Source organism: Bombus pyrosoma, linkage group LG7 (genome assembly GCF_014825855.1).
Source record: "Bombus pyrosoma isolate SC7728 linkage group LG7, ASM1482585v1, whole genome shotgun sequence".
Lineage (NCBI taxonomy): Eukaryota > Metazoa > Arthropoda > Insecta > Hymenoptera > Apidae > Bombus > Bombus pyrosoma.
The window spans coordinates 7,138,607-7,950,194 of record NC_057776.1 but is presented as its reverse complement, the minus strand read 5'-3'; the positions used below and the strand labels follow the sequence as shown (position 1 = coordinate 7,950,194).

At 41.2% G+C, this 811,588-nt stretch overlaps 22 protein-coding genes and 1 long non-coding RNA gene across 61 annotated transcripts; 13 read left to right on the top strand and 10 right to left on the bottom strand.

Moving 5' to 3' along the window:
• Nucleotides 1-62,238: 62,238 nt before the first annotated feature.
• Nucleotides 62,239-143,730, bottom strand: LOC122569293 (WD repeat-containing protein 47). 5 transcript variants are annotated; one of them, XM_043730124.1, is made up of 11 exons: nucleotides 143,618-143,730; nucleotides 118,050-118,749; nucleotides 117,258-117,861; nucleotides 116,817-117,165; nucleotides 108,844-108,954; nucleotides 108,399-108,477; nucleotides 75,344-75,540; nucleotides 67,285-67,454; nucleotides 66,263-66,570; nucleotides 65,205-65,445; nucleotides 62,239-64,825 (listed from the first exon to the last, which is right to left on the bottom strand). In XM_043730124.1, the coding sequence occupies exons 2-11, from the start codon at nucleotides 118,728-118,730 to the stop codon at nucleotides 64,680-64,682; spliced, it is 2,886 nt and encodes a 961-aa protein (XP_043586059.1). In that variant the 5' UTR covers nucleotides 118,731-118,749; nucleotides 143,618-143,730; the 3' UTR covers nucleotides 62,239-64,679. The 5 variants fall into 5 exon arrangements, with proteins under 5 accessions (XP_043586059.1, XP_043586057.1, XP_043586055.1 ...); XM_043730122.1 differs by lacking the exon at nucleotides 143,618-143,730 and adding an exon at nucleotides 138,175-138,254; XM_043730120.1 differs by lacking the exon at nucleotides 143,618-143,730 and adding an exon at nucleotides 133,047-133,120.
• LOC122569297 lies at nucleotides 119,397-122,680 on the top strand. The gene is made up of 5 exons (XM_043730130.1): nucleotides 119,397-120,123; nucleotides 120,217-120,639; nucleotides 120,714-120,849; nucleotides 121,334-121,632; nucleotides 122,196-122,680. The coding sequence occupies exons 1-5, from the start codon at nucleotides 120,106-120,108 to the stop codon at nucleotides 122,610-122,612; spliced, it is 1,293 nt and encodes a 430-aa protein (XP_043586065.1). The 5' UTR covers nucleotides 119,397-120,105; the 3' UTR covers nucleotides 122,613-122,680.
• LOC122569295 lies at nucleotides 143,686-183,241 on the top strand. Of its 2 annotated transcripts, XM_043730126.1 has the most exons (5): nucleotides 143,686-143,827; nucleotides 146,589-146,740; nucleotides 179,271-179,690; nucleotides 180,328-180,620; nucleotides 181,117-183,241. In XM_043730126.1, exons 3-5 carry the CDS (start codon nucleotides 179,310-179,312, stop codon nucleotides 182,879-182,881), a joined length of 2,439 nt encoding a protein of 812 aa, XP_043586061.1. In that variant the 5' UTR covers nucleotides 143,686-143,827; nucleotides 146,589-146,740; nucleotides 179,271-179,309; the 3' UTR covers nucleotides 182,882-183,241. The 2 variants fall into 2 exon arrangements, with proteins under 2 accessions (XP_043586061.1, XP_043586060.1); XM_043730125.1 differs by lacking the exons at nucleotides 143,686-143,827; nucleotides 146,589-146,740 and adding an exon at nucleotides 158,228-159,081.
• On the bottom strand, nucleotides 143,919-407,864 carry LOC122569292 (E3 ubiquitin-protein ligase MYCBP2). 4 transcript variants are annotated; one of them, XM_043730116.1, is made up of 53 exons: nucleotides 407,266-407,864; nucleotides 406,696-406,759; nucleotides 406,381-406,617; nucleotides 405,870-406,316; nucleotides 405,476-405,793; nucleotides 405,229-405,396; nucleotides 404,926-405,144; nucleotides 404,646-404,847; nucleotides 404,176-404,568; nucleotides 403,863-404,028; nucleotides 403,726-403,808; nucleotides 403,520-403,651; nucleotides 403,235-403,432; nucleotides 402,958-403,154; nucleotides 402,630-402,882; nucleotides 402,110-402,553; nucleotides 401,909-402,036; nucleotides 401,614-401,840; nucleotides 401,352-401,532; nucleotides 401,104-401,290; nucleotides 400,905-401,039; nucleotides 400,689-400,831; nucleotides 399,986-400,621; nucleotides 399,634-399,901; nucleotides 399,278-399,564; nucleotides 398,874-399,199; nucleotides 398,679-398,779; nucleotides 398,396-398,605; nucleotides 398,101-398,245; nucleotides 155,161-155,383; nucleotides 154,668-155,012; nucleotides 154,374-154,580; nucleotides 154,061-154,266; nucleotides 153,837-153,987; nucleotides 153,402-153,759; nucleotides 153,149-153,329; nucleotides 152,885-153,090; nucleotides 152,402-152,467; nucleotides 151,935-152,024; nucleotides 151,366-151,595; nucleotides 149,759-151,285; nucleotides 149,504-149,675; nucleotides 149,032-149,417; nucleotides 148,747-148,876; nucleotides 148,266-148,672; nucleotides 148,087-148,201; nucleotides 147,822-148,012; nucleotides 147,330-147,758; nucleotides 146,879-147,247; nucleotides 146,584-146,808; nucleotides 145,714-146,486; nucleotides 145,236-145,606; nucleotides 143,919-145,068 (listed from the first exon to the last, which is right to left on the bottom strand). In XM_043730116.1, exons 1-53 carry the CDS (start codon nucleotides 407,358-407,360, stop codon nucleotides 144,953-144,955), a joined length of 14,064 nt encoding a protein of 4,687 aa, XP_043586051.1. In that variant the 5' UTR covers nucleotides 407,361-407,864; the 3' UTR covers nucleotides 143,919-144,952. The 4 variants fall into 4 exon arrangements, with proteins under 4 accessions (XP_043586051.1, XP_043586052.1, XP_043586053.1 ...); XM_043730117.1 differs by having other exon boundaries at nucleotides 152,885-153,075; XM_043730118.1 differs by having other exon boundaries at nucleotides 153,477-153,759.
• LOC122569296 lies at nucleotides 378,835-397,535 on the top strand. 2 transcript variants are annotated; one of them, XM_043730127.1, is made up of 3 exons: nucleotides 378,835-378,965; nucleotides 385,804-386,587; nucleotides 393,530-397,535. In XM_043730127.1, exons 2-3 carry the CDS (start codon nucleotides 386,426-386,428, stop codon nucleotides 394,895-394,897), a joined length of 1,530 nt encoding a protein of 509 aa, XP_043586062.1. In that variant the 5' UTR covers nucleotides 378,835-378,965; nucleotides 385,804-386,425; the 3' UTR covers nucleotides 394,898-397,535. The 2 variants fall into 2 exon arrangements, with proteins under 2 accessions (XP_043586062.1, XP_043586063.1); XM_043730128.1 differs by lacking the exon at nucleotides 378,835-378,965 and adding an exon at nucleotides 379,055-379,235.
• A 368-nt stretch (nucleotides 407,865-408,232) lies between the features above and the next one.
• On the top strand, nucleotides 408,233-412,280 carry LOC122569569 (RING finger and SPRY domain-containing protein 1-like). 4 transcript variants are annotated; one of them, XR_006317511.1, is made up of 13 exons: nucleotides 408,234-408,605; nucleotides 408,677-408,857; nucleotides 408,964-409,289; nucleotides 409,422-409,587; nucleotides 409,677-409,859; nucleotides 409,946-410,012; nucleotides 410,099-410,239; nucleotides 410,343-410,458; nucleotides 410,539-410,682; nucleotides 410,777-410,994; nucleotides 411,066-411,326; nucleotides 411,408-411,576; nucleotides 411,657-412,280. XR_006317511.1 is itself a non-coding variant. In XM_043730800.1 (12 exons), exons 3-12 carry the CDS (start codon nucleotides 409,075-409,077, stop codon nucleotides 411,493-411,495), a joined length of 1,599 nt encoding a protein of 532 aa, XP_043586735.1. In that variant the 5' UTR covers nucleotides 408,233-408,605; nucleotides 408,677-408,857; nucleotides 408,945-409,074; the 3' UTR covers nucleotides 411,496-412,280. The 4 variants fall into 4 exon arrangements, 3 of the variants coding, with proteins under 3 accessions (XP_043586735.1, XP_043586736.1, XP_043586734.1); XM_043730800.1 differs by having other exon boundaries at nucleotides 408,233-408,605; nucleotides 408,945-409,289; nucleotides 411,408-412,280; XM_043730801.1 differs by having other exon boundaries at nucleotides 408,714-408,857; nucleotides 411,408-412,280.
• A 543-nt stretch (nucleotides 412,281-412,823) lies between these two features.
• Nucleotides 412,824-564,611, top strand: LOC122569565 (serine/threonine-protein phosphatase 4 regulatory subunit 1-like). 7 transcript variants are annotated; one of them, XM_043730784.1, is made up of 11 exons: nucleotides 412,824-412,967; nucleotides 436,204-436,360; nucleotides 544,589-544,701; nucleotides 553,193-553,335; nucleotides 553,550-553,687; nucleotides 557,688-557,858; nucleotides 558,101-558,384; nucleotides 558,605-558,794; nucleotides 559,753-560,586; nucleotides 560,684-560,954; nucleotides 561,042-564,611. In XM_043730784.1, the coding sequence occupies exons 2-11, from the start codon at nucleotides 436,206-436,208 to the stop codon at nucleotides 561,206-561,208; spliced, it is 2,466 nt and encodes an 821-aa protein (XP_043586719.1). In that variant the 5' UTR covers nucleotides 412,824-412,967; nucleotides 436,204-436,205; the 3' UTR covers nucleotides 561,209-564,611. The 7 variants fall into 7 exon arrangements, with proteins under 7 accessions (XP_043586719.1, XP_043586720.1, XP_043586721.1 ...); XM_043730785.1 differs by lacking the exon at nucleotides 412,824-412,967 and adding an exon at nucleotides 428,178-428,317; XM_043730786.1 differs by lacking the exons at nucleotides 412,824-412,967; nucleotides 436,204-436,360 and adding an exon at nucleotides 461,278-461,579.
• On the bottom strand, nucleotides 424,418-428,311 carry LOC122569570. Its single transcript, XM_043730802.1, has 2 exons — nucleotides 426,729-428,311; nucleotides 424,418-425,703 (listed from the first exon to the last, which is right to left on the bottom strand). Exon 1 carries the CDS (start codon nucleotides 428,279-428,281, stop codon nucleotides 427,142-427,144), a length of 1,140 nt encoding a protein of 379 aa, XP_043586737.1. The 5' UTR covers nucleotides 428,282-428,311; the 3' UTR covers nucleotides 424,418-425,703; nucleotides 426,729-427,141.
• A 135-nt stretch (nucleotides 564,612-564,746) lies between the features above and the next one.
• Nucleotides 564,747-567,760, bottom strand: LOC122569573. Its single transcript, XM_043730805.1, has 3 exons — nucleotides 567,389-567,760; nucleotides 565,452-567,112; nucleotides 564,747-565,374 (listed from the first exon to the last, which is right to left on the bottom strand). Exons 1-3 carry the CDS (start codon nucleotides 567,531-567,533, stop codon nucleotides 564,841-564,843), a joined length of 2,340 nt encoding a protein of 779 aa, XP_043586740.1. The 5' UTR covers nucleotides 567,534-567,760; the 3' UTR covers nucleotides 564,747-564,840.
• Nucleotides 567,758-568,883, top strand: LOC122569571 (selenoprotein F). 2 transcript variants are annotated; one of them, XM_043730804.1, is made up of 4 exons: nucleotides 567,758-567,796; nucleotides 568,090-568,208; nucleotides 568,285-568,406; nucleotides 568,479-568,883. In XM_043730804.1, exons 1-4 carry the CDS (start codon nucleotides 567,773-567,775, stop codon nucleotides 568,658-568,660), a joined length of 447 nt encoding a protein of 148 aa, XP_043586739.1. In that variant the 5' UTR covers nucleotides 567,758-567,772; the 3' UTR covers nucleotides 568,661-568,883. The 2 variants fall into 2 exon arrangements, with proteins under 2 accessions (XP_043586739.1, XP_043586738.1); XM_043730803.1 differs by having other exon boundaries at nucleotides 567,760-567,942.
• Nucleotides 568,867-575,571, bottom strand: LOC122569566 (zinc finger protein on ecdysone puffs). Of its 8 annotated transcripts, none has more exons than XR_006317509.1 (12): nucleotides 575,465-575,571; nucleotides 574,055-574,410; nucleotides 573,827-573,973; nucleotides 572,687-572,916; nucleotides 571,647-571,953; nucleotides 571,408-571,566; nucleotides 571,095-571,335; nucleotides 570,824-571,021; nucleotides 570,531-570,715; nucleotides 570,135-570,459; nucleotides 569,949-570,075; nucleotides 568,867-569,666 (listed from the first exon to the last, which is right to left on the bottom strand). XR_006317509.1 is itself a non-coding variant. In XM_043730793.1 (11 exons), exons 2-10 carry the CDS (start codon nucleotides 574,403-574,405, stop codon nucleotides 569,977-569,979), a joined length of 2,301 nt encoding a protein of 766 aa, XP_043586728.1. In that variant the 5' UTR covers nucleotides 574,406-574,410; nucleotides 575,465-575,571; the 3' UTR covers nucleotides 568,867-569,666; nucleotides 569,949-569,976. The 8 variants fall into 8 exon arrangements, 6 of the variants coding, with proteins under 6 accessions (XP_043586728.1, XP_043586729.1, XP_043586731.1 ...); XR_006317510.1 differs by having other exon boundaries at nucleotides 569,954-570,075; XM_043730793.1 differs by having other exon boundaries at nucleotides 569,949-570,459.
• A 107-nt stretch (nucleotides 575,572-575,678) lies between these two features.
• Nucleotides 575,679-579,115, top strand: LOC122569568 (protein arginine N-methyltransferase 5). 2 transcript variants are annotated; one of them, XM_043730797.1, is made up of 13 exons: nucleotides 575,693-575,809; nucleotides 575,998-576,110; nucleotides 576,257-576,377; nucleotides 576,450-576,568; nucleotides 576,638-576,861; nucleotides 576,929-577,111; nucleotides 577,193-577,402; nucleotides 577,491-577,699; nucleotides 577,844-577,966; nucleotides 578,040-578,215; nucleotides 578,309-578,512; nucleotides 578,583-578,764; nucleotides 578,830-579,115. In XM_043730797.1, exons 3-13 carry the CDS (start codon nucleotides 576,289-576,291, stop codon nucleotides 578,980-578,982), a joined length of 1,872 nt encoding a protein of 623 aa, XP_043586732.1. In that variant the 5' UTR covers nucleotides 575,693-575,809; nucleotides 575,998-576,110; nucleotides 576,257-576,288; the 3' UTR covers nucleotides 578,983-579,115. The 2 variants fall into 2 exon arrangements, with proteins under 2 accessions (XP_043586733.1, XP_043586732.1); XM_043730798.1 differs by lacking the exon at nucleotides 575,998-576,110 and having other exon boundaries at nucleotides 575,679-575,809.
• Nucleotides 579,116-579,983: 868 nt separating this feature from the next.
• On the top strand, nucleotides 579,984-581,789 carry LOC122569339 (glycine cleavage system H protein, mitochondrial). Its single transcript, XM_043730232.1, has 3 exons — nucleotides 579,984-580,370; nucleotides 580,764-580,907; nucleotides 580,998-581,789. The coding sequence occupies exons 1-3, from the start codon at nucleotides 580,226-580,228 to the stop codon at nucleotides 581,225-581,227; spliced, it is 519 nt and encodes a 172-aa protein (XP_043586167.1). The 5' UTR covers nucleotides 579,984-580,225; the 3' UTR covers nucleotides 581,228-581,789.
• Nucleotides 581,790-582,070: 281 nt separating this feature from the next.
• On the bottom strand, nucleotides 582,071-602,275 carry LOC122569333 (nuclear hormone receptor FTZ-F1). Its single transcript, XM_043730217.1, has 5 exons — nucleotides 599,465-602,275; nucleotides 586,769-587,451; nucleotides 585,125-585,383; nucleotides 584,914-585,014; nucleotides 582,071-584,820 (listed from the first exon to the last, which is right to left on the bottom strand). The coding sequence occupies exons 1-5, from the start codon at nucleotides 600,780-600,782 to the stop codon at nucleotides 584,674-584,676; spliced, it is 2,508 nt and encodes an 835-aa protein (XP_043586152.1). The 5' UTR covers nucleotides 600,783-602,275; the 3' UTR covers nucleotides 582,071-584,673.
• A 44,037-nt stretch (nucleotides 602,276-646,312) lies between these two features.
• LOC122569342 lies at nucleotides 646,313-654,225 on the top strand. 2 transcript variants are annotated; one of them, XR_006317414.1, is made up of 4 exons: nucleotides 646,313-649,338; nucleotides 649,433-649,506; nucleotides 649,699-649,836; nucleotides 650,036-654,225. It is a non-coding gene; the product is annotated as an uncharacterized LOC122569342 (long non-coding RNA). The 2 variants fall into 2 exon arrangements; XR_006317415.1 differs by lacking the exon at nucleotides 649,433-649,506.
• A 5,007-nt stretch (nucleotides 654,226-659,232) lies between these two features.
• Nucleotides 659,233-663,240, bottom strand: LOC122569335 (probable medium-chain specific acyl-CoA dehydrogenase, mitochondrial). Its single transcript, XM_043730222.1, has 11 exons — nucleotides 663,081-663,240; nucleotides 662,852-662,930; nucleotides 662,591-662,758; nucleotides 662,411-662,511; nucleotides 662,268-662,348; nucleotides 662,077-662,207; nucleotides 661,891-661,999; nucleotides 661,676-661,816; nucleotides 661,320-661,595; nucleotides 660,630-661,242; nucleotides 659,233-660,549 (listed from the first exon to the last, which is right to left on the bottom strand). The coding sequence occupies exons 1-10, from the start codon at nucleotides 663,093-663,095 to the stop codon at nucleotides 661,090-661,092; spliced, it is 1,254 nt and encodes a 417-aa protein (XP_043586157.1). The 5' UTR covers nucleotides 663,096-663,240; the 3' UTR covers nucleotides 659,233-660,549; nucleotides 660,630-661,089.
• A 238-nt stretch (nucleotides 663,241-663,478) lies between these two features.
• On the top strand, nucleotides 663,479-667,209 carry LOC122569337 (metallophosphoesterase domain-containing protein 1). 2 transcript variants are annotated; one of them, XM_043730228.1, is made up of 6 exons: nucleotides 663,479-663,913; nucleotides 664,022-664,145; nucleotides 664,290-664,434; nucleotides 664,505-664,781; nucleotides 664,856-665,082; nucleotides 665,138-667,209. In XM_043730228.1, the coding sequence occupies exons 2-6, from the start codon at nucleotides 664,023-664,025 to the stop codon at nucleotides 665,263-665,265; spliced, it is 900 nt and encodes a 299-aa protein (XP_043586163.1). In that variant the 5' UTR covers nucleotides 663,479-663,913; nucleotide 664,022; the 3' UTR covers nucleotides 665,266-667,209. The 2 variants fall into 2 exon arrangements, with proteins under 2 accessions (XP_043586163.1, XP_043586162.1); XM_043730227.1 differs by having other exon boundaries at nucleotides 663,513-663,890.
• On the bottom strand, nucleotides 667,124-673,975 carry LOC122569336 (ribose-phosphate pyrophosphokinase 1). 4 transcript variants are annotated; one of them, XM_043730223.1, is made up of 7 exons: nucleotides 673,819-673,975; nucleotides 672,181-672,388; nucleotides 671,281-671,464; nucleotides 670,312-670,383; nucleotides 667,724-667,947; nucleotides 667,329-667,662; nucleotides 667,124-667,252 (listed from the first exon to the last, which is right to left on the bottom strand). In XM_043730223.1, the coding sequence occupies exons 1-7, from the start codon at nucleotides 673,919-673,921 to the stop codon at nucleotides 667,160-667,162; spliced, it is 1,218 nt and encodes a 405-aa protein (XP_043586158.1). In that variant the 5' UTR covers nucleotides 673,922-673,975; the 3' UTR covers nucleotides 667,124-667,159. The 4 variants fall into 4 exon arrangements, with proteins under 4 accessions (XP_043586158.1, XP_043586159.1, XP_043586161.1 ...); XM_043730224.1 differs by lacking the exon at nucleotides 670,312-670,383 and adding an exon at nucleotides 669,079-669,102; XM_043730226.1 differs by lacking the exon at nucleotides 673,819-673,975 and adding an exon at nucleotides 673,194-673,321.
• On the top strand, nucleotides 672,969-675,723 carry LOC122569338 (ubiquitin-conjugating enzyme E2-22 kDa). 2 transcript variants are annotated; one of them, XM_043730231.1, is made up of 6 exons: nucleotides 672,969-673,353; nucleotides 674,278-674,334; nucleotides 674,430-674,582; nucleotides 674,838-674,920; nucleotides 675,007-675,170; nucleotides 675,245-675,723. In XM_043730231.1, exons 2-6 carry the CDS (start codon nucleotides 674,308-674,310, stop codon nucleotides 675,379-675,381), a joined length of 564 nt encoding a protein of 187 aa, XP_043586166.1. In that variant the 5' UTR covers nucleotides 672,969-673,353; nucleotides 674,278-674,307; the 3' UTR covers nucleotides 675,382-675,723. The 2 variants fall into 2 exon arrangements, with proteins under 2 accessions (XP_043586166.1, XP_043586164.1); XM_043730229.1 differs by lacking the exon at nucleotides 674,278-674,334 and having other exon boundaries at nucleotides 672,989-673,353.
• LOC122569334 (E3 ubiquitin-protein ligase RFWD3-like) lies at nucleotides 675,353-679,960 on the bottom strand. Of its 4 annotated transcripts, none has more exons than XM_043730221.1 (3): nucleotides 679,848-679,960; nucleotides 679,046-679,153; nucleotides 675,353-678,958 (listed from the first exon to the last, which is right to left on the bottom strand). In XM_043730221.1, the coding sequence occupies exons 2-3, from the start codon at nucleotides 679,131-679,133 to the stop codon at nucleotides 677,466-677,468; spliced, it is 1,581 nt and encodes a 526-aa protein (XP_043586156.1). In that variant the 5' UTR covers nucleotides 679,134-679,153; nucleotides 679,848-679,960; the 3' UTR covers nucleotides 675,353-677,465. The 4 variants fall into 4 exon arrangements, with proteins under 4 accessions (XP_043586156.1, XP_043586154.1, XP_043586153.1 ...); XM_043730219.1 differs by lacking the exon at nucleotides 679,848-679,960 and adding an exon at nucleotides 679,677-679,833; XM_043730218.1 differs by lacking the exon at nucleotides 679,848-679,960 and adding an exon at nucleotides 679,421-679,640.
• Nucleotides 679,961-680,101: 141 nt separating this feature from the next.
• LOC122569341 lies at nucleotides 680,102-686,029 on the top strand. The gene is made up of 21 exons (XM_043730234.1): nucleotides 680,102-680,220; nucleotides 680,314-680,520; nucleotides 680,688-681,074; nucleotides 681,203-681,324; nucleotides 681,401-681,609; nucleotides 681,702-681,862; nucleotides 681,951-682,133; nucleotides 682,201-682,331; nucleotides 682,396-682,572; nucleotides 682,799-683,133; nucleotides 683,226-683,258; nucleotides 683,329-683,528; nucleotides 683,596-683,835; nucleotides 684,039-684,092; nucleotides 684,151-684,382; nucleotides 684,451-684,599; nucleotides 684,666-684,767; nucleotides 684,827-685,036; nucleotides 685,113-685,295; nucleotides 685,365-685,514; nucleotides 685,604-686,029. Exons 2-21 carry the CDS (start codon nucleotides 680,515-680,517, stop codon nucleotides 685,805-685,807), a joined length of 3,468 nt encoding a protein of 1,155 aa, XP_043586169.1. The 5' UTR covers nucleotides 680,102-680,220; nucleotides 680,314-680,514; the 3' UTR covers nucleotides 685,808-686,029.
• A 44-nt stretch (nucleotides 686,030-686,073) lies between these two features.
• LOC122569332 (MATH and LRR domain-containing protein PFE0570w-like) lies at nucleotides 686,074-692,257 on the bottom strand. Of its 2 annotated transcripts, XM_043730215.1 has the most exons (6): nucleotides 691,934-692,257; nucleotides 690,494-690,892; nucleotides 689,931-690,434; nucleotides 686,758-689,276; nucleotides 686,459-686,673; nucleotides 686,074-686,389 (listed from the first exon to the last, which is right to left on the bottom strand). In XM_043730215.1, exons 2-6 carry the CDS (start codon nucleotides 690,876-690,878, stop codon nucleotides 686,257-686,259), a joined length of 3,756 nt encoding a protein of 1,251 aa, XP_043586150.1. In that variant the 5' UTR covers nucleotides 690,879-690,892; nucleotides 691,934-692,257; the 3' UTR covers nucleotides 686,074-686,256. The 2 variants fall into 2 exon arrangements, with proteins under 2 accessions (XP_043586150.1, XP_043586151.1); XM_043730216.1 differs by lacking the exon at nucleotides 691,934-692,257 and having other exon boundaries at nucleotides 689,931-690,386; nucleotides 690,494-691,214.
• LOC122569340 (ubiquitin-related modifier 1) lies at nucleotides 691,511-693,568 on the top strand. Of its 2 annotated transcripts, XR_006317412.1 has the most exons (6): nucleotides 691,511-691,797; nucleotides 691,881-691,945; nucleotides 692,006-692,087; nucleotides 692,266-692,367; nucleotides 692,445-692,493; nucleotides 693,300-693,568. XR_006317412.1 is itself a non-coding variant. In XM_043730233.1 (5 exons), exons 1-5 carry the CDS (start codon nucleotides 691,661-691,663, stop codon nucleotides 693,366-693,368), a joined length of 402 nt encoding a protein of 133 aa, XP_043586168.1. In that variant the 5' UTR covers nucleotides 691,511-691,660; the 3' UTR covers nucleotides 693,369-693,568. The 2 variants fall into 2 exon arrangements, 1 of the variants encoding a protein (XP_043586168.1); XM_043730233.1 differs by lacking the exon at nucleotides 692,266-692,367.
• The last annotated feature ends 118,020 nt before the right edge of the window (nucleotides 693,569-811,588 follow it).

Here is an 811,588-nt window from a genome sequence, read left to right as displayed (position 1 = left end):
TAGCATGAGGTAAGCATCCTTTGTAGGCATTCAAAGTAGCAACCCGTAACCGATAGTTGCAATTCGTTTAAAAATTCTCTCCTTACGATGCTAGCTATTTTTCATTTATTTATAATCGTCGTGCAAGGGTTTTAGATCAGACGCAAATAGTATATAAATAGCGTTTATCAAATAGTATTTATCGATATACGTCAATACAAAGTATTAGGTTGTCCGAAAAGTATCTTTCTTTTACAGACACATCTTTATGCAAACATGAAACCTAATCTGTCGAACGTTGTAATTTTTATCTCGATAGAACAAAATGGATGATACGTAATTCGACAAAATAATGTAAAACGAAAAACGTTGTGCATCCTTATTTCCTTACAAAACGAAAGAAATTTTTCGGACGACCTAATAGTAAATACCTCGGTAACTCATTCACCACGAAGGTTAATATGTATATTACGCTACCGAATATCGCGGGAGTTTTATCGAATATTGATAACTGAGTAATCATTTACTAAATTCACACGTATTTACCTACACACAAGACATTATGCATTTAATTATACAAAGTACATTCACACATACGTGTTCGTATCTCCTGCATAATAACAGGATATTCCAATCTCTGTACAATAACATCTTTCTAACCAACTCTTTAATAAAGCAAGAAAGATGAGTGTTTTAAAAATAAACGACACATACTCCGAGCTTGTCTATTGAACATTCCACCCCCTTCCATGCTGTCTATTTCTTTTACACCAATAAGAAAGTCCCACTTACTCTTAATTCACCGTCGCTTCGCCGTTTATTCATCTTTTCTGCCCCCAAACCCCTGTATCCATTTTCTTCCTTTTTTCGGGCGTATCCAAAAGTCGTTGGAACTGTCTTTGACGAACGGTCCGTACGGTTTGCCGCGCATTCCCCGATAGTTTCGCAGCCGCGTTAAAAATACCGTGGCCGTCGTGCGGAAGGTCAAAGGCACGCGGGGGTCATAAAGTGTACGCGGTGCCGCCACCCGCGTGCAGCGTATAATAATAATTAAAGCCGCTTAATTACCGGCACGTTGGCGGCAAGGATTCAGACGGGCGATAATTCAGCGGCGGCCGAAGAATCTCGGAGGGTTGGCGCGTCGCCGTAGCGCGTGCACCGCGAATTCGACGCGGGGTGGACGGTTGTCGGTGTCGCACGGGGCAAGGATAGCCTGCAGAAGCACGAAGCAGTTAATATTGTCCTCCGAGGGCATATTTTACCGAAGATACGATCTTCGGGATGCCTTGCTAAAAGCTACACGTGTTTATCAGCGTAAGTTCCTCCTTTCTATCCTCTTTCGCTCGGTCCGTTTCTTCCTCTCGCCCGACCATCGCAACTCTGACTTGGTCCAGTCGCCTGTTTTCGGGTAACGTCGCGTCGAACGTTCCATTCACCTTCCTTCGTCTCCTTTTTTATCGAATCTGCATCTTCCGAAGTGTTCCTTGTACCCACGACATCGAGGTCGCGTCGATACGCAACGGTATAAGTACACTTCCATTCATAAGTATTGGTGTACACCTGTTGGTATGCGAAACGTGATAATTGATTTAGGTTGTTAGAATTTTTAGCTGCTGCAAGATAAGGAGCCAAAGTATACGATGAAATTTGCCTGTAACTATTTGCTTCATTAAGCTTTCCGATCTACTATATGTAGTCTTTATCTTCTTTATTTATTGTTGAAGTAGTCACCACTTCTAAGAAAACTCTACATCTGGTCTTTTTAGTTTTCTCAAGCATTGAAGCCATCGACAGCGTATAGACAAAAGGCTGGGACGAAGGCAGACCATAAACAGTAGACAGGCTACGAGGGTTTGGGGGTTTTCAGTTATAGATCCACACTGCTAGCGTGCGGATCTGGACCAGCTCAAATTATATTCCTACTTGTACTTATTCTTAAAATATATCTTCTACCTTACAATTTATCCACGCGTTTCTCTGTTTATACATCTAATAACCTCAACATTTATTGTAGATAGATCGAAGCACATTGTAGAGGTAGCAGCGATACTCACAAAGCGATGGGTCACCCATTCTGTTCTTCGAGCTATGTATTGCCAAAATAGATAGTTGCGGTTAAGGAAACAAACTAAGAAAATAACGAGAAATAAATTCTTTCCCGCCTGCAAATCTTTTATATCTCTTCACTTTTAAAATCGAATACTTAGGAGCATTCTAGAATTACATTGTCATCGATCATAACCGCCAATCCACGATTATACAATAGATTCGAGCCTCCCGCAATTTGACATTGCGCTGCTTTTAACGGTTATCGAAAAATCCATACGTGTATTCTCCATATGTGTCCTTGATTTATGAATAATCTCGCTTATATCGATACTCATAGTGTGCGGCACCAGGAGCAGGCAGCAAAAATAATAACCTATCATCAACCGCGGTGGGGACACCTCAGAAGTGGCTCGTTTCTGATCGATGCAACTCGTTTACGGTCGCAATGGTTGCCGATGATAAAGCTCCTCGCGGGGGTTCTAGATGTCGTAGGAACCGGGCGATAACGAGCCGTTTCGATTACCAGCGGTGCCCTCCGGTACCACGGCACTGTGCACGCGAGATAAATGCGCCAGATAGGAAAGTACAAATGATCGAGGGCCGCGATTGAACGGCGCAATAGCCGGTACTGAGCGTGCCGCGAAATGGCTCGCGTCGTTTGACCGTATGACGGATTTCTGTGGAAGCGGCAATCAGCCAGTTAGAAGCGGTGTACGGTACACAAGGTGTTGCCACTCGAGATCGATCTTTGCCGGAATTCCTCTCCTTTTATCCCTCGTGATTAACTTGTTTGATGATAGAACGTTTTCGCCAGAATTATTATCCATAGAAGCTTCAGCCGGATAATCAGCGAGAATTCCAAGTTGAAACCCAATAATCAGTGCAACATTGACGAATCTTTTTCAACTTTCTTCCGCTGGATTGCTCGCCAGTCGTAAATATGAAATTACATTAAACGACAAGCTATTAGGCAACTATACTATAGCATTTACTTACAGCCGATTCTTTCACGACGTTACGACGTATATCGAGACGGATTAATACAAAGTTTCATAGTTTCGAGTTAAAGACACGGCTAGGGAAACCGTTGCGCCGATACTTCGATCGGATCTCTGGAACGAATCTCGTCAGTCTTCTAGATAGATGCGGCGCGTATTAAATCCCTTTCCAATATTACAAGCCACGCGGAATTTTTTGCACCAGCCTGAAAACGCGAGCAGGATAACGTGTCATTGGATGGATTATACTGTTTAACTTTATTAACGAATTTTTTTTACCACGGCCGGCTGTTTGGTCTCGTAGCGCGCGTGCGCCCCATTCGTTCTGACGCCGGACTAAGAGAACGCAGTGAAAAAAAGAAACAGATCGTTCCATTAAGGAATGAAACAGCCGAAAAACGGCGAATTATAACTGAGAAAACTGACAACCTGCTTGCCCGAGTGAACGAACATAAAATTACACGAGAATCACTGTGATTAAGCAATATAATTCATTATTTCGATCCTCCGTTACGCTGGAATAATTTTGTTCAAATAATGCTGGAATTTGTAAAGTACATATGAGATGATCGTAAGTACACATATATCGTCGTGGTAATGATACCTTTGGAAAAACGATACGCATCTATCATTGCTATCAGCGGCCACTGCTGATAGCCACCGGTTCGATAAAAAACGGGCCGTTGCGTCGGTAGCCAAATTCTTACATATATTATCGTGGTTCGACGCGACGGCTACGCCCATATCACGATGTTCCGTCGTGTTCCGCCAAACTAATTGTTTATAATCTGCTTACCTAATTTCACCGATGAGATTGCACGTTAGCCGCGTTGCGCACGGTGGCCGAACGTTATCGTATATTTTTTAACGCGCTCGAAAATTATCCGACGAACCTAAAATTTCGAGCCGTGGATCGGGAGCTCGCTCGTTCCGTAGCCTGACGGTACTTTTGTTCGGCTTGTGCGATCCTCCGCGTGTTGTTTTGTCTGGGAATACGGGCCTGCGACTCTGATGATACGGTATGATGTGACTACTATCCTGCGCGTTGTGAATATTCAGATATGCGGCAATGCGCGTCTCTTTCGAAGAAACGGGCCGTATTTCGTCCACCTTTCCTCATTTTGTAGAGTTTGCTTTGGCACGGTGCCCGCAAATTTGAAAGATAGCTATTTAGGAAATTTTATTGCAGAAGTCGTGTGATATCAGAGTAAAAGTTTGTGATATGGCTGGTGGTGAACTGTATTAAAAAATGTATATTTCCAATTTATTTTATTTCTATTCTCGCGTTATTTGTTTATATTCTTCGCCTATTTATTTACACTTTGAATCTACTTACCTATATCCTCGATCCGTTTAATTACGTTTTTATTATCGTTTGTTTCCATCATTGGTTCGTTTACCTATTATCTACAATTTATTTACGTATTTTCTGCTCTTACTATGTCGTACAGAAAAGTTTGTTTTATTTCTGTCGCCTTTCTAAAACTATAATAAAATCCGCTTGTATAGTTGATGTAATCCTATTCAGCATATTTTAAGTCTCGTAATGCTTCAAACCTACATCTTCAGTGTAGCATTTAGCAAGAATTTCTAGAAAATTATTCAACTCATAGTCGCATGTCATAATCGTGTGTCAAAAATATACCGATAAAATATAACGCCTGGCTCAATCGATTTCGTAGTGAAATCTCTTAATGACATTCTCAATCGAGCGTTCTTCGTGTTGTCTCGATCGTTAAGCAACCGCCTTGACCGTACCATGAATGAATTATCGTCATAAACGACAGCCGTTAACGCGCGAAACTTCAGAAAAAAGGCAACAATCAGTCGCGCGTGAAAGAGAAACGCGTTTAATGGTCTCCTCATTAAGCACTTCTAGCAGGCTATAAAATATGAACGATAAAACGGAGAAATGATAATCGTTAAGGTCAAGAACGACGATTGCATAAATGATAGGCAGGAAGAAATCGCTAGACCGTGCAATTAATCGTGCGCGCAGAACGAAGCACGTAGAGCAAGGAAATCGCCAGGAGGTGCCAAAACGAAATCGAAGGTCGCGGCTGGTCAACAGGTAACACCAAAAGGGATCGTTCGTCCGCGCACATGGTTCTCCGTTTCATTTGCATATTCAGCTCTCGCCGCGTTACAACGATAAAATGCCGGTAAACACGTGTTTCACGGTACATTACAGTCTGATTTTCGATAGTCGAGTCGCATTTTCAGCCTGTTCTTCGCCGTTTGTGTCTTTTCACGGACGGCCAACACGAACGCTACCGCGACCGTAATCGCAAATTATCCTCGTATCCGGTGATCTCCTTTCGTATCTTCCTCCTTCTTTACGTTATTTTATTTTTTAAATTATTGCCACGTAATGCTTTTTATTGGATCCAATAATACGTAAGATCCAAATAGAGAGCATGCAAAATTTAAGATGACGCTGTGATACTTTCGAAGGAGTATCGTTGTGCCTTTCAATTGTATGTACCTTCGATGTACTTAAAACGACAGTCTCAAAAGCAATAAGATAACATTTAACAACGACACGGTGAAACTTTTGTCATACAAACTCTACAATTCCTATTCGCAATCATAATTTATGGCAATCATAATCATATAGATGACATTTGTTCTGTAATATTTCCGACATCGACATTTACGCCGTAATATTTTCTCCGTGCGTAGGATACGCGTCTTATACAAATCAATAGCTACTCTAAATAACTAAACATACTGAACGACATTACGCGAAACTTGACAGAACTAAAGCTAAAACCAAACCATACCCTCGACACATCTCGAGCCGCTATAAACCAATTTACAAAGGGCAACTATCTAAACAGTGCAGTAGCCTGGTCACGATATTCGTACCTGCTTCCTAGAAACTGCCCGCTAAATCAATATTACACCCTCGTAAGTTCCGCGCAACGACGTGATCCCGGATAAACGTCCAATTATCAAAATCCTAGCTAGCGTGCCACCGACAGGATAAATATGTCGGTGACACGAAGGATCGCGGGCCCGACAAGGATCCTGCGTGGCAGCTCTGCGCATAGGTGTTCGAGTTGCGTGGGCGAGCAGACAATCGCCTGGCCTGCGTTCCTTTTTGCACCTAGATAGCTCGCGGCAAAAATCAGAATAGCTCGAGCTCTCGCCGCGAGCTAAGCCGAGCCGAGCCGAGTTCTCTTTCGACCCGGGAGCCTACACGAAAGGGTAGGCAGCGGCGCGTTCGCGCGTTGGAGACGCGTGTACCCCGCGTCCAACGTGAACGCGTCGCCTTAATCCACCAGGTTGATTTACGCACTGATTTACACTCTCCACCGCGTGGCAAGCGAATACCAGCGCGAGCGGGTTAATACCGCGACCCTTTTGTCGCTCTCAGTGTGTACAAGGTGTAAACCCGCTTGTCGTCTCCTGCAAGCTTGTTCTACGGTGCCGAGGAGAGGCGAAAAGCCGCGAGTTATGCGACCTCGAAGAATAACCGCCTCGAGCAACGTCGCGTTACAGAGGGAGGTGTTTATCGGGTCTTGTTGCAGAAGTAAGGGTCCCTTTCCATGGAATGGAAATAAGGGGTGAGCATGAGTTGATAATGGAGATTTTTCTGTTCTTTGTTTGCGATCATTGAAACAGTTTGTGAAAGATGAATAGCAAGTAGTTAGTTAAGCCATTCGCTGTTGCCGATGTGTATGGCGCAGTCGTTTTTGGTTTTGTACATTTCAATAGGAAGATTTAGCAATGTAGACACAGATCGTCACTCAGGTTTTACAGCGTTTTAGTAATTGGAACTCTTTTATCTGTTGTTCATTAAATCGTATAAATATAATGATAAATTTTATACAGTTGAGATTGCATTTATTAAGAGAGTATTTGGTATATGTTCGTAGTTAAGTAAAACAGTAAATTCAGCAGAATCATCCAATAGAATGCTTCGTCAAATTTCTTCCTTCAAAATGTCTCAGTATCTAACAACCAAATTAATCATTTAAATATTCGCACCTTAACAAAGAAAGTAACCACTTTCTCTTTCATTTTCAAATATAGCAAATTAAGATACAATCGCATCTCATACCATGCACAAAACACGATCCATAAAACACGGCCCGCAAAACAAGCAGAACGGTAGCCGCCACTCACGCGAACTCGCGAAGGCGCGGCAGCTTTCGTCATAAACTCCTTTGCACGCGTCACGTGCATAATTCGCGCATATTGTCGCTTGTACGCGACGACATTTCGCATTGGGCGTCTTTATGCGTGCAACGTAACACGGCCACACGTTGATACAACGCGTCACGACGCTCACCGATACCGTAGAAACGCGGACCGATCGTCGACATTTTCGAAACCGGTCTTCGAGGTCCCGGAACGACTCCTACGCTCTGCTCTCGCGGATCGGCTGCGATTCGCGCGCGACCGGATCGATCGACGTGCGTCGAATTTTGCCGACGCGGCGATTTCCATACAGGCGGCACGTGTAACGAAGATAAGGATCGATATTCGTTGCGAATGCGTTTCCTTTCCACGTCCCGAAAAGATACCGCGGCGATAACGAGAGGCCTCGCGCTCCACAAAACGAGAGGGCGAGTTTCATGCGGAGTCGTCCCGGCAATTTCTTCTGGTTTTTGCTCTTTAGGGAAGCCGAACGGTTCGGGGGCTGCTTTTAAAGTACACACACGGAGCGCATCGTGTTATTACGGTGGCGCGGTGATGATAATAATTATGGAGCATAAAGTACGTAAGTTGCCGTGATCTTTCGCGATTCCAGATAATACCAACACGTTCGGCAGCCAATGGGAAGTTTCGTTCGGAGACGATCGTTTCTCGGTCGCTGTCGAACCCGAATGACCGCAAAATTTCTCAATGCGAGTCCAAGTTTCGCGAATCGAATCGATAGACCGACACGGGTTTGTTTGGCTTGCGAGGCGTGAATTCTCACTGGGCCACGATCTTCGAACAGAAAGATATCTCCTTTTCCATTCTCCTTCACCTTTCCTGTTTTTCTTTTCTCTTCTTGTTCTTCGTTCCTGTTGCTCTTGCACGCGCGTACGCGAGACCGAATCAGTTCGATGCATTACCATCTTGACATGGGCGCCGTCGTCTTAATTCCCATCAAGCTTTCCGTTTCTGATACTAATCTGGCAGTCGGCCGATTGCCATACGATCACGATGACTCGCGTGTCTTGCTCTCCGCCTTCTTCTTCTCTCGTTTTTTCTTCCCTCTACTTTTACCGATGCCTTGTTCCATTCGGTTGTTCCGAACGAAATTCAAACGTCTTAATCTGACGTATAAATGAATGCCAGGGTGGTTTCTTTCGTCCCAACACGCAACCACGGATTTCACGAGCGTCCTTTCTTCTACAGAGTTCTATCCTCCCGGCTCGATGTCCACAAATCCTCGAGTCGATCTCGTCGCGCGAATCGGACCACCCCTTACGTCTACTCTGTGATCGATCCACTCGCCATGCGTGACTTATCCTCCGACGAAATCTTGTTTCTTCGTTAAACGAGGATCGGAACGATCGCCGTGTCCATTGGCTTAGGTGTACACGTTCGATTTTGCGATTTTCGGGGACTCTACATGTGGGGCGACAACGTGTCCAGGTACCGTACGTGCAGTCGTCACTCCGCAGTTGAGCGTAGTTCAAATGTTTTGTAATCGCAAGATGATCTGCTATTTTTGCACTCGGGATGCGATTATATTTCGTGAATGTGATAATAAGGGGTTTTTTTCTAACTACTAAAGATAGTAGAAGAAAGAAGATGAAGGTCAAAGAGAAGGGAAAGATGAGAAACATAGCGAATACATTGCTTGTAATAATCGAAGAATATTTCTTACGCGTCATACAAATTTTTAGACACGTTCTTTGCACTTGTACATTTTTAAAATGAAGGTTTTAAAGTCAAAATGCTCGTTACAGCATCCTACGAATAACATTTCGATCTATCAAACGCATACTTCGGTTGATCGGTGCAATAACTAATATCGTTTATAGTAGCAACTTTCCAATTGTTTGTTGTCACGTAAGTAATTGCAATGATAAATAAGCCTGTCAGGGGCCAAGCGACAATTCCACTTTTTACGAATATTTAAATCTCGTTACATAATCACACGATTAACAATCGATTCTCGATAAACAAGTGGTAAATTCTATGGTAAGTTTGAAAACAGCGTTTGTTGCGTCATAACGTTTCTGTACCTTCTAATTTATAGAGTCGATCGATATAATTTCTAAATTGCTCGAACAATGAACATAACAATAATTAAGAATACTTGACCCTGTAATTATACAAAGTCGATAACCAAGCGATGAACGATTAGTATTGGAGGAAAAGCTCCCAATGTAGAAGCACTGTGTGTCACTGAATTTTTCGACTTCTCACATCTCGTGTATCTTTGAACGTTATCGCGGATGATACGCGTGGGAAGGTAAAGATTGAAGATAAACCGGAACTTCGCGCGACTCAATCGAACCCCAGTAAGTGCTGCTATACAGAGGCTATTGTGCCCGATTCGATAATCGACGGTTGAATGAAAGAGTCGATAGACGCGTAATCCACGTGCAAGCAGAAAGGTGCAAATAAGGGAGATTTTTTTCGGCGGCAACAAGTCGCCTGGTTTTTTCAGTTCTCGCTGGCTTCTCTTTTCTCCCTCTTTTCTCCCTGCTTTCTTCCGTGATTACTTTTGACTGAACGTGCGAATATACTCGATATCAGCTCGCTATTGTGTTCTCACTATCGCATAAATGTGTGTATTTATTTAGCGATGCCGATGTCGATAAATTAGTGAAAATGTAACAGTACTACAAGATTATTAGGCGAACTTGTGAAACTTGAATGAAATTTGATCAACAAATATTGTGAAATACAAGAATACAACGATATTTAACAAATTTGTGAAAGAATATTTCCGAATATTTTTGATAAAATATGTACGGACATTTGTACTAGTCATCGTCTCTGATGGAACAGTGAGCCGAATTCCTGTGTTTGGAATTATTACAAATTTCTTCAATTCTACCAATTCAGAATAATTTAGTATTTTCAAATAGATTAGGTTCGTGAAATATTCTACTTTATTTCTGTGGAGGTTATTAGATGTATAACGAGAGAGACGCATGGATAAGTTATAAGGTAGAAAAATATATTTGAAATACGGAAGTGAAAAGTACAAAAACTTGAAATAATAATATGAGCTGGTGCAGATCCGCACGCTAGCAGTGTTACTCTATAACTGAAAAACCCCGAAGCCAACGTCGCCTGTCGACTGTTTATGGTCTGCCTTCGTCGCAGTCTTTTGTCTATGCGCTGTCGATGGCTTCAATGCTTTAGAAAGCTAAAAAGACCAGATGTAGAGTTTTCTCAAAAGCGGTGACCTTCAACAATTTCAAAGTATTTTAATTCAATTTCCGCTTGAAATATTCGACGATAGAATAACAGTCTACAGTTCGCGTATGCTACACAAGTCTCGTTTGACCCACAATGAATCACATAATTTTTTGGAAATTCTCGTCAACCTAATATAGCTCCAAATGTACCGTTCGATAGTTCAAATGGCACGTCTCTGCCGCTATTTTCACCGCAACGTACTCGTAGATTGATCGACAGATACCAAGTCTTCCTCGAAGAATTTCTCTCGTTCGTCTTCGTCTTCGTCTTCGGGGATGTTCTCTCGATTAACGTCTTATGCGAGCGCAACGTCCATCGAGGATGAATTCAAGACGCGTGATAACGAGCGGATAATGGACGCGGAATCTGTTTAAGGACAGGAAGACGCAGCTCGAGAAAGCGAGAAATTCCCAAATCAAGAAATGCCAGCGAAGACCGTCTTCACGAGCGTATCTCGATGACCTTTCGAGAGAAAAGTTCAGGCAGAGAAGAATACACCGATTGTACTTCGTCCAGCGATAACTACCGCGTATAGCGCGGGCAAAAATTGTCGGTCGTGAGCTTCAAAGAGAAGTATCGTTTGAAGTATAGTGAGAGAAGGCGCTTTAGGTACGTAGGAAATTTTATAAGATGATAATATTCTTATTTCAGAACTCACTAGTGTGAAATGTTTTTCCTCTGATTGATTTTCCTTCGTCCTTTAACGTCTTCTCTTTTCTTCTTCACGCTGCCATGTTTCTTCCCCCTCCGCATATTCTTTTCAAATTACTTTTTATTGTCGTTCTACCGATTATCTTAGTTGATTTAATATTTCGTGAAATCCCTTGAACGCAGTTTCCAAAGTATTCTTTTATTATTAGTATTACCTTTACCTTTCTCTGAACTAGTTCTTTCGGTCACCACTTCCTCGAACATGATGTTTCAAGAGAGTAAAGAAAGAAAACACTTTTGTTATTAAATTTTTCAGCATATAGTCTCAAATTGTCTAACCTGTACAATTAACAAATTATATAATAAAATTAACAAATCATCTAACCTGTACAATCAATAAACATACCATTGAAATAGAAAATTTCTAACAAATAGAAATACACAATGACGTGTTCGACCACTCATTTCGATCTGTCCATGAAATTAGCTTCCTGTCTTTGAATCCTTTAACAACCTTATTTATTACACCGAAGATGGCCAACTACGGTAGAAAAATAATTATTCGTTAATCTCACGAAAGACCAACTGATCTAGTCGCGAAAATACTCGTGACACTGTCAACCGCATGTGGCCACCGCGAGAAAGAGAAGGAAAGGAGAACAGCGGAAGAAAAGTGGACACGGGGTGTCAATCACTTGACCGCCTCGGGATCGGTCGTTTCCTCCGAGAAATGAAACGAAACGGCGTTCGAATCCGCTTTACGAGCGCAATTTCGCGAGGGGAATTACGGCCCTGGTGAAACGAGGCACTTCCGTTATATTTTTCTCGGTATTACACGGGCGGCGCGTGAGCCGTGCCGCGCCGAGAGGTGACTAAAACTTTTCACCTCCGCCTTAAACGGGATAATTAACCGTCTCCGGCTCGGGTTAACGGTAAAAACGCAATATTTCAGTCGGCTTCGGCCCTCGGCGTCGTCGGTACGCCACGGCCACGGTACCGTACGCGTCGTTTCTCCGCTTCGAAACGCTCTTTCCACACGCCCCTGCAAGCACCTTACGCACCTTGTAATTTCGTCCAATTAAAAACGCCCGATAGACGCGGCGTGAACGCGCCCCTGAAACCATCCTAGAGCAAGCGTTAACTATTAGCGCCAATAATTACCAGCGGAGCCGAGCGAGAAAAATTGATCGTGCCGCGAGTACAGGGGGAAGAGTTTCATGCCGCGATATACCTGTAATCTGCACCGTTTAACCTTAATGCCGCGTGCTCGCGTTTGAAGCTCGGCCGCGCTGTGAATTAAGCGTACGAGGTCACGAATGCGCGCCTTCCGGCGTACAGCGTGCTGGTTTTTATGGGTTTCGAGACGGTGTCATGGAATGGATGTCATCGTCGTTTGTTGAACGTTAGGATGATCGTTACAGAAGATAATTACAGTGAAATTCCACCTATGGGAACGAAATATTCATTGGCAGGAAATTTTACTTCGTGTCTGACTTTTGATGAATGAATCCACTTACACGAGCGTAAACGTTTATTATCTCGTGGATTGTGTCATAGAACGGATGCTATTATACGGGTAATTATAGTGAAATTTCATCTATTCGAGTTCTATTTTTTTGGGACTAAATGTTACTTAGCGTCTGACTCTTGACGGATGAATCTACTTGTATGGATGATATACGCTTATTTGCCGAAATTCACGGAATTACAGCGATTCTTATCGATTCGACATAGTTCGAACTATTATTGCAGAGAAGAATTTCTGATCTGTCTGATATAGCAATATATACAGAACACTGCAACAAGGTTCTGTACCGTTAGCGTAAATCAAGTAGCCCACAAGTCGATATTACTATACCATTAATATTCTTCAAAAATACATACTCGATCAGCTTCTACTATCAAGATGATCTTCTTTCAAGATGCGGTTCAAGATGCATCTTCGGCGGTTAAAGCGAACCAAGCTAAAAATAGGTATAAATTACCACAATGATAATCATCTAGCCAAGATTCTAAGATCGAACGAAGAATGGTCAAACAGCAAATCGAAAAGGAATGGAAATTATTGCCACTATATAGTGTCGTATAGCTTATAACCAACTAACAACTATGTAGGCATTTCAGAATGATTTACCGACTATCGCAACCCATTGGGGTATAGCACTTGAATCGATTCACAAGGAATTGCCAATTCTTTAGAGGTAGACCAGGATAGTTGGTTGTACCGGCGTATTTTACATTATGTATATATACCGTTAATAAAATTCAGTAGTCAAAGCAGCTGGTCAATTACGTCAGCCGCGGGACATAATTCTGACAGTACGATCAATTCCGGTGAGCGATTGGTGCTCCCGATGACTACAGAGTTACGGCGAAAATTATCATGCTCTCGTCTATACTGGCGGCGGTGCACCTGCGTTCATTATGTGGCGCGGCTACCTCGAAACGCGAGCACGATAAGAATATCCAATTTATACGATCGTTTCATAATTCTGATATCGTTGGATCGGTAACCGGAGAATTAAATTTCCACTTAACCTGTCCAGTTAACCGAGGTAAACAAGGAAACGCGTTGCATCGACGACCGTTTCTATTCCATATCCTATAGAATCAACGTGGCTAGCAGCTCGAAACTTTCGTAGATTTTGCAGAATGAACGCGATCCAATGTCCGGCCATAACACTTCGATGATTACCAGTCATAATTCCGATACCAGTTGCAGAAATAGCAACTTTCTTGCGGATAGTTGCAGAGCTCAAGCGGAGTGAATGTTACTGGTTATAATGGGTAACTGGTGAGGCGTAGGCCAATCGAGTAAGAACCGATAGCCTTGGGTCAAACGAAAACCGATTGGGTCTAGGATAACGCGTTTTTGATCAATAACGAAACAGTAGGTTTAGAGTTTGGAATTTTGATTAACGTTTGCAGCAAAATTTGATCAGTTACCGCTTATCTTATTTTAGTAGATTAGATTAGCGTAGATTATTTTAATGCTGAGAAATATTATTACAGTCGCGATGGAGAACATTAAGGCGTACTCGTAGAATTAAGCTACTTAATAAAGTAAAACTAATAGAATAGAGTAACTTAAATTCAGGCGATTTTATATAGCGAGTGATTCGACTAATGAATATGAGAATGGAAACTCGAAGAGACGTATGTCACGTAAAGTAAATAATAGACTTACGCTTGAATGCGATGACTCGAGTTCAAGTAACCCGACTAATTTGAACGAGGCTTTACTTTATTATAGTTCTAACGTTAAATCATAGTTTGTTATTCCAAACGAGTCACAGAGCATTTTTCGAAGTACGAGGGGAGGAGCTGAGAGAGTCACACGTAGTGCTCATTAATAACGCGATTATTAGGCGCCGCGCCAGCCTCGTTACGCTATTCGGATCCTAACCTAATTGGCATGGACAATCGGCCACGCCGTGAGCCGTTTCGTGCACCGATGAATTTATCTTCTTCCCCGCGGGCCGCGATGCGAACCATAATTCTCCGCTGCTCGGTCGCTCCTTCGACGAATAAATTTTTCCCCGTCTGGATAGGCGCCGCTATGTTACGCCCACGCCCGACGAAGCTATGAATGACCCCGGCTATTTACTAAATGATCCCGATCGAAACACCTCCGAGGAAATTCTTTCAAACCGAGGACTCCGAGTTTCGAGAATTTCCTGGAAACTTTCTTTTTTTGCGGAACAAATTTCACTCGCGACTGCGATTACTTTTATTTCGGTGAAAATTCAAAATACATCCAATAACAATGGTGCGTTATTCAAACATGGAATAAATCGGCGACAAAGCTACAAAGATTCGTACACGATAGAGTCGCAATGATGCTTCTCTTCGCTCGAATCTTTCGCGAAAATCAACGACACCTGTACGAGTAGCTTCCATGAACCACGCTGATTTAGACGAAAATTTATATCCATCCGAACAACGGTCGACTCGTTGATCATCGTGGCGTTCCTTTTGCGGCTCGTTTCTCATTGTATCGGGCCAAAAGTTAGCCGGCAAAAAGTCGTCACCTGGTCAAAATGAAAGGGCTTTCTCTCTCTGTCGTTGGCGTACGATCTCGCATCCAGGGCGGTGTGCCCGGAATGCCGGAAAAGGGATCCATGGATCATTGTTTTTGCGGCGGGACGAGAGACGGGACAGAAACGGAGGGCATAAATCCCTCGAGAGACTTTCATTGAACGTAATTGGATCGTGGCCAATCGGCGTGGTCGGTCGGTATACTCGACGAAAGTTTTCCCCTCTTGTCAAAAATTGAATGGCGGCCAGGAAACGCGGCTATCGTCCAACAAGCCGTACTTACTTATGTATACTCGTATAAACTAGCGATATCGATTATCGGCGAAAGAAATCGCGCGTATGTCCCAGTGGCTTCCGGAAACGCGGATGGAAAGGCTAAGAAGTTTGCGGAGCGAATTCTATTCTCGCGATTGGATCTCGCGTGGTAACGAGCTTCCGGTCGATCGCGGCTCGTTCCACGGCCTTATAATTACAAACTGGTACGGTTTCTCGTGGAACGGCCACGGTGAGCATCGAGAGCCGGTTATCACGGCGCTGTCTTGTTAGGACCGTATACATTTCCGATGATAACGATTGCGATTAAACCGCTGGAATTAATGCTCGCGACGGGCCACTGCTGCGGGCAGATAATCGCACGGAAAAACGCGTCGCGTTCTCTGTTACTCACGCGTCTGGAAAGTTTCTAGTCGCCGCGGCTAATTCCGTTTCCGGCGCCTCGCGACCGGCGACTTAATTCACCGTTCTTGTCCTACGTGCGCTTTAGGTTATCGGTAATTTACTTGGGAAATGAAATTATTTATCATCGTTGAATGGAACCAAGTTTCTGTCTCCTGGGGTATGAAGAAAGATGGTATTAATATTGCTTGATAGAGAAGATCTACTTATATCATGGTGATAAAGAAATGGCAATAAAGTTTGGTAACTCTGTTTAATATCTTACGACTCTTCTACATTTTGTATACACTTTTCTGTACTGAATTAATATCTATATATTACGATAGTATATATTGCTTGAATTATTATAATATCTACTTCGTAATAATTCATGCGAGGTATCAAATACTCCCGTTTCATAAAAAGAAATTAGAAAACAGAATCGCGTTTTTCTTCTCAGATTCTACATTTTCATAGTATCAAATTTCTCTAGTCATAGGTACAAAATTTAATATACCTGCACCTAACTAATTAGTACATAAACGTTACGATAAATACAGTGGTGTGAAGATACACTTTGTAGCCACTGTACGTAACATCTTTACGTAATGAAAACCCAGTCAATAACAGTCAACACGTTAAAGCACTTAAACCGTATAATCACCGTAACAACAAACTCTAACACGACCATTAACGTCCCGTTTCTCAATTTGCGTGCAACGTGAGCCGCAATCGCGGTTCTATTTTCCGCGTTACAGATGTTAGAAATATATTGGGGCCGCCGTTATTCAGAGGCCATTTCCAGTCACGTATTCCTCGTCTAATAATCGGTTGATCGCGGCGCGTCCGCGCGCAACACGCCCCGCACTACCGCGAACGTTGACGCGATTTGCATACAATCGCACGTCGCATGGCTTCGACGTATCGTTTCGCGCGTTTTCAAGACTTCTTCTCTCTACACGCGCGTACGTACCCCCATCGCGTTTAACCGGCCACCTTGCGTCCCACGAACCAGATACAACGCGCGCAAGCGGCTGCCAGTCATTTATTTTTATCGACCTGCTGAAAAGTGCCGATGATTGTACGCGACGCCTGTTTCATGCTCGCGTTACGATACAGCTATTATTATTTATTGCCGCGTTACGATATACCGCCCCATTCGACGCCAATTTGATCGAGTGTTAAATCAATCATGTATAATATGGCTTGCTTTTTGCTTCCTTCTTTTCGCACTCAATGGGATTGTTATGTGCGGCTTTATGTAGTGGTAATTGGTAATACGATATAGCGCTACATTCTGTACTTTGCAGAAGCGGGAGATTGGCGTCTGTTATTAGCAACCAGAATATCGGATCCTATCATTTTGTATTCAGAGTCGAATTATCGGCGATAGGAAGAAATTCCCAGAGAAAGTGTCGTTTTTTAAATGAAACTTTACTATTGAAGCACAAAATTCAAGCGGAAATAGAACATCTTTTATTCGCTAAAATATAGGAAATATTTTCTAAAGACACGTTATGTAGATATAACGCTTTGGACAAATTTGAGGACGAGTAGATAAGGCAAGGGACCACGCGGAGCGAAGAATTACTTATTCATACAAGACTTTCGACGCGAAATTGATTACGATCGATAAATCAATCAGCCCGCGCTCCAGAAGGAGCTAAGGAAGATCAGAATGAGAGGAGCATCACGATCTTTACGTCAAAATTAATATATCGATATAATTGATTTAATAAGTTCATCGATTTATGGAAGCAATCAGTGTCGATGGGCAGATTTATTGCGGTAAAATCGTTCGCCAGCGTAACGGTCCGCGAAAATGAAGCATCACGAACCTTTTCTATCCTTCTTCCAAAAGGGCTGTATATCGAAGTATTCCCGAAAAATATTTCGCACTGAACGAGCTCGTAGTAATTGCGTAAACGATAGATTCATTAATGAAGCAAATCTATATCGTGGGTGTTGCGCTTGCACCGTACTGCTACTCGCGAGCAGCATAATATTTATACAGGAGGATTCAGAAGTAGAGGTACAAATTTGTACGTACCTGAACGTAAAAAATAGAAGACTTTCGATTATACATTTATCGAAAATATTTTTTCTTTCAAGATATAAAATACCTACAATATAAAAGATTTTATGATTTATGATTTTTGAATTATTGCGCACTTGGGGAATTTGTATCGACGGAAATTCGATCAAGCACTTAAACCTTGCTAAGTACGTGAAATATGTATCGCACTGTAAACGTTCATATCCACCAGTCACATCAATTAGACGTGTTCGCGTTTCCGCGGTGTAATTCACGAGCGATCGTTCGAGCTATGGACGCAACGGCGGGCCGCATCGATCATTCGGACTATCGCACGTCGATCGTGCGTTTCTCGAAAGCATCAAAATCTTATGACTTCTAGATTGACGTTCTAAAAGGAAAAAGAGGAGAGAGAAAGAAAGAAAGCTCCGCCATTCGTTGGATATTTCGGCGATCTTATCGATTCCCTCGCCCCGGGCTGTTTGTATATAATACATGCGCATCGATCTTGATCTCACGTATCGATCGTTTATCGATGCAAAGATAACAAGGACGTTTAGCGCGATGCTGTAGCCATGGTTTCCGTTGTCATCCTCGCTGCTGGAAGCGCGGATTCCTGTCGATGTCTATCTGAATGGCACCCGACTGTCTTCGAGTGCTCCAATTTGTTTTCTGGCACACACGAGTGCCACCTCATTCGACCTCCCGCCGTCATTCGCTACTTAAGTCGCATTCAAAACTCTTAACTCGCGACCCCGTATCGATGCCAACGTATTCTTCTCAATACTCCACCGGAGCATGTTTCGGCGACTTGATTTTTAAATGGCACCCTGTTGAGTCCAGACGCACGATAATGATATAATGGAGGAATGTAGGGCGTTTGATCGTCGAAGATTTTGTTTCTTTTAGAGAAGGATCGATTAAAAAATATAATTTATTGCCAATATTTAACAAGAATCGTTGTTTAAATGTCGCATGAACGCCAAGCAAATTTCCATAGTTTTTATGTGTTTAATAAGAAGTATGTAAATCAGAAATAGATAAAACATGAACATTGCAGTTAACTTCCACATTGTATATAAAGCGATGTATGATATAGCTATATAATTTTCAGTCTTTGCTTCTTTTAATATCGCCAATATTTATAGTAACAAGTACCTACGCCTTACTGAATTATCGTTTTTATAATGTTCCATTATTTTTCAAAACTCATGAAACGTGATTATCAATAACAAGCTGATTTTCCAGCTTTTAATCTCCTTGACGATAAACTTAGTAATTGGAAATAAATCATAGACGAATGTTAGTTTTCCACGTTGCCAACTCGTCAGAAACGTGGTAAAAAGGAAACAAGGTTGAATACAGTAGAATCACAACGATTCTCCGATTCACCTGATACGATGAAAACGGACGGGTTCGAAAATAGCGGTCACTGTGAACGCACCTTGAAACGTCGGTCCCTGCCAACTCCGTGGGATGCCATGCTTCGAGTCAAGCATTCCTGACACCCTGAAGTGGCTGTCGGAACCAGAAATGGAAAGAGGGAGAAGCAGCAACAGAAGAAGTCCGATAGTCGATTCGCAAAACCGAGAAAATATCTAGAGTTCCGAGATAACGAGAGAAACACTTTTCAGTTTTTCTCATAGTCAAAACTCGCAGGAAAATCGTAAAAAATGCTAACGTTATCTTCTTTGGCATCCTTTGTTAAGTCTGTTGCTTTCGGTTGGTTACGAGCGACCCAAAGGAGAGTAATAACGGAAGATAACGTAATTGAAAGATATGAACTGGCGCGTGTGGTTACTCTGTACCACTTTATGAATCGTTACTTCACCCTGACGCAGATTGAACGAGACCAAAAGGGAGAACGACGGTGGAGGGGCGCGCGAGGAGGACGAATCTCATGGGAATGCAATGCGGAAATTTCAGGCTGGAACTCCTCCCCCTCTTCTTTTTCTCCATCCTTTTTGGCCATCTTCGCCTGTTCCTTCTCGTAGGTTGGAACCTCGCGATGCTCCGAAGTAACCAACTGGTGTCAAGATCTAATACGACACTCGAGGGAATGTCTCTTGTAGTACGATGCAAGATCATTTCTCTCACAATGCTTCCAATACTCTTCGTCCTTTTTGATGAATTGGTTGAGAAATTTGACGAAGAGTATTTAATTTTACAAAACTTGTACGCGATTCCGTTGATCGATATCGAGACTAAGCTAGAGCAGAGTATTTAATTGGTTGAAAATTCTAATTCTATTGATCATTTTAGGCAAGTTCAGCAGACATAAATAACAAAGAGCTGCCATCCCTCGGAAATACTTGAATCAGAAATGAGTTCGCCATGCTACGAATGTATTTGTAGTAGCTAGTAGGAAACCATTTTCATGATTTCTCTGCTTCTTATCAAATCATTCCGTTTTATGATTTCTCGAGCAATTTTGAACACGAACATACAATGCTTTATTCAATATGTGATTCCACGCGCCAATCCAGTAGGTAATGAAATAACATTTCGAAGCCCGAGAACACCTCCCTATTAATAGCGTAAAAAAGAACGTGAACCACGTTGCGCACAGGAGGCAAAAATAATAGTCAGACGACAGACGGAGTCTTGTTGCGCGATATTTTAAGTGATATCGAGTTATTAATATCGAGCGTTAGGTGTCCCGCGCCTAAATATACATTTTTGGCGCGGACCCAAGTGATCGCTGGCTGGTTTTATCGCGGGGGGATAATGTTTTACCCGATAATTAGAAACCGTAGATCTCGGTAGGCGGAGTTTGTGGACCGTTCGATAACTTTTAATTGGGACCAAACCGGTGTACATAATACGTCTCCTTGCCGTGGCCGCGTACTTTCAGCATTCCTCACGGAACAGCCGCGAGACCAGCCTCAGATATCTTAACAAATCGGTCCGAGCTCCCCCCGTTCGACTCTTTTTTTCCATTCCACGCTCTCTGCTCTCTGTGTGCCCCTCTTTCATTCTCGTCGTCGGAGAACTTCGTTCTCGATCCAACCTGGACCCGGAGTGATCTCTTCGGTTTCCACGGGAACTCATTAGTGCTGCCAGGCTGCCCTCTTCGAGACGGAAGATCCGAGATCCTCGATCATTAAGACAATGTTTATTAGCGAGCTTTGCATAAAGATATTTATTGCCTGGCGTCTACGGTTCTCGGCGTTCGTTTCTAGATAGAAACGACGACGTCTTGCTCCTTGAAAACCGTGTGAATTCGTTGATTCTATGCTTCTCTGAGGCATCGTGCGATTTTGTAGCGATCACGCTGTGTCATTCGGCAGATTTACATTTAAATGGTAAAAGATAGCTATTAACAAGTACGGTGAAAAATTTAGTCATTAGGCTTATCGTTCTATCGTGATAATTTTGAATTCCGAATAGACAGCGGTTGGAAATATATTATAGAAAGAAATTAATTTAATCAATCTCAAAGTATTCGTTGTCGTTTATTTTCCTTCCATATCTATGAAGCTATGTCTATAAACGTTGAAGCTGAAGATTCCACACTGTCATTATTGGAAGCTAGTAGAGAGCATACCACCTAATCTAACAAATTGGTAATATTTATGGGAAATTTAACAGTACAGAAATGTACAGAATGCAATAATGCGCAGAAGCACATGCAAGATATCTAAAATTGACTGCTCGTTATGATATTTAGCGAGTGAAACAAGTCTCTAGTTGAGTTCCATTTCTTTATTTACAGTCGTGAAAATCTAAATTTGCATAACTATCTACAATCTAATAAAATATTGATATCAACAGGTGTATATACATGCACTACACTAACTATGATTTACGGCCTACATTCGCTGTTCTACGACCAATTAACAGAACCTACTATGTTCGCGAAATGACTCCATTTTACTACTTGTAATTATATAGGTGTTCAAAATACTTCCGTCAGCCTATCTATACACGCATATCGCTACATATACACATAGTTGGGAAAATTCGTGCGGGCAGAGCATGATCTTGGAACAAATGCGAAAGGGCCATCAAGTCCCACGAAGAGAGGTGATCAACGTCGAAAAAAGGATTCCGTGGTTCGTGTGCGAATCGCGCACAGTTCCCGTTCTTTTCGTCGTGCGTCGTTTCTTCTCCTTTCTTCTTTATCTCGGGCCCCTTCAAACTCGACTTACCGGACCCACGATCTCGACGACTCATTAGTGCTGTCAAGCTGTTGAGCCCGCAACAGAAATCAAAGCTAACTAGGGTGCTCGATCACTCAGACTTGTATTAAGGGTATTTGCATAAAGAACGCTTTTATCGGTATTAGAAATTCCATTCGAAGAGACAAGGGGTGGCTCGCCGCTTCCTCCTTCTTCTCTTTCTGCGTATCTCCGCGAACCACCAAGTCTTTTGTCTTTGCGTATCTACTTACGCTTGGCGCGCGTCTAATTTTCAAGGGACATGTTACCGATTAATGGGACTCAATTAACTCGGTTTCTTCATCAACGTCTAAACCACGATTACACCGAGGTAAAGAAGAGGGGAAAAAAGAAGGAAACGAGGAGACGCTACCAGCAGACCCTTTCAAGTAGACGAAGGTTAATGGTCTAGCGAAAGATGCTCGAAGAAGAGGTTTCTGTGACAGGTCCGATAGAGAGCGGTAAGAGAGACGAGCAACAGACAGAGATGGTTGTTGGTAACCGAAGAAGCGTCTGTTAACGCCTGGTATTCACATGTAAATCGACGCACCAACGAGAACGAGAAATATATTAAAGCGAATGAAAAAAAAGAGAAGGAAGAACAATCTGACGGCAGTTACAATACGAGAACCCGTGGCCACGCTGCGTAAGAGAGAGAAAGAGATGCGAAAGAAAACGATGTTAAGTGTCGGTTATGATGAACGCATAGGTGCTTCCTGACTGAAACGATCGGTTCGAACCGAGAGTTGTCTTTCGGCCGATCGACCAATCCTCTTCGTAATAGTATTCCCATTCGGTAGCGTCGATCGTCGATACGCGGATCGATTTTTCTCAGGCCTGCACGTCTTGGGAACAGTGACAGCCATCGAGTGCACGTTTCACTCCAAGTAAAATGATGGATCTTATGTTCAAAGCGCTCGAGATCGCGGGATACCACTGCACAGGGTTGGAATTGGCGGCTTGATCTCGATCGGCAACGATTCAAAACGCATTTTTCAGGCCAGACGGTGAGCGAAGTTTGAGGAACGCTGCTTCTTGGTCAGCAGAAACGAAAGTAGGCGCGATCGAACAGTTGGCGAATGATTCGCGACGGAAAGTGTTAAATTTAAATCTTGGTTGGGGAGGTTAATCTGTTCCGTAAGATATAGAATAAAGATTTAGAATAGAATAAAAGGATATTGAGTATTGCGTACAGATTAACCGAATCCTCCCTTAATTTTTGGAAGGATGGAACATTTCATTCTAAATGAAGCCACGCCTAATTAAAATCCTCGAATACATAGATTCAAAATACACAGGTTCACGTTTTTGACATCTACAGGAAATCCCACTTCCATCGATGAATCCAATAACAGATACCTTCACCTTCCGCTGCCTCATCCTTCCATTTTCCTTTTTACCTTCTACTTTCATCGCACGACCACATCCTCCAAACCAGAAACTCTCTTCACCTCTTCCAATACATCAGCCCACAAAGTACCTGAAAAGCTCCCATGACCCCGCTACAATGTATCAATATCGTGCTCTGAAGTACCATCGACATTCAATTACGCAATATTCCCAAACATCGATCTCGACCCCGAGGCACGCGTTATTGACCCCTGTGGTCCGGGTCTCTCTCACGAGGTTTGCCTTGGCGAAACGCGATAACGCGCAATCATGATCGCGGCGTGACGAAACCAACCAACAAAACAAGGGGGAAGAAAAAGATCGAGACAGGAAGGTGGGGAGACGATCGTTGACGATAATTGCCAGGGCGAGGTTACGTGGGCGTAGAGGAAAATGCGGACGAGTAAGGGTGCATCCGTAAACGAAGGTGTAGGAAAGCGCGCGCGCACGCGAGCGTACCCTTGCCTGTTACTTGCATTACAGGAACGTGCACCGCTTTCGTGCCGCGTTCAGATAAGTGGTGTATGATTTGGCGATGATTGATGGGGTCGTAGGTCAAAGTGATCAGCGGCGCTCTGGGCGCCTCGGCTCACCTGACTGCGCCGGACCCGAGCCTCGAATACCGGGGGCCCCCTGGCCGTGTAATACGCCCTCGACCCGACCCTCCTCCCACTCGTACGCTCCTTACAGTCTGTTGGTATTGCCCACGCGCGGTTCACTCCAGGAACTCGCTGTTTCGTTTCTTAAAGGGAATTTGGAGGCAGATCTAATGGCTCTTAAAGAGGGTGGTTGGTTCGTTGATTATTGGTATTGTGGCATTTGCGAGGCAGCGATCGAGGGGTTTTAAAAGAGAAGAAGAAAGTGGGAATTTTCGGGAGATCGTTTAAGAAAGTTCTTGCAATGTTTTCATAGCACTACTTAAAGACTGGAGAAGTACAAACGTTGACACATAATATGGCTATCCATCCTTGAAGGTGCATTCTGTTTCTTATCGGATATGTATTATAGAGCGATAATGTTTATGTCATTACATATGTTTCTCACTGCTTTGTTTCTCTTTACCATTCTGTCGTCAAAAGTAAAATATAGTAGGTGTAACATTCGCATTACTTAAAGTCACAATCCGATGGCATAGAGCATGGTTTCAATTCAACAAAGTACGTTTCCTTACTTATGTAATTCCTAACTTAATTTCGTAACACCTTAATTTCAACTTCAATTGCTTAGTAACAATTGGTATACACAACTAATTTAGAATGTTTCAATATCTTGTATCAGAATAAAGTTCAATTACGACTTTTTAGTAACTACTTAAGATGAGGAGTTAATGCAATTGACCCACTTCCAATCCAGACCCGAAATTTCCACACTATGGCGATCACAAACAATTAGTGGCAGAATTACGAGAGCTACGTACGGTGGATTAGGTTTGCCCACTAATTCAACGAAAATCATCGTCGAGGTCTTTCGGATCTTCCGTCGCGTCCGCGTAGCCGATACAACTTCCGAGAAGCTTCTCCTCTGTCTACGACAAATTGATATATCCACCCGCCCCTCTAGAGATCCTTTTCTCTCTCTCTCTCTCTCTCTCCACCCTCTCTGTCCATACTCTGACGTAGCACGGTGAATATAAAGCAGCGCCATTAGTCAAGCTTCTAACTAATTCGGGCAATTAAGATTGGGACGGAGACCAGGCATGAACCAAAGTCGCCGGGATCCAGAAGTGAAAACGAGCCTCACTGCTCCCCGAGGATCCAGATGAAAGCTAGAGGGGAAGGATGCTGTGAATTTTCACTGACCACGGCGATAATTACGTATAATTCGAGGGAGATGATCAGGAAGTTGTTGCTATTAATCTTGCTGACTGGTTGTTCGATTTGTCTTTAGAAACGTGTTACGTAGAGCGGGGTGAAGATTGATGGCAACTGTTACGAACCCGTGGAAATGAAATAAATAATTTTAGGCGCTTCGAATATAAGCAACGTGTTCTAAATCGGCAGTTCTTTGTGATATCTTTGAATTTTCTATCGTCGAGTTTGCAAGACTCTGGCGAATTTTTAAATTTGTTGGTTAAATTAGTTAATTTAGTTCATTTAGAATTTACAACTTTGACAAGTTTTGAATACGAATTTCCCTAATTCTTTTGCCGTCAAAATATTCTAATTCCTTCGCGAGAAGAAACCTACGATTTTAAGAAGATACTTTTCCTCTTGAACCTTGACTACGTACTTACGTAGCAGGAGCTTATCTCTAAGCATATACGGTAGGATGGTAGCTGTTTGAATCAGTAATAAATCTTAAGCTACTCACATCAAAGTCCAATATTACAAACTGGATTCCACGAGTCTAGAGTTCAAGAATCTGCGTAATCCATCACGTGGAAAGATTTTCCTTTACGTGGGCGAGTGGGTGCACGCGGATTCCGGTAGATCGACAGTGAGTGATCTACAGACAGTGTAGCGCGAGACACCGTTTTGTAGATGAGACGCACTCAACCATAACTAATTAACCCATTCGCGTGCAGCTATTACATCTTGTCTTTTCGAACGTCGAAATCACGATAACGCGTGAATTTACGTCGTTGGTAATTGCTGACATCCGTTCAAGCACCGAGTCGAGCTACCTGGTTCGTAATTTTCGTTACGGTGGAAGCAATGGTCGCAATCTAGAAACATCGACTGAGATCGTCGAATTATTCTGATTATCGCGAACGTCTTTTCGTTCTCGAAGGCTTTCTATTTTACGGAGCAATAAAATATAAGCCCACGTTTGACTATCTTTTGCACTTCGTCGTTTATCGACTCGGAGCTTGTCTCGATATGCCTTGATCCTCGTTTAATGGTAGATCGTTGTAAGCTGTCGCTTTTGAAGTATGCTTTCTGGCATTCGATCCACGCATTTATCGATATTGTCAAACATACCGTATTGATTGGTTTAGATAGCATCCTATGTTTTTGCGAACGTTGATGATCAGTCATTGCAATAATTTTTGGAACGTGTCTACGGATAAATCAGTCTTTGACATCGGAGAATGCTCTTTTTTTTCTCTATTTCTTTATTTGGATAACGCGATAATGACGAATTTACGGACACGATGAATCAACATTGAAACAAGATTAGCTATCTGCTATCTTTATTCGCTATAAAAATCCTTGTTCACTTTCAGTCTTGATCCTCAACCCTTATCGTCATTAACTTTACCCTAATCCTTCCTTACAGTATAAATCAAGTTCTATACAATTTTTATCAAATCTTATTCCTTTTTAATCTTCACGCTCAATCTTTATCAAAATTAACGATCTTAATCTTCCTCCCTGTCACAGATAATATATTGTATCTAAATCTTCATACTTAATCCTTATTATTACCAATTTTATTAAATCATAAATAATATGCAAACATAATTTCACGCATCCGCTATAATCCCACGCTGTAAATCCTTGCTCTTTTCCAATTTCCATACTCAATCCTTACCACGATTAATCTTATCCTAATTCGTCTCTAGAACGCAATCAATATTTAAATATACTGTCACAAAAATTTACACTCAATCCCTGCCATAAATTCTAGCCCCTTTTGAATCTCCATGTTCTGCAAATCTTATCACTACCATATTATCTTTAACTCTCTGGCATAGTCCTTTTTTACATCTTCAAAGCATTCGACGCGGTTCCCAAAGCTTCGCAACGAATCCCTTCAACGCTCGAGCTATCGATTTCACATGGCGTAAAAAATGCTTGGAAAGAAAGAATGAACGCGGAAAAAGAGGATATTCACCGGTAAACGTTTTTCGTTCAGTATTATCGTCGGGCTGGGCCAGCAACGAAGACGCTGGTAATCCGGGCTAATCAATTTGGGCCTAATTGGGGATTACGGCGGATCCTCGATTCCGTTTCCCGCAATTCCCCTCGTCGAGTTTCTTTCTCTCTTTTATCCTCGGTTCGGCGTGCTCGAAGCGGCGCGGAACGGGCGCGGCGCTAATAGATTAATTTATTACGCCAAAGCCTTCAAAGACACCGCCCGACATTGCAGCCCGACGACATATTAGTATCGTGTCACGACGATCGTTAAATAGACTCGAGGGAGGGGTGCAATCGTCCGGCGGCGGAATGTTAATTCCATCAAGATTCGCACGAGCGATCGCGATGTCAGCCGGAATGCAACGCGACCGCGTGGGTGAAACTTACTACCCTTTTTTCACAGCTTTCTTCTCTCTTCTCTGAACGGTAAACATTCCGATGGACCCGGCCCAGAATGGACCTTTTTTCTTTTTGCCTGGAGAAAGGAATTTTTGCGTATGTAGGTAGTTGTATGTGTTTGTTGCGTTTTCGGGTTTTGGAAGGGCGGAATTTTATTTAGGAGGTCGTAGTGAAATATCGTAGTACGGCATTGGGAAAGTAGCGAAGGACAGTGATCATAAATGTGTTATATTTAATAACGAAATGTAAGTATGAATCTTCTTTTTGCTTCCCTGGTGTCGCTACTGAAATAAAAATTATTATTTGGGTCTGCCTTCGTCGATAAGGGAAAGTAGAACGATTATAACTTTGAAACAAAGTTTTTGGTTTTTTAAAACAAAGATCGTATCGAAATATTTCGCAATTAATTTCACAATTTGCTTATCGCTTAAAAATCTCCATTCTACGATCCCTCAATCTCTCTCGCATTTTTCTGAATTAACGCTGTTATACATTTCTTAAAGCCCATCTTTCTTACAGCTACTAACACGTCTCAGTGATAAATAAAACTGTTATAAAATTACCCGCGGACATCTTTGAACATCGCGACAGTTTTATGCTATGGATTCCAATAATTTACGATACCATGACAGTCTTCCATTAGAATTTTAAGTGGATATGGAATTTTTATTAATTTGTTTTCCGTAAGATTTTATGCGCACAATATTCTGATGAAATTAAAGTCATGAGAATATGAAATAGGATTCTCGGATATTTCCTCGAATGAATCTTTTAGTAGCCATTACACGGAACGACAAGACGAGTTCATTCGAGATCATTTATATACGTGATTTCGAATCTTCCGTCATATATTCCATATTAATTATGAATGGTCTCCAATAAACTTTTTAACTCGCAATCAAGCAGCTTACATTCAATTCCCCACTCGTTAGAAATCCATTTTATAAATCCGTATATCGTGTACGAATTTCATTAGCTGAATCGAAATCTCAATTAATCAATAGAAATTTGTTTCCCACCGTTCAGAATCGCAGAGCTCGGTTATTCTGTTGCGATTAAATCGCCCAAGAACATGCTACTGCTTGCGATAATTCCAGGATCGATTCAATTAGCTCTTTCGCGATCTCCAGCGCCGGTTATGTTTCGATAAATAATCGGCGCTGAAACTGGCGTAGTCTGTGTATCGAGGGCCCGACGTTTATTAATCGCTAGTTACTCGGCCAATGATGGCGTCATTATTGAACTATTCGCTTCTATGCTTCCTTGATCGTTCGCTATTTAGGTCTGTCGCATTTTCCACGATTTTGCGTAACTCGACTATTAATCATTTATAGACTGATGCATAGAACATCCCAGGAATGTTCAGGAATTCATAGATAATTCAACGAAATAAATATATACTCGTACTCATAAATATATTATCAGACTATGAAAACAAAATGTACAGTCTAATAAAAATGTGCTTCGTTAGAAAAGAAACAGATCTCGATCTACATTTCGTTCCTTTAATTCTACTGATAAAAAATACGAATTTATACAAACGTTCATAATGTGAGCATAATTGACAATATGGATATAATGCGATAGAAGCTTCGTACAAAAATCAGAAGCCATTTAAACAATGATTAATCAACGCTTTCTCAAGCACGGTTCGCAACCATCGCTCGGCTCGCTGCAACAAAACGGTATCTTCTTTCTCCGGTAGCAATGTATCCTCGAGGAAGAAGTGGGACCTCGAGGAAACAACAAAGAACGAGTCCCTCATCAGTCTGGAAGTCTAGGAATCAATCAATGACCGTCTTTCCATGGAATTCAACTCACTCGTAGGCGTACGCTTTATGCTTCCTTTCTCGCTCTTCATCCTCTCGCTTCAATGTTCGCCTCCAGCTCTGTTTTCCATCCTCGTTTCTCTACGCAATTCCAATTATTCGAGGTGCCCTTGGTTTCCATGGAATCTACCCTATTCTAAGAGGTTTTTGCGCGTCGAGGTTCAGCCAGAATCTGGCAATCGCTTCATTTCGCGCGACATTGAGGATAATGGGTGCTCATGATGGTAACGAGAACGAGGGTCCTTTCTTGGTATTCCTTGGTTTTTGGAAGATTGGAATTTCGCTCGTTGTGTTGACCACCTGTTTGATTGGTCGTCAGAAGAACCGAGGTGACGAAATGTCTATACTTGTATCGATTTATTTTAGCCACGTAATACTTTTTCCTCGTGTACGTTATTACCGTAATCATCTTCTTGTAAGTCTGAGGAGGATTTACCGTGGCAAGTATGTAAATAGCTACAAATTTTTCTGACGATTTAACTGAAATTATATGTAGTTTATACACAGTTATACTTCTGACTAAAGCGCTATGTATTTGTCGAATAACCATCATAGCTGTACAAATATTAATTTTACGGTATAATGATACTAATTTAGAAATAAATATTTTACGCTATTATTTTTTAGAATTACCGAAAACAACGTTCTTATTTATACAGCTTCAAAAATCGAATAAAGATGCAAAGATCCTCATTTACTTATTACACCAGCTATATAGTTTGTTACGAAACGTGTATTTTTAATAAAAAAGAAGAGGAGAATTTCAAAGCACTGACCGATTTTCCAAGCAAATGTAATACGACTGGCCTGGAAAGTTGGAAGGAAAAGATCGTCGCTCGACCGTGAAGAGCTGACAGCCGCGAAAGGGAGAAAATACGCGCGGAAGATGCAAAGAGGACCGCCTCTTTATTTCTTCCAACGGTGTCTTTCACTTTTCCCGCAGCCTTAGATGCACTCGACCTTCCGCACCTTTCATCGTCCGGTTATAAAGCGCTACAGAGCTCCAGTTCCTGCAAAGATAAGAGAGATGTTTACAGCAAGTAACAAGCGCGCCAACGAGCATCGCCGATAGCGAGCTGAAATCCACTGCCTCGTTTTTTCTCCGACTTCGTCGACGAAATACACGCCTGTGAATTTATTCTCCAAAGGCACGCTCTTCAGAACTGTGACAGAAAAAGCACGTATCTCGTGCACTGGATTCATCGTCAATATGTTAATTTAATGTTACTCATCGTGAAATTCTTACCCATTTTTCACATTGACTGTTACGGAGGCCAGCAATGGCTAGAAAATTCCCGAATTAAATAAATATAAATTTGCATTACAAAATCTTCACCATTTTTCACATTGACTGTTACGGAGGCCAGCAATGGCTAGAAAATGCCCGAATTAAATAAATATAAATTTGCATTACAAAATCTTCACCATTTGTAATGTTACTGTATAATGTTATAATGTTATTGTAATGATATAAAGCAGACTGTAGTCGCATCAGAAAATGTCTAATAACAGATCTGTTTTTCAATAAGATGTAACGTGATACAACGTGAGAAGAGATGAATTTATACAGAAAAATAAATTCAGGATGTCGAGCGACATCTTGTAATATCACAGGGTCTCATTTTTCCGAATACAGTACTGTCACGTTAACCCGACAAAAATTTTGTTTTGTCAACTGGCTATTTGTATTCCCATCGAGTTCAGAAATAGGTTCCTCATGAAGTAAACTTCTGTTGTCAGACACGTCAGCCACTTGTACTTAGCAAATATACTTGAGATTTTTTACAGATTTACCACGCTCGATAACGAGACAAATAAGGCCTCAAACTGTAGCTAGTTAGTGAACTAGTACGATAGAACATACTGCTATATGATAAACTGTAAAGAGAACCAATAAGATTGTAACTCATTTCATATGCATATTACAACGTATGCTACTGAAGTAAACAACAAACTTCGATGTAGCAAGTAAAACATATAGAATTCACGTGACAGTCAACATATGAGATACCAAAACCATCAAAATCCGTTTTCAGTACTCGTAATATTGTATCAGTACGCAACGCGCAGTAAACATGTGAAAATGGGGCGACACATTTTTCTCAAATCGCAGTATGAGATCTCTACCTCGAAATCTCGATTTACGCGAGTACCTCGCCCACGCGAATCGCGCGTGAAATTCGTGCGACCCTTAAGTCTCAACACTATAAATTCAGCGCTCGTGGCATCATTAACACCGAATAACGAGGCCGATGTTATGGTTGCTCCAGCCGGGGACCCCGACGTTGGATCCACCATCCGAAATAACGACACCCGTCGCCGGTGGAACCATGGGGTGCGTCACATTCCCGGAGATCCGAAAATAAGTAGTTTTGCCCTTCTTATACGCGGCCCATTTGCATGGAGATTCCGGGACCCGGTCTGCGCGGAATCCTCCATTCTTCAAACCGGCTATTCCTCTGGCCGTTTCACGATGTCTGTTGACTCTTAGCTCGTGAAAGGCTTGCGAAGTTGCGAGCAGCATTTAGAAAAGTCGGAGAGAGGGTACGCTGTGTTTACGAATTTTTGACCCGTTTAAAACGTTTCGTTGCATCCGCCATTTGTTCTCTTGAAAATTTAGGATGCAGAATAAGAGGGAATGAAAAAGAGGTAAATAAGTAAATGAGAGGTGGAAAATAAATACGTAAGATTATAAAATGTTTCGTTGTTTCGTTTGTTTCCCTGAAAGTTTAAGGTGTAAGCTGAGAAAAAGAAAAGAAAGTACAAGTATCGTAAGAGATAAACCTTTCCTATTGATCTCAAAGACGTAAAATATCACATATTTTTTACATGAACTTCGTTCGTATAACGAGTCAGATTCGATTTCAATATTCGACTTCGATTTCCAATAAACTACAATTCGTCTTAATTTTTTAATAAAGCACGGAAATACGTTCGTCGATTTACAACGAACAATATTCGCCGCTCTGAGCGATGGTAATATGTATTTATAAAACTGCGCTTCCTACTTACGATACGAACATATCGCGGATAATCGTAAACGAGACGCGGAAAGCGTACCGAGACTCACTGTTTGTTAGGCTTTAGTCGTAACCGCGTATCTATAAATTCTCGCCGTGTTATCCTTCGTCGTGATCGTTCCCCAGGGAAGAGGGAAAGGGAGTGGAAAGAAGAAGAAGCGGGTGCACGTGCTGCGGGCTTAAATCATAAATGAGAAGGAAGGGGTGCAGCTGCAAGACAAACGCCCTGAAAACGAACGTTGCAAAACCGACTTTCTCCTGATGTACGTCACATTGTTGCATAATTTTATTGGGACTCTACCAAGTGTTTGGAATGTTTTACACGTGGGTTTTGCAAAACACACAGTGACACTGTAGCTACCTTTTTTTTTTTTATTAATGCATGACACTTTTCCTGGCTGCTCTACTCTTTTAGCAAACTGCGATAGAAAATCAAATAAGAAACTTGCCTGTCTTAGTTAAAGTACTTACCTGTACTTACTAAAATATCTTACCTGTCATTTTAAAATTGAAATAAACCGAAGCTTTATCATTTTCTTTGCCTCGTGTTAGTTTTTCTTCGCTCGATGTAAAACGTCAGTCATTGTTTTGTAACAGCCTGTATAATCTTTCCCGTCAGAACATTTCATTTTACCAGTACAATCTTAATTACTGTCTCTTATCCAGTTTACGATCGGCGCTGTATTTACAATGATCATAAAGAATAAAATTATTTGCAAACCTCCTTACGTACAACGTTATTATATCGTAATAAATTAGAATATTGAATTTGATTAAATTATAGTGTGTCAAAAGTGAGTAAACCTTCGAACGGTAGTGGTTGGAATCAAACTGGCGAACGTACGAGCGGTAACACGCGTACCGCACGTCTTAATCATTCTTTAATTATGCCTAACACGACAGTTGCCGTGTAACTGCCGAAGGCAGTGGTCGATACCGTGGCTATTCACTGTCGAGGTTCGCGCGTCGCGTTTTCATCACGGTATCCAAGAAAACGAATCGAGTTATGAAATACGACTGGGAATGTTTACGTTAGCGTAATTAGAAGAAGAGCGGATTACGCCGCTAATTTATCTCCCTGTCACATACGAAATAAATCACTTCGCAATGCTTCGACCACTGTCGCGCATAATCATCGATAGCCACAGTGAAAGTGTATTCTCACCGTCAGATTGAATTCTGAAGCCAGTCGTCGCATTTACTCAACGGCGTCAGATTTAATAGCTTCGTTTAAAATCGAATAAAAATTTAGGAAGAAAGAATAATAATAATGAAATATAAAAATCGTACAGGTTTAATGATTCTTTAATGAGGGTTTTGATATTCAAATAAGTCATGGAAAATTTCAAACGGCCCAAAATCGTAGTCACATTGAAAATCCAAGGGACAAACTCCTGTTTTTTCGTCGCGGTACTTGAGGAAAGAGAAAGGACTTTATCTTTTTATTAGAATATTTATAACTTTTCTCAACTGAAATATTTTTTTTTAATTTTCCTTGGAATTTACTGTTATTCCCACGCGATGAACGAACTTGAGAGTAGTCACCTATTTTTTGAGAATTGAAGGTTAATTGGTTTTCCGGATAATAAAATTGAAGGAGCTGTAAGAAGCGGAGTTATTTAATACTACCTATATAAATAAATTTTATTTCTGTTAGTTATCCTCAGGGTTTATTCGCCATTATCCATTCTAAACACGTTTCGTTCGTAGCATTATGTTCGCCGCGTGATCTCGCCAGAATTAATGGTACAATTTCCAATGGAGGCCACCCCCAGAGGCGTTTGGTTCCGCGTCAGGAGACATCTTCCTCGGCAAGGTTCAATTCCGCGTATCCGGCGCGGCAATCATCGTGGAATTTTAGGCGGTCATGAAAATTGCGCGGTCGCGGTCGTAGCGACTCGGCTCGGAACGGCACCTAATCTTTTTGCGGCGTTATTACGGTAATCAAGGTAGTCCGTGCGGCCATTATCGATGCTCCACATTTCGAACCCTCCCCCGCCTCGCGGGCCCAACTAGAGCTTCGGTGTATACACTGGCACCGAAATCGTCGTGCAATTACTCGCTCATAAACGAGGGACGCTAAAGGAAGTTATGCGCCTGGCCAATAAAAGCAGCGTCAATGACACACGCACGGCCGCCAGCAAAAAGCGTTAATGGCTGACGTACCATGCCGGGGCCACGAGCACAATGTGTTCGGTTGTACAGGCCGCGTCATTTTCACCGGACCACTGGAAACACAGCTGGATGACTAGACCCATGACTGGATGTATCAATGATTTACATTTATCCTTTGTGTATATGGATTAATACTGCAATAATAATATTATTTAATTTGATTGAAAATAATGGTACAATTATTAAAAATATACAGACTCGTTCTATAAAATTAATGGTGATTTTTATGGGAATAGGAATACATGTAATTCTGTACAAGTATTTATTTTCATTATATCACTATGAATAACTTGTTCGGGTATACAATACAAGTTCGTATCTAGACCAACCGAAGTCTAGTACTTTCATACTAGCTGTTACATGTATATATATATGTGCATGATAATATCGTTGCAAGATATTAACTAACTAAATGATAATTGCATTTGATTTAGATAAAAAAGTGGTCCTAATTCTGATAGTTTGTCTTCTTCATAGAAACATCCAAAAATGTTTGACTCCGTTGTAAACAATAATTGATAAAAAAGAAATTTTTTCCATCGTACCTATACGTTTCGAGGAATGATGCGAAAATTGTTCAAGGAATATAAATATAATTATACTGACTTATCCACGTAGCTTCATATTTTGAAGTCTTTTTCACAGAATTTGAGTTAGCGTTGGGAGAGGCACGATTACAATAGCGATGAAATATTTTTAATAATCGTGGAGATGAAAAAGCTACTGTCATCGAATCATTGAATTCCAAGTGGCGTTCCAAGGATCGCCCTATGCAGACACACATACACGGGCAGTTAAACCTTATCCAAAGTCGATGCCGAAGAGTACAATAACGACGAAGACGATAGCCGTGTCTTGTGTGCTGCCCATAAAAGCTTTCCAGTCGGACTACGCGGATAATACCCGCATTAATAATTTATAACTCGGCCGTTAACAGTTTTTTTTATCTGTTGTTCGTACGTTTTGTTCCTCTCGAGCCGGTAGGAAGAACGTCGTCGCTGGATCTTTGTGCTTTCGTGCGACAAAAGGCTCCCGTCATCGAGCATCTTCGTATCTTCGCTTTGCGTTCAAATACTTGCTGCTAATCGAGCATAACAACCAATCAATTCCATTAGAATTCACGCATTCCCATTGAGATTCTGCTTTTTTCTCTTTCACGTTATATGTAATTTACGGGATTCGCTTGATTCCGTATCGTCGATTTGCCAGAAGAGCGAAGACATTTAAAAAACGACCAGTTTTTAAATAGCTGAAATTAATAACAGCTGAATAGAAATTAATTCTAAAAGCGAACTATGTTCTTCTCGTTTGATAAAATTATATCATTAAACAACAATAATATTACGATTCAAATTATTGGCAACTAAACAGTGAAACAATTGCTTTAATTGCTAAACGATTGAATTTAGTAATTTTGCTGATTAATTGTAATTTAATGTTACCATCGCGAACAAATCTCAATAGCCTGACGCATTTCTTTTCCTCAATCCCTTCTAACCAATCGACGATGTGACGTATTAATATCTTTTTAAATTAGCATCGATCGCTTATATAACTGTAATTACGGATGTAAACGAAACTACATTTGCACGCGCAAGTGTAACTTTGACTACGTCACCAGTTGTAAATGCAAATGCAGCTACACGGTGGTAGAAAAATATCGAATATCCACGGGTAGATATTCGTCTGTAGATATAATTCGCATTTTAATCAAAAATTTTGGCCGGACTACTCCAACGACAACGCTGCTTCCATAATCATTATGCATCGAACGGTTCTTTTTCTGTATTCGTTCTTTCGTAACTGGCCCGAGAAATATCGGTTGGTACGATTTTTGGAACACTACAGAATGTCTGTAGGGTGCAGATTCGCGTGATTACGTATCGGTGATCAGTCATTCGAAGGGGCCTACGGTTCGTTTCGAGTCGCGGAATCACGACGATATCGTATACAGGAGAAACGAAAACGAGCGTACATCGCCTACCTTCTCGTGGTTTATTTTGTCAGATAAATCAGAACGGGCTACGCGATACTGAAGGTAATAAATTTATTTTACGTTCGGCTCCGGTGATCCATCGTCTTCTTTTTTCTGATATACACACTTAAATGTTTTTCGAGAAGACGATTGATATAATGATGAAGATTTCTCCCGGACGATTTCGTAGTAACATCTTGTTTTTATCGAGCCCGATGCGGGAACATTTACATTTGTGATTAAGGTGACTGATATTGAGAAAAGATTTAATGCTCCCTTCGATCGGTCAAGGTATATAAAACACGTGGGAAATAACTCCCGAATTTCCAAAGACGTACGATCATGTGTATTATCGACGCGCTTGTTAATTTAATTTCATTATTTCCACGGTCTTAATACAGAGGAAACGATTAATCGTCTTTAAGCTTTTACTTTACGATAATTTTCATATTACATACGATCCGGGGAGTCAAATTGATCGAATCCATTTCATGAAAATTTGTTTATTTTAATGTCAATGTATGCGATTAATTAATTCAGAAATCAGATAATTAATTTTTGGCGAAGTTAATCAACTTGCTTCCTGTAAGGCTGGTATGTAGTGTGATTTACATTCTGTCTAAAGTAAAGTATTAAAATATTACATACAATTCATATTCAATAATATGAAATATGCGTAATAAAGCAGTGTTATAGCGTAGAATTCAAGTTGGAGTTAAGATTAAACACGCGTAATCTATCTTCATTTCATTTGCCCCCTTAATTCACGCCACAAGTGTAATTCAATATTAAAAGACAAGGAGTTGTAAATATCTCGGACAATCGTTAAAAAAACATCATCGTAAATTATTAAGAGGATCGTGACAACGAAACAGTGTTCTCGGTGTGAACAGCGCCTCAAGAGAACAAGCAACGCGCTGGCAGGTCAACAAAGGCATATTTCGTATTCGCTGGGCATAAGGAGTATTAACTCCAAGAATAGTGCGCGTGGGCAGCTCTCCCACGTACGCGTCATACGCGCGTCATACGCGGCAAAGCGGCTCTTCGAGATCCAAGCTCGACAGGTAAGAGTGGCCTGTCTGTGTCTTCGACCACGAATCCCGCGGTAGCCTGTAAAATTAACAGTTCCGTGTATTTTGAAACACAGCCTCAACTTCAAACATTTTTATTCAAATTCCTCTTAATTGCATTCTCACGAAAATCGACGAATGATCGTTACACGTAACAAATGATTATTATCTGAAGAGTTTTCTTCAACAAACGTTTGTGAGCCTCGGTCGAAAATTAATACGAATGCACGTTTTCTAAATAAGATAGCTACCTAACTTTCGTATTTATCTAGAAGATTTTGTAACGAAATTTCACCGTTTCTTTTCATATTTTATGTAACGTTTGGAAGCATATGGAATTTTTCTCACTTTTTGTCATTTCATACATTGAACCTATGTTTGAAGTCTTCCTCAATCTCTTTATATTGAATATTTTTATTTTCTAAACGCTATAATGGTAGAAAAAAGTGATAAATAAATAATCGCAAGGTAAAGATGAGAATCTGCTACAGTTTTTTCCCTAGCGGCCGAGCAAGCAAATTCAATGTAGGTCAGCAACAATCCAGCTCCACGTCCGACCACCCGTCACTCAACTATTAAAGTGAAGTCACCCACAGTTTTCTCAAATCAAAGTCTTTGTCTCGTACCACTTCTCCACCGAGCTTTTCAACTGTGATAATAGACGACCTATTCGTTTCTATTAACTCCTCTATTTCTTGTTACAAATACAGTAGCTACTTGCTGATCGATTCATCTACGCCCTAATGCATCTAATTTACGCAATTCGCCATAAATTTCACTCGGATATATCAATTTTCCATTATCCTGTCGTGTTAAAATGACGAAAGAAATCGTCGGTTGCTATCGATTGCGTAACGGGTCAAACCGGTGGCTGGCAGCGTTGGCGGATCGATGCTTGATTTACAACCGGTCGGATGTCTCGCGTGATCCGCGAGAGAAAATTGACCACGCAACGCGTAATTGGTTGGTCGTTGCTTATCGTGGAAGGCAACTGACTTTGTCTGTTTGATGTGGGTGTCGAGCATTTTTTATAAGAGTCCTCTTAGATTGGTTTTGCAGCACGAAGTCACGGCGCGAGATCGTTGGAATACTACGGCCATATTACAATAATAAAATTTCAAGCTGATCGCTAAACATAACGTACACGTAACAATTGGTTGTAAAACTTGCTTCTTTATTTGTCGCGTTAAACGACAACGGCGACTTCGCAAGAATGTAACACTGTTTGTACCGCGCTTCGTCTTGTTGCCCAACGAGATAAAATTAGTATGTGTTTGTTTGTACAGATTTTATTTTTAGTAGACAGAAATATCGTACGAATGTTCTATTAGAATGTGTGTAATAATATAGTCTCCCGCTAGTCGACCATTTTCAATTTCTTGGACAAAATAAAATGATTAATTGGAAAGATTATAAATGATATTCATTTTGCAGAATCTATGAAGGAGTTTCTTTGGTTGTACATCTACAGCGGAAATAACATCAGATATAATTGAGAAAGTGTAATTAAACTTTATTGCGTATATAACTAGGTGCATTATTCCAATCACTCTATTTTATATTTAGATCTACCAAGGACAGATTTTTATTCATTTCGATGATACTTCTACGAGGTACGCAAAATTTAATGTGACGGCGAATCAGAGCACTCGATAGAGATGTAAACACGTCTTAGAAAAATTGAAGTATAGCTGTAGAAAACAATGAATAGCGTATTATTTATAAACGCCTATATCTTGCGCCTTAACATTTTGAAGTTCACACGTATTCATAATCTGAGATTCAAACTTGGACGATCCTGAAACTCAAGTTCCGCGCACAAAACCTGTCTTCTGCTACAAGTTACATGAAACTTAGGTAGTTTAAATAATCTTCCTCGTATCCACCATGAGGGAATTCTCGTATTTGGGCGAGAAAGGTGACAGAGGAGAAGGCGAAGGAGGTTTCCTGCGAATCTCTGGCAGTTCATCGCGGCAAACAGCGGTCGGCCTCGATTAGAGTCACAGAATAAATTTCTGCAGAGTGTGGGAGCGAGGCGGTCGAGGTCCGCGTCTCCAATTGACCCCACTTTGCTGCGAAACTCAGGCAACTCCGCGGGCAGATTTGTCAGCCGGGACGCGACCATGCCTAGATTTTCGCAGATTACGCGTGTTTCCGTACTCGAGACACCGACCAGGTGAACCACCTGGTGTGCTTACAGCTTCCAGTAAGACGACGTCTCCTGTGTAACTTGTCTCAGTTACTCTCGGTGCGTGTACATGCTTCGAATTTTCTCTTTGGCCCGTTTCCCACTTTCTTGGTTATACCGTGTCATAAAATATCGTCTAATGAGAATTATAAATTCTACTCCGGAGATGTATGCTAAAATTACCAAATTTTACCTTTCGAGTCGAATTCTGTGTATCAACAACGCTTAACGATAAATTATTTTATAAATATGTATGAGACTGCGATGGGAACGGATGTTCTCCGTATTGAGAATACTTAAAAAATGATACAAAAAATGATATTCACCTTTTGCAAATTTCGAATCTTGAAGTTACGCTGGAATCATAAATACCAATAGGATGAAATTAAATTGGAAAGAAACGCTTATCGATGGTCGATGTCATAGTGATATATACGACATAATGCAGAATATTCTCTGAAAGGTATATGGTTATCTGATATTATGTAATTATGTCTGTGATAAGTGAATGGAGATGTAAATGAACTTCTTCGCGCGTTTCCATAGTTAAAGGCTTTTTTTCCTTTTCTATTCAATGTAAACGTGAAGCTTCAACACGCCGGAATCTTTCGACTTCCAAGGATTTTCATTTGTAATTAAATTTTAACAAAATTAACCTGTACGATCCAGTTATAATTTTATTACGTAAATTCCGCAAAATATCTCACAGTGTCATTGTGAAATTAAAGACAAATTTCAATAATTACAACAGTGAAACATTCGTTTTAGCCTATTTGGGAGAACAGGAAAGGATAAAGCGGCGTGGCAGTGTGATTTACGGGCCACCATCCTCGATCTCGACTCGCGGTTACGAACGAGCATTATTCCGCAGCGCCGTATGAATCAAGATCGGTATCGTCACTCAAGCTCTTATAAGATAACAAGCGCGACTCTTGTTACGAACAAACACAGCGTGTCGAGAGGCGTAGTGGGTGGTGGTTTCGTGTGGACGAGTCTTTAAGCGTTAATTGAGACGAGAGCCGCGCGTTGGTGGTCTAAATTCTTCGCTATTCCGGGAAGGCTATTTTCAGTTGTATCTACGACAATTCGCCAAGTCTAAGGAAATGGGGGGTGGACGATGACGTCCGCGGATGTATAAATTCTCTTCTTTTACCAAGCGACACACTTCTCCAGTGAATATCGTGGACCTGTTTGTTGCCATAGCTGTGGATTTAGTTCAGCTGCAATGAGAAATAAGGACATCGAGGTTCCATGGAAGCTCTATAGACTTATAATAAGTTTTTGATCAAAGAGAAATATAGCTTTCCATTGTATAAGAGCTATTTATAGTTGAGAGATAAAAGTACACAGGATGGAACTTTTCTTGTAAGACCTTTTTACTCTTTTAAATTTACCTAAAGCTATAAAAAGGCCGTACGCTTTATAAAAAGACCATTTTTTATTTAGATAAAAAATATAGCTACATCGTCGTGACATTTATTTTTTAACTTACCAAGCAATAATTAAACTTTCTCCAGCCATTTTACCATAGAATGATGTATACAACTATGCACTGTAATTTTCTTGCATCTTATTTTAATAAAAATGACCTTCCAAGACCTTACGAGTGATCGTACCGTTTTTAATTTGAAGTCCGTTTTTGATTATTGCCCTCTCCGCTATCTGTCAACATCCTCGTCTTACCTTCAGCTACTATAGTTTCTATAGAGAATGAATCAAAGATCCAGCCACAGAAACAGCTGAAATCATGGAAATGACTAAAATCCAAGACCCACCACCGGAATAGCTAAAATCTTCATCGAAATAACTGGAACTTGAAATCTAACTTCACCAAAGTAGCTATATAAAAATTAGCTCCTCCGCTAATTATTTCACTATCCACCATGAACTCGAAGGCAAAACCGCAACGTTGTTGGAAGCTGTTGTAATGTGTAACTCATTGCACATAAGGATCAGTGAAATTAAGATTCCCGTTTACGCAGATGGTCGTGCGTATTTTCTCACAACTTCGGTTGTAATGGCTGTATAAGCAACCTTATGGGACAAGTAATGTCTATGAATTTTTTCCTCAGTTCATTTTCCAGCTCGTTTCGAGGTAGCTGCGTGGGAGGGTGGGGTTGTAATGACCGTCAGATAATAACGAACGGATACGCATTCGATCGGCCGGTGAATCAAGTACGGCTGCTTAGTATTTCACGGTTTACGGGTTACGAGCACAAGGATTATCGTTACTATTATCGTCGGACCACCTGCGTGGTCGGAGAGGCCGCTTTCACGCGAGCGCTGCCTGCAATGAGGAAGGGATTTTATTTTCGTTCGTTGAAAAGCCGCGTTTCATCACCTGTCGAGAAGATTCCCCGATGGGGGTGAACATATAATACTTCGTAAAGAAAGGGAAGAGTACGGATGAACAGGGATTTAAGGAAGAAATTAAAATTGCTATACAATTTTTTACTTAATCATTAGTAGATTGCAGATGTTTGTGTATTTATTGGAATCTTAAATGTACAAAAATGTCAGCAAAAGTACAGTGATTCTTTGTATTTTTGGACGTGGATATCTAAGGGATGATAGAAATTTTTGTAAAAGTTCTACTTGTTTAGTCGTATACAGAAAAATGGATTTGCAAAAACAATCGTTTGAATTCTCAGATACTAAATACTAATCGCGTACTTTGATAATAAAATCAGATAAAATTAATTATGCGGCTGATTTAGAAACGCAACGATAGAAATATCTAACTTTCGAATCTGTCTAACAAAATCTGAAGCAGACTATACGAAGGCTATTTAGAAAATTAATAGGAAACTTTCAAATGTCAAAAAACATCAAACACCTTCTTCCGTTGCAAAAAATGTTTCTCCCAAGCCGTAATCTCTCCTCATTAAGGTTACCAGTTAAGATAAAAGCGTTCTCTGCTCGTACGATAGCTTGGTACATAAACATTTAAGTACTCGGTTAAATTAATCGTCACGCGCGATTTAAGCAGCCGCCATGACGATAATATACGACCAAATTTCCATGGTGGATCATTCTTGATGTCGTCCCGGTCCAATATCGTTTAGATTAGCTCGAAATTGTCGGGGCGAGGCGAGCTCAGTCGATTTACGTACGCCCACACGTGAAACGCCGTCGCATCTTAAGTGGTCCCAATGAAAAAACGCCAGCCAGTCGTGGTCCAAGCCGGTTGCATTATAATTACTACAAATTGAATCGTTTAGCCGCTTTTAAGGTCGTGAGATAGTGTCCGGGAATGCGACGCTCGAATAAATCAATTCACGGGTTCCTCGACTGCTGCTCGCTTCTCATTTTGCGAGTTGAATGTAAGAACGGCGAGTACGCTTGTTACTTTGCAAGGACAAAATCGGTATCGTTTACAATAAAGAAATCTATCGGATGGTATGAATTGCAGAAAGAGAACTTTATTATTGGTATGAAAACTTTATTTTGGTATAATTAGTTTGTCGCGATGATTCAGTTTTGAAAGCTTTTTGTATCAAAGATATATTAATTCAATAAATGTACCATTCACAGGTATGCACGCATTAATTGATACGTAGACGTATTCCCAAACAGTGAAGTCTAAAGTCTTATTAGTCGGGACATGGATTTTCAATTTTCATTTCGCATACGCTATCCATTAACCGCATACATTGATCAAGGATAGTGGATATTTTTACTTTTTTCGCATTTAGCGAATGTATTTACAGTCTGCATTTAGTAGAAACCCACAAACGATATTTACTAAATTATAGATATATTTCTACTTTTACATGCATGTAATATGTTACGAAAGACAAGGAATTGAAGTCGTAGGCTAGCAGAAACATGTTGGAAGATTCCTCTAATCACCCTGACCACCAACAACCTCGTCTCAAGATACCAAGCGCATACGCACAAACGCATAACAATTAATCGAAAGAAGAGCCCGCAGCTACGTCGTATACAATCGACAACTCTCTCATACCTTCCGCGCATCTAAACTATAGAATCCAAGATCTTTAAAACTAATCGCCGCTAAACAAAAAGCACTTCCCTAACTAATATTCTAAAACCAATCGTTCTGTAACGACTCGGGAACAAACGAGGGCTCCCGCGCTCGTCGCACTCGTTGCGATCGAAATTCGATTATTTTTATACAGGAAAAATAACTGCTTGCACCGCACGATCTTCCTTTGATCCTTTTTCCTTCGTTTATTATGCCGCTTTTTTCTTTCGCTATAACACGTCCGCGGCCAGCTTTCTAGTTTACGGTCGATGAAAGCAGCGTCGTTGGACGCGCGTTTAATCGAAGCCGCGTTCTCTCCTATGCCCTCTCTCTCCTCCGTTGAGAGACGAGCGTTTCATTTGGATATTTCGCGGCCAGGGTCATCGCCTATAAACGTCGCGGACCAGGAGATCGGTAATTTACGGCCGGTGCCCTGGAAAACGAGCGGACCAGCGATTATCGGTCTAATTGTAATTAACGTCTGCCGGCACCGAGGCCAGCGCGCCCGATCGTTTATCGTCCGCGCATATTTATGAGTGTTCGCGAATCACTTGTCGCTCGCCCTGATACGCTTCGACCAGATACATCTGTTTACGCTCTTGCGAGCCTTTACTTGCTGTCCGAGATCTCTCTGGTCCAGAGAGAAACAGGAAGAGAGAAAGAGAGAGAAAGTAGAGTGGAGATCCAGTCTTCAGCGCGGTTTATTATCGACGAACGAAGAGGCTGCCGAGCGTAGTCCCGAGTGTGGGCGGTTTAGGGAGGATGGGATCGGGATTGGCGACCGAAAGTGATTGAAAGCGATCGCCTTCGGAGATATTCCGCCGAGGGTGAACCAGGAGGAGTGTAATTATGGTCGTATTAAGGCTTCTTCGAGCTCTTTCGAAACGCTCCGACAATGTACAGGGTGTTCCAAATAATAACAGTTTCAAAGATTTTTGTTACGTATCTCGATATGTGCTGAAAAATTGCACTCGATCGTTAAACAAAAGCATTTAGAATACTAGAATACTATTATCTTATTGTATGAACGGAGTCGGGTTAAAATGTTGTAAAATTTAATTGTTGATGAAATACTTTGAACTTTAGGAGCGAGGATTGTTAAAATTATGGAACTTGATAGATATTTGTGCCGCGAGTACATCGCGCTGTAATGTTAAATTTAGTTGTTGATTTAATATTTAAGGCCCTGGGATGAGGATTTTTAAAGAATATTTATCTTTGATTGTAATCAAGGTTATTCAATATCAAAGAAAGTGATTGTCGTTATTAATGATTACGTTCTATTTGAAGAGATCACGTGAGAAACATTCTGCCAAGTTTCTATTCGATACAAGTAGATTAAGAACGCATACGTGAAAATAGACGACGGTGGACTCCTGACAGTGATCAAACGAAAAACAATTTGCCGATGCAAATTCGCGAATGTCTGAATCTTAAATAGCGATGCATATCTGTTCTAAATACCGCGTATTATGAACTGCCCCGCGAAATCGTTTAATTATACACGACATTCCCGTTGCATGCGTATCACGAGCTGTTGCTTCAATTAACATTCCAATCAATTCGTAGATATCATTGATGCGCACTCAAACTTCGTAATTGCTTAAAGGTGTGCATTCTACCGTGAAAAAGATGTTATTTAATACTATTCAAATTGATTTTCCAGATTCGTACTTCGATAAATTATCAACGTGTGCGTGAATGGCACAGAAGAAGTAAAAATAATATTTATCCATCATTACATTGGACGTTTATAGCAATAGATTTGAAATCAAATTTCAACCGCATTTGAATTTAAAATAGGTGAAAAATGTAGAGTACGTACGTATGTTACGTGTTGGTAAAGTGATTCAACCGAGTTGGTATACATCGTATTCTTTTCTTTTTTTTTTATTTTAGCCCAGTGTATATTGAACTTGATCCCATCGCTAGTAATTACTTTCCCTGCGGCCTTTTTCGCCGCGTCCTGATGAATATTCATGTCGGTAATGACGCGAATAATTGCGCGCCCTTTAAGGAATCTTAAGAGATCTACGAGACTCGGGCCCTTCGGCACATTCACGTAACACGGTGGTTCGTTTGGTTTCAAGCCCCGAAAGCACGCCGGTTTACAAATTATGTCGAGCTTCGACGCAGAATACGATACAACAAGCCAATGATTAATAGGCGAACGCAAATTGTACGGGAAATATTGCTGCTTCTGTTTCTCTACTTTTCTGTCATTATTTCACTATGTATATAAAAATATATTTATATGGAAGTATGATTATATAAAAGATTTAATAGAACGATCGAAATAAAATTATTGAACTGCTGAATTGTTGAATATCGCATATAAGAAATCTCCGAAAAATTCAAATTCAAATTTAGATTGCAATAATATTCTTCAAAAGCCATATTTCAAATTGTAAATCTCAATGAAGATCAGTTAAGAACGAAATGAAAGATATTCTAAATAATGTGCTCACATTGTTTAGGAAATATTTCGTCGAGTCAACTGCAAATCTTCGCGGCTTCTGCGAAACATTTCTCACCCCCTGAGAGAGCAGAGAATCCAACTTAAGACGTCACGTGAATCGCGGATAATCGTATGGTGTGTCTAGGAAGGGAAACATTTGCTAAAACGTAGAGCAGAAAGACGAAGAGATCGACCAAAGTGAAACGTTTGCGGCACCCACGCGACCACCAGTCTAGATGAACTGTTTGTTGTTGCGTTTCAGTGAGTTATGACCGGACCGCTGCCCCGTGCTACGAAACCGCCGTATATTAGCGGCTGAAAGCCAGCAAATGAGATCCGGGAAACATTACAATTACCATCGCAAACAATATTCCGTCGTACGCAGCGAACCTAAGAAAACGGTAATTTACTACCCATTATATTCACGAAACAGCTTATGGTGGCGCGTGTTCATTCGACAATTTTTAGGGGAGGATCCTTGAGGCTAGACCCAGTGCCAGACCAACGTTACAACCGGAATTAAAATAAGCAATTAAAAATTCTTTACAGAAATTTTGTGCATTTTTAGAGATACGAATAGAAATTAAATAAAGCTTTTGCAAGTTTAATGCAGTATATGAAACGAGGATTTATTCTTTCTCTTCCATTATGTATTACATATTTTCACATAGCTTCTGATTTTTTGGAGTACTTTAACCATAGGTAATCTTCATAGTAACTCCTCGAATTAATTTAGATCGAAACATTAAAATATCTCACGAAACGTAGAAAACGTTTCTGTTCTAAAAACGAGAAAGAACATTTTCCCAGTGACTACTTTACGGGTAGGTGACTACATTATTTATCTCGCCTACCGTTTTGAATAATCTGAGAGCCCACAGAAACCCGATGGATTTAATCGACCCAGATCGCTGACAATGCCGCGTCAATACTCGTAAATAACTGGCTAACAAATAAATAACAGCGAACGTTTCAATAGACAATCAATAGCTTTCACAATACTAACCAGATTGCATTCAGAAATTCGTTCCACCGTTTGCCTTTTTCTATACGCTGTATTTGAAGTCATCCTGATTTTTGCTACCGTGTTCAGCAACGGATCGGTTTGTCGCACCGATCTTCAGATACAACCTCAACCGGAAATACCAGGCGTGTCGATCGGAATCTCCGCGTGTTGGAGTTTCCTAAGCAACAGGAAAAAGAGGGGTGAGCTTTGTTGGCGTCTAGGCTGGACCTGGCGCGAGGAAAAGTCAATGTCCGGCATTAGGCGCATTCAAAGCATTCCCTAATGTTTCACCGGAGGATTTATAACATATTTAGCGAGCGGTGCCGCGATACATCGTCAGATAACGCCGACGTCCGTAAGCGTACGCGGCACACATACGCCCGTTGTTCGGAGATTTATGCGCAGCGCATGGAACGCGCCGTTGTCGCCATTGTGCCAGCATTAGGTAACCCGGCTGGCACTCCATCATCGCCGATATAATAAGCCGGTAGGGAGAAAAAAAGTAGCATGCGTTGGAAGCTACTCATGCAGAGACGTTTCTTCGTAAATCTTGTTTGTAGGTACTTGAAGTTTTGTGAGACGTACAATGTCGAAGTGGAGATGACGAATTTCGAATTTAAGGTTCTGTAAAAGGTAGAAGTTAGGTTTCCAGATGAGGGTGGATGTTAGGCAACGGCTGTAGATTAATATTGGTAAATTAATGTCGGTGAAGTTTAGCTTTGACAAGAATTCTTCGCAAGGTTTACGATGTTATTTCTATTCTACTTGCACTAAGAACGTATCGCAGTGTCATAAGTGAACTGTGGATGTCTATGCAAATTCAAATTTTTGCGAATACAGCTAATGAAACGGAACCTAAATTATTGAGAGTTATCTGAAACTATGATGGGAGACTGCGGCATGATATCTGTCTACGTATAATTGTGTAAATCAAAAGAGAAGAAACCAGGGTGTAAGTATGTAAATTTGTAGTAATAGGAATTTCAAAGGAAAAGAAGTCCAAATGAAGAGGCATTGAATGGCAGAATAAAAGACTAAAGAACAGGGAATATTAAACTCTATGCTACCGTTACCTGTCAATTATAACGAGAAGCTTTATATCCCTTTATCTTACCCTGATTAGGTAAACGAATTAATAAATGAATTGATATATCGTTGTCCCAAAGATTAATGGAAAAATCTATACAGGTAGCCTAAAAAGGACATCGTTCTATAAATTCAATTTCAACATCCACTTGCGACAAATCACTCGATCAAGATCTAAACTAAATCAAAAGTACGAATCCTTGCTGCACACACCGTAGGTAGGCGCGTGCCAAACAGGAACGTTGTGGTCGATCGAACAATGGAAAACTGTATTGTATTCGAGTCCAGTAGTTGATCAACGGAAGTACCTGGACTATGAGATCGAACAGTGGCAACCGATCACGGTTACGATCGAGCTGCGTCACGAAAAAAGCTCGCTGTCGCCACAACGAAAAGAGTAGCGCGGGCGCGGTCCAACAACGACAGAGACGACCATGGGGAACACGAGAATGCGGCAGGAATCTAAATAAGACACAATCGTGGCGAACAATCGCATACCGGTGGCGCATTGGGACTTTCTAATAAGCGCTTCTCGGCGCCGCTCCGCGCCGCGTCGTGCTGCGCTGGTCGGCCTTGCTATGACTACTGCTAGTCGAATCGAAACGGGACTGTTCACGTTCAACAACCTGTTGCTCGTAAGCTATCTGTCTCACCATCTGTGCGTAGTCGCTGGCGGAAATATTAAAGAGGAAAATCGAAGCTGATTGATAGGATGAACGTTGAGAATGTGTAGCGTGTTCCTCGAGTGTCAATGAAAACTGAAGCGAAGTACAAAGTAGCTACGGGAAGGGTATTAGAAAAAGAAACGGAGGAAATCTGATTGGAGCGATGGAAGTGTTCAAAGTCTTGGCTTCTCCGACTACCTTTATGTTAAATGCTCTCTTATGGAAACGATTTAAGATGTAACTGATAAAGAATTAGGAGCTTCGAAATTTGAAAGATTCATTTTTCCATTTCATATTTTTCATTAACTTTATTAATTATCCTTTATTTAGATTTAAGCGTTTTGTATTCTTGAGATTAGTTGATTTTTGTAGAGCATGATGAATGAAGATACACGTGGATGTTTTATGTCTAAAGTAGAAAAGGTTTAAGTAGCAATCTACGCCTACTTGATAAATCTACGAAGTTTGTGGATCTACCGACGATAGTTTTCCTGTAAGACACTAGAGTCCTCTTTTGCGTACATCGTTTGAAAGTTAAAGCGAATCTTCCCATTGAAATTGTTAACTTATAGATTCCAATTTATAGATTTATCATGGCTACAGGTCTTTCTCATGCTGGCGAAACGTTTCACGATGAAATTTATGAAATTGATATTTATAGAAATACAGCTAAAGGTGTGTACGATACGTACGACGAGAAATAAAATTGAAATTAAGATACGTATGCTGGATGTTTCGCTTAATTAAGCTAAAAGGAATCGGGTATCAAAAATGATTCTTAATTTCCAGCCGAGTCATGTAAAAAATGTTAAATGGATTTTGATAGATCGTAATTCTCACACTTAATCTTTGATTAATAATTCAGAATCTCGGTGTATTCAACGTTGTACGAAATTTTCGGCTCCGTTCCGGGATAGCCTCATTCGCACTTCATAACCGCGTGGCGAATGCAAATGCGAAACAGCTGGAAGATGACTGGTGATCCGAGATCGGGTTCCACTGGTTTCGAGGGTCTCTTAATTGAATTTAAGAGGTCTGCCCATGACTGTGCGCAAACAGTGGAGCTCCTGGAAGTCCCCGGACAAAATTCCACTTGCTCGATTAGACATTATCTCCGGTTAATTTATTTTAAAAACAAATTTTGCAATTTCGACGTGACCTTCGCTTTTCTGTACCGACGCACCTTGCATCACTTTTGTTTTCTCACCCCTCGTTCGTAACTTATCTTGATCTAAGACACGATAAATATGAAACAGCAGTATGGCTTGTGCTTCGTTGCATGATCGTTGAACGATGCCGATAATCTCATGCCCGAGCGCAAAAGAATCTCATTTTTCTAACAATAGTTTTAATGAAAGAAGGAAATCCAAATTTATGTACAACTTTGTGTACAAAATTATGTCTTCTCGCCATATTGATGCTTCTACTATTAGGTTTATAAGTTTGATTTTAAGAGACAAATTACTTTAAGAATTCTTCAACGGAATCTCGTTGAAGCCACTTTGAAATAAACTTTAAAATAAAATAAATCGTTACAATTGTTGTTCCTTCCATCTTTCCTAAGAGTGTAAGTGGTATGCCATCGTCGTCAAATCCAATCCGCCCACAGTGTGACATTAACGCGTTTTAAAGAATAGAATAAAATATTTATTTAATTTAATAAATATAATTTTAAACAATTACTTAATAATAATCGCGTGTTTCACCACAAAAATTAATAAATTCTCAGAAAGCAGAATAATATGAAGCGATATTGCTAGTAGCCAATATGAGAAACTCTGTTAGACCCATGGACGCAATAGGAGTGGCGTTTTCCACCCAAGTGTCAGGCGAAATGAACCAGGTTTCCGTGATAATTCGATATTTCAGCCGAGAAATATAAACGCGAATGGCTGGCACGAGTTGGCTTTTTCTCTTCCACGCGACACGTCGGCTTTTTCACGCGAGCAGCTCGAATATTAGCCGAACACACGTAAACCTCGCTTGCTTTTCTCTTTTGCCACGCAACCAGTTCTCCGATGTTCGATAACACGAGTCATCGTTTTCATAAGTCAACCACCTTCCTTTTTTCCCCTTCTACCTTCAAGATCAGTACGGTCGATAGACTTAACGCGGTTAAATTGTTTTCCGAACTGCGAACAAAGGGAAAAAAAGTAGAGAAATTTAAAGAGCGCTAGTTCGAAGCTTTTTAAACACCTCGTACGAGCTCTGTTTTGATTTTAATTATCGACAACAAGCCAAGGGGATAAAGGGGTAGAGCGTTGAGACTCTTAACGTTGTTTATGGGGAACCGATTAATTGCCCGCCTGACCACACAGGTCGTCCAGCGAAAATAATCCCGCAATTATGCTAAACCATTGTATGGCAACAACCTGAAACTACCCATCATCGTATTTTGCTGTTCTCGTATCTCACCGTCTTGGCAACTCTGAATTTTCTGCGATCTCACGTTGCGAACTTCATTCTGTCATGTCTATAATGTGCTTTTTTCCCCACCCTTTCTTTTTTCGACGTCAGCAAATTTTTTACTCGTCCTTCGGTGTCTCTGGAAAATAATTCTGTCGAGTAAGAAACATCTTGCTATACGATACGACAGTTGTATATTCTCGGGAATTAATGAAAATTGTATGAGATAATTGGTAAGGATTACTTTCTTTATTCTCTCTTAGGTCCCTCTTCGACCTTAATGCACCTGTTGCGTCCAGTTTCAAGTCGTCGCCGCTACGCGGTACCACCGATCAACGATTTCATAAACGATGTTTCGAATAGACGAAATAAAATAAATGGAGATTCTTCTGGTAGATAAAAATTATCATAAATAGTTTTCAGAAAGAGGAATTTAATCTGATAATGGATAGATACTCCCAAACATTTAGGGAACAAATTACCCGCTATCAGTTCCTTAATCTCCTACTTTAAGAGGAAACGAACAGCAACTAAACTTGTTACTAGCGTTACATGTTTGAGCGGAGATCGATAATTTTGAAATCATACAAGATATCCTTGGAGATAGAATAAATCGTAAATAAAACAGAAAATCTCCCTTACCAATTAAATAAAGAATTATGTATAGGAATAAAATCTAATCCAATAGGAATCTCTAGAGTTCCCACATTATCAAATCACATTCCAAGAAAGAAAAAAAAGAAAAAAAGAAAAAAAGGAAAGGAGAAAAGGATTAAAATTATATTCCATACGTAACTTGAGAAATAATTCGTTTACTATCATTCTACCTGTTACATAAATTTCCCTTCAAAATCTCTGCTCCAAAAATTGAAACTCGCGGAAGAACTCGACGAACGTTAAGCGACGCTCTTAAGCGAAGAAACACAAACGTTCTTAAACGAATTCCAACGATCGGAATCCTCGTAGCTCTTTTTGTCGGAAATAAAACACTTTCATCTGGCTTCTTCACCCAATTACGCGGCGCGGCGGTCCGATTTTACGTTTATATCCGTGGCTGGTACCTGGCATGGCAAAGGAACGCGCACGTCATAAAATGGATCGCCGTTTGCTCGGAACTCGTCTGCGTTCAACCGCGGAATTTATTAGTTTATTAGACGAGGCGATAATACACGTTCGAAGACAAGACCGCGCCTTGTGCGTTTAGCCACGGCTAGAATTTTTATTGCGAACAAAATGGCTCGTTTCTGCTCGTGCACAGGTTACGACACGTTCTTGAAGAGTCTGGTATCGACATAGCAGGCGTTATCCAGTAGAGAAAAGGGAAATAAAGTGAAAGAGGCGAGGCGTTTTCGGTCTCTTCGCTTGTTAAAGCGCGCCAGACACCTGTCATTAATTACAAGCCTACGTGCAGCGATGCTACCTTGCGCTTTCCCGGCGTTCAGAATTTATCGCGTTCAAGCGAATCTGATCGATTCGCTGGGCAATCCTTAATTGATAATCTTCAGCTGTGATGAATAATTTGAGCGGAACGAGCCTCCTCTTACTGTTAGTCTTACGCGCTTCAGATTTACAGGACACTGGTAACGCTTAACATTAAAACGTCGTGGGCTTTCTGTTGTCGAGCTTAACGAAGATAACTCGTTACTTGTAAACTTGCTTTGCTTGTCATCTTATATGTGGTATCAGCTACCGTTTTAAATCACACTGTCACTTCGATCGGCAACTATCGCGGCTCAGCAACGAGTTTTTAAAACCAGATACGTTAGATTAGTATAAAATGTAAAAGAAAGTATAATGTGAAGAGAAACTTGGTGAACACGAGGGTAAACCTAGATGAGGGGAAACTAGGTAAAAAGTAGGTAATTATATTTCGTGACGTCTTTTTGTCTGAAATGTAAATAGTGCTCCAAAGTAATTGGTTGTTTAGACAGGATGCTGCTTAATAGGAAAATTTTAGAAAAAGGAACACTTGGAATACAAAGATCGTAAAGTGTAGGTCTCGACACGTGCAATTATGCAACAAGGTGCATATAACTAGTTTCCCTATTTTACCACATCTAGTTCTACATTATTTTACAACTCTCTACTTTGCTCTTACTCTGTAACGCTATTTCGAGAACGCAATATCCGCTTTTTACTTCTCTCCACTTCTCCCACATTCACGGTATAACAAAATGCATACAACTGTCTCTGCTTCCTATCAAATCTGTGTCATTCAACCATTCACGTTGAACTACTCCCTCCAAACTGATCCCCGCTCGGAAAACAAAAACGAAACGTAGCCGAGTAGGACATGGTCATGGCTTAATTGACAGTAGCCGCGTTCGAGAGGATTATGGTGGTCGGCTACCTAGCGTCCTTATTATCGTTAATTTTAATTAGAGGTTACTGCCGGGTCCGCGGCGAGAGATACGCAGCGGTCACGGAAGCAGCGGGATGCCGGGAAAGGAAGGAGATTCCTAAGCCGCGGGAGGAGACGCGAAAAAGGACACGCCGGCCGGTCCTGATTATAAACGACTGGCCCCGCGTGGACGCGGTGTCCCGCCGCGAAAGAACGTCCTCGGCGGCCGCGACGACCGGACGAGATTCCGGACAAGACGATCCTCCCGCAGGCCAGAACGACCCCCTGCGTGAATCTTCGACCGCGAGATATCTGATTCCGGGACCGAGGGACAGCTCCTGGATTCGTACGAGCCAGCGTGATAAGAATCCTGCGGCGAATCTAATTTCTCTAATTTCGACCTCGTGGAATCGAAGTTTCCCGCGTGGAAACAGGCAGACGGAACTTTGACTCGTTGCTGGATTAAATTGGAGTTAGGAGAAATGTAAGTTTATTGGCGATGCTTGTTCTTGAGTTTGCGAGTTTCATTGGGAGCGAAGGAAGTAAACAGTTGCATAAATATTTAGTTATAGTGTAAATTTGTCTTGTTTATATATTGTATAATGCGTGCGTATTGTGATAGATATAAAAATGGGACGAATTTAAGTTACAACTCGATATATACCATTTGGCAGAAGAAAAATGAAGTTTCGCAGATGGCGACAAAGTGATACGGCGGTTTCGCAACTTGATGACTTCATATTGAATGTTTTCGTCTACGCTATTCTTCTCTACTTTCCCTCATTGATCTACTCAGTTGCGACTGTGGAACTCTCCGGCTATGGTTAAAGGGAGAAGAGGAATAATTCGTGTTTTAGAGGCTGCACAGGTCAAACATTGTATTTTGGTAAAAAAAATGATTAGTAAGAATTTTCATGAATTCTGTCGAGTATATATCACTCCAAATGATTCCTTTGTGTTAGTCCAAGCCCCTTTAGGACTATATTCTAAATCTTACATAATTTTATAGTAACTGCAAGGCAAATATTACAACTTGATTTGCTTCTATTGAAATTAGCTTTGCATTTGTTACAATTGGAAAATAAGAATAACCCCGATTTTTCGAAAGATTCTTCTGAATGGAAATAAGAATACGACTGAGAAATGAACTTCTCAAATGTACAAAAAGTACGAATCTTCCTTAACTTTCTTCGCGCAGTCCACTTAGCTTTCGAAATCCTTTTCCTCCCTCGCAGACAGGGGGCGTCATTCGCTGCAGGGGATTCGTCGCGTCGAACAATTAAATCTTTATAATCGTCCCGCGTAATTGGACCGAATTAGTGATGCCGTCCATCCAAGAGCCAACTCGAACACCCTGATTATCGTTGGTCGCTCGGCCAAATAACAGAGAGATAAAGCAGAGGTTCGGGGACGGTCAAATGGAAAGGAACGAGAGAAATAGGAGCGTGGCGGCTCCATGAAAAAAAAAAGGACTTTAGAACAGAGGGGGGCACTTAACGGAATACGTCCCGGTGATTATTGGCTGTGATAATGATCGAGTCGCTGCGAGTTGTCTATGGCGTGATTGTAGGTCGCAGCTCTGATCCTTAGGCCATCTGCGAGGGTGGTTATTAAGAACGACCGGTTCGAACGGAGAACACCAATGACCGTGGATTAGAGATGAGACCATAGTACCCATGGTGCGTATAACTAGTGTATTCGTCACGTTTTAATATAATCGGAAGAAACCTTTCAATTCTATTATTCGTATCTTTCTGAATTTTTCTGCATGGACAGTTACCGTGTACCAATTGTATTCAATTTGTCATCCAGGTTACACTTTACCAGCCTATGTACCGCTGTGGCAAGTGGTATCCTTGCGTGCTGATACACCAACTAATAATATCGTGAATTATAGATTTCTCTTTTATACGATACAGCGTATAATATAATATGGGAATGACCCAGTGATGATTAGCGAGTGACAGAACGTATTAATGGAATATGACGTTTTATTCTTCTTCTTCTTCTGCAAAATACACAACAGTGACAAATTATTCCGTGCGTGTATAGATGTCTTTGTTTCCTCTCGCAGCAGGCACAAGAGCAGTCACGTAACTGCATGGCAAACGCATAAATTTCATTAATAACATCGCATCGCGCGGACAAGGGCAGCTAACAACTCGCCGATCCCCGATGGGAAGACGCTCGCAGTCAGTGTTTACACGCTGATGATTTCCGAGGGCTTGAATTCTTTCCGCTGACGGGGGTATTTAGTCCGACGTATTTACCCTCGAGAGACAACGTAATGGGTCGGCAATTAGACGGCGAACGATTAAAACCGACCCTTAATTGGCCACGATAGAACGTACGAGAGGATTCACACTCCTGCTTCTTCATCCCTCTCGTTCGCGATGGGCCCTACCCTTCCTTCCTACTCTCTGCTTCTTCCACTATGTTAGTCGATCCTTTTTTGTTGAACGTTTAGTCGAGACGAATCCTTTTCTCGCCGCCTCCGCATGCCAAGCCCGCGGCGATAAATCACGCGAGCTCATGCAAGTAGTAACTAGTAACCGATTCGCGTTTGTACGACTCCTGTGAGATATTAGCTATTACGGAGAGTTATGGCGCGGTGCCACCCTCGCCCTGTGGCTATGGCCGCGGGAATCACCGTGATCGACCTTGATTAATTGCGACGCGAAGATTGCCCCTCGTAACCGCGCTGTGATCGCGCCTGGCACTCAATGACGAGTGTTTTTAATTCCAAGCAACGATAATCGTAATAGCGTCTTTTTTTGTAAGTACATAGTTCTGAACGATTAGGAAAACGTAGTATTTTTTTTTTTTTTTCTAAATTACTTTTATACGTGATAGACGTTGGAATATAAAAAGTTTGTAATTGCAAAATGGACAGTTCTTATGGGTAATTACTGTTTGTGAATACATACGTTGTATTGCGTCAAGTATTTTCTTCAGTCGACGTGCATATTAATCTATATTATCCGCCTATTAGGTACACATGTACGTTCAGGATGAACTACATACTCAATTGTTTCGAGTTACAGTGCGTTCTTCCAATGTAATTGAAATTGGAATGTTGCAGGAAGATAATAAATACTGTAGAAATTATTACGCGTGTAGAGTCATATATTTTTTTTCAAATATAAAGATGAATGTTTATTTAACAATTGTATTATTATTTTAAATGGATATGTATAGTCTTTTCCCGGATTTTCTCGTTATTATTATTATTATTATTATTATTGGTAAATAAGTGTTGGAGCGAGAATTATTAGTTATAATTTTTATTGAACCTAGGTCGCATTCTATGAATCATTCGCTCTACTAAAGTCTATCGAGAGATAATCTTCTTCCGCTTTTTCCATGATCAAGAAATAATTAATTTTTATGCGTTGATAATTATCGTTCATTGCTGTTATTTTCTAACCAGTTTCAGCACCCTTTTTTGCCGATCCTCGCTTCATTTCGGGACGACGCTGCACGAGCAGAGGTAAATTAACACCGTGATGGTCATTCGACCTATTAAAGTCTATCGAAAGATAATCTTCTTCCGTTTTTCCATAATCAAGAAATAATTAATTTTTATGCGTTGATAATTATCGTTCATTGCTGTTATTTTCTAACCAGTTTCAGCACCCTTTTTTGCCGATCGTCGTTTCATTTCGTGACGACGCTGCACGAGCAGAGGTAAATTAACACCGTGATGGTCATTCGTCGTAAATTCATGCAAATACTTTTACAAAAATACCTATAATAATTTCGACCCGTAATCAGCTGTTTCTTTTTTTCTTTTTTTCTTGCCCATTAAATTCCGTGCTGTTTCGTCTTTTGGTCTGCACGACCATCTGTTTATCGTTGCTCGTCACGCGACGCTCTTGCTTCGCGTTCTTAATCACCGTGTTTAAAGACAAAGAAATTCGTTTTTCGCGGAAATCCTGGCGCGTGGTGATTTGAATAGGTGCGACGAACGAGCCATCACGCGAAATTATACGTGTTTCGCCGTATTATATTACAGGTAATTACATTCTTTCGACGGTGATTTCCGTTTTTTGTCAGTTTTCAGTTAATAGCGAGTTTAAAGGCGAATCTAGAATTTCTAATGGGCCAAATGAGCTTCTATAAACAGGCACCTACCTTTTGAAAAAATTTACTCTTTTACGAACTAAATTTAATTATAGTATCTACCTCTCATTATAGTATTCGATGCTCTAATCGCTTTGTAATAGATCTTAATTTAAGATTAATTCCTAGAAAAAAAAAAAAACAAAGAAACAAATAGACGTGAGAGAAGCTTTGGAATGTTCAATGTTAACTGTCGCGAATTACGAGCACACGCAAAAATATTTATACACTATAATAGAGTAAGGGAAAACGTAATTTATTTAATCCCTTATTAAAATCACCCAAATGACATTTTGATTTATTTTACATAATACTTGAAATGCATCGTGACAAACTAAAGAATGTATCTGACGATGAAAGCTATCAGAAATAATAGAGAGTTTTTCAAAGTGCGCTACGAAACAGATGAGACAAAGCTCCTACTCCGTTAAAAACTCAGTACGATATGTCTCAAGGAAGGAAGATAATCGTCGCAAGGAACGGAAGAAGCGTAATAAGAGCGAACGACGAAAAAGCGTATGGCTGTTGCGGTCGTTGAAATCCCCCGCGGTCGATGAACGTTCGTCTACGTCGAGCGCACAATCGGCAGTGGCGTTTTCCCTCGCATTTCATTCTCGGGCAGATGATCGTGTCTCTGGTGTGGCGCCCCCGGCTTCGACCCCTGGTGATTATGAATTTCTGGTTTCGTCGTTTAACTGCGGTGCCGGGACAGAGAAGCAAAGGAGGACGCGGACGAACGTCGACGAAATCATCTTAAGCGGCAAATTACACGTATGCTAAGTGGCCACGATTCAAATTATTATTATCGTCATCATCCCCCGGCCCCAGCGGACTCGCCCTTCCGAGAATGATTACACGCGCTCATCTTTCTCTCTGTTTTTTCGAACTCTTCTTCTCGTTTTGCCTCGTCCCTTTCCTCATTTGAATGCGATCTCCACTATCAGCGGTGCGCATGCATGTCTTCCCAACGTCTGTTCTGACGAATGTTTAAAGAGACGAACGAAGATCTAAATAATATGAAGTATCGAACACTTAAGCCAGACGTTTTTGTTATCCCTGCAGAGGGACGATCGGAAGATCTCATACTCATTTTTAGTAGTATTGCTCACATTTAACATTATCCTTCTATTTAAACGATCGGAATAATAAACATGCGTGTAATACATCAATTATTGATTATACGAAACGAAGAATGCAGTTTATCTGAAAAAAGAATTTAAGAATATCTTAAGAGTGGTAAGAAAGTTATATGGCAATGGTAAGAAAGAATGTTTAAGAAAGTTAAGAATGGTAATGTTCGTGAAAATAGTATGACTTCGTGTTCGGTGCAGCTTTTAAAAAGTTGTTCGATTTTTTAAAACGCTGGCGTAATTTTCTCGTTGAATAGAAGTATATGTCTACTAGAATGTGTGAGAATTTACATAACCAAAAATAAGGATTTATGTATCTATATCGAATAAAAAACCTCGCAAGAATTCACCTCTACAAATTACTAGCGATAATAATAAATAACGATTATACGGTCTGATGTTCCCTAAACATCAACGATGAGCGTCATTACGATTAAAAAAAAGAAAACTGCAACAATGTATTAAAAGGAACACCCAAGTTAAATGGAGAACCACTGCGGAAATGATAGAGTATACAAAGCAATGCCCGCATTCGAGCCGAATTGGAGGCGATTTCTGTAATACGTTATTAATTCGGATGCCTCGCGCCCGATGAATTATTTAACGGCGCGATTAGCCTAATGCATCGCGCGTCCTCTTCTATTAAAACACGCTGGAACGATGTTTGCGTCATGATCGACAGGCAAGGAGGATCGTCTGCCGTTCCGTGATTTTGTTTACGCTTTCCGATCCTTCAAATCGCTCTCCTCCCTCTTCTTTTAATTTTTTTAATCGCGAGACTCTATTAGCCAAACAGAACGCAACGACTCTTCCCGGAACCGTGACCGGTTGATTATTGTTATTACATATCGGAAATTGAACGTGTCTCGTCTCGGAAATTTTACCACCGATGGAACATTTCGCGGCACGTGCCAATTACTCCCTCCATTATTCTCTTCTAAAGTCTGCCAGTCTTCGCTCCATTATTCTCTTAAATTCTTTAGTCGAATAATTTACGCATGGCGAGTTTTAAATTTCTGCCTTCGAAGAGAACTAGGTGACGTTGGTCAGAAATCGTAGACTCTCGCAAGTACGTCGGAAGCTTGCTTATGCGAAAGTAGCGCGTTAACACCGCGTGTTAGAACTCTCATAGCGCTCAAATTGATATTTCAAACTCCTTCAAATTACCTTCGTCTATTATAATTATCGTCTGATGTACTTTGTTTAAACTTCGCTCAATCCAATCGTAGCAAAGTCGCGTCAACAATACGACTGCCTACGTTGAACAGTTTCCAAGACCTGCAGGGTTCTGCAGAAATCATCACGGCGGTCGACATTCAGCGTCAATCCACGAATTACACGGCCGGAGGATGCTCGAGATGCACAGACCTCGTCTGTGTCGCTCTCGTCTGTCTAAAACGTAACATTACAGGATCGTCGCAGCTCCGGGGGCATTCCTGAAGCCTGTGCAACGTTGTGGACGCGGTATGGCCCAGCCAGAGGATGGAATTCCGATCGTAGGTGGTGCTCGAACAAGAAAGGAAACGGTCTCTGTCCTCGGGGACCAACAGACCGCGTATCCATTGGCGCCCCGGCAATTAGGGTGCCTGGCCCGCGGTGAGGATTTCGAGGATATTTGTGAACCGCGAACCGACAGAGGCGAGTTCGTCGAATCGACGGATGCCGCCGCCTAAGAATTTCGTGGGTGGGTCTGCACCCCGAGTGCGTTTGTCCTGCGGCACTATCGAAGACCTGGCCTGATTCATGAGTATTAAGACACCAGCTGGTCTCGAACGAACTGTCGTAATTGACATAGATTATTGGGTGAACGATCGACTGGTTTGAATTTTGTGATCGTGCTGCAGGTAGATCTGAAATCTATTGGAAAAGTCTGTAGGAGTTATTTGCAAGCGTATATTGTGAGAAAGTAACGAATTCATAATTATATTGCTTTAACAGTTTTGTGGTCTGAACTTTAGCGAAGAAAGTTTCGACTAAATAAGAAACATTGCCTCTGCGATTATGTGGCTTGAACTTTAGCGAAGAAAGTTTCGACCAATCAACTAAGAAATGATGGTTCTATGATTATGTGGTCTGAACTTTAGCGAACAAAGTTTCGAATTAAATAGGAAAATTTTGTGAATCGAAACTCGAACAGTCGTTTACGCTATGCATGGAACCAAATAACAGTAGTGTAAATTAATAATAACAGTACAAATATCAACATTTGTGAATGCGATCGTCAAGAACTGGAGCAAATATAAACGAGAGAAGAAAGAGTACAGTCTTACTACACGCACATAGTGGATACAATTTTTATAACGATATTCACGCATGGAGTCTTCACACTTTCTTTGGTTCTTAAGATCTAAACAAGCATTGCATATTAGAAACTATATCTTGAAGAGTTTAATAACTTTCAAGTTTAAAGAAATTTAATGTAATATTCCCATCTTTTTTTACTGAATTTCTAATAATGTAAACTTGTTCACTGAAGCGTTCACCTATAAAGGTGGCTCGTTTAAACATTTCGCTGGGTTATGAATTTCATTTCTGCGAAATTGCCGGTTCCACAGCTCGAGGGTGTAATGAGGGTAAATCGAGATCCCCTGCCGCGTGGATCCGTTTGAAGTTTCGTAAACTAGAGCGTCGGTTCAGAGAATCCTGTGGTGTAGCAATGGCTATTTTGGCATGGATTTGACCGCGTAGAACGCGCGCGGGTGAAAGATTACATGATTGCCCGGTGATTATGGGAAATTTTCAAAAAGACGACGATCCAGGTACCTGGCACCCTCTCAACGCTCGTTGTGATCGGTTTTACCGGGCTAATTGCGTCTATTACTGGAAATCCCGGAAGGCTGATGGTCGATTAACTTTCTTCATGGTTCTTTGATCGCACCGACCAAGGAAATTATTCGGCAAAGTTCTTCTTTTACGCTCAAACGATCGATAATGTGTTTTCAACCTTGTAGATTTCGGTTCCAACCCTTTTTGCATTAATCTGAGTTGCTTAAGACTTATACTACGTTTCGTTCTCCATCGAAAAGATATCGTAGGTATTTTTATGTTCGAAATCTGAAATTATTTTCCTGTCGTCGACACATTTATAAGTTTCTAATTCTGTATCTTTTAATATTTTGTCTACAGATAAGATCCTACGCCATAGTACACCCTTAACGGTTAAATGTTTCAAATTCTTCTTACGCGAGATACCGCGTTACAGTCGTAATCAAGCGAAAAGGGAGGAACTGCATGGCGAGAAACCACATTGTTTAATAACGTAAATTTTATTGTTTAAATTAGACGTGACAGTATTATGTCGTATCTACAGGAAAAGTACAAAGTTATAAGTTATGCTATTTGTATACCATATGTATATATATATATTTATATTAGAATACGGTAATTATCGTACGAGATAGCGAAGAGATTTTTCATTTTACTTCAGCATTTTTATGACAGTTCGATGGGATGAAGATATTCTCAAGGATCGTCGAACGATCGTGATTTATAATATTTCGAAGCTGGTGAGGAGTAAGGTTGGGGGGGGGGGATTGATGGAAACGGGGGAAGTCGAGGGGCGAGGACGAAAAATATAAAAATAAATGTGAATCGTCGAAAGCAGTCACGACAGAAGGCACGACAAATTGCTACATGGAAGCAGATGCTCGCACGCGTTCTCGCGGACGCTTCGTTTCTTTCCCTTTTTTCTCCTCTGACCAATTAATCTCTTGATCGATCAATCACGAAGAACGCATCTTATACGTCACGAACGAAACGAAGTAATCGATTATAAGGCAGCATCGGGAACAAAATATCACTTCTGCCACGAAGCACGATAATTTTCTCCTCTCGACTGTTCACTTTTCAGATCGCTCAAACGTTTACGTCTCTAATTCCTGTGATCCATCTTTTCATTTATTTTCGGTATCAGGCATGTGCATATAAAAGGTTCCTAGGTGCGATTTAATTGCTAGATGCGCGGATGACGAATAAGGAGAGACAGACGATGCTTGTTACCTCATCAATGTTCATTTTCGAATGGGAACAAAAGGAGAGACGCGATCACGCTTGCGCCGATCAGGTGAATAGTAGCTCGAAGAAACGTGCGTTATGTACAAGGAAAAATTGCGATTCGTTCGCTGGTATCTCGAGCAGCGCGAGACTTTCTCCCTCTTTTCCCCAATTTTCCAGGGCTAATCCGACAGCTTTGGCGATTGTGACAAGCGACAACGTAAACCGAACCTTCCTCGTCCGTGACGCTTATCATGCTACATTTATTGCGTCGTACCGGAACATCGAGTTCCTTTCTTCCGAGTGTTTCCGACACGCTCAGAGAGAATCCCGTTTCTCGTCTTATCATCATGGTAAAAAATAGCGATTAATAATGAGCGTACGTATATGTTGTTCTTCTTAATATAAGATAGGTATCTATATATTATAATATGCGTAATATGCGAATATTTGGCGTGACTTCGGGGGATCGATAAGACAGGGACGATGATTTGGTGGGAAGAAACGCTTTAAAACGATTTAAATAAGAAATAAACAAAAAAGGAGAATGAAAGAACGAAAAAGAGAAATAGGCAGTTGATAGTTGATCGGCTAAAACAGACGAGGAAAAGAAAAACAAAAGACACAAGCAAATGGTAATCAACCAATGTCGTAGGTAGATTTTACAAATATTATCCGCAGGTAAATCTAGAAATATTTGCAACGAGAAATAATAGGGTATCGAGTAAAGAGAGAGCATTCAAAATCTAAGAGTTACAGAGAGCGATTGAATATGTATCGGGAGCATACAGATTTTCGTCTCCCGCGAATCATCGCCCTTAAGCCTATACTAAACTTATGTACACCGGGGCAAAACACACGACCGCGAAGAAACTCTATATAAAAAAGAAAAAGATAAAGAGCCAGACGTTATGCAATGAGTCTACAACGAAATACGCTCGATCTGAACGCTCACGATAGTGCTGCACTGTCGTTTGTTCTAATCGAAAATGTTGCTTTTGAACAAAAGAATCTTCATCGAAACGATGTACGTTTCGCTATCGTGACTCGACGTATGAAGCATATATCTCGAATGACGAAGTTTTCTTGCCGGTTCTTCCGCAGTCTTATGATTCCTAACAAACGACTCACCGTCGTCGACAAATGATTAACGCCTAGAACGCTCGTTACATCGTCTCTACGCGAAAATGCACTTTCACTCTTTCTCACACGAGGCTCTCGAAGCGTGTAACGTTTACTTAGTAACGCGTTAACAATGTTGCTCGGCGTGGCTGTAATTGTTTCTCGCACGCGTCGTCGCGCGTTGAGTCTCCATTACGCTCGACTGCTGCCGCAGCCTGCACTTCAGGAAGCTTTAATTGGTCATGGTTGAATTATGCTCGTACACGCGATGAACTTTTCTTCCTGTTCTAATACGCTTCGCATCGATAACGTTCACGATCGTTCGTTCTCCCGTTTCCGGCAACGACCTTCTCCTTCACGGATTAAAAAAATTACGTTTCAACACTAAAAATAATATCTACTCTCGCTTGATCGTGCCATCGATCTCTTATTGTTATAAAAAAAAGACAGACTCTCTGATGTTGATTCAAATAGAAGAGAAAGAACGAACGATCGTGACCGGGTTAACGCGACAGTTCCTGAAAATGAATATTACGAATGAACGACAAACGCGTGCCATCGACGTTCGCCTGCCTAAACAGGTGGCAGAGCCCACAGAGTCGCTGTCTTGTCAGCTGAAGTACTGAGGAACGAGAATTCCGTCGGATGCCATCGGCCGGAAATCACCTTGTCTTGGTGTTGCGCCACAACTACGCTGGGCAAAGGCATCGTCAAATCACCTAAAAAAGAATTTAAAAATTACTAACACATCATACGCACAAGCATCATTTTGTTATTAAATCGTATTAGATTATGCGTAGTGTCTTAGCCTAAATCGAACATCCAAATGTCTCCCTTGTTTTTAATGAGACGGAAAAATGTTTGTAAATTGCGGTAGGGAAAGATATGATCTTCCATGATATTCCTCTTTTGACATTGTTCAGACTACACTACGGTACATTAAAAAAAGAATATGCATTTTGTTATTTAAGAGTTGGGTTTATAATAGTAACACTACTGGAGGGGGAAAATTTAATCTCTTAATAACTTCAGAGAAGAAATTTCATTTCTAACGATTTGGTCACGCATGATCTATATACTAAAGTAGCATAAATTTACCTTGCAGGTCAGTCAGAACGAGCTTGTTATCGTAGCCACCGGTAAGCAAGTAGTATGCAGAAGGGGAGAAGCGTATGCTTCTGATATCAGCAGCGTGAGGTTTGAAGCATTGAACGGTCCGACCGCCCCGGATGTCGAAGAGGACGCAGCTGCTGTCCTCGTGACCGGATACCAGAAGACGTCCGGATGGATCGACGCAGAGAGCTGCTACCGGACTGCCAACCTGCAACGGGATCAAATGCTAATCAGATACGCGGTACCGATTCCGTTCCAAATTATTTTCGAGTGCGTCCGATAAAAATTCGATCCTGAGTTGAAGAGAAAGAGTAAGAGTGAACTAGAGGAAGAAAGAAATGCGATTCGTGAAGGGGGATGTATGATCGGTGCGATTCAAAAACGTGGGTCGAAATTTTATCGGACGTCGAACGAAAAAACGAAACTTAAAAAACTGAAAAGTCGATGTCGTCGATGCATGCTGGGTCCGTTATGAATCATAGAAATCCTTTCCACATTATGTTCGAATTATTTATCGCTGATCGATGATGCCTGGATTTCTTATGAAGTGATAGAATTAACCGTGTGTATTACTAATACCTTTTCTAATAACCTTTCTAATAAAGACCGATGACAGGAGGAAAGCGCTAATTGAGAAATAAATTGACGAATCTGAGAGTCAACTGTGATACGAAAATATGAACTTACGGATCAACGATATAAAAATCTCTGTTTTGGTTCAATGAACAGCAAAATTGAATTTAAAGACTTACTTACTTCAACTGTAAGATTAGAGTCTGTTTAAAATTAAGTAGGCAGTAAAGATCAGTAAATATACATGTATAAGTTCACATATATGTATGAGAATATAATATTACATAGCGATATTACACAACAGAGATACAGCAGTCAGTTACTACTAACGATAGCGATAATAGATTTCAAACAGACTGTCTTACAGAATCAACAACTTCAGCAAGATCTACTAATACCGTTTGACAATCAGATTCCTCGCTAGGTATTCTAAATACACAAGATCTTCGTTGCTGAGGAACTAAACTAACCCTGCTGCCAGGAACCGTAGCTGGTGTGACCATGTTCACGCAACCTCTCGTTCGAAGATCCCAAAATCTGACCGTCTTATCCTGCGACCCGCTGACGAACATTGCTCCACCCCAGTTGTAGAGGGTGAGCACGTGGCCACTGTGACCGCTCAGAGCCTGGAAGGGTGTACCAGTCGCGCAATCGGTGACGTAGATCTTGCAGTCGCCGGCACCGCCGCTAATCAGCAGACTCGACTTGTTCGAGGTGTCCTCGAGGAAGCACAAGTCGCGAACGGTACCGTCGTGCATCGTCAGCTCCACTTCTTGTCCTGGAAGAGACACAGGGTTGTAAGGAGAACAATGTTTTAATACGTTAACTTGGATCGTTTTTGAATCGAGCACTTTTATAATGAAATATCCGAGTTAAATTGTTAAACTTCAGTTTTTGTTAATTTCCTAACTTCATTGCACGAGTACACTATTAATATTCAATTGTCAAGAAGCAAACGGTTCACTTTCTTCAAAGAAGCATCTAAGAAGATGCGATAAATAATCTAAATGAATTCCAATTAAAAAAATTTTCTAACTTTTCCGATTTGTAAAGTGGGTCAATGTAAGTTTTACACGACTCGATTATAAAATTAATAGAGACAGATTAATTTCAGTTGAATCGAGTTTAGTTTCTGTGAATACAACTACGATATAGTTTATCTTTAACATAAATTATACGATGCATTTGAAGATAGGAAATCTATAAATAAAGAAATTTTGATATCCTAGAGATTAGAAATCAAAGTAGTTTAATTCTCCCCGGTTAATAGGTTAAAGGGAGAAAGTTTTTTCAGGCCATGTTGTTACACAACAGTTATCATACACCGCGACAGAGTGACAAGTAGGAAGTTTCAAATAAATGACTGCCACTTTGAGAGCAGTTTCTGTGAGGAATCGATGTAACGACTATCGTAGTTAGCGTGAAAGTTGTGATAAATGTTTGCAAAATGAGAAAAATGTTAACAAATTTTCGAGAACGCTTCTAGATTTACCTTCGAGGTTTGATGTATCGGCATTGAAGCGCATCAATTTGACTGTCTTGTCGTTGCTTCCGGTCGCCATAAGCTGTCCATCCGGCGTCCATGCGAGACAATATATCGAGCCCTTGTGGTGTTTCGTTCTCTTGAAGAGAACCGTGGGCTGATACGTCTGATGATCCTCTCTGAAGAAAATTCATTCCAGCATTAATAACAGTTTCTTACGTTTGTTATCCTTTTTACCGGACGATTGGAATACGTTTGTTCCATTTCACCGCGCAAGTATTACTAAAACAACTAAACCACTAAAAAGAGTCACGCAGCTTACGAGTCGTTTCACTTTTGTTTGAACTGTTTGCTCTTTCACTCTTCTTTTTCAACAAACTTTCCATCTCGACGCTATAAACTTCAGCGTAAACCACAAGCGTCTCGTCGACTATTAAGTGGTTGATTTACACTTTGAATTAAATGCTTCACGCAATATTTTATTGCAAACTATACAAATATAGTACATATACTGTAAACTACTTGCTGTTTGACTTGTTCAAACGTTGCCAAGTGAATTGCTATTTTAATTTATCCAATCAGATTATAGAAATAAGATCATCGTCGAAAGACATTTCAATAAATCGCAGCGTATTCAAAATACACTAAAAACACAGATTTTGAACTCTTCTCATACAAACTATCTGCTGTGTGAACATTATCGTATGTAAGCCCCTCAGAAGCCAAATTCGGATAAATTCAATCTTCTTAAAATGTATCGATTTGCCACGAAAGAATTGATCAGTTTGGCTTCTATGTGACACACATACATACACTTGTACTTACATTACGTGAGCCTAGTCGATGTACATATGTATACTACGCACACAGCTACTGCCATAAAATGAAATTAAACCAACGTCACCAAATCATCAACATCGACCTACCTCGCAAGGGAATAGAGTTCTCATCAACAGAGTCACTTTCCTTGCAACCTCGTTTCCTTCCTCGTTCCCAGCCCCGACGCGATTGCGCATCGTCCTTAATTAAACGAGTAATACTTAACACGGTGATCGTCGTTTCGGTCGTGGAAACGAGGGAGAGGAGGATCGTCGATACGATTTTAAACAGGAGCGACGCCGCTTTCACGTCGGTTGCCTTTTTACGTCGATTTTAATTAGCCCCGAGTTTTCCCAGCCACAGCGCACGTATGCTATTCGTCGATCGAACCTCGGTCCTCAAAACTCGCCTCTTTCTCGAGATTCAGAGCTTCTCCTTCTCGCGCTTCTCTCCGTTCTTTCACTTTCTTCCGTGTAAACATGAGAATCGCGTGCTGGAAATTATCGACGGCCCGGTAATCTCGCCTCCCGAAGGAATCGCGCCGGGGATTTTCAATCGCTCCATTAGAATCGTACACGCGTTACTTTCTCTGCGAGGATTCAGAGCAACGTCGAAACGATGGCTCGATCGAGGCGTTCGCGGTGAATTCGAAGAACACGCGAAATTGCTGGCTTCCTTCGATGAAATTAGAACGTTGTTACGATACAGTGGATATAGAGCAGGATAGCTATGTGTTTTCCTCGATATTTCATTCTGCACCATAGCAGAGCATCTTTTATTCTTTGTTTCGAAGAAGAAAACTCGACGAACGTTTTAGTTGGCGAAAAGAAGTAAGAAACGAAGAGTGGGATTTCTGGTTTCTCGTAGGAAAGCTAACTGACGTCTATATTGGTCCCAACGCAAAAGGATTATGAGTCTATGTTGCGAAGTAGAATAAGTAGTAGCGTAATTGTTTCCATTTGTCCGAGCCGTGTGTATAACTGCAATACGAAACAGTACCATTTCCAACCATAATAACCATTATTATCGTGAAATTGAAGAAGCCATTAACGAACTTCGTGATTGGAAATTAATTGATCTCTCAAATAACTTTTTTACGCTAATACGAAAAAATGCCACGAACAGGAGATTTTTCTCGTTTTCCAAATTCCTACTCTTCTGTAACGATTCGGTACATCAACGAATGAAACTTAAAAACACTGTACTTAGCGCGACAATCATAACAACCGAAGAAACGAAAGAACAGTTAACATATTTCAACTCGTAAAAACTAGAAAATTCTTCCTCGATTATTTCTGGTAAATTGTGACGTGCGAAGACGCTGCGAACACGAGCGAACATTAGCAAGCGACTCTACCTATTTGCCACATTCCTATATCCCAACGTTAGTTCGAATGAAACCCAAGCCAAACACTAAGAAGTCGAATGGTCCGTAAACGTGTCAGTTTCGTTTACACACATTCTTCTCTAATCCTTCCTCCAGACCCAAGATTTTGGTCGACTGTCATTTCGAAAGTGGACAGAACGTTCATTGGAAACACCGACTAAAGATAATGGCAAGGAGAGTTGGCTGTGATACTGTTTTTCGAAACGCTACGCGACAGATGAAGAAGCGCGCTCTCGCTTATCAATCACCCGCTGTCACGGGGCCGAGCGTTTATCACGTTCCACATAGTCCATTTACAAGGAGAGGACAGAGTGAAACGCTTGTCGTTGCAGGCTTGTCGAAGCAAACACACGGAAACACGGATACCGTGACGGATGAATCGAAAATGATAGATCGCTGTTCGGGGGTCTCAACATATTGGACCTTTGACGTATTAGACACCTCGTCTTCTTCCCTCTGTGTTCGAGTATCAATCACATTAGCAAAAAGTTCCCTGTTGATTCTGTGTGCATTCAAAGGTGAAAGAAAGCGGCTGAGAATCGAGGAATTCGTGTTTCCGGAGAAGTTCCGGGGTAAGTCGAAAGGCTTCGAGAGACGGTTTCGAGGAACAGAACTTTGGAGAAAGGTTCAAGTATTTTCTGGTGTATTTAAGGAAATTGTATGTTTATGTACGATATGCCTTTTGATACGGTTCTTGGATTAATGATAATAAGGAGGAAGTTTATGATCAGCAAGTTAACGAGTTCACTATCTCATTTGTTATGTGTTGAAGGAGAAATATAGCTACATAGTATTTTCTAGTGCGCTGTGAGAGAGTCATTTTTAAACTGGATATGAATAGAATTAAGATTATAGAAAATTATATGTATCACGGGAGAAGAGCGCAATTTTACATTTTTCTACGAGAAAATCAGTCTTTAGGTTGCATATAAATATAGCTAGAATTATGCAAATTTCTATAGAAAATACAAGGATTAATTTTGTGTTGCTCAAATTGTATCATTATTTAGGTCCATAAAGTTAAGTATAGTTTTTTAACATGTTTGCGAACATTTACAAAATATTCGTAAGCTAACTTCATAAATGATCTTTTAAAAAACTATCGTCTATTTTTAATATCCCAATTATGTCATACTAAAATATTCTGTCTTTATTAAAAAATTAGAAAGTCGGGAAAAAATAGGTTCGTCCCGTTTTTCCCATATGATTTTCGTCTACAACTATCAATCTAAGAAGAAATTATCACTGTCAATCGTTACCATCGATTCGAAAACGAGAAACAAAGTGGTGCAGATCGATTTCACAGCACCTGCGCGCGAATTACCTTTAAATTCGATCTCGAGTACCTGTCAGTGTAAATGGTTGCTGGGTAGATGATAATTGAGCGATCAGCCTGCAATCTAATGACCGACTTCGTATAAACCTTGCCTTTGACGAAGTCGTAACCTGGCATTACATTGCAAAAATGATTTCCTGCAGTTCTGAGACTGCGGAACACCTGAAATTCGACTATCGTGTGCAACTATCGCTCTCGATTACCTCACAAACATAAAGTTACACGTCAAACAATTTTTAAACGAAAGTCACGCGCTAATACCAGTTTACGATCTTTTTCGTTCATTTTTTACTCGTAGTGAGTTCCTTAGTATGTACTAGTAGAATGTTGATGAGAAGTAACATACTGGAGAAACATTTTCGTAATCTACGTTCGTTGAACTAACTTCGTCACACCGTAATACTATATATATATATATATATTTCTTTTTTGTACTTTCACTCTATTTTAAATATTAATTTTACAGACAACGTAATACGTGGTGTGTTGGAAAGTGCGTCATTTTTGAAAGGATTACGTAAACAGAGCTATTGTCTCGCGACTTAAATTTAACTCTCCAACTACTAAAGGAGTGCGAGTGATCGGTTTCACATTTCTTGTGTATTCGAAATCATCAAAAATACATAGGCATTTCTGACAAAATTAATATCGTGTCTTATTAACCCTTAGAGTGCTATGGACGCATATATGCGTCTGGCGAAAGTCATCGGTGTGGACTAAGGACGCATATATGCGTTCGTCAATTTTTCCGAGCACCTACGCAGAAGTAATACTATTACGTTTGTGTGAGATAAATATAAATGCATTTCAATGTTAATGCCGCGTTCGAAGAAACTGTCTTTTTCTTTTTTTTAATACTTTGCATTCACAATTTGTCCAATTTGGACCTTTGATAGAATTGAAACTGTCTTTGAGAGAATATTGGTCTACGGACGAACTGTTGAAAAGCAATATTTTCCGCAAAATAATAGCACGAGGTCGATACATGGTATTATTACAAATGTTTCACTTTAACGATAATAATACAGTAAATGACGATCCTTTAGCAAAAATACGACCAGTAATCGCACAGCTGAATTATTAACTCGTGTTATATTTACTAAATTTAGTTTTCTAGTTTACTACCCAAATTCTAGTTTATTGTAAATTTCAATGTTTATAATAAATAATTAATAATACAAAATAACGCCCTTGGACCATTTACTCTCGTGCAAAAGAATTACTATAACTTATTACGATTTGCGCTTTGAATAGTCAATCAACAGAGTTCAGTATAGCGAAAAAGTATTCAGTAGGCGCTGGCCGCGTGCCGTCCGTACGAATGGCATAGGCTCCGAGTATTCAGCACTCTAAGGATTAAGACAGAAATATGACCACTATATATTTATTTATTTTTATAATTTTTATATATACGTCGGGTTGGCGTTAGACTTGTAACGGGCGTGTAACGTTTCTTCATTAGGATAAGCCATCGTTGTTGTTCGATGGAGATTATATTTACAATTATATGTACAAATGTTGATTTATCAGAGTTTGACAATTATACGTCGTGATTAGACACTCTAGATGTTAAAGACAATGTTCTTAGGTTCAATAACGAATCCATGGTGAATCCATCTTTGTTCAATAGAATATATTTTGAAACACAAAGTGACGTTAGCTGTGTCGCTCGGTTTCTTTCTGACTGACTGACAAGACGATGTGTGTAAACTCTCCAAGGTGATCACAAGAATGAACGACTGATACGATCACATTTGTCAATTGCATATTGACCGGGGATATCAACAAAATTCCAAGCGCCGTTACTAGACAGACCCGCGTAGAGCCGACATTGCTCCTGGCCGGGGCTTGTTTGTTAATACAGCGTGTGTCCCTCAATATTGGTACTTTTTCTGTCAGGTAAAAACGTTCATCCCGTGACCGTGGCTACGTTCGGTGACCAATTGTGTCACCTCGAGCCCAAGCTCACTGTCACAAATCTCGGGCAAACACAATCAGATCGTATCACAACAACTACCTCTATGTTTTGCTATTTAAGTACAGCTATAATAAATAGTTTGGACCAAAGTATTGGGAATCTTCCCAAATTCCAAAAGAGAGGCCCGATGTCCCTACATCTCCGACATATATACAACACGTTTAATCACAGATCGGAAGCTCGTATGTAGTTCTAGCGCTAAACGCTCTTGATTCTTTATGATGTCATTTAAGAACTGACTCCACGTCGCTTCACATGTACTTCTTACTACAATTAGTGCGAGTATAACAGTAGGAACGTATGGGAGTTATTACAGCGCGAAATGTAATAGAATTCGGTGTTGATAAAGTTCTGAGTTCAATGCCAGATACTCGATCGGAGCGAATATAGATTAATCGTTTTACGAGGCAGAAATAACGTATTATACCGAAAGTTGCTAGCCTTGATGAAGTTTCCGTAGATTATTAGAAGAATAAAAAGAAACTGAAACAAGGTGAAGATTTAAGAAATGGAATTAATCCCGAGCCGTTAGACTTTCACTTCAACTCGGATAGAAAATTCTATGAAATAATTAGAAATATTATCCATCAGCTTCTATCTGTAATCTCATCTACTAAACGGTAAAGTCGGTTAAACCAATAAAGTAAATTGCAAGGCTATTTTCAACGATATTAATTAATTTATTTCATTGTTTTTACTAGCCAGTCGTTACGATTATCAAATTACTTTCTAACCGAGAAACCTTTCCGACGTCAACCAATAAATTGTTTTTAAACAGAATTTCTCCATTATCGATTAAAATAACTGTACTTTTGCCTTCCATCGGAGTAAATTTATTAACCTGTATTCTATCACGAAGACATTATATTTTGAAAAATATCATTATCATTCTTGAAAATGTTATCGTCAATGAAAAATTCGTTAACTGTACAAAATATTGTACTGCTGCAAAGAGAATGTTTCAATACTATTTGATATAAAATGCACACGAAATAAAAAGTACATAAATCGATATTCAATTTTACAAAAATTCTGCTCCAAGAAAGCGATACGTATTTAATTAATTAATAATTTAATTTGATTTAATTTTGATACGATTTAAAATAGTTTCAGAATTTAAACGGACATTTTATGTGTTACGAACGGATATATCACTAAGTAAATGAAATGATGATTAGCAAAGTGTATCGCCGAGAATTGAATGAATTCACGGTTCTGCTCTGAAATTCTGATTGAAATTCATTCAAATATAACCAAAGGAAACAAAAAAGCTAGACAGAAAGAGAGGAGACAGGGAGGACAGAGAAAGAGAGAGAGAGAGAGAGAGAGACAGAGACAGAGAATCGCGAAATCGCGATAGCAGACAATAAAAGAATCGCACGAAGGATCGAGAGATGCTCCGTTTGGTATGAAGGCCTCCGTCGTTCGTTAAGTCAGCAGGCTTGCGTTAAATTAGTCCGCTCGACGACTATTCGTGTACAATCGTAAATAGCGCGCGGATTGTGATAATGACGTGTCAATTTTTTCTTTTCTTCGCGTAGAAAATTTGTGGATTTAGCGCACCGTCCAAGAATATTACGGACAACCTCTAAGGAGAAAGAACGAACAGTAGTCAGAAGAGAAGTTTGATAAAGAATAAGAATATAGGAAAGATTTTTCGCAGTTTATTTGAATCTGGAATTAAAATAAATAAATCTTTGATTTTAAACTAAGAGATAAAAATAGCGGAATAGAAAAGTAAATAAATGTTATCCTTTTTTAAAGGTGAAAGAGAATATAAATTAAGTGATAAAACATAGAGGTCTTAAGCAATAAATAATTGCCACCTAGTTGAGATTCATAGCTGTTCAATGTAAATTCGCGTGAACATGAATCGATCGAGTATCGAGAATCGTTTTACGTAATTACCAGCGGTGTTGGATCATCCCAGTGTGCTCGACAGCTTTATCAATAATATGTAATTTACGATTACTACTGCTGCTATTTTAGCAAAATATATCGCTCGTACCCTTCACTCCTATTTCTTCATTTCTTCACGCTAGCCAATGTAAATTTCGAAAGATTTCTCTTTGCGACATCCTATTTCGAAATACGAAATGCACGGTCCAGCTTGATTAATCGTTCAGATAAAAACATAAAAGTCTACTATCTACTATGCATTTATATTTCTGAAAACTGCTTTCTCGATTTTACGTTATGTATCCATTAGAGAGAAACATTTTATATAAAATATGAGATTAGGTGCAAGAAAGTGTGATGTCCACTGATGGAAGATACGAAATTACAAATAAATGGCGATGGGAAAGGCAACCGTTCTTAATGAATAATGTAGCAGAGAAGAAGACGTATATTTAAAAAAAGATTAAGTTATACGCGTTGTAAACCACGAATCAATCGCTCGAGACACCGACGAATTCGTTTTACACGAAGAATAAAAAGAAATTCATGAAAAAATCACGGATTAAAAAGATAGACGAAGAAGAAATCAAGAGGAAAAGGAACGTAAAACATGAAAGAAGAGACTAAAAGATCCAAAAAATTATATTACCTGACATCGTGAAGCTTTGGATAAGAACATATTCTCAGCGTCTTCGAGTTCGATCCCACGGCGTACAATTTTCCATGGGGGTGGAATTCCGCGCATCGAACCGCTTGCACGTCCTCGAGCGCTGTCACAGGAACGAATCTCGGTCTTCCGCCATTGCTATTTCCGTTGCTGGCATCGAGTTCCTGCCTCGGCTCTTGCTGAAAACAAAATCGAAATCCGGTTACGAATTACATTCCAAATTGGCGCTTTGACGTCTGTTCGCGATTAACGACTAATGAATAATTATGATTCTGACCGTTGATTAACGAGTAAACTTATAATGCAATAATGAAAAGTATCGATAAGATCGATACGTTCGAGCCGTCATAAACGTCAATAAGTGGAAAATCGTGTTAGAGTGGGGAATTTTTAAAGAGTTCCCGTACTGTAATTACCCATTGAAGTATCGTTGCGATACGATAAGAAAATTTATCATCGTGTTCATGATACATCGATAGGCAAACTGAGTAGAACTTGTGCAATGATAGGCAAACGTTTCTAAAATTAATCCCACGTGTGCTAATTAGAAATTAATAACCGTAGAATCATTCGTGTCCCATCTAGATCTTAGATTTTCAATATTAAATTATCATTTTCATGGGGAAATTTCAACCGGTTACGTTATGATATCCAGAAATTTTCGATACTACAATTATGTCTTAAATAACACTCGGTACATTTTCCTTCTAAATTATATATCTGAATGGTTTCCATGCGTAACGAACCTAATCTGATACTTGAATAACTACTTTTATTTCACGCATCCATTAAAAAACTCTAACAGGTTGAATTTCACTTATTCGAGCATACTTTTTTATTCGTGACACTGTTACGCAGACCCGTAAGTCGAATCATATTTGAATGGCAATTTTACTGAAAAAAAGCGTCTTTCGTAGAGGTATACACGGTGTCAAAGAAAAATGAAGAATTTAATTGCGACATTCGTCAAGGCACACGCTCGTTAAGATTAATATTCCTAGCGTTTCCACGTCAAAAAACAAGCTGGAACCTTATAATAAGCGTTAAATCTTAAAACGAGACCCGCTTTGACCCTTTCGTGTACTTCGCGCAACAGAAGTCACCGTTTAGGAGCATTTTTCTGCGCGAGCTAGTTCGTTCGCGACAGAACGAGCACCTTACCAGCAGGGAACGTAACGAGCGACGAAAACTTCAGGGGAATTAGAAAGTCAGACCTTGAAAGGATTTCAAACGCCTCTCTTTTCTACACAATCACCGTGTTTACTTGTATGCTAATCTCTGGTGAAGTTTCCTGCTCCAGGCTCTTTATCTAAACACCCATTCATGTTGCAGTCTTGTCCATGCAATCTTCCTCTCTCATTGCCGCGGATTATTTTATTATTATTGCTACTAGTATCATTATATCATCTGTGACGAATTTTTGCTCGTTCACAATACGTATTCATTTAATTAAAGAATGTGCTTAAACATATCTTTTAACCCACTTGAACAAATCGTTAGCAACAGGTAATTACTACGGGCAATAAACGAAATGAAACACTCATGGTATTAGTTAATAGGTGAAACAAATTGCTGTTCAGGCTTCATTCCTTTGGCCATTAAGTTAAATACACTCGTTACTGTATTTAGCATATGAAACAAATTTCTATTTAAGTTCCACTTCTTTACTCGCGCTCGTAAAATATATAAAATAGATAAAGCGGGATGTTCAAGATATTTAATAGACAGAACAAATTTCTATTAAGGTCTCTCTTTTTTCTTTTTTTTTTTAACTGCACTCGTAAAAATATGTATTTACGCAAACAGCGACCGTACAGTAATCACCGATTTCCTTAATCGAACAATGACGTTATGCGGATTCTATGCAGGCTTGGTATCTAACGATGGAGAGAAAAAAGAAAAGAAATGGACAAAAAGAAACATTCAGGGTCTCTGAGCGGAACAACGATCTTTCAAGTATCGCGTAACACCTTCTGCATACTTCTTTCCATATAGCACGTAAAATTCTTCTGTTCTTAATCGATCTTTGCTTTGATTTGTTTCTATGCCGTCGTGGAATGATAGCTTGTTCTGACGTAGCAGGATTGCGAAAAACTTCGCTGTGCAAACATTCGAGAGGGGATAAGGAGCTTGAGAATGTTTTTCAAGCTCCCTCCAGAGGAAACCGAGCTGATTTAGAATCGTCTTGCGACTCTTCTTGCACAATAATTTGCACGCCTCGCCACGCTTTTACTTTCGACTGCTGCGAGTTTTTCGTAATTATCGAGATAAGGGCAATTAGTAAAACAAACGAGCAGCACTATTTTTCGTTATGATCGTCTAATTTTTCGTTAACTGTCTATAAATCAGACTTTGCTGTGAGGAAACAAACTGTAATTTCAAGAGTTTCTTACTTTGATCTAGTAAATACAGGCCGATAATGTTACGAGCAGACTGTTTGGTATTAGAGTAACCATAATACAACGATAAGCGAATAAAATATAGATAAAAAGCTACGTAGGTTTCCAGTTCGTGTCGTTACAGTGGTTTAATTACCAAACTGTGTAAAATGGAAGAAAATACAGAACTTAAAAATGATGGTATTTTAATGACGTATTTACTAACTTGTTTTTTGCTCTCTCGTTTTATCTTTGTGGAAATATTATAAGATAAATCGAGTCGATTAATGAATTTCATTTTTAGCGTTGGAAATTACAAACCGAGCACGAATAAGTTGAAACAAATGAACTGTTTGCCGAAGCTTCGCATTGCTACCGCGAAAGCAAATATAATTACGAAGAAGAAGGAAACTTCAAATCGACAAAGATTAGGAGTCAATAATCGGGAAGACGCTATGATTGACGCAACGACGATTATTTTCTCGAGCGTTGCGCCTATAGATCTTACACACAGTTAATAATTTCGTTGCACAACGAGGCAGAAGTTTGATTTGCCGCGACACCGGTAATATAAACGTCCAGTTCGGTCGACATCGTGAGCCTTTCGAAAGATTTCTATTTATATGAGAATTCTAGAAATCGACTATTCCATTAGTTAAAAGGAAGAAGCCGATCGAAAGAATTTCAACATCTTAAAAATATTTCACAGAACGCTTTACTTTTAATACTTCGCTACATGGTATTTCGTTGCGAGAAATACTTTTATCTTTCGGAAAATCGAGGAGGGATTATCCTCGCAGTAATTTCGATGATTGCAAAATAGAGGGCCGAGGCGAAAAAAATTCGAAAGATCTAGGACGAGACAGGTGTAGAATGATCCTGAGGAATCGTGAATCAGAAACGCTCGCTGCTTAGTCACGAACACCGTTTCTCCATCGGTGTTCACCACGGTGTGTCATTCGCGAGGGGAACGCTAATAGAAATCGACTAGATCATAAGCAAAGATACACAATTAATTTCTCCTTTCTTATAAGATAAATTATACGTTTTAAAATACAGTAGAATTCCATTTATTCGTACGAAATTTCAGTTAACGGCATATTGGTCCACTCATATGAACCTTAACTCTTACCACGTGAACGAAAAATTATAATTACGAGTAGGTAGTATGGAAATCACTGCACTCTTATTTATGAACTGCAATTATATAAACTTTTCCTCCACAGATCCATGTAAATAGAGTTGTATGTACCGTAGCTATGCAATCTTCTGTAAGTGAAGAAGATTAATGGAACGCGAAGATAATGGAGTTACAATCACAATACGCTTGTGTGCTGCGTCCTTTGCAACTTTTATGAGCCATCATCGGACATAACTGTCGATAAACTTTCGTGTTAAGCAATTTCTGTCTTCTTTGCTAAATTTATTTCATTTATTCTTTCCTTCGCATATCTTGAAAGAATATTGCACGATGTTCTTTTTTCTTCAAATATTGTAAAGAATTAGGAGAAACGACGTTAAGAGGAAAAATAAATGGGTTTGCGATGAAAAACGAGGCCGTCGAAAGGACCGATCGTTGATCCATTTCGAGGTAACTTTGTGAAAATTTCATCGATGATACGGCTTTCTTCCGGAGGACGTTTAACGAACCGGAAACGGCACGCCAGTAAACCATCCGGGAACGACCGATAAATTTCAATGGACCTGGCAGAAGCCTAGTTTCACCGGCGCGACGGGTCACTAAACCGATGAGTTATTGGCCGTTTTTTATTTTCTAATTGCTTAAGCCCAGGGTTCGATGATTTTTCGAGATAGGAGCTGGCCATGCAATTGTACCGTGAAAATGACATGGTTTCTGACTTTTACAGTTAATTTGACTGCTGACAATGGCATCCATTAGGTACGTTTAAAATTATGAACCAGAAAAGTTAATTGTTGTAACAATGTTCAGGATGATGAAGGATGAAATACTGGGTTTTCATATTGGAACTGTCAAATTTGTTTAAGTGATGGGTTTTAGATCTTTCGTTTTAGAAATTATAAAAGGTTTCAAAGAAATAGTGAAGTGATAAATGTATCGGAAGCATATCGAATCGAATCGATTCCATCAACAAAGAGATAATGTCTCTGTTAAATATTGGCAAGGATAGTGAAGATTGCTGAAACCAACCGAAGACCCATCAACGTTAAGAAGGTAAACGTCTCGCGAATTAATCAAACAGTATCATTCTTCGAGGATTGATGCGTCGTATTTATTCGATACGTTCTCCTCGTGGGACATTTACTGCTGCCTCTATGAGAAGTAATAATCGTCGATAAGATCGTTTTCTCGCTGTACTCATAGTTCTCAAAAGAAGATTGATAGCACCGTGGGCTACCAACTATGACTCATTGCTTACAACTTTGAGCGTCAACGGGATTTCCTGCGTGCAGCCTAAAAGCATCCGATTCATTTTCAGAATGACCAGGGTACGTCTTGAAGACAATTAAACATCCATTTTCTCAAATTTAGAATCATTTATCTTCAAAATACAAAGGTCCGTGTAATTTTTACGCCTGAGGAAGCTAGGTGTGGTTATTACATGGCTGTTAACTAAATAAGATGTTAGACTATTGATCGTAGATAAAACGTGTGATATTTATCCAAAAAAGATCTGAAGAAACTAGTAAATGTTGCAAACATCTACGTTGAACGAATGTTGAGTAGCGTTTTGTATTTCAGGATGAAAATTTCACGTAGAACGCAATCTTCTGCTTTACAATGTAAATCCCACGAGTAATTCAAACGTCAAATTACCATTCTAATCACCGATATTCCATTGAATTGTCGAATAGAATCAAGACTCGAGCAGCAATCAGCCGTCTGTTAATTTTCGACCGATGATTAGATGCGAATTACACAGAAGATTTAAATTAAAGCTACGTCGTCCCATGAATAATTTATCTCGGTCCGATTATCAAGTAACAAACAAAACGATTGAACGTTGCTCCCGCTTTCTATTGCAATTATTCCGTCGCAACTATTAGCGTTTTTTGCCACTTTCGATATTAAAGCGATCACGATCTTTAATCACTTTCTACGCACGTATTACCATTGATTTCGTTTACACGCTGTTACTTGCATCGATATATAATATTAGCATCTAAAGTTGGCGATCGATTTAAACGTTAAAAGATGGAGGAAGATAGAAGAGCCCTAATCGATAGCATTCAAACGTATTACGAAATATTTGTTGCAAAGGATGCTGCGCGAGGAGAAACACGCTAGTATAGAGGAAATCGCGAAGGTCTTCGATCGAGCGTCCACAAGGACTATCTAACGACCCGTGTCTCGATGAAAAGCAATTACCGATTACGAGAACCTTCGCGCAATCTTAGAAATTGCAATACGCCGAAGAGGCAGAAATCTCGATGGAAATATTCGAAACATTCGGCTCGTTCTATATCGATAAATCCGCATTATCTCGCCGCGTTTATCGCCACATAAATTTCCTCCGCTGTTCCCAAGTGAAATCGCTTGATAGAGATGTTCGAATTAGTTGGAAACGGTATTTATTAAGGCAGCTTTCTTATCGCATTTTTCTTCACGAAAAATAGAGAAGCATCATAACGTTTTCAGTTTGAGACAGTTTTGTTTGTGGAGCAAAGACTTTTCACTTTTGACGAGGAACCGGTCGAGCCGGAAACTACGTCCTTTCTCTGTCTGCAGCCCAACAGATCGATCCACTCGATGATAATAGTACGATCTATGTTTAACCAAGTCTCGAAATACGGAGAATACGTAGCGAATTCCGGTGAAACCAGTCGCAGCATCGCGGATCTGGGTTGCGACATACTTTTTCAGCGTGACGCTGTTTCAGGAAATCGAAGATGTGTGTGGACGGGGCTTAATGGCAGCGCGCGCCGTCGCAGGGTTCCTTTCGGAGGAAGGAACTTTCGAAACTTGTGCACCGGAATTTCACCGTTCGAAATTGTTCAACAGATCTCTGTTCGAGAAAGAACGAGAGAAAAATTGCTCGTTTATGATGGAAACAGGCGTGGAAAATTTATGTTAATTTGAAGATTAGTAGATAATAATTGAAGTTTCTTAAAAATTATTCTTCGTAGAAATTGTTTCTGTGCTGCAGAAGTGTTTGTTCTCCAAGAAAAGTACCATTCATTGAAAAAAGAGGAAAGATATACCTATCTTCGTTGAAATTCTGTCTTTTAACAAAACTATTTACGAAGAAGAGATGATATTCATCTTCTACGACAAGAGTTTACCATTTGGAGTAAAAATGCTCGTCTTTTTGAAAGAAGAAAAGGAGTAACTTTGCTATTGTTTTAGAACCCTCCAAAAAAGTTATACATTCTCTCAGTATAAAAAGAATATTCCATCAAATAGACGTTTCGTTCCAAATAGCAATAATTTCAAGATCAAACAATTTGACGTTACAGAAATATAGCGACGACGATAAATAGCAGATCAAGCTCTCGACTCGACTACGACTATCGTTAAAATATTAGCGGAGATTAAAAACTAGTTTGCACGACGAATGGAAAAGAAATGAAACGCGTTCGAGCCGATCCAAAATTCAGAACTGGAATACAGAAGGAACGATATTACTGTGGAGAGATTTTACAAGAGGTCACTTGCATTCAACGAGTTCTTATCGAACGCCTTGCAACCGGTGTCGGCGTAAGAGAGCGTGTAAGTACCTTGCTCGGCGAAGCTTAACATACTCGAAGATAGTCTTTTTCAAAACCAGAGGCCTTTAGACCGATCGATCACGTAATAGTTCAAAGGATGGTTCCCCTCGGGCGTAAGATGTTCGATGTAACTCGCGCACGTGCCAGATTAGCCACGGCTCAACATTCTCTTCTTTCTATTTACGAACAAACTCGAAAGTCCGGCGCAGTTCAGTGGACTGGATTGCGATAGAACGCAGATCGTCTGACATATCCTCTTAAATTTATGTAAAAAACTACCATTAAATCGCGCGTGGAAATCATTTTCTTGCCTCCTAAGAAAATTTTTAATTAAAAGAAATTTCAAATGGAATATTGCATAGGTAAGAAAAACATATATTGATGAAAGTTCAAATGATGAAAAAGTTAATGAAATAGGAAAAGCTAAGAAATTATCATTCTTACGCGAACACGTTTGTTAAACCGTAGAATATTGCTAATTAACCATTAAGATTAGAGACCTGGATAAATGATTTAACGATTTCACGTAGGCCAACTGAAAAGCGAATACCGGCTGGTCTTCTCATGTTTCTACGTAAGATAAAACCACCGTTTATTATGAATTAACAAGCAGGTTTGAATTGTTTCTAATTAACCATCCACCTGTTGCTCGATTGAAGTTAATAACTCGATACGGATAATATTTCTTTCATGTTTCTCTATCTAATAACGTCAGACACTTCCTTTATTTCATGCCGACAACAAGAATAGAATAGAAAAAATAGCAAGGGTAATAATAAGACCAGCGATTGCAGACTGTTGCAATCGAGCCGCGAACGCAACGTTAATTAAGCAGCTCATCGATCGAAACGACCACTTTTCCGTACGCTACTTCCACTTTCGTTAATCCGGTGGATCGCAGGATGAACAAAAACACCGAAAAATTGCGGTTTAGCGATTCACAGAAACCACCAGGCGACGCGATCGCTCGTCCTTGTTCGCACCTCCATATTGCGCAACCAGCGGATTCACTTTCACCAGAAAAATGCTTTTTCGAAAGTGTCCGCGTTTTAATTGTTCCCAGCAGCTACAATTCTCCTTTCCGAGGAATCTCTTCGAAGCACTAAAATTTCAGCGAACGTCTCGTTTGCTCGAGCATTGAAATCGCCGATACTAAAGCGTCCGACTATGAAGGAACCAATATACTGCATACTATACATGAATTGTATACAGGTATAGAAGAAATATGGAACAAAAGATATGAATTTTATTTCCTTCGGGTAACTACGAGAACTTCTGATATTGAAATTACAGTTTTCTTTTTGGTAGTTAATTAGATAATTGTTGAAAATTTTAGATAAAAATATATATCGAAAATTCTTGAATGAGTAAAATTCTTTCATTTTAATAAGTAGAATAGATAAAATTCTTAAAGGAATATTTATAGGGAAATTTACATCAATGCTTTGATGGCATATTAAAACGATAAAGAATTCAGAATGAACAATGTAGCGAATAATTAGATTATTCCATTATCTTCAACCATAGAATCACAATGTATCAGACAAAAAGTATCTACTTTTAATTTTTCCTACGAAATAGATACTTATCTATAATTAAGACTTGAAATGTATAGTGTCATATTTAATGGCTACACTGTGCAAGAATTAGATAATCGATCCAGTTCGACAAATTCTAGCATGGCACGTATTACTCGTTAGAAAGAACGTGTTTCTATTTTTTGTCTTCTGTCGATCATTGATCTAAGTCGTCGTACAAATTAGTCAAACTGAAACTACTCGAATTCTGTAGAAGATTTCTCCTTAATATGCTACATCGTAATACATAGATTCAAATATATAACTTTCTAAATAAACATCGATGATTTATACCTAACTACGGAACAATCTAAATATCCAATTATTGATTCATGACAATTCTATTATCCAAGTGACTCAAGTTTCTAAATGCTAATGAAGATCGATCAGTGATGCCTGTAACGAGAATTCTTGATAGACAAATTTCACCGTGGTCCATCGAACATGAAACGAAGGATTAGGTTTGAGAGAAGCTACCGAGGTGTATTGTTCCCGATGGATTCGATTTCTTTTTTCTTTTTTTTTTTCTCGTTTTAACGAAGAAGTAACGGTGAATTAACTCGAGGTCACCAATCGGGAACACTTTCTATCTGTGGCTAGTAAAATTACGGTTCATTAATACCGGCTCGTTATTTTTTAAAAAGTATCGACCGATATGAAGGTAAAACATGTAATCGAACGTTTACGAGAAAAAAGGACAAGATCGCGTGAAGACGCTTTTTCTCGACAAATTACGGCGATTTCTGCGATAGATCCTCCAGCCAACCGTGTCATCGATGGTATTTTTATTAATGAGTCGGAAAATCGAGGCTATTTAAAAAACAGAAGGTTAATACTTCAAGACATGTCTCATTTAAATCTCATGTATCTCATTGCAAGTTTCCATCGAAAACTATAGCGACGGACGAAAGAAGGTTTAGAAAGGAAGCAGTACGAAGAAACGATTACAGAAAATGGAACCATAATTCATAAGAGCAATGAGCAAATACAATACACATAGCGCAATAACTTACTATTACCAGAATAATACTAAAAAATGTGTAATAAAAAAGTTGCAAATTTTCATATACAAAAGTATCAATTTTAAATGTACTTTTGCCTGCCACTGCATTTCAATCTTTTTACACCGATCTAATGTATCATATTTCAAGCAATTTAACTATACCGAAGTGATAAAGATAATAGAGATTATGTTGCAAAATGAAATAATACTAAAGTATAGTAATCGTATATGAAATAGTAAAATAATGATAGAAGATAAGATTTTTCACGAAAGAAGTTTGATCGGATACAATTTGATGTTTATCAAAGCGAGAGAAAAGCCGATTATCTACTTTCTGATACGATCGTGTCCGGACCAAAGCAGGTGGTTAGATGCGATTCAGCGATCGATCGTCGCGAAGGCGACCGTTTTGAAACAATTTCTATCCGGGCAATATATACGCGTCAAATCGCGTAATTGATGCGAACGTTCGTGGACTTCCGGGATCAGGCGTTGGCACCGATTAGAAATGGCGAAACTGGAGCAATAAACTGGTGGAACACTTTCCATTAAACGCTGTTCCCGTTAATCTACATACAAGACGTGATAGGTGCAACAAATTTGCGGAATAAATCGAAACGAAATTTCCAGTAAAAGTGGTTTTACTTTTTATCAGCTAACAAGTTCAAAAAAACAAGCGAGAAAACGGGATATAGAGTGGGCGGAATTTCGTGTATAAAGTTCCATTTATACGAAATTCCTTTCCTGGATTTCATCTACTTAAATCCGACTGAACAGGTAAAACGAGATTTTGAACACGAAAGTAATAACCAATAAATTCAACTGTTTTAGTAATATCTATAGATACGGAGGTTTTTACATATTTAATTAGCAAGAAAATTATTGCAAAAAGGAGTCTAATTTCCAATGAAATTGTTACCAATCTCGAATCATTGGTTAAGCCAATATCTACAAACATCACGGTAATTAAGCTTTCTACGAGTTGAACTTCGAAAAAAATAGTTATCAATTTTACATTGGAATCTAGACGAAACATTTACTTCAACGAATCTCTATCCTACGACATTAATTTCTGTCACAGCCTGATCCTAAGATTATTTTCTCTCATTTATCTCCACGAAATCCCTAAAAATCAACAAACCATATAACTGCCGCGCCTTCTTCCCGGCCTCTCGTTTCTTCTCTCATCCGGTTTTCTGCAAGTTCTGCCAATTCTCTCAAACGTGTTCAGCTCATGCTGCTCAGCCGTTTCAACATCCAAAAGGTTCTCCATGGACCGTCTAACTTGTCTGCATACACCACCGTTCTTAGGGCTCTTCCTCTGCAGATGATTTCCATTTTCATCGTGATAATCCTCCCATTCGCTCACTTCGCTTCTAACGTCCTCCAAGGACCTGGTCCTGCCTACTGAACAGGTGCATGGAGGTACGCTGCTTCTACATAGTCCTCCAGAGTTTTTAGTTCTACTTCTCGGTTCCATCATCATCATTCTTGGTGAAACAGCCACAGGTGGAACTTGAAGAGGTGACATGGCTTGTGGCGGTGGAATTGCATTTCGATATAAAGGCGCCAAATAATAGTAATCGCGACCTTTGTTAGAATTGGATGCGCTTATTCTAGTTGGAACGTAATTGTAGTCAGCTATATGAGGTGTTACCCATTGAGTCATAGCGTCCATCGGCATAGGACGATAACAGAAGGACGGCCCTCTGGTGGCTGGATGACTACGGTACATGGGGGGCCAAGGACGAGACTGCTTGAGATCGAAGCGAGGATCCATCCGCGGATCCAGCACTCGGATGTCGCCCATGTCGTACGCCGCGATCTCTTGACCGGGTTTTGAATGACAGCTGCGTATCGATGTTGAAAGTGGCGTCAATGAACGACGTGGACGTTCATCTTGAACTACCAGTTCTGATACTCTTGAACGATCTTCATAGCGGTCGAGTTACCGTTCTCGAACGAGTTTTTTCGATTTGATACAATGTGTCTGGAATATTTATGAAGCAGAAGTAGGCCGAGTTTATACTCCTGTATGATCGAATACCAGGGAGTAGCCAAGGAAACGTCGGAAGAAAGCGAGGAAAATCAGCAACCGATGGCCTTCTTCGTACGAAGAATCGAGGAACAAAGGATGATCCAGTCGTGTTCGCACGAGTACGGGATTTTCACCACTTTCCACGCACGCTGGGAAGTCTCTCGCGAGCTCAGGCCCTGTCACTTTCCTCGTGTTTCCCTTCCGACACTTTGCACTTCACCTGTGGAATATTCGATATTTTCTGGTTTCCTAATCAACTCGTACGTGTTACCCTTGCAACAAGCGCGTTACACTTATGACGTTATTACGTGCGCGCGAATGGCAAACCCGGTACCGTTACGTCTCTCACCTTTCACCCGTTTTTCGCTGAAATCGCGGTCGGAAGCGGTGCTGCTCGCCCCCGAACAAACGTACTTCCGCCGTGTTATCACGGCGAATGATCAACAGAGAGGCCCGTGGATCGTGGATCGTGGATCGCGGATCGGAGACGACTGTGCTCAGCTGAGTGCAGCGAAGGAGTGCGTAGCCGACGCGTTCTCGTCGAGTGACTTCGCCTCTCGTTGAGAAACGACCCACTTCTCCTCACAGGATTGAAACTTCATCTCCCTACCACGATCGTGGCGCGGCTCTACTACTCATCTCTGGCTACCTCTTCAGCGTCTGTGAGTTTCCAACGAGAATACATGCCGCGCCGGTTCCGTTCGCGGACGATGCGCGTTTAGGTGATATCGCAACAGGTGGTCCACCGAATCAAACGTGACTGATTATTATTGATACTCGAGGTATTGAAGCTGACACATGAGATACGGTTTCTTTGAGGATGACGAGTGAATTTTAAGTTTAAATTAAGATAACTTTGGAACGGAACGATGTTTGAGCAAAATTAAGCATTTAAGATTCTAACAGGTTAACGCCGATTCTCTTCGAGTCTGCATCCCACCCGAAGCGAATATTATATTGCGGTAGATTTTAGATCTCCATATTGCTCTCATTTTAATGAAAGAAAAAACTAAGATGACGTAGCGGGAATAAGTTGAAATTTGAAAAATGAAATAAAAGAAGAAATAATTTAATTTAGAGTATGAAACAACAAGAGACTTGAACTCTGTGTTACTAGTAATTTAGTATGTATTCTTTAAATACCAAATAAACACTAATAATATTAAGATATTAATAATCGTGTACCTTTGTCAATCATAAAATCAGTTATTATACAATGGAACCTAGAAGCTTCTCAATCTACATCGCACACACAGGAATCTCAGCTCGCCGAATAATTTCGATAAAATCGATTGATGGAAAATCTAAATGCTCCCGAGGATATTCGCGAGAGAGCTTTTGATAATCAAACACGAGGATTAAAAGGATATCACGTTCCTTTTCTGCGAGCGCTTTCACTGAGCCGCCTTGATCTAAGTCCGCGACAACCGTGCCCATCCTTTCGGGTTTATTTTACTTGGTACGGAAATCGCGCCATTATAGGCAGGAAGTTGGAAACAGGTGGGTGTAAAGAACCGATTCAGTCGCTAATACGAGCCGCGTTAGCAGATTTGCATCATTAAGAAATTTAATTACGGATATAAAATAGATTTCCACGAGAACTCGAAGCATGGAAAGGCTGTTTTTAAGCTATCTTTTTCCTGGAAATCAATCTTTGCTCATCGTTTCGGTCGATTTTACACACGTACTCCGTTTCCTATAAACAATTCGCGTTTTCGCAATCGAAGATCTCTTTCGGTCGAAAAATATTATTAAAATAATTTAAATATTTTACTCGAAATAATTTTCATGGCCTACCATAAATTATTCATACCTAAAGCTTTTAGATGTAATTTCATATAATTGTAGCGTGGCTCGATCCTGGAACGATATCAGACGATTTATGAGATTCTTCAAGACAGAATGCTTAAATTTCCTCTTTGTAGCATATAATTTTATTTTTTCAAGCGATGACTTGTTTTTTAAAAATTGGATGCCTCAAGGATCGCCATGCTGGCGCACGATCACGCCGTCTCAATTTTCCATCTCAGCTTTCTCCGATACGCTCCGTTAATAATTCGTGGCGATGCGGCAATTCCTCTCTATTTTTTTTCCTTCCCGTATTTCTCTTTTCGCCCTCTCTTTCTTTTATTCGCGGGAAACTATCGCGTGTCGAAACCCACGCAAGATTTCCTTTCGCTAGAAACGGACCTAGCGCGATAACGACATGGAACCACCTATCGACAAGATCGTGGACAACTCTGAATCCAAAGATCGGTAGAATAAGCAACGACAGGTAGTTATTGTAACTGGAAGGAAATCGCGTGGAAAACTAGCCGTAAACCGGTCAAGTCGATCAGCGGAATAATTCATCTCGTTGCAATAGTTCGTCGGATGGTTCCATTATTTCCATCATTTCTATCATTTTATGATAATAGAAAGAAATCGAGTCACTTTCACGAGCTAAACAGCATCGATAGTTTTCTGCTCTGACGCGTAATAGATCGATCGTCCCGGCCAGAGGAATCCGAATCGATTTAATCGAGTAAAAGTGACGCGGAGACAATCGATTTCGTACGTTCTGATAGTCAACGAACTTTTCCTTCATCGAAGCCAAATACAATCAGAAAATGGGTCGTAACGTATGAATGGAGAACGCAGACGTCAAATCAGACGCAAGATCGGTATCGTGCACATTTTAGAGAAAGTTCGCCGCGCGACACGAAAAGTAAATTGCTGTGATCCGGTCGTCCGCTTTTATGCCGATCGTATCTGATCAACGTCGCGCCAAAACGACAAATGTTCTCGGTCCTCGTCTTATCCGTTCGAATAAGAAGCCGCTATTCGTTTTATTGAAAATGAACGTTGCATCGGACAACTTTGATGAACGTCTTCCCATTGAACCTGTTTATCGCTTCAAAAAACAGTAGCTTTATCCAACCGAACATATTTTTGGACGACGAATATATTCGCTCGAGAAAGTCACGAAATTTAGAAAGACAGATACGATAAATATATATTATAGAAATATTTGCAATAATAAAAAGAAATATGTATATTCGATCGAAATATATAGGTATACGAATCATTTAGAAATCATCGTTTTGATCAATTCTATAAATTGAAAGGTAAAGAAAATGAATGATATCGTAAACATTTCTTTTCGTACTATTTTAAAATGTACTATTAAATATACATAATAATGGATGCACATTTTCCGTTTTATATTATTTCATCGAATTACGTATGATCCATTTCGTTCTATCAAAGTAAAGATCACAATTTCGATTAGGTTTCATGTTTGTATAAAGACGCGTGTTGTAAAAGACGCGTCTGTAGGAGAAAGACACTTCTCGGACAACCTAATACAGTTGAGAAAAATTGACAGATGATGGATATCGTAATCGATTTGATATTTGGGAAATCTTCCATATCGTTTTCATTTCTTTTCGTTCATTCTTTAAGATTCATTCTTCAAAATCCATTTATTACTTTTCGATTGTTTCTACGTTATCCTAAGTCAATTAACTTTCCATTGCGACTGTATGTGTTGCTTTTTACATTTCTGACATCGCCGTCTTATTTTGTAGAATCGAACATTGGAAACTGTGTCAGTGTACTAAAAATTTCGAGTATTTAGAGTGAAAGTAGATGAAAGATTTAAATGTCGAATATCTATTGATCAACGATAAAATCGTAGCAAGCGTCTAACGCAAAAGACTTACTTTACTTATTTTACGTACTTTAACCGCGATATCGATGAATTATGAAAGTATCGTGTTACCGAGAACACATACAATGTACGAATACAAATTTTGCTTCGACGCTTAGCTAATTTTCAAGGTACAGTTCGTAAAGCATACGATAAAAGCAAGTATACTTCCCAAGTGGTAGGAATAAAGCAATCGACCGTCTCTGAACAATTCGCGTTAGCTTTCTAACGTTAATAATTACGGCATTGTTCCAAGTTTCACTGTTGAAATAAAATCAACGACCTTTCAATCTAATACTCCGTATTCTTTTTCACTTTCGTACGGTACTTGGCTCCTTTATTCCTCTTCCTTATCGCTGCAATTTTACCTTATTTTTACGTTTTGCATAATGCAAAAAGAATATCCGTAAATACAAAGATCGGGAAACTCTATACAGAAGATCGAACAGGAATTGTACCTACCTATTCTACAAGTATCGTTATATTTTCTAAGAAATTATGTCTGTATTTCCTTGCAGATATCAAATTAATCCACTGTATATTTTATAGATTTCCTACATTCGTAAAAGTTGGTCAAACGAAATTTTATCGTGTGTTTTCAGTTCAATGAAATTATCATAATAGTATACGATAATGTAGGAATACATATGTATTATAGGAAACGGTAGTTTAAACGTGTTCAATAACCTTTCTCTTTATCCGTCAGAACTTTCATCTCAGGATGTGATTTATTACCGCTTTGTATCGTAATCCACCTTCTCGCGTCACTTTCCATAAATGCAAAATTTACCTGTTCGATAATTACCTCCGAAAACTGAAAAATCTCCAGTCTACAACAATTTAAAGCCAAGCATGAAAGTGTCTACGTAACATCGTAGCATGTAATGTCGGTAGAACCGAGTGGCGATCGCGTAATACGTATCGATCCTGTGTCACGAGTTTATGCTATCTATTCGCTCGTTTCAGGTATTGTAATTAGGTCGCGTGACACAATGAAAATCAAACAAGGATATTAAACGATCCCACGCGTTACCTTGCAGAATCGTCGAAGGTCGAATGCACGCTCGATCGATCAATCTGAAAATCAGCAGGATTTTTCTCTATTTCAATGTAATGCGCGTTAAACGTGTCTCATGAGATATCGATCTTTTCGCTCCAAGAATGGACAGGTAACAGTTTCGATTAAGCGGTTCGGCTATTCGATTCAATATTAGCATTAGGTGCGATTCGTGACGCAATTTAGCTGCTCGCGAGGGCAGAACAAAATGCAACCTGCTCGTATGAGACGAAAGGCACGGTTTGACGAGAATTACGCAACAAGCTCGTACCGTTTCTTTTCGATTTTTCTTTTCCTGTCGTTCGCTGCTTGGCAAAAATCAGGTATTACCGGATCACCGTGTGGCCGCGCGAAAAATCTTAATAACAAACCCGATACGCGCGTGTACGCGATAACAGCCAAGTGCCACGAGATCTCGCTGTGTTTTAGTTCGCGTACGGCGCTACCATAATTGCTTTTCCGTCCGGTCGTGGTACGTGGACCATGACTCGCCACCGCCGAAAAACTGCGCGCGAAAGCGATGCTGAAACTCGTGTGGAAACGAGACGAATCGAGTCTTCGCACGGTCTCGCGTCGTAATTATCTGGTTTTGGAAATTTTCGGTCGGAGCCCGAGGCGATCGTTCGTCGATGAATGAAATACGCCGGTTGCGTAATTCTTTGGTCGTACGAACCTATGCAGTAAATTTCATATCTGTTGATTAATGAGTCACTGTTTTATTAAGGGTTTTGAACCTCGTTTCAGGCGTTTCCGGTGAACTTGCGTGTTTTCAATCTCGTGTTTTCACCGCTGTTGTGCTACGTGCAACGGGGCTCGTTTTGTGTGTAACAAGTTTGAGATATTGCGTATCGAACGCACGAAAGTTCGTGACGTTTCTGGGAATATTATTCAGAAGATCGCGTGCGTGTTAAAGTGGTTCGTTTTTTCCTATCCGACCAATAGAAAGTGGATCGATCGATCGGAATGCTGGTATTGTAAACGAATGTTCTGGATCATTCGGTGCATTTTAACACGGGTTTAATAAAGATCAGCAGTGAAATATCGCGTTGTTGTCGTTCCACGAAGTGATATAGGATACGAGGCAGAATATTTGGGACGATGCAACTCGATTATACACGAGCCTCGAGAATCGCAACATGAATGCGCGCTGATCTGTGACATATTTACAAGCTGACGGTTGTTAAGAAATACGAAACGCTAGCAGGATGATTGGGAGAAAAGAGTATGATCGTGAAAATCACAAAGAATTTACAAGAAAGTTGATGACCATTAGATCCGCCTGGTCGGACTTGTATCCGTTGGTGCAACGATTCTGCCCTAGATTTCTTTCACAATCCAAGTCTTAAATAATATTTTTTTCTACTTCTCACGCGTATTCGAACGTTTACTTTCGTTGTATAATAATTAGAACGACCGGTGTTCGAACGGGAATTCGTCAGTCACAAAAGGCACGAAACGATCCCTGGTGAAATCGAAAGTCGCGGGACTGCTGCTTAACAGGTAATACAGAGTGAGCATTTTAAGCGATCTTACTTGTAGTCGGTAAAACAGTATTCATTGATGCATGATTAAATAAGAAGATATGTAAATCATGCAGGACTCTGTGATCGAAAAACTGAAATACCGACATTACAAAGCATCAAAAGTTTGATTTTATATTTTTAGACATTAATCTAATTTTATTTTATTAAAAGTAATATTATTAATTTATTAAGAGCAATAGAGCTATGCACTTAAAAAGCAAACTAGTAAGAAATAATTAGAATAAATTCTGTTCATCACTTGTGAGACAGGATTTATTTTTAGGTCTCTGATCTTTTAATTTTCTACGTATATAATTATTTGATTACCTTCGCGAATATTTTTCACGTTCGAGAGAGAGACGATACTAATTACCAATTGCACTTTCTGTCGACTAATGGGTATCGATTATAGAATTATACAATCCTACTCGACTGCCATTCAATAATTACTGCAGCTAGTCCATCAAATAAATCAACTTAACACGTTGATTGCCACGACGCTCGTATTCGGATGTCAGCAAAGTTTCTGGTCAGGCCACGAAACTCATATTCGGGTGTCGCTTATTTGACTACTTGCGAAGGATCGTCGTTGGTATTTGAAAAGATATTCCATAATAATAAAACTGTTGAATTGTTATAAAAGTAATACGAAAATGGTTTATTAACAAAATTATTTAGCATGTAAAGCTTTAAAGCATTCTATACATAGCTGAGGTTGGTCGGGTCAATTTGGACAATAAGTTGTTGTTTTCTTCAAATTCTTTCGTGCCTTGTTCGGTCCATTCGACGTCTTTTATTTGCATAACATAGTTTGCATACGCGTCTAATGCTTCTTCCGGAATCATAAGCCTCGTAAAAGCGTTCTTTTTCACTACTATCTGACTGACTAAGAAATAAGTTTTCAATTTTTCTTTTCGACATTGTAACGAATTAGGGCAGAGATTTTAAGTTATACCGTTCGTTGCTCGGCCAAGATTCAAACTGATTTTGTAGAAAATGTAGAAATGAGAAACAAATGCGAAGGAATGGAAACAAAAGAAACGAGTGGTAAGACCACCAGATGAGCGACTCGCATTATGAAAATATCGATGGGAGCACCGAGCAGAGAACGCTTGGTACTGCTGCGCGCGTGGCCTGACGGAGATTTTTTTGTGTTAAATTGTCAAATATGATGGAATTTTATAACAAGGAACTAGAAACTTCCTGTCTTATCCATATTATACAGATTTACACTCGAGCGAAATCGATCAAAGATGTGGATTTATGTACATTAAAGTTATTTATGAACTGATGATTGCAATATGATGAAGTAACGAATAGAGATTTATATTCTATTCGCCTAGATGAAGAAAGTCTTTTGAACGAACAGAAGATAGAGAAGTGTCATAATAAACATTGATATATCGTGAACATATTACATTTACAATTAGAGAAAATCCTGTAATTTATGCTGTGAGAATATAAAGAAATTTATCTGTTCAATAAACATAAATTATTTATCAACATAAGAATATCTCGTTACAAACCAAATTACGAGTTGGCAGATGGAACGGTAAACACTGAAAAACCGCAAAGAAATCAATGGCTGTTGCCAACTATCTTCATAAACACGTTGCGGAGCAATGCCCACGCGATTTATTATAAATGGAAATTCGCTGACTGGTATGTGACGAAATGAAATACGTAATGAGATGACAAATGTTTGCAAACATGATCACAACTAAAATGTACTTCTTATTCGATACGTAATTACGTGACCCTTCAAATAGATGCGTTTTCATTAGCATGAAGAAACATGGTTTAATATTATGATATGTTGGTGGGTTAAGATTTTCAGTGCAATTTATTCTGTACAAATTTCACGTGGTGACTTTATACAACAAGCGCATAAATAATTGTTAATAACTTTAGAAAACGTTTATAATCTTCATATGTATTTCTAATTACACGCTTCGCACGATTTTAAACAAAGTGCTACACTATTTCATTAAATCAATTCCTATACGAATGTATTTTACACCATAAAAAGATTCGCCACAATTATCAGTGCAAGTCTTACGAACTCGTTTCTCAGTTTCCCTGAAACGTGAGAAATAATCATAACTTTTACGCGTCTAATTAAAGAACATCCTTTCGACTTAATGTTCCATATCTTTTCTTTTTGAATAACGTGTTTTACGACGCATTGTAACCACTATGCGAATGTTTATATATTTGTGGAAAATTTATGGATGAATAATGTACTGGATACAAAATAATATTTCAATATATACAAAATATTTATGGCTAGACCGTGGGTACCCGAAAGATCGGAAATGGAAAACTTAAAAGTCCAATTACGGAAGATACCAATTAACCGATTATGGCGTAATATTTCTTATCATTCTCTACCATCGTTAAGAACATTGCAACGGTGAACTTTATTTTTGCGTTGGTCCATTAAATACACAAATTCCACGACCGTCCATCTTTCCAGTTAACTAGAGATTCTGTTTGATTTAATCGACAATTGCCACGGAGGAAATTATCATCAATAATAAGAATTTAAATAAGAAAAATTACCTCAAACAATAAATCAAACTGTAGCAGATGAAAATGGGAGAAGCGATCAAAGAACCACAGTGGAGGAAGGTGCGATTTCACCGAAGTATAAACACGTAGAACTTCGAACACGAGACTTTCACCTAATTGACAAAGCATGACGGTGTCACTAGTCGAATTCATTTCTCTTAATTTGTACAATGAAAAAATCCGTATCTTAAATATATCGATATACATACTTGGTAATTGATAGACATGTTCCTCTTGGCGTAATGACTCTATCGCGTCTGTATGACGCTTCGATTATACTAACTGACATCGTTCCATCGATATTTTCTTCTATAGCACGCTTATTTATTTTCCGCTAACGAGCTTCTCGTATAATTTATGACACGATATTTAGAATTCTAAACAGCTGCATCTGGTATCGTACATTTTGCATGATACTTTTAGCGAACTTATAAAAATTCAACACACTGACCGTGATAATTATGTAGTATATTTCACGGGCACGTGTTGCATATAGATGTATAGCGTTAGAAAGGATATAATCGAAGACCAGTATGCAAAATTATACTTGAAAATTACAGCTGGAATCTCAGTTGACCTAAAAAATTTCTTCCAATGTTTAAGGATTCCGTAATCCGCAATAAGTCGGCAAGCTTAATTAGCTTGCTAATGATAAAAGTAGAGAAAAATTCTTGCCGGAGAAATGTCAAGGCTCGCTAGCCCTGGTTTCTAGATGTGCCGCGTGAATCACCGATTTCTTTGCACGGTGCCACTTCGAACTTGACCCTATTCCGTGTATTTACGCTCGGTACATTTCAATTTAATCATTTCGTTGAAAATCTCGCGATTTTTTGTCTCCTAGCATGCAGCCATCTCATTGTCAAAATGTAATAACCGTGGGAGAAAAGGTAATAGTCTTGCTTAAAAGTTTTATGCAATGCGACCAAGAATATTCTTGTCACGATACAAAGAGACACGATATAAAGAACTTTGGGTGTATTTACGTTAGTAAAGAATCATAATGTATTCTCAAAGACGATGAATATATCTCAAGGGAAATAATATTTGATTTGTTTAAAGGTAATGCGGATGATCTCGAATCGTATGAGTACGATATTGACAATTATAGACACACTGTATCATTGACACATGGATGATTTCAAGTACTTCGTAAACAGAAACTAGTCCAAAGCAATTGCAATTCGATACTAGTAATTCGATACTAGCAGACTATCAAAGCACATCTTCAAGGTATTAATGATTCCTTTGTTCTCGTCAAATACAAAGCCTCCTCGGGACCTCTAAGGTCTCAGCAGGGTGCACAAGCTTCAGCGGTATCAGTTCTGCGAGTATCGAGGACCTTAATAGGTTTCAGGTGTTTCAAGATTTTCCAGACTTTCAATGGACTTTTAAACTGATCTAAGACCTTAGTTGCCCTAAGCTTTCAAAAGGTCCAAGAAATCTTAATATCCACTGTCATTCAGTTTTCTAATTCTATCAAATTTGTTAGATTTAGGTCTCCAATAAGAGAGCAGAAATTATATGCATCCAAATTCGGAATTATATGCAAATGAATCTAATGTTATCTGCAATGGTAGCAAACCCCATAATCGATATTTTAGCTTAAGTTTTGCGGAACAGGTACTACATACACATCACAGTCAAAGTACATTTAATGCTTTGTTACGTTATAAATCTAAATCAAATTTCACTAGCATTCAATGGAACGAAGCAATAAAGCAACTTGATAGAATAAAATTTATATTCTTCGATAATAAAACCAATTCTACTAAAAATGCAGAAAATATTCCTATCTTTGGTCAATCCATCAACGTACACCAACTAGTGCACCGCGAGACAAATCGTTTCACGAGCGGACGCAGTTGTGTGCGTTCGTACGTCGATAGGACGTCAATTTTTGTTAACGGTACCGGTCTGTTTCGGCCAATCATCTCGGACGTCGTACCGTGAGACAAAGCGACTCCGTGCAACAAGGCACGAACGCGAAATGCGTGTATTCGCGGCGCAAGAACGCGACACGCGTGCAGTTGAAAGCGCATCGCGGCCGATACACGTGCATCGTATCGAGGAAGTAAGCCGTGGCGACCGGGCAACGTCACGTGCCATTCCAGACGGAAATTGCCAGCGCCGCGATTTCAGGAATTAGACCTATTACGCGGACCGTCAGGTATAATGCCGGAAAATGACGCGTGCAACTTGTCGATTCATCCCCATTACGCGTATTTTCGAGAGCCTTTGGAAATCGGCGCTGCCGATGTTCCCGGTATCGGGTCGACGACCGAGATTGAAAGGAACCAGCGGCACGTTAATTTCTCTTTTTCTTCGGTTTGGCTCGGTTTGAACGGTGTGCGGAGTTTAAGTAAAATTCACCTGCGTGGAATATTTAACGAGATTTTAATTATGGAGAAGAAGATTATGGGAGTTAACAGGAAGGATGTTATTTTTTGGTTTTCACGTAATTAACAGCCACTGATCTTAATGAAACATGATAGAAATTGAGGGATAATAACGGTATTATTTACGAAGAAAATTGTTAGGGTGTTATTACACGATTATTCCAACGCAATTAAATATCGTATATAAGTTAAAATAATTGTCTAAAGGCTTTAATATAAATTTAATATTTTCTCTTTCGCAGGATGCTGTTCACACGCATAACGCGGAAAGGACGTTTCGCGTTGTCCGCGTTCGCACACATTTTTATCCCGTAAACGAGCAAAAACCATCTTCTTGCTAACAGACTTCGTGTCATTAAGGTGTTAGGAAGCATCTTGGAGTCGAGTAATTTGTTCCGTTATCACGGTTCGATGGTACTTCTAATTGGATACGAACAACCGAATTCGATGCTAATTAAAGCAGAATTTACATTCGATCGGTCGCTACTTTCTCGATACTAACATCTTCCAGTTCCCCTTTCCGACTCTCCAAGTATCCTTTCAATTTTTGATGCACACGCTACGAGTTACGTAAAAAAAACTTTCTTTTCGATCGCGAATCACGCTCGGATTACATAAAAGAAGTTCCTTCAAATAGAAAACAAATATTACGTTAAAAACTGCGTGTGCTATTAATTCAACATGTCTGCTTCGATTTTTGTTTCAAACATGCAATGAGTTATAAAACTACGTTTCAATCTATATGGATATTTATCTGACATCTCACGGTATGAAATCTTATGTTATAATAGGCGGTACGATATTTGCATTTCCTTATTAGCATCAATATACAAATGGGAATTCTAACGTGAAACACGACCAGCAAATTTATTCTACCAGACCAGTAATTGTAAACATTGGAGAACAAACAATGGGCATAAAATTCCACTCAAACGACTATGCACCAATAAACGCTCCAACGAATCAACGACGAACTTAAAACTTCAGTATCCAGCATCTATTAATAAATCCATCTTGCCAGACCATGGAGCATAAAAAACCCAGGAAAGGGGAACATAAAATTACATCCATTAATGTCAGACTACTAAAAATAAGTAAAACGAAATAATTAGTGAAGGTAAAAGTCTATCCGAATGGCTATTAATAATCATTCAAAAAAAGAAGCGGACCTATCAACAAATCCATTCTACCAGATTAAACATCTGGTAAATTCTCATTATTAATCCATTTCAACACCACTAACACCCAACATCTATCAACAAATCTGACCTGTCACCGAACATTAAAAAACAAACATCTCAATAATATAGCGCTTAACGCAAATGGCCATGAATAAGTAATTAATCAAATCATTAGGTTTTGTATCCATATAGTGATGCGATTTTTCTAGATTTTGCGAAACAGTCGAGTGCCACGGCGACACAACGCGCCAAATAAGACGAACGATGGCGAACATTAAATACGAAACGATCGGTGGATGGATGGGATCGGGTCGACATTAATGACGCGAACGCTACTTTTAAATCGTCCTGGCGGTGTGGCCATATCGAGGAACCGTGGCGTGGGTCGCCACGCGTGATCGCTGTTTACATACAAGACGAACGCGAGGTGGAAACGAGACAAAAAGCTAAGAACGCGAGGAAAAAACGCGAGGTACAAGCGCCGTGCAGGTGAGTGTGGGCAGCTCATGGCCAGAGGACGCGTAGGCCTTACCTGCGGCAATCTTGTTTCAGGAAATGCGCCACAGCATCGCGTTTCACCATCAAGAGCAATGCCAATTCAGGAAGATTGAATGAAAATCACGAAAATTATTGTTTCGCCCGAGCCACTTAAAGCTTTAAAATTGAGAAGCAAAGTGATACTGTTACAAGCATTGTATTTTTTAATTTATCTGCAAATCTGTTACTATCGTCTATGTTATCCTTTCCCAACAAATGGACTTTGGCTTCAGAAAATTGAACAATAAGGTCGTGAAACTCGTAAAGAGTGGGGTTGGCCATTTTGTCCTCTCAGAGGCGCATTTCATGATCCACAAATTGAGAGATGAATGATTTTTGTAAATGATCTAACGGCTGAGCTATCGCGTCCTGTGTCGACGATTCTACTTGTTAGGTACAGAAATTGAATGATTTGTTTCTTTTAATGGACGATGTAGTAGAATGGTAATTACGCTTGATGTATTATGTATTACGTATGCAAGGAATGCTTGTGTATCAGATAGAGGTGCGGTGAATAACAATGATTTGAACTAGCTTCTTAAATAAGCGAGTTACATATTCTCAGCGTTTGTGCTCGAGAATTACGGAAAACGAAAGCAATGGCGTATGCTGGAACGACGATTCCACCGCACCGATGCGAAGGAGGAATAGGAATTACGTAGCTGCGAATCTAGGCGATGTGTGTGCGCGTGTATGTGTATTCAACAGGTGAAATGCATCCAAGAGTTGTTCATACGAAAGAGGAATACAAATATTTGCTAATAGTCATAGGCTGTAAATAACCGTGACGTCTTTCCTTGGAAATACAAGCAGCAAAATTTATAACTTCGAAAGTATTATAATACAAGCAACTCCAAGATCCCTGAAGTTTGAATAACTGAGTGTCAAAATTGAATCGAAGCATCGTCATGCCCTTTCATCTATTGTTAATCAACCTACGTGTCACGAATTATGCATTGGAAGGCATACACATTGTCGATAATATTCACGCTTTCATAAACAGTCGATGTTGTTTGATCTCTAGGAAATGTAAAAGATCAAGATCGAATCAAAAGAATTATCACAATTTTTAGCCTATCTTTGATCAGCCTAAGTGCTACGGATTTTATCAAGAACGAGACGCATAGATATTCTCGATGCGGTGGACGCTTTCATAATCAGTCGATGACTAACAGCGTGTCCATACCGTGGAAGGCATGTCGATGACGTAAGTACGCGGTGAACACTTTGCATGTGACGGCGCCACATGGAAAGCACCTTAATGTCGTGAAACATTAAAGCCGTCGCACGATTGACACACGGTCGTAAATCAACGCTTTCGCGAAATTCAGCAGACGTTTTCTAACGACAGATGAAAGTTTTGTAAAGTATTACGCGGTCTCTATCGACGTTTCTTAGCGAAGTTTGAAATTTCATCGGGAAACCTGTCCACAACGTTAGCGTATCCTTCGGCAGAAATTTTCGTTGCGATAAACTTGCAATCGGATTGCGAATGCTTGGACTCGAGAATGGCATTCCCACGGCCGGCCGAGTGCACCTTCTAACACGGGACGATAAATTCTGTCCGCGCGTGCAACGACAATCAAGCCCCGCACGTTTCACCACGCTTCGAGATGGTTTCTCTTGTCCCTCGCGGGAAAACGCCAGAGACAATGAGGCGACGTCATTCGGCTTTCTGATCCGTTGTTAATATCTGACGGAATTTTGACAGCCACAATGGCTTGAGAAGACAATTCCAGAACAAACTTTCTATGCTTCCTTCTTTCAGTTAGTTATTTCTAAGCCAGGTTTTTCTTCGTAATCGTTCGTAAAAGACAATTCATTTTGGATTTCCGTATTAACAAGTTGGAATATTTTACCTGATCGACGCAATCGAAGGTTCCTTCCTCCCAAATCGGATCGTCCCATCCTCCGGATGATCCGGAAGAGCCCCTGCGACCCGGATCCCACGAGTTTCTCTTCGTATTATCCAAAGAATCTGTGGAGAGTCTTCTCCTGTCGTAAGAGCCCCTTCGACTAGAAAGCGGCGCTATGAATTTGCCGTCTTTTTTCAAGTTTCCGTTGGAACCCATCGAAAGATCAGTACTGAGCGTCACGTTCAAGTTGCTTCTTAAATTTCCACTAGATCCGGCCAAGCAGCTCTTCAGGTTCGACGTGCTTCTCGCCTTTAGATCGCTGTTCGACGAACTCAAGTTAGATTTCAGAGAATTCTGCGATATCGGGGAAGTGGCGAAAAGGCTGGCCAAATTGCTGGTGTCTCGTCGCGAGACTGGTCTCTGAAGACTCGTCATCGATTTTGCCACGTAATCCCGTCTCAGTGGAGAATTGTAGCTTGACATGGTGTCTTTCTTCAAGCAGCCCATTGATCGACCTATAGGATCGCGTCTCAGCGCCGAAATAGCCAAGGTGGACATGTGAGGATCTTTCTTCGTGTGATTAATGGCGCTCATCGACGAGCCCAGGTGATTTTTCCTCAATGTATTGGGAAAGCTCGAAGGATGAAGCTCCTTCTTCGGTGGTAAAGAACCTCTTCTACTCGGAGATGTTCCTGGATAACCGTCACGACGACCGAGCGAATCTCTCCTGAACTGATACGCAGCCCCAATGGATCCTCTACGATTCCAGCAATTCTCCTTCGCATGCTTGCCGTGGATGTCACAACAACTCGTGTCGACTTCCACCTTCACTATCTCGGGATTATACTGCTGTTGTTCCAGCTTCACGTTTCTGAAGAGAGCCTCCAAACGTCGTATCGCTGCTTGCTGATGCGCCGCGGTAGACATGTTGACAACGGACCAATCGGTTCAATAACACGTCTGATATCTGTTTTACCGAAATCGTTTCCTCGACTTGTCGAAGCAACAGCTAGTTCCTCCGGACGCAGCAAGTATACTGAACTTCGCCAATGCACCGCATAGCTACCGCTTTCTATCGAATACAACCTTCCTGTCACTTGTTTCCCGGTTCGTGCCAGACTTTGACGCGTGTGTTCTACGCGAAAGATCGAGTCTGAAGACTAAACGATAAATAAACAATCTAACAACAACGATCGAGTGCGTTCCAAGATATCTTATCTTCTATCTTGTATCTCTCGTTGATAGAAAAATCTGATCGAAAAATCGACTTCGAGCGGTATAGATTCCAATTTAGATTATTTTCTCTTTCTCGAGTCATGAAAAATGGCACACAACTCACTGACAACCTTGCGAAGAACGGTAATGTTTCCCGTTGAACGTTCCACGGACAATTTACGGGACGGAAACGTAATAGTAGTTACATGGAAACGCGTGTGCGGCGTAACACACGTCCGGTGAGGTACTGGGGAACTCCGTGAGGAGAGAGACCCGAAGGCCTCACAGGAGCTCTCCATACGGATCCCCACCCGACCGGTGGCATTCGTAAAGTCCAAGTCTCCATATTAGGTCAAACCTTATGGGTTTGTCGCGCAAAACTGCGAGAGTATTACACGTCCCTGACGGTCGTTGTAATCGGACCGAGGGCCAACTCTTAACTTTGCCATTGCGAGCTTTGCTTTCTTCTCTTCATGGCCTGTCTACCGCGTTCAAAGCTTTACGCTGTCATCGACACGTTCCCACTGGTACTCGACGTTTCAGCCGATTGGAGACGCGTGTTTCCTTTTTCGTTTATTCATTGTGCTCCTTATTGACATGAACAGATATTTCGAATCGTTGAACGTTTAACTCTAACGAATCTATTATTTATTGAAAAGGATGCTTGGAAGATAATCTTCTGATATTTTGTAAGTTTTATTACATTGTTTGTATTGTTTAGTATCCTGTATGATGGATGGCCAATACTATGCAATTCAGTTTAAGTAAAAGAGAAGTAACATTATTTTAAAAAATATCATAGAAATATTTGGACACATCTGAATTAATTATTTTATTGGTTAGATTGTACCATTTATAAATATTGTTATCTTCGAGCTTCCTATAAAATACAGTTTTGTATATTGTTATTGTAAAATGTTGCGTATTTGCCTTTATTTCTTCAAAGAAAACAAAATGAGCATGAACTACTTTATAAATAGTGTCTTACTGTTTCATTATTCGCAACATCTTCGCAATATCATGAATCACCTGACGATCATATTATCTCCGCATAGGAACTATTATTTTTTATTTTGTTATTAAGAACAGTACCTTTGTATCAAATTCGTCCAATTCTAAGTTCATTGAACAGATTATCAATCTTGTTGCGTTTAACAGCTTCTTGGTTTTTATCCAAAACATACTCGATCGTAATATAAACTGAACGTTCAAGAAAGTTTTCCGATTCCAACAGAATATTCCATCGAATTCTCGAGATGTCTAATACAAAACTCGAATTTACGAGTGTTTAAAATCGACCAGTATTCTTGGTACACCGGTGAACTCATTCAGATGTTTCTTTTTTTCTTCTGCCTCGTGGTTGGTATTCGAGCTAAAGAAGGCTTTGCCTTCGGCAGACAAACCAAAGGGAAAAAAGATGTTTATTGGTCATTACTAGGAACGTCTGTGAGTCACAATCGACTGTGTCGAATATAACGCTACACTTTAATGTTTCAAGAAAATGCTTGAAATCTAAAGCAAAGTAACAATGACATACAAAACTGACAATGGCTCTTTGAAACTTTGAAACTTTTCACATATAATATACGGACGTTGAATTGAAATTATCAAGGTAGTGTTAGAGATATAACAAGAGATATATGTCATCGTTATTCTGCTAACGTTAGAAGATAATCCGATCGTTCATACAGTACATAGTTACACAACATTTCTTTTGAATATGTTCCATAGCCAGGTTACGAAAGTATTCCAATGCTTAAAGGTGAACGATGTTTACAATGTTGAAGGGATATAATGAATGACAAATTCAGTCGATGCTATCACATCGTGTTATTATCATTTAATTATAATTGTTATTACGTATATTTTGGTGTATTTATTAAATTAGACTTGACATTAATACTCTATAAATAATTAATCCGTTTCCCAATTATGCAAATTGCCAACCAGGGATCTACTACGTCGGTAAACTCATTCATGATCTGACGCGTTGATATTCTTAATTAATCCCTGCATCACCAACGAAAAGCGTTAATAGAGTAGTGATATTTGCAGAAACAAGCTCTCATGCATGTAACGAGATGGAGCTGCGATTCTATTTCACATTCTGTATGCACTCTGTATGCACTGTATGCTCGACATCCAGAGCAAATGATATAAGACACCGATCAATATAAGCGAACATCCTATGAATTATACAACGGTCTGTTACGTTCTACGTACAAAAAATTGCAATTCAGCTACGAGATAAATATTTATGGAAATCTTCAAATTTCCATAAAAATAATTACATAAATTGTTAAAATAAGGAGGAAGTTTCATGGTAACAATTTTCAATTCTATAATACCATGACTTGGGTATCGTTTCGAAATATTTAAAAATTGGAACATCAAATCTTCGTCAATTATAACCAAATGACTGTCAACACTGCCGTTATACATTAATCATGAATACTAACGAGCACGTGCCATTATTAAGTTACTAGGCGTCTCTTCCACACCCACATGGCTGTCGATTCCAGTTCACCTTGACGGTCGAAGGTGTATCACGGTTTTAATTCAAGTAGGAAAAGGTGTACCGTTTCGGAAAAGTGATACGTTGGCAGGTGTCCAGTTCCCAGCGGAACATGTGACAATTGTTGCGATTTATTAACAAACATAATACTCTGTTTTTCTCGAAAATGGCCACACGTCTATTCTCTTTCTGCGCTTGAATAACGACGAATCTTATGATTACCTTGTTAAATTCTGTAAACGTTACATTGAACAAACGTTAAATCACAGACAGCTGCGATATGTCTGATTGATATGACTTCCTTTCGTACACATATTTTCCCTTTACTATTTACTGCGACATATGATAGTCATAAATATTGAAATTAGAGTTTGTCACAGAGCGATCGCCAAGTTTGCAGCTCGGCAAAAATCTCGGAAAACAGTGATCACCTACGCGGAATAGCCATTTTTATCCGTGTTACGGCGCGTCTTCTAATTGTGCGAGGAAAAGACGCATCAGTGCGCGACTGCACGTCGATTTGCATCCTGTAACTGCGTCATCGCGTAACATAATCCAGCGACGCTCAGGAATGAGCATTAGAATTTCGAGTGTGGGCGCTTGGACCTTGTCTTGCAATTAATTAAAAATCAAAGTACGTTTCACAGAAAATTTACATTTCTAAAGAATTTGATCTATTTTTTCTCACTATACTTTGAATTTTTTCATTTAAAAGAGCACTTTTTGTTCTTTTATATAACTGTGTTTTTCAAATGAATAATTAAGAAATAGAATAGTTTAACAGTTGCATACGTTTTGATAAACGCGCATGACTTCTCTCCCACGCGACGTAATTTATTTTCCGCAAAGTATGCGCGACACGCACGTTTATCGATGTCGTAAGACTTCTGTACTGAAAAGTAAATCTAATATGGATCGATGAACCGGTTCGTCCGCGATACTGGAAACAGACAAAACAGGCCGTGACCCATTACGACCATCAAAGGTAGACAACGTCGCCAGCAGCTGTTGTTGGCGATCGAGGTGATCACGTACGGGGACACGACGTCGAATCGGAATCTATGCATAGTTCTGAATGGACACCTGGCGAATCACTTGGATCGAACGTTTTCTCAGTTCTAAGAGATATTCCGTGTTGTATAATCGAATATTATCGATATCGTGAGTTTAATTCCAAATAGGAGATGATTAATCGGTCGATCGATGTATATAATAGTAATCGACGTAGAAAATTTGAGAATGGAACAGCAAAGAAATTGTGCTTCCAATTATTTAACTAGAATTACGTAAAGGTTAATTCGAATATCAAAACATTCGAATAATAATGGTATAAATTTTTGCGATTAATTCGCCACGGAAGCGAGTTCTTGCTGACTAAACGATGATGTAACGTGGCGTATGAAAAGATTCAAACACCGAATAATTATTACGATGATTACATGCCATTTTATTTCGACGAATACTCTTCGACACATGGTTCGTGGACATGATAATTGCCCTACGATTTTGCCAATTCTTCTCTATTCGTGGCTTTTGCGTCGATGGTGATGCGAAGGAACATTCAAATGTAAACTGACAAAATGACGTCAACGACGTATTATCTCTACGGATCTTCAACAACGGAAACGTGTTACAAATAATCGTGGAAGATATTCGAAATGCGCAGCGACTTGCCTCGGTTACGTCACTGGCGAACTTTGCGGAAAAGAATTTCGACATAGTTGACGGAGGACAAGGGAAGGGGGAAGTTATGCGATCGAACGGCTAATTGCGCCGATTAAAACGTCTAATTGACAATTCCTCGATTAACCAATCGATGATTAGGGGAATTAGAGCCGATCTGGACCTGGAACAACGAGAACGAAGTTTCTTCGAATGCTCGGCACCGTAATTTTCCAAACTCCGACACTTTCACCGGTGTAATTTGATCGCTGTTGAATTATATTAAATTGATCTTAAATCAATAGAAATCGTTAACAGGCTGATAAAATGGTAAGTTAAAACGGAGCATTTTTATGAGATTTAATTATTAACGGTTGGAATATTTTGAAATTGCCTGTTCTTAATTTGAAAAGAAGTAGATATAGATAATTTAGACGTAACGTTTGCAACTATTCGTGGAAATTGCTGTTAAGCCAGTTTCTCTGGTGCGTTACGAGTCGAACCATAAACGAGTCACGGGTTTATGCGGGCGCTTACGGCAACAAGGAGAGACAGATAGAAAGTTGGACGTTAAATCGATCCTTTTTCCCGATTATCAGATTGTAATTTTTTGATGCAATAAACGTACACAAGAACATCCATTACAAGGCTACAAATATATTTTCTATTTTATGAAATCGTTTCTTAAGAAACATATCGCTAATTACGAGTGACTGGTAGAAATTTCAAATTGGCGTGAAAAGGCCGTTGAACGGTTCGAATCGTCACGATACGCTCGTTTGCAATTTTTCGTATTAATAACAAATTTCATCGAGCTCCTACAAGCGTTATTATCAGCAATGCGTTTGCAATTCAATTCTGATAAGCGAGTATATAAAATATAAAGAACGATTAACAACTCGATGCGATAAACGTCTAAGTTACTTGATTCAAAATAAATCAACTGTTAAACGTTGTTCTCGTCAGCTTGTTATTAAATTACATCGAGCGTCGTAACGAGGATTTCGCGCCGCTGCTTGCGCGCCAATCGTAAATTAATTGTATCGGTGGTCCATGAAAGCATCGACGTGGTTTAAAATAGCGACGAGTTATTCCTCGTGAATCTTGTATATTCGGTGCAATAATCGTAAATGAGTTTATCGACTTACCTTCATCGGCTTGACGACATCGTAATGACTCTCCTGTGCTCTAACATCGTAAGTGTTGCCCAGCGCCGAGTTCTGTCTCCTGCGAGGACCATTTTCAATGAAATATCATGACAAATCGTTTCCTTTCGAATCTGGTACTTGAAAATTGCTGAACTTCCTACGTTACGCCATTGCGTGTGCATAGAATACACGCGAAAATATAGAAAATATCTAAAGTCTAGTTTTAGTGTAACACTCGTTACGCTAAAATAACTTTCTTACATGATTTCCATTTTTTAAATTATCTTCACAATAATAGGAATTTATATAAATACTTATAGTTTAGACGTTATGTTAAAATGTGACTGTCTTTTTCAGAAATTTCAATTCTACTACAATTAAATGCAAATTTAAATAATTTCTTTCGTATGGGTAATTAAGTAATGGAAAGTAGCACGACACTTACACTACAGGCTCAGATCCATTAATCGTAGGCTTTGGTGACTGGATACCAGATCGAGCAGGCGTGCTAGTGTGAACAGGTGAAGGTCCTTTACTCCCCAAAGGTTGCTTTATACTGTAATCGCAAAAGAAAGTATACGATCAGGCTCTGTCGTGACCGTGATTTTCTATAAAATCGTCGCATATTATACGCGATTGCTCTTCAATTTCGTAAAAACCATCCGTGACCAGTGAATTGATAAATTATACCGTCCGACAAAAGCGAAATTTCCACTTCGTTTAAAGTGACTATCTGGCATTGAAGGATACCGTTGTTCTCGTGTTGGTAAACGTTTAGAGGCTCATCGGCAATCAAGATTTCCTTTGGAATATCATCAACGGGGTTAGGTTGGGGTTAAAAAGGTTATCCGAGGCACTGGTCATTATTCAGGCAAGACGTGATTCATGGAAACAAAGCGTCCCGCATCCTTTACAAGTCGAATATGAATACAAACTCTGTCCCCGATGGACAAAGAACGCGATTTAAAGTAATTGATAAGATACATGAAATATTACAGAATCGAAATTATTATTATACCAATCTTTTTCCTAATCTTTTAAATACCTTGCACAACCGAAACAATTCCAAACGTATGTTTACAGAACGATAGACGTTTCGTTCATGTGGTACAAGTTCGTTTCTTGCGAGATTTACAAACACTTTTCCACGTCAGCGTTAAAGAAACGCGAGTGAGTTTCTCAATACTTCTAAGCCTACGACTTTATTACGTTGTATTTCGTCGTTTCGTTTTCATACACAGTGACAGGTCCGAGAATCAACACGCGTGCTATGCGGGCTGGCTGATGGGAACTGGAAGCGGAAGCTGTTCATAATTCAGCGTCGCATTCTAAATGAACGACACTCAACCAGTGAGACGATCTAAAGAGAGGCTACTCATTCAGATGCTAAAATCTTTCAGAAACTACAGCCACGAGTTGGTCAAAGATACATTTATAAAAATATTCTTTTTCTTTGACGATATAAAATATAAACCGCGAAATAAGAATCTACACCAGAGGTTGCAAAAAAATATCTTATCGTGTACCGATTGACACACGGCGGCGTAGAACCGGCGCTCCTCAAGCTGCACGTGCTACTGTGGTTGTTCTGTTTCGTGTAAATCGGTCGATTGCTCGGAGCCAAGCTGATACGTTCGGCAATCCGAAATCGTGGTATCGTCGGTTTGTGATAAATCATCGTTTCTTCACCAATCCAGCAAACTTCGTCGATCAAAAACTCACACTTTCATATCTCAGTTCGACTCTTCCTCGTGTCGCGAGGAACGAAATCAAACTTCGTCACGACCAATCCCTTTATCCTCGTAGTCTAATTGCAAGTCGATCACCACTACACACCTGAACAAACTCGAACGATCGGATGTCTCATAGATCACGTAGACAGAAACGATCGGTTCGTAACGATTCGACCGCGCCACGGAATTCGAAGTGTTCGTACCTTATTTAGGGAGCGTGATCAAGGACCGAATGGAATGTCGAGTTCGCGACGATCCAACGTACCGTCTGTCTGTCCGTTTGTCCGTACGTATCTATGTGTATAACCGCGTCGCAGCCACAGAACCGGGGGAACGATGCTGCTGCGGAGGAAGCCCGACGTGAAGTATCGAGGGAGCCAAGCGTTGGCTACGATTTCGCCCGCCAGCGGCATTAGACTCGACTGCCCGTCGACCGACTCCGCTCGTAATAACAAAGCGTATCGCGACCTATCAGAGGCTGCTTTGATTCCCGCGGCCCTGCGCCACGTTCACGTTTGCACACGCGGTCTGCGATCAGCTGTGCCCGCAACAAACATACCGATCGAAAGATGCAGCCGCGAGCATTCGGGGAATCGTCTGGCGGTTTTTCTTTGCGCATGGATATTCAGAGCGTGATTCAAACGAAGCGTGTTTCAACAATTGTTAGGCCTTTGTGATCGGTTTGATTGCTTTCTGATCGAGCGAATTTCGCGGTTACCTCGCTATGGAATCTTCGATAATTGGATATCTGTATGGATGTTTCGATTATAGCATTCTAACTGCGGAGCTCTTGACAGAACTTGAGAAATATTGGCAGAATATTGCAGCTTCTAGTAGATATAGAGGGGAATCCTAGAGTACGTGATACGATACACGCAGAAATGTGATTTTTTATTTCTGGATATCCTTATCAGTTAAAATCTTATAGAAGTGCTAGACGGCGTGTGCAGTAGATTTTCTCAAGAGCGATAAGATTCATCGATGGCCGACAAAATGCACATCACAGTCTTATACAAGATGTATTTTAAATAGCTAATTAACGCTTTTCGGGTGCTACAAGGACTTTTAGAAGTAGTAGCGTTTGGAGAGTACTGTTTCTGCTTCAATAATGTAGACTGGTTCTTCGACGAATTCGAAAGTTGACGAATATCTCTCGCTGGAATTCACTGCAACGAGAGAGTAGTGTGGTAAAGGGTGGATGACCCTTTTTGGAGGAATCGAGAGAAGAAACATCTGGCAGATGTGGTGGCCCAAGAACAGAAGGGACAACAGACGTAGCACAGTTATTTCTCGCGTAAAACTACACACGTTTTTACTCTAAGCGTGCGGCGAGATATCCTGCACGCTACACGCGCTGTATTTCACAACAGGTTGAACGCAGAACTATACTTTCCGCCATACACCAACGTGCGAATTCCTATAAATTTTCAAACGTCGCCGTATTCGCGTATAAATTATTCATTCTACTTTCTTGAGTTATTGTTCCCATAACATTTATATTGCCTATCTTTCTTTGAGCCTCTCATTACACAGATACAAAATTTTTTGATATTCAATTCTCAAGAAACAAATTACTTCAGAAATTTGTTCATCGCAAATAAGTAAATTTCAGAGCAACACTAGAAAACAGGATTACGTTATTATTTAATTTATGAAGTTGATCAATGCGACTTCTGATTCGCTCGTTTGAACAATGATATTATTACTGCAAAGAAAAAACAAATATTCTCATGAATATGCAATAATTTTCAAGCAAGTCCTACATTACCAAACTCCAACCGTGCAACAAAATGCAAATTTCGTAATGAAGCATCAGTGAAAACAAACTATTGCGAGAGTATGGGACACCATCATCCCGTCACAGCACCTGCAATCGGTTCACCTTGAACCAATGCGAACTAACCTACTCCCAATGTACTTTTCCACGTAAGAACGTTTACAACACCTGCTATTCTTCGATGCTAACGAGGCGATTCGATTCGAGATGGACGCTCATTTCGCGATTCCCTCTCGTTTTAATCGAGCAAGTCTCGAACAAAGCAACGTCTGTGGCCAATCTCGGCCGGTCACGCGTGCTAATTGCGCGCTGCGTCTCGCGGTCGACACGCGCAAGTAGGTGGACTACCGTACTTACGCTGGTTGAAAGCTTCGTTGGCTGAGGAATTGAGAAAACGCGGTGTCGCGAGCCAAGAAAATCCACGAATGACTGGCACTGTCGACGATCTTCACGGAGAAAGCAACGTCCGTGACAATCGCGCGCTGACCGCTCGACAGCTCGAACGAATCGAGAACGTGCGTGCGAGACATTCGCGAATTTCTATCTTTCCACGCTAAATCTGTCTTCCGACGTGCTTAAACTCGATGCCTCGCGATTCATTCGACGACTCTGGTCACCAGAGTTATTCGAAGTAGCTGTCTCAACTTGTCTCGCGTAATTTGTATCTTTGAGAGTAGTTAATAAACTGTATTATGGATACGATTTGTGTCTGTCACGCGTGAAAGATAATACGCGGTTGGTAAGTGTGTTACCACGCAGAAGAATGCTTTATCCTGAAGTAGTAGCATGGACAATAATAAAGTAATTTCTACGAAGAACGCGACTTAACTGGGGATTGCTTCTAACTCGAAAATGTGACAGCGCGTGGCCATTTAAAGGGATTCACTGGAAAGAATCGAGCGCAGTGAATCATAAAGAACGGCCTCGTTTGTTGAGCCGGTTGAAGGATCAAGGACTACCGTACGCTCCTTATTTCAACGACCGCAAAACGTAAATTTTACTACCTCAAATACGTTCGTATTTTGTAGTTAACGAACTGTCAGACATTTGAAATTCCTTTGGCTCGTTAATTCCACGACTTACGTCTCAGACGTGTCAACGTGATTGCTAACAAGTCTCGTTAGTATCTGCACACATCGAAACAGTATACCATTAAAATATACCAACTCGCTGTAATTCGATGTAAATGCATTTCACCTGTCCTTTTATTTTCATTCTAATTTGATTTATTTGTTAAAATTCCATGATTATCGAGTCCAAAACAACTGAAGTGGAAAAGAGATCATTCATTTACTTATTTATTCGCGCAACAAAATTCTGTTATGTAAGATGTATCGTCGAAAAACATTTATCGTTCCCTTTTTTTAATACGATGAAAAGATAAAAGAATATCTGGTAAATTCAATAAAAAATCAAAGAAGATACCAGGAATAATCATTTCTGATGAGAAAGTAACTTTAGCTTAAACTGCTTGACGCGTGCAGTTTTACGCTTGTTTGCAAAGGAAATACAATATTGTCACTAACTCTAATTTATGCCATTAACATACAATATTACTGTAATGAAAATATGAATTACATACTTCCACACAAACGAAGAAACTGACTACACGAAATATTGTTGCGATCCTTGTATGAATCGATGCTTGCAAGTTACTTTTAAGTGCATTCAATTCTTTACTCTCCTTTCCTTCAACTTCTAAGCTTTTAATTCTTTCATTGAAAATTCTACGAAAAATTCGTGTTTTGACAGTAATGTGAGATCGGGAAGCTCTCCATGCACAAATATGTACTAGGATCGTGAAACCTGAACAGTAGCAGGCGACAGCGACAGCGTAGTGGGTAACGTAGTCGGCTATAAACGCTAAGGGACTCGGATTCGATTCCTAGAACACCATAGTCACTATTTTTCACGACTCTACAGTAATGAACGACCTGCAAATGCTGTTCTCAAATAGTTAGTAGAAAATGCTCTGCTCAAAAACAGATGCATCTGCTCCTGAGAAGCGTATTCTTCTCTTACATTCTATTACTTTTCTTAAGAACATTTTTCTTTAAACTTTACTAACATATTCGAAATATTTTCGCATCATTCCCTTGATCCTTTCAAACGTTTCGTTAAATTCTTTTGTTCTTCCTGAGTTATTCGATCGAAATTAATCCACTTGTACTGAAATACGTCTATCGATTCTGTTAATGACTGAGTCACTCGGACGTTTTCTAAGCAGATATCACGATCTTACGGCCCCTTTCAACCGAATCATTGCACGATATCATAGATTATAGATAAGAGAAGGTATGAATCAGCTTTATGATACTGAATCTAAAACTTGTCATTGTCAATAGCAAGAGCAAACAACAGGAAAGAAGAACTAGGTAAACGTAATCTCTTTAAAAATCCTGCAATATCTAAAAAAAAAATTGTTATGTTGTTCGAACAATTGATGATAATACCGAATAAATGTTCAAATGGATATTTGAATAAATATTCGATGTATGTAATATCCATTCTTCATTGTTTAAGAACCGAATGCAGTCATAATACGACACCATTTGCATACGTATACAAGAAATTGAAACCGACTACCGCAAGCTCGTCACGTTGCAACCACGATATTGTCGCCTCTGAAATCAGTTAAACTTTGTTCGCCAGCAATCCACGGTAATTAGCATTTTGCAGACTGAGGATGCCCTTCAAGCACAGTTGGTATCTATTATTTCGCTTCATTTGCAGTTACGATTAATTTTGCTGAAACGAATTCCACGTTGATGCACATCGAATTACTCCTCGCTACGTATTAGGTTGTCCCAAACGTTTCTTTCCTTTTATAAGCAAATAACAGATGCACAACATTTTTGTTTTATATTATTTTATTGAATTATGTATGATCCATTTTATTCCATTGGAATCAGAACAGAGTGGATCATACATAATTCAATTTTGTTTCAATAAAATAAAATGGATCAATAATAAAATTAATGGAGTGCAATTCAAAGTAATGGGTACGTAATTCAACGAAACAATATAAAACAAAAAATGTTGCGCATCTATTATTTCCTTATAAAACGAAAGAAGCTTTTGAGACAACTTTATACACTTTGATCTCGTTTCAATAAATTGCAGCTAAAAATAAAAGAAGTTAAATATGTTAATTATTAATTTCACCTGTATATTCGAGGCAGTGAAATTATTCGTAAAATTTACGAAATACTGAATGTTTGCACGAAATAATTTACCCTTAGCTTTATTCAGAGACCGCATTTACATCGTTAAAGAAAAAGAAACGTCTAGACGATACACCGCATACCAGAAATTTGCACATTCATCTGCGTTTTATGAGGAACCGGTATACATGAATGAGACAATGAGACCATAAATATGCAGAACGAAACCATGAAGCGAGAACCTTCGATGGGGCCCAAACCAATGACGAAGCTGTATGGTCACGATTTCCCTGTGACATCGTGCGCGTACTTATTCACATACATCCGGTATCCGGACTCGGAACAATGTCAACGATCGGTGCCAATGAACCGTGTTTGAATTCCACTTTCATTTCTTTGACGCATCGATACCGCGAACTAGCTTTTTCACGACAACGTCATTGAGAATTATTTAGGTCATTTTACGTTATCGAACTGCGTACAGACGATGCCAGAAGATACGATAAAAGATCAGAAATTATATATTCTGACCCGTTACAAAATAGGCAAGATGAGTCCATATCTAAAAATCTATGAATTTAAAAAATGGTAAAAAAAGAAAATGGTTCATGATTCTGAATGGTAAAGTATAATGTAATGTTGCTTCTATGTAAATATCTTGACAAAATGATGAACTGAAGCTGATAGGGTAGAATAGATAGTTCACGAGATCGGCGTTTAAACGCCGTTTTCAGTTATTATCACCGGATGCGACCGATATGCCTTTGCAGAAAAGATACATTGCACTTGACATCTCGTGGCGATGGTAATTTTAGCTCGTTACAAGACATTTACGAGGATACAGCCGGGACCGTTTATTCGTTCGCGAAAAGGAATGTGCATGACACTTACGAGGGATGACTTCCCGCCGCTACTGATTTGTCTACGGTGAAGTTTTCGGTGTGTAAGCTCGTGGGAAAACAGAATTGCTACGATCGGCAACGTTCAAAAGAAACACGTTTTCAATGAACTATAAATAATGCACGAAGGTAAAAAGAGTAAAAGAAACTTTTTTTACAAATAAATATTTTTATAATCCCTGCAGAACTTTTCAAGCTCATATAGGGTATTGAGTATCTCTGTAAACTCTCATCTTTTAGAAGTCGATATTTAAACAGAGAAATGGAACTGCGATAAGAGAGCAAAGGTCAAAGGGCATCGTCAAATCAACAAAATAATCCCGGTTTCTTTTGAACGTTTCCTGTGGAGAATTGCTATTTCGATCCGCGCCACACGTTGCCGTCTAGACCGAACAAGTTATTCTCGGCCCACGCTTTAGTACCATAATAAGCGCGACAAAGACATTCCTTTGCTGCCATCTGTTAGAGAATGTAGCCAACTACTCGGTTTGATTGACTGTGCTCTGCAGAACCTGCGAGACACCACACGGAAAACAACAGTATTTGTCTGCATTTTGTAGCATGAGCAACTCGACGGGAAGCGAGCCAATGTTAATTCGAAGCATCGTACGACTTTTCCGTGATTGCCTCGAGGTGATAATCGTCAGCCCTCCGGCCACTGAATAGCGGCGCATCGAAACGCGACAAACAATACGCTTTTGTTTCTCTGTTCTCCTATCGTTTTCGGATCGGATTCTTTACATTAAAAAAACTATCAAATCAAACAGTGAATATTTATCACTGTCGAAATTATACTGGCGATATGAAAGTTAGTTATACCGGCTAACAATAAAACATTCACTTACCCATCTCCCTGAAGTCTATTATCGACGACTTGAGAGGGTAACGGAGCCGACAACTGTCTGACCAAATCATCCCATTCCCTTTCTCTCTGTTGGAACTTTTCCTGCAGCCTTTGCTTCTGCTTTTGGTACTCTTTAAACAGGTCGCCGTTATAACTCTGCTCGAGATGCTCTCCACCTAGGGAAGCCCGAACAGGCATCGCAGTAGGTTCCGTGATCTTTGCCGCGACTCCGGTTGGTTTTTCTGCCAAGGAATCTCTTCTCGAACTTCTGGCCGTCGATGGGGCGGGAGATTCTCTGCCTGCAACTCTACGCTCTGGCGTGGAGGCTGCAGAAGGGTCAGCTTTGATACCTAAAATGAGACGCATGTAAAAGCGTTAAAAACAACAATTTATATGGAATATTACTGTATTAATAAATAAAAACAAGAATAGATAGGCTTACCCTCGGGACTCTTCGATTGTCCCCTCGTCCTCGGTGGAGCTTTCGGCTGGCTGTTGGTCGTTGTTTCTTGTATAGAAGGCAGTTGCTGAAATTCAGCGTAGCTCGAGCTAAGAAAGACGTCACCCTCGTTCTCAAAGAGTCTGTCCACGCTGGTGTTCATTAATTTGTTATTCTTAAAACCGGTTAGATGAAAGCTCGCGAAAGATGATCTTGACATAGGGTTTATATCACCGGTAGACAGAGCCATTAGCGCCGCAGATGGTATCGGCGTATTTTTAGGCCCGGGACTCCTTGGTCCAAGCCCAGCTTCTAAAGCGGGCACTAAACTTCGTGACATCATGTCAGCGGCGGATCTTGGCCTGGTGAACGGCATCGCGCTATGCGGGAAGGTCTTCGGCTTTATGGGGGTGATCAACATGTGTTCCGTCCAGGAGGTCTCCAAAGATGGTCTCTCGAGCCGTTCCACATCCACGTTTAACGTTCGTTGAGCGAAAGGTACGGCGAACGTTTCCGGCGGTATACTTTGTAACCAAGAAAGCAGACTTAAGTCAGAATCACTGAAACCAACTGAGCCGTCTAACAGTCTGGAGAAGTTCATTTCCACCTGTAATACAAATTTATACCTTAATTATCGTTAATTATCTTTAAACTATAAAGGGAACTAAAGTTAATACATATCTGATAGTATCTACGTACTTCAAGTACAAATATAAATATTACTCGAAGTATCTGTTCTAGTATTTCAGATAAAAAAAATAGTCGACTTAAAGATAAAATGAAAACAAATGTTACCTGTTCGCTCTCCTTCGAGCCTGTAGCTTTGGCCTGACAATAGTTAACGCAAGACTCGTACAAAATGCCCTTGATGATCAACTGTATGAGCCGATCGTTTTTCGCGGAGGTGACGGGATGAGCAGGGTCGCTGCTCTTTCTGTCGCCAGGCAGAAATTTCTCAACCAACGGATGCACCTCGCGAAAGCACTGAACTCTGGCATTGCTAGGATTCCAGTCCTTATATTGCAAGTGGTCCGTGAGTCGCGGTAGCGTTAGCAATAGGCACAAGCTGCTGTACTCTTCTTTCGATGGCGCGACCTTCTCGAGGTCGCTCAAAACCTTGACAACCTCCTCGACCGCATTGTCGACACTCCCGTTCGTCCCAGCGGCGATCAAGTTCGCCTCGGACTTGATACATAGCAACTCCACGTACTTGTGCCTGAGGATCGAGTAGGTGAACCTTCTCATATCGAAATCCGGCAGCGCCTCCAACGGCTGAATGAACTCGAGCACGTCGTCCCATTGTCCATCGAGGATCAGCTGACGAAGGAACAGGACGTCGTCGCTGTATTGACCATTTATCACGCCAGTCTCTCGTTCCAACGAAAGCTGCGAGATGTGAAGGTCACGGCTGTGGAGGAACTCCAAGGTTAGTCGTACCACATCCTCCTCGCGCAGCGTCAGGTGCGCCGCCGGCATCACGTACCGAATACGCAACCTGGACAGTTTCCAGAGCAGAGAATTACAGCCTCGACCTTTTGTATCGAGCGTGACGAGTTACAAGAAATTTCATTGATAAACGGTCGAATGAAATACGGCTCGACAATTTCGATGATATTGTAACATCTAGCAATTTTATGCAGCTTGCATATATAGGTTATATCTGTACATTATATAGAATCAAGGGAAAAAAACGATTTTCTGTTAATACAAAAACAAAGACCTACATATAGATTATGCGAGTCGAGAATGTGGGTAGGTTGATATCGAAATTGTTTTGCTCAATGTTAATTTAGCGATCGATAATACTAAGGTTCAACGCATCACGATCTGATTCACCGGGATTGCTGTTCAGACGATACGTGTTATTGCAAAACTGAGTAATGCTACGCTCGTAAGGAATGTGCGAAATCCTTGGTTTTATAAGTTCGTTGCACTTCGAGGCCACCGGCCCTGCTGACACGCCCTGATTGTCGCACGAACTGGGTGGATAGATTCGGACGTTGATTTGCTATTCCCCTACTAAACTACTCTTTCCTGTGCGAGGATATTTCAAACATAAAATCGCTCGCGTTTGCTTCCGTTTGTATATCGTTTCGATGTTTCTAACTCATAGATTCACCGGTCGGACGATGAAATCGCACGAGTTGCTTCTTGAATGAAATATGCACAGCGGGAAGGCTCGGAAACGTTTAGTAGATTGGAACGATGACATGGATTTACACGAGGGCCGTTATTATGCGGCCACCATATGACGATGATATTCCATTTCGTTGCAAAATCCTACAGACTCTATGCAGCAGGGAGAAACTTGATATTTCGAGCAACCCCGTAAAATCTTCTACTTTATATTCCTCTGGAAGTCTCTTTCTATCCAACTTGCTGGGAATCGAAGCGCGAACGACGTTGGCGGAGAATATGGGTATGAGGAAAATTGTTATCGACTGCCTCCATATGGTGCCGAAAGTTTCTTTCGAAACGGCACTTGATCAAAGGGTGTGAATTACGAGATTTGTATTGCTTCACCGACCAGATGAAATACGACGAAACGAAAGGTCATTTCTGTGGCTGAAAGATTTCTCCGAAAATACATTTTTATTAAAAATATAGGATATGAAATCGCGATGAAAGCAATACAGGTGTCAAGCGATAAGTGAATTTCGTAAAACAGTGACCCATAAAAGTCTTCTGCGAATTTGCTAAATTTCCCAAGTTTGTAACATGCTGGCTTGACAAAAGTGCGTGCCAGATGAAATACGTGACATCAGCACCTTTGTCCATTAATTTATGTGTCTTTAAAGGCCGTTGCGCAGATTCGATCGAACTGTTGAACGATCAACGGTAAAGTACAACAATGGGGCAATTAACGATGGTAAGATCGCAATAATTGCCGTTTGATTAATATCTTAATATCTATACTAAATTATAAAATATCATGTTCATACTTGATAATATTTGATTTCAGTTTTTAATGGCTATTTTCCTAGTCCAATATGCGCTGGCTGACATTATGATACAACCTGGATACGAAAATCCACAGTCTATACAGAAATCAAATTTGGAGGAAGAATATCAGCCCATAACTCAACATCCTGAAACTCTTCCAAATTCAGAAGACAAAGGCCATGAATCACATCCTCAATCACACAATCCACACCAATTAGTATCACAACAGGGATACACGGATCCAGGGTATCATTTGGAACTTTATCCAGTGTATTCGGATTCATACCATCTTCCTGCTCAAGCATTGTCGCCGATGTTTCAACATGTAATATTGCCACCTATGTCAAGGGCTGCTTACAGACGACTGTTGTCCGATATGAATATCTACGGATCAGCAGGAATTCCCGGGGCAGTTCTACCCTATTATCAATATCCTCCTACAGTGAGCACGCAAAGTTCATTGCTACCTTCAGCACTGTCTCCTGTAATTATCGATTAACCGATCACTTTTTTTAGGCAGCACACAATCGATACAGAAGATCTAATCCAAGCGAAGAACCCGATGGAATACAAAGGGGCGAACACGATGATGTGGCCACGAAGTCGCCCTTAGATGATTCGTTATCGGTCGTTGATTTGCAAGATCAAGAGAGTAAGATAATTATTTTCAAGTACAATATTAGTGTTACATGCGGAATGTTGGCTAGTTGAATGATACAGATACTCTGATTCTTGGACGTATATATGTACAGTAGAATTTCAAACGAAATATTAGTTATGACCTTGTTCAATGAATTCTTATCAATTCCATCTACATATCTGGTCGTGAGCTGCTATTATACGAGTGAAAAATCATAAAAATAGAAAAAATCGGTGAACTTTTATGATATGCATTACAGCTATGTGAATTCTACTATGAAAATGATCCATTTGCAAACGTGATCATTTTGACCAATGACAAAAATATATTCGCCCCATTTTTCGAATTATGTTATAAAAGATAGCCCTATTATCTACTATATTACCTATTATAAATCAATTACACTTACATATCTTTCACTACCCAACTTTTCACCTATGAACGATTTTCATAAAAAATCGCGAATAAATTCTATCAAATGATGATGTTTCCACAGAGAAGCGCGTGAATACTCGTCAAAGTGTTTCGCTGTTGGGCTTGAAGCCATCGAACATGTATCCTGTGCAGCAACAATACCGTTCTCTGGGATTGAATCCCCATCAACAAATACCTGCCGAAGTAAAGCAAGAAATGCCACAAGATCCAACTGCTGTTCCTATAAAAACCACGACTTCTTTATTAGCCAACAAAGATCTTCATCACGCATTTTTATTGCAACAAACTTCCCCCCAAAAACAGCAACAATCGTCGCCAGTTGATAACGTGGGAAGTCAGCACGAATCTAGAACTTCCACGGTAGGAATTTTTGTTTTATATACACAATAAACCATAGAAAAATTGTTTCATACAAAGAACTGTTAAATTCTAATGACTTTTTATACGTTCATTGCGGATTCGATCTTATTATTACTAAACCAACTAAACTAGAACTAGGAATATTTTTTTCTGTAAATTTCTACTTTTATAAACGCAACAGAAATCCGTTCCACTTACTGAACGTCATAACGGATACTATACTTTGAGTAGTTTGTATTTTTATTGTATTTATTTATTTTTGTTTATTTTTAGGTATTATGTCTTTAGATCTAGCATAAATCATTCATAGTCCATTCATTACAAATAATTTTCATACACAATACCTGTTACTATCATTGTGTAACTTTAAATTGTAAAATATTTTTTCACATTTTCGTGATTTTTCTTCGCGTCTTACATAACGTATGTGATATGCATAATCTAAAAATATGTACTTATTGACTCGGATCATGATAAGACATATCGTAATTGATAAACGATAAATTGATAAATTAATTGACAAAGAATAATGGATATGGATTTATTTGTAAATACTTAAACAGGGAACAGCTGTTCATCATAAGGAAATAGTGAGCACGAAGCTGGGAGATACCTACAAAATAAAGCTGCACCAGCACGTGCATCACCACGGGAAATTCAAGGATAATGCGCCAAAAGAAAGTTATAGCATCACGATTCCTACTAACGTGCACCACGACGTTGAACCATCGAATAATTTAACACCGATACAGCCCGCTGCAGAACAAGTCGTGCAAGTTTATAGTAATCCAACTGACCTGGGGACAAATTATTTGCCAAGCACTCAGTACACCGTTGCACCTCAATCTTATCCTGTTAACGATTTCGGTAATTATATAAGTAATTATGTTTGGTCATGCCCATATTCGTCCCTCTATTCGCCATACAGAATTTGTTTCGATACCAATGATATACAACCTGTCGTATATCAGTTAGCTTAAATGAATCTCGATTTTGCAAATCAAACGACCACGCAATTTAACTACATAGTTGTACTTTTTAGATTTTGTATAAAATGTTTATATCACGATATTTTATATTTTTCCACGGATATTACACGTCAATTAAGCATCTATCGAATATATATGTAAATTTCATCGTTCTTAATCGATGATTAGATGAACATTCTTCAATAAACGTGTAACCATAAACGCCGTCAAGTTTATTAAAAGCTTCCCTACCTATAAAGTGTTACACCTCGTGCCGTTAACAAGAAGGCTGCACATAATCGGACCTTAATGCTCGTCTGCCAACCGGATCTCACTATCATCTCATCAATCGCTTAATCATGGAACTAATTCGAAAATACGTCTATCACTTGACACCCCTCTCGTCAATATTTATTAACTCGTGGGTTTTACGCAAACATTTCCAGAGAAATAAGAAACAATTTTTCTCAATGATCCACGTGTTTTCGTAGAAAGCCAAAGATTACCTTTCATTCCGGTTCGTTTACGGTTTCTTGACTCAGCTCGTTTCCAGATCGCGTAAGATTTCCCTGCCATTAACTCGACTATTCCTTAATTAGTATATTAACGCTGAAGACGGCGAACTCTCGTCGAGGACACATTTCACAGCCCGGACCCGGCAGCAGCGGTTGCGGCTGCGAGACAACCGAGCGACTGAACGAAAATTCAATTTCGGACAATTTGCCGGCAGCGTTAATTGACCCGAACAGAGAGGCGAGAAGTATGGCCGGTGCACGACGAGGGCATCGAGTGTCTGCAACCGGAAAAGGAGGGCAAACACTGATCGAGCAATTTCTGATTTCTCGCTCGGGACCCGAACTTTCGAACCTTGTGTCCAATCCCTCCGCCCTTCGTTCATCGTGAAATGTAATTTCTTCGAAGCTGCGAAATTTCAACAGTGTTTGCCATTCGTTACGCTCGTCGAAAGTGCAAGCGACGAGATAAGGAAATTACTCTGTGTAACGAAGTTCGGAGACGTGCCTCGGAGAATACACGGGCTATGCAGATGCACTCCAACGATTACGGGCAAGCGGATAGGCGAGGCGAAAACGTGAACCGGGGATAAATTCAGCATTTACGAGCGAGCTTCCCGTCCGCGCGTTCTGAAGCAGGACGGTGAAGAACGAGCGGGAACGAGCAAGTTTTTGGAAAGAGAACGTTTCACGGGCGCCCAGGAGATTAATTTTCACAAGGAGAGTTGCGGCTACTTCTTGCCGTGCAGCCACATTTAATTTCCCTTTAAATTGTGAAACTTGGGGAGAATTGGGAAAAATCTCATGCCACGTCTTCGCAGTGGTATAATTCGCGTTCTCGATGCGGTAGTTTGAAAGGTAAAAGTTACAATCGAGATTGGAATGGAATGAATCATACTTTTATTCGTCGATCGAATCCGTGAGATTTAATGGTCGGTTTTAACGGTTGAATCTAGCAATCGTACAATATTGCGCGAATAGAGGGTACCTGTCTGTTTCGCGGACAACAGTATCGATGTCTGTGCCATCAATAGCTGTTGCAGTTGACAACGAACAACGGTTAGGTATTTCTACGAAGCCATATCGTCGATCCTTTTATTTGCAATTTTTCAGCTTCGAGACTCGAAAGAAATTATAAAGAATTGCCAGTGAAAGGGAGCCAAAACGATAATTATTCAAAATCGAAGACAGCGCAGCCGATTTCTTTTTTACTTTGGTGAAATACAATCAACTTTATTGAGATAAAAAATATGGAAAGCCCAAAAAGTACAAGGTCGATGTAACTTAATTTAGTTTCGTAAAAAGTGAAGAATACTGTCAAACGATGAAATTAATTAAGAAAAACGATCGAATAATCGTTGACGATTCGTGTTATACTTTAAAACGGTCGTAAACCGACGTTGGAAACGCGATGGCAATAAAAAGATGACGAGACGTTTAAAGTGCACTGTAAAATTACAAAACACAGGACGTAAAACGCGGTATAATTTTAGCCACGCGATTATCGATGCTACGTGGTATATAATCGAAACTAAATTTCTCAGCACTGTTCCGCTTACGTTTCACCCGGCACCGTCACGGATTTACTCGGCTTTCGTTACCAGGCAAACAATTCGACTCCAATTTCGTTTTAATTACGCCGTGATCCTCGTATTTCGATCTCAAACGAGCAATTTTACTATCGACGATTGGACAGGTTATACGAATCCACGTGCTTTTCAAACGAAGCGGATTTTGTAGAAGTTTGAAAAAGCTGAAGCTCACAGCTGTCGGTTCTTTTTTTGCGACAAATCTTTTGAAAATTCCATTTATGCTTTAACGAGTTTGTTCACAGAGGAAAAACTCTCTTTCTATCATGTAGAACTCCACAGAAACTTTCGTGGAACTGTGTGATAAGTCATCTTTATTAATCCCTCTCTTTCTCTCCATTTTATGATCTGAATAAAGAGATATATGTAATTAAATTTAATTTTCAAAGAAAAGGTAGTGGACGAGAAACCTTAGACAAAGAATTCAGTAGCGAACTAAACGGTGATTACGCCGGAATATAACGTTGTGTGAGAGTCAATAACCAGACACGATTGTCAATAATGGGTAAATGGAACGAAAGTTTTACCGATGAAAGTTTTTGTTTTTTTATAGCCATCGGTTCTTAGTGTACGTAATTCGCTGCGCAAACCAAGCAGCGCGCTGCCAGTTATTCATAAACGTTGACCGTTTACTTATTAAAATGGTTAATTGATACGAAATCGATGGGGAAGTGCGTTTATTGAGCGGAAATTGCGAATCGTCCACAAATTGTTCCACCACGTTTACCGTCCTATAACGACCTATGCAAACTCATCGTTATTCTCGTAACAAGTGACTCTAAACGACTATAATTAGATACTAGTTAAGGGGAGTCGGCATTTACCAAACAAAACTATCGATCGATATTTCGTTCGCAAAAGAACAACGAGCAACAACGCCACGTATTTCGATACACATATACGGCCTCCCATTGTAAATGCGTCCAATTGTAATTTGTTTTCAAAACAGTAGATGCTCAACATCGGTATATTATAATCTTTATGAAGCAAGATTTGTGGATAGACACGCGGAAAAACACGAAAAGCTTCATCTATGATATATTGTACGTAGAAGATGTACAATTTCCAATTCCAAAAAATATAATATTTGTAAAATTCCAATGGAAGGGGTACTGCCATAAAGAAATAGCTCTATTTTCCAGTAATTTGAATAAACCAACAACAACTAACTGAAGATCAACCACAATCAAACCACCTTTTCAAGCGTGTTATTAATTCATAGTCAACTAATATCCATAATAATAAACTTTTCCACGTTTGAATATTCCCTACAAATAAAATTTTAATATCGAAGCTGCCTCTTTATTACTGCAAACTCTTTAATTTCCAAAAGGTAAAATTTCCAGACGCAAATATAGCAGAGTTTTCAAATGCGAAAAAGTACAGAAAAATCGATACTATCGAACATTACAAGCTTGGTGTAAAAAAGGTTTTCCTACCAAGGCCAACATATAGAGCGGTTGTTAGACTGATAACGAAAGTAAAGAAGAAATGAACACGCAGTTGAAAGGAAGAAAAAATAGAGAAGCGCTCTTTAATTTGTATTCTTGAACGAAGGTAAAAACAGCTCGGTTCTATGGAACGGTTCTATGGCTCGCGAAGCGCATTGCCCCTAGCCAAGGAGCAAAGACACAAAGAGCGAAGTTTGAAAATCTTTCGGTGGCTTTGAAAGCCCGGTCATTCCTCCATCTTTTCGATGCCGGCTGGCGGCGTTTAATGCCAGAGTCAGTCCACGATCCTTTACTATCGGTGTTTCTCGGCTCCTCGCTGCGTTCGTAATTCCGGCTTTCAGACGTCCAGACGGCCACCGTGACACTATTACGTATGCGCGATTCAAATGTCCGATTAACTTATTCGATAACATTCACGGAGAATCGATATGCATGTGCCTCCTCTCTGATTAATAAATCCATTAATAAAACGCATAGACGATCCAATGAAACGTCAGAAATTTCATTTTTTCTCAATAGTTAGATTAGAGATTCTTCGTGTAAATATAGAAATTTTGTTCTTGGATTTCGTCTTATAAAATCAAATGTTATGTCGTTTCACGTAATTACAGATATACGATCGAAACGTAACCTGATCGTGCAGTAATCTTTAATTAAAACCGATTCAGCAAAACTTTCACAACTTCACAAACCTCGTGTCTTCAGGTCAAAACTTGTTCCTAAGTATTCCACTCATTCTCCAGAATATTTCGTCAGAAAGTTCGGCTAACAAAGATACTATGCTAGTGGCTGCGTCTTATCTACCGGCACGATTTATACCTGGAAGCTTCGAGCAGTCCGAGTTCTTCTAAAACACCACACGTACCTATCTAGCACCGAAACCACATACTCGTAAAATTCTCTGTTAAAACAATTAGCCTGTTTCTCGGGCCACCTTGAAATAAGTTGGATAGCTTGGTTCTCCTAGTCACGGAATATTACAACGATGTGGACCAACGGCCTCGGACACGGCGTCGGACACGCTTCGATTCGGTACGTTTACCTGCATGGAGCGCCATAGCGATTTATAGAAGGGTAGTATCCGGTCTCTTCGTGGTTCAAAGCCGTGTGGCGTGCTTTCTTCATACTGGTGCACGAGTAAAGGAACCATTACCCGGCCTGTAATGGAGGTATTCAAGCAGCTCACCTTTGACCCGAAAGCTCGTGGTACCGGTGCGCGTTTACTCAAGAAGATAGCCAGCCAGTGACAACTTTTTCCTCCTTTTTCACGCGACACGAATTCCTCGAGAAGGCTGCCGCCTCCGGGAAATCTCGAAAGCCTCGTTTAACCGGATGAAGACCGTGTGTGTCGTCACGAGACATTCGTTTCCTTGTAAATCTCACTGCGCGTTTACATTAACGGTTGCTAAATAAATGCGTGTCGATTGCGAGACGAACAAGACGTGAAACTCGTTGTTGCATGCGTGTCACTCGCGTGATTAACACGTTTGAGAGTTTCCTATTTTCACGATGTCTTCGATGAGAATAGAATTTCCCCGCGATGAGTTCGACTTTTTAAGAAAATCGATGTGCTATCGAGGATCGCCTCGAACGTTCTCGAGCCACGTTGGATACAAATAGGTTAATCACTTTCGAAAGACTGAAAGCGAGCCAAATCGGCCGATCTCTTGTTACGCTTAAAAAATTGCTTCTCTAGAAAGTCAGTTGTAACGCGACGACGTATTATATTAGACGAGATTTTTCTTAACGATATCATCGAGAAAACTTCAATTTGGCAAGTTTTCAGTGTAATAACGCTTGTATAATGAGTTTTAGCGTTTTGGTAAAAGAATTGCTCGAAAGTGGGTGAAAAATGTGGCGATGAAATTACTAGATAGGCTGCTAAAATGTATGAAGTTGTTCGTCAAGTTCGAACGAGGTAAGCAGCGATTGCAGAAGCAGGGTCGAGCGTGTGGGAAGCGTGAGATCGTGGGAAGCAGAAAAGTAGCAAGCATATTGTCGGACTGTTTCCCAATCGTTCAGACGATAAAGTGGGAAAAGAAGGGAGGAACTTTGCCAGGACAATGTCGGAATACTCGTCGTCTTCCTGAGTAATTTTACAAAGTGGTTGTATACGAGTTCTGGCTTGCTTCTATTTCCATTGTCCGATGAACAACAAGACCAGGAAAATGATTACACAAGCTCATCCATCGAACTACATTTCGATTCTTCTTTTATTATTATAATTGCTTCAGCGTATTATCCTCGTCGTCTTTATCGTTCAGAAATAATCCATATTAAAAATTAATTGGCTTACTTCGGATTAAGTCTGCCATAGCGAACATTATTAACTCTCAATCCCTGTTTCAACAGTACCTATCGATTTATCCGTTCATCTACCACGAGTATCCTCAACGCTGCTACATTATTCGACATTCATGGGACTACTTGTATGAAGTAAGAAGATCAACGACCTGTCAATCCAAAATTAACCATCATCGTTCCTCTGTACGCACAGAAGGAAGAATGACAACGTAATTCGTCAGCATCGTGGCATGCTATTCACTCTGGCGCAATCGACGGTGCCCTTTTGTTTACCGAGTCCCCTGCCCACAAACTGCACGGATCATGGATTTTTTAATTGCCAGCAAGCTCTGAGCGTGGATGAGCACAGAAGGGTCTGTTCACGGGTTAATTCTTCTCATTCAACCTCACATTCTACACATGTGAAACAATTTCTTAACTAGATCTTTTACATACATTTGTTACATACATTTTCGGTCATATCTTTCAATATAAATTGGCTCTCGAAAGTATTCAAATTCCTGTAGATACCCTTCGTGTATTATATGAAATATTTTGAAATTTCGTTAACACATATCAGTCGATTGTTCATTACATTAATAAATATAAATATAATAAATAGGAGGCCCAGATTTAACACTTACATGTTTAAGATGGCTACTTATGCTGTATAATGAAATTTTAAACATATAACTTTGTGCATATTTGCAATAAATATTTGTTTAATAATAAATAATTTGTTATTAATAAATGAATATAAACGCTTAAAGTAATAAAATATAAAAGTTTTCTATGGCAAGTGCTCATATATTTTCGTAAATCGCTACACATATTTTTCGATATTACGAATACCTTACTGAAGTCATAGTCGATGTCAATATTCATCAAAACAGCAAAGCTCTTTCTCTTTAAAGAGCCGTTTTAAGCGTGGCCTTGCTCTTGGGGTAGATCGAGGCTTACTCAAACGCGTCCATACGGCACCCTTACTTTCTAACGAGTCCTCGCCGCCCTCGTGCATTGTCTCGCGGACGAATCAGCCCCGACGTGGTCGATAAAGCGCGAAAGTAGCTCGCCGTGATTTATCAAACCGTCGCTCTCTATAGTCGTGTGGAAAATTGAACAGAGAGGATGAAGCTCAGCTTAGGAGGTCCTCCGATAAACCTCCAGACTCGTAAATTACCGCCATCGCGAAAAAGCACGATGTCTCGTCGACCGTTCATCTGTACTAGCCTTTTTAGAAAGCGTTTTAGGGCACCCCCAACGAACACGTAATATTTTACACCGAATAAAGAAGTTTTGTTCGTTAAAATAGTTGACGATAACTTTTTGTTCTCGTTTTAGCTTACAAAATATTTTATATTTTGCACGTTTCAAGCCACAACCATCGTAACCACCGGTCGATGCGTGTTAATTTAATTTTTCAGGCGGGCCGTGACGTTGACAAATTTCCGGAGTGACGCAACAATTCGGGAAAATTTTATACAAAATGGGTACAAGCGAATTTACACGGCACATCGTTGGAACGTTATCGTACGCTGGGGAGCGACGCGTTAGTAACAGCAACGCATGTATCAACGAAGGCATACAAACCGCGACGCTCGTGCCCCTGGAAATCCAATCTGTCGGTTCGCATCCCCTGTACGATCTTTCCACCGTTTCACGGCCGGATCGTTCCCTAATACGGTCGATAATACGTGCCGGAAACAGCTTTTCGCGACCAGTTTGAATGATTTGTGCAAAGCACGTGATTATGTAAGCGGATCGCAAGGGTGGAAAGCAGATTTCGCGGTTCGCCGTGTAAATTATGCGTATCCCACATTAGGGCGAAAAAAAGCCCTGCGCTCCACCCACATAGGAAGCCCATATCTCGATCTAGAAAATGGTAGAACGACTGCATAAAAATCGCTGGAACCTGCGAGGATAGAGTTAACACATAACACTTGCTATGTAGAGTAGAACAATTCACGCGGTGTTTCGCAGAAACTAGCCTTCATTAAAACAAATTAACCTTACATCGTCTCGTCTAGGCAGAGAATAGATCTCGTGATACTTTGTCGTTTCGCGTACGGAAATCATAATATTAGTCGAGATACGACTACCGTTGTTGTTATCTGTGATCTTTCGTTATCAGAGATACCCAAGTGATTTATTAATTCATTCGATTGATATTAAACCTACAATCTTGCAACAATGCAAATCATAAGATAAAACCTGTTAATCTTGGACGAAACAAATTTGTATAATATATCAATTTATAACTCAAATATCCAATGTTTGATTATGAAATGACGTGATTCAATGTGAAATTAAATTTCATCGGAAGATAAATGTTGGAAACAAACTACTGGGATTGGCTTGTACAAAGAAACTACGTATTTACTTCCTCTTGATCGTCTGCTTGCACGTTGTGGACATTCACGTAACACGTAAGGAGGTCGGACGACTCAGTGGAACACGCATCACAATCGCACGCGAAATCTTACGGCGAACGGAAGCACAGAACCGGAAGCACGTGGCTGAACTGCACGAACGACGTCGCAAGAAACACTGACTCGACGCCTGGCGTCGAATCGCTTCTGCGACGGCGCCTATATCTACGAAACGCGCGTCTATACGCAGACCGTCGCACGCGTCGAAATGCCTCGCGGAAGATGAATGCTATCTCGAAATTCGAAACTGCTGAATCGCAATGCTGTGATCGACCGCTTTGTGGACTATTCGAGCTCCTCGAACAAATGTTTCGAACGAACCGGAGTTTCATAACGATAAATCTATTTGAAGTAAGGAAATACACGTAACAAATTTTTATGAATTTTTGGAATTTTTATTACATTAGTATTTGAAAAAGTGTTGAAATTTATTTACTTTTATTTAATTTCCAATTTTGAAATGAGTTGAGATTTCATCAAGATTCCAATATTTAGATAATGACCTTTTTATTCCAGCCTGTAAAATCACAATTTTCTGTTTCAATTAAAAAACAAAATAGCAGACGTGTAAGAGCTGATACTTTCGTATTAAAGTTTAAACAGAAGCAGCCCACGCAACGTGGAACAAGTATACTATATGGAAGGATGGTACAGAACAGAATCGATCTCTAGAGAGTCTGGCATGGTCTAGGTGAAGGATAAAAAATGTCTCGATTACGTCACTGGAGAATTCTTGGAGTACCCTGGTCCATATTGAACGAGAAAAGGAAATGTAATTAATGGTAGAGAGTAATTTGATGAGAGACAAATTTATATTGAAATGAAAGTTATACGTGAAAAATACGTAAACTTTACTTATACTCGATATAAGGAAACGAAATAAAAGAGATATAACTTAACTCCTATTAAAAAGATAATAAATAATTCATAAGCGAGTAATAACAATTAACTTCGTCCTGTTCATTAAAAACTTCATAAATAAATAATCCCAGCGCTTTTTATCTATAATTTCGAGATTAATTTTCCTTCGTGACTACTAATTTACCGCGTAAACGAAACCGTACAGATCTTACCACTTTTGAATATAAAAAGAACATAGGAACTACACGCAGGATTTTGATCAAGATCAAAAGTTTCCAGGCGAATCGAATAATTTAACACGTAAATCTTGTTATCCCGCAACTCTACCGCAACTGAAATTAATTTAAAGAATAAAAGTCTATTATATCATAGCCTTTTTTCTTTTCCAAGCATATTACACGTTCCTGCTCCAATTATATACTGTAACATATAATGCAAACGGTATAGTTGCGCTAAACTTATCGGAGCCTTGAAATATGTTTGAACGAAACCTTTTCCTCGGAATATTGTTTCGCAATAGGGAGAGTTCGTGTCTTAATCCTATTGTTCAAGTAACAAAAGGGTCAACGAAGAAGCGTGTACTCTCGAAGAAAGGAGATTCAATTAAACGACTACCCCTCGCTCGCTATTTCATCTACTCGACCACGCCAACTACTTATCTGGCGGAAGTACTCGGCACGCACTGTTCCTTGACACTTCGATTAGCATATAACGTAGTAAGCAGAATCCATCCGTTCTCTCCACGATAATTACGATAATCGTAATCACCTAATCGCGAACCAGCCAATTTTTTACGCCACGACTTTCATGGTTCAATTATGATACATATAAAGTCAAAAAGCGTACAAGGCGTAGATGATAGATTTAACATCTTGTAAAAACGAGCATTTACAAATTGTTAATTATATTAATCAGTTAATTGGAACGTTCACGATTATCAGACACTAATGTTACGCAAAGTACAGATAAGGTAAGTGTGCACATAATCACGAAAGTACGCGAACATTTATAGACACCTTCTATGAACGTGAGTATTACGTGTCTCGTTACAGTGCTAATGCAATTTCAAAATATTCTATATAGCATTATTTGCACATAAAGATTTTCTATGGTATGTGTGCAAATATTTTTGCGAGTTTGCTACTAACAGTGTAGATACAAATTGCAAAATGATAACAAGTTTACCAACATCAGTTGCGATGCGTTAATAAATATGAATGACGATGCGAGCCAATTTCTCCTGTGGTATTACGTTTACGATGAACAATAGAATTACACGGTTTGACGTATGAAATAACGTCGTATGCTAATTCGTACATACGCCACGTAGCCCCGCAAGTTTTCGCTCTGAAAGAGGATTAAATGGTGGTAGGCGATCATTTTGCATTCTATGTAACCGCACATTCCTGCGGTACACAAACGGCGACCATCATCAAGGAATTGCAGCCTCATTCGATATAAATAACGTCTCTGAAAAGAAACGTCGAAATTCCATTACTTCGAAATTTTACTCTCAGGGAATCTTGTGACAGTAAATAAAGAGCAACGATAAAACATGACCTGACTCGACTCACGATCGATACTATTCGCAATTTCATTCACAGCGTGATGTATAGCGTATCAATCACCATCAAACGAGGAATCACCAAGTACATTCGAATTATCATGCAATTGCTGTTTGTTACTATAATCTCCGGTAATAAAGAAGAAAATATGATACTGCGATAATATTTTCGAGGTTAAAGAAGAAAATATGATACTGCGATAATATTTTCAAGGTTAAAGGAGAAAAGGAGAAAGAAGCCGGGTATCTTGCATAAATGAAGACACGCGAGATCTACGGAAGAGGGTTGGCTCCGTATACTCCACGAAGTTTCATGTCTGATCGTAGAAAATCAGATTATTTGGTGTATAAAATACGTGTCCTGAAAACGTATCGACTTCCTCTCCAACCATCCCCCACCCCTTTGTCTCCAAATGACAAGTATGTTTTATTCATGCTCGCCATTCATGGCGACCGAACACCAAAAAAATATTTACTATCGTCGACTTTCGTTTCACGGATTTTAATCTCTTCGTGTGTCGTTCATCCGAGAGAAGAGTGATTAAACAACGAGCACCAGATACAAGAAAACGTAATAACAGCTGAGAACTAACTAACAAAAGTTCCACCAAGCAAAGACGAACAAAATCTGAAGCCGTCCGAAAACCACAGTGCAGCCATTTCCTACTCGATGTAACGGTAGAGACTTAAATAACTCACGAGCAGAGGTCACAGCAGCGGAACCATCGACTTTTTGGTGAATCTAGAATGAAAATAAAGCTTACGTAGCTCACCATCGGTGATACTTACGAGAGCGCTCAACGTTTAAAACATGATAAATTGAAGAGATAATTTCGAACTCCGTTCTACGTTTCCTAGAAACTTAATCTGTGTATTGTATTTCGTCCGTGTGTATTATCTAGTCGCAGAGACTCTGGGACTGCGGACGTATTTAGTCTCTGTGACTAATAATTCATGTTAAACGCTTGTTTAGTCTCTGTGATTAAATAATATCTACGTATCGTTATAAGAGGTTATTGCATTATGCACTCGGCTAATTCAGTATACATGCTCTTCTTGTATACGCTTCTCGCTCAAGATGACAGAGACACTGGCTATCGATTTACAGGATTTTTAGTATTACTTATTCACTGCAAGCTCTGCATTCGGAAAACCAAGTTTACCAATGTCGACGAATTTACTGCTGAAATGTTCTCTCGACCGTCTCTCGAAGCGTTTCGCCCTTCATCCCGTGAAAAGACGGGATATTCTAACAGCCTCCCATGAACATATTAGCTACCGACGTAGCTCGGGTGTGACTTGCGTCGCGTTATCAACATCGCGATAAATATAATCTCATATTTCCTTAAACAACGTTCCATGATATTATAAATCTTATATTGCGTTCCTGAAAACTCTAAGAAGCAGTATCGCGAAGCATAACACGTTTCTCATATAGTATACCCAATCTCTCTGACCCTTCTTTGACCTTCACCTACGCATTGAACTTTATTGCTCACGGTCAACTTCTATGTAAGCAACTTAGAGGTATATACGTTTGCGTTTCACGTCTTGTATTCTTTCCTCGAAATTCCACCTTCAATACAACTTTTACGGAATGTTTCACATCGAAGAAGGAGCAAAGGTAGAAAGTAATAACGTTCTCGTACACGATTCGCTCGACTACACTCGTGGCCTCTTTATAGCCGGCGTTTGTACGCTTTTAAACGACATCCGCGCGATTATGGATGCACGAGGGCACGGAAATTATTTGCGACCAGCTGTCGGCGGCAGTTTTACGGTGAAAGTGAAACGTACGAGGCAGTCGATTAATAAACAGAGGGGGCTTCCCTCGAACCAATTTCTCGAACGCATCTGGAACTTCCTCGATGGTTGTCTGAACGATTTAAGAATAAGGCAGATTCGATGAAATACGCACGTGATAAACAGCAATTAGCCGAACAAGTTGCAGAGAGAAATTTCTGGATAAAAAGTCTCGACGGTTTCGAAATATTCAATGGAGAAATTCTATTGGAAATATTAATCAACGAGGCGAGAAGAGACTATATTCCTCGTCCTTTATGCACTCTATTCTGAATGGGAGATATTGAATCAGTCGGAGAAATCGAATCGAACGTGTTAACAATGAAAACAAAGGAGGGAGATGAAAGATGTTTCTACGTTCATTTACCACTCGAACAAAACCCAGGAACGAGAAGTTCAAGCTAATTACTGAAATCGAAACGATATCTGTTTAAAAGTCTTATTACGCGATTATGTCAGACATTTCTGCGCAAACATTTATTATCCATTGTTCGATCCAATTTACTTTTCGAGTTCCTATAAGGAGATTAAAGCGAAAGAAGACACTGTAAATTCGGCTTCGCGCGGATGTAACCAAGAACTGCGACGATTCGCAGAGCAACGTTCGTTCCGGGCTGTGTACTTCCTTTAATTGACTGTGTGTTTCTCCAACACGTTCACACGTTCCTTCCCATCTTCGACATTTCCTCCCTTCAATATCAAAGCGTACATGCAGCAAATCATGTTTCCATCAATGGAAAATCGTGGAAACGGATGGGAGAAGACAAGCGGACAGGAAACCGTTTCTGTGCCGGATATGGCACAGAATATTAATAGGTTGCAGGGTAATCGTTATACCTGTATCACTTCCGATTCCTTTTTCTTTTACTTTGCATTGTAAGCCGATATAACTCAGATGAAAAGGAACCAGGTATATCATAAAACTTTTTACGATTTAGAAATTTCCGGCTATATAGAAACTTCCTCGAAACTACGACTGAAAGTTGCTTACGCAACTCTCAGTCTTCAAAACTTAGAAATTCGCTTAATGTCAAACTTCTTCAATTAATCTAACAAAGACTCATAACAATGAAGTATCTGAAAGTTTCATTTTCGCATCAAGATATACGGCATTCGTAAGCTTCGACAAGTTATCGCGTATCAACAGCTAAGATTTATTCACGTTTCACGACACATAAAATAAAGTCAATAAGCAAGTACGCATACCAAAATCAACAAATACCTTTTCATACGATTGAATGATTCCTTAATTTCTTCATTTAGCAAATGATATTTAAATAGTTCAAACCAAAAGTGTACAAACTAGTTTTAGCAGACCCAGTTAAATTATGATAAACGCCAAGAATCGAGAAATTGTCGAGCACATCCAACATTGCTATTAACCTGCTCGTAATCGTTAAGTCTGCGTTGTATCAATGATTCTTCGTCGCTGGGCTTCGCGTACATCGATTTTGCGTAAACATGCGTATCAGCGCGATTCGTATTGAACAAATAATTCTCCCCTTCTGGCTCTTAGCAACCAGTGGTCTCGACGAAAATCGTGGAGGATAAGATTATGGTTACGCTGGATGCTTTTTCCGACGAAGTGGCATGAACTGAAATATATGAAGATGATAAGTACATTTTCCTCGATTTTCTGACTTTAACGTGACTTTATGACTAACAGACATTTTCATTCGTCAAAACGACAGTTCGCTAAAAAAACACATCCACTATAACCATAGTTCAAGAGCAGTTCGTCGTCTATTTACCACCTGACTGCATACAGTTCGCAAACATGTTTGCGAAACACAGTGATATCGCGTAGTGTGGATACAAAAATATTTGCAAACATCTTGCAAACGCTGTGCGCAAACAATGTTTTTGAACTGTTCACTAGCGACTAGGCGCCTTAACGAGTGCTCAAACGTTCTCGCGTACCAAATGGATTTTCAGTGACAAATGACGCGTTTGATGCAATATGTAAACTCCCGTGGAGTAATCGAGCTCGAAAGAAAAATCGACAGATTACTGTTTCGTATACACCGTTACTCATCGATTTCGAAAGAGGCAGACAATTAAAGAAACAGGCAACAGCACTTGGAAGGTCGAATCAACTGGCGCGTCGGCGCCGCGATCGATGTTTCGGAGTCGCTATCGGCTCCGTGCTTCTTGGTTGAGCGACAGACCGATAAATGAGGAACACGAGCGTGCATACGCGCGAGAACGAAAGAACGAACAAACGAACGAAAGAACGGACAAACGAACGAAAGAACGGACAAACGAACGAACGAACGATTTGAACGTGGAAGGCCAAGTTCGTGGCGACCTTCGTCTGCACGATTTCAGGTGAGATCGTGACTAAAGAGCGCGATCGAGTATACTTTCGATCGTTGTACCAGGGAATAGCATGCTGGTTTATCCACGATGGAGAAACGAAAGATCGTTGAATTTCACCGACCTAAAAAACATTCGTCCACGTTGCTTCCTGTCGTTTGAATTTCGACGATAAAACGCGCAATAAAAACAATTTCGCGTGAAATGGAATGCTCTGGAGTCGAGGCACGCGTACGATTCAACTTCGTTTTTCTATCGACGATAAGTTTAGATCGGTTAGAATGGTTAGACGGTCACCTCGAAGTCATTCGAAAGAAATTGTTCGCGCGACGCGGCAACAATACCGTGAAATAACGTTGTTTCTTGCAGTGCAGCTCCGACCGCAGAACCTCGCGTAACGTTAAGTGCGGCTTTTTTAGTCTGATCGTCGTGTCCGTTAGATTTCGTGCACCTATCGGGGTAAAGGGGGACATTAGTGTAATTCCGCGTAACTCGAGCAGGACTTTAACCCTTAACTGAAAACATCCGTGCGTTACGGTTCTATGGTAATACGAACGATTATGTCGGCTACGCTGATGTTTCTAACAGTATCGAACATTTCCGTGTATTTTTTGAAAGCTTCACTAAAAGACATAAAGACTGCTGTGTTAATATTAATTGTAAAACGAATTATAGAGTGCATAAAGAGTAAAAGAAAATTAAATACTGTTTACGTTTGCAGAGTTTAGTTAAGACATTTCATATGAAATATATGACCATATTGTACCTTCCCAAGGTGTCTTTGGAAAAATCCTCAACCACAGTAATCGCCGACGAAGCCACGACGACCATGGTAGAGCTTCTCTCCCATATCTCGTCGTTGACCAAGTGTTTCTATTTCGAAAATCTTGTTCTCAAACCGGAACACTAATAAACAGCATCCACCATCACTTCTAATGAAAAAATTGCTGCTTCATAGACCAATGAAACACCATACGAGGAAAAAGGCATTCAAACAGTTCCTGTCCACTCTTCGATACTCGTTTTCAATTTGCAATGCAAAAACACTAGCAGACTTCACCGTTCGAAAGCTTTATCAATCATCATTTTCGAGACACGTTTACAGGGAAGTTCGTGTAGTCAGTTGGTGGCAAAGGGCTAACGACGCTTTTAATTAACAGCGAGCGAAAGGATACGCTAATAGCGAGTCAAGAGCCGACATTCGTCAGCGCCTCAACGAATCAACTCGTCACTCGATATTCATCAAGCTAGGTCAGTTACGAACTACACATACTTCTCTGGCCGTCACGAAACTTCTAACAACCCGAGATACTCGTCTCACAGGAATACACGACGTTTCGCGAACATTTTCATCGACACTGCCGTCTAAAGCTCACTCGTATCGAACTCGATCAAATACTTCGTATCGTACGATCTCGATAAAGTCATACGGTCGACGATTCGCACATTGAACCTTTATCGTTTCTGTGTCCGTTTGCCTCGCGTTTGCTGAGAATCTTCGAGTCACGCGAACATTCCGCGTATTACAAAAACGTCGATCCCTCTAAATATAAAACGAAGAACGATCGAAGCTGAATCACGGTTTCGTGGAGCAGTTCGCCATACGTCTCTTTTCCTCTCCGATCCCACTTTTGGTTGCTCGACAGATTTGGTAAACAGGAGCGTTCTCGGTGGCTGGCCTGATCAAAGGGTGATTCGTGAAACGAGCAACGACGTCTCGGAAACACGGCACGCGAGCGCGCAAAGCCGGCGATACACCGTCTGCAGTGTTGATGTGAAGAGGAAGAAGATACGACTGAAGGTGCTCAGCGGCGTTCAAGGCGCATTCACCTTGGCTCCACGCACCTGTGTGCACGCGTGAGCGAATCTGCGCGCTTTCTCTCTCTGTCTGTCTAGCGGATACACGGCGTGCACACGCTCGTGACCGCTCCGGCCCGTGTCCACGCGAATTTTACGCTCGCCCCACGAATCGCCGGAGAGTTTCATCGCGACCGGCATCTACGGCCTTGATCTTGGCTCGCGATGTCTTGGCCACCGATGCTCGGGGACACAGCTCGCGGGTCACGATCGCGGCTCGTACGACGTCGTTGTGTCGGTCGCAACCGGTTCGAGATGGTAACAAATATAAAAATCCGAGAGTTGCGCAGATCCGTGCTGGCATTCGAGTGTCGCGAATTTTTTACGTTCGAGAGAACACATATGGTTATCGGATCTCTTATCAAATTCTACGCTTGTAGGATATTTTTTATTCCCCTTCGAAGCTAAGCTAATTATCCGCATGCTCGTTGTAAATTATCGATCATCACGCTCGTTTGCTTTTTCAACGATTTTCCACGTACATACGTCGCCTAGTTTCTCTGAAAGTTAGAATCTTGCATACACGCGAAGATCGACAGAATAGAAGATGAGAGAGTGTGAGGCAGAAAAGGGCAATTAAGCTCATCGGAAAGAGACCAGACTGGCGGACGCAATCTTAAATACCTCCCAGCGCAATTAAAACATCGTTAATCTCAGTAATGAGAGCGCACGCGTTGACGCAGCTTTAACGCAATTACAATATACCGTGCGCTGTCACAGTCTGAATACGATGAAACTCAAGATTTAAATACACGTCTGCGATCCTGACGAGTGATACGACTTCAATCGAATCCTCGTATAGTCTACCGATATAACCTGCCTACCAAATCCGTTAACCATGAGGTTAACTCTCTCTTCAGCGGACCGAGAACGGAATTAATTCGCGATCGAAAGTCATTTTGCCGAACTCGTTCCTCGTTGAAATTCGGCTTCTGTAACTGCTTACTTTTTCTATTCTCACTTTGTTTCTAAAATAAAAATATTCTGAAATGTTGTGTTTCTTCTCGAGGAATTCGTGGTCGAAATATTATTAATAATAATTCTAACTTCGAACTGGATTTCTTTAAATTTCAATTGTTTTTATTTGGCTATTGTAATTTTTCAAATGCTTCTCCAAAAATATACTCATTAATATATAATAATATATATACAATAAGAAATACTGCAATATAACCAGAGATTCCACACATATCATACCATACAGATACCAGATTTTGTTTTAATTCACGTATCAACTTATTTTAGCTAAAATCCACCATTAGATCTAGACATGTATTTCATTTATTTCTCAGCGATAAAACATTACTTAATTTTTTTAACGAGAATTAATTATATTTCTGCAATAATTTTGTCGATTCTTCATCAGTATATACCAACGAATCATTTGAAAAATAATAGAAAGTTTTTAGTACCAATTTCCACAAGCTTTCATGACTAAATACTAAAATAATAACGTGCCTTAATATTGATCCATTTTATCTATATTTTCCTCAAACCATATACTTCGTCACTTGTACCACTTTTTCTTGTAATCACTCGTTTATCTCGAGCCATTCATCGCTGTGAGCGACATGCGTCCAATTAATGCACTGGAAGTGTCTACCGACCCATTAGTAGCGTTTTCAACTTTCTAACGCGACAAGCAGAAGATAAAGGGAAGAAAGCACGTTCACGGTGAAAATTCCGAAAGAAACCAACCATGCTTTTGAAGCTACAAATATGTGCCGTCCCATGGAGAAATAAAACTTGCAGGAAAAAGCATCGTTAATTGGCATCACTGATCGAAATATACGATTAAATCAATGATAAAGACGAAGCTTCCAGATTGTCAGTCTAACAGAGAATTTCACGGTGGATCCAATCGCGATAATTCGAGTCACGGAAGTTTCTAATTAGAAATGAAAATTATACGATGGGGAAAATGTTTGTCTATCAGATCGAATGGAGCTGAATATATGCATAGTGCGGTTAGACAAACACGCAAGCTCATAGATCTAAGCCGTTACAGGAGGAGTATAGGAAGTGTTTAATTAAGATGGACTTTAATCTTGAAGGTAAGGACGATATATGTGATGTGCATGTGAAACGTGATGTGCAAAGAGAATATTCTTGTGTAGAATTGCGGTAGACTAATTTTAGAGTGCTAGAATTTGATCTAAGAAATGGCGACGAAAGCAACGTGGTTTATGACATGTATGAAGTAATTTAATTAATTACGGAATAACTAAACACGCTTGCTTCTGCCTTCATTTATTACGTAAGCATTTAAAATAGAATAATAATGAGCAATTTATAATGTAGCCGGAAGATGTGCAAAACTTTAAAGACAATAAGAGAAAAAATAGAGACATCATTTGTAGCATGTCTAATAAATATGCACATATTTTCTAGTTTATTCATGCAAGTATTTCGTAAAGAAATTAAGGAAAGAAAGTGTTCGATAAATACTAGTAATAGTTGATAAAAAAAAACTAGTAATACTCAATCTGAATGCATACATCAGAAAAGTTGAAAGACATAACAGCCGTGTTTAGTAATGCCCGAATTTAAAGCCCATTTCGGTGAAAATCGTAGAAAGTATACGTAAACCTTTGGGCACATAGTGCAGATATCGGCTGCGACATATGGCACTGACGCAATGCATACGATTCAGTAAAAATAACGGGACATGGTGATCTCTCGCTGAAACTGGTTTTCCGGGGTACCGGTGATGTTACTTCAATCACGATGGAGCCCCAAACAGCGTGGTAATCATAGAAATTACTGTTGCGCTAGGCATTGACCAGTAGTATTATTCGGATTTCACTAAACATGGGTCGGGATTAATTGAACGCGAATGTAAACGCGATACTTTTCGCAACAGCACTTTCATTCGATCATAAAGGACGTAATAACCAATGTGAAACTGAATGAACTATACATACATGAGTTATATGGAAGAAACAAATATTGAAACATATTAAATATGATGTAATAAATATATATGTATACATATATCACGTGAAAGAAAAGCAATGAAATGCTATAAAATAACCTGCCACGGAGGTTGATCTCCAACTAGCTCACCGGCGCGAGTAATGCCATTTCCAGAGAAAACGGAAACAGACGAGAACGAGTCATTCATTGTCGCCGACAAAGTGTACTTTCTCAAATGATTGTGTGCGTAGAACGATTCACCGTGAGCGACAGGCGCGTGCTCGAATGCGTGAGATGCGTGAAATGCATTAGACCGCGTGGTACGCACGTGTTTAAAACCAGTTTCACGTGAATCTAAACGATTCCCGCAAAGCGTATTTCCCATTGGAATGCCATGGTCGCAATCTTACTCAGCCGGTAGTTCTGACAACCGGCTGATTCGTTACGAACGCGTCAGATCGTGTCATAACGTATTAAAGCATGAGCACGTTCAAACTGCAGAGACCAGAACCCTCGCCATTCGACCCATTATTCTTTTATCGATAGTCGAGTCGCATGCGAAATAAAGCGTGCTTTTCAGTATGCTCTTCCAGTACCCTCCACACAAAACAATAATTTATCGCAGGCATTATGGTTGCGACATTGATTTTAATCATTCATAGCACGCGGTGGTTCATATTAAAGTTTAGCACACACCGTCTGACTCTATGGCTTTCATGATATCGATAAAGAGCAAATACGAATATTTTTGGTAGAATTTAGAAAATGCCCGTTAAGTATGAATTTCGAAGTAAAGTTCTATTGTATCCAACGCTAGACGATGAAACTGAAAGGCATCGTATCTATACATTATCGACTATCCGAATTCAAGGACCACTTAGCCTCGAAAGCGTCTATAACTTGACAGCACATCGTATTAAGTGAGCAAAGTGAGGTTAAGTATCGACACAGCAGACGACAACTTGGCAGGAATTCTATGTCCTCACAATCTAATTTCGAAGAAATATTCCGGGAACGTGAGTCAATAGAGCAATCTACGCGCATAAGAACATTGTCTGCACGCATTTGATCTGTCTGTTGCTTTTTATAAAGACTTTCATAAAGAATCGATCGGTGTGTTTAAATTCATGTAAATCTTGACTGGAAGATTCCCTTTTAAACGAGGAACTTGTGTAATTTCGTTCAATTAGACTATCGCTCGGCTTGTAATTGGCTTCAATTCGTGGTAAAAATAAACAGAGCGAATTGACAGTAATGCTAGCAGGGTGGCACGAACGTGCGTAGGAGATCATCTCCAACCAAGCAGTTGCCCGATCGTTTCCCACCAAGAAAGCAATTTCCCGCCAAAGGCCGTTCAATGGGTGAGTATACATAACTGACGAGGTTCAGGAATTATATAACTATTGTTGCACGACTCGCAAATAAAGGCTACTTACCGCTGATCAAGGCGAAAAACGTCAGGATCGCGCGCACACACACACGTTACACCTCGCACTGCTTAAGGCAAACTGCCGTACCGTGGCGCTGTTGCTCATCGCCATCTTGGATCGATCAGTCGGCAGTCGAAAAGTGCGCAGATTTTGATTCTCGAACTGTTCTGACGCCATATTCGAATAACGGTCGTTATGTTCGTCATGAAATTAGAGGTGAGTAATAAACTGATACTTTTCTTCACGATCATTACTTTCGTCTAATCTGCACTAAATCAAAGCACAAGTAACAATAATCGACGCTTTATATGTTAATTGCCGTCCACACGTTTTATTTGTATATGAATATACACAATGATACTATCATCTCGCAAATAGCGCATATAATACAAAGTGTTATACCGATAAATAAATAACAGCAAAAGTTTTATAGTACACGATCTATTGTAGTACACGTTTGAAAAAATATAAAAACAAACAAGAAAATGGAAACCATGATAAATACATATTTCATGACTATATTGCATAATAGTGCAAATGTAGTACAATTAGTTCATTCCGTATACCACGGATAATAATTATTCATTCAAATTTCGATTTTTTTTTTATTTCATTTACGTATTCTTCACAATTGAATTCTCATTTTTAAATAACACACTTCTTTCACATACATAATTTACCTACATACATAATTCATTAGGATCATTGCAGATAATAATTAAATATTTCTTATGTGGCGTAGAGAATTATATTAGGTATTTATATATATATATATTATTTTAAACACTTATAGCTAGAATACTTTACCAAAAAATCACTACACTTTGTATGACTTATGCACGTGTGCAAGTTTTCCGTTTTTTTTTTTTTTTTTTTGTTAGCTTTGCATGGAAGTTTAATATACGCACAAAATTTCTTCCGCGCCTATGCGTTTCAGTAATTTCTATCTCAATAATTACCAATAAAAACGACTTACGTAATACTTAACAAATATAGTTTCACGCATCACCAGATTATCACTTATAATTGTAGCTAGATTCAGTTTTGTCTGTTTGATTCCTCTTGCATCATTATATTGCATCAATTCCACTTTTGCGATCGTTATAAGAATTCTTAAAAATCAATGTACACATAGCACTTCGATACACATATTCATAATTATGAGAATGGTTATATCGAACTATATATCCGTTTAGTCATATTAATATATACTGCATCGATAAGACTCAACAAAGTTTTAAGAGTCACTCCTATCGTGCCGAATGTAGCTCGTATAAGAGCTATGTCCCATATCAAATATGTTAATAGATAGATTTTGTAGATCATAGATTTTAAAGATTTTTAGAAAGTATGCGCGTTGCGGCAAATGCCACAGCCGAGAGCAAATTCTTCTCCAGTCGGTGGATGTTTCACGTGTAATGGACATTCGTCCCCCTCGAGTTGTTTTGCTTTAGGTCCTAATAATAAAAATTGGAAAATATCTATATATGACATAAATTATATAATAACATTATGTATAATAAATTTATATTTTATATCCTTTTCTATTAATAATTTGTATAGTATAATTTCAAAAACATATCGTAAATAAAATTAAGGGGTAAAATTAGAAGGAGAAATCTACCTGCAGGGCACGAAGGCAAATCGCTCTTTGGAATGGTGGTGACTCGTTGAAAGTCGTCGTGGCAGGGGTTACAGAAGTGTGTAGTTCCAAAGCAAAAGAAGACTGCCACCGAGCAACAATAACGACACTTATACTCTAGGAAGTCTGCTCCGTGCTTCGGACACATCTGAGCCCTTGCCACGTCGCTGCAACCTCCACACACTAATTCTGTGGGATCGAACGTTTCTCCGCCTACTTGTGCATCGCATCGTGCTTCACCACCGTAATAGGCCTTCTGACATTTATAACAGACATAATATGCATAGCGCTCCATTGCGTATGCAGCAGGATCTTGGTGATATCTTCCACCTGCTCCAAATGCTGCTTCGGTCCTGTAACAATTAATAATCGTGTAGACATGTAATCCCCTATACGTTTTAATATCCAAATATAATATTCTTCTAATATTATCTAATATTCAGTATAAATTTGTACATACTTATGCAACCCTTCGTATTCTAATCTCATTAAGGCCTTTCTTCTGACATCTTCATAGAGTTCTTTTATACTAGCCAATTGATCCGCCAAAGTAGGATGTTCCATCGGAACTTTACAAATTGGACAAAGAGAGAATCCGAAAGTTATCCTAGGTCCCACCCATCTCTTCATTAAAACATGCCTACAGCAATGCAAATGGAATACGTGCCCACATTGTAACTGAATCGCAGGCGCAGCAGATAAAGCTTCGGTAAAGCAAATCATACACATGTCGTCAGCATCTTGTTTCAGATCAGTGCCTGGTAGGCATCTGTGTAGACAAGGTAGACAAATATTCTCGTTTCGAACACCTCCACAAATATGTCCACACACGTGTACTTTGCTGCACGCATTTTTACCGTGCTCTTGACAGTCATGATCTGCACAAATATTTCCTACCGCTAACAGCCCTGTATTACCAGTAGTACCACAAAATCTGCACATTCCAGATGTAGCGCCAATAGGTTTCCTTGATGAACCATCACGGAACTCTACCAATGCTTTTAACGTTCTACTGTCGGCTAGAGCTAAAATCCAAAATAATTTTGTTCGACCACAGCCCTCGTGAAGGTCTACGCGTATCGCTTCTTCTTCTTCTTTGCAAACTTGTCTTATATGCATTCGTGTTCTCCTATGTAAATGCAAAATTCTATCACACTCTGCACATAAGTTTCCGCAAACGTTGCATTGGATGATTGCTGTTGTTTCACCATCGTCGTGATTACTACATTTTGGCTAAATAAAAAACATATAAAAAATTTTTTTAATTGGATATATCAAAATATATGCATATGTATAATAAACCTCTTAAAAATTAGTTTAATATTCTCACTCTAGGTGGTGGTGGTTGTCCTTCGGCACCTCTCCATTGACCAGAAGATAATCTTTCAACGTGATCAGAATCCAATACACACAAAGAAGAAAGGGCGAGCCACAAAGTTGGAGTTTTGAGACATTCTGCCGGGTCACGACTTTTTTCATCCAATCTGGTGAGATTTAGAATATTTTCTGCTATCGCTGCTTTAGTTACAGATGCCCAAGCTTCTGATAATTTTCCCTGCAAAAATATATATAATATAATTAATAAAGTATAAATATCTCACAATTTTTAATCAATTAATACGTACCGACGCCATATCTTTCAAAAGTTGAATAATCACTTCTGCTAATTTTCGAGTCATACACCCTCTTAACCACCATCTTGCTCCAACTTGACTTTTGGGATGAATACTAGTAGCTAATGAAGCAGTTTGCAAAGCTTTTCCATTTTCTTTCCCTTTTACTTTAACTTGAACAGTCAATGCTTTAGCAATGCAACTTAAGAAAACATCGAGAATCCCTGGGGAATGTTCATCAAATTCAGTAGTTTGCGGTAAACCATTATTTGCCGCCGATACAATACTAAAATCTGTGGGTGGCAATTGTTTGACACTAACAACATTAGCTAATATTTCTGGCTTAATTTCTGGTAAAATTCTCTTCAACAAAGATGTTACCTAAATGATTAAAAATATAATATTAAAAATCAGAATTTAAATATAAATATAGGTAGGAACTTAAAAAAAGTAAAATACATACTTGGCGTTGTACTCTTGCTGACCCAGTATGTAACAAACTCAACAAATCTTTCAACAATCCATACTGGTGTGACAGATAATACTGTCCTACGGAACTACCACTTAAAGCTAGCACCATAGATAACATTTCAAAGCAATAGGTATCCGCTGCTTTAGGCAAATCACTGTTATCACTCAACAAACTATTAGCAGGAGTTGGAGAACATAATAACACCTCCCATTCTTCTCTCAGACGAATAGTCTCTTTTTGAATAGCTTGAACAATATGTGTACAGACTTGTTTTTGTAAATGCGTCAAATTATTTCTGCTGAACAAAATTCCAACCATGTGCTCGCGAAGATCGTTGCTATCATCCAAGTCTTCGTTACTACCTTCCGTATTATCCATTTGCTGTTGTGCTTGTTCACCTTGTATAAGCTTGCCGAATACCTGACAAATGAAACATATTAAAAATACGTAAGTTAGACCAAGAATAGTGTATAATTAACGTACTTGAGAAGTAATTAAGCGGAACACTTTTAATGTTTCTGCTTCACAATTTCTTTGTTGAATCGTTTGTGTATTCAACTGTTTTCCAATTTTCAAAGATTCCCCTTCAATTTCGCCTAGGATTCGTATTTGCCGTACTCGCAAGGAATTATCAGGACCCTTCAGTTTAAGACCAACGATAACGTGACGTGGATCTGCAAGAAATACGACAATAATATTTACAATAAAAGACTCATATTGTAATTAAAAATATATAATATGATGTTACCAATAACTGGACAACTAATCCAACCGGCAGATCGACTTTCAATTTCTTCAGTTCTCAATTTGACCATTTCATCTACATTATTACCTGACTGAAATGTAATACTAGACACTTTGTGCTGTAACATAAGTATAATGAGTATGAAGACATAGTGGAAAAGTTAAAGTTCATCATTAACTTACCGTTAAGTCACGACAATTATCGATATGTATGTACACCATTCGAGGGAGAGAATGAGCACCACAAATGATGGTAATCGTCTTAGTTTTGTTCCGATCTTCATCACCAGATTCCCAGAAAGTTTCCGTCGAATTATCCGTCAAGCTACCGATCATAGCTTGTCTACTCGAGGCTTTTATTTCCACACCACTCGTTAAATCTTTCAAAACTTCCACGCAGCTATTAACTTGTTGAGAATGAATCGATTGATGGCTTTCATGCATGCTCACTGTAAGATCTTCTTCTTCCTCGGATCTCGAAAGTATTTTACTAATGTTACTAAAAACGTGACTTCTATGAAGAAACATGTGATCCGCGGGTGTGAATTTAATGCCCCAACATCGAATAGCAGCTTGTTGTAAAGGAGAACCTAAAAATTAATCCATTAAAATTGTCTATCTTCTATAGAGAACAGCAATTCTATAGATAATATGAAAGACATACCAGGTGGTGGTAAAAGCATCAAGTCTGCTATAGTTTGCAACAAAGTATGAAATACGGTTGGTAATGGATTAACAGATTCACCTGCTATGACAAGATCGCTTAGAGGGTGTTCACATACTCCGATCATTTCCTAAAAAATTGCTAGAAGTTTATTTATGTTTATGAAAGAAGTTAGCGAATTAAGCTCACAATGAGTTTGGTAGTTTCTCAAAAGTTCCAGTATACGGCATAGAAACTACGAAAATGTTATAATATAGAATTTAATTATTGCGTTGGTACGCTTACATGGTCATCCTTTTTATCGGTTTTGTTATCTTCATCGTTCGCATCTGGAATGTCAGACGATACTGTGGGTGTCAGAGACGCAACAAACCACCATAATAAATCATGGAGGCAAATAGGTTGTGTTACACTCCTTAGTAGCCAGTTTAATGCTTGCATCGCATAAACTCTGCAAGCAGCATGTCTTAGCGCTTGCTTCATTGCATGTTGTAAATGTTGTAAATTGTGTTGTTGTAGGACAAACAACATCACCGGTCTCATGAGGATTTCTATTTTATCATTACTCGTGACTTCTTCTTGACTCGTTGAGACAATTGCCGATTGATTCACCGATGGTACTAACTTCTGTAGCGCGGCAGAAGGATAGCATAGAAGAGATGACCCGGCGTCTACAACAAAAAAAAGGAAATATTTTTACTATTGCTAACTTAAAATTAAAACTCTAACCGTAATTAACATTCGATTGTTCACATACCAGTATTCATTTCACTACTACTATTGTTTCGTTTTCGCATCACGACGACTCTACCATCATTCGAATTTCTGGTCCAAGGGGCACCGGTGGACATCGACACAGACCGGTGGAATATTCCACGACCTTTACCACCTTCACTGTCGCTGTCACTCAAAGGGCATTCCGACAATGGCTATACAATAATATATAGATACAGTCAAGAGTTAACAAGTCCTCAAACAAAGTTGGATAAAAAAAAAATAGAAAATTTCTTACTCTTCCGTTTGTAGTATTAGCCATGACATTGTTCCCATCGTACGCTGTTTGTTGTCCATTTTGGCGTCTTAAAGTCTCCTCGTAATATCTTTCATCGTGACTCTGTGAATGATGAACCCCTAAAGCTTGCAAACACTGAAACGGTCCAGTCGGTGGAAATGGCCCAGCTGCTTCCGGAGGGCTGTAATTTTCTGCCACAGACGACAATGTCTGGGAAGGGCGTCTCTGCTGTTTTGGAATATTTAATCCGGACGCGCTAGCCAAGTCTAAGAGAAACATAGCATTGTTCTTCATGATTATATGTGTCTCAGTTCCACTAGGACTAATAATTGGCGATACGATCTTGATAGAACCACTTTTTTTCTTCGTCATTCCAGTCAAGAACTTTTTTGCCAGCTTAAGTTTTCGGGCTCGTAGATATTTATCGCGACACGTATCACAGATGAGATACCACGAACTTCCACCAATTCCACCGTCACCACAATTCCCCGCCCAACCGATGCAATAGTTCCCTCCGCTGTTGTAGCCTTTTCCTCCTGCGTGCCATCCGCAACCGGGATGCATCATCTTCATGTGATACGTCACTGGATGAGGAAACATCAGACCACATAATTCGCAGATTGTTTCTCGTTCTATTCCTCCTAATACTTCAGGTCCATTTCCTCTGCTAACTGGTTTCCATTCTTTCTTCTTTCTACTGTTTTTCTTTTCGCGTTCCTTGAATTTATCTTCCCGTGGTCGCTTTTCTGGTCGTTTCCCCAGTTTCATTGTCTGTATCTGTGATATCGGACTTGGCAATACCGAGCGTTGTTCTATTGTCTGAAGACAATTGGTACTAAGTTCCTCCCACAAGAACACAAGGCTCTTCAGTGCCGGTGGTAATACCGTGACCGTTTGAAATTCTGGCAAAGAATCCAACTTCGCATTTTCTTGTACTTCTTCTTTAATGACTGTCTTCTGCTTCTTTCTATTTCTATTTGCATTAGCATTCGCGGCAGATCGTGTTAAAGCTTCTACAGTGCTCGGTTGTATATACAAGTAGTTTCCAGCGTTGATCACTTCGACCGAATGTCTTTGTCTGGCTTTCTGTTCCTGCTTCTGTTTATCCGTCGATTGTATCACTGTTTGCCTGGTCACAACAAGTGCGCCCTGCTTCGGTAAACTAGGATGAAACTTAAGAAAACTGGCGCAAGCCATTGCATCGTGCACGATTCCTTCGTGCCAGAGGAAAGCTGCAAATACCGCTCTCAAACATTCGGCCACGGATGGACTGATGGCATCTTTCACCTTATCTTTACTTAAATTCAATGTTCTACTCGTGTTTGTACTTTGTTGAGTATTAGTTGGGGACATGGTACGTTTCGTTTTGGTTTTCACTACTTTAGTGTGATCTCTTCTGACTAACTTCACTCCTTCTTTTGGTCCAGTAGAACCTATACTAAAGTGACCTTTCATAGCTGTAGTCGCGCTCTCAGGACTCGTTTGCGTCTGCGCTTGGGAAACTTTCTTTGGACTTTCTTGGGAATCCTTGAACAAAAACAAACATTCATAATCTTTATTGTACCGTGGTCTTTATATGGATAGTAAACATATGTTTGTTTACTTACTCCGCATTCTTGTTTTGGAGTATCAGGTGGACTGGCTATACTACCCTCGGATCTCATGTGTAAAGAACTACAACTCGGGCTTGGGGAGAGGTCGCGAGTATTGGCAGTTGTGCTAACAGCACTTGGAGATTGCGAAGGATCCCTCGTTAAACTACTGACCAAGGCACTTGTGTCGCTTTGTGTTGATCCCCGTCGCTGTGACGTCATACTGTCTATCAGCCCACCAGAAACTTTAAAAGAAAAGACGAAGTTTTCGTAGACGAGAATTTTAGCTTCTTCCAAAATTTAAAACTAATAAGTCTTTCCTCTAGCAAGGATATCGTTATCTCACCTTGCTTTTCAGAAACTATGGATATGACAAAAAAATGTAACAGATTTGATATAACATTCGCATAAAAATTCGTGCAATGTAACTTCGTGCGACTTTGTCGTGAAATGAATGAAAGAGCAATGAATTTATCTGAATAATGTATTATATGCGATCATGATTCGAAAAGTAATCGTTTCAATGCGACTAGACTTATGTTAGTGTAAAGTTATAGAGTATTAACGTGTGTTGTTATCCTTACCTAACGGGGAGAGACCGACACTTCGGGGGGAGCCACACAGCACAGGGCTGCTGCTGATACTATCTCCCCCTCCTATCAAACTTCTCCCACCTGACAAGTTTTTTATTAGTTGTAGAATTCATATGTAGCGTGTTATGATTTAGTGCTAAACTAGGGTCTGTGTATTTTATTAATGTGCACTATTCGATTCTCTATCTTGAAAAGGGGTAAAAGTGTACTTGTACGTGCAACAATTGGTCAATTTCATCTTATATATTAATCAACATACTGTAATTTGCATGCATTTAAATCGTATAATGTTCGTACATCAATAAAAAGAGAAGTCTACGGTGCTATTACGTATTTCTTTCAATAAGAATATGTAATTGGTGTTCGAAATAATACATGTACCGAACAACATTAAACACTATACGCTATCGTCAACTGTACAGATCGAGGGTTATGTCGAATAGGAAAGGAGCGAGTACCTGGTGCATGAGTAGCAGGAGGGAAGAGGCAATTACCAGAACCAACTGGCTGCCGACTGGACCCAGCTAAGAGCAACATTACTATTTTGTTATAACTAATCCGAGATAAAGATCTGTATATATTTATATCCTAAGATCGTTTGTTCATTTACTAGAATAGTATTAATCAGAGAAAGGTGTGACTTATTCAAACTTAATGGTTTCATCTAATCATCATCCATTTCACGGAATAAAATAAAAAATATCTGTGAGACGATATACATAATCTTACAGGTAGCAGTATCGGGTCTCTCAGCTTCTGAAATGATTCCCTCCTCAGACCAGTTACGATGCCAAAAGTATGAAGTAAGACACACGCATGAATGTATGAGATTAACAATGATATTATCAGTTTAAAAAAAGAAAGGAATAGTAGATGTAAACTGATAATATATTTGTCGTATAGCAGCGATTTGTTTTGTCTCGTAAATAGTGTATACGTACCAGGTATTGGAACCGGGCTAGAAGACGGGCTGCGAAATCTTGGTGACCCACCTTGGGGATTCTTTGGCGACGAACTTCTTGATAATCTTCTCGGTGTCTCCGGTGGCGTAGGTCCATTACCGTTGGCTCTACTTTCTCCAATAGCTTTCACCAGTTCCTTCACGGATACTCCGACGAATTCAGAGAAGTCTCTACAAATGCCAAAACTATATAACGAAACTAATCTAACTGCGCGTGTCTTGTCTCTCGTTTGGTTTTATTCACCTGCCAGGCGAGCTTCTTTTCTCCCCGTGACATTTGTCATCGCCTCTCAACCACTTTTGTAAGACGCTCAACTTCCCACCGCCCCCTTCTCTCTCCCTCTCCTTCACCACCCTCTCCTTAGAATGTGGCCTGGAGAACTTTGGTGAAACATCCGTTTTCTCCGGGGTAAATCTATCACTTCCTAAGGTTTACAATGAAAAATAGATAATATAATGCATTACGTACGATGAAGCGCATTGCCTTTACGCAATACCTGATGAATCGTGTTGATTGTATGAACCAAACACGAATGGATTTGTATTACTACCCTCTCCAGATTCTGCTGTACCTGGTGTTAAATTTTGCCCGGTGAAATTGAAGCCCTCATGACTCACAGAAGGCACGCAGAACTCGAAACCTTTCTGATTGGGCATCTCTGACGGATCTGTTACCACGGGTTTTTTTTCCACTGGGTCGGTTTCGAAGTCTTGCTCGATCTTCATGTAAGTAACGCCATGTTTGCTGACAGCGAGAGACCATGCTTCACCCTCGGCTACTCGACCTTTCCGAAAGCAGTACTTCCCCATCGATTCGTCGTCCATGCGTACCCAAGTACCTTCGCTATTGACAAACTGCAGGAAACATCGTTTAGTCAAATATTTAAGAAATTTTTATTATATTAGCATAACAGAATAATAATAAGACATACGTATTCTTGAACGGTCACCGTGTTACCAAGAGCTAGCTTTCCTACCGGTGAAGCATTTAATCCTGGCCTACTTCTGATGTTATGGCCGGAAGCACCGCACTTTACGACGACCATATTCCTACTACCGTCGAACGTTACCGTCTTCCTTTTGCTAAAACGAACAATTACGTTACGAAATCAAGTAGGACAACGATGAACAAATAGATACTCGTTGATTCCCATACTCGTCAACTACTTCCGGTCTTTTCCGTAAAATAGTTTCCTTGATTACTTGATCCAAAATCGATTTAGGCTCTTCGACGGGAAGAAGCAAGGTTTTTCCCAAGTGCTGATTGTATTGCAGACACCAAGCTTCCAGATGACTGCTGCTACAATATTCCTTTATCGTCTCCGCGTTCAGTCGTAGCCAAACACCATCGTCGTTATGAATCTACGGAAATAGTATAACAAGCCACGGAGAGATAGAACGTTTTAATAAAGGTCTAAGTATAACCTTCGAGGAAATTGAAACTCCGCGAAGGAAGCAGAATTGCATACTTCGTCTATGAAGGCTATGGTATCATTAACCAAAACGATGCCAATTTGCTCGCTTTGAAGAGACGGATGCGCTCTGATCCTTAAGCCAGCGCTATTCTTTGCCACGAATTTTCTTAATCTACTCGGCTGATGCTGCGGCTTCTTCACGATGTTCTGAGTCGGTGGTTGCATACCCTGCGGAGATTCCTTTACCTCTACTTTGTATTTCTGCAAAAGAAAACAAAATATTACAAAATGATTCACGAGCAATTTCATGGAATTCAATACGACAAAATTTAAAGGAATAGTATTTACATCTTCCATGCTGTATCCATCAACTGTGATTAGAATAGAATACCATCCGATTGACGATGGTGTCCACGTTGCGCTGTAACTCCCATCGCTATTAGGTCTAACTAGCATGTTTTCGCTTGTTCTTTTTATAGCCGGTGACATAAACCTTAACTCCTCGAAGGAATAGTTTTGATAAGCTTTCATGATTGTAATCGCGTAGAAGCAAGTCTTGTTGTTTATCGTGACTTCGTACGGTATATCCAATGGTGGCTGTGGGTGACCACCGAAGGTCATTGGGTCAGGTTGGGAAACTCGCTCGGAATCTCCTAAATCCTTCTTGTCTATAGGTACTGCCTTCACTTCGACCTAGAAAGTTACAAATGGAAGCAATTTCGGTTAGTACTAAATAATACCACGCAATTATACAGTACTAAATAATATCTACGCAGTTATCGAATGCCCCTAAAATTAGAGAAGTAATTTATGGTAGAACGGAGAATAGTTATCGTAATACCTTCAAATTGGATGCATGAACAACATCTCCGTACTGGTCTCTGGTGAATATGGTAACTATGGCAGGACATCCGCACTTCATTTCGTCCTTGGAGTAAAGTGCCTCGCATTTCGAGGGATCTACGAAACTGTCTGGCTGTAACCATCTTGCCAAACGACCTCCGCTGGTGCCAGCCGAGCAAAATACAAAGTCTCGTAGAAAGAGTCGTTCGTTCGAGTGACCACTGCGGGCAAAGAAGATTCTCCAGTTACGTTACTTTATCAAACAAAACTGTACAAAACCGGCTTAACACAGATGAAGTAAGGTAATAAACTAAGAAATTTTTACGGGGAATAATTTTAGTACGTGTCATCAGTGGAATTTTTTCTCCGAAAAATTTTTATCTTACATTTAAAAAAACCTAAAAGTAACTCTATTTTCTCGACTTTTATACATATATATACTTAAATTCCACGTTGTTCGGTTACGCAATCGACACGTCACGAAGTTGAAATCGTGAAAGTCGAAGTCTCACGAGCATTTTCGTAGGTTAAAAAGCAATCTCGAACGAGGTCACAGTCATCACAGGTAGCCGTCTCGTTAGAACGAGTTTCCAAGTTGCGATGCCCCTAATTGGTGCTCCGTTTCGCGAATCTCGTCTGGGTAGATCACGAGCAGAGGACGATGCTCCTCTGGCAGCCAGACAATCGCTGTTTTCCCCTAGCGAGACATCGGTCGGACTCATCCCTAATAAGCCGCAATCACGTCGCAATTCTGTCCACTGTGGATCGCCCGCTGCGTCGTGTCCGCTACCTATACGCTATCACTGCTTCCACCGATTTTGTTCTCAACGAGCTACGAGAACTACTTCTTCGAAAGCCTCGTACTCGGTTACTTTCAAACAAGCATGCGGCCAAACCGGTATCCGCCGAGAGTCGCCGCGGATTTAATCGGAACATGGCTCGGCAAAGAAATTACATTCGCACCGAGTAGTATTGTATATCTCCAACTTATTCCCGTGAATCTGTAAATTTTGAACAGAGTTTCTAAAGTATTTGATATTATACGTTCTTGAAAGACAAGAATTCGGATTGAAGATTGAACGATCTAATTACGATCTAAAGGCGATCGATTTAAATAGAAATATTTTTCATATGATTTTAGAAATATTGTAGGGAACATGAGATGAAATGTGACAAATTTTTACAATTTCCGTTTATTAGGTATATTTTTATATATGACGTAAATAACTCGATGGCATTCTTAAAAGTTTTACACATACAACACATATTCTTGCCACGCAACCAAATTTTGTGAAGAGCCATATCGAAGCCGTGAATTCCATTCTATGTATACATGGTTTCAACCAGTCTTTGCTTGCTACCTTAACATAAGCATCTACTCAATTCACATTTCACATTTCCACGCTCATTTAAAATTTCGTTTCTACAGCATTAAACTACGATTTTTATGGAATTAGAAGAAATGATTACAATTGAAAAAGTGATCTGGTCGAGACTCAAAGGCAGAAGACTTCCACGTATTTTTAGAAATATTAAACCCCCATTTCCCAATAGGAATTGTTCAATTGGAATTAGAAAAACGATGCCGTGTATTAAATAATCCCACCTCTGCCACGATGGAATTCGGTAGAGATAATATTAGAGAAAATTCATCCGTCATAAATGTCGATATGTATTCGCTGACACTTGGATCGTGGAATATCCTTGACGTAGATCTCGTTTTACCGATCCACGACGAGTAATGTGAGACGGAAGAAGATCGATGGAAGGAACGTGAAACGAAATCGAACAGCGAGGAGCCACTGGCATCCAAGAGGATCGTCGGTTGAAATTGGGAGGGCGGCTTTAAGGTCGCCCCGATGTGACGTATGGTCAGCACGTGGTCATTTGGGAAATGGCCACTTCGACTGGCGTCAGGTGCTTCCTGGTTTGAGAAGAGCGTTATGAATGAATGGACGTTTCGCATGTGTGATGCGGACACGACGGGACGCCAACGAGCCCGAAGTTGCACGGACACGCGCAATTTCTCATGGGAAATTAAATGGCCAGGCCTTTTGCTCATAAAGCGAAGAGCTACGATGGCATGGCGCTTTAGGGAAACGCCATCTACCATGAAAAGAGACGTGGCTATGAAGAGACGCTTCCGACCTCGTCTCGTTTTCACGCTGCGCGTTTCGCGCTAGGTTTCGAGTTTTCAGACAGGCCAGAGAGAACGCGTAATTCGACTTTCAGTGATTCCATGGCTCATCTATTTTTCCTCTTTGGTCATTTCTGCACGAATATCACGAGCCTTATGAAAGTAGCTTGGATTAGAGGCTCAGTTAAGACTAGAAAATCTCGGAACAAAATGATGTATAAATCTCAAATTGTTTAAAAGTTCTCTAACATTTCTTGATAACCATCATAAACAACGGCCAAATTGTCCTACCTCAAACCGAATGGATGTAACTGACCTTACAAGCGAAGTTTAGACTAGGTTATTGGAACTTGAAGATTTTGAAGCTGACGAAGTAGAGCATAATGCGATTGTTTTTAAAATCCTCATTCTACATTTTTATATAACACGAAGTTCATATTTCCTGGTATCGTTAATCTTGTCTTTCTACTTCAAACCGATCAAAATAACACATACAGAAACCACAGGAAGCGTATTCTAACACAGGAGAAAAGGAACAAACGAGGAAAGAGCAGTAAAAAAAAAAATACGACCTGATATCAATCGCTCGTCAACAGGTACAATTGCTCTCCCACGAACATAACCTGCTTGGGCAAACCGCACACAAACACGTGTTACGTAAAACACGGTCACGAGGATCCGTGATTCGCGATAGACAAAGCTGTTTGGCTTGGTAACTTGGTCAAGGTCAACCCTTGGAAGGCAGAAAGTCCGGTGACCCTGCGACCTGCACGAAAACCAGTGTCCCGATCCTACGAGCGAGCCAAGCCCTTCTCTCTTCGTCACGTCCCGAGCAGGAGGAACCTCGTCGAACCGGCGTCGAACAGTGCGCCCCTCCGGCCACTCGAACACGCTTCGTAGCCTGGCTTTTATCTTTTCAAAGGCCGAAGAGGGAGAGTAACGCAAGAGAGCGAACCAAGGCAAGGAATACGGTTCTTGGTGGGGAGGAGACACTGATCGTGCATGCCACCGACCACAGTTTGAAAGCAACCTCCGTCATGATCGCGTCAGCTGGCTTCTAGTTGCCCCACCTCATCGGAAACAAGCCGTCCGCGCGCGTGTTTGGATTAGCTCGCGGCGGGTATCCGCTCGAGCAGTTTTCCGTCCACTTCTGATCTCCCTGTCCTCGAGCGCGTTCCGCATCACTCGACAGAAATCCTGTTCCGAAAGGATACAGGGATAGGAGCGATCGATACCTTTCTAGAGTCTAAAATCCAACGACCCGTGGTATTTGCCCTGACCTTTGTTCGTATCGGAGCATTAAAGCATCAAGCAGGGTGTGTCTATAAGAAGTTTTCTTTAGAAGGAAAGTTCTCAAGTGTTCGATCGATCGAGACAGATGTAACCGACTTCGAAAAAGAGAAAGAGGGGTCGAGGAAGATCCAGATCGATGAAAGTGTGCCTTGCGTACGAGTAACGGTGTGCTGTAAACGATGTGAGGAAGATCTTCGCGCAAGAGAATCGAAGGCGATCGATCGTGGTCGTTGAACAACGCGGCCTTTTGTTCCCTCGGAGGATCGTCTTGGATCAACGAAGATGAGCGGCAGAAGAAGAGTGTTCAGTGCCCTGAATGGGCTAAAGTGTGATCGTGCTATCGTATGGTCGGTGTTTTTGTGGTGTCTAGTATTTCTGCCTGGTAACGTGGAGAGTGCACCGCCCGGAATATGCGCGATGGACGAGTGCAACTGTACCGTCAAGGCACACCGTTGGGTTAACGTCAAGTGTGTCTTCTCCAACGATCAGGTGAATGAAACAAACAAGTACCCTCTTCGTGACTAACCTGCGATGCACGCGATGCAGATATCCTCAACGAAGATACCATCGTCACGATGTTATATGTCCCGATTCACGTTGCGTGTACATATCTCTGTCGCTGAAATTCATGTTACACGTAGATATCTTTGTCGCTAAAATTCACAACCGCCATGATAACGATGCTGGAAACGTGCGACGCAAATGCGCGCTCGATGACTAACTCTCGGCTTCCAACTTCGCGCTCTGCGCGCTATAACTTATTGTTAGCATCTCCCGTATATACGATCTTTCTTGCGCGATCTAAAAATGGAATCTTTTCGCGGTTCCACGGTCTAGCTAAATAGTACGTTTGCTCTTGCTACAGTGTCAAAACTCAAGCAGCGCCTTGTTCTTAGGAACAAAGGTTTCTTTCAAAATATTAGAAACACGTGTACCTCGTACACTTGAACTTTAACCTTAATCACGCGCTACTTCTTTGACCAACTTCTTATCTTTTGACAATATTCGATAGATGGGTTCCGAAGATATAGATGTCTTGAGCTTAGAACATTTTCCAAATCTAATTTAAACTCGAATTTAACCGTAGTCTAACTCAAATTTGCCCTAACCTAAACCAAATTCAATATATAACATAACCGCAAACTCAGACCCAACCTCACCTGCACACTCGATGCTGTGATTTACTGTTTTGTAAATGTATGCTGCGCCACGTGCAGTAACTCTTGTAACGAACGTAACTTTCCAACCGGATGTTTTCTAAACTTAAACTCGGTATATCTGGATTTTATTCTTTAAAATTAAATCACATACTATTAGGAAATATGCAAATCGAAAAAAACGTTCTCCAAATGTTCTATAAACGAAGCTTCAAATCATCCTTCGAATTACCAAATCTCTACATTTTCTTTCCAAAATAAGTCGACATCGTACTCATGGTACAATTTCTGCCAAACGATTACCATTTCTAATTTAACTGTAAATTATTGAAAATCGTTACTACCCAGCATTTACGACAGTCGATGGTGAAAGTTTCTAGAAAGACAGCGTGGATCGTGCTCCAATGCAGAAATCATTGTTCCGTGAGTATGGCGGGAATCACATAGTAAGGTGCACATGGGAAACTCAAAGGCATAACGGTCTGTACAGGCGTCTCCTATGAGCACATTTTGGCGCATTATACATATCCGGAGTCCCACTTGCCGTTCCCGTTGTCAGTCTCGCTTGGCTGGATGCAGTCCAAGCGATCCACCGACCAGCAGTGGCACGGTACTCGTTGCGAGCCAACCAGGCTCATTCTCTCACCTTCAGCTTCAAGCTGGAACTTCCGCAAGAAACTTGGAATCGAGTTAGAACGGATGCACCGGCTGCTAACCGGATAACAGATTGCTATTGTTGTTGGCCCGCGTTCTGATACGATGAAAACGCGATGCTTTTTATCGGCGATCAAAACCGTCAACTCAAAGAATGGAATTACCAGCAAGAAGCAAATGGCTCGCGAAAAGTTTCGAACCGATGCTTCTAGAAAATGGAATTGGATTATATCGCTGAACAACGTAGAATTCGATCTTATTGATTAGGTGTTATACGGTGGCTCGCGAAAGTATTTGAACGTTTAACCATAGAAAACTTTTATACGTTTTTCACAAGATCTTTTGAAACTTCATTAGTATCGTAACGAGGCATGTTTGTCAAGACCATATCTGTTAAATTTGAAACAAATTGAGAAATTTATATATAGAAATTATAAGATGAATTATATAGGAATTACAAAATGTATGTAGAAATTATAACTCGTTGAAGATACATATCTACAAGCATTCGAATGCTTTCGAAAGCCACTGCGTATATGTAGCATAACTGTTTCATTTCACAGATGATTTTATTCTGAAGTTGCCAATGGTACGTATCGAAAGAAGATCGTACATAGATGGTAATAACGCATCGCGTAATTGATGGTCTTGATTTCCATGGTTGATAGGCGGGTTAAGTATCGATGCACGCTACGCTTCTCGACTGTGAACTGGGTTCCTTATTATTGCCTATCGTTATTTCGATCTGAGTACCGCACGGAAATGCAAGGATAACCAGTTCTACATAACGTTTGCAATGCATAAATCTATTCATGGTCCGTTAGCAATTTCTTAGATGTAGTTGAATTCATAAACGACGCTAAAACTTCTTACAGTTTTACGTATCGAAGTTGTTCGTTAAAAACTCTCGATACGATTGAAATATCGGTATGTTGCTATTTTGTACTTCTGTTATCATCGAAGTATAGTTTCTCTGTGAAGTGGCTGCCGAGTCGACTATGTATAGTATGATTGAAAGTAATTTCTGTCGATCCGACGAACGCCTGACGCGACACTCGTAGGCGTGACACGCATTGCAATGTATACCGGGTGTCTCGAATCAAAGAATAGAGGAACGATCGACGATTAATTTTTTCTTTGTCGTATGTATCGTAAACTTGATTCTAGTTCAATGACATCATTCGTCCGCGATGGCCGCCGATGAAATTTACTTGTTAATCGAATCAGATCCAGCCACGACGTCACTTATCGTTCCAACGTCGTTAATTCTATTTACAGACCCAGTACGGTTATTTGCGTTAAATGCCCGTCAGGCTTTCTTTAATCGTGGGCTTTCGATTATGATAGTCGGTTGAATGAGATACCAATGGCGTTGCAAGCAACGGTTACGTTACAATTGCGTTAAGTCGACAATTACAATTGCGATTTAGTCCCAGTGGACTCGAATTATATTTTTCCACGATCAATCGAAATTACTTACTTTATCGTGAAAGAGTCAAAGATAAGATAAATCTATCTTAGGTAACACGTATGGTGCCAAACTATTCGTATACATATCTTGTTCATCAAATCGTTACGTCAATGCGATCGATAATCGTATTCCTGTTGAATATTAAGCGTCGATCGTCTCGTCAGGATTCTCGATTCTCGTGCGATAGCGAGAAACCGATTGGAACACTTCCTCGACAACGCACGCGGAGTCGAGCACGTCCGTCATTCCCATCTGAACAGTTAAACGCCAAGCCGGTTCGAGGAACCTCGTGGCACGAACCTCGTGTTTATACATTCAGAGAGGCACCGGAGCCGAAGGGCAAACCCGTGTAGATCGACGCGATAGGTCCCACGAAATCGTTTGCTGGTGCGTTCGCCTAAACCTAGCGTGGCTTCCGGCGCGCGCAACTTCCGGTCGAAGGGTTAACCAAGCTCTGTAAGTCTGCGGTCGTACGAGGAACGAAGAGAGACCGCCCTGTATAACATGTTGTCGTCGATTCCATCACATTTCTTCGCGTCTGAGCGGCGTCATTGTTCTCCCATCAGCCCCGTAAACAGTTTCATCTTCCTACTGGTTCGTAGTTGGATTCGAAAAATCGGTGATTAACCTTATCGCCGACCGTCGGGGAGAGGACGTTGACCGCAAATTGCTGTAGCGCAACGATTCCAGTTATAGAGCATAGGCGTGTGCCATACCGCGTCGTGTTATGCTGTTCTCCTTGATAAACGGGCAGCGTGTCGCAAATTCAATTGCTGGCCGATATCAATGGCCTGATCAGGACCGGCGTACTCGTCAATTAATAACGAGGTCAACGCGTGCCGCCGATTAATTCCGTCCAACTTTCCTGGCTTTCGAACGATACGATACGATAACGATTGTGCACAATTATGATCGTACAAGCAAGGCAAATAAAGCTGGCGATCGGATAGAACGAACGTGCAGTCGTGCGAACGATAAAAGCAGCCAGTTACAACGGAAGCGAACGTTCCCCGGTTATAAGCGCGAGGCTGCGTATATGTACATGTATATGTATATGTACAATGTATACAGGAGAACAATACATTCGACCAGTTAGTTCGAAGTCTAATTATCTGATCCAATTATCGTTCGGACGATTTCTGAAAATGGGACGATCGTGACCTATAGACCGGACCACGGATTTCAACTAAACGACAACAAAAACGACAGTTCGTGCGTTCACGAGAGCTGGTCGCACCTCTGCGAGGTCTTTCATACCCGCGCCGTCGGTCGTCCAACGCGGTCGTTGGATTAATAAATTGACGGTTCACGGGGTGTCAGGGGGAGAGAGGCAGGTCGCGGTGGGAATTTCATGCGCACAAAACGGACCACGCGATGGCGAGAGAACACCGCGTCGAACCTCGCCTCTGACTGCTGCCCAATCCTTGCTCCGGCTCAATTTATTCACAATAGGCTCTTTCAACGAATTACACTTCGGTCCACGACGAATCTCTGGGTGTTACCGAGCGGCTGACGCGTAATCATGCGGGTGCGTTGTGTGGTGCGATGACGGGGCGCGGAGGGGAAAAATTATGGCTGTCGTTTATCGTCCGGACGGCGCTCACCCCGTACGCGGCCACGTTTTCCCATTTGAACTGGCTACAACCCGTTTCTTTCTCTTTTTTGTGCCTCTTCTCTTTCACAGTGCTCCATTTATCGCTCGGTGAAGACTCGATAAGGGTCAGCCTCCTTCTGGAATTCGTTATCGAACACCGCGGATAAACCAGCGTCAATATTTTTGACTTTCGAGAAGAAACTAGGAGAATATTGAACTTATTACCATAGATAAAGCTTCTTGCAATAAATATCACCCATTATCTATGAAGCGCTGCTGTAACGAGAGACGATAAATCAACGTTCAGACTCTATCGAACGTTAATCAATCTCTTCGTTTCGAAACAATTTCTTGAACAAACTTTCACCCCTTATTTCCTATTCCACGATCGAATACCGCATAGTATTCAAGCGATGTAACGATCTTCCGTGTCTCGACGTGACTCTGGCCTCATCTTGTGTGCGTCATCGCAATTGAAGCCCACGGAAATCCTTGGCGGAGCTTGACGCTGGATGTAAGCTGGTTAACGCACCAGATAACTTCGATAACCCAATAAACCGCATGGATCGAGATTGCAGCGTACGCAGCGCATTATCAGCTAGGGCGACGATGCGCTCGTGTATTCCCAGCGGCAGATAAATTATTTTAGGACAGACCTCGGTACACAATACGTGCACGCGCATCTGGCCCGATTGCGGTTTGCCTGCTTTGTCTGGAGAATTCGCTCGGGGGCGTAGATATAGCCGACATCCTGCTTCGTTCATTCCCGACGATAATTCTCTGTAACACCCCGCGAGCACACTCGAGTTATCGCGATTGGCCACACGTGCGAAGTGGCCCGCTTACTCCATCTCTTTCTCTCTCTCTCACTGCTGCTCCTGTTCTTGTCTCTTCGTATGCAATTCGTCGCGTACACGTTTGCAAAATCGCGCAAGAATTATTCATGAGGTATGTCGACGTCTAAAACGGTAATGAGACGATTTGGAAGATTTTTAATTGATCATAGTTCGAAGTATCCCTTGATCTTCGACTTCAGATTTAATACAAATAGTACTATAATCCATATGATTTTTTTATGTGTTTTATTCCTCACAAGAAAACATGATTTATAGAATAGTATGTTTTATATAACGAGATATAGATTACTGCTTTACAATTCCGAGGAGAGATTCAGTAATTGCTGAGATCATTTGTCGATCGTTGAAACACGCGATCTTGTCGAGATCTGAACGTGGCGTCGTGAAAGGAAATGTCGCAATCGAAACTTCACACTAGACATATGCGTGTTGACCGAGTCTGTCGTACCACGGCTAAAGTTCCCCACGTTTAACCAGTCGATTCGTAACAGTTTGTGTAAACAGAAGTTTCTGTAAATTACTCGGTGATACACACCGAAACATTTTCGAATGAACGATGTATCGATAATTTTCAGTTTCTCCAACACAGCCATAAGTTGGAATACCTTCCCAGCTTCTCTATTGTCTCATAAAGCAGATATATCACCATCTTTATATTCTAAACTTTCTTCATAATTTAAGTACGAAGTGCCGACATCATAGCAGGTGTCGCGCAAAATAATGTCACAGTAACTATAACGTATAACCTTCTCCCTTACGTTATTACGTTCACGGCGAGTGCTCATCTACAGCAGGTAACCAGTTTATATTTTAAACATATCTCGTGTCTTAAATACGAGACGTTGGCACGTTCTCAGGTGCTATGGATGGCACTGGCACGTGGCTAACTCCAGAAGAGACGTTTAAGAAAAGTTGAGGAACACTGATGAGCGCGTTATTACGCTCATCTTTCTTTTTTCTGAATATTATCTGAGTTACGTATCCTCGGAGGAAACTGGACTAATAACGGGCTTATTGTTTCGAGTTCTCAGCTGCAACCACGATGACCTTGTCAGACCCATGGCGACGTAGGTCGGCCGTGTCCGGACCCAAGTTTTTTCTGCGTCTATTCCCGCATTTCCGTCTTAAACGCTGCGTTTCTCAAGTTTTCCACGGAAATAAAAATTCGTTTCGGGCTCGGTTTACCAAGGAAATGCGTGAGAATCGCATTTGTATCACTCTGTCTGTCGTTATTTTATCGCGCACGATCTCGTCTTACAGCTTCCTTCCGAACGTAACTATTGTTGAAATGCTCGCATAAATCTTATTGCAAAAAATAGCTTAATGGTCTTCGATGTTATCGCGTTAGACGTCTAATTTGAGAGATTATCGGGATTGAAAATTAGTCGCAGTTAGACTGAAACGTCGTTGATTCGAAGGCAAAGCTGCTGACAGACGTATTATCCAAGTAGATTTAACTTTGGAACGGTACTCGACGTTTTCGAGTGTCTCAAGTAGTTCACAATCTACGACGCTATTCATGATTTTAGGTGTCGCTTACGAACTACTGCGAGCGATACGCTTGTCAGAAGCATCATATAGTTATGTTACACATTTGCAATTAATACAATTAACAGCAAGCAATATGCACGAACAATATTCTATTAGAGAGTCGTAAAATTCAAATGATACTTGCTAAATTGCAGGAGAAAAAAGAGATTGTCATTATAAAGTACTTCTACGTAATTAATAATATTCTACTTCAAACTCTCTACATATTCGAAATCGATTTTCTTACTTGTGTCGCTCGTCTAGCAAATCAACGATATTAACCCATCAAGGATCAGCGATTGCATCAAGCATTTCATTTATAATTTTGTTTCAATTAATTCATCAAAAATAATTCTACTTTAAAGTATTATCTATATTTCTCCAAAAGTTAACATTAGAAAATCAGGATGCATTCGAGAACATATGGCAACTAAGAGACGCTGTTGTGTCAATCCATCGAAGAGGAGCAGTTAGGCCCGCAGTGAAGGCTGGATGCTCGAACAATTAATCGAATTATGCGTGGACGAGAGGACGCGCCATATAATGGCGGGCGATCCGCGTATCTCTCAGTTTCGTGTGCCGGGCGACCCCACACGAATAGGGCAAAAGTAATTTCGTGCGCGGGTAGAAGGAGCGGCGGCGCATGCACCATCATTCCACGAATTAACTTCCGGCATTCCTATGACGAGCACAGCGCTGCAAGCTCCACGAAATTCATGGGACGCGATATCGCGGGGGTGCACACTTTGGCGCCCCTAGCTGCACCACACGCGTGTACAAGCGTAATGCAGTGGTTTTGCGGCCCCGCTCTTGCGGTCTTCCCGCTAACGATGTTATGAAATAATACCGCTGTGGATAGAATTTAAAATCTTCCCACTTCTGGTTTGCCAAATCTGACTAATTGCATTTCGAGTACTTTGGATTATTTTCTTTCTTTTTTATTTTAGCACTTGGGAAACAAGCGTCATGCATAGGCTCACAAAGTGAAACAGAAAAGATTACGAAGCACCTGAAAACTTGTAAATACTATTTGTGAATATATTTCTTGTTTTACGTCTGATATTTTGAAATTGCATTAGCACTGCAATGAAGTCTAACTATCGTAATTATATCGGTAAAATTTGAAATGAATTTGGAAATGTACGTAGAAATTACGAGGATTAGCAACGAAGAATCGTCGAAAGATTTAAAACTTTTTCTTGCGAACAAGAAATAGCTGAGGCTCGTTTAAGTTGCTAGGATTTTTTAAAGAATTTCATAAACGCAAAAACGTCACATAATTTCTACGACGAAAGCACGCGGCATCGAGCACACGAAGAGAGTTGCTTGCAAGTTGATCCATCGATCGGACATTGAACCTCGACTACCTGGCGTCTCGTGTTCACGAGTCTCTCGTTTCGTACGTACATCGTCTCGCAACATGATTCGAAGTGAACAGGAGGCAAGAGCGTGCTAGCCGATCCGATCTACAGGCATCATTATCGGTTAACACCTTCGAATCATCTTCGAAAACCTATCTCGTATTCCGTGTAATTCCAAAGGCTTGCGCAACGTTAGCGTGGTTTCGTTAAACGAGTAGGCTGACTCGAGTACGTCAGGTTTGAAACGGAAGTTGCTCGACACACTTTGCGGTAGTTCTTTCTTCCAAGTAAAAGTCACGTTGTTTGTGTCGCCTTGTAGACTTTTTATCTTCTACATTTCGATGGAATTCGTTGCTCCATTTTGATTACATAGATTTATTACGAATCTTTTTCTTCCTCTCTTTTCTTTTTATCTTTAACCTAGAAGACATTGTGCTTGATTTGAGAAAAGGAAATGAGAGACAGAGAGAGAGAGAGAGAGAGAGATTTTCTGTTAAAAGGGTACATCGACTTAATCTTCCTTAATTGCTCATTTTTTATATTCATTTTTGTATTTCACGATGAATATGTCTGTCTTTCATAAAATTAGTTTTCACATATTCATATTGCTTTCATGCAAAAATTGCTTCTGTGGTATAGATGAAAGTCACTATATCCCTCAAATAAACCATACCAATTGGAATTTGTAAATCATAGGGATAACAGTTTTGGGAGTATATATTAAAAATGTATATTGATCATTGGCGAAATAAAGATCAGATCTCGACTTTTACAAAATGCATTTCATGCTTGTGAAATATTCCGCACCAATAGGTATTATTTGTAAACGAGCGAAGCTTAATGAATTGGAAAAACATTGGCTGTAACAATTTCACGGATGATGCTACCGATTCGATGCATGGAACGTGAAAATCGCGTGATTCTCGCTCGAACAATTTTTATCATTTTTTCCCCTTGCTGTTCTCCTACATTTCCATTTGATAAATATTAAATCATGGAGCGTACATCTACATATAATACAGTTACGAGGGTTAAATTTCCAAAGACATTCAGAGAGCGATTAACAAATAATGCAAGGTACGCGTCATGTTCTCAGCAGCAACGCGTTAAACGTCGGAAACTGAAAGACCTCATTAGTGTCGCGCCATTTTACGAATTCAGCAGAGATTAATAACCTCGGGAAGTACGCGGTGGGAATTTTAAAATTGTTTTCGAAGTTTAAACCGCGTAACTGGTTTCCAAGAGTTAACCAGCCTCGAGAGTTTCATGCGATGGTGAACTTTCCTTACCGTACGATACCGTGTTACATTCTTTAAATATGCTTCAATGATTGTGATGACTCTCCCTTCCTGCGTCTACTGGAATTTTAAATTCGCCGTAGCTTCCGGGAACAGTAACCAGACCCCTTTTGCGGTTTCGTCGAGCGTTCGCTCGGTTGCAACTGTGTCAAGTAACGATCCTCCAACGCGACTTCGAGCACTTCACAAAGAGAAACTTTCGACATCTCGACGAAGGATTTACCAAGAAGTCGTACACTCGAACCCTGACTTCTTCGTTGTTGCTTCCACGACCGTGCAATTGCCAGAAGATCCTTTTCTGTTTCCTAGTTATTTCCACTCTCCTGTTCTGCCTTCCTTATCAACCTCGCTGATACTTTGCTTTTCTCTTTTCCACTCTTTCCTGTTCTACGTCACCTGAATCCTTCTCTTGCAATGTTTTTTGTTAGCTTCTTTCCCTCTCTTTACTTCTCTTTATGTTTTGTACTGCAATTCTAGTTTTTCCCATTCTTCGTCAACCTTCTCTATTTGCCTTCCTTCTTCTACCTCCTCCGTAGAATACAAACCTAATTTTCTTCTATACGCTGCTTCGAAAAGACGTCTATCGACTTCGATATACTGCTCGACGTTTTAAAATTTTCTTTCCTAAATAACATTTTCTAAATTGAGAAAGGCGTGGCCTGTCGTAAAGATAATAAAACACGTGCATCAGGAAAAACTTCGATAGTGTGATTATTCGCCTTACGTTTTAAATCATTCAGATAACGTTGTTATCTTTGTTATTAAGAAACGTGTATTTCAGTGTAAATGTTAAGACACGTGAAATGCGTGGCTTCGTCAGACGAAAAAACAGGTAGGAGAACAAAGTTCTCTCAAAGTATCGTTATGGTGCGTGATAAGACGAGAAGAATGCGTTTCACCGGAAGTAGGCTTCTAAGGTATATAGTTGCGGATTTTTATGCAAATTTATATTATCCTGAATATAACTAAAGAGAAGGAACGTATGGAACGTCCTTAAAGGGAAAGTAAATATTAAAATAAGCACTACACTTTAGATATTTTATATATCGTTTACATATTATGTGTATTCTGTGAATTTTTCTACTTCATACATTTTTTTATAAATGCATAAACATCTACTATCTATTTATAACAATTTTGTTCTCCGAATTTTATATTCCGATATGATCTTTTTTCATTGAAAAACCATTCCACCGATGAATCATTAAAGAAGAATTGCTTAGAGTTCACACTTAAGCGACACTGTCCTCTGTCTCGTGATATATCTACTGAATATTATCAAGATGAAAACAGTCGACCAAATTATGGATATTACTTGGTAAATAGTATCATCGATTGCTATTGTTAACTTCCTCAACGAAGACACCTGCAACACGTCGGGTAAAGTTAGCCGAATTCCGAATAACTCGATTACGATTGTCTCAGGCTGAATTACAACTACAAAACACTGACTATCCTCGACGAGAAGAGAGGGTCTGTTACTAGGTCTGCTCCTAGGTTTCTTCAATTAGCCTCTGTACTCGCCGCCAAGTTCGCCACCGAGCGGAAACTTTCGAAAGTTTCAGTGTTCTTAAAGCGACTCGACTTCTCTGTTCCCGACCCTATTGTCACCGCAGATCAACTCGAATTTCCATCATAAGAGAAACAACGTACGGCTAACAAGTTTCTTTTTTAACGATGGAAACCCTTAAAAAAGTACGGTCCGCAAGTAATAAACTTGCGGCGTAAAACACGAGAAGCATATTACCGCTTATCGTCGTTTCACGTTGGAACAGTTTTTGATAAAAGCCAAACCTGATTTAGGTCTCAATTATCCCCTCGGTGAAAACTTGCATTTTCACATTCAGTTCCATGCGATACATCGTCTTTGTGATCTCATCATTTGGCGGAGTATTTTTAAAAAATGCAGTCTGAATTTCAACAGTAGTCGAAAACCACGTAACTCAAGCTCTACATCTGTCGAATTTAACACCATTTCCACGCACGTAAATTGAGAAAGGAAGCAAGAAAAAAGGAAGCAAGAGAAAAGACACAAGTACTGTTCACGTAACTCAGGCGGATTTAGCATTCAAGAACGAACGTACAATACCTTCTGTTCCTGTGAACGAGAAAAAATTGATTCGTACTGTCAGTTGCTGTCCGTGGCTCGTACATAAAATCAAGCTACGAAGCGTTAGTTCTCGCTGGGCTGGAAGCGCACGTTATAATCCACGGGAACGCCATTGTCGGTCGTTCTTCAATTTCGATTCAGCCGGCGGATCGCCGATAGTTCGTGACTAGACGCCTTAAAATGCCAGCCGGTTGCGGCGGCGCTTTGCTCTCCGGCATTCGCGACACGCTCCTCGATACTGCTTAATTATTTATCTTCTCGATCGAGTATTTCTTCAACCGTATAATTTGGGGGTCGACGGTACTTCGAAACGCGGCTCGAAGTGCTTCGAACGCCTTCTGCTGGCTGCTCGATTCAAACTGGGCGTATTCTCGTAGTACAGATGCCTCGATGACGTTGCCAACAAACGTTCGCGTTTCCGACATAATTTCTCTCTCGTAATTTATACCGTCGCGCTCACCTTTCTTGCTTGTATCCGTAAATTTCTACGGAGATTGTAAATTTCCGCCCTTGCTTTTTCGCACGATGAAATCTTTTACGGCAAAGAATCGCGGCATATCCGCGTGCTTCCATTTTTCCACGATCTAGAATGGTTTTAGCGATCAAAAGCTTCGTTTCGACGAAGTCGCGGTTGTCTTTCAACAACGCGGCTTTAATTCACTTCTGCTTTAATTTATCTCCGCAATTTATGAGACTTTGTTTAACGCCGTATACACGTTCCTATCTATCCGCGGTGGCCTATTTTTCCATGGCAAATAACGCCGGTTACGAGCTCCGAGCAAAGTCTGCTTAATCGCAAATTTAATTGATGGTTCGTTTGTTTCCCCGTTTACGTTCGCTGTGGATTTCGTCGTGATCTCGCGAGCACACCGTGCATTCGCCACCGTCTTAAATCGTTTATTTACCCTCAGGCAGCGAGCCACCCTTGTATAGTTTCAACTCGCACAGATTCCTTCCTCGCCTCCTCAGCAGCCAAGATCTTGCGAGACTCTGACTTCTCCTTCGTTTGTTTACTTTCTTCTCAGTCATCGCTTCTGGCGGCTAGTTCTCGTACGCAGCTCCTCCTTAACCTCCCCTTAAACGACGACATCGCGTTGTCGCGTCTATAGCTATCGCTTCACGACAGAAACCTTCGAAACGCGAAAACCCTACGGGTTAAGGGTAACATCATCCCTTTTGTCGCTTATGACCCGACTAAATTCGATTATTTCGCTAAGATTTCCTCACCACTGCTCTTCATCCCCCTATTGAAACTGTACACCGTATGCTAGGCATCCTTTTAAGAATTTTTTTTTCAAACACAGCGTTGCATGCTTCTTTGGTCTATTGACAACGAGCTGACAAATTTTCGACTTGTTTTTAGTTATGTTGCACGGTATGTGGTTATGTAAGGATATGTTAATGGGAAGTAAGTTTTGGAGTAATTAAGACAATTCGGTAGTCTATTTAACATTAACGTTTCATAGACAAATTGTATCATCGATGATCCTCCGCGTTTTTCTTTCTCAAAATTTTCACCTAGGTTGCGTGAAAAATATGTTTGTCCATGAAGATAAACGAGTCTGTCCCGTAGCTTGTTAAAGATTTTTAATATTCTCTTGAACTTCGTGAAAAATAATTCTCATCTAATGATACAGTAAGAATCCGCCATTGTTTTCAAAATTTGATATTATCCTGTTCTTGCACGAAGCAATTCAACGTTCTAGAATCCATATCGAAGACGCCACAATTAATTGAACGACGTAGAGACGATTACGACGGCGGAGTTTAAGAGCCGTTCATAATTCGACCGCTCCTCTTTGTGTTGGCAACTAGGTGCAGAAATAGCCGACGTTATCCCTGTTCCATCTTTTGAGTCAGCGTGCGAAATGGCACGAATTTTAAGAGCGGTCTTAGTCATTCATCGAGCGTAGAGAAATGCACGGGTGTCCTCGTGTATCTCTCGACTTACGCAGGGAACTGCTAGGAAGAGTTTTCCCTCCTTTTGGTGGCCCCGTTCTTCTCTTTATTTCGGAGAACGTCCCAGCTGTTCCCGTGCGATGCACCGAGCCTGACGTCACCGATGCACCCGTGAAGACGCTCCGAGTCAACCATCATACGTTACGGGGAATCGTGTTTATAAACTTCCAACTTTCTTTGGTTTCTTTCCTCGAGTAGAAGTGATGAAATTTTAATGACACCGACGGAATAATGGCTTGTACATTAGAATTCAGCAACAGAATAGATTTTAGTATTCTTGGCGAAACGTAATTGAGAAGATCTCTAAAAAAAAAAGGAAGGACCTATAGGTGTTATTGGCAGTCTTGTTGATATTACTATAGGTCTCTATCGTCGATTGTGATTTTAAGTATTTGCATTTAATCGTAAATTTTAACTCTTTGGTTCCATAATTAATTAAGTTGTAAATTTATTGAATGTTTTATAGCGATAAACGACAAACGTTCATTTATGAAAAATAACAATGGACTAATTATGATTCTCAGCAGAGTGTATTTTTTAGTCAAATAGTTGAGTTATTGTGGAATTTTTAATTATTTGGCAAATAGGAAAAGAACAAAGTTCTCTAACAGCTATTATAATTGCAAGATGCAAACATGGTTAACATTTTCCAATGCTGTACCCTTTTATTAACAAACTGAAGAACTTCCTTTTTAATAAACTCGTGATATTTCGTTTATTTTGTTTAGGTAATTTTTGTCAAGATTCTACCAACATTGAAAATTCGAACTTGAAACTTTAGTATCTTCGGAGAGTTTCATAATCAATTTAGGATTTTATTTCATTACTTTTGAGAGTAGATGATAGCATGAAATCATCCTAATGCGGTAACATCGAGGATTCCAGGGCATCCAAGGGAGACGAAATGGATAAAACGAATCACGATAAAACGGTTTACACGAGTAGTGGCTTGCGCTGCACACGGTGCTTATAATGCGAAGATTGCAGTAATAAGCGAAACAGAAGGTAATTCGACGGTTCCGTTTCGAGTTCATTTCTTAATGGAGTGACGGGTCAGGAGTGGTCAGCAGGAAGTAATTGCAGTCGCATCGCCGCACCCTGTCCTCGATCATTTCTCGTCACGCGATCGGCTTCATCTTTCACGTAAAGTGTAATGTCAGTATGATTCCATGCAGGTTCGTTCACTTGATCTGAATTTCTTCCGCTTTGCGTTTCGCTTTCCGTGAAAGAAAATCAAACACAACCGCGATACTTCCCTGGAGCCTAAAGTCTTGCAATCAGATTCTTGATACTCTAAACAAGATTTTTGCGTGACATATTTTCTTAGATTTGATTTCTCTCGGAACATCGTCCATCCTTTGAATGGTATTCGCGTTCTTCATAATGCACGTAATTAAGAGACATTTATATGCTGTTACGTTTAAGTATACGCGAAATATTTATCAAGAATAATACTCAGCACCTATTGAAGACAACTTCTTAAATGAGTAAAATTACAACGCTTCTATATCATAGGAAAAATTACAAGTAGAATAAAAGAAGCGACGACAGTCCATTTCAAACGCATCTATAAAGTTTCTTAATATAAAGGCACGAGATAAAAATCGAAATCGCAGGAGAAGCGACAGTAAAACAATTCAACTTCTTGGAAACTATCTTTTTACCAACATCAGAACTGCTGCATTATATAAAGACCCAACTACTTAATTCTGATACACATTTGTCTTAATCCATCCACAAACTTCCTCTATTTATTTAAATATGTATTTCTCACTCAAACAGCATGTCCGCGAGTTTCCACGAAGTAGAAGTAGCGTCCCACTACTTCATAGTAGCACGCGTACTCCTCTAATCAGGCTTCACAATCGAGAAACAAGTTTCGAGTAGTAATTTCAAGCGACTTCCAGACACACTAGCCGCATTGTTCTCGCGGCAGATTCTCTGACACCGTTCCCATTCCTTCGCTTGTTTCGCGTCCCGGTTCGCCCGGTCTAATTAACATTCGCGTGGGCGTTAATCCGCGCAACGAGCGTGTCGACGCGCGACAACTCGTTTCTACAAGACGTCCGATCGACGCAGCCTTTTCCACCCGACCTCCGCCGATGCACGAGTTCAAGGTGAGCCTCGCGCGATGGAAAATTGTGACGGAGAATTGCGTTAGAAATCGACGACGCGACGAGAAAAACAGATGGCGGATTTGTGTTACAACGATTTAATCGTGTCGCAAGAGATGAGATCGCGAGCGTGTGGATTAAAAGCAGAGACAGAGCAGCGACTATGTGAATCATCGGTTCACTGGTGAACGCATGGAACATGGTAGCTGCGATCCTTCCAGTTGCTGTCTCAGAATCGAGGAAAACTCGGGACATTTGTTGCGACATTTTGTGGTTTCGATGTTATGGGTCAGGATAATTGTGGAATTTAAATGGGAAACGATGTAGGGGCTAGAATAATTTATTTTAACCTTTAAGATTCTTTTTAATTTCTAGGATAATTTATTTTCATTTCCAGGCATTTTTATAAGTTTGAGAAAGTAAAAGACGATCTTTTTAGAGGAAAAGAATGTGAATTTTATGCTGAAGGCAGACGTAAATCTTAAATGTAAAATGCTACGATAATTTACGTATAGCTTTTAAAGCTAGGTACTGAAAAGTAGAGTTTAAAGTCGTAGATATCTTATTTATACTATACTTTTACTTCTTTATTCTAAATATTAACAATCATTTCTTAAGTCGAATCAGGATAAGAGGGAAGTAATATTTTTAATGAGCGAGCAGGAAGTGAAACATCGAAGTTTAAGTTTTCGTTAAAATGTTTTAAAGCAGCATTTGACGTGGTTTTCCACAAAGAAAGGCTGATGCCTAGGGCTCGATGAGAATTTTTAGTGCAACCAGATGGCCGCGTGATTTACCAGAGCCGTGACAGAACAACAATTATTTAATTATCTCCTGCGCGGGCTTTCCATGGAAGAATATCGTATTTCTTTCCGGTAGGCCACGAAACGCATTACAATGAATCAAGACGTCGCTAGGAGAAATCACTTGGGCTGCTTACTCTCCAATGGATGTTGTGATATCTCGCGAACCAAAATATCCTCAGATAACGAATTTAGCTGCGCCACGAAGGTAAAAGGGGCAGGCCTTCCTCCGAAACTCGCAGAGAAACGAAATGCGAGTATACGTACCGAGAATAGCGCGACGAGAAAGATAAACAAATTGTCGGAAATTCCGATCCGAAAAAGAGGAAGTTCCATCGTGAAAGTAGCAGAAATCGCATAATCTTCGAATGAAACCTCGATCAGTCGAATGTGCAATTTTGTTCCACAGACTTTCATGATCTTTCAGTAAATTCACAATTAACTCATGTATACGCAATCAGAATTATCTATCAAACGTACATAAGTAAGTTTGAAGTTTTAATATTTCAAATTTCTGCATAAATCTCGAAATAGACGTGTCCAATGGATAAAAACATGTTATCACTGGAAAATAAAAAATTGCTAAAAGAAATACTGAAATGTGTTACAGCTGTCTGCCGAAGTCGGAATTTTTCTTAGCGTTAGACCTGACCACAGGTTCACGATCGTTAGAATCTTTCCTCCAGTTTTTTACTATAGGCAGAACGCAAGATACGAGGGTATTAAGGGATTACAGGAATCGTCTGCCGGAGGCTTAGCCGGTGAACTGACGCGACACCTCGATTTTCTCGTTCGAGGCTTACTAAATACCGACGCGAAGACTCCTCGAAAACAGCTTTGCTTTCCAACAGGTGCAACGAATCCTCCTAAGGTTCACAGTAGTAGGTTTTGGTCTTTTGTGAGGCAAACTGAACCATCCCTTTCTTTAGAAATTCCGGTAGTTTGCCTCTCTCTGTCAGTGGAAAAAAATGGGGTTCTACGTGTCTGTCTGATTCAACGTCACCCCTTACTCCAGACCCGACTTCAGCGTTATCGTTCCGTCGATAGACACTATACTGTTTCGTCGACGCGTTGCATTGGGGCTGCCACCGTGTTTTCTCATGTAAATTTCAAGTTCTGCCGTGGCTTATATCGGGTTCAAACGTCGGTCCAGAAGGGATTTCCTAGAGTCGACGTTTGCGCGGTCCAAGCGACGTGAGAAAGCGTCCCGAAACCTTTTCCAAACTGTTACCAGATAGCTTTCTACCCCTTTTATAGTCTCTCCGTCTATTTCCCTTTTTTTCTTTTTTTTTTTTTTTTTTTTTTTTGCAAAGATAAACTCTACAACGATTGGAATATAAATCACGGACGTTGCACGCGTACGGGAAATCCGAGGAAAAATGAGATACAACCAAGCCGACCGACAGACGTACTCCATTTTTCCGGCCATTTGGAAACATTAGGAAAAACATCCTTTCGCTTGTGCCCTATTTTGAGTTTGTGCACCATGAATTTTTCTTGCACGACTTGTTACGAGTAGAAGGATTGACGACGGATATTTGTTTTTTTCTATTGCCTTTTTCCGCGTTGATGCTTCCGAGGAAATCGATGTTCCCTGGTGGTAATTGCTCGTACACGCGACTCGTTCGGTACACAATTCAAAGAGAAGTGGGGAAACAGCGGAATTATTGCTTAGCATGGCGTTCGAACATTTCATTAAACTGGCGCGCTGACAAACGTGCAGATAGCGGGGAACAGCCAGGAAGCCGACGTCAGCGGAAGTACTTTTAAAGGTAACTCGTCGTGGGCCAACAATTTCGCTCCCCACCGTCTCTCTCTTTCTCTTTCGCTGAGAACGTGATTAGTATGTCACCGAAAACGCAAGCTTCGCGTGCATGTCTGCGTGCTTAATGATGACGAACAAGCTAATTCAATCAACGTTCACCGGTCTCGTCGCTATCATCCAGTCGATTCATTTTCGTTTATGCTCGCAATTCGAAGAAACAAATTTACATGCGTCTCGATGAACGCACGAAGCTACTATGAAATACACGTTTTGACGATAAAGTCACTTGAAACGTGCCTCGTGGACGAGCAATTAGAGAACGAGGAGGAAACAATTGGTTCGTTCCGTTGTTTAACAAGGAACCAGGGGCAATTCGATTTCTTGCGCTGTACGAGCACATTCGAATTTCCAGACCGGTTCTTGCGTTTCATTTCATCATCGTTGGTTCAAAGGGAGCAGAATGTCGTTAGCAAACCTTTTCGACACGTAAATGGCAATCCACAGAACGCCACATCGATCGTCGTCATTTCGTTATATAATACAAATCTGACTATGAAAAAAAGATGGGTACAAAGAGATACGCAACCTTGCACGCATAACCAATGATGTAGATATTCCTAGTAATTGTACGTGTTACAGTCGCGTGATTCATTTTTCACGCGGACTCGACCCGCACAACCATTTCCGTCTCATTATCGATTCACCTCTCGTTCGACGAACCAAGAACTCGTTCACGCTACGTCTAACATCGATATAATATTTCCGAGGACTTCAAACATGTTGTATCGGATACAATTGCATAGCATTTTCTGTTCTGAAAAGTTTGATACGACATATGATTTTTACCTTTGATAAAATGACATTTTGAAAATGACGCGATATCCATTTGGCTGACAGAACGAAAAATATACCTTAATTATAGGTAATTGAATTTCATACACAGAAAACGAGTAGTATTGAAAATTTCAAAAGAGAATGATAAGAGTGTTTAATTAATTATCACGACATTAATTCGTCAGTGATTCCAGGTCGTCGAGTTTCTCCTGTTCTCTCTCGTATTTTTTCTTCCTTTTTCCTTTCGTAGTTGGTACGACCAGTTAACCTGGTAACTCAGTCTGATAGAAATTCACTTGTTGATTTTAAAACGCGACAGGGCTAAAGGACTTCCGTTTCATTATGGAGATTTTTAACTATCTGATTATTATTCATCGCCGCCCGAGTCGTAACACGTAAATTATTCCGAGAAATTATTCCCTGGGGTCTATTAAAATCCCTCCGCCCAACTCCCTCAGCCATTCGTCGCCTCTCTTTTTATCGTTACGAAATTACGAAGGCAGAATCCCATCGAGAAGATGATATTTGCAATTACATAAATTTTATGACGGTTGAAATTGAACTCTTCTGTTCCCATTACGTGTAAACCTTGGCCATCTGTAGTGCCAATAAAAATGGAAATATTCTCAACCTCGCTTTCACATAGCTAATTACAGGTCATCTGAATTTCACTGCTAGTTTTTCGCAAATACCGATCATCCATCGCTCGATAAATTCTCAATTTTCCTCGCGCGTATGAAACGAGAACGAAGAGAATGAATTTTGAAAGACGTATGGAAATGAGACGTTTCGAAGTGCAACTACCCTTACTCACAGAGCTCTCTATACGTACAGTCCACTCGCAGGTTGTGTGTATATTTATCAGATATGCATCATCAGTCAGCTCTCGACTACGATTCATAGCGGAGCGTGATTTATATCCAGGATACACCTACCTTACGATAACTCACGTCATTCACCCGTATTGTAACCCAAGTCCCACCTATCTCGACTCAGGTATAAATTTTCCAAACAACCCTTATAATATTGAGAATTTACAAAGCCCCTAACATCCTTTACAGCCTTTCGAAACTGGCACAAAGATTAAAATACCTCTCTCCACCGTTGACGCGTCAACCAACAGGATCGACACGCTATAATAACCAATTTTATTTCCCTTTTCTGTTGTTAGGACGTGGAGTTACTGGAGGGAACCATTCCATCGGATGCGATGGAGGTGGAGGTCTCTCACTGCAGGGAGTTGAGAATCCAATCGGGTGCTTTCGCGGATGGCGCGCCTTTGAAACGAGTCCACGTATCGGGGATCTATAGTCTGGTGGCTAAGAGGCAAGCCTTTCAGAATCTGAGCGCCCCGAACACGCATCTCGAAGTGTCCGAATGCAACAGCGTGATCCTAGAGAGCCACGCGTTCAGGAATTCGCGAGGGACGCTCAGCGTTTCGATATCGAGATGTAGGAACGTTGGAATCAGACCGAATGCCTTCTCCAGGCTGCTCTGGATCACGATTAGGGAGGTGCCCACTCTGGAGCTGTCCAGCAACGCGTTCAAACTCGAAGCTTCTCAACACGGCAGACATGGACCAGCGACCAAGGTCAAGTCTACACTGATCAAATTCTTACATTAAAAAGTAGAAAGGTGACGACATTCTTTAGAATTCACTTTGGGATTTATGATCATTTATACGTGTTTCTGCCGAGATAAATTCGTGGAAGTGATTACACGTTTTTTGAAAGATCGAATATTATTTATGTTTCTGGGCAATGAAAAATTGAAAATTTATAAAAGTGGAGCCAATCAGTTTAGCTTCTGTGAAGCTCGTATATATTTAGGATTCCGCCATTCTTTATCCGACAAAATTTTCACGGTGAATTTTGTGTCGTTTAATTTTAATTTTGATTTTAATTTAACGTTATACTAACAAAATGTGATATTACTCTTTTACCTATGTTGAATATCTGAACTGAAAATCTTAATAGAAGTTTTGGTACACGTCAACAAATAACAAGAATTATGCATTATAAAATAATAGAATTCAAACTTCTCCGACACTGTTCATTTTAATGGCTCTTATATTTCTCATTCGTTTCGTCGTAACATAAATCCATCGCGATAAACGGAATACATACGCGAAATACGTTTGGCTAGAAATTGGCGATATTCCAACAGGCTAACCGCAACACTATTCGACGAATTCGCTATAATCTCGATTTCTAATTCGGCTAGTGCAGATTATGTTCCAAACCGTGAGAATCATGGAGTTGCCGACAGCGGTATTCCCATCGGCGGTTGCAGAGGTTCGGATGGATGATATCTGGACAAAGGTGATCCGCAAGAACGCCTTCTGCGCGATGACGATTTTCAGTGTGACCATCAGCAACGCGACGATCTTAGAGATCGAGAGCGGAGCGTTCAGCGACAGAGCGTTAATCCAAAGCCTAGAGTTCGTCGACGTCAGATTGAAGAGCATAGAGAGGGGAGCCTTCCGGGCTGGCCACGACAACCTCACGATACAATATTCAAGGTAGATCCGCTCGTTTCCCTTTGTCTCGCTTACTGTTTGATCAGGCGTGTTTGTATTCTTCCTCGAGATTGTTAAGCCGTTACTCTGTTACTCTGTTGTGCGTTACAGTTAACGAACGCTCAGAGTTTTTCCAACGTTAGAAACTATTATATTGTACTATCGCAATGTCGTTAAATTTTTTTTTTTTTTTTTGGTAGTGAAAACGTAACGTAATTATGTGTTACACCATTATATAATTATAATATAATTTTCTCCACCTTGAATATTTATTCCATTCGGTAATGTTTCGTGTTTGCTTTGTTTCAAAGTTGACAAGCAAAATTAATTACGCCATAATTTAGTGAAGAGATTAATATCTGTAACTCGAAGCGAGATAATTCCATTTTCCATTCGTGAAAACACGCGAACGTAGTTAAAAACTTTACGTTGAAACTTCTGGAGATAAAGTTTCTGTAATGTGCAAAGTTCAAGACAGAGTTTCCTCTCGCGTTTGCAGGTTGTCCGAAGTAGAGACCGGCGCCATCGACATATCCGCTGCCACGGTCAGCTTCAACAATAACGAGTTCTTAAACCTGCACCAAGGCGCGATCGTCCTAAACCAGTGGAATCACATAGCCATCGATTACAATCTCTTCATCGATCTGGAAACCGACGCGATCATGGCAGAGGTGGACGCGACATCGGCGCCCAACTTCGAGTTCTCCTTTACGGGGAATCATATAGAGAAGGCGAGACCTGGTTCCTTGAAATTCGCGGCGATCTCGCAACGAGTGAATTCTGCCAGAGTCGGTAATAATTACTTCAAGGAGAAGTGTAGATGTGGCCTGGACAGTTGGACGCGCGAAGTGACGGGGAAGAACAGCTCTGTATCCTGGATGATGGATTCGAGCTTCTGTGTAGTTGACCAGCTTCTCGACAAGTGCTTTAATCTCCCACAGGGCTACATGTCCATGAGCAATTTTACAAAAATTATCTGTGGTCCTGGCAGTCATATCGTCTGCGAGAAACCATCTGCTAAGCCAGAGCCAAGCGTCAGTCCACCAAGCGTTGGTCCACACGTGTATCCGAGGCACAAGGGTTACTTCGACGTGGAGATGAGCGACTCTGAGCAATTGCAACGCGAGAAGAGGATTATCGTAGTGATCTGTGTGGTAGCTGTATTCATCGTGTTGGTGGTCATCTTAGCTTCCGGAATTCTGTATATGCGCCGTAGCGGCGTGTGCCCAAAGTTAACGTCCGGTCATCTGATAAACTTTGCCAGCTGGTTGTCACCCAGCAGTGGAATGACCGCTGCCACTTCTGCCAGGTCGATATCCAGGTTAAGCGTGCACGAATACGCGGGACTTCAGCCGGAGACACGAATTCTGGAGGTTGAGACTCAAGCAGAGCCGGCGGAGGAAGACGAAGAAGATGCCGAAGGATTGTATCCTTATACCGAGAACAAAGCGACGCAAACGTTACCCGAGGAGTTAACGGAGGAGTACCTGAGGGATCTCAGAGAACGACTGAACGATCCTGACAACTACAATCAGGCAAGGGACATGATAGAACATCTGTACGATCTGATTAAAGTGGAAGAGAGCTGCAACAATAACAACGACAGACAACCATCGGGCAGGGAGGAGAACGCGTACGATGTGATTCAGCCGAGACAAAGGAGACTCAGAGGTGCAGCAAAACCTTCCGTTAGTGTCGGTACTAAAGCACCGTCTTTGGAGAAATTATTGCCCAGTGGAATACAACCTAGACCACCTCTGACGGAATACACGGAGCCACGAGATCAGAGGCCTAACGAACAGAATCACTTGTACGCCGAACTACCTGGTGACGAGACGGTTCCCAGTACCAGTAGACTATCTCAACCTATCCTGGCGACTTTGGCTGGAAGAGCGCCGCAACCATTGCCGCCAGACGTCGTAAACGACCATCTAATCAATGATCACTCGAACCAGGCATTCGGTAGCTCGAAGACTGAAAACCACAGGCCTCCAGACAGTCCTAAGTTTGAAGCTTCTAGAAATCAGGGCAGACCCATGAGTTTTTTAAAGGCTCTCGGCGAAAGTATTCTCGGCGGATCGAAAACCAGCAACAACAAAAGGCCCAATTCTCTGCTCTGTGAATACGCCGAACCGTCCGATGCGACTGCCCATCTATACTCGGAACTACCCGAACCTCAAACATCGACTCCAGCGAGCAAGATGGCCAACAGACCGCTACCCACCAAACCCGACCAAGATTCCGTGAACATGGCGAGGGCATAACGAACGCCCGTCGTCGATTGTCTGTGATAAGTGCGCGAGAGTGGCAAGACTACTACGAAGTGAATCGTGCTCTCTCGTTCTTTTTTTTTTTTCCTAATAATCGTTCGTCGAACAACGATGATTTTCGTGCCTGGTGACCGAACGTGTTAGTAGAGTTTCGTCGAAGAGGAACAGTGCCAGATATGTAAGAATCGAACACTTTTTATGATTTTTATGATAATAGTTTAAGAAGCTTTTGTATAAAAAAAAAGAAAGAAAGGAAAATAGGGAAATTAATAGAAAGGATGAACATTGTTCGGTTTCGTTGTAACTTTTCTTTTGTTTGTATGGAAGAAATAGTTAATTGAACGAGCGATGAAAGACGAGTTTTATTTAACGACTGGCCCCGAGACGCGAATGTATCATAGATTTATATATATATGTATATACATATATATATATATATATATATATATATATATTTGCTTCGTCAGGTATTATTAAAAAAGTATTCCACATTCCTCCTCTGTCTTTCATTCGACCTGGTACGGCCAATTACGCTCTCCTCTTCGATCCGCCTTCCACGAGTTCGTGGAATTATGTAGCTGGATGCGATATCCAGTTCCGATAATTTCCAAGTTTCAGTTCTCTCGAGACTTCCGCCATACTCTTAATCGTTCCATCAGAAATTAATTTTAGACATAACGTGACGGCATTAGATAATCTGTGAGAACTATAATCGTTATGGACAACTTCCTCGAAGTATTCTTCCTCGACTTGTCAAGATCATAAAAAGAACTATACGTGTAAAGTAGCTAGAAACGTCTAAGAAATTTCATTTTGCGTGTGACGAAACCATGACCATGAACCTGGTCGCTGTTGCACGTTCGCAACTTTGTCTTTCCCACGAGGAAATCTTGTAGCTACGAACCGTACAGTTGTCTTGCATCCACCGAGTTTATAAGTCGTTTTTCCCATAGGAAACCTTTGCAATTACGAATCTCGCAAATGTCTTACGCCCGTAAAGTGCATTGCTACATTATCCCTTTGGACCAATCTCGCAGTTGCGGGTTGCAACACTGTTTTCCCTTCACCGATTTTATCACGGAATATTCCGCAACTTCCATAACCAGATTCTTCGAAAACTCTCGTAACAGCGACACATTCACATGACCTAGAAATCCACTTTTCCACTTCTTCCATACCTCACAAAAATATAAGAGCCCTATAGGTATATATCTATAGCATATGCTCTTACTTCTCACCTCGGAGATATAAGAATTATCTCTTTCACTGATCTAAGCCTAAAGAAAAACTTGTTTAATTCCCAAAATTTGGTACGACGTTACGTTATCTCGAGACGCTTTATAATTCCAGCATCGTTCAAGACTCTCGCGTCCCAGCGTTTCTCTTGCTCGAGAACGCGGGTTTTGGGTTCAGGGGTCGACACGGATATTTTTTCTCATTCTACACGGCACAGTGGTGCTCGAGTCGTACGAAACATCGTCTGGTCGTTTGGTTCACAGTAGCGAGACGACCGAAGAAAACAGTCGTTTCGACGGCCACCGAAGACCCCGAAAAAGATATTCTTAATCTCTTTCGTTCTCTCTGGGCGTAGTCGGTGTGTATATCCGCGGCGAGACCAAACTATTCCACAAAGAATGTAAGAGGAGCAAATAGAGAAGGCGGCTAGCTGGGGAGGGCTGCGATGCAGCTGTTGATGTTCAAACGGCTGTTGCCTCTCTCTCCTTGGCTCTTTCACCCTGTTCCTCCCTTTTTCCCTGTCTACTTCTTTCTTTCTTTCTTTCTTTCTTTCCTTCTTCCTCTGGTCCTTACTGTAAACCAGAAAAGTTTCAGCGAAAGAGAAAAAGAGCGCGGTGACAAGGGGAGAAGTCTGCGAGTCTAGCCGAGAAAAATATCGACCACCGCTGAAATGTTAAGGTAAGTAGCAGGAAAATTAATTTATACGATTTAGTAGTTTCAGAAAAATTATAGCGTAATATAGCGCAATTTCTATCAGATAGAACTACGTGTGTGTGTTTGAAAAGTATCCATGAAAGTGAATGGAAAGGAGAAAGAACCCTTCGTCGCTCTTATTAGCAAGAGGACAGATGTTTGTTTAATTGACCAAATTGGAGTACCATTAAAATTTAGTATCTCTTTAAATATCTCCAAAAACATGATCCTCGCCATCTTATATTCGCACTTTTATCAGGGTAGGTAATTTCAGAATTACCAACCTGTAATGTGTACCTAGACAAATATATTAGAAACGAATTATACTACTTCATATACTTAGAATCAAACTAAATAGGTATATTATATTTTTATCCTAGTAAAAAGAGAACGTTTCAACTTTGCCAAAATCCGCACATGTCGAGTAATTGTAGAAGAAAAAAAAATCTAAAATCTATCGTTTTTATATATTTGGTAGTTTCAATGTCAATTATCAGTGATTACAATATCATATTGCCAATCACATTCATATTCATCCCAAGTATCAAAGAGCTACAAAAGCACACGCAAGGGGAACTAGATGAACGAAATTCACGTGAAAATCACGGAAAGCAGGTCAGCCTCGAAATTGAACGGACCGCCATTTAAGGACAATGTAGCGTGAAAACGTTTTATCGAACGGTCGCTGGAAATGCAGGATAGCCGGGAGAAAACAAACGCGATATTTCTTCCATGAGCGATTCGTCGTACTTTCGTTCCGAGGGTGTGATCCTTCGCGTGTTTTATCACTCGCCACTTTGTCGACAGGCCGCCGTGTAGCGTCGTCGCGATACCGAGTCAACGTACGTGGAGCAATCACCCTATCTCGCACCGATTCCTCGGATACTTTATGGGTGCCTATTTTTCAGATAAGGATGTGATTTTTCTCGACGACCGGTTGCTCTTGGCGGTAGAATTATGGGAAGCATGTGACCGGCCGATTTTTGGACGACGCGCCGTTTGTTCAGTTTCGATGCTTCTGGTATTGGGAAAAGCGTATTATGATTTAATGGGTCACGTTTCGGCTACGAACTTGTCTAGTCTTGTTTAGATTAGTCAAGTTGCTCGAGTTTAAACAACCTGAAGCGAGTGATCAAGATGAACGTGGAAATTTGAACGTGGAATATCAAGTCAGATGTACCATATTGGTCAATACTCTGTTTCAGCTGGAAAAATTGTTGAATCGAACTTAATTCAAGATTAATTAAACGATTGAAACTGTTCTTCTGATCGTATTTTGCTTCTTGAAGATCTAGATCCATATTCCAATTAGTTGCAAACCTTCGTAAAGTAACAAGCGTCTACTACGAACTACTATTTTCTGTCAAAATTTCTGCATCTGCTGTGCGTTACCCTGAAATCGGGTAACACAAATTAATTCAGCACATACATCGATAACATCACCATCTAACATCGTATTAGAAAGATAGAGTTCTACGATAGAATCCTATAGGGAATCTCCTCAACAAAAGAAGAAATTCAATCCTTCAACTGTATCTTTCTGTTCCAACAAACGTCCTCGAAGCCCGACTATGTCCACCATTCAGTGCATTATCTCGCTTATCATAAATCTACCATCTCTCTTCTCACTAAAAAGGGAAATCTATAGCCTACAGGACCTGTAAATCTTCCATCTGAATGGGGACGATGACGAAGAGGCAGCAAGTGGTAGGGATCACGACGAAAGGTGCATGCTAGCCGGAAGTGTATACGGGATCACCGGCACGATCCATCGCGTTACACGACAGAATAATCTGCAACGAGGCAGTCGAGGCGAGCTTCTCTATCAGGTTTCATTAGCGAGCCAATCATCTCATCACTTCGATATGGTCGTGCTACCGTCGCCTGTACGTAGGTTAACCCGTTTCTCTGGTCCCTGACCTAATCTCCGCGAGTCGGAGATCGTCCAGGAAAATCGATCGAGGATCACTTCGGTCGGCTCTCCCTTGGCGTAGCATGAACACACACACACACACTCTCTCTCTCTCTCTCTCTCTCTCTCTCGGGTTATCGTAACATCGAAATCACTACTGGAGCCGGTCAACGGCTTATATTAAGCCCCAGCTTAGAACGTAAACGCGTTTTCCATTTCGTGGTCCGTGGAGAGCGAGAGAGAGTTCCGTAGTCGACGAAAACAGCTTACGTGGGATAGAATGTATCGGGACATTGTAATTGGACCGGATCTAATATATTCCACGACGCGTCAGCTAGTAATATCGTGCGATATTGTTTCTGGACCACCTGGATCCCTACCGCCTTCCGATGGCAACCGGCTCTGAGATTAGTTTCCTAGCCGATCTAGTGGTCGCGGGGGGAGCGTCAATTACGTAGCTGGGAGTTTGTTTCGCGGAGGCTTGTTCGTTAAGCAGCTTGTTACTCGTGCGGGTAATGTGCTCCAGAATGATGACGAGAAAGAACTGGATAACTGTGTAATGAGCGAAAATGAGTATACAACTTCCGCGTGTTGGAAATTTTGTCCGCAGCGAGAGATGTAATTGGAGAGTTTGGAACGAAAACTATGGACATTTGTCAATTCTTTTCTCTTTTTGAGAGACCGAGACAAGGATACCGCGGCATTTTTAATTCTCGTCCGATGTATTTCAGAATAATGATGGGGGCACTGTGATAAAATAACAATTTTGCTAATAGAAACACAGGTATGAATTCTATTCTCTCAATGAGATCCATTCTTGCGAAAAGTAGATTTTTGAAAAGCATAAGGGTTATTTTCGTGAAACCGGTCCATTTTCGTTTGACATTAGGATGCATTTGAAAAATCCAAAAATCCGATTTTATTGAAAGCATCTATTACTTTTGGGTATCTGGAGAAAGTAACTTAATATAATATTATGAAACGACGGTAATACGCGAAAATTTATGCGAGTCTTAATTATCATAGTTCAATTATGATAATTTATTAAACAATGTCAAGCTAATATTAATTTTGAGAGAAACAAGTTTTCCATATCGCAACTTTTATTTTTTGTTCGCGTTAATTAAATAGAAATCCATTTTGAGGGAAACACGTCTGTTGTTTGGCAACTTCTACCATTTTTCGCTCAACGAAGAGATTGTTCAGCCGCGCTCGGCACGAGTTTTACGAGGCCCGTGACGTAACTCGTGTAGTCGTTTTAAATTTTATGGGAAAATGTATAAAATCGAAACGTGTTGGAAGCATACGACCAGGTGACATACTGGCCTGATCGACGAACTGACGGCCGAACTTTCTGTTCGTGCTTTTATTTCGTCGTGCTCGTATATCGAATGGCGCGTTCTTAATATCCACCAAGTGTTCCATACGAGCCAATGTGTCACCTGCCGCCAGGATATTAGACCGTCGTCCTAATGGACCTTTAAGCCAAAGATCTTTATAGAAGCTCACGTATCACCGCGATTCTTTTCTCAAGGTAATCAACTCGAATGACAGAGCTGTCACTGAAAAATGGCGAATCCTTGTTTCGCATTTTTGCGATTTTGTATTCTTCGCAGTTATTTATCCTAAAATGGCATTCTAAGACATCTGTATTTCAAATTGAAGTTAAGAGACAGTATAAATAAATTTTGAAAATGCCTTTCAATTTTATGTTACTTTACTCATCAACTTGTTGTTACTTTAGTAACAAATAATCTATAGTTTCCAATTTTGATTTGTTTTAAGCCATTACAGGCCTGCCAGTGAAACGATATGTAAAAATTGCACAAATGTATAAATAACGTTATTACAAATGTAAATAAAATAAGCTGTTGCCTTGTCAAGACACAGAAAGCGTATGGGAATAACATATACATCATAGAAGTACACCAGAAGTCGATGATACAAAAGGAAGCTCTATAAATTGAAGGAAAAATAATTTATTAAGTTCTTCGTGAAATTCTAGATTTTAAATGCCAGAGAAAATAGCAAGTTAAGAAGATACTCAGCAAATTCTTGATATTTACGATATTACAATATGAATTGAATAAAATTCAGTAATAAGAATTGATTAAAAAAGTTATAAATAAAACGTTGCGTTAATGTTAGTTCTTAATGGCTTAACGGGAGGATTTGACTCGAAATAATTGATCAGACACTTTCGACGGAAGAATTGCTGGTGAAGTTGATTCGCCAGCCACGGAAGCTTCGTTTGCGTTTCGTCGATGGTACGTACATCCGCGAAATGACGAAACGTTTGCCAGTCACGTGTTGACGGTCACGGGAGTCATCCAACGCGCGAGCCAAATGAAAAAACAACGAGTTGGAGAAACAGGATGTCGCAGATGAACGGGAAAACTTGAGTCTGTGTTAATTATAAATATGAACCAGAAAACGATGTCCGTTCGGTGCGCTCTAGAAATCCAAAAATAAGATATTCCCGACTCGTTCCATTGCCCTAAGTTCATCGACGGAAGCAACAATTACGATCCTGTGTTGTAGGCTATCTGGCGCCGTGTTATAGCGAAATCGTAGTAAATATATTTGATAATAACGCTTTTGCCACTTTTATCGATATTCATCGAGTACAATATACGACTCGATACGATTGCGCAATATATAGTTCCTCAATTTTTGGTTCAAGTAACTTTTTGTTTCTCTTTTTATTACAACAATTTCTTACTCTTATTGTTTTGTAATATTTTCTACTTGAAAATGCAATAAATATTTCTCGGCTAATATTCACGATGAATAATTGCAATTAAACTAAAACAAATTGACAAGCCAAACAAATCGATAAATGATATATAGTCGTACATAAATAGAAAGATATCTGCAATTAGCGAGAATAAGGGAAGTTTAAAATTTTGCGTTAATAATGATTCAAAGTTCCATTGTTCGATTATTTTCCTTCTCTTTAATTAAAAAGAGATACGAGAATCTCAGCGGAGTATCGTATCGACAAAGAAGCGAATTCCTTTATTGCGATTCATTGCTGGGGTCTCGTGTACTTTACAGACGGCGTATCGGCCGAGCAACTCGTTGCCCCGCTCTCTCTTCCCCATTGAAATCTAAATATACCCCATGATATTAATAGCGTATGGTGTGGCGGTGGCAGAAGGGTCGTTTCATACGCCCGCGTTGCACGTAGTCTTTCAGACGAATGCAGAAAACCGCATTCTCTCCACAACTACATGCACCCTCTGTCCTAACAGACGTTTCGCGATTCACGAACTGCGATCCTTTTTCTTAGCGTAAAACACTGCACTTCAATTTGTCAACATTAAATCTGTTTGAAACTTAACAGACGCGATTTATAATTATTCGATTCAGATCTTTTAATTAACGTGATTGAAGTTAGCGAAGGAAATTACACGTTGTGTCGTATATTGAAATTCCTTGAATATCGATTTATTTTGTCGCTAAATTAATAAGCTGACCGAATTGAACGGAATTCAGGCTCGTTTGAAAGAAAGCTCGTTACCTCGTTTATGTCGAATAAAACGAAAACCTTGAAGAAAATCTTATTGTTGGCCAGCGCAGGTAATTAATTTACTTCGCTAAATGAAAATGAGTTTCCACCGACCGTTTCAGGGCAACACCATGCAATCCAATCTGTTCATCATTACCTACTTCCATTTTACTTCCATCCTCTTCGATAATTAGTTCTCTTAAAACTCTCTCAACACAGCGTGGCACACCGGCAACAATTATCAATGTCGAATATTTCTTTCAATTCCTGGTTAACCTTCTCTGTTTGTTCCCCGCGCTTCCGCTTAAACCGCCTGAACCCTTTCGACGCACATATTTCTTTCTTCACAGAAATTATATGGTGCAGGCTGAGCAATATATTCATATTGACGCAGTACGTACAAAATATAAAAATAATGGGGTATCTAATTCGCCGCTATTCAAATAAAGCTATTCCACCCTTGGAAATGCACATTTATACTCCGGAAGTAGTATAATGACTATCCTAACGCACGTATCGTGAATTCTACCTAATGAATTTTATGAAAACGTACGAAAAACAAAAATACAATAATTGTGTCAGTTAGAAAAATTACAACTTCCAAACAGTTTGTGTAAAAATTTCCCTTGCAACGCATTGCTCATTAATGTTAAAAAGGGTGAATTGTAACAAGTTCACTGTGCGCATTAATCTTCGTTGTCCATATCTAACGAGATGTTGTGAAGATTATCGGAACCGGAAGACATCGGAGAGGGAGCATAGAGAAGAGCACGGCGGGAATACTTCCGGAAAATCTAAACCATTCAGCACGGTGCTCAGAGATCAAAGAAACGCGCCACTGCCGTGTTAAAAAACCATCATCGTCGTGTCGAATGTTTCTCATCGTCACAGTCGTGTGAAAGAAACGTTCCGCGTGAACTATTCGAAAGATCCGACGGATCTCATGCGGGTTCCGGTACGCAGACCCTCTTGGATCCCTTTCTTTCATCGTCGCCAGTCAAACGACACCGGCTACGCATTTCCACCCTCGATTTCCTCTTCCGGATCGATTTTCCGAAAGATCGTCTCACGTTGCTTCATGACGAATGAAGACACAAGAAACTGTAGTACGAAAACCACACGTAGCGTAGTTAGTAACATTTTATGGCCCATAAAAGTTTAAAAATATGTACTTTCTGTATTTGACCCTGGAAACTCTAGAAACGATCTATTTTATAACACTATGAAAATATTAAAGCTGGAAATTTATATAACACGTGTAACGCGAGAAGTATACTAAGTATCCAAAGTAAAGCACTTAATGTATTAAGCAGGCGAAACAAATCGTTAGTTAGGCTCTATTACTTCGGTTCAACTTACTTCTAAATAAAACTATGAATTTACATAACATTCTAATATCATAATTGTACTATCGATGATAGTCATAGCATAAAAGGAGGAAACCATATACGTCACATTAAATTTATAGAACTGCTAGAAAGATTTGGTCTAGATTCAAGTTACGCCCACCACACTTTAAGGTAACTTTTATTCAGTCCATTTTTCTCCGAGATAATATCGATGTAAATCAAGGCGGTAATTTCACGTATACTTTATCCCCTACATATATCCGAAAACTGTGTTCTTGCGGTTTCACGTCGTTATAGTTATTAAATCTTTCGCGTTACGTATACTCGAGATTAAATTAGCCTCTTTAAAATGCATGTTAAAGAAATGTGTCGTTAAACGCCATGTTATAGAAAAAATTATCACATTCTGCTATCTCTTTGTTAGATAACAGCATTTTGTTGCATTCTAGATTCTCTGATTGTGGCAACAATATCTCATCGATGATCATTTAGGCAAGAATTAGGAAAAATTAAGTAATTTTATTTCATTGACGTATTACTGTTGCAATTAACGCGGGTCTGTATTCGGCCGGGAAATTCTTCGTTGTCGAGGGAACCAAGGGAACCGCATACTCGCGTGAAAACGCAATTTCCAGGCTCGTGTGGCATCGTTCTTTCAACGCGATTGTATTACTTCGTTAAAATGAAACCAACTGAATATCGCGCTCACAGGGGAAAGAAGAGGACATGGTACAACCATTGTACTGGAAGTATCAACGAACTGAGAAACCGAGATTTCGTCACTGTAAATAAGCACGTGAAAATGTGAAATTTTTGTTTTTCTAACGAACAGTCTTCGTGAAGACCACCATAAAGAACTTTTCTATTACAAAAGCGAGACGTATTACGCCATGGAGCTTTCACGAGAGAAAAAATTCCTATGACTGAGATTAGTATTTTTCACATAATTCAAGCTGAAAAGAGGTGAAGGAAATATCGGAAAAACCTATTCTCTAAGCACCTGTCTAGCGTACAAATCTCGAATACGTGATCAGCTTGTTGAAATCTGGAATTAAAAATTAAGTAACTTCGGCTTAAAGAAAGGAACCATTTAAATCTTTCCTCGAGCTCGTTCCTATAGACTTCGTGGTGGTGAAAAGAGTTATGTTGGAGGATTAGAAAGAAAAAGAAAAAAAGAAAAAGTAAAGAAGAGAGAACGAAAGGTCGCAATAGGTTCCCAATTCTCGTTAACAGATGAAAGATCTAAAGACGTTTGAGCGAAAGTTTGTTTGGGGATCGATGAAATGGATAGAACGACTAGCTATGAACAGACATGAATAGAAATTGGTAAAAATTCCTGGAAGTAGCATAAATTCCATAGAAAGTTTTTACCTTTTTGTACTTTTATTTAATATTTAAAATTTTGCCAAGAGTTACGATCTTTTAAAACCCTTTTATTTACGAGATCATATTTGATATTAAACGGAGACCAATTTATCGTTACTCGCTTAACATTTTTAAGCAAAACTATGATAATCTAAACGAGATTATTTCAATCATAAATCCTTGTAGAAAATTTCACGTTTTCGTAGAAATAAAACAGCGACTAAGTTAAATGATTTAAAGTCGAGTGGAATAATTCCGTGGTCGTGATACAACGTTCAATGAAACATTTTAACGATTCATTTTACAATAAAATTAAAGAAAGCCAGTGAAAAAAATGTTGAAAATAATAGAAACGAAGTTTCTTGAGGAGAAGTTGTGATTCCAGGGAATAAATCGTTCTAGGGATGAAATATGAAGGGAGATTTTTGAGAAGATGAAACGCACACGAGCACACACATCCACCAGGAAGCCATCCTTTCCTTCGGCATGATTTCGATAACGGGTCGAGAGGTATGGACGACTTGTATTCCGCGCTGATTGATCGCCCGGTTGTCGCGAAGACTTATCGGCCACTCCGTCGGGCTCGAACGAGTTATCGGGCCACTCGATTTTCACCAGAAACGCTCTTAATAGCTTTCCAGCCGTACCGACCCATTCCTTACGTAATGTCGCCGATTACGCCGATAAAATCGACTTTAATGAAACGACCCGGAGCTCGGATCACCGCGAGAAAAGGAACAGTGTAATCGCAACCGGTTTAACTTCGCGTTCGAGTCGTTCCACTTTGCTCGACACTTCGGTAATTCGGGATGGTTCAGAGCCACGAATTCTTTCAGAGGACGAAATTCAGAAGACGGCGGCATTTCACATTTGGAATTGCAACTGGCGATTTGTACTATTTAACCTGTACTACGCCGGTAATATAAGATTCATAAAGGTACTTGAACATTTATCGTAGAAAAATGTTGACGTTTATGGCGTGTGAAACATTTTGAAATCTCATTGGTGCTATAATGAGACACGATGGTCGTGATTATATCGGTCAAAATTGAAAGCAGTATGAAAATGTCCGTAAATATTGCAATCCAAAGGATTACAGTGAAACAGTCTGGAAGAGTATGAAATATGATATTAATTAAGGCAAGACGCCTTATTAAGTGATTTAGAAGCTACAGTATTGTAAAGTACGAGCTATTAGCGCGGCAATTAGAACAGACATCCAGAAGCTTCTTGGAACGTTACAGGAGGTAATCTTGGTATTTTAGAGAGTTTCATAATGTGCATATGTTGCTGAAAATATTAGAATGTTCATTAATAAGGGGAACCATTAAACCGAATACGACTGACGTTGATCATCCTTTAAGAGCTTTATTATTTATTTCGCAACATATTGAACAATATATATTCATGTTCGTATTTAAGATATTAAAATGTTTATTCAAAGTAGGAATAATTAACTGCAATAAAAGACAATTACGCTATTTTAACAACTTCGTAATCAAACAAATAATATTTGCACGTTTGTATTCTTAAAATATTAAAATGCTTATTAGCGACAGAGAATTGAACCTAAGACACAAAAGATAGAAGAAGTGGACCTGATATTTAAAAATCGTCACGCATGCTTTTAATGCTCGATAATACAATAAAATGGAACGTAATGCATTAGCCCTTGATGTGTTACTTCTATAATCTTTGTGATTTCAAAGGCAATCCAAAGTGGCGGTAACACGATCAGAAGAGCGTGAATATGGCGAAGGGCAAAGCCGATAAAATCGGCAGAGAGAGGACACCCTGTGAACGACGAAGACCACGGCACGGCGACTATTGTGTCTTTAATAGACTTTCCAGCGCGGAAAGAGGAGTAATTCCCCCTAATGGCAGCATGCGCACCGATCAAATTGTAGGAGGAGGGATGAGATCATCGTAGCGGAAGCGATCTTTGAATCGAGTTGAGCTGAGAACTTAATTCGTCCCGTTCCCGTGGCTGTTCGCTTTCTGTCGTTCTTCTTATCCCCCGCCGCCTTCAAACGACCGATTTCTATGCGCTTTAACGCGATCTGGAATACGCAATTTTTTAAAAGGTCCATCTCGTCTAAAGATAGCAAAAGTATCGTTGTCAAAGGAGCATCGATAGCTTTTAAGATTGAAATCCTATCAAGATAAATGAAATTTGGTATTATTCATAATTCATGAAATATTTTCTCGTGCAAACGTACTATGACAGAATTGAAACGATTCTTCATCTTTTACTGAGCGAGATAAGCTTGTATTTCGACGATATTCTTTTACGTACAACGATAGAAATAAAATCGGATAAAATATGTATAGTGGAAAACAAAGGATTAATGGGTCATCTGGGAATCTAACTTCAATGATGAAACAAAGTGGCAGCTCCAGAAATACACGGCGTCGGTTGAATATGTTAAAAGGCGAGGTCGATCACCGAAATTGTCGCCCTCGAAACAGAACGAGCCGCAAAAGCGAGTCAAGGTCTCTCTCGATTGCATCAATAAGGCGTTCGATAGAGGTTCGTAGATTCGTCCTGAACAGTTGTTAACCCAACCGCAATCGCGGGACCGTATTTTGACGAATAAAGAGCGGCCAGCTGGAGAATCGGCCGTTTATATCGCCGCTGTGGAATGTAATTCGTCGGAGGTTCGAAATAAATTGCAATTGTCGTGGTATCAAAGTTATTGCTGCGATCGCCTCACATCGATGCAATCTTCAACACGCCACTGAAAACTCGGATACGACGATATTAACCGACGATTGAAAACTGTTTGAGACGCTTTAAAATAATATTTTTTAAAATATCGGAAACACGTTAAAAACGATGAAAAATTATACGAAGGTTCCAACGATGAATATTCAATGTATTATACATATAATCATCATACAATTAAATATCGCAGGTGAAAAAGACGATGAATCATACTTTTTGTGTTTTATAGAAGAACAATTCTTTAATTCAATATGTCAAAATTGCCTTTCTATTTCTTGATTTTCCGTCATCTTCATGAACAATAATATTCTCTCCTTCGATTGTTTCATGTTAAAATAGTTCTTTGTAGCCATCAAATATCAATGAAAATAAAATCCGATCCTTAGCTGTAATAAGTAGAACGCGTTAAATTGCTTCAAAATTCTAATTATTCGAATTAATTTCAAAAATTACATAATCAAATTCTTGTCTCGAGAGATTCCATGGCCATATTTTCCTCTTCTGTTTCCTCCTGAGATTATCAACGTCGTGCATCAAAGCTGCTCGACAAGAACATGAAAGCGAAACGTTTCCCAAAGCGTGTCAGGAATTCAGCTAACCAAAGGCGACAAAATCTCGAAATCCCTTATCAACTCGCCGGCCAAGTGTATGCACTTTATACAGACAGTTCCAGAGGCTATTCGGCATGTTATACGAGGTATCGATAGAGCGGTTGAATAAAGAAAAGTTCGTGTCGGAGAGTTTAATGCCGTCTGCCTAGATGGCAACACGATGCAGCCGGTGGTACCGAACGATTCTTAGAATCAGCTGCCGGAAATCGCAGGGTCAGAGGGCCATTGGGTCACCGGTAATAAAAGCTCGAAACAGTTGTCATCAAACAATGCAATTGATAAGTCGACAAATAAACTAACGGTTAAATAAATCATGCTACTTTTTAAATGGATGTACGAGAAGGTACAGTTAGCAGATAAAAAAAGAAAAAAAAAGAAACGGATAGATAAGAGGAAGTTACATGAACGACTTCTGGTAACGCGACATGCGATTAATATGAACCAAATTAGTATTTTGATTATTAGGTATCATTGATTATTAATATATGATAGGTTAGCGATTGTTAAATGAATTTGATAAGAAAATGAAAGAAGCACGACGGCAATATCATACAATCACGATGAAAAGCTAGTTTGAATCTTCTGCAATTTTGTGATAACCGAATTTTTCAGGTAGAATGGCTGAAAAATATCTTTTGATGGCGTATCAGAAAGAAATAACCATACGCAATTTGAAATAACAATGTCAACGTTGCATGTTGCGTTATAAATCGAGATTGCACCAATCATCCGCTAACTAAGCTAGTAACAAGGTTTCCTCAAAATTGTTTGCCACGTTCAGTTAATTTCGCGCTAATAAAAAGATTTCAAATACGTTCGCCATCGCAAAAAAAATAGATAAATCGAAATACCGATAAATAAAATGAATAAACCACTGAATTGTTCCATTTATCTTTTAAAAATTTTGTTAAAAAATAAATCTTTATTTTTGTTATATATTTTATTTAACGGTATAAAATATTGCTAGAAAAAAAAAGATCAGTACAAATGGAATTTTCGAAATTCATGCAAAATGGAACGATGCCGAAATGGGCGGAACAAAAAACGTCAATTTGCTATGTTAATACTTTTTGTCGCAGACGTATAATCGAGGCAGCAGCGCGCGAGAAATTGCGACCTGCTGCCAAATTTTTTTTTCACAGAAATATTTCAGCCGATTTACATTGCGATTCGCTGCGAATCCCTGCTCGCGCATATTGATGTGGCCCCCGTGTCTTCGCTCGTTTTCGCCGCTTGCAAAATAGGCCGCACCGTGCTCGACGATTATATTCGTTTACCGCGTACACGTTCGCCTGCCAAAATTCTGTTTTCATGGACTTTCGGACAGTCGGCAAACGGACCGAAGATAAATACGCGAATGTTTGCTAAACTCTTGTATGGCAATTCTTTAACAAAATACGGGCGCATAATGGTAAACACGTAAAATATTCCGTCATGTCATGGTTTGTTGAATCGCCTCGCTGGATGGGTTTTAATTGGTCGCTTTGGTCGCTGAAGAATTTTTCTCTTCATTTCTGTCCTTTTATTCTTTTCAAGTACTTCTTTTTAGATCATAAAAAGAAGTTTGTTGTATCCGTTAATAAAGATAGAAACACGTTCCCTGATGTTTCTGTAAAGAAGACACACTATACTAATATTTAACAGCAGTTATACTTTAATTAGCTGTACGATAATTTTGACAAGTCAGGCACTAAAAAGATTAGGTGGCGTAATATCATTTAGGATCGTTGTCATAGGAAATCAATCGAAATTTTCTTATGTCGCATAATGTGCTTCAAGATGATTATAGTTCACTTTTCATCAGATCATCCCTTTTCAACATCGCCTATGATTTTTTAAGTAAAAGTATCGTACATCGTCTTAAAAACAGCGAACTCGAATAGTCGTCGTTTTTCTGCACGTCGTTTGTCTAACTCTACAAGTGACGATGATCCAAACTGAAACGTGATCGTATTATAAATATAAATATTGTTTACTGAATTCGTCATAAACTGATTAACCGTATTTTCATTGCAAGTTGCGGATTACTCGCTGAATGCGAGATGCAGCTTGAAACAGAGAATACTCAGGGTACGCGGACATCGATCGGTCAGCGCAATACGTGTGAAGAATGAAAATCTAATATATACGTTACCACGAACTTGTTCGTTCCGGAAATGCTCCCATTGATACCGAGTGGAGACGCGTTTCTATAGATTCTCGATTATTTGAATTTTAATTAAAAAGAAAACGGCAATAGACGATTCAAACGTTCCGGAAGGGCCCTGCCCTTCTGCTTCACCTGGTTTTATCGAACTGCAAGATTCGTATAAAATACGGTATACAAAGAATGCATTATATTCGGTATTCTCTTTCGTGAAATATCGAGGACGATTCGCATGCTGATTTATTGACGTTAAAGCAACCCCTGTCATTGGATGATGGATTACTGATGACGTCAGCTACAAAGATTTTCATTCATTCAATTACTTTCTATGTTCTACAATTGCTAGTTAATGATTACCCTTTATATCTGAACTTTTTTTAAACCATTTTTGAAATATCTTACTTTCATTTTTGCAAACGGAGAATTATCCGCGACATGAAAGTTTTCCTTGAGAAGTTCTAGATACTGAGATGAATAATTATCGCTTTGTTCGAGGAAGAGAAAAGAAAAGATTGAGTAATGTGATAAAAAGATGATGCTGTCTTATTTTCAAGCGATAACTAAATAAAATGCAATGTGTCTATAACTCCACTGTTCGTTAAATCTAATTGTTAATCTTCTATGCAATAATTGGCCTATTACATCGTTACATTGAATATTCCGCGAGTAATTCAATTTATAAAAATCGCAACTCCATATTGTAATTAAATTACCTGTCACGAATCTACGTTGAACCGTTTAACCTTCTTCCTACCAATTATATTCATTTTCATCCTCCGAATTAAACCAGAATTTTCGTACGTAAAAATGTCTACGTAGTTTGCATATTCTAACTCGAAATTATCAAACAGGCACAAGAGAGAATTATCAAAGAGATACGATCTGCACGGTTCGAAACTGACGGCGGCGATTTGTTATTTATTTAGCTCGACCGGCGTTCGTTTGCACGAGATTTTCTACTGCAAGGCAAATAGAATCAATTCTGTGTGGTTTATAAGAGGGAATAATGCATCGAACATCGTTCGATTCATTATTTAACACCGACGATTATGACGAGCTATGAAGGACACTGAATAATGCAAAGCCACGCCAGCTAGCTGTATTCCGTACAATGGAAAATGAATGCATAATGCGCGTGTCGATTCTGAAAATTACGTTTGCTAATCGTAGAACGCAGTTGCACGATTATATCGACTGGTTAGAAAATCGACGAATCGTCACCAACCAGACGGAAACAGGCTTCGCTGTTATTTAAAAATTTCGACTAACCTGAACCAGCTTGTTCGTGACAAATTCAAACATTTATGGAAACATATTTTACGATGAAATACGCGATCATTCATTAATTGCAGTGACAAGCAGTTGAAAGAGAGTTGAAACTTTTTAAATTCAAATATCTTTCGTCTCATCGTGTCTCTCTGTGTACGAAATTATTTCTAGACGTCGCTCTTGAAATCACACAACTTCGAAAGAAACCGCTTGTCCTTGTTATTAAAAACAACAGGAATGTTTCAGGAGAATAGAGCCAGCGCGGGGAGGTTCCGCACGCGAGATCCGCATGCACGGTGTATTTTCAAAGTATTAAAGCGGAAAAAAATTCCAAGTTTTTAATCCGGAATAACTAAAACGGAATTTTAACCAGAAATAAGATAGAACCACGTTAATTGGTTAATGACTTATAAATTGCTCGACGATTCTCCAGTACCACGTCTTACTTCGCGTTACGATAATTAGCACAGAGAACGGTAAAACAGATAGCGCAAATACTTCTACTGGTCGTTGTACTTAACAAGAGTTAAAGAGACACACAAAGTCCGTTTAAAAAGTATTTAAAGAATGCCTGGAACATCACCGTACGATATTCGTTAAAAAGATAGTAAGAAAAGTTTTACGGCGTGCACGGTCTAACCGTGTAACCACAGAAAGTAATAAGAGATTGCGTTCTTATTAGAATCTTGCGAGAATCTCGCGGCTATGTGGAAATCAAATCTTCGAAAGCGGCGGTATCCATTCGAAAACGGGCTTCGTCGTTCCATTAACGTAATCGCGCGCCGTACAGGCTACAAGAAAGATCAATTCAATTCTGCGGACCTCTTAGTCCGCCACGATTGCCTCGTTTCTCCCCCAGGGAGACTCTCATCCTACTCATGACTACAAACCTCCTGCAATTTCACGAAAAAGTCACCCTCGAAGAAAAGGGGGCGCGCCAGCAACTTCTTCCACTCGCGGGTTGGTCTCGTAAGGCGCGCAAAAGAATCGCGGGATTCATTATTCACAGCTTTTTCCCGGTTCCGTCGATGTTCCTAATGAAAGATAAACATAATCAATCCCACCGTGGCCGAAAGAGGGAATATTATATCGGATGGCCATGTAATTTCGTGGCCTTCTCTCTCCGCCGTCACTCGCCCCTCGTGTTTTCGTTTCATTATACCGCGCCCGGCGATGCACGCCACCGGTCATCATCTCGCTAATTATCCGTTCAAAGGGTCGAATCATACAGCCCTCGATTCTTCGTCAAGCGACCCTCACGAATTTACGCGCGAATTTTTCGGAGGCCGAAACAATCGTACTCGTGTGGGTTTGATAGGGTACCGCGGGGATATAATGGGCGAACCGCCTCTGGCTATTGGATAAATTACAACAACGGAGAATTGCGTCACTGTTTGCGTAGAATCCGCAATAGGTAGAATTGTAACAGGGTTAGCCAGCGATTCTGGTTAATTTCCTTTTTTATTGCTTATTATTCGAACTTGCTAATTAGTTAGTTAGTTGGTTTAGCGAATGGCATATTCCTTTGGGATTCTGGATAATACGAGTTCCTAATATCATAAAACAATAAAAAAAATTCCTTAAAAAAATAATCGCGCAATGTCTTACATTTCTATTCGTTTGGAGGGAATGTAGCGCGATGTAATTACAGGTTGTTAATAAGAAAAACTAATTAGCTTTAAGTACAAAGGGATACGTGCTTTCCAAGAACACAGAGGCTATTTCATCGAACGAGGGGGAAATTTCATTGGCGCGATACGCAGGTGAATTTTACAAAATCGGTCAGCTGTGAATGTTAATAATTTTGGTGCACGCAGGCCTGAAACGTTTTCCGGGGCTGATATACGTTCGCCACGATGTGAAATGAATGACGTTAATATTGCATTACCAGCCCTTTGTCTATCGGGTGGCTGTCCGTGTTTGTTGGATTTCCGAGCGGCGTGGCCGATCGAAAAATCATCCGACACCGGGCTACGGTATTACCGAATCCATGTCATATCCAGTCATAAGCATCGAACTCGCGGCTCCACAATAAATGGACGCTCGAACGCCGCTACATTTGTTCAATGTCCTCTAATTAACAGTGCTGCCCGGTCGAATAGAAAATTACACGATCGAGGAGCCACCTGCGAGTGACGTTGCTAACGGGGCTAATGATGTCCGGCGTGGACACGATGAAATTAACGACTGAAGGGCGTCCAAGTGACAGACCGCGTCCAAAAACGTGCTAGACAATTTTTAAGAAGTGAAATTTATGTTTTTGCAAAGCTTAATCGAGTGATATATTACGAACAGCTTTAGCTGAAATTTTACGCCTTAACCAACGGGATGTAACATAACACGCGCATGACCCTTTTACGCTTTGTATTTATTTTCCTTCCTGACACTTTTGTGTCACATTTTCTGTCGTTTTGAATAATATCTCTAACGTATTTAAATGCGATATAACGTATTTATTGCAGCTAATCGAACGTAATCACGATGGTACTATTATATATCGTAATTAATCCATCGCAATCCGAATATTCTTCGCAAGATGGTTTTATCGATCGGAATACGTAATACGATACCGGGATTCATTAAAAATCGGTAAACTGTTTCTGGGAGTTTCGTCGGTACTAAACTCATCTGATGGTAAAATAATTCTCCTTTGATTTTTCTTTAACGACGTAATTAATGTCGAGAGCAAATACGAAGTAGAAATTGTATACCAACACACTTTGGTGAAAACGCCAAACAGCGAGGAAAGGGAAGATAGCAGAGAGAGGGAGGAAGAGAGAGAGAGAGATGAAAGTAACAATTAACAAACCCGAGAGAAAGAGCGGTTCGAATCTCACCTAATTCACATTTCCGCAGCGGACGGGAGCGCCTGGAAAACGCGAATCCCTTAATTTACCCTTCCGCCGTTGGTCTCATGCCACGGATTCGCGGCAATTTATTTATCGGAACGAGAACAGTCGCCGCTGGCTGTAGCACGAACGTAACATAAATCACCGGCGAGTATAAAGCGTACCGTGCAGTTCGGGTAACGTGGAAACAGAAGAGCAAGAAAGTAACAGCGACAACAACAAGAAAATAAGAAATCGATAGATATGGCGTAAAAACGAGGTCATGAAGACTTGTTACGCTTCCCTCTAGTTCAGCCAGTCCCCCAATGAAACCAACATTTGGACCGTCTGTTCTTTCAACTTTCGATCAGCAGCCATTTTCTCCAGGCTCCTTTTTAGCCCGATGATGTAAAATGAACAGGAAAATGAGAGAGTCGTGAGAGTTTTAAATGTACAAAAGGGTGAAACGGACAGCCACGGACCATTAACAACGACGACACGTCCATTGGCACTGCGCGACAATCGTAGAATCGTTTTGACAAACGCAAAAATTCGCTCGAATGAGCCGGTGGCGACCTGCGAGTGTATTTATCCTCGCATCGTTCGTCACCGCAGGGCACACGAAAAATGACAAAACTATCAAAATAGCAATGGCTCGGGGAAAATCAGGAATAAAGTGGCTCGGATTGACGGTGTTCAAGCCCCTTTTAACGACGAATTTTTGCCCCGCGGATCGTTAATGTCGATAACGTTGGCCACGTCGCGCTACAACGAAGCCTGGTGAACATTTCCTCTACGGCTATCTGTGTTCCCCATCGATGAGCACGCGGCGAAACTTCAGCCGCGCGAAAACAACAGGTGACAGGGGGGTGGAATCGGCTTTTTGCGGGCAAGATCGCTGCCAGCGCTTTTCATAGCGCTGATCCATTTAGCGTGGTTTTTTTCCTTTGTATCGAACGAATGGAAAGGGGATGAAAGTGCGATGGATTAGATCCTTCCTATTCGCAGCTGGTTATTTCAGTATCTTTCGAAGCTTTTGTTTATTCGATGGATCTCGCGCGACTTTGCTCGGACGTCTATCCGTTCCTTCGTGCATTTCGTCCTTTCAAGAGAATAATCGTGGTTTTTTCAGTTTCATATTTTATCTCGGTGAATTGGATAATGGGCTTAAAAGGGAAGGAATGGAGACGAGGCAATATCTGGAAAAGTGCTGAATATCTGGAAACTGGAGAACTAGAATGACGAGGAGTGCGCTTGAACTACGGAGCGAAAGCATTTGCTTTGGAGAAAAACATTCAACTAGACAGTCGAGGTTGATACATTAGAATATTCAAAAGAAAGATTCATAACGCGGCTGCAGGTTAAGAACTGGGTCAAGCAGGCTACACGTCCGTATAAACTTTTTTTATTATGCGTTCAACCCGTAATTTGAAGGCTTCATCTTGCACACAGATATAACCTGGCGGAAATTCTTTTCAACCCTCGTATTCTTATCGTATGACGCGTACAGAATGATAAAACAATTGGTAATCCAGCCGAATTATACCAACTTTCATGGCTTTTCGTTCCTAACAAAACTCATCCTTAAAAAAGACGTTTGTTCTACTATCTGCGAAATTCTTTTAGATCCGCCGACTGGGATACGCCTATTATATTCCACGGTTCTAATTAAGGACACACCCATGAAAACACGTCGGGTCTGCAGAGACAAAGACGTCCATTCAATTCGAGACTAAGTACTGGCATAATTTTTTAAAAAATACGCCTGAAACTTTCATCCAAAACCCTCGACGTCCCAACAGCTCTATCGCGCTTTTGCAACTCTAGTGGCCAAATATTAATAAGTATAATTATGTCGGGAGTAGAGATGCATTTCCCCTTCGTTTACTCCTCGCTCAAACCCCATTCTTGAAAAACCCCAACCCTCACGGCCATTGTCCAGTTTCCCCTTAGGTTTTTATCAAGCCGTCCGTGCTTCCCTTCACAGTTTCGCGGTTTTCTCCGCGTCCACACATCCACTTGTTTCTCCTTCCACGTTCTTCGGCGTGTTCGAAGCGGCTAAAAACCGTATTAACTACCGCTTTAATTACCAGAGGCGAAGCACGATGTTTTACGACGTTTTCGAGGCGAGCGTTTAATTCGAAAAGCGAGCAGACCGGCAACGATAATTTTCGATATTACCGGGCGGAATCGCGCGCTCGTCCCCGTTTTTCACCCCGGCCTGATAAATCGCCGCTTGTCAATTAATTTTCTAATTAGAGCGTGGCACGTTGCCCGAGATCGGCCGCCACCGCTTCCACGGAATGCGGCTTCTTAGCCGGGAATTCACGCCGGTCCCTCACACCCCTTCCTGCCTTTTATCTTCTTTCACTTCTTCCGTCGAAGCCCGTTTCTCTGCTCTCCCTTTTTCCATGCCGGATTCCTGTCGGATTGCTTCCTCTTTTGGGTCACGAACCACCCGTAATTAGAATACGTTGCAGCTCCGCAGTTGGAAGGTTAATTGCATCGTTTAGTCACAACCGGGGATGGAACGTTTCAGAAATTTTGTTTGATTTCTCATGAATTTTCGATCGGAACCTCGCTTCTACGAATTCAGCCAATGCAATTCTCCTAAGCAGTAAGGAAACGCGAAAGACTTTGCATACCGCGTTGAATATCGTTGCAGCATGCGCTCTATAAATACTCGAAACTTGGATCGTTTACTCTCAAGTTTCGTCTCATCCTTATAATTCCATAACGAGCACCGATGATTTAGTAATATATACTCGCAGGAAATTAAGAGCATTTCTTCTTGTCATGCGTGTTTTCTCAATTGCATTTTCCGCGGGAGAAAGGCGTTGAAAAATTCATAGCGCCGCTACGGAACAGTGAAATTGAATGAGAAAAGAAGAAAGGAAGAAGGAGAATAGTGACACAGAAATGCTGCGATTACAGAGGAGCGTGCTCGTCAACGATCGTCCGGTTGAAACGTATTCTGCAACATGCAAATTCTTTGTTGTTGTACATGATACATATTTATGACTCCGCGGGAAAGTACGTAGAATTGTTGTTTAGTACGCGTCGCTGAACCTTTTTCAATGTATTCCACAATATATCACCGGTTTACGTGCTATCTTACACACGTACGAGTAAGATTTTAAACGTGCGTTTCGTGATTCTAATAGCGCCACGCATTTATGTTTGTGAATTTGAAGCATTATGTTCGTAGCTTTGTTCATACTTTAAGAATCGGAAATTTATTAAATTGCGGGCATTGGATCTTATTTTCGAATTTCTGTGCCCAAATTTTCTGAAATACATAGACAGAGATCGGAATGTCCGAAGTGATTCCTGTGATCTAAAACGTAGTTTCAATGGAAAAATGGAGACTCTTCGTGTATTATCGTTCAATTGATCATTCCCGGTTATAGACAATTTATCGTTGCGGAATCGATATGCGGAACAAGCTGCGAAATAATGGATCAATTAAAAAAGCGAGGCGGCAAAATGACAAATGGAATGGGAACGAATACAGCTGCTAGATTGAAAACCAATGTAATTTGTAATACGAATATCAAAAAGTAATTACTTATTTATATCAAATTCACGTATATTGTTTCGTGCTTTGCAAATGGCTTGCAACTATCAGTTGCAACTATCGACACAGATATGCCTCGAAACCATTGCATATCTACAACTTCATTTCATCAGTTACAAATTACATCAATTTCCATCCTTATATCATTCTAAATGATAGCTATTATTATCAGGTATCTCGATCAGTTGGAAGTATCGACATAAATACGTCTCTGGAAACTACTGAATATCTAAAACTTCGTTTTACAAGTTACAAATTAAATCGATTTTCATCCTCGTATCATCATAATACCTAATAGCCACTATTTGTTCCTCTCGATTAGTTGGATCAAATCAATCAAACAGACACGTAGTTCTCAAAATTATTACGTACTTAAAAGTTCATTTTGTCAGGCAAATCGATTTTCATCTTTGTTCAGGTTATTAGATGTATAATGAGAGAGACGCGTGGATAAATGAATGGAAAAATATATTTGAAAAGTGAAAATTACAAGAATCTAATAATATGAGCTGGTCCAGATCTATAACTGAAAAACCCCGAAGCCAACGTCTCCTGTCGACTGTTTATGGTCTGTCTTCGTCGCAGTCTTTTGTCTATACGCTGTCTATGGCTTCAGTGCTTTAGAAAGCTAAAAAGACCAGATGTAGAGTTTTCTTAAAAGCAGTGACCTTCAACAATCTTAACATCTGGCTACATGTAACATTCTTACAAGATTGATTGCAAATCAATAACGAGAAGAGACTCGACTGATGTTTGACTCTGATATAAGAAATTCACAAAATTTTAATTCCTCGTCGATTCGCTACTCAACTCGATCGCAAATAATTCGAGAAAATTCGAAGTCGTTGCAACGCCAGTTGATACGTTAATCTGAGTCCATTAAATCGATAAATCGGATGGAACTGCTCGACGATCATCGTCCATTATGGATCTCCATTGAAATTAACGAACGTTTCTTCGCGGAGACGACATATTTCGAATATCCCTCGTCTCCGTTTCCATTCATCGGGGGCATCTTTTTTTTTTCACAAATTTACCAAATGGAACGACAAAAAAAGAAATGAAACGCGGATGCTCTGACGACGCTTGAGCTTTAATCGTCGATGAAATTCCGCTGGTCTAACGGGCTAATTTCGTTTGGCTTAACAAAGTCGAGTTCATCGCGGCTTGTCTTCCCTCCCGCCTATCCGCTGGTTTCGTTCAATGGAATTTCAGCATTGTTCGACACGGAACATCGTCCGCTTGATTTCCGTGTTCGATTGATTGCGACGCGGCAAAATACGACTCGACGCAAAAACGGGGATCCGCCGCGGTGCAAATTAGATACACGACCACCGACTCTCCAATCGTTTCGTCTTCCTTTGAATTGCCGTTGTTTCGTGATAATCGGGAAAATATCGTTAAGTAGGATTTGCGGGTAATTGCGTTTTTCATAGCGCAGGAGAAAAGTAGGTGCAATTTCGCTCAGAAGTTGAGAAATAGAGACTAAAAGAATTCCAAACATTTCTTTCCATAGAAAAATATATTTTCGATTTGTGTTTTGCTAGAGAAGATGATCGATTTATAATATATCGATACGCGTTCGTGTTTGATTTATGGGTTTAATAAATAACGGTTAAACAGCGAAGCTTGATGGTCGGAAGAAGCGAAAGTGGATATATTGGCAGTAAATATCATATCGGATAGACGAGATAGTTTAAAAGAAAATTTAAAAATCTACAAATTATTATGCATTTTTCAACGTTATTTTAATTTTCCACGATTCACAATTTTTATACACACAGCTTCAATATTCAATTGATAATTGTTGACTAACCTCGATTTCGGTTTCTTATCATTTCAGAATGATAATACAAAGATATTATAGCATATCTTAAGTATTCCTACTCTGACGTAATATCTAAAACACTAAAATCATCCCCCACGGTAACCTTGTCAAATTCGAATTATCGAAATAAATTATACGAAACGTAAAACAGCGAACAGTTTGTTGGTCGACACGGTCGATCATCTGTACAATCGTCAGACAAGAAAGAGAAGAAAAATTTACCTTGAAGAAGAATAAAATAGGATGAATAATAAGATCATCGACGAGCCTCGAACGATGAAGTCATCGAACGAGGCGCATTAAATTACAGACCACTCGGAAATCGTGGTAATTTCACGTGGTCGTGATCGCCCGAGGGAGCGATTCCCCTGACAATAAATTCATTATAAAGCCGCTTCTAATTGTCGGCTGTATCGCGGGGCCGGAATGAATTCGCCCGGATCCGCCTACGAGTGAACCGCGCCCAGTTAGCAAATTGCAATCTTCCTTCGCGGAGCAAACACGCCGGGAGGTACGCTTCTTAACCGAGTCCCTCCTTAATCGTGCGATTTATTTATGCGAGGTAATTAACGGGAGAGACGCGTAATTTCGCGATCGTTTCCGCTACCTATCTTATCCCGCTTATCCTATCTTCCGCTTCTTCCGCGCATCAAACGAGTTCCCTTCATTTTCATCTTCTTATTTCACAGCCTTTTTGGCAGCGATCATGAGGTTAAGCACAAAAATGAAGGTCTTTCGTGTAGAAGATAGAGATTAGATAAAAATATCGACATGTTTGAGCGGTTATTAGCTGTTGTAAAGCAGCCGGGAATTAATCGCGTTTCGTATTACAAGTTATACGAAGTTACACATTTTATGATAATTATAAGATAAGACCTGACAAGTGTGAATCATAGTCGCAACAAAGATTGCAAGTGTATTTTTATATAATGTAATCATCGGTCAGGGACGTGTAATTATTAAAATGATTAGAAGGCGAGGGATTAATCGCGACGTTTCAAAGGTTTATGGCACCGCCGTAGGTAGTTTCACAGAGTGACTCATAAAAGTATTTGAACATTTGTTATGGAAATCTTTTATGGATATAAATGACTATCATGATCGCGTTAGTTTTAATTTTTAGACAAATTGCAAGATATTTGCTGCAAATATATATACGTATCGATATAGACCACAAATGCATATTTGCAAGTATCTTGTAACTTCTACGCACACTTTTGGATTTGTTTCAAACTTTATCAACGTAATTCCGATAGTTACAAACTCATTAAAGCGTTAAAATTTCTTAAAATTTTAAAATGCTTTTACACATGATATAGTTCACATGATATTTCATAAATCACTTTTATATTAAGCGTTGAAATACTTTTCGCGGGATACGGTAAGCATCGATACTACTTTCCGTATGTTTTTTGCGAAACGTGCCAGTCACAAAAGTATAATATTCGAAGGAAATTACAGAAATTCGCGACACGAATTGTAGTCGACTGACAGATAGTAATCACTCCGGCTACGCTGATATCGCGTTACGGGCCACGTATCGGTTTGAATAATTCACGTTTGATTGCGTTTCGTTTTCCAACGACGGCGCGGCGGTCCGGTTGGCTCGCGCTCACGCTCGAAAAGTTCATTTTCCCGTTCATCGATTTCCATACCATGCTCGTAGGGTGGTGGTCCTCGTGATATCAATTTATACCTATCTTCGTGAAAATAGAAACTGCCCGGCCTGCCACTCTTTCGTGTATCTTGTCCAGTTTTTCCACAATCAGATTTCCATTACTCTCTTTTTTTCTTTCTTTTCATCGTCGATAGAGTTTCGATTCGCTTAGAGTCCACAAATGTGGAAAAATGGCGGTTTAAGCCAGAAACAAGAGCGAAATCGAGTTCAATGTCGCGTAGGTTCGAGGAGAGATCGATCGTTTCGCGAATGTTTTAATTTTGACGCGACCATGAATCGGTAATAACAAGCTTCTTTTAATTTATTCGACCTCTTGGCTGTGTTTAATCGATCGAAGGCCGTTCTCGAAGTAACAGGCCTTAAAGAGCTTAATTAGCCCCGTCTTCCGTTATTACGACGCCATCGCCGAGACATTAGAGTTATCGTAAACATGCTAAGCATTTTAATATTCATAGCGAGAATAATTCTGCCAACCGTGTTAACGCATGATCATTTATTGCTATAATTAGACTGCAGATATTTATGTAAATTCATATTTTACCCCGATATAAATAAATATTAGGACGATCGTCAATACTTCGTATATTTCACATAAATCGACTTATACACATGTATCAGAAAAAGAGTTAATAAAAAATCCTTGGGGTAGCTTGAAAACTTGTTTAAACAAATTGCACAGAATATTCCACTGTGTATTGTTATTGCATAACCTACATGTTAATTATCGGAATCCATTCAATAGGAATCAATTAAATCGCCACCTCGTTGACCTGGTTTTAATGAACGTGTCGGATAATGAATATCGCGAGGTTGTATGAAAAAAGTGACAAATTTCCACTGAAAAGCGGGACCGTTGAGAGCGTCGATACCGTAAGAAATGCGTAAAATTAATTTTCACTCTCGACGCCACGAGGACAGCGCACAGGATTCGTGCAAAGAGACGTGCAACGCACATGACGCGATTCCTGGTCAAGGAGCTTCCGTGTTACGAAACAACTCCTTAATGGATTCAAGATGCCGCCGCTCTGATAAGCTACATTCTCTCGAATGCGCTTTTACATATTCCTTTTGTTCGTCTTTTCCTCCTTAGACGTCAGCAAGAGCTTCGCTTTTCAGAAGAAATTGAGATTATTCTGCGAGAAAGAACCGAATTGGATCATCCCTTCACGAATGGAATGCGCGTTTGAAATATTTGTGCAGATGGTAAATAAGTGTGCAGGAGGTAAGACAACATAAAAGTGAAAGGCTCGATTTAATAGAATGGAGAATGTTGTACGTTAATTTCAAGTTTTATCAAACATTAATTTGTCACTCGTGTTCTTGACGTAGACTTCTTGGAAAATAGGCAAGGTTCTTTTAATATAGCAGAAGTATAGGAAGGAGGAACATCGAATTGGAATTAAATCGATTTTATTAATTAATTTATTTATTTAAATTAATTCACTGTTTCTTTCAAATATTGGCATTGTATCTTTATGAATAGAACGATAGGCTTGTTCTTCGGTAGCTTTGACAAGTCCAATTTCGAACGAATTATAGTTCGAAGTTATGTGAGTTAACTCATTAAGGGGACTGACACAACATGTCACTCGCAATTTATCTCGATCAAGTTACATTATTTTACTACTTTCTTTCCGCTTAGATTCTACATTTTTGTGAAATCTAGAAACATTGCTAGACCCATAATGGATTAATTAATAATCAAATCATAAATTAATATCTAATATGCTTGGAACAAAAGAATATTGCTGTATAGAATGAAAAGTAACGACTATGGTGTGAATAACGGAGCTTAATTCAGAGCCATATCGAGGCAAAGCTCTTGTTGGGAAAGTACGGAAACGGCAGCGTCACGTGCACGCTCATAAATCGTGTCGAGTCGCGAGGCATTGATTTGCACGCGAATACTGAATAATTTATCCGGTCAGTTAACCGAATAATTGCACGTTATTCGACTGCTCCGAAACACTCTCCCGATGAGCCGGGTAATCGTTGTGTTTATGTTTCACTATTTAGAGAATAATTATAGGATCAACCGGTGCGGTTCAGCGATAGTGAATTATTAATCGAACACGCGCGCGCAAACATTTGTCTGGTCGGATGTATTAATTATTATCTCGACATAACAATAAAAACGAGTAACGTTATTCAGATCCTTTCATTTAGCTTGAAAAAATTTATTTATTACTTATAAGAAACGAATATCCGTGTCTATAACGTTCCGAGGAATTTAAATTAAAATTGCAATTAGAATCTTTAAAAGTTTCACGCAACAATAGGAATATTTATATAATTTCGATGTTACAATAGTTTCTGTACGTTAAAAAATAACTCTGCCTTTCCATTCCCCAACAATTCACGTGATGAAGTTTAGATCAACTTTTTGATATCCCAAAATTCCTTGTCTCGCAGAAAATTTGTCTCTCAGTTGGTTCTTATCTCGAAATGAAAACGATTTCCCGCGAAAGCGTAGGGGAGAATAAAGTCATACAGAGATTCGTTCAGCCGGGTCAAGTTTCCAATCGATTTTTATCGACGCTCGCCGAGACTATTCGATTCTAATTCCGTTTACACGAACAGCCCTAAGTAGATCGGTCCGTGAAAGTTTGATACGCCTATCGCGGCGTAACTTCCAGGCAAAGTGCTATTCCGCCGCCACCCATGGGGCCTTATCTCCTCCGCTAACTCGAAAAGTTAACAGCTGACGATGTCCCACCGCAGGATACGTACAAATGCTACTTTGCATCCTGAACTGAACACCCCGTAACACAGAGAAACCTGGAACGATAATGACGACGCGGCGAATATCAACGCCAAACCAGATAGCGCCATCGTTCTTCGTGATGTTACTCCACTGGATTTTAATCAAAACTTCGCCACTATTCTGTAAATAGCATGAAACTTCCATTCAAAAAAAAAAAAAAAAAGAAAAAAAACAAATTTACTGGAACATGATAGAGAGGATTAATTCGAATGATTTTCGTTGGTCGTTGATTTTTAACTCGATGTTTACAGTGGCTACAATTTCACTCTTTTATTTATTTTTTGACCAAAAACCGTTCGAACTGTTTGTTACAACGATGGATAGAGAACATTGATATTGAAATTTTCGTTTCGACAGTGTTTTGCTTGCGTCAATTTTTGCCGTGCATAAACATGGCCACGGAATAGTTAAATAAGGTGTGTGGAAAATCGAGCCATTTATTTGTTGCGCTCGAGTGCACCGTATTTTTTACTTGGAAAATTTTCAACTGCAAATAAAATTCTAATGTTCTAAAATTCTAAAGACGATGTTAGTAATTATTTAATTAAATCGCTCTGTTTAATAATGCAAGTTTAGGATTGTCATTGCTGTATCAATCAAAGAGTACCTTAACCCAAAAGAAGATTTTGTTAAATTTTCCTCTGAGTATCGTCAACATCTTCTTCGACTCTACGATTCAATTAAAAGACGCGGCCAGTAAGCTGCTGTAGCAGGTTGTGGGGGTGAGCGATTTGCGAAATAAAACTTTCATTTCAACGGGGCAAATGATCTCGAGCATCCGATGAACCTAACCCAAACCAAGGAAATCGTGCTCTCAAAAACGAGAGAGTGGACGAGAATTAGGAAGAAAAGAATCGTCTCAATTATAAGCGTGACGAGGTGGCTCGAATTAATTTACAGGCTAACGCCGAGACCGGCTCGTGGAAATTCCATTAATACGGACCCAAGTGTCCGGGATTCGAGAGAGACGCGCCCCTTTAAAGCAGACAGGCTTGTCCATTAAGACCGATGATGAAATATTTACGTCGCCGTCACGGACAGAGACTAAAGTACACGAAAAGAAATTGCGAATTCTTCGACCGACTGATTATCGAAAAATCGGGTTCAACGACTAGGTGTAAACCAGGAAAATAAAAACGTTTACATTCTTTCATTGAGAAATTGGAAATGTCTCGACTGAGTATTTCGACCGCTCCTTTGTTACAAAAGAAATAAGATTTTATTTAGAAATGAATTCTTTTGTTATTATTCATTTGGAAAAGTAAGCAATTCGATCAATTTCCGTTACACAATATGTTCGTTAATCGAATTTTTATTATTTTCGTTACATATATTCTCGCGCGAAATTTATTCGTACACATCGTACAATTTTAGAAATCCAATTAATCATACTAATCATGGTAATGTATGATTATTTATTTTACGGTAGAAGAAGTGTTAATAAATTGGGTTCTTCGATTTGCTTGAAATTATTTGAAATCAATGAATGTGAATGTGATTGATATTGTATGTGTATCTTAATTATCGAATGTCAGTTCGATGAAAATTAATTAAGTTACCAAAATAAATGAACTGAATGTACGTCTCACATTTAAATTGATATCATCAGGTACATTGTGAAAGTATCTATCAATTGCATTTTAAATTTTGTATATTTTTTGCAAACTGTTTACTTCCTTTCGATTAATGTTGCCATTTATTTGAAGAAATTGCGCATTGGGTAATTTACCTTGCAACATATTCCAGTCACATTGCTTTGAATAGGACGTGTTACACATTCGTGTACAATTCATAGGTATAACCGTTCGACTCGCAAGTTCGGAGAAGCACGAACTAAGAAATTCTAAAGTTGCTTCGCTAAATTATGATCTCGCACAATGTTTCCTTATTACCTAGCTACTTCGTGTTGCAGATTCGCACAGCTTTTGGAAATTGTTCTGAAATTGTCCTCGTCAAACTTCTACGAATTTCGTCTATGTGTTCCAGTTGAATATTTCTTAATCGTTGAAATTTGTATATCTCTGTCTTTAATTCATGAAATACAAAAAGATCTTAATTCAAATCAAATTAAATAGAACAGGGATATTTATATCGCATTAAAATTAAATCGATTAATTCTTACCCTGGCAATTAGCTTCTGTTTCGTATTTGATCAAAATGGAAGAAGATTATTTTTTAAGGAGCAGCAACAGATTGTCCATAAATTATTATAGAAGAAATACTAAATAAAATACCAATTCTACGAAGACGCGTTGCCTCTGAATTTTTCTTACATCTCGCTAAATACTTTCGAAACAACCTAATATTTTTCCTTATATTTTTTTATTGAATCTATATATTGGACATATTATTTTATTGAACTAAAATCTAGTAAATTTAAATCCTCTACCTTTTTTACGGCTCTATGTACAGCAGAACGCTACAGAATTAAATTCCACCACCTATGGGGAAGTTAATCGATATTCCTATTTGCAAATGATTTAGTCAAAATGTTAATCATGCAAATTTCTCAAAGTTAGCGCGCCATAAACACGTTCAAATTGAATAGGTAGAGGGATAAGAGCGAACGAGGTGATTTTTATTAAAAATAAACCGACATTCTCAGGCTTGCACCATTGCCAGCTTTGACACAGACCGGAGTCTGGGAGTTTCAGAAGTTTCATTCTTCGTTGTCTCGGAAGTTTCGATGGAACTTCCACATCCGGGCGAGGCGTCGAACTTGTCGCCGTGTAGGCAGCTACAAAAACCCTGGTGAAATCGACAGCAAGGTAGAAGGAACTCGTACGTAGTTAACTGCCAATCAGGATTAGCGACGGAGTCGCCGATTCCGGCGGTCGCTTCTTAACTACGTCGCGTAATTCCGTGTAAAGTTTGCGCGCGGTTAATTTCGCCGCGAATAATCGACTTCCACGTTGTTGGCTGTGCCCACGGGGGAGAAACGTGGAAACGAGTAGGAAAGTAAATCCGTAATAGTTTTAAGTGTGTTAATTAATGCTCCCGTGACGAGTTTAAACGGTTGCAACCGACTAATTCGTAGTTCTTGTCGAGTTAATTAATTTGAATATAGTCGGTGTATACGTCGCGATTACGATTAGGGAAACACACCGTGTTCAAAACTACCGTCGCAGTGGAACTCTGTCTACAGCAACAAAGTTTTCTCTGAACGAGAATTTTTATTTCGTCTTTGTACGAATAAAGATTCATAGGTAAAATATTTTGCATATGAAAATATTAATACGTTTGTTATATCCTCGATCAAAAATAGAGAGAAATTTCCAGAGAAACTTAATGTACTATAATCACAGTGCGTCAAAGTCACGGAACAAAATCTAGAATTCCCTTGAACACGAAGCAACCCTCACGTCATCCCATTACCCTGGAAGCCACTGGGAAGCTTATAATTCTGCCAGTCATGTCACGACAGATGGAAAGTCCCAGCACCAACCGCGACAAACAGCCATCTGACGAGAGCAAGATCAAGAGATACTCGCCTGCATTAACCATATAACACCCCTAAACTCACCTACGCGTACACACGCGTATGTTTACTACCCCAAACGCGTCAACCCGTGAAAATTGATCTGGCACGCAACAGTCGGGATCAATTGGAAAATAACACGACGAATGATTCCATTCCAGGCACGATGAATTCCACTCTTGTCCCTTGTCTGACGATTTCACGAGTCGACGAATCGTCCAGCAACTCGTGGCGCCGCAAATCGGATTGCAAGACATTAGGGTGTCCTAGGATGTTGAAGGGAGTTGGGTGGACGAGTGCCAGGCGATGGCCGGTCTTTCCGGCTTCCAGGAACTTCATTGGGGAAAGTTAGGCAATTGGACGCGAGGATGAAGTTGCCGGCTAGTTTTCAACCTTGGTGCAGTCCTTCGCGATTATGCGTTCGTGTAACGAGCAGACGAGCATTCGAGATACAGGCTTTTCATCGCGAAGAGGAAAAAGAGAGCCGGCGCGCTTATTTCTCGCTGCAAATGAAAATCTCGACAGAGAATGTTTTTATTGGCCAGAGCTTTACCGCGTTTCCATCCGCCTTGGTAATATATCGGTCGAAAACGATCGGCCGCTAGCATTTTTTCTTTGTCGTTTGACGCACACCCGCTTTTTAACGCCGTGCTCGTTTTAAATTATTTATGGGATCCGTTCGCGAGATTTTATTTTTCACTGACGGATTTTTATTAATTTTCCCCGGTTTCTTGCCTTCCGCCCAGTGTAACGTTCTGTCCAACGCCCGCTTTTTATGAAAGCTTCTTTCTTTTCGTGTTATTCGGGCTAATGAAAGCACAGCGCGCTACGAGGGAATAGTTCCTTTGGTCTTCGCGTTATGCAACCTCGTAATGCACGAAGATGTTGATGATATTCCTGTGTGTGCCGCATCGTAAATGAGAAGCTTCCTTTTATCAGATTCTTCCGAAAACATTAACTAACTGTACTTGTTATTCCGACGTGAGTAAGTTCAAATCGTTCTGTGTCGGATTCGATTAAATTCTTGCCATGACATCGGGTAAATTTCTCCTCTGTACTGCATTTCTGGAATTTCTGCTATTATGGAATTTTTGTACTGGCATGTTTGGAATATTCGTACAAAATAGCGTTTTTGACAGTCGATACGTTCTATCGCGTATTTTGTAAAATTTGAGGAGCAATGTTCATTACGAACTACTAAATAACGGAATATCAAATTCGAGATTTCTAGCTGAAAATTTAATGCAGTCGTTAGAGAGAGAGAGAGAGAGAGAGAGAGAGAGAGAGAGAGAGATAAATTCATTGTTAATATAAAAGCAGATTTTAAAGAAAATAAAATTAATTCTGTAAATCTACGTATGAAATATAGATATCTTGACATACTTAGATAATTTTTCAGGTATGGTATATTGCACTACCGTTTATTTTATTCTCTGCCAATTTTATTTCGACCACAAAACACTGAATATTCAAAAAATCTAGTAGCAAAAAATATTTCAAAATAATAATTTTTGACAAATGTGTAACTTTCCAGAAGTGAATCACGAATCTACTTAATAAATATCAAAAGATCGCTAGAAGAAACGTATAATATTCAAGAAAATTCCAGTCATAATTCCATTATCTTCAATTTCTCCTAAAATTCTGTTACAAATTTTTCAAATAATTCACCATTGATCTTTCATCAATGTTTCTTTCATTACAATAGGTCAAATCACTTTACTTATCGAATTCGCCACGATCAATATACAACGACCTCTTTCATATTTAACTGTCTACACACGAACCCTTTTATCCGAAAATTCCTTCCAGAGAATATCAAATCGAATTTTGGCTTCGTCTGTCTAACTGGCATCTTATCGAATCTCGTCGATGGTAGCCGAGATTCGCCAGCAGCCCCGAGGAACTTTCTTTTCAATTTTAAGCCGTTTCGGAAGATCGCGTCGTTTCCTCTGGAAAACCTGGCCCCTCCGATCTCGTGGATCGCGCAGCAGCGTTTCGGGAAAAGGAAACCTGGCTGCCCGTTGGATCGCGTTCGATTACGGAGCTCTCGTGCTTCGAGAACCAGTCAGGAACAAAGAGGCGTACTCGAAAGTTCCTTTACCCACACCTCTATCGCATTGCTATCGCTTTAAATTCTCGCGGTCGCGGCCCAGAATCGTTTCCTCTACTTCCGGTGGCCGCGAGAATCGCTGCTATAAAAGCCTGGAATTGTCCCTGACAGTTCGATTCTTCGAGTCCCTCGTACTTACTGACTACCGTGCAGTTCCCGATGAAACGGTCACAGTTCAAACTAAACTCAAAGGACTTAAGAACTTGTCCTTGGATCGTGAAGTTTCAAACTTATGCAGGTCAAATCTGCCATATATATCGGCGAACGGGTGGAGATTCATAAAGAGGAAGAAGAGAATTGTGAAGTTGAAATGGTAATTAACGTAAGTGGCAAAAGAAAGGATAACGATTTTCTTGCAATCAGGAAACAGTTAATTTTTATTCGATTCTCTTTTCTTTTCTAATCTTTCAACACTCGATACTTTTAAATTCAATTTCTTCCCTATTTATGAAGAATTTAAAACTGCTAAAACGCATAGAATAGACATAATTATATTTGAAATTTCATGTATTCGTAGTTGAAAATTGTATGCATTTGAAATGAGAGTTCTGACGATTGTTGGTTGATGAGTTGCCATTACTGCAAGCACGATTACTAATACCACCATTTGGATGAAACGAGCTAGTTAGCGCATGTAGATCGATCCCAAAAGGACTACGTCTAGTTAATTAGCTGATCAAGCGTGGTAATTACTCTATGAATTCGTTTGGAAAGAGGGGAAATGCAAGCTTTGTTAGCTGTTAAACGAACATGCCAAAAGCGCAGTTATATCTCGGAAATAATAATAGCGTTAAGAATTTTTATATTTCTCTACGCATGTTACGCTATAAAACAAACTAACAAAGAGGAAATTTTATAACTACAAGAATATTAATTACGAAATTAACAAAGTTAGGTGAATTCCAAGTTAATTGATTAAAACTACAAATCCAACCGAATGTATTTTAAGTCGATACGACTGCTATATCATTTCACGTGCTATTTTAACTCGTAGAAATAATGCATTTCATTAACGTTGGTTTTGCCATCTTTAAATTTTGTTCACTGTTCGCCGATAGATTCGAAATTAACGCAACGTAAAGTTCCTACTGAACGAAATCGCATTGATCAGAGACGTTTTCAATGAATAGCCGCTGGTAATTAATTATAATTCATTTTATGGATAGCAGAGACCATAAACCGACTGACTTATTGCTTATAACGATTAATCCAGAATTTCGCTTCGTTAAAGTTTACGCTTTCATGTTATTCTTTAGATCCAATTCGTTTCATCCGTTTTACTCTTCCATGAGATGCACACAAATGTAGCAGTTTATAAGCGTCCCACAATCTTTCACAAACACTTCAAACAAGAAGAATCTCTAACTTCCCCGGATGAATTCACCGAATTCTTTAAATGTCTTGTGAGCAATAGCGAGCAATGATGTAGTCATAAATGTGAGAAGAGCGAGTTGTCTTTACGAAGTAAACCATAATAATATCGGTCACATAGAAGAGAGAAGAAGTAATTCTTCTTATTCGTTGCCATAGACCAACTTCACACAATGAGACCAAGTCGTTTTTCTTCATTTCGTTAAAGTGTGCCTCGAACGTGATCCTGTCGATTCGGCAAACCGAATATGTTGAATGAATTCGGGCTGGAACATCGATCCCCTTTGCACACCTGGGTTTTACCGAGTAGAAGAAGGTTGCGCGACGAACAAACGAACAGGAGTTCTCGAGGGCGAGATTCAAGCAAGGAAAGAAACGATCGAGCCGGAGGAGACGCATCAACGAATCTTCTGTATTCTGATCTCGATGCGCAGTCGCGTTTACGCTTCATTCTGCTATGCATTGTGGTTACGGAATACAGACGCGCCGTTTTAAACAATAAGACGAGACTAGTGATTTATCGAGCGAAAGGAAAAATAAGGGAGGGTAGAAAATAAATTGATTTTGGATTTTACGTCGATCCAACAATATTTTATTCCTCTCAGTATAAGCTGTTGAAACGTGGCACTACAGATCCTTATCTTTTAATACCATGTATATATAATATTATATTCATATATTTTTGCACCTATGGTCGCGTTAAATTCTGATTGCAATATGGCACGCATTTGCAACCAGCATTTTCTCTATTCTCCAATCCACTAAAAATCAATGGCAACAATTAATTTTATTAAAAGTCACTTTTGCACCAGTTTCTATTTAATTCAACTCGCGTTCATTTAATCTCCTTTATCACGGCGTGCGTTCGCTGTGAAATAAAAAAAATAAAAACGTGCTCGTCGATAATTCATACGCTCGAATTTTAATAGCACGCGAGTCGATGGAAACGAGATGGACGATAAAAGTTACATTGAAATTAATTTTATACTACTGACAACAAGTTGTCCTATTTCATTATATGATAGGCATTTCTAACGAATATGATAAAGTATACATTTACGTAATTGTTTGCACTTGATGGACAGATATGATGGAGATTGCAAATATAAAACCTACAATATAGTCAGAGATCAATCGATATAAATCGCTTCATACAAAACGGATACACTGTTCAAACTTTCATCTCTTCTCATAACCTGTAATAAATCGCCAATGTTCCCAACTACTCGATCTTCAAAAAAGTAGCGTTCTTTGCACGACGATGTGGAACAACTCGTCATTAAAACGTCGAGCTCTCCGCGCAAAATGGCTGGTTGATTGCAAAGACTCGACCCTCGTCGAAGATCCGTTCTCCGCGTTACGAACGAGGGCTATTCTTCTCATGGATCGATCCGGTCTCATCCACGTAAGGAAACAGTCTAGTTGCCACCATTTTCCACCGTTTCATCCTCATCTAAAGCTGAATATCTTCACGAACTTTATCGCTAACATATCGGCAAAATTCGCCTAGAAACTTTATTTCGCGAATTTTCATCCCAATCATTAGGTAGAATTGATTTCGAGAGTTCTAATTTATATTAGCCGAGTTTTAATTTCTACTAGCCGAGTTTTTCGAATCATTATCGATGATTACACCGGTGAATGTGTTTCGAGATTGTAAATCATACGAAGGAATTGCATTGGATAGAACAAAGATAGATGGAAGATGATGGGGTTCGCTTGATTTCAAGCTTGGTAGTGAACTCATTGTTTACTTCCACCTGGCTTACCTTGCGTTCAGCGAGGAAGAATCTGATTAGATGTAGAATTTGTGGAAAACAACGACTTTACGATGATAGCGTGGTAATAGCCTGCGATATCTTCTCTGTAGAATGTGAGAAGATTTGTAACCGTTGGATTTCCTGATTGAGGACTTTCTTTTCCTCCTTTTTTGTTGATCATTTCGACTCGTATTTTGAGAAATATCGCTACGGATCTTTAAAATCACCTTAATCAACCTTTCAATTTTAATGATCCAATCTTGTTTCCATTTCAAGAAGGAAATTCGTCAATATTCTGATCTATTATCTGACAATTCTATGAAATGTTGATAAAGATGAATCAACTGGAATTAGGTCAGTCAAAAAAAGAAAAATTCTTAAATAAAGACACCATTGTATTCGAAAGATTGATAATTCGAACGACAAATTAATTCGTTAAAAAATTGCCAGAAACTTTCTGATAAAATTGGAGCGAGAAATCACGCGCAACAATGCTTCTCGCACATTTTCTTTAAACTTAAGAAATTTTATAATGGAAGAAAAGCCCGGTCAGAATGGAAACGACTTGATGTACTAAATTGGGCAATTTTGTCGCAAGGATAAGCCTCTGAAGGTGCTAAATGAGAGTGCGTTTTTCAAAGGATTTGGTATCAAGATCCCTTGTACGACCAGTTCATCCAAATGATCGAGCACGACGGAAGAAACGAATTTCGAACACAGCGTAGAAAGCACCATCGAGTTGAATTCCACGCGACCTATCGATTAATTCGCGCAGTCGATTCGCCAAGGACTACAGCTAAAACGATTACTCCGATTCGAACGGTGCTCATCATCAATTTCCTATAAAAAGCGGGACACGAGTTGGGAAGAGGTCGAAGCGGCCGTGCACCAGCACGGAACGAGTTTGTAATCGAAATTCCGCCAGGTAATCCTTGAACCAAAAAATATCGATTAAAACGACCTGAACGGCGACCGGGCGGAAAACAATATTTTTCATACGTGACTTCAAATTTAATCGTCGAAAAACGAGCGGGTGCAGCGTCGCGAAACGAGATGCCTTGATAAAATCGTCCCGTTTATTGGATCGTTTCGCGAGATCTATAAACCTGGAGCGTGCAACGGGTACTTTATTGAGCTGTATAGAAGATTGTTATAAAGAAATAGGGTGATCATCGGTCCCAGGAAATTTGATCGTAGAACGTGTTTCCAGTTCGTAAGATTTTAAAAGAAGACAAATTTTACAATTCGAAATTCTGTCAATTATTTTCATTGTAATTTGTTCGTAGATGATCGTGCTACGTAATTCAAGCTCATTTTTTAGACCATTAACTGAAAACGGAAATTCATACTGTTGTGGTTTAAAATTTTGATTGCCAGGAGGAAAATAAAAAATGTTTAAAAAAATGTCCGATGATTCAATAAAATAAACTGTTATATTCATAACATTTTCAATGCTTTTACCGTTGCAGAGTAAAGTATTAAATAGACTAAAAAGCGTTGCCACAATTTTATCTTTTAATAAAATATGTATGCGTGTTATTCATAGTTTAGCAATCAGCGTAACGTATCAATCGACAACTCGAAAAATGATCGCATCGTGCAATGCCAGAGATGCCAGACTTTTGTACTAAAATAAGAGATGCAAATCTGGCAATAAACTTTCGTGTTTTACATCAACAAACTTAATTTCGTGTCTTATGTAGATTAAGAACGTCTTACTTCTTTAGATGAGTATGTACTACTATGTAAGCTTCCAAAGTCTTCTAAAGTCTGATTCTGCATTTACACTGAAAGTTCGTCATTGCGACACTCGACAAAGAAATTTCCAATTTGGCACTCAATTTCTTAATCTTCCTTTGTTCGAACGTTTACCAAAAATAACGACGATCTACTAGATTGTATTCATTTTCTAAATTTCTTTCTCCGTAAATATTTTTAACTTCGCAGATCTACCATTGTGGCATCATGCGAAAACCGAGAATTTTCTCTTGCGCATACAACTTTAGTTTCTCGACATTCACATATATAAACACATCCTTCTTGGAATTCAATGAGACGTGTATCGCTGCAAATCTAAAATTTCGTACATTACAACCTAACATCACTCTTGAAACTCATGATCACCCTCATATTCCAGTCGCGAACGATTCGAGAACCTCGCGAAACATCGCAACATGTATATCTTGCATCACTATCGACGATGCTCGTTACAAAATTCATCGATAGGATTGCCGCACAGCGAAGTTCACCTTATCGCTCGTCCAAGCGTGGCTCGTTATCCTTTGATTCCATTACGGGGTTCGATGGGAACCGGTCCCGCGCATTGTGCCGCATTCTTGTCTCTCTAGTACCGTGGCAACGCGTCCTCCAAGATCGATCGATCGTCCAACGGCCATGAATCTTGCGCCTGTGGAATTGCTGTCCCGTTTCGCCTTTTCCGTCGCTTCTCTCCTTTTCCGTCCGGTCAGCGGACTCGTTTCACGATCAAACCAACACGAGACACACTCGTGGATCGATCGTCGACCGACATCGAAGCTTCCGCGCGAATCCGAGCAATCGTTCGACCGATTAGCGGAGGCTACAAGGAACCGCCGGATTCTCCAACTGTCGGTGTTCATCTTCCCTCTGTGGCGTTGACCATTAAAAACACCTTTTTCGTCGTTGATTCGTGTTCAGCTGATCAAGCCGAGGCTCCGTTATAAGATGCAACGGAGACGAGCAAGATCAAAGGAATCCGATGGGCCACGATTTATTATGGGAAACGTCTTCATTTCTTGGCATTTTGACTGGATTAACATCTCGTTGTCTACTCGTGTTTTAATAAGAAGCGTGTTCGTGGCTGGAAAGGAGGTCTAACTGGTTTAAGAGACTTCGGAAATGAGAGTTAACTCTTTACACTCTTTAGGATTTTCTAATGGAAAGTTTCTATAGAATATTAGCCTGAGAAATAAAGTGTCATATCCGATATAGGAGTAAGAACTTGAGCAGAAAATGTTGATACCGATGCAGACTTGATAGATAAAAGGATATAGGATCAAGGAAATGCTGTTCCTAGAATAATTGATCACGAAGTCGACAAGATAAAATGCGTTTTTTTAAATAATAGAATTGTGAACAACATCGCGATCCCTCTTCCAACATTTCGAAGTAGAACGCGTATCTGACAATCAATGATTTATTTAACCACACTATAGTCTGAGTAATACCGAGACAAACGTTACACCATAAAAAATGTCCAACACGGTGGTATCACGGATAAGAGCGATTTAAGTAGATCCAGACAAACATGATCAGCCTATCACGTTCCCAGCTCGGTTAAAGTCACATGTGCTGATAAATCAATCAAGGAAAGAAAGGTGTTTTCATTTCGAAGCTTTGCCTTTAACGCAATTAAACGCAACTGGAATCGAAACGGTTGCGATTGCACGGGCATTACACGATGGAACGAAAGTAACTTGCAGGAGATTACTTTGTCGAGTCGACCATGCTGCGGGAAAGATTTTCCGCTGTACCAGAGTAGAACGTGACCCAATCCCTCTGTCTCCGTTTCTCTTATCCTCTCCTTCCTTCCCCATCGCTGTTTCTTTCCCCCTTTCTTCTTCCCAGAATTTTTTCCTCGACGATGGGAGAAGAGTCTTCGCGCACGAAGGAAAGTCCCCTAGTTACGCGAGAATACTCCCGAGACTTTAATGAATTCCGATGGGAGGAATAAAGAGGAGGGTAAGAGAGGAAGGATAAAAATGGTAATTACGATATAAAGGAGCCTGCCGGATAAGAATACCAGCGTAAGAACGGCGTAAAAAGCAAGACAGAGGGGTAACAGCGGGGCTGAAAGGGGTGAGAGAAAATAAGAGAAGAGAGGAGAAGAGACTCGAGTCTCGAGAATCGCCAACTTATGAACCATTCGCAGACATTCGTGAAAAAAAAAGAAGCGCAGCTGGAGAATGCAAGGAAGAACGACAAGCAGAACGATGATGGAAGGGGATAAAAATGGACAAGGGAGTTTCTTCAGTTCGAAACTGGCTCAACGCGGATGATAGCCCGACAGTTTATTAAAAGTTGCTCATTATTCCGATCGTTTCACTCGACAAGATGGCACGAAACCACTTTCGAACAGTCGGTCACGCCTTTCAGATCTTTCCGCGGAACGACCCTTCTTAATAACGACACGGTTCCGCTGAATATATTCTATATAATGCTAATTTAATTTTGTACACTGCTAGTCCAAAGTTTGGAATGTACAATGTATTTTGTAAAATTGAAGAATATGAAAGAACTTCTGCTTAAAATACTGTGTTATTTTAATGAAATAAAATAACATAGTTTCGTAAGGAGTCTGCCGAATTAAAAAATTTTATTTATTTAGATTTCAAACTTTCAGAATGATGAGATGTCGCGAGGTTGATTTTGCCGGGAACAATCGTGTGGCTGTTGTGCACTTGCGTTTTGCGCCAACGTCTCGTAGACACTGCGGTCTACTACTTCACGGCAGACCTGAAACAGTTTCAGTTTTTATAAAATGCAAAGTGCAACTGCAACAGCTACACGATTGCTTCCGAGAAAATAATATCATGACAAAAGAATATTATCATTGGTATCTATAATATTAATTTTCAATTAACACGTTGACTGCCACGCCTGTTTTCAAAAAAATCTCCGTCAGGCCACGCGTGCAGCAGTACCAAGCGTTCTCTGCTCGGTACTCCCATCGATATTTTCATAATGCGAGTCGCTCATCTGGTGGTCTTACCTCTCGTTTCTTTTGTTTCCATTCCTTCGCATTTGTTTCTCATTTCTCCACTTTCTACAAAATCAGTTTGAATCTTGGCCGAGCAACGAACGGTATAACTTAAAATCTCTGCCCTAATTCGTTACAATGTCGAAAAGAAAAATTGAAAACTTATTTCTTAGTAAGTCAGATAGCAGTGAAAAATAACGCTTTTACGAGGCTTATGATTCCGGAAGAAGCATTAGACGCGTATGCAAACTGTGTTATGCAAATAAAAGACGTCGAATGGACCGAACAAAGGCACAAAAGAATTTGAATAAAACAACAACTTATTGTCCAAATTGACCCGACCAACCTCAGCTATATATAGAATGATTTAAAGTTGATTTAAAGTATGCTAAATAATTTTTTTAATAAACCATTTTCGTATTACTTTTATAACAAACCATTTTCGTATTACTTTTATAACAATTCAACAGTTTTATTATTATGGAATATCTTTTCAAACACCTACGACGATCCTTCGCAAGTAGTCAAATAAGCGACACCCGAATATGAGTTTCGTGACCTGACCAGAAACTTTGCTGACACCCAGGTGTCATGGCAGTCAACGTGTTAATAATAATATTAGCAAAAGATTCAGTGTAAGTATAATTGAGAAATATTCTGACGATAGTGTACATTGACAATTTATGTAAAATACACAGAGAACAGTTACGAGAAGATTTACGACAACCGTGATGATGATTTAATATTCATAAACGATAAAGGATACGACTAAATTGCTGGCATAATTTAATAATAATAAGAGTAGGTTTCGCTAGAAAAAGACGTTCATTGCTACCGTTTCGATTCGTTCTAATCGATTTCCAAGTGCTAAGAAGGTTTTCAGGAATTAGCTAATTCAAGAAATGAGAAGTGTATGAGACGAAAATTACCTGAGGCCAGAGTTCCGGTAATCTAATTTTTCAAGGATCCTCTTAAGGGTACTGGATATAAATCTGGATATAAATCCTAATGCGCTTTGGTTGCCATTAAACGACCAACCCTTAAAAATTGAGTTTCGAGTGGCAGCTCTTCGCTTAATCGACCATTATTTGGAATCGACGTTGTAAATAAATAACAGGAGATGTGAAAACATGGAAAGATATATCAGCAAATTTGTAATTAAAATTCACAAATTTTTCATCTAGGCTTATTTGTTAAATTACATCTATAAGAATATGAATTCGTATAAATATTCGCGATATATTTGTGTAATAATAATAAGAGATAATAATAATAAAAAATCTGCTTTGTAGTCCGCTGTAATTTGTTCGCACTCGAAGATAATTCTCTGAAATCAGTCTCGTTAATTCGAAAGTATGCACTGTCGAATATATGCAATAGCAGCTAGCCAAGTGTATCGTGGTAAACGAGTTCGAAGCTTACTCAAAGGTGCACTCAATTTGGCGCGGCAGGGCGCGGTGAGAAACCATGGGGATGGTAGAAATTATTTACGGTAATCGCGTTGAAGGCAAGAAACCATCGACGCGGGATAAGCCGCAACCGTGAGCCCGACTTCCTAAAACCGAAAAGCTGTTCTCTGCCGCATCCTCCGCGCTCACCGAGTTTCTAACGGTCTAACGAATTTACTATTTTCACACGGCGAGCATCGGGCCACACAGCTCGGCAAAATCGATTTTCGCTATGTCATATCGCACCAGCGGGCTTTCACTGATACGCGGAAACGAAAACCGACTGAAATCATGCCACCTAAATTTCGCTAGCCGCAATACCGACGGACACGAGCGAAATGCATGGTTTAGAATTCCGAGTGCGTCTCTCTTATATCTAACAAGTCAATTCACGATGTTCGTTCGATTCCTCAGACGATCTATTTTCGCAAGCCTACGAAACTAGTCGAATTTCTAGATATCTTTGATCCACGTATTTATTATGCATGTTATATGGAACATTAGCAAATTTTTAACGATATTACGAGGCTTGACTATCATAATTATAGCGACAGAATCTGAAATAAAACTAAAAGTATATATATAAATTGCAAGATATTTAATGCAAACATGACATTTAGTAAAAAATTAGTAGAAAGAAATATAATTTTGTTTAAAGAATACCACTGAAAAGACAAACCAAGGGTGTCTTCTGAATAATTGCAATCGTCACAGTCAAGGGAAATTTAAAGCTATAGAGATACAGAGAATACACGTACTGTTAAAAAATATGAAAAGATATCTAAAAAATAATACCGACTATAGTACTTAGTAGATACAACATTCTATGTCATCTACGTAGGTTTCATTTCTCGCGGTATTTCTATCAAAATATGAATTTGCGTCAATACTCGCACTCTATTCATAATATCCACGCGAACATAAATAATTTGCCACACGTAAATCAAAAACGAATTGAGCGAAAATCACAACCCACCTAACGTCATTAACCCCACGCTAATTCTTCGTTTAACAAGCATTGACATTCACTGTAAACGTCTCCCCGTACGCCCTACCTGAAACATCAAGCAATCCAAGCAGCCTTAGCCGGCTACACAATTAATTATCGTGGTAGAAGGGTTGAAAGCCCGAGTGAAAAATCCATTCCGAGGAGCAACGAAGGATTTCGACTTCAAAGTGGGCGACGAAATCGAATCTGACTGCGCGATACGGGCTGCTGCGCTCGCTCACAGACGAAGGGTAGGATGACAGCGCGCACCCTTTAAGGCAATTACCAGAGGGAGATCATCCCTCGGTGTGTCGGGGCCGGCGGGATAAACAAGACGCTGCTCGAAAGTTAATCTAATCCGTCGTAATAAGGAGGCAAGCGAGACGAAGAGAGACTGCAAGGGTAAAAGGGAAGCGAGAAGGTCGCTGAAGAAAGAAGAGAAGGAAGAAGAGCAGGAAGATGTAAGGAGGGGACTGAGTTCAGGCCGGAGGAACGATTAAGATGCATCGGGTTGTAATGATATAGGCAGCCACAGTGGGGTCTGTTCGCGGCGGTTTTCAGACCACGCTACTTAATTACCGTTTAATGAAAACGCTGCGCGAAATGAAATCCTTATCGGATCGAGCGACTCCCCTACGGGCGTGGTACGAGTGGCGCAAGCGGATACGATGGGTCGTCGAGAGCCCCGGGTCTCCTGAAACTTGCATGGCCAAACGGAGAGAGAATTGTCGTCCGTTGGAGCGTTTTCGAAATTTCTACCTGCGAGTGGAAGTGTTTTTAAGGATCCTGAAAGGTTTGAGGTTCGGATTAAGTTTCGGGTTAAAGTTCGAGTTAAAACAGGGCTTTGTTATACGATACTGTGAGAGTGGTAATATTAGTGCGTTTTATACAAGCATTAATAGCTAACTTGCTATAATTTAGCGTTACATATTTGTTTCTTTCCTTATACTTAATTCTTTTTTATTTATTTCGATGATCAATGAATTTCTTTTACCAATAGTAGACTATTTTATCCGATCGTGTTACAAGAATAATTATTTCCGAATATCAATCCTTCACTTTCTAACGTCTTTTTAATATCTATAAGTATTCTGATCGTGCTTTAAGATTTTTTGATATTTAGAATCTGGTGCGATGTTCTTACTCTGTCTTCGTTATGGTAATACAGGAGGCAGATTGATGCGATATTATATCAAGGGTTGAAAGAGTAGATTTCACCCCGTTCAGTGACCGTGTTTCGTTTTTGTTTTATATCGCGTATCAAGTTCGATGAGACTTCAGTAGTCAATTTTCGAATCGAGAAATATTATACGTTGAGAATGTGTTCAACGGTTCGTGAATACGGTTCACGAAGCATCCGGCGATAAAAATCGCGTTTCGCGGGTAAAAAGATTCAAGCCATCGAGCTTGTACACACGGCCGAACAGGGGTCAAATATTTTTCCATTTCCGTTCACTGGCATACTTTCGTTCGTGAATGGAAGATTACGACTGGATCGAGTGCTCTTTCAAATCGGACCAAATGCAAAATTTCGAGCACCATAGTTTTCAAAAAACCGTATAATACAAACCTCCAATAACATGCCGTTAATAGAAATAAAGTTACATCAAACATTAACTCCTTTTTCGTTCTCGTCATTTACGATTCTACGCCGAAAGGCAATGCTTTCAAAGCATACGATTCAGCTGGAAAATGTATGAAATTCGAGAAGCATTCCGTGATACTGCACGATAAAGCCAGAATATTTTACATGCTCCTAATTACTTTACACTCAGTTATGCATTTAACTAAAATACGAAACTGTATCATTATTTTTCAAACCGAATTCCAGCACAATAACTTTCAACGAATATCATATTATCAGCTAAGGCAAACTACCGAGAGTTCTCATGAATTCCCAATGAATCTTTTATATTTCGAACAATTTGCATACAACCTCTCTCTATTCCGAGCGTCGCATATTTTCGGCCGAATAATACGATCGATTTATCAAACGGAAATACGCGAAGAATTTAAATGGAGAAGGAGTTGGTGTAAAAAACCGGCCGATCCATTGGCGAACCGTAGGCTTAGTATCGGACGTGTTTATCGTGGGATTAGCAATTTTATTGCGGTCATCTTTATGCATACGGCATTCACAAGCGGGCACGTTCTTATTTCAATTCGCGTGCAACGTTCGAAGGTAGACCCTCTTTCCTGAAGAGGAAACCCTTTTCCTCGTCCTTCTGATAGCTCTTCTTCTTCCTTTTCTCTCTGTTTCTCTCTCTCCTCTATCCTTCTCTCTTCGCTAGGTTCTGAGAGCGCACTCTCGAAACCTATCCCTGCATCTCGACACGGCCGCTTTTATTCTTATTTCCATTAGAAACGTTGGATGCCAAGAAAGGACGATGATGCTACAGCTTTCCCTGAGAGAGGAAAATTCCTTCGTGTTTCTGTGCTTCTTCGCTATTCCTCGTTTTTTCGGCAGCGAGAAGATCGACACGACGTGTCTCTCCTCGAGCAGATCCTCGAATGAAAAATGCTCGACTAAACTGTTGGCGGATACTCTCGCACGTTGATGAGAGCACGCATGGAGTTATTTAGGGTGAAGAAGGTAAGAAAAGCTGTCGTGTGTCGAGACCACGATGTATGGTTGTTGAAAAACCGGCGAGATTGCCCTAGATTCCACAGTCCGGGCGATGCGATGGACGATCGCTAGACGATGCAATCTTCCCAGAGAGCACGAATTGCGATGGTAAATTTTTAAACATCGAGATACACCGGTTCGATTTTGGTTGCAAATTTTCAAGGAAAAATCGATTTTTCGGCAACCAGGTGATTCACATTTATTTTCCGAAATAAATGTGTAAAACTAGTTTCCGCTTTGTAAAAACTTATCAATGTCGTGACTAGGATGTTTTATTCACTTGTACAGAACGTAACCATTTCTATTCTGCACGGTTGCTTTAGTGTTTGAGTAAATATTACAGACAATATTTTGACTCTAGCATTATGCCTCAGACACAGTGTATTGTGCTTGAAATTTTTAGAGATTCCTCAAATTTAAACATCGTTTTATTTTAAACAATATGAATTGTTTTTTATTTCATAATGCTTCATATTGATTTTTAATTCGTTGATTCAATTATATCATCAGTAACTGGATCGATATAATAGTCAGCGACATAACGTACCTTCACGAACTCCCTTCTCATCAAAATGTATCTAACGATCTTAGTAACAACAGTTGTCCAAGAGACATTAACTGATTGAACGTAAATCAGACGTATATTCAAAGGGAGTAAATGTAGAAAGAGAGTTTTAGGGAAAAAGTGGACGAAATGGGATGGAGATGTCCGGGAAATTCGAGTTACTGAAGTAGAGCGAGTGTACTAATTGCGTAACAATGTGGGCTAGAGGGTAAAACGCGAGAGGATGAAAGCTTTCTCGTAATGGGGCGTATTTGACAAAGGTCACGGTCGTTTGGGACCTGCGATAAAGAACTTTTCACAGGATTACAGATGATCATGAACCAAGAGAAAACCCATGGGAATTATATGGAAACAGAAATATACACGTTATTCCTAAAGAATGAATTCTACAGAATATAATTTGAAATTTAGTTATAAAACAGTAGGTTTTTCTTCTTCAAAGAATCAAATAGCATTAAACGTTAAATTAAATTGAAAAATTTGCAAACTCTTGTTTCCGTATATAAATGACAGTTATTGAAACACGTAATAGTAATAAACCCATATACAATATCAATAAATATAACGACAATTTAAAAAAGGCAACAAGATTCAGAGAACCACTGATTTTATCGCCTACAATGCCAGTGAATCTTTGGTTTTACTTTAAGCTCGCTCATTCATTTGTTCGTTTTCCAATAAACATAGATTTTGATAGTTCTACCGATCATACACTGGCACGTACGTATTATGAACAGCGTAACAATTAGGACAGAATCAGAAAATTCTCCACTTAAATCTTAATTAAACTTTTTATATATTTATTTTTGCCGAATAATATATTCATCGTTAATATCGATCCATTTATTTGAGAAATTATGCCACGTTCTGACAACGTGAGAACTACAAACTCGTTAAATGTAAAGTCACAAATTGTGATTAACGAATGAATTACCTTCATTCATTGGCGAAAATAATTAACGAAATTCTCTCTAGTAGTACGAGAGAAATTTTCGGAAGAAATTCGACGAATCACAACTACGCGTTATACAATCCGAATATTAATTAACAATATTAAAATAAACGACAAATTACTTCAATCGAACTGCTCTATTATTTCAAAAACATTCTCGTCCAACTAACGAGGCGCAATTAATTGAATCCATTTACGACTTTTCACGGGGCGACCAGTTGATCGTCGACACCGAAACGTAATTGCAAAATGGGACAGGTGACAAGGAAGCCTCTGCAATCCGTGTCACTGGATGGACAGCCGAAAGATTCGCTGCACGCTGATTAAACGCGCCATTTAAGGCAATTAACTCGTTCGATACAATACGATCTTTCATATTTTTCGTTTCGAAATTCAAAAAACTGTGAGGCTGTAGTCGGAAAATTGTTTTTTATTGAGAAAATCATTACTGAGCTCTTATTTTCGTTCTCTATGTTTTTCCATTGATTATAATTACTTTATAATTACATTATTGTCACATTATAAGAAAACACGAAGAAACATTAGCATCAGAGTTGTTCAACCATGTTATAATCATGATTATTATGTTAATCAGAACTTTTGCTATCCTATTAGAAAACTGTAATGAAAAAGAATCTGTTTGCACAACATTCAGAAAAGTGAATTTTTCCCATTGCTGTAGGATGCAACTTCGAAATTGAAGCTTTCACGGCGGCGCCATCCACGTCAACTCGAGCAGACTCGGAAGCGGTTGACAGTGTCCGTGGAAGTACATTAGCCTTAATTAAGTACACACTTGTTGATTTGTATGCTAGCGAAATTCAATCGTCACGCTGCTGTGAAAGATTACACATAGCTTTCTGTTCATATTGAAACAGAGAGATCAGAAATGTCTTTATTTTAAATAATAATGTTTGCTTCAACATACCCTTCATTACCGTTTATTTTGTCACTTTAAATCATTGTAGTAAATTACACAAAAACGAAAATGCGACAGTTTCCACGTAGCATTACCTACAATTAGATAATTAAAGCGATGCAACGTTTGCGTTAGGAACAATGAAAATATGTATTAAAGAATCGACGTTGTGACATTGAAGAACGAGACTGGAAATTTTTAATAAATTTTCGAGATACTTTGTAAGCTGGATATTTCTAGGAAGATAAATCGGTATTGCTTGATGATCCCGGGAAAAATATTCTTTGCGGTGAATCGGGGGAAAATACCCGCATATTCGTGGCTGCGTACAGCGGGAGCTTAGGAAGAAAATGTTTGGAGGAATCGCGAGGTAATTTCCGATGAAAAATATCGTGTCAAGGTGTGAGTCTTACTGATCAGAAAATCACCAGTGACACTGATAGTCGAATAGAAAAATTCGCAAATTATTTCTCCGTTACTATTTATATATATCGGATTCGCATTATGATTAGGGTTGGGGTTAAAGGGCGTGAAACGAATCTTCGTTATGGTTAGACTTTGTCGTTATGCAATAGAGAAGATATTGACTAATGCAAACACGATTGTTACAGATATCGACAAGTAACCGTGGTAATTAGATACTCGAGACGCTAATGACAATGATTCTAGGTTCGATAACGAATCCACGGTCAACAGGATAACTCTTTATTAAACGTAAAATACTTTAACACACAAACACGTTTACTGGGACGCTCTGTATATACTTCTCGATGTGTAACTCTTCAAGGCGATCGCACGAATAATAGACTGATGGAAATTTTTCCTTCCTTTACGATTGCGTTCGTTTGTCATATACTGGTCCGAAGCTTCGAGAAAGTTCCAATCGCCGTTGCTAGGCAATTTCTGCTTGGAGTTTGATTATTAATACAACGTGTGTCCCATTATATTGACACCTCCGAGGCAAAATGTCCATCCCGTGACCGCGGCTACGTTCGGCGACCAGTTGTGTCACCTCGAACCCAAACCCACTATCACAAATCTCGAACAAATACAATCGGATTGAATGACAATTGTTTAATTACGGCTATAGTAGAATCTAGATTACAATATTACGGGATTTTCCCACAGTTGCAAAGGGGAGTCTCCAGTGTCCTTCCATCCCCGACGTATATAATAATGATTATTTAATACTTTATCATAGAACACATTGGACATCCTATCATACTTAAAGGAATAAAATTGAGATTCAGATTTCTTCTATATTTTTATTCTCCGCGTTTCCTTTCCTTACAATTGTGCAACTTCTGCAACGATTACGTTTATTACTTTGAACAGTGAGAATATTTGATGTACACAGATTTGATAAGACATCCTGTATATCTAGTAGAAACTACGTACATAAAGTAAGAGGGATTACATGAGTCTATACACGGCAAGAATTGATCTACTTGACTGTTAAATATTAGACAACGACCTGATGATTCAAGCGCGTCTGACGAGGAATTGACTTAATCTACTTCACACAACCGCTATTTAAGTAGAATCTTCACGCTGAAGTAGATAATGATTGATGGTCAGACAAAGACGATGCAAATACTAATATTGCTGTAACGTGACTATGATTTACAATATATTTAATGTTTAAAAAATTACGCATTATTATGTAAGCCTCTCAGAAACAAAAACGATTAACTCGAATTTTCGTAAATTTCTCAATTTCATTACAACTGTGCAATCTGTGGAAAAAACGCAAGTTTCTTGTTAATTCCATCCATAAATTTACTTATCGTCACAAACAGATGGTATAAATAACTTTACGTTTCGCAGTAGACCAATTCATTTGTACTTTCTAATTTATAATTAATAATTCGTACAATACGTGACTGAATTATCAAACTTGAAATTCCACTTTAATCGACCAATTAATTTGCTATTTTTCTCCGTACTAAAAATTATTTACAAGCTCTTGGACTACGTTCGAATGTATCGGGAAATCTCAGAATTAAACGGCGAGCATCGTAGCTACACGAGGCAGTTGCATAAACAGCAGAAAGATCACGTCGAGAGAGAAGATCGTTAATCGCGATCGATCAGGCACTGGTGGAATACCAGGCGTCAGAAGATAAAGGCCTCACGTGAACGATGGATGAATAACGCTACTGATGGTTCTACTTGTGGAACTTTAGGCATTCCAATCGAGAAATTCCCGATGCACTTTGGCAAGTGCACGAGAGGAATGCACTGATATATCGATCGTAGTGCTCTGCTATCAGAGCCAATATGCATGAATATGCACGTGATTCACGTTTAGTCGACGATGAAAAGAAATGTTCCCTCTGCAAGCCGGAAGTGCATTCAACCACTGCTTCGATGTTCCAAGAAGTCTCCTTTAAAACGCATGAAGAAACATTTCGATCGGCGTGAAATTGATGCGGCTTTAAAATGTTACGGATTCTAAAGGACTTGCGGCTGGAAGTCGGGAATTTCGAATTGTTTAAGATGGCTTTATACTTATACGCTAGAAATGTAGGTTACTGAAAAGATATTTCCTGAGATATTATGTAAAGAAAACGAGTTGTTGAAATGTTAAAAATGAGTAGAGATGTATCTCTGGTTAAACAGCTGAAGTAATTTATTTTGCTGCAGGAGCTCAGAATCTGATACGATAAATGATGTTTTCCTAGCAGACATTGTCTACGAACAATTTGCATACATTACTCACGGTGTTATGTATGCAGAGCATGATATTGCGCGTCGTGTATTATAGTATATCGTGTATTTATATTTTACACAACTTTGACGACTGTCGACGTGCTGTCTGCAAACATTCAGAAAACTTGCATAAAGATGCTTTATCTGCAAATATTGTCTCTAAATCTATGGCCTTATCGTGCAATTTGCAATGAATTCAACGACTAATAGAATTTAATAGTATAAAATTGCAATGAATAGGCAAGGAAGAAGGAACATGTCAAATGATCAGGTCTGAACGATCAGATCTTTCTTCCAAAACTTATTCAATTTATGATTCTAAAAATACATTAATAGATCCATTCGCTTTACAAAAAATCTTCCACGCTCCTTAAACAAGAGAAACTTACTATTCAAACATCTTCGACCAAACTTAGTTATACGCAAACCAACTATCCAAAATAAATTATGTAAAAGATATTTCTCTAAATTTCACCTAAAAATCGTGTAGCAACCCGCGGACAATAGAATCATCCCGAAAATGCATCAACGCCAAACAAGCTTGCAAAAAGTATATACAAGCATCTAGCTCTCTGTCAACGAGGATCGTCGCTTGCCAAACGACGTAACAAAACGACGCAACGGTACGAAGAATATTCACGGGCGGGCAACAGTCTGCCGGCAACGAACGACAAACATCAAAATCCAAAGCGGCTGGCAAACACAGTTCCGCGCGGATCCGCGAATCGGACAGGTAAACACCGGGCGGAAGAAAATCCCGTTCAATTTGCAGCTTCGTTAGCGCGCGAAGGTGTCGCGTTTGACGAGCCACGACGTTTCTCGGGCAAATTAGCAGCCGACATCCTAACGAGGGGATCTACGGATCCCTGGAGGATGGATGCAGCAATCCTGGTCACTTGGCTAGCTGTTTATCGACATGCATTATGGAGAACATGGCGCGCGTGGCCTGTCCCCGAATATTAATTAGGCCGATTAACCGGCCAATTAAATAGCGTGCGAGTACGAGCGTTGCGATATTTAAACCGACGCCAACGATTTATCGCGCGGATTTATCATTAGCCGATCGCAAATCCGAGCCCCGCCGGATACGGAAATCGTGCCCGCTGAGCCTGGAAAAAAGACACAGCAGTCGCGGTTACAAATGGCTATGCTAAAACGAGTTTCCGGAATATTTCTTTTCTTTTTCATTTATTTAGTCGCGACGTTGGTGTCTGTGAGTTTCTTGTTTATGACAGAATATAATAGAATCTCGTTGAACGGAGTTCCTTCAGATTTGTCTCATAATTGTGGCAAAAAAAAAAAGAGTAGAGGACATTTTTGAGCAAAATGACACGAGCGATTTACGCAAAAAATTGTAGAGTTCTGTTTTAAAAAAAAAAGTACAATTGCAATCTGTGGCTATAGGGGTGCATCCGCGAAAAAAGTTGCACAGTAGTATGATAGAAATTGCGATTCTTCTCTAATTTCACTTGGAACAGTTGGTATTGGTTTGGCAACTAAGTGACTGCGGATTTTGTCATTACCACCTAATGACAAAATCCGCAATCACATAGTTGCCAACCCGACAGAAACATCCTGTAGAGTTGGTAATTAAGGGTACGGAACTTTGAAACTCGAAGTTGTGCAGGATTGTATTAATCAATAGAAAGGAAATTTAGGGTAGAACCTCGTAACGAGAATTTGGTGTAAATGATTATTGCCAGTGACTGAGGGTATTAGGGATGGCTGAAATGTCCGAGAACTTGAGGCAAGGGTGAAGGAAGAATAAGATGGCTGGACTAAGCAAAAGGAATCGTAAAATACGTATAGAAAGAATAGAATATAACCTCCTTCAAAATCTCATCCATCTTTACGAAAATAATCGAATAGAAATTACTACACTAATTAAAAATAAATAGCATTTGCTGAACAAAAAATCGATTTAGTTAGTCTTTTCACGATGCTGCCACGATATTGCAACGCGTTCTAAGAATTCCACATTCATATACTTTTCTATACATTTTTAAATGCAGACCATAGAAAAGGCCATTAAATAGAAGAATATAAATTTCCACGACTGATATCAAATAAAATAAAATTAGCAGCTCCGTTTTTAATTATAATTTTCGGTTGTAACTCCATAGCAATCGCAATTAAATTACAAACAACGTCGTTGACTATATTTCTACGAAGACTCGCACAAATGCGAAACACGAATTGCAAAAAAGGCGACGTCCCGCGCGTTTTTTTCAAGATGGAGTATAACGTTTCGTAATTAATACTGAACGCGGTTTGCGCCGAGTATCCGTGATACGAACATCGATTCTACGCTTTTTCCCGAACGGATGTCCCGGAGTATAATTAAATTCCGGCGAGGTGGGCGTGTGTTTAAGTTGGAAGAGAACGGAGAGGAACTTCAATACGGAAACTATCGGCGATACTCGTGGAAACGAGTCACTGGGGACACAATAAAAAGAGGGAAGAGGAATGGGAAATGGGGTAAAAAATGAGAACGGTTTCAGTCTTGGATTGATACGGAGTTTCGATGTAGGAAAAATGGATGAGATTGAAAATATAGAATCTGCTCAAGCAAGAGATACACGTACAATCGCAAATCTATTAAAACGTTCTTTTAATGCTGCCTTAGAAAAATGGTAAAAATACCAAGAATAAATCACAAGTACCTTTAATAAATCAAGAACGCTTTGCATGGAATAATAAAAAATCTCGAAAAATACGTAAAACTAGTTTGAAGCAATTTGAAAGATTTAGAATTTTAGAACCACAATACATACGAGTTCTCGAAAACAACATTTTATATATCTCGTACCTGTACAATGTATAACACGTATAAGAATACTTTACACGAGGAATAATCTCACACAAAGAAACAGAAAAAGAAAAGAACAAAAGGAACGGAAGATCTTCGACTCTTTCGCATTCTTTCGATCATTTTCGATTCACTTGTATTAATCTATCGTTAAAATGTATCTTTCTAATTCTTTTAATTCGTCGTTTCGATTACACGTTCAACACCTTTTAAAAATACCAGAAACTTTTTTTATTTACTAAAACGAAATATAAAGATTCAAGGATTAGGCTAAGAGATCTTAAAATTATGGAAGAAGTAGGAGGAATCAAGAGGAACAAGGGAAAGAAGCGTGAAAGATGGAGCGATGGAAATCAGGTTGAAGGTGGGTAGGTTCGCAAGTGGTGCCCGGAAATGCCTGCCGGATCGTGTTTTCTGGCCCTATCGGGTGCTCGGAAGCCGTTTTAAACCCCGTCATTTCCATCGGGTAAACTATGATAACGATATGTAATCACGGCTGTCGAGTAGCGACGCTCGATTATAAACCGGCCAATGCTCGTGGGACATATAAATAACGTAAATAACATCTCGCGACACGCCCCTTTGGCCCTTTCTATGCGAAAGTTTCCTTCTTGGTTGGCGCAGCTCTCTTCTCACCCCTTTGCCGTTCCATCGAGATACACTGTCCGATAACCCGACCGCGTGGTGCTTGCCAAAGGATAAGCGAGCGAGCACCAGGATCCAACGACGAAGGTGGTCCAATATTTGTAGCTTGAGAAGTAGCAACCGTGTCAATGAGCCCGTGATATCATGGAAGCATCGTGGAATTTATCTTTGGAGTAATATACCCCATAGTAATACGATAGTGTTAGGACAAAGGAACACCTATCACGTAATTTGTTGGTTGAAATTGGCGTGAACGTTTTAATTGAAAGGAGTGAAAAAATGGTACAGGAGCAATTGAAGAAAAAAGACGCGATAAATATAGGAGGCGTTATGAAAGGTGTCTTGTAACAGATGGTACGGCCGGGAAGAGGATGATCCTTTTTGGCAAACTAAATTGAAAATATAGGATGCAATTTTTTCAGGAGGGTTTGCTCCAAGGAAAATTCACTTGAAATATTTGTCAGATTTTGTAACCAATTTCCAAATCTTTATGAGTACGTGCAGCTGCGTTTAGAAATATGCAGATTTCTCTTCAACATTTTTATTATCAGTTACATATTTTGCGAATTGTTGTAGGAATTTTTGGTCGCAGACAGATTTTTATTACAACCAGAAGTATAGCTTTGTGACGATAAAACGGTAACAATGACTAAAAACAGCTCTTGATTCTCTTCAATATTCGTACAAGACTTTATTGAATCTCCATTTGAAACCGATATGACAGCACAGTCATTCACTCAACCCTTAATCACTCGTCATCCCCAAAATCCTCAATTCCACGGTACAATCTTTTATCGATACTCAAAGGTAAAAGTGCACGAGAACGCTCCATATTTCATCGTAACCTTTACCAAATACGAGAGAAAATAACGAATAGGAAAGAAAAGAAAAAAAAAAGGAACACAAAAATGCTGGTAGCGTTAAAAAGAGTGAATCGTTTGAAGGAATACAAACTGATAGATTCTGCCTTTGGTAGGAGGAGAAGCCGGATTAAACGAAAAGAAACGGACATCAAAATGTTTGATTTGATAAACGTGTAGTTTTCCAACGTGAAAAAAGAAGGAGATAGTGGGACATACAGATGGTAATGGAGCATTATTCAAATCTCTTTATACGTTGCATCCTTCGATGTTTCAAAGTCACTTTTCCAGCTTTTCAAATGGAAATCGTCTCTCCGTGACAAAGAATACAGACGATATTGAAATACGTTCATCCGTGTTTAAATAACGCGAGTTCCTACGCGAATACACGTGCGGCACGATCAAAGGGGTATACAGAGTGTTAATTTCATGTAAACACGGTCCTTTGAACCCGGCTACGAAGTCGTTGGAATTTCGTTGGAAATTAAATTTAAATCGATCACGACGAGATCTTTCGAAATTTCATTCGCAAGACAACCACATCGCGAAGCTTCTTAATTAAGAATGTCCATCCAGCGAATCGTGCGCCCCCTACCCTGAACACTTTCATAGTCTGCAAATACGCCGAATACTTCGCATATATAGAAAATAGTTGCATACCTCTGCTCTGTTTTGTCACACCTTTGTATTTCGTTCGCCGTTTCACTCTAGTTTCCCCTCGAATTTTCTCTTCAATTTCAATTTCATATTCTCTTATCCTCTTGTTTGAATCCTCTATTATTCCATAAAATGCAAATTATTCGAGTTTATTCCTCGTGTCTTCAATCTTTTCCTTTTCCGCCTTCTTCGCTCTCTGTTCTCCGTTCGAATTTGTTTCTCTCTTTACTATGATATAAAATGATAAGGCAACGTTGTTCGGGTAATAACGATGCCTTATCATATAATGACAGTCGCTTTATTTCTCCGTGAACAAGAGTTAAACACGAGGCAATTTGCGAGAAATGACGAGAGCGTGTGTTAAGGAAACCACGTTCGCAGAAGCTTTATGGATCACCGAATAGGTTTATAGGTTAGACCTTAAACAATTTATGGGGTAGCAGCAGTTATTAAGCAGAAACACGAACGACCAATAGAGGCCACGGTTGATGGAACCGCGGATCCCTGAAAATCCAACGCGAGACCCACTTTGCACGCGAATTTCAAATGTCTTCGGGTTAATCTCGCAGAGGTAGAAACATATTCGCCAGCGAAACGTGGAAACTATTTTAAGCGGTAATTAAATTCTGAATTGTTGGATAAAAGAAAAACATAAGATCACGGTGTTTTAAATCCACATCGACGTTTGAAAATTTTCAGAGTTAATCGACATGTTGAATAATTTCTCATTTTCTGATTTTATTCGTAGAATTTTACACATTCAGTTAGACGTTATTGTGTTATTTTAATCAGTTCACAGAAGTTGCAATTTTGTACGTAATCTTCTCGTATTTGATGTTAAGCAGATGTTACGTTGTCCTAATTAAACGACATATATTTTCACTAAAACTGTTCTCGAATCTTAGTGGACGATCCCTTCTATTGTAAAACTATACAAAAATATGTCACTTATTATTAATATATTATTAATATAAATTAGTCGTTACTAATTAATACGAAATGATCTTTCTCGCAGAATTGAATTCGCTAGACACCAAATTCCCCCTCCTCTAACCAATCATTCCAAAATTTCTTCGTTTAACGAATAAAATTCACAATGACAAGAAAATCCATAGATTTCGTATTCATCGTATGAATGTTGACACTGAAAACCACAAATCGTTCGACAAGCAAATTATCAGTCAAATGGTTATCTGCATTTCCCCATGTTCATCCCATCGCGAATAACGATCTTTTTACGGCGGTACGACAAGCCGGCAGCGAGTTCATAGGAATTTTACGAGCGTGATCGCACAAATTGCAAACGACATCCTTATCGATAATGTTCAAACAAAGCGAATAATTAGGGTTATATGTTAACGAGATTTGCGCTCACCGCAACACGATTAAAACGGCCCGTTTAGGAACGGAGTTACGATTGTTACGAGAACAACGCGAAAAACGATAGAAATTGTCACAGCCAGCCAATTTATTTATTGCGTTAATACGATTCGTGGATACATATGTACGCGTTCTCGCTTTGAAAATTTGTTGCTTGATCTGCGTTAGCGCGCTAGCCTGCGCATTTCATGTGATTTTATCGAGTTGATAACGAGCTGATAAACTTCGCAGGATTTTCTTCATTGTTCTTGTTATATAAAGAATCCCAGAATTTTGTTCTTTTTACTAAATTTCGTCAGAGTATTTGACAACCATAGACTATAGGCACAAATATAAAAAATGTAAGATGAAAGTGTGAAAGATAGTTTGTGTATATATGGAGTAAAATGTACGTTTAAAGTTTTATTAAAGAAACAAAAACAGATAATACACAGGGAACGATCCGATCACCAAGATGTGGGGAATTTGGAGAGAAAAAGTATACCAAACGTTGAATTCGCGTAGCGAATTTCTGCAAAGAATTGGTTATCGATTGGCTGAAACGAGACGAAGCTACAGGCTTGCTTACAAAAAATTAGTATTCTTGGGAATTGAACGTAATATTTGTAGAAAGATAAATTAAAGCTTTTACCTCTGCCAGTCGTGTATTTAGTAACAGGAACAAAATGTATATTTGCATTTATTAACTATCAACTTTCTATCAAAGGAATTGAAAATATCAATATTTACGGTATAATTGTATCGACGAACCAGAGTTCCAAACAATATGTTACACTCGTCGTGTTTATTCACGTCATATAAAATAGTCTCGAGAAGATATAGGACATGGGGAATCAATTTCCAGAATCCACCGAGCAAAATAGAAACAGTATGTATGCTTCACGATGTTAGAATATTCCTTTCACGAAGTACATATTGTTTCTGTTCCACAGCTTCCTCCTTTAGCAAACAACCCACGGTATCTTCGAATTTTTGGTAAAACGTATCGAAGCAACGTATCAAAATCATCGGTTGAGGGTAACGAACTGCGGTATCAAAAACGTCTATCAGTAGATTACTCGCGAGGAATGGCAATCGACGGAGCTATTGGCGTATTTCCACAACGAGAACGCCACGCAGCATTAGCTTGTCGATGATGAAACGAAGAGTAAGAACAAGAATAATATGAAGAGAGAAAAAAGAAAGAAACAAGGAAAAAATAGCGAAGACGGCGGAGACGAGGCTCCAAAAGCGACGAACATCAATGTCGGTGGAAGAAAGGAAGCGTTTGTGCGGAAGCGGAAGTAATTGCGGAAATTGCTCGACTACTTTTCCTTTTGTGCGCGCGTATATATAGCTTCGCTCACCGACGCCGATCTACATACACAAATACATAGATGTACATACAGGATGTCCCAGTAATCGCGGTACAATCAATAGGAGAGTGATTTTACGTGAAGAAATCAAATTTTTTCTTTTCCAATGACGTCTAGTTTTCGAGGAAGTCGAATTTGAAAATTTGTCAACTGCGAATTTGAATTTGGCGCTAATTCCGGACTCCACGGAATGATCGACATCGAAGTTATTATACGTGTGAAAATAAGCGAGGCTGTGAACTCTTTTTTCTTGAAGACATGGCTTATACGCTTCTTAAACGGATAAATTTTAATCCGCGTTTTCGACTGTACGTACAATCACTTCCTCGTCGATTGTACAACGATTATTTATTTACTTGTTATTTCCACGACACCCTGTATACACAGATATACATACAGATATAAAAGCTTCTTTACAGGAGTATTATCAGGAGGATAGGGATGGATTTTCGGAGGTACTTCACGGTAATGACGAGGCGAAATAAACAGAAAGACCACGCGGAATAAAAGAGCGCGATAGATAGAAGAAAGAAATGCCCCCGCTACACCAGGAAACGGTCCTTGGAAATATTCGCGACGCGACGAAATTAGGATGGAGGAGGAAGAACCAACTATAGGGAACGCCCAGCGTCGGGAAAAATATGCACCGACCATTTCTCCCAGTTCACGGTCTACGAATTTCTGATTAACGTCGTGTACGCCTGTTTTGTCGCTCCTAGCACCACCATATTCCGCTGATATCGCCACGTTCATATGATAAAATGCTGGAAAAACTTCTGTCGGAGAAAAACAAGAGTAATTAAAAGCATGTGATTTTTCTGGTTTATCTGCCTGCCTGTTTGGGTATTCCGATTTTACAGGACTTTTTGATTAACGTAGGTTCTTTTTCCTGTATCTATTGAGACGTTTCATGCATTTTGTTCTACTTCTTTTTATTAACGATTTTGCACAAAGTGTTGTGCCTTGCGCGTAGAAATTGCACATAACGTTTTTTAATTGTTTGTTCCGTTAGGGCGAATTTTCAGAAGAAGAAAGAGCTCAAATTGAAAGCGTTTGTAGCATAGTGCATTGTATGACTTTTATAAGAAAAAATAATGCAACAGTGTTAACTTAAATTATTAATTCAGTTTATTCGCAAGATTGACGAAAGGACTTGTGAAAGTCCTCGATAGTCTTCGAGGTTCGGGAAAATTTTTATTAAAAGATTTAATTAAATCCTAAATCGCAGAGATTCTATAATCTCAGAAAGAGAAAGAACGCTGGAAAATAAAGAAGAATATGCTAACGATTTAATAACGCAATTCATGATTTTCTGTGGCTTCATGTCAGACCTTGTCGTTTCAAAGAATGACGTAACTTATAAAATGAATGAATATTTCCATTTCTGTGATATGGAAATAATACGACGGTTGTTATTGATTTAGATTAATCATTGGTTCAAAGACATCTACAAAGTAGCTTTGGTAGCAATAAGAATTAAAGAGCCGAAGAGGAGACACTCGAAGACTTCAATTAGTTTCCCAAGGCTTAATTAATGACGGTTCACGTGTCCAGCTCACGTAGCCTCTTTTTTTTTACCATCATTTTTCTTCCTCCCTCTGGTTTACAGTTTTTGCTCGGTTCACCCTGCCGTTAATGTCGCGAACGATAATCGACTTTTCCGGACGAAACAGAGAAACCTAGCGAAATTCTCAATTTAACTTACCTCGGGAAGAGCTGTAAATATCAATTTCTTGCAAGTTCCAGGTCACAGTAATTTTGTCCAGTAATAACAAGATCATCGAAACGACGGAAGTTTCCGTATGAGAATAAAATCATCTCGGGGAAACACGGAGCACCGTAAAAAAGCGCGGAAAAACGATAAATAAGGGAGGAAAGAATTTATCGTTTCTTGCGATATACACCGTCCACCATAAGTATTAGCACACGTACTCGCAATATTTATTGAAAACTTCTAATATATTTTAACCTTATTTAGTATTTTACGTCATAACTAGACTGCGAATTTTTATGCCATTTCATATTTGTATAAACAGAACCAAAGAAATAGAATCTATGTAACTTTCGCTTACTAAAAGTTGTAACGATATTAAATATTCCACTCTGCGTGTTTTATACATATTTTTTTTTTTATATATTATATACGTTCTGTGCATTTTTGCAGCTTTAAATTTATCACAAATCTATAAACATCCACAGCCTATGAATAAGGTACATATGACGCGACTGAAATTACAGACTTATGATAAGATAATTATAAGATAAAAGCGGTAAAAGATATTCGATTTCTACTAAACATCAATAGTTGTCCTAATACTTATGATCGGCAATGTAAATTTCCACTCACCGTAGTACCGTGTCGCGAAAGGTTGCAATACGTCTCTTACCTGAAACAGAGAAACAGAAGAAGGGTCGTTTAAAAACAGAGAAGACTGCTTGCTTTTCGTGGCTGATACTCAACCACCGATCCAACCCCTCCGACTCCCGTTTCGACGAGGTTTGAGGATGAGTCGCGCCCGAAAAGTTGCCCGGCTAGAGTTTAATCGTTTCGTTAAATTATTCTTTTCTTTTTTTACCCTCTTCCCTCCCCCCGACTGTGGAATTGCCCTCCGGCCGGAAACTTTGCTCTTAATCGTCGCGAAAACTCATTCCGACGGCTGCGAAAGGGTTTAAACCGTTCCAAATAGCATCGTTGCAATTTCTTTTTTCCAGAGCGATAACCGTTGCAGCGTCTTTAAGAAAAAGGCGGCACTGCGCTTCTTCTGAACTTATCGTCACGATCGTGCACCGGTTAATGTGAATATGCTTCGAGAAAATATTCCGATCGTAAACAGGTGTTTGGGGATTTTCAACACTTCAACTGCCACGGGAATTTTATATATTTCACTTTGGAAACCGTAACGGATTGAGATATATCACAGCATATCGTTGATTGTAATACCGATAATGTCGTGTAAGTCATTCGCATCGCTGGGAATTTGTTTTTAGTGCTAGAAATTTATCTTATTTTGACCGCTTCAAAAAACTTAGTAAAACGCGGATCATCGATGACCACGCGTTAAACATTGTTATAAATCAATGGATAGTAGAAATCCATTTATCTACACCCGTCGGGGAATAAATAGAATTCGCGTTTACTTTTGTTTTTGATATAGAATATTGTTCAAGAAATTAATTCTTATCTGTGTGATTAATGGAGGAAGAAATGCTGTTAAATGTATCATTGTGCTGATCCTCCTACGCTTGCTATAGATCACTGCCAGGGAGATGCACATGGAAAATCATATAATGTCGATAGTAGCTAATTTTTCAATCTCTACATTTTCTAAGCTAGCCTTCACTAGCGTTCAAAGCTATTACTTTTAGGATGTAAATCCACTAGTATGGTGTACCGATGCTAAGATAGTCACTAGCAGACTATACTACGATAGTCACGACCAAATGCATAGTCCTCGTCCTTTCGATCTTTCTCGCTGCGGTCAACCGTTAGATGAGCTCGAATTCGTTCAAGAAGATGAGTGACAGGAACGTGCAGTTGCAAAGTGTTCCCAGATGGTATCAGGGTGATTGCATGGTGAGGAAAAGAAAAAGCGAAGAAAGGTTAAGGAGCGTAGACGAAGTGAAAGCACCGGGAAGTAGAGGTTTATAGGATGAAAGTTTAACAGAGTCGAGGAGAAAATCGAAGGATCTTGCGGCGCATGGACGAGATAAAAATTAAAATTGGTATACTGTACACGAATTCTTCAAATTTAAATATGCAATTAATCGAAAGGTTAACCGATCAAGCCTATTTCCTTTTACCGCATCGTTTCCACTATAAAATATCGAGCAAACAATCAACCAGGTCAACGTCGATGTTTCGTAATTTCCGGCTGAATGTCGGATCATATAGATGGAGTATTAGCTTTTTTCAATTCCATGGGGAATTGCTCGACCAGCTTCCCCACGGATCGATTCGACTGCACGAGATTAATATGCGTATACGATTTTTTCCTGTTTGCGTGAACACGATGACCTAACAATACCACGACGTCCCTGCGCCACGCACAATACACACATTGTCTATGTGATGTACGAGCGGACAATTCATGAAACGTCAATCGACGGACGCACGGGGCACAATCCTCGTCGTCTCGAACAATGCTCAGCGTCTAGAGATATTGGATCGAGCCGGTAACCATAAACGGGGAATTAAAAGCCTATTGTAACGCTGTTAACGAGCAAAACTTTCCTTTATACGTTGTTACATATACTTGACTCTCACTGGATTTTGATGAATTTTTGATTACATATCTGCTAGAATATTTACCTTTACAGTTATATTTATAGTTGCAACATTTATATTATTGCAGAATGGTGTAGTCTTCTTAAAAAAAGAAAACTGGTTCTCGTCTCAGGTTTTGCATAGACGCGAGTGATATTCAACAAACACAAATTCTAGAAATGTAATCTACTTCATGGCTATTCACATGTAGCATTCGAAATGGTGTCATGCCATTCATATCACGGGATATCGGGAAGTGCATACATTTCCATGATGAAAACGTAGGTAGCATTTTGCTAACTTTCAATGAGATCTAATCTGCGGAGCTTCCACATCAAAATATCTAAACATGACGCCGTGTCATTTTTCTGATCACGCAAATACTTCTAACTTGTCACTGAAAGTAGAAAATATAACAGAAAGTTATCACAGAGTCGCAGCTACGTACTACATGTAAAATGCAACGAATGCTTTAGCATGTCAACCTGTCACGTAAAAGTTACATACAACGTGTTAGTTTCGGCGCGAATTGTTACACATTGTTATCTCATAACCGAATTCACGCGAGTTAATAGTCTGAAAAGCAAACAGACAGTTTTAGTAGTAAATTGTGAAAATATGAAAATACGATTTATCATGCGCATCCCTATAGTTTTCATGTCGATTTCATCATATTCTAAGTTTAGATTCTGTCTATGAGAATGCATACGACGTTATGTACAAGCTTAACAAATTTGACAACGTTCGTTTTTGTTACGTACGAGCGTGCTGTCAACGAAAGCACTGCAGAAAGATCGAAGCAAAATGAACGAGCAAAGAAAGCGTTATCACATAGAAGCGTGTTCCTTCTCGTGTCTGTTTTTGCTTCCCTTTTTTTCTCTTCTTCTTTTCATTTCTCCGTCTCTGTGTCGTTAATGAAAGCATTAAACACGTCGTCTAAGGTCTAAGCAGACCTCGTTTCTCGGACGATCTCATTTTCATCTCGAGCCCCGGAGAACTTGTTCCCTGGACTCGGCCACGCTTTTTCGCGGGACTAAAAAGCTATCACGCCAGTGAAACGGTTTATCGTTGAAACGGCGCGGCCGGCGATTTAAGTCGTGTCCCAGGGAAAATTGTATTATCCGAGTCAGCTGCGCGAAAATTGCACTGTAAATTCGGACGGATAAAGAAAAACAATTAAGAATAGAATGGGGCCACGGGGAAAGAAGTATCTCCACTGTCTGTTTGCTATTAAATCTAGTCGGAGCGGTGTTCGCCCCGTTGGAAAAATACCTTTCGCTCGTAGTTTCGTTCGTAAACGTTCGACTACAATGGAGGATCGCGTTAGAGAGTGTATCTAACGCGAATCGCTAACCTTTTCCTATTGTTCTCTTCAATTTTATGTTCCTGGAGAATTATGGAATTTAATATCACATCGTGTGCAGATGATGTAATTGAATAATTGAAGGGTGAATCGATCGAAGCTGTAGAAAGTAGATGACATTTGCAGGATGAAGTTTCACGATAAAGGCATTTATTCGTTACAATGTTTAAAAGATGAAAGAAAATTTTATTCGGATTTCATTGTTTAGCACGTCGACTGCCACGCCTGTTTTCAAAAAGATCTCCGTCAGGCCACGCGTGCAGTAGTACCAAGCGTTCACTGCTCGGTGCTCCCATCGATATTTTCATAATGCGAGTCGCTCATCTGGTGGTCTTATCTCTCGTTTCTTTTGTTTCCATTCCTTCGCATTTGTTTCTCATTTCTCCACTTTCTACAAAATCAGTTTGAATCTTGGCCGAGCACCGAACGGTATAACTTAAAATCTCTGACCTAATTCGTTACAATGTCGAAAAGAAAAATTGAAAACTTATTTCTTAGTGAGTCAGATAGCAGCGAAAAAGAAAGCTTCTACGAGGCTTATGATTCCGGAAGAAGCATTCGACGCGTATGCAAACTATGTTATGCAAATAAAAGACGTCGAATGGACCGAACAAAGGCACAAAAGAATTTGAAGAAAACAACAACTTATTGTCCAAATTGACCCGACCAACCTCAGCTATGTATAGAATGATTTAAAGTTTTACATGCTAAATAATTTTTTTAATAAACCATTTTCGTATTACTTTTATAACAATTCAACAGTTTTATTATTATGGAATATCTTTTCAAATATCTACGATGATACTTCGCAAGTAGTCAAATAAGCGACACCCGAATATGGATTTCGTGGCCTGACCAGAAACATTGCTGACACCCGAATACACGTGTCGTGGCAGTCAACGTGTTAGTTAGATTCATTTTTAAATATGCATACATGTATATTACATGTTCTAGGCACATTGGTGTACTCGTATATACGTCAACATGCTATAATTACATATACATGTAATATCATCACGTCTATAATGCACAAATATCACTAGATAATCAATCCCTTCGTCGAGCATTTCTTCGGCGATCTTTCTTCAAGAATCAACCGTCTTTTCGTCATTCGCAAATCTTCCTTCTTAATACACAAATCGAATTTCCCTAATATCGCTACCCAGTGACACGGAAAAGGCAACGAGCTATCAATCTTGGCGAGAAGTAGCGTGAAAAGGGGAAGTCCTTCGATCGATTTGAACGGTACACGAGGATGGAATTAAAACTCGCGAGAGCGCAGCGCGACGCTATTACAGACGAGCGAAAACCGAGCAAAAGGAGCAAAAGGATCGGGGAATTCGAGCAAATTAATAGATCGTGCCAGGTGAGAGGCGGCTAAGAGCGTCGCGTGTGAACGCGGCATAAGCCCTTTCTCGTGTCGGCGCGCACAAGGTGAAAAAGGAACGAGAGGTGAAGTGCTGCTACGGGGCTCCGGCTGCATGTGCGCACCCATATGGCGACAGGGAAATACGTTGGCGAGGACCCGTTCACGAGGAAAATATTTTCAGCGTCGATTTCAGACCCGTGGATACGGTACGCAGCGCGATAACGCGAGACGATGGCCTCGCATTCGGAGCGTGCATTCGAACGTACGAGCTGAACGATATACGCGATAGTTAGACGACTTCCTCGAACGTCCCGCGAATAGATCCAGCTCTGTGGGCGTATCCTGTCTCATATGTGTAAATTTGAACAGCATTTTTTCTCGTCCAACTAGAAAAAACAGCGTGGAATTTAGTAGAAAATTTGGTAAGAAGAGGAAAGTTGAAAATTGTAAAAACAAACACGTGTGACCATCTAAAAACATTCTTTTCAATAATCGAACCATGATGAACAAACGTTGTTGTATTTATGAGAAGAAAAAATAATAAATTCATCGCGCATGTAATACGTTAATCACCTTAACGGACATTCCTCTCGTTCTTGGCAACGATTCCACGCAACTCACGTGTCGCTTAGGTCTTTGCATCAGCCGCGAATTCATTCATCGACAACCACCATTGTTAACTGACGGTAGTAGTTACACGTACCAATTATAACTGGCAAACGGCCGAGTTCATTGCGCTTGGCTAGCTCTGCACTGGTCCGGCCTTTCAAACCATTCTAGATGCTCGTCACGTCTGCGTGCGAATCATCGAATTGTACGCAAACCGCCACGACGCATCGGAATTTCTTCCGAGGATCTAACGATTACATCGAGACTGATTATAACGGGCGAAGTTCGCCGAACAAACGTCGTAACCATGTGCGATACCCAGAAACGTTACGCGTAAGTGGCACTAATCCAAGTTAGATACGGCACTTGAACTGCGACTAGCGTAGATTCTCAGATGTCTTGTTGTTAGTTCGAGAACTTTCTGCGACAAACGTCTCGAAGATTGCGAAAGTTGTTAAAATATCAGGACTAAAAGATATAAATCATTGCACTCTCAAATTATTGTAACATACCGTGAAATCGTGTTCAATCTACTTCATTCTATTAGACGTAAAGTTTGAATTTGACTAACCGAATGTTCACCTTATGATCCGTGAAATTCTTTCTTGTTATATTAACAAAAATCAACTTCTAAGTCAAATATTATACGACATATGATATGCTCTTGCTTCATCGCCACAAGCTATCAGACATCCTGCGTAACTTCCATTCAGAGATCTTCAATCTAAGTACAAAGAATCGAAACTGAAAATTTATCGAAGATTTCAAACTAGCCCATGCCATGAATACAATTCGGCTTTCTTCTTCACAATTATAATCCATGATCCATATCATAAGTGTGACATGACATCGTAAGGCAAGAGCATCGTACAAAAAGAGAATTCGATCAGAGAGAAGTGTCATCGATACTCGAGCGAAAGTCGAAGCGCGTAAGTAGCGCTCGGGACGCGGGCGTCAAGTGGCGCGAACTCAAACAGAAGATCCTCGTGTTCGAAATTAAACATGTGTAGTAGACGTGGACGGGACAGGGGCGAGCAATCGATAAACTTGACGCCATTTTGATGAAGCGTTAAGCCAACACGCAGCTACAAGCACAGCCACGACACAGATAGTGGGATCCCTGGATATATCTGGCCGGCTGCTAATCAACGCTTTATTGGCTATAGCCAATTAACGGCTGCAATTGGCACGCGAACAAAGCGAGCACGTTCCAATAGGTCGACCGAGGCTTTCCGTTACGCATGGGTCCTCGCGAACCGTACCATTCCGATTGTCCGCCGCCGAGTATTACCGAATGCCGTGCTAAACAATTCGATTATCTGAACAGCCGTGTTCGCAGATCGACGGATTATTCCTCGGCGTCGCGACCGATCGGCTCTCAAAGCCGTCATTAGCTCTTTTATAGACGAAAGCGGAGCTATCGCGATCAATCCCTCTTCTATTGAAGGGGAAGCGGCACGTGGCAGCTGACTCTTGATGGCCTCTTACACAATTAAATTAATATTATTAGCGAAATTTTAGCACTTGAAATTAATCAATTTCCCTTGTTATTGATCTCCTAATTTCAAGAAATTAAGAAATTAATTAAGTACACTTTTATTGTTTTTTTTTATTTCATTATACAAATACATGATTAACATTCAATTTCTAAGAAACAAATGACTTACTTCCATAAATTCATTCATCGTGAGAAGATGGAATAAAAATTGATGACTTTTAAAACGTATTACTTTTTTCTATTTTTCAATTTACCGAGTCGACCAATATGACCCGATTTCTATTGGATTTTCGATCGCCACGTGCGAATTTTTACTCCTTCCATACGTCGATGTTAATGCACAGATCGAGGTACTTGTTATTGATTGCTTCCTTAGCAATCATACCGCGAAACATTATTGAAAAATACTTTCAGAGGCGAAATTTCTCACAGCTGTACCAAGTCTCGATCGTTTTCTACCAACAGATAACGGAATTCGCGTAGGGCCATTAAAAACTAACTTGTTCCTGCGACCTGTCGATCGATGCGAATGTGTATCGGTAAACAGCGAGTCAAACGTATGAGGATGGAAATATAATATTTATTTTCGGCGAGTATTTCGGCAAGCAGCGTGTTTGAACGCGCAAAAATACCAACAATTCTCCACGGTAAAGGATACAAGGATTGTAGAAGGAAATATGCGATTGCGAATCGCTAACAATATAAATAATTATATTTCTGTCATTAAAATCAACCATTCAGACAAAAAGGAAAATTTCATACAATCTTGAACAAAGCTGAAAACGTTGAATTATCCGGTTGGTGGACGACTTTTCACAATTTTCGCCAACGAGGAACACGAAACTGCGAAGATAAGTAGTAAGACGAGCAAGGGTCCGTGGAATATTTTTCTTGTGTCCGGAGAAAGGTGGTATTGAGACGAAATAACGAGATTCTCGCACGATATAAAGTAGACGTATGAAATTTTGCAGAGCTGACGCTTGCGGCCATCGTTGTCGTCGTGGAGAAGGGCACAGAATCCGATATTTTCTTTTTAAGCCTGACGGAATTACGAGACCTGTTGGTGCTGGCACGTGCATAGAAAAGCATTAAATAAGGTCCGCCTCCATAAAACTGTTGAATATTTGAAGAATAAGTAGATTCAGCCCGTTGCTTCGACCTCGGTCAAATATTCACGAGCGATGGTCTGCTAAAGAACAAGAATTTTCGTCGGTTTACTACACGAAAAATGATAAAATAGTACCCATACATGTATTTTAAAACACCGATGTGCTAAGTATTACAGGGAATGTTTGAAAAATTTTGCAGTAAAATATAAGTTCAAAAATATTTTGATTGCTCGTGAGAACAAGGTGTTGCAATTCATTATAATCTTTTACCATAAATGGAATTCTGAGAACTAATAATTTCTATTAATAAAATCGTTTGATTTTATTCTAGAGATAAGCAAATAAAATAAAATTTAAATGGGAAACCAGAAGTTTCTACAATCAAGACGAACTATTACTAATTCAAACAAACATAAGACATTGTCCTTTTGTCCATAAGACATCGATAATTAATCTACCTAATAAAACAACATCCGTGAAAAACGAGACATTAGCTTCCATTAATGCGTTAACCTGTACCAATTTATAACTTCGAGTACCATCACTTTCTCAAAAGACTTCGTCAAGAAGGTACGAAGAACAAAATTCATTCGGATGATTAAGCGGCAGGGAAGTCGAGTCATTTATATCACTCGGTTCCAAAGATCTTCCCTCTTGCGAGTTACCCTTTCTTGGTGGACAATTGAAAAGAGACAGCGAGTAGGTTTCCAGTCGGTTGATACGGTCAGGTTGGTTGAAGGACGAGGTGAAAAGTACGGGAAACGGGGTCGAGCTTCGACCGTGCAGAGAAATGGAAGCGGTCAGACTAACCTCTTCCTGGGAAAACTGCAACCCCCGGACCAGCCCTCATTGCCTGCCGTAAACAATGAAAGCTCAAGTGTCCGGCTAGCCTAGAGGGGCTTCTCGAGTAGCCGCGCCGGGACTTCCGGTTGCCCACTGGAAAATAAATTTACAGCTAAGCTCTGTGCACGTCCGCAAGCGTTGCACACGGCTCTCTCGATGCCCTGGCCCTGAAACCGACGCCAAAACATCGTCGGAATAAGAGGAAGAGAAAGATACGATCGTCGTTTGTCACCCTGCGGAACGGTCGGCGGAAAGATTAAGAAAGAAATTTCGCCCGAGTGAATTACTTCAGGGGACGTTGAGACGAATTATTTACACTGCGAAGGAGAATCAACGAAAAATAGAAAGCCGTAAAAATTGGTTCGACGACAGCTAAAAGATCCTTGGATGACTAATTTGCCAACGTCGAAGGGTACGGAAGGGGTTGTTTTCTCATTTTCGTTCGAGAGACTTTTAATATCGAAACTCTCGAGGTTAACGGAGACCCTTTGACGAGTGTAATTATCTGACCGCTACTAGCGAAGGTAGAGAAGAAGCGAATAATATTGCCAGGGACGAGTAAGTAACTTCCGTCAGAAAGCGCGGAAAACCAACCAACGGATTCCCTTTGTGATCTCTCTAATGACGACCCTTATCACCCTCATAAACAGGGATTTACCTTCACATATTTCTAACGCTTTCTCCCTGTGGCCGGTCCCATTCTCACCCTTCCGGCATATATTCGCTCTTAAAGGCTGACGAGGGTGAAGAGGACGTTTTCGTCGCAGAACCTTTTCTTTTCTTCCCCTCTCGTGCGTTTCTCCGTGCTTTTACTTCTGCATGCTTTTCCTACTACTTCTCTCGCTCTGTCTTTTTCCACTTACACTCATCCCGCTTTTCTTCCCATCGCTTTGAAACGCCGCCATTAGCTGAGAGCAACCGTGAATCAAGAGAACGCGCGACCACGAGTAGCTAAATCATCTGTACGCTTGTTACATAGTGAGAAAAGGAAAGAAATCGTGGCTCGAGAAACGTTTCTACGATCGAAAGCCATCGTTGTCTGTCATCGATCTTCAAATGGATTTCGTCGTCCTCGCGGACGAAAGGAAAATACGCTTTAGCCGCTAATGGGGTACCGATTAATTAAACACGGTCTGGCAAGTTTCCAAGCGTTCACAACGTTGTTTATTGTACGTACAAGTCGCTAAATGCCCGTTTTGCGTGCGCTATTATAGCATACATATCGCGGACGTGAACACGATACAGAATGCGTACGCTTGCACGGTCGCCGATAAATCCGGGACACGTTTGATAGGCTCCATATGCGGTGAAATGAAAAAACTTTTCGTCATACGCTCATGTCCGTTAGGACTTAGTTTTTGCGACATAATCGCTTTTTCCTCTCCGTGAATTGAACGTGGTACGTGCTTGCCAGGTCATGTCGGTGCATCTGGTTTAGTACTCAACTCTACGAACTCTCTTTTACGATAATTAATATTATTTATATGTATTTATATCTAGACTAATAACGTTATCAAATGTTGACAAATTACAATCCTGTACATTTGTTACGATTGCATAAACGTGCATAAACCGTCTAATTACGAGCATTCTACAATACACAGGATAGTTCATATATTTTTGATTATTATGCGCGTTCCGTGTATTTTTGCATCTTCAAATTTCCCATAGATACATAGAAATTCATAATTTACTCACCCCCAAGTTTCCCATGATTTACTCACCCCCAAGTTTCCTTTATTTACAAAACAATCGCACACGCACGTGCATTACTAATCCATGGAAGCGTGTAGGTATTTTCGGACAACGGCCGCAGCCCCTCCCAGTTGTAGACGTCCATATTTCACCCCAGTTAAATGTCTCCCAGGAGTAGATCTTTGTGGGTACCGAACGCCTCTTCGAAGTTAGCCGGAGTTCACCAATCACCTCAAAGAGAACGGTCAACGTACGCGTGTTGACCCCGCAGACTAGTTTCGTACACGATGCAACACGCACCAATACACGCCTCGGGTCAACCCTAAATCAGATGGATCCGCGACAGCCTCAGGGTGAGACGGTCACACGGAATAATTATTCGACGAATTTGCATGCTGATTTTGAGGTCACGTTTACTCGAACGACGGCCTACGGCTCCATCCTGTTCCTGCATTTCGATGGACAAACGAACCATTCACCAGCCTATTATATATTGATGAGGATATTTCGTATGCACGTAAACCTGGATTACAGTCAGGGACTAGGGAAGAAGTTTCGGTCAGTAGAATTTCCTCGTTGCACGAATCGTACGGTTTACGTTTGGGAGAGAAGTTTTCGAGGGGAGAGGGATGAAGGTGAACTGGTTAATTTAACACTGGAACTAGGATTGATCAAAATGAACATTCCTTGTGGAAATTTTCACGAAGTTTCTCGTAGCAACTTTGTAGATTTATAAGGTCGTGCTTGAACAAAATGCTCGATCATAAATTAGATATAGATACCTGTGCGTACGAATTTGAATGCATTACGATTCTACGAATTTACAATCGTAATATCACCAAATGTATCCTTAATTCTTGCAATTATTGAGATCAACTATAAATGTGGAAATTTCCATGTGAATTCATATTTAGGACCACCGTTGCATCACGATTATCAAGAATATAAAAATCTTCCTTCATCGCTAAATGTGAAATTTTTCTAGAAACATTCGCCAAATTTAAAACCGAATTTTCTCGCCCGATAAAAAAGAAACAAATACAGAAAGGCACGATTGTTCCTGATACGCGACGCGCGATAAACCTTCGAATTTCCATATTCAACCTCTTGTATCCTCTTTTACCCCTATTCAAAGCGCGGAAATGAGAGAATGCGAAGCACATCGTACGCGTCAACCCCAAACCATAGCGCTACTATTTAAAGCGAGCCGCAACGCGACGCTAAAACACGATCGAATCGAGGTCTATCGGTGTCGCGTGGCGCGAATCCGGGAACCGGTGGCCGAGTTCGCGCGATTCCTGGCCACGGCGTCATTTTCACCCGGCAATTAGATCAGGCGATAACGAATGGGAAGCGACGTTCGAGAGGTCGAGGACCGTGACACGAGAATCGTCGATCGGCGTTGGTCGCTTTTGAAAATCGAATTCGGGGCCCCCGTGTTGACGCGTGTGTACAGGGCACGTCGATAATTGGTCGGAAATGGAGGAAGAAAATGAATCGAAACGCGTTCTAACCACACCACGTAAACGCCTCGTCTCGCGCCCTTCTACATTATTTTCGATTTTAGGTGACTCGAATTCCGGCCGACCGGTTTCGAAATCGGTGCCGCGTTCGCTTGCCGCAACGATCGCTGCGGTGATTTCGTCGCGTATCGCGGAATATACGATTACAGGAGAGAATCAATGGCCGCGGTGGCAAGTTTGCATCCAGGCCGGCTTATTTGGCCGATTACCAATTCTCGTTCGACGATATATTCGAATTGCAACGGATTTAGACTGCTACGTCGAAAATTAGACAGACATTGTTTTGCTTTTCGTCACAATGTTCGTCTTTTATGGGTGGTTAAGAAATGGTGCTATAAGAAATTCGAAGAATCGGTCGTACTTGATATATTCGCTGTTCGCTTCTTTAATCTTCGTTTACGATAAGCATTATGAAACGAGAATGAGTCGGAGAATGTACCACCAATTGCTTTTTTATCGATCGATTGTCTTCTTTTGAATGAAACTGTCTGGTTGAAGAGGAGACCAATCGGAACGCGTGCACAAAGGAGCACGAAAGTTAAACAATAATATCGTGTTATCTAACTCTCGTTCTTTTTGAAACTTTCATAACTATACTTTTTCACCTTGCATAAACACAAAGAACAGAATAAAACAAATTTATATAACGTTATAATGAAGAGATAGCACGGAGACAATATTTGATGTTGCTTCTATGCATAGTAAATGTATAAATAAATAAATAATTGTATATATAAATAAATGTATAAATAAATAAGTATAGTGAACGTGTGAGCTTATCTGAATGGTGTAATTATGACTGGCAAAACGAGAATGAATTTGCATTATTGGTTCCAAAACCTCGTTGATAGCCGAGTCACGAATTGATTGTGACCAGTGTGAAATTAAAAAACTTCCGGCTCGTCGAGGTCGGAGAGAAAGATTCACGGAGTTTACACGTTATATGGCCGTATATCATAACTGTAAACATAGGCGGAGATTATTATTTATTGCAACGATGCAGCCACGCCATACAGACTGCAGAATCCGTGCTCCACCTACGAGACTTCCAGAGAAGATCACTTGTCAAACTTACTAACCATCTTCCATCTGCACTTACATGTGAAGTTTCGACATGCAAAACTGAGAAAAGACGCGCCCTCCACGCTGCAACCACGAAAGTCGTGATTTTTACTGTTCTTGCTCTTTTCTACCGCATTATTTTAGTATCTCTGGTCCTAGAACTTTGATCTTCTATATTTCGAGAATATATTATACGCATAAAGTTTCTTAAAAAATTTATGAATAAAATGTACGAAAAAAAGGAATATTTCATTCATATTATTTAGATAATTAAGAAAATTTTCTTTTCTCCTTTAGAATAGAATAGGATTGTTTCGATCGTCCGCGGAGAGACGCGATCGCGAGATAGCAACGTCAACGAGAGTTGTAAGTTCCCGTTACGATTAAATAATCAACGCCACGAACTGATCAGCCTCCTTATTTCTATTATGATAATAGGGGTGGTTCAAAGGAAGGTGGTTGCACTAGTTTAACACAAATAAATTAATGTTTATTCCAACAACTTATTAACTAGACAGATATAAATTGATAACGTATAATTAAGTTTTGATTGATAGCCAAAGTTACAATGTGTAGTACGCGACGTGTGCTTAGATGTTGACAGTTTGAATTCTCAAATGCCTCTGGTCACCCTTCGATCTTTTTTGTCTTTTCTGGGAGACGACTCCCACTACGTTCGGATCACGCTACATTCTTTCAGCGAGGTAAAAGAACGGTCACGAATCGACGTTTCTGGAACTCGCTCTTCTTAATGAACCATGCGCTTGCCGCTACATTGTATATTTGTCGGACCAACGAGACGGCCCGTCCGCGACACTGCAGTACCACGAGCGACGGCCAAGAATACGGCCTATGGCAAGCCTCATGACGTAACAAGGATGATACCAAGAGAAAAAGAAAAGCATCATTTTATTTAATTAGAAAAAATAAATATCAAGGAATAAACTAAGGGAAATCGAAATGGTCGGTAAGAAAATTGTAGGTGCAGTGAAAGTTTCTGCGATTCAAGTACACTAAGCCACGATCATCTTTTTATAAAAATAAACCGATACGAGTACAGAACAGGAAACACTTATCTGGCAACTTTGAGGCAGTTACAAAGTCTCGATGCCGTCAGTTGGCCAACTTCTCCTCTTTTTATATTTGGTTGCCTTTTCTACTTTTTTTATTGTTCTCCCAAGTGGATCGTCGTGACGTAAAGTTCGTCTTGTGATGTTCCGGCTCCAGAAAAGGAGTTTGCGAGACATTAAATATACTCGTCCGCGAAAGTGCACGCTCGAGAAGGGCGACGATTTATGATCCGTCGTCGCGGATGCGGCACACCGGAAGGAAAAACGTATTCTCTCTCTATTCGCTGGTTCCGAGCGTGTTTTCTTTTGCTCGTATCGCGCCACGAGAAAGGGGCCACAAGGATCGATCCATCCTTCGCGCGGGACGAATTACCTGCCAACGCGCCACCGAAACAGATATTCGCCTCTGAAAAAGAAACATTTCAGCCGTCTCGCGTCGACGTTCTTAAACGTTTCTACCGAACGTGCCCACCTGCTGCTCGATGCTCGAGATGCTGAATCGCGGGCCGCGAACTTGCGACGACCCTCACACCGAATCAAATCACGATATTGGATTAAATTACAGGATTTCGTTACTCGTTTTCTTATTTTTACTTTTACAAGTGAACGCAATTTATAATTTCCAATTTAATCTTCTTCAGTTTATTGTTTCATAGAGCTTTTATAATTTATGATTTTTAATTTCTAACATTTTCCAGCATGACGAAACAATAAAAACGAACAATGACAATAATGACAAAATGTCTTCAATTTAACGAAAAAAGATGGAGATGGTACAAGAACGATGTTACGAGATAGCAGCCACTTTCAGTTTGAAAATGGTAAATAAGGAGGATAAAATATTCATAGAATTCGACAAATAATATCTGGACTACAGAAAGAAATTTTCGACAGAAAAATCGCTAGATACGGTCGTGGAAAGCTTCGCAAGGCTCATTTCTGCTGGATTACCAAATTTATGCGAACACGTGAAACAAGAGCCAAACGAGACGATAGAAACGCAAGCAGTCTTGCTGTTCGTCTGGTAGACTTTACGGCATCTCGCGAAGGAGGCTTAATTTATCACCGTCGAATCATTTATCATCGAAAACGCCAAAGTTCTCTCTCTCTCTCTCTCTCTCTCTCTCTCTCTTTCTCTCCCTCCTCGTTTCCCTTGCAACCTCCATACCTCCGTGGAAACTTTCGGTTGGCTGCTTACCCTGGCTGTATGTTTCTCTTGCGGGGACTCAATTCAGGAACGCTGGCACGTGACGAGAAACAATGAGGCGAACAATGAGTCGGGTCGACAATGCTGTCCTCAAAATCTCTCGGCGCCGCTTGCCAAAATCCTTCGGGGCTTTCTTGCAGCAGAACAGAACCGCGTCGTCTATTCGTCCTCGTAATACCGCCATGTGTCTGACGACTATATCCGACGTAACTTGACGCAGGCTGATGCATTCCTGACGTAAACCACGAATTCGTCGGTGACTGTTCCTTTTTTTATTTTTCACAGAGAAAGAAAGCTTCTTTGAATTTTCCAAATTGCCATCGACTGTGCGTGTGTGACGCAAGCTGTAAGTATTTTTATGCGAACAGAGTTTCTTTGAATTTTCGTCCATTCTCTGTGCGCGACGCATCCTTCTGTATCTTTTCATACAGAGAAAGCTCCTCTGAATTTTTATCTTTTTTTTTTGCGAATTTATCGCCGATTGCGCGTGCGCGATGCATTCTTTAAATCTTTTCATACAAAGAAAGTTCTTTTGAATTTTGTTTCTTTCTTTCACTGATTGCAGAAATTGGATATTCTATCTGAATATATATTTCCTGCTTCTTTATGTTATTTATAATAATCACTGTTTCCATTGCAGGTAGGATAGGTATTTTTTTTTTTTTTTTGAAAAAGTTTCTCTGATTATTTCGTAATCGTGCTTTTCTTAATGAGAAATAAAAGATAATGGTATTCTGCGATTCGTTATAACGCGAGGTTTCTATGTTACGTAAAATTGCATACGTTTCTATTCATACGCGGTCTCGTAATGAAATTTCTTCTGGATAAAGATGAAAAAGTTTAGATAGAGAGTCAGAAACGTAGGTACGTCTCCATGGAACCACGAAGAATGTCCCCGAGGCGTATTACGAGATAGCAGAATATTACCATGATACTCTTCGACATTTTCTGTAAATATGACTCTGCGATAACGTCGACATTCGCCCCTAATGTACACGAAACCACTCGTCTCCCTTCAAATCTGAATTTTTAATATAAATGTCTTTCCCATTACCTTCCCACTTGCCCCAACTTGCTCCATTAATCTTCCAATCTTATTACCACTAATCAAATCCTGTACAAAATTAAAAAAATAATCTCTGCGGAATTTTCCAACACTCTTACTCAATAACTACAATCCCATCATTACTGTTCGACTGTTATTGTTGCAAATGATAGAATTAAGTAACATAATCTTAAAGTTAAATTATTCAAATTCTGTAATACCTCATTTTAACTCATATTCTGTATTTTATTTGACAAATATCATACGCTCTTACCATACTTCTCGACGAGTAATTCAACATTGTAATTTGCTGATTCCACAAAAAGGTAGTAAGTGTCGCTTCTAATGATTAATTTGTCATTGGCTTGTACAAATTGACAAAAATCACATACCACTCAAATTACTACGAATCGACCAAAGCATCTAGATAGTTGCGACTGACAGTACAGCTCGAAATGAAAAAGATTCAGTCGAGGAGAATTCGCAATTCGTAAGACTCGGATCTTTTCCTATACGTAGACATCATCTGTTCGATATTTAATGGAGACACGAGATGGTAATTTGCAACACACACCTGTGTGTACACACGTAGCTTGCTTAACAAGTAACTATCTCGAGATCGCGTAGCGCGAAATTAGACGACATCGCACCGCGACACGTCTCTAATGTCGGCCACGTTTCTTGCGCCGGAAGGACGACGTCGTCGTCTCCGTTGTTTCGTGCTTGACGCGTGACGACACGCACCAGACACATGCGACTAGCGAACGCACAACCCTCGTGTTATGTAAAGGAAAATGAAGTCACAACAGGGCGGAATCCTCGAGGGAACAGACAACAGCTGATCGAGGATAAAGAAGCTGCTGTCCAGACCGGAAATGGATGAAATTTGAAATGTTTTTCGATTTGATGGAAACTGGAGCCTGCAGGCTTGCGATATACATAATTCTGTCATTTGTGAAATTCTCTCTAGAGAAAGAATTTCTGTTATATTAGGTTGTCCGAGAAGTTTCTTTCGTTTTGTAAGGAAATAATAGAGACACAATGTTTTTTGTTTTATATTAGTTTATCGAATTATGCACGAACATAATAATAGAAATAGAACGAGATCATACCTAATTCAATAAAATAATATAAAACAGAAATTGTTGTTCATCTATTATCATCTTATGAAACGAAAGAAACTTTCCGGACAATCTAATAGATATAGTTGAAAATCTTATTTCAATTGAAAGTTGGAAAACTTGAGATTAATGGAATTAAAAGGACTGTTTAATGTAATTAGTTGAAATCTGGAATTTTGGTGATTATCAAATTCTTAATGGACTTTAAATACAAAATTAGATATTTGGCTTCTCACTCGATTTTCAAAGATAAAACTTCGCTTCGACGTTCAACGACCTATTTTGCCTTCCGAGAATTAAATCATATCAAACATCATTCCAAACAATATATATTTAAATATTCTAGAATCACGATCGGGCAGGAATAGGGAATTAATCTGCGAAAATTTATTTATTCCATGAGAACTCTCAAACCAGAAGAAATCTAATAAAACATAGTGGCATTAAAAATCCTTGAATCGGTTTTCTAGATAGATTTACAATTCATAAATTCGTAAGAAGTCGGATATCATGCGGTCCGTAAACTCTATCGATTTGGTTGTAATTGAAAGTTGCAGCCCTAAAAAGGGACGGTAAGTGAAACGACGCGCAAAATGAATTTTCCAACTTTTAGACGGCCAGGAGAGGAAAAGCAGGGTTATATCGGTTGCATTAATTAGCAGGGGTTCTCTTTCTCTGTTAGAAAATGCACGGCCATTGATTATTCATCGTTTCCCTCGATCGACAGCGTTGCTTCCGTGGAAAAATTTTGCGAATTATATTTAATTTAACGTTGTCGATGTTAATTATTAGAACTCGAGGAGAAATTCTGGGAATCTTGGGTTGTACAGCAGGCAGAAAGCCATGGCTGCGTTTAAATTAGACATAAACAAGAGCAGAAAAGCCATTTCGAGAGGCAACTCACAGGAGACTTCATATTGTGTGAGCAAACAATTTGTGTTCCCTGTGTTTGACTGACAGTCTAAATTGGAACTAAAATGTTGGCTGCTCAAGGCTATTAAACCTCCTCATTTGGCTTTGTGTACAATCTCCTTTCCCCATAGTGTCAAAATATAAATGTAGAATTGTAACTACTCCTTGCGGTTACGGACAAAAGAAAAATTTATATACACAAAATCAAAGAAGAAGAAGGTAAAATTCCAGGATACAAAATACGCACAAAGAGAACAAATATTTAAAAAATATTTCATGAAACGTACTCGGGAAAGTCAGGTTTCATCGTACATAAATTATGACTCGTAGATCTTTACGAATAAAATTTTAAAAATGATCTCTCAATTTTTTCGGTGCTAATTATACATCCACGTATGTCACATTCGCGCAGGCTAATGCGTTGGTGGCTAGATCAATGCATGAAAAGTGAAAAAGCGGCTTTTAAAAATTTCACGCACGAAAATTGTAGCAGAGGGGCTTACATAAAGGCAAAGTGGCGCCTCGGCGAACGTAAGACGGCGAAGGAGGAAGCCCTTGCTCAAACGTAGACAAACAGTCAAGAGAAACACGACTATGGCCGTTAATGGAGGTGCAGTGTTTACTGGACTCACCGACAATAAGTCCTCTTGCGAATCCCGTTGTCATAATCACCGCTATTTGCTTGATTAGCAACGGTAATTGCGTTTTATGTGTACACAAGCTAACGTGCTAAACAGTTACGTAAATTTATATCGTCAACAGCACTCGAAATTTCACTGCCTCCTAAAACACTAATCTCCTAAAAACATATTAGCTAATCGGCTATAAACCAATTAAAATAAGACTATGGCGCACAATTTATTAGATATTTGGCAGAAGAGAACGAATTTACGTCGCAAACTAACAAAGTTAAATCGCCTTTAATTGCCGATTGCTCGCGTTACGAAGATATTACATACGTTATCCTCGCAAGAGAATGTTCAGAAATCCATTTTATTCAACCCATTATTCATTTACATATCGAAACAATTTAATACCGTTCTTTAATACCGAAATCTTCTCCTATTTTAATAAAATTAAACTGTAAATAAGTATTATTTCGCCACTTGACTTCTGCTCGCCAAATTGTTCGCTCTCGTTCACCCTGAAGAAGCTCCTTTGGCGTCAATATAACTGACGAACAAATTGTTGGATGATGTCATCAGATGAGCGAGTGGCGCTCTCCTTCTTCATCTATGTTCTTGTTCATTCGACCTAAACGCACGCTCAGAATTCCGTGAGTCTCTCGACAAGGATTTGAACACATGTATAGGCACACGATTTAAGAAACGAACAAGACAGCGTTGATACTGTCGCACGCTGAGAGGCAGTAATAGGGTAGACAAAACATCCTGCATGCCACAGCCATCGAAACAATAACCCCAGATAGTAACAGAATAGCCGCGTCTGATATACATCCGATGATAACCCCTTCAGAGAGACCAGACCTTAGTATAAGAACCCTGCCAAATCAGCACTTAACACCTTTTTTGTTATAACACTCTGAACCGTCACTCTGTTTTGGATTCGTACAATAAATTTGACTACCGCATCTAAAGTTCAATTTTTTACCTTATTTTTGAAACGTTCGAACTGCGACGCGAGATCACCGGTGATCTGTCAATTTCGTGATTTCTTGTGTCTCGTAGGTGACAAAACCGACGAATCATCAGACTCACCAAGGGATCATGACTACCCGAAGCGAAGAAATCGGAGAATAAAATCACGCGATAGGGTAATAGGGATAGGGTAATCAAAATTCGATCGTTTCTGGAACGAACCGGGCGCAGCAGCTTCCGGGAACGTGTGGGCGTTCACTCTGGATTCGCTGGTCTACTGGAATTGATCCACCTCAGGATTATAGGGAACCTGGCTGGGTCGTTAACACGAGCCCTTTACCAACATCTCCTCCCACGATCCTAACATACAATGCAGGCTACCTTGGCGGTAGTGGCGCGGCCGCGATCGTTTTATTAGAAACGCCACGTCAGCTTCCGTGGTAACGGAGACACCTCGGCAATAACGCCGACAGCTCGTTACAACGTTGATAAAGCGCCGCGTGGCGGCTAAGCCTCTACGACGCTACGACGACGACGACGACGACGACGACGACGACGACGACGAAGACGGCGACAAAGACGACAACACACGACGATCTAGCTGTGAAAACTTTGTCCCTGTTACACTGCCGATCCCTCAAGCTGAGCCACATCCAGCTACAACTTTCACAGCTCTCGTAACGTTGTAGGTATACCGCCGCTAATCGATGTTATGGACACCGATCAAATTTAGTGCGATTAAATTTAACACGAAAGCATCGCGATCGCTCGCCTTCCACTGTGTACCATCGATTAGAGAAGGTGAAATGATCCGATTTCATGGGGTACGGGATTAGGATTTGATCACTCTCCATGGCTATTTTTCAAAGGTACTTCGCCGAGAGAGAAAGCGGGACAGGTTCGAGATAAAGTATAAAAAATACATGAATGAAATATAAGGTTTTTACTTTTCCCTACATCGTTAGAATTAGCTAGTGGGATAGAAATGTATAACGGATCTTTTCAGACTTTTCATTCTCTTAATTATTGAAAATATACGGACGTGTTTGGTAAAGTTGTTATGTACATATTTCGTTTCGTTACATGATTTTAATTATAATTATTAATGCGTAGCATATTTATCAGTAGCTCTGGCGATGCATATCTGTAATATGTACACACTGCTTGACCTTCCTCTTTTTTGCTCATTTGCGTTTCATGCAATAAAAGGAAGTAAGAGTCGCAATTGCATATCGAAAGTAGGGCACGTAATTACACGGATTTGACGGAAATACGAATATTGAACTGGCGAATCAGCACGATCTCACTTTTAGAGCGTACCGATGCAAGTTTCGCGAGCACATTTCTGCCAAACATTTGCACCGGCACTGCCTCTGCGAGGACATCAAATATTTGACATTCGGATCTACATATATACAATCTGCCACCCAGCTGTACGGTCGTTATGTACGTCGTTCTATAGTCATTAATAAACAGGGGATAGAAACTTTTATCCGACCCATCTAACGTTAACGATTAATCTTTCCCTAAGGCTTTCACCTACCAAGACACACACTTTACGAAACCGTTCCCTTTAAACATTTACAACCCTCTCATCGTTCAAAACGTTGCTCTCCAGTCTCCTCCGGTGGTTGCATTAAAAAATTATCGCAAAAAAAAAAATGCCATGACATCGTAACTCTGCCTCTCGAGCCATTTAAAGCGGATATTCTGGCGAAAAAAAGAGGAAGAGAGGAAAGAGCAGAGGAGAAAAGAGGAAAAAAATTATACGGGAAAGTCGCGTGCGCCCAGGCCACGAGTATTACGTTAAAGTCGCTTCTTATGTCTAAAGCCTTTTTCATGGCCAATGCATGACCCTTGGAAGAGAAGTCTCTATAAGGGTACGTGGCACGCGATCCATCTTTCATGAAACGCATACCGCGGCGTGCAAACCGTCGCGCCGCAGCAATAACGACGGCTTAGAAGCATAAAGTCCGCCATCTCTCTCTCTCTCTCTCTCTCTCTCTCTCTCTCTCTTTTGCTCGCTTTAGGCTGAGAAACGGCCAGCAAACGGGGCTGAAGGGGATCCTTACTGCCGCCGAGGTTCCCGAATTCCCGCGAGATTGAACCCAAGGTCGACTGCTTTCGAGCTGTACTACCGGGAACACGAACGTGCCGCTAATATTGCATGGGAACCGCACCTATACACCCATCCAAATAACTTCCTCGTGCTTCCACTTTCATATTTTCTACTCGAATTACGTGTTCCTGAAAGATACATGGGCGATTGTACGAGACAAAGAGTAAGACAATCCTTTTACCGGACGTATTCTGTCGAAGGATAGTTTCGTGTTGTTTGTCGTAGGATTAACGCGTTAGTTTTACAATTAGCTAGTTTCGAAGGTAACTTGCGTGGTAAGAATTAAGAGAATTGCGAGAAAATTTAATGACTACGAAGAGTTAGAAAGTAAAAAGGTAGAATAAGTATGGAGAAGTTGAGTGTAGTTGGTAGTAGTCGACACTAGTCGCCACCGTCATAGCGGCAACCTCGTTCAGATTAATCGATCTAGTTGAATTTCGCAAATCCGAGTTCGAGTCTTTGATTATACACGACAAGTTACATGGCTAGCAATTGCTTCAAAATAAATACCTAAAATACACGAAACTAGAATGATATGCATCAGTTACTTAGATATCAGTTGCTTAAATTAACTCGACCTTTTCCCAACTTTATGTTTAGTTACGCTTCGTATGCAGAATATTTTTAGTACGTTTAATTAAGTACTATTACTTATTCCATTTGCTGAGAGATACTCTCTTCGAATCAAGTTATTTGAACATAAATAACTTCAATTTAGGTGAACGACAGATACTGGCTGATATACTTGACTGAGATATTTCGAATTACGTAGATTCAAATAATTTAAAGTCGTCTAATCTGACTTTAGACGAGCGTACAAATTTAAAGGAATATCTCAAGTCAAGTCAAATAAATTAATAAATCTAAACGAGACTCCTACATAGTATTAGTCTGCGATTGTGGAGTTAGGTAATTATTAAGTGCACAGGGCACATTCATAATGGCAATTTTGAATTTGCAAATTAGCTAGGATATGATCGGAGCAATTGGACGATATTGCAACCAAAGTTGATATATCTCGAACACGTTCTGTTAATTTTGAATACCAACTAAATTTTACATTAAATCTGTTCGTGTTGAAAACAAATCAAACATACATAGAGAGTATCGTGACGATTCGACGCGTTATTTGTACCATTTTTCCCGATAATGTCTGGACGAAAGGAATCAATTGTGTTAATGTAAACCGGATGTTCCTAACGCCATTCAATTTACGCGACCCAACCGATTAAACGTAAATGAAGCCACTTTAATACTGTTACGCGGTCTGCGTATCCAGAATTCATTACAATTCAATTCGGGACCGGTGGCCACGTCGATGGAATTTCGAAATTTCATTGAAAAGTCAACCGCATTACGAGCCTTCTAAACGAATAGCGTTATACGAGTGTATGCCGAGAACGATAATCGACAACGTTTGTCCGACCGCGATCAGTTAATACTAACCTGAACAGCCGTTTAGTAAAACATCGAAACCTCGATAGTAAAAGCGTTATCGATTTTAAAATAACGAACGAACGTGAATCAAAATACAACGGTACCGATTCTCGTGGCGAATACATGGAATAGCTGGTCGGCTATTCTTTAAGCGTAAATAAAACCGGCCGAGCGAACCGATATATTTCTGGATTTCACGAATCCGTTTCGTCGTATCTTTCGACGTTACCGATCGGCAAATCTGCGTGCGACGATTTGTCTCGCGACGTCAGTCGTCGATCTAACGCTGATCCAACGCGGTCTAGAGAAAAAGCTTTTCCACGCGGGGGAAAAAGCACCGGGAATGTGATTAATCGAACCGATGGAGCCCAGCGTTATTTTGGCGGAAAAATCGAAATTAGGTTTTTCCAGTCGCCTGGTTAAAATCTAATTAACGAGCCGCATGAAACGATAATCGTCGATGGACCGCGTTCGACGAAAATTTCGCTCCATCGATGTTACAGTAACTTGGTGTATGTGTGTATGTGTGTGTGTGAGAGAGAGAGAGAGAGAGAAATAGACAGAAAAAGGAGAGGAAAAATGATCATATAGGTGAAGGGAAAAGTATGGGACGCAATTTGAATGCATATATCGAACTGGTAACGTTGAATTCATCAACCACGCGAAAAACGCGACAGCTCGACGAAAAATAATTGCGTGCGTTTCAGTCAAATGAGAATCCCCAGGCGGAAGTTGCGTTATCGATGAACCAGTTTCCAGCCAGAAACGAGGACAATCGGTGCTCGGGAATTAAGATTTGTCGCTCCCTCGGGAACAACCGAGCTCGCGCTCCGTTGCTGCGTCGTTATTCTCGATCAGCTCGTGCCGCAGCGTTTTCGTGTCACGAATCCGCCTGTATTTTACAATCATTCGGCAATGACAGGCTGTGCTACGCGTTAACCTCAATCTACGAAGATTGCATTACCGCCGAGATTGAATCACCGCTTCCGAAATATTAAGCTTTATAAGTAGAAATATTGTATGAAAGCGGATTCCTTCATAACGAAATAAAAAATAACAAGTATGTTTAAAAAATGTTTGACCACTAAACGTTTCAAAGTTGCTAGGAAGTGGAAAGCAAAATAAGCGATATAATATTATAAGACGATTTTCTAATACTTTTTATACTGCATAGATTGGAAGCATATTAAGAAACAGACAATGGAGAGATACAGTAGAAGTATCCTACGTTAAGCAGACATTAGGTTGTTCTTGTGGTGGTAGTAGACCTACAGGAAGCGTCTTTTCCGTTTCTTTATTTCCTTTTCCTTCCTTAGCTGTCGTTCTGTACTATTTTCGTTTCTTTCATTCTCTTACTATCTTTTCTTTCTGCAGCTCTTTCCTTTAGGCGAACGACCCTCTACATGTATAATATATATACAATGGCGGAAAGAAGAAAGTTAAACTAAGAAGCATAAAAAGTCATCGTAATTCTACAAAGTTGATTTACATTTAATAAACGTAATATACACCATAAAATAGACGACCATCACTAACACGCTAATTTTTTTTTCTTTTTAGAAAAGTTACTAAAATTCATAGTGCCCCAATTTTAAACTTTCCTTTCTTCCCGTCACAGTATCATATTCTAAAAAAAACCCTTCTAAAATCTTCTTGCAAACCCATTGAAACTTTCATTCGCATGCTGCATCCTTCATCACCCTATGATCGAATTTCGAGGACGGTTGAAACACACGAGCGAGCAAAGGGAGAGAAGACCATCCGATAGCCATTGCAAGCGACGCGAAACGGAATGGCAGAGTGACTCTGGTACGGTGAGGATGGGGTTGGTCGATCGCGACCGGTCACCAGGGAATCTCCTCCGGACGAAAACAAAAATCGGGTTTAGCCCGGGCACAGGCCGATCGTGCAGAAGGTACAAACTCGATTTAAAGCGCGACACGCGACACGCACCGGCGATAACCACCACGGTTAACGACATTTCCCCGTTGGCGCGTCGAGCAGCGAGTAATTTGATTGCATTGGGACAGGATGTGGGCATGGTCAGAGGCGAAAACGGAAGGGAGCTCGGACCGGGAACAACGAAACAGAGAGAGAGAGAGAGAGAGAGAAAGAGAGAGAGAATGGAAGAGGGAACATCTAGCCACGGGAAATGGGAACACCATATTCACGGGGCTGATAATACGACGAGCGTGCGACAGAATTTTCCGTTTCGCCACGTCAATTCGTAGCATACGTGTTTTCGTATCAGTGATAACGATAGAACAGCTTGTTAGACCAAAGAAACACGACTGTTCTTCGTTTCGGATCAACCAAGTGGTTTTCGGTATTTAGAGATGTTTTTGAGAGAGTTCCGTTTGTAGGTGAATCGCAAACATTTATAGCTTTCCTTTAGAGAGTTGTCATCCTTCTCGCCTCTTTCAATTTCGTACTGGAACATAATTCTATAGCCATAGTTTCGTATGTCGATTTATCGATACGGTGATTCTGCCTGGAGAGAAGAGGAGGGTTGTGATAAAGGAAGGTCGCGACGTTTAATAAGCTGAATAGAAATACTTCGTTTAAAAGAATTTAATCTAAAATTTAATCTTGTACCCTTCATAACAAAAATGTACCATAACAATCCACCTGCAATTCAACAATCATATGATTAAAAATACTTCCTATTCAACCAGTCCAAATATATTTGAAGCGAGAACAAATTCAATGTTTAACTCTTTTATTAAATTCCTCTTGTAGCTCGGATAAAAAAGAAAGAAGACTTCCATAATAATCCACTCCTAATTCGACAACCATGATATTCAACATTCACAGCACTTACATTCAACCCTGAACTTTGGCTGTTAATCCGACTTCAAACAAAACCTACCACCGAACAGAAAAATCGAAGCACAAGAGGCTCGTATCTCTCAGCGACTCAGAGGCGCCATTCGACTCGATAATCACGCACTTCGGTGGGCAAAAACAAGGAGCCATCGTCAAGAGTAGCAGAGGTGGGGCTCGAAAACGAGGCTCGTATCTGATTAATCGACGCTGAGGCGGTAACGTGCTCGAAATCGCACGCCTTGGCTCGACCGTATCACTTTGTCCGCTCGCCACGCGTCTTCCACACCGAAGGCGTCACGTCGACGCGTCTCCTCAATTAGGAGAATTAAAGTAATTGCACCGCGAGGCCATGCCTTTCGAACCGGCATCGTCGTCGCGTGCGTTCGCGCCAAGCTAACAGATAATACCACCGTGTACACAAAGCATAAGTATTTCGATTAATAACTCAAATGCACCTTGCAACTGTCGTCGCTGTCGCTACCCGCTAATTTCTGTTTTAATAAAATCATTCAATGTTGATCTGCGTGTAGTTTTAGACATTTCGATTACGCTTTTATAATTAGACAGCTAAATTTTAGGAAAATGAATGGAAAACTTCTTCCGGTTCTTTCGATCTTTGCGCAAAGTTGGGTCTCTAAGAATTGAACTGTTGCTGTGCACAATATGGGGTAAGATATTGTATACACTTGCGCATAATTTATTACAGAATAAATTAGACGGTCATAATTAGTGTAATAAATGAGATAATTGAAAGCAATGGATTTAGCATGGTTTTTGTGATTTTTGTATAATGGCGTATAATGGCATTTTTGTTACAACTGTAGTTTTTATCGTGCCAATAATTTATCGTCTCAAAAAATAAATTAGTATTTAATACTAAATTTTGTATTGCCCTCAGTACATTTATCAACTATGTATGTATCTTAAATTTGGGAACTGACTACATATACATGTTTGGAACTGACCTATTCACAGTTTCGTTACGGCCTTTTGTTAGGATCCATAAACTACCCTCTATACAAAACACAAAACTAATAATTACGACGTTACGCGATCTATGAAATTCATGAGGTCATAAATCCTACTATATTGTATCCAATATTGTAATTACTCATGAACTTCAATATTATAATTAATAATAACAATTTATAATAATTAAATAACAATTATTATTATTTCTCCTTCCTATCGACCTAGCAGATTTCAATCGCTCGTTTATCACCAATTTTTTGCTGCAATATCTTTGTCGGCAATTAATTTAACGATTATTGCCTGGCATTGCGCGAGACGCAAAACTGTCTGGATAAATGTGGATAATTGTCGATAATAATAACCACGTGGTCGATGAACGTCCTTGTTATTCCACGAGCGTCTTGCCTCCTGAAGCAAAGTTGAACGTGAAATGCTGCATTGTTCGAAATGCGAGCGGTTGCAGTGTATTATTCTTTCTCATTACGAGTTTTTCTTTTCAGATGAATTCCGTAGTCTCGTGAATGAACTCGCGTTTACCTCGCTCGGCTTCGTTTCATCGCGATTATCAGAATTACCGACATTATTTGTTTCAGCTACGAGATTTCCATCGCTTTTGTTCAGAAACATTTAATCCGAGGAAAACCTCGCGGATTTAACTGTCAATAATAAGTACAATTTACAAAACGCGCCATGATCATAAAGTTCATTTTATAACATACAATTGACGTACAAATACGATCCTATTGAATTATATTTATTGAATAACGCGGAAGGATGGCAAGATCCGAGTTCAGTAAATTAGGTGATTTACATAGTTACGCATATATAGGTACCCAATGAGTCAAGAATATGGAATTACATCACGCGTTCAATAGAGTTCCAGAATTTAAAACAACATCAGTCTGAAATTTCATGTCATGATTTTTATAATTCTGTTAATTCTGTTTTAATTTAGAGACGTAATACGGGTTGTTTGTTGAATTCTATTGTCCTGGTTACTACGACCTTTGGTCTTCTAAAGGTGTCCCGGAAACAGATTTGACCACAATCCTTGTGAAACTCTAGCTCTACTAGCGAGCCACCGTTTATTATCAACTATTAACCCTTTTGCTACTATGGAGAGTATGGTTACTCGCCGCGAAACCCTATTCATATATTAGGTGTGACTATAACCGCTCGCCATGAAACGGTCTTCGTATGCTTCTAAACGATGTACGAGGTACGCAGAGGCTAAAGGGATCAACCTCAATTTCTGCGAATTTCTCAATTTTAGCGCCTGATTGGTATTTAACTTTGCAAAAACAAAAGAATCAGCTGACCAATTTAGCTTACTCGTAAGCTTTTCAGAAACCAAACTTCAGAAATTTGTCGATTACTTTAAACATTATCGAATAACAAAGAAGTTATTTCTATAAATTTATCTATAGCGGGGGAATCGCAACAAATTTGAAAATATAACGCAGAAAAATAAAATGAAATTTTTCATATTCTTCTTTTTAATTCTAACATATCTTTTACATTTTATTCCATCTAAAATCCTTGGAGATAATATAAAAAGAAAGTAAAGGAAAATATCATGGCAAAACCAGCAAACACTATCTACGCGAAAAATACACGTTCATAATAGAGAGTACCGTCCAGCTAGCGGCCAGTTCCATACCAAAGGGGTTAAAGAAAACACCAGAGAATATCCTGCAGTTCCTATAATGGAAACCATTTAAAGTAACTCGCCAACTACGAACTCAGGAAAACTTTTTGACTTGATCCTTAATTGTTTATCAACTAATTGTTTAGTCGTTTCAAGAAATCGTAACTCCTGATCGTTTCTCTCCTCACCAGTTCCTCTCATTTTCCATCTAATTGTGTTTTTCTAACGTTAAAAAATATTTCGCGTCGGAACAAAGCATAAGAAAATTATTCCTGAAATTATATGACACGTCATTTTCATTTTACACCAAACATCTTAAAATCAAAGATCGAAATATACAAATTCAAGAACGGCAGCAGGATTACATTTCCAACGATTTATCAATCGTCGGATCGTCTTATTCAGATGTTAATATCCCGATACTTGTGGACGAACATATACGTTCGAATTACCGGCAATTAAACCAGATCCTCCATCATCCCACGACTCTTCCATTAGAACCACAAACCCAGACGTTTCAGTGTGAATAAAATTCTCCAACTTCGTCGATATTTCATCGTTTCGAGCGTTGAAGCAGAAGGTAACCGAGCATTCGTCCACTACGGACTCTCTATCCTCGCAATTTCTCTTCCAGCGGATGTTCTAGGCCCGCGATATCGTCGCTTTTTCTCTTTCTCTAGTGGGCATATCCACTCGCCAACAGGCCGACAGCGGCTCGACTGGAACAACCGACCCGAGGACGAGATTAAGGAGAGTTCTCAATAGCGGCCGGACCAGTCGTCGCAGTCGGTTATCCGGATTCATCGAAATTCAGTCCGGATCGTCCGCCCTCTAGACTCTACGCTAATCCTCGATAAGGACCACTCGTCTCGTATTGGCCGTCGAGCTATCGCATCGGGACGCGCGTCCCTCGTTGATTTGCATCCGCGATTGCTCCTGTTCTCCCATTCTTTTCCGGTACCTTCCCGACGATCAAACTTTCTTTGCATTGTGAAGCAATGTTTCTAACAATTTGTTCAGGATTGGCAAGGATTGTTTTCAGTATATGTTGACATGTTGGAGTGATTAGAAGAGACGATGACAATTTTTGATAGGATTTTGCGATGATACTTATGAGAAGAAAAATGATTAAGTTATTGCTGTTTGATTCATAAATGATGAATATTAATTTAATGCAAGATTTCATTATTCCTATTTTTTTTCAATCAGTTAACATTATCGAAGTTTGTTTGTGAAAGGGAGTTTCAAGAATTTGTCTAATACTTTTTTCCATTGTTCTTGATTCGATCTAAATTCATGTAGACGGTGTCTCGTAGAAATTGAAATATTCATAGAGCTGTAATAAATGATTTCCTTTATATTTTGAAATTCTTTTAAACATTAACATATATAAAAGTTAAATTTTGTTACACGTGTGTTTTTATGTCTTTCGATGACGTTACGTTTACAGAGTAAGATGAAAGAGAATTTTTTATAATTAATTTCGAGAGCAGGTGGTAACAAGAGTAGGGATAATCGATTGCAACACTGATAGCGACATTGAATCGTTTTACAAGTTGTTATCGAATCCTTTGAATTTGAAAGAAATAAAAGTAATAGAATTTTTGAATGATTTATGCAGCAAGAGTTTAAATATGACAGTTTAGGTGAATAAAGAATGCTGATTAACTACCGTGTTAGAATTTTAATAATATAACGAGATCTGTCACGAGCTGTCGTTATATGTCTTCGATCAATTTGATAAATTACAGAGGATTTCAAGGGAACAGGAAGAGGATTATCGGCGATTCGGTAGACAAATGCGGCTACATTCTTTGAGCTGTCGCATTCTTGTCCGTTTTTTCGTTCCTGACCGATGAACTATGAAAACCAGGTCACGATTAAAATTCTAACGCCCACTGACAGAGACAAGTACAAGTTGGTCTAATTGCCGCGGACAAATGTGACAGGTGACACGGTATTATACAACCCGTCGGGTTTACGAGCAATGCTGATGTAACGTTGACATTTTGACAATAAGAAGTAATATTTTATCTTCCGAAGGAAATAAATATTTGACAATATCTGTCTTCCTTAGAAGGAGCTTTTATTCTTTTGTTTTAATGTTGATTATTTGCTTCCTTTTTATTCTAAAGCTTTGAAAATATACAGTACCTGACGCGAAGAATATAAAGGATCGAATCAACTGAAGATTCTAAAAGGTCAATACTTTTAGTTCCGAAAATAATTTTCCATTTTCATTTTTGGGGATATTTGAGAGAGACAAGGTGAGTATAATTTGCTCGTTCATGAGAAATAATGTAGTTCAATTATAACGAGTGGAAAATTAAAATGCACGTATTATATCAAGCGACGAAAAAATAGATCAAAGACGTATTAATATAAATATACGCTCCACATAATTTACAGGTATGAATATTGTATTTGGGTAGGAGAAAGACAGATGAAACATGCCATGTGAAAGAGGACACAAAAAAGCAAGCTTGTTCGGAGGAAATTAATTTTAAATTTCATGTTTATTAAGCGTTCCTACTTCTCCCAGCCTTTAAATCTTCAAACATTCGTCTTTTAATAACCTGCAACATCGTTCAAAACAATTATCACGTTCAAAAAGCAGAGTATAAAAATTGCAAATAAAACGAATAAAAATTAGATCACGGAATATATATTCTTTAAACAAAACATTATTCACACAGTAGCCGTATAATTAACGTATTATTAATTTACTTAGTTTTCAGAATATTCTTTCTCCTTTCTCCTTTTGTACTTCTACTTATCTCTCTGTCAGATGAGATATAGGTATAAAATTTGTTCACATCCACCATGCAATTTGCACGATACAAACGGCGCACAATAAATTGGTCATGGTTTCAGTATAAAACTCTCCACGAATGCTACACCACGCGCGAAGATTACCCCGTTTCCTCGCGTTTCCGGCGCGGATGAATTTCATCCTCGCGAGGCCTGAAATCCGGTAACGCGTCGGGCTCCGTGTCTCAGAAGCTTAAGAAAGCGCCCGGAGAGTCAGCTTTCTCTGTAATACACGGTGTCAATTTCATACACTGACCAGGCGTTCGTCCTCTTGCACGGCCACGTCTGAAACTCTTTGTATCGTCTCACGTGTCTCTGTCTTGCGGGTCGACGCCCGGGTGGACCGAGGTCGTCCACCTAAATGCTCGCTTCTCATCCCGCGATGTCACCTCGCGTGACTCCAATTCGAGATCTCCATTATTATTTTTCCCCTCAGCTTTTTTCACTAACTCTGCTTATAATTCATTAACTTGACAGAGATGGCAGAAAAAACTAAACTTGTATAACTCTCGTTGTCTCGCGGAATTTTAAAAGACGCCTTCATTATCCTGTATTAGTAAACTCGAAGTGGTATACTTTGAAGTTTGAAAATTGTTTGATCGCTCCGATAAAGGAGAGACGATGCTCGTAGGTCGGGAATTTAGATATTAACGCATGATTTATTACATTATTAATGTGATATTGGAATTTGTAACTGTTACGATATTGGGTGATGGCAAAGTTGATGTTATACATCATATAGTCTAATACGTGTTCACTTAATATTTATACTCTACACTGTATTTTATATTTGACTAAGAACAACAGATTAATTACTAACGGATTAAGCTTTAATCGAGTTACGTACTCCCTTTAATTTAATTATACATGATCTAATAAATTATGAGTTCAGTTACTTTTCGAAGTTTCTTCATGCAACTGCTCTTGTTTCGCGTACAACGATGTTGTGTAATTTGGCTGGTTTACATTTTTAACGATGCACTGCTCAGGTACTGCATAAAAATAGAAAATTACGAATCATACAACATCGTCTCTTTGAAATTACAATGACGTTGCATAATTTATTTGTATTAAAACTTGCATTAAAAAAGCATATATATACCAAAAGTGCTATATGTACGAAAGATTTCCCAACAACGAATTTTTCGAATTTTTCGCACGATAGCTTCGTGCCATTAATCGTTGCTAACCCAGAATTTTTACTATTTTCCTCCAATCCCATATCAATCACCCATATCACGAAATCGAATCTCAAGTGCTCAATAAGAAGTTGTAAATCGTTCTTGGATCTTTCCAGCCGATCGACGAGATGCAAGCTTACATAGAACGTCGTATCGTGTCGTTTAACTTCTCCTTGATCGTCGAAGAGGAATGTTCATCGAATTTGAACAGAACGAAGGTTGGTAAACCACTCGAGATGTATACGCTGTCCACATTGAGGGCTGCAGTTTCCCTTTGCAACCAGCTGGGGAAAGTAGCCAATGGAAAATTGATATGTATCTCGCGCGTCGCATTATGCAGTTTCGTTATCGCGTCGCACCATTGGGCAATTCGTAGCGTTGCTCGTAACTCACTCGAGCGAGTCGACGTCTCTCATCTTCGTAAATCTCGTGGAAACCGGACCGTAGCCGATGCTATCAAACGTAATTTAATTTGTCCCAGAAAACGAGCTGGCCTTCGCTCGATACATACAACACACGGAATTCAAACCCGTCGGTAAAACAACCGAGGAATATTCGCTCTTTGTCCGCGAGATCTTTCGGTAACACGGTATAAGAAAGATATGGTTACTCCATTCGAATAGCCGGGTGAAGAACGGGACTCGCGGGTTGCATGTAAATTAATGTGTCCCCTGGGAAAATATTCTTCCTCCTTCGCGTACTCCAGCAAGAAAAAAAAAAGAACGAGGGATGTCAAAATGAAAAATTCCAGGGACGTTCGACGAAGCACGGCGTGTGACGCCTACTTGATTCGCGCTCGAATTTTCGATTTGAGAATCCGTTCTTGAAAATGAAGCGTGGAGAATCGTCGTCGATCGTTAGCAACTGTCCGTACATGTGTTTCATACTAGGAGAAGCGGATATATTCGCGATTGTCGCGATTGTGAGCAAGCCTTAAGGCCCGTTTCTCGCAGCAAAATCGTGGCGGGGATGCAACCGTGGCCCGCGTCCGGTTCTCCAACCTAAGAGACCCGCTTCGTGCCAGTGTCGACGATGCGTTTGCAGCGTCTGCTTCTGCGCAACTTTTGTATCGGTTCGGCTTCGATTCTCAAAGACCGCGAAACTTTAAAACACCGATGTACGATCCCATCGAATAGAATCGAATAACCAGTGCGTTTTCTCTGTCATTAAAAAAAAAGTAAAAAATAAATTTTGAGATGTATCACTTGCTAATTATGAAGTAATAAATTCACTGAAACTTTGCCACGGTAAACGATCGATATTAAAAACGTGACAATGTACGAATTTGCTCGATTCTTCAAACCGACAAAAGTGTGAAACTTCGTTGCGAAAACGATCAAATCTACAATTGCATCGAACTTGCGCGAGTCCATGGACGAAGTTGATTTTCGATTCGACCAAACAAACCTGAGCAAAGTGTGTACGTCTCGTGGAGGCGTACACAAAACAACGCGTTCTCGGAGAGGATTTCACGGCTGAGTCGGAGCATCCATTGCGGTGAGTGGTTCGCTCGTCTCTTTCTCATCCACCGGTCGCACAGCATCCGCGAAATGAACGCAATCAACCAGATCGAAATTCGATTTTCTTCCATTCGACGAGCTTTAGGGAATTCCTTCTCGCGTCACCGCTATAACGCTACTTTGGAAACCGACCGTGTCCTAAGGAATTCAGAAAGATAGAGACACATACGAGGATAGTAGTCGCGATATGGAAATCGTTATATGAAAACGGCGATTCATATAAGTTTATTTTGCGGAACGTGTAATGCGTTGGCTGAACGCTATTTCGGTGTCGTGCGGTTTGAGAACGGCGACGCTTCGTCGCGTCGTTACAAAGCCAGATTAGGATTTTCCTAAGAATTGTTTCTCTTCACGGTGTTGTAGGAATTACAAAAGTTTTCAGGAACTGAGCTTAAAGGTTCTTAGTATTTCGATACTTAATGGATCTCATTCTTTTCTCTTGTTGTTTGTTGAAGACATTCTTTTACATAGATCGTTAGAGAACACTTTTAAAACTTTTACGACATTATAGAATTGTTTATAATTTTTATTCAGTTGAACGATCTTGACCAATGTACACTGTTTTGCAAACCTTTAAATATTAAATATTATTTGATCGCGTTTCAAATTACAATTACAAGCTACGACCGGAGATTTCAATAGAAGTCACGTCTTGATCTCTTGCCAACATGCCAGATAGCTTCTTTTATTTGAAACCTCGAATTCTAAGAACTATATATGTGTGCAATTTAGGACGCGAAGGCCTAAAATTCTCAGTATTTCAAGCATTATACAGAGGTAGAAAGTTGGTACGCGGAATGAATGCAGGTCTGATTGCTCATAGCGTATAATAGGTCCAGGTCCTGTAATACGATTATAAAGATAGAATATGTCGATCTATTTTGACCTTAATTTTTCTGCGGACCAGTCGAGCCGCGATTATTAGTTTAAAGATGTGCGATTTCTTTTTTACGTTAAATTTCATTTTGTAACTGTCCTAGTAATATTAGAGTTCAATCGTGCAAGACGAATCAAACGATAAAATGATCAAAAATGAAAACGACCGATCCAATCACGACCGCCACTCAAACGCTACAAGTTTGAACAGACCGAAAAATCAACACACCATGCAAACTGTCAAAAAATTGGTCAAAAAATCTATCTAAAAAATTGAAAGATAAATCTTTTGTTGCCTATTGGCAAGCATTTCCTGGCGATTTATGTAGATCGACAGGAGATTTTGCCGGTCGTATCTGCGTGTGCGTGGGCCTCGCGGGTTCTCCGACCAGTCTTTTATCGTGTCGCTGATTTATCGGGGTGCGCCCCGTCATGCGTGCACACGTGCATCTATTAATAGAAACCGGCGAGGACCACCGTGATCTCAACTTTTCGAGGCACTTGAAACACGCGTCCTGCTATCCCTTAACGAACCCGCCGCCGATTAATGAAACTAGAACAATATCGCTGGAGAACGATTCGTTCCAACGTTTCACGCCGCCTCTGGCTATACACTATTCACGTACGAACGCATAGACGTATCACGCGTTGTTTGATTGGATTTTCATATGTTTCGCCAATCCGTTAAGCGTTGCAATTTGATGAGGATTTCGTTACGGATACATAGCAGGAATTGTATGTAACGAACCACGGACGTAAATGGTTGGATTCGTGTTGAAAATATTTATCGATACTTAGTAGTATCGAGTAACCAAGAGAGAGAGCTTCCCTCGTCATTCACTGCTTTTTTTACCTTTGTTTGAACAAAAAGCGAATTTTATAGCGATGCAACGATGAAATCCCTCTAGTTCTTATTTGGAATTTTTCGAACAAACTATATTTCATTTTTCAAAAATGTGTACTTCCAATATTACATTGAATATATGTAAGATATATTTATAAATATAGAACTTTCGAGTAAATAGAATATTCTGGTTTATCTTTTATTATAAATGTCTGAACTGATCGCTAAGGTCACAATGGACCACGTATTTTTGCATCCGCTCAGTATACAGAATACCTGTTATGCTGTTGCTATCGTAGACTACGTCTAGGATTAATTTTTTTTATTTTTAATTCTGGTTTAATTTCTATTGTAAATATCTAAACTGATGGCTAAGGTCGCAATGGAGGACGTCTTTCTGGATCCGCTCAGTATACAGCATACTTGTTATATTGTTGACTACGTCTAGGATTAATTTTTTTTATTTTTAGTTCTGGTTTAATTTCTATTGTAAATATCTAAACTGATGGCTAAGGTCGCAATGGAGGACGTCTTTCTGGATCCGCTCAGTATACAGCATACCTGTTATGTTGTTGCTATCGTAGACTACGTCTAGGATCTACGGATTTAATTCCCACGATACACGAATCTATCTTGCGCAAGGAGCTTCTCCATTGGATTTAAAACATTCCTATATTTCGCAAGTTGTACGATATCGTAGTAATCTTCTTCCTTGTCGAATCGCTCTTTTATTGAATACAATTGGTCTAATTGTTTCAATGTTACACTGTTCCAATTCCTCAGCTAATCTTCTCCCATGCTCGCTCTAAATCTTAATTTAACGATACCAACGTAAAACGTAACCATCGTTACTCGTACATCCTAACCTAATAATATCGAAGCCTGACAGTACGATGGATCTTCCCATCTTTCCGTGTTTCAAATTAACCGTACCAAGCTCGTATCCATGGTTTTTCCTTCCTTCTCCACATTTTCTCCCATTCACTTTTATTTTCACGACGCTATCTGTTTTAATTGAGATTGGAACGATTTTAATCCGCGAGAATATTGCCCGAGATAGTCGCGCAGAAAAAATAAACGAGGTCACGAACGAACCGAACGATTACGAACAGCGATATAAAACGCGATCCGATTTTAGGAGAATTTGCACGGGATCGTATACGGGGTGTTTCAGAAATTTGGCGGCAAACTTCAGGAACACGTAGAGCTGATCGAAATAAGCAACTCTTAACAAATGTGGATCTAAATGAAATCGTTACTTTTTGAATTAAAAGATGTTCTCGACTGTGAACTTATAACAGCATAAATGATTTTATTACGTTTGTATCTATATATTGTTTTATTAGCTAAATATAATAACGTGTCACATTTTGGATATTTCATACATCCTTCTGTATTATAAGCATTATGTTCACTTTTTCTATTTTAAATTTGCTATAAACGCGTAAGTATGCACGACCTGGTAACATTTGCATTCGTATATATTAACCTTCTGTTTGAGTGTTTATTCATATTTATTCGCTTTTTTATTTGTTTCAACTAGTACCAAATACTTGTCAAATTGAATACCAACTTTCTGAAACACGGTGTATGTGGGGATGGATTCTGTCAAGGATGGGAATACGATGAAGCGGTTGTAAACTTGTATCGCGTATGAAATATGGACTCGCGTGGACGTACATACGCTATCCTCTCTCTAGCGCACTTTCGATTTCACGATGTGGCTGCAACGTGTTTCGGTCCCGGCGTTTCCCGCCACTTTAGCGAGAGTTTCGACCACGCGTTATACACGCAAACAAGCACTTCCATTCACTCGCTAATCGCGAACCGGGCTAAATTGAATCCCTGGACAACCGCGCATAATCTGTTTGGTCGGCCGTTCGGTCGATCGTTGGGAACCACGTTGAAAATTGGAAGAAAATTCAGCGACCAGAATTTTGGTCTAAACGCAGTGTACGTTTGCTTAATATTGAAAATTCCAAGCTCCAAAATACAAGAAAAGATACCGGTTCCTTTTTCCTCGTACTCTTTTCTTTTTTTCAAGTACGCTCTTTCATATCTGAAAAGCAATTTCTTTCTTTCTCTCTTTGCAGTTAGAAGCTCGTGAACAATTACATTTGTTAGTGAAAATAACAAATTTTATCGATGTGTCGAGGGGTCGAGATAATCTGACTAATTTTTCTGACATTAACATCCAAATGATTAAACTCGTCGATGAGTTCTACACAATATTAATGTAAAAAGGACTTTTTGTACGAAGCTATCTCGCATCTCTTAAATAGCATTATGTACTTTTCTTTTCATGTTCTTTCTGAATTGGTTTCCTCCTTGAGAATAATATGAAAGAATATTTCTAAGAATATGGAAGGAAAGAAACAATTGATGTTATTTAAAAACGTAAGATTATTTCATTCTTTTATAAATTGTACTTTTAATCTTTCTGTGTGCTTATTCGCTTTAATCATATCACTATCACGTATACTTTCAGACAGACTAATTAAGCTAAGCTAGGCTAATCAATTTTAATCATAAATATAACGTTTATATACATAATATAACGGGATTATGAAATATAACGACAATAAGGTGATGTTTCCTTCGAAAAAGAATTCTCAATTGTTCTTGTAGCTATGAAAATGGAGAATGAAAAGAAACTGTATCCTGAACAGCTAAAGTGAAAAGTACGAGGTCCTTTGATAACGAATGAGCAAGTAAACTTGTGAGAATTCTCGGCAGAGTGAAATTCGTGGCAATGTTAAGATGAAACTTTTCTTTTAAAAACTCGCAGTAAGCCACATGTATGTCAAAAACAGAAATCTAAATTATTTCCTATACAACGAGATACAACAACTTCGTAGCGGCACCTGAAAGAATTGAAAGAACTGAATTGTTGAAAGCTATCGAAAAGTTCTGTATTTATAGCTTTTATTCACTATCAATATACTGCTCGCCATTATAAAGTATACATTTTCATCTACATTGATTTGTTTCTTCGTACTTTTCAATTGTCTCTTGCCCATTGTCTTCAGTTTTCAAACATTTTCCATTTACAAAGTATCGTAACGATGAAAGTAAGTGATCAGAAAGGGCCAAGTCGGGCGATTGTCTTAAAACCAGAAGTTGCTCGTAACGACAGCAGCGTTACTTCTTTGATATTCATAAAGTAAACACCTGTTTTATCTATTGATTGCCCACCATTAAACTTTGAATAATAAACTAGAAGCTGCTACCAATATTCGCATTCCTGTCATACTTCAAATTAGAATAATAAATAGTTCCCTACAAAATAATAAAATCCTAATTAATTTGGAGTACTGATATTAAAAGTCCACAATAGACACGATAACCACGAAGAAAATACATCGTCACGTACGAATCCAACATAATAAAAGAATGTAGCGCTCCAAGACTAACGTCAAATCCGAAAAAAATAGAGAAAAAGGCTTCTCTGATCACGAAGCATCTCACGACACTACCTTAATAGCCGCTCTATTTCAATTAATCTCCATTATCTGAAGATCGTTGAAAAGCCGGGAAAATTTCGACGTCAATCGGGATCGATGCATCGTTCATCAAAACCATCGAACAAGTCGATCAAGCTAGTGACACAACGACGACAGAGAACAGGCGAATGTGGCGCGTATTTAAAGTGGAATCGACGCGGCTGCCAGTCGCAATGTCGGCTCCAGGCCGAGCGGAATAAACGTCGCGTCGCGTCGCGGCGACGTAACCGCCGATATTTCCCGTCCGAGCCTATCGGCTCGCCAGGAGATGACTTAATAGAACGATGCCGGGGCACCCTCTTAATGGAATATCGCATAAAACCACGGGTGGCATTAACCCCCTTGTGGCCACGCTGCGAGAGCAAAAAGCTGATCGCGTAGCTTTCTGCCAGCCTCCCTCGTTGGATAGACAGTGGAAGATAAAAGTAAGTTTAAGATCGATATGTATTTTAGTAAAAATTTTACACCAAAAATTTGTTACCCTATTGGTAACGGTCGTCTATTCGGTAGAACTACTTCTACGGTGTAGATCGTATTATTAGGTTGTCCGAAAAGTTTCTTTCGTCTTATAAAGAAATAATAGACGCACAATGTTTTTTGTTTTGTATTAGTTTATTGAATTATGCACGAACGTAATGATAGAAATATAAGGGAATGGATCACACCTAATTCAATAAAATAATATAAAACAGAAATTGTTGTTCGTCTATTATGAAACGAAAGAAACTTTCCGGACAACTTAATATATTTCTCGAATGAGCGGGAAAAAGTGTATACAAGTCGGAATTATTAGTATTTAGTAGCAGAGAAACGTTTATAATATTTAATAGGTGCAGTGCAAGATCGAGCGTTAGATTTTGAACTTAAAAAATATATCCATTTAGAAGCATTCCCCTTTTTTTAAATCATACTATTTTTATCAAAATTATTATTATCATTGACATAGAGTATTAGAATTTGAAAAGATCGGGAAAGAAGCGAAATTGACTCGTACTATTAGATGAGCAAGGGACAGCATGTATTCATCCTGGTTGAACCAAAATTTCCACTACACCTTCTTTGTCGACCCACCAGAGATTTATTGCTTGGTCTAATTAAATTTGTAAAATTATGGTGTTACTTTATACTTCTTATTTCATAAACTTTCTTTTGTCCGCCACGGTAGTTATCGACGAAGACGCGCGCCGAAAGCTCGGAATAATTGGGGCGTTGCCCTGAAAAACACGAATTCACCGTGAAATTGGCGAATCCACAAGACTGCAGGGTAGAATCCTCTAGCGTTCGCTGGTAACCATCCCGTTGAAAGGGGATGAGTTGGTTGAAAGAAGCAGTCGCTATTCGAATCGAGAAACCATGAAGTATACTCGAGGAAACTCGAAGGAAAATGAATCGCCCGGCCAAGAAAGAATCCGGTTTATCGTCCATCTTGAAATCGTAGTTCATATTCGCCGTTAACGCCGCTTGGTCCACGAGTCGGCCGTTAATGAATCGATGAAATAACAACCGTGGTATACACGAAATAATTAGTCGTATCCTCGGCAAGCGACGGGACGCTCCATTTCGTCCGCTTAATGATCCGCGAAGAGATCCCCCACGCCTCTAATGTCGCTCCTCCCTTCGTGAAATATTCTCGGTTCAATTGAACGATAATTAATTGCACTTGGAGGGTCGAAGGGAATACCGCGATCACGAACTTCTCCGGCCGATGCACTCGATTGCATTCGATCGCGCATCAGATCCAAAGAGACTCTCTCTCTCTCTATGATCGTCTTAATAGCCTCGATCCTGAATACGCTAGTATTGTGTTAATTTACGATCAACATCACGAAACGTGACTTTATGTGATCAGTTACAGGGGAAGGTTTGTTTCTAGCATAGTACTTTACCCCTACTTCATGTACCTTCATTTGCAATAAGACTTTTTACGAGCTTCTCTAGTGCTTCAAAATTTTGTATGGAAGGACTTGACCAAGAAGAAGATTTTATACGAACGATTGTACGGATTTCAGAGATCTTTTGCCGGATTTTTTACAAAGATTTTGTATGATATTATTTCCTAAGAGTTATACCGTTGGCTTTTTACAAAACTTCGTCAACTTGTCAGCTGATTTGTATGGTTTACACCTTTGTTTCTTCTGGCATATATCACATGAGCAAGTAAAATGTATTTTCTTTCTAAACGATCAAACCTGCGAATTTTGCGATTCAGTTTCAGAACTGGTAAGTGTATCAACAGCCAGCTACCGAAGGAAAATCTGAATCATCTAATTATCCTAAAACCATCCGTCTCGTGCATAGGACTAAAAAAAGGGGATGGTTGGTGATCCTAAGTTCGTCAGACAACCTCGCCCTTGAAATTCCTTCGTGTCGGCGTGGCAAAAGCGTCTTTCGGCTCGAGTTTCGAAGCGAGCAGCTCGAACGAACACGAGAAGCCTGTCGGGAGGATAGCGCGCGTGCCGATGGATCTAATTAGCAATCAGGCTGGCGGCTTAAGAGGGTTGAAAGGGGGCCAAAGGGGCCGGAAACGTCGCGCAAAACCGTCTGCACGCCCCCATTGTCCCTGGTCCCGTTCCAATTACACGGTGAAATTGCGGTTCGATCTGAATGCGATGCGGTCCTCGACCGAGCTCCGATCGGAGATCGTTCGACGACACCTTTGTTTCACGCTCGAACAAAGTTCGATCGGTCGTTCGACCGATTGCCAACCTTCCTCCGACGCGTTTAAGACCGCGGAAACTCTCTCCCCTTGCTTGAACATAGGCAATCTTTGTATACTCGCTCGTGCGAGTAGTTGATCGTCGTTAATTAATCCGGTAATCTCGGACGAGAATCGTCGCGGATGCTTGTTCCAGGCTTATTAATGATCAACGACCGATTCAATGGACGTGGAAAAACACGAGTAAGAAGCGTTTTAGGGGCGCGTTCATTTGCATTTTCATCAAGCTGATGAAAATCTATGTGTACTAGACGGGGGTTAACTCTCTGATGAGGTGAGAAATTCCAATAAGATTCAGCGGTGTATGGTATGGCGTGTAACGTATAAATTTGTTTAATTGAAAATATCGGAAGTTCAAGCATTTGGAAAAGAATTGATTACATTCTATAAATCATGGCGAACAAGTCAGAATTTAGATATCACAGAGTCACGGAGCAAGGATAACGCCAGTTAAGGGATAGAACGAGATTAGTGATTTTTTTTTTATTCTTTAGTGATTCAATTTTAGGAAGCAATAATATTTACAAAATAGATTCATTCAAAAGAAAGTAGAATTACACATAGAAAAAGCTGATAGTTTTATCGTATAATCGTACGATAAATATTGGATTAGATTAGACCGATTAACTCGGCAACGTTTGGTAATTCGTTTCTCTAATTGGACTTGCGGTTATGGTGTTGGCTAAATTGGATCGGCGGACTAAGAGGTTCGGCAAACAAGACTAATCTATTGCGATAGCTATTGGTCGAGTTACGTATCGTACAACGAGGTGTAATGGAGTGAGTTCGCTTAGTAGTAAGCTATTCCATTTGCTGTTTCGTTTACAAAAGTGTGAACATAAATTGCCTGTAATTTAAGATGCTCTACATGGCAAATCGATAAATTCGAATGTAATAATCTACGCTGCAAACCTTCGAGGGCAATGTGATCAATCGATCGGTTTCAATTTACAAAACCAAACCCGCGATGCATATATCGACAAAATCAACAATCGATGCATGTGCCAGTGCATAAATACCAAGAATCAAGTGTCACCTATAAACCAACGTGACCGGAATTATTCAATGGCTCTTGATACGAGACCCAAGACGGCAACACGGTAGGGACGTGCTTCAATCGCTTCGTTTGTATCAACATTTCTTCGTTTAGCATTCGTCGTTATCGCTGCATTTGCAGGTTATTTAATGCCCGATACAGCAACTTTAAACAAACTTGTTATATAATATAAATTACAAGGATTCAGAGATTGGAACATGGAACTGTTAGAAATCTGGATTCGATAAAAGATAAGAAAGTTGTAAGGAAATACGTCTCAGAATCAACGTCTGACTGTGTTCGTGTATTTACGTTCTTCGAGAGATATCTGATAGGAACACGCTACGTATTTCGTATAAGAAAGCAAAGGATAATAGGCAAAGGACGACGAGAGACTCCATCGCGTCAACATCAACTGCAACGAAACGACGAGGTCCTTGCATTTTGTAGCGAGGCCGTTCTTTCACAAGACGACAATGCACCGAACGAAGATTAACTGGATGTTTGCAAATAGTGTCAACGTAATGTATTGTATTTACGAAATAAAAGCTTTCTAGAGCGTATTTCTTACAGACTGATTTCTAAATGTTTCACGTCGTATCTTTCTCCGTTAACAAAAATTCCTACGGAACAAAAATTATGAAACATTTACCGCATTTGGGTGAAAAAAATTTCCCACATTCATAGGTCAGCAAAGTTAGAAATACCCTGGTATCGACTCGAACGCACGACTTCCTGGCTGGATGTTGAATAGCCGTGGAGATAGGAACGCGAGAGTTCGGTTAAATGATCGATCGGTTCGCGGAAACTCTCGTTAATCGTCCGTTTCCGTTCGCAGACGTCTCCACCCTTTTCGCGGAGGTGGCTTTCAACGTTTTCGACGGTTTCCGGCCTTTTCCTTGTCTCGTCCGCGCCTTCCATCGTTTTTCACATTCGACGAAACCAGCGAAGACGGATTAAGGGATCTCGCACGGACGAATTCGTTTATTTCCGATAACCGGCCGCCAGCAAAGAATTTATGACCGCTAAGGACGAGTCGTTTCGAAGTTTATCCGCGTCGTCCGGCGAACCACCCTCCACCCTGGTGGCTGGGAACGTGCCTGAAATTCCTCGGCAGCGCGCGAACATCTTCTTCTTCATCTGAGCATTTCATTCGCGGAAGAGAAGACGTGAAAGTGGAGAATATAGACGCCAATCGGGGTTCTTTCCTATTGTTTTTCTTGTATAAAATATTCTTCGCTAAATGCAGATGTGTTTTCCAAGAAAATCTTCATAGTAGTATCGGATGAGTAAACGCTGCTATTTTTGAACACTGGAGAAAATCGATAGACGAAACGTATAATGGGCGTTTTTGCATTTATGGGAAATTTGAAGCTGCAAAAATGCACAACATGCAAAAAAAAAAACGAGATAAAATATCACGGTATTGTTGTACTCGTTATATTCCATCGACGAAACAAATCATTGGTTAGAGTTTGTTTCTTCGGTGGTAGCCATAAATACATGAAATCTCAACAATTTTCTCAGTCGCTTATATACGAAGACTTATTCGAAACTTATTTAAAGCCAATTCCAAGTTTGCAGTCGGAAGTAAAATATAGTAAACTCAGATTTCAAACCACAGTAAATTTCCAGTCGAAGAACACGCAGCATAACTTCCATTTATACGTTGGAATGCTGGACATTTGTACACTTTAACTGCTTAACATCGGCAAAAATGAAATTTCGCGTTATAAATTACATCGCAGACGCTACGTTTCCGAAATACCCAAAATCTTCGTCTTTCATATTTCAAAATTATTTCATCTGAAAACTGGAAGAAATTAATACCATTGTAATTATAGACAGTCTCGTTGGCATCCTGTTTCAACGATTGCCTGAAACACATGGAAAATCGTAGCAGAACGAGTGGGAAAGCAGCTGGAACGAATACGATCAGTAGCCGCGTAAAAGTCGCGGTTTACGATATTGTTACGTACGTTTAATTCATGCGGTGGCGCAAGACGTGGTCGTAAAGCACGGAGCACGCGAGTAGAACGCAAAGAAATCGGCGACGTAAACGGCGACGAGGACGAATAGCGGACACAAGAAAAGAGACACACTTCTTACTTTTCATGAGCGATTTTTATCGCCGTTCTACGACCAGACCACGCGACGTGGTCGTCGTAAAACCGCGATGGCCGATCCATGCTCACGATCGTTCGATCACCAAGAAGCCAATATGAACGTGAGATATCTCAACGAAGAAAAGATTTTAGAACGCGCGGAGGATGAAAGCGAAGAGTTGGTTCACGTTGGTGAAATACTCTGGAACTTTTCTCGGCGAAGCTTGATTTACTCGCGAAAGAAATTAATTTTATCCATTTGCAAAGACGATAGTACAATTTGGAATAAAGCATTGGTTAGCGAGAAAATACAAAGAGTTTAATATCGATATATTACGATACGACGAAACCAATATTTAAAAGCTAAATCTTAGACAGATGTTTTGTTAGTTAAAAGTCCAGCGCCTTGTTTTTTTATTCTTTAAGTTCTTAATTATAATTCAGATCAATACTTTCGTAGTTAATGCAAGCAATAATATTATAATATTTCTGATAGGTAATTTTAGTTTATATTCGATTGATATCATACAAAGTTAGGAAGTACTGTTTCTCATGGTTCATTAATTTACAGATTTCGGTAAAATTCGCCTATTATTATTACAAGTTAATCGAAGTGTCTTATGAACGAATTCCTGTGAATTATAATAAAACCTAATCCCGACCGATAAAAACAAGAGAATAGTACGACATGTGCTAAAAGATGTTACGAAATGATATGTGAAAATCTGACGTATCGATACATCCATCCATGAAAATGGCGAGGAAACCTTTGACATACGAATATGTCATCCGTTTTGAATGGAATAATTCTATCTCCTTCGACCCGGAACGAGTTCTTGGACGAAACGATCGTTTGTAAAACGTCGTTCCCGCGAGATCGAAGAGATCGTTGAATTTTATTCTAGGAAAACTAATCGTCGAAACGGTTGCTCGATCTTGGCCAATGCTTCCTGCCTGTGCTCCGAGCTTTTATTGGCGTTGTTGGGGTTTCGAAGTCTTGCGCTGGACTCGTTCATTCGATTACTCGAAGGAAATAAAAACGGGAAGGAAGCTCTTAAAAATTGTTTAAAAAAGAGATGGGAATTGGAAGAAGATGTAAAGAAACGCTCGTATGTGATGTCTCGCTAGCTTGGTAAATAAGTTGGGAATAATAGATGTATCCGACTGAACAGACATTCATAGTAGCTTTTATTGACTGTACACTCCGATTACCTTGTAGTGCTTGATTAATATCGTTCATCATGATCACTCGACGCATGGCTTGCAGTATTAAATATTTCATTCCGTATTTCCCATTCTACCGCAAATTAAAACATACATTATAATATATTACAAATAGCAAATTACAGATAATTATAATTATACGGAACCTCCGATCAGTGAACAGCTTTGTTTAATACATTTTGTGTCGCGTAGATCACTGGTTATCGATGATAGATATCAAAACCAAATGCACGTTCGTTAAGCAGAAGGAAATAAATCTCGAATTAATTTTCCAATAAAATGCATACATATATACGAGACATTAATAACCAGAGTATTAGGAATTTCAGTCGAAGAAAAGATTATTTTTTAATAAGATAACACAGCAAGATAATTCAATGTTAAGAAGAGATAGTTAGTAGTGGTTTAGAAGAAAAAAATGTGCGTCTTACGAAATAAGAGGCATCTTCTTATTAGAACTTAAATCGCACAGAATATTTGATTATAAACTAAAACGATATATCTAATTGAAAATAAAAATATAAGTATTTCTTTAGTTCCTAACATCAACTTTTTATTTTTTATTTCACAATTACCCTTTGTTATCCACTTTGTTGTTGATTTCTTTTATTAAAAGCGCCACTCTTCTAATAGAAATTTGGTCCACTGACATTTCTATCTTTCCACAATTAAATACTCTATCATAAATTCTCAATTTTCCACCAAACTCTTCCCACTAACCGTAATTTGCTCGTGACACAGAATGTGCAAACATAACTTCCATATTATACGTTACAACAAACCCGCGTCGAGCGGTGAAATTACAAATAAAATGTACATTGAAAACGCAGTGTGAATCAAACAGCAACAGCGGAAAATTCAAGCTGGTGCGTAATAGCGTTTCGCGTGGAACATTATTGCACCGTCTGGTACTACCGATGTGTATGCAACGGGGGATATTAAAAGAAAAATCGCGAATATCGTTGGAAATTTATCGTCAAACAGGGCTACATTATCGTAGGGTGTACGTAGCACAGCCCCTAGGGACCTAAGTTTAATATTCCCGCGTATGTTTGACGATAAAATATTGAAAGTTGCAGGGTTATCGACAGTATACATATACGCGTTCAACGTTTTCCAACGACGTGTCTTCGAGTGCAACAGTCCGTTTTCAACGTTTTCGCGTGAGCTTTCGCCGGAATAACGAGAGAGCTTTCGATTTCGGATACGTTCGACGTCTCGTCGAGAAATACGCTCGTTAATCCTCGACTTTCTGGCATCCGACATGAGACCTTCGATCGAAACAGGACAAGCAGCTCTTCGTTTGATTCTTGTTGAACGCGATTGTCTTTCAACTCGGCAAAGATATCTTTTTTAGAAATTAACGTGGGACGACCGATGTCGCATTCCTTTTGTTAGTGTCAATTAAAATTAATTGAAATCAGGTGACACTCGTTTTGGTACACGTTATACCAACTTGTAGATTTCAACATAGCAAATTTTTGTTTCATATTTCGGTAATATAAGTAGATCGAGCCTTGCCTAGACGAAACATCACATTTTTCCTAAATTGTCTAAGACAATCGTATTTTATTCGAAAGCAAATGAAATTATTAAAATTATTAAAATGATCAGATTCTAAGATTCAAAATTTACCTGCTATAAAATAAAGAAATACCACGGTAAATTTCTTCCTTATAAAATTTATAACATTAACAAGCCTTCACTTTCAGAATCATCGTCATGTACGCGTTCGAAGAAGTCAAAGAACTCTAACAGTAAACACGATCGGTCCAAAGAACGAGACTAATGGCTCCAATACCGTCCGATAAAGTCATTGTACCGCCGACCGGATAGTCGTTTTTTTGCACATCCTTCAGAAACGAAGTAAATCGAAGATCCTGCGACGGATTCGTCGAAGCTTTACGTCACGTAGAAAAGGTGTACGTGAGTTCCGACGGCTATGTAACGTACGAGAGGGGATGGCGACGCAGAAAAGAGGGATAATTAAAGTGGCAAGGCAAGCACGAAACTGGACATTGGCCATGTTTCTCGAGGGCTTCTACGAGATCCGAAAATTTCTGTGCTGCTGCTGTCGAGGCGAATGCGTGCAGATTCCCGGCCGGAATACCAAAAACCGGCCGAACGAGACGCGCGGCATGCGATTGTACGTGCACACGCTCGTCCATCGGCCTCGGAGGTTGCCAAAGAAATTTACATTTCTTGAAATAGTCGAGGAAAATCGAAACGATAGAGAGAATAGCCGGCAGGGGACGTACGAGAAAAATCGAAACGCGATGAAACGGGAATTCTGTTAGGGTAGCGGAAGAAAAGAAGAAGAAGAAGAAGAAGAAAAGTGGTCGGTGGAAAGAGAGGTTGGAACCGTTGAAAACCATTCCGACACTGTACTGTATCCCGGTGCGCAAATAAGAACAATATAAGATCAAGCCGTGCTCCTCCGGACGAACAGTCTACGAAGATAGAACCTTGAGACGATCTTTTTTCACTACGGTCGAAAAAGTCTGGCAAGATATTTGAGAAGAGAACCGTGGTAATTATGGAGAATTGGATACACCTCGTTGATTGGTAGTTTGATGTGAACTACACAGAAGCTGAAATTATCGAGTTCGTTGAAGTAATTCATCCGATTAAAGTTGATCGATCAATTGTGTATAATAGCGCAGTGAGAAACATGTGAAAAAGTATACATCTAATCAACCTGATATGCACACCGATTTTGACTATATTTCAAAATCATTGAACGGTCTATATAATTGGCAAAATGTTCCAGCTGCAATTGCATGCAAAATGTAAAGAATTCGGGTATTTTTGTCGGCACCGTGATACTATCGTCAACGAGACAATAAAACCGGGAAAGAAGTTTCTAAAAGCGACAGATTCGTCGAGATATGCAATGCATGCAAATATCCAGACAGGCACGCAGCATTTAGCATTATTTGCAACCGGCTGCGTGAAAAATGATAATAGGCAAAGCAAAAACGGTAAACCAAGCTCTCCTTTCTTCGTTTTCCTCTTCAGCTTCTTCTGTGGAGCCACGCGATAAGCTGACGTATCTGAGGAAGTTGGTGCAGTTACCAGCTCGGAAAGTTGGTTAGGAAAGAAGAAGAGAGAAAAAGGGAAGATGTATATAAGAAAGAAGAAAAGGAGAAGAATGAAAAAGGGTATATAAAACATTCGGGTAACCGTGGAACCGGTGAATAATGCATAGCCGAGGAAATGGACCGCTTAGGCGATTTAAATCTCATAAATGCATCGGCCGTTTGTTCTCGAGGACACGTACCGTTTTGTCAGGACATTGGACCGATTCTACTGTGGCTACGTGTCGCGGAACGCGACCGGGCTAAGTCAAGAGAAATCGCGACTATTTTTCCACACAGAAGTGTGTACGTATCTCGAGAGAAGACTTCACCGGAGAAACTTCAAAGAGAAGACGAGATAAAGGCGTTGGAACGTGAAACCGGTCGAAGAATCAACCAGAAAGAAATCGAACAAGTCAAACGTTACTCGAATTTAATACGTTGTCAAATACGGCCTAATTACTCGCTAATTATTCCACGTGTTTTGTAATAGTAAGATTCTAGAATTTAAGTAGTCGTAAAGCATGCAAGCGATTTCGAGTAACAAATTGTAACTTGCAAAAGACACGTGAAAATAAAAATATGTTATACGATTTAATAATTGTCTGAATGGCGATGACTGAATTTGTCGATAAACTTTTCTTTGAGGCTGTGTCTTTCTGTCGCCGAGGGAAATGAAATAAGCCTTTAGTTCAAGGATGATTGAAAACTAATTAACAAGAAGTACATTATGCACGACGTGTTTCATGTAAGATGTATATACGATTCAAAGATATATTAATATGCGATAATATATCACAAGACCAATAGCGTACAGTTAATAGTAATAACTTAATGCATAATTAAAATGCAATAATCAAACAAAACGACTATCTTGAATCGCATATTATTCCCATAAATATCGCGATCATATTTAAAACCATATTGTATCCATTTATACCAAAACAGGGTAATATATGTAGTATCTTCAATGGAATATAATGTTATTATATCCTAATATTTGTGATTTATTTAGAATGAATGAATTGTACAAATATAGACAGAAAATCGATGGTAGTTTAATATGAACTAATCGCAATAACACGCTACGATCTAGACAACTCTCGACACAACGGATCCAACGTTCTCTCTCACGCGGACCACACTCTCTCGACAACGCTAACAGCACTATATCGACAACGCAACTCGCACTCTCTGACTTCTCAATCCACAGTCTTCGACTTCTCAACTAAAACTGCCCTGCTCTCGCATGTCTTTTGTCTTCCCGTAGACCCACCACACACGTGTTTTGCGACCGCTCGTGGCCAAAGCCACGTAGACTTTTTCTATGAAACTATTCATTTGAAGAACCGATGACACGTTTACGGGCCCATCAGCACCTCGGCTCTCGGGACATTGTTTATGGTTTAAAAACGCCTCGGCTCTCGCGACATTGTATGTGGTTCACCCGTTAACTCCTAGGCCTTATGTCCGCGATACTACATATATCTTAAACGAAATGTGAAGATTACAGAAATCAATAATCGATGCATTAACTCAAATTCGACTCGAGTAAACGTATTAATTTGCGTGTAAACCTCGAGGCGACGAACGAAGAAGAACACGCGAGCTGACGTGAGCGGAATGTTCGCCAAATTTTTTCGCAAACTTTCGCGGGCTTGATCACAGAGCGACGTGAATTTTAATTCGCCCCACTGCTGCACGCTCAGATACCGGAGGAAAGCTTGAACACACCGGCAACGGAGAATAATAGAAAACATTCCGTAAAAGAACCGATGCCGGGTCGCGTGAAAAAGTTCAGCAGAGAGACCGAGTGGCTGATCTCGTGAGAGATAAACAGCGCAATTTAATACAATTCCGTTTCATTACGCGCCGCCGCGAGACGCTGTTAAGCCCGGTTACATCTAACTTTCATGTTCACGAAGGAAATGTTTCGTGTTCACCTTTTTCCTTCTGATTCGCCGTTCTCCTTTTTTCTTGGCCTTTTCTTTCCCCCTCTTGTTTCGCGATATTTTATCATCGTCAATTTCGAGCTGCGCTACACGAATCAGATACCAGAGAAATTCGAATTAGCATGACTTCGATAACATATTTGTAGATCATTTAACGAGGAAACAGTACATTGAATTTTAGTATAACGTTCATGCAAATTCAACTTTTATGAATGCGACTGAATAAACAGAAGCTAGAGATTTGTTCCTTCCTTCAATCCCCTTGTTTTCTTTTCATCATGTTTGACCGAAACGTATTTTTCTATCGTTAAAAAATGTCCTAAGTAAGGAAAATATGAAAGAGTCAATATTGATACGTTTGATATCTCCTTTCAATTTTATGCTAAAAATTCTCCTAGAACGCTGAAAATCCTTCTTCCGCGTGGAATGAAAACGAGATTGAGATACAAAAAATTTAAGTATCAAAGCGGGATTCAATTTTATACCGTAATATAAAACATTCACTTTGCTTGGGATATTTTATATATTCTTGTATGTATATGTCACGCGCATTCAATGCAATTTTGCGCATTTAAATTTTCCATAAATGCGCGAGCATCCGTAGTCTATATGGTAATGTAATAAGATCGATTGGCGCTTCTTTCATAAGGCTAAGAACCGTAATCCACAGTCGTTCTCGAGAAAAAGCTTCTTCTTATCAAAGAAGTGCTCGCGAATATCATGTAAAAAGGATCGTAAAGAACGTGGATGAGTATGATGAATTTTTCAGGCGTTTTAGCCCTAATAGTAACGATGTATGTACTCGAGCGTGCAGCTCGAGCACTCTTTCCAATCAGAGAATTCATCGCTGCAACGCGAGATCAAACAGAGCATGTTACCGGCGAACGTGTTCGTAATAACTTGGCGAGACGAACACGCCTGTTCCTTTCGATTTCAATACAAACTCGGACATTTCTTCTTCTCACGTTCCGTTGTTTTAGTCTTCATTTTGTCGCCCAGCTTTTCCAAACATTCGAAAAAACAGAGCTGAAAGTCGGACGAGACTCTTCTTCGCGGTCTAACTTTGGTTACCAGAGGTTCGAAACACGATTCACCGTGGATATCGAGATGAGAATGTCTTTGATCCAGATTAGAATGTTCCAGAAGCGAGAAAATTGTGGTTGCTTTGAAAGGAGGGGGCGTTGATCAAAGTTCCGATGAGAGAGGGAGGGGAGAGAGAGCAAGAGAGAGGGAAGAGATAAGCAAAAGAGCGTTGTAATTTTGTTCTGATTAAATGCTGAAGAACTTTGAATAATTAAGCTTCCAACGACGACGATGAGCAAGGAAGGTACGCTCCGTGGTTACGTTAAAGTTCCATGGTAATTGTTGCGAAATTGCGTTGGCTGAATTGCCGTTAACGTTAAAATTTAATCGGAAACAATCAACGGTGTTTTCTCACGTGTGAAGGAGTATCATGATCTTTTCGTTTGACCATCTAGAAATGGGAAACATAATCGATTTTCTCGGAATGTCTTTAATTTAAATAACACTGAGATTTCCGAAAATTCTTCTTTCTAAATTCAAGTTCCAGTTTATGCGAAAGTTCAACTTCAAATTCAAATTTAGATCCAAAACTGTTAAATATAAATCTAAGCCTTCTTAGATATACAAACTTGAAATATTTCTCCTCGCCCTCATATACATATAAATTTAAGCATTAGAGTGAAAATTCATATTCGCCCAAACCACAGCAAGCAGAAACGATCAAACAAACGGCTCTTTTATTATCTTTTTTTTTTTTTCGCTATCGCGGTTCTCCATCGCTGTCAAAACCACATAAAGCTGGCGCGAAACGCCCGACAATAACAACAGCTCGAAGCCAAAGTGAATCCGCGGAAACAAAGAACACGCCAGAGGAGACCGAAAAGGGGAGAAACGGAGCCGTTTAACCGAACTGCCTCGACAGGACTCAATGGCACGACGCGACGATGTCTCGTTTTCGGTAACTCACTTTCATCGCAAAACTATTCGTCTGAAACTATTCGTGGACGCGGACAAGCCGGTCTCGGGCTTGTGTGCAACGAGGTCGACGTAGCTCACGTGGAAACGAGTTTGCCTCGCGGAGTGCTAGCTCGCCGAGAGAGGATCGTTTGACCCGAAAGAGAAGCGGGTCGACGATGCGCCCGAGCCACCGCCAAAGAATGGAAATGAACCATTCATTCGGTAGTCGTTTGGAATGGAAAAAAACAGACGGAAGAGAAAGAAAAAAAAAAAGAAACGGAAGGAATTTGAGACACGAAATAGGGGACGAAGTTGTCAGGTTTGTCAATTTCACGTGACGAAATCCCATCCTCTTACCTTCTCGTCTTCTATTTTTTCGTTGCTACACGGGGCACACGTTATTGCCACTGATGGAATGCGACACGACGAAAGCGGAACCTGCGTCGCATAGTACGGGAGAATAGAATTCCAAGATCTTGCATGAGAATGAATTCTCGCAACGAAGATCGGCGAGAGTTTTAGGAAAACGGTGGAAAAATTGGTCTGGAGGAAAAGGCTGATTAAACTAAATTAGCTACCGTCGAGATACTTTCTTATTAACCAAGATGGAATCGAATTTCCTGAATTCACAAGCTTAATCCTGCGTAGTAAAAGTGGTCGTCCGCGATCCAGATGAAATTTCACTTCCCGAAAAGAATTTTTATTTCTATTGGAAGAAGTTCAGACATAATTTCACGAAAAAGTTGTATGAGACAATAAAAACATCGATACGTATCTCACAACTTCTTCGCATTTCTTAAAAATCTAAAATGGTATCGACATTGAGCTTGAAACGAAATAATTCAGTTTTCCTGCACACAGTGTCAAAGAGCATGTTTGCCTATGAATAACTAACACGCTTCATCGATGAAAGCGACGATAATCATCGTATAACTCGGTCGGAGTACGTTTCATAATTTGCCAGGACGATAAAAGAAAAGGAGATCCTAAGATAATCTGTTTCGGCTTCTCCAACCGAGGTTCGTAAAAGCGTTCCGCAAGAATTACCTGACAGCGGCACGATGTAAAGCGTGCGATATAAATCGGTGCTTTCCACGAGTTCACGCTCGGTTAAACCGATATCCCCCGCGGGGCAAGCGATGGAGTTGCGTGCAAACAAACATCGCTGTTTCCTCGCATTGATTAAAACGGGCACAGCCTCTCTGAAAATCAACGAACCGCGTCGATGTTACGGGCCACGTAAACACGTTCATCTTGCCTGATAAAACTCGAGAGAAACGAAAGAGCTACTCCAGATCCAGAACGAGCGTCGTCCCGAACAGAAGAAAAACAAGTTTTCCTCTGTGAATGACTCTTTCGATGATGTACTTTCACAACGAAGAAATTTCTACCGTTGCTGAAAGAATAAGACGGTAAACTAAGAAGAGGATGAATCTTGCTCACGGATATTCCAGCGTAGACCTTCCCCCATATTTCGTGGCCCGTGACAGGGCGAGCAGCCTCGTATAAATGGTTTAATTTCCTTATTCAGACGGCAAACCACTCGGTACGCCGCGACGAGCATACTGATGAAACAACGACGGGGAACAATCAAGAGGGTCGAGACGCTTACTACAAACAGCCCTCGTCGAGAGTGCGCTCGAAACTTCCGCCGATGACCCTTTTCTCCTGACCGGTTGCGTCACGTCGTTAGTCGTCGACGACGAAACTTCGAGGAAAGAAAATGTTGCCAACCATGGATCATCGTTATGACACCGGCAAGACAAACTCGATGATGTCTTCGAAACTATCGAATTAATATCATACACAGTTTTACGTGCACGGATTCTCGCGTTTGCTAGTGATCGATCGATGGTACAATTAATCTTTTTTGAATTTTAATTGAGGATAGGTGCGGAATGTAGAAATTATTGCCGTTCATATCCATCTGCATGCATAGATATGCTTGATCAATGATGCTTTGATCAATTTGTCAAGAGCAGTATACTAGCACTGGCTCATGAAAATATTTGAACAGAAAACTTGTATGGATACGAGTGTTACATCAAACGTTTTGAAACCTCAACGACATGTGGACAATTTTATGTTACAGGTGTATTTACTAGACGATACTGTGAACACATACGTCGATGCTATTCTACTATTTCACTTGTTGTATCATGAAATGAGTAACAACTTTTACGTTCGTGAATTTGGGATAGCGAAGTTCTATCGCCCTCAATTCAACCTGGAAAACGATAATTTGAGTGTCCCGATATTTTTGCCAAGAGCACCAGGCAGCTTTCAATCGGCCAGAAAGCCCGACGCGAAATCACCGTTTCAAAGTCAAAGAAAATCCGGCGCGTTTTTCGCGTTAAAGCCAGATCTACACACGAGCACAAAATTAAATGCGCATGTAGTGAAAGCAGGTATCAATGAAATATAATTGAACTGTTACCAGTTATATACCTAACTCTATATAATATTATTTGATAAACAGTGAAAATTAATATGCACATTTTTACCTGAACACACCGTATTTAACGACACTTCATTGGTACCTGTTTCCACTATTGATTTCTGTCTATTTATTTTTCTTCTCGACTGTATACGTCCGCTCGTGTAACTCGCGGGCCAATTCCATCCTCTTTCGTCCAGCATGTTTCCAAAGAGTTTAATACGTCATTAGACGCGCACGGGCGCGGAACATGAGGCGAACGTATTTAACGCGACGTACGCAATACACGTTTTGTTTATCCGTTAATCAACGATAAGCCATCGACGGCGACGTGGTCGGCGGTCACGATCGATATAGGGGAGTACATAACGACTTCCCTTTATCGACGTCTACCCTTAATTAACGTTAACGAACCGAGATAGCGGACACCCCTCTGTGAAGTGGCTGCCGCGTTCTGCTTAGTTTGTATTCGTAGATGCTGCAGAATTTCGCATCGAAGGCTGCGCAAGCCTCCCGTTTGTCCACCTTGTTAGCGTTATGCGCTTTGCACTGAATTTTCACCGGTTGCCAGCTAATTGCATACGGTATCGATTCGCGTTTATCTTGATCGCCGTCCGCTTTGAATAAAGACAACGGGAGAAAGCGGGTTAGACGATTTGTTTCAACTAACGAATGTCGGCTATCGAGATAATTCATCTGTTATAAAATTAGAATTTTTTGCCGATTAACGAAATTATTCATTTTACGGTTGTTACTTAATAAGGGTAACAGGGTTGTTAATAGACTACGGATGTTTATGCATTTATGGAGAGATTTTTAAATGCAAATATTTTCACAAAATGTATATAATATGGAAAAATATGTAAAATAATGGAATTAATGCGTTTATTATAACATATAGCGAGTGAAACAAGTTTCCATTTAAATTCTATTTCTTTAATTAAATTGATAAAAATATGAAATTACATAAACATACGTAGCGTAGTTATTATCGACTAACTGCGACGTAATATACAACATTTCGCAATTATATTATTATAATATTATTATAATCGTGTATTAACAAATATCAGAAAGTAATTCACAATTTTCCTGCTTTTTATGGTCATGATGTCACAATTGATCAAAGGTTGCAAGAACGTTTCAAATCGAATATTCGATAATATATTGTTGAACGACACAGAAATTATTATTTAACGTTTTAATCAATATTCTTCTATTTGTTTCGAAGCATATTTACTGTACAAAGACCAGAATTATTCAATTTAAGATCCATTGAAATCGCTCTCTTTGGCAACGCGCACGAAATACGGTGCACCGTGAACGGCTGGCAATAATCAGTTGACAAAACAGGAAACAAGAAGAGAAGATGGTAAAAGTCATGCGTTCCTAGCAAACAGCATTAAGTATCATTAGTTTCTATTTGAAAGATAGCGGCTTATACGGTCGATCAAAGATTCCATTCAACAGCTCACGAGATACAACAAATCAACTATTCTCTTTTAATCGATGTTCACCGGGGTCCAGTGTTTACACGGAACACTAATCGTATGAACGATCAAATATTTGCCAGGCTGGTTGCTGACTGTCCGTGAAACTCGCTAAGCAAGAAATAGTCGAAGGAAATTAAAAGTAAATTGAAATCGGTTGCTGGTTCGATATCGATTAAGCGGCTGAAAGGCAAAAAAGGAGGAAAAAGAGGGGTGGTGGAAAGTGGCGCAAAATAGAAAGAGAGAGAGAGAGAGAAGAATTCGAAAACGAAACGACGAGCAACGCGATTAAATTTCGGCGAGCCGCGAGCTATTCGCCGATTCCACGTTAAAATTTCATAAATCGCGCGATTGTGTTAGAGTTCAAAGGCTGTCGTCCAGAGGCAACCTACCATCGTTTAACATCGCTCCGGTCCAATCTGATCGTCATATATCGGATGTATTATCAATTTTTATCGATCGATCGAACAATACCGCTTTATTATTTCTCGAGTAAGAGATATTTTCATTTAGTTAATATATACTTTATTTTAAATTCGAAAATAATGATAAATCGAAAGAAGTACAGTGGCTACAAAACTAAAGTGTTTTCTTCTTTATCAAGTTCTATTACATTTTATTTTCGTAGTATGAAACATTTGTAGCCATGTGAGAGTACTGCTAAATGATACAAAATTTAACATGCTCGGGCTTAATTAGTACGTAAATGCTACAACAAATACAACAGTGTGTCAAGTATAATTGAAAGAAATAATGTTAAAAAGATCATAGAGAAGATGCATATATTGTGGATGAGATCCATTTTCTTTTATAACAGAAGAATTTCTAAATTCGTTCTGTCAATCTGGCTTACATTATTAAAATTTCTTCGCATTTGGGTTTGTAATTAAATAAGTATTTTGGTCACTATTTTAAATATTTGCAAAGTATCGACTGTGTGGTATAATGATAAGTTGACGTTAATATTTGGTGGACTTCTAAGATTATTTTTACAAGATTAATATCTATATTTCAAAAGTATGTGTCATATCAAGATATTCTTTCCATCAACGACGTCTAAATCCATTAAGCACATTTGTCATTCAACGGTGGAACTATATTAAAACGAAGCAAAATTTGTTCGAAAATTCGTTCAAAAAGATACGTCCATGCAAATTCATACTTTTACAGGCACTGTAATTCTTATACTTTTACAGTTAAGTACTTTACTTTAAAAATACTTTACTGTAAAAGTATAATTAAGTATTATGTTCTAAACGTTATCTTCTAAATTTATTCTGCTTTCTCTATTCCGTATGTATTTATATTTGTACCCGCCCTTATCCACTTTCGCATATTTGCATTAGCTAAGAATACACGAAGATACATTTACCTAGTAATTTACCATATAATAATTGGAATGAATATCGAAAAATATTTTGTAATTCCTCTACACGTTGTCAGAGTGGTTTTAACGAATGTAATCACGACAGTCGTGTCTCGTTACAGTGCCAAAACGTTTACACATGTAACACATAAAATACGAACGTGAAAATTCTCTATGACAAATGTTCAAATACTTTGATCATAAAATGACATTAAAATCAGAAAATCAAGAAAAATGTATTTATCGCACTTTCCTCTTGTCATCTTCACGTTCGTTCATAATTTTGCGTAAATGTAAAAATTTAATCCTTCGATCCTTTCCTTGATACTTCACATTAATTATCACCTTGCGTATGAAACCAGTAGGCGTTGTAATACTTACGAGCGTCAATGTACGTACAGGCCATAAGTATACATATCAGAACACCTACTTGTTGCAATTATTGGAATACTCTAATAAATTTCATTTTCATTCGGTATTTTACATTATATGGTACAATAAATTGACAGATTTATACAGCAATAGAACATTTAAAAGAAAGACAGTGCAATGCATTAATTTGAGTTAACATCACGAAATATCCAAATATTCACGGCCGGCAATGTATATGTTTTTGTCACGCGGCAGGAAATTTACGAACATTTGGGAAATCTTTGCGATCCCAGCGGAATCGTTGTAATCAAATTCCACGTGGCGAAGACACGATCTATTTTATGCCGTATGAATCGATCGATCGATTCACGAATCAAATTAGTTTAATCACGTTCCAGTCGAGACTAGACCGTACGCACGGCCCCATACCCTTTTCCGTAGCCGCTAAAAACACGATTACATTTCCTATAATGCACCGGAACGCGTCACACGCGTTAGGTTTAACGTTGAACGCTTATACACGGAAATTGCGCGAGTGCGCTCATGCCGCTATGCTTTCCCGTTTCCATTCCGCGGAAGAACATCATGGGCGAAACGTAATTGCATCCCAATAGTCCATTCGAGGGTTAGGTTGCCGGCGAGAATAAATACGCGTGGAAAATGTGAGAATTCATTTCGCTTGGCCGACTAAACGCACCCCGATTGCACCGTTTTCTCGCTTCTTCCACGCGTAATTCAACCGCTCGATCACGATCACTCTTTTTTCATTTTTCCTCCAGGTATCGCTTTCAGAGATTGATCGATTGCTGTGTTATATTCACTGTGAAAGTTTCTTCGTTCTTTCGTGTTGGGGGTTGCAGATAGATTTTTGATGTGTCACATCTCAAATGAGAATCTGATAACTGTCTCTAATAATGGTGTGGCAGGATGCTGACAATTATTGTGCAAATATTATAGATAGTTCGTATAAATTTGTCATCCCTTGGTTTTTCGAAGCACCGACGACACTTGCTTTAAATTCGAAGGTATAATTAAACTATGTATAAGCAGTTGCCCAAAGCATTTATCCTTGCACACGTGCTTACATTCACTCTTTCGTCAGTTTACTATTTCTATCATAAGATGCACTCGTTCCTAGAATACATTCAGCCCATTATTCTGAATATCTTGGAAGATGATGCATTCGTTCACAGAATAATCACAACTACTTCGTCCAAACACTCTTTGCTTGTTCTTCTAATACTTTCAAGCAACATTAATTTTAACATGAAATATTTCGTAAAATATTAGGTAACTACCTAGCCCTAATACCACTATCATTAGTTTTCGCTTTTCCAGCTCTATCATTGTACAAACCTTCATCAAAGTGCTAGTAGTACACATAAAGATCTCTAGGCTATGAAATCTAGCAATCTCTAGATTTTTTAGACATAAAAGACCTGTATGTTATGAGATTTAGCAATCCCAATATTATTAAATCCATATGATTCATCCATTGGATTCAAATCCATTTGAATCCAAATCCATATCTGTAGTTTGTAACTTCGATGTAACAAATTTTATCTATAGTTTCCATAATACTGGTATGTTTTTTCGAGATTCTAACGAGGCGCGTTTCTCTAAAAGAGAGAACCAAATACATTTTCGTACAAATCTATACGCACGCGTTCATAGCTGAGTATCGAATCAATGGAAAAAATGAAAGAAATCATATCGACAAAGCTGGATCCCTCCGGATGCATCTCAAATAACCGTCTCCTGTAAAGGACCCGGTAGATCCGAGCATCGAAAATAGAGGATAAAAAATAGCCGTGTGAGGAATGTTGAACAAACCCCGTGTCGTTTCCCATTTTCGCGTACGTATCGAAAAGCGGCAGGAAAATACATCTCCATATATTTCTGTGGTACAACGCGCATGGATAGATCGACAGATTGATAGACATTTCATCCAGCTTTTACCAGCCGATTGTCATCTGGTTGCATTTTTTCACCTTTTTCACTTTTTTTTCCTCTTTCCCTCGTTTCTCGTTTCGCGAACTCGATCTGATCGAAATTTTATAGCGATTTTTCCCCCCCCCCCCTTAACGCTCCTGAACGCGATTATCTCACGCGATACAAATACAGGAAATTTAATCCAATCGAAACGGACGATTATCGTAATACGAATTCGTATTGTGCGTTAATATCGCGTTATTAACCTCTTAGGTACGATGCGCCACTATAGTGGCTTACGCGGATGTCATCTTATATTACGACGCGCCACTATAGTGGCTCACTCTATTGACTCTGCTGTTTCAACTAAACGATCTTTCTCATTTGTCTTGCTTCGCACTTTTCTTGTACTCGCAACGTTTTACAACACTGTTAACAATATACAGGCAGAATATATAGTCTTTGTTCTTGATACACCAATTGTTGCTTTTCGCCAAAATAAATATACAATTATTAGATGCCCTTTTTAACATGCTGGCCCGTATCCTTGTAATTTTTTAGAATCTTCAAGCTCAAAATATCGCTTCAAAATAGAAAACGAAGAGCAATTTGAAAGCATTATTGCGCTATGGGTGTGAAAATTATTGACGTGGGTCTATGTGTCGTACCGTGCTGTAGTTATTAAATTAATTATTAAAGTAAATTATTAAAGTTCAAGTATGTGCATCATATCTTCAAGAAAAATCATAATTTAATTATCAAAAACTTCATTCCAATGTACTTGCGTAAAGAACAGCATTATCCGTCACACGTTGCAGTGTCGTATCGTTTACGCGAAATTCCCGTCAAACTCTGCCGTGCAGAGGAACAGCTTCGCACAAAATTCAACCTAAGAAGTTGAACTATCATAAATCAATAATTATAATTATCGTGTCTAAAGGTAAAGCTGTTCCCTAGCCTTTTCAACGAGCAAAGTAAGATACAATACAAACGTACAAGACCATCTATGATGTTTTTGTCTATTATTATCATTTCTCCAAGACTCTAAGTAGACCATTTTTCTGCCTATCCATCTCAGGAAGGAAATGGCATTCGATAGAAATGCTTGTGAAACGTATCCGGATGAATGTATCGAGTAATCGATTGTACAGAATGCGACGATGCTTCGTGCGTTGATTCATGCTTTGAAATTTCTAAACATAGAAAGATTGAGTTTGCGCTGAAAAATTTGCCGGTTTCAACGTTCATACCCAAGTAATCGTTATACTAAAATATTAATACAGCGTTAAAAGATTCTCATTCGACTCCCTAAACGAGTAGATTTCGAAAAACTGCTTGTCACCGTGAAAGCATCCTAAATTTCCTTCTAGTTAATTATCATAAAAAAAAAAAAAAATAGCGGAGAAATAAATTAGATTATATTAATGATAAAATTCATTCGAAAATTAAATCATTAGAAAATCTGACAGTTTTAAACTACGTACATTACGACAAGTAGAGACAGTAAATCTCGGCACGTTCATTCGTTACGCGAAATTTATATCGCGCAATTACTCGAAACTCGAGAGACTCACTAGTGACACTCGTTTATCTTTCCACGCGGCATAAACGTATCGCTGGATGAGAGGATCAAGTGAAACGGATGATTCACTCGGTGGTGCAGAAAAACAATGCCAACGTCGACTACTAAATACCTTTAACCTGACACCGACGACAGGGAATTCGATTCAAGAATTCACGTGTACACATACGCGCGTGATTCATGAAACCTTCTATTCATAGAGTATGAATATCACTGTCGACATCTAAATTCGCCAAGTAATAGAGTCGGTAATAGTTACTTTCGAATATTAGATTCAAGGATAAAGAAAAGATAAGGAATCTGTTGACCCGAATAGCTCAATCGTAAGCCACTTGATCAACTAACAATACCAGGCTCGAGTTACACTCTATCGATCTAGCTAATGCATACTGTGTACTATGATAGCCGACAAAAGCCTATTTTTATTCAAATTATCATCACAAATATTTTCCCGTACTTTGAAGCATCGAATATTCATTATCCCTTTAAATGTTACTCGCCACTATTTTTTTATATACGAACTCGTAATAAACGAAGAAGAATACTTTATAAAAATCAAGTGTATCTCTGGCAAATTTCTTTCTGACAACACTATACAGGCTATATATTCCTTTGCATGATTGCGTGCACCTCGAATCGCAAATACATGTCAACCGTCACAATAAGCTCGGTGTATTTCCTGGCGTCGGCCTGGTCGTAAAACTATGGTTAGCAATAAAGCAAAATTAATAATCAGAAAGTTCTACTGCCAACAGTAGTATCGAGTAACACAGCGTACGATATCGTTCGAAATTCCATCACCAACTTCGTTTCGACGAACAAACGCGTTCAAGTACCGCGAACGAAACATCAACTTGCAGCCACGCCATTCTACTCGAACGAAACGATCTGTAGAAAATCGATTCACGCCCGTAAACACGCGGCGAACTTGATCCTGCGACGCGAATATCTTGTTCTGTTTGTCGCTTATTCATAGCCCGGTCTTTTCTTCCCCTCGGAAACACAATCTCCTGGTCAGTCCAGCGGTGCACTCGTCGCGATCGCGTTTTTCCTCTTGCATTCCCTGCCGCAGCGAGTGTATTAACGAGACTGGTACAGTTCGGGGAACAGAAATTGTAACAAAGTGGGAAAATCGGTTAGCAGTTCAAGTTGATACGTTTATAGGGTTGAAAATAATTTCAAGACGTCTTTCGTGATATAAGAACTAGACATCAGGGCTTTCTTTCAAAAATTGATTTCGTCGTTATTCGATGATTACAACCTAATCTCTATTATCGGGATTCTTATCGAACGATGGCGATGGAGACTTAACCTTTTGCGCTTCGAAAAATTCCTACGATATGAACCTAACTCCAATTTTCCATAATTTTACCGAGGCTTTGTGAAATCAAGTTTTCTTTCGAAAGAAAACGTGTGCTTATAAATTCAATTATAGTATGGCTTCTCTATAACTTATATTAGAAAACTAATAGGAAAAACAGTAGAATATTTTCATATCGTCAACGTCACTATAGCAGCACCAATGGAATATAAAACATTAATACCGTACAGTGCAACCTCGATAAACGATTTGCAGAGTGAAATTCATAGGATTTCTATGAATCACATACGATCTTATCTGAAATCAACGAATATCGTCACTCAATCATTGTATTTACCATCTCGCTACATCGATTCCGTCAACTATACCATCCACGCGGAGGAACACGTCTTTGGCGCCAGCGACGCGTTTCCATCAGTACGACTGCGACCTTTGTCGCAGAAAAGGAGAGCCAGAGTGCAACCATGCCAATGGAAAAAGAAGACCAGGAGCCGAAAGCAGAGAAACTGGTACAGTAAGAAGGAAGAAAGATGTGCACTGTGCATCAGTCCAGGTTCGTAGAAGCGAGAAGACGAGCGAATGTCATCTTGAGCAGTGATTCCAGGGTAGTCCAGGAGTTTTGGATCCCCGTGAATGCTCACGAAAACGTCCCGCAGAGAGGACCAAGCTGAAAGGACGAAACGTCACGCGAGAATTTTCTGTTTGCACCGGGCAAATATTTCAGCCGGTATTCCCCGTCGTATTCCGGAATTTCCCTTTAATCCCTCTTTGCTCCTTCGACTCGGCCCTGGGCGTACCTCCTCCTGTTCTTTCGCCAAACGTAACGCAGGGAACATTCTTCCCTTAGAATCGTGCAGACTCGATCAAATATTAGCCATCCACTGCCCCCGGCTACGATTGTTCGCTCGAATGGCGACAGACATGTTTTCCGAGTGGGCAACAGTAACCACCCGACTCGTCTCGAGAATCCCGCGAGGGAATAAAGCGGAAAGAAAGCGGAGAAACAGCTGCCGCGAAAGTTGCCAACTTCGAAACGCGGTATCGACATTGATGCCGTATCGTATAGTATCGCGCGCCTTCTACAGGGTGTCGTGAAATATACGAAGGTCATGTAGATGTACGATCGATTCCAAGCATTGAAATGACGAAAGAAGTTCGTATACAAGGTCGCCGTTCGAGGCTTACTTTTTGAGCTTCCATTTGCATTCTTGTAGCTTTAATTTGTATTCGTATTTTTCAAGCGATTTTATTTTATGCTAAGAACGTGAACAGTTCAGAAGAAACCACACTGATGAGCTTTAGAAATTGAAGAGTACAAAAGGTAGTGTTTCAAGCAGAGTTTTCCGTTTTTTAATTTACCTTAGAATTTACCATTATTCGTGTCGTCGTTTTGCGATGAATGAACTCACGAAAGTAAATCGCTTGTTTCTTAAGTACAGAATATCAGTCGGATACTTTTGTAACGAAATTAAGTTTCGTGTCTAGAATCGACCTTATAAATATCCACATATTTAGCGAGATACTCTGTGACATATGTATATTCCAAGGAGTAAAGGATATTCTCCGGATGAAGATTGTTCATGGTAAATTTGTTGATTTTTCAGGGTTATAGTTAGCGAAGAAGCAGAGTGCTGGATGTAATCGTTTATCTTTCTGTGGGAAGTTTTAGTGGGAAAGATAATTTGGTTTCTGCTATCTTTAGAGTTTAGTACTTTGAGAGCACGTTTGGGGCAAAGAGTTTACCTCTTTACAGGATTTGTAGATGCTTCGGTCCGTAAATAGTATCCAGATAATATCTATTTACAAACGTAAAAGATCGAGCTAACATCTGAAAATCAAAAGGAATTATCGACACAATTACTAAAGGATAAACGTAACTGCAAATTTGATGAATTAGAGAAGCTAAAAAATTTGTCACGCTACAAACTACTTTCTAAAGGAAATTAGAGAAAAATCTAAATTGGCATCTATTAAGAATAAATAGAATGTTAAACAAAATCCGATAAATTAATCTCCGTCTGGAATTGGAATTTTATCCGTGACCAATAACACGAAGCGATCGATCAGCTGGCATTTCGATTTCATCGAGGCGCCCGTTTGCAGAACGTTCGTCTTGATTCACGAGCTTTCCACGACTCGTGTCGATCGCAATTAAAGCGATTACGATAAATTAAACGCGGCATACGGCGCAGCCGAGGAATTTACGACGAACGAACGGAGGTGGTAAAAAGCGGAAGAGAATCAGCAACGACAAATTAAGCCGGCATCGATTTTCCCCTTGCGTTCTCCGCCGGGGTTTCCATTTAAATGAACAACATAATACGTGCACACGGCGTCGCGTCTATTCGTCTCGCCCGTTATAAATTATAATTGCGCGAAACCAGGCCGGGTATCGTTACGGCTGTCGCAGGAAGTTCATGAAATTGAATAATACCTCCGATCGAGATATGGTATACCAATCACGTGCTCCGGTTCGTTCTTACCCGAAAAGATCGATTGCACGATTTACGAGCTCCGTTTATTTATGTTTTTGTATGACGAGAAAAATTCGCCGCTTGTCCCGTATCCGTTTAATTAAAATGTTTCCAGAAATCGAATCGTATCGAATTTATCTTTGACGGTATGTTTACTTGGCTGGATGTAATTGACACGAAAGATTTCATCTCTCATTATACGCATTAAGTAATTTTTCTTATTCTTTTTGTTGGACACGAGACTCGTACTGTATCGGAAAAGTGGCGTGAAAGGCTGAAAAGTGTAAAAACACCGCGTTATTAGGAAAATCATCTTCCTGAATAAGACAACGTCGCGTCAATCCATACACCTGGTAGACCGTGCAGATGCATGAACGTCGGTACGAACAGTGGAATTGCTCGGCTGCTTGCGGAAATTGCGTGGATAGGAAACGCCGACGCGGTAAACGTTACGCTCAGGAATACATTACTGTTTCAACAATTTGCTTCGCCGACGCGTTTGAAGAAGCTGCTATAGGCAGACCAATTACTACTATCGGGCAAACGAAAACGAAAGAACGAACAATTCGTGCGATTAATTGAAACGTGACTTGGTCCATCTCATATATCATCTAGGTTTCGTTATATCGTATAAAAACTTGCATCCTTGTTTCTACCAAATAAAAAAAGGAAGGCAAAATGAAAAGTATTAAAAGGAAAGGAGGAAAAAAATGTAATGAAATGGAATTCTTGTGTTTCCCATGGTTGGATTGGATGGGTTTTTAGGGTTCGTGAACTTCCAACGGAACCGATAAAACGGCGTCAAACGTGTTGGCATAAAAACACATCAGGCCGGAGGAAAATTGGTGGAAGCCGTTTCCTGTTCTTTGTTTATGGGGAGGGAAGATGTCGCACCGTGGAAACCGTTTCCTTCGGTTTCCTGCGAGTCGCGCTCCTTTCTTCCGGCGCAGTTCCTTTTTACCCGGGTGACAAAACAGTTCCTGCGGGCTCGTAGAACTCGCTCTTTGACTTGGCAATAAAAACAAGAAACAGAGCGTGCCTGGTGAACGAGAGAGAGAGAGAGAGAGAGAGAGACGCGAGGTAGAACAGTAAGCTAGGGGGTTCGAGGTAGCCGAGTAAATACGTCTTCGCCAGCTGCGCCTCGGTTTTCGGAACTAAGAGCAGCAAGACACAACAAGCGTTCTGCAATTAAATTATCATCATCCCCTTTCAGCGTGTACCTCCCACGCTATCAGCCGCCGGCTATGCTTCTTTTTATTCCGTACAACGTGGCAATTAAACGTATTTATTAGGTAATTAAACGGATCGCTTTGGATCCTCGCGTAAAACCAACCGTACGAACCGGAATGAATCCGTTTGAACGAGAATAACGAGCTTCCGCTAGACTTAACCCATGGAAATAAGTCCCAGCTACAAGATTCAAGCCCTTTCTCGGACACGGCAAGGGTGAAACGGTTCGCTGATCGATGGGACAAAAGTCGGTAGATCGCTCGCAACACGAAATACCCGCAGCAAGTTGCAACGAAGGGTACAATTAGAAAGAGTAGCAAGACGCTGCCAACGAGTCCTCCCGAGGATGATACAGGCGAAAGAATATGGATCGAAGCGTTCTATAAATCTTCCGCTTCGTTCCACCGAAGGAACCTGGCCGTTCGGTATCGAACGAAATTACCGACCTCCTTGCTCGGCCGTATTATTAACCCGCGGCTAACAACGAGACCACAAACACGTCCAAAACGTTGTACGACCAATCGAGGCTCGACCACTCGATTCGAATTTCCTCGTTGTTCTTCCTGCCTGCGTCGTGTCGCGGCGAAACGATAAAAGCCAAAGCACCATTTTCCTCTCTTTCCTTTCTTCTTTCTTCGAGGACGCGCGACAACCATTATATTGGCTGGTCCACGGCTACCGTTCACTTATCCCCCTGTACCACTCGTTTCCCCATAGTTTATCGACACCAATAAGAGCCAAGGCAGGTCGTAGTTCTAACCTTGCTATCGAGAGCAATCCCGTCTAACCTCAACGTTCGCGAGAAGCTGCGCTAGAAAGTCGGAAGGGAAGATGGATATAGAGTAAGATAGGGTGAAAGGAGAGAAAGGAGAGACAAAGAGAAGTTCGAACTTGAACACTCTCGCCGGGATACTCCTGGGAACGTCGCCCGGGGACTTGCGAGCAGAAGACCTGCCAGTCGGAGGTTGCCAAGCTGTAGAGAGTATCATCTATGTGACAAGTTGATACACGAGTATACGTGTGTCTATAAGACACAGGACAGGATACCTAGGATCCTGGCTCATGTAGAATGGTTACCAAGGCTGTTTATTAGAATAAACACTGGGGGATATATCGTGGTGTAGTTATAATTGACATTTTGAAGAGAATATGGTATAGGAGAATAGACGAGATATGCTTGAAACAAATTGCAAGAACTTCTGCTTCAAGGTGAAAAGAATATTATGGTATGTTTCTGTGTATCCTACAAATTTTTCCTCCGTTCTTTTCTTATTATCCTGAACGAATCGTTATTTAGTACTGAATTAAATCTATTCCCTGAATTGAAAAACTATTGGCTGAATAAAGATAGATACTGAGGTGGATACTACTCTGACAAGCATTTATAAACTTCTATTTATAAAGATATATTTTAACCTTATACATTGACAATAATAGAATAAAATAGATTTAAAATAAAATACAAGTGACATGCCACTTAGAAGATACATTTATATACTGAAATCAAATACTTTTCCGATAGATATTTCTCTGTATACGAGTGCAATACAACATAATGATGATATGGGACGAATAGTTAATAATAACGAAGCTTGTCTCATAGTAAACAATCGCAACCACCAAGTATAATAGCAAAAGGATTAATCATTTCCCTATCGTTAAATACAAGATGGATGTTTGTAAATCCTGCAACATATTTACCGTACATTTCCAAAGCAAACAAGCAGAGACCACGAAATTGGCTCCGAAAAGTCTATACAACGCTTTGGTGCATCGCCGCTTTGTGTACACGTACAGAAGAAGTCCATCAAGCGAAGAGGCGTTGCGGTTGGTCGCTGGAGAGCGGCTGCACTCGAGGAGGCCGCGAAATCGCGGGGGAGATCTCTGAAGGAGCGGATGAGAAAACTCGAAACCACGAACGTCGAGGAGCAAACAGGTCGAAAGGGGAACGAACAGCCGGAGACAAAAGCGGTCTTGATATTTCACGGATAGAAGGAGCCATCGAATGAAAGAAAATGGATCACGATCGTCCCTACAATAACATTTTCACGTAGAATAGAAATTAAGATAAAAATCGATCATTTTCTTAGGCTTCTAACCGAAAATAAAGATCGTCCACGTCCCTGATATTAAAACCGCTTTTACCTTTCAACGAAACGGATGTAATGGACGGAAGAAGTTTGACCTACTGGTTTTATTTCCAGTATTAGTAAGCTACAATGTTTGTTTAATATCTAATAACAGGCAGTCAAAGTGGTACACGTTTGTGAACTAAAAAAATATCTTCACTTTGGAAGAGACGAGTACGTTACAGAAAAAATCAATAAAATATCAGATGAACCAACTTTTGTAAACTTCTAAAACAGAATAACATAGAAGAAAATGGTTCTTCAAGATGAACTATAAATTTCATCGATCGAAGATCTCGGAAGGTGACGAGAGAGAGAATCTATGTATCGGGGGAAAAGAGAAACAATTGTGAGAAGGAAAGGTCAGGTATTATAGTTTGACAAGTTGATACCTTCCGTATCGGATTTCTCTAAAACACTATACAGGAACCTTGGAAGGATCTCACGAAGTTGTTCGTCGAAGAAGGCAACGATGCAGCAGATCGACGTGCTCCCTTTTGAAATTCTACTCCCGAGACGATTTTACAGTAGACGCGCGTACGCCAGAGGAGAAGCAAGCAAGGAGAAGAGAAACAAGGGATCTCGATTGGTCAAGTATACGATGCGCGGATTCTTCCATGGGATCCTGTCGAGAATAGACGGGAAGCAGCGGAGTGGCCTGGCAGCAGTCGCGATTGCCTCGGTCCTCGACATTCTCCAACGATGGAAATTGCATGCCAGTCATTCTGGGAGACGATTAAAATCCTCTCCATAGCCCGAAGGGAAAACTGGTCGTGTTACTCCGCGTCGGTTTATATTCGTTTCCTCTTCCAACCTTTTGACGATTAAATCACCCTTAATCGCGAATGCATCGTTCGATCGCGTCAATTTGCAATTTCTTGTTCAATTTCGCAAAAAACGAGACAAGCTTCGAAGATTGGAAAAATAAAACGATTGTAAAAGAACGTATACGTACATGTAAAGTACAGTTCGAGCGGTTGGAAAACAGCCGTTTGGTTTTCTGTTAAGATCGATGGAAACGACATAGCAAGATCGTAAAATAGCGCATTAATCTTGCGACACCGCCTTCGGTGTTTTATACGCGTCCAAGTATCAACATTGGTTCAACAAAGGTATTTTAACGCGTATATTATATAAAACATTTTGAAACTTTATTGACACTGCAATGAGACACCACTGTCATGATTATATCGGAACCAATGGAAATGTATATAGTAGTTACGAAATATTTATTGCAAATACATATTTGATTATATAATTAGTATACAGAACTGAATATTGAGGTTTATTAATATAGCGCATACTTGACTATTTCAACTCTCTCGCGAAATCACAATTTTGCTCGCCAAAAGCAGTAGAGTTTAGTATTATAGAACTTATACTTTTATAGTTTTACCTTTACACGATCAATCGAAAAATCATGCTGAAAATACGAATGGGAACATAAGCTACTTAACTATATCCTTTCGTCGATCTGTACGAAGAACTCGCGGTATTTAGGTGATTCTTCTCTTGACTCTATCTGTAGTCCGTTTTCATCGTACTACGCCAACAACAACTGGAAAAAGACACGAGAACAGGCGAGGCGAAAAGAAGCAAAAAGGAAAACGAGGGAAGAAACGTTTCTTATTGCGAATTCGACTCGGTCACGGGAACAAAGTCGGTCAATCCGTAAAATCACGAGCATTACTCTCTCAAGAAGCAACTCGAGATTTACTGGAGTGTGCCGTAGAAAGAAAACTGGCATCGACCGTGAGGTAACCGAGAGGCGAATTCTGGTGAACGGCGAGAAAACGAATGGGAAACGAAAGAGGAGGAGGAAAATCGATGAATCTCAATTCGCCTACGTTCGCTTTATTATGCTCCAAGAAAGTTGTTCCAAGATTCCGTTTATAATTCCGTTAAGTTACATACAATCGATATGATCTCCTGATGGGTAGAACGGTTCGTAGTTGGAGGATTGTTAGTGTCGAGGGCGAGAATATATGAGATCGTTATTTCAATGCGGCGCAATGAAACTTTGAAAGGTTAAAGTGGTAAGGAAGTTTCATAGTTGCAAGAATTTTAAAAGAATTACGTACAATTTCTTGCTGTTTAAAAAATCTGAAAAAATTCAGAGATTATCGACACCTTTGCTTCGATATATCGTACAGTCGTTCGTATCAAAGATCACACGTTTCAGACCTTTTTAAATACAAGCAAAAGTCCTTTTCGAGGAAATTTAAGAATGAAAAACTTCTCTTTGATTCATAACAGAGAATTCATAACAGAGCGAGGCTAGCGTTTATACAATAACATCGTATAGTATAACAGGAATCCATTGATTCTCCTTATCTACGATTTTTTATATAAACAAAATTCTATTGTACATACCTTTATACATAAAACCATATATATATATTACACGACATTTAAATAATTACGTTTGAATAGCCAAAGAAATAATAAAAAGCAACTGCGACTACCAAGGTGATAGAAAGTCTTCGAGTCATGGAAACTTAACTCGGGGAGTATCGAGAGATTTATTCGAGCGATGAAAGAGAGAACTGGGGGATGGAGAACGGGGTTGGCGAAAGAGGACGAAGCGTGAGACCAGAGAAAAGAAAGCAGGAAGGAAGGAAGGAAACGCGAAAGAAAAGGTTAAAGATTCCCGTAGGGCGACTGCAGAGAGGGTTGGAAGGCCACCGAGAACTCGAGCAGTTTTATCGGGTGAATTGTATCGGTGTCTGACGTGCCAAGTCCCGTCGGACTGGATTCCTCGGCCCAACGGAAATTACATTCTCCGATAGAACGTGGCGGTGCAAAAGAAACGCGGACCAGAGCCAACGAAAACGCGAGGAGAAAGGTGAAGGACAGAGGCTCTCTCACGTATTCCAGATCCTCGTAGCCGTCGGCTCTACGTTCCTCCAATGAAATTCTTCGAAACAATGCGACACTGACGGTCTAGCAATCGCCCTCCATCCATCTGTGTAACGTGGTTTGGGATGAAAAAAAAAAAGCAGCTCGATCCTGCAGGTTTTACAGGAATTACTGAACTCCGCGATGATTTCTACGATTGTGTGGAACAGAGAAAAAAGTTTCTCGAAAAAAAAAAACTATTTTCGTTGAATTGAATCGTTTTGGATCGGGGAACTGAACTGGTTATTAAACGATGTTGACACTCTGAGGGGAATAAATGCGGAAAGTGGACTATTTAGCGGCAGTTATACGCGTCGTGTCGCGTTTTATTCTCGATGCTTTTCAACGAGGTTCAATTAGCGAGCAAATGGAAACGAACAGAGACGGTTTTCCGCCATCGGCAACAAAGTTTCTCTCCCTCCTGCTCGGCGCGTGCTCCACTCAAGGAATTTTTAAACGGGCAAACAACTCGACAGAGGGTATCGAGCGACACATTCGGATTCGAGCGAACGCGCGCCAATTGAAAACCAACACAGCGGACTTGGTCCTGTCTGGAAATTTTTATTCTGCCGTTGCGCCTGGCAACTTCGTGGCCGGACATCTGCGTCAGAAGTGCACTTTAATTCCGCGTAAACCGTTTACTTGGATGCCAGCAGCGCGAAGTACAGCGAGCGAATATGTATATGATGAAATAAAAAAAAGCAGAGAGGAAGGAAGTTGAAAAAAAAGATTGGAAAGGTGAGTGAAAAACAAGAACCACGTGGAAATAAAAATCACCGTCCGAAAAGTAACGTACTCGCCGCCTTTTTTCAAACAACCTCTGTCACATCAACCCCTTTCCACTTTTTCCCTACGTCCAGTACGCTGCCCGTATATATTAAAAAACGAATCGCGAGCGCCAAGCGGAAACAAAATGAACGCATTGCTCGTTCTTGCATGTACCTGTGAATGCGCAACCGGCCGCCCGAATATTTCATCGTTAAAATCGTAAGCAACGCGCGGACCATGCAACGTTTCCGAGTTACTTCTGCGGCCCAGCTGTCCCGCGAGAAAGTTGCGATAAACGGGAATGCTCGTAATAGTTCCCGAAGACACACATTTTTTAACGCATACGACGCAAGAACATCACTCTGACTCGTAAATATTAAGATGGAATGCGAGCCTTTTCTGTCTCAGAACATGTATGGAATAGTCAACGCCGAGAACCGTTTTGAGTACACAAGTGTCTTCGCTATTTAAATAAAATTCACATTTGTATGTAGCTATGAAAGCGTTTTACGTTAAAAGATTGATCAATATACCAATGCATTTGCTCTTTTCTTCTTCTTTTTTTTTACTCCAGTTCCAAGCAACTTATGTGTCGTTCAAAAACATGATCGTCGAGATAATATCATGCCTGTCTGCATCACTCGAACATCAAAGGTGATTATGATGGTTAGTTTGCTTTAATTTGCTTTAAGAAATAAACATTCGAAAATCATTGAGAGCCATTGCGGTATTGTAGGGTCATAGAAGATCATTGGGATCGTGTCATTTTTATTGTTTAAAATATACAAAAACTATTTTCACTATATTAACACATTTATATATTTGTCTAAGATCTATTTCTCTAATTTATACGTACGCCTATTTCGTCGAAAATTGCGTAAGTCTGTAAATAGCCTTTGCAGACGCCACAAGTGCTGGGAAAATGCGGTCTAAAGAACCATTTAAAACTGCTGCCCACCCACGCGTAAAAATTTGAAATTCGTTCATGAATAGAATATAAAAGTTAATGGGTGGGGAAGGGGAGAAAACGAGAACAGCAGGCAAAGAGTGGAATCGTTCTTTTTGTTTCTCGCGTATCTTCACGGCCGCGATTCATCGGGTTGGCCGGTTTTGTAGTACCTACTGCGGTTCTGCTCTGTCAACGTTCTATAATTCCGAAAATCCGCGGGACGGTGCGTCGGCACACGGATAATGAGGATCCTTCGTCGGCGGGGCGGCAGCCAGCTAAAATTTTTACATCCACCCGCCGTCATTTAAAGCATGGGGATGTGTAGTCGGCTGGGAAAGGCGTCCAGCCTTTGTTACGAAATTATTCCCTGGAATTATTTTCGAGATACAAGCCTTACTGGGCCGGAAGTCGTCGAGAGGCTTCCCCATTGCACCATTTCGAATCGAGTTACTACGCGTTTCAAATTTTTATACCCACCACGGAGATGAATGGAAATTTTTCTTTTATTAATTCTATCCGGTATCTTACGTGTTATTTGAATTTTAGGCGATGTTCTGAATATAAAAAATATACGACTAAAAAATTGACGCGCTCTATGCTTTATGCGTGAAACGGAACGTTTTGTACATTTTGTTTCTCGTTTGAAAGGCAAGAATATCACAATTATAACTTTCATTCGTATAATTATAATGTACAATTTCGATACCACGAATGAAACATTTATTTACTCAAGGGAATCTTTTGAAATTCTAATATGCTGCAAACCTTGACAAAAGTGTAAATATAGTAAAGATAAAAGAGATAATAGAAACGTTGGTCTTTTGAGATACTATTACAATATTACAGTATTTTTGAATATTTGATATTCGGATATCGGATTAATAATTAGAGCAGAAAGTAATATGTGTATTTTATATATCAGATATCGCGAAAGCTGATCGTTAAAACAGATCTCGTTTAACGGGCGATAGCTGTCGCTAATAATAATTTCGTTGACGAATGTAATTCTCAAATTAATAATCGAAAATATTACGTGTACGCAAATACTATTAAAAAATTACGACACGTTTCCACAAACTGTATAATTATCGTTATATAATTGTATAATTTCATTATTATTTTCTTTTACTTACGAAGAACACGCAGCGGCGGTATTTACTCGACGAACAGCAAGACAGCACTGAACTTTCCCATACAAAGGAAAATATCGTCTTGATTCAAGTGTCGACGAGGTCAACGCGAAATACAGGGCACGCGATGTCGAAATTGTAAGCAATACGAAAGTTCTTCGCAGAGCTTAAAATTCCGTGTGACATTCAGTTAGACGGACGACCTACTCCTGGAACATGACACTAGGAACCGGCAACACTTTATTGGACTCCATTTATTTCGTTTCCACGATTTGCATATCTCTTTTCTGCCACGGTATTAATAGCGATACTGAAAGTGACGAATACGAAAATTCCGAACGACCAAAGTCTCGTATTTCAGGAGCTGCGAACGGTAAAATAATTCAGTCTCGATTGTCATGCAAATTATACGATCGTGATCGATAACCAAACTCAACTAAATTAACGGAAACTGAAAACTACGTGGAACAGAGAGAAAAAGAATTTGATATCAGCGGATCTGCGAATTGTGAGAATCTTTCCTTCTCGTTTGAATAAACCATTTAAACGGTGCATAAACGTTATTTACCTGAAAAAAATATTGAAGAATCCACGTACCGAATAATGGTACTATTCCATATGAAGATCTCAGAACAAAACTGATATTTGCTCTCGTTTGTCTTTCGCGAAGGAAACAAACTATTACAGCAAATCTTCGATTTTCATCCTATACATTTCAATCTAACACAAGTTAATAATTCAGTTGTGCGTGAAAAATTTCAAAACAATCATCGATACATAATCCGACATCGCATTTTCTGTCGTTCCTTCTTTTATTTTTCACACAAATAACACATTTTCTTCTTGATAATTGTGTTGTGCCGGCACGATTATTCTACCAAATGTCCAAATTGGACAAATTGTGAATGCAAAGTACTAAATAAAAAAAAAAGAAAAGCCAGTTTCTTCGAACGCGGCATTAACATTGAAATGCATTTATATTTATCTCACACAAACGTAATAGTATTACTTCTGCGTAGCTGCTCGGAAAAATTGACAAACGCATATATGAGTCCTTAGTCCACACCGATGACTTTCGCCAGACGCATATATGCATCCATAGCACTCTAAGGGTTAAACAAGTACATCTAATTGAATCACGAAATTATGATGCTCGTGACAAAGAGTTTCGTAGAACCGGTTAATTTTCATTCGACGATAAGATTAGTCAAGATATTAATCATTTTTCATGGTACATTACCATCCCGTTTATTCAAACAGGATATCGTTATAATGTTCCTAAGGATACCTAAAGTTGATCGTTATAATGTTCTACTCTACTGTATTCGCCATGTCTTGGCTATTAGATAAGGATATTATACAAAAAGTGAAGAAAATCGATACGGGTCGCTCCTGTTATGAGCCCCTCGAATGGAACCGGAGCAAACAATCACTCTTGTCCGGAGGACGATCCTAGAGCAGTTTAGGAGGATGCTTATCGAGCGGGATGCAAATTCGCGTCGAGAGCAAGAAGAAACCATGGTAAGATGTTGCATCGTTGGGAAGACGCTTAAATCCTTGCAGTTAATTTGGAAGCATACCGCAACCGACAGTAGCAGAAATCAGCATGGCAGAAGCTCTTGGTACCGCCCTATTGTAGCTGCACGTAAGTGACGTTGTGAGTTCGTCGAATCGAGCTCTTTCAGTCGACTGACCTACACCAATCCTCCGTACCTCGAACATCGCTTGGCTGGTTGGTTTCTTCCATTTTTTCCATCGATTTTCCTTCCTCTAACGAGAAATTACGAGGATGAGGGAACTGAACTGGTGCATTTGCATTCGAGTATCTTCTCATTAATCCAGTAAGTTTTCACCGCCCTGATTCGAGAATCCGAAAACGATCGTCCTGCATCCTGTCACGTTACGACGCGAATTCATACAGGCTGGCGAAAAATATCGATTTTTCAATTGATTTTGAGAATATACGAAACATTTTCAGATTTTATTGACGCTGTTATGAAACTCGGCTATCGTGATTATATAAGTGAAGCTTAAAACAAATGTTAAAATACATTTAGAAAGTACAAGTATATATTTTGCAGAGATTACAAAAGTATTTAGATAGACAATTGTTCGTTACAGTAGATTTATGATTTACATTTCCAGACTGACTTCAAATTTTACTAATATAATCATGACAGCCGTGTCTCGTTACGGCGCTAATGAAATCCAAAATGTTGCATACGACACATGCGATATAAACATAAAAGGTATCTACGGTAAGCATTCGAATAATTTGCACACCGGCATTCCACCTGATTTCACCATTCCGTGTTTCGCGACGCAAAATTTCGCAATTTCTCCGAGAAAATGTAACGCAGTCGCCACTATTCGCTTGGCGAAGATCGTTCTTCCTGTCTCACAATAGAAAGCTTATTTATTATGGATGCTACTGTTTCGTTCAACGGAGAGGCGATGGAATTAACCATCATAAAAATATGGTTGATGGTAACGAATTATGGAAAGATAACTCGAACGTTGTTTCTGCGAAAAGTTCAAGGAAAAAGAGATATCATATATATGTTATGTATTTTCCCCTCCCATATTTCTAACAAAGACGAGGAGACAGAGGAGCGCGAAAAGAATGAGGTGGAAAAATCTATTAGAAGCCAAGAGAGAAAAAACTAGCCAATTATAACGGCGTTGCACTATGAGTCCCTAACGAACCGAGAATCGCTGTCGGTGCTTGCGCAAACGCTGGTTATGATAATACAGAGACGCGCGTTCAAAGGAAAAGCGAGCTAAACATTTCTTGACTTGACTTGCCTAGGGGCGGAACATGTTAGACTTTAAAAATAAAAAAAGATGAATAGTCGAAAATTTTTCAAATTAAAATTCCCAAAGGATGTTCCTTTCGACTTGGATGTCAACTATGTCCATAAATTTCTACGGTTAATTAAAAGTCGAAACAAATAGTAGAGCCCGAAGGAGAAGAAACAATTATTACCGAAAACAACTTATTATTGAAAATTAAAAAAACCTTATCTGCCAATATTAAAACGTATTGTTACACATATACGTAGGTACCTAAAGATTTGAGAATTCGTAATAAAATTTTCGAAATGAATACGGATTTCGTGCGTCAGCCGTTGTGTGTATTTATTTCGATTTTTGACAAAAATGCATTTGTACCGTTTTTTCAGTGAAACCATCGTATATTATAGTTTTACATGGATGCATTTTTTTCTTCGATTTTTTCTGGCAGATGACAGTGCCGTTATGACGATCATAACTTACAGTTTATGGATATCACGTGTCCTCTTCTTGTTGCTCAACAAACTCACTCAACCACACACAGAATCACTGCGATATACCATAACTTTCGAAACTTTAGTACAGTATGATAGCAGACTTCAAAATTGTTCATGCAAAAGATCCACGTTATTCACGAGTCAACTCAAATTATAAACGAAGGAAAGCAAAGCGATTTGGAAACTGATAAACGTTGCATCAATGCTGTAACGTTAGTCCCTGATTTTGCAAAGCGCCGTGTCAATTTGCCAATTATTGTCAAAAATCCACGGAAGGGAAAGCATCACCGGCGCTGCACGAATATCCCGTAGGATATAAATTCAGCGAGTGGCCAATTCATTGTGCTGGATTTTCAATGAATTTCCGTATCGTGGCCCGGTGACAAAACGAATAATTTATCGCGCGCTGCCAACGGCACACGCCTCTCCTCTTCCCGTACAACTTCCTCGAGGAATAATTCAATCTTCGCGAGGCGAGGAACGATCAGAAGTTTGGAAAAGCACGTACTTAGAGATTTCCGCGGCGGCTATTGGCGGACGAGGCCACCAGGAGCCTGTCTCTCCTGGTGCCCGCCACCGATTCTCCCTCACACTTCTATATCATAGCAATTTTACGCCCGAGCAGACGCGCCGTTTCGAACCGCGCCGAACTCGCTCGAGAACTTGGAATGATTTGTACCGCGAGATCCTGGCCCTGTACCCCCCTAACCCCTTTCTCGTCTAGCCGTGACTTTATCGCGGAACATCGTCTTAACTTAAGTTCGCTAACTCGCTCCCAGCTATGCATGGTATTTAACTTCTTGCGATCACTAGGTTGTTATGCTTCTTAGTTGGGAATTAGATGGAACAGATATGAATCCCCATGGACAACTGGTTTGTTTATAAACTTCGACGCAAGACTGTTCACTTCAACCTGTTTTTCAATTTGTCGGAATGTAACGTATACGTTGAAGATGTTCGCGCGTTCCTAGGAGATTTAAAGGCGCAGAATATGTAATGTATAAAATATTCATACACGGTGGAGTGGAATATTTGTTATAATATTCAGAGAGTAAAACAAATCTCTATTTTTTACATTGTGCAATCTAGTAATAAAAAAAATGATCAGTCAAAATTTGTACGATAGGCGTATCGATGGGAGAAAAATTACATGGTTTCATTTAAAATACTCGAAAAGCGTGAACTGCATTTTAAATAAAAGAGGATCGCCGTATATTGTCCAACCAAAAGGCGAATAGATTTTCGTTAACAACTTTCTTCTGTTACACTCGCGCAAACACTTGCAAAATCGTACAAAATTGATACGTTACATTGAACCTTGCATTTAGAATGCATCAGAAATGAATGTCCTAACGAAAGAGCCAACTTTCTCTACGGATATCTCTACAAAATACAATTTTAGTGAAAGTGACTTTAGCTACGGCTTTCCTTCAACGTGTTCTTAAAGGAAAGCTCTGTCTACTTTCTTTCGAGCTCTTGAAGGGTGTTTGATTAAAGAAGTCTGGACGTCGGAACAGCCGCAAGACGTTGGCGTCCAGTGTTCTGTCAGGTTGAGGCCGCGACAACGGTTAATGCGGCGTAACGTAACGCGACGTAAATATTAAAGCGCGACACAGCGTGAGACGGCTGGTTCCGTATTCCGTCGTAGTCAAAGCAAAAGATCGCCTTGCGAAAGCCGTTGCTGCCACAGGGGTTGAATGTAACCGCGCGAACTTTTACGGGGCTTCTCGCGACCTGACGAACGCTCTTGCTAAAAGGCAAAAAAGAGGGAACGCGAGTCGTATTGCGAGACGGGCGCAAAAAAGAAAAAATGCGTCAAAGGTAGAGAAGGAGACTCGAAATGCCGGAGAACAACCGGAGCTCGTTGTTCCCGGCCGCGCGCTTTTCGAAAATAAGCGCACGGATTTAATGGCGGCTCGAAGAAAAGCATTTCCTTGTGCAGAATTTCTCTCTCATCAACGAATTGTGGTTCGTTGCCCGGTTCGAGCTTCGAAGGATTAGGTTTTTTGTACAACTTTTGAATCTGTAGAATCTTTGAAGCTCGCCTGTCCGTTTGATATTAGGTTTCTAGCGTTTCACCTAGTGTTCAAGATCTGCAGTAAAACGTATCACGGCGGTCATCAACGTGCTTCAAGAGACGAAAATGTCGAGGTAGTTTCCGATCTACGTATCGCATTAATCTACTTGATGTTCTTTAAACGCGTCACCCAGATTTTAAAACGTATCCTAGTTATCCTTGTAGATTAGAAATATTCCTGTAGATTCAAAGACCCCGTTGAACTCTTTCTTCCCTCGAGTACACAGTTAGCCTTTTGCTCGCATTTGCATCCGCCCGCCAGAGTCAAACGTATTCTGGAATTTTTAATCACCGTTCCCCGTCAAGAACGGAGGGGGATGGAACGAAGGCGGCGGACAAGATAAAGTAGTTAGTTCTTCGTAACTTTCGGTGGAGACCACCGCACTGAAATGCAATGAAAAACGCTCGCAACTTCGTGAGACCTGTAACCACAGAAACGTAATTTTATCGACTGTCTAAATATTTAAACGCTATTTAAAGGGACGATGTTACACTGGCATAAAGGTGTAACAAACCACTGACGAAAACAAGCGCGGCGTAAAACAGGATGAAATCCCGGCAGTCGAGACTCGCGGCAGACGGTCAAATTCCATTTCCTTTACAAAATTCCGCTTTCGTTTCGACGCCCTCGGCTTCATATTCCTTCGGTGTGCTCTAAATACGACGAAGTCAAAGCGCGTTACAACGATACCCGCCGTCGAAAATTCAATTTCGGTTCAAGTCGGACGAACTCTCACTTTCAGCCTCTTGCTCGCGTTCTTCCCTTATCCGTTTCTTTCCTTCTTTATTCTTTCTTTCCTTTTTTTTTTCTTCTCTTTATTTCTTTGTTTACCCTTCCCTTCGTAGTTAACCGAGCGTTATTAAAGATATTACGAGCAGCCAGCCGGCACCAGGTTTCTACCGTTTCTCAGCGAATACTCGGAGGATTAAAACAGGTGTAAGCTTAATACCGGATGCGCCGCCACTGGCCACGCCGATGGATCTGCTCGTACACGCCGTGCTCGCGAATAACTAGCCTCAAAGAGTATACACAGCGAACGCTTGAAAATATTCGACCTGGAGGCTACCTGCGATGTAATCCTGTTAATCTGTGAAAAAAACCTATATCGTTTGAATAGCTGCAGGGGTGAGAATTTTCTGTTTCCGTTTCGTCGCCAATCAAATCTACCAAAGTCTTGCTGATGGAATGATATAGTATAGGATGTGAGAAACCACATCTGTGAAAACATACCTTATATCATGGAATATATGGAACGTGAATGGTATGTTTGTAACGACGAATACGCTGAGAATTTAGGAGACGATAATAGAGCTCGTAGACAGATATTTTTTTATGCAAACATGTCAATATTTTGAAACATTATTTTTGGTTATCAGTGTTGCAAGTTTCACATATCGACAATTGCATTTTACAGCAGTCAAACTAATCAGCTTCAGTTTTTCTCTGATTTCTCAACTTCGTTTCTTAGATTAGATTAGATTCTCGCGAAATTATTTATAGTTACTTATATTTACAATAATTTCCCTGAAAATATTTAAATCGGGAATACACTGGTACGTAAAAGTAGATATATGAATAACTTAAATTCTAGATTTCTAAGATAAATATTTATAACACAAATATTTATAACGCAGTTAAAGTTTTACTATTTATTTAGGTTTAAACTGCTAACAAATCTAAAAATACACGGAGAAAAATATCAAACGTCAGGGAACATGGTGCACGAAGTGTAATCCACGTCCTTTGAGCCCGCCAACCGTAATTAGACATGACTCGTTTATTTACAGACGTAATTTCATTAGTCGCGTAACTTTCGTGACAATCCTGTTCGCGCGTACGAGGGGGAAACGGAGGATTTCTCAGTGTTTAATTTTCACAGAGCAGACACCGATGAGATCACGAATATTCCCAAAACGACAGGACCGTCCCATCCGGTTGCTTCTTCTCTGGATTAAATCCGGAAGCGTACGACGCGTTTACACGCGCGATCCACGCTCCTCCTAAAAGTAAAGCCGCCGGAACTTCGATTTCTCGTGTTCGTAAACTTCGCAAACAGGGTTACTTTATCGAGCGCGAACCTCGTATAGTGCGAGTCTTCGCTTATTTTCCACGGTGATTCCATTGGTCGCTGAATCATCGAAAAATCAGGCTCGTAAAAGCTTTAGGTTTCCTTTTTTCAAAAGATTTCCTCCGAATAGAAGGATCGCATTATACGTGGGAATTTCTAGAGGAATTTAAACAACTTCCTTTCATGGTAAATAGAAAACATAAGCGTTTCTAAGTTAATCCTGAATTATTATCGAAATTCAATTTTCTTGACACATATAACTCTTCACATCAAACCTTCGATTAAAATAAAGATAGAGTTTCAGTGGTCGAGAAACATGACTTTGTTAACACAATATTCGCGTTAAGCGATTTCAAACCTCCTATTCAATAATCTTGGTCTTTTCATATCGGGTTAACAAAAAAGTAACAAATAAATGAAAAAAGGAGCTACCGTGTCTTAGAGGTGAAACAAAATTGTGTGGTTGAAGAATTCAGGATTGCAACTGTGGCGTTCCATAATTAAAAGGTATAAAAACGACTTTCGACGAAAATGAAATTATCTACGAGTGAAAAACTACCGTTCTCAATTATAAATCAACAAAATACATGAACAATCCCCTTTTGTTCCCCTTTCGTTCGTTGTCATACGAACTGCGAATCGACTTTTCGCTCATAAACCGTGACACAAAGCTTGTAATATTAAACAAAGTGCCAAACACGTATCCAATGTGTCGAAGAGAAGTTGCCAGAGACAAGAAGTTCGAGTAGTTGTAACCAGAGAAGTTTGTGCAGTGAAATAATGTCTGCTCGAGTATGTAATCTCGGGGCAAGACAGTTTCAAAATTAGTGCAACTACTCGATACGTTTAACTACGCCATATCCTCAATTAGCTACATAAATTAATAGTTACGAGAATTTGACCTAATAATGATAACAACGTATAGATATATATGTATAAGTGATAATTCTACTAAACCAGGATAAAAATCATATGGAACGTAGAACGACCTAATTTCGCCGCGAAATGATCAAAGACGAATATAGCGCAGGGGCGACAATGGCGAATTTCCACTATTCGCGTCATTTTTCTTCCCATCATGCGGCGGAGAATCATAAAAGTCCAACGGAATTGCTAAATCTTCTGGAGTGCACGGATTCCTCGGTCCGTGCGGCAGTTTTAAAACTATTTGAAAAGTAAAACGCCTGGATACCATCAGCCAACCATAGAAGAGGGAGAAAAAGAGAAAGAACGTCGGGATCCATTTAACTTTTATGACGCCGTGGCGCGGCCTTTTTACCGTTTTTCGATGGACCGTGCCTTTTCTTTCTGTTCCTCCAGAAAGTAGATAGGGTAACCGTGCCGAAAACTCCACCCTCTGTCTGTTCGCGGGCAGCGACGTGCTGCGATTTCCACCGATACCGGACGCCTCTTCGACCATTTCTTTCGAGAACGAATCCAAAATAAAAAAAAAAGGAAAAGATAAAAGTGAAAGAAAAAGAGAGTTGGAAAAGGTAAAAGAAGAAAAAATATGAGGGGAGAGAGGAAGAGGCAAAGTGGAAAGGAAAAAGGATAGGAGAGAAGAGTAATTCCGGAGATCTGGAATCGGTATAAAGGATATCGCATACATCGACAGCCGCTGATCGGAAATTCAATCAGTGCTTTTGGGAAGCGTTTTAACTTTCGAAACCCTTGAATTTTTCCTCTCTTGTCGAACAGCGCGTTCTTGAAGTGGCGCGAGCCCGTGTCGCCGCGAGGGGAAACGGGATTTTCCTCGATGCGGAAAAAGCGCTCCGACGATTCTGCTGATCCACGTAAAAACCGAAACAGGAAGAGCCCGGCTACGGAACGACGTAAGGCGCGAAGATTGATGAATGAATCGGTGCCTGGCTACCGGCAAATGGTTCTTCGGTGTCTGTCGTAAGAAACGTCTCCAGAAATTAAATCTAAAATACAATTACGGCGGAAAGATGATCGAGTAAAAGATGCAAAAACAAGAAACCTGCGCGCAAGAACTGCGATACGTTAAACAGAGAGCGGCGTACAAAAAGAAAGGTAAATGAGAGAAATGGATAGAAGATGGATGGAGAACAGAAGGTTTTTTGAAAATTGATTTGGTGGTTCGAATAGAGACAAAGAAGGAAGCTTTATAATATTCGACAGTTTGAGAGAAGAATGCAAATGTCAATACAATTTTACGCTATACCTTTGTACTTTCATATTGTACTAAATATACTTTTTCCCTTGAATGTTTCATATATTTCTGCATAGTTATGTGTGCACCTAAAGTTCAAAAACTGCCTGCATTCTATTGTCAAGATACATCTCTTCAAATCTTCAGATATCGCCTATTCTTCAACCAGCACAATCGGATCGAACACGATGAAAAAGCTCGCAGCGCTACGTAGCGAAGATCTTTTATTTATCAGATTAGAACGTGTAATCGCGGAGAATCGGGGGAAATTTAGATTTCGCGATAAAGCGGACGCGTCGGAACAGCCGGAGGACACGAAAACCATACGCAAGAGCTTAGGTCTAAAGACGCGGAGGACGGTATGGAAGCAGGTGGCCCTAAATGGGCTCCGCTCGATTCCGGAATCAGTTCTAACGGTCTCACGTTTCAGTATTTATGCCCAGGCAACCCTCTTTCACACGGACCAACCACGGTCAAGCCATCGATCCGGGCAGGTAGGTGCCATTTCGAGAGGCAAAGTTCCCGTTCGAAAACAGTTACGCCTTCGCTTTGTCCAACTTACAGACATGGACGTTCGAACGAAACGTTGCTGGACCGAAGTTTAATATTACGAAGAGGTCGCGCGCGTGTTGAAATACGATACCGAAGTCCGCGGGATTTTTATGCGCGATTATGTAGAAACGATCCGAGCGAACGAGTAGTAGGTACCAAAAATTCGGTTCCAGAGTGAATAAAATATTTTTCGAACGACACCTGCAGAAGCGACGCAAATCTCCGGAATCGAAAGACGAACGCTCGTGATCGTAAACGGAGTTCACGGAGGATACGATTTCTCGAATGCCGGAGAGGAAACTAGTAGAATTGAAATTTTAAGAATGTTTTAGATCTTGTGAAATTAATTTTTTCTGCTCGAATCGGAAGACGATTTCGGTGATGGTTGCGGCGGTAAACAGAATTCGAGAAGGATACGATTTCTCGAATAGGCAAAGGAAAACTAATGGTAATGAAATTCTAAAAAATACGGACGCTTGAAAAGATGAATTCTTCGTATTTCAATAGTACCGCTACAGAAAGTTCGATAATGTGAAAATTGTTTCTCGTATTGTTCATACCGATAGGAAATGAAAAAGGGAAGATGACCGTTTACAACGTTTTTCATCGAAATAAATTCCTCGGTTCCAACAAGTTTCGCTAGATGTAAAAACATGCAAAGGTTTTACCTTCTGACGTTTGATGTTACAATTGTTAACTGACGTTAAACGATAAACGTATTTGGTTTGGCAAAAAATTGCTTTGAAATTTCAATGCATCCCCTTACGTGTATGTTTCTTCATTTCATTAGAAATAATTGGTAAAGAAGAACTTTTCTCAAAATTTGACAGAAATTCAATGCGCTAAACGAGTTAAAACGTTGAAATTTCTGATTATTTCAAACACTAATTTCAGACACCATGTCTAATTCGCTATACAGTGGCTTTGAAATTGCTACAAGTCTGACACACGGCTTCGTTTGAAACGACGCGAATCTGGCTGGTTCGATATGAAAGCCAAGTGGAAGAGAAAGGAGACGGAGGCGTTATCGCGGGAGGACAAATTCGTGCAGGAACAGTAGTCGCGAAAACGTGATCTTCGAAGCGGGAAAACTAGCGCGGCGGATATCCCCAAACGGCTGTTCGTAATGCGAAAGTAAAACACGGAATATTAATTGGAGGATTTAAACTAATTATCGCGGTGCTCTGATCCAATTAGCGAGGTTGCGTCGAAGCCGGTGTTCTCGAGAGACTTGCCCGTAGTTAACCGAATTACAAATTCTTTGCGTCCAGAGCGCATACCGTTCGTATCGAAAATCTCCCTGGGTTTCGAGCATCGTCTTTTTCAACTTCTGATTATCCATCGTCGTGTCGCGAACGACGTATTTTTTGTCGAATGAAAGCAAGAAAAATAGAGAGAGAAAAATGAGAAAGAGAGAATCGAAAAGAGGAAGGTGTCATTGCGATAAGAAACACAATTTGACGAGCTATTCGCGCGAATACAGAGATTTGCTCGTCGTTGATGTTCGAGATCGAACGAGTGCACAAAGCTATGTGTCGTCGGAATCAACACGGATCGTTTTTAATCAAAATTCTAAACGATTCCGTGTGACATTCTTGTAAATCGGATGTCTAGAACATTCAAAGCGTTCTAATTACTCGAGGCTGCCTAGTCATTAGTATGAATAAGTAAGCGCCCCCTTGCGACCGTGAGGAATTAAAGTCTTTTAATTAAAGAGCCTTTTTACGGCGAATTTAAATTGCCTGATTTCCCGGAGTTACCTACTAGGGTTCCCTTCTTTTCCATACAGACCCCTCTTGCTCGCTCCGTTCTCTTTCACTCCGCCACCGCCACAATTATGTATACAGAGGGAAACTTGTCTGCTCGAAAAACTCGGACAGTTAGTTTAAATAATCCCAATGGTAATCCGCACGCGCGACCAGTCGATTCCACCTTCGATCGTACCTTTTCGTTTTCATCGTACGCGCCAGGATAATCACCAGGACAGCACGGTTAGACGATTAAAACATTTGGTTCATGATCACGCTCTCTCGAATATCCTCCGTGTCTATTTCTCTCTCCTTTACGCTGTATCGTACGGATCTTAGGAACGAAACGTTCCACTTTACGGGATTCCCCATGTAAAATCGATTTGTAACCTGACTTGTACCTCTTTCACGGCTATATCCTTGCACCGATATATAAAGTGATCCGCTTTGAACGTGAAATCGGTTTAACTTGGATCGAACCTCGGCCGACGAACGAGTTTTTCTCCGATGAAATGATCAACAAATATACACAGACTGAAAGTCGTTTGCGAGCTGTAGCCGAAGCAATTATTTCATTAACCATTTCGAACGATCGAAATTGACCGACCAGCAAACGCTGTATCGCGAATTTCGTTTCGGGCGAACATTCCTACGTTCCGTAAAGCGTAATCGAAGATCGACCCAATTTCCAGCAGCGTTTGGCACAGCTTCCGCTCCCAGGTCACGGATAGTATGCGCGATTCTTCTTGTCCCTGTTATTGTGTACGAACAATCGCAGAATTAAACGCGTACTTCTATCAGCTCTTAACTTAGTACGATAGAAACTATGTCGCGATTATCCATTCGTAGTTTGGTCAACTCTGACAATAACGCGATGGTACAGTTGTGGTAGTAACACGATCATGGTTCGTCCATGTGTCTTAAACAGACAGAATAAACGTCCATCCTGTATATCGTATACGAGCTGAACAGATTAAACAAAATGGCGAAACGGATCAAATTTGAGCAAGGCGAAATTTCAAGGTATCGTGTGATCGTGTACGATGAACGGAACAGTGTATCATTGGAAAGCATGCATCAGACGTGGCCATGTCGCGTATGTATGTGCGTGTATACATTCGCTATTTGATCCTTCATACAGGATCAAATGTTCCGCTTCAAAGAGCCTGGCTACGTACACACGAACCGATATCTATCCTATGTTTAAGCTACTCGATGGATCTTGTTAGTTATAGACCATCCTTGCTGGAACGTTTAGATGCCATCATGCTGTGTATTGGCAAATAAAAAGAAGTTTCGGTGCTTTTAGCTTTAGAATTTCAGGCAGTTGCGTGGATTGAAATGTTTTAATGTCTTTTAACGTGTCTCTGATGTCGGCATTTAATTGTCGAAATATCGCCTGGTATATTATTTCTTGTTTGTAATTTAACTGGGAAAAGAATGATGAATGTAACAGCCAGTTCGTAAAATTTGGGTTACGTACACGTGTTAATAAAAATTAATATTATCTGCAAAAGATATCTTGAAATAAGAATTCAATACTGGATTCAATCAATTGTACGAGAGATATAGAGAAATTATTGATAGAAGCGAAGTATACTCGAATGATCGAAGTCGTTTCATTTTTTTCGAAAATGAAAATATAACGCGTTTACAAAGACACACTTGGTTGTGGCATAATACGATTCGAAATATTAATCTGTACGACGGTGGACGTTTATGTTAATCGACGACTAGTTAAGTTAAACGATGACAGCGTTAAAATTATCGGAGAATTTGCGAGGCACTAGAGAAATATACGAGATAAATTCAAATTTCCATAATTTAGGAAGAAATATACGTGCTCGTGATGAATATAGATGCGTTGGCATTTGTCAGTTCCGGCTGAAATATTTAATGTAATCCCACTCGAGTTCGGAATATCCGTGGCAGTCAAACACTTTTTCCATCGAACGGGGGTTGAAATTCTTTCGAGCTGCAAACGACGCGCTGAACTTGGACGTGGAAACCGGGGGAGGGTACACAATCGAAGGAAAGGTCGGATGCAGACGCGGGGTAACCAACGTAAATACTGTTTCGAGGTGTTTGCCGGCAGTCTCAAAGGTAGTGCACTCGATGGCAGAGAAAATATTAAACAGCCATCGATGTTGCAACACGAACGAATCGACGAGCAGTCGCTGCTCTAACAATGGTCTTAGAAAATCTAATATCAACCCTCTTACCACCTATGAAACTTTGTTATTTTTTGACAAATACAAATACGACTTTGCAAACTTGATAAATACTCGACATTCAAAACTCCATCGTCTAAAAACAATACAGAAAAGTCACTCCAACGATCGTTTCCAATTCCATTCTCCGTAAAACGATACTTTGCACTGGCAACCGTTTTTCTTTTTTTTTTCTTTTTTTTTTTTTTTTCAAAAAAGAGTAAAGAAGGTAAAGAGTAATCTCTGTAAAATATTCTACAAATCCCTCTGAAATGTACCTTTTATCCAAGAAACCTATCAAATCCTTTCCTAAGCTACGAAAAGGAAATTTCATTTCCCACGAAACAAGACTTTACATTCACAACTCTCTTCCTAGAAAAAAAGAGAGAGAAGAAACGAAACTTATACATTCCTTTATCCAAGGAAATCATTGAAACTATCTCTTCCTCCAGTTGAGGAACAAAAAATTTAATTTCCTGCGAAACAAGACTTTATATTCACGATCTTCCCTTTAAAAAAAAAAAAAAAAGGAAAAGGAAGGAATAATCGGTATAAAATATTTTTCTTATCCAAGAAGATCATCAAATTAATCCGCTGCTTCCAAGCGCCTGAACAGAGAATTCCGTTTCTCGCAAAACAAAACTTCACATTGGCAAGCCCTTTGTTATCAAAGAAGGAAAATTCTCTCCATAAAATCTCTCTGCTATCCAACAAAATCATCGAACCGATCCAATTGTCTCAAATACGGAACGGAAAACTTCATTTCCCGCGAAATACGACGTCGATGAAGTCGCGGAAAACGAATACCCAGCGAGTGGTTTTTACGTGAGCCGCTTGAAGATCGAACGAAGCTACCTTGCTGAATACGAGCTTGTTCCGGAATAGTGGTTGTTCCAATCACCGTTACGGGGTGTTTACGTATGCTTAAGACGCTCGTCGGCACTCGTTAATTTTAAGCGAACCGGAGAGACGCCGTACCGCGGCGCAGAACACCGGCTGGAAGCTGCCTCGCCTCGACAGGGAATATTCAGACTTCGACCGACTTCGAATGCCTTAATATTGCATTTCTGGTGTCCTCGTTCCGTAAGCGGCACCGCGTATATAACAGAAACCGGCAACGCCACGCGAGATTCTAAGCAGCGGGTTGTCTGCACCCCAAGAGAATCTCGGATGTTACGCTGGCTGGCTGGATGAAACGGATCATCCTGCGTGGGCCAATTTCGCGGATCTCAGCTGGCCTGAGCAAGATGGTGACAGTCGTTATCGGGGACGAGAGACACGAATCGTCCGAGGAAAACAGCTGCTGAAGAATCTACGTTGAATACGAGGGAAAAGTACGCGAGCAGAATGTGAAATAGAATAGAAATTTCTTTATGTTCAGGGTATGAAATCACTCTTGAGATAATCAAACAAGTAGAAGACATAAAATTTGAAATTTTAATAGACAGCTTATAACTAACTAAAAATATGGGTTTTATAACAAATGACTTTTTTTTATCTAGTACACTCTTTACAATCAATTCTCATTGAGAATTATAAATAAATTATTTTGGCGTGATACTGTAACTTGGATTATAAGAGTTTATCGTATGTTTGATTCTAGAACTAATGACTTGTCTGCGAATGTTTATGCGCTTATGGGAAATTCAATGATGCAATGATGTACGCATACGCAAAGATATATGTACAAGTAAGATATATAATAACTGAAACGAATTTTCGTCCGCATCCTAATCTCTTTACTCGTTATTCTTATAATTATACGAATTTGCGTAAATATCCGTAACTTATCGATAATATTATTATTAGGATATTAATATCGGTGAAAAACGGAGTACTCCTATGTGGAGCGTTTTTCCTAGATTCGATAACAGGTTTGAATTAAACTTGGACCGATATGAGGGTAGCTGGAGCGAAGATCGTGACTTCGATCGGCCCAATCGTTCTCGGCGTAATTAATGCCAACGGGCTTACTTGGCAAGGTATCTGGGAAACGTTTTCCCTTTCTATCTTCCTTTCTCTGTCTCTCCGTCTCTCGATCGGCTGAACGGGAGACCGATGAAATATCTCGTAATTCAGGGAAAGTTTCTCGCCCACGTAAATGTAAAGAGAATGAGAACGGCTGAACCGGAGGATGATTTATGAGGGAATAAAATAAGAGAAGAGAGAACCGAAAAGGAGCGTGCGGCTGAAATGAATCAACTTATGAATTTTAAACACGCGTATACCTTCGTAATAAAAAGAACACCGTTATCCGTTCGCTGTCTATTTACCATCGAATTTATATCGACGTTAACGCAGCCGCAACGATGAATCAGTTTTCGTTACGAGCCTCACCCGATCGGATATTACCTCGATATTGCTCCGATATTAGACCAATATTACACCGATAAACGCATCGAGCCAGGCGTGAACGTAATTAAAAATATTTCAGCGACTCGTAAACGAGCCTTTGAAACAGGCAGCCATGGAATTTTGATCAAACGTCACGCGTCGCCTCACCGACGGCGCGCCAGGTTAGCCTCGTTGCGGTATGAAGCTGGAATTTACGAGGGATCGAAACAGGAGACTGCTCATGCAGTTGCAAGCTGTCTGCAGATATCGTCTATGAAGCTCATCTATCACGATGGACGACAGTCGTATCGCGGGATACGTTCGTGTCCCCGTACACACGTCATTAACATCGTTTACGATTAAGTGATGATCGCCGTATCATCGTGTGCCGTTCGATGCGCCGTTTCGTCGGTTGCCATCGAACACGACTGACGTGTCCAACGATTCTCGACATCGTAACCCTGACGAAAGATGAAACACATCGCTCGCCATTCGAAATTCAATAACTTACTTCTTAAATGAACGATTAATTGAATAACTCGTTAAGTGCCATTTATTTTCAGAAGATTTTTTCTACATTAAGGCTACATCACACGTACCGTTATATGATATATAGAGTACATTACGTCGTCGTAAAACACGGTTAGCGTCTCTTACAGTGTGTACACGCAAAGATCAACGCGCCAAAAATCCCGGGAAACCAGAAAATGGTGAAACGCGTGACAAAAAAAGCAGCGCAAGATTTACAATGATGGAGAGAACGCGAGCCGCAAATTGGATTTGCAAATCCCTTTACGGAGTAACCGAGCTGGAGCGTCGTTTACTGTCGCGACGCACGGATCAAAAGTTCACCCTCTCTCGTTCATTTTGGTCTCGCGCGTCTTCGCGCACGCGCACCAAACTCGCATAAATGTAACTTCCACGAGAGAATAAAAAGAAGAAAATATTAAAAAGCAAAGGGAAAAGAGGGAAAGAAAAGGGGAGGCAACGGAACCGGAGGCGAAAAAGAGGAGAAACGGAGCACTGACGAGGATTATCCCCGAACGATGCGAAAGATACCGAGAGACAGGTTAACGTCGTCGTCGCGCGACCGAGAACTCACCCTCCTAGGCAGAGAATTTTTATATCCGATCCCATAGGAGACAGTCGTCGCGATCCCACGAAATTACAAGGGACCCGTTGGCCCGCAACATCCTCCAGGCAAGAGCCGAGTAACTTCGTACCACTGATACACGTCCCCGATAAGCCTGGCCTTCGAATTTTTCGAAAGCTCGCGCGAACTATGGCGACAATGATCTCGAGAAATTTCCCCGAGGAGCATAGATTAAGAGAACGCCGGGGAGTCTTTCCCCGGTTCGTATAGAACGCCAACTTTTCGAATCTTCGATCGATGTAGTGGAAAATGAAAGGTGGGCTATCTCGTTTTACTTCTCTCTTCTATTTTTTCAGTTTCTATGAAAGTGTGGGTTCTTATGAAGGGAGGTTGCGTACGTTTAAGAAGATGGTCGCGGTAAGACGCACTTAACGACGTATTTAACGATGTTTTTAACGACGTAGCGAATAGCAATTGCCACGACAAAGGATTTCGCTAGGAGGTATCGTCTCGTTTTAACAGAAGGGATATCAAGTTGAAGAAGCGTCTCGTAAAAGAAGAACTCGTTTATGAAGAGGCGGTAAAAATGACGAGGGAAACGATCTACTTCTATTTAGGTGGATTAGAAGTTCTTGCGAGGGAATGTGCTTCGTAAATCAGTCATGTTTACATTGTCCCTTAACATGAGAAATTTCAAGAACGGAAGTATAAAATTATCCAAAAAATGGAAGAGAAAGATACAAGATATTGAGACATAGATATGTAAAATAAGAAACAGTCTTCATTCGTGTACTTTACGAAATATCATTCATATCTACAGAAATGCACCGTTACAAGTCTACAAGAATTTCTATGAAGCGTTATAAATTTATCGTTATCGCTACTCTATTAATTCAAGTATTAAATGAGCCTCCGAGAAACTCATCAACTTCACTTTTTGTCAGTTACCCAGTTACATTACATAAGTTATATGATTAATGGCCGATCCCGATGAAACAAATAACTTACATGCACAAGTTCATTTATCGCGAGAAGCGCGGTATAAATAATAGTAACTTCTCTAAGATATTTGTAACATCGTCGTTTGTCTCTCTCTCTAAATTTCCCTAGCTGGTCGATGTAACCTTTAAACGATTCAGATATCCGCCTTTACAATCCCGTGATACGTATTTCTCCGTTTATCGGTGTTAACCAGAATGTTGCTTCACAACCAAAAAAAAAAAAAAAAAAAAAAAAAAAAAAAAAAAAAAAAAAAAAAAAAAAAAAAAAAAAACTAAAAGAAGAAAGAAGAGGATGAAAAACGACCGTTATATGTACCAGAGAGGCTTCATCGCGTAGCATAACGCGTATTCGAACATTCTTGTGTAAATTTCACCGTATTTTGTCTCCAGTTTTTCAACAATTAATAACCTTCATGAATTTCCCGCTGCGTCGGCCAACGGTGCACCGTCGGGAGCGAAAGAAGAAACGAAATAAAGTGGAATGCTAGACTATATACGACATAATAGGGTAACAGGTAGCAACACTGGCACAGGGCTCAGACGAAAGAGCTCAGGGCCGTAGTATATATCATGCGGTAATGGTCCCGTTGCGGCGTGGGTGACAGCCCTCTCACGCTAAAATATCTGCGAGGTCCCCGTTTTGCAGACGCGCAGCGCATCCTGCTGCCAAAATAATAACTCCCACGAATTAAAGCTCATCATTCTGCAATTTGGCTGCCTTCCGAAATCATCGCTTTGCGCTTCTGACATCGACGTCGTGACTGGTAAAGGCATTGGGTGATGGTACAATGATTAAAGGGGTTACTCGTGTTACGTGAATAGGGCAAAATTACTTTATAGCTCTAGAGGGAGCTGAAGCCGATGTACGTATCGTGTTGTACATACGGGATCGCATTACGTGTAGTTGTTGCTGCAGTTGTGTCGCATTAGCGAGAAAATGGCCAGGGACGAGTGGCTTTAATCAGCTTTGGAAAACTTAAGAGAGTCGTATATTGGTTTGTGGAAGATTGTACGGTACCTTATTTCGATTACCGGCCTCTTGAATATTTATGGTCGGTGATAAAACCTGGTGAGATTTAATCGGTCTTTTATACGCAGCGGTACTTTCGAAGGGAGCCGAGAGTCTGACAAAAAGCAGACCTCCTCGGAAGTGGGACACGAAACACATTGTCGGTAACCTAGTGGAATATTGGTCTATCGGCTGGTGCAAGAGTAACGTGAAATAGTAAAAAAATACACGTGTACACGATAGTCGCACAACATTTCGTCAACCGCTAACGGTCCATCGAACGATCAAATATGTACGAACTCGATATTACTTGAATCCTCGGTCTGCCTACGAAATGTTTCAACGGAATTGATAGTTCTCCAAACGATACCGTGAACGAACAAATCTGGCGCACGACGAAAAGCATGAGAAATAAAAAAACGCAATTCCGGGGCATAAATCAAAGATAAACTAAGCGACCGTTTTCCACGAGTACGCCACGGACGATACGATCTAACGGAGCAAGCACGATGCAAAAATCGAAGGAAATAGCGAAGCACGAGAAGATTTGGTTCGGGTGTGCGATGCGAGGTATCCAGCGCACTGGGTCATAAACTGTTAACCAACCGTACGATTTTCCAAGCGCGTACGCGGCCATATACGAGTTTCGAGGCGATAAGTGTAAAGTGTAAGAGTGACGATGAGAGTCGCTCGGAAGCCGATTCGAAGCTTCGAGTTTCGAGTCATCGCACGAAGGCGAGACGTGGAACCGCGCTGTTACAAACTCGAACCAGCTTCCACGAAGCGAGCCCACATACGGCGCGTATGTACTCCTCTCTATTTCTCTACCATCCTGACTCTCTTCCTTCCTCCCTCTCTCTCTCTCTCTCTCTTTCTCTCTCATATCCTCTCTGCTTCTCTTCTTTCGCTGCTATTTTATCGACGATTCTTGCGGTAACCACGCCAAACCAAGCATTCTGCACCGCCACGTGTGCACCGCACAAGAGCAAAACGCGAGTTATACGCGAGCAAGGAGCAGCATTTTGCTACGGCCAGAGACCACCTGCGCGCAGAAAGAAACGAGAACAAAACGACGCGAGTCGCGTGAATTGAGATCGCCGCGGAAACACGACTCGAGGAATAAAGCGATATCGAGTAGAAGAAGGTGAACACGTTTTATTAAATCGAGAGAGAACCGAGTGTTGAGACTGCGTGAAACGCATGACTGCAGCTCGACTGGAAACTGAATGGTAGACATTGTGCAGGCGGCACGTTGAAAACGCGCGAAATCTAGGCTATGAACTTCTTTCGCCGTTTCGAGCTCAGCTTCCTCGAAGGCGGCGTGGCTCGACGCGAAACTTCCGCGACGAGTATCGCGACGAACAGGCGCAAACAAAAGTCGGTAATTACTCTTCGCGAGGGGAAGTTTTCGGCGCTGGCCGGCGCCAAGGTAAATAACAGGCTCCGAGAAGCGCGAATGAACTTCGGGGGAGTGCCTTCTGCTTCGATACCTCGCGAAACGCGATCGATGCTACCCATTTCCACGAGTCTCTCCGTCCAACTAATAGTTGGTATACATGAAATGGCTTCTTTTTTCAAGTAAAAGTTTAACCACACGGAGTTCATTTGGAGCATCGTGTATTTTAATCAGAGTAATTCAATGCACTTCGTCGACGACTAATTAGTTCTATTATGGCAGATTGCAGAATTCAATTTTCAATTTCGCTCGTAAAATAATTTATGTATTAAATAAATTTCAGTCTCAATCAAGCTTTTTCCACATTTATATTCACATAAGAAAATCATACGAATATATGATTATCTACAATGTTTGATAACAAGGTTTTGATATCTTCGTTATAAATCTTCGTGACTGATACGAAATTTATTTCGCACAGTGTTTGCTGTATAGTCGTGGTTTTCTATTTTTCGATTTACGAAGATCAATTTACAAAAATCGATAACTCGATCGAGTACAGAGGAAAATTTAACGAATGACATTAACCAATCATCCTTAAACTACATAGAGCGAAACATTTCATACACACCATCCCAATGAAAATATTCTCCCGCCCTCCTTCATCTTCGAAGCTCGAAGTAATCCGCGAGGAGGGTGATCGAGCGAAAAGCGATGAAAACTCATTTTTTTTTTTTTTTTTTATTCCCGTAGCAGATAGATCCACGTACAAGATTAAGCAAGTGTACAACAAGTTTCGCGACGATGGCCAATTACGAGAGTCTTGCAAGCGAGATAAAGTTCCAACGCCGATAACCACCGACGATAAACACGCGTTTGCGGCTACATAGTAACGTAACATTGCGAATCGTCAGAAATTCAGCAAGGGGCGCGACGTGTTCGCGTTTCCTCGCTCGTTCTCCCTTCAAAGGGAAGTCGTCGGCTTGGCATCGACCGGGATACCGCGATGCTTGATGCGTGCAATAATTATATGCACAGACTGAATTCCCTCCAGAGGCGGAACCATCATCGAGGAATCTCGTTGACCCGTGACGACGTCGTCTCTCCTCTCTCCCTCGCCAATGCGAATAGAAGGGAAAACTGGTCTCGAACAACATTCTGACGGGCGCGCGTGATTCCATATGCAAACACAGAGACACGAGACCCAGCCTCTCCGCACAATGGGCTTATGTCATATTATTCTCCCCTCTGTCTAACTTTCCTACGCCGCCTCTTGACTCTGTCGCCCTTCTACGCGTTCCACCATACTCCACAGTGTTCTCCGCATCGGCGATCCTCGATTTCCACTCTCCTTTCTCCGACTACGGTCCACGGTCTGACTCTGTTTTCTCAATGAACAGCGGCCGACCAGCTGCATCGACGTTCCACGGTCTATTTTCGGAGAGCGTCGTCATTCGTGTCTCTGAGCCGCTCGTAAAGTAGTAGTTCAACGGCATGACTGGTGCCGCTGATTGAATCTGGACCACCACTCGAGGTGGACTTGCTCCGTGATTTTGCTTCGTAGTGGTGATGGGCGTGATCAAAGCACAACCGAGATTCGCTAAAGTCGTATACTAGTATATACTACAAACAGCTCTGTATGTGTGGCTCGAATAACATTGCGATAATGGAGAACTATCGGTGGTATTAGTCGTGTTGTTCGTTTATTGAAAGATTTTCTTAGGTCCGGACTGTGACAACTGTACTGTGCTTCTTAGAATGTTAGAGATAGAGACTCTTTTATTTTTAACGTAATCATTGCGTCAGCGTTGAATCGGTCCCAATTCCTATCTCAAACAGATTCGTTAGCGTCGTTCTCAAGGTCTGTCGAGGAAAGCGAACCGCACTCGAAACCCGCTAAAGGTTCCTTAATGGCTTGAAGACTTTAGCTAGCAGCGACAATAAATATTCGAGTATGTCATCATCGTAACGAGCGTCGTAATATTTACTCATGAGCAGTTATACAAATAAAACAGATTCAACGTCCAGTAAAACTTCTTTCTTATTTTCTAGTCGTATATATATCTATCTGTATAGCACTTGTATGCCGATCAAACAAACGATGGAAAAAACAATAAACTGTTTGCTTAACGGTAGACGCCACCTACGACGACTCGTGGTCTCTTCAGAAATTTCTTTTTCGTCGAACTGTTCGTCATCTCTTGAGACGATCGCAGGCAACCAGACTTTTATCGGCTGGAATAAATCTCGTCGGTCGGTTCGACTTGCATCGGCCGAACTCTGCCGGAGAGATATGGAAAAGAACGATGCTGTAAAACTAATAAACGACGCGGCTATCGATCGACGACGTTTATCGAGTCGGCGTGCCGCGAAGAATTCCAACCGTTCCAACGATTTTCCACTGGCCAGGCCGCGGGATGTCTGCGGCCAGAAATTCGCACGAAACCATCGTCACCTCGTAAAAAGCTGTATAACGTCGTTAACACCGTGAACGGGGAAAGCTGTGTTTTATAAACAACAAAACTACGATTCTCCGATGCGAATTTGTTCGATTCTTCTTGTATGGTCGTTCGTTCGATACTTTCGATACGAAGGATAATTATAGTAATCTACTGTACTATCGATATCGAGTAATCGCTAACAATAAACATGTTAACGATGAGCTTTGCTAGAAGACAAGCCGATCTACTTCAATTTGTATTAATTTCCTGTTCGATTACCTTCTTCGAATTTTTATACGATACTACTACACTACTTACACGTGTTAAGTCATTCGATAAGCAGTGCAGTTTTTTTCAATGTAAGAAGATGAATTGTAATTAGCAAGTAGCGTGTTTATCCTCATTTTCTAGAACCATTCGTTATCTCGCTATCAACAATCAATTATCCACTTCTGTTTCGCAAAACTTCTATTATATACCGTAAGTTTTATCATTTTAAATGCCACGTTTGAAAACGCTCTGTTACTTATGTAATCCAATATTCATCAAAGAAACGGCAGATCGCAGGTCGTTAATCTTGAGCCCCGCATTAACGCGATATTAATATCGTTGAACGTACAAACGATTTTCGCTTAGAGCCCGATTCCCCCGCTCACTACCAAAGGGGATAACGATGCTCCGTCATACATACAAGCACGTCACCCTCTACCGCGTACGATCAGCATCTTCTCACCCCCGTTTGTGGCGCGTATGTCGCCGCATTCCCAGGAACAAGGGTTTCGCATCGCGCCGTAAATTATAATCGCGAAAATATGGCTTTTCGGGACATTAAGCGGGGATCTCGCTTTGAATAAAGTGGCGAGAGAGTGTAGTAGCAGGCGGTCGAACCCGGGGAACCGGCCACAGGGTGAGCACGAAAGAGGGGGTTAATGCAGCGCGAAGAGGTTGCGGAGCGAAGCAACCAACCGCGGAGCCAGCCTATAATTTCTGATCAGCATAAATCTCCTTTCACCTTGTGGCATCCCTCCGTGTGGCCGCTTCCTTCCGCCGGCTCACGGTCAAAGTTAAACCATCACCCTCTCGCTCGGCAACACCCCTTTCGCGCGCAGTGAATATCATCCCCCGTAGGGATTCTCGAGAACCGCTCCCTCGCGGGATACCACCCCGCTGCCACTTTGAGGCGGCGGCCAATGGGAAGCGACAGAGGATCAAAAGTGCCTTCGAGATAGCACGAATTGCAAATTAGACCGCCTAATATCGCGTCGAAGGGTCGATTGAACCCACGGTGCATAATATCCGGTTGGAACGCGTAATGGACGGGGACCAACCCCACGAAATTCTGCATGGATGTCGGATAGGCAACGAGATCAGAGGGACGCGTCGTCGCGATTTCTGCCGGATGCGATTTACACGAGAAAAAATATGGCAGCCTGCCCCGCTGCCGGCGAGACGACACTTGTCGTGTCATGTGTGGAATTTCGTTTCCCTTTCTTGTTGTTTGGTTCGCTCGTTATGGTCTGGAACGAGGGCAGCGTGTTCTAACGCTTTGCCACTGCGGAATATTACGAACAGTCTTGGAATTTAATGAATGATCTTTCGACAATTGAGAGGTTTACAGCGATAAAGGAGCAGCTGCAATGTCTAAGTTCTATTTATCGGAACAGAAAGAAAGGTACAGGTTTCGTATTCGGGGCTTTCGTATTCAAAAGCGCAAAAGTTTGTTACCACGAATATCGAAAAAGTGATTTGAGTTTGACTGATTTTGACTTGGTTTCCCTTAAATTGCTCCAGCTTCCCTTACTTCTCCTGTAACTGAAGAGCGAAGGTGCCAGGATATTGCAACAGTCGCTTCAGATTTTTTAATTTTCTCTCGTTTCGCGACTTAAGAAATAGATATGTATAAGAGAAACGTCCTTTTCGCGCGAAAGACAAAATTTAGATTCGGGAATGTTATCGACAAGAGACTTAATATACGGCGCGCTTATAAATGTAAAATATATGCTGATAAACGGAATAATGATAGTAATTCATCGCATAAAACACGTGATAAAATCTGGGAGAAAAGAAGGTGTAAATGGAATCTAATAAACGACACTTTAGACCTATCGAATTAATAGGTACGCGAAGCCGGACCGCAGCGTGGGCAAAATCAAAACACGGTAATAACGATAATCCAGTCGGGCGAAAAGTCAGGTAGCAAGAATATCAGCTTCTCGAGCCATAAACACGTACCGAGATAAGTAGATAAAACCGGTTCGCGTCTGTGCAACGAAAACCAGGTAATCAAGCTCCAAAGCGACCGTAAAGATTTAATAAATACTAAAGCTCGATGAGACAAGATAAATCGAAAGCCGAAAGAAAATAAAAGTCTATGGAAAACTTAACCCAAATCGCTAAACCACAACATAATCGACGATACAATTCTAAAAAATGAAAAGAACGAAATACACAGAAATAAGATGTCCCTCCTCTTAAATTAGACTCGGCAGAGACAAAAAGAAACTAGTCTCGAACGACGCGGCAGATCCAACAAATGTTGAAGAAAGTCAAAGAACGGGAGTGGCAGAGTGAGTTCTTTTTCAGGTTACAGTGAAAGAAACGGTTGCATCTGTTGGAATCTCGGTGGAGGGGTGTGACGGATCGCACGGCGGATGTGGGCACCATTATTTAGTCGGGATGCCGGTCGCAGAGGACTCAGCGCCTGCGGGTGTGCCGCGCGATTCCGGCAACGGCTAGAGGTCTCCGCGCGTATCAAACGGGGCGCATCGAACGAAATACGGTGATCCGTTCAAAGAGATTCCCAGACGGCTGAGGGTACGAGTCGAAAACAAGTATAGCGACGTACGGTCATCTCTGTGTCCCCCTGGCCGATTCCATCCGCGTTTCCATCGGCGTCCATCGTGGTAAATCCCTTGTTTGCCCGAGCTCCTTTGCCTCGAGAGATTGGAAAGCTTTTTCGCTTTGAAAACCGCGACTCCCCTCTCTTTCCTTTCCCGAGGCTGTTCCACAAAGGAGGAAATAAATTAGATTCCTCTCCGGCCGGTGTATGCCCCTCGTGTGTGTCGTTAAATCACCGAACCTTCTCATCAAAGTCCCTCGCGAACCTACTCTCTGTCCAACCGTGCACTTGTAACGCGGCACGTGAGCGTGTGCAGCGTTTGTCTGCGTCGTATCTACCGCGAAATGAGCATTCATCGCGATGCCTATATCCGCTATGGATCGACACAGTGATCCAAAAGAATGATTACGAACGATGCACCTGATTTTTCTTAGGTAAAGCCTGTCTATTTTGTTGTTTTAATTGTAATAAATATTTTCTTCTTTCCTGAACATATGTCACGTGAGACGAGTAAGGCTGTCCTTACGTAAAAACAGCATATCACTTCTACTTTCTAAATCCATAGAATGTTAGCATTCTTCAGGTCAAAAAAAGAAAAGGTTACATTCAAATCATTCTACATTCAGTCAATGTACGTATCTTCAGTATGACATAACTCGATTGTATAGAGCCACGCAGAAGAATGGAACATTCTCTGTCGCGTGTAAGAAATTTACGATCCAAGTGACGGATTAACCGGTCTTCTTGGTTAACAAAATAAAACTACGTCGAGAGAAACCATTCAGTACCTGAAGCTCTCGGTGTGCATTACGAAGCCGGGAAAGTATCTCGATTTGGTTTCCTTTTTCTTCGAACGAGACGGAATGAAACGAGCGTACCCGATTTCTGTGCCGCCTTCGAGCGAACGCTAATTATTCGACGAATTACGCCATTAACCGAAGTTCGACTTGCCAGGTCGGAATAAGTACGAGGAAAGCGCGGGGAGGGACTGTGGTCCCGAACAGTTCGCAGACTCGTTATGTACGTTTCACGTCGAGTGTCAAATCGAATTTCTGCGGTGGCATACGAATTCAAATTACTTCGGCGAACTTGCCGAACCGGCCCGATTCGCTGATTCTTTTCGCCTCTCTCGCCCTTTCTCTGCTCGATAATTACGCGAAAGTACAGTCAGCGTGTAGGAAGTTTGAGAAACCATGACATCTAGCCCCCTGCCATTAGCTTCCTGTCGACGCTCGAATTTGATAATGCCGATCAACGTACGCGACCGGCGAACGCATCCGGCTACAGTCGAGAAATTAATCGATAACCATTTCCAACAGACAGCGTGTCATCCAGCGACAGCATAATAGATGATAATTAGAATGAAAGGTGTGTAAACGTGGAATGATTGTATGATAACGAGGGAACCCGTGTGGTTTCGGCTATCTGCACGTAATAACTGATTATTTATAGGGGACGAGGCATTGGAGAAGCGAACACGTAACGTTTACAGGTGTTAGTGGAGCGAAATTTTGGTCGAAGAAGAATTCCGCTTGTTATAACCATATTTTAATTAATCGTAATTGGTCATTATCTGCTTATCTGAACGTGAACGAAAACACATTAGCAGTAAGGGGAATCAACGAACTTGAGAGTTAACAAAGATGTTAACAAAGAAAAACGACTGCTACGATAGTATAATAATAGTGAAACAATGTACAAGATGCCGTACGAAACTAGGACAAACTATAGACACACATGCAGCAGGTGATACACGATTTCATTCTCCTTAATGAAATTTTCTCTTACCTCCTACCAATTCCAATCTAAGTTGGATCGCTCACACGTGATACTTTTTTATATTATTAACTGGCGATTATTTTATCCCTATAATTAACCAACACAATGTACTAATCCTTTAACATTTTTTGCTATCATATATTTAACTACCTATTTATCTCACCACCATCTTAAACTTATTTTCACAAATGCCTACGAAAACCCTACTAAACACGGAGCGTATATCTTTCACTTGCCAGTCCAGGTACAAAGCTGTCTCTCTAGCAAGCAAGATCGGTGACTCGATAATTATCGCCGCGCAGAAAATCGGTGTTTCCCTTGTACCCGGGCGTGTAGTTAACCAGCAGCCGGGTATTAGAGGTGCGTTATCACCGGGCGAGTAGCTGCATTAATGAAATCCGATGAAAAGGCAAGATTAATGCGCATAAATATCTCAGTCTGACGGTATAAACGCAAGCTGTTGGTACAACCGGAGAGGGGGAAGGGTTTCGAGGAGTGTACTTTACGCGGGTAATTATGTAAGAAATATGCACATAGATAGCGTAGTCATTAGATTTCCACGGCGAGAGCACGGCCAAGCCATTTTCCCCGGTTTCACGTCGCGCGTTGCGCCTGACGAGCCGAGAAAGAGGGCTGAAAAGAGAGGAGAATTCCACGCAATTAAGCAAAAACGAGACAGCCAAGCTACCACGGGTTTAAAGGGAGAAGAGTAAAAGTAAACTGCGCTGACGGCCGGTCGCCCCGGAACCAGTCGGCGATAATGCACGCTCAGGATAACAAAATTCACCGGCGATATTAATCGACTAATGGGCCGCTCGCGTGATACTTGAATTCCTTCAGTCTTCGGAGATAGGATTATCGCCAGTCAAAGCGCAATTAACCGGACGAAAAGGATTATGACGTTAACTCTGATCGATCTCGTTCCTCGCTCTCTATGCATCATTTTAACCTGCCTTTCTCTTCCCTCGATATACGACGGATAACGAGAATAACTCTTGGAAGCCGATAGCAAACTAGTCTCAGAGATATCTAAAATATTTCGAAACACCGGTAGATACGCGGGTATCGCGTTGCTCGTTTATGCCGAGAGCGAAAACAGAATGCTAACCGAATTCCGAAACTTCGGAGAACGTTGCCCATCTCGACGATGAATTTTCCGAAGGAACGTGTATTTGCCGGCAGAAATATCGCGATAAATTAAATCATTGATCACATCCAGAACTATGGACATCTTATAGAAACACGTGTTGAAGCTCAAACTGCAAAAATCCCTTATAAGTTGACAAATTATTTTTATAATACGTATAAACTGCGTGAAAAATAATACCCCGCACTCGATGTTGCAACATTATACTCCAATAAGTTATTAATCGATTAAACTGCAAATATATTTATTTTCCACAAAACTGGTCTCAAATTCTAGTTCATCGTGTCTTCTTTACAAAACCATCCAAAAGAAAGTCTGCTTTTACTATGAATAAATAAAAGACAATTTTTCTCGCACGGCTTAAAAAGTTCGATCCTAAAAATGATAAATATAGATACTGCGAAAAAGCAACGGATTTTGAATCGATATGGTATCATCCCGAACAAGCTCTCCCACTTCTTATACTTCCGATATATGTCTTGAATTTCCATTTGGTCGAAACGTATGAAGTTCTACGTCTGACCAGTTTTATGATCTCCTTCGCAATATCTGTCCATCAAAGACCTGTCCGCAAACAACGACTAGGAAACGCGTGGAAATTGCTGCTGCCAAGCATTTATTTACTGTGCGCCGCGCTGAAAACGTAGTATCCAGACGAGACGACCGACAGGCGATAATTAACTTACGATTTCCGAACGGCTTTAGTTGCGCAAGTCAAACATCGGGGCTGACCAGCCCTGAAATCGGGAGTCCGTGTTCGCATCGGCAAACAATTAGGCAAACGTTCCTGACGAGTCGTCGACTCCGTGTCAACAACAAGTTCGTGCGGCGCATAGTATCGATAGTTTGCGGCATCGGAATTATATCGAGAAAGAAAAAGAGGCTTAGGTCGATCCTCCGACGTCTTTCGTTAGGAACGCTTTTCCTTTGAAAAGGATACTTCGACAGGGATCTTCAAGTTTTCGACCACACCTCGATAACAAATCGATCGGAGATTTAGGGCAGAATGCCGGAGCCGAAGTTCTCGCGGAAGTTGGACATTTATAATTAATAGCCCGGCTGCGGCGCACCTTCGTTTCTCGTCGCTAATTAACCAGAGGAGATGATTATATCCGTAGCCCTGGTTTAGTGCATCCGAAAACGGCTACCGCGACTATCGATCAGGCTTATTACACCCTGAAATCTTTTACCCAGTTTCTCGAATACTTTCTTGCAAAGGGTGAGGTACGAATTGGGATACTATCGTTGGGGACACTGTGTCTCGACGATCGATCGCATAAGTTGAATGAGTAAGGAAGCAATTGTAAAATAACTTTCTTCGCCGCTCACTGTTACTAAGCTGTACATCTGATCCAGATGTTGCTGAATTCTTTGCAAATAATTTTATCTCCCTTTCATTTGGAATTTAAATTGATCCATTTATTATTCCAACTGTTTAACTGAGAGGATCAATTTGGTAAAATCTTTCAGAGTACCTATATGTGTCAACGATAGACATACATTATACGCAGATATCGTATCTCAGCCAGAATCAAACAGTGTACTCTTAACCTTCACGCTGTAATTAAAAACACGTTGTGATTAACTACCATTAAAAACCGTCGATCTTGAAAGAAAAACGAAATTTCTAGCTCTTCAATCTTCCCAGAATTTATTTACGTAACTGACATATATATATATATCTTTATCGATTCTCAGAGCGGAGAAAAAAATAAATTAAATGCCACTTGGGTTAAAATAATATTCCCCAGTGAATGCATTAGCAGTCGGCCATATATAGCACGTGGCGGTATAAAAAGTTAAAAACGCAACATACACCGACGCAACGATATCGAGTTAATCGCTACTCACGTATACCTGGCTCCTCCAAAAATAGCAGAAACTCTGACTCACCTGAAACAAACAGAGAAGCAAAATGGTTATCACAAAGCGCCGCTGTTAATTCACCTTAATTACGGTCTATCGCGACAATATAATATCCCGCTCCTTCTCGAGAGAAAGCCTTTTGTACACAGATGAAACTCTCGATTTCAGCTGTCGCTTGCTTGAGCGAGTGCTTAAACTTCCGGAAATACAGCGGACGTATCCGTTAATACACTGATAGTGTATGCGGAGCGCCTTGGAGTCCCGTGCCTTGTCCCATAATTGGGAACGTTGACGCCGTCTCTCGCTACAAGATAATTCGGAAAGTTCTGTGGACGAGCGAGAGGAAGAACGCTGCCGTGATGTTAGGACGAGGTTAAGTGCGACGGGGATAACAGGCGCGGGGGTCAGGTGAACAAGGCGGGGTAAAAGTCGCGAGGGTGGGACCTAGGGTACGGGGATGAAATTTGCATCTACACGACGCAACCTGTATAATGGAATTAAAACGAGGTGGTGCTGCAATTAGCTTTCTAACTAATACTACAGGCGTGTCATACGTGGCGCGCACGAGTACTGCCACGCGTGTCTGTCGCGAGGAGAGAAGGAAAAAAGTAGAGACAGACTTTACGAGACATAGTTTACATGTCCGGATTTTCTCAACTACGCGAGCGACGCGCACGAGCTTGGAAATCTGTAGCGTTTCGACGGTACCGTGTCGTGTGCCTCGATGCATCCAGAATTTATCTTCGTTTAGATAGAGACGAGGGATAAAATGGCTTGTCTGCCACGGAGTTCTCTGTCCTTCTTTCTTTTTGCTCGTTCTTTCCGATGGTTCGTGAATATTGTAAAATTAGAAAAGTCTGCCACTTTGTGTATTCTATGAGAATTTAGACAGTATGGGGGATTATTAAAAATAATAAACAGACAGCTATCAGGAAGAATGCTATTATACTAAGGGAACAGATGCGAGCAAGTTCTGATTGGCATATTATTCGTACGATACAGTGATAAAGAGGGACATTAAGACAATCGTTGAAACAAAATATAAAGACACTATAGGTGCGAAGAACAATCGTAGAGGTACAGAAAATGACCCACTAATAGTCTCTTAAAATACATCTCCTCAGAAATTTTTATCAAATTTAAATCTGTAAAGATATTTGCATATAATCCCGGAAGAAGCTCGAATCTAAAAAGAGTAACCATCGCGTTAACGTAGCGTAACGCTTCTAACAATAATTTTCTCGTTAACGTTAATATCCGTGCGTCCGTTCCTTGTACGGGCGACGATAAGTGAAACGCAAATTGAACGCGGCTGGTAATAGCGTTCCCGGAGTATTACTTTTAATTCGAGCAGCGCGTCGCCATGCGACTGCATCTCGTCGTGTTTCGCCTCGTTAATATAGCTCGGTATCGCGGCAAAAGAAACGCAAACGGTTTCGAACACTTTGAAGCACGCGCGCGCCTTCGCTTGCGCCGAGCATCGACGATAGAGAATTTTATTAGCTCGCTGTAATGAACAAAGTTTACGAACGAGTTTACGAAAGAGTAACCGCGTGAAGAGCAAGTTTTTCGCATTGACTCTGAAGCTGCGCGCGCAACCGGATGCTCGACAAATACTTTCCGACGTCGGCTAAATAAACCGATATGTACGCAACAGTAAGAGCAACGTAATGGTAGTCGCCCTCTGCGTCTACGTCGTGGAATTAACCTCGCGTCAGATAATGAACTAGTTAGGTTCGCAAACGACAAGGGGAACGAATGAATCGGCGTGGGCGGCGCCGCGGTTTCAAGAAGGTTACGAAACGGAAGTAACGTTAAAGGGGAAGGAACGACCGCGTGGAAACTCATGGACAAGTTGCGCTTCTCTACTCTGCAAACTTGCCGATCCAGACAAGTTGGCCGATAATTTATGGAAACGCGTCTCTAAATCCTCCGACTGAAATTCGATTCGTTTCGAATTCATTTCGACCAGCGAGTCTTCTCCGTGAAGTTCTATGCTCCACTTTGAGGACGGAAATTCGTTGATGGAATTCTATCCTACGATAAATTGTACGATTAACTTCTTAGGATTTCCGTTTACTACAACGTTTAACAGATTCGGCGCAGGTTTTTCTAGGTTACTTTATATTATTAGGTTCTGATCTAATAATTAGGACCTAATTTAATCATTTAGGTATTAACAAGAATATAACTAAATTGTGAAAAATAATGATTTTTCATTTGAAGAATAAAGATGCATTTAGCTTCAAAAGTAAATGTAAAGACAAATTTTGATAATACAAGATCGATCCTATTTCAATCTTTCTTCTGCAATCTTCAAACGTAGAGCATTGTAAAATCGTACAAGAATTAGAAAGAACGCAATCACTCGATTCGTTGATATTTTTCAATAAGTAATTAACTCGATGACCAATCTTTTCATCTTCCCTTGCTGTTAGCGATATTTAGTCGCGTAAAGGATGTTCTCGTCGGCTACTCCATATCGTCGCATACGCTTTGCAACGCGGCCAGATTACCGGTTGTCCGATGATTTTGCACCGTTTGTGTTTCCTGGCCTCTGCAAACAGTCGGCCGGTACGTCGATGACTACAGACGGTTGAAAGGATTCGCCGAAGGGTGAGAGGGGAAGAGATATACCACAAGAGGGAAAGGCAGGAACAAGGATAGAGAGGGGCAAAGACAAAGGATGCAGGCGCGAGAGGCTGTTTCCGTATAATTACAATACACATCTCGTGCAGGCCATTGTATGTTCTCGGAGACTGCGACAAGCTAACTAGCTAGTGGTCACCGTAACTAGCAATCCTGTATCTTCGTGTTCTGCCCCTAAGTCAGAAAGCTCGTGAACCGGTAATGATACGTTAATATCCCTGAGGCGATCTATCAACATGCCAGACGCGATCGTGAGTACACGATGATTAGGCGTAAGATGTTCCGTGACGATCGGAAACGCTACGAAAAGCGATAATAACGACTTTATACGATGTAAGAAGATAAAGGAAAGATTAATCCAAGTTTGACATATGAAATACGAAATGACTACTACAGAGTAAATCTAGAGGGAATTTTTATCTTGATGATATACATACCACGTTCCGGACCTGCATCTTAGATCGACAAAGATATGACTTATTAAGCGAGAGAAGAAGTTTAGCGACTCAGGAGATACGCTATAGTCTTGAATATTTCAAAATCAACCAGCCATTGGATACTTAACTTGTTAACCTGTCGTCTCTTAAGCACGAACATCTCAAAAGTTAATACAGGCGAGTCAATTTCAGTTGGGCCAGCCCTAGCCCTCATCAATGTAGCTGTGACGTATAATTTATTTTTAACAAAGAAAGAACGACGCGTAAAAAGAACAAAGGATAAATACAAAAGATAAATGAAAAAATTAGTATGTCTAAAATACTCTAGGATCTTACTACAATTAGTTTATTTAATTTAGATTAAACAGGTGTTGCTTAAACAGGAAACGATGGTTGTTTAACGTGAACTAAATACAATAACGTACTATAATTAAGACAACTAAATAGTTAATTTGCAACTCTTGTCACCACTCTTTCAACGCTCTCTCTCTCTCTCTCACGCGGACTACACTCTCTCGACAACGCAATTCGCACTCTTTCACTTCTCAACTAACACTCTCTGACTTCTCAACTAACACTGACTGTTAATTCGTCTTTCTCCCTTAGCATCCCTTTGTCTTTTGTCTTAGCCCCACCACGCACGTGTTCCGCAACCGCTCGTGGCCAAGGTCACGCAGGCCTTTTCCGCATAACTATTCGATCGAAGGACCGACGATACATTATGCCTGTCGGCACTTAGGCTTTTTCGCGACATTGTTTATGGTTCGATCCGGTATCTCTTGGGATTTTCGACCACGATATTACAATACCGACAATCCCAACAAGCTGTCTCTTCCTTTGCTAAAATAGGTTAAAGAAAATGGTAACGAGGCGAAACTGGAAACTTCTAAATAGCAGAACGATAAATAACACGAACTCGTCGAACAACCTATGTTGTAACCAATTGGTCCTGTACGACTATGAGTTAATTAATAACGGAACAATTGCTTGTGCATGAGCAGAGAGAAACGATTGTTGCGGGTTTCATCGCTAGCCTTTCGGAAGAAATCATGCAACAGTGGATGAGATTAATTCGATCCGATATTAGAGACGAGAAGGAGGATTATAGAGGTGGAAACAAGAAAATCGAGAGTTAGTAGCCTAGGGAGAACGTCACGGAACCGGATCAGGGAAAATGCCAGCAGCCGGCAACGGCTCTCTGTCAGTAGTGTAGCATCGAGGATATTACCTAGTGGTAGCGTGAACGGGGCAGCAGGTGATCTATTATCAAGGCTCGCGTGTAATCAAGCGAGCTTCAGACGAGCGGACGAAAACACAGACACGCGCCAACGTGGATAGGAGATGATCAGCGATTAATCTCGTACGTAAGGAACTTCGAGGGTGGTTCTCCTGTAATTTCCAGCCAGGAGAACATTTCCGTCCGCATTTAGAACGAAAACGACCGACTTGTGTTGCGTTTAGAAATTCTTTCGCAGCGATTTATTGCCCTGCCAACCACCATGTATCCGCGATCTTGCGCGAAACACCACCATTATCCTCCTTTCAAAGTGTGTTCATACCTCGATACGAAAGAAAAAACAGAATTCTTAACGTCCGCAGATTAGATTAAAATGACTCAAGATATAAATTTTCGCTCGAAAGTCTTAGGCTACGTTAGTGTTTGACTCAAAATTGAAGAAAAAGTTAAATAATGACGGTAAAAGGTACAAATGGGTATTTACCTCGATATTTTATACGGCAAAATATGTAACATATAAAATGATGCGTGCAATTTAAAGTTTATGATCTATATGGAATACCGAAGTTTCATTAGAAGCTACAGGTAATGTGCATACGTATGTTTCGTTATATTCGCGTAATTTCCAGCGCTCTACACACTCTACATATAACTATTTATATTAGAATAATAAGAATCAAATTCAAGACACGCAGTTCTTTATTCTTCGAGGATTAAACAACAACTGAGAATTTTATTTTTCTTACGACCAGAAACACCATCAACAAGAGAACCTGTAAATTCCTTTGATTCTATCTAACGACCGCAAGATTCCTTAATTCGTTCCTGCTTTCACGACCGTTAAACCATCCGATTCTCGGTTGGTGACAGAGAAAGACAGACTTTGTCAGCGTCGTGTTAATACCCAAAAGACAAGACAGACCGTGGTATGTTCGACGTCGCTAAGCTTTCCTGGAGCCACCGAAGTACCAAGAAGTTTCGTTTATGCAAAAGGCTGAAAGAGACAGAACCGTGCGCGTTCTTTCGTCGTACTCTGCGACGAGTTACTTGAATAATAGAGACAAAACCTGAGACGATGAAAGAGATGGTAAAGGGAGAAAGTGAAGTGCAGAGAATGGAGACTGAGACGCGATATGAAAAGGAACAGAGAATATAGCGGGTTACAGCGACTTCTCATGGGACGTTAACTTGTCGTATACCGGCACTTTGTGTACCGACTGTTTTCCAACGATGCGTGCCGGCTCGTATATACACGCGGACGAGCCGTCAGGATGAAGGAGAATGCGATTCCGTGCATTCGGGGGCATCGAGGCGCGAGCCTCGTTCCCCATGCACTTTGCATCCGCGGTGCATAATTTGTGCCCCGTTCGCTCAGCCTGTTTTCCATGCGACTCGATCGATGCCCATCATCGGAGCTCACGGTTCGTCCACCACGTTCCCTTTTCAAACACACGGTCCGGCCTGATACGCGTTCCACGTACCAATTACACTGGCTACGCAGTAGACTCTATGCGATGCGGAGACTACGGCGGTGTGTTTGTTTCGCGGAGGGAAGATTCGACGCCGATATGAAAATGTTTGATCGAACCGTGCAGCTCGCCGAATCGCGGGGCCCCAACGAATTTTTATAACCGGGGAAACGGCCTGTCAGTAGCTTTCCAGGGGGAACATGCCAAAGGGAGGAGGTTATGGCAGACAGCTTATTGGAGTGCTTTTACCGAGGCTGCTAGATCTTCCATTAGTGACCGTAATAAAACGTTCCGGTACATATTACGTATACTTTTACATCGATAAACGGGATGCTGTTTGTTAGTGTTGCTTGGGATTTGAATTTCGGATTCAACGAAATGTCAAGTTTGTTAGCTTGTTCGCTTTCTAATGATTCGTGTTCCATTGAATTTTAGATAGACGCGTAAGATTAGAAAATTAATTGACAGTAGAACTAACAAACCAGTCAAAATGACCGGTTTCAAATTGTTTGTCCTCGCAGTTACTAAATACGATGTAAGAATTTTTGACGAAATTCATAGCGAATCAGATATAGATATTATCTGACTATAATGTATTTAAATCTAGGTTAGAGGTTAATGAACCAGCGTTAAAATCATACCAGACAGAGAAAAACTTGTTCACACAAAGACAGTAAATAAAATGTTTCCTAACGCTTTGAATTTCCGTTCCATATATATATAGCTGTGATAAAAAAGGGGGAGGGAAGCGAGATGAAACATCGTTACCGAGAACTTCCACTTCTCATTTGATCGAGTTATCACACGTTTCGTTGAGAAGGTAATATTTTTCCAGGACGATCGACCCGGCTGGCCAGGATCCAGCCGACGCAGCAGAATCGGAAGAAAACGAGGAAAAACATCTCTGTTGTCGACTGAGACGACTTTGATTGGCAGAATAGCGGTTATTGGCATCGGCCGTGCAACACGGAACGAGTTCGCGGTTTGGGATTCGCCAGCACTAGCCGGATCGATGAAACCGCTCAAAATATGATCGAGTGGACTCCCGGCTGCTCTTTTTAATTCGGCCGCATTCACCGGGGAAAATGGTACGTTAGTGCGTCGACTTTCTGCCGGGCAGAACGTGATTCCGTGGCCGAGCAATTCGCGATCGCAAAAATTGCCTGGCATGACGAGTGGCCATAGCGAGGTTGATAGTGGAATGAAATTAAAAAAAAAAGAAAATGAAAACGAGCGGGAAAAAAGAATGAAATAAAGAGAAAGGGCGAAGAGAGGGACCAATTTCATTCATAATACATTCAAAATCATTTGGATTCAGTCGCGAATCGTTTTCGCCTGGCACATACCCTTCGATTTTCCGCGCTACTTTCCACTTAAAATGCATCGTATCAAAGGCTAAGAGTTAGATTTCAATATTTTACTATAGGAGAATGCACAGAGAGCGTCGTGTAAAAATCAAAGACGTCGTGATAGAACGCGCCTGACTGTTTCCATAGCGTGATACTATATTCTCTATATCGGCTCGCGAAAGTATTTCAACACCTACGTGGAAAATTTGTATCGCTGTACCGTGCGTCTTGTACGAAACATTTTGTAATTTCATTAACGCTCTAACGAGACTGTTTACATTGGTCAACTTGGAAGTAAGTCCGAAAATGTATATAAAAGTTACAAGATATTTATCGCGAACATTTTTTACTGTTAAATAAATGGCACCACTGAATAACGTTAATGGATAATTGGCTGTTTAAATATTTTTCCGATTTCTCCGTGATACATATACATACGCATACCTTGTACACATACTACAAATATTAGGTTGACCGAAAAGTGTCTTTTACAACGATGCATCTTTATACAAACATGAAACCTAATCTATCGAACATTGTGATCTTCATTTTGATAGAACAAAATGGATCATACGTAATTCGATAAAATAATATAAAAATGTTGTGCATCCATTATTTCCTTATAAAACGAAAGAAACTTTCCGGGCGACCTAATGCATATCTTATAACTTCTACATGCACGAATGTACATATTTTCTACATAATGAAAACTATCTACGAATACTTTCGCGGGCCTGTATATGTACACGAGTACACATCGAGAAATCAGAGCTTGAGTACTTGGTACTTGAGTATCGACATGGAAACATACGAAGACGCACGCCACGATCCTACAGAGAAGGTAACATATCTCAGCGTAATAAAAGATGGCGAATATCTCTGAGGCCGGTCCGATGCTATCGATAAAGCCTGTCTTTCTAGCATGCGAATAATGGACGTACGAGCGACGCATTGTTGTCGACTGGTAATATTTATCGTCACGAACATGGAGATCGTGCATCTCCAGATGGAAATGGTTACAAGGATTTTCCGTACACCGCCATATTTTCAGTAATAAAGAGACCGACTGAGAAGTGTACGCGTCAGCGTTCAGCCTCGCTGGCATTAAAAAGAAAAGAAAACACGAGATAAAAAACAAGGAAGAGAAAAATACTAGCGGTGCATTTGCAGTTGCAAATGAAGCCGAGTTCGTTTGACGAGAGGCGTATTTAATATTTCCATACGCAAATGTCGAAGGAAGAGTTATAAAGAGAATACCGAGGCAAAAGAATTTTACCGCTAATATCTGTGAAATTTCTGTGCGTTCTTTCTTTTTTTTTTTCTTTTTTATATCAGTACGATGGAACGTGCAGGTTTTTTCACTCATAAATCGTATCCATTTAATTTGCCATCGTTTGTCGGTGAAGTAACGTAAAATAAGCTACGACAAGTTACGATACTGCAATAAGTTGGAACACTTTTCATGCACAAGTTTCAGAAAAGGACATTAATCTCCAATGCTGAATGTCTTGTCAATCTTCGATTCATTCTCGTGCAACGTGGTCGAAGTATCACGAACGGCCATAAAATACGCAAACGCGATGTTACGCAAACTTTACGTGAGCCCCGCTCGAATTATTACCTCTAAACCCTCAATCGTGGTTAGAGGGAGGAACGGAAACCGCTTTAACTCTCTTCACGATCGCGAAATGATAGTCCCTGTCAAAATTATTGCTATCCATCGTACGATATATCCAGCCGACCGGATACCACACTTCGATAAAGTATAGTGCGCGAAAGTGGCCGAGCTTAATTGTAAAACGGAAGTCGCGTTATCGATCGATGCCGCGGGCATAGCGAACCTTCAAACGTTTTGCGTATTTTATCACCGACCATTGCATTCCCGAAACGATTTCGATTGTAAAAGAACAGCACATCTTCAAAGCATAGTGGTAAAATTCCAGTCATGAAATTAAGGTTCTCTGTTATTCCAAGAAACGTTGATATTATTTAAGGAAAGTATTACGGGTAGAATGGTAGATCGTAGGTTCTTGGACAACTATTGCAAGGTTGTAACTATATAAAGTTTTCATTATTTCGTTTTATCAGAAAAATCGTGGTGGCTACAGATTTATAAGTTTGTCCAAGTCGGAGAGTAACATCAACTGTAATTTCTAGAACAGCGTTTTTAGAAGGACGAGGATAAAAAGTTGCGCTATTAGTAACTCAATCATACCTACGGCGGCAGTCGTAAAATCCAATAGAGCTCGTTCGTGCAACGAAAACAGAAGTCGTACAGAAAGTACAGAGTAAGCACGAACCGCGTGTCGCAAGAAGCGAAATGAACGCCACTCGTGTCCCGATGTTTGATCCTCTGTATGTAATATCTGCGACGCCCAGAGGATGAAATATTTAAATTTCAAAATTGTCAAATTTTCTCTTCCAAAGTACATATTTAAATTTTCAAGTTGCCAGATTATTAATCTTCTAATTTGTACATTTATGCGTTAAATTAATGCTCGCCAAATGACAATTATGCAAAAAACGAAAGGATAAAAAATACTCTCATAATCGCGCGAATTACGACAACACCTCCGCCATCTAAAAAAAGGTAACATTAACGCGATGATAATGGTATGTCACATTACCGCGCGCCACGCGCGATGGTTCAGCCGTTACGTGAATAAATTCCATTTACCGGGATGCACGGTGGCCGCGTATAATTCTTCATTTCGTGTGTCTTACCAGGAAACAAACGACACCCGTCTCGCTTCTCGATAAACCAACAACGGCCATAAAATAATTACGCATTTGCCACGCGGCAAAAACGAGAGGGAAGAAGGAACAAGCATAGGGAGGCGTCCGAAAGGAGTAAAAAACGCGTCGTAGAGTCTTGCCAACGTTGAAATACGATCACAGGCTGCACGGAATAACCGGACCGTGTCTGGATTTATTAGCCCGGGCTAGATCGATACTCGTTGCCCGTGCATGATTAAGTTTTTATCGAAATCCAAAGTCCCACGTCACTCATAAATTCGGCAAAGCGCGAGAACTGAAATTCGCGTGCACACATTGTGTCTGTGTATATAGGTACATATGTACGACAGAAGCTGAACAAGAGAGGGATGAAACGCGTCCATCCGTTTCAATGAGGGAAAAAAAAGGGGCAGGGGTGTTAGAGCAACAACGGGGGCGAAGGTAGGTGCGTTTCGCGAGATTCATCGACAAGTTCAAAGCCGATTAAAACGCTGTCTCGTAACACGCGAATGGGCGCCGATATTTAATTATCGAGAGTCGCGGGCGCGTTCTGTTTGTCCGAAACGCTCGCATTATTTAACGTATTTACGGACAAATCCCTGAATACCTATGTTTCCCGATGAAAGAACGGGCCGGTATAATCCGTTGCAGGAAAAACGCGAAACAATGTTTCCTCCTGGCCGAAAATACGACAGGACACGCGCGCCGATAACAAAATACGACTGAAAAACGAAATATGTTCTCGCGGATCGAAACGGGCGAAAGGAGGGGAAAAGTAAATCGAAAAACAAAGGAAAGGATACGCAAAAACTTCTACCTGCCTTCGTATATTTCCACGCGCGTGTCGTAAAAACGCTCTTTCCCGAGCAACGGATGATCAACTCGCGAAATGCATTTTCGCGAGGTCTTGCCGCGGGCACGAAATAACGTTTCGACGAAGGGCGACGAAGCACGGTGAAATGAAAAAAAAAAAAGGAAAAAGAAAAAAAATGGAAGAGAAAAGCAGAAAAAAATATACGAGTCGTCGCGATGGAGGCAGTTGTCGCTCGGCCGATATTCATTAGAGAACTTTCATATTCTTACAGCTCCGGCGATACCGATGTCGTTATTATAGCAACGCCGACCCTTATTATAATTTCTCCCCGACGTGCTTTCGACTCGGATTGATGGGAAACGAACCGCGCGCGTTCCAAGGATAAAAAAGAAAAGAGCACAGGAGAACGGAGGGAAGGGGGTGAACGTAGAAAAAAATCTCGGGACTGAACGATGCTGAGGGGGTAGCGGAAGGATGACGGGAACGGAAGAGACCATTAACGCCGATCCAAAAGATGCCTGAGCGACGTGATATTGGAAATCCTCCTTTTTACGCGAGTTCTCGTCCCTCGAGAGTGCCGAGCCACTCGATTTTTACACCGCCAACCCCTCTACATCGCCCTGTGCCACCCACGCGATTCTCTGAACGTCTATCCTGCACGATTTCGTAGTAACTATTGTCGAACGCGCGTTTCCGCCAGATATATTTCGCGGTGCTCGAATGCGATTTACGTGCGACCCTTTACTCTCCCGCGCACATGTAAATGATCCAAAAAGATCTTCGAGAAAAAGTTCATCGAACGGAGAATGTGTTATATTATATCGTGTGACGCCGCGTGTTTCACAGTTTCGAATCTTGAACAGTAAGAGAGGAAAATATCTAGGAGAAAATACTGCGGTATACTGAAGCGCGTCTTAACCTTTTGTACCAACGCTGAAAGAATAGTATTAATTATCGAAAGGCGAGGGAAACCAGGTCGAGCATTGTACCGCTTGAAGGAACGTTCTCTCTACTTTCCATTTCTCGAGAACTACGATTCGATAAAAGGAAACACGTGTAAATGGCGGTAACGAGAGCGAAATAAAAACCAAGTTGCGAATAGAAACCTTTGAACTTTTTGGATTCTTCGTACGCATTGCAAATCGTTCTGGTGGCGGAAAGCGCGGTTTCCAAGTTGACGTAGTCAACGAGTTTCAATTAAAACTAACTTTAAGTTCATTGCTAGTCAAATTTCCGGTAGCCGTGCTATGCTTTAGTAAATAAATTTTCATAAATTTGAGAAACTTCATAATTTTTCATTTACGTTGACATCGCACGCATAGAATAAAATCTCGTGTCGACGGAATTATTCGAACCTTCTCGATCGGATCTCCTTCTATAGGTTCAAAGCCTTCGTATACCACCCTCAGAACGCTTCCGCTGCACTCGCCCCTTCGATAAATCCATTTTATCCACTTTTCTGCCCTTTTCTCAATGTGAGCTTCGAAATTCGACGAACGTTCGACGCGCCACACAGCCCTCGAATCGCGACTTCGCGCCGCGAGTTGCAACTTCATCGTCGGTTCGACGTTCCGCCAGTTTGTCGGATAGTTTTCGAGCACACGAGAGGTGGAGGGAGAAGGGATAGCGGTGGTGAGAGGGAAATGTTGCTGGTGTGAGCGCAGATATCGAGCTTCAAAGAGTCGTATCCATCCTTTCAACGCTCGGCACTGCCGGTGTGTTCGGTTTTTTAAAAGCTCTGGCCCGGTACTCGCTCGTCGCCATCCCATCGGACCGACTTCCTCCGACACAGACATCTCTCTCATTCTCACTCGTGCCACCGATTCTTTTTTCCTTTCGTTCTCTTCCATCTCCTTTATTTTTTACTCCCACCTTGGCAGGACTGGCATAAATCGAGCGAAATGCACGCTCACGCGCGGCCTATCGATCGCTTCCGGGCACCAAAAACACGTGGAAACATCAAACGATAGCTCGGTCCACGGGACAAAGATCGGACTTCGAAGCGAAGACGCAGAGTACCGGCACGAACTTGGTTAGACTGCAAGATGCATAAACATCGGTAACAGGGGAAAATGGGAGAATCTCGAGAGAAAACTCGCGAGAACGATGAAGAGAATAAATTGGCCGATAAACAGAAGAAGACACGAGTGTTCGTAGAGTGGAAGGCGAAAAGAGAAAAAAGGGAAAGAAAGAAGGGGGTAGGAATGCTAGCCGTAAGTCTCGACGTTATCCTGTTCTCTGCCGCTCTGACTACTCGCCGATCTTCCATCTTCGTTCGTTTTCTAACCCCGCAGCATGCGCGCGCGCCCAGGGCGAAGGAGCGCGTTTGCAAATTACGCGCAGTCTGAGGCGACTTAGGGACTTTCAGAGTTTTAATTACTCCGTGCGAGAGCCGCCTTCTCTTTCTCCCTTTACGCGCTCCACTCCTTCATCCCCTTGACCCCATCTCCTCCTGCTTGGGGTAGCTCTTGCATCCACTTTCGTGGCTCTTCCTCTACGCCACGCGCCGGTATTCCCGACGTACTATTTCAATTCCCCGAAAGAGTTCCGCTCTTTAACGTAAAAGGGAAGCTCGATTCCCGGCTTCTTTCCATCCGATGAGGTCGCAACACCCTGTACGTGCCGCGCCGCTTTCCAAACCAGCGCAGTTAGCAGGGCCCAGATTCCGTTTCGACGATCGCGGCCAACGGTGGATTCGTGAAAAGATGCCGCGAATTTCGGAAGAAAGATTTCCGTCTGTGTACGATACTTTCTCACAGAACGTGAGCTTTCGATAGAGAGTTAAGCAAATACGATCGATGTGAAGCGTTGAACGTGGTTCGACGAAACGATGGAAGTCGAGCGAACAAGGTCGCGATTCGCATTCCTTCGATGTACAACAGGCTCCGGGCTTTTTTCCAGGGTTTTTAACTTTTTCTTCTTATTTTTTTCCTCCTCTTTGTTCCGTATTTCAGACGGAATGAGTTCTTTCTTTTGTTTACTAGGCGAGCAGGCGCGTTTTATCCGTTTCACTCGTCATTCTCTGAACGCGTGCGACTTAACATGCGCGCGGCTCGTTAAACAACTAATACCCGACACACATATCTTACAGGTCACGTTCTACCTTCGTGTAACCCGCGTAACTTCCCCTTGTAACGCGGCCCATTAGAAAATACAAGAAAATATATGAAAATCGTTGAACAACTTACAAGCACGCCAGTTTCCTATCGCAAACGTGCCACGCGTTTTTCGTAACACGCCATACGCCTCGCGCGGAATCACCGTAGCGATAAACCCGGAAAAAAAGAACAACAAGAAAATGGAAAGTAAAAAGCTGTCGTGACGCGAGTTACAAAATCTAGATAGCAATATTGTAACGCGCAATGAACGCAGTTATGAATCCCATATTTCTGTATCGATGAAAACATTCGTTCATGTGCGAATTGTACAACGAATTGCCCTACGACTTTATCTCTCCCGTTTTCTTCTTTTTACTCTTTTTTAATTTCGAACGGGCGTCTATTTTTAACACTCGACTAATAGGAGGAAGCTAGCTGAATTGATCTATACACTTTCGAAAGCGTTGCATTGGATCCGCGATAGCGGACAACATTCAACTGAAAATTCGTTTATTTCGTGCTGTCGTCGAACGTCGAAATTGAAAATAATAAATTCATAGAGAACATGGCTAGTAACCTTTGTTCAAATACAAATTGTAATTACGACCAGAGATTGCGGTGTAATTAATAAATTGAAGAACGCTAGGGAAACGTCGAAAAGAGAAAGATTTAGAAAACCGGTCAAACATCGCTGCGATATTTTCGTTCGAATTGTTAATGCACGGTACGTTAGCGGATGTTGGATAATTACAGGTAGTTGGGGAAAAAATCGTTGAAAGTACAGTACCGAGCAATGCAACGTTCTAGCTATCGTTCAAGGTAATTTCCACGATCCTGGGTTTCTTGTCGAGTACGTAAGCCACGATCGAAACGATCGGTCGACAGTGATGAATGTCGCGTTACCGGTGGTCCGCTGTCGTAAAAACTCAATACCGCTAGGTGGGAAAACTTGGAGTTAGGAATTTCACGCGAGTGATCGAACACGGTCAAAACCAAAGCAAGATCCACTACAACTGTGTCGGTCATTGTCAGAACGAGTTTGAGCATAATTCCTACAAATTGAATCTAGATTTGTCCTCGTAGAATTCGAATGGTCTTATAAACGATTTATAGATTTGTATAGTGTCTTTTAAAAAAGGACAGGGAGAATTGTAGCAAAATTTCTATCTAATTTTGTTCCAGTAAAAATATATACTTGAAATGAAATTTTAATATATAGACGGAAAATGTTTCTGAAGATATTTTTACGAAGAGATGCAACTTAAATATTCAGTATTTGTTTACGTACGTTTGTATATCTTCTGCCATAAATGCAAGAACATCCGCAGTTTGCTAATAACGAGGATATAGATTAAAAACGAGAAAATTATTGAGCATATCAAGGACATGGAAAATAGTAGCAAATAAACGAACGAAATCCCTGGTATTACGAAACAAAATTTATCAAACGCGAATGCTGCGGCAAACAGTTAAACAGATCGATAAGGACTGCACCTAAAATTGCCAAATCCATAACGAAAACAGAGGTACCGAAGTTGCTCGATAAAGAGCATTCGTAAACTATAACAACACGCTAACAGAATCCTAGAGTCGCACATAAGTCTCCAAGTCATACAACCTCGCTAGTTTCGGAACATAGTTTAAAGCAGTAATACTCGTGAAACTAGAACCAGACCACTTTGACCTCATAAGACCTTGTACCGAGTGATCACAGAGACGTAGGAGCCTGTGTACTTCGGGTTTATGAGACCTCGTATCGAGAAAGCTAAAAGTGGCGTCGGACAGAAGACACGAAACTTCGTGCTAGTATCAGTATTCCGAGGTCTCGAGGCTCGAATCGGACAAGAATCACGAGGCATTGCTGAGGCTAACCACAAAGTCATGAAATCTAACAAGTTAAATTATCCACAGTTCGTGGAATCTTGTGCTAGGATCGTAGCAAGTCGTGAGAATCTTATTGGACAAATTAAGAGTCGTAAAATTCCGTAACAGAATCCGGAATTTATTGAATGTAAAGTAGAATGCTTTGGAGTTAAGTCTGTCAAATTGAGTTATGAATAGAATCTTGAGTTAAGACGTCTTAAAGTCAACGAATTTTTATTCACGACAAATTGAGGTTCACGAAGATCTTTTAGACGCCACCAAGGATCTTGAGCTTCTTAGGAGACGTACATTTTTCTGTAGAGAAGCAGGTAAATTCTGCATGTTCCGTATCATTTCTTTCCTAACCACTGAATTTTGCGGCAGAGTTTGACGCGAATTTCGCGTAAACGATACGGCGCTGCAATGTGTGACGGATGATGCTGTTCTCTACGCAAGCACATTAGAACGAAGTTTTCGATAATAAAATTATAATTTTTCTTAAAGATATAATGCATATACTTGCACTTTAATCATTTACTTTAATAATTAACAATACAATTGATTGTGATATATTTTACAGCACGGTACGACGCATAGACCAACGTCACAATAATTTTCACACTCATAGCGCGATAGTGTTTCTTAAATTGCTCTTCGTTTTCTACTTTAAAGCGACACTTTGAAGGTTGAAGATTCTAAAAAATTACAAGGATACGGATCGTCATGTTAAAAAGAGCATCTAATAATGGTATATTTATTTTAACGAGAAGCAACAATTGATATCCGACACTGGCGTATGAAAAACAAAGGCTGTATATTCTGTCTGTATATTGTTAACACTGTTGTAAAACGTTGCGAGGACAAGAAAAGTGCGAAAGAAGACAAATGAAAAAGATCATTTAGTTGAAACGATGAGCGAATGAGTCAGTAGAGTGAGCCACTATAGTGGCGCATCGTACCTGAGAGGTCAATCCTATACAGATGTAAGTAACGTTCGTAACATCTATCTAAATTATGCTTTTCGTGGTCTGAATTATCCAATCTACCAATAAACGCTTGCTTTCAGACTCTAATAACGACGAGAACCATCTGGAATAATTAACGAGTACGTGTGTATCCAATTGATTTAGAGATCTCCCAGCAGGCATAGCGCACAAACGTATCGTCAAAGGCCGGAACACACGCACTGGTAGCGCAAATAAATATTGGAACACAAACTCACGACCGCGCGTCACGCACAACTTCTCCAAAGCGCTTCGAAATGGAAAAATTGCCTTGATGGAGGAAAAATTCAATTCGCACTTCACGACGCTATCGTTTATCCGCGTAGACGATGAGTATCTGAAATGAACTTGCGCGTTCATAAAACACCGCGAGGATTTCTGATCGTACCGAGAGTACCGGAAATGAAGGAAAAAAAGAATGGACCACGCGGAAAAGGTTAAAGAGGCGATCTCTTTACGTTTCATTTATAGCATAAGTACGCATCACGGCAGTCGTTGAATCTAATATCATTTAACGGCTATCATAGATAGCAGGATGGGAAGAACGGCGAGATAATTCGAAGATATTTCACGAATTATCGGCAGTGGTTGGTTTACGATGACTTTTATTCGTGCAATTTACAACGCGGCCGCCGCGATCCCGCGATCGGGAAGCCAGCGCGTCTGAAATATGACGAAAAATATTAGGTTTTACGAGCGCCCAACCTCGACGACAACGAGAGGAAGCCAGGAGAAATCGCGGAGAAGCAAAGTAGGAAGCGGCAAATTTATCGTTAGTATTTTTCTTGCGTGAAAGTGCCCGGAATCTTCGAGTTCCTCTCGGACGTGCCAATATTTTTCCCTTTCTCGAACCACACACCGGAAAACGCGTCTTGCCATCCTCTCGCTCCTCTCTTCCGGATCACGAGATTTTCCGATGGTTCGCAACGAAAAAATAATCCGTGGGGGATTTTAATTCAAGCTGTCGCGAACGATCGCGGCCGGGACGCCGGGTTTGAGTGACAGACACAGCCAGCGGAATTCGTTTTCGACCGTGTGAAACGTTCCCGGAAACGAAATTCGTTTCGCGTTCCGGGCCCGCGCTCGGCCAAAAGTAATTAGTATGCAGATATCTGCGTTTGATGAGTCGAATCCCTCGTCGTGCACCTTTTATCCGCTAGCAGCGAACGTTTCGAGGACGCTTTAAAGTGGAATCGGGGCGACAAAGAGCGCGAACGGCTGAGCTGTCGACGTGTAGAACTGACAAAAACTGTATCAGCAACAAAGTCTATGATGGAAACAAGGTGTTCACTGAAAATACCAGCAGAGAGATAGAGAAAGGAGAAATAGTCAGACGCAACGTTGCACCTCCCGAGGGGATCGCGCGCGCCAGAGAAACTCGGCAAACAATTATAACTTCCGGTGAGAAACACCATAATATAGTCGAGCTGCTGGCGCATGTCGTTTCGAAACGTTACATTTATGGCCCCGTTGGTATTGCCGAGCCCTGAATTTCTGGTTTCGGAATTTCGGGTTTCACCGTTGCGGTCGCACGCCGACGATCCCTTTCGTCCCTCGTTTCACCCTCATTCTCCGCGTTTTGCACGCCAAACCCCTCTCTCTATCCCTCACCGAGTCTCTATCTTGCTAACTTCGCCTAATTTATCTTTGTCTGGTTGCAGCTACTACATCCAACTCTTCCACCCATTTATTTATTTACCCCGAGGCACCCGCAAGCTAACGCCCGATTTTATCGTTAAACGTCGCGTCGTCCTCTCTCATGCTAACGATTAAATAACGGGTTACCGATGTTGGCGTATGATTTTCAACTAAACATTTGTTACGAGAATTTGCTACAATTACCAATTCAAATTGGCAATAGTTTCTTTTAAAAGAGGTAAGATAGGATGGAGATTGAAGATTAGATCGACTTGAAACGAATTTGTTATAGAGATGAAGCGATACTGACACAAAGCTCCAACTGTACTTTGGAAGATATATATATGTATATATATGTTAGGGTACTTGTTAGTTTGCTCATGACCTTAGCCCTTAGTTGCTGAAGTCAATTGACTGTTCAAGGCCACTCTCCGAACTACAAACGTCGCTAACTTGCTCTCTAGGTGAAACTATCCAGATTCTGGATAATGCTGCATAGAATACGTCTTTGTTTCTTGCGTTTTCTCTAGGGCAACTGCCGTTACACGATCTTTTCAGCAAGTGCCTAAATGCGTATAACATATAGAAGATACAATACATTTATCGTTAATCATCTAATTTAGTTTACCGTGATTATTTGTTACTTTAAGACACAACGTTGAATGTCTCTGTAGGAAACCATTCGAATCGTATAAGTAAACGTGATAAGCAATTCCAATGCCAATGCTAGGGAAATATATCTTACGTAAAACGAACGATATTTACAAATACGATCACGTTCGAATTAACATTTGAATTAACATACTGACAGTATCGTTATTTTAACAATATTCTAATCTCTATAGCTACTTTAAAGGGATTCTCCAGCGTCGATTGTTCCGTGCACATTATTGAAATTTCGATGAAAACACGAAAATGATTACACGCGATCGGGGAGTTTTTAACGGTGTTTTCTGGGTCACGATCGACGTATTCAGCGTTTGCCGTGTCGCGACACGTTCTCGGCGATTTTTAATGATTTGCGGCTTGAAAGCGACGCGCGCGTCCCGGCGAGAATTTTTACCGCCTCCCTCTTTTTGATCGCGGGGAAAAAACAGAGGGAAAGGTAGCTGAAAATATGATGCCTTCTAGTAAACGGGAGCCGCTCGTCGTGGGTTTCAAAAGATATACTCGCCGCGCGCGCTTTCGTCCCTCGTAAAAGGGAATGGCCTGGGTAGACGAATCCTTCCTCTATTAAACGCCGTTCGTGAACAGAACACCCGACCCACTGCCCGAGGACGTATTTCACGGCTTGTTTCCTCGTCGCCTGAGAAAAATTTCCCGCGAAATAGGAAAACTTTGCGGCGTAACCGGCCATCGTAACCGATGCACCGTGGCCATTATTGTTGACAGATGGCCGAGTCTTTGAAAAGAAAAAGAACTCAAAGATGATAGAGGACACGATGCACGCTTTGTAAACGCTTAATGCACCAATTTTTCTACGGCTTACTTATGAGAATGATTAAATCCTTTTAGTAATAGAACGATAATATCGGAGGACCACGCGTAAAAGACACGACAGATTCATTTTTGTTCATTTCGATGCTACTTCACAGCAAAAAGATAGTTTTTCAATGTACTTATTTATACGGATGGAAAGAAAGTTCGTTAGGTTCGATGATGCAAGTCTTTTAAAAATACCTGATAACTTTATCAAATTTCCTAATAAATCAATGCCGGAATCTAAGAACAATCGATACTTTTGTATTGTTGTATATATTTTTACTATGCAAATCAAATAGGAAGCAAAGAATTGGAAATATAAGATTGATCGGCAGTTTACCGAACAATGAAATTGTTCGCCTGCAAAACACGAGAGACGCGACTTATACTTTTCTCCTGTGATCTTCGCTGGAAAAGACATCACAGGAGTAAGAACCGCAATTTGCTAATTGCGTCATACACACACATATATATCCTCTACAGAATCCCAAAGTTTCGTAGTTTTTTGAATTTCCAGATTTGCAAACTTTCCCTTGCGAGTGTACGAAAGAAAAACATAATGGAAAAGAAAATAAGAAAGGAATCTGTCGCGTCGAAAAGTGATAAGAATTCACCTCCGAACAATAGACTGAACAAACGGAAACGGAAATAACGATTCCTGATCTCGTCGTGGACAACGATCCGGATCGGTAGCCCCTAGAGGACATACGACGATATCTTGGCGAAGGTCTGGGGTTATTGGACTCGTTGAGCTTGCGTCGATGGATAGAATGGCGTCGACCAGTGGTGGGAAGCAGCCGAGACGCCGCCGGTCGCCTGGCGCCCTTTCAGATCAACGCGGACCACCGCGACGATCACTCGCTGCACAAACTCCAATTCCCGTCTCGGTCGAATCGCCGGAAGCTCCGTCAGCGTTCAAATTTCAGGAAATCTGATTTATATCTCATTTTTCCTTTTTCTTTGCCTTCCTCGTCTTTTGTCGATCGCAGCTATGATCGGGGGTTTTAAAATGTATCGAGACATTCTGCTGTTTCATTGAATCCAAAAATCAATGGTGGCATTGTCGAGGCGAGAGATTCATTTCGTGATTTTCTATATGGATTTCTTTATATCTCTCTGTAGACTTTATTGCGCTCTGTTTACTATATTGTGTCTTTCTCAGGCGTGATTTTATGCGCAGATCTCTTTATATCTCTGTTTGTATTTCCTGCAGAGAGAAGGTATCTCTGCAATCGTGATATAACCACGAGGAGAGGATGATTCATCGTGAAAAAATAAGTTCGAGTCGAATTATCATACATTTTTTGTAGCGTGCTATTTATTTTGAATTTATTAAACGATAAATCAGTGTGCTATTTTCATCTACGACGGCATTTCAATTAAACGCGGAATGATAGGAACTGACGATACGTTTCAACAGTAAATAAGATAATATCGCTGATAGGAACCTGATCATCGCGCTGCCCACATTTACAAATACCAACATGGCCTACATAATCTAAATCACATCCAATACGTACCCATGAAATCGAAACCTACAGTTAGAACGCGCGTATCTAATAAATTTTCAAACTCGTTCTTCTAGAAAACAGTTTATCTTACATTTTCGATTTATCCTGTCATGAAAAATCATTCGCTTCCCTGTTACTCCGCAATTGGAAAAACATCGTGTATAAGGTCTACGACGAAGAAGAAAGGATAAACAAGCCGAAATAGGTCAAACACAGTTTAATTCTCGATGTACCATCGAAGTTGCATTACGATCGATAGATATCCCGTTCTGCGGGACAACACACAAGCTGCGCCGCACGAGTGTCCGCGGCACCGACTCGCGTTCCTTCGACGCGCGGAACTCGCGGTATTCGTTGAAAGTCTGCCAAACGTGGATAACAGAACGCCGCTTTTTTCCATTCCCTGATCCGCGTGCCGCGTCCGAGAAGTAACACTTGTTGATCGGGCCCGCGGTCTATGATTTAACGAGCGAACGTGACGCGGAATTAATCACTCGGCTGAGCTAGCGCCGCGGAAAACACGAATGCTCGGCGAGCTCGTTTTCAAAGATGCGGGAGAAGCGCGCTCCGACCGTGTCACGGACAGAACGAGGACGTCGTGGTTCGATCGTTCGCTGGAGGAACAGTTACATAACGTGTGTATACCTGTATGCGGTGAAAAGTAGGCGAATTACACGTCCGATCAATGACGCTCTGGCCAAAGCCGGCCAAGATTTTGACAAACTTCGTCCGCGCGATTTTTGATCGCAAAAAGAATTAAATATATGGGAAATAATATTGCGTATACAGGGATTTTTCTTCACAATTGGAGAGTATGTCGCGCGTATGTTTCAAGCGTGTAGCAGCTGAAAATAATTCTCCCTGTTTGAAAGGAGCGTCAAAGTCGTCGCATGAGAATCTCACGTGGGAATTAACCAAAATATCGGTCAAATAAATGGAGTTGGCCTAAACGAAATTTCGCTACCTACATAATTACGTCTGAAGTTCCAATATATCTAACTCTTGCATACATTTCAACGGCGAAATATCGAAAGAAAGATTACTGGATGATTTTATGGCATACTTACTGGAAAATAAAACGTTGTTGAGACAAATATAGAATTTTCTACGCACTTTGCCACGTTAGCCTTTAAATGTTCTTACATCTGAATGTAATTCACGTAGAAAAATAACACATCACCAAACTTTCCAATGCAAATACTTGACGATCGGTTAAAATCGTGTGAAACGTGACGTTCCATGGAAATCGAGCGACCGATCAATTCATTGGCTGCGGTACTTTTATCCGGCCAACATCTAATTAATCACCGTAATTAACAATTTCGTGTCGACGGTAGCCGAACCAGCTGGGATTCAGCCCGAGGGAATGATGGAAATAATTACCGATGAAATCAGTCCAATTTCTCACGGCCGTGGCCACGACCGATTGGCGGACAGAAAATCGGAAATACCCGTGGACGCGATTAATTTTCGGCTAACGGGCAACACAACCCTTTCGATATTTTATCCGAGGAGACGGGGATCGGAGATGTATCAGGCAGGAAACTGACGTCACGGACGAACGAGCGGAATGACGTCTTGACGAATCGATCATCGAATGGCGCCGCTTATCAGCGGAAGTCGACCGTCGCCGAGGTCTCCGCGAGCTTCAAGGTGAAAAATCGAGTCGCGATCATTCGCGTGAGATTTCGACCACGATCTCGCGATCGTGCGACATAATGTTATGCACGACACGCTCTGCAAACTAAAGAGGGAATGTGATATAGAAAAGGGGGGAACGCGATAGAAAGTAGAAAGAAACGAGGCAAGTGCGGCGCGAAGATTTGCAGTAATGAGAAAAAGAACGGTCGAATATCAAGTAGAAATAAACATTTACATATATGCATTTGTATGGAAACTTGGCAAAAAGATTGCGAGTCAACGTGTAATCTTGTATTGCTTAACATGACTAACCTCATAAAGGATACTGCAAGAATATACGTAACTTTTATTGAACTTCTGGAATATTTTGATTTCAAGAGATTCAACAAACAATCGTATAAAGTAACAGAGATATTAATTAATTTTAAACAAAGAGTTGATAAATTGGTTGCTGAAAATGTTAGAAGCACGATATTCTTACTAGGATGCCATAAATCATCGAGCAAATAATATAAATAGCATAAACTCAAGAGACGAGCATTTCTTCAACAAAAATTACAATTGCATCTGGCAGATTCCGTGGGAGTTGGGAAAGGGCCGCGTATCATTCCTGACGTCCGGACAGAATGATAAAAGCCGTAACTTTATAGCTGTTAGAGGGCGAAGGAAGAACGGTCGTAAGACACGATATCGCATCCTTTTCCTTCAAAGCGAGGTACAGCTTATTTTGCCGGCGCGGCGGATCAAACAGACGGGGAGACGATGCTCGCGGCGGATTTCATACCGCGGGAAATACCGTGGAAATTGTTCACGCAGTCGGCGAGATTTTTCAACCAAGTGACGCACGACGTGTACGCGCCGAATTCGCCGTAAAATTCTCCGAAGGCTAGAGAGACGGTACTGAGTCCCATTTGAATTAGAATCGAGAAGGTTGTTTCGCCACGTCAGTTTGTCCCGAAACGCTGCTTAATTAGAATCGAATTCTCGGATGATTCTCCGCGCGGTAAAAACAGCTCTCCCACCCTCTGTGTTTTAGGGGAGATTAATCATTGTTCTCAAACTCCTCTATGAAAATAAAGACACGTACATTTCGCTATATGGGACGATAAATCACGGCGAAGAGAGAAACAGCGGCGTGCAAGCCGGGGAAAAAATCATCGATCGAATTGAGAAGGTTCAAAAACAGACGGAAAGGCTGCGATAAACGATCGTCTTGGCTGACCGGTATATCACGATTTTACACGGTGGGGGAACTTTTTTATCTTGGCAAACCTCCGTAATTAATCAACGGCTAATTAACGAGAGAAAATCCGAAGGAAAATACGAGGGAACGATGTACATGGTAAATCAAACGTACACGCTCTCTTTTCCCTGTATCAAATCCGTCGTGGTTGGAACGAATGGGTGCTAATTTTGGGGAAAAAACCCATAGCAATGGTTTCTCTGCCTTTCTGTTCGGTCTTCTTTTAGGTCCAGTTTCACGAGTTTTTCGCATCTCGTTACGGAATACTACTAAATACGACTAAATACGACTAAATACGAAGGATTTGGCGATTTCGCAGCGGTAAAAATGGCCATCGTCATTGTGGAAAAGCGAGTTATTCGGATGCTCGTTGGTTCTCTTACTAAAGAAAATGTTTGAAAAACAGTGTTGCTTCCAAAATTACAAAGAGACTGTAATATTTTTGGAGCGGCAGATTTAAATATCCTTCGATTCTACTCGCATTAAGGGGGCCGTGAACGATTCTAGACAGCATGTCAATTCGATTAGTTCGGATTTCTAAATCCGACGTTTATATTCAGATCCTCTCGATGATGATTTTAATTTAACCGCTTCCACTCCTCCTCGTTAAACGAAGCATCGTGACTTTTTCATTCAACGAAAGTCACTTTATCTGCTAACATTTAAGCAATTTGTCTATAGAATGATAGCAAGGCTCCATGCGAAGCAGTAATCGCTCTAAAAAGAAAAAAAAAAGAACAGCGTATTGATGAAATAATCGCTGAAAATAGCACTGGTGACTGATGGCTATGAATGTTCGGCAATGTTATCAGTCGCGCCTTATCGTTCGCGATAAGAAATTCGCCTGTGCGACACGGAGAAAGAATGAAACAGGGAAAAGAAAGAAAGGGAGAGCAGAGCGAATAAACAGCGAAGATTCGATCGATATACCGATAAGATAACGCGTCAACTACGCGAAACGAACCTTTGAATAAAACACCGATCCGTTTCCTCGCCGTTCCCATTCGCACGGGAATTCGACTATTAAACGCTTCAATTCATAAATTCGTTCGACTCGAACAGCGTGGATTTTCCAGCAAACGAATCGTATCGGTGGCAAGCTGACTCGGTTTCGCGTGTACCGTTTTCAACTACGGTCCTCTGCGTTCACGCGTGCTCGTAGAGGTTGTGCGCGAAACATTGTTGGTATGGCTCGATACGTGACCTACGTTTACGTGCAAATATTTCATGCGAGCACCCGCAGTAGGAGAGAGAGACAGAGAGGAGAGAGAGAGAGAAAGGAAGTGCAACCGACTGCCGCGTGCTGTGCAATATCTTAAAGGTGCAAGGGCGAATCGATTTGATACACGCGAAAATAGAGTCCGGCAGGGTTGGGGGCGAGGAGGAACGAAGAAATGGTACGATAACGGTGCGCCGTACAAATATAAGTTTGTTGCTGTACGAGACTTTATCCTCTCTTCTCTGCTCTTTTTCTCATTCTCCATACTCTCGAAGGACAGATACACCGAAAGGAGACGAAAACGGATAACAACGCACACCTCAAGACGGCAAAAGACCGACTGGAAAGCACGCGAGGGAGGGAAGTCCACTTGTTTCGGTGGGGGTACGGTTTTCCGTGCGGCACGAGAGCAAGTGGAGAGGAGAGTCGTAGAGTGGGAGGTTCGAGCAGGAGGGTGGTGGGGGATCCAAGAGAAGAGGGGATACTCGTGTCGCGCGATAACCGTCGTCGAGGTGCAAACCAGCCGCGAATTCGAAAGGCGGCCAGTTGCTGTTCGCGCGTCGTCTGCGTCGCGTCGCGGGTATATCGTGTCGAGATATCGAGGTAAAGATCATCTTGTCTACGCATCATCTTTATTTTGTACTCTCGCGACGTTCAAGTCGTTCCCCACCTCTCGAACGATTCTACGCGGTTAACGTAGTTTACTACGCAACGACAGTGTGTTTCACCTTCGATCGTTTATCATACTTTAAGAATAAAGAGGAAAAAGAAAAAAAAAAAAAGAGCACAAGTCCCTTCCGGATTCGAGAAAGTGTCTAACAACAGGAGAACCTGTGAAAAGTTCACTCGAGCGAGGATCACACGACGCAAAAGGTTACAGAGGCGTCGATCGCGCGCGGCTCCTTTTCTCTCGATCCTCGAGACGAACGCTTGACCTTCTATCGGTGACAATTCGTGCGAGCCGCGGGGAACATCCACAAAAGATCGTTGCATAATTCTGACACAGCGGCCAGCATAAACGATGACGTTAGAACGAACGCGTCGCGAAATCCCGATGGATTTTTCCGTTAGCTGAAGCAAACAGTGGGTGTGCCTGTCCGCCTAGAGCCACGTAGATGAGAACTCGGTCAATGAGTCGCGTTATCTCGTCCACAACCACCAACGATGTCGCGGAAGTAGGGCTGACAGTCGATCTCGAGGACAAACCGAAGCCTCGGATACCCGATGGATCGGTGTCTGATTATCGAATCGTTCCCGTAACGCATCGTTTCCCACGTGGCACATACGTGCGTGCGGTCGCGCGCGTGTCAGCCGTGTATCGCCTTCGATAGAACTCCGCTCCGATAGAGGAATTCAATTTAATCGTCAATCAACTCGATCGTTCGTCTCCCTTCCATCGCTGCGAACGTTTTCTCCTCCAACTTAGTCCCACTTTTTCACATTCTTCCTAGGAATGAAATCCTCTTGTAAAACTTCTTCGACTACTAATTCCTTGGTTTCTTCGACCAGCGCCGAACAATAACTTGACACTGGCAAACCCATAAATGGAACAACGTATGGTAATTGTTCACACCAGACGCGTCGACCGGCACGCAGCTGTCGATCCACCGAGACGTTCTGCCAACATATTTTTCCCCGCAGCTGCATAGTGTACAACACTTCACGGCGTATATACGTATAGGTTTCGCGTATCGAAGGGCAACTATATCGGTTTCCGATGCGATCGTTTAGTCGCAACTGCACGTTTAACGTCGTTCCAAGCTACGACATCGATGCTTCCGTGTTTACCCTATGCTTGCGCCAAATACCGAAAGAAATTTCACCGGTGCACAACTCGGATTTCCCACGATTTTTTTCCCCCAAAAACTCGACGTATGCACCGCACTCGACCTCTCGGTTGGAGCGCACTCGCGCGGTAAATTGGCTTTGCCCGATGCACGCGTTTTATCGCGCGTAACGATTTGTGTAACAGCATAATTTCTCGACAGGTTCGTTCGTGGCGGATAAAAATAACGATCGCCAGAGCTCGCTCTTCCCCGCTTCCACTCTCTCTCTCTCTCTCTCTCTCTCTCTCTCTCTCTCTCTCTCGACTGCCCACCCTTACCTCTTTTTGTAAAATTCATGAATCTAACGGAAAATCTATTTCCACGAGAGAAATGTCATCCGAATAATCGAAGTAAATGATTAAAATAGGTCAATGTACAAACGATAACAGTTGCGCGCTACTTATCGAGGATTAACGTATCGGGTATACGGCATCGTTTCGAATCACAGATGATATTGGCTTGATATCGGGAAAACGATCGCGAATCAATCGCCACAGAATCTCTTTTCATGCCTCGTAAATCGACTTTCGTCGTCGATTCTTCTGCCGCCAGGCGAACTGTCGATAGAAACAACGGAACAACTTTGTACACATATACCTTGTCCTGATAATAACGGATCGGATCGTTGGCGAAGTTCTTCGAATAAAATAACGTCCGTGGAATTCGATTGGACTGGAAAAACGGTTCCCTTCTACGAGAGAATACCAACAGCTATCCCTTGATCCGCACCACTTCCAAGAGGCCGATTAATCGAAACCCTTCAATATATATATATCGGAACGATAGCTATAGCACGGGGGCCATGATTGCGGGATTATCCGTTGTCTCACTCAACTAACGGGTAGAGTTTGACCTTCGAAATATCCCATCTTAATCCCTTAAGGGCGGACGTAAGGAAGTTTCACCCCCCGAGCGAGTTTCGACGATCGAAAGTGTGCCCTTTCCTCTTCTTCTCGTTCCCCTCTGTTATCGGTGGTTGAGAATTGCCAGCGATTTACCGGTTCGTAGAAGTCACGGCGACGATAACCGTGAAACGGACGATAAGAAATCGAAATAAAAAACAAAAACGATTGTGGTTGAAAGTGGCTGAAGAAAGAAAAGGGGAGGGTGGGAGAAACGCTGTTGAAAATCTTTCGCGTTTAGAATCTCGAATAAGATGCACCTTGCGGCACACCTCGAGCGTATTTTCCGTGCAGACTCGGCGAGCAGACGGGTAGACGGTCGCGTGGGCCGCGTGTTCCCGCAAGCGTGTAACACGAAGGAACGCGACAAACCGTTCGAGTACGGGGTCGAGCGGAGGAAGAGTCACGTAACAGGAAGCGATTTACTCGTGCGTCTCGTGGTTGTCGCGTGTCGTGGAAATCGAGTGTGAGTAGAGCAACGTTACGAAAGAGGCGAGTCCTAGGATACTACAGCACAGAATCTAAGCAAATAGCCTAGAACGGGAATATATGAATATCCATTAAGGAGAAGTAAATCAGCCGCAGCGAAATGTTTAACCAGTCGACCACAAAAATCGTTCCGTGTGGACGAGGTCGAATAATTTCCCCGAGAGAACATCCTTCGCTGGCAAACAAAATTTATACACATACGCGCAGCTTCTCTATCGCTCCTTCGGCGAGCTAATTTTCTATCTACGTCGGCCCAGCCTTACCACTACCATCGATTCATCCATCGACTCTCTTTCTCTCCTCTCTCTTTGCTCGTTTCGTTTCACTCGGTTCGTTTTTCTCGTTACGTATGCACGTTCGATCCTGACTAGTCTCTCTTGCTACTGCCGGTGTTTTCCAGCTGTGTCACTCGCTGGTATACGCGTTCGTTCCTCCGAGTCTCGTCGCGGTTCGTTTGTTCGTTAGTTGTGTTGTAGCCGTGTCGCCCAGAAAGCGACGTCAGTGTGCGCCGGTGGCCAATTAATCGCTCACGCTCGATCGCACTCGCGCTCCGCGTTGTGTTGATCGGTGTCGGAGAAAAATGCGAATTCCGAGCGGAAATACGATGTACAAAGAAGCGTATCGATTCGAAGGGAAAACCGGTTGGCGCGCGCGCTCGTTACCAACTTGCGGGCGGTTCGCTTCGATCGTTTCGCGATCCTTCGACATTTTTGCCGCGTGGTACCTTTAAACGAGCGAGGGAACAGCCGATCTGGTACACAAGAAGATCCAGTTGCTCGATGTTGCGCCACGTCGCCTTTAATTCTTCGCCAACGACTCTTTGAATTTTCAGCTCGAGATGCGCGAGAGAGTGCAGTAATTAGAGGGGAAAGAAATGAAAGCGTTTGTTCTCTGATGGCGTGCTCAAAGGTTCGAGAAAGACTGAATCGAACAGCAGAGGGAAATTGAATGTTCGCTAAAGAATCCAGCGTCGTACCGTCGCGGCAGTCTATCTGACAACTTTCAGTCGCGCCCCCTTGACGCGTAAACATAATTACGTTTATTACCATTCGCAGTGACAGACGGGATTAACGGAGACCTCGTCCGAGATGACGCGTAATGACGCGTTAAAGTCTTTTAATTCGCCGAAGCGACGAACAAAAAAATCGACCCGTGTGCTCGTTAGATTAATCAACAAGTCAACTCGAGTTTTTGATATCGCCGTAAAGCTCGGCCTGTAGAAAACAGACAGAGACAGAGACAGAGAGAGGGCTAGAAAGAACCGGAAGAAATTAAGAGCACAGCCAGTCGAGAGGAGTCAAGCTCGCGGAAAAATTCTTCTCCGACCTTTTCGAATCGGACCCGCCTTTCATTCGCGCCACCCTTTTCACGGCCATTGATGCGCTGTTTCTCTTCATCCAACCCCTCTACGTCGCCTTGTGTTCTCGCTCGACGAATGGAAAGTTAATTCATTAAAATCGCCTGCTACGTTTCTACAAACGAACTTTCTTTGCCGTTTTCGCGCCGAATTAGCGCGAGCTTTGCCTTTTCTCTCTGAAGAATCTTTCTGTTCGTACAACCGGCTCGGCTATACTAAGCCTGTGATCTCTCTTCCCGAGGGTAGTTTTGATTCCGAGCAGAATTACCAGACAAGTGAATGTTGAGGAATACGAGTCGATGGTTCAACTTATTCTCGAAGAAGAAAAAAAGATCATTCTGCCAGGATTTAACGGTGTTTTCGAGTAAGGAACGCTGCTTCTTCGTTCGTTAAACACTGGAATATTTAAAAGCGACCGCGTCGTCGAACACGGGACTGTGACACGTGCGTTCGCGCAACACTGGCCGACCCGGTCCCGAGAATGCCGCGAAATTGCGGCTTAATGAACAGTCGTTTCACCAAGGAGCCGAACCAAGGGAACGGTTATTGGTCGCTACCTCGATAACCCGTGCATCTTTTCTTATTTCGCGCCACTCTTGAAAATACGTTCATTCACCGGAAGATCGTTCAGATACGCCCACGCTCGTATTGTTTCGATGGAATTTTTACTCGGTAGCGAAGGATCGTAGCGACTATTCGAGAAACACAAAGAACAGTGATCGTTTCTATGGAACTAGCTAAATGAAAAGGAAGTCGGACAAATATCGTTAACCTTTTCGTAGTATAACAGAAGAGAGTTGAACAAACAGTCAAACATAGCATTATAAATTTCACGTTTCAGGCGTCATTACACGTAAGGCGATTATTGAAATTTATTGGCCGTGATAAGTGGATTGTATTAAAATGTAATTCATTTTCTGACACGATCGTAGTGAACTTTTTGTTACTCTATTACATTGTCAAAGGATTAATTTCGTAATATCGATGATACGGTGTATATCTATAGGTAAAGAATTTTATTCCATTCACTCACCTATAACTTATTATATTCTATCAGGATATCACTGTACCGTAACCGAACAATCGTCGCACGCTAATTATCAGTTGCTCGATTCCAAACTAACGTAAAAACCTATAACGAATCGTAATCCTTCCTCTGTCACAACCAAACAGAATTTAGCTTACAGAGAGTTGAAAAAGTTTCACCGCGATAACGAGTAGACGTATTTGAACGACCTCCTCGAAACTAGATCAAAAATTCCGCGCAATATACATACATACGTTTGTAAGCAAGCTGATATTAGCAGATAGGAGAGACTCGGTGTCACGACAGTGTGATCCACGCAATTACGCAACGCTCGAACGATAGCAATTACAAGCAAACGTCTCGGCGCGCTTTTACACGATCCGGCAACGCATCGTTGTATACGTCGACGGAATACAGTAAAACTGTCCATTCCGCGTTATAACGAAAATATTCGAGTAAATTCTTTTCTGAAGTAACGCGAGTAACTCCGCGTAAAAGTAATTATCACGCAATACGTAAAGTCCTGTTTATCGTGCAAAAGTTGTTACATATCTCTAATTTTCGAGTCAATTAGATATGCATATCGCGAGTTAAATTTGCGGCAAAGCACAATGATCAAACGCAGCGAATCGATTACAAATACCGTCCTTGTTTAAACAAGATACTCCTCCACCTCCAAAATTTATTGTCACATACACACGTATGTATACATATATGGAATTTCTTTAAGGAATTTTGCGATCGCGTTATACGAAAGCGCGCTACCGATTCCCTGATCGCGTTATACGAGATTCTACCGTATTTGCCCTGGAATCGAAGTGGAATGGAGGGACTGTTGTATGTCGTATTCTATGTTAGAGAACGTAGCAACGGTGAATTTAGTCTGCATCAGGCTGCGCTCGAGCAATCGAGAAGTACAGCGTAACTGTGTAATCGCGTTCGCGTTCCCCGAAGGGCAAAATGTTTAACTTGGAACGGCATGTGTATCGAGCGTGTGCCAGCTCGGTGCACGCGTGTCACGTGCTTTTCGAGCACCGAATCCCGTCAGGAGAGAAGTTGCGCGCCATTTGCGCGCTCCAAGCATATGTAAAAGAATAATGGGCCCGCGTATGCGTTTTCGAACGCAAAATCGGTTCGGCTGGACTTGCCAACAACTGTTTCGTATGGCGCAAATCTACGTTCTCGAAACGTTGCTAGATTCTCCGAAGTCTGTTCCTTCTTCCTTCTTTTCTATCTCTTTCTTCATTTCCTTTTTTTTTTTTTTCGAGACGAAAACAGACGACGTTGAAAGAACGATAGACCAGCAACGATTGACACGAGGAAGAAGGATCTCGCGTGGGTCGAGATTCTTTAAGTTTTTAAACACGACGACACGCGCAGTCAGGCGACGCGTCAAAGTCCCCGATAGCGACGGAATGTAGGGAGACGTTTATAATTAGTCATGCGAGAGTACACAGAGAGAAAGGAAAGCTGAAGAGATTATAGCGTAGTCGTGAGTAACGAGATCACGACGATCTTTCATCGCGACGCACGCCTCTGTGATTCACTGTCGTAACGATAGCACGCGTTATTCTCTTTTCGTTCGGTGAATAGAAATCGGCCACAAGGTAAACAAAATACGTAATAGAGGGAATTCTCGTTCACGTAGACGCAGTACCGTGAACGAGATAACGATCTTGTGGGTTAGAGTGGCTCGATTTATCAAATCGGATCACGTCGACGAGAAAGTAGAGAAAAATTCGTAGAATCTTCTCGAGAGAGAGAAAGAGAGAGAGAGAGAGAGAGGAGGCGAGGAACGTTAGAACCACCCAAGAATTTCACCATTTTTCTATCGTTCCAGCTGGGATTTCGGACAACGTCGAATGGGAGTATAGAAATCCGTGGAAACTGGTCGTGATGCTGAACGATGTTGCACGGTATCGTGGGTGTAATTGGATGTTTCCGGTTGAACGAAGGAAAATAACGACGGGGATGACGTCGTAGTCGAACTGGAACCGTCTCGCGACAGCTCGAATGACGACCTTTCGGAGCGAAGCATCTACGAAAGTTGTCCAGCTGGAGAGATTATGATCCTGACTGCAATATGACCGACAGAATTACATAGTGGCGCGTGGCGTGTCAGACCCGACACGGGACTAGTGCGTTCTCCGCCCTTTTCGCCGAATATTATCGTGTGATTTGTGTTTCGACGTCGACGCTATATATCGTTCAAGGGGGGGCTTTCTGCAGAGTGGTGTGATTGGATTCGTGGAAAATCCAAGACGCAAACATGTCGAGACGGCATCCAAGTCGACTCGACGTAGAATCGGCTGCTACGGACTGAGTGTAAACGCGTGGAAAAAAGAGGCTACTGGCTAAAATAAAGGGAGCAAAGACGGTATAAAGGAAGACGAGAAGAGAGGAGAAGAGGGTAAGAGAAAAGGAAGAAGAGGGTGGATCGAGAACGTGAGCCGAGGCGCAAAATGGGAGCAACGAAATTCGTGTTGGGAAGCGCTATCCTCGGACTATTTTGGTGTGGCTTGTTCAAGGGTGCCCTAACCAATTCGATGAACAGGTGCGACTATCCTCCCTGCTTCTGCGATCCTCACGGCAGGCTGACCTGCGACTGTAAAGAGGAAGGAGAGGTATGTTCCCCGTAGACGTAGCCTAAGAAACTCTGCTTATCTCTCTAACGTTACAACGCGACTCGATCTTATCGTACGAGAAATATACACCTAACACGGTCGAGATCGTGGAAGGGAATAAAAGGAGAGAGACGTCCTGGGAGAGGAATTCGTAGGGACTAGCGAAGTTTACGCGGGTCGTTCTAAATCTCGGCGAGCACCGTTCACAACCCTCCGAGAAGAAAGAAACTTCTCTCTGCCTGTTCGGTCTGGCGCGAAATAGCTCATCGCGTTTAACTTGGCCCCTTTCGTTTCGTCGATTTCATTTCGTGCCTCTGGCCCAGGAGAGCCGTCCTCTCCGGGCCAATCGTCGTCTCGAATCTTTTCTTACTGCATCCCTCCGTCCTCCGTCTTAGATCTCTCTCTCTCTCTTTTTTTGCTTCCCTATTTTACTCCCCTTCTTTCCCACGAATTCGACGATAGACCGCAGCCAGCCGTTTCTATCTCACGAAAAATCGCAGACAATGCAACATCAGGGTCCGGCAACATCTTCTTTCTTCGCCGTGCTATGTTATTCCGCGATGGCTTAAACTATCGAACGAGAAAAAGATAAAGACCTAAATCGAGTCTGCACGCAACAGAGTGCGGCCTTGTGTATAACGCTCTCGATTTTTCGAGGCACGGGACTTTTTAGCGGATAAATTACACGAACGGTCGTTATCGCGGCCGGAACCCGAGTTACGTGCGATCCGATCGTCGTTCCATCATCGCGTCGATTCCACCGGAGCCACCCCTCGACTAAAAGCGTGCCGAGCCCCAAGAAGAAATATAAAGCACGCCGCAACGAGGGGTTGTCAAAATAAAAACGGAAGACAAGGGAGAGAGGCTAATCTCAGAGGCGCGTAGGGGTTCCCGCGTAAATTGCGAGGGCGGTGCGGCCAGCTCACGCAGAGCAAAACCTCCATAAATTAAAGCGTGTTTACGCAAATCGCAGGCCAGACGTTGCTGGCAGGTATGTAAGGTGCGCGGCCTCTTCCCACCCGTCCTCCACCCCGCTCTTCATCCTCGCCCTTCTTCTCCGATATTTATTACACCGGACTGATTCAGGTAACAGCCCCCGCCTTGGGAAAAATGCTACATGCTGGGAAAAATGACAGCCGCTCTTGACGGATCGCGGTCACGTGAAGACCTTTCTTCAGGGAAACCATCACCACCCGCTTCTTCCTTCAAACCTGCTGTTCTCCTCGTTTCCTCTTCATTTCGCGGAATATAGTAAAAATTCATTCATGAAAAGCGTGAAATAGAGAAAAGTCGGTAACATTGTATCGAATACCGAAGACAAATATTCAAAAACTATTTACGTTTTAGTAATATCTTTTGCCAGATGTATATACCATCCATTCAGGATTCTACGAATCCCAAGAGAACAACATGGTTAAATCTGTCGCTGCTTTCTTTTACATTTTCCCCCTGATCATAATCATACTTCGAATCTTCGATATCGTCGTTCTTGATCGTCGATGAAATAAATGAAAAACCACGCAAGAAAATAGGACGGTTTCGAAGAATGGAAAGAAGCTCGCGAGATTCGATATATCTGGATCGAAATAGCTTGTATGTACGTCGTATGTTATCGAGAGGAGGAGTTGTCTCAAGGTCCCGCCTCGAATCACCTATTATTACACCTACGAATTCCACTACACAATGAAGTTTCGTTTATCGCGCGCCCTTGGAAGCATCCCGGCGTCGTTATGGGCCGAGATAAAGCGTTCTTTATCCCCGGGGATACAGGTCGGTACGTTTCCAAGCGACGCGACGGGAGAATTACGCCGCGCGCCGTGCCACAGTCCAAGGCACAATGCCGTAAACTCGATCCGTAAAGCTCTCGTCCGTGACGAAATGTCCGCGGGAAGCAAACACCGGTTACACGTCGTGAAAACCAATCGGCTCGAACGTGCCGCCATTTGTTCCGCGAATGTTAAAAAGAAGTCGTAGAAGAATAAGATCTACCAGCGAAACGATAAATTTCCACGAGCTCCGAAGAGCTCGGTGAATTTTAAATCCGAGTGAAATCGGCCACGATACATAAACTGGATTGATTCGAGCGGCACGATTAAACGTTACGTAATAGACAGTTGAATCAATATGATGAATCCCCGATCCGCCGATATTTACCAGCAGAGTAAATCCTCGAAACTGACACCGTACGAACGTTTCGCGTAGATCGGAGCTCGCAGCGCGAAATTTTTACTTCCCGTTGATACAGCGTGAAAATGCTTGCTGCGAGAATTCGCGATATAGTCGCGATCGCGACTCGCGTAGGCGCCTCGTGTCGCGTGCGCGAATAAAGGAAGTGGTCGATCGTGGGTCGGATAAATTACGGATCGAATATCATCGGCGTCGAAGATCGCCTGGTCTGTCTGTCGCGGACAATCCAGAGAACTGCTGCCGGATTGTGCACGCTCTAAGCGAACTCTACGCGAATTTCAAGCAAAAAATGGATTTGGAATTGTCGATAATCAGGGGCATCGATTTACGATCGACAGAATGCGGCGGTATTCGAAGATACCTTTGATGGAGACGTCGGCGTAACAGGAGACCAATTAGCAACGAGTTTCAAGAGGAGAATTCAAATCGACTGGGCCGTTGAATAAATGAGCGGAGGCAGCCGGCACCTTTTCGCGCGCTGTCTGCCAACTTGCCGGTAAAAGGGGTGAAACGTTGCTCGCAAAAGGACACAATGTATTCCGCGAAGGGAACTCGTTTCACGAAAACCTTAGCTAACAACGAAGAAGAAGAAGAAGAAGAAGAAGAGGAAGAAGTAAAGGAAGAAAATGGTGGTGAAAGAGGACGGAAAAAAGCAGAAAGCAAGAAAAAGAGGCGGCAACTTCTATAACGTATAGCGGGACCGCGAGTTCTCCCGTGGATTTCGCATAATACAGCCAGCATTTCACGAACACGCTCAGCCAATTTGTCGCGCCGTCAACTCGTGACTACGAATATATCGAGAGAGACTGGACGTCTCTCTTCCTCTCTCCCTTGCTCTCTCTTTTTCTGTCGTTCTCCCTTACCCCGTCCGAGTCCGACCTTACCGGTCTCTGTCTCGTTTTCTTCTTCCTCTTTCCCCATTTCCGCCGAGCTCATTGGAGTTTCTTATTCAGACCCATTATCTGCTTCTTGGCAGCCTTAGCAACGAGACGCTCGCCGGTACGAGTAATACGTAAAATCATTAGGTTCGCGTAATACGTTCAAGCTCGTATTTACACGAGCGAACCAAGAGGATACCAACGATCCGGATAAAAAAGCTTGGCCCACTGTGTCGTCGAAGAAAAGAAATTCGACCGTTCCATGATCGTCTAGGAAACTATAGGAACGTCTTATCTTCTCTCTTTCTTTCGCTTTTTCTTTCCACGTAGCTTCGTTTTGAAACAGGCGTGACGATATTCTACTTTCGAGAGGAGAACACTCCTCCAGCCGTGCGTTCCGATGGCACGCAGAGTCAACGGGGATAAAGTTGTCAAGCCCGCCGGTGGGCATTGAATAATTGACGATACGGTAAATAATCGAGGGAACCTTTTAGCGGGTACAGTCTTAAACTCGGCCGCATTCCCCATAACGAGAGACGTCGAAATAAGGTACAAAAGGACGAAATAAAGAACGCGGGCTCTGTGAGGCGCGTAAAAGTAATAGCCGTAAGCACTGAGCGGGTGCAGGGAGGAGAACGTAAGGGTGCCATTTACGAGAAGGCGCTCGAATATGAAAATACTTGGAAAATGGAACCTCGATAGCGGAAACTGTCTCGAGGCACCAAACCGTAGAAAAAGGAACAACCATCTGGAACCTACCGGTGGAATTCGCCGTCGATTCGCGAAAACGATGATTACCAAGCCATTGACCTGTTATTTAATCGCCCACCGCGGTTGAAAGGAAATTATTTCAACGCCAAAGCGCTTTCCCGATAGAGAAAATGCATACCGCCACGGTGGATGGTTAAAATGGGAGGTGTTCGTTATTCGACTAATAGAACATCTCGTATTTCTACCGTTTCTACGAACGTTATATTAAAAACGCGTTTCATTTACATTAAACAAAAAGAGCAGCGAGTAAGAAATAAAATACAAGGGTAGGAAGTAATAACGTCGTCACAGGGGAAACTATTTCGCATAAATCCTCTACAGATTGTAAAAGGACGTCTTTGCATTCAATGGTCTCTCGCTGTTTCCCCTTTTGTTTCTCCTGCTTAGCGAGCAAGCTCGATTTACGATACGACTGTTAGCGATCCCATAATCGAAAAACCGGGACGCGTTCGAATTTAATCCTCCATGAGGCCAATTTCGTTTTCAGTCTGGTTTCATCGAATAATCTTAGTAATTGTTCCCCGATACGCGCGGCTCGTCGAAAATCGTCGAAACAGTCCCTTGCCAGGTATAATTTCATTAACGTCCCTAACGCGTCTCTAATCGATGTTCGCACTCGATGTGTTTTCTAATTAAAATTACGCTCAATGTTGTTTCATTGGATTGGTAAACACCCGGGGGACAACGCGTACCATTAAACTCGATGATCGTTTTTTCTCTAAAAATCGACTCGTCGAACGTGGCAAGCGAATACGCTACGGATTAATAGGCGAAAATTTACGTTTCAACCTGTCGTCAGGTATCAACGGTGTAATCGAGAAACAGTCTCTCGACGTTAAGCAGTCGCGTGCTTTATGCTTATTTTTGATACTCGAAAACGTCTGCAGGCTATGAGAGGTTACGCTCGATAGAATTACGTGCCGCGAAAGATACGCATGGGGGTTTAAGCCGAGAGAATAAAGGGCAAACGTTAAACAGGAATACCGCGTTCTCGTTGTTTCCTCTTGGTACTCCCGTCTCAACCCCATTCCACGCTATACAGTAACTTTTCGCTTCTCACGGGAGAACAAGGCCGTAAGAAAACAAAATTTAAATTCTCGTGGAATCCATTGAAACGCTCGAATCGTTTGCTAATTATTAATTTGCATTTTGGAAAGCGGAGAATATTCCATGTTACACGTGTCCAGAGGCTTGTGCAAGCTCGTGGTACGCCATTGTAACCACGTTTGTAGGTTCAACAGCGACGAAATCGTGGAAAAAAGAGAGGTCTGTCCCTCTGTGGACTGTGATGGACGGCGAGCAAACTCCGAGAGACGGAAGCGAAAACGTTGGCTGGACGAGCGTGTAATTGTTCGAACGTGAAAAACGAGCTGTAGACGCGAAGACAAGTATTTCGGCTGTGGTAATCTTTTCTATGGCCGGAGATTGTGTGTCGGGAATTGACCAAGAACAATGAGACGGGAACAAAGATCGGACAGACGGAAAGGGACGAGAGGAGAGATTGCATCGGAGGCGAGACGGAGAAACGCGCGTGCCCGCGTTGTACCTGAGCAAAAGGGGCACAGAGGTTTCTCTTTTATCGACGACGCACTACGTGGGCCAGGCCCTTCTTTATTTTCATCCGCTTCGCGCCCTCCTTTTTCCCCATTCACCACGTACGGCCTTCTTTCCATCCTTCATTCACCGCTTGTGTCGTGGCCAACCTCGAAACTCCTTCGTTCGCCGCGAACCCGCTGAATAATGTACAGCCTCCGCTCGTCCGTGGCTTAATAACCGCCTTCAACCATTTTTTACCAAAACACGTCGCTCTGCCGGAACTTGGACGCGCTATTTTACAATCGTTTTACATCGAACTTGTCAACTCTGTTTTCCTTCTCTTTGTTCCAAGAAATTCCAACGAATTATTTCAAGTAAAAGAAACTCGCGAGCGGTTGAACGTACCGTAGCCAAGATAATTCGTTTATCTGTGCGTAGATTTCCGTCGAATCTATGATTACGCGAGGAACAACCTCGTTGAATCATCGGGCAATCGATGGAACGAACGCGCAACGCTTTCCACGAGCGACTCGTTATCAGGTGTTCGTTAGCGAGGAAAAACGCGATAATCCGATGAATCGAGTCGGTGTACGCGAACGATATCTGGATCAGTTGCGGCGCTGGTCGAGACAAGCAGGTATGCGCGTGGCATTTCGCCATCGATTGTTTAACAAACAAGGAACCGCAAAGTGGCAGGTGGCATCGAGCACGCCTCGTTTGCAGTAACACTGACGTGCTCTGCAAGCCGCGTGCAAATGAATTAATAAAAACGCAAAATGAATGAGCAAATAACCGGTAGAGAAACGACGCGCCTGTATCTGAGTTAACGAGGTCGTTTATCCATCGACGAATTACCCGTCTCTTTCCTCTTTCAAGACCGCTTCTCCTAGCGCGCTTCCGGCTAGTCGAACGTGCCCTCGCAAAAGTATCTTTTTAAAGGAAGACAAACTCGAGAAACGATTCGCTGGACGTTGATGCTTTGTTATTCATCGACGAGGATCGACGAATACGAAACACAAAGCGAGAACGTGCATCGATAAACAGTACTGATGAAACAGTGTCAACAAAGAACGCCCACTTGTAATGTATAACGAAGCATTTCAATGGCAGAGTAAACTACAGAGAAAGTATAAAAAAAACACGATAGACGCGAGAAAAAGTACAAAACATCGGGATCCGTGACCGAGTACCATTAGGTTTGAAAATTTTCGCAGCGACGTTTACCGGTGAAAATAGGAAAACCCTGGTGGCCAAGTACGGAAAAGTTAAGCCGGTGATTACGATAACGATATTGGCCTGGTTAATAGCTAAGGGCGCGCGACACTGCAGTGTCGCGCGCGTGTTCCCAACGATTAGGGTGGTTAAACGTAAAATTGCAGCTATTCAGCCTTTTATTAAGAGGCCGCGTCTGGTGCAACGGATTGCACGAGCTTGCGCGAGAAGTTTCATTTCTTCGCTATTTCCTACGTTCATCTCCGAATGTTCCTAATTGTACAAAATGTCCTAATCGTAGAAATTTTGAACGATCGAAAGCCGAACGTGCTGATTAACCTCGTTTGTCTGATTTCAGGAATTGGTGTTAACCACCGATGGTGACAAAAGATTGAGCCCGCACATCAGCAGGATAGCGGTGAGCAATTGTTCGTCCGTGATCCTGATGAACTCGAGCCTGGCCTCGATGGTCGGACTCCGTGCGATAGACCTGATCAACGTGGCGAACTTAAGCCTAGTCAGACAGAGCTTCGAGCTGTCCCCGCAGAATACACGCACACGAATATCCGTGAGGAACTGCAGCATCGACACGATACCGAGTTTCGTCTTTCGAGGTGACGTTGAAGCGATCATCTTCGAAAATGTAAGGATCGGCCAGCTGAGCGCGTTCTCGTTCGCGAATCTGGTACACACGGAGAAGCTGAAGCTGGAGAACTGTCGTATCGAGAGCATCGAGGCACAAGCGTTCAAGAAGTTCGACGTGGGCCACCTGCACGTGATCGGAAGTAGCTTCGGGGATCAGGTGCCCAGTAGGACGATGAACGATATCGAGGTTTACCACACTTTCATGCTAGACGGTGTGAAAATGGGTACAGTGAGAAGCGAAGCTTTCATCGTGAGGAGTCCACGGACTGTGGCGATACAAAATTGTATCGTAGAGAGCTTGGAAAGCGAGGCTTTCGACGTGACCGCGAGGGGGCCGGTGATAATCAAGAACAACAGCTTCGACAGCCTCTCGATAGGTGCTTTTCTCGGTATACGAGCGGATCCCGAAGCGAGAACACCACCTGCCTCCCTACCGACCAACCTACACGACCTTATCTTTAAGAATAACAGCGTGGTCAACTTCGAGGAGGGCTCGATGATGTTCGATCGGAGTAGCTTTCGTCTCGAGCTAGACAACCTCTTGGTCGACCAACCGTGCGACTGTCAGATGTTGCCCGTATGGAAGAACAACATTCTCAATTACACGAACGTCTACTCGAGGTTCTACACCAAACAGAACACCGGGCTACCCCGTACGTTATCGACTCAGGACGCCATCAACGAAACGCCCGAAACGTTCCTCTGCTCCGATGGCGAAGTGAACGGGGTGCCAACGAGTTTCATCGAATACGAGACACGACATTGTTCACTAGGTGGATCCATACTAGTCTTCGTCCTGATCATCGTGGGCTTACTCGTGCTACTGATACTGCTCACCTGCCTGATCATCTGGTGCTGCAGGAGGCGTCGTCGAAACAGCAGGAAGAAATGGACCAGCGTGCCGATGAACGCACCTGACGTCGTGTCGAAGAAGAACGGGGTGATCGGCAGAGAAGCGGCCTCGTCGGCCGCACCGGTCGACAGCCGGATAACGATGGTCGTGCCCGATGGCAGGCTCTACAGGGAGACCGAGTTTCACGTGATCGTTGAGAAGGCCGAACCATTGACTACCGAATTGTAACGAGAACCTTCACACGGCTCGACGACGAGGGCCGTGGTAGCTCAAGTCGAAGAAGAATTCGAGTGGTCCGACACTTCGAGCCGTTTTCGCGTGTACAAGCTGTGAACCGGACCAGGACAAGACGATGTACTTTAAACCGGTGCTGGTCAACGATGTGTGACGAACACGTGCACCGGTTTCTCAGTGCGAGTTAAGAGTCGAGGAGAGCTTGTGTAACACGCGTATAGTGATCGATGTATGGTGATCGTTAACGTTCAGGACTAGAGCGGAACTCTTCTAACGAAGAACGCGATCCAACGCACTTCCTCTATGAAGGAGGTTCCTCGAAGAAATTTTTCACGTACTATTATCGATTAAGTCGTGTTGCGTCTAAACGAAAATAGAACGAGAGATATCGATCTCGAATCTCTCTTGTTTTCAATTTAATCGGCTATCCTCCTAGTACAAGGCAGTTCGTAAGCTTCCATAATTTACATATCACCAACGAACGCCAATTATCCAACGCGTCTCACCCTGTTCCCATTTTTTTTCTCTCTTCTTCGTTCTCGTCTTCTTTGAACGCAGTCACGTTCCTCTTCACAATTAAGAGTTTTTCCTCTCTTCCACGATCGAGGTCACGTGCATGGATAATCGGCGCGTCGTTGTTAGTTAAGTTTATCGTGTTAAGTAGCTTCCAAAAGAGGGCCAGTGTCGTTTCGCGAAGATTGGAACGGATCTTCGACGAACCGATACACGCAAGGAAAGAGAAAAGGCAAAGAGATAACGAAAGAGAGAGAGAGAGAGAGATAGAGAGAGGCGAGAAAGAAGAACAGGAGACGAGACGAGAAAAGTGTACAAAGGAGAGCGATCGAAGGCAAATCCTAAACTCGTTGACTTGTGTAAGATACGCGATTGGATCGACCTTTCGTACTTCGTCGTATTTAAGTTTATCGATCGATAGCACGCTTGTCGACGCATCGCGTCGCGCGTTCATCAACGTTTCAAGCGAATGCATGCTGTGTGAACCAACAACCGACAAATTATCCAACGATGATCGCGCGTTCGCTCGGAAACCAGTGCCATCCCTATACAGATGTGAGTTCGTGTATAATTCATTTAAAGACACGTTCGATCCTCGAAGCAAAAGAGAAAAATACGAAATAGAAGGTAGCTGAATATTCGTGAGTTCGAAACGAACCGAGAACCAAAATTATTCACCCTCTTAACGCCCCTCCTTCCAACCAAATCACTGTACTACCTACTTCGATTCTAATTGCGTTTCTAATCGCAATTATGCTTGTAACACAATAAAAGATATTACCTGACACCCCTTGACAATACGAAATAATGAATCGATATGCGAATATATCTGATATTACTATTAAGCGCAGAGAGAACGAAGATAGCGTACTATGAGGCGAGATAATCGAATCTTGTAATCTACGTTACGTACACGTCATAGATTAACGAAACTTACATTACGAGAGCTCGTTACATTAACGAGAAAATTTTCGTTCCGTTTCGATGTAACAAACAACGAGCGTGGCTCGATTCTTCTCAAGTGTTCAAAAACCCTTTCTCCCCGCCCGATCCTTGCGTATTCGTTAATTTATTGTATTATTTCACTGCGACATGTTTTATTTATGAGCTTTGGACTTAACCAATAAATTGTTGTTATTGTTATCATTCCGATCGGTATCTAATTTTGATAAACGAGCGGCCAGGGACACCCTCGGCGAACCCAATCGATTCATCACGAGGCAAACGATTCGCGTTTACGAATTCCCTCGCTAATCTCGAAAGCGTGCTGCAAGTCCCTGACTAATACGCGCATACGTTCAACGTAAAACCACAACCGACTGCCGCGCTTAAGTATCGTTCCACGCTCCTCGAGCTACCGCTTCCAGTGTGATTAATAGAGCCGATATAATTCGTCGTCCTCTCTATTTCATCAAGGTAAGCACCGGTGGTATTTTACTCGTCGAAGATGAGAGCACGTTAAGCACCTACGAGGTGAAAGGTAGCCTTTGGAATTCGAAAAACGAAGAAACGCCGCGGCATACCTATTACGTTGAACGAGAACGACTCGCGAAAGACGATTCGTTCGATGTTGGAATGGACCGTTTTGCGTTTTAAAGTACAATGCCGAAGCAGTACCGTAAGCGGAGTTCTATGGCATCGCGTGTGCAGCTATCTCGCGCACGTGTTAGCCATGCATTATTGATATCGCCACCACTTGCTCCACACGTAACGACTCTTGCAGCGTTGTTTCTTTTTATCCTCGAGCGTCGAGCAAAAATTGGTTCTCTCTGAGTTTCTCGAGATTATTCAGCGACCTTCCCCCTCGTTACCTTGAGCTTCGTCCAAGCACGCCCAATTAGAGACCGCGCGCGAAGAAGTAGCGCGAGTCCAATGGAAGCTGGACTCATCTACCAGCTCTGTATGTATTCACGCGTACAAATCGACGAGCGCACGCGCGAATATACAAGTACAATTATCGTACTTTGATGAAAGATTAAGTTTTTCTAAGGACATTTTAGTTGTAATTATCGTGAGACTGTGATATAACGACAGCCGATTGTATAATTTGTTTTACATTGAAAGGGACGTCGTACCATCGATAACGAGGAGATAATAAAGATGAAGTTGATGCATAGTACACGACAATCAATTAGATACCTGATATTCCTAAAATATATCTCTCATACCATCCTTCAGTATATCGCTTCCTTTTTCTTTTTACGAGTAATTATAGATACGAATTCACGTAACGTGTTTATGAAAAAATTTACGATACATCGTCATCGAATCGATCATCGGTTATTTTCAGTTGCTCGCGTGCAAACGTGAATGCTACCATGTCGATTAATTTTTCCGTAATATAATAGCACCGATTCATAGGCTACGTTTCAATAAAGCAATTATAACCGGAACTCAACGAGGAGGTGATTCATTTTTTATGAATCCGTCAGTCGATTCGCTGTTTGATACGCAGTTCTAGTTGAACGTTTCGATAGAACTGACGCGGAAAAGGAAGTAACACGATAAACAAACATTTTCTATTATATTAACAACGAAGGATTTTATTCGTATCTCCTTTACTCGTTTTACTTGATAGTATTATGTGAACGACATTATGTTACCAATAAAGGCATTACTCCTTTTTAACGTCAGTTCTTTAGCGACTGGTTGCATAAAATGAAGCGTTATGATTCAGCACTTACCTGAATGGAAGCACACCGTCGAGCGCCTGCAAGACCGTAGGAGGTGAAGCTAGAGCGAATCCTCGTCCAAGTAACGTCGAGTGTACGGAGAAAATCCTCTTTGCAGTTTCTTGCATGAGTTCCAAATCCTCTTCCACTTCTTCGTCTGAAAAGGTACAGTCAAATTCATTAAGTAACGAAACAATTGTCAAATACGATTGTATATTTCAAACTATGTGTGTACGACGGAAAGAAACGTGAATTCTCTGAATTATATGAAAGAAATATTATTACGATTAAGACAAGTAATACATACTAGACACGGACGGTAACGGAAGATTTCTCTTCATGAGACTCGCGGCACAGGCACCACCAAGAAATGATAATTCGATTTCCAGGTTTTTCAAACCATTTCCTGATGTTATCCAGTCGTATCCAATAACCAGACATTTGAATCCGTATGTAACTGCTCTGTCGTTCCTCATGTAATCGGAAGCGGTTTCCAACGAAAACATAACTTCATTTCCTGAAATAATAAATAAATCGATTGATATCGATTAAGCATGCAATTGAAATTATTCTGCAAAACGATCGCTTACCTGGTAATACGATCGCGTTTTGAGGCCATTGACTTGGTACATTACTCAATTTATGCAATACAGGCCAATGTAGGGGCACATCTTCTGTTGATGTGCTTATCCTAAAAATATATATATACATCCTCAAAATAGATGATATTACGTAATTGTTTTTCGCTGTGAAACTTGTGGACGATATGAATTAATTATGCTTACCCCGTAAGAGAAGGAGGGATTATGTTTGGAATATACAATTGTAAATAATCTTCTGGTTGAGCTGTGCCACATTCTGGTGTGAATTCGATGGTTAACCACTTGACCGTTTCTGGGAAGGTGACCCTATAGTGGGACACGGTAGCAGGTTTATAAGGATGATCGCTTTCCAGCCAAGTATAATGATGACTAGAAGTAATGGGTGTGGAAACGTGAGATTGAGCTTCACTTTCTTGGGATATTTCAGACGATCCCATTGCAGACAGCAAGTTAAGTGCCGCAACATGGGGTAACATTTCTTGAATTAAAGTAAGAATTTGTACACCACTCTATAAGAAAAAATAATCTGTTAAAACTGGAAGGGAAAATAATAATAATTAGAAAAAATACAAGATTGTTAGTCTTACCCTAGGGTCTGATGCAGTGAGAGGACTTATATGTGCCATAACCAATGGTAGAAGAGTTGTCACAAATGTCGCATTTCCAAGAACTTCAGTAGTTACGATTTCTTCCGCCCTTTCCCTTGCTAACGTAAAAATTTCGTTTGATCTTTGAATAATCGTAGCTGTCATAGCAAGAGCACATTTTCTTGCTTGCACCTCAACCATTGCTTTACTTGTATGTTGACCGTCAGAGTCTTGGGGATTTGAATGATAAAGTATGTGCGGTATTTGACCTCTGGTCTGTGTTGTACCTACAAAGACAATATATGTTATTATTCCTATTTAAAGAAACGCAATATGTTTTACGTATAACAATGCACCATTGAAGCTTAAGGAGCAGGCCGTGAAAGTAAACGTAGTTCCGTCAGGTCCTTTAACGACGCTTAAACCAGCATCGCCATTACTTGTACGGCCTCCACGATTCCTCAGTCTAATAGCGTACTTTACATTTTCCTTAATGGGTACAGGTTTATCAAATTTTAACTCTACTATATCATTAACACAATCATCTGGTCCGAAAGAGCCTCGTGTAAAATCCAAACTACTCCAACGTTGAGTATGAGATGGATCGTTGCCTGTGTTATTTTGCTACAACATGTACGGTACGATAATAAAATAAAATTATTACAATAAAACAATTAGTTTTATACGAAAGTTTAAGATAATACTCACATCGTCAAGTAGTTCTAATTCATAGTCATACATTCCAACACCTCCATAAATACCCACCCCAGCGATAACGATGCCAGGTCTGTCGACTGAAAAACAAATTGCATCTGGAGAGCCATTACCGGTATTCCACGATCTTGTTTGATTTACTCGGGTAAATCTCGAAGGTGTAGTATACATAAGTCTGCCGCAGGCTGCTTGAAGTTCATCGTCATTCCCACTAGATTGTGCCGCTAATTCAGCAATCACTCGCGCTAACAAATAGCAACAATGAAGTACCAGTTCTGGCAGTGATTGTGTCTTTTTTCTACAAAGACTTTTCTTCACAGGAACTAGAGTCAAATCTAACAGTCTATCAAGAACATCACGAAATGACCAGTTTAAAGTTTCTTTGCCAGAATTTTCCACTTGAGATTTATAACTAATTTGTTCGACTAAAATTGGGTATTGATGACATTCGGTTGAATTTATCATTACTAAGCCCGTATTGTCGGATGGACTAAGTTGCCGTTTTATACTATCACTGCTATCCATGATGTTATTTAGAATTGGGAATGTACATCGAAGACGAATAGTAGGATTGCACAGTGCTGCTAAAACAGCCGATAATAATCGATCTTTTGTGGATTGCCCTTGCTCCTGTAAAACACCATAAATTATATAATAAATACATTTTAATTCATAAAATTGCAAAATGTATACATACTCTGTCAATTTCTGATAGTAGGTCGCATAGAGATGTCCACTTTAAAGACGCTGTCGGATAAAATGCATGATAACAGGCTACAAATGTTCTGTGACATTCGTCTAATATACTATTTGTCATCTTACTATTTATGGCACTAGGACCTATACAAATTATTTCATTATAAAAATGAAAAACAATATTTAAAATAAAAAATTGTATTGCACGTAAACTTACTTTTGCTTAGTCGCGTCTTTCCTTTGCTTTTCGTATTTAATGGTACTGTATCGGATAAAATTTGATGTAACAATGCACGTATTTCGCCAATACATTCTGCTAGTCGTACTGATTCGGCTGGAGTTTTCTTTCCCACTACAAGCCATTAACATTATTTAAAAATAATACTTAAAAATTTGATATAAAATTCACTACATACCTTGATGAGGATAAATCTCATTGGTGTAGGTTCTAAGTAACCGTAAACTAGCTTTACTAATGTAAACTAAACGTTCCACTTCAAGGAGCGCGTGAAATGAAGTGGCATGAGCCATGGTATCATTTAATGTTGCTTTTAATGTATTCCAGCTCCACTGAAGGAGAGATATTAATGATTGGAAACATTCCTAAAAAAGGAACACCTTTATTTACATTACTCTGCATTTAATATCAGAACTAAATACGTACTTTAGTGACTGTTCTGCTGAAATCTCTTTTTAAGACATAAACGGGTTCAATTCGATCTCCTTGCCTATTAGACGCTGGAATATCGGGTGTAACAATTCGATACAATAATTGTGGAATTTGACCGGCATTTACATCGGATCCATTATTGGATCTCTTCGAAGATTTAAAATAAAATATAACTCTAGTGGAAGAAACAATTAAAAAAACGTAATATTCGTCATAAATTTACATTCTTTGGAGTAAAAAGGTTGTTTTTACTAACTGGTCTTCTGTTGTGACCATTCCTTGACCACCAGAACCGCAGTCGCTAGAAGGTCCGCTAATTTTAGCCCACGCAACGTACCATCTATTTGCTATTACAGGAACTGGTTCATAAAATAAAATAGAATATTTCTGTCTCGGTCCACATTCGTATGGTATTTCCTCAGATTCTGCTATAAGCTCGCCATCATTTTCTTGATCTCCTCCATCCAATCCGATATCAAAGACCTAAGATGATATTTAATATAACTCTTGGTATAATATCTCATAATGTATTAAGACTATAATATTAGTACTTTTATTTTTGCCATATATTCTCCTCGACCTCCAAACAATCCGTATCCTCCTAACATGATATCAGTGTCAGACATAAATCTAATAGCCTCGATGGAATGTGCAGAATATCCCCAACCGCCACCATGGCCTAAAGATTCCCAGGATATATACTAAACAGATATTAAAAAATATTTATCTTTTTCCATCTTCTTTATACTCACTTTCAAATCTATTAACTGTAACAAAATCTTCACGACTATACGCATTTCCGTGTATTAATTGGTTATATTCATCTTCTTCTATCATAGACAAATTTTCATCTTGTGCTTGTGTAAGAGTATCCAAACAACCCAATAAATGCATTGCAGCCTGAGAACGTGTTACAAAACAGTTTGAAACTACCGGTAATGCTAAACCTGGACTCAAAATGGATTCTTCCAATCCAGGAATTGTTCTAGCTTCTGTTGATATAATATTATATAAACTTATTTCACTATTTATAGGATTAAAAGTCCAAATCACGTTATACAAAGGATCTAAACACGTCGCACAATTACTGAAATCAACTTGATCTGGCCCACTGTAACTGTTACAAGTACCATCTCTTTTGCTTATAACTAAACATTTGAAAGAATTTGCATGATCGGTTTGATGTGGAATTAAAACTGAAACAAGATTTATAATTAGATGCATTTGGCAATGTAATAATGATGGAAATATAATTTACGAAAGAGGACATACTTATGCAATTTTTATTTGCCATAACAGTACTCCTTGTTAAACTAATAGAATTTATTTCATCAATTTTGACATAAGTTTGATCTCCACTTGCACCAACCCATGTTGCTCTTCTACCCCATTGTGGACCAATATTTGGAACTGCATTAGGATAACAATGTCGGGGCTGTGTTCTATCAGAACGACAACTAACTTGCGGAGAACTATTTGAGAGTTCATTTTGTCCATTCCACCAATTTATGCCCAATTGCCCTTTCTATGTAAAAAAAATATATATATATATTGTACTGCTTTTTTTGTTATCATGGATAACATGGTTCTTAATACGAACTTGATAAGCTCCAAATGTAAACACTTCCCCCTTTGATGTAAGTACAACGGTGTGATTGCTTCCAGCAACAACTTGTGTTGCAATCCCTGGTAGTTTAACATGTACTGGACCAGCATGTGCTACCAAATCTCCTACACCTAACTGACCATATATGTTACTACCAAATGTATAAACTTCTCCATTTTGTAAGAGTATCACTGTATGTAACACGATATAATGGTTAAACTTCATTCTATAAATTTACTGAAAGAACTTAATATACATTTTGAAGCATTACCTGTATGATGTAAACCACATGATACTTGAACCACGGGACTTTCACTAGGTATAGGAACTCTAGCTGGTGATATACTAGCAATTCTTGTAGCATCACCTCGTTCAATGTCACTTCCGCCAATACCTTCCTCATTTATTAAATTAGTACCTAATCCTAATGCCACTTTTCCAGCAATTTTTTGAATCACACTTGGCCCAGCTACTTTGCATAAAATTTATTGTTATATTAACCATCATAATTCAACTTAATTTTAAAATATATCCACTACATCTATTTAATACAGACATGTTTGATTATTCGGACCTTTTATCTTCAATCCATACTTCGCAGTACTCGGGCCTGCTTTCGTTCTCTGTTTTTGCTTTATTTCTCCTAAGCATCTTTGTAAATATTCTCGAAAATTTGAACTTGATCTACCTACAATGTGATATAAATAATTTTTAAAAATGTTTGATTAATATTAGTTTATTAATTTCAAATCAAATTTTTACCATTAGTACAACTTTTCCTTGCGCAAGTGCGACAGCATCCACATTCCGCGCATCCACTATCCCCTTCACCACATCCACATTCCCTGAAAATACAAACTTTAATTTCTTATACTATATGTATGATTTACCATACGTACTGGCCTGGATTTCGATCTGGACGTATACTGCTTAAACATGATATACTGTAGCCAGTGCATTCTCGGCATACTGTGCAAACCATGCAAACACGATGCCTCCATTGATGTAATCCTGGCGGACACATTCCTTTTGTTTCTTCCCAGTCTTCAGTAGATTCCGTACCATCTAAACAGATATGAGAGTATTAATTTCCATTTATATGTTATTAAGGAATATTAGAAGTATATAATTTATACATTGTAAATTTTTTATATTATATATATATATATAATATAAGTTCTTAATAATTCTATAACAGTTATATATAATTACCCTCTTCAGTTACTAAAATTTCATCCTCTGCTGTACCTATTTCTACAGCAACTGAGGAGACATCTTTATTTATAGAACTATGAACTGTATTAAAATCTCTACCACATTGTCCTTTATTGTTAATTCCAAATGTGTATAAATGTCCTTTGTTAGTTAATGCTGCAGCATGAGCTTTGCCTAATGAAACATGAACAACACAAACATCTCTGAGATCAGTAACTATTCCTGAAGCCGGGTCACTATGCAATGTATCTTTGCCAAACATCAGCAAGGAACCCTCCCTTGTAACTAATGCAGTTGATCCATTATTACAGGCAGCATCCACAATAAACTGCCCATCTACTTTTGATATCTTTTTTGGTCTAACTGGCTTAGGTTGTCGTCTAACTTTGTCTAAAAATAAAAGATATATGAAAATATATGCCAAAGCATATTATCAATTTCACGTCATAAACTAATAATATATTTACTATTATCACCGTCTTCTCCGCGCTTAGCAGTCCCAGCAAATAAAACTGAACCATTTTCCATAACCATCACCACATGTTGACCATCATGACCAGCTGCAAAATTTACAAGCCTCTGTCCTCTCATAAGTGTTAGTTCTATCCATCTGTTAGGCCTTGTATTACTTTTCATACCAAGGGAAGTTCCTTTTCCACTATATAGAACCTTTAATATGCAATATAATATGTATATTTCACGTCTCTATATAATTTTTGACGTATTAAAAAACATTATGTTGCTTACTTTTCCAGATACAGTTTTTAGTAATGCAAATTCTTTTCCTGCAGTAACTGTAGCTATTTCATCGTCACAGCCTGTATTTAATGTATGAGTGGTTTGTTCTTCATCAAAAGCAGCGTATCCAAAAACATCTACACATTTTCTTGCCAATTTTAACGGCAATTCTGATGCGACTGTTACTGGATTACTTAATGTATTTATTGTTCTGACTACAAAACCATCCTGTTAAAACGTAAAACATAAAATTTATATTCAGTTTTAGTTAATGTACATTTTAGAAACACTAATTCAAAAGCAGAAACTAACATCTTTTCCAGCAGTTATCATTCCTAAACATTCGCCATCAGAAAACATAACAGAGGATGACCAATCACGACCTTCTAAAACAGCAATCTCCGTAACTGAAAGAGTTTCTGCATCAATAATTAATAACTCGCTCTGTTTTCTCGGTGTATATTTAAAATACAGTGTGTTCTAAAAAAAATTAATTGTTAGAAGAATATTTTTTATAGATATAATTATGCATAAAAAATGAATACTTAATTAAACTAACATTGGCATAACCTAGCCAACCCGTTTCTGTTGGATAAAAGTCCGCTTTATGAACATACATATGACCCCAAATAGTTCCTCCATGACCACTGCCAATCTTCAATAATCCTCTACATGTATGCAGATACAGGTACTTTCCATCGCTCACAAAACTTCGTCCATTTAGTATTATATTATTTATCTCATTTGGTAACTTAAGCGTAGAAGTATAAATCTTAGCACACTTAGGAACTCCATATGTAATCCAGTCTGGTCGTGCAAGTTTTCCAAGTAAAACAGCTTGTACACTTCTTTGCAAGGATGTTAATACACATGGCATCTACAACATATAAATTAAAATCTCTAAAAACTTAGAAAAATATTCTATAGTATTACGAATTTGGAAAAGGATTTACTTGAATATTTTGAACTGCTAATGCTCTTGGACACATGAGTAAAGCTGCTATTGCTGCCAATAAACGACCAGTATCTCCTCTAACAACCACAAGACTCAATAAACATGCACAAGCAACTGCAGTCAAATGACTACCATCATTGGCAGCTGCTGATTCTGGGCCGTGTGAAGTTGCAAGATCCAATAATAGATCAAAAAGTGGATCTATGAAAAAAAATTTAATATGAATCTTAATATGAAGTTCACTATGAAGTAATAAATTTGTATATGCAAATGTTGATATTTGTATATTACCAATAACATCATCTGGTTCAGATTTAAGGCCTTCAGGAAGTTGTCCTTGTAATACATCCAACAATGCTGACAGTGCTTTTGTACACAAAGCAGGTTCAATTGTTCTACTTTCTCTCATCAATGTAAAAACGCTTCGTAAACCAATACCTACAATCTAAACATATTTGAATTCGTATATAATTCTTCCAATGTACATAATCTATAACTCTAATGGTTACCTTTGGTAAGCTCTGCAGAGATATTCTTTCGTCATCATCACTCTCAGTATCAGTAGTTTCACAATATTCTGGCGAGGGTGGATGATTATAATTTGATACGCTACAAACTTCATTTATTTTAGTATGCCTCTCCAAAATAGCATTCCTGACGCTAGCAAATACAGCAAATGCAGAAGCATTGCAGGATAATTCTATTTCTGGTAGATTATTGTAATTTAAATCACCACTTAAGTCAATCTGTAAACATTGAAGGTACAAGTAACTCGTGTTACAAAAAAAAAAGAAGATACAAACATAAAAGAAAGTTAATAATACCTTCTTTTTATCCCTTTTTCGTAAAGATTTATTTTTTTTACATTTTCTCCATTCTTCCTTATTTCTAAAAAATAAAATATATAATGTAACACATAAAACGCTTTATAAATAATATATTATTAACAATTTTTTACAAGGATGCATTTGCATTTATAAAGTATTGTAAAAACAAATAAGAAAATATATTACATGTTTAATGAATGACTATAAGTATATGTTTTTGCATATTATCATGTTAGATCAGATAGATAATTAACAATGGATAAATAATTCAAAATATCAATCACAAATTAATTTATAAATTAAGTCATTTACTTCATCTGAGAACTGTCAAACTGATAACCTAACGTACAGCTTTAATAAACAAACAATTTTAGGTTATTTTAAATATCTACGAAAATCATGATATAATTTCGTAGTACGATAACATTGTATGACATATTTAGAGAAAACAGGAATAGGATTATCAGAAATTTTGTTGGAATTATTGAGTTTGATAAATGACAGATGAAGTCACCGCCAAAAGCGTCAAGTAAACAAAGGTGAAAGGAGGTTATACACATTTCGCACCTCTGTGCTTCAGCAATACTTTTAAACAGATCATAAAAACATTTCACATAATTCTCCGGTTCAGGCAGCAATCTTTCGTGATCCCCGGACACCATGTTGTACACAAAATTTTCAACGTCCGAATCACCAATTCATTTTCGTAATACTATTGATCGTTGACATTCTCTCGCCTTCCCCATGTGATCGCATCGCACGATTTATAAAAAAGGCCATTCGACGATTTCTAACAAAGTATTTATTTATTCGACCTACGATTTTAAATTCACATATATTAAATAATTTAACGGCATATTATTTTTGTAATATTCTAAAACGGCGAAAGATTCGCTTCTGATGTATGTTAAGAAATTCGTCTTAAAAGTACCAGACGGACCGCGACTGCCTTGCGACTTCGACTCTTCGATATATGTTATCACTTTAAAACAGATTATCATTCGATATGGCGGCTACTTTTCAAATAACCTTCCTTTCATAACTGTAATTTTATAGAGTGGTTTATTGGCTGAATCCTACATTTGTTAAGATATTTACGAATATAACCAACTTCGTACAACTTTATTATATGCAAATATAAAACGATACGTGTGATAAATTTTATATATTTATTCCAAAATAAAATATCTTTACAATATTTATATTTGTTGTTTATATGACTTAGTGAAATAAGAAGTATCTTTAAAGGATAACGACTTTCTATTTAAAAATTTTATTTTATGAAATAATATGACTTTAGGTTATATGAATAAGAGTATAATTATTAAATTTGATTTCGTTATTAGACCATAAAAAGCATGTCCTTATATATGAAAAATCTATATATAAGTTGTTCTTAACATTAATTCTTGAATATTATGTATTTATAAAATGTTTACGTTATTCAGTTAATATTGTATACGTTACATCCAAAATTTGAGTTGTATAAAATTGTATTATATAAGAATTTCCATGTTCATATATTTTTTTAGTATAAGAAAATAATTAACATATAGATAAATGTTTTATCGTACAGAAATTTAATTAAGTAAGCGTTAAAAAGATATACTGACGTAGAAGTCTTATCTCATATATGATTTAGAATTGATCACCTCACGTAAAGTATAGTGTAGTATGCGTATCCTGTTATGCTGAGAATACTGTTTTGAAGATTATTGAGGACATAACCTAAGCGACACAATTCAGAGTGCAATTACGTATAAATCTATATTTTATTGGAAAAGAAGCAAGATGAATATGATTTTATAAATTATTTTATAAACGAGTAATCAAGGAAAATTGCTGAAGAATTGTATAGCTTCTTTCTATTCCGATAACAACATAACCAAATGACAGCCCTCAAGCACGTATGTAATATTTACACATATAATTCGATAAATTATTTAAAAAATTATCATTAATATTTTTTTATTTATAGGCAGATTATTTTAACAAATATATAACTATAATTGTAGACTGATTTTTGCTTGTTACATATCTTGGTTGGAACTGCATTTATCTATATATTTAAAAAAAATGACAAGAAAAAACTACAAGAAAGTAAACAAAAATTTTAGTTAATTGTAATGAAGGAACGTGATTCATGTGATATATTTTTAGTATGTATCATGACAAAGCTTTGTATTTGTAAAAAAATTTAATGTTTACATATCTGTAAACATATGTTATAAATATTGTTATTTTAGAAAAGAATATTACTTTTAGTTACATTGGATACAACAGTTAATAGTACACAGGTCACTTGATTGTGTAAATATTACTTAGAAAATACATGTGATAGAATATCTTTAAAAGTATCATTATAAACGTGTGGGAATGGGTAATTGCCTGTGTAAAGATACACCAGAAGAACTTGAAACGTATAATAGACAAAATCATGCAGAGACTGAAAATACCATATTACCAGAATCAAGTGTTGGCACAGTTGCATCTGGTGATATGAACACTACAACTTTTAAATTTCCAACTTCAGCTAACATTGATAAATTGGTACTCGAAACTCTTGGAGTAATTGGTTTCCTTGTTGATAAGTGAGTGTTACATACTATAAAGTATGTTACCTTATGTAATTATGCTCTAATGAGTATTATAGCTTATATGTAAGTATAAGGCTGTTATTAGATTTATTAATTAATAATTAATTAATTTTTATGCATATTCAGTGAACAAGAGCCACCACCTGCAATGTCAAAATTACATGCTATTGCTGATAAAGAAGATGGGTGGATACAAGTTGTAAGTTCAATGGTTAACGTTATTCCTATGCATAATCCATTAGGTCCTTCAGTTATCACACTTCTATTGGATGATTGTCCATTACCATCAAAGGTATAATTTTACTTCCATATGTTACTTGTTGGTGTATAATGTGCTATATGTGATGTATAACCTGTGCTATAGGTCTTCTAACTTTTTAGGAATTGGTTCTACGGTTGTCGCACATGTTTCAATTATCTCAAAAACTTGGAAATGTACAGACCAGTGCAACTCAACAACGTAACATCTGCGTGGTATTGGGTTGTATAGCAGAAAAGTTGGCTGGCCCAAGTAGCATTGCTATATTATCTGATGAAACTTTGGATTATCTTATTTCAAACATTGTAATTAAGTATCACTACTTGTATAATTAAGTATATGCATATAATTTGTTTAAAATATTTCATTCATGATTTGTATGTTATTTTAGAAAGAAGATATTGATCCTTATGTGGTGTTATATGCATTAATAGCCTTGGAAAAATTTGCCCAAACTAGTGAGTATTAATTCCAGTAATTTGTACAAATAGCGATATTTTTATTAACTTACATTTAATAAATCATAATGTTTTTACTTCACTAGGTGAGAATAAAATAACTATAAAGAAACGTTTAATGGCAGAAAAGCCAAATCCATTGCTAGAATTGGAAAAATGGGCAACCGAAACTCATTATATACGTCGTCAAGTAGGTTTTTGTGCGCGATGGTGTTTAGACAATTTACGTAAGTATTAAAGTGTGTATATATATAAAATATTAAAGCATACGTGATACACATGAATAGCAATGGAAATTACATAAATATATACATATTTTCATTATTCTAGTTGTTATGGAAGGTAGAAAGTATTCTCACGATTCAGTGGATACAACTGGTATCAACGTAATGTTAAACACAAAGGATGTAAGCGAGTACCTGAAAATATCGCCTAACGGTTTGGAAGTAAGTTTTGGAAATATAATATATTGGGTAATATTTACATATCGTAAGGCTTTCTGTTATTCTTTTTATTGTATTTTTAGGCTCGGTGTGATGCATATTCATTCGAAAGTGTGAGATGTACATTTCAAGTAGACTCAGGAATCTGGTACTATGAAACACTTGTTATAACTACAGGTGTAATGCAAATTGGATGGGCTACAAAAGATAGCACGTTTTTAAATCACGCAAGTTTTGCATCCTTAGCGTAACATGGACGATTACGATATATGGATTATTTTTGCATATTTTATTTTATTTTATTTTATGTTATTATTGTAGGAAGGCTATGGTATAGGTGATGACGAATATTCTGTGTCTTACGATGGTTGTCGCCGATTAATTTGGTATAACGCAGACTGTGAAAGATATCCTGACAGACCTTGTTGGAAAGCTGGTGATATTTTAGGTTGTTTACTGGACTTGAACAAATTAGAAATAATATTTTCTATAAATGGTGTGCGACTAAGACCATGTGTTCAAGTTTTCAAAACAGTACGGTACGTATTCTCTTTCTCTCTCTCTCATCTGAATAAGACATTCTTATTAATGGTCATCCTAAATATTTTAGGTCAGGATTTTTTGCAGCAGCCAGTTTTATGTCGTTCCAACAATGTCTTTTTAATTTTGGGAATGTACCCTTTAAATATCCTCCTACTGATCGCGAATATCAGAAATTTAATGACCACGCTACTTTGAAGCCTGAAGATAAGGTTGTGCTTCCTAGACACATATATCTAGATCAATTGAGGAAACTTAGTGTTAGAGAGGATTCTTGTACATTATGTTTTGACCAAAGAGCTTCAGTAAGATTGCTACCGTGCAATCACAGGTATCCTATATAATTCTTTCACGTATCTTAATCCTCTTTTCATGATATTAACATGAAACGTAAAAACGAATACTATTTCAGAGGATTCTGCCAAACGTGTTCGAATCAACTGATAGAGTGTCCAATGTGCAGAGCTACAATCGAAGAAGTAGTCACCGATAACACATGACACCACACGAGCGTACCGGCATTTTTTAATACTCTTCCACTATCTTTCTCATATTGTATGATTCTCAGGAACTGCCGCGAGGTAACCACAACTGCATGTCATGTGTATCATATATTAAACCTGGTTATAATGTTTTATACATTTCTTTTCTTACAATACAGTATTTTAAATCAAGAGAAGGACTACAAATCAATCACAGAAAGAAAAATTGTATTTAAATATATCGCTCCTCTAAGATATGTCATTCTGAATGTTACATTCATATATGTAGATATAACATACAAATTGTCATATTACAAATTCAAGTTACAGAAGAATATCATCTTATATCTACCGGCTGTGCAAATTACTTTCCCTAGGTTTTACCTAAGAACATCTTACATCTAATTAGATGTTTACAGTAAAATAGCGAGATAAAAATTTAAATATTTTTTTTACTCTATACACATTAGAAAAAGAGGTAAAATTTGCAATTTACATCTGAATTGCTACCAATGTTGTACATTTCCAATTTAATGTTTGTGACTGGTTCACAAATATGTAGACACTATTTTGTCTATGAACTTAAAGTTCTCTTGTGTTATATTATGAAAGTCTGCATCATTTATTACTTGTCAAGACTGACAAGCAAGTAACTGAATTTGCGCTGTAATGTAAGATTGATTTTAGAAAACTGTAAAATATTATCTTGTAGCATATATGGAAAGAACATATATATATTGTATAAGCTTATATTATATTCTTGTGAAGATATAAAATGTTATCATATGTATAACTTTGCAAAAGTTTTCTATAAGTTCTGCCGATTTTTATTCATCATCTCCCCTATTGTTTAAGATAATTCATTGTCATTTGTATATTAAATATATATAAGTGACGCGTCTATTTTATATATTTTTTATTTATTAATTGCAAGATAATCATTGCTTTGCAATAATTACATAATAATCAATATAATTGTGCAATTTTCGGTTAATATAATAAAAGAAATTAAAAATTTTGGAAATAAAGGTATACATATCACACTGTATATACACATGTCTTTACATATATGAATATCCTACTTAAAATTTGTAGATTGTAATAAATATCAAATTAATTACTTGGCAATGTCGCCGAACGCCGAAGATCTGCCATCGATTTGATTCTTCATTCAACATTTCTAAGTAGCTACTTTTAAATAAAATGTTATAGCAATTTTTCAAATTGAAAGAATCGTTGAAATCAGAATTAAAATTGGCAATATCGATATGTCCACGAAGAATGTCAAGAAACGATCTCTCGATTTGGAATAGTTAAGCGCGTGGCCACGGGGACGCGTTGCAGTTTGTTACAAGATGGCGGGTGAGTGAGTGCCTGTGGATCGAACGAAGCTGCCCAAAAACACGAGGGATTTTCAGCTAACCCGTGGTGTTTGTGGGTTTCAGATATATCCTACATCCAGAAAGAGAACCTGGACGATTCTGACGAAGGTGAGTACTGACACGGAAATACATTTTTGATGATCGTAAATGTTCGCGGAAGGGGTCGAGTATTCGGCACGGTGGCCCCACCATCGAAGCATGCCAGTGTCTGGCGTGCATGGCGGTGGCGTGGTCGTAAATCCATGCCCGTCTAAGTACATTTTATCTTGCATAATTTTCGGGTTGGCCGGGCTTGAAAACTTCATTACCACGCATAACAACACGATTCAGACACCTTTGAACGGGTGTCACGTTTCAGTTACGACTGTAACCCGTATGTCACGCCGTGATTCTCACATGCGCGACCAAGTCATGAGAGTGCCTCGATGGCGTTTTATCGGTTAGGGGGCGCCACGAAACGTGCCGCGCTGTGTTTACCTCGACCGCAGGCTGAAAAAAGAAGAAAACAGAAAAAGGGCACGCGGTCGCTTTGCGTCCTCATGTATTGTTCCTATCCATTTTCGCTCCTTTCGCGATCCGCTCGAAACATCATACATTTTTCACCGTTTCTCCAATTTTTATATATTGCGATCGTTACTCTCGACTGACGACATGTTACGACAGTTAATGAGTCCTACACATTGTCCTACCAATTCCTAATAGGGTTTATTTTGATTGTACTTTATGAATAGATATAAGAATGCTCGAAATGATGTGATTCTTTATATCGTTAATGTCTGTAATAAAAAAAAATGTTTATTTAGGTACATCGATATGAGTTAAAAATAAATTAAAATTTTTTACAACGTCACAGTTTTGTAGTTTTATGCCTATGATATCGATACGTGTAATTTCTTTCGTATTCATCTAATGGTTTTTTTGAAAACCGATTGTATTGAATGGAATAAAAGTATCCTGGAGGGTTCAAGTAAACAGAGTTAATGCGCGGTTATTCGCCTATCGGGGTTACTGATCTTTCGACTTCCACGTATTTACTAGTGCCATCTGTCGCATACAAAACCGAACCACATTATTAACTTTCAATAGAACTTTTCGCGTAGGATTTTCAAACTTCTAATTGTAAGCACACGATCGAAATATATAATGGAAATTTATAGCGTTTTGCAGGCTCGATCAATAACCGATTTATCGACGATACACGTCGTGCGTGGATTTTAGATACGTTACGAAGCGTACGATGCGTAAATCCTTATCGGAGTCTGCTGGACCCTCTGGGCCGATAATGTCGGCGCTCTACGTATACATATAGGGCATCCACCTTTCTTTCTTTTTCCTCCTCGTTCCCATGCATACAACCATTCTCACCAACTGTTGCTGCTGACTAACTCGTAGTTGGTTCTAATCGACTTTATCAAACATTCCAGAGGTCGTTTATCAGCTTGGCTCGCTTATATTTCCAAGCGCGACTAGATAGAAAAATATTTAAGCCTGTGCCCTTCGATCCTCGAGGCAACGACCCGATCCGAGATCGCATCGATCATGAGACTGTCACACGAATTCCTATTAATGAACTATTCTATCAATTTGAACGATTCATGAAATTTGTTCGGGTTTTTTCTCCTCGATCTCGCGGTGTTAGTCACGAACCTAATTAAATAATTCGTCTTATTTCATTCATACAATGATTCATATTCGGCGATCATTTAACGATTCATCTAGGATCCTGAGAAATCGTCACAGTAAGTGTTTATCGATTTAACCTCGCACAAGTTTTTTTACGTGAGTAATCCTTTGCGATTCATGACTCGTGTATCCTATTTGGTGACGTGCAACAGTAGCACGTGACACACCGCTTCCTGATTCATACTTCCGACTTGAGCGTTCGTTCGATCATCGACTTAGCGCACGTAGAATTTTTGTATGACTTTCGCGCGTCGCCCGCCTCGTTTTAGGCAATTTTGTCCGATTCACGTTTCCTCGAAAACCGTTTTCCCCGAATGACGTCGGATTAACTTTGGCCATCGACGAAGGAAAGAATAGACATGACATCTCATGCTCTGAAATACCGACCTCGAAAAATATCAGTATTTCTTACGCCCTCTACAATTTACTACGGTTAACATAGTAATTATGTTCAACTCAAACATCGAAGACGATAAAATCAATAGTTAGGGAAAGATTTTCATTTGTTACACACTTAAAGAAAAATCTGTCCCGCAATTGATAACAGCTGGCTGTGGTAGGTTGCCTGTATCAGACAAATTTCTACCTTATTTCTATACAGTATCTTCTGTTTTAAATGTACTAATATTGAACATACGCTCTGATCTCACAGAGATTGTAACTCAGAGTAACGTTTAGAACTTTATCTTATATACTGATCATATCAATATTTTCCTCTTTCTATGGATGACTTTTTTCTTAACTAAACATATTTAACAGTAGCACGAAACGCAGTAAAATGTAACAGTCATCTCAAGTTTTTATTATTCGATTCATTTATTTTCATCATTTTCATTTTATTATTCATCTGCGGTTCAATATAAAAAAAGGGTGCTCGAGTAGACTGTTAATTATAATGGAATTCGTCGAAATCATATTTACATCCAACGATCGATATCATAGAATTATACACGTATCTATAATTCCATAGAAAAATTTAGTTTTAATTGTTACCACAGCGTGGTTCTTTTATTCTATATTGAATCGATAATGTCGCATGTTGCACGAAAGGGGTAAGGGGGGTCACCTAACCCCCCAAATCGTGGGACACGAAAAAGCATAGCATGTCAGGTCTATCTTGTCTTTCGTCGGTGCCTTGACTTATTTCCGAGCGTCGATAACAATGGTTCCCGGTGTTCGACGTGCATCGTTCCGACACGATCGAACGAAACACGTTCGCCGAATTTTTCAAAGTCTGACATATGGCGATGACTACGCACGGGAGCCACGACGAGCGATAGTAATCAGTCGCGATTATGCAAATGATTCGGTGACTGGCTGTGACAGCTAGCGAGTCGGACGTTTCTCGGGTATCAATGAATCCCTCTTTTCATTCCTGCTATGATACATCATCGCGTTTACGAGTTGCTTCGAGATTCTTTACTAACTACGAAACACCTTTGAATTTTAGTACGTAAGTAATGTGTAACTGTCGAATTGATGGAAAATGTACTTTACGATCTCGTTGAAATTACTTTTCTTTTTTTACTTTTAACTGTTATCTTTAGGTCATAAGTGACTGCATAATAATTTATGCCTGAATCGAGTTAGGTTAATTAATTTCCGAGTGTTCGATTTTCATTTTGTTCTATTTTATATTACGGTACGTTACATACAGTACCTATATGTAGACACTATTGGCTTCTATCACGTAAAACATAAAACAGGAATTAAATAAAGTAGACTGAAATTAATTGACTTAATCTAAACTCGTATAGGTAACTTACCATCCGATACTAATGGAGGATTAAACTCGTAGAAATGAATGCAACGTTTCCAAACGATTTACAGTTTGTCTAAAGCTTCTCGTAGAAGGTATATACAGGATGACCGATCATAACCATAGACGCAACGAGATCGATCGAACTCCAACAGGTACGAGAGTTCAGCGAATCCTTGCGAAACATTTGCCGCGAAGAAAGAGAGCAGTCTATTTAACTGGCGCGTACGTTGCTCCCCATTCTGTGTTTGCGTTTATCGGTAAAGTGATCTCTTTCTCTCTTTTCTTTTTCCTTTCTTTTTTCTTTTCTCCCTGCACCGGTACGACGTAGACATCGGACGAAGAGGATAGGAAACGGATAAAAAAAAAAAAAAGAAGGGGAGAGCCATAGGACGAATATAGGTGGATATACAGAGAAACTTTAATTTCTTGGCATTGTGAAGAGTTCCTTGCCCTTTCAGCCTTTTCAGTTCGGTGGTCTGTTTTTGATAGGAGGCCACGTCGTCTAGACACACCGGGGATTGCCCAGCTTTTATAATCGCAACGAAATGCACCCCTTCGTGCTCGACGCAAAAATACCGGTTTTTTTTCTCCCTGATTTCGTCTCTTTCTCTCTTTCACTCTATCTTTTCCCCGCTCTAACGTTGAATTTCTCTACCCCCTTAGCCTCGTCACCCCATCGTTCCGTAGCGTCGTGCCGCTGCGTTACATTAAAATGATTTATTCTCTTTATTAAATTCACATTCGAGGCTACGAGAGCACATTCTCGACTCGCGTGAATCGAATCTCGAGACCGGATGCAACCAACGATATGTGTCTCCTCCGGTGGCGGCGACCTGCCCGTGTGTCTCGACCGTGCACAGGATAGGCTTCCCTTTTTCTCGGTCGAGAGGGGTAGTCAAAGGTCACGGAGGGGCATAAATTTTTGTCCTTTTTATCCGAGAAGATACTGTATCTCGTTAACGATCGTAACCGTATTTACTCTTGCACCATATCGGTTGCCTCGTTTAATCGTCGACGTTTACCCTCCGTTTATCTGCAGTTATGGATTGTTGGCAGATAATTCGTTGAAACGGATCGTGTTTGACTTGCACGTTGTTTAAGGATACCTTGAGACACTTTACCGAACGATAAGCTTGCTTGATTAGGATAAATATACGTTTAGGATAAATACGGTAATATACACGTTTTTAAGGCCTCTTACCACTACGCGTAAACCGTTTGCTTAAAACTACACGTGCATCTTCTCCTCTCTATTATTATAATGTCTATGATAAAACGTTGGAACATCCCTCAAAGCGTATTGGTAGTTTGGTTAACTAGGAAATATCGAGCGTATCCAAACTACGTGATTCTAATTATTATCAATGAATTTTTTTCACACGACGATCTGACGATCGAAAAGTTCATTCGTTATTCAGCGACTGTCCAACGAATATCGAAACACCCCGTACAATACATTGATCGAAATTACTAATATCGTAAATCAGGAAGAAGTAGTCGAGTACATCCAAGTACCTAGCTGTTATTTACTATTACCGAAGAATTTTTTGACAGGACGATCTAATCTTAAAATGTTCGTAATCCGCCTATTCTAAGGCTGTGCAAATTCACCCCCTGTTCCGGCGGATGCGACGAGCAAGACGAGTGAAACCGAGCCGAGCGGTGGCGCCTCCTGTCGTCAGAACGGACGCTCGAATGGCGGGCCGATTATTACATGACATTCCTCGAATACCATCCAGACCTCCCTCGTCTCCGCCGGCAAGCAGAGGAGGCTCCTTCTTCTCCGTTCCCCGTTCCCCGCCACCTCCCCTTCTGAATTTCTTTCTCTCTGTCTTTCACATCCCCATACGTGGCTACACTAAGCCTTCCTGTCTCTTTCTAGCGTCTATCACGTTCTAGAGAACCGAGAGTAGACCTCCTAAGAGGCAAAAGGCTTCGGGCTCCAAAATAGGCCCGCGATACGAATGATAAAAGCACCCCCTTCTGCCTTCCTCCACAGGCCACTGCCTCCACCCACGCCATCTCTTCCCCTCGACAGCCCCTCAGCCCCCCTCACCGAGGCGTCTTCGTTTCCTTTACATCCTGCCGTCGCGGAGGAAGCACGATCGAGAATCAGCCGCGCCCTGTCGAGAGGGAAACACGCCCGGACCGCGATATTCCGGCTCGACGATTCCGTGAAAAAATGGCCGTAGGATCGTACAAGAGGCTAGGAATCTTTGCGCCGCGACGATTCCTCGATTCATGCCTTTCCACTTTCACGATATTTTTGAAAAAATCATGGACTCTTTGTTACGTCGCGATCGATTCTGAGGGTAATATATCTCCGGACAAACGTTTAATCGTCAGTTTGATCGAGTTTAATTATTGCGAGTAGACTGTTGTTCAAGATTAGCTTCGTTCGACGAGCAAGATTTTTCTTAACCGTAATGACGTTTTCTTTTCGTAACGATTAAGGTGATGGTAAAAGACCAAACGCGTTAGTGCAAATAGACGGCAGCAGTGACGACGACGACGACGACGACGACGCCGGACGCGGTGGCGGTTGCGAGCTATACGATCGATTCGTGGCCGCCTTCTATTGTCGCTGGCTCTGTATGTAAGGGTTTGCAGTAACCCCCGGAGAAGGACGTTGGCTGACACCCCGTTTAGAGAAAGGGAAAAGACAGCGAGAGAGAGAAAGATAGAGAGAAAGTGGTGGTAGTAGAGATAGTACGATTCCTCGTAAGCCACGAGCGAACCCATTCATAAAGACGGGGCCGTGACTAACGAGTAAGGAGAAACGAGCGCGAGCCTGCGTCTCTCTGTCTTCCCTTTCCCCCTCTTTCTTTCTTTACTTTCATCTTCGGCCTTTCTCTCTCTTTTTCCGTATCGATTTCCTTTGCTCCATCGGCTTCTTTTCTGTCGGGTGTTATTGCACCCGGTAACGAGTCGAATTTTTCCCTTCTTTCCTCTCCTCTTTTCCGTTTCCTGGTTACTCTCGCGCGCTACTCTTCCACCCTCTCCTCTCGTCTCTCGCCGCTTACCCCCGCGATTTCACGCTGGTGGTTAATTAAAAACGCTTTGCCGCGACGAGATCCGCCGACGAATTTGATAAACGAGCCCACGCTTCCACGAATCGATCGCGAGACCGTGTACGGGGAAAAAAAGAGTAGAACACGCGCAGAAAAAGTCACCCCTTGCTTGGATTTATCGATCGGAATGGATTACACGAGGTTGGGCACGCGCGCGCTCGAATTCGATTTCCCCCGGAAGCGATCGGTCGCGGCCCTTCGTTCCGTCGCGGTTTTTGCGGCACGTCACGGGAAACCGTTGTTGCGTTACGTTCGTCCGCAAGAAACCGTGTAAATTGTAGGCACGCAACGGGCGGTAGAAAAGAGGACTCTCGCGAAGCGATGACAACGAGGAACGTCGTCAGCCTTTCTGGTCTTTGTGCGGATGCTTCCGCGTTCCATCACGTGGACCGACCTCCGGGAAGGACGCGACATCATCGATAACGACCGCGGTGGTGCTAGGTTCTTTTTCATCCGTCTCGTTCTCAGAGAAGAAGCTTCCCAACGTCGTTGTGATGGCATTGTTCCGAGCTATCGGTAACGACCGGAAGATTCTGCCTTAAAAGCGGAGTAAGTCTTCTCACCGGTGGCTGACTCGCGGTACATAGATGGCAAACGAGCGTGTTTTTCCTCGCGTCGCGATAGCCCTGATCGCTGGATCGCCTCCTTCTCCTACCTTGTATCGCCGTGTTTTCTTGTATTTTGATGGCGAGAATGTCGCACGCTGTCGAGCCACTTAAGAGACTGTTTAAGGTTTTTTTTTCGGTAATCCACGGTTCGAGAAAGAAGTTTTCAGAGGGCGGTTCCGTGGGATAGCCAGGAAGATAGTAGGAACGCGAAACGTCTTACCTGATCGGGCAATATCGAGATAACCCTTCGAGAGGGACTTTATTACGACGCTAGGGAAAGTTTTGATTGGGTTACAAAACTCGTTCGCTGAGGGATCGATGGATACCTCGGAAACGGAAAAGCTCGATGTAAACGCAACCCTCCTCTGGCCGCTACGTCCTCTTCCGTCTCTCCTCGTCCTCCGGCAACCCCGGCCTTGGCCCAACGTTCGATGGAAACCAACAGCCCTTCGCTCGCTTTCGGCCATTGCACGGGGGAACAGAAGAGAAAAGAAAAAAAAAACAGAGGGCGAAAGAGGAAAAAACAATCTAGCTAATTTTTCTACCGCATACAAGGGCACTGGGACAACCACTGCGAGACTAAAGCGTCACCCCACCTTTCGTCCATTCAGTCGTCCTTCAAAGGGATCAAAGGTACACGTCCAACCTTTATCTCGCTGAAATCGTCGAGCCACGCGTATCTACGAAAGTACTTACTTTCGTAGCATCAGAATTTCCTTTCCGTATTGTTTCTAATTCCCTCGCTCTCTTTCGCCGTTACTTCTTCGTTTCTACCTGCAAACTAGCCAATTCGTTTCTTTAAAATCGTTTAAACTTTGCACGATAATTTCCAATTTTCCATCATTGAATTTTATTCTTTCCTTTTCCTCCTCTGTAGTCCGTCTTGCTGCGCCCTTAGTATTCTACTTACTTGCAGCCACACCTTGGTTGCGTTTTACAGTTTCGTCTTCTTCGATGGAATATCTAGTTACCGATACGTGATCGCGTAATTATTACCGTATACGTGACTTTCGAGGATTGTCGGTGAACCTTATGCTCACGTAGGCGACTCGTACATCCGATTTCGCTATCGAACGAGCGTGCTGAAGAAACAAAATCGGTTAGCCAGGTTAGCCGGTTAAGGGACAAACCGGAGAGCTCGGGTGGTAGCTGGAATCGCGACGATAACGCGTGTCGATAACACCGAGTCTATTCAAAGAACGACTAGACGAGGTGTCCCATTAATCAAATCTAAATGGTGGAGAATGGTAACGTAAATGCAACGTGAATGTAACGTGAATGTAACGTAAAAGTACGGTCACAAGCTTAAAGTATAGGAGCGTGTACAGCTGGTGCGTTATCAGGTACCTTTACATGGGCAGGCAGGGAAGAAGGGAATAGATAACGAGGAAGGATGTCGTAACACCTTCCTCCTTGTCACCCTCGGTTCCCTCACTGTTCTCTTCTCGTTCCTTCTCGAATACGAAAATAGGGACGCGACGACGCACACGAGCCGGCTTTTGTCTTCGTTTCCTTTTTCTCCCTTCGGAGCCGGTCGGCCGATTAGGCAGCGCGTGTAAATGTGGAAACTAGCTTCTCAATGGACGAGCCTGGCATTCTTCGCTTCTTTTTTAGGCACGTGTCGTTTGTGTGTCGCACATATATGCATTCCACACGTGGGCGCGTAAAGTGTAAATAAAATTCCAGACGCTGGCGTACCTAACGGCGACCAACGACGTAGTCGAGGAAAATTCGTGTCTCGCGTTACTCTGTGGTGACGTGCGCGGCAGCACATATACGCTACGACAACGGAATTATCGTCGCGTTAAAGTTTTAATGGCACGGGTCTCTATACTGGTATTGGTAGATCGCGCGAGAGAACGTTCCGGTATTTTGAAACGATGACGAACGTGGAAAACACGATGGGTCAAAGAGTCGCGAATAAAATACACCGGCGGCGGGCGTATTTCGTCACCGGGAAGTAATTACGTCACTGTCGGGCGCGTCGGGCTCTCGTGTGCCGCACAGGCAGAGAGAGAGAAAATCGATCGACGCCGTACGGAGTCGAACGTCATTTCATGTATTTTTAAAGCTTTTCCCCCCTGACGATTTAAGCGGCGGGTGGCAAGTGACGAAAGAGAGCCCGAACGATGGGATCGAGGTCAAAGCTCGAAGCGGCACGAGAAATTTCGTCCCTGGAATGTGCCGGTTCCCGCGCAATTGTTGCGACAATTTAACGCCGTTGTCTCCATCTCCTCCTTCGTTATCTCGCCAACAAGTTAATCTTTATAAATAGCTCGAGCCACGGTTATATTTAATCCTGACCCTCGTGGTCCGTGTTTCTGCGTTGATACCTCTCTTTCTCTATCTCCGCTTGTCTCCCGCGTCTTTAACGTTTTCTGGAAAATCGGAACGGCGTTCGATAACTACGAGATTTTCCACGCTCGAGTGGGAATTTCTAAGACGAATGGAATCTCCGGTAAATCATCCAGCGGAAGGATAAGGTCGTGAATGACGCGAGATTGAACATTCATTAAGAAAGAGTAATTACGTGCAACGTCTTCGTTATACGGGGCAATAATTTATTAAAATTTCTCTGTGACCTTTCCACGATATCTGACCCGGTTCACCGAAATATCATCTACTCGCGGAACTAGCGCGCCTTTCTGAATAATAGAAGAGCTTCGCGCGAATATCCATCCATCCAACGTCCCAGCCGAAAGCCGTTTTTATCATCGTTACCGTTTCTCGCTTGCTCTCCTTACCGACATCGTTTCTCGTGGTCCTTCGGTTAACCTAAATTCAAACACGACTGCTAATCGATCGGCCTTACACGCTTCTCTCCCTCTTCTTTCGTTTTTTCTTTTATCATCCCTTTCTCGCGTTCCAGCAATACCGGCTTCTCTGTCGCTCTCTGTCGGCCAGAAAATTTCACGTGGATCGATCGATCCACCGTTCTAATTTCGATTCGGGGCTGTAGGCCTCGAGCGCAACCCCGCAGGCCTTCCAAATCAACGTTACCTGTGTGAATTTTATTTCACGAGGACGATCGTGTTTCCACGGTGTCGGTATCGGTCGAACCAAAGTCGATTCTCGGTTCACGAAACGTTTTCTGACGACCGGACTAGAAAAGTCCACGCGAATTAATCTTGGAGCTCGACCGACAATAAAACCGGACTGTCCTTACATTCCTGGGCAGTGTGTCGCCCGCTATTTTAAGCCCGGAGTTTAATAAACTTACGTCTCTTAATTAGACCTACTTCTCTCCTCCTCTATCGTCTCCTCTCTCGTTTCTCCTGTCTACATCTGATTGGTAAACGGGTGGAACCAACCGCCTCGATCCAATCGTTATCCCTTATTGTTAGCGCGTACTGTTAAATGTTCTAAACAAAACTCCGGTCTTTCTCAACTTTCGTGATATACCGTTTAAAACAATTAGATTTCTATCGTATCAAAATATGAATTTTTTATACCCATTACTCGTGTTCCTACATTTCTTTTTCTTTTTTTCATGATAAAATTCAATTTTTATGAGAATATATAAGTAACTCCCTTTGCTTGTGTTTGCTTGATCGGTGCAATGAAACTAGTTCATGGCAGTAATCTACTAATTGTTTCGACTAATATGCGTGCGTTTTCCCACAGTGACTCGACACGAATTTATCTTTATCCCTGTGCGTAGAGGAAGAACGTAGTTCAGATTTTTATATTTCAAGAGCGGTTAGATATACCGTTGAGACGCGCGAGATTAGATTACGGGCTTACTTTTCAACGAGAAAAATTGTTCGTTGAGTTTTAATCGGACGATACGAAACGCGCGTCCTTCGGATTATTCTATTCCTTACTTCATTTTCTTCTATTCGTAAGGACGTAGAATTTCTTTCTCTCATAGATTTTTTTTTTTTTTTTTGTAATATCTGTTACCGCATCGTCTCCCGTATTCGATATATGGAACGGAGAAAATAATTAAAGACACAGCGACCCAGTGGGAACGAGCTCGTAATGATAACTATCTCGTTGCAGTTTCAAAGAAAATATTACTGCTCCTCGCTGATTAATCATCGGTACGTGGGATCGAGTGCTCCGAGAAATCATTCGCGATATTTGCTTGGCAGAGTACTCGCGAGGTATTCCGTCCTCTCGGTTTTTCTCTTTTTTTTTTTTCTTCCTTCCTCTTTTCTCTGTTCCGCTCGCAACGCCACGCGAGTTTACGTGTACGTCGTATTACGGCACTGCGCAGCGTACGCTCACTATTCTATGATACAATCAATGAATGACTGACTGCGTGCCGTGACGTGGCTGCGCTGGTGACCGTGATGACTTATCTCGAGCTCTTTCCCTTTTACTTCTCCGCTCGTACATTCATTTTTTCGTCCTCTGTTTTTTTTTTTTTTTTTTTTTACACGAAAAACGTCGGCCGTGTATCTAGGCGTAATTAAAATTCAAATGGGAATTGAAATTGATATTTATTGCATACGCTGTACAGTTGTACAAATTTCTCGATAACATTTCGATATTCCGATAGCGAGGCAAAGTAATTAAAAATTGTAATATACAAAACAGGAAAGGTAGAAACGTACGATGGAAAAATTTATATGGATCGGTGAACGAGTATCGTATCCTTCTTTGGCTAATCTCGAATTTGGTTGCAAAAGGATGCAATTTCTGTGGAGTAGCCGCTGTTGGTTTTCGTGGCACGATGAATTCTTCGCGCGAACCGTTTAACCGAGTCTGGTTTCACCGCTAGCGAACGGTGGAGAAAATGAGCGAGATAAAGAGAGAAGAACCTGCCGGGCACATGGAGAAAGAGAAAGAGAAAGCCGAATATACGTTGCCGGCAAAGTGTGCCTTCCTACTCCCGGTAGTTTTCTCTGCTTCCCCTCGCTTCTATATTCGTCCGTTTCTTCTCCCTTTCTCCTTTCATCCGGTGCACATTAGCGACGTGAAACGTACGTTCTCCACGGCAGACCGCACGCCACGATGCAATCAATGAATGACGGTGTGGCGCGGCGCGCGCACTGACCGTGATGACTTTTCTTATCTATCAGTAGTCTCTCCCTCCGTTTTTCCTCTTTCTCTCTCTCTTTTCGAACCCTATTCCCTTGTCCGTTCTTTCACGTAATTCGTCTCTTTCCCTTCGTTACGATCCCGCTGCTCTACATCTGTTTCTTCTTTCTCTGTCTGCCTCTTTGCCTCTCTTTTTAAAACTCTTTCTCGGTCGCTCCCCTTTTACGTCTATACTCGCCTCCTTCTCACCCAAGCTCCCTTTTTTCCCTCCTAGTCTCTCGCACGCTCTACCTCCTCCGTGTTCTTTTCCCTTTTTTTCTTTTTTCTTTTCTCGTTCCTTTTTTTCACTCTCGTTCACTCTCTTCCTGGCCTCCCACCCCTTCATCCGGTTCACATTACGCACGATGCGTACGCTGACGGGAGTACGAGAAGGAAGCGCCTCCACCCTTATCGCGGCAACAGTGCTCGCCCGAGGCGCACTTAAAAGGTGTTCCTAATGACGGTCCTGCGACCGTATTTTAAGGCGCCGCTCGCTCGCTCGTTTCGCGAATGGACAAGCCCTGCAACGTCTAGAGACGTTTTACGCAGACTTTCGTGAAATCGTGAGCAAAACACGGCAAATTGATAACGATGAGTATCGAAGGCGTGGTCGTAAACGTGTAAATATAGATCGAAAGCTGTGCGACTTGTTTATATTTATAGAATACGTGCCGTCACCACCAAGTCTTCGTTTCCTATAACAGATGTAATGTTTGAAAGCCGGATCGATAGGGTATCGATAGTTCGAATAAATATGAACGTCTCTCGGAAACTCTTTCCTCGTTACTTTGCTACGTAACGAGAATTGTAGTACAAAGTGTTGTTATTTTCTTAAGGAAGTAAGCAAATAAATAAAATACACTCGAAGTTCAGTTTTACGTATTGCAGTATTTAGCTATGTATCATTGTTGCAATTAACTGTAGATAACTCAGTTAACAATCCTCTATGAGATAATCCGATGACTATTTTTCCATCGAAGAAAAAACTCATGCCATATAAACTTATCATAATCATAGAATATCATGTTGCTCGTACCACGAAATGACAGCTATCCTAATTATGAACTACGAACGATCCGTGTCCACGGATATTTCATTCGTCAGAACGTTCAAATATGTAACTTCTTATCAGCGTATACATTTCGACCTGCGGATGTTCCATTCATTAGAACGGCTACTCGTCAGAACTCGTATACAGTGTGAGATGAGACTACGAATAGGCTATGAGTTAGACTACACAGGGTATAACTGAGAAGTGCAATGAGCCTCAAGCAAGAATTCGTTTGAAAAATTCGGAGTAGGACCGAAACTAAGTATACGCGGTGAAGACTCGAAACAAGCAGCGGATCCAAAGCGTTGACTTCCATGTGAATTTTACGTGTTTTGCTTTGGGTGCCGCAATAGACCGAAATACATTACACCAAAACATTTAGCTTCTGCAAAATATTATATCGTATTTGCACACTGTTCTTTGACAATGTTACCTAAATCGTTCACATCCTTGAATATCCCTCGGTTTATGAAATTTATATACATTTTATCTCGATCGTCCTAGAAAATTGAATAACAAGACAGTCGATATGTTAACGCTCACGCCGTATAATCGTAACTAACGAACGACTAATATGTAGTGAGATTTGATCAAGACCCGATGAAAAAATCGGGAGCGGTACCGAAAGTACACGCATATTACCGCAAACAAGTAGCGGGGCCGACTAACCGGAGTGCAATAGTAGTATAGCGGTTCCGTGGCGTAGTGGTGGTGGTCGGCGGCGTCGTCGTCCTCGTCGTCGTCGTTCTCATCGTCGTCGTTCTCATCGTCGTCGTCCTCCTCCTCGTAGTCCTCCTCATCGTCGTCGTCGTCGTCGTCTTCGTCGTCGTCGTCGTCGTTGTCGTCGTCGTCGTCGTCGACGGTCGGTGACTATCGATCGGTGGCGGGCGTCGGCGTCGGTGCCGCGCGGTGGCGCCCCCGTCGTTGTCGGAGGACGGCGACGGCGCTCTGCCTCGGTTGTCCGCCCCTGGGGGGCGGAGGAGGGGGCGGCGGGGGCACCGACACGCAGACCAATCATGCCTTTGGTGGAGCCGGCAAGAGCCCGGCGTGTAAGTGAGGCCGCTACACTAAATGCGGATTTATCAGTCGACGAGCCGCGTTCTTGCTGTAAAACTTTTCATTCCCGATCCACCTTGGCTTTTTTCCACGATCGCGATCGACACGGTGAGAATCGCGCCGACCGTGAGACAGTGTCGACGTTCACGTCGAAACGATCGAGCGATTCGCCAAGGCGTTCCCGCTGCGGCGCCCCTTTTTTTATTCCGTGGGGGGCGTTGGAGAACGCGAGAACAAGGATGCTGCTTCCTTCGTGCGGTTATCTCGTCGGATCGTCGATGATCCACGTTGTTCGCGAGTTCTTCGCTGCGACGAAGTTGGACGATCGAGAGGCTAACACTGGTACACGGACGAGGAACGGATAAGTGAAAAAGTGGCATGCTGGTCGGACATCGAGGAACCCCGCACGATGTGAACGACGAAATTCCGATAATTTCGGTTGATTTTGAAAGCAATCTTTGGCATACGATTTGTACGAGGAAGAGATTCGTCGAACGACGACTCGCGTCACAAAACGATCGTAATACGACGAACGTACAGACGAACGAATTTATGTGCAATAACGCACGCTTTAAGAGCTTTGATGCTGTAGAATGTGAAGAAATCTCCAAGTACGTGACGCATCGTGACGTGGAAATTCCGATGCGTAACGGTAAGGAAAAAATGAGACGCGTAGAAAAGAGGCGGAAAAGTATGGTTGGTTTTATTTTCGGAGCTAGCGGAAAATGGCATTGTAACGCAGCCTTAAACGCGGAAAAGGTGGCGAGGATCTCGCCGGCCACGCATGGCCGTTTCGCTCGAAGGATGTCGTAAAATGCCGGCGTAAGGATCCATCTCGACGGCCAGTAACCATTTTCTATCGTCCGTAATGCGATCGTAGCTGTTTTCGACGAGACGCAGAGACTAGAAAAACGGAACGAAGCAACGACGGTGAAAATGCTGCGAAACCAGGATAATAAAAGAGATTTCGCATAGAGAAATCGCAGGCTGCCGCGACTACGCCAATAGCGTCTCTCTTGCCTGTAGCTTCGTACCTTGTGATAATCGGATTGTGTTGGTTTACGAGGGACAGACGTGTGATTGACGCGAGTGCGCGGTCTTTTCTCTCGAAAAACTGACGCAACGATGTTTATAGTGAGGATGCCTGGAATGACACGTGGATACATGAAGAAATCGTCAGGATGTTTCGCAGGATCGGAAAGGTGAGCGAATATTATTCGAGTAAAGAAATTAAATTCGTAGTTTTCCACTTTGAAATAAGAAACGTAAAACGCCACGATGTGCTACGCCGAATCGCCTATAGCGAGATTATATAACACCGTGGAGAATCGAAAAGTACGCGTCAAACGTGCATCATTGTACACACGAATCGGTGAATCGTTCTTGCCACTGTAGCTCGCGTCACTATTTGCCACATATTCCATATATGTACATATGTGTAAAAATCCAATTGCTATAAGAAATTGGTGATCGACCCACGGTTGCGCAATAACCGCGATATTTCTGCACGCGTAACAGAAATTACAGAGGAGATTAAAGCAAAAACAAAGTTTACCTGCGCTTTCATAACAGCCGGTCGATTAATCGAGTAAGTGGTCGAAATACGACTCGTTACCGTTTTTTTTCCTCCCGGTGGGGATAGGTACGCGTGAAAAGAGGAACGAAAATCGGTGAGAGAGAGAGAATGTGCATGGTGTGGCGGATAGAGAGAGGAACGAGAAAGACAGAAAGGAAGTGGAGGAAGAAAAATAAAAAGCGACAAGCTACCGCGAAACATCGACAAAAACAAATGTTCTCGTCGCGGCTAATGAAACGCCTCCGGGAGCGAGAGAAGAGAAGCGAACGAGGAAAAAAGGTCGGGAGGGCGAAACCGAGGAAAATCGATGTAAAACGTACCGGAAAAGGGGTTAAACAATCAGTCGCCGGCCGAACGAAATGGGTTATTTCGCGGTGGACGATGTTTTAGGTGTGGCGAAAGGGAAAAACCTGTCGATTCCTTTTGTTTCCCGTCTCGAGCCGGATAGTCCGCCAAGAAGATGCTCTCTCCCTCCCTCCCCCCTTGATTTATCGATCTGTCCGCTTTGTCGTGCCACTTTCCTTTCGTTTTTCTTTCTTTTTTCTTCCACGCGAGACAACGATAATTAGCAAGAGGATTGATTCAAGGGTTGAAGCGACCGAGCAACTTCTCTCTGCACTTGGTCGCTTTGAAGCCTCGACGAGAAAGCAGTCGCAAGAGGGAGAGAAAGATAGCTCGTAATGGTTTGTTATTGATCTATCTCGAAGACTTACGGTTTTCCTTCTTTCTTTCGTTGTTCGTTTCCCAACGTTTTACGATTGCATGACGGGGATTGGTTCGTAAGGAAGAGAAATATCTTCGATAGCAGGGAGAGAACGTATCGAGGGGGAAACCGCGTAAGAATTTTCTCCGCCCTTTTCTTCTAATTGCGTGTCTCGAAAGGACGAAACGAAAAACTTAACCTCTGTTTGCTCCTATTGCTGATATTCACACGGGGAACTCGGCGATAAAACAGAGTTTCAAGAAGAGAGAAAAAGAAAGTGGAGGAGCCGCTGTGAAATCTTTCGTGGTCACAAGGCTCGATTACGGGGAAAGCTACTTTGCCAAAAAATTGAAGCTAATTGGAACCTCGTTAAACGCGAGAAAACGAGAGAATTCGTTACCGCTAAATTCAAACTTTTTATCCATTTTTTCTCTCCTTCACTTTGCTTTCTTGTTTCTCGTTTTCTTTGCTTTGTTTTTGTTTCTTTTCTTCTTCTTTTCTTTTTCTTCTTTTGTTAGCGTCGTAAATACCAAGCGTGGTAGGCAGACTTACACATCCTTTGACCTTTTCGTTGTTTATCCTATTTCTCCGGCTGCGGGGGCTCTGATTCCAATGTTACAGGCTCATCGTTATATCTACAAAGCAGTAATTATACCGCGACGTAAACGGAAACCTGACGGTTACTGTGGTAGCGCGTATATATTATCGTTAGACGGTCCAAATATACGCCAAACGCATGCTTAATCGCTTTCTTCCGCTTTCGCCTTGAATACCGTTGTCGTTCGTTAACGTAATTAAGAAATTTCGCGAACTATGCATAGAATACCGTGTAACGATCGTACGATTGTCACGGACACGTACGTTCGTTCCAATAAATCTTTTCGCTGTTCTAGGACACCGAGCGTTAATCCTGCTCATTGTTTCGCCGCGTTCCACGTGACCATTAATGGTCACGTTATTTTAACGAGCGTCGGAAAATGAGCGTTATATAATTGCATGTATCGATACGAGAGGCTGCGCGTATCGTTATCGCATCTGTGACCGACTTATTTTAAATCCATCCACAGTCAATCTCTAAAAGTAATCGTATAAATATTCGTCGAAAGGTGTGCCTTGCGAATAGACGCTGTCTCTATCTTTCCACGGCTATTCCGGTCGTGCGTAGACGTCACCGAGAAATTCGATTATCCGATCGGGAACATCCATCGGGGAATCGTGGGAAACTGACGCGCTTGACGTCATCCATTACCGATATCGTGCGCAGACCTACTCAGATATCAACCGTAGAAACGATTCAATTCGATTCGCCTTAATTAATTGGAATTTAACGAGATTCTGTCTTACCTGCTTTTCAACGAAGTGTCACCAGCGTTTCGCGGTTGTCAATTTTATAATTTCAAGAAATAACAATTCCTATTTCCTTCGCTCGATCCTTTCTCTTCCTACGATCTTACCATTTTCCGATAAGCAGTATGTTGAATGGAAACGCGTCCACCATCGAATAGTATCTGACGAGTGTGCATAACTCTTATATCGGTAACCTACTTAGGGAAGTTTCCCTTCTTCACGAGCGGCAGTGGCACACGCTTCTCATTAACGTCTTTAACCGAGGGTCGTTGAATCGCGTCGAAGCTCACCTTACACGGTGCATGAATTATAAATCATAAGCGGTACAAGTTGGTGGTTCGCTCGGTGCGCTCACCTGCATTACCGAGTCGTTTCTCTAGATATCCCCAGCGTAAAGATTTACATTTCCTGTGCGGGAATCGATCTGGTAAATGGTATAGTAGTCTTCCCTCTCCTTTTTCGTCTCGTACGTCACCGTGATTCGTCAATGGTGTGTAAATGTTAGACATACCGGCGTTGGAAGCAAGCACATGGAGTGTAAAACATCTCGGAAAATTTCAAAAGAAAACTTTCGCTTTCCGATCGGTGTGCTCTAGTCGTTAAACCTATCATTACGTCAGTTGTCGTACCACCTGTTATTACGATATATTGTGGTGGTTCTCCCATCGCATTTCATGCGCTGCTTATAACGGAAGGTGAACACACTCGCCACACTGCCTTCCTGATTACACTGCTGCTCGAGGCGTTGCGCACAGAAATTGCTACTAATTACGTAAAACGTTGCTCGGTGTTCCCGGGGTGCCGTCCTTCGCAGCGTGTACCTTGCGTGTACAGGTAGGTAGCGCGTTAATTTCCGATGCTCGACGATTAACCAGGTTCACAGAACCGATATAAATATTAAATGAAAATAACAGGAAAGAATTATTTTTCTCAGGTAGGCGATCGTACGACAGCGTGTCACGGTTGGAGTAATTAGAAGTTCGTACAAAGTATTACAAAAGTCTCGGTTGGTCGGACGGTAACGACCGTGAAAAGAACATTTTAATCCTGGAAGCTTTTAAAAAAGAAAAACTAGCGTCGACCAGCATGCAGAATGTTATTTCAGACGGTCGTTCCGTCATATTAAGCTCGCAGAACAAGAGAGCCGGTAATTACTTTTCGCGGGACTGTCACGTCGGTCGAGACTCGCTTCCAGTGCACCGACCGTGCTTCGGTTATTAATATTGTCGGCTGGCGCCCGGTTAATCGACCGTGCACGCCGATTCCACGATTCCACGATATTTTCTATTCCAACGGACGAGTCGGCTTGCCGCGAACGAAAGATAACTCGAAACGACGTTCGTTTCACGATCGTGGCCCCGAACTCAGAGAATTCAAAGAATCCGTGACGAACAATCGACGATTCATCGCTGTTCCGCGACGATCTGTCGGTCGATAAGAGAAAATCCTTCCATTTATTCCACCGCACGAAATCATGAGACGCACGTCCTGCACAGGGTGCAAATTGTCCCGCCGATCGTGACGGCCATCGGGTACTCCGGCGCGTCGTTAATTCAGACACGTAGCCAAGGTGAAATTAATGTAACGAACGCGGCGTATATGGAATACGTTTTAAAGGTTGGCGCATTTCCACGAACCGCGTCGCCACAATCGAACGTTCTCAGACGCGCGCGTAATGTTCTGCAAATACTAGATTAGCGGCACTGGTAACGAGGCTCTCGGTTTCTCCGACCTCGGTGTGCGCTGCTACGCGCGATAAACGGATACAGGTTTCCAGCGCGACCGTGTGCTCGTCGCCGATTCGAACGCCCGATGTCTGCCGCTCTAGTTGTATCGAGATCGTTCCAACATCGAATGTGCGTCCCGTCGTCGTCGTCGTCGTCGTCGTCGTTGTCATCGTATCTTCCTCGTCGGATGGTTTTCAGGAGGGCGAAGGGTAAAGGGTGCGCGAAGCTTACAAGGAGAAGGTTCATTATACCGACGTCCAAGAGATCAGGATTTATCCTTTCTGGCAGGGGCCACGGCGGCGTGGCAACGCGACACGCACACCAGGGGTACGTTGGGCGCCGAAAATGTCGTTGATCTCTCTCACAGTGGTAGAACTGGTCGGCGACCGTTTGCCTTGTATCGGGGTGAGAGAAAGGAACAGAGGGAGAGAGCAAACGATCTCTCCTCTCTGGGTTCTTCGACTTCGATCCAGGCCGGAGCAGGCTCTCTCCCTTTGCAAAAGGAAGGAAGGAAGGAAGGAAGGAGACGACACACTGGCGAAAGGGGTGCACGCATGACCCTGAACCTAACCGGCGCGCCACCCGGTATAGGGGTGCGAAACTCCGACAGCGAGCGAAAGAGAAGTAAAGAGAGATAGAACGACCACGGAGGAACACGGTGGAGAAGAGAACGGGAAAGGGGAGGACGCGCGTATATATGCCGAAGTGAGAGAGGGATGTGGAGAGAAAGAGAGAAACAGTCAGAGCACAGTCCCCGGGATCAATACTCCCGCGTCTTGCGATCATTCATCTTGCCACGCCCCTCTGCTCTCTCCACACTCTCTCTTTCTCTTTCTCCTCCCATTCCTTCTATTTCTCACCCCCTCCCACTATCTGTCTCCATCTCTCGTCCTTTGCTCCACCATCTTCATCCCCGTAGCGTCGGCACCCCTCGTAATCGCGCTCGTCGTCGTTTGCCGCCCAATCCTGATATCCATTACGAACGAACGGCCGAATAAAGAGAAATTTCGAAGGCCAGACAACCAACGAAATACGGTGGAAACGGTATCAAATGCGAACGACAGAAGAAGAATGAAAAGAAACGAGAACGCGTGAATAATAGGTTTCGGAAGCAAGGGATCCGATACTCTGTCCGATATTGCTCTAAGACGGGGTGAAAAAGTAAGGGAAAGTGGGGAAAATAAGGGACGAGAGAAGAAAGGACTCGTAGGTTGAGACGAACATCGAACACGCGGCACGACGACACGGTTACGGATATCGAGATCAATAAATAGCCGGAATCGCGAGGCTAAGGACGAACGAATGCGAAACTTGGCAGAGAGAGAGAGAGAGAGAGGAAGAGAAAGGGAGAAAAAGGAGATCGTTAGTAACTACATAGTAGCGCGCGTATATACGTCGGCGTAAACGCGTAGTACGGCTGCACTTGACTCGTCGTTGCACGTGATTCAAATGAGTTTCTGGAGCCCAGCCCCTACCTCCCACACGGTGATGCCAGAAGGCCGATAGAGGGGGCTGTACTAGGCCGGACGACGAGAAAGGGTGGTCTCGAGAAGAGAGAGAGCAGGAGAAAAGAGGGTGGGCGCTTGTTTCAGATAGAAGGGCTCGTCGGCGGAACGGTCGATCCGATCGAGCGTTACGATAAAAGAGAGCCTAGAATCGGACAGACGGAAGTCTCGTGAGATCGATATGTTGCTCTCGTTCCACGCTTCTCTCCTTCCATTCCCATCTATCTGCCTTCTTTATGTACCTATTACCTTCCTCTTTCGCTCCTTTTGCTTCCATCTTCTTGCATCCAACGTGGCTCGTGCGCCGCAGGAGTGGCCGAACCATCGAGTGCAATCTCTTCCTTCCACTATCTCCTCTTCCTTTCCTCTCTCATTTCCTATCCTCTGCTCCGTTCCCCTCCAATGCCGACTAAGAATGCTGAGAAAAATATCTCGAGGGAGACCACGAGATCCGCGAATCTCCTATAAATTATCGTTTTGCTGCTGAGACGGAGGTAATTTTCATGCTGTCCCGAGGAGCGTAAAAACCGGGACAAAATTAATTTTGCTTCGTCGAAACGGAATGGAATTAGACCTGGCGGAGAATTAAAATAATTCTTTATGGCCTTAAGAAGCCCGCTGGTGAGAAAGACGCGGAAAGAAATCCTCTCACCTCATCGCGTACGGAAACGTGCATACTCGGAGTCTCATTCGTTTCCTTCGTTCAGCATGCTACCTACCGGCTGTCGTTTGTAAGAAACGACACCGTGTCTTTTTCTTCTCCTCTGCTTTTCCCTCCTTCTTTCTTCCTTTGTATGCTCTTCCTAGCCTCTAAAATTCAGCGGAGTTTTCCGCACGATGACGAAATAACATGGCTGAACTAACCCCCTCCCCCTACCCCTTCCCCCCGCCCGGTGGGAAAAAAGAGAGAAATCGGAGGAAATTCGCGTTAGTAGAAAATACGAGACACGCGGAGGGAAATGGAAGAAATGTAGGGAGGCGGAGGTAGGTGAACACAAGGGGACGGTGGAAAGCAGACTTGGAAGCAGGAACTGCTCCGTTTAAAGCGTCCGGTTATCCCTGCTGCCTTCTCCTTTGAATCTCTATCTCGTTCTTTGTCACGAGTCGTTACGGACACGCTAGTTACACACGGGCAACCTTCTATCGTGTGCACGATACCCGTGGATACAGGGAAATTGTCTCAGCAGAAATACAGGGAAACGAATGTTCACGATCGGTGCAACGAACCGGCTGAATTCGAGCGAACCGGTTCGAATAACATTATTTGTCGTCATATTACTTCGAACCACTTATCTTAATATCGTTTAGCAGTTTACGTAACTGTACAACTGTTGACATATTTTCGTTCTCTTTTCCTTTATTTTTTAATATGTTTATCAATAAGGGGCGAAAGTTGTGCAAATGTAACGTCATTGAAACACGTAGGTAAACAGAATAAGTTATGTTAAAACTATGCAAAATAAAAAACACATTATTGTAAGAGATACGTTACATAAATGTAGAGGACTGGTATATAGGATGTTTGACCGTGAGATTTATTAGATGTTATTGCTTGTTGTCGTAACCGTCGAATATATTTAAAAATAATAAATAGATAAACGGACTATATTCGCTGAGTCGCTCGTGCAGAGTATAAATCGCAAAGTAAAATTGCTAATTAATATTCAATAAATTGCTCGCTAGATACTCGTAGATATTACTCTTTTCGGTTGTGTCGGTTTATTTATATTGGTCGGGCGGAATCGGAAAATTCAAATTCGTCTTTGTTCGGCGGTTGCGCGTAACGGCGACATTGTTCTGCCCGAGGTCTATTTATTCTTACATTACATGTGTCCTAACGATCTTGATACTCCGAGGCAAATCAACAACATGATTTGACTTGTCCTCTACTCATGTGCCGCTACGTAAGGATCATATAAATCAGAAACACGTGAAAAGGCATAGATTGATTGAAAAAAATATATAATTTATCACGAAGCTGATAAATATTTGAATTGCTTGGAAATTCTTAAAATTCTAAAGTCTAGACAAAAGATAAAAATTCAAATTCAATAAGGTAAGTTCGCTGGAAAAATGATAAATGGTCTTTAATATGTTAAGATACGTAACGAGACAGGCAGGAATATTTTCTTTTATTTTTCTAAGTTACTATAACGTGCCGCGAGTCGAAATAAGTTTTACCTTTTTCCTTCCTCTCTGATTAAATATTATTACATTTCGGTCTGTACAGCAATGGGGATCGACGAAGACTGCGATGATGTTAATTATACTCTAAGTCCTACTGGGACCGGTATTTGCAATGTTGGAGGAAGTGGCGACGAAGGTGGAAGGGACGAACTTCTTCTCAAATTGCAACAGTACGTAGCGTCGGACGCAAGCTTCACACGGTGAGTTTCCTCTCTTTCTCCCACCTCTAACTGTCACAACAAGTACATTCCAGTCGTTAATTTGCTTGTGAATCTATCTCGATGTTGATATATCTGGATAAATTTACGCTTATAAACCAATAGCCTGCACATATACGGAAAAATTGAAGAGTGTGACCGTATGACAAGAACGAAGTGAACTCGTTATAAAACACAGAGCTTGCTCGTCGGTGTCGTTTGCATGAAAGAGCGAAAACGAATGAAAATTCGTTTGCATACACATCGAACAAGCGTGCTGTCTCTTAATATTTTTAGCGTACCGTCTGAATCGCGCGGCAAGTTGAAATCTCTCTCAAATGTTCTGCCTTACATTTGTGTCGCTCACTCGAAATTATTTACGAACATTTTCGAATTTCCCTGACTCCGTGCCGGCGTGAAATATCATCAGAACGCGAGACAAAACGAATTTCCGCGCGTTACGCGAAACATGGCAAGAAAATGTAACTATCCGTCCTTTGAAGAACCTCTCGACGTCTCCGCGGAATGAAAGAAACGATGGAACGGGATGGAGGAACGATGTTTAAGGGATGGAGACGGCGAAATTGTTGAAACATTGGAGTATGTAGAACATCGGCAAAGGGTAAGAGGAAAATATGATGTACGCGCAAGCAGACATTGAATAAGGCCGCGATGAAAGAAATGCCTGCTCATTTCCATACGGAGAAAAAGGAAATCTCTTTCGGAGGATCGGCGACTGCCGCTACACAATGTAACGCCGAAGTCCTCTCGTGCAGGTTTCGCTTTTTCTGAGCACCGCACCGGCCGGATACGCGGTACCCGACGAGAGAGAGAAAGAGAGAGAGAGAGAGAGAGAGGGAGAGAAAGAAGGGCTCGTCCATAAATTCTCGAAGCGCCGGTAGTCGACGGTTGCTGTTTCTTCTGCGTACAACGAATCCTCGCGTTGCTTACCAACCCCCTCGACTTTTCTCTACTCTTTACAGTCACCCCGAACTTTTGGCTCCGAGACGCTTGCCCCGACGTTTTCCCGCCCCTCTCGTTTTGCATCCACTTCAGTTTGCTCGCGCTTGAAAACGCTACCTGAAGATAAAATCGGCTATTTTGGTAAAAGGAAAAAACTCGATTGCATTCGTTACAAATCATCTTTATCATCAGCGAGAAGATCGCAATTGTTTTCTCGAAACTATTGCTAATTTTGTTTTTAATTTAGAATTAACGTTATTTATCAACGTCCTTTATCTGGATAAATTTACTAGCGAAAGGTGTTGCAGGATCAGAGATTTTTCAACCAAGTTTGAAATTCTTAGATTCTATGAAACACCTGAGCCATACTTTTGACCTAATAAGTCTGTACCGTGACTCGTTTATAGTCTTCGTGACGCAAACTCAAGCTGACGAACGACCAGAATGACTAATTCCATACGAACCTAAACGATGAAAGAAAAAGCATTTGTAAATAAAAAAATCCCTTCGAATTTTCACTACTTGAAAGTTAACCGTCCATTGGTATTTAAAGAAAATCAGAGCGACGCCAAAATTGGAAGTTTCACAATAGCGAAGCGATAAACACCAGGCGAGTTAATAATAGTGGACAGAGATGATACGTTCGAAAATACTAGAAAATTAGAGGTGTTATCGGTGACTGACGAGACGGTTAGGTGAAAAAATAGAGGCCGTGAAATGGAGGTTTAAAATCGGAACAATATGACCTAGAGGATATCGAGGATAGCAGTCACTCGAGATTATCTACCGCGGAAAGAACTACTACGATCGGACGTGGCGGACCCTAGCCAAATATACACGGTGCGTCAGCGTCGCGGCGCGCGGCGTCGCGTCCTCCCTTCCTGCGCCGTCCAACTGCCGGGCGCCTCGTTTGAGGTCAACGTCATTCGCCTCTCTCTCTCTCCTTTCTCGTTCCTTTGCTTCTTCCCTTTCCTTTCTTCTCCTATGCTCTTCTACGATCTCGCTGGCTCTCTTGCCTCATCTATTTCTCTCTTTCCCTGCCAACGTTTCGGATGAGCGAACTTTGGAACGCACGTCGAGTCGGTTTACCTATGAGTGAAATAGACCGTACATAAAAATCTGACGTCGATTCGACCTCGCGGGAACATACGAAAAATCGTCACTGTCTTTGCAATTCCGATCTTCTAACGCGACAACATGATCGATGTTCTTAATTCGTTTGCTACGAAACAACTACACTGTCAGGCGTATGTATCAGGCCAGCTACTTGTTACGTTTATTGGAAAATTGGAACAGATTTTTTCACCCTTTGTGGTAAAACTCCGCTAACGCGAACGAAATTTTTCTCAGTACGCGATTTGCATGTTGAATCCATTTATCTGCACTTCGATTCTGAACTAAAAGATACGATGCCGATGATATAACAGATTTATAATAAAATAAGCAGGAAGTAAAGAGCACTCAATTTATAGCAACAACAAGTACGTATGTCCTACTGACACACGTACTTAGTCTGAATTATCGAATATTCTTAAATGCACACGTTCTCTGTGACATGGAACTATTTTCATTTTCGACTACACATATTTGTCATAACTATAAACGATTAGTACTAGCATTTAAATGTTCACACACGTATCTTCTCTCTATTAATAAAAGTTACTTCGACATGCGTACCAAAGAAGGTTTCGGTCCCGAGCGTTAGCATAGAACAAAGGTTAATTCCCAACCTCTAATCGTCCATTTCCTTCAGCGAGCATAAGTAACGACTCTGGAAGGCTCATGGTCGTCGGTCGTTCGAACGATATATTCATAGGGCGTCACGATTTTGCAATGATTTCGAACTTCTTAATTGACACAACTGATTTATGCAGGCGGCATGGCGCGTGTGAGCGCGATACGAGCCGCAACGGAAGAAAGGAACGTAGTATCGGTATTGCGCGTCGTATTTCTTGCCGTGCTCCGATTCAACTTGATCTTGATCTGACCGCGCAGAACATAATTCCCAGCTCTTTCCGAATCGACCCGTGCGATCTGTTCCTTGTGAAAGGAACGAGTGCAACGCGTCTTATCGTACATCCGTACGATTATTCGACATTTAGTCTGATAAAGTGTATTTCCACGCGTAATATGTATGTCGCGTTGTCCAATTGATACGAGAATGTAAATAAGTTAGATGAATTGCCATCGACGAGTATCGCAAGCGTTCCGGTCATCGTCGAAAGTCTCGTAAGGCGTACATAGGTTTCCCTGGTGAACCGTTTCACCGTTTCACAGGTGCCAAGATCACCCAGACCATGTAATTAAAAGCGTGTTTCGTAACCGCGCGCGCTCTTGCATGGTTTCCGATTACCAGCTACCGGCGACAACGTGCTCACGGGATTTCAGGTGCAATTAGAAAGTTCGTTCTTTGCGGAACGATCGTATCTTTCGATAGAGAAACGCTTTGTTTATCTGGCATGCGTCGATCGATCAGCAAATTAACGTAATTCTGTGCGTTACAAAATAAGCTGCTCGAAACAATTAGGGGATCTATGAACGATTCTATTGCATCAACAAGCTGTGCCGATGCAAAGGGGACTCTGTATCGTCCAATTGCGAAGAAAGACAGTATCCGAGAAAGAAGCATTCCGTGGCAAAACGTTTTACAATTTCACGCGATAAAATTTAAAAACGTATCACTGACAATTTTGACAAAGTAAGATACTTCATTGTAATTTCGCGCTAAATCGAGTCGCAACACGTTCACAACTGTTCGGAGGTACAAATTTCGTCATTGTTCTGATGCTATGACAAAGATTCTCTGTGACCAAGAAGTCTACTACACTGGTTAAGTAAAACTTCTTCTTACAACTGCGGTATTGCTCTCTTACCAATTTATGTGTATTGTAATTTATGCACTGGCTAGTTTCGCGATATTAATCATTAGGCTTATGAATACGCAGCAGTTCGCTGGAAATCATAATTTAACACGTCGTTAACTCGATTCGATCACAAGTTTATTCTATAATAAGATCAGTGGAAAGATATCTCGCCCGCGAGAAGCGCGAACGTTCTACCACCGTTATTATGCTCGTGCATAGTTTAGATATCGCTCGTATAGTTACGCCGTGAAAGTTTAAACAAAGTTGGAAAACCTCTTTTTGACCCGACTGCTGTTTCTCCTCGTTGGCGTGGCACGTGGGAATTTTAACGAACGAGGAAAACGGTCGGGCGGAAACCACGGCCTCGCGGTCGATGCTTCTGGCGCCATGATGCGTTTCCGCGAAGCAGAGCCTGGCTTGCGCGGTGCACGTGCGAAATATTCTGGAATACCGACGTGTTCCGGACGAGCCAATGGGTTCTTCGGCTCTCTCGTCGCGTACAACGCGAGACGCGGTCGAAACAAAATACTGCTAAAATTAATCCGGACCTTAGGTCACGTCTGCAACAAGTCTAGACGACGAACTCGTTGACGACATGGCCCGTCGAGACCAGCCGATTAACCGGTTATGTTATTTCCACAAATTTTCGCGTTGCTTTCTTATTCCCGGTTTGCATGGATTCAGTGGCTACAAGTAAAAGTATTTGCACACCGTTCATTTATTGGAAGAAATTTAAAACCGCGAAAGTACGCAGAATGCGCGTAATACGAATAAATACATGGAATATGCAAAGTATAGTAGCGCTTTCTGCAGTACTTGCTCTATTTCTTGAATTATATTCTCGAAAAAAAAAGAATTTTCCTGAAAGTCCGCGCTTTAATTATAGCATCTATATGGTAATTAATTAGCTACAAGTATATTAAATTTTGTATCATTTAGTGGTAGTTTTATACGACTACGAAAGCTTGACGTTATGAAAATGAAACGTAGAACTTGATAAAAAATATGATATGTGCAGATACTTTTAGTGGCCACTGTAAATATAAAATACTTTTATAAATAGCTTTAAACAATTTTTTGTGTAAAGCTTGCCAAAGAATAGTAGCTGTTACGTAACAGATTTAGTCTTTATGAGAAGGGGCGGTGAAAAAGGGAAAAGAAGATGATGTTGCGTTGGATGGAGAAAATGGAAGGTTAAGAAGGAAGTAAGAAAGGAATAAAATAAAAGAAATGGGTAAGAGTAGAAAGGACAAAAAAGCAAAGGAAGAGGTGGAAGAAGATAAGAAGGGAACGTAAATGAAGAAACTATTGCAGCAGAGGCAGAGAGAAGAAATACGATTGCAAAAAATGAAATCATTTCGCGAATAGTCATTCGTAGCATCCAATGTCTAAATACATCGATATTATTCTTCCTACAAGATACGAAACAATTCTTCTTTTATAAGCTCAACAAATTCATCTCTGAAGAGATTAAATACATAGGAACAATTATATCTTAAAATAAAAGTTTCAACATAGTCCTTAGCCCTGCATGACATCAACTTCGACATAGTCTTTTACAAAGATTACAGGAATTTCGTTCACTCACGATATTAGGATAATATCGTTTTTGTAAAACCCGCAGCGGTTGCGACCACACGTGCCGAAGAGCGAATAACGGCAGCGATTTCGTGCGGACAGTAAAAATCGCATTTCCCCGGAATTTTTCCTGTTCGGTGGAACTAGGTTCGCCATTGGAAGCGCAGTCATTCAATGACTAGTCGATTTGTCTGGTGTGCCAAGCATTTGCCACGTCATGCCTCTTCCACCGTTGCGGAGAACAGATAATGCGGACATTGTTCGGTGTGAACGCAGCCTTCGACCAGATGGCACAATTTTCCGATTGTCGTTCTCCGCTTTTTCATCGTTCGACGCTGTTCGCTCTGGCTTTCAATACGTGAAACCTGCATATACACGCGAACACACGTACACATAGAGTCAGACAGACAGACGGACGGACAAACAGACGCACACGGCATAGGTAGAACGAAGGGGGAGGCCAATATACCGGGATTAGGGTATTACCACGGGTATTTGCGATTTCGATTTACGTCCAGGTAATTTCGTGATTCGGTTTCGACCGCTTGAAAAATAGCCGTATCAGCTATCACGGTCAGTGGGACACCGCGCCTATCATCCAAAAAGCATTCCTCGCCGTGGAATGCACTGCAAAATCTAAGGAATTTATCGAACGAATAAATTGCTAGAAAATCATAGATTTCGAAAGATACTACGCGGTCATGCTTGTAATAACGAAGCGATTGCATCATATTGCGCGACGTTACACCGATCTACGTGTGCACTTTGATCAGTTTAAGGATCGCGTCACGTAGCTGTTCACTCTGTCGTGCTTTCTTGCCTCGTATATGCGAACTCGTTGATCGATAGTTATCGCTATACCCTTGCTAAATGATTCAAAATCTTACGTAGAAGTTAGAAAATCTATCGTGAGAATTCTTCTACTCTTGGAAAGGTGAAAAGTAAGTTAATTCGCGATATTCGCGGGAGCGACGTAACTTGTTTTCATGAAAAGTATGATTCGAGAACAATGCACGGTAAACGAATCGATCGTCTTAGGTCACGATTGGAAGTCGTGCTGGAGCGGCGCACGCCTAGGGAATAATCATCGTATTGTTGCTCTGTGATAAACTCCTTTGTTGCATCCATGCGAATCGTTTTCGTTCCTGATAGTCTTTTTCCGAAACCTGAGATGTGTATTTAAACCGCGATTAAGCGCACACGTTCTCCAAGTGATGTAAGACGTAAACCCGATTTACATACATCGAAGGAACTTCTACTCGCTCGGTTATGGATATTGAAATTCAAGTTCACTTTATACGGAACAAAATCCATGAACATGTATGTACATATGCAACGCGAAAGGCAAATATTGACGAATTTAAAAAATATTCGAACGCAAACAGTGAAATACAATGAAATGTGAGAATCGATGCCGACAATGGTGACGTCAATATAATATAAATATTGAATATTAAAATGAACGGATTGACGTTTCTCATAGTTTCAATATAAAAACTCGATATACAATGTGTTCCAGGACGCGCGATAAGGATAATGAATTATTCTTCGCTGAAAGAATTTAACAAATACCGAAAAGAAAACTAAAGTTTTTTCATTCGAGATTGTTTCGAGGAAATAGCGTTACTATGTCACTGCACGTACTTGATTAACACCAGCAGATTATTCACGGAAAATTATTCTACAAACAAATGTAAGTCGAAAATGTAAATACAATTTTTCCGTATCACGTATCGTTTTCGAAAAAAAATCGAGTTTGAGATAGGTTTCGTTAGTTGGCAGCCATGTCGAACACAGTCCACGAAGAGTTCGTTAAATGGACGTGTACTCACCGAATTTTCAACACTATTTTCTCGAAAACGAGGCCTCGGTCGAAAAAGTTTGATTTTTCTTTTCCGACTTGTCGTTACGTATAAAATATTTTTCGTTACTTAACATATAGGGTAATCTTCGCTAACTACCGGAATTATCTTATATTTAATTTATTATTAATTATTAATATATATAAAATATATTGATATACGGAATGGAATGTATTTGTCAGTTTCGACATCACTGTCAAGGAACCAAGTCTAAAGAATTGATATACTTGTATGCTACTGTAGCTGGCTACCTGTAAGTTTAGTTTTAGTTTTGCTTTACATTCGTAAACTATCTAAAACCAAGACCGATTTTTCGAGCATCAGACTGAAATAGATAAATACAATACAATACGGACACGTAAAAGATCATCGATTCTACGGACAAAGAAAAAAGGCGCAGAGCGATCATTCCCCAAGCAAGACGAACGTCCAACGAGATAAATTTAAAGACATCAGTTTATCACGGGCGATCGTTAAACGCTTAACGATTCCGTTTTTCGTTTCGAGCGGCGTCGAATTTAAACGTCAGCGGGACCACGAGAACGGAAGTGACCAAGAACTCGGCATAAATAGAGCAAGATAAGTAATTCCTGGTAAAGAAGGGAGTTCGAATTGCGTCGATATAACGTTGTTCCTGTGGAAGGGTCAGATCGATACCGAGTATCGTAATAACCGTTGGTCAGAAAAGGAAGAAAGATAAAGGGGAGGAGAAAGGAGAGAAAAGGAAAAGAGAAAGAGGAGGCGTATGCGTGTGTGGGACACCTTATCGGCTACGAGGATCTCTAATTATCTACGTCGTCGTTCAGAAGAAAAAAGAAATAATGAAATCGTAAAGCCGGTGTCTAGGGCACGTGCCCTTCGCCCTATGACCATCTGCCCGTCTTGTTTCGTCTCTTTCTGCGCGCGTCGTTCTACGTTTCCTTGGTTTTCCGTTTCTTCTTCCCTTTCCTAATCGTCGTCACGAAATGTCGTCATCGTATTCGACGGTTTGCCTATATAGTTACGCGATCGATTTACGTCACGACATTGCAGCATCTGCCGCGGAAAATGGTCATTAAGGGGTCCCTCGCTTCATTAGGAGCTGCTCTAGCGAGAATGCCGTTCCAAAGTCGAAAACTCGAGAGCTGTCACACGACGCAGCAAGCAGAGTGCTAGAGGAGAGAGAACACGAACGAGAGCGAGAGAAAGAGAGCGATCAGGTCCACGCCCAGCATGGAAACTTTTAATAATGCGGTCCTCCGCCAATTTCCCCCGCAGCCTGCTGTTCCGTGGCACGAGGGACGCGTTTCGTTGCATCGCTATCGGAGCTTTGCGCTTCACGAAGAAAAGTCCGTCCATGTTACAGCCGAACAAACGAACCACCACCATCACCACCATCAACGTCATCAGGGGGCGGCATTACACGTGTAACTTCCCTCTTGCGCGGTCACGTTCCTACAAAGCTCGTTTACCTTTGTAACTCCCCGGTTATTGGCGGCTCTCGCTATTTGCGCGTTTCTCTGAAATTAATTGGACGATTCGAACCCGTTAATCTCGCCTTTTTTGCCCGTTTTCTTCTCGCCGTCCTTCTCCACGACCTCGCGCCCATCTGGATAGATTCGTCGCGTGCCTCTCGCGACTTTCTGGTCTTGCGTGTAATTTCGAAAATGTTCCCGTCGAGTCGACGATATCGTCGGCGTCTCGTTACGGAGCGGCCAAGTTTCCAGGCGGCAAGTTTCAAAGGGGCGTAAACGTCAACTTCTTCGGTGACGCGCCAACGGAAAAGGGATTAAGGGCGCATCGTTGGAATGGCAAAGTTGGCGAAGCAAAGGGCTGCAAACACAGAGAGGCTATGCATCGGAGAAACAACCACGAGAAACGTATCGTTGCTGGCAGCAGCCGGCTCTTAGGCTTCTCTAGGTCCCTTCATCCTCTCGCTTCGCCGCCTCTCTACTGTCGTCACGACGATCTCGCGGCTGAAAGTTACTTGCAATCACGTTGTTGTGTCCTACGTAGACGAAGAATCAAAGAGACTCGCTCTTTCACCATGTGTATACTTCGTTTCTTAGACGTTACGACGTCTGAAAACAGCAATTGTTTCTATAGTTTGCCACAGATGTTTGATAAAAGTTTCGAAAGACTTGCCGAAGTGGTAATCGTAAACTAGCTGCAGGATTCTGTATACGAGCAACTTTCACCCCTTTTATAAACTAGGACATTTCGACAAAAACTTTTGACATTGTCACGAAGAAGTTTGCCATCGACAAGATTTCGTGTGAAATTGAATTCGGACGTTAAACAAATATCGTGAAACATCATAGATACCGATAGTACTTAGCAATGACGATGAATCGTAAGGTTTTATCTAACGTTTCTTTCCAAAAAGCTTAACACACGCTTCGAATCTACCGATATCTGCAACTGGAACAGACCACCAAAAATTCTCCATTAACTTCTGCAAAAATACCGCGCTCCGGATACGAAAATCGATTATCAAGATTTACGGTTATTTCGTCATCCCGCGGCAAGTTGAACCGGTACGGTGGTTGGTCGGCATTAATGCGTCGTATACATAAGTAAGCTCGTCGAGCACCCTTTTCTTCGCGCAAAGTTTATTCACCGGTCAAAGGACCTCGACTCGAGTCAGACAGCCTCCTCTGTCTACCATCCTAGGAAATAACATGTCGGAATCGCAGCGGGCTAACTATGTTCTAGTTGCGTCGTAGCCTCTCCTTTTTCCCCTTTCTCACTCTGCCTCGTCCACTTTCTCTTTCTATCCTCCATACCACTGGCATCGCCGGGAGTAATCCGTGTGCATTTACGACCCTCGCTGCGCGCACAGTCATAGCGACGTGCATGCGTGTCGGTGAGGGGCAGGTGTGTACATTCGGGGGGGAGGGGAGAAACGAGACCTATCTGCACGGAGAGAACGAGAGAGAGAGAGAGAGCAGCGCGTGCCGCCGTCGACCATCCGGAGGCCAGGTGTAGCCTTTATCCATTTTACTCGCGTTTGTTACCCTCGGACCTCTACGATTCCGATGCACCCTCTGGGTCCCGCTTCAGGGGCGCCCATCGACCGACTGGATGAAAAAATATATGCTGTAGCGATCGACGACCGATGCCCACAGACATCAGCTTTCTGCTACATATGTACTCTAGTCGCTCGGCAAACCTGTGATTATCGAACGTTTTTGTTGTTCCATTTTCGGACCAGGCGTCGCGCGTTCTTTATTTGTTTCGTCGTTCGCCGTGCCCCGAACGAGCAGTTTACAGCAGCGAAGAATAGGCGAAGGAAATTTCGGTGATTAATGTTTCAGGGGAAAGTCTCAGGATACTTGGTGAAGGCAATGGTAGAGTATTTGCCAGAGTTTGATATATTTAAATGCGATGAGTAGACAATGAGTTACCTTAGATCATCGTTTCTGTCGACTCATTTTGTATATGAAATTTTCAGAACTATTAATTCTTGGTATTATGTATCGCTACAATGACGCATATTACCTGACGCATGATACCTGACGCATAATACCCACGATTCGTAAGATAAATTGTATAAGTGGCGATAAGAAAGGAACGAGTAAGATACGTTATATCGGGATCTCGTAAACGAAATCGATTGCCTGGTTGATTAGATAATTTAATGAATCAAAACCACGATCGACGCAAGTACGCGCGACACTCGTAGAAAGTTACGCTTTTCCATAGAAACGGCGCCATGACCAAAACGTTTGACGATAAATAGTACTCGTAGAGTGGAATACCTAGCGCGAACCCTGTCGTTTATCACATTTGACATTAAATATTTCCGCTATCGATCGGCTTCCGCGTAAACGGTCCGATAAAAGCTGGATCGAAATCGACCCAACCCTCTTGCCTCGCCATGTATCGAGTGGAAACATTGTCTCGCGTGCGAATTAAAGTTCGTTTCACCCTGTCTGGCCGAGCTGGCGTCTCGGCCAACAATGTGGAGAAACAGATCGATGAAATTCCACCGGAAGACCGTAGGAAATAGGCAGCAGCTGGAATTTCAAAAATCTACCCCAGCTGTCGAGTCTGGCAATGGACGAGTCTAATCCTGAAATAGCAGAAAGGGGGTGTGCGCGGGGACCCGCGTGCTCCCTTCGACCGCCGAAGGCATACGCCCACGCGGAAATGACGTCCGCCCTTAGATAATCAGCAGGGCCCCGGTAACGACCATTTCGAAGGGCGTTCTCGCGGCAACGCTTCCGATTTTCTCCGTTCACCTCCGGCACGGTAGCGTTCACGGGGATGGATACTGTGGCGAAAGAGAGAAATTCGCGCAGCCACCGTGTCTCTTTCCCCCGAACAATTCCTTCTCGAGTGGATATTTCGTTGCGCCGTCTCGTCGAGGCGAATAAAAGAGCAGATTCTGGCAACAGATTCCCGTCCAGAGGCGCCAGCGAGTAAATCCTCGCGTTAATTCCTCGAAACCGTCTCCGAGGAAATTGACAGATGGTATTTTATCCCAGGAAACCGTCCATCCAGCAAAGTGGATCGTTCTTTTGAAACGGAGCACGCTTGATTGCTTTAAATGCCGGGCATTAATACGCAGGTTAATAAGTCGCTAATGACGAGCATGAGAATAGAAAGAGGAGATGAAGAGAGAGAGAAGGAAGAAAGAACGCGTTAGCATTCCTAATAAAGCCCTTCTTTGTTAGCGGTTTAATACAAGAGGCGAGCTCGTTGCGCTGCATCCATTCGCTTCCGCGGACATGCAAAGCGCGAATCATGACATAAATATAACCGAGCAATGCGCATAAAGTTGCATGAAACTACGTGTTCACGGAACCGGAGCAATCCAGGGTAAAATAGTCAGGGCGGAAATATCTTGTACGGAAGGAGCCGGCTCGCGAGACGCTCGGATACGCGTATCCCGGCAATGCATTTGAAAAGATTCAAAGATACGCGACCTTATTTTTTGACGAACATATCTCCTTCGGAGTGCAGAGTTACGCAATTCTACTTTATCTGACAGTATATGTTACGTAAGCTACAGTAAGGACACGTATCCTTTTCTTCTTGCGACTTGAAAACCAATCCTCGCTCGACGGATACACTCGTGAATATGTGTGGTATAGGCGCGTATATAGTTGAGAGGAAAGAGCAGCCGTCAGAACGTGTTCGGACAGGAGGGTGCGCGTATACACGTTCCGCCAACGGAACATAGACGCACGCCGGGTCGATGGCTCGTTTAAATACGTCGAGGGTGGTCAAAGGACCATCGCGACAGCGTCCATTGCCGATCCTTTTAATCCTGATGCGCCGCCCGTGTCCTTTTACCCTACTGTCTCTGTACGACGAAGAAAAGGGGTTGCGGAGGGGGAGGGGATCGGGGGTCGATGACGTTCCGTCGAGAGACGTCTCCTCCTCGTTGCTCTTCGTCGCCGAGTCTCCTCGGCTGTTAAGGCCGGCGTTTTTCATCGGTTATCTCGTTCAGGGCATCTTGAACGGCAGGGACAACGTTAAATAGCGACGAAGTACTAGAAGCCCCGATGACGACAACGACAGCCCTTTGACGTACATTAAACGCGTCACCGACTAAGTGTTTCTCCGCAGTCACTTCTAGCCTTCCTTCGCCTCTTCCTGCCACCCGCTTTTCTCCCTCAAGCCTTTCGCCAACGAGAGAAAATGACATCGGCCCGGCAATAACCCGCGGCTACTTCTACCACCGTTCAGACACCAAAGCGAAAGAAAGAAAGGAAAAAGGCGACAGAAAGAAAGGTTAGGGTGGTACAGTACGCCTCCTGCTCGCTCACGACGACCGACGATCCTGTAAGAAGGGCGAACAGCAGGCGTAAAGTACTCTTCGAGAGCCATTCCCGTAGATAGAGAGAAGAGTTCCGAGGAATAAAGGCGATCGAGTAAACTTTGGGGCTTAAGTTCGGTTTCTAGGACACCTCGAGGCTCGAGTGTGCATTGTTCGACGTTATCGCGATCATCCTTCCATTGAATTTCGTTAAAATATTCCGAGTTCGATTAACAGGTGAACCGCCTAGGCCAATAAAGCGGCTCCAATCTCGGAACGGTGTGCCTGTGTGATTTGTTCGTGGCACCGTGGCTGACACAGGGAAAGAGAGGACACAAAATTCGTCGACTCGATCCGTACAAAAGGAACCATCCTGGGTCCCCTCTTTCCGTTGGTCGATGAATATTCGATAGTCGAAAATTTGATCATACGAAAGAGTCGTCGTTAGCGCTCCTCGCCTCTGTGGCCTCTTAGGGGAACACGAAAGAGCGACCAGTTATCGTGTTACGACGCGCGTCTCGTGTTAAACCTGGTAACTGAATATATCTCTCTGCCCAATAGCCGTCAAACGGCCGACAACGATCGAATTTGTCCAGCCAGCCGTGGCCCGTTGGGGCCTCTCTTGCTCTCGCGCGTTTTCTTTCTCCTTCCCACCCATCGAATTTGTTGCCCTGTTGCCAAAATATATCAACGCCACGGGGTCCTCGTTGCGCACCATACGTGTGGTACCCTTAATTGATTTTCTAGCCAAACAGACTGATTTCATGAATATTTCGTTTCGTCGCTGGTCTGGCTTCTTGTGCTATCTCCTCATTCGTTACCTCTCGCTTCGCCATTAGGAATTCGTTAATAATTTCTTCCTTCTTTTAATACATATTGTCATATTTAAGAAAGACATCAGAGTCTGTCAGGATGAGCGTTATCACGCCGGTAATCTCCTAATCACCATCTTGCACTCGTAACTTTGGAACTTTCACGCTTGCCGGAGCCGCGTGTCCTTCCACATCGACAGGATCGAACACGAGCCAACGTCGCTGCGTACTTTGCGAGGCTCCAGGTGCGAAGCACGCCGCGCCAGGACCCAATGGGCCCCTCTCTCGTACCCTTCCTCGAAGCGGCCTCGTCCCCACTTTCGCGAGACGACGCGACGGTGGCACCCGAGCGCTTCGTCTCGCTATATCTCGACGCGCATCCGGGGCCCCACAGTGGCACGGAAAGTTTCGAGTCACAGAACCCAGAGTTAGATGGAAAGCGAAAGAAGAAGAAGGAGAAGGAGAAGAAGAAAAAGAATAAGTTTTGGCCCTGTGTGTTCGTAAATATGAACGTACAATTCGTTGGTTCGCCGGCTCGCTTTAAAGAAGCCAGACCCCTCTATTCCAAGTTCTTCGACTTCGTGCCCCGACTATCGTGCAGAGCCAACAAGGGTGCTGGTGAAAGAGGGAGGGGTCGGGAAAGGGGCTTAAGGGGGGAGGGAGAGGCAATTTGCGGCGGTGGTGCAGGGCAGCTGCAACCTCACGAGATACGGCTTAGATCGTCGTGGCACGAGCCTTCCTGGCATGTGTTTCCTTTAGGCCCTCGACCTCCTCCTCTCCCTCCCCTCTTGTTGCCCTTCCACCGTAGATTTTTACTCGAATCTGCCTGGCTTCGGCCCTCCGTCGCCGTTCCTTCTTCTTCCTCGATACGCACATGTATATAATTCAAGCGAAACAGACGTCGCGGTCCCAAACCTTTTCTCCACAGTCAGGGGGATCCGGACATTATTTCGTGCAAACGACGACGCGCTACAGCCAGGGGTCGGCTTCGTCCAACCTGCAGGTCAGCTTTCATCGTAAAAGTACAGCGATTCCGATCGTTTGTACAGCTGGGCTATGAGATCTGTAAATATGGATTTTATAGAAAAGCATTCTATTTGGGGAAAATCGATCGTCCTTTCGCTTAATGCAGAAAGTGGACAAAAGAATTTTGGGCGGAGTTTCCAAGTTCAACGATTGGCAGTTGCTTCTGGAAAATAGAACCCTTGTTCTCTCAGAGATTGCTTTTGGTCGATGAAGATCATCCGAAGATTACTCTATTTCGTGCAGTCGCTCCAAAAACGAGGCGCTTGTCCTTTCATTCTTCCTTTCAAATCGTTCGATCGGAGCTTGTCATTGTGAAAACATGACACTTGTACGTTCGCAACTCGTTCTATCAGTAGAGCATCGTAAAATGCATCTTGCACCGTGTCGCACAAAGATTACCGCGTATGGTGCAGTTGTCGAACGAAAAATCAAGCGTTTGTTTATTCAGAAATCTTTCGATCGAAGATAATTTTAACAAACGTCTAGGGCACAGGTTGTAGTATTACGATTCATAAGTGGGTTTTCATTTACCCTCGCCGTAATTTATTCTCTTTGGGGAACATATGTCACGCTTATCGAAGCTCGAAGCATAAACACTCTGATCGCATTTAACGATGCCCATTGACCATTACAAAAGTACGCGCGCCTAGATTCGCTTGCATTTTCCTTAACAGTTATTTCATTGCGAAACTCGTGGATATCGTGCGATCGATCGATCGATCGATCGCGTCGCGCGAGCGAAGCTGACAGCTGTTCGCCCGAGATCGTAGTGAAACGAGAATAAAATGATAATTGCACGCGTAGTAAACCGACAGTTGCTTCCTGCGTGAAATGGCACTTTACGCTTAAACGAGATCGATCGAACGCGAATCACGTATCATCGACGACGATTTCGGGCATGGCTGTCCTTATCGCGTTAAGTAACCGGCCACGTACTTTGTGTCATAGGAACTGCATTCCTATTTTAATGAGACCATTGTGCGTCGTGGTAATCCGCCAACCCTGGCGAGCAGTTTTCAAACCAGTCTTGGTCCCAGAAGCAGGGCTCGATTAAACGAAGATTAACATTCTCCAGGCGTATCCTGAGGTCTGCTGCGTCGTACCATCGGACATTTCGTGTTACGTAAGATCACGATATACCCACTTACGTATACTTACCTGGAGCTTACGAAGCGTATATCTTGGTCGGAGCGGAAAGTATGGAAAGAAAGTGGCACGTGCGCCACAGAAGGTGAATCGTGTCCCTCTCCCGGTGGACATCTGTTTGGGTCTATCAGCGCAGGGAAATTAATGCATTTTTTCCCCGGTTTCCAGCCGCAAGCGTGTGCCACGGAAAGAGAGGGGAAGGATGAAAGAGAGAAAAAAAAGAGGCAGGAGATGCACGGCGCTCGCTCCCTTTCTCCGAGCCTGCACAACACAACGTGCACACCTCGTGGTAGCATCTGCCGAGGCTTTCGATGAAGTGATTTCGTAGCATTGTACACCTTTTTCTTGCTGGATCGCCTCCATCCCCGCGCGTGTTCCGCTGCGGGGTGCTGCTACCCGCCACTTGGTGGTGGGATCGAAAAATTTAGATTACACCGCGCAGGTAGCCAGGACTGTGCCGTGCGTATATCTGCTTTCCTATACGCGCGGTTTCCTGAACCCTCTTCCGCCCTTTCTTCTCTTCGACCTACGCTACGTAGTCGTGGATCGCGGTGTCGGCCTTTTCCCTTCCTTTCTTTTCTTCTCCGTTTCCTTTCTCCTTCTCGGCCGCAGCTCGTTGGTCGCGGGTTGCGCGCCGGTGTCTCGGCCCGTCGATAAAATCGCCAAAGGAGGGCCGACCATAGACAGCTTCCTTTACGCGTGCACACGCGGGATCGAGAAGAACCCAAACTTCTCGTCGTATTGCAGCTGACACGCACGTGGCACGTGGCCATGCACCGGGCACACAGATGCACACGGCCACGTACGAGCCGAGTATATTTACCGAGAAGCCAGGAGAAGGTGAGTTGGCTTCTTTCGAAATACTTTCGACCTATCGACCCCCTTGGAAAAAATAACGCTGCTGCGTCCCAGCGAAACAGATGCACCGCGAAAACCCCCGCTGGGGCGTTCAGTTGGATTCGCCTTTTCTTTTCAGAATCTTCGATTATACCGAGATACGTTTCTACGTTCTATCGGAAGGTGGACGGGTCGAAGAAACTAAGCGCGTCGTTAAAACATACGCTCGGGTGACTTCCAAGGATCTACATGACGTAACGATCGTAAGGACAACGACGCGCATCAGTCGTCGTCGTTCTATCTCGAAAGACTCTATCTCGAAACAGTATTATCTTTCGCCGGCTAGACACGAGCTAAGCACAAAAAGATTCAAGCATCCGATACAGACGCGCGTTGTATCATTGTGGTCGGCGTGTAGCGCACGTTCGTCCAGCAGTTGCAGCTCTAAGCATTCCACGAATTTTCGGTGGCTCACGCGTGGTTCCGTGGACCAAGATAAAACCATCGGCCGCAGATCCTGTTTCTACTAGTTTATCTTTTAAAGGATTGCATAATCTTAACTCTGGCATCCACGGGTCTGCCCTCGTTCCTTCTGCCTGGTTTGTTTTACTTTTTCGCCGTGTTTGTTTTCAAAGAAAGGAAAATTCATGGTAGGGTTGGTCCTTCCGGTATCACCTACATTCGGCGTCATTGGTGGCCGCCGTCGTGGCGTATTTTTACCGTTGCACCCGACAAATATTTTTTCACCGGTGAAGACGAATCGGTAAGTGGCGAGAATCCCCGAAGAGCAAGGGATCTCTGAAACAGAGCACTCGGTTCTTGAAGGCGGCAGGCGGCTAGGGTCGATGGTTATCTGACTTCCTGTCCGTTCGTTCGCCCTTCGTGCCTTCGCGGCCGAACCCAAAGAAAGAACGGGGCAAAAGAGACGGACGGATAAGAACAAGCAATAAAAGTTTGGTGAAATAAATACAAAAGATAATGGACGGAGGATTGTTAGGAGTAGCGGTGCTACACTGTCGCTACACCTTTCTCTGCTTTCTGTCTCTGTTTCTCTGACATCTGTCGGCTTCGCCAACTCTCGGAAGGAAGAGAAACAAAAGACGTTTCAAAGCACGGCGCGTAGTAAAGCGTAGTAAAGATTGGCGTCTTTAGGTTGTCCACTATTAACCCTGCTAATAATTTCGTTCTTTCGCCAACACGTTTACCCCCCCCCCCCCCCCGATTTATTTTGAAAAAGAAGTATTCTCTTCTTTCGAAAAACGCCGCTTTTCGCATTGTTCCTTTGGCGAACGACAGCTACGGGAACAAAGAGTATGGTTACGATAAAGTTTGTCGATTAATGACCGAAAGAATCGACGTATCAAGGTGTCTAAAGTGCCGATTTATAAGTTCCCTGTAGAGTGGAGACGAAAGAAAGAGAAACGAAAGAGAATTCTACGAAGAGAAGGTTGGGTGGGGGCGAGGGGTTGAGGCTCAGGCACGTGACCGGAAGGCGGGGGGCAAAACGGCGCACGCGCCGTCGTCCTCCACCTGGTGCATCACCTGCTGCCCCCTGCTTAAGCCTCCCTGCCTTCGCCTTTCCTTTTTTCGCCTCTCTTTTTCTCTTTTATCCTGTCTTATCCTATCCTCCTTTTTCTTTACCTTTTTCGCCGTCTCTTTCTCCTCCTCATCCCCCGTTCTCTTCTCCGTGCACTCGTCCTCGCCCATCCCTCGCTCATTTCACCACCTTCAACCACCTAGAAGCACTCGACGTTAAGCTGCTCGTTCGTTTACGATCCTCCTGATTCTTTCTCTTCTTTTCCACCGGTTTTAAATTAATCCGTGGTTTTCCGCCAAACCACCTACGCGATTACACCTCTCTTGCACCAGATATTTTAAAACGATGTCAAGAGCTGGGATTTACGCGATACCCGTACAATATGTCGCGTTACGTGCGGTGGTGTCTTTCGCTCGAGTTATTTCTCTGTGTTTCGCGACACGAACTTGGCGTCCATGTCTTCGCCGATACAGACAACGATATTCCTTATCCGACAAATATCTGTTCATTTTCCATGCTAGTAGAGAGATAAATTACAAGCTGTTACGCACACCGAACGTGCCGCCCGTAAACGTTTCTCCAGTCTCGAGGATTCCTGAACATCCTGGCCCACCACCTGCCACCCTCCCCCCCGCTGGAACACACCATCGAGAACGTCCATCGAGAACGTATTTCGCTACGCACACCGTAGCTCTCGTGCGCTTTCTACCTGTCGGTGTTCGCACGACCACGATGTTTTCACTTTTTTAGTTATTTTTTTTTTTTTTTGACAGACATTTAATTAACCGGCGGTTCACGTGACTGAAATCAACGACTTTTCAAAAGACTGACGAGGATAAATCGCAATGAGGATCGCGACGATGGGCGAGCAATTATCGCCCCGGTCAAGATACCGGCGAAACACGCGGCGGCACAAGGTGGCAGATGCGGGTCCCTTTAGGCGGAGCACCCTGAGCCAAACGCTTGTTTGTGTATGCGCGTGCATGTGTCACGAACGACAGAGAGAAGAAAAAAAACAGCATGGGGATGAAGAGAGAGAGAGAGAGAGAGAGAGCCGAGCGGGCTAAGATGAATTCAAGGTCCAGGTGGTGCGGAACCGTACGCGTTTCGTGACGCTTTTGTAGGATCGACAGAAAGATCTTCGGGTGTTAGGTTGGGGTAGCAGCCAGCGAGCCCAGAGATCATTGTCCTGATCGCGACAATCTGGCGCGGCCCGTTCCAACGAGGGCCATGCCAACGGTGCCCTCTGCCAAATCGACACTTTTCGCGAATGCGGACGTCTATGCACGAAAGAAAACCGTACAAATAACCGGCTCGCTTATAATGCGATGGAAAAGTCTGCTCCTCGATGGCGTCAGGACTAGCCTCACCCGTCGCAATAAATCGTGTCGCATTACCAATGCTCTTCTTCCTCTCTCCGAGGATACGATGAAGCGTTAACGTTCAACGAGTACGTATTTATATCCCTGACCCGGTCGCGATCAAGATCGGGTAAATCGAGCGATTTAAGAACGCGATGTAGGTCGCCGATGGTGCACGCGTTCCTGTTACCTGAGGTCACGACACTAACGAGCTAATTGCAAGGCTGAAACGCGAGAATTTCACCGATTCGCTAAAAATATAACGCGTGTGCTCGCACACCATTAATCGTCCTCCCTGCTCGACCGCTAATGAATGACTTTTTCGTTCTGTTGCAGGTAAGTTTATCTAAGCAACGAGATCGTGTATACACCGAAGCGGCGCGTATGGCGTGAGTAACCATTCACACGTGTTATTACTATAGCAATATATCCTTCATTCTTGGAATATTTTATTACCGTTTGAATGACGCGTGTACGAACGCATACACGTAAACACCTGCACGATATCGTACGAGAGCGGTTTGAACGCGTTTCGTGCGACTCTCATTATTCGCTGATAATCCATTCGATATTTGCACCTATCTTAGCGAATACCTCTGTTAACCGCAACGCCTTGTATCACGAGAGCAATTCATTTAACCGCGTTACACGTCGTGTAGAATCTGTTTTACGGTGAAAGCTGAAACGCGGACGAGTAATTTGAAAGTATTCGCGTGTGAACTATCCGCGTGTTGCGTCATTTTCGGATGCATCGCTGCCAATCTCTCATTTTTCCCCACCTTGATATTCCTTATTCCTATCTATCTTCAGCTTTTTTCTCGTCCCTGTGATATTCATTCCCTCTTTTACGTGCCTGTTATCTTTTGCATACCCGTTACACGTATAGTATACATTGGCGGGGTAAAGGGATACGAATGAAAACCAGACACAGAGAATAACAGCACGAATCACGGATATTTTTCCGTGCAGAAACGCACGATACGTTTGGACCATGTGAAGCTGCAGATCTTTATCGTTCTGTTTCTTTCGCGTCTCGAGTAACTTCCGATTGACGGTCGACTAAAATTCAACAACTTTGAACTCTACTGGAAAGAGAAACAAATCAGAGACACGTCAGAGTTTGCCGATGATACGCGGATAATACGCATTGTGCTCGAGAATAGAATAAAGATTGGGCGAGAGGGGAATTTTTGCCCCATGTCGCGACTTCGACGCTCGACAAAGGAAATTCTCTCGCGCCCAAGTTTCCCGATCGGAAAAAGAAAAGTGAAAAAGGGAGAGACGCGTGCGCGCGTTGATTCGCGAGGAAAGAATTCGCGCAGAAAATACCGCGCGTTTGCCCGATGATTCGGAAAAATTCCAATAACGCGTTAGGGATCCTGACTCATGCGTCCCGAGCTCGTCAATCGAAGCGTTACGAGTGGAAACCAAAGAGCAAACGCGAAACGAGAGCCTGTGACAACACGAACGCTTTCCTTGTCCTTTCACGAACAGAATTTAAAACCGGAGCGTTTGCCATGGATTCCCTCGTCGCGTTGGCTGGTTATCGCGTAGCTTTCGGTTGAATTTCAGAGCGCATGCCGGATTCGTTAACCAGTACGGGCTGGCTTGAATCGTGGCCGCCGCTTGTGAATGAATTCGTTATCTGAGGAAACGGTCGTGGCGAGCCAAGCTGCGTGAATCGTATCGTGTAAGGTCAGTCTGGTTAGGAGCTCGGAAAACGCAATAGAGAATCGAGCCAAAATTACACGATACGTCGATATCGATTCGATAACAAACGTACATTGCGTTTCTAATGGATTTTAGATTCGTGCAGCTGCCACGAAATGGACAGCGAAAAGAGTACGTCTGTCGTGTCGTCATAGCGAAAGAACAATGACGCGACTGTGATAAAGCTATTTTTCAAGAGACGAGGAAAATGAATTCTATTTTTGTAATATTTGTTATAAAGTAATAAGAGAAACGTTTGACGAGTCTTAACTCGATGGTTGAGAATAAAGCAATTCTTCCCGCGTTTTACATATTTCTAAGTTGCATCAATGTGTCTAACCTTTTTTGTATCGAACAAGAAAACAAATCTCTTTCAAAACGATCCATACGACGAATTGTTATTATAATATGATAACAAAATGAAATATAGATATGTAAATGAGAACTGAAGTAGTTCTAAACGTGAAATTTGAAGAAAAACGTCTAGACAAAGTATGAAACGCTTGTAATTTTGCGTGCGATAGTGGTACACGGGTCCAGTAGATATTTTGCGACCCCACGAAAGATGTTTTCGCGAGGAGCACGCGTGTGCGTGCGGAGCGTGCGCGCAGGCCACCGCTGCGTTACTTTACAGGCTGCTCTCTCTCTCGCGAGCCCGCGGTTCAATGTCGCCAGAAGCAGTCAACAACAATGTGTAACCGCTAAAAATACTCTCTCCCTTTCCTCTCTCGCTCTTTCTTTGCCGGGTGTCCCCGGCGTCCTCCGTTGCTTCTCCGCCCGTTCATGACTTTTCTTCGTCCGCTTGTGTTTCTTTCTTCGTGTCACTGAGAACCGAGAGTCCATCGCCACCATCGTGCCACCCCACTTTGAATAACCGCCGCGCGCAGTAATAGTTTCCTCTTGGGACTTCGCAGCAAGTTCAAGACCTCTTTCTCCTTGTTGTTCGCGTGTTCTCGCTCTTTCTCCAAGTCTTCCTCTCTTCTCGCCGGAAACGTTTTATTCATTCCGCTCCACGTTTTCCTTTTCCCCCCCTCCTTTTTTCGTCTTTTTCTTTTTCTCTTTTTTTATCGTTTTCATCGGAAACTACCGCGTTCTTACTGCTTACTAAGTTCTAGGATCTGTTTGTTAATAATCAAGAAACACATAAGTATGTGGTTCCTCGAATCACAGAATGTTTGCGCGACAATAGGAAAGAGGTATATATCTGGCAGATAAGAAACGAACGTCAGCGCGACACTATCAATCCGTTTATACACTGCCGCTATAGTATGATTCACGAGAGTTCGCGAATGAAAATTCCACCTACGCGAGACTCGTTCTATCGCCGCGCTCTAGACGCCTGCTATTATCGTCGATTGATAATAGCTGGCGCGAAAATTTGTGAATCATGTTGCTCTTTGGAAATTGCCCTCATCTTCGTCACCATTCATTAGAATGACGAGACTCTGAAGTGACGATTACGTCATCATACATAATCATCATCGTCCGTTATAGCGTACGACCTTATTGTACGCAAATCAGGGATATTGGTTTCCGTTTTCTCAGTCAACAGGCAACAAGGACGTAGTACCGCGAATTGCTTGTTCATCGAGTCTATGAAATCGTTCTTACGAACATGACCGCGGTGGTGGAATCTCGAGAAAATTCGTGAGTCACTCGTACTGCCTACGTAGGAACCGGTTCTTTGCACTATGAGAGATTATGACCCGAATGCTTGTGCGACGAATACCGGACGATCTCGCGCGAACTTTACCTTGATCCATTCAATGAGAATTTGATCGATCGTGAATTGCTCTATTTTAGCTTTTGTCAAACGACGATTCGTAGATCTGCAGCCAGCTTCGAGACAAAGAAACTTCTAATGCCATCGTATCGAATATCGCGTTATTAATTCCGTGTCAAAGGTCATGCTAGATTACATTCTCCTCTTTTTCCTCTCTTTCTGACTGACTTTCTGAGCGCGGATCGCTCTGTTTCCGTTATAATTTTTCAAATGTGCCGCACTATCGATCGGTCGCGCTGGTATTCACGGTTCGTTAAAGGGAGAACCGGGAGTATCGTCAGACAATTTCTCAGCGATTATTGTAAGGAGTGCTTAAGCGAATCTCGAGGCAAAATCCAGTTGAATGAGAGCGCTGCCGGGTTGATCCGTGCCAACGACTCCTCTAAAGTCCCTCTCTCCCTTTCTCTCCTTCTCTCTCTTTGCAGCGTCGTCGAGGCAAGTAGCACGAGGTAACTCGTGGCAAGTTGGTCCGCCGGCTGGCTTAATTGCTAATTAATTCTAATTGATAATTCCCTCGATAGTGTTAGGGAAGTAATCTCAAAGCATGTTTACGCGAAAGTTCCGACGAGCAATCGTCGGATCCTCGTCCGACGTCTCAGACCTCGTTGATCCGCGCGTTACTATCTCTCGTTCCACTGCTCGTCTTCTTCTTTGAGCGTCACTTTTTCGACGATCCCGGGAAATTAACGGTTTAATTTTCCATATGATAACGTGCATACGTTCCGTGTGTCGTCTGACAAAGATTTCATCGTCCTGTCGATCGATAAGAGATGTCGCAAACGAAAGTTAAAAGTATATCATATTCAGAGCTGGACGCAGTAAACGAGCAGGGACACGTTTACGCGATTTATTCGTCGCATTGATAACGCGTCATACGTATCTGGTTTTATTGCTTCCTACTCGATGCCAATTTAACGTTCAATCGCGTAATGGACACAAAATTGCTATCTGTCACGCGAGTTTTAATGCCACGATCAGACTCGTACGGTTCATAGAAAATTTCCACCGAGACGATCTCAAAGAACTCTACTCGAAGAAGCCGATTCCTCTCGTCTATCGTTGGTGAAAAGGAACAACGCAATATTTTATGCAATGAAGATATAATAGCGCAGTTGCGTGTAGCTCGAAGTAAATATTTGTGCACCAGAGTACGTTCGAATCGCGGAAAACACGGAAGTGTCTCTAACGTAACTCCCGAGCCGATTGCTCGTAAATCGCGGACGTTCCACGGTTGAAAGTCGACAGCGATACGAACCTGATAGCGTCGTGGAATTAATTAACATGAAACGGTGCTTGTCACTCAAACGTTCATCATTATTTTCCATCGTCGTGTGTACCGTGTTATGTAGCGTTTGCGTGCACGATGCATCATCAATGAATCTCATTTTCTACTTGTTTGCGCTACCTTCGCAATCTTCTTTCTCCTTGTCTCTCTCTTCCTCTCCCTCTCTCTCTCGTCACTGCGCGTCTGTTCAGGTTCGAAAGATAGTCGGTCGACAATCGGTAGCAACAACGCGTGACGTTCGGCAACACGTGAAGAAACTGCAACATAGACGTCACACGTGTCACGTGACCTATCTACGTAGAAACAAGATCCGAGGGACGTTCATCGACGACGACGACTGCGACGACGACGACGACGGCGAAAATAAACACGAAGAAACGCAACAGGAAAATGATAGCCATGATACGCGCGCAGCTTTTCGTCTCCGAACGAAACGTCAGTGGCTCGTTATCGACGCACGTCATCGGTAGCCGATGATCGCTTGAAACGAGCACAACCAGATAAATCAATATGTCGGTGGGAAATTATTTCGTGATACGCGAACGTCGTCGGTCGATTCAAAGGTTTCGTCGAGGCGGAACGTCGACGTTTCGCTAATGAAATCGATCGTCGTGAATGAAATGCTGCATCGTCGCGACGTCAACCGCCACGTGACTCTTAAACATGTGGCCGTGTACGTTTCTCTGTGGACGGCTGTTGTGCGTGCATGCAGGTAAAGTACATATATATGGATATATGTCGGGCCGTTCGAGGTCGTTCCTCGACAGTGTCGAACGATAACAACAAAACGTTCGTCGGGTTTTCGTCTTTACGTCAGTCAGCCGGTGATACTGGATTCGCGTGGTCGGCGTTCCGCGAAAGTTTGCGTAGTTACAGTTAAGAGCGCGGAGGCGCCTCTTGTTGTTTGGCGAGCAGTGATTACGATCAAAATAGGAAAATAGATGTGTATAGTAAGCGTCGGGCAACGCTGGCGTGGAAACGGGAGATCGAGATAAAAGGTGATACGGCAGAAATTAGAGCTCGAGTTGAAACGTAATCGGTTTCACGTAAGTGTATGGATTTGAGCGTGATCGCGATACATTATCGCGTGTTTCGCGATATATTGACAGTTCGGTGTCAGCGATGAAACAAAGGGACCGAAAGCGGTATCGTCGACGACGTTACGCGAGTCGCGAGCGCCAGGCTCTTTGTCGTTCGCACGACGAGGAAGAAAGCTTTCAACGAGTCGCGTGTTCTCACAACTGCCAGTTCAGAGGCCACGAACAAATCTAATTGGCTGATACGAGCGTGTTGGTGCGGCAGTTTCTAGAAAACCGAATGTACCAAGCGGTACATATACGGCTGACGATGTTACACAGGCGGCGGATTTCCGTGCGACGATGTACTTACACACAGCGGAAAGTATAGTGACGCGCGAAGACGTACACGCGGAACGAATCGTCGTCGTTGGCGCGCATCGTGTCCTACACAATCTCTCTGTGTGTCCCTGCGTTCAGACGCTTGGATTATAAGGAATGTCGACGAACGGTGCTATTTCTGCCGCGTCTCTATTCCGTAACAATCAGGGACGTACTGAGCGAAGGCGTTTCTCTACAATGTTCCTCTACGCTAAACCATATCTACGTATCTCGCGTGATTTATCCCGGTTTAATCGGGAGCATATCGTTTGACGCTCGATGTTCGCGCTACTTTTAGAACGACCGTGCGCTATTCTTCGCCAGTTATTGTCTCTAATTGAGCCAATATCGCGCTGCTCCGTTTTAAGACGTATAATGTCAGGCATATTTTCGGAAGATCGGTTATTGCTTCTTCCAGGCGTGAATTACAAATGACTGGGTTAATGAAACAGGTAGCGGTTTGGTAACATCGCGCGCGTTTCATAGTTGAATCGTTAATGACAGCGTGGTACACGGCGTTCAGTATGCCGAGTATTCGAGCAACGGAAACGAGAGGTCCACGCGTAACAACGTAACAGTACCGGCGGCATAGAAAATATGATTTTCCGCATAGCGTGGAATTCGTTGCACTCGTATCCGTTCCGTGGCACGCGTGCGCGCGCGCGCTCGTTTACCGACCGGGCCTGATTCACGGACGCTTGGCAATCGGAATCGCGTCGTTCGTTGTATACCGATGACCATCCAAGTGCATTAAAGTTGGCCGCGCGATAGCGTAACAGAAGCAGCAGGGGCAATGAATTTTTCAAGAGGCCAAACGAGGCATATGCTCGTCTCACGTGACAGCCCATATCGGTAGAATCCCAGCGACCTGTGCTACATAATTTTCCGTGTACACGATGCACGGACCGATGTTGTGTCACGTTACGCTGTTCTCGCTCCACCCCGTGCGTTCTCGTACGCACGCACGCACGCACGCACGTACACACATACACAAATGTAGCGTGCGTGTAGCGTGCGTATACATTGGGCTTTTATCGCGCACGCATACACAGAAGCGGACCAGTACAGCGCCACCCCGAATACCGGATGTGACGACACTCGCGCACTTGGCCCGACGCACTCTTGAGATGTCTCCCTTCCTCCCTCCGCCTCTCTGCTCTATTTCTCTCTTTCTCTCCGTCTCTATCCCTCGATTTCTTCTTCCCTTGCCCGTCACCGCTGTTCCCCTCCCCCCTCCCCCTCCCGCTCCCTTCGTCGTGACCGTACACTGCTCGGTACGCGAGACTCCCTGCTCCCCCAGTACCCCCACCCCACCCGTTGCCTCCCCTCCTTAACAGGGCGCTATTTACCCTCGCAGTTCCGGCGACGGCCGAGCGTGGCGCTGTTCGTTCTTGCGTCGCATCTTGTTCGGTGTGTTGTGTCGACGAGCACGGCGTCGGACTCACGCTAGCGCGCACAGTCCCACGCGGATCTTCGCGCGTGCCTGCTGCTGCGAGTGTCATCGCGAATCGCCGTGTTCATCCGATTTCGCGATGTCTTTCTTCCGCCGCCAACCACGACGTCGACAACGGCAACAAGATACCGATGTCGCAGCTACGTTCCCGATTTCACGCGTACGATCAACGTACGACGCGCGGTCACGCAACGCCGTAATCCTCGCAGATGATGCCACCACTGTCGCAGCGCGTGTGTCAACGAATCTCGCCGTCAAGAGGAAAAGGAAAAAAGACGAGACCGGAGAGCACGACGAACGAAGAGAGAGAAAACAACATACTCGCGGCCATTTTAACTGCGCCGTACGCTAACCCGGGCCACCCAGTGTGTAGTATACGAGAGCCAGAGAACCGCCGCCACCGCCGCCGCTCTCTCTCCTTAGGCTTAAACTGCGTCTCTCGCGTGTGCGCTTTGCTTCTGCGCACGCGAGTCGGTACATGTTTTCTCACACATACATACACGGACGACAGCTTCGCGACGCTCGTGCGTTACGCGCACTTTCTCGTACACGATCGAGTTGTTTGTCGCGTTCGGGACGTCTTTCGTCACGATCCAGAGCCGAGTCGCAGAAAATTGACAATGACGGGGGACACGCACAGCCGGACGATCGTCGATACAGTGACACACCAGCGAGAGGCGACACGCGAACGGAACGTGTCCGCTCGACCGGTATGTTTGCTCGTTTCACGACCACGAGAGAAGCGCGCCAATCGACGAATCGGTGAGAATCGACGGTATTTTGTATGGTCGTATTGTATCTCGCACGGACGTATTGCGCGCAATGAACATGGAACGAGCGCGATATCGCGGAATCCCCCGTGGGAATAAACGCGAGGACGATAACAAAGGAATGATCAATCGCAGTATACGAGGAAATTTGTTCAGCCGGTAACAACGGATTTGACAGCGACCGGGGTTACCCTATGATAACCCGTGCGGAAGAATCGGGACGCGATGGAATAATTGGAAGTGCGCGAAGCCATCGAGGAAAGGAATACGTGTCGAGGTGAAGGATCGTCGTAAACAGACCGATCGAGAGATGACGAGAGACCGAGCGAAAGTACGGCCAGCATTCGTTACGGCGTGGCGGCCTCGTGAATTCCTGCCGCGGGACGACAACAATACAAAGGAGGAAAAGAACCAAAAACGTAAGTCATACGTATGGAAAGAGGTTAAAGACGCGCTAAAAGTGGGGATGAGGAAAGTTCGACGTCCGAGGGCAGTAGCGGGACACACAGAAAGAAAGAAAGAAAGAAAAGTTATCGTGTGCGCGACGTAGGTACGAATGAAGAACCGCGTGACTCGGAATCTGCGCAGTAAATCGCGTTCACGTGAACGCGGACCCGAAGGCGCCGCGAAATTCCCTGGCGCCCAACAACGCAACCATTCGTCACGAGGAGGTGGAAACCTTTGAAACTCGATCGTGTATCACGAATATAACCGAATGTTTCGTTCCTCTCGTTTTCATACGTTTCTTCCTTTTGTTTACTCCGTTTTGTTCCTATACCCTTTGACTTTCGTCTACCGATATATACCTTGCTCACGGTCTCGCTGGCTTATTCCTATTCGTCTTTTAGCTTTCGTTCGTCGACCAAGCACCGAAGCCCCTTCTGCGAAAGACGTGGGCGACATGGTGGCTTACGTAATGCCCCGAGCGATAAGACGGATAACGCCGCGGCGGCTTCGAGCGCGCCACCGAAGCGGCGCCTCTATTTTCGAACGCGCGAGTCACACTGGTTACCGCCTAACCGCGTACGCGTCGTGACACACCCGAAAAAGTCTTTCCAAGCCGATGAAAACGTCATTCTCGTCGCATCGTCCATGATGAACGTGTTTCACGCTCTATTCGCGCTATTTAAACACACGCTTTCTCCATGCTTCCGTTTAATCAAAAAACGCCGACTTGTTATTTTTTGATCTATCCAACCCATAGCGGAGTCGTCGCGGACGTTCCTAAGAAAATTCGACGGTCCGACTCTATAAACGCAGATTGGTGCTTATAAAAGGGCAAAGGGAACACGTACGACGTTCGAAATTTTCTCCACGCGTCTGTAGTGCGCGTGGCACCGCCTACGGAGACCGTCTACTCGAGTCGTCGCCTTCCGATCGATCGTCAACGGTTCACCAAGGTGAAACGATCCGAGTGACGAGCGGTGAGACTTTCTTTGATCGGTGACCCCTGATTCTTCAAGGATACGTCGTTACCGTGATATCAAGGTCATTTACTAAGACGGACAAAATCGTGTTCTTTCTTCCTACGTATATTCCCTTTCGTCTTTTGCTTTCGAGTTGTTCGAACGATCGAATTGGCGATAGAGAGAACTATATCGCCAAGGTTGTGCCATCGAGGGCCACGTGGTACCGGACGTCCAAAATCTCCATAGCGCGAACCGCGTGATAACGTACCGAGAGGAACAGCGTGACTCATCGACCTACGTATGCGAAACTAAACCATCCTGCACGATATTAAAATGATGCAACGTTTTGCAATTCACGCGTTAGCTCGAACGGGACGTTCCGCTTCTCGCGCGTTATAGAAAGCTATCACAGACCGAGGCTTGGCTCTCGCGATGATTCCTGGCGTATATCTCGAAACCACCGTCCTCGTCCCCGACTGTATCGTTTTTATCTGAATTGGAGATTCGCGCGACTCTACACTCCGTGTCTTTCTCTCTCTCTCTCTCTCTCTGTGTGTATATTTTACCACGTACGTGTGTATGTGTGTATCGCGCGTCAAAGGACGATCGAGGGGAAAATATTGGAGAATAGCTTACTGCCAAATTGATACAGCGTATTCCGAAGCTTAAACAGATGGAAAACGTTCGTATAAAGTTCATATCGTATGTAAGTAATTTATTATAGAATTCATTACGCGAACTCTTTTGTCCCGCCGCTCTGTTCATAATAGAATTATTGCTTTAATATATTTCTCGTGGAAATAACAATTGCTTTCTTATTATTATTATCATTCAATGGTTAAGAATTCTCTTGATCGGTTACTATTATCCGGTACCTATTTAGACGATGTACGAAACTAAAAACCATCGTACGACATTACTCCATAGACGATTCTAGAGAAATTTCTAGCACAGCTTCGTACAAAACTTTTCCATCTGCTTAACCTCCGCACGATGTATTGTAACAATTTCGTGCCAACCTATCATGGCGCGTCGTGTATATTAGCCGTTTGGAAATCGTATTGATCGAGCGCACGTAATTGGAAGGTACGGGAAAATCGTAAAAGCTGCGCGCTTTAAATTTATCTTAGAATTTAGTGTTAAAGCTCGTGTCGACTCTCTTGCGACGAATAAACTTACGAAAGCGAGTCGGTTATTTCTCGTGAATCGAACATTAATCGTGCGTTCGTATGAATGGAATTGCGAAACGGAAAGTGAAATTAATCGATTTGTCTACCGAGAGACTCGCGTATGCGCTCTTCGATCTGTGCAATCTATCGACAATAATCGATCGCAACGACGTAAAAAAAGGCTTGTTTTTCACCGAGACACGGGCAAACGACGGCAATTGGCGTATCAAAAAGTTTGCTTCGCCAACGTTGGAAGAGGGGCGACGACCGGTGGTGGGGAGATCTCACTTCGCATGGTGGACGAGCAAGATGGCGGCCCGGGTTAGAGACACGTGAGAATCGCGTTGCCGCGTCACGGATCCCCCAAAAAATACTCGCGTACGTATCGATATCGATACGAACGATTTCCCTTCGACCAACGTGAACCCATCGACCTCGTCTCACGATCGATCGCCGACTACGAACTCGACTCGAGCTCTTTCAACCGAGGATTATGCACCGTCCGCGTTTTCTTCGGTCGTTTCAACCTTCTCGTCCGACGACGTCGTGCGTGATTCAGGATTTGATACGAATCCATGAGACCAGAGACCTACGAGGTAAGCTAATTGACGATAGAATTTCTTTCTCGTCGCCGTGGAACCGCCGTCGATCATTTCGTGCAGATCTTTACCACTTGGACCTTTTGATTAACCGGCTTAATGGGGTCTGAGGCAGTTCGGTTATACGATGACTTGGGAAGAAATTGCCTAAACTGTATCTGTAGTTCCGTTCGATGAACTTGCAATTGCGCCATCTAATCTCTTCTTTTTCCTTTGAACGGTTATAGGTTGGAGTGGTTTTGCTTTTAAATCGCGTCGATCTCGTATACAGTGAAATTGTCTGGTTGGATATAATATTCGTTTTATAATTTTAACGCCAGAGACGTCGACAATATTCACGCGTGCATCGAGAGAAACGTTGCGCAAGTAATTACTACGTAGGAAAAAAGGTAAATCTACGTGACCCGTTTCTCGAGCGTTAATTTATGAATGAATTTTTATCCGCCAGCTTTTTGTTTAAAGATATTTTAATTGGACGACGATTGATCGATTTGTTGATATTCACGCTCTGAGATTCCACCTTTTCGTTAATTTAATTAATAGATACGGAGGCGAAAGGATAGCAAACGACCCGGACGTCTATACGTATGAAACGAGACCTAACTTGGTGTCATTAAATTCTTCCAATGAGAAATACTCCATTTAAAGGTCATTGTTCACACGAAAAAGTGTTTAGTTATGCTACGAGCTCCCGTCGACGACCATTTCTCGGAGGAAGGAAGAAACTAGGTAATATCGGTCGGCGAAGCAATAACGCGTTGCCTAGTTCCATATGCAATGTCTAAGAAACAGCTTCTAGTACTCGTAATTACCAGTTTAACACTTGGCCGTTCCGTTGCAAGTATTTGCATTTTCCTGTAATTAGAACTCTCATCCCGGTAGTATGTTGCTTGCCATCAGCTAAAGTGGTGAACGAATGTCAGTGTCCGCTGCATCCGTTTCCTTCCGCAAGGGATTCTTCCTGTCTATAAATCGCATTTTATCTGCGTTCGCTCTTCCTCTTTCCTAAAACGGTTCGCTCGATCATCATTTACTTTTTCGCTGTCCTCTTTAACGTATTAATTTCTTTTCTTCCCTTCTACCGTCGCGAACGCTCGCGCAAATAAAGTTACGGGCATTCGTTATGGGGCAGCGTGTCTGGTATTCACGGTTCGACCTGTCGCGACCAGTCGAGGGTTTCAAGGAAACTGGTACAACTACTTTATCGGCCGAGGAAGATCGACGCAACTGCCTGCACTGATTTTCATTTCAATGCGTGGCAAGATTGTTTGTTCGGGACGTTGAAGAACGCGTCGACGGAAAGTTAAAGATACCTGGGCCGGTCGTGCTCGAACCAACCTGTCTGCGAACTTTCTAACAAGGGAAGGGGGTCATCGCACCTCTTCTTCTCCTCTTCTCCTTCTTTATCCGTTTCTCAAATTTTGTTCGCTTTCTTTCTCAAACGTTTCACGCGAAAAAGCATCGACAGAGATGATGCACGACGGTTGGTGAAAGCGTGTCGACGGTGGATGCAAAAATGGGTAACGATATTACGTGCTTAAGGGCGAATGCAGAAGGGGTGTGCCCGAGAGCGATGGCTGTCGGAAGCTGTAATGGAGATTGATGGCTGCCGCCGCGGAAAAGTCGATGTTGCGAAAGTAAATTAGTACGCGAAAAGCTAGATCGAGCCTAAAATATTGAAATCTGTGATAGAATAGTTATCGTGTCTCCTTCTTTGTCCTGGTCTCTCTCTCTCTCTCTTTCTCTCTCTCTCGTTCGTTCGTTCGTTCGTTCGTTCGCTCTCGCTCTCGCTCTCGCGTCCCCATTCTAATTCGTCTGGCGACGTCCGCTCCGTTATCGAACCCTCGGGTTTGTACGAAACAATTCCAGCTTCTACGTCGATAACGCGTTTCGAATTGCGGACCGAAACAATCGTGGCACTCGTCGTGAATCGGGGGAAAAACGAACAGGAGCGTTTAACTAATTGACGAGAGAATTCGGTAGGTACTTACCGCCATGGATACGCGCAGAGATTTCTTTTTACACGTCGGTAGGGATGTGCGGTCACGATTTTCATAAAACATTTTGATAAAAGTGAAATTACATGGATGCTTGGGAAGATACATTCTTACATCCGTCGCGCGTTATATCGCTTGACAAAGAAATTACAATAATTCGTGTCCGAGGAAACGCTAAGTATCGATAATGGCGCGCGTTAATAGCTATCGGTGGCGATAAACAACAAAGGCTGAAAGCGACAAACAGGCTGAAAGCGTGCAAGGTGTGGAACGCAGTCAGGTGGGCGAATCGCATTTGGCTGCTACCATAATTGTACTTTCACGTTGCGCCATTGTTTTGTGCGGCCGCGTGGGCAGCTTCTCCGTACGCGAGCATGCGTTAAGGGTTGATTTTTCCACGAGTTATTGTCAAGTGATACGCCGTAGAGGCACTTTGTTTCGTGACAAACGTCATCTAGTTCGACGCTGAGAAAGAGAGAAATAAAACACAAAGGAGAGATACAGAAAGGAAAAAGAGGAGAATGAAGATGGCACGTACGAGGAATTTTTCGCGCGAGAACTCGACCAGTTGAGACAATTATTATCGTCTTGCGAATAAAATCGGGAATGAAACGAAGAAAAAAGATCGTATTTCGAAGCGGCGTCCCAACAAAACGCCTACATGACGTAGGTAAAACGGAGCGTACTCGTTTATGGCTCACGTGTCTCGATCTTAATGAGGCTGCTTTGCGTTTCTTCGCGGTTGAAACACGCGTGTACGCGTCCCACTCCTTCCGCGTGTAGGCGCCGCAGATCTTTCATCGGCTCGTTACGATTTATAATTTGTCAGAAAAGGCGATACGATCGCTCGGTCATCGAACCGTTTAAGGGATCCGCACGAACGCTAATAAATAAATCGTGGCACCTCAATGGCGACCGGAGTTTCCATCGTATATCAAGATCGCGTCACTACGAGGATTTTTCGATGATTCATCGGTTCCTCGAGAACCAATCATCTACGATCTACAAATTACCGTCATTTTCTCGTATCTTCTTATTTGTTTCTTTAAATTACCGCGTGGATGGCGCGTTATCGGTGTCTGGAGGCAGCTTGTTCCTCGTTTCACCGGCACGATTAGCAGCAAAGTAAATATCGTCGGCGGCAGCTACGTTTCCTCGCGTCTTTGTCGTCGATGTCGGCGCAGAGACACAGTAAGTTCGAAGGAAACCCAACGAGGGTGCAGGTGGCTCGTATGTCAAGAAGATGAAGTCTCTCGTCTTGGAACAATGGGCTATGACGTGCGCGCCAGGAAGCATACATGTCTTGCTTCCGGTGACTCGCCGTCTAATTGATTCTCAACCCTCTTGTTCGGTTAACGTCGTCTATCGGGTCTCAAGCTTTGCCGCCGCGTTCTCTTGGCCCCGTCGTCTTTGTGCGTCGTCGTCGTGTTACGTCGGCGTCTAGGTGAGGACACGACGGCGAACTACGGCGCCGCCTCGCACACGCGTTCACCCGCCACCCGTGTGTGTCGTTTTCGTTCGACGTCGACCAAACGATCCACGAAAAGTCGTAAAACACAGGTACTCTCTTCGCAGGCAAATTCTAATGCAGATATAGAGAACCGAGAGGGGGAGCAGAAACCCCGAACCTTCCTCCTTTCACGACCGATTTAAGATACGCCGACGTTTCGTAGCGCCGGTGACGACGTTTTCTTTGAACTTGGACCGCCCGTGAAATATTCACCTTCGGTGTAATATTCAACGGCGTGTCGTAAATTTCGCGTGCGCCGCCGCAAAAATTGGCCGACACAACCAGCGTCCTTGCACGAAGTCCTTGTGCTCGCTCGTTCTAAAAGCGACCCCGTGCGTCGTTCGTGCCTCCTAAAAGGAAAGAGCACGAAAAAAAGGAGGAATACCGATCGGAAAGGTCACATCGTCTCGTTATTGCGGCGAATTAATCTTCGACCGAAATAGCGTACCATTCCACGATTACGCCATTCCAGTTTCGCTTCTAAATATACGTTTTACATCGTTCTCCGGTTACAGTCGCCGATAATTCTTAGAAAACTACATTCTCGCAGAAAACTGAATTATTATTCGAATTATCGAGCCTCTTTGGTCGTTACAAACGTCTACCTATAACGCAGGGTCGTGTTGCAATGTCTTGAAAGACGAGTAAAAGTCTGGTCCAATCGTCCACATTCGATTCATTCGGTGTATCCACCACCGAAAGAGTTGCTCCAGCGAAACTTCAAATTACGTCGCCATTGTACATTTCAAATTTTTCAACATCCCAAATGGATGGACAAGGATGAAGAACGCAGGGATATGAGAAATTTGACCGATAAGCACGAGTCGGAGACAAACTAACGGGGTAGGCGTGTACAGGCGATCGCAGAGTCTGTCGGCAGACTCACGAGGGTTTGTTTTGGTGTGCGACTATCGAAAAGAGTGCGTGGTCCGCTCCCGCAGTCCGTGCCAGGCACGCAACTGCACGCACATACAGTATCATGTCCGCGCGACCGGCTACACACGCGTGGATGCAAAATGCGATGCGTGCACGCAGCCCGCCTCCATGGCCTGTACGAAAGATAGAGTACCGATAGCGGCGATTCGCCATGGCCAGCCGTGATTTAGGGGTCGCTATGGCGCCGCAATTCAGAAACAAGGGTTCGTTGAACCCGTTCGCAACCCTCGCCCGCGATCGTTACTCTAAAAGCTCTGTCAGCGTGATTACGAAAATGTAGGATGGTGTACAGGGTGGGGCGTGCGAGATCGAGTTTTTCTTTCTCATGTCGACGACTTTTCACTCGAAGATTCACGACGATCGCTTCGCGAGAATGCAGTCGCGATCTATGCAGAGACGAGAGAATTTTGTACGAGCGTTTCAGTAACGTTAGATTACGCCAAGATGTAGACAAAAAAGTGGTCGTGCTTGCGATAGGTAAAAATTGTCGAAAAATTACGTATACCTGTATAGTGGGAAGCTGAAAAGATTCGTAAATTTTCTGTTCAATAATTCGCTACGATCGAAATTACGGTGCGAGATCGAGATGGATCGAACGAAATCCGGCCGTCGTGTAGACGAATGGATCAAGCAGAGTCTCTTCTCTGTCCTCCAATCGCTAGTCTTCTCTCGATTTCTTTACATCTCTGCACGGATCTCTCTACGCACGTGTGAAATTAAAATAAATTTGCTACGAATTCGAAAAAGTTGGAAAAACGCGTAAGAAAGAGTGGCGCGTCTACATCGAACCTTTACCGAACGAAATCTTGAACAGACGCGTTGCTCATGGCGGAGGAACGATGGTTCCGATTGAAATCACCAGCTCGAAAAATTTATACGATAAACGCGCGGCGATGTGCGTAACGGACAGCGCGGCGGGTCGCCGTCAAGTGGCAGATTGTAAACATCCGGTAGCCGATGCAAATCCGCCTGCAGTGTGACGACTGTAGGCGAAACAGCTCTACAGAGACAGAGAAAACAGCATACCGTATACGTCATTGTCCGATTGCGTGCGACTATGTATTCAAGTTCTGTTGCGATTCTCCGATTCATACGGAATACGCTGGCAGCGCATTTTCCTCGGCAAAGACTGAGATACGTCTACGTCCTCTGTGACGGCTTCTTTTGTACCAAGTTATTTTAAGAGCGCAGAATTTTGCACGCTCGCTCGAGTATGGCAACCGCGTCCGCGGATAAAGACAAATAAGGGAAACAACTCGTGCCGCGCTTAGAGATTCGTTAGAGCTACGACTTTGTTCGACCAGTCTTCTTCGAGATCGTTTCATCGAATGATCTTTCTGTTATTACAAGTACCTACTCTTTGTTAGAGATATACGCAGTTGCACGATCGACTAGCCAGCCAGTAGTCGCGCCCGAGTAACCATGGAATGAACGATGGCGCCGTAAACTCGTTGAGAAACTGGACGATTCTACGAAGTCTGGTCGAAAATATCTGCTCGGCTGACTAGACGATATTATAAAGGCTGACGTTTCCTCGTTGCTGTCTTTGGTTTTTCATCTTGTCGTATAGTTGCTTTACTTTATCGGGTTTACTCGGTTTGCTCTTTGACTATTCCAACGTTTCAGCTGGTACATCGATTTCATAGAAAAATTCGCCTATCGATAGTATAACATATTCTGTTCTAATACAAGTGAGGATTGTTGAAAGGAAAATTAGATAAATATTTTTCTATTAACCCCGACAAAAATGATCCCGATCGTATCTTTGGCCAACTGTGTTTCGTAATTTACAAACGTTAGACGTTGTTAGCCGGTTTTAGAATGTAGATTAAATATGAAACCGAACGGCAAGATGGCGTGGAGAAACAACACGTACCTACTTCTCGTCATACTCCACAAATAATCGACACAAATCACTCTGTCCTTGGCACGGTTATCTACGATATTTCGTACTGGTTTTCCGTTTCTCCATTAGAAACAACGTGGTATTTACGAAAGGAAGTCGGCAAGAAGGCCGTAAACTCGGTTTCCAGGCTGCAGCGCGTGTTCGTGCGTTCATAACGTCTGCGTATCAATGGCGGCTCTGACTTTACCGTTTACCTTACCGACCGTTCCTCCTCCTCGCACTTTAACGACTCTCTACGGTTCTCGAAATTATTTTCTTCTGCCGTGTCGGTGCCAAAACGAAACCAAACGAAACGAAACACGACGTTGAACGATTACACGCGAGATATCGAGAAATTGGGATACACGTATACCGTCGATCGGACAGCTCTCGAAGGAGGAACACGAACCGTCCCGTGAAATGTCGCGTGTTCCTGCCTCGACAGTCGGATGCCACCTTAATCGATCGCGTTCGCAGAGACGCTTTCAGCGCATAATGAGAAAGCTGCCGGCGTGGATGCGCCATTGATTTTCAACCGGAAACTAACTTCCACGGGTAGAAGCAACAAGTAATTACTTTAAAGAAATTGAATTACACGGACTATATAGTGCGAAGCGCGCGCGTCTCCTCGCGTAAGTACACTCACTGTAATCGAATTACCGAACATTTTCGTGTAATCAAGATTGTTTGCGCCGCGGCTGTTTCCCGTGGAAATTCTTTTTTCTCTTCTCTCTCTCTCTCTCTCTCCCCTTGTCCTACTCCGTTCTTAGTATTTCACGGAGTTTTTCCAGTTCGCGACCGCGAGAAAGGGAACGTTGATTGTCGACTCTCTCTCTCTCTCCCTCTCTCTCTTTCTCCCTCCCTCTCCTCTCTCCTCTTCTCCCTCTCCCTGTCCGTACTACGACATCGTACAGAGAAAATGAGGACCTCTCGCGGTGCCACGGCATTCATCCCCTATCGGGGACGTGAGAGGGTAAAAGACGGTTTTCACAGGCCCGAAAGACGATCGTTCGTAATGTTGTTCCCCGAATGCACACGGAACCCCTTACCCACCTTCTACCCTTTGAACTTTTGAGAGACCACTCGACACTTGGAAAGATGCCTCTAAGCGTTCAATGAGGCCAATACCACGAGGGTGCGGCTCTTAACAAGGTTATGGGACTCTTCTCTTCTCTCTCTTCCTTACTCTTAGTCTCTTTCCTCCCATTTCTCCTTCTAACATTCCCTTTAGTTGGCTGCATTTACACCATGCTTCTCTCTCTCTCCCGCTCTCGCTCTCTGCTCGTACCTCGCGCAACGGTATAGCAGCATTCGGGCGTGAGACACTCTTTCCTCTGTCTCAGTAAGGGGTGGTTGATTTGGGCGCGAAATTGCCCGACAAAATCAAATTTCATTTCGCCGAGGGCGTGTCTGGACAATCGAGCAACCAAGTGGCCAGCGGCCAATCTGACTATCTCGTCAACCAATTTTGTCGGTGATTACTTTACTCCTCGTTGCTCATGTCCGATGACGAGCGAAGCGCGGCTTTCGACGCCGCGCGCGTTTTCCGACCGGTCTTCGCGCTCCCGCTCGACCTTGCTTCATGATTTAAAGTCGTTTTACGAAAATTCGTTTCGTCCAACTATATTTCTCGTTCTCCTTTCTGGCCCCCCCTCTCTCTCTCTCTCTCTTTCTCTCTCACACCCACAGAGTAGTCGGTCGTCTTACCCGTTTCGTCGTTTATAATACAATAATCGCAGGTTGCCAGGTCGAGACAAGAAACGTTTCTCTCTTTCTTTCCGCAGCCAGCCGTTTCTGTTTCTCTCGCGGAATACCTGTCATCGCCACGCTTGTAATTTAAATTCTCTTTCGCGAAATTCATTTTTTCCCTTTGCCCCACCGGATTCTAATTACGCGACGATGCCCTGAGAAGCGTATCCGCGGAAAGACATCTGTTACCCTCGAGTTTCTTTAATATCCGATTATATCGTTGCCGGATGGTGGAAAGCTCCGAGAGGAACAAACAATTACACGTACACGCACGCGTATCTTTTCTTCGCCGCAATGAGGCTGGTTACAAAGGGAGGGAACTCGATAAACTGGATGCTCGTCAACGAATACGATATTCGTAATTAAAATAACTCGTTCGCTCGTTCTCGCTCGTTATAGTCTTGCCGAGCTTCGCGAGCTTCTTATTCCCCTTCGTGGAACCACGTAGTCGCGACTCTGCCGCGTTTCACCGGAACGTGTAATCACGCGCTGGCGCGCACGCGTGAAACGATCGGGCAAATTTTCTTCGCTCCGACCCCAAGGTAAAGCGCAAAAATTTTCTCGTCTCGCTCGCCGTTTGCCACACATGTGTGAATGTGCCCCGGGATAGCTTCCCACGCGGCACCTGCGGAGACGAAAGCTTCGCTTATCGTGGAAAAAATCTAAGAATCTACGAAAAACGCAGTGGGAGACGCGCGTGTTCGTATTCGTGTTCGTATTCGTGTTCGTCCGTCCTTTTTTCAACTGGTGTGCCTTTTATGTGTATACATCCGTGTTTGTATATTATGCTCGTTTCTGAGTGTATACAAGAATTATTCTAGCGGATAGTACGGGTGTGCGTGCAACGAAGATCAGGTCCAAGTTTATAAGGGTTCCTGGAAGGGCGGCGACCTCCCTTGGGCCTCTTTCATCTGGACCGCGTCCTTCTCGCTGTATCCCCCTTTGCCCCTTCTAGCTCCTATTTTCTCTCTCTCTTTCCGTCCTTCGTAAACGTACCCTCTCCTTTTCTCCTCCCCGTTTTTTCTCTACTCCTCCTCCCTCGTTCGTCGAGTTTCTTTTCTCACCTTTCCAGCTGAAATCCCATATCTAGCTGGCAGGCAGAGAGATACGCTCTTGTAAGTGGTCCGAATCGGACCGATTCACTTGGTCCCGCGGTCCGAGCCTCCCCCGTACGTTATCGTTTTCGCGCGCGAACTATACGCGCGTTGGGTTCGTTGGTATCGATCGTTTCGATTCTTTCTGTTTCCTTTTTTTTTCTTTGAGCATATATATATGTAAACTTGAAATATACGGAATTAGAACACTGACAAAATACGATATCGAAGAATACTTGATGTTCGTTGGGGCAGCCGGCAAGGTGTGAAGTCGACCTCGGTATGAGCAATTATTTCTATATTTCTTCGAATAATTGTCTTATTTTCTAGCGAGAATATCACAAAACTCGTCATTCTCTCGATCTTTCGTTAAGGTTTATGCAAAAATTTGAGATATCACAGCTCCGAACATAGTCGTGGTATTTTGATTGCACGGGAATATAAGTGAAAATGCGAAATGAATGAAACAAATCACGAGTCCTTCGGTTTAGAGCGTAAAAGTTGATCGGTTAGGAGCTACTGTCGAACATGGCTCGTCTCTTGGTTGGACGCGACTGTCAGTTGGAGCCTTAACGAGATTAATTAACACGCCGAACCGTAGCGGCGCGACCTGCGAAGCGTCCGACTCGAAACCGGTACAGAAGCGCGAATCCCGCCTTCGCTTCGTACAAAATAATCGAGTTTCACGAGACACCAGGCAGAGAGAGAGAGAGAGAGAGAAAGAGTAGAAAAAGAGAAGAAAGAGGAACGTGTGCTCTCTATGGCTTTCCGGCCTCGGGCCCCCGCGTTTCATTTGCTCGTGTCAGTCTCAAATTTCCACGTTCGACGCGTACCTACCTGGTACTTGTGCCCATCTCCTCGTTTACGTCGTTGCGTACCTGTGCCCGCTTCTCCGATTCTTTTCGGCTTCTACCTGTGCACGGGACGCCCGTGAAGGGATGCAAAATCGTTAATGTACGGCTCGAATGAAGGATAATCTCCTGGAATAACTTCATTGCGCTCTCGAGTAGTCGAGTATTTTATAAAAATGTAATAGAATCAACCGGCTTTTTCAATATTCGGATCTTTTCGTGGATCTAATATTTTTTCACACGAGAAGAGCTCCATGATCTTTGTTCGAAATTAATACTTCCATACTGTCCTAAGCTTGTAAAAAATTTAAAAGAATTTTCAATAGAAATACAAATTCTACCAAATGACATTCCGATCTCGTCCATGGAGGTTTAATGTTTCAGTACCTTGGGAACATTTTATAAGACGAACGCCGCTGATCCTTTGCCATAGAGGATTTAGAAATAAACAATATTGGCAGTAATTTATGACTTATTAATCGTATCGACCTATTTTTAATCGCAGCCTGTTCAACGCAATTACGCGGTTCATCGACCAAATAAATTATAGTATACGCTGGAATATATATGTGTACGGTTCGTTTATCGTTAGGACAACGATTGACCTTTTGCGGTTGAATCGCGCTGCCCAGCCAGATATTGGTGATATCAAACGCTGGGATCCAACTGTGCCCGCAAGGCATATCGAAATTTAGGCTAGCGTTCTCTATAAATTTCACTGCGTCCTGTAACTGAAACGCGTATCGACAGGTAGCATACTATAGGTATTTATGTCATCACACTTTGCCTTTTTTTTTAATATTTTGTCCTGCGCGATTAAAAAGATTGCTTTACCAACTGTTGGTCGCACAACTATCGACATATTGTATAATTTATAGTACACTATATATTGTACACTGCAACTGAGTAACCCGTTACCTTGCGCTTCGACATATTACGCTTCGTACTTAGGTACGTGACTACGATAAAATTGAAATTTAGGGAAAAATATTGCAAATGGTAAATAAAAATCGCGTTTAAATTATCACCGCGAAATCGAAACATCAAGCTTCGAGTTACAAATTTAAATTCAAATTACGAAGCTAATACTCTTACGGTAGCTGTATCTCGTAATAGCTTATAATTGCACTCAATAATAATCGTTCTCTCTGATTTCAGGTAAGTCCAGTTAAGCTCTATCCACGCTGCACGCGATTTCACCATTTCCGGTAAGTGTCCTTACCGGCCGCTTCATTTGCTAACGCTTTTACCACCTAACTAGCAAAGAAAAACTAGAGAAAAAACGAAAAGAGCAGAGTGAAAAAAAAGAAAAGAAGGTGAAAAAAGGAACCAACACTGGTTGGTAGAAAAGCGGTATGCGCGGTGCGCCTGTGACGCAAAGCGTGACACATTCTTTCCCTCTCTTTTCCTCCTGGCAGCGTATACACGCCGGTGTCGTGGTTTCACGATTTCTTCGACATTCTTTGGCAGAGTAGTCGCGTATGTAGATCAGCGTCTCGGGTCAGTCGGGCCGTTGCGGTCTCTCTCTCTCGGTGTCGCGGCGTTCGCCGGACAAGGAAGCGATGCGAATACACGGATCTCTTTCTCGGGAGAAGCCTACGACGCAGTTGCTCCCGCGGTAGGTACGCGCAACTGCGTCGTCGTTCGAATAAGGATCGTAGGAAGAAGAAGGGGGAGGGAGAGAGTGCGAGCGTCGCGAGAGCGCGTTTTCAAGAGCGACAGAGATAGAGGAAGGGAAAGATACTAGTGTGCGCGGGTATGTGTATGTGTGCGTGTTGCTTGGAGAGAAAGAAAGAGGTCGAGAGAAAGATAGGGCGAACTGTGTGCGGAGAAGGCGATGTGGATTGAACGGGGAGAAGGAGAGAGAGAGAGAGAGAGAGAACGAGAGAAAAAGAGAGGAGTGTACGCTGTGAAGTTACGGGCCGGTCACGTGGTCCCACGTTCGTCTCGCGTACCTTCTTGGTGTGGTACCCGCTTCGGACACGCGCGCGTACCTACGTGTGTACGTACGTAGATGATGCGTGGATGTGTTGGCGTTTGGAGGGGGCGGGAGAGCCCGAAGGGAGGGGTGGTATGCGGGAAACGTTTTCCTCGGTTCCCACGGCGCGACGCCTCTCCCTTCGCTCCTCGCTTCTCGCCCTTCTGTTGCCCTCCGTCGGGCATACAGGCGCGCGCGTGCGGCCTCGTACACCTAATACCCCGGCGTACTCACACATATACCCGTTCCAGCTAGGATCACGAGTGTACATACACTGTACACGCGCAATCCCACCACCGAAAAACTGTAGCTGTCGCGGGGGGGTGGGGAGGGCAGCGACGCCACTGGACCGCCTGAGATGCTGCGAGGCTCGACAGCGCGCGATCTCTGGCCGCCCGTACCCATCCGAAGACGAAGAGGGCGGCGTGCTTCTTTCTAAGCGTGTGTGCGTGCGTTGCGTAGCGAACGTTAGGACCTACGAGTGGGTGTACGTCGCGACGTGCGCGCGTGTACGTTGCGTCGTCGAACCGCTGATTGCCAATGGAAAGGGAGAAAAACGACGCTTCCTCTGTTCTCTTTTTGTAGAGACGCGCGACACCGGGATTTTGGAATCTGTCAAAGGGGCGGTGTGTGTTCGATCGAACAGAAGGAAAAAGGTAGTCTCGATACTGCGATGGATTTTTTTTTTTTTGTGAATTTCAGCGTCGTTCGATGCACCGTGGTTGTTCGTGGTGTCGCGAGTCGATTTAGCGTTCGATGCAGCCTTCGTGGTTTTCGCTTAAATCGCATCCAACGTCCGTTAATTGACTTCTCCCGAAACGGAACGCACGAAACTCTGTCGAGATGGGAAGAAACGTTGATCCGAGAATTCGCCGGCAGATCGTATTTTTTTTCCCTCGTAACGGGCTCCAATTTCAGAGGAATGCGCTCGCTCGCGAGACCTTTCGAGATAAGACAGAAGGAAGAAACTCTGGCCGAGAGACTTGACTTTCGCACACCGGTCGCGGCATACCAATGGACCGGCCGATTTGCATCCTACCGATGCAACAATTGCCAAATTACAAGCGTTTCGGTATGGGAAGAAAGTCGCGATTCTCGGTGATACGTTGACCCTTCGGACGTTCTGTCAACGCGATCGCGAGCGTGCGAGTCAGGTCGTAGTTGGTGGATGGCCACGTGGTTCGAATACCGGGGCTGCGGTCCCTGCGATTGCTTCGCCGGTCGGTATTCGAGATTCGTACTCGAGCGCGTCCAGTGTGCCCACGATGATTCCAAGTCAGGCATTTCCCTCCCTGTTTCGTTCGTTCCTCCTCCTCTCGCGGCCCTTGGCCTCCGCGCTGCCTCTTGAAACCGCTGCCACATCGCATTGACGACATTCTCTCACGTGCCGGCCACTCGTGTCGCGTCCGTCGTTCCTGGTAACAAGAGAGGAAAGATCAGGGAAGAAGGCGGGAAAAATTCCACCGCGTGCTCCTTCTGTGTTTCCAGCTAGTTGAACGAAAATAATTCGCCACGTAAACCGAGAGTAAACCGGGTGAAACTAGAAGAACGTGTTTCGAAATTTTCAAACGTTAGCTAGCTACGCAGAGACACATGCAGGCCTTTGTTACGATTTACCCATCGAAAAGTCCTAGCACGATAACGAACAACGTAACCGATCTATCGGTCGATCGAAGAGCGTGTGCCAAGGGACGGTGATCCCTCAAGTTCCACGAACGGAGCACCTTTCCGGACGTTCCACGAGGGACGTGGAACTCCGCGATGGAATTTCGAGGAACCTCGGAACGAGAAAAGGAGGAGAGAGAAGGATAGAAGTGCGGTAGGTGGTGGGACGGTGGTTGTCGTTTGGTTCCTGGTGTTCTTACTGCATAGCCGGGTGCTCGGGTACCTACCTACTCACTCCCTCGTACCAAAAGGGCAGCACACCTTGGCTGGCCATTGGCTCTCCTCCGTCCTCTTCTCTCGTCCGAGAGAGAACGTCACGACCTCTCTGTCTTTCCCATCGTCGAGGTTCTCCTGTGTTCCACATAAATACACAAATACCCTGGCATAGTCGACTGGCGCGTATATACCGGGACCACGGCCGCATTCCACGACCCCCGCCCTTTCCCTCTCACCTCTGCCTCCGCCTTCCCTCTTTTTCCCTCTCCCACCTTCGTCTCTCTACCCTTGTGTGCAGTCACCACTACTACCACCGGCAGCAACAGCAGCATCACTAACATCACTAGCACCACCATTGCCGCCACCACCACCATAACCACCACCACCGTTACCACCACCACCATCACCACCACCTCCTCCACCACCACCACCACCACTACCACCGTAACCACCACCAGCGTTGATCGTCACTATCGCGCCACCAGGGCCCATCTTCGGGGCCCTTTACCTCTCCCGGCACCGAGAAAGAGTCTCTCCCACCTTTCAACCGCGTGCACTGCCTCCTCTCCTCGTGCTCCTCACCCTCTGCGCGCTACCTTCTCGCCCTTTTCACTCGCTCGGCCGTTCGCTTGGTCGCTCGGTTGGTCGCGAGCGCGGCGCCACCGAATGCTTTCGTAGTTGCTTCTCTTCTCGCCCGACTCCTCGCCCTTACCGAGGGCTCCCCCTTCTCTATACACCTTCGTTCTTCTTCGTCCTCTTCGTCTTCTTCTTACGATTAGTCGCCTCACCCTGTTATTCGTCTTCTTTCCTCTCTCGTATGTATGTGACGAGACACACACGTAAGAAGTCGCTACAGGTTTCTGTGTGGCATACACCGACCTGTAGGAATATTTTGTTTACCTCGCTCACCTAGTCCTTTGAATTCTGCGCCGGCAACGTTCTTCTTCTTCCTCCTTCGTTTCTTCCAGCCTCTTCCTCTTAATTCCGTGACGTTCTTCTATGGACGGACCAAGGACTCTCCTCTATGCATAGAGCTATTCCCTGAATCGAAGCTGATTCGACCGTGAGCCGTTTTCATCGCTTCACCCGCTTTCGTACACTCCTCGAATTCTATTCTTTTTCACTCTACGCCTGTCTCAGGATTTTACGTACCTGTGTATATTCTTGGACAGTGTACCGATTAGAGGAACGTTTCCGGTCTACTCTGTTTGCTACGGGATCACGGGCCCCGAAAGGTGCTTGATTAAACACCGATACTCGGAGAAATTGAAACGGAATTAGTCAGACCAGTTGCCTAACGCTCTCCGCTGCGAGTAGAAATTCCGCTGATGGCGAACGTGAAGTCTGTGTTTATTCAAACCAGCGGTTCCCATGCTGAACGATGCCGCCGAGGCGTAAGAAGGAACAAAACATTCCTGCGATGAGTTGGTTATAATTTTAATTGGTCTACCGACCGAATTTTCGCACTCTAATCGCCTAATCGCGTCAATGAGAAGAAGTAAAGAAAAACGTCTTGGCGAAAAATACCTCGTTGAAAACGATCGAATGTCCGTTTTCCGTGTCATTCTTTGATTTTCATACTCGTCTGCTTGTGTCTGCATTTTTCAATAATTATACTAAAATCAACGTTCTTTGTAGCAACATACGAGTAACATGTCATTTTGGCAAGTTCGTTTGATGCATTAAATATCGGTATTCTAACTGTTTTAATGGCAAAGACCCAAGTACTTTATCGGTCTTATCCTTCATCGTTTTAAACATTTTCTTCGGAAACTTCAGGTTCGCTCGATCAAGCAGTGTCACGGAATTTTCGGCGTCGTTCACAAAAAGAAGGTCGAAAAATCACCGCAAGTTTGTCGTCTTTTGAAATGGTGACCCTAGCAGCAGGGAAGCAATCAACGGTGCACCTTTCGTACGATTAACGGCAAAGGCATCCGCTGCTTTATCGCGGTTCCTTCGACACTTTTATCTGCGTTCTCACGCTCAGATTTTTCGAGGGTAAAGAAAAGAAGAAAAAAAAAAAAGAGAGAGAGAGAAAGGAAAGGAAAGGAAAAAAACACGCGTTCGACCCTCTCGCGCGTCGTTGACCGTGGCCTGTATCGGTACGAAACGAAAAGGAACGAAGGGGGCGATCGGTGTTGGAACACCGACTCCACGCATACATCGACAGTGGGCCGCTGGCAAACGGAGTCCGTTTTCGTAAAAGCATGCACTTATTCCCAGCATCTCGAGAGGTTCTCTCTGTCCCGGGCTGGGCAACAACAGAGAAAGGGAAAAGAGAAAGAGAAGGATATACGAGCAGAGGCTCCCGAATGAGATATATAGCACTGAGCAACAAATGAGGTCCTTCCGAGAATCGGGCCACCGACACAGTGCCCGAAACGCACGAGGGGGTGAGAACCACCCCGGTCGGTTCTTTTCTACGCGATGGCTACGAACGATCTCGCCGTTTGTTTCTTGTCGTCCCTGGCTTCTTTTTTCTTTGCTTCCTTTATCTCTGTTCCAGGTTTCGGTAACCTGCCTCGGAATTATCTCATTTTCGTTTTCCCTCCTTGCCTGTAAATAGGCTTGTCTTCGAGATCTTTGGCACGTTCCTATCTCTATTTTATTTTTTTTCTTTTTTGTTTCTAAAATTTTCCACATACGACATAGAGAGATAGAGAGAGAGAGACTGTTATCGAATATTGAAATTTCAAAATTATCCAGTATTTCTCTTTCTTTGTACGGTAAGGAGCAAAGAATGGCTCGCTGTCTCGTGTCGATCAAGTAGAGTTAAAAATGGCACCTGTTGCCTGGACCAAAAATTCCCAACAGGAACAACGAGACGTGTAGGCTGTTTCGTTCGACGAAGGTTCGTCGACATCGCTGGGGAAACCTGCGTCGATGCTTCAACTTGCATCCCCCTCTGGCCTGGCGTAAGGGGGGGCGAAAGGGGAATGGTAAAGGCGGTGAACCGCCTGGCGCCATAGCGAGCGCACCACCCCCTCGGCCCTCTTCCTCTCTCTTCTTCGGGGTCCCCTGGACCACCACGAGTCACGTGACCGTCTGCATTCTGTGTTTTCTGTGAATGACTGGGCCCACGGACCAATCGCAGCCTTGCCGATAGAGGCAAGCCTTAGGCGCGGAGGCGCGACAAGAAGAAGCGGAAAGCGGAGCGCGAGAAGGAGGGAAAGAGGGCAGAGCGCCGCTCCGAAACGTGGGGGCGCGCGAGCGCGCGGTTTCTTGGCTTTTGCAGGCCCAAACTGGGCTTGGAATTTCTTCCGAGGATACCTCGAAACGTTCCACTTCTACCTCGTGCTCGCTGTCTGCTTCCTTTCGCGCCATCGCGTCCTCTCGCGAGACTCGCTTACCTACGCGCAATCCAATCTGCGATCGCGTGACCCACGAACCGCAAGAACTCTCTGCATTCGCCGGTACACACCTTCAGAGTGGACTAATTGTTCAATTTATGTTTCGCTGGATACGTTACGATATTGACGAAATGAAATTGGCCAGAGCGACGAATAAAATTTACCAACAACCTTCTCTTTCCCGCCGTTTGTTAGAGCTGCGGCTTTTTGTATTCATGAAAAACGTATACCTAGTTTAATGGACGCGAGAGTTGTAAATCCGTTTTGGAGCGTAACGCGGGCCTTGAAAGAAAGGCTGAAAGAAACGACGCAGGAGGAGAAACGTCGGAGGATTTTTTCGGAAAGCAGATCCATCGACAGCGTGGAATAGGAGCGCCGCGTGACCTGTGCCGGTTCTCGGAAAGGCGGATGCTCCTTTCGAAAATGTAAATGCAGGCGCCGAGTCGACCACGCTCGTCCGTGTGTCTTTTGTACGAGTATTCTCTCCGCCACCAAAAACCAGAAGAAAGAAGCAAAAAAAAAAAGAAAAAGAAAAAGATAGACATACACAGAAAATCAGAGAGCCGCGATCTTTCCTCGTTTCTCCTCGTTTCCTTTATTTCTCTCGAGACCAGAAGTTTAACGAGTGGCGACTCGAATCGACCGGTGGAAAAGGAGCGAAGCGAGGGATAAAAAAGGGGGGAAAATGGACAGCTTCTAAATCGGCGAGTTTAGTAGCCGTGCGTCAAATTTACGCCGCAATTTGCGCCTCGAACAATTTAGCCAGCACGATGAAGCGCGTCCCGACGAAATTTTTCTCGGGCCACGCCGCTGCGCTCGCGCGCGATGCCATTAATTCCCGACCATAAATTCCCCTGTTTCTCTCCCGTGGAACGTGCGAGAGACACGTTCGAGAGAGCAGAGAGAGAGAGAGAGAGAGAGAGAGGAGCAGCCGTTGAGAAACACGGAGACGGCTTTACCTTCCTGCCTAGGATTATCTTAAATATTATGACTACCCTCTTACCCTGGCGCGGCACACAAGCAGCACGAACGGAACGACGCGTGGGAATTTTACCGGTACTACGGACCGGCGAGTTTTACCCTTGAAAGTGGATCTCCATCTTCCCTTCGCCAACGATGTCAAAGGAATCGAACGATCCATTGCTCAGAATTTTCGGCCGATGGACGAATATCGGTATTTCTACGATGGAAAATCTACGACAGCTGATCGATGTTGCAAATATTCCAAGTATTGGTAGTGACCTACCTATTGATAAAGTATGGATATCGCTTTATGTTGAAGTAATTACTTGTAGGGGAACTCTACATCTTTTTGTTTTGTATACCCGCGACCTGGACATCGTCGTTACGAAGAAAATAATAGGATTTAGTGAAGTAAAAAAAAAAGAAAAAATGGAGAGGTTCATATTATCGTAGCCTTGAATATGACTGTTGTTTTGGGTTACAAGGTTTAGAAACAAAAGAGCTATAAATAGATTTTTATTGCTGTTTGTTGTAACTTTCAGCTAGAGTTAGACACCAAGGTTAATTTTTTCGTTATATCCTTTGTTATAAACGTACCAACCTGGCGATGCCTATGACCATTCATCGTAATGTAACAGTGTTAGAATGAGAATCTGAATTAGCACACACTACGCCTGTAATTTATAATAATACTTACTTCAATGTATATTTCTATTACAAATTGATTCACGGGGTTCCTCTATCGAATAACCTGAACACTTTATCAGTGTGAAGTTATTTAACTTGAAATACCGAATTCTCTTTATTTCGATGTCGGTTTATGACCAAAACGGAATATTTTGATATAAAACAGCCAGTAGTAAAGAGAAGGTCCGATGTAAATAATATTTTCATACCGTGGCAAGCGATATTTTTGAAGTTACGAAGTTTCGAGGCTGGAAAAGTCAAATAAAGAGACAAGTTTGTCGCGTTCCTCGCATTTTTCTTCGTCGTCGTATCTTTTCAAGATTCAAATTACTTGACGAGTTGTATCGTTCGAATTCAGATAATTGGAGCAATCTGTATGAATCTTCAGCTTCCATGGTTTGTCATATCCAGCGATGTAATTCGCCTTATCGCATAGCGTTCGTACAACTGTAAGAAACTGTTCGAAGGAAATGAAGAGGAAAGGACACGAATCTATGGCTTTCGAATTCTTCGAACTGTGGAACACGATCCATCCTCTGTTTCCTAAGAAAGTAAAACCACTCTGCCTGGCCAAGTACATATTTCTTTCTCAATTTTTTTGTATCCTTGACTTTTCCACGATACATGAAGAAAGATTTAAACAGTGGGTAAAAATTTCTTCTGAAAACGTGTCTGGCGTTTCTACCTCGAATGCAACGAGAGATAGGCAAGGAGGAAACGGCCAGGAACGCTGAAGAAACGAGAAAAGGGACGGGCGTACTCGAGGGGCCCATCGATTCCAGGAACCTTGGGGTAGGTCTTTTCGGGAAAAAATGTGTTGTGCTATAAAGCATGGGCCGGGTCCTGGGAAAAAGGAAAAAGACGTCGTGGGACATTTTTCCAGCACGTAACTTTCTATATGTGCGAGAGTGTTCTATTGGCTAGCCGAAAGACAGGAAAAGAAAGAAAAGAGAGAGCCGATAATACGATGTTGGACGAATGAATGGCCAAAGGAGGCAGGGATAAGAAGGGTACGGAGAAAGTCGTCGAAATGGAACGAAGCCTCTCGGAAATTTATGTTGAAGTCCGCGTTTCTCGGAAACTCATTGTCGATTCCTCATATGTATGCGGACGATTCGTCTCGTTCTCGTCGTGGCGGCCGGTTTTCGACGATCGCGTACGCCGGTATGCCTCCGCTACGTGAGAAAAACTCGAATACGAAACAATTTATTCATCCGCGTGAGAGTTACCGTCTGCCGGTGGAGAACGCCAAGATTTCTCACGAAACCGAGCCGCGAGCTCGTGTTCTCGCGTTATCAGCTTCTATCTATCGAGATCCGCGATACGTATCTCGCGCACTCTGTCGATGGACGCGGATATCCAGGAAACGGCGGAACGAAACGACAGAATTCCATCGATTAAATAGTCTTTGATCCTTGTTCTGACCGTCTCGGAGGTGTAGGTCGGTCGAAAGTTTAGACACCGCGAAATTAGGCGCCTGTGGGCTCTAGACATCTCTAATACACGAACGAGTTGCTTAGGATTTTAACGAAATGATAATGACGCGATACATATTTATTTCAAGATATCGATGAGCGAGAATAGATACGAGGAATGCCGATGTAGGCTAACGATGTACGAAGTTGACTGCGCGTGAAAGAGATGCGGTTGAAATACGCGGGAATTCGGAGTTGGTCTTATTGTTAGACGAGAGCATTTACCATCGTTCGTCGTAGTATTGTTTAAAAAACTATTCTTTACTTAGTACAATTAATAATTTCCCACATTAATCGCAATTATCCTTGGAAGAACGGAGCTGGCGTCCGCTACTCGTCAAACGCCGGTGCATGGCGGGTTGCCCGGAGTCAGGCGCTTAAACCAAGCGCTTACAGACATTCTCTCCGCTTCGAAATAAAACGAGATGGAACATACGTTCGTTAAATAAAAACGATTTCTGTCTTCGTTATCTATTATTCCACTCGATCGATCGATCGATGAATTTTAGAGCAACGTTTTATTCGTCAAGCAACGAGCAACGTTCGAAAAATCATGGAACAGAGATTTGTCCTAAGACTGTGAGCGTAAACTCGAGGTGGCAGAAGCTCGACCACCTACTCGTACAGTTGTCACAAGACCACCTCGTTAGCGATATACGCGAAGGTCGGTCATAAAAAAGTGAGAAACCCGAGAGGCAACGGTGTTCGTGCTCGTTGTTCGATCGAAGGAGGACTAGCGCGATGGACTCGGTCTCGTCGATTCTCGGAAGGTCCGCCAACGAAATTCGAAGGTGCCGCGCTACGACCTCGGGCAAATGGAGATTTCGTGTGTCTTGACCTTCGTCAAGGGAGGAGCCAGCAGCTACGGCAGCTAGAGAGCGAGAAAAATAACGAAGAGGAGGATAGCGCAGTATGCGAAGAGAGACGCAGAACACAGGGTCGAAAGCTCGTTGCGAAAAGGAAAAAGGTATCGGTCGTCGCGTCGCGGCGCTCCTACGCCGGCCGGCGTCTAACCTTCGGCGAACGCGCAATCTCCTTCGAAGAAAACAGTATCGATTAAGAGGTCCTTCTCTCTCTATCTCTCTCTCTCTCTTTCTCTTTCTCGCGAGTCGTTCCAACATCGAAGGAGGAAGGATAGAGGACAGACACGAGCAAAGAGAGAAGAGCCTGGCAAACAGGGAGAAAGAACTTTCTTGCTTTCACTGCGCACAGACCAAACGAATTCCTGGGGATCCGCGAGACCTTTGAGATTCCAGGCACGAGAGGGCTACGGAATCAAATATTTCTCCGTTTGGATTTCATCCGATAGAGAGATAAATCTTCGTCGTTGGTTATATTAGGAATGTAAAAGGAAACGAACGAGAGGACGAACGCACGATGAACTCTCTCGAACGAGCAACCTCTTGCTCTTTTATCTTTTTGGGTTAAAAACGCGGTTACCTACGCTTTCATAAGTCCCTGTTTCGACCTGTACGAGATGTGTCGTAGTCATGGTAGCGATCAGCTAACGTCCAGAACGCAACATCCGCAGCCACGTTCCGCGTGTAAGCTTCTTCCGTTTCTTCTTCTTCTTCTTCTTCTTCTTCTCTCATTTTGCTTTAAAAACATGATTACCTTTTCTTCTACAAGTCTCTGTTTCGACCTGTACACCAATTTATCGTTTCGTAACGGTGATGACGGTACGTCCACGGGAATGCAACGGACATGGCCATCTCTCGCGGCGGTAATCATCGTCGTTAGTGATCCGCGACGCGTGGCCGCCGCGCCCGTGCGAATGCCAAAGAAAATTTGGCCGCGAGCCTGTGCACGGCCCGCGGAGTGTTAACGCAGCGCGCGCCAAGGGTACCTCTCTCTCTCAGGGTGGTGGTGGTGTGTGGTGAGAGAGCAGTTGCCCGGGGTTGAAACGAAAAGACAGAGGAGAGAGTGAAATAAAAAAAAGGGGGGGAGGGAAGAAGGAGTTGGGGGCCGCAGAGGGCGAGAGGGAGAGAAACGACGAGGCCGATTGGAAGGTGAAGATAAAGGGCTACGAAGCGGCGGCACGACCAAAGAGTAGAAGCCGTAAGAGGTTCTGTGCTGCTTCTTCGACGAGGAGAGAGAAAAAGGAGAGCCACACCGTGCATGGAAAAATAAAATGAAAAGAAACGGGAGACAAAGAGAGAAGAAGGGAATATGAAGTGAAGAGACGGTGGAACGAGGAGGAGACGCTGGCTGAAACGCGATGGAGGGAGAGAAAACGAAACACGAAGAGAGATCGAACGAAGTCTGGCCCTGTTGGTATCTTGGCCAGGATCGCCGAGCTTCGGGGCCTTATTGTGTTGTATCGCCTCGGGGGCCCCGAAGGTGAAACACGGGGCTTCGTTCCGTCGAATCTACCCCTAGTTATACACCATGTTATGATACGCTTCTAACGACCGTGAGATGCCGATGATGAGAGGCGGTTTTACGCTCTCTGGCCCTCTCTCCTTTTATCTCTAAAATACGACGGGGCCTTGTGGCCCCGATGATCCTGTCACGACAACGGCGTCGTCGACTTCACGATTTTCATCGGGTAACACACAAAGAGGGGAGGCTATCCGCCTCCGTTCCTTTCTTCCTCTCTTCCTCTCTCTCTCTTCATCTATTCGTTCGTTTCGTAAATTTCGATCTTAAAAATTGTTCACATCATCGTTTTATTACGGCCAATTATAACTCGAGTTCCGAAAACGATCGTGTGCTTTCCTTAGTTCAGGCACACTGTGGTCTTTTCGCTAAATTGCGTCGTAGATTTCATCCACACCGGTCCACGTCGAATATCCCGTACATTGACAAGGTAAACGGGTTCCTTTGCCCTCGACTAATACCTCGTCCGTGATAATTGACGATCGGACGGTTCTGCGTCGTGGAGAGCGGCATATGTAGCGGTACGCTTGTTTATCCTCGACGGAAAAAGAAGGGAACGAAAAAAATGACGAGGAGGGGAAAATAAGAGGAAGAAGAAAGGCGGCTTGGAAGAGTAAAAGCACCTGAGTGTCCAGGCAGGCGACGCCTAGTCTGCCTCGGGTAACCTCGACACGTATATTAACATATTAGACCAGCAATGACCAGCCGGCTAACGATCTCTCCGACGAGTTCGTACGAGTCACGCGGAATCTACTCGACCGTGAATCCCAATCTCTTCGTTTTAACTCGCAAGACTAATAACCTCGGAACTCGTGTTGACCCTTGCCGGATGAAACCTGGCTCATTTTCGTCGCCAGCATCGAGCGTTTTTATTTTACGGTAGTACGGCGCTTGATTTGAATGAAATTTTGGTTTGCTACTCGATTAAGCGAACTCGTAGAAACGTAGAAGGCCGAAAGGAAAGGAATCTTTCGCTTATCTGGACGTCGACTTCCATTACGATACACGGCTGAGGTGTCGTTAAACCTTTAATTTGTACGAACTCCAATTACGTACGAAGGTTACAGGCGAGGAACACGGTAAATTACATTGTCCACGTTTTACGAAATTCTACATTGAAAATATTTGGTCCTTTGATGTTGAAATTGAACGCGTATCTCCGTTGGCTTCTGCAACATTTAGCGATAAACGATATTATTCCTTTTTTGCTGTTGTATGTAAAGGCGAAATGCTTGCGCGAATGAAAACCGAGTGGAACCTCGGTATTCCAAGAATTCAACGATAAAACGAAGAAATATCTAAATTCAGGCGGCATGTTCCAGACATATCTAATCGTATTTGAATCGACGACTGAGACAATTTTCCGCGAAACAGCGATAGCGTTTGTAGAAGCGAACTGTGCCATCGAACGATCATCCGAGGAACAGGGATAAGCGGTACCGTAGGTCCGGCTCTGCACAGGCCGCGGGGTTGGTGGACATTCCAGAGACCCCAGGTAGCATTAAAGGAATGCAGATAGGATGAATGAGGTGGTCCATGCCACTGCCGACGGATGCATAGGAGTGAATCCTCTCTGCCCCCCCCCCCCTCTCCCTTCTTTCTTCTTCCTCCGTTGCCCCTTCTTGTCGAGCAGTTCGAGAGAAGGACGGAAGAGACGAGCGAGAGATGAGAATAAAAGGGAGACACAGTATCGAACGGATCGGTGAGCGCGCAACAGAGAAACAACGAACGAAGGGAGAGGCGAAGGGAGCGAAGAAGGAATGGGAAACCGAGGCGCATTCCACGTTACCGCGATAATTAACGGCTATATTCCAACCCTATCCCACGGGACGATGCTCGCGAAGCAGGAACGAGAGTGGCGAATGCAAAGAGAGGGGAGGAACAGAGAGAAAGAGCGAGCATTTGAATAAAAGGCGCTAGTACACGAGTTTCCTTTAATCAAGGGGATTCTTCCGCGGTAGCCTGGAGAAACTCCGCGTCGAGAGGATTCCTTTCCCGAGCTCTTGCCCGGCACAAGAATGCACCGGGATGAGTTCTTTCGCCCTCTTTTCCACGAGCACGCTCGAAACGCGCGTGGCGCGCTACGTTGTCCAAATTCCACGGATCCTAGTTAGCTCGCGTTCTTCCTCCTCTTTCCCTTCCTTTTCCTACCTGTTTTCTCTTTCGCTTTCTTTCTCCTCTTCCTGTCTGGATTGTTCGTCAAGAGTTGCTCGTTGCCAATGTTGTACGTTAAACAGAGCAAGCAAGATGCTCGGTCGTCGATGTTGGAAAAATAAGGAGGTCCGTGTACAATGTAGAAAAAGCGCTCCGAGGTTACTCGTGACGACGAAAAATCGTAGATATGAATGGCGAGGGCTATCGTCCAGCCGATACTGGGTCACCGACTGATAATCACGGTCGTTAACTTAACAGAAGGAAAGAGAGGGACGATACATGCAGAGAGAAGTGGAAAATAAAGCAAGCAACGATGTTGTATATGTTGTAATATCGGTAACAGGCGGGATCGTCTAACGAGTTTCCGTTTAACTCACCGTATACCGTAACTCTTTCTCTAGGCTGATGGAAAAAAATTAACGCGATCTCGATAACGAAACGTCGCGATCGGGAGAAGGGATCGTAAAACGATTATGTAACGATCGATCGGTACGTGACGTAATACTCAGCAGGAAGGCAGAGTTCGAGCTCGGTATCGCCAGGGTGAATAATCTGTGACACGTGTGTCGACCGTGGTTTCATGGAAATACGCTTCTCTCCTCTTGGAGGAACGCGCTACTTTCGTTGCCACGTTTTTCCGTGGCCGCGCCTATGCGTATAATATCGACACACCGAGACTTTCCGATAACCGATCGCGTCTGCTACACGGTATATACAGAAACATTCCTCGGTTCGTTGCCGGTGCTCTTCTTTCTTCCCTATTTTTTTCTTTTCTTTTTTTTTTTTCTTCTTTTCCTTTCACGTCATACTGGTGCCACAGAGTAGAGAGAAGCGCGGTGTGTCGTTTCTTTACCAATCTCTCGCTTTTTTCCACGTTTTCACTCTTGCGTTTCGATTTCGTTCTTTTTCTACGTTTCGTGGCACGTCTCTCGTATCTACGCGCTTCTTTTCCTCCGGCGATAAGCGCGAGGGAGGAGAGGAGCAGGGTACACATGGAAGAAGGAGCGGCGAAGAGAGGAAGCGCGGCGGCGTAGAGAGGGAACGGGTGACGCGCATTCTGCTTCCTCGGTCGATGTTTCGAAATACTCGGGCTTTCATTCATGAGCACGCCACGACGGAAACGAGTCACTCTCCGTCTCTCTCCCCCGGCCGTGTAACCGAGACACGAGTCGTCGGTCTCTCTCCTGCTCGATTCAACGGAGTGATCAATGGTCGTTATCGCGGCGGATAATTTTCTAGGGCCGATAAAGAGGCGCCAGCATTTTTCACGATCGACAGCAAAGCAAACGTAGCCGCACGCGTGCTGCTCGTGTTACAAAGTGTCGTCGTCTCTTGCAGCGATGGTTCTCGCGTTTCCTCGGCATTGTGCGTATCGAGAAGAGCGAGCGATTGCGGTCGCGTGTAAATTAGGGAAACGATAGCGCGGTCGCTCGTCTCGTATCGCGGTTAGAAACGATTCCCCGATACGAGAACAGAGAGAGACTGTTATCTCTGGTGGAAATTTATGTATGCGTACGTCGCGCGTATTCCGGAATTCGGTAATCGGTTTTTCGGGGTTAAACTGGACGGTGCGCGGGGTCAGGAATATTCGCGACCTCTATGACGCTTCGAAATGACCAATCGAACGATTGTTTGGGGAAGATAAACGGTCCAGCCGAAATTCCGATCGATATTGGCGCGTTACGCGTACTTTATGAACGAAACCTAAATATTTCTCGGAGACCGTCGTCGTCGTCGTCGTCGTGCCTAGCGATCGTTCCGTTTCAAATGGTCGCTGGAGGTCGATAGGTCGCGCTGCCTCGTCACGGAATACAATCGCTGGGACGGATCGCATCGATCCACTCCCTTTCTCAGACCGTACCGCCGCTCTTTTCTTCTATTTTTTTCTCTTTTCCCCACAGTCGACTTTTCTTTTCCCAAACCTCGTCCACGATCGTTGTTTAGATCGATCGCTCGAACATCGAATTCCAGGCCCGCGCCGCCTGTGGGGCGACCTAGAAAACACGACGCCGCCAGGCCTACCGCAGGGGCCCCTCGTGGAAAATTTTTCATTAAGCCTTTCTCTCCTATACCTGGCGCCTGCGCCTAATCCGAATGCCTCTACCCTACCCTTCTTGCCTCGTTTTACCCACCATTCGTCTCTCGCCCTCTCCCTCTCCTCTCCTCTCTCTCTCTCTTTCCTTCTCCCTCTCCCTCTTTTTCACCGTTCCACGCCGTCATCCTTTTCTCTTTCTCGTTCTTCTCGTTCCTACGTCTATGAATGGGATTCTTTCGAGCCGCGTTTTACCAACACGCACACAATCTCGCGTGACACGCGCGCGCTGCCTCCCTCTCTCTCTCTCTCTCTATCTATCTATCTATCTATCTATCTATCTCTATCTCTCTGGTGCGTACACTTACAATCAGAAATACTCGTACAGAATCACGCACACAGGCTTCTACCGAGTGTAAGTACGTGTACACCGCGACACAAAACGTAGTCACTCCCTGCTTCTGGCTGCTCGACTACTCTCCTCTCCTCCTGTCCCTGCTCGCGGCATCACGACCGAGTAACGCGTTTTCTGTTGATCGTACGTATGCCGACGACGAGCACCTTCACGCATTCCAACCTACCACCATGACGAAATTCAAGACGAGTCGTCGGCCCGATAGCTCCGTTTCTCGGTCTCTGTGTGTCGACCACAGAGCAAACTTAGCACCCAGAGGTCGGTTAGCAAGAGGGGGACCCGTTTTTCCGAGTTCCAGCGACCGACGTTGATTCAAGAAACTCTTAAGTGGTCCCATTTGAGACCACCACGACGAGGACCTACATAAATATAATACCGCTGGTAGCTGGCATTTCGAAAAATGGGGAGGATTAGAAAGACCGTTTCATAGACGGGATTTTTCCTTGGTGCAACATCTGTGCACCAATATTAGGTTGTCGGAAAAATGCGTTTCTTTTACACACGCGTCTTTTACAACGACACGCATCTTTATACAAACGTGAAACCTAATCTGTCGAACGTTGTAAAATAATATAAAACGGAAAATGTTGCGCATCCATAATTTGCTTATAAAACGAAAGAATCTTTTCGGACGACCTCGGCATCTCGCAAAGATTTTCTATCGGTGTTAAATATTTCGCTATTAACCAAATATGCTCGTAAGAGTAATCTATACGGATGTAGTCACTACATGTGTGAACTATTTGCTATACGAAAGAATCTGCGAAACAGAAGTTGTACGATATCAACGGAGGCTTCAGTGCGCTAACGGGTTTTCGCGAAAACGCCAATTATTACCGTTATTGCTGTAATTTAGTATAATTTATGTGACAAAGCTAGAAGACTCACCCTGTGTATTTCGATCGTCGCGACAGTTCTTCGAAACATCCACTGTAACCGCGTGCTCACGACGTACATCGTACGCGCCTCACGATTATGCAAACTCCTCTCAGATTCTGAATTTTCTTCGTCTTTTATCCCTGTTGCCCGCTGTAACGGCGTAACGAAATAGTTTCGCCGGAAGATTTTATTCGGTTCGCGGAAGCAAAACGAAAACGTTCGAGGTCTGTCTATTATGTGATAGGTTTATCACCGCTGGACCACTTCCGCATCCGGTGACATGGTTTGAACTGGCGCAAATTTCCCAGCGATACGCGGCCAACTCTGGAATGTCCCCTTATCGATCATACGCGTGTCGTTCGCGGATCCTACATAATCACGTGGCCTGAACCGCTGCACGTATTCTCGGATTCCCCGCTGGCAAATTAATCGTAGGCGCATAGCTTGTTTTTCTGTGGAATTGACCGATCGATCGGTGGTCGGAAATGGTATTTCCTCGTCGCCGCTACGACCATCGAGAAACTTTTCTCTCTCTCTCTTACTCGATAGGGAACGACGACATATTCCGTTGTCCCTTCTTAAATAGCGACATGGCTAACGGTGCTTCGAGCGTGGTGCGCCAAGCGTGAGAATGAAACGTCGCAGCGCTAGCGATAAGCCTGTCCTACGTATTGATAAAGGAACTCGAGGCAACGAAGAAAACGTCGCAAGTTTTCAACGATCTTCGAAAACTCAACAGGCGTCGATTCGTCGTTCGTACAAAAGTATTGGCGCGACTATGGGATTAGGAAAAATCTGCGAATACTTGTAGACACATTTTACGAGTATGATATTCGTACTGTACGAAACGTTTTAGAATCTCATTAGGATTATCGTGAGATTCGACAATCGCGGTTATATTTGTCGAGTTTGAAACGAATTTGAAATTGCACGATATTCAGTACAAGTTATTCGTTGTATTAATAAACTTGAAATATATGTTCGCAATAAATATCTCGTAGCTTCTGTACGGACTTTCAGATTGCTTCCAATTCTGATCGGTATGATCGCGACTGTTGCGTCTCGTTATAGAGCTAATGATATTTCCAGATATTTTACGAACGCACTCAACACGAACATAAATGATTTCTATTGCGTAAGCGTTCAAATATCTTCGTAAACGTATTTCCAAGTAATACGAAATTTAATACGATGGCACTTAATTAATGAACGTGCAAATACCATAATAAACGCAATAGCGTTGCCGCGTACGCGATAATTTTTGTAGCCGCCGTATATCTCGATCGGTTAACACGTTGCGCATAGATTCGTCAGATATCTTTTCTAGCTTAGTCATTTGTTTTTCTCGTCGCACGTCGATGCGTGATTTCGATAATCGAGTATATCCGGAATTGAAATAACGAGACTGCCGAGCAACGATAAACGAACAGTTGTTATTTTCAAATATCATCGCTTCCAGCGAAATTTCATTTCGCAACTACAGCCAAGGTACATGCTCCTAAAGTATTTCTTGGATTACAATTTCTTATCGATCGAAAGATTCAACAGCGTTCCGCCATTGGTACGCTCGCCTGCTTTCAGCGTCGCTCATGGTTGTTTAACGCTTACTTTTGCGCCAAGTGACATCGCGTAGAATAGATTTTCTATGTTATTCCTTCCTTTTTTCACCACGCCCGCTGATAAAAAACACCGCTAATCGCTGGAATTACACATTTTTTCATTAGGAACGTCTTTATCTCGAGTAATCATGTTTGCTCCAACACATTTATCTAACCAAGTGATTTTGACGAAACACGCGCGAACAAAAATGCAATGGTTGTTTGTACAGTTGAAGAGGCGCAATGCATGTGGCGAGCGACAGCGAAAATCAAAGCGCAGGGTTTACGGAAAAATACGTAACGCAAGCTGTTATCCATATGTTTTATCAGAAATCAACGAAACCTACACAAACTAGTACGAAACTAGAAGATTTCGGCAGAGAGCTACGAACGTTCTCGGCCGTTCTAACATTTTTGCTCGAACATTTTGCGCAAATGATTTCACGGTGAATCGGTTTCGATCGTCTGACAACGCGTCCAAGAGGTTGATTATTTTATCGCAAGCCGGTTGTGGCGAAGAAAACGCGTTCGAAGGGGCACGTTGCGAGCATAGAAAAATGGAAGACGGTGGCGGGCGCACTGAAGGTGCGTAGGGACGCGGCAATTACGGAACAAAAATAAAAGGAACGAGGGTAGAAAGGTGGGACGAGCCGTGCCTTCACTAGGGCGTACTGTGTCCTCCCCGGTGTCGCTCCATTCACGGGTAATCGTACGTCACGGAAATAGCAGCCTGTCGAAATTGTTCTTTCCGCATAACGACGCGTCGAAGGTACAAGAAAATCATACGTTTCGGATGAACGACCGTGTCGCGTGGGTGGAACAGCGTAATTTCGCGGCGTTTACGTAGCCTATAAACCCCGGCCGACCCCTAACGTTTCAACGATCCTCTTGTTCTTGCGAATTTCCGCCTTTTTTCCCTCACACCACGTCGGTTAATGCTCTCGTCGCACGCGGTTAATTATCGCGAATTCGCCGCAGCTCTGGTTCGCGATTTTGCGCGTTACGCATTTTCAGCTTTTCCTCCGAGCACTCGAAGTTTCGAATATGATCGTTGATAACTTAATTAAAAATTTATATCTCGAAGCGTAGACGATCCCGTGTCCGATTTTCCAAGCATCGCTCGATAATATTCCGAAACGAAGAGCGAAGAGTAGCGACAGAAGGTAATAGTTGGGAACTTAAGACCTTAAGGTTAGAGAACGAATGCAAACATTTCCCATACAAATTCCACACCTCGATCGTATAGCTAGTTGTATATAGCGTCTATGTGTAGTACAAATACATAGAACGTATTAACGTAGCGAGAAGACGCTGGAACGATAGCGCTATTAGCGTCGTTGTCGCTCGCCATTATCCAAGCGTATAATAAAGGAATATAGCCCTGTGTGTAAAGATCATGGTCCGAACAGCAAGTTCGAACGACGTATACTATGTACGCTTTACGTTCACATTTTATCGAATCCATCATCATTCGTAACACGTTGCTCCATCGCGAACGGTTAATGCCGGCATTGTATCGCGAACATCCTCGTCTTTCCCTGCGGTGGTACGGTCCCACGGTGTTGGTTTTTCTGGTGAAAAAGAATTAGGCGGGAAATTCGGGAGGTCTCGATTCCTGGAAGTTGTGGAAGCCGCTAGAACCAGAATGAAGAAGGGACGAGAAAAGAGCAACAGAGAGGTAGGTGGGGAAAGGGAGGATAGGGGAAAGACAGAGAAAGATCGATGGGTGTGAGAGAGTGGCGGGTGTGATATCCCTCCCGGGCGCTACAGCGGGTGTTACCACAGGGTGAAGGGGTGCGCGAGGGATAAAAGAGCAGAACGAGAGAAAGAGAGACGAATGAAGAGGAGGGGGCAAAGGCAGGCAGGGGGTGAGGGTTCTATAGGAATTATATGATGGGAAGGGAAGCAATTATTGGGATGATGGATGGCCCCGGGGCGCCGCTGTAGTGCTTCTCTCTAACCAAAGATCTTTCTATCCCTCCTCTCCGCCGCCTTCTCCTCGTCCTTCGTTTCGTCTCTCTTCAACAGCCGCATCTTCCGTTCGTGTCCCTTCGTCTCTTTTTCTCTCTCCCTTATCGCCTACCATCGGCACTTACCGTCTTCCTTTCTCATTACCCTCCTACCACGAGCCCTCTCGAGCAGCCGATTCGCCCAAATCGACTCAATTTTCGCGAACATCGGATCGCGCCACGCATGCAACACCCTTTACGCGCACCAGCCTTTAGCCGCCGAGGAACTCGCGGATTCGGCAAACTAACTTTGTACTCGGGAGGAATCGATCGGTTTAACGCTGTTCAAATTATCGAAGGGCAGCGTGTTTCTCTAAATATTCCTATCTGCTTCGACGAAGATATCTGTATTTCGGTAACAGCGGCAACAAAGCTTCATGACCGTTCGTTTTCGTGCATTTTCGATACTTGTCGAACTGTTACACGATCGTTTGACTGGTCGTCGTTGCGAATAACGTTCGCCACAACTCGAAGAAGCTTGCCAGAAATTCAGAATGGAAGCTCTTCGTTTCTAAAAATCATCTTTTACTTAAATAACATCGGCTTTCCGGCCGAAATTCCATTGGAGTTATCGTACGCGAGACGCCGATATCACAGGGACCTCTCCATCGAGAAGCTCGCTCCTCCCAAGACCGCCCTGCTAAATGTTGATTTCGTTGCCGCCAATGCCCCGAGTCTGCCGCTTAATTCGATTTACCTAGCGAGGGGGCAGCCAAACGAAATTGCGTGGTAAAGGGCGTCTTCGTCTCGACGTAAGAGCCGAGGGGTTGCTAGCCGCGACATTCGAACGCAGCCACGCACGCACGCACGCCCTTCCGAATCCCACAGCCACGCATGCGTACGCGTTCGCGTGTACAGCGACGCGCGGGGTTGTGGGTGCGTCACTTAGGACGGCCCTTAAATGGTCGCTACGACGAAGGGAAGCCGGATGATGGACGAAAGCATCGCAGACTCGCCTCCTATTGAATTAATTTCTAATCATCTTCTCTGCTACGTCCTGCGATCGAGTGTCTTCACCGAACTTCTCTATGCTTCCATTTCTCCCAGCCACCCCCTCTTCCGATCTACCATCTTTTAAAAGCATTTCCACGCTATATACAACTCTGAGAATATTTAGTAACACAGGTCTAACGTATTTTTCGTAAGAAAACAGTACCCAAAAGGATAGAAGATTTCGATCGATAGCCAAATGAAAACTAAGATACAAGACAGGTGTGTTCGCAGAATTTTTCTCAGGATTCCTCGTGCTTTCGTTTTTCCCAACCACCTGTCGATCCATCAGAATTTCAAAACTATTTGCAATCAGAGAAAACACGATACTTGGAACAAGTAGCCTGAAAGCTCGCGACGATTCGACGAAAGAAACGAAATTTTCTGAAGTGTCGTAAGAAATTGCGACCAGCGAATTATACTCGCAAGGTAGCAAAAGTTCAATGCTCGTCGAATAAACGACGTCACCGACGATTCTCCGTTCTCAACGATTCTCCCAAACGTTCTATTGTCCTTCATTGTCTGTGATCGCTGGTCGGTGTCCCGGAGAGAAATACGTTCCCGTTTCAGCGGGACGTAATATGCGGCCGGTTTGGCGGTGCTCGCGCGCCACTGTCGAAGGTGAGAAAGTGAAAGAATCCGAAAAGGAAAAAAGAAGAGCGCGAGCCCGAAGGTGGAGAAAGAGGCGTAGACTGGCAAATGCCGCGAACGTATGAAAACAAATTACGAGGCGGCGTCTGTTTGTTGTGCTCCGAGAACACGTCCAGGTGAAAGAGAGACAAAGAGAGAGAAAGCGACGGTGGTTGGACGAGGACAGGTGGAGGACCATGGTGCATTTCTCCTTCTCTCGCTCCGGGTCTCCGATCCTCGTCCGCAACGGTGCATACGTAAGAGTAGGTAGAGAGACCGTAGACGGATTCTCGAAGGTGCATTCCATTCTCCCACTTTGACTTCCTTCGTGTTCTCTTCTTCGTCGTCGTAGTGGTCCTCTTCTTCTTCTTCTTCTACTTCTTCTTGCGCATCTCCTAACCTCGCGGGATGCGTAAACTCGATCGTACTCTGGTTGTGGCCCGAAGTCGTTCCATCTTCTTCGAACCTTCTCTCCTTTCCCTTAGATCGCAAATGATTCCTCTTTTTCGTGCCGTTTCCGTGAGACCATATCGTAAAAAAGTTGCCGCTTCTTTGCGCGCGGCAATCTCTTTGACACGGTAATGGCAATTAAGGCTGCCATTAGGTATTACGATCGCCAGGAATGCGTTAAGATATCGCGAAATAGCGAAATAGGCTTTTTAAAGAAATTCTTGCGGCTTCTGGTGCTCGATCAGACTCGCGCGAATCGTGGTCCTTCGTCGAATCGAAGCTTTCGCGGCGACCAGACAGCTTTAACGTTCAAATTACGTATCTGCCTGAAGAGAAAGAATGGTATCATATTGAAGATTGCAAGAGTTTATTATCATCGCGGATCTACGTTTCTAGCAAGCTTGGGAGAATGATTTTCTTTCCGTCGATACTGACTTGCTTGTGTCGATTTATTCAAATTATTGCTCCTCGATCGTAGAAACTGTCGTCTCGTAAGATATTGAAAGTGGAAACGATTCGTGCGAGTGGAAGACCTCTACGAACGTGATAAATGCGACAGAGGAGGGAAAAGAGGGTGGAATGTTAGAGAAGAGCGCAGGTAGAGAGACGTCCGATGGTGTTGAGACGATATGATAAAGTGGTGGCGCTAACCTCTCGAGCAAACACACCGCTATCGGCACTCTGTCCCGCGTATCGTTCTACCTAGGGTTCATGTCGTCTGTCGTTACCTTCCACGCTTGTTATTATTGCCGTCCCGGCCGATTGACCGATAAACGAATTACACGATATTAACGAGGAAAGACATTTCCATCCGCGCCAGCGTAGATAGCGAACCACTTGTTAGCCCGCCGATAAGAACAATTATTTTCGGGGAAATTCACGACGGTGACCAGGAAAACATTTTCACGTCGGGTAAAACTATACACTTGCTGCCGATGTCCAGCAAACTATACATATCATCCATAATTTATATGAAACATCGTACCATGTTTTCGTTATTAATTCTCTTAATTGAAATATATTATACGATTTCTGCGAATAATTAGGATGTGTACAGGTATAGAAAACTGGTTTGTCCTTTATGCTCTTACACGACCACGTAATATTACGTACGACGTGTGAAATATCCATTATACCTTGTGTCAAGAGATTAATTTTAATTGGTCGTTGGACACTGTCGAATTACGTTTCTAACATATCGGAATATATCGTCCGAACAATTACATGATATGTATTGTACACGCGTATTGTATATCGATATTCATACTCGCTATTTACTGTCTCCTCCTCTCACGCGCTTTATCCAGATTAAAACTCGATTAAAATTCCCAAAATATCGCAAAGGGATCCTACAACATCCTATATTTTATATTATTAGAATTCCTTGCATCTTCCTCTGCCGTGCAATTTCATGTTCGTAATTGAAACCTTGAGAGATCAACTATTACGGCAAAACGTTCGAGTCTTGCGTATGGAAACTTTACCAAAGATAGTAAGATATCGATTCTCCTCAAGAAATCAGCGAGGCAACGCCTGAAACCAACGTTTCTGTCGACCCTATGTGTCTTATATATTGGCTTGGCAACTAAGTGATTGCGGATTTTGTCGATACCATCTAATGAGAAAATCCGCAATCACTTAGTTGCCAAGCCAATATATCAACGTTACACGCATTGAGCTGCGTTAACCGGACAACACAAATACCAATTTCCGAGTTGTACTAAGAAGCTGCGTATCTCGCGAGTCTTCATATCCGTATCGTCGTAAGAGCACAGAGAGTTGGTTAGGAAGATTGGCGGGTAGTTTCGCGTTCGAGCCGCTAATAACTCGAAACAAAGTAACTCGTTCCATCTGGGAAGCTTCGTTCGCTGGCGTGCGCTGCTCGAGTCGTGAAGCGGTCGAGCGCCTCGCGTCGTTGACGTAACGCGCTGAACTGACAGTGGTAACTACATTAACCTTTGAAGGGAGGCACCGTGTCGAATGGGATTCGGCACACGCCGGTGCACCGCAGATTCGAAATTCTCTGTCCGCGCCGCGGCACTCCGCCACGGACGATGCACCAGTCGCTGATACAAAGGGAACCGGCCGCGATTAAGCGCCGATGAGTATTTCCAGCGTATTCCGTCTTCACCGAGTTGAGAGGCGAAACGGTGCGGAGCCACGGTTAGTCGTGACGCGATTAACCCACCGACCACGGAGGCTGGGTCACTTCTGACACATGCAGATATTTCATATTTATTATTGGACCGTGCAATAAGTCGGTACCGTGATCTTTTTATGGTGGCCGTGGCGTGTTTTATACATACAGAGCGATAAGTGTAATCGAATTACCGATTAATCTTTTGGGGCTTTTAGTCGAGTTTAGTCTAGAGAAAGCATTCGAGAGGAGGAGATCGGTAAATACGTAGCGAGTAGGAATATCGTAAAGGAGAGAGAGCAACGTTTGCTACGAACGATACTTTTGTAAAAGCCGTATTTGCACACATAGTAGCAGTTTATTCGAAATGGGAATGAAATTTTCATCTCGAAAGTTAAACTGGATGAAACGAGAAATCCCTTCGTGCAGGAGACGTCTAACCCCCTGAATATTACGAAATCAATTGATCCATCGGTATTTGATAAAGATGGGAATAATGTCAAAGGAATTTCTTAATACCCGTACGATTTAATATCTTCTTAGCTGTAAGATACAACAACAGTGTGTTGTATGCTCGTCAGGAAGGAAATTTAATCGGCCGCCGTCATCGTCCAAGCTATCATACACCCTAACCTTTTTTCTGCTTCTGAATATTACAAAAGTCCGTTAAATATACCTGGCAGTTTCACGAGTAACGGTGCATTCTGTGTTAAATAACCAATGAAAGGTAAGAGCTTTTACTCTTTTAAAGTCTTGCTTGAATATCGTTTATTCGGACGTTTAATAATAAACGTAGACCGTTAAAGATGTGTATGGAATGGTAAAGGAAAATGGAAAATTGCGGAGGATCGCTTATTAACTCTTCCTGGGTAGCTTGTCCGAGCAACAAGATATCGGAGGTATCGTTAGAGTGGCCAAGAATAGACAAAGGAGGACGTAACAGGTAGAAATAGGAATGCCAGCGCGATTATTGCCGTTCGTATAGCTGCGGTGGCGAGTAAAACAACTCGCGATTACCCAACGCGGCATTGAGCAATCGTAGGATGCAAGACCGCCGTCCTCGTCGCCGTGGTTCTCGGGCTTTGCACAACGATTCGACGAACTGTGCGCTTGTACGTCGTCTATCGTCGTGAAAATTTCGGGACGAGTACGACACACGTAAATTGTCCGTTAGACGAACTTAGGTTTGTTACGAAGTAGCAGACTTTGCTCGCGCGACCATTTTTAACGATACAGACGGTACGAGCCCCCTGAGAAGGGCAACCGATCGATTCCGCTCTTCGTTAATTTCCTCATTTCTATGTAAGAGAACTATTCGACCGACTCATCCGTTTAAAATTAACATCTTTCGTATCCGAGTATACAGGATATTTTGTAAGAAACGAGTAACATCGGTTTAGTGGCTGGTCGTTGGTTTATCTTAATCAATTAGCCAGCATGCATAATTAATCTTATTAATATTTTTAAATATTCAAGAAAGTGACAAGATCACATTCGAATGAGAAAATAATTGGATGTAGCATCGATCGGCAACATATTGAATTTTAAAATCGACCATTTAAAGTGGATGATGGTAGAGACGAAATCGTAACGATATCATACGCGCGCGAACGATTGTCGCACGTCTGCTTATCCATCGCTTTCTCTTCGCGTCGCTGCATACCTGGTGCGAAAACTCGCGAGAAAAATCGCTCGTCCGCAACGAGCCTTGGAATAGAACGTGGTATACCTTCTCATTGCCACGTATGTTTCGTCTACCGCGAATCACAGTGTCATTGGATAGTCGATAGCGCGCGATGGTAGACCGGTTCGTGCGACGATCCATCCTGTCGTCGACGAAGGCCAGTTTCTCATCGAGAGAAGAATGGCATTAGCCGCGCTGCAGGAAATCGTGTACTCCGCGCGGCGTGGACGAATACGGAACGGAAGTGCGGTTCGATCGAGTGGAATCGACCGAGCGAGACGTTCTCGCGCGATTTAAATCGACCAAGGATCTACGCGATGGTAGCTTGATCGCATGGCGATCTACGTCGCGTCCGAAAGTTTCACGCGTTTCATAGTGAGATTCGGAAGGTTTCGAGTTTGTGCGGAAACGTCGTATTGCTATGGCGAGAATCGAGAAACCTGCGAATTGGGCAGCAGCGGAACACTGCGGGGAAAGAAATGGACTTGGAAAACGCTTATCTATTATACGTACTTACTTACATATACTTACACGGTACGAGCGTACACCAGCGTACAGTCAGAGACAAATATATTCGTACTGTTCATTATCGTATTATCGAATAGATCCCAATATGCATACATATAAGGCTATATATATGTCGGAGATGAAAGAACACCGGAGCTTGGGGAAAATCCCGTAATATCGTAATCCAGATTTTACCACAGCCAGAATTAAACAATTGTCATTCAATCCGTTTGTGTTTATTCGAGATTTGTAACAGTGAGCTTGGGCTCGAGGCGACAGTCAGTCGCCAACGTAGCCGCGGTCAAGGGATAAACGTTTACCTAAACAAAGGCATAGAGTAATCGTATAGTTCTCCTTGAAAAAAATACAGCAGCGGCACGCGGCAGTAAACACTCCAAGGGATTCTGTCCCGTGGCTTGCTACACAAAGACCGCATCCTTTGAACAAGATGATTACCAGATGTCGATGCATCTCCACAGTACATATTCAGCTAGCCTAAGGACCCGCTATAAATCTTAGAATTTATTTCGCTGAGGTTCGTCAAACTGACAAACAGTCTTAGTCTTCGCAGCCCCTAAATTTGTCACCTACTGCGGAGAGATATGAGAAATCTTCTTTTCTCACGTACGACGCTTTCGCTAGCAACTCTCTCCCTCAAGGGTGGCTAGCATCCTTTTCTAACCACCAATATGGAAATTGACCAATTAACAGCAACGTCAATTTCCCTCACCTTCTGGACGAAGGCATCGCTCCACGAATCCGATGATCTCGTGCCCTTAGACACACCCCGTCATAGTCTTCCTCTGTGGCATCATCACGACGGAAAGTCATTCTTTCGTGTGATCTCATTGACGAGAAAGAATAACGTCTTTACGATCAGTGAACATTTCACGTTTGTTAACCAAGAGTCGGACTTAGAGTTTGTGAGAACATACATCTGTTATCCCGTTGACCGCGGATTCGTTATCGAACCTAGGATCATTGTCATTAGCGTCTCGAGTATCTAATTACCACGGTTACTTGTCGATATCTGTAACAATCATATTTGCTCTAGTCAATATCTTCTCTATTGCGTAACGACAATGTCTAATCACAACGAAGATTCGTTTCACGCCCTTAACCCCAACTCTAATCCTAACGCTAACCCGACATATATATATATATATGGAGCCTGTGAGAAATCGAATCGACGAACTGCAATTCTTTTTTCCAGGAAATTAAGGAAAAAAGGGATGAAGAGATACAGAGACAGATATCTTATCGCGAAAGCTTAGTACCATTCGTACGTAATCGAATATTTAATAACGTAGAATATATTTGTCTCTTTACTTTTACGGTACGAATACTTTCGTCTTCCGCTGTACGTACGAGCAGACGACTGTCGCATAGTTGAAACATAATGAAACAAGAGCAAACGAGGAACGGAGGAAGGACGGGTTGGCTGGAGAAGAGCGCGACGAGAAGAGAACAGAGGGACAGAAGGGTAAAAGGCAGGGCCTTTGATGTTTTCACGTACAAAGTCGATGCGGTCTCGAGGTGGTCCCGACAGTGGGAGGCTACAATGGCCACATGAAGTCCTACAAGGTGCTATGTTCACATCGTTCTCCATACTCAATTATCATATTGGGTCTGGGACCAGTTCCGTCTGCCCTCGAACCCTCCCGCCCCTCTTCGTCTAGCCAGGCTTTCTCTTTCTCTACCTCCTTTTCTCCGTTGAATTTTCTACAGCGCGTTCCTCCGGCACAGCGTCTACAACAACATCGCTTCTTCCTGTGCCCCCTCTTTCACGGCTTCGCCTCCTTTTCACCCGTTCCTTCCACGTCTCTCTCTTTATCTATCCCGTTCGAAAACCTCGTACGCGCCGCGTATTTGTCCCCTCGCTCCACTCGCCCCGCTGTCTTCCATAGGCTATTGTCGGCCGCCTTCCAGCATAATGCATCTTAAACGGCGGCGCCTCAAAGATCGACGCCTCTGCCTGGCCTCATCGGAATTCTTCAATATAAATTAGATCGTTGAATGGGGATTCTAGATCGCTGTCACGACCTGGCTACGGTTCGCGTGGTTCAACGAAGGATGCGCTACGCGAGTTGGGTTGCTCGAGTCAAATATGTATTTATTTATCTATGCGATCGAATATTGGAACGCATTCTTCTTCCTCGTGTTCGATAACCTCGTGTAAGTAATACGCGACCTCTTTCTCCGCTTTTCGTGGAATTTCGTCCAGACACGTTTCCCACGTCCACCCGATCGTTCGCCCGTTAATCGAACGACGTCGTCACCGACCGCGTGTTTCTCGTCCCTTCGTCCCATTGGTCACGCGTCGTCGACCAAACGAATACCTTTTCTCTCTCTGCGTGTACTAAGTTACACGTAAAAGAAAGACAGAACCCGTTGCGTTAATTAGAGCAACGTTCTAGCCAGCCGATCGAGCGGCCTGATTAGCCGCGTTACGCCCCGCTGAATTCGTGTATATTTCCACGACGATCGCCGGCTTCCTGGAAGAAAGCGCCACCGCCTACGCACGCGGCCTGCCGTCGATCGATTCATCCTGTGAACGCGGCGTTATGTATACAGGCCGACGGCGTACTGTGTCTCGTTTCCTCACGTTCGCACCGACCCCGATATCCCGCTTCGACCACCGTCATTGACGGCCTCTCGCGTACAGGGAAGTGTAGGAACGGCGCTCGCACGCGAACAAACCGAGTAACGTTTTCCTGTCACGAGATCGCCAGAGGGAGGAAAGGAGAGTAGCGTCGCCCGTAGAGAAGCCCACACGAGTCTGGCCGGATACTCATACTTCCGGTTCTACACATGGCCGCGCGCGCGCCTTCTCTCGCTTTGTCCCTCCGTCGTTCTTTATCCTCCTCCATTTTCTCTGTCCGCGACGCTAGCCTGCATTCGCACGTCTAGAACGCGTGTACTCGCGACGCTGCTCTTCCCTTTCCTCCCTTCCCTTCGTCTATATGCGTCTGTACGCGTGAGCACAGAGATACCAGCGAACGTTACACGCGACTTGCGTCGTTCTATACTCGTACACGTACGGTATACGTATACGTGGGATAACGTGCGTGTACCTCTTCTGCTGTGACGTCACCGATCGGCCACCCTACGCACTCAAATATGCGCGCACCGCACCGAGTCATTCACCAGCCTAGCCGAGTCCGCTTCTTCGACTTTGGCCAAGCTTTCGTACTTCCTTCTTTGTACAGACGCGGAAAGAGTATCGTTGCGATAGCTGCGCTACGCAGCCTTTCAGGAGCCACCTTGATCGACTCTACAAATTGAAAAGCATTTTTCAAATTTACCTCGGGATATCGATCGATGCACCGCAGCGAACGAACCGACTTTTACGGAAGCGCGACGTTTGTTTCAATGTTTGTCAATCGTACAGGACGTTGTACGTTTCTGAAATGTTCCCCAGCACTTGCGATCCACGCTCATCTCGTATGATTTCGTCGGTTTCCTCTGCTTCTCTACGACGCGCGACGAAGTTAACAAATTAACAAGAAAAAGTAGGATCGACGAGCTCGATGGTTTCTGCTGGCAAGTTTATACAGCTACGAACGCGAGGAACACCATGTCGCGATAACCGCGGACGCTGGAAGCTCCGTGTCCACCGAAACTTGTGTATCTCGGGGTCGCTGAAAAATTCCGTAGTTCCGTGGAGAAGCTGCACGATGGTAGGGGAAGAAGGAACCAGGTCTGGCCACGGAGACAAATTAACGGCGGGGGTTTCCGTTCGTCGTCGGACGCATTTCGATGAGACAGATTTAGACGGGAGGAAAAAGTGGGTGTAGGGGATTACGTGGCCTGTTTACAGAGAGCCCGCGCCGAGTGGCAACGGCTCGCGTCACGCAGAAAAGAGGGGCTGCTGGAGGAGAAGGAGAACGAAACGAATAAGCCAAGTCGAAAGGAGGATGGATATAGAGAAGAGAAGGGGAACGCGAGGGGCAAGAGAGCAAGCGGCCACCAATTTGAGAATCGGCGACGACCCTGGGCACGGACGACTTCCGGTGGTTCCGTTGACCCCGTAGAAGTTCGTCGCTACGAACTCTCGCCGACTCGCACGACGCTCAAACAAACGGACGACTATTCGCGCCGGGCACGCTGCCCTGCTTCGGATTCCGTACCCACCACGTTTCTTCTTTCTTCTGCCAGTCTTTTTCCGCTTGGCATACGAATGTCGGAGTTTCGAACGTAAATCGTTCGTCGCGATGATTAAACGTTGCGATCGAAAACGTGTAACGACGCTCTATCGCGCTATCGTTTAAACGGTACCGTTTAAATGGCACTTGTAACTTTGTCGTCGATCACGGGGACTGAGACAGTTGTCATCTGGATGGTTAAAGAGAGCCGAAGTATCTCTGTTTTGCAACGACTGCCAGTAAATTGCGGCGGATACCTGACACGTTTGTGTTACGCGCGTACAGAATGAAAGAGGAACAGCGTGAAACAGAGAATCAGAGTTAATTAACGTGACGTAGCCGCGTGAGACGCGCGGAGACTCATGGAGTATAAGCTGACCGATTCTAAGATTGGTACGACGATATACCAAAATTGAGAAGCTCTCAGAATACGGAAGGAACTCTTAGAATCGGAACTTCGTTTTACCCAGGTACATAATTAACAACGAAATACCGTAACGATAAAAGATTCGCTGGCGCAACGACGTTCATCGCCACGAAACGTAAATTGCCAAATGCGAAATGCAAATGATAAATACCAAAAACTAACGTCCGCGAGGTAATCGGTTTTTCCTCGAAAAATTCGTAGCTTGCGATGTAAATTCCAAGAACCAGTGCTTTTAACACAATCACTCTCCCCTGCTAATTTACAAACATGTTTACTGTATCCCCACTGTTCTCGCTACTACTTTCGCTGCACTTTAACGACGATCGCACGGTTAATAAAGGAGGAGTAAGTGCAAGGCGCGTAAAAATACTACGCCGCGCGAAGCGATGCGACCGGGCAAAGTGAAAATCGGCGAGGAGGAGAGGAGAAACGATTGAATGAATCGTCGATGGTGAAGCGGCGCGGCGGCGCTAGTTAGCGGATGTGAAAAGTGTGTACAGGATACGGGTGGCCGCGAGGGGGGTGGTGAGGCCGTATTAGTCGCAGGAAGGGTGGCGACGAGGAAGAAAAGAGGAAGGAGTGGCAACGAAGAAGGCGACGAACTGCGCACGCGCACGCTACGTGTCCGCCACTTTATGAATGCACGCCGCAAACGTGCGCGTCGCCGCGCCGTCGTACGTACGCGCGGCGAACGTACATTCATACGGACCGTAAACGTAGCCGTAGCCGCGTAGTGCGTAGTAAGCACTCGCCACACCACACTCGCGGCCAATGTCTGCGAGCTGGCTGCGTGCGCTCTCTCTCTCTCTCTCTCTCTCTTTTTTTTCTCTCTCCTTCTCTCTCTCTCTCTCTCTTGTCGGCCCCGAGGGATTTACTTAGAGCGTCGTTGTGTCGCGCGAATCGTTAAAACGACGCCGGCCACTCGCGAGCGATGGCGCTTGGGTTTATTGACGTTGCACGGTTAGAACGTGTTACGTGTTTTCGCGATAAAAGAATTTTCCTTTGTGCTGCTTGCTTCGTGGAACGATTTACTCTACAGTAGGGCCGATTAAAGTCGAGTATGTAAGAAGCGCGGATTGTAATTCCCGAGGGACGAGCGATTTTCTCTCACAAGTATTTCCGGGAATGTTGACGAGGGCGGGAAGATCGGATCTAGCGAGATCAAACGAGAAGCGGCAATTTCTCGCTTAGTCTTGTTGTATCTAACGAATAGATAGACAGCGGTCTTTGTCGTTTAGAAGAACGTTGCAGGCAACGTTTACGGCACGTAGAAGTGTATAAAATATCCAAAGTCCCTACGATATTCGTTACAGTACGTACTGACTGAAGGAAATTTCTATCCAAGTTTCGCTTTGTTAGTTACGTTCGTAGGAACGTGAATTTGCATAAACATTCGCGGGGTCTAGTTATTGAGCTTAGGTGGAGCTGAACTGGAGATAGCGAGCAGTAGGGGAGTGCTGGGGCTGTGAGTCATTCGGATTTAGGTGAAACAAAGCGATCGTTGCTACACTATGTTTGGACGGCCCTTTCTATCGTTCAATTACATTCGCCAGGGAGTCGCAATAGTTTGGATAGCAGTGTAGTTGAAACGTAGTTGTTTCTAATTCAGAGGAAATGGTTAGCGAGAAAAATAGCGGACAAATTACGGTTGTTTGCAGTCCGCGCGAACACGGATGGCTTCACAAATCACCGAGCGTATCCACGCCCGCGAGTATTGACGTAACAATAACCGCACGCGTTTACAGATATACAGCATTAGTTTGCAGCCTGTAATACACCGGCCGTCCCACTTGTCTTCCCTTCGCGTTCTTTTTTCTCTTGCTCTCTTCCACGTACGCGTGTAGGCTTTTATAAGCACGAAGAAGAGGAAGCACGACGCATGCGCCTTTTCTCTGCACAGTTACACAATGATACTTCCACTCATTGGTATTTTCCACCGACTCATTCACCAAAGTCGGTGTGTCGGTCGCGTATCTTTCGCTGCACCTCGTCGATCCTCGCGCAACGCAAATTACTATGTCACTGTCACAACGTGTCGCTCGATTAACCAGAAAAATCTCACTGTAGGAGATTCCAATAATTTTTTCCCCGTCGATCGTCAACGTAATTTCAAAAACCTTCCCAATCCGATCATCTTCGATCGACCGCATAAATTAGATTTCTTCGTAAGTGAAACTTCTCTTTGAATTCGCTACGTTTGTATCGCCTTCTTACGATAAAGTAACTTACAGGAGTGAGTTAGTTTCTCTTCTCGATATTTGTGTATGCAGGTAAGTCGAGATAGAAAAAGGAATGGAAGCTATCAGGATGTGGCATGTGAAACGCAGGCGAATTTTCTTCGAACGGTTATTCCCCGATCGTTGTACGAAAATTTACTCAACCTCGGAAACTGCGAGAATCCTGTCATCGCGATATTGTCTCGCATGCCAACAGAATCGGATGAAAAAGAAACCGTCGTGCACGCGAATGATGGGAGCTCGTGCTCGCACGAGATAAACACCCCTATACGTTCACGTATAACTCGAAATCTTCTCTCCGATCTTGTACACCTCGCCTCTCTTTTTCCACCACGCCCGCGTCCCTGCGAGAGAGAAAAGGAGAGGAGAAAGCTGCGATCGCTCGTGCTACGAACGATAATTGCGCTCACGCAACTCTCGGTTCATTGACGCCCTTCTTTTCCAACCCTACCCTCGTCCGGCGCTCGGTCCATTCATCGAATCCCCCGGTTCGCGTCGAGCCGAGCAGCCAGCGATCGCGTCGTCGCACGAGGATATCTATTTGTGCGTGCCAACGCACGTTGCGACGAGAAGGATACATGGGCAACGGATGGGGAAAACGAGAAAGGGAGGGAAACAGAAGGGCGGAGGAGGAGAGATACATAGGGTTCCAGAAGTCAGATGGAAAGGAAGGACGGCTCGCATAAATATGCGTAGAAGCTGGAATGTGAGAAGAGGAGCGGCGAGGGAGGAGGAATTTCCTGTTGTGAACGTCTTGGGATGCATCTGCTTCTCGCTCCGACTCTTAAGCCTGAGCCACGCGTGCGAGTACCAATTAAGGCGCCACGAGTCGTCGTGATTGGCCCCGCGGGTGCAACCCATCGCTGTTTGCTGCCGCTCCCCTTTCTCTTTCTCTTTGTGTTTTCTTCTCTACTATCCGTGTTCGTCTGCCTGCAACAGCAACACGGCTTCTCTTAACTGATAAAGCCGCGGCCCGTTTCGAATCACAAGCCGAGAGGCTGATGACGCCACGTACGATGTGTTTCTGTTGCGTTCAAAACATTCGATGGCACACCATGTATGCCTTATAAAGAAATCGATATCGACGCTATGAAAAATGTGTCGATGAAATCGCATTGTATAGAATCGGAGCGATAGGTAGTGAATAAATAAAGCGGGCAGACATCAACATCGGTTTACGTGTTGTATTTTTTATCGAATACGAGCGGCTGAGCTTTGAGTTTAGTCTACGCGCATTCAAATTTCGTTCTCTTACACTTTGACAATCCACGATATACACCCACCCAAGACTCTTAGTCTTCGAGTCTTCGCACTTTACGTGTGTCGTTATTTTTCTTCGTTCGAATCGATAAATAATATAATATCGACATAATATTCGACAACTTTGTTAGAACGATGTTCATAACGCGAAATATCCAAGTTTTATTAAATCCTGAGGCTTTTGGGCGAAAGTATATATTGGGCGAGACAACAAAATTAAAAAGTTCTCGCTATTTTAAAATCGAAACTTTTCAAGAATAATTAAAGAACTTAATTACACAATGTAGGTCAAATTAAACAAAGAGTAACTCCGCCCAACCTCCAACCGTTCCAACTTTCCGAGATCGTCTTATAATAATAGCCGAGGCTCGAACGAGTTAAATAACATTTCGTAACAGCCGCTGGAACGCGAACGCCTTCGACTTCCGTTCTAGCGCCAGCTTTCGCCCCTTTATCTGGGCTCGCGCTTGAAACTCGACTCGCTTCTTGACGATACGGTGTGGTCGTCGAAAGTTTATAGATTTCGTGGTGACTCCCGGTGGTTTTAGCGCACTTCCTCCGGTGCCCTTTTTCGTAAATACAGAGCTCCGTGCACGCCAGAAACGGCCGCGTCCCGTTTACGAGAGCAAAGAGGTGGTCACCTGCGCGACACGCGAGCGAGCAAAGCCGAGAGGCGCGAAGCGACAACGGGTCGTCGAGAAATATTGTGGCGACTGTCCGTTACGAAATCCAAGATAGCGGGCATTCGTCTTGCCTTTTGGCCGCGGATGGGTGTCGTTGTTGCCTTAAGTGCCCCGGCGTGTCAGGTGGAAGAACTGCGGAACGAAAAGGGGGAACAAACCACCAGAGAAGGAGAATGACGGCTCGCGGTGCAGTGATTCATCGGGCGAATCTCTCTCCATTCGTCGTCACGCATCCCACGGATAAATCTTTTCTCCGTGTTCTCTCTTCTGCTTCCTATTCTCTCATTTTGTTCGTTCTCCTGCTGTACCACGTTTTGACGAAGAGCAACTCTGCGATCGAAGTTCTTGCTCGGTTTTGGGCTCGTTCGACTCTCTTCTGCACGGGATACCTCGCGATGCAATTTCGTCTGCGCGTAGAAAAATATTTGCCGATACCTCGAAGCGAATGTTGTTTTATGGAAAAGACGAAGCAAATTTGTTTTGCATGGAATTCGAAGTTCAAATACTTCGTTATATATATTTAACGTGGTTGACACTTTGCGGTTGTTCTCTAAGATAGTGGCGATCTTTCTTTATTTGGATTATAAATCGAACGAATCTTTAAATCTGTTCCAGAAGGTAGCCCTTTCGAAATTAAGTGCAGCCGACGTGTTCGAGTTGATGCAAATTTTTCGTAGGAAACGAAGGAAATGAAAAATGTAAAATTCGTCCTCCGATAATTTGAAAAATGTATAACGGGACGGAAAAGAGGTATCCAATGAAACAGGTTGAAAGAGATCTTAATGATTTGACATTGATCGGAGAAGAGGAAATAATTGTAGAGTGGGATGGAAAAGAGGTATCTAATGAAACAGGTTAGAAAAGGATTATAGTCTAATGATCTGAAATTGATCAGAGAAGGAGAAATAACGTATAGTGGGATGGAAAAGAGGTATCGAATGATGAAACGGTGATACGGAGTGACGCAGGCGTTCGGTTCGCGCGCATTCCATCACGTTTCCGTGTCTCTTTATAGGTTAGGTGCGCCTCCGCGATCTCCTCGCATAGGCGTCGCAACGTAGCGCGCATAACGAGGATACGCGCGTATATCGTTTTGAAACGCGAAATGGAATGGACAGCGATGCGTGGTCACGTTTACCATGCCATATTGTTGTCCGAGATGCAAATTGCACGGTTAAAACGAGCCGAATAGTTATTAAAGTCTGGATGGCGAAGCGGGATCCGATCCGTTCGCAGCGATCGCAAATTACATGCAATTCCCGGTTCGATCGTCGGCAACATCGTTTGGACACGCTGTTCGATCAGCCGTAACGACAAAGTTGCAACTTTTAGCTTCGCCTTCGGGCTTAGCTTATCCCAGTTATATCTCGCGGATGAGATTTCAACCGTCTCGCGGTCCACTTTCTGCTCCCATCTCGAAGTATACGACAAGATAAACCTATAATAATAACCGACAAAATGTCTGCGAGACTTAAAAAACGTAAAATCGACAAAATTGATAAATCGATTTTTATACGCGCGGTTTCCAATTATCGAAGAAAAAACGCACGATGGAGACGTCGACGTGGACGTCGAACAACGAACCGACAGATTAATCGACTACGATTAATAACCGAAATGAGTCTCCTCGGCCGTTATTTTGCATTAGACCGTGCCGTTTCTATCGGCTCGATGGCGAAACAATCGGAACGTTGCACGAGCAAAAGGTCTACGTTATTTATAACCGTTATTATTGCCGTAAATCGATCAGTTTGAACCGGATTACGTGCGGTGCAGTGCGTCCAATTACCGTTGCATCGATTATAGTTCGAAACTATACGGTGGGACCCGATTATGCGAAGCTGGAATAATCTGAATAATATACGTAGATATATAAACGTATATACGAAATCGGTAACCGGTGTATCTCCGGGATACGTCGCGATCGTCGCTACACCACTGACCTTAATAACTCTCGTACGTTCCTTGCGTACCTCGATGATGACGATAGAAAAGGTCTGCCGTCTAGCAGGCGAACCGTGCGCATCAAATATGTACACGCTAGTTCCTTCTCCCTCTTTTTCTCCCGTTCCTTCTGTATAACTTCTTTTCTCTATCTCTCCTGTTTCTTTCCTTTTTACACACTCGACATCTATCTCCGGGATCTCTGTTCCCTCCCCGGGTGTCTCTGTGTACAAGTACACCTTACGGTCGTTCACACGAGCGCGACCGATGGAATGCACGCCGGTGTACACACACGCGTGCCCACCTCCGTGCCAAGGAACCGTTAATGAATCTTGCAGTTCTTAGACCGCCCGTGTGTGTCTCGGGAATCGTCGTGAGAGAAAAGGAACGGAATGAAACGCGCGCACGAAACCAGAGTCTCGATCCCTCTGCAACGGAATTTGGTTGAAAGAATTTTACGCTTTCCAGCAGTCGTCGTCGTCGTCGTCGTCGGGACGCTCCATTTCGTCGCGACGATGTTCCGTGATGCTATTATTTTACGAGAAGATCGTTCTATCGACGAAATTCGTTATCGATAGGAGGAAAAATCGTGGTAGCAGAGTTTGGGAATATTCTTTCGTACGGAGAGCCGCCGAAACATCGTTAATTGTAGATCGCACGAGAGGCAACTTTCTCATTTCGCTGGTGCGCACGCTATACGTGGTGTGTACCACCCACGACGCTGCCCCCGTTCCGTGAAAGAAAGGAAATGTCGATCCCCGATGGGTATACGACCGGCCACCACTTGCCACTTTTACTCGGTAAGAAAAACTAGACGAAAGTCGAGGTCGCGTTTCGGCGAAACGCCCCCTTCCCGCCTGCATCCGATGCTTTCCCACACACGCTGCTTGTGTGTAACCTTTCTTTCGTTTCTTCTTTCTTTTTTCACCCGTAGAGAGGCGATAACCGGTTTTTCTCCCAATTTCATCGACGCCGGTATATTTACGGGCCTCGCTGCTCCGACGTTCCATCCGCTTTCTGTGAAAAACACATGACATCGGTATGCGTTCGTCACTCGAGTAAACACTTGTATCTAATCAATGGCCGGTCGGTCGGTCAGCTTGCGACAGAACTCGCGCGCCTGTCCGTTTATCGCGCTACGCGTGAATATATCTAACGCGTGGCTATAAAATAATATATATACGTAGAGGAATAAGAAAGAAGAAAGAGACATAACGCGATGGAAATAAAGACGGAGAAGATAAAAGCGGAAACATTCGAGCCGGTAATTTCGAAAATTCCAAATCGTGCAAGTACCAAATTCCGTCCGTGTTTCTCGCGTGTCACGAGACACGTAAGAGTAGCGAAGAGAGTAGTAGGTCCGAAAGCAAGCACGCCGGTGGTGGCAAGCGAGAGAGAACCACCACGGTCGGTACGTGGTTACAGGTCTGTTTGGCGGCGAGCGGTGGCGGTCCACTTCTGAGAACTAACGGGTCTGTTTCGTCCCCTCTCTGCGTCTTTCTTCGCTCCTTTCCCCTCCTCGTCCCTGCTCTTTCACGGACCTCTACCACCCGCGGCAACGCATCGCGTATACGTAGAGGAAGGGAAGGAGAGAGGAGAGTAGTTGTATGTGGAGAGCCAGGCTCGTGTGGGTGCGTGCATCGCGCATGCGTGAGTGCGTGTTAGCGAATGCGAACGCGCATCGCGGCTGGTTGCCGCCGCGTCGTGCGCAGCAGCGTGTGCGCAGCCCGCGTCTGCGCATCGCCCTGAGCGTGACGCGCCAGCGATCACTCTCAGTGTGGTACGAGCCATGCCGCGGTATGGTCGTGTCGTGTTCATCGTGACCGTGCTCCGTCGCGTCGATCCACTTTCCCGTCTCTCTTTCTTTCGCACCACACGCGGCCATGGTGGAACGATGTATACGCGTGTACGCGAGTGTCGGCCTACGCGCACTGGATAAACATCCCGTGTGCCGTTGGTGTCAAGGGCGAATACGCCGAGGAAATTCGGGCCACATGTCGTATGTAGTAATACGCGGTCCGTGTTGTTTGTATACAAAGAGGGTAGCGTCCGAGCAACTTTGCTACGATCAGACGGATATGTAGGGAATATTATGAGTGCGTCGGCGATGGTGCTTCGAGTAATGGACGGATCGGAAAGAACTGACGCGTTACCAAGCACCACGTGGCTCGAACAAAATAGAGTTCCTCCGGTAGAACGAAGCGAGGTCGAGAAAGATATCGGAACATCGAAAACGTGAAGTAGGCGCAATGGCGGAACCTTAGGCCGGAAATCGCTCTACCGGTTTCTCTTTTCGTGTCTTACGCGCACTCGAGAACGCCTTTATTTATGGCACGAAGCGAGTAGAACGTGGACGCGTCCCTTGATATACGTTCACGGTACACCATCGCGAAATTCGTCGAAACGAGAAACGGGAACGTGTGCAAGCCATTCCTACGCGGCGAACGTGAAACAACGTAGAGGAACAGCGCACGAGCCGCAACGAGTAAAATTTGAACGCGCGAAGAATACACCGAAGAAATAATAGACGCGCGAGGTTCGAGAGAAAAAAGGGAAAATAAGAAACGAGAGGAGGAAAGTGGAGAGGTGTACACGCCCCCGAAAAACGCATTAAAGGAGTAACGACGAGCAACGTGGCTTAACCGGTAATTGGACCATTCTTTTTGCCATTGAGGTAGTAATGGCCCTTGTAGCGTGGTCACGCTACACTACGGTGCGCCATAGTACTATAGAGACTTCCGGCCCGCCGCAGGAAGTGAGACACACGTGTTCAGACGTGTGTGTTCCCATAATACGGGCCCCGGCTCCTCCTCTACAGTGCGTTCCAAGTTCGATGGCCCATACGGGAAGCGGGGCACGCCACGGATATATTACCGTAAGTTCGAGTAAAGGTGAAGCGAGGAGAAAAAAAGTGCGCAAACGTCACGTCCATCGAGCAAGTTCGAAGCGTGCTATCCCTCGATACGAAGAACATTACGACATAATAGAGTTCCTCCGGTACGTATTCGCACTCACGCATACATATTTAGACGTATAAATAAATATTTACTTTGTCCTTATCGACAATCTAACACGCAACAAATTGATCGTAGCGTTTCCCACAGATTATCTGCGATAAATAGAATATAGAGAAGAAAAAAGCCTTGTACCCGTGGTATCTGTTTCTCTTCGATTTCTATTTCGTATTTTTCATAGTTACTCGCGTTTTATATTTGATCTTCGCAGCTGTTTCGGTAGAATCTCTCTATAGAAATTCTCGATAGAATCCCACACGTTGAACGCACACCGCGGCCCACTCGAACTGCGCGCGCGTAAGCCTCTCCTAACCGGCCCATTATTCTCACGATTTAGGAAAACGACCGTGTTATTTATCGGCGGATCTCGTTAACCTCTTCCCCCAGCTTCCCCCACCGATTCTCCCCTCTCCGCGTCCAGCTAACGACCGGACCCCTAATCCGAAATTCAAATAGCACGCCCCCGGTATATTCGAGTAGCCAGATCTTATTATGAATGAATTTTCGGCGTTACATTCATATTTCCTGTGGCAGCGTACGCCCGCGCAGCCACAGCGGCCGCGCATCAGCGGTTCTCATTTCCGACAAGGCAGCGCCCTACACCATTTTTCTCGTCGTCGTTTTTGTCAAATATCAGAGAGAGATAGAGACCAATTTCGGGGTCGATCACGTTAGGCTACGATCGAACGGAACGCGAAGCCGTCATTTCAACGCTGCAAATATAACTTCTTGCGTAACATATGAATAATCACGTCTCGGACGGTTGCTTTCAATGGCAGCTGCGCGCGAGCGAGCGCACATCCGAGTGCAGCCTCTGCATCATCGTATTTATCGCATTCCTGAATACCCGATGCCTGCCATTTTCGTTTTACCGCTTGACCGTATTTGTTCGATTCGCCGTGCAGGTATTTCCCAACGAATTACGCACATCGCCGATTATTTTATCGCTGGCGTCGGATGAAAGTTATTTCCGTAAAATGCGATGAAAGAGAGCAGCGAAATAAAATTGTACGAGGAAAGCGGTATGTACGTTTCCTGTTGCGCGGCATGCGCGTTCTCACCGATCTCGATCTTCACGTTGGCAGGAATCGAGCACGATATACAAGCGTGTGCACACGTGCTATTATGGTTAGGTGGGTCGATCGCAGCGAATGCGAACTGTAGGAGGCTGAGTTAAGGACAGGTACCGGTGGAATGTCGTCTTGGAAGTTGACCGCTCCAGCCCCGACCACCGTGTTTCGTGCTTCCTCCGGACAAGAACGGCGACACTTTCGTGGCTTTGTTCGCGTGGCTGTTGATACTCGAGCCCCGCGTTCCATCGAACTCTGAGAAAATTATTTCTACGATATGCTTCAAAGGTTCATCTTGTTCATTTATATATCTGTGTCTGTTTCATGGAAAATGTGAGAAAGTGGCAGGACGTGGAAAACAAGCTGGGACCAAGTGTCCTGGAAGGCTGGATGAGGCGAAGCGAAGGCAAGACCTTCTTCTCAAGTTCATCGCTCCCGCGCATGTGCAAACACGAGGCATTCATGTGCCCTTTCTCCGCATTATTGTCGGCGGTCGCGCGTTAGTGGGACCCTTCTCGCCCTTCTGCCGTCTCCCCTTACGAGACGACGTTCCCGCCCTCCTGTGGGAAGATATACGATAGTACCCACGTTACTGAGCGAGGATATCCACTCGGCTTCCCTGCTCGTTCTCTTTCCTTTCGATTTCTTCTCGCTCTACGTACCTCCGTCGTTTATTCTTCCGCGTCTTTTCTATCGTTTCAGCATCCGGTTCTTCCTCATTTTCAGTCCCCTTTTTCAAAAATGCCTTCACCTAAAAACGAGAATGAACGCTATTCGCCGCAATAAGCAGGCACAGCCATATTAAGATCTCGCATCTTCTGGTTTACAGAAATGTACAGGTTTCGTCTTCAAAAGTGCGAAATATCGTTGCTACGAATATTCGTCGTACGTATCGTGAACTTATTATAACGCGAATCGATTCGGGTTGATTTCAAATCGCTTTACGTTGCGTGTCGCACGCTGAAGGCGGTAGAAACGTTACATCGAATATCCAAAGCGAATGTCTAAAAACTGTCCTGCATTTTAACATCCATTGGGATATAACATCAATTTCCGGTCATATAGAGTAAAGGAGAATCGTAAGACTGTGGTAGAAACTAGATCCGACGCAAAAGTTCTATATATTTGTTTCGAAAGAATGGTAAGGAGATGGCCGCGATTTACGATCGATTTCGACGCAGCGGCGCGGCGTTTCTCGGAAACGCGTCGTTCAAAAATGGCCCCGGACTCGCGGGTATTTCGGTCCAACAAAGCCCCGGTTGATTAAATACGCGATCGTGGTTAGCATGTCGGCAATAAAAGCGTCGCGCCACGTCGTGTTTACGGCTGCTGGTCGTCCCGGACAAGTCCGACTCTCGCTTCTCGCGTAATGGTCCCGCGGCTGCGTTTGATCGCTAAATTATTTCGCGCTTCTCGCTCGAACCTCTCCTCTCTGTTCATCCCCTTTTGTCCCTTTCTTCGGTCTCTATCGACTGTCTCCGTGATCTTCGGTGCTCTTCGAACGAGCATCGTAAACCGTACGCTGCAACTCGCATTTCGTACGCTTTGTAACGTCGGACTACGGTTTAAAAGTTGAAATCGTCGCTACGAATCAATGTGCCGTTTCGGTGGATCGTGTTCAGGTACTCGGCCGCGGTACTCCATCGAACAATCGCGTTCCACGCGTACTGTCGTCATTCGGACAGGGTACCGCGATCTTTGCTATGGCGATCCTGTTTCGTTTGCATCCTTTTTGCGCCGATTTGCGCCAATTGTTCGTTACATTACGTTTTACATTTCAGTAGAGTATTTAAATTGCGACTTATAAACCTGGCCAACGATGTCTCGTTTACGGCCAAAGCGAACTATCGATCGTTAGATCGAGAAAAATTGTATTCGATCGTCGCAACTTTCGACAGTATGAAAATCGACGACGATCGAAAAATGTCGATCGAATTTTCTCATAGATATCGCGAGAAATTCGAGTCGTACGCGACACGGCGAACGTTGACGCGTTGCTTGGTATCGGGCGATGAGAGCGGCAGAGAGAGGGAGAGGGAGAGAGAGCGCGGCGTGGCCCTGGCTTGTTTACGTCGCGACGCAGAAGGGCCTCGGCGAGGAAAAGGGGGCCCGAAGTACGGCGAGAGAACGCGCGCGCCTTCGCCGTGGAGCATTTAACGCAGTGGGCGCTCCCCTCCGTCTTTCCCTACCCCACCCCCATTCCTACCGTCTTTTGCCATCTCCCCACAGGCCTCTTCTTCCTCTGGCACCCCTTCCTTTCGGTTCTCTTTCCTCTTTAGCCGTGTGCAACGAGGACGAACTGCACGTTGCCCCCGGAGTGCATGCACAACGAGGACAGACGAAGCGTGTCTGAGTCGCTGGCCGCCATGACAGAGCGGAATGCATGAGAACGCAGAGCTACTGACCCTCTTGTCTTCCCCTTACCCCGTTCTCACTCTCTTTCTCTCTCTCGATCTATCTATCTGTCTCTCTCTTTCTCTCGTTATATATATATATATGTGTGTGTGTGTGTATATATATATATTTGGTTCTTTCCTTCTCTCCCCTCTCTCACGACGTCTCCGTTCCTCTTTCGAAACGCTTCTCTCGCTCGCACACATCTCATTCTATCTCGCTCACTCGGTCGCCGACCGATCTCTCGCTCGCAGACCCCACCCCTCCCTTTAATCTCCATATCAATCCCACTCGCCGAAACTGGCGTGTCTTTAAGCGCGCCGATTTGGAATTTTTTCGCCGGCGTGACGCCCTACGTCGTCGTCGATCAACAGCGACTCGCTGGCTCGCTAGCGAAATAATCGTTGGCGTCTCTCGCACGTCAGCAACATTTTTTCGCTTGTATATGGAAATCTTTGCATCGAAAGCGCGAACCACGATCGACTAGACGAACTAGTCTATATTTTATTCGCCGATGTAAATAGGATGAAATTTCTGATCGGCATGTTGGGAAGAAATAGCGGGGAAGGGATTAGCAGTAAATTAAAAACTGCGTGGCGAAACAGTGGCTACCAGGAACGGTGAGGCTAGAAGCGTCTAGAATGTTAATTTCGAGTGGTATTGGCGCAACGATCGGGCGAGACACGGGACACCTCTAGCGAATCCGGACAGCATGGGAAAGCAGGAGAGTCGCGTAGACAGGTGCTAGCAGTCGGCGCGGCTGTCGTGTGCCAATCGGTCACATAACGGTCGCACGGTCGTAACACGACCGTCGCCGCCGCCGCTGCTGCTGCTGCTGCTGCCGTGACGTCAAGAGATTGACGACCACACCGCGACAACGACAATCATTCATAGGATTCGAAGGAAGAGGCGGCGGCGGTTTCTCGGCCGCGCGTGCGCGTTTCGTATTCGACTGGAATCGTCGTCGAGGAACGTTTTCCACGTATCCGGTCGAGTATAGAGTTCTAGGTATCGTCAAAGAGAATCAAATAGAAAATTTCTCGGTGAACGTATACCCAGCCTGGTGTGTTGGTTACGCGGAACTTTCTGGAGTAGAAAATAGACGTAGATCGTCGTTGACTTCGTTTACACGGGTCAGCAGCGCTCGGTGGCGGCGTTAAACCTGCGCACAGCCGTGGTATTTTCCTTTCTAGCGGCGACAATGACGTAATCCAACGGCCTTGTTAGATCGGTGCAGATCTATCGTGATTTATCGTTGTTCCAACGCGCGTTCATTTTCATTCCATCACCGTCTCCTCCGCTCTGTCATTCGATAACAACGTACACGTCTCGCTTCGAAATAACAAGGTCCTTCAACTTTTATTTACTCTTCCTTGGAATCGATTCCAAAGAACAAAATTAGAAGAACCATGAAGAGGATACTTCTTGGTCGTTCGCGTTTATCAGGTTCTACCACCTGTACGAGGCGCACAGGCAATGGAATTCCGCAAGGCAAACGGCCTTGATCCCGTATCAATCCGCAATAGCGGAGGTCTTTGCGCGGATTCAAGATGGAGAGAAAGAAGGACAGACAGAGAGAGAGAGAGAGCAGAGAGGTAGAGAGTTTCGAGCGCGCCTTAACGCGGAGAGACGGCACTTCTCGTTGGGTCGTTGACTCCCCGTTTCTTCTTTCTTCGAATCCTGGGCCCGGTCCCCGTCCTCGTACCAGGTTCCCCTCCGCTCTTCGTCCTTCTTCGTCTCTCCCGTTCACATTCTCTTATACCACTCGACTCTGTGTTCTCTCTTTCTCTTTCTCTCTCTCTCTCTCCTTCTTCTTCTCCTTCCCCTTCTTCCTCGTTTTCTTCGTCTTCGTCTTCTTCGCCACCCCGTGTTCGTCTCTTCGTTTTTCGTCGGTGCACGCGGATGCTTCTTCTTCTACTCCGTTCCTGCCAGACAGTAAACAACACCACGCCGTACCCACTCCTCTCATTCATATCTCACACGAGCGTATCCCGAATTATTTGGATGCCGGCGTATTTCGCTCAGCAGGAGCGGGCCGGCCGTGCAACGAGGGGTCCCCGTCCGGTGGATTGCTCCGCGTTGCTTACGAGAGCCCGTCCGCTTCTTTTCTTTTATTTCTTTTCTTCTTTCTTTTGTTTTTCTGTCCCAAGCCAACTATAAAAATACTTTGCGCCCCGGCGGAAGCGGCGAAACTAGCCGTTGCTGGATCCAGCCGGCGTGAATTGACGCGTCAATTGCCGGAAAACGCCGCGCGCATTCCTCCTTTTCCTTCACGTTCGTTTCTAAAGGCGAAACTGTCGTACAGCAATGGAAAAAATGTGGCATTGTTGGAACGTCCCTCGTGTTCGAAAATATACGATTACGTAACCCCAGTGTAAATCGAATCTTTTGAAGAAATCGTTACTTGGAAAATCGTAGCCTCCTCCCTGCTCGTAGACGTAACCAATAGATCGAATCTTTCGAAATTCAATTAACAAGCACCGACTGTGATTGCAAATCGCATAAGCGTGATTGGGACTGCATTATTCCGTGGTACAATCAGACCCGTGGTAATGGAATTTTTGAGACTCCCTTAAGGTTAACTCTCGACGACTGGCGAAGTTGTGGTAGCAGCGGCGTATAAAACCGCTTGTGTAAAGTAGAACGAAGGAAATGCATGCGAAGTGTATAGCACAGTGTTGAAACTATCAACCGATACGGTATAAGACTCCATGAATTTGTCATCGACATTGATGCGACCGTTTCTTCAGAAACGTTTATCTACTCGAAACCATCAATTACCTACGACTACGAGATATCATTCGCCATGACAGAAACATCACTTATTCCTATGTCCTGTAGCGGCTAGAGAACGATTAGAATCCGTATCGGAACACCTGGCAGAGGCTATCGACGGTGTCTCGGAGACGACAGGGAGGGAGAGAAAGAGTTCTCCGGGTCCGTTCAACAGGTGCTCGTCGTCGGTCGTGTGTGAGTCGGCTGAAAAGGAAGCCGCGGAGTCAGGCGCGAGGAGAAGGCGAAAGAAGTCGAAGGAGAAAAAGAAGATGCTAATTGGAGCGGCTTGTAGCGTCCAGCAGCGCGTGTTAACACGACTTCCAGGTACTCGGTTTCTCGCCTTCTTCTTCCCTCTCGGACGAATACTTTCCAGTAGGTGCTTCCGGCTAGACACTGGGCGGCCTCCTTCAAAGAATCTTTTGGAACTCGAAATGCAAGGTCGATGGATAGAACGCCGGTTCTAGAAAGAACGCAGGGAAAGAGAGGGAGAGAGAAAGGTACGACAGGTATATAGAGAAGGTGCGACAGAGGAGAGGAGAAAATATTCGTTGACGAGTAGAGAACGGTGTGAAGGGAACGCTTTTCGAGAAACTATGAATGATGCTCTCTCCTCCCGCCTGTGTCTCTACTCCTACCCCGTTTTCTCTCTCGTTTCGATCCTACGTGCCTTTCGTCTGTACCCCTCCTTGCCCCCCTTCCCCCGCCCCCGCCCCTCTTTTTCATTTCTCTTATATACACCCGTTAGTCGGACGCGCTGGACAAATATTTGCTCGAATTCAGGGCGACCGCTCGTAAATTAGAGAAAGAGCGGCCGAGAGAGGACTCTGAAATTCTTCAGGGCCGTGCCCTTGCTTGCTTCCACTCCCACTCTCCCCTTTATACCGCGTGTTTCCTCTTCTTTGGCTTCTTCTTCCCGTATTTCGCTCCTCTTCTCTTCTCTTCGCTTCCCTTCTATGCTCGCGGCACGGTGGAATCTCCCTCGTGGGGCGCTCGGTTAGACGGCGAGCGTGTTCGGTGTCCCGGAGTCTTTGGCTTCTCGCCGCGGCAGGAAATTAAAACGGCCCCTGTGAAGTGGCCTCCGACGTTCTTCCGTCCTGGCTTTCCTGAAGATCCGTGACACGCCGCCACTCGGTTCCGCTAGATCTTGCAATCTCGTTCGCGGTTTGTAAGCAAGAACGCGTTTAAAGTCTTGAGAGACCGAGATCGTTTTGTTAGACCGTGGGCAGATCGGAGAAATCGTCTTGATGACAGTTTCTCACGGCATTCTGCTAGTATATAGCTACTGCTTTACAGATCGATAGTTTACAATTTGACAATTACATCGAACGTATCGTACACGTTCGTTTCTTATTGTTGGAGATGGTTCGAGGGATCTTGGTACGGAAGCGGTCCGGTTCTTGGGTGGAAATTTCAAATCGTCGTTCGGAGCCCTTAGCCGCTGATCGCCGCGTTTCCACACGGTTCGGTTCGACTTTCGCCTCCGATTTTCCCCAACCCTATTTATAGCCCCGTGAATCATATGATTCGCGCGGTTCTCGTCACCAACGGATTTAGAGTTCCACCAAAGTGAGTGGAATACTTGGACGGAGTAGGAGGGCGCCGCCCGACCAAGACAACAAGTCGTGTAGGAAAAAAGTCCGGCACCTCGAGGGTCGCCGCGGAAGGCCAGCTACTAGACACGGTAGGCACTCGCGGAGGGAAACTCGCGACCAAATGGAGAGTTCGTCGACTATCGGACTGCACAGGGTGGGAAACGGCCGATAGAGAGAAAGAGGCGACGTTGTTCATGGGATGCTGCGCGGTTCCACGTTCTTCTCGCTGTGATCTCGCGATTAGTACGAGCGAGAGGCTTCCTATAAAACGAGACGAAGATACAGGGAGAGGGAGGCAGAGCGCGCAGAAGGGAGAGAAAGAAGGAGGGAAAGAAAGAAAGAAAGACGATTACCATCCACGGGAGGGGCGGTGAGGATCAGAAACGCGACGGTCGGGGGGCAGGGGGTGCAACGTGGAAGGGGTAGAGAGTGGTGTGTGCCGAGTGGGGGTGGGGGCAGTGGCGATGTCCTAGCGAAGGTCACGGCCGGGAATGCGGTTTGCGTCCGTCGGTCCAAAGTGGCGTGCCGCGTTGCAGAGCTTCGTCGCTCTTTCTCCTTTCCCCTTGACGCTCGAGTCTCTCTCGTACGTTCTCTTCTCTCGCCTTCTTCCTTCTCTCCCGTCTCTGTTCAACGTTCTCCGGCTTGCTGGCTCTCCTGCTCTCTCCATCGCGAGCCGCAGCGGCGCAGACTGCAGGAATGCACCAAATGCAGCGCACTGACCGGTGCTCGTCCCGTTCCATTGCTTCCACTTGTTTACTTCGGTCGTGCTCGCGCGCGCGCACGCGTGTTTCTCCCGTCCCCTGGCGCGTTCTTCTTCTACACCCCTTCTCTCCACCTTTTTCTTCGTCGCTTCTTCTTCCTCTCCTTCCTGGGACGGTGGATTCGTCTCTCTGCGCGGGACAGAGAAAAAAAACGCGCGCGGGTTCGCTACTCTACTCCTGCGCTTGGTCGTGTATCCTTTATCCCCTCGACGGTTCAGCGGCACCGTTCGTCGTTCCCATCGTCGCCCGTCGTCGACCTTCCATCCCCACGCCCCGCCCCACCCGTTTCTTTCATTACTCCACCCCCGTGCGAACGTTCACCCCTTCGCTCCGTGTGTTTGGACCGTGTCCTTGCGCTCGCCACGGACCCGTACGTTCTCTCTTGACTCTATATGGAGAAGCTCGTGGTATGCGCTACCTTGCCACCAAGGTGACCAGAATTCTGCGTTCTCTTTACTTAATGTTCCTTTCTTCTTTATACTCAGTTCCCTTTTCCTCTCGTATCTCGTGCAACAACATCTCGAACCGCGCTTCTCCTATGATTTCATTTCATTTTCTTTTCTTTTCCCCTTCTTTTTTTTTTTTTTTTTTGCTCTTTTCCCATAATTAACTACCAAGTATCGATCCGTAAGGCAATCGAAATACAACCCCAAATTAAGATTCCATCGATCCAGGCACTCATAACGAGCAACGACATTCTCGATGGGGTTGTAACCGCAGTCGCGTTTCACGTCGAGAATTCCACGATCGCCGGCATTCCTCGAAACGCAGGAATTTCCTGGATCCACGGTACCCTGGAAGGGCGTGCGTGTAAACGCAGCCAATATTCACGCACACACACGCGCGCGCGTACTCGCCGAATCTCTCCGGAGGTTTGACGAACTCTTCATCCGCTCGTCCCTTCGACCTAGCCGAATCCGGCCGCGATTCTCCGTCTCTCTGGCCCTGACCCACCCAAAGGATGCAGTCAACCCCCCTTGCAGCAGTGGTAGATGGGGTGCGCTCCGGTGGGAAGCGGTCTCTGAACCAAGCGGAGGGTGGGACACTGTGTACTGTATATACGCGCTCGCGCGGTCATCGGGGGCTCTCTGAAAGGGGGGTGTACCTAAGCCGTAATTGTGTATGCGACCGTCTGTGCGGCGTGTGTGCGGAATTCGTGCGTGTATCTGGTCTCTATAGGGAAGCGGAGAGAGCGTGTACGCGCGCGGACCAGCCTGTTTAGCGGCGAGCCGACGCGTCGTGGCAGAGCCATCGTGTAACAGAGAGGGGTTGAAAGCGACGAGAGGGGAGGGGGTGCGGTGCGTTCACTCCACAAATCAATACCCATTGGCTGCCGCGTGTGTACCAGCCGTGCACAACGAGCGAAACGTGTCACCCACCGACCCAAACCCAAAGGACGATATAGCAGCTGCACGCACGGCAGCCGGCATATGTCGGCCGATGGCCAAACCCGACGCTCCACGAGCGTGTTCGTGCACGTCTCTTCTTCCATGCATCCTTACGTGGCGCATAATGTGAGTGCGGTGTGCGTTGTTTTCATACCACGAGCCAATTTTTCTCGATCATTTTGATGGAGGCAGAATCTCGTTCTCGTTGAAACGAAACGAGATATGACGTCGAGATTTAAACGTTTCAGGCGAACTTTGCTTTTTATCCTAAATTTCCCAATTTCCTTGGTAATTTCGTTACGTAAACGTGAACGTTCAATCGTCGAGAAACGCGTAACTTACTTCCGTAGAGTCCATTCGTTGGAGAAAGTCGTATCGCGTACAATGGCGAATTACAAAATGCTTTGGAATTTCGAGATTGACCGTTCAACGAAACGTTAGTCACCAGACAACGCGTTGCCAGAGTTCAGGAAACGAGGTTTTCTAGCGTATCGGACCTTCGGCTCGATATATAGCGATCGTCGGATTTGTGGAAGTTGCCTGGCCGCCCACGTGCATTCGTTTCGTTAATTAGTTACACCCGGTTGTTTTTAGCGCGCCGAGAACAATAGGATATCGCCTTGGGGCAGATATTTCCGGCGCGGCGGCCAATACCGTTTCTTTTTTCGACGAGCTGCGTGCCTCGAGTCCTCCTTCTCGCTTCTACGCTATTGTTCCGAGTCTGGGGGCTTGCTGCGCAATTACTCGGCAGAGCCCGCAGTAACGAATCAAATAACAATCCTACAACCATCTCCGCCGAGCAAATTTCTAATTTCCTCTCGTAGCGCCTCGTCTCGACACACCGCCGCTCCGCGGCAAAGGAGGAAGGCGACGCGGCGCGGTGGTAGTAATACAGACACCGAGCGTCGTCGACGGTTCTCTGGCCGAGCGGGACGTTCGCCTGTGCGCCGCATCGCGGATGCGGGCCAATGAAATTCGATCTTCGGCCCGTGCGAAATCCAGCCAGCTAGAAATCGTTACGAGAGACAACGTTACTCTTGCACGATAGAAACGAAATTGTTCTCGCGGTCTGATGATATTTACAAACTGTTACTCCGTAAAAATACGCCGCACGAATCTCGCCGATCGGAAAACGAAGCTCGTGCTTTCGGAAAGTAAAAGTAAGATGGCTATGTTCCTCTGTTGATTCGTCTAATTAGAAGGCAATTCGAGCAACGGATTCAACGGCCGACAAAATCCACAAAAGCGACGTTCTTATCGAGCGAGAAGGCCGTAGGTAGGCGCCAGTCGAATTTGACAAAGTTGGAAGCCACGGCCGAGCAAACACCACGACGGGGCTTTATCCTGCTAGGCAGCCGCATCGTGTAACAGCGGCGGCGACGCGCACGGCCGCGTATATAGCGTGTGTGCGTGGCCGTCGGGTGGCGATGGTGGGGGCCTTCATTCAGTGCGCCTCTCGGGGTGCGCGACGCGCATGCGCAGCCCGTCGCGCGTACACACGCTACTCACGCTGTGCCTCCCTTCCTACTCTAGCGTTCCCTCACACGTACGTGTCACGCACGCGCACACTACTTCACCTACGTATATGGACTTTGTACTCGAGCCGATCTCTTTCGCGCGGCTGTCCAAGAACGAACGGCACACGGACACGCCGTTCTACGGCACACCGGCGCGGCGTGTGCGATCACGTACACCGATATTCGCGATCGCGAACCAACGCGCGCCGTTCGGAAGAGAAAGAAAACGTACGCGCGACGGGAAGGGTAGGGGTCCGACGGTCGTGGAGAGAAAGGGAACGCGTATGTGGGACCTAGAAGGAGACGGGGGAGGGTACGGTGCGAACGGCCAAGAGTGACTGAACTGCACGAACGACGACCACACGCCGCCAGTTCTTCGTCGTGCCGCGTGCTCGAATACGCGCGCGTTTTTTAGATTGCCCGCGTTGACTTTTCTTTACCCCGTTCCTTTCGCTGGATTTCTTCGGTAATCGTGGAACAGTCGATAAGGAAAAAAGAAGCGGGCACAGACGGACGGGAGAGAACCGCGTCGTGGACGGAGAGGGATTAGAACGGAACGCGGTGTCTCTCCGCCTTTTTCTCTTTTTCCGCTGTTGTGTAATTTCGCGGGTCGCGCGGGCGTGCGTACGTGGGACGCGGTAAGCCGCGTGCTTTCGAGGTCGTTGCTATCTATCGTTCGCGTAGATGTCTCTTTTCCCCTCGAACGATTCATACTTGAATTGCCTCTTTCTCTGGTCGAATTGATATTTCGACGGGCACCGTTGGAATTCCTCGGAAGGCGGCGAAGGCTGTTGGATTTGTCCGCGCAAAACCGCGAATGTACCGTTCGAAAGCTACTTCTGCTTGCATTCCCAGTTCTTACGCGGTCGTTTCCGCCGCGTGACTCGCGTGTCATTTCCTGCAAGGGGAAAACGTCGGATCTCCTCGGAGAGGGGACTAAAACGACTCGGGGAAATAAAGAAACGGAGTAGTCGACGAGCACGTAACCCGACAGCGGTGTACAGAAATCGTTCGGTTTCCGGAGCATAGAAACGTGTGTGTCACGTCAGATCGATACGGTCGCCGGTTGTTTACAGACCGACAAAAGTCGGGGAACGTCGTGGCCCGAGTTTTCTTTATCGCTTTACACGCCACGCAACCAGGGCCCGCATTTAAGCGTTTCTGCGTTCCTCGTTCTCTCAGCCCGTTCCTTTTTCCACCTCCGCCACGACCTTCTCTCTTCCTACCTCCGCCTCCGGCTTTTTACCCTGTCCTGTTTAGCGAGAGAACTCGATTCGAGTCGACTCGTAACACGCGCCGCCTCGGTATGCATCGTCCCGTGATGCATTGCTTCCGAGAAGCGATAGCGCACCGGCTTCAGCTTTGCGCCGTTCTGCCTCGCCGCAACGCGCTCGCTTTCAAGCTCGGCCCCCGTGACTCGTGGGAAAGCAAGTTCACCTAGGAGCGAGTCTCTCGTGCAAGCGCAAGTTCCAATTTTTAAATGCCGGTCGTTGGAGTATTCCATGTCCGAGATTCGTTTCGTTTAGGAATTTTGAACATCGTGAAACGCGAACAAAGATCGTGAGGTACGTGGCGATCTGTACGACGAACATAGGAGGAACTACGTTTGCCGTTTATTCGCGTTTTACTCGTACGCCACCGATTCTACCACCATGTTGCATCGTTCCCACGGTGTAGCTGCACGTTCAAAATGACGAAGTAGAACTCTCGTTATTCTCGTCGGAAGCTAATCATTCCATCTGTAAATAATCTTGACGCGTTTTGTAGATATCATGATGTTTACAAATTGCCTGCTTGTCGCGTAGGTAATATCTACGCGAAGCAATTACAGGCAAATGTTTGCCTTTATTAAATAATTTAAGAGAGGAAAAATAAAAGGTACACGCCACGAAATAATACCAATGAACGATCTTCTAGTTTCAAAATACGCGCGCGTTATCGATAGTGGTGTACGGTGTGTCATCGACCTCAGCCTAAATCCACCGAAATAGAATGCGCCGAGAAGGTGAGAAAGTTACAAACTCGCGAAAAATTGATGGAAAACGATTTGGTTCGCGACAAACCTCGTCTCTGCTCCATGTGCGCGAAGACGTTATCCTGCAAAGAGGATAGGGGGGAGGGGAAATTCAGAGAAAAGCGTACGCCAGAAAAAGACGTAGTCGCGTATAGTAGGCAAGACCAACCAACGACGACGTAGTCGTAAAGTGCGGTAGAATGCACTCTGACGTAGTAGACTCTGTGTATTGCTTGGCGCGGCGCGTTGCATTCCCCTGCGGTGCATTGACTTTGCCGCCCCTCTTGCGCCTCGAACGCCAAACTACCCCCCACTCCGCCCCGTCTCTTCCCCGTCGAATCCTTCTCCCTCTTTCTCGATCGCGTTGCATCGTCTTTCCCTCCTCGTCGCTCTTCCACCGCTTGATCCACGCCGCCGGTCGCGCCGTTGCACTCCACCGCCTCCCCGATGCAACCGCCTCCCGGCACAACAACAACATTCCTTCTCTCTGCAGTCCCTTCATGCCACGGAGACCCTGCTACCAGACTCCTCTTCTTCTGCTTCTTCTTCTTCTTCTGCTTCTTCTTCTTCTTCTTCTTCTTCTTCTTCTACGTCGTCGTTCTCCTCTCAGACAGCGGCGTCCAAGCCGTGAGGAACCGACAGACGAGCAACACGCGCGTGTATACGCTTCGTCTTCCTCTCTCTTTCTCTTCGTGTAACTACGCCTCCCCGGTGGAAACTGGTCGCCCGCGAATCGCGTGTGCGATCGACCTCATGGCCACCGGACGAACAGAAAACGGGCATAAGTTTTCGGTTGGTATGTATCGGAACGGTATTATATCTACCTGCTCTACCATCGATTTATCGACTGCTTGTCGCTTCGAAGAGAAGAGACACAGAGAAACAGCGTGGTCGCGTTCCAACGGAGTCGCGTTCCCTCGACGTTTCGTCGATATCGCTCGATTTTTCCCGCGAAGAAACACGAGCAACGGTTACCTTCGTTTTCATTAATTCATGACACTCGTTGATACGTCGGTATAGATAGAATGTGAGACAACGTAGGTACATCGAGGTACATACGTGTGGTATACGGATATCGTGAATGTTGGATGAGAACGATAGATGGAAGAAATTAGATATCAAGTTGGTTAACGGAGAAACGCCTGTGTTCGTAGGAAATATTGGGCGATGGCGCGAGATTTGGCGGATCGACGCGCGGCAACACACGAGGCGCGAATTACGTCGGTTTTCGCGAATTGTTTGTCTCCGTGCGTTACATCGATCTACCGCGAACACGCTGAACACCGCTAATTGGGTTATTACGCCGACCCGTACGAATCGACGCGCGTTATGCCCACGTCGTCCCTCCTGTTTTGTTCTCGTGTTTGTGAACAGTCTCGACCCGGTCTGTTTACACGCTTGATTTCGAATTTGCCGATGATGCATTATAAGAGCTGCACGACCGACTAACGAGCCGTAAAACTGTTCCTCCCTTCGATAGCCTGGAAAAACTATCGCAGTCGCGCATGCCTGTAACGGGAATTACGTTCATCCTCGTCGAGTAATATGGCAATTAGACGATACCAGGTGTCACGAACAATTATCAATTAAAAAAAGCAATGCACGCTGTTTCCTCGAGTTATTGGCCGATCATTCGGCGGCGACGATTATACGGCGGTTTTGTCCTGCGTGCTATCATCGGGACGTGGCGTACTCGTTCGAAGATTCGCTCGTTGCTGGGCGAATCTTCGACGCCCACCAGACGTACAAGACCATGTAGCTGGTGTTTTTCAGGTTTTTTGACAGGTTAATCGCTGGTAAAACTTGCACGCAAATTCGAAATTCGTTAGGCAAACCGTGGAACGTGAGCAATGGGCAACCTTACCAGATTTTATTGCCATAGAATCTCGGGCTATTGGCAAAACTCGTATTTCAAACGTAGACAGTCTCGATGCTTCTAATGACAACGATGTATCTCTTCAAATACAATAAACTTCTCCAAACAACTCTATCCAGAGGACTTGAGGTTGGGCCGTAACTCGGGGGTGTTAGACAGATTCCTTTCGAAGCAGACCCGATGTTATCGGCTGTTGAAGATTTAAACCTGTGCGTAGCCTTTCTCGGTTTCAAGGAGGAAGAATCAGGGAAAACCCAGGAATGGCATTTTCTAGAAGACAGCCACCGAAATATTATTTGCTCCCGGTAATAAAGGTAGCCGTAGGAGGCGCGCCATCCAGTTGCCCTTCCTTTTTAGCCGCCTGTGATTCTCTTTCGTTCTTTTGTCTCCTCGTCCTTCGCTTCGCAAACCTTCAACGTTTGCCGCTCTTCGGCCTGCTTGAACTGTTCGACGCTTATTTATTGTCGCTGAAGAGCGTGAAACCATAAACCAATTGAACGAACGCGCGTTAATCCTCTGCGTACTTAAATCATTCTCCCTCTGTCTCTTTCCTGGCTCGGCTCTGCCACATTCTCTCCTTCTCTCTCTCTCTCTCTCTCTGTTTTCCCATCACTGAATTTCACGGCTACGTTAGGCGATTGTTTGATTTCTTAGCCGTTAATCGGATTTTCAGAGCTTTTTCCCTCTGTCGAAGCATACACCAGCTTTCTCGAGTGTCACCCTCGGCTGATTTAAGTGCACGCAGAGTTCACGGCAGAGTCCATCGAGCGGAAGCGGCGCGGTCGTCTTTTTATCCTTTTTCCGCTGCTGGAAATTAGAGGCTTTCGCTTAATTCAAGGATTAGTCCTTAGGATGTGTATAGTACGTTTTGCGTAACGCGCACCAATTTGGATAGAAAAGTTGCCTGCGATAGCCGAGTGCTGAGATTGTACGTCATTTCGAGAACCAGTGTTTTCTAGATTTTCCGAAGCTTTCAAAATAGTCGACGGACGTGTCGTCGTGCTTTCGGCGCTTCGACATTTTGCGATTTTTCTCGCCGTTTCCAACCTTCCGCTGAACATTGGAGCAAAAGCGCAAGGACGCGATTGACGTTGAGAAACGAAAACCATCGCATGGACAGTTTCTAAACGTTCGATCTCAACACTCGATGTAATTCCCACTCTTTTGTGTTCCAAAATTCCATGCTCGCTGTAAGTAAAATAGACGAGAAAGGAAAGATACCTGAAGAGATGCGCAGATTTCATGCGGATCGTGATATATTGGCGGATTATCGGATGAAAAAATTAGCCTCGTCGAATTTTGATTGAGTTTAGAAAATGTATTTGGGCATTAGGTATTATTTAGACCGACAAATTACGGATTTTCCTTTTTGTATTCTCGGTTCGTTGACAGACCGGTGCTATGGCATTGTACGAGAGATTAGATGGAACGCGTTCGAGCGACAGATGCGCACGGCCAACAAATTTTGCCCTTTCTCATTTCCACCGCCATCGTTTTTCCCCGTCTGTCCTTAGGTGCGGCGCATGTGACACGAGGTACGTGCACCTGGAGGGAGGGCGCTCCCCTAAATTACAATGATCGGGGCCCAGATTTTCGCCTTCCCCTCGTGCCACCGCCGTTGCGCATCTGGGAAAACTATCGCGAGTTTCGCTGCAGTTGACGTGACTTAACATTCATTTCCAACCTTTCACTTCCCCTTTCCGCTACGATTCCTCAAATTACGCGAAGTTCTATTTTTCCAGAATTTCTCACATCGTAAATTGATCAGTCGGTAATTGATTTCGCGGTTCACCCCATCTTCTAAACGGTCGCAGGAATTAAAAGCTTGCAAGGCTTCTTCCGCCTGTTGCCGATCGCTTTTTACGGCTTCCGCCACTTTTCCCGAAAGCAATCAGCCCTCTGCCCGATACTCCATCCATGCAACAACCAAACAAACGCTATATCGTCTTTCGTTACCATGTCTATGGGGAATTTTCGCCGTATAGCAACCCCTCTGGCCCCGTTCTATCCGCTCGTCCTTCCTTCCAACTAATTCGTTAGCGCGTTTGTCCTCGGTGAAACAACGATGGACAACCACCGAGGAGCGAAGAACTCGCACGGGACAATCGGACGAAACGCAGGGGTAAAGAAGCGGAGAAAGAAGAGAGGGCGAAGACGGAACCTAAAGAAACCCCGGGGTTAGAAAAACCGTGTGAAGACGAGCGAGTGGAAAGTCCCGTACGTGGAAGCCGGTATCCCGTAGTCGTAGACACGCGAGTTTTCGAGTGTCGGTACCCCACAGTCTTCCTTTTTCGACCCTCGTTGCGATCCCTTTGCTACCAATGGACCCTGATGAATGGTGAGGGGGGGAGGGCATCGAAGGGCGACCTTCGGGCCCATGGGAATTTATCTTGTCTGGCAAAATTCTCGTGACGCTGGTCTCTTTCAGAGAACATCGCCGGACAACTGTTCGTTTGGCGACCAGAATGGAACTCAGAAAAGAGGGTGGAAAGGGTAATTTATCTTTTCTCGTACGTTCTCTTCGGTGTCGTTGGAGGAAATTTAGATTTACCCGAAGGTTTAGATTTACTCGAGTTTGGATATTTTTCCAGGTAGATGGAAACAACCGCAGTTCGCGAGCTTATGCTTCCCATGTTTTTATTTTAATGAACGTTCTACCTGGAACGATTTATACGAAAGCGAGCGAAATATACAAAATTTAAGTGGCTGAATAATAATAGCGTAACGAAACTGGGTGGCAGATCGCTTAAACGTTGCACAATTATTCGAATGGGAATGTCTAAGTGTGAGATGTTCGAGTAAATAACGAAACGCACGTGCAAGCACCGTTCGACACGAAGAATTTGTGAGAAGCAACTCGAATTGGAAAAACAAGTTCGGTCTGCAAATTGTTGAAACCTCGCGATGAAGCTCTTTTCCCCTTCGATACGTAGCTTCGGTATTTCGATGGAGCAATGTGTAATTTATTTAAAGAATGTGGCTGCTTATAATTACACGATAATTACGCGAATCTCAGCCAGCAGTTTTGCTTCTTTTTTTTTTTTTTTTTTATTTCGCGAAAGTAGCCGCGATGTATTCGATGTTCGTGAAACAACTTGGTCGCCGAATGTGGGTCGCTCGTGTCAAAGACGAGGGCTTTGTCGTTCGGTGCCGGCTAGCTTCTTGAGATAACAGCTGGCTTCCGGTGGCTAGAAAGCGCGGTCAACTTGTCCGGTAAAGTTGGCCGATCGCGGATGCGTTTGTTTAACGAACCGAACAACATTGTGTTTGTCGAATGGTCAATTGCCGCGAATTAAGATCTCGATGCGAGTTCTCCTGCTGTTCCGCTTTCCATTTCGTTCACCCTTTTCAACTATCGAACACGCGACAGAAAAACACGACGTTGGCGTAGAATAGCGAAACGATAAGTTTTCGTGGAATGTACGAAGACAAACGATTTTTCCGCTATCTTCGGCGATTAGAAGAACGTCGAAGTGACTTCGAGTACAAAAGCGTTGATTATCAAAATTTCAAATCTTCAGAAGCAGATAGCAGAGGAATTTCATTCCCAAGATCGGCACTTCAAACGCTTCTCTGCTTTTTTATTCCTCTTGGTAATGGACAGCTGATGTTCCGCCACCAAATTTAATAAATAACTTTTGTCGCGTAATAAATCTCAAGGGGAAGACGTTGCTTCCTTTCTCGCGTCGTAATATCTGAAATTTAATCAAACTTTCAATAAGCCACGTAACATTTGTACCAAATAAACAGAGAGGAGGACATTAAAAAGAGATAGAGATCGTAGGTGGCGGTGAACAGCATCGCACCACCATGCACATTGCTATCCATCTTTACCGTTTCTCCGTCTCGGGGACGTCACGTTACGTCGATTTCCACGACTCTGCGCGTTCGAAGCGACAAGCAAATCCACTTTTCACCGTTCAAACGGAATACGAGAGGCGCACACGCGACTCGAATACAACGTTGTATCTGCATGAGGTGCAGGTTGTTGCACGCGACATCGAAGATGCGATATATTTTCCGCGGACGCCTTTTCCTCCTAAACGATTCCCCGAATATTGCTGGACCTCGTGAACGTTCCGCGGGGCGGATAATGAAATTTCGCGACCGATACTCGGCGAGAACGGCCCGCGCGAATTACGCACGATCGCGTAATAACGCGTTATCGTCGAAATAACGACCGTGTCCCCGTTAAAATGGGGCCATCGATAATGAGAACCAAGGCACAGTGCATGTCGGCGCCAAGGAATTTTTCCCGTTCGCCGATTATACTCGATTAATTAGCGGAACGTTGCCAATGGAAAGCAATGGCGAAGTCGTTGCGATGGAAGATCGCGAGCTTCGTTTCTGTAACGATTGTTTCGACGGAGCTCGAGTAAGTTTATTCTGAACTTTGCATGTTCTATAGGTTTCTGGTTTTGTGTTATACAGAGACGATTTGGAAAATAGAGAAAATTTGGAAAATTGATGCAGAATTTCAGCCGAGGGATGTTCCAAGTTTGTACTACGGAATATGTAATGTATAGGTAGCTTGGTGGAATTAGCAGGAAGTAGGAGCGTACAGTGAAACGCGAAGTTTTCAGCGCGTTACACCGTTGCGAACGATTCACCCCCGCCCGACAAATCGACTTTCCCCTAAAATCGAAACCAGCCCCCGAAGCCCGTCGGTCACGAAACCGCCGTCTTCCCTATCGATCTTACGAGCCATCCTGAAGCACGAACATGCGCAGCAGCGCGAAGTTACCAGCGGAGTTGTACTTCAATTTTGGGCCGGAGGTGGTGCTGGGTCCGCGTACGTACTTCACACCCCATCCGCCTTTACCCGGTCTCGCGACTATCGATCAGGAAAAACGTGCGACAAAGCGGATGCTCGTTTAAATCGATCGTTTTCTGCATTCGTATAATTCCCATCGGAAGTTGATTGGCGAGAAGTTCAGTGGTACGCGAGCGGAATTTAGTGGCGATCCTCGTGGTCGGTGTCGTCGTCGTCGACGACGCCGGCGGCGGCCATGTTTGCGCCGGCACGGTAGGCGTTCACGGGCGGTACCATCCCTCTACCCGTTCTCCAACGACTTTGGAGAACGGTCGCCCCCCCACCTCCGATCGTTCGGTAAACTTCTGGTGGGGTACCTCAAACGATCTTCCGTTGGTGCCAGTTCTACCCCCCACCACGCGGCCGCCTCTCCTCCGTCCCCTTCACCGCTTCGGCAACCTACCCTACTCGGTCTTTATCGCTCTACGAGTATCACGACACAGTCTACTCATCTCGCGGCTGCTGCCAACGCTCTCTCTCTTGCCTTCCTCCCACCAACTCGCTTCCCCGCGTCCATCCGTTCAGGCACTCGGTCACAGTGGAGGGGATAGCGTTCCCCTCCACGGTGCTATCGAAGCACGGTGGGGGGAAGTCTTGCGAGGACGCCAAACTGGAAGATCGAACTCTTCGCGTATCTTCTTGCTTTCTTCGCGTCCTTCTTCGTCTTCTTCGCGTACCTCCTTCATTTTTTGTTTCCGTTGCTTCTCTCTCGGTCCAACCATCGATTTCCTTCGTTTCTATCTTAACCCCCGTGCTCGTTTTTTCCTCTTCTTTTTCTTCTTCCTCTCCCTTCCTTCCATCCCCACCCTACAGCCACGTTACGCGCTGCTATATTTCGCGTTCCACCTTTTCCTTTTCTCTTCCACCGCTTTCTTTCTCGTCTTCTTTTCTTTTTTATTTTTATTTTTTTTTCTTTTTGTTTCCTTTTTTTTTCGCTTCCACTTCGATTTTTCGTTTCGCACACAACGTTGCCTCCTTCTGCTCGACGCCGTCACGATGGCCGACTGACAACCACTGCCGACGTCCGTTCCTTTTCAGGCTTCTGTCCGCCGGTATATCCTGATTGGCCCCCGCAACCGCGCCGATCGTTAAGATTCGACCAAGTACACCCGCTTCGCCAACTTCCTTCTCGCTGGTGTGCAAGTTTGAACGAAATTGGCTGGGGAACCGGACAACGATGAAAGTTGCGACCGATCGTCGTCGGGAATTTCGGGGACACGCGAACGATTCCGAGACTTCGTGAACGAGGGGGCGCGTGGCCCCATCGTTCCTTGTTAAAACTTTTTTCTCCCCGGCCAACTTCTTCTCCGTTCGCCGCTAATTATCGTCCCCTGCGCTGATATTTGCATTCGTCCGCGATTCCGCCGAGAAAATGTAATTCTCCTTAGGTAAACCTGCCCTTTCTCGCCACTTTCTTTCTTCGCCCATCTCGCGCCCCCTTCAGCGTATCCTTCGGCCAGTTGCTGCTAGATGATTTATATTCGGGACGAGACGCGGCTCGTAAATGTCTGCTTACTTTCTCGACGTTCTGCGTGCATTGCCTCGTCGTCGATCGCGATCATCGCTGTAAAACTACATTTCCCTTGGATCGTACGGAAAATTCGCCCGAATATCGATTATTGGAATTTTTATGAATTTGTATGTAATTGATGTAAATATGTAAATGATATCAGGTCAACGGGAGTCGTAAATTCTTCCCCCTACGATTATGATAATCGACACCACGAGTTGATCGATCCCCCGATTTCCTTCAAGACAATAGGGCTGATTGTTTCCGTGTAACGCCGCGTTAACAGGATATAAAATATATGCTTTTCCAACAATTTTCTATACTATATGGATAAAACATTATGCAAGATACAGAGTGCTTGACGGACGCGGACCGAGGAAGAGAATTTCTCTGTTACAGAGCTTTGAGACAGAGTTTGAACTGTAGTGACTGGTCTCTCGTGTTGAGAACAAGTAACGTTTGTTCTTGTATGATTACGAAGGAAAGCTCGGTGTGGGTGTGTTTTTTGAACTAAGCACGTGGATTCGTCGTTCACACGTTTCGTTAGAACGTGAGGATAACGATCCGCGATGCTCATTGATTATAGTCAACGTTAATAAATTGGAGGAGGAAGCCTCCGATCGACCTGGCTCTGGGTTGATCTTGTTCAGAGGAAAAACCCGCTTTCTCGGTAATTTGCAAGAACGTGTAATGAACCCAAGGACTTTTCTAAAAGTTTGTTTTGTTGTAACACCGCGGTAACAGGATTTATTCCAACAATCTTCTATACAATATGGATAACGTTGACAGTCACAGAACTTGAGCCAGAAGTGATTGCTCTCTCTTGTTGAGAGCAAGGGTTGACTATACGAGTATCGTAATAACGATGAAATGCGTTGTCGTAGCATTACTAAAGAAAGTTCGGGGTGGCTTTGTTCATGGGAAAAACCAGCTTTCCCATTAGGGTAATACTGGCTTTTCCGTAATTAGTAGGAACGCATAATAAACCTAAGGACTGTTCCAGGGACCATACATAAACAGATAACAGTAACAGGAACAACGATTCCTTCAAGGCTGATAGAAATTAGTGATGAATACTAATAGGAAAGGTAAACTAAAGCCTAAGTTTATGGTGGGTCCTTAGGTTTATTGGGGTCTGAATAGCCGTGCAGACCCTTGGTGACCAAGCAACTAGAAAAGTCGCCCGGACCGTTTCACGCGCCGTAACAAATGTTGTACCATAATATGGCACATTTGTCAGGTAAAATAATTCAAGGAAACGCGTTGAATGGATGTAACTATGATTTGTCGTAAATTAGATAGTTAGAATACGGAAAATTCGTCAAAATATCGCTTATTGGGATTTTTATGAATTTATGCGTAATTATAATATAAAAATGCAAGAATATTTAAAATATTCATATAGTGTTGTACCATAATATGGCGCACTTGTCAGATAAAATAATTCAAGGAAACGCGTTGAATGGATGTAACTATGATTTGTCGTAAATTAGATAGTTAGAATACGGAAAATTCGTCAAAATATCGCTTATTGGGATTTTAATGAATTTATGCGTAATTATAATATAAAAATGCAAGAATATTTAAAATATTCATATAGTGTTGTACCATAATATGGCGCACTTGTCAGATAAAATAATTCAAGGAAACGCGTTGAATGGATGTAACTATGATTTGTCGTAAATTAGAGTACGGGAAATTCGTCAAAATATCGGTGATTGGAATTTTTATGAATTTATGCGTAATTATAATATTAAAATGCAATAATATTTAAAATATTCATATAGTGTTGTACCATAGTATGGCGCACTTATCAGATATGCACAAAGGTATAACTTAACAAACACGAAGATGGTACCCCGCTGGGGGTAGCCACCCACATGATAATCAAACAGCTGAAAGATTCTACCAAATGTCCAAATTGGACAAATTGCGAATGCAAACTATTAAATAAAAAAAAAACTTATCAGGTAAAACGATTCAAGGAAGCGCGTTGACTCGATGCAACTATGATTTGCCGTAAATTGGATCGTTAGGGTACGGAAAATTCGTCAAAATATCGATTATTGAGATTTTTATGAATTTATGCGTAATTATAATATTAAAATGCAAGAATATTTAAAATATCTATATAGTGTTGTACCATAATATGGCGCACTTTTCAGGTAAAACGATTCAAGAAAACGCGTTAAATCGATGAAACTATGATTTGCCGTAAATTGGATCGTTAGGATACGGGAAATTCGTCAAAATATCGGTGACTGGAATTTTTATGAATTTATGCGTAATTATAAAATGAAAATGCAAGAATATTTAAAATATCTATATAGTGTTGTACCATAATATGGCGCACTTGTCAGGTAAAACGATTAAAGGAAACGCGTTGACTCGATGAAACTATGATTTGCCGTAAATTAGATCGTTAGGGTACGGCAAATTCGTCAAAATATCGGTGATTGGAATTTTTATGAATTTATGCGTAATTATAAAATAAAAATGCAAGAATATTTAAAATATTCATATAGTGTTGTACTATAACATGGCGCACTTGTCAGGTAAAACGATTCAAGGAAACGCATTGACTCGATGTAACTATGATTTGTCGTAAATTAGATCGTTAGGGTACGGCAAATTCGTCAAAATATCGGTGATTGGAATTTTTATGAATTTATGCGTAATTATAAAATAAAAATGCAAGAATATTTAAAATATTCATATAGTGTTGTACTATAATATGGCGCATTTTTCAGGTAAAACGATTCAAGGAAACGCATTGACTCGATGTAACTATGATTTGTCGTAAATTAGATCGTTAGGGTATAGCAAATTCGTCAAAATATCGATTATTGGAATTTTTATGAATTTATGCGTAATTATAAAATAAAAATGCAAGAATATTTAAAATATCCATATAGTGTTGTACTATAACATGGCGCACTTGTCAGGTAAAACGATTGAAGGAAACGCGTTGAATGTAACTATGATTTGCCGTAAATTGGATCGTTAGAGTACGGAAAATGTATTAAACAGGCGATGTCAATTTGCGACATTGTACTTTTCCACATGTTATTGCAATTCTAAGGCAAGTTCGAAAATAACTATTCGCGATTTCAACGAGTATAAGAATATTTAAATTAGAATTAATTGATTTTGTTCTTCCCGCTTGCTTGTACATATTCAACGTATCTCTGCTCTTCTTGGTATTTCAACTGTACAACGCGTTCTTTTTAATCACAGCTGCAAGCTACACCAACTAACATTCCTACTGTTACTTCTTTTTGCAGACAGAGAATCGGGAGGTTGCTGGTGGAAGTATTTCGCACTGCCGCTAACAATGGAACGAAACTTAACGTGAACGAAGTGATGCAGGTGGTGAGGCAGATCGCCGACGATACTGGTAAGTTAAAAACTTATTTTTCTGTTCAAATTACACGTTCGAAGATATAAATCATAACCGAAGCAATTAGAAATCTATCGCGTTCTTTATCCATACTAAATAAAAGAAAAAGAAGAAGAAAGATATAAAATGAAACAGGTAGAAAATCAAAATGTCACAATCTTAATTTGACAGTTTACTTTACGATGCGATAAAATCTAAGAATTTGAATTTGGAGGCTGCCTTATGCCAGAAACGGACGACTGGAAAAACCTAATTTACTAAATGTTCGCTATACACAGTTATATCGTTCTAAACGTTGCACGTTGTTGGCGTTCGCACATTTCTTTTATTTTACAGCTTCTAAATAAGAAACGAAAGGATTGGAAATAATTCTGAGCCAAATCCTTGACGCACTGCCTACGCACGTAATTTATCAATTACCTTCCTTTGCTGTCAGATACCTGCAGCTTTGAATGTTTTTTATTTTTCCAATTTTCCCGTTTTTGCTTTCCACCTGTACAACTTATTAACAAGCTCGTCTCGAAACGATTTAAAGCATTATCTATATACTTAATCTGCAATAGCCAAGATTTATATAGCAAAGTCTACCCTTTAGATGCACGTGAGTTTTATCATATTTAGGTCTTTGCATTCGATTGGTCTCGTACGTGTGATTGTTGAAAGAGTGATCAATCTTTTATCAATTATCAAAAGACTATCGTACAGCATTCGCAGATTTCGATGCCTATCGCTTACTCTATCGCGTAGAAATTCTTTCTATTTATCGGGCAACGAGAAGATCGACAATTTGTACGTTGCCATCGAATCTTCAAAAGGTCCATCGTTTTGCAACTTGTTTCGATCTTACACAGCACTCTTGTTATCTCTGTACTAATAATCACACCGTAGCAAAGGTTTTCTTAAAAAGAAACTTCAATTCCTGCAAGCAAGTTTATTCTTCCACGCGCACGATATTTGCCACGAGTGGATCCAAAATCCTACACCTCGTCTCGAGTTGCAATTACACCTTTTACAGAAATAATTTACCAACCGCGAACCAGACATTTTTCCCTGGTTCCCTCTCGACCATGAAAAATTGAAAGGATGTTCCCTAGCTTGCACACACCGGCCTGAAGAAAATTCCTTTTTAGGCGGCTCGCCATTTGTTTTTCCGGTTGCTCAGCCCCGTTTCCTCGAACTGGATACACCGAACGAGACCCGTGGGTGCGGATACGGGGGAAGTTTAAAAATAGAAAGGCCAGGACGCGTTCTTGAGAGAAGACAGAACGTGTTCCGCGTTACCGGTGGGGTAACGTGACGAGGAAGCCAGTTGGGGTTGCAGACGAGGCTGTTGCTCCGCAGTAGGTGACGACAAGATTGTCGCCGCTTCCGGTGTAGCACGCGCCTCGCCGGAAGTTTGTCGTGGTTTCTCCGCGCGAGATATTTATACGAGGACGCTCGCTACGGTTTACTTTTTCGTCTAGCCCACTTCTACGTTACATGGAATTTTGAAACGAAACACCCGACCCAGCGGCGAACCCAAAGACGATTTTCTTGCCTGAGATATCGCGTTCGCTGCCTGTAATTTCAATAACGCGATCTCTTCTTGTTGAAACTCGAACGAGAGATCGGAACGCGTAACGGCGCTGGTCGAGGAACGGTTTATAGTTAGGTTTAGAAGCAAAGCGAAGCTTAAAGAGAAGAGAAAAATTGCCTGATCACCTGCTAACGCGTTTACCATCGCTGGAAATCACAAAGGTTACGAGTAACGTTGCTAGAAATCTTAAAAACAGGTCAAGAATTTATGTCCTGCTATTTATTCATAAGGAAACGGGCATCGATTATTAGATTGGAAATACAGCTATTCGGCGGTCGACAGGTGATACAGCAAACATCGTTAAATATGGGAAAATATGAGCGGAAGAATCGTGACAGCGTTGGGAGAAAATTTCGAGAAGCCATAAAACGCGTGAGAATAATGATTGGTCGTTTGAAAAATCGATTTGTTTCTCATCGTCCTTCGCAAAGATCGAGAACGATCGTCATTGTTCGGGGCGGTTTTCACAGAACCGAGTAAAGTATGTTCGAAGGTCATCTATGACGATCTATGAGTCATCTATGAGTCGATGAATATCTTGGGCAAACGTTAGCCTAACGAAAGCCGGAACGCTGAAACGAGAAAGATAGAGAAGGAAAAGATATCTTTGAAAAAGCAACAGCCAGCAACTATGGTAGATCGACAGCGATCCTTCGGCGAGAAACCTTCTCTTCTTACCTGACCGTTTCGAGGAAACGTGGAAAATGACGAGCCACTGCGTTTTCATCCCACTAATGGCTCTTTTCTTTTCCCAGGCCTTCGAAAATACTTTAAGACAGCCGACTTTTAAGACCTGCGCGGGACCTCCGTCACGTGAAAAAAAACGCCCTTCTTTTATATTTCTCTGCCGCCGCATTAATATGCGACCTCGCGACGACAAAGGGAATCCTACGAATTGCAAATAAACTCGCCATCGATCGTACCTGGACGCGTGATCGTTATTTGCCGAGCGTTAGCGGACCTAACGTTGGAAAAACAACGTACGACCGGGCCTCGTTCGTTGCTTTCCACCGTCATTCCACGAGACAGGCAAAACAAAGACGATGAAATTCTTGTAGGAAATTGTCTAGACAAATTTTCTGAATTCTCGATCGGTTGTCTTGAAACGCGTAAACCAGCTCGCCTAATATTCACACGACGAAACAGTTCATTTTCGTGAAAGATCTGCGTGATTATCGACAGGGTTCGATATTTTGTCGTTTTAATCGTATTCTTACGGCACGACAGGATTATTAAAAATGTATAATATACGCGGCGTACCTAAGTAATATCGATAATCTATATACATAGCCTCGGAGTGCAAATCAATTATCATACTTTTAATTAAATACACATTAAAATTACAAAATTTGTCGAACATTTTTTGAAGTTGTTCGGTTCTCTTTCATCGTCTAATCGAATTTACCAGAAATAATATATCATACAGAAATAGTATAATATATATAATAATATATAAAATATTTACCAAAATAATTATAATTATCCGTAGCTTGATATCGAACTATCAACGCACAATTAGTTACAGTCGTAACGATCTATACATATTCTCCATTTCTATTAAAATAATCGCGTGTTGTAAACGCGCCACGTGTCCTACGAGCCATCAGGCGTTTCCCGACAGGGATGCAACTGTCGTGGAAAGGTGCATTCCCGACAGAGCATGATCCCTGACGAGTGTCACATACTGGTTGGACTATTTTTAGCCACGATCTAGACGACGGTGGAACATCTTGCTCGTAACACGTGCCGGCATCGGTGTTTTTCCGTGGGCCGATCGAAGTATAGCATAGGGGAAGACACGAACGAGGAAGAAGAGGGTTGTAGGAAGGAAGATTCAGGACTCGTGATCAGGGGCACGTGACACGCGCGCTTTTTCTCTACACGCGTTCACGTATTTTTGGACTAGCTTCCTGGAGCAGGGACAAATATCGAAAGGAACACGCGCCCCTTTTCCTTTTCGGGAAAGAAGACGATGCCAGTTGCGTCGACTAGTCCCCGATTTTTTCCTACCATATGCGAGGAGGAAATACGTGAAAGCTTAACAGACAACGAAACGGATATTTCCTTTTTCTTCCTTTACCATTTATCTGCTTCACTTTTTTTTCCTTTCTCTGGAATGACAGGATACAGCTTGCGTTCGGGAGATCTTCTTCTTTTTTTTTTTTTTTTTTTTTTTTACTGTAAAATAAATTCTATTCCATACGTTTTCGAGAAATATATTAAATTGAATAAAAGGACGTTGATTTACGCCTACCATAAAAAATGTGTTAAAATTTTAACGAAGAAACATGGAGAGTTATATAAGTTTCATAATTGGGAATGTTCGATAAGAATGGACAAGCCGAGAATGTATCTATTTTTCTGGTGGCAAGAACGAGACAACGATGGCTCCAATAACAATGACTCTTCTAGTTACGCGTCTTCTCTTTCTTTCTCGATAAGAATGCAACGAAGCCAATTGTTCCCGTAAAGCGAAAGGGGTTCGAATACTTGTTGTTACGTGAAGGTGGTTTTCATGCGGATCTTGGTGGCGTTTCTATGAATCCGTGCCACTGTTACCGGAGGGTGTCTTCTCATTATTGGCCCGATATGATCGATACCCGAGATCGATCCATTCGTCACCGCGTAACTAGCATCACGTAAAATTTATGATAAATAGGAGTACCGAGCAATAACTTAACTTGACGGTGCTTTTATCATTTTGTAGGCTTTTATTCACCAAAATGATTAAGTATAATACTACAATGAAGTAACGAAGTTGATATAGTTGTTCAAATCACGGCCAAACTGTACACAAGACTCATGACTCAAGACTAAAGTCTAAAGACTCAAGATTAAAGACTAAAGACTCATGACTCAAGACTCATGACTCATGACTCAAGACTCATGACTCATGACTCAAGACTCAAGACTCATGACTCAAGACTCAAAACTAAAGAGTAAAGCTATGCCGTCGGTTGTCGGTGTTGAGGGGCAAGGAGCGGGTCCTAATTGCCGTACGTAATGGGGAAAGTGTACCGTTGGGCCATGTGCAAAGGTCAAGTCAAAACCTAAGGGTTCGCTGTCAGGCAGTATGGAATGACGTGGATTTGGGTATGTCGTTGTCACACTAGCTTCGTCTTCAGGGAACTGCCAAGGGAAAAGTAACTACATATCGATCGCAAATACGTTTCTAATTATCCATCGCGGACGAAGAGCATTTCAATTAGCAGATAATAATTGTACGAGTTACACGATCAATGAATTGATCCTCGAATTTCGCGCATCGTGTTTCGGTTTAATTTCGACCCGAAGAAGATCCTCGAATTTGACGTATCTCAGTTTTGCTTTCGTTTTAATTAACGAAAGTATTTTTAACGTTTTAAGAATATCAATAGCGTAACATTGCAGGGAGAAATCATTTACATTAATAACGACTAAAGGCTGCCGCAATAAAAAGATAAAACTGATTAAAAGTTTGATACTTCTTCAAAGAGCGTTATAAATTCATAGCCAATTAATATTCGTGAGACGTGAAACGAAGTTTTGCACCTGCGAATACGAAACTTATGCTTTTCTCTCTTTTCCGATAAATACCGACAGTCCATAGATTTACGCGGTCGGAAAATATAATCTTCCATAATCTTTGTCTGAATCTGTCGTGTTGTCGACAATAACGAGATTCCCAAGCGAGCGCTTTTAACCTGAAACGTTAATAACAAAAGCGATACAGAACTTTGAAAATAAGTCAAACGACGAATATGGTGACTTTGGGTCGAATTAAAGAAAAAATTGATTGCCTGGAAATATGGATACGGACAAAGACGATGAATAGAATTTGTTTTAGCTTTCGTACGATTCTATATATCCAATTTATCTGCGAACCTGTATGAAATAAATACTTTTATAACTTCGATTTCCTCTACAGTATTTTTTTCTCTTTTTCTCGTATTAGCAGATTTCCTCCAGGTACGCGATTTTTATCCGCGTAAAAAAGATTATATATGTAGCGGCACAACAGGAGTCAAAGGACGACACGAGTCGAGAGCGACTCATGCTGTTTTGCCTCAGGACATTGACTCGGCCTTGACACGATAATGTAATGATAAACGAACTCCGGGCAAAGCAATGTCGCCATTACAGGCAACCGTCCATTGAGGTCGAATTCGAATTTTCCGATTTCCCCCCGACCATTATAAATAAACGGACGCGATCGCGAGCGACAAGATATTACACAGTGTATCGCACCGAGTCAGCGAGTGATATCTTTGTATTAACAACTCCGTATTCGGTCGTATATTTATTTATTATTTTAAATATATTCGACTGTCTCAAATAACGCTGAATCTCGTTATTTAAAGCTCACGAACAATCCACCATATATACATGGAACGAACACCGCGTAAATCCAAAGTGTAAAATTAAATATCGAAGCTGCCTGCCATCGATTCTTTCTTTTTCACGGTCAAAAGATTATGAAACGGCAAAAAGAAATACAATTGGCTAGTTGGAAAACGCCTGAAAGGAACGCAGGAATGTTACCATATTCTTAGAATCCTCTAAAAATATTGGCGCCAAAGACCTAAATCACGTGGGCCGGGTAGGAACCGCGCCAAAAGAAGAAGCAGCTTTTCAAACACAGTGTTGGCCAGTCTTAACATCGGCTACGGTCAACAATGGACCTTCGTCCCTTCAAAGGAACGATCGACGAGATGAACGAAAACGAACGTGGCTGGAAAGAAGACGAAGATGCCAGGGGTAAATAATCGGTGACGCTTAATCCTGAAGGAACGCAGCGGGATATTTTTGGCGGGATCTCGTGTCCTGGACAGAAGGCGCAAGGATGCAGTAGGCGGAGAAAAAGAAGATAAGACCCAGCGCGTGATTAATGGACTGGGGCTGCGTGGCGAAGAGAAAAATGCCAGAGGGTGGGGACAAGATCCAGCTTCTTGTTCGCGTTTCGTCGGCTAAAACCGGAGGCACGAAGGGCGGTTGCGTCGACGTGGGAGGAAACGATGCAAGAACCGATCGTGGAACTCGCTGGGAAACGGGATACGAGAGGGGAGGGAAAAGCTAGCAGCACGTGCTCGGATCGTGGGCCTCACGAAGTACGGGCGAAGCAATCCGAAAACGAACGAGCCCCGTTTTGTCCGGGATCCCCTATCCCCTCTCCTACTCGCTCCCTCGTTGGGCCTTGCAGTCGAGTGGTGGGGAGATTACTACCCTTCTTGTCCTCCCTACCACTGGAAAAGTCGGACAAATCGGGAATGTGCATTTCCCGCGGCCAACTAACCGACGAGACGCTCAGTCGCACCCACGCTCTACGATGGATAGGTGTTGTTACTGCCTAGGCTACGTATTTGTGGACGACTTCGAAACAGTCGAAACTTCCAACCATGCAGTGTCTTTCGGGTCTGTGATAGTGTTGTGTGTGATTCGGAAGTCTTTTTGGATTCCGAACTTCATCTTTCTTTTCCTTCCTCCTTGTTCGCATTTATCCATATTACTTTCGAAGTCTTTTCAATTTTTAGTAGTGTAATATTTAACGGAAAATCGAGTCTTAGGAGTCGACGTATTTCCAAGCCGTAACGCCCTTCGTAAAATTCGAAGTTAATTCAGTTTTAACAGCTTCCTGTCATTTTTCCCCTGTGTTTTTAATCATGGAAGCAGCTTGGAGGAATTGGATCGCGTCGAGAATACAGTTGAAATCGATTCGCGATAATGGCATCGCGAGAAACCAAGTATTTGACGATGCTGATTAACACGTAAAACAAACGTGATAGTATGTACGTTCTCTTCTTCTCTGCTTATTTTTTCATATTTTTTAGAATGTTTGAAATTGCACATTGAATATCCTTAGAATATGCCTCTATCCAAAATTTGAAAAATACAATATATATTTCCGTAAACGTTCTATCAAACGCTGCCTCCATGATCCTCGAGCCACGTAATTTGTACTTGTTATACCTGACCAGTTTACTTGAACCGATAATCCTTCGACTAATAAACAAACGGGTCATTTTCATCCTTAACGCTTATCCAGAAACATCGTTACTGGGAAGGCACGAAGGTTTCCCTAATCGATAGGGACGCTGATATGCCAGGCCTGTCTTTTTTTTCTTTCTACGAAAATGCCTGTTGGTGTAATAAAAACGGCCAAGGTCGAGAAAACGCCGAAGAATGGTCCCTTGCCTTTCCCTCCAGTTTTTCTCGCTTTCGACGCACGAATGGCTGACGGTTAGCGGCCGATCGTGAGTTGCAAAGAAACGATCGAATTCCTTCATAGAACGCCGGCAGTTCTTTCCTCGTCCAAAGAATCGATGGATCACAGCAGGTCTTCTTTCTTTTCTTTCCTACGTGTTTTTCTTCTTTCTTCTTTCTATTTCGATAGGAATTTTTATTCCCCCCCGGAAGAAATAACGTTAGATTCGTAGAAATCCCCATTCACTGTTCGTGAATATTCCGTGATTAATTATTTGAGGGAAATCTAACGAATATCGCCGATTCGATCGTATCGGCGCCGATTAAAATAAATTTGCATTTGTCTGTTCAGCCTGTTCACCGTTGAATTCTTTTCAATAGGATGGCGGAGAATCACGTTTCTTCTCTCACAAACAAATTACTTGTGTCGTTTTACAAAAACGATTATACTAACGATTGCATTACATTATCGCTATTTGAGTCGCTTATCCGCCACATAGGTTGACTCCACGAAACAAAAAGTAGACAAAAATTGACAAGATTATGTGAGATAAGCGATCGGCACAACTTACGACTATCAAAAGAAATCCGGAATTCGATCTGAACGGTGGCCGTTGTAGAGTGTTTTTAAACAAATGGAAAATAGGTAAATGCACGAAAAACAATATAAAAGCAAAAAAAAAAGAAAGAAGAAAATTTAAGTGATGAAAAATCGATTATTTCTGATTTCAGACGCGCAAGTCGGGCTGGACCTGATGGAGCACATACCGCACGTGGTGACGATCTGCCACGAGACTCCGCACCTATTCGACAATATTTTCCACAATCATCTCCTCGACATCATTATCAGATACTTACAAGATCAAGACAACCAGGTGAATATTTTGATCACGTTCCCCTACGCGGTTGATCGTCAAAGCATCGATAAGCATCTTTTTTTCTTATGATTTACGCCGATTCAGAAATACTTTTTCGATAACCGCTTCCTACTCTTTCGAAAGCTAGCGGAAATCGTGTTCTTTCCGCAGGCGGCAAGGAATTTAAGGCCTCGTCAACGAATTCTAATTTTTGTTTTTTTTTTTGCCTCAGGTACGAATGATGGCCCAGACAGCGGTGTTAACGCTAACGAAGAAGGGACTCATCGATAACACCACGATAGAGGGCAAGCTGTGTCCCGTTATAGAAACCCTCTGTACGTCCGTCGATTTCCTTAACTCTGGCATCTCCGTAAGTTTCTAATCTTTCTTTCTTTTCATTTCTTTCTTTCGTTTTCTTACTGCCCCTTCTTTTCTTTTAAATTTTTAATTTTGTCGCTGTCTCTCCTCGTCGTAACCCACACCGCCTGCTATGGTTACATCCACGATACGTTATATCCATTGATATTTCTCAAGAAATAATATGAAGAAGAACAACAGCAATCGCCGACGTCCACCTCGATTAAAATGTCCCGCCTATCATTTCGAAGTAATCCGGCAAACTGCGGTTTTATTTTTCTTTCGCGTCTTTTAGAATAGTTAATTACATGTAACTTGATGAACGATTTGAAACATTTCGAAAAATGAAAACGCCAGGTCGGACATTTTCGACAAACCATCTCGTAATAATCTCTCTCGCCTCGTCGTAATCCGCGTATTCGTGGCAATGTTCATAGCCTGCAATTATTGCGTGTTCGGGGTGGAATCGCGCGTTGAGAGAACGAGCGGAATGGAACCTACCCAGAATCATTCTGCAGTTCTTTCTTTAGCCCGCTGTTTCTTCCACATTCTATTTTAACATTCTATCAGGCACCGTGTAGTTTAACGAGTTTTCTCGTTTTAATGCGTTCGAACGAAGCGTAGCACGATCGTCCACGTCGTTTAATTAAAGAATACGTATGTAAAGAATTACTCAAGGGTAAACGTGTGTCCATTGAAAGTACGGCAGCGTGGTGAAAAACAAGGCAAGACGGGTTTCTCGCGTCTAGCATTCTTGATCCATTCGGCTCGACCACGCTTCCATCGTATGCAAGGAAGTGTATCGCCGACTATCCGGAGCAATAGGTGTATCGAGTTTGTCTCGTGTTTATGGTCGTTGGACCTTACGCCGCCCTCGTTCCAACGGATTCCGCCTGAAAGACATGGGTAGTGAGATGTTCTCACGCTATCGCGTCTCACTATCTTGTCTTTCATCCGGCGTTCGTTATACTACGACGTTCACCAACGACCAAACGAGACCTGATCTATACGTCCGAGGGAAATTGGGATTTTTAACGCTTTTCATTTCGTACTGAGCGTTTACCGATTCCGTCAGAGATCCCCCTAACGCTTTAGTTAGACACCGTATGCGTCACTGTACTGGCTTCTCCGCAGGACATGTTTTTGGTCGAAGAGTCATTACGGTGGCTCTCTTCTTTATACACGTAATTTCATTGCTCGAGTAGGTACGCGATTAGTTGTGAAAAGCAAATGACTTGCTTCTTTCTATAAGTTGGTCATTTATCGCAGAATGACAGGGATAACGATCGATTTTGAGGTAGGAATCAGTGGAGAGGTAGCAAGGTCTCCGAACGATTTTCAGGTAACATCGACGAGAAAAAGAAGAGTTGACGAGGAACAGCTGGCACATCTTCGACAAGGACATGCTTTTACCATCAAAGTTGGTTTGTCATAGAGTTCGACTATCACAGCCAGCTTTGATGAGCAAAATTGTGTCCGTCCACGACGCACGATTCGACGGAGAAAATCGAACGAGGGGAAAGCCAAAAAAGGGGGGGGAGGGGGAGAAACGAAAGAGAAACGTAGAAATAATTAGCAGAGAGAACGAGAGAAAGCGAAAAACTGAACGCGTCGTTTGTATCTCTCGCGGAATTGAGGGACGACGAAAACGAACGATCCGCAAGGGAGGAACACACGTACGAAGAGAGAGGGAGAGTGGAAATCGACACGAAGAGAGAGATGATGGAACACGAACGTTGCACCAGAGCACAGGCAGCGAAATGAAAATACCTTTTGCGGTCCGATACATCAAATTGGTTGTGGAATGTTTCGAGTCATATCACAGCCATTTTGTTGAGTTTGGCCCGCAGAATCGATCGTCAGGGTGCATATTCGTGTGCGCTGTACGAGTGCACTTAGTGCCCCCGCTTAATTAATAATCACCCACGTCGTCGATGGACACCTAAAGGTATAGCGAATGAACGGCGTGTGTGCATAATTTTTACGATCTTCTAATTTTTACCCTCATTTTTCCATCTTACGTTGCATACACTCCACCCCTCTAGTACTGTTCTCGATTACGATCCGAGACTGCAGCTTGTTTCGCCGTACGATCATCACGAGAAGACGGAGAACGAGGCGAAGTGAGCGCAGAAGAGGCAAAACTACAGAAAACGAAAATAAGGCGAGCCAATCGTCAAATTGGTTGTGGCGTGTTGCTTTTATAGATATCATATCACAGCCATTTTTGACGATTTGGATCGCCATTTCGTGCAACGTGTCGTGTCTTCTGTTCGAAGCAGTGTGTCCTATCCAACTGTACTGAATGTAACGACGATAGGGAATTACAGATATATAAAAATAATACGTACACAGGACATATAGAAGCTTGTTCCTCGCAGCTTTTAGGATTTTAGGAAGGTTCGCAGGATAAAAATAACGCGGTTGCATCGCTCACAAAGTGGTTGTGATATGCTGATGCAAGCGTTCATATCACAGCCAGCTTTGATGAGCGCGGCGACGCGTTTCGTCAACTGCTTTTTTTTTATGTTCAATATGATTCGAAACGTAAGATCGTCACTTCTAGCGTGGATTTTCCTTTATCCTATCAAGGTAGAAAACTCGGTTTTCTGTAAAAGCAACGGAAACGTCGTCGTCCCACCTTTACGCTCGCGGAGATCCATTCTCGATCATCCTTGAAGCATCTTCTATGGGTGGCGTGGCCGTTTTCCCGCGAAATACAGCGTTCCATCGCGAGCCATTTTAAAGAAAAACATTTCCGATCCGCTGTCCCGATACGGAGATCGACTCCTCGCGCGTAGTTTCCACTTTCGGGAAAGGCTTTGCACTCTTTCATAGTCGACTTCCTCTCATGGGTTCACACAGGATTCATGAAGGACGTGATCGCGTTTATTGAACGACGATCTCCAGATGACTTCCTTATTCGTGATCCACGATGATTGCCGTACACTACGTTTATCTTCAATTCCTTTCTTTTACCGCTTTTTAACTAAATGTAAATAATGTAATTATATATATACATGCAGTGCCTACAGAAAAGGACTTTGTGCACAGACTTATCATTCGTCGAAACGTTTTGTTCTTTTTAGCAGGTTACACATTTCATTTTCATAAAATGTTAGTAAATTTGGAAATTATAAAATTGTATAAAAGTTAATATACTTAATTAATTGATTGGTGTATAAAATACTGTACTAAATGCAATTATGTGCGAATACATTTTGTAGCCACTGTGTGGTATATAGAAAGTGGTAAAAATTGAACAGACAGAATGAAAATGAACGATAATAAAGACTTGGTGATACGTACGATCCAAGGATTTGATGTACTGCTAGGAAAACACTTGATAATCTTAATCTACGAAGCTAACGACGCTTAACAGAAGAGAAAAATAAAGTAGGGCAAAACGCAATGTGCGTACGCGGTCACGATCGTCGAACGACGATAGGATGAATCACCTCTTTCTAATTCGTTTGATCGTTGCACAATGACCTTCTGATTCGTGCAGATGCGGGCGCCAAAGGAGGTACTCGAGCATCGTCGCGAAACGATCGATCTTCCGCGGTTGTCTCGGACACGTTTGATCCTCTAGCTACCGGCCAGCATCTACCACGCTATTGATGTATGTATCGTACCTGTTGTTTTGTTTTCCAGGTATTTAAGAGGCGCGAGTTCGACTGTTCCTCCTATCAGAGTGGTTGTGATGTGGTGACTTAGACTCGTATCACAGCCAGCTTTGATGAGCGGAACGGTGCGGTTTATAACTCCATTCACTGCGATCTTAAACCACGCAGACGATGTCGCAAACACGTTTCCCTTTATTTTATCTTTCTTTTGAATTAATTAATCGTATACGCACGGAAGAGACTGCAAAAAAACGTGTGCGTATTTGTACATTGTTTCCTTTGATTTTCTTTCTTACTGACTTGTTTTCTATCGGATCACGTTTGCTTTATCATCGAAAATCCGAAAATTCACCAGAGATATATCGTATGTGTATATTATTATCGCAGCTCATGTGCAAGATGGCACCGCTCATTGGCAAAGAGCTGACAGAAAAGATTTTTCTGGACAGATACATCACCCTCTGCGAAGACAAGGAATTCTATACAAGGAAATTCTGCGCGTCGCACCTTGGTGAACTTTGCGCCGCTGTCGGCAGGAAGACACTTTTTCGGAAATTGGTAGGTTTCTTCGCGCGAATCTCTCCCTCGATGTAGAAGCTAACAAAACGCTTGACATTATTTTACCTTTAAATTCATTTGCAATTTCGTTCGCTTGAAAAGAATGCACAGCATCGATTCCCCCTAAAAAAAAAATACTTATAATTTCTTCGATGGAATAGAAATTTTCCAAAGTCTCAGGCTGCTGAGCATACGAAAAAATAGGAACTGTTCGTTCTTTTAATTTCTTCTTTCTCCCGCAGTTCCCAATATTCGTCGACCTGTGCAGCGATAAAGTGTGGGGTGTCAGGAAAGCGTGCGTGGACGTTATGATGCCAGTCTCATGCTGCATGACCCTTCAGCATCGTCGACTACTATTGGCAGAGCTTCTGGCCACGCATCTTAACGATGAGTCAAAATGGGTGCGAATGTCTGCCTTTCAAATTTTAGGACCATTCATATCCACGTTCGCGAAACAGTTTACCGAAGTAACTTATAATCAACACGGCGAGCTAGTGTTTACCAGCCAACAAGATAATCGTTTCAGGTATAAAAAGCTGAAAGTTTTTACCTTCTACTTGGTCGACTCTGTTCACAGACTCGCGTTGCAATATCCGTTTTATTTGTTCTCCTCTGTTCCTCTTATTCTGCGCTCTCGTTGCTTCGTTTTATTTTCTCATCCACTCTCCCGCTTCGTTTATCACGCTCGCATTTCCCTTACGAACTAGAAAAAAGAAATAACGCAGATGAACGACGTGTTTTTACAGTATAAGGTACTCGTACGAGGGGATATTTCCTACTAAGTGCGCGATACGAAGTCACACGCTCGACATGGAGGACCATAATTCTAAGGATAACTTCAATTCGTCTGTGATAATACAAAAACCAATTTTCGAGGACGACGAGGACGAGTCGCAGGAGGATGATATCTCCACAATGAGAGCTTATAAGTCGAAGGTACGACACGCCCGTAACTAACGAAACGACGCGGTTCGCGAGCTCATTTGCCTTTCTATTTCCTTGAAAATAGTCATTAACCCTTAAAGTGCTGAAAACTCGTGGTCTATGCGGTCCGTACGAACGGCATGCTGCACTGAATACTTTTTCGCTATACTGAACTCCGTTGATTGACTGTTCAAAGCGCAAATCGTTAATAAGTTATAGTAATTCCTTTGCACGAGATTAAATGGTTCAAGAGCGTTACTTTTTAGTATTAATTATTTATTATAAACATTGAAATTTACAATAAACTAGAATTTGGGTAGTAAACTAGAAAACTAAATTTAGTAAATATAACACAAGTTAATAATTCAGTTGTGCGATTACTGGTCGTATTTTTGCTAAAGGATCGTCATTTACTGTATTATTATCGTTAAAGTGCAACGTTTGTAATAATACCATGTATCGATCTCGTGCTATTATTTTGCGGAAAATATTGCCTTTCAACAGTTCGTCCGTAGACCAATATTCTCTCAAAGACAGTTTCAATTCTACCAAATGTCCAAATTGGACAAATTGTGAATGCAAAGTATTAAAAAAAAGAAAAAGACAGTTTCTTCGAACGCGGCATTAACATTGAAATGCATTTATATTTATCTCACACAAACGTAATAGTATTACTTCTGCGTAGGTGTTCGGAAAAATTGACAAACGCATATATGCGTCCTTAGTCCACACCGATGGCTTTCGCCAGACGCATATATGCGTCCATAGCACTCTAAGGGTTAACGTGATTCGATCTCGCTCTCCAGTTATAATGGCAACGAGTCATAAACGGGATTGTGTATTCTTAAAACGCGTTTCAGATAGTTGTCCCTTATTCGTTCAACTGTGAAATACAATCAGTACATAATTTTTTTTTTTTTTTTTTTTTTAAAGAAACACATAAAGAATGATTTCGTCAAATTTCTTTCAGATACAAAGGAAACATTTAAAGAACGACCAAACGCTGGACGACACGGAAAACTTTAATTCGTTTCTATATTACTACATAGAGCCCGACCTTCCACTGGACGACGAGCTCGTCGAAGCTGCCAAAAGATCCGCAGCGCAGAACAATGTAGAGCGGAAGCCGTTGATCAGCACTACAGCGTCCAGTAAAGCGTCGTCGTTAGACGCTGCGTTAAAAGAAGACAAATACGCAGCAGACGATATTAAGAATTTCAACGATCAAGAGATCGTTCCTCAGCATCTGATCGATTCGTTCTTGTCGATGGCTGAGCCGGAACAATGTTCCGGAGACATGAGCCCCGGAGATATTCCTCATCATTGCGCATTTAGTTTCCCCGCTGTTGTACTCACGTTAGGAAAAGAAAATTGGCCATACCTGAAGCAAGCTTATCAGTCTTTGGCAAGCGCTAATCAATGGAAAGTGAGGCGCACGTTAGCCTCCAGTATTCACGAAATCGCCATAATTCTAGGGGAAGAGCTCACTATCGCTGATCTCGTACCGATCTATGATGGATTTATCAAAGATCTGGATGAGGTCAGAGTAGGTATACTCAAGCATTTAGCGACGTTTTTGAAAATACTCAAGCCTACCGTTCGGCTCCAGTATTTACCAAGACTGAAGGAATTCCTCACCACCGATAACGAGTGGAACTGGAGATTTCGAGAGGAACTAGCCACTCAGTTGTTGGACATTGTGAATCTGTTTGATCCAACAGACGTTGACCGGTTTATCGTGCCCCTGGCCCTTGATCTACTACGCGACAAATACGCTGCTGTGAGATACGTTGCTCTTTCTTTGGTACGATTTTATGTACTTTCTGTATACTGCGTAAATTGTCTAGCCTAACGTTACTCTAATATTTGTCTTATATCTTTGCTTTGTCGTATCTGTACAGATGACACAAATAGTAGCACACCTTTCTGACAACAGACGCCTTGTAAAAGCGCTATTTCGAAAGCTCAAGTCTCTCGTTTACGCAAGAAAATGGGTCAGAAGGCAGACGTTTGCCTTCGTGTGCGCCAACCTGATTTCGAAAAACGCCATTAGCGGGGATAGATTTTCTCAAGAAATGTTACCTACTTTGTTAGAAATATCTTCCGACAAAGTACCAAACGTGAGACTAGTTGTGGCGAGGACTTTGTCGAAGAACGTTATTCCTATGGGATGTAAGTATTTATTTGTAATCTTCTTCAGATAATTACGTCACGAGGGAACTTCGAATATATTCAATAAACGGGCGTTTCGATTTTTAGCAGAATGGCTGGGAGTGAAGCAGGCGGAAGAAGTAGAGAATAGGCTGAGAGAAATGAGATCAGATCCGGATAGGGACGTTCGAGTCTTAGCCGGCGGCGAGGAGAACGCCGCGTTAGATATACTGTCGCAAACGAAAACTGAACAGTCGAGAAACATAATGTTTTAACGAACTCAGATTTCGTGAGAATCGACTTCTAATTATTTCCTGCCATACGAATCAATTTTATATCGGACTGCCAAGAAAGGAAATGGAACAAAAGAAATTTCGTACGAATGTTCTTCCATACGTGAATTATCTTTGTAAATGTAAGAAGAAAATTAATTGGATGGAAGAGATAAGAATTTCGTTATACCGATAGAGAATACGAGATGCAAGGGTTTCTTTAAAGAATAAGTTGGTGTATCTATGATGTAAAAATGAGCTCAAGTTTTAAACAAAGAAACAAGACATGTACCGTTTAGTGCAGTCAACATTGAAGAAAAGTGCAACTTAGCGTTGTCGTTACGACCAAGGGACCGACAATTTCCGCGCCCCTTTAGACTAAGACAGATTATAAGTATCAATGGTCAAAAGACATTATGCAGTTATATGAGTGTGTGTGCATGTTTGAAAACGTACTCTGCCGCTGAGTACTAGGACACTTGTTTAATTGTAATGAATATCTGTAAAAAGTTATGAAATCATTACTGAATTTTACTAAATTTTATGTATTCCATTTTGTACCGTATTAGAGAATATATTTTAACAAAAATTTATTAAATTTTTCACCAATCATAATAAAAATATGATTATGTTATCTTTCCATCTATCCATCGAGTGCTTTCGTAACTGCATCTACAAGTCTTAGTAACATGGCTACTAATATTTTTTTATTGTTTCAGGCCTAATGTTATTCCATTTCATTTCGAAATGTTCCCATAAATATTCTTCCAATTTGGGATATTTTATTCGGATTTTATCTGAATGATCTCATAATTTTTCTATGGGTTTCAAATCAGGAGATTGGTGGCCATTCTATTATTTACACATTAGAACTTTCCTGTAAGTGATTTTCACATATTTTTAAAAAAATGTATACGATCCTTAACGTGCACAAATATTCGGTATCCGAAAGGCGCTAATGTGCAGGATCTTTTTTAAGATATAATTTGTTTTTAACGAACCTCCTGTTGTTTCTCCTATACGTACAATCTCGCCATTTGAATTCAACCATTTCAATCGTAGACTCGTCAGAATCAATCTTGCAGTGTCAACTTTTCTGGTACTTAGTTTATGCCAGTAGCGACAGACATCTCTTCTTTACCATTAATGTTAGAAACACCATCTCTGCAACTATAACGGTTTATCGCTACTGAGTTGTTTCCCTATCTGAAAATGAATACAAGTAGTTTAAGGTGCATATTTCATCGCAGCGGTCACGACAGACACAATGCTGTTAATTTCACCTGTAGTTCATTCTTATCAAGGTCTATATTCGTGAAAAAATTACTGTCACTACCATAAATGAGCGGGTTACGTTTTATCCTTAATAATAACTTTTTCACTGCCAAAATCGCAAATGGCGACTTCTACAAGTCGCCTTTCTTATTATCGCCATTGAAATTGTTTCATTCTTAATTGTATTTATTTCCTCAATCGTTTCGGAGGCTGTTACTTTTATTTCTCTTAAGCTTTCAATAAAGATTTGTATATATGTTTTCTGGACCTCCCAGGTCTTTTTACGGACGAATAATTGTGTCCTACGCTGTTACCCGAAATTTTATCACGTTGGATAATGATTCTAAATATTTGTATAATATCTGAAGAATTTCACTATAAATAAAAGAAGAAAGTTTTAGAAACCGTCCACACGTAACATAATACAGCGTAGGCACACCGCATGTACTAAGTTCCTTAAATAATTAAATTTTTTAATTTTTAATATTCTTATATAAATAATACTCTACCACAGGTTCATTAAAAATGAACAAATGTCCTAATACATTCGCGCGGCAATGTATGCGTGATTTAGTACTCGCGTGTATGTATGCGATTACCATTGTGATCAATTTATATTTGTAAGCGGTCTCTTGGACAAGCCGAATATTAATTATTAAAGATATCGAATAAAGGCGGGATCTCTTGTTCTTTAGTAAACAGTCATAGCACGTTTTCTTCAACCTCGCAATCATTGTTATCGCCTTTTCTCCAATATTAATTTTCGCTTATCGAACTAAAAATTATTCCGAAATAATTCCTGCGATCAGAGGAATTTACTTTGTAATTTTATACCGATTGGATGACTCAAGTTTTCGTGCTATGATTCATAAACTCTATTCATTAATAAATACTCTTGCGTTGAAGAAGTGTAATGTGAGAACTTCGTGACTGTCAAGAATAAGAAGGAGAAGAAAAGAGAAGAAATTTATATTGGATCCTCTGATCATCATCGCGAAGTGGTAAATCGTATTGGAGCTCATTCGATTCAAATTGCTTGTATTTTGTATATATCATTTAATCGTTTCGTGGAGGTACGGTGTGTAAGGAAATATGGAACGAGGTGTGCAATGGATCGTTTGTGAAGAAGCTATTTGTGGTGAGGTTATGTGGAATATTCTGCGCTCTATATTCGCAATCAAAGATAGCTCTACGATCCTACAACAAAATTATTCTGAACAACAATCTGCAAATTTTAGTCTATAAGACCGCGATATGCGCCTCTTGACACGGTGGTGCCTGATTAGACGTGAAAAACTGTGCTTACGACCGTCCCGTGTTGCGTCGATTTCACGACTTCATAACTTACCGATTTGGTGCAACCGGGGTGTGACAGTTACTGTGATCTTTGCCTACGCGTGATCACGTAGGTGAATGTATATCATTTCATTGTAGATACGTAAATATTGTAAACACAGATTTTTGTTAACCCGTTCCACCTCTCCGACATATAGTAAGGATTTTTGTTAACCCGTTCCTTTTCTCCGACTTAAATTAAGGGATTACGATTTACACGAGAAATGTTTCGAGAGCCTTACATTTAGAAACTTTTTAGCGATTTGTATATTAAATACCACGAAAAGGAAATCATGTTTATACGATTTACACGATAATATTAGGTTATAAGCAACAAAATATGAACGAGGAGATATGAGTGGCTGTTGAATAAAGGATATGTACAATAGGAGGTTTAACGAGTGTAAAAAAGAAAATACATATGGACCGTAGACAAAGGAATACAATGTGATCCGATGAATTATGTGATTGTACATTTACGAAACAACTGTTATGGAATGGTACCACAAGATATTTGTGAGTAACCCCAATATTTTATCCACGGTCGCTAATATTTTGTGATGTTTTAAATTAAAGAAAAAAGCAAGAGTGAAATATTGCGTCATAGTTGACTCTTTGTGAAAACGTAATGATTGAGATATAGTAAAAAGAAAAACGAACTTCGCTTAAGCAACGAAAACTCGTTACTTGTGAATACGTACGAAGAAAAGAAGTTTTGTTTAAGATATTCTATATAATATATTGTGTATTTGGTAATGAAACGGAAAAAATATACACCATGTGATTTGTTACACAACAGCGTTGATATCGTTTGTTTCAATAATTTCTTAACTAATCGCGTGACTAACGATTAAAGTTAATTAATTCAGTCCTTTATTTGAAAAAAATCTTTCCCTTTATCTGTTTACATAAAACATGCTATATAAATTATATGCATTCGACATACAAAATTACAATGTAGTCATACATTAATATAGACAAAGTAATTCTTGAGTCATTGTGCTTCAATTCATAATGAATAGTTATTAAAATATACCAAGGAATTTTCCTGGTGGACAAGCTGGCAATTGGCAAGCTTTCTCTTCCATCTCGGTTTCTGCAGTACTACAATCGCGTAAACAATATCGCCATCTTATTTGACGACCTTTGCCACAAGTAACACTACAGCTGCTCCAGTCTGTCCATTTCCCCCATTTACGACCCGATTTTGTTTCTTCTTCATTACGAATTGCCTTTGAAGTACTCGACGATGTTTTAACAACGTGTCTAGCCACTGATCTTCTTTTCTCTACCGAATGTTTTTTTGGGATCTTAACTTCTAATTTATGTTTGTTTGTCATTTCAACTGGATTCGCTTTTCTTTCAACGATTTTGGTCGCGGATCTGTCATGGTTTGCCGGTACACATTTCTGGACGATTTCAGATGCTTCTTTAAAAGCGCCACAACCACTGCTAACGTTTGAGCATAAGTCATCGATCGCACGTGTTTTTAATTTTGTCCCTTGTTTTTCGTTTCCTACTGTTTCTTCAATGTTTAAGTAATTTTGTAACTCATTTACCTGAAAGGAAATTTCTTACTAGTTTAAAGAAATATACATATTATGTTAAAATACTGTTTATTATAGATAATATATACCTTTGTTACTAATTTCTTTGCGAGTTCTTTAACTTCTTCAATCGATCTTACTGCTCGATTAGGATCCATTTCATCCATCATTGAAAGTTGATTTTCATCTTCGTCATCACAATGATCCACTACAGTTCCAGGCTCCTGTATATTCTTATAATACTTCAGTTCCTCTTCCTTATTTGAGAAACCATGATTCGATTCAGTATGTTTATTTCTCTTTGCGCGTAATTTCGAATCCTGTGGCGGCATTAATTTTTCAGTTTCTACGAATGGTTTTTGCTTCTCATTTTGTACGACGAATGCGTTTGAACTTTTATCCGTTTCCGCCTTAGAATCACCAGCGCCACCCGCAGCTTCCGAGTCTCTTCGCACTAATGAAAGTATGGAAATATCGTCGTCGATTTTATTCTTACTTTTTGTCTCCAGTTTTGCATGCAACGTTGATGGGACATTTTTTGAGAGACGATCGTTTTCAGAATCAGTACTATCGATAGATTTTTTCGACTTTACGGATCTACGGCGAAAATTGTTGTCATTATTTTTCTTAGCCACTACATTGAGAATTCCTACTTTTAAATTACCCTCGCTTTTCGTTTCATCCATTTTTCTCTTGCGAGACACTCTCGATCGACCCATATTTTTCGAACGAACGTCTTTTATTGACCGCAGAGAATTTTCTGGAAAATTATGTTTTTTCCCTACGCGTTTCTTTTTCTGTTTTAATTTCTTTATTTTGTCTCCATTATTGTTCCTCGTTTTTCTCCTGAACCGTAACAGATCTACTCTAAGATCAGCGATATTTGAACTGGGTGGATTCGAATGCTCTTTAAATGTTTCTAATTCGGAAATTGATTGTTCTTTTTCATTAGACGATTTTTCTTTTTTAGCTTGCAGATCGGATGAATTTTGCTCTTTTAAATTCTTTTTGTTATATATCTTTGAATAATCGTTTCGTTTTTTCCTAACAAGTTCTACCGCTAGTATAGGATCTGGTAAATTTTCATCTTCCGGATTTTCATATGATTTCCGGTTTATAATAACATCGCTCGATGGCTCTTGTAACGATATACATTCCTTGCTTTTTGTTCGATCTATAAATTTTACATTGTTATTGCCTAATGCATCCGTTCCACTAGCGGCAAACTGCGAACTAATAAAATTATTAACGTCGGATTTATCTTCACCAAAGTATGAAGGAACCGTGATTGCAGCATTCTCATCTTGAATTGCATTGAACTGTTTGTCATTTACAAAGTATTCCTGTGATTTAATTTCTCGTTTCCTATCGAACGACGCATCGTCATCGTAAAAGTTTTCTCCTATTGACTCGTATGAATCTCGAGGAAAAGAGTTGGCCAAATCCTTTAAATAATCTTGTTGATATCTAAATGACGAAATGGAGTCTGATTCTGCTTTGCCTCTTTTTACTCGTACATGTGTTGTTAAAGAATCTGGATCATCGACATCATTGATGGGAACTGGTTCACCGTAATCTAATAATGTCTTCCTTTTACCTGTTCCTTTGTTGTTTTCAAGTAGACTACTCGTAGAATATTTGTCATTATCAGAAATTGCACATAATGTTCTCCGTCTCCATTTATAATCGACTTGGTAGCTTTGGCACTTGTTATTCCTTTTTGTAGATTTGGACAATATGTTGTTGGACACTAAAGAAATAATTATGTAATGATTAATTGTATCTATCAAAAAAATTGTAACTAATAATCCTTCGGAATAAATTGCAATATTTTTCAATTTATTTCTCAATAATTTTGTCGATTTCTTTACATTGCTAATTGCATCTTTTGTATTACTACTTTCAAATCAATTTGTAAAAGATAATGAGTCGTATATACGCGTGGCATTTAATAAAACGCTGATGAAGTCATGCAGAACATGCGCGAAATTTAAAAAGAAATAATCCAAATTTTTTAATGACTCACAATCTTGGGAATAATTGTAATTATGATAGTGACGCGTGGATAAGTGGGTATTAACAGTATTATATCTCTCGGTTTTAATGACAGGAGCAATTAACAGAAGGATCGTAAGAATCCAAGCGACTGTGTAAGTTGCAAATTTCAGCATTACATACACTATCTCAGACTTTTTATGTTATGTTGCTCATTAAAAAAAGCATTCAGTTGTTGTTATTAAAGATTTGCTAAAATAGTTTTTGCTCCAGATTTTTGGTTACTTCAAATTTCATTATTTTTGCGATTTTGCTAACATCGATTGAATTTCGATGGATCGAAAAATACATAATAAAATATCGATTTTTATTTCAACACTGAAAACAGAGCTTTAAGTATTTAATAGTTAGTATTATGGTATCAGTATCGGTTCATAAGGTACGTGTGCTGTAAGTGTGTTGATATTAACTATTATTTCTCTAAAATAACATATGATTAATTCTGTATATATGTATTTTGTGTATATATAAAATAATATAATGAAGTCATCAAGATTAGCACATATATTTTCATTTATCTTAATGGTAAGAAATGAAAGTATTGTTACTTAACCTATTAAATTTAAATTGGCATACACATACGTATTACATTTATGATATAAATTAAAAATGTTTTTGGATTGAATGTAGATATAACATACATCGTATTTTCATTATAAATATATTTTTTAGGTGAACATTGTGTCATCGGAATTTTCAGCCGATGATTGTAAAAGTTTAGGTTTCAATAAAGCTAATTTACTTTGTTCTACCTGTGAGGAATTTAATAAACATGGCTTAACAGAAATATTGTAAGTAAAAATAAATGTGTTTTGTTGTAATTCAATATCTCATATTAACAATTAAATTAATGTTTGATAATCATAGGAGTAATTGCAAAGAATGTTGTTTGAAAGACAATGATTATGATGCATCTGGATTAAAAAAATATCCTCGTGCTGTTCTTGAAGTATGCACATGCAAGTTTGGTACATATCCACAAATACAAGGTAAATAGAAATTTATATTTAGAAATAAAAGTGTAACTGTTTACAGCATACATTTATTCTGGTTTTTTATAGCTTTCATAAAAAGTGACCGACCTAGCAAATACAAAAATTTACAAATAAAATATGTTAGAGGCTTAGATCCAATAATTAAATTATTAGATGCGGATAATAAAGTTGAAGATATTTTGGACATACACAAATGGGATACTGATTCTGTTGATGAGTTTTTAGCAACTCATCTTTCGATGGATTAATATTATTATTGATAATGGTATATATTTATCATTAAGTGTAAATAATCATGTTTGCTATGTAATTTACGTTTAAAAAGTATTCTTAATTAGATCACTGCTCGTTTCTATCTTAAGAATTCTTTAATTCTATAATATTAAAAAAATACTTTATGACAACACTATATAAATGATATTCATATTAAAAAGGTGCAAAATAAAACTTATTATTATTTTTTAGACCATTTATTGTTTTATATTTTCTACACACTAATACAGAAGAATCCAATGTTGGAATGAAAAGTTATTTAGATGGTTTGAGAATAATGTTAGGTTTTTATTATGTTCTAGTATAGATATAGATTTTGCATGATACTTACATAAATAAACATGATTAATATAAAGAAATTATGAAAGTTATATATAACTTGTTATTAAAGTATTATATGGCTATTAAAGCCATCCATCCCTTTCATGGACGCAAATTTTATTACAAATTAAATTACTTTATAGGGGCTACAAAGATAAGATGTGTGTGTATTGTGTGAGAATTAGAAATTTCGGTATTCCATAGAGGAATTGTCAAACAGCATGCATCTTTTATATTAATTCTTCTTTACAACGTCTTATATGTCACAAAAGATATAATCCTATAGTAAAAGTCCTACTATATTATGATAAAGCAAATGAAAGTACGATTATTTCTCTTATTTATCAATGTAAACTTTGATTTACTACAGTTAAACGTAAATCGGATAAAATTTTTATCAACATCTTAAATTTATTGCAAGGTATTTTTGGATTTTTTATTAGCATATACGCAGGAATGAATTTTTTATAATAGAGTGATATTATAATTGTTACTTAAAAATGATAAACATGTATTAATTAGTTGAAGATTAATAGTATTTCTTAATACAGAGTAGTTACAAGATAATCAATATCAATACGCAAAAGCATATCTATTTATTTCACCTCCTTACTTCGAAAATGCATTATTTTCTTCAACAATCGTACATAGTACAGTTCTCTGTAAGTGATAATGTGTAATTAAGCTTGGACAAATCAATATTTATATTGATATATTATGAATATATATAGTATATAATATATATATTCATACATATAAAAAGATACAATTTATACATGTAAAACGATAATTATAGACATTTGATTATAATAATTTTTTTCATTCTGTCAAAAGATGTAATGAACTAAATTATTTAAACATTGACGTCTTGAATATATCGAGTAAATAAATGAAACCTAACAGTAGATATATTAAGGGACATAATTATGAGTTATACTCAACCTTACTCTAATTTACGACGGAGATCACTTTATCGTCGAGCCCTTCGTGCTCGAGGACTACCGCGTCCACGGGGGAAACCTCGACCACGTGTTAGCTTCACTTGCGGATTTAGATCTCTGTCTAACTTCTGAATAGATTTTTCATGATCAACCTGCTCTTTTTCATCTTCATTATCAATTAAATTACCTATTTCCACCTCATTATCATTATCGATATCGGCCCATATTTTATCAACTGGTGTCTTCTTTTCTGGAGTATTAACAGTATTTTGCGAAGGCTGTTTTCCGCTCTTTTCCGCTTCACGAGTTTCTTCTTCCTCAGATTCTGCATCAGCTTCAAGCGGATCATACTTTTCATCTCCGTCAGTTTTCTTTTGAGCATTTGCATTTTCAACATTGTTTTCTTGTATTTCTTTCATTTCTACGTTATTCTCGTCTTTAGAGTAAGCTATTTTACGACGTTTCCAGTTCCCGTCATATTCCTCGTCATTTTCTTGAGCGTCTTCGTTAGTCTACACAGAAAAATTACTTATTATATTTTGTGATATATTACATTAAACCTTTTTAACGTATTAAAATATACCTCAAGTTTTTCTATTGATCTTTGTTCTGTAGTTTCCGTACTCGTACTTAAAGCCTTTACTTCTTGTACGAAATTTCGATAATGAGTAATACTACGTAAATGAGCATTCATATCTTCAGCTAACAGCATGAATCTTCTACATTTTTCACAATAAAATCCTTCAACTTCTTTCACCATAGATTTTCCTGAAACAACATGTATACATAGATAAGTGAGTTTTAAAATATTAAGTAGATAAGTGAGTGGATTAAAATATAATGATATAAATAAAATGTACAAATAGTGCAATTTACCAATGGATACTTGATTTTGTCGACAATATTTATAAGATGGAATTTTGAATTTCTTGTCACTCAAATTCTCAACAATATCCGTAATATATTCCTGTTCTTCTGTAGTATCTTCCTCCTTTTCATTTTTATTCTCAGAACCAACGTCTTTTTCTTCATCTTCTGCAGTACGCACTTCAGATTCTCCTTTTGCAAGTTTTTCTATAAAAATGGAAAACAACATCACATAATCTTTATTGTGACAATAGTTTGCTTTAAATATCTTTTCATATACCTTTCTTTTTATTTTTTCGTTGTTCTTCACACTGCACAGCTTTCTTCATGTGTCCGGGAGTTAAACAATGTTCGTCATATTCAATACGCGATGGAAATTCTTTCAAACATGGGAAACATCTTGGATGCAAAAATGTTTTTAGCTGTTGATGTTTCTCACTCTTTCTGTGCATGGATAATGTTCCATAGAAATTCAAGTCACACATTGTGCAATATTCACGTACATTCAAATCTACAGATACCTAAATAAAAAATAAAATACATATAAAACATTTTATAAGTTATTAAACTTTTACATTTGTATATATACTTACTTTCTTACCACGACGTTTCGAATTAGTCAGACTAAGTTCACGTTGTTCTTCTGCTACTCTTAATTCGTGCCGCATGAGGTCAACCTTTAATTTATATGATTCATCTAACTTTTCCATCATCAACTGATGTGCTCGCCCGCGTAAGTGATTTTCGAAAGACTATAAAAAAATAAAAAGATGATAATACCAAAGTTGACCTCGATTGAATGTACAATATATAGTGAGTATTAAGTATATACATATCCATCCCACATATGTTTGTTACATATGTGACAGAACATATGACTCATTGGAACCTCTGCATAACGACTTTCAGCGTGTCTTGCTTCTGACTTTTTGCCTGTCAATTTTGAATCCTTCTCCGTTGTAGATGTGTTTGCTTCCTTCGGTGGTGTTTCTTCCGTTGCAGATTTGTCTGGCTTTTGTTCTTCATCATCTTGAAGCTTTTCTTCTGTTTCTTCAGTCTCTACAATTTGAACATCTTCGGATTCGTTTTTAATGTCCTTCCGATCTGCTTTCTTGTCATCAGATTCTTCATTCACTCCACTAGTATACAAACAAACAAAATTTTTATTATAATTACAAATGTTAATCAGATCTATATATTGTGCTTTTTTGCTTTGATATAAATATTATAATTTTTTAACACGTTGACGCCGGCGCCCGAATTCACTGTCTGCTTCGTGGGGCGGCGCTGGGTCACTACCTATTTTGTGAAATACATGTGTGACCCATCGTCGTCCCTCGGGACAGACACGTGTGACCCGCCGATGGCGCACGCCGGCGTCAACGTAAAAACACATATATACACGAACTTCTCAATATCGATAGCCAGAAAGTAATTGGGCATAATATTAAGTTAAAAGAAGATAACTCACACTTCTAACAACTGTATACAAATTTAATCAACCTATTATTATGAACAAATATTTGGATAATGTGTATCGAAAGAAGAACGCATGGGGAGCATTTTATATGATTATGAAATACTAACGTTATGAGATTATAGGTAATCTAATTTAAATTTGAAATGTGAGTTGAGTTTAATCAACAATGATGAGTGAACATATAACACGATACGTAGACATATGTATATATAAATGCATATATACGTATGTATGTAGTACTTTTTTAAAAGTCGAACAAGAGAAAGGACACAATGCTAATTCTTTAGCAATCATACCATATGTACGTAACAAACACCGTACATACAGAGATAGGTGACAGAATGAGACTTACTGAAGTTTGAAGAAACTATTCACAATCACCAGGAGCTTACCTTGTTACAGCAGGTGCTTCTGTTTTTTCATTATCAGAGGTCTTAACGTCCTGCTGTTCCTTTTTGGCAGTCTGATTTTGTTTAGAGGCAGGAATTGGTTTAGAAGATTTATCGTTGTGATGTTGAGTTTGGTTTCCATTCATACGCTGATTGCCAGACTGGGGTGCACGAGATTGTTGTGCAGATGGACCACGTCGCCCAGCAGGGCCATCACGGGCGCGATTGCCCATCTAGTCATGTAGGTCAAATGACCAAACCGTCATGAGAAGTATCTGATATATTTGCGATTCTTCTCGAATTGAATTTGATTTTAGCAACCACTGGGATATTTGAGGGAGAAAAATATTCTACTCGATTCGGAAGCAGGACGTATTCAGTGTTTCAATGAACACCAAAGGTCAGTATTTCCACAGTTTAGTGGAAGGGAAAAGGAAAGTAGTAGCAAATCGTTGAAGATGCATACAATCGTCGCATCATCTAACTTTGTACAGGCAATGATCTTATTGATCATAAGATATGATATTTATAAAACACATACTTTTATCCTTTGAACATAGCTCAATAAAGCTCAATGAAACATAATCAACAAGAAGAAGAAGTTAAATCAGTGACCAATGCAGCTTGTAATCAATACTTTTGAATACTGTTCTTCAGCTACTGTTCTTTAACTACAATGACGAATAGAAGACTGGGCGGATTATAAATGAACCAAGTTAGAGGAGAAATATATCTGCATGTCTATACTGAAATTTGTTACACAAAATCACAGTTAACTTCCACTACTAAAAATGAGAATACACATATTTTGAAATCAATACACGTCTCGTTATCGTGTTTCTTAACGAAATAACATTGCGATGGTAATTTTCTCCTATGAAAATCGTGTTTGGCACAACTAGTCCAGCAGTAAGAATTGCTTATACTTAGTAACTGCACAGGGTAGCCACGTAGCATGTCATCCACTAACTGAAAGCCTCATTAATGAATCGATCAATGAACATAAAAAGGAGAATTTCAAACTTTCAAACTAAGGATTGGTGTTGTTGATGTATAAAAAAAAAAGAAGTGTAGACTAGAAATTGCCCTTACAATTTTCATTCAAAACAATCTGCATATTAAATAGAAGATATGTATTCATACCTTGTTATATGGTTGTGGTCGTTGATTCTTCATAGGATGCCTAACAGGACGATCATTAAAACGCCCAGAAGAAAAGTTCTGCTGATTTGGAAAGTTAGGTCCTGGTCCGCTAAAGTTATTTCCAAGGCTGAGAAGTGATGGTACCTGCTGTAAATATAAAATCTCATATGTAATACATGATAGTATAACAAAAATGACAAATATACATAAAAATGACAGTCTCCTGACCTGTGGTTGTACTTCTTGCTGACTGCGAAGTAAGTTTGAAAGGAGATTGCTAGCTATTGCTAGTTGTGCTTGTGGCGATGCTAAAGATAAATTATTATTAGGCGTTGGTAAAATTCCTCTGCCGGGCATCATTCCTCCTTCCCAAGGATTCATCCCACCACTTCCACCGCTACCTCCGCCTCCACCACCTCCTCCACCTCCTCCCATTCCACCACTCATGTTGCCACCCATACCTCCACCACTTCCTCCCATATTTCCAACCCTTCCTCCGCCACCTCCACCACCACCTCCTCGATTATTAAAGTTTCTATTCCCAAAGGAATCACGTTTTATTCCTCGATTGAAAGACATTGTACCTAAAAACAAGTGCATAATAAATACCTTATAATAACGGAAAATATTACTTTATTATTACAATATGTGCACATACATACATATGTATTGTATATATCCTTTAAATGTAATTTATTTATTTATGATAAGAATTACAGTAGTTTTATTTCTCAAACATGATAACATTGTAATGGCACAGGAGGCAAAGGACGACGCGAATCGAGAGCGACTCATGTTGCTTTCTCTCGGAGCATTGACACAGCCGTAAATGAAACGTAATGACAAATAAACTTCGAGCAAAACAATGTCGCCGCTATATGCAACCGTCGAATGAAGACGAATTTGAATTTTCCGACTCTCCCAGTATAAATAAACGGACGCGAGCAAGACAGTGTGTAACAATATCTACAGTATCTCCGAGTATCACGAGTATCACAGAGTTACGCGACGAACATTAACGAGTATTTATCCGCGATTTTATTTTGCGATTTATACTTCGTACTAACGACTCACGTATACAGGCTATACATTAATTTATTATTTTAAATATATTCGACGGTTTCAACAACGAGCAATTTCGTCCTTTAAACCTCATGTACTCCTCTACACATAAACCCCTACACAACATAAATATTTAATAATAATTGTATTATCATACTATATAATCCCAAGTTTCTATAGAGAGGGACAGAGAGAGACTACTCATTTTAATTTATAAATGGAGTCTGTAAGGACGTCTATTTCCGATATGAGAAGTTATATCGTTTGCAATAATTTATCTACCTACGGTTTTACATAAACAGTAAGAATTCATAATTATACATACGCGTATTATATTTTAGGTAAACGCAAAAGTAAACACTAAGTATATAATAGAAAAATTAGTTATTTAAAATTTTTTCAAGTGATGTTTTACACATCAAAGGACGCCGTACAATTTGACTGCTAAATTTCAAAAACTTTTATTATCGTGTCAAACTTCTATTCATTTCGAACTTAAATAATCTAAATTGTACTCAAAATTTTTAATAAACAATTTTTGTTGAAATTTGACTAGAAAAATAAGCAACTACTCACCACAATAGAAGCAACTTCGACCACAGCACAAGAAAAGGAGGCAAAATGGAAAGCTCAAGGAAATGGAGTCATCAAGCGTCTACCATGAACTAGAACAATAAAAGCGGCATTCAAAATGGTCGATATCAAAAGCTACTGCTTGCTTTTGATTGGCTGACACTGTAATCTAATAAATACACACAAAAAATTAAAGGTTTTATTTCCTTTCATTTATGTAATATGTGACATAAAGAAGAAAAAGATCTTTAAATACTACGATATGAAAAATGTATTCCATTTTATATTTGATATTGATGAAAATGAACTATAATAGTTAATTTCTATGTAACAACTGATTTTTAGCAGGTATAAATATTTTCCCTTTTTGTAAATTCAAATATAAAATTATTAAAGCAAATTAACTAATTTTTATGTATTTGAGTCGTCGAATTATATATATTTTACTTTTTTCTTATTAACTATTTTTATTTAAAACCAATATATGTTTATATTTATGTCTCCAATGAAAATTTTTCGATATTTTTTACTAACAGCACATATAGGCAACAGTGTTACACGTGCAATTGGCGTGTAGGCAATATTGCAATTTTCTTATTGTTTGTAACATTTATACATTATTGACAAACCATTGATCGATATTATTGAGGTATTTGTGCTTTAGTATAGTTATATAAAAAAATTATATGTATCACACAGTAAAATTTTTGTTAAATAATACCGATAATATCCGGTGTTTGTAAAGTAAAATTATGATGTTCCCTAAATCTTGTTTTATATTTATAATACTTTTAGAAAACAACTTTAACGTTTAATGGTAAAACATAATGTCAAATCAAAGACCAATTTCTTGTGGTCTTGACCTCTGTGCAGCACCAGATTTGAGTAATTGTCTTTTTTCAGCAAGCGCATCAAAGTAAGTAACAAATTATAATATATATTTTATCGTTCACCTTTATATCGTTATTGTTATTGACTTTACTTACAGATATGAGTTTATATGCGTTCCACTTGTCCATCCATTATTTAAAAGAGAATTTATTTCTGGAAAGGCAAAAGATCGTGCTGGACCATTTACCAGGCCAGACATAGTTTTATGCAGTTCTGGTAAGGGTAATCAATACTGAAGAACTCAAGCAACAAAATATTATTAAAATATTATTACTTATTTTATAGATTGGAATACTTTAATTATTGGTAAATTATCACCACATATTAAAGTTGATTCAAAAAGTCCTAGCTTAAGGAAAAACAGCGAAGAAGCTTTGAAGCAAGAATTAGCTTTAGCAAGTCATTTAGGTCTTATAGGAGTTACTTTTAAATTGACAAAAGGAATAAAAGAAAATGCAAATCTTAGCCGCATTATTTGTGATAAAGTTTCAAATATATGCAGTTTACAGGTATACTGATTAACAAAATAAATTTATCATATGCTTGTAAACAAAACTTGTCTTAATATCATTACAGGTTTGGGTTCAAGTTCCAATGGAAAATCCAATCAAGCAAGCTTCTTCTTACAGAGAAGAAGATTGCGGGGATATAGTAGAAAATCCATGGGAATGGTGGAATGCCTTCAGAATAGTTTGTGATTATAATAGAAAAGTAGGTGTCGCATTAATTGTCAGCCATGATCTTCCTGATCAAGAAGAGGTATCTCAAAAATTGTTGTTTTCTATATATTTCATTAGTAACATGAAAATTCAAATGTAATAAAGTTGATTTAATTATAAGATTGATAGGTGGCTAGGAGAACCAGTTAAGTGTTTGATCTTTCCAACAACATTATTTATCACAAACAAAAAAGGATATCCTGTACTCAGTAAAGCACATCAGACATTAGTGAAAAAGTTTGCCATGCTAGAAGTACAATTTATGCTTACAGGGCAAAATCGATATCAAAGTATTACTTATTATCATAACTATTTGGAGCACTTATGGAAGGTAAAATTTTATATATATTTAGTTTCAATTTTTTAATAATAATAATTTGGTTCAAATATTTCTATTTAATTATAACAATTTCACACAGGATTGTGCATTAGATGGACCAGTTGAAAGATATGCTCGTGGTTATGAAGATTATCTGCAATGTCCTTTACAACCACTTATGGATGATCTTGAATCTCATACATATGAAGTGTTTGAGAAGGATCCTGTTAAATATACACAATATCAAACTGCTATTTATCAAGCAATTAATGTGATTGCGTCTAAAGCAGGAGAAAAAAATAAGGAAATGTACTAAAATACAAAAATAATTATAACTATTGACAAAACAATACCACTTATTGACGAAATCCGCTATCACTTAGTTGCCAACTCAATAATTATAAAAATGTATTACTATTGCTCAAAAATGTAAAATTTTATTTTAATTTTTAGAGTAATAATGGTAGTTGGAGCTGGAAGAGGACCACTTGTTCGTGCATCTTTGAATGCAGCAGAAAAAGCTAATCACCCAGTTAAAGTATATGCTGTAGAAAAGAATCCTAATGCAGTATTGACGTAAGATTTAATAATTGTAAACTTTCCTGTGCATTATGTAGAGATATATCTTTTTAATTTATTATGCATACAGTTTACAAGCACTAGAAAAAGATTTGTGGGAGGGCAAAGTAACAGTAGTATCTTGTGATATGAGAGAATGGAACTCTCCTGAAAATGCTGATATTATGGTGTCAGAGTTACTTGGTTCATTTGGTGATAATGAACTTTCTCCAGAGTGTTTGGATGGCATTCAGCGATTTTTAAAACGTACATCATTTTATTATATTAGAAATATTATTAATGAAATATTTCAACTTTCGTACTTATTTTTATAAATCATTTTATACTGTCTATCATCAGCTAATGGTATATGTATACCGACTTCGTACACATCATATATTGCGCCCGTGCAGTCGTCTAAATTGTACAATGAAGTAAGACAATACAGAGAAAAAGACAAACACTCTTTAGCGCACTTCGAGACTTCGTATGTAGTTCATCTACAAAATAAATATGACATTGCAAAACCGCAACCATTATTTACTTTTAAACATCCAAATTATGGTTAGTAAATCAGTAATATTTATACACTGCTATTACATGATATATGTCTTTCAAGTTATTATATTTTCAGCATCTGTTATTGATAATTCAAGATATGAAACAAAAGTATTTAAAGTACGTCAAAATTCTGTATTACATGGCTTCTCTGGATATTTTGATACTATTCTATTCAACAATATCACACTAAGCATAAAACCTAGTACACATAGTCCTGGAATGTTCAGTTGGTTTCCTATCTTTTTCCCAATTAGGGTAAGATAAATTTATATCATTGTATTTTAAAAGAACGTAACATAAGATACAATTTATTGTTATAGGAACCAGTACAATTAAAAGCCGGGGACCAAATAGTTGTTCATTTTTGGCGTCAGTGTAACTCTAAGAATGTGTGGTATGAATGGTGTATTACCGAGCCTTGCCCAGGACCTGTCCATAATCCTGGTGGCCGTTCTTATACTATAGGTTTATGAGTTAATGTTTATTTTCATGATTCATTTATTTAAAAAAAAATCTCTAATATTATAAAATATTTTTCATTAATAGAACTGTAGTAAATATTCTGTTACACATTTTTTCTAATAAAAGTGATTCATTATGCAACAACCTCTTGAATAGATTATTGGTTCTAATAAACAGAAAATATTCTTTTAATTTTGTAGAATAAGTTCCTGATATATATATATATATATAATATTTCGAAATTAGTATAGATGTATCGAATGTTTATGCTTATTAAAGAATTGGATATAGACATTTACATTTTAAAAAACATCTATCTAACATCAAATTATATATTAATATAATTTTGTCATAAATGATATAAAATAGAGATAATTTAATAAATGTTTTAGATTAGTGTTTAACGTTTTTGTTTGTGGATTATTCATATCCAATACGGAGGTCACTGATATTGCACAAGTTTGATAACATAAATTACAAGTTATCTGCCGAGCGTGTTTCTAGTGGCCTTTTAACCTCACGTGATCACACAGAATTTCAATAATATTACGTTTTGTCTAGAGCTATAAAAAGATTTTTACTTTCAAGTTAAAAGAGTAGACCTTGTTTTTGTTATCAAAATTAAGAAATCGGAACATTACTCTTTCAAGGAAATACATATTAATACTATATACTTACTTTCATATACTTTCTGTAAATTTTAATCCAATTTTTTACTGAAATCATATGATGCGATTAGAAATTAATTAAAAATATTTCTCAAATAATTTATAATAATTAAGCTTTTATTTATAATAATTAATTTATTAAGCCTTTGTTAACAACGAATATTTAGAATCATTATTTATTTTTATTTACATTATTTATGAGGACATGTAATTAATAATTATAATAAATAATGCGATTATTTATTATAATTTAAAATATTTATATACATATATATAAGTATTTATTGAGTATATAGTATACATATGTAAGTGTACAATATTTACATGTATATTTGATTCGCAATAGTTCGAATTATGATGATGAAATGTATTATACACGATAAGAATCATCGATAATCTAAGAACACATGCTACATAGAAATATATTAATTCGTTCAAATCCCGCGTTTCGTTCATATTAAACTCTGCTGACATTGGGGAAACGTTACAAAATTAGTTGAGAACGTAACGGTCTACACACTACACGATACGTGTTTTATAGGTTAAAACTATCTGATTGTTTTAAAACTAAAAAATATAACTCAATATGGCAAAAGTAGTTGCACAAATGACAAAATATACTGCGAGGACATTTTTACGTACTTCAAGAGAAAATTTATTTAACTTTTCTGCTCCGAAAGTGTCATTATATGTTTCACGTTCCATCGTTACTACTCGTTGCTTAAATGCCGGTAAGTTTAAAATGTATATTAAAAACACGTAATAAAAAGAATTATATATTTATAATAATATTCTTAGAAACAAGATCTTAATGCTAACAGTATATTTATTGGTTATTAATTATCAATAATCTAAAGAAGAATATTGCATCACGCAGACACGCAGATATTTCATATCTTAATGCATTTAAAAAAAATTGCCATTCATGTATATATTTTTGTTGTTTATAATATTTAAGAGCTTAATTGTTTAAGAAAATTGGTTTATGAAATGTAGTTGATTAAAATAAAGTAAATATTTTTTTAGTTTATAGTAAATACGATGTATTTAATATACTGTCTTTTTATTAAACAAGATTAATGGATATTTTGTTTATATTTAAAAGTTATAAATAAAATTTTTAGAAAGATTTTATACGGAAAAGCATGAGTGGATAACAATTGATGGTAACATAGGCATAGTTGGAATATCCAATTATGCACAAGAAGCATTGGGTGATGTTGTTTATGCTCAGCTTCCAGATGTTGGTTCTGAAATAGAGAAAGAAGGTTAGAACGTCGTTATTTTAGATGTCTCTCTTAAAATAAAAATTGAACTCTATTATGTTTTCTACTTGATAAAAATGAATTTCTTTACAGTTGAATGTGGAGCTTTAGAATCAGTGAAAGCTGCTTCTGATTTATATAGTCCTGTCAGTGGGAAAGTAATAGCAAAAAATGAAGAAGTTGAAAGAACACCCAGTTTAATAAATACCTCTTGTTACGAAAAAGGATGGTTATTCAAAATAGAATTAAGTAAATCTGATGATCTAAAAAGTCTAATGAATGAAGAAGCGTACAATGAATATTTAAAGTCTGATCCATCATAAACATATTATGTTTCTAACATGTATAAAATTAGTTGATGATGATTTAACTTTTGTTATTTTCAATTGTGTCATTAGTGAAAAAGAAATGTGAATATTTTTATTTATTTTAAGCCTTGTAATAATCATGCATGATCAGATATACGTATGAATATCATATTATCAGCAAAATAAGTATAGTTTATAGTTGATTGTTTAATCAAATAGGAAGGCATTGCCTCCAAGAAAACAAATTTATAAATTGTGCAATTGTAATAAAGTGTTATAAACTAATATATTGTATCTTTGCAAATGTAAAAAAATAAATTGTAAACATTATTTTGTATATAATAAAGATTAGGCTAGAAAGTATGTTTAATGAAATAAATGTGGTGTATTATGTAAACATTGCAAATTAAGAATATGAAGCTATGTGCAGTAGTTAGCTGATGTCTTTATTAACCACTGTGCATTTTCTTATCTTGTTACCATATTTGTACAAAGCAAACAAATGTTGTAATATACATGTTATTAGGTATACGAATGACACCATTGTTACAAATTATAATAAACTTTGTGTTGTACATAAACGCATTTAAATTATAATAACTTGTATGTATAAAGAAACAATTGAATGTTTTGGAATACTATTTGTAAATTTTTGAAAATTGTCTGCTTAATAATTTACATAGTACCATCCTTTACCCTCCTGTTGAAAACTATCTTACGTCTCGTGGTCATTGCATGTATTTTTACAATAATAGCAAAGACAGGAGTGCAATAAGGGAAATATTATCATATAATAGGAGTTCAATTAGTATAATATATAAAAATAGCGCTGTCAATCCTAAAAGGAACAGTTATCAGTTAATAATAAAGATATATTTACAATCAATCATTTTTTTTCTACATAATTTACAATTGCCAACTCCTAATGGCAGTGTCAACAACGCATAATAGTTTATCATTTAATGTTAATTCCAATTATTTATTGGATCAAAAAATCACATCGATATTAAATTAGATTGTTTGCCAATTATAATTGGTAACTGTACATATTTAACACAATGCTTATAACACCACTATTATATTTCCTAATTACAATTATTAATAAACACTTTATAACAGAATCGAGCGGACGATTAAATAGGATGGACACATACAAAGATCATCGATTTGGGGACAATATTTAGAAGAGACAATTTTCATTTTTTTGAGACAGTTGTGTTTGCGATTTTTGTAAGTTGTTCCAAAATTATCAGACCGACACGTTCTACAAGAACTCTTGAAGATAAATGAATGTACAATAAATAAAATATTACTTGATTTTACCCAAACAGCAACACAAGATTAAACATGACTTTAGAGATTTCGTTGATAACTTTTAAATTTCGATTGGAATATATCGTACACATATCGTAAAGAAATATAATCTAATTTGGAATAAATATAATAATAACTAAAATAGTTAACATGGAAATATAACGGGTACAATACTTGAATGGAACTTTTATATTCTGTCGATACGCATATTACAGAAGTCGTAGACTTTAAATCTACGTAGGTAACATTCATACATTCCATTTAATTTGCTATCTGGGTGTCTATTCTGAGGTATGTGGTTTACTAAAAATGTAAAAATGTAAGACTTAATACAGTTATGAAGAGGTAGACATTTATATGCGAGTTAAATAAAGGCAATCCGTTTTGAAAGTATTATTTAAAGAGCCAATAATAATGCAAGCTAGTTTTTTTTCGATCGATCAATTAAAAGAACCAGGCGATTTGAAAATTTGGGAACATGTCAATATATATTTTGCATTTATATCGAAGATTTCAAAAATTTTTCCATGGACACAAATCTTTACTCACACGATAAGTACATGCAAGCTTCTGAAAATATATATTCTTATGTATATATATTCTTTCATGGTAGTAATACTCGCAGCTACTCCTCCTGATTTGATTCAACACTCGATTCTTAATCTAATGTGGCATCGAGTTTTCTTTTTACATACATCAATAAATCGTTTAAATCTATATTTAATATCTTATATCGAAGTCGGTGGAAAAGTGAAAGTAGTAAAATAGCATTTTTCCCAGGTACTTCTTTGATAGAGGATATAAACAGTAGGAGTTGCAAAGGGTGGTACTACCAGCCTACCAGTACGAGCAAAGATTTCTGTTCCTGTTGCCACACTTGAGCCTCGAATCTAGCACGTGTAATTACCGATGGCTTAGATACCACAGGCGTCGAAAAGACAACCTTCACAGCACTGAAAAGTTTCTGACTATTGACTAAACAATAATAATCTATTAGTGAAAAATTACTACGTTCGATCGCTATCTTAACATTCAGTAAATATTTATCTATTTAACAACTGCGATAAGACAATATTGATCTTATATACTTAATATTAATCGCTAGATAATGTAGGACCACATAAACCTTGCTCCAATGATTCTTTTATTTCTTAAAACAGAATCTTTATTATGATACAATATACAATAATAAAATATCGCAATTTGTGGTTATTCTTTTTCCGCCACCTATTTGAAAAATAATAAAAGAGAAATACATGAATAAAACTCTAAAATTAGTGAAGACATTAAGTAGCTAATGATTTTGTCTCAGTAAGCAACAGAAATATATTTATTTCATTAAACTATACACAAAATATTATAATTACATATTTAACATGATTCATACTTTACAACGTAATTGGAATGTGTTAACTAGTATTTACAATATAGTAGCCCTGCTGTGTGCAAGTGTGACAAAATGCAGATTTTTCATAGGAAGTTCTAAGGATGCCCAGGTGGCCGTGCGACATATATGTATATATGTATATATAAGTATATCACATGAAATTTTACTGTCGTTCAAGTATGCCCATTGAATCCCTTGCAGAAGCACGATTGACTGGAGAGTCGACAATTTCTTTCGTTCGTTACTATTAGGATTATCTTTTTGTTAAAATGAGAGCAAGGCTTCAGTGGTATATGCTTAAAAATAATCGCTTCTAGTATTAGAAAAATAGCTTTACTTATTTAGACAAAAGTTGCCTGCCCTTTGACCAATATTTTGTTAACCACCCTTTGTACTGTTTTCAAGGCATCTTGCTTACTGTTTCCCTGCGCTTGTACCCATCAACAGGGGTAATAATTCTCCATGGATACATCTCTAAAACTTCAACATCAAATATAGAAAATATATGTCATTATGTTTATATATTTAGATACACTTTATAATACATATATTATGTATATATGTAAAGTATGTACGTCTATACTTGATTTGTTTGCCTAGGTATCTCTTGAACCAGGCCCCGAACTTGGTCCAATACCTAAGCAACATTAGCTCTTAATAGGTACTTGAGGTCCACTCTGACAATAAGGGGCTCTATCTTGATTTTTTAGATATAGCAATAGACTAATTCATGGCAAAAGTGCCAAACGAATTTATCGTTTCATTTTCTTTTAGCATGAAGCATTTCCATGAGAAGAGTTTGAGTTGGTGCTCCACCGCTACAATGCTTCTGATAAAGGTGATCTTCTCCCCTGCTCGCTACCACATGGATTCCAGGTAATACTGCTAGCAGCTTGTTAAATTTATCCTGTTTATATAAAATCTCATGTATATCGAATCATTCAGGAAGCTATCAGAAATTAGAAAAAAGAAAACCTATGTATATATGAGATAAACATACCGGTATAGAAGGATAACATGTCAACGTGTAATCCAAAAGAGCTTGTTGGACTTGTTCGTGTCCATCTTGTACATGTTTCTTGTTAACTAACCCACGAACTTCTGCATATTTAAATAAAATTGATGCATCAATGATTTTTGTCCAATAATAATATAATCTCATAGCGAGACATGTAAATACAAGAGAAATCTAAAGAAAAAAGAAGGCGTACCATGATTGAGCAGCATCAAGAATTTCATGCATATATAGTCTGAAAGATCAAATTTGAGTTCCTGAAGTTTGGACGACAAATCATTGAAAAGGTCTGCCAAAGAAGGAACTCCAAGTAGGCCGAGGCAAAGGAGATCAAACTTTTGGCCATTATGAAGCGTAGTCTCATCAGGTAGATTATTGTGTAACCTTTGATGAAGATGGTCGAGCACCAACATATCCGACCAGGAGTGCTGTAGCAACTTCATTTGGTCATCAACCTGCCCAAAAGAACGTGATAAATTGTAAAAACATATATAAAATTTTGTCAGATTGAAATGTTAAAATTGTGCTGAATTTTTTTAATAAGACGACTTGTAACATATATATCAAATGAATTTAATCGAGACATTGAAATTTTGAATAAAAATAATTAAAAGGAATAATTAGAACTCGAAAATTTGAATTTTGAAATATAAAATTGAAAAATAGCGTAACAAAAGCTATAATTATTTATAAAAGGAAAATTATATGTTAATTTTTAAGAAATATTATTTAATAAGCGACAAAATCTTTATATTCGTGCTCCATATTGTTCATAAAATACAAAAGCATGGCTTCAGACTTGAGATATCGATGAAACGATGACAGAACATTTTACAGATTTTCAAAGACAAACACAACAAAAAGTATATAATCGGTTAAGTAAACGGTTTATAATTAACATGGGCCTGCTTTAGGGCAACCGCCATAACCCAGAAACGTATCTTGTTATGACCTAGATATGAGGCGATGCTTGAAATCATTCAGTGATTGTGCAATGCTGTTGGTTACCTCACATCCCCGCTCATACCACCAACAGGCCAGCGAGGAGTTATTTATCGGTAAGAACTAACTTCTCTTGAAAAAGATTCTCGACGACGGTTAAAACCGTGAAATTTTTATATCTCCTATAATAGACGCTTAATATACGCTTGTTTATGATATCATTACAAATTGATCTAATCTCCACGAAAATTTCAATAATTTTTAGACAGAAGTCGAAAGTGAATTTATGTATACAGATCAATAGAAGATTCGCTGTAACGCATTGTTCTACATTATGTTGGAGGACAAACAGTTCATATAATTGAAGTTTACTAATTCTCCTCGTCATATTTCTTACTGAAATAAACGGAGGTACATGTTTTCATATAAACGAATTCAATCGGTTACTTAACGAATTAATCGCATAATAACGAAAATTTTCGTAGAAAAAATAAACATAAATGAAGTTCGGATGAACGAAGTTCTACATTTATATACTCTTCCTATAAGCCGATGATATTTCGATAAATTCAAGTCAACTTACACAGCGTTATATATACACGTTAAATAAGTATATTTAACCCTCCATAGGTAAACTAGGTCATTCATATCCAAGCTTAATTTTTCGCTATTCTAAACTTGCAAGCTATGTAAAAAAAATTCTACGATACCTATCGGAATATTTTTACTACGTTTTATACGTTATACACCATGGTTAAATCAAATACCTGAAACTTTGTTCGGTAAAAATAACAAATCAAAGGAAGGAGAGATACGAGAGATCGACATTTCTCTTGGATCCTAAACGAGCCAATTTGCCTAGTTGAGAGGGATTAAAGTCAACAACATTGGCACCAACCTTGAGATCCTTGAAGAATACCGAATTCCTTGCCCAGTCCACCTGCGAGAACAGATTCTGATCGAGCACTTTGCACATTAATTCGAACAAGTCCACTTCACACTGATTGTACGTTTGATTTTGTAACAGTCCAAAAAGGGATGACTGCCACTCGCGATCATCGACCGTTTGAACGAAGTCTCTTATCATCGGACTAGTTTTCAACGTGGCGGTAGAGGGTGCGGAACCAGCGGCCCCGTGAGTGGACTGTTCGCCGAAGTTGAAGGCCTTCGGGCTAGGGGTGGTGGAATTGGCAGCCCATAGCTTGCTATCCAGGCCAGGGTTGAGGTTGTGCAGGTGATTACCGCCAGAAATGTTTGGCTGGGAGGACGGTGCGATCAGTTGATGCTGACCAGCTCCGCTGCCAGCTTGTGTCGTGACCAGACCAGCGGCCACGGCTGCGGGGGATGGACTCGAATCTGGAGAAGACGTTAGACTCGAGACCTGAGGTATTTGTATTTCCTGTTTAATATGCAGGAAAGGCGTTACGGCGGAGGGATAGTTCGATGGGTCACCGAGGCTGCCGCGTATCGTTTGCAGTGCCAGCTGCCGTTGTCTCATCATTTGTAGCTTCCGCGCTCGGTCTCTCTTGTACATAGGTCCAAATTTATTCCTACCACCTCTCATTCGGTCCGCCCGCACGGCTACAACAGAAGCAAACGTACAAAATATTGAAACAACAGGATCAGTTCTTCGGCTTTGGTCGCAAGTACATCTGAAACACGAATCGAACGGTTACTCGGGCTTTTCTGGGTGATCGAACGAAATGATTTTGTTAGTCTTTGCATGTTCTTAACAATTTTATGTCATTTTTAATCGTGTCTGAGAAAATGATCGTTGAGACGACATTTGACGATCAAAGCTTCGGTTTCAGCGGCAAATCTATCTGAAAGACGAGTCGAACTTTAGCTTTTTAGTTGAACGAAACGATCTTGTTAATTTTTCCACTTTCCAAACAATTCTATACGATTTTTAACGATGTCCGATGGCTGAGAAACGATAATTGATTTTGAAATTTATTTTAGTAATTAAGCGTAGTCGTCGCCAATGTTCGAGTTTAAAGAAGCTCCACGTTCCAGAAGGAAACGAGATTTAATCTTAGCCAAACGGGACAAAGCGTAAACCACTTGCGACTATCCTTGTTCTACGACTAGCGACACGTCTACTTGCTGCTTGTAAACGAGTAGCTACGTGTACGACATGGATCTCCACCTACGAAAGCTGCAGGTGTTATTTGGCACGTTAAACCCGTCATTATTGAGAGCGAACGTTAGAACTTGCCAGCGTCGATTATTTATGGTCTGTCGTTAACTGCAAGGGACAACCTGTTGACATTCTTCTTTTACAACAGTGCCAATATAAATACTTCTTAGATATTTATCGGTAAGGATTTCGAGATAATGAAAATCCCCTGACACGCAACGAGAAGCGAAATATCGAAAGATTTTAGTACAAAGCGGACTCTTTGGTGCGACCCAGTTGGATGTTTACGCTCGAAACTAAGTATTACTGCATCTCCGAGTTAAGATTCACATGGTAAACAACAGATTCCCAGATGTGTGGTCTCGGGGCCGGAAGTGGCCCAGCAGAGGAACTCGATATGGATCCCTCTTGGCAGTGAGGGATTAAAATGTGCCTTCGCGAGCCCGACGCATTAAAGTACCAGTGTTTCCTTAGCCAGTAAACATGATATGAATTCGCGTCTACTTAACAAAAAAAAAAAAAAAAAAATGTAAGAAGAAGAAGAGAGGAAAAGAAAGAAAAGAAACGGATCTTGGTCCTAAAATCAATCCAAAGTTCAATTTGCCCGTTTCTAAATTTAAACCTTCGAAAGGCGAGTTAAAAAGGAAAATGTCGAGACAGAAAGCCAAAAGGATAATGGAATGAAATGGAAGAAGTCACAAGACTAATAATAATGTGGAAAGAAAAAAGAACAGTCTCGCGCCATAAAAGGTGGCCGGTTCATCCATGTGCATCGCGACGGAGAAGTTGATGGCGGTGTGGCAACGTATCCCCGAGAAGAGGTCGTGTGCCCGATGACGATCATCCGCGATCCTCAGGGTCACGGTGCTATCGAGGGAGGATTTCGTGCAGCTTTAACGATTTATAGGGCGGACACGCGGCTAAATCGGCGGCGTTGCCTATTTTCGTACGAGGTGTTTGCTATCCGTCGTCGCATGAAAACACCAGCGAACACGAACAAGCGAACGAGCGAGCGAGTAAGCGAGCAAGCGCGGTGCGCGCTCGTTGAAAGTGAAAGGAGGTTGAATCGCTTGCCCGTCCACTTCTGCCTCTGAGCCGGCCTGCCGAGGGAGGAGGGCCACCCCTCTGCCCCCACCTCGCACACATATATTCATACACATACACAGGAACCGTGTCGAATACCGTCCGACACCCCGCCACCTCCTAACCCTACTTATTCCCTTCCCTCGACCCTACTACTCTCTTACCCCTCTCTGAACACCTCTCGCCTCCCGTCGATCCACATTGCCGCCTCCGCCACCCTATGTGTGCGCGACCGCTTACGCCTCCTCTCTTTTTCTCTTCTTTCTTTCGTCTCTCGTTCTCACCGATTCCCTTTGCCTCCTCCTTCTCCTCCTCCTTCTCCTTTTTCGCTACTCCTGACTGCTTGCGTTTCTTTCTCTTTTCTCCTCTCGCACGAAACCACCACCTTTTCTCGCCTTTCCTTCGTCGATTCCCTGCCTTTTTCGAATATACTCCCGTTCCTGTTCTTTCCCGACGCTCCTCGTCTCCCTGAAAACTCCGCATAACGCGGCCACGCACTGTCGCGGCGTCCGAACATCTGCGACCACGATTGCAACCGTGTCACAGTCTATAACTTTGTACATGTAAAATTCGCACACACACGCACATATATATATTTATTTATTTATATTTATAATAAAATATATATATACGAAATATAATATTAAAATATAATAAATAAATATATATATATATATTTGAATATTTTCGTTTCGCGCAATTTAGAAACTTTTAGTACGGAGCTATACGACTGGAACGAAGAAGGACATCCGTTAATTGCCTTCCCGTCAGGAGCAATTATTCTCGATAACTATTGGCCGGAAAGATAATTCCAGCATGGAGGACTGAGAGGTAGAATTCACGGCAGAGCAACGATGGATTCGCCGCCGTAAACTTGACACTCGACTGCGAGCATTCGTTTCCCGAACTTTTCTGCCGTCAGTGCTCTGACGAATACGTACTATGCAAAGCGAGCGTCATCCATCATCCAAGGATTACGCGAACGTGCTCGCGCGAGCACGCCTCCTCGTCCTTTCTGCTCCTATCCGCGACACTCTCTTTTCTCTCTTTCTGCAACATACGTGACCGACTCGCCGAGAATTCAGACAATAGCCGAGAGAGCAAGCCAATAACGAAAGTTGCTAAACTTGACTTTCAGGTTGTTGCTTTCGGCCACTTGTTCTCGATTGCTCGCTTAATGCTACGCAACGCCGCCATCGGCTATCTCGCTGACTTATTTAACACGTGTAAAAAGCTACCTCGCTGCGTGCCTCCTTTTTCGATCCTTCGTTTACGATCTTTCGTACACGCCCCCTCCCTTATTCCATATTCCATCTCGTTTCAGTTTCTTTCCTTCGTCATATTCTTCTATTTACATCGTTCGTTATTTCGTATTTCTTATATGCAAGAGTTTCATTCTTCTGAAAAGAAAAGATAGATTGGATTACGATCTTTCGTGCATTTCATTGTCTCGCCCTCTTTCACCCTGTCTTGTATATTCATTGTAACGAAGAACTCGAGGAGACTGGAAGGGTCCAAAGATCGGCGTAGATCACGGCTAAACTTGACTCTCGGTTCAGCAAGGTTTCTTTTCTCTCTCCTTATTGCCATCCTACGTTTACGATCATTCTCCCGTGGTCTTTCTTCTCCCGTGGTTTCACCGAGCGTCGTAGGTGTTGCACGCCGTCAGACGTACATCTCTCTACCTTTAATTTGACGCCAGGTGCATCGTGCGCTTGGAAATCGTCCTGCCTTATGTATGTGATGTAAATACTTCTGCTGCAACGAAACTCGCGTTCAACGCGAAGACTATCCGGTCGATAAATTCATCTTAAAAACTTCATTCATCTTTGGATTGCCTTCAACGATATCGACGTTCGTTCAGTATCACATCGTTCACGTCGAAATGAAAAACGTAGAGGTTGAATTTCATCGAGTTAATTATACATGTCGTAGGATTCTAATTTTCATTGATTCTCACATTAAAGCATATGATTATTTAACGCACAATTATTTAACTGTTATCTTTCTCCATCGCGTTCGATATCTTTCAGTGCTCGCAATCTTCTTATCTTTCTGATGGAGGTGAATACCTACCAATGAAAGAAATTAAATTTCAGCTTCTAAGTTGTAATTAAGCGCCTCGATCTAATTAAAGGTAATCAATTGTACGATTAAACAGACACAACGTCATACGTTTGTTATTCATCTTATTCAAAAACTAACACGTCTTGCCACCCACGATGTTATAATTGCAATTATAATTACTACAATTTCTATCCTACGATCGTAACTCGATCTATGGCACATTAAAACGATAACGTCGAGCAACTAAAAATATTGTACATTTGTGAATTAATACAATTGGAGATACGAGTACGAATGCGAAGCTTGCAGCCGATCGGAAACACTTACGATGCGCAAAGACACAATTACACCGGTGACTGGTCAACGATGTGTTAAAACTCGGGACTCTTTCACCCCGGAAACCCCGTGGAAATGATCTATCGTCTAACTTCCGACCACGTGTCACACACGTTTCCCGTGTTTTTGTTAAACAAGCGAAGCGTGAACAACGTGAACGGAGAGATCCAACAGTTTCTGTTGTCCGGGATGGTGTTCACCGAGTGGGTGGCGGAGTTTCGCGTGGGCAGAGGACATTAGCGTATCGATATATACGGCTCGATTTGATCGAGCTCGATCGTCAAATATACATGCCAGACAGCGACACTGATGATATTTACGAGTCGAATTCCGGGGTACCCAGCGGGTTGGAACCCGCGGAAACGTGGAATCAAACCGGAGGAACAGTGTACCTCGGTGAAGTAGCAACCGGAAGTTTGAACAGGACGCGCGAAATTGCGTCGTTGTGGCGTCGAGTTTCGTGACAGCTCTTGACTCCATTACGCGAACGAAATTATCGATAAATTACAGCGGTCAGCGACGCTAGGATATACACTTTTATGATGTAAAACGATAATATCATTAAGAATCTCGCTTCTCTATTTTCATCGATAGAAGTTCCGCGAGATCCGTAGCGAAAAACATAGTAAAGAACAGGATCACCGATAAATCAGACTAGCGGTGTAGGAAGGCTATTGAGAATTTGAGATTTCCCGGAATTTCATCTAACCCCTGTGAAAATTGTACGAAAGGATCATGAATCTCGATACTCGTGACACGAATAAACCGAGACGATTCGATTTAAGCGAGAGAATTTCTGACTCTTGGGTTGCGCAGGGATGTGGCAAGACGAGAGTCGCGGTGTTACCAAAGCGGCATATAAATGCGTTAAATACACCCGAGGACGATTTTCCATCGATCGTCAATGGCTGGAGAAACTGTGTCACGATCCTCGTGATTTGACAGAGCACGCGATCGTCGAGCGTGCACCTACCGGAAAAGTTTCATTTTGTTCGGTTTAATGTGGATTTAATATAGTCTCGCGAAGGAAACGCATTCTACTTAACAATAGCGCGACACGGTATTCCCTTTTATCTTTTCCTTTTTTTCCAGAATCAACATAGATATCGACGCATTTTGCATAAGAAGCGGTTACGTTATGAAAATATCACAGGATTATTTACAATTGAAGGTACCAAACGTGAAGCGTGGAAAACGTGTGAAACGTGCATAATAAATCGCCTTGAAGCGTACGAGCATTCTAAAACAAGAAGCAAAATAAACTTGTTAAGAAAATGTATACCAGGAAATTTTTATTTTATTAAGTAGTCGATCTCCTGTCGTAAATAAACTAAAATATATGCGCTGTACACGTCAACGGAGATAAATATAATTACATACATGTTTTTCCGTTTACTAATACGCTTTATCAGTAGGTAGCACGTATCTATGATAAAAAGCTTCAAATATGCTTAGCGGGTTGACCTTTTCTCCTGCGCGGAACAATTGCGAGCAATTATAGTAACAACGGTAAATGCGGACCGCATTACGATAGCGTTTCAATAAAAACATGCATTCGTAATTGAAATCGATATTTCCAACGGTGATTCTCCGTAATTTTCTCCTGTTTATAATAAATCTGCGACAGAGTGGTCCGCGTGCATGACAGAGATCCACGTGCAATGAGGCCCGTGCAGGCCATTGAAAGAATGCAACCCACGTCCGGTTCGCAAGGTCCGCCGCGACGATAAGCGTAGTAGACGCAAGAGCGCCGAACCCGAGAGCGCGTATGTCGAAAAGAAAGGGAAACCCACTTGGTGAATCTGGTCCACGGGTCCAGTGACGTCAGACCCTCCCCATAGAAATTAATGTGCGACCACGTGACCACCGTCGCCCACGGTTGGACCAATCGCGCGAGAGAAGTTCCCCCGTGACGCAGCCGACGCGACGCGCCCGACCGTTGCGTTAGTGAAGTCATCCGCGCATTGCGAAACAACGTAAAACAAAAAGAAAAAAATGTAGAAAACGACGAAATCTTCGGTCAGGAAACCCTTTTAGATTTCTAGCCGAACAGAGAATCGTAATTAAACTACATATTTATGGAAATTCATATTTTTGCAAAGATATAGAAAGGAATAGAACCTAAGCAGAAGTTCGTGTTACCTGTTAAAAAACTATCACAACGCGTGCTAAACTTTTCGTACTTTATATATACCTTTGTACGTTACGCGCATTTTGTGCATTTTTTCACTTTCAAATTTCCCACAAATGCATACAAATCCGCAGTCTAATCATGATCTTCCGACTTCTACGAAAGACAAACTACGGAAAGACAGGTGCTAGATACATGCATATGAAGCGTTCTGTTTTACCAAGCGACGATACTAACTCCCTGTCCCAACGGAACTTCGAAGATATTTCGTGAGACGATAATTGCAGTAATACCTGATAATCGACTGGCAGGCTCTGACATTAGATTTTAGTGCTCCACTAACTGCGCGCCTGAACACTTAATCATTATAGGAACAGGTTAATATTGATGGTTCGATAATCGGCCGTGTTACCGACAGTCGTAGCCGAAGCTTTTCAGGAATTCAAATATTACTCGTATCGCGGCAACGATGACGTACATAGATCGTACGCTGCGACGTGGTTGCGTATCGGTGCTTAATGTATGTATATGTATGGATACAGGATACGAATTCGGGCGCGCGCTGGAAGGAATGAGAAAGAAAGAGAAGGAGTCACGAGACGAGAAAGAAATAAAAGCTTCGGCGAAAAGAAGACGGTGAGGCTCCACTCAACGAGGGATTACACAATCCCCGCCTCAACCTAACCTTTCTCCCCCACCTCTGTAATGCGCGCGCGCGCGAACGACCAAGGTAGGAGTCGAGCAAGCGAGCAAGGCAGCCCAGGCAGGTAAGCAAACAGGCAAGGCAGACAGGCAGGCAGGCAGACAGCTAGCAGGCAGGCGGCCAGATGTACAGCTTTCTTGCAACATAATACAATAATTATGAAATTTATGAGTTTCTAAACAGAGGCGCATGCCACGATTTCCGCTGTCCCGTCTGTTTTTCCTGTCTTCCTATATAATACGTATTATTTACAAGCGCCTAATCCTTAAACGCCAAGAGAGCAGTTTCTCAGCGATTTTGACTGCGCCGCCGATCGACCGGTGACCGCTCTCACTTTTACGACGGGACACTGGGACGGGGCATGTCCCGGAATCGACAGGGACCAAATCGAACGCTCAGAGTACCCTGTGTTCGGCCATTAAACAGAAACCTGCTCCACGTGGCGGACAGATGCAAAAGATGCGCCGGTTTTTCGCAGTCGTAAATGGCATATTCCTTCGTTATTACTTTTAATGCTACGCCTTCGACGAATTACTGCCACGAAATTCTCCGCGTCTTACAACGTCTGTTTCGCTTCGGAATACTTCAACGCTTTTGTTAATTTCTCGTTTGTAATTCTTTCTTTCTATGTCGCAGGTACGCTGTTTGCAGTAGGATACTCTCGCTGGTCCTTTAATTAGTTATATTTTACGCTACCCCATTGTAAGACTGTACTATAGTAATTAGAGTACTTAGAGCGTCTCTACATAATTCGAACGTAATATGATTAGGAAAGCTGATAAGAATGGTATCGTGGATTATCTCTCGAGGGAGCCTACATCCACCAGGAAAATAGAGTTTCGTCGAGGCATCGAAGCAGAAAAGCACGAAGCATCGCTTCAGCTCGCGCGAACAGTCATCGCCTATCTCGATTGCAAAATGCGAAAGAATTATGAGTGTATACCTATACACGATTAACAGCGCGATCCGAGCGAGCGTTTAACGGCAATAAACCGAACCTTTCTTCCGAACAATCGGTTAGTTAAGAAATTTTAACGTTACGTAAATTAGGCGGCAAATTGATAAATAAGTTCGTCGGTAATGAAATTTCGGTTCCAGGGGACACCGCTAAATCGGCGGCCTTTTTTACATTAAGTAATACCGTTAAGTAATACTTAAGTGGCACACAAATGGCGAATCTTTTTTCGTGACTAATGAACACATACAGATGTAGGCCCGTGTGTGTGTCATAACCACGGAACGTGGAACTTTCGACGTCGAAAGCGACCCACGAATCTTCCCGACTCTAATTTCACCGTTGTTGCCGGTGAAAATATATTTCGACCGTCTAATAGAAATTTGTCCGGTCACCGAAAGGCTTTCTCCTGATTGTATCGTGTGGACGCGAGACAAGCTCCGAACGTCCTACCTCAAATTTCTAGATTCCATTTGCGCAACACTACCGGTTCGCCTTTGGCCATAGACGAACGTGCGCGCGCACATTGCCGCTCCTCCACGTGACAAATCTGCCTTTGTCCAAAACGAAAACTCACTGACATCGGTGGTATACCGAATTTTTTGTCAAGAATGACGCTAATGACGAAAACGAAAGGCGAGTAAGAAGTTAGTTCTCTAAGAGAGCCACATTGAGGAAACTTTTTATATCGGCCACGCCAGATGCCTAAAACTACTAGAGCGCCATAATACACGCTATCCATCTCTCCTTAACGCAGTCATCTAAAGAACGTAATTACGATTAATTGTAATTATGATGCAGAAATTCTGTTTCTCGTCTAATATTCTAGAAAGGTAGGGTGGATGGTTCGTTTAACGAAATTATCGTACGAGTAAAAACGATGACAATTTCTAACTTTGTGGTGTGATTATTACAGATACAATATCAGGCTCTATATCATTGGGAGGCGATTACAATTATTATTCCGTAGGAAGGAATCAATTAGATATCCAAATTGGAATGGAAAATAAAGAAGTTAATTACGATAAAATATCGTTCGTGGAACGAATAACACGAGCCTTGAGGAATAAACGTCGTTATATTTTTAGAAGTCATTAAGTGCGCGTTTAATGAAAAAAAAGGGAGAAATCCAAGTGTATGTGTATCGTCGAGTTAATGTTGCATAAGTTATTTCGATTTTTTTGTGTCATTAATGTTCTTCGAACGTTACCTCAATTATTTGACTGATTATCCAATTACGCAACCTTACGTCTGCATTTCCGGAGTATCGTCAATTTTCAGCAACTTTCGCTGTAGATCTTTCTAGCGAACACGGAATTACAATGCACGAATCACATTTGATAAAAATGTTTACATTTCAGGTAGAAGTTGCTCGACTAAAATCTTACGAACGAACGTTCTTTTTTTTTTCTTTTTATTTTTGTTGAAATCAGACGAAAGCTTGAGACAGTTTGCCGTCTGGGTAAAATTGGATAACGCTTCGAGTTCGAATAGGACAGTCAAATTATTCGCAGCTGCGAAAATTAAGACTTCAGTGTCAATATTTGATCGCGTCTGTACACATATGGTGGCACGTTCGAAAGTGAAATTAAAAACCCAACGTACGTTTCGGCTATTGTCGATGGCCTGTCTCTGTTCGACAATGGTACGACAACTACAACCAGCTCAGCCTTGTTTTAAAGGGTAAGACAGATTCATTTATCGTTAAAGGGTAAAGCGTGGAATAACAGTTGTCATATATCAAAGAGCTTTTCGCTATTCGGCCGACATAAAGCTTTCTTCTTGACAGGGTTCTCTGCTACGTTGTCTATTACAATGCCAGGTAAACACGAAGAATTTAAGTTAGAAATTTAAATACGTTTGCAAATTTTACGGGATGAGCGTGACCTCGTTCGTTACCAGAGTTCTACAGTCTCGTGAAATAAATGTGGATGCTCTGCTAGATGAGTTCACGGCTTACAGAAGAGAGTATGATTTTCAATCAGCTTTAAAGCAGATCCGAAGTAACGTTCATTACGTTTGAACGAGGCGTGTTCTCGTATTCACGGACCACTGCAAAACGGCAGGTTTGTTGCAGAACTGTGACAGGTGTTATCGCACGATTACCGCCCATTTAACCGGTGTTTTCATCCGATGTCGACGCGCTCTTCCTTCCGCGCAGGTATTTCCATTTTTTCCACATAAATGTGTCGAAATTTTACAACGAACGACGTATATCGGAACGTAAAACAACAGTTTATACTTTAAAGGTTAAACAGAAATGCGTAAACTATGTGGTAAGAAGCACCGAGATGACAGTAATAGCGGTGACAACAACCGCGAAACTTTTCTTGCCGATCGTATATAGCAAGCGTTACGAAACGATCGTCGAATTAACGTGAAGAAGCATTGTCAAGTGCACGTTCGACAATTAATGGTTGGACAATCGTTAAAACGCAAACTTTCGATAGCGATTAAAACAAATATGTATATACGTTTCGATATTTCGAAGATAGTTGGGAGATCGGCTCGTGCCACGAGAAGAAATCGGTTCTACCTAATCGGTATAAAATTTATACGTAGAAGTAGGTTTTTACATTTCTGAATAGCGTGCAAGTAAGAAACTGCTTCCTTTCGTAAACGCTCGCAAGCACACTGGAAACTTTCCGCGTTAAGCAATCCGCGTTGCCGCTGTAGGAACGCCGTGGAAAACGGCGTGCAAAGGCGGCAATTGCGACAGAGCCTGTTTCGAGATTCGCTTAATCGTTGGGCCTTGAGGGCCTAGACCCAGTTACTCGAATTGCATTAGACGCTTCGTTCGAATCGTCCTCCCATTTAACTGTTGCCAAAGTGCGAAAAAGATTTTCTAAGACCGGTGGCGCCAGCCACGGCGATTGTGGTTTTGCGAATATATAACCTCGACTTTCGCGTAAAATCTGCATAATTCGCGGATGGAAAGCGGATCAAAAGCTAATCGCGAAAAAGTAACGCGATACATTTAGAAAACCGGTGGCAACTACGTTGCGAATTCTTTTTGTTGCGTACATGCAAGAACGGTTTGCCTAATCGGCTGTTCGAAATGGACGTGGATCGTGTGATATCGGTGTAATTAAAATTGATGATAGGAACGCGGTCGCGTGAACGTTATCGACGTTGAAACGAAGAAGAAAGTGTTGATCAAAATAGAAGCGTTAGAGCATCGAAAGAATTTGCGAAGGAAGACAACGGTATCGGTTGAGCGCTTCACGCGCTGTGTAATAAGGTTAAGTTCGTAGGAACGTAATGCGAAAAGGCTCGAAGGCGAACGTATTCTGCCGAAGTTTGCCGAAAGGAATCGTGCGGTACCGAAGCGCCAATCGCTGTACACGCGTTCGCGCGTAAATCGCTTTTGACGTTCCGCAGGATGTACGTAAAGATATTGAATAAGAGATAACGCAAAAGTTGATAAGAATGCGGTAATATTAACGCGCCGGTGATATCGTGAAAGTTACGCCAAATGCCCGTAACTCGTAACAAAGCGGTGAAAGTAATTAGACCACAGGAGAGTTCAAATGGGACGATAATTAACGCTTGCGGTATTAAATATATGTACATATTTATACCGTCGATGTTTCGACAGAATTATTAGGCAACTTTTAGTAACGATATTACATGAAAAAAAGAAAATAAATGGCACCTGTTTTATTAAGATCTTTGTTTTTCAGTAGCGTCGACGTTAATATTTTTGACCGAAAACCTGTTATACGCGCAGACGCAATAGCACGCGTGTCCCACGATTACGTTGCATAACTGAACATCGAAATCTACTCGGTCGCATATACGCGTGCGCTTTCGTTCTTTTACCTTCTGCATAAAAATCGCGACGATACCCGCATGCAACGCTTTCACATCCAAAAAATGAGTACCCATATTGTCGGACAAATAAAATTCGTTTACGCAACAGTACGAAATTCTCTGTATCGTTGTTCATCTTGCGCGTCATTCCGCCCTGTTTAATCTCCGAATTTTGCGATACTTGCGAAATGAAAGAAGAAAAAGAAGAAAGAGAACAAAGGCACGTTCCGTGGATCCATCGCGCGGGATTATCGGAGAAACTATACGCGCGCATATGTATTTTTGCAAAGCGTAAGGAAATGAAAAAGCGTAATAGATGGTAGATAGCTTTGGTATAATGATGTCACAATTCAACAAAAAACTCACCCTCAAGCTTCATGCCGACTTCGAGGCACTTCTGAAAACGACAGTAGGGACACCGCTTCCGTTGCGTTTTGTCGATGTGACAGGACCTCTCGGCGACGCACGTGTAGACCTTCTTGTTTTGGACGGTGCGCTTGAAGAAACCCTTGCAGGATTCGCAGGTGAGTAGCCCGTAATGGTATCCGGAGACCTTGTCGCCGCAGACCGGACAGAGCTCTTCAATGATGATGTCCTTGGTGTCGGGGAATTCGGACGGACACGGTATCGAGCCGGTCACGACACCAACCCCGACCTGGCCCAACCCAGGATGACAGATGGTACCAGTTGGTAATGAATAGGTGGTAGTTGGTATCGCGACATTGCCGCTTACCGTAGCGGATCCGCCGCCATTTCCGCCGCTGCCGGCCGCGCCACTACCGCTACCGCCGCCGCCAGCAGCTGCATTCCCTGCGGTGGGCCCACTGCCGCCAGCGGCACCCGCTCCACCGCCTCCACCCGCTCCTCCGCCGCCTCCGGGTCCGGCGGCACCGCCACCACCGTAACTGCTGCCGCCGCTACTCTCGAGGGCTGTCGACGTACCGCAACCACCACCTCCACCGCCATTCGCCGCGCCATTGTTGCCTCCACCGCCGCCGCCAGTGCCGCTTCCGGCTCCTGTTGGCGAGAACAGACACGTGTACACCTTCTTGTTGCCGCAAGATCCGATCTCTAACGCCGATGTTGCGCCGCCGCCGCCGCCGCCGCCGCCGCCACAGCTACCGCTTCCACCGTTGTTACCACCGTTGCTACCGTTTCCACCACTTCCGCCGCCTCCACCACCTCCTCCACCACCACCACCTCCGCCCCCACCTCCCCCACCTCCAGTCGGCGAGAATAAGCACGTGTATACTTTTTTACTACTGCACGGTGAGTTGTTACGTTTGAAAAAACCTTTACACGACTCGCACGTCAGCAAACCGTACTGATAACCGGACATTTTGTCGCCACACATGGGACATCGTTCTTCGAGAGCTGTGGAATCGAAGAACGCGGCGTCGAAACCCGAGATACCACCCTGCGAGTGCGACTGACTGTGTACCGGCAACTGTTGCTGTTGCTGCGGCTGTTGTTGCGACTGTGACTGATGACACATTGTCGTCGGTGGGCTTTGAGCGCAATTCCCATACGGCGACGAACCGTATTGCGGTTGTTGTTGCTGTTGTGGTTGTTGCTGTTGTTGACCAGCCCCGGCCGCACCTTGGGGACTACCCTGTGGGCTTAGATGAAACGGCGACATATTCAGGGATATCAAGCCCGAATGCTGCTCCATCTCCAATAACATATCACCCTTGCGCAAGTGCTGCACGGAGGAACGTGCTTGTGGCGTATCGGCTCATATATGAATTGCCTGTGAATTCTCCTAGTTCTAGCCACCGTGGTGAATATCACGAGTATTTCTTTCTTTTCTTTTTCTCTTTCCTTTTCTCTTTTATTTCTTTTTCGCGGCTGGTGTGTATGCGACAGAACAACGGCGGTTTATCGGTTTATTGGTTAGGCTGCCCCCTTTAAGTTTCGAAGCGGTAACGGTGTACGTCGTGCAAGGTCGTGGTACTCTCGTATGCTACGGTACCAACGACTGTGTACGATGTTGTCGGTAAAAATGACGATACAACGACAAGCACAACGACGATGACGACAACGATGAAGTGGAAAGCATAAGCCCGAAAGAAAACACACTGTATTCCCTTGGCACGTACAATATCGATCACCAGTCACGTTTTTCTACGGCACACGTTCATAAAGAAAACCATCGCGCACCACCGCAGAAAGTAAATCCTGTTTCGATCGTGCGTACTACGTCCGAACCATCGTAAAAAATGTGACGAAACGTGGGTCTGCGCGTGTTGCGTGAAAAAGAAAAAATTCTCGGCTGTCACTGTTGCATTCGTGTTACTCGCGAAACAACAAAACCACTGTAACGTCCCCTTTCTCTATCCTTTTTCTATCCTTTGGTTGCGTGGTCACTGATAAATCCAGCTTTTACAACGTGACACGAAACAACAGCAAGCACACACGAGGTTCAAACTGATCGTGGAAGCCACGAGACGGTGGATGATCGTATCGACTAGGATCACAGTGCGAGCAGGACAATCGGATCGTTGTTTCACCGGGCACGCGAATCGCCGGTAGCGTTACCGAGTGATCGCACATGCGCGGATGCGAGACCAAGTTTTGATCGCGGCGCTTTGACACAAAATAATCGACGCGGACCAATCGTTGGACAAATAAGCCGGCTATCAGTAGAACACGCACACACTGCAATCCAACTGAATACCCGTAACGTATCCGTGTGAAAAATCGAAAAAATATACAACGGTGTCTAAAGTCCGGAACAAGTAGACACACACAAACAGAGAGAGCGAGAGTAAGAAAGGGAAAGAACGTTTGGAGTTCTCGTATCGTGCGACTTGACAGCGCGGCTATCTGCGTACGACTAGTTGTCTTCTCGCCTCGTTGCTTTCCCGAAGGGCCCGCCCCCTCCCCTCTGCCGCCCTACCGGCGATACATGGACGTAGGTAGAGTTGGGAGACCGTCTCGCGAGACACGGCACACGTCACGTATATCACAGCAGCAAAGACGACAACGATCACAGGCGGCGAACGCGAAAAACACGGACTGCAGGATGTCTTCCTTTTTGATCCATGCCCGGCTGGCTCTCCCCTCTCTCCAACGGGTATATATCTACTGTTATTAATGTCGTTGTCGTTGTTGTTGTTACTGTTATTGTTGTTGTTGTTGTTATTGTTGTCGTCGTCGTTGCCAATCAGAACGACACACAGGTCTGTACACGGCGATACTGGCTGCACACACCACACGACACGATGACGATCGAAACGAATACAGCACGACAACGCGGCACACGGTGGCACTCGGTGCGGCACGGCGCGGTTTCGCCCGGTATAGAGAGATACGCGCTTCACCGTGACACCGCCAGGAGTAAAATAAAATTGGCAGAACCAGGAGAATGGCGAGAGGCGCGCACACACCACCGTCGTCAGGCTCCCTTGGCTGTTTCGGTGAGTACAGAGGAGAGAAGAGAAGGAGCGCGCGCGTGTCCCTTTACCGACGGCCACGGGTCGAGTGTGAGAGCGCGAGAGCGAGAGAGACGTACGGCGTATAACCAACACAGCGCACGGCATAAGTGAAAGTGATTCAGCAGCGCATGCCACAGCGCGCGACCAGGTGCCCGACGGAGAGTAGTGGAGGTGCCTCCGAGAGCTCGACCGAATGGTGGGGGGAGGGCAACACGCGGTGTTCGGGAGGAGAGGGGCCGACTGAGAGAGAAGCAGGAGGATGGGGGAGGTTGGGAGGTATTGCCGTGGTCGAAGGGATTGACGCGGGAGGGGAGAAGGAGGTTGCAGAGCCGATGGCGGGGATGACCTACTTACGGAACCAGGTCTATGTCGGCCGGAGAAGTATTGTCCCTGTACGCTCCCGCGCCGGTCTGCCGCCCGTTGCTGCCGCCGTCGTTTTGTCGACCGTATTTGTCGTCGGTTGCTGCCGGCAAATAGCTCGACGCACGTGTACCACGGGCCCGCACGGGTTTCGATCCCGAATCGATGCGTTCCCACCGAGTTACGACGCGCAACGATCGATGTATCACGCAACGTTCGAAAAACGTCGATCGCGCGAGACGCGTTTAAGAACCGACCGGACGAATGATCAAACGCGCGCGATTGTTAAAATATTTCCGCGAAGATAGCGATTGCGACACGACGACAAAGCAAAATTTCTTCCAGCGACTAGCGCGAGATATCGTTTATTCCGTAATGATTTCGCCGATACGTACTTCCATTCTTTTTTTGTCGTCACACGCGAGGAAGATGGAATGGATGCCTCGAGCCCGCTAACAACTCTTGCTTTCAAAGAGCACAGGGGAGCCAAACACAGAGAGTCGCGGTAAGCGGGCACAGGGCAGGCGCACAGGCCACATACAGGCCGTGGCTGGGTCAACAGTAACGCCGTTGGCACTCCCCGACAGTGCCAGTGCTTCTCTGTGTGTACGTCGCAGTAGATGTACGACGTGAAGCGGTGGGGAGACCCACTGACCCAGTTCGCTGAGAACATGACGCAGCCGCGACTCACTCCCTCTCATTATGTCTTTTTCTCTCTCTTTCTCCGTATCTCCCTTGCCTTCTCGCGCCCTCAGCCAGCCACCTCGCGTATCCTACCCTCCCAGCCTATCTTCCGTCTCTCTCTCTCAGACCCTGTCCTTACCTCTTTACATGTTCCGTCACCCTAAACGTATGCGCGTCTCTTTCTCTTCTTTCTCACTCTTCCTCCCTTCTTCGCCCTGTTTCTTTCCCTCTTTCACGTTATCTTGTTCTTTCCCGTTCTTACCCTTGCTCTCTCTCTCTCTCTCTCTCTCCCTCTATCTCTCTCCTTTTCTGCTTGTGCCTAACACGTATCGCCTTTGCTCTCTCGGCCGACCAGGCTAACTATACGACGCGTTTCTTTCTCTAACGCTACCTCACACGGCTCCCCCCAAACCTCTCGACAAACGTGCCATTGCTTATACACACGCCGAACGTAATTGTCGCGCTCTTTTTCGTCTAAGTAACCGTGTGCGCCTGCCGTAATAGCGCATACATTTACGTACGACCTGTCCTACCTATGTGCAACACACGCATGCACGCGTTCGCGCGCACGACGTGTCATCGATGAATGCACGCAGCAACTATTGCAAACGTGTTGTCGTCATCGTCGTTGTCGTCGTATCCAGTGCACCGGGTTTAGAGGTTAGGTGATTAGGATTATTTCCAATAAAAAAATTCGTCGACGTGCATTTTCAAACGCTCGACTGGTAATCTGGCTTTCTTAAGAGAAACTCTTTTAAATAGACGTTGTAATTGGGTAATTTTCTCGTGTAAAGATCTCGTATAGAAATAATCGAGTGAGATTTTCATTTAAGTAACACGAACATCGTGGTTTTTCAATTCGAATACATCGAGCGTGTCGTTCGTGTTACGTAACAGCTTAAAAATAAATCATATTCCACATTCGTACGCTTAATTACATGATATAATAAAAGCAAATAAGAAGCGTGTATACAAATGGCGTTCAGATCAACGAGTTACATATTACGCGTAGAAAAATAGTAACATAAGAATAGATGGGAGAAAAATGTAGCGAAAGATAGCGATAGACGCTGGCTCATGGCTAAATGTTAATTACGAAGCTCGAGCAGGAAAGTTTGTTCTGTTAATTTTACTCGTCGCAGAAGTAATGGCGCGATTGCGCGAAATCCAAATTGACATCTGCTGAATACTCCTTTAAAACTCTTTCCATTTTCGCGGGCCCTCGCTCGTTTACGCAACAACTTGTCAACAATGCCCCTTTTTAAATAGAACTATCAACTCACTGTATTCCAAATTAACGAGAGTAACAACAGCAAGAAAGAAACGTAATTCTTTGTCCAGAACTTTGGCAATAGAAAAATAGCGAAGATATCGAGAAATACGCTAGAATATGTAATTTACGTTAAAATAAGAATCGTAATGCGTAAGAAAATCAATTTTTCATCCACAATCTATAGATGAAAAGTGCATCGGAGTAAATTTGCATTTTCTAAAGGAGAATCACGGCAACCAAAATATTTTGATTCTATATCGATAGCGTACCTGTTAAACCACTAAAATACGGAACGAGTAACAGTGGAAGAAGCATAGGATCGATCCTACATCCTGTTCCTCATTGTGTGCCACTTTGTGCGGCGCCGAAACGCGGTTGCACACAGGTTATTTTCTCGCTTTGTTCCTTCGGGTGCAAATCGGAAACGCGCGTATATATCTGCACGGTATCGTTGTGGTGGTGCCGCGGGCACGACCATCGTGCAACACATGCAACACATTTTATTTCTACCGGCGCATTGAGAAAGAATAAAGAGGTCGGGCCTCTCTGTGTTCCATTGCATGTCACGTTAAATCACGATCATCGCTGTGTGACGGTAGAAACCAAATGAGAGGGAAGAAGAAGAAAAAAAGAACGAAGCAGAAGATAGACGAAGAAAAATAAATAGCGCGTGTGTGAGAGAAAAGAAAAGAGAGAAAGGATGGAACGAAAGGGAAAAGGGCCGCCGCCGTGCTTCGGCCAGTCGAAAGGGCGGAAGAACCGACGAAAGAAAGTGAAAGCTGTGACCCAGAAACTCTGGAAATGTAAATGGCGCGCGCACCGATACGTTTGGGAATTATAAATGATTATACAGGGGTTCTATTTGATTTCGACACGCGATAAGTAGACGATTTCGTTAGATTCGAACGCCACAAAACTGTCCTCATAATTTCAATCGGAGAAGATTACGAAAATTACTTATTCAGTTTGATGTTTAATGAAATTGTCATTGAACGTGTTACGTGGGTATATATTATGAGAGAGAGAGAGAGAGAGAGAGAGAGTTACGTTACAAACTGGCAGGTTGTGTGGTAGCTTGGTCGATTTGTAATATAAAGTTACTGGGTACACAGATGGACGAACAAGCACGAGAACGACTACGTGCTATGACAAGGCTGAAAAAGTGCGAGTCCTTTACCCGTATAAGCTGAAATTATGCGACCATTATCGGCATTATGCTATTTCTGGGTCAATTAGCATCACGCTGATCCTTTAAACGCCCTACTCGAGTAGACGAGTAGGTAGCGCGAGAATGCACGCGGAATTGCTATCGCGTTCTTGGCTATCGGAAGTAATTTAACCACTGATAGACGTGTGGTTCCACGCTTTTGTAGGAATTACGTTTACCCGCTGTGCGATACATTTCTTCCTTTGACGCAAACACGGGAAACGCGTCACAAGTTTCGGATACACGGACATACAAGAAAGGATTCGAAAAATGTCAAATGTATATTTCTGTGTCGTTTGAAGAATATTCGATTTTATATTTATAATCGTATCGTTCATGTGCTAATAAAGAGCCGCGATGACGTTTCAGGATATTTTGAAAATTGTAAACTGGACATGTCAATGAAAGAAGAACAAAGTTTTATCCACCTTCTTTGTATCATCTTTCTTCCTCTTCGTTCAATTTGAAATATTTGCTTCTTATTTCGTAAAGGCTTCAATGATCCATTCGGAGACCATATCGATCATCTTCATAAATTGGAAGGCGCAGGAAAATGATGATGTTACAAAACAATTTACCTCGGACTTTACCGTTATTTGTTACTTTCTTGAACTTACGCAAGTAGGATGATATCCGTTTCTCGAGAACTGAATATTAATTATGCACCGATATAGCGAGATTAGGAAACGAATAAGAAGCAAAGTCGATCAGTTTGGGTCTTAAGAGGATCGTATCTCGAACGAAACGAAAAATGGAACTGATGTAAGAGGAGCAGTATCGTTCTTCTTGCTGATAGATTTCATGGATAAAATACTTTCTTATCGATAACATTCAATTAAGAGTAATTCAAAAACAATTGTCTGCTGTTTTTTAAGGCTAATGTCTTTGCGTAACGTTACACTCGAAGCAGAAGGATATGATGTGTACATATACATATAGAATATATGATTTATTTCCGTCGGATTATTTCATGATCGTATTCAGACAAGCAGTGGAAGTAATCTTCCTTTAATAGATCGAACAGTATCAGGTTGTGAAGATAGAATGTTAATAAGCATATTAAGGTCAACCTATCTCTCTGTCGGAGGGAGGGAAAAAAAAAAAAGAAGAAGAAATAGAACTATCCACATCGTCTTCTAACGATTACCATCTCGATATTAACTATGCAGGTATGGTATCTGTAACTCGTAATATTCGTCGCAAAGAATATGAGCTGGTGTGATCTTTCTCTCTCTTTCCCTCGGCTCTTACTCCGTGAGCAACGTGCCTCGGTGTGTGAAGTGTGCCAAGGACCGCCCCACTCCGCAATCCCATTTTCGAAACTAAAAGTAAAATCTAACTCATTGTGCTGTGTTGTACACGTACACGTATATCCTTATACATACAGGTTTGCATACACAGGCACGTACGTAAGAAAGAAAAAGAGAGATTGTAATATATTTTTGTCATACGACCGAAACCGTCGAATTCGTTTAGGGCGACGCGGTCGCCATAACAAGGACGTGGCTATGAAATTTTCATTCCTGGAACGAGCTCGTGAAGTTTCGATATTACTTTCGCGGGGATCCTCGGCGTCGACGCGTAAGGTCGCGCGAAGGATCTTAAATCATCGAGCAGGTGGGTGGCGATATTTTCGATATCCTTCGAACGGAACCTTCGTATTCCTTGTCGTTCTCGTTTCGCGAAATCGCGCGGTCCAAACAATATTTTTTTTATCCGCGAGTTCTCCTTCTCGCATCTTCGTTCTTACGACCAACATTTTGCAATAAAATTTCATTCTCTGTCACCAGGAAAAAAAAAAACAAAACAAATCAACAAAATAAGAGTAACCTGGGGAAAGAGAGAAAGAGCGAGAGAGAGACTATTTCATCTACGAAACGCGAACTGACGTTTTGCAGGCCAGTTCGCACGTCCTTGACACACTTACCCACATGGGATATCGCGAGACCATGTGTAACTGTGTGTGTATTAACGTGTATGCGCATGTACCCACACACGACGCTAGAGCACACACACACGTACACATAGACACGTCGCTACACACGATCCTGTGCAAATGCATGATCTTTCTTGCATGTGTCTTGCAACGTATTACACGAACATATATACGTATGAAACATACACACGCGTATCGCGGTAACGAAGATGCGCGTGCGCGCGTGCACATCCATCGCGTTCTACGGCAAAGGACGCGTAGACCAGTTTCTGTGTGCAAGTTGCAAGGATGTACCCCCTCGCGCAACACGTATGCATCTTATCCGTGTGTGACCATGTATATACCCCAGACGACCCTCTCGGTGCTTGTCGTCTCCCATTTTTATTACCTTGCAACTGGGACACACGATGGAATGCGAAATGGACCTCGAGCTGTGAACGGGCGGCGAACTAACGAATCCGGATAAAAAACGCGAGGAGATTCGGCACAGTTTCGTTGCCATGGAAAATTATCCCGTTCGGCTAACAACGTCCATGAGACGTGCTCGATCACCGTACTTCCGTTTGTACTGTGACTTTCTTTTGCCAGATAAACGACGCAGAAATGGGGTAGAAAAAGGGTCGAAAAATATCGTTCTTCCAATACGTTTCTACGCTGGACATCGAACCATTGTTTGGTTTCAAATAAATTTGATTAACGTTGGATGGGGTGCGGACAGCTGTCAACCTCTTCTCCGAGGGTTAGTTGTAGCTGTTAATAATTGAGAAATTTTTGTCGAGTGGATTTATGCAAAATACGGGAATTATAAAAAATATAAAAAATGTTCGAAATGGATGAAGGAAGAAATTAGTAAATTTCACGGGCAACTTTCGCCATTAAATTTACTGTCTTTCTAAACTGCTTTTCCTTGTTACATATATCATGAGTATCAGGTAAAGTAAACAATCGTTACTTGGACAAAATTATTGTTCCATTCAATAACTCGAACGTTTTTCCTTACATGTTCTCGTCATATGTATGAATCTTATTCTTTCTGACTGTACTGTCATCCTGGCATAAAGCGATAATATAGATAGCTAATAAACGTAGAAAGGAGATTCCATTGAGTTCGCTTTATGCCAGATAAGAAAACGACAGAAAAAGATAAATGCGCCTTTCTAGAAAGAAACAAAATTACAGGGATGTCCCCGACTACCTGGACAGATTTTCCTCCGAATAAGATAGCCGGTCCTGTATATCTCCCTTGAAGAGTTGTGCTGAGACGTGTTGCCGATTTCTCGCCAGGGTTGTCAGTTCATAAATTAAGGATAGACGTAAATATTTGGAAATATTGTCGAAAATTATTGCGTGCAATTCGGTACGAGGGGTCCTCTAGTAACCCAGTGCCCCGACAACAATCGTCTCTGACGCAAGAGTGCGTTTTCGCTTTCACTGATAGATCAGTGTAACCGTCACGTATACTTTCCATTACTTTCTGTAAAATTTTCCCTTTGGAGCGTCTTCTAGAAAAAGATGGCAGTAAACGACAGCAGTAAAACTGAAATTCCTGGCCCGTGATGCTTGACGCCCCCGAAAATTCGGCGCAGCTCATCCGTGAAGAACAACCGAGAGAAAAACTGTTACTGTAGAAAAAGACTTCCGCCCGTTTCGACGCTTGCTTGTCTCTCCGAGAAGCGACACAGAGCTGGAGATGAAGAGTCACCAGAGAATTTTAAAAACGAACATGAACGGGGTTGATGCTCCAGACAATATACTCTAAGATTTACGTCTTCCTTTGAGCGTTATTCCCGCTCAAATGTCAAATAATTATACCTCGTTAAAAGTATAGGAACACGTCCTTTGTAACCTTCGTCTCAATTTCTATCTGATGCAGCATAATTATTTGTTGGCCAAGTTTTGCTTTCGTTACAACCGAACAAGGACTTTTAACGTTTCGAAGAGTCTTTACCATAAAATTGAAACAAGGAATCACACATATCAGTAGCGATTCTTTCTAACGATCTTTTTAACGATAGAAAAATGCGATTCGATGGAAAATGGTCCAAAGTACTCAGCAGGTTTAAGGAAAGCTTTTTCGATCTATATAGTCAAGATATAGCAAAGATGATATTTTCGCTTAGTTCCTAGGCTAGCGTCATAAAAGATTTCAAAGCTTCTATACTTGGAACGAAGATAATAAAATAATATACACGATCCATGTGACCGATCTCTTCCGTCGTTTATACACATACGTAACGCTCTCAGATAACGTATTCCATCCGTTTCTTCTTCGCTATGGTGTAATGAAAGTTTTTATCGAATCGTACTCGATAATAAGTAAATACATACGTATCTAGCCGGTTGTTACTTTTAAAATATTCTCGTCGAGTTATCGCGAGAATGGTTAGCGGATAACGGCAGTAGATCAAAATTATTATTATTATTATTATAGGCATTTTTGTTTCTGTCATTAGGCTAAATAATATTCGCTAATTGTTCGATAAGGCTTAAATATTCGAGCGTCTTAACGTTCATTAAATATTCTCATTCTTAAAAGAAGCTTCAAATAATTTCACACAAGGTTCCTCTTACTCAATGAGCTGTCTGTCTTACGAGCACGTTGCGAACATTTTATTATAATATCGTTGCTGGAGCGTCGATCGTTTTGAACGATCAGAATTCTGGTTCCTAAAATTTTTGTATTTTGCCATCACGTTAAAGGCATATGCTTTGCTTATCGCAGATGCTCAGAAAAATATTCGAACGTTTGTAGGAGCCTCTCGCGAACATATATTATGTCTCATACGTAACATTTTGAAATTTCATTAGCATTCGAGTAACAAGATTCGATATTATCATGATTACTATAAATCTATATAAATAAGCCTAATATTCAGTGAGGCTATTTTTAACACGCTTAATATATTGCTTAAGATGACCGTTTAGACTGTAAATTAATGTTTTACATATTTTTGGACATTAAATACATCTCTGTCGCTTTCTTCAACACGTAAAAACGATAATTATGTATTTGTAGACTGGTATTAATTAACATAAATTAATTAACATAAATGTTAAATTAATATTGCCAATTATCTCTTATTAATATTGTATAATAATTAACCCTTCTTTAATTATTTTATATTAAAATACTTCTTTGTAGCCATTATGCCAGAAAATCAACAAAAACGTACCTATTGTATTCTTTCTTGTATGCTGTTCCATTCGGAAAATATTAACTCCGCTACAAAATCTTTTCACGTGAATTTCGTTTGTTAAATCTTTCCTACACTGCGAGAAACTGCGAGTTGGAAAAAATAAGACGAAATCTCCATAACTCGAGCATTCTAGTTCTTCCCTTGAGATTCGAGTTGGCGAGGTTCGACTGTACCAACACGTGCACGCGACAACCTTACAAAGACACGATTGTTCAAACGCCAACGACGCGACGATGAAATGTGAAAGTTCGCGTTCTTCGCTGGACGATAAAGGTATTCATTGCCGTTTATTATGCTTCGTTAACAAGCGAATCATATTTATGTATTTAGTCCATTGCGAGTTTGGTTCGCGAGTTACCGTGCACGCAATTTATGTATCTGTCCGCCACATCGGGCATTGATTGTGCACACCTTGAGCTGCAACCCGGCGCTGGTCTCTTTTTTTCTTTTTTATCATTGATCACGATTAAGAAAAGCCAAGGACATCGGCGACCTTGACCGAAAAATCGCTCGGTATGATTAAAAATTGGCGATCGACGCGGAACGAGCGTGCCATTGCGGCGAAAGCGATCGTCTCGTTGGAGAAGCAGAGGCTGAACGCACGATCGAGATCTTCCTCTCCCGTAGGAGTGTGTATCGGGATAACGCTCAAGGTTGGAAAGCGAATCGAGTACACGAGAGCGGGTCTTCGAGAAGTAAGGCCAATAATAATGATCAGTGACTGTAATGACCGGTAATTTCCCGGAGAAAATAATCTCTGTCCGAGCCAGACGGTGTTGGGTGAGGCAGACCAGTGAGAACGTATACACTCGTTGGTGCCTACAATTTGACGTATCTATCTTCATGCGCGAGAACCGTTATCCATAACAGAGTCACGTGACTAAAAGGTAACACAATGATACAAGCAATACTAGTTTCGTTATTAATCGTCAATTAGGCGTATAATTGTCAAAAAGATCAACGAACAACAATACCCGGTAGCCATCATCGCGATGCACCATTTTCCATCTTAATGCGAAGACACAGCATGAAAAGGTAGTTGCGTTTGCGGTATTGTTGAAACGATAGCTGGAGTACATGGTATGCGCTAATAGTACCAAAGATGAGTAAACTTCCAATGCAGAAAAAGATCTGAAATGTGTCGCTAAATTTGAAAACCTAACCAATAAAACGTGGGTAATAAACAAAACGTGTCACTGTCGGGAAACAGCACGCCAATGGAACAGCACGCGGAGGCATTCGTCGACGGTGGCGTGCGCGAGGTGCGCATGCGCGGTGGAACGAGCACGTAAACGCATATCCGCACGTGCCAATTCCTGCAGCCACCTCGACTGGATGCGGCTCGTGTTCGCGCCTAGCCGTGTATTTATATCGCATGTAGAAGACGATACATTAGGCCTTAATAGTAATCCAGCAGTGTCGGTTCAAGAGCCGCGGAGACGCTGGTAGACGGTAGACCGATGAATGGGCGAAAGTTCTTTCCTTCTCTTCCCTCCACGGTCGGATAGCTAGTAGTCTATTACGCTACTCGTAGAGCCGTGGAGCTCTCTTTGTCTTTCCTTGGTTAGTCAGCAGCCAGGCAGCAGCCACGGGCTCGTGACGCGCGAAAAGTGGCTCATCCGCTTTTACTTTCCACGATAGCTTTCGTTGGCAATGGTACTAGTTACGACTGTTACGTTAAGCGGTTACGAGAGAGAGAAAGAGACGCGGGGAGCCGTTTCACGTTCGGTTAACTCGCGGCGAGTCGAAGTAAGCCAACTCTCTTATTCGTCTTGCTCTTTCCTCTCGTGCTTTCTCTCTCTCTCTCTTTCTTCATTCCTCCTCGCTGTTGTTTGCAGTCCCGAGATTTTTCTCTCTCTCTCTCTCTCCGCTCTCACTTTCGTTGGCGAGCTCGCCTACGTAATATGCCTGTCTGTGCGCGTCTCTCTTCCGCTCGACCGCGATCTTCGTTACGTTCCCTTGATACCCGCGGTAAATTTTATTTCGTCAAAGCCCGTAAATAGTTTCCACGGCGTCTCTTTCGTCACGTAGCCGTGACGAGCCCCGGTAGAAGGACCACCTTGCGTAAAACTCTCGTGATACCGCTCTGGTCACGCGCACGGTCATTTTTTTCTAACATAGCTTCAAAACTAATTAAGACTTGCAAATACGTGTATATATATATATATATATATATATCTGAGCGGTTCGTTTTCCCGATACGACGAATTAGTTGGCGAACGTCATCGTGGAGAGATATACGGACGAAGAATATGTATATATATCGTAATTCATAATGCAAGATAAAGGTGGATTTATCGACGGACTTCCGAATATATGTACTACGATAATGTTAATTATAGAAGTGAAACGGAGGTGACATGAGCGAAACTGAACGTTGTCGGGCAATTAACGCCAGTTACCGTTGAACAGGCCGCTACGAATAAACCAATTTCATGGAAGTAATATGTTATTTTCAGCGAGGGTATCAACCGAAATATGTAGAAACACGTTTATATAATCATGCCAATCAAACTTGACGAGTCGTAAGAAGAAAAACTGGGAGACGCAAAAAGAAGTATAGAAAAGAAATAGGAAAGATCACGATCTTCGAACGTAAAACGAGATATAAAATCTTCCCGCGCACTACCACACGATAGATCGAGATTTATGAAGGAAAAGTGAGTCGCGACAAATCTAACGGGTAGCAATAATTTTTTCTATCCAGGTCAAGTTGAAGAGTTCGAACTGTGGAGGAAGGACGGTGGCCAGCGTGAGGTCACCCGTGTCGTTGTTGCTCGTTATTTTTAGCATGTTGGGGAGGTGTTTTTACCCTGCGTTATTATTACCGACGTGGTCGTCAGGCTATCGGGTGAAGGATACACGTAACGACGAATCGAATCGAATCGATAATCCTACCTAATCCACCATCGGTCTTTTGATCAAAGAAGAAACACCATTCGTATACCATCTTCCAGTGAAAGAGATCGTCCAGAAGAATCATGCACGCACGTACATACACACAGCATGTACAGACACATTACGCACGCAACATATACAAACAAGGAGAGAGCGAGAAAGAGAGGAAGAGCAGTGGACGCCTTGAATCTTTCCCCGACATAATTGTACGTTTAATAAGCGCTTTATCAAAGGCGATAATACGGCCGATAACGGTATGTAGGTCAGTTTGATACGAGTGACCTGATTCCTGGCTGGCACCGCGTTACCAACGCTCGTAGATCCGCATGCGTGCCACCGACGTAGTACGATTTTATACGTGTGTACTTATAGAGCATAATTCTAAACTCGCGTTGTACCCACGTGCACGGCCACCCACACGTTCGCGCGACCGTCTAATCCGGCGCGCACACACATGCGCCACCAGTGTGTGGAGAAACGCTTGGTAAGAAGGTATCGCAGTCGATTGCGTGTAAACACGAGCGTGGCTACTTTTAACCGAGCATTTCGTTTCCATCGAACATTCTCTCGCCACGCTTCGATCGAGCTCGTATCGATCCTTCAGCGAGAAGCCTCTCTCTTACTTTTCTTCTTCGATCGAAGTTTCATATTTTTATAGATCCTTCTATAGATTCTCCATCGGTGGAATTTTATCGAATGATAAAATTGTTCGTCGTTGTAATATCGTCTCGGAGCTGACTGATTTACCGATTCCACTGCAGATGTACGGCTTCGTATTGAAAGGGAAGTTCGTCGATACGATATGCCTGTCGACAGATGGCTTATTTAACAACGTCGACGTAGAAATTCAAAGGCACCTCGATATATTACGAAGCGCTTCTAACCGAAATTTAAATATTATCTTACATGCTACATATCGGACGACCTATTAAGAACTTTGTATACTGATATACTTCGAGTACGTTTCTCTCTTTCTTCGTGTTTTCTTCCTCTTGCTTTCTGCTTTTTGTCCCCCTCTTTCCCTTCCATTCTTTATATTTTAGCGCGGGTTACGTTCATTACCAGGTTCGTACCACACGCCATCAACACGTTGCAATTTTACTGCCGCAATTAAGGCGCGTCTCACGCGCGGCAGGGTCATTATCCACGGTATTATGATAATTAATCATTACGAGAAGTAATTTCAAAATTCATGCAGGCATGGAAGCATAAATAGCGCCTCCACGACTGCCCTGTTTATCTTCGACGATAGAGCAACGATTGTATGCTGATTTTTTGTGCTGCATTTCCGGGAATTTCCATTTCGGGAAAGAGGTAACGTCGAGAAGGATAGAATTCCCTTAGGCATCGTAAATTGTATATTTTAAAAATAAACTGTTTCAATATTCGAAATTCTTTGTGTTTAATTAATTTTTCAAAAAAAAAAAAAAAAAAAAAAAAAAAAAGTGAAGAACGAAGAAGAATGTATTTTCGTGATAATTTTAAATAGAATGTTTTAAACAATCGCAAGTACGGTGATGGTTATATCTACCCGTACCTTCGCGTTTTTCCTCCAAGTCTTTCCTAGCACGGTACGCCCCGCGCGACGCTTTCGTCATGCACCGAGACACAAAGTGCAGCTCGCCAACCAGAATTAATTCGCTTGACCCATTTACCCGATGCACTTGGACCACCTTGTACTACCGGTATCGATGTGTGTTAAAAGTGTGCCGATGAGTACGGGGCGACGCGTGCGCGCACATCTTCTCGTTTACGTTTACGATCCGACCGAACGCTTCGAATGCTAATATTATTGTTACAACGTGTTACGGTAAAAGCATCGAATAATTACATACGCGCGCTGCTAAATTTATACGTAGGCCGGACTCAACTAGCATAAATATTCTATTAAACAACCGTATAACTATGCTATACGAATCAATTCAATGCTTCTACGATAACAACAAATTCTTATACATATACGAACAATACATTCGTGCTAGCATAATTAACGATAAAAATATTCATCCTATGACTCAACCGCAGGAAAAATGGAATCAAAATCTATATCGCGAACAATACGCAGCACGCGTTGCGTAACGCAAGCTCGAGCGTATCATGCGCGTACGTAAGTGCATACGCTCTTCCCCCAGGGATATAAAAAGCAGCGATGCGTCTAGAACGTTTTTCGATTTGTACGCGCGATCCATCGAAGAAGACGGATTCTTCTTCCTAACCACGTTTCCTCCTGCTCGAATTCGGCAAGAGGTGCGTTCCGACGCGAATATCGGACCCGACGTCTGAACGGTGTCTGCGCCGGTGACACGGGACGAGCGGAAACTGCGAGGGGTTCCAACGCACACAGGAAGTTGATAACCGTAATAGCTCCTTAGCTGCGTGCCATCCCGCCGTAGAGACGACCCAACGCGACTACGCGCGCGGGAAGATTAAACGAGTCAACAACGGCGAACCATTTAACGGACGGCAGTGACGAACAGGAATATAGAATTGCGTCGAACGAACGGACGGCGCTTTCCGCCGCATCGTGGAACGTCCGACGACGGCTAGAAGAGCAGAGACAGATATACATACGCACGTAGACGGGAAAGAGAGGAGAGAATAGAAAAGAGAATTCTCGCAGCGCCACGTTCGTGCTCCCGCAACAACGTCGCTCTCTCGGTTCTCTCATTGACCTAGTTACCCAGTACACTTGACCGCACTCTTCGCGTCCCTCCCTCGCCACCACGCCACATCCCTTCTTCCACACCGCCGCCCTGCCCCTACTCTCTACCCTTCGAACACAGTGGCGCGCCGCCTCAGCTCGCGGAGCAACCAAGCCTCTCCCCTCCCCGCTGTCCGACACAGCTCGTTGCCGTTGCCGTCACTGACGCCGTCACCAACGCGCGCGTCGTCGTCGTCGTCGTCGTCGTCGTCGTCGTCGTCGTCGTCGTCGTCGTCGTCGTCGTCGTCGTCGTCGTCGTCGTGCCACGGCTCACCCTTGCCCCCACTCGACGCGCCGGTTCACTTCGCTGCTCCGCGAGTATGCTCCCTCTGGATCGCGTCGTTAACTCCCTTTTCTTTCTCCCTCTCGACTAACTTTCCCACCTTCCTTCCCTTGCACGCCATGTGTAATTTGTATATCATCTTTTTCTTCACGGTCCCTTCTACATACACCGTTGTTAGTATTCCTATGGGTAGCATTCTAAATTGAATAATTCTACCTTGAGTTTGTACTCTGTTTGTGTTTAACGAGGTTTGTTTCTTCGACGTAAAGGAAGATTTCTTTCTGTACGGATAGTAAATCTATCAAAATCCTGTTTGTTTCGTTCGTTTGGAAGGGTAAGACTACGATCACGGTGGATACATGATTCGACGAACTGTTCCTTTCGACGAATAAAATGTCTCAGATGTCTGCCATGCCCATGAAATTTCATGTCTCCCCCGGCGGTATTAGAGGAATGGAACGTAAATACAAATCCGTTTCGTTCGCCAAATATATATGATAAAATGTAGTATATCGTGGACAGATTGTCTAAGAAATATCGGGTGAACTATAGACAATGTTGCGAGAGAGCCTAAGTGCCGAAAGGGTCGGGAAACTTCAATGGGCCAAGCGGCCCATCAATGTGTCGTCGGTCCTTCAGACGAATATTTACGCGGAAGAAAGCGTACGTGACCATGATCGCGGACGGTTACGAAACACGGTACGTGGAGAGAGTATGAGAAGACGACAAAGGGATGCTTAAGGAAGAAAGACGATTTAATCGGCGATCGTTAATTCAGAGTCGAATTGTGAGGAGTTAGGTAATTGCGAGTCGAGAGTTACCGAGTTGTTGTGAGTTGCGAATTATCAATTTAGTTGTCTTAGTTATATCACGTCACTGCATTAAGTTCACGTTAAATAACCATCGTTTCTTCTTTAATCCACCGTAAATAGATCCGTCTATCGTTAAATTTATCATATAGGATAGAAATTATTGGAAATCTTAATTTCCAACATTTCTGAATAAATAATCCCATAATAAAGGAGTACTTCGCATTGAATATTTTATGGCTAGCTCGTATAGTATATCCTGTACGTTTGTACTTTGAAATAACTTGTAATCGCGTAAACAATCTAGTCGCGAGGCAGCGCAGTGGTTAGCGCCTTAGGTTACGAACGTTCGGAACCCGGGATCGAATCCCGGCGACCGAAGTCCGATTTTTCTTCCACGATTCTTAAATAGGAAGAAAATACAGCAATACCCAGCAACGGACATCAACCGTCAGGGAGCTATCACGATTAACACGACAGACATATATCCACTTCAATTCGATTGTTCTTTATGCGTTTGACGTATTCGTCAAAACGACGATTCGTCAGAACACCCAGTATGTATGTATAACCGTAACGAAACGGTGGTTGAAATAAGCAATAAAAGAAAAGAAAAAGGGGCTGCGCAGCTACATAGGTTGGTGGTTGCGCTCGTCAGTAGGCGGATTTGAACAGTTCGATGAAACGTCGATCGCAGGCATTCCAAGAAAATTGCTTGGTATCGCTATAAATATCGCGGCGGCGCGATGAGTCAAACTTGGGGAGAAAAGCGTGTGGATATCTCGCAGCTATTCAACGCGAAGTAACAAATTAATTCTACGCGACTATTTTTTTTTTTATTTTCGCTCGATACTATGCGCGTCGATCTCTTTCGAACGGGACCTGATCTTCTCGTAGTAACAAAATAGAGATACAAAGCAAGAAGAAAGTAGCACGGAGACAATAAGGCCGTTCGCGGATCGGTTTCGTTTTCGTTGAAGAGTCGATCGTGTATTACAGGCTGGGAAACGTTTTAAAGCTCGTACCGAGCAACTGTATGCTTACTAGACTGGAATTCCGCTCACGCGGGGAACGCGGTTCGCTCTTACCATCCAATTAATGCACGTCGAATAGTAAGAAGCGCGCACTGCCGCTCTTGCACTTGCATGGAAATACGCGAATCCACCGGTGAAGAAAAAGGCAGAGGAAGAAAATTAAATTACAATAAGAATCGCCTCTTGCTTTCATGGAACCATGAAGGCAGCTTGTAACGAAAACATACGAAGTTCTGGATCGTCGATCGGTAATCGCGTTTCAATTTACGCGAGTCAAAGAAAACTTGATGTAACGGAGAATTACAACGTGGCATATTGTAACGAAAGTTCTGGATCTTCGATTTTTAATCGCGTTTGAATTTACGTGGCTCGAGCAGAATTTGATGATACAGTTAACAAGATGACATAAATTACATACTCGTCGATCTTCTGCATATTTACGTAACGTTTAATAATCAACGAGAAACATCGACTGTGCAAAGACTATCGTCGATGATTCATTTACCGATCGTATTATAAACGTTATAGCGGAAAGAACAAGCTCGTTGAAATCGTGCAAAACATTGATTCCCCGCGATATCAGATAAGCGATAGCCTGGTGGTATTCTTAACGCAATGTCTCTGTTACTATCCGAACTTATTCTTGTTAATCAGGCTTCTGGGTTACTAGTAACGCTCCGCAGTCATTTAATTACATCGGTTTAATTTGTGGAGAGCCTCCTTATCATTGCATAATTCGATATGCATAACAGCGAATGATAAAATGTCGAGGAGACAGATAAGAAACATTTCCGAAATCGATACATTACTCGTTTAACGAGGGAAGCAACTAAGTTTCAACCTGTTTACCGGATCACGAGTTTACTTCTGTTGTAGTTCAATTTTCCAATGAGAAACTTCTGCTAAACCGAAAGATAAAAGTAGACGAAGGCGATGTAATTTTAATTAGGTCGAATATCGTCTTTGTCTGTATAAACATGATATAATAAAAGTACTTTTCAACGCTTCATTGACCGGACAAGCCAATTGATCTAATTAAAACTTGCGTTATCTACCAAGACCGCCAATTGGCGCCCTACGTGATACAATCACGTTGCAATGTGTAAACATCGAAAGCACTTTGGCTATCGCGAAAAAATGTTTAAATGCAACGTTCTAGGAAATATGTAGCATCGTATGCAATACCTGCTATGTACCTGTGTACGTAACACACTATCAGTATCTTGGATTAATTAAAAAATAGCGCCACGTCGATTCGTTAATATAAATGTTGCGATGGATCGTTCTACCTGAGTAAATTAATCTATTGAGTAAATTAATTAAATACGTTGATACATCGAGTACTGTCAAGATAGAAAAATATACCAGTATAGTAAATACGTTACAGAGGCACAGCAATCAGAGATTTAGAAAAAGGTGGTTTAACACGGCGCTATATTACAAGATACATCAATTTCTTCAAGCTGCATAAAATGGACCTTCTTGAGCAATTTAACGAAAAATTGATTTCATATGCCAAAAATACGAGAAATGGGCCGAACTATATCGTAAGGATAATCGTGACCATAATATTAAAAAGTTCGAAACCCAGTGATATGAATTAACTAAAAGAAAATTGCATGAGAAATATCGATTTAATAGGACGTTTGCCCTGAAAACGAACGAAACGATCGATCAATACGCGTATCGATGAGTGGCATGGAAAATATACGTTGACGAGTTAACAGGTTAACAGTTGGGAACGTGGCATAATCCCACGGCAGGCGTCTTTCGACGCTAAGTGACGCGAGAGGATCTCAAAGAGATGCATCTTTCCCTGGCGGATACTCGTCGTTCTACGTCAGCGCCTCTCCGCAGCAAGTTCTCTCGATCCTATCAGATCCGATTGATCGATCACCGATCGGGAGAGCAGGTAGCAGGCCGCAGACCGGCAGTAAGCAGTAGTAGGTAGTATACCGCGAGTAGTTAGCTGCTCGACGTTGCACCGCTGCAGCCTTGAGCCTATTCCACGCACGAAAGCCCCCGCCGCACGCCTGGCTGCACGCTGCACTTCACGTTCAGATCCCAGACTGACTAAGCTGACTCGAAAAAAACCGCGTCTCTATCCGCGACATTTGTCCGGCTGACGGTAAATTTAGTTTTCGCGCATCCAACTCGATTCGTAGTTAACCCGGCTTCGTCTTTATTTTTTCTTTACGTCGTCGATCGTGTAGCTTATTTATTTTCGTCTGTCATTCATACGAAATCAGTTTCTACATTGATGACTTTTCCCTTCTTTTCCATCGTTTTAAAGACGATTCGTCGTTGAATTATATATGTAACTTTTTGGTAGAAAGGAAGATATAGCTTGCTGGTATAAAGCGATACCAGCGAATGTTATCGTTGGTAAGAGAAAGATTTTTCGTTATTACTCCGTACCACCTTTGATTTTAATATTAATACCAGATATTAATTAGCGGCGATATTAATAAAAATGAACGATGGTCGAAGGTAAAAAAAATTTTCGCTATCGATAAAAGATATTTCACCACCAGCCGTAATGATTATCGGTAACCGAAAGAATGTTAATCGTCCTAATCAAAATTATCTGAAACAAGGTACGAACTTTTTTATATCGCAACTTTTTAACCCGGGTTTCAACAGTCCTGGTTAGAATTAACCGCCGAGTGATATCGTCAGGCTATCAGAGACACGTAATGACTGAATTTTAGATTACTTAATTTCAAGAGTATTATCTTAATTTAGTTTCATTAGCAGTCCTTATCATAGAGAATGTACGATATAAAAGACTATTACGTATCCCAATGTTCAACGATCTTACGCGAATTATCGTAGCGCGTTATTCAACGTTGCTGTAGCATTTGAGAGTGGAAATCCAAGTTATACGAAACTTAAGTAAATGCAGGAAGAGCAAAGTATTTAACGAGCCATCTCCTTGGACCCATATGCGCCCGTGACTAGCCAACAAAATGTAAGAAGAAAACGTGGCAGATTCGAGGTTCGCGCGCGAAGTGCATCTCTCATCTCGGTTGATCGAATGCGCATCGAAGGAAATCGGAACGATCGTTTTTTTGGGCAAACGGTTGGAACGGGGGCGTGTAGGTATCACTATTGGTGGATGGTCGATAAAGTTAGAGCGAGAGATGGGCAGTGTAAACTTGCTCCCGATTTAGAGCCGAGCCCTTTTTACACGAAGCCAAGTAGGCCATGCGCGAAGGATGATGACGGCGTGGAAAAATATAACATTTTACGAACATGCAAGCGTCGTTGGGTATATATCGCTTGCATCGGTCTTTGCGTATACAAGCAGCCGGTGAATCAATACTAGAAAATCACAGTGGGCTTCTAAAAGGAGATCGCGATCGTGTGACTACGGGAGGAGCATACTCGCGAATCGAGCGAACGCAAATAGCCGACGAGAATAACTTCTCGCGCGATCCAACTTGGAATAATTTCTTCCATCGCGATGCTTATTTATCGTAGTTTATCCGTTAACCTTCGTCGAGCTACCCACGAACCTCGCTGGGGTTGACGAACCGACCGATAACATGTATATATTCCGTGTTAACCCGCACGATATAAAACTGCACTCTGGTGTTCCACTGTTTACTGTCAAAGTAAGAAACTTCGGTTTCGGATCGTCGGTTTCCTAAAATAATTTCTTTACTTAGAGATCTTTTTTTGAAAAGATTTGAAGATTAAACTCGAAGATTTTGATTAAGATTAAAGCGTGGCAAATGACATTTATTAGAAGAATATCTTCCAACGTATCAGGTTATTCTCCTCTTCGCTCGTTACATTTTGTCGAGATATCTTTAACCAGCGATATCAAAATCAGAAATCAACTGCAGTAAACGTCATATCTTTTCTCACGTCGCGTGGTCTTTAATTGCAGTCGCTGAAGATTCGTTGAGATATTCGAGATGCAAAAATTTAAACAGACCGATTTAAGTCTGAACAGGCAAAGGAGTTTATGAAAACGACATGGGAAAGCCAGCGATAAGGTGACGGTGACAGTGACTTACCGAACACCAATTACAATCTTTTCCAACGACTTTTCCCTCGTTACTTAAAAAGTACATAAACTGTCAGAACTATTATCGTAAGAACGTTCTATGCTTGCACAGTTGTATGAATCGAAGATTTCTAAAACCTTGGCGATTTTCCGATAACAGGGTTCACGTGGTGGGAAGTAGGATGTGTGTTACGACGTGAAGTTTCACGGGCGTGAAACGATCGGGCAAAAAGGTGGGTCGGTGCGGTGGTTCGGTGGCCACGGCGTTAAGTGGAATGATCCAGAGCGCAACTCGGTCAGACGCGAGGCATGCATGAGCGAATATAAAGTAGTAGTTAGCGATAGCTGTACGGGCAACGCTAGGCTGCGAGGGCGACGATTTCGCAAAAATTAATCGCGGCCATAAATTTATCGCGTTCCTATCGTGAGAATCGCGGTGTTCCTCGGGGCGCGTACCTGTGGCTTGCGATGTAAAAGCGGAATCTAGGCCGTTATAAATAGGCTGACACACCACGGAATAACAGGTAGCCTTAAACGCCGCATTAACAGCGTGGATACATTCGAGAAAGAGCTGGTTGCCGCATACGGGGACTTTGATACTTAGCTGTGGTCAGTTTTCCGGGTTACGAAGAATCCTTGAATCGTGTGTCATACATAGTTAACCTTTGACTGTTGTTGTTGTTCGGTCATATACGAGTAGTAGAATATTATTTCGCGTAAATTTCGATTGGGTTACTTATTTCGAGGGCAGTATTTAAATGTTTCTATTCTGTATACGAATGAATTAGAATATAAGCGTTTCTTACGTTTTTCATGTCAGATATAAAATACGTAATTTGATTTTCCCCTTGAGTCATAAATTTTGATATTTATAGAATTTGGACGTGCCTGTAATAATAAAACGTGAAATTCATAGCCATTTATTAGATTTCGACAGGCCGTGCGAATTTTTCTCGAGTTACGTTGCGAAAAATTTAATTTCAATTCTCTGTAGCCTCGACCTTCTATCGTAACGGTAACGATCGTCACGAAGAATTGATGTAGTTCCAATAAATCAATTAATTACGACTCGTAGGTCACGTCGATAAGCAAACAAGCAAAAAAAATTGTTTATATATTATAAATGTATAGATATATATATATATATATATATATATATATATATATATATATATATATAATTTCCAATTGATATTTCATATCTTACTCGAGAAATCCTTCCGGTGATCTGTATCGCATAAAATGCAGGATACGAATTAAAGTAAAATGAAGCAACTTAACCCAAATGCTGATATGAGTCATCTACGATCTAACGAAATGAAACGAGGGTCGATACAGCTATAGGAAACGAAACGTTTAGCAAGATGTTGTAACGTTAACGAACGTGAGTCGTCGTGATTTATATTATATGAAAACGGTAAGAATATGATACGAAAACTCCGATCTTTTTCTTCTTTTCTTTCTTACCATTCGCCTGCCTGTTCTGTGTGCACGCACAACGAGCACACGTACCGAGAGTTTGCCGAAGCAACGCGTTTCGCTTCGTTGCGCGCATCCACGGTAGCGTATATGCGTTGCGAGCAGAAGAAGAAAAAAAGAAAGAAACCTGCCACTATAAAACTCCCGCTGGTTATGGTCCGCGCTGTCCTAATTCCGCCGTGTACTCGAAGAGCTTCCCTTTTCAGCAGGAATGAAAAGAAAGGAAGAGAAAATTACGGTACGCTCGCGCGTAAATAATACTCGATCACGAACCAACCTGCTCCGTGCCCTTTATCATACGTGATTTTACTTAACTCTACGTTTAGTCACGCCGATTGGTAAGAATCGAATAACACGGAGACGTTTTCAAATCTTGTTACGCTATAGCGAGGTTTATCGTTAGTTAAAGTAATTATATGTGTATATGATATATAATAATGGTATATATATTTTGCATATCAGATTAAAGAAATTGTCGGAAATGCGTAAGAAATTTCGTTGATTTTTAATTGACGAAGTTAGGCAGTTATCAATATGAATATTTTAGAATTGATCGTTATTTATATCATCTTGTGGCGATAAATGGTCTTATAGAAATATAAACCCTTCGTTTCTTGAGAATCGAACGATAATCGTGTGTTAGTATAATAAAATTAACTTAGATTATACAAAAATGCTTAACCAACCTTGATAATAGAAATATCCATACGCCGAAGAAAGAAACAAGGAGAAAAGAAAAACAGCAAAATAAGAAAAAATTTCGAACATGGGAGAGCTTCCTCTAACGAGACACAGCACACGTGGCTGTGAGACAACGTTAGCGGCACATGAGCTAGAAGACAATTCAAATCATGTTATTGTTTTGCCTCGGAGTAATAATATCGGTAGGATACACATAATGTAATAATAAATAAACAACATCGGGCAAAACAACATCGCCGTTACGTGTAACTATCGAGCAAATTCAAATTCAAATTTTTCGACTCTCCCCCGACCAGTATAAATAAACGAACGCGTTTGTTAGGTTTTTGATCAGTGAGTCGCGCGATTCAAGTTGAGTTACCAACGAGTTATCAGTCAGTCGTGCGAATCAATATCAGTTATCAGCGATCTTATTAGCGATATATACACTGTCTTTAGCGAACCTGTTAGTACGAGCGTCTTAGCGAATATTGTCCATACTTATTTATTTATTATTTTAAAATCCACTTGACGGTTTTAACATCGACTTATCTCGCCATTTAAAACACACTATCAACCATCCTCTACAAACGCGTTTTGCTCCGGTGCACTTAGCTACCTTTGTGTCCGTTTTTCTCTTCCCCTGTGCCCCCCTCCCCCTCCCACCAGGGAGAGACAAAAAGGCGGACAGCATAAAACCCCTAGCACAGTGGCGTGGTCTGCCTATCGGTATATATCGGCTCTGTCCCAATTCCGCAGAGTATTGTGTCACTCGATTTTACTTTGCCACACGACGACGATGACGCTCGCTCTCGTTTTTACGTATTTTATGCGGGGCATTAATGCACCGGCAGACGATGATGCTCGAACGATACGCACATACGTTCGTTATGGACGCATGGATGGGCTCGAGTAACAAGTACATCGCAAGTAGGTTCGTACACTGGCCGAATATATTCGCGCTCTCTATAGATATTTCGGGGAAGAGAAGTATTTTTAAACAGATGTGAACATAAACGCGACAGGTCCGATCGAACGAGTACCTTAAGAAGTGGGGTAAGCATTCGAAAGTAGAATCGAACATTTGTCGAATAAGTTGGAAACTTTACGAGCATCTTGCCAGGAATTTCTCATTCTCTTCAAATCATTTCCCTTGGCTACCGTTGAAATCCTCTGTTCTGTAATAATTGGCTACACCAATCTTATAAAGGTATAAATAGAATTCATAGTGTTTTTCTAAAGCTCGTGACTCGATTAGTCACGTTATTATTAGTTATTTACTAGTAAGAATATCGATTCGTTTGAATATCTCAGTACTTGTAAGTAGAATTTTGAAACTTGCGGGTAGCCGTTCTGAAGCTCGAGAACAGTTTGCGAAGATCGGATACTTGGCAAGTACAATGAATGAGCCATTACGTATTACGACTAGTACTCGAATCCTTGGGTATTGCATTTGGTTCGGTTTTATAAATACATTTTGAACTTTATCCCGTCACCGGTATATATACAACGACGAGGACCTCTGTCCTCCCTTCGTCGTCATCGACGTCTCTTACTGTCTCTGTAGAATCTACATAAAAATGTCTCGTGTGCTCACCGAGCCAACGAATAGACGTCTAGCGTAGATTAATCTCCTGGCTTGCCTGTTCCACCGTGGCTCACCTATCTCAACTGACCCATAACCGATGTAATTCCTACGCGTAACGCGTTACACGGCTGTGTAACTGCGCGTTACGCTGTTGTACTCGCGCGTCCTTTAATAACCACCATGTTCAGAGATGGATAACGAACGGTGCTGCTTGTTCAAACTCCAAGAATACGTTACTGAAATTTTTGGCCAATAATTCTTACATGCAACATTTCATTTGCGATATTTTTTCAATCGGTTTACATTATCGAATCCTGTGTTTTAGCATTGCAGCTGCGAAAGAGAAGTCTAAACTTTCGCTTAATACTTATCTCCTTCCTCGTTCCTCCCACCTATCGATTATTTTACAATTATGAAATAAGAAATGATTTTTAACAAGAAATATGAAATTTAAAGAAATTCACGTATCTGTAGCATCATGATAAATCATTTCTCGGTCCTTATCGGGTTCACTTCTAACATATCGAGATAGTATTGCTGGGCAATCTTAATACGATCTTTCAGCCCTTTTAGCCATCGAAAGAAAGGTAATATAGGGACGGCTTGTCTCCACGACCAATTCAAATAAGTAAAATTCTACTAGCCTTCTTCAACGATATATAATATATATACACACATACATATAAAACAGGTATGGAAAACATTTAATCGTGGTAACCGTAATTTCGCAAGAATGTCGAATAAGAAAAGGGGGCACGCATCCGATATAGAATACGATATAGAGCAAAAGATGTGTGGGTGTTGCCGGCCCATATAGCTTATTGATCGTTTAACCGCGCTTATACCACGAACGAATTATCCAAAAGGTTGGTCGACGAGGAGCTTACACGTGAAAACCGTGGATCGGAAAAAGGCTAGACACAGGAGAGCCAAGCGACGAACAACTACTCTTTTCCCTCTTGCCGTCACGCGTAATCTCTGCGGTGTATCTCGAGTTTCTCGCGAGGCGTACGTACGCGGGCGTAGGTCGTTCCGTGTGTAAGCTCCATAAAGGCGTCACGCTCCGTAAGCAGAGCCCTCCTTGATCCAAATTCCAACCTGGGGTTGGAGGTTGAGCGATTCAATCTGGCTTTAATGTGTTCACACTGGACAACGCTGCTGCTGCTGCTGCTGCTGCTGTTGCTGCTGCTGTTGGTCGGTACGCGTTGAACTGTGAACCGCTTTCACCCGTTTTATTTTTTTCCATTCCCGAATCGATTAACAAAGGGAATTTTTCACGTGGTCGCTTGACGCTGGTAGGAAAGAGGGGAAAGAGGAAACGAAGGAGGGAAGAAGGTGGGGAGAGGCTGTGTGTTGCAAGCGCCGCACACGAATCGCTCCGTGAAATATTTCACGTACTTCGAGCCACGTGTTTCCGAAGAAAGCGCCGTCCTGGATCGAATCGATTCGAAACCAGACTTCTAGTTCGGGGAAAACTACGTTTCTACTTAAACCATTCAATCGATAATAACGTTGAATTCCCCTCTCGCTATGCCATATCCTAAAAATAACTCAAAGATTCACGTTTCTTATGCTTTCTTTTAACCATGTAGGTACGTACTCAACGTGTACGTGTAGTCATTGCCCGATCGCGATTTCGATTATTTCGTACAGATAAAAATATGACGATGAGAGAAGAAAATGGAAAGAATTGGTAGAAAGAAAGGTATCGGTGTCGTATACTGTGTATTGGACGTATAATATATAGGTGAAGCGCGATTTGGGCGCGAAGTTTGGTCACGAGAGAGGAGGAACAGAAGCCAGGCAGATAGACACGGCCAGGTAAAACTCGGCTCTCTCGTTTCGTTTCGGCTCGTCACGGACCGGTGCCCTGTTAGCTCTCTGCCCTTGACACAGTTCTCCCCGCGAGAGGAGCGCTCTCGCTGTGTTACGAACTCACGACTCTCTCGACTCCGTGTGGTGGACCGAGGGCGCCTCTGTCTCTCTGCTACACCTCGACGCATATGCCGTCCCGACGACGCGTCGCGTCGCGTCGCGTCGTATACGTTTCAAGCTCGGTTTCCACTAGCCCTCGCGGGACGCTCCAGTGACGCCAATCCCCGCCAGCGAATATGTTTTTTTTTTATTTCTTACTGGAAGATTAAAAGATCTACAGGGTATGTAATGTGGCAACAAAGTTACAAAATAAACGATGCAAATGAAAAATCACGAAATTTCGTAAAATTGTTGCATAACAATTTTCATGAAAGACTTGTGAAAGACTGATGAAATACTTTCGTAATAACGATGAAGTATATATGCAGAGATTTATTTAATACTGTTAGGTATCTTGGCGCGGACTTTGTGCGAATAATTTTTTACGACATAGTATTTTGGTGGAAAAATTATCGGCACATAGCGTATCGAATGAAAAGTTGGTCACTTTATAATAAATATAAATCGTAATTTATTACTAATTACGTTGATAAATTGTTTTTAATTTATGTCACGAAATGCCAGACTGCAAGTTGGTATAATCAGCTATTTGTCAACTTAAAAATAATAGAGAAAGTATTTAACGACATTATGACAACCAATATATTTGAAATATTCAAAATATCAGAAGAACTTGCTGGTTTGCTTTCTAGAATATTTAACTTCAGATAAAAATGAAACCATCAAACCAAAAATTTCTCCGATATAAAACAAGAAATATATAGATATGTATTCCTATAGCGTTCGTCAATTTTACGATGTTATATAACAAATTAAAGTTTATAAAAAAAAATTGCAACACCCTATGGTCCTCAACCTAATTTTTCAAGGCTACTTCGCTACCAAACTTCGCTGCATTCTACGTTATAACGAATTGTGTACCATGTACGTACTTCCACGCGCTTCGAACGTTCGGATGCCGCGCCGTGCGGATCAAAGCGGACGCGAGCTCCATTATTCGACGTGCTCACGTAAGTTCACGTTCGTGCACACGCCCGGTTGCCATGCGTTGCACGGTTCTGTCCAATGAAAACGTGCACGAGATTACCGGGCCCGAAGAGAGAGAACATCGCCAGGGTCCGTGCGAGTATTTCGAAACAGGCGTAACTAAATGTTTATCCGTCTCTCTGCACCCGTTTGCCACGTTCTCTTACGTTTCTCCAAGAACAGACACGAAACCACTCACCGATTACGATTTCGGATGGATTTCGTTTGAGAAAGAAGCTGACGCTCGTCCCACGATCTCGCGATGAACATTATTCCGATCGCGTCTCGTTCATTCGAACGAATTCGTTGGTCAGCATTCTTTTTATGGAATGTCTGTCTTTATTGGCCAGCCTGGACTATTCCTTCTTTTCTCGACCGTATTCCAGTTGATCACAATGAAATACAACAGATAGAATATCGACGAATATTATCGTCAGTCGGGTTGTGATTTTCGTCCTTGTTGACACGTGTTTGGTCATTGATACGGAGCAATTCTCTGTTTGCGAAGGCTTGATCGCTTACGATAAATAAAGTTTTCCTCAGTGCGAGTAATCCTGACTTTAGCGAGAAGATTTCGTTCTTATCCTTGAAATAGATTTAAGAACGATTTACTATTACACAAGGGAAACGAAAATTCGTTCGCATCGTTCGGTCTGTACAAATACATATTTGTATCTTTATGTTTGCACATTGCGTAGATACGTCGAATCATTTTGCATAGAATCACCTTTTTCCTTTCTTGCTTGCTTGCACCACGTGATTCGACTTAAGTCTGCGCGTATGTCATTTTATTATCCGCTTTGGAATACGCGAACATTTGGCTCGCAAATAGAAATCCGTCTGCGAAGCACACGCGTTCTGCATGGTCATCTTCGTTTCTTTGATCTACCTACTTTGTTATAGCGCAGTTAGCTTAAGGATATAGTTCCGCTTCCTCGATGATCGGTCATCCATAAGAAAGGAAAACGAGTTCCGAAAACATTAATTTCGTCGATGATCGACTGCCCGTTTAAGATCGAGGAACAACAAATTTTCTTATTAGGAAATATTATTCGTTTATGCATCGGGGTAACAATAGGTCCAACTGAAGTTCACGATACTCATAAAATATATTCTATAGACAATAGAAAATACCACGAGAGTCTGCATAGAGATTTCTGTACGTTCTTCGCGTACTTGCATGCAGTGGCAACATCTAACTCGGAACAACGCGGTATTTAACATATAAAAAATATATATAAAACAGGAGAATAGGGGTGCGTCGACACGCTTCACGCGTGAACACCTGCGTGGAGAGACGGATGTGTAAGAACGGCATATGGAGAAAAGGGGACGGTCCAACAATTACCCTGGTTCTACCTGCTCGTTATTTTAACCTTAATTTTACGATTATTCCTCCTTTAATTCACTCGTTGTGGAAATTAACCCTTGTGCCCAACCCTCTTCGAATTATTTTCAATTTAATCGAGAAGTCCTTAACACATTGCGGGCCAGACGTTTTATTGCTGACCATACCCAGCAGCCAGCTATATTTTTGCCTCAAGTACTTTCAAATTATTTACAGTTTGTTAGTAGTTTCTAACTCCACAAAAACACTTCTAGCCTTTTTCCACCGCGTCTTTTGTTACTGCGTTCTCAACGCTCTCGACAGATACACGGAAAACGCGAAATATCTCGTCGTCGGTTCATAATGCCTTATAATATCAATATGACGATATTAATGGCATTATTCGTCGCTTTAAATTTTACCTCAAAATTTCTCTGGGACCATTAACCTTTCAACAGTGCGATAAAACAAAAAGAATTCACACCGAACGATTTTGAAAACATTTGTCGCCTTATCTTCAACGTTTACTATATTTCTGATAAGCAGACACAAAAACCGCATATTTTTCATTCTTATGGAACAATTATTAACAAATATTAATAATTGCGTTACGCATGATAATATTTAAGATGTGAAATTTATAGTATGTGTACGCTGTATACTACGTACCGTATACCATATAATACGTGTTATAACGTAGTATAGTTGTCTGTAAAAATTCCAAGATTACAGCAGCGTTGAACGTTATAGTAGCTACCGATTACCATCCGACGTGGTCCGATAGAAAAATGAAAAAACTAACGCGACTCTGTGGCGTAGACGGTACGATTCAGGTAGTGGAAGCAAGCGGCAGTGGCACACATGTGTGGAACAACAAGTCGCGAAATTATTCAGGACAGGTAGAGTAACGTGTAATGGCTGCGTCGTGAGCAGTATTTCCCATCAGTAGATAAGTACATTCAAGGTCAGCCGCAGTGCAGCAGACCGTTTCGACGTTACACGCTTTCCCCGCCGGTGGTTCTTTATCGACTGTTTAAGTCAATAATCGGTCAACACGCGATACATACGTATGTATCAAACGCGCGCAAACATCGTGCCAACCGGAACACTCTCTTCTCGCAAAAGGGGTGGAAACCGTCGCGTGACGTTTATTAAATTTAGACTCCGTCGTATGGTTGAACCGTGCGACGTCTTTGCAAGTTTTGCATTCCGAACGCTTTGCAATTCGATGACTTTATACGTAAGCTTGCAGTTCTGCCATTAGAATTTCCAACTATACCAAGCTCTAACGTGATATAAATTAATTTATTTGCTATCAATCAGGGCGAAAAATCAGATCCGGTAAAGTTGAGTGCGAACGAACCAAACTCGTTGAATTTTTGAATCGATAACGTTACATGTGAGAGACGAAGTTGACCTTTGTACGTTCTTTACACTTGCACCTGTAGAAAAAAACAGTAACATCAAATTACCCACTTCTTCGTGTCATTCAACTTTTGTTCGGAACATTTTTCCACGCGTCAAGTGATCGTCGAGTTAGCTGAAGTTACCAAGTTAGGAAACTCAAGCTGCACAATGTTCTCTAGTTTGACGTAACGTTTGCCTGACACTCTATTAACAACCGCTTGATCTCGCTGCTCCGAGATATTCTCCCTCGAGTATACTCATAAATTCTCTGTCCAAGAGAACGACAGCTTCCCTTTTCCTGACTTAGAGCAACTTCTTCATTTCCAACATCAAGAGTATTGTTTTCTTACGCCGACTCGGGGGACACTGTATTTCTAATAGCATGTTCGCGCATTCGTGTCACCGTATCGTTAAAAACCTCACAGATCTACTGTACTTTTATCGCAGATTCGTAGGAACGTCACCCACGCGAAATTACGACGAAATCGCGTCTTTCATCTGTACCAGCTTCCGACGCCTGTCCAAGGGTCCTCTTCTTGCAAGCGTTGGTGGCGCAGCCGTTCAAGCGAAAATCAAGTAGAGTTACGAAACGGTGGTTGTTGTTACAGTACGACGCTAGAATGCCGTAGGAAGGATCGTGGATCGCAATTTTCACACCGTGCCGAGTCGTATCAGGAGGAAAGGGTTGAGCTGTCGTTTCGAGGCGTCGAATCGTTGCGCCCCGTCGGCGCGCAAGAATGGAACACACAATTTGTTCAATGGCTCGACGGTAAGCCATCCGATTACCGTGGACTATTTACACGAGCTATCGCGTCGCGAATCGACTTATTTATATCGTTCAATGTTAATTCGTTTGTTCGCCATCTCGGACACAGTCGTAACCGGGTATTTTCGCGAAAAAATTCCAGCTGCTATTTATCCACAAGAGCTCGCACAATATGTGTATGTATACATATATTGTGTGTGTGTGTGTGTGTATATATATACGTGAATATAAAAGTGCGTGTATACAGATATATGCGAGTGAAACGATGTATTTCAGGAAATTATAGGAAAAAGTTGTCACCGTATGAAAAGTTGGGCGATATAAATATACATATTATCGAGTGCACGGTTGCACAGAGGTAGAAACACGTGGCAACCCACGAACGACCTATTTCCAGGCCAGCTCGTTTTCCACTGATATAACTTGGAAAACGAATCGCTGCAGCGATCGGGCCTCGATTCCCCGCTGAACTCGATGACAATGAGCCCGTCTCGCGAGACATTTCGTGTGCACGAAATTCGTCGATGCCCAAACGAGATTCTCGCGTTTAACCACGTATCTGGTGCTGAGAGACTCATAGGTCACCGATGTGCGACGACCGAAATTTCTTACATTAACCTTCCACCTGACCCTCGGCCGTCGAATTAGGGTAGCATGAAAGTTGTGATTTTGTGATTTGAATTATGGACACTGTGTCATAAATGGAAAATTGTTCTTGGATCTGTCCATGTTACTAAATATAACGTTCAGACAAAATATTTGCACGTACTGTTATTTTCTAATGAAATGTTTTTCTCTCAGCTTCTATATATTTTATTGCAGTGGTATTAAATTTTTGTGGCCGTATCAAAATAGGCACTGCTGAACGACGTGGAATTTAATATGTTCGCATCTAATTAATTAACATGTAAATGCTATAATAAATGCAATACACGTTACAACATACGCATGTTAGTGTGTATATATACTTTAATATTTCCCTATACTAAATAACTTTATTTATAATCTTCCCAACTCAAAGATTTCGTCATCCATACCACTCCCTCTCGGAGTAATCAATAAATTATCCCTTCCTACCAATCGACAAACTTTGCTATTACACAGTCCCCTCGCACCTTTCAATTTCACTAAAAATACTACAAATTTTAGTGGTCCTAATTCGATAGCCAGGGGCTGTAGTTGCGAGAGTCGGCTCGGCTCGTCTGCAGGCTTAACCGTGTCACGATTTAAAGGTCAGTCTCTTTCCACGTACAGCGAACGATCGAAGATCTTGTCTCGAGCTTTCGACTAATAACAGGCTACGAAAAGGCTTTTTCTCTAGGTTCGTCGATGCTGAACACCGCGCTGTTCCCTAACAATGCATCGTCGATGGTAAATTTAATTCCTTCGTTCGTCGAGGAATTGCAGGCTCGACGATGGAAAAGCAGCGTATGCTAACGATAAAGCCGCGTTTACGTACGATTCTGAGCCGCGTTTGGTCGCGCGAATAGATCGAATTTCGCGTGCAAGTGACTTTGAATCGAAGGACTCGCAGACGATGTTAAGGGTGGAAAGCACGGAACGAAGAAAGAGAGGAAGGAAGGAAGGAAGGAAGGAAGAAAGGAAGAAGCGATGGAATGAGGTCGTGTTAAAAGTGGGCCAGGTTTACTCGGTAACTATGTCACCGCTATTGATCTGTCATCCACCCACAACCTTCTACCGCACCACTTATCGTCGGCGTAGTCTAACAGAGCAAACTGTTGCGATAGTTTATTTTCATTTCCCGTCCATATTTCCTGTATAATCTATTCCCGTCAATTCATTTCATCATCGTTACGCTGTTCCTTTTACTAGTTTACTACAAACTTGACAAACTCAGCATTAGGCTCAACCATGAATTTCTATTATACAGCTTGAAAGCTACGTACGATCCTGTGTATGTATTATTGAAATGTTATTTTATTTGATTATTAGCCGAATGTTGCACTTTTGCAACATATCCATTCTTATCAATTATTTATTCGTAAAGTTCAAATTGTGTAGAGAGACGTATCATTATCCGTTTTGAGACGCGAGAAGACTTTCTTTTTTTAAACCAGTGCGCTCCTCTGACTGGTACCATCAAGTTCGATTTTTCCTTTGTAGAAACCTACTAGAAGATAGGTAAATAGTTTATAGATTTATAATAGAATACCCCCTTGATTTATTAAATAGAATGAATTAATTAATATAATATTCCGCATTTAAGCATTTATTCTATATATTTATTAATATACTTATTTTTAGTACAGAGATTCCCAGAGGCTTCTCGATCGTTATACCCGTTATACACGAAAATATACTATAATATACACATTTAAAAATGAGAAAATTAATTTGGAAATATCAACTTTTAAATTCCCGATTCTAGTTCTAGTTAACGGGTTAATAAATAATGTCCTAAGAAGGGAAGATACCAGCTTTAAGTAGCTACGTAAAATGTTATATCTAAGCGTCACGAAGCTTTTGGAAGTCCATTGTCGTACGTTTCGTCTATTGGTCAACGAGCATTCGTATTTCCTGCTTACGCAACGGGCTTGGGACCCGATTTCACTATTTCGGATTAGGAACGAGCTTGGAACAGCTTTGTAGCGGCACACGAGCTACAGGACAATTCAAATCACATTGTTGTTTTGCCTCGGAGTATCAATATCGTTAGGATACACGTAATGTAATAATAAAACAAAGTCGCCGCTACGTGCAATCGTCAAACGAAGACGAATTCGAATTTTCCGCCGACCAGCATAAAATAAACGAACGCGATCGTAAGCAGTTGAGTATCAATCAGTTGCCAACGAGTTATCAGCGATCTTATTAGCGATTTACATTATTTTTAGCGAATCCGAGCGTCTCAACGAATATTGTCTGTGTTAATTTATTTATCATTCTAAAATATATTTGACGGTTACAACAGCGAGTTATCTTGTCATTTAAACAAACACTCCACCAACCATCCTCTACAGCCTCTTTGGCAATACCGGCCACGGTACTATGAAACACTCTTCCTCTACTTAACTATGCCCTGTAACTCTTACCTAGTTTCCTAATTGTACGACTCTCGAGCTTTTTCTTTTTTTTTCTCTCTCTCTTTTTTTTGGTCGTCGGTCATCTCGAGACTCCTTCAACCCTGCCCCACCCTCGTCACAACCTATCGACCCTCGTACGACCGCTTTTCATTCTCTCTCTCGAAAACGGGTTAACGCGATAAACCGTCGAACACGGCTGCGCCGTTGTTCCGTTTATACGATACTTTGCATACATATGTATATCACTATACGCTCGCGGATACCTACAGTCGTAGGCAAAAATAAATGGATAGATAGTGGAAGTAGGTATCAATGCATTTTAATACGTTCAATGCGACAGGATTTTTACGTCTCCTACCGTCTGCCACGAAGAAGATGGAAAAACTTTCTTTACTTGGTTTTACCTAGGAAATGAATAAAACGCGCGTTACATCGTTTGGAAATATTAAAAAAGAAGAACGATGTCGAACACTTTCGTCTGAAAGGTTCCCCTCTCCTCGATGCAAGAATCCATTCCGTATTTGTTAATCAAATTAGTAGCGGGTTAGTGTTAGGTTTTATTTGTTATACATCCGTATAATACGTAGATCGTTTAAATAATCGAAACTAGCACTTACATGTGTGTAGGAAGAAAGGTACGTTTAACGAAACACACGGTAACTCGGCGTACTTCCGTTATCTATTCGTTTATTTTTGTCTACGACTGTATATCCTATCAAGAGGTCTTATATACGTAACAGAGATGATATTCATTAGCAACGGTCCACGTTACTTCTCTCTGCGTGAGGTTTCTACGAGATCTGTTTTTCCAACCACGCTCAAAGTCCTCAGAATGTTAACGTGGCTAAAGATAGCGTGGACGAAGATTGAGTTGTACGTATTCAGACGAGTATAATATATTCCTTACTCTTTTTCTTACTTGTCCTTTCTTTACAGTTCTAGCGCGACGTAGTAGGTGTGATTTTTTTGCGACGTGCGTCAGCCACAGCGGGAACACCGTTTTCCATGACATAAGTGTTCCAGTTTACATACCGCGTCCTCAACAAGTCGAGACTCGCCTTGCCGCGCGTTTGAGGCAGGTCGGTAATGTTAGCGAACGCTACATATCGCGCAAGCTGCATTACCTTCGATCCGACCGTCTCGATATGAGACGGGCATCGAGAGTCGAGAGTCCGGTGACGAGCCATCGGCCTTAATGAGGGAAGATAGCGAAAACTGGTTTTCGAGTGCCGTGGAAAAGAAATCGAAAGTCATCCGCGCGATTCCCAATGAGTAAGAGAATATACGAGAGACTTCGCCGTAAAATATTTCGACTGTAAGCGTGTTTTGATGTTTGTCAGAGCTGCTAGCAAAACAAAGGTAATTTATTTTTCCAAGGATAATGATTCGTATATTTTCGATATTTTTAATCCACATTTGGTATCGTTAGAGATAACGATATTGCCCTCCTTAGTCAAAGTGTCTTATTTACGTATTTCGTATCGAACATGAAAAAAAGGAGGAAAAAGCTGACGCTTTGTCATTTTCTTTGCAACGTCTTTATTTTATTTGGTTCGATTTTAAATATTTGCTGGTCATTTCGCAATAGCTTATATAACATAACTTTACTTACGAGGAACTTGAAGCGTTTCAACGTATTCTGAAAACTGGTGGTAAAAGACCGAACAATTTCTGTTCATTGAGGTCCTAACGTACCTCACATTCTCATGATTCGATCATTCCTAAAAACATCTTCACCCTCGACTCGTTCCACGCTTGTTCGAATGAACCTGACCTAAAAATCTTATTAACAGTTCACTGTAGTGAAACATCGGGAGATGCGAATAACGACGTGGAAATATTTTCCAACGATGTTCACACGAAATGCTTCCACAAGTAGGAAACATTGCTGCCTAACGATATATGTATGCATAATTGCAATAAAGGCAAATCGCTTTGAAGGGACCATTGCAAAATAAAACAGCATTTTCTAATTCCGTTATTATTGTCGTTATGACAATCTTCTTGACAATGGCGAGATTTCCGTATAACTGCTAAAGGAAATTACTTTGAAGGGATCATTGCATTATAAAATAACGTGTTCCTGATAATTCCAAGATCCTCGGCGTTCGCTCGTGCAGATCTAAATTTCGCGGGCGAAAACATTTCGATTTGGCAGCGTGACGGACGAACATCGGCTGGATCCTGCCCTCCACTAAGTATACACGTCTGCGTCGATTGTCTCGTGAAGCGGTCTCGTTAAAACGGCACGGCGTTAAGTGGATGTTATTTTTAGATCAGACGCTCGAGTCAAACCGTTCGGGTAATTGAGTGGCAACGGTGATTTCTGTGCCGCGATTTGCATAGCACCGTGGCTCGCGTGTTCCCCCGCTAGAAAGAAATTCGCTTGACGAGACTCTCTGGCCTGATTCTTTTCCTCCGACTGCCCTCGCAGAGAGAAAAAAAGAAGGAGAAAAAGAATACACGAGAAAGAAAAGGGTACGCGATGCCGAGCACTTGCGTCAGAGATACGTATCCCACGCTAACGCCGCGATTATGACGTTGCCGGCTACTTGCTGCTACCTGATCGATAGCGTTGCAACGCGGGCCAGACGACCCAAAACTCGATCGTTTCTGGCTCTAGGTGCCCATAATTTTCGTTAAAAATTAGTCTCTTTTTTTATTTTATTTTATTTTATTATCGCAATATAATTTAGGGGAATCTTAGGATCTGCGGTATTGCAGTTCGATTCTTTAATTAATTTAAGGATCTTTAGGAAATAAATATCATCGAACAAAATATTTATTATTAATTAATTGACAATAAATATTATTAATTATTAATTTTAATTTTAATTTCATTAATTTCGTAACGCAGCAGTTTCATAAATAGATAGAACATCCGTAGTTTTTCTTTATAATTATGGAATATGCAGTGACAGGTATTTTTATTTAGCCAGTCCAATTTTAGTTTCCACTGCAGGACTACCCTATAGTCAAAGTTGTATTTGAAAACTCTTTTAACAAACCCAGTAACTTCCTTCTCAAGAAATATATTATGAATTATTCTATGAAGTATCCATGGAAGTATTTGCACGCATTTTACCTTCGAAAATTCCTATGAATATATCCGAGGAAATTTCAAAATGTTTCGCGTAACACGCAGAATATATTCGTTTCTAGAAGCGTTCGAATAATTTCACGAGGCACTCCAATATCGTATCACGATAGCAATTCGTGCAATCGCCTCGAATTTCATAAAATCGTCAAAGTGCTGTATGGAAAAAATGTTTTTTCGATATGATACACGGTAAACGCGTGCCTACGCCTGGTGTATAGTGGCTATAGCATAGTCCCGGAGGCGAAAGCGAGACCGTGGGCCCGAGCAAGACGGAAAGAGAAACGGGACCGAGAGAGAAAAGGCAGCCCGGGCACTCGGCTTTCGTTTTCACCCAGCCTACTTGTTAATCCGGTGAGTCAATAGTTGTATAACACTGGAACTACGTTGCGTAACCCAGCGTTGGTTTCCCTGGCGACCTACTTGCCTACTAAACTAGACACACATTCTTATCCACCGGTAATCCGTCTCTCCCTGACCGTTTCTAGCCTTCTCCGCTTCGCTATACCCGCGGCGAGAACCGTTTCCTCTCGTGTGCGCCGTGCACGGCCACGCTTCCATCGACGAGCCGAGACTCGATCGATGCCACCTCGAAGGGACGCAACCTGTTACGACAGACGACGAAGTGGACCCTTGTCGTCTCAACCATACCAACGAAGTTTCGTCTCGGATCAACGAGAAAATATAACTCGCGTCGTGAGACGAATCTCGAAAGCTTGCGAAACCTTGAAACTGCCACCAGATCCCTCGGAAGTTAATTAGACGATTTAATACATGAAACCTGTATGAGAGCGCCACAGCGTACAATATGCATTTCGTACGACGATAGCTAGTCGATCTTCCAACACAGATACCTTTTAACTAAACGTTTAAAATACATATTTACATATTTTACGCAAACGAAACATCGAAGATAAGCAATCGATCGAATGGAATTTCCGCCTTCTTTACGTTTTCACGGCAGCCGTATGTTATTGTCGGACAGATATCGAGAAGGAAAAAACGAAAGAAAAAGCAAACGCGGAAACTGTTGCGGCATTGTAGTTTATTTTCCGCGGGGTACAGTAAAAACACGATAACGTTTCCGATCTGCCGGCGATACGATAATACCACGATGGTAATCTGAATTTCATTCAGACCATGACCCAGGCTAAGAGTGAAAAATTATCAACGGCTTCCATACGCGGCGAGCAAAACTATATTCGTGGTTGGTGGCGTGCGTTGCGTATACACGGGCTGCTCTCAAGGACCCGACGAACCGACAGCCGAGGAGCAAAAATTCGACTTCAAGGCGGCAGAGTTTAACGGGAGGAAATTTCACGACACAACCGAATATCTTCGACATGGTTTTCGATGCTTGCTCGACCTTGGTCCCGATCGATTCGATCCATTTCGCAGATATCGCACGCTCCTGAACACGCTGATTGCCACAGACTCGTCGCAAAAACCGGCATCGATACGTTATTTCGCGTTTGAACAGAGTTCACCGCGATAATCGTGACAATCTCGCGAAGCAACCGCGTGACAGAGTTATAAGAGAGAAAAAAAGGAACAGAGTAGAAAAAGAATTACATTAACCGGCGGTGAAACTGGGACAATGTGCAAGAGCATGGAAAATGAAGTTTCTTTTGCAAATATTAGGTCGTATATGAATGGTTTCTTTAGCCCAGGTAAATGCCGGGGCATTTACTTTTCATGAGGGCAAGTTTAATAATTGAAGCACAGTAGTATATTAGTAAAGTAGCTATTGAATTGGTAAAAGTTTCCTATGTACGTCCTTTGATAGACTAGCGTGAGTTTGTTTCAACTTTATTTTATCTTGCCCGTAAGTTTGCTCTGCTCTCGGTTTTTAAAGTTGCCTTTTGTTAGAAGAAAACCAACGATAAGTTAGTACGTTCATTAGTACTAATCTGCCCAAAATCTCTTCTATCCCACTGCTCTATCACTTAGCCACGTTGATAACGTAAAAATTGTTGCCTGTACTGTTTCCATTAACAAAGGATGGAAAATGTGAAATTTACAAAAAAATGTATAACCGTTTTAACGAAATAAAATGCTTGGTATCGATGAATTTCAGTGTAAAAGAGAGACTTTTCAACCAGCAACCAACAGGTTGATCGTTATAAAAATTTATCAAGCGCAAAGGGCCGATACAAGAATCGTATGATCATATAGATGTTCTATCGGATGAATTCACGAATCGTGAGTCGCATGTAATAAAAAACGGATAAATAATAGAAACGTTGAGTCATTCGATCTCGGAACCGATTCACGTGGCGCCCGTGAACGTTATCTATCTTAAGCTCGCATTTAAATATAGAGTCCTCGATGTGTTCCATAGTCAATCGTCTCCGGATTTGAAAAATCGCGGTGTCACGAAATCGATCGCAGAATGGGGCCATCGTGGTCGCGCAATTGAATCGGTTGGATAAGAAATAAAACGCACCGGGGTGGACAATAGAGAATATTATGAAAGCCAAATCTACCAGATTTTACGAAATATCTTCGATCAGTCGGACCAATCCACTGATATCTTCTTCGTTGCGGTTTATAATGGGAAGTTCGGTCGGCGTGTGGTAATCGATATAGCGAGATTGTAAATTAAAGCGCTTATTAACGATATCTATCAATGTAATCTATGTCGTATATATGTTGTGGAGAAACTCCTTAGATCTCGGATTACGAACGTCATTGTTTGTAGCGTTCTATTAAAAGCGCACGATATTAACGTACAGATAATCACATTAATAAGATCGAAGTACTTCTACGTTCCTTTGTGGCTGAGGTAAATTCACGCGGAAGAATTATCAGTAACTCTGAGGAAAGAAGAATTTCTTATATTCATTTCAATTAATAATTCTTGGAATTCTTCTCTTACGACCCTCATAGTGTAAAGCATTAGTAACGTCACGCGTTAAGTACGTAACGTCAATCGTACCGTTTAATGTGTTAAGATTTTGTTGTCGCTTGTTGCTCAACGGACGTTAGTAAAATGTAATTTAGCTATTAAAAATTAAACCATATACTGTTTACAAAGAGAATAAAAAAAGGAAAAATGATCGTTTGAAGTCAACATCGTCAGATGCCGGGCAATGTTTGCAAAATGTCAGAAACTACACTTCGCTTATACTTAGGATTCTTAATCTATTATACAATCTCGTCGTATCGTCTCCATCAATTACGCTATCTGGATAATTATAAACGCACACGCATGTAACGCAAATCGTGGAAGGGGTATACAAAGAAAGAAATAGAGAGTGAAAAGAAAGGAAAAGGACTCGCGTGAGTCTGCAACGGCTGACTTATTAACGCCGGTATTGAGATTAAGTTTATTCAGCAACGAGTATGCCATGACACACTAACCAAGTGGTCGAGACCCACTTAAGCTACCGGGTGACCTCCATCGAAATGGAATGGATGGGGTGATAGTGCGTGGTGTATTTTAAGCGTGGTATACGCAACACTCACGGAAAGCGTCCCGACGCGAGGCCGTCCACGCGCGAGTGTCCTTCGATTTTCAAACGGGAAGACCATTAATTGCCTGTACGCTGTGCCACGGCTATCCGCGATTCGCGTTGGACCTTCGAGGAAACGACTGTGTTTGCACGGCACGCGAAGTCTTCTGCAAAGGCCCGATGCATCCTTCGACCAGCGTAAAGACTAATCATTATCGTATGGTATACGTTTACCGTATTAACGTCGTATATCGTTTCGAGGCGTCGTTTCGCGAACATCGTGACTCTTCTTCTTCTTGGAAATGATAAGCTGCTCTTGTTGCGAGTTCTACTGGTCGCGAATAACCAGAGAATATAAAGAAACTGATGGGACGAAAGAAAGAAGGGATAAGAAAGAAAGGTAGTACGGTCATAATTAGAGGACAATACGATTTTTACGAGCACAGATTACAGTTCGAAGGAGCAGAAGAGTTTCACTTTCGACCAAAGCGAAATCTGTTTAACCCGAAAATTGGCCATAGCTGGTTGCTACTCGGCTGGCCAGGATCTTTGGAACGAGAAAGTCCCGATAGTTTCGCTGTTTGAAGGCCCGAGGATATTACGATGAATTTCTGCTTTTACGTAATCTCCGTCTGGGAAGTCACGTATTGTCAAATATATACCGAGAGCCTGGTACCCGGTTCGAGTCAAACGGACGAGGATGAAAGTTACGTTACTCAAGATAATACGTTTCACGGGATTTTTAGTAGACCGTAAAAATCAGTTGAGGAAATATTTGAGACCGACGATATCAACGTTACGACATACTTCTCGTTTCAAACGTGTTCCTTCTTTTATTTAATCGAATTGTTTTCCATCGATCGAAAATCAATTCGATAAAAGATCTTTCGCGCGAGATCGATCGTTTCGCAACATTTCGAATTCCTTTGCCCGAAGATATTCGAATTCAGAGGCAGAAAGAGAAACGAAATTAATGAATACGATAAGAAAATGTTTGCCGATTCGCTTCTCGAAAAGGAGAGAGGGAAAATCTAAAGGGGAAGAGGAAAATCGTCTGGAATCCTTAGATATCGTGTGTCGCGAGGTACATTAGCTAACCGGGTACGTATACATTTCTTACGCAAACTAGCGAAAGTAGGCGGGTGCGAGAGCCGCTCGGCAACGGACACACCAACCAGCCAGTCAGACGGCCAGCCACACACGTAGCACCGAGGCGAAAGATACGTGAGAGCGCGTGTATATGTTTTCGAGCCGGTCGCGTTGGGAAAAGGGTTGCGAAAGCCTGCCGAAAGCGCCTCCTTCGCACTGAAAGCGAGAGTGGAGAAGGCCTGGGCCGAGTCTCGAAACGGCCTGCCGGAGACATATCTGGGGCCTGTACGTTCCCAACAGGCCTTAATTAACACGTGCTCGGGCTACGTGAGTTATTTATATCGCTCGCGATCGAAGGGAACCGTATAATTGCCCCAAGTTCTCCTCGTCTAGGGAATTTTTCATTTGTCCCATAGAAATGACTCTGCTCGACCAGAATTTTTTTCCTTTGTTTCTTTTAACGAATTTTTTAAGAAATAACGTACTATATGTGCGAATTTTATTTTTACTTTTACTTAATTATTTTAGTCTTATAATAGAATTTATTTATTATATTATATTATTAAATAAATTATATTTTATTATTGATATTATTAGATAAAGTACTACTTTTATGTCATAGAAATTTAGCTGCGTGTTCTATACAAATTACTGTGAAAATTTCTTTCGGCAACATCTAAATTTTTTATTTGTGTTCCATGTAATTGTAAGTTGTTGATATACGTAAATAACGTAGGTTTACGATAGATTCTTTAATACAGCTCAGCTTCCATTGTAACAACAACGATTCCTAGTTACAAAATTTGTATCCGTCCCCATGCAAAATTACTGCACGATTAATATTTTCATTCTCATTTAGCAGATATAAATAGATATATCTTGAACAAATAGAACAGTAGTAATTATCTCCTCTTAGTTCTAACAAATTCGCCCTTGCGAAGATTAAATTGATCGTAATGCGGCCAGTAACCAAAGGAATGGCTGATCGTAAATCAACGAATGATAATAAACAATGGAAATTTTTCGATATGACGATCATTTCTATTTAAGTATATCAGAAGAAAGGTTGGAGATTCAAAGGAAGTTTCGGTGAGCTCCGGTTATTGTGCATATAAGTACGTATGTTGTAAGACGAGTCCAACAGGAAACATGGCGAGGAAATTAACTGGAAGGGAATGAGACTTAATACGAGCTTGTTAAGCGTGGGACGCCGGGAACACGGTTTTTATTCTCGCTTCTTCTCCCGATTCGTAGGGGAAAAGGAAAGTTCGAGGTTGGCATTGAAGCAGGCCACGGGGAAGACCAACACGCTAGGCTGGAGAGGATGTGTAATGCGGTTTAGATCGTGGACCATGACCAAGTGATAGTGACTTCAAGAATCAGCTGGCGCGCGGCTCAATGAGGTTACGCCGCATTTAAATTGCGTTCCATTTTATGACGGTTGTACGGAAACGGTTCGCTGACGAGCCGCGCTCGAACCACGAGAACGTCACGCCGTTAGCCAGTCGTTTCACGTAGCCGGCGCGATTCGCTTGCATAAATCATTAGAAAGTTATTGAAACGCGTCGAGGGCGAATTCACGCGACGAGTCCAGCACCAACGAGTATCATTTTGTAACGCGTGTCGTTCGTTTCTTTCGTCGAGGCGAGCGCGAGGGAGAAGAGGATTGCGCAAGAGGTAACGGCCGTGGTAATAACGCGACCGAGTCTGAGAAATCCACAGGTGACAAAAAAGACAGGCTACGAGCGTTTTTACGAGTTTCTAACTGCCCCTCGGATCTTTCAATTTCTTACGCGCCAAAGAAACCGGCCGTTTGTTTTACGCCGCTCCTTCTTTTCCCTGTTAGCACCGATCGAAATTTATCTAACGATCTGAGTCGCCTTTTGCCAACCTATATTACAGTGTTTTCTCAGTTAATATCGATTAAGATGTAACCGCGATACAATCCGCTTTTCACCGGTTTCGCTTCGTTTTATCAATTACCACCGATTGTTATCTATCTAACGACCCTACGAATTTATTTTTCATCGTTATTCTTATTACTAAAAATCTACATTTAGATAAGTCCCATCTATATTAGTCGTTCAACATTGTGTTCGATAGTAATAAAAAAGAAATGTAAAAAAGAAGATAAGACGCGTCTAGGTGTACCTTGACGCCTTTCGGGAGCGGCGTTTACGCGGAGCGTCTCGGATGGCCTTTATTTCCAATAGCACCCTGTGTTTGCATGCGCCACGTAACAATCACATCGATATATCCCTCAAAGAGATAAAAAGCATCGCGTCCTCGCCGGATTCGCGCTATAACGCGGGACGACGCGACGCCTGCGCCGAGTGCGCGGGAGAGGTGCGAGAAGGCGCTGCTGCGTCCACGTACACGCGACCGAGGGAGTAGGACGCACGGACGTGCGGAGGGAGGGCGGGTGGGAAGGAGGGTAGGGGAGGAGGGCGGGAGGAATAGTGGGGAAGGGTGAGCCCGGTGGGAGGCAAGGATTCGTGTCATTGTCAGTGGGTAATCAGGTCAGTGGGCCAGTGGGACGACCACTTTCAATTTCAGTCCTTCTAGCTGTGCAACTCGCCGTGCCGCGCGTCGCGCGTTATCTCGCGCTCTCGCTCTCCATCTCGCTCTTTCTCCCCGCGGCCGCGATACGTTCGACTCTTTTGCCTCGCGATGTTCACGCGACTCTATCCGTCGTCCGTGTCGTTTCTGTGCTGTTTGTTAATATCGCGGTACATACATACGTACTCGTAGCTCGTGGTTCCTCTCGAGGGCGTCGTGGTTACTGGTAGAGGGAGGCAAAGAGGGTGTGTAGTGGAGGGAGGGGGGAGGGGGGGAAGTACAGGCGCGAAGTCGTAAACGTGGCAGAAGTATGAGTCGCGAGAAAAAGAAGGAGGATGCGAGAGGGGAGAGGGGGAAGTCCTGACACGCGCCAATCACATCATGCTTCTTCGGTTGCAAACGTGTACCGAGCAGTACGCGGTTTAACAGAAAGAAGCGAGAGAGAGTGATAGGGAGAGTGACAGGGTGGCGGCATGCGGGACAAAGGGCGAGGGGAAGGATGATGCACGCGCGATCGCGCTAGCTCGCTCGCCCGACGGCGCTCGCTCGTTCTCTCGCACGGACGCCGGGAAAGATAGCAGAAAGTAGGACGCGTATTAAAAACCACAGACCGTGTCCCGTGGCGTCACTTCTCGTGCCTCGCCGCGGCGCGTCGGTATTACCCAATCGAATTCATCATAACTGGCACGAGAAACGTACGAACGAGCAAATGAACGAACGAATCGACGGACATATGGAGACATGGACGAGTTGTCGAATTGAAAAAGAGAAAGGGAGGGGGAGAACTATACGACGTATAAAAGAGAGAGGCAATTTCGGTGATAAGCGCGATCAGCGCCAAGGCGCGGTGATCGACGGAAACACGGACGCCCAGTATCTTACGATCTATGATAAGACTTTCGATTTCGATGCGTCGATCGCGAGATCCGTGCAACGCCACAGCCAAGCGCTACGGTGAATCGTGTTTTCTTACTTTCAGTGTTTAGCCGAGGAGAAGAAACCAGTCACTTCCTCTCATTATTGCATTCCCAAACGAAATTTTTGCACGCACAAGTTCCAGAGAAATATTAGCCGAGTGCTAAATTTAGCGACTGATCGAAACGAGACCAACGCCGTGGTGCGGCGATCGCGGGAATTATAAAAGGTGCGAGCGCGCCTCTTCCGCTCGAATCAATGATCCTTAATTACGTTTGAAAATTAAGCTGACGCCAAAGTATCGCGCAACGAGTAAATGAATTTTCCTAAAGAATTAGGTCATGCCCTTGAAGGGTTATTCGTGAAAGCTTAAGGAATGTCGGCGTCGATTATACACGCTTCATCGACTATTATTTGACGACGTTCAAAGTAAGTACGATCTGATCTTCCGATATAAATCCACCAAAATTTCATCTTTTCGGCATGAACAAATTTACACCGGACAAGATCGAACCTGTGACCTAAGAGATCGATCGAAGAAACGCAGAATGTTGTCGTTTGCGTACCAAACGCTCGTAAATTTACCAAACTATATCGATAGAGGTAAACAGAGGTTACAAAGATGGTTCCCTTCTCTTAAAACTATTACACCAGCCTATTCAACGCGCATGGCTGAATAAATCGAACGTTTCCGCGATGCTAAACATTTTAACACCCCGGCTACTTTGAATGTCGCGCGCATGCGCCCAGTAGTACGGATAGCAATTCTTATATGCGATCCTTTGGGCAAGCTTTTAGATGTTGATACCATTGGGAGGGCGCCACAAGTTAGGAGAAGCAATTTGGCGATGCGAGATATGTACACGTATATGGTCTACTTTTCGAAGTCGGGCCGCGTAGACGCGACTCGAGCGCGCATTCAAATACGTCTTGCTTTGCATTTGCAAGTACAATGAAATTATGCAAGCGTGTTATATTGCAATTATATGTACTCGCAATAAATCGGTAATAACGGAATAATAGCCGTTACTAATACACCGGGAATGCGAGCTGGGATATTTCCAACGGCATACATTTAGTAACGGTGATCATAACACGGAGACTTACGATCCAATAATACAATTTGTAATACGGTACTACAGAAAAAAATTGTTTTTACAATTACTTTAAAAAAAGACACATTAGGAATAAATCTGTTATACTTATTACATATACAGAAATAATTCCGTTATACTTGGATTGCGAACGTTTATGCAATTTTATTTTATTATAGAAAATTTTAATCTACAATAACATAACGTAATACAGACGATATACATAACATAAGAATGAACACGATACGAAAGAATATATGCAAAATGATACACCTGTCGTAATATTTAAAGACCAAACCTAATTTCTCTTTACAATGTATGCTTGACTGTTGTGTCTATAAAAACTTCAATGTACATAAACATTTACAGTCTAGTTATAAATATTTCAAGTCTTGCCGGTGAATTATGTAATTCCATACGATTAAAAGTAATAGACACACTTTAATGAGATGAGCAGCATAGCTGAAACTTATTTGTAAAACCAATGGCACCGGAATTCGATCGTACCATAATTACGATACAAGAGGGTTAAAGGTGACGTGGACACGAGGGATGAAGGTTCGGCACCGATAAATTCGCCAACGTATCTATACCGGTGCTGTAGCCCGCTGGGGACGTTGAATAATAATTATTGTTGTTGGCTCGGCTTGGGTGTTATTGAGTTATTCCAATGCGAGTTTATCAAAGTGGGTCAAGCGATTCAATAGCGACCGCCGTGGAGGAGAAACGACCCATCGTCTTAACGTGGCGTGGGAGTGTACGTATAGCAGTAGAATAACGTGCACACGATCAAACACACACCGGCAAACGCTACCGAATTGGTACACGTATAAAAAGTGACGAACAACCAGACCGTAAAATCGGCACCACTATTACGAGGAACAATTACAACGATGATGTCTCGTTTCTTTATATTATTCGAGGAAAATTGGTGGAAAAAATTGGTACGTATTTATTTATACGAAACGTACAACTGGTGCAAAAATAGTATAAGGCTCTCTTCTAATAACCGAATAACGTAATTCAAAATATTTCTAGAGTTTTATTTGAAAAGGAAGAAAATACTTTGTTCCTGAATAAACGCGATCTCTTATTTTTTTTTCCATAAACACGTACGTATGTATCTCAAATATTTGTCTAATTCTTAAAAATCGGAATCTATTAAAAAAGCTTTAAAAAGCATTTGTTCTTGGATAAATATTACGCTGCATTATTTTTACAAATTTGTAATTTAAATATTTTCTGATTCTACAGAACTTAAATTTCTCGTTACTAGAACAAACAATATTTTTATTTAATTCCAGGATCAATTTACTCGGAAAAAACAGGAACGCAGGAGAAACAGAATTCGTGAAACGTAAAATCGTTATCTAATTGAAATCGTGGAAAAAACAAATGTTGATTCGGAGCTTGGTGCGAGTTATAATCCCAGTAACGATTCCGTATGTATACATTTGCTCTTCAATCCGTAAAGTCCGCTAATGACTCACTCATTCCACCTTCCATACGCTCATTATCCGTCGCTAATTATCATAAATCCCAGCACAATCACGAGAATAGAATGGCAATGTTAATCGACACCTTTTCGGACAAACAACGGTCACGCGTAACCAACGTAATTTCGTCACGGGATTTTCACAGGTAGTCGAGAAAGAGAGAGAGAGAGACAGTCTAATTATCCGGCTTTCCATTAGCAACAGGTAGAACGACGGACGAGCCATAAATTCCTGTAGGAAAGCGAGGAAATCGGATTTTCTTCACTCTTGGTGAGAGTTGGGACAACACTGTCGATTGTTGCATAATAGGAACAACGAGGATAAGAGGCGTGTGTCCTCGGTCAGACTGGCAATAAACAAACAAGGAATATTTGACTGAGATGTCACGGGTAAATAAGTAAACTGACGACAAGTAAAAATACGACCCATGGAGAGAACCAAAGTCACGAGTCACGAGAGAACCGAAGAAAGTGAAGAAGGTCGCGTGTCTATATTGGAGGATCGCTTTCGAAGTCACCGGATGATATTGTTAAAAAAAAGCGAAGAATTATTAAGGAAGTTTGCCATCATTCACGCTACGCGTGTGATTTACATGTTATTTAACCTTCCGTAAGCAAACTGGGTTAGTTATGCCCGAATGTTTTTTTACTATTATTTATTATTATATTATTACATTATTATTTCACTCTTGCGAATTATTTTACTGTTTCCGACTTGGAAAAGATCCTGAAGCTATCCTGAAATAGTTATCAATGTTTTTACTACGCCAAATGTTTGAAATATTCCTCAATAAAAATAGACATTCTTTTTGGAGAAATTGTAGAATGAAATTTAAATTAGATCCTCAGCTACTCGGTTTGCCTACGAAATATTAAATGTACTAAGAATACGGATATGGAAAATGAGACTTCCGGGAAAATAACTGCTTGCAAGGTATCAGAGGATTATATTATTCCTTCCAAAACCGTATGGTATCGAATCGTCGCAGATTCGAATATGTCTACTAAGCATACTTTCACGCTAATCAACCACTTTAGATATGGTTAGTTTCAATGTAGTTACAGGTCTTAATTCAACAAGAATCAATTGTACATAATCACTTGAAGTAACCACGTAGAAAAGATTGTATTACGAAATGTCTTGTACAGAAGTTCTATATGCCTCGAAACGCATGCACGATGCGCTCGCAAAAAGGGTAGTACCTAAAGAATATGTAAAGCAGGTTAAACGATGTATCGGAGACACAGCCTTGAATATTCATGAATACTGAACAACTTTTTTGGAATGGTATCACATTTAAATTCCACTCGTCCTCTGGTACCGCGTTCTGCGCTCTATTTGTAAGCATGCACTTTGCACTTTGCTTAACACACGCGTTTCCTATTGTCGTTACGATGATCAAAAATCATTTCCTATCATTTTCCAAGAGGAACAATATCTGGCGTAAAAAAAAAAAAAGGGACCAAGGGTAAAACTTGCACCTGTACCCTGTAGGTCTATTTTGTGCTCCTTACTGTGCGGATAATCGTGATTTATTGTGTGCAAACAGCGGACTCAGCCTCTAGCGGAGATGTAACAAGTGAATTTCGACGCAGCAGGTAGATGTTGACGTGGTCTATTGTCCGGAAGGGTATATACATCGTTGAAAGAACCGACCCCATCCACTTTACAAGGGATTGCGACGAATTCGTGCCGGCCACGCGCCGCCACGCTTACGAAAATTTGAGAAAGCTGCAATACCTTTTTCCGCAACAATTTTACTGCTCGGAACGGTACAGAGTAGAAGTAAAAGTGTCAGTCAACTTTACGGGACTGATACTTTACCTCTGCCTAACAAGGGCAAGAGGACATCCACGACAATGGTCAATGTTACCTGTAATATTTCTTCGAAGGAGGTACTCTATTTGAAGTGAAATACCATCATTATAAAATTACGAAAATTGTCTCCTTGATTCTACGGCGATAGAACGATACTGGTAAGGTCGTTTTTGATGAGGTGGAGGAAGGAAAAATACGAAAAAATTATGTAGTCATATTTTCTTACACTGTCACTGCAAAGTATTTGGCCATTTTATCTTTAAAGCTTAGCTAAGTAAAGGTATCTGAAGGCTTATTTTCCACGTAATTTAGTTAGAAGAAATTACAAATAAAACTTACGTATTCATAAATAATGTCTACATTCCGTGGGTATTATTATTTTATCATCACTATATATAAGGTTACCTTTATATAACCAATATTAGTTACGCGTATTAATACATATGCAATGAAATGTTGGCATCCACGAGAATAAACGTAACCCTAACCAAGTTATGACACAATTTTTGAACAAAATTTACGAAACATCTGAAGCTATTTATCCCCGGACTATCTTCAAGTTTCTAAAATACAGATCAGATAGATTCTTGTAAACTTGTATCATATTCGATTCAAGCAATAACGTTTCAAACTAATAGATACATGGATGAATTTCGCGTTTGAAATTTTAATACATTTTCGATCGATCTTTAAACAATTAATAAAATGTATTATTTGTTGATTCGCTAAGAAGATAAATCCTTTAGAATGTCGGGAAACTATAGAAAATTTGAGAGTGGCGAAACGCAAATAATACGCATAATTCACAAGGCTACACAAAATGCTCGAAATATTCGTATACGTCTAATTATAATATCTAGCGCTAGAAATAAATGAATTTGTTTAAGCCTTATCTCCTCAGTGGCATTCAGAAAAATGTAAATTCGCGTAAACAACCACAGTCTGTTCGTAGGTGATAGCGTAGGTTAAATCGCAAGATCATTTTCATTTTCGTTGAAATCAACTCCACTCTCGGCTGTTTGTCCGATTTTAGAACTCTCTTTTAACGAAGCAAAGGGTCGAGATGAGTCTGTTTATAGAGAGAGAAATTTCGAGCGTTCGTGTCCCCTTTGGGTTTGTCTGGTTCGCGAAGCGTGTCGCCGGGGTCCGGATGAAAGTAAAAGTAAAAGTACCGAGAACGGGCGCCAAAGTATACTTGCACGTGTGTACCGCGATCTGGTCGCGTGAAACGCGACCGTCCAAGGAGGACGCGGCTCGCCACCCGTTTTTCCGACCTTTGAAATCGTACAAACGCATTTCTAGAATGGCACTACGACGTTCGCCGGGTGCTTTCACCAGTGTCGATGCGTCGTGAGCTCTCTGACGTAACCAGTTTCACTGGAACGCGTCTCTCCCATAACACAGACCTAATTTTTAATCGACGTCAACCTGTTTCGAAGCGACTACACGATGCAGCTCTCCAAGGTGACGATTAAGCAATTACCAAAATTAAGGCTTCCGGATGCAAGTTGTTCGTATTCTAATTTTTTCTAAATACTACTACATATATATAGAGTATTTGTTGCGTTTTTCTCGCAAACAGTACATTTATGAACAAAGCTTTACTATCTTTTGTACAATAGTTCGAATAGATCTTTCATTTTTCCTCGCTTGCGCGTATTAAAGAAATTATGAATGTTCTTAAATTGCTAACGAACCCTTTTACACTGCATCGTGAATGTAAATATGAATTTAATATTTTTCTTACAGATCTATCATTTACGAGGAAAATGGCGAAGGCTGAGGCCGGGTGCAGACGAGCGGCTTTTTGACGTTGCATTTTCGCTGCTTCGTATGCCTGTCCTCGTTGTGTTCAACTGGGAAAACAAAGACAGACATATGACGCAGCGAGAACGCAGCACGAAAAAGTCGCCTGTCTGCACCGGGCCTAATACCATGAACTTCTATATATTTAATTCGATAATAATTTCCATCTCTGACGAAACTGAAACTTTCAGAATATTTCTTCGAAAGGGGCATGAAACAAGAGTCACAATTTTAAAGATCGTACGATAATTGACTATGAATGCTATAAAACTCTATATAAAGAAGGCGATGAATTTTACAATAGGAAAAGAACGCGTGAAAATCGAAAGGAAAAACGCTATCGAATCTTTGCAGCCGAGTCGGAAAGATATTTCCGGTTGATAATTCCATATCATTTCCTATGTTATCTGGTGCACCGCTAATTTTACAAGTATATCGCTCGCGAGTTATAGCAGATTGTGTAACTTTTTAATATCAGGAAAAAGAGAGAAAATAGATGTTATATATATCTTTCTGTCTTACTTAACGAACACTCCATGAAATCCATTCGAAACAGAGCTAACTAGTCACAGATCGAGTGTACGAAATGAGAAATAAAGATCGTAATTCGTATTTTAATATTACGAAAGTTTCTTAAAAATTTATTACGACGACTATACATATCCATATTCTTATGAGCAACCTAAGCAGAAATTTGTTTCGCCTATTAAACGTTACAACGAGTATTACATTTTGAATATTTTATATACGTTTGCATATTATATGCATTTTGCAAATTTCGCAAACAGCCCAATGATAACTTATGTAAAAGGCAACTGTATCTCGACTATACGTTCGAAAGACACTTGGCAAGAGTCGCGTAACGTTTCAGTGACTCTTTCCCATTCTTTTCAGGTGGTTGGTGATCAAGCTCGGCTCTGTATCGCGGACGAATTGCCACGCTCGAGTAGATTTAACACCGGCTGCGCAAGTACCGGTAGCTGTTCGAAACGGGAGCGTTAATTGTAAACGCGGCTAAAGGGGACGCGGGACAAAGAACGAACAACGTGACGGAAAAGGAAAAAAAAAAGAAAAAAAGAGAAGGCAGAGAACAAAAAGAAACGAAAGACGGGAGAAACAAACGAAATAGAACGGGCGATCGTAAGCCGAGAAAATGGAGTGCAAACTGCCCTTGACGCGAACGAGAAGCAGAGCTTGTATCTTTGTAACGAGCCCGCGTAATCGCGCAATGCCGCCAATGCCACAATGCAGCTAATTATCAGCATTAATGCTGGCGAGAGTCATGAATATTCATACTTGACATCTTTATCGAGCAGCGGGAAATTGGTGTCGTTATACGCGGGCCTCCTTTTTGACCCACCTATCCACGCGAATCGATATGTGACCCGTGCCACGGTTAAGGAAATTAAAACTTCTCCCCTTCTAGGTATATACACCTATGTATGTCTACAATTTTCTTCAATCTCGTGTAAAATATAGCGTGAGCCAGAATAGTTGTAGAGATTAGAAGAAAGAATGAATGTACGAGAAAGAGTGGAGGGGTGGAGGAGTGCGAATGACAAAGAGGGAGCAATTAAATTATAAGATCAAATTCAAGTAATTAAATATAGGGTAAATAGAGTACAGTTAAGTGTAAGTTTAAGTGTATATATATATTGTATATTTATTTACATTATATATTTTATATTACATACAACATTATATATATATAATGATCTAATGTATATAGGGACTGCATAACAGTGTGAATGAGACATCTATGCAAATCAATCTGTTTTTAACCGGCAAAAATTAATAATATATATGTATATACACCGTGAATATAAATTAGTGGTACGAGTGAAAAATAAGGCAAAAATGAAGAGTAAGAAAATTGCATTGGATACTGGGTTTCCTTAGAAAATCTAGTTTGGCAACTTGTTAACTACCTGAACCCTAAGCCGAATCGGTATGCTACATAACCCGCGTCACAGTTAAGGAAATTAAAAGATTTCCCTCTATGTATATGTGCATCCCTCGTTCATATGGATTAGGCCACCTATGAAAACTTAATCGGTTGAAGACCAGTGTTGCGTTAAGACAGCATTTTATTTGTATTTTTAGTCAACTTATTGAATGCCCGGTCAGATTTTGAAGTATCCTACCTAGACTTCTCTAGGTATCCTATTTAATTCGCCGTCAATTTCTTCAGCAGTGTTTAGATTAGGAAACTATCGAGATCGGCATATAATTATTATAACTTACTATGCCACTGTAGTCCTTTCAATAGCTTGCTTTTTACATACGTACATTGGGTAGTAATGTTGAACGAATATAAAATCCTACGTGATTAATCGTTTCCTTGATGCTTTGAAATTTTCAAACTCGATTCTGCTCGAATGGGAACCTCAAAGGAAAAAATATTATTCTGCACCTTCGACATAACTCGAACCATAGAATCTCTCTCGTTTCAATTGCATCACGAATTTATACCCATAGTGTGAGTTTACTTTATAGTATACGAGATATTCTACGTACGAGATTCCAAGATGTAACGACCTGGCTAAAGAAACCAACTGAGAGAAAGGGAGAAGCTTCTTTCGAGCTCGAATAAGGCGACTTACTTGTTTACCGAGTAATTAGATATTCTTGCTAGCCGGGGGGCACTTTGACACGGATTCGCGTGCGTCTAATGGTGCAAGAAAAAACCTCTTGGCTGCTCGCTACTAGCCTACCCAGTTCTCTTAAGAACCATGCCACCTCAAAATGTTCTCTTTGGGTAAACATGAGTTACCAAAAAAAGAGAGAACAAATTTCAAGAAAAAATCTCCATTTTATGGAGACAAGTTGAGAGCTACAGTGAGAAGTTACGATACGTTAGAACGCCATTTAAAGTAATACAGGTAGAAATGGACTATTAGGTGGATCAGGCAAGTAAGTGTTTCTCAAACTATTTGTCAATAATTGTCAATAATTGATCAACTAATTGCATCAGACTTAATTACCGCATCCTGCGAGCTTCACATCATATTTGTGGTAAATTCTAACGAGAATCAACATTTTAATTTAGGATAGCAACAATTATTTTTTGAATGATTGCAAGAGCTAGTTATTGATACGTTGTTCGATATAATTATATATACCATTCTTATGAAGTGAATTTTTACAAGATATTATTACAATTCTCAGGTAAAATGAATTTAGTGAGATAAAATAATTCTTGTTCGAGGATTATGTATCGCTCGCTATAGCAAAGAATAGATGAATAACAATTAAAAATTTTATTATTCCAGTGGCTTTATATAAAGATAGTTCATTATACAAATGGTGAAACATAATATTCAATACCTTTAAAATATTTCAATTTATGATGCTTTTAAAACCAAACGTTGGATATTAGATATCTCATATCTACAATTTCAATCCCAATATCGAATACCATGCTTTCAAGACATTAAAACTTATCAAGATTCTCAAGAATTATCAAAACTTAAATGACTCAAGATTCAAAATTTATCTAGCCTTTCGAAAATCTTAAGTACATGTTAAATTAAGTTTGAAATAACTCTAATCTTAAAAATATTGAAAACTTCGAGTGATTTCAAAATATTCAATATTCAAACGTAAAATCGCTAACTAGGAATAGTACGCAATACGCAGGCCATAAACGAAAAACATGATAATCGATTTAAAAATTCAATAATGAATTCCATGTTGACAAAACTATTCCCTTTGTATTGCTTGTGAAATTAAACATATATATCCTTGCATCCCACTGGATATTGCAAAAATCATCCTTTACCTATTTACAAAATTTCACAGAGTTATTACCCATTTTCAGGAAATTTATATTTGTGAATCCACCAAATTATTCGAAATGAAGAAACCAATAAAAATGAACTTGATTCCAAAGGATTCCTTCTGCAATCGTTTACGATATATCATGCTAGACCAGAACTAGTGTTAAATATAAGGGTTGGAACAGAAAGGGTGAAACATTGCGAACACAAATAAACGTCCCGCTTCATCGAATTGCTGCGTTTCGTTCGCGAAGCATCGGGACGGTGTGAGTTCATAAAGAAAACGTTCTGAAGGTTGTCTGTTCTAAATCTGAGGCGAGATGTGGCAGCGACCGGGCACACGGCTCGTTTGCATCGTCGCTACTGCGGAATTCGCGACGGAACGCCTGTTGCGCGCGAAAGCCACTCGTGACGTTCGTAGAATCGCGCGCAACCCCCGATTCCCAGTGACGACCAGCTAAATTTTATCGCGCACGCCAACAAATACTAATACGATATCTGATCCCGTCTACTTTTCTATCTCTTATCGTTCTCCAGGTACAAACCATCGTTGCCAGGTTATTTCGCACACTCTTGCATTTTTATCGCCATCGCGTTGCCTTCGTCTACTACTTTTTTGCCATAGTTTTTCCTTTCCTTCTGACGATATTTCTAGGAACTTTTCAGTGAAACTTGTTCCATATGGAATGCGGTTGAGTTTGTCTCACGCGGCGGGTAATTTAAATCGTGCATACGGTTACGCTCGATACCTTCGCGATTAACTGCTATTTATACATAGGTATAGATAAAGATTGCTAACAAGCCCAGAGGAATTAACGGGTAATAGACACGTATACTTATTAAACGGAGAATCGATAAATGAGACTCGCTTTCGTATTTGTGTATTTCGTTAATACGAATTATGATAAAAATGTGGTATGTTTCTACTTACTGGTTACATATATGTAATTGGTACTTATGCTTGCTACTTATGAGCGTAGAAAAAGTCGAGTAGACAAAGTGCAAAACAGGAAAAAGACGTGACGCTTTGCTACGTCGCGCAATGAGGAAGAGCGAAATCGTATGTACCTGTAACTTCGAAGGTGGATCGAGTCGAACGAAAAAATGGGCAAAACGAATACAAGCAGGCGAATAATAGAGAGAAAAAAAGGGAGTGGGAGAGAGGGAAAGCAACGTACTAGTGTTGGCGAGTAGAGGATAGATGGAAAGGACGAAAGACTATACGCACGAAGCGAGAGGTAGACGGTTGAAAGCGAAAGCGAAAGCGAGAGGCAGAAACAGCAAAGAGTGAGAGTGAAGCGTAGAGAGAAGGCAAAGTAGCGGGAGAAAGAAAAAGAGAGTTTGGCAAGCGGTATACTACGGCAACAAAGAACTCGAGAGCATAGAAATGAGTGGTTGAGGTTACCTGATGTATCATTCGCTGGCAGATCAGTGACCAAGTTGACCGGTGGTCGTGAGTGCGTTTGCTGTTGTTGTTGTTGTTGTTGTTGAGTTTGCTGTTGCTGTTGTACCTGATGAAGGGTCTGTTGTTGAGGTCCCGGCAAAGGTAGGTTAGTCGAGGTATTGTTTTCGGCGAGAATCGTCGGTACCGAGGAGGAGGAGGATGACGACGATGATTCCGTAAGGGCCGTCGCGGTGGTGTTCTCGAGGGCCGTGTGGCCCCCACCTTCCCCTGCCCCTGTAGCCATTCGGCCCTCGTGCATTCCAGCAGACAGACAGACGGGGGTCCCTCCTCCTGCACGTCGTCCTCGAGCGCACGCACTTCTCTCGAAACACCTACACACTCTCTTACGTGCCCTCGCTCTCTTTCTTACCCCCGTCTATCTATCTGTCTGTCCCGTTTCCCTTCCTCTTTGTCTAACCAACGGAACCGCGCGCGCTCGCTTTTCTTCCTTCTTTATTCCTCTCTCTGTATACGTTCCCTCTCTGTCTCCTTCTCTCTTTCTCCTCGTGTGCGCACGCTCTTGCTGTCCTCCTCTCTTTTTACTACTACGCTCCCCGCGCCGGCCAGCGCCGTCTGAGCGTACCGAAACTACACCGTCTCTTTCAACCAAACATCAGTATATCACATAACAGCGACATCACACACGCCCGCGGAAAAATGAGCCCCGCGCGGATTATTAACCTCCTGTCCGCCGGCTCGAAAAAAATCGAACGTTAGACAAATGTAGGTCTGTAGGCCACTTCACTTACACTTTGCATCGGGACGGGCACTCCCTTAGTCAAGCGAGCGTCCGGCGCACCGTTGCGCTCTGACAGCACGAGTTCCAGGACCGTGTGCTTAGCGCCGGTGCCCGCCGTCGATTCTCTTTATCGGTACCGCGCGCCCAAATCACGCTTTCCGTCGCCCACCTTGTTGCGATTCTTGCCATTTCTATACATCTATTAAAGTACGTTTCCAAGTCTTTTCTCAACGTGTCATACGCGTTAATTCAATCGGCAGTCAAGGTTTAATTAAAACGATCGAGGCAAAATTAGGCGCGTTATATTTATGAGATCAAAACTCGAAAAAACGGAATGCGAATTCTTTTACGTTCCCTTTCTGATCTGCGATGTACGCGTTAATTGGCTTTGTTTTAACGAGCCTTGAACATTAGACATATAAAACGTATTCTTGTGTTATAAGGAACGTTTAATTTTTGACTCGTTAACTTTTAAAAATGTTATTTCGCTTTATTGAATTACGAATGTTGTTATTCAGTGCTATTATTCCGCTTTATCGAATTAAATGCTTCGACGAGTGTGCAATTGTAATTTTGAACAAAATTAAAAGATACTAGTTAATTAGGCGTTAAAAAGTTATAAATTTGAATGATCATAGATAAAAGAATCGATTGTTCGGTTTGAAATAAAAATCGAAGAATGTTAATTTTTACTATGGTATGGTACATCTGTCTTGTAAGAATGAGCTAACCATTTAATTTGCGCCCAATTTTACCATTCATAGGCACGGCAGTGGATAACGAAAGGGAAAATATTAACTATACCGATCTCGTACACGCTATAGAAAGAGCTCAGCGAAATTTAATGTATGAAGCCTCGAACATTGAAATAATCTTCCAACTGTTTACTTTCAATTGTACCACATCGAACAATAACAAAAGGGAAAGTATTTTGAGAGAAGGAACGTATCGAGCGAGGTTTTAGTGGGTACCAGAATTTGCTAGTCACGGCACTGTGTTCCAATAATGTATCACGGAAAGACGCAATTTCCGAAAGATTCCCTAGTTCCCTCGTGTTTGCAGGCAGTTAGAATCTGCAAATTGAAAGGCTGTCAGATATGTTTTTCACGTTATAAATGTTGTCAATTTACCACTGCCTTAAATATGACGATACCGTCTAAGTAGGTCAGATGTCACAATATCTGGACGTCTTATTATGGGGCGCTTTTACACCAAATGTTGCATAACTCGCCACGCACGACTTCACCAAATATAACCGTGTAAAAACTATGACCTGACGGACATAATGCGATGTAATCCCTTTTCATTGTACAATACACTTGACTAACGCTTTCGAACAACGTTTGCAGCGCTATCTAACACCGATCAGCGCGAAATATGAAATGCAAAATTGTCACGTTTCTTCTCCTTTATGTTTTCTTATAATAAAATGTATATTTCAAAGTATTTATAAAAAATTAACGAGGTACAAGATTTTAACGTTTAATTAATATACAAAATGTTATAACAAACATACAAAATATTATTATAAATTTTATAAAAAAATATATATAATATAATACTTTTAAAGAATTAATATTTTTTAGAATTGCACAAAATTTTTGTTAGAAAAATTATATATTTTTTTGAGTAGCCTCAGAAAGTAGATGACGCGAGATTATAAGTCTCTGGATTTGCGCAGTTCCTTCGTAAATTTGATAAATTTTTGCATCTCGCATTAATTTTTCTACCGGATATTCGGTGTTGAATCCAGCACCACCGAAAATCTGTAAATAATTTGGAATACGAAATAATTATTTTTACTTTTTAAAGAAGATAATTATATTGTATAATAATAATATACTTGAACGGCATCTGTTGCACATTTGTTGGCTACATCACCACCATAACATTTTGCAATGCTAGCAAGCTTTGAAGCTATTGGAAGACTACGATCGGTAGCCCAAGCTGCCTTCATCCATGCAAGTCTAGCAGTCTCAACACCGATCGACATATCTGCGAGCATGAATCCTACAGCTTGATGTTCTCCTATTAATTTATTAAAAGCTTTACGTTGTATTGCGTATTTTAAAGCTTCATCAAGAGCTCTTTGAGCTAGACCGACAGATGAGGCTGCAACCTATGAAGGGAATACGAAACAACGTTTGAATATTACAGTTTGTAATTGGTTATCTTTAAGGAGTATTTTCATTGTCGTACCATTGGTCTACTACTATCAAAAGTTTTCATAGCAATCTTAAATCCTTCGCCTTCTTTGCCCAAAACATTTTCTTGTGGAACACGTACGTCTTCGAATGTTATCATTCGAGTATCGGAAGCTCTTTGACCCATGTTTAGTTCCTGTTTCATCATAAAATATATTTATTTTGAAATTCTAAAAAAAATAAAAATAATTTATTAAGGACAAACTTTACTTTTCGACCAGGTGTTACACCTTCATACTCGCGTTCTACGATAAAAGCTGTGAAAGCTTTACCAGCTGGAGCTTTTGGATCAGGATTTGTCCTTGCTAATAGAAAATACCTATATAAGTGATTACTTTATATAGTGAATATAGACATAATTTGGTAACAAATAAATTACTGATAAATTCAATATACCAATTAGCAACACCTCCATTTGTTATCCACATTTTTGTTCCATTAATGATCCACTCATTTCCTTTCTTTTCAGCCTTTGTTTTAATAGCTGCAACATCTGATCCAGCTCCAGGTTCGGTAACACAATATGCCTATAATTTTTATATTGTAAATGTATTAAATTATTAGGAATTAAAATTTGATTATCTTACAGCAACAAGTGGTTCTTCGATAAGCCTTCCAAGATATTTTTTGTGTTGTTCTTTTGTTCCAAATGCAATTACAGGAGTTTGCTGTAAAAAATTTTAAATACCATTATTTTACGTAAATAGAAAACATTGCAAAATGAACTTACACCTAATCCTGATCCTTCTAATGCAGTTGATATTCCTGTACAGCCATAAGCAAATTCCTCTCCAACTAAACAACCTTCAAAAGTACCAACGTTCATTCCTCCTATAATAATAGTTCATATATCTATAATTTATCCCTTAAAATTCTATATTTTTTAAATTATATAAATCTGTAACAATACCACAATGTTCAGGAATATGTTTATTTAATAAACCCAAACTCCATGCTTTCTTCACAATATCCCATGGATATTTTCCACTTCTATCATATTCAGCAGCTACTGGAATGATTTCTTCTTTTGTAAATTTGCGAGCCAATTCTTGCATTTCTCTTTGCATATTATTTAGTTCTAAAGTGGGTATTATAAAAATATATAATAAAAGATATTTTTATTTTTACAAATATAACTATGTTATTGTCATATTCTGTTTGTTGTACTAACCAAAGTTATATCCTATAGCATAATCAGATGTTGATGAAAATGTTCTCATTACCTTTTGATACGTTATACTTCTCATTATCTAACAAGGCATATGATATACCATTAATATCTTTAACAGCTCAAAAAACAATTTGCAGGGTTTGCACAATAATGAAAGTTATACATATTTATATCACCTATGGCATTATTTAACTTTTGTATAAAATTTCATGTCTTGTAAAGTACTTACCGTTCGTGAAAACATTTTGATGTTTCTTTGTTTTTACTTTTAATTTTAAAAAGTTCTTTAATTTCAAACTTTTATCGGTATTGTTACTTTTGAACGTAGTGAAAATTCACAAAGTTTGCACATAAGACACTTACTTTAACAAATGTTGCAAATCACGGTCCTTGCAGACCAAAGTACAACAGCAATTACCAACTATTATTACTTATGAAATAAATACCTAAGATAATTAGTATTTGAACAAATAAGGCTATGTTTATAAATATATCATAACTTAATAATTACATACTTTATTAACACTGTATGTTGTACGTAAAGCTAAAGTATATATATATATATATTGTAAATCTAGTATAAAGCTTTGGAAGTAAATAACTGATTGGTTATTTTAATATTTGTTATAACCTTTTTCTTTTGGTAAACATATATTTGTAGATTAAATATGTTTCGCACTTATAATTTTATTTTTATACATGAGACTTATTTTGTAACATGAAATCTTAATATTGATAAAACTATTTAAATACTAATTTTATATACATGAGAAGGCGCGAAAATTTTGGTCACTTCTTCGACATTTAAATATTTTCGGAAGATTTAAGAATTACGTTCAACTGGATTTAAATTACTTAATAATTTAATAAGTGTTTATTTAATCAATTTACGAATAATAAATTGTAAAAAATATAACATTATTTATGAACAAAATAACAAATTATAATCGTTTAAATTCTCATAAGGAAGGGAAATAAATCTACCAGTCGATGTTGAATCGTCTTTGTCGACCAAGTAATTAATATTTTTATGTGAAAGGTACAACATGAACTTAAGCTAATGTATGTAGAAAAGTAGCTGTGTGTTAATTAGTGTATTATGTATGTTAATTTCATTTTTTTGCTATAATAATAACTGAAATTGACAAGCGACTATTGCAATCTCTCCAGCATGAAGATAGATATTCATCCATTAACAAACAATCCTACAGCAGCTTGGCGTGAACTGTCACAGCAGCAAAAAGTGATTAAAATAAATACCAAACTTCCAACAACTGAAGCAGCAAATGATAAAGTAAAAAGTTCAAATTACTTGTCATCATTTTTATTACAACCATCCGTTGAATCTAACCTATAATAGCCAATATACAAAACTCGTATGGTATTATAATACTGAGGGTAAAAAAACAATTTATTGTGGTATTTCATTATATTTTAGCTCCGTGTTGTTTGTATGAGTGATACTCATTCATTAACACCATTCATAAAATTCGATATACCCATGGGAGATGTGTTTATACATGCTGGAGATTTTACAAAATGTGGTAGTTTACAAGAAGTCATAGAATTTAATAATTGGATTGGTAATGTTAAACAAAAAAGCTCATTTTTTTAGTTTGATAGTATTAGTTGATAATAATCATTTTGTTGTAGGTAATTTGCCACACAAAAATAAAATTGTTATAGCTGGTAATCATGAACTTAGCTTTGATCCCACATTTACTCATCCCTTTTCTTTACAAACCAGTGGAAATCGTCAAAAACATACAGGGACCAGTATTCTTGACAATATACCTACATTAGGAATGTCTAAGGATACTCTTGCAGAAGCAATACAGACTGCGAACGTTAAAGAATATTTGACGAATTGCACTTATTTAGAAGATTCAGAAACTGTAATACATGGAATAAAAATATATGGTACCCCATGGTAAGTATTTATTTCTGTATTATAGAGACATTTTATATATCATAGTTTCCTAATACATTTTTTCTATACTTTAGGCAACCAGAATTTTATAAGTGGGCATTTAATGTACCTCGTGGAGAAGCATGCCTTTCAAAGTGGGAAATGATACCATCAGACACAGATATTCTTGTAACACACACACCTCCTGTAGGTCATGGGGATTTATGTTGTAGTGGCGTAAGAGCTGGATGTGTTGAGTTACTTTCTACAGTTCAAAATAGAGTTAAACCAAAGTATCATGTTTTTGGTCATATACACGAAGGTACAAAATAAAAGTTTTTTTTATTCCAAATGAATTACATGCTTATAATTTTTAGGGTATGGCATCTCATCTGATGGGAAAATCATATATGTAAATGCATCAACGTGTGATTTAAATTATTTACCAAGTAATCCACCAGTAGTCTTTGATATAACATTACCACCTGAACATTGTAAATCATAAACAAAATTAAAAAGTATAACGATAAATTTCGTCACGTTTCTTATGTACAAACGTATACAAATTTTAATTTATTTATTCGTATATTTCTATAAATTTTTTGTATTACAATCTTATCTAAGAAAATGAAAATTACAAGGCAGATGTAAAAAAAATTATGATTTTAAAATAGTATCATTCACTTGAACATATTAAAAAATTGTTGAAAGTAATATTTAGCATACATTTTTTACAAATATAAAAATTTTATAATAATGATATCTTTATTTACACACAATAACATGTAAATAGAACAGTTTTGTACTTAGATAAAGTTTTAATTTATATTATTTTAAGAAATTATGTCACAAATGTATGTCTAAACAAATTATAAAAGCCTTGCGTATTATGTATTTTGAATATAGAAATTACATAATCTCATCATCATAAATTGTTGCACATAATACTATAAATTAAGTTACACATTAAATCAGATATTTCTATCATATTGAAGTGTATATAAAATCTTAGTCATATCAACAAAATATTTGGTATTGTAGTTAAGAAATATATCATGAATAACTTCTTTACAATCGACTGTTACAATTTCAATTACAATATAACGAACAATATTTATTAGTTGTATTCCGTTCAATAGTGTATAATAATATCCGAGTATTATAATGCAACTTATATACCGTAGGTCAATATGTTATAATTAATAACGAAAATTAAACAAATCAACTTGATATTTAATTAGTGAACCAGTTAGATTTTATACATAATATAACTTTTGAAAAATAAAATGTTTCTAAATATTTAATCAATATATTCAAAATATTAATAGTAAATTAATAGTAAAATGATCATGTACATAATTTTTCTATTATAGTAATAAAAAATTAAAATTGCATTTTTGAAAGATATTTATTATAATATTCAATTCATCAACAGGTAGCATCTTTTACTGAATTAAGAAAAATTTGCATGTAAACATTGCTGTATTTATATTGATCTATATCTTTGTATCATATTGATACAAAGCTAATTATAAAATCACTTTCCTCTATTAAATGAGGCAATCATTTTTTCCGGTAATAGAAATATGCTCATATAAATAGTGACTTGTTCATTAATTTTTAAAGACTGTAGTAGTAAAAGATACTTGAAAAAAATACAATGTCTTTTTGACATCATTTTTCTATTGTATACAACATAGTACACAGTGTATTAGAATATTATAATACATCGTACTAAAGCTGTAAAAGATAATTATTCTGACGTGCTTATCAGTTGATAAATTGTACATACATATTGCAAATTTTTACATGTCTGTAAAAAATGAGATATGCCTCTACGGCGTAATTAATTATATATATATATATATATATATATTTATATATTTAATTATTTATTTATATGTATATCGTATAAATGGCTACTTGCACTCGTTACGATACTCTTTGTCCTCATACAGTTTTACACAACTGTCAGGATCATTACGTCATTTCTTAATGCAATAACAAATTATACAATTTAAGTTAAACAATATAATAGCTATATGTCCTAAATGGAAAAATGATGTATTCTGCATATTAAGTGACAATCTAGCGAAAATTTAATTATTTTTAAGCAATTTTACTCTGTAACTTCTTTTTGTATATATTACTTATTAACTTATATTTTTTTTTTTCGAAATGGACAATATAGTACGTTTTAGTTATTTAATGTTTACACATGTCTATCGAAAAAAAATATGTATAGTTACCAAATTAAAAACGGGATATTGGTGCTTATCCCAAGTTGCTTTTATAGGCAAATTAGTTTAAACTAAACTAAGAATAACAGTAAACGGATGTAAAAAGATTACATTCTTCTTACATAGTTTGAAAGAGTATATTATCAGGAAGATTTTTATCTAATACGGTACATTTGAAAACAGGTACGATACAGATTCACCGTTATGAGTCCGCCTTACAGCCTCAGCGAACATCATTGATACATCGATACACTAAAATATACCAATACAAGAATCAAATATACAAATATATAAATATGTTAAATATATATCATAATTATTCATCTACCTGTATCTTTGGGCAATCCTGCATATGACCATCTTGAGGAATTGTATTTGTTACTACCACAGCTTCAAAACATGCATTGTTAATTCTACTAATTGCTGGGCCACTGAAAATTCCATGTGTTAAAATGGCATATACTTTTGTTGCTCCAGCTTCTAAAAGCTTTTCTGCTGCATGACAAATAGTGCCACAAGTGTCGGCCATGTCGTCTACTAGAATAGCAACTCTGTCTTTTACATCTCCAACTAATACCATACTAGCAACTTCATTCGCCTTTTTCCTTTCTTTATGTATAAGAGCAAATTCAACATTTAATCGATCAGCAATAGATGTTACCCTGTTGAGATAATCTTCCTATAACATATTTGCTTTAGATTAATGCTAATTTTAAATTTTACCTTTTAGCACCACCAGCATCTGGAGAAACAATGATGCTGTTTCGCCATTCTATAATGTTTTCTTTAATCCATTTCAAAACAGCTGGTTCAGCAAATAAGTTGTCAACTGGAATGTCAAAAAATCCTTGTATTTGACTAGCATGCAAATCCATTGTAATAATGTGATCAGCTCCTGCTACTGACAACATATTTGCTACTAATTTTGCTGAAATAGGCGCACGACTCTGAAAAAAGAAGATAAAATCTAATTTTATCTTATGAAATTGCATGAATCTCTGAAGTCCATTTGCAACTGGAAATATCCTGCAATTTGAAAATATTGCCATTAAAATTTTCGAGACCTTTTAGAAAGCATTTTATAAGGTCAATAAATGAAGGAGTATATAATTCAAAATATATTTTTATAAAAGATATGTTATACAATAGAAGATTCTTTCTTTGGAGGGGACAAAATATGAATACAATGGCTATGTATTGAGATATTCGTTAAAAATATATTGTATGTGTGTACATACAGATAAAAACGAAAACAATATGTTGCAAATGCATCCCAGTTAGATTCAACAGGAAAATGTAAGTAAAGCAAAATTCAAACTTATAAATTACAATACAGAACACAGTGCATTCTGATACCTTAATTTTTTATGAAAACATTTAAGGACATTTGGGAAAATAAAATAAAGTTATAGAACTCCGCAGTTGTGACCAAAATATATAATTAATATATTGATGTACCATTGATATTATAATAAGAAACAGTGAAATTCTTTAAACAAACACAAATGCATTGTGTTCAAAAAGGTAATAATGATAAAATTATCTTAATAAACTTATCTGTAATAAATATGTTTCAAAGAAGCTAATTGATGTTAATATTTAAAAAATAATATCTGTTTGCAAATCATTTTATTGGCATAACATTCTATTGCCTAAATAACACAATCACAATTTTATCTTGTCAAAGCACTATTTCATTAAGAAGATAGGCATTTCATGATTAGTAGTATACTTGGACAACAACATATTTAGCAACATAATAATTAGTACCCATATAACATACAAGTGTGTATCCCATTATGTGTATGTAGATTATTAAAAATGTATGTAGAATGCTATTATATTAATATTTTGCCCTCTCATACAGGTATCAATATGCTATGACCAAATAGTTCATTCATTCATTCATTCATGGGGATACCATTGTGCTATATAGCAATAAATATAAGTTTTGTTAGTCCTACAAAGAAAATTTTGTAAAAAACTAAGAATGATATAACAACTCAAATTGTTCATCGAGTTATAATTACAAACATTACACTCGACAAACGTTACAATCTTGTTGTTCTTATACTCACTGTAGAGAGGTCGGGCACAAAATCCTGAAAATACCCAACTATTCAGAAATTTATGTAAAAGTAAAATGAATTTTTGACAAGAATTATTTTAATAATAATATTTCTTCCTCATTACAATCTATTGTATTTGGAGATTACTTATCAAAGACTACATTTTGATAACAATAATAATTGTGTTATTTTAATTAAATCTTCATTAAACCAATATGCTTCCATTGTGCTTATTTCTTTTTAAAATGTTGTGGTGACTTGTTATTAACATCTTAAAAAGGATAACAGTAAATTTATTAAAATATTTAAATTTAAAATATTTATTAAAATAAATTGCATTCAGTAGACAATGATGGTAAATATTATAGTATGAATGCGCAGGAGGCCCCCCTCGATGAATTGTGATATTAATTTTGCAATATTCATGTGGGTTATCTAACTTCTGATAACCTTCTGATAATTACTAAACACGCAGCTTCATTTACAATATATTTGTTGTTTACAGCTTTGTTAATTACTTATTGCAAAATTATATGAAATTTTGTTTCATTAATATGTGCCACTTTGTAAAATGTAATGTTACAAATATATTTAATATAATATATATATATTAAAATACTTGTACTTCTGAGAAATTAATTCATGCAAGAAGAATATGAGACTTAAGTATTTGCATTAAACAATGCATATATCATTATTCCCTAGTATTTCATATCTTCAAGCAACCCCATAAAATGTATAAGATGAATGATTAATACTTTTTAACATTATATATAACCCTTGATTTGTTGCATGCATACTATGTTATATATTTATATATGGAAAGAAATTTGCTAAACAGTGAACATACATATAGTTCCAGTGCATTGTTTCTTTAAATATGAAATATTGCATGTATATTTACATGCAATGAATATCTAAATAAAATATTTAAAGTGTTTAGACAATATATCTAAAACTTTAAATCATTCCCTTGTAGAATATGTCAAAATTAAATATCAGTATTAATTTATATTAGTTATGATTTTGCAGAAATAAATATAATATAGTAAATAATGTAATCCTGCTAAACAAGACTACTATTTGGTATGATTCAATGATGTAAGCCAAAATATTATAAATATGTATATTTTGTATGATGATGAAAACTCATGTTTTGCGTTCCAAAAGTGATATTACTCCACTGGCCTGTTGCAAAGCTATTAAAAGTGAATAGAGCAAAAAAAGACCGCTACAAGTTACCCTGAATTTCCACTCGTTTGACTTCATGATAATTTGTTTCTTAGAATTTCTGTTGTCACGTCCATCACCACCCTGTGAAGATATCATATAAAAAAAAATTAACTTTTTCTTTAGCAAGCCATATTTTCCTTATTATGGGGGTCAAACTTTTCAGTATTCATAATTACAGAAGATATAAAATAGACAATTTTGATTAAAACCACAACTTATTATATAAATTATTTGAAATATGTATATAATGTTATTAATATGTCAGAAGTGTTTAAGAGAAATAAGCACATAATAAATAATTATTTGAATAAAAATATATATACATGGCTAAATTAGGAATGTAACTATTATATTATTTTATAAAAATTATAAGCATAGCATTCTTCTCCCTACATCCACTTTATTTGCATGTGCAAAGCAATGTAATCATATTAATTGATAACATAAATCAACAAGATGACTATTATGTACCTAGAATACTAGATTCACTAGTTATAAGTTATTTTGTTATATAAGTGTTTTATATTTACACCTTTTTTATATGTTTCATTTAAGGTAATTATTAATTGATTTTACTAATTTCCTTACATATAAATATGCATTAATATGCAAATAGGTACTTATAGATAAGTCTACGGTTGGATAGTCAATAATGACAAGACAAACAAGTATCACAATACAGTGTAAATTAAATTTACCATCATACATTATACATCATATGTAATCTAAACAAACAAAATGTTTTGGTATAAGATTTCCACAAATATGTTTGTAAAATATAAACAGTACATACATTTATCTTATAAGATATACCACATAATAGTAATAAAATTATAAGGCAATATAAGTAATTTAAATGAATTAAACTTTATTGATTATTTCAAAATATTATCAGTTCTTTGTATTTTACTAAATTTCTATGCATAATACTATAATAGGTAAAAAAATAAAACACATTATCTTATCAATGTGTCCTACCTTATCCTTCTTATCTTGTCTTGCATACGGGAAACAAGGAATTACAGCAGTTACTCGAGATGCAGAAGCGATTTTACATGCATTGATCATAATCAATAATTCCATCAAGTTGTCATTTACTTCTCCACTTCCACTTTGCACAATGTATACATCTTCTCCACGAACAGATTCTCCTATTTCCACGCTAATAAAAGCATGAACGAAACAAATATAATTAATATCATATTAGTGAAACATATTATATATAAACACATATAAATATAAATTTGTGCTATATATTAGCAGACTTACATACAAATTTAGAGATATTGTTGTTTACCTTTTATTCTTAATATACCAACAAATCAGAGTTACAATTGTTCTCTAACATATGCAAGCATAAAAGTAAAATCTATATAGTTTACTTATTTTAGACTACATACTTGATTTCTTTCATTCTTAAAATTATTCCAATTAAAAAATTGTATACTTTATGGTAAAAACCGAATATGTATAAGTACTAACATAGCAAAAAAATGTATTTATCATATGTTTATACGCAAGTTAAAATACTCTATAGAATTATATACTAGTATTTGTAAAAGTATACATTAATGTCAAAAATCATTAGAATGCGTATTAATAATTGTACTAGTTGACCTTCAAGTTAAACATCGCGGCTTGGTAGTATACTAGAAAACCGGCCTTGCGCGACAGGGTTGTTTGTACTCTGGTAGGGTTGATGAATTAACGAGTACATATATGGAAATGGCAATACAAGAGTGATAAAAATATTCTGCGCCTTATGGAACGATATACCGGAAAGGAGGAATTTCAATAAGATTTTAAATGACACGTGGTCGGAACTTGAGTTTAATCCAATGACAATAACGTGGTTATAGCGGTGAATGCAATCATTACCATGTTTCGAGGTTACTAAATTTCTTCGTGACAACTTTTCCAATGTCAATACCGAGTCTGTCAACGATACGTTGAGCCAAATCTGGATGCGATGTGCCACTGAAGACTTTGATGTTTGGCATTCTGCTCTGTAAAAGTCGCCCGCGAGAATTTTCTAAGTTTGCGCGTAACAAACTCTTAGCACGCACTGGCTGGGACACAGGCATCACTAAAACAGAAACCACAAAGAGACTATCCAATCAGAGAACGCTTGTAAAACCGGATGTGATGTTTAATATTATACTCCGCCCATCGAGTGCTGGAGATAACCGCGCAAATGCATTTCTTATCGTCTTTTTCCGTTAAAAAAATAATAGACTGAGGAATATCAACAAGATTATGTTACTGCTTGATGAAAATTATGACATTTTTATAAATGTTATTCGTGACGTATGTTATTATTGCAGTAATCTAACCATACCCATAAGGGACATAATAATAACTAATTTCATAATGTAATAATACTTAAAATTATACATTTTACAAATAATTTAAAGATTTCAACTATATTTTTTGCTTAGTTTTATATCATGTGTAATTCGAAGTAAATGAAGAATTAGTTTAGTTCGTTGGCAAATTTCAATTTATCTCATATGCTAATTTATAATCTCGATAATTAAAATTGTTATTTCTTTACTGCATATTTCTTTTGGTGTAAATATGAAAACATGTGAGACACCTTTTTATGTTTTTATAGAAGATAAAAATAAGTCATAAATAATTGAATTATTATTAAAATTTAAATTTTTCCATAATTTATAAATTGGCGCCATAACGAGCAACGACGTGAACGTAGACAAAATTCAAAAGGGTGAACACGAGCGAGTGACAGTCAACTTTTCTCATCAATGTGGCGCCGGCAGTGATTAAATGATAAATTGGATGTATCCGTGAGCGGAGATTTTAGTATAGAACACGAGTTAGAACGTTCGTTTTTCTAAGTAGAGAGAGAGAGTAAACCCAAATACTAATACCTTAAAGGTTCTGTGCACGTTGACGCATTCAGCGAACTTCGTTAATCTATTCGAATGACGATGACAGTGTACTGACTGTCTCACCGATTCGGAAGCTATGGCGAACATCGCGGCATTGAGAATCCAACGCGAATTTAAAGAGGTTATAAGAAGCGAGGAGGTGAGTGAATAATAGCTTTCCATAATTTTAAAAAGTATTGTTTGTTTTTTACTCCGGATATAATTATTAGAATTGCTAAACAACATCGTACAGTTATGTTATACTATCCCAAAGAAATTTCATGTGTGGCGTGACAAAAATGTGCCGCAATTCATTGGTTGATAAAATCACCGCGAACAAAGCGTAGGCACCTGTTGTATGGTATTCTTAACTGTCATCAGCATTTAAACTCATCGAAATTTACCAATAAAACATTTCTGTTTTGTTGCATTAAAAAATATTTCTATCATATATTTTTGCTTGAGAAAAAAAAAATTATGAATAAATTTTCTATACTTTTTAGATATTTTAATGAACTAATGTGTAACTCCAATTATGCAAAATAATGTATATTTTTGTGTTTAAATATAAGATTAATGATTGACACATGCTTTCATCTATGAAATCTTTTGTTTAAATACGTACCATTTCCCTTAAATTTCTGTGAGCACTGACATATTCGTTTGCGCTTGTGTTGTTCTGAGAGATCCATTCTATGTGTCGAAGAATATTTGTTTTCATTTATCATTTCCACATGTTTATAAAGAGGCAGATTACACCAGAATGTCTCAATCTTTATGTTGTAACAATATGGTAAATTATCACTATAAAATATTACATCAATTCAGTATCAGATGATAATGTCAATAGGTCATTTGGTTATATCTTGCACACAGTTTGGAAGAATTATTTTGTATGTGTCACTGCAATACCATCTTCTGTAGAATATTGTTATTTGATAAAAACTAATATGTTTTGTAATTTGTATAAAAAGTTACATAACTGATTAAGTATTAATATACATTAGACAATTGCAGTATAATAACCCACAATTATGCTTTCATGTTATTGACTTTTGTGTTTTTATTATTCATTTGTTTATAGATCTAAAAAATGTAAGATTAATTTTGTTTCATGCAAATTGTAGCCATATTCACTCATGTAAGTATGTATCTTGTAGAAAAGGTTTAATGGTAATATAAACTGATAATGAAAATATCAGTGCTTTTTAGTAATCTGTCTAAATTTTGTTATAGGTTGCAAAATGTGCAATCAAAGTTGAATTGGTAAATGATAGTTTTACTGAACTAAAAGGTGAGATAGCGGGTCCGCCAGATACACCATATGAGGGAGGTAATTTTGTGCTCGAGATTAAAGTTCCCGAGACATATCCCTTCAATCCTCCTAAAGTAAGCACTTTGTAAGTCAATATGATTAATATATGTTAAAGTAATAATTTTGTATTATTTAATGTTAAGACAAGCTAATATAACCTAAAACATGACAAAGCATTTTCTGAGTTCTTTATTTTATCATATATTTCAATTTTATATTTAAAGTTTCTTTTATACAAATATTTTACAATCATAAGTAAAAAAATTGATTTATATATATTTCTTGGAATTTAGTTATTATATTTCAGTAAGCATATAATTTTTTTATAGGTACGATTCATAACAAAAATATGGCACCCTAATATATCTTCTGTAACAGGTGCTATATGTTTAGATATATTGAAAGACCAGTGGTATGTAATTCTGTTAAATAAGATAAAAAATAATGATTTTTATGTTGCTTGAAATATATTTTTATATTTCTTATACTGATTTTTAGGGCTGCTGCTATGACTTTACGTACGGTACTGCTATCATTACAAGCTTTACTATCTGCAGCAGAACCAGATGATCCACAAGACGCAGTAGTGGCTAGGCAATATAAAGAGCATCCAGAAATGTTTCGTCAAACTGCCAAACATTGGACATATGTATATGCAGGAGGTAAGTGCATATTGTAGAGAATTAATTGTAACATGTAATTGCAATTTTTCTGTAAACACTAAAATTATTTATAGGACCAGCAAAGATGCCTGATTTAGATGATAAAATAAGGCGACTAACAGATATGGGTATTGAGGAACATAATGCAAGAGTTGCTTTATCTTCATACAATTGGGATTTGGAACGTGCCACTGAGCAGCTCTTCAGTTAGTGATAACTGTATAGTTAATCTGTCATATAAAAGCACTGCTCATTTTGTCATTACAAAACTTCTGTAACACCATGCCCAATTACTGATACCATAGCAGTTTCATAATCAAATTCAGCACCTGTAACGACAATATTTCAATGGCAAAAAAATTCACAGGAAATTCATTTCAATAACCTTAAACAATACTCATTTATTTAACGTGTAAAATAGGCATGAAGAAACAGTAATTAATAAAATCTATTAAGTCCAACTTAATAGCACACTTAAAAAAAACTGTATGGAAAGTATGTCATTTTTCATCTTACGTTTATTAAAAGTTTAAAAATGTTATTTAAGCCATAATGCATTTATCATTTTTTTCTGTTTAACAAAAACTTAGTTTTATATGTTAAACATTTATTAAATCTCTTTGTACAAATCACTGTATATTTCTAAATTTATTATTGGGCGTTCCTTTCTCTTTATGTCATTGTATTTGGCGATATATTTTTTGCTTTTCAATGAAAAAATGTTTGCATGAAATAGTACTTAGTAAACTTTTCGTTTTGTTTTTATAAATCAATGTCTACTCTGTATGCTTTATTACATTAAAATGAAAACCACGATTAGTTTATACTTTTATCATTAGATTTTTTGTAGATTTCTTTAAGCCACAAAGAGGTTTATCTATTTAGATCTGATTGTACATTATTGAAATACACACCAACCTATTAGTGTTAAAAGGGATTTGTACAAAAAAATGATAAACATAAATGCTATACTGTTGATATTTAAATTCTGTACATTTTTGGTGAAGGGTTATGTTTCAGTGATTCATAATTTACTATTACTATCGTTTATAAATATTTTTTTACGTATGCATAGTTTTCTGTACTCGAAGCTGGAGATGTACATTCCACATTAAGGATTGCATTTATTACATCATTAAGAATAATGGTACAAAGCAAATTTGATTTTTAAATAAACATAAGGTGAAAGTTAATAATAAAAAGCTATCAGAAATTATGACATTGGTACTTCCATATAACATTGACACTTCCAGCTTATGAAATTTCAAAAACCATTTTAGATTAAAAATATTTAATGAAATTTATAGTTATATTGTTTGTGAAGAATTGCAGATTAAATAATTTAAGACATTAATTATTCTTAAATCTCTAATAAGATAGCAGCCTATGTAGAATATATTTGAAACTTGTTCAAAAGAACTATTTGTATAGCATTATATGTGTTATCCTCTACAAGTTACATAGATTTTTCTTAATATATTTAAACAATATTGTATTCCTGGCAGTGCTAAAATAAGAATTTTAAATTTTCTTTCACATTTTCTAGTAATTTATGCGGAGGCTGTGTTAGAGGTGTACTAATAGATTATAATACTATTTGGTTTGTTTGATTTATAATCACAGATATAAAAAATTGATTACACATGAGGTATTTTATGAAAATGATTGGTTACAGCAGCTATATAGATTTTAAATGTAATTTAATACTTCAAAAATATCAATAAATAACATTTTTCAATAAAAACAATAGGGATACTTGTACAAAAATTTCCTTATTTTAATATCTTGATTATCTATTGAGTTCAATAAATTTTTATATTATTATTAATTATATTATCTAATAGTATATAAATATATAATTATCTCTAATATTATTATCCTGTTTTGAAATAGTATGCAGGACAACTACTGAAACAGTTTTTAGATTGGTAGAAAAATATTTATATAACAAATATTCATTGTATATATGCACAGCAGTAAACATGTGTATCTTTAAATGGGAAATGGTAACATAAAAATTTTCTTTTAGTATTTTTTGGTAATTCAAGTTGTGTATATGGAAATTTTTGCATTGTCGTTAATAAGAAAATTTATGCTTCATATTTACGAGTTTAGATTTTGTATCATTAATTTTTTTTTGACAACACATAATTTTATATAAAATAATGTTGTTTAAAATTAATGTAAAAACAAATACAATATTATTAGTTATATCATGTATCTATTACATTATAAATGTATGATGTGTATGAAAAAAATATGAGATATTTTTATTTACTTCCATAGTAATGATAGTTATCCATGATTATAAATTCTAACTTTTTTTGAAGAGAGTGTTGCCAAATATAAATTATTACTAACGTCAACTGCACATATATCCACTACAGGATCAGAAACAGGAAGACTATTTACTTGTTTTCCAGTAGATACACTCCATAATGATATACTGGTACTAGATTCTTGGTATGCAGCAACTAATGTATCATTTTCAATATTTAAGTAACATGGTCGAGACAATAACTGTTGAGAATTACCAGCATGGAACGTATGTACTACATTACAAATTGTTGATTCCTCACTGTCTTTTTCAATAGTACATACTATGTGTCGTGCATGAGGCTGTCTAGCATTTGGTCGGGAAGATATTAAAGTATGATTATTCTTTTGATCATAACACACAGATATAAACGGACCTTCAAGGAATATTTGTTTAGGTAAATATTTTGAGTCTTTCTGCTCATAAGCATAGCATGTACTCAAATGGCATGCTATGAATCCACCCCGACTAATACCGCTACCCGGATTAGAAGGTACTGTTGCTAGAGAAACTACTGGTGATCTGTCGCCTGCATTGTCTAAAGTTTCAACAGCACCAGAAGTTTGTCTAATATCAAATTGTGTTATAGATCCATTTTGTGCACCCGCAAAAAATACATTTGAATTATTGCCTGACCAGCAGCAGCTCCACAATGGAGATCCTGTTTGATAAGTATGCAAAATAATGTGATTTTGAATATCCATTAATTTTGCACATTTATCAAAACCAACACTAAGCAGCAATGACTGTTGAGTTGTATTAAATGTAATATCTCTTATAACTTGATTATGTAAAAGAATAAATTGACGTGGTTGAAATTTATCCGAGTCAATTTTTTTAATACCATAACCCGAAAATAACATATTATTTGACTTCTGAGATACAACTAGGAATCCAAACCATGGGTTGTAGTCTAATACACGGCAACCGCCGTCCTTACATATCTCTATAGATCGATCTAAATGGAACTTTTTAATCATATGTTTAGAAATCTTCTGGCAAGAATGAACATTTATTTCTGATTGCTGACTTTCTAGTTCAGAGATCCTATTCCTCATACTAGTAATTTGCTGTTCAAATAACTTTTGTCTTAAAGTATATTTTGAAAGTTCCATTTCTATACGATTTTTTTCAGAACTAACATTATTTAATTGTTCTTTTAATTTATCCAATTCACTGGTATCTATAGACGTTAACTTTTTGGCATACAACATTCTGATATCTTTCACAGCAGCTCTCCTATTACATTGTGGACAACGACGATTGGCACTAGTGCAAGAAGTTTGTAACCATCTTAAAATGCAACTATATCCAAACAAATGTCCACATCGTAAACAACACAAACGATGATCCCCAGAACTAGTCCATAAATCCATGCATATTGGACAAGACTGATCAGAATCAACATCAGATTCATCTAAAGTTGTTTCTTTTGCCTTTTTTGCTTTTGTTTCATTTTCATCATTGTCTTCTAAAATATTACATGCAGTATTATTTTCTAGATAATGTGATATTTATATATTTAATACAACATACATGAAATTTAAAATGAACTTACTTGTATCTTCTGTTTGAGCTTGGATTTCTAAGTCGTCAGCATTATCATTATCAGATTCTTCAGAATGATCTTCTACTACATATTCCATTTGTGCTTCTCCTCCTTCTGCTGTAATATTTTATTAAAATTAGAATGAATAATAATAATAATACAATGAATAATAATTGTACTTTTGTATATACAAATATATATATAAATTCCTTTATTCTTTAATTCATAACATAAAAAGTGAATAATAAGGTTTATATTCTTTATAACATAGAAAATATAAAAATATTTTAATTATTTTTATGTTTAATCACACATATACATGATTTTACTTGATACAACTTATCCTGTTAAGCGTTGTTTATTTGACATGCTGGTAATACTTACCGTAATCCATAACCTCCATTTTATAAAAATCAAAAGCAATCTATCTTTAGGTAAGTATTATAAGTGCTTATTTTACTATAAGCGACTAGAATTTTTCAAAAATAAGAATGTATATATATTTTTCGCAAGAAACATAATAAATCAAATATGGCAATAGGTTTGTTTGTTTACAACAGACATTTCGTGACCTTTCTTGAATGAATATATTACCATAAGAATCAAACATACTAAACGATTCTAAAATCGTATTACTTACAATGTCAAGCAATAAGTGTTTTTTTTTCTAATAATTAATGTCTTAATCTAACATTATTGCTTCCTTAACGTTTTCACCTAATCGTGAAAAATGTCATCCCAATTTTTGTAAGACCGTGTAATGTACTGTTTTTATATCAATAAAATCATGTTATTTACAAATGTTATTTACATCTATCTCAGGAGTAATCATTATTCAATTCCTTCATTACATTAGTTATTACAAACACTTTAATATACAATAAATAAAAAACTTTGTATTTTCCATTCATATCCATGGTGTTGGTAATTTTTCCGACATCTTTAATTTGAAGAAATTTTTCTTTTTTTAAGATTAATGTTTAATTAATATTTTCATTTTGTATTATTTGTCACTATTTGTCATAAATTTAGAACAATTCTGATTTCTTATACATATCTTTTGTCCAAGCACATAGTTAGATGCCTTGGATACAGTTGACAAGTTTAAATTTGTAGCTGTGTAACATAAAAATAAAAGACGTATGCTTCATATTCGTATTTGAAGAAATTGAAGGTTTTTCCGAGTAAGTGTCATATTTTGAGTTTTATTTTACTTTCTCTTACAAAATTATCAAATTTATCCATCGATTGTTACATTAATATACCATGTATTTCAGTTTCGAGATCTATAAAAATTAAACAAAAAAAAGATAATTTCGACCTAAAACTGGAGAAATCGTTCGACGCGATTTGATAGCGATACCGTTTCTTCAGTGAATAAACGAGAGGAAAGGGATCATTGTTCTTGAATCTACTATAGCTGTGTAAAGACCTTGTGTCCTTCAGCGAAGCAACGGTGTTGTATCGAAGGTAAAATAATGAAGGTAAAATATTGGTTAAATTTTTAATGTATATACTTGCAACTTTCTTTAATAACATTGAAGAATCATCTGTTCACGCAGAATGTATTTAATAAAAACAAAATGTTAGATAAATTTAATTACATTTCAAAAATAGACAAATATTTAAAAATACGATTTAATTAATTTAGAAGCGGAGACCGTGTACGTGGAATACATCTCGTTCTCCAAGGAATTCACAGACACCTCCTCGTGCTCGCGAGCTGCTCGATAATTGTCCTGTTAAAACCAAAAGTTTTCATGATTTGAAACGTTTGAAAAGAGGTAGCTCAAAATTACAGAAAAAAAGCACAGAATACAGGGAGTCTTCGTTGAAGAGAGATACGTTCAGCTCGTTGGAATCTTTGTTTGATCTGAAAAAGCCTCTAAATCTACCGGACATATGCTCTTTGGCAATCGAGTATCATCAAGAGGGTCACCTGCTACCTTTTAAATCAAGAAATTCCAAGCACTCTAAAACCCTCGTAGAATCTTTATTTCTGCAACAAGTGGATCTTGAACCACACATTCTTGACCGGGTGTGATTTTGGTATTATTTGTATTCAAATTATGCAACAGTTAATAAGTAACTCCTTAGTATATGCACTAGTATTTGAAAATGAAAATGGATAGATTGTTGTAAGCTAATTTAAAATAATTTGGATAGACTTACGGAATCGATGATTATAATGATAAATCGGAGGAGATTAAACAAAAATCAAATTTTGAACCACTAAAATTAGAGGAAATCGGCAATTCTGATCAAGCAGGAAGCGATCCACAGAAAAAGTATAAAATTATTTAGTTCTCGAGAACATTTTGTTAACGTTGAATTGTCTGATAATAAATGTATTCAATTATGAAGCATGGCCGAAGAAGAAAACGTTGACGAAGCTCTTCAAGATGAAGCGGAAGAATCAAAAGAGGAAGAAGAACCAATAGAAGAAGAAGAACCACAAAAGGAAGAGGAAGAAGGAACAGAATCTGTAGCAAAATCGGTATCAAGACCGGTATCAAGAATTGATACGGAAGAACTGCCTCCACCGTATCCGCTTCCTGCCGGTCTCGGTGAAGGTATGATATCGTAAATTCAGGAAAAAGGTATAAAAAGTGCAGTAAGATAATAAAAAAAATGTGTAAGTATAATCAATTTATGTATTGCTTAGGTGTGCCAATTAAACCTGGTGGACGACATGAATCGATATTGAGTTCATCTCCGTTAACTGATAGCGTTGTACTGTTGGAAATGAAGAAGGCGGATGAACGTTGCGTCGTTCTTGCAAGAGAAATTGATCAGCTAAAGGAAGAAATAGCTGCACTTACAACTGTAATAGTTCTGGAAATAATAAGCTAATGAAATTTGAAATTCGAAACATCGAACATCAAGATTTAAAAAGGATTGCTTTGTATTATAGAAAAAAGATTTAACCGATGAAGATACATTAATAATACATGAGAAGCAGGACGAAGTGATGAAAAAACTGGCAGAATTTGAGCAGATAACGCGGAAAATACAACGAGTACTAGGTGTGTCCGATATCTCGAGTACTACTTTTGCTAGGATGTTCAATATGCAACCCATTATGAGACCCACCGCCGTAAGTATTCTTTATCGATCATCGAAGCAAGTAGCGCGGTGAAGTGTATAGGAAAAATAATTTCTAGATCATTACCGAAGAAGAAGAACTTGAAATAGTAAAGGAGAAAATAGATATGGTAGACGAAAAGACAGACATAGAGATAGAAAAGCTTAGAGAACGTTTCGACTTACCTCAAATAGAATATCCAGAAGATAGGTATGTTATATTATTTATTTTCTTTTAGAATACATTTTTAAAATTTGTATTGTTGTTTAACTAGGCTCCCAAGAGTGATTGTTTGCGGAACTACGGAGGATGAAATTCCAAAGATTGTTGTGGCAGATAGTAAAAAGAAAGGAAAAGATAGATGTCTTCAAAATTTAACTGGAAAGTTAACAGAATCGTTAACTATGCAGGAAAAATTGGTATTGGAAAATGCACAGCTTGAAGGTGGCAAGTAAGTTTTATGAAACAACTTCATTTTACACAGCTATGAATGCCATAAATTATCTGTCGTTTCTCGATATATAAAAAAAAAAAAAAAATAGAAAATCGATAAAAAAAATGTGAAAACTAATCAGTCTCCTTAACGACGATTGCATAGATTGTCGCTAATAGAAGCATGTTGACATAAACCATGTGATCTTGTCTTTGTTACAAAAATTAACTTACTGATGTGTTAGATACAAATTGGAAGAAGCATTGCTAGAAAAGGATACCGCCGTTGAAAGTCTTCAGAGGAAGGTATGCGGGTTGCAGGCTGAAATGAGAATAGTTGTGAAGGAAAATGTGGAACTGACACGTCAATTAGCTTGCTTGAATCAGCGAATCACTAGTCCTTGTTGTTACACACCTTGTTGCCCAGGTGGAATTTCGTCCGAAGTGTCAAGTCCGTCTCCTCTACGTTCGATTTCGTACACCACTACGTTACAGCAAGACGACGATTATTGTCGGTGCAAGTGTTGTCTTCAACCTCAAATCGCCGATACTTTGTCACCAATCGCAAATACTGTATGCGGTTTGTATCCCAACAACAAAGTTTTTAAGATTTTCTCTTGTATAATTCTTCTAAAATTTAATATTAAAAATGAAATTTAACATGTGTTTCAGTGAGGCCGAATCATACATATTTACCTAGCGGAGGTGAGCTATGTCTATTATAATAAAAGAAAGTACTTTGTGTATTGAAAATTAATAAATATTATTATTTTAGATTCACCGAGACTCGCGGGTGGTGCGTCAATAACAGGAGCTTGCATTACAAGTGATTCTTCTTCGCAAATCGATATGTGTTGTCGAAGTCCTGCCGCGGTTAAAACACTGTGTACAGGACCACCACCTCCTCCAAGAGGATCTTGCCCCGCAGAAATAGAAAACAAACTTGCGGCCTATGGGAACAGTACCAAACAGCTAGTACATCTTCGAAATATGCTGCAAGTTTGGTTTAATTTCTATGTTTATTTATTTGTATGTTTTATAGGAACAACAATTGGGTACCATGGAATGCGAAGTACGTAATATGCAGATAGAGCTTGCTAATGTTCAACGAGAACGTCAACAATTGGAACAACAACGCAAGTTGCTGAAATGTACTGGCCCTTGTGCGCCTTGTGGTTGTTGTCCTCCTCCACCTTTGGGTATGCAGCAGCCACCAAGCGCGACTCCTTATGTACCGTGTTCGGCTCCAATTACACAATCGCCTTCTATACCTCTTCCTAAGGTATCTATTCAATATTTCGATTAACTTGATTGTAAAGATTGGTAAACGTTCAAAGATAAAATGTCGTATGCCGATAAAATTGTTGAAATGTCATAAATAATTTTCCACGAAATAAATATATTTTTCGAAAAGTTTCAGATATTTTATTTTCATTAAGTGTGATATATTACATAACATATAAGATCGTTTTTCGTCGTACGTAGATACCACCTGCTCCTTCTGCAACCTGTACTGGTCCTTGCATAAACGCTCCTATGGTAAGATTGAACTTCAGAAAAAGATTTAACATGAACTAAAGCAGCTATTTAAAAAAAGGGCGCTAGCACGTGTCCTCAGCAACAGTTACGTGACCTACGCGAACAATATGCACGTCTACAAGATGATTACAAAAACAAATTATGCGAGGTTTCGTGTTTAAGAACAGATGCTGACAAGTTGAAACAACAAACGCGTGAATCTATCGAAGAGAAAGAAAAGTTGGAAATCAAACTTATAGACACTCAAGAACGATTGAAGACAATGGAAGCTGAGAAAGAAAAATACGAAGGTGATTATTTGGAATGCTCTTCAATTTCGGTGTTTTATATTATAACAATATAATTAATTTAAAACTAGGTTTTAAGGAACAGATGGTTGAGCAAGAGCAAACTTTGATCGTCTTCAAGCAACGTTTCCGAGAAGCCCAAGATGAACTTGAAGAATTACGATCCTTGATTCAAGATCAAGCTGCTCAGTTGGAGGACTATCGAAACAAATATTTACAGGTTCCTTTTTTATTTCCTTTAAAAACGTTGTTATAGGTAAGTATAAAAGTAGCTGTGTAAAAACAGGCACAACAACAAGTGGAAGAACAACGGCGACAACTTGATCTAATGGAAATGGATAACGCACGGATGAATGAAAATGTCACCTTAGAAATAGGAAGAGTGAAAGTACGTAAATATTTACGTGTACATGATTATCTTGATACATTTTACTATCTTTCGAATAGAATCAGTTCCAAGAGAAACTCGCAGAACTTGCGCCGTTGCCGGATATTCTAAAACAAACGCAAGTGAAACTACAGGAAGCGCAACAGATGCGTTTGGTTGCAGAACGCAACTGCGAGGATCTTTCACGGGAAGTTATAGGTTGCAAAGATAAAATTCAAACATTGCAAAATCAATTGGACGTTTTGCGTAGCGAATATCAAGCACTGCAGGTTAATGTTTTCACATTTTCTTACCAGTTCTGGTCTTGTAAAAAACGGTAAGTTTGTAAACAATATATGTATTCAGGATGAAAGAGGTCACGGTTCGGGACGATTCGATGAATTAGAAAGGAGAAATACTGAATTACGACATGAGAACGAACGTATGAAAAATACGCTTGCAAGATTTGAAGAGCACGAAGCACAATTGCAGAAACGCATCGATGAAAAAATGCACGAAGTTACACAGTTGACAGCAATGCTTGAACAGGTATTATTATTTATTATATTATTGTATATTTCAATGAAAAATGTATAGTAATTCTAATGAATATTAAAGATTCGAGAAGATTCTGCGAGACAAGTAGCAAGAACGAAAGAAAGATGTGAAACTGTAAGGAGATCGATGCAAAGCCAAATTGCGGAAATGGAACGACAATTGGCTCAGTGTAGAGCTACCGCAAGAGCTGCACAGAAAGATAGAGATGAAGTAATTTATCGTTCAAAAAGCTGACATTCCTTTCTAGACATTAATTTAACTTATCTATAGTAACTTATTTATTGCTTTATTCCTCTTAGATTAGACAGAAAATGCAGGGTCAGATAAACAACTTAAACGAGGCGTTTGAGCAAGCTCAAGGTCGGATAAGATCATTACAAGGTCACGTAAATTATTTGAAAACATCTTACACTAATATCTTTAAGGGACAAGGAGAGATGCCGCCCGGTGTTTTGCCCGGAGAGGCTGGGACAGGATTCGATTCCTGCGACTGCAATTATTAATAGGAAATTAATATATTATCTATATCAATATTTTATTGATATAGAACTGAAATTTTAATGAACTGAAAGTCGTCGCACTGACTTGTTTAAATTACATGTGAAGTATCTGTTTTCATTTCTAGAATGTAAAAAAATTGTCTAGTTTGTATTCGTAAATATATTACAAAATAGTAAAAATTTATACAATGTAAGACTGATGAAATTCACTTATTGTTACATTAATCAATGTCGCAAAAATTGAATCATTATAGTACGAATGACATCTGTTATAATGTAGCAGTTTTTTTATTTATGTATTTTATTGTAATAAATTGTTCACGTAACCCTTATATGCAATGAAGTAGAAGAGGTAAATAAGAATTTTTGATGACAGTGCAAATCGATTTAAAGAAATTAAAATAGTGATCTGTACAAGGAAAAAGCACTTATTTAGTATTATATAAGTTTCATTAGTTCATATCCACAGAATGAAGCATATTGAGCATATCTAGGATTGCGTCCGAACGCGATCTTACTCTTTCCATTTCCAATCGAAATTCTTCAAGTTGAGATTCAATTCTACGTGCATATGCATGGCAACACCTGTAAGTAAAAGTAATAACGTATTCCATGTATGTATCATGTTTTTATGACAGTGTACAATATAGTTACCTGTCATTACATTGCTTAGAAGTGGAACATGTAGGCCCGAGTGTAGGAGAAGAAATCTTAATTTGTGGAGGACCATTTGCCATAGAAGGTGTTCCTTTTCGAAATCCACTTTTACTTAAATTAACAGTACTATTATTACGGCAATCTCCACATCCCTTTAAAAGGTCCATAAGAATTCCTCTTACCCTTTTACCACTTAATCTTCGTTGTCTCGTCTGTACATAAAGAAACAAACGTTATATGAACATAAAGTTCTTGATAAATTTGTTAAGATTGTATTTATGCTTTTATTATCTTACTTCAGGCGTTTCATTAGATCGTTTAATTGGAATTAAAGCCTCTTCTTCATCATCATGTGAAGGGCTGTGATTATATATATGTTTGTCAGAATGCTCGTGAATATTTATATTGTCCAAAGATGATTTACATGTATACGAAATATCTCTAACAGGATTACAGTATTTCGAGCCTGTACTGTTATCCACTACATTTTGAAGTGAACATCGACACGCATGATATTTGCAAGTTACTTTGCTCATTTCGGTTGTGGCGTTCATACAGTTTTCGTGTAAATGATTTTTAGAATCTGGGGCAAATGTATTTTTACATGAATCCCTTCGAATTCCATTACTGCGAAACTTATCTTTACAATGCTTAAGACTAACATCATGATTTTGTGTCTCATGATATAAACCACAACTACATCCATTATCTGTGACTCCAATATGATGTGTACAACAGGAATGTAATTTTTCTTGTGAACTCGATGCATCTTTACATGTTGGCCACTCTTGATGATATTTTGAAGAATTACAGTTTTCACAAGAAGGAACACAAATATTTGGGCTGAGAGAATTACTCATATGTCTTTTGTCACTTACATCTTCTACTGATGAAGACGCCTTTATTGAATTTAATGATAAAGAATGACAACATTGAGGAATATTGGACCTACTGAATTTGTTTGGAACTTTCTGCTTTTTATTAGTTGAACATACAAGCGGACTTCCATTAAATCTCGTTTGTGATGTATTCTGCCAAGTCTGACACATCCTCTGTTCAGTTGATTTTACACAGACTTCCATATCATCTTCGTTATCGCTTGTAGATTCATGATCTACTTCTTTACCCCAAACACTAATCGTTCCATTTATTTCAGACATTCTTACTTCAAGATTACCCAATAAATATGGACCACATTCTTGAATACGATTTTTTTCATTATCTAATCCATCTTTTATAGGTTCTTCTGCTTGAATTAAGAAACTTCTATTTTTGCTATTTTCATCTTCCCTGTATATAAAACATTTTACACTGTCCTCATGATCATCTGTCTGTTCTATCTTATTTTCTGCAGATGTAGAACCATTAATATCTTTATTGATCGATGTATCTTCTATTTGTCCTGATTTTGACGTTGCATTTTCCTCAGAATATTTAAATTCTACATCAATCGTATCAGTACTATTTTTTCTCTCAGATTCTACAGTTGTATGAGGTATTTTGAAAGGTTGAACAGAAGTAGATGTATCAAGCATTTCTGTAGCTTTTCTTTTTTTGGAACTTGATGCATGGATTGGAGAATTGCATTCTGTATTTGATATTTGATCTGTGGAATTTTCATTTAATCGTTTCTTGATATTTCTTACTAAAGGACTTTCAACTTTTGTTTTCCCTTGGGTTATATTTGAAAGTGTTTGCAAAATTCGAGATGAAGTAATAAATGTTCGAGATAATGGATGTGCTATTTTTCTTGGAGTAGTAACATCAGTGAGTATAATACTATCATCAGAATTAAGAATTGGTGTCAAATCAGGGAGCTTAATGGATATAGCTGGGCTATAAGCACTATCTGCCCATTGATCAGTAGAACTTGCTGTAGATGCAACACTACTAGTGGATATTTTATTGTTTGTTTCTCCTGAAGTTACAGTATCTTGATTAGAAGTAGATTCTGCAATTGTTTCAGTTTGTACAGATGTAGTTTTCATTTCACATGTTTTATTCTGATCCTCATATTTTGCTAAAGATTTTTTTAGATTATCCAATTCTTGTTTCATTTTTATATTTTCTGCCAATACTTTTTGGTAGGCATCTCGTAAATTGATAAATTGTGCGTCTTTCTCATTGAGTTGAGTTTTCAACTCAATTATTTCAGTGTTCTCGGCATTTATTCTATCAGCTGCATTAATTTTTGTAAAATTTAAGTTTTCTGGTTCATCTTGTATTACGCGGATACTTTTAACGTTTGCAATTTTTAAAGGACAGTTAATATTGTTATCAATTTCTCGTGAACTAATCATTTCTGCTTCATTATATATTTCTGTTTCGTTCATTTTTTCTTGTCTTTGTTCAGGTAATTCTTCTCTTTGTTCCATATTAGAGGCACTATGCATGTATTCTTCATAGCTTAACGTACGTAAATTAATAAATGTGGGCGTTGTCTGATGTCCATTAATTAGAGAAGGTTGATTTATGCTACCGAATCTCATATTTCTATCTAAAGCATTTTGATATTCGATATGACGGGTATTGACATCTACTGAACCATTTCGTTTTTCTAATTTATCATCGGAATTCTGCACTCGTTTCTCATTTGGTATATCATTGTATTCAGTGTCCTTTCGAATATGTTTATAATCATTTTCAATAATTCTGTTGGAGGTTTTATTATTTTCTCCATTTTCTAATATTTGTGCTGTATTGTATATTAAATTATCATTTTCAGCTTCATCACGTTGTAAATTCTGAATAGCTTTCTCAGCATAATCTTTTATGGTTTTATTAACTCTTGCTTTCAATTGCTCAGTGTCATTGTCTATAAGCAAAAAGTAAAAGTTATAGTTTACATTGATTACGTACTTGCCTTGGAACTTGGTTATTCATTCACATACAAGAATGTCACAAACAATATTTGACTGTATCATAGTATTTAGGCCAATGTTCACTGGAGAGTACGGCACATCATTGGAAAGCTTATGAGTGGCAGAGCCCAACAAGGATGGTCACATCTTCTGAAAATGTTCCATTCAGAAAATATAGATAATATCGCCGCCAAAATTCAAGAAAGATCGTGTCGCACACGACTGATGAGTACATTCGTTGTGACAAACAATCGTCTATCGTACATGTTACAGTGCTTCATGACAGATTTCGGTCGTCTCTCGACGACCGTTTGCATTTGTACCGGGTCTACGCATTTTAATCTATATTTTTCGGATGGGATGTGTGCAGTAGCCATGACCAGTCTTTTTGGACTTCTATGCTTATAAGCTTTCATGGTGAACCATATTCTCTAGTGTTTGTTTGTCTAAATACCATAATGCAGCTCAGTACTTTATTGAATTATGTAAAGACATTTCAGATTATAACAACTATAACACGACTTTAGAACAACTATAATAGACATCGAATATATTTTCCTAATATGAATATTTCAATTCAAATATAATTCGATAAACATATTTCTTACTTTTATTGCTTGCATGATTTTTATTCATTATAAATTCTTGCTCTTTAATACGCTTTTCCATAGATCTTCTAGTTTGTTGTTTTATACCTTTTATATACTGTTTCACTTTACTTTCCACGTGTTGATACTTAACTGACATCATTTGCTTTTTTTGTTCAATAGGATATGGTATTGGATTTTGCTGCATACCTAAATAATTATGTCTGAAAATGTTCATGCTATGTCTTTTTTTATTATGTGACGAATGAACATTGTTTTTTGAAATGCTTAAATCTTGCAATGATAAACTCCTCTCTTTATGATGTTGCTTTAATCTTTTGTTTAAGACAAAATCATCAGATACTCTATCAAAGCACTCCAGATCATATTCTGTCTCAATATCTTCATCGTCATCATTATGTAGTCTCAAAAGGTTTCCTTCGTCATCATCATCATCATCTTCTTCTTCCTCCTCATCTATCATTGCATTTTCACGATCATTTTCAAGATCCATTTCATCCATATCTGCATACATATATGTATATACATTGTAACGTAGAAACAAGATTTTATTATTTACTTACCTTCACTATCTGCATATTCATCTTCCTCTTCATCGTTGTATGGATGATTACTTTCTTCATCATTGTATGGATGAGTACTCTCTTCACCAGAAGACAGTACATAGATACTGCCTCCTCCTTGATCATCACTAGGATAAGGACTTCGACTGTGGTCTTCCTCTATTGGGATTCTGTCCGCTTGTTTTGTATTACTGATATCTGAATCTTCGCGCTTCGATGGAGTAGACACACTGATATACGTTGGCATTTCTTCATCCTCCAACATTGGTTGTTCTGTTTCATTGTTTAACATGCTTGTTTCACATTTCGATTGTTCTTTATTGTGATTTTCCGCATGTATTTCTGACTCCGTTTCATCCGAAGTATGTTCATTTCTTTGCGACATTGTGCAAGTTGATACTGAGCGCAGAAAACGTATTACAATTATGTAAAATTATACAAGGATAAAAAGTTTAAAATAATGCGAACGGGTATTGGATTTGCACCACTTTGTTTTTTAGATATTTAACGCCTGCGATTGTACTTTTCCGACGACCGCCATTACAGCTGCCGCTCATCGCACCTGCACTTCAGTCCATCTGTACATTCTACATTTTTATCAAATGCACACCATTTATTCCATATTCGTTTTACAATAATAATATTTTTAAATATTATTTTCAACTAACAAATTTTATTTCTTTATCAATTGGTATTAATCATGTATAACACAACCTTCACCATGCAATTAAACTCATAATTATTAAGGCTAATGACCCACGAATACACAGGAGTGTACTTTGTATTGCATTTAAGAGGCACCTGCTCTACATTCTGCTTTTTACACTACGTTTGGCATAAATTTTATTTCTTGTGAATATTTGTTATTGATATTACTGATATTAATATACATATTCATAACAAGCAGATATTTTTATATCAATGGAATGATTGTTTCTTTCGATTTCTCGATACATAATATTATAAGATTAACAATTGAGAAGATTTCTAGACGAATTTTTGCAAATTGTAAAATATCGATGAAAAGATGGAACTATTACAATGTATAACTATTTTTTAAATTAAATCTTGAATTCGGAAATTTCTATTTTGCAACATGCATACACTACTGATCAGTTGAATAGAAGGAACGTGGAACGGAGTTGTAATGTCGTTTATGTTGTTTCTATGCGCAGTGAACGATATTTTGTTTATAATTATATAATAATAACTAATAGTATTGTAAGGCGGCATAATTTTACGAAAAATAAAAAAAAAAACATGTCTATCGAAAGTAGCAGTATTCCCGTGACCATTGAATTCGGGTAATATCGAATCGATACTTAACCTAACTCTTCTTGCGATCGTAATATACATGTATGTATATCGAATTATTAAATAATTTCAGAGGTGGGGCAGAATTACTTTTCGACAAAAAGAAAAAGCACTCTGTGAACTTACCTGGAAACGAATGTAAGTTCTATAAAATTTTTCCCAGTGTAAAATATTAATTCGTGATGTGAAATTTTATAGGGACTATAGAAAAGTTACTTTTCTGGATAAAAGATAACCTTTTAAAAGAACGACCGGAACTTTTTATGCAAGGAGACACCGTGTAAGTTATTAAATCATATCATATTTTTACGTTAACGATAGAACCATTTCAAGTAACTGTTTAAAATGTTTCACCAAATTGATACTCTAGCACGTGTGTTGTACCTCGTACTTCTTACTACAAACACAATACGTTATTATTATATTAATTCGCACTTGCCAATTCTATGATATATCAGATCAACATGGCACCTTACGAGTTTCGCGGTTTTAATCGAGAGGGCAGCACAGTTCACATTAATGGAGTTACAACTACAAAGATAGCTCATTCATTTATACATGTAAACATTTTTGCGTTCTAGATACATACAAATAGTACATGTACACGTTTATTTTATGCACTATTTTATGTCCATAGGCGACCAGGAATTTTGGTACTTGTAAATGACACCGATTGGGAATTATTGGTAAGCATAAAATTATTCGCATCATACTTAAAAAAAATTGTTCTCAATAACATTTCAAATTACTAATACCAGCTATAATACTCAGACACTTCCACGTGTTACGTGAATGTACACGATTTTTCAATTTCTCTGTTTTATTTTCCTCCTATTCACACGAGAAACTATAAAAAGTAGGCCTGTGGGATGGCAATAACGCGTTGATCGTAATCGAGATAGGGTAAGGCACCTGTTTCTGAACAATTGACAAACGTCTAGCGAGAGTATTCCATCGTGGAACTTTTTGCGAGACGCATAATAGACCTACTGTGAAGTGGTTGGTTTGGACTGTAACTGGAGGATGGAAAGTAAGAGAGAAAAGGTGAAAGGGCGCAAATGATCTTGAAGGCTTGCCACACCCACGGCAGAATTATCATTTTAAATTTGTAAATGTACAAAACTCGACCGCTATTAGACTCCGCTTCCTTAAGCGCGTTCGAGGAAAGAAAGAAGCCTCGAGAAGCGAGCTATGGAGGAGTCGGAGAGCAGACGCGGAAAGGATGATGGTTTCAGCCATTATTATGATAATACCGACGTTTCTCGAGGTTTCGTATGCTTCGATCGTACTGCTATTCCTTGTTCTGTCTTCTTTTCGCTCCATTTTTGCGGTACTTGCATTTATGTCGTTGCATTTTTATCGTTTTGACATACGTTTCGTCTTACATTTTTATCTTATTAGAAAGAAACAAATTACAAGAAGTAAATTATAATTTTAGTAGAAGAAACGAAGAAGCTAATATCGATAACGGTAATTTTATGAAAATTTTCAGGGCGAGAGCAATTACAAGATAAATTCAGGCGACACGATATTGTTTATATCCACCTTACACGGAGGATAGGACGCATTTTTACGCAAGAGGACAAGACGGCGATCCATGAAGAGGAAATCAAAGATGGTGGTGTGCGACTTGGTTCGATCGCTGTGGGGAAAATGATAATTTCGCAGGACACTTGTTTGTGTGAAGTACGCGCACACGTGCACACTGTCAGAGAATAAAATGCTCATTCGCACGACGTACGTTTGAGATGTTCCACGTAACGACTATGATATTACGGCTGACACGTTGGCCGTTTTCCAAGAAACCTCGTATTATTGCCCCTTCTCTACCTTACCAATCTTTTCTCGCTTCATAGCCAATGGGCCATATCCTGTTCCTCGTTTCCACTAGCGGAGACGCGACTTGTCTATCTCGGTACTTAACCCTTACCATTCTCGTGCTGGTATACAGCTACACCCGCATTACTTCGTAATTAATATTGGAGAAGATCGAACGAGAAAATAGAAAGAAATTATTGATTCTTGTCTTCATAGAATTTCCTTCTTGGTGACTTTGACAAAAAAAAAAAAAAAAAGGAAGAAAAGAAAGAAAAAAAAATGAAGAGAGAAGAAGAGAGGAATTAGTTTCCGGTAACTGCGTAGGAAAATTAGTTTCCATACAGGAGCGGAGATTATGCGCGTGCGTCGTGATCAGTTCACATCGAGAGTTAGTTGTTGGTCCTTGGTAGCTCTATTAAAAGTAACGATCGTGTTCCAACTTGATAGAAAGAAGGGAGAAAGATAAATAGAGAGGGAGTAAGAAAGAGATCTTTTCATGGAAAAAATGAGGAAACTTGGGTGAACTTCCTCTTCTGTATAATTAATTACCGGTGGTAGTAGTTCTTTACGGTACACGATAAAGATCGTATCGAAGGTTTTTCAACTTGCCCGACCGAGTGAAGTTAATCAAGCCTGCTACTCGCTGCCACGATGTCTGCGATTCCCCTTTTGCTCATCGATCGACCGTGCTCCCAGCATCGTGCCCTGCGTTCCGTTTAATATGATCCGCGAGGGCAGCGACGCGTCTCTGAACTAGATTTCCGCGATATCGGAGTCAATCAGCCGTTGATGGAGGTCGATAGGCGAGTCGCTTCATCATATAATAAACTAACGAGAAACAATGCCGCCAATTAATCACGGGCCCGCATTGCGCGATGAAATTCGACGAAAACGGTCTAACGAGCATCGCTCCTCCGGTTGGGGAGCAATCGATGTTGCGGCTCGAAAATTTCGAGCCAGTCAGACGTTAATTGTAGGCGAGAAAGTTCGTCGACTTTCGATGAGTCACGTGGCTGCTTTTCATATATATCAGAAGGGAAGAACCTTTGTACATGATATTTGTATAAAATAACGAAAGATTCTTATAAAATCCAACGAATTCGTCTAATGTATTTTCAATAAATCAGAAATTTAAACGTATTTCGTTGGTTTATATTTCCAACTGATTCTTAACTCGTTAATTTGCTTCTCATTTTTCTTTCGTTTTTTTGCCATAATGTTAGCGTAAGTGCATTCGTGTGTCGTCTGTGCCACTACGTATCTGTATTTTGCGCACCAATACAATGCATTTTCAGGCATGGAGATGCGTAACCCATGCCCCCTGTGAAACCAAGTGTCTCGATCGCTAATGGTTCGGCAGGGTTGGATGGTCCAGTGATTAATTGTGTCAGCCCTGATTACGTTACAGAGGACGCAGATCCACTATATTATATACGATCGTGCATGCGTGTACCTCGCGGCCAGTCCGTAACACGTGCGTCGAACGCACTTGTGCGTGTTAGGTGGATGTTGGAGGAGTAGCAACGTGACCGCCTAACTAACTGGTAGAAACGCGTCTGGTCGACGTTCGATGATGTTGCTAATACGCAATTCTGTATTACCCATATGTATAAATCCCCAAGAAATGGTAAATCATGTTAAATGTTATATATATCGATACAATCTTAAACATAAAATATCGAAGCATAAAATTAGAAGAACACGCGCAATGAAGAAAAGACAAAGAGAATCCTGATCCTGTACGTTAATATAATTCTATATCGTTTAACATCCTACGTCGATTGATTTATATCCAATTAAACATTTCGCCTGAAATTTACATCTAAATTTGAATAGATGTGTTGAGCATTGCTGAATATCGATGTAATTTATTAATTGATGTTCCAATTAATCTCGGCATTTCAGCTCGTAAATATTCAACTCGATAACGTCGTGGCCGCATAAATAATTCTCCAAGAGTGGAACTATTTCTCGGTAACAATTCGCTGTGCTGTAGCGGGCAGCATTACCTTAACGAGTTCCAAGTTTTAAAAAAGACGGTAACTGGACTAAAAGAAGTAATTATAGGCGGAACGGAAGGCTCAACGTCGATTCATTTGTGACGGGTCTCATTAGTGGCTTAATTTCCCGAGGGTCGGGGGATACTTGCCGCGAAATTTTCGGAATTTCTCGATGCCAGACGGTGGATTCGTATCTTTGTCCGGTCGAAGAAATTAGGCTGGAACATTTGAAATTAGGTTCCCCGACTGAAGATATTCGCGAAGATGAAATCGAGCGAGTCGGTATCGTCGCGAATTAAAGTTTCGTGTTGCTTCGCTAACGGTTGTTTCACTTTGAAAACGCGCGTATAATTTCTGTTATCTGCCCGTGCCGTGGTGCCACGAAATATAAAATAATAAAGGCAACGCGAAGCGACCAAGAACTTCGGCTATTACAATGAAACAGTTGCGCGCAAACGCGTTTTCAACTTTTAACGGCTCGCCCTCGTTTCTTTTGTGCCCTCCCCGGTTTCGGTTCGCGAGCCTCTTCTGCTGCTCATTTCCTTTCCCTATCGCGAATTTACTTCTCCCGCCGGCGATGGTATTCAATTGTATTCGGAAAGGGAATCAGCCAGAAAGAGAGGATAAAAAATAATTGCCTAGGAGTATCCGTATTGGTCTGTAACGAGATTCAGATACTCGATAACTTTTAAATTTTTCCCCTTTCTGCTTCCTTTTTCTTCTATTCATACGTATATGTATATAGTACGTGTATACTGGATGTCTCGATAGTTGCTTGTTAATAAATAAATTATTATCTTCAGCGTCAATTATTATCATCACGATCAACGGTTAATTATCATCGACTACACGGAGCTACGAAATCGAGGAACGTCGTACAGTTTAACTTATAATTGCGATTGAATCCTTCGAATGACTCTTAATAGGTCATTTTCTACCCTTTTCTATCTATCTATCCTTTAGAATACGTTGCATTAATTTGGCAGGGATCTATCGAGACAGCCTGTACATGTATATACGTTCATATGCCTACACGTTCTTTTCTCTTGTTGGAAATTACTAAGTGCTTAGCCGGATAATTACATTCAGCCGGTTCTCAGGCAAGCACCATATTTATTTCAGTTTACCACCATCTCACCATTAAGCTACTAATCCACTTAATTTCTTCCTAGCCCCGGATAGGACGGTGGTGCTCTGCTTTTTGTATTTCGATGCCTCCACCGCGCGCAGGTACATCGCAATTAACTCCCGCGGCCGAAATAAAGCCCCGCGAAATCCTGTTTCTTTTTGCCAACGCGCCGAGTAAAACGCATTGCCAAATAAGAACGTAACGCGTTGAACGTCGAGGACTGCGAGACGACTGCGCGATATTAAAGCACATTTTTTTAAGCCGCCGTTGCGCTCGTTAAAATGATTAATTTCGCTCTGTGATTGTGTGGTTCGCGAGGGAAGAAGGGGCGGGGGGAAAATTATGTAACATCACCGTCGATGTCTTCCTTCACGGTGTATACGGTCCCTTCTACCGGTGTAATATTTCACCGAGTCTGATAATTTGCGCAACGGCGAATCCGTTATCGATTTCCCACGGCAAAGTGGCTGTAAGTAGTTCGTGGTCGTGCATGGTCGGACGTTTCCAGCGTCAGAGCCGAGAGAAGAGATTTTTGAAGGGTCGAGCCGCTTTAAAATTGCAAGCTCGCTGCCAGCCAAACGACGCTATCCAACGGCACGTAGCTACGTATTTCCCTTTCGACCGGTTCCAGCATAATCGAGCGCACAAGGAACATCGGCTACCGATCAGGGAACGATCGAATCGTTTCGCTCTTTCTCTCTCCTCATGGTGGAAACGGAGAAAATCTCGCGTGGATAACGTACCTGCCGTTCGCATTTGGCTCCCATGCCAAAATAATCTCAAGAGAACGAGCCGCATCGGCCTACATCGTTTTTTCACTTGGTCGGTCGCGCTTGCTTGGCCACCCCTCGATCGACGCTAGCGCGGCGGCCTTAGCTGTTGTAGTACTTTTCTTCGGCCAGATCTACTCCCTTTCCGCTCTCTCTTCCTCTCTCTCGCTGCTTTTCTTCGTGCCAATGTCTCCGAGACGCGCGCCATCAGCATAAAACGCGCAGTTTTATGAGCCGTAGCGAGTAGACGGTCTCGTGTTACATCTTCCTCAAATGATCCCTCTTGTTGCCTGCTCTACAATCGTCCCCGCGTTGTATTTCCCTGGTTTCATCGGTGGAGTTTTTGGACGACGTGGTCGTTCTTGTCCGCAGCCCTCTTCCCATTCTCTGTATCTCTCTTGATACCCACGCCTTTACTCGTACACCACTGACAACTTTTCCCCCGAGCCAGCCGTTTTACCTCTTGGATCTTATCGCGCTTGCTCCAAGCGTGATTGTCCGATTACGAGTAATTTTAATTTCAATCGCCAGGCATTAAAGTTATAAAGCGGATCGCCGGAGTAAATAGCGAATCGTGGCTCGTATAAAATTGTCTCGCGGAGAAGCTGCACCGGCGCAGGTTCATGTCACGCGTATTCATGAAACTGGGGTTTTATTACGCGGTTACACGGCCGTTCCAGGACAAAACGATAATCCCGCCGCGGGCTAATATAAAAATTATGCGTATGGTAATGATATCACGTCACGCGTGTATCCGCGCACTAAATCGTGCTTCTATAGGGTTACTACTACAATATCACGGGGAATTATTTGACCAACAGCAGGTTTACGGGAGTCAGCTCCTGTCGTAAAATGGGATTTTGTCACATGACGCGTAAACTTGCCTTAATTCGACCTATAAAGAAAATCGTTTACGTCGAGCACAGCCAGCGAGTCTGTTCCCTTTTTGCTCGCGACCTGATATGTTTCCTAGCCTCATACAAAGCAAGGAAGATAAGAAATCCGATAAGATCGCAATCTTCTGTCCTCGACAATTCTATCCACGGCTATTCGCTTTTAAAAGCGAATTCTTTTAAAAACGAACGCTATTAGAAATTAAGGAAGCCACTCGGCTCATTAAGGACATTGTGTTTACCAAGGTTCGTTTGAAACTAATGGAATAAGAGTTCGCCGGTGGTAATAACGATTCACCTGTGTGTACGGCCATAAGAAATCAGCCTGGCGCTCATTGGCGTGGAAGGAAAAATAGAATAGAACGTTTAAGAAGAACGAAGCAGGGAAGATGGGGAAGAAGGAAGGAAGAAGCGAAAGGAGAGAAGAGGAAGGAAATTCCTTCCCCCAATATCTTTCGATCTGCCGTCGAATGCACAACCCTGGCAAATTGGAAGGAATATACTCTTCCCCTCCTTGGAATCGGGCAGGATGAGAGGGAAGGTAGAGAGAAGAGAGGTGGACAGGGACGGGCAAAGAGGAGAGAGGCTGGATTGCACAATGCACGAGATTTCGTCCAGTCCATCGGGAGTCCCATCGCGTCCCCATAGGCAACTATTAGGGCGTGGGGTCCTCGGGGTAGGAGTCCTGCAGGATAGCTGGATAGCTGGATGGTTTGGAAAGCTGAGAAGGGATGAGGAAGGTGGATAATTTGTCCGGCATCCACCTCCTCACCCTCTGCAGCTGTCTCCTTGTCCCGTTAGTTTCTCTTCCCAAGCTTTGGGCTTCGTCTCGCCTCCGTAGCTAGCCAAAAGAACAGGAACAACTGCACGCCGCTGACCCGAATCCTAACGAGGTGTCCACGTCTATTTTACTTACCTACTCTGTGGAACGCACGAACACTCGAAACTCGGGCTGTCGTTTGCACGCTTTTGTCGGACCTCTATCGAGGGTTATAAGTTTGAAGAAATAGGTACTTCCGGGCGGCTATGTTTCACCGCGTAAAACAAATCCTCTTAGTTGGCAGGGGAAAGCAAATGCGCGGCGTTTACCAATGTGTCGTTTTAAAGCGCTTTCTAACAGAGGTTTATGGAGAAGACAGCGAGGTCCTCCGAAGGTAAGGATACTCTACAAAGGTTTATGGAGAAGAGAATTAGGAGAAGAGGAATAGGAGCGAAAAACCAAGTTACGGCCAAAGCCATCAAGCTGACTTCTTACTTTGGTAATACCCTTCTAGTGGCTGCTTTCATATAACTGCGTCTCCTGCGTGGCTTCTGCACAGGGGGTTTGTCCTTCGTTACTACCGCGAAGGAGGATGGTAAATGGTACCGACGAGAAAGAGAAGAGGCGAGAGACGGAGAGAGAGATGGCGGAAGAGCGGGGAGTATCTAGCAATTTGTATGTACAGTAAGCCTCTGTAATTGCCAGACCACCTATCTACCACCGCGAACGCGCGCACCGAGACCCCTCGATGTTTCTGCTCTCTCGCGATTTACATATTATAATTTATAGGTCAAAGATATCGGCTTGCCTGGGATGCTGTCGACGTTGTTCTACCCTCTAGAGAGATGCGAGCATGACAACGCGATTTTTGATTGTAATTCCGTTTTAATGAAAACTGTTTCGTAGATTAGAATACCAAATAATAGAATACTACGAAGGGATCTTCAAGAGGACCTTTTTTTTAGCAAGATTAAACAACATTCGGTCTAGAAGAATTGAAATAATCTCATTTTGCATTTAATGTTTAACTCGACTGAAACGTTACGTGATATTCGGCGATTCCGTTTGATATACGAAACGAAATGTTTCTCACTTGATACTAGACTGACGTTTCACGAATGATGTTTCGCCGTTGGAACACGTTGCACTCGGTGATAAAATCTAAGTGTTTAAGAAACGGCGGAGCGAATGAAGATGTACGAGCCGAAGGTATTAGGATACAGGGAGAAGGAGAGGGTCGAAACGAGGGAACGAGAGAAGGAAGGGTAGCTTTCACCGTGGGGTAACTAAAACGTACTTAGCTGCTGGGTTAAAAGGTGGAGAGTCATCGCGTGATCGTGGAACGTTATCCTAAAGCACATAACCCAGCCACCGGAGAAACAATCCGAAGGAAAAGGAAGGGTCGGTTTTCTCCGGGGTGATGGAGCCACTGCCGTAGGATCAAACCGCCCTTAGCGTAACAGGGATCTGCGATGATTCTCCATTTAGATATAGTTACATTTAATTTTCGAATGTCTTATAGGCACGCGATAGCAAATGAATTGATCATCATCTAAAGTATCCCCGATAACATCGAGTTTGAAACTTTTTCCTTGAAATACTTTTCTCGTTCTTTTAGCTGCATCTCGGGATTCGAATTACGGGTATAAGAAAAGTATTTCATTTCGAAACATTTAATATCTCAGTGAAGTATCTTAGTATTTCAATCAGATATAACTAGACACGAGTGGAAATGTTCGTTTTAATTAGTACCTGGTAAAACATGCTTTTCTTCTTTAAGCACGGAATATTAATGTACGTATTGGACGAGCACGATTGTTGGTGGAGAGGTTTTGGCACGAGTTACGATTTAACGACGCAACTACGTCGATGTTAACGGCCCTACACCTCCTCCATTCTGGAACTTTATTGCGATTCTTATTTATCTGTCCGTGATATTTGCGCTATTTATCCTGGCGATACCAAGTCGCGTCGTGGTAGGCTAGGAATCGTGGACGAAATTTTGCGAGGATGAACATACATGGGATAGATCGGTACGTGGAGATAGAGTTGATGTTATGCGCCGGGGGAAAAAGGCGAGATGAATACAATCGCGTGTAAAACGTTTCTTCGATGGAAAAATGAGCTCGATTCTGGAAAGTAATTCAACCGTGGGAAATATAAAACGGTGGGAAAATACGACAAATGCTGGGGAAACGGAACGAGATGGTGTAGGGCGTGCAATTCCGTGGAAACACGGACGTGAAATTCCACGGAACAAGCTGGAATAGAAACTTATTATTCCTTTGGATCGGGCTCGCACAAAATTCATATGGCACGCTGCGAGACCGCCGAGAAATATTAAGGAGTTCCGCGTATAAGCAGCCGGATTCTAGGTATACGCACGTACGTGTGAAAGAATATGTGCTGAGGAATGGTTTTATCCAGCTCGGTGAAATCGATCACCCGACCCATGGACGTAATACTATTGAAAAATTGCCATGGAATCTTTTGTGTGCACGGTAAGAGCTGGAACAATCGTAAATAAGAGTGGAATAATAAAAATGAAAATGTTGAGAAAAAATTTCGTTCCATCGATAAAGCGATAAATATTATTCTACAACCTGATTTGAAGAATCTTGTCGTTTATTAGGGAGATGTTTACGTTTACCGGTAAACTCAGGAAGGTACACGAATAAAGCCGAGATATTAGAGGTATTAGAGGTATTATAGCATTTGAAAAGTCATCTCGTAAACAAGAATGTAACAGTAGGGTCTCCCAGGGAGCAGCCGGCACGTCGTTCTGGATATTCTGGGCATGGGTGTAACATTGAATATGCATTAGCGTCAGTACGTCGATGGTTGCAGCTACGCAGGAGGGATGAACGGAGTCGACGGCGACTCACATTGTGACCGGAATAAGCAAACTATCCTTTAAGGTTCACCCCCTAGATCGACGACGAGGCTTTCTGTGCCTGTTGTCGATGCGACAGCACGACGAAGATCCTCGATTGAATTATCGTAATCACGCGTTTCCTTCGGCAGCCCTTTTCCTCCTTCCAATCTCATTTACGCTTCACCGGGGGAAGGGACGTTCTTCGTGAGGTGACTACTTGAGAATTACGAGAAATCAGACTCTTCTGCTGAAGGTCTGACTCGACGAGTCCTTGAGTAATTGCCAAAATACAAATTCTTTCGAGGGATCTGCTGATACTTTGTTCGAGTTCTAACCTACAGATGTTCGAATGATACGATTTGCTGCGTTAGATATGTTAGATATTACTAGCAAAAAGATTTTCAACTACTAAACCTCATATTAATTCTATTGAAATTAATGTCATATTTAGTCGTCAATAGTAAGTTATTTTAGTTTGATGAAGCCTTGATACGATACAATTCTAAATTTCGTTAAATGTCTGAAGTTTATAGAACATACAATGTGTTTTTATTAATTTTGTACATTTCCACGTAATTATTATATATGTTACATAATCAGTTCGATGAAATGCTTACACGTATCCAGTAAACGCAAACGCATCGTCTGCTATAATAATAAATTATTTGGAAGGCCTTTCGTTAATTCGTGTCATCAATAGCGTATAATTAGGATAGTGTGTTGATGGGGACTAGGTAGTAGCGAAGGGAGCCAAGAGAGGGAGAGATAGGTTGGGGAGCATAAAGGAGTTAAGCCACGACGCATCAGGCTCACACGTGGGCGTGTGTGATAACGAAGCTTACCATCACGATCGACGAGTATGTCTTGCACGTGCATGTGCATATAACACGTGTACATGTAGACGCGTCCGTCTACCGCATGGATGGTTGTGGGTGGAGCTTCGAAGTTTGATATTACCCTGGCAAGTGTCCATGGCAATCTTATAACTCAAGTGTTCACTACCTATAATGCGTGAACCGTACTCCCGCGCACGTGTACATATACCTACCCGTATACACATATACGTATACGTTTATATACTTGTGTAGTACTTGCGAGTGTTAGTATAATACTAATACTATTTGAGTTACTGTCTGTGCGCATCGAGCTTTCCCCGTACGGCAGCGGGCATTTAGATTGCTCGGTCAGAGTTCTCGTAATACTTTTGGCAGCTGTACGTTCCAACTGAGTAGCGAGTTAAGTTTAAGTTTAATTAATGTGCCACATTGGATTCGTTTGGAATCGCTCGCCCCTTAAATTGTCACGGTATTACCCTGCGCCTAATACGAATCCCATGCGGCAACGAACCCTCGTTGTCTGTCCGAAATTTTCTCCGATTCAAACCAGGTGTCGTTTCGTTTCTGTTCCTACGGAAATTATATGGTTATTAGCTGATCACGATAAGTCATATTTTTCAAGACTAGTAATTAACTACCCTTCCAGTTTTTCTACTGGAATATTTCCATATATCGCCGATTTAAAACACGGTAGAATAACAATGTATAAAGTACTCGTAATTATTAATGCCGGAATTTTACTGGCAGTTATGTAAAGAGGATGATTTATTAATATTCATTCCAGCGCGAACATACGGAGATTAATGAGCTACGGGAAATATTTTGTGCCTCGTCATTTACGCGGCATTTTTAGCTTCTAAACGATCGAAATCGCGTGATCGATAGACGAAGTCGTTTCGTATCGAATTTCGATACATAATTGCGTGTCGCCAGCGCCTCCCAGTTACACACCGCGAGTCGATACATTTTCATTTACCGGATTCTCGTTCCGTATTTCTCGTCACGTATATTTTTACGTATTATCGTTAAACCGGAATATATCGCGCGTTGTTTTTTCTCAAACGATACGAAGCGTTACAATAAATTGTTTCGAGTGTTTATCTCAATAATGACGACGATATTTGCAATTCTAAGAGTCACATCATATTGGCGGCACAAATGGCGGAATTTCTATTTTGTAGCAAGTGTCATGTATATATCAGTGTTTCGTGTTCGCGTCGTATCTCGAGAATCTCTATTTCGAAAATCGGATCTCGGTCAGGAGTATCGTAGTGTGAAAGTGGATTACTGGTTACGTATTTATGACAAAATGTGACGAACCGTGATTATGGAAGAGCTTGCGATCCATGGGGACTCTTAACGTTGGCTTTGATCATCTTACAACAAGCAACAGGTTCTCCATGTTTGTACTTCTCAGGTATGTTACGAATAATGCACGAGTTATGGAACTTTCGTTCTCTGCGTTTCTTTGTTACTTCGAGCGTAGTTGTTGAACGGAATTTAATTCAACGAAGTTACGGTTGGAAAGCAATATTTTATAGACATTAATCTTCAATCGTAACCTCGTTATAAACAACTACATGGCCTGTTTGCAGGAATTTTTTCTTGTTTCTTATACATACATATTTAGCGTCCTAAACGTCTTTCAACATCTGTAGATATAGCGTATTTTATACACTGTAAAATTTGTGCTCGTTAGATCAATGGACCGAAAACATATACAGAAGGAGTTATATTCTTTGAAGATTAACACAACCTTATATACAGTGATCACAAAAGGTATTTGCACAGCACTATATTTATTGTTGCATTGACATATTATTTAATTAGGATCAAGTATGTTAAATTTCATATTATTTGGTAGTATTTTCACACGATGATAAAGATTTGATAATATGAAAATGAAATGTAGAATCTAATAAAAAAATGCTTTGTTGGAAAACAAAGGTATGTGGAAATACTTTTTGTAGCCACTGTAGATAACCTTATTTTCATTTCTGTCTGTTACGCCGCCATTACTATTTCCAACATTGATATACTCCATTCCAATGTTTTCTATCGAGAATGAAAAGAAAACCGAGACTCCGTTATATCCGCCGTGGCTCGAAAAATGTAAAGGAAGACATCGTATTTCAAACAATATGATAACGTTTTACTTGGTGACTACTTGCGTTCAGTATACGGTACAGGGATAACTTTCTTTTGGATTTCGCTTGGCTTCCGTTAGTTGTTTGCTTAAGAATACCCTTAAAATTTTCTACCGAGCTTGGAGCAAACTTTCGCATTGTTAACTTCGAAATAAGGATATCGTTAAAGACTAACTTCGACTTATGTATTTCGTACGCACTGTACGGACTGTGTGCAACAGAGACGAAGATTAGGGAGAGGGGAGGAGGGAGTGGCGCAAAACGAAAAGTAGTTCTATTGCTAGGCTCAGTGCCAGAGAACCGTGTAAAGCTAACCTGCCCGCCTCATTATAATAAACCGCGAGAACCGCCATGACTTACATTGCAAACTGTTCGCGGCGTTAGACGATCGTTAGTATCTTTCCCGTAACTCACACATGTTTCACCGAATTTTCTCCATATTTTATTACATAAATAAAAAAGTAAAATTTCTCTATATATGTATATATAAGATGAGATATAAGATGAGATATAAGAAAATTGATTTATAACTATGTAATAGGAGAAAATCATTGTGGAAGGAAGTGTTTTAACAAATATTGCAAATAAAAAAGTAAAGCAAATATCGTAACAAAAAATTGTTTTCCTAACATTTTATGACATTGTTTCTTCTTCTTTAGTGTTTTAATCTTCGATTTTTGAGGTTATAATTCTTAATCTTATTAACGTTTCTCTTTTCATATACGATGAAAGTACATCGAGAACAAACTTTTTTCTCCTTTATAAAAATTATTTTCGGTCTACAACGTTTTCTCATATCATTAAGGGCAAAAGAGAATTTTTATACTTCAATATTAGATGGTATACTCTGTATACATTTTAATTATCGTTTTTAATCGCTTATTTACTAAGAGGGTAACATGAGAGTTTAAGATGAGGTTTTGTCGATAGACAGGATAGAGATTTGCTAAGTAGGTTCGCTGTCAGCTAGAACACATTATCGGAAGCGATAATGTTTATAAAGTTCTTCCCTCGGTTGAACGATACGGTTACGGAGTACGTCTTCCTTCGAAGTTTGTTGCGAACGCGTGGCAAGAAACCTTTTAGTTCGTAAATTTCCCTAACTTCCACATAACCGCAACTCCTCGCGAATTCCTAGTACATAGAGTGTGTAGGAACTGTTCAAAGTTTCACCGTCGAAGATTGGTAGAACATTTCCCCGACATTTCAATTAAATGTTTCAATTGCTTTGTCTACTCGCAGGTATAGCAAACGCGCAATTCATCCCGTGACACCGTTTTCTAACAAACTGCTGCATCCGTTTGTCTTTACATCTTACCACTTTCACCAAAATTTAATTACACTTGCGTGAAAAATGTTCGTATATTGAAATAGATCGCGTTAATGTCTCGGAAATTGGCTAGTTTGGATTCCGTGTTCCTATGTATTTTAAAATATACACTCAAAATATCACTATACTACTATACTAACTTACTATAACTAATTTATTATTATTAGTTTAACTAATTTGTTAGTATTAGTTATTACTATAACTAATATCCTAAATTTACAATTAGTTTTTCCTATTTCTTTCAATGAAAGATTATTATTCCATTCTTATTTTATTATGTCTATTACTTAACAAACAGACTATTTAAATTACTCCAAATTTTGTTCACTTGTAGAACATAAAATAAATTAGCGTTCTTTAATCTTCATTCAATCTTCGTAGCAATTTTCAACAAAAGAGTTCACAAATCTAATCTATCGTTTATTTCGATTGTACTAATTTCTCGCTATTGGATTATTTTAACGTCAACAAACAAAATCACTTGTAAAAAATAAGATATTTGGTTAAAATTTTATTGGTCGTGTAAAGGATTTGCTTAGTCTTCAGAGTGGCTCTCTTTGTTTTGATGTTCTTGTGTGAGAGACTTCTTAGCCGAATTCGAGTTGGCCGAGCAACGTAAGGCGTAAAGGTAGATAGCAAAGATAAGGTGGATTGAAACTCAAGGTGTTGGGCGAACAGGTTGAAGTGGTATCGAGGGTGTTGCTAGGTTACTAGCCTGGTTCTGTAGATGAGAAGTAGTTGGAATTGGGCCTTAGCGTGTGTATCTTCGATAACAGAAAGGCTCGAGTAGTGGTGCACCTCGAACTTTACCTTCCTTTCTCACCTTTCGACTTCAGGTCTTAATTTTCTTCTCATTTTCGATCTGTTTCGTCTTTTCTTGCCGTGATCTGCTTCATCTTTTTGTGGTTTCAGTTCCTTCACACGGTCGACGGTTATTTATTTCTGAAAAGTTACGATATTCTATCATCGTGTCGAATCGTTGTAAGAGCTATCGTTTCTTTTTAACGAACAAACCCTCAAACTTTTTGATTGAACTGCTATGTCTGCTACATGGTGGCTGATCGAATGTAGACAAGGTAGAGAGGACTTAAAAATATGATAAATGAAATTTGTAAGAGAAGAAAGAAGAAGTTACGGCAAGCGATCTGCATATAGCAAAACTCAGTAAAGAAGAGAACAGGGAAGAAAATAGAATAATGGCGACTATCTGATGTATTAGGATGATTAATGTTTTTATGGTGATCCATTATTCGGCTCGTAACTATATCGAAACATCATAGCGTGAAAATGTACCTTACGAAGGAAACATTTTGATAGTAATTTGCGCGGAACAATTGAGCTCTTCTTGTCGGCGTTAACAACCTCTTTGCTTTGCCCGTTTATCCCGAATGTTCACAAATTGATCGCAATACATTCGGTTAACAGCTGGCCGGTATACCGAGCAGCGTAGCCTAGAACACCACTCTGGTTTCGACAACGATAACCAACAACCAGCCCCTTCGACCCGTGGCCGATAGATATACGCACGATCCGTTATGCCAGCCCCTCTTGTTTCAACGTTGCGGTTGCATTAAAACAACCTGTTACCTACGAACAGGTAACTCCGATGCTAGTTTTCTACTAACGAAAAACGACCCGCTGGTTAACGAGGCAAATTACACGACGTTGTTCGTCGTGTAGCAGCGATCTTCTACGACAGAGCCAATGCGATTACCCGAGTCTGTACTCAACGATGGTTTAGTGTACCGACACTAAACTGTTAAACCTTTAAGTAAGCTACAGAATTTTATCGATTTATTTCTGTGAATTACGTCGATTTCGAATGGAGTATCGAAGCAGGATGGGATAAACGAATCCTACGAGCAAAGGTACAGGGAACGTTCGAGGCTCTATCTTGTTAACGCACTGAAAGAAGGTCAAGCAGATGATTTCGTTGCCTGGGATATCTTTTTGTAAGTTTCTGGCGTTTTACGAGAAGGTTTTCACCCCACGAGGAAGGTTGGTTCGATGTGATCCTACGTATCCGTTCAATTTTCATTCCTCTCCAATTTTCCACGTTGCTCTCTCCAATCGATTCAAGTGGGTACATACTCGAGTTAACGACTTCATCTGTGCTTCGCTAATCGCCCGGGTCTGTCGACGGGACAGGCATGGAGCGACGGCTTTAAGAAAGTTCGACGAACCGGTCGTCGGCTGAGAGACATTCGTAGTCCGGTTGTAAAGTTACGCGGATCGATCGAAGCGTTGTCTTGCAGCTTTCGAAGATTAATTAATTCGTTCGTTAGAAGAATCAATATTGCCAGTAGCTTAAGATCGACGAGGTTAAAGATGGGGCAGAAGTTCCGACCTCCACCTGTCTTATCGCTCGCTGGCCTTTGCCTCTCGTATAATATCGTGGCAAACGAGCTGCTGGGAAGCATCCCCCAAGGCTATTTTGAGCGGAAACTCGTTGCAAGTTTCGGACACGCGGCCTGGGGTGGATGGATACACATCGATAGATGGACAGACAACGGTATGCGAACTGGTGTGTGCGATGGTGTGTTCATGCGAACATAAATAGACATGTATATAGAACTGATGGTCGTGAGTGGGTGAGTCGCGAAGCCGATGTACGCAGCGGCGACGTTCGAATTCAACAGCTTTGCAATATTCCGTCTAGTCGGCGTTGGCGAGAGAAACCACGCTTCGCCGGCGTTACATTATTCCGCTCGCGAGAATAAGCAGATTCGATCGTGCCACGGCAAAGGAAATTCGCATTACGGGGCCAGGGCTCGATCGTCGAGACAGTGACTGGCAGCCAGACATCGTTTCCCATTAACGGCAGAGAACGCGGCACGTTATTTGCCCACGTGGCCACTCGATGCGCCATGAATTTGAAACAACCGCCGTCACCAATCTCATAATCCGAGTAATGGACTCGCTTTAAACCAATTGGAATAATAAGGGTACGCGTATCTGAATTAGGACAGTTTTGATCCGACTAGACAGAGTTTGGTATCGTACAAAGTTAACGATCTTCTTCGAGCAGGTTTTAAGGGACGCTGATTCGAATATGGTCGAGGCCTTAGACCATCGTTAGTATCTTTCCTGTAACTCACACGTGTTTCACCGAATTTTTTCCATATTTTATTACATAGCTAAAAAAGTAAAATTGCTATATGTATGTATATATAAGATGAGGTATAAGAAAATTGATTTATAACCTACAATTTATATGTAATAGAATTACCCTAATCCGCTTTACTTCTTTCTAATTTGTCTCTTTGATCTCTTTAATCAGATGTAATTTCAGCTGCAATTCGCACCGACGCGCCACAACTTAATTCGACTCGTTTGAAATCGCACCAGAGAAATATCAACTATTCTAGTTAAACTGACAAATCTCGACTACTTTTGACCTGCTCGAAATCTATACTAATTTGTTCTATCTTGTAACAACTCGCTGTGACTCTAACTTGCTTCGATTCAAGCTTCAAATTCGCTTCGATCCATCTTAACCCACTTCGATTCGCCCTTACGTACGTCAATCCTATTCAACTTGCTGTACCACATTCCGATCCATTCTTACTTGCTTCAATTCGCTCCAATCCGCTCTGTCTCGTTTACATCCACTTCAATCCGCCTCAGCACGTCTCATTGCGCTCCAACTCGTAGCAAATCACGCTCGGCAAGAACCAGCCAGTCAAAGAACGAATTCGTAACAAAGAACTGTTCGTGACCGTCATACCAACCTCTCGACCGAAATTCTCCTATTTTGAATTGTACGATTATTATTTCGATTACGGCTGGTTTGGGATGCAGCGTGGAGATAGCGGTCGCATGAAACTCCAAGTTTCTTGCCTATCTGCGGTCTAAGCAGCCGGTAGTGTGACATGATCGTTGGGTAAAACGGGCACCGTGAAAACGCGATAAGAGACGAGAACCAAGGGAAACGACGATACTCGAGGAAAAGGGCTGCTCTGAAAAGCCTACCGCAATCATCGTAAGGGGATCGTCAGAGATCCCTTTCGGCTGTTACGTCATCCTCGGCTATCCACCTTCGCTTCGAACCATCTTCTTTTTTTAACCATTCTTTCTCTATTCGAGAACTACGAGTACAAGCGGAACAGAAGTCGCTTTAATGGCCCCACGGAGGACACAACAGTTGTCCGAAAAAACAATTCCAGTTCTAGAATCTCGTCGCGGTCCAACCGAGAATCGGTCAGTGTTTCCGATACTTTTCTCCTCCTCGTCTTTTCCTTTTTTGCTTTTCGATTTGCCCTGAGCTTCGACCGTAGCCTTCTTTTTTCACGCTCGTACAGTTGTTCGCCGGTAAAAGAAAAGTTGGATAGAATATTTTTGTAAGCGTTTTATTCCTTGATAATGTCGTTTACAAATATCTGGATGTCTTGACCGATTTTTAGGATTAGAAGTGATACTTTTTGCCAAGTTATAAATTCAAATTATCCATTAAAAGACATATTAATAAGATATTTTACACAAAATATTGGTTTCTAGGATTAAAATTCCTTTGTCATTGAAATCCTGCCGGAAATGCACGATAAATCTACAAAATTTCTTCGATTTAAAAAAATGTAAGAAGAAATTAAGTCAAGCGTAAAATCCAGCGTTAAAATTCCACTGTCCTGTAGATTGTAGATCACTTTGTTCAGGATTAATGGAATTTATTCAAAAGAAATAGTCTCCGTAATTCTACATCTTTTATATTAAAAGATATTAAAGATGAACTATACAATTTTTTGTTCTTTAACCCCTTTGAACGTACATCTTCTGAAGCACGTTCAATTTACGGAATACATTACTTCAGAATCTGCCGGTGAAACGTTCTCCAATGATATAATTCTCCGCGTAATCGTCTGGCTGGTAATAACTTCGGCTCGCGTTATGCATATCCGTGAGCGATAAAAACTACAATTCAGGCAATTAAGATCGCTGTCCTTCGATATCTCCTGATTAAACTGTAATCCCACTTCTGCTCCGAAGTTTTCACACACCCTTAAGGAACCTCTTACTACGAAGAATAGCACACTGAATTTCGAGAGATAAGTTTGCCCGAGCTGGAAGAGTTTCGAGTCATGCGTTTTCCTGCAAGTGTATGGGGGATAAGGAGAATACGCGGGGTTTAGGGGCGTCGGAGGCAAAAGGAGAAAAAGGGGCGAGAGGATACGAGAGAAAAAAAGAAAAAAATCGGGAAGGAGAATGGGGCAGAAGAAGAGAGTAGCGGCGTCAGGGCTCGCCGCCGCGAACTTTCGCAGATATTGAATATCTCGGACCATCAATCACCTCGACGCGGCAATATCCGAAAGTATTGGCCCTTATATTTGTTTCTATATCGCGCACCGATTTATGGTTAAAGCACATCCTTCCGTCAGGGCCGGAAATCATCGTCCTTCGATCTTGCGTATGATATGATGATACGAACTTTATATTGCAAGCTCTATCTCTATATATACGTATTATTAGGTTGGCAGCTAAGTGATCGCGTATTTTAAATGAGAAGGAAAATTCACAATTTTTGCTTAAAAATATAACTTTATTCAATTAGGTATCGTCCGTTTTTGTCGATGACCTTTTGCCATCTTTCAGGCAGTGTAGTAATTCCATGTTCATAAAACTTCTGATTTTACATCATCAGCGTCATTAAAGATTTTACTATTTTGACTGCCACGCCGAAATCATATGTTTCAGGACGCCACGGGAGTATTTTTATTATTCAAAGCATATGTCGAAGATGTAGGGACATCGGGCCTTTCTTTTGGAATTCTGGGAAGATTCCCAATACTTTGGTCTAAACTATTTATTATAGCTGTACCTAAACAATAGAACTTAGGAGTAGTTGTTGTGATACCATCTGATTATGTTTGTCCGAGATTTGTGACAATGGGTTTGGGCTCGACGTGACACAATTCGTCGCCGAACGTAGCCACGGTCACGGGATGAACGTTTTTACCTAACAGAAGAAGTACCAATATTGAGGAACACACGCTGTATTAATAAACAAGCCCCGGCCAGGAGCAATGTCGCTCTACGCGGGTCTGCCTAGTAACGGCGCCTGGAATTTTGTTGATATCCCCAGTCAATATGCAATTGACAAATGTGATCGTATCAGCCGTTTATTCTTGTGATCACCTTGGAGAGTTTACACACATCGTCTTGTCAGTCAGTCAGAAAGAAACCGAGCGTCACAGCTAACGTCACTTTGTGTTTCAAAATATATTCTATTGTTTTCCTCGTTGAGCGTGGATTCGTTATTGAACCTAAGAACATTGTCTTTAACATCTAGAGTGTCTAATCACCATTTTTAATTGTCAAACTCTGTTAAATCAACATTTGTACATATAATTGTAAATATAATCTCCATTGATCAACAACGATGGCTTGTCCTAATGAAGATGCGTTACACGCCCCTAAGTCTAACGCCAACCTGACACATATAATGGCAAGATAATAATAAATTGATGATGTAAGACAACATTCTTCCCCAATGGACCGTTTATCTTATTGCTGGTCATGCGTGACCACCATGGCGCCTTGCTAACAGTTGATAGCGACATATTATAACAAGGCTTAGTTTATTTCAACAAACCATTCGCATTCGTTGTTTCGTCGCAAACAAAACGTGCAGAATATATTGTTGAAACGTGTAAAAGATATTAGTAAACAGTATTTGCTCATTCTATTTACTAACAGTATTTGTCTATTCTGAAGAAATCGCAAGTTGCGAGCAATTGAAAGAAAAGATTATTGTAGCCTTTCATACTTTAAAACAATCGAATACGTTAGAAAGTGTTCATAGAAATTTAATTAGAAGAGCAGAACTATGTGTTCGGCAGAATGGGCAACATTTTCAGCAATTTTTGTAACAATAAACTTTACGATTACTTCATATTATTTCATTATGTATTCCTAATCTTCCGTTACGGCAAAAACAAACTTAAACTGCGATAATATCCATCGAGACAACGATCTACCGTGAGATCCGTTATAACGAGACGTGATAAAGTGCACGCGTACCGAACGAAAATTCAAAGTCGATTTTGTCGAAAACAAAGCCTCGAACGAAAAATTTTTATTCTATATTTTCCACTTCTTTTTTCGCGTAGAATCACCCCCTTTCCGCTTGTACCACCAGTTACCAACCACCCTGTATAATAGCAAGATATGTGCACACTTCTAACTTCAATTATACGATTATAAAGCAGCATTTACGATTATTTTCTAAGGTGTGTTTATAATAATATTCGTAGATTACCCCTCAAAGATATGGATGCAAACACAGTCTACCGTTAGATGCAAGATTTGTTCTCATTTTTTTTTATTGATGTTCTAATAAAAATGTTTAATCGTTCAGTGGGGCACTTTTTATTTCAAAGTATCTTCTATTTATCGGTTATATTCAAAATGCCCTAACTATCAATTTCCATTCAATTTTTACAATTGTAAGAAGTTCAAGCGCTCTGGTCATCAGTGACCACCGTGGCGTTACAGGAGAAACCGTGGGTCATATATGACCATCGTGGCAGTCAAAATGTTAAGGAGTTCTGCATGGAACGAAATAAATGGTAATCTGAAGGCGCAAGATCAGAGCTATATGATGGATTTGACAATATACATCCCAACCTAGTTCCAATAATTTTTGGCAAGTGACCAAAGATGTGTGGGACTTTGCATTATCATGCAAAGGAAAACAACACCCCTACGATTTGCCAATTCTGACTGCTTTTCTTGAACTGCATCGCTTAGTTTGGCGAGTTGTTCAACGTACACGTTTCAATTAATCGTTTGGTTTCTTGGTAAAAGTTCAAAGTACAGAATTCCTTTATAATCCCACCAAGCTGACAGCATATACCTTGTAGCTTTATCTGTTATGTTCTTTACACTACAAAGATGGATAATGCTCTGAAATTGGGGAACGTATTTTTATAAAATGAAAGAGTTTAACAAACTAGATTTGGTTAAAAACGCCGAAAATTCACAGGTTCCCAGGATCATAAGGTTGGGCTGATGCCATACTAAATGTTAGACTCTGAGGAGAGCATCACACGGTTGTAGAATTCGATTGAAGCTATATCACGTGCATTTGGTTGTGAGAAAGGGGATCACACCGTTGTACACAATGTGATTCGCCTTGTTTTTCATTTCTGGGATCTTATTTGAAACAGTTGTACAATCACAGAGATCGTTTAATTTGTCTTTACCTTTGATACTTCTATTCGTTACGAAAATTTGTCCCGTACAGAATAAATTATTTATCCTCGATCGTAATGGAACTATATTTAGATATTTTTCTTATTTCCCTACGATACTCTTTAGTCTCAGCCAACCAACGTTGACGTTTTTATTTATTCAATTTTCTTTAAAGTTGACCCTTTTCCTATCTTCCTTCGTGCTTAATTTCGACTAACTAAATTCTAAAAGAAAAATTCGTTTATATACAAATACAGTAGATTCTCCTACTGTATTGCTCGAACTTAAACAGCTTTACGCCCTCATATACGTTTTGAAACAGTCGTATACACGGACCGTGCTCTTCCTAACTTTCTACATTTTCGCATACATTTCGCCGGAGACTCAAATTTATCGTAGTTTTTTCAACACGTCCGCTCACCTTTGCTAGCACATTCTCTTTTATTTCTCCGCGCGTTGTGTGTCATCGTCAGTAACACGTGTGTCCGTGTGCTTGCACAGTCGAGCACGAGAAAGAATAGTTTTATTTCTTTATTTGTTCGGCCGTCGTACGTCACGGTGCCACATTGAAATTCTCGCAGTTCATCCGCCAGCGAGCCAGCCAATTGGTCATCGACTCCTCTCGTTTTCTTTTCCAGACGCGCTCCTTCCACTTTCTTTCTTCCATACATTTGCTCCTTGCACGAAGCATCGTTCTTTCTACTTTTATGCTTTCTATTTTCGCCATCTCGTTTGTTCTTCATCCCTTAAGCGATTCACAGAGAGATCTTGGCGGAGGTGAGGAGCAACAATTGCGAGTCTCGTTGCCAGAATGCCGGCCGAGGCAGTTGGAAGCTGTTCTCCGTGGAAAGACGAGATCCGCTGGCTCGCAAGCACAAAGACGAAGCCACGAAAACAGCATAAAGCGTCGTTGAATAGTTCATCCGTGATGAACGTGGCGACGATGTTTCGCGAAACGCATCCGCGAGGGAAGCGTTTCATTGCTTTCGTTGGGACAATAAAGAGGCGTTGAATCGCTAAAATCCGTCGTGTTATTACGCTACAAGTTTAAATCTCTTCTACGGCTTCTACGATATACCAGGGAACGATGGGGATAAATCAGACACAAAAGCATTAGATATAAAGAAAATTTGGCACGATTTTATCTCGCGATATAGCACGATCTCGTTTGATATCGGTAATATGGTGCTCGATTTCGCGCCATTCTTCTTCACGATCGTTGATTTCAGCCGAATATAAGAAGGGGGTTGGGTGGGGTGGGGTGGAGGGCTTGTTCCTGCAACTTGGAGAGTCGGCCCATTTCCGTCGACAGATCGCGGCAAAGTGCTTCGCATGTAGACACCGCGTGGAAAACGTTGGAGGCCGATAGGGAGTCGGATCTCTCAAGATGGTTCACCTTGCCACTTTGCTGCTACGAGACTTCTCTTTTTTCTCTCCCTTTCTTTTCGTCCCTTTCGTACGTCGTTCGTAGGGCATATACGGCAAGCTGTTTCTTTCTTGAGCGACTGTTAGCTAGTTCTGGCGTGGCTGGCTGCTTCTTCAAGGCAGTTCTACGCTGACTGAAAGAAGCAAGACCCGTAAGAAGCAAGAGGGATGGTATAGTGGAAAAGAGCGGTCGATGGGGGAAAAATGCGAGACGGGGAATCCGTTGAATGTTCCAAGTTTCTTTATTAGATCGGGGATGTCCATTCGTCGGAAATGGACCAAAATACCCTCGCCTTGTCCTCTTCCAGCGATCTGCAGCTTCTGTACCGTTTCTTATTCGCCTCTGCGCGTCACGTTCGCGCGAGCAAGGGTGTTTATACTGAAATGCAAAATCCAGGGAATGGGACGCGCGAGCTGTAGATTGTCGGAAAAGGGGTCGTGGAAATCTAATACGGAATAAAGATGAAATCTTGGAGAAGTTTCATCGGCCCTTGTGTATCACGGTTCCGCAGCGTGTGTGCCAAGCCAGAATGTTTTTTCTTATCAAATATTGCTCGATCGGCTTATTCGCAAGATCGGTGAGCCGATATTCCTGGCGCAGGCCAGGGCTGCCTATGCGCCGATGGAGGATGCCTCTAACATTTTCGAAGTAAGCGCGTTCCGGCAACATGACGCCAATAAAATTCCGGGCAACTTCACGAGCATCTTCGAATATTAAGCGCCATATGAAAAAGAGGAGGCGGCGTTATGCATTTTAGAAATAAGCGGGATATCTTTCAACGTAACCATCAATTTTAAGGTTGCATTATTTCATCGAGTTTCCTATGTAGGACATCGTATGAAATATTAAATGATCTGTACGGAATAGTTGAATATTTGATAGTCAGCGTTTATAGTTTCGTCGAAAATAGATGATGTTAATTTTCCACGCGTTATTTCGCTAATTTTTCTAAATTTCATTAGGATCATCTTCTGAAGTTTACAAATCTTTTAAACTTCGTTACAGCGAAATATAAGAAAATCATTATTATCGATACATATTGTTTCTTATCTCAATATTCGGCTTGAGATTTTCTCAAAATGTTAAATCTTTTTGTTTATTGGAACGACATCGAGCTTCAAACTTTACTCGTGAACTTTTGCAAAGCTTCGCACTGCTACAAGATCGTTCATCTTATATGCAACAATCTAAAGATGAAATGTGGTAGATAAAATGTACAATAAACGTATAGATCGAATTTTTACCGCAGACTGGTCATAAAATTCTTATAAATAAACATTCGATATGTGTATTTCGACACGAATCGAATACAAGGTGAAGACGACCTATTTTTCTTTGCAACATAGACGAAAGAAAGAATCCTTGGCTCGTCACGAACGACACGTACCACTCCATTTTCTTCCTTGATATTTATTTAACCATAGTAATTCCGTTTCTTACGGGTGGCCACGGTTTAAGCCGTTGTTACGCGGTTTCGTTCAATTTCGCGTGCGGAAGGAAATACTCGTCGGAGTTTGCAAAAGTTTAAAGCCACTCTATCTGAAAGATCGGAAAAGTACCATTCCTATGCTAACAAGAGCTTCTTCAATTATACTTTGTCCTCTCGGTCTTCGCCGATTGTTATTTGTCCTCCTCTTTCCACCTTTTCTTCAGCTTGATTTCCCCGTTTTGCATAATCTAATTTCGCCTCCTTACCGGGCCTCGGGCATTTACCTTTATTATAATTAGCTTATTTCCGGAGTGGAAGTTTACGATCCCACTCATCGATAGCCCCGGCTAACTTCTCCGATTATAATGTTTTATGTATCTCTGCCGCGAGCCGTAATTTTATTTTCCGCCTCATAGTTTCGAACGGTGCTTCATTTCGTTCCTAACATCGAATCGTATATCTAATTGGAATATAATTATCGTAGAAACTGCGCTGACTCTCTTTGATTCACCTTGTTCCATTGTAACACACATGTTCCTAAAGAATTTACAACTGAAAATAGCTAAACAAATTGCTAAAACTAATGGCGAATTAATCGCAGTACTAGAAAAATATCAAAAATTTTCTTAATCTGAGCTGTTGAATTAGATTTAAACGAATTTTTAAATACTTCAGCCTTCAAGTTTGAACACTCGGCAGAGTGAGATTCAGCTGCGTTTGACGGGGACATTAAAATATTATTTGCGTATTAAATATTATTCATCTGAAATTTGCCAATCTAATTCAACGATTCAATTAGGGCTTCAAATTCGATATGCTATTCGTGGAACGATAATTTGGCGAAGCATCCTGTTTATGTTCCACAAAGAGAATATTTATTTGTTTATTTGAATTTCAAGCATTTCGATTTTTAAACCTTCGGTTTTATGCGAAGTCGGTCTTAAAAATCGAACCTTAAAGGTTGAAGTTTAAAGGCTGGAAGGTTCCAAGTTCGCGTATTCGCTAATTGAAAATGACAAACGATGAAGAACAGATGTGCCGGTGAACAGTATAAATTGGGAATAGTATCTACCGCGTGGAACCCTATACTCGTACGTGCTTGCTCATTCTTTTCGTCGCCTATAAAGTCATGGCGTTCTGGTTGCACGGAGGGCTGAAATTTACGGTTCTTTTATGGGGATTTTTATCGGTGTGTAAACTATGCGATATCCTCCCATATCCGTTTCCGCTCTTACGGATGGCTCCGACCTTTATCCCTCGTAGAATCGAGTTAGCTTTCCCGGAGACGATGAATTCTGGATAAATCGTTCGATTCTTTCGCGGTCGTTAAACGTCGCTTTCCCCTTCATTCGCCATAATACGAAATAATATCTTCTCTACGTTCTCTCTTAAGTTTCGTTCAAATTAGTCGAGCTACTTCAATTCAACCTTATGCTCATATAAAAGGAATTAATTGAATCGAGTTCGAACTCAATCGACTTTGTCCGTCCACGTAGCGGAGGCTTGAAAAGACGTCAAAGAAGAAGACGATGCTTTCTGGTAGTAGCGAAGGTGGTAGATAATAAATGGAATTCACTTTCAGAAAGAAAGAAGGGCATTTACTTTGGTCTGTTTGCTTGTAGTTCGCACTGCACGCAATTGGCGCTCTTTAAATCTTTCGATGTTTCAAGGATCATTTGAAAGAATCTTAACTTCGCTTCAAACATAAAAAGATATTTCAAACTAACACCATATATTATCACTTTGAAGATGAAATTTATTTCATTTGTTCACTTGTTAATGTAAAATAACAGGTTCACGTTAGTAAAATAGTTTTAAGCAAGCGTCTCGAGTTTTCGTCAATGAGCACGAGCGTTGAAAGGATTTCGATATACATTTGTATGATTGCAATGTATTCGTGTCAGGCGTAACAAATAACAGACAATGACAGACAATTCACATTGGCCAAGAGCTTTCAAGTTGGTCAAGAGACTGGAATTCAAGCAATCAGGACGAGACTTTGCTCGGTGTTCTCTACGAGTAAAATCGAACTGCAGCTAATTATGCTGCAGGTTACGCGTGTACGGCCAAACCGATAAATAGCAAGCGTTCGAGGAGCGTGTTTACCGATTCGTTGAAAGTACATCGATTCCGGTGTTGGCGCGCGTAATAGTCAATAATTGCTTGATTGACTTTATTGGAATCTCAATTACGGGTCAACCGACGGAACCCGAGAGCGGTTTCACGATTTTTGTCCGCGTGTACGTTACAAGATACAGCCGTGTTAAATTGCTCGTGCAGACAAATAAATACAAAAGCAAACTTTTTCCTTCGTTTCCATACACGTAACCTCGTGTTGATAAATATTGGGACAGCTGCTAGTCTTATATAATAATTGTAATAATTGTTGCAGATTGTCAAAAATCAAAATGATTAATCGATTGGAAATTGTATGTTTACGCTAACGATTGAAACAGTAATAATAAACGTTTGTATATCGTTCGTCTTTTAGTTTGAAACTCATTGAGAAAGTTTTGAAAGAACCAGATAGGAGATTGAACGAGGTTTGTAAAATTTTGAATCTGACTAGTGGTAGAAGGGTCATTTACAGGAAAAATGACTACAGTTCGTCTCATTTGTGAGATTTTTTTACAACGTAGAATATGTGGGTTTTGCACGGACCACGTATCATTTACACGATACCATAAAGGTTTTAATAAGCTTCTCGTGACTTTTCGACGTTCATCTGATTTTCTGTGAGTGTCCTGAAACATGTGAATGGGGATTTAAATATGCACGAGCTGATGAATGTATTCGACACTAGTAAACATTTTTTACAAACATAATTATCACAGTCTTGTTTCATTACAAGCCACGCGAAACTTCAAAATATAGCACATACCATATGAATAAATATTTTCCACGGTGAATGTCGAAATAGGTTTCGTGAGTCAGCATTATTACATACGCAGAGATGTATCTCTTTCTATGAATCCGACATTCGATTGCAACAAACGTTACACATCGATAACCTGGTGCAGCTACTCGCTCCAAGTTTTCACGGAATGAAGTCGATGTTGAGAGACGCATCGACGTTTAGACAGAGACAGACGAATAGAGGCGGAAGCCGACTAACTCCCGGAACCACGCCGCTTCTGCGGCTAACAGTTGCGCCGAACTTTGATAATCTATATCGCTTATAGTCCGTGTCTCGACACCCGGCCGCCTCGACAGAAAAGTTGGAGATTTCGAGCTGGCTGCTGCTTCTTCGAATTTTCCTACCGTCGTTCCCACGGAAATCGAAGCGGGTCTGACACCCGCGATCTGACACAAACTTTCCACCATTTGTTACAAGATTGCGTATCGTTCGTTCCGATCTCTCTCTCTCGTTTTGCGTTATAGTGTTGTAACGTACATATATAGAGTCCTGATATTAAATAACAAAAATGAGAAAATATAAGTTTTATGATTAAGATTTGAAATCGATTGCCAAAATTTTCTTCGGATTTCGTATATTCACAGAAGCTTTTCTTTCTCTTTTCATAATCCATTTATGCAAACGTAACCTTGGAAACTAACAAGTATAAAGCGAAGCAGTACGATTTATATAGCTACATATCTTGCGTTCTTCCGTTTTGATAGAACGGTGCACGCGCTAACGATCTCGAGTTAAGTATAACTCCTGAAGAAGATATTGGTGAAAAAGTAAACCTCGATAAGTCAAGCTCGTTACAATGGATCCCGCGAGCCCGGGATATCGCGTTATTCTCGATCGAATCGCGTATCGAGGAGTAATGGTAACGAGACTCGTTCGAAAATATCGGAAGAAAAATTTCAGATCCCATGTGATCCAATGGAGAACCGCGAGAGAGGCACGTAAAAGCTCTTCGTCGACGTTCCAGATCGAACATTATGGATGCTGTAACGACGTTTCATTAGGAGGAAAAGTTACGCAAACGATATATAATACCATTCATCAAACGCGTACGAGCGACGGAACATTAAAGATGCTCGGTTGGTGATTCTTCAGGGACTGTTATCGAGTACTGGATTACTAGATATATTTTTATTAACATGGAATTAAAAACATGGAACCTAGATGAAGATTTACTTCATCCGTTAAATCTTACAACAAGAACGTCGCTTTGAATATTTTTGTTGAGAATTGTGCATCTTAATCGCCGAAATAAACGTATAGGAACACTTAGATTATACTTAGAATTGATATGAAAATAGTTTCAGATTTATTTAATATGCGATTTACAAGATCTTTGTCGATACACATTTGCACGCGTCTCAGCACTCGATTTGTCTCATCACCATCTTTTATACCACACTCAGGGCCGGCGTGACCTCTTGCGGGGCCGGGCTCAAAAATTTTGCGGGGCCTGAATGCACATTCAAATCCTACACTTAAAATTTGCGACGAGGAATTATTTATTTACAAATTCTGTTACATATTATATATTCTTTATAAGTAGTTTTTTAAACAAATACAAGTAATATTTTTTCGCATCCATAATTCGCTTTCAAGGGGCAAAAAATTCAATGAAAGTACAAAATCTGTAATCGTGTATGACTTTTGCAAAAAATATTGATGTAGTTTAATTTCTCTAAAAAGTACATTTCTCTGAAAGCGCCTGGATTTTTTTTTAATGTAAAGTAGCTTCCAGGATATAAGGACTTTATGGAGTTACACTGAACTTTCATCATTTTTCTCACTCCTTTAAACTGAATCATCGCTACTAAAAAAATGTCTTGCATCTGTTAATGGTATGTTAATGGTAAAAAGTTCATCAAAATCGTTGTTTTTTAATTGGGTAATTTTCGTAGACCGTGGGGCTGGGTTTCGGCGAACGCGCTGAACCTGCCTTGCGCCGGTCCTGACCACACTACTAATGGAACAGTTGCATTTACTGTTTTACGAGACGCTATGTACGCACATACTCCACACACTCACACTCATACATGTAGTATCGGGGAAAAGGGCCTAAGAAACATCTAGCGAAACATAAACAATGTCCCGAGAGCCGAGGCGCCGATGGGCCCATCAATGTGTCGTCGGTCCTTCAAGCGAATAGTTTCGTAGAAAAGGCGGTCGCGGAACACGTGCGTGGTGGGTCTACGAAAAGACAAAAGATATGCGAGGGCAGTTCAGTTTTAGTTGTGAGTTGAGAAGTCGAAGAGAATCAATCGAGAAGTCAGAGAGTGCGAGTTGCGTTGTCGAGAGAGTGTGGTCCGCGTGAGAGAGAACGTTGGACCCGTTGTGTCGAGAGTTGTCTAGATTGTAGCGTGTTATTGCGATTAGTTCATATTAAACTACCATCGTTTTCCTGTCTATATCTGTACAATCCATTCATTGTAAATAAATTACAAATATCAGGATATAATAACAATATATTCCATTGACGATATTACATATATATGCGTCACTACTACGCGGCTAATCTAGCGTAGCACACGAAATTATACATATCTCGATAATGTTTTCTATTTTCGAATATTATGCGCGTTCTTCTTATTTTTCCACCTTTAAATTTCCCGTAGATGCATAAATATCCGCAGTCTACAGTGCTAAAAGTTAGTATATCACGATAGCTACGAAAAGGATTTGTACGTAATTGTGTTTATTGTAGCATCTACGTACTAATTAATTCGGATCAAGCGTATTAAATTTTGTATCGTTCAGTAGTATGTACTTAAGTACTTTCATACGGCTACAAAAGTTTGATACTATGAGAGTGAAATATGAAATCTCGTAAAAAAAAAAAAACGGTTCGTTAAAATAACGTGAAAATACTTTTTCTAGCTATAGTAGGGATATTGCAAGGCAAAATGTGTTGCGATATCTTCATCTTTGTCATATTCACCGTTGCATTTACTAGGCCGCAAAAAGTACAGTGAAAGACCGATTATATTATCCTTCTCTTTGTGAACGCGTGCGTATGATAAGAACGAAATAACGAATGGAAACTCGATTTTAATTTAGCTTCGACGGTAGTTCACCGTGCCGTTTTAACATATTTATGCGGGTCAGCGTCAGCTGCGAGCCCACTGCTACGCGGTGAAAAATACCGTCGATAAAGTATCGCGGCTTAGCATGCCGGAAAATAATTGTAACCGGTAATACGGCCGTTTCAATGCGTCTTCGTCCCTCTTTTGACCCACGATCGTTAGCAGCTATTAATGTACTTGTATATACGTAATATTATACACATGGCGAGGTTATTAATTTCTTCCTATTACCAACTTGTGTACGCCTCTCTATTTATTAACTTTCAAACTACCACAATAATGGAAATGATCAATTTATAATTTTTCAGAAATCTTTTATAATATGTTTGGAGATTCCAGTGATTTTTAACAAAATATATAGGTGAAAACTTTTTCTTTCTCTATACATTTTATTTTGATATCGTCGGTATAAGTTTTATACTTTTGTATTTGTAATTTGTAATTTTTTTTTCTAATTTGCAATCTGTAGTTATAATTTTAATTCGTTAATGAGACCATCTATTAACCAGAGATTTCTATAATCGTAGAATCAAATAAAGGAAAATCAATTTCAGTTAGGTCGATTTTAGTCTCTTCGAACGTGATTCATTTGATTGCAAGAGGAATGAAACGACAAATTCAAACATATCTAAGTAAAACTCTATTTAAACAAAGAAATTGTTCTATGCAAAAAACCGAGAATCCAACTGACTTGTCCCTCGCCTCTCGTTTCAGTTAACAAATCAAACTTCAAGAAAAAAAGAAATCGATTTTCCTATTACTTTTATATGTTCAATTCCTTGCGTGCACACGTCGCATAATTCTCCAATCATTCTATCACGAATATGGATTGAATTTTAACCGGATTGAATTTTCGTTTGCCGTTTCTGTTCATTCTTAATCATCGGCAACCAGGATTTAGCTACGTAATATCTCTCTCTCTGTGCGGGCTCACGATTTCGATCGCCGATCGGATATGATGCAGCCACGAATGGCATCTGTCGGCTCGCTCTGATATCCGGTTACACGAATGCGCGTGGTTTCCACGATGAATCCCCCGGCTGAACTTTTTGACGGATACCCAGTTCGGTTCGCGATTCAATCGCGTGTACGTCGGCCCACCTCGTACACCGGCCAACCTTATTTCTATCCGCAAAGGAAACGGTGTTCCCTGGGTATTGGGAGGCGATGCAGGTCGCGTATATGCTATCCGAGAAGCAGGATGGCACGGTTCGTCCCAGTGAAATAGAGAGACATTCTGGAATCATACTAGATATCGTCGTCCAATCGCATTCTCCGTGTTCGCTTATCCTATTTCGTTGTGTCTCGTCCTAGCCAACGTTATCTTCTTCTATCCAACGTTCATCGAGCGCGTATAATACCTGCCTTTTCCACCGACCTCTGCTTTAATCCTCTCCTACTCGTCCAGTCTTCTTTTTCTCTCTCTTTCTCTTTGTTATATTCCGGTCGTTTCTCAAAGTGTGTACGTATTCGTGTTCGAGCGCGATTTTGATAAAAATACGCGACGCTCTGTGCACACGACAAAAGTCCCTCTTCTGTCCCGGGAGAGATTGCGGGACGCTTTTAAAGACATAAAATGTAAGTAGCCGGAAGCTTCTTCGTCTGTAGAGCACGTTACGTACGCGACAGGTTTTACCATAAATAGGGATGTCATAGGGAATTGAACGAGGCTGGACGATAAATTCACGTGTCTGCGAGTAGCAGGCTATTGTTTGGATGCATCGGTTACGCGATGCGCTGGCTCTTTTGTCTTTTTGCTATCTTTACAGGAATTTGGTACTTGTGCTCGTGAAACTCATCGCGGTATTCGAACACACATTCTATGAATATGCTATGTGCGTTGTTGGAAACATTTTGGAATTTTATTAGAGAATATAATATGATAATGAGAAAATTTATTATAGTTATATGTATATACAGGGTGGTTGGTAACTAGTGGTACAAGCGGAAAGGGGGTGATTCTACGCGAAAAAAGAAGTGGAAAATATAGAATAAAAATTTTTCGTTTGAAGCTTTGTTTTCGAGAAAATCGACTTTGAATTTTCGTTCGGTACGCGTGCACTTTATCACGCCTCGTTATAATGGATCTCACTGTAGTTCGTTGTCCCGATGGATATTATCGCAGTTTAAGTTTGTTTTTGCCATAACGGAAGATTAGCGATACATAATGAAATAATATGAAGTAATCGTAAAGTTTATTATTACAAAAATTGCTGAAAATGTTGCCCATTCTGCCGAACACATAGTTCTGCTCTTCCAATTAAATTTCTATGAACACTTTCTAACGTATTCGATTGTTTTAAAGTATGAAAGGCTACAATAATCTTTTCTTTCAATTGCTCGCAACTTGCGATTTCTTCAGAATAGACAATTGATTTAATATGGCTCCATAAATAAAAGTCAAACGGACTTAAGTCAGGAGAGCGTGGTGGCCAAGCTATCGTTCCAGCTTGGAACAATACTATTCAAAGTCGATTTTCTCGAAAACAAAGCCTCAAACGAAAAATTTTTATTCTATATTTTCAACTTCTTTTTTCGCGTAGAATCACCTTTTCGCTTGTACCACCAGTTACCAACCACCCTGTATATATTGGTAACGCTTGAAATAAATACAAAGCCGTGTATACAAATTTCAAGGTATTTAGTATCACTTTGCTTAATCGATATTCAATACATCAGCGAACCTGGCTATTTAGTAGGATCATATTTAACATCTATCATATGCTTAAAACAATTATTTATGGCGTTTATTAATTTTTTGATAAATATATGTCTACAATAAATATCTCTATAATTAATATAATTTTTATTCTCAGATTGGTTTCGAATTTGACACGATATAATCATGATAGTACTAATGAAATTTCAAAATGTTTCGTGTACGATATACAATTTTTCTATGACGAGTGTTCGATGCAGTGGTTCCACCTACCTACTTCTTCCGTCATGTCGTTTCGGCTGATGAAATTCCTTTGAACGTGTCTGGCAGTTTCCGAACACATCGATTAAATAATCACTTTGTTCCAGGTTATGATTCCGGATAGATTTTATTTTCTATTTTCCCCGGGAGGCAATTTATTTGTTCGGTTTTTATATTCCGCGTGATAAATCGCGTAGCGCGGGGAATTTTATACCGGGCGGGGACGTAAAAAAGTTGGTCCGAAGTTTCATCAGATTTATGGCAACCGGAGTGGCTAAGAGTCGCTTCCCGGTCCATTTTGTCGCGTAGAAACGACCAATTTTCGCCCGATTACCGAAATTAATCTGCATTAAACGTGGTTACCGCTCAGATGGATCACCATTCGCGAACTTCGTCGAGTGCCGTTGGCATCCGTGATTTCCAACGTGAAACACCGTCTGAACCTGCCTAATGGTCACGAAAGGAAAGAGTACAATCCCCGATAGCCATCGTGTGTCATAAATCTGCACGACGAGGAGGATACTCACCAAAATGGACTGACCATAACGAATCGTCGAATTATGGGTCACACGTGGGAAGATATGATGGTAAGAAGAGTTCTGTGAAGGATTTGTCGCCACAGTTGATCAACGGACATGAAAGAACCTCAATGATCTTATATCGATTATGCATGGACAGACGGATATCACTTTGACTTCAGTTTTAAGTAATTTTCTCATAGTCTTCATTCTATAGCACGCCGAATTATCGGTTAATTCTTTTGCTGCCAGAGGTACATGATTACCTAATGTAGTTTATTAAACTTTGATCGGTTTAATTGGTATTTTGTGTATAATTATTTTCTTCCATTGGCTAGATATGTTAAAGCTTGTAACATGATATTAGTTTTCTAAAGCTTCCGTTCCTTCGATGAACATTTTTGTCTTTATAAATCTCGTACTTTGCAGGCATATCTTTTTAAAGTTTTATAAGGTACATTAGAAAATTACTTGGAAGGATCTTTCATTCTCCATTATGTTACAGTTATGTATGATAGAACGCGTAATCTAAATTTTGGCTCTAATATAATCTTTAAAACGAATTCCGGTTTGAAATAAAATTTACTTGTCGAGAAATCTGTATCGTGGATTCCTTATAATATTTACGAGATGTAATTTCTATTTAAGTCTAAAAAACATGAATTTATATAAATATGTGGAATGTAGAAGTAAAAGGCTCAAACCTCGGTTTTAATATAGTTTAAAAAATTAATTGCGGCTTTGAAACGAAATTTACTTCTAGAAAATTCATCGTAACTGTGTCACAGTTGCCGTGATATTTATTCGGCCGAAAGTTACGCTTATGTTGTAAATGTATATATAATATGTCGCTGAGATGTTTTCCTTCCTACGTTTTCGTTTACGTCTACGGTTTTCGTTTTTCCAGCGGAAGGGTTTCCAACGAAATCTTATTTCTGTGAAATTATAGACGGCACAGGCTGGTGTAGCTAAAGTTGCACGAGGAAAGGCAAGAATCGCCGTTCCTTGAGCGCTCTTTCCGGCCTCTTAAAAGAGGAAACGCAGGCGTCGAGTGTAGCTGCATTTTAGTAGATTCTTTGCGCGTTTCTATGCGAGCCAATTAATTTGTAATTAGCGCGAGATTCGCTAATGTTGTATATTTCGCTGGAGAGGATGCTTTTAAAGGCGACGTTTAGAAGATGGGGAATTCGGAAACGAAAGATAATCAGGCGACGTGATTAAATTATGATTAGACTGTCTGCGATATTACGTTAAACAGGCACGAACATGATAACACAGTGACGTTGGAACACTCGTAAAACCTTTTTATAAGTGTATTACTTGCGCTATATGAAACATTTCGAAATTTCATTTCGTGATTTGGTTTTCCTCTTCTAATAATCATCAAACACGGTACAATACCATTAGTCGTAAATTCCGCGTATTATTTCGCTTTTGTCGCACATAGTTTAACGAACATGACAAATCGGGACACTGTACAGACATTGGTCCTGTTTATTTTAAATAATTTATCGGTCTACGATAAAATTGTACCGATAAAGCAAGCCAAAAAGGACAGAAGAAATGAAAGGAACCGAAATGAAGAGATAATAAAAAAGAGAAATATGTAAAATTTGATAGAGCGGAGGGTAAAACGGCGGCATTAATTTCAGCGTTTAATTAAATCTCGACCGATATTCCAATCTTCATGTTAAGGATCAGCAGGGCAGCGACGCGTGCTTGATCCAAAAAGCCAGGCAATATTTAATTTTAATGCTCGCACCTAGCGCGATCCAGCTGATATACGAGCGTGTCATTCGTGGAATGGTGTGTGCGCGACATTATACATATATACTCGCTTTCGGTTCAGTTTATTTGGCAACGTGCCCAGCGTTTTCGACCCCCTCGAACCTGCTGGAACCATAGTTCCATTCACGATCGGATGGCGCTGCCATTTTCGAACAATCGCTCACGATCCACCCTCGGTCCCGTTCTTATTTTATACTTGCATGCACGTAGACCAACCAGGGGATACGCTACTGGCCCGTGTGTACCCATATAATTTCGTTCTTTTCGTATGTGCCGCGTGTTATTCGCTTATTTCGTCGTCCGTACACGTCGAAAGCCGGTCAAATTTACAATCCGTTCGCCAACGGTGCGTGTTTTTTTGAGTCACGAAACACGAAATTGGAAGAACAACGGCGCAAGCTGCCTTCAACCGAATACACATGCCGCAGGAATACCAGGGAAATACGGGAAATCCTTTCCTACCTTTTCTATAAGAATGTGAGAATTTGTACGTGTTCCACGGCTGGTATAAAGCACGGATAGAATCAGGGACAAGGAACCGGCGTGTCTAGATTCTATCGTAAATTGCTCGATTTAGAATCCTGGGTCTTATCACTGGGTATCAACGGTGGATCTTACATAGGGTGCAAGCGATTTTAAATATTGGAAGAATGAAAAGTGGCGATGCATAACAATTTTTCGTCCAGTTTATTTCTCACCTTCTGAATAATTACTTTTGATAATGGAAACGCTTGCATGCAAGTACGTGACTTAAGGTTCAGTTAGTATGCAGTTGACTGAACGACGAGTGATGTTTAGTATTATCGAGTAAATCGTGTGCATGTGATCTTGTATAATAAGGTGCACTGGAAATTTCCCTTTTGTATAACGATATACGTACCTTCGATTAATCATCGCGTTAAAATTTCGATGCAGTAAATTGTGCGCTTAAGATGATACGAGTAAGTCATCTCAAACGTTCCTGTTTCGATATCTAAAATCAACTCTCCGAGAAGCTCACACGTATTCATATAATATATTAGGTAGTCCGAAAAGTTTCTTTCCTTTCATAAGGTGATAATAGGTGAACAACAATTTCTGTTTTATATTATTTTATCGAATTAGGTATGATCCATTTCGTTGTATTTCTATTATTACGTTCGTGCATAATTCGATAAACTAATATAAAACAAAAAACATTGTACGTCTATTATTTCCTTATAAAACGAAAGAAACTTTTCGGACTTAAGCTAATATATAAGCTTCCCGTATATAAATTCTCAGAATCCTGTTTCTCTGCCTGCCCCTTGGGACTTTAGAATCTTCGACTTTAGAGAAATGTTCTGATCGCCTATAAACTGTGGTACATTTTTTAGAATTTTCACATGTCATAGAAAACTACGGCAAGATTTTATTCGTTCGAGGAAACTGTTGTTTTCGTCTCGCGGGATTTCGTTGCGAACGTTTCGCTCGCAAACGAGGAAAGAGAAACGAGGTGAACGTAGGGTATACGCGCAATGCTCGCTAAGATTTGTAGAATATAGGCACGACGATCGAATAACGGTAATGCAAGTTCCCTCGTTGCCGCTGGAAAAATATTATTCGCCGGGTAACTGTTTTATCGTTGCCTGAAAAATTTCGGGCAAAAGGACGACTGTCCACCGTCGAGATTCGATTGTCTTACTTCAGCCTTACTTCGCTCCTCTGTATGTGAGACGGTGGCAGAGTGGAAAAGAGGGGCAATTTAAGGGGAGAAACGAAAAGAGGGATGAAATACGATGGGCGAGCACGAACGATAAGAGCACTTCCTTCGTGGACCTATGAAAACATAGTTTTCTCTGCTTTCCTACACATACCAACCTTTTCTCTATGACGTACGGGATAGCCATTAATATCGTCCCCGACCGTACATTTACTTCGATACCTTTAGCCAGCAAGAACTCTGCACTCTGTTAATGTTATTTCTATCGAAGCTTTTAGTCTATCTCAAGTACTTTCCTACTTTCACTAAAAAACATACGTATAGGTACCTTACTCTCGCTGTATCACTGTACGGTTAGGCGACCGTTTTTTAACGTCGAGGCGAGCCAATCCCCGAGCATTTTCCCTTCGATATATAGGCAAACAAAGTTTCATACGGTGGAAATGGTCGGTTAGCTCGATACCGGTCTCTACCCCGTTTCGTCTGCACTCGATATACCCTGGTATACGGGTGGAAGCAGCGAAGAAGCGGAGATCCGATAAACCTCTTGCAAAAGCACGAAGGCAGCGACAACAAGCTGATATCTACGGATTACGGACACACGCCGTATATACTTTATCCTAGCTTCCTATGTGTACGTATTCACGATAGCGTTCTTCCAGGCATACGCTGTTTCCTTCGCCTAACACACGGAGAACCTGTACACGGACGAAACCTGGTGCCTGGTTCCTTCCAATACACCCGCGCCAAAGATTCTCTCTTCTCTTTCGTATATACTTTGGTATCTTTAGCCAGGGGAAGGAAGGAGCCTGGAGGAGTTATGAGACGACGGCCATCTTTAGCTAGAGGTATCCTTCCTTCCTTTCTCGTTTCCTTCCTTCTTTTCTTACAGCCGTCCAGGAGAAGCCTCGAGGCTTCCACGAGAAAACGAGGTCGTAGCACCACGAGTCCATGCGCCATAACGTTCTCTATCGTTGAGAGCCATACATCATCATCGTGTTCAACGAGAATCGGGCAGCTCTAAGTGCCTCGAATCGACCTTCGTGCCTCGGTCCTTTTATGCTGGATTCATCCTGGCTTTATCGTGCACCAACTTCACCACGGCTCATCCTTCGTCCTAGAACTCCACACACCTTTACCTTCTTCTTCTTCTTCTTCTTACATTGCTCTCGCTGAGGATTGAAAGAGCCTCTGCGGTGTCGTACCTTCTCGTTTCTTGACCTTCGGTGTTCGATGCAACGATACGCTCACCTGCCCGCTTGTAGACGTACATACGCTTTCACGTACAAACGCATGTACGAAAGTATATCTTCATAAATATCAGGACATTTATAAGAACTAAAATCAACTTGACAAAACTTGACGAACAAAAGAAATTATTTTTTCTGTTGCTCTCTATATATATTTCACAAGCCTTATGTTTCGACTTTCGGCTGTTTAATTCGTCTGAAATTTTCTCAATTTCGTACTCGGATCAAAATATTGTACAAACACCAATATACAGTCGTAAATTCGTTATTTTCCTCTAAAATTGCTGCAGGTAATTTCAGATCGTCATTTTGTACGTTTCTGCTACTTTGATGCGTCGAGTATCATCACACTTTCTGGAAGGATTCTCGGGCTTTCGGATTTAATTAAAGCGTCTGGAATCAATTCGCCTGTTGGCACGTTTGCCTTTGGATCATATCGGGCCGGACGTAATTGTCTTAGCCCGCGGAAGCCAAGAAAGGGCTTTACGGTAATTGGGATCGATCTTCGGTGTGGTCTCTCCGGTATTGTTTCTCTTTAATGTATTTGTTATTTAGCTTGGATCGATATTAGGTCCTCATGGATGGGAAATTGGGCTCGATAGATAAGGGCCGGCGGATTAGAGGGTACATTGGTCGTTCGGCACGTCGCTCCTAGCACGCGGCCCGATTGGTGCACACTAATTATACCGGCCGGCGTAATTCCATTAGCGTAATCACATCGCGGGGCGGTAATTGAACGGCTAATTAGATTAATTTAAAATTTCGCTAATTCGAGTGGTCCAATTAGTAGATTATACCAGAAGGGGGGTAATTGCTATACGCGTTCAGCTGTCGAAGAAACCGTTCAAAAATCTGCTCTTGTCGCGCGAATGAGACAAAAAGGAGGAAGATGGCGGAAAGGGGGCAAAAACGAGGTGAGAAGCGTTTGTCTTCTTTCAGCGCCGGCTGCTTATCTATTAAACCGTCTTCTTGTAGCAATAACGTAAGTACACGAAGCCGGGTTGTCGTACAAGTTCAGGGGGTGGCAGAGTAGAAAGGGCGGGAAAATTGAATTTTGCCGCTGCGTCTCGAGGAAAGTGCGGCGTAAGGAGGACGTGCCACTCCTGCAAGTAATTGACGCTGATTAAAATTCCACGGAGAAGAGCCAGCGTCCCTTTCTCCGTGACGTACGTGTTGAACCGGAAAACCCGATCTCCGACCTTACGGTCGCCCTTCCGGAAACGCTATTATATCACCGGGGATCCTCGCGAAACCTTTGAATTTCCATCTTTCACGCGTGTTCACACATCCAAGTTTGACTACAGCCAAGTAAGAAAAGCGACGATCGCAATTTGACGTGTAGAGCCTTGTTCGAGTTTATCGGTTTATTTGGATTCAAGTGATTCGAAGCTTTTTTGCCAGTGTATGTTGCCTACTTGACTTGAAGTATCCTTGCTGGCTTCGTTGTCATTAGTCAAGTCGCTTCACTTCAAATTGATCGTACTCGAGTAGCTTGGAACGATTCTACTAACGTGAACTAGTCTCTTTGCTCGAATTAAAATATCCTTTCAAGTTTGAGGAGCAGTTGAGTTTCATCTTTAACTTCTAGTTCTATGCTCGCCGATGTAAACTGGATATTTGAGGTATCTGTTTTCTATTAGAATTTGAGACCGTGTCATTTGAATTTAAAAGCTTTGAAATCAAATAAGAAAACGAATATGTAGCGCGTAACATGTAATAATTTGATAAGATTAAATTGTCTGTGATGTTTATAATTAATTTCATATTTACAGATGAATTACGATACAAGTAACAAACACGATAGTAGAAACATATCTCGTTTAATGCAATTTCATTAGTTAATAAGTTTCTCAGAATGGAGTAGGTTGTTTAGACAGTTTCAGCATTTCTCTGTACACGGATTATGAAATTAATATGTACGTAGTTGCGTATTTTGCGATGAATATTGCACGCGGTTTAATACTGGCAGCTCTGTGTATCTCGACTGGTTTCGTGTCTGTGTATTAATCAAACGTGTAAAGGTCTCTATAGTTAACAATAATACGTGTCCCCATCGGGTTTAAAGCATACCACGTTAATGATCTCTGTTAATTGTGCGCCGCTAAGCTTTCAATATTGCAGACTTCATTAATCATTACGTTCTCGGTAATTCGAAAATACGATGATACGTTAAAGTGTGTTTAAAGCAAGCCATCTGGACCCGGAGTTTTGATTACGACTATTGTGATATATTTTTCGCCGATATTAATTAATTCGCCTCAATTTCAAACAATACTCGCTAGATGACGATCGGTCCACGTAATTGTTAATAACATCGCGTTTAGACCGTTTATACTATTGTTAATTGCTAGATCAATTTGTTATAACAGAATATTAATTCTACTGGATTGTGCACAATTAATAGGAAATTACTGACTGGAAGCACACTGCTTGTTAACTTTTAATAGAATGAATACATTGTAAATTTAAATTATTATTGTAAAATTTCTGTAGTATTGGTAGAATCACGTATGCGACTGGTCGATACTGGTATTGATTAATACGATCAGGTATTTATTGATTTTAGGTATTTTAGATATTGGCATAGTCTCACTATTAGTTAGAAAAACTCCTTTGTTTAATTCACAGTTCGGAAATGAAACACCCTGAAGATAGACGTAAAACAGCAAACCAGTTTCATACGATCTGATGATCATAAAGGTTAATTTTGATATTGCACGATAGCTTTGGTATGATCACGAGCTACAATGATCACAAGGAATAAGATTCTCGTTACAAATCCTTTAATTTCGTAATTAGATTACATTGTATCACGAATAAACCAAGACACCCTGTATATACCGCGCTACAAAAATTCAAGTTGAACCATAGATATTTGCATAATCAAATATCCCCCTCGAGTAATTCAGCGTTACGCACAAAAATTTTCATAGCAGAAGAAAATCATCAAACTCTATCAACGCTACCTTTCGGAAGTTTTCTGTCGCCCGCTAACTGAATTAATTTCCTTTGCTCGAAACCAATTCCAAACTGTCTATACATCGTTGATCTGTAGATCGTTGAACGCGGAACAAGATTGAACGAAGCGATTACACCAGGCGATGGGAAGAGTCGCGCGAATTGCTGTTGAAATCGCTGGTTGTCAGAGGGTTGCTGTTTCGACTCTCGAGATCTTAGCCCGTGTTCCCGGTTATATGCATAGGTAACAAGTGCATTATCCCGCGTAAAATCCGGGATGCATAATGTATCCGGTGTAGGTATCTGTGTCAGCCACTAGCACGTTAAGTTGAGGCTGCGTGTTCGCACATTGCCACTGTCGGCGTAAGTTTGCATATATTTGCGATACGCGTGTATACGCAGGCCTGGTGACGGAGAAACGCATCTCCAGTTCCCCTCTCCTCGAATATAATACATAGCTGGACTTTTATCAAGTCTTAGCTCGTCTTATTTTCGCGAAAGCGTTGTCCTGCTCCTCTTTCTCGTTGTCCTCCCCTTTTCGTCTCGCGGCGGCGGATTATCCGGCTTTCGAAAATACGTCGTACATAAAATATGATGTTGAAATAATATATGGCCCTTTTATCCGGCGTGTAGAAGGATCCCCGTAGCAATGCTCTCCTATTTCCTCGTAGGATTTACTGTTTATTACGATAACCAGGACGCAGGAATATAAAGAACTCCATGAAGGATAGCTTTACCAACCTTGGTGCGTGCTTCGAAAGAAAAATAACCGTGAAAATTTCTGGCCAGGAACAGATTTTCCTACTCATGGGTATACATCGTGCTGTTACGCTCGCGGTACAGCCGAAGTTAGACAGATTCTACGATAAAAAGTAAGATGAAGATGAAGAATAACAAGATTATGTCGGAGATCTCATTTCCCACGGAAGACCAACTTTGAGCACTCAGATATAATTATCTGAATTTGCCTAATTACAGTGTTCTATGTACAAGAGTAATGTACAAAGGTAATCCGAAGTCTGATTTTCAAGGAAATCGAATTTGAAAATTTGTCTATTGGTAGACTATGTCGGTTTAATTCTCCACCAACGTATTCGAGTTTTATCTTCTCCAAAATTTTATTCTCCATGTTTCACTTACTTTCGCACGTTCAATAACCTGCTAACGGTCGTCCTTCCCCCTGTTCATTCCGTCGGAAGTTAGTCAAATGTACATGCACTTGATAAGCTTTCGAACTTGATCTTCTCGAAAACGAGGATTCCAGTGTAATTTCGTTATTCTCATCTTATTTTGCCTCATAAAATCTGACTTCATTCGTATCACGAATTGAAAATGTGTACATATACCGCACGATAAATTTTTCTTAGTATCGTTAGTTGGATGAAAAGTCCGATCGACGTTCGCAAGTATTAAGCAGGCAAAGCGCTTTTCTCTGATAAAAAGAAAGCATGCACCGGTGTAGTTCCAAAATGACCAGAGCAAATCGGGAAAAACGTTAACACCGAGGACAATTGTTAGACGACGTCAGGTATTGTTTCTTCTCTTTCTTTCCCTTTTTCCTTCTCTTCTTTTTATCCTTTTCGTTCTCGTCGGAAAATTATGGTCGGGTCAACAGAATTTCTCTGCTATTGTTATAGCCGAAAGCTCGTATGGTTAGACTATTGAATCCCCGGTGGATTTTTTTCGCCCGCTTTTTTACCCACTGGAACATTACACAACCCTCTACACACGCGTGTGCTCTCGTGCACACGTGAAAAGGAAAGAGAATGGACGGACCGAAGAATGGGTTCTAATTCTGTTCCTGCTGGAAACGGAGGTGCTGACGACGCCATAATTTGTCAGCCCCCCCCCCGTAACTACCGATATGTACGCACAATTTCCACGTACAAATTCAAACGTGTGTAGGATGTGTTTACAGGATATCACGTGGTGAATAATGATTCCCTGTTTATCCCTTTTCACGATCAATTCGAATAATTTCTCCATCGAATCCTCTTCTCGCGTTTTCACTCGATTGGATCGTGTACACGCTCGCAACGTAAAATTCGCGTCGCGAGTTTTTGAATAAATTAATATTCAAAGCGGACGTATTGCGGATATGGTTATTTTGTTTGTCATATATCCAGATATACAGAATGCGATAGAACGTGCCGTACATCCGGACAAGAGATTATTTTACATTAAAAAATAACTCGAAATTACAATTTCTGGAATCGAAAGTCATATGTGCATCGATAAATGATATTTCTATGGCAAAGTATTTTAACGCCTTAACTTGGAAGCTACATATTCAAGTATCCTTATTAGAACACTAATTAATTTTAATCGATCGTCATTTTTCCCTGCAACGAAAATATAGGCAGATAATTCTCGAACGAGTCTCTCGCTATAAAATTAGTAATCGCATCTTTTTTTATTGCTCGTTGTATTTATAGCAGTGGCGTTAAGCTACAAACGGCAGTTATGAGTTAACTGTTTGTTTCCCTGCGGATAGACGTTTCATTTTTATCGAGAGCTCGTACCACCCTAGCAAATGTTATACGCGGCCACGATTGTTTTTTAACTGCGAGGTTGTCATCGAGCACAAAACATCGTTATACCATAGCAATGTGCTTGTACAATTCGGAAGCAGCGAACCACGGGGAAACATTTCACTCGATACTAACACTGCTGAATGTTACACGCGCATTCGAAGGAGAACTACTTTCCCCCTGGGAAGTTTCTTCCGCTCGAATCTTGCGTTTCGAATGCAAACGCGTTATTGTTATCGTTATCCTTATTACTGTCGCAACGCCGAAGCAATAGAAGCGAAACCGAGCAAACGTAAAAAAGCGGTACAGGCGAACGTGTTATGGCTCCCTTCTCTTCTTTCTTTCTTCAGAACAAAAAGAAAAGAGAGATCGTTTAATCATTTATATCCTGAATTAGGTTTATTCCTAATTTTTACTGCCATTTCTATTCTGCTTATATCTACTTAAAAATTGTTCAAAGTGGAAACTATAACAAAAATCTCTAAGAAGTAACATTTTCAGAGTCTCTTTTTAACATAACTTCCGTTACTGTTCAAGTGCTTAGTCGAATGATCACCAACAATGTAGATACGCATTATTAATTTCATTATTATCATTTATTAATTTCAAACACGTAATCCTTGACGACGTGTACTTTAATCGTTGAAGGTCATTTTTAATCTTCTGACAATTGTTTCCTACAAACTAATCTCAAATAGCGTGTATATACGTACGTACTTTCCATTTGCTGTTTCGTTCAAAGACCAAAATGTGTTTTAGTTGAGTCGCGCCTCGAGCGCTGATGTCCCCACACAATTCTTGATTTCGTATTGTTTAGACAAGAATTGCGTTTGGACAATCATAGCCTGAGACATTCAATTCCGTTGGGATATTCCGCGTAGCGTTCAGGGACGAGAGAGATTTCTTCGACGTGATTTTCCCCGTGGCAATCCTAGCGTGCCGCACCCTACGTTGAAGGATCGCGGCTGAAAAAAAAAAAAGAGAAGGAAGAGAGCATTATATATATTTATTTTAGATTAGTCGTCGTTGACCTAGTTTTCTTCTCCAGCGAGTACTTAGCCCACTTTGTCGCCGTTTCACGTCCTCTTGTTCGCCACGTTATTCGGAAAAAATCTGCGCAGGCATGCACGCCATGCATTTAAAGTTTCCTAGAAATTAGACCATCTCCTGCATGATATGTAGAGGTACGATAAAAATTACCACGGAGACGTAATTGGCTTACATCGCCGTTTGTCCTTTTTTTATTTCTACGCTGTTAAGCGTTTCGCATAAAATTTACCATTTGCCCACAGTTTGAATTTGCCCGGCTAATGCAGACGCATATCTTATATTTTATTTAAGCTGCGTCTTATCGTCCATTGGATTGTTACGTTCTATTTAGTTGCCGACGAGAAGGTAGCGTTAACTGAGGTTTAATGCAACTGGCAATAAGCTCCACTTTCGGCCAACCTGCTATGTGTAATACTGGCACCGGAGAGGATTAAAGTTGTTCGAAAGTAAATTTACAATATGTAATGACTTATTCAAATCTTACTTGATTTCTATGTTGACAATTGACTGACAGACTGACGGATATAAAATTCATCGGTTCACAAAATGATAACTAACTCTTCGAACGGTAATTACTATACTCGATAGACGAATGATAAAAATTATTATTACTTGATAGACGAACGGTAATTATTGTTCTTCTTATTCGACAAACGAACGGTAATTATTCTTCTTACTCGATAAACAAACGGTAAATATTCTTCTTACTGACTTCTCTGAGTCGCTATTTATATCCGTCGGAGATGAAAATCGTCGGGGTCTTTCTTTTGAAAATGTTTTGGAAGAACCCGAACGTTTGTTCAACTGCCGTCTTTGTTTACAATTTAAATTGTCTTAATATCGTTATAGAAAAATAATTAGGTAAATATAAAAACATGGTTACATAAGTTTTTGCAAGATATAGCTTTTATCGGTTTTAACTGCCTTTCACTTCAAATACTGTAAACACGGTTTCAAATAAACGTTTTAATTACCTTCATTTGAAAGAAATTATCAATTTTACTTTCGCGCGATCGTGCGGGTCGCGGGACGTGACAGTGCACAGTTTGAATTTAGCGGGCTAATGCAAATCTTATATTTTATTTAAACTGCGTCTTATCGTCCATTGGATCGTTCAAACGCCAAACTGATCGACTCGATTTTTTCTCAATCGCTGTTACACAATTATTTAATTATAAAATTATTTTCAAAGAAACTACGTCAACTTTATGCCAAGAATTTCTTAGTCTAAGACTAATTCTTACAAATCCAGAATAATTGAAGATTCGTGCTTGAAAAAATCAAATCTCATACGTTGACTAATTGCTGTAACACTTTGGTTAAACGTTATTTCGCAGAATTAAATCGTCGATTCTCATTGATCGGCGACCACCGAGGTCAACAAGAAACTCTGAGTTAAAAACTCTGGTAAATCGCGGGTATGTGTACGTGCGACTATTTGGATCACCGGTATACGTAATTACATTACTTCGTCTTACTCAATCTTGATCAATCAACTGCTATTCAGAGCAAATTAAGGGGAGTAGTAGGAGGAAAGGCTGCGTCAAAGGACCTATCGCTTCCATTGCCTTCTTCTTCGCTCTTTTCCCCTTTTTTTCCCCTCGCCCTTCCACCGCCGCCCCATCCCCCTTTCCACTTCGCATCTCAATAACGTCGAGTGGCGTTCAATCATACACGCATTCTGTACGGTTATTACGCGCTCCGTGGCGTGTCTCCAGGGATCGGTAATGCGAAACAATGTTACCCTAATTGGCCGTGGTACGAAATTACACAGTCGATTTGTCAACGCTCGTGGAAATTCGGCGAAAATTCAGGACACTGGAAATCACGTTTCTCTCTTGGTTTAATTTTCCATAAAAAATTTGATAGCGTAACGAGGCAGCGTTCTCGAGATCATTTCCGTTGGCCGTTTTGTTTTTCCCGTAATGACCCTCTTTTGTATTCATAGACGACACAACGAGAAAGCCAACGACGCGAGTCACGAGGACATCTACGAGAGAAGAGCACGAGGGAAACTGCTTCCGAGACAATTGATCGACGACGAGTAAGCGGATGCAACCGTGAAGGACGATATCCATTTGTTGCGTATCGGTGTAGGGCAAGTGTTGCACACTTGCGATATAAACGTCGCGATACAAACATCATTTTTCGTCGTCACATCAAAGGAGCGATAGGCTAAGATGGAGTTATTTCAGTCAGCCAAGCTTCATCTTAAAATTCAACTTCAAATAATTCAGTTTGTTATATTTTAAGTAAGTTAGTTCTTAATATAATAACGAAAGAATGGGAAAGAACCTTGCGAGTACTTTAGGTTCAACACGAGAAAATAACTCAAGTAACTCTATGGCAGAGTTAGCTCTACGACGAGTCAAACAATCTGCATCGCCCAAAAACGCTTCATAACTAAATTTGATCACTCTATCAGGCAAATTGTTTAGCTTAACTCAAATATCCCAATTCAGAATCAATTTGGAGCCTATCATTTTTTCGTTTCTACGGGCGTGTCCTTCACGTCAGATCTTCTCTTTCCCTTTCAATACGCACATGGTGGACAAAATTGTATATCGTTGCACGATGTCTTATCGCTGGATGATGCGCACAACGAATATACGCAACGAATGGATACGGAACTCGAGAAGAGTGGAGATGAAGATGGTCGAAGAAGACAGCGAGGAGGCGAGCAGTTGGGTAAGTATTAAGTAGATAGATGAACAGAAAGGGTCGATACGCGAGTGGTGTGGTCGAATGATTAGGTTAGCCGCTTCGGATATAACTTCGTTACTCGCCAAATGAACAGACAAAACCGAGCTACCCTAACTCCTTCCCATCCCTCTACCACCCACCTTACATCCTTCTAGTCTGCATATCCAGCACCCCGATAGCACTTTATCCCGATCAAAGACGACGCTGTAGGCTGCCTGCAGATACCCGTTCAATCAATTTCGCTTGATCGTTCCCGCTGTTTCTCGATCAAGACGCCAACGATGAGGAGGAACCAGGCGATCGTGAATACTGCCGATAGTTTCCGAGAGAAATGGGATCTCACGGGAACGGTTTCTCTCGCGGAGCAACGATACGGATGATAAATAGCCTCTCTCTGGTAGCTTGACGAGCGTCAATTTGGATCACCGGATCCTGGTAAATCCTTTCGACGCGAATAACCGGGGTTCTTAACCGTGGATCTCGGTGTCTCTTTACGACCGTCGAGCCTAAGCGTGGTTTCCACCTTTTGTGGTTCAATTTTGTCGGAGAAGAGATCACGGTTTTATGATTGCGAGATTAAAGGGCGCGAATGCCGGTCATTGTTAAGCAACAACGTAACGCTTCATCCACAGTAATGAATTAACGACGATGGCAAAGGCTTGACGATGGAACGCACTGGAGTAGCGCGAATTTTGCGATCGTGCAACTTTGTCAGCGAAGGTAGGTTTACTTTGAAGCGTAGGGACACACGCATAAAACGTACTCCGAGAGAATCTCTCGGAGAATCAGAAATAGAATCGGATGTCTGTCTAGACTGTTGGGTGGTATACAAGAGGAATACGTGATATGGGCCACAAAATGTATATGTCTCCAGAGCCGAAACAAATAATTTGAGGCGTTTCGAGATAGTACAGGAACGCGCAGCGTACTCTACAGTCCTACTATGTATAAATAACACTTAATATTGATAACAGTATATTTGAAAAAGTAATTTCCTCGTTATGGATTAAAAACTAAATTAAAATTAGAATAATTTTTAATAATTAAATTAGAATTAAAATAAGAATCCTTGCTCGCGCAAAATGAGCGACGAGTCTGCGAATCAAACGTTCCATCACTCTGTACACTGGTCAAACGTTAGTGGTGTGAGGATTGCAAAGATCTTTCCCTTCGTGTTCCACTCGGAATATTCCCGCGTGTAACCACGCACGCCACAGTTCCTTCTGCCAGCTGTATCTCGTCTATTGTGCGAACGGTTTCAATCTGAATTGAAAGATCCCGCGGAATATTTCGAGATATATAAATGGGCCCGGACGTGATTCGCTTTCAATAATTCACAGGCAGATTTTCAATGGTTTCCATCGAGAGATGTGTGTCGATCGGAGAAGGGCAGGGGATGGATCTCTTATTCCGCTTTGGAAAAAGGAGGGAGAAAAGGGCGATCGGGCACGATGTGAAAAGGCAGGGCTCGGATAGTACGGAGGAGAAGTAGAGGAACGCAAGAGAGAGCTGAACTTTTGCGACATCGAGAGGGTGAGCGAAGATGACGATGGTGAAGGAATGAGAGAGGGGGTGGGAAGACTGTCGTGGCATTGATCGACCACGCCACCGCCACGGTATTCTTGCTCTGGTCTCTCCAGCACCCGATAGATGCCCTCGAGTTTCAGCAACTACATAGAATGTGACAGTATCCGATAGTTATATCAGCCTCTTAAGAGCCAAGTTGATTAACTCCATTTTTCTGAATTTTTCAATTTCGTTTAAATTAGACACATAATTGCTATTCAATTTCTCAAAAGAAAGGAAACACTTCTATAAGCTCATTTGTTGGAAAAAGGTCGTATAAATAATCGTGAACAAAAGTTTATATTGTCGTCACTTTTTCTACCTTTGTCATTAATTTACTTGATAATTAGCCGTCGTCGTATCATCGATCTTTTGGAAAAACTTTCTGCCGATTGTTTCGGCAAAACAAATGGAATTGTTTTTATAAAAGAGCTTTAACTGACGTTCTCCCGTATCAAGCTTTGTATTTGTTTCGGTGTTCAGAATCGATTGTTCGAAGAGGGCGGCTGAATTTTTCACCACGCCGTGTATTTCTGCCATCATCGAAATCAATTTTTCGCGAAGCAAACGTCGCGAGAACCGGAACGAGAATATCGAATGTCTGGACGCATGATCGCTGTTTTCTCACGATAATCGGATCGTTTCTTACCTAATCCCGTGAACCGACAGACGTACGAAATATACGGGGCACGATAGAGGTCTGAGAGGGTTGCGTTTCCAAGCCATAGACGATTCCTTGATCCATCACGATGATTCTCTATGTCCGATATCGTCGAGTATCTCGGGTGGAAGTGACGTCGTTTGCGGCCCTCTTCGAGAATTCCGCTTGAACTCGTTGGCGACATTCTCGGTAACGAGGGAGAGACATCTTCGGGATATAAAAGGAACTGGCGGAAAAGAAACGTGCCGCGAAAAAAGGGGGTTGAAGCAGGCCTTGTGCATGGAACAAAGGGAACCAAGGGGCGGGGCAGCGGAGATGTTGGATCGCGAAGAAAAAAGCGCTCGTGCTCGGTCGGAACGTTTCTGGTCGATTTTTCAGGAAGAGCCTGAGCTCTGTTGGCCTCTGTGAGGTGTCGTGTAACCGGAAGCAAAGAGGTTGCGGTGACTCCGCTGCGCCACTGTACGTTGGTGGTAGGTTGGGGGCGTAAGAAAGGCGGAGGTGGCGTAGAGAGGCGAGAAGAAAGGGGTGACAGTCGGATAGGGAAGTGGGTTTTCTCTGCGGCCAGGTTCCACCAGTTGGAAAACGAAGAAGAAGGAGGACGAGAGAATTGAAGCGTGGGGCTTGCGGCTGGTGCTCTTCGGGGGCGAGGGGAAACACTTTATAATTGAAAAGCTTCGCTTAAATGGAAACGTTTCTCTCTTTATGCTGTGCGCCATCGTGGAAAGGTAAGAGGCCGCCGACGAGCCGAGTCCCGGACGGTTGGAACCGGGCTGCGCCGGATAAACGAATTTATTAAAGGCATGTCGAGGTTTTGCAGGCAGCCGCGCGCGCCACCGAGTATTTCATTTCGTTCGCATCCGAAAACACGCCGTTTCGCCTCTGAAACTTTCACCGCGTCTCGTGAAATTTTCTGTTACACGCCTCTGCACCCGTACTCCGTACTTTCCTCTGTCCTAGATATGGAATAACGTTGTACGTAGGTTTCTGGCGAAAATTTTTCGCCCTGTTGGACTCGCGTGTGTAATTCTGATATATAGTTTTCGTGTTCGAAGACGAAACTGCGCTTTTGAAAGACGTTTAATGCGTATCATTCTGTAAAAGTCGTAGGCTATTTCAGATACTGATCTTGCGTAGCGACAGAAATTATATTTTTTGGAAATATTTCCACGATTCACTATATAGAAACGAATCTTAGGATGTTCCTTTATTGCGTTAACTTCGTCCCTAGTTTCTTTCCACAATTTCTTTTTAGAAATACTTCGATTAAATATTACAAAACCATATGGCTCGTCTTAGTAATAAAAACGAAGTGAATTTCGCACAATACTGTACCTTTCCTCGTTTTCCGACCTAATTCTATGGATCCTCGCGTTCGTGACCCGCCCAAGCACGATCACTTTTCGACCTACCAAGCATTCGCATCTTCCACTTTTGTTTCTTATTGTCATTAAATCTCGATTCATCGTGGTTCTTTGTACCTGACTCAATCATGTTCTCTCCAGTGAAACCTTTGCTATTCGATCCTGCAGTTTCTTGCAATCGCATTAAGAAAAAGTGGACGAGTTTCAAGCGTACAAAGAGCTGACTTTCTTTCCGCGAGCCAGCACGACGACTAATAAAATCTGTAGAAAATCATCCGAACGATAACCTTTGGAGAAAACGCTGGCAAGAAGAAACAAATCGCGCATGGTATAGGCAAGCGAGAAACGTCCGAGGAAATGAAGGAAAGGATTTTTACGACGGAATTTGAATGGGTCGTTCGGCAAACGGTGTTTTCGACTGTTGAAATTGAAAAACTGTAGGCGCAGCTCGTGCCAGCTTGGCTGGGGCTTACCTTATGCGCAGCCAAACTGTTGGCCCCGTAAATTGCGCGTTATTGCTTTTATGGATCCGGAGGATCGAACAGCCCTTTAGAACCAGGGTTAAAAAAAGGGGAAGAAGAATGAAAATTGGCGAGCAAGAAAGAGAAGACCAGGGTATAGACTTCTAATACAGCCGGGTGATAAAAATTGCGCAGTGTACGTGAAACGCATTCTGTCTGCTGAGCTTCAGCAACGTAACGTTACGCGCAAGTGGCAATCAATTTGTTTTGTATTACAACCGTTCAAGGGTATCGCCGTCGTCGTCCTGATAGCGTTTTCTCAAACGCAAATGTTTTCGGTGAGTCGCGTGTCGCTAGGGTTTTATTGCGTAGAAATATCGTTAGGTTACGGACAAGTCGTCAAATTCGTTTCGTCTTTAGAAATGAAAGCGACAACGTGTAATTATCTACACGACCAAACTAAACTCATACATCAAATATTCTGGTTAGCTGTATGCGGCCGAACGTAAACATATTACGCGAAAGTAGTATTTATAGCACACGTGTAAAGCCTGTAATCTATTATTGTTAAAAATCTCGCACGCAAAATACGTGTCCTTCGTGCCACCACGTATTTCAAATCCCAGTGTGCGTTCTTGGAATCACTCCATATCCGCCATAATCGATACTCCAGCATAAATATTCACTTGCTGAATATTTAATAACTCGTTAATAACTCGTCACCCACGCGAATTCTATTACTTGGATAATTTTCGCCGAAGCTCCATCGATTCCCTCTTCGAGGACTCGCGTATTACGATGCTCAAATAAATAACAGGCGCGAATAATTATGAAAATTAGAGATTTCAGTGTGCGATTATTATCGTAGCGCGTATAAGGGGTTTATTATTGTAATCTGCGCGCGTACGGTTATTTTGTATCGGCTGTGGAACTGGATTGCTCATTGAAACGCTAAAATTACGCCTGCAACGGTGCTTAATAAAATCGAGCATTTAGTTATTGTGCCAACAGAGCGACGCCGCTGTTAATTTTCTGCATAAATATCGTCAAGACTTTATTACCGCTCCCATTGCCGATACCAACGGGAATAGTTAATGTCGTTGAATCGCTTCGGTCGTCTCTCACTTTCCCGTTAAAATCCCACCTATATATCACGTTGTTACACATTATCAATTACGTTACCCGTACACGTGTACCGTTATCCGTGTAAACGATGATTAACGCGTCGACGAATATTCTTTGACGCTGAACGCCCATTTATTAAATACTCGTTTGTATGTAGACGCGCTTGTCGCGTGCACCGAGGGCAAAGACCTTGATTGTACAATCTATATGACATACATATACTGATCCATTAAAGTATTCGAACGTTTATCATAGAGAACTTTTATGTCTTCATATCGTGTGTGTTACGTAAGACATTTTAAGTAACGAAATGTTATGAAATAGCAGCTGAAAACATTGACTTGCGTCATTCGTTCCATGAACTAGTAACAATTACTAACAACAAGTTTATTTATTTATGGACGCATAACAGGGTTAGAAATATGTATGAAAATTTACTGAAAAAAGCTATCTGACTTACAAGAGACGCATTAAGGCAAATTACATTTGTGTGAGAGTTTAGCTTGAACTGCAACTTCTATTCGAATGCAGACTGAAGATTAACAAGTACAAATAATGTTTCATCGCAGCGATGAATTCATTCAGCCGAGTAATTAGCAAAGAGATCGCAAGCGAGAAGTTTAAAACATCCATCTCCTATTCTCCCAAACACGTAGACTATAAACAACTTTACTTTCGATAACACGTTTATGGAATAGAACGAGAAAGAATAGAAAAAGACATCTGCAAGATATCGGAGGAAAAGTGAAGCGATCAACGTTCGTTCGTTTTCTTCGCGACAGTTGCCAAGTACGAACACCGTGCGGATCTTATCGTATTTGCAACTGTTTCAACCTGTTGCCAGTAGAAGGACGGCGTCGCCTGAAAATTTCATCGAAACGTAACCCGGTGTTCCCGGCGGACTCGAATTTCTAAGTTCCCAAGCTTTTGTTCAACTTGCTTTCACGACAAACCGTAACAGCCAAGCCTATGTTACGTGGTGCTATGTTGGTTCCATGGATACGCGCTGCTGTATACAACGTACACGCGCATCAATATATGTATATACATACGTAACAGCTATATGCACGGATATGCACACAATATATGTATATGCACGGATGGTTGACCGTTATAGGGAAACAGTTGGTACACAGGAAAGGAAATATAGCCATCGACCATATTCGCCATCTAGCTGGCCCCGATCCGTCATACAAATAGGCCAGTTCGAGTACACGCTATCAGCCATAGCAGGCCCATTTAAATTCACAGGCTGACGAAAATCAGTTGAACAGTGAAGTGAATTCCTGTATTTCAATCGTGCCTTCATTTTAATAAACGAGCAATTGCGCGTTATTTTAAGTAGTTGTTTGACATAACATTGAAATGAGAAATTATGAATACCGATAAGAATTCTTTTATATTTTCTTCGATTTTGATAGTATCGAGATATGTATAATTTTATGTGCTAGACTAGATTGACCGTGTAGTAGTGATACATGTGTGTGAATACATATGGAGTGTATGGAAGTATGTGTGTGCGCGGCGTCTCGAAAACAAACTGTTCAGTTAACAGTCTGGTATGGAAGAAGGTGAGAATATCTTTGAAATCGTTTATCAAATAAATATATAACTATTCTAATATAAATGCTAAGTGTAAATTTAGTGTTCCTATACCATTATTTCGGCAATTAAGATCCAAAATTCTCAACAGATATAATTGATATTTTTTAACGTTTGAAGAAATTGGAAAAAGAGTGTATACTTATTGTAATATATAGCAAGTATTCATGAGAAGTATCTATAATTTCATTTAATAATCCGACGTTAAATATTCCTTCCATATTTGAAAATGAAGCTATCCAATTATATTTATCCAATATTTATTGGCAGTTTTTGAAAAGCTAGCAGACTGATAAAAAATTTCTAATGCAAGATACTACACACTTATTACTAGAGTGTACATATATATGTCGGGGATGGAAGGACACTGGAGCCTCCCCTTTGGAACTATGGGAAAATCCCGTAATATTTTAATCTAGATTCTACTATAGTCATAATTAAACAATTGTCACTCAATCCGATTGTATTTGTTCGAGACTTGGGATAGTGGGATTGGGTTTGAGATGACACAACTGGTCGCCGAACGTAGCCGCGGTCACGGGATGGACATTTTTCCTCGGAGATGTCAATATAATGGGACACACGTTGTATTAATAATCAAACTCCAAGCAGAGATTGCCTAGCAACGGCGATTGGAACCTTCTCGAAGCTTCGGACCAGTATATAACAAACGAACGCAATCGTCAAGGCAGGAAAATTTCTATCAGTCTGTTATTCGTGCGATCGCCTTGAAGAGTTACACATCGAGAAGTATATACAGAGCGTCCCAGTAAACGTGTTTGCGTGTTAAAGTATTTTACGTTTAATAAAGAGTTATCCTGTTGACCGTGGATTCGTTATCGAACCTAGAATCATTGTCACTAGCGTCTCGAGTATCTAATTACCACGGTTACTTGTCGATATCTGTAACAATCGTGTTTCCATTAGTCAATATCTTCTCTATTGCATAACGACAAAGTCTAACCATAACGAAGATTCGTTTCACGCCCTTTAACCCCAACCCTAATCATAATGCGAATCCGACATATATATGTCGGAGATGTAGGAGCATCGGACCTTTCTTTTGGATTACTGGGGCTCCAGGTGACACAACTGGTCGCTGAACGTAGCCACGGTCACGGGATGAACGTTTTAACCTGACAGAAGAAGTACCGATATTGAGGGACACGCTGTATTAACGGACAAGTCCCGGCCAGAAGCAATGCCGACTCTATGCAGGACAGCCTAGCAAGGGCGCCTGGAATTTTGTTGATATTCCTAATCAATATGTAATTGACAAATGGGATCCAGGCAGTCTTTTATTATGATCTCCTTGGAGAGTTGACTGATATCGGGGAGTCAGTCTAAAAGTTACCGAGCGACACAGCTAACGTTATTTGCGATTCAGAGAAAATATAATCTATTGTACAAAGAGTTTCCCGTTGACCGTGGATTCGTTTGAACCCAAGAACATTGTTAAAAGCTTATTTATTTATTGTTTCTCTTATGTTATTTTTATTTATTGTTAAACCTTGTAAAAGTCATATCTATACGTGTTATATAATTTAGTGTAATATAATTTAGTTGAGTTAAACAATGGTAAATCGATACGCACCCAAAATTCTAATGATAATTCGACGTATATATGTTCAATGGAAAATTAAGGGCCACGAGCACATCTCGATAACCTTGAAACAAAAAGGAGAAAAAGAGAAAGATAAAGGTATTTCACCTGAAAATCGCAACCGCTAGTTACGATTTCGTTCTTCTCTTCAATCAGTCTGTCTTCGATAACTCCGTTTGTCTCGGTTACACATTTCCGCAATAAGCTTTCACACTGGTGCAGACAATGCAAGAGAACGCGAGCTGTAAAACAGTCAGGTATCAATTAAGTTGGCTTCTGTTTGCGGGAAATGAGACAATTTGCAAAATGTTGGAGGCACGGATCGGTCTAGCGGACGAGAAAAAGGAAATCGAGAGGGAAAAGAGAAGGCGAACCCTCTGCGTGCAGACCCTCGTGACAGAGTCGACACGAGGGTCTTTGGGAGACCCGTTACTGACGGACTTCCGTGTTTCAACCAGAAATCTTACAAGCCTGGAAACGTTGCTGCTACCGCTGCTCGACAATAAGCAATTATTGCTTGTACGCGACGCACAGTCGGCTAAACATTATTCGTTTTCTCGAATTTCTTCAACGCCCGTTTCTTCTTAACACGTTCACTACACACTCAAACTTTATGAACGTATTTTGCCCTGGGAGTTGCGATGTCGAAATACGCTATTTCATAATAATTGGTGTTATCCAAACGATTTACATCGTCGAAAATTTTCTTGTTCTCGAAGTCTATCTTATTTTAATTATGCAACAGAATTTTGTTACGCGCGTGATCGATGGCCAACGTGGTGTCACTCAATGGGTTAATTTACGACGACAAGGGCGGTCGTACGGTTTGTGTCGCCTTTTCTTCGCGGCTTTCTCTTTCCATCACCGCGATTGGATCCGCAGAGCCGATGTTTAAGTTGCGATCTATCTTGCGCGAACTCGCCCCGTCGATTTAATTTCGACTGAATTACCACGGGGTTAATTGAGAAACTTAAATAACTGAACGCAAACCGAAATGGAACTTGGATATTCGAATTCCGCTGTGTGTGAAGCTGCCTCGGTTTGTCAATGGCGCTTTGATGTATACTTGATGGAAGTGTCGACAAACAGCTGCACCGTCGCGTCTGCAGGGAATTTCGGCTATATCACAGATTCCAGAGTACATATAGCGTTCGATTAAAAAGTTTCCGGGCATTATTTATAAGAGACGGTAGAAATCTGATATTTAGTGACGTTTTCGCCTCCTTCGTACGAATCTTTCGTAAAAGTAATGGACATATTGTACGAACGTAGCAAGTCTACTTTTAATATAGTCGAGAGGAAGAAAAGAAGCGGTCAGATCCAAAGATATCGAAACATTTGTAGGAATACAAGAAAATTCCAAAAGCAAATGCAAACGTGTTTTCCATGTAAAATTGGTCGATAACGTATCGAACTTAAAAATTCCTCTTCCTTCACTTATTATATTTTTCATCGCGTCTTTCATTACCATTATCACGATTCATCACGCATAAATTGTCAAACTTTGCAATCGGTAACGAAACGACGATATTAATTTTTATGCTAACCGATCGAAGGCCTTCTTACTGCCTTAAGAAGGAATGGCAGTTTTCATCGGTTCTCGAATCGAAGGATATTCCTAGAGCTGAAAGTGCTTGCACAGCAAACAGCCGCGATTATTTTTCTTTTGGAGGCCCGCAATGGAATATGGCGTCGGCGAATTCACCGCTCTTCCGGCCATTCTACCTAAACCGAATGATTTTTCCTGATAGTTCGAACGTCGACTGCATTATCGGGAGGGGTTCTCGGCCAGGAATGCAATCACCTGTAATTTCTCACACCGCTCTTTGGTCTCCAGGGGGAGATTCGATCGATAGGGGCAATGTGTTTACGGCACCGAGCCGCGTCTGATGCACCCGATGCGATTCTCGTTAAAGCCGTGTGTCCCTGCTGGCAGCTCGGTGAGTTCTGCATGCGAACCTGCCGGAATCAGCCACGGCCTGGCTATGTTTCATGCTCGTAATGCCACAAATTCACATTAGCGCACGGGACACTGCCATTCTGCGACCTGTGCGCGGTTAATTTATTTTCCGCCGCCACGTTAAAGCCGTCGCGAGCCGATTTTTCCCACGAAATTACGCCACCGTTTCGATAATCCCACGAACGGGCTGCGAATCGATCGGGATTTTCATCGGCAAACAATCGACAGAAGGAAAATTCTCTCCTGATGAATTTATTAGGTGTAAAAAAGGATTTCGTGCTTTGGAGAACGAAAAAAAAACGGACTTTTTAGGAGAGGGCTTGAAAAACTGCAGGTACTTTAATTGTCGGGGTACCTACCCTCTATTCATATCAATTTTCATCCAGTTTTTGTTCGACGATACCTGCTGTTCGTGCGATTCCAACTTTTTACCGCCGCTGCGGCGTGCTCGGTTTTCGGCTTGAAATTTTCCTTGCGCAATTTCTCATATTACTTTTTTGTATGGTAAGAGTGGAATCGTTTTGTCTACTTCAGCACGGCTTTTGTTGGATTGAAACGTGAATAGAATGCAGTGTTAAGTATACGAGGATTTTATTAAACGTTGTGGTATGCCGGACCATTCTTTCAGTTACGTGGAAGATAAAGTAACAAATGTTACATTTTCACTTCACAGGATTATTAATATCTTAGATTTATTCAGACCAGAAGAAGATATATTTCAATATACATAATACGTATGTATTTGATCGGAAAGTATTTTGAAACGTCTACGTGTAGTGGTTGCTTCTTTTTAAATCATGCTCGAGGTAAAAATAAACTAAACGCATACATATGTATGTGCACGTATGTAAAGATGAAATATGCTATAAACACTCGAAAGAACATATGTCGATTGAAATGATAGCTATAGACCGTGAAGCTAAGAACAGGAATTATTTTCTATCCTCAACTTCTGAACGAATCGATCAATTTCTTAAATCCACTAGAATAAATAGCTAATAAAAACAGAGTAAAGCTGAATACTGATAATAGTCGGTAGAGATTGTTAATGCCGATAGAATAGTTAGGAAGCAAATCGGTGAATACGTTCAGCGAAGCGAATCGTGATCGAACCAGAGTGCTAATGAATCGCAAATGGAACGTTTGTCTATTCTCAACGCCCCTTTTATACTTCGGGGCTGACCTTATTTCGACGACTATACGCAACGATGACGGAAGTTGGGAATTCTGTCTTTGTACACTCGTCACGATTACGGTGTTTAACATCTCAATCTCCTCGACGATCGACCCGCACTTTAACTCTTTAAGTGCAGGTAAATTTTCATAAATCGTTTACGTCAAACTTAAAAGAAGAACATTAACAAACGTGGCATTTTTCATTATTTTACAAAACACCGAGTTTTTATGAATTAATCGTATGTTAATGAAAAGCGTTCCTTCGTTTGATCTGCCGGCCAAACGTGTATTTTTCCACCTTCCAGTAAACAATTTCCGCATCTCAAATTTAATTATTGGGTTGACAACTAAGTGATTGGGGATTTTGTCATTACCAGCTAATGACAAAATCCTCAATCACTTAGTTGCCGACCCAATAAGATCTTAATGCGACGACAGCTGCGTTCGACTAAATTTTCGTTTCATCGTCTACCGATCACAGTTATCTTTTTCTTTACAGGAGATGTCGTCTCCAAGAGTAATTCGATAATCGTTAGAGTATTCCACTCTACGAGATCGTTACCGATCAATCAATCACTCGATTCGTTTTTTACGGGGATTTGGTTACGTTTAGCATTCTGGTTCAAAGGTGGAGAAACGAGAAAAGAGTGTGGTGGATGAAAAGGTATGTGCTCAGGTATTTCACGCTGTTGACAAGAGTATTACGTGGATTTACGAGAAAGCCATATTCATAGATTTCTGATAATAATCGGGACATTTCTTTTAACATTGACGAATATCCCTGGCCGTAAATATCAGGATATCTACTGGTTGTATTTATTGGAAAATTCTAACAAATTTTATTTCATCTTACGTTGCAATTAATTATTGGTATGATCAGCATTTTGTGCCCATAAAGTTCGCGCGATGCGAGTGAAATAACAGATTCCTAATAAAACAGTTAGAAACTAAAATCAGTGAAGAGGATCTAGTTTATGGCAAATATCGATAGGTGTTCTGGTATTTATAATCGGCACATATACGGTGAACGTTATAAATAATAGTACTTTAATATCTCTGTTCTTCTATGTCGTTCCTGCACGTTTATTTCTTTATTTTTCGTAGCATTCGTGCACATGGATTTGGACGTGCTGATGCATAAAAGGAGATGTTTATCGAATTTCTATTCGTCCGTTCTGCCATCTCTTTGAATTTTAATTGATTACCTGACGTGTGTGTTCGGTGAACTTTGGATGTTTGACTTGCTGAAATTTTTATAACGGAAACACCGTTTAAACGTTTATCTTTCGGTTTGAATAAAATCGCAGGACGTCGAGGGTAAAGCACGGAAGCTTTGCTGTTCTCCCTAAAATTAAATCAGTTCGAAAATTACATTTCCCTATGAAAACGTGAGCTCGTAACAATGTCCAAACCCTATTTTACTCGACATTTTATTATTACATATAATGTCTCAACCGTGGCTTTTAACCAACACGATATAATGAAATAAATACTATGAAATTGCCAATTCGTGTGTCACAAGATTGTAAAGAAATAATTTTTAGAATCTACTTTTTGCGAGAAGAATACGCGGGGTGTGGAAAATGCAATAATTAGTTATTATACCGTTTATACATATGGCACAAGTTCTAGAATATATCAGTGTAGTAATAAATATAGAAGAAGACAATAGCTTCAGCTTGTAAAGATAGTAAGACTAAGATTACAAAAATGATTCAACGTTCTATGATAATATATTTACATATTTCTTAACAAAATAAAAGAACAATAAGGACAACTGTTAGAATGAAAGTTAGAAAATTGCACTACAGGTAGAATAGGCAGTTCGTAACACAAACCTATTTTTTGCATGTCCCATAATGTGGATTTAACGAGTGAAACGAACGATCCTTGAAGTTACATTTGGTCACAGAACGTATCGACATTGCAGTGAAATTTTGTAGGATTTTAGTTCAAGTGAGGCAGTCTTTTCATAACGGATATGAAATTTACACTTCATTGGACGTTGTCAAATAGCAAGACTGTACATTTAAGACTGAGCATCCTCACTATACGATTGACTCTTCAAAGGTTCTCGTGTTTCACGCTAATTAAGTGACGCGTGCGTGACTAGTACTTTGGCATCGTTACTATTGTTTAGTTACTCGTGGATTACGCGATGGGTTTACGGTACGAAGTTTTCGATTAACCGTACTGCCACGTATTCTCCAACTCGGGCTCGTTTAATGTCAGAAACTGATAGCAAAGTCGGTTGGAACTTGGAAATCAACGTAGTTCGATGTATCTTACGAATCGAATGCAGCGTTCAGCTTGGAACATAGACTATAGAAATTCGAGACTATACCCTGAAATCTAACAGATTGGATCTCACCGGTAACCGACGCTGAATTTACTGGCAAATCCGTTGACCTTAATTCACCAGCAGCACGGAGGCAAAGAATTTAATAAAGTCACAGCCTCGATTCTTACGCGGATCCGACTGTGATCACGCGTTACTTTCGAGATTTGGATAATCGCTTTGCGTGGAGGACGGTTATTGAATTGATTTAATAATAATACACCGTAGGGTTCCGTGAGTTAGCCGAGAATTTCACAATCTTCTCTGTGTATTTTCGCTGGGTATTAAAACGAACGCTGTCGCTGTACGAAGGGTGGAAGAGAAGAAATGGAAATTTTTGTCATTGAGAGATTGAAATGGTAAATGCTTCGAGTATGAGAAATAAAGAGGATGTCCATGGTCTTAGCCTACCTGAAACCTAATCAAATTATTCTAGTACCGTCATCGTTTATCGCTATATTCAGAATAGAATTTCCATTCTTTTCCAGTAAAAAGTAATTTACATATGTACGGGCTTTACCGTTTGAACTTTACAATTCGCCAAACAACGCTACACGGAGCTAAAGAGTCTTTAACCCTTTGCATTGTTCTGTGATACGTGCGAAAGAAAAGCAGGATTGCATCCTGGAAATTCTTTCAAGATATATCATACACTTAAAAATGACAAAATACAACAATAGTGTGAATAAAGCTGGTATTTAAGTGAATTTGTTTCTTCCTTTATTTATTTAAATTGTCTTATTTTTCAGTTAAAGTACATTTCAAATAAAACATTTAAAAGCGTTGGCAGCTGCTGGCAACGAAATTGAAATGAAATTCGCAGTGCAAAGGGTTAAATCGTATAAAGCAAATTCAACTTCCATACTGTTACGAATGACGATGGGAATTCCAGAGATTTTCAGTCAACGTGGTAAACACGAAGAATTGAAAATTATAATAACAGCTGCATTGGTGGCGTTTGTGAAAAACAAGGATGTGGAGGGAAGTGGATAAATTAAATACACCCCGAGCTCACTGCTTCTAATATCCTTGCAATTTACGATGCAGGTGTATGTCTAGAACCATACGTGCAATAGAATACACGTGCACTATTTATTTCGCTCCTCGTGTACTCTGTATCTTTAACGTACTTCCGTTCTTCCCTTTCACCCTCTCGACGACCCTTTCGTTTGGTTGAAAGGTACGAGAATCTAAGGAATGGAATCAAGTGGAATAGGGGTTGTATCGAGCGAAATTCTGCGAGGCAAGCGGAATTGCTATTAGAGGGAAACGAGCCGAAAAATGTCCACCTGTAATAAGACCAACTATTTCGATAGTGAGCGTGATGCATTCTCAGATATACTTCGGTACTATTAGGTTGGCAATTAAGTGATTGCGGATTTTATCAATACCGTTTAATGACAAAATCCGCAATCACATAGTTGCCAATCCAATAACATCTGTGCGTTTGGGCCATTTTTGTCGAATTTTCTTGCGTAATTAAAACTCGTGAAAGAATATTTTTATTATCTCACATGGCAAGTGTTATCTGTAGGATAAAGTTTTTATTGCAGTAGCAACAGAATAACCAGAGATTACTAAAAATAGTTAAAACGTCTACTGCTGCTGCACAGGCCATTGTCTATTTGCCAAATGCATAGATGCGATGTACAAGTGAATATTCATACGTTTAATTGTAAATTTAATTATGTAAAAATGCATAGAACGTACATGACGTGTATACAAAATATAGAAAATATGGAAAGTACGCGTTAGTCGCAGTGAAATCAATTTCTATTTAGATTTCACTTCGTTGGTTGCGTTAGTAGATGGTAAATTTACATAAATAACCATAGTTATAAACGCTGCGTAGATTAACGATTCCAAATGGAATCCAGTTGGAAAGAGTTAATCGGACAGGTATTTTAAGCGTAACTCGCGTAATTCGTTTATTGTTGTAGTTACTCGGGCAAAGTACCGTCAATAGCACGTGCTGCGAATACCGGGCCAATTGCCGAGCCGTATCTACGCGAACATCGCGTTCGCGAGGTACGCGACGTGGCAAGGTAATAGGATCACGTTGCAAGTTATACATTAGATAAGTTAGCCTTACTATCCGACAAAAGGTTCTTCATCAGGCGTAGTGACATCGGGTTAACTAATTGTAAGAGAAATTGCACGATGCAGGTATTAAATGCTGCTGTGTAAGTTTAAGACGAATGGGTAGCTACATTTAGATTTGTACCAGACGCTCTACATTTGTAAGATGCTCTGTGTGTATACGTTTGTAAGCGTTTTAAAGTAAAACAGTGTTTTGTTAATCAAGTTTGTCTTCTTCATGTTACTCGTACTTTTGAATCTATAAGTTAGGAATAAGCTAACAGGTAAGTTAACGCTAGAATTATCGATAGTTGACACGAAGCTATTTCTACCAAAACCAGTCAAAATGACTGGTCTTTAAATAATACGTAATGATAGAATATTTTTATATTTATTGATTTGTTACTTTCTTACAGAAGCAATTCCACGTTATGTAGTACAGTTTTGGTATTATTAATCCATTTGGGAACATAATAACGAGGGTTGACACATTTATAAAATTGTAGAACCAGTTATTTTGACTGCTGTGGTATTTCTAGTGTTGGCATCTAGCGATCTAGCGATCGATTCGAGTTTTTTCTGATAACTGATATCGTCATATCGAATGATACGCGGTAAAAATTTAAAAAACGTGTGGCAAGTTGTACAAAACGAGGAAACTGGTTAATTGGGGCTCGATAAACAAATTGCAGGACTCTTTTACACTTTGACAAGTACCAGTCATTTTGACTGGTATTGGTATAAGCAGCCTTGATACAAAATTATTTTCAGTTTGAATACATAAAAAAGAAAATAAAATTCATTAAATCATTCCTTTAGTTATCGTTGCGAAAGTCATTACATCATTGCGAAAAAAATATAACATGAATATTAAAATAAAATCGTAAAACCAGTCAATTTGACTGGTGTGGTAGTTCTAGTGTTAAATAGAGCTAATCAGTATCCAAATTTCAAAATTTCCAGAACAATGTATAAATAATTTTGATACTCGATATTGGGTATTCAGTATGCAAACGTTAAAATTAAAAGAATAGCGTATAAATGCTTTTGCTATCTGTTGTAGCTACTCTGGCAGTTGGCTGCTTTCGTGTTACCAATTAACAAATTTGAAGCAACTCTACGGATACTGTTAATGTTTCTGGTAAAAGTGAAATTTAAAAGATATGTATAGCCCTAAAAAATATATTCTTCGTTCGAAAGAAGCAAACGAATTCGAAAAGACTTGAACGAGACAGAAGACAGACGATAGAGGATCACATAATTCATAGGAATAGCGTTTGCCTCGTTCTCAGTCCTTCGATCGTTGCGTTCGTACAAACGGTTTCGCGCGCGTCCAATTTGCCACGGAGTTAAATTTTACGCGGTGCAGTTTTTAATGATTTATTCAGCGAGAAATTGAAGCGAAGCTGCGTGTTGGCGCGCGCTGCCCGTGTAATGGGCGAGAAATTCAAGCGCGGCTCGATGAACGAACCGTTAAAAGCGGCCCATACGGCTCTACACACCGTGTGCATCGCTATCGGGAAAGACGGATAGCGCCGTGGAAAATAACGCGTAATGAAATCCACCTTTTAAAGGTGTCACCGACGCGTGACAATGCCTCGTCGTTTTAATATTCATTACGGTAACTCCGAAATAGAACGAGAGCGGAGGCTCGAGCTGGAATTTTATAGTTCCAACGACATTATCGAGCGTCGAATCAGGCCACAATTCACGTAGCCTCGGCTTGGTTACCGCCATGAACCGACGTCGTCGCAACGAACAATTGTTTGCACGCGTGATTATTTATGCGAGTCCGATGAATACTCGCACTTATAACCGGTGCTCATTCGTCGAAGGAACGGAACGCATGCGGCTACTGATTGGACAAATTGAACCGGTTCGATCGTGGTTCGCTTGGAAACTTTCAACGTGTGGTGGGGAAAAAAAAGGGGCAGAGAGAAAACAGAGGAAAAGAGGTTGAGGAGAGTTTGGGGCTTGCATATGCAACGCGAGCCTCCATAAACATCGTGCATCCAGCGTGTTCTCTGATACCTGTTTGCTTTCAATCTGCGGCTATTGCACGCATCTAGCGTGACAACACGTCGAGAACTCGATTCATCAAGCGTGCGCGCGTTGATAGTCAACTTAACACGCGTTTATTCTCGGAGCATACGTTGTTAACGATTTAACAGATCGAAGAAGCAGAATTTTAGCCGTTTAACGTAGGTTCCGCTTGGCTTGCGTTTAGTGAGCTTCCTAAACGCCGAATATGATAAATTTGACTACATTCCTTTTGCTATACTTCTACGATAACGATAACGCGTATTCCTTCGTGCGATGTATCATACGAGATATACTTGTATCGCTGATATAAAATAAATTAACGCACGTGTTTCGTGTATTAAACCTGAGCAGAATCGAACGAAGATAAATCGTTGATTGATTAAATTGGCCCGACCGATCGATTCATACGTGAGATTCAGCAGGGTCAAGAAACCGAAAAACAATCGAAGCCAATTCATCAGCGTTTCGGACGGTAGCCGGCTACGGAGGTGCACGGGGGTTGATGTATACTCGCGATATAATTTCTACCCTCTGCAGCGTTGCACGTGAAATCGGCTTGCAAATAAGGCGGCGAGAAAGGGCTCGGCGCGGCGTGTGTGGCGTACAGAAGCCTGTTCGTACTGCCATTCGTCTTGGAGTTAAGCGGTCGGGTACTCTCGTACAGTGACAAGCTTTGGGACAGGGGGTTGAGAGAGGATGGGTTGGTGGTGGCGCGTCGGGACAGAAGGGATGGGTCTGTGGAAGGACTGGGAATTGGGTGGAAGGCCTCCCTCGTCTCTTCCAGCCATTGTCTCCACGAGTTCCGTTGTTTCGCCTAAATCACCACTGCCGCCACTGAGAGCTTCTCTTCTTCCCCCGAATTCAACCCTCTTCCATCGGCCAGCCGACTATACCGCACACCTACTACTCTGCCGCCCCTTTTGTCCTTCCCTCCTCTTTGGTTCCATTGCGCTGGCCAAATCTGTCTCCTTTTCTCTTTCGACTTCATTTACGCTGGCAGCCAGCGAGAGGGACGTCCTAACATTTAAATACCAAAGTATCTGTGCCTCGCGGCTTATAGAACTCCCTTTAATACCGTCCCTGGGCCTGTCTTACCGAGAGAGTTTCGCTGCTCTTGTCTAGGAGAACCCAGGGACTGGAATTTATGCAGCAACGTTGCGCCACAGTGTTTCTCGTTATACCACCCTCTTACCACCATCTTTCTACCCCCATGGCCGCGAGACCCATATTTCGTCCCCTGCCCTCTTTCTCCTCGGACGCTTAGATAACTCGGCCCAACGTCACGCCACCCGGTTTCTGGCCTTTGGTCATTTTTCTTCCCTAACGCTGCTTCTAATCCTGCCTTGATTATATTTCAGGGACCTAGATAAGGTTGAATCCTCTATAGATTGCACTTTATACCTTACTTCTCTCCCTCCCCTCCGTTTCCTTGTTCTTTTGCTTCTTGTACGAGTCTCGGAGAAACTAGCGACAGGATATGTTTTGGTTTTATCAATGAGTACTTATAAAGATATTTAATATCTTTCTTTTAGACTGTCTTTTATTCTATCAGTAGCAAAAGATACTGCGGGTGTGTCGTTAAAGAATTTTCAAATAAACTCGTTTCGTATCGCGCGCAAATAATTTATTTATATTTTCAACTTCTCCTCTTCTCGCGATTCATTTCGAATCGTTTCAATTCAGCGTACTGTTTATCGAACTTCTACGAAACTCGTATTTCGCGAATTGTAACACGAGCAAGTGGCACCGCGAAGGAAACATTCAGGCAATAAAGTTTCCTAAAAATACAATTAGTTGAGACCGTAAGATCGCTATCGTAAATGGCTTAAGTCTTTTACACAGTAGCGTAGCTTAAGGAACGAAAGAGAATCTCACCTCTGGTTGGTTTAATATTTTATCCAACAGAATTGTTCGCAGTACGCCTTGTTTAAGGAACCTTAATTTCGCTTCTCCCTTGAAACCTTCTCTAGATAAGATGCACCAACTCCCGACTGTTTGCCATTCTTCCTCGAAATTCTTCTTGCGTTTACCGAGCTTATTAAAGTTCCGTTTTATCGTACGTGGTCGCATAAAGCGGAGACCTTGGTGCTTTCTCCAGGCAGCCATATGAAATATTGCGTTTCCCTTTTCATCTCTGACGATGCTCGTATGCGGCACTGCGATGAATGTCCCACTTAATTGTTTATTTAAAAATAATTTGTCTTGCAACGTTAAAAACGGGCTAGACGAAACAGAGTTCACAATGCAAATGAGAAAAATGAAATAGCGTGGCTTGATACATTTTGCGTGGGTTACGTAAAAATATATCCTTTCGTTATTAATAGACTGCGCATGTTTATGTGCAATTTGCTATCTAAATTCGTAGAAATGTGTCGAATAAGATGTACAAGTCTGAAAGTAAAGTATCTATCGTAACATTCACAAGGAAAATTTACAAAATTCGATCTACTTTTCGATATACATCAGATAACTTTAATATATTTTATCTAAGTCCTGTAGTTCTTTACTTACGTTCGTAATATAAATTTGCATAAATACTCGCATGGTTCAGTCGCAGATCATTATCTTTATTTTCTCTACTTATTACGATATATTGTGCAATGTTTTCAGCTTTTTAGTTCAGCAGGAAAATATCTCGACTGTTTCGTGATTTACAACAATTTTCCAAATATCACGATCTCAACTCAAAAGTCAGATTTTTATGGAGATGGCGTGATGCAGCTCGAAATGTATTAATACGACGCGCGTTCCTTTTTCCTATGTTTTTACTGATACTTCGTGTCGAAATTCCTCGACGCTCTCTGTATGAACCTGCAACGTATCTCACAGTATTTCATGGTTCTCAAGCCGACAAGGTGGTTTTATCGTTTCGTGCATCGTTCGTAAATACATTAATCCGTAGGTGGGACAGCTCGTTCTCTTCGACTAATAGTAATAACCCCGTCTACGGTGATATTTCATACGAGCGACGTTGATTAAATTCTCGCGGAGTTTAGGTTTACGTTTCGGCTTTATGCGCCGTGAAAAGTTATGAGCGTCGCGTCGCGTCGCGATTTCGATACGTTCGCCTCAGCTCGAAATTTGTTTCTATACAGCCGTCATTTCTTTCTCCAGTCTTCTATCGTATCTTTTCAAAATTATACGACAAAATGGCTTGCTCGGAAAAATAATCGCTGTCGTTCGGTGCTTCCGCTTTACGATCTCGACTTGGTGAACGATAGTTTATTATTTGCAATGAAATATACATGGGACGATTGTTCCCTCGCGAATAAGTATCTTGCTGTTCGCGACTTTAAAAACAGGAACGTCGACCACACGATTGCTAAAAGTTTACTCGATTGCAATGATCGGCGACTACGAGACTATACGAAGCTACTACGACGGTTGGATGTTTATTCCGTCACGTTACACGAAGAGTCTGCAATTTGCGCCCACATTTTATTTTCCTTTATCACGAGAACCATTTCCGATCGGTGGTTGTGCGTCGAATAATGGACAATTTGTTGAATTCTTTAGACATCGACGATATCTACGAATGACTATCGTCTTCGATGTATTGGAGAGACGTACACCTCATCCGAGTTAAGGATGATAATCGTCGGGATCGAGAGTTCGCAAGTTTACGGTGCGCCAGTTGCCACTGAGATGCAGGAAGAAACTCTGAATCCTCAGTTAATTTTCGAAAATTAAAGGCTTCCTTGGTTATAAATAAAATTGAAGACTCGAATATAGCGAGAGAATCACACCCACGTCATAAAGTCGGATTAAAACTATTGCGAACGTGTTAAGAATGATGGTTCGTCATGAAGAAAAATACTTTTCGTCGCGTGTGAACGAATGTTTGCGTTTGGTCGGTGATTATCACGAATACGAGAGCGTAGACTGGTGTCATAATGCACTGCCTGCGGGCACGTGAATAGGGAACAAAAGCCTCCCAACCAGAAACACCTCGGACCATAGCTACATTAGACACATTACGAGCAGAAATGAACGACTGGCAGAAAGGGAGGGCACACTTTGTCGCGCGTCAGCTCGTAATAAAGTCAGCCTCGGTGTACAGAATGCGAGAAATATTGCTTCGTTGTTCGTTCCATCCCTTCTTTCTCCTGTTAGCCTTTCCTCAAAGGAAGCAGGTTGCGTGAGGTGAACCTGGTTTGTCTGCTCCAAAGTCGTAAAACGTCGTGTTTCTTTCTTCTAATTTTGAGTTGGCAAGCTTTTGTTCGGCCTTTCGAGATTGCAATTTGAGATTGTAGAGTAAAAGACGGAAGAGAAGACTTTGGCCACGTGGACTTCAGAGCGCAACCACGAATGTCCTCGTGTCTGGCTAGTAAGAACTTTTGCTATTCATATTCTAATTTTTCGCTGCACCATTTCAAACGATTTCTTTTTTTAACTAGAATGCCAACGAATAGAATGATAGTGAATTTATACTAATTTAAATATTAGGTTGTTCGATAAGTTTCTTTCGTTTTGTGGAAATAGTAGACGCATAACGTTATTTCTTTTATATTATTTTGTCGAATGATCCATTTTGTTCTGTTGAGATAAACACCGCGACATTTCACAGACTTGGTTTCATGTTTGTATGAAGGTGCACTGTTGTAAAGAACACGTTTGCGAAAGAAAGACACTTTTCGGACAACCTAATGCATATGAATTTCAATAATAAATAGATAATAATAAATTTCTAATAATTTTATGAATACGACTAAAGGAACGAAATGTACGTACTTTGTTGTAACTACTCGAAAGTACTGTATTTTGCGTATGTTACATATATTTTTATTTTGTGCGTCTTCATACCTATTTTTATACCTTTAAATTTACCACAGATGCACAAGCATCTACAGTTTAATAATAAATATAATAATAAATAATTTAATAATAAATAATAAATATAATAAATCGTAAAGATACAATAATAAATTATCGCACGTTTTTTAATAAGTATATGCACCTTCGATCTATAGACCGATAGCTGTATATAGGAAACGTATTAATTACGTATCCTAATTATTAATTTGCTATTAATCTTCCATTCGCTTTGGAAAAGTTCACATATCGTTAAGGAAGCTCGATCAAAGTATCCTGTCGCTTAAAGTTGCCAAGTGTATGTCACTTTTACGTATACGTTTGGTCGTTATGGCACCGGGCAGGCAGCTATATCTACGTTTGCTTGGCTTGTAGGAAGCCGAAGGCGGTAACAGGGACTTGTTTTACGAGCAAGATGAGCGTACGTGATCGGACTGGCTGGAACTTCTAGCCAGGATGTTTTTTACTCCTGAAACTTTTTTAGGGGTCATTTCGTTTCGGTGCTCGTCACGATGTCGTGGATTTGATTTCCACTGAATTTACGAGTTCCCTTGGTGCCTTAATCCTTGGGGCGAAGAGTGGGCTCAAATAGGGATGAGCTTAGGGTGACGCGTTCGTTTGACAGAATTAAAAGCGACGAGCAGAGATTTCGGCGATTATGATGGTTGCAAGTTTGTCTTAATTGAAAGGAGCGTGGTGAGGCTATTATGGGGTGTCTCGAGATGTTGATGGTAAGGTGGTCGAGGGTGAAGTATACGGGGAAAGTTTGGACGATTTTGGACGTGAGAATGATTTAATGAGTTAGCAAGGATCAAAGGTTTGTTGTCGATCAATCGCTAGTTATATCGTTTCTAGTTATCGCCAGACACGCTCCTAATTGACTCATGTTCGACGAGATATTTTTTAAACGAACCTTCTTCGCCAGACTAAATTCTTATCACAGAGAGATATTTCCTATAGTGAAAGAAAATGGAATTTATATTACGCGATACAAAATAGAAACTTGAGTCTAGTACGACGTACAGCTGCAAAAGAATACGTTCACGAAATTCTGAAACAGATTTTTCTCATAGGTCGTACAAAGCACAATACGTAAAGTGTTCTGAACGTGTATCAGAAATAATACAAATTTTATCACCGATGACTGTACTTTTAAACTATACACCAAACTGTAAATAGATTATAAACTGGGCGAATAGGAAAACAGAATAATCGAAAGTTTGGTGAAAAAGAAACTGCGTGTAAAAGAGTGTGAGCAAGAGTATCGGTAAAATTTGATCACACGTTGGTTCTTCGAAGCACAAAATACGTATATTCTCGTTCATTTTCACGATGAATAGGCTTTTCCATAGTTAGACGTCGAAATTCCGGCGCCGACAGGTAGTCTCTAGAATTTCAATTATCTCAGGACTATCTCGTGCGGTGTGTGTTCGATCCTCGTTGCAAGGGAGCCGAGGTTCACGGTTCGTCAGGTCTGGTGAATTCGATTCGGCCGCAGCCCTATCTCGGTGCCCTTATTTTTCCTCGACAGACAGCGGAAAATGCGCGGCAGCAGGGAAATCCAGAGGTCGGACTTGGAACATGCCATGCAAACGAAAGCAATGGAGAAAGGAGGAAAGAAAAGGAGAGAAATCACGCGGCTAGTCATCTCCTTTTCTATCGTCTTTCACCCTAGCGAACGAACGATCAGAGGGATGAAAGGAAATGGAAAATAATGCGAGGCTGGTGGAAAGGCACGCGTGCGCGTTCTAGCAGCGAAAACAAGGAACATAGAGGCAAGGAGAAGGGGAGAAGCTGTCGGAGGAAGGAAAAGATGGAAAGATGCGGAGTCACGAGCGGCAGCGTGACTTTTCAGTGGGCTAGGCGAGCCATTAAAGGCGCTCGCAAAACAAAGCTTCGTTATAAACCTCGAGAAATACCTGCCATCTTTTACTTCCCTTTTTTTTCCCCTCCGGTACGGTCTTTCCTCTTTTCTCTCTCCCTGACTTCTCCACGTGTACACAGAGTTGCAGCCTCGTTCCCCGTTTCTATACGCAATAATAATAAATGGAGAGTTCTTTACGGTCCTAGCCCAATAACTTTTCGCAGCAGCCTGTGAAAAAAACCTCGAAACGATGCCAACGTCTCCTCCAGATTCTGCTTTCTTTTCTTATTTTTTCTCCCCTCCTTTCTTTTTTGTCTTCTTCTTTTTCGCCTTCGACTTCGTATGGAAAATTGTTTCACGATTTGCATCACCAAAGGAAACGGTGTACTCGCGTGCAGGTACTTCTTTTCCTCGCAGAGGAAAGATTATTAAGATTGTTAATTGAACGGTAGAAATTACCGTTGCCTGGAGAGCCGCCTGGGATTAACGAGGGAATTTTTTAAATTCTCTTCCCGTAAAAATGAAGCGTAAAGAATTGCATCCACTCCATTCTCGCCGTCTTCTCCGCTTCTTCTATGAAGATTCTCTTCCCGGGGAGACATTACGAAGTCGCGAATGAGACACGGAAGTTTTTAAAGTCACTTTGTTCCTCGCGGGACAAAGGTCGGGCTCCCCTGAGAATAATGGATAATCGACGAGCTCCTTGATTCTCTATTATGGCGAAATAAAAGAGCAATTCGTCGAGAAGGTAGACTCGAATATCGGCTTTCCCTTCTCTCGGCTGGCTGTTTCTCTCGTCGAGGGGAACGCGGCTTCTTACTGTGCAAGAATATTTTTTCATAGTTAAAATCTTCTCGAGATGATTCTTAGGTTTATTGAAATTAAAAGTAGGCGAGGCACACAGTAGATCTCGTGCTTTTTCCCTTCTCTGCTACTGTTTTTAATATTATTCTATGGATTTAACGAACTTTAGTTTCTTATTTTAATTCGATTAAACGACGAGACAATGGCATTATTGAAAAACGTAAATGAGGTGCCTTATGCGTTTTTTTTTGTCAAACTTGCTACACAAATGGACGACAAGAAAATGTTACAATGAAACAAAACATGATCTATCGCACTGTTGTAAATACTTCTGTTTCTTTAAATTTCATGAAATTCTAGAATTTATACCAAGCATCGAGGCTTATCAATGCAATTCGTTTTAAACTTGGCTCAATGTAATCACGATAATCGGTCTCATCTTTCAAAATGTTTCCTACGATACACGCAATGCAGTGACGAACGCGAGAGAGTTTCTAAAACAAGACGAGTAAAAAGACAATATATTTCATCAAATGGATTTATATTTAACAAGCGCAATAAATATACACGAACGTTATCAATAAGGTAAAACGTTTTCAGTAGAAAAATTGCTAAGATTCCTAGCGTAGCGTTTTTAAACTTTCTTTCATTCGCCACTGTACATTCGTACAAAGTTTTGAGAAACGTTGCAACATTTTCACGAGTAACTATAGTTGGTTTAAAGGATCGTCGCTTTGAAATGGACGTGGTCGATGACGGTGGCCGGAACCAGGTCGATTTACCTACGAAATAATCGTCGGCGGATAGGAACGAGTTCGCGGAAAGATAAATGGGACTCGCATGTCCTGCGACGCGGAAGATTTCCCCCAGGTTTTCAGGAATACGAGAGACGTTTGACGTACGTGGCACGCCGACACCGGCGTAAATGCGAGTTCACAAGGCAACTGGGGGGATTCCCAGGCGGATTGAAACGCGACGATGTCTGTGCGCGTACTGGCCAAGATGGGATCCGGCGCCGGTCATTTTGACAAAAGCCGCAACGTTCAGGGAACAACGAGCAACAATATACGCGAACGAGCTTCCACGGCACGTTTGGGAACAGCCGGATGCATTAAAACCATGCATCAGTAGATTAAAGTAAAATGAATCGAGTGGCGATTCGCCCTGGACACCGAACCAAATTAATTTTGTGGTAGAATTCTCGTATATCGTGTGCGGATGCAGATTATGAAAATGGTTATACCGATTTTGGAACAATGGGCTCCTAGCCCATATGGGATTTTATCTCCGTGTTTCTTATTCCATCGGTTCAACAATTCCTGTAGCCCTTTTCATTTTATATCGAACGTATAGTATCGTTCATAAATATTTGGATACTTGCACGTTATATCGTAGAATAAACAGGGCGTTTACGAACTGTGGTGGACGGTGGTGGCTGAAGCAACTCGAGACGAGGTATATCTACGTGACAAAATAAATTCAAAATGTAGGACAACATTGTCTCACATGAAGCTTTGTTTCTAAATAGATCGATATTGAAATTTCGTCGAGTACATTTTCTTTAAGTCGATCGGTCGAGTTTCTTTTTTTTCATTATTTAATTTGTACTTTACAATTTGTCTAGCTGGATATTTGGTAAATTTTTCTAACTTAATTGTTAAGTAACATGTGGATGGCTACCCCCAGCGGGATACCAACTTCGAGTTTGACTATTTTATTCCTTTAGTGAGGTCAATGGGGTGGTTTCTCTTTAGTCTTCTTTTTATAAGAGTTTTGCTCGCTTCAGCAGCCGGCTGGTTTGGATGTGTTGCTGTTCTTTCCTTGTATTTTTCTGCGTACTTGCCGATTTCTTCTTTGACCGTTGGTATTTTTAAGTCTTTGCGTATATCCTCGTTTCTGACATACCATGAGGCGTTCACTATTCTTCTCAGTATCTTCGATTGTAGCGACTCTAGTTTATTTATGTGGCTCATTGCTGCTGTCGCCCATAGTGGTATTCCGTACGTGCAAATTAGTTTAGAATTTCGACTAGTTAGCCAGTACATCTGTCTTCTTTTTATCCGTATTTTGTCTACAATTGATTTAGTATGTTGCTTCCACGTAAGTTATGTGTCTAAGTGCAGTCCTAGATATTTAACTTGCCTCGTTTGTCCTATGAGCGTGCTATTCAATTGGATATTTGGTGGTTTTCGTTTTCTTAGTGCAAATGTAATAGATCGGTCAAGTTGCAACTGATCGGTTGATATCGCGAACCTTAAACGAGATTAATGCTCAAGGTAGAGGTAAATTAAAGATTCCGAGTAGTAGCATGTTTAGTTTATTTATTTGCACTTTTTAGTATACACGAAGAGAATCACTAGCAAGTTTAGTTAGTTGCACTGTCGAGTAACGGAGCCGCTCCAAATCCTGAACTATCTCTGTTAACATACATATCTGTCTCTTTTTATCGCAATTTCGAAAATATCACGAAGATCGGTTCACCCTAAAAACAGCAAGAACTCGAAAGCTGTACTATCGAGGGCCATAGCGTTGAGAAGAACTCGTAAATAACGACGAAGGATAGACAGTAGATTAAGCCAGGCTAAATAATTGTGAAGTTCTTGGAAACTGCGCGAACTTATAAATCAATCGATAAATCAATGATCGTGGGTCAATAGGTTGTATTGATAAAATCCGCAATCACTTAGTTGCCAAGCCAATAGTATTGCTTCACATTCTCCTTCCTGACACGTTATCTTTAACTTTTTAAAATAAATTTCCACGGACGTTGGAAAAGTTCAACCCGCCACTTACCATAAACTCGGTATCATGATTTTTTTTCACTTTTTCTTAGGTTACCGAGAACGAAGGAGAAGGTGGAATCAGTGGGTTGAACGGTCCACGAACGAGCTTGTCTCGATTTACAGCCCGCTAGGGACAGATTTCCGCTTTAAAACAATATCTTGCAGACTTGTCGCGAAACTGGATATCGGAGGCAGGAAAAAAGCACGGCAGAGGGTGTGTTATTTTTTCCAATATGCAGCCTATGGGATGGGCAACGTTACTGGGGCGGGGGGTGGCTTTCAGGCCATGATACCTTGCCTAGCCCCAGGGGCATGTAAACACCGGAGCGACTCGACGCCTTGTCAATCGACCACTTTCAGCTTCTAACCTGCTTCTCTTCCCTTTCTTTGCTTGCTTTCTTTTATGTATAGTTTCGTATACAGTCATCGAGAAAAGCCTTGACTGCCTATCTTGAATGTCAGGTTCGAATTTCACGAACAATGGACTGTCTCGTTTGCCCACGTTCTCGAATTCGAGGCAAACCGGAAAAGCTTGAGAGAAACGCGAGAGAGGCGCAAACACTGGCGCGTTGCGCGTTTTGGCGCCGCTGAAAGCTTCGAGGATTAGGATTCGTGCTGAAATCTTCGAGTTGCAAGGTCCAACGAGGAGTTAGTTTTTATCGACTTTGTCCCTTTTATCACATGGTAACCCTTTCTGCATTATCCGCGCGAAGATTGCCACGAATATTCGGTTGACGCGCAAGAAAAGGGTTAAAAACGAAAGGTTTAAGGGGATCGTTCGTTGACGTTGTCGACTTTGAAACAATCCGCAATGCATCGCTCTCGAGAAAGAACATACTCGAATTGAACATACTCGCAGTTAGTTTCAGAAACGTTGGTATCTCGCTATCCGCGATACGATCGATGGGTGTATCGAGAGTAGCCGACAAAAATGAAATGTTTGGCCCCGATGCGATTGTCACGTAAAATTCGCGATAAAAAAGGAAGAGCTGAGCAATATCTTAACTCGACTGTCCTTTTATATTTTTATGTGCTAAGTACAATATTACAATGAAGTAGCGAAGTCACGAAGTATTAAAGTAGTTGTTCAAATCGCGGCCAAGACTATACCGAAGACTAGTATCGTGGTTGAATGCTCGCAGTTTTTCTATGTTCAGTTTATAGGAGTTGAGGGGCAAGGAGAGGATCCTGAGTGGCCTATGTAATGGGGAAAATTTGGTGTTGGGTCTAAGTCTAAAGCTTTATTGTCAGGTAGCGTGGAATGACGTGGATTTGGGTATGTCACACGACCGTTTGTCGTAGGCACCCACTCCCATTTTTCCGGCGACGTATCAGCGCTCGGATATTTTGAATTGCAGATGGACTCGTGGAAATTGGCGCGCGTGCACTGTGAAATCCAACGTGTTTCTGTTTTGCGGCCACGCGGCTCCGCGAAACGGTTTCAGCGAAATTCACGCGACAGCGTAAAAGCTTGCTGACGGATTTGGCGAGAGGAAGGTTGCCAGCGTTTTCTTGTCGAGCTGCTTTCCCCCATGGTCGTTTTAGGAAAAAGGGCGTTTGCGCTAAGGAGGAGTTTTTTTGCGGCTCGCGATAACCCACCCTTTGCCGAGCCTCTCGCAACTCAACGTTTTTTCTTGATTTAATCCAGGCTAATGCAATTCTTCATTCTTCTGGGCTAAAGGCGTCTTTTTACCCGTTCCTAGCGAGTACTCGACGAAACTTGCCCCTCGAGATTACGAGCTTTCTCTCGGCTCACCCTTCTCCCTTTTTCTCTCCGTCGACTGGTCAGAAGAAGAGAGAACGAACAGAGAAAGCGGCGACGCGAAAGGGAGAGGCGAGCAATCAGCGTTTTACAATTTGCCAGCCGTCAAGTAATAAATTAAGCGAATTTTATTCGCGCCCTGTATAACCACGTTAAATATTTATATTTGTGGCCGATTGCGAATTGCCACGGGGTGCCCACCCTCTACACCTCTGGCCATCTGCTGGACTGCGTGTTAAATGCCTCGTCACACCCGTCTATCTATGGGGTCAATGTGTACATGTGACTGAATGGGGTTCGACAGGGATGCTGTACATGTACGTAGACGCGAGGCTGTGTACATGTACAGTACGCAAAACCGATGTTTGAAATTGTACCTCGCGTCGTTCTTTGTAGAATCACCGTTGTAATTTTACAAATATCGTTCTTTTGCTCGGTTAATAGGCCTGATGAAGGATAAATCGAATGAGGTGTAAACGAAGGTTAAAGAAAGTCAGGCGAAGAGAAATGACAGAACAACGAAGGGCAATCGGATAAAGATACCTGCGAGGTGAGCGAAGATCGAAAGAGACAAATGAAAGGCAGATAGGAATTAAATAAAGCGAAGGGCAAATGACCTTGATAAAAGTTGATGAAAGCTTAGCGAAGTTGGAATTTAGATCGTCCGTGGTGGAAGCAACGATCAAAAGTTAAAAACGTTTAAGCGTACGAACGCGTAACAAGACGACACGTATGAAACGACACGACTGCGACCATCCGAATGAAAATTGATTCGATTAAAACATAAAACACGACGAAGCCGTTCTTCGTGTCGGCTGAACAGGCTGCCTAAACGTGTATGTCTTCGAATATTTCCGCGAATACGACAGTTTGTTCGCTTAGTAAACGACAGCGGGCCATTGCGCGCGCTTTTAAATTTAGTCTGATTACGCGAGCACGTCGCGTCGAGTCGTTGCGCGTTTAAATTTATGCATGAAAAACTATTTGTACATAAATGTAGATGCGTGGGCGTATCATCGAGATCGATTGACGAGCGTGGCCGCTGGTATTTGCGCGTGTTCCGGCAGGCTATAGGGGTTGTGTATGTGTGTCAGACGTGCGGGTGACGGGAATGGGACGAGAGTCGAGGTACGGAGGGAGATGTCCAGGGTTGGTTGTCTGCGTGCAGGGGTGGTAGGGGTAGAACCCGACCTGACAGGGGGTTCATTCTATATTTTATGGCGGCCAACCCCCTGCAGTGGGATGCTACTAGCTGGGTATACCCATTGGCGATAAGGTGATAAGCTCAAATGTATTGGCTCCCATCAAATCGTGCGCTTTACTGCTATAGCCAACCCCATAAACGCCGCTCACCCTTTCCACAGCTCCGGTTTGTACGTGGAAAAATATTTCTCGCCGCTTCAGCCACGGAAATTACCGTAGAACCATTACGTAGTTTCATTATTTTCGCTAGCTTTGCTCGTTAGCCGACAAAAAGAAAAAGAGGGAAGGCTAGGAAAGAAAAGAAAAGATACGAATGTTTAGAAAAGAAAGAAGAGGGAAAGCGAGGACGAGGATGGGAAAGAAAACGAACGAAATAGAATTAGCGAAACTGATACAGCTATCTCGAGTTTGATCGTACGCGAACTGGCACACTGGCACACGCGCCATGAAAACGTTACAATTTTACGACGTAGCTCGATGTCTTTTCTTTTCTTTCTTCTCGCTTTGTTGCACGCGTATGGATGTATATAATAGATCGCGATCCCTTCCAACGGACATTGCTCGATATTAAAAGGCGTTCTCGTAATGTTCTCTATGCTAGGGCCGAGCGCGGACTAACGAGTTTTCCACGAAAGATTCATCGTTCCGGTAGCGGATAACGCACAGAAAATTGAACTCGAGTCGCGAAGAGCGCGGCTGCGATAAAATTGCAAATAAATTACGCTTGAATTTCCATCATCGAACGGGATAGGGGGGCGTGGTCGGGGGGTGGGAAGCCATGGCGAGGAGAACCATGGCCAGATAGCAGCGCGTATACTTTTCATGGAGAAAGATAGAAAGGAACAGTGCGCGCGGAAAAAGATAAAAAGATGGTGGAAAGAGATAAGACTTGTGTCTTGCTGCTTCTCGTCCCAACGTATAATATATATATATATATATACGCGAGAAGGAGCCTCGAGAGCCAATAATAAGTAAGCCAGCCGCTCGTTAAGGGTTGGTTAAAAATACGAAGAAGCCTTGTCTTTCTTTTCTTTTTTCCTCCACTTTTCCCTGCTCTTCCTTGCTTCTAGGGTTCTCCCACTTGTCGGCAGAACCCGAGAAGGGTTGGCGGGGCGCCGTGGAAAATAATGGCTGGCCGTAATCGACGGCTCTTTTTTAGCCTGGTTAGGACTCAAGGACGAACTCGCACCTCGCTCGTTTGTACTCGGCAAGTGCTCGCTTCCCTAAGTACATCGTTTAATCGAACTTGTAGAACGTTGGCGACCAATTGGCTGATCCACGAAGATCCACCATAGATAAACATCTACCTATTGGATTTTCTCTATTCCATTACACGGAATTACATCGGCGATTTCAACATTTTCAGCGCCATCGACTCGAACAAAGATTCATTCGCTCGATCACCGAGTAATCACGAGAACGCGAAGCGGTTAATGCGATAACACGAAGCATAGATAATCGCAGCGACAGGATCCGATTTCGTTGCAGGAGAACTTCGATTCGTGCGGAACTACGACTGATTAGGCATTAGCCTGTCACTCCTTTAATCTTCTCGTCAGGGGCAGAGCTACGCCACTCTGGTGTTCTCTGTTTGCGAAGTTGCTGGTGAAACCGCGTGCGACGATGCTCGTGTCTTCACGGTGACTTTAAGTAGCCGTAATTAAAGATGGCCATTCCGAAGGGGGTTGCGGCGCGAGATTAGGGGAGACCGCAGGTCGGATTAAACAGATGACGCGAAACGCAAACAATAGGAAGGGTCACGAATATCTCCCCTTTGTTTTCTCATTTTACCCCACTTTTTCCACGTTTTCTCACCCCACGCGTTCTTCTTCTTCTTTGTCTTTCACACCGTTTCTCTTACTTCTTCTTTTCTCTGCTTTTTCATTTTCCTTTATTCTGTTCCACCCTCTAACCTTTTTCATCGACGTTGCGTGTCCCAGTTTGACGAATCCCGAGTTTCGGATTCGATTATTCGGCTCGCGGTAAAATCTGATCTCTTTGCTCAATGGCTTTAAATTACCTTCATTAAACGCTGGCGCTGTTTTTACGCGGCTGAGTGTCCGAGGAACTCGTTAAGATCGATTCGATATCGAGTTGCCGGTAAAGGTAAGCTTTTATCGATGGTTGTTAAGAAGGAATTATTGTTAATAAAAATCTGTTTTTTTTTTACTCTCTCCCTTCCCCTTACTCGTTTTTTCTTTTCACTTTCTCCATTTTGCGAGATCTCGTTACCGTTTCTTTTCGATTTTTCTCGAATAATAGGATTCCTTCGATCAGCGTAATGAAATTTTTATCGCTTAGCCTGCTACTACTTTCGTGAATAAATGCGAAAGTTACGATCGAGCAACGTTGGTTCTTTTAATCGAAAGTCATCGGCGTGTACACTACTACCATGTTCATAAATATTTGAACACTGAACGCAATTCGGCCAAAGGATCGGTATCTTTGTTGTATCTTTAAAATTGTAATGGAATCGTTGATTTTATTACGTAAGACCAAAACGTAACGTAAGATCAAAGATGAACATTAAACTAAAGGGTTCCATTGGAAGTATATTTTATGTATTTGCAATGATTGGAAAACGTGGAAATATTTGTACAGGCTAACGTACTTACGTCTTCGTCCGGAAAGCGTACCACGATCGAGTCAACGAAATCCAGAAAATTTCTCCTCGTTGACGAAAGGTTTGTAATCGCCTGCATCCCCCGCCCCCCTCCCCAAATTGGATTTTTCTAGGTGCAGCTTTCAGCCGACGTGAAGTAGCGTGTTGAGCTACGGATTTATAAGGGAAAGCCCGTCCGCGATATTCGAGAACTTTCAGAACGACTTTACTTCTTAATAAGATTCAACGTTCCAAAATGAAATTCGAAGCTGTACGTACGACGAAAGTCGTTTAGTGGCAGCGCCGCACTTCCGCCAACTTTTCCAGCGAAACTTTCAAAGCTTCCTGCGTTATTTCCCCCTCCCCGTTCTCTCTCTCGCCCTCTTTCGCTCTTTATCTTCGTCTTGTTCCTGCCCCTCTGCTGCCTCTCCATTCCCTTTCTTTTCGTTTTTTAAACGTGGTTTAAGAAGAAACGCTTCGCGAACTGACGCTGAATGCATTACGATGCTTTATGCAAAGCGTGCGCTCTTCCTACTCTTCCTCGTCCTTCCTATAACGACATATTTCGTGGGATCTCACGGAAGCTTCTCCCTTAATGTTTCCTCGTTGTTGCGCCACTTCATGAACCCCCGGTTTCGCTTGCTCGAGCATCTTTTCATAAGCCGCGTTATTTTCCAGTTTATGACTCATTTGTTTGTTCAGTGAAAGAAACACAAGACGATAAGAAATCAAGAAAAACGTGATGTCGTAGTTTTCAGCGAATTTTACACGTCGAAATAAATAGGTCGTGCGATAACCACTGCCGCTCGAACGTTTCTGCCACCCTTTCGTTTTTAGATGACACGACCTTTGCCCTGTCCTTTACCAAGAAACGAGAATACTATAATTACAAGCGCAATGTCTCAATTATTGTCATAATTATCAATCCAAATTAATATCACAAATGGTATCTTTTAAAATCCGTTAACTTAAAGCTGTAAACTTTTGAGCGGGACTGCAATCCGCGTTAAAGTCGTACAATCGTAAAACCGTATAAAGAATTAAGACGATAATAATACGATAGTTTAAAAGATGCTGGGAACAAAAGACGAAGAATTCAGCGAAGTTGCCGGTGGATAGCTTTTCAGAATCGATTTTTATTTTATGGACTTCTCTCGCTGAAAGAAAGCCAGCACGTCGGAATTCTGTACGGCACTGATAAGTATTTACTGCCCCGGGACTCTGTTCAACGACGCTTCTTCTTTTCCCGACCACCCTCGTGCACACGTAAAGTCTCGTTCTATCTTCATTTCTACGTTGTCCATTTCTTTCTCTCATTTTGTCTTGCTCTCTCGTCCGGCACACCACAGCACAAGGATCTCTTTGTCGTTGTCAGCCGGTGAGACCGTACTAACTTTACATTCAGGAACGTCTATATACCCGTTATCACTTCGTTCTATGCTGCTGCTCATAAATATTGCGATACTTATTTGTTGTACATATGTATCAGAAGATTTTAATAAATTTTACTTTATTTCGTATTTTGCGTTATAAGGCATATACGGGCCAAAGTGTTTTTCACTTTTTGAAACGCGAAAACAATCCTGCCCACAGGTGACCATAAATAATATTCCAATTCCAAACAAAGATTCAGTCAGATATCTGGGCAGATGATTCCGAGCAGAAGAATGTACAATGACAAAGAGAACAAGCAGCTTGAGTTAAAATTAAGGAAATTCTACTGGTTCATTGGCAGACGTTCCAACTTAAACGTGCAGAGTAAAATAATGCTATATAAAGGCATATTAAAACCTGTTTGCATCTATGGGATCCAACTATGGAGAACAGCGAGTAATTTCAACATAGAAATCCTTCAACGATTCCAATCAAAAACTCTAAGATCCTTAATAGATGCACCTTGGTATGTTAGCAACGAGACAATACATCGCGACCTTAAGATACCTACAGTTAAAGAAGAAATATTCAAATTCAGTAACAAATATAATATAAGAGTTAACAACCACCAAAACTAATTAGCTACCCAATTACTTGACACGATGGACCAGATCCGCAGGCTAAAAACACATTACCCTCTAAATTTAACACTAGAACTACCGATAGTTAACACGAAACCATTTCTATCGAAGCCAGTCAAAATGACTGGTCTTTAAAAAATACGTAATAATGGAATATTCCTTTATTTATTGATTTATTACTTTCTTACAGAAGCAATTCCATGTTATGTAGTACGCTTTTGGTATTATTAATCCATTTGGGAACATAATAACGAGGGTTGACACATTTATAAAATTGTAGAACCAGTTATTTTGACTGGTGTGGCATTTCTAGCGTTGGCATCTAGCGATCTAGCGATCGATCCGGAATTTTCCTGATAATTGATATCGTCATATCGAATGATACGCGGTAAAAATTTAAATAACGTGTGGCAAGTTGTACAAAACGAGGAAACTGGTTAATTGGGGTTCGATAAACAGATTGCAGGACTCTTTTACACTTTGGTATAAGCAGCCTTGATACAAAATTATTTTCAGTTTGAATACATAAAAAAGAAAATAAAATTCATTAGATTATTCCTTTAGTTATCGTTGCGAAAGTCATTGCATCATTGTGGAAAAAAATTTAACTTGAAGTAGGAATTTTAAAATAAAATTGTAAAACCAGTCGAATTGACTTGTGTGGTAGTCCTTCTAGTGTTAAACATTAGATTCAGTTGGAACCAAACATACGATAATAATTTATTATTCACGTCACAGTACCACGCCAGAATAATTTACTTATAATTCTCAATGAAAATGGATTGCAAACTACTTCCAAATAAAAGAAAAACTTTTTGAAACTTTACTTCCCATTGGTACGTATAATTCCATCGATTCTCTACTTTCCAAGTTAACCAACTTGACAAATAAATATAATAAAGCAACTGAAGTTAGCAATAATTTCTACTGTTAACGTGCAAAGGTGTCCTAATATGGACTGACTTATGGCTGGCAGCGTATATCCGGTGTCCCTGTTTCCGCAGTCGTGTCGCGCATCCGCGTAAACTTGCCCGGAATGGAAAGCCACGTCCTGCGACGTGAAATTGTCTTCTGTTCGCGGGAAAATGATCATCGATAGATTCTAGTTTCATCCGACCGATCGAGAAACCGTGCAACAATTCCAATAACGTCGCAAGTTTCTCCATACGAGCCACTCAGCTCTGTCCATTTTCCTGGCCCTCGGACAAACTTCAAGTTATCTTCTCTATGACCCTACACTGCATCTTTCGAAGTGTCTGAGCGAAAGTTTACACGTTCCAGAGTTTCGTAGAAAGATCGTTAATGTTACACCAATGATATACGCGATATCTTCAAAAGGTGGGATTCTTCTAATTCGGAAATTTCCTGATTTCGCGCGTTCTTACGAAGAATTTGTTTGAAGCAAAACGGTGAGTCTTAATTTTCTATCTTTCGTTGGCTTCTCGCCCTGAAAAAGATCTCAAAGCGTAGAAGAAAATGGCTGGACAATTTCGTCGCCTCGAGAGAAGAACAATTTCTATGTCGTAAAATTCGTCGTTTATTCCTATAATAAAAAGCTATAGAGAAAGGAAAACAGCCATAGCTGAAGGGAAACTATTTTGATTATTTCATCGATAAATTCAAAATTCCCTGCATAGAGACGGCTATTACTTGTGTGTATCGATACATCGGGCACAAAATTGCTGGAGACCGTGGTTGCTCTCGTATCTCAGGGACACGAGAGACGCCAGCAATTTTTCTTGCTCGGTACATGAATTCCACGGAAGTATTTCCATCCGCAATCGGCCGTGGACCGTGGTCATTGAACAGGACGGTGAAAATAAAGTATCGACAAGACGATGTGGGGTGGCCACGAGGAGAAGAATCAGAGTTATCGACCTCGTACGACGCGGAAGGAAAATGAATGGAAGGAGCCCGGCCATGATAGAAAGAGACCAGACAACGAGCAGCAAGTACAATCGAATGATTCTGGTTCGCTGATCAATTTTATACGCTCGAACTTCTCCTGTCGGGTTATCCATCACGCGGGCATTTGACCCTTCGTTTCTTCCATTTTTCCTAACCTTCGTCCCGCCGTTTCTGGTTTGCCACTTTTTTCCGTGTTTCTTGCTCTTGTCTTCTCGCGCTCTAATATCTTCAGAAAGTGTCACAGTTCGTTTCGCGAAGATTGTTTTTATAAATTGCCAGGAAGAAGCATCGATATCTCGTGTCCAAGGGATTTGCTATAAACGAGATAGGTCGTTTTATATTCCCCGCAGGTGTTCTTTTTTGTGGTCGTGATTGGAATATCATGCTGTCAATATGCCACGACCGACGAAAGTAGATTTGGAACTACAGTAATTCTCCTCGGACACTTTCTTCTTGGCTTTTTATGATTTATCGGAGACTCGAGGAACCGACGATTTGCACGCTCCAAGAATAGAATAAACAATTCTATATCTGTTCGATATATTTTCTGTCTTTCGTTGTGATTAGGATGTCACCTTGTATATCAGCGTTACGTCGAGATTCTTTCGCTATCATTTTCTACCTTTCGATGAAGTTTCATACAGAACTTTTCGGTCACACTGTACTCCCATACGATACACAGCACACACGCTCCTGCCCTTCGTTCTACTTTGCTTTTCATTCCTCACCAATATTCTGCCAATTGTGGATCTTAATCGCCGAAATAAAAGTAAAGGAACACCAAGGTTACACCTAGAATTCATATTAAAATAGTCTTAGATTTATTTAATAAACGATTTCCAGGATCTTCGTCGATACACATTTGCACGCGTCTCAGTACTCTCTTTGTCTTCACCATCCTCTTTGCCAGACTACCAATGAAACAGTTACATTCATCTGTTTTTCGAGACGCTGTGCACGCATATACTTCCATACACTCATATTCACATACTATATGTGTCACTACTATGCGGCTAATCTAGTCTAGCACACAAAGTTATACATATCTCTACATGATTCTTCTGCGACCTTCGCTGTGAGTGGGTCAGTATTGGGCCGAAGTTTAAACGATTCAAAAGAAAATTTCAGTCGCGTATCATCCGCAGCTCTATCGTATTCTCCCCGGTTGTTTGTCCTAACAGCAGCGCAAGAACTAGAGTATCCATTAGACTTAATATCTGAGTAGATGTAACAGATTTCTATTTAATTTCCATTTCCTCGGTCGTATTCGTCAAAATATAAAAATGCGTAAGAGTTCTCAGTCTACTAATAATTGACCGGCTTTAGTTATTTGGCGCTTGGCGATACGAAGAGCTTCGTTGTCGAGCAAGTAGCCAAGCGAGATCAAACTCGTCAGAAACTGGCCAGCCCGATCGAAATGATAATCCCGCGGAAATGAAGGTGCAGATGTCGGATGAAACGATTCGCAAACCGACGTGTATAACTTTTCTGGATTAAGTGACGGGGAGATTCGAGGCAAGTTTACGGAAGAGATTAAACTTACCGGAAACTTGAACGGCTCTCTCCTTCTAACTGCTAACATCTCGCAAAAGCCACACGCCACTTCTGCAATCAGAAAAGACAAAACGTTGATCGTCGGTATGCAGAGTATGCGATGATTAAACGGCGACACCGCGATATTCTCATTTTTGAGATAGCGTTGCTATGCTATTCCCAGGGACGATGGCTGCGCGGCGGCAATACAGGAAAATAGATACGCTGTTACGTTGGGAGCGGAGGTCAGAGCGCACATGCTTGGCCAGATTCATCCCCGGGGATGTATTCGCGAACTTACGCCGCTCCTGGGGCCAATAGAATTCACGGATGCGACGCAAGCTCTCGTGTAAAATCTGTATCGCTTTAAATCGAGATTCTCCGCTGGTTTACTGCTGCATCAATTTGTTTGCTGGAATCGAGACCAGAATGACAAAAGTTGCGACAACGCGATGCGCTCTATAATCGTGGCGATTGATTCTCTTATTGTCAGGTTAGGTAGATTTATGGGAAATTCAAATGTGCTCGTAATAAGAAATAAGATGAAGTAGCTGAGCAAAGTATTTAAACGCTTATCGTAGAAAATTCTTACATATTATGCAGATTGTAGGTTGTATAAAACACCTTGAAAATAGCGTGATTTTACATCGTTCATGGCTTTTTAAAAGAGATACGGATATTATATTTGAAAAGATTGTCGTTCAATCAGAATTTCAAAATCTAAATCTCATTTACCACTATCACTTTCGTATACCCACAAGAGGCGCTATTTTTCCCCCACAAGAAACATCTCCTTCCTGTTTCAAAAACTCCATTATGTCATCCTCTTTCATCTTCACATCGCTCCGATAAGAGTCCATTTCACTAGAAATAGCGTTAGGGTGGCAATCGTGCGGAGGTGGGTTCGTTAAGGTCGTTACGTTCTGTTTCCACGGTCGGTTCACGGTTGGTAAAATCTTTTCGCGGCAACAAAAGCTTTTCTTGCCCGTGTTCTCCAATCTTTCATCCCTTCTTCGTATCATTGTCCCTGCGGTTCAACAACTTCTCATTTACGTCTCATAGCGGAACAGAGTTTTCCACGGTTTTCCACACGTGTACACGAGAGCCTTACATGCTACGTGCCTGTTCGACAATGGATCGACAAAGACTAGTGGCGAGCTTCGAAGAACGCGACGTTCAAGCGCATGGGAGAAAAGGACGCGGAGCTCTGTCGCGAGGTGGCCGACAACTTTCCGTCGAATTGAAAAATGTGCGCGAATTGTGTCGCGTTTCTCGTTAACGAGAGGGAACTTTAATCGCATCGCGATACGAACCGAAGCCGGAGTGTCGCTCAACCAGGCTGTTCATTGATCGAAGCAAATGAGCGTCGCTTGTATGGACCTTGTTTTTCGCGAAACACACCGGTAATTGAAGCCGCCTCGCTTTAATTTGCAACAAACTCCTCGAAGGATTAGCGGCTCTAATTGGGAGAGGGGAGAGAATCGGCGGTCGAGAGGGTCGTCGACGAGTTTCTACAAAACGGTGGTACCGCGGAGTTGGAGCAATCGTGGCAAAAATAAAGTACCAACTACGCTCGCAAACGAATCGGACTCGCTCTACTGTCGCTCGTTCGTCGTCATTACACGTCCCCAAACGTTATTCGTAGCTGTTCTTTCCCTCTTTTTTTTTATTTTTCCCTTTTTGATCGAAATCAATTTGGTCAGAAAGTTAGGGACGTTCTGTCTGTCTGTGCGCGTACGATCGCTACGAAGCTTTATCGTCACCACCTTTCTCTGGGGATTCGATTAGGCGCACCTGTATGCCTTTGCCTATCTGGCTCACTCGATTACGACGTCACCGTGAATTTGCCCCGGTAACCTGGTTACTGCGACGCGACGGCGCGGGTCGAGATTGAAAATTCGCGTGGAAAAAGCGCGCGTACACAGCATCTGACAATACGAGCACTGGCATGTTGTCCGATTACAGCGAACACGCGCTCTGGTAAACTGTCGTTCGGTAAAACTTGTCGAACGAAACTCGAAGGAAAAATGAAACGCACCGAGATGGAAATGCGTGTACTCGTAATAATCTACAGGCTGTGTCACAGAGAAACGTTCAAGTGCTTGCCGATATAAGCAAAAAAAGTCGTGACGAAGCTACAACACGTTTTCGCCGGAGAAATATTATCGGCTTAAGAATATTATACGATGATATTGCACGTAATGATGCGGCTAGAAAATCCTGCATATTTCCCGATAATTCGCGTCGAAATTCTGCCATCATAGTTTCCATATAAAAATCCTTATTGACTTTGAAAATATAAATATCGTGTTTGTCATCTGCGGTCTTCGTCCTTCGTTGCTCTGACACATTCGTGTTCACCAGAACGCATAACCACCGAAAGCACGATCTTAGACGCGTTAGTTTCTTCCTCGTTGAAGAAGTTGGTCGCGACACGCGTCGATTGTCCATGGCAGGTATATAACAGAAGCTAAAAGAAAAAGAGGAAAAAGATGGGTGCAGAGTGGAGGAGCAGAGGGAAAGAAGAAAGCGGCTGAAGCAGCGCGCCGCGAGATCTCTGGCAATTTGTCTTATCTTCTTTCTCTGTCCCGTCTCTGTCCAACGCTCGCCACTTTTCTCTTTCTCTGTTAAAGCAGAGCGTAGTGTGCCTATCGATCCGGCAGGTCCTTCGAAGGGTGTGGTTGTGTTACTCGGCGTCGCGACGCCTCTACTCCCCTTCTGCTCTCTCCCTGCTGCTCTGCCTTCTGCTCTATCCGCTCTCTTCCTCTCTTACGCTGTTCTATTTCGTTTCAATCCGTTCGATGCTCCATTGCTGGATCGAAACGAGATCGCCACGTGTCTTTCGTTCGCATGTACGCGTTTCCAAACGCGCGATTTTTCTTCGCTGCAGACCAATAATGCCGTGTCATTGTTATCTGTCAATAGCGATTCCGTGTGACAGGAAGATTCATATTTTTAACGATGCGATGCACATGAATTTTGTGATGGCGATATTGGACGCGTAAAGAGTATCGGTCTTCGTTAATATTCTGACGAACGAGTGTATTTTTAATCGAACATTCACGTTCGTACTTGTACCGAAAGAATCGTTCACCCATCGATCGAATTTTATCGATTATTCATCAATAGAAAAGCACGATCGGTGAGGTCCAATATGGACAAACGGTGTGACGTGGTGTAGTTGCAGCGGCTATAATTTTACAGTTTTATTTTTCCAAAGTAGAAGCACACGCAACAAAATTGTAATATTCGTCACGTCACTCGCCTCCTAATCTAAATCGCGAACCAACAAAATTCGACGAATGTCTCTGTTGGAATAGTTTTGCTTCATCTGTCTTCTACGCTAGATAGACTTGGCTTCCAATTATTCGAGGCGTCGAGGAGGCGAAAATTGCTCGAAGTAATCGGGAAGTTTTCGGCATCGGGATATGGATGGCGATTATCGATGGCAACGAGTTCCAAACGAATTGCGATATTAAGTAAAAATGGGCCAGCCGATCGTTATCGGGTAGATATCCCTGCGGAATTTCGTTCGTCCACGTGGATTTAACGACGACGGCGGATATAATTGGAAATCGATATCCAAGAAAATTCTATCCATTCTGCACGGGTTATTATCCTATTAATTTGTTCGATTCGATTTCGACTGGAAGACAGCTGTGATTTTTCAACCTCGTTTGCTCTCCTCGGTTCTTATCTTTTAAGACAAGTATCCTCGATTCGTTTCCTCTCGTCGAGAACGTATACCATGGCCGAAGAAACTTATCATGCAAAACTCTTATCTATGCGTTACGTCTGTTACGTAAAACATTTTGCAATTTTTTCCTCTTACCTACGACATTTTGAAATCTCATTAGCGCGTGAGTGAGATACACGCGACTATTATTGTCATTGTTATGGCTAAATTCAAAAGCAAAAATATAATAAAAATATAATAAATTCGTTCTTCCGTTAAATATTTCGTAAACGCGCGAGATATTCCCGTGAATGATTTCAACAAGTATTTTCAGTTGTACGAAGACGGGCCAATTTTCTGTATGGTTAGAAAAAATCATGATATACGCTGTGTACTTTGCTTTCAAAGAATCTTCAGTTGAATCCTCGATATTGTGCTTTCTAGAAGATGAAGCTCACTGCGAGCATAATTTCGGTGCTGGAAAAGTCTGTTCCTCCTCGTTTCGTCTTCTTTTCATAGAGAAGAGATCGTCAAATCGAAAGGGGAACATGGCTCGTATCGTTCGCGATATTCAGATGCCGAGCGACGACGTTCACAAAGCGATGTCTTTCTATCAAAAAATTTACCCGAATATCTCTGAACCACCTTTGAATTTATTTCAACCGGTTAATACCACTTGTACATAGATTTCTTCTTTTTTCTATCTTCGTACTCTTTGATGGTTTCGATGTTTCGCGTTCTTCCTCTTCCGGCGGAAAGAGTAGACGCGCGTCGATAGTAACAAATGATCCTTAGAAAGATTTTGATGAAACTTTATAGGCTTGAAGAATGCACACAGTCGCTGTACGTTCGCAAAAGAACGTGGTCGACGCAGCTTCCTTGTACATTTTGGAAAATCCTTCGTCGTCTCTAGCATTTTCTTCGGACGTGTTAAAAGGCATTCGATTTGTAAACATTTTCTTCCATCTCCAATCATTTTTTAATTAGCTCGCAGAGTGATGCAAACTCGAGTTATCGCATCCAAGAAAAGATACGTACGATTTTCAGCCGATCTTGGATCCTACAGATTCTCCAAATCGAAGCCGGATCTGCTTTGTCAGTTACGTCGAACAGGCTGGCGCTTTTGTAATTCCTCTGCAGACGCGAGAAAAATCGCTGGAAAGATCTGCAAGGCGGCGCTTCTCAACGTCCGCAGGAAAAATTGCGCAAGAACTCGTTATACCCGGAAGCAATCGATTCGCAAATGGCTCTTTCCCATCGATCAGTCTGGCAGCCGCGCGTCGCTCCGAAGATTGAGATATTTATGAAGGCGATCCCGGTGGACGCAAGGGAACGATGAACGCGTATGTATTTGTACGAGCTGTATCATAAAATCGAACCGGAGCAACACGTTTACATAATCGCTTTCATATACGTGTCGCCGCTGCAAAATATTAATGAAGGAGAACTTTGAGAATATTAGGTTGCCCGAAAAGTGTCTTTCTTTCGCAAATGTGTTTTTTACAACACTGCACCTTCATAAACCAAGTCTGTGAAATGTCGCGGTGTTTATCTCAACAGAACAGAATGGACAAAATAATATAAAACAAAAAGCGTCTATTATTTCCTCATAAAACGAAAGAAACTTTTCGGACAACCTAATACATTGAAATTTAGCCTGGAAGGGAGAGAAATCATGAGAAAATGAAACTTACGAGTTTTGTAATTTCCTCAACAATGAATTACCCCATTAGGATGTTAGTGTTGTAGTATCGTGAACGAGGGGCCTGGGGGGTGTCAGGCGAATTCTAAACAAGCGGTCGTGAAACACGTGCGTGCTGGGGCTAAGACAAAAAACAAGGGGTTGCTAAGGGAGAAAAACGAATTAACGGTCATTGTGAGTTGAGAAGTCAGAGAGTGCGAATTGCGTTGCCGACATAGTGTTGCTAGTGTCACGTCGCGGACACAAGAAATCACGAAACCGATAGATCGCCGGTGATCTCCTCGCGTCGCAGTTCGAACGTTTCACGAATGAGATGAAGAAATTGAACTTTGTACATGATAATAGAATCAACATAGAAATTCTCTGACGATTCCAATCAAAAACTCTAAGATCCTTAATAGATGCACCTTGGTATGTTAGCAACGAAACAATACATCGCGACCTTAGGATATCCACAGTTAAAGAAGAAATATCCAAGTTGAGAAACAGATATAATATAAGAGTTAACTCGTGTCAATTACTTGACACGACGGATCGGATCCGCAGACTAAAAGGACAATACTCTTTAGATTGAAGCTTTAGATTCAACCAGAATCAAACATACTATAAACTCTTATAATCCGAGTTACAGTACCACGCCAAAATAATTTATTTATAATTCTCAGAGAGAATTGATTGTAAATAGTCTACCAAACAAATAAAAAAAAAAATGATAATAGAATTTATTATGCAAATCCAATAGAGTGATGGTTCAAAGTGTTACAAGAGACTGAGTCAAAATATTTTAACAGACTAATTCGAGCGCTTATTTTGGAGGGTTTTTATACTGTGGTTTTAGTCCCTCTGCAGGGGTTGTCGTTTGGTGTATCTCAGAGGCGCCTATTCCGTCACTATTTGATTATTGTTTCGATGGCTGTGGTATGCAGGATGTCTAGACTATCCTATTACTGTTTCTGAGCGGATGGTCTTCTTGAGCGTGTACCACTAGCGTTGTCGAGAGAGTGTGGTCCGCGTGAGACAGAGCGTTGGATCCGTGGTGACGAGAGTTGCAAATTAACTATCTAGTTGTCTTAATTATAATGTGTTATTGTGATTAGTTCATGTTGAATAATCATCGTTTCCTGTTTAACCAACATTTGTTTAATCCATTTATTGTAAATAAACTAATCGTGGTAAAGATCTTGTAGCGGCACATGAGCTAAAGGACAATTCGAATCATGTTGTTGTTTTGCCTCGGAGTATCAACATCGACATAAGACATACACAATGTAATAATAAATAAACTCCGGGCAAAACAATGTCGCCGCTACGTGCAACCGTCAAACAAAGTCAAATTTAAATTTTAAGCTCCCCCGACTAGTATAAATAGACGTACGCGATCGTAAGGTGACAAGTTTTCCAGTTTCAGTCTCGAGCGATTTTATTAGCGATCAATACACAGTCTTTAGCGAATCGGTTAGTACCGAGCGTCCTAGCGAACATTCTCTGTATTTATTAATTATTTTAAAATATATTTGACGGTTTCAACATCGAGTTATCTCGACATTTAAACCACACGACCAACCACAATCCTTTACAATTCTACAGTATTGATGTTAACGTTCGATCGATGAGCATTAATATATTTATAACTTAAAACAATACTTGCCATAAAATCGCAGAAAATGCTGTAAAATAATAGCGTCTCTGAAAAATTGCAAATTATCCGCTTTAACTTTAATAGCAATGAAAGTACCTAGAAACGAGTTATTCTCCTCGTTTCGCAATTAATCAGCGGACCAATTAAACAGCGTCCTCGATGTGCAATTACCTGGCCGCGGAAATTCTTGTTTACCTATTTTCCCTTATTACGTTCACCTCGCAAGTTATATTCGCGTAGCTGCTACTCGTTGTTTATATATATATATATGTACATATATATCCATAAACATATACGTACACAGAAATATACATACGCAAAGAGGAAGCCACGGCGGGGATGAGGATTAAGGGCGCGTTTAAGGGCTGTTTACGGTTTTGCGGACGGCCGGCTATAAGCCTGCGTACGCTCGGCGTTCGTGGTGCGTTGGAATTTCGCCGCTGGTTTATGGATAGCAAGGGAAATCGGGACGGGACGAAGGGAACTGGATAAACGTTCGGCCGTTTGTTCGTGCCGCTTGTGGATTGCGTAAGAGAGAAGAGAGGCAGGCGATCACGAGGAGAGGGCCTTCGTTTAGCTAGGCGGTAATTCACGGTTAAGTCATTGTAATAAGCTTTGTCTACACGCTGCTCGGATCAGAGATTGGACGCGTAATAGGATTTCGTTGCGTGTTAATTCGGCTCGATTGAAGCCGCTTCCTCTCCGAGGATTAATTTAATTATTCAATCTACGCGTATCACTTGCCTCGAGATAATTTCCAGTGTCGTCTCCATTGATATTGTCATCCGATTCGCGTTTCTTATATAGTTCACGAGTATGTTTTAAGGAAACGTTCGTGCACTTTTACGGCGTTATGCGTGTTTTGCGATACGCTGAAATCTGATTATTATGAAACACGACTAGCGTGGTTATGTAAAGTTTGAAACAAATTTGGAAAACATTACGACGAGATATTTGATGAATTTATTTATGGAAGGATCGTGACATTGCATTATTATTGTATGTGGTAAAATAATCCTTTTGAATTGGTTGCAGATGGATTATGAAAACGAAGCATCCTATCGCAACGTAACGTAAATTTTTCTTGGAAATGCAGCTGATCCGCAGCTTTCAACGATGGTACGTATAATTTATACTTTAAAAATTGTTTATTGCGCGAGTGCACAAATTGAGAAACGGTAAAGGTGTTCACGTTACAAACACTATGTTTTTAATTCATCTTAGAATTTACTATTATTCGCGTTATCTCTCACAAATGAACTCAAGAAGCTAAGTAACTCGTTGCTCGAGAATCGAACGTTAATCGCGTGCTTACGTAACAAAATTGTGAAATTGCAAGAGACTTAGTTTTGTATCAAATGTATTGTTTTCTCCAGAGCAGACACGAATTATAGAGATTGGTCTGTAAGTAATAGACAGTTGTAAGTCCTGTAAGTAATTCAAGACGATCTCTCAAATGCGGTAAATCCAGGTGAATTTGCCAGGTATTATTCGCGCTCCGTTCGATCCCGTACATCATGTTCAAACTTTGACAGACTCTTCGACTCGACGATGTCCTCTCGACAAATTCCCCCGTCGTGTTCGGCATCGTTAATTCGCGGCTGTTTTGAAAGTACACGGCCGCGTGGATCCTTAGTGGTTCGTTAAGCGCGAAAACTTCTAATTTCCACGTGTCTAACGCGAGCCAGCTGCGCACACAGCTCGTACAGTGAAGCGTCGTTGTTTGCCATTGTTTGACAACTGTATAGTAATGAGCTCCATGCCAGGTGTTTGCTGAGAAAGCAAAGAAAACGTTTGTTATCGCGTCTTGAGACAACGTTACGAAATTCCAGCATGAACTCATCGCCTTTCAGCTAAAACCTATCCTTTCGGTCGCCAAGTTTACAGGGTGTTCCAACTTTTTCCACTTAATCTTACACGCATACTGTTCTTCTTCTTATCATTATTATCGTAGTATTATGTATTATACAAGTAAGAAAATATAAATGGTCCGAAGCTTCGTCGAAAAGTTTGAAGAAAAATACGAAAAGAAGAGAACGATGAAGTTCATTGGAGGTTCCGATACAAGACGGGAATAAAACGTCGATCGATATAATTAATGCTATATAATTAATACTTCAAAGCATCTATCATTCTTGTCGGTAAATACAAGATCGACAGTGATGAAAAATTGAATTTCGTCTCAATGAATCACCGATTCTTCGTGCTAATCCGCCACGTAAATTAATTCTTCTTCAATATCTTCTTTCTTCTTCCAGGTTTCTAATACACAATGGCATAAAATCGAGCCTGTGTCGCAGCATCGTTCCTTTTATATTTCGTGTTTAATAAATCTCCAAACGACTTCTATACTTTTTCATCTAGAAAATCGTTGCCTCGTTATATCGAGAAACTTGAACTTTCCCGAACTATTGGGTTGCCAACTAAGTGATTGCGGATTTTGTCAATACCATCTAATGACAAAATCCGCAATCACCCAATACGATACAGGCCAGGTTAAAAAATGATAGTCTGAGGATATTAGAGCACCCGGTGTACATGGTCACTGGTAACAAGATATTACAGACTGAAATGTCTATTAACGTCGGGATCTTCGTTTTTCTCGTTTCCTTTTTCGAGCCTTCTAGCTGTCGCCGCGTCAACTTCGCACGAGCTTTCCAGACGGTCGGTCGATGGGAATTACAAAAAGGACAGGACGGAATACGTCGCCGTAGTTAAGCACTGTCACCGTTGTCCGCGGTAATTGCTTTTTATCGGATTGCCAGCGTTTTCGATTCGCTTGCTTCGGGGAAAAAGGGCCGACGCACTCTCGCGATATATGCCACGCGTAATCCAAAGTTTTCCAGCGCTAACGAAGGAGTTTGCGATCGCGTGCATGGAACGCACGAATCAGATTTCCCCTTGGTCCAGAACCGTAGATTGGACCTATAACGAGCACATCGTACAGCGCCGAGTATTAAGCTCGTCCACGGTGAAATCCCTTAAGCCAATTTACCTAGCTAACCCGACTTGCCACCTTAGCCCGCTGTCAGTGTCGATAGATAACGACGAAAGAACGCGAAGAACCCTGGAAGCTTTTAAGACCTCCGCTGTATCGTTTATCTTCCGTTTTTCTATTTTTTCTTCTTGCGATGCAGCGTTATTGTTTATGGAGAAAAGGATATGAAGAAAAAGAAAGCAAAGGAATTTTGGGATTTTACCTCGCGAATATGTTTTTACTGTTGTCAGAAAAATATCGAACACGCGAAATTAGAGTTCTTGCGCCGATTATCAATTACGTTTAGCTTCATCTTGTCCTATACGTGTGACGAAAATTTCAAATTATCTCGTATATGATTTTTTAAAATTACTGACAAAGCTTGGATTTCACGTTTTGACAGATCGCGAAGTCATCGTAGGTGGAGATATTAATCCAACAATTTTGTGATTTTGAAATGTATAAATTTATGCAAGATACGTAGCGATGAGCGCTATTTGGAATCAAATATGGATAATCATATGCAAACAAATATTAGTCTTATATACTGTGTACAAAATTAAATATTTGTTATTTTAATTATGCGAAAATTCTTTTATCCATAGAATTTTATCTCCCTGCTAGCTATGTACATTTGAGCGCTTGATGTTTGCTCAAGGAATATCAGCAGCAGAAATGTCGTATGGATTCTTGTTAGGAAAATGTGGCTGGATAAACGATAAAGTATTGTTACGGTTTTTATAGCACATCTAATATGGTAATGCCTCTTTTGTTGCATAAAAATACATCATATAAAACGTTATGGGTCATTTCGTTAGAACGTCGTAGCAACAGCGATGAAATTCAGCCCGTTTCACGAGGAACATCGTAACGTAAATGTCTTAAACAAACCATTCCTTCGAGACATCGTATAAAATTCCTCTCTTAAACTTTGCTTAAATTAGTCAAATTACTTAATGCCTCGTTCATCCCTAGTTAACTTACTGAAATTCAAGTCGCTTGAATTTGAATAACCTGACTTATTATTACCACGTTTGATGACTCGATTTAGGCAAATCGATATCAGTAAAAATGAAACTAGGGATAGTATCACGTCGTGTAATAACTTTCGTTCCTTTGAAGTCAGGAAATCGTTGGCAGAACTGCAGCTACGTTCGAAAGGATACTTCAACCGAAATAACAAGTTTCCATTAACAAAGTATTTCGAATTTGAATTCAAAGAGAAGTCAAAGTGAACTCGATTGTTCGATAAAACCGACGCTAGAAACTTGTAAATACATTTGAAGCGGGGAAAAACAAGTGCACTTTGCTAGAGCATACGTTTGAATCCAAGTTACTCGAATGTAGAAATTTATCGAACCGAATCGACACGAGGTTCGTTAACGGAATAACAGAGCCTGTGTATAATCAGTACAATTAGAGTAATATATTCGTAGTTATAGTAGATCTAATTGTACAATATGCAAACTAAACGACCGTGAATTATAAGGTTAGACGAAGAGAAACTGAATAGCCTTCATGGAACGCGAAGTCACCAGGGTGAGAGAATAGCAATCAAGTGTCAGTTATCTGTTGAAGTGGCTTCTCAGAAGGGATCGTAATTACTCGGAGCTTAGTCGAAATTTACGAGATAAGTGGTAATGCGTTCGTTGCGGTGCATTACTTAATTTTTCCCAGTGGCAAGAAGAGGACAGACGGTGAAATTGCGGTCGAACCCGCGAGACGAAATTCAAGGCGGAACGCCAGAGTTTTAATTTAACGTTCGTTTAACGGGTACGCGAGGAAAAACACGCGGAATGCTCGTTGGCCGGAAACGGACGCGAAACAGAACGTTAATTGTGCCGTGATTTTCCGGCGTCGTCGCGAGCGAATTATACGACGAGAAACGGCGAACGAAACGAGAGAAAGAGGGGCCAGAAGTCGTTGCGACGCGGTTTTAAACGCTGATGCCGAGCAGGGGGACGAGCGTGGCGGCGCATAAATCAGACATAAATCGACGGTGAGACGCTCAAAAAGTCCAGTTCGCAACGGCGAATACAAACGAGACGGCGGCCTTGCAAAACCGATAGGAACAAACGCGACCGGAAGCAGACTATGGACCAGAATGGCCGAGCCATCGTTGACCGAGGGAAAACGCGCAGCTGCGTCCACGGTGAATGCATAATTTGTTTACGGAGCTGGGGATCGTTTCCGGCACGTCGGTCATCGAATGGCTTCGTCGTCCCGTACTTTCTGACCCAGAAGGCGACCACGATCAATTATCTTTTCCCCTTCGTTGCGTCTTATCGTTCTCAATTTATCGTTCATCAACTTCGCGCGAGAAATTTCTCATATTTCCTTGTAAAGCGTCTGACACTACGATTTTCGACACGGTTTCGCGAGAATGTTTTTATCAGCGTATAGGAATATTAAAAATTTGCATTATTTTCATGTTTAAAGTAGTTCGTTCGAGGAGTCGAGTGTCGCAGGAAACGTCGTTCACGACATATAAAATCGCGTAGGAAATCTTCAAGCGGAACTGCTTTCGAAATCGTACGATCTGCGGTTCTAAGATGACAGCCTTTGAGATGGGGTTTGACCTTTGAACGTAAAAGGCAGTCGTATAAATTCGGATCCAGGGCAACAGACTGTGCAACTTAACTCAAAGCTTTATACACTTACGTATACGATCAAAAGTTGGGAGTCTCTGTCTATTTGTCTCCACAGAATCCAACATTTTGTAGGAAACAAGGATCCTCCTACGTTGGGAATATCTTTAGGCACAGATATTCGTAATTCTATTAATTTAATTAATGAGAAAATCCGTTTAATGGAAGACCGAATAATGGTAGAATGGGGGAAATCATTGCAAATATTCTACTGGTAATAACACAAGTCCGATATCGATACGTAGAAGCTACGGTTCGAGTAATTAACCAACATCGAAGGAGAAGCTCATCGTGTCGCTGATGAGCTATTAAACGCGATAACACTGTAGTAGTGCAGTAATTAAGGTGATGAAGACAAGGTGATTCGCAAGAACCAAAAACGAAGAAGCATCGTCGTAGTGAATCTCGTGAAATCGTGCGTCGTCCTTCAGATTGAAGTAGCCCCGTTGCATCGGAAGATTTATCTACAAAGCTTGTCCAGCGCACGGAGCACCGGCAAAAGCATTTTCGTGGAAAGAAGCGCGAGATATCGGCCCGGTACCTTCCAATGTGGTTCCAATGTGTTCGTTGAAGCTTCTTTTGTGTATCCCGGTGTTTCTTGCCGGCTGACGGGATCAGATGATAGAATCGCTATAGAACGCGATAGCAGAGCGAGCTAGGACAGCTACTGGGGGCGGAAGATAAAGAGAGACAAGGAGCGGCGAGCAGAGGCGGAGATTAATCCTAAAGGACCTAAGTAAACCGCTTCTAATGGACCCTGTCACTGGGCTCTAGGACGCCTATCTCCTGTGTACTTCACTTTGCCGGACCACGGAGTGACGATAATAATGGAGAATCGAGTGCGAGAAGGGAAGAAAATGAGGGAAACGGAGGGAGCCAGGGTAGCAGCCTGAGCATTCTGTCTGGAAACCGTGAAGGCGGTGCTGGAAATTAATAGGCTCGTTCGAAAGTCTCCGACCGTCTGTGACAATGGCCAGTTTGGTCGATTGGATCGACGTCGTTTGGGACGTTAGAAGGCGAAGTAGGTGTTCGCCGTTCATCTTCCTGACACGATTTTTATTGAAACTCCAGGTCGGCTGAAACGAGCTTGGCCTAACTTAATGGTTAGAGAATTTGTTAGCAGATAGGAGGGATTAGATAGGTGTCCGAATACACTCGTTTCGATGTTACGAACACTGTTCGCAATTTCCAAGTCTGCTCGTGTCCATTGTGACGTCTATATCATCGATTTAATAACGCAAGAGACGACGGTTTTAGACATTTCAGTGGATAAGAACCATCCAAAGCTTGATGTCCTCTGCTTGACTTTTAGAGATGTTGAGGTTGACCGATAGAGGAACGAGTGGATGAATTCGTAATAGAAAATTATATTGAAATAAATAAAAGTATAAGTATAATGTATAAGTTTATACTGATCCAGATTATCATTCTCATAGTGTTACAATACAATAGAATCGATAGGGAGTACGTTCATATATTTGTAGCAAAGGATATTAGCAAAAAAGTTAAGCTTGTAGCTCTAGCTAAAGGCTACAAGAAACATAAATAAGAATCTATTTATTAGCTCCTTTGTAACACAAAACATAATTTATATTCAAGGGCACAATAATATGGACCCCTCCTTATTTAGAATACTTTTGGTTTCACTAAATTCTATTTTCTGGGTAACAGCGGTCTCCAGGTCACGGATATACAAAAATAAAGATGTAGAGTTTTTCTTGAAGCAATTACTTCAACAAGAGATTTTCCTTGCCCGTGGATAGACGATCGAGCTTAATTTTAAAGCCGATAATAGGAGCAACGAAGACACACAGGGCAGGAAGATTGAAACAGGTAGCAGAAGAGATACTTGTGAGAATTATCTTGGTCGAAAGTCGCTCTAGCTACAGTTGGTAGGAGGCTAGGCACTTCTTAGTCTGCACATTATTCCCGTCGTATTTTATTTTCTTCCATGCAAATTAACGAGCAAGTGTGACATGTTTGTTTATTAAATATTATCTATGTTTCTGTCGTCGTCGGCGTTATCTACGGCGAGTCGTCAGACGGTGGCGTATAAATGCGGTCATTAGAATGCGGAACGTAATTTAAGTATAATGGGCCGTATTTGTAACATATTCAAAGTTTACCTAACAACCACAGTGAATCGCGTCGCTGCCGTGCCAAAACACGGGGATATGCATGCAAATGCGGCGAATAGACAAACGGGGCTGCGGCTGTCCGTGTCAGAAGTTCGTTCGAGGATTTCCTTGCGAGCAGACGAATTTACCACGGAACGCCGCGAATGCGAGTAGACGCGAGCGAACGAACGCGTGTACGGGCCGCATACGGCAATCAGAGTTTGCCTGAAGTTTCGGTTTGAACGCGGGGAACGTAGTTTTGCCGCGACGAGCTGCCGAAGCATCGTTCCATTCCTCGTGTTACCGCATTCCGTTAAAATATGAGGAAGGCCGTAACTCCCGTTACAAGAAGATCGAACCTCCTCTTTGATGCTTCAGAGTATTTCTTATCATTTCTGCGACTGGAAGCTTCTATTTTGGGTTTTCCGCTGGTTTTTCACGCTGACTATTTGTTAATTTCTTCGACCGTGTTGTAAAGCGTATTGTCGAGAAGCTTGAATGATAACGGAAGAAACGAATGTTTTATTTATAATTTTTACTTGTAACGATCCTCGAAATTGCCTAAACTAATTAGGTCAAAGCAATTAATTTTGATTATTTGTTTAATTGATAAAATCTTCGACAGCGTTAATATTATCCTGACGAAAAGTTTAAATCGTTTGATGTTTGCCGAACAGTTGTAGTAACATTTGCTAGTTTTTAAAAATATTTTTCGCTCGCATCGACATTTTTCATTGCCGACATTTACGCAACTTTTAACTTTACAACTACGTAAAACATCAAATACACGTTATTTTACAAATACAGATATTACGGTACATCATGCTGAAACACGCAAAACCATCTTTGCTCCATAGCTAAAATATTCAACACTCTCGGAGGACACGTTCCACCTATTCCACGATATATGCAGTTTGCATTCTGCATCGTTATAACACTAAACGTAGGGAAAATTCAACGAACGTTCGTTCAATTCAATCGCCTAATTTCACCAGCGTCGTGCGATGTACCTTCGTACGCCGATCGTCGCGTTCGCAATTTCTAAAAATTTTTCGAAAGGGTAGCCAATCAGCCTGTCACCGGTGAACGATGGCTGGCAACTCGCTGGCTCGAATGTATAGCGACGAATCAAGCGACAAATTAAGCGACGAGCAGAGAAATTGTATCGAACAGCCGAAATTGTCCAATCAGCGGCACATTCGAAATCCGCGACGGTCGGAGGCAGATCCAGGTTATCTTGCACCCTTCGCCACACGGCTGAGATCCGCTTCCACGAAGACGTTGTCGGCGGTCTTGAGGCTCTGCAGCTTGTAGTCGGAATCCTCATCAGCAAACTTCCCCGTCGACAAATTACCGTCGATCCTAATAAGGCCTCGTCTCCATTGACACGAGGCAGGCAAAGGTTTCCGGGGCGTGGCTGAAGGAACACTGCCTCGAGGTGGTTGCTTCGACAAAGGCTGCGGCGTCGCGCCTCTTCCACGATTTATCCTCCCATCGCGACCCTTTGTGAAGCGAGCGTTATTGACGCCCTCCACGTCGGCTACTCCGTCTCTCTGTCTCTCTCTCTCTCTCTTCCACTTTCTCTTTTTCCTCTTCCTTCTTTTCCTTCTTCTTTCTCCTCCGCGTCTTCCACTTTCCGGTATATAGGTACATTTGGTCTCTCTCTTTCTCCAGTCCGACTCCAGGCTGCATGAAAAGAAGTCGCTGTCTTCTTGGGTGCGACCCGTAATTGGAAGGTTCTCATGCGTGGATATCTTTGATCTGTACAGTTACGGATTCCATATCCTACGTGCTTCCCCGTATTTTCCACCGCAACTTTCTCCTATCCCATTTTTATGCGAGGACACAGAGGTACGTGGTAACTTCACGCGAATCGCTCCACATCGGTTCGAGGCAAACGTCGATCGAACGGAAAGTCTAAGGTCTAGTTATCCTGTTGGAACGATTCTAACAGAACGGATAGCAATGGATCCTGGAGGATGGGCGCTATCTTAAATTAAGATCAAAGTAACGAACGTTTGACAGTGCAACGCGAATACAAGGAACAGAGTAGACAACAACAAGGAACGCGTAGAGTATAGACAGCGTGTACTAGGCAACGACCATAGATAGCCGGTGCAGCCGTAACAATTCATCCTATAGCTCTGCTATATATTTCTCCTTCGGTGTATCGCAAAATTATGGTGGATACCGAGCAACTAAATTTTCCCGTCGATGTATGCCCTAACTACAGACGGACCCCTAATGGGTTCGCGGTGGTTGATCGCAAGGGGCAACGATTTCATTGGGACGGTGTACTACGGGGGTTGGGGATTCGAGGCTCGCGTCGGGGTAACACAGAGTAGGATAACACAGAGTAGGGTAGCATAGAGAGCAGAGGGGTAGCAAGTATAGAGGGCTAACATAGAGACAAGGGGGGTACAGGAGAGGCTGGGATATACTGGAGGGCCTCCGATCGAGCTATCAAATTGTCGCAGTGCGGTAGTGATGTAGGCAGAGGTTTAGGCAGGCTGGCTGGCCGGCGCGCTTCGCTCGGCCGGCTACTGTCAGCAATGTCCAAAGAGTGACAGAGAGAAAGATCGGAAGCGGATACGAAGAGCAGAGACGAAAGCGGGACGACACGAGTGGCTAGCGGGACCGGGGAATCGTCGCTTAGGATCGCAGCTTGTTCCTGGCCTGTCCTCGTTCCTCTAATAGAATTCCGTAGTCCTCTGCGACTGTTTCACTCGGCACAGCCATCTAGCCGAGCACGTTCTCTTTGCCCCCGCACCGCCGTCTGCTTTCTCTTTCTCTTCTTGTTCTCCTCTTGTTCTCCACTGTCGTCCGATCCTCTGTATCTTTCTCTCTCCATCTTTGCCACAGACAGGTACGATCTTCGCAGAGGCATCCCATTGCTCCCTTACTCTTGTATTTCTGTCGCTGCCTCGCGATTCTCCAAGCCTCCACTCCATTCCTCTTCGCTGGAGCCTCCACTCGACTCCCAAATACTACAATTTCAGCCTTGTCGCCACTACGGCACTTTAGCTACGAAATGATAAATTCCTGGCCCGTCTGGCCTTCTCTGCTTCCTCTACTCTGCTGCTCGTCGTCGACTTCCTTCTTCCGTGTCCCGATGCTCCTTCAACCACCGACGCACACACCCAAAGTCGTTTCATTCGGTAACCACTTTGTGTTTCTACCGTGGTTAAGCCGACTCGCTCGATTGCTTCGTCGATGGCTGTGTTCCTTCTGTTTTGTCGCCTCGATTAGCCGCGCGCGTCGTCACGCTGGCTGGAAAAATTTCAAGCATCCGGCGTGTCGATCGATCCATTGCCTGCTCTGCCTCTCTCTCTCTCTCTGCTCCGTTTTCGCTCACTTTCTTTATCTCGAATCTTATTATCGCGGGAGACCGGCTTATCCAACCGAACTAACTTTCATTCACCGATCGCTGTTTATATATCGCGTTACGTAGCTACTCTCGTTTGTTAACATTTGTTAACATTATTTTTCTTACACAAACGGACTCTCCACGCAAGATACTTTCCGCACTATGCATGAAAGAGCATTTTCTGAAAAAATAGTAGAGTAGCATGTTTCTTTATGCCGCAAACTATAAGCCGATTTTCCCAAGTTTTCCATCCCGCTCGCGCAGCTTCTTTGTCTGTTTGCTCGACGAGTTTAATCGACGAGGATGGTAGCTCGATAGACGAATCGAGGTTAAACGAAGCCCCTCGTCCCAGCCGGAAGTTCCGGGCAAACAGAGCTCGTGCAGATCCAGCCTCGCGAAATTCACATAGTCGAACGCGGGTACAGGATCAAGTGGATAAAAACGTCCCAGAGTAGGATAGAATCGTGGTCAAGGCAGATTTCAAAGTGATATATGGGCTCACGAAAATATTCCTACACTTGCAGCCTCTTTTACGAATGTATTACTCATTGTGTGTATGTGTATGTGTATACGAAACGTTTTGAAATTTTCATAATACCATCACGAGACTCGACTATCACTATTCTCGTGTTAATCAAATTTGAAACAAACTTACATAGAAACTGCAAGATGCTCAGTACAAGCGTACATCTCCTAGAGACGACGAAAGTGTTCGTGCAATCGATCGTATTAATTAACAATTCTGTTTATGCAAACTGTTTATGCTTTATGCTAATCTTTTGCTAGATATATATCTATCATAAATATCCTCTGACTTCTACATACATTTCCATGTTAATTTCTAAGCGCAAATGCAATAATAGAAAGGTGACAATGTACAAAAGTAAAAATTTTGCATGGTAAGTGTTAAAGTATCTTCGTGAGCCAGTGTAGAGCTTGATACAGTCAGAAGTGTGAACATCACCGTTGTCCCACCATCGTTTCCAGGAAAGCTCATTAACCCATTTGCCTTCCGATTGCTCGAGGGTGGTTTATGTCATCGATACGCACCTGTTAGCCAGATCCACCGATTAGCTTATCGATACTCGGCGTCGCACTTGGAGAATTAAATTCCCTTTCATTCGAGGGAAGACACTACTCCGATCTAATTAAACATTCTCGTCGAGGGTACCTTTATATCTCGTGTAACCCCGAATGACGAGCGTTATTCCTGTAGGACGACGAGAAACACGAGCAAGAGCAGAGCAGAGTGTCTTTTCAACGGAATATCGAAGGAGGTATTACGTTAACAAAAGTATTACGTAGGTTTCTGTTCCGACCTGGACAGTCCCGTTTCCTTTGTACAACCGTATATCTGCTTTCCTTCCCGTCTTCCGTTGATCCTTCGGTAATGGAGGAGTTAGGAATATCGAATTTTAATTGAAAATTTGCATAATGATATAATTTAGCTATGGTAATGTACGGTTGATCAAAATTCTTATTTCGCATGCTGTTTTCAGGGAAACTTTATTAGCCCTTTAATGGCACGGTAATGTGCAAGTGTTGCAACACTTAATTCCGCGATGGGCGGATTCCAAGCAGATTATAATAAAAATACTTAAATCCGAATTTCTATGTTGTAATTTCAAGGTTTAATCTTATCGAGAGTTACGCTGACACTTACGTTCTGAGCCGTGTGTTACTTCCGGCGATTCAATTTTCTTCGTGTTTACGACGTACGGGATTGTGTAGAATCCTATACTTAACACTTTACCGACCGGATAGCCTATTAGTCGGCTTTTTGTCACCAACTAAGGTTCCTTGCTCAGTTGCGTCAGTTGCGTTGCTTTGTAAGCTTCCACAGTTTTATACCAATTTTTCGTTCATCGCGAAAAGAATGGTATTGGAGAGTTTAAACCGAAACAGAGCCGGCGACATATTATAACGAGGTTTCGTTTATTTTGACAAACCATTCGCATTCGTAATTTTGGAGCAAGCAAAACGTGCAGAATATATTGTTGAAACGTGTAGAAGATATTAGTAAACAGTATTTGCTCATTCTATTTACTAACAGTATTTGTCTATTCTGAAGAAGTCGCAAGTTGCGAACAATTGAAAGAGAAGATTATTGTAGCCTTTCATACTTTAAAACAATCGAATACGTTAGAAAGTGTTCATAGAAATTTAATTAGAAGAGCAGAACTATGTATTCGGAAGAATGGGCAACATTTTCAGCAATTTTTGTAATAATAAACTTTACGATTACTTCATATTATTTCATTATGTATTCCTAATCTTCCGTTACGGCAAAAACAAACTTAAACTGCGATAATATCCATCGAGACAACGATCTACCGTGAGATCCGTTATAACAAGACGTGATAAAGTGCACGCGTACCGAACGAAAATTCAAAGTCGATTTTCTCGAAAACAAAGCCTCGAACGAAAAATTTTTATTCTATGTTTTCGACTTCTTTTTTCGCGTAGAATCACCCCCTTTCCGCTTGTACCACCAGTTACCAACCACCCTGTATAATAGCAAGGTATGTGCACACTTCTAACTTCAATTATACGATTATAAAGCAGCATTTACGATTATTTTCCAAGCTGTGTTTATAATAATATTCGTAGGTTACCCCTCAAAGATGTGGATGCGAACACAGTGCACCGTTAGATGCAAGATTTCTTCTCATTTTTTTTACTGATGTTCTAATAAAAATGTTGAATTGTTCAACGGGTCAATCTTCTATTTATCGGTTATATTCAAAATCCCCTAACTGCCAATTTTCATACAATTTTTACAATTGTAATAAGTTCAAGCGTTCGGGTCACCAACGACCACCGTGGCGTCACAGGAGAATCTGTGGCGGGTCAATGACCAACGTGGCAGTCAAAGTGTTAAGGGTTAAAAGTAGCTAAAAAGTTGAAAAAATTATAAGGAGGAGGTGCATTTATATTTTTCTATTACTTTTTTAATATCGCTACTGCGAACCATAATTTGTAACTTACGTATACGTCACTCGTCTTATTATTTTCCTACGATATTTTTACTCTTTCATTGTAACCAATACAGGCACTTTGAATCGACTGATACGACATCAGCGTACGGTTGACCGGAAATTTTTCACACGCGAAATTTGCCAATATATAGCTGGACCATGTGGTCCAAAGTTGTAATATATTGCAGCTATATTTTTCTTCCACGTTTGGTTTAAAAGAATCGCACGTAAGAGATGGGGAGAAAAATTTAGTAAGCCCCGCATGACGGCGAATCTACTTTCCACGAGTTGTCGCGAAAGGTTGGCGAAAGTATTGCCGCTTTCGAGACGATTCGCTCGGAATCCCAGCTACGTTCGCGTCATAAATACGCGCGGCGAACTCGCGGAAATCTTCGTATATTTATAGAAACGAGCTAGTCGCGAATGCTATCGCATATAAATACGTTCATTGGCGTATAGACGAGACTGTTGAAAGTATTTGAACGTTCGCTATACCAAATTTTTGTGAATATATTACACTTGTTATACGAAACATTCCGAAATTTCATTAACGCACCGTAACGATTACATCGAAAAAGCTTGAAACAAAACCGAAATTGTAAACGGATGTTACGATATATTTATTCTACTTTTTCCATCATAACGCCAATGTGCTGTTAAATTAATTGTTCTTATTTTTATTTTTTATCGATGTTTTAATAAAAATGTTGAATTGTTCAATGGGGTACTTTTTATTGCAATGTATCTTCTGTTTTTCGGTTATATTCAAAACGCCCTGACAGTTTTCATTCAATTTTTACAATTGTAAAAAGTTCAAGCGCTCCGGTCACCAATGACCACCGTGTCGTCACAGGAGAAATCGTGGCAGTCAAAGTTTAGCTGAGGCTGAATTTTCTTATCACTGCGAGAAAAATATTTCCTATCAATTATCGTTACTATAATTTGTTAATGTGCAGTATCGAATATGTTAATAAGCCTGCATATATTTAACAAGGTTCTATCTACATTATTTTCGACTTCAATTTATATATTTATTTATTTATTTAGTTCATTCGTGTTACTGGCAAATATTTTTGTGCCATTTATGAAATGTATATTTACGTTAAATATCTTTTATGTCAGATATGTTTTGTAATTTTGTAATTATGCTAGCCGTGTATCGTTACAGTGTTGGCGAAATTTCAGGTGGTTTCGTGCAACATACGTAATATATTCGTAAAAGTTTCCTACGATAAGTGACGGAATACTTTGGCGAGTTACTGTACGCCGAACGAGCAACGTTATTTCGCGATGGTTCCATGAAAACGGAATACATATCATCCCAGGAGGGAACATTGCAGCAAACGGTTGGGGCGATGCGCGAACTTGATCAAACAAATTATAAATTTTTCTGGCGGTGTTGGACGCCCACGCAACGCTTTCATAAATTCAATTTTTCATAAAGTCGTCAAGCGCGCGGCCGAAAAAAAACGCACCAGAGAAACCTGGCATGTTTGCTAAAAGACCAACCGTCGACGCTATCGCTCTCTTCTCGTTTCTCTTTTTCGACGTTCCCGTGCATGCGAAATTGCGAAACTCGAAACGCATCGTAGTCGAGTGTTCGAGTAACTCGATTCGAGGCACGTGCAACGTGCTAACCAATGATAGTCTTCGTCGCTGTTATGTATAAAGTAAATTATAGCCGAATGGATTTACTTTCTAAAGATCCGACTAAAAATACACATTCTCTTACGGAACTCTAAAAATCCTCGCGATTCTTACAATACCTGGTGTTCAAATATTCTTCACGTTCGTTGGCGATTGCCGTTCCATTTGTCTCAATGTATTGGGATAGAATTTCCATAGTTTCATATCACGAAAATATTCGGTTGGCAACTAAGTGATTGCGGATTTTATCAATACCATCTAATGACAAAATCCGTAATCACTTAGTCGCCAACAGGATATTTTCGTGATATGAAACTATGGAAATTGTATCAGTTTGAAATCTACGTCACAGAGGAAGAACATTCCATCGAAACTAATCTCTGAATTTCTGATAAATCACACGTTTAGTCAGTACGTGCTCTGTCATCAGAATTAAGAAGAAATGTTAAGAAACTGTAATTGACCAATTGCTTGTACATCCTTAGGATTCAAGTTCACCAACCTCCTCCTGCATCCCTCAAAAACTGTTTCTTTAACCGTTCCTCTCTGAATACCTGTGCATGAAAGAAGAAAAATGAGAAAAACAGCAGAAGCTTGCTTCCTACCACCGTTTCCTTTTTCTTCTCGATGCTAGGTGGTCGCGTGATAAACATCGACATGACTTATAACCATTTACGAGACGCGGAAAGGTGTGGCGTACAGGGTCGTGACAGGAAGGCTGATCTTTTTTATTCAGTTCACTTGGAACGATACTTAGAGAGGGATATGGTGGTACTTAGAGGCGCGGAGAAAGGGAGGCAGGCGAAGGAAGAAGAATCCTGTCAGGATAGCTCCATCAATCTTCGGCAAAGGGATGACGCTAATACCCACGAGGAAACGTTTTCGCGGTTCCTTTATCCGGAGAGAACGCTCTATACCGTGCATTAGGTTGGTCTACCTGGATGAAATACGGCCGATATCCGGTGGGTACGCGATCGTCGCGAATTTATTTCGCGATGTTCCTTTTGCGCGCGAACCACGGTGCATCTTCGTTGGCTGAATGTGGATCGTGAACGGTAATTACGATGCGATCGAGAAGGTGGAGATTCTACATGGAAAAGCAAATCGGAAATATAAAATAACATTCCTTTAACTCGGAACTTCGTTTTGGAGAAAATCGAATTTGAAAATTCGTTTGATACGAGCTTGACTAATTACGAGTACTGGCCACGAGTAAACCATCGACAGGAGATGGTTCTCCGTTTCTGTATGGGAAAATGATCGAAAATGTATATTACCGTTTATGGCTTCGTTTTCAAGAAAACATGTGAAGTTTGAAGGTATTTTAGATTTTAAGGTTTCACACGGTCGTCGATCGATGTCGCGCTTTTCGTTGTTCAGGATCAATTGTGTTACGCGTTGCATGTTTGCGTGTTCTTTTCCTTTTCTTTTTGCGTTTCGCGAAAGTTGTCGCTTCCTCGACGGTCGACTTATCTTCAGCCAGGTTCAAGTATACTCGACGCGTTGACAAATCCCACTTTCTCGTTAACGAAACATCGTACGAGAGGAGTTTATTCGAAATATATCTTCGACTTGTTTCTCGTATTCTTGTAACGCAGCGTTATGCCGTTGCTGATTGTCCTGCGATCGCTGGGACAGCCTGTATGGCGCGCTAATGCCGGGACAAACGCGAATAAATGTTTAATACAGCGGTGGACGCCGGAGGCGGCTGTGATGGTGGTGGTTGGTGGCGCGACGCCGCCTCTTTCATTCCTGGCATTTACATTTTATACCACGCCGCTGCGTTATACCGCGGCAAGAAACTCCGAATACGAGATTGTTGCCGAGGATTTGTACGTTGGAATTTACGAACATCGTGGCGGCCTTGCGTTATCGTCCCCTGGGAACCGGAGGGTGGCCTGGCGACCGCCACGGAAACGATACTCCGGCAAGATTGGATGGCAGGGATCGCGATAACGACGATAATGATATCGGCTTTAATGCGAGTTACGAGATGCACCGACGGGAAAACCGTACAGGTATAGCTTGGTTTCGTGTCTGCAGTTCCGACGTAATTTCTTAGAAAATTTCGTCTTGAAGATTGCGTTTGATCTCCTTGGTACCCGGTTATGTGAGAGAAGAATTTTTAGAGAAATTGTTTACAACTAGATAAGCAACATCAGTCTGTATCATTTTTAGTATATAAACGTAGATACTATTACTAGATAAATATTAGTTTAAGTACATAATGCTATATTATAAGTTTAAACGTACGAAATTTAGTTTATACTATATATATATATGTAATAACGTAAATGCTTGGGGTTAATAAGACGATTGATTATGGAAAATCGAGTTTCAATTATAATCAAGCGGTTGCGGGACACGTGCGTGGTGGGGCTAAGACAAAAGACAAGGGGTTGCTAATAAACGAATTAACATTCATTGTGAGTTGAGAAGTCAGAGAGTGCGAATTGCGTTGCGGAGAGAGTTGTTAGCGTTGTCGAGAGAGCGTTGGATCCGTGCTGACGAGAGTTGCAAATTAACTATCTAGTTATCTTAATTATAATACGTTATCGTGATTAGTTCACGTTAAACAACCATCGTTTTCTGTTTAATCATCTGTCTAATCCATTCATTGCAAATAAACTAATTGTAGTAAAGATACTACATCATATGCAATAACAATTAATAACAAATCTACCACAAATTTTACCTGGAAAATCGAGAATTACCGTTCTTCTTTCGTGATCTAATCTATTCGATAAAATTGTTACCGGTAAACCAAAGCAAAATTAAATATATCGGTTTCGGGGTAGTTTGAATTCTATGGAATTTAATTATTACTATAGAATTTTATACAGATTTCTGATAGATTAAAGGCCATGCGAAATAATCGATCGTGGTTCAAAGATATCTGATCATTCGGTTGCATTGGTCAGCTTCGTTAAAGGAGTTAAATAGGCGGTTCATGTTATTATGCACACGTGCCATTTTGTTTTCTTATTTTTTATTGGATAAAAACATACTAAAACGTAAATACATTTGGATTATAAACGCGCGTGGAAGTTGAACTTCTCACTTCCCGGCGACTTGTTTGTGTGAAATGGATTATGGACACGCGTGGCGTAAAGTTTCCACCGCGTTCAAGTGGCTGGGTCTTTTTCGCCTCTACATCGTGTTGAACCGCTTGTGGTCTGATCACCGTCATGAATCCTGGCTTCTTTATGAACTGCGATATTACAAGCGCAACCGAGAAAGCATCGAATAAATTCAAACTTGCACGACCGTTTTTAATCGAAACAAAGAAGCACTTCGTGATGGGAACCATATTAAAATTTCGCGAATCGCGATGAAATTAACGAAGCTCTCGTTACCTACATTTTTTATAAATACGTTTTTTAATTATGTGTTTTTAACGTACACTTAGACATTTCTTATGCTAAAAAATTGCTAAAAACATTATTGGAACTAGGTTGGAATGTAGTCCTGACCTTGCACTTTCAGATTACCATTTATTTCGTTCCATGCAGAACTGCTTAAATGGTAAAATTTTTAATGACGCTGATGATGTAAAATCACATTTAATTCAGTTTTTTGCTGGCAGAAATCAGAAGTTTTATAAACATGGAATTATGACACTGCCTGAAAGATGGCAAAAGATTATCGACAAAAACGGACAATACTTAATTGAACAAAGTTATATTTTTAAGCAAAAATGTTGAATTTTCCTTCTTATTTAAAATGCGGAATCCTTTTATTATTTATTTATTTATTAATTTTAATTATTAATTTAATTTATTTAATCTAATTATTTATCAATTAAAAATTATATTATGCTTACCAAATATATTAGGTTGTCCGGAAAGTGTCTTTCTTTTACAGACACGTCCTTTACAACGACGCATCTTTATACAAACATGAAACCTAATTTGTGGAACGTTGTGATCTCCATCTTGATAGAAGAAAATGGATCATACGATAAAATAATTCGATAAAATAATATAAAACGGAAAATATTGTGCATTCATTATTTCCTTATAAAACGAAAGAAACTTTTCGGACGACCTAATATATTTCCCTGTAATCTTCAATAGTCTTCAGAAAGCGTATTTCGTATTAAGAAGCCACGTCTGAGAAATAGATCGTCTCTTGGTAAAATCCTAAAAGAATTTACCAAGTATGATACTTGAAGAATCACGAACGGTTAAGCCGATAGGAAGAGCAGGACGCATCGACGTGCAAAAAATATTCCTTCCGCTTGGCCAAGGTAGAGGATCAAGTTGCTCTCGACGTGTAAAGTTTGCTGGCAGAATCGTTTCTATCTAAGCCCCTGTACAGGCCAGCAAGTATGCGTAAAGAAAGCGAGCAGCGGCGAAACGCTAAAAGAGAGACAGGAAGGGGCAGCAGGCCGGGATAGGATTTTGCGGCGGGGCATTAAAAGTTGCCAAGTGCAAAGTTTCTTGCGGGATGATCCCGCAACGGGTGTACAGTAGCACTCTTAATCCCGTTACCTGCAGCCAATTTTTCTTCGCGTACTCTTTTTTTCTCTCGTTCCATGATCCTCTCCAGCCTACCCAATCCCATCCCTTCGAGCGCCATAACAGCTGCTGCTCTGCCTTTAATCTTTCCATACTTAACACCCCATTCGCCACAAAGAATACCGACGACACTTCTCACACAGGTGTCCACGTTCCTTTGCTTGGCAAAAGTAAAACAATGTATGTGTGTGTCTAAGCCACTTTGAATGTATTTGTATGTTTATTAAAACGCGTGAAATCATAGGCAAGTTCGATACGTTTTCAAAGCTCGAAGTTGACGAGCCTTGTTGACGAGTCGGTTGACAAGTCGAATTAGGTAAAGTAGGCAAAGCTATAAAATGACTTTAGGAGAGAATTTTTTAGTTCTACGCGACACTAATTTTTAATTGACTCGCTTCAATCTTTTTCGGAGTTTGAACGATCTAGCGGTTCTTGTCTGTGTCTCTTGCGTCCTGGATGATGTCAATTAGATTTTTCAGTTTTAATTGTAGCTGGGTTTCTCGGGTATTGTTTGTCAATTTTTACGTGACCCTAATCAATTTCCTCGAATTTTGATTAGCTGTGTATTCTTCGAGGCTCGACCGATATCATCCAACGCTGTCGCGATATCTGAAACTGCGATAAAATTCTTTGAATATTCAGGCAACGTCTAATAATTTCGTCGAATGTGATTCGCTCTTGCAATCGTTCGAAAGAGAATTGTGCAGAACATATCCGATCACGTTCAGTCGAAACGTAGTAGATTACTCCGACAGCCATACGTCGATTTAAAGACTATAATCCCACTTCTTGCTCTCAGGCCTATCGTTCGAATCTCGATCAACCGCTTAAAAAATTCATGCCAAATCTCTGATTCTGTGCACAGGTTCCTCTCGCTTCGATCGATCTCACCTATTGCTATACGTAAATATTCAATGTCAACAGCTGTGGCAACTCGTATGCCGTTCTATTAGGTTGTCCGAAAAGTGTCTTTTGTTTTATAAGGAAATAATAGACGCACAATGTTTTTTCTTTTATATTAGTTCATTGAATTATGCACGAACGTAATAATAAAAATATAACGAAATAGATCATATCTAACTGAATAAAATAATATAGAACAGAAATTGTTGTTCATCCATTATCACCTTATGAAACGAAAGAAACTTTTCGAACAACCTAATGTATCCATGGAAATGAAACGAAGCAAGGCAACTGACGATCAGGTCAATTTTTCTCGAAATTGAAAATTGCATTGTATCGGGTTGTCAGCGACCAAGCTGATGCGATTAAAATTATTAAAGCGCGATCGATATATCACGTCGTGGCATATTTCGAGCGAACAGAAGAGAAGCGCTGCAACGCTGTTGATTAACAAAAGCATCGGTTAATTAGATTGAAAGAAGCATTTCTTTGATATTCCCTTGGGGAACCTTATTCGTTGCACGGTCGCAGCACGAAACAATTTGCCGGCTGATGGTTGTTGAATTTTTGCTCGGAAGAGATTTTAATCGAGCTCGGGTCGCCCCGATTCCATCGAACCGTCCCCGATTCTCGTCGAGCTTCTTCCATTCGTTTCCGCGAAGTTTGATAAAGATCCCGGCCAGTTTCCTCTTCGAAATTAATTACTTACACCGTGTTATCTAATTGACTCGGACTTTCCATTGGTTCCACGCGAACGACTTCCATAGTTTGTCGCCGAGAATTATCGTTATTTCTTTTTAAATGGAGATTTACATCGTCCCTTGTTTCAATTAGCGCTTTGCTCGTAAATTACTCGAGTTACGTTTCTTCAGCTTCGTTTCTAGAAAACAATATCGAGTAGAATCTTAGATCGAGATGGAACGATGGAAATCGCCTGGCTAAATGTTTATTTCAATATCAGTTGCCATAATCCATTGTATTTGTCGTGGCCAGTACGCTTGTGTATTCGCCGATGCGGAACGTGACCAGTCGTTGCTTTCCAGGATCACTGAAACCGCCAGCCTCGATTATGCTTTGCCGAATTCGCCGGAAGTCCTGCAATTTGCTAGTGAAATCTTTGAAATCCACGACTACGTCGATCACGCCTAAACGCCATCATCTTTCGTTGATATAGGATATCCAGGCTTTGTCTAACTCTTCGTTTTATAGTTCACGCGTTTCATGGGTATCTGACAGTTCGATTTATCGAACGGTACAGTTTGCCGAAAGTTGAATCAACATTGAATCAATGGTTCTACGATCTACGATCTTTGGCGATCGTTTTAGAAGACACAAGCTGTAGATATTTCGTCAGAAGGCGAAAAGTTAAACGTAAGAAGCACGGACGTTCGAAACTTACCGAACAGTGTAGCTTAAAAACCGTATTTTTCTTTTTGAAGTGTTTGAACGAGTATGAAGTCGTAACCAGAGTTAGAAAATCGTTTCTTACTTGCTTTTTCTACGAAACAATTTTCTCAAAATACAGCAGGGAAAACTCACGACGAGATAAAACAGAGCGAATTTAAATTCAACTGCGAATAGCGTCTGGAACAGAAATTTCAATTTTATATACAATTTTAAATACAAATTTCGATCGTGCTTATTGTGCGTTCTCTGCTTCATTCTGCGTTCAGCATTCTACGTCTACGACGATATAATAATTCTTCTAACATAACTCTTGCTCTGGTTCGATTACGTTCAAGCTCATAGCTTCTGATATGCCAAAAATGGAAACACGCTTTTACATCGACTCCATCGAAGATGCACGTGTGTTACGTAGAGGTACGTAGCGGTGCACTTTGTCGAATGACGAAACTTTGCGACGACGGGCACGACGAGAGCAGAGGGAAACGTCTTTCATCGGCGTAGACGTTGCAGTCGAAAGAAAAACCAGGCCTCCGGACGAGCTCGCGATCTACAACGTGCGAAGAGAAGCGAACGATGCAATTGTGACATCAACCACATCTTAATCTACACCGGAGATAAGGCATCGACCTCCGACCTTAGAACTCTTTCGCACATTATAACACCGAGCCCCTCAACATCCCCAAACCAAAACGCATATGAGCCGAGACTTCAGCCAGCTCGAGCAGTTCTTGTTCAGTCTTTCTCTGATTCAATATCATTCTACCTCTGTAAAATCATTGCAATCATTGTATTTATAATAAAGTTCGATAAAAGAAAGTTAATAGTTGAGTTACGGCTCAACCTTCTTTTCTTTTATAATCAAAGTCTCAAGTTTACGTGACACAATCGTCGCGTTTCGATATCGAAAAATACGGAGGCTCGCGAGAGTAGGAATTTGCGGAAGGTGTAGCTGAGTTCCGCGTTGTATCATTTTACATCGATGTATCTGACAATTATTTCGATATAATTCTTCCTACTTTTATTTCCATTCGAAACTTTCTCACAATCTCGTCTGTCTATAACGGCGAAGATAGTCGACTAATAAAACTTGTAGGTATATTTTTATCCGTTTTTTACGCGAACGTTGTAGTTCAATCCCCAAATTAATCCGGTCTATCAAGTAATGGCGATAAAGGGACAGAAGGCTATGAAGAACGCAGGGATATAACTTTAACCCAGCCCTAAAGACACCATTACCAGTGTGCTGCTAAATGGTGTAATAAAACGAAATATAAGAATTCCGGAATTCGTTAAATTCTCTCAAACCATTTCGTTTTACGATCCCGTATAAATACGAAGGGAAGAAACTGGTCCGCACCGAGATGTACCAAGCACAGGTGTACGGAACGAGTTCGAAATGATTGTCTCCAAACCGAACTCAACCCTCGTAAAGGGTTCGCTCCAGATTTCCTACTTTTATCGCGCTTTTTTCACAACATTCTCTTACTTTTCACCCCATCGTTCATCGGAACGTTTAAACTTCTCCAACTGTTAAACATCATCGAAAAGGGGAAACGCGAGCTTTTGCTACGTGATTATTAGACCGCTGATTTTTTAAGTATTTATGAGAAATTCAAACGTGCACGATATTTATTTTGTTATCTTCCACTGTTTAAATTGCTTGAAATCGCTCAGAATTGTGCATCTTAACACCTTATCGATCGCTAGCGATTCAACAGCATACGCGCGTCCGACGTCCGGCGCCGGCTCTGTTTCGGTTTAGACTCTTCAATACCATTCTTTTCGTTCATCGCGAACGATACGTTCTTCAAATTGGTATAAAACTGTGGAAGCTTACAGAGCAACGCAACTGACGCAACTGAGCAAGGTACCTTAGTACCAAATAACGAATTACTGCTCAAATAATGAGAAAGATTGTCGGCGACAACAAGCCGATTAATCGGCTA

Bases quoted from the DNA above. Each gene is read 5' to 3' on its own strand.
- LOC122569297 (XM_043730130.1), top strand. The intron at 120,850-121,333 runs GTAAGATAATTA...ATGTTTCCACAG, and splicing joins TGATTTGCAAGATCAAGAGA to AGAAGCGCGTGAATACTCGT. The intron at 121,633-122,195 runs GTAGGAATTTTT...ATACTTAAACAG, and splicing joins ACGAATCTAGAACTTCCACG to GGAACAGCTGTTCATCATAA.
- LOC122569293 (XM_043730122.1), bottom strand. From the start codon at position 138,239: ATGGTCGTCGTGGCTTCGTCGGCGATTACTGTGGTTGAGGATTTTTCC. The intron at 117,166-117,257 runs GTAAGCCTATCT...GTCTCATTTTAG, and splicing joins ACAATCGAAGAGTCCCGAGG to GTATCAAAGCTGACCCTTCT. The intron at 66,571-67,284 runs GTAAATCTAGAA...TGTCTCTTCCAG, and splicing joins CGATACATCAAACCTCGAAG to GACAAGAAGTGGAGCTGACG.
- LOC122569295 (XM_043730125.1), top strand. From the start codon at position 158,875: ATGAGCGGCAGAAGAAGAGTGTTCAGTGCCCTGAATGGGCTAAAGTGT. The intron at 159,082-179,270 runs GTGAATGAAACA...TTCTGTTGTTAG, and splicing joins GTGTCTTCTCCAACGATCAG to GACGTGGAGTTACTGGAGGG. The intron at 179,691-180,327 runs GTCAAGTCTACA...CGGCTAGTGCAG, and splicing joins GACATGGACCAGCGACCAAG to ATTATGTTCCAAACCGTGAG.
- LOC122569296 (XM_043730127.1), top strand. From the start codon at position 386,426: ATGGGAGCAACGAAATTCGTGTTGGGAAGCGCTATCCTCGGACTATTT. The intron at 386,588-393,529 runs GTATGTTCCCCG...GTCTGATTTCAG, and splicing joins ACTGTAAAGAGGAAGGAGAG to GAATTGGTGTTAACCACCGA.
- LOC122569292 (XM_043730116.1), bottom strand. From the start codon at position 407,360: ATGGTGTCCGGGGATCACGAAAGATTGCTGCCTGAACCGGAGAATTAT. The intron at 406,317-406,380 runs GTAACCATTAGA...AAATATGTTTAG, and splicing joins CTCTGCAGAGCTTACCAAAG to ATTGTAGGTATTGGTTTACG. The intron at 403,809-403,862 runs GTACGTATGGTA...TTGTATTTTCAG, and splicing joins CCAGATCGAAATCCAGGCCA to GGAATGTGGATGTGGTGAAG.
- LOC122569569 (XM_043730800.1), top strand. From the start codon at position 409,075: ATGGGTAATTGCCTGTGTAAAGATACACCAGAAGAACTTGAAACGTAT. The intron at 409,290-409,421 runs GTGAGTGTTACA...ATGCATATTCAG, and splicing joins ATTGGTTTCCTTGTTGATAA to TGAACAAGAGCCACCACCTG. The intron at 410,683-410,776 runs GCAAGTTTTGCA...TTATTATTGTAG, and splicing joins ATAGCACGTTTTTAAATCAC to GAAGGCTATGGTATAGGTGA.
- LOC122569570 (XM_043730802.1), bottom strand. From the start codon at position 428,281: ATGTATCCACGTGTCATTCCAGGCATCCTCACTATAAACATCGTTGCG.
- LOC122569565 (XM_043730783.1), top strand. From the start codon at position 519,261: ATGGCCCTTGTAGCGTGGTCACGCTACACTACGGTGCGCCATAGTACT. The intron at 553,688-557,687 runs GTAAGTTTCTAA...TTATTATCGCAG, and splicing joins TCCTTAACTCTGGCATCTCC to CTCATGTGCAAGATGGCACC. The intron at 557,859-558,100 runs GTAGGTTTCTTC...TTTCTCCCGCAG, and splicing joins AGACACTTTTTCGGAAATTG to TTCCCAATATTCGTCGACCT.
- LOC122569573 (XM_043730805.1), bottom strand. From the start codon at position 567,533: ATGCTGAAATTTGCAACTTACACAGTCGCTTGGATTCTTACGATCCTT. The intron at 567,113-567,388 runs GTGAGTCATTAA...TTATTTCTTTAG, and splicing joins TTACAATTATTCCCAAGATT to TGTCCAACAACATATTGTCC. The intron at 565,375-565,451 runs GTATATATTATC...ATTTCCTTTCAG, and splicing joins CAAAGAAATTAGTAACAAAG to GTAAATGAGTTACAAAATTA.
- LOC122569571 (XM_043730803.1), top strand. From the start codon at position 567,898: ATGAAGTCATCAAGATTAGCACATATATTTTCATTTATCTTAATG. The intron at 567,943-568,089 runs GTAAGAAATGAA...TATATTTTTTAG, and splicing joins TATTTTCATTTATCTTAATG to GTGAACATTGTGTCATCGGA. The intron at 568,407-568,478 runs GTAAATAGAAAT...GGTTTTTTATAG, and splicing joins TACATATCCACAAATACAAG to CTTTCATAAAAAGTGACCGA.
- LOC122569566 (XM_043730791.1), bottom strand. From the start codon at position 574,405: ATGTCTTTCAATCGAGGAATAAAACGTGATTCCTTTGGGAATAGAAAC. The intron at 572,917-573,826 runs GTATGAATACAT...CTACATGACTAG, and splicing joins GACCACAACCATATAACAAG to ATGGGCAATCGCGCCCGTGA. The intron at 571,954-572,686 runs GTAAGCTCCTGG...TTTGTATACTAG, and splicing joins GAAGCACCTGCTGTAACAAG to TGGAGTGAATGAAGAATCTG.
- LOC122569568 (XM_043730798.1), top strand. From the start codon at position 576,289: ATGTCAAATCAAAGACCAATTTCTTGTGGTCTTGACCTCTGTGCAGCA. The intron at 576,862-576,928 runs GTATACTGATTA...ATATCATTACAG, and splicing joins CAAATATATGCAGTTTACAG to GTTTGGGTTCAAGTTCCAAT. The intron at 578,513-578,582 runs GTTAGTAAATCA...TTATATTTTCAG, and splicing joins TTTTAAACATCCAAATTATG to CATCTGTTATTGATAATTCA.
- LOC122569339 (XM_043730232.1), top strand. From the start codon at position 580,226: ATGGCAAAAGTAGTTGCACAAATGACAAAATATACTGCGAGGACATTT. The intron at 580,371-580,763 runs GTAAGTTTAAAA...TAAAATTTTTAG, and splicing joins TACTCGTTGCTTAAATGCCG to AAAGATTTTATACGGAAAAG. The intron at 580,908-580,997 runs GTTAGAACGTCG...ATTTCTTTACAG, and splicing joins TTCTGAAATAGAGAAAGAAG to TTGAATGTGGAGCTTTAGAA.
- LOC122569333 (XM_043730217.1), bottom strand. From the start codon at position 600,782: ATGTTATTGGAGATGGAGCAGCATTCGGGCTTGATATCCCTGAATATG. The intron at 585,384-586,768 runs GTTGGTGCCAAT...TCTTTTGGGCAG, and splicing joins TATTCTTCAAGGATCTCAAG to GTTGATGACCAAATGAAGTT. The intron at 584,821-584,913 runs GTATGTTTATCT...TTATATAAACAG, and splicing joins CATGTTATCCTTCTATACCG to GATAAATTTAACAAGCTGCT.
- LOC122569335 (XM_043730222.1), bottom strand. The intron at 662,208-662,267 runs GTAAGATAATCA...TAAAAATTATAG, and splicing joins TCGAAGAACCACTTGTTGCT to GCATATTGTGTTACCGAACC. The intron at 662,000-662,076 runs GTATATTGAATT...TCACTTATATAG, and splicing joins AATGGAGGTGTTGCTAATTG to GTATTTTCTATTAGCAAGGA.
- LOC122569337 (XM_043730228.1), top strand. From the start codon at position 664,023: ATGAAGATAGATATTCATCCATTAACAAACAATCCTACAGCAGCTTGG. The intron at 664,435-664,504 runs GTAATGTTAAAC...ATTTTGTTGTAG, and splicing joins AGAATTTAATAATTGGATTG to GTAATTTGCCACACAAAAAT. The intron at 664,782-664,855 runs GTAAGTATTTAT...TCTATACTTTAG, and splicing joins AAAATATATGGTACCCCATG to GCAACCAGAATTTTATAAGT.
- LOC122569338 (XM_043730229.1), top strand. From the start codon at position 673,291: ATGGCGAACATCGCGGCATTGAGAATCCAACGCGAATTTAAAGAGGTT. The intron at 674,921-675,006 runs GTATGTAATTCT...ACTGATTTTTAG, and splicing joins GATATATTGAAAGACCAGTG to GGCTGCTGCTATGACTTTAC. The intron at 675,171-675,244 runs GTAAGTGCATAT...AATTATTTATAG, and splicing joins GACATATGTATATGCAGGAG to GACCAGCAAAGATGCCTGAT.
- LOC122569336 (XM_043730223.1), bottom strand. From the start codon at position 673,921: ATGATAAATGAAAACAAATATTCTTCGACACATAGAATGGATCTCTCA. The intron at 671,465-672,180 runs GTAATGATTGCA...TGCTTTTATTAG, and splicing joins TTTAGTAACCTCGAAACATG to CGTGGAAATAGGAGAATCTG. The intron at 667,948-670,311 runs GTAACTTGTAGC...TTCTTTTTTCAG, and splicing joins CAAACGAGTGGAAATTCAGG to AGTCGTGCGCCTATTTCAGC.
- LOC122569334 (XM_043730218.1), bottom strand. The intron at 678,959-679,045 runs GTAAGTTCATTT...GTAATATTTTAG, and splicing joins AGCTCAAACAGAAGATACAA to AAGACAATGATGAAAATGAA.
- LOC122569341 (XM_043730234.1), top strand. The intron at 683,134-683,225 runs GTTTGTATCCCA...CATGTGTTTCAG, and splicing joins AATCGCAAATACTGTATGCG to TGAGGCCGAATCATACATAT. The intron at 684,093-684,150 runs GTAAGATTGAAC...ATTTAAAAAAAG, and splicing joins CTTGCATAAACGCTCCTATG to GGCGCTAGCACGTGTCCTCA.
- LOC122569332 (XM_043730215.1), bottom strand. From the start codon at position 690,878: ATGTCGCAAAGAAATGAACATACTTCGGATGAAACGGAGTCAGAAATA. The intron at 690,435-690,493 runs GTAAGTAAATAA...ATATGTATGCAG, and splicing joins TGAATATGCAGATAGTGAAG to ATATGGATGAAATGGATCTT. The intron at 686,674-686,757 runs GTAAGATAATAA...CTTTATGTACAG, and splicing joins GATCTAATGAAACGCCTGAA to ACGAGACAACGAAGATTAAG.
- LOC122569340 (XM_043730233.1), top strand. From the start codon at position 691,661: ATGCGCAGTGAACGATATTTTGTTTATAATTATATAATAATAACTAAT. The intron at 691,798-691,880 runs GTAATATCGAAT...AAATAATTTCAG, and splicing joins CCCGTGACCATTGAATTCGG to AGGTGGGGCAGAATTACTTT. The intron at 691,946-692,005 runs GTAAGTTCTATA...GAAATTTTATAG, and splicing joins GAACTTACCTGGAAACGAAT to GGACTATAGAAAAGTTACTT.